Source organism: Periplaneta americana, chromosome 10 (assembly GCF_040183065.1).
Source record: "Periplaneta americana isolate PAMFEO1 chromosome 10, P.americana_PAMFEO1_priV1, whole genome shotgun sequence".
Classification (NCBI taxonomy): Eukaryota; Metazoa; Arthropoda; class Insecta; order Blattodea; family Blattidae; genus Periplaneta; species Periplaneta americana.
In genome coordinates this window covers 29,620,760-30,718,248 of record NC_091126.1, presented here as the reverse complement: position 1 = coordinate 30,718,248, position 1,097,489 = coordinate 29,620,760, and the positions used below count along the sequence as shown (strand labels likewise).

Below are 1,097,489 nucleotides of genomic sequence, written 5' to 3'. Positions count from 1 at the left end.
GTAAGTAAGGGCCTATTAACACACCATATTTCAGTTTCGTTTTATTCTTGAAAGGAAAGTAAAGTTTCATTAATAGTTTTGTTCTAACTGAAAAATATTCGTTTCTGGAGTTACGAGGTTTTGGAAAAGCGACAGTATGTACAACAAAAGAACATCTCTCCTTTTATTTGTAATTCTTTAATGTCACAAACGATTTGGAATAACTTTGTAGGCGTTTCTCGATCTATTTAACTTAATTAGAAAGTTCGATGTAATAAATTAATAAAGTTGCAGCATTGTTGGTATGAATTTCTGTTATTATGATTTGTTTTTATTATTGTAATTATTTAATTATTTTCTTTTCTGTCCACAGCTGTGTCCGCGGCCGCCTTGGATGGTAAGTTTAAGACATGATTTGAATATAATTATGTTGTAGGTTTCATTCTATTGCGCAATGCTATCAGTTCAATTAAAGCAGAAATCTGTGATGTTGATGCCGCGTTCAAGAGATCTGGTGGTCAATCCTCGAAGATGTCTGCCCTCACTAGACACAATCGTGGTATTAAAAAAAATATGGTTTATTTAACGACGCTCGCAATTGCAGAGGTTATATCAGCGTCGCCGGTGTGCCGGAATTTAGTCCCGCAGGAGTTCTTTTACATGCCAGTAAATCTACTGATATGAGCCTGTCGCATTTAAGCACAGTTAAATGCCTCTACCTGGGCCGGGATCGAACCCGCAATCTCGAGCACAGAAGGCCAGAGCTATACCGACTGCTCTACCCAGGACGATTGGTATTCTTGAAGCCGTGCAGAGAAAGTATTAATACTTTTAAATAATATAATACCACTTTTTCAATTCTTCAAATCATATATGTTATTTCTGCGACATTTAATAACGAAAATTAGAATCCAGTAATAAATGACTAGAACGTTACTGATATTCCTGTGAAAAATTTATACTTGTAGTTGAAATTGTTCTACTTTTGAGAAATGTAAACATTTAAAAATATCCCCTAGATTTTTCTTCACATGCGCATATTAATCTGTCTATTAGAATAATTACAAAATTGTATATGTAACAGTATAGATAAAGTTGTGTTACGCATTCAGGAAAATCTTAATTGTACACCTAGAATAATATTTTTTTGCATTGATAATGATATTAGTTGCTTAAGGGTGTATCTACGTGAATGACCACAGATAATATTAGAAAATGCAGCTCTAAATTTCTAAAACTTTATAAGAAAATGAACTCACAATTGGACAAAAATTTACAAGGTACCATAACAAGACTTATTAGAACTTCAATATCTGATAAATGTATTTAAAAAATGTTACTAATAATATTTTTCAAACCAGTTTTAAGAAAGTATGAAAAAAAAATCTGCAGTTACATCATCTGGCAACTATAACATTGTTATGGTCTCTCCGACATCTTTAATATTTTTCCTGCGTGTAATAAACATTTATTTCTGAAAAGTAGACTACTCTCAGACATGTAGAGTTGTTTATTTTAATACAATGAATTTTTTATTTGTTCTATCTAAAATATATTAAAATTTACATAATGTTTTGTGACCTAATTTTTCTATTTCCAAAGAAATGGGCATTATTGTAGTCTACCTTTTGCATAAGTGCATGTTAAATCAGTGTACAAGATTTGAGAATTCTATCTCTAATGGTTGTGGAGTTATGAAATAATATGCGTGAACATTTTCAAATTTTAGAAAATTTAACTTAAAGTAAAAAGTGAATTCTAAAAAATATTATTAGTACCCTTTTCATGCTTTTATCAGATATTTAAGTTCTAATAAGTCTTGTTGTGGTACCTTGTAATTTTTGTCCAATTGTGAGTTCATTTCCTTATAAAATTTTAGAAATTTAGAGCCTGCATTTTCTGATAATATTTGTGGTCGCTCACGTACATATACCTTTATCAAATACTTAAAGTAGTTAGACCACGAATGAAGGACAAAGCGCTGAAGAGATAGTTCTTTTTTTTTTTTTCATTTCAACTATAAATAACTGCGTGAGGTCACCTTCCAACGACTGATTACAAACTATAACAATACCGGAAGACATTTTCCAATATGTTATTGAAAAGTTGTTCAAGTTAATAAGTAGATCATATCCCTCAAGTTTTGTATGCTTGAGTTGCACTGTAGTAACAACGCAATTTTGTTTAGGATGGGAACCCGGCAAGCGGTACGAGTACCACGTACGTGGACGAACTCTCACGGCCTTACACGAGGTCGCAAATCAGTACAGCGGATTCCGCTTCAAGGGAAAACTTGTAATTGAACCTCACACACCCTCTGTACTCCGCGGACAGGTAAGTAGAAATATCTTCGCTAAGTAAATGCACTTTAAGTGATGAGGTATCATTACAATATTTGAAAGTACATTCGAGTCCTTAAGGGGAGAGGATGGAATTTTGATAAAAAATGACTAAATTAAAAAAAAATCTTTAAAATACTCTGTGATATGTGTGGATCGCCATTTTTAAACGTCCTGCATTATGGATTTTTAAATCACTCGCCCACTTTTATTGTTGTTTCCGGTAAATTAAATTTTTAATTTTTTTTTTCTTTAAAATAACCTTTCATATGTGTGGAATGCATTACATAACATTTTGTGTGTATTTGTGCCCTCATCGGATGTTGAGACGTCATTTTTATACTTCCTGCGCTATGGATTTTTAAATCACTCGCCCACTTTTATCGGTTTCCTGTAACTTCATTTGTTGCTACATTGCCAAACAAAATGGATATAATTTCTGAACTATTAAAGATACATGCATGAAATTTAGAACACACATTCTTTAGACTATTAGGAAAGTTTTCTCTGTAGCAGAATTTTGTTAATTGATTTCATTTTAAAAATACGTCCGTTTGTTTGCAAAGAAAGGAAATCAGAAAATTGTTACTAAATTTTAATTGTTTATTTTACAAACGTAGGGACTAATATCAAAATTCTGTTACAGACAGTTTGTAGAACAAGCTTTTGCAAATACATTGCAAAAACTGTTTGAATCTTTCTTTAAAAACGGTTTAGATATATCGGTTTTAGTACAATCCTGCATTGGGTATATATTTTTTTTTTTCAAATTTGGGCCCCCAAATATTTTTTTTAATATTTTTATTTGGTTGAGTTGCCACAGCTATGAGCTCGCTACATACAAAAAAATAATAATTTACACCAAATAGGAAAAAAGTTTAAAAAAATACCATCCTCTCCCCTTAACAGGAATTCAATATTAGTTCATGATATAAATAATCAATTAGAACTTATTTAGCTCCGCAATTAGCTGTGGTACATTAAGGCTTTGGAACTGTGAAATTTCTAACTCTTACAGTTTTACACAAATTAACCTGAAACTTTTACCGCATGTTTCTTACAATGTGGACATGCCATACACAAATTTTTACTTTGATATTCCGATTAGTTTTGTACTTACAATTATGTATTTTTTAATTCTGAATTATAATTGTCCCAATTTCCAACCTTCACATAATTTTTTCTTTAAATTTATATTTAATGTATTTCTGATAGGTGTATGTAAGATATGACACATGATTTTCTTGTTTCTCCAATTACGTTTTGAGAAGAAAAATATTTACTCTTTTAGTTGTTAATTTTTCATTTTTTTTTTAATTTATCACATTCTCAACACATGGTGTTCTGAAACTTTCAATAGCAGCAGAAAACACATGTGTCAGTTTACTTCACATGCTTTTGTGGATTTCTGTGCAAAATTTCACTGAGATTGGAGAAAAATTGCATTCATTAGACATTTTGAATGTTCCAAAATGTTGAAAATTGTAAAATCGAGAAAACGAGTGTCGAAGTACAGCATGTATATGATATATACTATCGATACCCTTCCTTCCTATACAGATCTACCACATACATTGTTGCCCTACATAATAGCGTGAAATATGAACTGAATGAAAAGTAAAATTAGTTAGAATGAAAAAGAAAAATCTGTCAGAATGACAGCTGAGTGTCAGTTTGAAGGACTGCAGTTCCAAGCACGCGCTGGTACTTTTAAATTCGTCCTGAGGGACTTTAAATTGTCATAGGTGCCAAATTAGCACAGACTTAGAAAACTGAACCATTGTTGTATTTTTTAGAGTTAAAAACAAAATTTTCATTTTTAAATGTTTCTTTTTCGTTATTTTCACCGATCCATAGCCTCAAGTTACGTATCTACTTTAATATGACAGTTGTAAATTTCACGGTGATCATGTTGCGAAGTAGAATTCGGGGTTTCTAACTGAGTAATATGTAAGGATTTGATTTATCCTGCGTTTCAAAACAGCTTAATGATTCCATAATCTCTCTGGCGATACAACGGCAAGAAGGGATCCAAAACAAATTAAGTTGGACGACGAATATTATTTTCTCGTACTTTCCTCTCCCACACAGAATGATGTGTAATCATTGTCTGAACATTTAAAGCAATTGAAGGGTTCAGAGCCATAGTGGGCCAAGCACTATTTACTAAAAACAGAGAAGACAAGTGTTAAAGTTCAGTGAATACCACAGTTTAATGAAAATGGACATATCATTGGTCTTAATGTACATACTTTATATTACTTGCTACATGTTTATTTGAATTATGGTATTCAATTAATTTTAACCCTTGTTTTCCCTGTTTTTAATATATGGTGCTTGGCCCACTATGGCTCTGAACCATGCTTGCGCATGGTGAACCGAGTGAGGAGAACTGCTTAAGTCCCCGCATCTACCGCTGTGACGTAATGAACCATCTCCTACTAATTTCCCTCACTCGGGTGAGTTGTGCAAGCGTGCTGTAGTCAGTAGTGGAAAGTAGAACAGCTCCCTCTCGGCCTGTCCTTCACTGTATTCATATCACGTCACTTCAATGTCATACTAACGTAATTGACGACAGTAGTGGGAATTATACGTCACCGCTCAGTGGCACGTGCTCTGAACCCTTCAATTGTTTCGTCGTGAAACTTAGAAATGATGAGAAGTGAGCCACAAGTAGACTTAAAAAGGAGAAGAACAAAGGGTGCAGGGTTTATATATATATATAATTCCGTTATAGAAATACGTTCTGGAGAGATTTAATTTTCTTTAAGGGTTGTCTAAATATGGAACTAGGGAATTTGTAACTGGTTTATCTAGAAATTATATAGCTAAATTTGTCATCTAATTTAAATAGTCATTCGATAATCTTCCGGCTTATGTATATTTTCCTGCTTCGGTATATAACTTTCCTTTATGTTTCTTGAAGTCGAAACAACCATTGTGTGGGAATAATTTTATTAACCTTGTAATATTCACAGCTCAAAGACACGTATCACATGACAGTGCACCGGATGTTGCCTGATGGCTGGGACCAGAAGTTTGAAGAACGTGAAAGTAACTGGGAGAGGGTTGGCATGAAGAACAAGCCCTTCGAGGTTCACGTGGGTAATGAGTTTCAGGTAAGTTTTGAAAATATGGAATCAAACCTGCACAAAAGCTGAATTTTCACGAGTGCGTTGAGATCATAGAATTCATGCGTGACTTCTTGTTCTTTCAGTTCAATAAACTCATAGTGACAGAAGATACTCCTGTTTGGGAAACCAACATGATCAAAGGAGTCCTGAGTCAGATTCAGGTTAATTTGAAAGAGGTGGGACCCGACCCAAGAGACGAGCAAGAGGATCGTCTCCGAAAGATCTTCAAAGTTCATGAAGTAAGTACAAATGAATATGGGCGCAATAGGTGTATTGTGCTCTACTCACATCACAGTGAAAAAAAAATTAGCACATAGTTGGTTCGGTTTCATATTTTATTTATATTTCAATATAAACCCGGAAGAAAACGTAATTTGCAGTAAATGCATGTTAATATTTAAAATTCATAAATCGCATGTTCTAGCAATCGACCGGTTCCTCGTTAGGCCTACATCCCAATTTAATATCTGGAGGTTATCTCTATTTTTTATGAGTTTGGAATAAAGCAAGTGTAACTCTGGAAAAGACAGTGGCAGAAAAAACTACAGCACACAACTAGCTCATTTGCATGTATTTTCATTTCCGTTCAGCCAAAATCCGCTGTCATGTTAGTTAGCTGCCCGTGAATCGTAAAGGAAAAGAAATTAAAATACTTTATAAACTATTTAATTTAATAAAGTGTTGCCACATACACTGAGCGATACACGAGCAAGACATCTGGCTTGAGTTTTATAAATTTTGTGTTAAATCAACATAGAAGAGCTCACTGTATATTGTAATGTATCAAGATAAGTGCAATGTTCCTTCCACCAGAATATGTTTCCTGCTTGAAATTTTTATGCTACTAAGTCAAAGCGAAATATAGTAGTGCCCTGAAATAAAACTGTCAGTAAGCCACTTTGAGTTATTTTCTTCTGCGTTTAGCGGCGAAGACCCGATTTCACTTCTTTTGGGAGTGCCATCTCTGAGTTTGTGTTGGGAAATGACTTTAATGGTATTGTTTCATAATCTCCATGAAATACAGCATTGTCCACAATAGAATAGCTTGGCATGAATAAAACGTTACGAAGAAATTCCCTCCTGTTTTCAGAGTTCGGTAACTGGACGCTGCGAAGTTCTTTATGACATCACACCAATCACAAAATTTAATATGCTTCCCCAACCACTGGTGGAAATAGAGGAGGAAAACGTGAATGTACTGCAAGTCATGAAGACGCAAAACTTCACCGACTGCAAGAAGCTGCCGTCTTATGTCCATGGATTTTATAACTTCCATAACGTGTTCCCTGCACAAAACAAGGCTGGATTCATGTCTGTAAGTATTACTTAATTTAGTTATATTCGAATTATATTGGGAGACACGGACGCAAATCGGTTAGGTTCAGAAGGAACTTTCAGTCAACAAGAAACTTTAGGGGAATAAGTTCGCCAATATTCATCTTCATTTCATTAATACACCAGGAGAAATTACCCTTTTTTTGACGATACTCTGACATTACACAGTACATACTACAATAGTTTCAGGTCTGACCAACGAGGGAAAGTGACAATAGATTTAAGAGAAAAGAGCGAGATTGTGTGATGAAATAATTTATTTCAAGTTGGGGTTCAATCCTAATTTAAAGATATAGAGTGTAACAACGCTTCAAAACATTCAAATATTTTAACTTCATACTTAATTTCTAATGAAGACATTGACTAACATGTACACGGTGTTGAGTGTGCGATAATTTTAGCACATACACATCCTGTTTTGGTTATTATATCTATTTGTTCAGCTGAAGTTCATTTGAATGAATCTGAGTTGAAAATCACTAAGATATAATAAATTGATGTAAGTACAAAATTCTGTTGAATATTAATCTTGTTCAATAGACCTGTAGAATTCCTGGACTATGGATTAAAACAGCTTCCATCCCAAACGACTTATTAGCAAAAACATAACAGGGACTATTAATTACTTTTTACTCGATTATCACTTGCTTGTCTTACAGTAACATGGCGTGATACAGAGATGAATTCTTATATAAGAGAACTCTATTTCTACTTATTTAAATATAATATGAATAATACGATGCATTATTTCACTCTATTCTTCTCAAAGTGTGGGGCTATAAATCTTCCCCAATCGTAGTAATTAAATATTCTCAAAGTTTTTCATTTCGTCTATTATGGATATTGTATTAGAAATCAGCAACATTACGAAGTTCAATAAACTCTGATGTAACTAATATCAGCTATATCTCCTAATATTTTGCAGCGCTCCCAACAGACTCGCACCATCGTCTCTCGCAACAAAGAAACAGGAAGATTCACCATTAGGTCTTCTGTCACTTTTCATGAGGTAGTCCTGAAACCTGAACTCTTTAACAGCCAACAGGGAATATCCGTAAGTCGCATGAATGTCACATTGGAAGAAATCAAATCTCAGCAACATATTCCACCTCCGAGGCCACCAAAGGACGTTGGAGATCTCGTATACAGATATAGTGCTGAAACAGGAGAACCTTCGCAACGAGATTCGGCATATGCTCTAGAAAGTAACTCAGATAGCAGCAGTAGCAGCAGCAGCAGTAGTAGCGAAGAAAATGCTGCTAATAGCAGACATAGGAGCAGCAGCAGCAGTAGCAGCAGCAGCAGGAGCAGTGAGGAGATGCGGGATTCTAAGAAACACCCCCGTGCTTCAACTACCGAGTCTCAACCACGCAACTCCAGATCGCGACGTTCATTACAAAATAGTAAACGAAGCATCAATATGTACAACGACAGTAGCAGTAGCAGTAGCAGTAGCAGCAGCGAAGAATATCTACTACCTAGGCCACACATTGAAAATGCACCCAACATACCATTCATGCCATACTTCGTTGGAAATCAAGGAAGTAAAATTGATGAGGTTGATCCTGAAAAAATTGTGTTGCTCGCCAGGACCATCAGCTCCGAATTACAAGAGCCAGATACAATGGTTAAGAAGAATATACTTTCCAGATTTTCCATCTTGACTAACCTAGTAAGGGCAGCTAGTTTCTCACAACTTGAAGAAGCAACAAAGAGACTGTACTACCGTGTAGAACGCGCAGACAATGGAGATGAATCCAAACTGGACGCATGGTAAGTTCTGTGAACTATTTCATTTAAATGTTGACCTTTGTAGATCTTTTAAAACTTTAATTTTGGATACTTAACAGCTAGTCCTAATCCAATTACAATTTTTCTGATTTACTTTCCAATTCGTGTGTGCCTCTTTCGAGAATGAGACAGATGTATGTCATGTGGTACCTAGAGCCTTGAGCGTACAAACCCGTAATAAATATATGCATATGTACATAGATGATATGTATTTCCAAGCATTGAATGTTTCTGCATGTGTCAAATAACACTTACGGACACTCTACGATATTTCGCTCATATAATATGTATGCTGGGGCGTGCTGTAGCTTCGCGGATAAGGCGTAACGCTGCAAGCTGGAAGGTTGCGGGTTCGATTCCCGATGGGGTCTTGGATTTTTCCAATGATTTAATCATTTCAGCCTCACTATGGCCCTGGGGTCTACTCAATCTCTAACAGAAATTGGTACCAGGGGCATTTTCATTAGTGCAAAGGCGGCGGACACGTAGGACTGACATCCCTACTGTAATTAATGCCAATTGTCTGTAAAGGTAGAAGCCTTAACCTGCTGCCACCCTCTGGGCCGATTTGGACTGTCATGGGGTTGAATTTACTTTATTTAATGTGTATTTCATAAGAATGTGTGTACTATTCTATACGAACAAAATGATTACATATATGCATACATGCATACATACATACATGCACGCGCGCACACACACACACACACACACACACACACACACACACACACACATATATATATATATATATATATATATATATATATATATATATATATATATATATATATATATTCATTTCATTCTTAGTTCTCTGCCCTCAGGCAAACCCAGCATTCTCCAATATTTCCTATTTTCTACCTTTCTTTTTGCCTCCTCATACGATCCATGTATCTTAATGTCGTCTATCATCTGATATCTTCTATTGCCCCGAACTCTTCTCACGTTCCCCATTCCTTCCAGTGCATCCTTCATTATGCAGTTTCTTCTCAGCCAGTAGCCCAACCAATTTCTATTTCTCTTCCTGATCAGTTTCAGCATCATTCTTTCTTCAACCACTCTTTCTAACACAGCTTAATTTCTTATTCTGTCTGTCCATTTCGCACGCTCCATTCGTCTCCATATCCAAATTTCAAATGCTTCCAGTCGCTCTCTTCGCTTCGTCGAAATGTCCATGTTTCTGCTTCATATAATGCAACACTTCACACAAATCACTTCACCACTCTCTTTCTTAGTTATATTTCCAGAGGTCCACAGAAGACGCTCCCTTTTATATTAAAAGCGTCCTTTGCCATTGCTATCCTCCTTTCGACTTCCTGGCAGCAGCTCATGTTACTGCTTATAGTAAACCCCAAGTGTTATAAACATATATATATATATATATATATATATATATATATATATACACATTTACAAATGTGTATAAAAGGAGGTGGAGGATTGTATTTACACTTAGATAATTGGGACTTCATTTATAAAGGAATCTTACATATTCAATACTTGATAATATATATTTTATAAATTTCGTGACCATATCTGTGCAAATCAGTTCTTTTCATAATATCACCATTTCGACATAAAATATTTTCAAATTTTAAGGTACTGTTACTTAAAAAGTAATTATGTAGTAGTTGATCTAAAAGGAGAGACATTACGTAATGCAATGATGTTTGTTTTGCAGGAAAGCCTACCGTGATAGCGTAGCTCAGGCCGGAACACCCGCCGCTCTTAAGATGGTACATACTTGGATTCGGAAGGAGTACATAAAAGACGAGGAAGCTGCAAAGGTTGTGGCAGTTATTCCACACGCAGCCGACACACCAACTGACAACTACATTGCCTATTTCTTTGTAAGTATTTTAGACAGGTCCTCATCCTGATAGACGTCCACGTCCAATTTTAACTTCATCGTGCCATTGAAAAGACACTGAGCTGTCACTCGAAGTAAGAATTATAAAATACGAAATAACATGTAAGATATTATATTCCCCCCTCTCAAAAAAGACACTCGTGTTTTAAACTGAATTTGAAGCCACGATAGTCCTTTTTACATAGTTTTAAATTTGCTTCTTAACCGTCCTGTACACATTGTGGACTGTCATTAAATGAATTAGTGAACGTTTATGAATATCGTAGGCGCGATCTAGTCTCAAGCAAGGTTTACTTTTTTATTTGGTTTCCTTTTGCCAGATATGAATTCAATTTTCATCACTAACATAATTGACAATGGGAATTCCAGTATATTTTTACTCAAGACGGATTAGTGAGTATGAAGAAAATTGTTCTAATACAGATTATAAGAACAAGTCAAGTATGTAAACAGTGAGAGTTCTTAGGTGGTAGTGTTCCGTCACATTTCCAGGTTTCATACATGTCTGCATTTGTGATAGAAAAAAATATAATTTCTATGTTGTTACAAGTTTTAAGTAAGCAAAACTACATCGCTGATGAGTTTTCGCAAAAGAATATTTTCTTGTACCACTAACTATTATACTACTGCAAACATTTTATTTTCAGGAAATGGTTAAGGACCCAGTAGTGCATGGTGAGAAGTATCTTAATAGCTCAGCAGTGCTCGCCTTCTCGAAACTACTCCGTCTCGCCGCTGTGGACAGTGAAGCTGTTCGACGATATCCAGTACACGTCTTCGGTCGCATGGTTCCTAAGAATTTCTCCGCCAGAGTTAAAGAGTACATAGAGTATTTCGCAAATAAACTGAAGAATGCCGTAAAGGATAAAGATAGCCATAAAATCCAAGTGTATACCCGTGCTCTAGGTAACACAGGACACGCCGACATCATAAGGCATTTTGAACCTTACCTAGTCGGAAGAGAATCCGTTAGTACACATGAGCGTGTCACTATGGTATTTTGTCTGGACGAGTTTGTCAAAACACAACCTAGTGTCGCTCAATATATCTTACTGAGGCTATTCGAGAACGTTGGAGAGACCCAAGAAATCCGTGTCGCCGCCTTATATCTCTTGATGAAGACAGATGTATCGGCTGAACTCTTCCAGAGACTCGCCGAATACACGAAGTTCGACAAGAATCATCAAGTAGTTTCCGCCGTCCAATCAGCCATTCGATCTGCTGCAAAAGTTGAGGGACCGTACAAAAAAGAGACGTAAGATGATTTCAATTCTACGTGCAGATATAGTTTAGTTAAGATCTATCTTCTCATCCTTACTAGACTGTGCTTAATCATTTTTCATATTTATTTCAGAGCCAAAAATGCTCAGGCAGCAGTCAAAATCCTTAGTTCTAAGCCTTATGATGATTCATATTCCAAGAGTTTCATCCTCAACAACTACAGGAGAGATATTGACGTTGGTTATTCGCGCTTATACAATCAAATCGGAAGTCGAGACAGTTTCATGCCCAAGTCAGTCTTCTATAAGCTGGTCAATATCATTGACGGTGACAGAGATGATCAAGCTAAGGTAAGTGTATCAACTAATTCTTTCGGTATTGTGCAGTAATGATATGATGAACTGTTCTGTCAACGGTTCTCCGCTTCTCTTTACAGTTTGGGGGAGCAGTGTCAAGTGTAAGAGATGTAATTGACTTCATCAGACAACAGTTTAAGAAAGATGACAGTCAGGATGAGCTTGAAAATTCAAAGTATGCAGAAGACGATGATATCTGGGACTTGAGAGAAATTGCAAATTTATTGGAAATGGAGGAAGAGAATGTCGATCCGCTGGAAGGAAATGTACATTACGACTACTTCGGCGCTCAGAGATTTTTTACATTAAACAAAACCTCATTTGAATTTAGAGAAGGTTAGTATCGATTAATTCATATTTATCAAAATTATCAGAAAATATTATTTAAGGGTGTGCAGAGAGAAATTTCTATAAATTATTGAGAGGAGACAATATTACATTTCGTCGTTAAAGCATAATCCATCAATAATAAAGCTCTTACAGCAAAATTATAAATTGGAGTCTTAGGACACATGCAATTTTTAACAGTTGTAATTTTCTAGCGCTTTTATTTGTATTAAATTGGGTGAATGTCATATTCCATCTATTATTGAAACTATTTCCACTATGTTTTCTTAACTATTTATTTTGATATAGTCATAATTAACAAAGGAATTTTTAACAAAATAAATTTTACATTAGTATGTGAAAAGCTGTATTGTTGACGTACTGTTTCTACTCCTTCCACTCATCAATAAGTAACACTGTTTCTGTGGCTTATTCTATTACAGAGCTGAAAAAATACTTCAAGAAACCACAAATTACGAATATTAATAAGTTGTACAACAGAATGGAATTGAAAGTTGGCTATCCTAACGTTATGGGCGTTCCGTTCTTCTTCACATTCAAGAGACCAACACTTGTGAAACTTACAGCTAAGACATTTATCATGCCATTGAAACCATACGATCATGGTAAACCACATAAGTTCCCCAGGATCTTCAACGTTACTTCAGATGTCTCATTTGTGTGAGTATCAATGATTTATGTTACTCGATGATTTAAACTTTCATTATCATTAAAGAAATTCTTAGCAATCCTTTTCATATAAGAGTAATAATATAATAATAATAATAGTAATAATAATAATAATAATAATAATAATAATAATCTTAACTTTTGAAATAGAAATTGTGACTCTCGTATTTCTGCGCTCAAAACGTAGTGGTGTTCACTTGTAAGTATTTATGAGACATTTACTTCATAGGCATTAACACACATAAAGGAAATATCCGATAGTACATAAAAATTGTCCCAATCCGTGGCCGCGTGGTCTAAGGCGTTATGCTTAGAATTGGCGACACGGAATGCTCGCTTGTTCGAGTCTTCAGGAAGTGGAAATTTTCTCTTCAATTTGTTTTATCATGGTTTATTTAACGACGCTCGCAACTGCCGAGATTTATCGGCGTCGCCGGTGTGCCGGAATTTTGTCCCGCAGGTGTTCTTTTAAATGCCAGTAAATCTACTGACATGAGCCTGTCGCATTTAAGCACACTTAAATGCCATCGACCTGGACCCGAATCGAACCCGCAACCTCGAGCGCACAAGACCAGAGCTATACAGACTGAGCTACCCAGGTCGACTTCCTCTTCAAAAGTCACTAGTTTATACATTGGTGCTCACCCAGTACCGTAAAGAAGGGGGAAGCTACATTGAGTAGCGTAATCGGGTCTAATAAATCAGCTTCGGCGACTGAGATGTATCAATGTGCCAACCATACGTTACTCCATATAAGTTAGATGATAGTTCAACTCTGCTGATATTAGTGGGCGTTAGTCTGATAGTCTCGTTGTAAGCTTTGGTTCTATTAGGACTGTTGTGCCACGATTATTATTATTATTATTATTATTATTATTATTATTATTATTATTATTATTACACAAAAATATTCGTGCTTCTATACTCAGCAACTCTTAAATATAAAAGGAGTGTAGGGTATCTAAAAAGTCTCCATGCATAGGAAGAAAATGGATGAACAGGCAGTTTCCAACTTTTGGATCGGCAGACGAGGACCATCGAATATCCACCCCGCCTCACGGACTTCACACCACTTGATTTTTTTACGTTTGGCTTCACCTTAACTCATAGGGCTACCAAGAGAAAATCTCATATTTGCACCATCTTCAGGCACGCATAGTCGACGCTGGGCATGTTTCAACGTGTGCGTCTGATCTGGTTGCAACGAATTGACCTGTGCCAGACTCTCGAAGGCCGCCACATTGGGCAGATTGGACACTTCTATTTTTAACTGACTTCCCCTATGTATGGAGTCTTTTGGGACACTGTGAATGCTTAATACGGATTTTCCTTTCATGTAATAAGTGGAGTAAAACACACTTAAATTCATTATTTTTCTCGGATTGCTGTATACTTTAAGTACAACTATAATAATTATGACTACCTTTATTATCTCCAGATATATAGGTTAAAACTTATTGTGTTTCTTCAGATATTCCTTCGACATGCATAGTCACATGGGAGTTGTGGCTCCATTTAACAAGAAGGAGTATGTAACAGGTATTCAGAGAAAACATATGATCCAAATTCCATTGAACGTAAGTGTACATGTGAACTTGGATAAGAATAAAGTGGCGGCAGATTTCAAGCCATATTATGAAGATAATTTCAAAGTGGCGGAAGCAAGAGGTATTCCATTCACCACCGTGCACGACATCAAATCCTTGGTACCGTATGTGGAAGCTGAGCATACTAGTTACATACGCGTGCGTCCAAGTAAAGCGGTAAGTCAACAAAACAGAACTTCATGTATTTCTTTATTTGAATTTTCAGTCATAACTTGATATCTGTTGCAATTTATCACTTCTCATGGATTATTTTTTTCCGTTTCGCAGTATTGAGAAAATATTGCAATAAATTTATCATTCATTGACTTGTTTAACCATGAGGTTTTTTCTAAATAAATTTTATGGAAAATATTTGAATCGGTTATTGTTGAAAGGAACTAAGTCCATTTTTTAAAGTTTTGAGATAATCGAAAAAACTGATTTGTGAATAATCTATCGAAGATTAAACCAAAATATATTGTACACATGAAATATATGTTTTGAGATAATCGAAAAAAACTGATTTGTGAATAATCTATCGAAGATTATACCAAAGTATATTGTACACATATATTTCATGTGTACAATATATTTTGGTTCAATCTTCGATAGATTATTCACAAATCGTTTTTTTTTTCGATTATCTCAAAACTTTAAAAAGTGGACTTAGTTCCTTTCAACAATAACCGATTCATTTGTAAATTTTAATTGAAATAATTAGGATGTTTTTTTATTTGTACGAATAACATGTGGTCAGTATCTCGAGGACTACCTCTAGAGTGAACATCTGATATATTATTTATTAGTAATTTTCAATTAAACGAAACAAAATTCACTAATTAATTCATCGTTATTAACTAAGATTAATGCCGCAATAACACTAAGAATGCTTCCATCTCATCTCAGTGATTTTTCTCCTAAGTGATCAATTTTGGATGCATTTCTGCCTGTAATCATTTTTATGACTCCAAATCATCGACATCGAGTGTATTGATAATGAGGACGCATACTGAATAAAATTTCGTTTCATTTATTTATAATTCACTTTCTTCGAAGAACCTATATACACTTTTGCACATGACAGTGATATCACATTTGAGAAAGTTTTAGATGAAAGAGGGACTGGAGTGAAAAAGGGTAAAGGTTGGTAATATTGTAATACGAGTAATATTGTGACAGTTGTTTTTGAGAATTTATTACAATTTTACTGAGCGAGAGAAGGACCGGTTTTGTGCAGAAACTTCTCCAAGAACATACCCATACTATGTTGACGCAAAAAACCGATCTTCCTCTCGCTCAGTAAAATTGTAATAAATTCTCAAGAAGAACTATCACAATATTACTCGTATCACAATTTACCAACCTTTACCCCATAAATAGTATATATAATTTTCGGACGTTATCATAGCAGACTCAGTCATATCTAGAGAGACTGTGAAGCTTGTGTCGAAGAAAGTTACGTGGAACAAGATTTCCCGAACTGCTAAATTCAAATTATTATTGTTACATAAATTCACCACCACGTCATTTATATCATCTACCTCACTAACACACCAGAATGAGAAACTAATCAACTTTTCTCTTTCTGTAGTACGAGGGCAACTTTGGTAAGAGCGTTGGAATGGTGTATCACTACAACTTCGAAACAGATCAACAGTTCTTCGACTACAAGTGGTTTAGTAGCAATTACTTCCTCCATTACCCTAATGTGGCATTCTACTATGGCTGGGAAGCTCAACCTGTTTTCTATTATGACTTCAAATTGTACTTCGACTCTCATAATAGCCCTGCAAAGACGGTTCAGCTTAAAGCCAGTTATGGTAAAAACATTTCTTTTACTATAAGTAACAATTAGAGGTAATATTAATTTAAAACTGTCTCATTCATAATTCTTCTTACTTAAGGAAGCCTGTTTTCATTTCGATTACGTAGTATTTAGTAACTTATTTCTTGAAACATTTTCACCAAAATAAACTGAAAATCAAGTTCGAAGTAACTTCTGGATATCAATAAAGACAGTACTAGCTGTAGATTATTGTTAGAGCACGGGAAGATAACAATGTCTTCCGAATTTTACTTCCAAAGTAATCGACAACTTAGAATTAAAGAAAGCAGGCAACTCAGATGATATTAATCCATTTACATCTGTTTTAGAGAATTACTCAAGGCTCTCCTGTATTTCATAATCAGTGTACAGTCGGAAGGGAAAACTTTAGAAAACCTAAATCATTAGAAGTTCTTGATGCCTTTGTAGGTATGAAGTCAGAATGAAAAATAGAAAGTGATACTATACCGCATTGTCCCTTATTGAAATTCTAAGAGTAAATATTAGTGTTCTATCCAAGAGTTGTGAAAAATAATTGTACTGAAATTTCAAACATTAGTTCTTATAGAATATCACACGAAGATACTCTTAAATGTAAATTAGAACATAATGTAGTGTCAGAGTCAACGTGTCTGATTTTCTTTGATATACTTACAAATGTCAATATAGTAACTGTGAAGGAAATTCATTGGAAGAATAAGCAAGAAGGGATTGAATATTTTTAAATGAAGCGTCCACTGCAAGAATGATGGATGTCACTTTCTTGTCGAAAATGAACCAAGACTGTCAATGCATAACTTAAGGCATATAGAATGTACATGGAGAGTTATATGGCATTAACACTGATAGTCATTGTCCAGTAATCAGAAAATCTCAGTTAAGCTTTGAGCTCTAAGCATTTCAAACTTTCAATTGCTTCTCCTGCAAAATGTATTCCAAATTACATCCATCATTCTTGCAGTGGACTCTTCAAATATATAAGAAATACAGCTTTACACATAAATTGTGCATTAATTGATTTTTTTTTTCGTTAGACAACCGTTACACACAGCCCGAAGAAGAGGAGGAAACCCGTCAGCACTCCAAGATCAGAAGACCCAGAAGTGCATCGAGAAAGCACAGGAGAAGCAGACACGAGGAACGTGCGCCTCTGGAGAACCTAGAAGTGTCCGACACTGAGACCCAACGAGAAGAACTGTACGACATAGTTCTTCCTGCAGTACGAGGTAAGTTACAGCCCAGTGTCCAAAGTTCCTGCACTATCAGTCACCTCAGGTGTCACATTCCAGAACTGAAGGATTCGTAAAACAGTGAAGTTAACACCTTATTTTATTAAGGTAGTATCCATGCATAATATTAGAACACAATTTCGTGTCTCGATAATTTCTCAGATATCTGAGATGTAAGGTAAGCCTCCCTAAGTTCGCCACCTCAAGCAAATTTATTCTTAAATTTATGAAGTAATATTTCTAAAATATAAAAAAATTGCGTTGCAATATTCATACTAAAGAGGGTCCTAAATAAAAATTTCTTAAAGAATAAGACAATATTTCTCGTACAAGAAGAAAAAAGACACGGGGGATGCAATTGGCGAAGTAAGGACGCATGTTTTCCCTAAGTTCGCCACTTGTGTCCTTGGTGTAAATTCATATAATATTTTAATATGATCAGAGTACAGAAGGAATATATTTTAATACAGAAAAAAATGGTCATAGTAGGAATTTAACAAAGTTTTTATCATTAATAAATTATCACAGGATTAATAATTTTAGTGTTCCTTTACCTATAAAACAAATAAAACATCACTCATTTAAATACTAAAGTTAAAAATTCTAATCAGTTATTTAAACTGCCAACTGTTTAAAACAATCTCAGAGAAGCAGCAACGAATGATTCTATGTTGGCCATGAAAGAAGCTGCAGTGGCGAACTTAAAAACAATTCCAACATTAGTAATAATGTCCATAAAGTAGGACATCACTATAGTAAATGTAAATCTGAAAATATAGCCAGGAAATACACAAAATAGGCTTCAAAATTATATATGTATTACACTCTGTAAATGCATTACTTGTTCCGCTGGATGAAACGTCTACTTACGGAGCAAATCTTATACCGGTAGCCACAGTTAACACAATATGGCGACTACCTCATAGCAAGGGGTACTGGTAATGCACCTTGGGTATTCACGCATTCAACGAAGTTCTATCGCATCATGCATGAAGTTATTGCTGCCAACTTCTGACCAAATATCGTAATTTAACGAAAATTATGATTGAAAACAAAAATAAATATATTTATACTATTGTGACTATTTCCAAATAAATGTTCTAAAAAATAAGCGTCCTTTATATTGTGGTTTAGTCAATACTTAAATGAATCACTCAACTTGGCCGCATAGCTTTGTACTTTCTATATGAAATTTATTGTTGCACGAACTTTTAATATAATGAATTCCTAGTAAGACTCCCCTCTTAGAGCATAGAATCTGTGAAGACTTGCCGTAAAATAAATCTTATCCTTGTTGATATAATGTTTAGTATAGAGAAGTTTTGGATTACTGAAATTTGAAACACTAAATTTATCTAAACTTAGTCACATGTTTGCTATAACGTTTGAGACGAAAAAATTAATTTATTAATATTTCAGATGCGAAATGTGGGAGAGTTTCATTTCAGTAATCCACACGACCACGAAAGCATACGCTCATAAGTGGCATTACTTGAAGTTTCTTAATTTCTTAATGAAAGTCCCAAATACCTTCATTTTTGCTGTATCGTTTGAAGAATTGCTATTTTATACAGGTACATAATTATTGGAGTAAATTATTTCTGTAATTAATAACACTTGAGAAATATTTCACTAAATTTATGAACTGGATAATTTTAAGTCTGTTTAGTTAACAAGCACTGTGAAAGATTTTATTCCAGCTATTTAAGTTTACAAGCAACACACACAAAAGAGAAATGTTATGATGTAAAGGAATTCACCAAAATTTGTGATTACAATCAAACTAATTAACTGTTTATTGAATTGATTTTCCAGCTGGAAGACTCTATTATGCCTCAGTCTCAGTGGCGTTCAAGGGAGAAGAAAATGTGTACTCCAAGTATGAGGTAGAAGGAGCGTTGGCTTCTTCGCAAGTGAACGAACACATCAGCACTATGTTGAGGGCACATAGTAATGATGCAGAAAGAAAACATGTAAGATGAACACGACTAATTCAAATCCACAAAATGTAAAGAATTATGCTTAATCATTCAAGAATTTTATGCAAACATGTCCACTATGTTCTAATAGATCACTTCAGCTTTGCAATACTTAACTTTAGGCCTATATCTTCTCAAATTTCCGTTAAGCAAAGGTACTTGAGAAACTTTTTAAAATGCATGTATAACATGTAGTGCATGAGAAGTTGTATATTGCATTAGCTGTTAAATATTAAGTGTAGCAAGCTATTTGAAACGTTGTACTAAAAAACTTGTGCGCTTTGGCTGACAAGTATTGAATATCCCTGGCGGAATTGAAGTCACGAGTCATTCTAATCAAAGTGAGAAATGTTAAGGGGAGTCTGTAGATACACCGAATTTTGACAAAAAAAAATTTTTATCGTTTTTCGATAGTTTAGTACATGTAAAATGATAATATGATTTTATTTCTTCTAATTGTCACCTTTTAACCATATCTTCAGCAAAAATATTGTAGTAATTCTTAATGCAAAAAATGTTATGAATGAAAATTTTTTTCTTGCCAACCGCTCAGTGAAATTTTAAATTTATTCAGCCGGTTGTATTCATAAAAGTATGTTACATATACCCTATTTTTTCTACATTTGTATCTTTTATCACTTCTAAGACAAGTGCACCCAAAATTGAGGAATCTAACGTTGCAAGATACGGAAACTTTGATATCATTTTTCAGCACTTTCTTATTTTTAGTGTCATTGGTACACTTCTCTCAGAAAGTATTGTACTCAGAAGGCTGAAATTAATATACAATATCAATGAGATCGCACTTTACACAGTAGGTTAAAAGAATTAAGTTTATTTATATCTTCAACAAAAATAAAAAAATAATTTGCAGTCATTCTTAATGCAAAAAATGTTATTAATGAACTTTTTTCTTTGCCAATCGCTGAGTAGAATTTTAAATTTATTTAACCGGTTGTAGACATAAAGGTATGTTACATATGACCTATTTTTTCTACATTGTATCTTTCATAACTTCTGAGAAAGGTGTACCCAAAATTGAGGAATTTAACTTTGTAAGATATGGAAGTACAGACTCCCCTTAATACTCTTGCACTGTATTTGCATCCAACACCGACAGCTCGCAGTATTTTCATAGACAATTCATCATTTACGATGATGTGAGAAACAAGATAAGATATATACATGTACTTACCAGTGAATACGAAAAAGACTGTGAGGCCAAGTTAAGAACAAATGATACTGATTTCAATACACGCCATTTCTTTCATGGTATTTATTAAATATTGCTCGGGATGACAATTTTAGTAATATTTGAAAGATAATATTTATCAAAGAAAAATTATTTGGAATAAGAACAACTATATTATTGAAGCGTGAAGCGTTTCGTTTAGGAGAAATATTTTTGTCACATTTGTCGGATTTGCACAGTGAATCTCTTTTGTGTAATCGTGTCAGTACCAGATATAAACGTTGAGAGAATCTGAACACTAAGATATTTATTACTTGAAAATAAATAATTTAACCAGTTGATATTAAATTATATATAGCCGTCATCTTGTTCTAATAGCTAGACCGCTAGACATGCAATTCTGTGGAACCGGGTTCAATTCCCGATGTACCCTTGATTTACAAAATGTGTTGGGCAAGCCCGTGATCCAGGTAACAGAGGGATTTTCTCCGGGAGCTTAGTTTCTCCTTTGGCATCCCAACAAATTTCCATCATCTCATCGCATACATCCTTTTATTCAGAGTTTATATGCAGTAATTCCCCATATCCGCGGGGGATATGTTCCAAAATATACCGCGGATAATAGCGAACCCTGTATCTATTTTTCGATTGCATACATACCCATGATATAGTTAGTTGGCAAATTACAAAGTATAAGACATTAGGAGAAGCAAATATTATTACTATAATAATAGATTATGCATTATTACACTCGTGAACACGAGCGCCTCGCTGTCTGCACTCTTTATAAAACTCTTCAGATGAAGACTCTAGACGCTAAATTACGCAAAAAAATTGTCTCCGGGTTTGACAGTGATAACTGAATCTACGGATATCAATTTCGCCGATAAGGGAGAATTAAAGTATTAATTTCTGATTTAATTTTTATTTCAGCAATACGCTCACGTAAGGGTGAATGTAACGATGCCACAAGTGCCTGTAATCGACTATCGTAAAGCACTGGAATTCGACCCTACTTCTAAAATTCAATGTGAGGTACACTTCGGTGATACTCCAGAGAAAAAGTCTAAAGTATATTTCCAGGTACGTTCCTCTATATAAGAAGAAGAATTGGTGGAGACATTGATATTGCAAGCATAACCAATCTATTTTTAATTTCACAGGGCAAATTTGAGCGTACGGACGAGCGAAAGAAATTCGTTGCAGAAAGCGATATGGCGCAGTTGTGTTCCGCACAACAGAACAACAAAAATTACCTTCTCCCTGCTTGCCGCAACGTCACCGAAGAAGCCAGCAAACTTGATAAATACTTTTTCAAAGTTAAATACGAAAATCTGTCAGAAAAATGCAGGAACAGGACATACAAGGCATATAGCTACCTGAGACATTATTTCTTCCCATACATTACGGAGAACGTCTATCCTGATGAACGCAAGACGGACTCTGTAGAGGTGCAAGTCCAGTTCAATGAGGAAATAAATGCTGTAAATGTGTCTGTGAAGGCACCGATTTTGAACGTGGAATTCACCGACGTTCGCGTGTACAACAAATACGCAAGAGCTCTGTTCAGTCTAAATCCGAGATATCCACTACTATCTCAGGTTGCCAAAACTGCTTTCCCACAATATTACGAACGTAAGTATAAACGCTCGTTTATTCACAATAGATGAAAATCACTATTTGCCTTCTAACCATAAGATTTAAAAACAGTTATTCGAAGAAACATTTTATTGTGACGTGGAAATATTAAGACATATTTTTATTCAAATTTCGTTCATAATATGTTTAATTGATAGGTTAAGGTTACTTGACTTCCAAACTGCATTTCCTACAGCACCTTGTAATGGGAATTTATAAATTCAAAACTTTACATTGGTTTCCAAAGTCAAGTTATGCCCGGTAGGAAAACAGTGAGTTAAGAATAAACATTTGCGGAAAGTTGCAATGATGGTATAAAAATACTTAACTGACTGCGGAATAAGGATTGCAATGGAAATCTTTGTATTTGCAAAAAAAAAAAAAAAGTTTTCCTCCGCTATATTTTGGTCAGAAATGGCACTGTCTGCAAGCTAAAATCCAGACGGGTCAGATGTTTGAGATAATGTGGACTAGAAGATTGTAAAATAAGCATTAGGTTTCAGGCATTCCTGGTTCGTCATTTCATGTATGAGACTTAATGAATGGAAATTAAAAATTAAATTAGATTGTAACATTGATAGTAGACTACATATTATCATGCTTCAGTCGGGTATTTCCATACTTTGGAAGTCATTGAAATCTTATAGCTATAGCTGACAGTAATAAAGGGTTGTTTCTGCAGCTACCTGCGTCGTCGACTACTCCAAGGTGAACACATTTGATAACAGAACTTACGAGCACGATATGCTGAATGACTGGGTCGAAGTGATGTTTCATAAACCGAGAAGCAAGATCTACAAGCAGGTGTCTGTTTCAGCGAAACAGGCCCACAGCAAGATGGTAAGTCGGTCTGTTAATATTTATTAGGACTGTTGAGTGGGATTTGTACTCTTTACGAGATGAACTTAGCCTTTTTATTTCAAATTGTAATGATATGCTGTCAAATAAGATTAATTTTGATGTGTAGAGATTCCGTTAAGGTTACCATTGAATCCATATATCGATACCATTAACAATCTTCTGTTGACTTAAAAGTAACGTGATGTATACCTTTACACGTAATGATTACGCAAGGGGATCAGGTAATTAGACCTTTCTGCTTTCATTAACTCGGCACTAAAACGAGGTTGTGTGGTCGGAACCACCCTCCGACAGCCTTTCACTCCGGGAAACACCCTGTACTCAGATAAGAGGCTGAGTAGATCTCGGTGGCATTCTGGAGAGAATTAAAAAAGCAAAATTAGTGATTATGTACCATCGAGTTACTATCTGCCTCATAGACAAGGCACAGTCTACTATATACAGTCACGAAGCTTGAGTTTTGAGGGTGCTAGAAACAATAGACTGTGACGGTACTATTTTGCATTGCCTGTAATGAGGCGATATTAGCGATCCTAGTGGTGAGCAACTACCTAATGTTTGCATATTTACTACGTATTGAGCTTCGCGACTGTATATACTAGACTGTGGACAAAGTATAAGCCGTTCCACGGTGGTTGAAGTATGACCTTGGATGCGCTGTGGACGGAAATGTGTCTATTCCGTAAGATTTCCAAGTGCTGACGCCCACATAACCTGCACGAGATGATTAGACCATGCTTGAACTACGGTGGAACGGCTTCTATTCTGACTGAGATACACCAATGTTTCCACGGACATTGCAGAAAAGAATTTTCTTAGAATAGTTTGTGAACATTGGCTTCTAAATTATCATTTATTCAGGTCGGTAACTAGTCATACACTGAACAGCAGCTACATTATTATTATTATTATTATTATTATTATTATTAATATTATTATTATTATTATTATTATTATTATTATTATTAAATTTGAGGTGATTTCAATGAAAATGGAAATAGGTAGTCTTACTTATTCAAGTACGCGAGGGTTGAATAATAGGTTTAATAATTCTCATGAATCCCACGCAACTTTCTCAGTGTATAAGAAGCAACTTAAATATAGTACAATCACAATGCATGTCAATATGACATTTTAATGTGTTGGAGGAATGCGTGGCGGTTTTGTCACTTAATTGACAATTTAAAATTAAGCTGGAAACTTTATACCTAAAAATATAATAAATTTTAAATTATCTTCTTAAAAATGTTCTATTTAATCTCTTGTCCAATTGTAATCACGTTATTTTCAATAATTTATTTCTAGCTCTTTTGTCTTCTCTTGCTAGTGATACATAACATGACTAATGCGATTACGTTTGTTGACATTTCCGACAGGTGCTGAAAGTCCTCCGTGGAGATGAAGTGAAATTCGAAATGAAACAGCCTCGCGATTCTTCATCGTCTCCAGAGCTGAAAATGAATGATAAAGTTATCGAATACGAAAGAAGTCCTGCATTTATCCACTATAAGCATGAATTGATTGCAGTAGCATATGCACTACCCAGCAAAGCTCTGCATTTAGATCTACTGAACGATAGCTTGGTGTTTGTTTATGATGGAGAGAGAGTCATGTTGCACGCCGGCAACCATTATCGCAACCAAGTCAGAGGTCTGTGTGGCACATTCGACGGCGAACCATCCACAGACTTCAAGGCACCGCAAAACTGCCACGTGAGAGATGTTGAGGACCTAATCCTTGCCTATACACTCGTAAGGGATTTGGACAGGTCACGATTAAGAGATGAAAACATTTGCGTGAGAGAGGACGTCCAGCTCGTCAACTTGACCAACCTTCGCCACGCTGAGAAATCTGGCATCAGACCGTATGATATTGATGACGATTCATCTTCTTCCTCATCGTCTTCGTCTTCGTCTTCATCTTCCTCTTCGTCGTCCAAATCCAATTCCACTTCGAGCTCAAGTTCGGAATCAAATGAATCCGCTCTTCCCAGAGGTGAAAACAAGCTCCATCGCGCACAACAACCCTCACGGAACTGCCACATGCATCTTCACAGAATAGTGACCCATAACGGAAAACAATGTATCAGTAAGTTGGCCCTGACAGAATGCGCTCCTCTATGTCGCGAGGAAGCTCACACCACGAAGACCGAGGCATTTGTATGCTTCCCACCTGGACCAACTGCTGACCATTATACGAAACTTGTCAGGAAGGGAGTGAGTCCAGATTTCAGCAGGAAGACTGATATCGTCAATTTACGTGTAACTATTCCTTCGAGGTGTGTTTCAAAAATTTAATTAATCCTTATGTTGTTGTATAAGATAAGAGATAGGGAATTTATTTGATTTTAAAAGAAATGTTGTAGTTACTATGTATTATTTATTCACAATATTGTTTCACAAAATTAACTAGAAGCATCTATATTTATGTATTTAATAAACGAACTGCAGATTTAATTACCAGCATTTTATTTATTAAATTAGGATAATGTCAAAAAATCCAATGCCACACCTTCAAATGCACAAATACTCTGACTGGCTATCCTCTGAAAAATCATAGATCTTTCCTCACGAAGCGACGTGTCCTGAACTGATTGTGGAAACCATTCTGGTGTGTTGTACAATATCTTAAGCATTCCATGCTTCGCAATACTGCTCATTTAAAACAGTTACTGATAAATATTTATCTCAGATAATTTAATATTTAATTTAGACAAAAATAACGGTAATTGTAAAGAACGTATAACACAAATTTCACAGGAATGAAACACTGGTGACTTAAAAGTGAATACTGTCTCCATTACAGGCAAATACGTTGAAAATCTTGGAATTTTCGAAATGTTTATCCTCCTCTGAAGTCAAAGACAAATAACATCTTATAAATGCCTTAAGTTACATGTCATTCTTTACTCAAAACTGTTCCTAAAATGAGCTGTTGAATTACTGACATAAAGTAAGGGATAGAGTCCTTAGAAATGGATTACATAATTTGCCTGTTGGCTTGCCTTGGCTTCCAGAGAGCCAGATCGGAGACATTCATGTTTGATTGGCCTTTCGAGAATCGAATCCGGGATGTAACAATTCACTGAGACTCAATTTGGCCCATTGTGCCCTATATATGATGATCCTTCCAATCAGACATCTAGCTTGGTGACATTTGTGACTCCATTGCCGACAGGCATGTGATGCAGCATGAGCCCTTGCAGAGCCAGGTCCTATCCCCAGAAGAATACCTTACCCCGAAGCATGTGAATCCTATTTCAGCATCGAAAACCCTTATTACTACAAAGATTTCACCCCGTCTATTTTAACTATTATAGATCACAGAAGAAAGGAGAACGTGGTGAGAGGTAGTGGAATTAAAGTGAGAACGGAGTGCCCCGAGAAAAATAACTTGCCCTACATCTGCTTTCTTCGTCATAATTCTGTTTCCTTTTCCTAAATTCTATCAAGAACTCAGAATACTGTAAGTACTACATTCTGGATGTATATAGAGCGGAAACATAAAACAAAAAGTGCGGTTCACAAGGTTCCATTTCAGTCACAATACACCCGAGCATAATGAGAACTTAAAAGCTAGTTGGAACTATAAATGATGTGCGCGTGAATGAATTGTTACGATATTATTGTAGCTGTTTGAAAGTGAAACACTGAATTATATTATATTATATTGTAGAAGTTAAAAATGGTTTGAAGCTAACGGTTTAGTCTTAAATGAAAACAAAACAGAATCATTAACATTTAGTTTACAACATGCCTGGAAATGTGGTTGACAAGAAGCTAACCTGGGAACAACATATTGAACATTTAAGCAATAAATTATCCATGATTTTATTTATTTTAAAACGTTTAAAATGATTACATTATTAAAATATATTAAGACTGCCTATTACGCCTATTTTAACAGCATTAAAAAAATGGTACCTTATTATGGGACGAGCACTCACGTCGTCAAGATTTTTAAATTACAGACAAAAGGTCATCAGTATTATAACTAATTCCCGTTATCATGGACATTGTCGTCCTTTATTTATTAACTAGAAGATCTTACATGTTACCAGTTTATATATTTTTAATTATTAATGTATGTCAAACAAAATTTTAATAATCACACTTTTAGGAACGATAGTTAATTGTGAATGCTCACATTTAAATACATTTATTTTAACATTATTTCCGTTCTCGTTGTCGTTTCCGTTCCCGGTTTATTGTGAATCAGCCTTTAGAGTCTATATATTTTACTTAAGTCCAGAACAATAGAAAAAAGTTTTCCCTTGAGAAAAATGGAAATTATGAATGAAATGTCTTAACGCCGAAATATGCACATGCATTCATGAACAACCATCCGTCAATTATCTTAATTAAACATGATACTTGTAATTACATAGTTTTATTAAGATATTCAGCTCCGATACAAATATATATTTGCATATATTTCTCATCACTGGAAATAACCATTCGGAAAAGGTGGAAATTCGGCTTTTCGGAAATGTATGTATTCATGAACACTACAATTGGGTATATACCCGGTGGCAGTGATATATAATATACAATAATACCATTACAATAATACAGTAATTACAGCAATAAAAATAAAATAAACGTAAATTTTCTTCTAACTATAAATAAGTTGATGCAATATACCTAGGACTATAAATAAAAAAACTATGCTATAATAACGCCTGCAATAAGCAAAAGTAAACCTAACTTAAAAGTACTTTTATTTCACCCAACTGTTACCAACTTAAGTAATTACATATACCTTAATTAATTACTAGGCTTCGAGACTTCGGACCCGATAGAGTAGTTCAGTGGGAAATCCGCATAACGGCGTACTGAGTATAGTGGTAAAGCGTACAGTGGGTGGGGGTACTGTAGAATGAATACCAACAAATACGCAAAGGAAAACGCTCTGGATTTGAAGGTTCTGACGAATAATTTGGTTTTCATACAAACCCATTTTCAAACTGTGTCAAACTATTATATGGTTAGAAAAGTCAGAGCAAGAGATGCCGGAAGCCCTCAAATTAGTTGAGGAAATGACACAGAGAATTAATGAGACAGCAAATACACCGGTTACTGAACGTGTAAAACAGAAGTGGAATTCAATTTTATGTAAAAATAACGGATATGGAACATTGTGTAAGATAAACAGCAAATTAGTGGACATAGAGTCACCCGAGAGTAAAGGACTGTCTCTTGCAGACTGCAATGATGTTAGGTTTTTTCGTTTTGCTCCTATCAAGTCATGCGACGTAGAGCTCAGCTTTCTACAGTACAAACTGTGTTTGGTACACAACTGAGAAAGATTTACGTTTGAGACACTGGAAATGTATCTTGTAGTACATTGCAACTCGGTACTGTAACTGCACTTCCTAAAGACGACCAATAGGATAAATGAAGAAATTAAAATTGCTACATGTTTATTTCCACCATTAACACTGTGTATAATTAAACACAAATGCTTATAAAAGACAGGAGAATAAATGCTTTTCACATTCTTTTGACATTGTCATTGTGTAATGTATATTTACTTTCAGAATGTACATATGTGTGTGTTTCCCCATACTACCGTACTCTACTCTAAACAGCAACGTTGTTACCTCAACACATCTCTACCTTTCAATACCTGCAGTGAGTCAACAACCTATAGTGCATGCACAGTAAACTTATTGTATAGGGTCCAAAGTCTCGAACGAAGCCTGTTAATTACATATCAACTTATTTACATATCATCTTAATTAATTACATATCACCTTAATTTATTTACATATTTTAATTAATTACATATCAACTTAATTAACTACGTGACAACTTAGATAATTATACTGCACCTACAATTACATTTTCAGTCTAACCTTCTCAACCTTTCCTTAAATGTACTATTGATCTTGAGAGGACAACCTTGAAAGATTGCCGCAGGTAAGCTGTTCCAGTCTACTATTGTGCGGTTAACAAAGGAAACTTTTGCTATGTCCGTTCTTTGTTTTCTGCATTTAAACTCCCTAATATGATCAGCCCTGCCTAAGTATGAGGAATTCGGAATAAACGCGTCGGAAATACGGCATTCGGACTGAAGACTATAGGCCTACGGAAATAACGAACTTCGCAAATATGAGTTTTCGGAATGATGGATTCGAGAATACGTTCGGGAAGGGTTTCAAATAAAGATTATTACATAAGCAAATACGTATAAGGGAGGAAATTGCTCGAAGAGAATAAAAACACGGGAGCCAGGAAACTTAAAAAATTAGGGCCAAATAATAATAATAATAATAATAATAATAATAATAATAATAATAATAATAATAATAATAATGAATTGTTTTAGCTGGTAGAGTTAAGGCCGTAAGGCCTTCTCTTCCACTCAACCAGCAAAAAGTGTATATACATATGCATGAACTTACGAAGAATTCAACAATTTGATTTAGATGAGAGTTACATGTATACAAGAGTTATTTACGAATTAAACAACAAAATAGTATGAACTATTGATTAAACACTGAAATAAACTGTGTAGCGGAATTAAGCTAAAATACATAGAATGTTAATATATTTCAAATAATATTAGATAATAGAAAGAGATTATTATGAGACAATTTTGAAAATGCAGCACTATCAGGATGATGTTTAAAGAAAGAAGTAACAATGTATTCAGTTATAGTTTAAATCATTATGACTGGAGTGAAATGCTAATAAGGTTATCTTTTAAGCTGTTTTTAAAAGTGTTTATTGTCTTGCAGCCCCTAATACTTTGTGACAAGGAATTCCAATGACGCGAGGTGGATATTGTAAAAGATGATGAATAACAAGATGTTCTATGAAGAGGTATACTGAGCGTGCACAGATAAGTGATCTGGTATTTACGTCGTGGTTAGAGTATAGATAAGAGAAACGAGACGAAAGGTAATTTGGTGTTAAGGTGTGCAGAATTCGAAAGAGTAAAGACAAAGAGTGTAAAGTTCTGCGTTCTTTAAGTCGGAGCCACGAAAGACTTGCGAAGGACGGTGATATGTGATCATAACGCCGGATGTTGCACACGTATCTGACGCACATATTCTGAGCTCGCTGTAACTTGACTGACAATTCAGAACTTAGATCACTTAACAAAACGTCACAATAATCGAAGTGCGGCATTACTAGGGTCTGTACTAGGGTAAGTTTTAGTTGCTGGGGCAAGAAGTTTCTCAAGCGACTCAAACAGTGAATGGAGGAACAGATTTTTTCTATCGTTCCTTTAACTTGAATATTCCAACTTAGATTATTATCAAAAAAGAAGCCAAGATTTTTTACGACAGATGAATAAGGAATTAGCAGATCTCAGGAACTACGAGAATGTTGTAACACTACGACCATTTAATCTTAGATCAGAGGTTAAATTGATCCTCGTTCTAGCTGAACTTGGAATTTTGTGTTGTATAAAGTCTAATCTGAGATTAATTGTCTTAAACTAAAGTCAACGTTGACTAAAGAAATTTCTCCGATTAAGTTAGATGATCCAAGTTCAGTTATTTCTTTTCTGTTTGAAATATACGAGTGACAGATTGTGCAAATAAAATATTCATTATTATTATTAATATTAATAGATATGTTAGGTACATGTATATATATGTATGTACCTAACATATATATATATATATATCTTTCAATTTCTTGCCTTAATACACAAACATTCTTATATTTTTATTAGGCTCTATCGTGTTCAGCAGTATCAAATAACATAACCTATAATTATATTATGTTTATAACAACCATTAATTATTAATAGATAAGATAGGTACATTCATAAATGTTCAATTAACTGTATTACTAAACGAAAATGCCACGAAAATTGTCGTTTTATAAAGCTCTATTATGTTTAGCAGTATGAAACGCCATAACATGATAACAACTTGGAGAACAGTCAACCTTCTTCTTATTGTCCGCCATTATTTACATTGCACAAAAAAACAGTGTCTCCAACAGAGTGTAATACGGAAAGTCGCCAAAAAGTAGTTGTAAAGTCGCTAGATTTCTCATTATCAACAAAGAAAGATTAAATTTTGTCACTATGGGGTGCTAAAAAGGTCACTAAATCCCTATTTAAGCAATATAAAAGTTAAAAGAAATTGTTGTTGAAAAATATTAGATTGGTAACACTGAACAAACCTGTTTAACATGGTCCGCGCATCACGTATTTCACCTGTTTATGAGATGTTGCCAAATCCTCTCACGTGAACATAGATTGCATTTGAACCAAGGTAATTTGATCGCAGAAAAGTTTTATACAATAGAAGAAGTGTCTGAACTCGGTTCACTTTTCGATCTTCGATCAAAGTTGATCTTTAGTCAGGGAGTTTTATACACATCGTAGCCATTACACGTCGGACGTCAGAAGTATTGGACAGGCATAGATACGGCGGCGTGGCTAGGCGGGGCGTCGCATGGGCCGACTGGCATTTGAGCGAGGGGACAGTGGCCGCATTGCCTGCGGATGTATTTTGGTGTGACGCACATAACCTGCCGGACACTGTTCCCGTCGCGTCCAGCAGCTTTTGTTGGATCCTAACGAACAAAGGAATGAGTTACAGGGCAGCTCGGCAGATAAAATCTCCGAGCACCAGTGGCGGATCGGCTACGTGCACACAATTCTACATTTAAATGTTGTAGCTCTTCAGACACATGAGATATCTGTATGTAGTAAAGTTATCTACAGGTAGGGCGTAAGTCACTTTACGCCTGTAATATTTTAATATTTTGCAATTAATACAGTAGAACCCCAATTATCCGTCACCCTATTAATCGATTGGCGGTTTATCCGACTTATTGGTGTTACTTAAGAGATTCAAACCAGTATTGCTACGACCTACTCACAAAATCAGGAGAAAACCATCTGGCCGCGAAACCCCAAGTGCAAGTGCACAAATATGGCTGGTTTAGATGTATATAAGCTTAAACAACTTTGCAAAGTAAAATATTAACATCTTCGGAGTTTTGTTATGAAAATTGCTTCTATGTTTGGCTCAACCTTTATTTGTGAATAGTTCTTTCTCAGTTGGCCATTGTAAAATCCAAATCAATATCACGCATTTCAGACGAAAATTTATTCTATCAGCTCACAATTCCAATGTCTGACATAACTCCAAATTTTGAAACACTTGCTGATTTACGTGACGAACAAGAATAAACGAATCCTTTCTTTTAAGGGCATGAGTCAATTGACGTAAATTGACAAAACAAGAAAGAACTACAGTAAGAAGCTTAAAAAATAGCCTAATTGTTGTTTTTCTGTTTCTTAGTAATGTGCTTGATATTTTGTTGTGAATCTGTTTTTCCTTAGTTTATTAATTTTATTTTCAAAGGATGCAAATTAGTGACTGATGCCCTTTCAAAACAAATAGGTTCAGATTATGGCATTACTTTTTAACTGTGGTGAAATTGTACGTTTTATATCATTTTATAAGGTTTTTACAGTAATTGTTTAAATTAGAAATACAGTTATGTTTCAGCTTTTTGTAAAATAGTTTCTATTTGTTTTGGAAAATTTATTTCCTTTCATTGTCATTATTCATAAAAATAACATTTGTAGAAAACTGTGTATCTTTTTGTCCTGCGTAATTACTTAACGTTCAGTGTTTCAATACTTCATGCGATCCACCACTGAGTATTACGTTAACAGGTGATGCGTGTTGCAGCAATCAGAGTAGTACGGCGCATCTCTTTAAATGCCCACTTCTGATCTACTTAAACCTATGCGTTAGAAAGCCAATAAAAAAGAAGTAGGGCAGTAGGTCGTGAAAATGGTCAAAAATGTTGTTTTTTTTTCAGTCCCATTTTGAAGAGCGCGTCTTTCTGAACAAAACCATATATAGGTTATAATACTGGCTTTATCTAACCTGGCAGAGTTAAGGCCGTAAGGCCTTCTCTTACACTCAACCAGGATTAAAACTTCCTTACATAGTTGAACATATAACTGGATCGGATTTAATTAATTACATACTGATACGATTTAGGTACATAATGAGGTCAAAAGAGGTAGATACATAAACAATTACCTCATAAAATAAAAATAAACATGGTGGGATACATATTAATGTTGTTAGAACCAAATACGAATCACACAAAAACAGAAACCGATAATTCAATAAAAAATGTATACAGTAAAAATAAAAATAAACACATTGGACTACATATTATTATTAGATTACAAGTAAGTAGGATTCACATAATTAAACCAGGAACCGACAATTGAATAAATTGTACACAATAAAAAATAAGATTAATAAAAAATAATAAAAAACACCGAAGTGGGATACATATTGGTGTTAAGTAAGAAAGAAACACGATTTACATGATTACACAATAAAAATAAGAAACAAAAAACAAAAATAAGTATAGTGGATTACATTGCATTAAATATTTGCAATGCGTTAAGTCTGGAAACTCATCATAAGATATTTCTCTAATTTACATTTATAAGAAATTAAAGTTCGGCAGCCCTTGACTTTAGGTGGCAGAGAATTCCAGTGACGAGAAGTAGCAACAATGAAAGTTGAAGAATAAAGAGCTGATGTGTGGAGTGGTATTTCTAGCGTGTTATATTGTGACCAAGTATTTAAGTTATGATAGCGAGAAAGATTGTTGAATCGGACAGATAAGTATGTCTGTATGTATGTTAATATGAAATTTTGTGATTTAAATTAGCTTTTAAATGGCCATTGCGGTTGCTAGAAACACTACCACACCCCATTTAGTGTCAACACGCTCCTTTGTAATGTGTATATTGTTTTATAAATTTTTCTAATCAGAATGCAATGCTGAGGGATATTTTGTCTTAAATATTGGTATCTACTCCATACTATATACATGCTTATATATCTAGGAAGCCATAATTCTGATGTTTATAGCTTGTGAAGTTTGTCTCTTTGTTTGTTGTTTTGTGTTGAGTTTAATTTCGTTTTCAAAAGTTTTTAAACATATTTATATTAGTGTAAAGTGTTCAAGATGCCTTGGATTAAGAAATTCAACCCCAGACAGAAACGCAACTCGAAAGACAATAAAGTGAGTAACGTAAATGCAGGAACACATAGCAAGTCTGTACTTCCTAACCTCCAAGGCGAAAACAGTTCTCATAATAGATCTAGTGCTTCTAAAAGAAGAATTAATTATTTATAAAATGAATTAGAACTTGACAGGCCTAGCCAACAAGATAGTATTAGAATCTAGCATATGTAAGTTTGTAAATATAGTTATGTTATCAGTTGTTAATAGAAATAGGATATATGATGTAAATATTAGGTTAGCATATGCAGTGAGTTGCATTGGAACAAACTGCAGCTAAACTTTTTGTGGGATGATGAACTTACCACCGCCATCGACAAAATTTGTGAAGTCATATACTACCAAATTCTTTGAAGGAAGTTGCACAAAGCTCTATGTTAAATGCTGCAAAAGAAGCCAAAATTGCAAATGGTAGTTGTGATATTGTGGCTGCATGTGATGGCAGCTGGCAGAAAAGAGGACACACCTCTTTAAATGGTGTTGTGACGATAACGTCAGCTAATACTGCAAAAGTATTGGATGTCGAATGCCTTACAGAGCATTGCCATGGTCGTCTGAATGGAAAACAAAACCACAAATACTACAGTGGTTCTAGTGGGGGAATGGAAGTGGAGGGTGTAGTAAAAATGTTTGAATGATCGTATTGATACCGAGGTTTGCGATATGTGAAATATCTAGGCGACGGGGATTCAAAGGGTTTTCTGAAAGTGAATGAGGCAAAACCATATGGTGACAATGTTCAGGTGATGAAACTTGAATGCATCGGCCATGTTCAGAAGAGGTTAGGTTCAAGACTGGGAAAATTAAAAAAAGATTTAGCAGGGAAACAATTATCAGACGGTAAGCCTATCAGTGGACATGGCCAATTAACATATGCAGAAACTTACAAGTTACAATTGTATTTTGGTCTTGCCATATGGAGGAATATAGGCAAATTAGAAAGTATGAAAAAATCTATCTAGACAACATTTTTTCACAAAGAGTCAACTGAAGCTAAACCAAGACATCAACTGTGTCCACCAGGGAAAGACTCTTGTTGTGGGTACCAGAAACATCAAGCAGGAGGCCAACCATACACATACAAGAACTCATTGCCTCTAGCAGTCTTGGACGCCATTCATCCTGTTTACAAGGCACTGTGTGATAACAATCTTTTGAGTAAATGTTTACATGGTGGTACTCAGAAGGTAAATGAAAGTTTTAATCACTGCATCTGGCAAAGAATCCCAAAAACTGAGTTGTTGGCATGAGGACAATACATATTGGTGTGTTAGATGCAGTGATATGCTTTAATAATGAATGATGTCAAGAAAAAGTGTACTGGAGAATATGGGGTTAAAACTTGGTACAAACACGTTGAATGTGATGCTTCAAATCGACACTGATCATAACACTAAAGCAGAAAAGGAAAATTTGGAGTCCACAAAAGAGGCAAGGATTGAGAAGAGGAACAAGAAAAGGAAGAGAGAAGATAAAGAGACCCAGGAACAAGATCATTATGGCCCAGGAATGTTCTAAGAATGGGTGAGTGTACTGAAAAACTTTAAATGCAATTTCCCGTAACCTTATTTTTTTCTCATTTAGGTACATGTAATATTAAAAGTATTGACCCTAGAGAGATGAAATTTTGCACACTTGTTTTTTGATGACTATGTGATATTGAAACTCAGTTTTTAATTGTCTAGTTTCAAAAATGAGCTATTTCTACAGTGTTTTACATGTTGTGAAAACAAATTTTTTTAATCGGTAAAGTTTAACCTAAGGCAAATAAAACGACTCTTGCTAGAATTAAACATAAGCTGAGTTTCAGGTATCTATAAGTATGTGTAAGGTCTGTAGAAAATTTGGGATGTTTTGCATGATTAGTTTATTAATAAGATATACCTATTTATACACATGTTAATTTTTTTTAATATAATACAAAAAATTTAAAAATTTTTACAAGACAAATGAATTACCAAAATCAAATGTTCTTTACACAGACACATTTAGCATTCTTTAGAGATTATGTCGTTAATGTTTTATATATCAATCATAAAAATTGTGCCATTTAAGGTGTAAAGAGTGAAACCATGTTTTGCTATGATTTTAATGTACGCTTACAACCTACTGCCCTTAAACCTATGCGTTAGAAAGTCAATAAAGAAGAAGTAAATTTGTCTACTAACTTTCAAATTTCAAACTTTAAAATGATAGAATAAAGCATTATATTTTGGATAATATGTTGATTGGAACCATACTCGGAACCTTGACTCTTCAAAATAATTTTCGTTTCTTTGAGAGTTTTATCAAATATTTAGCTGAAACTCAGGAATTTGGGACTATTTGGAACCAAAACAAGTAATTGGCCTTCTCTCTCCAAAATAATTCATTTTTCTTTCAAACTCTTATAAAATCTTAAACTGAAACTCAGGGATTTGAGTCTATTTGGAACCAAAACAAATAATAATTATTGGCATTCTCTCTTCAAAAGAATTCCCGTTTCTTTCAGAGTCTCATAAAATATTAAGCTGAAAAATATTAGTTACATTACTGAAGAGTAATGTAATTTCATTATTTCGAAATCATAAACAAAATAATATATTACAGTTAATCAAATCATAAAAATTAATGAAATAGAAAGATCTCTTAAGTTGAATAGGAAGTACAAAATGCAAAATATGAATAAAAATACGAAATTGATGCTGCTGGTCTTCAAAATTTTAATTATTTAACTACAATGAAGATCAAAGAAAACTTTCAGTATGCCAGGCAGACATAACTTGTATAAAAAACAACTTAAGCTTCATATTGTAACTTGCAATCCTGACTAGCTATAAAATAAAACACCTCCCATACTGTTTTATTTTGATCGGATTATCTTAATACATTTTAAAATACCAGCAGTAGTTTCTGAAACTATTCACACTTCTATCATTCTATTGACAAATGATGTTCCAAACCATGATTTGTCCTCTTTACTTTAAAAGTTAAACATCTATGACTGTTCCAATAGATTCTAATCCATTAGTAGGGCCTATGTGGGTTCCAAATACACATTGTTCATGCTGTTTGCTTTAACTGCCTCATTCTCATGCAACCATATTGGATTTAGTTAATGATGGTTCCATAACGCACTTTATCCATTAGTATCTTGTTTACGGGAAGAATTTGGTGGTCCACACCTGTGGAGTAACGGTTAGCATGTCTAGACGCGAAACCAGGTGGCCCGGGTTCGATTCCCGGTTGGGGCAAGTTACCTGGTTGAGGTTTTTTCCGGGGTTTTCCCTCAACCCAATATGAGCAAATGCTGGGTAACTTTCGGTGTTGGACCCCGGACTCATTTCACCGGCGTTATCACCTTCATCTCATTCAGACGCTAAATAACCTAGATGTTGATAAAGCGTCGTAAAATAACCTACCAAAAAAAAAAACAAAAGAATTTGGTTGGTATTAAAAATGTTTAGAAACATAATCAGATATTGAAATAAATCTGAATGGAAGATATTTCCATTTTTATAGCTATTCATCATTGCAACAGTTACAACATACATCTTAGGTTGCTTGTTATAGAAGATTATGTCTGTCTGGCATACTCAATTTTCTTGGTGATTCATTGTACTTTAACAATTCAAATTTTCAAAGTCCAGTGAAGACTATTGTTTCTTAACATCAGCGATCTCATGGTTGACTTGTACCGATAAGACAGAAAACTCACACAGCCCAGGCGAATACAGAGCCAGCCTGTTTTTTTTAGTAGATTATTTAATGACCTTGTATTAACTTCTACGTTACTTAGCGTTGATGGAATTGGTAATAGCGAGATGGTATTTGGCGAGATGAGGACGAGGATTCGTCATGAATTACCTGACATTCGTTTTACGGTTGGGAAGTTCTCGGAAAACCCAACCAGATAATCAACCCAAGCAGGAATCGAACCCGCGCCGGCGTGCAACTCCTGAACAAAAGCCAAGCGTTTCCGCCGAAGCCACCATGCTCCATCTTTACATGATAGTATATCTTATTTCTCACAGTACATGTTCTAAGCGTTTGAAAACAGCAGACATACATTCAGTATCAGTCTAGCAATGATGTGTGACAGTAAAAGGAAAAACTAGTCTCTAGAACACATAGTTAGATTGTTTAATATGTTCAGTAAAATCCCGGATTGCTCAGCCTTATAGGCTTTGACGGTAACAACGTTTATCAATTTCACTATGCTGCCATCTAGCTACTGCATAAGAAGTCACGTTATAACTATTACTTGAATTGCATGGTGCACCTGTACTTCCATCTAGCGTTGTTCCCAATCGACGGTGGCGATCCTGGTGGTTGTTCTCCTCCACATGTTACCATTTTTAACATGGGGATGGCCAGTCTGTTATATATGTGATCTGGGGTTCACTTTGGCTACCACCTGGTGCAAATTACGAAGGAAAAGATGTTTATTTTGCACTTAATTTACTCCTTGAATATATTTTCGTTATAGATTATTCATAACTAGAGGGCAGATTTGTTTGCGTTATCCCTCAAGGTTAGAACGCATGGACTGTGTTGCTACTGCTCGCGTCGTATGCATGGACTGTGTTGCTACTGCTCGCGTCGTATGCATGGACTGTGTTGCTACTGCTCGCGTCGTATACATGAACTGTGTTGCTACTGCTCGCGTCGTATGCATGGACTGTATTGCTACTGCTCGCGTCGTATGCATGGACTGTGTTGCTACTGCTCGCGTCGTATGCATGGACTGTATTGCTACTGCTCGCGTCGTATGCATGGACTGTGTTGCTACTGCTCGCGTCGTATACATGAACTGTGTTGCTACTGCTCGCGTCGTATGCATGGACTGTGTTGCTACTGCTCGCGTCGTATACATGGACTGTGTTGCTACTGCTCGCGTCGTATACATGAACTGTGTTGCTACTGCTCGCGTCGCGTCTAACCTGTTTCGTTTTCTAACCGCAAACAGATCCGCCCTCTATTCATAACACTTGATCTATATAGAGAGTCCACACCTGTGGAGTAACGGTCAGCGCGTTTGGCCGCGAAACCAGGTGGCCCGGGTTCGAATCCCGGTTGGGGCAAGTTACCTGGTTGAGTTTTTCTCCGAGGTTTTCCCTCAACCCAATACGAGCAAATGCTGGGTAACTTTCGGTGCTGGACCCCGGACTCATTTCACCGGCATTATCAGCTTCATTTCATTCAGACGCTAAATAACCCAGATGTTGATACAGCGTCGTAAAATAGCCCAATAAAATAAAAAAAAAATCTATATAGAGACAGAAAAGCCAACAAACAAACAAAATAAAGGAAAAACAGAGCGGAATTTTGCTTAAGAAATTCCTTCACGTCTAAACCTAAGGTTTCTCGAAACAACGGAAGTCTTCCGAATGGGACTTAGCGTTTGACAGCCAATCATTTTTTTTTGTCAAAGACTTTAAATATCAGTCAGAACCTCAATCAGAGGTAATAATGGATTTATACTTTTGCATATTAAGATTCGTTGGCAATTAGAAATAATACAAAATATTTACTAGTAATCATATTATCACTTTTCTTTGAGAAAGCTGCAGCAGCACAATCGCATCACAGTACTTTCTATACATAAATGGACGGTGACGCGAAATTGAGTCAGACCTTGAAACGTTTCACAGAGTTTAAGCATTGGATTGTCATGTGTTTCTTTTTTTTGGGTTATTTTACGACGCTGTATCAACATCTAGGTTATTTAGCGTCTGAATGATATGAAGGTGATAATGCCTGTGAAATGAGTCCGGGGTCCAGCACCGAAAGTTACCCCGCATTTGCTCGTATTGGGTTGAGGGAAACCCCCGGAAAAAACCTCAACCAGGTAACTTGCCCCGACCGGGTTTCGAACCCGGGCCACCTGGTTTCGCAGGGAGACGTGCTGACCGTTACTCTACAGGTGTGGACGTCATGTGTTTCAGTGTGGTATATTTTACTCCGTAATGGAACTAATTTCACATATCACGAAATAAGGTGTATCACGAAATTATGTAAGTTTACCACATACAAATATTACTTATACGTAGTTCTGAGTTATGCGTAATTTAAATAATTCACTGTAATTTGCTTCCATATGTATTTGGGTTATACTCATACGGTCTTACTAATAAAAACTCTATATACAGACGTTTAACTGTCTTATACTTATACAATGAGTAGCTCGTTTATGTCGTGTGTAAATTCCTTACTAATAATCACTACATACGTCGTGTATAACAGTACAACTGTTACACAGCTACGTCATAGTTTCGTCATTACTTCGTTACGAAAGATAATAGAATATCTGAGGTTCTCTATTGCACCCGGTAGAGCGCTCTAGTGTGGCGTGTTAAGTATCGATAGTACAACTGGCTCTAATCGATTACCACACTATATTTTGGTCAAAGAGTACAAGCTACAGTAATATTATTCTAATTATTCTGTGCTCTTTGGTTTGTTCTTCTTTGGTTACTAGGTAACCATCATCATAAAATGACAGTCGATACGAACAGCTGCTAGAGGGGCGGCCATTTTTTATCTATATACAACGCTTAAACGAGGGGTTTCGTGTATATAACTACTGCAAAGCAATTCCCATTGTATAGTTACAGCCTGTTTATACGTCCGTCGCTTATGCAGGGTTTATTAGTAAAGTTTTCTGTCTCAACTCTGCATAAGTCTAGTATAAAAACTATACACGGTTTATTAGTAAGACTGATAATGAATTATAAAATAAAATGAAGTGTATAATTTTTATACAGGAGAGAGAAATCTTCTTCCATCCTGAACACCATCATTTGTGATTCGTTTCTTGGACGGGAAGTATGGCGGGAGAGTTCGGTTTCTTTTCATGTTTTATGTGACATAGTCATTTAATGAAGTGGGTGAGCTTAATAAAGCGAAGCAAATTGCTCGGAATCGACGTGGATCCAGTGAACTGCAGCAGCGGTACTCGAAACTCGTTAGTAACTTCAAATTGAATGTTGGCAACGGTCGGAGTCTCGGTCGCGGAACAAATAGAAGTAAACAAGCTTAGAACCTCTTGCTTTGTATTAAACTCGAATTTATATTTTGATAGAATGCCAGATTACTAGCAAGTACAACGTTATGAAATCTTCAAGGTTTCCTCCTTTATTACATTTGAATTACTACAGACTGGAAGATATACAGCCGCACTCATATTTAGAGAACCTACATCACTCGGAAAGTAAGAGAACAGTCTCACATGTGTACTGTACCTGGACACTGGTTTAACGATTTACAGTCTTACTAATAAACCTTGTATAGTTTTTATACGAGACTTATTCAGAGTTGAGTCAGAAAACGTTACTAATAAACCGTGAATAAGCTATGGACGTATAAACATGCTGTAACTATACAATGCGAATTGCTTTGCAGTAGTTATATACACGAAACCCCTTGTTTAAGCGTTGTATATAGGGAAAAATGGCCGACCCTCTACCAGCTGTTCGTATCAACTGTCATTTTATCACAGTCTGCTATATACAGTCGCGAAGCTTGAGGTGATTTTTTGCAAATCTCGCGATAAAGCGATCCAAGCGGTTAGCAACTAGAAACAATAGACTGTCCACTGTCGACTTTGGATTTAGAGTTGACTGTGTCGTATTTCCATCGAGTGCTAGGTCGTTGCGTATTTCGCATTGATGCTTGTGAAGAAAAATCCTAAAATCTATTTCTTATTTTACTTCTAGATGCAAAAAGTGGTTAATAAACAGCAGAAGGGAAGATTTAATGACAAAGAATGAAGCATATCTTTATAATAATATAAAGTTTTGCTCTCTTCTTGCTTTCTTTCGAAAACACAGAATTTATGAATTAAAACAAAAATTAATTAATCTGGAATGCAGTTCCAACTTTATTTGATGTTTCAAATAAACCTGTTCTGTTATTACCTGCAGCTGAGAAACAAAAGCTTTGCACTAATTCTACGTCTGTATCAGCGGATTCCTTGAATAATTGTGCATTTTCACACAACTTAGGCCTACTTTTTTTTCAAAGGATATGTTTTTAATTATAGCTGTTAATTTTGTTGTTATTTTTATTTGTTACTTTACTAGAGACGTAGAAAAAGTAAGTCTGTTACAATAAAATTTAATGATCACGTTTTATTTCCAATTCTGGTGTGATTATTATTGCTTAACCACATCCCACTTTGTTAATTACGTAAGCCTACACTACAAGTACCGGTACACGTAAGTTACTCCCATTAATTCATATTTCCATTATTATTGTTATTATATTATTGTTGTAAAGGGAAATGCAAATTAATATTTATTGGTTTCATAGTTCATTATCGCTATTATCTTGAATGAGTGAAGCGATTATAGTAAATTTCAGTTCGTTTTGCACAAACAAAAATAATATTAACCTATTTATTGCAGGTATCTTCGACTTTATGGCGGAATTTAATATACTTCATTAAAATAATAAATGAACTTTATCCATTAAATATTTCAATAATGGAAGGACGGTGTTAACTTTTCCAAAAGAACCCGACATCGAAAGTGTAACATATTTTGTCGTCTGCTAGGAGCATAAACAAATAACAGAGCTAGGAGAGATCTGTGATGATGAGGCGATAGTAGCGATCCTAGTGGTGGGCAACTACCCATGTTTGCATTTTTACTACATACTGAGCTTCGCGACTGTATATAGTAGACTGTGATTTTATGATGATGGTTACCTTGTAACCACAGAAGAACAAACCAAAGATCATAGACTTATTAGAATAATATTGCTGTAGCTTGTACTCTTTGACCAAAATGCAGTGTGGTAATCGATCAGAGCCAGTTGTACTATCGATACTTAACACGCCACACTAGACCGCTCTACCGGATGCAGTAGAAAACCTCAGATATTCTATTACCTTTCGTAATGAAGTAATGACGAATCTATGACGTAGCTGTGTAACAGTTGTACTGTTATACACAACGTATGTAGTGATTATTAATAAGGAATTTACACAGGACTTATAAACGAGCTACTCATTGTATAAGTATGACAGTTAAAAGTCTGTATATAGAGTTTTTATTAGTAAGACCGTTAGTATACAGAAACTATTAGCACTTGATACAGTCAAAATGAAAATTGACTAAATGTAAAAAATGAGTTCAGAAAGAACCTAATATATATATAATGGAACCAACACATTAATTACCTTTGTAATAAATTACGTAAAATAGTATATTATTTTGTTTTATTGAGGAATTACTTGTCAATAAGTTTATTACGCACAATATATTTAACTTTATTTCAATCGGTAATTATGTATGGAGTTATAGGATGGGGTAGCTCATTTAAATCCAATTTTAATCCACTTTATTTATTACAGAAAAAATAAATAAAATACATCTTCATAAACCTATTGATTTTCCATCTCAAAATTTCTTTTTAGTCTTTAATGTACTTAACGTAAGACAAATTGTTATATTGTATTAATAAAATTCATACATAAAAATCGAAATAATTTTGAATGGTATTCTCATAGTTATGAAACAAAAGGTATGAATTCTTTAAGATTGTTTGAACCAAAATGCAACACTATTACAGTATTTAATCATAGTAGTAATTTAGGCCCAAGAATATATAATAAATTTATATTTAAATATCGTAATCATGTCAATTCTAATAGTTCTAGTATTAAATTTGAAAAGTTATGTATGGATTTTATAAAAATTGAAAAATTGTAAATTTAAATTTATATACTATAATTGCATAGTAGACATAAGACAAATTTTATTGTATAAGGTACTTATTAATTTCAATTCAGGAATCCGCCCCTGAGCACGAGTTCTCCTCTTTCAGGGGCGAGCTAAAGTTTTTTCTATATACTGTATAATATATGTTATGTTATAATTATTAGCAAAATAATAAATAAATAAATAAAATGCGGGTGGAACGTAAGGTAGTACATTAATTATAGGATGTGATTCCTTAAAATATAACGAACAAAAAAGTCTAATACCATTTTGCTCGTTTTTGCGAGGTTTTTGAAGAAATAATACTTTTATACCGATATTTCGATCGCGAATTTTACGAATAATGTTTAAAATTCGGTAAAATTCTTGTATAACAACGAAGAGAACGTTTGTTATGTTCACGTTGCGGCAGTATTTTAATTAGGATATTTACAGATTTCGAATTAATCGATTGAAGAAACATTGGAAACATTGATTGGCGAGTCACGAAAGAAGGTCTAAAAATCTGGTATCACGGTCGGGAGAGCATACGATTTGCGTACTCACAACTGTTGTGATGTTTACATTGCATTAGTGTGCAGTTGGTCGTACAGCGATACAGTTTAGTTTGTTTCAATACTACGGGATGCCAGATTCACAAATCATGATCCAGGCTGTGGAAGAAATACGGAACATTGAAGGACTACGGGCCAGAATTCGTCATAATTGGAATAGAAGATATGAAAACTGCACGCACGCTGATGGTGGACTTTTGAACCTGTAAGATGTGAGTGGAATGTGGTTTACACAGTTTATTACTCTTTATTTCATTACTAACGCCCAGAAATAGTAATTTGTAAAACAACAAACTGTAATGTAAACTACATCTTGTTTCCAAAGTTACATCAGTTTTATTTTTTCATTAATTGTAACTGAAACTTCAATTCCAAGTGTTTTCACAAATTTGGATATAATTTCCTGATTTTCACGTTATTTCTTGTTATTGCTGAACGTATTTCTTGCTTACATTAAAATTATTACGCCATACTTAATATTGAATTGTTAGTGTATTGCTTTGTAAGATGATAATTCTGTATTCATTGTTGAACTGCGCCCGACCACGAGCTATTTTGTTCATTCGGGTTATTAATTAACATTTTCTGACATTAAATTACACAAACTAAACAAATAACAGTTCCGTCCCGACCACGAGCTATTTTGTTCATTCGGGTTATTAATTAACATTTTCTGACATTAAATTACACAAACTAAACAAATAACAGTTCCGTCCTTATCTGGAGTTTATGTAGGTCATTTTTGCAAGATACACGTTGAGAGGTAATTGAATTAACCCACCCCCTTCAAGTCGCTGACCGTATGGTGTGTGGGGTACTACTTATGCAGCGTTGAGACATCTTGCAATTGCCGTCAGCGCCTTCGAAACACTTGTAATCATCTCATTATCCGTAAATCCTAGTTTTATTTGACAAAACTTACTGTAAATAATGAGATCTATGGCCCCTGTCAATTAATGTACTACCTTACCTTCCACTCTGTATATACACATGCAGTATGTAACATTGAGGTTTGTTTGTTTCTCGAATTCCACAGTTTGGACTTCACGCTTCATAAACTTCTCAAGGATTCGTTCTCTTATATGATTCTTTCAAAGTACTGCAAAATTGAATTGTTCAGAACCATAGTGGGCCAAGCGCAATTTACTAAAACCGTAGAAAACAAGGGTTAAAATGAAGTTATCACCATAATTCAATGGAAACATATAGCATTGCCATTAAGAACAACTCGGCATACATTCTCGATCCCATCTTCAGATTTGAGACACATGCAGATCAACCGCATGAGGTGGACAGTGAAAAGAAACGGATCTATGAACCAACAATCCCGTTCTATAAGGATAAATATAGCCTTTCCCACATTGATGTAATAGGTCTGATGGTGGGAGCACGAGGTACTATACCCTCCTCCTTTGTCAACAAATGTAAAAACCGGGGCCTAACACATAGCATTGTGAAAGAAATAGCCATTAGTGCCCTCAAAGGATCGGTTCAGATATTGAGAAATCATTTGTATGGGAGTGATAATGGAAATTTCAAGTTATCTTAACCGGTGGCTGTTGATTAGTTTAGATATCAATTCCAGTAAATCCGTACTATTATTTTTCTCGCGGTACATGGCATTCAAATCATTCTGACCTATCTGAAGATATTTTTTCCCCCTTTCTTAACTGTAAATGAGCACAAACGCTACTTAGGTGGAAAATTTTCTGACATTTTGTATATTCGATTCCCTCACCGTTTCAAATGTATATCATTTTACCTTTTAGGTTTGTTTCCAAATTATATGTAATACGCTTTGTCAGGTCTGACAACCTTTTCATAAGGGAAGCTAAATTTATATTATATATACATACTTACTTACTTACAAATGGCTTTTAAGGAACCCGAAGGTTCATTGCCGCCCTCACATAAGCCCGCCATCGGTCCCTATCCTGAGCAAGATTAATCCAGCCTCTATCATCACACCCCATCTCCCTCAAATCCATTTTAATATTATCCTCCCATCTACGTATCGGCCTCCCCAAAGGTCTTTTTCCCTCCGGTCTCCTAACTAACACTCTATATGCATTTCTGGATTCGCCCATACGTGCTACCTTATTGTAGGGATTCGTAACAAGCTGTTTTTTACGGTGATGGGTTGTTAGCCCTTCGCCCAACCCCCAAGCTGGAGGACCACCCCTTATCGGCTGTCCACGACTGCTTATTCAATACATTCGCAGCTACCCTCCATATCTGGAGGCCGTCTCCTCTATCCGCAACCTGAGGACGCGCCATGCCGTGGTGATAGGGACCCACCATACATGAATATTATATATACAGTAAACATTAAACTAAATATGTCAATCTTCATTAAATTATGATATTCACTTAACTTTAACTCTTGCTTTCTCCGTTTTTAATAAATGGCCCTTGACCCACTACGGCTCTGAACCCTTCAATTGTGAATATTATTTTGTTATACGCAATATTTTTTTTCTAATAACAGTGTTCGTTTCTTGTTCTGCTTCAATCAGCGCTAATCATTAATCGCTCGCTCAGTCCATTTGGCTATTTTTATGATTTGTAGACCAAGGATCGAGGAGCCCCAAGTCCTTCCTGTCATCGTCAGCTGACAGTAGAACATCCTGCCTCAGGCCCCGACAAAGCCATATCCCCCTGGTACGCAAATAGCTTGATAAGCCCCAGAGGACTGGAATCCAAAGTCCGTCTTACATGAGCATCGAAAAAACGGTACTACACGTACTTTACCCAATAATTCACCCCACAACAAATCCCATCAGGAACCGGGCTCGGATCGAACCCGGCCCGTCTGAATGGAAAAGCAGCACCCTAGCACTTCAGCTACAGACGCGACCTTATTTTATATTTTTCTATTGTTACCGAAAGTGTTCTTACCCCGTGCTGACCGCATAGTCTGAGACAAATCGTTTAGCATGAATGATGATAATTATATATACTTACGTTTGCTTATTACATTTTACAAAAATTAAAATCTGGAGTTCAATTTTCATACTGAGTCTTCAATTTTATTTTGAGTCCGAGGTAAATAAAATTACTATAAATTTCTCATTTTAATCAGGTTAAAGCTATGAGAGAAAATGCAGGTTTCAAAACAGTCCTGCATCCTGTATCTGAGATTTGAGGATGTTAGGATCTTGAAATGTCACGTTTTATTTAACGACGCTCACAACTGCAGAGGTTATATCAGCGTCGCCGGCTGTGCCGGAATTTTGTCCCGCAGGAGTTCTTTTACATGCCAGTAAATCTACTGTCATGAGCCTGTCGCATTTAAGCACACTTAAATGCCATCGACCTGGCCCGGGATCGAACCCGCAACCTTGGACATAGAAGGCGAGCGCTCTGAGATTTGAGTATGCGTTCAAAATAGCAGATATGATTTTCCAAAAATTTGTATTTTACTTTATTATTATTATTATTATTATTATTATTATTATTATTATTATTATTATTATTATTATTATTATCTTTTTCCACGCCCGATTTCCTTTTAATGCTATACTATACATTGGTGCGATCGAAACTCGAATATGCATCTGTAGTTTGGAACTCGATTACAACTACGGACTCGGCTAAATTAGAAAATATACAAAGAAAATGTATATCATTATGTTCATTCAGATTTCTGCCCATTAATTCCGGGTATAGTTATGAGAGAAAATGTGAATATTTTAATTGTCAAAATCTATATGTTAGACGCCATGAGCAAGATTATCTGTTCTTTTGTAAAGTCCTCAAAGGTGATATATCCTGTGACTCTTTCTTAATCAATATTACCTTACGTATTCCAACAAAAGATATGAGAGCCCACAAACTTTTCTACATTAGAAATTCGAAATTTCTTTCACCAGTCTCCAGATGCATTAAAAATGCCAACATGCATGGCTGCGAATTCGATCCCTTCAATGTATAGACTTAGTTTGCTCTTGGCAACGATTTGTCATTTATGTATTCTTTTAGGCATTATACTCAATTAACATTGTCTCATAGTATTCTTAGTTATCCATTCATCTTCATTATTGTAATTAATTGTAATTATATTTATGTGTAATAATTATTTTTGTTTTATGTTTTTGTTATATTTGTGCTGAACTGTAATTGGCCACTGGCTGTTGTACAGCACATTAAATAAATGTAAATAAATAAAATTATTATTATTATTATTATTATTATTATTATTATTATTATTATTATTATTATTATTATTAATTGGTCAAGATTTTGACCATTCGATTGCTTCACCTCTCATTTTATGATCCAGCAACAAGTAAACTAGAAATTATTATTATTATTATTATTATTATTATTATTATTATTATTATTATTATTGTTGTTGTTGTTATTTAAACCATTTGATCTGTTCTAAATTCTAGAGGTTCTTTCTTCTTCAATATTGTCACTAATTTTGATGGCCTCTGGTAACGTTATGAACATTTCGTACGGCAAGTTTAGTAGTGGGGTTGCCACATCTCTGCTTCCAAACGTGCAAGACAGGTCTACAATTATTGTTGAAGTCGCCTTGACTGCGGCTGTCAATTCACATCTACACGTTGTTGTTCACTCTTGGCATCCCCTCGCATTTTACGGTCCAGCAAGCAAGTAAACTACAATTAATAATAATTATTGTTCTTAATGTTATCTTTTGTTTTCTCGGAGTTTTTTGACCCGGATTCCCGAGCTTGAGGTAAAGTCCGGCACAGATTATTTCAATATATTTTATATACTTGAGATAGTGCGTTTATTTCCTGAATGACTGTTACATCTGTTTTAAAACATATGTTGTATGGACCAAGTTGCGTTTCTTTTGTAATTGATGTTCTATTTTTTTTTAATTCATTTGGTGTTGCGATTCTAGCTGACTGGCAGAGACCAAAGTTTATACAACGTGGAAGTAATATAAATGTGCAGATGTTAACAGTTTATTCCTTCGATAGACTACAATCAAAATGTCTAATAACATATTAATCCCAAATGAATCCTGTTCTCAGAAATAAATAATTTTCTCCTAAAAGTTAATCCGGTTTTACTGGATAAGTAATATCCGTACGTTTTTTTTTATTTATACTCTTATCATTACAGAAACTGATAAGGAATAATTTCTCTCTTTGCAGTTTTTCAATAAAGTGGAAGGTTTTCTAGGAAATTAAATAAAAATATTAACACGTTTCTTTATTTCGTGAATCAGGAAGCTTGACAACTCTGTTCCTTGAGTTCAGTCCCTGTGTGTGCATTTCAGGCGAACAGTATCAACGTGGACGCCGGATGGCCACTGTGTGTTCTTGAGTGTCGTTTTACATTCGTGGGTGGAAGTTAATCTGATTTTCGAATCAGTGCAATTTCTTGTATTCTTACGAAATTATTCAGTGCGTGTGTATTAAAATATGCCAAAAAGTTCAAACCACGAATATCTCGGCATAATTTTGATTTACGAAGAATCACGTTGTAATTCTCGTGATGTTCAGCGACTCTGAAAAAAGATTTCCAGGTAGAAATGCTGCAAATGCACAGACATTCATTTCAATTCGTCAACATGTACTGTACGTGGCACAAGAAGTATATTATCTGGTTTTCGTAATCGTGGTAATGAACGACCTAATGAAATATTGTCACCAGGGAGAAAGAAATGTTGAATTTATTGGAACGAAATCCAGGGCGCAGTAGCCGTAATATGGTCGTTAGATTGAAATGTCGCATTGGACTCTTCCAAGAACATTTAAGCCTTGGTTTTTCCGAACCGACGCATGCGAGTTGCGGGCCTCGCACAAATTCGGACTACACGAAAGATGGTGAGTGGTTTCTATAACTGCGAGATGCGAGGTCTGCGTACCTTGCAGTTATAGAAACCACTCACTATCTCTCGTATAGTCCGGGTTTGTGCGAGACCCGCCTCGCAACTCGCATGCGTCGGTTCAGGAATATCAAGGCTTGAGACATAGTTATTACGTCTGTATCACATCCACCGCGTACAATGTATAATGCCACATGATTTTCATCCACGTGTGATGTTCTGTGAGTTGCTACGTAATCAGTGTATGCAGGATCCAGACTTTGTAGGACATAGTTACGAGTATTATGGTTACAGACGAAGCTTGTGGTATTACGAACCTCCATAATACGCATTTCCTATGATGTTCCGTTTTGTGATGTCACTAAGGTAAGTCGAAACAATTTCAACTAATTCCAGGAATCTTAAAATTCATGCTGCTGTTTCTCTAATGAATGATAAATTAAAAATATTCTGTAATTTTTTCTTAATTTCACTTAAAATTGTCAAATAAATTAAGCTCCACGCCCAAACCCGTTGAGGCCTTATAAATAAAAATATCGATACATCCATCCGAGATCTCTATAGAGTACAAGGATCACATATTGTAGGGTAAAGTTGCCTATTTTCGTAATACCCCTAATCCCGTGATACTTTTTAAAAATTGAATGCCAGTCAAAGCTTTGCAGTTTGACCATAGCGCCAGACATCTTTCTCGAAAGGGTGCATCTTTTGCCTACTTTTGAGACATTGGCAAACTTCATAGCAAGATACCAAATCCCGTGACATTCAGTGAAAAAAAAAAAACGTATCACGGAATTAGGAGTATCACGGAATTAGACAACTTTACCCTACATACGGAGAATTATTTAGACTTCAGTGCGGAACTGAAATGTCACCTCCTCTACCCGTGCTCGTAGCATCATAAGAAGTTTTAAAGTAAAAAGGAAGTCGACGATGAAAGTGGAAAAAGCAATGGTTATTTGCGTTTGTCAACCAGATCTGGTATTGTCATTTCTTTAAGTTGTTTATTTGAGTAATATTTAGACTTCGAATTCCACAAATAATGTCATATAACTTATAGGCTTACGTATTCAAAAACTCTTTCCAAAACTCCCGATCTGCAGACATTTTTCACAATTTGTAATAAATCTTTTCTAGTGCGCTGCAGGCTATCGTCAAGTGCACTTTGAAAACAAATAAATATTTGTATTGTATTGCATTTATTTACATTCTATGGCATTCGTACATCGCTTCACAGCTGTAATATGAAACATGTCAAAAAATTAATACTACTACAGTGTCTTATTTCATAGTCACGATCTAGTTGAAATATATACAGAAGGGTCTTACAATATACCGAAGGATTTCACAATACTAGTACAATACAAAGAGTTAGTACTGATACTAAATAGAAGACAGAAATATTCATGTAGCTTGTTTGAATGTCATAAATTCATGTACAGAATAGAAAGCGTGACAAATTAGGTACCGATACTTCTTTAATTTGGCCCTAAATTATCTTGTGTCTTGAGTTTGATTTTTTATATCTGTAGGAAGTCTATTAAAAAGTTTTACTGCCATATAACGCACTCCCTTTTGATAGCACGACAGACTTGCCGATGGAGCATGAAAGTCATTTTTGACGAGTATTTATACTATGAACTGTTGAATTAGTTGCAAAGTCTCCACGATTACATAGAAGGAAGTTTATTAATGAAAAATTATACTGACAAACCATAGGCATTATTTGTGTTTTTTTTTAATTGTCCTACACGATTCCCTAAATTTGGTACGTACTATTATTACTCTTCTTTGTACCAGGAAAATACTGTTACTAACTTTAGAATTTCCTCAGAACATTATTTCAAAACTCATTACCGAGTGCAAATATGCAAAGTATATTGTTTTCAAAATATTGATACAGTATTTACCATCTCTTGCTCAGATCTAATAGCAAAACATGCTGAATTTAGTTTTGGGGTAATTTCTTTACCATGATTTTTCCAATTTAATATATTGTCGATTTATAAGCCAGGAAATGTTATTAATGTTTTTTTCTGTTATGTGCCTATTGTAAATTATTTTGTTTGAAATTTGCGAGGTTCGATTTAGGCAGGATTTAAATTGGATTATATTTGTTTTGTTATTAATTTATTGGCTGAGAACCAGTCACATGGCTGAGAATCAATCACATACACGTGTACCAGTATATGTTACACATGCCCGAAATCGGAATTTCTCAACGATACATGTGACGCTACCAGCCGACAGTGATACAGCGATACTGAGTTTGCTGAGACAGTCAAATACACTTTGCGATTAGCATCGGAATGGATTGGAATTTTCGTAAGGGGAGCACTATGACGCAGCACTGCGACTTTTACGTTTTATTGCGCTAACCATCAAGCTAGACGCATTCCCAAATCCACACCGGCTGACTACACTAAAGCCTTGGTTTTTCTGAACCGACGCATGCGACGTGCGAGATGCGAGGCCCGCCTCGCACAAATCCGGACTACACGAGAGATAGTGAGTGGATTCTATAACTGCGAGATGCGAGGTCTGCGTACCTCGCAGCCATAGAAACCACTCACTATCTCTCGTGTAGTCCGGATTTGTGCGATGCGGGCCTCGCACGTCGCATGCGTCGGTTCAGAAAAACCAAGGCTTTAGGTTTGCAGCGTACTCAGGTTTCGAGCTGGCAACTTCACTCGTCCCTAGATCAGCCTCCTACGTGCATCGCCAACCGGCGTTCGGGGAATGCTATGGAATTTGACAAAATGGATAAATGTTTACAAAATGCCGTAGATGCCTAATATGAGGAAATGGGAGAACCCCGAGTAAAACCCCAACTACCACCTTGTTCGCCACAAGTGTCACTATGGATTTTTCAATGAAAAATTCTGGGGCTGACCGGGACTGCGTGACAGATGAGAAGCGCCATATCGATCTCAGCGTGTATTTTTTTAAATTTTAGTAGGTTATTTTACGACACTTTATCAACATCTTAGGTTATTTAGCATCTGAATGAGATGAAGGTGATAATGCCGGTGAAATGAGTCCTGGGTCCAACACCGAAAATTACCCAGCACTCAGTGTATATGGGGGCTTTATTGAATGGAGATACGCAACAATAGATCAACCGACGTTTTGAAAAAAATTGAGATATAGTTGGCTGGATTATTGAACTCAGAAAAAATCAAGAATTCAATATCTGCACTCTGCTGCCATTTATATGCAAAATTCGTTTATTGGATAAAATTAATTAATTTATTTTGGTTTGCAATATGAACTCAACTGCTGGTCTGTAATTAAAAATCGCTTAGACTTTTAAAATTAATATTTAAGCTATTTTTTGTAATAGTATGAATGTTACACTACTTCTTGCATAAAATATTTAATGAACAACCAAATTTACTTCAATGGTGAATATCTCGGTAACCAGTTTCTATCGGTTGGTCTCTTACTGCGTAACTCCGTCCAATTTAAATACGCGAATGTGAAGAGTTAGTGGCGTGGATGTAAAGTTTGTTTACATCCTCAGTCAGCGACACTGAAATCATTGCCACCAGAGGAGGGTTGAAATGTTGATTCCGGAAGTGCGCTTTCGCCTATCTGCGCAGTATTTCAACCTAATTTTCTAATTAACCATACACGTAATTACAAAACGCACAATACTTTTTCGGTATATGAATTATATGTCTTTCTCGTGTTAAATTTTACTGCATCTGCTTAACAGGTTTCTGCTTGCTGTTGGCCTTCTTCAGAACTGGTTGTTGCTGGTCTTGGCGCTTTTTGTTTTGTTTCCTTTGGGGGTGTGTTTGTGTAGTGTAATGTGGAGTCAAAGAGTTTGTGTGTTCTGAAATTGAGTTGTGTGTTGAGAATTTCATTTGGATGTGTTTTTGTGTGTCTGTATATTTCGTATTGTTCTAGTGTGTTTAGTTTCTGGCTTTTTGGTTGGATGTGTAGAATTTCCATGTCTGTGTTGTTGTTTCTGTAGGTCTCCGAACTGATATGGTGTTAAAAGTTGTGTAATCAAGATGAATAATAGATTTTTATTTATTTTAATGTATTTTTCATTTCCTCCTTAAATTTACACAGTTATAACAATTCTATCCGGTAGGCCTGTATAGGATGTAACGAAAATTGTCTAATTAACCCAGTTTTCAACAATACGCATGCCTTCATTTACGTAATTGTAATTAAAGACAATATAATCATTTTGTAAATGCTGAAGTTTAAGTTTGTGGATAGAAATCAAATTGGAACATAATAACTTATTGAACATAAAACAATGTAGACGTGTTTGCATTATAATTTTTTTATTTCTTTCTCTTCTAAATTTAATGAAGTAATTTTCATTCTAAAATAGACTCTTTCAGAGAAGTTTCGTATAATTAATTTAATAATTTTGAGGGAAACGGCAAAATCTCGCCTCCAATCAGCACAGGGGGTCTCATAGGCCAGCGGTCATTAGCTTACTGCAGCCTCGGGCTAGCGTCTCTTACCCACGGACAAGACATTGCATTAGAGTGCATCGTAGCTGCACTCGTAGCTGCTAGCGGGTATGCTCTCTATCTCTTCCTGCTGCACGACGGTGCACACGGGACAGCACCGCTTACTGCACATTTCAGCGAGTGCTGACGACCACTGACCTATAGTCACTAGAGTTCACGGTTTGCAGGCAGATTTGGGAATTTCGAGTAAAATTTCATTTGTACACTACGAGTAAAGTACACGTAAAATGCGTTATTTGTCATAAATGTAAAAATGCACTAAATTTGAAACTTACTGTACTACAATAAACAAGGAAATTGTTAAATTGTTACTCGAATTTCTAGTGTACTATACTGGGTGTTCAGTTGAAAGTGTCTCATGGCTCGCTATATGCCGTCACGTGGCTAGTCGATGAGCCTAGAAAATTCAATCTTCCTACACTTCCGCAGAGGTGTATTACTTATCTGCCAGAGAAGTTGCCTAGCGAGTACGGCGTTCATTCAGAAGAGTACTTACCGATACGTACGGTAACGCCGGTAGTGGCAGGAATGTGAACTGTTTCGAAACATGAACTGAGGTGAGTTTTTTCTTACTGTCGGGATATGGGGAGAGGGTTAAGACGATTACTTACGTATTTGTTGACATTAACTTCGACGGTCAACATGGACACGGAGCATTTGATTTGTATTGTGGAACGTTGCCGTACGCAACCGATGATAACAAATACCCTGGGTACGACTTGGCCGCGGAAAACACAGTTCGAAAGAGGTTATGGTAGCACACAGACCGTACAGACCGCCATCTGTTGCTGCGACGTTCAAGTTATACCGTACACGTTCTCAAGTTCAGATTGAACGCCTTGATTAATAGGCAACTTCTCTGACACAAAAGCTGAAACTCGCTTCAAATCGCTGACTCATCAACAGTGACGTCACGACACACTTTGAAATGAACACCCAGTAGTAGACGGCATGTTCCATGGTCGGTGATTTGCAACCAATAGAAAATGTCCGCGCTGTTGCCTTGCGTCTCGCGTACCGTGTGTGTGTCACTCACTCACTCACTCACTCACTCACTCACTCTTTCTCATTCAGTCTCTCTCTCTACAGTAAGTTCTGTATGTAGATCACTTAAATGAAAGAAAATATTTCTCTGATAGCTCGTTGCATAACGTATCATTATTCTACAGTATTAATATTTTTCAAAAGTGATTTTCAGTTTGGACAGATAGGTGTACAAAATAAACAGTGCAAAACGACAAATAGCATACATATATCAGAAATCGTGGTGTTGAGCGAATGCCTTTGTTCAACCATTCTAAAAATTAAAATGCACTTTTCTAGTGTTAAACATGAAATAAATCATGTCTCAGGAACTATACCACCTAAAAATATGGGATTTTGACAGACTTGAAGGACACAATGATCTCTTTCTATAGATCATACCCCCAAGACTCCATCTTAAATAGTCTTTCCGAGCGGAAGGGATAAAGTGTATAGTGGCGTGACGCTAGGTCTGAACTGGGCAACGCTGGGAGGCGGAACACGAAAGCGATTGGCAAGCGCCTCTATCATAGCTCTACTTCACCAGCCATCGAATATGCCTTCTATACCTGGTAAGGTTTATCTTGTCTCAGTAGCAATAAAACCAAGTCCCTTCAAATGAGGGTGGAGATTATAGGAGGCTTGTAATTTTCAGGATTCCTTTCAAAACCTTCTTATTCTACAACTCAGTTTTTTGAAAGACAAGTTCAGTGGCGGAACTATACAGTACGAAGAGAGATATTTTGTTACTTTATTTTGCGCTACATAATGTATCAACTAGTCCCTTCCGCCACTGGCATCGCTTCACTCCCCCTATCGCAATAACAACACAGACGAGGTAAGACATATCTACTTTCTCTTTCTTTTCACAGTGAGACAAGATTCATCACACAAGCTTTAGTATAGCTACAAAAGTAAGAAATCACATAGTGCTTCCGCGTGTTGCTTAGCAACTCTGCGGGCAATACAAATTCCAGAGTTTACTAGTCATCAAAACTCTCAGGCCCAATTGTATAAAACTCCCTGACTAAAGATCAACTTTGATCGAAGATCGAAAAGTGAACCGAGTTCAGACACTTCTTCTATTGTATGAAACGTTTCTGCGATCAAATTACCTTGGTTCAAATGCAATCTAAGTTCACGTGAAAAGGATTTGGCAACATCGCATAAACAGGTGAAATACGTGATGCGCGGACAGGTTTGTTCAGTGTTGCCAATCTAGCGACTTTAACTCTTTTTCAACAACAATTCCTTTTAACTTTAATATTGCTTAAATAGGGATTTAGTGACCTTTTTAGCACCCCATAGTGACAAAATTTAATCTTTCTTTGTTGATAATGAGAAATCTAGCGACTTTACAACTACTTTTTGGCGACTTTCCGTACACTCTGTTGGAGACACTGGTTTTTTGTGCAATGTAAATAAGAAGGTTGACTGTTCTCCGAGTTGTTATCATGTTACGGTGTTTGATACTGCTAAACATAATAAAACTTTATAAAACGACAATTTTCGTTTAGTAATACAGTTGATTGAAAATTTATGAATGTACCTATCTTATCCATTAATAATTAATGGTTGTTATAAACATAATATAATTATAGGTTATGTTATTTGATACGGCTGAACACGATAGAGCCTTATAAAATATAAGATTGTTTGTGTATTGAGGCAAGAAATTGAAAGAAATATATATAAATGTACCTATCATATCTATTAATATTAATAATAATGGATATTTTATTTACACAATCTGTCACTCGTATATTTCAAACAGAAAAGAAATAACTGAACTTGGATCATCTAACTTAATCGGAGAAATTTCTTCAGTCAAAGTTGACTTTAGTTTGAGACAAATTAATCTCAGATTAGGCTTTATGCAACACAAAATTCCAAGTTCAGCTGAAACAAGGATCAATTTAACCTCTGATCTAAGATTAAATGGTTTATACAATCGGGCCTCAGTCTTTTTCATTTTGTCATTATTTTTCCCATGGTTCCGAACGGCATCTTTTGTCTTTATTTTATTTTACTGAAATCCTTAATAAAATTCATTGTGATAATGAATAGGTCTTTGTGCGTATTGCTGACTTGGTTTATTTTCCCTTATCCGCTGACTGAAAAGGTCCTGTTCACAGAGGCCAGTATTAAAAGAGAAAACACAAAATTAATTTTGTTGTCCTTCTGAGAGAACTCTTTGTGGACACTCCCCCAGGTGTAGACATTTCTAGATTGTTTGTGATCATACTGTGAGCTGACACTCTGGAAATTTGAAAAGGACTCAATGACATAGGCCTAATTTTATTATCTTCAGTTCACACCATAGTTCCGAAACGTTCAGTAAGAATTTATAATCAGCGATTTTTGTAGTTAGTAAGATTCTGTTTTTAAAAATAAAAGTTGACGACAACATGTCGTTCGCAGGGAGAGCTTTGCATAGCAAGTGTGATGAACTTGGTTTTATTCCCACAGAAATTGGAAATGAAAACTGCGCAAAATGTACATTTTGTTGCTCGATCATTTAAAACACAGCAAAGTCCACACCTGTGGAGTAACGGCTAGCGCGTCTGGCCGCGAAACCAGGTGGCCCGGGTTCGATTCCCGTTTGGGGCAAGTTACCTGGTTGAGGTTTTTTCCGGGGTTTTCCCTCAACCCAATATGAGCAAATGCTCGGTAACTTTCGGTGTTGGACCCCGGACTCATTTCACCGGCATTATCACCTTAATAATAATAATAATAATAATAATAATAATTTATTTATTTATTTATTTATTTATTATTTATTTATTTATTATTAATATTTGTGTGCTGAACAACAGCCAGAAGCCAATTCAGTTCAGCACAATACACAAACAGAAGATACAAAGGTGCAAAAACAAATAAATAATATCTTAAATAAACAAAACCATACATAAATAAAATAGATAACAAGAACAGTAAATACTAATAATCAAAACGAAACTATACCTTAAAAGGATCTAAATTGTGCCCATGCAAATTGGCATATTTTATGCATCTACAGACTGGAGAAAGTGATTTAGAATTTCTGTTATAAAATTTTTTTTGAAATCTTAAACCTTTTGTAGGAATACGAAGGCTGATGTTGTTTATGATAGACTCACAATCAATATCACCCTTGATAACTTTGCAAAGAAATTGATAATCAAGATTTTGACGTCTAGAATAAAGGCTACAACAGTTAAAATATTTACAGGTAATCTCATAGTTAAAGTCAGAGGAATTGGGTATAAATCGAAAAGCACATAAGGAAATAAATTTTCTTTGAATATTTTCCAATTTAACCGAATCTGTTGAAGTAATGGAATTCCAGGCTACAGATGCATATTCAAGTTTAGATCGAACCAAAGTAAAGTATAGAATTAATAGTGACTCTGGAGTAGAAAAGGAATAAGTTATAGACCTTATTAAACCAAACATTCTTATTGAATGGTTATAAATATATTGAACATGATCGTGAAAGTATAATTTAGAATCGAGTAGTACACCAAGATCTTTAATAGAATTTTTCCTAATAATACAGATGTTGTTAAGAGAATAGTTAAATTTTATGGAAGTAGTTTTTCGTGAGTACGAAATGACAAAAGTTTTTGTTTCATTAATTTTTATTCCATTATTGTCAGACCAAAGTTCAATAGAGTTAATATCATTTTGAAGAGTTTGGCAATCGGCAGGACTATTTATTGAGCGAAAGATTTTGAGATCATCAGCAAATAACAGGTAGTTTGAACTTATTCTTTTACATATGTCATCTATAAATAATAAAAATAATAGAGGGCCCAATGTAGATCCTTGGGGAACTCCACATAAACAATTAAATGGGTCCGAGAGAGAATCACCTAGACGAACACAACATTGTCTATTAGTTAAATAGTTTTCAAATCAGCTCACATAGTTAGAAGAGAGACCAAAGTTTTCTAATTTATTTATCAAAATATTGTGAGGTACAACATCAAACGCTTTGCTAAAGTCGATGTAGATTGAGTCAATTTGTCCTTGCGTTTCAACAACCGGCATAACAAGATTAAGGTAGGATACTAAGTTAGTAGTTGTTGATTTACCTTTAGTAAAACCATGTTGGGCTGAATTAATTTTATTCTTAACATGAAATGAAACATGTTTGTGGATTATTTTTTCAAAAATGTTTGAGAAATTGTTTAATATTGAAATAGGTCTATAATTGGAAACAACATTTTTTTACCATTCTTAAAGATAGGAATAATGGATGCTTCTTTCCAAAGCATAGGGTATGTACCATTTAATAAACTTAAATTAAATATAAAAGTTAAAACAGGTATTAGAATATTAGAACATCCCTTAATAATAAAATTAGAAATGCCATCACTGCCCTTGGATTTATTAGGTTTAAGCTTTTTTATGGTTAATGAAACGTCTTCAACTGTAATTGAAACGTCTTCAACTGTAATAATAATAATAATAATAATAATAATAATAATGGTTTATTTTAACTGGCAGAGTTAAGACCATTCGGCCTTCTCTTCCACTCAACCAGTATGATGGAAAATTACTACAATGTTATGAATATAACATAACTAATACAATACAATTCAAAGCAATACAATACTACAATACAAGACAATATAATGCATAATTAGTATAATACAATGACAATTCTTTTCATCTTCACAACACCAATAAAATAATTATGTAATAATAATAATAATAATAATAATAATAATAATAATAATAATAATTATGATAGTCATACCTAAATTAGATTAAATTATTAAACTCGATCACAATTATAACTTCAATTTGACTGCGCCCGTAAGAAATCGTTTAGCCTTTTCTTGAAAGTGGTTATTATCTGGCAGCCCCTTATCTTCTGAGGTAGAGAATTCCATTCGCGTGGGACTGAGACAGTAAAAGATGATGAATAGACGCTAAATAACCTAGATGTTGATAAAGCGTCGTAAAATAACCTACAAAAAAACACAGCAACACTTCGTCTTCAAGCACATCTTAGATTATGTAACTTATAAATCTACTTATATGAAAATAATTTATTAAACTGCGTACAAAAGAGCGTAAAATATTAGTTTTCCTGCGCGACGTAAATGACGTGTAATTTATGTAAAATATATGTAATGTAATTTACGCGACTAACCCTGTCTGCAGCTCTGAACTACCAGAGGAGATATCAACTTACTTTTACTCCCTGAATTAAGTGGAGTTAAAGTTGGCAACCCTGTTGAAAAGTCCGAGTTTTGTCCCCAATATCTGTTGTATGATCTAGGCTAAGATGACGAAATTATATCCGTAATAGTAGTCTGTATTGAGCCAATTTGAAGATATAATTTAAGTGATATATTATTTCTGGTGTTTAATAACAAATAATTAATATGATAATCGTAATTATATTGTGATTAAGTTGTAGGAAGTGTCCGAAATCACGGTGACGTGCCTGGAACATGTCGGCTCCTTTGAAACGTGAGGAACATGATACAGTATGTTTTGTCCGTTTCACCGCCACTGACTGGGGACTGGGTCAGTGTTAGCGGAACTGGCGCCTCGCCAGGCCGGGGAGGCAGGCGAGATTTTGAGGAGTCCCTAGTTCTTCACTCAGTATTCCCAACCTCGCCGTATGTTCACGTCCTTGTCGGAAGCGCGGAAGTGCGAGAGTCAGTGAGTGAGTGAGTGGGTGAATGAGTAGCTGAGCGTACACGTTGTGCATTTTTTCAAAATAGTTTCTGCGTCCTTTTTTTTTGCTTTTTTATTTGCTATAATTTCAAGCAAGTGATTGGTGAGGTTCCAACCGTTAACAAGGAGGACCAAATAAACCAAGAAAAATGACTTTATTAAATATCTGGTAAGTACGGGAAAATTAATCTTGTTTGTGTTTATGGAGATATTAATGTTTTTTTCTTTACCATCTTTATTTTCATACAGGACACATCATAAATTTAAGTGACGAAATATTTCATTCATGATAACTCAACAGGTGGATGTTTCATATTCAGTTGTAAAACAACCTAATATTTTTAAGTGCAAACAGAATCTACCTTCGATTAATAGTATACTTAACAGAAATTAAAAAGAAAAGTACTGTATGAAAATGTCATTAGACCATCACTGAAATTGTTTTAAACTCATTTTCCTCTCATTTTCATTAAAATAAAAAACACAGAAATATAAATTCCAACAAAGTTGGATTTTCGTAGTGGAAAAAATACAGTTACTGCTCTGCACACAAGAATGAAAATCGCTCCTTTTAAATTCGACCTGAATTATGTAACAATATCTACTGAAAATGGTTTTCAATACATTTCTCGGAGAAGGATTTGAAATTGAACGGGTTACAGCAGCTGCTTCTTTTTGCGGATGACGTGGATATGTTATGAGAAAATCCACAAACGATTGGGGAAAACACGGGAATTTTCCTTGAATCAAGTAAGGAGATAGGTTTGGAAGTAAACCCGGATGAAACAAAGTATATGATTATGTCTCGTGACCAGACCAAAGTACGAGATGGGAATATAAAAATTAGAAATTTATCCTTTGAAAATATGAAAAAATTCAAGTATTTTGGAGGAAAAGTAACAGATGTAAATGATAATGGAGAGGAAATTAAACGCAAAATAAATTTGGGAAATGCCTGTCATTATTCGGTTGAGAAGCTTTTGCCAACCAGTCTGCTCCTAAAAAAAAAGCTGAAAGTTAGAATTTATAAAACAGTTATAATATTACCGGTTGTTCTGTATGGTTGTGAAACTTGGACTCTCACTTTGAGAGAGAAACAGAAGTAAGGGTGTTGGAGAATAAAGTGCTTAGGAAAATATTTGGGGCTAAGAGGGATGAAGTTACAGGAGAATGAAGAAGGTTTCACAACGCAAAATTGCACGTGTTGTATTCTTCACTTAGCATTAAATCCAGACGTTTGAGATGGACAGGGCATGTAGCACTTATGGATGAATCCAGAAATGTATATAGAGTGTTAGTTGGAAGACCTGGGGGGAAAACCTTTGGGGAGGCCGAAACGTAGGTGGGAGGGTAATATTAAAGTGGATTTGAAAGAGTTGGGATATGGTGGTAGGGACTAATCTTGCTCGGGATAGAGACCAATGGCGGGCTTATGTGAGGGCGCCATTGAACCTCCGGGTTTCTTAAAGGCAGCTCTTAGCAATAATAATAATAATAATAATAATAATAATAATAATAATAATAATAATAATAATATTAATAATAATCATAATAATGATATGTGATTGAAGATAAAATAAAAAATATTCTTCCTGAAAAGTATTCAATAAAACTATTGAATTGCTATTTCCTTGTATATATACGGTAAAAGTTACTTAGTTTCTTCTACAGTCTTTTTGTTTTTTGCTGTAATATTTTATTATTATTATTATTATTATTAATATTAATATTAATGTCCATGCCCAAAAATTTGGTCTGTAGCTCGAGAATTATGTCATTTTGTTTGCAAATCATATAGCCGTACTGATAATTTTAAAAAATATCAGTTTAAAGATTCTATAAATTTATTTTCGATGTTTTTTTTTTTTAATATTATAGCCTACATTATTTTATGTCATCGCTATGGAATTGTGAATTTAATATTTATTTATTTTTAAATGCAGTGTTGCAGATATAGTGGCATCATCGAAACCATCCATACAATGGAACTAAATTTTATACATAAATATAACATCTCCAGGCATGCTTATAAAATCTTCCTGCACGAAGTTTAAAGAAAATATCATTACTAACAAATGCGTGATTCGCAAGTCTCTATACCGAGTCCTTCAATTGTATTAGAGAAGCATCTTTTGAAAACGTGTTTTCTCCATTCTTAAATATTTGAACAAATAAATTAGTATTTTTTCCTACATCCCTTGAATAAAAAAATTCAAATCTGCAACTATAAAGTAATAAGGCGATATTTCTTCCATTTTTAAATGGTATATTTTACGACGCTTTATCATCTGCGTTGATTATCTGGCATTCAAGTGAAGTGTACGTGATAATGCCATCGAAATGAGTCAAGAATCCAGCGTCTTTTATTACCCAGTATTTGCTCTTAATGGGTTAAGGGAAAACCTCGAGGAAAAAATCTCAACCAGACAATATGTCCCAACCAGGAATTTTCTCATCTTAAAAGGATGATAAAATTCACATCTCGAAAACAATAGTAAGACGGAGAAAACTCATTTTGAAACGATGTTCCTCATATTAGGATTGTTCGTGATTATACAACGTTACTAAATTGCTTACAAGAGACTAATGAAGCTGCGATACACTACGGAAAATGCATGTTAGAAGACATCGATTAAGGCGTTAATTTACGCGGTACCAGAAATTAAATATATTTACACCAAGGTTTTGAAAGTCCTTAAGATAATTTCCCTTTGAGGGAAGAAAAACTTTAAAATACAATTTTAAATATAATAGAAGTCTGAGATTTTAAAAAACTTTAAAAACTTCACATTGTTACAAATTGTTAAAAATTAAAAAAATGTAATATACGTTTCTTATTATGCCGTACAGCCATTTCATAGTCGTTTCCTCTATCTTCAACTTAATTTGCCCTGAAGGTGAAATCTGCATACAATTCTGAATCATTGTAGACGTTAAGTTTTAGTACACGGTGGAACCCCCAAAATTCTAAGCCTGAAAGTTAATTTTTATTTACGAAACAGAGATATAGTGTGTGGTAGATCGGAGTTCATCTGCTGAAGCTAGAAAAAATGACACTAACATAGCTCTACCACATAAATAGGTATATTACATTTATTAATTTCTTTAACATATTTTAACACTGAAGATTTTAAATGGTAATGTTTTTAGACTTCTATTATATTTAAATATTAATTGCTATAGAGTGAAACGATAACAAATAAATATATAATTTTAGCCAAGGCTAGTCTATGCGCTTTTTGAAGTAGTACAGCTTAAAAAGTTAAGTATTCAATAGGACATTAACTCCCCCATACCGCCAATGTTGAATATGTTTTTTTAATGACCAAATATCTCTGGAAATACTGAAGATATTGTACTGAAACTTTAGATGGTAAAGGTAGAGGGTTTCTAAGCAACCTGTCGAAGTTTTATCAAGACATACGATTTCTAAAATAAGATTTGATCTTTTAAAGAAATGTTGATTTATTTTCTTAAATTTACCTATTTTTTTCTCATCAAACCAAAGACATACACCACTTAATGCACGCCCATTTTATAAAAATTTATTATTGTCAACAGGTTTTCAAAATTTAATCCTTTTATAATCTATAGTACCTGAGAAAATGGGGCATTTGCATAAAAATAACAAAATATAAACATTACTTCAAAAATTCAAATCATTTTAGAATTTATATTTATTTATAACTTCTGTGTCAGTTTGCTCATATGCCTTACATCTTAATCTTATAAAAATTTCAGTATGATATCTTCAGTAGTTTCTGAGATAATGGCTCATTAAATAATCAAACTGAAAATTGGCACATTACGGGATTGGGCAGTTAATCTCCCATTAAATATAACGACATTTTACATGAATATACATAATCGTTAGGTATAAATTTTGGAAATCTTCGAAGTGATAAGAAAATCTACCTTGTTCGGACACAAACCGTGTTATTGTGTACAGACCGATTATTTAGTCCTGAAAGCTCAGCGACGCGAAAGAGGGAAGTAATAGGAGTAGTGGGGAGAGTTCCAGAGTAGAGATAAGAGCGAGCCGTCAATAAAGAAATGCAGTACAGCTTAACTGTACTGGAAACACACCGCTCTACCGCATGCGTGACATCCGATCGCTCTGAAGGTAAGCGACTGACTAACCTGAACACCCCTTGGCGTAACTTAATGGACTCGCCTGACCCAGGCGCACATTGTCGGCGACTGTCAGGACTAAATAATCGTACTGTACAGTATCTACAAAATAAACTATTCTTTATTCGATCGAAGATTGTGGGAAAACATAACAATTTATATTAAATTTGTTAACACTTTCTACAAGTTAAAAAAGTTGTTAGTTCTTTCAATTTACTTTGTTGTTATTTCAATCAGACACACTTTGTTCCAGTGTAGTCTTTCAGTTTACCGGTACTTAAATGTTTTGTTACGAAAGGAAGAAGCTACTGTTTTACTGAAATTGATACAATAATTTAAATTTGTAATTTGAACATGAAAATATTGTTCAGAATAGCAATTACTGAACGTTTAATATATATATTTTGAGGTCCAACCGTATTATAATATGCCATGGAAGAAATTGTTGAAATAAAAATTCTCCCTTATGATTACGCCAAAGTAAATTTTAGTGAAGATCCTTACATTGATCATAGTAGTACCCTAGGTCATATATACCCAGATTGCTCTGCGTTATAGGCTTTGACGGTAACAACTATTGTCAGGTTTACTATGCTGCCATCTAGTTGTTATATAAGGAATCACGTCATAACTCCCATTTGAATTGCATTAGCGACTGTACTGCCATCTCGTGTTCGTTTACGGCGGACGAGTGGCGATCCTGGCGGTTGTTTTCTTCAAAGTGCAACCGCTTTTAACAAAGGAATGAGCAATCTATATGTGATCTGGGGTAGTACCCAAGTTCCTCCTGTCATGATATTCAAGATACCACCTGCTGAACGCTGTACTTGAGAAATTAACTGTTTGCAGAAAACACAAAAGGGTATAATTTTAGTTATACATAATATTTTGTACAGTAGTTTATATGTGGGCCTAATATTGTTTTGACTGGAGTATTCTTTACAGATGTAATAATGCAGAAAGAATTAGACAAAAAATATACGTTTAACATTCCAAAAGTAATTATATAAAATAAAATAAAGTAGCCTGCGTCAATTTTAGTGTAATACAAGTCAAATTTTTCAGCTGTATTGACGCCACATATAAATATAAAATTGCATGCTTTATGCAGTAATCAATACCTTCCTTTCTGAAATCAAATTTCCTTTCTCGAAGTTTCAGATAGAGTACTCTTCGAAGATGCTCTAATATAATAATTTAATAATAATTTATTTATTTAATCTGGCAGAGCTAAGGCCAGTAGGCCTTCTCTTCCGCCCAGCCAGACTCTAATTCTAATTGGATACAATTGCTTACATAGTTATTACATTAATATCTAGATCATAAAACAACATGAAAGTAAATAATGAAAATTGGATAACTAATGTTAGTGTGACAATAATAAACATTGGTAAGAAATAGTTATAATAATAATAATAATAATAATAATAATAATAATAATAATAATAATAATAACAACAATAATAATAATGAGATAATTTAGATATTTATCTGTGAAATATAATCATTAAACATTGAGAAACCTGAACAAGCTATTATTGTTAACAAGAATTGTTTGAAAAATATTTCCTTAATCTATTCTTAAATTGGTTTGACAGTCTGACAGTCCCTGACATTACTCGGTAGGGAATTCCAAAGTCGAGGAACAGCCATAGTGAAAGAAGATAAATATGAGGATGTTCGGTGGGAGGGAATGGATAATATTGAGGAGTGTTGTGATCGTGTGTCTAGGTTATGATGGGTGGATAAATTTTTAAATCGAGACGCAAGATAGACAGGAGTGGAGAAATGCAATATGTGAAAGAGAAGGGAAAGACAGTGGATTTTCCTACGATCTTCTAGACGAAGCCAGGACAATATAGAAAGAATTAGGCCAAACATAATATATTTCATATCCAAATGGTTACTTTACAAAGCGATGTAAAGTAAGTGAATTTTGGTGTAACGCAAGCCATATCTATTCAGGCGAATTTACATATAGAAATAATTAATAGTACTATTTATTCATCTGATTAATATTTCCCTTTCTGAAATCCTGCTTCCCTTCTGAAAGTTTCAGATAATTCCAACAGACAGTTTGCTTTAAATCTGCTATTTGAAATTGCATCAAGTGTTGTCGGTGTAATTACTCACATTGATTGACCCGTCCAGTTAAATGTCAGGGTTTCAAGGGCGTGGTTCGCAGCACGTTCTGCGGTCAATTAACTCAATATTCCCATACGGAAAGTTGTGGTCAGGAGTTAATTGCACAAGGAGTTTGAAGTTATGAGTCTGTACGTCATTAAGCAACATAGAAAAGGCACAGAATTTTCGAAGATGTAATAATAGTAATAATAATAACAATAATAATAATAATTCTTTATTTATACTGGCAGATTTAAGGCCATAGGGCCTTCTTCTCTTACACTCTACCAGGTCACAAAGTATATAATAAGTGAAAAATTTAACAAAAAGCTAAAGAACAGAATACTAACATATTAAAAAAATAATGATAATAGCATAATAAATCGGCACTAAACAACATGAAAATAATACCATAACAGAAAAAAAAGTAAAATACATTGAAATATAGTAAAAGCAACTCATTTAGTACAAATAGTTAATATGAAGAACGTAAGGAAGAATATAACAAAATGGAATGTAATAAAATAATAAAAAAGAAAAGAAATACGAAAATTAAATAAAATTGACAATAAAAAGAGTACGATAATAAATTCATCTGGTGATCAAGAGAACAAGAAAGGGAAAGGAAGAAAAAAGATATTTATATATTTTTACAAAACTGTCGCACAGAAAAGGGCTTATAACTGAAAGGAATCAGAATTCAAAAAATGCAATTTTAGTTTATTTTTGAAACTAGACAATGTCCGACAGTCTCTGACATGTTGTGGTAGAGAGTTCCAGAGATGAACTGCAGAGATGGTAAAAGATTAAGAGTAGAAGGATGTTCTGTGTTTAGGAATGGAGAGTGCGATATGGTGTTCATATTATTCTGTTTACCTACGTCTTAGAAACACTTTACTAGGGTTGTACCATTTTCGTTAATATCTGTTGGTATGAAATCTCCTGGTTCGCTCTTGTGTTTAAAAATTCATACATACAATTGTTCTTCTAATAATATTACTGTAACTGTTTTATTCTAAATGAATCTCTCCAAGTTAAGTATCTCGGAGTAATAATACCAGCACTTACGTTGGGATAAACATGTTCTTTTTTCTTTGCAATAGATTAAGAAAAATTATTCACTATTTTGTTATCCTAAGAAATTATTTTACTTAATATTATTAAACTATTGCTATGAAAAGGCCCATCACTAATTCCGAGATCACATATTGCTAATCGAATATCGTTTACACAATTACAATCGCAATTACTAAAGCTATTATAAGTGCAAAAAAGATCAAAGTAAGATATTAACATAATGATTCAGATATTTTTTTCTAGTTGTTTACAATTATATTTATAAGAATTAACATTTAAAATAATGTTTGAAAAATATTTATTTCAAATCAGTTTTATAATACATATATAATTAACTACTGGTAAAATTCATGTTCTGGGAATAATAAGTTAATTACGTAGTAAAATATCGCTGCAATCTAAAAGTATTAGGAATAAATTTGAATAAGGAACAAAAAAAATTTTCCTTCCCAGGCAGAATTCGAACCACGAAAGTCTTAGTTACCAGTCTATCGTGCTCTGGATTGAACAAGGCTCTGAAATCAGCTACAAGGGTCGGTCCGGTTTTTTTTGCCACTACTGTACATATGAATTCTTAAAAAGTTTATGGCGACGTCAATATGTAACTTACTTTTGAATACCGTTATACATGCATATTAAAAATATATTTACTGTCATCATGTTTTTTTTAAATTTTATTAGGGTATTTTACGACGCTTTATCAACATCTTAGGTTATTTAGCGTCTGAATGATGTGAAGGTGATAATGCCGGTGAAATGAGTCCGGGGTCCAACACCGAAAGTTACCCAGCATTTGCTCGTATTGGGTTGAGGGAAAACCCCGGAAAAACCTCAACCAGGTAACTTGCCCCGACCGGGAATCGAACCCGGGCCACCTGGCTCATTATGTTAAATGAAATGTGACAACCATAGGGCGAGTTCATAAATGAAGAGTGATTTTCCAAACGGTGCTAAGTCATTTTTAAACATTTTTTATAGGTTAACGTTATTACTTCCCATACCCATACCCATAAGACTCAAGCCATAATTATTGGACATAAGCGTTTAGTTAACTCCCTTAATAACAGTAATCTTTCAGTTGTTACCCTTAACAACACGCTAATCCCTTATTCATCTGTCGTAAAAAATCTTGGCTTCTTTTTCGATAATAATCTAAGTTGGAATGTTCAAGTTAAAGAAACGATAAAAAAAATCTGTTCCTCCTTTCACTCTTTGAGTCGCTTGAGAAACTTCTTGCCCCAGCAACTAAAACTTACCCTAGTACAAACCCTAGTAATGCCGCACTTCGATTATTGTGACGTTTTGTTAAGTGATCTAAGTTCTGAACTGTCAGTCAAGTTACAGCGAGCTTTGAATATGTGCGTCAGATACGTGTGCAACATCCGACGATATGATCATATATCACCGTCCTTCGCAAGTCTCTCGTGGCTCCGACTTAAAGAACGCAGAACTTTACACTCTTTGTCTTTACTCTTTCGAATTCTGCACACCTCAACACCAAATTACCTTTCGTCTCGTTTCTCTTATCTATATTCTAACCACGACGTAAATACCAGATCACTTATCTGTGGCACGCTAAATATACCTCTTCATAGAACATCTTGTTATTCCTCATCTTTTACAATATCCACCTCGCGTCATTGGAATTCCTTGGCACAAAGTATTAGGGGCTGCAAGACAACAAACACCTTTAAGAACAGCTTAAAAGATAACCTTATTAGCATTTCACTCCAGTCATACTGATTTAAAATATTACTGACTACACTGTTGCTTTTTTCTTTAGACATCATCCTGATTGTGCTGCATTTTCAAAATTGTCTCATAATAATCTCTTTCTATTATCTAATATTATTTGAAATATATTAACATTCTATGTATTTTAGTTTAATTCTGCTACACAGTTTATTTCAGTGTTTAACTAATAGTTCCTAGTATTTTGTTGTTCAATTCGTAAATAACTCTTGTATACATGTAACTCTCATCTAAATCAAATTGTTGAATTCTTTGTAAGTTCATGCATATGTATATACACTTTCTGCTGGTTGAGTGGAAGAGAAGGCCTTACGGCCTTAACTCTGCCAGCTAAAATAAATCATTATTATTATTATTATTATTACATCTGTACAGGAATGCACTTGAAACTTTCCAAACATTGTTATGTTCCGTGTTATTTCCATTATAATATCAGTTTTTTTTTTTCCGAAGTGTGCCATGTCAGTATTCTGAATATTCCAAACTGTGCTCAGTCACTGTGATGTTATATTAAAATGGTTATTATTAAAACATTGCCTACCTTCAGTTCTACATGTAATGCAAAATGTTCAGAAAACGTACATAAGTCAAGTGACTTAGCACATTTTGGACCATATTAAAATGTTTAACAGCTTTGTTACCTGGCACAATATCAATTTTCGAAAATTGAATTCTATCAATAAAGCTCACTTTCCATAATAGTTTAACTGTCAAAGTCACCTTTCAGTTCCTTCAATATATTTCCATTCACAAAATTCACGTTTTCTGAAAAAGTAGCTTTTCTTCACTTAGCACCATTTGGAAAGTCACTCTTCAAATCCAGTGAGAAAACTCCAATGAATTCAATCGATGTATGGTCATGACCTCTGCAAATAATGAGATGGATTAGCGAATAATTCGACACCCCGTCAGTTTTCGTTGTACGGAATTTCGACCGTATTCACTAAAAGCACGTGGCGCAACCTATGAAGAACCAATACACAACTAATCATTTTTTTAAATCTATGTGATCAATTTTACTTCTTTATCTATTAACAATTATTTTTGTTCATTGAGGAGCCCAATCTAGGCTGCCCTCAATTCAGTGTCTTGTATTGTATATATATTTTATTTAGAAATGATCTGTATAGCGCTAAATGCGCTGATCGATCAATAAATTATTTATATAAAAAAGTAAACTTAACTTCTGACCTCTAACACAATGTTCCAAGGACTGAATAAGCAAACTATTTTTATACTCAATATACATATGAAGACTGGACATAAAGAAGGCTGTAAGTACCAATATCTTTGAAAACTCGTTTTTCCGAAATAGAGTAGGCTATGTCCCTAGCTTAATCCAGTAAGAAAATAGGATAAGTTCCATCATAATTTTATTTAGAACCTAGCTTCTCCAATAATAATAATAATAATAATAATAATAATAATAATAATAATAATAATAATAGTAATAATAATAATAACAACAACAATCCGTGGCGCCCAGATCTTAAAGGGCCGGACTGGCCAGCCGGCTGCTGGCCTCATATCCACATGCCGAAGCAGAGGTGGACGATCATCCAACCGGAATGGGGGTAGGTCCATTGCTTGGTTAGCACGATGATTCTCCCACCCGTTGTAGCTGGCTTTCTTAACCAGATTTTGCAACCTATCGTAGATCCCTAAGTGCATCACGATGCTGGTTGGGTACTGGTCCCATACACTGGGCGAAATTTCATGATAAAATTTCTTCCCTCAGTAGGATTCGAACCAGCGCGCGTTCCGTAATGCGAGTCCTAGGCAGGATCCGTTAGACGACACCACGGCACGGGACAAAGTTTTCCCATAGATGTGCAAAATGTATGACATATTAGTTGCACAAGAAAGACCTGCTTTATAGGATTTTTCTCTTTGGCACTTAAAGCATTTTTTTTGTGCAGTCTTCATATAGAGGCGTAATTCTGTCATGTTTATGCCAAACCTTGAAAGCAGTGATTGTTTATATGTCAAAACAAGGTAGCAGAGAACTCAGCACTCACTTCAGATAAAAATGTCTTAGATTGGCACCGTCAGCATAAGCATCTCTATCAGCAGAAAAGCAAGGGCCTAATCCCATATTTCTTATAAGTTCTTTAGGCGTAAGTGGTGCCGTAGCGAGAGGAGGTTCGCCTTATCTTCATTTAACTATTCCTCGTCATAGTCACACTGCTCTACGAGGAGCTAAAAGAAATTTATAAGATTTAGATGACACTAAAAAAACAAAATTGTTAAGGGGAGAGGATGATAGTTTTTGGTGAAAAATCAGTAAATTTTCAAAAAAAAGTTTCTTTAAAATACCCTGTGACATGTGTGGAATGCATAGCATAACATTTTGTGGGTATTTATGCCCTATCGGAAGTTGAGTCGCCATTTTTAAACTTCCTGCGTTATGGATTTTTAAATCACTCGCCCACTTTTATTGTTGTTTCCGGTAAATTAAATTAAAAAAAAATGTTTTTCTTTAAAATACACTTTGATATGTGTGGAATGCATTGCATAACATTTTGTGGGTATTTGTGCCCTTATCTGATGTTGAGACGTCATTTTTAAACTTCCTGCGCTATAGATTTTCAAATCACACGCCGCCTTTCATCGGTTTCCAGTAACTTCATTTTTTTGCTACATTGCCAGACAAAAATGGATATAATTTCTAAACTATTAAATATACATGCATGAAATTTAGAACTCACATTCTTTAGACTATTAGGAAATTTTTCTCTGTAAAAGAATTTTGTTAACTGATTTCATTTTAAAAATACGTCCGTTTGTTTGCAAGGAAAGAAATCAGAAAATTGTTATTAAATTTTCATTGTTTATCTTACAAACGTAGGGACTGATATCAAAATTCTGTTATAGACAGTTTGTACAACATGCTTTTGCAAATACATTGCAAGAAAAAGTTTGAATCTATCTTTAAAAACGGTTTAGATATATCGGTTTTAGTACAATCCTGCATTGGGTATATTTTTTTCAAATTTGGGCCCCCAAATATTTTTTTTTTTCAATTTTTTTTTATTGAGTTCCTACAGCTATGAGCTCTCTACATACAAAAAAATAATATTTTACACCAAATAGGAAAAAAGTTTAAAAAAATATCATCCTCTCCCCTTAATTACACTCGAAATCACGTGTAAAGACCTTTCTTTTTAAACTTGTTTTTTTAACTTGGTTATTTAACGATGCTGCATCAACTACTGGGTTATTTAGCGTTGATGCAATTGGTGATAGCGAGATGATATTTGGCGAGATGAGGCCGAGGATTCGCCTTAGATTACCTGACATCAGCCTTGTGGCTGGGAACGGCCTCGGAGAAAACAAAACCAGGTAATTAGCCCAAGCAGGAATGGAACCCACGTCAGAGCGCAACTCCGGATAAGCAGGCAAAAGCGCTACCGCTTAAGCCTTGGTTTTTCTGAACCGACGCATACGACGTGCGAGGTGCGAGGCCCGCCCCGCACAAATCCGAACTACAAGAGAGATAGTGAGTGGTTTCTATGGCTGCGAGGTGCTGCGCAGACCTCGCATCTCGCAGTTATAGAAACCACTCACTATCTCTCGTGTAGTCCGGATTTGTGCGAGGTGGGCCTCGCACCTCGCACGTCGCATGCGTCGGTTCAGAAAAACCAAGGCTTTTTACTGGTTTCATTCACAAGATGGCAACATAATTGAAATGATGTGTTCAGCAAGTGTCCCTAAACACCTATGTTTTTAGAAATTATTTATTCAAGAGAGAATTATTTCTACTTTCCAGTGCGAATATTCTAAGTTCGTAAAGATTACAAGAAACGAAGTGACAACGAGGGCCCCATTTTTCATGGATTACCATCCCTTGTCTTAGAAATAATTTTTAACGCCTGAATGAGGCACTGAATTTAGGTCGAATGTGTTGTAATATTTACAATAATTATTTAAATGCTTAATTTGTTAAACAGAAAAATATAATAAGAAATGATTATAATACACGTATAGATATTTCATCGTGCGAAATTAATTGCATGAATATACTGTACGTAAACCACAGAATATACTTGTACAAATATGAAATCAAGTGTCTTACAGTTGGAATTACTGAATTGACAGAGACACCTTCGTTTGGAGGAGTTTGTTGTAATTACGTCTTTTATTAAAATTATTACAGTTCAGGCATTGCAGTATTCGTTTATTCATCCATAGTTTTCTGTTCAAGGCCATGTCTTTCATTGCAAACCCAGCATTATCCAATCTTTCCTACTTTCCGCCTTTCTCTTAATCTCGCGCATACGATCAATATACAATATTAATATTGTCTATCATCTGATATCGTCTTCTGCCACGAACTTTTCTCCCGTTCACCACTCGTTCCAGTGCATCCTCCAGTAGGCAGTTTCTTCTTAGACACTGACCCAGCCAATTTCCTTTTCTATTCCTAATTAGTTTCCGCATTATTATTTCTTCACTCACTCTTTTCAACACAGCTTCGTTTTTTATTCTGTCTGTCCATTTCAAACGCTCCATTCTTCTCCATATTCACATTTCAAATGCTTCTAGTCGCTTCTCTTCACTTCATCACGATGTCCATGTTTCTGCTCCGTACAATGCCACACTTCACACACAGCACTACACTAGTCTCTTTCTTAGTTCTCTTTCCAGAAATCCGCACAAAACTCTCCTTTTTCTATTACAAGCTTCCTTTGCTATTTTTAGCCGTCTTTTGATTTCCAGACAGCAGCTCATATTACTGCTATATCCCAAGTATTTGAACCAGTTCAATTGTTCTACTACCTTATTTCGAATTCGCACGTTTACCTTCTTTATTTACCTCTGATTGAGATTCTATTCGATATCTATTGCATATATATTATCAGGCAGGACATCTCACTTGACGAAATGTGTCAGAGGAAGAACAATTAATTGTTTGTACGCTTCTGAAGCCTGATTAGTATAACATGTAGCTAGTCAGTAATATATGCAATGGAGGGGGAACGGAACTGGTCACTCTACCGCATTGTCCACACCTGTGGAGTAACGGTCAGTGCGTCTGCCAGCGAAACCAGGTGGCCCGGGTTCGAATCCCGGTCGAGGCAAGTTACCTGGTTGAGGTTTTTCCGGGGTTTTCCGTCAACCCAATACGAGCAAATGCTGGATAACTTTCGATGCTGGACCCCGGACTTATTTCACCGGCATTATCACCTTCATTTCATTCAGACGCCAAATAACTTAAATGTTGATACAGCGTAGTAAAATAACACAATAAAAAATTAAATAACTCTACCGCATTATTTCCTGGCCTAGTTGTCTCATAAGTGGTGCCTGGTTGATATCATTTGTAAGGTTCAGACCTGTCTTCGGACAGTTGATTAAACAATAACCTTCTTTATTTTTCTTCCGATAAAAATAGTTTTCGTCTTGTTTGCACTTATCTTCATCCCATAATGCTCTCAGCGGACATTTAGCTCCAGTAGCATATCCATTAGTATTATTTAACCCTAGAATGCTCACGTCATTGAGTAGTAATGTATTGCTATTGGTACGTGAAATTGACGTAATAGGTGAAAAGAGTCTTTTTGGGCTCTATATTCGTTTCCGAATATAATTCTTATTCCTTTCTTTGTAGTTTTATTTGTTAAGGTCTCTTTTATGTTTCTAATTTTTATTTTCATGAAAATAAACTTACATGAAATAGAATAGTACATTATGCAACGAGCCTATAATGATAGTAATTAAGAATCGAGTATGGATATTTATGAAACTCGCTTGCGCTTGTTTCATAATTTTCATGCGAGCTTCTTAATTACTATTATAGGCGAATTTCATACGACTTTTTATGCTCGATCATATTTCTAACTTGAAATTACCGGTATTCAGATTTATACATTTTATTTGTAACTGACAAGATCGGAAGTGACCTTGTTCTAGGTCGTGAATTGTGAGATGTGCGCAGACGCGAAAGTATTGACTTTTTCCGAGGAACAATAATGTCATTGACCTTGACATAGTCCCGTTAAACTTGATAATATTATAACCTTGATTATTGAATTCGATATTGAAAAACGAGATGACAAATTGAATTTATTTGAATATTATTTACAATTAACGCTAATTATTATAGTAACAGAACATAACCTTCTGCGACAGTATTGGATTTCCAGCCTCCGTGAGTTTTCGCTAATTCTCTTTCGATTGCATATCCGAGAATAATCGATACTTGCGGTTTTATAACTGTAGAAAGCTGACCTGTCATTGGCTGAACAGTTGTAACCTGAGTCGTCATTGGTTGAAAGACCTGACCTTTAATGAGTAGGTGTACTGTAATGAGGTCCATTAAAGGTCTGCTACCAGGTGTATAATTACTACATTTCGGCATGGTCGAGCATAAAATCATATACACCTATTTATGAATATAATTTTTATTTCGTTTCTTTACTTTTATTTGCTTTTTGTTCATAATTTTTGCTTATATCAAAATTAATTTACAGGAAACAAAAAAAAAAAACATATAAATGTAACTATAAGAAAATATTTCAGAATACAATTGTATTCTTTCTTTTCGTTTCTTCGGTAGCGGAATACATGGTGAGTTTCCCGTTTCCTGTTTTCTTACTTCATTTTCTTCTTCCTCCATTCGCTTGTTTTATACAATTATTCTCAATCTTTCCTACTGTATTTTCCATTAATTTTTTCTCCTTGAGCTGCAAATTCATATTCATCTCGGTATGTATTCTGGATCCTTGTCACTGTCACACGCTTCGTATTCAATCTCAACATTGCCTTCAGCATTATCATGTGAACTTTCGTCTATAATTATTGCAAAGTAGTGTCAAGATCATCAAGTAAGTTTTCATCCAGTGTTACTTTGTTAGATAAAACACATTTATCTATACTAATAATAAATCTGTAGCCGAAATGTTTCTGGTAATTTTCGATTTTCCCAAAACAATTGGTCTTAACATATATAATTAACCGCCCTGAAACCGAAAATCGCTTTTTGAAATTTTTGTTTGTATGTCTGTCTGTCTGTCTATCTGTCTGGATGGATGTTTGTTACCTTTTCACGCGATAATAGCTGAACCGATTTATATGAAAATTGGAATATAAATTAAGTTCGTTGTAATTTAGAATTTACGCTATATGACATTCAAAATATTTTATTTAAAAGAGGGGTTATAAGGGGGCTTGAATTAAATAAATCGAAATATCTCTCTTATTATTAATTTTCTATCTGATCCTTTTCCAATTCACTGCGGGCTAAAGCAGGGAGATGCACTATCACCTTTACTTTTTAACTTCGCTCTAGAATATGCCATTAGGAAAGTTTAGGATAACAGGCAGGGTTTGGAATTGAACGGGTTACATCAGCTTCTTGTCTATGCGGATGACGTGAATATGTTAGGAGAAAATCCACAAACGGTTAGGGAAAACACGGAAATTTTACTTGAAGCAAGTAAAGCGATCGGTTTGGAAGTAAATCCCGAAAAGACAAAGTATATGATTATGTCTCGTGACCAGAATATTGTACGAAATGGAAATATAAAAATTGGAGATTTATCCTTCGAAAAGGTTTCTTGGAGCAACAGTAACAAATATAAATGACACTCGAGAGGAAATTAAACGCAGAATAAATATGGGAAATGCGTGTTATTATTCGGTTGAGAAGCTCTTATCATCCAGTCTGCTGTCCAAAAATCTGAAAGTTAGAATTTATAAAACAGTTATATTACCGGTTCTTCTGTATGGTTGTGAAGCTTGGACTCTCACTCTGAGAGAGGAACATAGGTTAAGGGTGTTTGAGAATAAGTTGCTTAGGAAAATATTTGGGGCTAAGCGGGATGAAGTTACAGGAGAATGGAGAAAGTTACACAACACAGAACTGCACGCATTGTATTCTTCACCTGACATAATTAGGAACTTAAAATCCAGACGTTTGAGATGGGCAGGGCATGTAGCACGTATGGGCGAATCCAGAAATGCATATAGAGTGTTAGTTGGGAGACCGGAGGGAAAAAGACCATTAGGGAGGCCGAGACGTAGATGGGAGGATAATATTAAAATGGATTTGAGGGAGGTGGGGTATGATGATAGAAACTGGATTAATCTTGCACAGGATAGGGACCGATGGCGGGCTTATGTGAGGGCTGCAATGAACCTTCGGATTCCTTAAAAGCCATTTGTAAGTAAGTAAGTAATATTAATTTTCATGAAAAATATTTCATAACAAAAGGTTCTTTAAAAATAATTTCCGATAAGTGTTATTCTATACAAAAGTTTGATAGGACTGATATTTAATGAGATAAGTGAGTTTCAAAATTATAATAACAACGCCATCTAAGGCGGTGTAATGAAATAAAAAACAAATGACTTCGTCTATAAGGGGCCTTGGACAACAACAATCGAAAGCTATGCAACATAGCCTACAGAGAATATTTCTGTGTTTGTATGTTTGTATCGGATGCTAAATTAATCGATTTGTATAATTAATTTTTAATTCACCATTGGAAAGTGTAGTTTCTCTAGACGGACATAATGCTATAATATTGTTACAGTAACTTCTGAGTGAATCGAGGACAGGTAAGATTAAAATAGCTTCTTATGCACAGAAAACTTGATAGGCTATTCTGTACATTCGTTTCCTGTATTTCCTAAAATAATTTTTATGACCAAATGAATAGTCTCTGGATCAAAATGATCGCATTTTAATTTTTTTAATACAATTTAAGTTAAGTAACATAATAAACGATTTATCCTTCTATGAAACACGAATGTTCCCTGGATCAAATGTCCTATTTTAATTATGTAATTACTTTATATTTATTTCTAACGGGTGCAGCGGAGCGCACGGGTACGGTTAGTAAAGAAATAAATAAATTGCACTAACAGAAAATTTTCCATTAATACTATTGATACGTAAATCTGACGTACACTTCCAAATATATCTTATAATAACTTGGCTAAGCGTGTAAGCTGCAACCTGCTGTCACGACTGTTAGCAACTGACAGATGGAGGCATAGCTAGAAGAAGGAGGGGCTCGCTTGGCGGGAAAAGTAGTAAGGATAATTTTTTATTATTAGTGCTGTCGATCGATCAAAATATTTAATAGATTAACGATTTGAACTTAAGAGATTAATCGATTGCGGTTTTTATGTATTTTTGTGTCTTTTATATTAAAGTCTTTTCTCGTAATCGTTTATTGATATCAAATTATAACTAAATACATTTTATAAAAAAAGTAATTGATGTGAAAGAATTTTATTTCTATGACAAGTTCTTTTCTATAAAAGTCTTAAGAAATATGAGTGAAGTATGGTGGCACCATAAAGTTTTTTTTTTATTTTATGCTCGACCATGCCGAAATGTAGTAATTATACACCTGGTAGCAGTCCTTTAATGCATGTCATTAAAATACACCTATTCATTAAAGTTCAAGTTTTCGATTTTCTCGGATATGCAATCGAAAGACGAGGGAAACGTCACGGAGGCTGGAAATCCAATACTGTCGCAGAAGATTATGTTCTGTTACTATAATAATTAGCGTTAATTGTAAATAATATTAAAATAAATTCAATTTGTCATCTCGTTTTTCAATTCTAAATCAATTTCCAGGTTATATCAAAATTAGTTCATGTTATTCTCTAGAATATATCAAAGTCAATGACATTATTGTTCCTCGGAAAAAAATCAATACTTTCGCGTCTGCGCAAATCTCACAATTTACGAGCTATGCACAAGGTCACTTCCGCTCTTCAGTCAGATGCGAATAAAATGAATACTTCTGAATAATTTCAAGTTAGAAATATGGTCGAGCAGAAAAAGTCGTATGAAACTTGAATATAACGGTAATTAAGACGCTCGTATGAAAATTATGAAACTCGCTCGCGCTCGTTTCATAAACAAACATACTCGCGTCTTAATTACCATCATTATAGGCTCGTTGCATAATGTACTATTTTCAAATATCTACAGAAAGAAAACTCTTTTGTATCGTATCAATTTCACGAGACACAGATAGATCTACGCGTACACATTATTTGGCCAAAGTAGGCTATAAGGAAATTAGGAGTGGCACATGCTGCTGTCCTCTAATACTCTTTTATTTACAAACCAATACCTGCGGAACATGCAAATTCTGAATTTTTGCAAGAGATAAATAATTGATTTTCTGCTATAACTTTATTTTAAAATATTGTCTATTTCTTTCCTTAGACTCTATGGCACACGTATAACGGTTGAACTGAAAAAAAAACATGAAAGTGCTTTATTTTCTGAAATGAACAAAATGATGTGTTTTCCTCTGCAGAAAGGTTGTAATAATTTCTTACATTGTAAGTTACAACCTTCTGACTGCTTTATTAAATTCTCTTTCCTCTTTCCAAAAGTACCAATACAAAAATAACTATTATCGCCAAATTTAGTTAATTATATCTCAACACTAAACATGAATGATGAATTTTGTTATTTTATGCGTTTCATTTATAAAACTGTTATATTACCGGTTGTTCTGTATGGTTGTGGAACTTTGACTATCACTTTGAGGGAGAAACAGAGGTTAAGGGTGTTTGAGAATAAGGCGCTTAGGAAAATATTTGGGGCTAAGAGGGATGAAGTTACAGTAGAATAAAGAAAGTTACACAACGCAGAACTGCACGCATTGTTTTCTTCACCTAGCATAATTAGGAACATAAAATCCAGACGTTTGAGATGGGCAGGGCATGTAGCACGTATGGGTGAATCCAGAAATGCATATTTGGAAGATCTGAGGGGAAAAGACCTTTGGGAGGCCAAGACGTAGATGGGAGGATAATATTAAAATGGATTTGAGGGAGGTGGGATATGATGGTAGAGACTGGATTAATCTTGCTCAGGATAGGGACCGATGGCGGGTTTATGTGAGTGCTGCAATGAACCTTCGGGTTCCATAAAAGCCATTTGTGACTAAGTAAGTATGGGTTTCAGGACAGCAAAAATTATCTAATTTTTTTTTTTATTTTTATAAAACTTCCTGTACATTTTTGGAATTTATAAGCACGTAGTAATGATCATTTTTCATCAGTATATCTGTCCCTTATCACACAAACAAGACAGATTTTGCAAACCTACATCTGGCGCGTCCACTGCTATGGAGTAAAGGTTAACATTTCTTCTGACCGTGAAACGATCGGGACGGGGTTCAAATCCAGGTTGGGACACGTTACCTGCTTGAGGTCCTTTCCGGGGTTTACCCTCAACCCATTAAGAGCAAAAGTGGTGTAAGTCAGAATTGGGCAATGAGGTTTAAAGTAAAAAATCTGTAAAATACAGCGCAAAGTAGCAATTAATATATCCTTCTTGCTATCCACTGCCTACTAATAGTTTAAATAAATTGAATATTATTCGATATTTTGCACTGTATTTTACAGAATGTTTATTTTAACCCTCAGTACCCATTTTTGACTTATACTACTTCTGCTCTGAACGGCTCAACTGCTGGGTAACTTTCGGCGCTGGACTCTGCACTCATTTCGCTGGCATTATCACCTTCATCTCACTCAGTTTCTAGTTAACCATAAGAGTTGATAAAGTGTGGTAAAATAATCAATTAAAAACAACTAATGCAAGTGGTACTGCGGTTCTCCCTCGAGAAAATTAGGCCACGACAACTGAATGCCATGCCAGTAAGACATTACGATTTTTCGACAATGTAGAACTATAGGCAAATCCGAGGACATATTGAACCAAATATAATCTGTCACTTTAAATGATATAAAATTATTTTCATACGTTTGCGAAAGCTCCAAGTAAAGTTTAAGGGTGTTATTCATAGACATTTCGCTAGGCCGCGCTACGAGCTTGCTAAACTAGCCCCGGCTATCGACTGGTTACTTGTACGGTATTCATATATCATATCCTATCATATCATATCATATATCATATCATATATCATATCATATCATATATCATATCATATCATGTCATGTCATATCATGTCATATATCATATCATATCATATCATATCATATCATATCATATCATATCATATATCATATCATATTATATATCATATCATATATCATATCATATCATATATCATATCATATATCATATCATATCACATCATATCGCTAACACTGGTTTATGAATACGAAAAACGTTAGTTCGCTGATCATCCACCGGAAGCGCGCGCTAAGAATGTCTATGAATACGGCCCTAATTCCAACGTTATGGTAGAAGAAAGCGTAGAAACCCTCCGAGTAAACTTAAGGATGATGCTAGATATGCCGTAAAGAAACGCACAAACTGAAGAAAAAGGTTTAAACATGGAAATTGTAAATTTTAATGGAGATGAAAAAATTCAATTCCCGCTAGAATTTTATTGCTTCATTTTTTAAATGAACAAAACGACGTTTTCCCTTGTAAAAAATTTGTAATACTATAGTTGCTTACTTTGTAAGTCAAAACCTTTCAGCTACAGACTGAGTACATTATTTCTGCTCTCGCACAATTATTGGCAACTTAAATGTGACTAGCAAAATACCAGGTTAAGCAATATTAACTCAATAAACAAATTTCCACTGCAATTTTCTCAAAGGAAAAATTACTTTTACAATAAATGCGTGTTACAGACTTCTCGCCTTCAGGTATTCAAATAATGTCGTAGTACATTACGGATTAAATCATGCCTGTTTTGTCTCCATGTATAATTAAGCTAAAACCCTACTAATCTATGGCATTCCAGGGGCCATAAAATCTCGTTCTTCATTGAGATTTTTTAAAATTCTTTTATAGGGTATTCTAATATATTTCAATCTAAGAACGTCTTCATGCCTTCGTTCATTATACAGCGTGACCCGTAAGTAATGTCATTAATTTCAGAAAGTTATTCTTTGAAGTATTAAAGAAAATTTAATACAGTTTTGTTCGTTTTTGCTTATTTTTCGAGATAAAAATTGTTTTATACGAAACATTTCATTGCTTGTTTTGAAGAAACCATTAATTTAATTCCCAGTTTGTATGTATGTATGTATGTATGTATGTATGTATGTATGTATGTATGTATGTATGTATGTATGTATGTATGTACTGTTCTCCAACCAGGAGATCAACCGTGAAAGGAATGTGCTTACTATTGCGTCATCTATTGGAGCGAAGTAGATAGATGATATTACCGTTATAACGCCAGTTTAAAGACCATGCGCTCTCCTCCATATGTATGGAGAGATTAGAAGACCAGGAGATTAACAGTGATCTAATTTTGTAACTAGGGTAGTATAAACATGTCTGTCAATGTTATTGTTTGTGCTGTGAGAGCTAGCCAATAGAGAAACGAGTACCTACGTGTGTGTGACCTTATGACATCTTATGACATCAACATTCATTCACAGCATTACAACCCTGCGTTTCATTCCGGAAAGACTTTCTCGTGGTTGGAGCACAGTATGTATGTATGTATGTATGTATGTATGTATGTATGTATGTATGTATGTATGTATGTATGTATGTATGTATGTATGTATGTATGTATGTATGTGTGTATGTGTGTATTTATTTATTCACACTTCAAATGGATAAATACCCGGTGGCAGTGGTAATTACACTCATTAATGACAAGTAATAATAAACACAATTAATAAAAAATATAATTAATAATAAATTAATAATACAGTAGAACCTCTATTATCCCTGGTAATGAAGGGGGTGAGCTGAACGGTTAATCGAAAAAATCGGATAATCCATAGTATAGAAGACTTTCATAAATTAATTGTTGCATAGGCCTAATGCAGTTTCTAATTTCCTCCGTGGTCATGTGTTTTAACACATTAGGTAGTGGATCAGAAGTTTTAAGTATAATACCTCTGTTGGAAAGAGTGGGTGAAGAAAGAATAATGCTGAAACTGATCAGGAAATGAAAAAGGAATTGGCTGGGTCACTGACTGAGAAGAAACTGCCTACTAAAGGATTCACTGGAAGGAATGATGAACGGGAGAAGATTTCGGGACAGAAGAAGTTGTCAAATAATAGGCCTCATTAAGATATGTGGATCATATGAGAAGACTAAGAGGAATGCAGAAAATAGGAAAGACTGGTGAATGCTGGGTTTGCAGTGACAGAACACTATGAATGAATGAATGAATGAATGTCAATGACGGGTTTCTAAGGGTCAAGGAAATGTCCTATGATGGATTTCTGTGGAAAGATAGGAAAATTATAAGTCTCATGTTACAGATTTAAGTAATTTATACACTTCATCCTTTTTTTATTAAATCTCGCACAGTTGTAACTATTCCGATGTGAGATGAACCACAGTTCCTCTTTTCCAAAACCACTCAATTATATGCACTTCTCTTCGATACTTAGCACAACATACTGTATTCTTTTGCCACTTCTGGAATACGTTTTGCAGAGAAATTAAACAGGTCACCCGAACAGTAGATCATAATTGTAAGGGCAAAGGCTTGTAATATCACTCTCTAAAAAGAAAAAAAGGTACTAATGTATTGTGCAGTACTCAATATTTTTCTGCAACAAAAAAAGAGAGAATGACAGACGGACAATCCAACAATCGGTTAATAGGGTGACGGATAATCGGAGTTCTACTGTACTAATAAAAATTAATAATAATAATAATAATAATAATAATAATAATAATAATAATAATAATAATAATAATGAGTATCCTAAATTAAATGAAGCACCATCACTTAAATAACATTTAAAGTAAATCTAATTTGTATCATAACCCTAAGTTCGAACTAAGACCCACGAGTATGATAAGTTCATGCATGCACAAGTACCTTTCAGCACTACACTCATAAGATGTTAATTACATGTATTACGCTTTTCTATTGTTATTATAACAAATATATTTTCATTATCTGCTGAAATTATAATTTAATTTAAATATTTTATGATATAATTACAAATAACCTGATTAATAGCTACATTAATTAAATGAACAATTGTTATGAAAGACTGTCATTATCTTTAGACACGATGGACATGGAATTAAAAGATTTAGATGTGGAAGTAGGATTTCGCACTTTATTTAGTACAGTGGATTCATCCTCATCGATTTACAGGGAACAGTTGGCAACACTGACTGAACAAAAGAACGACCATGCGATAAATTGATAGTGATAAATCGAGCTGGAAAAATTATCGCGATGCATGACTGTGATTGGTTGGAATTCGAAATTTCATTACACTTCATTGGTCGAAAATGTAATGACATCATATAAACGAAATAGTCGTTTTAAATTATGGATTTTGTTTTATGGTTACTGCTGCCAACTGTTTTCTCGTACATATAACATTTAGAAAGCCATGGCTGGATGGACGTAACAGTAATGATCTCAAAGTAGTTGAAGATTAAAAAAAATTCGATGAAGCTTCCGAGCGAGAAATTGACAAAATATTTTACAATACAAAACCGATTAACTCAAAAAACAGAGCAACGGTGTGAAAATGCTGTAATTGCTACTTTTCAAAGAGGTAGAATAAACGTATATAAGATGCCTTTAGGAAATATTAGTTCAATAATTTTATTGTTCATTTAATTAATTAATTCCACTGTTTCATTTTAATGACTATATTATTTGATAACATTTAAGCATAAATTTCATTGCGTGTGTAATGAAAATAATATTTCCATTGCTCATTAATTTTTTTCTAACAATCATCTGTAGGTGGTTACAGTAGTTTACAGCAAACGCTCAGTGCATATTTGTATATATTTTCATTTCCTCTTTAGGAATGTGTTAGACTATGCTAGCCAATGAAATACAATGCTATGTCAGTAAATGAAATATTTTAATTAATAGTAACATGGGTTATTTTAGTCTTTTAATGAATCATTTCTTCCTCTGTTCACGAAATAGTCTTAACAAATACCACTAAACCTTCCGTCTTTCCCTAGATAAATTTATTCGCATGTAAAGTAACTCGTAAATTCGAAATATGTCGTGATATTTCCTAAAATAAGTTGATCGAAGAAATAAATTGTTGAAAAAAGTGCAAAAAATAAAAGAATAGATATGTGTAATAGCCTATTCTCTACGTTGACTTTTAAGATGAATACAAAATAATTCTTCTATACTATATGAGAATTAGGCCTACTCTCCGTAACTAATAATATAATAAAATTCTAAAAATTCATATTGTATTATGTAGAGCAATTCATACATGAGATTATGTTGTATTTCAGCAAGTCTTTATGACTCAGAAGCCTTGTTTGAAGTTGTGCTCTATAAATAGTTCAGAACTAAAGGTCTGTGCCTCTCCCAAGTGAACTATTTTATTAAATGTTTGTCTACTTGTTGCCAAATTGCTTTAACAATTTGGGTTGTTCGAAAGTTTTTTGTTTTATTTGGCCGCTTTATTAAATAACCTGAAGTATTTTTAAATCTCTACGTTGTAATGCTTAACGTAGTCATTTCGCACTTTATTCTTCTAAGAAATCTGTCAACTTCTCGTTAGAAGAACACGGTTCGACACTCGATTTATGCTGGACGACGAATTCCCGAGGCAGAATATCACGAGTATTCCCATTATCCTTAACATTTTACCGTAGTTTTTATGATATTGGCAGCTCTAAATAAACCCGCCATTTCGAAATAAGGATCTATAGCTTCCACATGAACAAGAAATCACATCTGGGATTCATTTGCGGAAATAATAAATTCCATAATGAATGATGTGAAACTCATTTACTTCTGCTGCAAGTTCGTGATGAATTACTTACTGGCATCCTGCACCCACTTGGAGGTCTTTCACGCGTAGCATTCGCTACTTACAAGGTTAATTGAGAAAGATGTAGATGTTGGAACGATTATGAATAGCGATTAAAAATAGTCCTAGTCTATGTTTAAATGCTAATAAAGTTATTACAGTTGCTTGCAAGCCTGCTCTGACCGCGACAGATGTTGTCTTTTGTCCAATCGCGGTGTTCGGTACATTAATATGGAAGGAAGAGGAGTGACGGGCATTTCGAAGGCCAAACTGTCAGTATACCTCTAAAGCTAGCTCCTAGGAGTGGATTTAATTTTAAGGGTATATGTACGTGAACGACCACAAATATTATCAGAAAATGGAGGCTCTAAATTGCAAAGTTTTATAAGAAAATGAACTCACAATTGGGCAAAAATTACAAGGTACCACAGTAAGACTTGTTACTAGAATGTAAATATCTGATAAAAGTATAAAAAAGAAAACTAATAATATTTTTCAAACGCGTTTTACCAGAGTATGGAAAAAAAAATTCTGCAGTTACATCATTTGGTAACCATAACATTGTTATGGTCTCTCTGACATGTTTAATATTTTTCATACATATAATGAACACTTATTTCTGAAAATTAGACTACTCTCAGACATGTAGAGTTGTTTATTTTAATACAATTAATTCTTTATTTGTTCTATATAAAATATATTAAAATTTACATAATGTTTTGTGACCTAATTTTTCTATTTTCAAGGAAAAGGGCATTATTGTAGTCTACCTTTGGCACAAATGCATGTTAAATCAGTGTACAAATTTTCAGAATTCTATCTCTAATGGTAGTGGAGTTATGAAATAATATGTGTGAAAATTTTCAAATTTTGGAAAATTTAATTTAAACTAAAAAGTTAATTTCTTAAAATATTATTAGTAACTTTTTTCAAACTTTTATCGGATATTTAAGTTCTAATAAGTCTTGTTGTGGTACCTTGTAATTTTTGTCGAAACATGAGTTCATTTCCTTATACAATTTTAGAAATTTAGGGCCTGTAATTTCTGATAATATTTGTGGTCGTTCACGTACATATATCCTTAAAATGTAAAATTGAAGAGTTCGAAAATAGACTAATTTCAAGCAAAGAATTTCTTAAATATGTGTCTTTATTGTTCCTGTCACTGAAAATATAGTTTGCAAGTAATTTAATTATGTAAAGTTTTAGATATTTTAAGATTTTTATTTTAAAACCTTTAAATAATTGTTTTGGCTTTTACTAATACCTTGATAAACATCAGTTGATATATATTTTATTTGAGTATCTCTAAGTAATTGGCATTCCTTCTACCGAGGGGAGTAAAAGTATTACCTCCCAATGATTTTGCAGTGTTACTTTCATTTGTTTCCGTGTCTTTTTTATTAATCTCCATGTATTTTTCCGTCATACTGTATGTCTACTAACAATTTGAAATAAGGATTACACGAACAGTTGTTACAATTTAAGAAGTAATTCACGTTATTGATGTGGGGTGATTTTGTTACACACAGTGGTAGTCTTGTGTCATAAAAAAAAGGTTATGAAGTTGAATTTGTATCTTAATTTTCTTATTTTTGAGTTGGTCTTTTTCCATTTTTTTTCTTATTTGAGCCTATATTATTATTAACATTGTTATTTATATTTTGACGTCCTTGATTTCCATTATTATTATTATTATTATTATTATTATTATTATTATTATTATTATTATTATTTTACTTTCTTAATTTTGTGCCTTATGGTAACTCTACATGTGATTATTTTGTTATAAATGTTATTATTAGTCGAGCTATTTTAAAGATGTAGGCCTACATTGTTGTATAGTTTAAATTCAAATATTGAACACCAATATTTTGGAGAGGTTCATGGTTGTATAGATCGTATTCGAAAATTTAAATTTTAACATTGAACAGAAATTATTTCCAATTTATGTTATATTACTGTGACATTCGTAGCTTGTAACTGTGTCAAAACTGTAAGACGTTTAGGAGCTTGTCTTGAATGGAACGGAGACAAGTTCCGCTTTACTGTAGGGGAGAGTCGTGTAATATCGGACATCGGGTAGTATCGGACAGTGCGTTTCTTTCATCTACCACCATATGGTAGTACCTGAATGACATGGTTACGTTTCTCTATGCGACATCACAGAAACGTAACCATGTCAATCAGGTACTATGATGATGAAAGAAACTCACTGTCCGATATTACCCGATGTCCGATACTACCCGACTCTCTCCTATATGTTATGTCTTAGTGTCACCAGTGACAGACACAATTCATTAATTTTGTTACATGTTTTCATCAAAATGGATCGGTCCTGAAAACTGTTTTACATTTTTACATTTTTCTCTAGGTCCACAGTGAATTATACAAAATGTCACTATTAAATATTCCAAATTCTTAACAAAGCTTGGTATATGACTTTTATCGTGGTAATTGTATTACCACGTTAGTTAATAGTAAGTTGAAAACAATTTTGGGCTTGAGCGTTAATAGGGCTCGGATTTCGACGACTTTGTATCTTATTTCTGACGATACTAGGGCGATACTCTGTAGAAAACAAACGTGGCTCAAACCAAGAGGAGTGAAATGTAACCATTTTTAGAGATCTGTTTTATTGTTTGCCATTTCCTTTGGATAGCACATTTTTATAGTTTATTTACGAATTTTATGGCTATTTTAAAGAAAAGAAATAAAGTTTTTTGTAATTTTTAGCTGTGCTTAATACATTATCATTAAAATATTAGTAAAATAAATTTTTGTAATCTTAAAAATAAAATGGTTCGCAATTCTTGTAAATGTGTGACGAAATAAAGGGTCTGAGTAGGTAAACAATAGTCCGTCGTGTCGTGTTGCTATAGTAAACTCGTTGAATTAATACCCTACCGGCAAACTTTGAGTTGGATATATCTTTTTGCAAGCATCAGTACTTGTAACGTCGAGCGGTGTTGTCATATTTTCATTGTATATAACAGGGCCGGGAAACAGCCGCTCTCAGAGCGCTTATCTTCTCCCGCTACAGTTGCTGTTATACAGGTATTCATATGGTGACTGCTCTGCTTACTACAAGAGTTTGCCGCCCCTGGTATATATTATTATCACTAGTTACAATTATTTTTATACCGAACCTGTATATTTATTTCTACAACCACCATCCACAGTTAATACATTTAAAGCTATAAGATGACTTTTAATTAAAACTGGAACTAAAATTACTAACAAATTTTGTCGTCATCAATCAACTTGAGATATGACAACGTTGTTATATACTCCACGGAGAGTTGATATCTGCGCGTCAATTAAAAATGCTAACGTATCATTGGTAGATATATGTTACCACTCCTTTTGATTGGAGCGGCATCTGAGAAGGCCTGATCAGTAAACAAACTCTTATCTAAACTCTTCAAAGTAAAGCGTTGTCTTTGACACCGTCTGGGTATTAATTAAACATGGCTACTATATATGCTGCTGTTCCTATTAACGTGTCTTTTCAATCGATGTTGAAAGGAGCTTCTCCATATAAAGGCCTTATGTATTCCACTCATTCAGATTAAAAAGTCTATTCCCATCCTCATTTATAAGCGGTTAAAGAAAAGTGTCTCTTATTTGGGTACTTTACCTTATACTTCACGGAGAGTTGATATCGGCGCGTCAATTAAAAATGCTAACGTATCATTGGTAGACATATGTTACCGCTCCTTTTGATTGGAGCGGCATCTGAGAAGGCCTGATCAATAAACAAATTCTTACCTAAACTCTTCAAAGTAAAGCGTTGTCTTTGACAGCGTCTGGGTAATAATTAAACGTGGATACTATACACGCTGCTGTTAGTATTAACCTGTCTTTTCAATCGATGTTGAAAGGAGCTTCTCCGTATAAAGGCCTTAGTTGACAATCGCCATTACTTCTCTTTTGAAAATCTACGGAAGGTGTTGCTAAATTATTGCAGTGCTGTATTGAGTGAAAAAATAATTGTGTACCGAGATGAAAAGGAAGATAATATTTTAGTATTTTTATAGGTTATTTTTAATTCATTTTTAGTTCATAATGTAATCTTTTAATGCCACTTTTAAAGTTAATTAGTTCATTGAAATGCAGGTCCTAGTAATGACTAAATACTATTTGGGTATAGTATATAGTTCATCATCATGAACTTCGTCGTTTAGACCATGAGTTCTGTGACGGTATTCTAAGAAAGATGGTCTTATGTATAGTTATTATTGTAAAATGCAAATAAAAAGATTGGGGTATTAACATTCGGAATTGTTTGTATATTTTGTGGCTTAAATAATTTTGTGCGCCCCTTACAAGCCTTATATATAGGTATTCGAAACAGGTCAGAACCGGGACCAATTCGGTTTTGCCTCTCAACGACCCGGAGGCCACCTAGTGTGGTTTCATGACCACAGGAGCCACATAGTTTGCAGCGCAACCATCAATATTCGATCAGAAGTACCTGCTTACTAAGAGCTTTTCATATTCCTAGATGATTTCATCAGATATTCACATTTTGACCTTTATTTACACTTACATAAAACAAACCTACGAGGAGCCCTCCGCGTAGAAGTAGGCCTATAGAGGAACTTATCGAATAGGACGTGTAGCATTTATGCATACTGCAGCATAAAGAATCCTTTTGTGCACACATGATGAAATGAGTTGAGTACCGGTTGTGCTGCTCGCCTAAGGCTCGCCAACCGCCAAACTTCGCATTTCTCTCCATCCTGCTAATCCGTGTACAGACCGATTATTTAGTCCTGACAGCTCAGCGACGCGAAAGAGGGAAGTAATCGCAGGAGTGGGGAGAGTTCCGGAGAAGAGTTAAGGGCGAGCAGTCGGTAAAGGCAAGCGAGTGAATAAACCAAACACCCCTTGGCGTAACTAAATGGACTCGCCTGTCCCACGCGCACATCTCCGGCGACTGTCAGGACTAAATAATCGTACTGTACAGCATTGTGGTGGTGAATTGCCATTCCATATAAATGTAAATGTGTAGGAGTCATCATATTCCTTCAGGAAACCAGGAAGTGTGGGGTCTTCGGTGCTCCTTATACTGAAATATGAGTCGTTTAAAACTCATAACCACTGCCGTCAACCAGTATTTGGACAAACCGCAAGGAACATCTATTGAAGGGGACACGCAAATACAGTTACCTCGTTTTCAAAACGGAGATGTTTAATGAAAGGGGACTGTTTTGTGGAGAGAGTTGTTGGAATGCCGAGGGAAAAAGACAGATCCCGAGAAAAACTTTAGCTTTGCTCTCCACAAATACAACTCCGCCATCGCCAGGATTTAAACTATGGTTCGAGACCGTCGTAAGCTAGTACAGATTCGTTTTCTCCAAGATTTTCCAACTGTAAAGCATATGTCAAGTAATTTCATGGCGAATCCTCGATCTCGATATCACCAATTCTACCGACGCTAGTCAATCTCGTAATTTATGCAATGTCGTTAGACAACCGATAAATACACATGGTGTTACTCTCATATTGTGAGGTCAGCACAACGCCTGTACTTTACATAATTTAAGAGAGTAAATAACATTGACAGCGGATCCGCATTCAAATCCTTGTTGGGACAAGTTAGGATTTTTCCCAGGTTTGCCCCGTAATAAATTGAAGCAGAATTGCTGAGCAACTTTCGGCGTTGGACCTCGTATTCATTTCACTTTCAATAAATTCATTTTCATTTATCATCTTTCAAAAATTTCAGGTTAACCGAATACATAGCAGGTGTAGTACCGTGATTTCTATACAGATGGCATTTACCCATTTATCTGAGGAAGCTGCAGAGGTACCAGTGGTGTGGAGGATCCTTCGTAAGCGGACCCAGGTGATGTGCAACTGACTCAATAGATCACACCAAATGGTGAATAATTATACCCAGAGTAACGATTTGAAGTCAATATAGCATGTAGCAGGATGTAGTAACGTCATCTGTATACAGATGGTATATTGAAGAACTCTATCAGGGAGGCAGAGGGGCGTTCACCGCGGACTCCGTCGGAACTGAGTGTTGTGTGGTTGAATTGATATATATGACACTAAATAGTGAATCACGACACTTACAGGAATGCGGTCCTGCGGACTTTCTTAGGAAGTCAGGTCAGCACAAATCTCAGGCTCCGTTGCAAGCCTTCGGATCCTTCTTCGTAACAGAGAAAAAGATAGTACTGACAGCGGATAACCAACTTTACCCTAAGCGGATTATGAATACAGAACTCAAGCTTGAGCATACATTGAAATCTTTCGGTATTAAATTTCAGTAATATCGGACTAACGTCATGAAAACTTATAATCGCTGAAGTACCTCTGTTTGGCTTGAATTTACGATGGCTGGGTCTTGGACGGGTACCTATACTTAGGCACGCTTTTGTCCATTCTGGACCCTACATATGCGATAATTGTCCAAGTCCGACAGGTGGCCCGGATGAATACGACGCTGACAGGTAGGCCATCTTGCCGCAGCGCCTGATACAGTCTGTTCGACGACAAGTAGCCTGATAAGCCCAAGTGGCCCGGAGTCCCAGGACCTTACTGATCAGCCGACGTTGACAGGTGGGAGATTTTGCCTCAGACCCTGATAGCGCCAGGTTCCATTCGCAGACGAGTAGCGTGATAAACCCCAGTTGTCCGGAGACCTAAGACCTTTCTATATCCATAATACCCCAAGAATTCTCCCAAGCTTTATTTTACTGTTGTATATTATACTGGGTGTTAATTTCAAAGTGTGTCATGACGTCACTGTTGTGAGTCAGCGATTTGAAGCGAGTTTCAGATTTTATGTCAGAGAAGTTGCCTATTAATCAAGGCGTTCAATCTGAACTTGAGAACGTGTACGGTATAACTTGAACGTCGTAGCAACCGATGGCGGTCTGTACGGTCTGTGTGCTACCATAACCTCTTTCGAACTGTGTTTTGCGCGGGCAAGTCGTACGAAGGGTATTTGTTATCATCGGTTGCGTACGGCAACATTCCACAACACAAATCAAATGCTGCGTGTCCATGTTGACCGTCGAAGTTAATGTCAACAAATACTGTACATAAGTAATCGTCTTCACCCTCTCCCCATATCCCGACAGTAAGAAAAAAACTCACCTCATTACGTGTTTCCAAACAGTTCACATTCCTGCCACTACCGGAGTTACGGTACCTATCGGTAAGTTCTCTTCTGAATGAACGCCGTACTTGCTAGGCAACTTCTCTGGCACATAGGTAATACGCCTCTGGGTAAGTGTAAGAAGATTGAATTTTCTAGGCTCATCGGCTAGTCATATGACGACATACAGCGAGCCATGACACACTTCGAACTGAACACGCAGTATATGAAGTGATGGAGAAGTGGAGTGTGTTGTTGGAATGATAGAGGAAAACGGGAGTATCACGAGAAATACTCTCTGCAAAGTCTGTCTTGTCCACCAATATTCCATCAAGAACTGGCGAAGGATCGAACTTGGAAGCTCTAGCACATGAACAAGCATGCGACAAGTACTTCTGCATAGTTGAAAGGGTTCCTAAATGAATATTATCTATTCACTTTCCACTATATCTATTTCTCGTTATTAGTCGCGACTTCTCATTCACGCTGACTCATTCTCCTTGTCTTCTCTGAACTAAGTTGACTCAGTTGAATTGGGTGTTTTGTCCGTCTGTAATTGGCACAGCTTTAAAAACTTTAATTTTAGCCTCTCATACCCGGAAAAAAATACCTTCTCTCTCTCTCTCTTTCCCTCTCTCTTACACAAGGGTTTACATACCATTCTGGGGGGTTCAGCCCTAATAAGTTTTCGCACATGCTTGGGTTGACAGGTCACAGAGTAGGCTCCTGTTATGTGGAGTAAGCAATGACCACGACCCTGGCCCACAGTTGTGGAGTAACGGTTAGCATACCTGACCGTAAACGAGCGGGTCCGGGTTCAACTCCTGATTGGGACAAGTTATCTGGTTGAGGTTTTTTCGAGGTTTTCCTCAAGAGCAAATGATGGGTAACTTTCGGCGCTGGACTCTGGACTCATTTCGCTGTCATATCACCTTCATGTTATTCAGACGCTAGATAACAAACGCAGTTGATAAAGCGTCGTAAAATAAATTAAAAACCACGACCCCACGACGCTGGGTCTACAATTGTGACCTCGCGAAGCATTGTAATGGCAATGGCCTGCTTACTTAAACTTTTAATGCTTTTCACGCGATTTAGTTCATACGTCTAATCTTCTTCGTAGCTACAATACTTTGTTTGGACGCATGTAATATTTAACTTACCATAACTATCAGCGACTGAGTCTTAACAATACAACTAGGCAACGTTGCTCAAGCGCGTATGTCTCGTTTTGCTCTGAGTGCCTAAAAGGACGCGCATGAAATTGTACTTTTTGTTGGAGTAACTTAGTCGTCAATAAAATATACTTCAAAACATCATCATCATCATCATCATCATCATCATTGGCGGCACTGATTAGAACTTATGGCCTGTTATGGTTTCACAATGTTTGTTTAATTTAAAATTGGTCTTTGTAGCGTTTTCTAGTACATCATTTTGATTATTGTCTCAATAGCCGCATACTAGCTATACCAACACATAAGAAATCATAGTATTCATCATCATACACAATCTCGCTCTCGCGGAATATCCTACCCAGTGACATCAGAGACTGTCGGAATTTAGTAGCGTTCAAAAGCAAGCTTGTTAAGCATTTTCTTACTGCGTAGAATAGGTTTAATTTTTACTTAATCAATAAAAGAAATGCTTCTCTCTTCTTAACTTTTACAATAAACTGTCTAGCTTTAATAAATCAGTTAATCTTTTAGAACTTTGATTTTTATTGTATTTGTAAATTTAATATTAATTGTAATTATAATTGTAATTGTATTCTTAATATTGAAGTTGTAATCCCCTGGTAGAGGGAAGAGAAAGCCTGATGGCCTTATCTCTACCAGGTTAAATAAATAAATAAATAAATAAATAAATAAATAAATAAATAAATAAATAAATAAATAAATAAATATTTACAGACTTAAGTATTAATTTCACTTAAAAAAACCAGCGTTTTCCTATTGTATGTAATAATCATGTAACAGCGTCTCTGAAAATGTTATGTCTCGACTGAGTGAGCGAAGAACCTTACATTCCTTCTTCCTCCTGTTTAAGTATTAGATGCGTCCTCAACAAGATATTTATCAAAAGGTTTCAGTTGGCTTTCTGATTTACACAACACTTTCACACTTGCTCCCAACAATGCCCAGTCCTAATAATTCCTTCACAGGACACTAAACTATGCTATTATTTTATCTTCCAGAATGTCACTTGCTAAAGCTTGGAATTCCCCTCCCCTCCCCTCCCCTCCCCTCCCCTCCCCTCCCCTCCCCTCCCCACCAGAGATTGCCGCGAGCTGTCAAAATTAAAAAAATAAATTGAAAATTAATATACTCGTATTAATCAATCAAACACCTCACTATAATTAAATGTAAATTATGAAATGTCTACACAAACTTGTATTTCCTATCTCTGTTATCAATTTTACTATTTGTATGTAATTACTAGGTTTAATATAGTTAACATCTCTGATAGAGCTTCTGGCTGATATGTACAGTAGTGGCAAAAAAAACCGGACCGACCCTTGTAGCTGATTTCAGAGCCTTGTTCACTCTAGAGCACGATAGACTGGTAACTAAGACTTTCGTGGTCCGAATCCTGCCTGGGAAGGAAACTTTTTTTTTGTTCCTTATTCAAATTTATTCCCAAAACTTTTCGATTGCTGGTAAAATTCATGTTCTGGGAATAATAAGTTAAGTAGTAAAATATCGCTGCAATCGAAAAGTATTGGGAATAAATTTGAATAAGGAAAAAAAAAAGTTTCCTTCCCAGGCAGGATTCGAACCACATAAGTCTTAGGGTGCTATTCATAGACATTTCGCAGCACGCGCTACGAGCATACTAAGCTAGCCCCGGCTATCCATTTATTACTTGTACAGAATTCAAATTATATCCTATCGCTAACACTGGTTTATGAATACGAAAAACGCTGATCATCCACCGGAAACCCGCGCTAAAAATGTCTATGAATACGGCCCTTTGTTGCCAGTCTATCGTGCTCTAGAGTGAACAAGGCTCTGAAATCAGCTACAAGGTTAGGTCCGGTTTTTTTTCCACTACTGTACATATATTATCAGGCAGTAGCCTACATCTCACTTGACGATATGTGTCAGAGGAACAACAATTGTTTGTATGCATCTGAAGTCTGATTAGTGTAATATGTAGCTAATCGGCGATGTATGCAATGGAGGGGAAAGGAACTGATCACAATACCCAATTATCTCCTGGCCTAATTGCCTCATAAGTGGTGCCTTATTGATATCACTTGTGAGGTTCAGACCTGTCTTCGGACAGTTGACTAAACAAAGCAATATAGTTAATTACTGAATGCTATCATTTACTTCTTAGAGTAGCTTATATTTTTAGGTTAAACGCACTTGAACCATATATGTCATTATTGCCTTGTAAAGTAATTTTATTGCATCTATTTTAGTTTATTATATTCTATATTATTTAAGAAAGTAGTTAGTTCTGGTTGAGTGGAAGAGAAGGCCTTAAGTCCCTGACTACGATAAATAAATAAATAAATAAATAAATAAATAAATAAATAAATAAATAAATAAATAAATAAATAAATAAATAAATAAATGTAAGCATGAATGAATGAATAAATAAATAAATGAAAATATAAAATTATTCCCGCAATATACTTAAATAAATAAACGTCCCTATATATTCCGCTTTACAATTTATCACTCCACTGAAAACCAAAAACCTCTCCTGGGGGGACGGTACCCTCCAGATTGGGAAAAACTGGTCTTGGAACTCATGATGAAGGCTGTTCTCTGTGGAGAATTTGAATCCAAATTGTATTTCTCTATCACCAATTCCATTGTCATTTAAAACTCGGATAATTTCGCGAAAGCGGTGAAAAAATGTTATTTCTTCTGCGAGAATTTTCGTAAAAGAGAGTTATTATCCCTGAACCGATAATGCAGCACCAAAGCGCCCACAATAATCATTGTACTTACCGCTTCAGAGTAAATTGCCGAAAACGCTTATGTCGACCACGACAAGCTGCAGAATTATTTTCTTTCTAACGTGATATTCATACCCGGGATATTGGAATCCAAGCCATAACTTCGTAAGTTATCAAAATACCATTTATTCTCTGATGTTATACATACTGTAATAATTGTCATAGGGGAAATTGATCTTCGCTTTGTCTTAGAATTGAATCTCATTGCTCCCGAGCGTCTGTATTGATGACGCATTTCCTACGTTTTTGTGGCGCAGCCGAGTAACACATTGTTATGCTCTACAAGTCTACACTGAGTGTATTCCTGGCAGAGAGGGGAGGCTGGAAGTGTGCTCCCCACCTCTAGAACGCACATGTGGCGCTGACAATGAGGCGGGGCGAGGGACTCACACGCGAGAGGCAGGTGCAAGCTTTGGTTTTGTACAAAACTTCGTTACCGGAGGCCAAAAGTCTATAACAGCGTCAGTGTTACTCTGTTATTCTTCTTAATGTAAAATATTACCACTTTTTTATTTAATGACACGAAATGAAATTAAGGTTATTGAATAGGCTTACATATGTATTGTTATTTGGTCAACTGTCCGAAGACAGATCTGAACCTCATAAGTGACACCGTAAGGCATCACTCATGAGGCAACTAAGCCAGGAGATATTAGGGTAGGGTTGCCAGTTCCTTTCCCCCTCCATTGTATACATCGCTGACTACCTACATATTACACTAATCAGACTTTAAGATGTATAAAAACAATTGTTCTTCCTCTGACACATATCGTCAAGTGAGATGTACTGCCTGAAAATATATGTACATATCAGCCAGAACCTCAATCACAGATGTATTAAACATATTTTTTTTGCTACATGCGAATTAGCATGTACTTCATGTGCATCGTTACCGGATACATTGGCTGTATCTCTGAATATCTGACTATAATTAAATGTTAAATATTATCTGTCTTCTCGTACTTTTATTTTTCTTTTATTAATTTTATTATTTGTGTGTAAATGCTAGACTTCATTGATTGATTGATTGATTGATTCATTCATTCATTCACAGATTCTAGATAACCATAGCAGTGGATCAAGCGTCGTAAAATAAACCAATTAAAAATATAAGAAGACGTTAATTAATTAATTAATTAATTAATTAATTAATTAATTCATTCATTCATTCATTCATTATGTTCTGCCCAAGGACAGGTCTTTCACTCTAAACACAGCATTTTCCAATCTTTTATATTTTCCGCCTTCCTTTTAGTCTCCGCATATGAATCAATATACCTTAATATTGTTTATCATCTGATATTTTCTTCTGGCCAAAACTTTTCTCCGTTCATAATTTCTTTCAGTGTATCCTTCAGTAGGTGACAGTGAATTTTCTTTTCTCTTCCTGATCACTCTTTCTAGCAGAGCTTCCATCATTATTTCTGTTCTTTATTATCCACATTTATGAAGTGCACATACCACAAACACTTGCAAAACAAATCTTAATTAACATAAATATTATAACTTTTCATTTACTAACTACACAAAACACCAATTTAAAAAATTCAACTAATTTTATAAATGCATGAAGTAAAATAAATATTTATATAAACTAATAGTACAGCAATTTGAATTATCCGCCATCAACGTCTGTCCTTCGATAGATAGTTTTTGTCCATGATACGAGCTTCTTCTGCTGTGCACCAGGTAGTGCAAATGTTGTTGATATAAGAAACGTCTCGCTGACGGTTGAAGGTCATGGATGGTAGAAGTTGTGGATTTGATTTTCAGATGATTGCTTTATAAATTTCGGGGTTTGAAGCTACTTCGTAGGACACGGTGCTTGATAACAACATATAATTTCGTGTGAAACATTGTGAACCAACAAGATTTTGGTGTCTGCGCTATAAAATCCATGAGTTCTGGATCCTGTTCAAGAAACGGACTACACTTCACTGATTCTATAATGTATCTAGTCCTGAATATGGTGAGTGATTCATTATATTTTCTACTAAAACTAATAATAATAATAGTAAAACAATTACAATTTTAATTGTAGTTACGTCCCTCATCGTGGTCTAAGGTATCATACGTAGATCTCGCGTTACGGAATACGCAATGGTTCGGGTCCTCATGGAGGGAGATATTTTCTCATGAAATTTCAGAGAGTATAGGCCTATAAGACCGGTGCGGTGTCCACCTAGCGTCGTGATGCATTTAGGGAGCTACGATAGATAGCGAAACCCGGTTACGACAACCAGTTATAACGGCTGAGGGGGATCATCGTGCCAAACACACGATACCTCCGTTCTGGTTGGGTGATCGTTCACCTCTGCGGAGGCATATGGATTTCAGGCCAGCAGTCGGCTGGTTGGCCGTGGCTCTTAATAGGCTGTTGCGCCGTGATTTTTTTTGTAGTTTTATGAAATCAATAATAATGAGAATAATTATAACGTGCTGGTATGAAATGTTCATTGTTGTTTCCTTTACGCCATTTAATGTCTATCGCAATTGTTTTGTTTAATACAATATACTACATAATTGAACTTTGAATATTTTGTACAGCGTATTCAATGATAAATTTCTCCAATGAATAGCTTGTTTATATATACCGCATATATAATTATTTCTTTCATTTTTCATCTTTATCATATCTGAACTTATACTTTGCATTGATATAATTTATTGCATATAATGTTAAATGCTCATTTTCAATCAGACTATTTCTATTCCTTAAACTCAGTCATGTATACTATTTATTTCATTAAATATTACTTTTCACTTTAATTTAATAATAATGACGATTATGATAATAATAATAATAATAATAATAATAATAATAATAATAATAATAATAATAATAGTTTTCTATAGCACGCGACACTGAATTTTTTTGACGAAAAAACGTGGAAAATCTGCCTAATTTTCAGAAGGAAGGTAGTTTGGAATATGAAGAATGTATATACGACGTCAGTTGACTTGAGAAGGTATTAGAAAATAGCTAACGGAAAGAATTTATCTTGTAGGTAACCTAAAAATCATTATTTAACACGTGAAATGAAGAGGCAGAACACTTCAAAATTAATGCGAACAACACATTTCACTTCACTTAGTATATGTGAGACATACCAGAAGCCTAAACTAAAGGCTGGTTCACAAACCGGAAACGGAAACAACGAAAACGAGAACGGAAATATTGTTAAAATAAATGTATATAATGTGAGCATTCGCAACTAACTATTGTGAATGCTCGTATTTAAATGCATATATTTTAACATTATTTCCGTTCCCGTTCTCGTTATCGTTTCCATTCTCGGTTTATTGTGAACCAGCCTTAACCTGTCACAGATTCCCGCACCGTAGAACTTAGAAAAATGCAAGTTTGAAGTTTGTGTCGCGTGCTATAGAAAAACCAATAATAATAATAATAATAATAATAATAATAATAATAATAATAATAATTTATTATTATTGATTTATAATTTATTATTATTATTATTATTATTATTATTATTATTATTATTATTTTATATTCATATGCGGGCTAATAGCTGTTGGCCAAATAATAATAATAATAATAATAATAATAATAATAATAATAAAATTAATAATAGTAATAAAAATATAATAATTTTCTAAACTCGCTTTCCCAAGAAAAAGTTATTTCTTCTATCACTTAAGACTTTTACTGTATTCACTGAGGAACGAAATGGGCTACATCTTGAATGTATAAATATCCAGCATTTTAATGCTACATTATCATCACAGTTATTATTATAATTGTATTATGATTCTATCTGCACATCCCTAATCGATAACGCGTATATTTTCAGCGACAAACCAAACTTACATTTCTGGTGGTTCCGTATCAATAAATGTGAAAATAACATGTTGCCGAAGTATATTTTTCTTAGATACTGCCTGTTCTTATCTCATCTTTGATTGAGCTCTCCATTACGGTATTATTTTTGTCATGGGACATTGCCAAACAACACTGTAATCCTTAGAAATAAAGTAGAGAAAAGTTAACAGAACAGATATTATGTGAAAAATTGTTATTATTATTATTATTATTATTATTATTATTATTATTAGTAATATGCTAATATTAGTATTATTCTATGACGTATGTTTCACTACCATTGGGACCTATATTCTTACGAGACATACTGTACATTTGGACGAAGAAGTTGACCTATGACTATTTTATATCATCACATGTTCGGTGTTTTTTCGTCAATGACTTGTTACACAGCATAGGCAGTTCGGCATCCGTTCTGCATGTGCAGTTCGAAGAATTTAGTTTTCTGTTGCGAGTTATTTGCTTAGTTTATCCGGCATAATGCAGTCGTCTGACTCACTTTTTCCCGGAATAGAACTCGTGTTACGGCATTTAATCCAAAACACCGGTGTGCAGAACAATATACAACCAAGTTACAAGTGCGGGGAAGAAAATTACGTAAGATTTACATTTTGTTTAGTATTCGTACCATTGTAACCTCACCAAGTTACTTTAGTGTTTGTGGTATGTTTGCTTAGGCAAGTCTGTATTTTGAATCTAAATATATTGTACTAGGAAGTGTTTGCAAAATAATTACCTATCCACAGCTGTGGACTAACGGTTAACATGTCTGACCGTGAAACGAGCGGGCCCGGGTTCAATTCCTGGTTGGGACAAGTTACATGGTTGAGGCTTTTCCGAAGTTTTCCTTCAACCCATTAAGAACAAATGCTGTGTAACTTTCGGCGCTGGACCCTGGACTCATTTTGCCAGCATTATCATCTCCATATCATTCAGACGCTAGATAACTGTAGCAGTTGACAAAGAGTCCAGTTACTGATTCTGTATATAGGCTACGTAGTGTTTCGTAATATTCGGAATAAACTTTAGCGACGCATTCAAAACTTAAAATGGTAAAAATTATAATTGTGTTAATTCTTTCTTTTTTCTTACACTGTTCAACTTCCCTTTTGTTCAATTTGTTAATTAATAAATTAGAATACAATAATTAAGATTTATGTAAAAAGCATTTATGTACAATGCTGAGCTACTTAAAAAAAAGTATATAAAATATTCATAAAGTTCTGATAAATAATTTCTGAGAAATTGCACCAGAAGGAAAACAAAAACAAAAAATAATGTTTTCAGAAATGTTCACTCCAATGTTTAATTATTGTCAACTGAAAGAAAATGATCCTAGTTACTTATTGCGTGCATCAATCAAATCAGTATGCTCTGCCCTATGATGCTGAAAATTTTATCTGCTATGGTTCTGTAGAAAATTATTTATTTTGAGATGAAGTAAAGCATAAAGAATAGTTTTCAATCTTTACCGATTATTTCTAAATAGAATAATAAATAATAATAATAATAATAATGATAATAATAATAATAATAATAATAATAATAATAATAATAATAATAATAATAATAATAATAATAGAACTGAAGTATTTACCTGCGCACTTTGGCCTACACAAAACACCCCACCCTCTTATTAGGCCCTTTACTTCCGCTCCCATAATGGTGTCATTGACTTTTATTGTTGTATTTTATTAACGGTACAGACCTTATACGGCATCATTAAGATTACTGCATATGTTTGAATTGGTAGGCCTAAACAGAAAATTACTTGGAAGAATTGGTCATGCATTATTCCATAGTATACAGTATATTGGAGGTCTGAAAATAAAATCGAGCACGGAAAGTTCGCAAGGCGGACTGAGTATAACGAAAATCAATCTTCAGTTCTGATTTAGTTACCGTTCACATAATTTCTGGAAAAATTAATTTCAACTTATCATAAATGTGGCTTATACACGTCATCTTCTCCTGCTCCTGAGTGTAGAGGCGCATTAACTTTTTTCATTTCTTTTCGAAATTAGCTTCACAAGTTGTTGATTATTTTACTACGTTTTCCTTGTTAGGTATAGGATCTTTTTCTCTTAACTTCTCAGCCAATGTCTCATTCGCCAATAGTTTTATTTTTATCACAATTCTCCTTCCACTTTACTTTCCACAAACACGGATATACTTTGTGCATTTTCGATAAAATATTCTAAGAAAGGATCATCGCTTTTATTGCTCTCTCCATGTTGACTCAAGTAGGAACACTCTCGGACTCATAGAATGGCTCAGATTTTGAAAGCTTGTGCAGTTGAACAGTAGCGCATTCAGACGCTTTACCTGCAGAAGCTTGGACTGTTCAGGCCAACCGGACAGGCCGCCTGAACGTGTGTAGGGCCCTTTAGTTTGTCTAGCAAGTTGACGTATTCATTGACCTTCAAGCGAAGCGCGCTGTATAAGCCTCACACAGTCAAAAAGGAAGATAAAACAAGTTTAGTCTGGGGACGGAATAGCGACTTGAATTTTGTTCCTATTGGTTATACATTCATCTGCCCAGCAGAACGTTGTTGATATAATCATTAACATCGCGTCAAATTGAAATTCGCTGTTTGAAAGCTACAGAAAACGATAAAACTCTTTGCGTGTCTTTCTTCAGAATGAAGCAGTAGTTGCAGTAGCAGCAGCAGTACAGTAGTACAAATGTTAAGAATATTGTACACTTCGAACTGTAGAGGTTATTATTTTAGGTTCGAAATTCAACCACAGTCTACTATATACAGTCGCGAAGCTTGAGGTGTTTTTTTGCAAATCTTGCGATAAAGCACTCCAAGCGGTTAGCAACTAGAAACAATAGACTGTCCACGGTCGACTTTGGATTTAGAGTGGACTGAGTCGCATTTCCATCGAGTGCTAGGTCGTTGCGTATTTCACATTGATGCTCGTGAAGAAAAATCCTAACATCTATTTCTTATTTTACTTATAGATGCAAAAAGTGGTTAATAAACAGCAGGAGGGAAGATGTAATGACTAAGAATGAAGCATATCTTTATAATATAAAGTTTTGCTCTCTTCATTTCGAAAACACACAACATTTCGAAAACAAAAATAAATTAATCTGGAATGCAGTTCCAACTTTATTTGATGTTTTAAATAAACCTGTTCTGATATTACCTGCAGCTGAGAAACAAAAGCTTTGCACTAATTCTACGTCTGTATCAGCTGATTCCTTGAATAATTGTACATTTTCAGACAACTTAGGCCTACTTTTTTTTCAAAGGATATGTTTTTAATTATAGCTGTTAATTTTGTTCTTATTTTTATTTGTTACTTTACTAGAGACGTAGAAAAAGTAAGTCTGTTACAATAAAATTTATTGATCACGTTTTATTACCAATTCTGGTGTGATTATTATTGCTTAACCTCATCCCACTTTGTTGACTACTACAAGTACCGGTACACGTAAGTTACTCCCATTAATTCATATTTCCATTATTATTGTTATCATATTATTGTTGTAAAGTGAAATGCAAATTAATATTTATTGGTTTCATAGTTCATTATCGCTATAATCTTGAATGAGTGAAGCGATTATAGTAAATTTCAGTTCGTTTTGCACAAACAAAAATAATATTAACCTATTTCTTGCAGGTATCTTCGAGTTTATGGTGGAATTTAATATACTTCATTAAAATAATAAAAGAACTTTATCCATTTAAAATTTCAATAATGGAAGGAAGGTGCTAATTTTTCCAAAAGAACACGACAACGAAAGTGTAACATATTTTGTCATCTGCTAGGAGAGATCTGTGATGATGAGGCGATAGTAGCGATCCTAATGCTGGGCAACTACCCATGTTTGCATTTTTACTACATATTGAGCTTCGCGACTGTATATAGTAGACTGTGATTCAACCTTAGTTATCACCGTAGACTAATTGCTTATGGCTAGACGTGTGATTGCAGGTCAAAATCTGTGTTGTTCCTCATATAATACATGAAAATAAATTCGTATATACATGATTTATGGTAATATTTGATCGTAATTCATGGCCCTTTAGTATCTGCAGTACCTAAGTCGACGGTAGAACCTATTTTTACCTGTTTCACATTTTCTTCGCGAAAATTCATACCGGTAGCCTATATAAATACATTTTAAAAAGTTTGTTTTAAAATATGACAGCCGTATACAGCATAATTAATTCTCAATTCTGGACTCAGTGAAGTCTGTTATAGCGAACATTCAGCTATAGCGAAATTCAATCATTGAGCCCGTGGCCAACTGTAACGATCTCTGCTGCGAATCCGCAGGATAAATGGAAAGGGGTGTGTTGAAATGTACAGCTCCAGGATCAAAATTTGGGACTTTCTGTCCTGTACTTTCCAGTTTAGATGAAGTACTGTAGGCATCCAACACGGAAAACTCGGTGCACAGAAACTAGCGGGCGTGACTGTCTCGCGCAAATGACGTATGCTCCTGTTTCCAGCATTCTCTCAAGCCTACTGCACGGGAGTAAGAGGGGTATAGTATGCGCGCCGCGAAGAGTCCGAGCTGAGTTTTATTTGTATGATACCTAGACCCGGTTTCTTCAACCTTTGTTAAAATGCACCTAACATAGCGTTAATTAATTGTAAGTTAAAAGTATGAATTGCTGTTAAAATATTGCGTTCCTTCAACTTTACATTTCACATTTTAACATTCTGTTTGTTAACTCTCTGTTAGGAACAGAGATTCTAGAGTTTAACCATAACCTATAAACAAGTATAGGCTCACTTCTGTTTTCTGAACTCTGCCAATTGCGATTCTCGCTTGTTTCCGTTGTTTGATTCAGAGAGGATAGAAGCAAGAGGACTATTCTCTCAGGTTTGATTTCTGCTTCTTTCCTCGTCTGTATCACAGTAACATGGAGCGGCATATTGGTATTGCTGTTATGAAATGGAAAACACTGGATCAAAAAGAAATCGTGGGACTAATTTCTCTTTGTTCGAAAGAAACCTTCTGCTGGAAATTATTTCGCAGTATAAATCAATTATTGAGAATAAACAAACAAACGGATCTAAGTTGAAAGCGAAAAGTGAGGTGTGGCGGAAAATAGCCTATACCTTTGTATGAACTTCTGGTCTGTCAAATAACAGAAATCATTCCCTCTGTTTATGTATTAATGGATATCATTTTCTAAATAATCCAGATATATAAGTTAAGCATCTAACACATCAGCCATATTCGATACTTCTATGCTAACAGAGAGTTAAATGATTTAACTGCATGAAATTGGGCAGTTAAATTAACATAGGTTTTAACAGCCTGTTAGTATTAACAATAGTTAAAGAAATGCTTCAAATGTTAAGTTTACAGTTAAAATGGAATAACACACTGTTATTATTTAACAAAGGTTGAAGAAACCGGGCCCTATAATAGGAAATCAAAATAAAATTTCTCATTTTGTATATTTCTGTATGTAATATTGATTTGTTTATTATCATTACAATTTTTAATATGCACTTTTTTCTGCTGAATTACATTTTTTTGTATTACATCTCGCATTATTATATTTTATTTGATGATAATTTATGAACGCAATCAGAATTTTCAAAAATCTATTTTGCCAAATTAAGTGCTGTTTTGCGTTGGAGTGGAGCCTTTTTTTAGATAATTATAGCACGAATTTTAGGACCTAAAGTCTGAGGTGTACCTATGACACCCTCGCATTGAATTAATAAATTATTTAATGAACTACTGAATTAGTCAATGATGGAAATAGGATAAGCGATAAGCTGAAAGGTACACGCAAATTCGCGTTCATATGCGGGTACTTGAATTTGATCTAAATATTTGTGAGCGGTACTAGTCTTAACACCACACCACCTTTGTCACTCCCTTCACACAGTCGTACTTAAGAGGGGAAGCTGTGAAAATTTAAAAATTAAAAAAATCACATTTTCGTTTGTGGAAAATGAATCAGCGCACTCTTATTTATATGTTGACCAAATTTCAGTGCTTTTCCGATGCTTAGAAGCGTAAAAATTATGCCCTATCGAAATTGCTGCGCTCTTGAATTTGAATGACATGCAGACTTCGAAAACTGTTTTCTCACGCTTTTTCTCAACACATTTCCTCATGTTCAAGTTTGAAAGCACTACAGCTAAAATTCATGTTTGGAATATGTATGATAAAACTTTATTGTGTTAAATTCTAACGTACCTTGTTTACATGTTTCGACCTATTATGGGTCATCCTCAGAACTGGTCGTTGCTGGTCTCGGCGCCTCTTGTTTTGTTTCCTGCGAGGGTGTGTTAGTGTGGTTTAAAGTGGAGTCAAAGAGTGTGTGTGTTCTGAAATTGAGTTGTGTGTTGAAAATTTTTTTAGGGTGTGTTTTCATATTGTTCTAGTGTGTTTAGTTTCTGTTTTTTGGTTGGATGTGTAGTATTTTCATGTCTGTGTTGATGTCTCTGTAGGTAGTATTGTTAGTAGTAGTATTTATTTATTTAACCTGGTAGAGATAAGGCCGTCAGGCCTACTCTGCCCCTCTACCAGGAGATTCCAACTACAGGGGTATCATTTTATTTTTACTAACATTTTTAATATTAACCTGGCTATATCTCTAGAGAACCGGAAACACAGTTTACTGTCCCCTTCCACGACTGGAGTTCGATGATACTGGCGTAAAACACAAACAAATCACTCTACTAGGTATAGGAGGGAAGAAAAGTAGTTCATCCATTTACGTAAACTAGGAAATATCCGATTTTGATTTCGATAATTTTCATTAGGATTTTGTTTAATCAAAATACAGTACTGTATTAAGAATAAGTGTTTTTACTCACGAACTGAGTTATCCATGCGAATGTATTCATTATGCAGTGTATATTATACTGTCTATAGCACATTAGCATACATTATAGAGAAAGAAGTTAAATAAAAAAATAATCATAATATGAATATTTAAACACACTTTTTAAAATGGTAGCCGTTCATTTCGATACAGGCTTCAGTTCTTTTGTGCATATTATCGCACTGTAGACTACTGCATCTAATTCCAATTGCCAGTTTCGTTCTTCGTACTTGTAACTCATGTTGAAATAATTCTGTACCTACTCTATAAAAGAGTACCTTGCGTACTGTAAATTCAATCTTCACTTCTCCCCGACTCTCACAGATAAAATTACTCAGACATGCTATCTACTGTCTGTCCAAGTGGTTATGCCGCAGGATCGTAAAAGAGGGGAAATCACGTGACAGTTAATTACTTAACGAGGCTCTTTTATTTAAGTAGTTTAAAACAGCTGTATAATATTACGAAAACATTCATTTCCTAACAGAAATTAATGTTTTCAGAAAAGAGCTAAGACAGCCCAGCTTTTACAGAGGGGGGAGCAGAAGCAGGTGGGGGAAATCGGGATGCGACGTAGGTAAACGGACAACACCTGTGCGAAAATATGATTCAATATTCAAAGCTCTTTCGTGACAGGAAAACGTGAACATATTTCTGGTACGTACTATACTCACTAACTCAGTGCTGTTTACTATATGCGGCCTTGATTCTGTGTGGAGTACGGTTGAACTTCATTAGTAGAAGGGGTGGGAGTGAAGTACATTATACATTAAAAAACTCAGGTACAATAAAAATTTAAGTAAAAATAAAATTATGTCCCTGTACAATATGAAGAATAAAATTACAATTAGTATTAAATTTACAATTACAATTAAAATCAAAGTACGAAAAGATTACCTGACTAATGAAAGCTAGATAATTTATCATAGAAAAGCAAAGAATATTTTATATTTACTGAATTACAAATTAAACCTAGAATAACAAAATTGTATAGTGATGAAGTTACTGGACACTGAAATATTTTGTGATAGATTAAGGAAACTATGTACAAGAAATCATTTACTGACCAAGTGCCTAGTAAGTTTGCGTTTGAATTCAATTTTATTTCGACAGTCCCAGATGCTAGCAGGTAGCGAATTCCAGAGTCTTGGCAGGGCTATTGTGAAAGAGGATGAATATGAGGAAGTGCGATGGGATGGTGTTGTTAGTATTGTTTCATGACGAGAGAGTGTGTTCGTGGTTAGAAATACTACACATCCAACCAAAAAGCAAGGAACTAAACACGCTAGAACAATATGAAAACACACCCCCAAAAAATTCTCACCACACAACTCAATTTCAGAACACATACACACACACTTAGACTCCACTTTGCACCACACGAACACACCCTCACAGGAAACAAAACAAAAGGCGCCAAGACCAGCAACGACCAGTTCTGAGGGTGACCCATAAGAGGCCGGAACATGTAAACAAGGTATGTTAGAATTTAAAACAAGAAAGTCTTATCATACATGTTCCGAAGTGATACTGTGTTGAAAGTTGTGTAATCAAGGTGTATAGGGACATCATTTTATTTTTACTCCAATTTTTATTGTACCTGAGTTTTTAATGTACTTCACTCCTACCCCTTCTACTAATGAAGTTCCAACTGTCCTCGACACAGAACCAAGGCCGCGTATAGTAAACAGCACTGAGTTAGTGAGTATAGTATGTTCCAGAAATATGTTCGCGTTTTCCAGTGACGAAAGAGCTTTCAATATTGAATCATATTTTCGCACAGGTACTGTCCGTTTGCCTACGTCGCATCCCGATTTCCCCCACCTGCTTCTGCTCGCCCCTCTATAAAAGCTGGGCTGTCTTAGCTCTTTTCTGAAAACATTAATTTCTGTTAGGAATTGGACGTTTTATGTATTATTATACAACTGTTTAAAATAACTTAAATAAAAGGGCCTCGTTAAGTAATTAACTGTCACGTGATTTCCCCCCTTTCTACGATCCTGCGGCATAACCACTTGGACGGACAGTAGATAGCATGTCTGAGTAATTTTATATTTTCGGGTCGGGCAGAAGTGAAGATTGAATTTGCAGTATGTAAGGTACTCTTTTATAGATTAGGTACATGAGTTACTAGTACGAAGGACGAAACTGGCAATTGGAATTAGATGCAATAGTCTATAGTGCGATAATATGCATAAAAGAACAGAAGCCTGTATCGAAATGAACGGCCATCATTTTCAAAAATGTGTTTAAATATTCATATTACGATTATTTTTCAATTTAACTTCTTTCTCCATATTGTACGCTAATGTGCTTTAGGCAGTATAATATACGCTGCATAGTGAATACGTTCGCATGGATAACTCAGTTCGTGAGTAAAAACACTTATTCTTAATACAGTACTGTATTTTGGTTAAACAGAAACCTAATGAAAATTATCGAACTCAAAATCGCGATACTTCCTAGTTTACGTAAATGGATGAACTACTTTTCTTCCGTCCTATACCTAGTAGAGTGATTTGTTTGTGTTTTACGCCAGTATCATCGAACTACAGTCGTGGAAGGGGGTAGCAAACTGTGTTTCCGTTGCTCTAAAGGTATAGCCAGGTTAATATTAAAAATGTTAGTTAAAATAAAATGGTGTCTCTGTATAAAATTGATGCTTCAAAGTGTAGTGTAAAGACTACGATCATTTTGAAGGGTAGTGGGTCATGAGTCTATTCTGCTATTCAGAATGGCGAATAATGGGAGTTAAAATGCCTACACGCAGGACGGTGCCGTGTGTGGTCCGCATGCCGAGGAAACGTTGCCTCATCGCAGACAGGCCGCAGTGGGGTGTCTTCAGAGTGCGACGACGCAGGCCCCCGGGCCGACACCAATACGCGTTACAGGTGTCCAGCAGACGTGCCCGACCTACGAACAATTTTAAGGCTACTGCCCAGCTGTTCTTTGCTTCCACACTAAGAACAAATAATTCCCATTCGTCAACAAACTTTGTGATAACCAGACATCGAGATTTTGGACCCGATAGAATAAGTTTACTAAGTCCATACTATAGGCAGCTTTTTCACTGTGTTAGAGGAGGATGGGAGTCTGCAGAAGAAGAGATATGTGTACATGAAACTCAGTTCAGCCCAGTCTGCTGGTGCTGTACAGTGACGTTCCAATAAAAAAGCAACTAATTTATCAAACATTGAAATAAAACGATTGTTAGAGGAAAAAATTCTATAGGACCAAACAATTAATGTTTACATACATTAAAATAAAAAAAACTATAATGCGAAATTTTCAAAATAAATTAATATTCATTTCCTTTCGGCTTCTGTCATAAGCACAGGTGCAATACTTACTCAACGTACATAATAATCCTACACAATATACACAACTTATGATGTACAATACATGTTACTGTTGCGATGTAGCCTACTACAAAACACACTCTGAAGATCTCAAAACTAAATTTTCTTCGGTAGTCGGCAAGACAAAGTTTATATTGGGAGACGCTCCGCTCTACATCACATGATGTAATGGATTTATTTTATTTTAGTAGGTTACTTTACGACGCTTTATCAACATCTTAGGTTATTTAGCGTCTGAATGAGATGAAGATGATAATGCCAGTGAAATGAGTCTGCGGTCCAGCACCGAAAGTTACCCAGCATTTGTTCACATTGGGTTGAGGGGAAAACCCAGGAAAAACCTCAACCAGGTAACTTGCCCCGACCTGCAATCGAACTCGGGCCACCTGATTTCGCGGCCAGACGCGCTAACCGTTACTCCACAGGTGTGGATGATGTAATGGATTCAAAACGAAAAAACACTAAGTCATTGAAATCTATTTTCGCTACCCCAGCAGTGTCCGTAGACATCTTCCCTGCTAGCATGTCTTTTATAATAATAATAATAATAATAATAATAATAATAATAATAATAATAATAATGGTTTATTTTAACTGGCAGAGTTAAGGCCATTCGGCCTTCTCTTCCACTCAACCAGTATGATAAAAATTACTACAGTGCTATGAATATAACAAAATTAATACAATACAATACAATACAATACAATTCAAAGCAATACAATACTACAAATACAAGACAATATAATACATAATTAATATAATACAATGACAATTCTTTTCGTCTTCACAACACGAATAAAATAATTATGTAATAATAATAATATAATAATAATAATAATAATAATAATAGTAATGATAGTCATATCTAAATTAAATTAAATTAAATTATTAAGCTCGATCACAAGTTTAATTTCAATTTGACAATTTATGTCACAGAATATCGCATACATTCTTAGACTAATCACATAGATGCATAGCTCAAAACTAGACTACTAGCTATCTCCTGTCCTCTCTTCTGATAAAGTGAACTAGGTGTACGGGACTGTTTTTATTATCAGAACAGTATCTCCTCTCCCTGCCTTATGAGTATAACTGAGCAAATAAAGCACATGGGATGACAGGTAGGTCGCTACCCTCACTGCCCTCACCCACTACCGTCCTGCTTTCCAACTTGATATCGCACTGTTCTCATCTATCGGGTCTAAAGTCTCTAAGCCTGGTGATAACCAAGCCTCTGGACTTCAGCAGTTTAAAAACAGGTTAATGATACACAACGTATATATTGCTGGTTGTATTTGTAAAGAAACTTCCTTCGCCTAGTCCCGAAAAACTGCCCATTCGACTTCATACTAGTGATCGGTTGTCTGATAGTTGATAGCTAGCATTCCAAGAGTACAGGCGAGTACAAATCTACCTGCTCAATTACTATGCCGGAAGTTTCACTGAAAAAAGAGGATAAATTAAAGAAACTTGTGGAAGTATACGAAAGTAAGTGCTTTTGTACAGATAGCATTAATATCACATGTAATGCGTGCCACACTGTAATAAAGGGCGAGAGCCCCAATTACATAGAACAGCATATCAAAACTCAGAGACATGAAGCTCATTTACAAGCGCGCCTTCTGTTTCAAATTCTGATAGACACAATGATTTTTTTCCGGGATTTGTGTGAAATGATGGTGAGCTCCAACATTCCTTTTAACAAGTTGGAAAACCCCCCACTTCAAGAATTTTATAGAGAAGTAAGTATACGGGCAGAATTGCCCCGTCTGAAACAACTTTACGTAAAGAATATTTAATGTCATGTTACTTTGATTGTTTGTAGTAGATAATCCCTCAAAATGAAGATGAAAAAAGTGTGTCGGTGTAACAAAAGTTTAAAAACATTCTCAAGAAAAACGTTGGATTTTCCAAACTTTGTGAAATTCGAAATAAAACAACAAATCGAATACACAAAGCTTTAAACAGTATTGACAGTGATTGTGATAGTGAGTGGCGCATGGTTTAAGTTTGCCACCACCACATCATGTGATGTTGAAAGAACCTTTTCTCAGTTAAAAAATTGTTTGTCAGAAAATAGAAGAAGCTTTTCATTTGATAATTTAAGAATTTATGTTGTGGTTCATTGTAACAAATCATATGATTCGTGTTTGTAAACAAAATAGTATGAGGAATAACTACTGTAATTCCTTACATATGAATGTGTAAGATTTGTTTTTGCAATTAATATTATATTTCTGTACTATTTTGCAATTCACTTTGTCGAATGTAACGTAATAATTTTATTATTACGCTACAGTTTGGGCGAGAAGTTATTTTTGTCGTAGTCTGTATTGGAATACCCGTGTACGTATCGTATGCTCACTGTGTGTAAAGAGCGTCAGGCTTCAATAAACCTCCTTTCATACTTAACCTGTAAGCATTGTTTACCTACTGAAGTCCCGGGCTTTGGTGATAACGTTTCACACGTTCCGAAATCATTAAAATATTTTTATCGATTGTTATTAGTAGGTAACTCCATATGTAGATGGAATTACTGAGGATCATCAATGTGGTTTTAGGCGTAATAGATCAACTATTGACCAGATATTTTGTATTCGACAGATAATGGAGAAAAAATGGGAGTATAAGGGTACAGTGCATCAGTTATTCATGGATTTCGAAAAGGCATATGACTCGGTTAAGAGAGAAGTTTTATATGATATTCTTATTGAATTTGGTATTCCCAAGAAATTAGTTCGATTAATTAAAATGTGTCTCGGTGAAATGTACAGCAGAGTTCGTATAGATCAGTTTCTGTCAGATGCGTTTCCAATTCACTGTGGGCTAAAGCAAGGAGATGTACTATCACCTTTACTTTTTAACTTTGCTCTAGAGTATGCCATTAGGAAAGTCCAGGATAACAGAGAAGGTTTGCAATTGAACGGGTTACATCAGCTGCTTGTCTATGCGGATGACGTGAGTATGTTAGGAGAAAATCCACAAACGATTAGGGAAAACACGGGAATTTTACTGGAAGCAAGTAAAGAGATAGGTTTGGAAGTAAACCCCGAAAAGACAAAGTGTATGATTGTCTCGTGACCAGAATGGAAATATAAAAATTGGAAATTTTTCTTTTGAAGAGGTGGAGAAGTTCAAATATCTGGGAGCCACAGTAACAAATATAAATGACACTCGGAGGAAATTAAACGCAGAATAAATATGCGAAATGCCTGTTATTATTCGGTTGAGAAGCTTTTGTCATCTAGTCTGCTGTCAAAAAATCTGAAAGTTAGAATTTATAAAACAGTTATATTACCGGTTGTTCTGTATGGCTGTGAAACTTGGACTCTCACTTTGAGAGAGGAACAGAGATTGAGGGTTTTTGAGAATAAGGTTCTTAGGAAAATATTTGGGACTAAGAGAGATGAAGTTACAGGAGAATGGAGAAAGTTACACAACGCAGAGCTGCACGCATTGTATCCTTCACCTGACATAATTAGGAACATTAAATCCAGACGTTTGAGATGGGCAGGGCATGTAGCATGTATGGGCGAATCCAGAAATGCATATAGAGTGTTAGTTGGGAGGCCAGAGGGGAAAAGACCTTTGGGGAGGCCGAGACGTAGGTGGAAAGATAATATTGAAATGGATTTGAGGGAGGTGGGATATGATAGTAGAGACTGGATTAACCTTGCTCAGGATAGGGACCAATGGCGTTCTTATGTGAGGGCGGCAATGAACCTCCGGGTTCCTTAAAAGCCAGTAAGTAAGTAAGTAAGTAAGTAAGTAAATAAGTAAGTAAGTAGTAGGAAAAGAGGTTTTGTACTACTTAATATTTAGATTAGTAATTAAATTAAATTTTACATAATTTTTTCTAGGCAATACACTTAAATTAATTATTTTACCTGATGTAATTTCAATGTATAATAGTTCACCTCTGCGTAGGCATGTGGACGTGAGGTCAACAGTCAGCTGGTCAGTCTTGGCCCTTCATGGGCTGTACCAAGGTTACGGGTTCGATCCCGGGCCAGGTCGATGGCATTTAAGTGTGCTTAAATGCGACAGCGTCTTGCCATCCTAACGGCAAACACCAGCCAACACCTCCTCGCCCCGTTCCGTGATCACTTGATCAAATCTCAGTCCCCCTCTCGTATGTGGTACCTAAGAGGTTACGTCCAATTTCGGCTTCCCCTTCAAAATTTTCTAGAGCTCCTTCAGTGGAGCAGCGTAACCCGGAGTGAGACTAGTGGCCAACAGGCTTAGAGCTCACATATTTAAATTTTGTACAGCCCCCAACCCCTTGCAAGGACGCGTTTTGCGTACCTTTTAAGTTTGTCCTCCCAATTCTCTTTCGATTTTTCGATTTTCGATCACTTTTCGACAGACTCATCTCAGTAGATTTACTGGCATGTAAAAGAACTCCTGCGGGACAAAATTCCGGCACATCCGGCGACGCTGATATAACCTCTGCAGTTGCGAGCGTCGTTAAATAAACCATACCATTTTACCTTCATGGGCTGTAGCGCCATGGATTTAATTTACTTTTAGTTTCAATGTAGTCTACCACAAGGCCACACTTATCCAGAATTAGCAGGTATAGAGGAGTCTATATTGAAGGGGTGGTTGGACTGATCCATTACATGGGGTGTACTACGTTAAAATGGCAATATTTGTGTAGAAAAACGATTAAGATATCGTACAAAATAATGGGTATTAATGGACAAAATCTGTCAAGAAAATATCAAAGGAAATAAACATTATTTTAAATAATTAATAATGGGGATTTATGGCTAAAATTAAATGAAAATGCCTAAAAATGACCGAATAAAACGAAAGATGCTCTTATGAGTTGTAAGAGGCAAAAAATGCAAAAAAAATACCCTAACAAATATGTCTTAAAACACTCAGTTTATCACATAACATATAAATACTAAAGCAGCAATGTTTCTGGCTTACTAGAAAAAAGATGAAATTTCATCAAAATCCTAGCCCTAGTTATTAGAGGAGAAAAATTCGCTCCGGCACCGGGGATTGAACCCGGGTCCTTGGTTCTACGTACCAAACGCTGTAACCACTGAGCTACGCCGACGTTCAATCCACAGCATCGAATCGAATCCCCCTCCTCTAGTGCTGCTGTGGATTGAATTTCGGCATAGCTCAGTGCTTAGAGCGCTTGGTACTTAGAACCAAGGACCCGGATTCGATCTCCGGCGCCGGAGCGAATTTTTCTCCTCTAATAACTATTGTTACCATAACAGATGAATTCTGTTGCACAAAAAATTAATCTTTATGTATATATTTTATCGAGTTTTCTGTAGTATTCTGTTTGTATATCACTTTCTTGCTAATGTGACCAGAATTTCTGTAACTCGAAATGTGACACTTACTAAACCTACAGCTTCACAATTCCCTCTCCTAGAAATTAAATTCTGTAATTTTAAAATAATGTAAATATTAACTTTTTAAGTTTTATCATAATGTACAGAGTGGACGTTAAATAACCCTGCGGCTTTTCAGAACGAATATCTCATGTTTTATGTAACAAAAAATGTAACATCATACAGGTGAAAAGTTCATCATTTATTGCTAGAAAGTCACTTAGAAAGAAATAAAGTGTATAAAAAGATTTAGTGTTATATCGTGTTGAGTGGATGTTTCCTGAACATCTATCTCGGAGATCACATTCTCATAAATCAATGGAAGATGATGAATTGAATGTAAACGAAATAAATTGAAACAAACATTTTCAGTTTTAATCCTTTATTCTTAGAATGGTCAGCGATCCAATTCTTGGAAGAGAAGAATAAGAAGAAGCTAGATAATAGCGCAATAATGATGCAGCATCGTTAACTAAGCCATTAACAATTTAGTATACAGGGTGGAAATTATATTACTACAAATTGAAGGGATAGTATAATAGCCTACATTAAAGTAAATAATAAACTATTACGTGATTTGGAATTAAGTGCATGGTTAATTCTGCTTAGTTTGGCAACAGCTCGTCGCTGGTTAACGTAAGAAAGAACATATGCACTCGGTCAGAACAGCAGAATTCCGCCCCTATTCATTCAGTAGGGTTGCCAGAATTTCTAATAGCAAGAATTAACGGCACGTCCATTTTATTTAAAAACTGCAAAGAGATAAATTATTCTTTATCAGTTTCTTTAAGGATAGTAATAAAAACTGGAATCGTAAACATAGTACTTGTCGAGTAAAACAATGATAATATTTAGTGCAAAATTATTTTTCTGAGAAAATTATTCATTTGGGGACTAACATGTAGGCTAATAAGAATGTTTTGTTGTACTCTATCCAAAGAATAAGCTGCTAAAGTCTGCACAGTTTTGTTACTTCCACTCTGTGTAATCATAGGAAGGTATTGTGTAGTGTATAATGATGCAGACAACAAACTTTACTTACTTTAAGGGGAAACGTGAAAATTGAAAGGAATTCTCTATTCTTCCACCTCGTTTACAAGTGTTATTGTAGTAAATCTGATCATCCATCTCGAGTTCGTAGAACGATAAGTATGTGCTTGAATACTAACAAACCGGAAGGAAAGGTTTTTTAGGCTTTCACGGTGGTTGAACTCTGAAGATTCGGTTTTAATCGTATGCTGAGATTTGACGTCTTCCAGGTTCAGTGAAAAAACCGCAGTCTAAACTTATTCCGATTAATCCACCACAGTTTTCTCCCTCATTTAGATTGATCGTGTGCTACAACTATGGAACCAAAATCTGTCCCAATTTCCGTAAGTTGTGTATTTAAATGTGTCTGAAAATATACAGATTAGTGGTCGAGAGTGAGACAAGAACACTTATATTTAGGATATTGTATGGATTCATTTTGCTAAATTATTTCGACAAGAAAAATAGTCAAATAATTACCTGGATTATCTTTTAAGAAGAGGGTAACTGTTGTTCCATTTTCACTAAGGTCCAGTGGTCTTCAATCTCCTCAATCTTCCTTTAGGCTCAAAATTCATCATTCAGATTGTTCTTCTCAAAATTGTGAATGTCCCATATTAACCGAATCCTCAGAAGTTAAGTATTTAGGCATTACAATCGACCAGCACTTACGATGGAACAAACATATTACATATTTATGCAATAGATTACGTAAAACAATTTATATCTTTGTTATAGTTTGGTCATATTTACCAATTAATATTTTACGTCTCATTTATTTAGCTTTATTTCAATCCATTCTCCAGTATGGAATTTTAGGGTGGGGACATGCATGTATTTCTAATCTCACTCCACTAATACTTATTCAGAAAAGAATTGTTGAAATATGCTTTAATAAACCAATTGATTACTCATCTGAGCGTTTGTTTACTGATTTTAATGTTTTGAAAATTAAACAGATTTATTATATTGCCTTATTAATCTTCATACATAAAAATCGTAATAAATTCAAATTGCATCATCATAAATATCGAACTGAAAGATCCGATTTTATACGACTAGAGGAACCGAAGTGTTTCACAAGCACAGCTCTGAGCCATGGTACCTACTTTGGTCCAAGGTTATGCAATAAAATAATTGATAAATACCCAAATTTGGAAAATTTTAGTATCAGAAATTTCAAAAATAGCGTTAGGAATTTAATTTTTAAAGAATATATATTGATTTAAAATGTATATGTATTTGTATGACTTAAATTGTTAAAATTGAAATTGTATTTTTAAATTTAATTTATTCCTGTAATTCTTTTTCTTTACCCAGTTTGTGTCAAAAAATCATCTTTGTGTTTATCTTTGTGTTTAGATATCTCCCTGAGCACGAGTTTTTTACTCCTTCAGGGAAGAACTGAGATTGTATTTTTGTCCATGTTATTTTATTAACAAGAAACAATATTAAACAATATATTTACCGTAAATCTAAAACATGGGTTTCCTCTCTCCATAAGAAAACTATGCTAAGGATTTCAATATCCTTAATATTCCACAATTCTCGTCAGACGGGTGGAATGGAAGATTTCAATGAAATTAGAGAATTCAAAATGCGCAAATTTACACCTGCCTCCGGGTTGTCAGTGTAACACTAATCTTGCAGTTTCAGCAGGCCACACTAGAAAGCCTGAAAACAATAATACCACATTTAATCATTCATGGGAATAAGAATAAGAAATAGAGTGCCTTTATTGCGAGGATGTGTGGACAGACGAAGAGATGTGCAATGAGTCAACCTGGTGCCAAGTGATGAACACATTTCAGATGTACTAACTAGCTCGTGACTCATGCCACTTAAATTCAAATTTAGCGGTCTAATAACACGGTGTTCCTCCAACCTTAACAAAGCATCCGAACTTGTCAACTTGTTTAAAGTCCTCTAAATTTAAATTTTCTATAAATTCAAGTAATTCTAAAGGTAAAATATGAACTAGGGTAGACCAGGGTAATTGTAAACAGGATGTAATTGTAAAGAAATGCATGTGAGAAGTACAAAACTGTCAAAATAAAAATTTTAATTCGGGTAATATTTAAATTAACATGTTGGCTAACCTACAAAGCAGTTTGGCGCCAAATAGGAGTAACTTCTTAGTTGTGAACGAATGTTTTCTAAGAGTCTACAAAAAAAGTTGAGAAAGAATTTTGCGTCGCCTTCATTTTTGGCATTAAGTAAATATACAGTGCTATTTTTTTAGAATATGTTGTTTTTATGAGTAGTGATAGATTTATTGATATTAGTTCACAAAAGTACAAAACTTAATAATTAAAAAAATGATCTATATACAAAAGTAGTTATACATAATAAATATACAATTTCCTAAACTAATTAATTTATAGCAAATCTCAATAATTTATTGGCTCAAACTTGCACTTACGTCTGGTTTTAGTGCATGTTTAAACCACTCGTAATAACCATTAAGACTTTAAACCTTATTTATCTGCTCCTTTTCGCAATTTACTACCATAAGTATTTTTAAATCAATTATTCTTTTTTTTTACTTTAACGTCTAAATTTATTCTATAACTTTCTTATTTATGTTTAGTGATAGGTACACTTATGTATGTTAACTAATTATTCCATGTCATCACACTGCATCCAGGTTAGCAGTTGTTGACATATAGCCAGCACACTGCAATAGCTGAATCAGTATTTTTTCAGTGCGTACAGTAGGTCAGTCTGTTTTTATGAGTAATGTATAGTAGTTAACATTTATTACAATGGTTTTGAGATCTCCCAGTTCATTAAATTATGACGTGTTTACATTTTCCCCATAGTTTTAATTGCTTGGGGGTAATTGTAAACATGTTTTACTATGGTCATATTTATACTTTTCAGTAATCGAAGAGAGCCCCACCCAACTACACTGTGAAGGATTTAGAGAGGGCTGTCACAGATGTGAAAAATGGTAACTACAGTTATCATGAAGCTCAGGAGAGGTACTGAGTTCCTATATCGTCATATACCATAGGTTAAAGGACGAAATGTACCAGTGACCAAAATTGGAGTTGGAAGGAGTACAGCGCTTTCTTCTGAAACAGAACAAAAATGTTCAGTATCTTATAGCCCGTGCGAACATTGGTGTTTACAGTTACCCCTCTCTCAAAGGGGTAAATGTAAACAGGTGGGGTAAATGTAAACTAGCAGTTTAAAGATGGAAAAAAAAGTCAACCTTATTATTTTAAACACATTTTTAGGGAAAAGAAAGATCTAAAAATAACACAATGTTTCTTTTTCATGCTTACCGTTACTGAGAGTTGTGTAATGTTGAAATATATTTGAAATCAGTGTAAAGTGTTTACAATTACCCTGGTGTACCCTATGCATTTCATCGTCAAAATTGTAAGAATACAGAAAAGATCTGCAGTTCCCTTACATACTCAAATTCCTGGGAGCAAAATTATACTTCTATCAATATGGTCAATAGAGACGAAGCTGTTCCAAAATAAACTTTAATCATTCATAATGGGTAAGCATCCGGATTTACATACAATACATAAATAATTCCACAACGTGTTTCACGGAGGTTCCACATGCGAAATTGGTGAGTCAATCGCTCAGTTTCTTAGTCGTTCTACAAGACAGTTCAGTCAGTTTATTAGAGGTTTAGTCTGTTGTTGATTAAGGATGTCAAACAATTATTTGGTAGCATTAGTCTCGTGAGTATGTCGAAGTGTTACTCGCACGATCAGCCCATTTGTTGTGTTAGTCAGTCTGTCAAAATTTTAGTCGCTCACCCTGTAAAAATGTTAGTCACCGAATCTGTAAAAGTGTTAGTCACCGACCTTGTAATGTGTTAGTCACTGATCTTGTAAAAGTGATAATTGCTCAGCCTGTGAAAGTACTAGTCTCTCAGCCTATAAAATTATTATTCGCTCACCCTGCAAAAGTGATATTCGCTCAATCAGCAAATGTGTTATTTGGTCAGATTATCAAAGCTTTAGTCACTGACTCTGTAAAGTGTTAGTCGCTCAGAAATCGCTCAGCCTGCAAAAGTGTTATTCACTCAGCCTGTAAAAGTTTGTCACTCAGCCAGTAAAAGTGTTAGTCCCTCAGTAATCGTTCAGCCAGCAAAATTGTTATCTTTCAGCCTGTAAAAGTTATTTGCTCAGTCTCTCAAAGTTTTAGTCGCTCTGCCTGTCAACGTGTTATTCTCTCTGCCAGTCAGTGTTATTCGCTCTGCCAGTCAAAGTGTTAGACACTTTGCCTATCAAAGTGTTAGTCGCTCTTCCTGTCAAAGTTAGTCGTTCTGCCTGTTAAAGTGTTAGTCACTCTGCCTGCCAAAATGTTAGTCGCTCAGCCTGTCAAAGTGTTGATCGCTCTGCCTGTCAAGTTGTTAGTCGCTCAGTCTGTCGTAGTATTAGTCGCTCAGCCTATAAAAGTGTTAGTCGCTCAGCCTGGGAGAGTGTTAGTCGCTAGCATGTAAAATTGCTAGTCGCTCAGCCTGTCAAAGTTTGAGTCACTCAGACTGTCAAAGTGTTATTTGCTCAGGCTGTATAATTGTTAGTCCCTCAGCCTCTAAAATTATTATTCGCTCGGCCTGTACAATTATTAGACACACAGCCTGTAAAGTTGTTAACCCCAGCCTGTAAAATTGTTAGCCGCTCAGCCTGTAAAATTTTTAATCGCTCAGCATGTAAAGAGTTAGTTGCACAGTTTGTAAAATTGTTATTCGCTCATTCTGTAAAATTGTTAGTCTCAGTCTATAAAATTTTTAGTCGTTCATTCTGTAAAATTGTTAACCGCTCAGCTCAGTCTGTAAAATTTTTAGTCGTTCATTCTGTAAAATTGTTAACCTCTCAGCTCAGTCTCTGTCTCAGTCTGTAAAATTTTGAGTCGTTCATTCTGTAAAATTATTAACCGCTCAGCTCAGTCTCTGTCTCAGTCTGTAAAATTTTTAGTCGTTCATTCTGTATAATTGTTAACCGCTCAGCTCAGTCTTTGTCTCAATCTGTAAAATTTTGAATCGTTCATTCTGTAAAATTGTTAATCGCTCAGCTCAGTCTCTGTCTCAGTCTGTAAAATTTTGAGTCGTTCATTCTGTAAAATTGTTAACCGCTCAGCTCAGTCTCTGTCTCAGTCTGTAAAATTTTCAGTCGTTTATTCTGTAAAACTGTTAACCGCTCAGCTCAGTCAGTCTCAGTCTGTAAAATTTTGAGTCGTTCATTCTGTAAAATTGTTAACCTCTCAGCTCAGTCTCTGTCTCAGTCTGTAAAGTTTTGAGTCGTTCATTCTGTAAAATTATTAACCGCTCAGCTCAGTCTCTGTCTCAGTCTGTAAAATTTTTAGTCGTTCATTCTGTATAATTGTTAACCGCTCAGCTCAGTCTCTGTCTCAATCTGTAAAATTTTCAATCGTTCATTCTGTAAAATTGTTAATCGCTCAGCTCAGTCTCTGTCTCAGTCTGTAAAATTTTGAGTCGTTCATTCTGTAAAATTGTTAACCTCTCAGCTCAGTCTCTGTCTCAGTCTGTAAAATTTTGAGTCGTTCATTCTGTAAAATTGTTAACCTCTCAGCTCAGTCTCTGTCTCAGTCTGTAAAATTTTGAGTCGTTCATTCTGTAAAATTATTAACCGCTCAGCTCAGTCTCTGTCTCAGTCTGTAAAATTTTTAGTCGTTCATTCTGTATAATTGTTAACCGCTCAGCTCAGTCTCTGTCTCAATCTGTAAAATTTTGAATCGTTCATTCTGTAAAATTGTTAATCGCTCAGCTCAGTCTCTGTCTCAGTCTGTAAAATTTTGAGTCGTTCATTCTGTAAAATTATTAACCGCTCAGCTCAGTCTCTGTCTGTCTGTAAAATTTTTAGTCGTTCATTCTGTAAAATTGTTAACTCCTCAGCTCAGTCTCTGTCTCAGTCTGTAAAATTTTGAGTCGTTCATTCTGTAAAATTGTTAACCTCTCAGCTCAGTCTCTGTCTCAGTCTGTAAAATTTTGAGTCGTTCATTCTGTAAAATTGTTAACCTCTCAGCTCAGTCTCTGTCTCAGTCTGTAAAATTTTGAGTCGTTCATTCTGTAAAATTATTAACCGCTCAGCTCAGTCTCTGTCTCAGTCTGTAAAATTTTTAGTCGTTCATTCTGTATAATTGTTAACCGCTCAGCTCAGTCTCTGTCTCAATCTGTAAAATTTTGAATCGTTCATTCTGTAAAATTGTTAATCGCTCAGCTCAGTCTCTGTCTCAGTCTGTAAAATTTTGAGTCGTTCATTCTGTAAAATTATTAACCGCTCAGCTCAGTCTCTGTCTGTCTGTAAAATTTTTAGTCGTTCATTCTGTAAAATTGTTAACTGCTCAGCTCAGTCTCTGTCTCAGTCTGTAAAATTTTGAGTCGTTCATTCTGTAAAATTGTTAACCTCTCAGCTCAGTCTCTGTCTCAGTCTGTAAAATTTTGAGTCGTTCATTCTGTAAAATTGTTAACCTCACAGCTCAGTCTCTGTCTCAGTCTGTAAAATTTTGAGTCGTTCATTCTGTAAAATTATTAACCGCTCAGCTCAGTCTCTGTCTCAGTCTGTAAAATTTTTAGTCGTTCATTCTGTATAATTGTTAACCGCTCAGCTCAGTCTCTGTCTCAATCTGTAAAATTTTGAATCGTTCATTCTGTAAAATTGTTAATCGCTCAGCTCAGTCTCTGTCTCAGTCTGTAAAATTTTGAGTCGTTCATTCTGTAAAATTGTTAACTGCTCAGCTCAGTCTCATTCTCAGTCTCAGTCTGTAAAATTTTTAGACGTTGATTTTGTAAAATTGTTAACTGCTCAGCTCAGTCTGTCTCAGTCTCATTCTCAGTCTGTCTGTAAAATTTTTAGTCGTTCATTCTGTAAAATTGTTAACCGCTCAGCTCAGTCTGTAAAATTTTTAGTCGTTCATTCTGTAAAATTGTTAACTGCTCAGCTCAGTCTCATTCTGTCTCAGTCTGTAAAATTTTTAGTCGTTCATTCTGTAAAATTGTTAACCGCTCAGCTCAGTCTGTAAAATTTTTAGTCGTTCATTCTGTAAAATTGTTAACCGCTCAGCTCAGTCTGTAAAATTTTTAGTCGTTCATTCTGTAAAATTATTAACCGCTCACCTCAGTCTGTAAAGTTTTTAGTCGTTCATTCTGTAAAATTGTTAACCGCTCAGCTCAGTCTATAAAATTTTTAGTCGTTCATTCTGTAAAATTGTTAACCGCTCAACTCAGTCTGTAAAATTTTTAGTCGTTCATTCTGTAAAATTGTTAACTGCTCAGCTCAGTCTCATTCTGTCTCAGTCTGTAAAATTTTTAGTCGTTCATTCTGTAAAATTGTTAACCGCTCAGCTCAGTCTGTAAAATTTTTAGTCGTTCATTCTGTAAAATTGTTAACCGCTCAGCTCACTCTGTAAAATTTTTAGTCGTTCATTCTGTAAAATGTTAACTGCTCAGCTCAGTCTCATTCTGTCTCAGTCTGTAAAATTTTTAGTCGTTCATTCTGTAAAATTGTTAACCGCTCAGCTCAGTCTGTAAAATTTTTAGTCGTTCATTCTGTAAAATTGTTAACCGCTCAGCTCAGTCTGTAAAATTTTTAGTCGTTCATTCTGTAAAATTGTTAACTGCTCAGCTCAGTCTCATTCTGTCTCAGTCTGTAAAATTTTTAGTCGTTCATTCTGTAAAATTGTTAAGTGCTTAGTTCAGTCTCAGCCTAAAATTTTTAGTCATTCATTCTGTATAACTGTTAACTGCTCAGCCTGTAAAATTGTTAGTCACTAAGCCTGTCAAAAGGTTAATCGCTCAGTCTGTCAGAAAGTTAGTCGCTCAGTTGTCGGAACATTAGTAGGTGAGGCCGTCGAAGTGTTAGTCTTTTAAATATTACTTAGTCACACAGTTTGGCAACGTGTTGGTCACACGATTTGCCACTGCGTTGGACGGAGTGATGGACGGACGAACGTACGGAGGTGTCATGCCGAAAAGAAATTCATCGTCGTAATGTACTGTACTGTATATTGAAAATTTCTGTATCTGATAATTTGAAACTTATTTTTACAGCAATTCAATTTATTACTGCGGGCCTATAATTCATGAACCTGGAAAGCTAAAGTAGTTGTATGTTTTGTATCAAATTTTACTTTGATTTTATAATAACTTAGAGGACAACATGAAGTCTTAATTTATGTGTTAAATTTGTGAAAGATAATTTGATTTATGAGACTGTGAAATGTTCTGAATAACACATCGTGTAAAATGTGTGAGTGCGCAGCTTCCCGGTATATGGGCACTCCATTTTCACTTCTGCTTCAATATCGAACTTGTGGGTATGTGATTGAGTGGAATGCAGCATAGGCTAATGCGAGCTTCTGTGTAGATATGTTGGAACGGAGTCCACTGTCTAGGACCAGTTTTATTCTAACTTGTGAACTTATTTTTGGCCCAGTAACAATGTGCGTGTGCGAGATTGCCCAGTCTTAACGTTTTCACACAGGCATCCTCTTCGTTGACGCCTTCCTCTTATTTTCTCGCTCCAATTATTTGATTAATGTCATTTGTGTCAGATATAGAACCAAGGACTTTTCAAAGTTCCTCGTCAATCGAATTCTTACTCTTCATGTCATAAGATAAAGATTTAGTGGGTTCAAAGACATTCGAAGCGAAAGATCCGTAGTATGAACTTGTCTCGATGTCCGGTTGTGTTAACGTTTTAAATGAGGAAGGGGACAGTGTTGAATTATTGAAACAATCTTTGGATTTGGACAAAATTATGGATCAAAAGATGTATAATATTGGAATTCCCATTGTCTTAAGTTAAAATGGGGGTGGGGATTGAGCTACTTGTAAAGAGATCCTCTTTCAGTCATAGATAGAGGAAGGAATAAATGGAGGAAATTGTACAGTGTGATTCTCTCAATAAAGGCCCCAAACTCTTGTTGATAAAATTACAAGTTAAGGAAATTTATAGACACATGTCTCTACTTACTTACTTATTTACTTACTTACTTACGGTTTTAAAGAACCCGAAGTTTCATTGCCGCCCTCACATAAGCCCGCCATAGGTCCCTATCCTGAGCAAGATTAATCCAGTCTCTATCATCATATCCCACCTCCCTCAAATTCATTTTAATATTGTCCTCCCATCTACGTCTCGGCCTCCCCAAAGGTCTTTTTCCCTCCGGACTCCCAACTAACACTTTATATGCATTTCTGGATTCACCCATACATGTCCTGCCATCTCAAACGTCTTTAATTATGTAAAATATCACTTGCTCACAAATGATGCTTGAAAATAGCCACTACTGGTATCTCATCACTTCTCTACTCTACTTTCAAATTTTGCGATGTTTTCTTAAAATGTCCTCGATATTTTAGCAGTTGTTTGGCAGAATATGACATTAGTATTTTAGGAAAATTTGCGTAGTCATTTTGATGGTGATGCTTGCGATCGTACGTACATTTACACCCTGCATCGCCTCTGCGGATAGTTTCCAGCTTCCTGAAGACTGATTGACAATGTTGCCCCTTAACTTTCTTACTAGCTGTATATAAATTTTTGAAGGTATAAATTTTACACAAACATAGTCCAAAATGTCCTCTCTCACGCTTTAAATGATACCGTTGTCCAGTATTTACGAAAAAAGGAACACACGCTGTTAGACTATGTGTGTGCGTGTGCTTGCGCACAATATTTTATATGAAACATTTCATAGCGTGTTTTGGGAAAATCATTGATTTAATTCCCAATGCTCTGTCAATTTAAGAGAGGAGTGTATTATGTTAATAAATGATTGAAAGAATTTTAGTTCTCTCCTTCAGGTGTGCAGAATTTGATCTGAAGAAAAGTAACTTTTTCTTCTGACAAGGAATTTTAAAATGTTACATTTGTTCGGATTAAATTTCTGCTTATTTAAAGGACAAAACTAAGATTCTTTCCATCATTTGTCATCGTAATTCACTTCTCTCTTAAATGATTGACGGAGCATATCTGGAATTAAATCATTGGCTTTTCCAAAACACGCTATGATAAATGTTTCACATAAAACAAAACAATTTTTATTTCGAAAAGAAAACACAAACGATCAAAATTGTATTCAACATTTTTTTGTTCCAAATATCTCGGAGAATAATCCCTCAACATTGACATTACTTACGGTTCACTTTGTATACAGTAGAACCCTGAATTCGTCACCCTATTAACCGATTGGCGGATTATCCGACTATCTATTTCTCGCTCTCTTTTTCTTCAGAAATAAATAACTTAAATGAAGTATGTTTTCTATACCGTATTAGTAGGTTCTGCATATGTTTTCGCTAGAGAGTATTATTACAAGCCTTTATCGTTACACAGCATTGTCTACTGTTGGAATTGCCGTTCTATAATATAACTTGTAAATAAAATGTAGGAGGGTATTAACAGAAAACGTGTTTTGCTAAATATCGAAAAAAAACTGGAAATAATTGAATAGTTTGAGAAAGAGAAACTGTGGCTCATCTCGCATAAGAATACGAGATTGGAGCTATAACTGAGCGATTTAATGAAAAGAAACAAGGATAAAGTGTAAAAAAGTATGTAAATCTACAACAGACGTCTCCAAAAGCGTACTCACGAGTAAGCCCCTGAAGGGAACCGAAGGCAGTACGTAATGACCGCGCTCCGCCTCACCCATCCCCACCTGTACTGTACTCAATGTTTATGCGCAAACGAAGAGCAGTGGCGGACTGCCATTATCATTGTGTTGGTCGGAGTGTTCCACATTTTCACAATGTCTTCTAATCATGGACGTAGTACATTCAAGGATGAATAGGAAGAGACTTTTTTTTGAGTTAGTGGGGAGAATGTGAAATGCTTAATTTGTTCGAAAATTCTTAAGGGTGTGTTAAAATTCAACATGCGACGACAATACTCGACTCTTCACAAAGAATATCATACAATTACAGGCATGTGGGACATGTGAAAAGAATTTATTTTGTGGCTATCTGTATAACTGTTGGTTATACATAATAATCAGTGTATTACAAAACGTTTACACAGTTGCGCATGACAAACATATAGTTTTTCGTTTAATTTTAGGTGAAGTGCGTAGGCCTACAAATATTTTGATAAATATAAAACAAGAAAATACAAACACAAATCACACACGTGTCCTCAGTCTTAAACAATAAAAACTTCTTGATAGCTATGTTCTAGCTTGGAATATTGGAAAGTCAGTGAAGCCCGTTACAGAAGAATCATTTGTAAAATCCTACATACAGGACGTTACTAAAATACCATGTCCAGAACAAAGTCAAAGTTTGAGAAAATTAAATTGTTTCCAATTACAGTTCAGAGAAGCAATTTCAAGATTGTAAATGTAATTGAATCTGAAGTCGAAACCACAACTGACCAGTTTGTAGCTTACTCACTTGCATTGGACGAAAGCACAGATAGAAATGACAAAGCTCACCTAGCCATTTTCATCCGAGGAGTTAATGAACATTTTACTGTGTCTGAATGTCTTCTAGATGTAATTACAAAATACAACTGGAGAAGATCTTTTCCAGGCACTGAAAGGCACCATAGAACAGAAGAGGTTTAATTTGAAATGGCTTGTGTCAATAACAACAGACGGGGATCCAGCTTCATAGCATGTTAAAATAATATACAAACGTATGATATTTCTTATTCTTTCGAAGTTATTATTTGTAAATTTAAGCAGACCGTTGCCGCGATCCCCCACTGATCGCTCCCCTCTGTTGAGGTACGAGTCTCTTCCCCTTACAGCACACTGTGTTCGGCGGGTTGCATCGAGAGCACGAAATACGATACGCTTTTTGGAGACCTCTAATCTACAACACAAGACCTCTATTATTCCTATCTTTCCTGAGACAGTCGTTACAAAGGGCTTCCTTGTCCCCTAAAAACCCGTCGTTGACAACCACACTTAAATTAGTGAAATTCTGATAGACTACATAGCGAGTTAAATACATGACCATGGAGGAAATTACAAAATCTTTCATGGTACTGATTAATCTAATTTTTTCAATTAACCGTTCAGTCCACTCCCTTCATTACCACGGATAATAGAGGTTCTACTGTGTATATTTACCGCGTAACAATACACTGCCGCTCTTGCTGTCAATGCAGAATATTATTTATGGTCACAAGAAGAGTCCAAACATGCTGCGAGGAAGGAAGTCGTATTTAATACAATTTATAATGTATGTGTATAAAAATTTGCTTGTCGAACTGTTAATAAATACCGATTTTGACAAAAGTTCACGAATCACTTTGTATTTTAGCTGCATTTTGCCAGCATGGTTTCCCTAACGCCTGTGGTCAGACTACCTGGCCGACACAGCCGTCAGAGAAGATGCCGCTAGTTCAGGCTCACCATTTATAATGGTGCACGGCTGTATGATTGTCGAGAATTTTATATCATGAAACTGATAGGCCTACGCTGCCGCTGCCGCTGTTGCTGTCAATGCAGAATATTTAAGGACACAAGAAGAGTCCAAAGATGCTGCGAGGAAGGGAGTCGTATTTAATACAATTTAAGGTATGTGTATACAAATTAGCTTGTCGAACTATTAATAAATAGCGATTTTGACAAAAGTCCAGTGTCTCTAGCGAGCGAATCACTCTATATTTTGCTGCACTTTGCAACATGTTTTCCGTAACGCCTATGGTCAGACTACCTGGTCTACACAGCCGTCAGAGAAGTTGCCTCTAGTTCAGGCTCATCATTTGTAATGCTGCACTGCTGTATGATTGTCGAGAATTTTATATAACAAAACTGATTTCAACGAAGCGATCAGGTATACATTTGTTTATTTATAGGCAACAGGTAAAACGATGAAATGATAATTACCTGGATACTCGGTATGGGCTGGATCTGACAGCTTGAATGTTTAATTAATATATTGTATATAAATGTATTTAGGCCTAACTGACGAAAATCTGATGTGGTGTTTCAGAACTTATACTAGATCCATAACCAGAAAAATCATAATTGAAGTAAAATAATTAGGAATTTGCTCATAAAAAACAATACTAATTATTAGTACGTTCAGTATTTAATTGTGAATTCAGATTATAATTATAGCGCACCCTACTATAAATTCGCTGTGAATATCCCCTTACGACAGCAGTTCCCAACATTTTTTTGCTTTTCATACCCCTTAACTAGGCTTTTATTGAAAATATACTAACTCCTCCCCCACACCATTTTACCACACCACTTACATAAGATATAATAAAGCGATTTTGTATATCTTGTTTATTTTCGTTTAGTTTAAAATAATAGAAAAATACTTGGTAAAAAGCAATATTTATTTTACAATTTTTTGAAAGTAATATAATGAAAAATAACTCTTATAATTATTTCATTAACATGTGCTTTATATATACGTGTAGACGAGAGGGTATTGAATGGTTCGAGGCAACAAGAAGTAACGTCCTCCATTATCAGTTATCTTTTGCGTATTCCTGAGAGGCTCGACGCGTACCGCGGGTTGCGAACCGCTGTCTTATGGGATCACGGAATACATGAATGAATTAATATTTATTAGTTGACTATAATGAGTTTCACCCTGTGGTAGTTACAGGAAACATAGTATGACAGAAAAAAACTAAAGAAATACAGAACAGTAATGTAAATAAAACATATACAGAATAGCAAAAAATTAGACCGACAGAAGCAGAGATTGTACAGGACGCCAAAACATAACATTGTTTATAATACCATATTTTCTTATGAGGTATTATTTGACCGCTTGGTGTTGTACACGTTCTTCATTTGCAGTGAGTACTTAAGTTGACATTTGTTTGTAAGTCGTGACCGAGTACAGTGCTTGTTTACCAACATGGAGCGATACGGCTGGCTGCAACCGACTGACCGGTTTTGTACATAAGAGGCAGCAAACTACAACGGTCGAGCAGCACAGCGTCGTTATCAAAAACGATATCTCAATCGCCGTATTCCGCATCGACGATTTTCGCAACACTTGCTTATAAAAGGAGGTCCTTTTCGATGGCCTCCTCGTTCCCCGGATTTGACCTCTTTGTTTGGGGTTGGCTGATGGTTCTAGTTCACGAGACACCCGTTGAAACAGGCGAGGATCTGGTGGCAACGGGAAATTAGAGACGATCCTGAACTCTTCGCTCGTGTTCGACATTCCATGTTACGTCAATGCAAACTTTGCGTAAAAGTCAATGGAAGTATTTTGCAATACTTTTTTGTAATATTACCTGCCTGGCGTATGTAGTATGTTGTCAGTAGTATAAATTACAAGAAGAATTAAGTATTAATTCTACTAAAATAAAACGTTATGAGCTCATAAATCTACGTATCACAAATAAAATGTATTAGAAACAATGTTTTGTTTTTTATGTCATGTACAGCCTTTCAGAGTTTGTTGGTCTAAGAATTTGTCACTCTGTATAATATATTGTATGACTGGATTACATAAAGCTATTAAAATAAACCAATGAAAATAACTGTCACCCATATAGATATCTGTATTACCGAAGTAGAATTTTTTGTGGGCGATGAATGGCAGATATTTTTTCCTAGATCCCTTTTATTCAGGAGCATGGTTCTCTTAGATGCCGTAAATCTACGATACTGTCCTCTCAACTTCCTTTCCGAAAGATGCTACGCTAATGGCTTTCATCGTCTTAAAAAGCATTTCCACCCGAACCTCGGATCCATTTGCAAGCATTGTAAGCGCTCGATCATAGAAGACGTATTTCAAGGAAATAGAATGGGAGAAACTTTGTAGAATCTCAGCGATTTGGAAATTAAATTTGTGGTTAAAATACTGTATGAGTGAAGTATGAGTGTCATAAGTAATGTTACAACTGTAGTCCTTATCCATTACAGTACAGTAGAGTTTCTGGTTTTGTCATTCAATAATTAGTTTCAGACTCGTATGATCATTTAACAAAAAACATTTGTTTTGGTCTCTTCTATCATGCCTAGAAGTTTGGGTATTGAATTTAGTTACACTCTGTAGAAGACCTGAAGAATATATCTCAAATAAGTTACATTTTTATACAAATTACAACAAGAGAGTTGTTCGGATTGAATAAAAAAGTAGTGAAATTTTTACTTCCTCTCTATATCAGTGAAATCACGAGTTCAATAACTTACTTGCCGTCAAAGTAGGTGACTGCTCGCCAGATATCAAATTATTAACGGCCTTACTAGTAAATCGTGTATAATTTTTATGAGACTCGTGCAGATTGGACAAAAAACTTTACTAATAAACCATGCATAAGCTATGGGTGTATAAGCAGCTTGTAACTGTACATGGAAATTGCTTCACAGTAGTCATTGTACATGAAACCCCCTGTTTAAATGTTGTATACAGAGAAAAAAATGACCGCCTTTTAACAGCTGTTCGTATCTATTGCCATTTTATAAATTATGGTTGCCTTGCAAGCACAGAGGAACAAAACAAAGACACAGACTAACTAGAATAATGTTGCTGTAGCCGCTTATTTTGGTCTGTTCTATCATCCCTTGAGTCGACCTGGTTGGCGAGTTGGTATAGCGCTGGCCTTCCATGCCCAAGGTTGCGGGTTCGATCCCGGTCCAGGTCGATGGCATTTAAGTGTGCTTAAATGCGACAGACTCATGTCAGTAGATTTACTGGCATGTAAAAGAACTCCTGCGGGACAAAATTCCGGCACATCCGGCGACGCTGATATAACCTCTGCAGTTGCGAGCGTCGTTAAATAAAACATAACATTAACATCATCCCTTGAAGTTTGGGTATTGAATTTAGTTACAGCCTGTATATGATAGTGTGTTTTCTCCCTTATAGTTTTGTTGACTCATAGGAATCTTGATGAGTCCTCATGTTTGTGTTGTGTGAGGTGATTGAAGGTGTTGTGTATGTGTTACCGTGGTAGTGGGTTTTGTTTATATAATAATTAAAACAATTTATGACTAACATTAGTAAAAAGGAGATTTGAAAAGATATACAGTAACATTATTAATTTGGGCGAAGATAAGTTCCATCCGATCTCATGCCTCGCGCGTGCGTCTGCGGAAAGCTCCACATGGCTGCGTTATAAATCCTTGCGATAAGTACAGTTTATCTAACACAAGTCAGTTTTGTTTGACCTTGTGCTCATTCATTCCTCTCAGTAGGGGCTATGCATGTGTGGTTTAGCTTATTTTAGTTTCTGATCCTAGTGTTGGCTGAAAAATGGATGGAAAAACTCTTCCAGGATATCCGAAGACGGAAATTTACCAATGGGAGACTGATATGTGACCCTCGATAATCATTTATCTAACTACTACGTCATTTTTTCCTTAAATTCATTTTATAGATACAAATTAAAATATTATTTATTTCTCTCTGTTCATACAAACGAACATTACGTATATGTCTATCAGGTATGTACAAAACTTTTGTACGAGATCGTGCGTATTTGCTTGGTTTCCGCACAAAACCAATCCGCGGAAAGTGTAAAATTCCACATTCAGTATTCCCAACCTAACACACATAACAATTTCCCTCTTCTTACCGCTTAAGTGACATATTCATTTTACTACTTTAGGCTTTTAAGGGGAATTGGACGTTATCGCATGCAAAGTAATGGTAAAAATAGCCTATCTTCAAGCGGTCAGAATTGTAATACTATTTATCACAGTTCTTTCATTTTTTTAGTGATATATATATATATATATACACATCAAGCTTTAAAATGAAAGAAGAATGGTTAATCTAGTGTAAATCTTACCCTTAAATTAATTTTTGAATTTAATCATATTTTTTATATAAATTCACTACATGCCTGTGATTAGGTACATTCTATTCACTTATCATAGCACACATTGAATTAAAATTTTGGCCACTTACTGCTAATAGATACTAAAACATACCCTATTAAAATTATTAAAATATCTGTAATATTATGGGCACACGGCTTATACTAATCTTCAATTCCTTTTTAATTTATTGACGGTGATGATTGCTATAAGCCCTATGCCCATAATATTATAGATACATGAATAATTTTAGTAGGGTATGTTTTAGTATCCATTAGCAGTAAGTGGTCAAATTTTCAATTCAATATGTGCTATAATAAGTGAATAGAATGCACCTAATTACAGACATGTAGTGGATTTATAAAAAAAATTGTGCTTAATTAAAAAAAATTAATTTAAGGATAAAGATTTACTCTAGAGTAACCATTCTTTTTCATTTCAAAGCTTAATATGTATACATATATCACTAAAAAATGAAAGAGCTGTGATAAATAGTACAGACGTGGACAAATTATTAGCAAAATTGAAGATTTTTATTATATATTTTTACAAAATATGATTCTTCAATTTAGACTACACTTGACATTTTTGCGTATTTCCAAATTATTAGCAAAATTGAAGATTTGTACTGTATACTTTTAGAAAATTTAACTCTTCAATTTGGACTACATTTGATATTTTTGCATATTTACAAATTATTAGCAAAACTGAAGGTTTTTATTATATATTTTTACAAAATTCGATTCTTCAATTTGGAATACAGTTGACATTTTGGATATTTTTTCAAATTATTAGCAAAACTGAAGATTTTTATTTTATAGTTTTACAAAGTTTGACTCTTCAATTTAGACTGTAGTTGACATTTTCGCTAATTTACAAATTATTAACAAAATTGAAGATTTTTATTATATATTTTTACAAAATTTAACTCTTCAATTTAAACTACAGTTGACATTTTTGCATATTTCTGTCTACTGTAATGATAGAAAAATGCAAAATTGTCAATTGTAGTCTAAATTGAAAAGTCAAATTTTGTAAACAGAATTATCATAAAAATCGTCAATTTTGTTAATAATTTGTCCACGTCTGTATTATATTTATGACTGCTTGAAGAGAGGCTATTTTTACCATTATTTTGCATGCGATAATGACCAACTCCCCTTAACATATTATTTTTAAAGACGTTCAATATAGTAATAATTATAAATTGGAAACTTACCACTGCAATTTCACCTAAATTGCAATGTTAATTATTGTTTTTAAATATTTGCAAAAATTAAGTAAACTCTACAACTCCACTGAAGTTATTGCATTCGTGATGCAAGCAACATTAAGGAAGCCGTGAAAAAATCAACAAACTTGCCGATGTTATTACTGCAATATGTTATATAAATAATATTGTTAAAATATTACAATGAAAAATAAATCATTACATAACCTTACCGTTTGTTTTAAGTTCGCATTTATAGACTGGGGGGGGGGGGAAGGCAGACATATATCACGGCCTGCTGGAGTATAGTAAACACACAAAATATTTTAAACCAACAATGTTGAAGATAGATATTTTTGTTTTGCTAATTTGCCGTCATTGAACAAAAACCAAGATGGAGATTTCATTGCAACTATTTAGAAATTCCTCTTTGAGGTATGTAATAAACGATCTTCGCACAAAATAATGTACGATACACGAGCGGTATGTTTTCTTTCAATTCTCGGAAATTAAAAAAGCTCAACTACGTTTCGCTTTTTCAAACTTTTCGTCGAACATGAAAACTTCAACATACTGATCTTGTGACGAATATTACTATTACAGCATTCAGCATTACGGAAAATATATTACTCTTTCATCGTATTACGGAAAATACTTAAAAGCACTTCAGCTTATTATAAATGTAGAAATATCCGAATATTCGAAGTTATGTAACTCATATCACAAGGGAAGACAAGAAAGGGAAAACTTAGTTTTGTTCGATTCCTTACTTTAAAGACTTTAAAGTCCAAAGTGAAACATCTTATTTTAGAACTCGCAGTGTCACAGGATATATATTAGAATTCACAGTTGTAACTAGTTTATAAATAATCATGTAATTTCATTTGTCATCTAGTTTAAGTAAATATTTATTCGATAATCCTGTGGCTTATCTAGCAGCACTTTTCAGTTTCTCACAACAGTACGGAATCTGAATCAAGCATTTGTTTCTATCCCTCATTATAGAACGTCATTATTTACATCCTCCTATACAGTATCATTAACTCGTCTTTGAAATTCTCTACCCATTGACATCAGGGATTGCCGAACTCTATCGAAATTCAAAATTAAGTTAGAAACGCACTTTTTATCTAACGAAATGTATTATTAATAATAATGTACTATTAATAATTGTAAATTGTAAATAAATTTGAATTTGAATTTGAAATACTAGATATGTCGATTACAGTTTCTGTGTAATCACTTATTATTGTATTTCTCGTTTAAATTATTAATAAATTGCCATTTCTCGTTTAGTTGTTTAGATTAATAATATTAATACAGATCTTAAGCTTTGTTTAATAGTACTATATACAAATTTAAAATCTGTAATGTTTTTGTATTAACGTTTGTTTTGTGTTACTATCATTGTAAAAGTTCCTGTTTGAATGAATGTTATTAATTTGTTTTTACGCTGTATGTACAGTTTCCCTGGAAAAGGATGAGACGATTGAATATTCCTAAGTCTCAGATGTAAGACACTGCGCATGATCGGAGACCAGAGCACCGATACACAAGATAACGAATATTGAGTTACTTAAATTCAGGCTATTTGGTTTGTTACTAGCATCGTTCCGAAATTCAATTAAAAAACTGCAAAAAATATGATAATATTACGTAAATAAAAGATAAATATATACATAAATCGTGTAGTTAAATCGACAATGGACCTTCATGACTAGATCGACACTCCGCACAGAAAGGAAAGCTTTCATGTCGTTTCCATAGCTCAGACGGTAAGACTTCTGCGTGTTGTGTAGAAGAGTGCGAGTTCGATTCTTAGTCTACACAACAATTTTTTTGTCTAAATAACGTTGAAATAGCTAAGTCACGTTGAAATATAGTTTTACAAAGTCCTGAGATTAAGTGTTAATGATCGCAAACAATACAAAATTACAAGTTATAATATTATAAACGTTAATCTAATGAATACATTTATACACACACATATACACATTGTAAATGCATATATATTAAAAACTAACAATTAAAATGAAATTAAAAAAAATATATAATAATATACAAACTTTTACAAAGGTTTAGAGTCCTTAGGCTATGTCATTTGTTTAGTAATTATTACAATAATTTATTAATAGCTTTCCCATATGTGTAAGAAATGCACTCGCAAAAAACAATTTTTGTTAAAAGTATGGCTTTGGATTATTTCATTCTCACTCCTGCAGTTAATTTTAACTATTTTATCTACGTGTTTGCATTCAATTTTATTCATGTTATGATTGAATGTATAAGCACTGTTGCAGTTATTGACTAATTACATATATTAATAATAATTATTAAATACATCTGTTAAGTAACCAATTGCAGTATCTTTTGCAAAATCTTGAATGTTTAAGTTGTCAATAATATTTCTGTACTATATACTATAATACGTGAAAAGAATTTGCAATAGATTTGGGATCCTCTACTTTATAATCATTGGTTTTAATGAAAAAATATTTTCTTTCTTAGGATATCTACAAGTTTAAATTTAATAATATTACGAATAGGTTTAATTGCATTATCTAAATTTTGTACTTTTCTACTCAAATATATTCTATTTCCCTCTTTCATAATTTTTGATAAATTACACTGTACTTCTTGCAGTATTTAAGAACATGAAGATCATTACATTGCAACTCATTACATATAGATTCTTCTTTTTAATACATGAGATTTTGAAGTCCCTGCGTTATCTACATGTTTTAACTTTTGAATTTTTTCACAACATTGAGTGGAGAACATCCACTGAAGTGATTATGAAATTAAGTGAAAAATTCAATATATTTACTCTTAATATCAGTAGTACCAGTATCATATATGTTTTTCCAAGATTCATTTTGTAGACATAAATGTAAATAATCACTAGATACAGCAATTACGATCCTTTCTTAGTTTTTAAATTAATATTTTGAAATTGTTCAATGACATTGGAAACACATAGGATTTGTTTATCATGTTCAGACAAGCCATTGATTATAGGTTCTGTCGAATAGGAATTCAGTCTAATTCTGTGTACAAAACGTTTATCAATGGCTGTGTTACTTCAGCTTGAATGCTATGGGAAAATGACCCTACGAATAAGGTTTCCAGTTTCAAGGAGTGAATTTAATTTACTTTTATGGAAAAGTTCCGAGAGATAATCTATGTTTATGTCACTACAGATGACAAATTCCATATGAGATTTCTAAAGTCTTTTCTTTACAAAATTCAATGTTGGCTATAAATATTAATAAATAATGTAAGAAATATGAATGATTGTAGTTATAAGTCTGATTTACATTATAAAAAGCAAGAAGTTACATTCCTCGGCAAGATTCGAACTTTCGATGTTTGGTTTTGTCGTCCAACGCACAACCACGGACCTATTCAATGCTTATGTTAATAACATACAATTTAGCTGTAGCAATGTGGTGTCATAACTTGGGGTTTGTTTATTTAATGTAATTAGATTTAATTTGATTAGTTTCGCAACAATTGGACTTCCTGTTATATCCTGTTATTTAGATATTTAATTTAGGGTTGATTTATTAACTCTTACTATGCAAGATGCCTCTTATTTCAATAATTCTATATCATGTTAAATAGTCATTGTCTACACTAAAGTATTATCGTCATCTCTAATTTCTGATCGTAATGGCGAACCGACGTGACATGAGACAGCGAGTTATAGCTCTAGTTGAGGCTGGATATGGGGCTAGATCTGCTGGCCGTTTGGTCGGTGTTCCTGGAAGTACAGCCGCGAGATGGGTTCATCGTTACCAAAATTTTGGGGAGGTCGAAAATCGCCCTATTCCTTGGCATCCGCGGATTTCTTCATTGGAAGAGGATGCTCTTTTATTCGAGACAGTTCGACAGGACCCCTTTCTGACTGCTAACGAAATAAGAGCAGCATCTAACTTTCCCGGCTCTTCACAGACTGTGATCAGCAGGTTGAGGAACCGCGGTATTAGGAGCCGGAGGGCTGCGCAAATGGAAATATTGGGGGAAGCACAAGCTGTCGACCGTCTTGCCTTCGCTACCAATCGAGTGGATTTCGATTGGAGAAATGTAATTTTCTCCGACGAAACAACCATCTCGAGTGATTACGAAGGTCCTGTCCGTGTCTATCGTGAGGATGGTCTCCGACATGATCAGCGCTATGTGCACCGCCGTGAAAGATCGGGGCGCTTTAGCATATCGTGTTGGGGGTGGATGTCTTACGATGGACCTGGCGTTATAGAACGCATCGATGGCCGGTTTAATGCGGAAACTTACGAGCACATTCTGGAAAATATATTCCTTCCGTCCGCCCGAGAACGTTTTCCCGAAGGAACATTGCTGTTCCAGCAGGATAACCATCCCGTGCACTATGCTGCAAGCATTCAAAGATGGTTTCAAAGGAGACCCGATATCGAAATCATTAATTGGCCTCCGAAGTCACCTGATTTGAATGTCATCGAAAATTTATGGGCGGAATTGAAAAAGAGAAGGATAGCCACCTATGCCCACCGACGCCCTCGAAATCGAGACGAATTGTGGGATCAAGTTGTTGACACCTGGGAAGATCTCGCCGGGGATCAGAACTTATTCCACAATCTCGTGACATCCATGCCGGATCGACTTAGAGCTGTAATAGAAGCTGATGGCATGTGGACAAGATTTTAAGTTAACAGGTCTCTTTTTGTTTCTTACGATTTTTGTTTGAGGAAGAATACTTTTAACTTCCAAGTAAGATTTATTTTTTTTGACGAGGTTCAGCCCACTTGTAAGACCCAGAAATTGGGCATAAATTATTCCATATTTTTCGACAAATTAGACAGTCGAGGAACTCTGAACAAATTAATTACACCTCAATAAAAAAAAGTTTTACCTGGGATCGAACACGAGACGTTTCGGTTATACAATGGAACCGGCACGCTACTATATGAGCTACCGAGACAAGACAGTGATAGCAGCAGTCCAGAATGTAGATCCCCTAGCAGGCATTTGCCATTCGGTACAGTGAAGCAATGATATTTTGGGACTCGAGCTATGTTGTGAAATCCTGGCCTTAAATGGCAGTCTTCTTCGTGATCCTTATTCTGGTCCTTGTCCTTGTTGAGGTCCTTGTAACAATTCTTGTACTATCTGTCATGTTATGTATCCCTACGTCGATGTCGATTGAACCGCGCTGTAGAACTTTAACTTCCGACGACCAAGAATCGTCTCATTCTTTTTCAGGGTAACTGTACATATATCTGGTGGCGTGGAAGAGAAGGCCTGATGGCCTTAACACCACCAGAATAAATACATTTATTATTATTATTATTATTATTATTATTATTATTATCATCATCATCATCATCATCAGTGGGCCTACCTTTTCCATTCTGGGAGAATTGTTTTCGGTTTCTCATCCAGCATCTCTAACGGCCTTACCGATTCCATCTAGAGAATATTCTTTGGTAACAGATTTTAGAGAGGTTCTCTTTCTCCGTCCCTTCCTTTAAGTATGTACACTATCTACCAAAAAGTAATTGGGCACTGTTTTTGCCCCTTTGGAACCTCGTGGTACAACCTCTTGTTGCTATAACAGCAGCCACCCTGTCAGGCATCCCGACTAGTTTGTGTAGGATATCCACTGGAATGCGTCGCCATTCCTCTTGCAACATGGCACTCAGTTGGACAGTGGAAGTTGGCCCCATGTTTCGGCGGTTACTATGCAGTGGTATGCCGACAATAATGTTCACCGGTTGGACTGGCCTGCACAGAGTCCTGATCTCAACCCCATTGAGCACCTTTGGAACAAATTGGACCGGCGATTGAGGTCTCGGGAGATGCGGCCAACTTCCATTGTCCGAGTGCCATGTTGCAAGAGGAATGGCGACGAATTCCAGTGGATATCCTACACAAACTAGTGGAGAGCATGCCTGACAGAGGGCTGTTGTTATAGCAACGAGATATGGTACCATGAGCTTCTAAAGAGGCAAAAACAGTGCCCAATTACTTTTTGGTAGATAGTGTATTTCAGTCCTTGATAGTAGCTCTTAATGACGGATCAAACAGATAAGTTCCCCTTCTCTTGTCTCCTGTATTCCAGCCCTAGGGAATAACAGTTAGTAACCGATACAACAGATGGGTTCCCCTTTCTTTGTTTCCAATATTTCAGTCATAATGCCTGAGTTAATAAAATGAAGAGAAAGCTAAAATAGAAAAACCTATAGATAAAATACTTATTAAACCTAGAGAGTAGTTCTTAGTAATAGACCCAACAAATAGGTACCTCTTTTTATATCTCCATTGTTATAGTTTTGGAAAATAGCTCATAGTAGAGGATAAAACAGACAGATTACCCTTAATTTCTGTCCAATATTCTAGTCCTAAAGAAAAACTCCGAGTCGCTACATCTACTTTTTCAATCCGCCACGCTACGTATTTTTCTCCACTGATGAAATTCGAATACCATATTTGGTGGTTCTGTGCCGTACCTCACGCATGTGCATACAATTTTTTTCCTCGTGTTCCCTTTACTTACCAGTATATGTTGATAAAAATTAAATTGGCGTCACTTTTTGGGACTTTCATTATGATAATTTTTGCTGGAAATTCATTTTGCCCTGAACATTTAAGTATTTCTCTTGAAGATGAGCCAGACTTTTTACCTTTCTTCCTGGTATTACATGGAATTTTCATCCTTTTCCTTCTCAAGTCTCAGCTTTTCTGGTGCTGTACAATTCCAGTCGGAGTTAAACTATTCTCAGAACTTTATTTATACTGATTTTTGTCTCCTTTAAGACTGAGCAAGTCGCGGAATCCTAATACAGAGTGTCTACAAATGATTGAAACGATTTCATGGTTTTAATGGCGTATTATTAGAAATATAGTGATCGTGTTTGGTGACATAAATAAGTATATCTAAAAAGTTTTGTTTCAATTTCCCGGTTTCTGCCAGTAGTCGCGAAAACGCTACAGTTGTAAGATGGCGACAAACAATGAGAAAACATAATTATGCTATACTCGAATTTCATTCAAGTCAATCTGTTACAACGGTTCGGAGACACTTTAGAACGAAGGCCTATAAAGAGCCACCCAGCGTCAACACCATGGATAGTTCAAATCTACGGAATGCCTTTTTAAAGAGGAATAAACGGGTTGTCCTTGTGTCTGGAGAAACTGTTGAGCTCGTACGTTCGTGACTTCTTAAACGCTAGACTTCGAAACCGATGGATTGGTCGTATCGAGGATGATGATCACGAACTGCTATCGTGGCCTTCACGCTCTCCGGACTTATCCCCTTGTGACACTTTTATAGGGAGGTATGTGAAAGATTCAGTTTTTGTGCTGCCGTTACGGGCTAATCTGCTAGAACTCCATAACATAAACACCTTTTCTCAAATTAAGAGAAACATGCTACATCGAGTGTGGGACGAACTTCATTACAGAGTTGATAAGTATAGTCGCTTGCCGAGTTTTTCTATGTAACTATAGATTTATGATATGTTAAGTAACATACAGTACCTACAGTGATTCTTAGAAACAGCATCATTCATTTGTAGACGTCCCGTATAATTTACTACAATATTATATGGAAATTGATTTTGATTTTAAAACTTGTTTGCCCTTCCATTCACAATGAATATTAAACAGTTGTTAAAAAAATAGACTCTTACAAAAATCAATAACAGTTTTATTAGTTATCTCGAATTAAAGCGCCGATTTCTCTCTCATAAGTCTCTTGCAAAATAATAATGATATTATGAGTGTAGAAACTAGAAACATCTTGCGTTGTCCTTGATAATCTCAGGGGATAGGAGTTGTCATGAATTAGTTCCAACAGTTTTTAAACTACAGATTTCAATAAAATATCTATAAGAGGTTATCAAGGAAATACAGCATCAGAATTCATATCAGACCCATGAATCGGATCGTATAACTACACATATATTTTTTCAGTTCATTAAATACATTAATTTCCGAAGTTTTATGATCACTCATTTCTACGTTCTTGCATGATAAAAAATACTCCTCTCGATGTTTACTCTTCCTGATGTTCTGTAACTCATGTAGTTGATACAGTACCTTTAAATAAACTAATAAATGGTTCTCTCACACTTCCTTTCCCACCAGACAACTGCAATCATCTTGTCATCTTACTGGATTAAATAGACTTGACTTCTTTAAATAAACAGACACTGAACTAAACTCATCACTCTAGCGTTGTGTGAAAATTGTTACACTGGAGTGGAACAATATATTTCTCCCACATTTTTAAATGCTCTATTTAAAGCAAATGGGAAACTTGTCATAAATATAGATACTTATATAAATAAGCAGCGTATTAACTCTTCCTGTTACTATAAATGAACACGATGCTTAATTAAAAATTGGAACACAAATTACGTGCTTAATAAATTCCCAACACCATCGCACAGCGGTGGTTGTGTTCTCTACCCTGTTCCACTACTTTGAAACATGAGAGAATTTTAGCGTACAGCTTTCTTGTTACTTCTTTTGTGTGTACATTTTCACACAAGCTACGTAATAGTAATATACGTTACAAGAGCGGTATGTTGACGTTTTCATGGTCGAGGAAAACATTAAAAAAGCGAAACGTAGTTCAGCTTTTTTAATTTCCGAGAACATGAAAACAAACATACCGCTCGTGTATCGTACATTATTTTGTGCGAAGATCGTTTATTACATACCTGAAAGACGAATTTCTAATTAGTTGCAATGAAATCTCCATGTTGGTTTCTGTTTAATGATGGCAACTTCGGAAAACCAAAATATCTTTCTTCAACATTGTTGCTGTAAAATGTTTTCTGTGTTTACTATACTCCAGCAGGCCGTGATATACGTCTGTCTTTTTTTCCCCAGACTATAAATGCGATCTTAAAACAAACGGTAAGGTTATGTAATGATTTATTTTTCATTTTAATATTTTAACAATATTATTTATATAACATATTGCAGTAATAACATCGCCATCTGGAATCTTGTTGATATTTTCACGACTTCCTTAATGCTACTTGTATCAGGAATGCAATAAGTTTCGTGGAGTAGTAGATTTTACTTAATTTTTGCAAATATTTAAAAACAATAATTAACATTGCAATTTAGGTGAAATTGCAGTGGTAAGTTTCCAATTTATAATTATTACTATGTTAAACGTCTCTAAAAATAATATGTTAAAATCCTAAAGCAGTAAAATGAATGTCGCGCTTAAGCGGTAAGAATAGGGAAATTGTTATGTGTGTTACGTTGGGAGTACTGAATGTGGTATTTCACACTTACCGCCTATTGGTTCTGTGCGGAAAACAAGCAAATACGCACGATCTCGCACAAAATAGAACCATTACATTGCAAAAACAAAACACGCACCGGAAAAGAATGAGGCCTTATGTTTTTAGTTACAGAATGAGGAATGTAAACGTTATTGATGGCTAGGGCTAGGATTTTGATGAAATTACATCTTTTTGTAGTAAGCCAGAAACATAGCTGCTTTAGTATTTACAGTATGTTACGTGATAAACTAAGTGTTTTAAGACATATTTGTTAGGGCTTTTTTTTGCCTGTTTCAACTCATAAGAGCATTTTTTGTTTTATTCGGTCATTTTTGAGGCACTTTCATTTAATTTTGGCCATAAATCCCAATTATTAATGTAAAGTAACATTTATTTCCTTTGATATTTTCTCTACATAATTTGTCCATTAATACCCACTTATTTTGTATAATATTTTAATCGTTTTTTCTATTTCGTATAATATTTTAATCGTTTTTCTATGCAAATATTGTCATTTTAACGTAGTACACCCCATGTAATGGATCAGTCCAACCACCCCTTCAATATACCTGCTAGTTCCGGATAAGAGTGGCCTTGTGGTGAACTACATGGAAACTACATCAGGTAAAATAATTAATTAAAGTGTACTACTTAGAAAAAATTATGTAAAATTAAATAAAGTTAAATGTTGGTACTAGATTCAATTTAATTACTAGTCTGAATATTAAGTAGTACAAAACCTCTTTTCCTAGTAAGCCAATTATGTAAGATAAATTTTTAGAACATTTTTAAGGGCATTTTTTTTTTAAGATTTTCAGGTCATAAATGCATTGTTTTAGGACATTTTTTCATTATTTATAGGTCATCAAAATCCTAGCCTTATTGATGACAAAGTTGTTACTTCCACAACACCGAAGAGGTATTCACGGACCTCATCTTTCTGTGTTTCACCTAGAAGGTCGGCTATTATAGCTATGTAGAAGAGAAAACGCTTCTTCAGTCACTGACAAATATATAATCTCATTCTAGTTTCTGAAACTACTTCGCGCACTTACACAAGATTACTAGTTCTGCACACACTGGAGAACTCTTCAATGGAATACTTCTGAGAAGTGACATAATCATCTGACAAGGAAATCGTAGCGTGTATTTCTAGGAAGTACTACAAAACATTTGAATTGGAGTTTTTTGTGTGCTGTATTACACATAATTCCACGAACTACAAACTTGTTCTCATTTACGAATGAGACGGCTATATGACAATCGACGTAGCTCAGACATAAGCGCGTTTGCCTGCTAACAGCTCTGGCATATGCTGAGAGAGGATATAGAAGTTTCAACAAACTTTCCTTTCAAAAATTTTTCAGTTTATATATTACCCGATTTTGTTAATACTCGGATCCCGCTTTCATTTATCAATACAGGTTGTATCAAAATTGTACAGGGACATCATTCTATTTTTACTTTAATTTTTATTGTACCTGAGTTTTTTAATGTACTTCACTCCCACCCCTTCTACTAGTAAACTTCCAATCGTCCTCCACGCAGAACCAAGGCCGCGTATGCAGTCAGAGTGCCTTACGGTGATACTAAACAGTACTGAGTTAGTGAGTATAGTACGTTCCATTAATATATTCGCGTTTTTCAGCGACGAAAGAGTTTTCAATATTGAATCATATTTTCGTACAGGTACTGTCGTCCGTTTGCCTACGTCTCATCCCGATTTTTCCCACCTACTTCTGCTCGCCTCTCTATAAAGGGTAATGGCTGGGCTGTCTTAGCTCTTTTCTGAAAACATGAATTTCTGTTAGGAATTGGGCGAATACGTAATATTATACAACTGTTTAAAATTAACTTAAACAAAAGGAACTCTTCCTTTCTACGACCCTGCGACGTAACTACTTGGATGGAAAGTAGATAGCATATCTAATTAATTTTATCTTTTCGGATCGGGCAGAAGTGAAGATTGAATTTACAGTACGTCAGGTAATCTTTTATAGATTAAGTACAGAATTATTTCCACATGAGTTACTAGTACGAAGGACGAAACTGTTAATTGGAATTAGGTACAATAGTCTATAGTGCGATAACATGCACAAAGGAACTGAAGCCTGTATCGAAATGAACGGCCACCATTTTCAAAAAGTGTTTAAATATCCATATTATGATTATTTTTCAATTTAACTTCATTCTCTATATTGTACGCTAATGTGCAGTAGACAGTATAATATACACTGCATAATGAATATGTCCGAATGGACAGCTCAGTTCATGAGTAAAAACACTCATTGTTAATACTATACTGTATTTTGATTAAACAAAAACCTAATGAAAATGATCAAACTCAAAATCGCGATGATTCCTAGTTTACGTAAATGGATGAACTACTTTTCTTCCCTCCTATACCAAGTAAAGTGATTTGTTTGTATTTTACGCCAGTATCATCGAACTCCAGTCGTGGAAGGAGGTAGCAAAGGTATAGCCAGGTTAATATTAGAAATATTAGTAAAAATAAAATGTCTCTGTATAAAGCCTGATAATTTTATTATATCTGAGGAGTCGTGATTTGAAATATTGTGTAAGTCCATAATAGCAACTATTAGCATTTTGACTTCACTTCTTTCGTGTCGTTACATTCGTTTACTAAGGAACTTAAACAAAACTATTCACCTTTTTGAAATTGTGATTCATAATTCTAATGTGCGATTACAGATTCTTTGTTATATTTACTTCTGTTTGCATTACCCAACATATATTTTTTTTTCCATTTATTATTAAATACCTTCTTTTATATTACCATCATTCTCTGTTATTCCTTTTAATATACAGGGTGATTCACGAAGATTTACCGTCCCTTATGGAGCTTATTTTCGAAAACATTCTGAGCAAGAAATGTCATATAAACATTTGTCCAAATCTCAATATTTTCAGAATTACACTAATTTGAAGTTGTTTGTAAAATACCATTATTCTTTATTTTTAAGGGTAGAAGAATATTACAGATAAAGAATGAACTGTTCAGGAGTATCATTTCTTTAAGTAGCTAGTATTCTAGACGTAAAAATGTGTTTTGAATTCCATAGTTGCTTCGTACAGATTTTTTTTTTCGATTTTTAACTACATAATTACATTTTCTTACGCATTTATCACAATTGTCACAAATCACGCCACTCTTGTAAATTTTTTAAGACTGTATTTACACTACATTAGAATGCATAATTAAACTGTAAAGAATCAAGTTGCTGAAGTCGTATGATTTGTAAAAATTTTTGTGATAAGTGCGTAAGTATTATGTTATTTTTAGTTAAAAATTGAAAAATAAAATTTGTACAAAGCAATTAACAACACATTTTTAGCTTCAGAACAGTAGCCAATTAAAGAAATGACACTTCTGAATAGTTCATTCTCTGTTTGTAATATTTTTTTACTCGTAAAACGGAATACAAAATGTATTTTACTAACAATTTCAAATTAGTGTAACTCTGAAAATATTGAGATTAGGACAAATGTTTATATGACATTTTGTGCTAAGAATGTCTTCGGAAATAAGCTCCGTAAGTAACGGTAAATCCTCGTGAATATATATATATATATATATATCTATCTATCTATCTATCTATCTATCTATCTATCTATCTATCTATCTATCTATCTATCTATCTATCTATCTATCTATCTATCTATCTATCTATCTATCTATCTATCTATCTGTCTATGTCTGTCTCTGTCTGTGTCTGTGTCTGTCTATCTATCTATCTATCTACCTACCTATCTGTCTGTCTGTCTGTCTGTCTGTCTATCTATCTATCTATCTATCTATCTATCTATCTATCTATCTATCTATCTATCTATATATCTATATATCTATCTATCTATCTATCTATCTATCTATCTATCTATCTATCTATCTATCTATCTATCTATCTATCTATCCCCTCCCCCTCCCCCTCCCATCCCCTCCCCCTCCCCCTCTCCTCTCTCTCTCTCTCTCTCTCTCTCTCTATATATATATATATATATATATATATATATATATGTCGTCCGCATATACTAGTAGATTATTGACTTATAATTGAAGATAGGAATTTACCCACAGAAAATACAATGTTAGGTATGCATAGTGTGTTCGTTGTACGCACGACAAACATATCCCCATTCAATTGCTGCGATACAGAACATATTTGAGTTCTATCCTGGCCATACCTGAGGCTATACGTCATTCATGACGTAACGATAATCTAAGCATAACTAACCTAATATCCTCATGTTGTAGTATAAATTCCTACCTTTACTTATAATATAAAATACAGTACCCTTTATTTGGTTGCCCACAACTCTTACAACTTTATTCAATGCTATGTTAAACGGTAAACAAGAAAGCGAGTCACCTTTTCTTAGACCTTTTGATACTTCCAATACTTCAGATAACTTATTTTGAATATTGACCTGATACGTGCCGTTCTTCGTTGTAGTTCATAGGGGAGAGTTGGGTAGTATCGGACATCGGGTAATATCGGACAGTGCGTTTCTTTCATCTACCACCAGATGGTAGCACCTGAATAACATGGTTACTTTTCTGTATGCGACATCACAGAAACGTAACCATGTCATTCAGGTACTATCATCTGGTGGTAGATGAAAGAAACTCACTGTCCTATATTACCCGATTTCCGATACTACCCAACTCTCCCTTACTGTTCAGTAAGTTTCCTAGGTATTGAAAACTCCTCCACTGCAGCATATAATTCTGTGTTTCCAAAGCAACAGGTGATATCAGTTTTTGGCGAAAATGAGATTTTGCGTAATGTAGGGCATCCCGATGATACCTTTATACAAGCAAAAGATTACATTCATATCTCTTATTTTCCTCTCAAATCAACCCATTGTTATGAAACACAATCTTCATCATTTTATACAATCGTTCAAATTTTAAATGCTCGCTCTCAAGAAACTGAAAGAAATGACATCACATTTTGCATTCGAGCTGTAGAACTGCAGGTTTTATATGCTGAATTGTAGTCGATAAATATATATTGACTTTCAATTTTGTGCTCTTTTCCCTAGCATTTGTCGTAATGTAAATATTTGATCAATTGTAGATTGCCCCTGTCTAAATACATGTCGAGAGCTATCAGATAGTCTACATATAGTAAAGTTTTTACATGTACAATTCTGGAGAACAGCTTACACGTAATGCTTCTGTATTTACCACATTCAATAGTCTTTACTTTTTGGTATAGCGGTAAAATTATACCAGTTGGACTTCAACATATATTCATAAGTAAAATTGCAGTAGTGCATAAGCCATTCTAGGCTGAGGAGCTAGCCTTTGAGCTCCTGTCCCTTACAGAGGGAAAAATGATTTATGTATATATTTTGAATAATAGTTTCTAGAAAATAAAATAACATTTAAAAAACTAATCGCTACAAAACGAGTAAATGTGCCAATTTATTTCTTTGAATTAAAAGTATCACTTTGACGTAACGGTGTTAAAGTGGTGAAATGGAGGTGAATTTGCTACTAACAGAATGATAGTGGCTCCGCACTATTCGTTTGACAGGGAGCTACATAACCTAGCGATTATATATTCGTTCATGTCATTGTCAGGCATCGATATTTCTCTCAATTCACACCACCGGAGGCGTAATGTAATCGATGTGACCAACTATAGCCCTAACAATAAGTACGACACTACAGCGGACTTCTCTCTTGCGGAGTTAAAAGCTGACCCATACACCCCTAGAATGTATAAGTCTTCAAATAGACTCTACTGTCCTTTCTACTGATTCCAAACACAGGAGCACAATAAAATGAATCGTCTGTAATGGTCACACCTGTTTCAACATACGGAAACGAAACTTGGAATGAAGGGAAGTTTACGAGGAATTCATAGAGCTTGAGATTAAATTTATAAGCAGAATTAAAGATCCGTACTATGAGATCACTTCCAAATGAAAATGCAATGGTCCACACAACTTATCAAGGGCCAAAGGCACAAATATTATATGTTCACTTTTTCTAACTTTTGGAAAAATTTAAAAGAAATGTTTCCTTTCGCTTATATCTTACAGAACTAACGCAGCAAATATAATTGTTGTGTTAATAATGCCCAATAAAATACAATGCGATACTTACGCAGAATTAAGGTTAATTCTAGGTTCCTCGAATCCGGTTGCTATTGATTTGTTAAATTTGTCGAGTTGTTAAATCTTTGCTGTGTTTCTTGAACATCGCAGCCTCTAACTTATCGATCTGTCAAGTGTTAATGGGTTGATAAAGTTTCACAAACATCCGCTAGGTGCCACGACAGACTAATTTGCATTTTATGCATTTTTGTTGATTATTATTCAGTTTAATTCTGAGGCCCATAGATACAAACAGAGAAATCTCCTTTGCCAGACGTCAAAAGGATGTTCAATAGATACTCTTATTCTAATATGTTATATGAGCATCATTATACCTTTCGTGTTAGGATTTAAGATATAATTAGTCATAAGTAGAAGGCGGAAGTGTGTGCGTTGCCCCTGAAGTTGAGTATGCATTAACTGTATTGCTACTGCTCGCGTCGTATTTATGAACCGTGTTGCTACTGCTCGCGTCGTATGCATGGACTGTGTTGCTACTGCTCGCGTCGTATTTATGAACCGTGTTGCTACTGCTCGCGTCGTATTTATGAACCGTGTTGCTACTGCTCGCGTCGTATGCATGGACTGTATTGCTACTGCTCGCGTCGTATTTATGAACCGTGTTGCTACTGCTCGCGTCGTATGCATGGACTGTGTTGCTACTGCTCGCGTCGTATTTATGAACCGTGTTGCTACTGCTCGCGTCGTATGCATGGACTGTGTTGCTACTGCTCGCGTCGTATTTATGAACCGTGTTGCTACTGCTCGCGTCGTATGCATGGACTGTATTGCTACTGCTCGCGTCGTATTTATGAACCGTGTTGCTACTGCTCGCGTCGTATGCATGGACTGTGTTGCTACTGCTCGCGTCGTATGCATGGACTGTGTTGCTACTGATCGCGTCGTATGCATGGACTGTGTTGCTGCTGCTCGCGTCGTATGCATGGACTGTGTTGCTGCTGCTCGCGTCGTATGCATGGACTGTGTTGCTGCTGCTCGCGTCGTATGCATGGACTGTGTTGCTGCTGCTCGCGTCGTATGCATGGACTGTGTTGCTGCTGCTCGCGTCGTATGCATGGACTGTGTTGCTGCTGCTCGCGTCGTATGCATGGACTGTGTTGCTACTGCTCGCGTCGTATGCATGGACTGTGTTGCTACTGCTCGCGTCGTATGCATGGACTGTGTTGCTGCTGCTCGCGTCGTATGCATGGACTGTGTTGCTGCTGCTCGCGTCGTATGCATGGACTGTGTTGCTGCTGCTCGCGTCGTATGCATGGACTGTGTTGCTACTGCTCGCGTCGTATGCATGGACTGTGTTGCTGCTGCTCGCGTCGTATGCATGGACTGTGTTGCTACTGCTCGCGTCGTATGCATGGAATGTGTTGCTACTGCTCGCGTCGTATGCATGGACTGTGTTGCTGCTGCTCGCGTCGTATGCATGGACTGTGTTGCTGCTGCTCGCGTCGTATGCATGGACTGTGTTGCTACTGCTCGCGTCGTATGCATGGACTGTGTTGCTACTGCTCGCGTCGTATGCATGGACTGTGTTGCTACTGCTCGCGTCGTATGCATGGACTGTGTTGCTACTGATCGCGTCGTATGCATGGACTGTGTTGCTGCTGCTCGCGTCGTATGCATGGACTGTGTTGCTACTGCTCGCGTCGTATGCATGGACTGTGTTGCTACTGCTCGCGTCGTATGCATGGACTGTGTTGCTACTGATCGCGTCGGATGCATGGACTGTGTTGCTACTGCTCGCGTCGTATGCATGGACTGTGTTGCTACTGATCGCGTCGTATGCATGGACTGTGTTGCTGCTGCTCGCGTCGTATGCATGGACTGTGTTGCTACTGCTCGCGTCGTATGCATGGACTGTGTTGATACTGCTCGCGTCGTATGCATGGACTGTGTTGCTACTGCTCGCGTCGTATGCATGGACTGTGTTGCTACTGCTCGCGTCGTATACATGGACTGTGTTGCTACTGCTCGCGTCGTATACATGGACTGTGTTGCTACTGATCGCGTCGTATGCATGGACTGTGATGCTACTGCTCGCGTCGTATACATGGACTGTGTTGCTACTGCTCGCGTCGTATACATGGACTGTGTTGCTACTGCTCGCGTCGTATACATGGACTGTGTTGCTACTGATCGCGTCGTATGCATGGACTGTGTTGCTACTGCTCGCGTGGTATACATGGACTGTGTTGCTACTGCTCGCGTCGTATACATGGACTGTGTTGCTACTGATCGCGTCGTATGCATGGACTGTGTTGCTACTGCTCGCGTCGTATGCATGGACTGTGTTGCTACTGCTGGCGTCGCGTCTAACTTGTTTCGTTTTCTAACCGCACACATATCCGCGCTCTAGTTATGAGGTATGAGCGACAAAGATAAGCACTGTGTCCTAGAAATATACCATCAGATTCCTTAGCTTTCTAATATGGGAAGTATTAAAGATTGTGTTATCATGAACAGATCCATGGAATCGTGCAAAAATAACTCTTTCAAGCAATACCCACAAACAACTTGAACTTTAATGGAAAAGAATCCTTTTCTGATTTATTAAAGTTCATCTACAGCAGCCGTGGCGAAAATGTGACTCGCGAGCACATTGTGGCTCCCAACGAGAGCTGTGCATTTCCCTTGCTTCCTACCTCCCCAGCCCGCAACCTCTCGCTCACTGGAGTCAAACTCCGTTCCATTTGTATTTGTCTCTGACTTGCGAGTGGCGTATCGTCGCAATGTCTCTTGAAACTATGTACCTATACAGAATTGAAAGTTTCAAGTAGGATGGGAGGACACAATTTTTTGCTGCCAATATGATGAGAATATTAAATGTATAATTTGTTCACAAGTATTGCGAGGAAAACGGTTGCACAATATAAAACGGCATTATACTACATTATTATTTAAAAAATAATAAAAAGTAATCTTTAGTGAATTATACATGTTACCCATAAAACATTAAAAGTTTAAGTGTTATTATTATTATTATTATTATTATTATTATTATTATTATTATTAATATTATTATTATTATCATCACCATCATCATAATCATCATCATATCTGTACGTCGATCTTTTTTCAGCAGATGTACGAATAATGCGGTTACACCTTCAATTTAAACGCACAGATTTACAATGTGATGTTAAATGGAAACTAGATGTAAGGACTTGAAAAATGTTGAACTTTTCAAATCTTTGCAAAAAAATAAATATCCGAAGCTTCGTTCTTTTTCTTACTCTGTTGAAGCCATGTGCGCTACAATTTACGTTTGTGAAAAATTATTTTCAACAATGAAAATAGTAAAAACCAAATTTAGATCACGACTGATAGACAAATACCTTCGTGATCAACTACGACCGGCAGTAAGTGACATAATTCCTGGTTTTGAAACTCTGTCGCAGAGACATTCTGAAGACAGTTAACTTTAGGTTTTGATAATGTGTCCTATGTTTTCTTATTCATTCTTTTCTTCGTTACACGTACTAAACTTCAGTTTGTAACCTTATATTGTATAAAATTATATTTAAGTGCTTGACGTAAGGAAAATGAAAATCCGTTAATAAGTCAGACAGTTGCTTCACTTCCCCTTCGGGTGTCCGCCTCCATCCATAGGTGCTATGCACGTTGTAGGTTACACAGTGGCTCGGCGCACGATCACATTTTCGCCACGGTTGATCTACGGTATATCTTTGCTCGGTGATTGAATAGGAACTTGACCTCAACCAAAACAACTTAAAAAATCAGCATTAGTTCTAAAGCGGAGGTCCTCGGCCCTCTGGGGGCCAAAGAGGAGTTGATGAGAGGCTGCGAATAAAATAATAATAATAATAATAATATATTATTATTATTATTACAGTATTATTATTATTATTATTATTTTGTTTGCGGCCTCTCATCAACTCCTCTTTGGCCCCGCGAACAAAATAATAATAATAATAATAATAATAATAATATATTATTATTATTATTATTACAGTATTATTATTATTTTGTTCGCGGCCTCTCATCAACTCCTCTTTGGCCCCCAGAGGGCCGAGGACCTCCGCTTTAGAACTAATGCTGTTTTTTTAGTTGTAATAATAATAATAATTATAATAATAATATATTATTACATTATTATTATTATTATTATTATTATTACAATATTATTACAATATTATTATAATTTACTTCAAACATTAAACAACTTAGAGTTGTATTAAGTTTCGTAATAGTAGATGTACAGAAGATTCATTGAACCTTTTTAGAATTTCATCATGCTTATGCGCTCGAAAGTTACAAAATTGATAACTCTTCGTTAACGGACCTATAAGTTAGCAGACGATTTGTCGAACCGATAGTACCATCTCACGTTCGAGAAACACATAACCTTTAAGCCCTCAATATAGGCCAGCGGTGGCGAAAATGCTATCGTGCGCCGAACCACTGTGTAAGCTGCAACGTGCATAGCACCTATGGAGGGAGGCGGACACCCGAAGGGGAATTGAAGCAACTGTCTGACAACGGTTTTTCATTTTCCTTACGTCAAGCACATAAATAAAATTATATACAGTACAAGGTTACAAACTGATGTTTAGTATGTGTAACGAAGAAAGAAATGAACAAAAAAACATAGAACACATTATCACAACCTAAAATTAATTGTCTTCAGAATGTCTCTGCGACAGAGTTTCAAAATCAGGAATTATGTCACTTACTGCCAGTCGTAGTTGATCACGAAGGTATTTGTCAGTCAGTTGTTATCTAAATTTGATTTTTACTATTTTGATTGTTGAAAATAATTTTTCACAAACGTAAGTTGTAGCGAACATGGCTTCAACAGAGCAAGCGAAAGAACGAAGCTTCAAATATTTATTTTTTTGCCAAAGATTTTAAAAGTTCAACATTTGTCAAGTCCTTACATCTAGCTTTCATTTAACATCACATTGTAAATATGTGAATTTAAATTGAAGATCTAACCGCATTATTCGTACATCTGCTGAAAAAGGATCGACGTACAGCGATGATGATGATGATAATGATAATAACAACACTTAACCTTTTAATGTTTCATCAGTAACATGTAATAACTTATAATGCCGTTTTATGTTATACAACCGTTTTCCTAGTAATACTTGCGAATAAATCATACATTTAATATTCTCATCATATTGTCAGCAAAAAATGCATCCTCCCATCCTACTTGAAACTTTCGTTTTTATAGAGGTACATGGTTTCGAAAGAGACATTGCGACGATACACCACTCGCAGGTCAGAGACAAATATACATGGAACGGAGTTTGACTCCAGTGAGTGAGAGGGTGGGGGTTGTAGGTAGGAAGCAAGGGAAATGCACTGCGAGCCACAATATGCTCGTGAGTCGCATTTTCGCCGCGGCTGATCTAGGCAATTCCATTGATGGCAAAATATAAGAAAGTAAAGAACGAACGACGATGAAATGGTAAAAGAAGATAAATGGAATCCTTCAGTGCACATCCAATTCAGGAAACAATGTTTCATTTCTTGTATTTCACACAAATTAATTCTTGCAGTACTAAACAGTAAAATAAATTTTAAAGCTGCTCCCAATCATGTTTTCGTCTGGGTGTTAAGTGTACATCCAAATAGTATATCTCGAATAACGAGAGATGTACAATGTCGATATCTGACGCCCACTTCAAGTACGAAACAGCTGACCAGAATAAACCAAGGAGGAAATCAAAACGTGAGGCAGATAAAAAATACTGCGGACGAAGAATTAGGGAAACAGCTGGAAGGGTCTAAGGTCAGGAGCATAGACAAGACTAATGGAGGAAATGCAAGAGAAGACATGATAAGAACTGGTGAAGGAACGAAGCGACTACCAGATATTAGTAATTGTGAGGACAGAATGAATAGGGCTTTGGAGAGGTTATTAGCGAAGAAGAAGAAGAGTGCTAAAAAGTGAGTGCAAGAAAGTTAGGAGTGGCAAAAGTGTAAGAAAAGGAACAGAGAAGAAAGTGTTAAGTGAAGAAGATAGTGTAATAGTGTAATAAGATAAGACTATCAAACAGTGAATACAAGAGAATTAAAGTGGAAAAAAAAATCTGAACAAATGAGAAGTGGAATGAGAGAGAAATTGCAAGTGTAATTAAGTGAATTAGAAATTTCATGTTTTTCAATGGGTTGGGAGTAGTATCAGGGGTACTATAACTGTAGGAGTATTATAGAAATAAATATATGGAAAGAGATAATAAAATAGGAAATTTAGGAGTGAAGCGAAGAGAATGGGATCAATACATAAATAAACAGAGGATGGAAAAAATAAGTGATGTAAGTGTTGTAAAATAGAGTAAACAGAAAAGTTAGCAAGTAATTTAGGAGGAAATAGCTGGAAAATAATGATTAATAGTAGGTAGGATGTAAGGGTAGAGAAGAAAATAAATAAAAAATGTAAATTATTAAGGAAGAAATATGCAATATTTAATAGGTGAGCGAGAAATGGAAGGGAGACAGCCTAGGTAGGAGGGAGAGAATAGAAGAGGATAGAGAGGGAAGGACATAGAGCAATTCAGTTATAACAGAACATTAGAAAGTAATCAAGAAATACTCGGCAAAGAAAACATTAATAGAAAAGAGTTGTATGTATTAAAGGGATGGTGGATCGAAAAACAGAAATGTGAAGGTCCACCATAACTGTGAATTGTAAAGTTGACTGACAAATAAATATACCATATACCATACCATATCTCGAATAAACTTGACGATAATCAGCAAAACCTTGTCGGAAACCCCCTTTCTTAATTGAGAATGAGTATACGCAAGCCCTCTTTCGCCAGATGGTATATCACGGTATTTACAAGTATTAATGACAACATTTAAGGTTTACTTATTTAAATCTGGAAGTGAGACGAAGATCAAGCGGATGAAGTTGGAAACGCTGACAGTGTTGATGTGGTGCTTGAGTACTTCATGAATTGGCAGAGCTTGTAGAACAGATGGCAGGTTGTTTGCGAACACTGTATACTGGGTTAGCAGATGATGAGCTGTTTGTTTGCTTTCTTCTGGACAGAAGCAGAGCGGTGATGTGCTTTGCTCATTCTGTGCCGGTATGACTTTAATCATCCATGGTTTGTGATGTTTGGGCGGTGATAATGTTGCGCCAGAGGGATAGAGACAGTTTTTGTTCCATAGAAGGGATGAACACTATTAGTAACTGGGAACACATCGGACAATTTCTTATTTCCGTTTTTAATATTTTATAGGCTACACTCGTATCTTATGCAGGACTTTTTAAAATAACTCATAATTGCATTTAAAATTAAATGGGGGATTTCGGACAGAAAGTAGAGACATGTCAAATCCTGTATTTAGAACAGGATACTTTTACCGAAACAAGTTTTTTGCGGCTATTTATGACGTCATCGGCAACAGTTTTAAATGCCACTCTATAGTTTTTTTGTATGTTTCATTTTAACTGGAGAGTTAAGACCATAATTGTTATTGGTAGTAATAACGCAGTTACTGTATAAAAAATTATAGTCCCGTCGCTCTAATTTCCGGCAGCCAATCGTGTTGCAGGTCTGCTACATTTAAACATGTGCGTCTTGTGATTCCCTTATGAAGACGTTATTTATTTCTTAAGGCTCGATAAATAATATAATCGCCCGCCATTTTCGCTCTTTCGTTGGCGTTCGCAGAAAGCACACGAAGACGTTATTTGCCGCTCAATTATTTGCTGAATTACAGTGTTTGATTTATTATCATAGGAGCTACGACATGATAATGTTTAACGGTGCGGCAAATAGATTCCTCGTATGGTAGCTCAGCAACGAAAGAACAAAAATGGCGAACGATACTACCTACCTAGACTTTATAGAGCCTTTACTTCCTTAGACGTAAGCAAAGAGGAGGAGTCACGCCGGGAATAACATCGTCGCGACTTTAGTAAGATTATTTCAAATTAATATTTGAAGGAAGAATATACAGTCTGATCCGTTTGGATATGAAAAATATTAATTTATTATTATAAAGCTATTATAGTAGGAAAAATTTCTTGCTAATTATATTGTGATTAAAAGATGGGAGTTTCCATATACGGCAATCAACAATGCATAATCTGAAAGGACAAAGTCAACTGTGAGTGGAATAGAAGTGGAATTCAGAGAACATGGACATTTCAGAGACATTAAAAAAGTCATTTTCTGTTCAGAATATTATTTTGTTTTATGTTGATTTCATTAATAAAACTGCGTTCATAACACACAATACCGGTATATCAAGAAAAAAATTGTTACCATAGCAACCATAACCGTAGTGCTTCTGTACAAAACAAATGAAATATTACATAAAAATATCCTCTTTCAGATGATATAAAAAAATCTATAGGGTGTCATTTAGTAATGTTCTCGACGACATAGCTCGCAAAAAAATTCGGAAAAATATTTTGTTTCAATAAAGATAATTCTTTCTTTCACATGTCTGAGATTTTTATCCCTAATCCCTTTATTGAATTTTAATTGCAGTTACGCGTTAGGGTCCACACCTGTGGAGTAACGGTCAGTGCGTCTGGCTGCGAAACCAGGTGCCCCGGGTTCGATTTCCGGTCGGGGCAAGTTACCTGGTTGAGGTTTTTTCGGGGTTTTCCCTCAACCTAATACGAGCAAATGCTGGGTAACTTTCGGTGCTGGATCCCGGACTCATTTCACTGGCATAATCACCTTCGTTTCATTCAGACGCTAAATAACCTAAGATGTTGATTTATTTTATTTATTTTATTGGGTTATTTTACGACGCTGTATCAACATCTAGGTTATTTAGCGTCTGAATGATATGAAGGTGATAATGCCGGTGAAATGAGTCAGGGGTCCAACACCGAAAGTTACCCAGCATTTGCTCGTATTGGGTTGAGGGAAAACCCCGGAAAAAACCTCAACCAGGTAACTTTCCCCGACCGGGATTCGAACCCGGGCCACCTGGTTTCGCGGGCAGACGCGCTGACCGTTACTCCACAGGTGTGGACTAAGATGTTGATACAGCGTCGTAAAATAACCCAATAAAATACAAAAGTTACGCGTTAGGTCTACTTTTGAAAAACCTCGTAATACTTTGTATAGAGTTCATTAATACTTCTTATATTTTTAATGATTTTATAAATTATTATTGGGTAAATTAATTTAAAATATACATTGCACAGTAACAGCAATCCATGAATGATTATTATGCCTGAATCCGCTTAGCTCAAGGTCTCTACTCTTGTTTAACCTTCAGCTAAAAGCTCTGGGAGAGAATGTAGCAGCAGTAGGAATCAGATCTACTGGTACGTGCTTTGCCATCTTCACCGCAAGGAAATTCTTTTAAGAGAATTGAATCTACTCTGAAAACTTGGAAATCAAATAAAGGTAGTATGTAAAGCGTTTGTTAAGAGAAGCGGAAAATTCCAGGGAAATTTGTTTAGTGCAGACTGTAATTATTTGAAAAAGAAAAAACTTAAAAGGATTCAAGACATGGTTCATTTAATATACATATACAGTGAAACCTCTCTTAAAGAGCACTCCAATTAAGAGACGACACCTATTAGAGACCGACTTTTCATACAACCGATGTAAAAACTAATAAAACAAATATATTTTAGCTCCATTTAAGGACCACCTCTCTTTCTGACCACCAACCAACAGTTGAAAATCCGGTTTCTTAATTTTACCCCTTTTAAGAGACCAAACTTCAAAATTAGAGTACAGCATTATATCAGAAAACGTATTACTTGACTTTCTTGTGTTAAATGCTACATTACCTCGTTAACATGTTTCAGCCTGCTATTGGCATCTTCAGAATTGGTTGTTGTTGGTCTTGGCGCCTTTCGTTTGTGTTTCCTGTGAGGGTGTGTTTGTGTGGAGCCAAAGATTGTGTGTATTCTGAAATTGAATTGTGTTGAGAATTTCATTTGGATGTGTTTTTGTGTGTCTGTATATTTCGTATTGTTCTAGTGTGTTTAGTTTTTGGCTTTTTGGTTGGATGTGTAGACACACAAAAACACATCCAAATAAAATTCTCAACACACAACTCAATTTCAGAACACACACACTCTTTGACTCCACATTACACTACACAAACACACACCCACAGGAAACACAAACAAAAGGCGCCAAGACCAATAACAACCAGTTCTAAAGATGGTAAATAGCAGGCTGAAACATGTTAACGAGGTAATGTAACATTTAACACAAGAAAGTCAAATAATACGTTTTCTGAAGTGATATAGTGTTAAAAGTAGTGTAATCAAGATGTATTATAATTTTACACTGCAGTAGTTTAATGCATAAAATAAATTATGAGAACTTGATAGCGAACACTGTACTGTTTCTTGCAAAGCTAAAATGAAATTTGACAGCGCTGTTAACTTATCTCATCATTTAGTCCTCTAAGGAATGTGGGAATTTCTAGCGAGAAATGGGTTGTGACCGCTGCACATGGCCTTCAGCGTCCGACCACGAATTACCTTCATGGCATTTTAACAGTTTCATTTCTACTGGCATTGTGTAAAGTTGTTACAAGTAAAAACGTGATCCGTAAAATGAGAACATCTACATCGTCGAAGAATAGTCTTAGTGATTCACGAAATTGAAAGTGGTTTACCTGAAAGAAAATGAGCAGAAGGCTAAATGCGGCAAAGCTCGAATTATTTCAATATCAAAATCGAAGGAAATAATTATTGTGACAGTGAAATTCTATTGAAAGATTGTGCGACTGGAGAACAAATAATTGGATTTCTTAATAGTATATTGATTATTATTAATATTTCGAAAGCCACCGGCGTAGCTCAGTCGACCAAGGCGCTTGCCTGCCGTTCCGGAGTTGCGTTCGGGCGCGGGATCGATTCCCGCTTGGGCTGATTACCTGGTTGGGTTTTTTCGAGGTTTTCCCCAACCGTAAGGCAAATGTCAGGTAATCTATGGCGAATCCTCGGCCTTATCTCACCAAATATCATCTCGCTATCACCAATCTCATCGACGCTAAATAACCTCGTAGTTGATACGGCGTCGTTAAATAACCAAGTAAATTAAAGTAAAATAAAATATTTTGAAGGACTATTTCGTTTATATGACGTCATTCCACTTTAACCAATGAAGTGTAATGACATGTTGCATTCCAACCAATCACAGTCATACATCGCGATAATTTTTGCAGCTCGATTTATCACTATCAAGTTATCGCAAGGTCGTTCTTTTGTTTAGTCAGTGTCGCCAACTGTTTCCTCGTAAATCGATGAGCATGATTACATTGTACTAAATAAAGTGCGAAATCCTACTTCCACATCTACATATTCATCTTCTAATTCCATGTCCTTTGTATCTAAAGAAAATGATACTCCTTTATAACAATTGCTCATTTAATTAATGTATTATTTAGGTTATCTGTAATTATATTATTATTTCAGCAGATGATGAAAATGTATTTGTTATAACAAAAGAAAAGCGCAGTACATGTAATTAGCATTGTTAAATCTGTATTTCACTTTTCTCAATTGGCATTATTGAATAACATCCAATTTCTTTATTGCAGTAATCGACATTCATCTATTTCAACTTCACAATGTCTGAATAGGTTAATTATTCATAAGCGTACAATTATTGACATTTTATGAGCGAATTTGAGAGATATGTTATTTACATATTTATTTTATTCACGAAATAGTCCTAATAAACGTCACTCGGGGTCTGAGATTACCCAGATAAATCTACTCTCTTCGCTCGTGAATTTATCGGGGAATCTCAGACCTCTTGTGACATTACTATAGATAGTTCAGAGAATGGAATTAAAAAGATACAATAAAATGACGCAGAGTACAATTTATAATTTGCTTAAGCGATAGTAATGAATTAGAGCACAGAATTAAAAAAAAAGTCTTGTGCACAACTTACTATAATTAACAAAACATTCCCAAAATTTGAAGGCATGTTGGTCCGACAAGTTAACAAGTAAATGAAGATAAATATCATAGGTCCTTCAAAACTGTCTACTTTTAACATAATGCATAGTACAAAAGATTACATTAGGTTATACGCATAAAACATATACTGAGTGTTCAGTTCAAAGTGTGTCATGGCTCGCTGTATGTCGTCATATGGCTAGCCGATGAGCCTAGAAAATTCAATCTTCCTACATTTCCGCAGATAAGTTGCCTAGCAAGTACGGCGTTCATTCAGAAGAGTACTTACCGATACGTACCGTAACGCCGGTAGTGGCAGGAATGTGAACTGTTTGGAGACACGTACTGAGGTGAGTTTTTTTCTTACTGTCGGGATATGGGGAGAGGGTTAAGACAATTACTTACGTACAATATTTATTGACATTAACTTCGACGGTCAACATGGACACGGAGCATTTGATTTGTGTTGTGGAATGTTGCCGTACGCAACCGATGATAACAAATACCCTGCGTACGACTTGGCCGCGCAAAACACAGTTCGAAAGAGGTTATGGCAGCACACAGACCGTACAGACCGCCATCTGTTGCTACGACGTTCAAGTTATACCGTACACGTTCTCAAGTTCAGATTGAACGCCTTGATTAATAGGCAACTTCTCTGACATAAAAACTGAAACTCGCTTGAAATCGCTGACTCACCAACAGTGACGTCATGACACACTTTGAAATGAACACCCAGTATACGACTAGCGCTTTCGCTATTAAGATAGCATCTTCAGGTCTGGTTAGCATATTATGAAGCTTTCTACATAAAGGCATAGATGGAATGCAACATAATACTTTGCCTTTTGTTTGCACAGTTATCTTAATACTGTAATATTTTTCTCACGTCGTGTACTTTATTACATTTCATTATGTTGCATTCCATCTATGTCTTAATGTAAAAAGCTTCATAATATGCTAACCAGACCTGAAGATGCTATCTTAATAGCGAAAGCGCTAGTCGTATATATGTTTTGTGCGAGGTCGTGCGTATTTGCTTGTTTTCCGCACAGAACCAATACGCGGTAATTGTGAAATACCACATTCAGTATTCCCAACGTAACACACATAACAATTTCCCTCTTCTTACCGCTTAAGCGCGACATTCATTTTACTGCTTTAGGCTTTTAACATATTATTTTTAGAGACGTTTAACATAGGAATAATTATAAATTGGAAACTTACCACTGCAATTTCACCTAAATTGAAATGTTAATTATTGTTTTTAAATATTTGCAAAAATTAAGTAAAGTCTACTACTCCACGAAACTTATTGGATTCCCCTGATACAAGTAACATTAAGGAAGCCGTGAAAAAATCAACAAGATCCCAGATGCCGATGTTATTACTGCAATATGTTATATAAATAATATTGTTAAAATATTAAAATGAAAAATAAATCCTTACATAACCTTACCGTTTGTTTTAAGTTCGCATTTATAGACTGGGGAAAAAAAAGACAGACGTATATCACGGCCTGCTGGAGTATAGTAAACACAGAAAACATTTTATAGCAACAGTGTAATGAAAGATATTTTGGTTTTCCGAAGTTGCCGTCATTAAACAGAAACCAACATGGAGATTTCATTGCAACTAATTGGAAATTCGTCTTTCAGGTATATAATAAACGATCTTCGCACAAAATAATGTACGATACACGAGCGGTATGTTTGTTTTCATGTTCTCGGAAATTAAAAAAGCTCAACTACGTTCCTCTTTTTCAATCTTTTCCTCGACCATGAAAACGTCAAAATACCGCTCTTGTAACGTATATTACTATTATGTGTATAACCTTATGTAATCTTTTGTACTATGCATTGTGTTAAAAATAGACAGTTATTGAAGGACCTATGATATTTATCTTCAAAACATTCCCAGTTATTTTATTTAATATAGACCTACGTAAAGTAGTTTAACTCGTATTTTGTGTAAAAATAGCTTCCCCTATCATGCAACAACATTCCTAAGAGATAGATATTACATAGAACTATCGGTGGTCTCTTAATACAGGTTTCACTGTATGCGATGTTTTGTTGTCTATTAAATTTGCTTCCCCTCAGAGCTATAAATGGAAACCGAATTTCAAACATTCGCGCCGAAGTGCAGCAGTAGAAATGGATTCACTATTTAATTGAGGAAGGGTTGACCGTGATCTATTTGAAGGTACTACTCTCCCAGAATTCCAAGAAACCAAGCGGCAAACCGCGTCACAACGTTCGGCCTCGGACTCTTTATGTGGACCTCGTCCCAAACAATGCCAAAGTCCGCGTCGAAATTTGTGGGATAACTTTTTATTAGAAATTTCCAGAAAGGGACGAAAGGATTCACAAGGAAATACGAGGGATTCAGCACACCTTCTTGCGAGCTACATAATTTGACTGAATTTTTCGCATTTATACTCTCTACTCGAAAGTTGGCAGCACTTGCTTCCTCCCAAATAGTTCCTTCTGTCTTAGAATGGATACAAAATAGGAATGTGTCGCTTCTGCTGATGCTTCTCTTCGTACAGTATTTTCAAGAGATGATAGTAATTTAAAAATTAATATTGCTTATGAACATATCAAGCTCAAATTTAGATGAACACAAAGAAATAGAAAACTATGAAATCACAAATTCGTCATTAAAACCACGTGGATTAGTGTATTCAGCAGCCAGTGGACGTTGCAGATGAAGCAATCCCGCACTGTAAGGAAAGTTGCCAAATCTACTTTGGTAGACATCAATGATCAAATTTTTATTGTACTAAAGAAGAGAGAATTGGAAGAAATGTAACATGCTCTGTTGCAAGAAGTTTAAATGGAAGATATTCTTAAAAAATTGATTTTTACAAAACAGGCTATAACTTACTACCGGTATACAGTCTGATCTGTTCAGAAAGACATAAAATAAGACGACTATAAAATTTATAAAGTGGGGGTGCTTTTTCATTTCATTTCATTTATTGTATTCCATAGATCTTACATTAACAACGAAGCTTTAAAATGTAGAACAAGTCAAAATTTACAATTTTTACAATTTTTGGAGAGATGTAGTGAGATGAGGCCGAGGATTCGCCAAGAGATAACCTGGCATTTGCCTTATGGTTCGGGAATATCTCGGGGAAAGCCTAACCAGGTGATCAGACCAAACGGGGGTGAAGTCAGGTGATACCGAAGACTCGCCATAGACCACTCGGCATCCGTCCCACGGCTGGGGAAAACCTCAGGAGAAACCAACCAATCAGACTAAACGGAGGATCCAACCCAAGTCCGAGCGCAGCTCCCCCTCCTCAAAAAAATATTTTGGAAGAGACAAATTTTGGAAATCGGCTCCTGAATAATTCTGCATTTAATGTTTGGTTTTATGAAACATAAGGTTTGATTTTTCAGCAGTTCCCAAGGGTTTGCGACAGTCATGATCACAATCATGAGCATGAACACGAGCACAACGATTTCACTGTATTTAAAGTCAGTTTCCAACGGTTTGCAACTGATGGAAACTGCTGCAGAAACATAGTCCATAGGCGTCTGGAAACATACTGGGCTGCTGTTATCATTTCTCTGCATCTGATTAAAAAGTAAAAAATAAAAAAATTGTCGTACTCGATTTCGAGTTCATCGCAATTTTATGTTTTTTATTTTAATTGAAGATATGATTTTTTAATTAAAACTTTTATTTTTATATAATGTCCGTTAATAGTGAATATGAGTAGACTCCTATTAACAGTTTCGGAAAAATTGCATGATACAGACGCATGGACAGACAAACAACAATAAACACGGATGCTAAAAACTTGTATTTCGCCGATCTGGATGTCTATTTTTGTGATGTCACAATACTTCCTGTACTGAGAAAGTAAGGACAAGAAATTGAAATGTTTCTTCGAGGAGGCTGTAATACATTGTGTCTGTAGTGGAACTTTCTCGTTTAAGTCAGAGAATAAATAAAAGTTTCTGCATTAAAACTCAGTTGCAACAATAACTTCCGGAGGTCTGTGAAATACTATCAATTATAACATGTCTGCCCGGAATTCAAAGAACTAAAATTGATTCATTTGAGTCGTTTTTCGAGACGTGAATATAAATTTTAATGCCATTTAGGATTTTTACGAGTCAGAAAGAAATAAACGCTTGAAGAATACCATTACATTAGAAGTATTATGCTAGTTGCTAAGGAATTCGAATAAATCATTTGACAGTTTATAAGGCAATGAAAACAACATGACGTTTATTACAGCATTCAAGCCCATCAAATTGAACATTTTGCGCATCTGAAAACACTTTGAAAGTGTTACAACGTTCGTGGCAATCAGTTTAATTACATTCAAACACTTTGCTCTACTTTAAGTGAAGCATTCGCAGAAATTATTTCACACTCTTTAGATGACGTTTTACTACGCACACTTGGAGTTATTTTCAGGAATAAACAAAATGTTCTTGAACAGTAAAGGTATACATTCCTTGTCTCAAGATGTTAGGCTATTTCCTCGGGATTTCAAAGCAGCCTTTCTTGAATCATCTCTTTGTAGAGAATTCGAGCTAGCTACCCAGTAAGTTTTAAAATGGGGACCACGCACTTTTGTAGTTCGTATCAGGAGCTGCCACAAAAAAGTAATCGGATACCATTTGAAAGGTACAAGCAAAGAACAACCTAACTTAGTTTTGTGCGAGATCGTGCGCATTTGCTTGGTTTCCGCACAAAACCAATCCGCGGAAAGTCTAAAATTCCACATTCAGTATTTCCAACCTAACACACATAACAATTTCCCTCTTCTTACCGCTTAAGTGACATATTGATTTTACTGCTTTAGGCTTTTAACATATTTTTTAGAGACGTTCAATATAGTAATAATTATAAATTGGAAACTTACAACTGCAATTTCACCTAAATTGCACTGTTAATTATTGTTTTTAAATATTTGCAAAAATTAAGTAAACTCTACAACTCCAATAAAAGTTACTGCATTCGTGATGCAAGTAACATTAAGGAAGCCGTGGAAAAATCAACAAGATTCCAGACTCATCATAGACTGGGGGGAAAAAAGGATAGACGTATATCATGGCCTGCTGGAGTATAGTAAAAACAGAAAACATTTTAAAGCAACAATGTTGAAGATAGATATTTTTGTTTTGCAAATTTGCCGTCATTGAACAGAAACCAAGATGGATATTTCATTGCAACTAATTAGAAATTCCTCTTTCAGGTATGTAATAAACGATCTTCGCACAAAATAATGTACGATACACGAGCGGTATGTTTTCTTTCAATTCTCGGAAATTAAAAAAGCTCAACTACGTTTCGCTTTTTCAAACTTTTCCTCGAACATGAAAACTTCAACATACCGCTCTTGTAACGCATATTACTATGTCAAAGTTTTGAGTAAATGCCTTTTCAATGTTCAAAACCTTGTGCCACAACCAATAATGTTCATTCAACATCATTCTTTTCACCGTGTAATTGCGACACATTTCCTCACAATGACCAACAATAACAAGAAAATTAACTTCTCCACGGCTTCCAGAGACAATGACCCTCAGTGTAAAACTATTATAATTAATTATAACATTACATTATAAAGAAAGGTCGATTTTTATTTGAGAACTAGTGAATTTTGTTGCGCATTTTCTCACAACAATGGCCAATAACTCCATGACGGGCCAAATCGCTCCTGACAGGCAATCGGCATTTAATGGCAAAAGGGATGTTAGTCCTACGTGCCTGCCGTCTTTAGCCCAAGGAAATGTCCCTGGTACTGATATCTGTTAGAGGCTGAGTAGAATCCAGGGCCACAGTGTGGCTGGAAGGATAAGATCAATGGAAAAATCCATGATTTCATCGGGAAACGAACCCAAGACCTTTCGATTTGTAGCATTACGCAACGATAATAATAATGAAATAAGTTTTAAGATTTCCAGAGATAACAGTGCCTTTTACTGTAAGACTGTTATAATTGAGCGAGATGGCTCATGTGTTCAGCATGGGACTCGTATTCGAAAGGTCCGTGGTTCAATTCCTGGACCGATCAACCTGACTGTGGTTTTCCCACAGTTTTCCTCAGTTGCTTAGTGAAATACTGGGTTGGAATTTTGATTGCCACGATCAATTTCCCTTCCCTTCTTGTGTATAAAAAGAATTTAATTTAACAACATTCATCTTCTTCATCTCATTCCATAGACACATTCAGGTCAAGACGCGTGTCTTCATCCGCTTACGGGAGGGGACGTTTTCTCCGCAACCGTTCCTGGGTTCCCAGCCTTCCGCAATATCTCTGCCAGGATTCATTCCTTAAGAGCACTTTCAAGGGCGCTTCGACACCTTGAAATGACCGTTGGAATGGATCCTGTGCTGCTGGGTCACCTTGGCGGTGTGAACTTAGGGCGGGGAATAGGGGGCCCCCATTGGGTGAGCGGATGAGGGGTCACATGCGGCCTGTGGGTTGGTATACCTCATCCTTTTTCATCATTTAAGTTCGAGATGCACAATAGGCCTCAGCATAGCAGACATCCAAAGAGTCGTCCCTAACCCGTCCGTAGCCACCGTTACCAAACCTAACCTAAGACTGTTATAACATTACTTTATGATGGCGTGGTATATTTAAATTAAAATTAGAACATTAAATTATTTTATTTTTATATTCAACTCACTAATTAATATTTAATCAATCAAATAAATAAATAAACATATAAATAGTTTGTGATTTTTTAAAGTAGGAGCCCAGGGCTTGCACCGAAGCCTGAGACTTATTGTGCTCGTACCTAGATCCTGATAAGTTGAATTTCTTAATTATTGTTTTTTCTTTCTGTCTCAGTAACATTCGGGGAACATTTGAAACGTTGACACTGACAGTTTCCAGCTTCTACATGATTCACTCCACGAATTATTTTATTAATATCTGCTATTTCTTTACCGTGGGCCTCTTTTTCGGTTTAGTTATAGAAGCTCCTCCTCTTTCAGATTCTGAATCACTGACTCTTAAATTCATTTCTCCTAACAAACACACATCTATTTGATCTGGCAAAATTAAGTATACTGTTTTCTGTCACTCTTGCTTAGACGAAATAAAATCAACAATGAAGAGTTTCAAAACCATTCTTGTAAATTAACAGGTACACTAAAGAAACAACAGCAACAGCTTTTTATCTTGGAAATCGCTGACAGTATTATTAGTACAGTAAGCTGATTTCGATTGTTCTTTAATAGGAGTAGTTGATTGAGATTGATCTTCCAGTGGAGACCAGATTTTAAATGTCATTTTTAAGGGAACACTGTATAGATGTTGTTTACCTTGATGCTACTAAGTTTGCTACGATATTGATGATAGTAATCCTGCAATTTTATTAATGCTAACAATATTACAATGATGTTAATCTGGCTACGCTATTCATGTTGATTCATTTTTACTCTATTGATCTGTCACTATAAGCATCCAACAAGGAAAACTCAATGCGCAGAAACCAGCAGGCGTGACTGTCTCGCGCAGATGACGTATGCTCCCGTTCCCAGTATGGTCTCACGCCTACTACAGGGGTGTAAGAGGGGTATAGCGTGCGCGCCGCGAGGAGTCCGAGCTGAGTTTTGCTTGTAGGATACCTACAGAGCTCGGAGTTTTAGGTGCTGAAAGTTAAGAATGCCACTTAATGTAGGTGAATAAATGTGTTCGTGAGGGTTTTTAAGCCAAGTTTATCAAGAGTTCCATATGTAATACTAGATAACAAAGTCATAAGGACTGGACAATGGACCTTGTAAACCGTATGCTAATTTGTAAGTGATGATTAAGAGGATTTAAGACCTTTAACGGTACAAAAGGGAAAATACTGTATGTCAAGAATGACATCATGACTAGGGGGCGGATTTCTGTGACCTAAAAAAATAGAATATATGCATGCATTTATGACCTAAAACATAAAAATATGATCAATAAAATTCGAAATATTACTTTATCAGTAACACAATATCTGCAGTGCCTGGGAAAAGTGACATAAGTCAGTGTCCACAAACTTCTTTTGATAATTTATTGACAACTTACGGAACATCTGGTCGCTTGGAAAAAGAGACATAAGTATTTCTCCCATTACAATAATTTATACAGAAAAAAATCAAGTCGACATAAACCAGTGTAAGTTGTCAATAAATTATAAAAAAAGGTTTGTGGAAACTGACCTATGTTACTTTTCCCAGGCAGTGCAGATATGTATGTTAGATTGTTTAATTCTCGGCATTATTGATTAAAATATGTCTAACCAGTTGGATGTTGTATTTAAGCACATTACTTCAAATGTCCTCTGTCCAGTGGCGGTGCGTCAATAAGAGCACAAGAGCACGTGAACACCTTGTTTCCATTAATGCACGACTAGTTTTATTATTTAATACCGTACTGACGTAGTGGGGATGTATAATATCAGAATCGAGTATTTTAAACTTCCCGCATCTTGCATAAACTTCTTATGTAAACTTGGCAACATCCGTTCACGTACAAGCCGTGCTCTTTTCGAGATGGTTACAGGAATTTCACGCATGCGCGGGAGAAAATTGTTTTTAGCTGGCCGTTTATGACTCGTCAAGAGCACAAAGCGTTAAGTGAACATGATGAGTATCTATCCTACAGATGTCAGGTGCATCGGTGCCTATCGTTCACGTGCTATATCTCGAGGAGGAAATTTAAAAGCCTGTAGATGTCAGCATCTGACTGTAGGAACGTTTACTTTACATAGATGTGTGTGTACAGTGCTGCTACGAGAGTGTAGTTTGTGAGTTACTATACTTCAGTGTCGGTATAATAGCGTAGTTTGGCTTTCAAACACGTGCTGGCTGACTGTGGTGGTGGTATGAATTTAAGTATCTGTATGGTAGTGTATAATATTTAAGAATAATATTTACTGGCATGTATTTATAGTAATCAATCTATGCGAATGGGATTACAGTACTGGTATAGGCTATAGTGTCTCAGTGTGTTGTGAATCAAAATATATTACTGAACACACGCGTTTGTAAATAACGGGACTGTGGTATGTATTCATTATTAACAAACGTAAACAATGAACTCTGTTCAATGAAATTTGGAACAGTAAAGAATTGGGTAAACTGGCTTACCAGGAAAAATTGGAAATAGAAAGACTGAGTTTCATTATTATTACTATTATTATTATTACTCTTATTATTATTATTATTATTATTATTATTATTATTATTATATGTCGTTTTGAATTTATATACGGTTTTTTTCGATAGTGAAACATTGGAATCATGACATTTCATATTAGACTAAACGTACAATTTCAAATTCTTTTCGATTTTTGAACCACAAAATTGTGAACACACATAATATTTTATCACGAACCGCCACTGCCTCTGTCTTTAGAATAGTATGTTGGAAAGATACTGAAGAAACAAGGAGTGATCGAGAGGCAGAAAAAAGTTACGAACACTTCAAAATTGTAAGGAAACGCTGCTTTGTTGTATACAACATGTTTTCCCTCACAGGGCCAAACAATAGAAGCCTACCTGCTACTTGAAACGACACATTGCACAGTCAGTGCATATGCCCTACTTTCTTTTCTTTGCATTTCTGTAAAAATATAGGTATTTTAAAGCTATCCTGGAAAACTTTCATAATATTACATTTCTTCGAAAATATAGGTGTTTAGAGTTACCTTGAAAAACTTTTATAGTATTACATTTTACCACGGCTCGTTATGGTTTGAATGAATGCATTAAATAGCCTATGAGATATGCTCAAAATACAAAATTATGACGCGAATTTTTTACTAAATATGCTGTAAAACTTTAAAAATATCTAAATATGCATATATTTATTCTCAAAAATATAACTTTAATATGCAGTTTCGTATTAAATATGCTACAAAATTAAAAACCGTTCAAATATATATTTATATTCCCAATAAAATTCCTTACATTTTCTTCAGAATGCTTGAAATCAAGTTTAAATCTGTCTAAAACCGAAAAAAATCCCATAGGAAAACATGACATACCATAAAAATCCATCCCTTAATGATGACATAAAAGAAATGGGGTTATGGCTTCTATATTTATAAACTATAGCGAGTAAAAATATTAACTATTGGCATCTAAAGTTCCGGGTTCTAGCTGTTATAAATACTGTCACTGCTATTTTCATTACATTTGTTATATTATTGTTGCCACTACTATTGCTGTTACAGTACTATTACTACTATACATAGTCTGCAACTCCTATTAAAGTGCTATTGTTTCTGTTTCTGCTTCTTCTTCTTCTTCTTCTTCTGTTTATGTGATTATTAGTACTACTTATGATAAATTCCTTATAAATGAGATAGTTTTAAGATGAATGATAGGGTTTAGATAAAGATTAAAACAGAGATATACTAAATTATGAATATTTAATATAATAAAGGAGACGGTCAAAGGTAAATTCATTTATTAATCCACAAATTCCAAGTGAATATTTAAATGCAATTTTAGAAATTAACGTGTGTTGCCCAAGGAAACGTTGAACGAAAAAAAAAAAAAGGTAGTTAAAGACATTCCTTGGTGCATAATAATACTTTTATGCTCGACCATGCCGAAATGTCGTAATTATACACCTGGTAGCAGCCCTTTAATGGACCTAATTAAAGTGCACCTATTCATTAAAGTTCAGGTGTTCCACCAATCAGAAAATACCATTGTAGCAATATGAAAGCGCAAGTATCGATTATTCTCGGATATGCAATCGAAAGACAACAATAAAGCAATAAATCGCCTATATTTGAAATAAAATCAGTTCTGTTACAATAATAATTAGCGTTAATTGTAAATGATAAAAGGTATCCCCGTAACATGCCATGAAGGCACTTGGGGGGCATGGAGGTAGAGCCCCATGCTTTCCATGACCTCGGCACTAGAATGAGGTGGTGTGGTCGGCACCACGCTCTGACCGCCTTTTACCCCCAGGAAAGACCCGGTACTCAATTTTATAGAAGGCTGAGTGAACCTTGGGGCCGTTCTGAAAGTTTGGCAACGAGAAAAAATCCTGTCACCACCTGGGATCGAACCCCGGACCTTCCAGTCCGTAGCCAGCTGCTCTACCAACTGAGCTAATCGTAAATGATATTCAAATAAAATCAATTTGTCATCTCGTTTTTCAATGTCAAGGTCAATGTCGACATCTGTTTCTCGGAAAAAAAATCAGTACTTTCGCGTCTGCGCACATCTCACAATTTACGAGGTATTGCACAAGGTCAGTTCCGCTCCTCAGTCAGATAAGAATAACATGAATACTTACGAATAATTTCAAGTTAGAAATATGGTCGAGCACAAAAAGTCGTATGAAACTTGACTATAATGGTAATTAAGACGCCCTTATGAAAATTATGAAACTCCGCTTGCGCTCGTTTCATGAACATACTCGCGTCTTAATTACTACCATTATAGGCTCGTTGCATAATGTACTATTAATGTTCTGTTTCAGAAGAAAATATGTGCCAGAATGCACTTTCTTGAATTTTGTAGTACCTACGTAATAAATTAGGAAAGTAATTACACAGATACAGGATAGTATTCTGTATTATGTGAATGAATTTCAAAGGATATATTTGATAAAGCCGTTTCACTAAGTTAAGGGTGATGTGGAGATGTTGGTGGGGCTGCTGGTGGTGATTCTGATAGTGATAATATGACGAAAACAGCCCCTCAATTTTTTTTCAACAGTAATCTCACTAGACGTTTTGATTTATCTAGAGAAAATCAAAACTCGAGTGGGATTTAATTGACTATTACACGATTAGAAGAAAGTATATAAAGATTAGAAGTAACGAAGTACTCCAATACAATAAAATATTAATTGACTTACGAAAATACAACTGTCTTCAAATGTATTATTGTACCATCTCAACATTACAAATATTACGCTAGATGCATGCTAGATGGCAGTAGTGTCTTTATACAGACACTGTAATGATTACTATTCAATAAATCTTAATATTAAACAATCTCTGATACGTGACTATCCATAATATCATATAGCAGAAGTTCTTTTTATCCTCTCAGAGCAGAAGCTATAACATAACCTAACTAATATACACAAGTGTTAGAAAAGTTTTAATTAACGACGATGACATAAAAAATAAACATGAATAATTTTAAAAGGAATAATTATTGAATGTACAATTTTCAAATTTGAATGTGGTTGGTGGTTCAATTGATGTTATATTTGACGTGTGCGTAATATAAGTGGAACTCGTTGATTTAGGCCTACATGGTGTATTCAACTTATTCAGAATTTCCGAATGAATAATTTTAAAAGGAATAATTATTGAATATACAACTTTCAAATTTGAATGTGGTTGGTGGTTCAATTGATGTTATATTTGACGTGTGCGTAATATAGGCCTACATGGTGTATCCAACTTATTCAGGATTTCCGAATGGTGCTCTTCATTTATTTGTAAATCGGATTTCAGAAGATGCATAGGTATGATCAGTGATTTTTATTAATTCTTGTTCTTGAATGCCAATGCGAGTCATATTTGAAACTGCTGTGCATCGACTGGAGTGGTTTGTAATTTTATATATATTTTTGACGACCAGGGGCCTGTTTCTCAAAAATACTAGTTTAGTAGTTCACCAGTTACAAGTTACCAGAGTATATTTCACCAGCTCTAGTAGATCCTGTTTCTCAAACTATTTTACCAGTCTAGTAACTTGTGACAATTTTTCACTATTCACATGATCTGTTTCACTAGTCAGCTGATTGAGTTCATTTGTTTATAGTCATTGGTAGGTATTGTTATTTGAGGTTAGAAGGCTAAGTTGTTTGTATTGTGGTTTCGATTTCTGTTTTCGGTTGAAATTCCATCAGTTGAAAGCAAATTAACTATACTCAATATGATTAATGAATCAAAGGATTATTATTCGGCGCTTTTTCAAGCATGTTAACAAAAAATGATGAAATAAACGAATGGACAAAAAGTGTTGTAATGTGTGAGGCTATGGAACTGATACCTCAGAACAAAGATTATGCATACGTTAGGGACACTTACTGGCCCAACATTAAGAAAGCAATTTTGATAAGTACCAATTCAAGTTCACAGTATCGTAATTTGAACATATGATGTAGCTAGTGGGTCTACTGCCGACATGAATGCCACTTATGACTTGATGAAAAATTCGCTAATTTTTTTTGTTTTACATTTTATCTATTCATAAATTATTGTCGCTATATATTTAATTCGTAGGTTAAAGTTGTCAGAAGAACTGGCAGTGGAGGAGGAAAGCTAGTAAAAATTAGTTGATGACTTGGTATTAGATTATTAGGAAAAAATTCTGCAAGTGTTGCTGGTCTAGGACAGAAAGACTAGATGGCATTGGAAAATAATCAACATCCCGATTTGTAGAGCAATTTGTATTTGAAGCTTTGCTGATAATGCAAGACTTCTATTTTTTTGTCTTGTTATGGCAGGTCCCACTATATTTAACAACTTTTCAAGCTTTTCAGTACTTTACCTAAACCGTTCATTATATTTAAACAATGCTCCCGTAAAGGAATAATAATTGTTCTTTCTCGATACAGTTTTAGCTCTTCTCACAACTTCTTCATGACTTCATTCGGAATCACCAAACCAGATATTAAAAGAAAATAACTGCAATATTTTGTTTTATCTGAGAAAGGTTGTCACTGGTAACTGATAATATAGAAATCACCAGTCTTTAGAGTCTTGTAGGAATATTCCTGTTGAATACTAGTGTAATCAACTAGATTAGCATTTTGAGAAACAGAATCACTTATGAACTGGTGAAATCGACCAATATTACTAGTCTGTGAACTGGTAACTACTACTTTACCCTTGTAGTTTCTAGATACACAGACTTGTAAAATAAACTATTATTACTACTGTACAGACTAGTATTACTAGTCCATGAGTTTTGAGAAACAGGCCCCAGACCAGCGCAGTTTCAAATGTTGGCAAACAAAGAAACAAATGCTAGGGACGCGATAAAATTAAACAAATGCTAGGGACGCGATAAAATTGTGCGATAAGCAGCCATGATTGGTTGAAATACGTCCTTTCGTACCGTTTTATTGGTCAAAAGTAGTATGACGCAGTAAGAGTGTAATAGTCAATTTAATTCTTCAGTTATCACTGGCTGTGGCATTAATAACTAATTGAGAATTGTGATACGACAGAAAGGAAATCGCTCATATAAATGCAATTAAGGGGTTTCGCACTGCATCTTAAAATAAATACGTCCGCTAGAGGAAGGGAGCGAAACAGTGACCACGCTTTAGCAGTGGCGTTGAAAGCACTTTCCCTTCAGTTGGCTCAGAGAGCGTTGTGGAACAACACAAAGGCGCCTGTTGTTGCTTCTTCTCGGCTATTTTGTCTCTTCGTAATAGCAATAAACTAAACAAGACGAGAGGCAGACAGGGAGGGAAAGAGGCACAAAACGGAATGGACTGATCCGAGGCGGCCCTGGATCCCAATGCAAATTGGAACTTGTCTCGGACAGCCAAAATAAGAGTCGGGCGAGCCTCGGCCATCGTCCGAAGAGGGGGGAGGGGATCCTCCCGGCATCGTTCACCGTTAACAATCAACGGCATTCGTCAAGCGGTACTTCCAGTTTTGTCTATATTCCTTCATCCTGCGTGACCGATATGGGAAGAATTAGTTTCTCGTATATCATAATAAAATCATTTTCACAATTGCTTTTCTCAAATCTGTAAATCTTTCTGATTAGCTTGTACTCTACATAATGGAGGCTTGTAACTGCACTTTTCTACTACATTTCTACTGCATTTCTGCATTCCGATTTTTGCGTTCCTTTAAAGCAGTGTTCAATCCTTTTTGCTAGCATACCCCTAAATAGCATTTTATTTTACTTCCTACCCTCAAACTGCATTGCAATTATTATAAAATAAATAACACAAAAATATGATTGATGTTCTATATAAAATAAGTAATGGAAGACATTATTACAAAAACAACCCTTGTCAAAATTGCTGTTTTTCAGGAGGACAATAAAAATAAATAGACCCAACACATGTCAGCTGTTTCCGTAAAACTGGTGTTTATCCTTGTGGCTATTGCAACTGATATGAGAGTTTTTGTGGTCTATAAACATTTGAAATAGTAGCAAATGTGTCCTTAACTCAATTTCATTAAAAATGACTAGGGCTGTTTTTGTAAAATGTCTTCAATTGTTATTAAACATACAATAGTTACTGATGCAATAGTAATCATAGTAGGTGAAATTATGTAAAATATTATTGGTAATAATAATAATAATAATAATAATAATAATAATCTGTGGAGCCACAGCCCTTGAAGGACCCAGACAGACCAGCCAGCTGCTTGCCTCACGTTCACATGCCGAAGCAGAGGTGAACGATCATCCAACGAGAATGGATATATCATCTGGTTAGCACGATGATCCCCAGCCGTTACAGCTGGCTTTCGCAACCGGATTTCGCTATCTATTATTTATTATTTATTTATTTATTCTGGTGTAGTTAAGGCCATCAGGCCTTCTCTTCCACAACACCAGGAATATAAATGCAATAATAGAAATAAACAGAAAAAAATACACTTACAAAGTAAAGCTACACAAGAAATAAAGAGAGAGAGAGAAAAACACTACAAACAAAGCAAAGCCACACAAAAATATACACAGGTTGCAGTCACACAAACTTTAAATGAGTGATTAAGTATCATAATTAATTGTATCCTAACTAATTAACTAACATAAACAAGAAACTTGCAATTTTAATTTAGAGATAAAAAAAAGAAAAAAAAAACAAATCAATACTTCTAGCAATACCTAAAAAACATTAACTAAGACAAAATTTTCCAATTTAATTTTGAATTGTGATTTGATTGTGATTTCCTATCGTAGCTCCCCAAGTGCATCACGATGCTGGGTGGGCACCGGTCCCATACACTGGCCGAACTTTCATGAGAAAATTTCTTCCCCCCATGAGGAATGTATTGTTGAAGTTAGGAAAAAGAAGAGTTGATATTGTAAAAGAAGATATTACGTAAACTGCAATAAATATCAACAACTATAACAAAAGTCAGAATTTTACATAGGCCTACGTAGTCAGTGGGATGCGTTCCTCTAGAAACAACCCCACGTACCCCTGGGGGTACACGTACCACAGACTGAATACCACTGTTTTAAAGCACATTTAGCCTCGCCCGCGGCGGGGCAGTTAAGGCTGGTTCACAATAAACCGGGAACGGAAACGACAACGAGAACGATAACGGAAATAATGTTAAAATAAATATATTTAAATGTATGCATTCACAATTGTTAATTGTGAATGTTCACATTTAAATACACTTATTTATTTAACAATATTTCCGTTCTCGTTCTCGTTGTCGTTTCCGTTCCCAGTTTATTGTGAACTAACCTTTAGCCTCTCTGCTTTCCACCGCAGCGACCCGTGTTCGATCTCCATCGTAATCACGAAGGAATTTGTGGTGGACAAAGCGTACGTGATGGGTTTTCTCGGGGTTCTCCCGTTTCCGTTCATTATTTTCATCATTCCACCATACTCCACAATCGCTCTCACTCTGCGGGGTCCTGATCTAGACTTCTAGAAAAAAAAATTAATGGCCCAAAGTTTTACGCATTTGTGTCCAATAGAGACTATTATTAAAGCACATAATAGTATGCTTGTATAAAATGGAATAAAATGCAGTAGTAGGTGTACGGTGTATTGTGATGAAATGTAACGTATTGAAATTTACGCAATAATAATTTAATAATTTATTTACTTACCTTACAGAGCCAATGCCAGCAGGCCGTCTTTCCTGCCTAGCCAGACTCTATGAATGCAATAAATAGCCTTGTATATTACCAGTGGCGTAGCATGAAATTTTGAGCAGGGGAAGCTAATTCAAGTTGTCTTTCATGCAATATGAGAAAACGTATTACAAAAGCATAGTCTTAATAAATAGTAGTCAATGTCAAGTCAGCAGTCGAAGATTGGTTGGAACCTCGTAAGTAACACCAATAAGGCATGACCTCAAATGATACGTAGTAAAATATGATTTCACGGTTTACACATATCTCTAACAAATAGACTCGTATACGTATAACATCAGCTCACTCCCTGTCATAGCTAGAGGAATCACAATATTAACGGTAATAGATACAGTACGTAAGTATACGTCTGTATTTTGGTTATGTCCTTCATTGACAGCAAGGGAGTCGGTCATTGTTTTTTAGATCACACTTTTGTTCGTAAGTCAGTCTTGATAATAGAATTGTCCTAAAAATTCAAGTAAATTGGTGTCAGGAACTGTTGTTTCACTCATATTTATTATGTCAGCCACAATGCACACTAACACTTCAACTGAACACAACTGACGAAAAGGGATAACCCGGAAACTACTTATTTTCAATGTCAAAGCTAGCTTCTTGCTAGCCTTGCGACCAGGGTAATTTAGTTCGAAAGGGAAGGAAAATCTGCGGGGTGGGTTACACAGAAGAATGAGTGAAAGAAACCAGTCTGCTTGGAAGCTGGTGTGTGTAGGCTTCTTGTTTACTGCTGCATCACAAATCATCCTGAGCTGCCGTATCACAATATTTAACGCGTAAATATAAATTCTATTAAAATTAATAAATAATTTTGTCCATAGACTGAAGGTTTATTATGAAATTATTATTAACTGGGGAAGCTGAGCTTTTTAGCTTACATTGACGCTACGCCACTGTATATTACAGCTATAATTATGTATCCAGAACCATTTTGTAGTAGTGAGTAATGATAGAAATAAGAGTAAAAGTAATGACAAAGTAAACATTGATGATTGTGATGATAATAATAATAATAATAATAATAATAATAATAATAATAATAATGATAAAAAATCATGAGGTAAATTGAGTGTTTAACCTCTTCTTATACACAGAAGTGTTTTAAAAATTGAAATTACTACTATTGATAACGAGAATTGATAATGTTTCTTTAATTTATTATTAAATTCGCTTGATGTCTGAAAGTTTCTACTGTACATTACATGGTAGGGAGGAACAGTTATGAGTACAGATGAGACAAGACCTGGCGTGTTAGCTGAGCAAGATGGGAAACAACACTATCAGAAAGAGAGCTTGTTTCATGATGATTAATATTACACGAATCTACCGACAATGATGTTCATCTCAGAATAAAACCTATCTTCCCCCTCCATACCCATTGATATAATCATGGCACGTGACAAGGTCACAGGACAGGTCTTGCGTCCTCTAATGTACAGTTACAGCTCATGCATTTTGTCAAGACACTCGCGATGCGCAGTAGGGGAACAACGTTTCTGTAGAGAGGGTAGGAGTAGAAGGGAAGGTCGGGCGTGTGTCTACCGAGTTCAAGGCAAAGGCTAATCCATTCCCTTATAATTCGTAAGTAGAATCATCCGATCTCGTGCGCAGCTCTATAGGAAGAGTGAGGAAGTGCTTGGACATAATGCATGAGCTGTATGCATGTAGACTGTGAGTGTGTGCGCGTGTGTGTGTATGCGCGTTGTGTTTATATGCATGTATTATGTATGAGCGAATGTGTGAGTGTGTATGCATGTATCTTATTTTTATTTTAGTAGGTTATTTTACGACGCTTTACCAACAGCTTAGGTTATTTAGCGTCTGAATGAGATGAAGGTGATAATGTCGGTAAAATGAGTCCGGGGTCCAACACCGAAAGTTACACATCATTTGCTTGTATTGGGTTGAGGGAAAACCCCAGAAAAAACCACAACCAGGTAACTTGCCCAGACCAGGAATCGAACCTGGGCTACCTGGTTTCACGGCAGACGCGCTAGCCGTTACTCCACAGGTGTGGAATGTGTGTATGTATGTATGTATGTATGTATGTATGTATGTATGTATGTATGTATGTATGTGTGGCTTTATATTCAACCTTTCGGGAATTTATCATTAGCTTGTTTCATGGACTTTATCAACTTGAAATTAATTAAGAAATTTTCAGGGCTCCTTTGTCGTGAGTTCAACACGACGGCCAGGCTCGTCCGTACTTAAGCCGCTTAAGGGGCACTGGTACTGAGTTTTGAAATTTTTAAAGCTTTTGATTAATTTCTTTCAAATTCGACGGTTTTTTTGTGTCTGTACGTTTAAATAACAGTAGGCCTAACAAATGTCATCAAGTTTCATTCATTAATTCCTTGGATATTACTTTTCACGTGTTTTAATGACATTAAATTATGCGTAAATTCAAAACATCCTTGATTGCTTCAGAATTCTTTTTGCTTTTAAAACTCTTCTGAGAAGAACTTACATTTCATGATAAAGAAAACTGCACATGGATTTTTAAATTTGAGAATTGGTTCATGAGATAAAAAATTCTTACAAATGATAATTTTTGCTTGATAATATTCTTTAATTTTTAGAAGTTAAGAATTCATATCATTAAATTTTTCTAGTAAAGAGCTGATTGTATGCACAGCTTTGTGCATTGCAATACGCTGAGTATTCTTGTAAAGTTTCATGTAAATATGAACAAACGTAAGCCGCCAGGGACTTTATTATTGACCCAAAACGTAGTTTTAAGAAAACGCAATTTTTAGTAGGTGTGGCGTTTTAAAAAAGGTCGCCAGATCTTTACAAGTAGGTCTAGTAGGCAGGGGCTGAATATAGGACACATTGTTAAACAAATTTATAAGCTAATTATTTATGTAAAAAATATTTATTTTTACCATTTTGGCCAAAAATTCAGTCCTAGTGTCTCTTAAGATGCCAATAGCCTACGCGTATGCCCCAAATTTTCGGAATTGAATTTTTTGTTACTGTTGGATTCGTCTAAGTGACGCTCACCTACCTGCAAAGTCTCGTATACCACACTTTAATATTAATTCCGGGAAAGTAAAAATTTCAATACCGCGTAAGCCCGCAATTAATGGCGACAGAAATAGTTTTTCCGTTCTCCTCTAAAATTTTGATTTTGTGGGATATGAGCATTTGCGCCTTAAGTGACGATAAGGCGATAAAGAAATGTAATTGATACGCAGAGACATTCGCATTCTGCACGTAATTCGAACTTCGACCGTGAGTTCAACTCAAATTTAAATTTTCGCACCTGAGCCGTTATGTACAGTACTGGGGAAAAAAAAGCCGGACCGACCCTTGTAGCTGATTTCAGAGCCTTGTTTACTCCAGAACACGATAGACTGGCAACTAAGACTTTCTTGGTTCGAATCCTGCCTGGAAAGGAAACTTTTCTTTGTTCCTTATTCAAATTTATTCCCAATACTTTTCGATAGCTGCTAAAATTCATGTTCTGGGAATAATAACTTAAATTAATTAGTAAAATATCGCTGCAATCGAAAAGTGTTGGGAATAAATTTGAATAAGGAACAAAGAAAAGTTTCCTTCCCAGGCAGGATTCGAACTACGAAAGTCTTAGTTACCAGTCTGTCGTGCTCTGGAGTGAACAAGGCTCTGAAATCAGCTACAAGGGTCGGTCCGGTTTTTTTTTGCCACTATTGTACACATCACGGTTAAATTGAGGGTCTAAAAATAGTGTCGGTGACAATAAGAATTCATTTCGTAACCAAGTAATATGAAGCTAGCATAAGGGGTACGATAAAAAACTACCTCAGTTGTTGTGTGTAGCTGTACGCAGTGAGTAGCGTAAGGTTCAAATCACACGGACCACAACTTTGCGATTATTTTGAAGTTCTGTGTGGTTATGCTGTGGGCGGTCAGGAATTAGTATTGGATTATATGGAAATAGATGATTGTAACACACGTACCACAAACTGAAGCCACTGTCGACGTCTGTGGTCGTGAGACGTCGGTATCACTACAGCACAACCAGAGAATTGTCGCTGTCGGTGGGCGAGCGCAACTCTCACGTGCGACACACCGACCACACGCCAACCACTCGCCGCCGACACCGTATCCTCGGAAACGACAGACGCTTTTACACCGTATCTCTTTCGAATTTCTTCCTACAACAGGTTTTGGTAAGATTGTGTATTAGTCGTAGTGACAAAAAGAAATCAAAGTCGTAAAAAATGTTGATCTCAATAAACAATTGAGGCGCCACATACAATTTTTCGTTTGTAATTGCTACCTGGCGCCCGGAATTTGTCTATCCCTGACTTCTACAATAAGTAAAACACATCTAGTTACTTTAGATCTAATAAAAGTTTGGAATTAACAAATGAAAAAATATTCATTTTGAGTACAAACTTAAAATAACACACATTATGAGTGCGTGCTTTACGAGTCACTACACATTACAATCAATGTCTAATCATTTTAAGTGTTTCAAATGAAAAATGTTTCCTTCTTTCTTGTAAAATACATGTTCTTTCCTAAAGACGTGTTCGCTATCAAATTATTCCATTGTAGCACTCATTTCCAACCGTCTAGATGTGTTTTGTTTTCGTATGTTCACTGAGCTTCAAACCGGCACTAAGTAGCGTTGGATGACGTCAAGCTATACTCCACACATACCTACACTGTTGTGGGCTGCTAGGAGGCTTTAGGTAACCAAACGCAGGACTCTATTCATAGCTTATGTCCATGGTACGGTTCTGCCAATCTGTTTTCTTTTATTATTTTTATAAAAATCGCCTACTGTCCACTCTTGGACACACTTGCAAAGCATGGGTTATTGTTCCTTTCATTATTTGTTCTACTACATTCCTGCTTTGCCCGCCAGAGACCTTTGACCTCTTACAAGGCGTTGTCCTTTAGAAACTTTGGCATCTGCTCACAAAACAGGGAACTCTATGAGAAACAGGCCGGCGGCATACTGCCACAGTCTAGTATATACAGTCACGAAGCTTGAGTTTATGAGGGTACTAGGAACAATAGACTGTGCAGGTACTATTTCGCATTGTCTGTGATGAGGCGATAGTAGCGATCCTAGTGGTTAGCAACTATCTTTGGATGCATATTTACTACGTATTAAGCTTCGTGACTGTGTATACTATACTGTGATACCGCATCGGACATTATGTCTCCGACAGAACGGTTTTGTCCCGGACTGTCCGATGTGACGTTGATTACACGCATTCTTATGAAACTGCAACACACTGCATAGCACAAATGTCTTGGAACGAATGTCCGATGTAGTATGCAGTAGCTTTCTCAATCATGAACAGAGATAATTCTTTTATGTGACGCAAATCTTTTCCTTTCCGACAAAGAACTCTGCTATCGTCTTTTAAAATTTATCGTCCTCGGCAGGAGTTATAAGACGTTGTCCAGATAAAATGGCAAACATTTCAGCCAGTACAGTATAGATAATTTGAACGAATCAGTTTATGGTAATTAGTACAGTAGTGGCAAAAAAAACCGGACCGACCCTTGTAGCTGATTTCAGAGCCTTGTTCACTCCAGAGCACGATAGATTGGTAACTAAGACTTTCGTGGTTCGAATCCTGGCTGGGAAGGAAACTTTTTTTTGTTCCTTATTCAAATTTATTCCCAATACTTTTCGATTGCAGCGATAGTTTACTACTTAATTAACTTATTATTTCCAGAACATGAATTTTACCAGCAATCGCCAAAATCATCTCGCTATCACCAATCTCATCGACGCTAAATAGCCTAGTAGTTGATACAGCGTCGTTAAATAACCAACTAAAATAAAAAATAAATAAAAAAGTTAAGTTGTATTGTGTCTCGAAGATTCTTAGAGGTATTATCGGGTCGTTATTATCGACTAGAGACGGCAATCTTTTGAGTTTAGCGACAGTAGAAGAAAGGACGACAGTCCTTTAAGTTCCCCCGCGCCTAACCTATTGTTTTCCAGGGATTAGGAATTAGGAAACTGTGGCTAGAGACGGGTTAGGGACGACCCTTCAGCACGTCGGCCAGACTGAGGCCTTTTGTGCACCCCGAATTATGGGATGAATGAGGATCAGGTGTTCCAGCCCACCGGCCGCATGAGACCTCTCGCCCACCCGTAGCCATCGGCGTGGTTCAGTCGGTTAAGGCGCTCACCTTCCGGTCTGAAGTTGTGGACTGATTATCTGGTTCTTTTTTGAGAGGTTTTTCCAGGCCGTAAGGTGAATGCCAGGTAATCTACGGCGAATCACGGCCTCATCTCGCCAAATACCATCTCGCTGGTCCACACCTGTGGAGTAACGGTCAGCGCGTCTGGCTGCGAAACCAGGTGGCCCGGGTTCGAATCCCGGTCTGGACAAGTTACCTGGTTGAGGTTTTTTCCGAGGTTTTCCCTCAACCCAATACGATCAAATGCTGGGTAACTTTCGGTGCTGGACCCCGGACTCATTTCACCGGCATTATCACCTTCATTTCATTCAGACGCTAAATAACCTAGATGTTGATACAGCGTCGTAAAATAACCCAATAAAAGAAAAATCATCTCGCTATCACCAATCTCATAGACGCTAAATAACCTCGCAGTTCATACAACGTCGTTAAATAACCAACTAAAAAAAACCTCTCACCCGCTCATCCAATGGGCTCCCTACACCCCTTCCTAAGTTCATACCGCAAAGGTGTCGAAGGGCCCTTGGAAGTGCTCTTAATGAATGAATCCTGGCAGAGATATTGGGGAAGACTTGGAACCCAGAGACGGTCTCGGAGAGGATGCCCCTTCCGTAAGCGGACGAAGACATGCGTCATGACCTGAATGCCTATGGAATGAGGTGACGAAGATGAATGATATGATATGGAATCTAAATTATTTTTCTACAGGGAAGAGGAAGGGAAATGGACAGTGGCAATGGAAATTCTAACCCGAAATTTGCCTAAGTAACTGTGGAATACCACTGAAAACGCTCAATCAGTCAGATTGGTCGGTCCGGGATTTGAACCGCTTACCTTCCGAATTCGAATCCCGTGCGGAACGCGTGAGCCAACTCGCTCGGTTATTGTTTTCCAACGGTCAGAGTTCAAAAACCATGTTACTGCTTTTGTGCGAGATCGTGCGTATTTGCTTGGTTTCCGCACAAAACCAATCCGCGGTAAGTCTAAAATTCCACATTCAGTATTCCCAACCTAACACACACAACAATTTCCCTCTTCTTACCGCTTAAGTCACATATTGATTTTACTGCTCTAGGCTTTTAACACATTATTTTTAGAGACGTTCAATATAGTAATAATTATAAATTGGAAAATTACCACTGCAATTTCACCTAAATTGCACTGTTAATTATTGTTTTTAAATATTTGCAAAAATTAAGTAAACTCTACAACTCCACTAAAGTTACTGCATTCGTGATGCATGTAACATTAAGGAAGCCGTTTGTTTTAAGTTCGCATTTATAGACTGGGGGGGGGGGGAAGACAGACGTATATCACGGCCTGCTGGAGTATAGTAAACACAGAAAACATTTTAAAGCAACAATGTTGAAGATAGATATTTTTGTTTTGAAAATTTGCCGTCATTGAACAGAAACCAAGATGGAGATTTCATTGCAACTAATTTGAAATTCTTCTTTCAGGTATGTAATAAACAATCTTCGTACAAAATAATGTACGATACACGAGCGGTATGTTTTCTTTCAATTCTCGGAAATTAAAAAAGCTCGACTATGTTTCGCTTTTTCAAACTTTTCCTCGAACATGAAAACTTCAACATACCGCTCTTTTAACGCATATTACTATTCTCACTCATTAAACATTATAATGTCTTGTGATACTCTTTGTATAGTCTACAGCAAATGTGGCAGCTACGCTATTTCTATCCCTGTTCATATGACACCTGCCGGCCATGCGGAAACAATGCCGTAATTTCTTGTCATATCAGCTGTCGCCCATCACACCGACTCAATGATATGTGAAGCAGTGGCGATATTTCCAGCAGTACTTGACAACGTAAATGCAGATATTAATTAAATTTGATTGCTGCGGTGACCGGACCGTTCGATCACTCATTTCATTATTAGGAGCTGACTGCTTGCCGATATCGATAATGGTTATCGTCAGATTATGGCGGCACCTTTGTCAACGGAATTCATAATATAAATATTTAAGTCAATGTTAAGAGTGTAATAAGTCATTTTTTTCGCTTCGTCATTCCTACTCTCATTGATTCACTCTGTCATTTCTTACTTTCACATTATGAGAGGTCTGAAGAGTAGGGGAGACTGTTGTACCTTTAAACACTTTTCATATTTTATTTTTTTTTTAATTTTGGGAATTTTAAATGGAAAAAATGCTTGAAATAATCATTGAAGATTCCTTTACAACTTCCTGTATGTATCTTCCTGTTTTACAGATCTATTAAGGATGGAAAAAATAAAATGAAGGAATATGTAATGTGTTTAAAGGTACAACAGGTTCATGTACCTAAGAACATACCCTCTTGTAAGTTGGGACACATGGAATATAGGTGGGAGTATAGCTGTAAAATTCGCCCTAACTAATGTAACGAATTTCATTCGTATTCGTATCAGTGATTCAAACTGTCTGTTAGTATTGTATCTATTTGAAACGTTTCAGTAAAAGCTCAATGGGTTATTTAAAATAAAAAGTTCAGTGCATATAGTGTGAGATACATTATTATAACGTGGGCGAGAAAACTTCAAGTGACTCGTGGTCCAATGCTAGCGTGGTTTCCGGCGAGCGCGTAACCATTTCTCCGGCACTTATACAATACATAAAAGTAAGCACTAACAATAAATTTCAATAATTTGGACTTATTCCCACAGTCGTTGCTGAAAATGGCCCCCATTATCCGCCACACAAAACTGACAAATTCTGATTAACGAATGAACAACACTCTGAAGTTCCATAACATTGATAGCCTCGATTTCTTCTCGTACATAGTCATTTTGTTCATCTATAGAATGAGGATTTTTCCTATAAACCCTGCCTTCTTGTATTCCCCACAAATAAAAATAACAGAGTGTTAGATCTGGACTTCGTGGAGCCCACAAATTATTACATCTTCTTTTCGCACACGACCTTCTGCCTTTTATGTAAGTATTGCACATATATACATGTTCACGCAATGAGAATTTGTTGGTATGTATTACCTAAATACATAATAATCACTCAACTTTATACTCTAATTTTGTGCACTTGAAGAATCAAGACTTTTGTAACACGACTTGTGACTACAGCGAATGCCATATGGCGACTGAGAATCTACTACGCAGCACTTCTAACAGCTCGCGCATCGCAGACCTGGCAGGGAAAGGGCCGCCAGTAACTCGCCGTTTTCTCGCCTCACGTCGTAATGTCTGTGTACAAATCAAATTATAAGATTTCCCCCGTTATGTGTTATCATTAAGAAATTAACAGAGGGCCTGATTTGATGCAAATAGCTATTAATACCATTTTTCCGAGTTCGTCTCCGTTTTCGAGTTGGAGAATGATAAACGTTTCTTTGATTGTCATATTTCTTGGATGCATTTTTTATTTCATTTCGCCAAGTATGCACTGTCGTTGTAAGTGTACTACATTTTATAGCCTACAATCGGTTTTTATAGCTTGTAGCGATTAGGGATGATTCAGTTTTTCGGCCGGCGCAGTCTCCAGACTTGACACCACTAGAGTTCTGTATAAGGAGCTTCAAGAAACAACGTGTTTACAGCTCTAGATAGCAAATAAAGGTGACCTAGTCTCAACGATTCACGTAGCTGTAGCAGACATACGACAGCAGGGCGTGTCTAACTTGCAACTTGAGATTAGTCTGCTCGCTGAATTTGTGTAGGTCTGCGTGAGATAGGGACCTACATAGACTTTAATACAATACAAAGTAGGTTATGCTTATTAAAGTACTTTTGCTACCACGATAAATTATTGAAATGAAATACCAAATAAGTCCATACGAGTAGAGTACGGTATGACATTCATGCGAAAGTTTAACATCGTTAAACTCGAAACGAGAACGAATTCGGAAAAATTGTATTAAATATTATAGCAAATCAATCCCTCTGTCAATTCTTAACGATTATCCTTGCCCTTCGATACACTCTGTATATAGTTTTTTGCATTACTTAGAAATAATTCACGAATGAAGCTATGAAATTTGCAGCAAGCAAAAAAGTTCGCAGAGATTTCGTAGAATCCCTATAATTACGTGGAACTTTTAACTGGTTGATGGTTATGTGGTTATATACCTGGTAAGGTTTATCTTATCTCAGTAGCAATAAAACAAAGTCCCTTCAAATCAGGGTGGAGATTATAGGAGGGTTGTAAATTTTCAGGATTCCTTTCAAAATCTTGTTATTGTAGAGGCTACCGGAACTCAGTTTCTTGAAAGACAAGGTCAGTGACGTAACTATACAGTACGAAGAGAGATATTTTGTTACTTTATTTTGCGCTATAGAATATATCAACTAGTCCCTTCCGCCACTGGCATCGCTTCACTGTCCCCATCGCAATAACAACACAGACGAGGTAAGACATATCTCCTTTCTCTCTCTTTTCACAGTGAGACAAGATTCATCACACAGACTTTAAATAGTCATATCTCACCGCTTAATGAGAATCATCTTGGTTTAAAAAAAGAAACAAAGAATTTAAGCTTTTAATGAAGATCATAATCAACGGAAGAAAATAAATACAGCAATCGCTGCTCAGGCCAGTACTAACTTAAGAGGCGTTTCCACTTATTCAACTACGCATGTCGTTGGTTACTTGCATAGAGACAATAACGCGCAAAAAGTGTCTTGCGTATAATGGGTGTGCAAGGGACAGACACAAGTTTAAGCAAGGCTCACACACTCAGACCGGGAGACACGTGCGTTCATGTGCGACTCTCCTGCTGGTGGAACACGGTTTTACTGTGATTGTGACTACTAGCCTAGATCATATATGTAACGGATAACTTATCGTTATGTTAAAATCGGCAGCACTTTGAAGAGAACAACCGCCAGGACCGCCACCCGTCCGCCGTAAACGAACACGAGATGGCAGTATAATCTCTAATGCAATTCAAATGGGAATTATGACGTGACTCCTTATGTAACAACTAGATGGCAGCGTAGTAAACCTGACAAAAGTTGTTAACGTCAAAGCCTATAAGGCCGACCTGTTACATATATGATCTAGGCTACTAGTTTCGGACATGAAGTGATCAATCGAAAGAACAATTGAATTTATTGAAGATTGTATATTTTTAGGTCATCTGGTCGGTATTATAAGGACCGAATTAAGGGGAAAAGGTCCTAGTTAATTAAGCTGAGAACCCAGTACTTTATCAATTTTTTCCCTTCAAAGCACTCTTCCAAATGCTGAAACCATATTACGTAAAATTTAATGCACCTTTTTGGCCTTGTCAGTCGCTATGAAGTCATTTTCAAAGATCTAGTAGCCAGGGTTTTTTAATGACACTTAACTATACCGAAGCTTTAATTCTGTCGTCAAAATAATTATCTTTAAAATAGAGTTTTGTATGTGAAAAATACTTTACATAAAATGTAATACATATTTATGGCTTTGTCATTTTTAAAGTTGTGATGCACAATAATTTTAAGTAACACTAAGCTTTGATTGCAATTTCCCGTTTCCTTTTTCGCTTCATTTCACACAAAATGTTATAATTACATCTTCGGAACTACTAATGCTACAGGGATAATGTTTGGTACACACATTTTTAGGCTATTAGGAAACTTGTCTCTAGAATAAATATTTGTTATTTTGTTACAGTTGAAAAATATGCCTAAATATTTCTATAAAGGTATCTCTAAAATTCATGCTTCATAAGTAATTGCTTCAATCTTAAAATTTGAAACCCAATATCAAAATTATGCTCAAGACATTTTAAAGAACATGCTTTTAGAAGTAAAATGTCGTAGAAATCTTGAATTTTTCTTTCAAAGTGGCTGGGATATATCCATTTTAGTGTTATTACTGTTTCCTTTTTTTTTTAATTTGGTCGCCATTTTTTCAAGGACTAATCTCGAATTTAAATTGTTGTGAGAATGGTATTTCTACATATAGAAAATGAAAATTATACCTCAAGTATGGGAAAACATTCTAATTTCAGTATCGTCTCCGCTCAAAAGAGGAGATGTTCAACAGTATTTTGCAGGAAAATGTGGTGAAAAATACTCATATAATGCTTCACTAAAAAGTCATTTTTAATAAATTTAGTACAAACCATATGCTGTAATAGTTAAGTCTGTCAATGGCCTTGGAGTAAAATTTCTAAACAGAGCTCCTTAGGCCAATCTGACTTCCTCTAAAACACCCACATTGACTGTCCGCCTATGTAGGTAGGCTATCTATTTACCCAGCAAGAATGTATTTTTCTCCTACGTTTCTGGTCGTCGTTATTATTATTATTATTATTATTATTAATATTATCATTATTATTATTATTATTATTATTATTATTATTAATATTATCATTATTATTACTATTATTATTACTAATTACTACTGCTAATACTACTACTGCTGCTGCTACTACTACTACAACTACTACTACTACTACTATTACTACTGCTGCTGCTGCTGCTGCTGCTACTACTACTACTACTACTACTACTACTACTGCTGCTGCTGCTGCTGCTTCTCCTGCTGCTAATACTACTGCTGCTACTAATACTACTACTACTACTGCTACTACTATTACTACTGCTACTACTATTACTACTACTACTATTACTACTGCAACTACTACTACTATTACTACTGCTACTACTACTGCTGCTGCTACTACTGCTACTACTACTACTGCTGCTGCTGCTACTGCTGCTGCTACTGCTGCTGCTACTACTGCTGCTGCTGCTACTACTACTACTGCTGCTACTACTACTACTACTGCTGCTACTACTACTGCTGCTGCTACTACTACTGCTGCTGCTACTGCTGCTGCTACTGCTGCTGCTACTACTACTGCTGCTACTACTACTGCTGCTGCTACTACAACTACTGCTGTTACTACTACTGCTGCTACTGCTACTACTACTACTACTACAGTACTACTGCTACTGCTGCTACTACTACTACTGTTACTACTACTACTACTACTGCTGCTGCTACTACTACTGCTGCTGCTACTACTGCTGCTGCTACTACTGCTGCTGCTACTACTGCTGCTGCTACTACTACTGCTGCTGCTGCTGCTGCTGCTACTACTACTACTGCTGCTGCTACTGCTGCTGCTGCTACTACTACTACTACTACTGTTACTACTACTACTACTACTACTGCTGCTGCTGCTACTGCTACTACTACTGCTGCTACTGCTGCTACTACTGCTGCTACTACTGCTGCTACTACTACTACTACTACTACTACTACTACTACTACTACTACTACTACTGCTGCTGCTGCTACTGCTACTTCTACTACTGCTGCTGCTACTGCTGCTGCTGCTACTGCTGCTACTGCTAGTACTACTACTACTGCTGCTACTGCTACTGCTACTACTGCTACTGCTACTGCTACTGCTACTGCTACTGCTTTTTTCTGATGAATTAAAAAATGTATCCTTAATTAATTAGGAGCTTATTTTCAATTAAAAGGGCAGCCTCTTCGCTCGACATTTTCACCACTGTCCCCTCAAGCATTGAGCCTTGTAGATGGCACAATTGTAAATGAAGTACACGATCACGCAGTATGCATGTACAAGAGTCATGCGCAGCAGCATCCTTCTGCATGCGTGTCTGCATTCGAAATATCAAGCTTCAAGCTGCGTAGTTGCACAAATGGAGACACTGCCTTGCACTATGATATTCAAACTACATTTATTTGTTGTTTTAATATGCTGCGGTTTGCATCAGCACGCTCCCGTTAAGAAATAATATGCGAGTAGAGTATTAAAAAATGGTAACGAATATTTTTTCCGTATAGGTTCCCAATAAACTGTTTTACGTTAAAATTATCCCCAATTAGAGATTAATTGCTTTCCGTGCGTGCGATTCCCATCAAACTTTATCAGTTAATATTTCGGTTTGTCGTGTGTAAATCGCCAATGTTTTTTTTTTTTTTGCTCTCAATTAGAGACCTATTAATTTTTACTAAAGATTATTATATTCCATTTACATAATTTCAGAATAAATTAACTCATAGGTACTGAGTATAAACAGAAACCGTTAATTAAGGACATATACCTATACAAAGACAAACAGAAAGACAGACAGCCAGACAGGATAACCAAAACCAAACTTTCATGATTAGAAATAGAGAGGTATGTATTTTGTTTAAAAAACTGGATATCTATTTTTGTACACTCGTAATGTCCCTTAATATATAACATTTTAATGAGAAAATGAAATTATAATTCATAATGCATAATTCCTGGATGAGTTAAGTGATATATAACGCTGCAGATTGAAGGGGTGATAGAATATATTAAAATAAATAAAAAAAACTTTTATGCATTTTGTAACTAAGTGCGTGGTTAATAGGGACATCCTGAACTAGCACTAACAGATAGCGCGCGTGTACTTTGAGGGATGCGCTTTGCGTGTACATTTGTTTTTCGGTATACAAACATTAAGGATTTACGTAGTGTATTAGTACATTAAATACTCTTAAAAACAATTCAAAATGTCAAATTTTTGTTGTGTTCTTATATGTAAAAACAAGGGAAAGCCTTTTGTCTTCATTCAGGTCCCGAAATATTCTGAATATATGCTTTAAACCTTAAAAAATTTAACTAATTAAATTGCGCCTCGAAAGTGCTAGCTATTAAACAAAAATAACTACTTCAAGTAAGGAATTGCTGGCAACAGTTTCATTTTGGAAGGGGGGAAAAGAAAAATTAATAAAAACATACGCAACCTCGACAGCAAACTATGTTATCTTATGTTATATTCAATACTTCTAGGAATCTCCTAAGTTTATGTCAGCATTTTACGCCTGCAGTAAACTCTCGATTAACTGGGATGTTTATTGTCCAGGACGATCCATAGTGCAATCCATTTCGTTAATAATGTTTTAATGTGCTGTAGACTAATGATTAAAACCATGTTTTCACTTCAAATTTTCAAAATCAACCTACATAGTATTCAAAACTGCATTTCCTTAATCTACAAAACAGGAATAATCATGATACTACTGCAATCATATTATATCATCTTATCAAACATTAGATTTGTTCTTTCTGCAACTAGAGAAGAAAATACGAGGAATTCAATCTCGATAGTTCCTTCCATATAAATAAACACATTGGTGGCTGGATATCCTGTTTCTACAATACTAATGATTAAAGAGGTAATATTCACCTTCGACAAAGATCCTATATATTTTATTTTTTTTTTTATTCGTGCACCTCGTTCTCAAAGTTCTCGTTTAGGTTCATGAATATTCAGTTTACTCGTACCTATATTCTGCAGACTGTAGATTTCCTCATCCATCTCTTAAGGGGAATCGCTCAGTTTTATACAAGTTTACGCTATTATTTATTGCAAATTAAATTAATTTATAAGGTAAGAAAATACTGAAGTGTATTAAATTATATTAGGTTATACAAAATAATTATAAACATAATTTTGACACGCACAGAAAACCAACAAATAGGAGAACATAATCACCTGTAGCATATGACATAATATAGCCTTACAACATGTTGTGCCTCATAGAACACTCCTGCCATCTAACGGTAAAACTTCGCATAAGATATCCCTATTATATTAAATTCCACTTAGTTTGGCAACAGCGCGTCACCGGCTCACGCAATCGGTTCGGCCCGAACAGCAGAATTCCGTTCATTAGCCACTACAGTAATGTTGCCAGAATTCCTAATAAAAGGAAGTAAAGACTCATGTTAATCGTTTCATTTAATTTTCAAGAAAACCGTCCATTTTATTGAAAAACTGCATAAATATAAGTCAATCCTTATTACTTTCTCTAACTTACTTATGGCTTTTAGAGAACCCGAGGCTCATTGCCGGCCTCACATAAGCCCGCTATCGATCTCTATCATAAGCAAGATTAATCCAGTCTCTACCATCATATCCCACCTCCCTCAAATCCATTTTAATATTATTCTCTCATCTACGTCGGAATTAATGTTCCTAATTATGTTCGATGAAAAATGCGTGCAGTTCTGCTTGTGTAACTTTTTCCATTCTCCTGTAACTTTATCTCTCGTTGTCCCAAATACTTTCCTAAGCACCTTATTATCAAACACCCTTACACTCTGTTCCTCTCTCAAAGTGAGAATCCAAGTTTCACAACCATACAGAACAACTGGTAATATAACGGTTTTATAAATTTCAACTTTCAGCTTTTTCGAGAGGAGACAGGATGACAAAAGGTTCTCAACCGAATAATAAGCATTTCCCATGTTTGTTCTGCGTTTAATTTCCTCCCGAGTGTCATTTATATTTATTACTGTTACTCCAAGATATATGAATTTTTCCACTTCTTCTAAGGAAAAAATTTTCAATTTTTATATTTCTCCATTTCGTACTAAAGTCTGGTCACGAGACATAATCATGTACTTTGTCTTTCGGGATTTATTTCCAAACCTATCTCTTTACTTACTTGAAGTAAAATTCCCGTGTTTTCCCTAATAGTTAGTGGATTTCCTTACAACATATCCACGTCATCCGCAAAGAAAAGCAGCTGATGTAACCCGTTCAATCTTAAAACCTATCTGTTATCCTGGAATTTCCTAATGCTATACTCTCTATCATAGATGTCCAATTGTAACTCGTACGAGGTAACCCCTGGCGTAAGCAACCCGCGGCGCATATTCTTTAAGGTCGTGTTTCCTATTTATATGGAAAGTTATTGACCTTAGCAAAGCATGCTTGACGTGCTATATCACCTGGTTCTATAGGCATTTGGACACTCATGTTCTAGAGCACATTTAAAAGATAAAGGTGATAGTGCATCTCCATGCATTATTTTCTCTAACGATAGAAATAAAATTCAGGATGGTAGTCCTACCTACCAAATAAAACTGTGTTAACATTTAGGGAATAATTATTTTTTCTTAGAAAAATATTTATTTCGGACTAATATGGTATTAGTATTTTCTGTTTTAATTCCATCCAAGGAATAAACTGTTAAAATCTGCAGTTTTACATTACTTCTACTCTGCATACTGAATATGAACGTGGAAGATTAATAATTTAGATATCGCTGTGCACGGACCGAAAGACACACTGCACACCTAAGAGGGTATACTGTTTCAGTATAACTGCCGCAAAGTGTACAGTATTTTTCTCAGAGTTTCAGAATATATTCTAAATAGAGCCATATTTTCTTTTTTAATTCGTATGACTAATACAGAGGAGAAATCCACAAACGATTAGGGAAAACACGGGAATTTTACTGGAAGCAAGTAAAGAGATAGGTTTGGAAGTAAATCCCGAAAAGACAAAGTATATGATTATGTCTCGTGACGAGAATATTGTACGAAATGGAAATATAAAAATTGGAAATTTATCTTTTGAAGAGGTGGAGAAGTTCAAATACCTTGGAGCAACAGTAACAAATATAAATGATACTCGGGAGGAAATTAAAAACAGACTAAATATGGGAAATGCCTGTTATTATTCGGTTGAAAAACTTTTATCATCCAGTCTGCTGTCAAAAAATCTGAAAGTTAGAATTTATAAAACAGTTATATTACCGGTTGTTTTTTATGGTTGTGAAACTTGGACTCTCACTTTGAGAGAGGAACATAGGTTAAGGGTGTTTGAGAATAAGGTGCTTAGGAAAATATTTAGGGCTAAGAGGGATGAAGTTACAGGAGAATGGAGAAAGTTACACAACACAGAACTACACGCCTTTTATTCTTCAACTGACATAATTAGGAACATTAAATCCAGACGTTTAAAATGGGCAGGGCATGTAGCACGTATGGGCGAATCCAGAAATGCACATAGAGTGTTAGTTGGGAGGCCGGAGGGAAAAATACCTTTAGGGAGGTCGAGACGTAGATGGGAAGATAATATTAAAATGGATTTGAGGGAGGTGGGATATGATGATAGAGAATGGACTAATCTTGCTCAGGATAGAGACCAATGGCGGGCTTATGTGAGGGCGGCAATGAATCTCCGGGTTCCTTAAACGCCAGTAAGTAAGTAAGACTAATACAGATTTGTGGAAATAATGCAATATAAGCGGGAGAACCTGAGGAAGCACGCGTAGAAGTTTGTCATGTGTCCGTCCACCACACATTCCACTTGCCATCGCCACAGTATCGCCGGGGTCGTCATTTTGGGAAACCGATGAGACATACAGAACCTAACTGAATAGCTATCATTCGTTCCAGATGCACGTTTTATATCTTCCTTCATTGTTTTGAATACAAACGCCCACTCTATGCAATTTATTTTTCATATCTGGGGCAAGCTGCATATGTTTACATAGTAGATAAAAGTGCCAACTCTCTGACATATCGGCAGGGTAATAAATTCAAACAACACACGCAATGACGTAGGTAGGCGGCGCTGCTTCGTATGTATATAGTCCACTTAAACGGCACGAGATGGCGCATGCATCTGCTAAGTCGAGATTGCGTAGTATAGATCCGTTACGAAGTGGGATTTTCAGCACGATGTGGCTTGTCTCTCTTGCTGTGTTTTTAATGCTAGGAGTATATCAGTTTAAAGAAAAAAATATATATTTATAAGTTTAAAATGTGTGTTTTTGTTTGGAGTTTTCGATAGGCTGCTAAGTTATTTAAGTCATTAGTTTATTAAGACATATTTTAAAAAATACTACCTACATTTATTTTACATTTATTTTGTAAATACTTACTAAAATTATTATATAGCAGTTTTTCAGAATATCTACATTTCATAAATGAATAAGGAAATTCAGAAATCCCACATATATTTATTTTATTAGGTTATTTTTAGACGCTGTATCAACATCTCAGGTTATTTAGCGAATTAAAGAGATGCCGGTGAAATGAGTCCGGGGTTCAGCACCGAAAGTTACCCATCATTTGCTCATATTATGTTGAGGGAAAACCCCGGACAAAACCTCAACAAGGTAACTTGCCCCAACCGGGATTCGAACCCGGGCCACCTGGTTTCGCGGCCAGACGCACTGACCGTTACTCCACAGGTGTGGACTCCCACATGTACAATAAACTAAATTTTTCAGGAGAACCAAAAAAAAACTGTATATATAGATATTGTTATGTTGGGATTAGAATATTTATTTTTATGTATACTTGTGGTGGATAATTAGAAGCATACACCCAAGAACCTGTTACTCTGAGTCAGATAGTAACGAAGAAAATAAACATTATATTTAATGTACAGTAGTGGCAAAAAAAACGGGACCGACCCTTGTAGCTGATTTCAGAGCCTTGTTCACTCCAGAGCACGATAGACTGGTAACTAAGACTTTCCTGGTTCGAATCCTGCCTGGGAAGGAAACCGTTTTTTGTTCCTTATTCAAATTTATTCCCAGTACTTTTCGATTGCTGGTAAAATTCATGTTCTGGGAATAATAAGTTAATTAAGTAGTAAAATATCGCTGCAATCGAAAAGTATTGAGGTTAAATTTGAATAATGAACAAAAAAAAAGTTTCCTTTCCAGGCAGGATTCGAACCACGAAAGTCTTAGTTACCAGTCTATCGTGCTCTGGAGTGAACAAGGCTCTGAAATCAGCTACAAGCTTCGTTACGGTTTTCTTGCCATTACTGTACATATGGGGTTTCTGAAATTCTTCGGTGCAATTAAAATACTTTCCAGATTAACTAGAGTATATTTCCTTCTGTCCACACCTGTGGAGTAACGGTCAGCTCCGCGGATCCCGGTCGGGGCAAGTTACCTGTTTGAGGTTTTTTCCGGGATTTTCCCTCAACCCAGTACGAGTAAATGCTGAGTAAAACTTCCGGTGCTGGACCCCGGAGTCATTTCACCGACATTATCACCTTCATTTCATTCATACGCTAAATAACCCAGATGTTGATACAGCGTCGTAAAACAACCCAATAAAATAAAAATAATAAATATTTCCTTCTTTAACTTTTTATACAATTACAGCCAACTTTCTACGTCTTTGTCACATACAGATTGTGTATGTTACAATAAAACATATTTATATCATCTTCGTCCGGATGATACGATTTGAATTTCTGTAAATCTAACATTTTCTTCCGGTTTATAAGGACACACTCGTGATATGCAAAGGTTGTAGACTGTGGAGGTATTAAATATATATAAAGTTATACAAATGTATGTTCCTTCAATGCATTTCTTACACCTAACAACGCCTTTGGTTTCATGTGAATAATGAAACTGCATAAATACAGAAACCGTAAAATGCCGTTTGTCATTCTGGGGGATTCCTCTTGCTTTGACTCTATAGACAAAATATCCTTCTTATAGAAATTAGGCCACCATCCCTTGAAATACGATATTTCATGAGTTCTAGGAATTTTCACTTCAAAGTTACCTTTCACGCTAGACGCTCTCGTCATGAAACAATACTAACAATACCATTTCATCGCACATCCTCATACTCATCCTCTTTCACAATAGCCCTGCCAAGACTCTGGAATTCGCTACCTGCTAGCATCGGGGACTGTCGAAGTAAAATTGAATTCAAACGCGAACTAACTAGGCACTTGGTCAGTAATTGATTTCTTGTAAATTGTTTCCTTAATCTAGGTTTAATTTGTAATTCAGTAAATGTAAAATATTCTTTGTTTTTCTATGACTATTACACTTTTACTACGTCACACTACTTTTGACCAATAAAACGGTACGAAAGGACGTTTTTCGACCAAAAATGACTGCTTATCGCACAATTGTATCGCGTCCCTAGCATTTGTTTAATTTTATCGCGTTCCTAGCATTTGTTTATTTTTATCACTACCCTAGCATTTGTTTCTTTGTTTGCCAACATTTCAAATTGAACTGGTCTGGACTTCAAAATACAGAAAATTACAAACCACTCCAGTCGATGCACAGCACATTCAAATATGACTCACAGTGGCATTCAAGAACAAGAATTAATAAAGATCACTAGTCATAGCTATGCACCTTCCCTGAAACTCTATTTACAAATAAATGAAGAGCACCATTCGGAAATCCTGAATAAGTCGAGGGATACACCATGTACATCACCAAGTTCACTTCTTTTACGCACACGTCCAATATAACATCAAGTGAACCACCAACCACTAAAACATTCAAGTTTGAAAATTGTACCTAATTTCAATAATTGTTTCTTTTAAAATTATTCATGTTTATTTTTTTATTTCATCATCGTTAATTAAAATGTTTCTTGTTTATTTCATCATCCCTAATTAAAACTTTTCTAATACTCGTTTATATTATTTAGGTTATGTTATAGCTTCTGCTATATGATATTATGAATAGTCACGGATCAGAGATTGTTTAATACTAAGATTTATTGAAAATCATCTTCAAGTGACGTTGATTACTGAGATCGGGATAATTGAAGTGGAATGCAACTATTTTAATAAAAATGAAACTGAATCAACAAAGCCTTCTTGACTAGTAACCGTCCACAGAGTTCAATGAAGATTCCATAGTTTTCACAACTGATAAGAAAACAGCTAGCCTATTCGTAACACACTACTGCCATCTACTAGCGTAATATTTATAATGTTGAGATGGTACAAATTTGAAAACAGTTTTGTATTTTCGTAAGTCAATTAATATTTTATTGTATTGGAGTACTTCGTTACTTCTAATCTTTATATACTTAATTCTAATCGTGTAATAGTCAATTAAATCCCACTCGAGTTTTGATTTTCTCTAGATAAAGCTGCTCGTGTTCCACTTGCAGATTTATCGATAAAATCAAAATCTCTAGTGAGTTTACTGTTGACAAATTATCTTGCTTTAATTAGTCAGGTAATCTTTTCGTACTTTGATTTTTATTGTAATTGTAACTGTAAATCTAATACTAATTGTAATTTTATTCTTCATACTATAATTGGAATCTCCTGGTAGGGGGGCAGAGAAGGCCTGACTGCCTTATCTCTACCAGGTTAAATAAATAAATACAAATACAATAAATACTCTACAAAACTTTCCAGCATGTAAATTCTGTCCTCATGTTTTATCTTACTTTTCGCTACATTAAAATCTCTGTCACATGGAAGGTATGAGTGCCCTCTGTTAGGGAAATGTGTTATGGTCTCAAACCAATCTATAAAATGCAGAAACCGCACATGTATACAATATATGTGGTTTCTGCTTGAACTGAGATATTTGCACACCTCATTAGTACACACTGGGAGTGGGCACATGTGTGCTGTTTGTAATGATGCGTCTACATCTGAAAAGCACGAAATCCATGTAATCTCGATTTTCACCAAAGGTCGACGTGTGTGATTTCTGAATATCCTGATTCAAATGAATTATTTATTACATTAGGAATGGGTAGATACTCGGTGTTACAATACAAAAGAGAACAAACAGGATTTACACAAAAAGCAAATGCAGAGACAACACAAAAACACAAGATACAAATATAAAACAAAACACAAAATAACACTCGAATACAAAACAAATCGAACACAATTACAAAAATAATAATAGTTACAAAAATTACACAAAAACATAACAATAACACAAATACAAAATCAACACACAATTGAAGAGTCCACTTAAAGAAAATGCTAAGTCACTTTTCTTAAAATTTTCAGGAGAGATTTTCTTATCTTTAATACACTCATAAGACGCTATGAATTTACATCTAATTTAGTTAATGCTCGACCATGCCGAAATGTAGTAATTATACACCTGGTAGTAGCCCTTTAATGCACCTCATTAAAGTACACCTATTCATTATAGTTCAATTGTTCAGCCAATGAGAATTCACCATTGTACCATTATAAAAGCGCAAGAATCGATTATTCTCGGATATGCAATCGAAAGACAACTAGCGAAAAGTCACGGAGGCTGGAAATCCAATACTGTCGCAGAAGGTTATGTTCTGTTACTATAATAATTAGCGTTAATTGTAAATAATATTCAAATAAATTCAATTTGTCATCTCGTTTCTCAATTCTAAATCAATTTCCAGGTTATATCAAGACCAATGTTAATGTTATTCTCTAGATTATATCAAGGTCAATGACATTCGTTCCTCGGAAAAAATCAATACTTTCGCGTCTGCCCACATCTCACAATTTAGAAGGTCAGTTCCCCTCCTCACTTACATAATCATAACATGAATACTTATAAATAATTTCAAGTTAGAAATATGGTCGAGCATAAAAAGTCGTATGAAACTTGCCTATAATGGTAATTAAGACACTCGTATGAAAATTATGAAACTCGCTTGTGCTCGTCTAATAAAAAACATACTCGCGTCTTAATTACTACCATTATAGGCTCGTTGCATAATGTACTATTAATTTACCTTATTAAAATGCAGAACTTTTGCCATTCTGATTTACTAGAAAGACAGTTCACTTTATGAGCGAGCAGATGGGACCAAAAAACAAAAATCAACAAAAAAGTGAATTATCATGTTCTTTCCATGGACCCTTCAAATACAAAACAACACTAATGAAGGCTTTAGAACACACTAAATCACCCTTAACATTAAGCTGAAAAAAGTACCAAACACATTTGTAACGCTTACGAAAGTCTTAACTAAAGTTAACAATTACGCAACACATAAACACTTAAAGCACTTACAATACACAAAGGCCTATTTATTTCCAGAACCTTCATCAGCAATAAACACAAATGGACGAACAATACATAAGACATAACAGAACGCAAGGGAATGGTTAAAAGCGTAGTCACTAACAATGCTAAATATTCATGACGCAATCACACTTGCATAACATTTAGTTATTAACTAGCCGTGTCCGTGCGCTCCGCTGCACCCGTTAGAAATAAATATAAAGTAATTACATAATTAAAATAAGACATTTGATCCAGGGGACATTAGTGTTTGATAGAAGGATAAATCGTTTAATATGTTACTTAATTTAAATAATTAATGCGCTACTTTAATCTTACCTGTCCTCAATTCACTCAGACGTTACTGTAATAACATTATAGCATTATGTCCATCTAGCGAAACTACACTTTCCAATGGTGAAATAATAATTAATTATACAAATGGTTAATTAGCTTTCAATATTACTTCATACAAACACAAAAACATTCTCTGTAAGCTATGTTTAATAGATTTCGTTTGTTGTTGTCCAAGGCCCCTTATAGACGAAGTCATTTGTTTTTATTTCATTTCAGCCCCTTAAGATGGCGTTGTTATTGTAATTTTAAAACTTATTTATCTCATTAAATATCAGCCCCATCAAAATTTTTCATAGAATAAAACTTATCGGAAATTATTTTTAAAGAAACTTTTGTTATGTAACATTTTTCATGAAAATTAATAATAAGAGAGATATTTCGATTTATTTAATTCAAGCTCCCTTATAACCTCCTTTTTAAATAAAATATTTTGAATGCCATATAGCCTAAATTCTAAGTTACAACGAACTTAATTTATATTCCAATTTTCATATAAATCGGTTCAGCCATTATCGCGTGAAAAGGTAACAAACATCCAAACAGACAGACAGACAGACATACAAAAAAAAAATTTCAAAAAAGTGATTTTGGGTTTCAGGGTGGTTAATTATATATGTTAGGACCAATTATTTTTGGGAAATCGAAAATTACCAGAAAAATTTCGGCTACAGATTTATTATTAGTATAGATAACAAATAATTTATAATTATACTAGTTTTATTATAAAAAAACTGGCCTATCTAATTTCCTTTTTAATCTTTAATTATTACAGAAAAGCTCTCAACAACAGGGTTAGCCTAAGTAGAACCCATAAATTTGATAGTTCAACTTTGACATTTAATAACTTGCTCAATTGTTAAAAATGTGTCCAAAATTTGAACAGGTAACCATCAGTACCTTACCTAACTATGATCAAAAGGAAGAAAGAACTACGTTATTAAGTTGAGATCTACGAACACAAAATATATTTTTCTGCTCATAGGTTACATTTGCCCCGAGTGCTGGGGCTAGTGTAACCTAATACCTTTCAGCAGCAAAGATCAGAATATGTCTTGGGACAAGTGGATGTGAAAGAGCATTACATTCTGTATACAATACGACTTTTTTGTGTTGGACATTTATTACACTCCAAATATTTAAATGACAAAATGATACACAAACTAAATAAAAAGATTTTTTATATTCCTAAGAACTTTTGCCTAGGAACAATTGAGAGAATAAAAAAACATAGAATGAGAATTTTAATATGTTGTACATTTAATATAATGCAGATATTTAAATGACAAAATGACACACAAACCAAATAAAAAGTGTTCTTTATTTTCCTAGAAACTTTTGCTTAAGACAAATTGAAAGAATAATAAAAAAAAACATAAAATAAGAATTCTGTATTTTGTACGCGAAAATGTTCCCACTTAAGAATATACATATGTGAAGTAGCTTCTAGTAGCATGAACATTCGATAGTTGACGCCACTTTACAAACTCCCCTTTTTGCGTTTAATGGCATGACCCTGGTTCACCTTATTTCTGTGGAAATATGATTTTAATTCCACACTGATATTTACAACAGACATGGTCTATCATCCTGTATTAATAGAGAGTTCATGTTTTTCTTCAAAACGATACATGATGAATGTATAAATGCTATAAAATGCTATATCTTAAAATCAATATGATAAATGTTTAATTTCAAACTGCTAAAAAAATCACCAAAAGTGCACGTTAAACTTCGGAGTAGTTTTAAACCTTTTATATTGAAGAGTATTTGAAGGAAAGTAGGTATCGTAGATTTTTCTAGTGCTGCTTTGAAATTCATTTCATGTATTCTACAGAACCGTCTAATCATCGCTGTTTACCAGATAAGATATGTAGAATTGGTCGGTTGTAGCCAATTCGTTAAGCCTTGGTTTTTCCTTAACCAACGCATGCGAGGTGCGAGGCCGGCCTCGCACAAATCCGGACTACACGAGAGACCGTGAGTGGTTTCTATAGCTACGAAGTGCGAGGTCTGCGCACCTCGCAGCTATAGAAACCACTCATTATCTCTCCTGTAGTCCGGATTTGTGCGAGAAGTGTCTTGCACCTCCCATGCGTTGGTTCAGAAAAATCAAGGCTTTAGGGTGAAGAGTCGTCGCGTTTTATAATGGCGTCCAGTCGTTTTGACCTAAAATCTCACACTATCCTGTTTTTACTTGAAAATAAATGTGAAATATCATTTCAAATACTTTGATTATACGAAGATGACATCACAACGTTAAAATAGATTGAAATTACTGCAGCACTGAGAGTTCACAGGTCATTGGAGCTGCTTCATTTGCCTTTCTGTTTATTGATTTTAATTAGTTACCAGACGTTTTGAATGACAGTGAATAGGGAAGGGAGATTCGTTAAATAAATAAATAAATAAACAGATGGTGAACACATCGTATGGACAGGAACAACAACTGTATTATGCGTAGCGTTAAACATTTATTAATTATTAATTTTTTAATTATTCCTTTTTTATTTTGTTTAGTTTGCAGAAAATAGAGAGAAATTTTGTGTCCATTTTAAGTGTTTGGTGATGATAAACGAGAGCGAATGCACAGATGTTGTAGCGGTTTGTCACTTGACATAACGTTCGAGTTTTTGCGGAATTGTGGCGTCCTAAGTTTGAATTACGAAAAGGAAGGGGACAAACTGATCCGCTACCTCATATTTGATTCCCATACGTCCGAATTGATCCCTGTTAACGAAGGGGATCTTGAAGGGAGGTATCAGAGTTGATTCCCAGTTATCGAGGATGATCTTCAAGGGAGGTTGATTACCAAATATTCCTCCCCCTTTTACACAGACTTTTGACTGTTTACTTAGAAGGGAATTACTCTTTACCAGTTTCCTTGTTAATAAGTATGGTTGTAATATGACAGCATAATTGCAATTTATTAATTAAAATTAAAATATTTACTTCATGTTGGGAAATTCCAAAAGACGTACATTAAATAAATGTTCTGAACTTTTAAAAGATCTCGAAACATGGTTTGGAAACAATCCACTTTTTCTTAATGTTAGTAAGACGGGTTATTTTCATTCATAATTTTCAAAAGAAAAATATGAAAGGCATAAATATTTCTGTTCGAGATCAGTATGTACGTAAATGGAAAACTACTAAGTTTTTGGGTGTTACATTTGATCATCATGTCTTGGAGACCCCACGACATTTCGAAATGTAATAGTATTTGTTATAAAATTCGAAACTTGAGAACTATAATTAACCATGATGTGTTATTGTCTTTTTATTATGCACAAGGTGAATCTAGACTTTCATATAGTATTTGATTTCGGGGATATGGAACCATATTGAAGGACATTTTCGTGATACAGAATCGTGTTTTCAAGTGCATAGCGCATGTTGAGTAGAACTACTTATAGATAATATTTTATACATATAATCTTCTTACTGTTTATGGTATATACATATATCCTTAAAGTATTGGAATTAATTGATACAATTCTTTGATTTTGATAATTTACAATTCATGTTGGAAAATGTTCAGCTAAGCCTCGTGTTAATAACAAATATCAAAATCTGATTAATTATTATTCATTCAATATGGCTTAAGCATTGCATTACATATGAAAGAAAAACATATGAGAAAAAATATTGATGTGTTACATCCTATGTAATCTTGATACAAACGTTTTCGCCCCTAATGGGGCATCTTCAGGTACAAATATAACTATCTATCAAGCCATAGCTACACACGGTTCTATTGCTCTGCACGTAAGTAATAATTTTTTAGACATTCTTTAGACCCTCCTTTTCAAATCTTTCATTTTATAATTTAAAAACATATGTTACAGATTAATATGAATACAAACAACTTGTCATCGGATTGCAGCTTAATCCATTAGACTGATTACGGGCAAAAACACATCCCTTCCGTTCAACAACTCGTGTATGATGATTAGACTCGCATGATGTAAGTAATTTCATACCTTCACATGACTTTTCATAATAATCTCTATTTCACCTATCACAGATACATGTTTGTTTTCAGATACGAGGGCATTGAACATTTTACGAGAATTCCACGAAATTAGCTATACATGCTTTATGACTCCACATTTGATGATATTAGATTTTAATTTGTATAGTTTTAGTATTTTAATGATTTTATTGACAACACAATACATCTGAGATACCATACAAAGGATCTACTTAGCATGACTAAGCACATTTACATTTTTTAAAAATGAATTCGTTTCTAATTTTGACAGGACAATTAATGTTGATATAGATAATATAGTCACTATGTCATACTTTATTCTTGTAAAGGCAGTTTTAAATGTAACCTTGTATTGTAATTGATTTTAGATGATAGTTATATTTGTACCTGAAGATGCCCCATTAGGGGCGAAAACGTTTGTATCAAGATTACATAGAATGTAACACATCAATATTTTTTGTCATATGTTTTTCTTTCATATGTAATGCAATGCTTAAGCCATATTGACTGAATAATAATTAATCAGATTTTGATATCTGTTATCTTTGATTTTGATCAATATAGTGACGTTCATAATTACGAAATTCGTAACAAAAATTGTTTCGGTATTCCAGTACACCAATTTAAAAATGTTACTTGTTTTTTTCGATATAAGCTGGTAGACTATTAGGCTATAATATATATTTATACCAAAAACCATTTAAATTCTACTAACATTTTTAAATTTAGGAAGTACATTAAGAAGATGTTAATACAAATGTGTCCTTACAGTTTGGAAGACGCAGGCGTCAGCATTTTAAATATTAACTAATTAAATAACATTCCATCGACTCATTTTTATATAGTATGTCTATGTATTTTTTATACTTTTGACAATAAAGTTTAGTCTTCCTGGGTGGCGCATCCGGTAGAGTGCTCGCCTTCTGTGCCCGAGGTTGCGGGTTCGATCCCTGCCCAGGTCGATGGCATTTAAGTGTGATTAAATGCGACAGGCTCATGTCAATAGATTTTTAGTAGGTTACTTTACGACGCTGTATCAACATCTTAGGTTATTTAGCGTCTGAATGAGATGAAGATGATAATGCCGGTGAATTGAGTCTGGAGTCCAGGACCGATAGTTACCCAGCATTTGCTCATATTGGGTTGAGGGAAAATTCCGAAAAAAAAAAACCTCAACCAGGTAACTTGCCCCGACCGGGATTCGAACCCGGGCCATTTGGTTTCGCGTCTAGATGCACTAACCGTTACTCCACAGCTGCGGACTGTCGGTAGATTTACTGACATGTAAAAGAACTCCTGCGGGACAAAATTCCGGCACACGGCGACACTGATATAACCTCAGCATTTGCGAGCGTCGTTAAGTAAAATATTGTTTACAATTCTGCAGTACTTGGGAAAAGTGACATAAGTCAGTTTCCACAAATCTTTTTTTATAATTTATTGACAACTTACACTGGTTTATGTCGATTTGATTTCTTTCTGTACGAATTATTGTAATGGGGGAAATACTTATGTATTTTTTCCAAGCGAGCAGATGTTCCGTAAGTTGTCAATAAATTATCAAAAAAAGGTTTGTGGAAACTGACTTGTGTCTCTTTTCCCAAGCACTGCAGAATTTACAGTAATGTTCATCTATCTCTATATATTAAAAATGCATACTTGTAAACAAATAAATAAATATGTAAATAAGTGACATAAATATGTAAGTAAATGAATGAATAAACAATAAATACATAAATAAATATGTGAATAAGTAACTAAATAAGTATGTAATGGGCCACCAACGAGCATTAAACAAAATAGATCTAGCCACTGTATCAAATACAAAAATAAATAATACTACAATTGCATATAGTAAGACAGTAAAAAATTTAGGAGTATATTTAGATTCAAATTTAAATTTTCAAAGTCAAGTGACCTACATATGTAAGAAAACTTTTTCCATAATTCATTCCCTCAAACACTTAACCAATGTTTTACCTCTCAGCCTTAAAAAGAACCTGATCCAAACTTTAGTGATCCCCCACTTCGATTATTGCGATTCTTTATTCGCGAATCTAAATACTGATCTTGCCCATAGACTACAGCGTGTTCACAATATCTGCGTTCGTTTCGTTTGTAACATTAGAAAATTCGATCATGTAACACCGTCACTAGAACTGTTGTCTTGGAGTCCACTTAAAGAAAGAAGATTCTTCAACTCTCTCTTATTACTATTTAAAATCATCCACACCTCCACACCCTCTTACCTAGCATCTCGTTTTGTTTACCTTTCACTACGTCGAACCCGGAACATGTACCTTCTCTCTATTCCTCTGCACAGAACATCCTTCTACTCATCATCTTTCAGCATATCTATTCCACGCCTCTGGAATTCTCTCCCTGACCACGTCAGAGACTGTCGGACAATATCAAAATTCAAATTTAAATTAAAAAATCACATTCTAGTTCGTGGAATTGTTTGTTGAACACATGTCAGGTTGCGCAACTTCACCTTAACCCATGACATATAGTAAATATTGTAACTATGCTGTTGTAAAATTGAAAATTAATATGTAATGTATTTATTGTTATTATTATTATTATTGCTATTATTATTATTATTATTATTATTATTATTATTATTATTATTATTATTGTCAGTTATCAATCAATATCATCATTGCTATGTCTGTTTTCTTTCTTTTCGTTGTATTAGCTCGATGAGAGTACTATAATGTACTTTTGACTCTGTTGATCCTCTATAGGGCTTTAACTTAATTTGTATTATTTTCATCAGTGTTTGTATTTTTTTTTTGTATTTATATGTGCTGTCTGGTAGGATGGAAGAGAAGGCCTTATGGTCTTAATCCTGTCGGATTAAATAAATAATAATAATAATAATAATAATAATTATTATTATTATTATTATTATTATTATTATTAAATAAATAACTATTAAATATATAAACAAATGAATGAATAAACAATTAAAGATATGAAACTTCACGAAATACTGCAGAAAACATCATAAAGTGCGTGAAAAAAGGAATACTAGAGAAAATATAGATAAAATACCGAAGAACGCGTAAAATACGGGAGACCTGGAAAACCTACTACTTTCGGATGCTCAAAATCTTCATTTTAACATAACTGACATTCACATCTTCGAGTTCAGCTGTTGAAAATGAAATCTAATCTTTAATTAGTACAGTTTTTTTTTTCCCAACAGATTTATTTCCAGTTTCCAAGTTCACACACGTGCGAATTTTTTCAGTTCAGCGAAGTTGACTGAGCACCGAGTTTGTTTAGATGGGTGTTTAATATTAGAGTCTAAATACATTTACGAACTTTGTAGTTGTCACGCCTGCACTGTGGTTTCCAGTGTCGCTAAGGTTACGCGATTCTGCTCCGGAATGCGTTAACCTACTTCCTCCTGAATTTACAGCATCTCCGCATAGACTGGTCCAGTGGGATGAGTCGGAGCAACCACGCTTTCTAACGGCCAGTGTCATAACTAGTTACAATCTTGGCTAATTCTGCTGCTTCCAAACACGAGGAAGATTCACGGCCTCCCTTCCCCAGCGTCTTCATTCGCTTCCGTGCGAAATGTAAGATGCCTTGGAATGTGAGGAGGGTTCATGAATCTCTTTACAATCTGTGTAGAGATTTTCCCCGAGTACCTTAATCTAACAGTTGTATATCTAGGAACGTTATAGGTATAATAATTCTTTGGTCGGCGGAAAAAGGTACATAAGTCATAAAAAATATTATTTCAGGAGAGACTTTCTTTTTAATTTACTCTTAACTGAATATAAGTATAATAATGAAATTCATGTATGTTGTTTAAAGTAAGACCCTTTTCAATTTAAAATACAAGAAATTTTATTATTTAAAAAATTAGAAAAAATACTACACTTATGTGATTAGGTACAACAGAAATATCGACTTTTTTTTAAATATATGCCTTTTCCCGCCGACCAAAGAATTTAAAATTAATATTTGAATATGGTAATCCAGTTACAAAACGATCATTCAACATGTCACTGATTTTAAATTTGCGCCCAAGTCATTATTCAAAACTACATTCAGTACGTATAGTGATGGAAAATAAAAAGTGGTTTAGTTCTTTGTCATCCAAAATAAATAACGTATAAATTTGTACTTAGTTAAAACTCTAAAAACGAGTCAAATTTGTATCCGAAATATGTAGGTGATTATTTTTGTATCATAATTATCTTTGAAACAATACAGTAAGAACTGTCACATATTGAAATATGATTTATTTCACATTAGTTTTATAGTATGAAGTACAAGTTCCATGATTATTAGTATTTTTAATAGTGATTATAAAAATAATAACGAAATACTTGTAAATAAATTACCATTTTACGATATCAATTAAAAATTGAAACTAACACCAGTTATGGGGAGATATTCTCCTCACTCCCATCACCACCACCACCACCACCATCATCATCATCATCATCATCATCAGCAGCAGCAGCAGCAGCAGCACAATCTTATGCTCTTCTATTGAAAGTGTAATAAATTGTAGAAGGAGAAAATATGCAGGTCCCGCCAATCATTACTCCAGTATTTTACCAATAATCTTTCAAGATTCCTAATTTTGTTGTTGTCCACCGCTATGGAGTAACGGTTAGCATGCCGGACCGTAAAACGAGCTGGCCCGGGTTAAAATTCAGTTTGGACAAGTTGTTTTGTTGAGGTTTTTTTTCCGTAATATTCCCTCAATTCATTAAGAGCAAATGCTGGGTAACTTTCGGCTTTGGACTCTGGACTCATTTTGCTGGAGTTATCGTCTTCATTTCATTCAGGCGCTAGATAACCTTAGCAGTTGATAAAGTGTCGTAAAAATAACAATTAAATTAATTTTGTTTGGTGTTGGGTTGACTTACTAAAGAAACTGGAATAGGATTGATATCAGTAATGATTCTGGAAGGTTTACAATATATTTTTGCACTATTGTAAGCAATATTATTCGCTTGTTCTCCTCTTACAAGAAGTGTCCACTTACATTTTGTTAATATAAAGCTATGGTGTCACATTTAGACACAAAAGTAAGGTAATTCATTCACTTTTCTGATTTGCAATTAATTCTTTAGGATTTTGCTATTTTTTTCACCTGTAGGTCTTATATCTGACGAAGATTAATGTAGGATAGTCCTATTTCTGCAAACAGCATCATTTAACAGCGAATTCTTGCAATCGATTGTTCATTTTTAATTCCAAATTCTGTCAATGTTACCAATTGATGCTCCGAAATAACTTCATGTAAGGGAATTTAAATAAAATTTCCCAACGCTTGGTAAGATTTGATTCCATATTATTATTGGTATTTTAATGTCAAAAGATTGCAAATGATTGCTTTTGTAAAAAAAAACGCCTGTATTGTAAATGCTAAGTTCTGAAAAGCCTTAGTTTCTCTAAACCGACTTATGTGATATACGAGGTGCGAGGCCCGCCTCGCACAAATCCAAACTATAGGAGAGATAGTGAGTCGTTTCTATAGCTACTAGGTGCGAGGTCTGCGCACCTCGCAGCTATAGAAACCACTCACTATCTCTCCTGTAGTCCGGATTTGTGCAAGGCGGACCTCGCATATCGCATGAGTCGGTTCAGAAAAACCAAGGCTAAACCGAATCTCCAGAGTAGATGTTCAGTTCTCTAACCGAATCGAAATTTCAACACTCTCTTAATGGTGATAAAAGGTACGTTTTGTATTCAATTATCTCACAAAACGCCCTCACAATTCTAAAAAGTTTGATGGCAGTGCTAACGCATTTTGTGTAAACATGTAGACGATCAGTCTTGATAATGTATTACTCATTTATTGTGTGTTACTTTGAAACTAAGAGCACACATTGATGATTTACTACCAATAAAATGTAAACACATTCTTATGTACTGGGTGAACAATTCAACTCCAGCCCGAAAAGTGTAAACTTTGAATGCTAGTTTTCAGTTCTTCCATGGTATGTGGATTTCTTTATAAACTTTATCAATATAAAGTCATTGCGGGTTGGATAAGGGAATCAAAAGGGCCACACATTTCAGCATTTTCGAACACTGTATGGAGTTCGTAAACGACGTTTACAGTTTTAATTCCTTCAGTGCTATCGTCGAAGTTTGATTGACGTTCATGTCCGAGCTCCGTTGCGACCGTCCCATTGCACTTAAACTTTTTCACTGACGTGTGAATTTTTTGTCATTGGGTCCAGCTTTATGGAATCGACGATGAAATTTCGTCTGAATATCACCATACGACGACTCCTCTAGACTCCACGTCACAATAGCCACCTCTGGTACGTTGACCATCATGCAGATTCAATTACCTGTAACGATAGAACAGAGTAATGTTAACTGTTGTCACAAAGCGAATGCACGCACTCTAGCAGTAATTATCCTATACAATATGTCCAGAGTGTCCCCTTATTGTGTATTTTAAACATGTGCATTGTGATATATACTTGTAAACGAACAAAAATGATTATATGAACTAATTATTTAAACGGTGTAGTTACAGAGTTTCTCACAATGGGCGACAACGAGAATTCTAATGGGGAGCGTACTGATAGACTTATGTTAGGTAGCACTATTGAATTCATGTACTGCTGCCCTTACGTAGCCCTACGCTGCACATATCCCAAACATTTCCAGGACGATGGATTGGAAGGAATGAACTTGTTCCGTGGCCGGCAATATCATCCGATCTCACACCTTGCGATTTTTGGTTATTAGGTCACCTAAAGGATCTGATGTATGCTGGAAGAGACACCCGAGATCACTTGTGGCAATCAATTGTGGAAGCATGTGCTGGGATTCGGAACTCTCTTCTTTAAAAATCAAAGATTTCATGGCAGATACGGGCACGCCTAAGCTGTGATTTTAATGAACGGTAGACATCTTGAACACCTGCTATATAACACACACTGCGGGAATAAACATTTACACTTTTTGTTTTTCAAATGTATAATATGATGCACATGTTCAAAGTACACAATAACGGGACATTCTGTGTACACAATATAGCTGCAATGCACTAACACAGCGTTTCTAAAACTTTTTTGAAGTGGGGAACACTTTTTCAAGTCAGAACAATTCCGCGGACCACTTTAGTTTTGTTCCCTTCGAAAGCAAATTTATCATTTTTGTAGTACATTTTAATATCAATATAATTATATTTTAAAGTAGAATCAATTAATTAAAATTAATTTAATTTAGTTAATGTCATATTAGTATTAACTAATTAAGCTAATGTTAATAGAATAAAATTCATTTTTGTTTCTTTAATAATTCGAGGCTATTAGTTTGGATAATCTTTAACTTATTAACTAAAAATAAATAAATAAATGTTGGTACTCATATTGATGAGATGGATAAGCCTGCTGATTCTTGCACAGTTGATCTATATTTGGACGTATGCTGGTACGCTTAAGTCGGAGATCGTTACATACATCGAGTCGATTTCGGTACTTTGTTTTTATTAGAGTTAGTGACGAAAACCCTTTCTCATACAGATACATAAAAGCAAACTGAATTATAATATCTAAATCACCATTGTACAGTTCACTATATTCTCTTTTCACTTGTGATGCGGTCCAGAAATTAACCACACCTTCCGCTTGGAATTTCATTTTAAGTCCAGTCTCATTCGAGAGTTCAATTAACTGTTCTCTTTCACTCAATGAAAGTTTGTTAGTTTCAATATCGCAATGAACGTGATCACAAACCCATGAAAATTCGTCATATTTATTTGGAAAATAAGTTTAAAATTGTGACCTCAGAGTTGTATTATTGGTGTACGACGTACAGTACGTGACCATTTCAATGTGCAAACTGGGTGTCGGCAAAATTATTAAGAAAGATTGAAAAGGTTCGGTCCTCTGTTATGAATTCGGGTGGTTAATGGCTGGGTTACAGAGGCGGCGTCAGGGAAAATATGGCGGGAAACACCACCTTCATAGTGCTTTAAATCCCTCTTTTGTTGTTGAGAGTAGAGTGGGAAGTCAGTAGACGAATAGGGTAATAAATTTCATAAAATGTCAGTAACTTACTGAGAGAAAAAGTGAAAGTCTACTGCCATGTGTCATTTACAAACTCCGAGATCTTCAGCTATAGAGTGATATGTAATTTGTTTGAATTTTATTTTTTCTTCTGCCTTTTTTGAAGGACCACAAGGGCAGACCTCGAGGACCACAGGTGGTCCGCGGACCATAGTTTGAGAAACGCTGCACTAACATGTAGCCTACATCTTTCACTTAACTTCTTATTTCTACAAAATTGATTCTTAATTTTTTTGACACTGTATTTCCTTAACAACGGCTAATTCTAAGTTTTTGTAGCACCACCATATTTTCTCTTTATACTTTGTATGACAAAGTAAAGAAACTAGCTCGGATCATCCTTATCTACATACAATTGCATAAGACGAATACAGGGACAAGAGAAGTAGCGCCATAATACGTTATTGGAAAAGAATTCGATACCATCTGCAACAAACAGGGCAGAAAATTAAGCGAACCGAGCTTGATTTCACCTCAAGTGTGTCCGTATGCAAGGGCACAAAAGTTGCGAGTCTCAGGAGAGATGGATTCAATACCAGACAAAACAATCCGTGATTTGTGACCGAAAATAATTAGAATTGTTGTTATACTCGTACATAATGAATTAGTAGAACATACAGTGATGCACGAAGGAAAGTTAGTTGTAAAATTTACACAAAAGTGAACAAAATGTTTATAGCTATTTATGTAGAGTATTCGTTTATATTGTACATACTAAAGTAGTATATTATATCTGTAGTGCTCGGGAAAAGTGGCACAAGTTAAAAATGTTAATTTTATAGGAGAAGGAAAAAAAGTGCCTTCACACTGGTTTATGTCGATTTAATTTTCTTCTTTATGAATTATTGTAATGGGAGAAATATTTGTCTCTTTTCCCAAGCGAACAGATGTGTCCGTAAGCTGTCGATAAATTAATAAAAAATGTTTGTGGAAACTGACTTATGCCACTTTTCCGAAGCATTGCAGATATATTTGTGGAATTAAGTTCTCCGACGATTCCACCATAAAAGTGAAAATGTGGAATATATTTTTTTTAGAAAATTACACATATCTGTTTACGGGGAAAGGATGGTGAAATTTGAAATATTTTTCCTAATTGATGCACAATTTTCATTTTTTTGTATGCAGAAATATCATTGCTGTACCAACTTCAATTCTAAGTTAGATTTTTTTCAAAACAAAGAAAAGAAAAGCAGGAAACGGAATTGACTGAAATGAATGTACAGCAGCAATTCTTGAAGACAAATTAAAAATAGGCTCACACCTGCTGAAAAGGCCATAAATGCGCATTCAATTCTATGTAATATATTTTATGTCATCCTAGTATTATAAACAGATTGTTACTACATCCAATATCGTGCGTAATCAGCTTATTATGGCACGCGTGCCAATAATAGCAATGATGTATTCGCTATGACGTAATACCGGAACGCTTGGGTGGAGATGCATGCAACTTGTCTGGCTATCTTGCTTACTACTTTTACGGGCCACGTAATAAGAAATGAAATGTAGGACAGAAGGTAATGTATAATTTATTTCCAATCTTTAACAATTTTGTATCACTTTTGTAATATCACATAAAACACTTCGTGGTTCAGTTAAACTATATTAACAAAATAAAAGAATATTGTGACATAAAATTTGATACCTAAGATAAAACTAGAGTTTGCAATACCTGCAAGGTCATCTATTTCACTTTATTCAATGCCAGTGCCATGCGCAACTAATCGATACGAACATATGGACTTTGTCAGCTATGGATGCCGAATTTATTTCTAATCTGTAACTAGTGTTTCTTTGTAATGCTAAGATGCCATAAAGTATTGTATTCAACTCGTGGATAATCTTATTATGACACTCGTGAAAATTTCGCACGAACGATAGTCATACGTCACTTTAGTTCACATGCTTTTGTGGACATCTGTGCAACATTTCACTGAGATTTGAGAAAAAAAACTGCATTCATTACAATAATTTGAATGTTACAAAATGTTTAAAATTAGAAAATCGAGAAAACGAGTATCAAAGTAAAGCATGTATATGATGGGTACTATGGATCTTATACATGTCTACCACACAACTGAATGAAAAGTAAACTTACAAGGAGAGGACACGCTCTGTATATCACCGAATGATATAAGATTGTGTGAGATGAAAGTGCAAGACGTACTGTTTGAAGTCGTACCTGGTATGGGTGGCCAATGACCCCTCGTTTTGGAAATATTGTCTATTGTTTGTGACATACTTCCGTTAGGTGCTCAATAGGGAAGCATTAGACTGTGTAACAGCGTAGCCCATATGGTTGGATGCTGAGTTGTTATCCAGGCAAGCTAAGTTGGAATCTTAACTGGTCCTATTTTTTTTTCTTTTAATAATGATTAATATTGTGATCACAGTAATCTATTTACATATACCATATTTCTCAATGTATTGAACGCTTCATCATGTTTTAAACAAATTATAATTAGCTAACATTGTATTGTAAAGGATAAACAATGAAATATTGCTCATGTAGGCAGGTAAGATGTGTCACTGGTGTCTGTTCTGTTTCTGTAGCAGCTATTCCATTTCATTTTGTACCAGATTCATTATGATGTCATAAAAACACACAAAACATACATATTTCCTACACCATGCACAGCATATGAAAGAAGGTTGGCCACAGTCACACACATTTTTCCGCACTTCTACTGCGAAACAGATATCATTCACATTCACAAACACTTCTCATTCGTTTATTAATTTTGATGCGTACCACGCATATTTCAACATGGCTTTGAATATAGGAGCTGATAACTGAAAGTGAATAAAAAAATTAAAAAATTAATAATAATGATAATAATAATAATAATAATAATAATAATAATAATAATAATAATAATAATAATAAGCTTTAAAAATGAGAAGGCATTAGGATTCGAACTCAAGTTGCCTGGATGACAACTCAGCATCCAACCATATGAGCTACGCCGTTACACAGTCTAATGTTTTCCTATTAGACACCTAACAGAAGTATGTTACAAACAATAGCCAATATTTCCAAAACGAAGGGTCATTGGCCATCCATACCAGGTATGACTTTAAACAGTACGTCTTATACTTTCATGTCACAAAATCTTATTTAATTCTGTGATATACAGAGCGTGTCCCCTCCTTGTTAGAATGAAGAACAAAGTCTATCGAAGGGCTGCAGCTCCACGCACGCGCTGGTCCCTTTAAAATCGTCCTGAGGGGCTTTAAAATGTCATAGAGCCAATATAAGCACAGACTTAGAAAACTGAATCATTATTTTATTCTTTCGAGTTAAAAACAAAATTTTCAATTTTTTAATGGTTTTTCGTTACTTTCACCTATTCATAGCCTTAAAGTATACTTCTACAAAACTGGCAGTGTGCAATTCGCCATTATAATTCACAAGCACCACATGGTACCACATGAGGGGGGGGGGAGAAAAGCACGAGGAAGAAAGAACGGATGATTATTTTGGAAACTTGTTAGCTGCAAGTCAATTGCAAGTGAATTAAAATTAAGTCGTTTCTCGAAGGTTGGCTGTATCTCCGTCTTCAGGTGGAAAAAGAGTTGAAAGACATGCTATTATTTCGGATCGAAACGATGAATAAAGCCACGTGACGTTCTTAGTATTCAGTAAGTCACGTGCATTTAGTTAACGACCCAAGTGGGTAGAACACGTCTCTTGCATCTTCGTTCAGAAGAAGCTGGTATTTTGTTAAGTTTATATAAGGTGGGTGCTCCTGTTATGGCCATGTTCCTGATATGGCCACCCCCTATTGTGAGTTAGTTAACCAAAAAATCCGCTAAATTGCAGCAGCAACCAGTGAAAGGGCATCCTGGTATGTCACTTGATCGTTTTCCATCCAGTCAGGTTGAGCAATATGGCGTCAGTTGCCTGTTTTGCGGTTTTGATGTGACCTCTTCTTATTTTTCTCTGGTAAGTCTCCTTTGTTTTATGGATGCTTTTCAAAGACTTTTTTCATGAAAACCATCGTACTCCATTCAGTTTTTAATGTTCTGTTGATTGGTGTTGTAGTTGATGACGTATCTTTTACGAGTTGTTCATAATAAAACGATTTTCGTGAAAGCTTACCTGCTCCTGATATGGCCATATCAAATGCACCATGGCCATATCAAGTTCATTTCACCTTTATTTTTTCACCTGACAAATTTACATGCCTTATAGCTGGGATTACTAAAAATTTTGTATTTTAAGAAAAACAACTTAATTTTTATGGAAAAACCTCTTTTCACTACACTTTTGAATTATAAAAAAGATTATTAAGTGTCAGTTTTATTCATTTTACACCAAAATTATTTAATTTTAACACAACTGCGCTATCAAACTGAAAACAATCACGATTTGTAGAACATGGAACAAGGGTGGCCATATCATGTGCACATGTTCCTGATATGGCCACTGGGTAGACTTTTGGAATTTGGGAGTTTTTGGACAATTAAAGCTATTTTTATGGGAAAGGAAATTGTTTTAAGAAAGTCCATTAGACTGAGAACGAGTAAAAAAAAAGTGGCTTACATTTTTTTTTCAAAATGGCGGCTAGAAAAATTCTCAAACCTTAGCATGGCCATATTAGGGACATCTACCTTACCTCACTAGTCACCAAGCGGCCTCCTAGCACGGCGACAGAAATTTTGGTACGAAAATAATTATCTTTGGCCGTCAATCAAATGTCACTAATTAAATTCAGCCATTATGAAGTCTAGGAATTATGGTGGAGGAGGTTGTATTGCCTATCATTCTGAAGTCATTTCTGCTCTTACGAGAACAAAGATATGCAGGGTTATATAGTAAGATGAGGTAACAATGTCACCATTCAGAAATAATGTACCCATAAACTTTATCTTAGACTCTCTAAGCGAAGAAAAAATTTTGCTACGAAACGTTCGCAGATTTTACATCTTGAACATTCGCAGGAATTCAAAAACATTCACTTACAAGGTACGTTGAAAACTAAGGTACACGTACCAAATAACGCCAACTTAACACTTAATTCACTGTAGCTCTGGAAATAAATTATGTACAAACAGAAAAATTATGACAAAGAAACTTCAATTTTATGTCTAGAAAACAGCACAATGAAAATGGTGATATTATGTACTGGAAAAGAATTACAACTCAAGTAGGAAAACTTTGTATACTGGCGTTATTAGGAACACCTTGTCCAGTTAACGCCACCTCTTTTCTAGTAACGTATACACATAATTATTAATGAATTATTTTTCCTAAGCGATACGCATTGAACTAAGCAAATAAATTTGAGTTTCTGTTAATAAAAGGTACAAAATCACTCAATACTAATGAAATATTCTTGATCTGAAGTTGAAATACCAGAAGGATTAGGAAAATATGTTTTTCGGTAAATTCTTGCTTTCAAAAAAGAGACAATGAGATACAGTAGAAAGTTATAAACACAAAAGCATTAACCTTAGTTAAATATAGATGTTTTCCCAAAAGTAAAACAGAAAATTAAGAGTTTGATAAGCTATTGAACCAATATCATCACTGTGCACATTCTGGACATTTGCAAGTTGAAAGGTTAATGTTTTTCCTGATGTTTCCACACTAAACATGTAAATACCTCGCACAATATGAATATAACAGCAATTAAAATACTATAAATGCTGAGGACTATCGTTAAACAAATGAGTACCGTACTAACATAACCTAAAATTTTATCTGTAGACAAACGCCACGTGGCGTTAAAGCGCTACCGAGTACTTGATAACATTACACGCCTATTTCTCTAACATTTTCAAGTTTTAGAGATAGCAAATACTTTCTCTGCATAGAAGAATATTTAAGGATCACGAAAATATATAGTTTAATATAGTTATTATTTACTCAGCACACAAAATAAAATATTGCCTCTTACTTTGATATAAGAACAGCCTTTCACTACCGGTATCAAGACACAACAGCAAAATGGTGGAAGATCATGTCACTGGTAAATGTCAGCGGACAGCTAGTAACTCATTTCATCACTACATGGCAAGCGAATGCAGGCTACAGCAGTGCACTACCGAAATCAGGTGTCGTTAACAAGAATTAATAGGGCGGCGTTAAAGATATACATGGCGTTATTTGTCTCAGAGACATTATAAGTCCCTTGTGCAGACCACTTGTATTTCCCTATTTTGACTATGCTGACATTATACTGACTGACTTTTCCAGCGACAACAAAACGAAACTTCAACGTGCTCATAATTTGTGTGTACGTTTTGTAAGCAATGTTCGTAAATATGGTCATATTACTCCATCACTGGAAACAATAGGTTGGCTTAAACTAGATAAGAAAAAAAATTACATTCACTTCTCCTTCTCTTCGAAATCTTGAACTCTTCTATTCCTTCGTACCTGTCGTCTCGCTTCACTTACATTTCTTCCCACCACAATCTGAACACACGCTCTCGCCATGAAACAATATTAACAATACCATCCCATCGCACCTCCCCATACTCATCCTCTTTGATAATAGCCCTGCCAAGACTCTGGAATTCGTTACCTGCTAGCATCAGGGACTGTCGAAATAAAATTGAATTCAAACGAAAACTTACTAGGCACTTGGTCCGTAATTGAGACTCGTTCAGACATGGTTTCTTGTAAATAGTTCTCTTAATCTATCACAAAATATCTCAATATATTGTAATTTCATCACTATAGAATTTTGTTATTCTAGGTTTAATTTGTAATTCAGTAAATATAAAAATATTCTTTGTTCTTAACGTCTATGATAAATTGTCTAGCTTTCATTAATCAGGTAATCTTGTCGTACTTTAATTTTTATTGTAATTTTATTCTTCATATTATAGTTGTAATCTCCTGGTAGAGGGGCAGAGAAGGCCTGATGGCCTTATCTGTACCAGGTTAAATAAATACTAAATAAATAAATACTATAACATGTGGGTCTATATGAGGGAGAAAGAGTAATCTTGCGTCTTGCATTTTTTGTATTTACTTGGCTTTACGAGGCCACGATCTGGAACGAGTCCTCGCACTTTGGCTTGCTTTGACCCCTTGTGAGCCTAATATGCGGCATGATTTTCCAAGTCCTACAGTTAGCTCGGGTGTCATTCGTGAATCCGACGCTGACTGGTGGGCCATCATGCCTCCGCCCTGACAGATGGGGTTCCGTCCTTCGTATATCAGTGTCGGAAAACCGTACCACCCCCAAACTGAAGTGTCTTTTTGTCCGCCACAAATTCCATCACGATTTTGGGTGGGGATCGAAACAGGGCCGCCTCAAGGGAAGACCAGCGCTTTAACGCATGGGAAACAGACACGGCTGTGTTTTCCGCTGCAGTCAAATTGATTCCCAGTTATCGAAGGGATCCTGGATGGTGATATTCGAGTTCATTTCCAGTCATTGAATGTATCCAGGATAGGTTGTATCATAGTTGATTCCCACATTTTTCTTCCCATTTTATACACACTTAGGATTGTTTACTTACAACGTAACAATTATTTCACACAGTTTCTTGTAAGTAGGTATGGTTAAAAATGAAATTTGTTAATAACATCTTTGTCTAAAAATTTTAAAATCTTCCAAATACCTGTGGCTAAAAATTTCGAATATATCAACAAAACATGAGCGTAGAAATTAACAATATTATTAAAAATCTTCACTTAATGTTGGGGAGGAAATTCTAGCATATGTACTTTAAAATATATTAAACGGCTAATTGCTCGGTTACGGTAATATCTTATTTGTTGTTTTTTTTAGTTGGTTATCTAACGACGTTGTATCAACTACGAGATTATTTAGCGTCGATGAGATTGGTGATAGCGAGATGGTATTTGGCGAGATGAGGCCGAGGATTCGCCATAGATTACCTGGCATTCAATTTACGGATGATTAAAACCTCGGAAAGAACCCAACCAGGTAATCAGCCCAACAGGGAATCGAACCCGCGCCTGAGCGCAACTTCAGACGGGTAGCCAAGCGCTTTAACCGACTGAGCCACGCCGGTGGCTTTATTTGTTGTTGAATATTCTACACTTTCTCTTTTTTTTATCTATTGTGGTCCTTTCGTTGCTTCGAAGCATTATGTAAGTACGTTGAATTTCTTTTAGAACCTCAGTGACATGAAAAATGTTCGGAGGGGGTAAATAGAATTTCGAATTCAACTTACGGTGAAACGCTTCGCAACAATTTATAGTGCGTTTCGTATCTGAACTAAATGTCGCCCACATTACTGGTGGAAATTGACAATTTTCTTCGATGAAAGTATTCAGTATATAATCAAAGAACTCGTCCAGGAATCAACTCGAACCTGATGTAGCCTAAATATGGGTAGGAGAGGCAACGGGAATTAACACGACGTCATTCATGCAGCTTTGGGAACCAATCCGGACGCAGCCCGTGTTTCCATTGCTAGTGAATTAAAGGAAATTCATGCTTCGAAGCTTCGCTCCGTCTCCGTCTTCAGGTAGAAAAATAAGTGAAAGGCATGCTACTCCTTGGGGTTAAAAAAAATGAATAAAGCCACGTGACTTCTCAGTCGTCATTGAGTCACGTGCATCTATCTGCAAGGACTCCAGTGAGTAGATAGAATACACCTCTTACCCCTTTGTTAAGATGAAGCTCATTTTTAATAAAGTCTTTATACTTTACTTGCAATGGAAAAGTCACAACACCGTGATGTCTTAAATCGTTATTTTGAGTGGATGTCGAATGTATTTATTAAGGGCACTTCAGTAATGGTGTCATATTTGGTGGTTTGGCTATTACCATGCATTCCTTTGCATCAGAGTTTCGCGGGTTGAAATCTGGCCCACGACGACAGATTTATAGGAGCGGAAAAACCTTGGCATTGCTTACTTCGCTATAAAAGCAAAGCTATATGTCCCATGTTGCGGATTTATAATAGTAATAATTATACAGGGACATTATTTTATGTTTACTTCAATTTTTATTGTACCTGAGTTTTTTAATGTACTTCACTCCCACCCCCTCTACTAGTAAACTTACAACCGACCACCACACAGTACCAAGGCCACGTATGCAGCACTGAGTGAGTATAGTACGTTCCAGAAATATATTTGAGTTTTCCAGTGACGAAAGAGCTTTCAATATTGAATCATATTTTCGCACAGGTACTGTCGTCCGTTTGCCTACATCGCATCCCGGTTTCCCACACCTGCTTCTGTTCGTCCCTCTGAAAGTGTAGTAGCTGGGCTGTCTTAGCTCTTTTCTGAAAACATTAATTTCTGTTAGGAATTGGACGTCTACATAATATTATACAACTGTTTAAAATAACTTAAATAAAAGGGCCTCGTTAAGTAATTAACTGTCACGTGATTTCCCCCCTTTTCTACGACCCTGCGACAAAACCACTTAAACGGAGATGATCAAATCTATAATGTCATTGTCACTGCTCACGCCTTCATCATAATTTTTTTCAAAAGGACCACTACGAAAAATAATTTAATGAATAAACCTATGCGAATTAGACACCCTTTATTTAAAATTGCCAACAATGCTCTAATTGATTTACCAACACAGGGGTTTTATTTTATTATTAATGATATAATTTATTTTATTGAATGGGATATTATTAGTTTTAATTCTAGTAGATAGCATTTCTGAGTAATTTTATCTTTTCGGATCGGGCAGAAGTTAAGATTAAATTTACAGTAGGTAAGGTAGGCCTACTCTTTTATAGAGTAGGTATAGAATTATTTCAACATAAGTTAATCGTGCGAAGGACGAAACTGGTGATTGGAATTAAGTGCAATAGTCTATAGTGCGATAATATGCACAAAAGAACTGAAGCCTATATCGAAATGAACGGCCACCATTTTTAAAAATGAGTTTAAATATCCATATTATGATTATTTTTCAATTTAACTTCATTCTCTATATTGTACGCTAATGTGCTGTAACAGTACAATATATACTGCGTAATTAATACGTCCGAATGGATAGCTCAATTCGTGAGTAAAAACACTTATTGTTAATACAGTACTCTATTTTGATTAAACAAAAACCTAATGAAAATTAACAAACTCAAAATTGCGATATTTCCTAGTTTACATAAATGGATGAACTACTTTTCTTCCCTCCTGTATCTAGTAAAGTGATTTGTACTTTATGCCAGTATCATCGAACTCCAGTCTTGGAAGGTGGAGCAAGCGGTGTTTCCGGTTCTAGACCTTTAATCCAAAGATATTGCCAGGTGAATATTAGAAATGTTAGTAAAAATAAAATGATGTCCCTGTAGAAATAATGATAAAAGCCTAAGAAGATATCATAAAGGGCAATAGCCTCTCCAAATGGAGGATAGCTGCTGTATTTTGCTCATACCATACACGAACTACGTATGTGGAGCATTCCTGTCTATTTGCACTGCAGACATTAAACTATAACACTAATGTCACACTAATATTAGTTTATTATTTCTAATCTATTTGTCAAGTCACTTCACTTATATTTGCATTAATTATCCTTGTAAAAGTCGCTTAATAAGTATTAATTACAAGTATATAGTGAGCCCTACGTCTACAGTGGGCAGTATATAGGACTTAGCGGCATTATAACCGGTCGTAACGCGCATGTTTACTGGGGAGATTCTACCGCTCTCTCGCACGGAAGAAAAACGATTCGGCGGTGTATGGTAAGCCTCTAGTCCCATACAAACAGTGTACTTACAGCAGGACGTCTGCTGCATATACAGCCGCTATATCGTTAGAAACATTGGAAGAAGTGTTTGATGGTTGAGGACGTTTGACAGCTCGTTCCACGGATTTAAATGTTTGTGACTTTTATATGTGGGAAAACTTAGAACAGAAAGTGTACGTGAACAATTCACACACTCTTGAAGAGCTAGCACATTGTAAAAATCCTTTGTGCGAGATTGTGCACATTTGCTTCTTTTCCGCACATATCCAATACGCGGTAAGTGTGAAATACCACATTCAGTATTCCCAACGTAACACACATAACAATTTCCCTCTTCTTACCGCTTAAGCGCGACATTCATTTTACTGCTTTAGGCTTTTAACATATTATTTTTAGAGACGTTTAACATAGTAATAATTATAAATTGGTAACTTACCACTGCAATTTCACCTAAATTGCAATGTTAATTATTGTTTTTGAATATCTGCAAAATTTAAGTAAAGTCTACTACTCCACGAAACTTATTGCATTCCTGATACAAGTAACATTAAGGAAGCCGTGAAAAAATCAACAAGATTCCAGATGCCGATGTTATTACTGCAATATGTTATATAAATAATATTGTTAAAATATTAAAAAATGAAAAATAAATCATTACATAACCTTACCGTTTGTTTTAAGTTCGCATTTATAGACTGGGGGGGAAAAAAGACAGACGTATATCACGGCCTGCCGAAGTATAGTAAACACAGAAAACATTTTATACCAACAATGTTGAAGAAAGATATTTTGGTTGTCCGAAGTTGCCGTCATTAAACAGAAACCAAAATGGAGATTTCATTGCAACTAATTAGAAATTCGTCTTTCAGGTATGTAATAAACGATCTTCTCACAAAATAATATACGATACACGAGCTGTATGTTTGTTTTCAAATTCTCGGAAATTAAAAAAGCTCAACTACGTTTCGCTTTTTCAATCTTTTCCTCGAACATGAAAACGTCAACATACCGCTCTTGTAACGCATATTACTATTACTTACTTACTTACTTACAAATGGCTTTTAAGGAACCCGAAGGTTCATTGCCGCCCTCACATAAGCCCGCCATCGGTCCCTATCCTGTGCAAGATTAATCCAATCTCTATCATCACATCCCACCTCCCTCAAATCCATTTTAATATTATCCTCCCATCTACGTCTCGGCCTCCCCAAAGGTCTTTTTCCCTCCGGTCTCCCAACTAACACTCTATATGCATTTCTAGATAAGCCCATACGTGCTACATGCCCTGCCCATCTCAAACGTCTGGATTTAATGTTCCTAATTATGTCAGGTGAAGAATACAATGCGTGCAGTTCTGTGTTGTGTAACTTTCTCCATTCTCCTGCAACTTCATCCCGCTTAGCCCCAAATATTTTCGTAAGCACCTTATTCTCAAACACCCTTAACCTATGTTCCTCTCTCAGAGTGAAAGTCCAAGTTTCACAACCATACAGAACAACCGGTAATATAACTGTTTTATAAATTCTAACTTTCAGATTTTTGGACAGCAGAGTGGGTGATAAGAGCTTCTGAACCGAATAATAACACGCATTTCCCATATTTATTCAGCGTTTAATTTTCTCAATTGTGTCATTTATATTTGTTACTGTTGCTCCAAAATATTTGAATTTTTCCACCTCTTCGAAGGATAAATCTCCAATTTTTACATTTACATTTCGTACAATATCCTGGTCACGAGGCATAATCATATACTTTGTCTTTTCGGGATTTACTTCCAAACCGATCGCTTTACTTGCTTCCAGTAAAATTCCCGTGTTTTCCCTAAGCGTTTGTGGATTTTCTCCTAACATATTCACGTCATCCGCATAGACAAGAAGCCGATGTAACCCGTTCAATTCCAAACCCTGCCTGCTATCCTGAACTTTCCTAATGGCATATTCTAAAGCGAAGTTAAAAAGTAGAGGTGATAGTGCATCTCCCTGCTTTAGCCCGCAGTGAATTGGAAAAGCATCAGATAGAGACTGACCTATACGGACTCTGCTGTATGTTTCACTGAGACACATTTTAATTAATGGAACTAGTTTCTTGGGAATACCAAATTCAATAAGAATATCATATAATACTTCCCTCTTAACCGAGTCATATGCCTTTTTGAAATCTATGAATAACTTATGTACTGTACCCTTATACTCCCATTTTTTCTCCATTATCTGTCGAATACAAAAAATCTGATCAATAGTTGATCTATTACGCCTAAAACCGCAAAGATGATCCCCAATAATTTCATGCAGAACGAAAACTTACCTCTGTCCGGTTCAAATTTCTGTACATTTAAAGTTGGAAACTAAAATTATTTCAATAATTTATTATCATAATACTTTGTTCTCTTACATTGACAGAGTGTATTGGGATTTTACATCAATGGCTTTCCCAAAACACGCTACGAAATATTTAATATAAAACTATTTTTATCTAAAAAAGGAAGCAAAACGAGCAAAAGTGTATTAAACATTTTTGTTTGAGATATCTTAAAAAAATAATCCCCTGAAATTAATGACATTACTTACTGTTCAACCTGTATTTGCAATAACTTTTCTAGTCCTTATGGGTGCTGTGCATAGACATTTCGCTAGCCCGCGCTACGAGAGTGCTAAACTAGCCCCGGCTATTGACTGATTACTTGTACAGGATTCACATCATATCATATCGCTAACACTGGTTTATGAATACGAAAAATGTTAGTTCGCTGATCATCCACCGGAAGACCGCGCTAAGAATGTCTATGGATATGGCCCTAACTTACGAAAATTTATATTAAAGTAGAATGTCGAATATTTTATGGGAGTATAAGGGTACAGTACATCAGTTATTCATAGATTTCAAAAAGGCATATGACTCGGTTAAGAGGGAAGAATTATATGATATTCTTATTGAATTTGGTATTCCCAAGAAACTAGTTCGATTAATTAAAATGTGTCTCAGTGAAACATACAGCAGAGTCCGTATAGGTCAGTTTCTATCTGATCCTTTTCCAATTCACTGCGGGCTAAAGCAGGGAGATGCACTATCACCTTTACTTTTTAACTTCGCTCTAGAATATGCCATTAGGAAAGTTCAGGATAACAGGCAGGGTTTGGAATTGAACGGGTTACATCAGCTTCTTGTCTATACAGATGACGTGAATATGTTAGGAGAAAATACACAAACGGTTAGGGAAAACACGGAAATTTTACTTGAAGCAAGTAAAGCGATCGGTTTGGAAGTAAATCCCGAAAATACAAACTATATGATTATGTCTCGTAACCAGAATATTGTATGAAATGGAAATATAAAAATTGGAGATTTATCCTTCGAAGAGGTGGAAAAATTCAAATATCTTGGAGCAACAGTAACAAATATAAATGACACTCAGGAGGAAATTAAACGAAGAATAAATATGGGAAATGCGTGTTATTATTCGTTGAGAAGCTCTTATCATCCAGTCTGCTGTCCAAAAATCTGAAAGTTAGAATTCATAAAACAGTTACATTACCGGTTGTTCTGTATGGTTGTGAAACTTGGACTCTCACTCTCAGAAAGGAACATAGGTTAAGGGTGTTTGAGAATAAGTTGCTTAGGAAAATATTTGGGGCTAAGCGGGATGAAGTTACAGGAGAATGAAGAAAGTTACACAACACAGAACTGCACGCATTGTATTATTCACCTGACATAATTAGGAACCTAAAATCCAGACGTTTGAGATGGGCAGGGCATGTAGCACCTATGGGCGAATCCAGAAATCCATATAGAGTGTTAGTTGGGAGACCGGAGGGAAAAAAAACCTGTAGGGAGGCCGACACGTAGTTGGGAGGATAATATTAAAATGGATTTGAGGGAGGTGGGGTATGATGATAGAGACTGGATTAATCTTGCACAGGATAGGGACCGATGGCGGGCTTATGTGAGGGCAGCAATGAACCTTCGGGTTCCTTAAAAGCCATTTGTAAGTAAGTAAGTCGAATTTTATACATCTGGGAATGTACTTTATCTCTATTGACTAGCAAAATCCAGAATGATATTAGTTGATAATGACTAGAAACAGTAAAAAACAGCCAGTAAACCTTTACATTACAAAGGTCATCCGTTTGAGATGTCAGAAATGTAAAATATTGTATACAAGCTAATGTACTTATCTGTGAGCAGTTTGTTGTAGTATAAGCAGAAAGAATGTAAGTTTCGAATGAGTGACATTTCAGGCATTAACCGCGTGTCTTGGTGGCCCTAGTGTGCATGATAGACAAAATGGTGGTCACGCCGCAACAATGCTCTTAATGTGTCGTATGGTATGCGGAATTTTCGAGTGTTACACAGAACCAGTGATCTTTTAGACGCCAGTAGATCTGTTTGAATGCTCCTTCATATGAGACATTTTTAGACATAATTGGTACAACAGTTTGTTACTATTTGAATTCTGTACAATGTTCAATAAAATACTATTTTTTAAAGTAATTTGACAAAGCATATAACATTATTCGGAAGAAGGGCACATACAAGACAATAATATTATTGTGTAACCTATATTTTAAAGTGTATGCATATATTTCTCCAAATATAATGCAAGGGGCGTAGAATATTAAAATGATACATATACTTCAAACCGTAAAGAACGACACCAATGTTCTTTGCATGCAAAATAACTGATATCCAAATACCCTTTTACAAATATATATTAATGCAGTTCCTACCTATGTGTCTTTCTTCCGAAAATGCCCTCAATTAATCTAGAGGATCTGTGTCGTAGATTTATGACAGAGGACTCTCGGCTAAAGTGTATCTGCCTTTTCTAACCCACATTGAATTTCGACTCTTTTTAACCACTGGAATTTGAAATCTTCATTAAATGAAATCTACTACTACACAGCATATTTTAGCAATAGCTCCAATTTAAATTTTACATCGAAAGGATTTTAATAAAGATAGGAATTTGTAATTTATTCCATGTACATGGTTCTTTTTTAAGTCCATGTAATATTATAGTATATTTCAAGGGACTGAAATCCTCTCCATGAAGTTCATTTTACGAGTTATTGAATGAACATCAGAACTTCTTACGACTATTTCATTTATATTCGGAATTTAATATCACATCCGACTCGTCCAATGTAAGAGCACATTATTAGATTTTATTTGTGTATACATAAAAATGGACGTCCGAAGGATGCATGAGAATATAAATCTAAGACTCAGAACTACACGGAAGGATTATTAAACCTGCAGTGTACATTGAGAATAATGAAGTATTCCTCGAAATATCCGTACGGTTTCCAATAAATGCATATCGAAGCTAGTTCTGTAATTTAGACGCAATATAAACCACATTTTTCATTCAGAATGAGAGAACATTACTATTATTTTAATATATACCTATAGTGCGTTCGGAGTTAAGAAAATACAGTTGTATATATGTGCATCTTCTTAGCGGACATCTCCGTCTTTGTAATATAAATAAAATAAGTTATTTACATATTTTCTAACAGAAATATATCTAAATACCGTAACTAAGCATTGCTTCAAATACAAATGCTTTATATTGCTTCTGTACTCGTATATACTTGTATTTTCGTTTGTTTATTTCTAACTAGCCGTACCCGTGCGCTCCGCTGCACCTGTTAGAAATAAAAATTAAGTAATGACATAATTAAAATAGGACATTTGATCCAGGGAACATTCGTGCTTGAATAGAAGGATAAATCGTTTAATATGTTACTTAATTTAAATTGTATTTAAATAATTAAATTGCGATCATTTTGGTCCAGAGACCACTCATTTGGTGCAATAACAATTCCTGTAACATGTTTCTTAATTTTTATTACATGCAACCATAGTTTAATGAAGATTAACATCATTTAGATTTAATGTGTACATAAACATTATTTTAAGAAATACAGGAAACGAATATTCAGAATAGCCTATAAAGTTTTCTGTACATAAGAAGCTATTTTAATCTTACCTGTTCTCGATTCACTCAGAAGGTACTGTAATAACATTATAGCATTATGTCCATCTAGAGGAACTAACTTTCCAATGGTGAAATAATAATTAATTATATAAATCGGTTAATTTAGCTTCCGATATTACTTCATACAAACATAGAAACATTCTCTGTAGGCTATCTTTCATAGCTTTCGATTGTTGTTGTCCAAGGCCCCTTATAGACCAAGTCTTTTGTTTTTTTATTTCATTACACCACCTTAGATGGTAGTTATTTTAATATTAAAACTCGTTTATTTATTTTTTATTTTTTTTATTTTATTGGGTTATTTTACGACGCTGTATCAACATCTAGGTTATTTAGCGTCTGAATGATATGAAGGTGATAATGCCGGTGAAATGAGTCCGGGGTCCAGCACCGAAAGTTACCCAGCATTTGCTCGTATTGGGTTGAGGGAAAACCCCGGAAAAAACCTCAACCAGGTAACTTGCCCAGACCGGAATTCGAACCCGGGCCACCTGGTTTCGCAGGCAGACGCGCTGACCGTTACTCCACAGGTGTGGACAAACTCGTTTATCTCATTAAATATAAGTCCTGTGAAAATTTTTCAAAGAATAAAACTTATCGGAAATCAGTTTTAAAGAAACTCTTGTTATGTAACATTTTTCACAAAAGTCAGTAATAAGCGAGATATTTCGATTTATTTAATTCAGGTCCCCTTATAACCCCCCTTTTAAATAATGTATTTTGAATGCCATATAGCCTACAATCTCAGTTATAACGAACTTAATTTATATTCAAAATTTCATCGAAATCCGTTAAGCCATTATCGCGTGAAAAGGTAACAAACATCCAGACAGACAGACAGACATACAAACAAAAATTTCAAAAAAGCAATTTTCGGTTTCAGGATGGTTAATTACACATGTTAACACCAATTATTTTTGGAAAATCGAACATTACCAGAAAAATTTCGGCTACAGATTTATTATTAGGGCCTAGTATAGATAACCGAGTAAAAGAAATAAATTTGCTTATGTTACTTTATATACTGTTAGAAAATACGTAAATAATTTATTTTAGTTATATTACAAACCGCTGGCTATACTACATTAAACATGAAGAAAAATTTGGATATATTGAAAGAATTAAATAATGCCCAATTTTAGAGAAAATTCAAAATTACGGACAAAAATGGAAATCTCATATACTCAGAATGCCTAGAACAAGGATACCACGCCAAGCACTAAATTACCGCCGTAAAGGAAGAAGATCTTTGGGCGCTCCGCTGAAACAATGGTGTAAGACCGTAAAGCCTTGGTTTTTCTGAACCAACGCATGCGAGGTGCGAGACGCGAGGTCCGCCTCGCATAAATCCGGACTACACGAGAGATAATGAGTCGTTTCTATAGTTTCGAGGTGCGCAGACCTCGCATCTCGCAGCCATAGAAACCACTCACTATCTCTCACGTAGTCCGGATTTGTGCGAGCGGGCCTCGCACGTCGCATGCGTCGGTTCAGAAAAACCAAGGCTTAAAAGGCCACCAGGCTTAATACGTAATAGAAGAAGAAGAAGAAGAAGAAGAAGAAGTTATATTACAAAGAGGGTAGCTGTGCGCAAAGAAGATGTCTAACAAGTCATATGTTGTTGTCATCGTCGTTGTCGTTTAATGAGCTGCATTTAACACGGAAGTCATTAGGAATCTTGCTCTCCTATACTTCAAGGTCTTAGAATCTTCCTGTTTAACAGAGATGTAGTTGTTCATCCCATTTCTTTCTCCGGATGTTTGCATAAAATGCACTTCGGTAAAGAGAAAATTTTAATTTTATAAAGGTTTTTGCAAGGCAGTCGTGACCTGAGAAGATGCTCATATAAACTTACCCAATATATTATACACACTTACTAGAGGACCTCGCCGTCCTTTATTGAATATTGTGTAATCCTCTGTGTCGCCAATGGCCTACTACCTGCATTTTAGGTTAAAGAAGGAGAGTTCGGCCGGCACTCTGGATCGGATCTTGGCATAGCTCACATGGTAAGAGCATTCAGTGCACCAAGCTGATGGTCCTGGGCTCGATTTCCGGCGCCGGGACGAATTTTTCTCCATTAATAAGAAATTACCCAAAGGTATTTTCTTAACTCTGAATGCACTATAGTAAATAATTGCGCAATTCTGATAATACCAAGACCCCGAACTATTCTCTATAAAATTTATTTGTACGTTAGTTGCAATTTATCTTCAAATTTTATACGCACGTAACTTAAAATGTGCAGTAAATTGATCGAAAGATATCTGATGAGACGTTTTTGTTTACACTGTCCTCTCGCAAGTCTAGCGGAGAGGATGATTGGAGTTACACTCACCTCCACTGCGGAGCAATGACCTCAAGAGGCACTGCTACTTTTTGCAGTGTTGCAACACGTTACATTTCGTATTCTCAAAACTATTGGACGTATCAAAAACTTATTTGGCAAAACTTGTTCACATTGACTTGATCTATTACCACTGTGAATTAATGTAACAAGTTCCCTTCCACCTTTACAATTTAAATAATCCATATAGGCCTAATGAATAGTTTCAAGGGCGGGTATCAAACCCGAGATCTTTGGCTGAGCGCGCCAACGCTCTACTGACTGAGCTATCCAGGAACTGTAACCGACATCGGCTCAATTTTTCCCACCCAAAGGTACCGGGTTCGACACACGGCACCAACACAATTTTTCCCTTGAAATTATTTAAGTCACTTTTACAGGGAGCTATACCTGAAAGCCAGAGTTGCACAATTCACATAATTTTAGACCAAATGGGTTGAAATTATGTAACATGTTCTGTAGTAGCGAATTTCTTAAATAAATAAATTAAGCCTATTAGTCCTACTATATAATACTGTATACTGAATTTATTAACATAATGTTATATTTACTCTGTAATTTGCCAATTATAGCTACATTTTACATTTTTGGCCATGATATCTATACTTAACTCTTTTAAATTTATTTTTATTTGGTATTTTTCATTTATATCTATATGTGTCTTTTATTTAGATAGTATCTGTTTGTTTTTTTATTTTTAATTTGTAATTACACTTGCATCTTGCATTTGTTTCTGTTTTATCTCTTTTTTCATGTTATATGCAATTCTATGTTTTTTTAAACAAATCTGTGCTGTATATTGTAATTGGGGCTTTGCCCTGTTATAGACATAAATGAATGAATGAATGAATGAATGAATGAATGAATGAATGAATGAATGAATGAATGAATGAATGAATGAATGAATGAATGAATGAATAAATAAATGATGTATGTACAAATTTTTGAAGATGTAGCTCAAACGGTTAAAAGATTAAAATTTCACATGAGTGTAACCTTTATGAAGTAAAATAGAGCCTGTAGTCCTAAACCGTTCGGAGAATGATGATGATGGCTATGAAAACGGCCAAGGTAGTGGCATTTGTCTCGTTCCACTTCTGTCTGAAGGCCTGGCGTGTAATGAAGGTTACGAGCAGAGTGGTCTTGATTGTATTCGAGATTAACGCGGTCGGCGGGGTGTGAATAATTAATTTGTACGAACTCAAAGGAAAACGATCGTGAAATATTCATGCATTCTTACACGGCTTTAGGTGAAGTGGCTTATGCAGGTATTCCTGTTCGCATAACTGCTTAACTTTCGGAATGTAGTACAACTCCAATTGTAATTACAGAAGCGAATCTGCTAGAATTCATTTAACGTTTTTGGACTACCACATTTATTCAGTTCCGATGTAGTAATGTAATGAGAAAGGAATAGCGGTAGAAAGAAAATGTCAGATTTTATTGAAGTAACATGAAATTGTGTCTTGCAATCTTTGTTACTATTGCAATCAGCCAGTATAGAGAATTCGCAATTAAGACATGACAACAGTAAAGCTTACAGGTGAATTGGGACCGGAAAGTTGCTAGCTGTGCTCCGATGGGAGTGATGGGGGGGGGGGGATTGGTTATAAATGTTACCAAACTGACTACACGGGCTCGCACTTAATCTAAGTAAGACTCAAGCTATAATTATTGTCCATAAGCGTTTAGTTAACTCTCTTAATAACAGTAATCTTTCAGTTGTTTTTTATTTTATTTTATTGGGTTATTTTACGACGCTGTATCAACATCTCAGGTTATTTAGCGTCTGAATGATATGAAGGTGATAATGCCGGTGAAATGAGTCCGGGGTCCAGCACCCAAAGTTACCCAGCATTTGCTCATATTGGGTTGAGGGAAAACCCCGGAAAAAACCTCAACCAGGTAACTTGCCCCGACCGGGATTCGAACCCGGGCCACCTGGTTTCGCGGCCAGAAGCGCTGACCGTTACTCCACAGGTGTGGACTTCAGTTGTTACACTTAACAACACGCTAATCCCTTATTCATCTGTCGTAAAAAATCTTGGCTTCTTTTTCGATAAAAATCTAAATTGGAATTTTCAAGTTAAAGAAACGATAAAAAAAAAATCTGTTCCTCCATTCACTGTTTTTAGTTGCTTAAGAAACTTCTTGCCCCAGCAACTAAAACTTACCCCAGTACAAACCCTAGTAATGCCGCATTTCGATTATTGTGTCGTTTTGTTAAGTGACTTAAGTTCTGAACTGTCAGTCAAGTTACAGCGAGTTCAGAATATGTGCGTCAGATACGCATGCAACATCCGACGATATGATCACATATCACCGTCCTTCGCAAGTCTTTCGTGGCTCCGACTTAAAGAACGTAGAACTTTACACTCCTTGTCATTGCTCTTTCGAATTCTGCACACTTCCAACACCAAATTACCTTTCGTCTCGTTTCTCTTATTTATGCTCTAACCACGACGTAAATACCAGATCACTTATCTGTGGCGCGTTAAGTATACCTCTTCATAGAACATCTCGTTATTCATCATCTTTTACAGTATCCACCTCGCGACAATGGAATTCCCTGTCACAAAGTATTAGGGGCTGCAAGACAATAAACACTTTTAAAAACAGCTTAAAAGTTAACCTTCTTAGCATTTCACTCCAATCATACTGACTTAAACTACCACTGTCTACATTGTTACTCCTTCCTTTAGACATGCATCCTGATAGTGCTGTATTTTAAAAATTGTCTCATAATAATCTCTTTCTATTATCTAACATTATTTGAAATATATTAACATTATATGTATTTTAGCTTAATTCTGCTACATAGTTTGTATTTCAGTGTTTAATTAATAGTTCAAAATATTTTGTTGTTTAATTCGTAAATAACTCTTGTATACATGTAGCTCTTATCTAAATCAAATTGTTGAATTCTTTGTAAGTTGATACATATGTATGAATACTTTTTGCTGGTTGAGTGGAATAGAAGGCCTTACGGCCTTAACTCTACCAGCTAAAATAAATCATTATTATTATTACTTTAAACGGTTATTACGAACACAAATTATTTACAGTTCTGCCAATTTTATAACATTGATATTATCAATGAAATATAAATTCGCTCTATTGTACAGCCGATTTGAAAGTAAAGTCGGACGTAAAGTAGCAAGTACCGTAGCACTTTTGTTCAATCTATTAGTGATTAGTTATCGATGATGCTTTTACGTTTGATGGGAGACAAACTGCCCAATCCCGTAATGCGCCAATTTTCAATGTGCTTATTTAATGAACTATTATCTCAGAAACTACTGAAGATATCATACTGAGATTTTTATAGGATGAAGATACAAAGTAGGTTATGTAAGCCAAGTGACGCAGGTTTTATCAATAAATATAAGTTTTAAGAAATTTAAATTTTAAAATGATATTGATGTTTTGTTGTTTTTATGCACATGCTCCATTTGCTCATGAATTATAAATTATAGAGGGGTGAAATTTTACACAAATTTTGACAACAGTACATTAGTGACATGGACGCATATTAAGTGATGTACGTCTATTAATTTGAGCATAAAATATAGGTAAATAATAAGAAAATAAAATCAACATTATTTTAAAAGATGGAATCTTTGTTTACAACTTGTATTTCTTGATAAATCTGCCACAATTTGATTGGAAATCGTGTATCTTTATCCTCTAAAAATTTCAATACGATATCTTCAATAATTCCTACTATAATGGGTCTTTGAATAAGCAAATTTAACTTTGGCGGATTAGGGCAGCAATCTTCCCTGCAATCTAATAAACACGCAAGCCTTTGTTGTGAACAGATCGGGTAGCAGAGGGAATGTGTTGTCAATGGTTTTCAGTTCAATGTTCGGCCATTATATTCACATGCATATGTTAAACCTAAAACCGTATGTGGTCTGCATATTGCGGTTAAATTCATTCATTCATTTATTATATTTCATAGATCTTACATGAGCAATGAAGCTTTAAGATGTGGAACAAGTCAAAATTTTACAATATTACAATAACAATTACAATTTTTACAATATTTTACAATTTAATAATTTTCTACAACTTTTTACAATTTTCTGCAATTTTTTACAATATTTTGGCGATATGTAGTGAGATGAGGTGAGGTCCGAGGATTCCCCAAAAGATTACCCGGCATTTGCCTTCTGGTTGGGGAAAGGGTTGGAAAAAACACAACCAGGTAATCAGATCAAAGGGGTGAAATGAAGTGATGCCGAGGACTCGCCATAGACCATCCGGCTTCAGTTCCACGTCTGGGGAAAACCTCGGAAGAAACCGTTTAATTTAAACATATCATTACTCGCTCATTTTGGAAATAATATAAAAATCTACTGCTACTGCTATAATAATAATGTTTATATAATGGATACTTGTACACCGAACAGGCTGTATAACATGATATTGGCGGTTTACAAGCAAAACACGTGAAGTAAAAAATGTTACTTCTTAGAAAAAGGCTTACACAGTGTGATCAATTATCCTTTCCCCGCGGGCGCGGGGGTTTTTCCTATGAGCGAGCCCCCACACGTTTGCCGCGCACACTGGAGGGAGTAGCAAGCCTGCTTGCTTACTTTTTGACCTTGCTGAATGTCGCAGCGCAGCTGTTCCCGAGTGTGTGTTGTGTTGTTAGTTTCTTAATTCAACAATATACAGGGACATCATTTTATTTTTACTTCAATTTTTATTGTACCTGAGTTTTTGAATGTACTTCACTCCCACAGCTTCTACTAATGAAGTTCCAACTGTCCTCTAGACAGAATCAAGGCGGCATATAGTAAACAGCACTGAGTTAGTGAGTAGAGTATGTTCCAGAAATATGTTCGCGTTTTCCAATGACGAAAGAGCTTTCAATATTGAATCATATTTTCGCACAGGTACTGTCCGTTTGCCTACGGTCGCATCCCGATTTCCCCCACCTGCTTCTGCACGCACCTCTGTAAAAGCTAGGCTGTCTTAGCTCTTTTGTAAAAACATTAATTTCTGTTAGGGATTGGACGTTTACGTAATATTATACAACTGTTTAAAATAACTTAAATAAAAGGGCCTCGTTAAGTAATTAACTGTCACGTGATTTCCCCCTTTCTACGATCCTGCGGCATAACCACTTGGACGGACAGTAGCATGTCTGAGTAATTTTATCTGTGCGGGTCGGGCAGAAGTGAAGATTGAATTTACAGTACGTAAGGTACTCTTTTATATTTCAACATGAGTTACTAGTACGAAGGACGAAACTGGCAATTGGAATTAGATGTAATAGTCTATAGTGCGATAATATGCACAAAAGAACTGAAGCCTGTATCGAAATGAACGGCCACCATTTTCAAATATGTGTTTAAATATCCATATTATGATTTTTTTTTCAACTTAACTTCATTCTCTAAATTGTACGCTAATGTGCTGTAGACAGTACCTATAATATACACTGTATAGTGAATACGTTCGCATGGATAACTCAGTTCGTGAGTAAAAACAATTATTGTTAATACAGTACTGCATTTTGATCAAACAAAAACCTAAAGAAAATGATCGAACTCAAAATCGCGATATTTCCTAGTTTACGTAAATGGCTGAAGTACTTTTCTTCCCTCCTATACCTAGTAAAGTGATTTGTTTGCGTTTTACGCCAGTATCATCGAATTCCAGTCGTGGAAGGGGTAGCGAACTGTGTTTCCGGTTCTCTAAACATATAGCCAGGTTAATATTAAAAATGTTAGTAAAAATAAAATGATGTCTCTGTACATAAAGATTAGGCCTATTATGTCTCGTGAGTTTACAACGGCATAGCGTGTTGTTATTTACGATTCATATGTATTAGCTCAGTCAGCTCGTGAAGTTTGAAGATTGTTTCAATAAAGATTCCCGGGTGTAGACGCTCCAGATCGTAAAGCAGTCCATAATCTTTATCATAAGTTTCAGGAAACTGGAAGCATCCAGCCTAAGAAACCGAAAAAGTTGCGTAGGCTTCTCACTGAAGAAAGATTACACGATTTCGTAATCGTCTAAAAGATTCTCCTAGAAAATCTCTTCTTCGTCTTGCACAAGTAGGACTTTCATATGGTTCTGTGCAAAAGGCTACTAAATTATTGCACTTCAAGCCGTACTGTGGCACATGCTCTTCAGCTAGGTGACCCCGTACGTAGGCGTACATTTTGTGGATGGATTCTGGGAAATGTGATGAATAATTTCCTAAAGAGATGTGAAAAATATGTGGAGAATGAAGGCGGACAGTTTCAACACCTTACTTGATAATTTGGTAAGTAATGAGCCTTTTAAATTTGTTTGTGTATTGTTGTATGGTTGTTTTGCTTTATTGTTTTACTCTACCGCTAATCATCGAAACCCGGCTAACGAGCGGCGCGCTCGCCCATAAACAAAACACTGCGGCGGAAAGCAAAACCGATCGCAGTGTTTAACGTAGTGCATAATGTATATGTGTAAACTTACTAGAATTGTAAAGTGAAATACATTTAAAGAAAAGCAACTTACTGAAAATAGTATTTTCAGGATTCAATCTTGTCAAGAACTTTCAAACTACATTTTTTTAAGTTGGTTATTTAACGACGCTTTATCAAGTACGAAGTTATTTAGCGTCGATGAGATTGGTGATAGTGAGATGATATTTGGCGAGATGAGGCCGAGGATTCGCTGTAGATTACCTGGCATTCACGTTACGGTTGGGTAAAACCTCGGGAAAAACCCAACCAGGTAATCAGTTCAAGCAGGGCTCGAACCCGCGCCCGAGCGCAACTTCAGACCCGTAGGCGAGCGCCTTAACCGACTGAGCCACGCCGGTGGCAGCAAACTCTATTTTCTCAGAAGTTATATATATATATTTTTTTTAAGTAATATGTTCTTTTTTGCAAACCGACGATATGTAGTTCCGAATTTTGCCACCAGTAGCAATAACATAACGCTTATAATTTGAATAGCTTTTCGGTCGTACATATTGAATTGACGATCTTCTTATATATTTATCTTTGTTTCCTATAGTTCTCCAGCACAGAGCACACTTTTATTAACTTATTGACACACGCAAACAATGACAGAAGCGCCCTTTTTCCTGTAAGTTGCAATATCGTTTACAAACATAAACAGCAGCAAATCGGAGAGAGCACATGGCCTGTTTACTTTCGTAAGTGCTTGAGAGGTAAGAATATCACACTCAGTTTGATGCGCATATAATTTGAACTCGTCTCAAGGTAGCAAACAAGACTTCTGTTTTTGTTTTTGTACTGTTTGTTATTCCATTGCCACAGTGCTACGAGAGCTATTCATTTTAGTGCACATCCAATCAGAACAAAAATAAATATTTATATCGTTTACAAGATAATTCTTGCAGTCTACACTTCCCAGTGAATTGTTCTCTCGAAACTTGGGAAGCATATGAGGGATGACATGACAGAACCTAAGCTTCTCTGAACGCGTTTTACCCTCTTCACATAGAGAAAACTTGTGCAATATTACGATCTCTTTGGCAATCATTATTCGTTATTGGAAATGAACCATGAAACTAATAGAAAAGAAATAAAAGATCCAATTTTATTAATACAAATCTGTCTTAGTGGAATTGGTAACCAAATATAAAGATAGTGTGGTGTAAAATTATCATGGTGATGTTACAGCAAAAACCAGGCAACGTAACATTTTGCTGCCCCCTCTTCAATTGATGGGAAAGTTGCATAGTTTCGTCCTATTCTCACTGTAGCATTACAAACTAACGTAATTAATATCTGTAGCAAGGGAAAGAGAGGCATATTTCCGTTGTGTAGTCTAACCTCTTGAGAATTTCGTCTCCTATCATCTTGGAGACTGTTTTCAAGCGTCTAACTTATACCTCGGTAAAAATTCTTCCTGATGTAGTTTTCGAAATGATTAATCATTTATACACCTCTTCCCGACGACGTACGGTACACTTAAAAGTTAGACAGCAATTCTGCATCTTCAGCCTATAATTTATACCAGCCATAGGTTTTAAAAGTTTTGTTAAGGTTTTAACATAGAAAACTCTGTTATTTATTTCCCCGTTTTCATACTCTCTATCGCTATCATAATATCAATACTCGATCACAACGCGATAACACGCTAAAAATTCCACTCCACACATCATCTCTGTATTCCTCATTCTTCACTGTTGCTACTTCTCGTCACTGGAACTCTTTGCCGCTTGAAGTCAAGGGCTGCCGAACCTTGAAATCTTTCAAATCCTAGTTAGAAAATGATCTTATGACGAGTTGTCAAACTAACTTACTATTATGACAAATGTTGTATTGCATGTATTCACTAAATTTTTTATATTCTAGTGATATTTGTTTCATTTTATCTGTTTTGTTTCATATTTCCCGATAATGGTATGTCTAGATATCATGTGATAACTTCAGCTATTTATCATAATTATTCTTGCTCTGTGTACTTGATAAATATTGTGTTAATTGTATGTTTTGTACTTTACTATAACTATTATTATTATTATTATTATTATTATTATTATTATCATCATCAACCTCGTCATCCTCACCCTCATCCTCGTCATCATCACCTCATATTTTTATACTCTGTATGTCTCATTTATCTTGATTTGCTGTTCACATTTTATTATGCCTTTTTCTTTCTTTCTATATCTTATACATTATGTTTCATATCTACAGACTTGTTGTTTACATTGTATTATGAACATCTATTCCAGCTCTTTTGTGTGCTGCATTTTGTAAATTGATTTTCTAGTAATATTTGTATAGCAGTATTACCCTTAGTTGGGTGTTAGAGAAGGCCGTATGGCTTTAATTCTTGAAGGTTAAATAAATTATTATTATTTTATTTTTTATTTTTATTATTAATAATATTGTTATTGTTATTATTTATTATTATTATTATTATTATTATTATTATTATGTTACTTACTTACAAATGGCTTTTAAGGAACCCGAAGGTTCATTGCCGCCCTCACAAAAGCCCGTCATCGGTCCCTATCCTGAGCAAGATTAATCCAGTCTCTATCATCATATCCCACCTCCCTCAAATCCATTTTAATATTATCCTCCCATCTACGTCTCGGCCTCCCCAAAGGTCTTTTTCCCTCCGGTCTCCTAACTAACACTCTATATGCATTTCTGGATTCGCCCATACGTGCTACATGCCCTGCCCATCTCAAACGTCTGGATTTAATGTTCCTAATTATGTCAGGTGAAGAATACAATGCGTGCACTTCTGCGTTGTGTAACTTTCTCCATTCTCCTGTAACTTAATCCCGCTTAGCCCCAAATATTTTCCTAAGCATCTCATTCCCAAACACCCTTAACCTATGTTCCTCTCTCAGAGTGAGAGTCCAAGTTTCACAACCATACAGAACAACCGGTAATATAACTGTTTTATAAATTCTAACTTTCAGATTTTTTGATAACAGACTAGATGACAAAAGCTTCTCAACCGAATAATAACACGCATTTCCCATATTTATTCTGCGTTTAATTTCCTCCCGAGTGTCATTTATATTTGTTACTGTTGCTCCAAGATATTTGAATTTTTCCACCCCTTCGAAGGATAAATCTCCAATTTTTATATTTCCATTTCGTACAATATTCTGGTCACGAGACATAATCATATACTTTGTCTTTTCGGAATTTACTTCCAAACCGATCGCTTTACTTGCTTCAAGTAAAATTTCCGTGTTTTCCCTAATCGTTTGTGTATTTTCTCCTAACATATTCACGTCATCCGCATAGACAAGAAGCTGATGTAACCTGTTCAATTCCAAACCCTGCCTGTTATCCTGAACTTTCCTAATGGCATATTATAAAGCCAAGTTAAAAAGTAAAGGTGGTAGTGCATCTCTCTGCTTTAGCCCGCAGTGAATTGGAAAAGCATCAGATAGAAACTGACCTATACGGACTCTGCTGTATGTTTCACTGAGACACATTTTTAACAACATTTAACAAATGGTTGAACTTAAGAACTGTCCATTGAATAGTTTTGTGTTAAATTGTTTTACTGATTTGAAAATAAGTTTTAACATAATATGTTGATGAAACTTAACCTTAGTCCTATGAACGGAAGAATTTCTTCCATTGCCCATATCGAGTCAAACTTCGGTTCGCATGTGTTGTTCACATAACCACAACGACGGACCAGTTTCATTTGGTGAGGAACAATTTAATTATTTAAATTATTTTGGGACCAGAATCAAGATGTTATTCCCAAATACTTACTCCACATACAGAGGCGAAACTCTGTATGATATCCGTCAAATTATGGTCAATTTTTCTAATTAAAATAAAATTTCGATGAGAAGTTTTCGTGACAGTGAGTCTCCCAAGACGTTCTTTTGGTCCTACTTGCAGGGTCTCATTCGTTCGTACCGGGACCGAAGAAAATCTAAAGGATTATCTAGGATTTGTGCCCACTACCCATCTCGTACTATCCGCTTACTGTGCCCGCTAAGCCAATAAGATCCACTTACCGGACGCGGACTACAAAATGTGCGATGACATATTAAAAGCCTTGGAGTAGCATCTCTGAAAGAGGGATTATAGAGCAATTTTGTAGCCAGCCGCCCAAAAACGTAATTTTCGATTAGTCAGACTTGAAATGTAAAGCTTATTTCAGTATAGAAGTCAGGACACTAAAGAGTTTTATGAAAAGAAATTATATTAACTTTCTGTTTCGAGTTTAATTTCGAAACACAGTGTCACGCGTCATTTTGTTTAAAAACTTCAAAAGAAATAGGACAACGTTCATTAGTCGTTGTGCGTAAGGACATTACAAGCTTCGAGGTTGGGGACTGCAGCGCGAAACTAACGAGAGCTTGTACGATGCCACGTTTATACGCACTCAGCCAGTTGGCAGATTTCAAATTCAGAGGGTTAACACAATAGTGCCCAAGTTCCGACACATTCGATTTTCGAATTTTTAATGCGAAAGCCGTTTTATACGACATATATATAAATTAGCTTGTGATATTTAGGCCTAACTATTTCTAATAATAAATCTGTGCCGAAATAGCATGAAAAAATGGTACATTTAATCATGCCTTTTGGTAAAAAAACGCATCAGAATTCTGGCTAAATTACGAACCACGAGTTTGGAAGCAAAGTCGGAGCTCTTGGAGTGTGACGTGAAAATTAAATAACACCCATGTTTTTTTTTTTTGCCTCTGATTGAGGTTCTAGCTGATATTTACATATATTATCAGTAGACTTCTTGGAATTTCCACATGAATCGCAAGGTTAACTGCGCATGGGGTATAGACTGTAAGAGAAGGGGGCGTGCAACGAATTGAGTATGCCTCTGATGTAAACACTGAGCAGTATACTGCGGTTACAATAAAACCTGTATCCTGCATTCAAGAAATGTAATGAATGATCATTGAAGTAGGAAATGTCTAAACATGTAAATACACAATTATTTCATAGTGAGATATATTAACTCTTAAATTTGAATGTAAGTTACTCTCATCCTTGAATTTGTGCATTGCAGTGAAGAGTTACGTACATTGTGAGCGACTGCAAAGTAACCTCCTCCGATGGTCACTTAAACAGTTTTTATTTTCGGAAAATGAACGTTCAACAACACACGATGTAGTAGGTGCATATTTGAAGAACGGGAAGTCACTACATTTTAGTGCACCAACTTCAGATGTCTTGTCGTGACCTGATGGTAAATCATTTATAATACCAAGTTGTGAATAGGCAGAATTTCTAGCAATAATGTTCCTCAACTTACACTTCACTTTTTCTGAAATTAGTGAATTGTTATTTTGGATAACGGTTTGTGATACTTTATCCACTATATTAAGGGCTTCTGAGAGTTGTAGTTTGGACGATTCTAACAGGATGATGCTTTTGGACACGATTTTAAAACTAGAATCAATGAACCGAATATCTTCCAATAGCTGTTCAGAAGGCAATGATTTTATAGCAGCAAAAGCGGAACTGTCTGTGCTATCCAATGCATCAATTACCTCCATTATTTTGCCGTAATGTTCTGCATAGTAATTAACAGCATCCAACCACGTTCTCCAACGGGTCAAGACTGGCTGCGGGAGTAAAGGTATTCCAGGGACAATTATTTGTAACAGCAACACTCTCATTGTAATGTGTTTGATTGAATTCTTGTCTGCACTGAACAAATGTTAAGCTTCGACTATTCCAACCACAATAATGCAAAAACGAGTGCTTACATAGGTATACATTAACTGTAGGTGCTCTATCTATTTGGACCGGTCACAACTCAACATGAACTGCTTATACTACGAGTCCGGGCGGTCGCTCACCTCCTGTATACTACCGTACATCGGCAACCTGATTGCATGCTGCGTGTGGCAATTCAACGAATTCTAATTATCAGTAAAGATAGGAAATTACCCACAGACACTACAAGGATAGGTATGCATAGAGTGTTCTTTGTTGAAAGAGAACGTGAGCGTAGCTAGCAATGCAGGTGTATGTTAGGAAACTCTGCCGTGTTATAAGCAGGGCGAGATTGTAGCTTTATGTGGTTAACCAATCAACGAATCGCAGTGCAGTGTACACAACCAATTGCCGGAGCACAACGTTGAACCCTACGCACGAGAAACATATTCCCATTCAATTGTTGCGTTTCAGAACACATTTCAGTTATAACCTGGCCATACCTTAGGCTTCACGTCATTCATGACGTAATGACAGTCTAAGCACAACTAACCTAATATCCTCATGTTGTGCATGTTGTGGTATAAATTCCTACCTTTAATTATCAGGTAGTACATCTCACTTGACGATACTTATGTTTCAGAGGAAGAACAATATTGTTTGTATACATCTGCAGTCTGATTAGTGTAATATGTACTTAATCGGCGATGTATGCAATGGTGGGGAAAAGGAACTGCCCATCCTACCACATTATCTCGTGTCCTCTTTGTCTCATAAGTGGTGCCTTATTGGTATCACTTGTGAGTTTCAGACCTGTCTTCGGCAGTTGACTAAACAACAAACATATTTTAGTCGAATATTATAGATTTTTTATTAATTTGTCCTACAGAATAATATCTGTAATATTGACAATTAATATTTCGAGGAGAAAAATCCGCTCCGGCGCCGGGGATCGAATATTAAACTATTAAAATATTAATTATCAATGTTACAGATATTATTTTGTAGGAAAAATTAATAAAAAATCTATAATATTCTCATAGCTGCAGTGCATACATTTATACAGATTACTGTGCACGTAACTGCGGAATCCCGGCCAAACAAGTCACTCAGCTGAGTGCGCTCCTAGTACAGGGACATCATTTTATTTTACTAACATTTTTAATATTAACCTGTCTATACCTTTAGAGAACCGGAAACACCGCTTGCTCCCCCCTCCAAGACTGGAGTTCGATGATACTGGCGTAAAACACAAATCACTCTACTAGGTATAGGAAGGAAGAAAAGTAGTTCATCCATTTACGTAAAGTAGGAAATATAGCGATTTTGAGTTTCATAATTTTCATTAGGTTTTTCTTTAATCAAAGTACAGTACTGTATTAAGAATAAGTGTTTTTACTCACGAAGTGAGTTATCCATGCGAACGTATTCATTATGCAGTGTGTATTATACTGTCTACAGCACATTAGCGTACAATATAGAGAAAGAAGTTAAATTGAAAAATAATCATAATATGAATATTTAAACACAATTTTGAAAATGGTGCCCGTTCATTTCGATACAGGCTTCAGTTCTTTTGTGCATATTATCGCACTATAGACTATTGCATCTAATTCCAATTGCCAGTTTCGTCCTTCGTACTAGTAACTCATGTTGAAATAATTCTGTACCTACTCTACGTACTGTAAATTCAATCTTCACTTCTGCCCGACCCGAAAATATAAAATTACTCAGACATGCTATCTACTGTCCGTACAAGTTGTTATGCCGCAGGATTGTAGAAAGGGAGGAAATCACGTGACAGTTAATTACTTAACGAGGCCCTTTTATTTAAGTTAAATTAAACAGCTGTATAATATTACGTAAACTTCCAATTCCTAAGAGAAATTAATGTTTTCGGAAAAGAGCTAAGACAGCCCAGCTATTACAGAGGGGCGAGCAGAAGCAGGTGGGGGAAATCGGGATGCGACGTAGGCAAACGGACAGTACCTGTGCGAAAATATGATTCAATATTGAAAGCTCTTTCGTCACTGGAAAACGCGAACATATTTCTGGAACGTACTATACTCAGTAACTCGGTACTGCTTACTATCTGCGGTCTTGGTTCTGTGTAGAGTTGGAACTTCCTTAGTAGAAGGGGTGGGAGTGAAGTACATTCAAAAACTCAGGTACAGTAAAAATTGAAGTAAAAATAAAATGATGTCCCTGTATAATGGCAGTTGACATTGGACATACACGTCAACATATATGCCTAACTTGGAGTCAGGCCACAAAGGGAAACTTGAAGGAGGAGGGTTCGACCCGTTGCTGTGGATTGAATTCGGCGTAGCTCAGCGCTTGGTACGTAGAACCAAGGACCCGGGTTCGATCCCCGGCGCCGGAGCGGATTTTTCTCCTCAAAATATTAATATTTTATTCGGTTGTTTAATGACGCTGTATCAAGTACTAGGACGTTTATCGTCGATGAAATTCGTGATAGCTAGGTGGTACGTGGATAGATGAGCCAAGGATTCATCTTGTGATTACTTGACATTCGCCTCACAGTTGAGGAAAACCTTGAAGAAACCCAACCAAGAAATCAGCCCGAGCTGGAATCAAATTCACAACCTAGCGCAGCTCAGGATCGACAGGCAAGCTACGCCGGTGTCGATATTTTATATCTGTTGCCAAATTGCCACTATTTATGTAGGTATGTTTTACTCTTGTCCTCCAACTAGACTCATTCCGAAGCCACACAGGCTGACTACATTAAGATTCGCTGCTTATCCAGGTTCCGAACAGGCAACACATTCCTCACTGGACCAGCGATCTTGTCCGCCACAAATTGTTGTCACTGGGGATTTTTCAAATGAAAGATCCGAGACAGAACCGGAACCTCATGCGTTACAGGCCGAACGTCTGAGCGCTGATGTCGCTACTGTCGTTGTATAGAAGACATCGTAAGTGATTACTAGACTTCGTGGAATTGCCACGAGAATCGTAAGCTTTACTGCGCACGCGGTATGGACTGTATGAGAAGGGGACTTGCAACGGATGGAGTTTGCCTCTGATGTAAACACTGCGCAGTATACTGCGGTTACAATAAAACCTGTATCCTGCATTCAAGAAATATATTGAATGATCATTGAAGTAAGAAATGCCTAAACATATAAACACACAATTATTTTGTAGTGAGATAAATTAACTCTTAAAATTTAATGTAATATACTCACATCATCCTTGAATATGTTCATTGCAGTAAAGAGTTACGTACATTTTGAGCGACTGCAAAGTGAACCTCCTCCGATGGTTACTTAAACAGTTTTTGTATTGGGAAAATGTACATTCGACATCACACGATGTAATAAGCAAAGCTCGGAACTTGGGGACTTGTGTCTTTGCATGTGGCTAAGCGACCGGACTTCAATGTCAACAAACTCCCGCTTCCAGCACGGAGGTACTGTCAGATCTGCTATAAAAGTGGTTTCTGGCTGGAACAATACATTGGTAGTATTATGGTAGGTTGAAATACGTAATTTTGTAGCATATATATAATAAAAATAAACATGAGCAATATATCAAATTTACTGTTCTGCTCTGTACATTTTATTACAGTGTATGACTACGTACATTTGAAGATTTTCGAACCCATAACTTCTTCGCCTGTTAGTTAAATATGATTTGAAACGAAAAAAAAAAATACTTCCACGTCACATGAAGTGACGGAAGCAAACTTAAAATACTGAATGTTTCCACTGTCACTGTTCTCTGTTCGATTTTCAGCAGTTGCTAGCTGATTTCGTATCTGAGGAAGATAAGTATATCCTACATTTTTCTCTAAAATAGTTTTCAATTTGTATGTCACTACTGGGGCAGGTTTTCTACGACTTGAGCCATGGCTACGGACAAATTTCCCACCAATTTAAGGGACTGCAATGTCTTTCAATGAATGCCCGTTTCCAGCGTCTAGTTTTTGTGTCTCACAATTTACAAAATATAAACTCTCCATTCGAAGAAAATAATGTATCTCCTCCGAATTCCCCCAAGAAATTTTATAACTAAAATTTAAAGAAATGTATTTTCTAACTTCCATAATGTGCCTATTCGAATAACACGTATTTTCCAACTCCTCGAACAGGCCGTTTACCTGTAATTCTCTGAATATGATTGGCTTTGGCATGACACAGTTTCTTCGTCCGTCTTCCTGTCATTCGATGTGACCACTTTCTTAGTGTATATGACTGTCCCTGAGAGCTTGCAGCGTGAGCTTTGTGTACGTTGTACCTGTAACCTTACTCATGTACACGACACACAAGTCCCCAAGTTCCGAGCTTTGGTAATAAGTGCATATTTTAAGAACGGAAGGTCACTACTTTTTAGTACACAAACTTCAGACGTCTTGTCGTGACCTGATAGTACATCGTTTATAATACGAAGTTATGAATAGGCAGAATTTTTAGCAATAATGTTTCTCAACTTACATTTCACTTTTTCTGAAATTAGTGAATTGTTATTTTGGATAACGGTTTGTGATACTTTATCCACTATATTAAGGGCTTCTGAGAGTTGTAGTTTAGACGATTCTAACAGGGTGATGCTTTTCGACACGATTTTAAAATCAGAATCAATGAACAGAATATCTTCCAATAACTGTTCAGAAAGCAATGATTTTACAGCTGCAACAGGGGAACTGTCTTGTGCTATTCAATGCATCAATTACCTCCATTATTTTGCCGTAATGTTCTGCATAATAATTAACAGCATCCAACCAGTTAAGACTGGCTGTGGGGGTAAGGGTATTACAGGGACAATTGTTTGGAACAGCAACACTCATTGTAGTATGGTTGATTGAATTCTTGTCTGTACTGAACAAATGTTAAGCTTTGACTATTCCAACCACAGTAATGCAAAAACAAGTGCTTACATAGGTATACATTAGCTGTAGCTGCTCTATCTATTTGGACCGGTCACAAGTGTCAACATGAACTGCTTATACTACGAGACCGGGCGGTCGCCCACCTCCTCTATACTACCGTACATCGGCAACCTGATAGCATGCTGCGTGTGTCAATTCAACGAAGTCTAGTGATTACGAATGCGGGGCATTGAGGGAATCACTCTGCTAGTTCGTTGAATCAACACCAGTCAGTTCACAACGGGCGAGTAGTAACAATATTTCGTGGTCTTACATTTCAGACATTTTCTAACAATTCACTTATTTCACCACGTTGCGAAAGACGTTGCTGTTTACAGGCAATTTTCTTGAAATACGTTCATCTGTTGGTCTATTCTACGTAATACAAGAAATACCATGATGAAATTCACAAAAATGTTGTTACCACTACATCAAGAATGTACTTTTAGTTCGAAATAAAACTAACTACATAATCTATTAATTTAGTTCAAGTTCATATCTCCAGGAATAGGGCCCGAATACGAGCAACATTTGTATAAATAGTTTAGGAAGTTGGTTTGTAGGCAAACTGGTAGACGGTATGCCGAAAATAGTTTGTTCTATACCAGAGACGCTGAGAATTAATCTACTTCATATGAATTGTATAGCTTAACGAAAATAAGTTTGTAAATTGAACTAATTTGATTGTATATGTTTGTATAGTTTGGCTGATGAATTGTATATGTTCTTAAAATGATTACTGGTCTGTGTAGCTCTACTGATGAATTGTATATAGGCCTACTGTAAATTGAATGGTAATATGTATAGCTCAACTGATGAATTGTTTATGATTATAAATTGAATTAATGTACTTGATATTAATTGCATAAATTTGTATAGCTTAATGAAAGTATGCTACTTTGTATTGTATATATTTGTATAGTTTTGGCCGATGAATTGTATATGCTTTAAATTGAATAGTAATCTATATAGCTCGACTGATAAATTGTTTGTGTTTGTAATTTGAAGTAGTTTGCGTGATATGTATTATCAATTTCTGTATATCACAACTGGTTGAGTTGTTTATGCCTTAAATTTAATTAACTTCTTTTGTATTATACATATAGCTCAACTTATGAATGATCGTTTGCGTTTGTAAATTTAATAATCTGATTGGCTATGTATTGTATACTTTTAGTAGAGCCATCGATGTAGCTCAGTCGGCAGACTCGCTGGGCTGCTGATCCGGAGCTGCGTCCGGGCTTGGGTTGGATCCCCCTTTGGTCTTTGGTTTCTTCCGAGGTTTTCCCCAGCCGTGGGACTGAAGCCGGATGGTCTATGGCGAGTCCTTGGCATCAACCCCTTTGATTTGTTTACCTGGTTGGGTTTTTCCGAGGTTTCCCCCAACAAAAGGCAAATGCCGGGTAATATTTTGGCGAATCCTCGGACCTCATCTCATCTCACTACATCTCGCCAAAATGTAAAAAAAAAAAAATGTAAAAAATTGCACAAAATTGTAAAAATTGTAGAAAATTACTAAATTATAAAACTATAAAAATTTGTAAAAATTGTAATTGTAATATTGTAAAATGTTGACTTGTTCCACATCTTAAAGCTTCATTGCTCATGTAAGATCTATGGAATAAAATAAATGAATGAATGAATGAATGAAAACGTAATTTTGTGAAAACACCTAAATTAGATATGTTTGATCGTCTTGATACTTCATGGTGAAGAATCGGTAAAACGGAGAAAAATTCTCTCGGACACCGGGACTCGAACCCGAGTTTCCAGCTTTACGTGGTGGCGCTTTATCCACTAAGCCACACTGGAACTCCATATGTACTTCGGTATACATAGTAATATAACTGGTACTTTATGGTCTTCCCGGAAATTCTCCGCGTTTAAATCGATCCCTATCTCGCTTGACTTCCCACAGAGGGCGATGTTGTCATACAACGTTGTGCGCTATTTTCCGGACAGATAAATAATACGTCGTGGAAGCTGACTAAAATATCGTGGTGATTAAGGTCTTATACGACGGAATGGCATGCAAATCGTAGCCCTACTGTAATTGGGATTACAGTGGTATTTGCTTGAAGAGACGCAGGAAACACTGCAAACTGAATTCTGTATAACCGGCACTCGGAATCGAACCCCAAACCTGCAGAATCCAAAGTAGGCTTGTTTACCGTGACTTCGTGCTTGGTGCTTCCTCTTTCTGACCCACATAATGGGAATGTTAAAGCATAGGCCTACTTATATATTTGAAGTATTTTTTTCTTTTTTCTCTCCTCTCCTTTCCTTTCCTTTCCTTTCCTTTCCTTTCCCCTCTTCCTCTACCTCTTACCCTTTTTTCAGTCTCTACTTTCTTCTCTTTCCTCTTCCCACCTTGGCCCTCTTCCCTCTGATCTCTTTATATTCTCTTCTCCCCCTTGTCCCTTATCACTCCCTTCTCTTCCCACTCTTCCCCCTTAACTTTCTCTTCCTCTTCCCTCTTTTCTCTCCGTTCCCCCTCTTCTCCCTATTCCCCCTCATCTCATTCTCTCTTTTCCCCTTCCCTCTTCCCTTACGTCCCTCTCTTCTCCCTCATCCCTCTATTTCCTTTCTTGCCTCTCTTCTCTCTCTTCCCTTTCTTCTCCTCTTCTCTCTCTTCTCCCTCTTCTCCTGCTTTCCTCTCTTTCCTCTATTCACCCTCTTCCCTCGCTTCTCCCTCTTTCCTCTTTCTTCTATTCTCCCTTTTCCTTCACTTCTCCCTCTTTTCTCTCGTCTTCTGTTCGCCCTCTTCCCTCTCTTTCTTCTATTCTCCCTTTTCCTTCTCTTCTCCCTCTTTTCTCTCGTCTTCTGTTCGCCCTCTTCCCTCTCTTTCCTCTATTGTCCCTCTTCCTTCTCTTCTCCCTCTTCCCTCTCTTCTCCCTCTTTCCTCTCTTTCCTCTATTCTCCCTTTTCCTTCTCTTTTCCCTCTTTTCTCTCGTCTTCTGTTCGCTCTCCTCCCTCTCTTTCCTCTATTCTCCCTCTTCCTTCTCTTCTCCCTCTTCTCCCTCTTTTCTCTCTCCTCTTCTCTCTCTCTTCTCCCGCTACCCTCTCTTCTCCCGCTACCCTCTCTTCTCCCTCTTTCCTCTCTTCTCCCTCTTTCCTCTCTTCTCCCTCTTTTCTCTCATCTCCTCTTCTCTCTCTTCTCCCGCTACCCTCTCTTCTCCCTCTTTCCTCTCTTCTCCCTCTTTCCTCTCTTCTCCCTCTTTCCGCTCTTCTCTCATCTCCTCTTCTCTCTCTTCTCCCGCTACCCTCTCTCCTCCCTCTTTCCTCTCTTCTCCCTCTTTCCTCTCTTCTCCATTTTTCCTCCCTTCTCCCTCTTTTCTCTCATCTCCTCTTCTCTCTCATCTCCCGCTACCCTCTCTTCTCCCTCTTTCCCCTCTTCTCCCTCTTTCCTCTCTTCTCCCTCTTTCCTCTCTTCTCCCTCTTTTCTCTCATCTCCTCTTCTCTCTCTTCTCCCGCTACCCTCTCTTCTCCCTCTTTCCTCTCTTCTCCCTCTTTCCTCTCTTCTCCCTCTTTTCTCTCATCTCCTCTTCTCTCTCATCTCCCGCTACCCTCTCTTCTCCCTCTTTCCTCTCTTCTCCCTCTTTTCTCTCATCTCCTCTTCTCTCTCTTCTCCCGCTACCCTCTCTTCTCCCTCTTCCCTCTCTTCTCCCTCTTTCCTCTCTTCTCTTTCCTCTCTTCTCCCTCTTTCCTCTCTTCTCCCTCTTTCCTCTCTTCTCCCTCTTTCCTCTCTTCTACCTCTTTTCTCTCTTCTCCCTCTTTTCTCTCTTCTCCCTCTTTTCTCTCATCTCCTCTTCTCTCTCTTCTCCCGCTACCCTCTCTTCTCCCTCTTTCCTCTCTTCTCCATCTTTCCTCCCTTCTCCCTCTTTTCTCTCATCTCGTCTTCTCTCTCTTCTCCCGCTACCCTCTTTCCTCTCTTCTCCCTCTCTTCCCTCTCTTCTCCCTCTTCCCTCTCTTCTCCCACTTCCCTCTCATCTCCCTCTTCCCTCTCTTCTCCCTCTTTCCTCTCTTCTCCCTCTTTCCTCTCTTCTCCCTCTTTTCTCTCTTCTCCTCTTCTCCCTCTCTTTCCTCTATTCTCCCTCTTTCCTCTCTTCTCCCTATTCCCTCTCTTCTCCCTCTTTCCTCTCTTCTCCCTCTTTTCCTCTCTTCTCCCTCTTTTCTCTCTTCTCCTCTTCTCCCTCTCTTTCCTCTATTCTCCCTCTTCCGTCTCATCTCCCTCTTCCCTCTCTTCTCCCTCTTTCCTCTCTTCTCCCTCTTTCCTCTCTTCTCCCTCTTTCCTCTCTTCTCCCTCTTTTCTCTCATCTATTCTCTCTATTCTGCCGCTACCCTCTCTTCTCCCTCTTCCCTCTCTTCTCCTTTTTACCTCTCTTCCCTTTCTTCTCCCTCTTCTCTCTCTCTTTCCTCTATTCTCCCTCTTCCCTCTCTTCTCCCTCTTTCCTCTTTCCTCTATTCTCCCTCTTCCTGCTCTTCTCTTTTTTCTCTTCCCCGTCTCTTTTCTCTTCTCCCTCTTCCCTTTCTTTTCCCTCTTGTCTCTCTTCTCTCTCTTCTCCCCTTGTCCCTCTTCTGCCTCTCGTCTTCTCATAAGAAGGAAGAAAAGGAAAAATATTCTCTCGCCTGAATCACACAGGGTAGTATATTCTTTCTTTTCATGTGACAATAAGGATTCCAACTTTGAAGTGCAGTTTTTTCTAAGTTATTTCTGAAATGGTTATTGGTAACAGAATCCCAATTATGAACGTCAAAGTACATACAAATAGTTTCTTCCCCTTGGATTCGTTTTTCCACTTCTCATTCGTCTTCGAAGCAAGTCCACAAGAATTTTGTGTTTACTTATAGCGATATTTCATTACAAGGCAATTTACATAACAGTGGAACCTTATCTAAGTCGGTGGCACTTGCTCCCTTTCGTAGGGGAGAGAAATGCACTTAACAAATGGTAAACACAAATTTCCCCAGGTACTAGTTACGCCATTTTCTCTCAAACCACTCCGCCACCAACACCAATTAATTTACAAATGCGTGTGGTTATGCATTGAAACCTCCCAATCCCACACAAGTGTGTGACAATAGAATTTCAATTTCATAATTAGTGAGGGAATCACTCGAAAACGACCCCGCCGACACGAAACGACCCTCCTCTCTGATTGCGTATTGGCCAGAAAGTTAGAACACCGTAGTGAAAAATGTCTCCCCTATAATTCGACTGTAGTTTAATCAAATAGTTTTCACAGGTAATTGACTGCCTCTTTGACTATTCGATGGAATACATTATTTCAGTCCTCATTACTGTCACTTTAGCCTATTTGTGGAACCACTCAACGTCCACAGATTATTTCAACAAGGCTGCGTTCTGTGAATACACAGACAGATTTGAAAAACATGGAAAGAAAGAGAATACCGTGGCACTGATTAGGAGCAAAGGCCAACGCCATAGTTAAGGGTAAAGAATTGGAATGTCTTGTGATCTGAGATTTCGCTGGGGCGTGGGTTCGAGTCCCGCTTGGAAAGATATTCTGGTTCGCTTTCTCTCGAGGTGAACCTCATGCCATAAAATCTCTGGCGAATCCCCAAAATACTATTTTGCTATCAGCAATTCCACGCACGATAAGTAATTTCGCAGTTGATAAACCGTCGTTAAAATACGGTGTGCCAGAACAAGTACTCATCCTGCTCTGCGCAGAGGACCAGCTGATTCTGACAAAATGGGGATGAATTCAGCCAATAGAAGAATAGTATATCGATTGATTGGTTCATTCATTCATTCTGTATTGGATTATGACGACCCGTGGGAGAGTTCATTTTCTTTATGGCTTGAAAGAGGAACAATTGTGGCCCCTATCCTCATATGAAGGTCATATGGTCCATATGAAGAAGGTCCATATGGTTCCGAAGTCTATGTACGAGTATTTTAATTTTAAATAGATTGCGTCCAAGTAAACGAAACTTTTAACTAAATTAAAAAAAAAACAAGGCATAATGTTGACACAAAATAGGATTTAAAATATTATGTAAGTTAAATTTGGATTCCTAAGAAACATGCTCAGGAGCTACAGGACTCATTGATGAAATTTCCAGGATCGCTATTAGTTTGTCTCTATAGAATGGACCACAAAATCAGTTATGTTTCATTATTCGTTGTGTGAACTTTTAATTCTTACCTAAACAAACGGACAATATTAGCAATGAATGAACGAACAACAATAGAATCAAACTTCCATTCAAATACGAACTGAGAGACAGAACATACCTGGTTGACCTAGATACATATGGCACCGCCCTGAACATTGATTGGTAGATTCTGAGACATGATCTGTATTTTGTCCGTTAGTGGCATTGGTCACTCTCTCCGAGATACAGGTAACAAATGCAGGATGATTCAGGACCCTGTACCAAACTGTGAGGGATGATAGGTTTCGCATGGAGGAGCATATTTTTATCATACAACCCATTTTCTCCGACACGTCGTTTAAGAGCTACGCGATCTGCAGTTTGTGTTGTGACCTTATGACACAAAGAATTAATTTATTTCCATAGAGTTTACAATAGGCGTTAATGTACAGTTTACAGTTCTACATACTGTTTACAGCAGGTGTTCAAAGTGTCCACCCTGAATCGCATTTCATTCGTGACACCGTCGTAACATTGACCGTCGAACTCTCTTCGACATGAGGGACCTCTGGTGAAGTTGGTAAAATGCAGTGTGTATCCGCACAATCAGTTCTCTTTTGGTGTCAATTGAGGTGGTGCATACCTCTCTTCCCATGTCTCCAAAGAAAAAATTCAAGGGACGTTAAGTCGGGCGATCTTGCTGGACACGCTGGGCCTCCCGTCTTCTATCCACCGCGCCCCGTAGTTGATGTACTCGCGCACAACAAGACTAAAGTGCGGTGGGGCTCCATTATGCTGGAACCACACGTCCCTATCATCCTTTCGAGTTCGGTGCAGTGGTCCACTCTATGAGGGTAAATTTTTATTTGAAATAGAAACCAACCCCATGTCAGGCCAAATCGACCAAGAGAGTGGCGGAAGTTTAAGGCTCGCAGTTTTCCAGAAAATCTGCATTAAATGCAATAGGGATGTCAGACCTACGTGCCTATCGCCTTCCCCCCCCCAAATGCCCCTGGTACTGATTTCTGTTACGAGGCTGAGTAAATCTCAGGGCACGTTAAAGCAACGGAGGATAAACATTACTTCTCAGGAATCGAAACCACGACCTTCCGACTTTGAAGCGTTAGCCTACACCTTAACCGCGACGTTATCGCGCGTCCTTTATTTGAAATAAGGTTATGATAAAAGAACTTAAATGGGACGTAGGAAAACTAGAATAACATCATTTTATAGAGCACATCTAGGTCAGAAAGCATGGGTAGACATAACGGCTCGGTTAGAAAAGCCAACGTACTATGGTTTTAAAATCAAATGTAGGAAACAGAAAACGGATGTAGGTAAATTCTCATTTTTAAATAGAACTATAAATGATTGGAATGACATACCTGCAGCGGTCTTTGAGGGCTGTCCTTCCTTAAGGAGATTCAAGAATAACTTAAAATGTTGTGTATAAATTGCAAATTAAAATTAAGGTGATATGTATTTATTTAGCCTGACGAGTTAGCCTACTCCCTTGGTTTGAATTGTAAATTATTTAAAAAGAGCATGTAAAAGGTCTTAGACTGGAAATGTTTAGCTTAAATGCACTTCTGTTTATAAGTATGCATAAGGGTGTAATTATTTGTATTATGTGAACTGTTGTATCAGTGAAGCGAGGTGAGTCAGTGAAGTTATGGTTTTACAGTGCAGTGAATAGTTCCGATCAGTGATAATTTACAGCATCAATGAAATGTGTTCTATAGTGTCAGTGAAATGTGTCCTAAGGTGTCAGTGAAATGCGTCATAGTGCCACTACAGTGAGTGAGATGAGAGTAAAGTGAAAGACTATTGAAACTTATGTAGGGCCTATACTTATTATGTAGGTTGTATTGTAAAATTAGGTTATTTTATGTTTTATTATTAATTGTAATTATTGCGTTAAATTTTATTGTATATTCTTATTGTATTGTGTATTGTAATTTTATTGTGTATTGTTTATATTGTGTATACCACTGCCACCGGGTGCTTGCCCAGTTGCAGTGTAAATAAATACATATGATCTTAAATTTGACATTGTCCAGACTGATGCATCTCGAGCTCTTAAATTGTATTATTTATTTATAATCACTGGCACTCAAAATAAGGTTTTCTGTTTTTCTTGATAGGGTGGTGCTGAAGCGAAGTCTCAATGACCTATACAAGCAAGAGATAGATTACATGCTCCCTTTTCTCAGCAACCAGTAGACATAGAAATCTTAAATTATTATGAGTTATATTTTGTTATTCGTTGTGCATGTAAATTCGTAACTCAAGATTTTAATGCAATAATAATTTTGAAGACATTTTTTATACAATTGCCCAAAATTTGATTATAGCTTATTTTATTATCTTTTATCAAAAGCTGTACTGTTAAAGAACTTTGTACAGGGTGCGTCAGAAAGAACTGATGGATTTCACATGGCAAGAAAATTGTAAGGATTCGTCAAATCAAAAATTTATTGTTATCAACATATTCACCAATGCATGCAGTTTATTTATGGAAAACAACATAATCCATATGATGCCTTGGCTTTCAATACAGGCATCGAGGCTTTTTCTGAAGTTCGCCATCACTTTCACAGTCATAGCTGGTGCAATTGCCACGATTTCTTCACGAATCGCCGTCTTCAGTTCACCCAGTATATGTGATCGATGTTTACAAACTTACGGCTTCAAATGGTCTCAAAGAAAGAAGTCGCAGGGCGCGAGATCTTACCGTAGCCTCGGACAATCTCAGTGCAATAGCATGTTTGCGGGCTGGTCTTTGAGGTGGCTGGAAAACCTAATGTCTGTCTCCACATTTGCAGGTGTACACGCGCTCCGTGTTCATTCAGGTGATTTTTCCTTTAATGTTGAACCTGTGATACGAAATGAAGCCACCCACCGCAAAATTGTATTCCGAGTTGGAATCCTAGCGTGACGTCCGATGTCGAAATGAGTCCTGAGTGGCGATCACAGACTCTTCATTTTTCAAAAATATCTCTACGATGAAAGCACGTTGTACGTCAGACCAGCACCATGTTCTCAACTAAAACTGCATTCTCTGGCTGACCCAACAGTCGTGGTCCCCCTCACTATATCCCTCCCCTCGCTGCGTATCGGTAGTTTGAAATCCATCCGTTCTTTCTGATGCAGCCTTTACTATGTATAATATTCTGTATGGAATGGTTTACGTCTGAAAACTGTTACCGTGAAAAAAAATATTCATAATACCATTTTTTCAGTGCAGTGCTTTGAGTGGAGTTTGGCATTGTATGGGGCAGAAACGTGGACGTTACAACTATAGTAGGGAGCAAAGATATTGGCGGGTCGTACTTAGCACATTTTTGCACGTACCACCCCCTCTCTTCTGACCTGTCCATTGGGATGACTGACTGCCAGTGTGTCGATGCGTTCGGGTGTAGTTGCTTGCAAGCCAATCGTTGGGTATTGAGAGAGTAGTCATCGTAGCTGTTGTCTGTTCACTGTGCACATATTCACAGCATTTAAAGCATATTGAGCTTAAAGCATATTGAGTTTAAAGCATATTGAGCATGAGGAATTAATCAATGACGCACTTAGCCTGCCTTGGACTGAAGTGTGGAATTTACCAGACATTGACGACAAAATCGAAAAATTTAACGACCTAGTAATTCAGTTATACGATAAACACGCACCTTTGAAAACCAGACGAGTTGGTAGACACCCTGCGCCTTGGATGTGCGATGCCATAAAATTACTCATGACAGACAGAGACACTGCTTATCGTAAATACAGACGGAGCAAGGACGAATTAGATTTTAATACTTACAAAGTTTTAAGAAATAAATGTAATCAAGCAGTAAGAAATGCTAAATTACGCCATGCACATTCCCTTATTCTACCTTCGGTCAGTGCGAAAGAATTGTGGCGTAACCTTAATAACCTGGGTCTAACAAAAGCAAAGCCTCGGGTAGATAACATCAACTTGTCACTCAATAGTCTAAATGAACATTTTGTCACTGCTCCACCTGAACCATTACATAAGCAAGAGACTCTTGAATTTCTCAGATCTTACCCCCAACCTGTGTGGGATAAATTCTTCTTTAAATACATTAACCCGACTGACGTAATGAAGACGCTGCGACGTATGAAATCTAAAGCCCAAGGTATAGACAATATAAATATCACTCTCCTGTATAAAATAATAGATGTGATCCTGCCGACCATCACACATATATTCAATGCATCTATTATGACTGGGTCCTACCCCTCACTCTGGAAAATGGCATTAGTGAAACCTTTACCTAAATCTAACACACCTTCTACAGTAAACCAATACAGACCGATATCAATTCTTCCCACTCTTTCAAAAGCATTAGAACATATTGTACATGGACAACTTATGAACTATCTCGACGAACACAAACTCCTTGATGACTATCAATCGGGTTTTAGACATGGACACAGCACTTCTACAGCCCTACTTAAAGTGACTGAGGACACCCGTGAAGCTATGGATAGGGGTGAAGTAACGGCACTAACTCTTCTCGATTTCAGCAATGCCTTTGGTTCTGTTGATATCGACTTGCTTCTTGCAAAGATGAAGGCTTTGCACCTGTCAGACAATACCTTGAGCTGGATGGACTCCTACCTACGTGACCGCCAACAGTGTGTTTCACTTGATAATCAATTCTCCCAATGGAGATGCACAAAGGCGGGAGTGCCGCAGGGCTCCGTATTAGGTCCACTACTTTTCTCTATCTACATTAATGACGTATCAAAGAACTTACAGTATTGCCGATATCACCTCTATGCCGACGACCTACAACTTTACATACATTCCAGACCCAATACGATCAATGAATCGATTGACAAGTTAAATTGTGACCTAGCCACTGTCTCCACTTGGGCGGCCAATTTCGGACTCGCACTTAATCCAAGTAAGACTCAAGCCATAATTATTGGACATAAGCGTTTAGTTAACTCCCTTAATAACAGTAATCTTTCAGTTGTTACTCTTAACAACACGCTAATCCCTTATTCATCTGTCGTAAAAAATCTTGGCTTCTTTTTTGATAATAATCTAAGTTGGAATTTTCAAGTTAAAGAAACGATAAAAAAAATCTGTTCCTCCATTCACTGTTTGAGTCGCTTGAGAAACTTCTTGCCCCAGCAACTAAAACTTACCCTAGTGCAAACCCTAGTAACGCCGCACTTCGATTATTGTGACGTTTTGTTAAGTGACCTAAGTTCTGAATTGTCAGTCAAGTTACAGCGAGCTCAGAATATGTGCGTCAGATACGTGTGCAACATCCGACGGTATGATCACATATCACCATCCTTCGCAAGTCTCTCGTGGCTCCGACTTAAAGAACGTAGAACTTTACACTCTTTGTCTTTACTCTTTCGAATTCTGCACACTTCAACACCAAATTACCTTTCGTCTCGTTTCTCTTATCTATACTCTAACCACGATGTAAATACCAGATCACTTATCTGTGGCACGCTAAGTATACCTCTTCATAGAACATCTTGTTATTCATCATCTTTTACAGTATCCACCTCGCGTCAATGGAATTCCTTGTCACAAAGTATTAGGGGCTGCAAGACAATAAACACCTTTAAGAACAGCTTAAAAGATAACCTTATTAGCATTTCACTCCAATCATACTGATTTAAACTATCACTGACTACATTGTTACTTTTTTCTTTAGACATCATCCTGATTGTGCTGTATTTTAATTGTCTCGTAATAATCTCTTTCTATTATCTAATATTATTTGAAATATATTAACATTCTATGTATTTTAGTTTAATTCTGCTACACAGTTTATTTCAGTGTTTAATTAATAGTTCATAGTATTTTGTTGTTTAATTTGTAAATAACTTTTGTATACATGTAACTCTCATCTCAATCAAATTGTTGGATTCTTTGTAAGTTCATGCATATGTATATACACTTTTTGCTGGTTGAGTGGAAGAGAAGGCCTTACGGCCTTAACTCTGCCAGCTAAAATAAATCATTATTATTATTATTATATTCAAACAGTAATTTTCAATACTAACAGTGGAATTGCTTCTGTGCCTAGTTGAGCGACATGTCTAGAAAGGGAGCGGATACGCGGAGCCAAGCGAAAGGAATTATTTATAATGTTTATGAATACTTAAACAGGAATTAGGTCACTATAAGTTTAAGTGAAATATTTTAAGATCTGATAATATATTGGCAATATACTCATTGCAGTGAAGTAAATCGTTACCATTGTGTTATTACTATTATTATTAAATTTGCACTGATGGATTTCATTTAATATAGTATTACTAGCCATTGTTAAGTCACTTATATTATATAAAATAAAACCTGGGTACCGACACAATACTATTTACAAATTATTTACTTCGTCAACACCAGTGATTTTACTCACGGGACTGGCTTCATCTTTTCTTGCAACCCTTGTCTTGTTCAAAAGGTCTCTGGTCACTGCTTTCAGTTGGTCACCTGCTGTGATTCTTCCTGCCGGAAGTTGCCTGTTGACTTTCTTTGTCGCAATCCCAGGACCGCCTCCATCATTTTTGGCCTCATTTCTGAACAGCTGGAGCCATTCATCACAACTTCTACTCTTTGTGAAGCGGATGACAATAGTACGCGTCTTCCCTGGCCTGGATGGTATGCGATATGCTACGCTTACATCACTACCGCCTATGACTTCCGATATTTGGTCAATGACTTCATAAGTTGATTGTTCATCGATCTCCGGAACTCCAAATAGCATTATATTGTCTCTGCGTGTGTACTGTTGCAGATCACTCACTTCCTGTTTGAGATGGTCATTTTCTTGCACTAGCCTCTTCATCTCCTCCTGCGTGGAGTTGAGTTCATGTCTTGTATGCGCCAATTCCTCTCCAAGACTGTCGAACTTGGAAGATATGAATTCAACTGATTTTCTTGTTCATTCATCTCAAAAAACGAATGCTATTCGATATCATTATAGTAGTTATAAAATCATGTCGCATATTGTATACCAGTAGTTTGTATGGTAACAAATGAAGTGTTCACATGTGCTGTTATTTAATGAAATAATTATAATGCTGCGCACAGAAATTACACTAAATACTGACACACAGTGTTTATATATAAACACTATTTCGATGTTACAGACTTTGGGTTACGTAGCGAGGAGTGAAAGATGCTTCGGAAGCGACCCTTCGAAGAACGTTTACAGCTAAAGTAGGGGTGGAACGTGGGTTGGGTTAGTATGAAGGGGTATACCTCCATCCGCCAATATTCCTGCTCCCTACTATAAGTGAAGAGAAGCAATTAGAGGCATTTGCAATTGGATATGGAGAATGATGGAGCGTGTGAAATGGACAGACAGAATAAGAAATTAAGCTGGCCTAGAAGAAATGGGTGAAGAAAGACTAATGATGACACTGATCAGGAAGAGAAAAAGAAATTGGCTGAGATGAAATTACCTACAAAAGGATGCATTGAAAGGAATGGTGAACGGGAGAAATGTTTGGAGGGGAAGAAATCAAATGACAACATAATTGTATGTGGATCATATGCGGAGACTAAGAGAAAAGTGAGAAATAGGGAAGATTGGAGAATGCTGGTTTTGCAGTTAAAGATCTGCTCTTGGGTGGAAAACTGTGAATGAATGGAATAAGGCAAGAAATTAAATTCATGGGAAATTGCAATCAAAATGTACATGTAGTGTCATTTAAAAACCCTGCGCATTAGATGTGTTGTCAGAGCAGTCGACAAGGTCGTAAATAGCCTACGCGTTAACTTCTATGTAATATATTTCCGTATATTTAAGGGTATATATATACATATTATATATATACATATATACGTGAACGATCACAAATATCAGAAAATGCAGGCTCTAAATTTCTAAAATTTCATAAGATAATGAACTCACAATTGAACAAAAATTACAAGGTACCACAACAAGACTTATTAGAACTTAAATATCTGATAAAAGTATAAAAAATGTTACTAATAATATTTTTTTAAATTCGCTTTTTACTATAAATTAAATTTTCCAAAATTTGGACATTTTCACACATTATTTCATAACTCCACAGCCATTAGAGATATAATTCTGAAATTTTGTACACTGATTTAACATGCATTTATGCAAAGGGTAGACTACAATAATGCCTATTTCTCTGAAAACATAAAAATTAGGTCACAAAACTTCATGTAAATTTTAATATATTTTATATAGGACAAATAAAAAATTATTTCTATTAAAATAAACAACTCTACATGTCTGAGAGTAGTCTACTTTTCAGAAATAAGTGTTTATTACATGCAGGAAAAATAATGAAGATGTCAGACCATAACAATGTTATGGTTACCAAATGATGTAACTGCAGAATTTTTTTTATCATACTTTGATAAAACTGGTTTGAAAAACATTATTAGTAACCTTTTCTTTATACTTTCATCAGATATTTAAGTTCTAATAAGTCTTGTTGTGGTACCTTGTAATTTTTGTTCAATTGTGAGTTCTTTTTCTTGTCCACACCTGTGGAGTAACGGTCAGCGCGTCTGGCCGGGAAACCAGGTGGCCCGGGTTCGAATCCCGGTCGGGGCAAGTTACCTGGTTGAGGTTCTTTCCGGGGTTTTTCCTCAACCCTATACGAGCAAATGCTGGGTAACTTCGGTGCTGGACCCTGGACTCATTTCACCGGCATTATCACCTTCATTTCATTCAGACGCTAAATAACCCAGATGTTGATACAGCGTCGTAAAAGAACCCAATAAAATAAAAAAGTTCATTTTCTTATAGAATTTTAGAAATTTACAGCCTACATTTTCTGATATTTGTGGTCGTTCACGTACATATACCCTTAAAAGCATTTTAAAGGGATTTTTTTTTTAATTTACTGGTTTTCCACCAAGTTTAACAATCCTCTCACCTTAAAGAAGCAGCAGCTTGGAATGCTCTGCTGCTCAATGACTTCCGCCAGACATTCCATACATGGTGGTGAACGTTTGGCATTTCATCGGAAGGGTGGCGGGAGTATCGGCCACCTTTGTGAACCCTCTCATCCGGGCACGCAAGCGTCGACCAACTAACTAGTGAGAAGGACGGCAGCCTCGCGTATCTACGTCAACTTGTTCAGCAGATACGTCTCAACTTCTGAAACGTGGCGGTTACCAGGCGCGGAGGCCGTAGCAACGTGAGTTTTGCATCTGTGTCAAGAAGCCTTCTCCCTCCCCTTCCTTAATTGCACATCTTTGTAATTAGATTCAGAAGAGGAATGCCATCATTCTGTTCTGGTTAAGTTGACACTTGGGACGCACCACGATGCTTGCGAGAAAACTGATTAGTGAAATACCACTTAACTATATCCTACCAGTGATGTAGCCGGGAACGCAGATGTTCTTTTTATTAAATAATAGTGTTTGATAATAAATTTCGGCAAAATTTTATATTTCACGAACAATCAACCCATCTTTATAGCATTTTATCTACTCTTTGACATAATTGTAATTCCTGTAACCGCTCCGCTGCACCCGTTAGAAATAAATATAAAGTAATTACATAATTAAAATAGGACATTTCATCCAGGGAACATTCGTGTTTGATAGAAGGATAAATCGTTTATTATGTTACTTAATTTAAATTATATCTAAAAAATTAAAATGCGATCATTTTGATCCAGAGACCACTCATTTGGTCATAAAAATTATTTTAGGAAATACAGGAAACGAATTTACAGAATAGCGTATCAAGTTTTCTGTGCATAAGAAGCTATTTTAATCTTAACTGTCCTCGATTCACTCAGAAGTTACTGTAATAACATTATAGCATTATGTCCATCTAGAGAAACTACACTTTTCAATGGTGAATTAATAATTAATTATACAAAGCGGTTAATTTAGCTTCCGATATTACTTCATACAAACAGAGAAACATTCTCTGTAGGCTATGTTTCATAGCTTTCGATTGTTGTTGTCCAAGGCCCCTTATAGACGATGTCATTTGTTTTTTATTTCATTGCACCGCCTTAGATGGCGTTGTTATTGTAATTTTGAAACTCATTTATCTCATTAAATATCAGTCCTATCAAAATTTTGCATAGAGTAAAACTTATCGCAAATTAGTTTTAAAGAAACTTTTGTTATGTAATATTTTTCATGAAAATTAATAATAAGGGACATATTTCGATTTAATTCAAGCCCCCTTATAACCCCCCCCCTTTGAAATAAAGTATTTTGAATGCCATATAGCCCAAAATATAAGTTACAACGAACTTAATTTATATTCCAATTTTCATGTAAATAGGTTTAGCCATTATCGCGTGAAAAAGTAACAAACATCCAGACAGGGAGACAGACACAGACAGACAGACAGACAGACAAAAGTTTCAAAAAAGCGATTTTCATTTTCAGGATGGTTAATTATACATGTTAACACCAATTATTTTTGGAAAATCGAAAACTACCAGAAAAATTTTGGCTACAGATTTATTATTAGTATAGATTTAACCTGATAGAGATAAGGCCATGAGGCCTTCTCTTTCCCTCTACCAGGGGATTACAAATACAATATTAAGAATACAATTATAATTACAATTAATATTAAATTTACAAATACAATACAAATTAAAGTACTAAAATATTAACTGATTAATAAAAGCTAGACAGTTTATTGTAGAAGTTAACAAGAATTTTCTTTCGATTAAGTAAAAATTAAACCTACTCTACGCAGTAAGAAAATGCTTAATAAGCTTGCTTTTGAACGCTACTAAATTCCGACAGTCTCTGATGTCACTGGGTAGGGTATTCCACAAGCGCGAGAGCGAGATTGTGTATGATGATGGATACGATGATGTCTTATGTGTTGGTATAGCTAGTATACAATTCAAATCTAAAGTAATTCAAATAATTCAACACGATTCGATATTGAAATTGAATCGCACTTTTTTAGAAAGAAACTGAATCAAAATTTGCTACTTTTCAGAAGAGCAAGAAAATATGTTATTTATATGAAGCATAAAAATGTAAGTATTAGTATAATATAAAAATGTCAAAGACACAAGAAAAGTTCTAATTTCGTTTCTTTTTTTTTTTTTTTGTTAATCAATGCGTCTTGGAAATAGTAAACATTTGCTCAGTAAAAGAAAAAAAATGACATATTTTGAAATAATTGCTTTCTAAAAGTGCGATAAAATTGCTAAAGATATAATTAAAGTTGTATCCTTTTGCTACATAAATTAGTTTCGTAACTTCTCTGAGAAAACAAATCAAATACCACTAACCGCGTACTTCTAGACGGGAACACGGTTATCCTTTTGACTGCTGTTGGTTGTTAAGCCATGCGAAAGTTGTGAAAATATATCTACATTTTATTTGATCACAGTTTACGTTCCAAAACTCACAAATGTGTGATTTCTTTGCTTATTATAACCTCTTTAACCTGTCGTTACTATTTCAATATGTACCATAAGTTCTTATACTTTGCTTGAATTATTTAAAAATATTAATAACGTAGGTTTTTATTAATAATTACAGTGCATTCACGTGCATTTACACAATTTTCCCATTGCTTACAGTCCATATTTCAAAGAAAGTTTAATCTGAGACTTAAAAGTAGTAGAAGGCACTCTTGCCGAAAATAATAAGGTTTCTTTGAAGATTGAGGTCTTTGGGGCATATTTGAATTTTTTTTATAATTTAGAAATATATTTTTCTCACATATAATGAAAATTCTCTGTGGACACTTTCCCAATGGCGGCACTTTCGACTTAACTACATTACTTCTAGATAGTTTGTGATTAAACTGTAATCTAGTAGTCTACAAATTTTAAAAGAATAGAATGACAATTAACTTCGGTTCACAGCGTAGTTCCGAAGCGTTCAGTAAGAGTTTATTATCATTGATTTTGAAGTTAGTAAGTTCCTGTATTAAAAATAAATGAAGAAGACGACATGATCTTCGCATAGCAAGTATAACGAACTTAGTTTTATTCCTATAAAACGTTAAAATGAAAAGTGCGTAGAATGTACATTTTGTAGCTCGATAATTAAAAACAGAGCAACACGACGTCCTCAAACACACAGTAGAATATGTAACTTATTATTTTACTTCCATGAAAATAATGTAATACGCTTGTAGAAAATTGTGTAAAATATTAGTTTTTCTACACTTGCTTAAGGACTTTACTAATAGACGGTAATTACACACAGTATGTAAAGGATGTAAATGATATTTTGTTATTGAAGTGTTGTATCAGTGAATAATTATGTTGTGTTAGTGAAGTGTGTTGTGTCAGTGAAACGTGTTCCTGTCAGGGAAGCTTTATAGTTTATAGTGGCAGTGCAAAGTATTTGAACAGTGAAATGTTTTTGAAGTGTTAGTGAAATCAGGATAGAATCAGTGAAATGTGTCGTAGTTCCAGTGCAGTGAGTGAGTTGACAGCGAAATGAGTGTAACGTGGAAAGGTACTTGTGCAGATATGAACACATCATACTCGTGGGTTTTAGTTCGAACTTAGATTTAAGATACAAATTAGATTTATTTTAAATGGTATTTTAAGTGATCGTGCTTCATTTAATTTAGGATATTCCCTATTATTATTATTATTATTATTATTATTATTATTATTATTATTATTACTAATATTATTATTATTATAAATTATAATTGTATTTTTAATTAATAAGTTTATTATTGTCATTATTGAGTGTAATTAGTTACCACTGCCACCGGGTATATACCCATTGCAGTGTGAATAAATAAATACATACATACAAATACAATTTACACACCTCGCACACTTACCGCGAACTCGGCCGCCGTTTCTATGGCAGTAACTTTAGTTTCTAAAACCTGTTTAGCAAGAAAAATGATTATATTAAACAACTTAAAAATGAATAAAAGTACATATTACCTTTCACAAGAGATGTGCAAAGATTCCTCCTCCTCCTCCTCCTCCTCCTCCCACCCTCGTGTACATTTTGGCATCTCCGAAGAATTCTTTAAAATATTTTATGCTCGACCATGCCGAAATGTAGTAATTATACACCTGGTAGCAGACCTTTAATGCATGTCATTAAAGTACACCTACTCATTCAAGGTCAGGTCTTTCAGCCAATGACGACTCAGGTTACAACTGTTCAGCCAATGACAGGTCAGCTTTCTACCGTTATAAAACCACAAGTATCGATTATTCTCGGATCTGCAATCGAAAGAGAATTAGCGAAAAGTCACTGAGGCTGGAAATCCAATACTGTCGCAGAAGGTTATGTTCTGTTACTATAATAATTAGCGTTAATTGTAAATAATATTCAAATAAATTCAATTTGTCATCTCGTCTTTCAATGTCGAATTCAATAATCAAGGTTCTCATATTATAATATTATCAAGTTTAACGAGACTACGTCAAGGTCAATGACATTATTGTTCCTCGGAAAAAATCAATACTTTCGCGTCTGCGCACATCTCACAATTCACGACCTAGAACAAGGTCACTTCCGATCTTGTCAGTTACAAATAAAATGTATACATCTGAATACCGGTAATTTCAATTTAGAAATATGGTCGAGCATAAAAAGTCGTATGAAACTCGCCTATAATGGTAATTAAGAAGTTCGTATGAAAATTATGAAACTCGCTTGCGCTCGTTTCATAAATATCCATACTCGATTCGTAATTACTATCATTATAGGCTCGTTGCATAATGTACTATTAACTAATCCCGTCTTGCATTATGCTCGAATTAACTTTTTTGGATATTTTCTTGCACTTTTTGCGTTACTTAAAACTAAATAACTCGTTCAGAATACCATATCACACTCTCCATTCCTAAATACAGAACATACTTCTACTCTTCATCTTTCACCGTCTCTGCAGCTCATCTCTGGAACTCTCTACCACAACATGTCAGAGGCTGTCGGAAATTGTCTAGTTTCAAAATTAAATTAAAATTGCACTTTTTCAATTCAGATTCCTTTCAGTTATAAGCTCCTTTCTCTGCGATAGTTTTGTAAAAATATAGGCTATATATTTCTTTTCCTTTGTTTCCCCTTTTTGTTCTCTTTATCAGCTGATGAATGTATTATCATAGCTTTTTATTGTGAATTTTATTTAATTTTCTTTTTTTCTTTTTTTTTTTTTATTATTATTATTTTATTACATTCTATTTTGTTATATTCTTCCTTACGTTTTCCATATTAACCATTTGTACTAAATGAGTTGCTTTTGCTATATTCCAATGTACTTTACTTTTTTTTCTGCTATGGTATTATTTTCATGTTGTTTATTGTCCATTTATTATGCTATTATTAATTTTTTTGTAATATGTTAGTATTCTGTTCTGTAACTTTTTCTTAAATTTTAACTGCTTGTATACTTTGTGACCTGGTAGAGTGTAAGAGAAGGCCCTATGGCCTTAACTCTGCCAGCATAAATAAAGAATTATTATTATTATTATTATTATTATTATTATTATTATTATTATTATTGTTATTAAATAACACCCTGCAATATACTATACAACATTTTCACACGATTAGAAAAATCACAATGGCACGAATGACCTATCCCTTCAGTGCTCTAAAACAATTAGGGAAAAAACAAAATAGCTTATACCACACTATGCATGAATGTCTGATCCTTTCAGTGTTCTCAATCAGAAAAAAAAAACATAGCTTAAAACACACTACGCACGAATGAGTAATTCCTCTAGTGCTCTCAAAGAATTGGAAAAGAACAAATAGCTTACACTGCATTACGCACGAATGAGTAATTCCTTCAGTATCTCTCAACAGACTGAGGTGAACTGCACGCATGCATCACCCGACAAACGCTCTTGAACTTCGGCACGTATGACAAGCACGCTATGGAAATTAACGTTTCTTTACGTCGTCCTGTAGCGTCATATACGGAGGACTATACATTGAATTAGTTATCTCGATTCATTGTGGAATTTCATGCATGTATGCAAATTTTCAAAGAGCAATAATTAACTGTTACTAAAATTTTGAATTTGAATTTAGGATTTTTTATTCGTTTGCATAGTGTTGCATTCTCAGAATAATTATAGTGACACAAATTGTATGATGACGCCTTCGAGTCTCTTTCAATTTTGTGATTAATTAGTTTCGCACAACTGTGAGTATGCAATGCATGTTATTGGAAACACAATATTGATATGCGACCACGTTAGGAAACCAATTTCCGATTACCATATGCATCGCTCGTGGAAATAAAGCGGCGTGGAACGCCGAGTAGGTCAACCATAGTTGTGATTACCACTTAAAGGAAGATGGTTGTTTTGGTGTATGGGAAATTAGAAAATTGCCTGAAATCAGATAGCCGTAGATTTGGTAGCCTGCTAATGATGGTAGCTTCTTGAAACTTTTTGTGCTGAAAAATGGAACTTTTGACTGTTTATTTGATCTAGAATGGTTCTTACGTATTGCATTGTAAGCCAGAAATTAATTTTCATATTTTAATGATATTGTTGGGTTATTATTACATAACTGTACTGTGATCCAAAAGGAAAAAAGCCGGTTGAAATTTTCTGTGTCTTGCCTGAGCTGAGTAGACAAGACAGTATGTTTTTAAAGGGCTATATCTTAATAGTTTCAATATAGATTTTCAACATTCTGTATTGTAACAAATATGTATAGTGGATTACCCGACATAGTAAGTTCAAATGCCCCTTGCGGTAGGTTTATTTACTTTGATCAGTTCCCGCAAGAATACAGAGTCGATCACGTTGATTTAACAAATTAAAACTTACAGATATTTATTTACTTGTTTGTTTATTTATATACATATATTTATTTACTTATAGTATTTATTTACTCATTTATTCTATTTATATTTATTTACTCATTTATTCTATTTATATTTATTTATTCGTTCATTTATTAATTCACTTATTTATTTATTTACTTATTTATTTATTTACTTATTTATTTGCTTATTTATTTATTTATTTACTTATTTATTTACTTATTTATTTATTTACTTATTTATTTACTTATTTATTTACTTACTTATTTATTTACTTATTTATTTATTTACTTATTTATTTATTTACTTATTTATTTATTTACTTACTTATTTATTTACTTATTTATTTATTGACTTATCTACTTATTTATTTATTTATTTATTTATTTATTTATTTATTTATTTATTTATTTATTTATTTATTTATGTATTTATTCATTCATTCATTTATTTTGTAGTTAAGGTCATCAGACCTTCTGTACCATACACCAGAAATTTAAATCCAATTACAGTACTTAACAAAAGTTTAAGACCATGAGCAAATTTCATATAATTATTTCCTGGTCCTATATTTTTGTTTCTTTTTCCCTCATGAATATTTTGTCAATTATTTGGACTGTGAGATATCTATCGACGCAAAGAAAGTAAAATTATGACATTTAGTTTTCGAGTTATGATTTTAATGAAATATTTTGTTACTGTAAAAAATGTTACATTTATAATTACGGAATAATTTATTCATGCTAAACCAACATGTTTATTGTAGTGATGATTTTTTTCAAGCAATTTGAGAAGTGTGAGAACACATTGGTACCAGAAAGAAAAATTTAAAAAAATTTATTTTCGTTTTATAATTTTTTGCATATTTTTCCAAAATAAGGAAAATAATAGTAGAAATAACGTTAAGTAAAGGCATTCATAGCTTCACTGTGGAATAAGCTAACGTAACCGGACCTACGCCAATCGAAAGTACGAAATCACGTACTTTCGATTGGCGTAGGTCCGGTTACGTTAGCTTATTCCACAGTGAAGCTATGAATGCCTTTACTTAATGTTATTTCTACTATTATTTTCCTTATTTTGGAAAAATATGCAAAAAATTATAAAACGAAAATAAAATTTTTTAAATTTTTCTTTCAGGTGCCAATGCGTTCTCACACTTCTCAAATTGCTTGAAAAAAATCATCACTACAATAAACATGTTGGTTTAGCATGAATAAATTATTCCGTAATTATAAATGTAGCATTTTCTACAGTAACAAAATATTTCATTAAAATCATAACTCGAAAACTAAATGTCATAATTTTACTTTCTTTGCGTCGATAGATGTCTCACAGTCCAAATAATTGACAAAATATTCATGAGGGAAATAGAAACAAAAATATAGGACCAGGAAATAATTATATGAAATTTGCTCATGGTCTTAAACTTTTGTTAAGTACTGTATACACATATTGATAGAGGAAGTAAATAAGGAAAATGAACAAAATTACAAATACAAATGCAAAAAGAAAGGCGGGAGAAAAATAAAAGTACAGAGATACAGTAAATTCACACTAGGTAAAAATTAAAATTACATATAGTCGTTGTTCCTGCAATAACTCCTATGTGCAAAATATGACATTTTTCTATGGCAGTAGTGCATGGGAGATTGTGAATTCTTACATTTTCGAAAGAAAGAAATAGAATTACATATAGGATATTTTATTATTTGCTGTATCACTATTTAAGTTATTTAATAGAGCAAAAATCTGAAAATCAATAAATATGTCACAAAGGAGTTATTGCCGGAACAACGACGATATGTACTACAATATTAATGGCCAAATATATTCAGTGATTAAGCTAACATTAACAAACATCATAACAGCCCTAAATTTTTTTTATCTTATGACATTATTAATTTTAGTCGCTTCTGTGACTCGAAGAAATAATGAATTTGTCTTAACGAATTGATTTGCGAAACTTTATTTCCACGCGTGTTCACATTTGTTACGTTACTGCATTTTTTACAAGCAAAAGACTGGAGAAGGAAGTTGTTAGTGCCGTTTCTGAGAAAGTTGTGATTTTCGCGAAAATAATAGTTTGTCATCGTTTCCGGGTTAATTTACTACTCTGTACCAACTATGAACAAAATTGGATCAGTAGTTCAGGATAAATCACAGTATGAGTATGGAAGAACAGAAAGACGGATGGCATGTCACCAACCTTTTTTTTTTTTTTTTTGCAGCAGACTTACTGAAAACGTGCATTTAAATATACATTTTTGCTGTGTTCAAAAATTGTCTTTTAATGCTTCGTAACGAGAAATTGTAAATTCAGTCCAGTGAAACGTACACAGCATGCATTCCAGGAATATACTCGTATATCTCTATTTCTCAGTCATTGATCAAACATAAGGTCCACTGCATCTGTAACTATAGAAACAGTACTACTTGAACCGCAACGAATGACTAGCTCATAAGATATAAAATAATAAATGAAATTCCATCGTAATGCCAGAAGGCAATAACGGCCAGCGGCGGAGACATCGGCAGCTGTATAGTGAGGTTTGCTTGGGGCGCCTACTGCCTGTCTGTGCATATCATGGGGAATGAAGCGCATGAAATGCATACTTCGCTAAATGTTCATATCTGCTTCTTTAATTCTCGTAAGTCAAACACGCACAAGACGAGGTTCTGTTTTATAGGTACAAATGCCACTAAGTCATATTATGTCTCCCGGCGGTTATATAGTGAACTTATTAATTGCATACCCAACGATGTGGAATGTATGAGGATATAATTTGAAATTAAATGTCAAATGTTTCAGGAATGTAGCATATTATCTTCTTGTGAAGTAAATGGGGGACAACTTGAACGCTTCGAGGAATGATCATTTGGACGGGTGTATATGACCCAGAGTCGTTTATTTGGATGAGTGTGTTTCCAGGCAGACTACTCAATTATGACCTTAAGTTAAGAATTTGAGCTGGAAGAATTCTTGGCTTTGTTTTATTCGAGAACTGGATCCTTGCACTTCAACTTATAGTGGCCCATTTTGCGTCCATACAGGGTGTTGTAAAAGTAAATCGAAAAACATAAGTGGTGTTGTTGAGGCGTAAACAAGTATGACAATCTCATTTTCAATTTCCTTTGGGATATTGTCAAGAACGTGTAAAAATTTAATTATTATTAGGCACATACCTGTCCTCTGCTTCAGCCTTCCTCTTCCCTTCACAAAATATAAACACCAATGCAAAATGTCCTTGAATATTTTGTGTCCATGCATTATGTGAGCTACAGGCATAGCTTGATCTGACTACCTCGTCGAGTTTCGCACACGCACAAGACGAGGTTCTGTTTTATGGGTACAAACGCCACTGAATCATATTATGTCTCCCGGCGGTTATATAGTGAACTTATTAATTGCATACCCAACGATGTGGAATGTATGAGGATATAATTTGAAATTAAATGTCAAATGTTTCAGGAATGTAGCATATTATCTTCTTGCGAAGTAAATGGGGACAACTTGAACGCTTTGAGGAATGATCATTTGGTTGGGTGTATATGGCCCAGAGTCGTTTATTTAGATGAATGTGTTTTCAGGCAGGCTACTCAATTATGACCTTAAGTTAAGAATTTGAGCTGGAAGAATTCTTGGCTCTGTTTTGTTCGAGAACTGGATCCTTGCACTTCAACTTATAGTGGCCCATTTTGCGTCCATACAGGGTGTTGTAAAAGTAAATCGAAAAACATAAGTGGTGTTGTTGAGGCGTAAACAAGTATGACAATCTCATTTTCAATTTCCTTTGGGATATTGTCAAGAACGTGTAAAAATTTAATTATTATTAGGCACATACCCGTCCTCTGCTTCAGCCTTCCTCTTCCCTTCACAAAATATAAACACCAATGCAAAATGTCCTTGAATATTTTGTGTCCATGCATTATGTGAGCTACAGGCATAGCTTGATCTGACTACCTCGTCGAGTTTCGCACACGCACAAGACGAGGTTCTGTTTTATAGGTACAAACGCCACTGAATCATATTATGTCTCCCGGCGGTTATATAGTGAACTTATTAATTGCATACCCAACGATGTGGAATGTATGAGGATATAATTTGAAATTAAATGTCAAATGTTTCAGGAATGTAGCATATTATCTTCTTGCGAAGTAAATGGGGACAACTTGAACACTTCGAGGAATGATCATTTGGACGGGTGTATATGACCCAGAGTCGTTTATTTGGATGAGTGTGTTTCCAGGCAGGCTACTCAATTATGATCTTAAGAATTTGAGCTGGAAGAATTCTTGGCTCTGTTTTGTTCGAGAACTGGATCCTTGCACTTCAACTTATAGTGGCCCATTTTGCGTCCATACAGGGTGTTGTAAAAGTAAATCGAAAAACATAAGTGGTGTTGTTGAGGCGTAAACAAGGATGACAATCTCATTTTCAATTTCCTTTGGGATATTGTCAAGAACGTGTAAAAATTTCATTATTATTAGGCACATACCCGTCCTCTGCTTCAGCCTTCCTCTTCCCTTCACAAAATATAAACACCAATGCAAAATGTCCTTGAATATTTTGTGTCCATGATTATGTGAGCTACAGGCATAGCTTGATCTGACTGCCTCGTCGAGTTTTGCACACGCACAAGACGAGGTTCTGTTTTATAGGTACAAATGCCACTGAGTCATATTATGTCTCCCGGCGGTTATATAGTGAAATTATTAATTGCATACCCAACGATGTGGAATGTATGAGGATATAATTTGAAATTAAATGTCAAATGTTTCAGGAATATAGCATATTATCTTCTTGCGAAGTAAATGGGGACAACTTGAACGCTTTGAGGAATGATCATTTGGACGGGTGTATATGACCCAGAGTCGAATATTTAGATGAATGTGTTTTCAGGCAGGCTACTCAATTATGATCTTAAGAATTTGAGCTGGAAGAATTCTTGGCTCTGTTTTGTTCGAGAACTGGATCCTTGCACTTCAACTTATAGTGGCCCATTTTGCGTCCATACAGGGTGTTGTAAAAGTAAATCGAAAAACATAAGTGGTGTTGTTGAGGCGTAAACAAGTATGACAATCTCATTTTCAATTTCCTTTGGGATATTGTCAAGAACGTGTAAAAATTTAATTATTATTAGGCACATACCTGTCCTCTGCTTCAGCCTTCCTCTTCCCTTCACAAAATATAAACACCAATGCAAAATGTCCTTGAATATTTTGTGTCCATGCATTATGTGAGCTACAAGCTACAGGCATAGCTTGATCTGACTGCCTCGTCGAGTTTTGCACACGCACAATTCGAGGTTCTGTTTTATAGGTACAAATGCCACCGAGTCATATTATGTCTCCCGGCTGTTATATAGTGAAATTATTAATTGCATACCCAACGATGAGGAATGTATGAGGATATAATTTGAAATTAAATGTCAAATGTTTCAGGAATGTAGCATATTATCTTCTTGCGACGTAAATGGGGACAACTTGAACGCTTCGAGGAATGATCATTTGGACGGGTGTATATGACCCAGAGTCGTTTATTTGGATGAGTGTGTTTCCAGGCAGGCTACTCAATTATGATCTTAAGAATTTGAGCTGGAAGAATTCTTGGCTTTGTTTTGTTCGAGAACTGGATCCTTGCACTTCAACTTATAGTGGCCCATTTTGCGTCCATACAGGGTGTTGTAAAAGTAAATCGAAAAACATAAGTGGTGTTGTTGAGGCGTAAACAAGTATGACAATCTCATTTTCAATTTCCTTTGGGATATTGTCAAGAACGTGTAAAAATTTAATTATTATTAGGCACATACCTGTCCTCTGCTTCAGCCTTCCTCTTCCCTTCACAAAATATAAACACCAATGCAAAATGTCCTTGAATATTTTGTGTCCATGCATTATGTGAGCTACAAGCTACCGGCATAGCTTGATCTGACTGCCTCGTCGAGTTTTGCACACGCACAATTCGAGGTTCTGTTTTATAGGTACAAATGCCACCGAGTCATATTATGTCTCCTGGCTGTTATATAGTGAAATTATTAATTGCATACCCAACGATGAGGAATGTATGAGGATATAATTTGAAATTAAATGTCAAATGTTTCAGGAATGTAGCATATTATCTTCTTGCGAAGTAAATGGGGACAACTTGAACGCTTCGAGGAATGATCATTTGGACGGGTGTATATGACCCAGAGTCGTTTATTTGGATGAGTGTGTTTCCAGGCAGGCTACTCAATTATGACCTTAAGTTAAGAATTTGAGCTGGAAGAATTCTTGGCTCTGTTTTGTTCGAGAACTGGATCCTTGCACTTCAACTTATAGTGGCCCATTTTGCGTCCATACAGGGTGTTGCAAAAGTAAATCGAAAAACATAAGTGGTGTTGTTGAGGCGTAAACAAGTATGACAATCTCGTTTTCAATTTCCTTTGGGATATTGTCAAGAACGTGTACAAATTCTATTATTATTAGGCACATACCCATCCTCTGCTTCAGCCTTCCTCTTCCCTTCACAAAATATAAACACCAATGCAAAATGTCCTTCAATATCTTGTGTCCATGCATTATGTGAGCTACAGGCATAGCTTGATCTGATTATCTCGTCGAGTTTAACGAGGTTTTACCCAACTGCTAGACGAATTGAAGGTAATTCATGGCGAATCTTCGGTCTCATATCGCCAAATACCATCTCCCTCCGTCAAAGCTAAAATAACCTAACGGTAAATAAGAAACTAAAAAAATATTAAATTTCAGGTAAATAACGAAATGCATCCTCCGTCTGCCTAACCTCAAAATGCTAACAAAATATTCAAAATCCAATGCAGTATTCGGAATAAAATCTGCCTTTAGGGCTCAGAATGATCTAAATTCCCCAGAGTACTTATGATTGTTTTGGTTTAGTTTTGCAACACCCGGTATATGCGATGATTGTCCAAATTCCGACATATCCGGAATGGTATTCGGAAAAAAACGTATGTTAGGAGTCGCAACAATATTAAAAATCTCTCAACCTCTGCCTGGTTAGAACATCCAAATTTCAGATTCTATGGGAGAGATTTTTTTTCCTACTCCGCGAATATTAGCGTAAATACCATTTGCGTTTCCGGCTATTTCTTTTGCGATTATGGTGGTACCTATACTTATGTCGGATTCTGTTAGACCCTTATGGTAGCATGACACAAGAGTATGAGTAGCCAGGATGGATGAAGATGAAAGTGATAATGATGGCAAAAATGAGCCCACAATAAGGGGCCGAAATTTAGTCAGCATTTCCTCTTCATGGCTTGAGGGAAATCCTCAACCAGGCAACTTGTCCCAACCAGTGTTCGATCCCAGGCTCCTAGTTTCGGAGTAAAACACACTGAAGGTCCATATTCATAAGAACGATGTTTTCACAATAGATATTAAACAATTTTTTTAAGTATGAGCATATTTCAGTTGGCTTCTGGTTGATACATTTATCGATCAGACCACAGCTTTCGTACGTAAACATAACACTGCACTCCACACACCCATGAAACAAAACTACATTTGCTCTTCTTTTTTTTCGCTTTTCTTTGCTTTCTGTTTTTAATTCACTACCCATAAATTTTTCACACTCCACAACACATGATTGAAACTTGAGTGCATGCCTCATGTGCAGTCGCTGCATGCACATTCAACTGTTCAGGAACTACTGTCGAAAGGAAGCTTATAGCTGCAGGACCTGAATTCAGTTCCCGGCAGTTTGACGTACGTATGTGGTGGAAAAAGAAAATGTAAGCGAAGTTTTCATACTGGTTGCTTAATGTCGAAAATCGACTGTGTGGTATGAATTAAGGTTCGTTCACATCTACAGTCACTGAATGTGTCAGACGTGTAGCATGGCAGACAATGCAAATATTCTTTAGTGCGTTATGTATAGGAGCGGAGCGTAGCATGGTGTAGCAGTACAGAAAAAAAAAACCTCGGCATCTATTTCGACTCTAATATGAACTGGAATACGCAAATCAGATATATCTGTAGAAACGTTTTCTCTATCATGCATTCTTTGAAACGCCTGAAAAATTTCCTTCCTACTAAACTCAAACAAATTCTAGTACAGACTCTTGCAATGCCTCACTTTGACTATTGTGATGTTTTATATAGCGACCTAAGTGCTGAACTTTCTCAAAAACTTCAACGTGTACATAGTGTCTGCGTCCGATTTATTTTCAATATCCGCCGACATGATCATATATCGGAATATTTTCTACAACTCTTCTGGCTCCGCTTGCAAGATAGACGTTTAGTACATTCTCTTTGCCTGCTATATCGAATTATACATGATTCCACACCCAACTACCTTGCCTCTCGGTTTACTCTCCTAGCTTCACATCAGAATCGAAATACACGTTCACAGCACAATCTGTTGCTATCAATACCACGTCATCAGACATCTCTTTACTCAAGTTCTTTCTCAATAGCCATGGCCCGCTCATGGAATTCGCTGCCGCTCGAAATCAGGGGGCAGTCTTAGTCCTCAGTTGTTTAAAATTAGGTTGTTTAGATATATTTTAAATGCAAAGAATTAGTTTTTGAGGTATCATTTTTATTTATTATTATTATTATTATTATTATTATTATTATTATTATTATTATTATTATTTTACACAGACATTACTTTATTTTTCCATTAACACTTATATCTAGGTAATTGTCATTGTCTCAATGTAACACGTGCTGTGCTGATCATACTAATTCTACTATTCCTTTAGTTGTGAGATTATATTTCTTAGCATTTCACCCCAATCTTACTGATTTAAACTATCACCGACTACATTGTTACTTCATTCTTTAGACATGATCCTGATAGTGCTGTATTTTCAAAATTGTCTCATAATAATCTCTTTCTATTATCTAATATTATTTGAAATATATTAACATTCTATGTATTTTAGCTTAATTCTGCTACACAGTTTATTTCAGTGTCTAATTAATAGTTCATAGTATTTTGTTGTTTAATTCGTATATAACTCTTGTATACATGTAACAACTCACTTGTTGAATTTTTTGTAAGTTCATGCATATGTATATACACTTTTTGCTGGTTGAGTGGAAGAGAAGGCCTTACGGCCTTAACTCTGCCAGCTAAAATAAATTATTATTATTATTATTATTATTATTATTATTATTATTATTATATTCATATGTATTATTTCTTTTCTTTAAGCTAATACTGTATACTATATGTATTTTCCTGTTTGGAATTATGTATTCAGTCTCTCTTTTTATTATATATATATTTTTTATTATTGTTATTTTAAAGTTAATACTGATTGTGTATATGTATTCAATCTCTCTTTCTTGCTTAATTATGTTTATTATTATTTTTAAGTTAATATTTGTATACCGGTATGTATTTTTTTGTATGTGATTTTATCCTGGTTGAGTGGAAGAGAAGGGCAGATGGCCTTAACTCTGCTAGGGAAAATAAAACTACTATTATTAGAAAAGGCCGGTATCCGCAAGGCATTCTCGAGGAGAATATTTTGTTTTTGCTGTCTGTCTTATCCATACGGCCAGCATTGTTGCCAGATTTGAGAGAATTTCTTCAAATTACGGAACTCCTGTAAAAAAAGAGGGATATTTTGGGGACTTGAAGAAAATACCAAACTTTTGAGGAATTTTGTTGGCTTTTATTTGAATCCGTTGAAGAAATGTGCGATAAAAATTGAAGACTTCATAATTACTTTGTTTGATACACACATGTTGTAAATATCATATTCTCAATTTTATTTCTAATAATATATTAAGTTATTTATGAGGTTCGCATTTTTCTTCCTACTTCCCCACTGGTCGTCCTCATGTTTATCCGATTGATGAGATTCGCCTTTCACAGGCCAATCAGAATGCTAGCTATAGACAAAACAGAACACGAGCATTAGCGCGAAGAACAGTTCTGGTTTCAAATTGTTGCCACCTCACCAATCCCAGTCATTCGTGTTGTTTTTCTAATACTGCAGTCATTTATTTATAAAAATCTATTCCCATTTACTAAGTTACTAATCACTAGACTTCGTTGAACTGCCACACGCAGCATGCAATCAGGTTGCCGATGTACGGTAGTATAGAAGAGGTGAGCGACCTCCCGGTCTCGTAGTATAAGCAGTTCATGTTAAGAGTTGTGACCGGTCCAAATAGATACAGCAGCTACAGCTAATGTATACCTATGTAAGCACTTGTGTTTGCATTACTGTAGTTGCAATAGTCAAAGCTTAACTTTTGTTCAGTGCAGACAAGAATTCAATCAAACATACTACAATGAGAGTGCTGCTGTTCCAAATAATTGGCCCTGGAATACCCTTACCCCCGCAGCCAGTCTTGACCCTTTGGAAAACGTGGTTGGATTCTGTTAATTATTATGCAGAATATTACGGAAAAATAATGGAGGTGATTGATGCATTGGATAGCACAGACAGTTCCGCTGTTGCAGCTGTAAAATCATTGCCTTCTGAACAGCTATTGGAAGATATTCGGTTCATTGATTCTAATTTTAAAATCGTGTCCAAAAGCATCACCCCGTTAGAATCGTCTAAACTACAACTCTCAGAAGCCCTTAATATAGTGTATAATGTATCACAAACCGTTATCCAAAATAACAATTCACTAATTTCAGAAAAAGTGAAATGTAAGTTGGGAAAAATTATTGCTAAACATTCTCCTATTCGCAACTTCGTATTATAAATGTTATGCTATTACGTCACGACAAGACGTCTGAAGTTGGCGTACTATAAAGTAGTGACTTTCCGTTCTTCAAATGTGCACCTACTACATCGTGTGATGTACTTCCCAATATAAGAACTGTTTGAGTGACCATCGGAGGAGGTTCACTTTGCAGTCGCTCAAAATGTACGTAACTCTTTACTGCAATGCACATATTCAAGAATGATGTGAGTAGCCTATCTTACATTAAATTTTAAGAGTTAATATATCTCACTATAAAATAATTGTCTACTTACATGTTTAGACATTTCGTACTTTAATGATCATTCATTATATTTCTTGAATGCAGGTTACAGGTTTTAGTCCACACCTGTGGAGTAACGGTCAGCACATCTGGCCGTGAAACCAGGTGGCCCGGGTTCGATTCCCGGTCGGGGCAAGTTACCTGGTTGAGGTTTTTTTCCGGGGTTTTCCCTCAACCCAACATGAGCAAATGCTGGGTAACTTTCGGTGCTGGACCTCGGACTCATTTCACCGGCATTATCACCTTCATCTCATTCAGACGCTAAATAACCTAAGCTGTTGATAAAGCGTCGTAAAATAACCTACTAAAATAAAAAATACAGGTTTTATCGTAACCTGAGGTTTTCCCCAACCGCAATGTGAATACAAGATAATCTCTGGCGAATCCTCGGCCTCATCTCGCCAAATATCATCTCGCTATCACCAATCTCATCGACGCTAAATAACCTAGTAGTTTATACAGCGTCGTTAAATAACCAACTAAAAAATTTATTGTAACCGCAGTATACTGCTCTGTGTGTACATCAGAGGCATACTCCATCCGTTGCACGCCCATCACTGTTTGTTCTGGAGTGGAAGAAAGCAACTTAATTCACCTAATATGTTTGAAATAAGTCAGCACATTACGAAAGAATGTGTATTTCCATTACACTTTTTTGACCAATAAAATGCGATGTAACTTTGGAATGCAGTTAATGTTTTTAATTTCTATTGTGCTTCTACATTCCTATTCAAATTCCGAAACACTTAACCGCAAAATGTTAAATAAAAGTGGACGTCCGTTTCCATCAGATTAATTTTAAAAAGTTAGATTAGGTTGCACTTCCTACTCACAGTTTCAAGATTAAGTTAAATGTATTATAAAACAGTATTGTAGTAAAGTGAAAGTTTTACAGCAAAACAAAACGGTACTTTTACGTTTTATCAAGTTATCATCATTTTTTATATTATTCGGAATATCTTGCGCCAATAAAATATTCGCAAACATTTCGAGGAAATTTGGGGAAAATTGGTTTGTTTGGCTGAGGAAATTTTCTATTTGGAGCTGGCAACACTGGCGGCCAGTGTGAATGCATGTCTCGGACCGTAAAGACAAGATCTGACATAATATTAGGAATAGATAACGAAAAATTAATGGAATTAGATAACGTGTATTCCTATGTCATCTAAGCGATAAGAGTTACAGTGACAATCAAAACATCAAATCTTCAACAGATAGATGGTGAAATATTTGAAGGGGTAAGAATGATATAGTCCTACGCCATATAGACAAAATTTCACAGGAGAGCGCATTAAAAGTTGAGTTCAATGCTATTAGGTGTGGTATCATAATTTATTCTGTGTATATTTCTGTCATTTGTTGAGTAAATTTCATAATATTTTACTAGTAGCTTTCCCGTATGTGTAAGAAATGAACTCAAAATTACCCATGTTCATATGAACTTTTTGTTATTGTTTGGTGTCAGGAATACGCCCCCACATTTATGGACACATATATAGATACACCCTATATAGCACGACACTTTTTGTAAGATTGCTTCGTAACAAGCTATCATAAATGAAGATATTGGCTGTTCTAATGACTGTGTACTCCGTTTCCACGAACTAACTGAACTGAAAGGAAGTCAGCTGTATAGTAATGCTGCGACTTTAGCATCCCTTTACCCTATGTTATCTGTCCATACTACGAAAACTAAACCTTCCTACACTCGATCCAGTGAAAATGTACACACTATATCCTCGGTTGTCTCTATCTATCTATAACATACCTGCACAAACAGCGCTCAACGAGCGCGCGCGCTCTTTCGGAGCGGGAGAGTTGTGTTTACCGCTCGCCGAAACGGAGAGGAAGATACATCAGAATGACACAGACTTGCTATAGGTAGAGGAGAGGGAAACGACCACTCATTTATCTAGTGGAGTGCCGTGTGTAGGCCTATTCTTAGTAATAACTGTTTCACGTTGCTTACCTACTGCTACAGTACAGTATGGAGGAATCTAAAAGACGGAGCATAACATTTAACATTTAACGATTTACAGCTCCAACTTACTGATCTTCAATGTGACCTAATGGCTAAAGATCGTTTGAATAATAGTACTACCCTGGTTGAGTTTTACCTGACTAAACATTAGCAATAATATCCACGACTACACAGGCTGGATGTGAAAATGATTGCTATGTTTGGCTCAACATTTATATTTGTGAGCAACTGTTTTCTATAATCAACTTTAATAAAGGCAGACATCGAACATCTGTATCTGATGTTTCATTACGATCAGTAGGCTACTGTTCCTTTCAGCTGCCAACAGCATAAAACCTCGTTTTGATGTATTGATAAATAAAAATATAACAAAATTATATTGCACATTTAAGTAACTAAGGAATTTCTATTATTTCTGTAATAGTAATATGCGTTACAAGAGGGGTATGTTGAAGTTTTCATGTTCGAGGAAAAGTTTGAAAAAGCGAAACGTAGTTGAGCTTTTTTAATTTCCGAGAATTGAAAGAAAACATACCGCTCGTGTATCGTACATTATTTTGTGCGAAGATCGTTTATTACATACCTGAAAGAGGAATTTCTAATTAGTTGCAATGAAATGTCCATCTTGGTTTCTGTTCAATGACGGCAAATTTGCAAAACAAAAATATCTATCTTCAACATTGTTGCTTTAAAATGTTTTCTGTGTTTACTATACTCCAGCAGGCCATGATATACGTCTGTCTTTTTTTTCCCCCAGTCTATGATGAGTCTGGAAACTTTCTGATTTTTTCACGGCTTCCTTAATGTTACTTGCATGACGAATGCAGTAACTTTAGTGGAGTTGTAGAGTTTACTTAATTTTTGCAAATGTTTAAAAAACAATAATTAACAGTGCAATTTAGGTGAAATTGCAATGGTAAGTTTCCAATTTATAATTATTACTACATTGAACGTCTCTAAAAATAATATGTTAAAAGCCTAAAGCAGTAAAATTAATATGTCACTTAAGCGGTAAGAAGAGGGAAATTGTTATGTGTGTTAGGTTGGGAATACTGAATGTAGAATTTTAGACTTTCCACGGATTGGTTTTGTGCGGAAACCAAGCAAATACGCACGATCTCGCACAAAATAAGTATTTCTTTATTAATTAATAATAGTCCAAGATAATTTTGCAACACTGAACGGGAATTCATTTCATAAACAGTCGTAATAGTACTTCCTTTTGTGTATATTTTGTACGAGATCACCCGCTTCTTTCAGTCCACCCTTATACAGAGCGCAGCTAATATCTGCATTCCGCCCATGAGCTGTGAGCCGGCTCGGAGAGCGCAAACCTTGGGCAGGCCTGATCTATAACATTACAGGCCGATGGTATTTACATGAAAGGAAACCTGTCTTCAGACGAACGCTCTGTATTTCCTTTGGAAGCGGTGACATATCGAACAGAATACGAGTATAATAAAATCATTGCTCTGATATCCCCACGCTGTGCATGAGACAATAAGCATCAGAAACAAAAAATTATTTCCTGAACCGCATGCTACATCACTTGGGAAAATGTATGCCCCATATTTCCGTACCGGAAGCGAATATGAGTTTGCTGGACGTGGAAAAATCGATTGTACTGTACGTGGTCTGGACGGCTGGGAAGCGAAGGATGATAATAGTTGTATTTTACAAATCCTCAGTTTTAATGGCAAAATGTGCTGTTCCTCATTTGTGTGCAATTGTAGTGTATATTGCTGGAGCTTACACGCTTTTCTGTCACTTGTGCTAGTACGTAAGTGGCCAGAATTATGCTACAGTCGCTTTACTCCTGAGGAATACAGAACGGCATTGAAGACAAAAGTTGAAAATAATTTTAATGCTCGACCATGCCGAAATGTAGTAATTATACACCTGGTAGCAGTTCTTTAATGCACGTCATTAAAGAACACCAACTCATTAAAGTACAGGTGTTCAGCCAATGACAAGTCAGCTTTGTACCGTTATAAAACCGCAAGTATCGATTATTCTCGGATATGCAATCGAAAGAGAATTAGCGAAAAGTCACGGAGGCTGGAAATCCAATACTGTCGCAAAAGGTTATATTCTGTTACTATAATAATTAGCGTTAATTGTAAATAACATTCAAATAAATTCAATTTTTCATCTCGTTTTTCAATGTCGAATTCAATAATCAAGGTTATATCAAGTTTAACGGGATTACATCAAGGTAAATGACATTATTGTTCCTCGGAAAAAAATCAATACTTTCGCGTCTGCGCACATCTCACAATTCACGACTTAGAACAAGGTCACTTACATGTATACATCTGAATAATTTTAAGTTAGAAATATGGTCGAGCATAAAAAGTCGTATGAAACTTGCCTATAATGGTAATTAAGACGCTCATATAAATATGAAACTCGCTTGCGCTCGTTTCATAAATGTCCATACTTGCGTCTTAATTACTATCATTATAGGCTCGTTGCATAATGTACTAATTTTCCCTAAGATTAAACTTCAACTCTGATAGTTTGCCGGTTGCGTCCATCTGGTTCTGTTGGTTTGTTTTTTCGTAGTACAGTAAAACTCACATGTATGTTTATGCTCGACCATGCCGAAATGTAGTAATTATACACCTGGTAGCAGCCCTTTAATGTACCTCATTAAAGTACACCTATTCATTAAAGTTCAGGTGTTCCACCAATCAGAAAGCACCATTGTAGCAATATGAAAGCGCAAGTATCGATTATTCTCGGATATGCAATCGAAAGACAACTAGCGAAACGTCACGGAGGCTGGAACTCCAATACTGTCGCAGAAGGTTATGTTCTGTTACTATAATAATTAGCGTTAATTGTAAATAATATTCAAATAAATTCAATTTGTCATCTCGGTTTTCAATGTCTAAATCAATTTTCAGGTTATATCAAGATTAATGTTCATTTTACTCTCTAGATTTTATCAAGGTCAATGACATTTGTTCCTCGGAAAAAATCAATACTTTCGCGTCTGTGCACATCTCACAATTTAGGAAATATTGCACAAGGTCACTTCCGCTCCCCAGTCAGATAAGAATAATATGAATACTTATGAATAATTTCAAGTTAGAAATTTGGTCGAGCATAAAAAGTCACATGAAACTTGCCTATAATGGTAATTAATATGCTCGTATGAAAATTATGAAACTCGCTTGCGCTCGTTTCATAAACAAACTCGTATCTTAATTACTACCATTATAGGGTTGTTGCATAATGTACTATTCTGTGGAGACCTGAAGAAGTAACATGACGTCATTCAAATTCGTTATCAGAGATCGGAAATAACCCTGTACTACAGCATGGGAGACAAGGATATCAATAGCTAGTGAAGTCAAGTGCGTGGGGGATATAAAGGTGGGAGCCAGTAGTGAAGAAGTGGGGAAATAATAGATAGGTAGGCTGGCGAACGAGAAGTGACGAAGATACATTTAAGGGGTTAGGTACAGCTTACAGCAGTAAAATTTTTTGAAATATTCAACAATTTAAGTCACACAGAGTTAGTGTGCAATCAATGGTGGTGGCTTGACGGTTGTCAGCCCACTTTGAGGTCTGTGGATATAGAGGGAAAAATTGGATCGGTGTCGGGTAGAGTTCCCGGGTAGCTCAGTTGGAAGAGCGTTGGTACGTTTAACCAATGGTCCCGGGTTCGATGCCCGGCCCCGGAACAATTTTTCCTTCGAAATTATTTAAATCAACTTTACAGGGAGTTATACTTGAAAGCTTGATTTGCATAATAGACGTCACTGTTTCTTAACAGAAAACCACAATTTAAGTCACACAGAGTTAGTGTGCACTCAATGTTCGTTGCTTGACGGTTGTGGATATACAGGGAAAAATTGGATCGGTGTCGGGTAGAGTTCGGGGTAGCTCAGTTGGAAGAGCGTTGGTACGTTTAACCAAAGGTCCCGGGTTCGATGCCCGGCCCCGGAACAATTTTTCCTTCGAAATTATTCAACATTTTTTTTCCTTCATTGCTGTATCTTGTACAATAATGAAAATTAGTATGTGTAAAACATTGTCCTTCTGCTATATGAAAAAAATACATATTTTTACGATTTAAAGAAATTTATTTATACTTTTTTCTTCTTTTAAAAATTCATAATGGTGGTAGTTCACTGTGCAGTGATGAAGCGTATCCCTCATAACTCATAAACTTGTTAAACTTTTCATGTTCTCTCTCTTTTATTTTATTGCTGAAACTCATGTTTACAATATCATGCTCTTTCAAAAACATTCCTTAATAAGTAATATATATTTTTATTTTCTGTTGAAAGAAAATACTGACATTTGACAATTTTTTTAATGAATTTATTTTTTATCAGACAATCTAACAAAGGTAGAGAAGTGATCTTGCATCATATTGTAGATATTACATGCATAAATACACACAACAAAATTTCATCACAGAATGTTGAAATTTATTGAGTTATGTTTGAAACTCTTCATCACTGCACAGTGAAATGAATTTTGAAAAAAAAAAATGTAAATAATCTTTTTTTTAATCGTAAAAATGTTTTTTTTATAGCAGAAGGACAGTGTTTGACACATACTAGTTTTCATTATTGTAGAAGATACAGTAATGGAGGGAAAAATGTGGAATATTTCCAAAATTTTACTGCTGTAAGCTGTACCTAACCCCTTAAGGTATGTATTAACGTTTTGGAGGAAAATCTACATTTTTTAACCAACATTTTTAAAATATTTATCAGACAACATATGAAAGTAGACTAACATAACCATATATCAGAAACTTCAATTTCACTTTTTCATTCCTTAAAAAAAATAATTAATTAAAAATTATTCTATTTCTTCAAAATGCCATATATTTTCTAATAATTACGCAATTTTGAAATTTCTTTCACTGAGTTATTGCTGTTTATGCGTACAATGCTCTGTACTAGGATTTTGCAGCTAACATTATTACAAAGAAAATTTTAGTCAAAAAAAACGCCATTTCAAACGTTAATACACACCTTAAAGGGAACATGAGTGAGGAGAGAATGAAGTTATGACTTACATAAATTGTTATGTATAGTAAAGTGTATGCAGTGAAGTACCACCTCGCAGCGGAAGTAATGCTTAAAGACAAATATATATCACATCACAACTACTTTCTCAAAAACTTCAACGTGTACATAATGTCTGCGTCCGATTTATTTTCAATATCCGCCGACATGATCATATATCGGAATATTTTCTACGACTCTCCTGGCTCCGCTTGCAAGATCGACGTTCAGTACATTCTCTTTGCCTGCTATATCGAATTATACATGATTCCACACCCAACTACCTTGCCTTTCGGTTTACTCTCCTAGCTTCACATCATAATCGTAATACACGTTCACAGCACAATCTTTTGCTATCAATACCACGCCATCAGACATCTCTGTACTCAAGTTCTTTCTCAATAGCCATGGCCCGCTCATGGAATTCGCTGCCGCTGGAAATCAGGGGTAGTCTTAGTCCTCAGTTGTTTAAAATTAGGTTGTGTAGAAATGTTTTAAATGCACAGAATTAGTTTTTTTAGGTATAGTTTTTATTTATTTATTATTATTTTTATTATTATTATTTTTATTATTATCATATTATTATTATTATTATTATTATTATTATTATTATTTTACACAGTCATTACTTTATTTTTTCCATTAACACTAATATCTAGGTAATTGTCATTGTCTCAATGTAACGCGTGCTGTGCTGATCATACTAATTCTACTATTCCTTTAGTTGTTAGATTATATTCATATGTATCAATTATTTTTTTTAAGTTAATACTTGTTTACTAGAATGTACTTTCCTGTTTGTGATTATGTATTCAGTCTCTTTTTTTATTATATATTTTTTATTATTGTTATTTTCAAGTTAATACTGATTGTGTATACGTACTCAATCTCTCTTTTTTACTTAATTAAGTTTATTATTACTTTTAAGTTAATATTTGTATACCGGTATGTTCAGGGACATCATTTTATTTTTACTTCAATTTTTATTGTACCGGAGTTTTTGAATGTAATTCACTCCCACCTCTTCTACTAATGAAGTTAAACCGTCCTCCACACAGATCCAAGACCGCATACACAGTCATAGTAGCCTTACGGTCATAGTAAACAGTACGTTCCAAAAATATGTTCGCGTTTTCCAGTGACGAAAGAGCTTTCAATATTGAATCATTTTCGCACAGGTACTGTCGTCCATTTGCCTACGTCGTATCCCGGTTTCCCCCCACCAGCTTTTATTCGCCAGCTAGTGGCTGGGCTGTCTTAGCTTTTTTCTGAGAACATTAATTTCTGTTAGGAACTTGACATCTACGTAATATTATACAACTGTTTAAAATAACTTAAATGAAAGGGCCTCATTAAGAAATTAACTGCCACGTGATTCCTCCCTTTCTACGACCCTACGACATAACCACTTGGACGGACAGTAGATAGTATGTCTGAGTAATTTTATTTTTCGGATCGGGCAGAAGTGAAGATTGAATTTACAGTACGTAAGGTACTCTTTTATAGAGTAGGTACAGAATTAGTTCGACATGTGTTACTAGTACGAAGGACGAAACTGCTAATTGGGATTAGGTAAATTATTCTATAGTGCGATAATATGCATATTATAACTGAAGCCTGTATCGAAATTAACGGCCACCATTTTAAAAAATGTGTTTAAATATCCATATTATGATTATTTTCAATTTAACTTCATTCTCTATATTGTACGGTAATGTGCTGTAGACACTATAATATACACTGCATAATGAATACGTCTAAATTGACAGCTCAGTTCGTGAGTAAAAACACTCATTGTTAATACTGTACTGTATTTTGATTAAACAAAAACCTAATGAAAATGATCAAACTCAAAAGCACGATATTTCCTAGTTTACATAAATGGATGAACTACTTTTCTTCCCTCCTATACATAGTAAAGTGATTTGTTTGTATATTACGCCAGTATCATCGAACTCCAGTCGTGGAAGGGGGTAGCAAACTGCGTTGATCCAACGGTATAGCCAAGTTAATATTAAACATGTTAGTAAAAATAAAATGATGTCCCTGTATTTTTCTGTATGTGATTTGATCCTGGTTGAGTGGAAGAGAAGGTCTGATGGCCTTAACTCTGCCAGGGAAAATAAAACTACTACTACTCCTACTACTACTACGGGAGTTTTGTGTCTTTGCACCATGTCATAGACGCGGTATTATTCGTAGTTTCGGTCTGATTTACATTATGCCTTCGTAATATTTCGTTCAGAATTATATTTTTATTTTTATAATCTAAAATAATATATTGTTCACTAATTTTCAACCGCCATGCCATAGTTTCCCTTAATAGAAAGCATTCAAACCGAAAGACGTTCCAATGTGGCTGCATCCTTCTTCCTACTTGGCACGCAGCTTCCCAAGCCCCCAGTTCCCCGCCGATGACGACATGTAGTTGGAAGAATCCATTAGAGGGGAATCCGTCTCTCGCTGCGAACTCCTCTACCGAGTTCGTGTATAATTTCGTGATGCCGATCCGTATTGCAGAGTCATTTTAGACTCTCTGCTCTTGCGTGAAATTCTCTCAAGTGTATACCCTTATTAGAGCACGCAAATATTTACACGTCAGATATGCTGTTCTACTTACGTACGGTACAATGGCAGATATATTATTTTTGTGTTTAAATATAAGTTATTATAGCTACATTTTTGTGTTCTAGGACAAAATGCTATGGAATTCTGTAGCAAGAACATGCGGAGCATGAAATATAAATTAAAAAAGAAAAGTTTGTAAAACTACGGATTTCTGCCTTTCACGTACGCATAATTGTGGTTGGAAAATGAGTTTTGTTTTTTCCACCGTGTGTTGGGGCTTAATATACAAAAGTTCTCGGCACTACCAGAAAAATCCATAATTAACAGCATGGAAGGTGTTTTTTCTATTTTTTAGTAGGTTATTTTATGACGTTTATCAACAGCTTAGGTTATTTAGCGTCTGAATGAGATGAAGGTGATAATGCCGGTGAAACGAGTCCGGGGTCCAGCACCGAAAATCACCCAGCATTTGCTCATATTGGGTTGAGGGAAAACCCCGGAAAAAACCTCAACCAGGTAACTTGTCCCGACAGGGAATCGAACCCGGGCCACCTGGTTTCGCGGCCAGACGCGCTGACCGTTACTCCACAGGTGTGGACAGAAAGGTGTTAAATAAGTCCTTTTAAGAGATGAATCTCGACCACATTATGGACGGAAGCCCTTAGATTTCCCAGAAACAATTACTTTTCACGATTCATCCATTTAATCATTCTTTTCTGCCCAAGGACAGGTCTTTCACTGCAAACCCAGCATTCTCCGATCTTCCCTATTTTCCGCCTTCTTTTTAGTTTACGCATACGATCCATATGTTATTTTAATTCTATCATATGATATTTCCTTCTACCCCGAACTTTTCCCCGTTCACCACTCCTTCCAATGCATCCTTCAGTAGGCAGTTCCTTCTTGTTCAGTGACCTAGCCAATTTCTTTTTCTCTTCCTTATCAGTTTCAGCAGTAATTTTACTTCACTCACTTTTCTAGCACAGCTTCAAGCCTCATCTAGGCGTGTTCAGTTTTCTTGGGAACGATAAATACGGTAGCTTCCCGTTGCTTTCCGCACTCCACGCTCTCTTTCGCATCTTAAAAGATCCCAGTGGACCCCATTGTGGAGGTTGGGAGAGTGGATTTAACTAATAAGGCCTTCCGGACTTCACCGAAATTCACCGCAAGTGTTAAATATCAGTTCTGTCAGGGTTTTTGACACATTAGAAACCTGTAAATCTCAATTAGCCATTGTCTTTTTACACCAGCGTTGTCAGACAGGGTGCTATTCATAGACGTTTCGCAGCACGCGCTACGAGCGTGCTAAGCTAGCCCCGGCTATCCACTGGTTACTTGTGCAGAATTCAAATCATATCCTATCGCTAACACTGGTTTATGAATAAGAAAAACGCTGATCATCCACCGGAAGTCCGCGCTAAAAATGTCTATGAATACGGCCCACAGAGACTAAACGGAGCGGAGCGCTCCACTAGACTCGTTGCGTGCTCCGGTGTTTCCACAGACATAAGCAAGCTCACGCTCCGATCTAGCTCCACAATCGGTTTTGGAGCGTACAACTCTGACACTACTGTTTTACACGATAAGGAAGATTATTTTAGCATTGTTATATGTAAAGTATTTCATATTTTCATAAAATGTCATTACTAATCATTTGGACATGATAAACTTAAAGCTAGTTCTAGATATTCAACCTGTCCCTTCGTGGTGGTGGTGGTGATGGTGGTGGTGATGCTCTAGCATTTAAAGGGAGAGATGGTGATATTCTGGTCATTTTTAGTCAAAATTCGAATTTTATGTGAAAAATCAATCGGTAATCTCTTATTTACGTGTTGAGCAAATTTGAGTATTCTGTGGCAGCTTTGATGAATAAAAATTACGCCATGTTTACATGGTTGAAACCATAAACTTTAATTGCATATACAATTTACACGCTGTTTTCTCACGCTTTTTTTCAGCACATTTTTCATGTTCAAAGTATAGAGGCTGTCACAATTTTGATGCTAGGAACATGATATTTTACTGCATTTGCATTACTTGGTTAACGAATAAAAGTATCATTTTTACACTGAATAATATAGAAATAAAAAAAAAAATGAAACAGCTTTAGTGGACACAAAATTTTAAATTTGAAGTTGAATAATAATAATAAAAAAAATCCGTTTGTATACCGGTATGTAAATTTAAAATTTTGGATATTTAGTTCTTTTCTTATCATATCAGAGATGCTGTTAAAAAGACTCCTGTATAGGCTAAAACTTCAATTTTGTAAGCGGAGATAGATTTAGAAACCATGCAAATTTGTCTTTAATTTTAATAATTCAAAACCAATTCATCTGATCATAATGAAACTTACACGCAAAAATACTTGTAGCCGGAGAATTAAGTGTAAAAAAAATTATCAAGTCTCTACCTTTAGAAGTTGTAAAATAGAAATTTTACCCATACCTCCTTAATATATACTAATAATAAATCTGTAGCCAAAATTTTTCTGGTAATTTTCGATTTTTCAAAAATTATTGATGTTAACATATATAATTAACCATCCTGAAACCGAAAATCGCTTTACCTTTTCACGCGATAATGGCTGAACCGATTTATATGAAAATTGGAATATAAATTAAGTTCATTGTAACTTAGATTTTAGGCTATACGGCATTCAGAATACCTTATTTAAAAGGGAGGTTATAAGGGAGCCTGAATTAAATAAATCGAAATATATCCCTTATTATTAATTATCTTGAAAAATGTTGCATAACAAAAGTTTCTTTAAAAATGATTTCCGATAAGTTTTATTCTACACAAAATTTTGATAGGACTGATATTTAATGAGATAAATGAGTTTTAAAATTACAATTACAACGCCATCTAAGGCACTCTATTGAAATAAAAACAAATGACATCGTCTATAAGGGGCCTTGGACAACAACAATCGAAAGCTGTTAAACATAGCCTACAGAGAATGTTTCTGTGTTTTTATGAAGTAATATCGAAAGCTAATTAATTTTTAAATTATTATTTCACCTTTGAAAAGTGTAGTTTGTAGATGGACATAATTCTATAACGTTATTACAGTTACTTCTGAGTGAAATTTAAGGATATACAATACGATACATTTTCACCGCCGCCTCAGATTATAGCGTTGTTGTTCCTGCAGTAACTTCTATGTGCAAAATATAAAATTTATGAGTAGAAAGAAAAAACACATTTATTCATTCCATGGCAATGGCACATAGGAGATCGTGAATTCTTACATTTTCGAAAGAAAGAAATATAATTACATATCACTGTTTATGCTGTATCACTATTTAAGTTATTTTAAGGGTTCAGAACCATGGTGGGCCAAGCGCCATTTACTGAAAACGTAGAAAACAAGGGTTAAAATTAAGTTATTACCATAATTCAATGGAAACATATAGCAAGTAATATGAAGTAGGCTATACACATTAAAACTGAGTGATATGTCAATCTTCATTAAACTATGGTTGCATGTAATAACAATTAAGAATTGTCATTGCAACAAATGATTGCTCTCTGGACCAAAATGACCGCATTGAAATTATGTAAATACAATTTAAATTAAGTAACATATTAAACGATTTATCCTTCTATCAAAAACGAATGTTCCCTGGATCAAATGTCCTATTTTAATTATGTAATTACTTTATATTTATTTCTAACGGGTGCAGCGGAGCGCACGGGTAAGGCTAGTATGTAATATATTTTGTGCGAGATCGTGCGTATTTGCTTGGTTTCCGCACAAAACCAATCCGCGGTAAGTCTAAAATTATACATTCAGTATTCCTAACCGAACACACATAACAATTTCCCTCTTCTTACCGCTTAAGTGACATATTCATTTTACTGCTTTAGGCTTTTAACATATTATTTTTAGAGACGTTCAATATAGTAATAATTATAAATTGGAAACTTACCACTGCAATTTAACCTAAATTTCACTGTTAATTATTGTTTTTAAATATTTGCAAAAATTAAGTAAACTCTACAGCTCCACTAAAGTTACTGCATTTCGTGATGTATGTAACATTAAGGAAGCCGTTTGTTTTAAGTTCGCATTTATAGACTGGGGGGGGGGGAAGACAGACGTATATCACGGCCTGCTGTAGTATAGTAAACACAGAAAACATTTTAAAGCAACAATGTTGAAGATAGATATTTTTGTTTTCCAAAATTGCCGTCATTGAACAGAAACCAAGATGGAGATTTCATTGCAACTAATTAGAAATTCGTCTTTCAGGTATGTAATAAACGATCTCCGCACAAAATATTGTACGATACACGAGCGGTATGTTTTCTTTCAATTCTCGGAAATTAAAAAAGCTCAACTACGTTTCGCCTTTTTCAAACTTTTCCTCGAACATGAAAACTTCAACATACCGCTCTTATAACGCATATTACTATGTAATTATGCAATTCTTTCGACGAAATGGTACTTCACAATATTTCAATTACCTCTTTAATGTAACTCAGTCTTGGGGGTGCAGTCGGTATGAACCGAAATTTTTCGTTAACATATTCCTTTTAGAATGAAAGGAATGGCATCTGTTAGTAACTGGGATCAGGTCGTGGTTGTAAAACATCCGCTGGAAAAGTGTGAGGGACCACGCGTGATGGGGTTGGACTTGGAGGCCTGCCAGTTGATACTTGTTGTACCTGCACTTGTTGTTCTCTTGCTACAGGTGGTGATGTTTTATTTATTATGCAGCATTTGCATATTCCAAAACAATCAGAGAGATGGGCCTTCGGAAGTAGGTTTGTGCTTTTATCTGTGTCATATTCCCCTATGTCCATATGTCGGCTATTCTAAACGGATTTCTCGCTATAGTTTGTTACACGGTTTGCAGTGGATTTGCTTCGTGTCATGGAACTCGTCACTCTTTTACGGTCGTCTCTAAAACAATACCGACAATGTTGGTGTTGCAGCTTATCCCGTGATCCAGTGAGACAAGTCCGGGAAACCCTTGTGAATAGGCAATTGTTACGCCTGCCATTGACCATCGAATCTCTGGGAATATCGCAGTGACAGTATAATATTCTCTATTTTGCCCCATGGATTATATTAAAAGTAAATAAAACTAAATAAAAAATTACTAAATGGGAGTAGACCTACATCTACAAAATCTTCCAAGAGCGTTTTATGTAATGTATGTAATGTATGTATTTATGTATGTATGTAATTTATGTATGTATGTATGTATGTATGTATTTATTCACACTGCAAATGGGTATATACCCGGTGGCAGTGGTAACTAATTACACTCAATAATGACAATTAATAATAAACACAACTAATAAAAATAATTAATAATAAAATAATAGTAATAATAATAATAATAATAATAATAACAATAACAATAACAAGGAGCATCCTAAATTAAATGAAGCGTGGTCACTTAAAATAACATTTAAAGTAAATCTAATTTGTATCTTAACCCTTAGTTCGAACTAAGACCCACGAGTGTGACAGGTTCATACCTGCACAAGTACCTTTCGCCACTACACTTATTTCGCTGTCAACTCACTCACTGCACTGATTCTACTTGATTTCACTAACACTTCTAACCATTTCACTGTTCAAATACTTTGCACAGCCACTTCACTGACACTACACACTTCACTGACACAACACACTTCCTCATTGATAGAACACTTCAAATAACAAGATATCAATTACACCCTTTAAGTACTGTGTATAATATACTACCGTCTATTAGTAAAGTCCTTTAGCCTATTTTTAAATACATTTTTGGTTATTGGTAAAGCCTTTAGTAAGTCTGTAGGTAAAGCATTCCAGTCCCTGATAGTACGATTGAGAAAAGAAAACTTTCCAGTGTCCGTCCTCTGTCTTCTTTCCCTCAATTTATATGAGTGGTCGTTCCTTAAGAGTAATTTGGCGGCTGCAACCTATTTTTTATTTCTCTCCAGGCAGGTTCACCTCTGTATGTTTTGAACATTGCGCGTAATCGAATTCGCGTTCTCCGGTCCGCGAGTGTGTCCCATTTTAATGGTGAATTATTACGACAACACTTGAGAGCCCGTTTTTTAATCTTTTCCAGTGTCTTCATATGTTCTAATCTGTAAGAATCCCAACATGCAGCACCATATTCCATTACTGGACGAACTAGTGATTTATATGCAATCTCTTTTGATTTATCAGAGCCTATCTATAGTCGGTGTACTTTATTTACTGCACTATTGAGATCGGTTTAGGTAATACTCGTATATGTTTCTGCTAGTCCCCCTCGAGGGAAGAGGTACAGACTGGGGATTGCCCTTGCAAGTGGACCGTTTTTGTGGGCCCAATATACTACCCGGAATGGAATAGTGTTCTTGCCCTGAAACCCTCCGCGCTACAGATTCAAACTCTACTACAGCCTACAGAATCCCTTTTACTTTCCGCGTAGGTATCAACGCGATCCTTTAATCCCCGGTCCCAAGAACTACCGTGAAGAGACCACAGTGCATAACACTACCACCAGCAACTAATGACCACATACCGCGGGGTCCAAGCTCGGTGGTGACCCGGCACGACTCTACATCGGAGCATGCCAGAAACATGGGAAAGAACTGGAAATTGTGATGATGGTAATGATAATGATGACAGAAGAGAACTGTAATAATTATGATGACGAAATGAGTCTGAGGTCCAACGCCGAAAGTTACCGAGCAATTCTGCTTCAATTGTTTGAAGGAAAATCTCGAAAAAACCTCAACCAGTTATATTGTCTTAGCAAGGATTTGAACTCTAGCCCGCACATTTTACGGTGAGACAATCATGTTAACCGTTACTCCACAGCGGTGGACTGACTCGTATATGTCTATATCTCTCGCTTTCGTAACAACTTCTGCTCGAAATCAATTGTTGATTTATTACTGCTTATTACCGGATTGGATGAAACTTTGGGAAAATCCACCACAAAAAACCAGGAATACTTCTGTATTATTAGATCCAACGAAAGGTGGCGTTCCTAGTCTCGCACATAAAAGCAAGAATGTTGAAGGAAGGTGTAACAAGGAATCCCGCCTGCTGTCAACAAACAGCCAGTTTCGGTGGAGTGCGGCTGTATTGGTCGCGTGTTGTGTTCATTTGACATTGTTCGTGTTGGTGTTTGGCAAATAAGTGATGTGAAATGGCTTTCACTGTACAACAGAGAATCTTTATCGTGAGACATTTAGTGAGAAAGAAATTTAAGCGATGTTTTGGACGAGACTATTTGGAAATATGTGGTCCTTCACAACCGTACGTTTCTAAATGTCATTTCATGGTGAGATCTGCAGGAATAGTGTGTAATAAGAAAAGGACAGTGATAAAAAATGCGTACGGAAGGTCAAAGACATTCAAGTACACTGGGAATTCGGTCCGAAGAAATTTTGAAGACTGTAATTCCAAGAAACCGGGTTATCTTACGTTATGTATGCCTAATGCCAAGCTTTGTTTGTTTATTTATTTATTTACTTATCTATCTATCTATCTATCTATCTATCTATCTATCTATCTATCTATCTATCTATCTATCTATCTATCTATCTATCTATCTATCTATCTATCTATCTATCTATCTATCTATCTATCTATCTATCTATCTATCTATCTATCTATCTATCTATCTATCTATCTATCTATCTATCTATCTATCTATCTATCTATCTATCTATCTATCTATCTATCTATCTATCTATCTATCTCTGTCTGTCTGTCTGTCTGTCTGTCTGTTTGTCCATAAAACAGTACCTCATTTATGAATTAATATAGTAGACTATACTCTATAGGTCTATAAACTGTTAACGATATAAACTGACAGAATAAATATAGACAGTACATATCGGTCTCCGATATATGTCAGAGAAAGATCAATTATTGTTTGTACGCATCTGCAGTCTGATTAGTGTAATATGTAGCTAATCGGCGATGTATGCAATGAAGAGGGAAAGGAACTGGCCACTCTACACCATTGTCTTCTGGCTTAGTTACCTCCTAAGTGGTGCCTTATTGGTATAACAGTTGACTAAACAACATTTCAGTCTACTGGAAAAGATGAATAGTGAAATTTAGTTACTTATAATTTTATTTTTAAGTAGTCAAATGCCATGTTTTTATTTTGTTTCTGTGTCTGTACGTACATTATATGGGACGATCAATGATAAAACTGGACTGCTGACGTCAGAATCCACATTTCGTTGGCCCTTCCTACATTTATTTGCAGCTGTTTTAAAAATTATTATAGAGTCAAATCAACAATTAGAACTTCAAGATCCCGAAGTGCCCAGTGAACAAATTTTTAAATTTAAGATCATTTTATGACGAGAAGAAAACAAATTTTTAAATAACATAAATCAATTAATTTGTAAAATAAATCAAAAAGAGGTATTTTGTCCCTGTTGACCCCGTGTGTATACGTCATTCACTAAATATTACAGAACAATTCTGGAGTTCCTGAAGACTCCCATCGAAGGAATATACTAAATACAACATTTAATTTGTCAGTTTATTCAACGTAATAAAAGAGATGACAAACTAAGGTGCGTTGCAAAATGATAAGAACAAATGACGAAACTCGTCATGTATAGAGAAAAACTTAAGTGAAATATAGGCCTACTATCCTGGACGTTGGATCGGTCGTGGTAGTGGTGTCATTTCTTGCAACGAGTTCACCCGATCTTGAAACATTAGATTATTATGTGTAGGGTTGTCTAAAGAGTAAAGTCTACAAGCGTAAAATAAAAAAAGGGGGGGAATTGGTTACCAGCATTTTAAATGCTTTTGATCACATCGAAGAATGTCCGAACTAGCTCAACTTAGCAACAATAGCATTTGGCTACACGAGCTACAAAGTGCATCGAAGTTGGCGGTGGCGTTTTTGTACATGTTATGTAAAGAGAGATTGACAATTAAACACAACATACGGGTAACGAAATTATTGCTAATTTGAGATAGTTCGGACATTCTTCGATGTAATCAAAAGCATTTAAAATGCTAGCAACCAATTTCTCCATTTTTTCCATTTTACGCTTGTGGACTTCATCTTTAGACAACCCTACAAATAATAATCTAACATATTAATGTTTGAGGAGAAAAATTCGCTCCGGCGCCGGGAATCGAACCCGGGTCCTTGGTTCTACGTACCAAGCGCTCTGACCACTGAGCTACGCCGAATTCAATCCACAGCACCGCACCGAATCCTCCTCCTTCAATGTTTCCCTTTGTGGCCTGACTCCAAGTTAGGCATATATGTTGACGTATATGTCCAATGTCAACTGCCATTATATTAGGAGCGCACACAGTTGAGTGACTTGTTTGGCCGGAATTCCGCAGTTAAGAGCACAGTAATCTGTACAGACATATGCACTCAAATATTAATTGTCAATATTACAGATATTATTCTGTAGGACAAATTAATAAATCTATAATTAGCGTGTCAAGATCGGGTGAACTCGTTGCAAGAAATGACATCACGACCGATCCAACGCCCAGGATAAGTTTCATTGAGGTATTGGATCACTGTCCTGCTGGAATGTGCAGGGTTTCAAACTTGTTGAAAATATGTACAAGCCCGTGTTGCCAAAGTAACATCCTCTTAAGTATTTTGGTAACACATGCGCACAAGCAAGTGGCCAACATGACGAAGGTAGTATTACGACGTAATCTTGTTTTGGTTGCGTGTGCATCAATGTCAGGAATTATGCGAAGTAAGAAAAGGCGACTCGTGTCTTTTATTTTCGAAAAGATGTTTCTCGGAAACAATTGAGGTTAAGACATGTTTACATGTTTTTCTTTATAATTAGCTACACTATGACCCCTCAACTTATGACCCTTTCTTCCTAAATCACACTGTATATACAATATGTTATATACGTTCCTGTGAAATACTGTACTCCAACCACGAGAAAGTCTCCAGGGAATGAGACGGAGCGGGGTGATGCTGTGAATGAATGTTGATGTCATAAGGTCACACACATGGGTACTCGTATCTCTATTGGCTATCTCTCAAAGCACAAACGATAACACAGATATACACATTTTTATTCTACCCTAGTTACAGAATTAGATCACTGTTAATCTCCTGGTCTTTTAATCCCTCCATACAGGAAATAACATATGCAGGAGAGCGCATGATTTTTAAACTGACGTTATGACTAATATGATCTATCTACTTCGCTCAAATAGATGACGCAATAGTAAGCACATTCCTTTCACGGTTTATCTCCTGGTTGGAGAACAGTAATTCCGTCTTCCATAGAAGTTCCTGTATTGAATTAATTGCCTCATGAATACTGAACATGAATTACGTCCGTTGAGGAATTTAGAAGAAATCATTGTAGGCTATACGAATGGAGTGATAGATATACGGCATCCTGAGAAAAAAGTTCTCTCAGTATGGAAAAAATGCATATTTCCGTGCAAATATAAATGAATTTTAAGCATTGCATTAATTTCTCTTTTTATACCTGGCATAATATGTGAGTAAAATTGAACAAAATAACTTCAAAAACGAGCAGCATATGAACTGCAATCGACCGCTAGAACATCCAGTGCAGTTCATAACGGACCTCCACCAAGAGAAGAGTATTAACAGCTACACTATCAGGTCGTGTTCATATATAGAAAACTTTTAATGAAACTTCCACTTTTTTTTTTTTCATTTTCTCTCTGTTCGCATTCACATTTCCCCTAGTCTACGTATTGGAAACAAATTGAAAGGAATCAAAAAAGTGACGTCTAGAGGTATACGAACAAAATGAAGTGTCTAAAAAGAGAAGGCTTGGATGAAATAAAAGAGAAGAAACCGTTGGTGGTACAAAAGACGGCACAAAAAACGAAGAGCATTACCGCAAGCGACGATGGAGGAGACCACTGCAAAAGTTCTTCAACTAATTGTCTGTCGTAAAGAACGGGCAGTTTTTATCGTTACACGGCATTCTGCTAGCGCACAATGACGCGGATCGCACTACAAAGTACGTTACATTCTTAAGACGAATCTTCTATAAAACATGGAAAGCATCGTTACGATATCAAATTATAATACGTTCATGCCTACCAACATCATTAGAGACTTCTTCTTCATGTTATTATTTTGTTCAAATTTCTCCTTCCCAACCTAATGATTTCCCTTCTTACATCATTGTAATCACCCTCAAATGCCTTCCATTTTCGTCTATCATTTACTGTTGAGCTATAGAAATAATTTCTTTCTTCCAGCTATAACAATGTTCTTTTCCATCACAATCATCCTCCTTCTCATCATTAATTATTCTATACCTTCATGACATCATTAGTCATCACCCTTCACCATAAAGTTATCATATTTATCTTCTTACAGTAATCAATCATACTCTTCCTTAACGTCATCGCCAGTTATCTATCTTAAGGTAATCGGCAATCCTTCTCATGGTAATCGTCAATCATCCTTCTCATTCCCATCATCTTTAAATAATCCTTTTCACCGTAATATCAAACTCATCGCCAATCATCCTCCTCAGTTCCGCCGTCCGTATCGAAATCAATTTTATTATTCTCCTCCTTTTACGTCGTCGAAAATCATCCTCTTCATTTCCATCGTCATCGTTCATCTTCTTTACCGTAAACAATTATTATCCTCCTTAACGTCATCGGAAGTCATTATTCTCATTTCCGCCATCATCGATCACACGCCTTCTGACCATAATCAATACCATCGTCATCGATCACTCTCCTTACCGTAATCAATCATTCTCCTCCTTAATGTCATCGCCAATCCTCCTCATTTCCTCCGCCATCAACCACTCTCCTTACGTAATCAATCATCCTCCTTCTTAACGTCACCGCCAACCATCCCCTTCATTCCCGCTATCATCGATCACACGCCTTCTTACCATAATCAATACTGTCGTCATCGATCACTCTCCTTACCGTAATCAGTCATTCTCCTCCTTAATGTCATCGCCAATCCTCCTCATTTCCTCCGCCATCAACCACTCTCCTTACGTAATCAATCATCCTCCTCCTTAACGTCACCGCCAACCATCCCCTTCATTCCCGCTATCATCGATCACACGCCTTCTTACCATAATCAATACCTTCGTCATCGATCACTCTCCTTACCGTAATCAGTCATTCTCCTCCTTAATGTCATCGCCAATCCTCCTCATTTCCTCCGCCATCAACCATTCTCCTTACGTAATCAATCATCCTCCTCCTTAACGCCACCGCCAACCATCCCCTTCATTCCCGCTATCATCGATCACACGCCTTCTTACCATAATCAATACTGTCGTCATCGATCACTCTCCTTACCGTAATCAATCATTCTCCTCCTTAATGTCATCGCCAATCCTACTCATTTCCTCCGCCATCAACCACTCTCCTTACGTAATCAATCATCTTTCTCCTTAACGTCACCGTCAACCATCCCGTTCATTCCCGTCATCATCGATCACACGCCTTCTTACCATAATCAATACCGTCTTCATCGATCACTTTCCTTATCGTAATCAATCATTCTCCTCAATGTCATCGCCAATCCTACTCATTTCCTCCGCCATCAACCACTCTCCTTACGTAATCAATCATCTTTCTCCTTAACGTCACCGCCAACCATCCCCTTCATTCCCGCTAACATCGATGACACGCCTTCTTACCATAACCAATACCGTCGTCATCGATCACTCTCCTTACCGTAATCAATCATTCTCCTCCTTAATGTCATCCCCAATCCCCCTCATTTCCTCCGCCATCAACCACTCTCCTTACGTAATCAATCATCTTTCTCCTTAACGTCACCGCCAACCATCCCCTCCATTCCCGCTATCTTCGATCACACGCCTTCTTACCATACCCAATACCGTCGTCATCGATCACTCTCCTTACCGTAATCAATCATTCTCCTCCTTAATGTCATCGCCAATCCTCCTCATTTCCTCCGCCATCAACCACTCTCCTTACATAATCAACCATCCTCCTCCTTAACGTCACCGCCAACCATCCCCTTCATTCCCGCCATCATCGATCACACACCTTCTTACCATAATGAATACCGTCGTCACCGATCACTCGCCTTACCGTAATCAATCATTCTCCTCAATGTCATCGCCAATCCTCCTCATTTCCTCCACCATCAACCACTCTCCTTACGTAATCAATCATCCTCCTTCTTAACGTCACCGCCAACCATCCCCTTCATTCCCGCTATCATCGATCACACGCCTTCTTACCATAATCAATACTGTCGTCATCGATCACTCTCCTTACCGTAATCAGTCATTCTCCTCCTTAATGTCATCGCCAATCCTCCTCATTTCCTCCGCCATCAACCACTCTCCTTACGTAATCAATCATCTTTCTCCTTAACGTCACCGTCAACCATCCCGTTCATTCCCGTCATCATCGATCACACGCCTTCTTACCATAATCAATACCGTCTTCATCGATCACTTTCCTTATCGTAATCAATCATTCTCCTCAATGTCATCGCCAATCCTACTCATTTCCTCCGCCATCAACCACTCTCCTTACGTAATCAATCATCTTTCTCCTTAACGTCACCGCCAACCATCCCCTTCATTCCCGCTAACATCGATGACACGCCTTCTTACCATAACCAATACCGTCGTCATCGATCACTCTCCTTACCGTAATCAATCATTCTCCTCCTTAATGTCATCCCCAATCCCCCTCATTTCCTCCGCCATCAACCACTCTCCTTACGTAATCAATCATCTTTCTCCTTAACGTCACCGCCAACCATCCCCTCCATTCCCGCCATCATCGATCACACGCCTTCTTACCATAACCAATACCGTCGTCATCGATCACTCTCCTTACCGTAATCAATCATTCTCCTCCTTAATGTCATCGCCAATCCTCCTCATTTCCTCCGCCATCAACCACTCTCCTTACATAATCAACCATCCTCCTCCTTAACGTCACCGCCAACCATCCCCTTCATTCCCGCCATCATCGATCACACACCTTCTTACCATAATGAATACCGTCGTCACCGATCACTCGCCTTACCGTAATCAATCATTCTCCTCAATGTCATCGCCAATCCTCCTCATTTCCTCCGCCATCAACCACTCTTCTTACGTAATCAATCATCCTCCTTCTTAACGTCACCGCCAACCATCCCCTTCATTCCCGCTATCATCGATCACACGCCTTCTTACCATAATCAATACTGTCGTCATCGATCACTCTCCTTACCGTAATCAGTCATTCTCCTCCTTAATGTCATCGCCAATCCTCCTCATTTCCTCCGCCATCAACCACTCTCCTTACGTAATCAATCATCCTCCTCCTTAACGTCACCGCCAACCATCCCCTTCATTCCCGCTATCATCGATCACACGCCTTCTTACCATAATGAATACCATCGTCATCGATCACTCTCCTTACCGTAATCAGTCATTCTCCTCCTTAATGTCATCGCCAATCCTCCTCATTTCCTCCGCCATCAACCATTCTCCTTACGTAATCAATCATCCTCCTCCTTAACGTCACCGCCAACCATCCCCTTCATTCCCGCTATCATCGATCACACGCCTTCTTACCATAATCAATACTGTCGTCATCGATCACTCTCCTTACCGTAATCAATCATTCTCCTCCTTAATGTCATCGCCAATCCTACTCATTTCCTCCGCCATCAACCACTCTCCTTACGTAATCAATCATCTTTCTCCTTAACGTCACCGCCAACCATCCCCTTCATTCCCGCTAACATCGATGACACGCCTTCTTACCATAACCAATACCGTCGTCATCGATCACTCTCCTTACCGTAATCAATCATTCTCCTCCTTAATGTCATCCCCAATCCCCCTCATTTCCTCCGCCATCAACCACTCTCCTTACGTAATCAATCATCTTTCTCCTTAACGTCACCGCCAACCATCCCCTCCATTCCCGCTATCATCGATCACACGCCTTCTTAGCATAACCAATACCGTCGTCATCGATCACTCTCCTTACCGTAATCAATCATTCTCCTCCTTAATGTCATCGCCAATCCTCCTCATTTCCTCCGCCATCAACCACTCTCCTTACATAATCAACCATCCTCCTCCTTAACGTCACCGCCAACCATCCCCTTCATTCCCGCCATCATCGATCACACACCTTCTTACCATAATGAATACCGTCGTCACCGATCACTCGCCTTACCGTAATCAATCATTCTCCTCCTTAATGTCATCGCCAATCCTCCTTATTTCCTCCGCCATCAACCACTCTCCTTACATAATCAACCATCCTCCTCCTTAACGTCACCGCCAACCATCCCCTTCATTCCCGCCATCATCGATCACACACCTTCTTACCATAATGAATACCGTCGTCACCGATCACTCGCATTACCGTAATCAATCATTCTCCTCCTTAATGTCCTCACCAATCCTCCTCATTTCCTCCGCCATCAACCACTCTCCTTACGTAATCAATCATCTTTCTCCTTAACGTCATAGTCAACCATCCCCTTCATTCCCGCCATTTTCGATCTCACGCTTTCTTACCATAATCAATACCATCGTCATCGATCACTCTCCTTACCGTAATCAATCATTCTCCTCCTTAATGTCATCGCCAATCCTCATTTTCTCCGCCATCAACTACTCTCCTTACGTAATCAATCATCTTTCTCCTTAACGTCACCGCCAACCATCCCCTTCATTCCCGCTATCATCGATCACGCGCCTTCTTACCATAATCAATACTGTCGTCATCGATCACTCTCCTTACTGTAATCAATCATTCTCCTCCTTAATGTCATCGCCAATCCTCCTCATTTCCTCCGCCATCAACCACTCTCCTTACGTAGTCAACCATCCTCCTCCTTAACGTCACCGCCAACCATCCCCTTCATTCCCGTCATCATCGATCACACGCCTTCTTACCATAATCAATACTGTCGTCATCGATCACTTTCCTTATCGTAATCAATCATTCTCCTCCTTAATGTCATTGCCAATCCTACTCATTTCCTCCGCCATCAACCACTCTCCTTACGTAATCAATCATCTTTCTCCTTAACGTCACCGTCAACCATCCCCTTCATTCCCGTCATCACCGATCACACGCCTTCTTACCATAATCAATACCGTCGTCATCGATCACTTTCCTAATCGTAATCAATCATTCTCCTCCTTAATGTCATCGCCAATCCTACTCATTTCCTCCGCCATCAACCACTCTCCTTACGTAATCAATCATCTTCATCCTTAACGTCATCGACAATCCTCCTCTTCACTCCATTGACATCGATCAGATCGATCATTCTTCTTAACGTACCAGTAATTAGTCATCTCTTTCCTTCCTTAACGTCTTCGTCAGTCATCCTCCTTCACGTCTTTGTTATTAATTTTCTTTAAGTTGATCGTCAATCATCCCCATAATCACCATCAATAATCTCCTTCATTTAAATCACCAATAGAGCTATGAATTTTAGGTGCTGCACCTTAATTTCTTTTTTCTATTTAAATGCCCAAATTTCCTTGTCTTGCAAAGGAAACGCGAAATAAAAACTAATAACTGTTTCGGTTGCACTCTTTTTCAGTATTAGCACCTTTTAGCACCTTTCCTTAATGTGAGCACTTTTTCCCTCTTTTCTTTGACTCCTTTACCGCATTTTATTCTTATAAAAATTAAACAAGGAAAACCGAACATGTGTGATTTGACGAGGCTTCTACATACTGTTAAATACGATATTCAAGAAACTTAATCTACTATTCTATTGACGATATTTTTAATAAACGGACAAATCTACTGCTTTGTGAGTATTTTTATTAGAATTTACTGTTTTTAGTGCGGTACCACATTACTTTCGCTTCAGTGCAATCCAGTTCGGCAAAAGTTTCAAATTAGTTTGCCTTTCAGTGAACTTCCGTTTGATGAAATGTTTACAAATTACTTTTTGTTTCATCGCGCCACCGTTAGGCGCAAGCTATTGAATAGGAAGGAAAGGAATTTGAGCTTGCTCCTTGTCAGTATCACCTGCTATATTGGCTGAACCTCAACCGTAGGTCAGTCAGCTGATATTTTCACTAAGGATGAAACTAAGTTTATTCAAGAAATTTTGTGTCTTTATATATGTCATGTAATTGATTTTGATACTGTTTTCAATGAATATTTACATTTCAAATTTGCATCTTTTTCGCACCTTTTTCAACTAAATTAAGGCACTTTATTTTTGCATCTTTTGACCAAAATTTTTCACCTAAAATTCCTAGGTCTAACCAGCAGTCATCACATCTAGCAACATTTTCGATCATCATGTTTGTCACAGTCATCGCCAGGAACATTATATCCATCGACGTAATAATTTATCGAAACGTGGACAAAATTGGTATCACATTATATCACATCGACGTAATAATTTATCGAAGCGTGGACAAAATGTATGTCACATTATATCCCATCGACGTAATAATGTATTATAGGATACGTTTCCTGTTCTCGAATGTAGGGCTGTATTAAAATGTGCTCTTTCTTTCGTAGCAGTACTCCACATCACGATATAAGAACGCATAATATTACCACTATTGCATTTATGCAAAATCCATTTTCTAAAACGAAAGAAAAAAAATCGCCGTTCTAACCTTATCCTTAATGCCATTCTCTTTCAAGAAATGAGATCACCTGAAGTGAAAGACAGTAATGTGAAATGGAGAGCGTTGTTGAAATTAAATTTGAGGGAAGGAGAGAACTTTGGAAAAAGACATCACCTTCCAATCTGTTTAATCGAATACTTACTCCGAGCTGCGTCTAGTGCTCGGCTAGATAACGTCATTGGCTTTGGTGATTGCAATATGGTGCTTTGGCGAGATAAGTACGAAAATATGCTATGCAATTTCTTGACTTTCCTTGTAGTTTGGAAGGTTTTTAATGTATTATTTAACGAGACTCTAGCACCTGCGTGGTTAGGCCTTTACAGGATGGAAGTGAAATAACCCTTCAGTTTTTAGAGCGAATAGTTCATGTTATATGTAACAAAAAATTGTAATACTATATTGCTGGAAAGTTAAAATTTTTCTCAGAAAAAAAAATGTTTTTTTTTTAATGTTTAACACCCTTTTATTAAGTAACTATTGCGAATTGGATCGTGATTTTTGCCCATACCGATAGAAATTCTAATAAATAATTATTTATCCCTCTGTCGTATTTCAATAACGTGGGCGGTTTTCGTGTAATTTTAATTAAAAACCACTCATTTCAAACCACTAAATGCAATACACGTACGCTGAGTTCGTTGACCTCTTACATCTGTATTGCGATACTGAAGGAGACTTTTATCGGCGAGGTTACCAGACTGCTGGAACTTCCAACTTAAGTTTCTAATTAACCGTGCATTTAATCACAAAACGTAACATAGATTTTCTATTCATTTAAACGTACCCTATTATCCCTTTCAATCTACAAGGTTATTTCACTTCCATTTGTATAGCATCGATGGAATTTATGAGATCGAGGTGATATTTTTTTGGGGTTGAATTACATTTGCCAAAGGATTACTTGACATTTTTGTTGTCGTTGGAATTATTAATGCCTTATTTTAACGACCCAGGATGGAATACGTTAGTGGTTCTCAAACTTATAGGGATACCACTTTGTAAATGCAGTTGTAATGCGCATGCGCTAATCTCTCTTCCCACAATTTTTGTTCATGGCGAACGCTGAGTTCGTAGGGAGTACAGTTGCTCCGAAGTGAAGTATAAAATAAATGCATTAATACTAGTAATAGTGCAGTGTGTTTAAGTTATAAGTAGAGTATTTGCATGTCTTTACGTGAGAAATAATGCTCGATCATAAACTCATGAATGAATATTCCCCCGAAAAATGGAGGAAATTATGTGAGCATGTGCGGAAAATGGGGGACAAATATTTTGACCGAAGTGTACGGTTGAAGCGGAAATAAATAACGTAATACAATTAGAGTCACGATAATATTGGCCTAGTACCGCCAACTTGGTGAAAAGACAGATTCTGATTGGTGATCGACGTCGGGGAGTGGTTAGAGGGGAACACGCAGCGAGTGTGGGAGAACGAAATGAGTCAAGGTTATCGACATAGCTGCATTTTCTAAGTGGTCTAGTTATAGTAGAGTACTGTGTTTGGTTACTTTGAATACAAGTTAGTTGTACATCAGGTCTGGGCAGCAAGAGCGGATACTACTCTCTCACGGGGAGCCATATGATTTCTCTTCATCCCCTTTCTTCCCCGCCGAACACCGCATAGCGTTGATTCAGTGACGGAAGAATATTAAGCGTCCCCTTTAGAGTCTGGATCCGCTCCCGATGCCCACCCCTGTTGTACATCGATCATAGTCGCTTCGTACGGAGAGCAAGTTGCAAGACAACAGTTCACGCTACAGTAAACCAAGCAGTCTTCCCGCATGCACCGGTACTGACTCTCTACATCTGTTTATTCGTGTACATGTATTTGTAAGTCGGTTGACAACAGAAATCCCACTTGGATTTAAAAACAACAATAACGAAGTATACATTTATATCTAAAGACAGCTTATATGCAATCGAAGATAATTTTTACTAGGGATAGGCGAAACCATGTATGAGCCATCATATTTCGTCCAGACATGCAATGGGGAAACAACTCGAGCTAAGATAAAAATACATTTACTGAACTATATTAAACAGTATTAAATATCTATGCAATGCAAACACACGCTCTCAGAGACGCTTTGATGCTATGTAGGAAAATATCTTGAGATGCATAATAAATGTCACGATATTAATTTAGAAAGCACATTCGAATTTCTTCCTACAACCGCTTTTATTAACATTATATATTAGACGTAGTGACATAAAAGAAATCGAAATCTTAAAAATTGTTTAACTCAATAAACAATTCAGGCGCCATATATAATTTTTAGTAGCAATTGTTACCTGGCGCACGGAATTGTCTACCACTGATTTTTACATGAAATAAAACGCATTTAGATACTTCGGATCTAATTAAAGTTTGGAATTAACAAATGATAAAAATATAAATTTCAGCACAAACATAAAATAAAACATTATGAACGCCTGCTTCACGAATCTCCACACATTACAATCAATGACTGCAAATATTTTAAGTGTTTCCAATGAAAACATCTTTCTTTCTGATAAAATACATTTTTTATTTCCTAATGACGTTCTCGCTACCAAATTCATGTATTATAGCACTCATTCCCAACTGCCTAGCTTTGTCTTGTTTTAGTATGTTCACTGAACAGCAGACCTGAACTAAGTAACATTTGATGCCGTCAAGCTATACTCCATATATAGGGTGTTTCCGAGGTGGTGTTAGAAACTTTCAGGGATGATGGCGAAGGGCACATGTATCAATTTAAGATCAGGAACCATGGTCCGGAAATGACTGAGTCGAAAGTTATAAGCAAAAATAATTGTGTGGAAATGGAATTGTAATTTGGCACCACGTGCCCTCCTTCCCTTAACCTTTGGAACAGTCGTGGAAAGATGGCATGGGCCGGATGTCTCCTACGTGGGTACTTGTACCGATACAATCTGTGAGCTTGTCTGCTGTTCCCATTGGCTCATCCGTATTCGAAAATCAGGTCTGCTTATTCCGCTCTCGTGTACTCCTCCATTTCACTAGGACTGATCGACTGGACACTGCAACTTGTACACATACACTGCTGTCTACAGACGTGCATATCAGGACCGACCATGTACGTTACACATTACGCTATCTGCATTGCTTTAGTGTAGTTTCCTGTCCCCATACCTCAGACAGCGCACTGAATGGAATACTGTAAATAGACAACGTAAAAAAACGTCAGATGAATACAGTATGTGTAAAGGTACGGTCACACGTCGCTACTTTTGCTGCGCAACTTTTGTACTGCAGCTGCAAAAGTTGCGTGTCGTGTTCACACGTAAGCCAAAAGTAGCACGCTACACGCTAATTTTCGTGCTGCGCAACCCGAGTGCTGCAAAAGTTGCAACTGGAGGTTGCGAGTTTGTTCACACACAAGGCGCTACTTTTGCAGCCGCAGTCATGCTGCAGGTTCCATCTCCGTGTTGACTTCTCAATATACATTTTGTGGTTATGTTCGCATTATTAATAAACTCATGCAAAAGCTTACTTATCTATTATTTGCTTTTCTGTCCTAACTAGTGTTCAGAAATTGGCATTATTTTTACTATAAATCTTTTAAAAACGCCTATATACTTAAATGATAACCAACAGCATATTCACGTAATCAATGTTGGCAACCCTCCTGTTTGAAACTACGCTACAGAAAATTAAAAAAGTGAATTATATCGTCACCGTTGTTCACACGTCGCAGTACGAGAGTTGCGCAATTTTTTTGTACTGCATCGCTGCAAAAGTAGCGACGTGTGACCGTATCTTAAGATGTACAGATAAATACACATAAATAAGGTGTACAGAGGAATAAAATTATTTCATTTCCACACAACTATTTTTGCTTGTAACTTTCGACTCGGTCATTTCCGGACCAGGGTTCCTTATCTCAAATTCATACATGTGCCCTTTGCCATCATACCTAAAAGTTCGTAACACCACCTCGGAAACACCCTGTATACCTACACTGTTGCGGATTTCTTGAAGATCTTAGGTAACCAAACCCAGGACTCTACTTATCTGAAGAAAATGTCATTAAAGTTTCTCATTCTAGGAACCCAAACAAATAATCAACCCAAACTTGATTCGATCCACTTCCCGAGTTCATCATCAGAGAACAAGCTTCACTTGCTTATTGTGTAGACCACGAGTGTAGATTTCTTGTATCCTTTTCATCGCAAATTTTCGTTTCATTCCGTGCTGGAGACCGAATTCTTGGAATTGGCTACGTTAGGAGGCTTTACACGAGGCTAGCATTGCCATGTCAGCTTCGTTGAGAGTACCGACACCACGGATCGAAGACAGAGACAAACTGACCTCGAATAGAGGCTGAAGTGAAGTGTGGGCTCCGAGAAGCTGAGGCGCGGCGAGATCTTGTTCCTCGGATTTAGTATTTATTAAGATATCATATGAAGGCATCGCAGGAGTCTCCGTACACGGGAAATGAGGTTTCGCGTCGGGGATTCTTTAATATATTCAGAGAGTTTATAAGCTCCGGAGGCGAGGATTGCAAACACATCAAAGAGAAAGCGGAGTGAACCAAGAAACAGAGCTCCTCTTCCACATACTGATACGTGATACACAATATTAACATTTTTTATTGAATCCTCTCTTCATCTACTTCAGCGATAGTCGTCCCTCGCGTATTCTCGATATTTCTAGGAATTGCTTTACGAGGCTGATGAAACGATCGAAGACTGCATCAACAACACTTCTGTACTTCAGAGTGAAATTGATGGGTCACAAAAACATAAGAACCCAAAGCAAGTAAATGAAGAGCAATGGTTCTTCCATCCTTTGACATCTGAATTTAAAGAGAATACGGATTTTGTGCACTTCCATCTTTTTCCAGCTGATACAGGAAGAAATTCTGATCAAAATGATGTGCTTATCTCAAAATCAGTAAAATTGGACTTCCATCCTTTTCGCTCTGAGTTACAGAATCAAGGGTTGAATAGCTGAAAGCTTGCCTTGATAATTAAAAATTGGTTCTCATACAGCTGACTTAATTTTTCTTAATTTTAATCGTTTAGCAACATCAATATTTATCGTATGGCAACCATATTTTTGTTTGAATAAACTGTCATTTAGAAGAATTTTATTACTGTTATTCTTTTGTTATTGCTATTACTCTTATTGTTATCAATATTTTTATCATTATTATTGTTATTATTATAATAATAATTATTAGAGAGTTTCCAGCTAGCATAACAATTTATTTACCTAATGCGAAGGCATATAAGCAAATTTGATCAAGCGTGATTGGAAAGTGTTCCTTGAGGAAGAAGTATGACCAGATTTTCAGGAAAGAGACCTCATTCTTTTTTTAGTTTACACATGGTCATCAACAGGCTTCGGCCTAGGGACACAGAGTAATCAGTATGAGGTTTAGAGTACACGGAGTATAAATGACGTCACGACCCGTGTGCAGTCACCCGACTGCAACAGCACAGATGAGTCCGTAATGTGCATTACTGTTGTGTGTAGGCCTGGCTTGGCTGCGGTACGTGTAACAGGCTTCGGCGTAGGGACACCTGATTGAAGGTTACAGCTCACGTTAATACTTTAATGGTAGACATTTATTGTCTACACTAGGAATGTACTGTATATACTGCATTTGTACATGGTGAAATATATTTTGTGCCGTACTACGACGGACTGTTTACATGTTGAGACACGAAGTAACGGCGCGTTCCTTCTCCCACTCCACTCGACCAACACAATACTATCGGCCGTGCGTTCTGAACTTCACGCGTTTCTGCGCCCAGGACCGAAGCCTGGTCATCAAACAAGAATGATGATCTTTACAACGAGGAAACTCCAGAAGCTGTAGAGTTCCATAAGAAGCTTATTCCTGCAAAATGTACAGGACTGATGCAAGTAGCTGACGTTTATTTCTTTCGTCCATTCAAGAACATTGTAAAGTTCATAACCGATACAATGATATCATCATCCAACCTTAATGTGTGGCAAGAAGATAATTTTCTTCGCTTTCAGTAATTTGTATATTTCCAGTTTTCGGCCAGTAGATTCAAACTCGTGATCCGATTTGCTTTTTTCAAATGTGGATATTCCAGTGAGCATCCGGGACCATTTCAAACAGATCCAGATAACTGTTTCGAAAGTGAACTTGTTCCAGGGAAGAATGTGGCCAGCTTGCCTTCATCCGATGTGCTCATTGCGAGAAATGTTCGTATGTTGACCATTCTTTCATTACCAACCTTCATGTCTTGTGCTCTTAAACCTAGCTACAACGGGTAGGTGCTATCTTTTAATTCCGTAAATATTTTGTATTTTTATAAGTAATTAAATCAATGGTCTCATCAAAATGTAGACATATTCCTTTCTTGTCATTGTATATCGTTTCCATATTATGAGGCTAGTAACTCTTCTGTTTCTTGTCCATAGCAGCTACAGGGACATCATTTTATTTTTACTAACATTCTTAATATTAACTTGGCTAAACTCTGGATCAACGCCGTTTACTACTTCCTTCCACGACTGGAGTTCGATGATACTGGCGTAGAATACAAACAAATCACTTTACTAGGTATAGGAGGGATGAAAAGTAGTTCATCCATTTACGTAAACTAGGAAATATCGCGCTTTTGTGTTTGATAATTTTCATTAGATTTTTGTTTAATCAAAATACAGTACAATATTAACAATGAGTGTTTTTACTCACGAACTGAGCTGTCCATGTGGACGTATTCATTATGCAGTGTATATTACACTGTCTACAGCACATTAGCGTACAATATAGAGAATGAAGTTAAATTGAAAATAATCATATAGCCTAGGGATATTTAAACACATTTTTTAAAATGGTGGCCGTTCATTTCGATACAGGCTTCAGTTCTTTTGTGCATATTATTGCACTATAGACTATTGTACCTAATCCCAATTACCAGTTTCGTCCTTCGTACTAGTAACTCATGTTGAAACAATTCTGTACCTACTCTATAAAAGAGTACCTTACGTACTGTAAATTCAATCTTCACTCAGACATAGTATCTGCTGTCCGTCCAAGTGGTTATGTGGTAGGGTCGTAGAAAGGGAGGAAATCACATGATAGTTAATTACTTAACGAGCCCCTTTTATTTAAGCTATTTTAACCCAGATAAGACTGACGTCCTATATATAGGACACCGGACGTTTCACACAAATATGTTAATAACAATGACTTTGACAGACTAAATATAAGAAAAAAAATTGGAGGCAATTTATAACACATAAGGATTATGGTATCATGATTGCCGACTATGAAAATCTTACACAGCAATGTAAAAAAAAAAATAAAACGTTCGGATCCTATATATAGGACGTCAGTCTTATCTGCGTTAAACAGTTGTATAATATTACGTAGACGTCCAATTCCTAACAGAAATTAATGTTCTCAGAAAAGAGCTAAGACAGCCCAGCCACTAGCTGGCGAATAAAAGCTGGTGGGGGAAACCGGGATACGACGTAGGCAAATAGACGACAGTACCTGTGCGAAAATGATTCAATATTGAAAGCTCTTTCGTCACTGGAAAACGCGAACATATTTTTGGAACGTACTGTTTACTATGACCGTAAGTTTGGTTTGAATCTCAATGCAAGAAAGTCACAAGCAATCCTAGCGGGACACTAACGTCTATTATGCAACATTATCCCTGCTCTTCCAGTCAACTTAAACGACACAATAATCCCTTTTTCTTCCTGTGTTAAAAACCTTGGAGTTTACTTTGACACGCATTTAAACTGGAATTATCAAGTAACTCATATCAGAAAAGTGCTTTCCATACTACATTCCTTAAACAACATTCGAAATTCCTCCCGCTATCACTCAAGAAAATACTAGTGGAAACATTAGTAATGCCCCACTACGATTATTGTGATTCTCTACTCACAGACCTCAATGTCAACCAGTCGCAAAGATTACTGTACAAAGTATTCATATTTCTTGTGTTCGCTTCGTCTGCAATGTCCGTCGCGCTGACCACATTACCCCATCCTTCCAAACTCTAAACTGGCTACGGCTTAACGAACGTAGAAATTTTCATTCTCTTGTTCTCCTTTTCCAAGTCCTTCACACCTCTACATCTACCTACGACATGCGCAAATGTTTCAGTTACCTGTCATCATATCATAACCTCTTCACATGCACGCAAAATAGCCTCATACTAGCCATACCAACACATAAGACATCATCGTATTCATCATCATACACAATCTCGCTTTCGCGCTTGTGGAATACCCTACCCAGTGACATCAGAGACTGTCGGAAATTAGTAGCGTTCAAAATCAAACATATTAAGCATTTTCTTACTGCGTAGAGTAGGTTTAATTTTTACTTAGTTAATAAAAATATATTCTCTCTTCTTAATTTTTACAATGAACTGTCTAGCTTTTATTAGTCTGTTAATCTTTTAGTACTTTGATTTTTTTGTATTTGTAAATTCAATATTAATTGTAATTATAATTGTAATTGTATTCTTAATATTGTAGTTGTAATCCCCTGGTAGAGGGGAAGAGAAGGCCTGCTGGCCTTATCTCTACCAGGTTAAATAAATAAATAAATAAATAAATAAATAAATAAAAATAAATGACTGTATATGCGGTCTTGGATCTGTGTGCAGGACGGTTGAACTTCATTAGTAGAAGGGGTGGGAGTGAAGTACATTAAAAAACTCAGGTACAATAAAAATTGAAGTAAAAATAAAATGATGTCCCTGTATAAACCTCGTAGTGCGTATATTTTGATACAGTCTATCCAACACACTATATAGAAATCAGAATCGTGCGACAACACTTGGGACCTCTTCTTTGTCAGAGTGAAGAAATGCACACTGTGGGTCTGGATTACAGTCGTATCACCAGACAAAAATATTCTAAATAAGTCCTCTGATACTCCTAAATTAACGGAAAGTAATTCTGAAACATCCTGTATATTTGAATATCACTTTCTCGTTGACACTACTTACCCACACAGAAATTTTTCAGAGGAGATTTCGACCTGTTGTTCTGGAACGTGGGAGTATCCCTTGTAAGCTAATCGCCAGACAGACCTTTCTACATCTACGAAGGCATAAATATTCTAGACATTTTTGTGAAACGAGATGGAATCGAAGAAAATGAAAAAGACGGTTGTGTTTATTCGTGCATATGATTGTGATTAATAATAATTCGGAGCAGTGAATCGTTCGCTGCTGTTCGTGACATCCCATTTCTTGTCTCCCTTACTCCACTGCCATGTATCAACATCTCCACTGTCATAAACAGAATTCAGCTTGTTCGAGGGGATTCTGTCTTTATCCTCAGAGGCATCAAAGGGATTCAGAGGCACACTCCGACACAGATTTTACATATTGTTTGGAATCTGTTGCTGACACGTGGGGAAGCGCCTCTTGTCGTATTGTCGCAGATTTGCATTACATAATCCCTTCCACAACGGGTATTGGGCTATCTGAGTGCTTAATAACAATTCACCTATGTATTATTTCGTAGTAATAACAGAACGAGAAATTCTATTAATCATGTCGCAGAACATTTGCGATGATGAACAGAATTTGCGTGAAATGAAAGCGATACAGGTCAGCGTCTCTAAATCTTCAAATTAAGAACAATTTCAAGATGACCAGGCTGTTGAGAATGCTGGTTTGTAAGGTTAATTTTATTTAATTGGATCCAAGACTAATATCTGTGTAATTGCTTAACTTGCAACATACCGACAATCATATCCCAATATAATGCTCCGTCGATTTAGTAGAAAATCAATGCTCATCTACTTAGACATAACACGCAGAATAAATCCCCTGCAATCGGCAAACGGTGTTGTCTCAAGGGGTACGCATCGCACTGATTGCGTAATATGTAAAATGCTGATATATTTTTTATTATAGGCTACTTGTTGATAATTATTGCATTGTATTATTTTTTTTTCAATATCATCTCTTGCTTTTCCTTACTTGAATACCATTTTACGTAAATCATTAATATTATTATTGCATAAATAAGTACTGTATAATAATAATAATAATAATAATAGTAATAATAATAATAATATGGGCTGGGCATGTAGCACGTGTTGGCGAATCCAGAAATGCATATAGAGTGTTGGTTGGGAGGCCGGAGGGAAAAAGACCTTTAGGGAGGCCGAGACGTAGATGGGAAGATAATATTAAAATGGATTTGAGGGAGGTGGGTTATGATGATAGACAATGGATTAATCTTGTTCAGGATAGGGACCAATGGCCGGCTTACCTCCGGGTTCCTTAAAAGTAAGTAATTATAATAATAATAGTAGTAGTAATAATAAAAATAATAATAATAATAATAATAATAATAATAATAATAATAATAATAATGATTTTATTTATTTTTAGTATAACATCAATCATAGTTTTTGTTAATTCTATAAGAATTGCAATGCAGTTTGGGGGTACAGATATATTTTGTGGGTACGCTAGCAAAACAAATTAATACCACTAAGGTAAGTCAAGGAATATTATGAACAGTAAAAATTGATCATACGGGAATGGGTATTTATGAGTTTTTAATTCATTGTAAAGAGCGAACCTGATACAATGTTAATACAAGTTAGTTTTATTTCCTAGAAAAAAAAAGAAATTTTATATACTGTGTGTATATGTATATATATATATGTATGTATATATGTGTATGTATGTATATATATATATATATATATATATATATATATATATATATATAATAAACTAATAAAGAAAGGAATGAATGTGGGAAATGATTAAGGAATTAATTAAAATTAAGTAATAAATCAATAAAGAAATAACTTTCAACTTAATGGAACGAGTTTTACCATTGTAAATAGAGTACGTTTGTCCCTTTGGCTGGAATTGACCATAACTTAAAAAATTATTTCAGTTTCCGACTTAATGTCTTACAGAAAAATTTCGTCCTTTTGCCAGAACAAGTACAGGGACATCATTTTATTTTTACTTCAATTTTTATTGTACCTGAGTTTTTTAATGTACTTCACTCCCATCCCTTCTACTAATGAAGTTCAACCGTCCTCCACACAGAACCAAGGCTGCCTATACAGTCATAGTAGCCTTACGGTCATTGTAAACAGTACGTTCCAGAAATATGTTCGCGTTTTCCAGTGACGAAAGAGCTTTAAATATTGAATCATTTTCGCACAGATACTGTCGTCCATTTGCCTACGTCGTATCCCGGTTTCCCCCACCAGCTTTTATTCGCCAGCTAGTGGCTGGGGCTCTCTTAGCTTCTTTCTCAGAACATTAATTTCTGTTAGGAATTGGACGTCTACGTAATATTATACAACTGTTTAAAATAACTTAAATAAAAGGGTCTTGTTAAGTAATTAACTGTCACGTGATTTCCTCCCTTTCTACGACCCTACGACATAACCACTTGGACGGTCAGTAGATAGTATGTCTGAGTAATTTTATCTTTTCGGATCAGGCAGAAGTGAAGATTGAATTTATAGTACCTAAGGTACCCTTTTATAGAATAGGTACGTAATTATTTCAACATGAGTTACTAGTACAAAGAACGAAACTGGTAATTGCAATTAGGTACAATAGTCTATAGTGCGATAACATGCACATTAGAACTGAAGCCTGTATCGAAATGAACGGCAACCATTTTCAAAAATATGTTTAAATATTCACATTATGATTATTTTTCAATTTAACTTCATTCTCTATATTGTACGCTAACGTGCTGTAGACATTATAGTATACACTGCATAATGAATACGCCCCCATGGACAGCTCAGTTCGTGAGTAAAAACACGCATTGTTAATACTGTACTGTATTTTGATTAAACAAAAACCTAATGAAAATCATCAAACTCAAAAGCGCAATATTTTCTAGTTTACGTAAATGGATGAACTACTTTTCTTCTCTCCTATACCTAGTAAAGTGATTTGTTTATATATTACGCCAGTATCATCGACCTCCAGTCGTGGAACGAGGTAGCAAACGGTGTTGATCCAGAGGTATAGGCAAGTTAATGTTAAAAATGTTAGTAGAAATAAAATGATGTCCCTGTATTACAACCTAGGGAATTATCTCATTGCAATAATTCCATTTTGTAAATAAAGTAACGTTGGCCGTTTTGGCATATGGTCATCGACATGTAGGCTACATTTACGAGACATCAGAGACCTCCTCTTCCTCCTTCTTCTTCTTGCGTGGTATTAGAGCCGATGTTGGGTCTACGCCGCGTCAATGTCTCTCCTCCATTTATCCATATCCACTGACAGCCCTTTCAATCTCCGAATTCCACATTTCCCATATCCTGTCGAACACAATCCTAACATCTACTTTTGGGGCTGCCAAGATGTAGGAAGGTATGCTGGGTTAGCTGACAACGTCATCTGAATATTTCGTATGTGCGGCTTCTTTTTACTAATGTGAATGTGAGAAGTTTCAATTTCTATGATAGTAGGCCTACTATCTTTCCGCTCTATTTTCTGACCTGCCTCGAAGCGTTGTTGAGCTATTCTGGAATTGTCAATAAAGTACTCCCTTATTTATGTCAATTGCAAAGTAGTGGACTTTCTTCAACATAAGTATAAACTCTTGGGGCCGTATTCATAGACATTTTTAGCGCGGGCTTTCGGTGGATGATCAGCGAACTAACGTTTTTCGTATTCATAAACCAGTGTCAGCGATATATGATATGATATTATATATGGAATGGTATGATATATGATATGATATGATATGATATATGATATATGATATGATATGATATGATATGATATGATATGATATGATATATGATATGATATGATATATGATATGATATGATATGATATGATATTATATGATATATGATATGATATGATATGGTATGGTATGGTATGGTATGGTATGATATAATGTATGATATGATATACAGGATGCTTAAAAAATACGGGGCATAATTTCAGGTATTTCCCACATGTAGACAATCAAAATAGTTCATTACAACATATGTCCGGAAATGCTTCATTTCCGAGTTATGGCCTTCACAACATTGAAATTCACCGGAACGTTTTTCTTTCCGCGGGTCGTTGTCATTACAGAAGATGTTCAAAATGTCCACCTCCTGCTTGAATACAGACCTCACATCGATGTCTCATTGACCTGCGAACACGATCCCAAACTCCAGGAGTATTGCTTATGTCCTCAGAATATGCCACAATTCGATTCCGAAGGGATTCCAAATCAGGCACCGGAGACGAATAAACCAATGATTTTAAATGGCCCCACAAGTAATCTGGACATTGTCGCTGTGGGTACCTCTCCTGGTACAAACGACGAGCCAGCGCAGCATTGCCGTCCGCCTTACCGTACATGAAGTGTATCTCTGCCAGCTCATGATTTGAATGCATGTCGCACAGTCTAACGCCTACACAACACTGAATGTAACCTTCGCCTCGGAATGAACTGTCAGAATGCCCTCTTAATATCTCCTTTGACGGCAACGACCTGCGGAAAGAAAAACGTTCCGGTGAATTTCAATGTTGTGAAGGCCATAACTCGGAAATAAAGCATTTCCGGACACATGTTGTAATGAACTATTTTGATTGTCTACATGTGGGAAATGCATACCTGAAATTATGCCCCGTATTTTTTAAACACCCTGTATAATATATAAGATATGATATATGATATGATATGATATGATATGATATGATATGATATGATATGATATGATAAATGATATGGTATGTGATATGATAAATGATATGGTATGTGATATGATATGTGATATATGATATGATATGATATATGATATATGATATGTATGATATAATATGATATATGATATGATATGAATCCTGTTTAGCACGCTCGTAGCCCGGGCTAGCGAAATGTCTATGAATAGCGCCCTTTAAGTCTTGTTTCCTAACATTGTCTCAATGCGAATAGCCTATAACTTGTAGCTTGGTAGACATCAAAGCGGTACTCTGTTTCTCCCCAATTCCCAAGTATGTTCACTCATGCCAGGTGTCGTTCGGTGATCCTCACTTTTATGTGATGTAGGTTACGGATTTGCTAAGAGTAAGCGAACGTTTCACGTTACCCCACAAGAAGAAATCCATAGGTGTGAATGTTCGACACAATGCATCTCGTTCCATAAATCCTCTTTCGAAATAGCACCAATATACTCGTAAATGTCGTTTGGTTGTTGCGAGCCCATATTCTGTACTGGTTAGCGCAGCCAGTGATGTAAAAAATAGCCTCTTCCGTAAAAATTAAATTTTTTGAGTGGTCATCACTGTCAATTTAATTCGCAAATTTTAAAACGTCTGGGACGACATTCAATTTTATTTCATATCTAGATTGGATCTTGTACACACACAAACATAGTCCTTTTTTATCCACGAAGTACCCATTTCATACGCATGGTTTCCTTCATATGGGGAAATTAAAAAAAAAGCTATGGGCCATATTCATAGACATTTTTAGCGCAGGCTTCCGGTGGATGATCAGCGAACTAACGTTTTTCTATTCATAAACTAGTGTTAGCAATATGATATATGAATCCTGTACAAGTAACCAGTCGATAGCCGAGGCTAGTTTAGCACGCTCGTAGTGCGGGCTAGCGAAATGTCTATGGATAGCACTCTATATTACCTTTTTTTTTTAAATAATGTTAACACTTCTAAGGTTTTCAATTTTTTTTATAAATTTCTATACATTTTTATCTTTTGAGTTTGATTTGAACGTTTCATTCCTTGACGATCTTAACATGGTCGCAAATTTCATTTGTGCCGTCTCTAGTTCTGATTTTTTCCCTTTTGTTTTAATGTCAATATTTCGCTTCTGAATTTTAATATTTGTCTTTTGCTGTTACATTATATAGTTTAATTTTAATCTCATTTATTTCTTTATTTTTTCAAGTTTCTTCCCGTTGAGCCATTTACAAAATTATATGTATATATTTTCTGTTCTACCCAGTATTATGTCGCTTTTATTTACTGGCTAATGTAGAATTACTGAACTTATATTTAGCTTTCGATTTGTCCGGAAGCACTGGTTACAACCAACTGGGGAAATTATTTTCTTTCAACCAGGCCGGAGAAAGTAGCTTCTTTCTGCTTGTTTTCTGTCCTTTAGAGATTTAGCTTGTATCTTATCTTGTCTTCTTTCTTTTCCTCTGGAACAACCTCCATCTACAAATTTTAATAAGCATACATTTATACTACTTGATAAAATTTAATAAGTTTTCCTTCTTTCTTCTTTCTTTCTTACTCTGCTTAAGCCCCTTTTATCCGCTTACACGCCAGATTAATTTCATCGTACAGTAGACAGCTTATAAATATGTGCTTCCCTGGTTATGGGTTCGAGTTGACACAGGGCCACTGTTGAGATATCACGGGAGAACCACAGGACAACGGATAACCCCCAGTTTCGTGAACGGGCGATAAATTTCTTTCATAGCGCATGGCGGGAATCGAACCTCGGACTTCTTGGTTGGAAAATACACGCATTATCCACATATATCTTTTATTAGAGAATAAAATTAATTATCTCATTACCTGCCCACATGTCCTTGTCTCTGTCTATTCTATAAAGCTGTACGACCAAAATCAAAACATACTTACTTACTTACTTACTGGCTTTTAAGGAAACCGGAGGTTCATTGCCGCCCTCACATAAGGCCGCCATTGGTCCCTATCCTGAGCGAAATTAATCCATTCTCTATCATCATATCCCACCTCCCTCAAATCCATTTTAATGTCATCTTCCCATCTACGTCTCGGCCTCCCTAAAGGTCTTTTTCCCTCCGGCGTCCCAACTAACACTCTATATGCATTTCTGGATTCGCCCATACGTGCTACATGCCCTGCCCATCTCAAACGTCTGGATTTAATGTTCCTAATTATGTCAGGTGAAGAATACAATGCGTGCAGTTCTGTGTTGTGTAACTTTCTCCATTCTGCTGTAACTTCATCCCTCTTAGCCCCAAATATTTTCCTAAGAATCTTATTCTCAAACACCCGTAGTCTCTGTTCCTCTCTCAAAGTGAGAATCCCAAGTTTCACAACCATACAGAACAACCGGTAATATAACTGTTTTATAAATTCTAACTTTCGGTTTTTTCGACAGCAGACTGGATGATAAAAGTTTCTCAACCGAATAATGACAGGCATTTCCCATATTTATTCTGTGTTTAATTTCCTCCCGAGTATCATTTATATTTGATACTGTTGCTCCCTTCACCGTAAAAAACAGCTTGTTACGAATCCTTCAAATAAGCCTCGGAATGGGACTGATTCTCTGGCACGACCACAGCAAAGGAATCAAAACATAACCGGAAATAATAATTTGAAGGGATGAGAAAGATATAGTCCTAAGTCACACCGACAAAATTTTACAGTAAAGCGTATTGAAGGTTTAGAGTTCAATCATAATTTCTTCCGTGTATACTTACGTCATTTGTTGAATAATTTTTATAATATTTTACTAGTAGCTTCCTCATATGTGTAAGAAGTGAACTCACAAAAAAAAAAAAACATTTCTGTTAAAAGAGTGGCTTTGGCCATGTATTGTGGGTCCCTATCACCACGGCATGGCGCGTCCTCAGGTTGCGGATCGAGGAAACGGCCTCCAGATATGGAGGGTAGCTGTGAATATATTGAATAACAGCCGATGAGGGGTGGTCCTCCAGCTTGGGGATTGGGCGAAGGGCTAACAATCCATCACCGTAAAAAAACAGCTTGTTACGAAACCTTCAAATAAGCCTCGGAATGGGACTGGTTCTCTGGCACGACCACAGCAAAGGAATAAGGTTTTCAGATTTGGTACTTGAAATGTTACAAGTCTATATAGAACAGAAGGGGTAACATTAGTAGCAAAAGAACTAGCTAGATATAGAATAGACTTTGTTAGAGTACATGAGGTTAGGTTAGATGGGAACGGCATAACAAAAATAGATTACTTGTTGTATTATGGGGAAGTAAACGATAATCACCAATTAGGAACAGGATTCTTTATTCATAAAAGAATAAAATCAGCAGTAAAAAGGTCGAATTTATCATTGATAGATTATCGTATTTAATACTTAAGGGTATATGGTGCGATATCGTAGTTATAAATGCTCACGCCCCTACAGAAGTCTTCACCTGACATAATTAGGAACATTTGAGGGGTTACGTGGACTAACAGCTTATGTGCAAAACCATACTTTTGAGTAAACTGAAGTTGAAAATTACGATATTACTTTTTCTGTGTTCCTGTGATATTCCATCAAACTTTTAAAATATATATTATCAATATAGCATTCCTTAAACACACAAATGTAACCAAGTAATGGCTATTATTGAACTACAATATTTTTAAAAAATGTTAAAGCGACTTCCTTTCAAGTTGTTGATCCACAGAACACCAATAAATGGTTTCTATCGGAGAATATTATATAACATAAGAATACAAACACTTCTATTAACTTTGTACTTTACTGCACAATATCACAAATACATAAATAAACTCTATTCTTTCGTACTATACTGTGAAAATAACATATACAAAATTAATTAATGATTTTATTATATAAGTTAAATTAAAGACATATTAATATTTTAACTATGTTGACCTTTGTTCATACATTTTTATGACACTAAATAAAAAGTTATGTTTTTAAAATTGAAATTTAATGTACAAAACAAACATGGTTTTCATTCATCTTCATCTGTGACTTCAGATCCATCATTGCACTTTTAAATCTGAATAGGCTTATATCTGTCCAGAATTCCCTGTAGCCACATAGCATTATCTTTTGTCATGAATTTCAACAAGGACATGACATCCCCAATCTTTTCATTCTTTAGTCCAGGTGCAGTGCAATCTTCCTTGGTCGATTTGTGTGTTTTCCACTATTTTCAGTTGTAGCAACAGCCCCCACTTTCAAAGCTTGCTGACATGTTTTCATACGGGCTTCTGTAATTTGCAACACTTTCAGTAAAAATCCTTTACATACAGTTAAATTAGTGCCCTCTAATTTCACGTTGTATACAAATGAATACTAACGAGTTCTTCCAGACGTAAGTTTCTTTGTGTCACGGAAAGGTTTTTTTTTTTTTCAATGTAACCTAACAACATTATGTCCTGCAGTTGTTTTTCTCCAATACTCCAAAATCCACTGAAAAGTCTCTGCTGATCAAGATGACTGAATTTACCTGCACAATTCAATTTACAACATGTTTTTACAACAGCATATCGTTTAGCGGATTTTGTTTTACCGCTCCTTGAAATGTAACTTTTATCGGAATTACGTCTCTTCTTTGCACACTCCTTTTTGCAACTACTTTTCCTTATTTTTGTTTTCACACCTCTCGTGGATATAGTACTTCCATATGCAGCACCACTTTCATTGTCAGAATCAGTCTCCATTTATGTTCACACTGAACAGACACGACGCACGTTGCCAGTCGAGCCGCTAGACACACTGTAAGAACCAGCTACAGGAAGACGGATCTCTCGCATACTCATACAACGCTGCTTCTGCTGCCCTTTAGGAATAAGGTACAGAAAGAAGATTTTGTTACAATATAAAGCACACAAGAGAGTGTCGGAAAATCTGATCTGTGAAATAACGACTTAAAGTCACTTAGGATGTTAGTCCATGTAACCCCTCATTTAATTCAGACGTTTGAGATGGGTAGGGCATGTAGCACGTATGGGCGACTCCAGAAATGCATATAGAGTGTTAGTTGGGAGGCCGGTGGGAAAAAGACCTTTGGGGAGGCCGAGACGTAGATGGGAAGATAATATTAAAATGGATTTGAGGGAGGTGGGATATGATGATAGAGACTGGATTAATCTTGCTCAGGATAGGGACCAATGGCGGGCTTATATGAGGGCGGCAACGAACCTCCGGGTTCCTTAAAAGCCAGTAAGTAAGTAAGAGTGGCTTTGGACTATCTCATTCTCATCCCTTCAATTACACAAAGTCAGTAACGCTGTATTTTGAAAAGTTTGAAAAATGTGGTATTCACTCATATGGATTAATATTTTAGCCGGTAAGAAGAAAATATTATTATTTATATTCAAATATTCTGTCCAGTGAGAGATGTGCGTTGGTTGTATACCTTCTAGTGGAGTTCCAAATTTTAGCGTATTGTGTACTAATATCGTATAGCAGTTAATTATTATTTCGTTTCAACACAAACGAAAATGTAGCTGTTTCGTACAATTTTCGATTGTCGCCTTCACGTCTCGCGTGGGATGAAATTCCTCTACATTTGGGCACACTGGGTTTTATTGTGGAAGCGAGATTAACATGGTGTTTTAAACAGCATTCATGTATTTTGTCGAAACACGCGGTAGTTTTACAACTTTATTCCGGAAAATCGACAGTTGATAATGAACTGTTCTCAACTGGATCGAGTATACGACTCAAAACTCCAACTCCATAGGCCTGTATTGAAGTATCTGCCGGGGATTTGATGAAATTGCCGAGTTCGAGAGTTACTTTTGTTTCTTTACAGCTCCCGGCGGTAGCAGTACATATGATTTTGATAGAATCAACCGGTAAATTAGATTAGAGCTTTGTAACAACCCTTCTGAGAATTTTTCACCAAATGGACGTAGATCGAACCTTCCAAAAGTCCTACTTTTCAGAAAATCGTAATCTTTATTTTCTTTCAACATACATATGACTGTGAAATTTGTGCTAGTACTGCGTGTTCAATTCAAAGTGCGTCATGGCTCGCTGTATGCCGTCATGTGGCTAGTCGATGATCCTAGAGAATTCAATCTTCCTACACTTCCGCAGAGGCGTATTACCTGTGTGCCAGAGAAGTTGCCTAGCAAGTACGGCGTTCATTCTGAAGAGTACTTACCGATACATACGGTAACGCCTGTAGTGGCAGGAATGTGAACTGTTTGGAAACACGTACTGAGGTGAGTTTTTTTTTCTTACTTTCGGGATATGGGGAGAGGGTTAAGATGATTACTTACGTAGCCTATTTGTTGACATTAACTTCGACGGTCAGCATGGACACGGAGCATTTGATTTGTGCTGTGGAATGTTGCCGTACGCAACCGATGATAACAAATACCCTTCGTACGACTTGCCCGCGCAAAACAGTTCGAAAGAGGTTATGGTAGCACACAGACTTTACAGACAGCCATCTGTTGCCACGACGTTCAAGTTACACCATACACGTTCTCAAGTTCAGATTGAACGCCTTGATTAATAGACAACTTCTCTGACATAAAATCTGAAACTCGCTTCAAATCGCTGACTCACAACAGTGACGTTATGACAGACTTTGAAATGAACACCCAGTAGTATCAATCTCAAGCCACCGGCGCAGCTCAGTCGGCTAAGGCACTTGTCTGCCGATCCGGAGTTGCGCTTGGGCAAAGTTTGGATCCCCGCTTGGGCTGATTACTTGGTTGGGTTTTTGATACAGCGTCGTTAAATGACCAGGTAAAAAAAGGATATACAGTATATAAATCTCGGAGCAAGAAATTTTGTATAAATATATGTAGCAAAAAGTCTACATTTTGCGTCATGCGTTCTATAAGGCTGTCACGTGTATTGGAAAGGCCACGTGAACGAAATAAAATGAATTTAATACTTTCTCAAGTTAGTTTGGACGTAAAGAAATTCACTACGTGTTCAAATAATGAATTGTATTGTAATTAGAAGTGATGCTTCACATCTATGATACGTGATACGCCACTTTAAAGTTTAAGACTGTCGTGTGTGTGCGCGTGTGTGTATAGCGTGCGTGCAAGTAGTCCTTCTGGATTACATGAGAAACTTCATATTATTTTCTTATTATTAGACCATTATTATTATTATTATTATTATTATTATTATTATTATTTAGCCACCGGCGTGGCTCAGTCGGTTAAGGCGCTTGCCTGCCAGTCTGAAATTGCGCTCGGGCGCGGGTTCAATCCCCACTTGGGCTGATTACCTGGTTGGGTTTTTTCCGAGGTTTTCCCCAACCGTAAGGTCAATGCCAGGTAATATATGGCGAATCCTCGGCCTCATCTCGCCAAATACCATCTCGCTATCACCAATTTCATCGACGCTAAATAACCTAGTAGTTGATACAGCGTCGTTAAATAACCAAAAAAAATATTATTTCTATAAATAGTCTAAATATTCTACCATCAAGTAATTATACATTTGAAGACCACAGGAATAAAAGGGGGAAAGTCACTTTTTTTTTTTGTGAAAATTGAGATAATGGTAAAAATTGGGGTTTGACGGCAATAAAACATATTGAACATATTGATTACTAGATTAACCACCTTTCAAAATGCATGGTGGTATTTATAATTTGTAACACACTTCTTGAATAAATTAGTTTTGAACTTTAAATAAGCTCTCCTGAAAATCTTGACATTCCTCCTTTTCTTCCTGTAGTCTTCATTTATTACTTAAAAGAATCGTATTTATTGCTACACACGTTGGAACTTTCAAGAGACTGCGGAAAGAGATTTTAGAGCTTTCGTTACACGAAAAATTGTGAATTCTCGTACGTTTCATTGGAAGACGTAACCTCTCATTGTTCATAAAAATACACGGATTATATTAGGAGAGAGTTGGGTAGTATCGGACATCGGGTAGTATCGGACAGTGCGTTTTTTTCATCTACAACCATATGGTAGTACCGGAATGACATGGTTACGTTTCTCTATGCGACATCACAGAAACGTAACCATGTCAATCAGGTACTATCATCGTGTGGTAGATGAAAGAAACTCACTGTCCGATATTACCCGATGTCCGATACTACCCGACTCTCCCCTACATTTAAGGAACTTGATTAAAAAGTGTCTAGATTTTGGTGTCTGAAACACAAAGTGTGACCCTTGAAGGAACCGATGAAAATATTTTGATTCACTGGACTGGAAATCTATATACGAATAGCCTACAATGTGAATCTTTGTTGGATACTTTTCAGACTACAGGTGCATATTCAAGTTTCGATCTAACTAATACCAAATAAAATATTACAAGTGAATCAGGTCTGAAGAACGAATAAGCTATTGAGCCTATTATACGTAATATCTATTGTAATCGTAACTTCTCTCTTGTATGAAATATACTTGATTATGAAAATAAAGTTTATTGTTGAAGAATGCATGAAGACAGCCACCAATATCTGTTCAGTTGATTTGGTTTTGATTTAAATTAAGTTAAATTTAAGATAATTCGTTTTACTCGCAAATATTACATTAGCTTTGGGAACATTGATTTTCATAATATTATTATTTAGTATTTATTTTTAATGAAGTGTGAATTAATTACTGCAAAATATTTCATATATTGGTAATTTCAACCATTGAAATATTTCCGCGAGTATCTGTCTAGCTATGAAATATTTTAATTGAAGGACTTGGGGCAAGATAGCGCTAAGCCACACTCAAATTTTACAGGATAACAATTCTTAAATCTTTGAGCTGTTTTCCAGAAAATTTGAGTGTGGTTTAGCGCTATGTTGCTCCAAGCCCTTCAATTGATACATGTTCCCGTGGTAATATGTAGCATTAATACATCAAAAATTATCTCCGTGACGTATATGCCAGTATTTATATTTGATGAATTAAAAATTAGATATTAATCAAGTAACATTCAAACATTTATAATATTTAAAAATGTTATTACATATGCAAATATCTCTTCTAATAATTAAAGGTTTTGAAATGAAATTTCTCACGAAATATTTCTCTGCACTATTACATGCGTAATAGAAATGGTTGCTCACTGTACATATTAATGTTTATTTGTAATAAATTAAAATTAAATATAAATCTATTAACCTCAATCACTCTCTTAGTTCCGCAAACGCCTGTCGTAATACATTACAGTAAATTCTAAAATGTAAAGTTTGTGAATAAAACTGTGGAATTTAAATATTTGTTAAATATATTTCCGTAGCCCAATTTAAGTCATTATTTATTTTATGCTCGACCATGCCGAAATGCAGTAATTATAGCCTACACCTGGTAGCAGCCCTTTAATGGGCCTCGTTAAAGTACACATATTCATTAAAGTTCAGGTGTTCCACCAATCAGAAAACACCATTGTAGCAATATGAAAGCGCAAGTATCGATTATTCTCGGATATGCAATCGAAACACAACTAGCGAAACGTCACGGAGGCAGGAAATCCAATACTGTCGCAGAAGATTTTGTTCTCTTACTATAATAATTAGCGTTAATTGTAAATAATATTCAAATAAATTCAATTTGTCATCTCGTTTTTCAATGTCTAAATCAATTTCAAGGTTATATCAAGATTAATGTTTATTTTACTCTCTAGATTATATCAAGATCAATGTCATTTGTTTCTCGGAAAAAATCAATACTTTCGCGTCTGCGCACATCTCACAATTTACGAGATATTGCACAAGGTCAGTTCCGCTCCCCAGTCAGATAAGAATAACATGAATACTTATTAATAATTTCAAGTTAGAAATATGGTCGAGCATAAAAAGTCGTACGAAACTTGCCTATAATGGTAATTAAGACGCTCGTATGAAAATTATGAAACTCGCTTGCGCTCGTTTCATAAACATACTCGCGTCATAATTACTACCATTATAGGCTCGTTGAATAATGTACTATATAATCATATATGAAACACGATTCTATACAACTTCAAAATATTATTATTTGTTCTGAAAACCTGGCTCGGGACCTCGCAGAGTGAGGGTGATTGTAGATAATAAGTGGAATGTGGATAATAATGAAGGGAAAGGAAAAAATCACGAGAAAAACCCCTCAGGGCCCGTTTTGTCCACCACAAATTCCTTCATGTCTCAGACGGGAATCGAACCCTGGTCACCACGGATTAATGAACCAAATAGTAATCCAATATTAATTTCAATCATTGTGTTAGATCAGCCTACTCCTGTCCAGACATAATAAATTCTAAAATGTAGAAATTCTGAATAATATTGTTGAATATCGGTACTTGGTAAAGATGTCTCCGTACTGTATATATGTTACTATTTATAATAAATTATGAATTAAAGAGGAATATAATAATTTGATCCATTACGTTAGTTCCTCGAACCCCTGTCCAAAGATTATAAACTTAAAAATATAAGATTTGTAAATAAAACTGTAGAATATCAATATTTGGTAGGTATATCTCCGTACTGTATATATAATTATTTACTCACAGTCAACTTTGAATTAAATAGTAATCCAACAATTTCAACCAACTTGTTAGTTTCGCGAACCCCTGACCAAGGTTAATCAATACTAAAATGTAAATTTTCTGAATAAAACTGTAGAATATCAGTAATTGGTAAGGATTTCTCCGTCAGTATATGTCATTATTTATAAACAATTATGAATTAAATAGTAAACCAATAATTGAAGACCTGAATTGACAAACATCCCGAGTCCAAAATTTTCAGAAATTGAATGTTTGCCTCACACATTTTCTGTTTTGCATAGACTACCATCCTGTAAAGAATATTCCGAGTGCGAGTCTAAGCCTTTGCTTTTTAATCATGGTATTTATTTCGAAAGTCTAATTTCCCGAGCCCACATAGTCATTTTGTCTCCTCAAAAATTTACTTCAATGGACTTAGGATGTTTGACAATTCCGATATTATTTTCGCGAAACCCTGTGTAAAGATTATACATTTTTAAATATAAGATTTCTGAATAAAACTGTAGAATATCAATATTTGGCAGGGAAGTCTCCGTACTATATATCATTAGTTCGCTAAAATCAATCGTGGATTAAATAGATATCCAATAATTTAAACCACTATGATAGTTCCGCGAATCCTTGTCTAAAAGTTATAAATTCTAAAATATTTAAGTTTCTGAATAAAACTATAACATATCAATATTTGGTAGCGAAGTCTCGGTACTATATATATATATATATATATATATATAATTATTTAGCTAAAATCAATCATGGATTAAATAGAAATCTAATAATTTAAACCACTTTGATAGTACCGCTGATCTTTGTTTATATATTATAAATTCTAAAATATCAAATTTCTGAATAAAACTGTAGAATATCAATATTTGGTTGGGAAGTCTCCGTGCTGTATATATAATTCTTTAGCTACATGGATTAAATAGAGTTATGGATTAAATAGAAATCCAGTAATTTAAACACTATGATAGTTCCGCGAATTCTTGCCTGTAGATTATAAATTCTAAAATATTTAAGTTTCTGAATAAAACTGTAAGATATCAATATTTGATAGGGAAGTCTCCGTACTATATATATCATTATTTAGCTAAAATCAATCATGGATTAAATAGAAATCCAATAATTTATACCACTGTGATGGTTCCGCGAATCCTTGTCTATAAATTATAAATTCTACAATATTTAAGTTTCTGAATAAAACTGTAGAATATCAATATTTGGTAGCGAATTCTTCGTACTATAGATATCATTATTTAGCTAAAATCAATCATGGATTAAATAGAAATCCAATAATTTAAACCACTGTGGTAGTTCCGCGATTCCTTGTCTATAGATTATAAATTTAAAAATATTTAAGTTTCTGAATAAAACTGTAAAATATCAATATTTGATAGGGAAGTCTCCGTACTCTATATATCATTATTTAGCTAAAATCAATCATGGATTAAATAGAAATCCAATAATTTAAACCACTGTGGTAGTTCCGCGAATTCTTATCTATATATTATAAATTCTAAAATATAAAGTTTTCGAATAAAACTGTAGAATATCAATATATGATAGGGATGTCTCCGTACTGTATATATGGTTATTTAGCTGCAATAAATCATGGATTAAATAGAAATCCAATAATTTAAACCACTGTGGTAGTTCCGCGATTCCTTGTCTATATATTATAAATTCTAAAATATAAAGTTTTTGAATAAAACTGTAGAATGTCAATATTTGGTAGGGAAGTCTCCGTACTGTCTATATCATTATTTAGCTACATGGATTAAATAGAATTATGGATTAAATAGAAATCCAATATTTTAAACCACTACGATAGTTCCGCGAATTAGATTATAAATTCTAAAATATTTAAGTTTCTGAATAAAACTGTAGAATATGAATATGTGGAAGGATGTCTCCGTACTATGTATATATATATATATATATATATATATATATATATATATATATATATATCATTATTTAGCTAAAATCGATCATGCATTAAATAGAAATCCAATAATTTAAACCACTGTGATAGTTCCGCGAATCCTTGTCTATAAATTATAAATTCCAAATCATTTAAGTTTCTGAATAAAACTGTAGAATATCAATATTTAGTAGGGAAGTCTCCGTACTGTACATGCCATTATTTATGTTTAATCTGTTAGGTATTAATCAAATAAAATCCATGTATTCAGTAGTTTAATCATTGGATTATTCCTGCAAACTTCAGTCCACCTACCATAAATTTCAAAATTGAAACAGCGTCTCATTGAACTGGTGAACGTCGATACTTCTAAAACTGTCTCTGTGCATTTATTTGTAATCGATAGTAATTCAATTAATAAAATAACTTGATTAATATTATGAAGGACCTTGCGTAACCATGTTGCGTGCTCCCTGTAGCGTGGAACTGGAATCTTCCTTCTCTGTCTGGTGCCATCAAGAGATGCTGTATAACTCCGTTTATGAACAAGAGATGTCTCTGGCTGCTAGATGCACAGAGCGCACGCGGGTGGGCGTCGCGGCGCCTGTGTTTTGGCGTCGGGGTTGGATCGGGTTGGGTGGCTCAAGAATATGAAACGCTAGAGTCGCAAAGGGGAACCGGGGGAGAGTCGGCCGGCCGCGCTGGATTGTGGGTGTGTCAGGAACCCAGTAGTAATTCTACCAGTGACCCGCCGACTACTTGAGCTAGACATGCCCGCGCTACAGGAAAATGGACTATCGAGATAGTGAGGACAGTGACCGAAGTTGGCCCTACCTGGATCTACCATGGATACAGCAATATGTGGCCCAGGTGAGTGAGTGAGTCAGCCAACGAATAAAATACGTGACACATTTATTATTTCACTTTCTAGTGGGGCCGAAAATTGTTCTGCTCACTTCATTTTTAAAGCAGGCAATATTTCGACATGTACCCGCGATGCCTATGTCGTACCGTGTCTCTTAATAATTTATGCCGCGCAAACTAACACTTGTTCATACCCTGACACACGAGGCACACCGGAGACGGATAAATCTTGCCCTCACGTCCCGTGACGACTCCACTGTAGTTTTCGAGGAGGGTGCAGCTGTTTTGACTAGGCGGTCTACTCACCGGGGTTGTTATTGCGAAGAGAAAGCAAAGATTCGACATGCACGTGAAGTTGACACACACGCACAAGAGCCACGCCCAAATCAATACTCGCTATTCACGTGACCCTTTCTATCATCCCACCAATCCTGTTTCCTTCTAACCCTCGTCTCTGGCGTCAGCGAAATCTGAGGGCACATTGTACACAGTGAACACTCCATCTCCATACCTCATGTAAATCTCGACGTGCATGTGGCTCTATTGTTACAAGGGGGTCGCCATGTTTACACGTCGCATAATAAATGTTTCATGAAAAGGAGTCCGTCTCAGTTTTATACACTCCTTTCATCAAACAGGTTCTCCGTGTAGGCACGCATCGCTTTGTATTACCTTCAGAATTACTCTTGTTAGAACTATGGGGCTATTCAGAACGAAATTGGGGTTATGACAATCGATGGCTCTTTGGTGAGGTGTGATCGCACGTACAGCCTTCTCCATCTCAACATCGGAACAGAAATTTGTAAAACTTATAAATGGCTGCTCCTGTATCAATTGCACGTTTATTTTGCTTATAATTCGCAATTCAGAGTTGATAGTAGTGCAAGTAATAGTATCTGTAATGAAAAATGGAAGTATAGTCCTGTTATAGCCAGAAAAATGACAACGGTAAGGTTAGGGTTGACAATGTCGGGAAATTTCTGGACGAGAAAAAAGTTACTCCAGAGTTCTGGACAACCGCGAAACGCAGAAGTGATCGAAACCTGTCCCTTGAATATGGTGACGATCAGCGTCGTGCATTACAGGCGCTATGTTCGGTTCAAGTTTGAGTACGGCGAAGTTCAATATTCGCCGATGTTCGCTCTGCAGGAGGAGGCCTGTCATGTTTTAACCGCTTAAGGATTTTAGCACAGATCTTACGATTAGTATTTCAAATGAAATAAGACGAATTTCATAATGTCCTCGTTGCCTCTCATGTTCGAACATTTTAGTACACTAATGATATGTTAGACACATCCGGTGGCGATGTGTCAACTTAGAACGACAGTGTAATTCCAAGTTGTTATTTTCTGATACGTATGTACAAGACTGTATTATCAAACACTATTTCTTTCTAATTTTCTTGAAAATGAATGTTCGTGACGTAGAGCTGAGTATTTGCCTACTAAATCTCTGATAGAACTCGTTTTGCCCAGGGGGTTGATGCCTGACGTATGGTCTCATAGAAGCTCAAACGTAAAATTAATTCAATAGAAATGAGTACGTTTAAGCGATTGTGTTCAGGCTCACCCAGTCACAGGTCCGAAAGAGAAAAAAATTTGAAATTCAGCTCGCTCTGTATTTATTCTCTTGCAGTACACAAGCTGAAATTATTTTACACTAAGCAGGATTATGTATGTTGAAACTTGAAGATTTCGACTTTAATTTCACTTTCTCTGTTTATCTCCGAGGAAAAGTAAAATGCAAACACTTCCTTGCAATTACATGGACGAAAGAATCAATGATGGATGGATGGATGGATGGATGGATGGATGGATGGATGGATGGATGGATGGATGGAGGAAGATTGAATGGAGGGACTGACGGATTGATGGATTCACGGACGGATGGACAGATGGGTAGAGAACTGTTGGATAATGTACGAAATGATGGACGAATGGATAATACATTCATGGATACATGAACTGTTGGATGTATAGGTGCATAAATTGATGGAAGAATGGATGGATTAATGCACGGAGTAATGGACGTATGGATGAATGGATTCATGAAGGGATGAACGGATGTATTCGTGGAAGCACGAAAGGAAGGAAGGATGGGTGGATTGATGGATGGATGGATGGATGGATGGATGGATGGATGATTGGGAGAACGATGGAATGGATAGAAGCATGGAGGGATGGACCGATGAATGAATGGAAGCACGAATGGATGGAGTAATATGTAGTTAAACTAGTAGACGGACGATGGAGAAATGGATAGACGGATTCAGGGAGGAATGAATTAATTTGTGGATGAATGGATGGATTCACAGAGAAATGGATGAAAGGATGCATAGAACGATGGATGGATGGATGGATGCATCGAGCATCGATGCATGAATCAACGGTTAGATGGATTATTGGTTGGTTGAATGAAATGGATGGGTGGATGGATGGAAACGGACGGGTAGATAAATTATTGGGTGGATGAATGAACGTTTACTCGAACGGACTGATGTGTGAGTGAATGGACAAATGGATAGATGGATTCACAGAGGGATGGATCGGTGGATTGATTCACAGAGGAATGGATGCTTGGAGCGATGGATTGATGGATGAACGGGTAGGGACGGAATGATGTCTGGATGGATGGGTGAATTCACAGAGGAATGGACGAATCAATGGATGGATGAACGGGCGGATGAGTTTTTGGGTGGATGAATGAACGGTTACATGGATGAATTGATTGACGGATGGATAGATGAGTGGTTGGGCGATGGATGAACATGTAGACGGATGTATGGATGGATTTTAGCAGGTTATTTTACGACGCATTATCAACATCTTAGGCTATTTAGTGTCTGAATGAGATGAAGGTGATAATGCCGGTGAAATGAGTCCGGGGTCCAACACCGAAAATTATCCAGCATTTGCTCATATTGGGTTGAGGGAAAACCCCGGAAAAACCTCAACCAGATAACTTGTCCCGACCGGGAATCGAACCCTGGCCACCTGGTTTCGCGGCCAGACGCGCTGACCGTTACTCCACAGGTGTGGACGTATGGATGGATGGATGGATGGATGGATGGATGGATGGATGGATGGATGAACGTGTAAACAGATGGATAGATGGATTGATGGTTCGAGAGATTGAAGCATGGATGGATGGATAGATATATATAGATGGATGGATAGATGAAATTCTAGACAGATGTGTGAGTGGGTGGAAGGATAAGTGGCTGAGCGATGGATGGATGGATGGATGGATGGATGGATGGATGGATGAATATATAGACGGACGGATAGGTGAAAGTATGGATGGAGGGATGGGTGGTTGAGTGGATGGTTGGATGTATGGCTCAATGATTAAACGGACGGATCAGTTGTTTTGTTCCACCTGGTTATAAAGGAACATGTAGGTAGGGAGGTGAATAGACAAGTGTGGCGTTGTATACGTAGGTAGGCACGTAGGTGTACAAGTAGATTATCAAGTTTAGACATTGCTATGTATGTAGATATGTAACTACTTTCAAGAAATAGAGTTAATTCAAGTTTGAAAACCAGCCCCATAGCGTTTTTTGTGGCATAAATCTTGTTGGATGTGATGATGATCAAACTAGTGGTGATAAATATCTTTATAACTGATCTACAGTTAAGACTCTTCAATGTACAATTATCTAAAGATTGTTACACTGAGAAATGCTAAAATAGCAGCATGGAGATATGTTTTAACGTTTTCTGAGGTATTATAGTCGGAATTTTTAATTCTAGGTAACAACTTTTGTGCTCGATATTGACATATTGCGAAGTTTGAGGGACAGCATGACAGTCGCTTTAAAATTGTTGCTGGGGCATTGAGCGAATGAGTTACATTAGTTGTGCGGTCGCTACTTTGTTGAGTTTGGATTGATTTTTAATTTGTCACCTGCATTTATATGTTTCAGCGACTGCGTACATATGCTAGAATGCCATTTCATTACTTTTACAACCACCTATCCACAATGTGGCTCTCTTTGACTTCTGTAGTCCATGTAAATGTACTTGGATACTGCCACACAGGTCACTACGGATTCTAAAATTGTTCGATAATTCACAATATTTACAAAATCACGACACTGAATAACTTCTACATTTACAAACTTTCTGTATTGAACTACAACGAATGAATTATACATTTTGTATTCTCGCCATAACATTTTTTTTTATTTTATTGGGTTATTTTACGACGCTATATCAACATCTAGGTCATTTAGCGTCTGAATGAAATGAAGGTGATAATGCCGGTGAAATGAGTCCGGGGTCCAGCACCGAAAGTTACCCAGCATTTTCTCGTATTGGGTTGAGGGAAAACCCCGGAAAAACCTCAACCAGGTAACTTGTCCCGACCGGGATTCGAACCCGGGCCACCTGGTTTCGCGGCCAGACGCGCTGACCGTTACTCCACAGGTGTGGACTCGCCATATCAAGCGATAGCTCATAAATAGAGTCCTCAGATTGGACACCTAGAGTCTCCAAGCAAACCACAGTAGTGCAAGTATGTTAGAAGTACATCTGGGCGAAATTCAACCGAACTTACACAGTTCAGGTCTGCCGTTCAGTGAACATGTCAAAAGAAAACAAAGCTAGGAGTTTGGAGCTCGTGCTCTAATAGAAGAAACTGGAAGCAAACACTTCGTTAAAAAACCGTATTTTATCAGAAAGAAGGAGAAATTTTTCACTTGAAACACGTAAAATATTTACAATCGTTCATTGTAATGTGTAAACACTCGTAAAGCACGCAGTCAATATAATTTTTTCTAGTTTAAGTTTGTACTTCGCCCTCGGTAGCAAACGTTCAAATTAAAAAAACAATTCTAGCTCACAATGGAATAGATAGCAAAGATTCTAGCTTCAATCAATAGCCAAAGCCGAAAGTTCCGGTATTCAGAAGCAAAATATTAAAAAAGCATGCCATTATTAAGAGCAAATTTATGAAATAACTTTCTTATATTCCACTTTTCTTGCGGAAGCAAGGCAGAGTTTATGGCATAGATGAATTATGCTCTCATTCGTAGACTTGACTCAAAGGTATTTATGAATAGTTACATTGATGTGTGTTTCTGAGACACTTCACACCATTGACGTGCTAATGTCATGAGTAGAGGGCGGATCTGTGTGCGGTTAAAGAACGATACAGGTTAGATGCGACACGACGCGAGCAGTAGCCTAGATCAAAGGCAGTAGCAACACAGACCATGCATACGACGCGAGGAGTAGCAACACAGACCATGCATACGACGCGAGCAGTAACAACACAGTCCATGCATACGACGCGAGGAGTAGCAACACAGTCCATGCATACGACGCGAGCAGTGGCAACACAGTCCATGCATACGACGCGAGCAGTGGCAACACAGTCCATGCATACGACGCGAGCAGTAGCAACACAGTCCATGCATACGACGCGAGCAGTAGCAACACAGTCCATGCATACGATGCGAGCAGTAGCAACACAGTCCATGCATACGACGCGAGCAGTAGCAACACAGTCCATGCATACGACGCGAGCAGTAGCAACACAGTCCATGCATACGATGCGAGCAGTAGCAACACAGTCCATGCATACGACGCGAGCAGTAGCAACACAGTCCATGCATACGACGCGAGCAGTAGCAACACAGTCCATGCATACGACGCGAGCAGTAGCAACACAGTCCATGCATACGACGCGAGCAGTAGCAACACAGTCCATGCATACGACGCGAGCAGTAGCAACACAGTCCATGCATACGACGCGAGCAGTAGCAACACAGTCCGTAAATACGACGCGAGCAGTAGCAGCACAGTCCATGCATACGACGCGAGAATTAGCAACACAGTCCATGCATACGACGCGAGAAGTAGCAACACAGTCCATGCATACGACACGAGAAGTAGCAACACAGTCCATGATTACGACGCGAGCAGTAGCAACACAGTCCATGCATACGACGCGAGCAGTAGCAACACAGTCCATGCATACGACGCGAGCAGTAGCAACACAGTCCATGCATACGACGCGAGCAGTAGCAACACAGTCCATGCATACGACGCGAGCAGTAGCAACACAGTCCATGCATACGACGCGAGCAGTAGCAACACAGTCCATGCATACGACGCGAGCAGTAGCAACACAGTCCATGCATACGACGCGAGCAGTAGCAACAAAGTCCATGCATACGACGCGAGCAGTAGCAACACAGTCCATGCATACGACGCGAGCAGTAGCAACACAGTCCATGCATACGACGCGAGCAGTAGCAACACAGTCCATGCATACGACGCGAGAAGTAGCAACACAGTCCATGATTACGACGCGAGCAGTAGCAACACAGTCCATGCATACGAAGCGAGCAGTAGCAACACAGTCCGTACATACGACGCGAGCAGTAGCAACACAGTCCATGCATACGACGCGAGCAGTAGCAATACAGTCGATGATAATAAACTTCAGGGACAACGCACACATTTCCGCCCTCTAGTCACTCTAGCCAACAGTGCTGAGCGGTATGAATGAGTTTCGTAACTAATATTCTCTTATACGAATGTAGTAATTTCGAGGAATATGAAGAATAGTCCATTTATCTATAAAAGCAAGAGTCAGATACGTGGGTGCTAAAAGCCCAGTGAATGAAAGAAGACTGTCTTGAGTACCAACTGTGGGGAGGAACTGGAGCGAATATAAGAATGAATGGGAAAGGTTTTTTTGTTTTGGCAAACCGGATACATTAGATGAGAGGAGATTGAGGTGTTTTGACGTGGGAAGAATGGAGAGGTGTAGATTATCGGAGTTGCTGGAGACCATTGGCATGACCCAGATATGATCTGAGAGGCCATTTATGACAATGTGATTTCAGGCATTTATTTATTTTTCTAATTTTTATACACCATAACAACCATATTTCCTCGAACTGTAACTAATAATGTTTCAAAGCGTTTTTGCCACCACAAGGTTCACATATACACAATCTACACAATACAAAGTCGGCAATAATGCTAGCGAATATAACGATGATGCAGTGGAGATGTGGGCGATGGCAGTTTTAAACAGATATTCAGCCAGCTCTTCTAGAAATCAGCGGCTGACTCAACGCGGATCCGCGGGGGACCGCAAAATCGTTACATTCGCTGTGCATATATCGTAATCCCAACATCCGTGTATCTAATACGTGACGCCTTACCTCTAGCCTATTTATTAGTGCACGTGCCTTCCTACTCGGAGACCCACGTTCAAAACTTCATAGAATACAATTTTGATTTTTAGCAATCGCTGCTCTGGAGTCATTGAACATGTAACTCGCAAGCCATTGTTAGGAGAAATAGAGAATCCGTAATAATAACTTTTACTATGATGTACCGAAGTACATATATTTTCTTGCAGAAATTCTGCATTACCATTTGGTGAAGAAATATCATACGTACTTCGGTATATCATAGTAACATGATGAGCGTAAGTAATCACTTTGTGATTCAAGACTGCGCCTTATCCTGTCGGACCCCGGCCACTTAGTCACTCGTACCTCTGTACAGTAGCGGAAAAAAAAACCGGACCGACACTTGTAGCTGATTTCAGAGCCTTGTTCACTCCGGAGCAGGATAGACTGGTAACTAAGACTTTTGTGGTTCAAATTCTGTCTGGGAAGGAAACTTTTTCTTGTTCCTTATTCAAATTTATTCCCAATACTTTTCGATTGCAGAGACATTTTACTACTTAATTAAATTATTATTCCCAGAACATGAATTTTACCAGCAATCGAAAAGTACTGGGAATAAATTTGAATAAGAAACAAAAAAAAGTTTCCTTCCCAGGCAGGATTCGAACCACGAAAGTCTTAGTTACCAGTCTGTCGTGCTCTGGAGTGAACAAGGCTCTGAAATCAGCTACACGTGTCGGTCCGTTTTTTTTCCACTACTGTACATAGCGTTGGACATTGTGCCACTGTCACATATTTTATGCCACAGTAGTTGAGGATAGGCCCACCAAAGGGGAACACAGAGGTAGAACTTAAACTGAGAAGGATTCAATCCGGCATCGGAATTTGAATCCGGTGTGGCTTAGTGAATAAAGCGTCAGCACGTAAAGCTTGAAAGCCCGGGTTCCAATCCAGCTACCGGAGAGAATTTTTCTTCGTTCTGCCCATTCTTTACAATAATAATTATGCAAATTTAGCTTTCAGGTAAAACTCTCTGTGAAGCAGATTTGAATAATTTCAAGGGAAAAATTGTTCCGGAATCGATACCCGACCTTGGAACAATTTTTCCCTTGAAACTATTCAGTAGTAATACTTTTTTCATGGTTGAAAATGATATTGCATCTAAAAGGTGAGAAGAAACCTACTGAGAGAAGCATGTCACCAAGAAACGAATTTACTACTATTTACTGTTCCTTACTTCGAACTACTTTACTTTATTAAAATGAAGCTCACCGTAATGTTTGTAAATTATATCAATGTGCAGACGAAATTTTTCTCTAAGAGAATCTGCAGCAGTTTTATTCGAGTTTTTTTTTCAGCTCTTTGAAACCAACAAAACTCTTCGTAATTATTCTCAAGAGAAGAATCGTGTTCGCGAAATTCTTGTGTAAATAGTCTGTTTTTCAAATCTGCCACATCACGATCCCTTTTTGACGGCGATTAGTAAACACCACCGAGAATAATGCTTCTGGAAATAACTAGTTAGCTATTTATGTTCCTCGTATCAACGAGGTTTAAGTTTTCTAGTGAAAGTTTTAGAACTTTCATTATGATTTATGCAAACTTTCTTCAGACAAAGCAAAGGTGTTGGGTATTGGTTTTCCAACGTTTAACACACTACGTTAGTCCTCGTCTTTGCGTAGAGAAAAATGTGTCTGAAATAAGAACCACGCTAAATCATCCGTTAGATTCATTATAATTCACAAAACATCTATAATCTTACGAACAACCGGATAAAGCTCAAAATAATAATTACAATCACAGAAATGTCAAGTGGTAATGGTGAAGACAAAGTTGAACTGGTGAACTGGCACGCATGCTAACACATGTTACTTGGAACGTGTTAAGAACACGGAAGAAGTGACAGCGTTATGTTGAGAAAACTATCTTACACGAAAAAGGTGGTCAATATATAAAAACTCAGTTATGAGTGGGGTTACCACGGTAACCAGCTTACTTCCTCATCTCCCCTCTCGCTGGACATACCTCTCATGGATTCCCTGAGTCTCACACACTGGAAATGCATCATAGCCTCGGGTGCCGGTAAATGTGTAAGTTTCCGAGAGCAAGCGCAAGAATATAGGTTTTCGATAAGTTTTAATGGTTGCACATTATATAACATTACAAAATGATTATAAACGATGTAATGAATGCATTAACTTTGAAACTAACATACGGTCAGTAGGGCTAATTTGATACAGACTTTAAAATGCATCAGAGGCTCAGTTTGAAAATGTTTAAAACTGCGATTATGGAAGTACATTTTATGCTCTTTATGGGGCAATATTGAACTACATTTAAAAAAAATCATTATCAGCCTCATAAATGTATTAAAAATTACTCGAGCTTACCGAACTGTATCAACTGATGCAGCTCAAGTCATCGCAGCTATTGAACCATTAGATCTTACTGGAATCTACAGAGCTCAATTATCTGACTTAAAGAAAAATCGAAAAATCTCCACTACAACATTCAACAACCACAATATTGAACAGTTAGCGGATCACATAGCAGTGGGCCACCCAAGCATTCCATCAAAAGGACAACTCCTCCTCACCTGCTACTAGACACACGACTACCACATACATACAGATGGACCACGACACAAAAGTAATCAACTGGAAGAACAAATAGGCTGCGCATTTGTTGCCTATCACAGTGATGATGAAATATTTTGCACCAAGATAAAACTGTCTCCTTATTGCACAGTTTTTCAGGCAGAACTTCTAGCAATTAATGAAGCTATGAAATTGTGCATTAAGAACGAAAACACAGCGCGCATATTTAGTGACTCCCAAGCTGCCCTTCACTGCATCGCTGACAAGTACAACCGTCACCCATTAGCGATAGAGGCAAGGGGATTACTTGAAAAGTACGCACATCACATATGCCTCACTTGGGTCCGTGGACACAATGGTGTAAGAGGAAATGAAAGAGCTGATGAGCTAGCGAAAGCTGCAGCATCCAGCAACGAAACTCCGACATACAGTTTACAACCGATATCAAATATCAAGAAACAAATACAACAGACTCATCAAAACTGGAATACTAGATGGACGACATGCTCAACCGGATCACTAACAAGAGACATCTTCTTCCCAACAATCCACGATCGACTCAAAAGCCATCACTTCAAACCTACTTTCGTAACAACGCAGTTTCTTTCAGACATGGGAAATTTGGTACTTACTTCGACAGATTCAACATTCCAGCAGACATCGACTCTACATGATCCTGCCGCGAAGACCTTCACAGTGTGAAACACCTTCTATTTGACTGTCCTATTATTGAAGCAAAGAGATTTCAAATAAAGGCACATCTTCTGGACTGCGACACCGAATACAGGACTCCACTATGTGAAGTAATCAAGAAACCTTGTTGCTACAGACAATTTATAAACTTGCTAAACTTTATCTTTAAAAGACTATAGATACATATTTCACCATTATCTGTGTAAAAATAAGTAGTATAGATAAGTAGTTTACCCATAACAAAAACTAAAACCCTACCATACCGCTTGGTGAATTAGGGTTCTTTTCCGCGGATATTTAATAATAATAATAATAATAATAATAATAATAATAATAATAATAATAATAATAATAATAATAATAATAAATGTGTTAAAAAATGTAGTTTTGTTTCTTGACAAAACTTTGATGTGATACTCGGTTACTTTTGTTATTGCTCTTGAATTAATAAAGATAGAATAATTTTTAAATTTTCCTTTTACTCAGAATAGTGTCGGCTTTATTTTTCTCCGAAGAAAAGCTGTGAATGTAATCAGTCTAGCAGTAATTAGTGTATCAATGAGAAGGGCTATTTTGAGACACTTTTTAGGGCTATTATACCCTAAAAGGGATATTATGATATGTTTACTATGAAAGAAATTGACCAAGTTCATAAACTGTCTAACTTAACACTCCTCAAATACAGACAGATTTTTATGTCCCAACTGAAATAATATTGAAATAATGATAAATTTAACTCTAGTTTACGGACACTCTCAGACACGGACACGGACAGCTGTTTCACAATCCTAAAGCTTGCTTTACCTTCTGACTGCGGACAGAACTTGGTTTTCAAGATCTAATGTGATACAAAAATAGAATATTTAGTTTTGAGAACTATACAGAAATTCCGTAACATGAAAGAAGACAATAAGGGTCTCGTAGGCTACCACTAGCTATACTTTATTTTATTTCAAGGAGTGCAGTTCGGTGGCTCCTTTGAACACCGAACTGCACTCCTTGAAATAAAATAAGGTATACCCCTTGTTAGCTGGAAGCGGGTGGATAAACAAGTCATACAATTTAACCTGTCTGATGGATCCAAGGTTTCCGCTATCGTGAAATTGTATTCGACACATGATAGGGTTAATAGGATTATTCTCTTCACTTCAATCAGTTTTTCTGTTTCGAGAGGCATGGCACCTGAACGTAAAGGTTAAGTTGAAAACTGTAAATTACAGTACTGCATAACTGTAGACCTAGAATAAAATTGCATGGCACAGTACTGTATTTTCCTTTTTCGGTCTTATCTACTGTTCTTAAAGTTGCAAAGAATTTACTGTAAGATACTGTATTTAGAATTAAACTACAGTAATACATTTCATTTATAGCTTTAAAGGATACATAATGCATATTATAAATTTACTGTTAGATTGGGGGGGCCTCCCTCCCAATAAACAACACCTCTCAGATGCGAACAGATTGTTACGTCCCTTCGATATCCGTAAATGAGAGGTTTCACTTTACCACAAAGATATCCTATAAAACTAAATTGTAGTAGGCTTTATTCAGCCCTAAATAATTAAGGCGGAGTTCTTATTTCTTTTAGAAATTTTAATTTAAATAGCTCGAAACGATGGCTTAATGCACAAGTATTGTATGTCCATTTTTCAAACTGTCGGGAAACCTTGAAAGAAGATTTTCCTGTAGCATGCACCTTATATGAATAATGTAGGAATATATAATATTAATATTATTAATGTCCCATACAATACACTACTTGTGCAGAATGCAGTGTTACACTTATACTTTCACTATATAACCATATCTTAGTTTTCACAAGAAATGGTAATGCAGTATACTGTATGTGCTTTAAGCCATTGAAAATATATATTTATTGGAAGTCACATAAATATGTGCGTTATTTAACACAGTGAGCTTTGGTGTAGCTAAGTTCTCTATCCGATGTGCTTCGGCAAGCATGGAAATGATTGAAGTAAGTTGGATTTATGATTTTAATTTAATTATGCAGTGAAATCTTCTTAAAAATTAAGTGATTAAAATATAATGATTTACATTGATATTTATGTAGGCTACAACATATTTAATTTAATATTCAGACCCTATTTCAATACCTACACAATTTTCAATCTAATTTTCAAATTGTATTTCGAGTGACGATGTTTAAATATAAAATAAAAATAATCTGAATGTTTGTATATTCACACAAATTGTATGAAGCTCTTACACTAATTTCTCTATACAATAGGTAACTACCAATATAAAACTCTACTTACTTACAAATGGCTTTTAAGGAACCCGAAGGTTCATTGCCGCCCTCAAATAAGCCCGCCATCGGTCCCTATCCTGTGCAAAATTAATCCAGTCTCTATCATCATATCCCACCTCCCTCAAATCCATTTTAATATTATCCTCCCACCTACGTCTCGGCCTCCCTAAAGGTATTTTTCCCTCCGGTCTCCCAACTAACACTCTATATGCATTTCTGGATTCGCCCATACGTGCTACATGCCCTGCCCATCTCAGACGTCTGGATTTAATGTTCCTAATTATGTCAGGTGAAGAATACAATGCGTGCAGTTCTGCGTTGTGTAACTTTCTCCATTCTCCTGTAACTTGATCCCGCTTAGCCCCAAATATTTTCCTAAGCACCTTATTCTCAAACGCCCTTAACCTATGTTCCTCTCTCAGAGTGAGAGTCCAAGTTTCACAACCATACAGAAGAACCGGTAATATAACTGTTTTATAAATTCTAACTTTCAAATGTTTTGACAGCAGACTGGATGTTAAAAGCTTGTCAACCGAATAATAACACGCATTTCCCATATTTATTCTGCGTTTAATTTCCTCCCGAGTGTTATTTATATTTGTTACTGTTGCTCCAAGATATTTGAATTTTTCCACCTCTTCGAAGGATAAATCTCCAATTTTTATATTTCAATTTATAAAACTCTAAGCATTGCTAAAAATTACAAAGATCCTTAAGATTTCAGTGATGAAACAGAACTCTAGCCTTTGTAGAAATATTCAATAATGTATTTTTAACGACGAATCAAAAAGTTTTGTTCAAATGCGGAATAACACCGATTTTATGTTCTTTTATGTGAAATAACACCGAAATTAACTAATTTTATACCGAAATTTAAAATTTTTATTCGCCGTAAAATAGCATCCTGACTAATACCCCATATAAATTTTGTCAGTTCGGAGTCCGACGGTTCAGCTGTGTAATGAAAAATTAGAAAGATATTTTGCAGGTCAAAAGAGTCGTTAAGCAAACACTAAATAAAAAACCTGGATGAACTGTTCAGAGATTATCTCAATGCTTTCATATAACAAAGTTAACCTTTCAGAGTTAATTTTACTCGTCACATATACAGTATAATGTTGTCAGATGGGAGACCCACGCTTCAGCTGTATTTTTCCGGAGGCGATTAGCTAGACGTAGCCCTCTATGTCATTCATATCCCCGCAGCTCAGAGATAACTTGGTGCGAGTAGAAAGAGCGGTTCGATATATCTCTCCGTTGTCGCGTGTAACTCGAACAATAAGCTTGTCTGTTTATTTGATCGATCGATGGATCGATTGAAGGGAGAGTTTTATTATGAAATTATGTTTACTATGGATACAGAATATTGTAATATTTACATAGTAAATATTATTGTACATAAACCGCTCACATAAGAAGATTGAACGAGCTTGTTGGGGTTGTGTTCCTTGGGGTAGCTTAATCGCATTTGAGTCGCTCGTGCGAGAATCACGTCAGTGCAACAGCCCGGCTGTAACCTGTGAGCGTGGACCCAATCCCCTGTACACGAGATATTTTTTTTCTGAAATGCTTTGAGCTTAACAAGACCTTATTTAGCGCAGTACATTGAAGTTTACCGACAGGAATCTGAACTTCACAATCCACACAGGATGAGAATTCATAATCCCTAAAACTCTGCTTCAAACATCTCATTGTACGAAATGTGAAGTATTATGATGACAAGATTTCAACGCACATTATATCAGAAAAGTGATTTTGAAAAGCTCTGTGTAGTACGCGATTCCTCTTAAATATAAAGCGAATCCTTTGAAATATTAAGTATCCACGATACAGTTCTTTTGGTAATAATGCACAAGTGGACGAACGACTGAATTTTGTAACTTCTTAACTACTCATTCAATTTTATTGAAATTAACATCACACATTTTTGCCACGTTTTTATGTACAGACCGATTATTTAGTCCTGGCAGCTCAGCGACGCGAAAGAGAGGAAGTAATCGGAGGAGTGGGGAGAGTTCCGGAGTAGAGATATGTTGTTGTTGTTTATTGACTTTACTGGCTTTGAGCCAGAGGCCGTTTTAGGGTCTTATACGCGCAGGATGCCCTCTCCAGCCATTGTACATAAATAACGATAAATATATATTTACATACTATATATGACACTATTTCTGACATAAGTGCCAGTAGGTGTGTGAGTGCGGTGATTGGCTTTTTATTTATTTTATTTTATTTTTACTTTATTTTTTTTTTGTTTTAATTGTTTTGGTGTAGGCCTAATTTGTTAATTTGGAACTCTTAAGGAGTGGTGAACGGGACAAGAGTTCGGGGTAAAAGATATCAGTTGATAGACAGCATTAAAGTATTATATGGGGAGATTAAGAGGAAAGCAAGAAAGGGAAATGCTGGGTTTGCAGTTAAAGACCTGCTCTTGGGCAGAACACTGTGCATACATACATACATACATTTTTGAGTTTCCCCTTCCGGTGGCAGAAGCGTCTGAATCGTTCTGGAGACTTTCATGGTGTGGTGTTATTTTATTCATCTGCCTCTCTGTTGCTGTCGTGTGTCCTCTCAGACAGTATTCAAATTTCCAACACGTGTTTGTGGTTTTGTTTGTGTGTTTTAGTTTGGTGGTGGGGGCTGGTGGTAGTTGTAAAGGAGTTTCTCCAGTGTTGTTCTGTTGTTTGTGTTCGGGGGATTTGCGAAGATGTGTTGTGTGTATACGCGATTTACTGCCGAATGTGTGTATTTCCTGTTTGTGTTGCTTAGGTGTGTGAAGAGTGGCTTTGTTTTTGTGGTAGTGTAAACTGTGTTATTTCTGGTACGTCTGTGCAGGTGGAAGATTTGGCGGAGAATTCTTCTTTCGCGTGCTTCAAATTTCAATTGGGTCGTTGGAGGGGCTTGTGCGAGGAAAATGGAGGGATATATGCATAGGGATCTAACCAATGCTTTGTATAGGTGGAGGAGTGTTTCGGTTATACAACCGGGTCGATTGATGCCACTTAGGTAGCTTATTGCTCTGGTGGCTGCATTATATTTCCTCCAGGTTTCTTTAGCTACTTCGGTCCAGGAGAGTTTGGAGGTGAGGGGTATTCCTAGATATGTGAGATTCCGCTGGAGTGGAAGTTGAGTGTTGGCTATTGTGATTGGGTTGTTCTGGAGGACTCGAGTCCGGAGTTTTGGGCGGAAGACGCATATCTGTGTTTTGTCTGTGTTGACTGTGATCCGCCACGTGTTGGTCCAATTTAGATACTGCCTGAGTGTTGCGTTTAGTAACTTCCTAGCGGAGGGGAGTCGGGGGTGTGTTGCCCAATATGCGACGTCGTCTGCATACTGTGCCAGTCCTACTAGCGGGTTATTAGGTAGGGGAATATCTGCCACATAGATGTTATACAGAGTGGGAGATATGACACTGCCTTGGGGGACCCCAGCTTCTATTCGGAAGGTCCGAGAAAGTTCGTTCCTTCCGAGTCTCACCTGTCCTGTTCGGTTCGATATGAAGCTGGAGAGCCAACGTGTGATTTCGTGTGGCAGGTTTAAGGATGTGAGTTTATATTTTAGGGCGTCTATCCAAACTGTGTCAAAGGCTCTCTTGGCGTCTAAGGCAATAAGGATGCTGTAGTGTCTGCGTGTATAAGCCTCTTCAATGGGAGTGAGCACTCGTATCAGCTGGTCGTGTAGCTGCGCTCCCGGTCGGAATCCGGCTTGAGTGGTCGGGAGTAGATTGCGGTTGCGCATATAGACGTGTAGTCGTGACACGAGAACTTTCTCCATTAATTTGGCTAATGTTGATGTCAAACTGATCGGTCGGTAGTTTTGTGGGTCAGATGCGTCTTTGCCTGGTTTAGGAAAGAGAAGAATGTGAGAGTGTTTCCAGCGCTTTGGGCGAGCAGTCTGTAAAGGCAAGCGAGTGAATAAAGCAAACACCCCTTGGCGTAACTAAATGGACTCGCCTGTCCCACGCGCACATCCCCGGCGACTGTCAGGACTAAATAATCGTACTGTAATAGTGTACACAGTTTCTTTTAATTTGGTCGAGTTGTTTTGGAGTTATAATATTTTTAATTTGTTATTATTAGACTTCGTGGAATTGCCACGAGAATCGTAAGGTATACTACGCTCGCGGTATGGACTGTATGAGAAGGGGACGTGCAACGGATCGAGTATGCCTGTGATGTAAACACTGAGCAGTATACTGCGGTTACAATAAAACCTGTATCCTGCATTCAAGAAATATAATGATCATTGAAGTAGCAAATGTCTAAACATGTAAATACACAATTATTTTGTAGTGAGGTATATTAACTCTTAAAATTTAATGTAATATACTCACATCATCCTTGAATATGTGCATTGCAGTGAAGAGTTACGTACATTTTGAGCGACTGCAAAGTAACCTCCTCCGATGGTCACTTAAACAGTTTTTATTTTGGGAAAATGTACGTTCAACATCACATGTAATAGGTGCATATTTGAAGAACGGGAAGTCACTACTTTTTAGCACACTAACTTCACACGTCTTGTCGTGACGTGATATTACATCATTTATAGTACGAAGTTGTGAATAGGCAGAATTTTTAGCAATAATGTTTCTCAACTTACATTTCACTTTTTCTGAAATTAGTGAATTGTTATTTTAGATAACGATTTGTGATACTTTATCCACTATATTAAGAGCTTTTGAGAATTGTAGTTTAGACGATTCTAACAGGGTGATGCTTTTGGACACGATTTTAAAATTAGAATCAATGAACAGAATATCTTCCAATAGCTGTTCAGATTTTACAGCTGCAACAGCGGAACTGTCTATGCTATCTAATGCATCAATTACCTCCATTATTTTGCCGTAATATTCTGAATAATAATTAACAGCATCCAATCACGTTTTCCAACGGGTCAAGATTGGCTGGGGGGGTAAGGGTATTCCAGAGGCAATTATTTGGAACAGCAGCACTCTCAATGTAGTATGTTTGATTGAATTCTTGTCTGCACTGAACAAATGTTAAGCTTTGACTATTCCGACCATAGTAATGCAAAAACAAGTGCTTACATAGGTATACATTAGCTGTAGCTGCTCTATCTGTTTGGACCGGTCACAACTCTTAACATGAACTGCTTATACTACGAGACCGGGCGGTCGCTCACCTCCTCTATACTACCGTACATCGGCAACCTGATTGCACGCTGCGTGTGGCAATTCAACGAAGTCTAGTTATTATCCTATAAAAATGTTCCCTGCGAAACAATTTTGATTTATTTTAAGTCCCTACTTTTTCTTAAGGTTTGTCATAGATACATTTTTCAAGTTTATGCTGGCTTAATATCGCATAAATAGTTTATTGTTCACGTTTTTTTTTAATTTAATTAAATCGAAAATTATTAACAAATTATATTTAAATTTAAAAACGTGATTAGTACGTTGCACAGTTATTTAAGGAAATGTAAACAGAATACATCATATTAAGCCCAGTAAACAAACTTACTGGAATACACTAAGATCATACTTACAAGCCCTACACAGAAACCAAACATTTCCGGACCCATGCTGGTGTAATCATTTTTTACTATACATGCGACGAATCCATATCAGAAGTTTTGTCCACTCTTTTCATTTCAACCTGTATAATGTTGTTGATCAATATTACAGTCCGTACTGTATGTGTGTGTTTTGTGACATTTACGCTCAGAGTGACTTAATAACAACACGTCTTCATTACTCTCGTGTAAGTGACATGTAATGTAAATTATAGTCTAGTTTTCTACTTCGTTAATAAGCTCAAGGGAATGTCCTCGCAAGATAATGGATAGACGAAACTTTGTAATAAAATTATTTAATTAATTAATTAAAATATTTCGCTCAGCTAGACAATGAAACTCCTGTAAATGAGGTTCAATTTTTGTTACTTTCATAAAACTTTGTATTGGAATGTTCAAATGTAATAATGAACGAGAAAGTATTATGACCCTAACCTCCATGAAACGCAGAGAACATCTATAAGCTACAGTTTTTATGCTGAGCATACATTAATTTCATATAAGTTAAGTTAATTACTCTTTGGAAACTACTTTTATATTCAGTTACAAATTTCTTCACAAGCGCCGAAAGCATCTGAAACAGAAACGCCGGCATTATTCATCATTAGACCTTGGATTTTTAGACTCGTTTAGCGTGGGCTAAAACATATGTTTTTTAATGCACCTAGTTTCAGGCAATATCATCGCGCGAGTGTTTCTCGTGTTGCGTAGATTTAGGGATTTTTAGATAGAATTGTTTTCGAGGTCTACTCGTCATCCAAAAGGAGACACAGCAAAGAGTTAGATCATCCTCAAATCATGTTCCTGATGAATAGGGACCGGATTTTTATGTAATTACATATTATATTCCTTTCAACCTAACTTTATATATAAAGAACAAATCTTTGCGAATCTTGTAATTACCATTAATATATTTAAATTTGATACTACATATTTTTAAACATTTACCCCACAATACATATTATTGTTTGATATTACATAAATTTACATATTTAGGGGTTTTATTCATTTTTACTTCTCTAAAAGGAAAAAAAATGCTGGAGAAGTTAACAATTTGAAATACACAGATCTAAAAAACTTTTTTACCTACCCAAGAAAGGATATATTTCGGGACGAAACATAACGTCCTTAGTTCCAGGAAGTAATAGAGGCACTCACCCCATACCGCCCACTTAAATATGAGTGAACAAAAGGTAACCTTTCTCAAACAACTATCTTGTATTGTAAAAATCACTCAGAAAATAGTGTTGCCTTCATGCGGTGGAGTGGGACGAGGATGACATGATTCGTCTCGAACTATAGTTGTTCTGCACACGTCTTAACAAGGCGTTCCCATGCAATTTGCAACCTTACCCACCCTCTTCCTAATCCTTCCAGGGAAAACTCATGTCAAGTCTGACATGAGCCGCAATAAAGTAGCCGACTTTTGAAAAGAAGCTGGAGTAAAAGAACAAACTGGAAAGATGTTGAAAAATTTAAATAAATAGCTTTTCAGGTTATTGCTTGACCTCTTTACTTTAAATTTAGTAGACCTATACAGAAATGGGATTTTCCGAGGAATTAGAAAGTATGGTTCTCGGCTGGAATAATCCTACCCTTCTGAATGAGAGGAATGATACCTTTTCAAACAACAGTTTGTAAATGTCTATAAATTGAGATTTTAGTAGGTACAGTACTTTGTTTTTTACGGGGAGCAGCTAAAATGCATGTGTCCAATATCTCCTCTTATTTCCTCCTAATCCAGTAAAGCGAAACAGTGCTTGCAGTACTGTTGTGTCATTCATTTCACTCAGTATTCTAGTTTTAGTACTTACAGTATAAAGTGCAAATGGGTTTATCTACTGCTTTTAACTAACTAAAATGATCCCTGTATATTCAAACCTAACAACAAAAATAAAATCATGGATTGCGATGGACGAAGCTTTCACTACAGAAGGATAAATAGTAATGTGTCAAGTGTGCGGTAAAAAAGTAGGGTGCATGAAATCACAACTGGTGTGTCTTACCTATCCTATACCTGTCAGATATTGATATTAAATATTTTCATGATTTTACATATTTTGGTACATATTCAGCTTATTTTTCTTGCATAAATATGTACAGGGACATAATTTTATTTTTACTTCAATTTTTATCGTACCTGAGTTTTTGAAAGTACTTCACTCCCACCCCTTTACTAATGAAGTTCAACCGTCCTCCACACAGATCCAAGACTGCATATAGTCATAGTAGCCTTACGGTCATTGTAAACAGTACGTTCCAGAAATATGTTCGCGTTTTCCAGTGACGAAAGAACTTTCAATATTGCATCATTTTCGCACAGGTACTGTCGTCCATTTACCTACGTCGTATCTCGGTTTCCCCCACCAGCTTTTATTCGCCAGCTAGTGGTTGGGCTGTCTTAGCTCCTTTCTCAGAACATTAATTTCTGTTAGGAATTGGACGTCTACGTAATACTGTATTATACAACTGTTTAAAATAACTTAAATAAACGGGCCTCGTTAAGTAATTAACTGTCACATGATTTCCTCCTTTTCTACGACCCTACGACATAACCACTTGGACGGACAGTAGATAGCATGTCTGAGTAATTTATCTTTTCTAATCAGGTAGAAGTGAAGATTGAATGTACAGTAGGTATGGTACTCTTTTATAGAGTAGGTACGGAATTATTTCAACATGAGTTACTAGTACGAAGAACGAAACTGGTAATTGGGATTAGGTACAATAGTCTATAGTGCGATAATATGCACATTAGAACTGAAGGCTGTATCGAAATGAACGGCCACCATTTTTAAAAAATGTGTTTAAATATCCATATTTTGATTATTTTTCAATTTAACTTAATTCTCTATATTGTACGCTAATGTGCCGTAGACAGTATAATATACATTGCATAATGAATACGTCCACATGGACAGCTCAGTTCGTGAGTAAAAGCACTCATCGTTAATACTGTACTGTATTTTGATTAAACAAAAACCTAATGAAAAAGATCAAACTCAAAAGCGCAATATTTCCTAGTTTACGTGAATGGATGAACTACTTTTCTTCCCTCCTATACCTGGTAATGTGATTTGTTTGTATATTACGCCAGTATCATCGAACTCCAGTATTGGAACGGGGTAGCAAACGGCGTTGATCCAGAAGTATAGGCAAGTTAATATTAAAAATGTTAGTAAAAATAAAATGATGTCCTTGTACATATTTCACATCTTGATATTACATAAAAATCCGGTCCCTACTGATGAACATTCTTTTACTTCGAATTGAACGAGGACTACGGCAGCTACAAACTCCCGAAAACATTTCCCGTGAAACACCTTACGGCTTTAAGAATCGTCACTGTACAGAAAATTCCTCGAGCTAGAAAATCGATTAACTTGACTGCATGCGAATGCTTAATTTTATTTCCTGGCAGACAGAGGCATTGCATCCACGGTTAGGTTCCCGAAAAGTACACTCTAATATCCAACTGAAATAAGTTTCTTTCAATGGACCTAGTGCACTATCCGAAGATGAAGTCCGATCGATTCTCTACCTTGAAGAATTTCTAGGACGTTGAACATAACCCCAGTCTGCATTTTCGAAGATATGCGTCGAAATAATGAAATGCTTTCCATTACTTTTTTCACATTGAGAAATTTCAAAGTGGACCACGTAAAACTACCCAAGAGAGAAACGAGCAAGTGGATAATGCATCATAATATATAACTACTGAATTATTACGAATATTACTATTCTTGGGTAGTCTCATAAGTAGGCTTGTAATGGTGGGGACCGAATACACAAATTGACTACAGCATGGCACATAGCCAGGGGACGTGAGCTACTACTAGGACATTGACTTGGTTCTGCAGTCGATTACACGATGAACTAGGCGCACATAAACAAGTCTGGACAGCTCTAATAGTACATTATGCAACGAGCCTATAATGATAGTAATTAAGACGCGAGTATGTTTGTTTATGAAACGAGCGCAAGCGAGTTTCATAATTTTCATACGAGCGTCTTAATTACTATTATAGGCAAGTTTCATACGACTTTTTATGCTCGACCATATTTCTAACTTGAAATTATTCAGAAATATTCATTTTATTCGTATCTGACCAAAGATCGGAAGTGACCTTGTGCATAGCTCGTAAATTGTGAGATGTGCGCAGACGCGAAAGTATTGATTTTTTCCGAGGAACAATAATGTCATTGACCTTGATGTAATCTAGAGAATAACATGAACTAATTTTGATATAACCTGGAAATTGATTTAGAATTGAAAAACGAGATGACAAATTGAATTTATTTGAATATTATTTACAATTAACACTAATTATTATAGTAACCGAAACATAACCTTCTGCGACAGTATTGGATTTCCAGCCTCCATGACGTTTCCCTCGTCTTTCGATTGCATATCCGAGAATAATCGAAAACCTGAAATTTAATGAATAGGTGTACTTTAATGACATGCATTAAAGAACTGCTACCAGGTGTATAATTACTACATTTCGGCATGGTCGAGTATAAAAGTAAATATGCGCTACATATCGTTACAAAGATATATATTTTTACGTACCTTCCGGTAAGTGCAGATGAATTATCATAGAATTATTGGTGGGTTTGAGTTTCCTCCTTTCTTTTCTTGTGCTACATTGTATCTGTGTATAATATCGCTTGTCATCTCGTATGTTTGCATTACATAATTTACATGTGAAGTTCCCGTCATTTACTTCAAAACTCTCCGAATTCCGCTGCAAAAATATGGGCCTGAGAACCTTTAATCTTCGGCATTATTATTCAGCAGGTACATATTTTACGCATGCTAGAGTAGTGACTGGTGAACGGATAGTCAACTTGAAACCACCGTAACGCACCCTATCGGTCCCCAACATTACTAGCTTACTCATAAGCAATGTCGTTTTTAATTGTATGTATGTATTTATTCACACTGCACTGGGTATATACCCGGTGGCAGTGGTAACTAATTACACTCAATAATGACAATAATAAACAAATTAATAAAAAATACAAATAATATTAATACTAATAATTAATACTAAGAATAATAATAATAATAATAATAATAATAATAATAATAATAATAATAGTAACAGGGAACATCCTAAATTAAATAAAGCACGATCACTTAAATAACATTTAAAGTAAATCTAATTTGTATCTTAAACTTATGTTCGAACTAAAACCCACGAGTATGATGTGTTCATATCTGCACAAGTACCTCCAAACACTACACTCATTTCGCTGTCAACTCACTCACTGCACTGGGACTACGACACATTTCACTGATTCTATCCTGATTTCACTAACACTTCAAAAACATTTCACTGTTCAAATACTTTGCACTGCCACTATAAACTATAAAGCTTCACTGACAGGAACACGTATCACTTACACAACACACTTCACTGACACAACATAATTCTTCACTGATACAACACTTCAATAACAAAATATCAATTACACCCTTTAAATACTGTGTATAATTACCGTCTATTAGTAAATTTATTAAGCCTATTTTTAAATACATTTTTGGTTGTTGGTAAAGCCTTTAGTAAGTCTGCAGGTAAAGCATTCCAGTCCCTGATAGTACGATTGAGAAAAGAAAACTTTCCAGTGTCCGTCCTCTGTCTTCTTTCCCTCAGTTTATATGAGTGGTCGTTCCTTGAAGAGTAATTTGGCGGCTGCAACCTATTTTTTATTTCTCTCCAGGCAGGCTCACCTCTGTATGTTTTTAACAGTGCGCATAATCGAATTCGCGTTCTCCTGTCCGTGTGTTTTGGTGTTTTGTAAGGTTTTTGTGATATTATTTTGTTGGTAATGCAATTTACACGAGGTTCTGTTTATTATTGGAGATGATGATAGAGATTAGAGTCCTTCTGAAGCACTACAAAAAACAAGATTATAAAACTCATGCCACTGCTCGAAGAAAGTGTGAACCCTTCGGTGAGCGTGTCGCTAGTGAGCCTGTAGCACGGCGGCGACTCCAGCGTTCCAATAATGGAAGAGTCATTCAAGATTTACAACGTCCTGAAAAACCTAAGATATGGAGTATTGAGAATACACGCTGAGTCCTGGAAGAAAATTCATAAAAATATACTCGCAGGTTGTCAGAGGAATCTTGTGTTCGTCTAATATTGCTTAATAATCGTCACAAGAAGGAAGATTGTGATGTCCAATTGGAGCAGCTGCAGTAGTGTAGACGTCATTAACTGCTGACATTGTAGCCTTCTGTGTAGGAGGAGAGAAATGCCAATCGGCCCTGTAACGAGTCAAAATGAGAGACGTGACTTATGAATAAGGAATCATGAGGGATGACTCGAACCGACATTTGGCATTGCCACTGATACCTCCGCCCACATTCAGGACATCGCGATATAATGAACAACTGCAATCATTATTAACGTAAGGAACAAAATTGAGCCCAGGTTCAGAGAACTAGATTTTACAGGAGAAGATTTTACTTTAATTATTCAAATCTAAGTTACATTTCTAACGAGCTTTTGATTATAGGTTTACATAAACATATTGCAAATTATAACATGAAGTTTTAATGTTTGTGTGCTTGTTGGGTAAGGAAAAATTAAGATTTATTTCAGCTTGACTTGGCACGTTCTTTTATTTTAGCTCTTCTTTGCCATATTTAATTAAACTTTGCTTCATTATAAATATAATAAATGAATAATAAATTACGCAAAAGTACAAAATATCTTCAAAAAATATATTTCAGAGAAAAGTAACAAATTAATGTACATCAAAACATCAAGTATAAGGAAATTCCATAACATAATAAAACTATTCTATTGAATTTTAGAAGTTTGCTTTCGTTGACAAAGAATGTTCCTCCTTTTCAAGATGTCAAGAACCGTGTTCTTTTCAACCAACATTTTGGTATCCAACTCTTCACTTTCTCCACAGACAAAAGATTTTGGACGGCCAAAAGTATGATTAAAATTACTGTGGTAATATATATATATATATATATATATATATTAAAAGCTTTCTGCTTTTACTTTAAAATTTTGTTCTGCATCCTCAATGCACGTTGCTGTGTATAGTTTTGCTCCTCGCACAACTTTTTCACTTTTTTATGCTTATTTTGTCTCCATTCTGCAGGCTTAGCACTTTTTTCAGACGAATTTCACTATCAGATTCAGTCAAAACGTCGTTCAGCTGGCGAGTGCCCTCCATTTTCCAGCCTTGTCAACCCAGTGACTTTGCAACAACACACGATACCAAGTTGGCACTGCCGACAACGAAACAGTGACCGAAGTGAAAGACTTGGAATTATGTTACGTGGGAACGAAGGACGAAGACGTCACAAAAATGTACATATAAAGATATGGACTTGGGGTATTTCTTGTCGTTGGAAGGTCAATCTTCCTTAACAGAGCTAACATCTGAAGAAATCATGATTTCGCAAAACAGGCGACTGGGCCGTTGTTTTATTTGAGGTCTCAATTATCACAGAGCTGCAATTGAACTTTCGTTCAGTGAGAAATGGGTTGGTGGAATAGAGAAGCTTGCCCAGCCGGGGCAGATCTAGCCTTCAATCGAGGTGTAACAGTGATGTAGAATCTCAGAATACCATGCAGGCACACGCATGAAAGGATTTCTACGTCACTGTCGCACCTCGTTTGAAGGCTAGGGTTGCTCCGGCTGGGCATACCTGGAATAGATGTCCACACAACCAGGGAGGTTCGCAATGTGATCTTGTCTTCAGCACGGAAGGAATTTTGAGTGCTAAAAAATGTAAAGTACGGCATTTATTTTGTGTGTACTAGAAATAGAAAATTATATACAAAAAAATATTTTGTATGTAAAGTAATATATATTATTCACGAATTGTGACGAGACATCGATGTGTACAATACTTCGTTGTTGCAGTGGATAATGAATATTTCCTCCATGTTTTTCATCATAAGTCAATGCTGGTTACCACGGAACAGTGCATGATACCTGGAGAAGAACCTCTCTACGTCACAAGAAGATAGTCTGCCTTATTTGGCAAATGCTGTATGATTTGAGATTGTTGATCTTTCCCACGTTTTTGACACTTTAGAATTTTCTCGTTACTTTTAAATATTCCTTATACTCGGCAAAATATTCATGCAAACGAGAACATACGCTGAACATCACGGAAAGTGAGTGGAATGCAGAGCGTATATACCGTTTCAACTAATCAAGACAACACGAGTGACTGAAAGTTTTCCGTATGCATAAGCGCATGAAGCAATAGGGGATTCACAGCACCCACACGTTAAAGTAATCATGTGCAGTCAAAGTCACGCTCAAGTGTGTGACGAAATACAGTCACATCGTGTTTACCTTAATTTATTTATTTGAAATTAACTTCTTAAATTTAATTAAAGATGAAGGATATGTGTAGAAAAGAAGAAATAGCATGTAGCCTATATATATATATATATATATATATATATATATATATATATATATATACACACACACTTATATACTTCCTGGTTTTTAGGGAACCCGGAGGTTCATTGCCGCCCTCACATAAGGCCGCCATTGGTCCCTATCCTGAGCAAGATTAATCCAGTCTCTACCATCATATCCAACCTCCCTCAAATCCATTTTAATATTATCTTCCCATCTACGTCGCGGCCTCCCCAAAGGTCTTTTCCCCTTCTGACCTCCCAACTAACACTCTATATGCATTTCTGGATTCGCCCATACGTGCTATATGCCCTGCCCATCTCAAACGTCTGGATTTAATGTTCCTAATTATGTCAGGTGAAGGATGCAATGCGTGCAGCTCTGCATTGTGTAACTTTCTCCATTCTCCTGTAACTTCATCCCTCTTAGCCACAAATATTTTCCTAAGAATCTTGTTCTCAAAAACCCTCAATCTCTGTTCCTCTCTCAAAGTGAGAGTCCAAGTTTCACAGCCATACAGAACAACCGGTAATATAACTGTTTTATGAATTATAACTTTCAGATTTTTTGACAGCAGACTAGATGACAAAATCTTCTCAACCGAATAATAACAGGCATTTCCCATATTTATTCTGCGTTTAATGTCCTCCCGAGTGTCATTTATATTTGTTGCTGTTGCTCCAAGATATTTGAATTTTTCCACCACTTCGAAGGAAAAATCTCCAACTCTTATAGTTCCATTTCGTACAATATTCTGATCACGCGACATAATCATATATTTAGTCTTTTCGGGATTTACTTCCAACCCTATCTCTTTACTTGCTTCAAGTAGAATTTCCGCGTTTTCCCTTATCGTTTGTGGATTTTCCCCTAATATATTCACGTCATCCGCATAGACAAGAAGCTGATGTATCCCGTTCAATTCCAAACCCTCTGTGTTATCCTGAACTTTCTTAATGGAATATCCTAGAGCGAAGTTAAAAAGTAAATGTGATAGTGCATCTCCCTGCTTTAGCCCTCAGTGAATTGGAAAAGCATCAGGTAGAAACTGGCCTATACGGACTCTGCTGTATATATATATATATATATATATATATATATATATATATATATATATATATATATACATATTATATATAGCGAAATTATTTAAAGTATGTGTCTATATAAAATGTTATAAAATATGTTTTATATGGAATTGAATTTCATGGCTTATTGTTCCGAATCCTGATCTTAGTTGCAGTCATTTATTTATAAATAAAAAAAATATTTATTTACCTAAGAATTCGTTCCCTGGTCTTCAGCGTCGGTCAAAAAGTTATACCCTCCCCCTATACCGCATTGAACTTTCGAGTTTGTGAGTTGTGGATTAAAGGGAAGGAAGTAAAACAGATAAAGAAAGAAAGGGGGTTTTTACGAGAGCATAAACAACGGAATAATCAATAAAACTGTCAGCACTACAAGTTCAAGAAAAGTACTTGAACATGGATCGAGGTGTACAGACTACAAACTGAGACAGACTTGACGTCGCCGATTGAGACAAAGCTGTGTGCGATACTAAACACACTCGAAGACGAATATTAAATCGAATTATTCGTCTGTAACCTAGACATTCGTTACGTTATTATGGGGCAAGGTAGAGTCTTTCCGGCAGACTAACTTCATAGTGGTACTCTGATAGGTAATTACGTAGGGAAATCCCAAAACTAAACTAGAATATCGTATTATTCTTCGTTTCGAGAATTCAGATTTTCATAGTGACTGACCGGCAAGAATCTTCGGCTTTTCTCACGCTTTGGAAGCATTTACAGATTCCATTATTATCGCCATAAATCCATGAAGCTCAAAGAGACGCCTAGTTCGTAAGAGGGGTAGGGAAATATTTTATAATTCTGTATCTTTTCAGGGCGTTGCAAAATTTTCAATTGCATTCATAATAACCATGTATAATGTAATTTCATCTTTTTGGACACAAAACTGTAATTTTAAGGGATAAATTGGTGAGGAATAGCCTCAAAATTTTTAATTGTCATTATTCCGTAATAAATGTTGCAAAGCAGCCACATTGTGATAACTGAACACAAATATTCTGATGTAATACCTCGATATTCTCTTGGTTAAGTATTTTTGTTGTGTGCATACGTCATATATAAGTAGTACTCGGATAAAAATCTATTTTCAGTTTACTATTCAATCGTAAGCCCATTTAAACTTATTTACAAATGTGACATTTTTACCGCCTTGGTAAATAGTCTATTTTCAGTTTACTAGTCAAACGTAAGCCCATTTAAACTTATTTACAAACGTGACATTTTACCGTCCTGGTAAATAGTCTATATTCAGTTTACTAATCAAACGTAAGCCCATTTAAACTTATTTACAAATGCGACATTTTTACCGCCCTGGTAAATAGTCTATTTTCAGTTTAGTAGTCAAACGTAAGCCTATTTAAACTTATTTACAAATGCGACATTTTTACTGCCCTGGTAAATAGTCTATTTTCAGTTTAGTAGTCAAACGTAAGCCCATTTAAACTTATTTACAAATGCGACATTTTTACCGCCCTGGTAAATAGTCTATTTTCAGTTTAGTAGTCAAACGTAAGCCCATTTAAACTTATTTACAAATGCGACATTTTTACCGCCCTGGTAAATAGTCTATTTTCAGTTTAGTAGTCAAACGTAAGCCCATTTAAACTTATTTACAAATGCGACATTTTTACCGCCCTGGTAAATAGTCTATTTTCAGTTTAGTAGTCAAACGTAAGCCCATTTAAACTTATTTACAAATGCGACATTTTTACCGCCCTGGTAAATAGTCTATTTTCAGTTTAGTAGTCAAACGTAAGCCCATTTAAACTTATTTACAAATGCGACATTTTTACCGCCCTGGTAAATAGTCTATTTTCAGTTTAGTAGTCAAACGTAAGCCCATTTAAACTTATTTACAAATGCGACATTTTTACCGCCCTGGTAAATAGTCTATTTTCAGTTTAGTAGTCAAACGTAAGCCCATTTAAACTTATTTACAAATGCGACATTTTTACCGCCCTGGTAAATAGTCTATTTTCAGTTTAGTAGTCAAACGTAAGCCCATTTAAACTTATTTACAAATGCGACATTTTTACCGCCCTGGTAAATAGTCTATTTTCAGTTTAGTAGTCAAACGTAAGCCCATTTAAACTTATTTAAAAATGCGACAATTTTACCGCCCTGGTAAATAGTCTATTTTCAGTTTACTAGTCAAACGTAAGCCCATTTAAACTTATTTACAAACATGACATTTTTACCACCCTGGTAAATAGTCTATTTTCAGTTTACTAGTTAAACGTAAGCCCATTTAAACTTATTTACAAATGTGACATTTTTACCGCCCTGGTAGATTTTTAGGCACATACTTTTACATAGTTCGGCATCCAGGATACTTAAGTAGCCTAAATTTTAACACGTTTATCTAAAAAATAAATATGTTCTTTATTTTTTAAGAAAACTTAATTATTAGTGAATTCCCACACTTACATACTACTTATTTTCAATTATAGAAACGAAATGTTTCCCAAATTTTGTAGTCCTTTCTATATATTTTTTTCATGTTTCATGTGTATTAATTCAAACCCAACAATGAAAAGAATTTAACTTTGGTATGTACGGTACTACAGAAATTATTTTTGTAAGATTAATTTCCATACAGCTCGACTGTGAAGAACCTTGGCATTTATATGGATTGTCACCTGGAATGGAATGAACAAGTGAATCACATTTCCAAAAAAAAAAAAAAAAAAAAAAAAAAAAATATATATATATATATATATATATATATATATATTTTTTTTATTATTCACTCATTAAAGCGACTGAAGCACTTTCTTTCTGATAAATTAAAATTAATCCTTGTAGAAACACTCGTGATGCCACACTTCGACTACTGCGATATTATATTAAGTAACCTAAATGCAAATTTGAGCAGCAGGCTACAACGTGTTCATAATGCGTGCGTCCGTTATATTTGTAATACTGTATTCGTAAGTACGATCATGTTTCCCCGTCTTTCCAAACTCTGTCTTTGCTAAGGCTAAGCGATCGACGAGCCCTGCATTCTCTTGTTCTCTTATTTCAAATTCTGCGCACCGTTACCCCAATCTATTTGGCTTCTCGTTTTCAAAATTTATCCGCATATCATCAGCTAAGTACAAGATTCATCATAACAATTTACTCATTATACCCTACCACAGGACATCTTTATAATATTCATCTTATGCAGTTTCAGTTGCTATAAATTGGAACTCGCTACCGAGTGATGTAAGGGGTTGTTGGACAATAACTTCATTTATGTCTAAATTACATAAATTCTTGCTTAACAAATTAATTGCTGATTAATATTTATTACTTATAATGAAACTAACATCTGTCCATTCTTATTATTATAATCAATTTCTCTAAATATGTTTACAAAACCTCTAATGGCAATTACATTAATATCTTCATTATAGAACTATATTTTAGATTTACTGTGTGTGTATATATATATATATATATATATATATATATATATATATAGGTGAGAGTCGGGTAGTATCGGACATCGAGTAATATCGGACAGTGAGTTTCTTTCATCTACCACACGATGATAGTACCTGATTGACATGGTTACGTTTCTGTGATGTCGCATAGAGAAACGTAACCATGTCATTCCGGTACTACCATATGGTGGTAGATGAAAGAAACGCACTGTCCGATACTACCCGATGTCCGATACTACCCGACTCTCCCCTATATATTTTTTTTTTCTCCCTGTAACATAGTTAAAGTAAGCTTATATTAAATTAATTTTCATCATTTTACTAGCTATCTTAAATCTCAAATTAATTATAATTGATTGAATTAAATCAGCTCATAAATTAAGTTACTACTTTACCTTATAGGTTTATCTAAATTTAAATAAATATGTAGTCTACTAGTCGTTAAAACTTAACTGAAGAATATTGCTGGAGAACCTTTTAAGCGTAGTGTAAATATTCGTAATTTAAATATGTATTGTATTGATTAAGGCTGGTTGAGTGGAAGAGAATGCCTTGTGGCCTTAACTCTGCCAGGGAAAATAAAACATTATTATTATTATTATTATTATTATTATTATTATTATTATTATTATTATTATATAATATTATTATTGAATTTGGTATTCCCAAGAAACTAGTTCGATTAATTAAAATGTGTCTCAGTGAAACATACAGCAGAGCACGTATAGGTCAGTTTCTATCTTATGCTTTTCCAATTCACTGAGGGCTAAAGCAGGGAGATGCACTATCACCTTTACTTTTTAACTTCGCTTTAGAATATGTCATTAGGAAAGTTCAGGATAACAGGCAGGGTTTGGAATTGAACGAGTTACATCAGCTTCTTGTCTATGCGGATGACGTGAATATGTTAGGAGAAAATCCACAAACGATTAGGGAAAACACGGAAATTTTACTTGAAGCAAGTAAAGCGATCGGTTTGGAAGTAAATCCCGAAAAGACAAAGTATATGATTATGTCTCGTGACCAGAATATTGTACGAAATGGAAATATAAAAATTGGAGATTTATCCTTCGAAGTGGTGGAAAAATTCAAATATCTTGGAGCAACAGTAACAAATATAAATGACACTCGGGAGGTAATTAAGCACAGAATAAATATGGGAAATGCGTGTTATTATTCGGTTGAGAAACTTTTATCATCCAGTCTGCTGTCAAAAAATCTGAAAGTTAGAATTTATAAAACAGTTATATTACCGGTTCCTCTTTATGGTTGTGAAACTTGGACTCTCACTCTGAGAGAGGAACATAGGTTAAGAGTGTTTGAGAATAAGATGCTTAGGAAAATATTTGGGGCTAAGCGGGATGAAGTTACAGGAGAATGGAGAAAGTTACACAACGCAGAACTGCACGCATTGTATTCTTCACCTGACATAATTAGGAACATTAAATCCAGACGTCTGAGATGGGCAGGGCATGTAGCACGTATGGGCGAATCCAGAAATGCATATAGAATGTTAGTTGGGAGACCGGAGGGAAAAAGACCTTTGGGGAGGCCGAGACGTAGATGGGAGGATAATATTAAAATGGATTTGAAGGAGGTGGGATATGATGATAGAGACTGGATTAATCTTGCACAGGATAGGGACCGATGGCGGGCTTATGTGAGGGCGGCAATGAACCTTCGGGTTCCTTAAAAGCCATTTGTAAGTAAGTAAGTATTATTATTATTATTAACACTGCAAGGGAGGCCACCGGCGTGGTTCAGTCGATCGAGGCGCTTGCCTGCCGATCTGAAATTATTGTACTCCGGCGTGGATTCGTAATCAGAGTACTTGTGGTTATATCGTAAATGCAAAAGGAAGTAATGTGCTTGTCACTCTAGATCATGTGATTAAGGCGTGTAGCTAGTAATAGTTTGCTGGTTCGGGTCTTACACTATGTATGTTACATTAATGCTTTTGTTTTAATGTGGAAACCCCGGAATATTCCACATACATTTTCTCATTGATTCTACACCAGTGATGTCATAAATGTACTGCAAAACGAGGCAACTAGAATAGTTCGGGCGTGTGTTATAAAAAGTTGTGCTTTCAAAACTAACACTTTAAATACTTCAAAGAAATCAACATTATTAAAATTTGTCAGTTTAGCCCAGGCATGTCAATTGATGCCCATAGGAGCAAGCGCGCGCTTTAGAGCTCAGGATAGCCTAAGCGCTTTACAGCGGAAAAGAAAGAGACAGACGAGTGACGTAGTATATGCCGCTTGATCGAGCTATATTCAGGGATGGCCAGCACTGATTCAGTAGATAAAGGGAAGAGAACTTATTAAAACTGTATCCATGTTAATTTTTAGATTTGTCTGAGAAGTATAAGTGCATTATAAGAATGTAAGTTTTAATTTTAATTCTTATTTTTTACAATTTTGAGTTTTTTTATTCAAAAGAAATATTTTCTCAACTTCGTTTTATAGAAAAGTGAAATTTTCAGATATAGGCCTATTTATTTAGTAGCCTTACAGAATGTTTTCGTAAATCTAATATACGTAAATATGTATTACTGAAGATAATGCATTGAAATTTTTGAAAATATTCGCATGAAAATTGTTTGTAAGGAAATGAATGAACAAAGCAACTACTGTTACATCATAAGCAAAAGATACGTGCCCATGTATTGTAAAAATGTCAGCTCTACAGCTTCAGCACATTTCGAGAAAATAATTTAATATTCTGATGATAGGAAGTTGCTCACCAATATCACCTTAAAAGCATAATGCGATAAGAGTTTTGTTATGGAATATTAGTTACACTTAAAACATATACAGCACCTAGCTAACTTTGCTTTGTACTGTAATATTGTTTTGATTAGTTTATTGATTACCTTTATAAGGCTAAAAGTACCACCAATATCAATTCCAACTTATCATGTCATACTCAGTCTCTTTTTTTGTGATATCACTTTCTTTATGAATGATGTGTTTCATCCATTTAGTACAGTATAGTTGTAGGCCTACTACTAAGGAATTTATGTGAATATTCCCTCTTAACTCTTTATTATTTTATTAACATTTAAAACACAACTGCAATATTAAGAAATTGGTATTAGTACTTTTGTTTCACAGAAAATATAGATAATATTAAACAGAAAGAAACTATATAAAAATAACGACATAAAATTTCACGTTCCGCCTGAAGTTTGTGCACCACTGTTTTCTTAATCCAACAGGCTGCTTATTCATATACACAACCCTTCCTCTTTCCTTATTTAGCGCTTGATGCCCGCGCACGACGTCAAGTTCAGAAAAATGCGCTTGCTTTGACATCACTGGTTCAGCCTAACATATCATAGGTGCTTATTTCATTAACATTTCAAAACGAGGAAAATGTCTAATATCAACTGCTTCCATATTTCCTTGGTAAACAAATGAAATAAAGATATTTCTATTTTAAATTAGGAATTAGCCACCCTGATGGCAAAGAAATTTCATACCTAACCATGCCTTTAAATCTCCTAGAAACAGGTACTGCAATCTCGTGGACACGCTATGAAATGCAGGCTTGCATAAAACTTAATAGTAAGTGGCAAATGAATCACTCTTTATACCCCGAAAACCATTTATGACAGATTGAATATTTATTTTGCTATGCATACTTAGAGGTTTCACACTTCAGCCAACCCATACATGTGCTCCAATGGTGACCCGATAAATTTCTGAGCGATACTCTATCTTCTTTGTTTCGTATATTTTCACTGATATGTTAGATGCAACACCAGGTCGATTAAACCAAGTTAGATTCTTAATTAATCGACCATTCACGAGCAGTATCAGCATGGAATTAGTTAAGTCAGGTGAGCTAGTGGTCCACAGAGTTGGACCTGCTCTTCCAAACCCTCTTTCTGGAACCTGTATTACTATTAAAGCCCTGACTTATCTAGAGTCGTTTCCAAGCGGAATAATAAGAATAATATGCAGTAACAAAATAATAGAAAATATTAAAATTGGAGAGTTATGGAAAATTTAGAAATGATAAAATATTATGTGTCCCGCGCCGTGGCGTCGCGATCTAAGGCATTCTGCCTATAATCTTTTCGCTGTAAGAAAAATCCTAATGTAAACAATAGCACCTGACTGATGTGAGGCTTCATTGGCCACTGTTTAGCGCCATAGATTCTCAGTACATGTTCCCGCCTACTGTTGTACGTTCTGTTTCATGTTAAACATTTCCCGTTACTCGTCAAGTAGGCCTAACCTCACTACTATGCATTCGTTTGCTTAGGAAACATTTATTTTATAATTACTGTAATTAAATTATTTTTAAGTCTTATGTCTTCACAATGGACAGTTGAGGATGCAAAAGCCATACTTCAGTACCACGTGCTTACGTGAACAACTACGAGCTCAAGTGACGCCAGCTTGCTACAAGAACAGACAACCTCGGTATTACTATTGGTATTCATCCGCGTTCTTAGTACATAACAAAATATAAAAGTAGCTTTTCTTTTACATAACGTTTTACATTTGAGTAAAGTTAAATGTTTCATCGTATTTAACAACTAGAATTCAATGTTTTATTTTCAAATAATACAAAATTGTGACTTCGAAATACGAACTATATTTTCCCGCGTCATGTGAGTGTTTCGACTGGGAGCCAATCACGCGTATGACAGCAACGTGCTTATGTTTACATTAGGATTTTTCTTACAGCGAAAACAGTATAGGACTCGCGTTACGGAATGCACGCTGGTTCGAGTCCTTATGGGGGGGAAGAAATTTTCTCATGAAATTTCGGCCAGTGTATGGGACCGGTGCCCACCTAGCATCGTGATGCACTTGGGGAGCTACGATAGGTAGCGAAATCCGGTTGAGAATGCCAGCTAAAACGGCTGGGGGGAACATCGTGCTAACCACACGATACCTCCATTCTGGTTGGATGATCGTCAACCTCTGCTTCGGTATGTGGGCGTGAGGCCAGCAGTCGGCTGGTTGGTCTGGGACCTTCAGGGGCTGTAGCGCCACGGATGATTATTATTATTATAAAATATTATGCAATGATTTGTTTGCGAGATACATAGTCTATGTGATTTTATTGGTAGTGATTCTGCGGTACTCGCTCTATGTACACACGCACAGGCACACGCATACACGAACACACATTAATGTATAATTTCAAATAATATAGGAATGTGTAATAGCTCATATATTCCTACATGTTATTTGAAACTTTAAATTCACCAGACCGCTGAATAATTAACGTATATATCAGTTGAACATTTCGAGACTACCAGTCTGCACGCACGCACACTCGCACGCACGAGTGCACGCACCGGTACTGAGTATAAATAATACATTAACCGAGTCATGCGTGTGCTCTGCAGACACGATCGCACTGACATCTAAACACAACGTGCGGCGTATGATAGTTGTGTCTCACCAAGAGACATGCATTGAATATCCCCTGGTCTCTTGTTTGCGTTATAGTTTATCGTTATACTGACCGAATCGTGTCTATGGCTCAGCATTAGAGCGCTGCAGTGTTACTCGCCCGTGGCAGAGTGGTTAGCCTCACTGTCTTCCAATGTGGCGATCCGGATTCGATTCAAATCTAAGTCAAGAAGGAATTTGTGGTGAAAACGGGCGCGAGGATTTTTCTCGGGATTCTCCCGTTTCCCCTCACCATTATCATCATTCTGCTAAACTCCAAAATGTGTATTCTGCGAGTTTTCAGAGCCAGGCCTCCAGAACAAATAAAAAATGGCTGAAAGTTTTACGTACACATTTGAAGAGTCCATTGCAAGAATGATGGATGCCACTTTCTTGTCGAAAATGAACCAAGACTGTCAATACATAGCTTAAGACACATAGAATGTACATAGAGAGTTATATGGCACTAACACTGATAGTCATTGTCCTGTAATGATCGGAAAATCACAGTTAAGCTTTGAGCGCTAAGCATTTCAAACTTTCAATTGCTTCTCCTGCAAAATGTATTCCAAATAACATCCATCATTCTTGCAGTGGACTCTTCATTTGTGTTTAATAAAGAGAGCTAGTCTTCCACCTAGGCGACCCGGGGGCTGGAATAAGTCTACCCTCAAAATATAAATAAAATGAAAACATCCTTAATCTCCCAAAAGTACAATGAAGCATAATTGTTCGATCCCTAGACAGATCGTGATAAAATGTGTTGTGGAAAAAGCATATGTAGAAGTGTATTTCGGTCGGTGTACTCCCATTTATCCATTTCAGTCTATTAACACTTTCCACCTTCCCTCGTTTCATCTGTCATATGTAGTAGTTCAAAATAGTCTGCTGGAGTGAAGTCTTGGGGGTTGTACGGGTTTCTGATGCTTATACATGGAAGACTTGAAGCTTCGTGCACTGGGGCTTATCAGATACTCGCCTTGGGATGGAACGTGGATCTGTCACGACTGAGACAGGATGGCCCAGGTGTGAGCATCGGATTTACGAGTGTCACCCAAGCTACTAATAGGATTTCGACAATCATCTGATATACCATTTGAAGAGTCCACTGCAAGAATGATGGCTGTCATTTGGAATACATTTTGCGGGAGAAGCGATTGAAAGTTTGAAGTGCTTAGCGCTCAAAGCTTAACTGTCATTTTCCGATCATTACTGGACAATGACTATCAGTGTTAATACCATATAACTTTCTATGTACATTCTATATGTCTTAAGCTATGCATTGACAGTCTTGGTTCATTTTCGACAAAAAGTGACATCCATCATTCTTGCAGTGGACTCTTCATTTATTATCGTGTAATTCTCTGCCCTTTTCTTGAACATTTTGGCCGAAAAACACCAGGGGTGTAATTATGCAAGTATATTATTTAAGGAATGTATAATATAGTTTGTGTGCTTATAAACGCATATATCCCCCACCTTACACACCGTTGTAATTACTTTCATGGGTATCCTCACTGTTTTCACACACATCTAATTCAGATAACACATCATCCTTTCCATTTTTATTATTCCACATGTCATCCTCGGATCCATTAATGGCTCAGGAAATTCCAGGTTTCTTGTAGCTTTCAATAATAACTTCCTCTCCTATCAAACCCCATGGTTCGATTATCCACTCACACATTGCCGGTATAGACGCTTCAAATTGTATTTGTAGTGGAGTCAGACTAAAATGGGGAAGAGAGAGATCACAATTTAAATGGACCGGGTACAGAGTTAGTAAAGCAACCTGATGCTGCTCAGATAGATGCGCAGAAGACTGGACTAGTCAGTGTACTTGGAGGGATTCTTCGTAGACTTCGAGCCTTGCGATGGGACCATGCTGGAAGGAGCTCTCGCAAGCATCTCCCCACCTATCTTCCCTCTCGCGCATGAACAGTATCAGGTCGATTCATTTCTACTCTACAGGTCAGTAGTTAATAGATCGTTGACCCTCGGCCTTCACACTCGAAAATTTACGATTTGCGAAACAAATGTAGAAAAATTTCCGTGCAGGCCAAGCAATTAGTCTACATTTGCATATCCAGTGATCAAACACTACGTACAGCTGTCAAAAGAAAAAGTGGCCGCTCTCTAGAAACAAAGTTCCCTTCGATTATCTCCGCTACAATTCGGAGACAGGCGATGTTAAATGTTGTTATACCACGTTGCCTGATATCTACAGTTATAATTAAAGTGTTCTTCGTCTTACTGTTGCAGCGTAATAGTAGCGTTTCGGGCTGGTATTTTTTAGGTCGTACGTTCAAACACAACCTAGTGCTTTTTATTTTATTTTTTTTTAATTTTAAGAGAGAGAGAAAATGTAATTGCTCCTCTCTCTTTTATGACTGTTTTAGTAATTAACATCAGGTTCATGAATGTATTATTCCATGACTTAATCATTATTTATTATGACATTATGGCTGCAAATGGAAACAAAGATTATATTCTCAACAATAATATATTTCGTGGCATAAACAAAACAAACTTACTGGCGTCTGCCTTAGAAAATTCAAATAATTAAAATTTCAAAAAACTAAACAAAAAGCCACGATTCAATATTTAGTCCATCTTCCGCCCATCTTGATCACATCTTGCAGTCGAGTGGGCATGGAATCGACTAGTCTTTTCAGTTCACAGCCTCGGCATCCCAGGCATCCTGGACGAGTTTCCACAAATCATCAGGGCGTCTTGGAAGGGGATTGGACCAATTTTTCCGTATATGCTTCTTTACTTGTGCCCCCGTAGCTTAGTCGGAAGAACGTTGCAATTTAGATTTCAACGTCTCAGGTTCAAATCCTCGTCACTGCTTTCCATTTTATTGTGTTCAAGTAGCTGTAATAGTAATATACGTTACAAGAGCGGTATGTTGACGTTTTCATGGTCGAGGAAAAGATTGAAAAAGCGAAACGTAGTTGAGCTTTTTTAATTTCCGAGAACATGAAAACAAACATACCGCTCGTGTATCGTACATTATTTTGTGCGAAGATCGTTTATTACATACCTGAAAGACGAATTTCTAATTAGTTGCAATGAAATCTCCATCTTGGCTTCTGTTTATTGACGGCAACTTCGGAAAACCAAAATATCTTTCTTCAACATTGTTGCTATAAAATGTTTTCTGTGTTTACTATACTCCAGCAGGCCGTGATATACGTCTGTCTTTTTTTTTTCCCAGTCTATAAATGCGAACTTAAAACAAACGGTAAGGTTATGTAATGATTTATTTTTCATTTTAATATTTTAACAATATTATTTATATAACATATTGCAGTAATAACATCGGCAACTGGAATCTTGTTGATTTTTTCACGGCTTCCTTAATGTTACTTGTATCAGGAATGCAATAAGTTTCGTGGAGTAGTAGACTTTACTTAATTTTTGCAAATATTTAAAAACAATAATTAACATTGCAATTTAGGTGAAATTGCAGTGGTAAGTTTCCAATTTATAATTATTACTATGTTAAACGTCTCTAAAAATAATGTTAAAAGCCTAAAGCAGTAAAATGAATGTCGCGCTTAAGCGGTAAGAAGAGGGAAATTGTTATGTGTGTTACGTTGGGAATACTGAATGTGGTATTTCACACTTTCCGCGTATTGGTTCTGTGCGGAAAACAAGCAAATATGCACGAACTCGCACAAAAATACATCCCTTCACTAGTACGTAAATATGGCATTTTGGATCTCCTCTGAGGTCAATAAGGTACAAACATTTACAGTCTTAAATACGGAATGTCCAGTAATATACGAGTCACCTTTCAAATCTATATGAAAAATTACCTAACCAAGGAAAAATCCCTAGGAGGATTTGGGAATCGAACTGGAAACCTCGTTAGGAGCCAGCGCAGCTAACAACTCGACCAAAAGGCTGGTCTTCAGCCACAATTACCCCTAAGGAAATACTCCTGGTATTGATTTCTGTTAGAAGTTGAATAGAACCCAGTGCTTCTGGAAGGGTTAGATTCATGGAGAAAATTCATGACCCTCTCGGGAATCAAACCCCCAGCCTCCTGGCTTGTAGCGTTACGCATTAACCTCGACGTTACAGTGCGCGTGTATAGTAAATGACTGACTATAAATTATGAAATATAATTCGCAACATCTTAAACAACTGAAGTGTTATTCCAAGCGTAAAATATGTCATGTAAAATGTGTTTTGATGAGGCCAATTTTTTCTCCCATATCACGTTACATCCCTCATTCTCATATAATGAGAACGTAAAATTACTTTGTCACCAGCAGGACAATTTATCGCACCAAATTGTAGGCTGTCTCGACACAGCTGTTTCTTTTGCTTCAAGATTGGTCTGTTCTCTGGTATACATATTTAATTTCGTGACTTTTTATAAAGCGAGTCGGTCAGTATATGGAGGTGGTGTATATAAAACATAGTCTAGTGTTTTCCGTCTGGCACAGATGGGTTTTACCTGCAACGCTATGCATTTCCGAGAGCAAAACTATAAAAACTTAACGTGTTCACCTGGACGAAGTCGACCCTGCACTGCGAACCTCTTTCTACATTATTTATGAATCCAGCCTTCACCAGTGGGAGACATAGACAACACCCACACCCTGCAATCGATTATATCCTTTGTACTTATCACCCTTCAGTACTCACATTCATAATCACTCTCCCTTTAGATTATTTATGTAGTTAGCAGTTTCAATATCTTTGGCGCGTTTCTGCTCCAAATTAGACTTTCATCACGGTGGGATATCTCAGTATATGCACTGTATAATAGATGTTGAAATAGGGAGAGGAGTATGACAAGGATGCACTTTATCAGCTACCCTGTTCAACATATACTTGAAGGATTTAGTGAAGATTTGTTTTCAGAACAAGGGAGGAGTGATAGTAGGAGGAATAAGAATAAAGTGTGTAAGATTTGCTGATGATATGGAGTTGTTAACAGAAGAGGACATGATACTAAGGCAGACGTCTCCAAAAGCGTACTCGCGAGTAAGCCCCTGAACGGAACCGAAGCCAGAACGTAATGAGCGCCCTCTGCCTCATCCATCCCTACCTGTACTGTACTCAATGTTTATGCGCAAACGAAGAGCAGTGGTGGACTGCCATTATCATTGTGTTGGTCGGAGTGTTCGACCGTTTCACATTGTCTTCTAATCATGGACATTCAAAGATGCAAGGGAAGAGAAATATATTTTCGTGTTAGTGGGAAGAATATGAAATGTTGAATTTGTTCGAAAAATCTTAAGAGAGTTTTAAAATGCAACATGTGAAAATAATTTATTTTGGGACGTCTGTATAACTGTTGGTTGTACATAATAATCACTATATTACGATACGTTTACGCTTAGTTTCGCAAGATATACTTGTTGTTTTTAGTTTCATTTTAGGGTGAAATACATACAAATATTTTGAAAAATTTGAAACAAGAAAATGCAAACACAAATCACACACGTATCCTCAGTCTTAAACAAACAAAACTTCTTGCTAACTATTTTCTAACTTGGAATATTGGAAAATCAATGAAGCCCTTTACAGAATGAGCATTTGTAAAATCGTGCATACAGAATGTATTCTAGATGTAATGCGAAATGAATTATTCCATTATTGAATATTCCCCAGTCAAAAGTAGAAGCTTCCTAGTATGTCAAAATAATATACAAACGTATGATATTTCTCATCTTTTTGATGTTATTATTTGTAAATATAAGGAGACCGTTGCCGCAATCCCTCACTGACCTCTCCCATGTGTTAAGGTACGAGTCTCTCCCCCTTCTCTACAGCACTCTGTGTTCGGCGGGCAGCATCGGGATCACGTATGACTATACGCTTTTTGGAGACCTATGTACTAAGGGATATGGTACTGGAGCTAAATGACAGCTGTGAGCAGTATGGAATGAAGATAAATGCCAACAAGACGAAGACCATGGTCATAGGAAGAAAAGTAAAGAAGTTAAACTTGCGAATTCTAAATGAGGCAGTAGAGCCAGTGGACAGCTTTAGATATTTGGCGCTTGTCCTGGAGTGCAATGCACAGTCTGCGAGCATCTGTTGATAGTGAAGCTGAGAATGGTACCAACTCCTATACACGTCACGTCAGCAATCTGCCAACCACGTTGTCAATCTTGCTGCCCAGACTGCGGCAAAAGTAAGATACTCGCACTTAACTTTCCTCTGGTGTGTCCTTGAGTGCAGTGTCCAGTCAATGAGCTTCTGTTGCCACTGCAGCAGAGAACGATACCTCTTCCTAAATACACACATCACATCAACAATCTGCCAATCACAATTATCAGCTTTATCGTCCATACATTGCTACTCGCACTTAAGGTTCCCATTACCTATTTCACATGCCAAAAACGGTGGCGCTGCCAAGAAGTCAGAAGGAGAATAGCAATGGAAAAGGAAGCTTTTAATAGAAAAGGGAGCATCTTCTGCGGACCTCTGAAGAAAGAACTAAGGAAGAGACTAATGAAGTGCTTTGTGTGGAGTGTAGAATTTTTGGGGCAGAAACATGGACATTACGGCGACGTGAAGAGAAGCGAATAGAAGCATTTGAAATGTGGATATGGAGTAGGATGGAGCGTGTGATGTGGACAAAGTAAGAAACGAAGCTGTGTTGGAAACAGTGGATGAAGAAAGAATGATGCTGAAACTGATCAGAAAAAGGAAAAGAAATTGGCTGGATCACTGGTTGAGAAGAAACTGCCTACTGAAGGATGCACTGGAAGGAATGGTGAACGGGAGAATAGTTAAAAAAAATATGAAGAATTTTATGACATGACAATTTTACCAAAACTTAATCAAATATTAAAACAATTTGGCGTTACTTGCATTCTACATATCGTGAGTCGTGAAAATTCTTTTTGACGTATTGCTAGTAGGAATGGTTTTGAATATGAAATTTCATATTTTGCCTGTCCCTATTGGAAAAAGGGCAGCCATTGCCTACGTGCAATAATCATAGCTGAGTCCATTTAAAGACCACAATAATTTCACAGGAATACGTAGTATGAAAAAGCTCTTAGGAGGCTGAGTGAACTTCGGGACAGTTTTTGAATTTTGGTCACGAGAAAATCCTGTCACCACCCAGGATCAAATCCCAGACCTTCCAGTTCGTAGCCAGCTGCTCTGCCAACTGAGTTACCCTGCCGCCGGAATTTTAGGTACTAAAAGATAATATTCAAACTTGCTATAATTATAAACAAGCAAGTAATACCGCCATTCTGGTATAAAAATAGCTTGGACTTGAAAGTGGTAGCAATTGTAGCGAATAACGTAAATCCGTGGTCACTGTTTCATTGAAAAAGTTCGCGCAATTCTCTACAATTGGCTACAGCTTCCGCTGACGTAGACTTTTGGGTGGCTTTTCAAGCGCAACTTCAAATGGACAGTCTCATCCGTTATTTACAAACTAGCAAGCGCGCTTCACTAGATGCATTTTCATTTCTGTTATTTGCTTCTTACTTTGTGGTTTATTATGAAATTATTTTTTTTCAGCTCGTAATAAATAGTAAATGCAACTTTTTTTTGTATCTGATGATCATTTTTCTTTCTTTTCAGGTAAGTTAAAGATGACCGGCAGATAGCATCTCCAAAGCAGAATCTCATAGTCATGGTAACGTTTAAAGTTTCACAATTTACGTAAGATATTTCCATTGATTCTCAGATCTTCTTTACCTACCTCTCCTTTGTTACATTTGCGAGTGTTATGAACTAGGTATCAAGACATGTATAATTTACATCATACCTGCCCCGAACTCTTCTTCCGTTCACCATTCCTTCCAGTGCATCCTTCAGCAGACAGTTTTTTCTCAGCCAGTGCCCAACCAATTTCTTTTTCTCTTCCTGGTAACTTTCAGCATCATTTATTCTTCATCTACTCCAACACAGCTTCATTTCTTATTCTGTCTGTCCATTTCACACACTTCATTTTTCTCCATTTCACACACTTCATTTTTCTCCATATCCACACATCGCTTCTCTTCACTTCACCGTAATGTTCATGTTTCTGCCAAATACAGTACCACAATCCACACAAAGCACTTCTCTAGACTCGTCCTTAGTTCTTTTTCCAGAGGTCAGCAGAAGATGCTCATTTTTTCTATTAAAAGCTTCCTTTGCCATTGCTATCCTCCTTTTGACTTCCTGGCAGTAGCTCATGTTACTGCTTATAGTACACACCAAGTACTTGAAGCTGTCCACTGGCTCTACTGCCTCATTTAGCATTCACACGTTTAACTTCTTTATTTTTTTTAGTTGGTTATTTAACGACGCTGTATCAACTACGAGGTTATTTAGCGTCGATGAGATTGGTGATAGCGAGATGGTATTTTGGCGAGATGGGGCAGAGGATTCGCCATAGATTACCTGGCATTCACCTTACGGTTGGGCAAAAACCTCGAAAAAACCCAACCAGGTAATCAGCCCAAGCGGGGATCGAACCCGCGCCCGATCGCAACTTCAGACCGGCAGGCAAGCGCCTTAACCGATTGAGCCACGCCGGTGGCAACTTCTTTACTTTTCTTCCTATAACCATGGTCTTCGTCTTGTTGCATTTATCTTCATCCCATACTACTCACAACTGTCATTTAACTCCTGTAGCATATCTTTTAGTATAGTCTCCTCTTCTACTAACAACGCCATATCAGCAACAAAACTTATGCACTTTATTCTTCTTCCTCCTACTATCATCCATCCCATGTTCTGAAAAGAGTTCTTCACTAAATCTTCCAAGAACAAATTGAACATGGTAAGAGATAAATGGCGATCTTGTACTCCTCTTCCTGTTTCACTTCCTTCTGACATTTCTTCTCCTATACCGACTTTGACTTGTTTTATGTAAAGGTTACAGAACAGCTTCCCTCTTTCCAATCCACACCAGTTTTCTTCATGATCCCCATAAATTTATTCCAATTCACTCTATAAAATTTCTTTTCTAGGTCCACAGATACTATAGTCTATACACTTCTTTATTCTTCTTCAGGTATATTTCGCCGATTGTTCACAGCAGTCCAATTCCATCTCTCGTAACTTTTCCTTTCCTGAAGCCAAAATGCTTTCCTGCCAACTGCCCTTCCACCTTAGAATATAAATGCTGAACACACAAATATAAAGTTATATTATGCTGTGTCGTATTTTAAAAAAATATTTTCATATATTTTATATCCCGTATGAATTTCGCAAAGAAACAGTAAAATAGGCAAAAATAGTTTCTAACGTCAATTTTGATATTTTAAATGCCAAAGTATCACCAGTTTCGATCACATATTTCTAATGAATCCATTAGTCATGTATATACTAATTTATTTTCGTGTATTACATGAGGAATAAAATAGGATTTTACATAAAAACCGAGATCTATTAATCACACTTGAAGAGGACATGAAACAGTAGTTTTTCTGACATTATTAGGCTAGGATATTTTATATGCACTTAGGGTTGTCAGATGTCCCGATATGCCGTTCGGTCTGACATTCTTGCCACCATAATCTCTAGCGAAGAACAGCTTCATGGTAACCAGAGGGATTTCAAAAGTAATGGCGAAGAGAAGAATCCTTTCGAAATTGAACCTGCGTCATTCCTGACCACGGCTGCTTTGGCGCAGCAAATCGTTGTTGATTTTATGAAACCTTCTATGTGACAGCACAGAAAATAATTTTTCAGGAGGAAAAAAAATTGATTAAAAATGAAGAGTCCACCGCAAGAATGATGGATGTCATTTGGAACACATTTTTCAGGAGAAGCTATTGAAAGTTTGAAATGCTTAGCGCTCACAGCTTAACTGTGATTTTCCGATAATTACTGGACAATGCCTATCAGTGTTAATGCCATATAACTCTCTATGTACATTCTATATGTCTTAACCTATGCATTGGCTGTCTTGGTTCATTTTCGACAAGAAAGTGACATCCATCATTCTTGCAGTGGACTCTTCAAATCAGTAGGCCTGCACTGATCCTCGATGATGTCATTTTTTTTCACCGTATACACCAACATATTCTACCGGATACTTCATATTCTTATGTGGGCCCATTGATTTTAGCCTAATTAATTTTTTCTTCCTCCTGAAAAATTGTTTGTGTACTGCCACATAGGAGGTTTCATAAAATCAACGACGAAATTCAACTCGAGTCGGTAACATTGCTTATATGGCGGCAAACTTGCCTCTTATCTTAAGTTAATGTGCCGAGCGAGCTCTCTTCCAGATAATTGCATCGCGTCTTGGTGGAGAAACAGCCATATTGATAATACAAAAAAATTACTTGCTGCCGGTTAAGGCTCGTTTCAGCGAGCGCGAGCTCTCCATTAGTAAACAGCGGTTTTTACGAGGGATGAGGGTCGTTAGCTTCCTGCCGCTCCAATGGCAGACGGAATTGAAATGTATCGGCGAACGATCTCTGTTATGGCTCATATTATAGCATCCCCAGTAACGAATCCATCAGAGCCGGCTTCAATCCCCGGCAGACAGATGGAGAGTGATGTCTCTTCTGTTATAATTGCTAGTTGGGCATTATGTTGACCGGATAACAAGTAGAACGAAGCAATAATAGCTTAAACGAATGTGTTTTGATTTGACGTTTTTATTTGCTTGACCTGTTTGAGAAGATATAAAATAAAATCGCTATAAAAATTGTATCAGCAGGTTTACAAAAGTTATTTTAGTTGCAATTTGGCGTTAAAACACGGGAGTTTTGTATCATTGCTTTTACAAACAAAAGAAGTCAGATTATTACTTAGCAACGACTGAATAAAAAGACGCCGTTTACTATAAGGCAACTAGCAAAATGTGTTTGCAAAATCTAAAAGTGTAACGTCAGTTCGACGTCGTTTTAACTATGAGTATAATATTTGGAGATGTCAGAGTTGCAAATTACGATACCGCGCGCGTCTGAAGAAAGTGGATCTGTTAACATGTGGGCACAGGCGTTTTCTTGAAACCGAAGCTACTGTTAGCAAGCCCCATTAAGAGTCTGAGGTCCAGTTGTACGATCACGGAATGAAATCATGTTAAAATAAAATTAATTCCACGGTTACGCGAGAAATGTGTTGTACGAACTCGAAATAGTGCATTATTCTAAGGATATCTGGCGAATATGCTATGCGATGCTTTCAGTCGCTGTTAAATTGTTATCTAGAATTTTAGGGCCGTATTCATAGATATTTTTAGCGCGGGCTTCCGGTGGATGATCAGCATTTTTCGTATTCATAAACCAGTGTTAGCGATAGGATATGATTTGAATTCTGTACTAGTAACCAGTGGATAGCCGGGGCTAGCTTAGTGCGCTCGTAGCGCGTGCTGCGAAATGTCTGTGAATAGCACCCTTAGAGTGCTATTCATAGACATTTCGCTACCCCGCGCTACGAGCGTGCTAAACTAGCCCCGGCTATCGACTATTTATTTGTACAGGATTCATATCATATCATAGATAGATAGATAGATAGATAGATAGATAGATAGATAGATAGATAGACAGACAGACAGACAGACAGACAGACAGACAGACAGACAGACAGGTAGATTTATTGAGTAACATTATACATACAGATTTTATATGATCACAATTTTCTCTTCCAATTCGCTGCGGGCTGAAGCAAGGAGATGCACTATCACCTTTACATTTTAACTTCGCTGTAGAATATGCCATTAGGAAAGTTCAGGATAGCATGGAGGGTTTGGAATTGAACGAGTTACATCAGTTTCTTGTCTATGCTGATGACGTGAATATGTTAGGAGAAAATCCACAAACCATTAGGATAAACACGGAAATTTTACTTGAAGCAAATAAAGCGATAGGTTTGAAAGTAAATCCCGAAAAGACGAAGTATACGATTATGTCTCGTAACCAGAATATTCTAAGAAATGGAAATATAAAAATTGGAGATTTATCTTTCGAAGAGGTGGAAAAATTCAAATATCTTGGAGCAACAGTAACAAATACAAATGACACTCGGGAGGAAATTAAACGCAGAATAAATATGGGAAATGCATGTTATTATTCGGTGAGAAACTTTTGTCGTCTAGTCTGCTGTGAAAAAGTCTGAAAGTTAGAATTTATGAAACAGTCATACAGGGACATCATTTTATTTTTACTTAAATTTTTATTGTACCTGAGTTTTTGAATGTACTTCACCCTCACCCCATCTGCTAGTACATTTCCAATCGTTCTTCACACAGAACCAAGCGTATACAGTCAAAATCGCCTTACGGTCATAGTAAACACAAAGTACTGAGTTAGTGAGTATAGTACGTTCCAGAAATATGTTCGCTTTCAATATTGAATCATATTCTCGCACAGGTACTGTCGTCCGTTTGCCTACGTCGCATCCCGGTTTCTCCCACCCACTTCTGCCCGTCCCTTTGTGGCTGGGCTGTCTTAGCTCTTTTCTGAAAACATTAATTTCTGTTAGAAATTGGACGTCTAAGTAATATTGTACAACTGTTTAAAATAACTTAAATAAAAGGACCTCGTTAAGTAATTAACTGTCACGTGATTTCCCCCCTTTCTACGACCCTGCGACAAAACCACTTGGACGGACAGTAAATAGCATGTCTGAATAATTTTATCTTTTCGGATCGGGCAGAATGAAGATTGAATTTACACTACGTAAGGTACTCTTTTATAGATTAGGTACAGAATTATTTCAACATGAGTTACTAGTACAAAAGACGAAACTGGTAATTTGAATTAGGTATAATAGTCTATGTGCGATAATATGCAAAAGAGAACTGAAGGCTGTATCGAAATGAACGGCCATCATTTTCAAATATGTGTTTCAATATCCATATTATTATTATTTTTCAATTTAACGTCATTCTCTAGATTGTACGCTAATGTGCTGTGGACAGTACTGTATAATGTACACTGCATAATGAATACGTCCGCATGGACAGCTCAGTTTGAGAGTAAGAACACTGATTGTTAATACTTTACTGTATTTTGATTAAAGAAAAACCTAATGAAAGTTATCAAACTCAAAATCGCGATATTTCCTACTTTACGTACCTCGATGAACTACTTTTCATCCCTCCTATACCTAGTAAAGTGATTTGTTTGTATATTACGCCAGTATCATCGAACTCCAGTCGTGGAAGAGGGTAGGGAACGGTGTTTCCGGTTTAAGCCAAAGGTATAGCCAGGTTAATATTAGAAATTTTAGTAAAAATATAATGATGCCCCTGTATTACCGGTTGTTCTGTACGGTTGTGAAACTTGGACTCTCACTTTGAGAGAGGAACAGATATTAAGGGTGTTTGAGAATAAGGTTCTTAGCAAAATATTTGGAGCTAAAAGGAATGAAGTTACAGGAGAATGGAGCAAGTTACACAACGCAAAACTGCACGCATTGTATGCTTCACCTGACATAATTAGGAACATTAAATCCAGACGTTTGAGATGGGCAGGACTTGTAGCACGTATGGGCGAATCCAGAAATGCATATAGAGTGTTAGTTGGGAGGCCGGAGGGAAAATGACCTTTGGGGAGGCCGAGACGTAGATGGGAGTATAATATTAAAATGGATCTGAGGAAGGTGGGATATGATGATAGAGACTGGATTAATGTTGCATAGGATAGGGACCGATGGCGGGCTTATGTGAGGGCGGCAATGAACCTTCGGGTTCCTTAAAAGCCATTTGTAAGTAAGTATTTCTGCGTTTTCTTTTGTTTCTGTGCCTTCTGTTTCTGGTCCTCGCGTTTCTCTTTCTTTAACTTATCTTTCTTCTGTTTCCCCCCTTTTGTTTTTATTGTCTGTCGTATTCCCGAGTCTTCTGTTTCTTTTTCTGGTTCTTATATTAGTGTATTTTATTTCCTGGGTAACTTTCGGTGCTGGACCCTGAACTCATTTAACTGGCATTATCACCTTTATTTCACTCAGACTGTAGATAACTATTGCAGTTGATAAAGCATCGTAAAATAAACCAATAAAATGCTTGAACTTGTCACTTACGTGAAAAGATTCTGCCATTTATTGTCACTTAAAGCAACCTGAGATATTACATATTTTTATGGCGGTAGCTTATAGCTTACGATAATCACTTTAATTCTGTATTTTATATTGAAATCTATGTGATTTGATCTCTCAGATTATTCTAGGTTTATCTTTTAGTGCACTGATTAGATAATTACCATGTTTCACTCAGATTGCATGTTGCACGTACGGCCATTTGGGAATTCACAGAATCGAGGACTAAACAATCAAAACGGGTTGTGCACAAATCAATATTACATCACTTCCGGGGACATGAATAAAAACACTCTTGTAATAGCTCCACTGACTGGAATGGAATGCATCTGTTCGCCGCATCGGGGGTGCCCGGTTCGTTTCCCTGTCACGTCAATACTGGCAGACCAAAATAGGACATGACCATTTCATCCACAATCAGCAGTTGTTACCCCAACACAAACCGCCTTTCATTCAACTTGGGGCTCAGCGGCAGGGGGGGGGGAGGAGAGAAGAAGCCCCAGCAGTTCCGCTATTGTCACCACCGCCAGAATATCAAGCCCCTAATTATCGTATTCCAAGTATGGCATAGCCGGGCTTTGTGCTGAGCCCGCTCGCTGTGTTAAGCTGGGCCTGCCTGCAGTCCGTAAGCTTTCGGGCCTGTTATCAGGGTAGTTTATATCGATTACAATATTACTTTCCATGTTTATTGAATTTAAATGTACGGAAATGCTGTGTTGTAATGGGACGCTGCTAACTTTGAAAACTAGTTGTGATTCTCGACTTTCGCTTCAAATGTCCTGACACTTTAAAGCAGCGTTTCTCAAACTTTTTTGAAGTGGGGACCACTTTTTTAAGTCAGAAGAGTTCCTTGGACCACCTTACTCTTGTTCCCTCCGAAAAAAAAAAAATTATCATTTTTGTAGCATATTTTAATACCAGTATACCTATATTTTAAAATAGAATTAATTTATTTACTGGAATTCAAATTTCAAATTTATTTACAATTTACATTTGAATTGAATACATATGAATAGATACCTGAAATGAGCATAATGCTCGTGCTCGGGTACAGTCCAGTAGTCTACATAAATTTTACAGGGTTCAAATATTAATGCTGATGATATAAATAATAGTAACAATAATAATAATAATAATAATAATAATAATAATAATAATAATAATAATAATAGGTAACGGTAAAGGTAACCCTGTAACATGCCATGAAGGCACTTGGGGGGGCATGGAGGTAGAGCCCCATGCTTTCCATGACCTCGGCACTAGAATGAGGTGGTGTGGTCGGCACCACGCTCTGACCGCCTTTTACCCCCGGGAAAGACCCGGTACTCAACTTTATAGGAGGCTGAGTGAACCTCGGGGCCGTTCTGAAAGTTTGGCAACGAGAAAAAATCCTGTCACCACCTGGGATCGAACCCCCGACCTTCCAGTCCGTAGCCAGCTGCTCTACCAACTGAGCTACCCGGCCGCCAATAATAATAATAATAATAATAATAATAATAATAATAATAATAATAGTGATAAAACAAAAATATTTATTAATTTTATATTAATATTAACTAATTAAGTTAATATTAATATAAAAAAATCATTTTCGTTTTATTTAAAAATTCAAGGCTGTTAGAGTTTCAATAATCTTTAACTTATTAATTAACAAAATAAATAAATGTTGGTACTCACATTAATAATTCTACAGGTTTACTTTTTACACTTGCATGTTTCGTCTCTTAAGTGCCGTTTCAATTTCGCGGGTTTCATACACTCGTTTGAAAGCACTTCATAACAAACAACGCACCGAGGTTTTGGTTCATTCTCATCGCCACACCAAGTAAATCCAAGTTCCAAATAACTCTTCTAATATTTACGAAAGTAATTTTTCTTTGAACGGGACTAGATATTTCTTTAATGGCATAGAATCACTGATATTAATATATTCACACACAGCTTCTGAAATATTAGCACTGCCTAAATGAAACATATCATGACGTTCCTTTCTTTTCAAACATCCGGATCGAAGCCAGTTTTCCATTATATGTAATGGGCACTATTTAACAGAGACATAGACAACTACTACCGTGCACCACATAAGAAGGATTTCAAACAAGTAACTGCTAACAGGCAAGCGATGAATCAACAATGCACAGAATTTGTTATAAGTTACTTGTGATTGGCTACAAAAATATAATTAGGAAAGTATTGTAATTTGAATTTCTGGATCTGATTCGCCCGGATTTTAAATCAGGCGCAGTCTAAAATTTTATATATCGTCATCTGGAAAAGCAGAAATAAAAAGAAGTAATGTAAAAACATGCCCGATTTTCAACAAGTAAATATGCAATTTGGCACATTCTGTTATTGGTGTACGACGTACAGTACATGACCATTTCAGTGTGCAGACTGGATGTCGGCAAAACTATTAAGAAAGTCATGAATACATGAAAAGATTCGGTACTATGGTCCTCTGTTATGAATTCGGGTGGTCCCTGGCTGGGTTACAGTCGCGGAATATGCAGGGAAAAGATGGCGAGAATCATCACGTTCATAGTGCTTTAAATCCCTCTTTTGTTGCTGAGAGTAGAGTGGGAATTCGGTAGACTAGTAGGTTAATAAATTTCATAAAATGTCAGTAGGCCTACTGGGAGAAAAAGTGAAAGGCGATTGCCATGTGTCATTTCCAAACTCTGAGATTTCCAGCTATAGTGTGATACGCAATTCGTTTGAATTTTATTTTTTCTTCTGTCTTTTTTGAAGGACCACAAGGGTAGACCTCGAGGACCACAGGTGGTCCGCGGACCATAGTTTGAGAAACGCTGCTTTAAAGCAATAAGATGTTTGTAATAAAACAGTGTTACTTCCTTTGTTATTTTTTTTAATTATACACCGTGTCTCTCAAAAATGTTAACACTTACACGAATAGTGATTCATTTTATGTTTATGTAATTATAGGGTAAAGGTTGGTAAAATTGTGCTATTAATAATATGATGACAGTTATTTTTGAGAATGTTTTACAATTTTACTGAGCAAGAGGAATATCGTTTTTTTTTTTTGCGTCAACGTATTAAGGGAATGTTCGTGGACAAGTTTCTGCACCAGAGTGCTGAATTGGAGTTAAATCGCTCGCTTGAACTCGGTCGAGTGTCGCACCCTCGAGTGAGATACGATCGGTCGCGATACGCTCGTAATAAATAGAAGCAAAGTACATGTCTCACCGACATGTCTTATCTTGTATGGAAGGCGACAGATAAGATTCACATATGTTTTGCTCACACGGTGAAAATAAGGATTTATTTTCTGCGTTTATGACAAACGTTTAATGGAACAGTCAATGGAACGTACCAAAACAGGAACATGAAATTATAAATAAAATAGTATGAAAAACTTCGATATACAGTTATTATTGCTAATTAATAATTATTCAATATTTTATTTACCACATACATAATATGATAGGTCCATACATAGTGTTCCGCCTATATACTGCGACAATGTAGAAACGTTTTACAAAATATTGATATAGCAGTACAGTAGATTAATAACAATATTAGTACAGAGATAACGTCAGAGAAAACATAATAAAACGAATAATCATGTTGCACATCTGTTACAGACGCAAAGATTGATACACTAATTATTATTATTATAATTATAATAATAATTATTATTACTAGAAAACTTGTTATAGTTTTTGCATTATCGTAATTATGTTCTCCGTTTATAATAATTACATTTACATCCAATAACATCTATCAGATGTGGCAAAAACAAAATCACTCCTGTGTGGAAAAAAAAAAAAACATTTACCTACAACATTTACATTACATTTTAAAGCAAGTTTTGTAGTTGTACTATGGAGAGGTTAGTTAAACAGTGCAAAGTTTTGAAATGATAAACATCTATGATGTTACTACACAGTTCATCGCTGTAACAAGAACGAATGCCTAACGCTCGGCTTATACCGTTCGAGGATTTATCGCTCGTGACAATTTTACCCATCATGCATGTGCTCTACCTATCGGATTATGCTATGAACTACTTGGCGCTCGAGCGAAAACGTCCGATGCAGACCTCTGTTCTGAACAAAACCGGCTCTTCTCTCGCTCAGTAAAATTGTAAAAAATATTCACAAAAAGTACTATCATAATATTATTAGTATCACAATATTACCAATCTTCACCCTACATAGGGCTCGGGCGCGGGTTCAATTCCCCCTTGGACTGATTACATGGTTGGGTTTTTTCGAGGTTTTTCCCAACCATAAGGCAAATATCAGGTAGTCTATGGCGAATTCTCGGCCTCATCTCGCTATCACTAATTCCGTCGACGCTAAATGACCTCGTAGTGATATAGCGTCGTTAAATAACCAAGTAAAAAAGAAAATTATACACAGGACATTGGGGACAACAAGTTTTAATTTCTTCAAAATAAGTTTGGTTGTGGTACTTCCATAGTTACAATGAATTTGTTTTCATCTCTGTTGTAAAAATGGCTACAAGGCTCAGCTTGGAGCAAAGCCAAAGATTGCGGCATGGATGGTCGTATTTCAGTCCCCCGCAATGATTCTCAGAGAAAAGGAAGCCTACTTCAACAGTAATTCACTTTCTAGATTAACCTTTTCCCGCAGTTATGACAAGTTCGTCGAAACGGACTCATTTGCTAACAATTGAAAGGCTGCTCGCAAAAACGAGCTAACCGTCTTTTGGTAATAATGGTGAAAAATTAACTTTTCAATTCATAAAATAAAGAAGACATTATTTCCTTTGCATTTATATTTTTTATTAATTAAATTAAACATTATTTCCTTTGCATTAATATTTTTGTTTTACATTAATTATTCTAAAGTCAATTTTCCTCCATTTTTATCAAATGATGATTAGCTCGTTTTTTGCGAGCACTTGTCCAATTTTCAAAGCGAACAGCGGTCGACCACGTACAGGCCGATCCCTTAAATATATAGATGCTATACAAGAAGCTTTCTTACGTAATCCAAATGAACAAGACGCTCAGCATAGAATCTATCTCCCCTGGTTAACTGTATGGAAAATCTTGAATGATGATCCACCGCACTTTGCTCAGGATGTCCGAACGTATCTTATCGAAACATTTCAACGAAGATGAATTGGTAGACGAGGACCAATGCAATGGCCAGCACTTTCGCCGTGTCTTACTCCCAACTATTTTTCGCTGTGGGGTACTCTTAAATACCATGTATATGCCACGAAAGTTGTACTATTTTGACTGTTTTGCCACAAATTAACGGGTGTAATTGTAGCAATTTCATAACAAATATGCATTCAAGTTGCGACATGGGAACGTTTCCTTATATGTTTAAACATGATGGTGAAAAAATGAAGAAAAAAATTAAGTTAATAAGTGTGAATCCCTATCCACAAACTATAAGTGTTAATATTTTTTTAGGGACACGCTGTATTATTTTATATACTTCATTTTCTTTTTAGATATCATTTCAAAGACTCACAAACGAAAAGTTCCATATAATGAGATAAATTTTCGTTTTTATCAATTGAGGACTTCACCCGAATAACGGCGTATACCCTTATACGCCCGTTTTCCGACGATCAAGGGATTAGATAGTTGAATGCGTATAGTACACTGTAGCAAATTTTCGTAAGTCTAGCTTCAATACGTAACACAGGACACAATGTTACGCGTTTATGTTGAACGAGTGAACGCACCTGCTACAGCTGCAGTCACACACATGCTATTACAAGCCGTACTGTAGTAGGCTAGGATTCGATGTTTAGGCTTACTTCAGGTTGTCAGTTGCAGCAGTGAATCATGACCGAAAATATAGGGAAATAAAGCTTGTGAAGAAAACTAAATGGAAAACTGAATAAAGGAAAATGAATAGAAACAGTGGCAAGTCATACACAACTTGTACAGGCAAGGAAATGGAAAAGAAGTTATATACACCGGTAAGAAGAAGATGTATGAAAATGTATACACATGAAATTTCAAAGGACGATCAACTCTCTATTTTGGAACATGGGTTCGAAATTAGAATAATATCATTTTATTACTTCTTGCCTTGAAAGAGTGAATCTAAAAGCTGAGAATCAAGAATAGGGATAATTTGTGTAAATATAGTGATTTCTATAATGGGGGTAAAAATTTGATGTTATCAATACTTTCTATTGAGTATATTGCAAATTTCAGAGAAACGATTAACAACAGTTCAGAATAAACTGGTTTCAGGTGACATCCTCAGTAATAAAAAGTGTACACACTTAAATCGTCCTCATACAATCACGATGCAAAAATATAAACAAGTGCAATACACTACATCAGGGGTATTTTCAGTTTGAACCTCATAATCTGCATTATTTGTTTCCTTCAAGATTTGGAAGTGTCGCAGCTGAAACTTTTGAGTCCAACACAAATGAACCCAGTGTCTTTGAAACCCCCCAAGGCGAAGGACTTAAGAGACCTCTTACAGTTTTTAGATGTAGATGGCCAAAGTTAGCTGAGCTCAATGCTGAATAAAACCAGGACATCATCACACAATGGTGAAGATGACTCTGGCAACAATAGTGATGATGCATAAAGAAGAAAAAGATATAAGAACAAGAAAACCATAAACTAAAAATGTAATGTTATTTTGTAGGCCTACTTCTGTAATTACTAAATAATTTTATTTAATATGTTATGGTAAATGTATATTTCACTTTGTTGAATTTATTTTATTTTACTTTTTTTTTCAGACAAAATTATTAATAAAGTACGAGATGTTCCCATATATAATTAATTTTCATGTGAAGTTAGACACCTAGAACATCAGAATAATTAAAAACAGTACTAAAACATATTGTCGCCGGAAAAAGGGCGTATAGAGAGTTCCATATTATATTTATTTACTAATAGCAGAACATAATATTTGCTGTTATGTTTCAATAATTTTGTTTTAAATATTCTCGAAAGTATTTAACAGTAACGAAAAACATTTTCCACGCAACTATGATGAACCTGGCAGCTTACAAACATTGAAATCAGTTTATATCAGAATTACATGTTGCTGTATACGCCCTTATTCGGGTGATGTCCTCAATTGTACTCAGAAGTCTCTCTTCATAGACGAACAAAGAAATATATGTAACTCCATTTAGGAATTGTGAATTTTAAATAAATACATGGAATAAGCTTTGTACAAATTTACGTAAATAAAGGTGTGAGGAACGAATAATACTGAAAAGAAAGTACGGTATAATAATTAAATAGCTATTAAATTTATTTAAATGCTGTTTACTGCAAGGGAGCAGAGAAACGCATCAATATTTTATAGTGGCAGCACCGTAATTCTATTCCTCTGACTTCCAATGGATGTTCATTTGTGGTTAAGTTTTGTGTTAGCGACACTTTTCCCATTCATTGTTGCTGAAATTTCCGCTCTGATACGTTCATTTGCTCAGTCAGAATGGCACATGCGGAGATTTATTGATCATAATAAAAACTTGGCGATTTCATCTGTCTTTTCCAGCAAATGGCATTTGGATAAATTTGTTGGGTTTCAGTTATAAAACCTTCTTGTCGGTAGTGTTCGCCTGGACACTGTATGTAAAATAATTGAAACCGCTACTAGTAATATTTTATGACAGTAATAAATAATCAATGGCACAACAGCCCATGAAGGGACAAGATCTACCAACCGTTGTTTGCCTCACATTCACATGCCTCAGCAGAAGTAAGCGATCATTCAGCCAGAATTGAGGCATTGTGGGTTAGCACGATGATACCCAGCCATTATAGCTGGTTTCCGAAACCGAATTTTGCTGCTTCACGATGCTAGTTGGACACCGTTCCCATATACTGGTCGAAATTTCTTGAGAAAATTCTTTCTCAATGAGGCATCGAACCAGCGAGTCAAAGCACGATGTCTTAGGCCGCGACGCTACAGCGAGGGACATTTTACTACAGTAGAGAGCCACAGATGTGGCTCAGTCGGTTAAGGGGACACGCTACTGAGATTTCTAATCTCCACAATTTTGATTGTAAGTTTTTGAAATTTTAAAATCGAATAGATGTTGATGACTTACATGTGCACAATCATTTTCAAAATTGTATGTTGAAAAATGTGCTCGGAAAAAAATAAAATATACAAAAAGTGTTTATAATTTTAGTAAACAAATATCTGGGTCTCACATAAAGATAATTTGTTTCTTAAACTTTTAAAATGATGCTAAGACTACCTACAATGAAATGGTGCATTGGGTTTGTTCCTAGTAAATACAGTTCATCAGTAAAAAAAAAATTAACTTTTAACATTGATCAAAATTGACGAAAACTCAGTAGCGTGTCCCCTTAAGGCGCTTGTCTGCTGGTCTGAAGTTGCGCTCGGGCGTGGGTTCGATCATCGCTTGGGCTGATTACCTGGTTGGGTTTTTTTCCGAGGTTTTCCCCAATCGTAAGGTGAATGCCAGGTAATATATGGCGAATCCTCGGCATCATCTCGCCAAATACCATCTTGCTATCACCAATCTCATCGACGCTAAATAACTTCGTAGTTGATTCAGCGTCGTTAAATAACCAACTAAAAAAACTACAGTAGAGATAGGTCAATATTAGATATTGAATAATTCGAATAAATGTTTACTCCCCATTCAAATACTTATTTAGTCCAATAGTAAAAATTCATATATAATTCGAAATTTTTAAGTTCGCATTTTTATAATTCGAAACTAGAACTGTATTTAATTTTACAACAATGGTGTCCAATCTGTAATTCTGTAGAAATTGCGATATATTTCTGTGATAACCTGGTAATTAAAGATTCCAGTAAATCAAATTCTCTTCTTAAACTTCATAGTGGAACAGAAAAAGTTCGTTACTACTGTTAAAAAATGTTCGTACCATTACCCAGTGACTCACCACTGTGCAGGTAAGAACAATGGGCGGGACGTTCAACGCCATTGTTTACAGGTTTATGTGTCCCTCTGCACGTTACCCGCCAGTCAAAAACTTTGAAGAAAGAAAGTTTGTGAAAATCTTCATTAACGTATGTATTGAAATTAATGTGTTACTGGCTCTTCTGTATTCACAGTGTTGAATCATGAATCAACGTTAGCAAAGGAAGTTGAAGTGTTTTCTTCTAGTGGTGGCCTATGTTTTGCCTTAATATAGATAGTTTATTTATTTATTTATTTATTTATTTATTTATTTATTTTAGTAGGTTATTTTACGACGCTTTATCAACATCTTAGGTTATTTAGCGTCTAAATGAGATGAAAGTGACAATGCCGGTGAAATGAGTCCGGGGTCCAACACCGAAAGTTACCTAGCATTTGCTCATATTGGGTAGAGGAAGAATCCCGGAAAAAACCTCAACCAGGTAACTTGACCCGACCGGGAATCGAACCCGGGCCACCTGGTTTCGCGGCTAGACGTGCTAACGAATATAGATAGTACTTTAAGGTAAAGTACACAGCACATTTTCATTACCGCATATGTTTTTTCTAAAAAACAAAATAATTTGCTGCTAAATTATCTTTTTTATTCGTATGAATTTTGAATTATAAATATTACACTGTATTTATGAACGTCGCTATGTAAAATTCATGTACATTTCGAAAGATTAGTCGACCTGGTTGGCAAGTTGGTATAGCGCTGGCCTTCTATGCCCAAGGTTGCGGGTTCGATCCCGGGCCAGGTCGATGGCATTTAAGTGTGCTTAAATGAGACAGGCTCATGTCAGTAGATTTACTGGCATGTAAAAGAACCCCTGCGGGACAAAATTCCGGCACATCCGGCGACGCTAATATAACCTCTGCAGTTGCGAGCGTCGTTAAATAAAACATAACAACATCGAAAGATTAGTGTTCATAATGATATTAAAATCATAGGCCTACTCCTTTTATTGCACATTCTGACAATCCTTAGTAGCTCTAAATGTTTCTGTGGAAAGTTACACGAAAATAATAGGAGGGTTCACATGTAGTGACTGTTAATCCTTTAAGAAAGGGCGACCGTTCATCACGTGTGCGCTTTCCGAGAGCCGACAAGAAATTTTGACTAAAATGACAGTATTTCTCTTGGGACAATTTTCGTTCGATACGAAATGTATCGTTAGATTTTTGCAATTTATTGTACTAATGAATATGTTCTACGCGATAGCCGCCTAATTCAAGGCGCCTTGCTTTGGATGGCGATGCGGAATTCGCGCTGGTTCAAGTCTTCATGTTGAAAGAAATTCCCGTATGAAGTTCGCCCACTGTATGGGACAGGTGCCCACCTAACATTGTGATTGGATAATGGAGTCAATTTGAATAGCCCTAATATTTGACAGTGAGCACTACTTGATGATTTATAATGGCATAAATTTAATTTCAACGGAAAGTTTTGAGCAAATCTGATCGAAAATATTTTGAAAAATCATTTCACTTCATTCTCTTATCTTGAGTTGAACTCGGGACTTCAGCATGAAAATCCCATAGGCTACTCACTCCGCCACAGGTGCTTTGTATGTCATACTGAAGTATCAAAAGAAATTTCAGAATATCAGTTATTCGTCAGTAATTTTTATACCGTGCCCCTTTGACTTTCAGAACACATTGTCGGATAGTTATAGAAGCCTTTGGATAAAAATAACACAAAAGCCGATTCGCTTCAAATCGATTTTATCAACTTTCCTGCCATTTTTTCACACGTGTGAAAGAACAGTAGAAAGGACTTTATTTGTGGCACGACTAAAGGATGCACGGCAGCCATAATATGTCTTACGGTGGTTGAAAATGGAGTAGATGAAATTGTTCAAATCTTTAGACAAATTCAGATCAACAATTTCTGAGTGAAAATGATGTGTCCATACACATGCCTTTGAGAAATACAGGAAGCAGGAAGATAGAGCTACCATGAGAAGAACCCGAATGCATATCGTGCGTACCTATTTGGTAGGGATGCTTGTTTTAAGTTCATAAGACTGCAGTCCTGCAAGTATCGCGATTCACTGTTTGGTACCATCTATCCACTCAGCTACACAGCACGCGATGAACTCTCTTCCGTCTCCCTGAGATTCCTGAAGCAAATTAATGTTGTCTGTAGTCTATGCAAGTCACGGTACTACATCCTATTGCATTCTGTTCGACCTGAAACTCTTGAATGACAATAGAATAAGTTGAAATGAGTTATTGCGAAATGAGTCCTAGGTCCAACGCCGAAAGCTACAAAGCAAGTTCGCTCCAATTGGTTGAGAGAACCCCGGAAAAGTCTCAAACAAGTAACTTGTCTCAACCAGGAACCTGGACTCCTCATTTTACGTTCAATGAAGGTGACTTATTCGTATGCTGATGATACTGTTTTACTTTTCAGTGGAAAAACTTGGACTGACGCTTATTATAATGCAAATTGCGGCTTAAAATTAATAAAAAGAATGGTTCGATTTAAATTCACTTGTAATTAATAGAGACTATTTCGTTTATATAACGTCATTCCATTTTCGACCAATGAAGTGTAATGAAATTTTGAATTCCAACCAATCACAGTCAGACTTTGCGATGATTTCTGCAGCTAGATTTATCGCTATAAATTTATCGCATGGTCGTTCTTTTGTTTAGTCGTTGTCGCCAACTGTTTCCCCGTAAATTGATGATCATGAATACATTAAGATGCAACTACACGGTTAAACTTTTCTTTCAATTTTAAAGCAATGAATGCAAGATTGATATTTGATATTAATTAATATATTTACGCAGTGAAGACCACGTTCAAAACGGCGCACCATGTAGACACAAACTCTTTATGCATCTTAATTGAACGTACCTTTTAAACTTGATTCTTTCAATATTCTTCCAAGATTGCACGCATACGCGATTGAAATATTGAACTGTGTAGATGCAGCTTTAGTTCCGTTACACACTACAGCGATAATGCGTTTGTCGAACTATAAAAAAATGCTTTCGTGTAGCACTGATTGTAAGTAACGGTCGAAATAAGACACAGCTGACATTGGTCCTGCTTCCACAGGTAACGTAACACTTATAACATTGTAGCCTATAACATTTGTATTGAAATTAAACAATTAATAGACGTTCAAATTTATATAACATCATCGCATATCAAACTCAAAGACCTTGCATAGTAATAATGTCTTTGCTCAAACTGCCTTTCGTATGGGTAATAAAATTCGTGTTTTGATTAGGCCTATCTATACAGAGATGGCTTCACTGTGTACCAACATGTCTCGCTGTGAATACATAAACATTGGTATATAGCTGTCCCCACAGTTACTGTTAAATTAAATTATAATTTCAGCAGATAATGAAAATGTATTTGTTATAATAATAAGAGAAAAGTGCAGTACATATAATTAACATTGTTAAACCTGTATTTCGCTTTTCGCAATTGGCATTACTGAATAATAACATCGAATTTCTTTGTTGCAATAATCGATATTCATCTGCGAGTATTACAACTTCACAATGTCTGAATAGGTTAAGTATTCGTTAATATACAATTATTAACATTTTGTGATCGAATTTTAGGGATATATTATGTAAATTTTTATTTTATTCACGAAATAGTCCTAATAAATGTCACTCGAGGTCAGAGATTTCCCAGATAAATCCACTCGCTTCGCTCGTGGATTTATCGGCAAATCTCAGACCTCTCGTGACATTACTACAGATAAAACAATAGCTATCCAATTTTCTTTAAATAAGAAAGATAATAAACCAATTTCATCTATACTACAAATTAAAATGCATAATTATGATTGTTCCGATATAAATTGCAATTGTTCAGTTATTAATGAGGTTAAATACTTAGGTATAATTATTGATAATCATTTAAAATAGAATAATCACATTCATTATATTTGTAATAAATTACGTTAAACATTGTTACTTTGTTATTCTAAGAAATATTTTGTCAATTAACTGTTTACATGTATTTTATTTAGCATTATTTCAATCTATATTTATGTATGGTATTATAGGTTGGGGTGGAAATCATAAATACAACCTTTATCCGTTAATTTTACTACAGAAAAAGTATTAAAAATATGTTTAAAAAAGCAGAAAGATTACTCAACTGAATTGCTGTTTAAACATTTCAAAGTTTTCAACATTAAACAAATGTATTATTATATTTTATTAAAATATTTTCATAGAAATTTTAATAACTTTGAAAGGTATATACATAAATATAGAACTAAAAATATGAATTCTCTGCGTTTGTTTGAACCAAAATGTAAAACCAATGCAGCTTTTTATCATAGCATGAGTCAAGGTCCCAGATTATTAAACAAATTTTATTCCAATAATATTTCAACCACGAATCCTCTCCATATTAATAAAAAAAATAATGAAAAAAATTATATTGGATTTATAGTTTGGGTTTAAGCATATTAAACACTATTTAATCTGTATTCACTCCCAATTTTAAATTTATTTTTGTCTGTATTGGAATCCCCTTCTGAGCACGAGTCTTACTCATTCAGGAGTGGGCTACTTTATCTTTCATTATATTTATTAATTTGTATTCATTTCAAACTTACTAGCAATATGATGAAAGAGAGATGGAGCAGAGAAAAATTCTCTCCGGCGCCGGGATTTGAACCCGGGTTTTCAGCTCTACGTGCTGATGCTTTATCCACTAAGCCACGCCGGATACATTTCCGACGCCGTTTAGAATCGTCTCAGATTAAGCTCCATCTCTTGGGTTCCCTCTGGTGGCCGCCCTCTGCACTGCGTCATAGATGTCTATGAACGCAGGACCGAAGTCCATACATGTGTTGAGGTGCACTCTGATGAGTGACTGTTTGGCCGGGATCCGACGGTATGGGCGCCGTCTTAAATCACAAAGTGATTCATTACGCATATCATATATATATATATATATATTGATGTACCGAAGTACATATGATATTTCCATGCAGATATTCTGCGTCATCACATGATGAAAGAGAGATGGCGTGGCTTAGTGGATAAAGCATCAGCACGTAGAACTGAAAACCCGGGTTCAAATCCCGGCGCCGGAGAGAATTTTTCTCTGCTCCATGTGATGACGTAGAATATCTGCATGGAAATATCATATGTACTTCGGTACATCAATATATATATATATATATTACTAGCAATAATAAATAAATAAAATAAATAAAATCATGCTAACCATTACTTCATTCGCACTTGTGGAGTAACGGTTAGCATGTTTGACCGTAAAACGAGCGGGCGCGGATTCAAATCTTGGTTGGCATAAATTACCTCTTTGGGATTTTTCGAGGTTTTCCCTCAACCAATTGAGGCAGAATTGCTGGGTAACTTTCGGCGTTGAACCTCGGACTCTTTTCACCATTATTTATTCATATACTGTATCATTATCTTTAACATAGCCCGGGTTACATTCACTGTGCAGCGTGCTGTACTTACGAGTACAAGAGCACGACTGTTCGGCGACAAATATCATTTACAGAACAGGAATGGTAAGAAAAATAAACCTCACGCTGTCTTACGTTGATGTGACATTTGCGAATTTGCATTAAGTCACGGGACTCACTGTCTCATTCTATTCTGTATATCTCCAAATAAGCCTACTGTTATGACAAAACATTTCTTTTCAATTTAGAGTGGAGAATTTTCACTATATTATTGGTCCTATGAACACCTTTTAACGTCTTTTACTTGGTTATTTAACGATGCTGTATCAAATACCGGGTTACTTAGCGTATATGGAATTGGTGATAGTGAGATAGTAGTTGGCGAAATGAGGCTCTCCGAAAAAGAATGCTGAATAATCGTACATACCATATATTGGAAATTTTGATTTGTGGATATTTGTATGTATTGGACATTTTGATTTGTGGACCTTTCTTTATATTGCACATTTCTATATATTAGATATTTTGATTTGTGAACCTTTCTACTTTGATTTGTGGACATTTCTATATATTGGACATTTTGATTTCTGGACCTTTCTATATATTGGACATTTTAATTTGTGGACATTAATATATATTGGATATTTTGATTTGTGAATATTTCTATATATTGGACATTTTGATTTGTTGCCCTTTCTAAATATTTGACATTTGGATTTGTGGACCTTTCTATATTTAACATTTTAATTTGTTGACCTTTCTATATATTGGACATTTTGATTTGTGGACTTTTCTAAATATTTGACATTTTGATTTGTGGACCTCTCTATATATTTGACATTTTGATTTGTGAACCTTTCTAAATATTTGACATTTTGATTTGTGAACCTTTATAAATATTGGACATTTTGATTTGTGGACCTTTCTAAATATTTGACATTTTGATTTGTGGACCTTTCTATATATTTGAAATTTTGATTTGTGGACCTTTCTGTATATTTGACATTTTGATTTGTGGACCTTTATAAATATTGGACATTTTGATTTGTGGACCTTTCTATATATTGGACATTTTGATTTGTGGACCTTTCTATATATTTGAAATTTTGATTTGTGGACCTTTCTATATATTGGACATTTTGATTTGTGGACATTTCTATATATTGGACACTTTGATTTGTGGACCTTTCTAAATATTTGACATTTTGATTTGTGGACCTTTCTATATATTCGACATTTTGATTTGTGGACCTTTCTATATATTGGACATGTTTATGTGTGAACATTTCTATATATTGGACATTTTGATTTGTGAACCTTTCTAAATACTTGACATTTTAATTTGCGGACCTTTCTATATATTGGACATTTTGATTTGTGGACATTTCTATATATTGGACATTTTCATTTGTGGACCTTTCTAAATATTTGACATTTTTATTTGTGGACCTTTCTATATATTTGACATTTTGATTTGTGGACCTCTCCATATATTTGACACTTTGATTTGTGGACCTTTCTATATATTTCACATTTGATTTGTGGACCTTACTATATATTGGACATTTTGATTTGTGAACATTTCTATATATTGGAAATTTTGATTTGTGGACCTTTCTAAATATTTGACATTTTGATTTGTGGACCTTTCTATATATTGGACATTTTGATTTGTGGACCTCTCTATATATTTGACATTTTGATTTGTGAACCTTTCTAAATATTTGACATTTTGATTTGTGAACCTTTCTAAATATTTGACATTTTGATTTGTGGACCTTTCTAAATATTTGAAATTTTGATTTGTGGATCTTTCTACTGTATATATTTGACATTTTTATTTGTGGACTTTTCTATATATTGGACATTTTGATTTGTGGACATTTCTATATATTGGACATTTTGATTTGCGGACCTTTCTATATATTTGACATTTTGATTTGTGGACCTTTCTAAATATTTGACATTTTGATTTGTGGACCTTTCTATATATTTGACATTTTGATTTGTGGACCTTCCTATATAACTTATTGGACATTTTGATTTTTGGACTTTTCTATATATTATATTGGACATTTTCACTAATAGACATTTGTATATATTGAACATTTTGATTTGTGGGCATTTTTGCATATTGGACATTATTATTATTATTATTATTATTATTATTATTATTATTATTATTATTATTATTATTATTATTATTAATTGTATTTTTTAATAAATGCGTTTATTATTAATTGTCATTATTGAGTGTAATTAGTTACCACTGTCACCGGGTGTATACCCATTTGCAGTGTGAATAAATACATACACATACATTTTGACTAGTGGCCTTATTTGAATGGACGTTTTGGTTGTGGACTTTCTGTATATTGGACTTTGTGCTGTAGATGAATTGACCTGAAATGGAAAATGCATGTACTAAAAATCAGCCGCTTCGGGACATTTCGTAGTTTACCTCCAGGTAAATGCGGGGATAATACCTTCCCCTCAGTGTCTTGTTATTCTCCACTTTTGCGATCCTCTCTTGCAAGTTGAACGCCAATATCGCAGCAGCTCATTAAACTTCAACCACATCGCCTAGAGGCGGTTTCGCTGTCTGCAGTTGAGAGTCGATCCCTCTATCCGTCTATCGGAAGAGAAGCCTGGATAGATCGTGTTCGAGCTGCTCTCATTCTGCTCACTGCTTCATAAATATTTCCAGGCTTAAAATTGAGCATTTTGCACTCGACTAAGCGCTGTCAATATACAGGGTGGAAGTGAAATAACCTTGCAGATTGAAAGGGATGATAGGGTACACGTAAATGAACAGAAAACCTCTATCACGTTTTGTGATTAAATGCACGGTTAATTAGAAAATTAAGTTTGAAGTTTCAGCAGTCCGGCAACATCGTCACTAATACGATCTACTCGTGATAGAGATGTAAGAGGTCAACGAACTCGGCGAGTCTCCGTAAGTAAGCTTGTCACTCGGCCAAGACGTTGCAGTCGCACTCTTCGTGCAATGGCTTGAATTTAGGCTTTTTAAAATTAAATTTACATGAAAACCGTACACGCTATTGAAATATGCTAGAGCATACCTGCACAAACAGCGCTCAACGAGCGCGCGCGAGAGCTGTGTTTACCGCTCGCCGAAACGGAGAGGAAGATACGTCAGAATGACATAAACTTGCTATAGGTAGAGGAGAGGGAGACGAACACTCAGTTATCTAGTGGAGTGTCCACACCTGTGAAGTAACGGTCAGCGCGTCTGGCCGCGAAACCAGGTGGCCCGGGTTCGAATCCCGGTCGGGGCAAGTTATCTGGTTGAGGTTTTTTGCCCAATATGAGCAAATGCTGGGTAACTTTCGGTGTTGGACCCCGGACTCATTTCACCGACATTATCACCTTCATATCATTCAGATGCTAAATAACCTAGATGTTGATACAGCGTCGTAAAATAACCCAATAAAAAATAAATAACAAATCTAGTGGAGTGCAGTGTATATTCTCAGTAACTGTTTCACGTTGCTTACCTACTGCTACAGTACAGTATGGAGGAAACTAAAGGCCGGAACATAACATTTAACGATTTACAGCTCGAACTTATTGATCTTCAATGTGACCTAAGGACTAAAGATCGTTTGGATAATGCTACTAGCCTGGTTGAGTTTTACAAGACTAAACATTAGCAGTAATATTCATGACTACACAGACTGGCTGTGAAAATGATTCCAATGTTTGGCTCAACATTTATATTTGTGAGCAACTGTTTTCTATAATCAACTTTAATAAAGGCTGGAATCGAACATCTGTAACTGATGTTTGATTACGATCAGTAGGCTACTGTTCCTTCCAGCTGCCAACAGCATAAAACCCCGTTTTGATGTACCGATAGATAAATATATATATATATATATATATATATATATATATATATATATATATATATATATATATATATATATATATAACAAAATGATATTGTGCATTTAAGTAGCTATAGAATTTCTATTATTTCTGTAAAATAAATATTTCTTTATTAATTAATAATAGTCCAAGATATTTTTGCAAACAATGAACGGGAATTCATTTCATAAGCACTCGTAATAGTACTTTCTTTTGTGTACATTTTGTACGAGATCACCCCTTCTTCCAGTCCACCCTTATACAGAGCGCAGTCAATATCTGCCTCCCGCTCATGAGCTGTGAGCCGGCTTGGAGAGCGCAAACCTTGTGCAGGCCTGCACTAGAGGGATAAATTATTCTTTATTAGTTTTCCTGTCGATATGGGCAAAAATCATGATCCTACTCGCAATACTTAATTAATAAGAGATTGTTAAGCATTTGGGGGGGGAGACTTTTTTTTTTCTTAAAAAGCTACGAATTTTCCACCAATATGATATTACAATTTTTTGTTTCATACAACATGAGCTAATCCCTCTAGAAATCTGCAAGGCTATTTCGCTTCCATTCTGTATAGTCTAATTAATTATATACTGTTACATTTAACAAATAATCTAGTTGTGCCCGGATTGGTGTTCGAATCCAGGTAGATCCTTTGGAAAATACTGTGGGGTATGTAGTTTTGTGCAGAATTTCTGTCTCCCCGGCTAGTTTGTTTCCTTCTGTACACGTCCCCTGTGTTCCGGTTACCATTGTACTACTGAATCTGAAGTTCGCAGGTTCATGCCCGCAGAGTGTGATGAAATACCTTAGTGCGAATTCTAAAGGAGGAAAGTAAATCTGTGGCTACATTTCGTAGATTTGTGGCGCGTAAAAGCTTTGTTGCTGATAGAGGGCTACAGGCAAAACTTGTGATCAGTTTCTCGCCCAGTAGGGTCTTCAACCATGAATATCCACTACAGTTAATAGCGTCGTTAAATAAAACACGACTACTATTGCTGCTATTACATTGTTCTGAATTATATTTTCATGATTCCTTCACTCCCGCAATATTACTTCATTCATTTAACACCATTAAACAGAGGCGTTATTTCTGTGGTTTCAAGGCAGAAGGTGATATTCTATGTAAAGATTATTCTTTTCTTCCTACAGAATTATCTGTAATAGTTACCATTTGTTTTTAATAGAAAAAAATTCGCTCCGGAGCCGAGGGTCGAACCCGAGACCCCCCAGTTCTACGCATTGGGTTCTCTAACCACTGAGCTACGCCGAAATTCAACCCACCACACCGGATAGAATCTTTCTCCTGTGGTTCTTTTTCGTAGTAACAAATGGTAACCATCACAAATAATTCTGTAGAAAAAAATCTTTATATAGATTATTCTCCTAATAGTCCATATACTGTAGGAGTTCCGGCAGCCAAGTTACTCAAATGAGTGCCCTCCTTGTGTGATGATTGTTGACTTAATATACTGTATGTATGTATGTATATATATATATATAGGTCGAACATAGAGTAAGGCCACTAAGGGAAAAGAACCAAAGGAGAAAGATTCGATCCGGTGCGTGGGTTGAACTTCGGAGTAGCTCAGTGACTAGAGCACCCAGTGCGTAGAACTGGGGAGGTCCCGAGGTCGATCCTCGACGCCGGAGCGAATTTTTCTCCAGTAATAACAAATAAAAGGTGATATGCCAACTTTTGGGGAAAATGAGATTTTGCGGTATGTTCTGCATTCTGATGGTGTCTTTATTGTGCCGAAATATGTCACGCACATTTCTATTATTATTTTTCTGTCTAACCTGTTGTTATGAAACATGTTTCGTATTGTAGTATCGTTTAAACTTTAAATTCTCGCTCCAGAAAACTGCAACAAATGGCATCATATTTTGCTTTTAGCCACAAATTTAGAGGACATTTGCCTCCCCATGAGTTTAAGATTTAAAAAAATGTTAATTACAAATCTCTCAATAATAATAATAATAATAATAATAATAATAGTAATAATAGTAATAATAATAATAATCCGTGGCGCCACAGCCCTTGCAGGGTTCAGACCGGCCAGCCGGCTACTGACCTCACGTTCACATGCCGAAGGAGAGATGGACGATCTTCCAACCAGAATGAAGATATCGTGTGGTTAGCACGATGATCCCCCCCAGCCGTTATAGTTGAATTTCGCAACCGGATTTCGCTACCTATCGTAGCTCCCCAAGTGCACACGATGCTGGGTGGGCACCGGTCCCATACACTGGCCGAAATTTCATGAGAAAATTTCTTCCTCATGAGGACCCTACTGGAATATCAAAATATTCCATTACTTTAAACGCTTTGTTTGTTCGTTAAGTCAGCTGTCCAGAGACAGGTTTGAAGCTCATAAGTGACACCAATAAGGCGTTCCTCATGAAGCAACTAAGCCAGGAGATAATAAGGTAGTGTGGCCAGTTCCTATAAACGCTTAAGAAATACAAACGAGCTAGGTAGTTAATGACCTCGTTCAAATGAAAGCTAGGCGATACCCTTTGCTCATTAGTGATTACCTATTTTAAATGAAAGTACACTATTTTTTCTTAACTGGATGAAAAAAAAAACATACAGTATAACGTTGCGTTCAGGTAATAAAGTTGAGATATTTCTTCTAGTACAGTGTTCATGTGTATTAGTGATATAGGCTAAAATTCGTTCGATTTTGTGAAAAAAAAATTAATAAAAATGTTTACTTACAAATCTGCAGTGCTCGGAAAAAGTGACATAAGTCAGTTTTCACAAACCTTTTTTGATAACTTATTGACAACTTACACTGGTTTATGTCGATTTGATTTTTTTCTGTATGAATTATTGTAATGGGAGAAATACTTATGTATTTTTTTCCAAGCGAGCAGATGTTCCGTAAGTTGTCAATAAATTATCAAAAAAGGTTTGTGGAAACTGACTTATGTCACTTTTCCCAAGCACTGCAGAAATATGGTTGTAATAACATCTTTCATGTGTTGCTGTTTTAACTATATTCCTAAGTTACACAGAGTGTTAAAAGTATGTAAGCCTAAGGAAAGTGAATAAAATATGTATATATTTGATCAATTTTAGCACTTTAATTCCAGAAGCAATTAAAAGATGATAAATTAAGTAGAAATCAATGACGACGAACTCAATCCGAGGTCCAACGCCAAAAATTACCCAGCAATCGGTTGAGGAGAACTTTGGGAAATCTCCAATCAGAATTTGAACCCAGGCCCTATTGTTTTGTGGTCGGACATGCTAACCCTTACTCCACAGCGGTGACTGAATAAGTCACTTACAGTAATAATAATAATAATAATAATAATAATAATAATAATAATAATAATAATAATAATAATAATAATAATAGGAGAGCACGGAATACACTATAGTAAAATTCAGTGGAATTGTTGTGGATGCCGGGAAACATTGTTACCCAGGGTAACTGCAAAGCAGATTGTCCGAACAAGCATACCACTCAGAAACCATTAATAGAACATGAACCTGCGGTTGGTATCTCTTACAGTCCAATAAATCAGGCAGTCAGGAACTGGATATCCAGGAAATGGCAGGAGTGTTGCAAACCTGTCATTAGATGCAGAGACTTCTAGGGAGACCTAGCAAAAGTGGATCTAAAGAACTACTAAACAGGAGCCGGTTATCGTGGGCAGTAAGCTTGCTAACCACTGTCTTTTGAATGGAAAGGACATCTCTACAGGACAGGTACTAATGGATTCGTCCCAATTTGTATGAGAAGTAATACGGCAGATGAAAATGCTTTTCATATACTGTGTGACTCCCGCAAATAAGAGGTCACCCATATGGATTTCTGTTTCCGTGAAATGATACAAAACCTTAAAAGGGTAGGTCCTGGACTTTGCTGTGCTAGGATAAACAAAGAACCTCTCTTTCACATATTAATGCCAATAGGCCAATGGTAAAAATAATCAGTTTCTACTTGAATAAATAAAACAAAATGGCATTGTACATAAACTTGATTCCAAGAACTATTTCTAGTAGATGAAATTATTGGGGATCAACAATGTGATTTTAGGCGTGATAGATCGATTATTGATAAGATTTTTTGTGTTCGACAGATATTGGAGAATAAAATGGGGGGGTATAAGGGCAGAAGACATCAGTTATTTATGTATTTATAAAAGGCATATGATTTGGTTATGAGATAAGTTTTATATAATAGTTTTATTGAATTTCGTGTTCCCAAGAAATGTGCCTCAGTGAAAGCTGCAGCATTTTCCAATCCACTGCGGGCTAAAGCAAGAAGATGCACTGTCACCTTTAATTTTTAACTTTGCTCTACAAATGCCGTTAGGAAAGTCCAGGAGAACAGAGAAGGTTTGGAATTGAACACATCAGCTGCTTATTTATGCGGACGACGTGAAAATGTTAGGAAAAAATCCACAAACTATTAGCGAAAACACGACAATTTTACTTGAAGCAAGTAATGAGATAGCTTGAAAGTAAATCCCGAAAGAAAAGGTATACATTTATTTCTCGTGACCAGAACATATAAGAAATGGAAGTATAAAAATTGGAAACATCATTTTCAAAGGTTGAAAAATTCAAATACTTTGGAGCAACAATAACAAATATAAATGACACTCGAGAGGAAGTTCGGTTAAGACGGGTTTTACTGTATATGAAGAGAAAATATATTGCATGTTCTTCATTAACTATTTCTCTTTTCATATTATTGTCCTGTGCCCTCCAGTTGTACGTTTAAACAAAAATAAAACATTAAAACCAACTTAACTTTAGTTTCATTCCTGAAACTGGGTGACGTATTCTGTGTGCTGGTATATCCCTGATACATTGTAGAATATTTCATTGGATATTATCTATATATAACTTATATAATTTGAAATGGTAATGGAAATTATGGGAAAACGGCTGAACGGATTTTAATGGATGACTCCTCAGTTTTTGAAGATTGACATGCAAAGATGTGCGGATAAATAGTAGTTTTCAGTGAAATATCCATTTTCCTACATAATTTTCCCATTTTCCAAAATCCAACTATCGTCAGTTTTGAGAAATAATAGCTTTTCAGAATAATACAAAAGGATAAAATAAACATTATCATGGAGGCCATGACTCCAGGATTGTCAACATATTCTCTGACATCATAATGTCAGTAGACCGATCTTCATTTGTGTAATTTTTTGAGAAAAAAAAACTTCAAAACTTATTACGAAGGTTATATATCATGAATTTACAGATCTGATTTTCTGTTGTGTAATTTTATTAGTACAGCTGTGCTGTGTATAGGTTATTAAAAACTACAAACTCAATAAGGTGTGTTGACATCAACACCATTAAAAATTAAATATTACATTTAATTCCATGTTGTATTTGTCACTAATGATACACAATAATACTATTGTTGATATGAAAGTGAAACCTTTTGGGTTATGTAAGTAAACGTAGAGGATATCTTACATTAGAATCTTCATTTCTATAATTTTATGAGTAAGGACTATACATATATGATACTGAAAGCTATAAAACTTACGTAAGACATCATTGTTATAAAAATACTTTTATAGTTATAAATCAAGTGGTGTGAAACTTTTTCAGATATTATGTAGATTTCTGTGTGTGATACTCTAATTATCCTAGGTGGTAGTGCAGCACGAGGTTATGGCCAATAAATACGTAATTGATTGAACATAATAATATGCTGACGTTTTAACGAGGCCAAAATGATGTCCAGCACTTATCGGTATCTAATATACTCCAAAATATCATATTCTTGCCAACAATCCACAATGACCTGAAATAGCTACTACTCTAATCCCATATGAAAAACCGCTGATCGTCTTGACATTATTACTTGCGTTTTAGCATAGAAACTCAAAGGAATGAAGATGGATATGTCCAAGAAAAAACATTTGGCATAAAATCCATTCATGGTAAGTTTTTTTTAAAAAGATATACGTTTGGCAAGATTACACTCCATTGAATTACTACGTTTCTTTCAATGTTACATCTATCGTGAAGTATGTTTCATTATTATGGAAGCATATAACTTTCAAAATATCTGGTATTCCGCCTGGAAAATAAATCTGAAAAATCTTTATTTAAGCTTGTACGGTCTTACTAATAAACCGTGTATAGTTTTTATACGAGACTTATGCAGATTTGAGACAGAAAACGTTACTAATAAACCATGCATAAGCGATGGATGTATAGACAATCTGTAACTATACAATGGGAATTGCTTTGCAGTAGTTATATATACGAAACACCTTGTTTAAGCGTTGTATATAGAGAAAAAATGGCCGCCCCTCTAACAGCTGTTCGTATCGATTGTCATTTTATGATGATGGATGCCTTGTAACCACAGAAGAACACACCAAAGAGCACAGAATAAGTAGAATATTATTGCTGTAGCTTGTGCTCTTTGACCAAAATATAGTGTGGTAATCGATCAGAGCCAGTTGTACTACCGATTCTTATCACGGCACACTAGAGCGCTCTACCGGGTGCAATAGAGAATCTCAGATATTCTATTACCTTTCGTAATGAAGCAATGACGAAACTATGACGTAGCTGTGTAACAGTTATACTGTTATACACGACGTAAGTAGTGATTATTAGTAAGGAATTTACACACGACTTATAAACGAGCTACTCATTGTATAAGTATAAGAGAGTTAAAAGTCTGTAAATAGAGTTTTTATTAGTAAGATCGGTAATGAACTTACTCTGCAGCATTTGCTGCACAAGCCTCTAGTAAACCTATAAATGAAACCTAGAATTAGAAAATATTTGACTTATTATCTGCGAAACGTAGGCCTGTAGTCGAAAACTTCTTTCGGAAAGTTAAAGGTTTATAGAGACCTATATGAATTGAATACAATTTTCCAGAAACAGTAAGTTTCATTCATTTCAAATTTGATATTATTCCTTGTAAAGCAGCGGCATACAGAATACAAGAGATTAATCGAAATCTATGGGGAAGTACTTCTGCTTCTGTGGTCCAGAGAAGTAATATAGCGGATGAGTCTTCCCTTCATGCTACCCCAACCCACTATCTGCCCCTCGTTATTCTCTAAAGTGCCTTCAAAGGGTTGCATCCTAAACAACTCCACTCTGGCTATTTGAATATCTCCAGTACACTGAAAGTTACTGGAAGGACAGCTCTGACTGCAAGGCATCCCTGTAAACAATGGACTTTGGGACGTAGCGAGAAACCAACTCGTCATTACGGTCATTTATGGCTCTGTTCAGAGCACTTTGAGGCGCGATGCTTGCAAAAGTGTACTATTTACGATCCCATTTCTCAATCTTACGGCGATATGGACGGATATTACGACTGCTTTTATTGAACTGTAATAATCGTTAGAGTGATGTTCGTCATAGTGACATTCGACTGTATAAATTTGTCCTTCCGTTGACATTATTATTATTATTATTATTATTATTATTATTATTATTATTATTATTATTATTATTATCATTATCATTATCACTATTATCATTATTATCATCATATTCATAATTGCAGGTCAAATCGGCCCGGAGGATGACGGGAAGCAAAGGCTCCCACCTTTAAGGCTGGTTCAAAATAAACCGGGAACAGAAACGACAACGAGAACGAGAACGGAAATATTATTAAAATAAATGTATTTAAATGTGAGCATTCACAATTAACTATTGTGAATCCTTACATTTAAATATAGGGTGCGTCAGAAAGAACGGATGGATTTCACAGGGCAAGAAAATTGTAAGGATTCATCAAATCAAAAATGTATTGTTATCAACAGATTCACAATACATGCAGTTTATTTATGGTATACAACATCATCCATATGATGTCCTTGGCTTTCGATACAGGCAACGAGGCGTTTTCTGAAGTTCGCCGTTTAGTTATGGTAACATCATCCATATGATGTCCTTGGCTTTCGATATAGGCAACGAGGCGTTTTCTGAAGTTCGCCGTTTAGTTATGGTATACAACATCATCCATATGATGTCCTTGGCTTTCGATACAGGCAACGAGGCGTTTTCTGAAGTTCGCCGTTTAGTTATGGTAACAACATCATCCATATGATGTCCTTGGCTTTCGATATAGGCAACGAGGCGCTTTCTGAAGTTCGCCGTTTAGTTATGGTATACAACATCATCCATATGATGTCCTTGGCTTTCGATACAGGCAACGAGGTGTTTTCTGAAGTTCGCCGTTACTTTCACAGTCATAGTTGGTGGGATCGCCGCGATTTCTTCACGAATCGCCGTCTTCAGTTCGTCCAGTGTATGTGGTTACTTACGCCTTCAAATGGTCCCAAAGAAAGAACTCGCAGGGCGCGAGATATTACCGTAACCTCGGACAATCTCAGTGCAAAGGCAAGTTTGGGGGCTGATGGTTGAGGTGGCCGGACAACCTACTGTCTGTCTCCACATTTGCAGGAGTACACGCGCTCCGTGTTCGTCCAGGTGATTTCTTCTTTAATGTTGAACCTGTGGTACGAAATGAAGCCACCCACTACAAAATTGCAATCCGAGCTGGAATCCTAGCGTGACGTCCGATGTCGAAATAAGTCCTGAGTGGCGATCACAGAATTCATTTTTCAAAAATGTCTCTGCGATGAAAGCACGTTGTACACCAGACCAACACCATGTTCTCAACTGAAACTGCATTCTCTCGCTGACCCAACAGTCGTGGTCCCCCTCACTCTATCCCTCCCCTCGCTGCGTATTGATAGTTTCAAATCCATCCGTTCTTTCTGACGCACCCTGTACATTTTTTAACAATATTTCCGTTCTCGTTCCCGTTTCCGGTTAATTGTGAACCAGCCTTTACAGACAATCGCCATTAATGGCAGTAGGGATAGCAGTCCTACGTGCCCGTCGCCTTTGCGCTCAAGAAAACACCTTCGGTACTCATTTCTGTTTGGAGACTGAGTAGACGCCAGGGCCTGAGTTTGATCAAAATGTTTAGATCAACGGAGAAAATTCAAGATAACGTCTGGAATCGAACTCGCGACCTTTTGGTTTTGCAGCGTTAAACCATAACTGCGACGGTACGTTAATGTGCACTCCATTTACTGCCGCATATTAGTTCAGATAATAAAATTGGAGTTCTGTTGTACTGTAAATCCTAAATTCACGATTATTCCACAAGATATAACCATTGTCTATTAGTGCCACATGCCAGATTGTCTAAATCCAAGAAATTGTTGAAGACGCTTTAGACACAAAAAATGACCGATCTCCTGTAGCTCGAATTTTGTCCTAAGTCCACTTCGAGCAGCAACTGGTTTACACGACTAGGAAAAGAATGTTTATTTTACACCTAATTTACTCCTTGAATATTGCTTCGTTATAGATTTTCATAACACTTGACCTACACACAGACAGAAAACGCAACAGACAAACAAAACAAAGGAAAAACATAGCGGAGTCATGCTTTAAGGGCTTGAATACACTCTCAGTGTAACTGCGTAGAAGAACTGATAAGGAGACCGTCCTACTTTGATATTAAGTTTCAGGTCGAGAAAATTTTGGGTGAAAGTACTGTCCAAATTTCACGAGAGGATCCCTGCGAGGAGAGTATATTCCTTGCGGGGTAAGAGGAGAGAGTAAGCCAGTGACTCTGCGTTCTAGAAGAAGAAGGTGGATGGGGGTGATGTCATTGGCCGGCTGGGACAAACAAGGCTCAGTCAATGGCCGGCCGGTTCCGTGTTGGGGGTAGGTTAAAAGAGTGGGGGAAAACTTGCATTCCTTGCTCGGATCTTCTCGTGAAATGCGGGTGAAAGTATGGCCAAATCCATGACACATGTCTCGGCTTTTTTCCATATCGGCCAGGGTTGAAGAGAAAAAGAAATGGGAAAATTACGAGTCAAACGACTGTAGCGCAACTATTCATTAAGCTGCAATAAGAAATGATATGGCGGTGTGACTCATTGGTAGCGCGGTGTATTCAAGTGTAGGCAGTGCATGAATTTCGGGTTCGAATCCATTTTCGTCATTTTTTATGTTTTTATTTTAATACTCATACCTATTAGTAGCTTCCTAAGGTTATAATGTTTTGCAACGCGTGTGGAAGTTAATGGTTTGGAGAATAAATTTCCATCTTATATAGCGTCGTATTACATTGCATTGACACAAAGCATTCCTTCAGATGATTCACATTATTGTATATCAGTGTAAACAAAGTGTGTTGGCACTTTGTATCCGGTGGCGTTGTTTTGGAAGAAAACAAGTTTAAAATATGATAGACGTCTTAAAAATCATATAGAGACTAACTTATGTATAAATCATACAAATAGATGTACTGCGAGTTTTGGGACCACAGTATTCAATTAATAACATCTAGGGATTACACAATAAATTTAAAGAAATTATTATAACACACCGTGCATCCATTTGGAAGTTTATCGATAACATGAAAAGGACCAAAGTGATAACGAGATACTAATAACGTAGGTGCTATTCATAGACATTTCGCTAGCCCGCGCTACGAGCGTGCTAAACTAGCCTCGGCTATCGACTGGTTACTTGTACAGGATTCATATCATATATCATATCGCTAACACTTGTTTATGAATACGAAAAACGTTAGTTCGTTGATCATCCACCGGAAGTCAGCGCTAAGCATGTCTATGAATACGGCCCTTAGATTTTAGCAGGACACCTAAAACTACGCAATCTAATAAAAACATTATCTAATAAGTTTAGGTCAATAATCATCAACACTATAAACAACGATATGATTATGTAACCTACCTAAGAGCTCTAAGCTACCGTCTGAAATTGCAAGCTGACGAAATTGAAGAGATTGGTACCCATGAATAAAAATTCAGTTCATGTACTGCTTTCAATGAATGAATAAAAATGTCTTACTTACTTACTTCCTTGCTTACTTTTAAGGAACCCGGAGGTTCATTGCCGCCCTCACATAAGCCCGCCATTGGTCCCTATCCTGAGCAAGATTAATCCAGTCTCTATCATCATATCCCACCTCCCTCAAATCCATTTTAATATTATCTTCCCATCTACGTCTCGGCCTCCCTAAAGGTATTTTTCCCTCCGGCCTCCCAAATAACACTCTATATGCATTTCTGGATTCGCCCACACGCGCTACATGCCCTGCCCATCTCAAACGTCTGGATTTTATGTTCCTAATTATGTCAGGTGAAGAATACAATGCGTGCAATTCTGTGTTGTGCAACTTTCTTCATTCTCCTGGAACTTCATCCCTCTTAGCCCCAAATATTTTCCTAAGCACCTTATTCTCAAACACCCTTAGCCTATGTTCCTCTCTCAAAGTGAGAGTCCAAGTTTCACAACCATAAAGAACAACCGGTAATGTAACTGTTTTATAAATTCTAACCTTCAGATTTTTTGACAACAGACTGGATGATAAAAGCTTCTCAATAAAAATGTCTAATATACATTTATGATGTAGACAATCAATAGGCTTGGGATATTGGACATTTTTTATTTAGACATATTTATTTTTGAACCTGAATGTTTTGCAGACTTTTTAAGTAGACATTTTTAGTAGACCAAGTGTCAATAGACGTAAAATATTAGACTTCACTTCTGTAGGCCTACTGACCGGCAATCCAAATGCGTTATGTCTGATTGTATGACCAATGAATTTCATTTTTCATGTCTCTTTCCTTCTTTAATGGTCTTTTCTCAGTTTCCTGCTTTAATGACCTTTTCTCAGTTTCCCTCTAGATAAGGAACGAAATCGTTACGGCACACATAAAACGTGTAATGAGCAGATATATTCCCGACACCAACCTTTACGCTATGTCAATAATTCTTGTTCCATCTTGTGAACCGTGCACGGCGTGAACCTCGCAGTGTTCACACGCGGCTTAGTACTCCAGGGTGTGGACACTGTTTGTCACGTGATTATGTGGTTGTGTTGCTGCTGCTGCTGCTGTTTTTTGTTGCATCGCCAGGATTATGTTCGTTATTGATTATTTACAATTTACGTCAAGTCTGTTGGGTTGCGCAAAATAAAGCAACAAGAAACGTTTAGCAATTACAATCAATCAGCAAGTAACTTGAGCGTGAGTATATGCCAGCACGAGCAAGGGCAGAAAAAGGAGTGTCTGTTGGCTGGCGGTGCATGGAGGGAAAGACATTCCACAAGGACACTGAGATACGAACTCAACAATACATCCCTTGGCTTGCTTGAGTTCATATATTATTCACCGATTGCTGGTCAGAGCTTTCAAATTGTTGATGTTTCCGACATCCGTGAATTTCTTATCGGTTATTTAACGACGCTGTATTTGATAAAAATAAGAATCCTCGAATACAGCGTGTGCTATTTAACGTTTCCTATTTCCATACTAGAAATGGGCAAAAATAGCCGGTAATTTTGATAACCGGTTATTTTTATAAGGTTAAGGTCTGGTCTACAATGAACCGGGAACGGAAACGACAACGAGAACGGAAAAATTGTTTATTTATTTTTTATTTTATTGGGTTATTTTACGAAACTGTATCAGCATCTAGGTTATTTAGCGTCTGAATGATATGAAGGTGATAATGCCGGTGAAATGAGTCCGGGGTCCAGCACCGAAAGCATTTGCTCGTATTGGGTTGAGGAAAAACCCCGGAAAAAACCTCAACCAGGTAACTTGCCCCGACCGGGATTCGAACCCGGGCCACCTGGAAACATTGTTAAAACACATACATTGAAATTGAGCATTCATAATTAACGAGAAGTTTGTCGGAAACCAGGAATGGCAACGTAGAAGTTGGCGAAGTTTTAACTTTGCCGCCACCGGCGTGGCTCAGTCGGTTAAGGCGCTTGCCTGCCGGTCTGAAGTTGCGCTCGGGCGCGGGTTCGATCCCCGCTTGGGCTGATTACCTGGTTGGGTTTTTCCGAGGTTTTCCCCAACCGTAAGGTGAATGCCAGGTAATCTATGGCGAATCCTCGGCCCCATCTCGCCAAATACCATCTCGCTATCACCAATCTCATCGACGCTAAATAACCTCGTAGTTGATACAGCGTCGTTAAATAACCAACTAAAAAAAATTAACTTTGCCGTTCTCGTTCCGATCACAACCTACTAGACTAGACGGCAGTTCGGAAGGCGGTCGGCTGCTATATGCGCCGTAGCATTTCTGGCATGTGACGTCACAAGCTTGTACAGCAGAACCAATCGGAATCAGTCCGTAACAAGTACTTCTCAAGTTCGTTTGTTCACGTGTGAGTGTTTCAGTACATTGAATAAGTAAAACTAACATTTACTGTGTGTATGTAAGGTAAATAAATGGAAGAAGAGGCTGTAAAAAGACAAGTATTGCACAGGCAGGTACGGAAAATATTGTTTAAGGTGCATAATTTAAAAACGTTGACGAGCACAACGCTGCCGGCCATCTTGATGCTGGCTGCAACGTTAAGCATGTGGTGTGGGATTGAGAACCGTGTAAAGAATATTGTTAGTGAAGGAAACAGGGTTTTTTTGGTGTCATGCTTATAGTAATCAACGGCTAAGGTCATTATTGTCTTTTGATCATTTAAATTCTCTCCTGCGCTATTTGCATCGCACGTGCGCGTGAAGTACGATGTGGCAATGTTGTGAGCTGCCTTGCCCTCTCTATCTGTCTCTCTCGACGCAAACGCTAGCAGACAACTGCCTTCCGAATTGCCTTCGACTCTAGATTCATTCTATTATCGTAAAGCTTTTTTGTCGTCGTATAGTTTGTAGCAATGAGGCCGTGACATAATTTCTTCGTACATAGGTTATAACTAACTCATAAATTCAGTAGAATCACTATCAATATATGCTGCGTGCATATGTGACAGATTACCGCGTCAATTGAATTCTTTGATATTCTGGGTCACAAATTTTGAAGTTGATTGATCCATGTATATGTTGGCTGGCTTGTACTCATGAGAAAACGCCATTGGTCAGTTATACACAAATAACATCAGAATGCGTAATATCGGCTTTATATATCGTAATTGACGTGCATAACGTTATCTATAGTCTACACAAATAAAATTAGAATGCGTAATATCGACTTTATATATCGTTATTGACATGCATATCTATATGCATAGTCGTTTCCGTTCTCGGTTCATTGTGAATAAAGAAATCTTCACGTTAACGTCCTCCGCTTCCCGTTCTCGTTCTTATTCCCGGTTTATTGTGGACCAGCCTTCATTTACAAACAATAGGTGAAGAATAGTGTCACGACCTCCTTGCTATAAAATGTACGACCACCAACCAGCTTTTTGATGACAACAGAGTGAATCTAGTAGACTGTCATTAGAAATAGAACGGCAAAGTTGAAAGATCGCGAACCTTCACGTTCCCGTTTCCGGGATCCGGGTAGCTTCGCGTTAATTGTGATAGATAGTGGCGTTTAAAAAGGGCGCATCAGCTCTCTGGCTATTTGCGCTCTTATCTAAAATTCTTCAAAAACAAACAATGCAATAAACTGAATCCTAACACGAAACCAAAATAAGTTCTTACAGTAAAAACGAGGTACACTTTTAAATATATTCTAAGAATTTTTCCGTTCTCGTTTCCGTTCCCGGTTTATTGTGGACAAGCCTTAACTCATAAATTCAGTAGAATCACTTTCGATATATACTACATGCATATGTGACCAGGCTATGAAGTGAATTCTTAAATATTCCATGCCATAAATTTTGAAGTCGGTTAACCTGTATCCATGTTGGCTGGCTTGTACTCATGAGAGAACGCCATTGGTCAATTATACACAAATAACATCAGAATGCGTAATATAGAATTCATATATCGTTATTGACATACATATCGATATGCATAGTCGTTTCCGTTCTCGGTTTATTGCAAATCAAAAATCTTCACATTCACGTCCTCCGCTTCCCGTTCTCGTTCTGGTTTCGTTTCCGTTTATTGTGGACCAGCCTTTAGTCATAAGGTGGGTGCTCCTGTTATGGCCATGTTCCTGATATGGCCACCGCCCTTATTGTGAGTTAGTTGACCAAAAAATCCGCTAAATTGCAGCAGTATCCAGTGAAAGGACATCCTGGTATGTCACTTGATCGTTTTCCATCCAGTCAGGTTGAGGAATATGGCGTCAGTTGTCTGTTTTGCGGTTTTCATGTGCCCTCTTCTTATTTTTCTCTGGTAAGTCTCCTTTGTTTTATGCATGTTTTTCAAAAACTTGTTTCATGAAAACCATCGTACTCCATTCAGTTTTTAATGTTCTGTTGATTGATGTTACAGTTGATGTCGTATCTTTTACAAGTTGTTCATAATCAAACGATTTTCGTGAAAGCTGCTCCTGATATGGCCATATCAAATGCACCATGGCCATATCAAGTTCATTTCACTTTTATTTTTTCACCTAACAAATTTACATGCCTTATAGCTGGGATTACGCAAAAATTTTGTATTTTAAGAAAAAAACAACTTAATTTTTATGGAAAAACCTGTTTTGACTACACTTGAATTATAAACAAGATTATTAAGTGTCATTTTTATTTATTTTACACCAAAATTATTTCATTCTAGCACAACTGCGCTATCAAACTGAAAACAATCACGATTTGTAGAACATGGAACAAGGGTGGCCATATCATGTGCACATGTTCCTGGTATGGCCACTAGGTAGACTTTTGGAATTTGGGACTTTTTGGACAATGAAAGCTACTTTTATGGGGAAAGGAAATTGTTTTAAGAAAGTCCATTAGACTGAGAACGAGTAAGAAAAAAGTGTTTTACATTTTTTCAAAATGGCGGCTATAAAAGTTCTCAAACCTTAGCATGGCCATATCAGGGACACCTACCTTTTAATCTCTTCACATATTCTGTGAAATTCGCATTCGTAGATGGGACTATGGAAAAAAAAATCGTACGCAGTCTTGCAATCTCACCTCAGACGGAATAATGGAAGACACCTCGTTCTGACCGAAATTTTAAGCCTGATGATTAAATTAAAAGTTTAAAAACTTACATATTTAAAACCGCGTGTTCACGGTAGCGTAAAATTTTATTCCGGAGCAAGAGAACAGGGCGTGCCTGCAGCAAAATGGTTTTTAGCCCACGTAAAGAGAAGAAAATAAAACTCTGATGGATGCGTAATTTTTATGCCTCGTGGATAGAATAGAGGACTGAAGATCGCTTAGATTATGGAGTCTAGTAAATTTTCAGCGTTAACCCAAGCTCTCTCCATTTATCTTCTGCAAGATGGTGGAGCATAAACTTAAGCCTTACATTTAAAGCCCGACCAAGCAGGTAACCTCCAGATGTGGATATAAAACCCTCTTTAACACCAGACCTCTGAATAATTAAGGCGGACCATTCTAAGGGCATGTCAGTTATACAAAACTTAAAACTACTTACCCCATTTACTTGCGCAATTCAAGTATTTCTTACTATAATTATGTAACTTAAATGAAGGTTGCGTAATTCAAGAGAGGAAATGATTGTGGTATGTTATTGTTGTAATTTCATTGAAAGATTTTCAGTTTTACATTATATTAAAGAATAAACATATTATTTTGTTAAACTTGCCCTTTATACAGATCCTATAGGGAAAATATTGTGCCAATACTTTTTGATACCAGTGTATAATATTAATGTTGCAGTTCCGCAAAACGTTGCAACGATATGTTGATATAATTTTTACAGCATCAAAATGGTTGGTGTAAGAGTATTTTTAGGGTGAGACAACATTTTTATGCGTAGCTTTTTTTTACTCAATTTTATATGATATTTTCATTTACGTACTTCAGCTCGATGGGGACCAAATATAGAGATGAATCATGAAGAATAATTATTTATTTATTTATTTATTTATTTATTTGTTTATTTGTTTATTAGTTTATCCGTCTATCCGTCTATCCGTCTATCCGTCTATCCGTCTATCCGTCTATCTATCTATCTATCTATCTATCTATCTATCTATCTATCTATCTATCTATCTATCTATCTATCTATCTATCTATCTATCTATCTATCTATCTATCTATCTATCTATCTATCTATCTATCTATCTATCTATCTATCTATCTATCTATCTATCTATCTATCTATCTATCTATCTATCTATCTATCTAATCTATCTATCTAATCTATCTATCTAATCTATCTATCTAATCTATCTATCTAATCTATCTATCTAATCTATCTATCTAATCTATCTATCTAATCTATCTATCTAATCTATCTAATCTATCTAATCTATCTAATCTATCTAATCTATCTATCTATCTATCTATCTATCTATCTATCTATCTATCTATCTATCTATCTATCTATCTATCTATCTATCTATCTATTTATTTATTTATTTATTTATTTATTTATTTATTTATTTACACTGGTGGAGTTAAGACCATAAAACCTTCTCTTCTGCACCACCAGAAATGTAATATACCTACAAGAGAGTAAGTGTACAACATCATCATCCAAATACATTCTATGTAATAACGCTTGACAAAATGAAAATAATATGAAAACAACTGTACATAGGCTACAAGTAGACATTAAAAATAATACAAATTAATTAGATATCAAGGAATGATGAACTGAAAATAAAACAGTCTTATATCATTGTGGTCGTTTGTGTATTTTTTTCAACATTCGTACAAATAAAATCGAACACATGGCAAAATTGCAACATTTGGTCACCTAACTGCAGCTATTGAGTAGCAAAGTTTTGTACGTAACTCCACGACAATTTCGGTAATCTAACGCGTCACAGAGGGGCATTGCATTGGTGACTGTGCATCCAGGACGAAGCCATGCTATGAATTATATCGCCTCGTCTAGGTTTAAACCCGTGAATCTCGAATTCAGCGGCTAGAGAAGTATGCACTACACCACCGAGAAGGAACTGCAGATGTCACATTGTTCTCAATTGATACACTTAACCATTTTTCATCGTATTTGTCCATAATGTACTTGTACTTTCTCTAAATTCTGGCACGAGTCGATGTTTTATTGATTGATATAATTAAACTATCAGCTTTCTCTGCGTCGCTGATTTCTATAACACAGAGAGTTACGCGTCTCTCTTTACGTTGTAAGACTTCTTTTCTTTTTAGTGACATGCAGGGGCGTCACTTCAGTTTTTGCATGGAAGGCAAGATTTTTTTAGGGAGTATAGAGTATATCGCGTGGCGCACTCCCCTATTCCCTTTGAAATGAATCATTTTTCATTCCGTAAACTGGGGTAAACTTGACCATTGGGGCAAACTTGACATTAAAAAAAAATTATACAATAATATCAGATGCAATTAACATAATTTTAAAGTTCGTTACTTTTCACCTTTTTTTTAAATGTTTTTTAATTATTTAAATCACAAATATGTTTGATATAGTTCATAGTCTTTCTTATGATCAAGTTTACCCCACTTTACAGTAAATTCCCACTTTCCGTACATAGCCCTGGTTTTAATTTCTTATCCTACTTGCATGATATGTACAGTAGAACCCCCATTATCTGTCACCCTATTAACCGATTGTCGGATTATCCGACTATCTTTCTCTAGCTTTTTTTTTTCTTTTTTTGTTACAGAAATATATGAAGTTGTGTACATTATATTAGCACGTTATTTTTTCGAGAGAGGATTATTACAAGACTTTGCTCTTACACAGTATGGTCTACTATTCAAGTTGTCGTACTGCATAAATTTCTATATAAAATTTCTTCCACGAGTATCAAAAGAAATCGTGTTGTACAAAGTATCAAAAAGTGCAAATAGAATGGTATGGGGAACGAGAAACTGTCGCTCATCTCAGAATACGAAATTGGAATCACAGCTGTATATACTTTAGTGAAAATCAAGGATAAAATGTACAGGGACATCATTTTATTTTTACTTCAATTTTTATTGTACCTGAGTTTTTGAATGTACTTCACTCCCACCCCTTCTACTAAGGAAGTTCCAACTCCACACAGAACCAAGACCGCAGATAGTAAGCAGTACTGAGTTACTGGGTATAGTACGTTCCAGAAATATGTTCGCGTTTTCCAGTGACGAAAGAGCTTTCAATATTGAATCATATTTTCGCACAGGTACTGTCCGTTTGCCTACGTCGCATCCCGATTTCCCCCACCTGCTTCTGCTCGCCCCTCTGTAAAAGCTGGGCTGTCTTAGCTCTTTTCTGAAAACATTAATTTCTCTTAGGAATTGGACGTTTACGTAATATTATACAGCTGTTTAATTTAACTTAAATAAAAGGGCCTCGTTAAGTAATTAACTGTCACGTGATTTCCTCCCTTTCTACAATCCTGCGGCATAACCACTTGGACGGACAGTAGATAGCATGTCTGAGTAATTTTATATTTTCGGGTCGGGCAGAAGTGAAGATTGAATTCACAGTACGTAGAGTAGGTACAGAATTATTTCAACATGAGTTACTAGTACGAAGGACGAAACTGGCAATTGGAATTAGATGCAATTGTCTATAGTGCGATAATGTGCACAAAAGAACTGAAGCCTGTATCGAAATGAACGGCCGCCATTTTCAAAATTGTGTTTAAATATTCATATTATGATTATTTTTCAATTTAACTTCTTTCTCTATATTGTACGCTAATGTGCTGTAGACAGTATACACTGCATAATGGATACGTTCGCATGGATAACTCACTTCGTGAGTAAAAACATTTATTCTTAATACAGTACTGTACTTTGATTAAAGAAAAACCTAATGAAAATTATCAAACTCAAAATCGCGGTATTTCCTAGTTTACGTAAATGGATGAACTACTTTTCTTCCATCCTATACCTAGTAGAGTGATTTGTGTTTTACGCCAGTATCATCGAACTCCAGTCTTGTAGGGGGGAGCAAGCGGTGTTTCCGGTTCTCTAAAGGTATAGACAGGTTAATATTAAAAATGTTAGTAAAAATAAAATGATGTCCCTGTATAAAGTAGGTAAATCTACAACATGAGACGTCCACTCTTCCTATCTTTCAACAGATAGCCATTATAAGGAGTTTCCTTTCAACTAACAACCCGTTGTTAACAACCAGACTTAAATCAGTGAAGTTCTGATCCACTACCTAGCGTATCCAATACAAGACCATAGATGAGCTTAAGAGATTGTAAGCATTGTTCACTAAATTTACGAAAACCTTTTATGGTACGGATTATCCGATTTTTTCTATTAACCGTTCAGCCCGCCCTCTACAACAACCACAGATAATATAGGTTCTACTGCAATTTACATGCACTTGCTGTTAAGATACAACTTCGCACTTAATAATGACACTCAAAAGTTTCACCTGTATATTTTTTTAAATTTTACCACACAAAACTTCACTAAAACTGAGCTAACTACAATGAAATAAATCAGTTCTGTTAACAGTAGGGTAAAGTTTCCTAATTCCGTGATACTCCTAATTCCGTGATATGTTTCTTTCATTGAATGCCACGGGATTGTGTATCTTGCTAGGAAGTTCACCGATGTCTCGAAAGTAGATAAAATATGCACTCTTTGAAGGAAGATGTCTGGCGCTGTGGTCGAACGGCAAAGCTTTGACTGATATTGAATTTAAAAAAAAAAAGTATTACGGGATTAGGAGTATCACGGAATTAGGGAATTTACCCCATATCCTGTAACAATATAAAGTCGTTGTTAGTGTAACGATTATACAGGGACATCATTTTATTTTTACTTCAATTTTTATTGTACCTGAGTTTTTTAATGTACTTCACTCCCACCCCCTCTGCTAGTGAACTTACAACTGTTCTCCTCACAGAACCAAGCATATACAGTCAAAGTCGCCTTAAGGTCGTAGTAAACACAAATAGTATTGAGTTAGTCAGTATAGTACGTTCCAGAAATATGTTCACGTTTTCCAGTGACGAAAGTGCTTTCAATATTGAATCATATTTTCGCACAGGTACTGTCGTCCGTTTGCCTACGTCGCATCACAATTTCCCTCACCCGTAACTGTTTAAAATAACTTAAATAAAAGTAATTAACTGTCACGGGATTTCCCCCCTTTCTACGATTTTGGGATATAACCACTTGGACGGACAGTAGATAGCATGTCTGAGTAATGTTATCTGTGCGGGTCGGGCAGAAGTGAAGACTGAATTTACAGTACGTAAGGTACTCTTTTATATAATAGGTATAGAATTATTTCAACATGAGTTACTAGTACGAAGGACGAAACTGGCAATTGGAATTAGGTACAATAGTCTATAGTGCGATAATATGCACAAAAGAACTGAAGCCTGTATCGAAATGAACGGCCACCATTTTAAAAAAATGTGTTTAAATATCCATATTATGATTATTTTCAATTTAACTTCATTCTCTATATTGTACGCTAATGTGCTGTAGACAGTATAATATACACTGCATAATGAATACGTTCGCATGGATAACTCAGTTCTTGAGTAAAAACACTCATTGTTAATACTGTACTGAATTTTGATTAAACAAAAAGCTAATGAAAATTATCAAATTCAAAATTACGATATTTCCTGGTTTACGTAAATGGATGAACTACTTTTCTTCCCTCCTATATTTAGTAAAGTGATTTGTTTGTAACATCGAACTTCAATCGTGGAAGGGGTTTCCGGCTCTGAGCCATTAATCCAAAGGTATAGCCAGGTTAATATTAAAAATGTTAGTAAAAATAAAATGATGTCCCGGTATAAACTACTCTAATTTCTTTTGTATCCGTGATAAATTCATGCGACTAGTGCTTGAAGTGTAAAGCAATGCTATAATTATATAGTTTGTTAAAAAGAAGTCCTGCATTTTATTGTTAATAATCGTTAATTGATTCTGTAGAAAGTTAAGATTGTGGTTTTAGAAATTGAAGCTGTAGTCTAGTAAATAAGATTTATTTTTAAAATAGAATCACGTCGACATATTAAATAATTATAGAGCAGTCATTGTTGAAATTCAGTAATGTATCCCAAAATCATTACTCCAAGAAATAAGGGATGAATTTTGAGCTGCCTTGGCTCTTTAAACGTGCAGATTTGCACTAAAATGTTTTTCTCGAAAACTACTTATAAGATTTACATGAAACAAACACCATCTTAAACCTAACGAATTTAGAATATAATGATATCAAATTTTAAAAAATGGTAAAATTGATCATTTTTTGGTAATTACAAGTGTCCAGTCATACTTTAACAAGATACAGGCATAGTCTAGTATATACAGTCGCGAAGCTCAATACGTAGTAAATATGCAAATATTAGATTGTTGCTCGCCACTAGGATCGCTAATATCGCCTCATTACAGGCAATGCAAAATAGTACCGTCACAGTCTATTGTTTCTAGCACCCTCAAAACTCAAGCTTCGTGACTGTATGCAGTAGACTGTGATACAGGTGCGTACAAATGAATATAACAGTTAGAAAGAAACTGCCAGTTGTAGTATTTATCAGTATGAAAATTTGAAACAGTGTTGCCGAAAGAAAATTCAGTCTGACAACTAGAAAATCACTATAATTCACTAGAATATGTAGCAATAAGGGGAAAATAATTTCACTATTAGGGTATACCGTAAGAAGAGCCAGACTATGTTGTCAGTTTACACCAACCAAATTTTATGTTCATACAAAATGTAACATTAATATGGTTTTACTAATTTTAATAAATGCAGTAGAACCTCTATTATCCGTGGTAATGAAGGGATGGACTGAACGGTTGATCGAAAAAATCGGATAATCCGTACCTTGAAAGATTAGTAATTTCCTCCAAGTTCTTGTATTTAACTTGCTAGGTAATGGATCAGAAGTTCACTAATTTTAGTCTGGTTTCCAACGACGGATTTTTAAGAGGCAAGGAAACCCTTTGTAATGACGTCTCAGGGAAGATAGGAATACAGGAGGTCTCATGTTGTAGATTTACATACTTTTCTTACACTTTATCCTTGTTTCTTACTAAATCGCGCAGTTGTAACTCCATTCTCGTATTCTGATGTGAGATAAGCCACAGTTTCTCTTTCTCAAACCATTCAATTATTTCCATTTTTTATAGTACTTGGCACAACACGTTTTCTGTTAATACCTGTGGAAGACATATTATATACAAGTTACATGATTGAACGGCAATTGGAACAGTAGACAATGCTGTGTAACGATGAAGGCTTGTAATGTCATTCTCCAGTAAAAACATATGTATAACCTACTAATATGATGCACAAAACAGTACCTCATATGAGTTATTTGTGAAGAAAAAAAGACCGAGAAAGAGACATTCGGATAATCAGCCAATCGGTTAATAGGGTGACGGATAATCGAGGTTCTACTGTATCAGTTTTTTGCTGTTTTATAATACGGTTAGTCAACGGTACTTCATCAGTGTAAAATGTATAACATTGCTACTGGCGTAGCTCAGTCGGCTGAGGCTCTTGCCTACAGATCTGGAGTTGTGTTTGGGTGTGGATTCGATCCCTTCTTGGGCTGATTACTTGGTTGGGTTTTTCCGAGGTTTTCCCCAACCGTAAGGCGAATCCTCGGTTTCATCCCACCAAATACCATCTCACTATCACTAATACCATCGAGCCAAATAACCCAGTAGTTGATACAGCGTCGTTAAATAACAACTAAAAAAGATAAATACGCATCGTATAGCGTGCAAACATTTTAAAGGAAACTTCGTATACGTAGAAGAATCATTCTTTCATCTCGCAGCAATGAAACGCTAGAGAAGACAAGCTGAGTTTCTCGACTTTACACGCACTTTCTTTGAGACTTGTGGGATGCTCCCGGCAGAGGATTACGCCGCTCCAGATGGGCGCAGAGATACACCGAAAATAAACCAGCAGCGCGTCTGCCATTCTTCCGCCTTCCCCCGCCGTCGCATTCATCACTCTCGTCATCCAGAGTCCAGACTCATCACTTGACAGATACCTCCGGGGCACGGAGGTGCCTGCATTCCACCACGAGCACTGTTATATACGGAGCATGTACTGTACGTGTTAAACACATACATATACTGTAATATGCACATATTCCTACATATTTTTGCACACATACATCCGTACAAAGAGAAATTGACTGATTTCTCCGGAATCAAAGTTCAACCGTAACCCCTGCAGTAGTGGCTGAGTGGTCAGAACTTCAGTTTGTTATGCACGCAGATTCTCCCGTTTCTCCATATTAGGCATCTATATCATTCCATCAGTATTTTTCCATTTTATCATCATTCCATACCAGTACCCGAACTCGTCGGCCTGGGTATCGTAGTTGGATAGCGCTGGCCTTCTCTGCTCAAAGTTACGGGTTCGATTCTGGCCCAGGTCGATGGCATTTAAGTGCATTTAAATTATACAGGCTCATGTCAGTAGCTTTACTGGCATGCAAAAGAACTCCTGCGGGACAAATTCCAGCACACCGGCGACGCTGATATAACCTCTGCAGTTGTAAGCGTCGTTAAATATACCATAATTTAAATTTAATTTTTACCCGAACGCTGGCTGGCGACAGCGGAGGGCTTTGGCATAAGGATGAGTGGGGTTGCCTGCTCGAAACCTGGCTATGTAGCGAATCTTAGAGTAGAGTGTAGACAGACTAGCTTGATTAACCATCAAGCTAGACTGTCTACACTAAGGTATATATCCTGAAAGGTTGCAGTGCTGGGTCGTAGTGCTCCCTCCCAAAATTCAATTAAGTCAAAAGTTCAACCATACGGTTGTCACGCGGGAGTTCTTCAGGAATATGGCGAAGAAATTTCGAAAGCTATTGAAGACGACCAACTCTATCCGTAAAACGTACAAGTGAAGTTGAAGTGACTTTCCCGAATACGGGCCTAAGTGTAATTAATGTTTAAGAATTATTTTACCAATCCATACTTTTCTTGCATTGTCTGTTTCAGGACAAGCTAATGAATTATGTACTGCACTTCCAATCGTGCCGCAAAGTGGGAAACTACTTTCCTTTGTTACCGCTCTTGTTCCTCAATTTCCGAATCCCAAAACTCCGCCATGCTTCTCTGTTATTTATTCTTCCGTACTGTTCTTGCTCCCATGATGTTTTAATTTCTCTCTAATTAGTTAATGATTTTAATCTCTTTAAATATTGCCATAGTTCTCGTTCCGATATTTATGTTAATGACAAAGAAAATGATAATGTTTTGATTATTACTATGGACCGTACTTTGTCCCACGAGGCTACAAGGTTGAGTATTACTGGAGTTTTTAAGTGACGACGCACTTGCATATGCAAGCGAAGTACTTGACTGGCTGCTCACGCGACTTCTGTTTGATGAAGTTGGACAGAACAAAACATGGACCACTTTAACAATTACTCTAATATTTACAGTTTTAATTATTTACACTGCGTAGGCATATAGAGGGACATCATTTTATTTTTACTTCAATTTTTATTGTACCTGAGATTTGAATGTACTTCACTCCCACCCCCTCTTCCAACCGTTCTTCACACAGAACCAAGCGTACACAGTCAAAGTCGCCTTACAGTCATAGTAAACACAAAGAGTACTGGGTTAGTGAGTATAGTACGTTCCAGAAATATGTTCCTTTCAATATTGAATCATATTCTCGCACAGGTACTGTCGTCCGTTGCCTATGTCGCATCCCGGTTTCTCCCACCCACTTCTGCCCGTCCCTTTGTGGCTGGGCTGTCTTAGCTCTTTCCTGAAAACATTACTTTCTGTTAGGAATTGGACGTTTACGTAATATTATACAACTGTTTAAAATAACTTAAATGAAAGGGCCTCGTTAAGTAATTAATTGTCACGTGATTTCCCCCCTTTCTACGATCCTGCGGCATAACCACTTGGACGGACAGTAGATAGCAAGTCTGAATAATTTTATCTGTGCGGGGCGGGCAAAAGTGAAGTTTGAATTTACAGTGCGTAAGGTACTCTTTTATAAAGTAGGTACAGAATTATTTCAACATGAGTTACTAGTACGAAGGACGAAACTGGCAATTGGAATTAGATGCAATAGTCTATAGTGCGATAATATGTACAAAAGAACTGAAACCTGTATCGAAATGAACGGGCACCATTTAAAAAAAATGCGTTTAAATATTCATATTATGATTATTTTTCAATTTAATTTTTTTCTCTATATTGTACGCTAATGTGCTGTAGACAGTATAATATACACTGCATAATGAATACGCTCGCATGGATAACTCATTTCGTGAGTAGAAACGCTTATTCTTAATACAGTACTGTAGTTTGATTAAACGAAAACCTAATGAAAATTACCGAACTCAAAATCGCGATATTTCCTAGTTTACGTAAATAGATGAACTACTTTTCTTCCCTCCTATACCTAGTAGAGTGATCTGTTTGTGTTTTACGCCAGTATCATCGAACTCCAGTCGTGGAAGGGATAGCAAACTGTGTTTCCGATTCTCTAAAGGTATAGCCAGGTTAATATTAAAAATGTTAGTAAAAATAAAATGATGTTCCTGTACTAGAATACGTTATGTTTACTATTTAAACTATCATAAATTATGTAGGTCTACATTGATCAAACATTATTTCATCTTTTATGTACGGTGTTGTGTATTGTAATGCAAGATATATTATTTAAAATACTATAGCCTACGTATTTTGTAAATAGTGTATAATAGCGTAAACATGTTCTATCAGTGTAAGCCTACATCCTTTATAATAGTGGAAATAGTGAAAATGGTGTATTCTAGTGTACATAGTGTAAAGGGGCTGTCAGATATTCACTACTTTCGAAAGCAGATTGTCAAATGTCTCTTTTTGTCTATAGAATATGATCTTTCTTCAAATATTACTTTTGTAGAATATGATTTTTATTTTTAAAGTATCAATTTTCATTAATTATGTTAATCATTCCTTTTGCCCAAATTACCTTATTTAACACTAAATTGTATAGTTTAAATCTTACACATACATATTTTGCTCTTACTATTACTACGATTATTATCATTATTATTATTATTATTATTATTATTATTATTATTATTATTATTATTATCATAATTTTAATTATTTCGTTGTTTTCTGTATTGCTCTTATTTATAATATTGTATATGTATTTTTATACTGGTTGAGTGGAAGACAAGGCCTCAGCGTTTTAATTCTGCCAGTAAAAATAAATCAATCAAATAAATTAATAAAGAATTTTAATTGTAGCAAAGATCATCGTAGTGTTATTCTTTTCACTAGAATGCATTGTGACCTGCGGGGTCTAGTTTTTGATCATAAATAGAACGTCAGCTAAACAGATTAAAGTTAAGTGAATACGATAGTTTAATGAAGATTGACACATAATTTAGTCTTAATATGCATTCTTTTTATTTCTTGTCACGTGTTAAATTATAGTTCTCACTTAATTTTAAACCTTGTTTTCTCCGTTTCTAAAATATGGCGCTTGGCCCACTATAGATCTGAAACCTTCAAATCCTGTTTGGGACAAGTTACCTGGTTGAGGTTTTTTCCGGGCGGTATGGCATAGTTGCGCCCCGCAGTCAATTGGGAGGCCTAGGCATGGCATAGTTGCGCCCCGAAGAAATCAGGTAGCAGAATGGACATGGCATAGTTGCGCCCCGAAGAAATCAGGTAGCAGAATGGACATGGCATAGTTGCGCCCCGAAGAAATCAGGTAGCAGAATGGACATGGCATAGTTGCGCCCCGAAGAAATCAGGTAGCAGAATGGATGTGGCATAGCGCCCCGGTGGGCATAATACACACGAAAGTGATTGTCATAAGTTAAATAAATTACTTAAAAATATTATAGTGGTAATTGCATTGAAATCAGATAGACCTAGAATATGATCAATTTTGCTGTTTAAAATGACCCTTTTTTATCGATCACACACAATAAATGAACTGCATTTTTTGTTTGTACACCGATATCTTAACCCTACGGTACAGGGTTTCGAAAATTGAAACTTAGAACCATTGTGAATTATTAACTCTTTGCCCCTTTCACTAAACTTAACATTCATTTTAAATTAACCTCACTATACGCCACAGACGGTGTGAAGATCACTAATAAAATGTCAAGACAGCTAAGGCCCCATATTCCAACGACTCACTCATTTAAATATGTCAGTTAATAAAGTACTGCCAACTTCATGGTGTTCATTTTAACGGTAGGCTATCGATAATCAATGCATAAACAGTAGACAAATAGTTAATAAAGTACTGCCAACTTCATGTTGTTCATTTTAAACGGTATCATAATGAATATTAAATCGATAAGAAATCAATAAGTTTGGTTGATTACGAGGCTCGAGTTTCCGTAATGTCTTTACTCAGGCCGAACCACAGGGAAGGACACATTGTCCTAAACGATACTTTTATACAATATCGCAACCTCAAAAGTGATACTTGAGTTGACTGTGAAGTTGGTTAATGACAGGAGCATAGTCGAGAACAATGGCAGGTAACACTTAGAAAGTGGAATCAAACGGAAGGTCTTCTCCAGCTAGTTATAATGCTTGAATGTGATCTGGGATAAGGCCTATTGAACTCATCAGCCATCGCGCTCTGTGGACCTTTCGGACACCTTATATATACTGTATGTATGTATTTATTTTTTATTTTATTGGGTTATTTTACGATGCTGTATCAACCTCTAGGTTATTCAGCGTCTAAATGAAATGAGTCCGGGGTCCAGCACCGAAAGTTACCCAGCATTTGCTCGTATTGGGTTAAGGGAAAACCCCAGAAAAAACCTCAACCAGGTAACTTGCCCCGACCGGGATTCGAACCCGGGCCACCTGGGTATGTATGTATGTATGTATGTATGTATGTATGTATGTAGCCTATGTATGTATGTAATGTGCGAACATGTATTTATGTAATGTAGTCTTAATTATGTATGTATACGTGTGTGTATGTGTTTGTGTGTGTGTCTTTACATCTAGTGTATGCATACGTAAATTATGTCTTCCTCGGTGCGGATAACATGCTAGCCGTTCGGCCCTTAGCAATGGATTTTAAAGGGAGATGGAATTATAAGCATGGCTTCCTCCAGAAGAGAAATAACGCTTGGAGGACCTTGTGCATTTACTGCATGCAAAAAGCCCTGTCTTCGATAGAGAATTCGGGACACAACTTTTCAGCCATTTCTTGTACAATTAGAAATTTTCAAATATGTGTGTGTGTGTAATATATTTATATGTAACAGTGTATGTAGGCCCAATTTCATCGGGGCGCAACTATGTCATGCCCCTTTCTCTACCTTATGGGAACGGGGCGCAACTATGCCCACAAAACAGGGACCCTTTTTATCTGCTGCATCTTACCCGACCGTGGGGCGCAACTATGCCCTGCCCTTTTCCGGGACTTTCCCTAAACCCATTAAGAGATAATGCTAGGTAATTTTCGGCGCTTACCCTGGACTCATTTCGCTGGCATTATCACCTTCATCTCATTCATAAGCTAGATGACCATAGCAGTTGATAAAGCGTTGTAAAATACATTAAATATAAGAATAAGAAGAAAACTGCGAAAGAAGAGTTACCTGCACTTACGGACCCAGTGTTTTGCATAAAATATTTAATGAGAAGTTATGCGCACTTTCCATTGCACTGTTTATTTATCGGAGCACTTGCGCAATTTACTCGGTTTTACACTGATGCACAGTACCGGTCTATGTTCGTAATCTATTTAAAGTGGACAAATTGGTTTAAAGGTTGGCCAAGCATAAAATGACATTACTTGCGCAGTGGACACTTCTCTATATCCATCTGTGGTTCCCGACAAATTCAAGTGTTGAATCACTTTTCAGCAGATCGATGCGTACTCGCTGACGTCACACTCCTCGTTCATTGTTTGCAGCTTTTTGATGTATTGAAACGTGTGTTGGAGGGCCAGCTTTGCGCTCTGTCCAAAGCACGACGCGATGGCTTCGTTGAAACAGAAGCAATTAACTCCTGTTTACGAACTTGTATTTAATCAGAAGCACATAACCCGTTCGGAATACATGGCGTAAAATCCATGATGAACTGCCTGATATTTGACGACAGTAGCGGTCGCATTAAAACAATACATATAAATCTCCACAGTGTTCGATACTAGTCAGTATGAAATACACCAATCAGAATAACGCTAGCGAACATCATTCAGAAAAACTTCTGAAGAATTCACGAAATATTGAAAGAGATACTACTCAATTTCTTCATTCATACATACATGCATGCACGAGTTGTATGAAATTCGAGTGACAAACTTGCTGCGGTAATATGTTGTCGAAAAAGAAATTTTAAAAATAAATCTATAAGTAATTGATTAACTAGCGGACTTACTCGTGTTAATTATGTAAGTTTGTGCGGCTTACAGCTGTTTCGGTGCTTCATTACACCATCCTCAGAGCCTACTAGATCCCGGCGTCATCTCGAAATTCTCTGCCTGTTATGTGGTTGCGTTTGATTGTTGAAAAGTGTTGAAAAGTGGAGTCAAATAGTGTGTGTGTACTGAAATTGATATGTGTGTTGAGAATTTGGTCGGGGTGTGTTTTAGTGTGTTTGTATATTTCGTATTGTTCTAGTGTGTTGCGTTTTTGGTTCTTGGGTTGTATGTGTAGGATTTCTATGTCCGCATTTATGTTATTGTATGTATGATTAGCGTTGGTTATGTGATCGGCGTATGTAGATGTATTGTGTCCTCTGGTTATTGCTTTAATGTGTTCTTTGTAGCGTGTTTGGAATGATCTGCCTGTCTGTCCAATGTAGAACTTGTTGCAACTATTACATGTGAGTTTGTATACACCTGAGTGGTCGTATTTATTTGTTTGTGTCTTTTGTGTGTTGAGATGCCTTTGTAGTGTATTTTCTGTTCTGTATGCTATGTTGTATTTCTGCTTTCTGAATGAAGATGCGATCTTATGTGTGCTTTTGTTTTCATATGTTAGTGTGATGTATTTCTTGTGTTCTTGTGTTTGTGTTGTGTTTTGCGTGTTTTTGTGTTTGTTAAGTTTTTGTTTTGTCTTTCTTATGATGTTCATAATTAACACGAGTAAGTCCGCCAGAAATGCATATAGAGTATTAGTTGGGAGGCCGGAGGGAAAAAGACCTTTAGGGAGGCCGAGACGTAGATGGGAAGATAATATTAAAATGAATTTGAGGGAGGTGAGATATGATGATAGAGACTGGATTAATCTTGCACAGGATAGGGACCAATGGCGGGCTTATGTGAGGGCGGCAATGAACCTCCGGGTTCCTTAAAAGCCAGTAAGTAAGTAAGTCCGCTAGTTAATCAATTACTTATATTCAAGTGTTAAAAGTAGAGTACGCAAGATTCAAAATGGAATAAATCTATGTTCAGAAACGTCACCCATCGTCATTTGAAGGGCGTCGCTTTATATAGGGTGTCTCAGGAATGTAAATACTTCAGGATAATGTAGTTTGGGTTAACCTACATCGATATAACCTTACTCATGTCCGAAGTTAAACGGTTGGAGAGAAATTAATGGCAGAAATACTCGAACGTCTTGAGTTTCCGTGTACTATACTTGTCGTGTTGCGCCAGAACTTTTTCACACGGCAGAATCTGAGCACAACAACGCCAGCGGCAACATACACAAAACTGAATACACGTTCACTTGATATCTAATTCGTGTATTCGTATAGTGAATAGCTATGCAGATATTATTTTTGTTTATGGATTTTGTGATGGCAGTGCATTGGATGCTGTTGAGGAATACAAACGACGTTTTCCCAATCGAAGGGTTCCAACGATCTGTGTGTTTTCCCGCATTGACCGGATTGTATCTGAAACTGGCAAATTACCAAGTGTTTCACTGAGGTCGCAAAGAGAACCTGTACCGGTACCTGATACGAATTTACAATTCATGGAATTCATAAGAAAGGGAACCTTACTAATTTATCTTGTGTAATTATCTTATTTTCTTACTGAGTTTGTACTTAATTATGAAGTAAACTTAATGGAACAACACAAGATGCAGCATTTTCAATAATGTATCACATCACACAAAGTCCCTCCCCATTAAAAAGTTCGTCCACCAATAGCTCCACAACAGTTACATTTCTGACAGGTATATTTGGTTAAATCAATGTAGGTTAACCCAAACTACATTATTCTGAAGTATTTTACATTCCTCCTGAGAAACCCAGTATATGCTTAAGTTTCTTATATTCGTTATTTAACGATGCTGAATAACTCGCGTGGTTATTTAGCGTATTTCACAATGAAATTGATGATTGAGAGATGGTGCTTGGCAAGATGAGGCTAAGAGAAGGATATTCCCACAACATATCACCGTGTTTGTTTGGAACATGGATTCATTGTTATAGTGACATCCAACATATGACGCACATGTTAGTCCAAACTTGCTGCACTCTTTAATGCAGAGCTTCACTGCACTTGAAGTAGGCGTATATTTATTTTGAAGAGTGTCAGATAAATAAATGCGAATTGAAAACACCTCTGAAACTGTTGCCTCACTCTAAAGATTTGTTCAATAATTATTGTTATATCGGGGATGTAGCACTTCTATACTAAAAATACAGAACGATTCAGGAGGAATGATACTACGAATTATTCCAAAGGAGAAACATATGATATATGTCTCACTCTTAACGCTTTTGTAGAAAACCAATCGAAAGCACGAGGAACTGTAACAGTGCAAATGAAAATAAATTTAGATGTAAACTGTGATTAATGATCCATTTAGCTTTACATAACATATTTTATGCTCGACCATGCCGAAATGTAGTAATTATACACCTGGTAGCAGTCCTTTAATGCATGTCATTAAAGTACACCTATTCATTAAAGTTCAGGTTTTCGATTATTCTCGGATATGCAATCAAAAGACGAGGGAAACGTCACGGAGGCTGGAAATCCAATACTGTCGCAGAAGGTTATGTTCTGTTACTATAATAATTAGCGTTAATTGTAAATAATATTCAAATAAATTAAATTTGTCATCTCGTTTTTCAATTCTAAATCAATTTCCAGGTTATACATTCTCTGCATTACATCAAGGTCAGTGACATTATTGTTCCTCGGAAAAAATAAATACTTTCGCGTCTGCGCACATCTCACAATTTCGAGCTATGAACAAGGTCACTTCCGATCTTCTGTCAGATACAAATAAAATTAATATTTCTGAATAATTTCATGTTAGAAATATGGTCGAGCATAAAAAGTCGCATGAAACTTACCTATAATGGTAACTAAGACGCTCGTATGAAAGTTATGAAACTCGCTTGCGCTCGTTTCATAAACAAACATACTTGCGTCTTAATTACTATCATTATAGGCTCGTTGCATAATGTACTATTAAAATGTCGTGGTCCACCTCGATGTACTTAGCACCTCGAGTAGACAGATGCGGTTTTGCAGATTTGAGCTGGTTAGGACATTCCTTAAGAATTTAAAACGCTGGCAATTATTTGCTCCCTTGTTTCCATTTTGAGCTTATAGATTCCGCTCTTTAACTAACCCCACAAACAATAATCTAATAGTGTAAAATCAGGTGACCACGGTGGCCAAGAAATGACACCACCGCGACCGATTCAACGCTCAGGATAAATTCCATTAAGGTATTAGATGAGTGGCCGGCTGGAATGTGTAGGAGCCCCATCTTGTTGAAAGTCCAAGCCAACCCGTGTTGCCAAAGGAACATTATCCAAGTATTACGGCAACATATGCGCACATAGAAGTGGGAAACATGACAAAGGCAATAGTAAAACCTAATGCTTTTAGTACTTTCGTCTGCACCAGTATGTGCAGTTATGTGAGGCAAGAAAAAGAGATTAATCCTTGGTATTTCCAAATACCGGTAACTGTTTCTCGGAAACCATTGAGAATAAGACATTTGTTTATACATTGTTTTTTCCTTTAGAACCGCTCTTACTGTCACCGTCAACACATGGCCTTATCCTTCTGAATCACTCTGTATATTGGGCCGTGAGAACAGAACTGTTTGAACAATTAAAGCCAGTAAACCGATAATGTCTTTACGCAAGCAAATTGGTACTTTTAATGGAATGGACTGAGCCTTTAATGTCTTTAAACTATAATATTCAGTCAAGATAAAAAATTATTAGCCTATGCGTGGAACTTGATGAAGAAATGAAACAGATGTGGAAAGCCAACAGAGTGCGTATATATCCCACAATAATTTCAATCATAGGCATCATTCCAAACTTGATAATTTTGGCACTGAAACTAATGAATTTAAAACACCTGATTCCAGTTCCTGAACTATTAGTAATGCTTGATGCGTATATATTGTGAGAGAATTCTACGGAAACAGTCTTAACACTTGCATAAGCCTCCAGTTAAGCCTGCGAATGCCATTCTCTGATAATAGGCTAATAATAATAATAATAATAATAATAATAATAATAATAATAATAATAATAATAATAATAATCAAGCTTTCAGGTATAACTCAATGTGAAGTTGATTTGAATAATTTCGAGGGAAAAATTGTTCCGGGGCCAGGTATCGAACCCGGGACCTTTGGTTTAACGTACCAACGCTCTACCAACTGAGCTATCCGGGAACTCTACCAGATACCGAGCCAATTTTTCCCTCTATATCCACAGACCTCAAAGTGGGCTGACAACCGTCAAGCAACCAACGTTGAGTGCACACTAACTCTGTGTGACTTAAATTGTGGTTTTCTGTTAACGAACAATGACGTGTATTATGCAAATCACGCTTTCGTTAAACCAAAGGTCCCGGGTTCGATACCTGGCCCCGGAACAATTTTTTCCTCGAAATTATTCAAATCAACTTTACAGGGAATTATACCTGAAAGCTTGATTTGCATAATATAAGTCACTGTTCGTTAACAGAAAACCACAATTTAAGTCACACAGAGTTAGTGTGCACTAAACGTTGGTTGCTTGACGGTTGTCAGCCCACTTTGAGGTCTGTGGATATAGAGGGAAAAATTGGATCGGTGTCTGGTAGAGTTCCCGGGTAGCTCAGTTGGTAGAGCGTTGGTACATTAAACCAAAGGTCCCGGTTCGATACCTGGCCCTGGAACAATTTTCCCTCGAAATTATTCAATAATAATAATAATAATAATAATAATAATAATAATAATAATAATATACCTCTGATTGAAGTTCTGGCTCATATGTACATCTATGTATTATCAGTTATCAGACAGTACATCTCACTTGACGTTAAGTTAAGCCTATGTGTTAGAGCAGTGGTCGTCAGCACTCGCTGAAATGGGTAACGGGTAAGCAGTGCGTCGTAATATGCCCCGTCGTGTGGCAGAAAAAGAGAGAAAGGATACCCGCCAGCTGCCACGGATGCACCATAGTGCAGTCTCTTATCCTCGGGTAAGGGACGATAGCCCGAGGGAGCACTGTGCTGATGACTGCTGTGTTAGAGGAATAATAATTGTTTATATACATCTGAAATCTGATTAGTGTAATATGTAACTAGTCGGCGATGTGTGCACTGGAGGGGAAACGGAGCTAGCCACCCTACTCCATTATCTCCTGGCTTAATTGCCTCATAAGTGGTGCCTTGTTGGTATCACGTGTGAAATTCAGACCTGTCTTCGGACAGTTGACTAAATAATAATAATAATAATAATAATAATAATAATAATAATAATAATAATGATAATAATAATGATAATAATGATGATAATAATAATAATAATAATAATAATAATAATAATAATAATAGAGACAGGCAAAATATGAAAATTCATAATCTAAACCATTCCTGCTAGCGATTTGGAAACAAGGATTTTCACTTTCACGTTTCATGTTGTGTACAATTCAACTGACGTCAAAATTTTCACATTTCAAAATATTTTGGTGAAATTTTCATATTTCATGAAAATTTTCATATTTTATCATATTTTGTAAGATTTCCTTCTCTATGAATATTTCTATAACTACCACTGAACTGGCTTTCCCACACACTGTAAGGAGACAATTGAGCTGTTTTCTAGAAAACGCTTGGAAAAATCCAATCGAAATCTTCAAATTCCAATTTAGAGTCATTGAACTCTTAATGTTATTCAATTCGAGAAGCAAAAACAAAATTATAGGCTCCTATTCCACCTTTGCTATTTTTTTCGAATCTTGCAAATGAATTTTCAGTGTTGTCATACTTAATTTTTTATGTGTAAACTTACTAATATTCAAAACTGGTTTCAACTGTCAATTTTCCTGTATAAAAAGGTAAAGGTATCCCCGTAACATGCCATGAAGGCACTTGGGGGGGCATGGAGGTAGAGCACCATGCTTTCCATGACCTCGGCACTAGAATGAGGTGGTGTGGTCGGCACCACGCTCTGACCGCCTTTTACCTCCGGGAAGGACCCGGTACTCAATTTTATAGGAGGCTGAGTGAACCTCGGGGCCGTTCTGAAAGTTTGGCAACGAGAAAAAAAATCCTGTCACCACCTGGGATCGAACCCCGGACCTTCCAGTCCGTAGCCAGCTGAGCTACCCGGCCACCCGTCAATTTTCCTGTATACTGTACTTAATTTCTCTTCCTTTCCCAATTTTTTTTTTCAGCGTACAAGAAATATTAACTGAGAGTAGGTATAATGTTTTGCCTGAAAATAGGAAAAGTTACTTGCGTTATATAATAATTATTAGTGGAGCCTAGAGTCCGAAATTCAGGCATTTATTTTGGTCGAAATAGGCAGGCGAATAGGCACGTAAAATTCAGCAAATAGGCAGTAAAATAATCAATATAGACATTTAAAAATCACAAAACTAGACAATAAAATCGAAAATGTCTTTGGAAATATGCTCCGTAAATGCTGGTAACTTCTCGTGAGTCATTCTGTAATGAAATTGCTTTTTGCCTAACTTCCGGGCTCTAGTAATTAGTGTTGAGTCCAGCCAATGAAAGTACTTTTTTTATTCTCTTCGGTGTAAAAAATTGAGTTTTCTAGCTCTTGCCTTCAGGTGAGAATTTGTTGATGCTCTCAAACTATTTAGTCAGATTTAGTCTATTGGTAGCACATTAAATAAAGTCAAATTTACTTTTCTTTAAAGGGTTATTTATGAATAATGATGTAAATCTGCTCAAAATTATTTAGAAACTTAAGTGGTTTAGCATTGAAATACTCCGTATTTTGCTGAAATAAATGTCATATTTTATCAAAATTTTCTTCATATTGTGTCGATCCCTGACTATAATGAATCAAAGTTTTCATTAAAATGTAAACTGATATTGTGACGCAGTTGACTATAAAAATTCAGAAAATAATAATAATAATAATAATAATAATAATAATAATAATAATAATAATAATAATAATAATAATAATGTTATTTTTGTGTGAGAAATATTAAAATCTTTGAACTGATTCCCGCAAGAGCTGAGCTACAACAACATTTTGATCCCAGGCTCAATACCGCGAGAATGTTCTCGCATGGAATGTTTACCATGCGAACCAGTGAGCTGACAATGAATTATACAGTGTTCTAAAACTGAAAATAATGCCAGATTGTCCATTGTTTCGAATATGATGCATAGCTGTAGGAAGACTAGCTACAGCCACATAGTTCCCAGTGCACACATTAGAACCTAGATGCGAGCCAATGCTTGTTACTGTGTCGAACTTGACCCAAATCCTTGGAAACAACTCTGCGTCTTTTACTGCAGATGTAGAAGCGTCCAAAGAGGAGGGTGGTGGAATACGTAACATATCAGTTCCACTCGTGCATCGCTTTTAATTGTCTGCAGTGAAAGTCGAGGTTTAGTGAAACATTTTCTACAGCAGATGAAACAGAGCTGCTGTAATTTATCTTAAATTTGTTGATTTAATGACACTTTCAACCGCAAATATTATTTAACATCGATAAGATAAGGCAATTAAGACTTAGCATATTAAAGGACACTTTGAAAGAAAGGAAACATGGGTATATGTTAACAAATAATAATAATAATAATAATAATAATAATAATAATAATAATAATAATAATAATAATAATGGTTTATTTTAGCTGGCAGAGTTAAGGCCGTAAGGCCTTCTCTTCCACTCAACCAGCAAAAAGTATACATACATATGTATCAACTTACAAAGAATTCAACAATTTGATTTAGATAAGAGCTACATGTATACAAGAGTTATTTACGATTTAAACAACAAAATACTATGAACTATTAATTAAACACTGAAATACAAACTATGTAGCAGAATTAAGCTAAATTACATAGAATGTTAATATATTTCAAATAATGCTAGATAATAGAAAGAGATTATTATGAGACAATTTTGAAAATACAGCACTATCAGGATGCATGTCTAAAGGAAGGAGTAACAATGTAGACAGTGATAGTTTAAGTCAGTATGATTGGAGTGAAGTGCTAAGAAGGTTATCTTTTAAGCTGTTTTTAAAAGTGTTTATTGTCTTGCAGCCCCTAATACTTTGTGACTGGGAATTCCATTGTCGCGAGGTGGATACTGTAAAAGATGATGAATAACGAGATATTGTATGAAGAGGTATACTTAACGCGCCACAGATAAATGATCTGGTATTTACGTCATGGTTAGAGTATAGATAAGAGAAACGAAACGAAAGGTAATTTGGTGTTGAAGTGTGCAGAATTCGAAAGAGCAATGACAAGGAGTGTAAAGTTCTACGTTCTTTAAGTCGGAGCCACGAAAGACTTGCGAAGGACGGTGATATGTGATCGTATCGTCGGATGTTGCGTACGTATCTGACGCACATATTCTAAACTCGCTGTAACTTGACTTACAGTTCAGAACTTAGGTCACTTAACAAAACGTCACAATAATCGAAATGCGGCATTACTAGGGTTTGTACTAGGGTAAGTTTTAGTTGCTACTAGGGTAAGTTTTAGTTGCTGGGTAAGTTTATGGCAATTTTCCGGTAAGTCTGAGAAAAGCAACTGCAGGGTAGGCTTTCATGATAGAACCCCAGATTTCTCGAATATAGCGACTCTCACTGTGCTGCGATCGGACTTTTCGTGAGGTAATACTTAGTTTCTAACGTAATTAAACTTACGCTGTGCTTCAAATGCACTAATTATTTTAGGTATTGTGGTTATTCACAGAAATAACTATTTCTTGCTAGTGTTGCTAGATTTATAGAACGTCCCTCTGCCAGTTGGCCTCGGCATTGGATGACTCGCATTACATCTCTTTTGTTCACAAATCCATATCCGATTATAGGCGACCAGATGTCAATGGAAGGTATTTCCTAATTGAGGGAGAGAGCAATGAGGGATTATTGGGAACAAATTAATTTCGTTAGCATTAAAAAAAAATCGTACATATACAGGCAATATATGAAACTTCATACTCTAAACCAGTGGTTCCCAAACTGGGGGATCGCGACCTCCAGGAGGGTCGTGTAAAGAGGTGAGAGGGTCACGATATGATATACAAAATGAAACAAAAACGCTTTATTAACATAGACTTACTGTATGTCCAGAAAAGTAAACAGCATTTAACATAAAATTAAAAATAAAGTTATGGTAGTTTAGCAATAAAATACAAAAATAATTTTATTAATGCGACAAAATGCTGTTTTTCAGAAAGTAGCTCTCAAATCTGGATTCTGTATTCGATACCTAGATACATTTCAAGTTCTATGAGAGTTCTCGTCTTTGTTTTGATGTCAATCATAGAATGGAAGCTTATTTTGCATAAATATGAAGTTTGAAATGTTATAAAAATTAAGGGGAGACCGTACTGAATTTTGGTGAAAATTGCGAAAATGAGATTTTAGCTCTATTAAATACTTTAATATGTTAAGAATATAAATATGTAAAAATAAAACCTAATTTTTGGCTGTAAGTGTCCCTTTTTTTAGGATTTTTGACAGCTGTGCATAGGTCGAGCCACTCCCACTTTCGTTTCTTCTCTGCTGTCACTGATATAATGCGATATATCTTTGGAACTATGGGGAAAGAATTTATGAACGTACTCCAGTCGTGTAGGGAATTGAATATTTGTGCTATTGGCGACTCTGCTGACTTCGTGCCTAACTTCAGATCAAAATAACACATGGTTATTTGTTTGAATGCAACATGGGTCGTCTGAAAAAGTTTGGGAAGAGAAAATTTCTTGGAAACCAATGGAGAAATAAAGATGGTAGTGTAAATACTGTAAATAAGTGTAAAAACAAAGTGAGTGAGTCCGTGAACAGTGTAAATATTAGTGTAGAAACTGTAAATACTAGTGTAGAAAATGTAAATAGTAGTGTAAGTGCAACACCACTTGTAGATAATAGGCCTAAGGATTGTGAAACAACACCAGCTAGTGCTTCTAATATAAAACTTGCTTCATCGAAGAAACTGTTTGATGATCTGTGTAAAGATGAGTCTGACAATAGTTTCGTGGCAGGCAAACAAAAAACTGGTTACCTTCTTGTTGATATTGAACTTCTGTCTGAAGCTATATCTGGTTTTGTACAGTGTAAATATTGTAGCAGCACAAACTGTATTTCAGTTTTAGAAAATAGTAATTCTCGTAGGGGTTTAGCTTGTAGATTAGTGCTAGTGTGCAAAAACTGTGGAGAAGAACATACGTTTCCTTCCTCTAAATATACAAACAATGGGTATGAGGTGAATTTGAGATTTGTATATAGGAAAGGGAAGTGCTGCTAGTAAAGTTTTGTGCTCTGTATTGAATCTTCCCAAACCACCTACAAGATCCCAGAAAGTAACTGAAGTTATAGAAAGGTCTCTTGGAGAAGTGGCAACAGAGTGCATGGTTGAGGCAGCAAAGGAAGCAGTTCAAGAAAATGCTGGTTCAACAGATATTGCTATTGCTATAGATGGGAGCTGGCAAAAGCGTGGCCACACTTCACTGAACGGTGTGGTCACAGCAACTAGCATAGACAATGGTAAGGTTGTAGATGTGGTATGCCTAACTAAATATTGTCATGGCTGTGTAGTGACAAAGAACAAAGTTGATCACACTAGCAACTGTGTTAAAAACTTTGATGGAGCAAGTGGAACGATGGAAGTTGAAGGAGCGGTGCAGATTTTCAAGAGATCTATAGAAGAAAGGGGTGTGAGGTATTCCACTTACCTCGGAGATGGAGACAGTAGAGGTTTCCAACAAGTTGTGAATGAGAAACCATATGGTGAACATTTTAAAATTGAAAAATGGGAATGTTTAGGACATGTACAGAAGAGGATGGGCAATCGACTGAGAAAATTAGTGAAAGATATGAAAGGGCAAAAACTAGCTGATGGTAAGATCATTGGGGGTAGAAATAGATTGACAAAAGACGCAATTGATTTATTGCAGCTGTATTATGGCAATGCTATCAGAAATAATACAGATGATATAAATAAAATGAAGTAGGCTGTGTGGGCAACATATTTCCACAAGTTGTCAACCGGCGAGCAACCTCACCACCAGCTGTGCCCTAAGGGACCAGACTCTTGGTGTAAATACAATGTGGATCAATCAACATATAAACATCATGGATTACCAGTAGAAGTGATGACAAAATTGAAGCCAATATACAGAGACCTTGCTCATCCAGACCTCCTGAAGAAGTGTGTACACGGATTGACACAAAATCCAAATGAATCCTTCAACAATTTGGTGTGGTTGAGGGTTCCAAAAACTACATTTGTGGGCTTGAAAACTTTGAAAGCAGGAGTCTATGACGCAGTAATCAGTTTTAATGTAGGCAACATAGGACGAGCTAAAGTGTTACAAAATTTAGGTATAGCACCGGGTTATAATACATTGACATTTCTCAGAGAGTTGGATGATATTCGAGTGGCAAAGGCAGATCAGGCAGTTGAATTGATGTCCAAGGCAGCAAGACAGAAGAAGAGAAACCTCAAAAGAAGAAGAGAAGATGAGGAGGCCAACAATCCAGATTATGGAGCTGGAAAATTTTGAAAGGTATATGTAAACTTTAAATGCAATTTTCTCATTTTTAATTTTTTCAATGTGTAAGTCCACTTTACTAAGAAACTACTAAAGTTAGAAAGCTGAAATTTTGTATGCTCCTTCCCTAGACAGAGCTCTTCAATCGCAAGCAAAAATTTTTGTGTATAGTTTCAAAATTTTTTCTTGGCGAAATATTTTCTGTTGAAAATTTCATATAAAATTTAAAGTTTAAAAAAAATAACATTAATTCAAAATAAATTAAATGAGTATTGATTTTTGCTTGCTTTTGCTCACAGAATCATAGATAATAACATATAAAAAATTCAGAAGTCTATCTCCAATATTTCTTTAGTAATGTGCACTTGAACATCACCAATTTAACATAGCAGAGATAGGAGTACCGGCTCAGTACAGTCTCCCCTTAAGAGCTTCTTCTGCAAATTCGGGATACTAGGGAATTCTTTTGATCCGAAACTGATCTACACTCTGCGAAAAATCTACTAGTTTCAATATTCCATTAGTACAGGGCTGGGCACATTACGTGATTCTGAGAAATGAGCGCTGTGTGCTTTAAAGAGCCGGCATTGCGAGCGCTGTGACGTAAGCATACTGTACGTCATTCAGTGTCGGTGCAGTGTTGACTCTGCAGTATGATGGCGAACTTTGAAGACGGTGCTTCCGCTCATACATAAAGCGTCCCGCTACTCCCATTGCTTTTAATGTTTCATGGGAGGAGGAGTTCTTTTTGGTAGAGAGCAGTGGATTAGCAAAGTGTTTAATTAGGCATAAAACACTCCAACTGATTAAGAAGCTCAATATCCAACGACATTATTCTTTACAACATGCTACTGAATATGACAAATATGTTGGTAATGAACACCATAAATTAATACAACTTAAAGAAAATGTTTCTCAGGTATATTATATTAGAGTATCTATTTGATATTTATATTACATTATAAATTATTATACACTTAGTAATATATAATTTTAAATTATACAAGTATTATGATATATCATAGTATAGTATATTACAGTTTATGATATATAATATGATATATATATATATTACTAAATGTACTATAATAACTTATAATGCAATATAAATATAGAATAGATACTCTAATATAATGTACCTGAGAAACATTTTCTTTAAGTTGTATTAATTTATGGTCATATATTATATCATATTATATTATATTATATTATATTATATTATATTATATTATATTATATTATATTATATTATATTATATTATATTATATTATATTAAGTAGGGGAAGTGGAAGTCATACGCCTGTCTCGTAGAACCATGGTGAGGAGATTGCAGTATGTGCGTATGGGTTATGTAAATAAGCCTAATGATTTGTGGGTGTACATAGAGCGTAGTTTATTTCATTAAATTAATTAGAGTGTTATAAAGTCTGTACTGTACAATGGATTGATGTGATATCCTTATAAACTATTACGTACTGACAGCCTGAATGACTAGAACAACCGTGGCTCTTGTTATACTCGTATTAATGCAGGGAAGGAACTGTAATGCGAGTCAGCCACTGCGTGAGCGTTCTGCTCTGGCTTGGAATTGAAGTGCCTTGCGGAGCGAGAGCAGCTCTGGTCGACTAAATAGAGCCGCTCTCATGCCCGGCCCTGCATTAGTAGGTACGTACAGTAGTTCTTATAAACATGTGTCCGGAAACAAATATTTGTTGAGATATGGGCCATGCTGTATTGTGGCCTATGATACCCAACTGTCTGTTACGTAGATACTACAGAAAGTGCTGTATGTGGTTACCATGTATTGTTACACATGTTTCAGCCCTTCGTCTCAGTGAATCACGAACTCCTGTTACCACACCTGGCTGTTTTCGGAGTTACTCAGATGCATTGGATACACGCTCCTGTAATATTTGTACATCGTAGATGGGTATGGCATACACCAATGTCTTTAAATGTCCCCATAACCAGAAATCCAAATGATTTAGTCAGGTGATCGGGCAGGCCATCCTACTACACGGCTTCCTCGACCAATCCATCGCCCATTAAAACTACGGATTAGGTGTTATCGCACGATGCGTAGGAAATGTGGTGGTTTCCCTTCGTGCATAAAAAGAAAGACAGCCTACAGTACTAAACACTGTACGTACTTTTCTTTACTTGGTTACTTAACGACGCTAAATCAACTACGAGGTTATTTAGCGTCGATGGGATTGGTGATAGTGATATGATATTTGACGAGATGAAGCCGAGGATTCGCCATAGATTACCTGACATTTGCCTTTTGGTTGAGGAAAACCTCGGAAAACCCCCAACCAGGTAGTCGGCCCAAGCGGGAATCGAACCCTCGCCCGAACGCAACTTCGGGTCCACAACTGTGGAGTAACGGTCAGCGCGTCTGGCCGCGAAACCAGGTGGCCCGAGTTCGAATCCCGGTCGGGGCAAGTTACCTGGTTGAGGTTTTTGCCGGGGTTTTCCCTCAGCCCAATATGAGCAAATGCTGGGTAACTATCGATGCTGGACCCCGGACTCATTTCACCGGCCTTATCACCTTCATATCATTCAGACGCTAAATAACCTGAGATGTTGATACAGCGTCGTAAAATAACCCAATAAATAAATAAAACGCAACTTCGGATCGGCAGGCAAGCGCCTTAGCCGACCGAGCTACGCCGGTGGGTACTGTACGTACTGACTAAACACAAGTAAAATGATAGACTCCATAGTATCCTGTACTTTTGTTTACTACTGCGTTCTCTGTTTACTTCTGTTGATGGGTGCTATCCACTTTCAAAACATGCATCATTGTTTTGTGTTTCTAAACGAATGATAATCATAGGCCACAATACAGCATGGTCCATATCTCAACAGATATTTGTTTCCGGACACATGTTTATAGAAAATATGTTCTAGTTTCGACCTATGCTACCTTCTGTAAAAATATTCGATACTTTTTTAAACACCCAGTATGAAGTATGCAATCGCTCGTAGACTTAACTCAGAGGTATTTATGAACAGTCACATTGGTAACCTCCCACAACACTGCTGTGCTAATGTCATGTCCAACAGTGCTTAGTTTCGAAGCGAATATTACCTGATACGAGTGTAGTAATTCTGAGAAATGTGAAGAATATCCCATTTATATATAAATGCAAGAGCCAGATACGTGAGTGCTGAAAGCACAGTAAATGAAAGAAGAATGTCTTGAGTACCAACCGCGGGGGGGGGGGTGGAAATGGAGCGGATATAAGAATGAAAAGGAAAGATTTCGTTTGTTTTGGCAACCGGATACATTAGATGAGAGGAGATTGAGGTGTTTTGACGTGCGGAAGAATGGAGAGGTGTAGATTATCAGAGTTGCTGGGAGACCATTCGGATGACCCAGATAATCTGAGAGGCCAAGAAAATCACAAGGCTGAAGAGCGAGAAATGAAACAGAAGACGGCGAAGTAAATATCAGAATGTTATACTGTTTTATCATCATCTTAAATCTGAAGTGATTTTTCCCAGTCTCACTTTATTTGTCTGATATTTTGACGTTATAATTTATTATTCTTCTTTTTGTCTAGAATTGCGTAACCTGCTAATTTGGGCATTAATGTAATTTCGAGTATTGTTATGCATGCTGCGCTCCCATAGTGTGTTTTTATACAGTGCGATCGAAAAGTCTCTCCGCAGCTCTATTAGTTTTAGTAACTCTAGAATGCAGCCATGCAGAAAGTTGGCACTCCCCGATTTATTCCGGTTTGACAACTTCACACCCCAGTCCATCATATGCTTAGCTGCCGGTGCTGCCATTTGAATTCTCTGCCTAGTGGATTCTCGGCTACATATGCACTGCGGAGAGACTTCTTGATCGCACTGTATAAACAAAGCAATATCTTTGTTCTGGCAATGAACTGTATACCAAATATGGACTCTGCAATTATAAGGCGAGTGACAGGTAATCCATTGCTAATAGTATGATTTATTTCGCCGAAATACTATGTCGTTATCATCAACTCCATTGATGCTAGATATCCTCCCAGTTGATAGAGCGTCGCTAAATAATTAGAAATTTAATGAAAAATGGCATCTTTACCTTCGACTCATTTGCTTTTATCTTAAATAAGAAAACCTAAAACGATTTCGACGCCGTAACTGCGAATAATCATATTACAAAGAAGTGTTGCGTTTTATGATACTATATGATTAGGCCTACTAACAAAGTAATTATACTTCCCCACAGGACAATTTAAAATTTAACACGATTTATATTTTTTTTTTCTCACAGCTGTGTTCCATCTATTTCTGTACACTGCTAACCTAGGAAAAGCCTACATATTGTTTCATTTTAAATTTATAAACACTGTTACCACTTTTGACTAATATTACCATCTGATATAAGCCGACGTTTTAATAATGTATTCCTAGCAGAACAAATCTCCGGAAACGAAATACAGAATGCAGAAAGGGTGATATCCGTAGCTATCGAAGGTACACTTCCGCTGTTTTCAATCATTCATTTGTTTAAATAAAATATTTTAAAAGTACTTGCTACAAAAATGATGGCTAATACTTATAACAAACAGCAGCTGCGAGATGAGTGACAAAATGCAGAATAGAGAAATGCCGGGAATTAGGATGTAGTTAGTTCTCGAAGTCCTCACAAGGTGTTGTCGCTAAGATAATTTTATGCAAATTTACTATCACATTACCTCCTTCACTATTTCTTTCCAACCGTTTCTCTTCTGTACTTTTTAAAAAGTACATATCTCAAAGAAAATTGTATTGTCGCTTGAGTTTCAAACTTTAGGTCTCGTAATGTGTAGGAAGCATGGAGTATTGATTTTTGCAAGTAAGACTATAAATTACTTCTGTTTGAGAACTTCGGAACTCAGTGTATGATGTGCTATACATTTTCTTTGCTTTTGTTTAGTTAGCTTTATTTCCTACATAGTCCTTCATACATTAACTTCCCTCACATCGCAAGCTTAGCGGCATTTTGTTACAAGCCTCGCACAGTTACCGCGAAATCTGCCGCCGTTTCTACGGCAGTAACTTTAGTTTCTAAAAACTGTTTAACGAGAAAAATGTTTATAAACAAATTACAAATGAATACAAGCTCATTTTTACCTGTGTTGTAAGAGATATTCAAAGTGTATTGGAATGGAATGGAATTTTTGGAGGAGACACTACGACCTTACAAGATCTATTGCGCTAAATCTCAATCTAAGCTCATTCTCAAACCCATACAGGCTGACCATATTAAGGGGAGAGGATGGTATTTTTCAAAACTTTTTTCCTATTTGGCGTAAAATATTAATTTTTTTGTATGTAGAGAGCTCATAGCTGTAGCAAGTCAACCAAAAATAAATATTTTGAAAAACAATTATTTGGGGGCCCAGATTTGAAAAAAAAATATACCCAATGCAGGATTTTATTACAACCGATATATATAAACCATTTTTAAAGGTAGATTCATCCAGTGTTTTGCAATGTACTTGCAAAAGCATGCTCTACAAACTGTCTGTAACAGAATTTTGATATTAGTCCCTACGTTTGTAAAATAAACAATTAAAATTTAATAACACTTTTCTGAATTCCTTTCTTGCAAACAAACGGACGTAGTTTTAAAATGAAATCAATTAACAAAATTCTGTTAGAGAGAGAAAAGTTTCCTAATAGTCTAAAGAATGTGTGTTCTAAATTTCATGCATGTATATTTAATAGTTCAGAAATCATATCCATTTTTGTCTGGCAATGTAGCAAAAAAATGAAGTTACCGTAAACCGATAAAAGGGGGCGAGTGATTTAAAAATCCATAGTACAGGAAGTTTAAAAATGGCGTCTCAACATCCGATAAGCGCACAAATACCCACGAAATGTTATGCAATGCATTCCACACATATCACAGAGTATTTTAAAGAAAATTTCTTTTTTGAAAATTTACTCATTTTTAACCAAAAAATACCATCCTCTCTCCAAATAAGATTCGCTGCAATCCCACTCTTCCCTAGGCCACCCCCTCCGTGCGTCGCCAGCCGACGTTTGGGGAATGCTATGGAATGACGAAATGGAGAAATGTTGACGGAATGATAATGGGAGAACACCGAGAAAAACCAACTGCGACCTTTTTCGCCACAAGTGCTACTATGATTTTTTCAATGAAAATTCAAAGGCCCAATCGGGGCTCGAACCCGGACCGACTGCATGAGAGGCTAAAGGTGTGACCGTTGAGCCACCGCAGGGGTTTTAAAGTGTCTTTCTATTTTCAGCATATTTCTGACATCTCTGAAGATTATTCCGAAATACTCGACAAATCTCTTCTTGCGAAATGTTCGAAATGATTTGTCGAATATTTTCTTCCGCTCTTTTCATAACTTACAACTGCAAGAATTCGCTGCAATATGCCATACAGTAAGCTCTGTCCACCGTTCTCAAACAAAAAAGGGAAAATAGCTAGCACAACACTACGAACGAACGACTAATCCCTTCAGTGTTGTAATCATTTAGGAAAAGAACAACAACACGCACTACACCAAGTACGAATGAATAATCCATTCAGTACTCTCAATTAGAAAAAAAAAAACACAATAGCTTGCACTACATTTCGTACGATGAGTAATCCTTTCGGTGTTTTCAAACAGTTAGCTTGCATTACATTGTGCACGAATGACTAGTCCCTTCAGTGCTCTCAAACAATTAGAAGAACAATACCTTGCACGTGAGCTGCTGCCAGAAAGTCAAAAGGAGGATAACAATTGCAAAGTAAGCTTTTAATAGAAAAAGAAGTATCTTCTACGAACCTCTGGTAAAATAACTAAGAGACTAGTGAAGTGTTTTATGTTGAATATGGCATTGTATGGGTCAGTCACATGGACATACGACGAAGCGAAGAGAAGCGACGAGAAGCATTTGAAATGTGGCCATGGAGAAGAATGGGGCTTGTAAAATGGAGAGAGAGAATAAGAAATGAAACTGTGCTAGAAAGAGTGGATGAAAAAGGAATAATGATGAAACTGCTCAGAAAAAGAAAAAAGAAATTAGTTGGGTCACTGACTAAGAAGAAACTGCCTATTGAAGGATGCACTGAAAGGAATGGTGAACGGGAGAAAAGTTCTGAGCAGAAGAAATCAGAAGATAGACTACATTATAATATATATGGATCATATGTGGAGACCGAGAGGAAGGCATAAAATAAGAAATATTGGAGAATACTGGGTTTGCAGTGAAGTACCTTCCCTTTGGCAGAAAATTATGAATGAATGAATACCTTGTACAGTACGATTATTTAGTCCTGACAGTCGCCGGAGATGTGCGCCTGGGTCAGGCGTGTCTATTTAGTTACGCCAAGAGGTGTTTGGGTTATTCAATCGCTTGCCTTCGGAGCGATCGGATGTCATGCGTGCGGTAGAGCGGTATGTCTCCAGTACAGTTAAGCAGTACTGCATTCCTTTACCGACCGCTCGCCCTTATCTCTACTCCGAAGCTTTCCCCACTCCTCCTATTACTTCCCCTCTTTCGCGTCGCTGAGCTGTCAGGACTAAATAATCGGTCTGTGCTACAATACACACGAATAAGTAAGACTTTAGTAGCTCGCAACTTACTGAGGTGAATTGACGCAGGCAACACCCGAGAAACGAGGAACGTTCTTGAATTTCGGATCGTATGACAGGCACACTAGTGAAGCAACGTTTCTGTACGTCCTATGTAATCATATACTGAGGACTCTGTAGTTCGTCTTTTGCAATTGACGTAGCAGTGCATTTATAGAAGTAATGAGGAAGTGAAAACAAGGCGAGAAGAGAAGGAAGTGGAATATATGCCTCGAAATTACTCATGATTTCGTACTTTCTAAAACATGACAATATCAATTGCAAGGAAGACACTGCATTTACATTTGTTATCATGTTTCATGTAATTTTCACTCATCACTTTTCGATTACCGTGATCAATTTAAGTTTCGAGTTCTTTAAAACGCTTACTATCTTCTCAATTGTCAGGTCTTGAGACAAACAACAGACATTCACAGGCAAAGCTACATATGATCTACTTGACGGAAAGGCACGGTATGAACCTGCGGTGCGCTACCATAGAATACAAAATGACACTATAGAATAAAACAGTTGTATATGCAACTATCAGAACCTTGATTTATCTAAGGTTGCAATGTAGTCTAGGAATAATGCTAGGAAAACTGCCGACGTGACTTATCAATGCTGTTAAAATAACAATATAATCAAATTCTATACATCAAGCTTCATTTTCTAGCGGTCAGCATTTCAGATTACGAATGATGACACCCAGGGTTCTATTTTCGCCCTTGCATGAGTATGGAAATTAATGCCTTTTCTAGAAGACTTTTCTAGAATCCAATGTTTCTGAAACTTATAAAGTTCCAGAATTTACTTTAGTGATTGTATATTAGAAAGAACACACCAGTGTTCCCTTATTAGAAATACGTTTTTCTGGTACATGATATTTCTCGAACTCGTATACACCTAGAAGTTAAGTGTATATAAAGGATTTCTGTAGGTAAGAACATCCCACTGTTCAAGTAAAGGTCCTCAGAATGCGTCTAGGTGTGAAGTGACGAAATGGTACGATACAGAAACGATCAACAACAAGAAGGAAGTCAAATACGAATAAACTGCGGAACGATTTACCATAATACAGTGTCCACCCGTATAAGATAACATCGCATTGTATGTACCAATCTGTCAAGCGAATGGCTTTGAAGCTAAGAAGTTGATAGTAAAATATCTGGATTGTTTAAGGGAAGTAATGAGGATTCTTTCGACACGTCTGAGACTTCCAGCTAGATGTCTGTTTCATATCTTACACATACGCCCAAATTACAATAAGCACCATTTATAACACTCAGAAACGGCGTAAATTCCTATCCTATAAAATCATTTATGCTCGACCATGCCGAAATGTAGTAATTATACACCTGGCAGCAGACCTTTAATGCATGCCATTAAAGTACAACTACTCATTAAAGGTCAGGTCTTTCAGCCAATGACGACTCAGGTTACAACTGTTCAGCCAATGACAGGTCAGCTTTCTACCGTTATAAAACCGCAAGTATCGATTATTCTCGGATATGCAATCGAAAGAGAATTAGCGAAAAGTCACGGAGGCTGGAAATCCAATACTGTCTCAGAAGGTTATGTTCTGTTACTATAATAATTAGCGTTAATTGTAAATAATATTCAAATAAATTCAATTTGTCATCTCGTTTTTCAATGTCTAATTTAATTTCAATGTTATCTCTGTAGGTTCTTATGACCTAGCAAGGTCAATGTGAACATCTGTTCCTCGGAAAAAATCAATACTTTCGCGTCTGCGCACATCTCACAACATACGGGACATTCGTCAAGGTCAGATACAAAGAAAATTAATAATATCAAGTTAGAAATATGGTCGAGCATAAAAAGTCGTATGAAACTCGCCTATAATAGTAATTAAGAAGCTCGTATGAAAATGATGAAACTCGCTTGCGCTCGTTTCATAAATATCCATATTCGCTTCTTAATTACCTTCATTATAGGCTCGTTGCATAATGTACTATTCTTTGGTTTTTATATGATTTTGTAACCCTTAATTTAAAAAATACAGTATTCGATTCTTATTCCTGCATTCAGGATTTTCTTCTCATCAGTACTACAAAGTCTATAACAATGTCTACCAAAACCGTCGGACCAGTATTTTAGAAGGCCTCAGCTTTACATACGTACAATTAAAGTGTTTCCTTTAGATGAAGGTTTACTAGCTCCATTCCTCTGTTGGAAATCGAACGGCAGTCTGCTGGATTTAGAGCTAAAAACGCTAGTACTAGAGCTAAAATGGAGGAAAATTCCATTTGATAGTGTGTACCATTTGAAGTCAATTTGAGTACAGCATTTCAACACGTTTATTGTCTGTGGCTCATTGGCAGCCCGCATGCTTTGCAAACACGGCGCGGAAATTGTTTCTCTTGTCTTTGTCTTCCGGTTTCTCTTATAAATTTTGTGTCAAAAGGAAATCTTGCTCTCTTCCGACTGCAGCAACAGAATTTCTGCTGTATTTAGTGCTTGATTTTGAGATGTAATTCCAATATGGAATGCAATCGTGGAAAGGACACTCTCCTTGAAGTACAGTAGTGGCAAGAAAACCGGACCGACTCTTGTAGCTGATTTCAGAGCCTTGTTCACTCCAGAGCACGATAGACTGGTAACAAAGATTTTCGTGGTTCGAATCCTGCTTGGGAAGGAAACTTTTTATTGTTCCTTATTCTAATTTATTCCCAATACTTTTCGATTGCAGCGATATTTTACTACTTAATTAACTTATTATTCCCGGAACATGAATTTTACCAGTGACCGAAAAGTATTGGAAATAAATTTGAATAAGTAACAAAAAAAAAGTTTCCTTCTCAGGCAGGTTTCGAACCACGAAAGTCTTAGTTACCAGTATATCGTGCTCTGGAGAGAACAAGGCTCTGAAATCAGCTACAAGGGTCTGTCCGATTTTTTTGCCACTACTGTACATATCAGCCAGAACCTCAATCAGATGTATGTTAGTAGAAAATTAAACAAACTATTAGAGAAAACACGAGAATTTTACCTAACGAGCAAATGCTGGGTAACTTTCGGTGCTGGAGCCTGGACTCATTTCACCGGCATTATCACCTTTATTTCATTCAGACGCTAAATAACCTCAGAAGTTGATACAGCGTCGTAAAATATCCCAATAAAATAAATAAATAAATAAAAGAATTTTACTTGAAGTGAGTAAAGAGACAGGTTTGGAGGTATATCATCATGTCTCGTCACCTGAACATTGTACGAAATGGAAATATAAAAACTGGAAATTTATCCTTTCAAGAGGTGGAAAAATTGAAATACCTTGGAGCAATAGTAACAAATATAAATTACATTCGGGGGGGAAATTAAATGCAGAATAAATACGGGAAATACCTGTTATTATTCGATTGAGAAGCTTTTGTCATCCAGTAAACTCTCAAAAAACCTGAAAGTTAGAATCTATAGAACAGTTATATTACCAGTTATTTTGTATGGTTGTGAAACTTGAACTCTCATTTTGAGAGAGGAACAGAGGTTAGGGTGTTCGAGAATAAGGTGTTTAGTAAGATATTTGGGGCAAAGAGGGATGAAGTTACAGGTGAATGGAGAAAGTTACACAATGCAGAACTGCACGCATTGCATTTTTCACCTGACATAATGCAGTAATTAGGAACATTATCCAGACGTTTGAGATGGGCAGGGCATGTAGCACGTATGGGCGAATCCAGAAATGTATATAGAATGTTAGTTGGAAGGCAGGAGGGAAAAACACCTCCGGGGAGGCCGAGGCATAGATGGGAGAATAATATTAAAATGGATTTGAGGGAGGTGGGATATGATGGTAGAGACTGGATTAATCTTGTTCATGATAGGGATCGTTAGTAGGCTTATATCAGGGCGGCAATGAACCTTTTGGTTCTCTAAAAACCATAAGTAAGTAACAAAGTCACTTATGAGGTTCAAACCTGTCTTCGGAGAGTTGACTAAACAACAAAAATATGAGCCTACTTGCGTAATGACAGTACATTAGTATTGATTCTAGTCACTTAAAATTTTAATAAAGTTTAAAAATACTAGCTTGTAACCCCTCTATTGTTATTTTTACACCCGACATCTGAAATATTTATTGCTGTGTGAGAGGTAATAGGTAAGGTTCTCCCTGTATGTACGTAGGACTATATTCTGTTTAAATATGAGAGACTTGGAGATAGCCCCTGCGACTATCTGAACTCGACAAGAGGTGCTGATTAGCTTCACGTTCTATTGGTCTTTGTCTCGGCATTAATTTGATTTTATCTGTGTTTCGTTCTAACCAATTTCCTGTATCCTTCAATCCCTGTACTCTGTACACTATCAGCTATGTCGAGTTGGCAAAAACTGAACGCAATGTAGTATTCGTAATGCCAACTTTCCATTGAAGTTCTTTAAAAATATGTACACATTGGTGTGCATTGGACATGGTTTTAGAAACACTAAAACTTTAATTAAATACACAAGGTTACATAATATATTCATACATGCACACATCTATGAACCCTGTAAAGTGAAGTAAGGGTTTATTTCAGATTTCAGTCTTTTATATAGGTAGGAAGTTAATTTGATAGTTGGTACTACCGTAAAGAAAGCAGTCAAGCCACTCTTTCCTTCTGTACGTCAGTACTGGGCAGTGTAGGGGGGTGGGATGTAACATGTTTCGTCCGTAAGGCGTGTGATGAAATTATTAATATTTTAGAACTGAAACATGACTACTTTGAGTGTTGATTTTTTATCAAGGGATAGAAGTTTTAATTTTTATTCAGGTATGTACGAAAATATTACACATGTAACCATTTAGCAGTGTTTTCTTTCAGTATTTTACATAGCGAATATTAGTAATGAAGTTTACATACTATTGTATGTTGTCATATCATTTTACTTTGTGAAAACATAATTAATGTTGGCTAAAAAGTAATTATTATAGATTGAAGCGCTAGAAGAAGTATTATGCACAAGTTACTACTTAATTTCATACTTAAATCTGTAGCTCCAAGTTGTAAGAATGTTCAATCTCATTTATTTCTTTACTGGTGATAAAAAATTGTTCATCTACATTTGGAAGTGGCTTGTTTTCTTTGAAGTTACGAAAGTTACACTACTTTCATTTTTGGTCAGTAAATATATTGCAATTTCGTTCAGTTCTATCTAGTATCCTAGGAGAAGTATCTCTGTCTTGGAGGGATAGTTACTGCACTAGCTAGTTACCGGAGAGAAACTATCTAGAGAAACATGCATAATTTGATACGTCTGTGATGCAGAAGGGCTCAAATGTGAAAACCACACACCGTATTGGCAACAATTTCATATTTATTTAGTTGCGTGAATATATTCATGACCTCGTAAGTGACGCATCTGTTTCTTCTCGTTGGGAGTTGCATTTGACCGTCTCCAAATTCATATTTAAAACTAATATTTGAGTTGTAGAAATTTTCAGACACATGAAAATTATCAATAGTTGTTTACGATTTGACATAAATGTAAAAATTAGACTTAACTCAATTTTTTATCTCTGTAAAATACATTAAAATTTCGTTGTGTTATTTCATGATCAAATGATAGTCAAAGATGCCCTTCTTTATAATTATACACGCGGCGGATAATAAGTATTAATTATTCCGTAACGTACACACTTGTTTTTTCTTTGTTATTTAACGACTCTGTATCAACGACTAGGTTATTTAGCGTCGATGGAATTGATAATAGCGATATGGTATTTGGCGATATGAGGCCAAGGATTCGTCATAAATTACCTGATATTCGCCTTAAGTTTGGGGAAAACCTCGGAAAAACCAACTAGGTAATCGGCCAAAGTAGGAATCGAACCTACGCCCGAGCGAACTAGTAGGAAAATGCGCTACCGTCTGAGCTGTGCTGGTGGCTCGCGTTTATTATTGCTTACTTACATATTTGTTTACTGTAGTTCTTAGAATGCTCGTATGTATGTATGTATGTATGTATGTATGTATGTTTGTAATTAACACTACAATTGGGTATACACTCGGTGGCAGTGATATATAATATACAATACTACCATTACAATAATTAAACAATAATTACAGCAATAAAAGAAAAATAAAATATAATACAATAAACCTAAATTTCTTTTTAACTATAAATAAATAGATGGAATAAATCTATGACTATAAATAAAACCTACATCATGTTAATTTTCATTTGTTATATACGTAAACAATGATGCACAATGGTGCCAACACAAATTATTAAGCGCACAAATCACGCTATATTCACATTAGTTTGGAGTGATTTGTTAAAAAGTGTAAGATTAATTTAGAAACATATTAAGCGAATTGCAAGAAAAAAAAGGATGCTCTCTGTACCAAATTATCGTACATATTTGTTTCCTGTAGTTCTTAAAATGCTCATATGTATGTATGTATGTATGTATGTATGTATGTATTTATTAACACTACAATTGGGTATACACTCGGTGGCAGTGATATATAATATACAATACTACCATTACAATAATTATACAATAATTACAGCAATAAAAGAAAAAAATATACAATATAATAAAATAAACCTAGATGCAATAAATCTATGACTATAAATAAAAACTACCTCATGTTAATTTTCATTTGTTATATACGTAAACAATGATGCACAATGGTGCCAACACAAATTATTAAGCGCACAATTCACGCTATATTCACATTGGTTTGGAGTGATTTGTTAAAAAGTGTAAGATTAATTTAGAAACATGTTAAGCGAATTGCACAAAAACGGATGCTCTCTGGACCAAATTATCGTACTTAAATTATTTAATTACTTCATGGTTTCAGCTGGTATTTTATGAGGTGGTTATGACTGAGACAACTAATTGTTTTTATTTATAAGATTAGACTGAGCTGGAATATAAAGACTCGATCAGAGGAGTGGGGTCGGGTTTTGGGATGGCCAACAACGAGTCACAAGTCGTGCCAAGTATATTGCTTTGCTAATCATTCAGTATGGAATATTGCGTACTATAAGGAATTGTTACCTGTTAAGTATAAAACATAGCAGTGATAACATCGTGTCTATTGAAACGTGTGCTAATGTTTATAGGTTCTTTTAAATTATTTAACTACGCTTTTTCCCCGGCCCAGGTCGATGGCATTTAAATGCGACAGGCACATGTCAGTAGATTTACTGGCATGTAAAAGAACTTCTGCGGGACAAAATTCCGGCACACCGGCGACGCTGATATTATAACCTCGGCACTTCCGAGAGTCGTTAAATAAACCATAATTAAATTAACTACTTTTTTCCTCGGTGTGGTGTGGTAGGATATTGAAGTTTCACCTGAAACACTAAGCTAACAGTAGCTATACAGTAGATTATCTGAAATGACTTGGTATGAATGGTGTCCTATCTATTGCACACTGGATTCCATTAATGCCGTCTCATTCTTTAGTCATACTGACAAGAAAACTGCGTCTCCTAAACCCACCCTCACACCCACTCTTCACGTGTGGTTTGACTCGCCTGTATTGTGTATTCCGGCTTCCAGTGGTGCTCTTGCTAGAGTAGTAGCTACACAATTAGAACTAGTTTGCGATGTATGCCAACATTTTAGAGGGGCAGCGGCACGCTACTGCTCGAAGGAAAGGCTATCTTTGTCTTGTACACGCATAGTAGTGGGAGGGGGTGAAATACTGACTAATCACAGCTTCATAACGTGACGGCATTAATGGAATTGGTTGTACAATTTTAAATTATATAAATATGAAGACATAATTACAAAAACAACCCTAGTCAAAATTGCTATTTTTCAGGTGAAATATATACAGAGTGTTTCGAAAATAGAGGGCATAATTTCAGGTATGTATTCCCCATATGTAGACAATACAAAACGTTTATTATAACATGTGTCCGGAAATGCTTGGTTTCGGAGTGATATTCACCGGAACGTATTTCTACCTGCAGATAGTTGCCTTTACAGCAGATATTAACAGAGAACACTCTGACAGTTAATTCCGAGGAAAAGGGTACATTGAGTGTTGTATTTGACGCTGTACTGTGCGACATGTATTCAACTCAGGAGCTGGCAGAAGTGAACTTCATGTACGGTAAGGCGGACGGCAATGCTGCGCTGGCTCGTCGTTTGTACCAGGAGAGGTATCCTGATCGATGGATAGGTAGCAGTGGCCCAATTGCTTGGCCTTCACGGTCACCTGATTTGAACCCTATCGATTTCTACTTGTGGGGCCATTTTGGTGTATTCGTCTCCGGTCCCTGACATGAAATCCCTTCGGAATCGAATTGTGGCAGATTGTGAGGAAATACGCAATACTCCTGGAATTTGGGATCGTGTTCGCAGGGCCATGAGACATCGATGTGAGGCCTGTAATCAAGCAGGAGGTGGACATTTTGAACATCTGCTGTAAAGGCAACTGCCTGCGGGAAGAAAAACGTTCCGGTGAATATCATTGTTTTGAAGGTCATAACTCGGAAACCAAGCATTTCCGGACACAAGTTGTAATGAACTTTTTGTATTGTCTAGATATGGGGAATACATACCTGAAATTATGCCCTCTATTTTTGAAACACCCTGTATATATATATATATATATATATATATATATATATATATATATATATATAGAATAACACATTTCAGCTGTTTCCGTACAACTGGTGTTCATCCTTGTGGCTATTGCACTTGACATGGATCATTTTTGACGTCTATAAACATTTGAAATAGTAGAAAATGTGTCCTTAACTCAATTTAATTAAAAATGACTAGAGCTGTTTTTGTAATAACGTCTTCATATACTTATATACCATAAGTATATTTATGCTAATTATTTATCATTATATCAAATTCTAGTAAGAATCCGCAAGGTAATTGTTTGCATTGTTGGAATTACATTGTCATTTATGTTAGTCAGGATGTGTTACGAACATTGAGGTTAAACATTCCGATACAAGCTGAAGGAACAAGGTGAAGTTTAATAGAGTTTCCAAATAGTTTACTTCGCTTGAATCTTGCAAAGCGTTACATTCTATGTTGGTGGAACCGTCTCTCTCGCAGGACACAAATTGTCTTAACTTGCGAAACCTAGTTACTTCTAAGTTCATAATTTCCCGTTATTCAGCAAATATTCTCTCTAACACTTTATTTTTATAAATATTCTGAAAAACTGAAACTCTTGAAACATAAGCTACAGTGGTTTTGAGATACATTTATAGGCCATTCGGTACCTCGTGAAACCTACACTGCGCGTGAGAAGGAGAAAGTGGACAGAGAAGCTTCCTTCTTTCGACTTGCAGCTGTACCTAGCTTACTTAACCTCACTTAAGGTTCTTACTATGAGCTACGGCGCACGAATACAGTTGATTTCACGAGATAACGAATGACCTATACGGTAATCAAAAGAAAAGCACTGTTGAATTGGCCACCATTTCTTCACCGATGTAAACAAATGACAATCCAGTTCTAGAACCGCGATTTCTCGAAAAGGAAGCAGAAACAAGCAAAATTGTATTACACTTTTTATTTGAAATATCTCGAAGAACAACTCTTTGAAATTGACATTACTTATGGTTCACGCTTTATGTATAAATCACAAAAATTATCAAAAGATTAAGCGAGTTTTGAGATCACACTCTTTTCAATAGTATTTCGTTATTTTGTAACGTGAGGTGTTGTTTAATAGGAATAATATGACGTGAAAGTAAACATATGCCTACAATTGTAAGTACCAGGTACTTGAAATTCGAGCACTGAGTCATCAGAATCGGATCGTGTTTACTTTCCGAAATATAGAAGGTGGAACAAAAGTCGTCTTCCCCAGTATTCGTTCTCAGGTTTCATACTTGTACACATACAGTATACAGATGTCATAACTTGAATAAACGAATAGCTGGTATAAGAAGTGGTGGGTTGACAACGTCAACGTTCGTGCGTCAACTGCTTTTCCGATGTGATATCTTGAAACAGCCCTCGTTTTGCCGAAATGCAGTTAATATAGCAACAGGATGGAGCAATACCTCATTTCTGTGTAGGAGTGAGGGACTTCTTGAAGCAGCAATTCCATGAGTAGATTGGCTGTCGTGGCACAATAGAATGGCCACCCAGATCATGGGACCTGACGCCATGTAATTTTTCGCTGTGGGGTATCATGAAAAATTATGTTTTTGCTCAGACACCGCAGGATCTGCATCAGTTGCGACAGACGATCGAACTGTCATTCGTGAAAATCGAGAGTTATGTTCTGCCATCTGTAAATCAGTGTCCAAACGTTGTGAATTGTGTATCGACAAACAGGGACTCCATTTTGAACAAAATATGTAAAGGAATGTGTAGTCAAATGCAAATTGAATATAATTAAATGTAAAGAAGCGACTTTTCACCCACCTTGTATGTGTCTGTATGTGTGTATAACCTCTGGCGTCTCTTATTCTGTTCATAAGTACAGTGCGATTATTTATACCTGATACCGGTTCAGCGCGAGTGAGGGATGAGAGAGTTATTGGAGGGGAGAGTAGCATGTGATTGTTCCCTTCGCCCGACTTAATGCGCGGCGGAACGTCCTATACCATACAGAGATTTGACCGCACTGAATACCGTTCCACAACTAACCCAATGCCCCTCAAGGTCAATGAACTCCTCGAAACCACTGCGCATCAAGCTGAGCAGGATCAGGTTTAGGTACGAGCACTGATATCCAAGGAGGACTGTGCGATACAAGACGTAACAACTCACCAACTAATAAGTCAAATGCTCCGTATGATCAACAACCAAATAGTTTTGCTATTTTCGCCTTTGCGTCAATCTAGTATTTTGTCTTAATTTAATTATCGTTTGTAGACTTTGTACTTCAACAGCGTTTGCGTCATTTATATTTTTTCTCTTTCATTTTGTACCCATGTACAGTAACTAAATATTCGTATCCCTTCCTTATAGTGACGGACAGCTCCATTAAAAACTTCTGCCAATAATTACAGGGTCAGGCTTTTCTAGTGAAAATGTTTCATGTAATTGGTATACAATGAATAAATAGCGTGCTTATGGTTTATAATGTGACTACTTGAAACATTCATGGCGAAATAAAGCTGTTAGTAGTAGTAGTAGTAATAATAATAATAATAATATATACAATTATACTTACTTATTTACTTACTGGCTTTTAAGGAACCCGGAGGTTCATTGCCGCCCTCACATAAGCCCGCCATTGGTTCCTATCCTGTGCAAGATTAATCCAGTCTCTACCATCATATCCCACCTCCCTCAAGTCGATTTTAATATTATCCTCCCATTTACGTCTCGGCCTCCCCAAAGGTCTTTTCCCCTCTGGCCTCCCAACTAACACTCTATATGCATTTCTGGATTCGCCCATACGTGTTACATGCCCTGCCCATGTCAAACGTCTGGATTTAATGTTCCTAATTATGTCAGGTGAAGGATACAATGCGTGCAGCTCTGCGTTGTGTAACTTTCTCCATTCTCCTGTAACTTCATCCCTCTTAGCCCCAAATATTTTCCTAAGAACCTTATTCTCAAAAACCCTCAATCTCTGTTCCTCCCTCAAAGTGAGAGTCCAAGTTTCACAGCCATACAGAACAACCGGTAATATAACTGTTTTGTAAATTCTAGCTTTCAGATTTTTTGACAGCAGACTAGATGACAAAAGCTTTTCAACCGAATAATAGCAGACATTTCCCATATTTATTCTGCGTTTAATTTCCTCCCAAGTGTCATATATATATATATATATATATATATATATATAATTATAATAAAAAATGTCAATAATAATGATTGTATCTCTTAAATCAGCATTATTGCTACTTAACTCAGCTTTAAACAAAATTCTAATCATCAATGGTCCTGTAGGCCATTAAAGATAACAATAGTACTACGAAATAATTTGTCTTTCTCTTTTGCAACTTATATCTTCAAAACCAATATACGTATTTCTTTAAAATAGATTTTAGAAATGTTTTCTTTTCAATCGCGGAAAATTTACTGTCATACATCAATAATATGAAACTTTCACATACGGTACTTCTTGGCACATCAGTCATATTTCTTGTTTATCGCTAATAAAACATCCCGAACTTGATTAATAACGGGTAGGTCTGTAGGATAAAACCTTGATTTTTTAATTAATGTATCAGTATCCTTCCAGTTCCTGCGATTGTGTTCACGTAGATCTATATTTCCCTTGCCACTTTATAACTGTTTTGGTTATACTCGTATTATCCACAGACTTCTCCCTTTGGACGAAAACATTTTCCACAGCGACAACAGCGGCTCGGATACGAAATCGGATTGAACTCTCGTATGGTAAAATTATAGCAGCACACGCGTATGGTTAGAGCAACGTTTCTCAACTTTTCAACATTTGGCACAATAAAGTTGTAATTTAAAATCCCACATCACACGCATATAACCCAAACCAATGGTTCCTAACTGGGGAGAGGGATTTTTTTTTCACGGAAACAAGTGAAATACGATATTATTTTAAGGTTCGTATGATATTCTGACTTCACTTGTTTGGCAACTCTGGCTGAGCGTCAGTTATTCTCTTCTCTACAGCTCGCACACATACAATGTATTTATTGAATGTTAGCTTGTGCTGCGTTCGTTAAAAGTTGACTCTTGTGGACTCCCTTTTTTTACAACTTTTTTGACTTCAATTTTTTCAATTTTTGTTACAACCTTCATTATTTTCATTTTCACGAGGCACACCAGTTGAAAATGCCTGAGTTAGAGCGTTAGACGCTGTAGTACAATGTTGCGTCAAATTTTATTTCGCCCGCCTTTGTGGTATGTGACGATAGAAATATTTTCTCCTTCCAAAGGGAAGAGCCCAATTAAAACGGGTTATATCTAGGCCTACAGGGTGTAAGGGGTATGAGTGCCATTATTTTAACTGATGATTGTTCATGTCATAAGAAAAAATGTCCTCGCAATTTTTTTATAAGTATACAGTACAGCTCAAGCGGGTACAGACATACCGGTACAAAACAGATGCTCTGTTCTAATGCAGGGTTGGTCCAAGACAACTGTTGTTTACATGAAACGAGCACCAAATACAAACTTTCAACCCTATTAATAGAAAATTATGGTAATTTTCCATTTTATTTAATAATATTGCTCTATTTTTAATTCCACGTCTAAAAAATAAATAATAATGGTTTACTCAACAAAATTACATGAACTTTTCTAATGCAAAATTTTAATCCCTCCCGCTTCCATAAAGCAATACCATTTTTAAACAAATTTCTGTTTGTGTGATTTTCGGAACGAGGTAAGAGACTACTAGTTTCTAATAATCGTTGAGAAACTGCTAAAAAAAAGTTCGCCGATTAAGTAATCTTCAATGCGGGAAACATTGAGGGTATATCTTCTTGCCTCACTTGAATTACGACTTTCTCCATAAATTAATAACATATGATATTCCTAAACTGCGAATGACATTGCAAGTTGTTTATCGAATACCTGGTACCGAACTATCGTCCGCTCGGCAGTAGAGCTATGGACAGGGAGCTTGAACTCAGCTGACTCGTACTTACGTGTGTACAGAGTACTGCCTGCTCAACATGTTGCCACGTCTCTCACGCCAGAATATTAACAAATTTAAGCTTGAATTATTATTTAATTTCACCAATTAATAGAACACACAAATATTTATTTAAACTAATATTAACTCTTTGCTAGATATACCTACTGATGTAATTCTTTCGTAATTTTACTAACGATATAAGCATTATAACGCAAATAAAATAGGAAAACAAATATCTTTTTTTCTGGGAAAACTATCAAGCTTTGCCCCTATCTTGTATGGACAGTTTTTGATCCTGTAGACCGTCCCCGACGACTGTAAAAGGACTCTCAGAGAATGTCAGAAGTCATGACATGTTTGCGTCATTAGTATAGTCATTTCTGACGAGAGAAGTACATTGCATGTTTATAATGTCTCTAGAGAAGGAATGGGATAATACATCGCCAAGGGAGATGTGCTACAATGTTCAGTTCTGTGACGCAGATAAAGATGACGGTTTGATTATACCACGCAAAAAATTAGACTCGTACCGATTTTGCAAAAGAGCGGACTTTGATTAAGGAAAGATGAAAAACATACCGAAGAGAGGGAGCTCAAATACATTAACTATGAACGATTTATCATATCACAGACAACTGAAACAGTGTAGGACGACACAGTGTTGTAGAGAGACATATTCACGATTATCTCACTGTTTATAATGGAACTGTAGCATCTACAAAGCTGTGTAGGAAAATCTCTGAGACAGAAAACACCGATGGTTATCACCAGTGCAAAGTGGTTAACCGGGACTCGAACGCGGACCACCTGCGTGTGAAGCCGGTCTATTTTTTAGCTATGTAACGACGCTGTATCGACTAGTAGGTTATTTAGCGTCATGGAATTGGTGATAGCGAGATAGTGTTTTGGCGAGATGAGGCCGAGGATTCGCCATAGATTACCTGAAATTCATCTTACGGTTGGGGAAAACTCGGAAAAAAAACCCTAGCATGTAATCAGCTCAAGTGAGAATCGAATCCGCGCCGTGTGCAACTCCGGATCAACAAGCAAGCGCCTAAACCGATTGAGCTACGCCGGTGGCCCCCGAAGGTCTAGGCCACTAATCTATCGCAGGCACAAATTTAAACATAGTTTCTGAGGTAGCAGTAAGAACTTCCCTGAATTGCACACACTTTCAATTAGTTCATGATTTCACATCAGGGAGTGTCCATTCCGAAAGGAAGGAAACATCAGTGTTTGGAAGTTAATTTCCTGATAGAAGAGTTTGGCAGTGAATTATTCAATATTAATTTCGTAAATACCATTTATAATTCATGCCATTTTGAGACCAGAGCAGTGAAAAGGCGTTTCATAAAGAAACACAATGGAACACTAAAATACACAAAATGCAAAAGCATTTGTTATGTAGAACTAAAACAGATCTTCCATCTTAAAATTTATTTGTTGCTAATCGATTAATATTTTACATGTACTTGAGTAACATAATGAACTTGTGTAATAATGTTGTTATACAGGTTTGTATTGCATTAGCGTATTCCTGTGTCCAAATCTACATTCTTTCTTCATGTTTCTTTCTTTTCTTCTTTATTTCTTTCTCCAACATTCTGTTATTCCCATTCCCGTTCTTGTAACCCTGTTTCATACATTGCTTTCTTGTACTTATCAATATATTTTGAGGTCTACCTCTTCCTCTTCTTCCATATGGAATCCAGCCTAGTACTCAATTTGGCAAGCTTTAATCTACCATCCGTTTCATGTGTTCATACCAATCCAATTGTTCATATTTCGCATAATGCAAGTTTGAATTTCCCATATTAATTATTTATCTAATCTTGGCTGATAGTTGCGTACAATTAACTGCGTCAGCAGACTATAGCTGCATATATGATAACGCAAGAGACTCGGAAGTGACGCATATAGACATTGCTTACCTGTCTTCTCTAAAGTGAGACCAAACCGGTATGGTATAGTTGCGCTCCGCGGTCAATTAGGAGATCTAGGCATGGCATAGTTGCGCCCCGAAGAAATCAGGTAGCAGAATGGATATGACATAGTTGCGCCCCGAAGAAATCAGGTAGCAGAATGGATATGGCATAGTTGCGCCCCGAAGAAATCAGGTAGCAGAATGGACATGGCATAGTTGCGCCCCAAAGAAATCAGGTAGCAGAATGGACATGGCATAGTTGCGCCCCGAAGAAATCGGGTAGCAGAATGGACATGGTATAGTTGCACCCTATGGGCATAGTACACACGAAAGTGATTGTCATAAAATATATAAAATCCTTTAAAATTTATAAATATATTATAGTGGTAGCTGCATTGAAATTAGGTAGTATAATGGAGAGGGCGTAGTACACACGGAAGTGATTGCCATAAAATACGGTACAGGGTTTCGTAAATCGAAACTTAAAACTTTTGTGAATTATTAACTCTTTACCCTTTTCACTAAACATAACATTCATTTTAAATTAACCTCGCTGTACGCCACAGATGGTGTGGAAGTCACTAATAAATATGTCAAGATTGCTAAGGTTCCATATTCCAACGACTCACTGATTTCAATATGTCAGTTAATAAAGTACTGCCAACTTCATAGTGTTCATTATACAAAGCACGTACGGTCAGAAGACCCTGCATTGGATTTGAGAGAGAATTATGATAATATAACATCTGTATGTATTATATAGGGACATCATTTTATTTTTACTTCAATTTTTATTGTACCTGAGTTTTTTAATGTACTTCACTCCCACCCCTTCTACTAAGGAAGTTCCAACTCCACACAGAACCAAGACCGCAGATAGTAAGCAGTACTAAGTTACTGGGTATAGTACGTTCCAGAAATATGTTCGCGTTTTCCAGTGACGAAAGAGCTTTCAATATTGAATTATATTTTCGCACAGGTACTGTCCGTTTGCCTACGTCGCATCCCGATTTCCCCCACCTGCTTCTGCTCGCCCCTCTGTAATAGCTGGGCTGTCTTAGCTCTTTTCTGAAGACATTAATTTCTCTTAGGAATTGGACGTTTACGTAATATTATACACCTGTTTAATTTAACTTAAAAAGGCCTCGTTAAGTAATTAACTGTCACGTGATTTCCTCCCTTTCTACAATCCTGCGGCATAACCACTTGGACGGACAGTAGATAGCATGTCTGAGTAATTTTATATTTTCGGGTCGGGCAGAAGTGAAGATTGAATTCACAGTACGTAGAGTAGGTACAGAATTATTTCAACATGAGTTACTAGTACGAAGGACGAAACTGGCAATTGGAATTAGATGCAATAGTCTATAGTGCGATAATATGCACAAAAGAACTGAAGCCTGTATCGAAATGAACGGCCACCATTTTCAAAATTGTGTTTAAATATTCATATTATGATTATTTTTCAATTTAACTTCTTTCTCTATATTGTACGCTAATGTGCTGTAGACAGTATAATATACACTGCATAATGAATACGTTCGCATGGATAACTCACTTCGTGAGTAAAAACATTTATTCTTAATACAGTTCTGTACTTTAAAGAAAAACCTAATGAAAATTATCAAACTCAAAATCGCGATATTTCCTAGTTTACGTAAATGGACGAACTACTTTTCTTCCATCCTATACCTAGTAGAGTGATTTGTGTTTTACGCCAGTATCATCGAACTCCAGTGTTGGAGGGGGGAGCAAGCGGTGTTTCCGGTTCTCTAAAGGTATAGACAGGTTGATATTAAAAATGTTAGTAAAAATAAAATGATGTCCATGTATTACTCAGTAAGTCTGTCTGTCTTCCTGCCTGCCATTTTTTCACAGTAGGCAATCGATCACTGCATAAACAGTAGAAAACCAATTAATAAAGTACTGCCAACTTCATGGTGTTCAGTTTTACGGTAGGTTATCGATAATCACTGCATAAACAGTAGAAAAACAGTTAATAAAGTACTATCAGCTTCATGGTGTCCATTTTTACGGTATCGATAATGAATATTAAATAGAATAAGAAATCAATAAGATTGGTTGATTATGAGACTCCAGCTTCCGTAATGTATTTTTCTCTACCTATTTCATCGGGGCGCAACTATGCCATGCCCCTTTCTTCTACCTGACGGGAACGGGGCGCAATTATGCCCACAAAACAGGGACCCTTTTTTATCTGCTGCATTTCACCTGACCGTGGGGCGCAACCATGTCCTGCCCGTAACTATGCCCACAAAACAGGGACCCTTTTTATCTGCTGCATCTTACCTGACAGTGGGGCGCAACCATGTCCTGCCCGTAACTATGCCCACAAAACAGGGACCCTTTCTATCTGCTGCATCTTACCTGACAGTGGGGCGCAACCATGTCCTGCCCGTAACTATGCCCACAAAACAGGGACCCTTTCTATCTGCTGCATCTTACCTGACCGTGGGGCGCAACCATGCCCTGCCCGTAACTATGCCCACAAAACAGGGACCCTTTTTATCTGCTGCATTTCACCTGACCGTGGGGCGCAACCATGCCCTGCCCGACCAAACACTGAACTTCATTGGAGAGGTTTGCCAACTTTGCCACATGTATACATCATTAAGACGTGCTGTTGGCAGAATAGCGTACTCTTGTTACCCTTTCTGAAACGTAATCTCCTGCGTCAGATGGCAAGTTCGGGTCGAAAGGTCGACTAAGCTGTGTAACCTTATCGTTACACATGATGTAATCACTCAACACTTGTCACTAATTGGCCGTGTATGCAATACTTTTAATTTTCTAACGTTGTTTATCAGTTGAATTTATTGGGTAATAATATTGACTGGTTTAAGGTTTAATGTCGACTATTTCACTTACGTTACGTCGCCATCCTGCTTTCTATCAATAACGTTAAAGAATGCCTCGAATATGAACCAATCACAGCCGTGATTCTTCAGAAAATTTACGAAACATCAGTTGCACATTTACCGTTTTGAGATTTGCCAGCTAGTCACCGCCGTAGCTCAGTCGGCTAAGGCGCTTGTCTGCCGATCCGGAGTGGTGCTCGGGCGCGGGTTTGATTCCCGCTTGGGCTTATTACCTGGTTGTTTTTTTTTAGAGGTTTTCCCCAACCGTAAGGCAAATGCCAGGTAATATGGCGAATCCTCGGCCTCATCTCACCAAATACCATCTCCCTAGCACCAATTTCAACGCCGCTGTATAATCTTGCAGTTGTTACAGTGTCGTTAAATAACCAAGTAAAAAAAATATATCAGCTCAAATTTTTCCCTCTTCATTGAACAGGAGTAACTAAGATTCAGTATGCACTGCTACGTGGTGACAATGGATGGAATTATAAATCGTTATAGCCAAGCTTCAAATGGTGAAATTGATTCAATAGTTCATTTTCAACAGTTTTGAGAAGAGCGTGGTTATGAATCGAAAAGAAAAACATCAACATTCTGACAATTTTGTACAGATTGTTAATTATGTGAAATTGAAAAGAAGAGGCTGTTCTATGGTTCACGTCTAGCGCTCTCGTCTTCAAACCAGGAGGCCAGTTTCGATCCCCGATTCAGTTGTGATTTAATTTGTGGTGGACAAAGCAGATGTTAGGGAGGGGTTTTCTCGGGTACACCCGTTTCCCTCTTTCATTCCGTCAATGATATGAGATATATATTTCGTCACAGAATTTCTTACATGTAATGGTGGACCTCACATTTTCACGTACACGGTGCCACCATTAACAATAATTACAAATAGCATTTCTTTGCAGTATTCTGTACTTTAATAAAACTACGCTAATCCCACTAGCTGTCTCCCCTCTTACTGCTCAGTCCAACGTCTATTTAACACTTATCCTATCATGTTTATGCTCTTCATTATATATCCTACTCTATTGTTCATACCAGTTCACTTCTACAGGCCAATTCGTTATTCAGTTCACTATTCGCTATAAAAACTTACGTGCTTACATACTTACAAATGGCTTTTAAGGAACCCGAAGGTTCATTGCCGCCCTCACATAAGCCCGCCATCGGTCCCTATCCTGTGCAAGGTTAATCCAGTCCCTATCATCATATCCCACCTCCCTCAAATCCATTTTAATATTATCCTCCCATCTACGTCTCGGCCTCCCCCAAGGTCTTTTTCCCTCCGGTCTCCCAACTAACACTCTATATGCATTCCTGGATTCGCCCATACGTGCTGCCCATCGCAAACGTCTGAATTTAATGTTCCTAATTATGTCAGGTGAAGAATACAATGCGTGCAGTTCTGCGTTGTGTAACTTTCTCCATTCTCCTGTAACTTCATCCCTCTTAGCCCCAAATATTTTCCTAAGAGCCTTATTCTCAAACACCCTTAACCTATGTTCCTGTGTCAGAGTGAGAGTCCAAGTTTCACAACCATACAGAACAACCGGTAATATAACTGTTTTATAAATTCTAACTTTCAGATTTTTTGACAGCTGACTAGATGATAAAAGCTTCTCAACCGAATAATAACACGCATTTCCCATATTTATTCTGCGTTTAATTTCCTCCCGAGTGTCATTTATATTTTTTACTGTTGCTCCAAAATATTTGAATTTTTCCACCCCTTCGAAGGATAAATCTCCAATTTTTATATTTCCATTTCGTACAATATTCTGGTCACGAGACATAATCATATACTTCGTCTTTTCGGGATTTACTTCCAAACCGATCGCTTTACTTGCTTCAAGTAAAATTTCCGTGTTTTCCCTAATCGTTTGTGGATTTTCTCCTAACATATTCACGTCATCCGCATGGACAAGAAGCTGATGTAACCCGTGCAATTCCAAACCCTGCCTGTTATCCTGAACTTTCCTAATGGCATATTCTAAAGCGAAGTTAAAAAGTAAAGGTGATAGTGCATCTCCCTGCTTTAGCCCGCAGTGAATTGGAAAAGCATCAGATAGAATCTGACCTATACGGACTCTGCTGTATGTTTCACTGAGACACATTTTAATTAATCGAACTAGTTTCTTGGGAATACCAAATTCAATAAGAATATCATATAATACTTCCCTCTTAACCGAGTCATATGCCTTTTTGAAATCTATAAATAACTGATGTGCTGTACCCTTATAGTCCCATTTTTTCTCCATTATTTGTCGAATACAAAAAATCTGATCAATAGTCGATCTATTACGCCTAAAACCACACTGATGATCCCCAATAATTTCATCTACGTACGGAGTTAATCTCCTCAAAAGAATATTGGACAAAATTTTGTACGACGTCAACAAAAGTGATATAAAAACTTACGCGCACCATCAGTAATTTCTACTATTTACACCTTCGTTACTCCGATGCTTTAATATTAGTCTTTCCACTGATTCTTTTCTTGATCTTTTCCTAGTTCATTAATATTGATCACTAATTAACTCGAAAAATACTATTCACTTGTCTTTTTTTTACTTTACTAAAATTAGGTCTATATCATCACTGATCTCTACCTCTTTCACAGACCACTCCTCCCCATCTTCGTAGCTAGCACTTTCTTCACTCGCTTGTCTTCTTTATATTATTGGCCTAATTTCACGAGAGGATCTCTGCTAGGGGAGTATGGTCCTTGCGGGGTAAGAGGAGAGAGTAAGCCAGTAACTCAGCGTTCTTGAAGGAGAAGGTGGAAGGGAGTGGTGTCATTGGCCGGCTGGAACAAGTAAGGCTCAGTCAATGGCCGTCCGGTTCCGTGTCGGGGATAGAGTATAAGAGTGGGTGAATAACTCGCATTCCTTGCTCGGATCTTCTCGTGAAATGCGGACTGTACCAAATCTCGTCTCCCCCACCATCTTTCGTTATACCCCACGGGTCATTTAACGATTGATTTAATTTCTCTAATTTTTTTACCAACATGCTTCTAAAATCTTTAAAATCCCCAATAATATCACCAGCAAACACTACGTTAAAGTCTTTTTAAATTACTTATTTCACTCCCACCCTTATTACTGTCACTTTCTCTCCCAATTCCACTTCCAGACTCATGGATTAGTTTTTTCCCGTCACTAGTCTTCTTCCCCTTTCCCATGCTCCTTGTGCCACTCATCCTCACACATTCCGTCAAAACTCTAAACCTCACCCTTATTTCATCTTGCTCCTGGAATAGTTCAAAATATGCTGGGGTGAAGTCATGGAAATAAAACGAGTTTCCCGATGTTGATGCAGCATTTAAGGGGTTGGGGCAGAGTGTCTCAAAATTTTACACTATAACAATTGAAGGGATTAGGGGGAAACGAGAAATATGGAATATCATCAGTATCGAAGAAAACAAGTTTTAATACCTGTAAATTCCTGGTTTTAACCAGTGTACCAAATGTTTAAAGTTACCCTACACGGACATTTCCACTTTTAATTCTTTTTGTGATTGAACAGTTCTGAAGTCTTATTTGCCACATATAAAATGCGCTGTATGCCATAAAATCGCTAAAAATGGACATTTCTTGTTTTTCCCCCCAGCACCCTTCAAGTAGGGTGAAGTAAGGCCACTATGATACAAAAAATCAGTCGTTTGCTCTAATTTTTCTATCAAAGCATATACAAATTTGAAAAAAAAAAATTAAGTCATGTGCTACTTTAGACATATATGAAGGATTTGAAGTTAAATTTATTTTTTATTTGTAATAATGGATAAAATTAAAACCAGTGTGTCATAAGAGCCTTCAGTGTGGGCTAGTGTGATAAACCTAGAGGTCTATTATGATACAGTGCTCTAAATCTGATCGTATTATACAGACCAATGAATAAGGTTATGTGATGCACACAGGTGTTTAATTTATTGCCTGTAAAAGTTTGTTGAAATCACATTTAAAATTGAGTAAGATTTAAAAACTTTTGTAATGACCTTCTTTTCCTTAAAAATTTGTACATTTCCCGTGAACTTTAACACGTACTGCCAATGCTAGAAAATTTCGGTACGTTCAAATAATTTGTGTAAAGAAATAGATTGAGAAAGTTATGATACAATTTGTATAGCTGAAATAAATTAGAATAAGTTTTTAAATTATAATGAAATTTGTGTTAAATTTTAGCAGTAAGAAGAATGAGTATTAAGCTAAAATTATTAGGTACCGATAAGTAAAATTAAGTCTGTATATGTAATTCTGTTACTTATGCTGTATTGTAGGTGCAATACCCCTGAAGAGGTACTGTAATGAAATACCCCTGAAAAGGTAATGAATTACTTTGTTAGAAAATTGATCAACTTTGTAAATTTCTTTCATTGTAAATATAATATCATAATAACCCTTCTCATTAACACACTAATTACTGCTATATTGGTAAACATTCACAGCTCTTCATAGAAACATATGAGCCGTTCAGAGCAAAAGTGGTGTAAGTCAAAATTGGATGATGAGGTTTAAAATAAACATTCTGTAAAATACAGAGTAAAGTAGCAATTAATATGTCCTTCTTGCTATCCACTGACTACTAATAGTTTAAATAAATTGAATATTAATTGCTACTTTGGGCTGTATTTTACAGAATGTTTACTTTAATCCTCATTACCCATTTTTGACTTACACCACTTCTGCTCTGAACGGCTTATATGAAGCTGATACTATTCTGAGTAAAAGGAAAATTTAAAAATTGTTTTATCTTTATTCATTCAAGAGCAATAACAAAACTAACAGAGTATCACATCAAAGTTTTTTCAAGAAACAAAACTTGCTTTTTTAATACCTACATTTATAAGGCTGATAATGTCTTTTTTTTTACTTCTTTCAATGTTAAGAACATAAATGCACTTCTATAATCGCAGTTTTAAACATTTTCAAACTCAGCCTTTAGTACATTTTAAAGTCTGTATCAAATTAGCCCGACTTTTTTTTTTACTGTATCATATTAACCCTACTTGACTCTAATTTCAGTTTAGCCTATGTTTCTCCTCTGTGCGGTTAGTCAAAATGTTATTGAGAGCTCTTTAGAGGCCTCGCATAATTCTAAATCATTTCGGTTCAGGGATCGGTTAACAAGAGAGCGAATTTGAAGTAATTCAGTTTTGTTCAATAATAGACTACTCTCTGAACTAGAATCCTTCCACAGAGATGCTTTGTGGCATGAAGTAAGGTCTCTTGATTGTGGATGTAGCTCAAGACGATTAGATGCAGAACTTTACCTTCCGTGCTAATTGAGACCCATCCATTCTAATTGAGACGCAATCACGGATCCTTCAAGAGAAGGGTGGCGATGACGTGTTATCGACTAACATAACGTTGCGTTGGTCGGTTTAAGTGACAGAGGATCCATCAAATTGTTAGAAACTGTTTAAAGCGAATTATACCACGCTAGCACTGTCTTTCTCATTCCAGTTTCCAACTTCTGTTCGGAAAATTATTTTTCTGCCCTCCCTCCTTCATACCGCCAATTCAGAAATATGCATAGACCTTTCCCTAACTATTTTCTCATTATACGACATCTGAATGGAAAATGTTGTGATTAATTAATTCATTCATTGTTTTCTGCCAAAAGGCATGCCTTTCACTGCAAACCCAGCATTCTACAATATTCTCTATTTTCCACCTCCCTGGTACTGTCTTCCTCCGACGAGTTTAGTGCTGGGACCTATGGTATCCTTGCCATCGGTGAGGGGGGTGCAGGTAGATTCTTTTGTTGCTACAGCTAAGGCGAGCCGAGCGGAGTGGGAAGTGTTAATCGTCCAAAAATATGCAGTCTTCAGTTTGTAGTAGTGTGACTGTGTGCACGTGTTAGGAACTCTATATACTAGTGAAATGTTATCAGTATGATTGTACTTCCTTCCAGACTGCCGTTGTCACTGTTTCCTCACACTCCAGTACCGCGCTAGGCTAGTCGGAACCGCATTCCTCTCAGCACTAAACTCCTCAGAGGATGACAGTAGTAACCGTATACGATACACATATCTTAATGTTGTATATTATCTGATATATTCTTCTGCCTCAACTTTTGTCCCGTTCACCATTCCTTTCGGTGCATCCTTCAAGGGCAGTTTCTTCTTAGCCAGTGACCCAAATAATTTATTTTTCTTTTCCTGAGCATTTCCATCATCATTCTTTTTTCATCCACTCTTTCAAGCACAGCTTCATTTCTTATTTTGCCTCTCCATTTTACACGCTCTATTCTTCTCCATATCCAAATTTTAAACGTTTCCTGTTGCTTCTGTTTCACTGCGTCGTAATGTCCATGTTTCTGTCCCATAGATTGCCACACTCCACATGAAGCATTTCACTAGTCTCTTCCTTAATTCTTTTTACAGAGACCCACAGAAGCTTCTTTTTCTATTAAAACTTTCTTTGCTATTGCAATAAATTTGTTACTAGATATTACGGAATTGCACGCAGTCAGCGTTTGTTATACATGGACATCATTTTATTTTTGCTTCAATTATTATTGTACCTGAGTTTTTTAATGTACTTCACTCCCACCTCTTCTACTAATGAAGCTCAACCGTCCACACAGATTCAAGACCGTATATACAGTCATAGTAGCCTTACGGTCATAGTAAACAGTACGTTCCAAAAATATATGTTCGCGTTTTCCAGTGACGAAAGAGCTTTCAATATTGAATCATTTTCGCACAGGTACTGTCGTCCATTTGCCTACGTCGTACCCCGGTTTCCCCCCCAACCAGCTTTTATTCGCCAGGTAGTGGCTTGGCTGTCTTAGCTCTTTTCTGAGAACATTAATTTCTGTTAGGAATTGCAAGTCTACGTAATATTATACAACTGTTTAAAATACCTTAAATGAAAGGGCCTCGTTAAGTAATTGTCACGTGATTTCCCCCCTTTCTACGACCCTACGACATAACCACTTGGACGGACAGTAGATAGTATGTCTGAGTTATTTTATCTTTTCGGATCGGGCGGAAGTGAAGATTGGATTTACAGTGCGTAAGGTACTCTTTTATAGAGTAGGTACAGAATTATTTCAACGTGAGTTACTAGTATGAAGGACGAAACTGGCAATTGGGATTAGGTACAATAGTCTATAGTGCGATAATATGCACATTAGAACTGAAGCCTGTATCGAAATGAATGGCCACCATTTTCAAAAATGTGTTTAAATATCCATATTATGATTATTTTTCAATTTAACTTAATTCTCTATATTGTACGCTAATGTGCTGTAGGCAGTATAATATACACTGCATAATGAATACGTCCACATGGACAGCTCAGTTCGTGAGTAAAAACACTCATTGTTAATACTGTACTGTATTTTGATTAAACAAAAACCTAATGAAAATTATAAAATTACGTAAATGAACTACTTTTCTTCCCTCCCTATACCTAGTAAAGTGATTTGTTTGTAAATTATGCCAGTATCATCGAACTCCAGTCGTGGAAGGTAGCAAACGGCGTTAATATTAAAAATGTTAGTAAAAATAAAATGATGTCCCTGTATAAAAAGTTGTTTTAAACAAGCTTTCAATGCTCTGTGCGATGATTTCTTCTAAAGTGTTGAATGGATTTCATTAATTATTGGAACTTAATCAATGTATTCCAGAATGATGCACATGTAATATAAGAACCTTTAGTATAATGTTAATGATTCTCATCCTTAAAACCACACAAGTGTAGTTAAAGAAAATTTTGAACATCAGTTTTGGAGATGACCGTACGCCTTAACCCCCAACACGCAAGGCTGTAAGTTTCTTAAAAGTTTCTCTTTCGTAGACCAAGCAAACAAAATTTGCTCACGTCACAGGTTGGGCATCATTCGAAAGGAGCTGCTTATTTGTTCAGCAGTAATTTTTTGATTATATGGGTGTTGTGTTTAGTAGTTAAAAGTGCTGACTGTCGCATCTTAATTTCACAAACGGCAGAAAAATGCTACAGTTCTGGACATAATCGCAGCATACGTCAAGATGGTATGTTGTTTCCTTACATCTGACTAATAGTTTGTCTGCAGAAGGCAAGCTTATAAGATGATGTGAACGTTGAAAAATCTAGAGATTTCACTCAATAGAACACGTAGCTATCAATTGAAGAGTCCACTGCAAGAATGATGGATGTCACTTTCTTGTCGAAAATGAACCAAGACTGTCAATGCATAGGTTAAGACATATAGAATGTAAATAGTTATATGGCATTAACACTGATAGTCATTGTCCAGTAATGATCGGAAAATCACAGTTACGCTTTGAGCGCTAAGCATTTCAAACTTTCAATTGATTCTCTTGCAAAATGTATTCCAAATGACATCCATCATTCTTGCAGTGGACTCTTCAATTTAATTAGGATGAAAATTTTTTTGTGCAATTCAAGAATTTGTTCGACGTAGTAACAATCACATTGCACACTGTGAAGAGGACTAATAACTCTCTTCAGATATTAATCAGGATATTGAGTTAGTCTAATATCATTGTGGTGGTTTATGAATGAGTTTTGAGAAAAATATAATTTTTATTGAATTTTAGAACGCACCCTGGAAAGCGGGAGACGTTGGAGAGGTGATTTTGGGGGAATTTTGTAGCGCAAATACCAACAAATATCCCTTATTGGTGTGTGTGATAACATTGATGGTTTGACAGTAAGGCCTTGCGGATGATATTAAATTGTATAAAGAAATCAAAACTATATCAGATTGTAAGCTACTTCAAACAGATATTACAAACTTACATATATGGAGTATTAATAATAAATTGTTATTTAATATAAATAAGTGTATACATATGACCTTTTCTAGATTGAAAAATACAATTAAATTTTCATATAAAATAGAGGCAAAAGTTTTACCATCAGAAAATGAACATAAAGATTTAGGTATATTATTTAGCAGCAATTTTACATTTTATAGTCATATTAATAATATTATAAATTTGTCCTATAAAGTTTAGGTTTTGTTATGAGAAATTCTTGTAAATTCAAAGTGAAAACTATAATAATTTTGTATAATTCCATTGTTCGATCTAAATTAGAATATGCTGCTGTTATCTGGAACCCAGTTACTAACAAATATATTCTGTTACTAGAAAAAATTCAAAATAAATTTCTAAAATGGTTATATTACAGACTTTATAATGATTGTCCTACCTATCTACCTATGAGAGTTATGCTACAATGCTTCAACATTTCCATTTCACTAGTTTGCAAATTCGACGAAATTGTCAATCTTTAAACTTTCTTTATAAAATTATTAACAATAAGTTGGACTGTGTTGTTTTATTTTGTTATATAACATTATATGCACCTAAGCTTAAAACGAAATTTCGAAATTTGTTTTACATACCAAGGACAAATACTGAATCCCACAAATATTCCCCAGTTTTCCAAATGTTACAGTTATACAATAAATTACATCCTCATCCGAATGTTGATATTTTCAATATGAATTTCTCTAGATACAGAATTATTTGTTATCATATTTTACAGAATATTGTTGTTAGTTAATTTGAAGCTACTTTCACACCTTATTTCAATTTCTCTTTTTTTCCTTTCCCTTTTTTCTATTATGTTTCAGTTTTTAATAAGTTTTAATAAGTTTCCTTTTCGTTGTTTATGTTTAATCAATTAATTTGTTAGTCGTGAACATTGTAATTGGGCTTTGCCTGTTATGTTCAATAACAAATGAATAAATAAAGAAATAAAAAATAAAAAATAAAATAAATTATTATTATTATTATTATTATTATTATTATTATTATTATTATTATTATTATTATTATTATTTAATATAATTAACGGTTTTTTCATTTGTTCATCGAAACAAGTATTTCAACATTACTGCACAGTTGATAGTTGCAATGCAGAGAGAAGGTGCATCATCGAAGATGTCGCTTTTCACGAGATTGTGAAAGATTTACCAGAATGTGCATGATCTAATTCGTCCGCGTCTAGACAGTATGTCGCCTGTGCTCTTCACAAGCCCTGTCGGCCCCACTCTAATTAGAAATTGAAGCCCGATAAAGTAGCATTGAACAGTCTGTAGAAGGGATGTGACGGATGAGGGGCAGCTGAACTGAGGATAACGATCCCAAACGGGATTTGAAGCGGATGTCTGCAGAATAGCAGACAGCAGAGGTGCTAACCTTAGGAGTGAGCACTCAAACGATAATTATAGAACCCAGTGATGAGCTGCGTTGTTCTTGTCCCGCGAAGACACAGATGTGGAATTGAATTAACTTTCAGCCCGGATTAAAGAGACTAACGATAACTCGTTCGCAAGCCGTTATTTAATTACTCAATATTGCCGATAAGATATAACTGAACTTGCGAATTGAACTGCAAAGAGTAATATACACATACCTTCCATTTTCACTTATTAACCTATCAGTTAAATCTATATGATGTGGAATGGAGGAAGTAACGATTCTGTTCTCTCCAAAGAGGTTTATTGAACACTCCCATTGTCGTAATCAAATGTGAAATAATTCGAAGTAAGGAAATTCATTCACCTTTGCCGTCACGTGAGGAAGAGTGTAAATACGTTTTGGGACTCTTCCAACTTACGGTCAATGGGAAAAAATTAAAGCTGACGTGAGTGAAGAATCATTACACTTAAATACAAACGGTAAGTTGTCTTAGTAGCAAACTATTTCCACGACATGATAAAAGACGAGGGTATGCACAGATTAATTTTGAAATACAAATGTAAATCGCGCTTCTAGTGGTACAGAGTAATTTGGATTGTAATTTTATCAGTATTTAGTTTTAATCCGATTAGATTATTGGATTCTCTTTCATAGAGAGTCTGTATCATTTTATGCAACATGACGAGTTATTTTCACACATAAATAAACTCCCCCAACCCCCACCCCAAAATTAAAGCATTTGCTTTGTTAACTTTTGCTTCATCTGGAGTAAACTTGATCACGTATAATACGGAAAATTTGTCAATATAATTTTATGAAATGATTACTTCCGTAACACTTCATATTGAGACATAATTCGTACGTTAAAAGTATTCATAATGTTCAGAAAACATGTATTACAATTTCTCATATTTTAAGATATAACTAGACATGTGTCCTAAGTCTTATTTATGTAACAGTCAATTTAACTTAAACCGACTTTGATAGTATAGTCCGAATTATTTCATTTCACATTCTTCATGTCATATTTACAATAGTTTGAAGGACACTGTTGATACCACACCGGTGTTGAAAAGGGGCCCGCCTCTCATTAAGTACATTACCTTTTTTAAAAGTTGTAACACTTCTAATGTTTTAACTCTAGAAAGTTTTATAGCTTTAATCCAGCCTTAAAGTGAACAATAAAAAACAACTAAGCTGTTAAAGTCTGATTCTTTCAAAACGTTTACAACATTTAGAGGAAATGTAGATGTTTTACAACTTTTCGAGGAACGTTACAAGTATGCTAGATACTGCAGAATTTGGAGAAATTAATGTATACCTGCAGAAGGACGGATGGGTGAGTGGATGGATGGATGATGAATGGATGAACGGTATGCCGAAAACCATTTTCTTTCGGCGAGATGAGGCAAAGGATTTGCCATGAGATTACCTGACATTCGCCTTAAAGTTGGCGAAAAGCTTGTAGAAAAACCCTAACCATGTAACCAACTCAAGCGGGAATCGAACCCACATCCGAGCTCACCTCCATATCATCAGGCATATGCACCTATCGACTGAGCTACGCCGGTGGCTAAAATTTGTCAATACAGAAAAGAGTTATGAAATTCATTGCCATATTATGTGGTGGTCTAAAACTTAATATTCCTTTCTCGTAAAATATTAAGCAAGTACTTAATAACTTAGTGACAGAATATTAAAAAAAGAGTCATGCTTCCACATCCACAAGAGTGAGTTATTTCCGCCCCTAACTGCATCCAACACCCAGGGCCGTAGATATTTGCCAAGAATATTGTCTCATGTTACGGGGCAACTTTCAAGGAGAAAATCTAAATAGAGATAAACAGGGACTGGACTCGTGGAGTATTCAGTCTTGCTTTACGCTTGTAACATAAGTTGTGACATCATATCATGCAAGCTTGTATTGTTCATGGCTGTTGCTCCATGATCTCGGAGTAAAGCACACTGTGTACCTTGTACCTAAAAGAGGTAGCTTAACGAGGCAGAGCTGTTATAGTTTCTGTTAGTTCAGTAGTACGGACAGTCACATATAAACAGTCTGCTCAACTTGAAGTGAACGGAAGGTACAATAATTGGACGGAGTTACGCAATAAGAGACCAAGCGCCAGACACCTGTTTCGAGATATTGGCCATCTGTTTTTTTATAAAAAAAAATTTATGCAGGAAGTGTTACAACATTCATACTATTACAAAAAAAAAAGCACAAATAATAACATAAAAGGCTAAGCGATTTTTGATAAGGGGCCAGCAGTTGAATTAATATTTTAAAGCAAAATAAATAAATGAATTTTATGCAATAAACGTTAAATTATTTTTAGAACGAAATGCTGCATTGACAGATATAAAAAAGGGCATCTATATAAAAATTCAATATTGAGTTAATTATTAATGTTCTGTATTTCCTTTTCAAACACTGTAAAGTAGGCAGTTGAAAGTTAAAAGAAACGTTATGTAAAATTTATCTTTTCCTATACGTTTCTAAGGGTGTGAAAAAGAAAGCTAGAGTGTTACTGATGTGGAGGATTATAAGAATCAAAGAAAAATATAACGATGAAGGGGAATATTTACTACAAAGAGTAACAACTTAACAATGAATATATTACCAGTGGCGTAGCGTCAATGTAAGCTAAAAAGCTAAGCTTCCCCAATTAATAATAATTTCATAATAAACCTGCAGTTTATGAACAAAATTATTTATTAATTTTAATAGAATTTATATTTAATGCGTTAAATATTGTGATGCGGCAGCTCAGGATGATTTGTGATGCAGCAGTAAACAAGAAGCCTGCACACATCAGCTTCCAAGCAAACTGGTTTCTTTCACTCATTCTTCTATGTAACCCACCCCGCAGATTTTCCATTCTTTTCTAACCAAACTACCCTGATCGCAAGGCTCTCAAGAAGCTAGCTTTTACATTGAAAATAATGTAGTTTCCGAGTTATCCCTTTCGTGATTTGTGTTCAGTTGAAGTGTTAATGTGCACTGTGGCTGATATAATAAATAATGAGTGAAATAACAGTTCCTGACACTAATTTACTTGAATTTTTAGGACAATTCTATTATCAAGACTGACTTACGAACAAAAGTGTGATTTAAAAAACAAATGACCGTGTCTATTTGTTAGAGATATGAAATCATATTTTACTACGTACCATTTGAGGGCATACCTTATTGGTGTTACTTACGAGGTTCCAACCAATCTTCGGACTGCTGACTTGACATTGACTACTATTTATTTTAAGACTATATTTTTGTAATACATTTTCTCATATGTACAAGAAAAACAACTTAAGTTAGCTCTCCCTGCTCAAAATTTCATGCTATGCCACTGTATATTACTGCTATTCAATTAATAATGCGATACCAGATGGACACTTAGTGGGACTGTTCTGAAGTCGAACTAGAACGGCTTGGGGCTTCTACCTGCAACATTGGACATTACTTCAAGAGGGAACAAATGTCCGTGTCTCAGGCGTGGAAATGTTACAAAATCGTGTTATAGCCGATGCATAGCCACATCTCCAACGGCCAATAGCTTCAATAGAAGATTATTTACATAAATAATTTCTTGAAATATCTGTATACGCGAAACGGTGATGACAAATCACACGGATCTTTCAGAACATTGGCGTAACCGAATTGACCTCTAGCACCATTGTTTGAGATGTTCTTCTGTACCTTGATACAATCGATCGGTAATAAAAGTATGTGTTTGGAATTCATTCATTCATTTCATTTATTCATTTATTTTATTCCATAGATCTTACATGAGCAATGAAGCTTTAAGATGTGGAACAAGTCAACATTTTACAATATTACAATTACAATTTTTACAAATTTTTATAGTTTTACAATTTAGTAATTTTCTACAATTTTTACAATTTTGTGCAAATTTTTACATTTTTTTATTTACATTTACATTTTGGCGAGATGTAGTGAGATGAGATGAGGTCCGAGGATTCGCCAAAATACTACCCGGCATTTGCCTTTTGGTGGGGGAAACCTCGGAAAAACCCAATTGATCGGTAAAAAATCTGATTTCGGAGAGCTTGCTTTACAATTTAATAATAATAACCTCTATTATCCGTAGTAATGAAGGGGTGGGCTGAACTCTTAATCGAAAAAATCGGATAATCCGTACCATAAAAGATTTTCGTACATTTGGTGAATAATATTTATACTTTCATGTATGTATTTATTTACACTGCAAGTGGGCAAGCACCCGGTGGCAGTGGTATATACAATATTAACAATACACAATAAAATTTACAATACACAATACAATTTTACAACACATATACAATTTTACACACAATACAATAATAATACATAATACAATTTAACACAATAATAATAAAACATAAAATAAAATACCTCATTTTACAATACAACCTACATAATTATCTATAGGTCCTACATAAGTTTCAATAGTCTTTCACTTTACTCTCATCTCATTCCCTGTAGTGGCACTATGACGCATTTCACGGACACTTTAGCACACATTTCACTGACACTCTGTAACACATTTCACTGACACTATAGAACACATTTCATTGACGCTATAAATTATCACTGATCGGAGCCCTAATTCCTTTCATGATTTTTCCGATGTTGCGTTTAACATGGTAGATAGTGGATCAGAAGTTCAGTAATTGAGGAGTTAGGTGCAAGAAAGGCACTTCTCTGAAACACAAGTTTTGATAAAATTGATGTTGAAAATTCAAACTGTAATAATTTGATCTATGCACGCCTTTACATTTTGGGTACTCCTGACCTCTATGATCACAGTATTGAACTACAACTTGGTGATCCTATATATAACAGATCAGAGAACACAATAAAGCGTTTTACTCAAAAAGGGGCACATCCTCTAAAATGCCCTTCTTGCACCCAGCCCCTCAATTTAAGTCTAGTTATCAACGACGGGTTTTTAAGGGGCAAGGAAACACCTTGGAGTGGCTGTCTGTGGAAAGATATCAATATTGTAGGTCTCGTGTTGTGGATTTACTTCTAATCTCGTAATCTGATGCGATATGAGCCACGGTTCAGCTTTCCCCAAACTACTCAATTATTTACAATTTTTTTTTTTCGATTCTTAACACATTGAGTGTTCTTTTGACACCGGTAGGAAACATTTCATATAGAAGTTATACAGTACGACAATTCGAACAATAGATCATACAGTGTAAGGGAAAAGACTTGTAATAACACTCTCCAGAAAAAAACAACTTGCTAATGCAATGTACAGTACTTCTTACATTTCTGCAGCAAAAAAGGGGGAGCAAGACAGACGGTTAATTCAGCATTCGGTTAATAGAGTGACGGATAATCGAGGTTCTACTCTAATAGTAATATAATGCTCTTCCAGGTTGGGGGTTGTAACGATGGGCTAGCTCCCAAACTTGTGGAAAATATATGCCAAGAAACCCAAAGTGAAGAAAAGCGAAAAAACTTGCAGCTCATTTTCAAGAAGTATACTATGGAACGAGAACGTGGACATTCGAAGAATTATGGATGTTAAAATTAATGTCTTAGAGCAGCGTTTCTCAAACTATGGTCCGCGGACCACCTGTGGTCCTCGAGGTCTGCCCTTGTGGTCCTTCAAGAAATGCAGAAGAAAAAATAAAATTGAAACGAATTGCGTATCACTTTATAGCTGAAAATCTCAGAGTTTGGAAATGACACATGGCAATCGCCTTTCACTTTTTCTCCCAGTACTGACATTTTATGAAATTTATTACCCTATCCGTCTATTGACTTCCCACTCTACTCTCAACAACAAAAGAGGGATTTAAAGCACTATGAATTTGGTATTTCCCTGCACATCTGGCGCCGCGCCTGTAACCCAGCCAGGGACCACCCAAATTCATAACAGAGGACCGAACCTTTTGATGTATTGATGACATTCTTAATAGTTTTGCCGACACCCAGTCTGCACATTGAAATGGTCACGTACTGTACGTCGTACACCAATAATACAGTTCTGAGGTCACATTTTGAAACTTATTTTCCAAGAAAATATGACGAATTTTCATGGGTTCGTGATCACTTTCACTGCGATATTGAAACTAACAAACTTTCATTGAGTGAAAGAGAACAGTTAATTGAACTCTCGAATGTGACCGGACTTAAAATGAAATTTCAAGCGGAAGGTATGGTTAATTTCTGGACCTCATCACAAGTGAAAAGAGAATGTAGTGAACTGTACAATGGTGCTTTAGAGATTATAATTCAGTTTGCTTCTACGTATCTGTGTGAGAAAGGGTTTTCATCACTAAATCTAATAAAAACATAGGCTACCGAAATCGACTCGATGTAAGTGATGATCTCAGACTTAAGCTTATCAGCATACGTCCAAATATAGAACAACTGTGTAAGAATCGGCAGCTACTAACAGTATTTATTTTTTTTCTTTTAGTAATAACTTAAAGATTATCCAAACTCTAATAGCCTTGAATTATTAAAGAAACAAAATGAATTTTCTTGTATTAATATTAGCTTAATTAGTTAATACCAATATAAAATTAATTTAATTTAATTAATTTTAATTGATTAATTCTATTTTAAAATATAAGTATACTGGTATTAGAATATACTACGAAAATTATAAATTTGCTTTCAAAGGGAACAAGAGTGAGGTGGTCCGCGGAACTGTCTCGACTTAAAAAAGTGGTCCCCACTTCAAAAAAGTTTGAGAAACGCTGTCTTAGAAGTGATAGAAGAAAGATAATTGCAATGGTTTGAACGCGAGAATAGGATGTCAAGTGATAAAGGAGATGATGCTGAGTGTGAAGCAGAAGGCAACAGAAGACGGGGAAGACCTAAGGAACAATGGACGCATGGGATCCGAAGAAGTGTGGATTTTAGAGGGTTGACCATAGAAGACACGGACGATAAGAACTTAACGAAGAAACAGAATTGCTAATGGGTTGAAGGAAAATTACTGTACCAATAGAAAACTTCTAAATGAAAAAGTAATATCGGTGGTGACAGTAACCTGGTGCAATTCTTCCGATTATAATTGGAATTTGTGGTGGAAATGTGTGTCAGATCAGAACGATAACGATCTTTCATTTTACTGTCATTATTCCACAATACCTCACTTCAGTATCGTACTTGGAATTAGATGGGGAGAGATGTATAATATCACAGCTAGCATGGACGACTACAGACGCAAAATATAACACATCCATGAGAAGCGAACACACTCGCTCAGACGTGGTCTAATGGAAGTAGGGGTAAGTCAGCAACACACGCTCGTTCGCGCGCAGAATAGATCTATTTCCTTAACGACGGAAGTATAGCCTATCAAGCGTGGAGACTTATATTTTCCTTATATATTTCCAGAAAATCAATCCCCCTCCTCTTTACGTGGGTTAGGAATTGAAGCCTGCGTCATTTTCCAAGAAAAATCTTCATTGTATAAATGTAGGCTACGTCTTGGTTCTCCACTTCTAGAAATACATATTTTAGGAATTTGTTTTATGTGATATTACAAAGTGATACAAAATTGTTAAAGATTGGAATAGTAATATACGTTACAAGAGCGGTATGTTGAAGTTTTCATGTTCGAGGAAAAGTTTGAAAAGCGAAACGTAGTTGAGCTTTTTTAATTTCCGAGAACATGGAAACAAACATACCGCTCGTGTATCGTACATTATTTTGTGCGAAGATCGTTTATTACATATCTGAAAGAGGAATTTCTAATTAGTTGCAATGAAATCTCCATCTTGGTTTCTGTTCAATGACGGCAAATTTGCAAAACAAAATTATCTATCTTCAACATTGTTGCTTTAAAATATTTTCTGTGTTTACTATACTCCAGCAGGCCGTGATATACGTCTGTCTTTTTTTCCCCCAGTCTATGATGAGTCTGGAATCTTGTTGATTTTTTCACGGCTTCCTTAATGTTACTTGCATCACGAATGCAGTAACTTTAGTGGAGTTGTAGAGTTTACTTAATTTTTGCAAATATTTATAGCAATAATTAACAGTGCAATTTAGGTGAAATTGCAGTGGTGAGTTTCCAAATTATAATTATTACTATATTGAACGTCTCTAAAAATAATATGTTAAAAGCCTAAAGCAGTAAAATCAATATGTCACTTAAGCGGTAAGAAGAGGGAAATTGTTATGTGTGTTAGGTTGGGAATACTGAATGTGGAATTTTAGACTTTCCGCGGATTGGTTTTGTGCAGAAACCAAGCAAATACGCACGATCTCGCACAAATAAATTATACGTTACGTTCTGTCCTTCATTTCTTGTTACTTGGCGCGTAGAAGCGATAAGCAAAATAGCCAGACGAATTGCATGCATTCCCACCCAAGCGTTCCGGTATTACGTCATTGCTATTATTGACACGCGTGCCATAATAAGCCGATTACGCATGATATTGGATGCAATAACAACCTGTTTATAATGCTATAATGGCATAAATATATTTTTCTCATTTTATAAATATAGTGAAAGAAAAGGGAAATATACACACATACGGTTTGTGGATCGCTTGATGTGACAATTGTATGAGACTATGCGACGTATAACAACGTGTCATATTAGTCTGCGATTGTAGCAATGACGTAGTCGCGGAAAATGAGCAATACAGCCGGTGCAATTACGCGACAGTTTCGCTACGAAAAAATGCTCGAACGCGTGCTCAAATTACGCCAATTCATATGCGTGGATATTGTTTTTCTTTCCATTACACTGTTCCCTTCAGCTTAATGCTGCTCGTTTATAGGCCTCAGTACTTTTTTCCTCTTCGTTGAATGTTTTATTTTTACTTCACATTAACACTGTTGCTTTATTCTCTTTCGTTGACAGTCCTTACTTTTGTTCGTTTAATCTCTTCTCTATCCTATTCTTGCATTTTTTAAATCAGTTTATTCCATTTCCATTTATTATTTGCTCGTTTTCCTCTGTCATCGCTTTCTCACCTGCTCTTGCTCTTGTTTTTAGTTTCATATATTTTTATACTTGTTGCCTATGCAATTATCGTTGCCTTTGTTCCGTTTCATTTATTGTCGCCTTTGCTCTGTTTCATTCACCACTGCCTTTGTTCACAGTTTCATTTACTTCTACCTTTACTCGTAATTTTACTGTATTTACTGTTACCATCGCTCTCCGTTTCATTTCCTATTGCCTTCTCTTACCGTTTCATTTCCTGTTGCCTTCGCTTACCGTTTCATTTCCTGTTGCCTTTGCTCTCCGTTTCATTTCCTGTTGCCTTTGCTCTCCGTTTCATTTCCTGTTGCCTTTTCTCTGTTTCATTTCCTGTTGCCTTTTCTCTCAGTTTCATTTTCTGTTGCCTTTTCTCTGTTTCATTTCCTGTTGCCTTTTCTCTGTTTCATTTCCTGTTGCCTTAGCTCTGCACTTCATTTCCTGTTGCCTTTGCTCTCCGTTTCTTTTCCTGTTGCCTTTGCTCTCCGTTCAGGTTTTTCCGGGGTTTTTCCTCAACCCAATATGAGTAAATGCTGGGTAACTTTCGGTGCTGGACCCCGGACTCATTTCACCGGCATTATCACCTTCAACTCATTCAGACGCTAAATAACTTAAGATGTTTATAAAGTGTCGTAAAAAAACTTACAAAAAAATCGTTAGTAGTGTTCGCACCTGTAGGAGGAGGGAAAACTTCCCCTTCTAACAAACTTGGAAAACAGTGGATTGAAAAGGCAATTCAAGAAGTCATAAAACAAGTTCGAGAAATGGCATTATACGAGATTCGTCTGGATTCAGTATTACGGCTGGGAAAACACCTACTAATGAAAATGCTGAATGCTTGTTCTGTGCTTTTTTTTTTTAGTAGAGGCCGTTTTTACTTTCCAATTTTGTTGATCTTGTAACTTGCTAATAGTATTCCATATTTGTACCTCCAATTTTGTGAGGAAATATTTTAGATTTTGAAGAAATTATGTTTTTCATGCACTTTATAACACCTTACGAACTTCTGAGTCCGGTGTACCATTCACAGGGACATTAAGCAATAAACAGGACGATACAATATTCAAAACATGCAGGTCCTAAAACGAAAAAAGAAAATGGTATTCCATATTTGTAACACACTCTCTCTCACTCACTCACTCACTCACTCACTCACTCTCTCTCTCTGTCTCTCTCTGTGTCTCTCTCTCATATTATATATATATATATATATATATATATATATATATCAATTACAACGTGTATAAATTCAAATTAAAATTACAGATATTTAGAATGCATAATTGAAATTGATATTAATATATGTTTGACGGATATGTTTTAAATAAATATCTTCGGAGTTGATGTTACTTTACTTGATTCTCACTTTATTCTATTTCGGTATGAAGTTAGGCTACAAATCGTTCATTACGATTTCTTGCTGATATGAAGTAAAAAGTAAATCCGTGGCGCTACAGCCCATGAAGGGCCAAGGTCGACCAGCCGGCTGCTGGTCTCACGTCCACATGCCGAACCAGAAGTGAACGATCATACAACCAGAATGGAGGTATCGTGTGGTTAACACGATGATCCCCCCCCAGCCGTTACAGCTAGTTTTCGTAACCGGACTTTCGCTACCTATCGTAGCTCCCAAAGTGCATCACGATGCTGGGTGGGCACTGATCCCATACACTGTCAGAAATGTCATGACAAAATTTCTTCTCCCATGAGGACTCGAACCAGTGCGCATTCCGTAACGCGAGTCCTAGACAGGATGCCTTCGGCCACGGCGCGGGACTTCTTACTGATATATTCTTACTAAATAGAATACTTGCGTCATTTTCATTTTTAATAGTGTTGCATATCTTTCTTTCTTCGTAGTAATTCGTTTAATGATGTACTGTATGCTTAATTTTCCTTCAGGACACGAATTTTATTGATATGAGAGTTAGTTTTACAGTATACCAAATAGAAAATAATTTGTTTTTGTTTTTTTTAATTTTTTTTCTAAATGTTTTCAGTTACAGTAATCGTATTATTTTAAGACAAACTTATTTCTGTGATATATATTTGAAACTGAATTCTGAGGCCCACATTACACGAATGTATTGCTGACAAGAAATATAAATATACATACGGTACGTATTTTTAAATTGTATTTATGTCATTTATTTTACTTTGTTTAGTTGGTTATTTTACGACAATATTTCAACTGCTGTAGTAATAATAATAATAATAATAATAATAATAATAATAATAATTTTAATTACATTGTATTCTGACCAATATAACTTTTACCTTTGTCCTTCAGATGAATGTCTATTTATTAACTTTTATTTATTTAGGGCCTATTAGCTCTCATTTATTTATTTTCTGCTCGGTCCTTATTTTAAAAGCTCTAACGGACGTGTGTTCATCATCTGAGAGGACTACCTTGCCAGCCTCTCTGCAAACACTGCTTTAACCTGTGCCCACGTAACTTCAGAGTTTATATGCCCCAACTTCGAAGTCTAATAAAATTAAACTGCAAATGAGTTAGACCGTGTGAACCCTTCCGGCTTCATTTCACTGGAAGTTTCTTCAGAGAACGCCTCGTAATTATTCTTCTACCCTGTGGCCTCTGTCTTAAAATTAACTGTGGAATTCTGTCCCTCCCCATTTTCCCGTCCAGGATTGATGCATTTACATCTGTATTGTGTAAGGCCTACTTTAAGGAGCCTTTTCTAAAAGTTGACCTTCAACGTTAGGCAATTGTACGGTAGCGTGCGAAAAGAAAGTGGCATAAGTTTAAGGAGCCTTTTCTAAAAGTTGACCTTCAACGGTATACAATTTACGGTAGCGTGAGAAAAGAAAGCAGCATAAGTTCAATGAGCCTTTTCTAAAAGTTGACCTTCAACGTTAGACAATTGTACGGTGGCGTGCGAAAAGAAAGTAGCATAAGTTTAAGGATCCTTTTCTAAAAGTTGACCTTCAACGTTAGACAATTGTACGGTAGCGTGCGAAAAGAAGGTAGCATAATTTTAAGGAGCCTATTCTAAAAGTAGACCTTCAACGTTAGACAATTGTACGGTAGCGTGCGACAAGAAAGTAGCATAAGTTTAAGGAATCTTTTCTAAAAGTTGACTTTCAACGTTAGACAATTTACGGTAGCGTGAGGAAAGAAAGTATCATAAGTTTAAAGAGCCTTTTCTAAAAGTAGACCTTCAACGTTAGACAATTGTACGGTAGCGTGCGAAAAGAAAGTAGCATAAGTTTGAGAAGTGTTTTGACACTTGTTTGCTCCCATTGTCAATTTTCCCACCAGATTTCGGACAGTAGGAATTGCAACCGATCAATAAAGCTGACACATACTTTTAAAAATGACTGTTTTTGGTTTAAAAACGTATACAAATTCAATAAATAGCTTAATTTATTTATAGATAGCTAAATGAAACAATTTAGAATTAAGTGTAATTGTAAAAAATTGAGGGCCACCGAATTTTAAACGGGGACCTCCCGCCCGCAGACGAATGTTCTACCAATGAGCTTTGGCATTGCCTGATTTTGGCGCGTAAAATTTCGGTTATTAGAATGTGGGGAATATAGCAGAACACAAGTCCGGGAAATTATCTATAACGGCATAGACGGACGGCCGTCTAGAAACTAATGCACGACATGCATGTTAAAGACGACCTCATTTTGTTCATATTGTTTGTCCTGTTTATGACCTGTGGTCACGTTTCGCAAATACCTATTCACAAAACAAATGTTATTTTCAACATTTCTATTGCAAATAACTATTTTCCAATGGGGTTTCAATTTTTAGCTCTTTGCGGATATCTCCTTTGTTTGTGATGCTGTCGTATTTATTTACCTATTTCATTTCAAAATTTAAATTCTGCCGCTCTGATTCTAGATTAGTCTCATTGTTTCAAAGTCCATATGTCGCAGTTCTATAATGAGTAGGTATTGTTGATGTGTTGTAACACAATTATTAAATAACCTATCTGCTAGTAATAGATACGAAACTTTATTTTATTTTGTGTAATATAAAAGAATTAAATACTTCATTAGGACTTTCGTTTGTAGTATGAATAGTCTTTCTCCATTCTTTTGTGAAATAGTTAGTCGGATTTCGCCGTATAAACCTCTCATTGTCTGAAAGAGACCTGCATATTCACTTTGTTTTAATAATGCCCTGCAAAAGTTGACTGAACACATTGAGGAATAATTATTACGCATGACCACGGAAACAAGTTCCACTCTGTCTAGGAAATGTGCAGCTTTGAAGGGAAAATTCATTGCACTAACTTGCATTCTTTGTTGTATTGATCGGAAGGACTTTGGATTTTAGTGACACGATATGTAGATTACAAATACGAAACTCGACACTTTTATCGACACATTACAGAGAGTAAAATTCAGACCCATTACATATTCTTAAATTAGTTTGTGCGAGATCGTGCGTATTTGCTTGGTTTCCGCACAAAACCAATCCGCGGAAAGTCTAAAATTCCACATTCAGTATTCCCAACCTAACACACATAACAATTTCCCTCTTCTTACCGCTTAAACGCGACATTCATTTTACTGCTTTAGGCTTTTAACATATTATTTTTAGAGACGTTCAATATAGTAATAATTATAAATTGGAAACTTACCACTGCAATTTCACCTGAATTTCACTGTTAATTATTGCTATAAATATTTGCAAAAATTAAGTAAACTCTACAACTCCACTAAAGTTACTGCATTCGTGATGCAAGTAACATTAAGGAAGCCGTGAAAAAAATCAACAAGATTCCAGACTCATCATAGACTGGGGAAAAAAAAAAGATAGACATATCACGGCCTGCTGGAGTGTAGTAAACACAGAAAATATTTTAAAGCAACAATGTTGAAGATAGATATTTTTGTTTTGCAAATTTGCCGTCATTGAACAGAAACCAAGATGGAGATTTCATTGCAACTAATTAGAAATTCCTCTTTCAGGTATGTAATAAACGATCTTCGCACAAAATAATGTACGATACACGAGCGGTATGTTTTTTTTCAATTCTCGGAAATTAAAAAAACTCAACTACGTTTCGCTTTTTCAAACTTTTCCTCGAACATGAAAATTTCAACATACCGCTCTTGTAACGCATATTACTATTCCAAGGTCATAAATCCCATACTTAATGCGTATATGTTATGTTTCTATAAATAATGCATCTAAGTTATTCCATGTGACTGTAAAACAGCTATAGATGGAAATAAAGTAGATGCTGGAAACTGTAGAGCGGTTAGTCTCACATCCTTCGTATGTAAAGTCTTGGAGCATTTGATATCGGATTATATTCGTCGTGTTCTAAAATTCTGAGGACTGGTTTTACAACCGCCAGCATGGTTTTACAAAAGCTTTCTCATGTGATAGTCAAATATATATGAATTCCTACTTATATGTTCAGTTGATTTTCTTACGTCATATTCATTCTGTCACACGTTATTACATTAGATTAATTGCACCATTATGTATAATTTTTCTTGTAATTGTCTTGCATTTCTGGTGGTGTGGGAGTAAATAAATCAATATTAATTAAAATTTTGTCGCTGGTTCAGGATCTAGCTGAAGAGACAGATAGACGCGGGGGAATCGATGCAGTTGTAATTGACTTTCCAAAGTATTTAATCTGGTTCCACACGACATATTAATAGATAAAGTAGGCTATGAATAGATAAAAGTGGTGCTTTGGATCTAAGAATTCTTAAAATGTAGAACCCAGTGTGTCACAGGTCACGAAATATCGGAAATTGGGAGTGTAAGTTTAGGAGTGCCACGAGGTAGCGTTGTAAGGTCAATTACTCTGTATACGTAAATGACATGCCAAAATATTACATCCAAGGTGAGGCTATTTGCAGACGACTGAATTGTCTATAAAAAAAATTAGAAATAGTCCAGATGTGGATGTTATACAAACGGACTTCAATCAAATTTGTGACTTGGCCTTAATGCAGAGGATGAAGACAAATAGTTCTAAAAGTAAATCTATAGCAATTTGTAAACGTCGAGAAAAACTAGTCTGAATTACGGATTCAATGGTGTAATTCCGCAAGAACAATGTTGTGAACACTTGAAGAGCAGGTTGAGAATGGTACGGGAAAAGAATGGAGGCCACTTCATTTCAGTATGAGAATCTTGAACAAGACAAGCCCCAAATCGAGGGAAATAGCATGTCTAACGTTATTGCGATCGTTAATGGAATAACGAAATAAATGTTTGGATCCCTATAGAATATATGAGAAAAATTCCTTAGAAAAAATCCAGTATAGGGCAGCTACATTTTTTAAAGATAAGAGGACAAGAGAATGATACTATAAAAAAATAAAAAAATGGGAAATTTTGGAAAACAACTTAGAAAATTAGAATAACATCGTTGTATAGAGCATAGGTCAAAATGCATAGGTAGACATAACTGCTCGATTAGAGAAGCCAACGTACTATAATAGGAACGATCATGATATTAAAGTCAAATGTAGGGAACAGAGCGGATGTAGGTAAATTCTCATTTTTAAATCGAACTGTAAATGACTGGAATAATCTTCCTGCAGCAGTCTTTGAGGGCTGTCTTTAAGAAGGTTAAAAAAAATAAGTTAAAATTTTGTAAGTTTATTATAAAAGATACGTTACAGTAGGCCTGCATAAATTAATGTGACATGTAATTACTTAGCCTGACGAGTTATTGCTTTGGTTTGAATAGTAAATTAGTTTAAAATAGCCTGTTAAGAGGATCTTAGAATACCAATTTCAGGTTAATATAGTTTATAAGCATGATTCCGCGGAATAATAAGGATGTACTTCTTTGTTTTATTTGAAGTCTTATATCAGTGAAGTGTGTTGTCAGTGAAGTTACGGTTTACGGTGGCTGTGAATAGTCTCGATCAGTGAAAATTTATAGTGTCAGTGAAATGTGTCATGGTGCCAGTGTAGAGAGCGAGATAAGTGTGAATTGAAAGTAATGAAAGAGGTGTTTTGTATATATATGTTGCAATGTAAAATAAGGTTCACTTCTTAATTAGGTTATTTCAACTATTATTAGTTGTAATTATTGTGTGTAATTAACCCTTTACCGCATTCTGGGACAGATATGGCACGAACCGGTTTTATATTCATATAACTTATAATATAAGTGTATAATATTTGAAACTGAATACTGGGACAGATATGGCACACTGATAATAACTGGATTTAACCATATGTGACATCAGTTGAGAAAGATAGAACTACAGGGACATCATTTTATTTTTACTTCAATTTTTATTGTACCTGAGCTTTTGAATATACTTCACTCCCACCCCTTCTACTAAGGAAGTTCCAACTCCACACAGAACCAAGACCGCAGATAGTAAGCAGTACTGAGTTACTGAGTAGAGTACGTTCCAGAAATATGTTCGCGTTTTCCAGTGACGAAAGAGCTTTCAATATTGAATCATATTTTCGCACAGGTACTGTCCGTTTGCCTACGTCGCATCCCGATTTCCCCCACCTGCTTCTGCTCGCCCCTCTGTAATAGCTGGGCTGTCTTAGCTCTTTTCTGAAAACATTAATTTCTCTTAGGAATTGGAAGTTTACGTAATATTATACAGCTGTTTAATTTAACTTAAATAAAAGGGCCTCGTTAAGTAATTAACTGTCACGTGATTTCCTCCCTTTCTACAATCCTGCGGCATAACCACTTGGACGGACAGTAGATAGCATGTCTGAGTAATTTTATATTTTCGGGTCGGGCAGAAGTGAAGATTGAATTCACAGTACGTAGAGTAGGTACAGAATTATTTCAACACGAGTTACTAGTACGAATGACGAAACTGGCAATTGGAATTAGATGCAATAGTCTATAGTGCGATAATATGCACAAAAGAACTGAAGCCTGTATCGAAATGAACGGCCACCATTTTCAAAATTGTGTTTAAATATTCATATTATGATTATTTTTCAATTTAACTTCTTTCTCTATATTGTACGCTAATGTGCTGTAGACAGTATAATATACACTGCATAATGAATACGTTCGCATGGATAACTCACTTCGTGAGTAAAAACACTTATTCTTAATACAGTACTGTACTTTGATTAAAGAAAAACCTAATGAAAATTGTCAAACTCAAAATCGCGATATTTCCTAGTTTACGTAAATGGATGAACTACTTTTCTTCCATCCTATACCTAATAGAGTGATTTGTGTTTTACGCCAGTATCATCGAACTCCAGTCTTGGAGGGGGGAGCAAGCGGTGTTTCCGGTTCTCTAAAGGTATAGACAGGTTAATATTAAAAATGTTAGTAAAAATAAAATGATGTCCCTGTACTTATTTGAATATAAAACCTCTGTATGCAAAACTGTCCTATGCGGTAAGGGGTTGTTACCACTGACATCGGGTGTTCGTCCATTTGCAGTGTAAATAAATACATATATTATTACCTTGAATATTTAAACGTCAGAGCGCACATAAAATGTGGTGGAATGCTTGTTGGTCATTAAATTTAAGTTTTACACCCTAGTAAAGCACTGAGCAGCGGTGGAGCAAGATCATTTGTCCTAGGGCTAACGTCTGTAAGTGAAGTTTCGAAGCGAGTGATCAAAGAGAGATACTGCACTGTGCACATGCATGGGCTGTGACGTGTTTGCTCAGGCTCTCGCGTCCGCAAATGCACCGGCTGCTGTAAATCTTCATGATATTAAATATGATACACATAATCACATCTTATGCATATCTGCCTCATCTGAACACTCCGCTGCGCAGCACGTCACATATTGGCAAACAAAATCACGTTACTTCCAAGTATAAACTACTTAAGCCAGTGATCGCAAAATATGATCTCGCGAGGCATGCCCCTGAACGGACCTGAACCCAGACCAGCGTAAGTAAAGCTGCGTATCGACGAAGGCAGGCTGCCTCATGGTGGATACCTCGCCTCGCAATAATGCGCGGCCGTCTCGCAAGGGTGCGAGGCAGCTTCACTCATGAGCCAAAATCCTTTCGGCTATGGATGCGATCAAAGGTGCCTCGTAGTGATTAACTCGCTCGTTGGGGATTATTCGTTGATAAAGATACCATTACGCAACCCGATGATAAATGCTTCAGTTGCTGCGCGCTAACCGGTAACGCGTTATTTTGCGTTCTTGCCTCGTTACCAGAAGAACAAAACCGCGAGGCAAACAACAAGCGAGGCTGCTGCGAACGGCGGCCGCCTGGGGTAACCTCGCTTCATGAATACGCCGCGGTTTAAGATGCCATAACATACCTCATCTCGTTCTACCTCTTCGCTTAGCTCAGAATTTGGTCAGTGATGTTAGTGGCAACTTATTCTGTTATCCTGTGCTTTTCAAGATTGTGTGTGCTGTGTAGAGAATGAAGTCATGACACATAATGTCGTTACATATTACTAGGGGACGGATGTTGTTGACCTAAAAATCTACTTAAAATAATCATTTAAAAAAATTCAAAAATTTTATTTATTTCAATATATGTAACAATCCCAAATAAAAAGTTCCTGAAAATTTCAGCTTCCTAGATTTAATAAAAGCTAGGAAAATGTTCATTTTGTACCGAAAAATCAAACTCACGAAAAATAAGCGTTAAAATACTACTTGTTTACATAAAGTACGTCTCTCCTCAGAAATATGACTTACCATGGATATATATATTGTAATTTTAGCATAATATATTATGTATCATTTTGAAGAGGAAAAGTGAAAGAATAAATTTTAAACATAAAAGGAATAAATAATTTTCCTCCCATAATCCGTAAATCAGTTAAAAATTAGCGTTAAAATTAAAATTTGTATACCCCTTTCAGAAAACCGAAAAATTGAAATGAATACAATACCAAATAATACATTGTAAAAATAAAAATTAAATAAAAATGTTCACCCAAAATCAAATTCCGTCCTCTCTTAAACAGGTTTCAACCATTTTTCTCTCTACTTTATTTATGTTCTTTTCGTGACTTCATAGTTTTTTCGTTGTGCAAAACAAAATTAAATTACAGAAGGTATAATCATTTGCCAGAAAATATAGGAAAGTTGTATTGTAACAGATGTTAATCCAGCCAATGTAAGGATTTGATAAAGCTGAAAAACTGTTTAATTTCGCAGATTTATGGTGCTTTATTTTGTTGTATATTACATATTAGTGTCCTGTAATGTTCGAAAATGAAAGAGGCAACCAGGACATTAAAAACTTCGTCTTTTTCATACGAAATACTAATCGCAAGATTTGTGCTAAAATTCTCAAGCGATTAATACATGAGTGGAGGATAGCGAATATTTTTATAACAAGTTGGAACAAACACGACAGGCCTCCTCCTGCAGAGCGAACATGGCGAATATAGAACTTCACCATAGTCGACAAATATGAACCGAACATGGCGCCTATAATGCAGGACGCTATTACATATAGGCATATATATATATATATATATATTAATTTTTGACGGCTTATTTTGTAAATATTGCCGTAAACCTACTGCAAATGGTTTAGTAAATGAAGAAATCTTACCGTTGAAATATTTATTTCACATTTTCATATTTTGCTAAAATTATGTCATTCTTTGGCGAAATTGTCTTCATATTGTGCTGGTCTCTGATAATGACGAATGGGCAAGTAAATTTTAGTGGCCTGTACTTGATGTATGCTTTGCATCGTCCTACAATCGTAACGGTAAGCATTTGTTTGCGAAATGAATACTGCGCTTATTGGAAAATAGAAACGTCACTCTGTGTCCTGATTGAGTATTGTTCACAGAAATGTCGCGTAAGACCACTTCGACGCTTTCAATAGTAAAAGAAATTGCGTTACAATTCTGTCTATAAAATGAACCAGATTTCCCCCAGGAGTTAAATGCGGAGATATGACATAAAATGTGCTGTGACGATATCTCAAAAGAAAGAACTAAAAAAGAAAAATTCATAATAATCTGTTTTAGGAACAGAATATAGTTCTAAATGAAGTACTTTAATAATGTATTTCTCTGATCTTTTTTTTTAAATAAAATTATGCATGTTTTGTGCATTACGAATATTACATGAATATACTTTTATTAGAACAACCATTTTCACCTTCTTTCTGGGAAGCATAAACTTAGCCGCTCGCCCAAAATGTAGGCCTACAATCTTAGACAAAAATGAAATGACCGGTTATACATACGTTAAGTCTCATTCGGAGGACTTCGGCTGATTCCGTCGTGAGAGATTATGTTTACATGTGAACAAATTTCTTAAGCACGGCTTCGCGCTGTTTTTTTTTTGTTTTGTTTGTTTTCTTTTTTTGCCTTTTTGTCTGCTTATATATCAAATATTATAACTAATCTATAAAAAAAGCTATATTCGAGAGATAATTTAGGTGTAAAATAAACATCCTTTTCGTAGTCGTGTGGAACAGATGGTGCCCGAAGTGGACTTAAATTCACATTACAGTACTGTCATTTTTTATCTATGGCTGTACACTTGGCTTCAATTTGAAATATATTTTATATTGCTAGAACACTCTAGTTCCGATTTGAAGATACTCACTTTGGGTGCTATTCATAGACATTTCGTAGCACGCGCTTCGAGCGTACTAAGCTAGACCCGGCTATCGACTGGTTACTTGTACAGAATTCAAATCATATCCTATCGCTAATACTGGTTTATGAATACGAAAAACGCTGATCATCCACCGGAAACCCGCGCTAAAAATGTCTACGCCCTATTTTAAAAGCGTTTCGAAGATAAAACTATTTCATAGAAAATGTCGTGGTTTATTTTAAGTAAATACAACAAACTTCATAAAAATAACATGTGTTCCGCTTCGGTACGATTGTTAGCAACAAATTTCTTTCGTGTTGACAGTAATATTCTGTGTTACTTCCTTCTCTGGAACTATTATTAAATAAACGTGTACACTTCCTTTTGTGTAACTATGATTAAGAATGCGTGTAGACCTACACTTCCTTCTCTGTAATTTCCATTCAAAATATGTGTGCAAATGGAATTATTTACTGCGCATAATAATAATAATAATAATAATAATAATAATAATAATAATAATAATAATAATATTATTATTATTGTTTTTATTAGTTGTGTTTATTATTAATTGTCATTATTGAGTGTAATTAGTAACCACTGCCACCGGGTATACACCCATTTGCAGTGTGAATAAATACATCATACATACATACATACATACATACATACATACATACATACATACATACATACATACATACATACATACATACATACTAATGGAAAAATTATCTTTTTTTACTGCATTACCCAAAAGATACCTTTTTTTATTTCGAAACTCAAATTTACCACTTAGTTTATACGTAATCTGTACAGTTTAATAGATCTACGAAATTAATTTTTTACAAATTCACAGAACATTCTTATATCTGTGTTCACTTTAAGTATCTAAAATGCACATCAAAATATGCTTGTCTATAATGAAATTTTCTGAAAATTTTATATTACATAATTGTACAACAGTAGGCCTATTGTGTAGCAAATTGTTACTCCGTCCTTTCTTTTTTCCACACAAAACTAGTTTCATTCACTCAGCGAAGTTGTGTTCACAATAGATTTAATTTATGTAGACGTCTTCGGATGGTTCTGTCTGTTCTTATTTGGCTAGTAAGGTGTACGCAATATGAAAGTATTTTTTTCCAACCTGTTAGTGTTGCTTTAATATAATTCCTAAGGGTGCTATTCATAGCCATTAGTTTTCTATTGTAGATATAATTCTTTAGGCAGTAAATCCATTGAAACAACTTTTAGAATGACATGGACCATACAGTTTCATTTACCACTTAACTGATGGTATGAAAAGACCAAGAAAACCATTAGATTCAATTTCCAATAAAAGTCTTTTAATGTTTTAGTAAATTTATTTCAATTCATCCGAAGGTGCACTCGGGCGTGGGCCCTATTCCTGCTTGTACTGATTACTTCGTCGGGTTTATTCAGAGGTTTCCCCAACTATAAGGTGACTGTCAGCTAATTCCATGGCGAATCTTTGGCATCATCTCGCCAAATACCATCTTATTACCACCAATTCTGACGACACTAAACCAAGGGTTGATAAGGCTTCACTAAATAACAGACTGAAAAGTGACAAGGTATTCACAAAATCCCTATGATTGCGTGATTACGTCTTTGTTTTGATGTTCTTAATTTTTGTATGTGAAGATTCCTGTCCATTAAAAACAATTATAACCAGTTCAATTAACATATTTTTGGTCTACACCGTTGCACATAAAGAATAATTCCATTTTCAGTAAACTCCCCTTTACTGCATGAACTCGTACTAACCAGAGGTTTTTCACTCGTGGTGCAATGACCCTCAGTACAGTCAAAACAACATAATTATTATTTCTTCATCATGCTTTTAAAACATTAAAAGTTTTGCAATTTATGCGGAACTTTTTATGTACACATTTCCGATCCGAAAAAATCGCTAAAAGCGGGATTTGAAAGCGTCATAAGAGGGTAAAATTATGCAGGATTATATATGAAATGTCCAGAGACAGTATAAAAAGAGAGTAATAAACGGGATAGCGTTATAAGCGGAGGGAATTAACGATGTTTACTGTATTTGCTTATTAGATAACTCTTGGTAGCTTATTCATGTGCAAGTAGAGTACGCAATACTAGACGGATGGCGGCACACGCTTTGGCATGTGCAGCATTTAGCCAGAAATTTTTAACTATGTTACGCTAAAGTATTAAATTTTCGTATAAATTATGTTTTCAACAATGACGCATTCATGTGAAAAAATATTTTCCGAGTATCTATTTCCGAGTGAAATCGCTTATTCAAGTTTGTTAAGCCCTTCTATAGTTAAGAGAAATGACCACACATCGTCGGCTTATTTCTAAAACCTCTGAAGTCCAATAATTCTTCCCGAATGTTGAAGTCTATGGTTATTTTCCAAAATGCTTCTGCTATAGGTATCCTACAAGCAAAACTCTGCTCGAACTCCTCGCGACGCGCATGCTATACCCCTCTTACCCCCCCCCTTACAGTAGGCTTGAGAGCATGCTGGGAACGGGAGCATACGTCATCTGCGCGAGAAAGTCACGCCCGCAGGTTTCTGCGTATTGAGTTTTCCTTGTTGGATGCCTGTAGTAATACCTTGTAAATGTATACATTATTTATATTTTATGAATAACAAATGCATAACAGTTACTAGAATGTATCGTTGGAATATTACTCTACTCTCCAGTGCAATTTCTTCGAAAGCACTTACGCGGTTCTAGGGGTAAGTTAACGATATTATATGCAGTAAGCCAAAAGCTACTTTTTCTGTATTGTAAAGTGAAAAACTTGTAATTCCGTGAATATATCAAACGTTTTGAGCATGACGATAATTTTTCTTTGTATTTCACAAAATAAGAAGACAATTTTATAATAAATTTGATGTACTATAGCTCATACTTGTGTCGCGTACCCTAGCTTTGTGTTTCAAGGCGTTACACTTTGGACTAGTGTTACAGAATATGTACTGGTTCGAGTCTTTATGGGGGGAAGAAATTTTGTTACGAAATTTCAGCCAATTGTATGGGATCGGTGCCCATGAAGCATTGTGATTAATTTGGGAATCTACAGTGAGTAGTCAAATCCTGTTTTACAAGCTTACTATAATTGATGGCGGGATCATGGTAATCACACCTTACTCCGTACTGGTTGAATGATTGTTTACCTCTGCCGAGGTATACGTTCTTGAGGCCAGTAGTCGAGTGTGGACCTTGGCACTCCATGTACTGTCGCGCAAATGATTTTATTTCTGTCATTGTTATCGATCTCGTGTCTTCTATATTCGAGGCTGCACAAGAGGGAAACAAATTACGAAATATAAAGAATACTGTTCGAGTTTGGGATTCGTCTACAAGAGCGTCGCGACACGAGGAGGTTTTACTCACCCGGTTGAGGATTGGCCACTGTCATCTGACACACGGCCATCTCCTACGTGGCGAACCTCAGCCGGAGTGCGATATGTGCCATGTTCCACTTACGGTGGAACACTTTTTATTGCGTTGCAGGAAATATGACCATGCACGGAGGCAATATGGAATTCGGCCGACATTACGTGACGCTCTTGGAAATGATTTTAATTGTACAAATGCAGTTCTGAGATTTTTATCAAATACAGGTTTGGTGATTTAGTTTTTATTGATCCGTTTTACTTATCCTCCGGACCCTTTACATCCGGAGGTTACATTTGTTGTTTTATATTTGATTTTACATTGTTGACATTTCGGACTTTATACATGCGAATATTTTATAAAATATTATGGTTTTAAAATTTAATTCACAAGTTATCTCTGGTGGCCTTAGTTTTATTGTTTTATTTTATTTGTTCGTCTTGAATACCACCTAGTGTGGTAGAATTGCTCACTTTTATGATTCTGTAGAAATCACCTTATGTCTACTGCATTTGTGTGCCTCGTTTTATCATGACAACGCTTTTTAGTTCTTTTAGCACTCTGATTATTATATTATTTATGCATTTGTAATATTAAGAATTTTAGATAAGGGCGCAAATAGCCATAGTAGCTGACGCGCCCTTCTTAAACCCTACTACTACTATATTCGATAATAGTCTGCCAAATTTAATGTTTCAGAATCGCTGACATACGGAAGGGATAGGAGCTGCACTTACCACAAAGAAACTAGAATTTTTTTTCTATCACTGCAGTAAAATAAACATTTGTCAGTACGTTTAACACTTAATTTTTCATTTCCACTTGGTTCTTTTAAGGGGAATTGGACGTTATCGCATGCAAAGTAATGGTAAAAATAGCCAATCTTTAAGTAGTCATAAATTTAATACTATTTATCACAGCTATTTCATTTTTTTAGTGATATATGTATACACATTAAATTTTAAAATGAAAAAGAAATGGTTAATCTAGTTTAAATCTTACCCTTAAATTAATTTTTGAATTTAAACATATGTTTTATATAACTTCACTACATACCTGTGATTAGGTACACTCTATTCACTTATCATAGCACACATTGAATTAAAATTTTGGCCACTTACTGCTAATAGATACTAAAACATACCCTACTAAAATTATTAAAATATCTGTAGTGTTATGGGCATAGGGCTTATACTAATCTTCAATCACAGACATGTAGTGAATTTATAAAAAAAAATTGTGCTTAATTAAAAAAATTAATTTAAGGATACAGATTTACTCTAGAGTCACCATTCTTTTCATTTTAAAGCTTAATATGTATACACACATAGCTAACAAAAATGAAAGACCACTGATAAATAGTAGACTATTATATTTATGACTGCTAGAAGATAGGCTATTTTTACCATTATTTTGAATACGATAATGACCAACTCCCCTTAAATAGACATTTCTTTAAACCATTGATTTCCAACTAACCCAACATACGACGTCGGAGTGCGTTTTCCCTCTCGGAGCAGAATTATAGAGCATTCATTAGAGCGCGTGAGGGAGGGTAACGCCGTGTTCCGAAGACCTTATATCTGTAAAACAAGCAGCGACAACTCGGAAGTTTGTCATGTAACGTTGATTTTAACGTTCTTATAGTGCCACACGTCCACACCTGTGGAGTAACGGTTAGCGCGTCTAGCCGCGAAACCAGGTGGCCCGGGTTCGAATCCCGGTCGGGGCAAGTTACCTGGTTGAGCTTTTTTTCTGGGTTTTCTCTCAACCCGATACGAACAAATGCTGGGTAACTTTCGGTGCTGGACCCCGGACTCATTTCACCGGCATTATCGCCTTCATTTCATTCAGACGCTAAATAACCTAGATGTTGATACAGCGTCGTAAAATAACCCAATAAAATAAAAATAAAATAGTGCCACACACAGTCTTATTTTAGCTCGTACTGAGTGCTTACCTCGGAATGCCACGATGTTAGATTTTAAAGACGAAATTTTTAAATTATATTCTTTCCCTATTACCTGAACATGTGAATTCCTTCTGTAACTTATCAGTATCATATTCCTAACCAAATTATGTACATAAGCTAGTATATTAAAACCAACCTTTTCAATTTTAAAACCTATTGGTGCTTGAATTTACATCTTTTTCTGATATTCATACGTGTGTCAAAAGGTGTGGGCGATAACACACACCGTTGTCTTACGACCTGATTTATGATGATATTTTCATCAGTGGACTAGAGCAGCTGGCTACGGACTGGAAGGTCCGGGGTTCGATCCCAGGTGGTGACAGGTTTTTTCTCGTTTCCAAACTTTCCGAACGGCCCCGAGGTTCACTCAGCCTCCTATAAAATTGAGTACCGGGTCTTTCCCGGGGGTAAAAGGCGGTCAGAGCGTGGTGCCGACCACACCACCTCATTCTAGTGCCGAGGTCATGGAAAGCATGGGGCTCTACCTCCATGCGCCCCCCCCAAGTGCATTCATGGCATGTTATGGTGATACCTTTTTTATATCTAGGTCTAGGATATTAGTAGTAGTATTTGACCGATAAGAAAAATCCCAATTTGTGCCCAATGAATTGATCTGAGTAATGACTTCGAAAACTATTGGAAGGGTCTGTTTAAATTTCGCAACTGAAAAATTCAACTTCGGAAGAAATTAATTTCTACTAAACTTGAATAGTCTGTTACAAGTTCGCAACGAATTGGCTCCCTCCACTTTTGATGACGAAGGTAGAGCAACCTTGGAAATAGCTTTTCACACATGACAGCAGTGGAAGTAGTCCAAAGAAATCCCATTCTAATAACATTGGTTCTTTCTTTAAAGCTACCACACTGTTTCTTGAGTTTATTCCATAGCCCTGTTTTGCACACGTCCGAATTTCAATTTTCTTTTGTTGCACTTTTGACAGATTGGCATGTAGAAATCTTTCGCAAACAAATTACGGGTTCCGAGGTCTTTATCTACTGGCAGCTTGCCTGATCTGCACGGAGCGTCTTCAGTTATTACTGCACAGAGCTCTTGTCTAGCAAGGTACTAAATCATTGTTAAGTGCCTCTTAATAAACCGAAATGACACTTTTATGAATAAAACCTTTTCTATAGCTAGGCCTTTGCTTGAAGTTGTGGCTTAAGATAATTTGAGGTCTTGGGGCTCGACTCTTCAGGCCGAATAGCATGAATTCTTTTTTACATGACGTAATCTGAATGCCATATAACGTGCATCCTCTGCACACGTTAGTGTTGTTGCAACAAAGAAACGATATTCGTTTTCGCTAGCTTAAGTTTTTCCTTGCATCGAATACCTAGTGATGTTATGAAATATCATTATTCATTTACAGTAGCGTGCAAATTAATCCGAACAACGTAATTACGTATGCAAAAACACTCAAACGGGATAAAAAAAATGATCTAAGACATACCTCAGTAATCTATATGGCCTCCCTTGTTCCTAATAACAGCTCTGAGACGATTTGGTATGGATTCCACTAATTTCCCACAAATACTCTTCATTTCTTCATCGCGAAACCATACACCAATGAGGGCAGAAATTATCTTCTCCTTTGTAGAACAATCCATTTTTTGCATTCTTCTTTTGCAAATTGACCACAAGTTCTCAATGGGGTTGATGTCGGGTGAGTTGACTGGCCAGGGGAGTACCTGAATATTCTTCTTGTTGAAGAATGCTCCAGACCCTTCATGTGTAAAACAACCCCAAAACATTACTTTAGGGGGGTATTTGGGTGCTTGTTGGAGATGAGCTGCTGTTACTTTTTCGGATCCTTTCCGTACGTAAGAAACACGGTGGCCGTGGACCTCGAAATGAGACTCATCGGAAAAAAGTACATTCTTCCAGTCATTCACTGTCCAGTGTTGATGTAATTTTGCCCACATTAAGCGTTTTTTGCACATAACAGGGGTTATCAGTTGCTTCTTAATAGGCTTACGAGCCCTTCGTCCAGCTTCCAAAAGCCTACGCCTCACTGTTGTGACGCGAATATTCGCCCCAGTGGTAGCCATTAACTCGCGGGTTAAGTCGACAGCAGTTAGTCTAGGATTTAATTTACTTTTCCTGACAATTAAACGATCATCTGCAGGTGAAGTCTTTCTTTTCCGGCCACAGTTTCCTTTTTTCTGGGGTGTGATGGATCCAGTCTCCCTGTATCGTTTTATGATCGAATTAACAGTAGCCAAACCGATGTGACATTCTGCAGCAATTTGCCTCTGTGTCATAGAAGAATGCTCTGCTAATGTTATAATTTTAGACCGTTTTCGTGGAGTTGTATCCATTTGTGAAGACGACAGAATGTACACAATTGAAATGCTTATAAGTACAAAACGACAGGCTAAATATCACATAGTATAAAAAAATAATGACAGACCTTCAACAATGAAATTACACGTACTACAAATGTCAATTAAAGCGGTATGAGCAGCTGTGAGGCCAACAATAACAGAAAATGTAAAAATATGTCGTGTTCGGATTAATTTGCACGCTACTGTATTCATAGTTTTCTGCCCAAAGGTAGGTACTTCACTGCAAACCCAGCATTCTCCAATCTTTTCTCCCTTTCGTCTTCCTTTCAGTCTACGCATATGATCCATGTATCTTAATTTTGCCATAGATCTTACATGAGCAATGAAGCTTTAAGATGTGGAACAAGTCAAAATTGTACAATATTACATGTATCTTAATTTTGCCATAGATCTTACATGAGCAATGAAGCTTTAAGATGTGGAACAAGTCAAAATTGTACAATATTACAATTGAATCGGTTATTGTTGAAAGGAACCAAGTCCACATTTTAAAGTTTTGAGATAATCGAAAAAAAAAACTGTTTTGTGGATAATCTATCGAAGATTAAACCAAAATATATTGTACACACATATTTTATGTGCACAATATGTTTTGGTTTAATCTTCGATAGATTATTCACAAAACAGTTTTTTTTTATCTCAAAACTTTAAAAAGTGGACTTGGTTCCTTTCAACAATAACCGATTCAATTACAAATTTTACAAATTTTTACATTGTTTTACTATTTTTACAGTGTTACAATTAGTAAATTTTCTACAATTTTTACACTTTTGTGCAATTTTTGCAATATTTTGACGAGATGTGGTGAGATGAGGTGAGGTCCGAGGATTCGCCAAAAGATTACCCGGCATTTGCCTTTTGGTTGGGGAAAATCTCGGAAAAACCCAACCAGGTAATCAAATCAAAGGAGGATATCCATATTGTATAAATAATAGTAACAATGAAAATTATTGCATTTCTTGGATTGTTACTATCTTTTTTTTCCTTCAGTGGCTCAAACTTACAGACAAAAAACTTTGAGAGTTTTATTTTCATCTGATAGTCATTAAACAAATGTAATCCCATGAAAACCCGCCATGAATTTTGGTAAACAGTGTATAATATCTGAATTTCTGTACAATATATGCATATTTCATGTGAAAACTGATATCAGAATGAAGAAATGAAGCTTATATTGAAAAGAAATAAATGTGTAAATGATTTATTTTAAATTAAATTATGTGCTTTCGTAAAGTAACGGGAATGTCTTATGCACGTAGTTATACTTTCGCCATTTGGTGCGCTGTTAGACGCATATAGGAGTTATTCCTGCACAAAACAGGTGGTACCAAGATCAATCTCTACTTTAGCGCCTTTATCGTTTGAAACGGGAAAATCGATAAGTTTCGCATCCTGTTAGTTATTCATGCATGACATGGAGCTCTACCTCCATGCACCTCCATTGCGAGTAAAGGGGATAACCTTACCTAACTAAAATAAATAACCCTTCGATTCTCTTGCGACAATTGATAATATTTAGCTCAGCGAGGAAATGCATATGGCTGTAAATGCGCACTCCCCAGCCCCAGCAATTTGCCTGTCGGTTCTGCTCATAACAAAGTGTACAGGAAAGTAGAATCTCCCGAAACAGTGATTCTCCTCCTCAGAATCAGTTACCACAAATGAATCTACACGTGGAATAATTCCGGATTGCCCCTTCCTGAAGCCTTAGTCATCGCTTCAGTTCTCAAACACAAGAATAACGAACTAGTCATAAAACCAAAAATGCAATCCGGAAGTTCTTATAGTCTGAACCATGCCAACTAGGTGCCATTCCCTCCGTTTAGACTTCTGCTATGACTTCACATTCTTTTTAAAGTGTCTTTGTGAAGAGAAGTAATAAAGTAGGTCATAAAGACATTCTTAAAATAAACTATGTACATTGCCTTCAACTTCAAAATTATAGAATTCAAAGCCTAGAACACAAACGCTTGTAAATTTTACGAGTGCCATATTATATAAATCAAAGTGGGGGGGGGAAGGATAAAGAGTCAGTCGTTAACATTTGTTCAGCACCTTTCCAATTCCTGATCATGAAACTTCACTTCCAACGTCGTAATTTTTACGTGTGTTTGTGAATGTGTAACTTTTAATGAGAATAATGCAAATCACTTTAATTTTATACAAACAGAACAATCACCAATCTCATCGACACTAAATAACCGAGTAGTTGATACAGCGTTGTTAAATAACCAAATAAAAAGCACTTTTGTGAACAATGTAAAAATAAATTTGAACAATCATTTTCATTTTAAGCAAACAGAACAAATAAATTTGAACAATCATTTTCATTTTAAGCAAACAGAACAATCACCAATCTCATCGGCGCTAAATAACCGAGTAGTTGATACAGCGTTGTTAAATAACCAAATAAAAAGCACTTCTGTAAACAATGTAAAAATAAATTTGAACAATCATTTTCATTTTAAGCAAGCAGAACAATCACCAATCTCATCGACGCTAAATAACCGAGTGGTTGATACAGCGTTGTTAAATAACCAAATAAAAAGCACTTCTATAAACAATGTAAAAATAAATTTGAACAATCATTTTCATTTTAAGCAAACAGAAAAATCACCAATCTCATCGACGCTAAATAACCGAGTAGTTGATACAGCGTTGTTAAATAACCAAATAAAAAGCACTTCTGTAAACAATGTAAAAATAAATTTGAACAATAATTTTCATTTTAAGCAAACAGAACAATCACCAATCTCATCGACGCTAAATAACCGAGTGGTTGATACAGCGTTGTTAAATAACCAAATAAAAAGCACTTCTGTAAACAATGTAAAAATAAATTTGAACAATCATTTTCATTTTAAGCAAACAGAACAAATAATTTTGAACAATCATTTTCATTTTAAGCAAACAGAACAATCGCCAATCTCATCGACGCTAAATAACCGAGTAGTTGATACAGCGTTGTTAAATAACCAAATAAAATCACTTCTGTAAACAATGTAAAAATAAATTTGAACAATTATTTTCATTGTAAGCAAGCAGAACAATCACCAATCTCATCGACGCTAAATAAGCGAGTATTTGATACAGCGTTGTTAAATAACCAAATAAAAAGTACTTCTGTAAATAATGTAAAAATAAATTTGAACAATTAGTTCAATTATTCTTACGTGGATAATAGTACAAATTTTAGAACCGTCGCAGCGTCATTATTTATTAGTACAAAGAATTCATTTAAGATTTGGTAAAATGGTTGTTGGTCTATTAGACTCGAGAAGTAAAATTTTTCCTAAATGAAAGTATGTGGAATTCTGTTTGCATTCTAAGAGCTATAATACAGAGATGAATTCCCTTCTGGCGCTTCAAAGGTCTTTTGTACTCCGTAGAACAGTGTTTCTTGCTTGCCCATAACAAGCTTAGAATGGAGCTGTGCTTCTGTGTGCGGACTGTCTCACGAGCAGAACAGAGCTCTCTACAAAATTGAGATCTCACTACCACATGAAGCGGTAGTGTAAAGGAAACCACACAGCTTTAGAAGCATAGAGTATATTTTAAAATCTAATTCCTTTCGTCATTAACAACAAAACATTCGAAATCGACTCTTCATTTCACACTGTCATATTTATCCCTTGTTTTAAGTTGCCAAGCATAATTGTAAAATAAAATAAGCTGAAACTAGTCAACTAGGTATTTATAAACTTAGTTCAAATTAACACACAAAAGTAATCACCATGTACAGGGCGATCGAAAAGTCTCTCCGCAGTGCTTGTGTAGCCGAAAATCCACTAGACAGGGAATTCAAGTGGCAGCAGTGGCCGCGAAGCATATGATGGATTGGAAGTGTGAGGTTGTCAAGCTAGTATGAATGTGGGAGTGCCAACTTTCTACAGGGTTGTATTCTAGAGTTACTAGAACTAATAGAACTGCGGAGGGACTTTTCGATCGGACTCTATTACATTCCTAAAATAAGCTGTTATTGAAAATTAAATGCTACAGGTATTTGCTCCAAATAACTCTCACTTGATCATACTTCGGCTACTTTCATTAGCCTGATTAGCTCTAGTTTTTTGCTTAATTTCATTTTCGTCTTTTGCAAAGTATGTAGGGAATGTATTATATTACAATTCTGCAAAACTTAAATTAACATTTTTAACGTTAACCCACGCTTTCAGTACCTGTGTTATCTTAATAGTAATATGCGTTACAAGAGCGGTATGTTGAAGTTTTCATGTTCGAGGAAAAGTTTGAAAAAGCGAAACGTAGTTGAGCTTTTTTAATTTCCGAGAATTGAAAGAAAACATATCGCTCGTGTATCGTACATTATTCTGTGCGAAGATCGTTTATTACATACGTGAAAGAGGAATTCTAATTAATTGCAATGAAATCTCCATCTTGGTTTCTGTTCAATGACGGCAAATTTGCAAAACAAAAATATCTATCTTCAACATTGTTGCTTTAAAATGTTTTCTGTGTTTACTATACTCCAGCATGCCGTGATATACGTCTGTCTTTCTTTCCTCCCAGTCTATGATGAGTCTGGAATCTTGTTGATTTTTTCACGGCTTCCTTAATGTTACTTGCATCACGAATGCAGTAACTTTAGTGGAGTTGTAGAGTTTACTTAATTTTTGCAAATATTTAAAAACAATAATTAAGTGCAATTTAGGTGAAATTGCAGTGGTAAGTTTCCAATTTATAATTATTACTATAGTGGACGTCTCTTAAAGTAATATGTTAAAAGCCTAAAGCAGTAAAATCAATATGTCACTTAAGCGGTAAGAAGAGGGAAATTGTTATGTGTGTTAGGTTGGGAATACTGAATGTGGAATTTTAGACTTTCCGCGGATTGGTTTTGTGCGGAAACCCAGCAAATACGCACGATCTCGCACAAATTTGGTTTTCGGAGTTTCTTCGCTTTATATAGCCTACATCGATTTCTCGTAAACTTTTGAATATTTTATATATGTGTCAGTATTAATATATATTATACAGAAAACTGCCGTCTTTCCGTGCTCATCATCTTTGTCATCGTGAATTTTCAAACCCCTAGTTTCCATATCCTTCAATATGTCTTCCATTCATGTTTTTTCTTGATATTTTTTCCCCATTCCTCTCCTGGTTTCCATTCATATAATTTTTGACCACCTTTGCTCTGGCATTTTCAAAAGGTATCCAAACTAGTTGACCTGGTTTCTTTCAGTTCCAGACATTATAATTTTCTCAGCATTCATTTTTCTCTAATATCTCTATTCCTGACATGTTCCAATCCAAATATCAGTAAATCAATTTATTATGATGAACGTCAATATAGTTTCGAAAGAGATTTGTTTGTTTTATATAAGCACATAATATAAATTTACTTCAAATCTATGCAAACCCAAAGATTTCATCGTTAATTCTTGCATCGTAAAATTAACTGGCAAATGAAATGACGTAATGCGTTTCAAAGGAAAAATAATTTCGCAATATAAATTATCTGTATATACAGGGTATAACGAAAATGTGAGCAAAACTTCAGGTATCGATTCCTCATATGTATAGAAGAATGTCAGGTAATCTATGGCGAATCCTCAACCTCATCTCGCCAAATACCATCTCGCTATCTGCAATTCTATCGACGTTAAGTAACCTAGTAGTTGATATAGCGTCGTTAAGTAACCAAGTAAAAGAACACTTTCGTACCCATGTTGATAAAACCATTTAGTTTTCTCTGCATTAGTAATCCATACCTGAAGTTTTGCCAGCTTTTTCGTTACACATTCTATAAATGCTTTGAGACTGATATGATGCTCATTTGTACATTATTATTTTTATTATTATTATTATTATTATTATTATTATTATTATTATTATTATTATTATTACTAGCCGTACCCGTGCGCTCCGCTGCACCCGTTAGAAATAAATATAATGTAGTTACATAATTAAAATAGGACGTTTGATCCAAGGAACATTCGTGTTTGATAGAAGGATAAATCGTTTAATATGTTACTTAATTTAAATTGTATTTAAATAATTAAAATGCGATTATTTTGGCCCAGAGACACTCATTTGGTGCAATGACAATTCCTTTAACATGTTTCTTATTTGTTATTACATGCAATCATAGTTTAATGAAGATTGACATCATTTAGTTTTATTGTGTAAACTTTATATTACTTGCTATATGTTTCCATTGAATTATGGTAATAACTTAATTTAATCCTAGTTTTCTACGTCTTCAGTAAATGGCGCTTGGCGCACTATGGTTCTGAACTCTTCAAATAACTTAAATATTTATACAGCATATATAGATATGTAATTATATTTCTTTCTTTCGAAAAAGTAAGAATTCACGATCTCCTATGTACCATTGCCATGGAATGAATAAATGTGTGTTTTTCTTCCTACTCAAAAATTTTATATTTTGCACGTAGGGGAGTTACTGCAGGAACAACAACGCTATAATCTGAGGCGGCGCTGAAAATGTATTATATTGCTATTTTAAAAGTCTTGTATATCCTTAGATATCAGTCCTATCAAAATTTTGCATATAATAAAACTTATTGGAAATCATTTTTAAAGAACCTTTTGTTATGTAACATATTTCACAAAAATCAATAATAAGCGATATATTTTGATTTATTTAATTCAGGCCCCCTTGTAACCCCCCCTTTTCTGGAAGGGTCTAAGGTCAGGAGCATAGACAAGACTAATGGAGGAAATGCAAGAGAAGACATGATAAGAACGGGTGAAGGAACGAAGCGACTACCAGATATTAGTGATTGTGAGGACAGAATGAATAGGACTTTGGAGAGGTTATTAGCGAAGAAGAAGAGTGCTAAAAAGTGAGTGCAAGAAAGTTAGGGGTGGCAAAAGTGTAAGAAAAGGAACAGAGAAAAAAGTGTTAAGTGTAAGAAGATAGTGTAATAGTGTAATAAGATAAGACTATCAAACAGTGAATACAGGAGAATTAAAGTGAAAAAAAAATCTGAACAAATGAGAAGTGGAATGAGAGAGAAATTGCAAATGTAATTAAGTGAATTAGATATTTCATGTTTTTCAATGTTATGGGTTGGGATTAGTACCAGGGGTACTATAACTGTAGGAGTATTATAGAAATAAATTTATGGAAAGAGATAATAAAATAGGAAATTTAGGAGTGAAGCGAAGAGAATGGGATCAATACATAAATAAACAGAGGATAGAAAAAAAAAGTGATGTAAGTGTTGTAAAATAGAGTAAACGGAAAAGTTAGCAAGTAATGTAGGAGAAAATAGCTGGAAAATAATGATTAAGAGTAGGTAGGATGTGAGGGTAGAGAAGAAAATAAATAAATAACGCAAATTATTAAGGAAGGAATATGCAATATTTAATAGGTGAGCGAGAAATGGGAGACAGCCTAGGTAGGAGGGAGAGAATAGAAGAGGATAGAGAGGGAAGGACATTGAGCAATTCAGTTATAACAGAACATTAGAAAGTAATCAAGAAATACTCGGCAAAGAATACATTAATAGAAAAGAGTTGTATGTATTAAAGGGATGGTGGATCGAAAAACAGAAATGTGAATGTCCACCATAACTGTGAATTGTAAAGTTGACTGACAAATAAATATATCATATCATAACCCCCCTTTTTAAATAATGTATTTTCAATGTCATATAGCCTATAATCTAAGTTACAACGAACTTAATTTATATTCCAATTTTCATCGAAATCCATTCAGCCATTATTGCGTGAAAAGGTAACAGACAGACAGACAGACAGACAAGCAAAAATTTCAAAAAAAGGGATTTTGGGTTTGAGGGCGATTAATTATGCATGTTAGCACCAATTATTTTTGGAAACTCGAAAATTACCAGAAAAATTTTGGCTACAGATTTATTATTAGTATAGATTATTATTATTATTATTATTATTATTATTATTATTATTATTATTATTATTATTATTATTATTATTGTTTGGTGTTGGATTTGGACGTTTTGTACATCGAGGATATTGACTCCCATAGAACTGCCGCCCGTTGTGAATTCAACACTGGCTCGAAATTAAACTTAGAAGCTCTGTACACTGATCCTCAGTATATAAATGTGATGGAGTTATTTGCGGTTGGCTTGCGGAGGGAGCGTGCACGAATACTGAACGTGGTCATTCCACTCTGAAACATAATGAGAAAGGAGACAGCCACGCTAGCATGCACGCCACGGGAAACTCGATATTACAATCAAACCAACAAATTGATAGCAAGGAGCCACTGAATTGCGCCGCAAGATACAATGGACAATTCCATCATTTCGTGTCGAATTTCCGTCACGTCGCCGGAGCTGCCAAGACGGCGGGTGTGTGAGGTTGTAGCAAATGTGGAGTAGTAAATCTTGTCTGGGATCCAGAGAGACACAAATAGCTGTATATATAGTACGAAGAAATTCAGGTTCCCCGCCCCACGATAGAAAGTCTGCACTTCGACCCAGACGTAACCTTGATGAACATGACGAGCGAGAATGTTATGGTCTCGGTTCGAATATCGTGCCTGGCACGTGGACTGGGATTCAAAAGCTCGCCATGTTTCAGCTGTGATGTACGGTACCATACAATCGAAGACTTGAAGCACTAATGAAGAGGAAAACGTAGGTCTACTCTCTCCGGAAATGCTCCGTGGTTTATATTTGACTCTGTTTCATATTTTAGCGCAATTTTGTTCATTTTACGCCACATTCTTTCTACATGCATTTTTTGTATTTTTCCAGTTCCTTTCACTTTTACTTTATTTTATTTTTTTTTTTTTACATTTCGGTTCCATAATTTCCATATCATTTCATTTCCTTCCCATTCTTTAACTTCTATTGATTATTATCCTTCATTTTGTTTCCTTTCGCACGTCTCAATTTATTTCCGCTCCGTTTCTTTCTCTCCCGTTCACATTTCTTCGCATTAATTTTTCCCAATACTTGCCTACTGTTAAGGCTCATTCACAATGAAAATTAAACATAACGTAAGCGTTAACTTAAGAATGTAAACGTTACGGTAAAATCAAGAAGTCATACCATCATTCACGATGGGGACATAAACATAACAGCAAACATACTTGGTAACCATGAAACATAACAACGACGCCATTTCCTCATATTCTGTCGTATACTTCAGCGCTTCACGATTGTGCTCTGTTTGCAAATCACGTAAGCATAAGCATGAAAGTTAGGAGTTTACAAACTTCCATGTTAACGTCTTACGGCAATGTTAATGTCAGTGCTTATGTGAATCATTGTGAATGATCCCATTTGGTAGCCTGGCCGCAAACTTCTGTGTTTATGTTACGGTTATGTTTAATTTTCATTGTGAATGGGCCTTTATGTTCCTTCATGTTTGTTGATTCCAAGCCTCTTCGTTGCTTTTTTACCCCACTGCATTGGTTTCCGTTGAATTACTCTTCTCTCCATTTCTTTGAATTCCTCCCTTTTCTGCTCCTTTCCAATCAATCCCCCTCTCCTGTCCTCTCCTCCCATTTGAATTGAATTCCTCTTTTCTTGCCTCTTTCCGTTAAATACCTTTCCTTCCAGCTGAATTCCCCTTTTCCCGTCCCCTTTCCACTGAATTATTCTTCCCCTTCCTTGAATTCTTCTTTCCTCATCTCTTTTCTGTTGAATTTCTCTCACCTCTTCCCTACTAAATTCCTCTCATCTTCTGTACATTCTTTACATTCAATATATCTTCTCTCCTCTCATTAGCATTTAACTCCTCTCATCTTCTTTCCGTCGAATTTCTCCCACCTCTTTTCTACTGAATTCCTTTCATCTCCTTTACATTCTTTACATTCAATTCCTCTCATCTCCGTTACATTCAATTCCTCTCGTCTCATCTCCTTTACATTCAATTCCTCTCACCTCCTTTACATTCAGTTCCTCTCGTCTCTTTTACATTCAATTCCTCTCGTCTCTTGTACATTCAATCCCTCTCGTCTCTTTTACATTCAATTCCTCTCACCCACTTTTCATTCAATTCCTTTCGTCTCTTGTACATTCAATTCCTCTCATCCCCGTTACATTCAATACCTCTCATCCCCTACACATTCAATTCCTCTCATCTCCTTTACATTCAATTCCTCTCATCTCCTTTACATTCAATTCCTCTCACCTCCTTTACATTCAATCCTTCTCGTCTCTTGTACATTCAATTTCTCTCACCTCCTTAACATTCAATTCCTCTCGTCTCTTTTACATTCAATTCCTCTCATCTCTTGTACATTCAATTCCTCTCGTCTCTTGTACATTCAATTCCTCTCACCTCCTTTACATTCAATCCCTCTCGTCTCTTGTACATTCAATTCCTCTCGTCTCTTTTACATTCAATTCCTCTCATCTCTTGTACATTCAATTCCTCTCGTCTCTTGTACATTCAATTCCTCTCGTCTCTTTTACATTCCATTCCTCTCATCTCTTGTACATTCAATTCCTCTCATCCCCGTTACATTCAATTCCTCTCACCTCTTTTACATTCAATTCCTCTCGTCTCTTTTACATTCAATTCCTCTCATCCCCGTTACATTCAATTCCTCTCATCTCTTGTACATTCAATTCCTCTCGTCTCTTGTACATTCAATTCCTCTCGTCTCTTGTACATTCAATTCCTCTCACCTCCTTTACATTCAATTCCTCTCGTCTCTTTTACATTCCATTCCTCTCATCTCTTGTACATTCAATTCCTCTCATCCCCGTTACATTCAATTCCTCTCGTCTCTTTTACATTCCATTCCTCTCATCTCTTGTACATTCAATTCCTCTCATCCCCGTTACATTCAATTCCTCTCACCTCTTTTACATTAAATTCCTCTCGTCTCTTTTACATTCAATTCTTCTCATCCCAGATACATTCAATTCCTCTCATCTCTTGTACATTCAATTCCTCTCGTCTCTTGTACATTCAATTCCTCTCACCTTCTTTACATTTAATTTCTCTCGTCTCCTTTTCATTCAATTCCTCTCACCTCCTTTACATTTAATTTCTCTCGTCTCCTTTACATTCAATTCCTCTCACCTCCTTTACATTTAATTTCTCTCGTCTCCTTTTCATTCAATTCCTCTCATCTCTTGTACATTCAACTCCTCTCGTCTCTTTTACATTCAATTCCTCTCACCTCCTTTACATTCTATTCCTCTCATCTCCTTCACATTTAATTTCTCTCGTCTCCTTTTCATTCAATTCCTCTCATCTCCTTTTCATTCAACTCCTCTCATCTCCTTTACATTCAATTCCTCTCATCTCCTTTGCATTCGTCGACCTGGTTGGCAAGTTGGTATAGCGCTGGCCTTCTATGCCCAAGGTTGCGGGTTCGATCCCGGGCCAGATCGATGGCATTTAAGTGTGCTTAAATGCGACAGGCTCATTCAGTAGATTTACTGGCATGTAAAAGAACTCCTGCGGGACAAAATTCCGGCACACCCGGCGACGCTGATATAACCTCTGCAGTTGCGAGCGTCGTTAAATAAAACATAACATCTAACCTTTACATTCAATTCCTCTCGTCTCTCTTACATTCAATTCATCTCGTCTACTTAACATTTAATTCCTCTCATCTCCTTTGTATTCAATTTCCCTCCCCTCCTTTACATTCAATTCCTTCCATCTCCTTTACATTCAATTCCTTCCATATCCTTTACATTCATTTCTTCCCATCTCCTTTGCACTTAATTCCTTCCATCTCCTTTGTATTCAATTCCTTCCATCTCTTTTACATTAAATCTTCTCGTCTCCTTTACATTTAATTCCTCTCATCTCCTTTGCACTCAATCTCTCTCAGCTCATTTATTATTATTATTATTATTATTATTATTAATAATCCGCAACCATCACTTTATTCTCAATAACCGTCATCAACCATATCCTTATTATTATTATTATCATTATTATTATTATTATTATTATTATTATTATTATTATTATTATTGCTGCTTTATTTAACCTGGCAGAGTTAAAGGCCGTTGTGCCTTCTCTTACACTCAAGCAGGATTAAAACTTGCTTACATAGTTAAACATGCAACTGAATCGGATTTAAGTAACTACATACAGATACGATTTACATAATGATATTTAAAGGGGCAGAAAATAAAAATTTACCTAATAAAACAAAAATAAACAAGGTGCAATGCATATTAATGTTATTGGAATCAATTACGAATCACATGAAATCTGAAGCCGATAATTCAATAAAAGGTACACACTAATAATAGTAATAATAACAATAATAATAATAATAATAATAATAATAATAATAATAATAATAATGAAAATACAGGTTGTTTTCGCTGTGGATGATAATGGTTATGGATGGCTGTTGGTTATAGAAAGTTAAGATGATGGGTAACGATGGACGATAATAGTGTGAACTGAAGCTGATGGTAACCCCGATAATGATTATGGATGATTGTGTTATGTGATTGGCTTGGATATGGGTGAGAGATTACGGTGGTTAGGGGTGGCGGCGATAGAACTACACGATAACGAGGTTTCATTCGAAGTGGAGGCCTTGAGCTAGCTGCTAACAGGAAGCGTGTGGTACTGCGTGCGTGAGACGGATACAATGAGGTCACGTCAGCTCCTGTAAATCTCGACGTTTATGATGGAGACATCCTTGCTCGCTCGTGTCCTTGGTAAACAGTGCGAGCGTACGTTAGACCTTAACATTGCACCAGCCGTCTAGCACAATGGGCCTCGATATCACAACTCTCGCTACGTCATAATCATAACAACCTAGCAACCTTTGTACCTCGGAAGAGTGCTGGCTAACGATAGCAGCGGATCAGGGTTCAGATCTCAGCTATGGTGGAGTTGTTTCTGACACACAAAATCAAGATACTAAAGGCTGGTTCACAATAAACCGGGAACGGAAACGACGAGAACGAGAACGGAAATAATGTTAAAATAAATGTATTTAAATGTGGGCATTCACAATAGTTAATTTAAATACATTTATTTTAACATTATTTCCGTTCTCGTTCTCGTTGTCGTTTCCGTTTCCGGTTTATTGTGAACCAGCCTTTAAACTTTTGTCGGAGTTCTCCCGCTTCCCCTCGCTATTCCACTACCACATTACACAATTTTTCTTTAAATCTTCGTTTCGAAAAATAGAGCACCGCTTGTTTCTGTGCGATGCCGAAACAAATGTCAAACAAGGTGACTGTTACAAATGTCTTTATCATATCTCAGCCGGTGTGTGACGGTTGAGTTTGTCGTGGGAGTCAGAGTACTAAAAAATAAAGAAAAGATATCTGCCTTCATTCCAATGCTCAAGTCAATCTCTCTTACCATTCACCGCTAATTGTGACGTTGCACGAGGTAGATATATAGGGTGAAAGGGAACCTATTACTACAGTCCAGTACAGGGACATCATTTTATTTTTACTAACAGTTCTAATATTAACCTGGCTATATCTTTGATTAAAGGTCTAGAACCGGAAACACAGCTTGCTCCCCCTTCCACGACTGGAGTTCGATGATACTGCCGTAATATACAAGCAAATCACTTTACTAGGTATAGAAGGGAAGAAAAGTAGTTCATCCATTTACGTAAACTAGGAAATATCGTGATTTTGAGTTTGATACTTTTCATTAGGTTTTTGTTTAATCAAAATACAGTACAGTATTAACAATGAGTGTTTTCACTCACGAACTGAGCTTTCCATGCGGACGTATTCATTATGCAGTGTATATTATACTGTCTACAACACATTAGCGTACACTTTAGAGAAAGAAGTTAAATTGAGAAATAATCATAATATGGATATTTAAACACATTTTTGGAAATGGTGGCCGTTCATTTCGATACAGGCTTCAGTTTTAATGTGCATATTATGGCACTATAGACTATTGTACATAATTCCAATTACCAGGTTCGTACTTCCTATCAGTAACTCATGTTGAAATAATTCTGTACCTACTCTATAAAAGAGACCTTACATACTGTAAATTCAATTTTCACTTCTGCCCGATCCGAAAAGATAAAATTACTCAGACATGCTATCTACTGTCCGTCCAAGTGATTACGTGGCAGCGTCGTAGAAAGGGAGGAAATCACCTGACAGTTAATTACTTAACGAGGCCCTTTTATTTAAGTTATTTCAAACAATTGTATGGGTATAATATTACGTAGACGTCCAATTCCTAACAGAAATTGATGTTCCCAGAAAAGAGCTAAGAGAGCCCAGCCACTAGCATTTACAGAGAGGCGAATAGATGCAGGTGGGGGAAACAGGGATGCGACGTAGGCAAATGGAAAATGATGCAATATTGAAAGCTCTTTCGTCACTAGAAAACTCGAACATATTTTTGGAACGTACTGTTTACTATGACCGTAAGGCTACTATGACTGTATATGCGGTCTTGGATCTGTGTGGAGGACGGTTGAACTTCATTAGTAGAAGGGGTGGGAGTGAAGTACATCAAAAACTCAGGTGCAATAAAAATTGAAGTAAAAATAAAATGATGTCCCTATATATGCAGTCACGAAACTTGAGTTGTGAGGGTGCTAGGAACAATGGACTGTGCCGGTACTATTTCGCATTGTCTGTAATGAGGCGATATTAGCGATCCTAGTGGTCAGCAACTATCCATGGATGCATATTTACTACGTATTGAGCTTCGTGACTGTATATACTAGACTGTGCTATTACATTAATTCACAGAAGTAATAAATCAAGTCAAAACGAACAAGCTTTGTCAAACAAGTTTTTTGATACGTCCAATAGTTTTGAGACTACAAAATGCAACGTGTTCCAGCAATGCAGTTCTTCTTGTGGTCAATACGCCACAGTGGGGATGAGTACAACTCCATCCGATAGGAGAATGTAAAGAAAAACGTCTCATCAAATACGTTTCGTCACCGGCGTCGCTCAGTCGGTTAAGGCGCTTGCCTGCCGGTCTGAAGTAGCGCTCGGGAGCGGGTTCGATCCCCTCTTAGGCTGATTACCTGGTTGGGTTTTTTCCGAGGTTTTCCACAACCGTAAGGTGAATGTCAGGTAGTCTATGGCGAATTCTCGGCCTCATCTCGCCAAATGCCATCTCGCTATCATCAATCTCATCGACGCTAAATAACCTAGTAGTTGATACAGCGTCGTTAAATAACCAACTAAAAAAATACGTTTCGATCAAATTACTGTACATATGTAACACTTAACACATTGCTCAACATTACTGTAATTTTAATTCCTTTTCTAAATTAATTAATTTTTTTTTCAAAGACACTAATTTAAGTGGAGATTGAATTACAGAATGTGTATTCGCAATAATGTTATTTTGAGTTTACATTAAATGTAAAGGAATCTTTAATGGAAATAGTTTTGTCTTATAAGAATGTACTTCAGTAGCGTGCGATGCAATTTCATATGAGAGAAATGGTAATAAAAATTGTTATGTGTGTAGTACAAAACTGATAGAAGCCAACTCACCTAAATATATTTGAAAACCAAAGCAATTTTCTTATCTTTAGCGGCGAAATCATCGATGACCTGGGCATAGAGGTTCTCATTACTGTGAATGGTTTCCATTAATTTCTTCCCTATAGAATATGAATAACGAATCCATCTCGACCAGGACAGGCGCTCAGAGAAAGTATTTTGTGACATTTTAAGATTAGATAATTCATAGTTCGCACGATTAAAATATAAATTCTGCAATAAATTTCTTATTTTTCCCTTTATGAACATGTATATTTTTGTAAACCTGTTCTCCACATAAATTAATAAATGTGCCATTCAGAAACAATACAGTCACCTTGTTATTACTAAGTGTTCATAACAACGCAGTAAAATCACTGAGCGAAAAAAACATGTAGGCCAATTTACGCTTCGAAAATGCTTGCAGAGCAAATTAAAACAGATTGCTTGATCATTGATTTGATTGGTGTATTTCATACAGTAATGTCCCTTGTGGGATGTGAAAGTTTATGTATCTGTATGAAATAAGTTTCAAATGTGTAGGGATAAATCGATATGGTTGTCGCTGCACTATTCGTGCTTACGTAACCTTATGCAGGCCACCAGGTCGTTTACATCGGGCATTCTCACAGCTTGTTGACGCCAGTGTCACGAGGCATGTCGAGTTAGGCACTGAACTTCAAGGAAGAGATGAGTTGCATGGCGTGGCTTATGATCCAACATCCGTTGCACATACTCTTCTTACACTTTGTAGCAATGTGTGAGACTCTACAGGCTGGGTATACAAATAAAGCGTTTTAACCGACATTAAAGTGTTAAAATGGCCGCCAGTCAAGTTGAACCCAGATTTTCTGTTGTATAAACGCTAACCTAAGTTCATGTTATCTCAATCTACGTTCATATTTAACTCTAGAATTTTAATAATCTCGATTAATCTCCTTGAACCTCGATCAGAAGCATTCATATTTAATATTTAACCGGTTCTGAAGCATAAAACAAATGTACCCTAAAACTACTAAAACTTTGAGATGAATTATGTATACAGTGATTCACGAAGAAAGGTAAAAAATTTAGGATGTGAATTCTGAAGTCATTCTGAGTCAAAAAGTTCATATGAATATAGGTCCGTTTTCGAACGGTTACGAAGATATGGCTCTTTGATTTCACAAAAACTTCTGAGATTCCATTGTACTAACTCGCATTTAGAGACTGATAACGGACAAATTTAAAGTTTATATTCATGTATGCGCATACATATCTAATATTCTAGACGTCGGGGTCCATGTTTTCGCACATTTTCAAAGGTACCTCCTTCTGCTTCAGTGCACTGTTGCGCTCGGGCGTGAATCGCGCTCATCGTTCGGGAGAGTTGCACGTAACTGTTCTTTATGCCGCATCCAAAATACGGTTGATTAGTGCCTCTCTCGTTTCCCCCTTCCTTTGCTATACAAAGTCTTTCATCCAACCCCATAGACAGTAAGTACTCTTTGATATGGTACCCTTCTGTTCGGAAAGCGTCGTTCATATTCAGTGACGGAACGCAAGGAATTTCTATCGCACAAACCATAAACATACACAATATCGGCGTATTCTGTAGACAAAAATTCATAAGGCATCTTGAAAAACACAACTTAACACTTCCGTTAACTGTACCTGTATAACTACTGTACTGTAGGTAGCTGACTGGACTGTTGTGAATTGATGATAGTGTAGGCTATTTTGTGTTATCTGCGGGTTCTGTGTCACTACATCAGACAAGGGCAGGCGATTGGACATTTGTAATGCCCCACCACCCGGTTTCTTTCTCTTATCTATATCGCTCACGTTGCAGATTCCAATGTTACGTCATTCATTGCGATCTTGGCCTTGTCTCATGTCTCGTCTCACGTCAGCAGCATATGGTAACGTCTGATTCACATTGGGACGAGACGTTTTACCAAAAAAATGCATCTAGCTTCGCCATCTTTCAAAAACGGACCTATGTTCATATGAACTTTTTCACTCAAAATGGCCTAAGATGTCGTATCCTAAATTTTTTACCTTTTCTCGTGAATCACCCTGTATTTTGAATTATAGTTATTTAAAGTTTGTGGAGTTTATTATTTAGCAGAAGTTAGGTTATGGATATCAGTAACGAGGAATGTGACATGTGCAATACAAATGTCTTATTCTTTATCATTTAAAAATAAACATGCATTAAATTTAATGAATTTCGATGTTATGAAAAAAAAATTGTAAGTAGTAAGAAATGACTTGCACCTTACGGAATGGTTAATACTTAATATGTGCCGCGTGTATATTTATAAAGGTATTCCATCTCTCACTTTCATTTGATCATGAAGGAACTCAAAGAAAATAAGACATTAGTCCCGTGCGTGGTGTGGGAGGATATGAGAATTGCAGTTACATTCCAAGCATTGAATTCAGTTATATTTTCTGTGCACCTTTTTCTTTAGATTTAGAAGTAACTGAATCGACCTTTTTATTTTGTATAATGTTTAACTCGTGTATTTTAACAGAACTATATCTCACAGTTCGCCCTTTGTTTTTGCGAGAAATTTGCAGATCTTTGTTTCTTTCTTATTTTCCCATTCATAATTTACTCGTACTGCATAGTCACTACACTTTCCTGGACTGCTGGATCACTTTTTTGTACAATATACAACGATAAAACGAATTTCTTGTTTTTCTTATTTTCCCATCCATAATTTACTCGTACTGTATACTCACTACACTTTCCTGGACTGCTGGATCACTATTTTGTACAATATACAACGATAAAACGAATTTTTTGTTTCTCTTATTTTCCCATCCATAATTTACTCGTACTGTATAGTCACTACACTTTCCTGGACTGCTGGATCACTTTTTTGTACAATATAAAACGATAAAACGAATTTCTTGTTTTTCTTATTTTCCCATCCATAATTTACTCGTACTGTATAGTCACTACACTTTCCTGGACTGCTGGATCATTTTTTTGCACATTATACAACGGGAAAATGAATTTCGTAATTCATTTGTTTTGCTGTGTTGCAACGTCCACTTTTCTGAACTCAGATTAGATTTGAACTAGATTAATGTAAGCAGAGTTCAGTATTATACAACGCGCCTAAGTCGTAATCTCAGTTCATTTTTTAAACTTGGTTGTAAATTCTCTCGTAAGCGGGCAAAAGTCACTCTGTAGGCCTACAAAATTTACAGGAGGAATTTCCAAAGATTTAAACAACTGCTATAAATCCGAAAAGTGACACATTTCGGCTATTGCATGTTTCTTCACGTCACTGATTTTAGTACCTCTTTTAGGAAACGCGTTTAATGAAGGAAATCTTATATAACACAAATAGTAATGACTTAAGCCCTTTTCCCCGCCCGTCGGAGAATTAATCTCCAGTCATCTCTCTTTATACGACCTGCCCTACGAAAGTTAATTTCGAAATTTCGACGCAGTAAATATTAACACGATCCCCTAAGGGTTCTGCAAGCATTACGAATGATTGAACTGTTGCTTACTATCTCTTATTCCGAAATTATTGGATATATTGTGAAAAATCTTTATATTGTTGCACCGTGTTACAGGTTGACAGTTTAGACGTAGATCTGAAAGGTCTGGTATTGTAATTAATACCAAGGCTGACATGTTTGCCAAATTTCTTTTACAGTAGGTAGGGTTATAAATTCATTTTTCTTTACAATACAGAAATTTTTAATGCAAATTTTCATTTTTATATAAACTATAACGTGTGTTGATGTGGAACATGGTCAGTTTCATCAAGTGTTGAATATCGTCGTTGTTCCTGTAATAACTCCTATGTGACATATCGATTTTCAGATTTTTGCTCTGTTAAATAAATTAAATAGTGATACAGCAAATAATAAAATATCTTATATGTAATCATATTTCTTTGTTTCGAAAATGTAAGCATTCACAGTCTCCTATGTACGGCTGTCATAGGAAGAATAAATGTTTTTTTTTTCTTTCTACTGAAAAATTTTATATTTTGCACATCGGAGTTATTGCAGGAACAACGACGATATTCATGCATACTAGCTGAGGAACTGTTTCAATCCCATTTGATGTTCCTATAGAAGGCTTCTAATATGCTGCTACTAACTGCACTCCTAAAAATTCTCCGATCCACGCCCCCTATTACTGCGATATAATATGAAGACATTCTATCAGTGGCGGTTCCTGCATATTTCTTAAGAGGAGGAAAGAAGTTAACAGCACGAAATGACACCTTCTTGAATGAAACGTGCTACAAATTAGCCTACATGCATACATGTAAGACCAGGTAGTGTTGGGGTTGGCCTTCCCTTCTGTATAGCAATAATCTGTTCTTGTAAACTAGGTTTCCTAAATTGTCCAAAATATATTATGTTTTCACTTCCATTCATTGTTGAATAATTGCGCAAATTAACAATTACAAGGAAATTCACAACCTCGTAGCATTTTTTGAGCACACTACAGCATCACACGTGTTGGAAGAGACTAGCTACTAACTTGTAACCGGAACCGTTTTGCGGAAATGGAAATGGGAATGGGAAATAATCTGAGAAAAGCGAGAACACTGCACCCACCCACGTAGTCTGTGTTGCCACATGTATATTTTACAAGTTCAGTATCACATGCTTTTGAAGAATGTCAGTTCTTGTAAAGTCATACTATCATTATTGTTCAAAGCTGCCGGTGGCCGATTAATTTTTTACGTTAAAATGATGTAGTTTGGAGTACCTACATTCAGTTTCAAATATATTTGTACAAAACTGACAACTTGGCTGTTGCCCTGTCTAGGAAACAATGAATAGAAGTGAATTTCAGGGGCCAACTACATAGAACTACTTCCTCTTTGTTTTACATAAACCCGACTTTAACTTTCAAATATTCACGAAAGTTTCAAACCATGAATAGTAGCCTATATAAAGTGAAATGAATAATATTTTTGATTTATAATTTAAAAAAAAAAGTTTACATGGTGTCTTTCATAGTGTTGCGTTAAAACTGTTTTTGTTGTGCTTCCTCCTAGATGTGTTATAGTCCGGTTGAATGCAACGTCGTTTGGTGGCAGCGGTAGCGAGCTTGCTGCACGACCAGTCGGTTTCTATTTCCCGCCCATGACTGATTCAGAGGAGGATCTCCTCCCTCTCCGTTCATTTACTTGCTTTAAAACTCTGCTTCTTTCTCTGGCCGCTAGTGCGCTGTTGTCTATGTGTGTTAACTGCAGTAGAGGAGGAATGGAGTGCCTTTCCTCCACACAAACAATCTCGCATCTTTCTCACAGTTTTCTAGCAGCACATGAGCCCGCGTCTTTTAAAACTCGATCAACCGAGTTTTTCTTATAGCTGTGAACTTAAAAATTATCGAATCTTCCTCGAATTTCAAGGCACATATTTATTTGGTATTTACTTTCAAAAGAAGAAAATGTGAGGAGGACGTTCCTCCCTTACCTCCCCCGAGGAACTGCCACTCCATTCTATTCTATCAGCGTAATGACTAATCAACGGAGAGTCCACTTCTGTCACGAACACACAGCTTACAAATGTAACATAATTGTGGCACACGAAAGGCAGGGAGCTAGAGAAAGAACTCGTTAAGTTTATCATTTACTTAATTATGCTGTTTCAAATGCAATTGTATGTGGAATTGGTAATAGCGAGAGATTATTTTGGCGAGGTGAGTCGAGTGTGTTCGCAATGAGATGACTGACATTCTCCTTACAGTTAGAAAAAACTGTAATACAAACAAATGGAATGAAAATTCGATCAATTTACATACCAAACACGGTAGGAAAGAGTAGTTCAATCGTTCAAAATAACCTCAAAATAGTAACACAGAACTCTACTTACACGATGTGATCAACGCGAAAGCTATAAACCCAACCAACCCGATACCAAATAACGATGAACCGATAGTTTCACAATCATGACAAGAGCCCTGATGTTTGGTAAAATACTTATTACTGGGTTTATATAATGTCAACGTTTTACAGATTGAAAGTGCAATAGTCTTGCAGATTTTCAGGGCGAATAGTTCATATTGTATGTAACAAAATAGTACATTATGCAACGAGCCTATAATAGTAGTAATTAAGACGCGAGGATGTTTATGAAACTCGCTTGCGCTCGTTTCATAATTTTCATACGAGCGTCTTAATTACCATTATAGGCAACTTTCATACGACTTTTTATGCTCGACCATATTTATAACTTGAAATTATTCATAAGTATTCATGTTATTGTTAAGTGAGTGAGTGCAATAGCATACCTCATAAATTGTGAGATGTGCGCAGACGCGAAAGTATTGATTTTTTCCGGGAAACGAATGTCGACGACCTTGATATAATCTAGAGAGTAAGATAAATATTAATCTTGATATAACCTTGAAATTGAACTCGACATTGAAAAACGAGATGAAAAATTGAATTTATTTGAATATTATTTACAATTAACGCTAATTATTATAGTAACAGAACATAACCTTCTGCGACAGTATTGGATTTCCAGCCTCCGTGACGTTTCCCTAGTCGCCTTTCGATTGCATATCAGAGAATAATCGAAAACCTGATCTTTAATGAATAGGTGTACTTTAATGACATGCATTAAAGGACTGCTATCAGATGTATAGTTACTACATTTCGGCATGGTCGAGCATAAAAACTATAATATATTGGTGAAAAGTTTTTTTTTTTTTTTTTCAGAAAAAGATGTTTTTTTCTTCTTTTTCCAAATGTCTAACACACTCTTATTCGGTAACTATTGCGAGTAGTTTCGTGATTTTTGTCCATATCGATAGAAAATCTGATAAAGAATAATTTATCCCTCTGGCGTATTTCAATATTGTGGACGGTTTTCGTGTAAATTCAATTTTAAAAACATCTAAATTCAAACCTTTCCACGAAGCGAGCAGTGGCAACATCTTGGCAGAGAGCAGCTCACCTACCGACACTCAGAGAGATCGTTGACCTCTTACATCTGTATCACGAGTAGTGTGTGTTACCGACGATGTTACTGGACTGCTGAAACTCCAAACTTAATTTTCTAATTAACCGTGCATTTAATCACAAAACGTAATATAGGTTTTCTATTCATTTACGTGTACTCTATCGTCCCTTTCGTCCACACCTATGGAGTAACTGTCAACGCGTCTGGCCGCGAAATCAGGTGGCTCGGGTTGGAATCCCAATCGGGGCAAGTTACCTGATTGAGGTTTTTCCGGGGTTTTCCCTCAACCCAATTTGAGCAAATTCTGGGTAACTTTCGGTGCTGGACTCTGGACTCATTTCACCGACATTATCACCATCTCATTGAGACACTAAATAACCTAAGATGTTAATAGAGCGTCGTAAAATAACCTACTTCTCCCCCTCGTCCCTTTCAATCTGCAAGATTATTTCACTTCCACCCTGTATAGACTTAAATGAGTTTCGAGGTATTTATGAGCGATAGGAATCATTTTTATTCAACCTAATTTAGGTCTAGTTGCCTATTTTTGCCTTTTCGTCTTTTATGACAAAAATCGGAATTTTATTTATTTGATATTTTTCGTTGTCTTTGAAGACCAACAATTTATAGCCTTCTGTTTACCCTTCTCATGTGCGAGATTGTCAGACTATTCTACAGTTGTAACCGTTCATAGAAGTTATTTTATTTTTCAAACGAAATTACCAGTACGTTTCAATGTCCTCCCGCTCACTCAAATGTCATTAGTGAAAAGTGCAAACGTGTCATGTGTCTAATACTGGCTTACTTGAAATAAAACAAAACTGCCAAATAATGAAAGGTGATACTACAGATGTCACTACTACACTAGCTTGCTTCAAACATGCTCCAGTTACGTCAGTTGAAGTAGAAAATCATTTTTCCTGTCATGAAAACTGTTTTATCCTAAGAAGGCAGAGCTTCACATCAGAAAATACAGGGACATCATTTTATTTTACTTCAATTTTTATTGTACCTGAGTTTTTTAATGTACTTCATTCCCACCCCCTCTACAAGTAAACTTCCAACAGATCTCCACACAGAACCGAGGCTGCGTATGCAGTACTGAGTGAGTATAGTACGTTCCAGAAATATGTTCGCGTTTTCCAGTGACGAAAGAGCTTTCAATATTTAATCATATTTTCGCACAGGTACTGTCGTCCGTTTGCCTACGTCGCATCCCGGTTTCCCCCACCTACTTCTGTTCGTCCCTCTGTAAAGTCTAGTATTTGGGCTGTCTTAGCTCTTTTCTGAAAACATTAATTTCTGTTAGGAATTCGACATTACGTAATATTATACAACTGTTTAAAATAACATAAATAAAAGGGCCTCGTTAAGTAATTAACTATTACATGATTTCACCCCCTTTCTACGATCCTGCGACAAAACCACTTGAACGGACAGTAGATAGCATTTCTGGGTAATTTTATCTTTTCGGATCGGGCAGAAGTGAAGATTAAATTTACAGTACGTACGGTACTCTTTCATAGAGTAGGTATAGAATTATTTCAACGTGAATTGTACGAAGGACGAAACTGGTAATTGGAATTAGGTACAATAGTCTATAGTGCGATAATATGCACAAAGGAACTGAAGCCTGTATCGAAATGAACGGCCACCATTTTCAAAAATGTGTTTAAATATCCATATTATGATTATTTTTCAATTTAAATTCATTCTCTATATTGTACGCTAATGTGCTGTAACAATACAATATACACTGCATAATTAATACGTCCGAATGGATAGCTCAATTCGTGAGTAAAAACACTAAGTGTTAATACAGTACTGTATTTTGATTAAACAAAAACCTAATGAAAATTATCAAACTCAAAATTGCGATATTTCCTAGTTTACATAAAAGGATGAACTACTTTTCTTCCCTCCTATACCTAGTAAAGTGATTTTATTTTACGCCAGTATCATCGAACTCCAGTCTTGGAAGGGGGAGCAAACGGTGTTTCCGTTCAAGACCATTAATCCAAAGATATAGCCAGGTTGATATTAAAAATGTTAGTAAAAATAAAATGATGTCCCTGTATAAATATGAACCTTGTAGTAGTGTGCAACAAATAATGGAATGTGTTGCAGAATATCATATAAATTAGATGATGAATTGTATTACGCCTTTTCTTAAACCAAGTTTATTTTTAATGTTTTAAATTGCTTTTTTCCTGCCTATTGCGAATTTCTTAAATTCGAAGTGAATTTCCGTGTTTTTAATTGAGGACATCACCCGAATAGGAGCATATAGAGCAAAATGTAGTTCTGATATAAACTAATTTCAATGTTTGCCAGCCGTCAGGTTGATCATAGTTGTGTTGAAAAAGTATAATTTAACAGTGAAGAAAAACTTTTTCGACACAACTGTGATGAACCTGATAGCTGACAAACATTGAAATTAGTTTACATCAGAACTACATTTTGCTCTCTACGCCCTTATTCGGGTGACGTCCTCAGTTGCCTCTATTGTCCGTCTCTTGAAACTTTTTAAAACTTATAGGGTGCTATTCATAGACATTTCGCTAGCCCGCGCTACGAGCGTGCTAAACTAGCCCCGGCTATCGACTGGTTACTTGTACGGGATTCATATCATATCGTATCTCTAACACTGGTTTATGAAAACGAAAAACGTCAGTTCGATGATCATCCACCGGAAGCCCGCGCTAAGAATGTCTATGAATACGGCCCTTAGTGCTTATCTCACGCTTTTAGTTGCCATTTTTGCCTGCCTATTTTAAGTATTATAAATGCCTAAGTATCCGGGCTATAATCATGACATAATGCAGTGGCCAACATGATGTTGCATTACTCTGGAAAGCACTCCTTTCCTCGGTCCAGGATGCCTTTCTTCGTTATGATCCAGTGTAAATATATCTATCCACATATCTACTAAAGAAAGAATATCCAAGGCACACCGAAAGCCTGAACAAACGAAACCTAATACCGGTGTGTCACTGATTCTGGAGCTTACGTAAACTCGCTTTCCATTTATCTACCTAGCTACCCCGAGAAAGACACGCATATGTTTTAGGAACTAATATTTTCACACATTCTACAGGTCACGTAGATATTTTCAGTGTAATTCATCAATACCTTGTTCATATTATTAGCCTATTATTATTATTATTATTATTATTATTATATTATTATAGTTTATTATTATATTATTATAATTTATTATTATTATTATTATTATTATTATTTTATTATTATTATTATTTTATTATTATTATTATTATATTATTATAGTTTATTATTATATTATTATAATTTATTATTATTATTATTATTATTATTTTATTATTCTTATTATTATTATATTATTATTATTATTATTATTATTATTATTATTATTATTATTATTATTATTAGGGTGATATTGACTGTGAATCCTTCGTAAGCAATATCTACCTTCGGGCCCCTACGAATGGTTTAAGATTTCATAAACATTTTTTATACCTATAAGCCTAAATCTCTCTCTCCAGTTGTCAGATGTATTAAAGCTGCCAATTCCCATTATATTAATTCAGATCCGTTTAATGTATAGTTTGTTTGGCTACTCTTATATTATGTATATTCATTTAACTTCATTCGATGTGTTGTTTTTATCTTTTCTGTATCATGTATTTTTGTAATTATCTATTCAATTTGTCATTATTGTTTATTTGTATTCGACTGTAATTTTAATATTTATTTGTATGCACTGTTTTTGAAATGTATTCATTATGTCATTCATTATATTTAATTGCCATTATTTTTAATTATCTCACTGAACTAATTTTAATAATTATTTGTGCTATCTTTCTTTGTTATATTTGGTCAATGATTTATGTAGACTAATATTTTGTTTGTATTTTCATCTCATTCCCATTTTCCATCATTCACTCTCATCATCATTTGTTGTTTTGTTCTGTTCTGTATCGTGCTAAACTGTAATTGGCCTGTTGCTGTTGTTTTGCACGTTAATATTCTAAATAAATAAATAAAATTATTACTATTATTTTATTACTTATTATTATTTTATTATTATTATTATTTTACTATTATTTTATTTTATTATTTTATTATTATTACTATTATTTTATTATTACTTTATTATTATTATTATTATTATTATTATTATTATTATTATTATTACGATAGTCATTCTTATTGTCATCATTATGGTATCATTTTGTTGTTTTGAGGAAATTAAGTTCTGGATTAATTTCCTCCCGTAACATTCGAAAGTACATATTTCCATCCATTGCTTTCTCTTCCTGAATATGTTCATGTAAACGTGTGGATATACATACAGGCCTACGTTTTGTAGTTTCAAAATTTTCAGATACACATTAGAGTGAAAAGTCTGTCAATCGTGTACTGAATTATGTTTATACATGTTTGATACCGATAAACAATATACTAGTTCAGAAAATCTAATTGTATTCCAGTGAAGTAGGAGTGACATCATTGTGACGTTTTAGTAACATGCGCTCTCTTTTGTTTCAGGTGAGTATTCAGACTTCTCAGCGGGCGCAAAATGTTAAAGTGAGTTCATATGTGCCTCATGACGTCATCTTCGTCTTCATCACTTTTACCACCAACATTTGAGACTTAAAATTATTTCGATTCAATTCTACTTGGGTGAGGGTGACGTAAGTCAGACTTTTGTATTTTGTTAACCCATGGATACCTTGGTGTGATATTATCGTTGCGTTTTTAAGAAGTAGAGTTGAAAAGAGGAGGAAATTTTATCAAAAGGAAGAGGACCTAAGCGTAATAAGATGGAATATTATTTTACATATTAAGGGACACTGGGAACTGAGTTTTGAAACTTTTAAAGTTTTTGATAAACTACTTTCAAATTCAGTGGATTTGTTTTCTCTGTACATTCAAATAACAGTAGCAAATTTCATCAAGTTTCATGCACTAGTTCCTTAGATATTAATTTTCACTTACTTTAATGATATCAATTTATATGAAAATTCAGAACACCCCTGGCGGCTTCAGAATTGTTATAGCGTATTAAACTTTTGTGTGAAGGAATTGTAGCTCAAGACTAAGAAAACTGCGCATGGATTTTTAAATTCGAGCATTGGTTAATGAGATAAAAGTAATATGCGTTACAAGAGCGGTATATTGAAGTTTTCATGTTCGAGGGAAAGTTTGAAAAAGCGAAACGTAGTTGAGCTTTTTTAATTTCCGAGAATTGAAAGAAAACATACCGCTCGTGTATCGTACATTATTCTGTGCGAAGATCGTTTATTACATACCTGAAAGAGGAATTTCTAATTAGTTGCGATGAAATCTCCATCTTGGTTTCTGTTCAATGACGGCAAATTTGCAAAACAAAAATATCTATCTTCAACATTGTTGCTTTAAAATGTTTTCTGTGTTTAGTATACTCCAGCAGGCCGTGATATACGTCTGTCTTTTTTTCCTCCCAGTCTATGATGAGTCTGGAATCTTGTTGATTTTTTCACGGCTTCCTTAATGTTACTTGCATCACGAATGCAGTAACTTTAGTGGAGTTGTAGAGTTTACTTAATTTTTGCAAATATTTAAAAACAATAATTAACAGTGCAATTTAGGTGAAATTGCAGTGGTAAGTTTCCAATTTATAATTATTACTATATTGAACGTCACTAAAAATAATATGTTAAAAGCCTAAAGCAGTAAAATCAATATGTCACTTAAGCGGTAAGAAGAGGGAAATTGTTATGTGTGTTAGGTTGGGAATACTGAATGTGGAATTTTAGACTTTCCGCGGATTGGTTTTGTGCGGAAACCAAGCAAATACGCATGATCTCGCACAAACAAATTTTATGTAAATCATAATTTTTTTTGCTAATTTTTTGTAACTTTTAAAAGTTAAAAATTCATATCATGAAAAGTTTCCAATGAACAGGTGATTCCGTGCACAGCTTTGTATATTGGAGTATGCTGAGTATTCTTCCAAAGTTTCATTTAAATCAGAGCAATTGTAAGCCACTGGGGACATTTTAATTGATCAAAAATGTAGTTTTGAGAAAACGAAATTTTCTGTGCGTGTGTTAGGTTCAAAATTCTGCGCGTACTATTTTAAAAATTGCTGTCAGATCTCTCAAAATGGCGGGCGGAAGCTAAATATGGGACAAATGTTAAACACATGTAGGCATATAAGGTAAATATTTACATAAAACAAAAAATATTTATTTCTGCCATTTTGGCCAGAAACTCAGTCTTAGTGTCCCATAAGCAACTAACAGCACAAAGAAAGCAAACCGATTCACATTGTGCAATTTTTTCAGTCCAGGTGGACAAAAATCAAATTTCGATTTGTTTAGTTAAATATACATGAATATGAATTCATGTTCTTTAGTATTTGGCTCAGGATAGGAACCGATGGCGGGCGTATGTGAGGGCGGCAATGAACCTCCGGGTTCCTTAAAAGCCATTTCTAAGTAAGGAAGCTATCCCAGGAAACTTATTTTTTACGGCCCTCGTAATTGCGTGGCCAAAATTTGTACAAGCACTTGTTTTGACATTATTGACGTAGTGGAAGAAAAAAATAACTTTATCTGCCTCCATGAGAATGTTTGCTTGTTAGCCGTTGTCACTTCAGACGCAGAACTTCACTGAGTTCGACACCTAGGAGTGTCGATTCAATATTTATCTTTTCTTCCACGAATACACCTTGCTTGGGCGTGTTACAACGATCGTCATAAATGATTAAATAGGCCTTAATTAATTCGTATGAAAAAAAATCGACATTTTCATCTGGAGCGTCAAATAAAGAGTGCTGGGGCCATTGTTAACGGTATATGTACGTGAACGACCACACATATTATTAGAAAATGCAGACTCTAAATTTTTAAGGGTGCTATTCATAGACATTTCGTAGCACGCGCTACGAGCGTACTAAGCTAGCCCCGGCTATCCACTGGTTACTTGTACAGAATTCAAGTCATATACTATCGCTAACACTGGTTTATGAATACGGCCCTTTAATTTTATAAGAGAATGTACTCACAATTGGACAAAAATTACCAGGTACCAAAGCAAGACTTGTTAGAACTTAAATATCTGATAAAGGTATAGGAAAGGTTACTAATAATATTTCTCAAACCAGTTTTATCAAAGTATAAAAAAAAATTCTGCAGTTACATCATTTGGTAGGTAACCATAACATTGTTATAGTCTGACATCTTTAATATTTTTCTTGCATGTAATAAACACTCATTTTTGAAATGTGGAGTACACTCAGACATGTAGAGTTATTTATTTTAATACAATTAATTTTTTATTTGTCCTATATAAAACATATTAAAGTTTACTTAATATTTTCTGATCTAATTTTTCTATTTTCAAAGAAATGGGCACTATTATAGTCTACCTTTTGCATAAATGCATGTTAAATCAATGTACAAAATTTCAAAATTCTATCTCTAATGGTTGTGGAGTTATGAAATAATGTGTGTGAAAATTTTCAAATTTTGGAAAATTTAATTTAAAGTAAAAAGTGAATTCTAAATAATATTATTAGTAACTTTTTTTACACTTTTATCAGATATTTAATTTCTAATAAGTCTTGTTGTGGTACCTTGTAATTTTTGTCCAATTGTGAGTTCATTTCCTTATAAAATTTTAGAAATTTAGAGCTTACTTTTCTGATATTTGTGGTCGTTCACGTACATATACCCTTTTCAAACCAGTTTTATCGAAGTATAAAAAAAATCCTGCAGTTACATAATTTGGTAACCATAACATTGTTATAGTCTCTCTGACATCTTTAATATTTTTCTTGCATGTATTAAACATTCATTTTTTAAAATTGTACTACACTCAGACATGTAGAGTTGTTTATTTTAATACAATTAATTTTTATTTGTCCTATATAAAATATATTAAAGTTTACATAATGTATTCTGATCTAATTTTTCTATTTTCAAAGAAATGGGCATTATTATAGTCTAACTTTTGCATAAATGCATGTTAAATCAATGTACAAAATTTCAAAATTCTATCTCTAATGGTTGTGGAGTTATGAAATAATGTGTGTGAAAATTTTCAAATTTTGGGAAATTTAATTTAAATTAAAAAGTGAATTCTAAATAATGTTATTAGTAACTTTTTTACACTTTTATCAGATATTTAATTTCTAATAAGTGTTGTGGTGCCTTGTAATTTTTGTCCAATTGTGAGTTCATTTCCTTATAAAATTTTAGAAATTTAGAGCTTGCATTTTCTGATAATGTTTGTGGTCGTTCACGTACATATACCCTTAATGGATGGAAATAAAAGTTCGGTTTTTATTTGTGCGCAACAAAGCACTTGCGACCGTCAGTCGCAGGGTCGTAATAAACGCTATTCATATGGACAAGATGTTGACTCGGTCGCTCGCTCGGCCAGCACCAGTCTCCGCGTCTATCGATTTTCCTTCCCTGACAGAGCGATAACCCTGGAGATTTATGCTCCACGATTTCACAGACAGTGTCGTCAGTCACTGAAGTTGCGTAGTTCAGAAAAATTAGAGTCCATTACCCCAGGCCACAACAATTTAAACCAGTTTTAACAGAATTTACATGCAAATCAGTATCTCTCCATTTCAAACATTACTGGTATTTCCATAGACCCCTTCTCCGCTTATTGCCCAGTTCCATTCGTTGCTTGAAACGCATTAGGCTTAAAGTTCTTCTCTCTACTCTTCTCTTCCTACATTTTTAATATAGATAATTATTTTCTCTACCTTGCATTTATATCTCTGTAGCGTCACTCTGTGTACCTTTTATATACAATTTCTGTATGTGTATACAGTATATCGTATGCACACTTTCTTTTCTACGAATATTTTATATCAACTTTCTCCTATAGGAACATTTTGTGTACCTGGTTGGATTTTTTCCCGAGGTTTTCCCTAACCGTAAGGCGAATGTCATGTAATGTTTGGCGAATCCCTGACCTCATCTCGCCAAATACCATTTCGCTATCATCAATCCCATCGATGCAAAATAACGTAGTAGTTGATACAATGTCGTTAAATAACCAAGTAAAAAATATATAAAATAAAATTTAAAATAATATAGGGCTCACGGAACCCCGGAACGTACATTGAGAAACGCTGCCCTATGGCAATTCAGCAGTTGTCCAGACTGAACGAAGAGTGGCCGAGTGTGTACATACATTTTAGGAAATCTCCATCAGAGATAATAGATATATTGGTAACCACGATTACAGTATCCAGTATTATAAACAGTAAAAACCCCTGCATTGGCATAGGATAATGTTTTCCGCACATGTAATATGCTGCCGTGCTGCCACGCTGCAGCTGCCGTGCCGGTCCGAACAGACCTAAGAGGCGTGGTTATAAGCACTAGGGAGCTCTCGGTTCAGGACGTAAGACACGGGCAGTACAGTAGTGGCAAAAAAAAACCGGACCGACCCTTGCAGCTGATTTCACAGCCTTGTTCACTCCAGAGCACGATAGACTGGTAACTAAGGCTTTCGTGGTTCGAATCCTGCCTGGGAAGGAAACTTTTTTTCTTCCTTATTTAAATTTATTCCCAATACTTTTCGATTGCTGGTAAAATTCATGTTCACGGAATAATAAGTTAATTAAGTAGTAAAATATCGCTGCAATCGATTGCTGGTAAAATTCATGTTCACGGAATAATAAGTTAATTAAGTAGTAAAATATCGCTGCAATCGAAAAGTATTGGGAATAAGTTTTAATAAGGAACAAAATAAGGCAGAAACCACGAAAGTCTTAGTTACTAGTCTATCGTGCTTTGGAGTGAACAAGGCTCTGAAATCAGCTACAAGGATCGGTCCGGTTTTTTTCGCCACTACTGTACACTGTCCTCTCTATGATCATATTGTTATGTATACTTTCTCCTCCATAAACTTATGTACACTTACTCCTCTATGACTATGTTATGTACACTTTCTTCTTTATGATTATGTAATGTACACTTTCTCGTCTATGAAAATATTTTACACACTTCCTCCTCTATGAAAATGTTATGTACTTTCCCCTCTGTGTACTTTTGTGTACGATTTCTCCATAATATACTTTTTGTGTACCATTTCTCTTCTGTATACATTTTGTGTACGTTTTCTCCTCTATAAATATGTTGTGTAGAAATGGAAATATAAATTTGAAAATTTATTCTTTGAAGAGGTGGAAAATTTCAAATAGCTTGGAGCAACAGTAACAAATATAAATGACACTCGGGAGAAAATTAAACGTAGAATCAATATGGGAAATGCCTGTTATTATTCGGTTGAGAAGCTTTTATCATCCAGTCTTTTCTCAAAAAAGCTGAAAGTTAGAATTTATAAAACAATTATATTACCGGTTCTTCTATATGGTTGTGAAACTTGGACTCTCACTCTGAGAGAGGAATATAGGTTAAGGGTGTTTGAGAATAAGGTGCTTAGGAAAATATTTGGGGCTAAGCGGGATGAAGTTACAGGAGAATGGAGAAAGTTACACAACACAGAACTGCACGCATTTTATTCATCATCTGACATAATTAGGGACATTAAATCTAGCCGTTTGAAATAGGCAGGACATGTAGCATGTATTGGCGAATCCATAAATGCATATAGAGTGTTAGTTGTGAGGCCGGGGGGAATAAGACCTCTGGGAGGCCGAGACGTAGATGGGAGGATAATATTGAATTATATTTGAGGGAGGTGGGATGTGATTGTAGAGACTGGATTAACGTTGCTCAGGATAGGGACCGATGGCGGGTTCATGTTAGTGCGGCAATGAACCTTCGGGTTCCTTAAAAGCCATAAGTATAATAATAATAATAATAATAATAATAATAATAATAATAATAATAATAATATTAGTGTGTTTGATTAATATTGAAATATGTTATAAAAGGAAGTGCATTTATTTCTTCTATTTGTGTTTATTGATTTGTGTTACCTCATCAGTCATCATTTTATTTGTATTTATTTTTACGAATTATGTTACCTAATTAGGCCTATTTTAATTTATCAATAATATTACTCTTCACCAAAGAGAACATAGTAGTATGGAAGGCTAGTAATGTTATAAAATATAAACATTATATTTTTCAGTTCAAGATTCCACGTTTTTTTTTATTATTTTATCCACTTTCCGTAATAGTAAATAATTCTGTGTGTTTTAAGTGCTTTAGGCAGCGCAACATGGAGCCCGTTTTTTCTATCTTCTTTTTTACTTAGCTGCAGCGTTTAACGTTTACCTCACATGTTAATTTATTAACTGTTAGTATTATAAATTATTTTATGCTCGACCATGCCGTAATGTAGTAATTATACACCTGGGTAGCAGTCCTTTAATGCATGTCATTAAAGTAAACCTACTCATTAAAGTTCAGGTGTTCAGCCAATGACAAGTCAGCTTTGTACCGTTATATAGATTATTCTCGGATATGCAATCGAAAGACAATTGGCGAAAAATCACGGAGACTGGAAATCCAATACTGTCGCAGAAGGTTATGTTCTGTTACTATAATAATTAGCGTTAATTGTAAATAATATTCAAATAAATTCAATTTCTCATCTCGTTTTCCAATTCTAAATCAATTTCCAGGTTATATCAGAGTAATCTTCATCTTCTTCTCTGCCAAGGTCAATGACATTCGGCCTCGGAAAAAATCAATACTTTCGCGTCTGCGCACATCTCACAATTCAGGTCAGTTCGCACATAACCATAAGAAGGCCTAATTTTAAATAATTTCAAGTTACAAATATGGTAAAAGGTAAAAAAAGGTATCCCCGTAACATGCCATGAAGGCACTTGGGGGGCATGGAGGTAGAGCCCCATGCTTTCCATGACCTCGGCACTAGAATGAGGTGGTGTGGTCGGCACCACGCTCTGGCCGCCTTTTACCCCCGGGAAAGACCCGGTACTCAATTTTATAGGAGGCTGAGTGAACCTCGGGACCGTTCTGAAAGTTTGGCAACGAGAAAAAATCCTGTCAACACCTGGGATCGAACCCCGGACCTTCCAGTCCGTAGCCAGCTGCTCTACCAACTGAGCCACCCGGCCGCCTACAAATATGGTCGAGCATAAAAAGTCGTATGAAACTTGCCTATAATGGTAATTAAGACGCTCGTATGAAAATTATGAAACTCGCTTGCGCTCGTTTCATAAACAATCATACTTGCGTCTTAATTACTACCATTATAGGCTCGTTGCATAATGTACTATTATCAATTATATTTCATCTGTCAATTTTGTTATTGTATGTTTAATTTGTAATTTAGTAAATACAAAAATATTCTTTGTTCTTAACTTCTATGATAAAATGTCTAGCTTTCATTAATCAGGTATTCTTGTCGTACTTTAATTTTTATTGTAATTATAATTGTAAATTTAATATTAATTGTAATCTTATTGTTCATGTTATAGTTGTAATCCCCTGGTAGAGGGGCAGAGAAGGCCTGACGGCCTTATCTCTCCAAGGTTAAATAAATAAATCTAATCTAAAATCTAAATCTAATATAACAACACTGAAGATTAAATAGGCCTTTCGTATAAAATAACTCCGCAAATAGTTGTAATCACGCAAATAAAATTTGCAACCGCCATTTTGCAATGAAGAGAAGCATTTTTTTCTCGTAAATTGGCAAAGCGAAAGCGCTTTACTACAACGCTTGTAAAACACTCAATCTATCTAAATTTTAAATCTGCCGCCACAAATTGGTACTCGGTACTGTACTTGGATTAACCGAGTAATGACGTCACAGTAACTGCTCCGAACCGAACCGCTCCATCCCCAGCCCTAATTCAGGTTCACGAATGGTTAATAGGAATACGTTATGCAATATAAATATTAAATGCGTAGAGGTCAGTAATAATATTACAATAGTACAAAAAACATTCAATCAATTATTGCAAATTATTTTGAAACGTGTGAAATATACTCATAACATTATTAAAATTTCATGCCAAAATCACGAATGTGTTGCATTGGCGTTTTAGCACATTTTAAATTACATAATAGGAATAAAAGAACATGAATGAGCCATTCATTATTTTTGCACAGTGGTGGGCAAAATGAACGCAACCCACAAGACAAGTTTTAAATGGCAACTACATATCGTGGGAAGGGTTGCACTCTACAGTGCAGTGACGGATTTACAGACAGTTGCGCCTCTACACTCCTATCTACCATATGTAATTAGAAGAGTTCATTCACGTCGAAACCCAAAAAGCTCCGGGGCCAGACAGGATCTGCACAGAAGTCATCAAGGACTCAATAGACATTCTCACACCACTCTGAACAGAGTTATTCAATAGCTGCCTAAACACAGGCACAATCCCCGAGATCTGGAGAACGTCAACAATAAAAATATTACACAAAGGGAAAGGCAACCCAGAGGATCCAAATACTTACAGGGGCATTGCATTAGAAAACAGCCTTTTCAAGATATATATGAAAATTTTAACAAGAAGACTACAGGAAGAATCGAGGATGCTGGAATGTCAAGGAGGAAAGGAGGGAGGACCTCAGCAACAGACACGCTCACGTTCAACGACTCACCGTTAACAACAGCAAACAACTTATAATATCTAGGGGTGACCCTGCAATCGACAGCCAACTCATTCAGCTACCACATCCAGGAAAGAACAGCAGCAGCCACGAGAGCAATTCTCCAGATTAACGACCTGACCAGACTATCGCTGGAAACAGCAATGGTGCTACTGAAGACAGTCATCACACCAATAGTGACATACGGAATCACCCTAATATGGGAAAAACTAACCCTCACGGACCTCGAGAGAATAGAGAAAGTCAAAGCACGCTTTCTCAAATGCACACTAGGAATAGGACGAAACGCACTTTCAAGACTAGTGTACGAGATGACCAGAGAAACTTTCTACGTAGAAGACATCAGACTCCTAATACTACTGCAATCGACACAACCCTACAAAGACCTCCTAGAGAGAAGAGAAGATAAACGCCGTACGATAGACCCCGACTTCTACGCCACAGGTGCTATGGTAGACAGGAACTGGACTAAAGAAAATCAGACTCAAAGACATGCAATAACCCGCTTCGCGATACATGGTTTTCACCATAAATTGTGCAAGACAAAAAGTTACCACGAACCGTGTGAAAGTTGTGTGTGTGAGCTGTGCGACTTAAAATGTGAACGATACCGTCTAACGAAGTACAAGAATAACGATAAGACGCTAAACGAATACTCTAAGAAATGACCTAACAAGATCTCAAATGCCTTATCGGGCGCACCTTTATTATTATTATTAATTAAATTCACGTGATATTTAATTAATAATTTTTCAAAGCAATTCCTTGGAAATTGGGATTTATATCTGTGCATGCTATTTTCAGTTGCGCAAGGAGATGAGTATCGCTTAAGCGGGATCTGTGGCTGGACTTCATAAATTTCATATTAGAAAACAGCCGTTCGCACTGGTATGTTGATGAATACACACCGTCATTTCCCATAACTAGGTCCTGGAACACAACTATGGTCCACGATACAACCATTCAAAGATCATTGTAGAAGTAACATAGACCGTTCGTTGATAGCTGCAGTGACTCGAATTCAAACTACAGTACAGCAAAAATATAGATAAACGAGGTACTACGTTATGGAGTACAAAATTTGAATGGACCAAAGTTGTGTTCCAGGACCATAGTTATGGGAAATGACGGTACTCATTATTTTTTAAGTAAACTGTCTAAGCAGTGGATATGTAGTACTGGACATCTTTAAAAAAAATAACCCCTAGCAGACCCTTCACATTCTGCTTTCAAGAGGCTATCATTCTGCAAATCCAGTACCTCTAACAGCAATTCTGGGACAACATTTTCAATTTAAACATGAAAAGGAGTGGCAAAAATATTGAAATCTTTCTCCATCCTTTGAAAATCACTGAATCTTTGTTCTTTGAACTCGTATAACATGTGATTTATTTTAAGAATGTACACATTTAAGTTCGCGTCCTGAATATTTGTAACTGATCCTAAACATGAGAAATGAAAGAACCGCCTTTCTTGTAAGTGTGATATCCTCTCGATTCATATGATTCTGCGAAAGACATTGTGTCACTAATGAAGCTTCGAAGTACAGCAATCCAGTATAATCCGCCACGTACACGCGTAATATTTTCGTGGAGTGGGGGAAGGGGAAGGTAGGGGGTAAGTTTGATGTTTCGCTGAGGTCTGACATCACTGCGGCAATGCCGCAGGAATGCCCGCCATGTTTTAGCATAACTGAACAGGTAAACCGAGCACATTCATGAAACAAATCCTTGCGATATTTGCCTAAATTGTTAAAATAGGCATTCCTCGATTTGGCATAACATATCTTCTAAAACTACGTCTTGTAGTGCACTTATCCCAATCTCAAAATTAACACACTCATGGGTTTGGCGGGCAAGTGCAATCGAGTATTAATTTTTTGTGGTTTGCAATTAACGTTCATATTCTTAGGCTTGAATCAATATTTACTTTTCCATTTTATATTTTTTTGTCTCTTTTATAAAAGTCACTTTTGGAATGATAAAGACGGTCACTAAAAATTTGGTGTATATATATATATATAATTTAACGACGCTCAGACACGAGACGAGATCTCATTGTAGATTTCCTATATACCTTAGCCGTTTGTCTTCCCATTCTCCCTCCCTGAATGCACACTCTCTATTTTTCTCACTGTGTTGCACATTGACTGAGAAGAGTCTTCTATTTCTCTTTTCTTAATTCTCAGTGGTAATTGGGTGCGCACTGTCTTCGTGGACATTTGTGGTACTTCATACATGTCTCGTTGAGTCTATCCTTGTTACGAGGAAGTTTTTGTAACGGGAACCTGACAGATGGCATTTATCGCGCATTGTTTCGAAACTCTAAAATTAGACGAGGTGAAGATGAAGTTACAGCGCCAGACGTCTTTATTCCTTTCCTTCATCCACAGTGAGTGGTCGCGTGTACTGCGGGTTGCATATTTCTGGAACGTAGAGTAGTTGAGAAGATTCTGATTACCAGATCTCGACGGAAGTAATATTTCCAGGAAATATCGGACAGATATTTTCACAATAGATAGAACTCTATTTCTCTTGGAAGATTATGCGTTGTCTTACTTAATGACATTTTTAAGATAGTTTGCATTAAAACTTATATGCACAAAATGAACAGACCTTTACGTTACTTTGTTTCTTAATATTACATTGGAAAATTTCATGACTGTGTTCTCAAAATATTGACAGCAGTTACAGTTAATTCTAGCATTTGTCTGTGATAAACTTTACTTCCCATCCTTTGTCATCCAAAGATTAGACCACTTCAATATCGCAGTGTCTTTACCTTCTCCGTTACTAATCCCACCTCACACCAATCAGCTTGAGTGTCACTACCAATTACATCATTTTTCACCAGCCGTATTGTCATTACAGGCATAGTCACCGCGAATACCGCCATATAAATTATCGACACTATCATCTGCATTTCATAGCACAGGCGTCACTGTCTATTCTAACATAATTCGTGTCTCTTCGAGGATTTGTCATCTTGGCTTGACTTTTTGAGAGATTTTTGGGTTTTAGTTCCGTGCAGAAACATCAGCGTTTTTATTTATATGAATGAATTATTTATTAATTTACTTGCTTATTTGTTTATTGCTTGTTCGTTCGTTCATTCTTTCATTCACACGCTTTGTTGCACAGTCACTCGGTCACCTACTCAGTTTGTCACTCAGCCACTCTGTCAATCGGTCACTGTCACTCTCTGCCAATTGGTCACTTAGTCACTCTGTCAGTCAGTCACCTAGTCACTCTCTGTCGGTCACTCAGTCACTCTCTCAGTGGGTTACCCAGTCACTCTGTGGGTCACCCAGTCACTCTGTGGGTCACCCAGTCACTCTGTGGGTCACCCAGTCACTCTGTGGGTCACCCAGTCACTCTGTGGGTCACCCAGTCACTCTGTGGGTTACCCAGTCACTCTTAGTGGGTCACCCAGTCATTCCCAGTGTCACTCTATCAGTGAGTCACTCAGTCACACTAGCAATGAGTCACTAATTCACACTCTCAGTGAGTCACTAAGTCGCTCTCTTAGTGAGTCACTAAGTCGCTCTCTCAGTGAGTCACTAAGTCGCTCTCTCAGTGAGTCACAAATTCGCTCTCTCAGTGAGTCACAAAGTCGCTTTCTCAGTGAGTCACTAAGTCGCTCTCTCAGTGAGTCACTAAGTCGCTCTCAGTGAGTCACTAAGTCGCTCTCTCAGTGAGTCACTAAGTCGCTCTCTCAGTGAGTCACTAAGTCGCTCTCTCTGTGAGTCACTAAGTCGCTCTCTCTGTGAGTCACTAAGTCGCTCTCTCTGTGAGTCACTAAGTCGCTCTCTCTGTGAGTCACTAAGTCGCTCTCTCAGTGAGTCACTAAGTCGCTCTCTGTCGGTCACTCAGTCACTCTCTCAGTGGGTTACCCAGTCACTCTGTGGGTCACCCAGTCACTCTGTGGGTCACCCATTCACTCTGTGGGTCACCCAGTCACTCTGTGGGTCACCCAGTCACTCTGTGGGTCACCCAGTCACTCTGTGGGTTACCCAGTCACTCTTAGTGGGTCACCCAGTCACTCCCAGTGTCACTCTATCAGTGAGTCACTCAGTCACACTAGCAATGAGTCACTAATTCACACTCTCAGTGAGTCACTAAGTTGCTCTCTTAGTGAGTCACTAAGTCGCTCTCTCAGTGAGTCACTAAGTCGCTCTCTCAGTGAGTCACAAATTCGCTCTCTCAGTGAGTCACTAAGTCGCTCTCTCAGTGAGTCACTAAGTCGCTCTCTCAGTGAGTCACTAAGTCGCTCTCAGTGAGTCACTAAGTCGCTCTCTCAGTGAGTCACTAAGTCGCTCTCTCTGTGAGTCACTAAGTCGCTCTCTCTGTGAGTCACTAAGTCGCTCTCTCTGTGAGTCACTAAGTCGCTCTCTCAGTGAGTCACTAAGTCGCTCTCTCAGTGAGTCACTAAGTCGCTCTCTCAGTGAGTCACTAAGTCGCTCTCTCTGTGAGTCACTAAGTCGCTCTCTCTGTGAGTCACTAAGTCGCTCTCTCTGTGAGTCACTAAGACGCTCTCTCTGTGAGTCACTAAGACGCTCTCTCTGTGAGTCACTAAGTCGCTCTCTCAGTGAGTCACTAAGTCGCTCTCTCAGTGAGTCACTAAGTCGCTCTCTCAGTGAGTCACTAAGTCGCTCTCTCAGTGAGTCACTAAGTCGCTCTCTCAGTGAGTCACTAAGTCGCTCTCTCAGTGAGTCACTAAGTCGCTCTCTCTGTGAGTCACTAAGTCGCTCTCTCTGTGAGTCACGCTGTTGATCACTCTGTCACTCTCTATCGGTCACTGCCATTCTCTCTGTCGGTCATTCACTCTCTTTGTAAGTCACTGAGTCGCTCTCTCTGTCGGTCACTGAGTCGCTCTCTCTGTCGGTCACTCAGTCACTCTCTCTGTCGGTCACTCAGTCACTCTCTCTGTCGGTCACTCAGTCACTCTCTCTCTTTCTCGGTCGCTCACTCGGTAGGTCACTTATTAACTTACGAACATGCGTGTGTTCGGTGGTAATGTTAGTACAGTACAAAATGAATAAACATAATTTACACAAAAAAGTATACAAATCACAACATAGAGAGCACAACAAAATACAGATACAAAATATCACATCAAAACAAATCAAACGACACATTTACAAACCTAAAAACACAGTTACAAAACAATAACACAAATGCAAAATTTCAACATGAACACTACTAGCAACGCAAATGCGAAAAAACCTAACACGTATAGTTTGGAACACTAAAGCGACCGGCGTAGCTCAGTCAGCTGACCCGGAGTAGCGCTCGGGCGCGGTTTCGTTTCCCGCTTGGGCTGATGAGCTGGTTGGGTTTTTTTCGAGGTTTTTTTCCAACCGCAAGACGAATGTCAGGTAATCCATGGCGAATCCTCGGCCTCGTTTTACCAAATACCATCTCACTATCACCAATCCCATTGAAGCTAAGTAACCCACTAGTTGATATAGCGTCATTAAATAACCAACTAGAAAACCGCTAAATTACCCTTAGCACTAACTGAAGAAATTACAGAAGCTTATACAACTCTTCTAACACATAAATCTGAACCAAATTTAACAAACATTTACAAAACACTTGAACACTTCGAACACTTACACTACAATTATTTCCAAAAGTTTTCAGAGGACTAGACACAGCCAATAAATACAAAAGAAGGGGTAAGGAAATGGTAAAGCAGCACAGTAATAAAATATTTATGATACACCCACACTTACTAGACTTCTACTGTAGTTACTGTGTGTTTTAATTTCAAAGGCCCAGTAGTTTTTAAATAAAATTATTACATTTTGTGTGCGTCATTCCGTGTCAAATTGTCTCGTATGTAGGCCTACTGAATATAACAAACTGTGACCAACAGCTTAGGAGAAAGAACTGTAGAGAGATGGAATGTAAAATATTACTTTTCCCATAGAAGTATTTCTGAAAACGCGCATATATTCGAGAATCTTTAATTGATACTGTGCAGAAATACAGTATTTTATGCATTATACAGGGACATCATTTTATTTTACTAACATTTTTAATATCAACCTGGCTATAGTTTTCTATTAACGATTGAAACAGGAAACGCCGTTTGCTACCTCCTTCCACGACTGGAGTTCGATGATACTGGCGTAAAATACAAATCACTTTACTAGGTATAGGAGGGAAGAAAAGTAGTTCATCCTTTTATGTAAACTAGGAAATATCGCAATTTTGAGTTTGATAATTTTTATTAGGTTTTTGTTTAATCAAAATACAGTACTGTATTAACACTTAGTGTTTTTACTCACGAATTGAGCTATCCATTCGGACGTATTAATTATGCAGTGTATATTGTATTGTTACAGAACATTAGCGTACAATATAGAGAATGAATTTAAATTGAAAAATAATCATAATATTGATATTTAAACACATTTTTGAAAATGGTGGCCGTTCATTTCGATACAGGCTTCAGTTCTTTTGTGCATATTATCGCACTATAGACTATTGTACCTAATTCAAATTACCAGTTTCGTCCTTCGTACGAGTAACTCATGTTGAAATAATTCTGTACCTACTCTATAAAAGAGTACCTTACGTACTTTAAATTCAATCTTCACTTCTGCCCGATCCAAAAAGATAAAATTACTCAGACATGCTATCCACTGTCCGTTCAAGTGGTTTTGTCGCAGGGTCATAGAAAGGGGGTGGGGATCACGTAACAGTTAATTACTTAACGAGGCCCTTTTATTTAAGTTATTTTAAACACTTGTATATTATTACGTAGACGTCCAATTCCTAACAAATTAATGTTTTCAGAAAAGAGCTAAGAAAGCCCAGCTACTAGACTTAACAGAGGGGCGAACAGAAGCAGGTGGGGGAAACCGGGATGCGACGTAAGCAAACGGACGACAGTACCTGTACGAAAATATGATTCAATATTGAAAGCTCTTTCGTCACTGGAAAACGCGAACATATTTCTGGAACGTACTGTACTCACTAACTCAGTATTGCTTACACGCCCTCGGCTCTGTGTCGTGAACGGTTGGAAGTATACTAGTAGAAGGGGTGGGAGTGAAGTACATTCAAAAACTCAGGTACAATAAAAATTGAAGTAAAAATAAAATGATGTCCCTGTACTTACTATAAAAATTCAGTAATTTCTGCGGAGAAGAAATTAGAGTCCAGTAACATGTCATTTACTCTGCGAAAATTCTTACCAATTAACTGTAATGGAAGAAAACGTACAAAACAAAAATGTAAAAACATTTAATTTTAAGTTCTGTAATAATAATAATAATAATAATAATAATAATAATAATAATAATAATAATAATAATAGTAATAATAATAGTAATAATAATAATAATAATAGTAATAATAATAATAATAATAATAATAATGTCACCGGCGTAGCTCAGGTTACAGGCGCATTTCAATACCGATTAGAAGTTGCGCTGGGCATGGGTTCGATTCCTGTTTGGGCTGATTACCAGGTTCATTTTTTTCCGAGGTTTCCCCAACCTTAAAGTGAATGTGACGCAATGTATGGCTAATCCTCAGTCTCATCTCGTCAAATATCTCGATGTTGTTGTTTAGTCAACTGTCCGAAGAAGGTCTGAACCTCACAAGTGATACCAAGAAGGCACCACTTACGATGCAACCAGGCCAGGAGATAATGGGGTAGGATGGCCAGTTCATTTCCCCCTCCACAGCATACATCGCCGACTAGCTACATGATATTACAATTTAAATCAACACTAAATAACGTAGTATTTATATAGCGTCGTTAAATAACAAACTAACCAAATATTCCGTCGTAATAATGTAGCCTCAGAAATGAGGGGGAATCCGAATTTATAAGAAATTTTAAATTAAGAGTGAGTTCTGGAGTAATATGCATAAATCGCCATGTAGGTATTGTACTTTGTATGGGATGCGTAAATTGCGAGTACGTTGAGGTCATGTATAGAACTACAGGCATATTTTCTAGTCAACATTATTAAATATAATTTTCGTATAATCTAATTTTTTTTTTATCTAGTATAAATGTTCCTGCAGTGACAATGGCTGCTGACTGCGTTATCTGAGTTAACACGGAGTTAAAAGCCACCATTCTGTAATAAGGTTATGAAAATTAAATGAAATTTAATAGCGGACAGTAGCAGTGACATGCCGGAACTACTGAGTGGCTGAAAACACATTTCAGCTTGCAAAAATGGACGACTTAAAGATGCACATTGCGTTGCTACTTCCACGGCTGACAAGGGAAATACAAAGTTTTTCTTTTACCGTTTTTGGTGGTTGTTTGTGATGAATATTTATGAATGAATGTAGTATAGTAAAGTCACATTATTCTATGATCAGTGGTCCGCATTGAGTTTCGAATTCTAAAGAAGATTCCCGGACAATTTCGGAATTCTGGACAAGCATGTACAATTCTCCGCTTCAGTTAAACTGTTTCAACGGGAGTGCTGTACACTACGTATTTGAGGTGACCCCTAGACACGAAATTCCCAAAAGATTTAAATCAGGTGACCTTGGAGGCCAAGATACAGGCCGCCTCGACCACCGAATCATGCATCATCATGCATGTACCGTATAATTGCGCAAGGAGAAAAGCATACGATGTTTACAGACCATTGAGTCAGCGGAGGCTCGTAACCATGCATTCGTAACTGTCTTGCAAATGGATTCGCGTGAGCAGACAGAGGGACTTCGCTTGCTGCATACACGCACTCATTCGTTGCAGTAAAAACTCCAGTAATACTTAACCTTGTAGCCTCCTGGAACAAAGTAAGCTCCCTAATTATTTCTTCATTGGTATGTTGTCCTTCATGTACTTTCTGATATTCACAGCCTTGTGCTGACTTAGGATTACTTCTCAAGTCATGTGTTCCTATTCGATACATGTATATGGAGCACTCTACTGCGTGTTCAGTTCAAAGTGTGTCATGGCTCGCCGTATGCCGTCATGTGGCTAGCCGATGAGCCTAGAGAATTAAATCTTCCTACACTTCCGCAAAGGCGTATTACCTATGTGCCAGAGAAGTTGCCTAGCAAGTACGGCGTTCATTCTAAAGAGTATGTACCGATACGTACGGTAACGCCGGTAGTGGCAGGAATGTGAACTGGTTGAAAACATGTACTGAGGTGAGTTTTTTCTTACTGTCGGGATATGGAGAGAGGATTAAGACGTTTATTTACGTATTTGTTGATATTAACTTGGACGGTCAACATGGACACGGAACATTTGATTTGTGTTGTGGAATGTTGCGGTACGCAACCGATGATAACAAATACCTTGCTTACGACTTGGCCGCGCAAAACACAGTTCGAAAGACGTTATGGTAGCACACAGACTTTACAGACCGCCATCTCTTGCTACGACGTTCAAGTTATACCGTACGCGTTCTCAAGTTCAGATTGAACGCCTTGAATAATAGGCAACTTCTCTGACATAAAAGTTGAAACTCGCTTCAAATCGCTGACCCACAACAGTGACGTCATGGCACTCTTTGAAATGAACAGCCAGTATATGCTCCTTAAATTTGGACACAATCTTTTGATTCACTCTTTATTTATATAACTCTGTATTCGTCTCTGTATATAGGTATCCCTATTTATATTATTATGCGTTTAAAATTATTGCTTTAATTTATTTATGGACGTGTTTCGGAAATATTTAAAATAAAAGGTAATAAAGATAATTGCTTGGTATCTTAATGCAGTAACTTATTGTGAGTGATACTATCTGAAGAGTAACTTTACTTCTCTTTGCATTTGAAGGTAAGTTTCTCTGTGATTGAAGAGAAAGAACATAACTTTGAAACTTTCGTCCACTTAAGTTGCAAGTTTTCTCTCTTCAGAGAAGTAGGCCTGCCTGTGTTACTAGAAAGCTACTACTTTCTATTAATATCAAAAATGAAGGAGGTTATTTATTTATTTATTTATTTATTTATTTATTTATTTATTTATTTATTTATTTATTTATTTATTTATTCATTTATTCATTTATTCATTTATTCATTTCTTCATTTATTTATTTATTTATTTATTTATTTAGACCACCAGGCCTTGTCTTCCACAACACCAGGAATACAAATACAATAATAGAAATAAACATAAAAAATACACTATATACAAAGTAAAGCTACACAAAAAATAAAGAGAGAGAGAGAGAGAGAGAAACACTATAAACAAAGTAAAGCCACACAAAAATATACACAGGTTGCAGTCACACTAACTTTAAATGAGTGATTAAGTATCATAATTAATTGTATCCTAACTAATTGTTGTTCAACAATCTTGGTGTACAGTTGACTACTTACGAATAGTTATTGGCAGATGGGTTATTTTCTATTATGCGTCTCCACTTTTAAGCAGTTGCCTGTAATGCCCTTTTCTCTCGAATGATAGAAGCACGCTCAGCCAGCTGCTATACTTCTCGGATAGATGGCCTGTCTATCGTGGAATGTGCGGTGACGTACAAAATTATTGTGAAGCATATAATTCAACATTAATTTAGTTTAATTAAAAAATATTAGGAGGCACCTGGACATCTCCATCTGCAGTCCAAATCTCCAACACTGAGTTACAACATCGGCTGTTTTTAACATGCTAAAGTTTCACTATTACAATGAGTCGGATTACAGCAGTGAATTCGGGGGGGGGGGGGAATTGCTGCTTTATCAGCTTGGACGGACGGCTGTCTAAAACGTAGTATACGACATACATGTTAAATACTATTTTTGTTCGCATGTTTACTCTATTTGGCTTGCGGCGTCGTTTCGAAAACATTCCTGCTCAGAAAATAAAATGTTATTTTTCAAAATTGCATCGTAAATAATTATTTAGGTGGTTAATTAACGACGTATCAAGTACGCGGTCATGTAGCTTCTATGGGAGATATTAATATTGCGAGATGAATCCGGGAATTCATCATATTTTCCGCCATTCGCGTAATAGTTTGTCTTAACGGCGCTTTACACGCTGTGATTTGTTAGTGCAGACTGTGTATGCATAAGCAACCTGTACAACTGGTCTGCATTAGACACCGGCAAATCAGGCAAGACTCATGTCCGTAACTGCCTGCCGTCCGGCTTGGGTTCCGGTGAAGCTACAAAGCAAGTTAACTTTTAAGACTGAACCAATTCAGCCCCGGTTTTATAAGTTCAGTCCAGGCGGGACCTAAGAAAGGCTGCCTGTTTGCTCGTATTATAAGGTAGAGTGACTTGCATTCATGGAAGCCAGTCTGCGCTGGTTAAGATGAAACAGTAATAGTTTGAAATGTAAGTTCGTTGGCTATTTAGTCACTTCAAAAAATCTTTATTTTATGGTCTAACATGGCAGAAAATTCTTGATTAAAGAAATATAGTTTTACAATTTATTGCACTACGGAATTTCATAAAATAATAAGAGAAATATTATACATTTCAGTTTTCTACAGTGTGACTCAAGAAATAACGGCAGATAATTCTTGATTAAAGAAACACAGTTTTACGATTTTGCGCTACAGAATTCATAACATAATAAGACAATATTATACATTTCATATTCCTGCAAAGTGTATCTGACTCAACAAAATAGTAACATTTCGTAACTTGTGAGACTATTTGAGAAGAGGAGAGGAGAGGAGAGGAGAGGAGAGGAGAGGAGAGGAGAGGAGAGGAGAGGAGAGGGAAATCTGTTGAAAAGATATTGGTAACAATTATTATGAATATCAACAACTATTATAGAAAATTATTTCATTTTAACTTTTTTCTTATCAACAATTAAAAGCCTCATGAATACCTGTAAAATGTATAAAAGTTTTTCGTTCTTCAGAATATTGATTTGCTATTTCACTTCTGAGGGACAGATTTCTTATTATTTATGAAGCTGAAAGTTTGACGGGTTTGCATTAAATTTATATTACTATGATGAAAAGGAAAGTGCAAGTAATTTATAATAACTATTAGCATTTAATGGATATTTTGTTGACGAGAAATAGTTTTCTTTGTCTTTATTAACGGTACGTTTCAGAAGACAACAAATTAAGATTTCAGTTTGTCTATGTCTGTAGGCTTCTTGTCAGGTTTGAATGACTTGGTTTGATATTTATCATGCATCTGAAAGCAGCACAGTCTGGCGCAGGTCGGCGAAACAAAACAGTCCTCTCGGGTCACTATTAGGACTGTTTGACATCACGTGCAACGACACTGCCTGTCTGATTGTGAGGGAAGGTTGAAGGCAGGCTAGCGATTCCATGCGTTAACCCCGCTCACGAAGGAAAACGGGTATGGGCAGGCCTGAAAGACATTTTGCCGGCCTCTGGTCTGCATGGTTCAATTGCCTTTACACGTTTCGACCTTTACAGTCCTGAATTGTCTGAAATTCCAGTGTGTTGTTTAAAAAAAGATTTGCTTATGACCAAAGTAGGTAAATTTGCTTACAAGACTATTCTTCTGACTATTACTATTATTTCGGAAGTTAATGACAGACATATAAATGTGGCGTTGAATGCACAAATGACAAAACACAAAAACGTGTCTTACTGAGTTCATTGCTTTAAAGAGCTTCTCATATTGTTTTGTTCAGAGTGTAAATCGGCTTAATCATCATTCCCAGTTTTTCACGCGATTTCAGCACAATTTCAATGCAAGAAAATGACAAGCAATCCTAGTGGGATATCAACGTCTATTATGCAATATTACTCCTGCTCTTCCAGTCAAGTTAAACGATACAATAATCCCTTTTGCTTCCTGTGTTAAAAACCTTGGAGTTTACTTTTATACGCATTTAAACTGGAATAACTAAGTAACCCATATTACCAAAAAAGTGCTTTCCATACTACATTCCTTAAACAGCATTCGAAAATTCCTTCCGCTATCACTCAAGAAAATACTAGTGGAGACACTAGTAATGCCCCACTTCGATTATTGTGATTTTCTACTGACTGACCTCAATGTCAGCCAGTCGCAAAAATTACAACGTGTTCATAATTCTTGTGTTCGCTTCGTCTGCGATGTCCGTCGCGCTGACCACATTACCCCATCCTTCCAAACTCTAAACTGGCTACGGCTTAACGAACGTAGAAATTTTCATTCTCTTGTTCTCCTTTTCCAAGTCCTTTACACTTCTACACCTACCTACCTTGCCTCTCGTTTCAGTTACCTGTCATCATATCATAATCTCTTCACACGCACGCAAAATAGCCGCATGCTAGCCATACCAACACACAAGACGACATCGTATTCATCATACACAATCTCTCTCTTGCGCTTGTGGAATACTCTACCCAGTGACATCAGAGACTGTCGGAATTTAGTAGCGTTCAAAAGCAAGCTTAAGCATTTTCTTACTGCGTAGAGTAGGTTTAATTTTTACTTAATAAAAGAAATGCTTCTCTCATCTGAACTTTTACAATAAACTGCCTAGCTTTTATTAATCAGTTAATCTTTTAGTACTTTGATTTTTATTGTATTTGTAAATTTAATATTAATTGTAATTATAATTGTAATTGTATTCTTAATATTGTAGTTGTAATCCCCTGGTAGAGGGGAAGAGAAGGTCCGATGGCCTTATCTCTACCAGGTTAAATAAATAAATAAGTAAATAAATAAATAAAAATAAATTTCCGTTTCCGCGCACTGTTACAAAGAGGTAAAGTGGAGATACAGTTTTATGGGTTGGACCATTTGTGACCTGAGCGCCTCAAATCAAAACTGAGAAGTTGGGCTAAAGACTGGCTTCCAAAACGTGAAATAATTACCTTTGTTAATGTTTAAATAACTCAATTTTGAAAAAAAGTTACTGGTTTAACTATCTAAGAATGGATGAAAAGACATTCTTGGAACTCTTGCAACATTCCACAGCGTTTATAATAAAAGAGGATACATTAATGAGAAAATCGATAAGTCCTTATGAAAGGCTAACAAGACTACAATGTCACGAATCTCATTAGGTTCAACTTGTTCCAGTTTGGAAATTAATTTCTTGTAGGCCGCATTTTTCTTATTCTGGTACTGTAATTATATTCTTTACTCTTAATTTTCCAAACAGTTGGCAATGTCTACTCGTACAGTATTACGAATTCACTCATAAATTCGTGAATCCTGAGCAGAATCTCCCATTGTTCTATTTGAAATACACAATACACAACGTCACTCTAGAAGGCAGAAGATACTGCTATCTGTCTGAGGCGTGGTCTGTATAGTCTTTACAAATGTTGAAACATGCACCGGTTTAAGCTATGTCTGCATTAATTAAAGCCTCGCCAGACTTCGTACAGGCCGAACACAGACCGCATCACAGAGAAACTTTTCCGTCTGCGATTCATTTACACGAGACAATTACCCTCAGTTTTGTCTGTACCAGAGCCGAGCAACTAGATGAAATGCGAACAGCGAGCCCTACAGACTGTAGCAACCAGCAGCTGAGAGCACGGCTGTTGGCTCTACCACGTGGTCAGTGGTGGATTCATACATTTGGCTGCAGTACGATAGCACTTTGAGATTGTTTCAAATATTAAAAAAATAAAACTTGAACTGAAATACTCCAAAAATATCGTGAATCGATCAAATTTCTTCCATTACAAATTGGAAATTTTTATAGTGTTTTTTTCATTGAAATTTATCTTTTGAAGAGGTGGAGAAGTTCACATATCTTGGAGCAACAGTAACAAATATAAATGATACTCGGGAGGAAATTAAACACAGAATAAATACGGTAAATGCCTGTTATTATTCGGTTGAGAAGCTTTTATCATCCAGTCTGCTGTCAAAAAATCTGAAAGTTAGAAATTTACAACCCTCCTATAACCTCCACCCTCATTTGAAGGGACTTGGTTTTATTGCTACTGAGACAAGATAAACCTTACCAGGTATAGTTTATATTAATGAACGAGCTTGTACATTAGTTCTAATATACTGAGCACTGGATCTATCTGTAATGTAATGAAAACAGGACATACAAGAAGTTATAATAAAAATTGTTATAAATATATCTAAAAAATAAATGTCTCGAGCATAAAACCAAAGTTTTTTTGGGAATAACTGACATTTTCTACACTTTTCAGACATAACCTATTAGAAAATAATACTTTTAAAAACCAGAAACAAGCAAAACTTTAACATTTGTTACATAGTGTAATCTAGGGCTCTAGGCCTATAAACAAAAGTATAATTTTTAACATGACACATAACTGAATTTTTGCGAAACTCGAGGAGCGTATGAGAAAGCATGTGTCATCTCCACGACACGGATTTTTAAATAAGTGATTCATTGTCTTCGAATCTTTTAGACTGCAGAGAGGAGCGTAATAATAGCAACGAAGCCAACGCCAGCCCGCATATGAGCTGGCAACAACATGGAACTCGCAATTCCAAGAAATACTAGCGAGTCTTAATAATTAAAGCGAAGTAGCCGGTCGTGCTTGGATGTCACCGCACTCTGCTGCCGATGTTGACGACACTGGGGGGCCCGAGTTCGACAGCCAAGTAGAATTTCCCTTCCCGCATGAAATGAAGTAGCGCTATCCTATCCTATAGCCTACATAACACGAATATAGTACAAGGACACGGTCGCAGTAATAACAACAGTAGCATTGCTACTTGGTGTCACCGTGGGCTGGTGTCCAAAGAGAATTAATATCTGTCCCCTCCCCCTGCCAACTCGCATTCTTTCCAGGTTTTACGATAATTTAATTACCTGGATATGTTACAGGTTTTACCTTCATTCGAATTCAATTATACGCTCTTTTTAAATGCATATATATTCCGCTTTTGTTTCGGTAGTAAAACATGAACTCTTCCAACGAACATCATTTATTAATGAGTCATATCCGTCATCTTTCCAGGGATTTTTGGTACGTGGTCTGTGTTATTTTGAGACCGTATCTCATAAGGGGAATTTTCAAAATTACCAGGTCCAACTCCCTCACTTGAAAAATGTTACTTACTTACTTACTCCACACCTCTGGAGTAACGGTTAGCACGTCTAGCCGCGAAACCAGGTGGCCCGGGTTCGATTCCTGGTCGGGGCAAGTTACCTGGTTGAGGTTTTTCCGGGGTTTTCCCTCAACCCAATATGAGCAAATGCTGGGTAACTTTCGGTGTTGGACCTCGGACTCATTTCACCGGCATTATCACCTTCATCTCATTCAGACGCTAAATAACCTAAGATGTTGATAAAGCGTCGTACTTACTTACTTACTTACTTACTTACTTACTTACTGGCTTTTAAAGAACCCTGAGGTTCATTGCCGCCCTCACATAAGCCCGCCATTGATCCCTATCCTGAGCAAGATTAATCCAGTCCCTATCATCATATCCTACCTCCCTCAAATCCATTTGAATATTATTTCCCATCTACGTCTCAGCCTTCCCAAAGGTCTTTTTCCCTCCGGCCTCCCAACTAACACTCTATATGCATTTCTGGATTCGCCCATACGTGTTACATGCCCTGCCCATCTCAAACGTCTGGATTTAATGTTCCCAATTATGTCAGGTGAAGAATACAATGCGTGCAGCTCTGCGTTGTGTAACTTTCTCCATTCTCCTGTAACTTCATCCCTCTTAGCCCCAAATATTTTCCTAAGAACCTTATTCTCAAACACCATTAATCTCTGTTCCTCTCTTAAAGTGAGAGTCCAAGTTTCACAACCATACAGAACAACCGGTAATATAACTGTTTTATAAATTCTAACTTTTAGATTTTTTGACAGCAGACTAGATGACAAAAGCTTCTCAACCGAATAATTGAAAAATGTTAGGTATGGTAAATTAAAATTCATAATCATCATCATCATCATTGGCGCTACAGCCCTTGGTGGGCCTGGGCCTCCCTTAGTAATTGTCGCCATCCGTCCCTATCTTGTGGAGCAACCTTCCAATTCTTGCACCCCAACTTTCTGGCATCCTCTTCCACTCTATCAGTCCACCGCAAGTGCGGTCGACCTCATCTTCTCTGACCTCCCGGATTTGTTATTACAATTTTTTTTTGCAAGGTTCACTTGGGTCCATGCGTATTACATGTCCTGCCCACCTCAATCTGCTAGTTTTAACTGTATTGATTATATTTGGCTCTCCTAGAAGTCTATATAATTCATAGTTGCATCTCCTCCTCCAGAGACCTTCCTCAAATGTTGGGCCATAGATCCTTCGCAGAATCTTTCTTTCGAAAATCTCCAATCCTTTTTCATCGTTTTTGGAGACTGACCACGTTTCTGCCGCATATGTCAAAACTGGTCTCACTAATGTTTTGTAAAGAATAATTTTTACTTTCCTGGATAGAGCATGCGAACTAAAGTGATATTTCAAGCCGAAATGTGCTCTGTTTGCTTTCATTAATCGATTAGAGATTTCTTAGGACATGTTATTATCGCTAGTGGCCACTGATCCTAAATATGTAAAGTTGTCAACTTTCTCAAAATTATAATCTGATATCTGCAGGCTGTCTATCTTGTCAACTATCTTTCCATTATCTGCCAACATATATTTTTTCCTCTCGTTGATGATGAGGCCTATTCTTTTCCAGCCTGTTCCAAGGAAAGGAACACTTCCTTTACAATTAAGTTTTAAAAAATAAATACCTGTCTATTCGAAAAGTAATGCAGAAGTTTCCAAAGTGGCATAAATTCTGTATGTGGCAAACTGTTGTGTCAGGCTGTTGGTACAGTTAACATAATTTATCCATGATCTTTCACCTTTCATGAGTTATAATGGATATCTTCCGGAGACAGGGCAGGAAACGGGTACAGTATATTTCACAAGCGTTCAAGTAGAACACAACTCACAATTTTATTGATAGTGATACTGACCTAGTTAAAGTGGCGTGCGATAGTGTATTTGTAGTACCTACAATTTTATTGCACCTTCTTGAAAATCTTACATCGGTTAGAAATAGCGAAAATACCTAATTTTCTCGAATATACCGCGCTTTCAAATAAGCCGCGCACCTCACTTTTGAAAGGCAAAAAATTAAACATGAAGCAAACATAAATTACAAAAATAAAAATTTCAGCAAATGTATTCATGATAAATTAAAAACAATTAAACACAAATACAATTCAGTTAACTATAATATAAATACATTTTATCTGGAAACAGGACGCATTTAAAACCCATCTTACGCGCATTCACTGCAAACATGTCCCTTCCTCTTAAATCGGCCGTTTACACGGTATCCTGAAACATTAATAGCATCCGTCATGATATCCATGTTCCTCCTCATCTTAGATAATAAAAATTCTTTTGCTGTAAGTAAAGAATCTCAATCTCATACCTTTAGTGGTACTCATTTTCAGTATTGAAATTATAAGACGAACAAACTATACACTTTCACACTTGAAATTGATTCTGACACATATACCGTACTGCTAATCCAAACACCATTTAACATTGATAACAATTGAAATACCCACGTGAAATGTTAATGGCATGCATTACCACCTTAAGAGTTGCGCAGGAGAAAAATTTGGCAATGTTGCCAACTTTAATTCGAATAAACCACGCACGTAGATTCAATGCCCATAAAACTTGTTTCCTTTCGAAAAAAAAAAACGGTAAAATATTTAAATTTAGAGACTTATCTATGCCTTACACTAATAAGAAACAAATATTTCTGAAAAAGACTTTTCCATTGGAATTCCCGGTTTGCCTGGAATGGCTGACCTATGAACACATTGATGATATTGAATTTCTACCACCAAAATTACATAAAAAGTTACATCGAAAAGCGATAAAAATGCTAAAATGTAACATCAAAAGTGTTATAAAGTGCTAAATTTTGAATTTCAAGTTGCTAAAATCATCTCAAAGTATACGCGAAGTAGCGTATTAACTTCTTAATCGAGAGGGCTGTTCAGTCTTCGAGAAATGTTAAGGGCCGATTGTATAAAACCATTTAATCTTAGAGGTCAAATTGATCCTCGTTCTAGCTGAACTTGGAATTTTTTGTTGTATAAAGTCTAATCTGAGATTAATTTGTCTTAAACTAAAGTCAACTTTGACTGAAGAAATTTCTCCGATTAAGTTAAATGATCCAAGTTCAGTTATTTCTATTCTGTTTGAAGTATACGAGTGGCAGATTGTGCAAAAATAATAACCATTATTATTAATATATATGGTAGATACATTTATATATACAGGGACATCATTTTATTTTTACTAACATTTTTAATATTAACCTGTCTATATCTTTAGAGAACCGGAAACACCGCTTGCTCCCCCCTCCAAGACTGGAGTTCGATGATACTGGCGTAAAACACAAATCACTCTACTAGGTATAGGATGGAAGAAAAGTAGTTCATCCATTTACGTAAACTAGGAAATATCGCGATTTTGAATTTGATAATTTTCATTAGGTTTTTCTTTAATCAAAGTACAGTACTATATTAAGAATAAGTGTTTTTACTCACGAAGTGAGTTATCCATGCGAACGTATTCATTATGCAGTGTATACTGTCTACAGCACATTAGCGTACAATATAGAGAAAGAAGTTAAATTGAAAAATAATCATAATATGAATATTTAAACACAATTTTGAAAATGGTGGCCGTTCATTTCGATACAGGCTTCAGTTCTTTTGTGCATATTATCGCACTATAGACTATTGCATCTAATTCCAATTGCCAGTTTCGTCCTTCGTACTAGTAACTCATGTTGAAATAATTCTGTACCTACTCTACGTACTGTAAATTCAATCTTCACTTCTGCCCGACCTGAAAATATAAAATTACTCAGACATGCTATCTACTGTCCGTCCAAGTGGTTATGCCGCAGGATTGTAGAAAGGGATGAAATCACGTGAAAGTTAATTACTTAACGAGGCCCTTTTATTTAAGTTAAATTAAACAGCTGCATAATATTACGTAAACGTCCAATTCCTAAGAGAAATTAATGTTTTCAGAAAAGAGCTAAGACAGCCCAGCTATTACAGAGGGGCGAGCAGAAGCAGATGGGGGAAATCGGGATGCGACATAGGCAAACGGACAGTACCTGTGCGAAAATATGATTCAATATTGAAAGCTCTTTCGTCACTGGAAAACGCGAACATATTTCTGGAACGTACTATACTCAGTAACTCAGTACTGCTTACTATCTGCGGTCTTGGTTCTGTGTGGAGTTGGAACTTCCTTAGTAGAAGGGGTGGGAGTGAAGTACATTCAAAAATTCAGGTACAATAAAAATTGAAGTAAAAATAAAATTATGTCCCTGTATATTTTTTTTTCAATTTCTTGCCTTAATATACAAACATTCTTATATTTTATAAGGCATTATCGTGTTCAGCAGTATCAAATAACATAACCTATAATTATATTATGTTTATAACAACCATTAATTATTCATGGAATGATAGGTACATTCATAAATTTTCAATTAACTGTATTACTAAACGAAAATTGTCGTTTTATAAATCTTTATTATGTTTAGCAGTATCAAACACCATAACATAACAATTTGGAGAACAGTCAATCTTCTTCTTATTATCCGCCATTATTTACAACTCACAACATAAACCAGTGTCTCCAACAGAGTGTGCGGAAAGTCGCCAAAAAGTAGTCGGAAAGTCGATATATTTCTTATTATCAACAAAGAAAGATTAAATTTTCTCACTATGAGGTGCTAAAAAGGTCGCTAAATCCCTATTTAAGCAATATAAAAGTTAAAAGAAATTGTCGTCGAAAAAGAGTTAAAGTCGCTAAATTGGCTACACTGAACAAACCTGTACAACTTGGCCCGCTCATCACATACTTCACCTGTTTATGCGATGTTGTCAAGTCGTTTTCACGTGAAATTAGATTGCATTTGAACCTAGGTAAAAAAGAAAAGTTTTATACAATAGAAGTGTCTGAACTCGGTTTACTTTCCTATCTTCGATCAAAGTTGATCTTTATTCAGGGAGTTTTACACAATTGGGCCGAAGTGTATTTACATTATTCGTAGTTTACTCCAGCCTCTTAAATGCCGGGAAAAAGACTTCTAGCCATCTGCGTGGCCTAGTCGGTAGAGCGTTCCAATACTGGTCCGGAGCCGAGCTCGGAAGTGGTTTCAATTCTCGGTTGGCCTGATTACCTGGTTGGGTCGATGTTCTCCACAACTATATGGCGAGTGTTTCTTTTGAAACTTTCGGTAGTCCTCCCTCCATCCTGCAAAACTGATCCGGTACTGGATTAAAAATCTGACTCGGTAATCCTCTCTATTCGTGAAACGCACTGTAACTACAGCAACTTCTTTAATTTCAGTCTATGTTAACTACCGTCACTATAGCATCGTAGTAGGCCTACACGAGACGTTAATTGGAGATCTACATAGCGAATAGTCCAGTGCAAACCTACGTACCTAACATATATTAAATCCATTAGCGAAGCGAGTGGATTTATCTGGGAAATCTCAGACCTCGAGTGGCATTTATTAGGACTATTTCGTGAATAAAATAAAAATGTAAATAATATATCCCTAAAATTCGATCCCAAGATGTTAATAATTGTTTATTAACGAATACTTAACCTATTCAGACATTGTGAAGTTGAAATACCCGTAGATGAATATCGATTACTGCAATAAAGAAATTCGATGTTATTATTCAGTAATGTCAATTGCGAAATACAGGTTTAACAATGTTAATTACATGTACTGCACTTTTCTCTTATTATTACGACATAAATACATTTTCATTATCTGCTTAAATCATAATTTAATTTCACAGTAACAGTGGGGACAGCTATACTCGTATACCAATGCTTATGTATTCACAGCGAGACATATTGCTACACAGTGAAGTCATCTCTGTATAGATAAGCCTAATTAAAACACGAATTTTATTACGTCATACGGAAGGCAGTTTGATGAAAAGACCTTATTATTACTATGCAAGGTCATTGGGTTTGATATGCGATGATGTTACATAAATTTGAACATCTGACTTTCTATTCGGCCTAATTGTGTCATGTCATTCACAAAATACAAATTTTATAGGCTACTTATTGGTTATGTTTCCTGTGGGAGCAGGACCAATGTCAGCTGTGTCTTATTTCGACCGTTACAATCTGTGCTACACGAAAGCATTCTTTATAGCTCGACAAACGCATTCTCGCTGTAGTGTGTAACGGAACTAAAGTTGGATCTACACAGTTGAATATTCCAATCGCCTATGCGTGCAATCTGGGAAGAATATTGAAAGAATCAAATTTAAAAGGTACGTTTAATTAAGATGCATGAAGATTTTGTGTCTACATGGTGCGCTGTTTTGAACGTAAATATATTAATTAATATTAAATATCAATCTTGCATTCATTGCTTTAAAGTTGAAAGAAAAGTTTAACCGTGTAGTTGCATCTTAATATATTCATGATCATCAATTCACGGGGAAACAGTTGGCGACAACGACTAAACAAAAGAACGACCATGCGATAAATTGATAGAGATAAATATAGCTGCAAAAATTATCGCAAAGTATGACTGTGATTGGTTGGAATTCAAAATTTCATCACACTTCATTGGTCGAAAATGGAATGATGTCATATAAACGAAATAGTCAACAGTAATCTCACTAGATGTTCTGATTTATCTAGAGAAAATCAAAACTCGAGTGGAATTTAATTGACTATTACACGATTAGAAGAAAATATAGGCTATAAAGATTAGAAGTAACGAAGCACTCCAATACAATAATATATTATTTAACTTACGAAAATACAACTGTCTTCAAATGCATTATTGTACCATCTCAACATTACAAATATTACGCTAGATGCATGCTAGATGGCAGTAGGTGTTATGATTAGCTGTTATCTTGCTATTAGTTGTGTTACGGAATCTTCAACTCTGTAGACGATTACGAGCAATGTCTTCTCGATCTAGATCACGATGGCAGTGTTACTAGTCAAGAAGGCTTTGTTGATTCAGTTTCATTTTTGTTAAAACAGTTGCATTCCACTTCAGTTATCCGAATCCCAGTAATCAACGTCACTTGACAGATGATTTTCAATAAATCTTAATATTAAACAATCTCTGATACGTGACTATCCATAATATCATATAATAGAGCTATAACATAACCTAAATAATGTGTACATGTGTTAGAAAAGTTTTAATTAAGGATGATGAAATAAAAAATAAACATGAATAATTTTAAAAGGAATAATTATTGAATGTACAATTTTCAAATTTGAATGTTTTAGTGGTTCGTGGTTCAGTTGATATTATATTGGACGTGTACGTAAAATAAGTGGAACTCGTTGATGTAGGCCTACATGATGTATTCCTCAACTTATTCAGGATTTCCGAACGGTGCTCTTATTTATTTGAAAATAGGATTTCAGGGAAGATGCATAGGTATGACCAGTGATCTTTATTAATTCTTGTTCTTGAATGCCAATGCGAGTCATATTTGAAACTGCTGTGCATCGACTGGAGTGGTTTGTAATTTTCTGTTTTTTTTTTTCGTTTTTTTTTTTACTTCCAGACCAGAGCAGTTTGAAATGTTGGCAAACAAAGAAACAAATGCTAGGGACGCGATAAAATTAAACAAATGCTAGGGACGCGATAAAATTGTGCGATAAGCAGTCATGATTGGTTGAAATACGTCCTTTCGTACCGTTTTATTTGGTCAAAAGTAGCATGACGTAGTAAAAGTGTAATAGTCAATCAAAAAAGCGTATATGCAAGGCACATCAAAAGCCTGAACAAACCAAACCTAACCTGTCCTGATCCTCGACCTTACGAACACAGTTTAAGAAAATATCACGCTAATAGTAAATAACATGGAACAGCTTAATTACATATCCGACTCTTACAAAAATTAAGATTGTCTGCAATTAAGACAATATACTCGATAATTCGTTGCTTTGTTTGTGCTTTAAGTTATTTCCGATACCTCCTGCTGCGCTAGATCTACAAACTGAAACAACGTGCATGCGTGAAATACGTACGCAGTGCGCATGCTTGAAATTCAGTGGGTAGATCTTCAATTAACGTCTCCTCATAGTACTATACGTCATATTGATTTTCATTGCATCATGGGTAGCGCTACGTTGATCATATAACTACTTTTTTAGATTCAGTAATTGAATTTTCCTTGTGTGTGCTAACAATAATGTTACTCATTACTTTCATTCCAATTGAATTATTATTTACACCGATAGTTTTCTTTTACATACATTTGTATCTTTGGTTTATTTTACGACCCTTTATCAACTGCGATAGTTATCTAGCGTCTGAATGAAATGAAGGTGACAATGTCAGCGAAATGAGTGCAGAGTCCAGTGCCGAAAGTGCCAATTATTTGACCTTAATAGGTTGAGAGAAAACTCACGAAGAAACCTCAACTAGGTAACTTTTCCCAACCAGGATTTGAACCCGGCCCTATCGTTTCATGGTCGGACACGCTAACCGTTACTCCACAGCGGTGGATAAAATTTGTATTATGATATACAGATTAATTTTATTCTGGTTCTCGTTTGACCGGGTGGAAGGAGACTAAATACGGTAATTTTGAGAGACGAGACATGGAGGGAAGTTAAACATAAAAGTCTAATATCATTAGGGTCGTTCATAAACTTTCTCCAAGATATTCAAACAAATAGAAGCGAAAAGATAGCAACATTGCAACATATATGTTCACGTAACAGTAGCCGTTCAGTCGCTAATTTATGTACGTAAGTGCACGAAGGGTTCATTAACCTAACGCATCACAGAAGGAAATTGGTGGCTGTACATTTCCCTTTCACGCTCTAGTCTTGCTTCCAGCTTGCTTATACCAACACTGAATGCACGGTTGCCACGTTTTCCTGTTGCACTTTGGTACCGATAATCAATTAAATTTCGGTCAATCCGTCGATTTTACTCAACAAACAATGAAGGACACAATTGTTAGTATTTGTTCCACAAAAACCACTTCTCCAACGTCTGCAGTTTTCCTGGAATATTCATTTAAAATTTCAATTAAAAGTGCTACTTTTCTCACAATCTCAGTACTCTTAGTTATGTTTAACTAACTGGCCTAGTTCATCTCTAAAAAGGACCCTATTTAGTGTCCTTCGACCCTTATAAACAATAGCGAAGAATTATAATTGGATACTCAGTTGTTTAGAGTAGTCACATAACGAGCTCAACGGAGTATGCGACCTCTTTGGCCATACATATCTCTCTTATTGAAGGAAGGGAAGCTGTATGTTACTTCCGAAACGTTGAAAATTTAAAGTTGCGTAATACAGTGCAATATCCAAAAACCTACTTCAGTTCACATTCACCTCGAAAACCTAAAAACTCATAAAACTTAATATGCCTACATAGTTTTGTTATAAACAATATTATCTGTCACTAGTTAGCTGCAAGACCATTCTTTGTCCTTAGCTTGTATATTACACGATACTTACTTACTGGCTTTTAAGGAACCCGGAGGTTCATTGCCGCCCTCACATAAGCCCGCCATTGGTCCCTATCCTGAGCAAGATTAATCCATTCTCTATCATAATATCCCACCTCCCTCAAATCCATTTTAATATTATCTTCCCATCTATGTCTCGGCCTCCCTAAAGGCTTTTTCCCCTCCGGCCTCCCAACTAACACTCTATATGCATTTCTGGATTCGCCCATACGTGCTACATGCCCTGCCCATCTCAAACGTCTGGATTTAATGTTCCTAATTATGTCAGGTGAAGAATAAAATGCGTGCAGTTCTGTGTTGTGTAACTTTCTCCATTCTCCTGTAACTTCATCCCTCTTAGCCCCAAATATTTTCCTAAGCACCTTATTCTCAAACACCCTTAATCTCTGTCCAGAGTCCAGGTTTCACAACCATACAGAACAACCGGTAATATAACTGTTTTATAAGTTCTAACTTTCAGATTTTTCGACAGCAGACTGGATGATAAAAGTTTCTCAACCGAATAATAACAGGCATTTCCCATATTTATTATGTGTTTAATTTCCTCTCGAGTATCATTTATATTTGTTAATGTTGCTCCCAGATATTTGAACTTCTCCACCCATTCAAAAGATAAATTTCCAATTTTTATATTTTTCCATTTCGTACAATATTCTTGTCACGAGACATAATCATATACTTAGTCTTTTCGGGATTTACTTCCAAACCTATCTCTCTACTAGCTTCCAGTAAAATTCCCGATATTACATGATATCGCTACTAAATTATAACTCTTAAATATCCATCACTAGCGGCTCTGCAGGTTATAGGGAGATGCTAATTAAACAAATGAACGTGTAAATAAATGCAATAAAATAGAATTTAATGACAATCATAACTCTTATATTTCTAATGCCTTAAAACTAAAATACGATACATAAAGTTCGTAAGTTGACAGCGAGTTCAATATACAGTATGACAGTGGGCGTAAGAAAGGTTGATCGGCAAAATAATACGACTAGCGCCTCACAGCACATGCGCGAGAGTTTCCGAATCAGTATCGATAACACATTACGAGTCACGAACAGCATCGCTCACTGAAAATGCATCGACAGCTTTTGACCACGCTTCCATCCCTAGTTAGACTTCCCATAGCATCGAATATTACTGTCGTAATGAAACACACCTTGCGTAACATTCGTTAAATTTCTTTGTTTTAGATCTTGTAATAATGATAATAATAATAATAATAATAATAATAATAATAATAATAATAATAGTTTCATTTCACCTGACAGATTTAAGGCCATAGGGTCTTCACTAACACTCAAACATTAGTAAAACTTTGATACAGAAAATATTACAAATACTGTATATTAAATAAAGTAGCCTATACAGGTACTAAACAATTGAAAGAGGTAAGCATAATACAATGTAAACAATTAGTCAATAGAAATGAGACACATAGGCTACAACATACAGAAAGAAAAAGAGAAAGAGAGAAAGAAAGAAAGATAAAAAAGAAATAAAAAAAACATGTAAACAAAAGTCGTAATGAGTGAGAGAAATACAATGTATAGAAATATCAAACAATAATAATAAAATATAGTAAAAGTACAGAGTATACAGTAAACAGTCCACACTTGTGGAGTAACGGTCAGCGCGTCTGGCCGCGAAACAAGGTGGCCCGGGTTCGAATCCCGGTCGGGGCATGTTACCTGATTGAGGTTTTTTCCGGGGTTTTCCCTCAACCTAATACGAGCAAATGCTGGGTAACTTTCGGTGCTGGACCCCGGACTCATTTCACCGGCATTATCACCTTCATTTCATTCAGACGCTAAATAAAATAACTCAATAAAATAAAAATACAGTAAACAACTTTTAGAAAAAAAAAAGAAAGAAAAATTAAGATTTAGTAGTAGGTCTACTAGCTCCCATATGACAGGCATAGGAAAAATTGAAACAAAAATATGAAGGTATCGTGATTTTGCAGGTAGTCAGTTCTCTGATAGTTTCGCTGAAGAAAATTTTCAACATTCCTGATATGAAAATTTTATCTTGGGTAAATTTTCTACCGCTATACTTTTTCTTTTTTTTTTTTTTTTTAGAGATTTTTCATAAACTCTTGGCGAGTTTTCTTCAATTCAGTATCTACGAGTTAAGTATCCGGGAATGATGATGATGTGAAGACAGGTCTGAACCTCTCAAATGATACCAACAAGGCACCACTTACGAAGCAACTATGCAGGAGATAATGGAGTAGGGTGGGCAGTTTCTTTTCCCCCTCCATTGCATATATCGCCTAGAAACTAATTTGAAAGTGGATTTGACTAATTTTGCACTCCAAACTTCACCCAAATTTACCGTAAGGGTAAAATATCAGTTCTATCCTTAATACATTCGGAAATTACATCTTAATAAATTTAATTCCATTATTAAAAATCCTGGATAAATAATCCAGTGCATAGTGGAGCGGAATTTTCTGTTGCTGATATTATTGTGTTATTTTGGGTCTGTTTAATGTTATTTACGTTTTATAATAATAATAATAATAATAATAATAATAATAATAATAATAATAATGATTTATTTTAGCTGGCAGAGTTAAGGCCGTAAAGCCTTCTCTTCCACTCAACCAGCAAAAAGTGTATATACATATGCATGAACTTACAAAGAATCCAACAATTTGATTTAGATGAGATTTGCATGTATACAAAAGTTATTTACAAATTAAACAACAAAATACTATGAACTATTAATTAAACACTGAAATAAACTGTGTAGCAGAATTAAACTAAAATACATAGAATGTTAATATATTTCAAACAATATTAGATAATAGAAAGAGATTATTACGAGACAATTAAAATACAGCACAATCAGGATGATGTCTAAAGAAAAAAGTAACAATGTAGTCAGTGATAGTTTAAATCAGTAAGATTGGAGTGAAATGCTAATAAGGTTATCTTTTAAGCTGTTCTTAAAGGTGTTTATTGTCTTGCAGCCCCTAATACTTTGTGACAAGGAATTCCATTGACGCGAGGTGGATATTGTAAAAGATGATGAATAACAAGATGTTCTATGAAGAGGTATACTTAGCGTGCCACAGATAAGTGATCTGGTATTTACGTCGTGGTTAGAGTATAGATAAGAGAAACGAGACGAAAGGTAATTTGGTGTTGAAGTGTGCAGAATTCGAAAGAGTAAAGACAAAGAGTGTAAAGTTCTACGTTCTTTAAGTCGGAGCCACGAGAGACTTGCGAAAGACGGTGATATGTGATCATACCGTCGGATGTTGCACACGTATCTGACGCACATATTCTGAGCTCGCTGTAACTTGACTGACAATTCAGAACTTAGGTCACTTAACAAAACGTCACAATAATCGAAGTGCGGCGTTACTAGGGTTTGCACTGGGGTAAGTTTTAGTTGCTGGGGCAAGAAGTTTCTCAAGCGACTCAAACAGTGAATGGAGGAACAGATTTTTTTATCGTTTCTTTAACTTGAAAATTCCAACTTGGATTATTGTCAAAAAAGAAGCCAAGATTTTTTACGACAGATGAATAAGGGATTAGCGTGTTGTTAAGGGTAACAACTGAAAGATTACTGTTATTAAGGGAGTTAACTAAACGCTTATGTCCAATAATTATGGCTTGAGTCTTACTTGGATTAAGTGCGAGTCCGAAATTGGCCGCCCAAGTGGAGACAGTGGCTAGGTCACAATTTAACTTGTCAATCGATTCATTGATCGTATTGGGTCTGGATCCACAAAAACTGTATGCAATAATAAATACGTAAATATAACTAATATTGTTTATTATTGTTAATCATTGGTTTTATTATTTACTACTCGACAATTGCTTGACTCGTAGTATTTTACTTTACGTTAGTGAGATAAACTTTAATCCTGAAATGTAAATTAATATTCCTGTGGTCGCTGGTAGCAAAACGAAATTACCGAACTGTATGTGTACCGGGTATTTAATGACATTGTATCAACTGCGAAGTTAGATAACATCATTGGAATTTTTAAGGGTGAGGAGAGTCAGAGGATTCGCAAGATATTACCTGACATTCGCCATACAGTTGGGGAAAACCTCTGAAAAATCCAACTGATTTATTCATCCGAAGCGGGATTCAAACTTGCACCCGAGCACAGATCCAGATGACGAAACCAGCTCATTACTTCTTCGCCACATCGGTAGCTGAAGATATAGTTACGAAGAATCTTCTGAGTTGTTAAATTGTAGCACTCACTACCCCAAAGAAAGTATCTCAGTACTATTTTTATTTTCTTGAACGTATTCAAAGGAAATTTAAAGTGTGAATAATTTGTAAATAATGCCGTCTCACGACCATCAATTAGACAATAAAATATCGCTAATACTCTACAGCGACATTTAAGAATATCATTGGCATGAACAAATGCATTAAAACTACGGAATTGTTTCTTAAAATAGCCACTCCTTCGCACAACATTTTAAAAATAGATTGTGCATCGATTTGTCGAGGTATAGAATAACATCTCCAATAGGCACTCTTTTATATAACGTAACCCTCCCATTAACTGTTGCTCAATACACACCGTTGGCTGGCATGTAAACTAAGTAATATTTGAAGAAAGTGTTGTATTTAACGACGCTGTATCAGCTACTAGGTTAGTGTTGATGGATTTGGTGATACAGATATGATATTTGGCGAGATGAGTCCGAGGATTTGCATGATTACCTGATATTAGCCTTGCAGTTACGGAAAACCTAAGATAAAAAATTCAACCAGACGATCAGCCCAAAAGGGAATAGAATTCATGCCTGAGCGCAGCTCCGGATCAGCAGATAAAAAAACACGCTTGCGCCTGAGCCAAGTCAATGACTAATATTTGAATACACCTTATTAACGTTTTGATTGCATTTGTTCCTCTTGCAGTGAAATTTGTGAGAGCACTATAACGGAAGCTTTCCACAGTGTGCTGAAACTCTTTAGAACGCTTTCACAAGAGTAAATACTATGAATAAACTGGCTTTAACAAAGACTTAGCTTTCTCTAATGCATTTTCGTATGCTATTTCACGTTGTTACTATTATTATTATTATTATTATTATTATTATTATTATTATTATTATTATTATTATTATTATATTATATTATTATTATTATTATTATTATTATTATTATTATTATTATTATTATTATTATTATTATCTTACAATTTTTCGAAAAATCAATAGTGTTGCCGACTGTCAATTTCTTCAGGATGACATTAATTCAATTACCAATTGGTCAGTTGATAACGGGATGGTGATTAATGAAACCAAAACTTATGTAATATCATTTTCTAGGAAAACCTCTACACTAAAATATGACTATCATCTAAAAAATGTATTAATTAACAGAAAAGATTGTATTAGAGACCTCGGTGTATTAATTGACAATAAATTATATTTTCATAACCACATTGATTATATTTATAACCATGCAATAAGAATGTTAGGATTAATTCGGTCAATTACTTATTCTTTTTCAACACCTGACTCTCTTTTAATACTATACTATACATTAGTGAGATCGAAACTCGAATATGCACCTCTGTAGTTTGGAACTCTATTATAGTTCTGATTCGGCAAAACTGGAAAATATTCAAAGGAAATTTATTTCATTATGTTCGTACAGATTCCTGCCTAATAACTCTGGGTATAACTATGATAAAAATGCGAGCACTTTAAATGTCGAATCCTGTATGCCAGACGTCATGATCTCGATTACTTATTCTTATGTAAGGTCCTCAAAGGTGACATTAATTGTCAATCTTTCTTAAACAGTATCAGCCTTCGTATTCCTATGAAGGACATGAGACATCACAAACTCTTCTATATTAGAAATTTTAAATCTTCCTCGCCGGTCTCCACATGTATTAAACATGCTAACTTACATGTAGGCGATTTCGATTCATTCAATGTATAGACGTATTACAAGATGGCAGTGTCTTTGCTAATATTAATTACGTTATCTTTCTACACATATTGGTAATACTTTTGTATGAATCAACTCCTTTCCATAAAATACAGTATTATAGTATTAATTCTTGTAAACTAATCATAAAAAACACATTTGCGCCTGCTACATCAGCTTCTTGTCTATGCGGATGACGTGAATATGTTAGGAGAAAATACACAAATGATTAGGGAAAACACGGGAATTTTACTTGAAGCAAGTAAAGCGATCGGTTTGGAAGTAAATCCCGAAAAGACAAAAGTATATGATTATGTCTCGTGACCAGAATACTGTACGAAATGGAAATATAAAAATTGGAGATTTATCCTTCGAAGAGGTGGAAAAATTCAAATATCTTGGAGCAACAGTAACAAATATAAATGACACTCGGGAGGAAATTAAACGCAGAATAAATATGGGAAATGCGTGTTATTATTCGGTTGAGAAGCTCTTATCATCCAGTCTGCTGTCCAAAAATCTGAAAGTTAGAATTTATAAAAGTTATATTACCGGTTCTTCTGTATGGTCGTGAAACTTGGACTCTCACTCTGAGAGAGGAACATAGGTTAAGAGTGTTTGAGAATAAGGTGCTTAGGAAAATATTTGGGGCTAAGCGGGATGAAGTTACAGGAGAATGGAGAAAGTTACACAACACAGAACTGCACGCATTGTATTCTTCACCTGACATAATTGGGAACATTAAATCCAGACGTTTGAGATGGGCAGGGCATATAGCACGTATGGGCGAATCCAGAAATGCAATAGAGTGTTAGTTGGGAGACCGGAGGGAAAAAGACCTTTAGGGAGGCCGAGACGTAGATGCGAGGATAATATTAAAATGGATTTGAGGGAGGTGGGGTATGATGATAGAGACTGGATTAATCTTGCACAGGATAGGGACCAATGGCGGGCTTATGTGAGGGCGGCAATGAACCTTTGGGTTCCTTAAAAGCCATTTGTAAGTTAGTAAGTAAACTAATCATTGTATTCTATGTTCTTTATTTTGTTGTTATCTCTATTATGTAATGTGTAACACAGTTGTTCTTTTTATTGCATTATTTGTATCACTGTGCTGGACTTTTATTGGCCTATGGCTGTTGTCCAGCACATAAATATCAATAAATAAATAAATAATAAATTATCATTTTATTATTAATATTAATATTAATATTTTTATTATTAATATTATTATTAATATTATCATTATTTTTATTAATATTAATATTTTATTAATATTAATATTTTATTAATATTAATATTTTATTATGATTAATATTGTTATTATTATTAATATTGCTTTATTATTATTACTATTACTATTATTATTAATGTTATTGTTATTATTATTGTTATTATTATTATTATTATTATTATTATTATTATTATTATTATTATTATTATTAAAATTTCGCTTTCAAAACAAATTGGAATGCAAATGATAATAGCTGGAAGAATAATGTAAAATGTTCGTTCAGTAAACTCCCTATTTTTGTCTCTTGGGAAAGCGTATCACTTCATTTGTATGTCTGCAATGGACTGTGTTGTTTTCCAATTGAAAAATCTTACGAATCCCTTACTCTTTCTGCCAATAAGAATCTAGTGCGAGGTGCATGAGCAAATTGCTTCTGAGTGCCGTGCTTTTTCTTCGAACTTGTTGACCTGTATCCTGCGAGACATTGCGGACGCCTAGAGTTGTTTTTTGACACTTCGATCGTCACATTGAATCAATATTATAACCCAGCCTACAGTGTGGGAATTTCTGGACGATTCTGTAGAATGTCGAACATGAGATGTTTATATTTGGTCCACAGGTCTAGAAGGTGAACGGCGAAATATCGCATAATGTCCATTCCAACAGCCTGACTAATAGGTTACTCAAAACTTTATCTATTTTTACAATTTGTAATGACAGAGAATTGTTATATTAATTTTTCCTTTACCTACTTTTGCACCACATATCGACGGAGTGCAGTCTCAAGATTTTGGAAGATTTCCTTCTAAATGCAAAAAAGGGATTTGTTAAAAATTTACAATCTAAATGTTCGACATTCTTTGACATATTATTTTTTTTTAATTGCTACATATTTAAGAGATGACATACACCTTCGAGGATAAAAAAAATATTTTTTTTTCTTATATTAATGTACCATGAACTCTTAGCTATACAGTATATGTATGAAAGAAAGTTTAAGGTGTCTATAAAATTGACAAAGTTATGGCTTGAAATACCCTTCCATGTAACTTAAACACAATATCAGCCAGCACTATGTATCGCTCATTTTCTTAAAAATGCACTTTCGAAAGTAAATAAGGAGGATTTTCCATCTTTCTGATGGTAATTTATTACGAACTTCTATAGCTCTATATCTGTGAAGGAAATTTTAAAATGTGTATAAAATTGACCAAGTTATGCATTAAATGTAACGTCATCCAACCACAATACCATCAATCACTGTGTACATTTTATGTCTCATTTTCTTAAACCTGTATTAAAAACATTTAAAATCATATCTGCCTTTTTTTTTAGCTAATTTTATTAAATTTTACGCGGTGCTTTTTCTTAATAATTAAGCGAACTGCAGGTCAATCTTTAGCAGAAATTAAAAGCAAAACAAAAATCAATGAAAAACTTCTTAAGAATTTAAATATGTGAAGAAATATATATTATTTTTAATGTACCGAAGTACATATGATATTTCCATGCAGATATTCTACGTCATCATACGATGAAAGAGTAATGGAACGGAGAAAAATTCTCTCCGGCGCCGGGACTTGAACCCGGGTTTTCAGCTCTACGTTCTGATGCTTTATCCACTAAGCCACGCCGGTTAGAATCGTCTCAGATTAAGCTCCAACTCTTGGGTTCCCTCTAGTGGCCGCCCTCTGCACTACGTCATAGATGTCTATGAACGCAGGACCGAAGTCCACACATGTGCTGAGGTGCACTCGATATGAGTGACTAGTTGGCCGGGATCTGACGGAATAAGCGCCGTCTTAAATCACGATTCTAACCGGCGTCTGAGTTGTATCCGGTGTGGCTTAGTGGATAAAGCATCAGCACGTAGAGCTGAAAACCCGGGTTCAAGTCCCGGCGCCGGAGAGAATTTTTCTCCGTTCCATTACGCTTTCATCGTATGTGAAGAAATGTTTTCTTCTCTTGCAGTGCAGATATTCTAACCATTGTGTTGGGATTTGTTAATATGAATGTTGCCTTTAAGGCATAAAAGATTTGAAGAGTCCACTGCAAGATTGATGGATGTCATTTGGAATACATTTTGCAGGAGAAGCAATTGAAAGTTTGAAATGCTTAGCGCTCAAAGCTTAACTGTGATTTTCCGATCATTACTGGACAATGACTATCAGTGTTAATGCCATATAACTCTGCATGTACATTCTACAGTATACAGTAGAACCTCTATTATCCGTGGTAATGAAGGGGATGGAGTGAACGGTTAATCGAAAAATCGGATAATCCTTACCATAAAAAGTTTTCATAAAGTACTTAATATTTTCGTAATTTTCTCCATGGTCTCTTCTTTTAATACGCTAGGTAGTGGATTAGAAGTTCACTAATTTGTCTGTTTTTTTTTTTTTTACAATTCATGTTTGATTTTTCGATAAGTCAGTTATTAAAACATTATTTATTGTACTTATGTCTGGTTTTCAACGACGGGTTTTTAATGGCCAAAAAAATTATGACGACTCTCTGTGGAAAGATAGGAATAGTAGAGGTATCATGTTGTAGATTTACAAATTTTATACAGTTTATATTTTAATTTTCATTAGCCTAAGTCGCTTACAGTTGTAAGTCATATCTCGTATTGTGATGTGAGATGAACCACATTTTCTCTTTTCCCAAACCACTCAATTACTTGCACTTTTTTTCTGTAGTACAACATGTTTTCTTTTGACACTTGTAGAAGTCATTCTGCGTAGAAGATAAACAGTACGGCCACTCGAAGAATAGGCCATAATGCGTGAGGGTAAAGGTAAAAAAAAAAACACTCTGTAGAAGAAAGTCGTACTAATATAATGCACAGTACCTCAATTTTTTTTTCTGCGAGTGAGAAAGACAGACGGATAATCCACCAATCGGTTAATAGGGTGACGGATAATCGGGGTTTTACTGTATGTCTTAAGCTATGCATTGACAGTCTTGGTTCATTTTCGACAAGAAAGTGACATCCATCATTCTTGCAGTGGACTCTTTAATTACAAAGAAAGAATAAAAATCTTGAGAGCATTTTTAGCAGTTTGTCACAAATCGCAAAATGAACATTTTAAAAATTCACAATTCCAAAATCATCTTATGTTGAAAATTGTTTTTCTTTTAGTTAGAAGAGTATTTTTCAGGCATGTAGGGTGCTATTCATAGATATTTCGCTAGTCCGCGCTACGAGCGTGCTAAACTACCCTCGGCTATCGACTGGTCACTTGTACAGGATTCATATCATATATCGCTAACACCAGTTTATGAATACGAAAAGCCACCGGCGTGGTTCAGTCGGTTAAGGCGCTTGCCTGGCGGTCTGAAGTTGCGCTCGGGCGCGGGTTCGATTCCCGCTTGGGCAGATTACTGGTTGGGTTTTTTTCCGAGGTTTTCCCCAACCTTGAGGTGAATGCCAGGTAATCTATGGCGAATCCTCGGCCTCATCTCGCCAAATACCATTTTACTATCACCAATCTCATCGACGCAAAATAACCTAGTAGTTGATACAGAGTCGTTAAATAACCAACTAAAATAAAAAAATGAATACGAAAAACGTTAGTTCGCTGATCATCCACCGGAAGCCCGCGCTAAGAATGCCTATGAATATGGCCCTAAGTATTTAAACTTTAATCAAAAGTGGTCTTAAGGTTATAGAGGAATAAAATTGATAAAATCATACACATTTTTAAAGTTGGAAGATGTACGTATGTAACCCTTTAACCATAAGAATATAACACGTAGATGTATTCGAACATACACTACTGTATGTAATAGTAATATACGTTACAAGAGCGGTATGTTGACATTTTCATGTTCGAGGAAAAGATTGAAAAAGCGAAACGTAGTTGAGCTTTTTTAATTTCCGAGAATATGAAAACAAACATACCGCTCGTGTATCGTACATTATTTTGTGCGAAGATCGTTTATTACATACCTGAAAGACGAATTTCTAATTAGTTGCAATGAAATCTCCATGTTGGTTTCTGTTCAATGACTGCAACTTCGGAAAACCAAAATATCTTTCTTCAACATTGTTGCTATAAAATGTTTTCTGTGTTTATTATACTCCAGCAGGCCGTGATATACGTCTGTCTTTTTTTTTTCCCCAGTCTATAAATGCGAACTTAAAACAAACGGTAAGGTTATGTAATGATTTATTTTTCATTTTAACATTTTAACAATATTATTTATATAACATATTGCAGTAATAACATCGGCATCTGGAGTCTTGTTGATTTTTTCACGGCTTCCTTAATGTTACTTGTATCAGGAATGCAATAAGTTTCGTGGAGTAGTAGACTTTACTTAATTTTTTTTAAATATTTAAAGACAATAATTAACATTGCAATTTAGGTGAAATTGCAGTGGTAAGTTTCCAATTTATAATTATTACTATGTTAAACGTCTCTAAAAATAATATGTTAAAAGCGTAAAGCAGTAAAATGAATATGGCGCTTAAGCGGTAAGAAGAAGGAAATTGTTATGTGTGTTACTTTGGGAATACTGAATGTGGTATTTCACACTTACCACGTATTGGTTCTGTGCGGAAAACAAGCAAATACGCACGATCTCGCACAAAGATTTTGTTGGCGTGTATTGAGAACTGTATTGCATGAAGTCCGGCGTATTAAGAAAGTCGCCCAAGTAAGGTCTAATGCTTCGTGCGTAGGCCTCGGAACGTTCGGACTGTTGCTGTTACCGCGTGGGTGACGAAGAGTCATTCGAGTCTCGGAGGAACGCCACTCGCCGCTCCGGCCTGCCGGCCGGTATCGACCGCAGCTCCCACGAGTTCTGCTTACTCCGCTCACGCCCGCAACAACATTCCCCACTTAATTGCGCGTCTTTGTGTTGCTTGCTTCTCTTATGTCTTTTGCTTAGTTCTTCTCTAAAATGGAGTTTCGTCAGTTGGCGGCTTCCCGCCGGAGGGTGGATTTGATTCCTGGTAGGTCCTGAAACTTTCGTGGTGAGAGAGTGATTGAGGAAAAGTTTTAATTCTAATACTTCGGATCCTCCTTCATTTCACCGTTTTTCCATTGCGCAATGTTACATATGACCTCCCCGACTGTGAGTATGAATTTGTGGAGCAGTAATAACGTTGGGAGAAAGATGAGGTAGAAGACACGAACTACATATATTTTATGAAGTTATTGTCAGGAATATTGCGACACAAGCCAGATTCGGAGTCACTATCGAAGGAATAATAATCTACGGATACTGACAAGTTGCAATAGGTGGAAGTATAGGCACAGTCTAGTATATACATTCGCGAAGCTCAATACGTAGTAAATATGCAAATACATTATTAGGTAGTTGATCGCTAATATTGCCTCATTACAGGCAATGCAAAATAGTACCGTCACAGTCTATTGTTTCTAGCACCCTCAAAACTCAGCTTCGTGACTGTATATAGTAGACTATGATATCGGTACTGCTACAGATACATTATATATACTTGTACACAAATCGAAAAGAAGTCACACTTTCTATTATCTCTGTTGGAGCCTGAAGTAAGGATGCTGGTACAGTTATCGGAAGAAAATAATCTACGCCGGTACAGATATTACTGAAGTCGTTACATATATCGAGAAAAGTATCGACGTCATACAAATATCGAAAGGAAAGATCGACGCCGTTACAATATCGAAAGAAAAGTATCGCTGTCGTTACAGATATCGAAAGAAAAGAATCGATGATAAAGATACCGAAAGAAAAATGTTGATGTCATTACAGATATCGAAATAAAAATATCGACGTCTTTACAGATATCGAAAGAGATGTATCCAGAAGTTACAGATATCGGAAGAAAAGTATCAAGTCTTTACAAACATAGAAATAAATATATCGACTTCGTAATAGATATGGAAAGAAATGTGTCGATTTCGTTACAGACACCGAAATGAAAGTATCGACTTCGTTATAGATAGCGAAAGAAAAGCGTCAACTTCATTGCGGTTATAGAAAGAAAAAGATCGACTTCATTACAGATATCGAAAGAAAATTATCGTTGTCATTACTGAGATCGAAAGATAATGTTCACGTCATTACTGATATCGAAAGTATAAACACCGGTACAGCGTATCGACATCGGTACAGGTATCGATAGTCCGGTACAAGTAATAATAATAATAATAATAATAATAATAATAATAATAATAATAATAATCCGTGGCGCTTCAGTCCGTGAAAGGCCTAGACCGATCAGACGGCTGCTTGCCTCAAGCCCACATGCCGAAGCAGAAGTGGACGATCATCCAACCAGACTGCAGGTATCGTGTGGTTAGCAAGAGGATCCCCCCAGACGTTATAGCTGGCATTCGCAACCGGATTTCGCTACCCATCGTAGCTCCCCAAGTGCATCACGATGCTGGGTGGGCACCGCTCCCATACACTGGCCGAAATTTCATAAGAAAATTTCTTCCCCCATGAGGACTCGAACCAGCGCGCAATCCGTAACGCGAGTCCGAGGCAGGATGCCTTAGACCACAGCGCCACGGTGCGGGACTCCGGTACAAGTATCGAAATAATATATCGACTTTGGAACAAGATATCGAGCATTAACCTCGCTCAGTAATGAAATCTAAAGCAAATGATGTTACTGGTATCGAATACTGGAATAATATAATTAGTATCCCATCATCCTAGTTGTTGCGCCGAAGTCACTCTCTGATAAAATTTAAGAGGAAGATGAAAGATTACAAGTAACACAGACAAAATAAATGGCATTCTTTGGAGACACAAACGAATAATAATTAAATAATTACAATCAGTGAATATATACAAAACGTTAAATGTATTCAAGATGTTACATGTTAAAATATGGGTGCATATGATACAATTTTCCGGCGGATATTAGACCTATCGATGGATAAATTTGACAAATTATGCGATATTAGGATTGATCATTCAGTCTGACATATCGACACATGCCCATGAAAGTGAATAGTGGATTAAACGATTTCCAGGCTTATTTCAGCTAAATGATTTAATTACCCTATATGCCTCAATTACGACCAATTTAGAAAATACAGCGTTGATCGCTGATAATAGGTTAGAAGTCCCAATCAATCATCCCAACGATTACCACTTAACACTATTCGTGTAATCACCAAAGGCTTAAATTTTCCCTGGTCGCTGTCTGTTTTGAATCATCTTTCCCACTACATTCTTAGTGTAGAAGTGGTTAGATTGATATTTTTCCATTGTTAATGAAGTTAATAAAACTGAAACCGCAACTACGTAGCTCGTCCCAATCAGGATTTCAACCCGGCATTCTCGTTTTACACGTAGATATGCTAACAGTTACTTCAGAGGGGGTTAACAAAGCTTCAGATTTTCTGATGGGGTGTTCTGAGATGGTCGGAAGTTCAGCTGCTTTGTATCTTCTGAACAATAAATCAATGCTTTAACTCTTAATGATTAAAAGTACATTAACTATGCCATAAAGTAATGAGAAATTATTCACGAATTCTCTGGTTCTCCCATTTGTTACGTAAGACCATGCAGATTTGTCTTGCTTTTCATCTCGATGTAACGTTGAGGTATATGTTGTAATTAGGGACCGTATTCTGGTCCAGGGCATTCGGAGATGAGGCAAGCTGATTGAATATAATGACGTGTTTGTCGCTAACACAGGTACTATCGGGGAACACTTGCATCTTGTTTGTGCTGCAGTTGACTTTTTATCCATGATTCAAAACTAGCACCTCGTAGACTAGCAACTCATTCTAGTGATAAAATACTGATACTATGACGACCTTTTCTACAACTTTAATAATAATAATAATTATTATTATTATTATTATTATTTATTTACTGTATTTTATTTATTTATATTTAATGTGCTGTACAACAGCCAGTGGCCAATTACAGTTCAGCACAAATATAACAAAAACATAATACAAAATAATTATTACACGTAAATACAATTACAATTAATTATAATAATGACGACGAATGGATAAATAATGAATACTATGAAACAATGATAATTGAGTATAATGCCTAAAAGAATACATAAATGATAAATCGTTGCCAAGAGCAAACTAAGTCTATACATTGAAGGGATCGAATTCGCAGCCATGCATGTTGGCATTTTTAATGCACCTGGAGACTGGTGAAAGAAATTTCGAATTTCTAATATAGAAAAGTTTGTGGGCTCTCATATCTTTTGTTGGAGTACGTAAGGTAATATTGTTTAAGAAAGAGTCACAGGATATATCACCTTTGAGGACTTTACAAAAGAACCGATAATCTAGCTCATGGCGTCTAGCATATAGATTTTGACAGTTAAAATATTCACATTTTCTCTCATAACTGTACCCGGAATTAATGGGCAGAAATCTGAATGACCATAAAGATATAAATTGTCTTTGTATATTTTTTAATTTAGCCGAGTCCGTAGTTGTAATCGAGTTCCAAGCTACAGATGCATATTCGAGTTTCGATCGCACCAATGTATAGTAAATTATTAATAATAATAATAATGATAATGATATTAAGAGCAAAATGTAGACGTGTTTAGTAACATGTAATTCTAAGAGTTAAACAATTACAATTTGATGTTAAATAAGATAATTTGGACCAAAGGCAAGATTAACATAATGAAGAAAAATTTATATGCTTATTAAAAATGAAAATCATATTCTACAAAAGTAATATTTCAAGAAATATATTCAAGAGACGAAAAGCAGTCTTTCTGACAATCGACTTTTGAAAGTAGTCAATATCTGACAACTTATTTACACTATGTACACTAGAATACGCAATTTTTACTATTGAAACTATCATAAAGAATGTAGGGTTACATTGATCAAACATATGAAGGGGTGAGAATGTTAATATAGTCCTAAGCCACACAGACAAAATTTTTCAGGAGGACGTATTGAAATTTCAAAGTCCAATGCTATTAGGTGCGGTATCATAAATTCTTCATCGTATACTTACGTCATTTGTTGAGTAAATTTTATATTTTACTATAGCTTCTCCATATGCATCAGAAATGAATTCGCATAAAAAACTGTTTTTGTCAAAAGTGTGGCTTTGGACTATCTCATTTCCACCCTTTAATATATATATATATATATATATATATATATATATATATATATATATATATATACGCTATTTATAAAACAAGTAGGCTATAGTATTATAAAATAAAATAAAATGCCTTGCACTACAATACTCAACAATGTACATACTGTAATAGTGTAACTAATGTTCGTTCAATGTAGGCCTACATTTTTATGATAGTGTAAATATTAAAAATAGCATATTCTTGTGTACATAGTGTAAGTAATTTAAATTATAAATGTTAGTGTATTTATTAAAGTGGTTCAAGTTTTGTTCCGCCCAACTTGTCCAAACTAGAGTTGCGTGAGAAGTCAGTCAAGTATTCGCTTGCTATAATCACGTGCATGGTCCACTTAGAAACTTGAGTAAGACTTAATCTTATAGCCTCGTGGGACAAAGTATGGTCCCCAGTTAAAATGGTTCCACTTGACGCATTAAATGCTACCGGCATTCAAATATGTTCGATGCTAAAGAGAGAGCGCAAACGCTGTGTAGTACCATTATCATTTACTAACATCGTTGATTTGTAACGAATAGCTCTTTATACTACAGTGTTGTTAATAATATTATTACTTTTATTATTGTTATTATTATTCATATTATAATTATTATTTATTGTTATTATATTGTTGTTATTATTGTTATTGTTATTACTATTATTGTCGTTATTATTATTATTATTATTATTATTATTATTATTATTATTATTATTATTATTATTATTATTATTATTATTATTATTTTATGAGTTAAAATGTTCGTTTACAGTATTTAAGGGAAGATAGGCGAAGCGAAATCTATTTTTGTGTTACAAAAATCTGGCAGATGCACAATTTTTCCGGTAGACGTCCATAGCAGTCATGTTTGAGACTTTGAATATCCTCACGCTTTATTTGTGGGTCGATGTCAACACAGATTTGCAGTAAACATCGGACTGGCATAGTACACGGCCATCTGGTGTAGCCTTATCTGTTGTATAACATTGTCAGTGGTGGAAACTATCTTGTATTTGTCCTTGAAGTACTAACAGAAATCTGAGAGAATATAGTTGGAAGTCACATAACTGTGCCTCTGCACACTTTGATGTTCGTGTCAGGAACTACCCAAATGTTCTTTTCCACAATCGAATTGACAGGGGTGGGCCAGTATAATGGCCATCTTGATCGCCGGACTTCGCCCCCATGGATTTGCTTATGAAAACTATGGTATAAGAGACCTTGATAGATACGACAGAAGAGCTGATTGTCCGCGTTGTTGAAGCTGTAGACATTGACAGACCACTAGCATTTTTGAAAGTAGTACGCAGAAATCAATTGTACATTCAGTTAAACGGAAGGCAGTTTGAACCACATTTCTGAACATCGTATTTTCATATAAATTATGCATTCAGGTAACGGGCATCGCAGCATCATCCCTTAACAACAATTACGAACTCGTAGCGGCGAAATCACAAGTCTGGGAGGGTTTTTACATATAAAAGACGTTTTTCCACTTACTCTTATTACCTTATTTATAGGGAAGTAAATGGATTTTGCTGTGATAGTGTTGCTTGCTATGGACGACAGGGTGTAAGTCACATTACTTCCCTAGGGAAGTGCCGGTAAGCGAAAATAGGTTTCGTTTAACTGTCGCATAGCAACAAACAAGATAATACTAAAAACTCTACGACGGTCCCTACAGCTCTCATATCAAATCATGTGCAATGAATAAATATATATTTATTACGTAAAATGTGGGAGCGAAAAAAAAACGTGCATTTCGTGAGTTAAATAGAATTTGCTATCCCGGACTACTTAATTTCCGTCCTCGACTAGTAAAAACTACTTACATCCCTTATACTGTATATATATATATATATATATAAAACTTATTTTTGTATCTATCATCCTTGAAACGTTGTAAACGAACTTAACACTTTTAGATACAAAACTACGACGTTCGTCTTCTGCAGTTCAGAATGTCAGAATAGATCTAAAAAAAATGACTAACAGATGAACGAAGTTGAACGCATGTCTTTGTTATGTAATAGTTAAGAGGAGAGGATGGTATTTTTTGGTGAAAAATGAGTAAATTTTCAAAAAAAAATCTTTAAAACACTCTGTGATGTGTGTGGAATGCACAGCATAACATTTTTTGGGTATTTGTGCCCTTATCGCATGTTGAATCGCTATTTTTAAACTTCCTGCGTTATGGATTTTTAAATCACTCGCCAACTTTTATTGTTGTTTCCGGTAAATTAAATTTTCTAATTTTTTTTTTCCTTAAAATACTCTTTGATATGTGTGGAATGCATTGCATAACACTTTGTGGGTATTGTGCCCTTATCGGATGTTGAGACGTCATTTTTAAACTCCCTGCGCTATGGATTTTTAAATCACACGCCCACTTTTATCGGTTTCCAGTAGGCTAACTTCATTTTTTTTTTTTGCTACATTGCCAGACAAAAATGGATATAATTTCTGAACTATTAAAGATACATGCATGAAATTTAGAACACACATTCTTTAAACTATTAGGAAACTTTTCTCTGTAACAGAATTTTGTTAGTTGATTTCATCTTAAAATTACGTCCGTTTGTTTGCAAGAAAGGAAATCAGAAAATTGTTATTAAATTTTAATTGTTTATTTTACAAACGTAGGGACTAATATCAATATTACAGACAGTTTGTAGAAAATGCTTTTGCAAATTAATTGCGAAAACCGTTTGAATCTATCTTTAAAAACGGTTTAGTTATATCGGTTATAGTACAATCTGCATTGGGTATATTTTTTCAAATTTGGGCTCCCAAATATTTTTTTTGTTTTCAAAATATTTATATTTGGTTGCGTTGCTACAGCTATGAGCTCTCTACATACAAAAAATTAATATTTTACACCAAATAGGAAAAAAGTTTTAAAAAATACCATCCTCTCCCCTTAAGCATAAACTGATTGAGCTATCAACAAGCACAGAAGCTATTGCATTTGTCTTCTTTATAATTTTGGGAACCTGTTTGTTTCATTTTTAAATCGCGCCGACAAATATTTTTCGTAATAAACTTTTACAAATTACCTGAAAGAATTGCATGATGACACAATTCTGCCTGGTCAGTTTCCAGTGTGTAGAGATTTCGAAATGCGATTACACGATAGTGAAATAAAAAAGTGATGAAGAATTTTAGGCACCAACTGTACTTGAAGTCTAGACATTTAGCTGTCAGGATAGGTCGTTCTTTGTTTCCGGAAGAGTACTTTCATACAAAGGATAGATTACAGATGGGGAGACGGGACAAACTCACACTCGTTCATAACAGCCATTGTGCTAGCTTCTACGTAGAATCTTTGACGTCGTCGAGGAATGGCAGATAAATTTTGCCTCTAGCCAACTCTTCCCTCATTCAGAGAAATGAATTAGCTCTAGGCTTTCATTTACCTTCCGCAAATCTACAGCATGGGCCTTCCAGATTTACTAACATTCTGAAGAAATCCTTGTAAAAGATGTTTGAACTTTTAAAACTCAAATTTTCAGGGTGATTCAAAAGTAATAGTAACAAAGATGAAAAGTACAAGACAATATACGCAAAAACTTCGGTAATCATGTGTCCGCAAATGAACCGTATTTGGGATAAAACAGAAGAACCCCGATTATCCGTCACCATATTAACCGATTGGTGGATTATCCGATTGTCTTTCCCTCACTCTTTATTTCTGCAGAAAAAAATATTAAATACTGTACAGTAGTGGCAAAAAAAACCGGATCGACCCTTGTAGCTGATTTCTGAACCTTGTTCACCCCCAACCCTTTGTTACTAATAGGGATATCTTATGCGAAGTTTTACCGTTAGATGGCAGGAGGGTTCCATGCGGCGCAACATGTTGTAGGGCTATGTTATGTCATATGCTATAATTGATTACGTTTCCCGCTTGTTGGTTTCCTGTGCGTGTCAAAATTATATTTACAATTATTTTGTATAACCTAGTGTAATTTAATATAATTCAGCATTTTCTTACCTCATAATTTAATTTCATTTACAATAAATAATAGCATAGGCCTAAACCTGTATATTATTGAGCGATTCCCCGAGATGGGTGGAGAAATCTGCAGTATGCAGAATATAGATATGAGTAAATTGAATGTTCATGAATCTAAACGAGAACTTTGAGAACGAGATGCACGAATGAAAAAAAATAGGATATATGTCGTAGGTGAATATTGCCCTCTTTAATCATTGGTATTGAAGTACCGTAGGTACTCTAAAAACAAGATATGTAGCCACCAATGTGTTTTTTTTATAGGGAAGGGACTATCGAGATTGAATTCCTCGTATTTTTTTCTATGTTGCAGTAAGATGAAGTACAGTGTTCGATAGGTTGATGTAATATGATCGCAATAGTATCAGAATTATTCGTATATTTTGTAGGTTAAGGAAATGCAGTTTTGAATACTATGTAGGATGATTTTGAAAATTTGAAGTTAAAATATGGTTTTAATAATTAGTCTACAGTACATTAAAAACATTATTCACGAAATGGATTTCACTACGGATCGTCCTGGATAATAAACATCCCAGTTTATCGAGAGTTTACTGCAGGCGTAAACTTCGGAGACTCCTACAACTACTGCATATAATCTAAGCTAAAATAGCTCGCTATCGAGGTTGCATATGTTTTTATTGATTTTTCTTTTCCCATCTCCAAAATATAATTGTAGCCAGCAATTCATTACTTGAAGTAGTTACTTTTGTTCAATAGCTAGCGGATCGAGGAGACGGCCTCCAGATACGGAGGTTAGCTGTGAATATATTGAATAAGCAGTCGCGGACAGCCGATGAGGGGTGGTCCTCCAGCTTGGGGGTTAGGCGAAGGGCTAACAACCCATCACCGTAAAAAACAGCTTGTTACGAATCCTTCAAATAAGCGAAATGGAAATATAAAAATTGGAAATTTATCTTTTGAAGAGGTGGAGAAATTCAAATATCTGGGAGCAACAGTAACAAATATAAATGATATTCGGGAGGAAATTAAACACAGAATAAGTATGGAAAATGCCTGTTATTATTCGGTTGAGAAACTTTTATCATCCAGTCTGCTGTCGAAAAATCTGAAAGTTAGAATTTATAAAACAGTTATATTACCGATTGTCCTGTATGGTTGTGAAACTTGGAATCTCACTTTGAGAGAGGAACATAGGTTAAGGGTGTTTGAGAATAAGCTGCTTAGGAAAATATTTGGGGCTAAGAGGGATGAAGTTACAGGAGAATGGAGAAAGTTACACAACACAGAACTGCACGCATTGTATTCTTCACCTGACATAATTAGGAACATTAAATCGAGACGTTTGAGATGGGCAAGACATGTAGCACGTATGGGCGAATCCAGAAATGCATATAGAGTGTTAGTTGGGACGCCAGAGGGAAAAAGACCTTTAGGGAGGCCGAGGCGTAGATGGGAAGATACTATTAAAATGGATTTGAGGGAGGTGGGATATGATGATAGAGAATGGATTAATCTTGCTCAGGATAGGGACCAATGGCGGGCTTATGTGAGGGCGGCAATGAACCTCCGGGTTCCTTAAAAGCCAGTAAGTAAGTAAGCAAGCTAGCACTTTCGAGGCGCAATTTAATTCGTTATTTTCTAAGGTTTAAAGCATATATTCAGAATATTTCGGGATCTGAATGAAGACAAAAAGCTTTCCCTGGTTTTTACATGTAGGAATATAACAAAAATTTGGCATTTTGAGTTGATTTTAAGAGTGTTTAATATACTAATACACTACGTATATCCTCAATGTTTATATACCGAAAAACAAATGCACACGCAAAGCGCATCCCTCAAAGTACACGTGCGCTATCTGTTGGTGCTAGTTCAGGATATCTCTATTGTGGCAAGTCTCGCCCTAACGTTTAAACTCAACGGCGGTAATTTGTCTTCTATATATAAAACAGAGTGTATTTCCGAAGAAAACTGTGAATGATTTGTACACGACAGTTATATTAAACAAGGAATTAGACTTCGTTGTACAGTCTTAGAAAAATGCATGTCGCACAGATACTTTACAATTCTCAGAAAGAAGACAGTACGCATGATCAGAGAGAACGAGCGACCTGGTTCACAAGAGAACGACTAGTTGAAGTAATAAAATTAGTAAAGTTATAAAGTATCTGTGCGACAAATTTGTTTCTAAGACTGTACACTATGTTTTCGATTTCAGATATGGGGTCCTAAATGTTCTACTAACATTATTATACTTCACTTCACCTGCGTGCATTGACTCTTACAAAGACTGAATATGAATAATTCCTACAAAGAGAGAAATCACTGTGCACATAGCAGAAAGAATGAGAGAAACGATGTTTTTTTTTTCTTATTAGGAATGCTGGAAATTGGTAATGCGTGAAAATTTGGAGAACGATTTTTCACTCTTTCACAATCTCTTAGGCTTAAGGACTTTACTAATAGACGGTAATTATACACAGTATTTAAAGGGTGTAAATGATATTTTGTTATTGAAGTGTTGTATCAGTGAAGTGTGTTGTGTCAGTGAAGTGTGTTGTGTAAGTGAAAGGTGTTCCTGTCAGTGAAGCTTTATAGTTTATAGTGGCAGTGCAAAGTATTTGAATAGTGAAATGTTTTTGAAGTGTTAGTAAAATCAGGATAGAATCAGTGAAACATGTCGTAGTTCCAGTGCAGTGAGTGAGTTGACAGCGATGTGAATGTATTGTTGAAAGGTACTTGTGTAGATATGAACATATCATACTCGTGGGTTTTAGTTCGAACTTAGGTTTAAGATACAAATTAGATTTATTTTAAATGTTATTTTAAGTTATCGTGCTTCATTTAATTTAGGATATTCCCTGTTATTATTATTATTATTATTATTATTATTAATTATTAGTATTATTATTAATTGTATTTTTAATTAATAAGTTTATTATTGTCATTATTGAGTATAATTAGTTACCACTGCCACCGGGTGTATACCCATTGCAGTGTGAATAAATACATACATACATACATACATAAAATAATTTTTCCTTGTACTTGGAACAATGAGAATTTAAAAAAAATAATAATGGATGTTCATCGTAATGGAGTAACGGTTAGCATGTCTGACTGTGAAACGAGCGGACCCGGCTTAAAATCCTGGCTGGCACAAGTTACCTGGGTGGGTTATTTCCGAAGTTTTCCCTCAACTAATTGAAGCAGAATTCCTGGGTAACTTTCGCCGTTGGACCCCAGATTCATTTTTCCATCATCTATTCAGAGTCATTTTCATCATTACTATAGCCCAGGTTAAGTTCACAGTGCAGCCAGCTGTATTCGTACAAGAGTGCGGCCGTTCGGTGACAAATATCATTCACAGAACAGGAGTGGTAATCACAATAACCTTCAGGCTACAGTGCAAGTCTTCTCGCCCCTCCTCCGTCGAAAAATGGATGAAAATTTTCAAGTATGGAAAATAATTCTATAGGGCCATATTCATAGACATTCTTAGCGCGGGCTTCCGGTGGATGATCAGCGAACTAACGTTTTTCGTATTCATAAACCAAATATCATTTACAGAACAGGAGTGGTAAACACAATAACCTTCAGGCTACAGTGCAAGTCTTCTCGCCCCTCCTCCGTCTAAAAATGGATGAAAATTTTCAAGTATTGAAAATAATTCTATAGGGCCATATTCATAGACATTCTTAGCGCGGGCTTCCGGTGGATGATCAGCGAACTAACGTTTTTCGTATTCATAAACCAGTGTTAGCGATATGATATGATACATGATATGATATATGATTATGATATATGATATGATATATGATATTATATGATATATGATATGATATATGATATGATATGATATGATATGATATGATATGATATGATATGATATGATATGATATGATATGATATGATATAATGTGATATATGTGATATGATATGATATATGATATATGATATGATATGATATGATATATCATACCATATATCATATGATATATGATATGATATATGATATATGTGATGTGATATGGTATGATATATGATATGATATATATGATATGTGATATGTGATATGATATGATACATATATGATACATATGATATGATATGATATATGATATGAATCCTGTACAAGTAATCAGTCGATAGCCGGGGCTAGTTTAGCACGATCGTAGCGCGGGCTAACGAAATGTCTATGCATAGCACCCTTACAGATTATACAACTAAAGACAGACGACTGAATGGCCAGTAGATCGGCTACTGAGATTATGAAATGAGCAGTTTTAAAATATATTACGAGGGAGAGTCAAAAAGTAGCCTTAATAATTTTGTTAATTGAATATATCTGCAGTGCTCGGGAAAAGTGACACAAATCTGTTTCCACAAACCTTCTTTGATAATTTATTGACTACTTACGGAACATCTTTTAGCTTGGAAAAAAATACATAAGTATTTCTCTCATTACAATAATTCATACAGAAAAAAATCAAATCGACATAAACCAGTGTAAGTTGTCAATAAATTATCAAAAAAGTTTGTGGAAACTGACTCATGTCACTTTTCCCAAGCACTGCAGATATACAATAACGGTCTTACTAATAAAAACTCTGTATACAGACGTTTAACTGTCTTATACTTATACAATGAGTAGCTCGTTTATAAGTCGTGTGTAAATTCCTTACTAATAGTACAACTGTTACACAGCTACGTCATAGTTTCGTCATTACTTCGTTACGAAAGATAATAGAATATCTGAGGTTCTCTATTGTATCCGGTAGAGCGCTCTAGTGTGGCGTGTTAAGTATCGATAGTACAACTGGCTCTAATCGATTACCATACTATATTTTGGTCAAAGAGTACAAGCTACAGTAATATTATTCTAATTATTCTGTGCTCTTTGGTTTGTCCCTCTTTGGTTACTAGGCAACCATCGTCATAAAATGAGTCGATACGAACAGCTGTTAGAGGGGCGGCCATTTTTTCTCTATATACAACGCTTAAACAAGGGGTTTCGTGTATATAACTACTCCCATTGTATAGTTACAGGCTGTTTATACGTCCATCGCTTCTGCATGGTTTATTAGTAAAGTTTTCTGTCTCAACTCTGCATAAGTCTAGTATAAAAACTATACACTGTTTATTAGTAAGACTGTAAGACTACAAACACTTCATCACTTTTCAACATAGTATAACAGGAACACTTGCATTTAACGTAGTGGGAACTATGTTGAAAAGTGATGAAGTGTTTGTAGTCTTATTGTACATATTCAATTAATAAAACAATTTATTAAGGTTACTTTTTTGACCCTCTGTCGTATAAAGGGAACATGATTAAAGTCATAAACGTTTTACTTAAAATGATATTTGGTATGAAAGTAATATACTGAACTGGGTACAGAAAGACAAGAAGCCAAAAGTCTCTTGGTTGTGTTGTTAAACCCTATTTCCGTGAAGCTATCTGAATTAAATCCTTGCAGCGTTAGAGCGGTACATATTTCTGTAACAGCCACTACATGCTATTGCCGGATCCGAAGTCACAGCCTTAACGATGTTAGTGACAGCTATATTGCTTTCGCCCGTTTGCTGTGTGAATACTGCACACACGACATCCATGTCTGGCGGTTTCCCGACATTCCAATGCAATACAAAATGACTTTATCAAGAGACGCGCTATTACAAATAACACGTAGATTGAGTTCAATTTAATGTAATTACATTGGAATACTGTGGACATAGAAGAAACTGGTGCGATCAGAGTTTCAGCTTATGAAATACGTAATTCTTGTTCCACAGAAATTTCTTTTAAACTGTAAAGGAAAGTTTGAAATCGGGAAATAAATTCACGTACCAATAAGCGTGTACTGTTTCTTTTTGTTTTTCTTTCTATTACATTGTTATAATGAATAGCATTACATGCATGAATTTAAATTACCTGCATACAATTTTATACTATACACAAAAATATATGATAAACATAAATATACAACATAGATAGGAAGGTCCACACCTGTGCTGTGGAGTAGCGGTCAGCGCGTCTGGCAGCGAAACCAGGTGACCCGGGTTCGAATCCCGGTCGGGGCAAGTTACCTGGTTGAGGTTTTTCCGGGGTTTTCCCTCAACCCAATACGAGCAAATGCTGGGTAACTTTCGGTGCTGGACCCCGGACTCATTTCACAGGCATTATCACCTTCATATCATTCAGACGCTAAATAACCTGGATGTTGATACAGAATCGTAAAATAACCCAATACAATAAAATAGATAGGAATAGTTTTATATTAAACACAAAACTGAAAAAAACCGCTGTTAAACCGTATATGAATCATACAGATTCAAAATCCCCTATATCCACTTTCACAAATTAATGTATTTTGACAGTAACTGGTGGAAAATGGATGGAATTTTCAACCTAGCAGTGACTTTTAACAAACTTTTTGCTTCAAATTTAGTGGCTTTTTTAATTCAAACCATATAACTCATTAGAATTGATTCTTAGCAAGCAATATTTGGGCATAACTCAATTCTGAATAAAATAGTCTTTAGGGGGTTTTGAATCTAGAGGATTCGTATATTACAAAACACAGTATTATATATGAAGAATCCACTGCAAGAATGATGGATGTCACTTTCTTGTCGAAAATGAACCAAGACTGTCAATGCATAGCTTAAGACATATAGAATGTACATAGAGAGTTATTTCGCATTAACACTGATGATCTTTGTCCAGTAATGATCGGAAAATCTCAGTTAAGCTTCGAGCGCTAAGCATTTCAAACTTTTAATTGCTTCTCCTGCAAAATGTATTCCAAATGACATCCATCATTCTTGCAGTGAACTTTTCATATTTAATGGTCGCCCTGGTCGGCTCAGTTGGTATAGCGCTGGCCTTCTATGCCCGAGATTGCGGGTTCGATCCCGGACCAGGTCGATGGTATTTAAGTATGCTTAAATACGACAGGCTCATGTCTGTAGATTTACTGGCATGTAAAAGAACTCCTGCGGGACAAAAATTCCGCATACCGGCGACGCTGATATAACCTCGGCAGTTGCGAGCGTCGTTAAATAAAACATAAATTTTTTTTTATATAAATTTAATGTTACATTTTGTCCACCGCTGTGGAGTAACGGTTAGAATGCCTGATCGTGAAACTAACGGGCCCGGATTCAAATCCTGGTTGGGACAAGTTACCTGGTTGAGGTTTTTCCTGGGGTTTCCCTCAAACTATTAAGAGCAAATGCTGGTTAACTTTCGGCGTTGGACCCTGCACTCATTTCGCTGGCATCATCACCTTCATCTCACTCAGATGCTACATAACCATAGTAGTTGATAAAGACATAAAGTAAAAGTAAATCCATGGCGCTACAGTCCTTTGAAGGGTCAAGATCGACCAGCCGGCTGCTGGCCTCACGTCCACATGCAGAAGCAGAGGTGTTCGATCATCCAACCAGAATGGAGGTATCGTGTGGTTAGCATGATGATCCGCTCAGCCGTTATAGCTGGTTTGTGAAACCGCATTTTCGCTACCTATCGTAGCTCCTCAAGTGCATCACGTTGCTGGGTGGGCACCGGTTCCCTTACACTGGCCGATATTTCATGAGAAAACTTCTTTCCCCATGAGAACTCGAACCAGCGCTCATTCCTTAATGAGAGTCCTAGGCAGGATGCCTTAGACCGCGACGACACGGCGCGGGATTGATAAAGGCATAGAAAGTATATTTTGTGCGAGATCGTGCGTATTTGCTTGCTTTCCGCACAAAACCAATACGCGGTAAATGTGAAATACCACATTCAGTATTCCCAACGTAACACACATAACAATTTCCCTCTTCTTACCGCTTAAGCGCCATATTCATTTTACTGCTTTAGGCTTTTAACATATTATTTTTAGAGACGTTCAACATAGTCATAATTATAAATTGGAAACTTACCACTGCAATTTCACCAAAATTGCAATGTTAATTATTGTTTTTAAATATTTGCAAAAATTAAGTAAAGTCTACTACTCCACGAAACTTATTGCATTCCTGATACAAGTAACATTAAGGAAGCCGTGAAAAAATCAACGAGATTCCAGATGCCGATGTTATTACTGCAATATGTTATATAAATAATATTGTTAAAATATTAAAATTAAAAATAAATCATTACATAACCTTACCGTTTGTTTCAAGTTCGCATTTATAGATTGGGAAAAAAAAAGACAGACGTATATCACGGCCTGCTGGAGTAAAGTAAACACAGAAAACATTTTACAGCAACAATGTTGAAGAAAGATACGTTTCGCTTTTTCAATCTTTTCCTCGAACATGAAAACGTCAACATACCGCTCTTGTAACGCATATTACTATTACAAGTATTTCGTGTTTCCTTTTCAATTTATGCGGAGCTTCACCCCGTCCCTCATTGCTGAACTTCGAATATGGAGCAGAGAAGTTATAAACGTCTTCGACATACAATGGTGGGGTATTTTCAAGGAATGATAAATTTCGAAAGAAAATAACACTAACATTAAAACATTACGAAACGAAACAGGAGAATTTCTAGTAAAATTAAACGTGGCCTTTTCCTCGTATAAATTTCAAGTGAAATCTGGGATTTTTGGATTCTAACTCCGACATAAAATTCCGCTGAATACAGATATGTCTGCCTTTGAGTAGCTTGTTTATTGTACAGCGACATCATTTTATTTTTACTTCAATTTTTATTGTGCCTGAGTTTTTTAATATACTTCACTCCCACCCCTTCTACTAATGAAGTTCCAACTTCGTCCATACAGAACAAGGCCGCATGTAAACACTACTGAGTTAGTGAGTATAGTACGTTCCAGAAATATGTTCGCGTTTTCCAGTGACGAAAGACCTTTCAATATTGAATCATATTTTCGCACAGGTACTGTCCGTTTGCCTACGTCGCATCCCGATTTCCCCCACCTGCTTCTGCTCGCCCCTCTGTAAGAGCTGGGCTGTCTTAGCTCTTTTCCGAAAACATTAATTTCTGTTAGGAATTGGACGTTTACGTAATATTATACAACTGTTTAAAATAACTTAAATAGAAGGGCCTCGTAAAGTAATTAACTGTCACGTGATTTCCCCCCTTTCTACGATCCTGCGGCATAACCACTTGGACGGACAGTAGATAGCATGTCTGAGTAATTTTATCTGTGCGGGTCGGGCAGAAGTGAAGATTGAATTTACACTACATAAGGTACTCTTTTATAGAGTAGGTACAGAATTATTTCAACATGAGTTACTAGTACGAAGGACGAAACTGGTAATTGGAAATAGATGCAATAGTTTATAGTGCAATAATATGCACAAAAGAACTGAAGCCTATATCGAAATGAGCGGCCGCCATTTTCAAAAATGTGTTTAAATATCCATATTATGATTATTTTTCAACTTAACTTCATTCTCTATATTGTACGCTAATGTGCTGTAGACAGTATAATATACACTGCATAATGAATACATTCGCATGGATAACTTTGTTCGTGAGTAAAAACACTTATTGTTAATACTATACTGTATTTTGATTAAACAAAAACCTAATGAAAATTATCGAACTCAAAATCGCGATATTTCCTAGTTTACGTAAATGGATGAACTACTTTCCTGCCCTCCTATACCTAGTAAAGTGATTTGTTTGTGTTTTACTCCAGTATCATCGAACTAAAGTCGTGGAAGAGGATAGCAAACTGTGTTTCCGGTTCTCTAAAGGTATAGCCAGGTTAATATTAAAAATGTTAGTAAAAATAAAATGATGTCCCTGTATTTTGAAAGTGCGTTCATGAAAAGGAGTCATAATCACACTGCCTGGGGTACAGCAGTACCCTCGTCACTGAGGGTAGTGGATATCTTACATAGCCTGAAGGTTGTATGGACTTCGCAAACATAAGTATAAATAAACCTGCATGTAAAAAATTATTTCCACAAAACAGAGGAGCCCGGGGACATCTAGGTTGCTGATATCACTCTTCATATGATGTAAAAAGTATAAAATAAAAAAAAAGTTTGAACTGGTTTCGAGTTCATGGCCAGTTTGTTTTTCCGTTTTTAAATAAAGGCTGATGAATAGTTAGGTAGTGGGGTTTAAAAAGGGCGCGTCAGCATCTATGGCTATTTGCGCCCTTATCTAAAATTCTTTACAGAACAGTGACTATACAATAATCAGAATGCTTAAAGAACTAAAAAACGTTGTCACGATTAAAACGAGGTATACAAATGCAGTTTCAACAGCGTGATGCATAAAACATTATAAAAATCTGACCTTAACTAGTATTTAAAAAGAGACAAAATAACAATACAAATGCTACCATAAATAAATTATCTGGCGTATTTCTAAAATACTCGGATGTAAAAGGTCCGAATGTCAAGTTTGTTAAAAAACTTATATACTAAATAACAAGTGTAACCTCCGGATGTAAAGGGTCCGGAGGATAATTAAAACGGGTCAAAAACTAAATCACCCTGTCAAGTCCAGTACTCGATAAAAATCTCAGGACTGCATTTGTACAATTAAAATCATTTCCAAGAGCGTCACGAAGAGTCGGCCGAATTCCATATTGCCGACGGACACAGTCATACTTTCTACAATGCAATAAAAAATGTTCCACCGTAAGTGGAACATGGCATAGATCACACTCCGGCTGAAGCTCGCCACGTAGCAGATGGCCATGAGTCAGATAACAGTGGCCAATCCTCAACCGGGTGAGTAAAACTTCTTCGTGTCGTGACGCTCTTGTGGACGAATCCCAAACTCGAACAGTATTCTTTATTCTTCGTAATTTATTTTCCTCTTGTGCAGACCATTCTCCTCTGATGAATATTTGTCTTCGAAGTTATATTAATAAATGTGCGTCAATTCTGTATAAATTGACCAGCAGATACTGAATAAACAGGTTATTTCCGGGCTGGTGTTACAAACTTTCAGGGATGATGGGGAAGGGCACATGTATAAATTTGAGATAAGAAACCCTGGTCCAGAAATGACTGAGTTGGAAGTTATAAACAAAAATAGTTGTGTGGAAATGGAATTGTGATTTCGCACCACGTGCCCTCCTTCCCTTAACCTTTGGAACAGTCGTGAAAAGATGGTATGGGCCGGATGTCTCCTACGTGGGTACTTGTACCCCGATACAATCTGTGAGCTTGTCTACTGTTCCCATTGGCTCTTCCGTATTCGAAAATCAGGTCTGCATTTTCCGGTCTCGTGTACTCCTCCATTTCATTAGGACTGATCGACTGGACATTGCAGCTTGTACACATGGGGTCTACACTGCTGTCTATAGACGTGCATATCAGGACCGACCATCTGCATTGCTTTAGTGTAGTTTCCAGTCCCCACCCCTCAGCGCACTGAATGGAATACAACGTAAACAAGTAGACAACGTAAACAACGTCAGATGAATACAGTATGTGTAAGATGAACAGACAAATACACATAAATGTGTCCAGAGGAATAAAATCATTTCATTTCCACACAACTATTTTTGCTTGTAACTTTCGACTCATTTCCGAACCAGGGTTCCTTATCTCAAATTGATATGTGCCCTTCCCCATCATCCCTGAAACTTTGTAATACTAGCCCGGAAACACCCTGTATATAGAATCCGTCCAAGAGTTCAGGAGATATCGCGGTAGGAGGCTACACGGGAGCAGAATTTATACCAAAAAACATTTTCGGTATCATTGAAGCCCAAAACAGATATTCTACCAAAATCCGGAATGCGATCTTCTACGGCACCATAATACTTTTCACACTTGGAAAAATGAGAAAGTAAAGCAAGCGTTACGTTTAGTTATCTTTCGTGTTTTGTTTTCATTCTTTAGAATAAATAATGTCTCAACGTGAACCATGATAATTACTTCCCAGGCACTGACCTTATTCAGGTCGATTTACAGATAAATATTCTATATTTCTAATATTTTGTTTTGGTATTTTTACGAATAATGTATGGCAGTTATACTAATTTTTTTACTGTATTTGCAGCTGTAAGTTGATTTCTTTCGAATGAAGCAGTAAAGGAGCCGAATTGACAGCTTGTCAATAAGTTAATTTTTCTTTTGTCTGGAGTCTAGAGCATTAGAATTCCCAAAACTCCTACTGTCAGTGTACTTACTTTTAGGAATGAAACCTTTATCTCTCGTCCGTTGACGTCGTGGAAAGACTTCAGAGAGTTGTACGTACAGAAGTATAGACGGTTCCCAAAATTGACAGATGACTAAGGACGTGCTCTGAAAGGAGCAGACGAATTGCTGATGTTCACGACAATGATTAGTTATATCAACTATTGTATAATATAATTATGAAATTGCTGCTTCATCTTAATTGGATCCGAGAGGGAAAGCTGGCGTGACTTGAGTTCCACCTTCGAATGGGGGAGATATGATTTCCATTTCGAAGTCGCTGTGCTTGAAGGTTATCAAGAAGTTCATTCCGGATAAAATGTTACCCTGCCTTTTTCGGAGAGTTCAGACTGAGACCATTTGACAGTGCGATTATGTAACCTGTTAGCCTCTTGTTATCATTAGGACAAAGAATAGAGATAAGAGATACTCTGATGAAGCATCCTTTAATAGCTTGTGAATCGACTAATTATGACGATGACCTGAATTCAATTTCGAGTGAGTCAAAGTATTAGTTCTTTTGGTTGGAGAGTGTGTTGTAGATTATTTATTTATTTATTTATTTATTTATTTATTTATTTATTTATTTATTTATTTATTTATTTATTTATTTATTTATTTATTTATCTATCTATTTATTTATTTACTTATTTATTTATTTACTTCTTTACTTAGTAACTTATTTATTTATTTATTTATTTATTTATTTATTTATTTATTTATTTATTTATTTATTTATTTATTTATTTATTTATTCTGGTGTAGTGAAGACCATCAGGCCTTCTCTTTCACACCACCAGAAATACAAATACAATAATAGAAATAAAAAGGAAAAAAAATACACTATAATAGTACATTATGCAACGAGCCTATAATGATAGTAATTAAGAATCGAGTATGGATATTTATGAAACGAGCGCAAGCGAGTTTCATCATTTTCATACGAGCTTCTTAATTACCACTATAGGCGAGTTTCATACGACTTTTTATGCTCGACCATATTTCTAACTTGAAATTACCGGTATTCAGATGTATACATTTTATTTGTAACTGACAAGGTCGGAAGTGACCTTGTTCTAGGTCGTGAATTGTGAGATGTGCGCAGACGCGAAAGTATTGATTTTTTTCCGAGGAACAATAATGTCATTGACCTTGACGTAGCCCCTTTAAACTTGATATTATAATATTATAAACTTGATTATTGAATTCGACATTGAAAAACGAGATGACAAATTGAATTTATTTGAATATTATTTACAATTAACGCTAATTATTATAGTAACAGAACATAACCTTCTGCGAGAGTATTGGATTTCCAGCCTCCGTGACTTTTCGCTAATTCTCTTTCGATTGCATATCCGAGGATAATCTATACTTGCGGTTTTATAACGGTACAAAGCTGACTTGTCATTGGCTGAACACATGTAAGCTGAGTTATCATTGGCTGAAGACCTGTACTTTAATGAGTAGGTGTACTTTAATGACATGCATTAAAGGACTGCTACCAGATGTATAATTAGTACATTTCGGCATGGTCGAGCATAAACAAAGTAAAGCCACACAAAAATATACACAGGCTGCAGTCACACAAACTTTAAATCAGTGATTAAATATCATAATTAATTGTATCCTAACTAATTAACTAACATAGTCATTTTCATGCGTCATAATTGAACATTCTATATAATTTGAGAATGTTAACATGAATGTAGTGATAATATAATTCCTTCTCTACTTGGCCAAGTATTTAAATTAGAATTTTAACAACTTAATTAATGAAACTAATTGAGATTTGTTGAGGTTTTCATGGCGCTTTCATTGAAATAAAGGAGCGGATGTGGACTGTAAAATAAACAAAAAAAAAAAGGTTTGATGTAATATGAAACGCTAAGTAACATAAGGGAGAGTCGAGTCTCTTGACAATTGCTACAATTTGACGTTATGTAAAAAGAGATAAAACATGTTTTGGGTCAGTAGATTGCAGAAAAACCCCAACGCGGTGACTCGGCTCTCGGCCTAACCGGTCGCAGTCTCTAGTGAAAGAGATAGCTTTCTATCGTGATAAACGCAGCGCGGTATATATAATTCGACACGCCACGCTACCAACTATTAACGTAAAATATTACAGAATATATGCGATTAAGCCATCATTTATCCAGTAACATTAAGAGTCCACTGTCATCAACAACATTAACAAGGTATTGAAATCACCATTAACAATAGCATCACAATTGTCCTCGATATCAACATCTGTCATCCAAAAAATTGGGTTCATTGTCCTGTCTCGTACTCAAATGAAGATATGAGACTCAATTCGGAGTTTACGGTTCTCAGTCACGTGAACAGTGTGGCACAACATGGTTACTAACCTGATTAGCATGCTACAAAACACTTCTTTTTCGATGGAAATTGAAGCCGGGTCTACTGTTTTTATAGCCGGAGACTTTGAGATGTATACAGAATGTATATATAAATATATAAACTGTAAATAAAAATGCTTGTGGTAGACCATAAATAACTGCAGAAAAAAGTCAAAATGACTTATTTTAAATATTAAGTTCGTCACAGTTATACTGGACAATAGTAAGGCCAGTTGTCGCCTACGTCTGTGAAAGTTAGGTATTGAAAGAACCAATCAAACAAAAATTGTTAATTTTGAAACGAGGATTTAAAAAGAATCTTTGTACCCTCCAAGGATAGAGATGGCAACTGGAGAATAAAAACTAACAAAGAAGTAAATGATTTAATACACAATCAAAATATAATAAATTTCATCAGGGCTATGAGGTTAAGTTGGTTTGGCCATGTTAAAATAATGGAAGACCAGAGACTAGTGAAAGGTATATATAAATGGAAATCCTTGGGAACTAGAGCAGCGGGTAGACCGAAAAGCCGCTGGGAAGATGATATTGTGAATGATTTGAGGAAGGTAAGAATCAAGGAATGGGTGATGGTCGTACAGAATAGAAGTTCCTGGAAAAAAAATTGTTGGGAAGGCCAAGACATTCAATTTTGAAGTTGTAATGCCTTGAGAAGAAGAAGAAGAAGAAGAAGAAGAAGAAGAAGAAGAGGAGGAGGAGGAGGAGGAGGAGGAAGAAGAAGAAGAAGTTTTCCCAGAAAAAGAAACGTGTGTTTGGGTCTAACCTCTTCGAAAATGAAAATTTACTTTGCCCGATACGTACGCTGAAACAGTAGTTTGTTACTCCGTTGTGTATTGGTATGAATTTTCTTGAGATCTTCGGCAATGACATTCACGTTCAGTTGAAATGTAAACAAATATTAGGCTACTATCAATCTTAAAAACGTAGTAGGCCTATTTTATAAATTAAAAATAAAATTATAAAGTATAATTACATTTCACTAGACATTGTGTTCAATAGACCGACATGTGCTGTTTATATAATTTTGGCATTTTATATAGTTTACACCTTGTATACAGAGTGGAAGTGATGTAACTGTGCAGATTGACGGGGACACTAGAATATATTAAAGTAAATAAGAAACCTGTTATACGTTTTTGTAAGAAATTGCGCTGAAAATCTTCGTAGTTTGTCAAAAGCTCATCACCGGTTTACCTACGAACACACAGAAGAACTGGAGTGTGAATAGCAGCATTCCGTCTCTTAGTTACTGCAGTACGGTTGCCAGATTTCCTAATGACAGAAATTGATAATACGTGTTAATATTTTATTGAAAAACTGCTATGGGATAAATCATTCCTTACATTTTCTCTAATGACTAGAGTAAAGATCAGAACTTACCAAGTAGAGCAGTATAGAAAAGTATTTCTTTGGGACCAATATGGTATCAGAATTTTGTTGTACTCTAAGGAATAATCTGTTACAATCTGCACAGTTATACCATTGTATTTGCACCCTGTATATTTATTAATTTCAATTTGTGTTTTGAATAAATATTTGTCTTGAAATTAACTCTTACCTCTGAAGACTGACGAGCTGTGATGTGTTCACTGTGACTGTCGAACTGTCTCGCAAAAAAAGTTAAATTTCCTGTCATGTCAGTTACATCTATTGAAAGTGCGGGAGAACTGTCGGATCTCCAGTCGGTTGAAATTGCTATGCATAAGTGTGAAATTGAAATGCGCAGTGTCCATAATAACGTCGTAGGTGATGACACTATCTCATTCAAGTCGCATTTTATTTCATTGCGTCATCTCAATCGACATTAACTTTGAGAATATTTCTGAATCAATATAGAGTGTGATCCAATTAGTTTTATGAAAGAGAGAGAGAGAGAGTGAGTGAGTGTGTGTGTGTCTGTGTGTGTGATTTTTATAGATGATTAAAGTTACTGTTTCATAGACATAAATGTCTATTATACAATTTAGAACAGTCATTTCGAACTGGCCAACCTGTGATGTCGGAGCGAGTGTCTCCTCTTGGAGCAGATCTGGCAGAGCCCATGGGGGAGGGTAATGTTTCTCTGATATTTAAACATCTCCATCCCTTCCATTGCCACTCCCCTTACTTTGCTCTTTCACCTATGCTTTCCCTCTCAAAGAGCACGAGAGCTGAGACGTGTGACTTCACAGAGCCAGCAGGTGGAAATGCCTGATTTATAAATATAATTTGAAGCAGAATATGCATTATTTGTATTTAATGTACTGATTTTCAATGCAAAATAGGATTGTGTCCTTTTGTGATTGTGCTATACTAGTAGTGTGTTTATGGTATAATGTTTGGAAATTGAAGGGTGGTTTTCTATTAGCGTCGTGCATTGCAGGCTCTATGTTCGGTTCAATTTCTTCGCTGACAGAGTCCACATCTAATAGAAAGCCTATACGCCAAAAATTAGATGTAAGTTCCCGATATTAATTTATATTAAAATGTTAGGGAAAAGAATGGAATTTTATCTGGATGCTGGGTTTGCGCGCCCCCGTACGGCCACTCTGCAGTATCGTAGTATACCCCGTCACTCCTCCTCCTCCTGCTGATGACGAGTGCTCAATCGTTGCTGCATGGCACTTTATTAAGCGACACTGCAACTTCGATCTCAGAAACTTCGAGTTAAAACTCGCAGCTCAATTTTGGTGTGTGGCTTTCTTACAAGACATCTCTTCTCTCAGCGAAATTTTAAGGCAGGTTTTGATATCAGCTCACTGACAGTTCCCTTGTTAGAATTATATGATACTAATCATCGGACCCATATTCATTAGATATTACCGGTACCTATAGAACTGATTTCTAAAGCGCGGGCCATACTTCATTAATTACCATGTATACCGGGTGCTCTGTTAGTTCCTTTTGGGGAGAGGGACAAGAGATGGGGACTCTTTCCTCACCTAGGCCGTTTGGGTGAGCCCTTTTTAATACCCGAAATGAAATGGTGTGCATGCCCTAAGGCCGTCTGTTCTAAAGCCTTGGTTTTTCTGAAGTGACGCATACGACGTGCGAGGCCCGCCTCGCACAAATCCGGACTACACGAGAGATAGTGAGTGGTTTCTATAACTGCGAGATGCGAGGTCTGCGCACCTCACTATCTCTCGTGTAATCCGGATTTGTGCGAGGCAGGCCTCGCACGTCGCATGCGTCGGTTCAGAAAAACCAAGGCTTTAAGATTTCTCTGCGGGTCGTTTCCGAACTCCCCCACAGCCTACAGTATCCCTTTATCTTTCCGCAGTAGTCATAACTGCTGTCCCTCAACCCCGGTTCGACGAGCCCAGAGGAGAACCCACGGTATATAACACCACCACCAACGACCACATACCACGGGGTCCAAGTTCGGCGGCGATCCGCAGCCAACTCTACATCGGAGCAAGCCCGATATATGGGAAAGAAACTGAGATGATGACGAAAGAGAGGACGTGTCCAACGTCGAAATTTACCCAGCAATTAAGCTTCTATTGATTGAGGGAAAATCTCGGAAAAATCCCCAACCAGGGCCATATTCCGCATAAGTAAATACATTATTAGTTATTAGTAAAAGTTCTTGTATAGTATGGAATTGTAACTTTCTGTTCCACAAAATAATGCACAACAGTTGTATAGTAATAGTAAAAAGTTATAGTGTCGTCATAAAAGTGTATGGCAGAGGAACTGCTGTTTGCCATGTCATACCTTGAATTGGGTTATGTCCATTTCCTTGGTAATGAATTCGTATTTCAGAGTGCAAGGAACGGTTTATCATCATCCCTATAATAATATCTCAATTATTTTATCAGAAATAAGAAGAATTTAAATGCTTCATCATATGTTTATATTTAAACGTGAACTTCAGCTTTAAGATAATAGTCTTATTTTCCGTGGGTAACAGTATCAATTATAATCGAGAGATGGCGAAAGTATCGATTTTCCCATATATGCGCGTTAATTTGCTATTGTTTCACAAATAATGGTGTTAAAAGAGACTAAATTATTTATTTTAAAGGAGCTAGAGGCAAGGAAAGAGCTTCTCTTCGATGCATTTAGCGAAAATCTAAAAAAGAATACACAATAAGGAGTTGTACTGAAATTATATGTAACATTTTATAGTTGCTATTACAGAGTGAATTTATCTACACACTGGAAACTTTTAATTCCATGCATATCTGCTATGTTATGATATTGACTACCATTAACCAACCAATGAAGTGTATTTAGTAATTGATGCCTAGCTGATAAAGATTTACTTCGATTCGTTGGATGTTCTAATCTATGCCTGATGTTAGTGGAAGGTCCTTCTGCTTCAAGTGCACTTAACCTAAAACATTCATTGTACTCAAGTACACAGTTGAAGTGGAAATTTATTCTTCCTTTGTATACACGGATATTCCCACTTTTAATACTATTAGTCTATATATTTCAGTCAACTATTTCCCTGAATGAAGCTTTGTTTTGTTTTTTTTTTTCTGAACCGACCCATGCGAGGCCTGCCTCACACAAATCCGGACTACACGAGAGATAGTGATTAGTTTCTATAGCTGCGATGTGACCTCGCATCTCGCAGTTATAGATACCACTCACTATCTCTCCTGTAGTCCGGATTTGTGGGAGGCGGGCCGGTTCAGAAAAACCAAGGCTTTACACAAAAAGTACACTGGTATTTGAAGTTATCAGCATTCCTTTAGATGTAGGGAAATCTGTACACATTACAACAGACTGAGTAGTATGATACTTACCTGAAACAGACAAATGAAAAATCGCTTGTACTCTTTTAAGAAGTACGGAGTAATAAAGTACATATGTACAAAGAAACCTTTGTGAAACACAATTCTACTGATAATACTACTTGCAGCGTAATATGCTTGTAATGTGTTAGACCAAACTTTTGTGGAATAGGGCACAGATAACTTGTCTCATCCAGGATTTGAACCACGAAAGTCTTAGTTACCAGTCTATCGTGCTCTCAAGTGAACAAGGCTCTGAAATCAGCTACAAGGGTCGGTCCGTACTGTACATACAATAAGTCTAAAACTCTAGCTTACCGCTTGTTAATAATTGTGGTTCTCTTGAGTGGAAATACAATCATAAATTATTTATTATTATTTGACTACTACTACTACTACTACTACTACTACTACTACTACTGCTGCTGCTTGCTGCTTGCTGCTTGCACGAATTGAAAATTACACCTGTTCTTTCACATTTGTTTTTAAATTGAGGAAAATGAAGATACCTACTTCTTGCACTAGTTATTTTATGACAAATTATTTGGAATGGATTTCAAAATTTTAGTAACAGCTTCAAAGTCTTCGGCTCCACATAACTGTAAAAGGAAACAAGTTTCAGTTTTGTAACCCCCAAAAATATCTGCCGATTGAACAGAACGTACAAGCACTTGTTTTAAAACGTAGCCAATTTTACTTCCAACGCTGAAAACACGTATAACTAGTTAACACGTCGTCGTTATTTTAATTTTTGTTGAGAAAACTTTGTTAGGGCCCACACAATTTAAATGTTCGTAATTGTTACTCTCATACACACTTAATCATATTAATATTCATAACTGGCTACGAGTTCTGGCTTTCTTTGCTGACAATATTGTCAAAAAGGAAGGAATTTTCCTGCATGAATGTGAAGGCTAGTATTAAAATAGAATATGATGTGCAAGCACGCGAGACACAAAACTTAATTGTAATATGGATGTGGCAGTATGAAATGTTCCAATAAAGGTTAAGAGGATATAAATATTCCCAAGAAAAAGTTTGTTTTAGTCTTTTTTGTAATAGTAATAATAATAATAATAATAATAATAATAATAATAATAACAATAATAATAATGATAGTAATAATAGTAATAATAATAATAATTGCAAAAACAGTGTTTTCCTTTTATGGTTTTATTTTCAGAGATTTTTTTACATACTTCAAATTTTCTGCATAGACATTCTTAGCGCGGGCTTCCGGTGGATGATCAGCGAACTAACGTGTTTCGTATCCATAAACCAGTGTTAGCGATATGATATATGATATGATATGATATATGATATGATATGATATATGATATGATATGATATGATATGATATGATATATGATATGATATATGATATATGATATGATATGATATGATATGATATGATATGATATGATATGATATATGAATCCTATACAAGTAATCAGTCGATAGCCGGGGCTAGTTTAGCACGCTCGTAGCGCGGGCTAGCGAAATGTCTAGCACCCATAATAACGGATTAAATACAGTAAATACTTCAGAACAACTTCCGTGAATTCGTTGGTATTTGTGATGCAATACAAACTGTTGCGTCGACAATCAGAATTCATTACTAATCGAATAGTTAACAGACAATTTGTTATGTAGAACGCCTGTGTATAATTCTCAACAAAACGAGTTGAAACTTTTTGTTAAAGGCGGAAATTTTTCTCTTAGTGCTGTAATGAAGTGTAGCCGTGTGAAATTTCACCAACTTCTTTCGTACATGGCTGAGAAACTGAAAGAAACTTGCGTTTTTGTTGAAATAATCGAAAATGAAATTACGTCTTTTAAATCCATTCCTTTCATCGACACTAAATAAGAATAGCTATTGTAAAAAATGAAATGGTTGTTGACCTTGTCTTGCCCGGTGCTTTTCATCTCGATGTCATTCATTTCTGTCATCTACTGCGACCACTCGCCAAAAGCTTCTATATTTAGCAGCAAGATATCACTCGTAAGGCTACAGACTGCCTACGCTGTATACCTGCCACCGTTTCTTATTTAAGGAAGAACACTGAAGAAATCATTCTGTATGATTTTTAATTTTTTATCCAATTTATTATGTTCTTCACCCCAAAACTTGAGGACGCAATATATTCACTACAGTAGGACATTTCAAATAAATTTGGTCTGAAAAAGCACTCGGAAGGGACGAAAGGTGTACACGAGAGAAGGGGAAGTGCACACATATAAAGCGCGTAACATTTATTGTGTGAAACCTGACTTTCAATAGGAAGTATTGCCAGACCATCGGATCTTTGCCCCTTCAGCGCTGTCGTCGTTCTTGGAAAAGTTAACGCCTCTACTCACCCCATTCCACCCGTTTCTCTCCCACTGCGTCAAACAGCAGGCCACGAACCTTGCCGAATAGGGATGTTGCCAAATTTCCGTCAAACAGTGTCATGTCTCTTGAATATTGCTTATAATACTGTAAGGTTAATTATTACTTATTCATAATTTAATTTAAGTAGTCTAATGACGCTGATTGCTATTGCAAAATGCTATTACTTGCTTAATAATATTTCTTTCACCACTCCGTGCTACAGTATTCATGTTGAGTTGACAACACTGGACTGCAAGTGCAAATAAACTGTCCCACAAGAAGGCTCAAAATTGTGAGTAGTGGGGGAGAGAAAGAGAGAGGGATAGGAAAGAGAGAAATAGGAATACAGGGGGAGAAATGAATTGCCGAGGCTGAAAAGGAATTAAGGTTCAGTTCGCATATCTTACGGGGGCACAGATCCGATGGTCGGACTATACACGGATAACTTGAATTTCTATTAGAAATAAAACTCCACTGTGTAACTTCTGTCTTCTCCTTCCACTGATTCGTGTCTTCGCTCCGGCGTGTGATGAAATTTCACTTGGGTTTATTACCTACTTATATGCCTATTTTTAACGTGAAACTTGTATGCGCTTGATATCCTAGAAATCTGGTCACACTTCCTGTTAATACAATAACTTCAAGAGCGCTACGTCACGCAAGCGAGGAGAGTCGGGCTGTCCCGCTCAGTCTGGGAAAAGCAGCTTAACGAAATATTAAATTTCAGTTCAGGTTAATAAAATAGTAATATACTTTACAAGAGCGGTATGTTGACGTTTTCATGTTCGAGGAAAAAATTGAAAAAGTGAAACGTAGTTGAGCTTTTTTAATTTCCGAGAACATGAAAACAAACATACCGCTCGTGTATCGTACATTATTTTGTACGAAGATCTTTAATACATACCTGAAAGACGAATTTCTAATTAGTTGCAATGAAATCCCCATGTTGGTTTCTGTTTAATGACGGCAACTTCGGAAAACCAAAATATCTTTCTTCAACATTGTTGCTATAAAATGTTTTCTGTGTTTACTATACTCCAGCAGGCCGTGATATACGTCTGTCTTTCTTTCCCCAATCTATAAATGCGAACTTAAAACAAACGGTAAGGTTATGTAATGATTTATTTTTCATTTTAATATTTTAACAATATTATTTATATAACATATTGCAGTAATAACATCGGCATCTGGAATCTTGTTGATTTTTTCACGGCTTCCTTAATGTTACTTGTTATCAGGAATGCAATAAGTTTCGTGGAGTAGTAGACATTACTTAATTTTTGCAAATATTTAAAAACAATAATTAACATTGCAATTTAGGTGAAATTTCAGTGGTAAGTTTCCAATTTATAATTATTACTATGTTAAACGTCTCTAAAAATATGTTAAAAGCCTAAAGCAGTAAAATGAATGTCGCGCTTAAGCGGTAAGAAGAGGGAAATTATTATGTGTTTTACGTTGGGAATACTGAATGTGGTATTTCACACTTACCGCGTATTGGTTCTGTGCGGAAAACAAGCAAATACGCACGATCTCGCACAAAATTATTTGTACACAGATGAAGGGATTACTAATACAGGAAATAATTCAAATTTTAAAGAATTTAAATGTGGTTTTAAATTCCAAATGAAATATTACTGTTCATTACAATTTAAAATTTTCGCAGCCATCTGCGTGGCTCAGTCGGTTAAGGCGCTTGCCTGCCGGTCTCAAGTTGCATTCGGGGGCGGGTTCGTCCCCCGCTTGGGCTGATTACATGGTTGGGTTTTTTCCGAGGTTTTCCCCAAACGTAATGTGAATGCAAGTTAATCTATGGCGAATCCTCGGCCTCATCTCGCTATCACCAATCTCATCGACGCTAAATAACCTAGTAGTTGATACAATGTCGTTAAATAATCAACTAAAATTTAAAAAAAATAATAAATTGTCGTGTTAATGTGTGAATATTTTTGACTACTAATTGCATAGTCTTTTGAAGACAAGGGCTCATATAACGAGGAAAAAATTATGAAGCAATTAACGAGAAGCTTCCGCCTTGTTAAATTTAAATGCGGTAAGTATAGAAAGAGGAATGAAAAGCAATACCAAAGTTTTATTTCAAATCCCAACCTTGCAATCCCAACCATGCTCAGAATAATAATCACCAACAGCATAAACATTTCACGCACGTTGAATCCCCTGTCTCTCCCCAAAAGTAAGGAGCCACCGGCGTAGCTCAGTTGGCTAAGGCGCTTGTCTCCTGATCCAGAGTTGCGCTCGGGCGCGGGTTCAATTCCCGCTTGGGCTGATTACCTGGTTGGGTTCTTCCGAGGTTTTCCCCAATCGTAAGGCAATCAGGAAATCGGTGAGTCCTCGGCCTCATATCGCCAAATAGGCCTACTATCTCGCTATCACCAATTTCATTGATGCTAAATAATCTAGTACGGTAGAGTCTCAATTTTAGGCAGTTTGGTTTTAGACAGTTCGGTTCTAGGACGGAGTACATCGATTCAGATTTCAGCCACCTTACAGGGTCCTCAAAAACAGAGAATCTAGGCAATTTCGGAAATTAGGTGGCAAGAATGTAACAAATAAGTATATTTTAAAAGAAATGAATTTGTTTCGGTTGAATTTAAACATCTGATAAATAAATGGACGATTATTAAAACAAGGAAAAATTTCAAACTTTTGTGACATCTTTTCTTGGAAGAACTCTGCATTCTAGAGCAGAGGTCTCCAAAAAGCGTATAGTCATTAGTGCTCTCGATGCTGCCCGCCGAACACAGTGTGCTGTAAGGCTAGAGAAGGAGAAGAGACTCGTACCTCAACAGATAGGAGCGGTCAGTGGGGGATCGAGGCAACGGTGTGCTTATGTTTACAAATAATATCAAAAGAATAAGAAATATCATACGTCTGTATATTATTTTGACACACTATGAAGCTGGAGCCCCGACTGTTGGTATTGACGCAAGTCATTGCAAATTCAACCTCTTCCGTTCAATGGTGCCTTTCAGTGCCTGGAAAAGATCTTCTCCAGTTGTATTTTGTAATTACATCTAGAAGACATTCAGACACAGTAAAATGTTCATTAAATCCTCGGATGAAAATGGCTAGGTGAGCTTTGTCATTTCTATCTGTGCTTTCGTCCAATGCAAGTGAGTAAGCTACAAACTGGTTAATTGTGGTTTCGACTTCAGATTCAATTACATTTACAATCTTGAAATTCCTTCTCTGAACTGTAATTAGAAACAATTTAGTTTTCTTAAACTTTAACTTTGTTCTGGACACAGTATTTTAGTAGCGTTCTGTATGTACGACTTCTGTAAAGAGCTTAATTAATTTTCCAATATTCCAAGCTAGAACATAGCTAGCAAGAAGCTTCTTTTTTCTTTTTTTTATTTAAGACTGAGAACACGTGTATGATTTGTGTTTGTATTTTCTTGTTTTATATTTATCAAAATACTGTATTTGTAGGCCTAAGCATTTCACCTAAAATTAAACAAAAAAACTATAAGTAGGTCATGCGGAGCTGAGTATAAACGTATTGTAATATGCTGATTATTATGTATAACCAACAATCATACAGATAGCCCCATAATAAATTATTTTCACATGTCCAATATGTTTGTAATTGTATGATATTCTTTGTGAAGAGTCGAGTATTGTCGTCGCATGTTGAATTTTAACACACCCTTAAGAATTTTCGAACAAATTAAGCATTTCACATTCTCCCCAAAAACACAAAAATTTCTCTTCCTCGTCATCCTTGAATGTACTACGTCCATGATTAGAAGACATTTTGAACCGGTGAAACACGCCGACTAACACAGTGATAATGGCAGTCCGCCACTGCTCTTCGTTTGCGCATAAACATTGAGTACAGTACAGGTGGGGATGGGTGAGGCGGAGCGCACTCATTACGTACTGGCTTCGGTTCCGTTCAGGGGCTTACTCGCGAGTACGGTTTTGGAGACATCTGCTCTAGAGAATTAAAAATACTCATAAATAAAATGAAATTGATTATTGCTTGTGCCGTCGCATAAAATATACTTCCTTTATATAATATCACAGTACATACATATTCTTTTACGAGTGCAGAGAAAGAGCATAATATGCTCATTGTTTATAGTTGGTCTCTTTACTGCCGTTCTATTTTCAAGAATTGAACTGGAAATAGTATCAAAATCACTGTTGCCAGTAATACTCCTCTTCCACTTCACTAATGTACTCTCTGGTATGGACAGTTCTATAGCTAAATTTGCCACACTTTTACCTTTTTTTAGTCTCTCTAACACAGCGAACTTGGTTTTCATCGAGTACGGTTTTTTTTTCTTTTGAGCGTGGTTGCGCTCAATACGAAACACCCGACTACTAACAAAACTATACACGAATACCACAGTCTAGTATATACAGTCACGAAGCTTGAGTTGTGAGGGTGCTAGGAACAATAGACTGTGCCTGTACTTTTTCACATTGTCTGTAATGAGGCGATGTTAGCGATCCTAGTGGTTGGCAACTATCTATGGATGCATATTTACTACGTATTGAGCTTCGTGACTATATATGCTAGACTGTGCGAATACCTCAACTTCGTTCACTCACTCCTCACACCCTACTGCCTTATAAGGAAAGGATTATCAAGATATTTTCCCTGCCTAAATTTGAGACTCCAGTGTATTTGATACAGCGTCGTTAAGGGTATATGTACGTGAACGACCACAAATGTTATCAGAAAATGCAGGCTCCAAATTTCTAAAATTGTATAAGAAAATGAACTCACTATTGGACAAAAATTACAAGGTACCACAACAAGACTTATTAGAACTTAAATATCTGATAAAAGTATAAAAAAAAGGTTACTAATAATATTTTTCAAACCAGTTTTATCAAAGTATGAAAAAAAAATTCTGCAGTTACATCATTTGGTAACCATAACATTGTTATGGTCTCTCTGACATCTTTAATATTTTTCCTGGATGCAATAAACACTTATTTCTGAAAAGTAGACTACTCTCAGACATGTAGAGTTGTTCATTTTAATACAAATAATTTTTTATTTGTCCCATATAAAATATATTAAAATTAACATCATGTTTTGTGACCTAATTTTTATATTTTCAAAGAAATGGGCATTATTCTAGTCTAACTTTTGCATAAATGCATGCTAAATCAGTGTACAAAATTTCAGAATTCTATCTCTATTGGTTTTGAAGTTACGAAATAATATGTGTGAAAATGTTCAAAGTTTGGAAAATTTAATTTAAAGTAAAAAGTGTATTCTGAAACCTATTATTAGTAACCTTTTTTATACTTCTATCAGATATTTAAGTTCTAATAAGTCTTGTTGTGGTACCTCGTAATTTTTGTTCATTTGTAAGTTAATAATAATAATAATAATAATAATAATAATAACTCTTTATTTATACTCTTTATTTATTTTTATAGTTAAGGCCATAGTGCCTTCTCTTACACTCTACCAGGTCACAAGTTCATTTTCTTATAAAATTTTAGAAATTTAGAGCCTGCATTTTCTGATATTTGTGGTCGTTCACGTACATATACCTTTAAATAACCAACTAAAATCAGTAAGACGAATGTTGGGTAAGTTTATGGCAAATCCTTTAATCAACTAAGCATCATCTCAATATCAACAATTCCACCGACGCTAGATAACTTTGCAGTTGATAAAACGAAGTTAAATAACCGATTTGGAATAGTGTTCTTTCAGTGCTTCACGTAACGAGAAATCTAATTACGGACACAATGAAAATTTATCACTGACATTTGACCTTTTGCTCCGAGTTTCTGTCGCATTCGTTGATGCTGGTCAGGGCGGGTGACCGTAGTAGCTGCTCTCTCTCTTTTGTAACGAGAAAGTAATCAACGGAAACCTTACAGAAATCGTTCTCGTCTCTCATCATAAAGTTGAAGAATTTCGCCCTCTGGCACGTTCCTTTCTCTTGTGGGGATTATAAACCAGCCCTATCCATTAACAAGAAGAGTTACCCAGGTCGTATATCATAATTGTTCAGGCCACCGCATAAGAAAAAAGAAAATATTGTGAAGTGGACGTATTTCTTCTTATACGTCTTACTCCCTTCACAAAAATTTACGTTCGTTGTTTTGTTGGGGCGATAATATTACTTTTCATAATAGCCTACATTTTTTTCTGCTATTAAACGAAAGACGCAAATAAATGAAACCATTTAATATGAACAAAAAACTGGTTTTCTGTCATGTATGCTAGTTGTGCACGAAGCCTGACTAAATAGTTTCCGTACGCAATTGCACGTAATACATTATCTCTATTAATTGCAGAGTCAATCAGAATAGAGATCCATACGCTATTTTAATAAGCGGACCAGCTGTTCATAAGTGGAGGGTAACGCTAACACAGTCTAGTATACAGAGTGTTTCAAAAATACGGGGCATAATTTCAGGTATGTATTTCCCACATGTAGACAATCAAGATAGTTCATTACAACATGTGTCCGGAAATGCTTCATTTCCGAGTTATGGCCTTCACAACATTGAAATTCACCGGAACGTTTTTCTTTCCGCAGGTCGTTGTCATTATAGAAGATGTTCAAAATGTCCACCTCCTCCTTGAATACAGACCTCACATCGATGTCTCGTTGACCTGCGAACACGATCCCAAACTCCAGGAGATTTGCGTATGTCCTCAGAACATGCCACAATTCGATTCCGAAGGAATTCCAAATCAGGCACCGGAGACGAATAAACCAATGATTTTAAATGGCTCCACAAGTAGAAATCGAGAGGGTTCAGATCAGGTGAGCGTGGAGGCCAAGCAATTGGTCCACCTCTACCTATCCATCGATCAGGAAACCTTCGATCCAAGTACCGGCGAGCCGTACGACTGAAGTGTGCAGGAGCGCCATCATGCAAGAAGTCAATGTGTTGACGATTGATCAGTGGAGTGTCTTCTAAAACATGAGGTATGGTGTTTTCCAGGAAGTTTGTATACGCCTGCCCCGTAAGTCTGTTTACAAGTACATGGGGTCCAACTAATCGATCACCAATGATACCGGCCCACATGTTGAGGGAGAACCGCACCTGGTGATGAGATGGAATAGTTGCACGTGGATTTTCATACGCCCATACATGCTGATTGTGGAAATTTGTTATGCCATCTCGTGTGAACTGTGCTTCATCTGTAAATAATACTAAGGCAGGAAAGTTCGGATTTACACCACACTGCTGCAAGAACCACTGACAGAACCTAACTCGTGCAGGGTAATCTGCTGGTGACAGGGCCTGTACACGTTGCAAATGATAAGGATACAATTGATACTCCTTCAACAGTCTCCAGACAGTCGTATGAGGAACATTGACTTGCAACGCTACCCTTCGTGTGCTGATAGAAGGAGTCATGTTCACAGCCTCCAGAATCTCCTCCTGTACTTCTGGAGTTGTAGATCTTGGTCGTCCCCTTCCCAAACCAGGAGAGTTAAATTTTCCATACTCGCACAGACGGTAATGGAGACGTACAAATGTCTTCCGATCTGGACATTGTCGCTGTGGGTACCTCTCCTGGTACAAACGACGAGCCAGCGCAGCATTGCCGTCCGCCTTACCGTACATGAAGTGTATCTCTGTCAGTTCTTGATTTGAATACATGTCGCACAGTCTAACGCCTACACAACACTGAATGTAACCTTCGCCTCGGAATGAACTGTCAATGCCTCTTAATCTCTCCTTTGACGGCAACGACCTGCGGAAAGAAAAACGTTCCGGTGAATTTCATTGTTGTGAAGGCCATAACTCGGAAATAAAGCATTTCCGGACACATGTTGTAATGAACTATTTTGATTGTCTACATGTGGGAAATACATACCTGAAATTATGACCCGTATTTTTTAAACACCCTGTATACAGTCGCGAAGCTCAATACGTAGTAAATATGCAAACATTAGATAGTTGCTCACCACTAGGATCGCTAATATCGCCTCATTACAGGCAATGCAAAATAGTACCGTCACAGTCTATTGTTTCTAGCACCCTCAAAACTCAAGCTTCGTGACTATATAGTAGACTGTGACGCTAACCTTAACTTTGTGAAGAAAATAAGTTTTCTCGTTTGAGATTTAATACTGTACTGCCCACGATATTGAGGTGCTGCTCTTTCTTCTGCAAGCACTTCCATCAACATGATGTCTTATACATCTTCTAAATCTCCACATAAAGCCGCAATTTTAGAATTTCTTCCATTCCCTTATTAAGGAGAAATACATACGAGTACAATGGCGACGGCTTAAGGCGGTGGTCGTCAGCACTCGCTGAAATGTGCAAAGGGTAAGCGGTGCCGTCCCATGTGCACCGTCGTGGAGCAGGAAGAGATAGAGAGCATACCCGCTAGCATCTAAGAGTGCATCATGGTGCACTGCGTTTTCCGCGGGTAAGAGACGCTAGCCCCAGGGTGCTCTGTGCTGACGACCCTGACTTAAGTTATGCATCGACTGCTGGAGTAAAAATTTACAATTTCCCCTCAATTTAATTCAAAATTCACTTACGACTTTCTTACAGTTAAATGAAAAGAAATCAAAAGGAAACAGAGAAAAAAAATAAAATTTTGTTGGTACAGAACAAAAATTTTGTGAAAAAAAAAATCTTATAATCTTTCAGCAAGCATTCCTTGCTTTCGATTGACCTTTATCATTCATTTTTTCACCAAATTGATCCCTAAACAGTGAAGAATGTTCTAGTCTAGAATGAACTTAATAGCATTTCTCATTTATTTTCTATATAATTTGTTTTCTAACATGTAAAAAAGTTATTTTATTTTTTGTATTTTCAAAGCATTTCAAATGCTTCTATTTGTTTCTTTTCATTTCGTCGTACTTAATGTTCATGTTTTTGCCACATAAAATGCCACACTCCACACTAAGCACTTCACTAGTCTCTTCCTTAGTTATTTTTCCAGAGGTCCGCAGAAGATGCTCCTTTTTCAATTAAAAGATTCCTTTGTGACGTTCAACAACGACATATTAATTCCTCATTAAAAGTTATACGGTAGCTCATATCAATAATTTCCAGATGAATTAACTCCTCGATTCTGAATGTGAACAAATTCCGACCAGTAATAAGATAAATCGCTTTACACAAACATGCGGACAGAGAGGCATTTGTGTGCAATTGTGTTCCACGATTTTTTATGCAAAATCATAGTTCCTAAAATGAAAGGTGGAAAACACCACAAATAGTATATTACGATACAAGGTTGGGAAGTGTTTTTTAAAAAATCGAAGAAAAGTTTGAAAAACGAGCAGAGCGAGTTTCTCAGTTTTCGAGATTTTGTAATGCACTTCATAAACATGTATTGTACAACATTTTTTGCACCATCATATTTTTGAAACTGAAAATACAAAATATTTTGCATTGAAAATTTAGAGAAATAATATTCCAAAGCCTTCGCAAAACTATACTGTAATGGTAAGTAAGTAACAATAAGACAATACATTAGAACCCCGATTATCCATCACCCTATTAACCGATCAGCAGATTATTCGACTGCCTTTCTCTCATTTTATTTTTTCTTTCTTTGCTGCAGAAAAAAGTATGTAGTGCTATACCTTATACCGGGACATCACTTTATTTTTACTTGAATTTTTATTGTACCTGGGTTTCTGAATGTACTTGACTACCACCCCTTTCACTAATGTCCTTGCTCCCGTCAGCCACACAAACTTACGGCCGTTGTTGCATTCGAAGTCCGCTAGCAGGGTAAAGAATATAGTGTGTTTCAGAAATATGGTTGCGTTTTCTATAGAAGAAAGAGCCTATATTATTGAAGCTCATTTCAAGGGCCAGGTATTTATGGAGATTAATTTTATCATTTAATATTGGTGTCGGCGGAAATTGTTGGAGATTGATTTGTACTCTTGGCGGATATTAATGGAAATTTTTAAAAATACAATTATTTCGAAATTGGAGTATTAACTCAGTATGAATATTACTTTCTAAATAATTAACATTAAAGGTTCGTTGGATTCTGGTAAAGGTGCGGTATGGCCAATAGACAATATTTGTTGGATTGAGATATATTTAACACACATTCATTAAAAAAGAAAAAAAACTGCTGCCCTCAAATTAACACTTTAAAATTATAGGTGAAATGTTGAATTCTCCCTCTTTTGAGTTCACTAATGGAATCAGAACACTGGAATATCATGCAATGTAGTCTACTCGAATGTATAACAAATTCAAATAAAAAAAATGTCCGAAAAAAAGAACTCAGAATGTGAAATTCGCTATAAAACGACGCAATAGTAATAATTCGCGAATGTGTTCATATTTCGCTATTAGAACTCTATTTCGCGATTTATCGCGATTGTTTTATCCGCATATTATTAATCAGAATCACTCAATTCGTAAAGATTATTAGATATCTATTGTATATCTATTATGTCGTGATTATTGCGATCTGCATAAATACTCTCCCCTGCTTATTTCGCACAGGTACGATGTGTAGCATGACTGAATAACTTTACCTGTGTGGACTGAGCAGAAGTGAAGATTAGAGTTACCGAAAGTACGGTAATATGCTGAATAAAGTATCCATTATATAATGAATACAACCGCCTGAAGAGTTGAGTTTGTGAAAAAAAAACTGTTACTAGATCTACTCTACTGTATTTTTATAAAATACCTCAAAAGTAATAAACTGAAAATCGCAATGTCGTATTTCCCTGTAACATAAATTGATACACTATTTTTCTCTCCTCCTATAGCTAGTAAAATTATCTGTTTACATATTGGACTAGTAACACCAAACTCCTGTAATGGAACGGGGTAACAGTGTTTCCGAATATAGCCAGGTTAATGTTAAAAATATTAGTAAAAATAAAGTGAGGTCCCTGTATTAGTACCTATTCTTTTCTAGAGTTTATTATTATAAGCTTTTATCCTTACATTTTACAAGTGTACTGCCAGCAATAGTAACAGTTACCGGTAGGCCTACTTGAAGGTGTTTTTCCCAAATTGTAAAATAATCACTACTTGCTTTGAAAGAAATGGTCCCAGAAACTTCCGCAAAATTTAGAGCAAACCTGTGCAGCATTCAGTTCCTGTTCTACTCTTCGAGTGCTCGTACTTCATAATTTCTATCCAAAATTTCTTCCACGGTTGTCGAAAGTGTTTTACTAAGTATCAAAATAAAAAAATAATTGATGAGTTTGGGAAAAGAGAAATCGCGGCTTCCTTCGCATCAGAATACAACATTGGCATAACAGATGTGCGCGATTTAATTAAAAACAAGAATGAAGTGTATAAAATCTGTAAATCTACAACAAGAAACCTCTACTATTCCTATCTTTCCACAAAGAATCAACGCAAGAAATTTATTTCGCCCTTACAAACCATTGTTGACAACTGGACTTAAATTATTACCGGTAAACTTCTGATTCATTATCTAGCATGTTAAAGACAAGATCACGGAGGAAATTATGAAACTGTGTTATGCACTTAATTTACGAAACTATTTTATGATACGTATTATCCGATTTTTTTCGATTAACCGTCCAGTCCACCCCTTGATTACCACGAATAACACAGGTTCTACTGTATACTGTAATGGGTCTATTTCAATATAGTTTTATCTTATGAAGAATAGTTTTCCTAGCAACAAGTTTCTGCGTGAGAATTTTAGCTTTCAAAATCTAATAACAGTAGCTGTAAATATAACAAAAAAAACACGATCGTGCAAAAGAAATTATTTCTTGAAAATATTGAGCATATGAACAACCCTAAACCAGAATCCTAAACAGAAAGATTTTCTTCCTCCCATTATAGGGACGTAATTATATATCGGTGTATCAACAATTCTACCTCCGAAATAAAATTTAACTTACTTATTTGAAGTATTCAATAAACGTGTTCTACAGTAGTAGCTGGAGACTTTAACCGTCAGGACTAAAATGAGAAATTTTACCAGAATCATGACTCCACTGATATAAATATAGGTATTAACCTCGTCTGTGAGTGACAAACCAGTCATAAAACAAGATTATCGAAGAAACTAGAGAGAGAGAGAGTCGGTTGTGTAGTTACACATAACTCTTGTTGCCTTCGTTATCAGCGCTCGAAAGTTTCAAGGACACGAAGTTCGAGAAAAGCAAACTCTCTAAGTAAATACATTATTTTGTGAGTACCAAGGTTGGAACAGTAATGGATACATAGCAACATCGAATCGGTTCTGAGGTGCTAACACTTCCGTTCTGTTTATATAGTATATAAAGTGCTTAACATGTTGTAGAATTGTTTGAATTAATCTTTAGGAGCACATGATTAGTTGATCTAAAAGGAATACAGACCTCCACTTCCTTCCACGTATCTTACAGGCTGCTAGAGACGAATGACAAGTAATGTAGGAAAAGGGATTTTTGGAAATTTCTGAGTTTATGCTTTTTAATATTTCAAAAGCCTATGAAGTGATAGAGGAGAAGGTGGAAATATGGGCTACCATTTTGTTTTCCTCATAATAATGGAAAATGGTGTGGCATATTGCTTGGAAATCTTTATTGACATACAGAGTAATTATTAATATACAATTTTTTTCATTCTTAAAGGTCAATAGTTGCAATAGATATATGTATATAATTACTTTTTCAAAGTAAGACGAACTGGTCCTCTACAGGTAGTAGGGTGTAAATATGGGCTACCACAAAAATTTGAAAATAAAATTGGAAAAAACAAATAAACATAAGTAAGAAACCTGTGTGACAGCAATGGCAACATTCTGTAACAAATAATGCAAATCACGATAGTGAAAATACGGGACGTGTTAAAGTGTTGGTAATATGGGCTACCTATCCAATATTTGACATAGCTGTAGCCCATATTAGCAGCATCGACTCATGAAGGTTTCTAAGATTATGTATGGCAATTGTTGTCCTAAATAAATATTACTCTTATGCCATGTAATAGAGGTATTGTTCATCAGTGCAACACATCAAGCGTGATTTCTAAACACGATATATATATATATATATATATATATATATATATTTCATTAAATTGAAACTCCACACCTGCAAAAACTTTGAAATTGATGAAAAACACAAAGAACACACCACATCCACACCACAAATGCAACTGGCTTGTCTCTTTATGCACGCAGACTGATGGACACAAGATGTACTTTTAGAGTTCTTTCGCTAGGTAACAACGCCATATATAGTAAAAAACGAGGTAGCCCATATTTCCACATTATCCTCTAGATATTTGTGATGAGTCCGACAAGAAATTTTACTCACCGTAAGATAGCTTCATTGTAGATTAAAAGAAGGTAAATAACCTGGCAATTGTATACCAATAGCTACAATTTTATAAAAAAAACTAAGAAATAAAACTAAATTATTTAACCCTTGTAAGTGGTTATTATATTCGGAAAGTATATTCAGCTATTCCAGTTGTCACGGATGTTACATTTTTACGATTTTCAAACTCTATAGCAGGGATGCAAAACTGTGCTCCAATTGTGGCACACGTCACAAGCCGAAACAGGTGACTCATCTCTTCCTTTCACAGCCACACGTCATTGGATATGGTAGGGGGAGAGGAAATACGTACTCAGTGTGCTTGCGGACGTCACATATACATAATTCAAGGCCGGAGAATTGTGGACGGGGAACAAACTCTTTCCCCATGCTTCCACCCCTCTTCCCCAGTTATGCATCTCTGCTCTATAGTATATTGAAAATGAAAATTATCATGTAAAATAATTATTATATTATTCCATGGAAATTTAAGCGCAGAAGATCGAAATGGTAGAGGACACTTTTCCGTTAATATTACGCTAAGGATATGGTACTTACATTAACTTCACTTAACACTGGTTTCAGTACGATATAAATAACTTTTCTTAATTTTCCTGCAAAAATAATATACAATTTGTCATATCTTTTACACATAAAGAACCTACCAGGTAGCAAAAGAGAAGTTATAGCTACACAGCAAAGTTGGTCTCTGATATCCGTTTAAAAATAATAATTTACACGTACACAGTTTTGAAGTGACTGTGGAGATTGAAGAGGCAATAAAATAAAATTAAATTAAACTGTTAAGCGTTTTGTAATTACGTACATAGTAAATTGTAAAATTAAGCTAAAATTGACAATGGCGAATCGCCGGCTAGCTGGTGGCTGGGTAGAAAGTCAGGGTGATCGAAGCGAAGCTTTTTTGTATCTGCCAGTCAGTATAACTGAACTTCGTTTTTCAAAATTGTCTTTAAAAACAATAACTATTTGTAAAAGTGCCAGAATGGACTGTATTGGTCTTCAGGATCTCCTAAACGTATCTTAGATATGTTGGCACTATCAGTGCGAAAATAGCCACGTAAATAATTCTACTTTTCTGGAAAGCGTCTTCTATCATAATAAAACCTTTTTCATTAAATCCCATATAGTTAATCCTAATGCAAATAGAACATTGATAAAGTAACATGTATTAATAATTGCCAAAAGTTCAGTACCGATAATTATCTCGAGTTCCTAAAATCGTCACTTACTGTAAAACATCAATTTTTAATTTAGAAATTAACTTATTATTCGTATCCATTTCACATCACTTCATTCTAGTGCAGAGTTCAAGAAAATATGGGACTTTATCTTTGTGCCCCATAAGAGCCTTTATGGCATGTGAAGGGGCTACCTTTATCTTCATTGGCATCGAGATGAGCCTGATTCCAAACATTGCAAATATTTGAAATTAATCTTATCAATCCTTTATACGCGTCGAAATGAATATCAGTAGGTGTTTAGCACGTGGGGAAGCATGCGCAGTAAAGGCTTTTAAGTCGCTGGTAGCTGAAAAATGAGGGGATCCATTCTACCAGCTACCGAATAGATTTCATCTTCCACGCCTCCAGTGCGTAACGTTTAGGCATTCCTTCCAGTAAGGTAACCAGTCTGGCTACCAGCCAGGCTGTCTTGTACGTACCCTTAGTCACGCCAGTAGGGTCTCCAGATTTCCTAATGGCAGGAAGTAACGATACTGTTAATGTTTTATCACAGTCTACTATATACAGTCACGAAGCTCGGGGTGATTTTTTGCATTTCTCACGATGGTTGCTAGCCGCTTGGAGCGCTGTGAATACTAGGAACACTAGACTGTGTCCTGCCATCGTGATCTAATATAGGCCGTAAGGCAGACCATGTGACTCGCTTAACCCGATCACGAAGGGCGGCGTTTCAACCATATAAATTAATTGGAATGCATAAAGAGTAACATATATATCTCTAAAATGTAGTGTAATTGCATTAATAAAATTTAAAACAATGATTAGGAGACACTTCAGACATAATTCCTTGCGAGTTAAGGTGTGAAAATTACGTTGTTCGTATGTGTAATACCTGCCTTTATTTCGATTAAATATTGCGAAATTCTTGTACATTCATTTATGCACGATTCAGTAATTTTCAGTTGCACCGCACGAATATTTAGATATGTTGAAATTATAGGTTATGTTTACTGTACCAGTTGCCCCTTTCTGTCTAATTTTAGTGGTCTCCAATGCCCTGCCACTACATATGTATGTTATGTCATATGGAAAGTATAGGTTATGTTTACTATATTTAACTTATATTCCTATATTCGCAATTATACATTATAATTAAACATAATGTCATGTATGACACCCGTCACATTCTATTTGTCTGTATTTTAATACTACAATTGAGTACTGAATTATTGTATTTATCTACTACCTAAGAGACGAAGTAACACAATCGTACGTACACGAATTTCTTAGGAGTGGTATGGTAAATTTTCTGTCTACAATTAAGGAAGGTAGATGTGCTAAATTAAAATCACAATATAAATTCATTTTTATTGAACTTCAAAATAGCTTCCATTCTAAACTTAAAATGTTGATGCGAACAGATTATGTTAACGCGTAAAATTCTCTTCACTTTAAAATAACACAGTTCTGTAATTATTTCTGCAACAAGAAGTAAACGGAACTTATGGACACATTACACTAAATAAAACTTAGCAATGATACACAATAATGTTATAATATATCACTGAGGTACATAAACTGAAATAGAAAGCCCGAAGATACATTACGGCCTGGTCTAGATCGAAAAGGCATTGTCTGTGCCGTATTTCGCTTTATTGTGAAAAGTTGTGTAAACTCTGAAATGTTCGTTATCAGTTGTAATAACTGTAAATGGCTAAAATACAATAATTTGAATAATAATATGGGACAAGGAGACCTTTGTGGTACTATAAATATTGTAAGAAAAAGAGGTCAGATTTATCCATCTTCCGAAAAATCCAGGAAGGTGAGTTTATAAAATATAATATATACTTTATGAAAATAATATATATGTATTTCACATTTCAATAATGGAAGGAAGGTGTTAATTTTTTCAAAGAAATACGATATCGAAAGTACAATACATTTTATCGTCTGCTGGGGAAAGGTTCTGTGATGAGGCGATAGTAGCGATCCTGGTGGTTAGCAACTATCTATGGCTGCATATTTCAACTGTCTATGTTTGCATATTTAGTAAGTATTGAGCTTCGTGAGTGTATATGCTAGACTGTGGTTTTATTTTATTTCCAAGAAAAGTCTCCATGTTATTAAAACTATAGAGGGATGAATCATTTATCATTTTCGCTATTGATAGTGAAAAAATCAATCATACGAATCGTACTTTTCAAGTAAAACACAGTTAACATTTAGTGAAATAGTCTCTTTTTTCTGAGAATATTATCCGTTTGGAAGTAATATGGTATTAATTTTTTTACACTCTACTCAACGAAAATGCAGTTAAAATCTGCACTGTTATGTTCCGTTCTGTATAAGTAGATATGGCAACGCTGAAATGATATTAACTGGATTTGGAAGAATGAGCAAATGGAATGGGAATTACCTATTATGTTTTGGCTTTTCAATTTCATTGACTTTACAACATCAATGATTCGAAAGGGAATTTGGAAATTTCGCTTGCCGTTGGGAATTTCGGAATGTTGGTGGACTGGGTGACAGGCTTTACAAGCGTTTCCTGGAAAACATCTCTATTGTCTGTATAAATAGATATGGCAACAATGAAATGATATTAACTGGATTTGGAAAAACGAGCAAAGGTGGAATGGGAACTGCCTACTCGTATTTTGTTTTGGCTTTTCGATTTCACTGACTTTACAACATCAATGATTCGAAAGAGAATTTGAAAATTTCACTTGCCGTTGGGAATGTCGGAATGTTGGTGGAATGGGTGAGGCTTTGCAAGCGTTTCCTGGAAAACATCTCTATTGTCTCTTATGTTGGAAGTCCGTTTGACTGGCAGTTATATAAATATTAGCAGAGGGCAAAAACGTGCAAAGTATGAAACAAATACGAAGATTTTTATGAAATGTAAAAATTGGGGCAAATCATTAAGAAACCTGAAACATTTCCGGCGTTAATTTAATTTTACATGTCGTGAACCGTGAAAATCTTTGTTCTGATACCGCTAGCAAGAATATTTAGAATATGAAATTTCATAAAATTTGAATTTTGAATTCATCTTTGTAGATTATCCAATAAGTCGTATTATGATTAAGTAGTAATATGGTTTCAATGTTTCCGTCTTGACTTATTTATGTCAACCCAAAAAAAGTATTTTTAACATATTTTAATTATTTTGTAAACGTTTTCGCCCTCTGTGGGCATCTTCAGACAATAAGTTGAGATATCTTCTATAAATTCTTGTGACGTGAGTGAGTCACGCAAGAATTTATAGAAGATATCTCAACTTATTGTCTGAAGATGCCCACACAGGGCGAAAGCGTTTACAAAATAATTAAAATGTGTTAAAAAATATCTTCTATAAATTCTTGTGCGACTCACGTCAATAACGTGACGTGAGTGAGTCACGCAAGAATTTATAGAAGATATCTCAACTTACTGTCTGAAGATGCCCACACAGGGCGAAAGCGTTTACAAAATAATTAAAATGTGTTAAAAAATATCTTCTATAAATTCTTTTGCGACTCACGTCAATAACGTGACGTGAGTGAGTCACGCAAGAATTTATAGAAGATATCTCAACTTATTGTCTGAAGATGCCCACACAGGGCGAAAGCGTTTACAAAATAATTAAAATGTGTTAAAAAATATCTTCTATAAATTCTTGTGCGACTCACGTCAATAACGTGACGTGAGTGAGTCACGCAAGAATTTATAGAAGATATCTCAACTTACTGTCTGAAGATGCCCACACAGGGCGAAAGCGTTTACAAAATAATTAAAATGTGTTAAAAAATATCTTCTATAAATTCTTGTGACTCACGTCAATAACGTGACGTGAGTGAGTCACGCAAGAATTTATAGAAGATATCTCAACTTATTGTCTGAAGATGCCCACACAGGGCGAAAGCGTTTTACAAAATAATTAAAATGTGTTAAAAATATCTTCTATAAATTCTTGTGCGACTCACGTCAATAACGTGACGTGAGTGAGTCACGCAAGAATTTATAGAAGATATCTCAACTTATTGTCTGAAGATGCCCACACAGGGCGAAAACGTTTACAAAATAATTAAAATGTGTTAACAATATTTTTTTGGGTTGACATTATAAACAAGTCAAGACGGAAACATTGAAACCATATTACTCCATCATGAAATTTCATATGATGAAAGAGTAATGGAACGGAGAAAAATTCTCTCCGGCGCCGGGAATTGAACCCGGGTTTTCAGCTCTACGTGCTGATGCTTTAACCACTAAGCCACACCGGATACCAACCCCGGCGTCGGACAGAATCGTCTCAGATTAAGTTCCAACTCTTGGGTTCCCTCTAGTGGCCGCCCTCTGCACTACGTCATAGATGTTTATGAACGTAGGACTGAAGTCCACACATGTGCTGAGGTGCACTCGTTATGAGTGACTAGTTGGCCGGGATTCGACGGAATAAGCGCCGTCTTAAATCACGAAGTGATTTACGCATATCATACATTAGTACATTATGCAACGAGCCTATAATGATAGTAATTACGAAGCGAGTATGGATGTTTATGAAACGAGCGCAAGCGAGTTTCATAATTTTCATACGAGCTTCTTAATTACCATTATAGGCGAGTTTCATACGACTTTTTATGCTCGACCATATTTCTAACTTGAAATTATTCAGATGTAACTTACACATTTGATTTGTATCTGACAAGATTGGAAGTGACTTTGTTCTAGGTCGTGAATTGTGAGATGTGCGCAGACGCGAAATTATTGATTTTTTCCGAGGAACAATAATGTCATTGACCTTGTGTAATCCCGTTAAACTTGGTATAACCTTGATTATTGAATTCGACATTGAAAAACGAGATGACAAATTGAATTTATTTGAATATTATTTAAAATTAACGCTAATTATTATAGTAACAGAACATAACCTTCTGCGACAGTATTGGATTTCCAGCCTCCGTGACTATTCGCTAATTCTCTTTCGATTGCATATCCGAAAATAATCGATACTTGCAGTTTTATAACGGTACAAAGCTGACTTGTTATTGGCTGAACAACTGTAAGCTGAGTTGTCATTGGCTGAAAACACCTGTACTTTAATGAGTAGGTATACTTTAATGACATGCATTAAAGGACTGCTACCGGGTGTATAATTACTACATTTTGGCATGGTCGAGCATAAATTATTTTAATGTACCGAAGTACATATGATATTTCCGTTCAGATATTCTGCGTCATCATATGATGAAAGAGTAATGGAACGGAGAAAAATTCATATGTATTTCGGTACATTAAAATAATATACAGGGACATCATTTTATTTTTACTTCAATTTTTATTGTACCTGAGTTTTTGAATGTACTTCACTCCCACCCCTTCTACTAAGGAAGTTCCAACTCCACACAGAACCAAGACCGCAGGTAGTAAGCAGTACTGAGTTACTGAGTATAGTATGTTCTAGAAATATGTTCGCGTTTTCCAGTGACGAAAGACCTTTCAATATTGAATCATATTTTCGCACAGGTACTGTCCGTTTGCCTACGTCGCATCCCGATTTCCCCCACCTGCTTCTGCTCGCCCCTCTGTAATAGCTGGGCTGTCTTAGCTCTTTTCTGAAAACATTAATTTCTCTTAGGAATTGGACGTTTACGTAATATTATGCAGCTGTTTAATTTAACTTAAATAAAAGGGCCTCGTTAAGTAATTAAGTGTCACGTGATTTCCTCCCTTTCTACAATCCTGCGGCATAACCACTTGGACGGACAGTAGATAGCATGTCTGAGTAATTTTATATTTTCGGGTCGGGCAGAAGTGAAGATTGAATTTACAGTACGTAGAGTAGGTACAGAATTATTTCAACATGAGTTACTAGTACGAAGGACGAAACTGGCAATTGGAATTAGATGCAATAGTCTATAGTGCGATAATATGCACAAAAGAACTGAAGCCTGTATCGAAATGAACGGCCACCATTTTCAAAATTGTGTTTAAATATTCATATTATGATTATTTTTCAATTTAACTTCTTTCTCTATATTGTACGCTAATGTGCTGTAGACAGTATAATATACACTGCATAATGAATACGTTCGCATGGATAACTCACTTCGTCAGTAAAAACACTTATTCTTAATACAGTACTGTACTTTGATTAAAGAAAAACCTAATGAAAATTATCAAACTCAAAATCGCGATATTTCCTAGTTTACGTAAATGTATGAACTACTTTTCTTCCTTCCTATACCTAGTAGAGTGATTTGTGTTTTACGCCAGTATCATCGAACTCCAGTCTTGGAGGGGGGAGCAAGCGGTGTTTCCGGTTCTCTAAAGGTATAGACAGGTTAATATTAAAAATGTTAGTAAAAATAAAATGATGTCCCTGTATATGAAATTTCATGTTTTGCATGCCACTACTTACTAGTTCTCATTTTGCACTTGTTTTCGGAAACAAAAACTTGGTAACTGCCACTAGTCGTTCTCTTGTTACTTGTTTGTCCCTTCAATTGACGAAACAGGCAACAGAAATCGGACCAGATTCCTCTGCATTTGTGGCTCGAAAAGCAGTTCCTTACTCGGGGTTCTAAAGAGGGAATTTTATAGTAGGCTAAATGCTGGAGATGGCGCAGGAAGTGCCTGTAGTCCTCTAGTCTCCCACACGCGTCCCTGCGAGCGAGGACAACCTAACCTACCCATTACGTGTATTGATTTAGTTATTTACCTCGGGAGAACAACACCGAGTCGTGAGTTTGTGTTGGAAATCGAATTTAACAAGGATAAGTGGGTTCTCTCGCCTGCAAGATCTGCGACGTGGAAAGACGCTGGATGCCGGAGTTTACTTATACAGTACTTTGTCATACACGTCAGGTATTTTTGTCGCGAGTTGATTGCGGTACAACTCAGGTTAACGAACGATTTCAATGTGTATTTTAATTCGTTATAGAGAAAGTATTGTGAGTCTACAAGAAATTGACTTCGGTAGGCTATTTTCGAGAAAATAATGTTGGTACTGATGGTGGTGGTGGTGGTGGTGGTACCGGCGGTACCGGCGCACTACCACTTTAGTATAAGGGCAACAGCACGTACGACTATACTTCATTCCATAATTTATTTTTATTTATTTAGTTATTTATTTAACCTGGTAGAGATAAGGCCATTAGAACTTCTCTTCCCCTCTATTAGGCGATTACAACTACAATATTAAGAATACAATTACAATTATAATTACAATTAATATTAAATTTACAAACACAATAAAAATCAAAGTACTAAAAGATTAACTGATTAATAAAAGCTAGACAGTTTATTGTAAAAGTTAAGAAGAGAGAAGCATTTCTTTTATTGATTAAGTAAAAATTAAACCTACTCTACGCAGTAAGAAAATGCTTAATAAGTTTGCTTTTGAACGCTACTAAATTCCGACAGTCTTTGATGTCACTGTGTAGGGTATTCCACAAGCGCGAGAGCGAGATTTTGTATGATGATGAATACGATGATGTCTTATGTGTTGGTGTGGCTAGTATGCGGCTATTTTGCGTGCGTGTGAGGAGATTATGATATGATAACAGGTAACTGAAACGGGAGATAAGGTAGGTAGGTGTAGAAGTGTGAAGGACTTGGAAAAGGAGAACAAGAGAATGAAAATTTCTGCGTTCGTTAAGCCTTAGCCAGTTTATAGTTTGGAAGGATGGGGTAATGTGGTCAGCGCGACGGACATCGCAGACGAAGCGAACACAAGAATTATGAACACGTTGTAATTTTTGCGACTGGTTCACATTGAGGTCAGTCAGTAGAAAATCACTATAATCGAAGTGGGGCATTACTAGTGTTTCCACTAGTATTTTCTTGAGTGATAGCGGAAGGAATTTTCGAATGCTGTTTAAGGAATGTAGTATGGAAAGCACTTTTTTGGTAATTTGGGTTACTTGGTTATTCCAGTTTAAATGCGTATCAAAGTAAACTCCAAGGTTTTTAACACAGGAAGCAAAAGGGATTATTGTGTCGTTTAGCTTGACTGGAAGAGCAGGAGTAATATTGCATAATAGACATTGATGTCACACTAGGATTACTTGTGATATTCTTGCATTGACAGTCAAACCAAACTTTCTGGCCCATGCAGATATAGATTCAAGGTCCTCGTTAAGATTTTATATTGCGTCATTGAGCGAGACAGGACAGGAGAAGTAAACATTGCCGACAGAAGAGAAGAGAAGTATAATTGCTGTTCAACCAATGGCAGAGGTTTCATTTCACACTTGCCTTGCATTTGGACGGGGATAGAATGCTTCAGACCGCCCAAATTCAAGTAAACCGTGGAATGAGCCCTCTATCATTGGTTGAATAGCAATTATACTGCTCTCCTCGTCCCCGGCAATGTCTACTTCTCCTGTCAGACATTACGGAACGAAGTATATAAAGAGTGTCATGACGTCATTGTTGTGAGTCAACGATTTGAAGCGAGTTTCAGCTTTTATATCAGAGAAGTTGACTATTAATCAAGGCGTTCAATCTTAACTTGAGAACGTGTACGGTATAACTTGAACGTCGTAGCATCAGATGGCGGCCTGTACGGTCTGTGTGCTACCATAACCTCTTTCGAATTGTGTTTTGCGCAGACAAGTCGTCGCAGGGTATTTGTTATCACCAGTTGCGTACGGCAACATTCCACAACACAAATCAAATGCTGCGTGTCCATGTTGACCGTCGAAGTTAATGTCAACAAATACGTAAGTAATCTTCTTAACCCTCTCCCCATATCCCGACAGTAAGAAAAAATCCACCTCAGTACATGTTTCCAAATAGTTCACATTCCTGCCACTACCCGGCGTTACCGTACGTATCGGTAAGTACTCTTCAGAATGAACGCCGTACTTGCTAGGCAACTCCTCTGGCATATAGGTAATACGCCTCTGCGGAAGTATAGGAAGATTGAATTATCTAGGCTCATCGGCTAGCCACATGACGGCATACAGAGAGCCATGACACATTTTGAACTTAACACCCAGTAGTTCTCTTAGGTGGACAGTTTGGAAGTGAAATGGAAAATATGAAATGCAAATTTTTGTTGTTCTGTTGTTTAAGAAACTTCATCAACGTTCACTTTCTAAGAACCTCTCTGAAAGTCAGACGAGTAACTTGCCCCACTTTTAATTAAATAGGAATGTAAATGACAGTAGTTGTTTTTACCCAGAATTCTCTATTCCAGTCTCAGTTAATTTCTCGTTCAAACGTTTTGCCTGCGCTTTTGAGTTGAGCTCGGAAACATATTCCGTTTCTAGGGACAAATTGTATAATTAAGGCAAACAATAAGCTTTTATCTTTAGTTGAAATTGCCTCTGCGGGAGATACGTACCATACAAACCAGGAGTTGCAGAACGTCTCACAATGACATGTATCGTGAGATGAAAGCTCTGTAGTTTTACAATGCATCATTTCAGATCACGTCAGTTTCCAACGTATATAGTCGTCGTCGGAAAGCTCGCATTCATTAATGAAGTACATTGGTACGTATCTCAAAAGGTATTAAATTGCGTGCTCGCGACTCTTTCGTCCTTTTAGCCCTGCTAGCTTCCAAATTTACAACGTGCCAGGCCGACCGGTTGATTACCAGCCAACTTTAATTAAATATACGATAATAAATGAAATTAACTCGACAGAAGTCAAATTGCTTCCTCACTCTTTTGGCAGAAAGGTTTTTGCTAATTTTTCCCCTTTATACTTGTGTTTGGAATGTCTTAAAAGCTATTGACGTAACGTTAGTATGTCTTGTACCGGTACAGGAAGTACACGAATTTTAAACTGCTCTACAAACGCCGCCCGAGTACACGCCGGATATTTATGTACTTACACATCTGGGAACTGTCGAATGTGTTAAATATAGCTCGAGAAGAGTGCCGAGATAAAATACGATCTGTCTTCCTCAGTTCTTCGTTTCCTTGCTATAACGAAGTATTTCCAATGAGTACAGGTTTTGATTCAGAAGTTGCTATCCTAAAATTTCAAGGCCAAAACGCGATGCAAAGTGGTCAGATTAACCCTGCGGTGCTTTCAGGATTACGGCCATTATCGTGTCACATAGGCGGTCCGGATTCGAGTCCCGGATATGCCTGCTCAGCCCTGGGTTTTTCATTGAAAAATCAGTAGTGATATTTATGACCAGAGAGCGGAACTTGGTGTCCGATGGGGGAGAAGCAAGCAGGTTCAGGTTAACTGTGAGCGTATTCCGAATCTCAGCGCTGAGCAATCTGATGGTATCACGATGTTCCTAATTTCACCGATGGCGTCACTGATGCTCCACCGGTGCCATCAGCTTGCAGAGGTGGTGGAAGTCTCCATCAGCCGCCATCAGTGAATCTGATTGGTTTATTTATATTTTATTTATTTATTCATTTGTTGATGAACATAACAGGCAAAGCCCAATTACAATGTTCAGGACTAACAAATGAATTGATAAAACATAAACAAGGAAAAGGAAACATACACTTATGAAAAACTGAAACAATAGAAAAAAGGGAAAGAAAAAAGAGAAATTGAAATAAGGTGTGAAAGTAGCTTCAAATTAACTAACAACAATATTCTGTGAAATATAACAAATAATTATGTATCTAGAGAAATTCATATTGAAAATATCAACATTCGGATGAGTATGTAATTTATTGTATAATTGTAACATTTGAAAAACTGGGGAATTTTTGTGGGATTCAGTATTTGTACTCGGTATGTAAAACAAATTTCGAAATTTCGTTTAAAGCTTAGGTGCATATAATGTTATATAATAAAATAAACCAACACAGTCCAACTTATTGTTAATAATTTTATAAAGAAAGTTTAAAGATTGACAATTTCGTCGAATTTGCAAACTAGTAAAGTGGAAATGTTGAAGCATTGTAGCATTACTCTCATAGGTAGGTTAATCATTATAAAGTCTGTAATATAACCATTTTAGACATTTATTTTGATTTTTTTCTAGTAACAGAATATATTTGTTAGTAACTGGGTTCCAGATAACAGCAGCATACTCTAATTTAGATCGAACAATGGAATTATACAAAATTATTATAGTTTTGACTTTGAATTTACAAGAATTTCTCATAACAAAACCTAAACTTTTATAGGACAAATTTATATTATTATTAATATGACTATAAAATGTAAAATTGCTGCTAAATAATATACCTAAATCTTTATGTTCATTTTCTGCTGGTAAAACTTTTGCCTCTATTTTATATGAAAATTTAATTATATTTTTCAATCTAGAAAAGGTCATATGTATACACTTATTTATATTAAATAACAATTTATTATTAATACTCCAAATATGTAAGTTTGTAATATCTGTTTGAAGTAGCTTACAATCTGATATAGTTTTGATTTCTTTATAATAATCCGCAAATAATAAAATTTTAGAATGTTGTACACAATTCACAATATCATTAACAAACAATAAAAACAATAATGGACCAAGATTGGAACCTTGAGGCACACCAGAATTTACCGTAAAAGGCTTAGAAGTATGTCCATGAAAGTTCACAACTTGTACTCTTCCTTTCAAGTATGATTTATTTAGCGATAGCAATGAGAAAGAAAATCCATATTGTTTCAATTTTAATAAAAGAAAATCATGGTCAACCTTATCAAATGCTTTCTGAAAATCTTGTATAGGGCAGGAATTAGCAGACGAATGACATCGTGCACTGTTGTGTCATGGCTGTGTGTTCTGCTTTAGTTCTGCTGTATTGTTTGTAATGAGCACAACGTAAAAACAATATGTTAATGGCTTATGAGGGAACATGTCAACGGACCGGTTATTACTACCGGTTCAAGAAATAAATTGCTTATGCTCTCTTTTCTTTGAAATAGATGTCAGTACGGAAATTCCGCAAAATGTTGCTAGCGTAGCACAGACAACAACTTATACAGTCGCCATGACAGCCATCGATCCTTCCAGCAGTTTTGTTCCTATTTCGCACCGGTCCGGTGAGATTCGGAATACGCGTGTTCTAGAGTCCCTCTACTGAGTACAATAGAAGACGGCGTGGGTCGTGCCTCGTTGAACTACTGTGCCTTAGTAGTTCGCTGTTTACTTGCTTTGTGTTGCAGTCGAGCAACTTTTATTAGTTGGTTATTTTACGACGCTTTATTAACTGCAACGAGTAAATTATATCATGGGCTAGAGACCACAGAATTTTGGATTAATTTTGAAAAAAAAAATCGTTATAAAATGGTATGATTCGCGTTTTATCGCTAATCAGTTGTAAGATACTCGCAATAATTTCGTGTAAATCGGAAAGAGATTTTTACCAGAAAAAATAAACCTGTATTACGTATTAGGCATCAAAATAATGATAAAGTTTTCATAGAACAATTTATTCTACATATTAAAATTAAACACAACTTTATAACACTGAGAAAGAAATACAACCACACAGGCGTATACAAGCTCACATGCAATAGTTGCGACGGTTTCTACATTGGACAGACAGGCAGATCATTCCAAACTCCATACAAAGAACACATTAAATCAATAACCAGAAGACACAATACATCTACAAATCCCGAACACATAACTAATGCTAACCACACCTACAATAACATAAATACAGACATGGAAATCCTACACATACAACCCAAAAACCAAACACTCAACACACTAGAACAATGTGAAATATACAGACACAATAAAACACACCCTAATCAAATACTCAACACACAGATCAATTTCAGAACACGCACACTATTTGACACAACTGTTCATCACACGAACGCACCCACACAACGGGCAGCGAAGTTGAGATGACGCAGAGACACATAAGGCTCTGAGGATGGTGTCAAGTAGCACCGAAACAGCTGTAAGCCACACATGCTTACATAATTAACACGAGTAAGATCGCCATTTAATCAATTATAAAAATAATTATTTTAAAAATGCTTTATAATTTTTGTTGTAGTATATATCTTCTGTTAAACAAAGCAGAAAATTTGTATCATTAATTTTGTCAAATAGTAAGAAATTATATTCTCATTAAGCCAGCACAAATTGAAAGACCTGTGAACAAATCTGTCTTACAAAAGTGTACCTAACTGACAACGCGTATTAATATTTTTCGGCACTCTTTTATGGACCACGTTGTAAATATATTTGGTTGAGTAACATCATTTTTTTTTTCTTAAAACAGTATAGAAAGAGTTGCCTGGTACCCGGTAATGTTCCATAAATCTTTCATAGGTGGAAGTACATTAATAGTGATTTTAGAACTATAGTTACATGATCCGAAAAACGTCAAGCCGCAACTCAAATATCAGATGAAGTTTTCACGGCAATGATATAGGGGTACATTCGTTCTGGAGGCATTGCTTCATTATTTCTTTATATATAAAAATATTTTCACTGGTTTCTCAAGTTACTTAAACACGTAAATTTGGAGGTTTTCGTTACTTTTAATCAGTTATTTAATAACACTTTATTTATTTAAATTTAATATACAGAATACAGAATATAATTACAACTATAGAAATAGAAATAAAATAATACAATCTATATAAAAATAAGAGATGCAGTAATGTTAACAAAATTTGAGGACCGAATGAGCAGCGCTCGTGTTCGGTCGCAGTTCAGATATATTATTAATAGGCTTATAAGAAAATATACAAAGTAAAATAAAATAGGAACTAAAATTAAAATTACAGCTACAGTGAAATTGAGGACCGTTTTTGCAAAACTTGCTAACTGCAAAATTTTAAAAATTGAGATTTTGGTGGATTCGTTAACATAAAGCAGCCTCTATACGATGTTAAAGTTATCTAAGTAAAATTGAATTATTTCTCTTCATTATAGTGTGTCAAAGTGTGATGGTTGCACCTATAATCTACTTGTCTCCATTCAGTTTTTTGTCTCTCCTGTTAAAATTTAGTTTTTTTTCAGTTAGCAAGTTTTACAAAAACGGTCCTCAATTATATAATAGTCCTACATTAATATAAGAGGAATATAGAAAATGAAATAAAATAAAATAGGAAATAAAATTTGAAATAACAGCGGCAATGAATTTGTATAATATAATATTAACATAGAGAAGAATAATATCGTACGTGAATAAAGTAGGACAATGTATAAAAATAATAATATAAATTCCAAAATTATAGAATACAAATATAATACAGGCTGATTAATTCATACACATAGGCTATAAATTTATTTAATCAAATTGAAGACATTAACACGTTTCTAATTTTCTTGTTATATTTTAATGGGTTACATCTTAGAAGTTTTGGGTGTAATTTAGCTGCAGAATTATACAAACCAGGGCCAAAATTAATGCTACGCTTTAGACCAGCAGATGTGAAACATTTAGGTTCTACTAATGTTGAATTATTATTTCGTCTTGTGTCATGATTATGTGCCTGTAATATAAACTTATTACGATTTTTATGATAAAATTTTAACAGAGTATATTTATAAATTTGTTCAATATTAAATACATTTTGGAGTCCGTGGAATTGGTGAGATGAGACCAGGTATTTGCTATTGGTTGTCTAATAAAGATTGACAAGTCAGATACCGGTATGAGATAATTGCATAATAAAGTAACCAGTTGACGGCTACTGATTTCGAAGTTATTTTAGACGAAAGTAAAAATTGTGGAATTGTCTACTAACGTTTATCCTCCCTGTTCTGTGACGAATCAGGCCTACTACGATTTTCACTACTTTGATCTCTTCTCTTAAAAGTGTACCAAATGAATGAAGGCCAAGTGTCATAAAGGGAAAATTCAAATTATGTACATTGTCATTTAATATATTGGAATTCTATTGTGAACACTACTCACTCCTGTCAATGGTAATAAACTGACTCCTGCCATTGTAATAGATTCATTGTGGTAAATATTAATTGGGATACCTGAATGTATTGCATCTGGCGTCCCTTTAGCCACATGCATTAGGTGAAAGTTCAGACAAATATTGGAAATAGTTGCATTCTCTCTTCTCGCATTTATTTAGAACTGAGAATTTTTTTCTAATTCCTACATCACTTCCACAAATTTCGTTTAGTGTGAGTGGCATGTTTCTCAAAGAGTTCAAAGAATTTTCTAGTTAGCTATGGTGGTCAGGAATATAACTCAAAAAAGTTGCTCAGTTCAAGGATTAATTTTCATGGTTAACGTTCATAACTCAAGCGATTTTTATACGTATAATACATAGTAAGTATTTGAACTATACAAAATTATATAGAATACTCGTACATAGCAAGCAGTTGAAATATTCAGAACACAATTCACAGCAGATTAATTCAATTTTCAAACCTAAACAATTCATCAGCCGAGCCATACAAAATTATGCAATATATAGCAATTCGCCTCTGATTGAGGTTCTGGCTGATATGTACATCTATTATCAGGCCGTACAACTCGCTTGACGATATGTGTCAGAGGAAGAACAATTGTTTATAGGTATCTGAAGTCTGATTAGCGTAATATGTAGCTAATCGGCGATGTATGCAATGGAATAGGAAAGGAACTGGCCACCCTACCCCATTATCTCCCGGCCTAGTTGCCTCATAAGTGGTGCCTTGTTGGTATCACTTGTGAGATTCAGACCTGTCTTCGGACAGTTGACTAAACAACAATAATATAGTAATTAATCCTAAACTATTGGCTATGTTTTGTTCTAATTTAACATGTACACTTAGCGGCAAAAAGAATGGGCCGACTCTTGGTCGATAGAAATGCTAAGTTCTATCGCGCGGTTCACTCGTGTAAACGTAACCCACTGCTGTGATGTCTCTCCATTGAAAGTCGTCCGTCTATAATGTAGTAAACCTTACGAGCAGTGTGTGGCCCCCACGCAACCCGACTTGTTAATTCGTCTCACGAAACGTTCATACGCAGAATGCTACTGGAGACAATTACCTGTTCGGAGAAAATGACATTTCTCCAATCGAAGTCCTGTCGGAGAGTAGCATACGCAGAATAACCTATGCGAACCAGGGCAATGAGTTATTGTTTCTGTGCCATCTTCAAGCGTAATGACGAGACAGAACGTTTTATTAACAGATAGCAGTATTGCTTGAAAGAGAGAGAGGGAGGTTTATTATTTGTTAGAGTTTGGGCATATTCTAAGAGATATCGACACATAATTATAGCTTTGCGAGACACACATGATGACAAATTTGTAATAAAAAAAGAAGATGGGGGAGATTTGAACCTTGAGCTACTACTACCAACTTGTTCAATAGACCAATGCCGTAATGACTTATGCTACTGTGACTGTTAATATCGGTTCGGCATAATACGTGGTTTTCATGTTCATATTCGCTCCGGTTGATTTTGTATTTATCAATTTTATTATTATTTCACTCTTCAAGGGCCCTGATGTATCTAGAATCAACACGCCATTCGATTTTATTACATATTTTAGACTCTTAAACAAAATACAGAAAATTTAAATGGTTTAATTATGTGTTATCTGGTGAACTATGGATTTGGCGAGACGAGCATGCGCAATGTTATGTCTCTGGAACTTAGAAATTGTCGGCCGGCCCATTCTTTTTGCCGCTAAGTGTACCTATGTATTTATTCGGGAGTGATGCATAGTAAACATGAAAGTCTTCAGTAAAACAAATGAGTAGGCCTATAATTATTTGAAACACAGATTAAATTACGATTTACTTAAGAATATAAGTTTTTCTTTGAGACTTTCTGTATCGTGTACTAGAATAAAGAAGTCGTGCTTCTCTACCGTCCACATGGGAAGAGATTCTTGGGCCGATCAAAGAAAAGATTGGCAGAAAATTCAGTACTGATACCATAAGGATGTCATTAACCCTTAAATTGACAAAGCTTCATTTCTCACACTAGTTTATTAAACTGTGTCGGACTTTAAATAGAACTATCGCAATGTTCATATTTTATATGTTGTACAATATTATAATATTGTGAAATTTTAATTTTTCTACCAATTTTTTCTATTCTATTGAAATTATAGCATATAGCCTATTAACCTGTTGTATCCTATAGGATACATTGCGAATTTAAGGGTTAAATGAATGATATTGATACAGAATGAAATAACAAAGGAATACGTAGTTTGTATGTAGGAAAGTTTTTTCATTTATCCAGATAACTGATATCTACAGATTACTTCTATTATTGATTTATAATGTTTTATCTCCATTGCCTCTAGCACAGAATAATCACGAAGGATTAAGCAACGAAACCAATGAGGTTTTATCTTAAGAGATTTTGGGTTCTATGCCCAAAGTTCCTTTTTATGCGTAAATGAATATGTAAAAAGGAAATTAATTTTACATATCCCCTATCGATGGTATGATTTGACTTTAAAATATTTCTTATTTTATGAGAAAAATACATTTAGAAGCTCATTATAAACCGCTTTATTTTTTAAAATTAACTGACGTCTGAAAACCTATTTTCCTAAATATATATTGTAAGAATGTTTACGCGTGCAATATACAAACAGATATTTTGTGTTAATCTTTACAAATTGAATTAAATCTACTGAATTTATATACATTGTGTATATTAGAATTACAAAAATGCATTTTGCGTGTAATCCAAGAAACTAAAGTTTATCTTCCTATTCGGGTACATAGTAAACCATATCATCTATTGTATCTTTTGAGCTGTAGGGGCAGAAAAACTAATATAAATGGGAATGTTGTTAGTAGTATGATAGAAGAATTGAATTTTTGTGAAACGCGTAGGCCGTATAATACGAAAGTAAGTCATCTTCATAAAACATTCAGTAACATGAAGACTTGTCGCATAAAATCTGAGAACTTTACGATCCCTCCATATCCCCTGAAATCTGACATCCTAAACATTCGCCATTTTGATGTAGGGGGTAAAATATGACATACATTTAGGACATCTTCAACACCACATTGTCATAAAAAGAGCAGTTTGAATTAAATATTAATAGAAACATTTCACGAAGTGTCTCTTGCAGGCAGACACGAGTCTTCTTGCGTATGTATGGATATGAAATTAAAAAAAAAACGGTGAGTGCCTGTATATTAGGGCGTATAGGAAAGATCGAAAATATTTTTTCTCAATTTAAAAATTCAAGGATTTCGGAAAAGTTGTATAATGGCGTCAACGATTCGCACAAAAAAATTGACATTCTAGAAGCACTTTGACAGAGCCGCAGAAGGTTTTTTTATTATCCTATTTTTTATAACATAAGCATGTTTTCAATTCTTCGCTTGAAGCACACTGCAGTGATTTGTTATTATTGACAGATAAAAAAAAAAAGGAATATCATTTTTAAGTTCCAAGAGATGGTAGGAATGCAAAATAAAAGGTACAAATATGTTAAAAGTTACATCAACCCAGAACTAACCACAGGAAGATGGCTACTAACGAATTCATTCCTTCCTTCCTTCTACTACTACTTTTTTTTTGTACTCCGTGAAAAATAATCTGCCTTCTCAGAGAATAAGAATTGAAGATTCCACTGGAAGAATGATGGCTGTCACTTTCTTGTCGAAAATGAACCAAGACTGTCAATGCATAGCTTAAGACATATAGAATGTACATAGAGAGTTATATGTCATTAACACTGATAGGTCCACACCTGTGTAGTAACGGTCAGCGCGTCTGGCTGCGAAACCAGGTGGCCCGGGTTCGAATCCTGGTCGGGGCAAGTTACCAGGTTGAGCTTTTTTCCGGGGTTTTCCCTCAACCCAATACGAGCAAATGCTGGGTAACTTTCGGTGCCGGACCCCGGACTCATTTCACCGGCATTATCACCTTCATATCATTCAGACGCTAAATAACCTAGATGTTGATACAGCGTCGTGAAATAACCCAATAAAATAAAAAAATAAAAAAAACACTGATAGTCATTGTCCAGTAATGATCGGAAAATCACAGTTAAGCTTTGAGCGCTAAGCATTTCAAACTTTCAATTGCTTCTCCTGCAAAATGTATTCCAAATGACATCCAGTGGACTCTTCAATTGCTTTCTTGTATCCAGTGTGAATCTGATAAAAGCACCTCTCTTTTTCACCACAAAATGTAGCTCAAACACCGCTGAATATCTTCAGCAGTCTCTCGATCGATTGCCAATGGCGCGGGAAACAAGGACATTTTTTTCTTCAGAAAATTCCTTATCATGCACCATACTCTAACTTTCAGTACTTACATAATGGAGGTTCGGGTACAATGAATTTCATAAGAATAATGACAGCGCTATTATTGTAATCCGTAAGATCTGACAGTAAAGATCTTCGGTTGTTTTGTGATTATGTATCGGATGTTTTCCTCCAATAGTGTATTATCAGGCAATTTTTCTTAGTTCGACTGGCAGTGACTACAATATTCAGTTATCGTCACAGTATTCGTCTATTAACATATTTAAGTTTCGTAGGAATTAAGTGCATTCAATAGTCTTCATGTATGCATTGTTATTATTAGACTTCGTTGAATTGCCACACGCAGCATGCAATCAGGTTGCCGATGTACGGTAGTATAGAGGAGGTGAGAGACTGCCCGGTCTCGTAGTATAAGCAGTTCATGTTAAGAGATGTGACCGGTCCAAATAGATAGAGCAGCTACAGGTAATGTATACCTATGTAAGCACTTGTTTTTGCATTACTGTGGTTGGAATAGTCAAAGCTTAACATTTGTTCAGTTTAGACAAGAATTCAATCAAATATACTACAATGAGAGTGTTGCTGTTCCAAATAATTGCCCCCTGGAATACCCTTACCCCCGCAGCCAGTCTTGACCTGTTTGGGAACGTGGTTGGATGCTGTTAATTATTATGCAGAACATTACAGCAAAATAATGGAGGTAATTGATGCATTGGATAGCGCAGACAGTTCCGCTGTTGCAGCTGTAAAATCATTGCCTTCTGAACAGCTATTGGAAGATATTCTGTTCATTGATTCTAATTTTAAAATCGTGTCCAAAAGCATCATTCTGTTAGAATCGTCTAAACTACAACTCTCAGAAGCCCTTAATATAGTGGATAAAGTATCACAAACCGTTATACAAAATAACAATTCACTAATTTCAGAAAAAGTGAAATGTGAGTTGAGAAACATTATTGCTAAAAATTCTGCCTATTCACAACCTTCGTATTATAAATGATGTACTATCAGATCATGACAAGAAGTCTGAAGTTGGTGTACTAAAAAGTAGTAACTTTCCGTTCTTCAAATATGCACGTATTACATCGTGTGATATTGAACATACATTTCCCAATATAAAAACTGTTTAAGTGACCATCGGAGGAGATTACTTTGCAGTCGCTCAAAATGTACGTAACTCTTCACTGCAATGCACATATTCAAGAATGATGTATCTTACATTAAATTTTAAGAGTTAATATATCTCACTATAAAATAATTGTGTATTTACATGTTTAGACATTTCCTACTTCAAAGATCATTCAATATATTTCTTGAATGCAGGATACAGGTTTTATTGTAACCGCAGTATACTACTCAGTGTTTACATCAGGGGCATACTCAATCCTTTACACGTCCCCTTCTCATACAGTCTATACTGCGTGCGCAGTAAATCTTGTGATTCTCGTGGCAATTCCACAAAGTCTAGTTATTATTTTTGTGAGGAGTGAAATTTGAAGAAAATTTTATTGTAGGAGATAAACCCTATTGAATCAGCTGCATGTAGTAAATAATTATTATCAACCACTAAAATCATTTTAATTTGATTCTAATCTATAGAGCGAGTCAATATGTCTAACTTATATTAAAATATAAAACTTACAGAAAATAGTCCTATTAAAATACTTGCCTACATTCTTCAGTGTGAACTTACTTTTGTCCAGTCCAGGAAATAAAATTCAGGTGGCCTAAATTTTTTTCTGGGTCTGTACTAGGACAATTTTATTATGCGGAAAATATCTTACAACACTTTCAGTAACTCGTTAATACAATTCTTCATATTCTACAATGTAAGAAAATTCGAAATATAAATCTTACAAGCTATCTTAGTAATATTGTTTTGGCACCTATTAGTTTAAGTACAGGAGCACAAAAATCTTAAGTGGTCAACATAACATTTCTCCAGTACATGATATAGTGATGATACTAATGAGATATATCGATATTAACCCCTAATATGGACAAAATGTTACAAAAGAAGACTGAAGGCAAATTGAGAATTTTACTTTATTATGACTTGTATTTCACCCAGACATAAGCCCGTAATATCAAATGAAAACTGATTTTTAATACTGTAGCTAATCGGAAACTAAAAATTATAAAAAAGACAGCGACTTAAGTCTCTTTGATAATACAGCGAAGAATTACGAAAATAAAAAATAAACATTTTACTTTATTCGTTAATATTTAGACCACCTGGGGCTCGGTAAAAAATGTAATTAGAGACCTTTTTTACTGCTTATAGTAGAGACAAGAAGGCAATTTTTGTACACCCTTACTTTTTGAATTTCATTTTTTTTTCTATACGTCCTACTATATAATGTGCAAGCTGCTGTATAAACTGTCAAATACTCGATATCGCTTGCCAGAAGGACATCACCAATACACAGAAACATCTTTTGAAACAGCAATCAAGTGAGACATACAGTGATGAGGATTGATTGGCTTCACTCAATTAACAGCGCAAACAGGTCGGATTTGAAATTAACTCTTGTCGAAGGCAGATACCGTATGGCATACAGTTCCGTCCAGACATCCGCATATCTGAAAGTTTGTAGTAGTGCTTTAAGGGTACTGGGAAGTGTCCTGCATTCTTTTCTCATGTTAGCATAAAAGAATTTCAAAATTAACTATCTCCAATAGATTTTGAGCTAGGACCATAAAAAGTTTTACTGCTCATTCGTCAGTATTTTCTAATTAAATGTCTAAATTTAAAAAAAATGTAGTGTAATTATCATAGCCCTGGTTACTAATTAATTTATGAGGTGCAAAATCATAATAGAACTCATATCGATATCACATAGGTACACTTTTCTGAAAATATACTAATCACAACCTGTTCCATTTTTTTTCTTCTTTTTTCTTGTCATTGGAGGTCAAATATTCTGTAAGTTTTTCATTCATTAACATGTTTAAATTTAATCTATGTGATCTAATTTAATGAATTTTTACATGTAATTTTACATTATATTTTACATGTAATTGAACAATCAAATTTGGCTAAAAATTCTGAACTTCCCATTAACCCCATCCATACAGTGCATATGCACAAAAAATTAGCCCTCTAACTTAAAATAATTTCTGAGAAAAGTGTACCTGAAATTGAAAAGTCACTAGCTATGGGGAAAGGCAAAAAACAAAAAATGACGACGGGTGTGGCAGCGATGGCGCCACTTTTAAAACCTCATTTTCAGAGATATTAATGTCCGAAATCAAGGTGAAATAATACGTAGCTGTTAAGTATAGGTTTCTGGAGTTCTTAAAAGCAAAAAGGAAAATTCCATTTTTTGGCCCTGATCAGTTCCCAATGCCCTTAAATATTTTGTGACTGTTTTAAATTGTATTTTCCTTAATTTATTTGCATTATGACGCTTGAGTTACCAAATATGAAATGTATGATACTTCGTAACATAATACTTCATTATTCAACCGCATAAAATATTGTAATTAATTTATTTTAGTTCTAAAAATGTCTTAAGTTGACTACATATTTAGCATTTTAATCTGCAGTAAGATTTCAAGCTTTCAGATTAATTGGGTTGTGAACATGATTTGGGATTTCTCAACCGCATATTTAGATTTGATTTCCTAGACCTTTTATAAATATTTACATTATTTATACTCGAAGTCGTATAGCCAAAACATGAAAGGGTCCCGTACTCTTCTGTCATGCTTGCAGTATAAAAAGGCGTCGATGCTCTTCGTACATACAGAGTGGTAGGTAACGTATTACATTCCTTCTCAGATATAAATCATACAATTACGAAAAGCAAAATCTAAAATATTTTGTTCTTTAGCGGACATCTTTAAGAAGTGGCATTTTATGTTTAAATGTTTATTGTGAACTCCATTATGTTAAAAATTCCATGTTTTATATATGATAGTGTAGTGTAAGGAAAGTTATTTATGGCCGAACCGAAGCGTTGTCCTCCAGGAAATTTCTTCATTGTTGCGAAGAGATGAAAGTCAGACGGTGCGGGGTCTGGACTGTAGGGTGGTTGATTGCCGCCTTTATTATGCCTCTGACATTGGGTGGTGTTGCAGCGGTCACTGGTCGGCCGGAATGTGGTTCGTTGGCGGGCTTCTTCGAAGAATCTGCACAACCTGGAGATGTTGCTATGGTCCAGACAATGAAGCGACATACACCTATAATATTTCCCTGTGGATTTCACTCGAATTTTTCGCTTTCTGCATAAAAAAAACGGACTACACCTCGTTGCCCTTCACAAGTAAACGATGGTAGAAAACGCACCATTTTACTCAGTAGTTACAGCTCGTTCCGCCAGGGTGACATACGATCGAATCATTGCTGTCTGTAGCGCAAGATTCGAACTAACTGTCAACTTTGAACGTCCTAACCAAAATAGTATTCCGTAAAATAATTGTTGTGCGTTACTTTCCGATCTACCCTGATAATTGTCATGCTCAGGGCGAGAATATAATCCGGGATCTCATTATTTGTAGTCAGGGATGCTGACGCCTGGACCACAAAACCGTATGTTATAGAACCTACTTATTATATCGTCATTTTAACAGTATCGATAGATGTATGAATTCAGAATCTCAGTGTAGTCCAGTCTGAGGACTGAAGTTCCAATGTAGTCTGCGAATAATGCTAGGAAAACGCACATATTCGACATCGCCATTTCTTATTCTGTTGTAGTTTACCGCAGATTTAAAACACTTAAAAATTGATGGCAAATAATTACTCTTCATTGAATCATTTGGCTAATTATAAGTTGTTTATGTGGTTTTATTTCCACTCCCTCCTGAAATATCACATATAATTTCTGAATATTACTGGACTTATTTTCAGTGTTGCATTATTAGCGTGGCAAATTTAAACGACTTTTAAAAATGAAAAAAAAAAAAAAAGTCCGAAATGGCGCTTTAAAATGGCGGTTCGCCATTTTATGGTTCCTTGTGGCGTCCTTCATCTGAACTAAGCGTATATTCCTAAGAGAATCAATTATGGACACTGTTTTCTTTCCCTATTAAAAGATTATGGACTATCATTTCTTTTGTAAAAGACGTTTCAATTGTAATAAACTACTGGGTAACATCTCGAATTTTCCGTTCTGTAATTTAAGACACTGTAGTTGAGATAGAATAAGAAATATGAACTGCAAAATACTGTCAAAATATTTCTTTACAATATTGAATGATCAATTGAAGCGTTTGAACGGTTGGGTTTACTAACTATTTTTCTGTATTTGGACAATGGGGAAAGGGAATGCTTTATTGTTTACGAATTATCTCTACGTATAGGATGGGTTGCAATGCTGCAATATTGGAAAACATTAACAGAAATAAAAATTGTATTCGAAACGTTCACCCATTAATAAAGATTGTAAAAAATGAATCGAATAATAACATCCTGGTAGTGAAAATACAGTTTTGTTCCATAACATGTGGTACTTGCAGTAACTTAAATTCAATATAGACTACTAAGTCGTATGTTAACAACTGTAGAGAACGGGAGAATGTAACATGTTACGAAGGAAGTAAATCACTGTTTTGTAAAGTAGCTTTTTAAAAAATTAATAAATATTTATTCAGTTATGTTGTTAAGTGAATAAAAATAACTACGTACACTAAAACGCACTTTCCTTCCTCTTTAGCTCATGATATAGGCCTATTCGTTGAATATGCCAAAAACATGTTTTAATTATATGTATAATTTGAAATTAATAATTGTACAAGAGTATGTTAAAGGATCCTCTCCTTGATAGTAGTTGCGTCGTGACAAATACCGAAATGAAATTAATGTGGCGTTATGAAACAAGTATGATTTTGAAATATAGAACGAAATATATCCATTTTCATATATCGGAACAAGACTGCGGGATAGACATGGAAAGTGAGTATCCTAACAAAACAAATAATCTGCAGAAGAAATTAGGAATGTGTGTTTTCTTTCTTCAAAATTGCAATATTCAATTTTTTCACGTAGGTCTCCGAATATTTTGAGATCAATTTTTCTGTTTTTCCAAAGCATTCTAAAAGAAATTCTTCTGGGTTAACTTTCTTCACTATTTTGGCAGTAGATATTTCATTTCAAAATTATTGATCATTCACAACATTTCCATAAGTCGCGGTAAGGAAGGGTTTTACCCTGTAATTGCTTGGATGCTCTGTTTTACCATTCGTTGTGATTTTACGGAAATCCTTAGGCCTACACTTTTTCCTGAATGTGGTTGTTTTTTCAAAATACTCGAAATTTGAAACAAAATTTAAATTTTTGGAAGAACGGATATAGACTGCGTGTTCAGTTCAAAGTGTGTCATGGCTCGCTGTATGTCGTCATGTGGCTAGCCGATGAGCCTAGAGAATTCAATCTTCCTACACTTCCGCAGAGGCGTATTACCTAAATGCGAGAGAAGTTGCCTAGCAAGTACGGCGTTCATTCTGAAGTACGCAGAGTCCGTGGATACCCACGGTAGTGGCAGGAATGTGAACTGTTTGGAAACACGTACTGAGGTGAGTTTATTCTTACTGTCGGGATATGGCGAGAGGGTTAAGACGATTACTTACGTATTTGTTGACATTAACTTGGACGGTCAACATGGACACGGAGCATTTGATTTGTGTTGTGGAATGTTGCGGTATGCAACGGATGATAACAAATACCCTGCGTACGACTTGCCCGCGCAAAACACAGTTCGAAAGAGGTTATGGTAGCACACAGACCGTACAGACCGCCATCTGTTGCTACGACGTTCAAGTTATACCATACACGTTCTCAAGTTCAGATTGAACGCCTTGATTAATAGGCAACTTCTCTGACATAAAAGCTGAAACTCGCTTCAAATCGCTGACTCACAACAGTGACGTCATGACACATTTTGAAATGAACACCCAGTATATATACGTAGGATACTATTAAAACTGAATGTGCCTGCAAGTGTGCTGTCCGTGCGTACAATAATTTATTGCAAATAGTTAAACTGGAGAAAAGTCTGAATAGGCACGTAAATAAAGAATTCAGAATCATACAGAAACAAAGTTAATAAACAATTGAGGTTAGCATGCAAAATCGTAATAATAATGAAAATTTATTCTCAACTATAAACCCCTTGCCCAGAAAATACAGAAATCAACTTTTCATACAAAAATTGACTTGAAACACGTACTACTAAATTTTGTTTGTAAACAGCTGATAATAAAATTAAAATATCAAAGTTTTTATTTCTTAGTAATTATTATGAAAACAGTTTATGATATGTGCTAGAATACAAAGTCTAATCATATTCAACAGGTTCCTTTCAAGTTTACTCTAATAATATTGCCACGTCTATAGAATTGTGAAGGAAATATATTAAACTGTAACCGAATGTTTAAAGTAGCGGTCTGTATTTTACGTTCTATACAATGATGTGGGGGAAATGTAACAGGGAGGGAGAAAGGAAGGGAGAGGTGAAATTTTATTCTGGGGTTTCGTAGATGACAGACGTTGATTCATTGAATTTTATTCATCCATTGTAGCAGCGTCAGTCATAAATCAAATAATCAAATTCTATTAACATCACAAATATTACTACATTTGATAAAAAAAATATTAACTTAATAGATAACTCTTTTTATATAAATAAGGCCATTGCAAGTCTCTTTCAAGTTAGTTCTACCAAAGCTGTCAAAAAAGTATGCAGACTCACTCTTTCAGAAATAAGACTACTGAATTTCACCGTCAAATTCGAAAGTCGTATTTTGGATTTTTCAGCTAGCGAGCAAATAGTGTGACCATAATTCCAAATAACCTCATCATGTTAACAAGCTATACAGTGCAGCTCGTCACGAGTTGGTTAAAATGGTTTAAGTCTTGATGAATATTTTAATTAAAATAAAATGTCTTAACAGTAACCAAAAATGATATTAAGCTTTAAGGGGAGGCAGAGGTGAATATTTCAAAATCCACAAAATTTATCCAATTTGTTTGAAATTGGTCATGGATACTAAGTATGTTATTAGTAATGGACATACCAAGTTTCAACTTTCTAAGTACAATAGTTCTGTAAATATTAATAATTTTATAAAACTTTATATTGTTTGATATAAAATGCTCCATGCACAATATTGTAAGAAATTTTCAATATTTCTTTTTATTTATATGTTCAGAGAAGGTATATAAATAATGATAAGTATTAGTTTATTATGGAAATAATATAGTAATACAGTTATCTTGGTTTTAATTTCATATTTTTAAGGGCACAAAATCAAAAACTAACATCGGAATATCAAAATAAAGATAATAAAAATTGAAAAAAAACAAATTTTCAGTTTTTCTTCAGTTTTGTTCGAAAATTTCACCTCCGTCTCCCCTTAAGAAGAAAATTGATACGCCAGGTATATTCAGAAACTGTTATGTGTTTATAGTAAATTAATTACAAAGATTTTTAAGCGTACACAGAGGTGAAATTTTGTAGTTTTTGTTAAAAAATTACGATACATTTTTTTGTCCTAAATATTACTTGAAGGTCTAAACTAGCCCTCCACCAATTTTCATGTCCCCATAGAGTTGCCCATTCACCTGTTAGAAGAAACTACATGTGTTTACTTTGATCTGCATAGCCTTCAAATAGACGTTCATCCGTGAATGTGGCCGCATGTGGCGAATGGAAGGACGCTGTTTATCGGCAGAGTCAGATATTCATTGCCCCTTAAGTCAAGCGCGTAGACTGTTCATGCAAATTAAAATTAGTTACCACCTACCTTTGCTATAGAAGATGTTGGAAATGATGTCCTTGGCCTCTACATATCTCACAGATTTTAAGAAAATTTGCATTAACCGGCATTTATTCTTCTGAAATTGCTGCAATTACCTTCCGTGTATTTTTTTCAGTGCTTGTAACATATGTGGGTTGTCCCGATACACTTTATTTTTTTTAAGCTCCTCCATAAATATAAATCGCATACGATAGGGTTTGGGGATCGCGCTGGCCATATTACCTTACTGATGACCAGTGGCGGCTCCTGCATATTTCTTAAGAGGAGGAAAGAAGGTAACAGGACGAAATGACACCTTCTTGATTGAAACATGCTACAAATTAGCCAACATACACATATGTAAGACCAGGTAGTGTTGGGGTTGGCCTTCCCTTCTGTATAGCTATAATTTGTTCTTGTAAACTGAGTTTCCTAAATTTTCCATAATATATCATGTTTTCACTTGCATTCATTGTTGAATAATTGCACAAATTAACAATTACAAGGAAATTCACCTCGCAGCATTTTTCGAACACACTACAGCATCACACGTGTTGGAAGAGACTATAGCTACAAACACATAATTGGAACCACGGAAATGGGAATGGGAAATAATCTGAGGAACGCGAGAACACTGCACCCACCCACGTGGTCTGTGTTGTCACATGTACATTTTACAAGTTCAGTATCACATGCTTTTGAAGAATATCAGTTCTTGTAAAGTCATACTACCATTATTGTTCAAAGTTGCTGGTGGCCAATTAATTCTTATGTTAAAAATAATGTAGTTTGGAGTGCCTACTTTCAATTTCAAATATATTTGTGCAAAACTGACAACTTGGCTGTTGCCCTGTCTAGTACACAATGAATGGAAGTGAATTTCAGGGGCCAAAAAGATCTGCGATACTAACGTAGAACTACTTCCTCTTTGTTTTATATAAACCCGACTTTAACTTTCAAATATCCTTGAAAGTTTCAAACCATGAATAGTAGCCTATATAAAGTGCAATGATTAATATTTTTGATTTATAATTTAAAAAAAAATGTTTATATGATGTCTTTCACAGCGTTGCGTTAAAACTGTTTTATTGTGCCTCCTCCTAGATGTGTTATAGTCTGGTTGAATGCAGGATAGTTAGATGGCAGCGGTAGCGAGCTTGCTGCATGACCAGTCGGTTTCTATTTCCCGCCCATGCGCTGATTCAGAGGAGGATCTCCTCCCTCTCGGTTCATTTACTCGCTTTAAAACTCTGCTTCTTTCTCTGGCCGCTAGTGCGCTGTTGTCTATGTGTGCTAACTGCAGTAAAGGAGGAATGGATTGACTTTCCTCCACACAAACAATCTCGCATCTTTCTCACAGTTTTCTAGCAGCACATGAGCGCGCATCGTTTAAAACTCGATCAACCGAGATTTTCTTATAGCTGTGAACTTAAAAATTATCGAATCTTCCTTGAGTTTCAAGGCACATATTTTATTTGGTATTTACTTTCAAAAGAAGAAAAATATGAGGAGGACGTTCCTCCCTTCCCTCTCCCGAGGAACCGCCACTGCTGATGACCCTATCCTAAAAAAAATCCGCAATTAATGCTAACGACAGATCAGTTTTATGCGCTGTAGGAGAGTTTTGTTGAGGAATACCTGTGTGCAGTAAATGTCAGATAATTATTCAAGGAATTGTGTGATTATATTATCCCTGTACCTCTGCTCATTCACTGTATTTAAAAAAAATGTATAGACCTATAATTCTGTAAGCATTCACTGCACACCTTATATAAATTTTCCCTTGAGAATAAGTTTTATTCAGATAAAAGTTATTAAATTTGCAGGAAAAGTAGCGATTATTCAAAATGGCATTTAAATTTACAAAAATGTCAGTAATTCATACGTTTTGTAACCGATGTACATGAAGCTTTCTACAGAGACTATTTATACGCTGCATGATAATTGCACAAATTTTCAAATCTATTTTGTAAACAGTTTAGAAAATTTAAATTTCACCTGTGCATACACTTAATAAAAACGCTTTTAGTGGTTTTATCTTTGTGTGTTAACATAAATAATTGTTCTTTTAACAGGAATAAAAATCACTTTCTACGACATTTCTGCAAATACTTCATAACCAGGCTTCGGTCCTGGGCACAGAAACGCATGAAGTTAAGAACGCACGGACTATAGTGTTGTGTTGGTACAGTGGAGTGGGAGATGGAGCGCGCCGTTACTTCGTGTCTCAACACGTAAACAATCCGTCATAGTACGGCACAAAATATATTTCACCCTGTACAGATGCAGTATATACAGTACATTCCTAGTGTAGACAATAAATGTCTACCATTAAAGTATTAACGTGAGTTGTAACCTTCAATCAGGTGTCCCTACTCCGAAGCCTGTTACACGTACCGCAGCCAAGCAGCAATACACACAACGGTAATGCACATTACGAACCAACCTGTGCTGTTGCAGTCACTCTTCTACACGGGTAATGACGTAATTTATACTCCGTGTACTCTAAACCTCATACTGGATTTTTGTGTCCCTAGGCCGAAGCCTGTTCATAACCAGGCTTCGAGACTTTGGACCCGATACAATAAGTTTACTGTGCATGCACTATAGGTTGTTGACTCGCAGGTAGATAGAGATGTGTTGAGGTAACAACGTTGCTATTTAGAGTAGAGTACGGTAGCATGGGGAAACACACACATATGTACATTCTGAAAGTAAATATACGTTACACAATGATAATGTCAAAAGAATGTGAAAAGCATATATTCTCCTGTCTTTTATAAGCATTTGTGTTTAATTATACACAGTGTTAATGGTGGAAATAAGCATGTAGCAATTTTAATTTTTTCATTTCTCCTATTGGTCTTCTTTAGGAAGAGCAGTTACAGTACCGAATTGCAATGTACCTACTACAAGATACATTCTCAGTGTCTCAAACGTAAATCTTTTTCGGTTATCTGCCAAACACAGTTTGTACTGTAGAAAGCTGCGCTGTACGTCGCATGACGTGATAGGAGCAAAACGAAAACACGTAACATCATTGCAGTCTCTAAGAGACTGTCCTTTATTCTCGGGTGACTCTATGTCCACTAATTTGCTGTTTATGTTACAAAATGTTCCATATCCGTTATTTTTACATTAAATTGATTTCCACTTCTGTTTTACACGTTCAGTAACCGGTGTACTTGATGTCTCATTAATTCTCTGCATCATTTTCTAAATTAATTTGAGGGCTTCCGGCATCTCTTGCTCTGACTTTTCTAACCGTGTAATAGTTTCAGACAGTTTGAAAATAGGTTTGTATGAAAACCAAATTATTCGTCAGAACTTTCAAATCCAGAGCGTTTTCCTTTGCGTATTTGTTGTCATTCATTCTACAGTACCCCCCACCCACTGTACGCTTTACCACTATACTCAGTACGCCGTTATGCGGATTTCTCACTGAACTGCTCTATTGGGTCCGAATTCTCGAAGCCTGTTTATAACTAATTGATTGCCGAAGTGAAATTTATGTTTAGGATATCACACATTCTTTGGAATTCACTGACTACCGAGTCCATTTTGTCATTTAAATGAAATATTTCGAAGTGATATTGAAATTCTTATAGGCTACTGTTGATGTTGCGTGTTTGGACACTGGAAACTTTCCCCATATTTAACGTAGGCCTATGTCCTACTTTACCTGCTCTACAGTACATGTTAGTTTACAGTGACAATAAATAAAACTTGAAAATAAGAGAGATAAATTATCAACAGCAAATATAGTCCTTTTTATTTTCATTTGTACGAACAGTGTGTGCGAAATGATGCCACAACATTCAGTCTTAAGTCATCTGCAAATGTATGAGAATTATCTTGCATCATTAGTACGACCTGCTTTCTTATTTAAGTAGATTCTGGATGCATAATGCTGTCGCATGAATAATGTATGAGGTCTGATAGGAGCAGTACATTCTTCTAGGTTGGCTGTATATTGTTAGAATATCTGAAATTTTAATTAAATGCCTTTCCGCATGATGTCTCTAAAATTATATATCATTCAGTTTAGACGTTTTCTGCTGGATAATATTTTACACGGTATCACATTTTAAGCTGCAAAGCACTACAGATTACATTACAAGTATAATGAATATTACGTGTAGATCTTGTGTTAGTGATCTCATAATATTTCAGAGGACCTTGTTATACTGGTTTCGAAATAAAAGAGACCCTGAGGCAATGGTGTTCGTGGCCCTTCGAGTTTTCATTATAGGAATTAATTTAAATTATTTTAATGTAGCCTTATATTAAACAAAGAACAAAAATGTTAATGGCACAAATATTTTTCTTTAAAGACTTTGATTTTGCTACAAGCATATTCCTTCCGAACACTAAAACTATGAAGAGTTTGTAATGGAAAGTATTAAAGCCTGTTTCACTTACATATTCGTTATTTAGATATCCAATATAACCGGTGTACGCCTGAGAATCGAATCGGGATTTTTCGATCCCTAGGGCATTTCGTCACACGAAAGAAAAAGTCGCTGGGACGTTTCGTCACACGAAATAAAAAGTCACTGGGACGTTTCGTCACACAAAAGGAAGTCACTGGGACGTTTTGTCACACAAAAGGAAAAGTCACTGGGACGTTTCGTCACACAAAAGGAAAAGTCACTGGGACGTTCCGTCACACAAAAGAAAAAGTCACTGGGATGTTTTGTCTCAAAAAAGAAAAATGCCACTGGGACAGTTCGTCACATAAAATAAAAATATCGCTGGAGCATTTCGTCACAAAAGAAAAACGTCACTGGTGCATAGTAAATCACGACTGATAGACAAACATCTTCGTGATCAACTACGACTGGCAGTAAATGACATAATTCCTGATTTTGAAAACCTGTCGCAGAGATATTCTGAAGACAGTTAATTTTAGGTTGTGATAATGTGTCCTATATTTTCTTGTTCATTTCTTTCTTCGTTACACGTACTAAACATTAGTTTGTAGTCTTGTACTGTATAAAATATTTAAGTGCTCGGCGTAAGTAAATTGAAAATCCGTTACTAAGTCAGACAGTTGGTTCACTTCCCCTTCGGGTTTCTGCCTCCCTCCATAGGTGCTATGCACGTTGCAGGTTACACAGTGGCTCTGCGCACGATCACATTTTCGCCACCTCTGGTTTAGGTTAATAGTGGCATTGAGTTTGACATGACTGCTCTTAATGTATCCGTAGGGCTTTCTAAAGAGAAATTCTCTGTTAGCATATGTTGAGTGGTCCACGGGATATTAAATGATTTAGATGGTAAAATTGTGAAAATTATACCGACCATTTTGATCTTTTATGATTATTTTTACCGTGTATGTATATTCTTTTTTTTTTTTTCAAAATAATTATGTATTGTTCACTCCTCTAGTCGAATTAGACGCGGAGCAATGTGAACAGATGTGCGTAATTACTAAAGTCTGATACAGCGAGCGTCCAGGTGACATCTTATGTCAGTCATGTCAATTGATACCCATAGGAGCAAGCGCGCGCTTTAGAGCTCAAGAGAACCTGAGCGCTTTACAGCGGAAAGGAAAGAGACAGACGAAAGAAGTAGTATATGCCGCTTGGTCGAGCTATATTCAGGGATTGCCAGCACTGATTCAATAGTTAAAGTGAAGAGAACTTATTAAAACTGTATCCATGTTAATTTTTAGATTTGCCTGAGAAGTACAAATGCATCATAAGAATGTAAGTTTTAATTTTAATGCTCATTATTCACAAGATTGGTTTTTATATTCAAAAGAAATATTTTCTCAACATTTCGTATAGAAAAGTGAAATTTTCAGGTATAGGCCTATTTATTTAGTAGCCTTACAGAATATTTTCGTAAATCTAATAAACCGTAAATACGTATTACTGAAGATAGTGTACTGAAAATTTTGAAAATATTCGCATGGAAATTGTTTGTAAGGAAATGAATTAACAAAGCAACTACTGTTACATCATAAGCAAAAGATACGTGCCTATGTGTTGTAAAAATGTCAGCTCTATAGCTTCAGCATATTTCGACAAAATAATTTAATATTCAGATGATAGGAAGTTGCTCACCAATATCACCTTAAAAGCATAATGCGATAAGAATTTTGTTATGCAATAATAGTTACACTTAAGACATATACAGCATCTATGTAACTTTGCTTTGTACTGTAATATTGTTTTGATTAGTTTATTGATTACGTTTATAAGACTAAAGAGACCATCAATATCAATTCTAACTTATGTCATACTCAGTCTCATTTTCGGGGGTATCACTTTCTTTATGAATGATGTGTTTCATCCATTTAGTACAGTATAGTTGTACTACTATGGAATTTATGTGAATATTCCTTCTTAACTCTTTATTATGTTATTAACATTTAAAACACAACTGCAATATTAAGAAATTGATATTAGTACTTTTGTTTTACAGACAATATAGATAATATCAAACAGAAAGAAGCCATATAAATATGACATAAAATTCAGTTGCGTAGCGTGAAATTTTGAGCAGGGGAAGCTAACTCAAGTTGTCTTTCATGCAATATGAGAACGTATTACAAAAATACAGTCTTAAAATAAATAGTAGTCAATGTCAAGTCAGCAGTCGAAGATTGGTTGGAACATTGTAAGTAACACCAATAATGCATGACCTCAAATGATAAGTAGTAAAATATGATTTCACGGTTTACACATATCTCTTAACAAATAGACACGTATACGTATAACATTAGCTCACTCCCTGTCATACTTAGAGAAATCACAATATTAGTATCATTACGTAAGTATGCGTCTATCTTTTGGTTGTGTCCGTCATTGACAGCCAGGGAGTCGGTCATTTGTTTTTTAAATCACACTTTTGTTCGTAAGTCAGTTTTGATAATACAATTGTCCTAAACAAATTCAAGTAAATTAGTGTCAGGAACTGTTATTTCGCTCATTATTTATTATATCAGCCACAATGCACACTAACACTTCAACTAAACACAACTGACGAAAAGGGATTACTCGGAAACTACTTATTTTAAATGTTAAAGCTAGCTTCTTGCGAGCCTTGCGACTAGGGTAGTTTAGTTAGAAAGGGATGGAAAATCTGCGGGGTGGATTACACAGAAGAAACCAGTCTGCTTGGAAGCTAGTGTGTGCAGGCTTCTTGTTTACTGTTGCATCACAAATCATCCTGAGCTGCCGCATCACAATATTTAATGCGTAAATATAAATTCTATTAAAATTAATAAATAATTTTCTCCATAAACTGCAGGTTTATTATGAAATTATTATTAACTGGGGAAGCTAAGCTTTTTAGCTTACATTGACGCTACGCCACTGATAAAATTTGTTGTTTGAAGTTTGTGCACCACTGTTTTCTTAATTCAACAGGCTGCTTATTCATACAACCCTTTCTCTTTCCATACTTAGCGCTTGATGCCCGCGCACGACGTCAAGGTCAGAAAAATGCGCTTGCTTTGACATCACTGCCGTATGTGTACAGAAATCCGAAATTTATGACGTTTTACGTCAAAAATGAATTTGATATTGATATTATTACGACTGAACTGTAATAGGATGTTTCTGTAGTAATATTGATAAACTGAAAACAAATTACTGGTTTTAAATTCGTTGTTTTCTCCAGAAATACGGTTAGAAATTAGTATTAAGACACTTTGAATCTGTTGAAAGGATTCACCGTTTTATCTGCGCATTTACTTATCCGGAGCTTTGAAGAGAAATGAAGTCCTCTACACAGGCTTCATTCCTATTAACTGCAACACTTGCGAATAATCTCCTGCCAGCTTATGTAGTTTATGTAGCAAAATATGCATGTCCTAATATGATCAATACCGATGCTGTGCCAGTAGTTATTTTTTGCGCCTGATGACGTTCAGATTAGAGCACTGATGAAATAATTTCCTAAAATGGAATGCTTTGTGCAGACGCTGTACCCTGATCCTATTCATTTGAGATGTGATGATCTTTCATGTATGAAATTATGGTTGAGGAAGCAAAGGCATGTATAGCTCCGATGAACAGCTGACATACTTAGACACCAAATCCATCTCTGATGTGATAGGGAGCCAAACCGAGTCTAAAGGGAATGTAAAACTTCCTGATCCACGTAATGAAAACATCGCAACTCTAAAAGTAACTGAAAAAATTACACTTGATTAAGACCAAAAGAAGATACTATCAGAAATGTTTAATATTGAGTGAAAAGTAATGAAATGTCCTTTATATAGGATTCTCTGCTTCATGGAATTAAGAGAGTTGCGGAATTAAAAAAAAGGTAGCAAATGGAATGTTTGAAGTTAAAAGGACGGATATTAATTGTAAAGGGATGTAGATAGGCCTACTTGGCGGCGGATGTGCTGGTCAATAGGACGAATGAAGTGGATCACGAGGATCACAGATGAAAGCTTTGTTTGGAAAATTTTAATGCTGTCTTTGAAAATAAAAATCGTTTTAATTGCGATTTTCATGCACTTTTTTGTGCACATCTTTACATTGTGGAAATTTTCGCTCCATACGAGTTCGCAGATAAAGTGGACGCAGTAAATTTTTGGTGCATAAATAACCGAAATGAATGTTGTAATTGAAGCGTCCAATTCCAAAACTGTCTAAATCCATTTTTTTTTAAATGAGATAATGGCGGTTTCGTCATCTACCTAAATGTCTCTAGCAATTTTCTAATGAACGTTGTGCCTAAATTCCCTCTTTCCTTCCATAAATAAGCTTCAATATGACGAACACTGTAAACAATTAGGAAAAAAGTTATCAGTTTTTGGCGTTTCCTGAAAATTCTTAAGAATGGATGTAGACAGTTTTGGAATTGGAGGCTTCAATTCCAAATATCGTCAAAATATTTTATTTAGTCTATTTTATGGTGCTTATTTACTTACGTATCCATAAGCATTAATCTATTTTCACCTACAGACTATTTTATTTTATTCGTTTTATTTATCCATTAATTCTGTGGTGCTCGGGAAAAGTGGCACAAGTAAAAATGTTAATTTTACAAGAGAAGGAAAAATCTGTCTTCACACTGGTTTATATCGATTTGATTTTCTTTTGTATGAATTATTGTAATGCGAGAAATGCTTATGTCTCTTCATGCACTTTTTTGTGCACATCTTTACATTGTGGAAAGTTTTCGTTCCATACGGGGTCGCAGATTAGTGTGCGCAGTACATTTTTGGTGCATGAATAATCGAAATGAATGTTGTAATTGCAAATATCAAAGTATCTTATTTAGTCTATTTTATGGTTTTTTTATTTACTTACGTATCCATAAGCATTAATCTATTTTCACCTACAGACTATTTTATTTTATTCGTTTTATATATCCATTAATTCTGTGGTGCTCGGGAAAAGTGACAGAAGTAAAAAATGTTAATTTTACAAGAGAAGGAAAAAAACTGTCTTCACACTGGTTTATGTCGATTTGATTTTCTTCTGTATGAATTATTGTAATGCGAGAAATACTTATGTCTCTTCATGCACTTTTTTGTGCACATCTTTACTTCGTGGAAATTTTTCGTTCCATATGGGTTTGCAGATAAAGTGCACGCAGTACAATTTTGGTGCATGAATAACCGAAATGAATGTTGTAATTGCAAATATCAAAGTATTTTATTTAGTCTATTTTATAGTTTTTTATTTATATACGTATCCATAAGTATTCATCTATTTTCACCTACAGACTGTTATATTTTATTCGTTTTATTTATCCATTAATTCTGTGGTGCTCGGGAAAAGCGGCGCAACTTAGAAATGTTAATTTTACAAGAGAAGAAAAAATCTGTCTTCACACTGGTTTATGTAGATTTGATTTTCTTTTGTATGAATTATTGTAATGCGAGAAATACTTATGTCTCTTCATGCACTTTTTTGTGCACATCTTTACTTCGTGGAAATTTTTCGTTCCATATGGGTTTGCAGATAAAGTGCACGCAGTACAATTTTGGTGCATGAATAACCGAAATGAATGTTGTAATTGCAAATATCAAAGTATTTTATTTAGTCTATTTTATAGTTTTTTATTTATATACGTATCCATAAGTATTCATCTATTTTCACCTACAGACTGTTATATTTTATTCGTTTTATTTATCCATTAATTCTGTGGTGCTCGGGAAAAGCGGCGCAACTTAGAAATGTTAATTTTACAAGAGAAGAAAAAATCTGTCTTCACACTGGTTTATGTAGATTTGATTTTCTTTTGTATGAATTATTGTAATGCGAGAAATACTTATGTCTCTTCATGCACTTTTTTGTGCACATCTTTACTTCGTGGAAATTTTTCGTTCCATATGGGTTTGCAGATAAAGTGCACGCAGTACAATTTTGGTGCATGAATAACCGAAATGAATGTTGTAATTGCAAATATCAAAGTATTTTATTTAGTCTATTTTATAGTTTTTTATTTATATACGTATCCATAAGTATTCATCTATTTTCACCTACAGACTGTTATATTTTATTCGTTTTATTTATCCATTAATTCTGTGGTGCTCGGGAAAAGTGGCACAAGTAAAAATGTTAATTTTACAAGAGAAGGAAAAATCTGTCTTCACACTGGTATATGTCGATTTGATTTTCTTTTGTATGAATTATTGTAATGCGAGAAATACTTATGTCTCTTCATGCACTTTTTTGTGCACATCTTTACATCGTGGAAAGTTTTCGTTCCATACAGGGTCGCGGATAAATCGCGCAGTACATTTTTGGTGCATGAATAACCGAAATGAATGTTGTAATTGCAAATATCATCAAAGTATTTTATTTAGTCTATTTTATGGTTTTTTTATTTACTTACGTATCCATAAGCATTAATCTATTTTCATCTACAGACTATTTTATTTTATTCGTTTTATTTATCCATTAATTCTGTGGTGCTCGGGAAAAGTGGCACAAGTAAAAATGTTAATTTTACAAGAGAAGGAAAAATCTGTCTTCACACTGGTTTATGTCGATTTGATTTTCTTTTGTATGAATTATTGTAATGCGAGAAATACTTATGTCTCTTCATGCACTTTTTTGTGCACATCTTTACATTGTGGAAAGTTTTCGTTCCATACGGGGTCGCAGATAAAGTGCGCGCAGTTCATTTTTGGTGCATGAATAACCGAAATTAATGTTGTAATTGCAAATATCATCAAAGTATTTTATTTATTCTATTTTATGGTTTTTTATTTACTTACGAATCCATAAGCATTCATCTATTTTCACCTACAGACTATTATATTGTATTCGTTTTATTTATCTATTAATTCTGTAGTGCTCTGGAAAAGTGGCACAAGTCAAAAATGTTAATATTACAAGAGAAGGAAAAAAACTGTTTTCACACTGGTTTATGTTGATTTGATATTCTTCTGTATGAATTATTGTAATGCGAGAAATACTTATGTCTCGAATAATTTCAAAGGAAAAATTGTTTCGGGGCCGGGCATTGAACCCGGGACCTTTGGTTAAACGTACCAACGCTTTACCAACTAAGCTACCCGGGAACTCTACCAGACACCGATCCAATTTTTCCCTCTGTATCCACAGATCTCAGTGTGGGCTGACAACCGTCAAGCAACCAACATTGAGTGCATATTGCATAATACACGTCACTGTTCGTTAACAGAAAACCACAATTTAAGTCGCACAGAGTCAGTGTGCACTCAATTTTGGTTGCTTGACGGTTGTCAGCCCACTTTGAGATCTGTGGATACAGAGGAAAAAATTGGATCGGTGTCTGGTAGAGTTCCCGGGTAGCTCAGTTGGTAGAGCGTTGGTACGTGTAACCAAAGGTCCCGGGTTCGATGCCGGCACCGGAACAATTTTTCCTTCGAAATTATTCAAATCAACTTTACAGAAAGTTATACCTAAAAGCTTGGACTTATGCCCCTTTTCCCAAGCACTGCAGAATTATTCACTTATTATGTTACATTATTCTTAGCCATTTGTTTATTTTAATTTGTTTGCTTTTTTATTTATGTACTAATTCATTTGCTGTTCATCTGCCCGATTATTGTTTATCAGTCTCTTAGCTTACACTTCATTTGGGCCCAGTTGTATAAAAGTCATTAAATAAAGTTTATTTTTAACTGAACATAAGTAAATAATTCGAGGATCATTTTCTACAACTTATGTAGAAACTAACTTATGAACATGTAAATTAAGTGTAGTACTGACTGATATTTGTTGTAAAATATATGGCAACATCGCGAAATATGAGTGTAAAGCCAGTTTATTTTAACTTTTCGCCAATGAAAGAGAACACAAAATCAACACCGCTTCCTGATTACGTTTCCCAATCCGTGTGAGGAAGATCATGAACTATGGATTCAGAGCATGATTTTGTTTTGTTTGTGGATGTAACTGAGGACTGTTCCACGTCTTCCACTGCAAGTCCTAGTAACTGAAGTATCATTTTAAATTGTCATCGAGTTCAATGAATGGTCGATAATGCAGGTACCGGTATCAAAGCAGGAGTCATGGCCACTGCTACGTAGTCTTAGAAAAAGGTTTTGTCGCACAGATACTTTATAAATCCCGGAAAGGAGGCAGTGCGTATGAACAGACCTACAACGAAACAAAACTAATTTTATTATCTCGTTCTCTTGTGAACCAGGTCGCTCGTCCTCTGATCATGCGCACTGCCTCCTTTCTGGGATTTAAAAAGTATCTGTGTGACAAAACGTTTTTCTAACACTGTACATAATTATCTCAACATCAGCCACCGGCTGTAACTCAGTCGATAGAGGCGGTTTCCTTCTCATCCGGAGTTGCGCTCGGATGTTGGTTCGATTCCCGCTTGGGCTGATTACTTGTGTTTTCCCCAAACGTAAGGTGAATGTTAGGTAATCTATGGCGAATCCTTGGCCTCATCTCGCAAAAACCATCTCTCTATTACCAATTTCATCGACGCTAAATAACCCAGTGATTGATACAGCGTCATTAAATTAACTAATGGCAATATCATTATCAGATAATATATCAGAATAATCAGAAATCTAGGAATATGAATTTATAATCTAACTTACACTATAATAGTACATTATGCAACGAGCCTATAATGAAGTAATTAAGAAGTGAGTATGGATATTTATGAAACGCTCGCTTGCGCTCGTTTCATAATTTTCATACGAGCTTCTTAATTACCATTATAGGCGAGTTTCATACGACTTTTTATGTTCGACCATATTTCTAACTTGATATTATTAATTTTAATTATATCTGACCTTCAGCAATGTTCCGTATGTTGTGAGATGTGCGCAGTCGCGAAAGTATTGATTTTTTCCGAGGAACAATGTCCACATTGACCTTGCTAGGCCATAAGAACCTACAGAGATAACATTGAAATTAAATTATACATTGAAAAAGGAGATGACAAATTGAATTTATTTGAATATTATTTACAATTAACGCTAATTATTATAGTAACAGAACATAACCTTCTGCGACAGTATCGGATTTCCAGCCTCCGTGACTTTTCGCTAATTCTCTTTCGATTGCATATCCGAGAATAATCGATACTTACGGTTTTATAACGGTAGAAATCTGACCTGTCATTGGCTGAACAATTGTAACCTGAGTCGTCATTGGCTGAAAGACCTGACCTTTAATGAGTAGGTGTACTTAAATGACATGCATTAAAGGTCTGCTACCAGGTGTATAATTACTACGTTTCGGCATGGTCGAGCATAAAAATATTAAAAGTGTGTATAATATCATTTCACCACAATCGGGACTTAAAATTAACAAAAGTCTGTCTAAATACAATGAAAATGAACTTAATTTTACTTGTAAGGAGATTATTTTCTCTTCTTTCCTTTCGTAAATACTTTGTGTAAATTTCATTTAGGAATATTAACTTGAGAAAAATTCGCCAGTTATATTCTATTTAAGGTTAAGGAGAAATAAACTGAATATTTACACAACGAAAAAATCACAGTTGAGTCTAACTGAAGATTAATTGGATGCCTTAATCTGAGGTTAATTCTTTATACAGCTGGGCCTTAGTCATTTATTTATTTATTTATTTATTTATTTATTTATTTATTTTGTTTATATTATTATTTTATTTATTAATTTTTATATAACCATTTATTTAGCTATGTTTGTTATACGGATACTTGGCTAAGCTATTCCTTCGTACCTGTCGTCTCGCTTCACTTACCTTTCTTCCCACCAAAATCAGAACATACGCTCCCGCCATGAAACAATACTAACAATACCATCCCATCGCACCTCCTCATACTCATCCTCTTTCACAATTAGCCGTGCCAAGACTCTGGAATTCGTTACCTGCTAGCATCAGGGACTGTCGAAATAAAATCGAATTCAAATGCAAACTTACTAGACACTTGGTTAGTAATTGAGACTCGTTTATACATGGTTTCTTGTAAATAGTTCTCTTAATCTATTACAAAATATATCAATATAGCTATGGTAATTTCATCACTATAGAATTTTGTTATTCTAGGTTTAATTTGTAATTCAGTAAATACAAAAATATTCTTTGTTCTTAACTTCTATGACAAAATGTCTAGCTTTCATTAATCAGGTAATCTTGTTTATTATAATTTTTATTGCTATTGTAATTGTAAATTATATTAATTGTAATTTTATTCTTCATATTATATTGGGTGTTCATTTCAAAGTGTGTCATGACGTCACTGTTGATGAGTCAGCGATTTGAAGCGAGTTTCAGCTTTTGTGTCAGAGAAGTTGCCTATTAATCAAGGCGTTCAATCTGAACTTGAGAACGTGTACGGTATAACTTGAACGTCGTAGCAACAAATGACGGTCTGTACGGTCTGTGTGCTACCATAACCTTTTAGAATTGTGTTTTGCGCGGCCAAGTCGTACGCAGGGTATTTGTTATCATCGGTTGCGTACGGCAACATTCCACAATACAAATCAAATGCTCCGTGTCCATGTTGACTGTTGAAGTTAATGTCAACAAATACGCAAGTAATCGTCTTAACCCTCTCCCCATATCCCGACAGTAAGAAAAAAACTCAGCTCAGTACATGTTTCGAAACAGTTCACATTCCTGCCACTACCGGCGTTACCGTATGCATCGGTAAGCACTCTTCAGAATGAATGCCGTACTTGCTAGGCAACTTCTCTGGCAGATAATAATACGCCTCTGCGGAAGTGTAGGAAGATTGAATTCTCTAGGCTCATCGACTAGCCACGTGACGGCATACAGCGAGCCATGAGACACTTTGAACTGAACAGCCAGTAGTTGTAATCCCCTGGTAGAGGGGCAGAGAAGGCCTGATTGCCTTATCTCTACCAGGTTAAATAAATAAATACTAAATACTAATACTAATACAGTATGTTACTTGGTTAATAAAGATTTCCCCTACCCGTAGAATGCTCGATGAAAGTCGATGATCAATCTGTAGTTTCAAAATAACAGTAAGAGAAAATTGAAGCCGCTTTAGTAACTCAGCTAGTAGAGTGCTTGTTTACGACGACAGCGGATCCGAGTTCAAATATCTACGTGATGATGATGATGATTATTATTATTATTATATTATTATTATTATTATTATTATTATTATTATTATTATTATGTGACACTGACATTGAAATAATAACATATGCATTTTGTTTCGTTGCAGGGCCACAACATGAGTTGGGAGGGGCGACCAGCACAACTGGTAGCACAGCACCTGATAAACCCCTGTCAACTGCGTGGCAGGCGGCGCTTGGGGCTACAGCAATGAGTGCCAACAAGAAGAGGCCGGTGCGTCGAGGGGGGAAGCCTCCCCCTGACCGGCCACAGAGGGCACTCTTCTGCCTCCCTCTCAAGAATCCCATCCGAAAATTATGTATTGACGTTGTGGAGTGGAAGTATCCTTTGTACACAAGCTCTCAGTACTTAATTTCATGTAGAAATTGTTAGGAATGGAAAAGGGGTAAAATTGATATGTTGTGGATCCCGTTGAGTGCGAAGTGATTCTAAGAGATACTACCATTCTCTATTACCAAACAAAAACCAGTGCCGTGTTGAAATTAAACTTCTCTACATGTATGGATCTGGGTCGAACTCATGATACGGTAAGTTGAATTCTGTTTTTATAAATACATATTACATTAAACATGTACAAATAGCAACTATGACTGAACTTACCGAAGGCTTATATATGAGAGAGCCAGATTTGACTTTTTTAAATTTTAGAATTAACGCAAGTATAGATTTATCTTGATTTCAAATGTTTTTTCAAGTGTATTGTCTGAAAAAGTCATTGTTGCCACATAAGAGAAAATTCATTCGCTGCTTTCCTCATAGTATACACTTAACCCTGTAAACAGCGTGGTATTTTTGGTATAGCTCGCGCAAGAAACGATTACCGAAAACCAATGGTGGCGTTACTGTCTGTTTTGACGTGTGTATGTACGCATGCCGAGGGAGGAGAGGTACGGGCCGATGGAAGTATTGTCTCTTCCAAGGATAGAACAAAGGAGGACAGCGCTGTGGAAATAAAGAACGTAGCAAGAGAAAAATTCGAAGCTAATTAAACGCGCAACATACGTTTACGAATGAAATAATAATACCGTGCGATACAAGACACGTATTCACAAGCAATGGAACAAACTAAAGTCGTAATGAAACTATCACAACGCAAGACTGATTCTATCGATGTCATTTCTCTTCCGACTGTACTCTTGAATATCATTCAAGTTATCTTGTGACCTTTCTTCTCGCCCGCTCCTCCTTATCGCAGTGTTTGATTCGCATGCATTCCGTCGGTAACCCGTATTTGCGAGACCTATAAATGGTATAGTGAAGTGCAAGTACAGTGAGTCGCAGTGAACGTTCCCGGTGTTTCTGTCGGTCGACCTTCGGCATGTCCCCTCCTACCGCCTCTGTATGCATTCTCGAACTCTCTGCGCTTCGCCGGATTAAAATTTACGTACTATGTTACATTAATATCACTCTCCTCACAGTAGCTGCTGGAAGTGTTACCCATTTTGTTTGATGCTTAATTTACATCACATCATTCACAGAAACTTTTTCACTAAACTTGGTACTTTTTACACGGAACTGGGCGGCCAGGAAATTTATATCTAAAGTTTTCCGTGGGGTTCTCTGCAGGTTGCACTTATTTGCTGTGCCAATCTGCCCTTGAAAGCCGGAAGTAAGGGCACTCATTGAGTCAGCTAATCGTAAGTGCAATGTATTATCTTACATTGTGTTGTGTTTTGCAATGGTTACATATGAAGTGTGTAGACGTAAAAATTTTGAAAACATAGGTATACATACAGAAAAATAAATAGTGTGGCAGAACTATGAAACAGTTTAGACGTAAATTTCCTGGCCCCCATTTCCGTGAAGAAAGCCAACATGAAATTTAGTGAATATGTTTAATGAAACAGCTTGTGTGAATTATGTACCACACAAAGTGGGCAACACTTCCAGCAGCTACTGTAAAGAGGGTGAGTTCAGAATGTTATTAATATAACATAGTGCGCAAGTTTTAATCCGATTCGAACAGCGCAGCGGCGGCAGCAGAGGGATCGGCCGCTGGTCTGCTCAAAGAAACGCCGGAAACTTTTGCTGGAGTAGGTCTCTTATTTTCTACAACGAGTTAACACCGAAAATGTAGAATTAAGTCTGGAGAGAAGCAATACTCAGAGACTGTCTTTTTCCAGAACTGACTCACCTTTGTCCCTCCGGCATTCAGACTTGGAAAACCAGCGCTCTAGCCAATCAGGTAATGCTGTAAGAAATGTACCACGGGCAATAATTTAATTTTTGTTTTTCTGCTCTTAATTTCTGCTGTTTCCTAAACTCGGTCAGAAAACACATGTTTTTCGTTTGTGAATCTGTACGACACTGTTCAAATCATACACATATTTATATTTCACTGTCAAATAAAGTTTCTGAAATTAACAATGGGTTTCAGGATTTTATTTAAAGTTATTAGGCCCAATAAATGTAACAATTTTTTACAGTGAATTATAATATTCCAGACCGGTTGATAAATGTTATCATACTTACTGGACCTGGTGTTGCAATGACCATATTGCCTAAAAATTACAAAGGTAAAATATATAAATTCGTTTCGTTTTGCAAATAGTACCTTATTTTATCAAGTAATTTTATGTTAAGGAAAAATAGAAGAAAATACGTATTGACTTCGAATGCAATAAAAATAATTAGATAGCCTACATATTCAGCATACAAGTTACTAAAAATACAATAACCGTGATAATATGGTAATTATAAGGTAATTATAAGGAACAGAAACTAAATTATCGACCGCAAAAGAAGGCACGGAACCTCAGACGATATATATGTTTGTTTAGTCAACTGTTCGAAGACAGAATTGAACCTCATAATTAACACATATATATATATATATATATATATATATATATATTTTTTTTTTTTCAGGTATACAGTTGGCTCAACATTGGACTTGTTTGTTGAAACGGTGTGAAAATGTACGCAATTTCGTTTCTTGAGATTACGCAAATTAATTTAGTAGTTAAGTCGTTTATGGAATTATTAATAATTTTGAGGATTGATAATGTATTTTTGCTGCAATGGCAGAGTCCTCAATTTGTCGTTATTCGTCCCGAATCTACGAGCGTGGCTCACAGATGTCGCTAGTGCCAGGAAGCGCAGATCACTTAGTTCGTCAGAGACTATCTACAGTATGCCTACACCACAGGTTGTGGGTCTACATTACACTCGATATGATGATGATGATGATGATGATGATGATGATGATGATGATGATGATGATGATGATGATGATGATGATGATGATGATGATGATGATGATGGAGAATTATTTTGGGCTCTCTGAGGGGAACCTGAGTACCTGGAGGAAACCCTTATTATATATTGACCAAGAGCTTGCTTAGCACAAGTTAAGAATTCAGGTTAGATAGGCCGTGATTTGAACCCGGGTCCTCTCCTGGCTTATAGGCTCAGCGCACTAGTTCTGAGCCGCTGTAAAATATATACAGAGTGGAAATGAAATAATCCTGCAGATTGAAAGAGACGATAGGGTACACTTAACTGAATAGAAAACTTATATTACGTTTTGTGTTTAAATGCACGGTTAATTAGAAAATTAAGTTTGAAGTTTCAGCAGACCGGCAAAATCGCCGCTAACACACTCTACTCCTGATACAGATGCAAGAGGTCAACGAACTCTGTGTCTCGGTAGTAGAGTTCATCCCTGCCTCGACGTTGCCACCAGATCGAATCGTGCAGTGGCTTGAAATTAGAGGTTTTTTAAATTAAATTTACATGAAAACCGTCCACAATATTGAAATACGCCAGGGCGATAAATTATTCTTTATTAGTTTTACTATCGATATGGACAGAAATCACGATCCTACTCCCAATAATTCCCGAATAATATGTTCTTTAACTTTGAGAAACACCATTAACTTTCCACCAATATATTGCTATAGTTTTTTTTGTTACAATATGAGCTATTCACTCTTCTGGAAAACTGTAAGTCTATTTCACTTCCACCTGTGTGTGTGTTTTTTTATCCTTCTTTACAAGCATGTTCCATTACAAAAATGCATACGTGTGCGTGTGTGTGCGCGCGTGTGTGTTTTTTAAGTGAAATGAGTGAATAGTCAAATTAGTTTCTAGAATTAGTTGACGGAATTCCACGGAATCGCATAGTTAATCCCACGAATGTATTTTCACGAAAAGCAATCAGTTTACAATGATAAATGATTCTAGTTTGGCTAACATACGAATGCAAAGAACAGAATTAACTAAGTTTCATCCATACGACAACATAAACCTATTTGCGAGTCATTTGCAATCCGCAGTTCTCACTCAGACAAATCTATATCAAGTGAGGAGAGAGGAATTTTTAGTAAAAATTTGAAAAGCTACATGATTGAAAACATATTCACAAATATGAATCATTTCCTTAAATTACCGGAGAAAATAGGATGGCACTGACGGACTCTTTTGACACATGATTCAAAAATCCTCTTTTCAATCTGAAGTAACTGGATGAAGTATACTCGTTCTCAAGATGAAATTCAACAATTATTGATGCGAAATTCAAAGTTCCTTAAAAGCAACAATCTTCTATGGTGTAAAATAAGACAACAGTGTAAGTCACCCAGTTGTATATCCCCCGTTTTGTTCTCTGGAAAAGGAATATTTAATCCTTTCAAGCTCATTTTGTACATTAAATACGTATGTTTTTGTCCATTGGCCGATCCCTTCATTTCTTATTCGCCCCGACTCTACAAACGGGCTCACAATGTCGCTAGTGCCGAGAAGCGTAAACCACCTAGTTCGTCAGAAAATATCCAGAGTGCACCACAAGCTGTGGGTCCACAGCGCGCATATAATATTTGCTGAGGTATTTCAGACCTAGAAAATTGTAATCCAATAAAATTCCATAATTGTGTGAAAAGATAAATTTGATATTATTGGTGCCGACTCCATCAATATTTTCCATTAGCCTAGAAATAATAATTACAGCATTATACAACTGTTCAAATCTTTCAACTAAACTGACAAATACATCACAGATAATCACTACTTGTTGTACCCCATATTAACAGCCCCACATCCCTCCGTCAGCTCGCACACTTGGCCACGGACTTTCCTTTGGTCCTCATTCAACACTTCCCACATGACAAGTGCATTGGGAGCTGTTGTCGTCTGAGCTTGATTAAGGACTTCCCCTGGATCCTCATTCACCCCTTCCCACGCCGTACATATTTTTGCGACGTTGCAATGATTTTTTTTTCTTTTGAGAGTTATAATTATTAGGTGCACTAAAACCGAGGTTGAGATTTTACTAAAACAGACTTTTAAAATACCTGTTTGTAAAGTACGCAGGTCGGGACCAAGTTACTTTAAGTTCACTATAGCTGAATGTCCACTAATAGATTTCACTGAATACAGAGTTAACCATATTTTCACCCCTTTTTACTCTGCAAAATTTCTCATTTTTCTTTGTTCCTTTTCACCTTTTTCTTTATCCCCTTTCTCCTATTCTTTTTTTCTTCCATTCCTTCTGTCACTCCTTTCTCATTCTTTTCTTTTTCCTCTGGCACTTTTCTCTCATCCATCTCCATGCTTCCTTATCTTCCATTTTTCTGCTATCTCTTCCTGGTGCTCTTCCTTCACTACTTTTTGTTTCTTCCTGCCTTACTGTCATAATAATAGACTAAATAATAATAAAAATAATTATGGTTATTAGAGGAGAAAAATTCGCTGCGGCTCCGCTGGTTCTACGTACCAAGCGCTCTAACCACTGAACTACGCTTAAGTGTTATCCACAGCACCGGATCGAATTCCCCTCCTCTACTGTTTTTCCCTTTGTGGCCTCACTCCATGTTCGACATACAGTATATGTTGACATAGGCGCTGGAGCGAATTTGTCTCTAATAATCTTTGTTACCATAACAGATAAATAAATTATCACTCCAGGATCAATAACAAATTCAAAACATTTACGAGTGCATGATTTTTCGCTGTTTTAAGTGGTTAAAATTTAAACATAGAACGCAAAAAACTAATATCATGTAAATCTCCGTGGATTGAAATCGCGTCTTAATCTTCTTTGCTGAAAGTTAAGTCCATTGGTTTGGTACATTAAATCTAGACATAAATTCTAAATTTAATTCTATGATGAAATTTTGACACACATTATTCTGGTTAGGCACATACATGTTTGAATATCTGAACAGGAGTGTATTTAACGAGCAGAGAGGATGTGTCTACCCCCAAAATGAAAAATTCTAGGAGGTTTCTGCTACTTTTCTCGAGGATTTTCAGTCTACAAAGAGCTAGGTAGGTCTTCGTAAATACGTAAATAGTCGTAAAACTTGGCTGTCTTATAACGATATTTAGTTACGCCATTCGTGAAGATAGTGCATATTTAAAGCATACGTACCATTAGTATTAAAATACGAAATAAATAACTGAAATAATAATTTGTTTGGCACTATATTATTCATTTCTCTTACATAATTAGTAGTTTCATTCTTTCATGGATAGTTCTTAACTATTGACATTATTATTAAAATAAAAGAGAATGTATTTATGCTATATTCCACTGCTGTTTTATTTTCATCATCATCCATCTCATCTCATCTCATGAATTAGACTTAAGAGATCCCTTACTCTCTTAATAAGGCTACTATGACTGATAACAGTAGTAAGAGGTAACTTAAAACTGTCATTATTACTACAGTCATAAAATACGACTAACGTCATATATCAAAATAAGGTTATGTAATTTCGTATTATTCTCTTTCAAAAAGCAACAAAAACAGTTGAATTATTACTTAATATAAGAATTAAATATCTTAAAACTTTAGCCCGGTTTTCCATTCCTCTGTTTCTTAACTTTTAATTTATAGCTTCCACGTACAGCAAACTGTTTTCAACACTGAACATGTTTAGGACGTAAATGCGAGACTTGCTTACTAAAAGGAAAGTCTGGTATCGCCACGAGCCAGAAATGTGGGACTAAGTCGAGAACCATTATGTTTGAGTTTCTTGAACTACACTCTTACTCATATTTATTTCAATGTTCTCAGAATGCCACAACAGGCCAGGGTAACAGGAAAGAAACTATTTTGAGTCCTATGGTTGTCATTGGTCTGAAACAACTGGAGAATTTATATATGGTCCAGGTGGCATTAAGATGTATGCATTTAATTTTCTTCTATTATTTTGTTTTCTGAAAACTCATTATGAACTGAAAACGATGCCTTATTTACGTCGTATTTTTGTTAGGGGTTACGCCAGCTAACTCTGCCATGCTACATATAGAACTTAAATAGGCAGGGCGTCTGAGTTACTTGGTGCAACTTATATTTCTACTTTAATTTGCTGTGAATTTGTTGTGATTTTATTAATTTTTCCTATTGATTAGAAATTACGCTCGCTCTTTCCGTTTAGTAAGGAACAAACTCATTTTGTCCATGATAGAATATTCACTGTTCAGTGCTGAAAACAGTCCAGCGTCGTAAAATAACCCACTAAAAATGTATAGTTTAGAAATTTCGAGAAGTAAAGAACGATAGAAATATTAACTTCATATATAATCATACATCTTAATTTATAATTAAGTTAAGTGGGAGGCAATTGCTTAACATACGTTGGAATGGAATGGAATTTACGGGGGGGGGGCACTATGGCCCAGCACTGCGACCTGTTAAAGTCTTTTGCGCTAACCATCTAATGGCGCATTCCCAAACCCACACCGGCTGACCACACTAAGGTTCTCTGTGTACCCAGGTTTCGAGCAGGCAACCCCACTCGTCCCTAGGCCAGCACCCTCCGTGCTTCGCCAGCCGGCGCTCTGGAAATGCTACGGAATGATAACGAAATGGAGAAATGGTGACGGAATGATGTAAATGCCTAATATGGGGAAAAACGGGAGAACCCCGAGAAAAAACCCAACTGCGACCTTGTCCGCCATAAGTGTTACTATGTATTTTTAATGAAAAATCCCAGACCTGACTCGAACCCGGGCCCCCTGCGTAACAGGATGAAGATCTGACCACTCAGCCACCGCAGAGGGTTAACATACGATAATATATACATAAAATCAGTTTCTCGAACTTGGAAAATTTATGTAATAAACAAGGAAAGTAGCAAAGAAACATGTTAATTTTTAAAGTTTAATTGTTTCATCATAACATCATAACTAAATCCCGTTCTTCATACATTCCATAGCCAGTTACTTAATCTTGTTTGCTCAATTGGTTTGGATATTATTTTAATTTCAACTTCGTTCGTTCCTTTGTTATATCCCTGTGTTATACTTTGTTAGTAATATATTAGTTTAGTTTATATTTATTTTCTTTCTTTCCCTTAGTTTAACCTCTCCCTTTTTTAGATTCATTTACACGACCCACGCCACACGGGCCTTACAGGGCCGCGACCTGTCGGGAGAGGAATTAATCTATGGATCACGTACATACTTTTTTGACCACACAAGGACATGGAGGGCCTCCCCGGATGAGGGAACAGCTCAATGCCAGGGCCACCTCCGATACAACACAAACATTTAAGACATTACCGATCATTCACTCACACATATGAAAGGATTAAGGGAAGGATCGCCGTCCATGGCCGGACTTTCAAGAGGTACAATCCCGGCATTTGCCTGGAAATAACTGAGGAAACCATGAAAAACCTCAGTTAGGATTGCCGGCCCCTGAGATCGAACCCCGGACCTCCCGAATGCAAGGCCAGCCCTCTACACTCCGCTAGCCCGCTCGGTTAGTTTATATTTGGTATTATAAATATTCTGCTGGCAGTCGTTGAAACGCTGTCCATATTATTCAAATAGACAACCTAAATCATCCCATCAGGAATAGGTAAACGTACTAGTTTAACGACCTTTAATACTTAAAGGAAAATAGACCTTTTTGAATATAACATTGCTCACCCCCAATATTCCAAAATGCATCCAGCATGACATGTGGACCATGCGAGAATGAATGAATGAATAGGCGATTTGTCCCTGAAGGGCTAAAGCCTTTGTTTTTCTGACCAATGCATGCGATGTACGAGGTGCGAGGTCCGCCTCACACAAATCCGGACTACATGAGAGATAGTGAGTGGTTTCTATAACTGCGAGATGCGAAGTCTGCGCACCTCACAGCCATAGAAACCACTCACTATCTCTTGTGTAGTCCGGATTTGTGCGAGGCGGACCTCGCACGTCGCATGCGTTGGTTCAGAAAACCAAGGCTTAAGGCCTCCTCTTGCGAGGGATAGCTCAGTGAGACTCATGCGGGGAGCTAGCCCGCATAAGTGGTTAGCTTGATTGGAATTCGCTCAATTCTGGGCAGTCACTGGATCACTTCCGCACTTCACCTCTTTATTCCTCTCTCACTTCTTTGCGATCGGGCACTGTGTGATCGTGTTCGTCACTCCGCACTTCGCGCACTTCCTCCCTTCTTCCTGGTCGGGCACTAGATGACCGTGTTCAGCACTTCCTGCCTCCTTCTTCGGATGTCTCTCCAGCCGCTGAGGTCTCGTGCAGTCCTAGTCCTGTGTGCTCCTGCTTCCTTTTTGAATGCGTCGTCCCATCTTGTTCCTGGTCTGCCTTGTCGTCTCTTACCAGTACGAGGGGTCCACATTGTAGAAATGTACGCCCATCTGGTGTTCTGGAACCTCGCCACGTTTCCTCCCCATTTCCATTTCAAGTTGGTGGCTCGTTAGGATACGTCTCCCAATTTGCTTATTTCCCTTATCCTGATGTTTGGTACTTTGTCTTTAAGGGATAATCCTAACACTTTCCTCCCCATCTTTCTTTGACAAATTTGAATGCGTTTCTTTTGTGTTTCCGTAAAGTTCCAGATTTGACATCCGTAGAGTACTGATGGGAAAATGCAGGATTATAGTGTTTTGATCTTGATTTTTCGGTTTAGTTTTTTTGTCTAACAGAACGAATTTTAGGGCCCAGAAAGCTTTCCATGCTATCACTACTCTGCGTTTTAGTTCTTTGTCCGTGTTGTTCTGTATTCCTACCGTTGTCCTAGGTATACGTATTCTGGTACTGTGGAGTCAATTATGATTGGTATGTCTTGACTGCTTGTCATTACTTGTGTCTTATTGATATTCATCGATAGGCCGGCTTTGTTGCTGCTGTTGTTTAGTTCTTGGATCATATATTGTAGCTCGCTTGCATTACTGGCGAATAGTAGCACGTTATCAGCAAACCTTAAGTTTGTGAACCTATATCCATTAATTGTGATTCCGTATTTCTTTCCTCAGTCATATGAGTATACTACAGTATTTTCATTTTTCATTTCACTTATTGTATTCCATAGATCTTACATTAGCATTGACGTTCTAAGATGTGGAATTAGTCAAGAGTTGTAAAATTTCTTGGCGAGATGAGGTGAGGCCGAGGATTCGCCATAGATGACCTTCCATTTGGCTCACGATTGGGGAAAACCTCGGTACAACTCAAACAGGTAATCAACCCAATTGGGAATCTAACCCAAGCCCCCAAGCCCGAGCGCTGCTCAGGATGAACAGGCAAGCAAGCCTACCGACTAAACTACGCTGATTGTTCTACAACAGTAGTGTCAGAGTTGTAAGCTCCAAAACCGGTTGTGGAGCTAGAGAGTGCAGTCGGAGTGTGAACTTGCTTATGTCTGTGTAAACACCGGAGCACGCAACGAGTCACAGTGGAGCGATCCGCTCCGTTTAGTCCCTGTCTGACAACGCTGTTCTACAAGAATATACAATACATAACAAGTAGTTGGAACTATACAAAATAATGTAACATAATACTTAGCAAGCAGTTGAAGTATACAAAAATATACAATACAAAGCAAGCAGATTAATTGCGTTTATAAGTCTAAACAATTCATCAGTTGAGCTGCACAAAATTATGTAATACATAGCAGATTAATTCATTTTACAAGCACAGACAATTGAATCAGTTGAGCTACAGAAAAATAAACCTACATCAACAAATTAATTAAATTTACAAGCATATACAATTCATCAGTTGAGCTATACAAAAATACACATTACACAGCAAGTAGATTAATTGAATTTATAAATGTAAAAGATTTAAACTTGAAGAAATGAAAGGCATTTCTGGGACACAGTGCATATGGAAAGTTGTAGGTCTCCTCCGTCAAGAGCTAAGTAGTCATTTTTCTGAAATAGAAGCCACATGCGATTTTCTCTATTTCATATATTGTAAACAGAGACTGCATTAAATATTTCAATCATCATTATAATTGTACTTCAGAATGTTTTAATAATAATAATAATAGTAATAATAATAATAATAATAATAATAAATATAATACGCAGCGCAGCAATCCATTAAGAGCTAGGGCCGACCAGCCAACTACTGACTTCACGTCCACATGCTTCCGCAGAGGTGAACGATCATCAAACCAGAACGGAGGCATTGTGTGGTTAGCACGATGGTCCTCCAGCCGCTTTAAAATGTTTATACATTAATTAAAAATGCATTGACCTCTCTAGTTTATATTGCAGTAATAAATAAATAATTAACATAAGTTATTAGACTATACAGTAGAACCTCTGTTATCCGTCCTAATGAAGGGGTTGAGCTGAACGGTTAATCGAAAAATCGGATAACCCGTACCATAAAAGATTGTCGTAATGTAGTGAATATTGCTTACATTTTCGTAATTTTCCCAGTGGTCTTGTATTTAACACGTTAGGTAGTGGATCAGAAGTTCACTGATTTAAGTCTGGTTGTCAACAACGGCTTTTTAACGAGAAAGGAAACTCCTTGTAATGGCTGTCTGTGGAAAGATAGGAATAGCGGAGGTCTCATGTTGTAGATTTACATACTTTATACAATTTATCTTTGATTTTTATTAAATTTCACACAGTTGTGACTCCAATCTCATATTCTGAAATGATCCACAGTTTATCGTTCCCCAAACCACTCAGTTACTTGCATTTTTTATACTTAGCAAGACAGAAAATAAGAAATATTGGAGAAAGCTGGATTTGTAGTGAAAGACCTGCCCTTGGGTAGAATACTATGAATAAATGGATGCAATTTCTTTGATACCCGTGGAAGATATTTTATAGAACTCTAACAGTAAACCATAATGTGTAAGGGTACAGTCTCGTAATAATTCTCTCTAGAAAGAAAAACGAGATAATATATTTTATATATTTCTGTAGCAAAAAAAAGCTAGAGAAATGTCGGATAATCCGCCAATCGGTTAATAGGGTGACGGATGATCGGGGTTCTACTCTATTATGTTTCTCAACTAGATTGCGAATGTTGTTATACTTCCTTTTAAAATGTGTTTTTAAATATGAATTTGAGTGCCACAATTCTTCTTTCCTAGAGTAACGTTTAACATATTGACGTATTTGAAGTGTCTTCCAAATATGAAATAAATTGTAGCCTATAATATATTCACACAAATTTTGAAGTAGATGTTTCAGTGGATGAAAAACGAAGGGAGTTACATTATAAGAATAAGAAACAATAAATCAGTTACCAAGGATTCCAACATTAACGCGAGGTTTCAAACAGGGCATGATACTGCCCATCATTGTAGGTATTAAAATGTATATTAATTTTTGTTGCTTTATAAATGTCGGGTTATATTAATGTAACATACATAGCTCTAAAAGTAATTCAATGCTGAATAAGGTCATTATCACTTAATTGCTATAGATATCAAGTTCTCGAATACCGAGTTACTAGGATAATTATGTTACAGGTAATATTTTATTTACGAAATATGAATTTACTTATATGGAATACAATTAAAAATTTAACTCTGGAATATCCGAACATAAAACGAAAATTAAAAAAAAATCAATTATTAGTAAAAGTGAACATATTTAGCACGTTTTGAAACAGAAATCAAGATAGATCGTTCCACACATAAAAAACCCTCGATTGTTGTATAACCAGGTTACAAGGCATTGGGAAGCGTGGAGTAGGATGTTGAGACCGAGCTGGCATGCTGCCTAAACTTAATTTTAGTCTCTATGGATCATACTCTGGGCTTATATCAACAAGAAACGTGTCATATTGAAAGATGTTGTCCTCAAATTTAATATACAATGTGAACGCTGCAAAGCAATATTGTTTTTCAGTAATCAAGCTCAAAACGTATTCCACTTATTTAACTGTTTATATTGTGTATTCACTTCAATTTATTTTAGTTTCTCTGATGTCTCGGGAATAATTAAATTGTATTGGTTATCTGCCACTACACTATATTAATGTAAAATGGACAATAAAGTTGAAAGCAAATGTGGTTTGGTTTTTTAAAGTAAAATACGAGTATATATATATATATATATATATATTTATTATCCAGTGCTTAAACCCCTACTTTCCTTTGAGACACACTATTATTATTATTATTATTATTATTATTATTATTATTATTATTATTATTATTATTATTATTATTGTTATAGTTGGTTACAAATTAGACACATAGTTTAAAAGCAATAAACAATAGGAAAGAAATATTACAAGAAATGATTTAAAGTTAAGAATTACATGCATGTCATTTAAACGATAGTACCCATAAATATGGTAAATTATTTCCTGTTACAGAAAAAATACATGGTTTTAAAGCAATAAGTAATAGGAAAGTGGTAATATAAGAAATGACCTAATTATGATTAATGACTAAATTAAATACATGATTTAAAACAATAATCAGTAGTAAAGTGATAAAATAAGAATTGACTTTCAGTTGCTAATTAATACACGTTTCGGAAAGAATATTTATTTTTATGTTTATTTATTTATTTATTTATTTATTTATTTATTTATTTATTTATTTATTTATTTATTTATTTATTTATTTATTATTTATTTATTTATTTATTTATTCATTCATTCATTCATTCTGGTAGAGTTAAGGCCATAGGGCCTCCTCTTACAATCTACCAGGTCACAAATTATACAAGCAGTGAAATTTAAGAAAAAGTTTAAGACCAGAATACTAACACATTACAAAAAATAACATCATAACAAAATCGGCACTAAAAAATATGAAAATAATACCATAATAAAAAAGAAAGTAAAATACAGATCTAAAGATTGGAATATAATAATAGCAACTCGGAACAAATAGTTAACAGGGAAAACTTAAGAAATAATACAACAAATGGAATTTAATAAAATAATAAAAAAGAAAAATACGAAATTTAAATAAAACACACATTAAAAAGTGTATGATAATAAGTTCATCTGGTGATCAAGAAAAGAAAAGGAAGAAAAAGAAATATATAGGGGAGAGTCAGGTAGTATCGGACAGTGAGTTTATTTCATCTACCACCATATGGTAGTACCTGAATGACATGGTTACGTTTCTCTATGCGACATCACAGAAACGTAACCATGTCAATCAGGTACTATCATCGTGTGGTAGATGAAAGAAACTCACTGTCCGATATTACCCGATGTCCGATACTACCCAACTTTCCCCTAATAATAAACTGTAGTAAAGGGATAATAAAGAAAATATATATATATATATATATATATATATATATATATATATATATATATATATATATATATATTAGAAAATTTATACCAACAGACGAAACTTGGAGACTTAAGATTTGTAATAATACTAATATTACATAACTACAGTACATAAATTAGAGTCCGTATTAAATTTAAGTTGCTTCCTTCTGATCCTGATCCCATGGTCTACCACTGCATCCTACTAAATCCAATCGAATTATGAAATATTTTTTCTTGCTTTTGTTCAATGCTTATTACCTTTAGAATAATTTTGGTTCTTACTCACATATTACCTAACTTGGAGCTATTTTTGTGTATATTCATTTATATCACTAAACTGAGAAATGCAGAGGTGTTTGGTTTTTCTGCCTTCATTCCGAATTGCAGGATATTTTACAGCAGAGTACGATAGACAAACTGCTATCTTCTGTAGAATAAATACGAAAATTCCAACTAGGATAGATTTGTAGTTAGATTGTCATTGATCAGTTGAGCATAAAGAAGCAAAAAGTGATTCTCTGAAAAACGTTAGAGTACAGTTATCTATAATAATTTCAGATCTCGATACATTTTTTGAGTAAAATAAGAATGTAAATAATATATCTCTAAAAATTCGCTCACAAAATGTTAATAATTGCATATTTATTAATAGTTACCTATTCAGATATCGTGAAACTGAAATAGATGAACATCGATTACTACAATAAAGAAATTGGATATTATTCAGTAATGCCAATTAAGAAAAGCGAAATACAGGTTTTACAATGTTAATTATATGTACTGCGCTTTTCTCTTGTCATTATAACATAAATACATTTTCATTATATGCTGAAATCGTAACGTAATTTAAATATTTTATAATATAATTACAAATAACCTGATTAATACATGAAATCAACAATTTTTGAAAATGCAGTTATCCAATCTGAATGCAGGAGTGTCATTTTCTTTAGATACAGTGGACATGGAATTAGAAGATGAAGATGTAAATGTGAAAGTAGGATTTCGCACTTTATTTAATATTTCATTGTTACGTTAATGCATTCATGCTCGTCGATTTACGGGGAAACAGTTGGCGACATTGATTAAACAAAAGAACGAACATGCGATAAAATGTTATAAACCGAGTTGCAAAAATTATCGCGATATATGACTGTGATTGGTTCGAATTAAAAATTTCATTACACTTCATTGGTCGAAAATGGAAATGACGTCATATAACCGAAATAGTAATTTTAGTTACTTGGCAGAAAGTTTATTTCCCATTTAACGCAAAACATGTCTCATTATTTTCACAAAGAGAACAAACTATATGTCTACTGGGTGTTCAGTTCAAAATGTGTCATGGCTCGCTGTATGCCGTCATGTGGCTAGCCGATGAGCCTAGAGAATTCAATCTTCATACACTTCTGCAGAGGTGCAGAGGCGTATTACCTATATGCCAGAGAAGTTGCCTAGCAAGTACGGCGTTCATTCTGAAGAGTACTTACCGATACGTACGGTAACGCCGGGTAGTGGCAGGAATGTGAACTATTTGGAAACATGTACTGAGGTGAGTTTTTTTCTTACTGTCGGGATATGGGGAGAGGGTTAAGACGATTACTTACGTATTTGTTGACATTAACTTCGACGGTCAACATGGACACGGAGCATTTGATTTGTATTGTGGAATGTTGCCGTACGCAACCGATGATAACAAATACCCTGCGACGACTTGGCCGCGCAAAACACAATTCGAAAAGGTTATGGTAGCACACAGACCGTACAGGCCGCCATCTGATGCTACGACGTTCAAGTTATACCGTACACGTTCTCAAGTTCAGATTGAACGCCTTGATTAATAGTCAACTTCTCTGACATAAAAGCTGAAACTCGCTTCAAATCGCTGACTCAAACAGTGACGTCATGACACACTTTGAAATGAACACCCAGTATATGGTGGAATAATGTGCAAATATATAAATTCAGCAATATACCTTGTTACAAGAACTTCTATTTACGAAATCAATAGTTTAGAACGTTTTCAGTGCTCTTTCCAAACTGATCACTACACTTCATATTGCAGTTCTTACCGAATGACAGTCTGTCTCGGCACTAGTGTTCATTACTGTATTAATTCTCGTCGTCATTTACAAATGTCCACATTACATTCAGATTGCTGCATTTACACTTCATGAAGAACTACTGCTTTGTCAAATTGGATTGCCTTATTATGATGGCTGAGACGGTTTCATTACATAAACCGAATCGCTATGTTGGAGCTTCGCTATTTTGATGCACCCAACTTGGCATCTTTATGGCGCCATATTACTACGAATTGAGCAACACTACGATACTTCATGTGAAACAATTTTCTGAGAAGTCGATGAGTACCATATTACATAGTGAAATGAGAAATTTCAGATCTTAGTTCCTCTTAGTCCACTCAGAATACATTTGAAGCGTTCAGAACCATAATGGGCCAAGCGCCATTTACTAAAACCGTAGAAAACAAGGGTTAAAATAAAGTTATTACCATAATTCAATGGAAACATACCGTAGAAGATGGTAAAGTCGATCAAAACGTTGCAATTTTTTAATGATATTGAGGTTATGCAATGGGGCGAAGTTCCTCAGAAAATAGCATTTTGTCGTCATATCCTTCACTTATGAAGGCACGTTACAAGAATTGAATTACAACCTATAAAAAACTGTTTTTTTGACTGATCGAAATTACCTGCTTAAATAGGGTAAAATCGATCACCATTGAATTTTTAGTTTAAGATCGATTTTAAAATATTGAGGAGTAAAGTCGATCACTGTTTATGTTTTTAAAAAACAAATTAAGTGCATTACATATGTTTTATTTGTTATAAGGGGTGTAAAAAACAATAATACTCTACAATATATGCCTATAGCATTATATAGTGTATCTTTTGTCACTGTGATCATACTATTCGATACAATTAGGCCTATAGGTCTCCACTGTACAATCGTGACTATGATTGACAACTTATAAAGCATAAAAACACATTTTAATACTTCACATACCAACAAACAAAGATTTAAGAATTCAAAATTTACATTGAAATACCACATTTCAATTATAATCTAAAATACAATTCAACATTGCTTAGGTTTATATCAGATGTTATTTGAAATCTTCCCTTCCTCATGTCACTTTAGAAACTACGTTGTTCCCATCGTCAGGTACAGAGGGGTGTACAAAATATTTTCCTTTGTCAGTGCTTCTCTTACGCAAGAAATTCACCATAATTTCGTATTCCTTCTTCCCCACTATCCCATCAATATAAGCTATACTATGACACTTTTCTGTTTATAAGTGTTAGTTGGAGGTATTTTGGTGAACAATTTATTCTTCCTGCTGGTCCTATCTGCTTCGAGTCGGTCGATGGCATGATCGACTTAACCCTACAAAGGTACAAGTTTTCTTAAAATAGTAAGTGTCAATACTAACATTTACGAACTGCAAAACTATTATTTCAGGATACAATCTCTACGAAAAGTACTTACGTATACTTCCTGTCTCCTTTCACTGCTGACTATAATTTAGAGTTTGTAAGACTTTGTTTTCATTTAAGAGAAAAAGTTGAGAATAACAATTTTCACTTCAACGGTAATTACAGAGTGTTCCCATTGTTGGCATTCGCAGGCTTTTTGTTGTCCCTCTCACTTACATTTGCAATGTCAGGCAATGAAGTCAGCATAACAAAATTTTAACAAGTAACTGAGAAAATATATCACTTTCAATAAAAATCGCAAATGATCGATTTTACACCCACTGATTGACTTTACCCACTTCTACGCTATAGCAAGTAATATAAAGTATACACAGTAATACTGAATGGTATGTCAATCTTCATTAAACTATGGTATTCACTTAACATTAATCCTTGCTTTCTTCGTTTTTAATAAATGGCGCTTAGCCCACTATGGCTCTGAACCCTTCATTTATACTCGGAACTTAAAAATTCGTGCTGCCGTGCTGGCTTAATTTTCGACCGAAGTAGAAAATGCATGTCACCTTGATGACATATGGAAGTTAAGTTTCTAGTTCAACTCAATTTTCTCATTGCTTGAAGAATTCTGTTACTGAGAAAAATTCTACTACAGATTTTCGTGAAAATACTCATCAGCATTACTGTCACACGTATTCGGTTTTGCGCATGCTGTTTGCTCGTCTTTACGTGGACAGCAATTTATTTCGAATTTTTGACCGAATTTTGTTCATTGTCATTATCTAAGAGCACTGGCGGCTCGTGATAAAATATTGTGCGTGTTCACAATTTTGTGTTCCAAATTGAAGAGAGTTTGAAATCGTACGTTTAGCTCAATATGAAATGTCATGATTCCAATGTTTAACTACCGAAAAAACCGTATATAAATTCAAAACAACATGTAGTAATAATAATAATAATAATAATAATAATAATAATAATAATAATAATGAAACCCAGTCTTTTTATTTCCAATTTTTTCCCCTAAGCCAGTTTACCCAGTTCTTTACTGTTCAAAATTACTTGAACAGAGTTCATTGTTTACGTTTGTTAAAAATTAATACATACAACAGTGCCGTTATTTACAAAAGCGTGTGTTCAGTAATATATTTTGATTCACAACACACTGATACACTATAGCCTATACCAGTACTGTAATCCTATTCGCATAGATTGATTACTATAAATACATGCCAGTAAATATTATTCTTAAATAATATACACCACCATACAGATACTTAAATTCATACCACCACTTCATTCAGCCAGCATGTGTTTGAAAGCCAAACTATGCTATTATGCTGACACTGAATATAGTAATTCACAAACTACACTCTCGTAGCAGCACTGTAAACACATCCACATAAAGTAAACGTTCCGACAGTGACATGCTGACACCTACAGGCTAGAATACAGACTATTAATTTCCTCCTCGAGATATAGCACGTGAACGATAGGCATCGATGCACCTGACATCTGTAGGATAGATTCACTGTTCACTTAACGCTTTGTGCTCTTGACGAGTCATAAGCGGCCAGCGAAAGATAATTTTCTCCCTCGCATGCGTGAAATTCCTATAACCTTCTTGAAAAGGGCACGGCTTGTACGTGAACGGATGTTGCCAAGTTTACATAAGAAGTTCATGCAAGATGCGGGAAGTTTAAAATACTCGATTCTGACATTATACATCCCCACTACGTCAATACGGTATTAAATAATAAAATTAGTCGTGCATTAATGGAAACAAGGTGTTCATGTGCTCTTGTGCTCTTATTGACGCACCGCCACTGTCTAAAAGCCAGTTGATCCAAGTATGATGTACATACTTGTTTACTTACAAATGGCTTTCTCCAATAATAGTGTCCTTCTGTAAGTCTGGAAAATTGAATTAAGCATTTTGGTCTAGAATGTTGTTCGTTAGACATTTACTCTTGGTCTCTCAAGTTTAGGGAATAAATTATTTAATTGGCTTTAATTTGATATATCGATTAATTTCAATGCGTGCTGTATGTTTCTTGCATTGGAAACTATTAAACACTATTTCCCCTTGCCCATTCCCTCTGATGTCACGTACAATACTCTAGTCAAATATACGCTGGAATCGTGTTTACGAAGAAATTGTTTTATCTCTATTTAAAAACTCGGAAAGAAACATAAATAAAAGCAGCTTCTTTTGAATAGTGAAGTTCAATTATCATTTGTCTCTGTTCCAAATATCTTCAAATCCCTGATTTTCAGTTCCAGAACCCGCATTGATCAATGTACGGTTCCAATCAAAATTCTATCCAAAATAGTATGCCTTATTTTATACTTACTTACTTTTAAGGAACCCGGAAGTTCATTGCCGCCCTCACATAAGCCCGCCATTGGTCCGTATCCTGAGCAAGATTAATCGAGTCCCTACCATCATATCCCACTTCCCTCAAATCCATTTTAATATTATCTTCCCATCTACGTCTCTGCCTCCCCAAAGGTCTTTTTCCCTCCGGCCTCCCAACTAACACTCTGTGCATTTCTGGATTCGCCCATACGGCCTTATTTTATGATCATAGTTAAAGTTTGAAGATCGAAACTTTGCACACTGATTTTCTTCCTTTCTTATTGATTTTTTAACACAAGTTTAAGTAGATTATTAAAAAATGCCCCAGAGAAATGTTTTGTTTTGTGGTTTATGGAAAAACCATGGAAACTAGATATCCTCAAATCCCTGATTTTCAGTTCCAGAACCCGCATTGATCAATGTACGATTCCAATCAAAATTCTATCCAAAATAGTATGCCTTATTTTATACTTACTTACTTACTTACTTACTTACTTACTTACTTACTTACTTACTGGCTTTTAAGGAACCCGGAGGTTCATTGCCGCCCTCACATAAGCCCGCCATTGGTCCCATCCTGAGCAAGATTAATCCAGTCCCTACCATCATATCCCACCTCCCTCAAATCCATTTTAATACTATCTTCCCATCTACGTCTCGGGTCGACCTGGTTGGCAAGTTGGTATAGCGCTGGCCTTCTATGCCCAAGGTTGCGGGTTCGATCCCGGGCCAGGTCGATGGCATTTAAGTGTGCTTAAATGTGACAGGCTCATGTCAGTAGATTTACTGGCATGTAAAAGAACTCCTGCGGGACAAAATTCCGGCACATCCGGCGACGCTGATATAACCACTGCAGTTGCGAGCGTCGTTAAATAAAACATAACATTTTTTTTCTACGTCTCGACCTCCCCAAAGGTCTTTTTTCCCTCCGGCCTCCCAACTAACACTCTATATACATTTCTGGATTCGCCCATACGGACTTATTTTATAATCATCGTTAAAGTTTGAAGATCGAAATTTTGTACATTGATTTTCTTCTTTTCTTATTGATTTTTTTAACACACAAGTTTAAGTAGATTATTAAAAAACGCCTTAGAGAAATGTTTTGTTTTGTGTTTATGGAAAAACCATGGATACTAGATGAGGATTTTGGAACCTGATGCCTCAAGTCTATGATTTTGACAAAAACTATCGTTGAGGATCTATGAATATGTTGCAGAAACAGTGAGAAAACTTTTCCTTTACTATGTGTCAATGTTAATGTTACGTCCAAAAGGCAGAGCTTCGTTGCGTGGGAGCCATGGTCGTGGATCGAATTCCGCCTGGAGCGTGGTTGTATGTCAGTTGCCTATTTCACGTTCATTATCCAAGGTGGAAGTACGGCGTCGTGTCAATTTCACGTCACGAAAGTTGTAGAGTTTCCGTCTAGTGTCAGGTTAGAAAGCAATGATGTAAAGCTCGACGCGGATACGAAAACTTCTCCATAGACAGGTGGAAGCAAGGACAGCTCTCAGAAAATAACGAGGTTATGTATGTAACCACCAATTAGTATGTAATAAATTGGTTTCTTGTGCTTGATGTTTACTTTCGATCTTGAGCCTTTGAACTGACAACCATTGTGGACTATAAGTAAACGCAATAGAATTTCAGCCTCCCATATATCCTCCTATCCGCCTAATTAATTTGAAGTTTACAATTTTATTCCGGCATTCTTGATAAAATAATGCGCGTCTTACAACTTATTGACATCATTAAAATTAAACCAGATGACCTTTTTATAAGAAATATTTTTTAAAAACTTCTACTACACTGATGTTTAGCGTATAATTAAAGGAATTCTAGTTTTGCATCCGAAGCTTACTTAGAATTAAATTTTACTTGTATTATATTGTATGTTAAGTAATCTTTCTTGTGTACTGACGATGCCATGAATGCTTGTAATTCTATCGGTTAATAAAGATCAAGTCTATTTTATTCTTGTAGGCTCCCTTAAATTTCGAGATTGCCCGTAGACAAAGCATACAGACACATATAAACAAATAAGATAATATCTTAAATACAACGTTAAACTCATAACTTCAAATTTACATAGGAAAATAATAAGTTAAATAATTAATGCAGATAATAGTAATATTTTTTATATATTTGTAGGGAACCCCTGATAGTGACAATAGTCATTTTTTATTATGCTGACAAGGAGAGAGATTTTCAAAATTTCGCTAGTAAGTCAGGAATTGTTCCTTTGGCACCAATAACTGGATCCACTACCTTTGTATCTTAAAGTTCGTATCTTTCTTCATAATATTAAATGGTAGGTACATAAATGTTCTCTCTTCGTGTAAGTATAAAGGTGGGATTGGTGACTTTCAAATCTGTTGGTTGGATCAGTAATGCAGCCTTTGCTTTTGTTTTCAAAGGCAACCCTATAAATTCTTCGGTGGCTTCCATTTTCTGCTAGGCCGTGGACTTCTTAGTAAACCTAAAAGTCATTGTCTCTTAGCACTGCAGCTATAATGGAACGAATGATACGAGTATTCCTTAATAAGTCACCGTCAGAGCAGGATCCCAAAACCTGTGCAAGAGTTTCTCTCTGTGGCAGCGCCTACACAGGTGATCGTATTAAGATTGTCCCGGTACAGATATGACTGTAGAAATATTAACTGTCAACTTAATAGTCTGGCGCTGCTATTCATTGCATGAAAATCCACGATGATCTCGGATTCATGAGTTGGAGGGTGTATATTCATTGCATAGAGGAAGTATTTAAAACTATAAAAAGTGTTCCGAATTTTATGAGTATAGTTTTTTATATTACACATTTATTTATGCATTATCAATACAAACTCAAAAAATGAGTTATTTTTAAAAAACACAACAGAACAAATGTATAATCATTTGTGACGTAACTCTCTGATTTCATTTGAGGGGATCTGCTCTTGGGAAAATTATTAAACATTTGTTAATATTTAAACTACAAATGCACAAAGAGTTGCCGTCATAACTTGATTTCATTTTTTACAGCTTTATAATGGATAATTTGGGAATATAATTATAAGGTGTGAAACATACTTTCAGATTCATTGTTTTTCTTCCACTCACTGTTACGTACTGTGTGAAAAATTATTTTTGGGCTTGTATTTATGAGTATGAGTGTATACATATCAAAACAAATTATGTAAGGGTCTTGATTCTTTAATGGTAATTATTAATATGATAATCTTAAAAAAATTACTCATTATAATAGTGTTTCTGTGACAAGTTACGTTGAAAATAAAATTATTCGATTACAAAAATCAGTCTATTTAAAAGTCATAATTTCTGTAGCAATAATTGAAATTCTCATATCGATAACATAATAATAGTTCGTTTAACGTTACTAGAGTTCTGAAAGTCTATATAAAAAAGGATTTCACTATTAATGTATAACGGTCTTCAGTGCACTGCCTATTTATCTTTAAGCTTGGAATAACCATGAGAAAAGGTTTAGTACAGAATTAACCAAATTTCTACACACTCATACCTTTTACACTACTGAGGAATTGTTTATGCTGTCGGCCTGGATAGCGCAGTTGGCACAGCGTTGACCTTCTGTGCTCGAGGTTGCGGGTTCGATCCCGGCCCAGGTCGATGGCATTTAAGTGTGCTTAAATGCGACAGGCTCATGTCAGTAGATTTCCTGGCATGTAAAAGAATTCCTGCGGGACAAAATTCCGGCACACCGGCGACGCTGATATAACCTCGACAGTTGCGACCGTCTTTAAATAAACCATAATTTTTTTTGTTTATGCTTGTAAATTGAATTAATCTACTTGGTATATATATATATATATATATTGTACAGATATACATGTATATAGCTCAACTAAAATATGCTTGTAAATTGAATTAATCTGCTTACTATATGTTGTATATTTTTGCATAGCTCAACTGATGATTTTTACATGCTGTGAATTGAATATTAATCTGCTTGCATTATATTGCTTGTTATAATATGACTTAATCAGTGAATCGTTTATACAAGTATATATAAGTTTATAAATTGAAGTAATCTGCATGATGTGTATTATCTATTTTTGTGTGTCTTAACTGATTCAATTATTTATGCTTTTAAATTAAAATAACTTTTTTTCGTTATGTATTATAATTTTATGGTTTGAATTATGAATAATTTATTGTTTAGGTTTGTAAATTGAAGTATGTGCTTGCTATGTACTGCTTCTTTTCATAACGCCACTAACGTAGCTCAGTCGGCAGACGCACTTGCCTGCTGATCCGGAGCTGTGCTCGGGCTTGGGTTAGATCGGGTTATTTCCGAGGTTACTCCGACCATAAGGCAAATGCGAGATAATCTATGGCGAATCCTATGCCTCGCACCATCTCGCCAAAAATTGTGTAACTCTTGACTTGTTCCACATATTAAACCTTCAACGCTAATGTAAGATCTATGGAATACAATAAATAAAATGAAAATTAAATATACATCATTTAAACTTTCTAACATAATTTGTTTTCTAGATAAGTGCACTATATGTATATTTAAGATTTAGAATGGTTTAATCGATTCTAAATCAAGTCTTATTCAATAAAATCAACTGTGTCAAAGAAACTGTTCCACGTCAGCCTTAGCGATGCGGCTGGCAAGGAATTTGCAACTTTGAGTTTACAAGAACGAATCGCATTGACCATTATTCAGCATACGAGTATACAGTATTTATTGTTTCTCACATGTCAAGATATTCTAGTGCTTCCTATTTTAATTTACCGTATTGAACTGTTTAGCCGGGCAAACAGTGCTAACTTGGATTTCCTGCGATTTTTCTGGGTTCAGCCTCAATCCAAACTTTTGAGCCCACGATAGATGGAGTTTGTGTTCGGTAATTTTAACTACAGCGTCAGTTAGTTCATTAGTTGGAATATATCGTGAGGATACAAGAAGTGGTATTTGCAGTAAGGTCCATTTCTGACAGTCATTTCTAAAAGTAGGTTTTTTAACTCTAGGCAAGTGTGTTAAAGTTTACTATTATACGGTAGTGTGCCACAAATACTTTCAACACTTGTGGAGAAAAGTACTTTCAACAGCTGCGCAGAAGAGTACTTCCAACATTTGTGGACAAGAGTATTTTCAACACTTGTGGAGAAGAGTATTTTCAACACTTGTGGAGAAGAGTACTTTCAACAATTGTTGAGAAGAGTATTTTTCAACATTTGTGGAGAAGAGTACTTTCAACACTTGTGGAGAAGAGTACTTTCAACACTTGTCGAGAAGAGTACTTTCAACACTTGTCGAGAAGAGTACTTTCAACACTTGTCGAGAAGAGTACTTTCAACACATGTTGAGAAGAGTACTTTCAACACATGTTGAGAAGAGTACTTTCAACACTTGTGGAGAAGAGTACTTTCAACACTTGTTGAGAAGAGTACTTTGAACAATTGTTGAGAAGAGTACTTTTAACACATGTTGAGAAGAGTACTTTTAACACATGTTGAGAAGAGTACTTTCAACACTTGTTGAGAAGAGTATTTTCAACACTTGCTGAGAAGAGTATTTTCAACACTTGTTGAGAAGAGTACTTTCAACACTTGTGGAGAAGAGTACTTTCAACACTTGTGGAGAAGAGTACTTTCAACACTTGTGGAGAAGAGTACTTTCAACACTTGTGGAGAAGAGTACTTTCAACACTTGTGGAGAAGAGTACTTTCAACACTTGTGGAGAAGAGTACTTTCAACACTTGTTGAGAAGGGTACTTTCAACACTTGTGGAGAAGAGTACTTTCAACACTTGTTGAGAAGAGTACTTTCAACACTTGTTGAGAAGAGTACTTTCAACACTTGTTGAGAAGAGTACTTTCAACACTCGTGGAGAAGAGTACTTTCAACACTTGTTGAGAAGAGTACTTTCAACACTTGTTGAGAAGAGTACTTTCAACACTTGTGGAGAAGAGTACTTTCAAGACTTGTGGAGAAGAGTACTTTCAACACTTGTTGAGAAGAGTACTTTCAACACTTGTTGAGAAGAGTACTTTCAACACTTTTTGAGAAGAGTACTTTCAACACTTGTGGAGAAGAGTACTTTCAACACTTGTGGAGAAGAGTACTTTCAACACTTGTGGAGAAGAGTACTTTCAACACTTGTGGAGAAGAGTACTTTCAACACTTGTGGAGAAGAGTACTTTCAACACTTGTGGAGAAGAGTACTTTCAACACTTGTGGAGAAGAGTACTTTCAACACTTGTTGAGAAGAGTACTTTCAACACTTGTGGAGAAGAGTACTTTCAACACTTGTTGAGAAGAGTACTTTCAACACTTGTTGAGAAGAGTACTTTCAACACTTGTTGAGAAGAGTTCTTTCAACACTTGTTGAGAAGAGTACTTTCAACACTTGTTGAGAAGAGTACTTTCAACACTTGTTGAGAAGAGTACTTTCAACACTTGTTGAGGAGAGTACTTTCAACACTTGTTGAGGAGAATACTTTCAACACTTGTTGAGAAGAGTATTTTCAACACTTTTTGAGAAGAGTACTTTCAACACTTGTTGAGAAGAGTACTTTCAACACTTGTTGAGAAGAGTACTTTCAACACTTGTTGAGAACAGTACTTTCAACACTTGTTGAGAACAGTACTTTCAACACTTGTGCGAAAATTACGTTCAACGCCAGTGCGAAAAGTACTTCTGACACTGACTTTCGACTTTTTGCGCCGATTATCAATGTTGCCCACCAGATGTCGCATGATAGCAATCGCAACCGATCAATAAAGCGGTTCGAACAATGCCACAATGACTTTCTCGGCTTAACAAAATTAACAAATTACAATTGCTTCAACTATTTTATTGAGAGATATCAGAAATTATTAAACAGATTGTAAAAAGAAATTAGGGAGCAACCGGGTTTGAACCGGGCACCACTCGAACTGCAGTCAAATGCTGTACCACTGAGATCACCACCGCTTGCATTTAAGGTGATGAAGTTTCCATTAACGTAGTGCTGATTTTCATTGATATGGTGAATCATCTCATCACCGAAATCACCTCTTTTTGTGGCAACCGTCTAGTTTAAGGTGATGAAGTTCGCATTTGTAAGCACGTAAACGGAGACGCTTGTGAAGAATGCTGTGAACTGTTGAACGAGGAACTTCCAATTCCCTGCTGGTCTAATTGATTCATGTGGTCTTCTAGCTAATGACTGACGCACCTGATCCACAACCTCTTCGGTCACATGCTTTTAGGATGCTTCCCTGTTTTTTTTAAATCAAGCTTCCAATCTCTCGCAGAGTTCTATCCCACTCGTAAATGAATTTGCTTGTGGGAGGATCCACATTTCATTTCCTTCGTGCACGCAGCTGAACACGTGTGACTGATTAAATTCTGAAACCAGAGCACGTACTGCACTTTACGTTGTGACGTCCAGATCTCGACTGACAAGGAAAAGACTGATGCATAACCCGTCCTCATTCAGGTTATGCGTTTGCGCGACAGGTGACTCACAATAACCTCGTAAATGTGACGGAACAAATCTCGGAGAGACTTTCTTATATCAATTGTGCTTTGCATTACAAAATTATAATGTAAAATTGTCGCATGACATGCTGTTATTTATGTACACGGGCAAATCGCAATATAGCGAACGTAGAAGCTCCGCCCACGACCCCTTCCACTTTTCCCCTACTAGCTCATCAGACACTCTACGTGATAGGCGAGTGTTGTGCCGAATGCACATTTCATGTGGGTGGGGATAACTTCCCCTAATGGCGTTCGCTATATTGCGATTTATCCATGTACACCTTCGGTCTGGACATCCTGTATTACGTAAATCAGAGGTGTACAGCTCGAAACGTAGATTCATTGTTCAAGACAAAACTGGATATGCGGGAAAAGATTACATTAACAAAATACGTTCAGTTATCCGAACCACTTCCATATTATGTATTGTGTTTATCAACAGTAATCTCACTAGACGTTTTGATTTATCTAGAGAAAATCAAAACTCGAGTGGGATTTAATTGACTATTACACGATTAGAAGAAAGTATATAAAGATTAGAAGTAACGAAGTACTCCAATACAATAAAATATTAATTGACTTATGAAAATACAACTGTCTTCAAATGTATTATTGTACCATCCCAACATTACAAATATTACGCTAGATGCATGCTAGATGGCAGTAGTGAGCAATGCCTTTTGGTCGAGAAGTTCTCGATCTATTATACACGATGGCAATGTTACTAGTCAAGAAGACTTTGTTGATTCGTTTTTATTAAAATGCAACATTCCACTTCAATTATCCGAATCACAGTAATCAACGTCACTTGACAGATGATTTTCAATAAATCTTTATATTAAACACTCTCTGATACGTGACTATCCATAATATCATATAGCAGAAGCTATAACATAACCTAACGAATATACAAAAGTGTTAGAAAAGTTTTAATTAACGACGATGACATAAAAAATAAACATGAATAATTTTAAAAGGAATAATTATTGAATGCACAATTTTCAAATTTGAATGTGGTTGGTGGTTCAATTGATGTTATATTGGACGTGTGCGTAATATAAGTGGAACTCGTTGATTTAGGCCTACATGGTGTATTCAACTTATTCAGAGTTTCCGAATGAATAATTTTAAAAGGAATAATTATTGAGTGTACAATTTTCAAATTTGAACGTGGTTGGTGGTTCAATTGATGTTATATTGGACGTGTGCGTAATAGAAGTGGAACTCGTTGATTTAGGCCTACATGGTGTATTCAACTTATTCAGGATTTCCGAATGGTGCTCTTCATTTATTTGTAAATCGGATTTCAGAAGATGCATAGGTATGATCAGTGATTTTTTATTAATTCTTGTTCTTGAATGCCAGTGCGAGTCATATTTGAAACTTCTGTGCATCGACTGGAGTGGTTTGTAATTTTATATACATTTTTTTTTTTACGTCCAGACCAGCGCAGTTTCAAATGTTGGCAAACAAAGAAACAAATGCTAGGGACGCGATAAAATTAAACAAATGCTAGGGACGCGATAAAATTGTGCGATAAGCAGCCATGATTGGTTGAAATACGCCCTTTCGTACCGTTTTATTGGTCAAAAGTAGTATGACGTAGTAAGTGTGTAATAGTCTTGCTAAAAAGTGAACCTTGTTAGATTTGTATTGCTTGCAGTTTGAGCACGTAATACAGGCTCTTTGACATCCCTGGTGTACAGTATATGCCCCCTTAAGTACTGTGAATTTTATTAGTAACAACAATGTAATTTATTCGTCACAACAATAATTCCTTTCTACAATTCACCTTAAACGCTCTCGTCAACAATTGGATCTTCACTCAACACAGTATTCGTTATAGCACTCCACCGACGACAATGACAATTTACTTGGACTATTACGCACAACAATGAACTGTTAATCTTAACTAATATTTACAAAGCACTATTTACAAATCAGAACTACCAGTTCTCAGTTCACAGTTCTTCTATCTCAGTCACTCGAGTTCACGGTATCTCGAACCACAGACCTTCAGAGACAGTTCACTGTACTCGAACTCGGGTCCCTCCAACTGCGGTCCACTGCACTCGAACTCAGGTCCCTCCAACTGCGGTCCACTGCACTCGAACTCAGGCCTTCGGATGCTGACGCAGATGCGGACGCACACTCGAGTCGAACTCCGGCTGGCTTGCTTGCTCTGGCTTACTCACTGACTGAATAACTGAAAACTCTAAAAACTGCTGTCGTTCCTTCGCGACCGTAATTTATAACCACAGCGACGTAGCCTCGAAAATTCGCGAGTCTTCCACTTCGACGGATTTCTCGAATAGTCGGGAAGGTCGTTCCACATTCACTGCGTTAAGTAGCAGCTTCGCGCGCAGCCTCCCCTCGCGTGTAGGCCCCTTTCCCCTTTCCCCGTGAAGCCCGCTCGATATGCTCTCTCTCGCGGGACGCTGGTCGTGAGTTCGAATCTCACGTCGCTGTCACAGTACTTAGAATTAAACTACGTTGAATTAAGTATTTCTGTCTCTGTACTCGAATTATTAATTCCCCCATCTGTGTATGAATTATAATGAATTCATTACAGTGTCACAATTGAATGGCTCAGAGCCAATTACAAAATGAGTAAATAAGAGTTGATATTAAGAGGATCCTGACAAAAATGATTGATTTCACAATTTATTTTAATTGGGCTACATTGAATAAATACAAAAAATATAATGAATCTATAACAACAATGTATAGTTTTGGAAAAAGGCTCACCGTAATAATGAACAATACAAAATTGTGGGTTGGTCGCCTTTGGCTCTGAGCCCTTCAATTATTCTTTTCTACTTTATGTTTCATCACGGCTGCCTGGATTCCAAACTACTTTGTTTTAAGCACATCATAATTTGTCATCCAAGACCTATTTATGAAGTCAGCGTACTATCAGAAAGCGTGACTAGATTTCTCGAATACCAAGCGCATAAATGTTTCACTTTAAAATATATGCATAAAATAATTGAATAAGTAAAGTGGAAACTTATTATTATTAATATTATTATTATTATTATTATTATTATTATTATTATTATTATTAATTGACCAAATATATTGAAAAGTCGGCCTCGGTAGCGTAGTCGGTAGAGCGCTGGTCTTCTATGCTCGAGGTTGCGGGTTCGATGGCATTTAAATGTGTTTAAATGCGACAGGCTCATGTCAGTAGATTTACTGGCATGTAAAAGAATTCCTGCGGGACAAAATTCCGGCACACAGGCGACGCTGATATAACCTCTGCAGTTGCGAGCGTCGTTAAATATATCGTAATTTTAAAAAAGAAGAATTTATATTGAAAATTACAATAATATTAATAATATAAAAATAACAAATATTAACAAGTTTAGCATTATTATTATTAATACTTAAATGTTATTACTAAGCATTATCACTAAGAAATCTACTGAATATCGTCTTTGGGAACATTGTTAGTTTCGTCCTTAAGAGCTTGTATGCTCATATCATTATCCAATGTTTTTGTCTTAAATAATATTTTAGGTTATTTACAGATTCGTGGTCTGTTGTTTGGTATCATATTTTAAGTGCTCTGTGTTTGTTTTTCCAGCATTCTCTTTTCTCATTGAACCAAGTATAAAAAGATATTGTGGTGCTGCAAAAAATCGAACTCGCTATTTTAGATGAAAGCCGTTTTCAACATTATCTATATCTAGAAAGTCTCGGGCATGCTGTTATGCATGTATACAATTATTTCTTCTAAATTCTTGGTGTGATTTAATTCATATGCAGTATTTCATTCACTTCACGCCGGAATGTTGCACATGACAAGGAGTAAATACCCATTCATTCATTCATTCATTCATTCACTAATTCATTCATTCATGCATAATGTTCTTCCCAACGACAGATAATTCACTGCAGACCCAGCATTCTCCAATCTCCCCCAAATTCCGCCTTTCTCTTAATCTCAGCATACGTTCCATGCATCTCAATGTTATCTATCATCTGATATCCTCTTCTGCCCCGAACGTTTCTTCCGTTCACCCTTCCTCCCAGTGCATCTTTCAGTCGGAAGTTTCTTCTTAGCCAGTGACCCAGCCAAATTGCTTTTTCTCTTCCTGATCAGTTTCAGCATTATTCTTTCTTCACTCACTCTTACGCACAGCTTCATTTCTTACTTTGTCCATTTCACACGCTCCATGCTGAATATTTGATTTCATTGTTTTGTGTCTTTCAGTGCAGTTAAGAGAAACACGATACTCCGCAGCGTGTCTATTACTATTTATTTACGATTCTTCTAGAGCTTCATTGATTATTCAAACACGATTAAATAATGCGACGGAAAGAAAAATATGGGACAAGAATTATTAGCAGTACTCTGAGAAATTCATGTCACAAAACTCGGGGGAATTGTTAGTGATTGAATATTCCACTTTGAAAGGATTACTGACAGTTTTCCTGGTCATATATGATAAGTGTTTCTTCGATAATTTGCCTTCTCAATTCTTTTAACAGCGCTGCCTTGGAATCCATGAAGTTTAGCCATCACTTCACAGTGAAAGCCGTCGAAAAGAACAAATTATCTGTTTTGTTTCCGAATGCCTGGACTTCTTGACACAGTTTTCATTATGTGTAGTATGTTCTGGTACTTGACGGCGTTCAACGCCCAACACAGGGACGGGAACTCATTGTAAACAGAGCAGTCAGCAGGAGTCTCCACTTACAACAGAAAGTAAGATAGCGGGAGAAACTAAGCTCTCTGAGAGAGGCTGTTACCTGTCGCTGGCCCTAACTGATACAGTGCAAGATCCAGAAAATCTCTGAACATAATTGAATTCTCAAATTATACTTTATTCTTTTTTGAAGAAGTTTATAACAGCGAATATTGGAAGTCTTGATTTTCAACATTAAACGAACCGAAGTTTTCAGTTCTCTCCTTTCCCAGATGTCGGTCTCAGGATAATTACTGTATTTTAAATATAAATACGAGGGTTGGGTAAAAGGTAATGCGCGTATTCCGAATCTCAGCGCTGAGCAATCTGATGACATCACGGTGTTCCGAATTTCACCGATAGCGTCACTGATGCTCCACCTGTGTTGCACCGGTGCCATCAGCTTGCAGAGGTGGTGGCAGTCTCCATCAGCCGCCATCAGTGAATCTGATTGGTTCTTGTGTAGGGCGGGAATTAGCAGACGAATGACATCGTGTACTGTTGTGTCATGGCGGTATGTTCTGCTTTAGTTCTACTGTATTGTTTGTAATGAGCACAACGTAAAAACAATATGTTAATGGCTTATGAGCGAACATGTCAACGGACCAGTTATTACTACCGGTTCAAGAAATAAATTGTTTATGCTCTCTTTTCCTTGAACGAGATAGCAGTACGGAAATTTCGCAAAATTTTGCTAGCGTAGCACAGACAACTTATACAGTCGCCATGACAGCCATCGATCCTTCCAGCAGCTTTGTTCCTATTTCGCTGCAGCGTGGCGTCATTGTTGTCCACCGGTCTGGTGAGATTCGGAATACGCTGAATGGCAATATTGCTGCTACGTCATCCACATAAGTCAGATAGCCTTATTGACGATTTCTCCAAGTATTGTTGGAACATTTAACGAAAGTTAAACTTTAAACGGATCGTTAAATATAGTTTTTTTCATGTCTTCAACATTGGTTTGGCTTAACAGATTAAGTTTTTGATAACTTTAAATGTAGGATTTTAGGTAGTTAACTCATTTGACAGATAGTTAAATATGTCAGATGACACCACAGCTGTTCAAACAGAAGTTGTGAAAATAATATTTTATGTTTTTGTTTAAGGAATGTTTCGTGAATTACTGATAACATAACATTCAAAATTGAACTGTATAAGTGAACGGTATATGTTGCATGCATTACAATAGGAATGATGAAATGCCACAGATTGTCCACAGAATAAGTAACAAAATGATATAAGGTGATCACAAACACCGTTTCCTAACTGCTAGTTGATGAGAAGTGATGAGAATATATGCAAATGCATATTTGTACCGGAGCTGCATATCCTTCTTAATTAAACTTTGTAATTACATGTCTCGTGTATATTTAACATGACTGATGCATGAATGTTCGTGCATATATGTACATATTTCTTATTTTGTAGCGAAAACTGTCTCCCAGTGCCCTGGACTTGGTAAAACATGCAGTACTTATTTACTTCAGCTGACGGCGAGTTTTTTTGGCAAGATTTTTTTCAGAACTCCTTGATTTGACTTGTGGAATACGTACAAATTATTACATAAAATTGAGCGGAAATCAATAATTTCCATTTTATCTAGTTAGGTAATATAATGTAATTTACGGGAGGGGGCACTATGGCCCAGCACTGCGACCTGTTACGATCTATTGTGCTAACCCTCAAGCTAGACGCATTCCTAAACCCACACCGGCTGACTACACTAAGGTTCGCTGCGCACCCAGGTTTCGAGCAGGCAACACCCTCGTCTCTAGGCCAGCCCCCTCCGTGCGTTGCCAGCCGACGATTGGGAATAGAAACGGAATGATGTAAATGCCTAGTGTGGGGAAAACTCCAAATCCGACTTTGTCCGCCACAAATGTCAATGGATTTTTCAGTGAGAAATCCCAGACCTGACCGGGACTCGAGCTCGGGCTGCCTCCAGGACAGGCCGGAGGTCTAACCACTCAGCCACCGCAGGGGACTAGTTAGGTGGTACATAAGAATTTGTGTGTTCTAAGGTATACTTCAGTGGTTGACAAACACCACGAAATTGTGACGTAATAGAAATGCAACCCGCATACCACTATCGCAGGGAGAGGAGTGAAGTCGCCGTCTCCTCGGGTAATGCAGTGAATGGCAATGCAGAGACGGACTGTGACCAAAAAACAAAAACAATATAATATTCTTCTACTTATTAACTACACACACTTTTTCCGTGTTAACTTTATATCCTCCTATTCATTATTTTTGTATTATTAATAAAATAAAATATATTTTCTTATTTACCATAATAAGAGCGTGTGCCTTACATCAGCAATATTCTTTATTGTTTGTTTATTAATGAAATATTCAAATTACACTACAAACGTCGAAAAAAAGTAGAAGTATTTTACCCCGATTAAGACATAGAAGCCGATACTTTTTTGTTTCTTTGTTTGTTTATTAATGAAATGTTCAATTTACAGGTAAGGACGTGGTAGTCTTTGTAACAAGAAGAATAATGACAACGTACATTGTTCTTTTATACTTCATTTAAAATTTTACAACAAATTAAGTATCTCATATTTTTGCCATCTGCACAAAAGAAATACTGTTCCTCCCATGCTCTTTAAAATTAAGTTTTTACATATTATGTGTTTTCTGTTATATTATCCTACACACTTGTCACATTACATGTGTACGTCCGCTGCTGATAAATGTCTTTACTTATATCGAAGTGAAGGCTGTAAACAGAGGGTAGGGGTATGATGCTATGGTTACGCTTAAGTGGAGGCAGGGGCATGTGTCGCGACACAGCTTTTGGCGATCACTGGATACTTGGTCAAAATGAAAGTGGCCGGTCTCTTGAGCAGTGAAAATTTTCTAAGTCCCTTCGGGTAAGCGCGCACTTCTACCTTAAATCTCCGTGCGCCGCTTTAGTTAACTCCGTAATACAAGGCGCTGATTTGGGCTACCTCCACAGCATGCTTCGAATCTCCGTAGACAATTTTTTGTTTTGTCCTTTTATTTTTTACAACTCCTTTTAGTGTAATATAATCAAATAATTTTGCTTATGTTAATTCATGTTACTTACAGATAATTACAAAATTTGTGGTTACAATTCCAGGAAATCAGAATATATTTTGTCGTCAGAATTATGGTTTTCCTTCTTGTTTACAATTACTACGTTTAGGCCCTGATGATCACGGATTTAGATTAGTATAATAATCATATTCCCTGTAGCACAACTTGTAAATTAATTATTGCCAATTATTTAACCGTCAACACATTTACTGATTGTTCCTTAGGCAATAGAGTGCATCAGTGCAAAGCAGCGGGGATTAATACAATAATTAACACAGCATTTTAATATGAAAGCTCCTAATTGTCGTCTTCAGTGTTACTTCCATCTAGCGTCAAAAGTTTCTATTAACACGAAAAAAAAATAATAAAGCGAAAAGTATTCTAAGGATAAAAAAATGACGAAAACCCGTTACAATTTCACTAATGCATTTAAAAGGCAACAAAAAAAAGTTCAGTAACTCCACGAAAATTTGAACTTGCAACCCCACGAACTATTGTTAGCTAACGCTCAACCAACGACGCTAAGAGTTTTGCCGCATTCAGAACGGCATTGTAACGAGTAATGGTCGTACTGTCCGTTACTCAGGAGAAGACGAGCGGAAAGAATGTGACCTTCTTGACCGTCGCTGCTGATTATTATAAACATCGCTCAGATAAGCATCCCAGTTGCCAGGTTATTACTCGTGCAGGAAACATGAGTAACAATGCGTATGGAAATTAGACCTAAGTTGAACAGAAGGAGACCTAATGTTTCCGCTTACTGCAGTACAAATATTGCACGTGTTGTACGTTATCTGTTCACATCCCCTCCTCCTCAATCCGCTCTCGTCTTCTCCTGAGTCACCGACAGTACCTTGCATGAAAGTGCCTACTAATGTGTAATTGTGTTATTGCTGTTAAGAACATTATTATTATTATTATTATTATTATTATTATTATTATTATTATTATTATTATTATTATTATTATTATTATTATTATTATTATTATTATTATTATACTATCTTAGATACAGTTCTTCTTAAATCATGTCAGCAGATGACCTGCAATAACAAAGCTACAAATTCATAAATATACCTATAGTATAATCAGAAACTAGATTAAGACTTAGAAATAAGATTGACGAAGCCATGATTTGTAAAAATCTTTATGGTGAATAAATTACTATTACTCCACTCGAGAACCTGTTGTACAGTAGGCCTCTTTAGTGTTTGTGTTACAATATTCACTGTTTAAACACTCTGAACAATCTGTTTTAAATCTCGTATATGAATTATTTTTTCGGAAGATTTTTAGTGATTAATAATTGTGTTCCCCATTATAACTACTAGAATATTACACCTTATCTTTTGAACAAAGCCTGGCTCTCCCGGGCGCTCACGGAAATACCCGATTCGAACTTAAGGCTGGTTCACAATAAACCGGGAATGAAAACGGCAACGAGAACGAGAACGGAAATATTGTTAAAATAAATGTATTTAAATATGAGCATTCACAATTAAGTATTGTGAACGCTCAAATTTAAATACACGTATTTTAACATTATTTCCGTTCTCGTTCTCGTTTCAGTTCCCGGTTTATTGTGAACCGGCCTTTAGTCTCTCAGAGTCATTTTGAACAAGTGTACACTTCAATGTACAATACAATTGACAAGGGACGACTGAAGTTGGTGTGTTTGTTTTGATGTTCCTTTTATAGAGGGCGTTGTGCCATTTTGCCTAGTGCCAAATTAATTAAAAAAGTGTTTTCCGCTGAATTTCAGTAGTTTGTACGCATTCCGAAAAGAAATCAATGAGTCCAGAATAAATTTTGTCGTCAGCTAAAGTAAGGAATGGTAGTCTGAAGAAGATGAGGGAAATAACAAACTGTTTCAAGGATACGACAGTGATGCGGACGTTAATCCTATCGTGTTACTAGATTATATATTTTGTTTCCTCACTTCATGTGATATGGGAAGAACCTTTTCGTTCACAAATTTATTTTACGGACAGGAGAACAAGTTGGATCCTCAAGACATGGGAATGATTGTGTCACAAAGTTGTATAATATCATGAAATAAAATGAATCTCCTGTGTGAAATTGGTTTTAATTAAATTAACAATAAGGCAATAACAAGGAAATTAAAATGACTACCTTTTCATTTAAGCCCAGTAATTTGAATATTTCTCATTATTTGGCTAGTGTTTTCTTTCTTATGGGATCTTATGCAGGGACATCATTTTATTTTTACTTCAATTTTTATTGTACCTGAGTTTTTTAATGTACTTCACTCCCACCTCTTCTACTAATGAAGTTCAACCGTCCTCTACACACAGATCCAAGACTGCATATAGTAAACAGCACTGAGTTAGTGAGTATAGTACGTTCCAGAAATATGTTCGCGTTTTCCAGTGACGAAAGAGCTTTCAATATTGAATCATATTTTCGCACAGGTACTGTCCGTTTTCCTACATCGCATTCCGATTTCCCCCACCTGCTTCTGCTCGCCCCTCCGTAAAAGCAGGGCTGTCTTAGCTATTTTCTGAAAACATTAATTTCTGTTAGGAATTGGACGTTTACATAATATTATACAACTGTTTAAAATAACTTAAATACAAGGGCCTCGTTAAGTAATTAACTGTCACGTGATTTCCCCCCTTTCTACGATCCTGCGGCATAACCACTTGGACGGACAGTAGATAGCATATCTGAGTAATTTTATCTGTGCGGGTCGGGCAGAAGTGAAGATTGAATTTACAGTACGTAAGGTACTCTTTTATAGAGTAGGTACAGAATCATTTCAACATGAGTTACTGATACGAAGGACGAAACTGGCAATTGAAATTAGATGCAATAGTCTATAGTGCGATAATATGCACAAAAGAACTGAAGCCTGTAACGAAATGAACGGTCACCATTTTCAAAAATGTGTTAAAATATCCATATTATGATTATTTTTCAATTTAACTTCATTCTCTATATTGTACGCTAATGGGCTGTAGACAGTATAATATACACTGCATAATGAATACGTTCGCATGGCTAACTCAGTTCGTGAGTAAAAACACTTATTCTTAATACAGTACTGTATTAAGATTAAACAAAAACCTAATGAAAATTATCGAACTCAAAATCGCGATATTTCCTAGTTTACGTAAATGAATGAACTACTTTTCTTCCCTCCTGTACCTAGTAAAGTGATTTGTTTGTGTTTTACGCCAGTATCATCGAACTACAGTCGTGGAAGGGGTAGCAATCTGTGTTTCCGGTTCTCTAAAGGTATAGCCAGGTTAATATTAAAAATGTTAGTAAAAATAAAATGATGTCCCTGTGCTATGTTAAGTTTCTTGCTTTTCAGTTTTTAGTGCATACATAACTGCATATTTCGTAATTTGAAGTGCATATTTGCATGCATATTTCAGGGTGTAGTGCATTTAACTTTCAACACTTTTGATGAGTAAATAATCGGTCGTCATATGTTGAGCATTTCGCAAGATAGGCTACTGTACTTACGACTGGTGCAATAAAGGTCGGACATTCGGTTGCTTCGCGAGGGAGTTTTAGCTTCATTTTTATAGGCCTATTAGGAATCATGTGTGGGCTCACTAAATTCGTAACTAGGCTTGTTACCACTTGCTTTATAGAAGTGAAGATTTATCGTGTAGTAAAATATATTTTACAATGTAACTTATCCGTGAGAACTCTACGCCTTTTATCGTTTCCTGTTTGCATGCCTAATTTGCGTGAGTTGAAGGCAAAGCAAAATAAAATTCCAGCAGTGTAGGAGTGACTTTATGAAGCTCTTACAGCATGCAGTAAAGAACACTAAACTCGGTAATGATGAAACAGCGTGTCTCTAAAGCAGTAAAATAGGAGTAGTGGCGATTATCACCTCAATGTAAAGAGATTCCGACTTTCCTCCTACACCAATTTGTGCAATACACTCAGTACTATGTAAAGTAACGGGTTCTAATAGCCGTGAAAAATTGTGAATGACGTAATTCTAAAATTGCAGTAGTGCAAGTATTTTACAAAAGGCTTTTGCTGGTACGAATATTTGCTAATAAATGTCAGAGACGAAATGCATTATACAACATAAACAATTTTATTTATCCTATCTATCTATCTATCTATCTATCTATCTATCTATCTATCTATCTATCTATCTATCTATCTATCTATCTATCTATCTATCTATCTATCTATCTATCTATCTATCTATCTATCTATCTATCTATCTATCTATCTATCTATCTATCTATCTATCTGTCTTATCTATCTATCTATCTATCTATCTATCTATCTATCTATCTATCTAATCTTATCTTATCTTATCTTATCTTATCTTATCTTATCTTATCTTATCTTATCTTATCTTATCTTATCTTATCTTATCTTATCTTATCTTATCTTATCTAATCTATCTATCTTATCTAATCTATCTATCTTATCTAATCTATCTATCTTATCTAATCTATCTATCTTATCTAATCTATCTATCTTATCTAATCTATCTAATCTATATATATATATATATATATATATCTGTCTGTCTGTCTGTCTGTCTGTCTATCTATCTATTTAATTTATTTAATTTATTTATCTTATTTAATTTATTTAATTTATTTATCTTATTTAATTTATTTAATTTATTTATCTATTTAATTTATTTATTTAATTTATTTTATTTATTTATTTTATTTATTTATTTTATTTATTTATTTATTTTATTTATTTTATTTATTTATTTTATTTTATTTATTTATTTTATTTGTTTTATTTATTTTATTTTATTTATTTTATTTATTTTATTTATTTATTTTATTTATTTTATTTATTTAATTTATATATTTTATTTATTTATTTACTTATTCCCTTTTTTTCTCTTGTACGGAAGAGGGACCCGAAGGCTTACACTGCAGCCTGAGGCTTATTGTGCTTACCACTCTTATTTTGTGAATGATTGGGTATCCGAACGGCCGCGTTCTTCTACAAATACAGCACACCACACTGTGAACTTAACCTGGGCTATGGTATGATGATGATGATGATGATGATGATGATGATGATGATGATGATGATGATGATGATGATGATGATGATGATGATGATGATGATGATGATGGTGGTGGTGGTGGTGGTATATGAATTAATGATGGCGAAATGAGTCTGAGATCCAATGCCGAGTCCACATCCATGGAGTAACGGTTAGCGCGTCTGGCCGCGAAACAAGGTGGCCTGGATTTGATTCCCGGTCGGGGCAAGTTCCTTGGTTGAGGTTTTTTTTCGGGGTTTTCCCTCAACATAATGTGAGCAAATGCTGGGTAACTTTCGGTGCTGGACCCCGGACTCATTTCACAGGCATTATCACCTTCATCTCATTTGGACGCTATATAACCTAAGATATTCATAAAGCGTAGTAAAATAACCTACTTCAACGCCAAAGGTTACCCAGCATTTCTGCTTCATTGGTTGAGAGAAAAACCTGGAAAGAATTCTAACCAGGTAACTTGTCCCATTCAGGACTTGAACCCGGGTCTGCTCATTTCAAAATTAGATGTGCTAACCGATACTCCACAGTGGTGGACTATTCACTTATTTATCTATTTATTTTGCCAAGAGAAACTTATCGTACGTACCTCAAGGGTTTTTTACATGCCGCAAATCACATATTTCCACCGCAAGCTGTTCAATGTCTATTTTCGTTTTTCTTCTTCAAGATAAGATGACAACGCTCAAATTAGTTTAATTTATATTCGTTTATCTTCAGAAAAATTAATCCTTTGTTTGTTTTGTTTCTCGTAAGAATTTGCGACAAATGTAGGCTACACCTAAATATTTACAATAACGAACTAAAGAGCGTTTGAACAAATATCTCATATTCTAGTTGAGCAGGATACTAATCATTATTATCCCATCAATTTTAAATTAAGGATTCTTAAAATAGTACTTCAAAATAATTACTTAACTAATGTTGATATAAATACATGAAACATCTTAGTGTGCACAAAACTTATAAATGAATTTTCTTTATTTGAAAAGTCTGACCTATGTTACAAATATGACACAAACATATATCTAAATATCTGTTACATCATAAATATTTACAGAAATCTATATACTTGTTCATATTTAAGTATTTTACAATATAAACACCAAAGGAATTCCCAATTTTTCCCAATTTCAAGTGAAGAAATATTTATTCCTCGACAGTTATTTTAAATCGGTCAAAGTAATTAAGAAAATCTATTAAACATTTATTTGGTTACTTTACGAGATTTTTAGAGTCTATTAATTTCAACATTTTCTTTCTTTCTCCAAAATTTGGAATAATGGATCTCGTCATGTTCAAACTGAAGAACATTCAAATGTATCAATCTACTCTGACAACAAAAGAGGCAGAACCGCACTCTCAGCTGCTGCTCACTAGAGTCTGTAATGCTCATTGCTCTTATTTGCTCCAGATGTCCAGCCCTGATTTAAACAGTCATGTGCTCATTACCACAGCAGTTTTCATAATGACAGAATTGATGTGGTGGTGGTGGTGGTGATAAGAATAACTATTGTTTATTTTAGCATTTATCGTGGTAATGATCATAATTATATAATTATTGTATTTAAGGTTATAAATACTTAATTTAACAAATAGAATATGATTTGTAAGAGAACAGCAGCATAGATTGAACGTAATGTAGTACTGTAACATCTTCCTTAAGGGGGTAGATAGAGCTTTGAGCACTGAAAACTTGACCACATGAAACATCTTTTTCTCATTGCATGTAGTTGATACACAGTTGCAGATTAATACACAAAATCCCCATCTTTAATCAATATATCAAAATAATTCAAATATTCTAACATGAATATTTAATTATTCAAAATGGCTGTTACTCGCTTTGTCAGAATCCGGAATTTTGCTCTTTACTTCAATTTTCAACATTTCGTGTACTATTTTAATTTAAAAACTAAAAAGTAGCTCTACAAGACTGACCACAATAAGATTTTTAGATAAATGAATAATATTTTAAATTATATTTAAATGTACCGGTAGGCGTAAGAAGTAAGAAGTCCATAATTGTACCTATTTTTAAAAGGGGGGAAAGGCTAACTGTAGGAATATCACTTTCATTGATGTCGTACAAAGTTTTGTCCAATACTCTTTTGAGAAGATTAACTCGATATGTATATGAAATTATTGGGGATCATCAATGTGGTTTTAGTTGTAATACATGGACTTTTGATCAGATTTTTTGTATTCGACAGATATTGAAGAATAAATGGTAGTATAAGGGCACAGTACATCAGTTATTCATAGATTTCAAAAAAAGCATATGATTCGGTTAAGAGAGAAGTTTTATATAATATACTTAACTTAATTGAATTTGGTATTCCTAAGAAGCTAGTTCGATTAATTAAAATGTGTCTCTGTGGAACATACAGCAGAATCCGTATAGGCCAGTTTCTGTCTGACCATTTTCCAATTCACTGCAGGCTAAAGCAAGGAGATGCAGTATCATCTTTACTTTTTAACTTTGTTCTAGAATATGCCATTCCAACCTTCAACAGAGGCAATTCTCCTCAAAATATATGATTGGTTCTCAGTCAATAAATGAGTATTACATTTTAACAAAACTATCATAATCCAATTTAAATCTTACCTAAATTCAACCTTGAAAATTTCAAGTGCAATAATTAACAATAGGTCCCTAATAGAAACAACAACAACCAAATATCGTGGCTGACAAATTGATAATGTGTTAAATTGGAAAATTCATATTAAAAGAATTTCCCCCAAACTAAATTCAGCATGTTTTGCTACTATATCTATGCACGAGATAGTAAATATCAAAACCTTAAAAAATATATTTTTTGCATACTTCCACTCGGTACCGGTAATGAGTTTTGGAATAATATTCTGGGAAAATTCTACAGATAGTAATAGTATATTCCTACTACAAAAAAAGAGCACTGGTAATTAGAATAATAGTAGGTTCCAAATCTAGGGAATCGTGTACAAAAAGAACTACAAATCATGCCCATGGCTTGTCAGTATATTTTTCATTAATAAACTTCCTTGTATGTAATCGTGAAAACTTTGTAACTAATTCAACAGTTCATAGCATAAATACTAGTCAAAAAAATTACATTCATAACCCATTGGCAAGTCTATCGTGCTGTCAGAAAGGAGTAATACATTATATGACAGTAAACATTTTTAATAGTCTCCCTATAGGTATAAAAAATAAACACTAATTAAACGTTCAACTTCTTTACTGTGTTAATATTTAGGATTTATCTTGGCTGACTAGTTTCGAAGTCACGTTCTTCATTGTCCAAAGCCTAGTGAAGATCCCGTGCTATCTTCTGGTTTCCTGTTGTGGTGGGATGTGTTGATGATTGTGTCGAACAGGGTGTGTGTTTTGAAATTGAGTTAAGTGTTCAGGATGTGATGTGGGTATGTTTTTGTATGTTTATAAATGTCATATTGTTTTAGGGTGCCAACTTTCTGGTTTCTTGGCTGGATGTGTAGTATTTTCATGTCGTTGTCTATGTTGCTGCAGCTGTGATTGGAGTTTTTGATGTGTTCTGCGTAGGTTGAATTGTTGTGTAGTTTGGTTATGGTTGTGATATGTTCTTTATAACGTGTTTGAAATGATCTTCCAGTCTGTCCAATGTAGAAGTCGTTGCAACTGTTGCATGATAGTTTGTAAACTCCTGTTAAGTTGTAGGCCTATTTATTCATGTGTCTTGTTTATGTGTTAAGATGTCATGCAACAACAGTTGTGTTAACGTTTTGTATTTTATATTGTACTTAACCCTCAAACGGAGTTGTGGGGTCTTTTTCGATACCAAGCAAATTGTATACCCCTGACATTCCTTAACCGTCGCATTCTTTCTCTAAATATTTTGTGTACCTTTTCGTTTTGTCAAGCTTAATCCATTGGCTGTGTCGTTGACCAGCAGGTACCGTTATTTATTTCCAGTAATAGCTAAAATATTGAGTGGTATCCTTTTCGACCCCACAACTTCAGTTGTGTATCTGCACCTTGTCAATGTACAACCAACGAGTTTTCATAGTGGAGTATGGCTACTAATGCGCGTAAAAGTGTGTCAGTGTTCGCTTATGGTTTCCCACGCTTTGTAAACAGTGTTGTAGATGAAAGCGAAGGCAGTGATGTGAGTGACTGTGGGGACGAAAATGATCCGGACTATAATTCCGAACATAACACGGATTCATAACAAGATTACGACTCGGATGGAGTGGATGAAGATGTAAAGCAACCAAATGATGATTCATTGAATTTGTATGGTAAGAATGCATGCAAATGGTCGGCTACCGAACCTAATAGAAACAGGAGAACACCAGCACACAATATTGTAATGAAAGTTCCTACACTGAAAGGTAAAGCTAAAAATTTAGGGAATTCATGCAATCCTTTACAGGGATGGGAATGTTTATTTACAGACGACATTATTACAGAAATTGTTATACACACAAATGAGAAAATTAGTTCCTACAGAGCAAATTTTTCTGATACAACTCGTACAGAACTGAGAGACACTAATGCAGTAGAGCTGAGGGCACTATTCGGGTTCCTATATTACACAGCAGTTTTCAAATCAAACCATGAAAGTCTCGAGTCCATGTTTGCAACTGATGGTACTGGAAGGGATATTTTCCGTGCCATTCTTCCTGTCAGGCGAACATACATTTCGATATATTGCTTGCGTTTTGACGATTTTGCAACATGAGCAACAAGGAAGGAACTTGATCCATGTGCAGCAGTGTCGTATATTTTTCACAAAATGGTTGAAAACTCTCAGGCTTGCTATAACATACTGTATGTTCTTATGCCTGTGTAGATGAGATGCTAGTAGGTTTCCGTGGCCGCTGCAAATTCAGGGTTTACATGGCTAGTAAGCCGGAGAAATATTGGCTGATAATTATGATTTTGTCTGATGCTAACACTAATTATCTCTTGAATGCATATATATATATATATATATATATATATATATATATATATATGCTGGGAAAGACAGTGATGGGCTAGGTCTGACTGCACAAGAAAAAACGCTGCAGAAACCAACACAATCAGTACTGAGATTAGTGAAGCCTATTTGTGAAGTAACAGAAATGTTACAGCTGACAATTACTTCACTTCCATGGAGTTAGTTTCCGCACTCAAAGAACGTAAACTAATTTATGTAGGGACGATGCGGAAAAACAAGAAAGACATTCCACAAGAATTTCAGGCAGACAGGAAACGTAAAGTAGGCTCAACTGAATATGGGTTCCAAAATGACCGCACATTAATTTCTTACGTGCCTAAGAAAGGAAAGTCTGTTATTTTGCTCTCTAGCAGGCATCATTCAGTAGACACAGATCCTGAGACAGGCAAGCCTGAAATTATTTCCTTCTATAATAGTACAAAAGGGGGGAGTAGATAACCTTGACCAAAAGTGTATTACATATAGTAGCAGCAGACGAACCCGAAGATGGCCTCTGGCTATTTTCTATGCAATTCTGAATATTACTGGTGTCAATTCTTACATATTACAGACATCATTCAAGGACTATATATCCATTTCCCGCTTTGAATTCCTGAAAACGCCAGGAAAGCAACTTACAGAGCCATACCTACATGAAAGGTTTGTAAATGACCGACTCCCAAAAGAACTCGGAATGATTGTTTCCAGGATTTTGAAGGAACCTCTGCCAAAGAATGAAGAAACACGCAAGAAATCCAAAAGAAAACGTTGCGCGCTGTATCCTCGTTCAAAAAAGAAGACAAACCAGTACTGTGTTAGTTGTGACCGTCCAGTTTGCCAGGCCTGTCGATCAGTTACATGTAGAGAGTGTGGAGAATAAAGGAAATCCAGTTTGACAGCAAAGTATGCAACCAGACTGACATTTTTATTGTGATTACTACATTTGAATGTGATGGTTATGAAGAAAATATGATAAAATGGAACTTTATCCTTTACAATAATTTTAAATTAACTCAAAATTGTCATACAGATTTTCAGTGTTACATTATGTTATGATCAATTGTTTTTCAAAGTTTTGCAAACATTACTAATAATTATTATATTGTACCGGTACTCATATTAGTTATATGTCCTTAAATTATGTAAACAAACTTAATAATAATTGAAATTCCTATTACATCATCTTAAAAAGTAAACAAAATTAATATTTTACCTCCTTTTATAGTGGTATCGTTTTTGACCCCAGAACTCCACTTATGTCATAAAACAGTCACAACTCCGTTTGAGGGTTAAGGTTGAGTTGTAGGTTATGTTAGATAAATTAAGTAAAGATGATACGTTATTGATAAATGCCTCTATTTAGGAACCTATTTTTATGAATAGAGAAGTTAAATCAGATTGGATTTAAAGCATCTGCGAAAATACATGTTAGTAATTAAAGTGCGTAATATAGGCCTACATTTACAACAGAGAGAGCGAGAGCTGGAATGAGAGGATTGGGATTGGTAAGCTGAACTGCACAATCTGTGTTTGTGCAGAGCAGGAAATTGGTCTTGGCCTGCTTGAATGCTGTGGTATACCAACGTCAATTGTTAGTGGAATGTATTCAACTGAAACACATTTCAGGAACGTATCTTTAATGCCAGTATACATAAATATTGTTGTATGGTCTTTCAGCCTATCTGCAATGAAGCATGCTCCTTCACTATTAGCAAGGTGCAAGATTCATTCCTCACCTAAATCGTTATTGTAAATAAATTATATAATATGATAGGCATATATATAATACTTATGGAGATAGAATGTTTACGGTATATTAATATTTATTTTATCAGGCTTTCCTGAAAAAAAATTGGACACGTGTACTATCTGTAATCACTTACTGGTCGCTAACGCATTAGCAGATTAACTTGCGAAAAACGTATTTTCATAAAGACATACAGTAGATTCCGAAACCACTGTTCAATAAGAAAATATATTGTTCTGGCTGCAGTATTTTAAGAATATCATTTGTCTGTACAGTAATATTGTACTTTCAATGAAGCTACAGTTCCTTATTTTCAAATTTTTGTGCTATTGACGAAGTCATTTGGATGAGAGTTCACTTAAATGCTGCAATTGAGAGCCATAAAATTCGACCAATACTATAAAAAAGTCCTGTTGCTCTAATTTCCGGCAGCCAATCGCGTTGCAGGTCGGCTACATTTAAATGTGTGCTTCTTGTGATTCACTGAGGACGTTATTCATTTCTTAAGGCTCGATAAATACTTAATATAATCGCCCGCCATTTTGGCTCTTTCGTTGGCGTTCGCAGAAAGCACATGAAGACGTTATTTGCCGCTCAATTATTTGCTGAATTACAGTGTGTTTGATTTATTATCATAGGAGCTACGACATGATAATGTTTAACGGTGTGGCAAATAGATTCCTCGTATGGTAGCTCGGCAACGAAAGAACAAAATTGGCGAACGATACTACCTACTTAGACTTTATAGAGCCTTCACTTCCTAAGACGTAAGCAAAGAGGAGTCACGCCGGGAATAACAGTGTCGCGACTATATAATCATAATGATTTGCCATAGAATCGGCACTTTTAATCTGTTCTGTACTCAAATTTGTGACATTCATGAAATCCCTAATGGTACATCCTTCATGGGAATCGAACATGAGTCTGATGAATTTCTAGCTGTAAATTCTGCAACTCGAGCCAAGTAAAGGACACACTGATTAGAATATGTAGGCCTAAGTACCGAATTTTTTAAAGCTCGTCCACAGAAGGCATAAAATTTCTGAAGTATGGGTTTCTGCGGCAGGAAAAGTAATGCTGGAAATCTTACATCACAGTAAGTTTATGATATATAAAATACCCTACACACAATTAATTTTGTAAACGAAATTCTCAAAATGTTCTATGTATCACCTGTCTACAGTTCTGCTTTCACATATAGAGGCAAATGATAATGTCATAGCCTTCTCAGATCGATGCCATCTACTGTATATGCAAATCATGTTACTACATTCTGCTGCATCCTTTATTGACTACATTACTGTAGGTATCATGATTCACTATTTTATGCCATCTTTCGATTCAGCTACAAAACACCGAAGTCTGTCATGAACGGTCCTCCATCCCCGAGAGTTTTGCAGCCTCCTTGATAGTTGCCATCTGTATGCAAATCACAGTACTACGAGGCGCGTCCATGAAATAACTTTCCCACTCGTCCCACAGCTAGCAAACCATATGTTGCGCTAAGCGACTGTGTGTACGTGATAGAGTAATGTCCTGACATGGCGCATGCGCTAGCGGAACTTCCTGAGTGCTCTCAGTAGCTTCGTTGCATTCCTATTCCAGCTCCTGCCAAGTGTGAAGTGCGGTCAGTGATAAAGTTTTTGAATGCACAGGATGTTGCGCCGATTGAAATTGTGAATCTCTAAAGCTTTCATTTATGAACTGGAAAAACCAGATGAAATAATTTTTTTCTCCTCTGACGTGTCACTAGAATATAAAACTCGCACTTCAGTAATGTTATGGACGAAGTTTGAATAATTTAGTAGCTCATTTTACTCATGTACAATATACACTTGTTTACTGGAAAAACTCAAGCCAGAAATATTTATGGCGATTGTTTTAAATTATCACAGATCACCAAGTTTTTCTGTGTTAAAATGTGATTTAATTTCTCGTCCAATACCAATTCTATAGTGTTGAATTTGTTCATTTTCTTATGATAAGAACTAGTAGTGCAGTAGTATTTTTACTTACTGATGCTTTCAACTGCAGAGCCAGTTCAGCATCGAAATTAAATGTGAGCTATAAACAGCCAACAAATTTTGCCTCGAGCCCTCTATCACGGACAGAGCCTTTTATGTGCCGTAAATCTGCGACGCTGGAACCACAGCTTCAATTCCTCACCGAGGAAGCCATACTAAGGATTTTATCGTCCTTCAAAATACATCACCTTTGTCCATGTTTGAACCAAAGAACGTCCAATCCAACAAATGGAATCATGGTAAATACGAGACCACAATAGACGACTGCTACCCCATGAACTGTCCACCTACAGCATTAAATGGATGATACATATTTTTAGTAGAACAAATGAAAATTCTTCCTTCAGTAAATTCCAGATATTTAATTTGACAGCTCGTGCACACATGCAGAGAAATATTAATAAACTGAAGCTTATCAGCAGACTGACTCAGCAGGACTCAAATGTGACGCAGTAGCACTGAGAGGGGGCGTATTTGCACAGCACACATTCCAGTCTAGCATTCTGAAACAAATGACTGACACTGTATTTAAGGTACAGAATGTTAACTAATATATGGGAAACCTTTGGAGAATATATATAGCACCTAAAAATAAAAATATCATGTAATTATAGAATTGCTAGTCAATTTCGTTTTTTTTTTTTATTAATTTGAGATAGGCTACTTTTTAGTTCATACATGGTTGCTTATTACAACTTTATTTTTACATCTTCGTTTACAAAGTGAACGCTTAATTCTACAGATAGTGCTCAAAATGGCTATCCTGAGTTCCAATACAGGTTTCTAAGCACCACATCATGGACTGTCTCGCTCTTTTCCATATTCCAGTTGTTTGTTGTACCGGTATCTGTTGACATCCTCCATTGGTGAAGAATTTCAAAGTTTTCAACAGGTGCTGAATACACAATTGTTTTTAAATGCCTCCATTAGTAGAAATCCAATGAATTGAGGTTAGGGGAATGAGCAGGCTAGAATATTGGTCCTCCACGACCTATCCATTTATTCTTTCATTAGGGAATTGCTGACTTAGAATCGCTCTAGTAGCAAGAAAAAAATGAGATGATGTTTCATTATGCATGAACCACATAACAAATCTCGAAGCTTCCATTATCACTTGTTTTCAGTTGCCAGGATTGCCATAATGAGTAGATAGTCTTTTTATTTTACAAGACCTACTGATTTCATGAAAATGAACCACTATTATAAGAACTAAACCATTTGAAATATGAAGTACCAATACCTGTAAATGCAAGTGAAGACACATTGACTAATTATTATTTACTTGAACATTTTTTGCTTTTTCTTAGGTTCTCTATCCATCACATATAAGTTAACACCCTGTATTCACTTACATTGTTAAATATAGACTTTTGAGAAGAAGGAGGCTGTTTTCAAACTAAATGACTCATACCCAATGTGACTCTTTGAGACAGTGTTTGAAGTGCAATCTCAGCAGATTCAGTCAGATCTCATGCAATTGGTTAACTCTCCTTTTCCTGAAGGCCATTGCAGCAATTGATAATTGCAAAAGAATTGTATATCATTAGTTGACAAAGCAGAATGAGTAAAATGACGCTGGGTATCAGTACTAAATGTGGTTTCAGTACCAGTGTTGCCTCTAGTCCTGGTGTATTACAGAATTTCACGTCCCTACCTTAAAAGTCACCTGCGATTTCCGTAGTGTTTACCATGCTTCTATTGGATCTAAGGTTCATGGTTAAAGCCCGACCAAGATTGATGGCTAATAATAATAAATATTCTTAGCATGGCTTCCTTTGGAAGGAAAGCCAAGGCTTGGAGACCCATATCATACATTTACGACACAAAAAAGACTCTTTCTAATGAGATGTCTACATGTAACATTTACAAGCACTTCTGAATTGATGCAGTGTGCCTTGATGTCAAGTCCGTTCAGCCATTTGCACATCACAAATGGGATATTCGTCTCTGCCAACCAAGCAGAACTTCAGAAAGATATTAGTTAACCATGGTGTGTGGATAAGCTTCAGGGCTTCTACCGCGTTGTCTTGGTGTTGGTGGCTAACGTTTCGACCGCTGTGTTGTGGTCATCTTCAGAGCAGTTGTTGGATAAGGAAATAGTCTGCGAACTCGTGTATATATATAGTAGTCTCGATGGGGGAGTACTTGCGGTGATAGGTCGTAGATTCTCCTTCTGGCATCTGATTGGTCCTACATTGTCCAATCCGGTTGAGGTCTGTATGAAGGGGAGTATTCATATTAAATACTAGCCCTCATAAGGTCCGAAAGAGTGACCTTGATACCGTGCCCGATGTCCGGATGAAGGGGGGGGGGGCGCCACGTACATGTTAAAAATGTTATGTTTTATTTAACGACGCTCGAAATTGCAGAGGTTATATCAGTGTCGCCAGATGTGCCGGAATTTTGTCCCGCAAGAGTTCTTTTACATGCCAGTAAATCTACTGACATGAGCCTGTCGCATTTAAGCACACTTAAATGCCATCGACCTGGCCCAGGATCGAACCCGCAACCTTGGGCATAGAAGGCCAGCACTATACCAACTCGCCAACCAGATCGACTGCCACGTACATGTGGAGACCTGGTTTCTCGTTCCTAAGTATGATCTTGGAATAGACTTCCCCATGAGTTGCTGAGTTGTAACCCCTCGTCCTTGTTGATGTTGTTGGGATGTTGTTTGATGTGGAAGGCTTCTTTAACCAGCCTTCTGTATAAGTTGTCTTCTTTATCTATTATCTTGATATTGTCGAATTCGATGGCGTGGCCTGAATCTGCTGAGTGTAAGGCTATTGCTGATTTTTCGTATGGTCCGTATTTGCAAAGTCGGATGTGTTCCTTCCTTCTGTCTTCCACCATATGTCCAGTTTGGCCTATGTATTTTAAACCGCAGGAGCAAGGGATCATGTATATTCCGGCTGATTGGAGGTATGAAACAACAACTGCTCTGAAGATGACCACAACACAGCGGTCGAAACGTCAGTCACCAACACCAAGACAACGCGGTAGAAGACCTGAAGCTTATCCACACACCATGTACACCAGCCGCGGAAGCCTACGCAAACATTAGTTAACCATGTTTAAAACCAATGCAAACCAACGTTCAACGAACATATTGTTTTTCTCCTCCATATGGTTTTGCATAACACTGTTGGGTTTATAGTGAACTGTTTTTCCGAGCTTATCAACAAAACACTAATTGGTACATGGCGTAATTCAAGTGGCCTGATAGCAGCCCTATGCTGAACCTATGTGTGTGGGTACATGAATTCCAAGTGTTGTTGTTGTTTCTTTAATCTGTTGTTTTACGACGCTTTATCAACTGTTATGATTATCTAGAGTCTGAATGAGATGGTGACAATGCCAGCGAAATGAGTCCAGAGTCCAGCACCTTAAGTTACCGTACCCAACATTCGTTCTCATTGGGCTAAGGAAAAACATTGGGGGAAAACCTCAACTAGGCAATTTGTTCCAACCAGGATTTGAACACAGACTCACTCGTTTCACAGTTAAGTGTGCTAATTATTACTCCACAGCGTTTGACGTTGTTGTTATTGTTATTATTATTATTGTTATTATTATTATTATTATTACCATTATTATCAGCATCATCATCATCATCATTATCAACTATGTACATTGTTTACAGAAATCTAAAGGAATAAACAGAGTACCGTACATTTACACTATTAATTACAAGATTGTATACAGACTTTTATGAAATACAGTAAGTTAACCTAGAGGCATACAATACATTTAGAAAAATTGATGTTTTTATTATATAATTTAAGGTTGTTGTCCAACATCGACATTTTCTAACCATACAGAGTGAACCGTAAGTAATATCATTAATTTCAGGATATTATTCTTTGAGATGATTTCAAATAAAAAAAGTTTAATACAGTTTTGCTCGTTTTTGCTTCCTTTTCGATATAAAAATTGTTTTGTCAAACATTTCATAGCGTGTTTTGGCAAAGTCATTGATTTAATTCCCAATGTGCTCAGTCAGTTTAAGAGAGTAGTGTATTATGATAATAAATGTATGAAAAATTTTAGTTTTCCATGTTGAATCTTTCGTACACTACTTTTAACACTTGAATTGTTGAATCTTTCGTACACTACTTTTAACATAACAAAAGTTGACAATAAACACACCTTCAAAATATACAAAAAACCAACCACCACCACCACCACCACACACATACACAACACATCTAATCACCCCACACAACACAAACATGCTGCATTCAGGACAATGGTAAACAGATTACTCAACATATCCATGAGCCAACAACACTACAATGAAGAAGTGAACACAATCAAATACATAGCACAAGAAAATGGTTACAACCCAAACATAATAGACAACATCATAAGGAAGACAAAACAAAAACTCAACAAACATAAAAACATACAAAACACAACACAAACACAAGAACACAAGAAATACATCACACTAACATACGAAAACAAAAACACACACAAGATCGCATCCTCATTCAGAAAACAGAAATACAACATAGCATACAGAACAGAAAACACACTACAAAGACATCTCAACATACAAACAACACAAACAAATAAATACAACCACATAGGCGTATACAAACTCACATGCAATAGTTGCGACAGTTTCTACATTGGACAGACAGGCAGATCATTCCAAACTCGATACAAAGAACACATTAAAGCAATAACCAGAAGACACAATACATCTACATATGCTGAACACATAACTAATGCTAACCACACATACAATACGGTAACATAAATACAGACATGGAAATCCTACACATACAACCCAAAAACCAAAAACTCAACACACTAGAACAATATGAAATATACAGACACACTAAAACACACCCCAGTCAAATTCTCAACACACAGATCAATTTCAGAACACACACACTATTTGACATAACTCTTCATCACACGAATGCACTCACACAACAGGCAGCGAAGTTGAGATAGCGCCAAGATCTAGTAGGCTCTGAGGATGGTGTCGAATAGCACCGAAACAGCTGTAAGCCGCACATGCTTACATAATTAACACGAGTAAGATCGCCATTTAATCAATTATTTATTTTAGTTTTGTCCAAATGTGTAGAAATTTAATATGAACAAATGTAGCATTGTAAAATTCCTTTGCAGAACGAAAAGTTACATTTGTTTAGATCAAATTTCACCACATATAAAGGACAAAATTAAACTGCTTCAATCATTTATCATCATAATATACTGCTCTCTTAAACTGACTGAGCTTATTGGGAATTAAATCAGTGGCTTTCCCAAAACACGTTATGAAATGTTTCGTGTAAAACAATTTTTATTTCGGAAAGGAAGTATAAACGAGCAAAATTGTATTAAACTTTTTTCTTTGAAATATCTCAAAGATATTAATGACATTACTAATGGTTCAGTCTGTATATTTTGCAGAGGTCTTCTCTGATGGTCTTGTGGTTATCATGCTGATCATTGGTCCGAGATTCATGGGCCAAGGGCATTTGATTTTAGATTGGTTTCCTCTGGAATGTAATTAAAGCTGAGAATCTTTGTCTTAGATTTACGAAACGTGAGAAACTCTGTTCCTGAAAGAGGGCTCCATGCAAAATCCGTTGGCTATTTCTCATTCACATTGAATTTCGAGCCTGAATGACATCTGCAGTTGAAAGTAGTGTTAAATAAAGTACTAGTATGATCACTACTACTTTCCGGATTTTGTGGTGTGTAAGATACACGGCAGATTTAATTTCTTAATATTTTTCTCATTCCCTTCATTGACCTGATTGGCGAGTTGGTATAGCACTGGCCTTCTATGCCCAAGGTTGCGGGTTCGATCCCGGGCCAGGTCGATGGCATTTAAGTGTGCTTAAATACTACAGGCTCATGTCAGTAGATTTACTGGCATGTAAAAGAACTCCTGCGGGACAAAATTCCGGCACATCCGGCGATGCTGATATAACCTCTGCAGTTGCGAGCGTCGTTAAATAAAACATAACATCTCATTCCCTTCGGTGAGACTTGTGCAATTTAGACGATTATTGGAATATAAGTATTGTGCTCCATTTTGAATCTTGCATACACCGCTTTTAACACTTGAATATAATTAATTGATGAACTAGTGGACTTACTCGTGTTAAAAAACTATTTCACACACAACAACAAATACTACACCCAAACAGAAGGATTGCCAATGGGATCACCCATATCCAGCATACTAGCAGAGATATTTTTACACAACATAGAAGAAACATACATACTCAACAATGAACACAACAAGTATGCAGGCAACATAATATACTGGCACAGATATGTAGACGATATACTCATAGTATACAAAGGAAACAAAAGACAAATACACAAACTACACCAATACATAAACAAATTACACCCAAAACTTCAATTTCCTAGACATCACCATAACAAAAATTGACAACAAACACACCTTCAAAATATACAGAAAACCAACCACTACCACCACCACACACATACACAACACATCTAACCACCCCATACAACACAAACATGCTGCATTCAGGGCAATGGTACACAGATTACTCAACATACCCATGAACCAACAACACTACAATGAAAAAGTGAACACAATCAAATACATAGCACAAGAAAACGGATACAATCCAAACATAATAGACATCATAAGGAAGACAAAACAAAAACTTAAACACAAAAATACACAAAACACAACACAAACACAAGAACACAAGAAATACATCACACTAACATATGAAAACAAAAGCACACATAAGCTCGCATCTCCATTCAGAAAACAGAAATACAACATAACATACAGAACAGAAAACACACTACAAAGACATCTCAACACACAAAAAAACACAAACAAATAAATACGACCACACAGGTGTATACAAACTCAAATGTAATAGTTGCGACAAGTTCTACATAGGACAGACAGGTAGATCATTCCAAACACGCTACAAAGAACACATTAAAGCAATAACCAGAGGACACAATACATCTACATACGCCGATCACATAACCAATACTAACCATACATACAACAACATAAATACGAACACGGAAAACCTACACACACAACCCAAGAACCAAAAACTCAGCACACTAGAACAATACGAAATATACAAACACACTAACACACACCCCGATCAAAGCCTCAACACACAGATCAATTTCAGTACACACACACTATTCGACTCCACACTTCAACACCTTCCAACAATAAAACACACCTACTAACAGGCAGAGAAGTTCGAGATGATGCCACGATCTAGTAAGCTCTGATGATGTTGCGTGAAGCACTGAAACAGCTGTAAGCCGGACAAATATTACATATTTAACACGAGTAAGTCCACTAGTTCATCAATTAATTATAAGTATTGTACTTAAATGTTTCTGTTAAGCAAATACATTTTTCTCTATTGCTAGTGGTGTATATTTTGAAACATTTCGTTATATTTGTATCGAAAATTTCAAGACCTCTGTACAGATGTCCATGAGATAATATTATGTTCTGTATAATATAGATTGAGCTATTGGTGGTACCGGTATACATTTATCATGAATTGCTATCGGAGTGTCCGGCCACCACTTTGGAGTAGTGGTCAACGTGTCTGACTGCAAAACTAGTGGGTCCAGGATTGAATCCTGGTTGAGGTTTTTTCCGGGGTTTCCATCAACACCTTAAGAGCAAATGATTGCTAACTTTCGGTGCCAGACTCTGGGCTCATTTCGCTGTCATTATCACTTCATCTTCACCTACCCTGCCTACTTTCATACTCGCATGACATCCTATGGTACAGGGCTAACAGAATCCGACCTAATGGGCACACCACCCTCAAAACAGGATTCTTCATCATAACCGCCAAATATCAGACAGAGGCGCAAATGGCTACACGTTAATATGCGTGACATTAGATTAAAAGAAAACTGTCGGAGTGCCTCAATATATTTTGTATTTCACTATTTCTGTAACTTGTTCAGGACTTTTTCTTTATTATGTTTCCTCATTTTTATTACTGCATGCAGGTTGATCTCGTAGCACTATTAATACCAGTCGTTTTGCATTCATTCAAAATTTTTTTTTTACATATTAAAAACCCCTTTACAATATAGGTGAAAATTAATGAGAATTTATCATTCTAAATTCTGTTTTAAAAATATTTAATTAGAACAACCTTCATAGAATCATAGCACTATTCATATTTACCATTTGCTTTGCATTCATTCAAAAATTTTACGTCATTGGGAACAATAGGCTTTGAATGATATGAAAGTTTTAGCGATAAAATGTAATTAATGAATAAAGAAAAATAAATAAAGCTTTATGAAATACAGGGGGAAAAAAATTGTCAAATACATGAGATGGAAGACTGAAGAGTATGTGGTTAATTAAGGGAGACCTGCCAACCCTATTGATAAATGATCTAGATAGCATTGTTACGTTATTATTTGTATTGTGTAACTTCCAATATTGTCCTGATAATTATGTGCTCTATTATTTCTCGGTGTTAGTGGCGTTTTATTCATTTTACTCTATCATTTCATTTTTCTTATCTGTTATTTAGCTATGCTGTATAAATTACTAGGTTATATAACATCAGTAGAATTGGTGATCGATGGTATTTGACGAGATGAGTATGAAGATTCGTCATAACATTACCTGCCATTCGCCCTACAGTTTGGAAAAATCTCGAAAAACCCCCCCAACATATAATCAGCTCAAATGAGATTTGAATCCACGCTCTAATGCAACTTTGATCAATAGGCAAAATCTTATTCTTCTTTTAATATGTAATTTCTGTATAATTGAATCGCTCCATGCAGAAAGGGCTTCAGTCACAAATTTTGAAAAAACGAGATATCGATGGAAATCATATCTTTATGGATGGTTCCATCAGCCTGTGCAGAAAGGTATTCAGTCCAATGCTTGGAAAGACAGAAACTGAAGCGTCAGGCTCAGAGTTCTATGCAGAAAGGAATACAAAGTACACACTGTTTTCCTTAGTTTTCTCAAAACCAGGTCTAATGGACTGAAGCCCTTTCTGCATGGGGCGATTCAATTATTATTTGAACTAGTGTTGATATTAGTGAAACTGTGTCTTTGAAAATAGCTGGCCTTAGTGGTGTCATTCAGCCAGTTTGCATTAGTTTGCACGGCTTGCTTGTCAAATTTGTCGCAGTTCGCAGAAGCAGTTGTTAAACTTTTGAAGTTTAGGAAACTGTTTTATTTTTACAGAAAGGAAGAATATTAACACGAAATTCTCCGGCTTTTTAATATTGCAGTAAATATAATGCAAAAGTAAACAATAATACAACTCAAAGAGGTCATATTTATTACTGTATTGTTCTTTCCTGTCCAGTTGTGCGTGCAGACAGGACAGGAATATGATATGCTTGTAACCATGAAACCCATATGCAACTATTTCAGCAGTCTACCCTTCCCTTCCAAAGCTAATACAGCATACAGTACACAATAATAAACGTAGTATTCAAAAACGTAATTTAAAAAATATACTTTCAACAAACAGTACAAAATACACTAATAGGCACATTAATAAGTAACTTCGTTTTGCTGTTTTTAGTACTTGTCCAGTAATTTTTTATTCAGTGTGAATGAAATAATTTTTCTACTGAGAATATTGGCAATGCTGAATGCATTATTGGTAATTTTGAGTGGTAGTACTTGATATCGTTTAAGGTCTGCTTATGTTTGAATCTATTACCTAATATTCACAGAGAGCAATCAATGTAGTAATGCAGCGCAATGAAGTGTCAGTATTCGATCAAGTTTTTTTAATAATGATGGTAGCTGTACATCTAAGAAAGTAAAATAGATGAAACATTGCTTGATGTTTCAGAAAGTGAAAAGTTACCGGTAAATGAACTTTTAACAGTGGAAAGTGTAAATCCATGTGCAGATGAATCTTGGGATGTTTATACTGCAATGTGGTCGATGTAGTCTGTTATTTAACGCTAGTTGGCGTGAATATTGTGCATTGGCCCCATAATAAAAGGAATAGGTTATCCTACACTATTTGCAGATGACACAAGTATCATAATTACAGACAAGAACTTTGCCACATTCAAATATAAAACAGAAATAATTCTCCTTCAAATTTATGATTGGTTTACAACCAATAAACTAGCATTAAACATTAATAAAACTAACATAATTCAATTTAAAACCACTTCAAATTTAATCTCTGAAACATTGGACACAACTATCAACAATATACCTACCTCTACTAGAAACATCAACAACCAAATTTCTTGGTTTGCATATTAATAATACAATAAATTGGAAAAATCATATCAAAGAAATAACCCCCAAACTTAGCTCAGCATGCTTTGCAATTAGGTCGTTACAACAATTTCTAAACAGCAGTATCTTAAAGACAATATATTTTGCCTATTTTCATTCCATTATGTCCTACGGAATAATATTTTGGGGAAATTCTGCAGATAGTAAAAATATATTCTTATTACAAAAAAGAGCCATTAGAATAATAGTTGGAGCAAAGGCTAGAGAATCATATAGATTATTTAAAAAAAAACTAGAGATTCTAACCTTAACAAATCAATACATATACTCTATAATAAATTTCCTTTTATGTAATAAAGAAAATTTTCCAACTAATTCAGCCATACATAGTATAAAAAATACCCGCAGAAAGAATGATTTTCATACGCCATCATCAAATTTATCATACTATCAAAGGGGAGTACGTTACATGGCGATAAAAATTTTCAATAGTCTTCCTGAAGACATTAAGAATCATAGCCAAAACCCTGCATTATTTAAGGTAAAACTAAAAAATTACTTAATATCTCACACTTTCTATTCTGTAGATGAATTCTTGACATTTCACAGTACCGGTACTGTGTAAATATTATAATACTATTAAATGGTAAACATATTACATTGTATAAAATATTATTGTTATTAAGGTATTAATTCTGTACATATTTCATATTTGCCTTTTATATGTATTGCATTTACATTTAAACGTAAGAACTGGACATGTTCTTTATTCTATGCTATAAAGCAAATGTAAGAATATTATGGAACGAATAAATCTATCTATCTGTCTATTCCCCTTCCTTGTGACGGGAGTCACAATTTGTGAATTTCTAAATTTCACTACTTATAATTTAGCAATAACAGGTTTCATTGCAATTTCCCTTTATTTGTAGCTGCTTACATCATTTAATATATTTGATGTTAAAATTAGAAATTTACTGTAATAAGCATAGAGAACCTATTGTTAAAAAATTGACACCACTGACTGTCCTCCTTTTAACAAATAATTCATATGTACTTAGGTTTATGTTCTGTAACATCATAATGCTCGTCATGGAGAACATCTCTGTCTGTAATAAGCAGTGTTTCAGAGGCTGGATCTACCTCAGTCTTAAATTAAGCTAGATGGTCTTCGAAATACCCATGCATTATTGAGATCTGTAGAAAATAGATGATACAAAGAAGACCCCTTGTACTGTATATGGAGTGTACTAGCTTTAATAGATGTCATGAATTTATGATTTATTGATTAATGCGAATATTTACTTGAAATTGTTGTTACATTTTCCTTGACATAGAGTTTAGACCATTTGAGTACCTGATTCTGTTGACCATCTTTGCCAACTGTGTGGCCTTGGCTGTGTACACACCCTACCCCAACAGTGACTCCAATAGCACAAACCTTTATTTGGTAAGTTCCATTACATACTATAAGGATCAAATGTATTTTCACATTAATAATTTTTGCCTATTAAACACATTGTTGGAGACGTCTTGCTCTGCAGATATTGCAATATGAAAACAGTATTAGTACTAATTTGAAGCTGTTACTGATTTCGTAGACTTCTAGAAAATTATGAATTCCATTAAGAAGGTACATAACACATTTACAGCATAAAAATAATGCAAGAATTAGAATTTCTGTATCTCGTCACCATTAAATCAATATGCTCTGAAATTATGCATGGATTACGTTTGTTTCTTTCTTCTCAAGAACACATTACAGTAAAATTTACTATATATCGTTTTATTTATTTTTTTTTTATTTTTTTTTTAATTTCACGCTAAACCCTGAAAATAGTTAATACTTCAAAACTTTCCAACCTTTTAATAATTTTTGTTAATTCTTTTTTTAACTTGTAGCTAAAATGCATATGAAGAGGATGACATACCAGCTTTCAAGTAGCTTTATTAAAAATAGTCGTACTTTTTTTTCTATTGTGTTCGAAAAAAGTCATGATATGTTCAATGTCTATAATTATTATTTTTTTCTTTTTAACTAATGATGCTATGAGCATGATTGTAGGTCGTTTCTTTTATAATATCAAAGAAACAAGCATGCAAACTTTGGTGAAGATATCTTAAAAATTGGCCAAGTTGTTATGGATTGAAATGAAATAATTTTGAGTAATTGACCAACAAACTTACAGAAGGTGAAACTGAAGTCAACGCATGACAGAATATTTCAAAGCATAACTTAGTAAATTATTTATATATATATATATATATATATATATATATATATATATATATATATAATTTCATAGATATAGTTAAACATTTACATTAAATTAATATAAGAAAAATGAAAAATATTTTTTTTAACCTCGAAGGTGTAATCCAACCCCTTAAATTCTTGACTACTAAGAAAATTTATCGTTCACTAGCTGTTTCGTCACGATGAAGTGGTATGTGATAAAGTTTGTACAAATGTACCCGAAAAATTATTTCATTTCAATAAAGTATGTTTACTAAATTTTCTTAAAATAAAAGTGTATGAAAGTTATTTATCTAAAGAAAATTACATCTTAGCAGTGGTAGCTGCTGGAGGGGAGCTCTAGAACCCCCCCCCCCAACCCCTTGACTTGCTCTTCCGATTTCATTTAACTGAGCTGCAATATTTACTACTGTAACAGTCCCAATGATTTAATTTAGGAAGTGATCTTTATTATGATTGAACAGCTCTATGACTAAATTTAGAAGCCACTGCATTTAGACATATTATAATAATGAACTTTTCATACGATTTCAATATTAATTTCGCCATTTTTCTTTTTACAGGAAAAGATAGAGAATGTGTTTTTAGCGATCTTCACAGTTGAGTGTGTGATGAAGATCATAGCATATGGATTAGTGGCCCACCCCGGGGCGTACCTGCGCAACGGATGGAACTTGCTAGATTTTACAATAGTAGTGATAGGGTAAGCATTCTTCTTCATGAAATTATCACTGTATCAACAAATACAGTCGACCTGGTTGGCGAGTTGGTATAGCGCTGGCCTTCTATGCCCGAGGTTGCGGGTTCGATCCTGGGGCCAGGTCGATGGCATTTAAGTGTGCTTAAATGCGACAGGCTCATGTCAGTAGATTTACTGGCATGTAAACGAACTCCTGCAGGACAAAATTCCAGCACATCCGGTGACGCTGATATAACCTCTGCAGTTGCGAGTGTCGTTAAATAAAACAGAACATTTTTAACATCAACAAATACAGACGTGTGCAAATTATTAGACTCAGCACCACATTTTTTACATTTTCATAATATCATGAGTTACTGGCCACAAAATAATTCTATAGGACTCTGTGCAACAGGATCACTACAAAAAAGTCTAGAAACCCGAATTTTTCCACAAATGAGGGACTGGTTCCCTGACGGTGAATGTGTCTTCGTGTAGGAGGGAGCAACCTGTCACAAAACCAGATCAGTAACCAATTTTCTGGCTGAAAATAATGTAAACGTCCTTCCCTGGCCAGGTAAGAGCTCAGACGCAAATTCAATTGAAGATGTCAAGAAACAATGTGAAAATCTCATGAATAGCATGCCAAACCGCATAAAATTGATGAGAAAGAACAAAGGGTTTCATACTAAATACTAATTGTTGCAAACAGTATATAATAAATGAGTTTTTAGAATTAATGTTACTTGAATCATATATATTATCGTTTGAGTCTAATAATTTGCACACGTCTTTAGAATATAAATCTTTGTTTGGTGCAGTGGCGTATACTGGTTAATGGGTTTGGGCTACCGCTGACCCTATTATTACACAAAATATATCTAACAATTACTTTAATTTTAATTACTATGGTAAAACTAATAATACAAAATTATTACATTATGTTATATTATAAACTTTTTCTTTTGTAATTTCCTTGGGCTACTGCTGGTAGCCCCGGTAGCCCGCAAAATACGCCCCTGGTTCGGTGGGAAAAGGCACATAAGTCAAAAAGTCGATTTTTCTGTTGTACATAATCACATAAGTCTAATATTTTTTTCTAATTTTTGAATGAAATAATAAAATTTCTTTTATTTTAAATTGAAAAGGGCCTTACTTTAACCAATATATATATTTGTTCGGTGGGAAAAGGCCCATAAGTCAAAAAGTCGATTTTTTTGTTGTACCTAATCACGTAAGTCCAGTATTTTTTCTAATTTTTGAAATAATAAAATTTCTTTTATTTTAAATTGAAAAGGGCCTTACTTTAACCAATATATATCTTTGTTCGGTGGGAAAAGGCACATAAGTCAAAAAGTCGATTTTTCTGTTGTATCTAATCACATAAGTCTAGTATTTTTTTCTAATTTTTGAATGAAATAATAAAATTTCTTTTATTTTAAATTGAAAAGGGCCTTACTTTAACCAATATATATCTTTGTTCGGTGGGAAAAGGCCCATAAGTCAAAAAGTCGATTTTTTTGTTGTACCTACTCACGTAAGTCCAGTATTTTTTCTAATTTTTGAAATAATAAAATTTCTTTTATTTTAAATTGAAAAGGGCCTTACTTTAACCAATATATATCTTTGTTCGGTGGGAAAAGGCACATAAGTCAAAAAGTCGATTTTTCTGTTGTACCTAATCACGTAAGTCTAGTATTTATTTCTAATTTTTGAAATAATAAAATTTCTTTTATCTTAAATTGAAAAGGGCCTTACTTTAACCAATATACATGAATTTCATTATTATACTTATATTCAGTTAAGAGTAAATTAAAAAGAAAATCTCTCCTGAAAAATTATTCTTTTTGACTTATGTGCCTTTCCCTGCCGACCAGAGATATTATGTTTCAAAATGAGGAGCATTGTTTCAAAACGTATTAAGTCCCCCAGTGGACGAAATTAAATTTGTTACTTTCTATTTATCTATCTTTCATGCTGTGAAGTCTGATGGTTCCAAGTCGTCATATTTGTAAACTGTGAAATCAGTACTTAAAAATGGTTTTGTGTAGTGTTTTGAAAACTTCTCTGGTTTACGAGTAATCCAGTTTTTCGTCGTTCGTGTAAAAAAATTGTAAGGGACACATAATACGTTTTGAAGTGATGCTCCTCAAATATACTTTAGTTCTAAGTTGAGCCAGTAAATTGTATGAAAATAATTAGTTGCTCTGTTCCTGATTGCATTCTTAAGTTCTGAATGCAGCGTTAAAAATTCCAATTTCTCTTTCAGATTGTTAAGTTCAGCATTGTCAAATTTAATGAAGGAAGGTTTTGATGTGAAAGCGTTACGAGCGTTCAGAGTTCTAAGACCATTGCGCTTGGTTTCGGGAGTGCCAAGTAAGTATGAAATTAAAAAAAACAGAATCTTTGTTAACACAACACTCTTGTATATTGCTATTTATGACGGTATTCTCTCAGCTATGTGAAATTGTCATAAATATTGGGGAGGAGGAAACAAAGTTTTATACATATTAATCCTTTGAAAGAATACTCTCATTATTGTTTTTGTTGTTGTTAAGTCGTTAAAATGAACTCTCGATATACAACAATGTAAAGAAATCTAAATGTTATACAAATCTGGCTTTCAGGTAGTAGCTCCCTGTAAAGCAGGTTTGAATAATTTCAAGGAAAAATTGTTCCGGGGCCGGGTATCGATCCCGGGACCCTTCGCTTAGCGCGCGAACGCTCTTCCGACTGAGCTGTGACGGTGTCGTGTATAGTTCCTGGGGTAGCTCAATCAGAAGAGCATTCACGCGCTAAGCGAAGGATCCCAGGATCAATACCCGGCCCTGGAACAATTATTCAAACCTGCTTTACAGGGAGCTACTACCTGAAAGCCAGATTTGTATAATACATTCGTTACTGGAGGTACTGTAACAGAAAGCCACAATTAAGTCACACAAGTATTTGTGTGCACTCATAGTTGAGTTCTGGCGTCTTGTCAGCTCATTTGAGTCGTGTGGATACAAAGGAAAAATTGTGACAGTGTCGTGTACAGTTCCTGGGGTAGCTCAGTCGGAAGAGCGTTCGCGCGCTAAGCGAAGGGTCCTGGGATCGATACCCGGCCCCGGAACAATTTTTCCTTGAAATTATTCAAATCTAAATGTTGTTGAGACATTGTATTCTTGAGTTTTGTTTTCCTCCTGTTAAAGCACCTTCACATGAGCAGCTTGTAACAGTGATAACCACAAAACACTTAATTGTCTGCATGCTGCCTGAAACAAAGGGGAAGAGTTCGATTCCTTAGGTTAAACCATTTCAGCCATTCTCTGGCAGTGCTTGTGAAAACACCCTTAATATATTATCCATTATGTTGCCAAAGCAGTCTTACTCCAGCTTTGAACATATTAATGGATACAATGCACTTGTTAAGAATAGTCCATTTATCATCTCTTCCAATTTCTAAAGATGAAAGCTTTCCACGAGTAATCATAAAGCTGTCTCCTGTCAGAAAGGGGCATTGACAGTGACATTGAAGTTACGACTTTATACGCCATTTAAAAATGCTAAATTATCAACTTCGACAGATAATGCTAAAATTTAATGTGAAGTACTTCATAGAAAAATAAGACGCTAATCATATATCTTAAAAGCAAATTAGATGTTGGCATTGTATTCATAAATCCTCGGATTTTAATATCACAAATGTGTGAATAGGTTATATTCTAATTCATTTATAAGGAGCCACAATGAAATAGACTTCCCTTTTACCATTATTCACGTATAAGCGTTCTGACACAGAAAAAAGAGAAGTCAAGGAAACTTCACATACAGGGCTATTACAAAGGCTTTACCCGATTCCATAGCCTTGTATTATGAAAAGTATGAGACATACATTATTGAAAGTTATACCAATAAAAAGAGAAACTCATCAAGTTTTTGGTCCATTAACTGCTACAAGTGCTCAATGTGACCTACTCGCATCACGCGACAAACATCCACTCGGTAGTCTAACTCCTACCACACCCGCTGGAACATATAACAATCAACTCTAGCCACTGCCACACGGATCCGGTTATTAAGTTCTTCAAGATTAACTGGCAAAGGAGGTACATACACTTGATCTTTGACAAACCCCCATAGAAAAAAATCACAGGGAGTCAGATCTGGCGACCGAGGAGGCCAACGGAGAACACACCGATCGTTGTTAGAAGCCCGTTGATGTGGTTGATGCCTCAGTTACATGAAGATAAACCAGGGTTTTTATTTCAACAAGATGGGGCTCCACCACATTTCCATCTGGAAGTGCGTGAGTATCTTAATGAGCATCTACCACAACGTTGGTGTGGACGGGCTTCTAACAACGATTGGTGTGTTCTCTGTTGGCCTCCTCGGTCACCAGATCTGACTCCCTGTGATTTTTTTCTATGGGGGTTTGTCAAAGATCAAGTGTATGTACCTCCTTTGCCAGTTAATCTTGAAGAACTTAATAACCGGATCCGTGCGGCAGTGGCTAGAGTTGATCGTGATATGCTCCAGCGGGTGTGGCAGGAGTTAGACTACCGAGTGGATGTTTGTCGCGTGACGCGAGGAGGTCACATCGAGCACTTGTAGCAGTTGATGGACCAAAAACTTGATGAGTTTCTCTTTTTATTGGTATAACTTTCAATAATGTATGTCTCATACTTTTCATAATACAAGACTATGGAATCGGGTAAAGCCTTTGTAATAGCCCTGTATTAGGTAGTACCTGGGCACCACTGACTCCATCAATGCACATGTTTAAAGACAGAAATCGAAGCTTCTAGGTTGGAATCCAAAATTTTGCCTTTCGATGGAACTCATGCATAACTACTTTCGAGTATGGACAGAAATCGTAGTTACTTGGAACAGTCATAATACAAGACTATGGAATCGGGTAAAGCCTTTGTAATAGCCCTGTATTAGGTAGTACCTGGGCACCACTGACTCCATCAATGCACATGTTTAAAGACAGAAATCGAAGCTTCTAGGTTGGAATCCAAAATTTTGCCTTTCGATGGAACTCATGCATAACTACTTTCGAGTATGGACAGAAATCGTAGTTACTTGGAACAGTCATAATACAAGACTATGGAATCGGGTAAAGCCTTTGTAATAGCCCTGTATTAGGTAGTACCTGGGCACCACTGACTCCATCAATGCACATGTTTAAAGACAGAAATCGAAGCTTCTAGGTTGGAGTCCAAAATTTTGCCTTTCGATGGAATTCATGCATAACTACTGTTCGAGTATGGACAGAAATCGTAGTTACTTGGAACAGTCACTGGAGCTCATCTTCACTATTATTGTATAATTAGCCTGTGTTATATATTTCTAGAGCCTCCAGAGTATGTGGATTGTTTCCGTACACTTCTTTCTTTGCGGTATCCAATAGATAAATGTCAAACACAAGCAAATATGGAGACCGAGCAGGGCATAGTCCAATACTTATTACTCTGTCAAAAAATGTCATGAAGAACTTCCATTAAATAATTTGATATGTGCACCATTGCGCAGTTTTGCTTAAAGAAATGAGTAGTTTCTTTCTTGTTACTGTACATGAAAAGTTGTGAAAACTACGTAAAACACTGTTCACATAATGCTTCATATTAATTTGTTTCGCAAAAATATATATTATGGTCCTTTGTACATTAACTGCACACCAATCGATTATGTAGTAGAACTTCATGAGAAAAATGCGTCACCAGCTTAGTACAAACGACTAATAAGAATACCAACACATTGTGTCCTGGGTCTTGCATAGAGCAAGTGGCTATCTGGAAAATGCAGGATGCTATTAGTGAAAAAGTAACCTTGTGCCTCGGTAAAAATGCTGGTAACTTAGATTTGGCTCGCTGTGTACTTCTTTATTTCCATAGTTTTTTCAGAGTACAGTGATTAAAATTAGCTAATTTTAAGTGAAAGAAATTGAAATTTTATAAAAATAAAAGGCTTAATAATTAAACAATGGAATTGTTTTTATAATACTTTGTATTCACTTACAATAATTGCACGTCTCATTAAGGGTTTCATAGAAAATTTAACATTTTCTGTATTCCACATTTTTAAGCTAGAAAACTATAGCAACCTCTTGCTATTAGTATTAATGCCTCCAAATTTCATTAGTATCAGTTTAATAGTTCTTGAGTTATTAAAATAATAAAAAAATATAACTTTCTCAAAGTGTAGACCTGAAAAGAATTTTACAGCGTCTTTGACATGCATATAATTTAACAGTCGAGCCATAACTTAAATTTTGAATGTATGAGTAACCTGAAAAAAAAAAATGTAATCCAGTGAATTTAAAAATCCTATTTTCTTAGAATCTGTAGAGTATACATGTATTTTGTGTTTTAATTTTAGAAAAACTTTATTCAGAAAAGGCTCTGCACTTTTTTAACAATACTTTTCATAACGTGCAGTAAAAATGTCAACTCCTTAGCATGACATATGTTGGAGCTGTAATAATTGAGTGCAAGTAAATGTAGTGAAAATAAAAGTGTGAAAAAATGAATTTTGAAATGTTGATATTCCGCCATGGAATCCTGTTTGTAATTGTGAAATATAACTAAAGCATTCATTTTGAAAATGATTATGTTGCTAAAATGTGGCCAACATATAAACGAAGGATCATTGATTTTTTTTTTTGTAAAAAAAAAGTTATTCTCTGAAATGAACAAATATAACCTATCTCCTTTCTTAAATTGGTTAAACATAAGCTAAATAAAAATAAAATATGTCCGTTTGATTGGCCGTGTAACAATAGAAGCCTTCACCAACTTGTAAGAAATGTCCACAAGATGCTACTGGCGTCATTCAGTACAGAGACATTGCTTGTAATGCAGTTTATATTTATAAATTCTGGAAACGTACAGTATTTCTTGAGTTACATGTATTTTTCTACTATATGTCATTATGATATAAAATATCTTCGGATATCAACATGTATTCATACAGTAAATATATGGTGTGCTCATACTACATAACCTAATAAGCCAATATTGCTAATATGCTAAATATTTTTCCAAAATTTCCGAATGCTTCCTTTTTCCCCTCTTTCATGACAGATTATCACCGAATCTTGAAATGGTTTCAGTGAGTGAAAGACGAGGTAACTTCATTTTATTTAGATTGAAATAATTTTCGAGTAATCAATCAAAATATATTATATATGAAAATAAATTATATATAAATTCTTTGTAAACTTCATCCTACGATGTTGGATGACGTATATACGTCCGTTGATGTGACATATTAATGAATTTATAAATACTTATATAGTCACAATCATGCCATGGTATGAAAGAAAAATTTCACAACCTCGAGCGGGATTCGAACCTGCGACTTCCTGTACTCCGGTCAGGCACTCTACCAACTGAGCTATCGAGTTCGTTTCACGCCAAAGGCTTGAAATTCTCCTCTCATACTGGCGACTCTGTTATAGAGTACTGTCCATAGCGTCTGATCTAGTCAGCACTGCTTATGGGTGGAAAGAAACATTGTAGATGCAAACTTCATCTTACGATGTTGGATGACGTATATACGTCCGTTGATGTGACATACTAATGAAGTTATAAATACTTATATAGTCACAATCATGCCATGGTATGAAAGAAAAATTTCACAGGAAGTCGCAGGTTCGAATCCCGCTCGAGGTTGTGAAATTTTTCTTTCATACCATGGCATGATTGTGACTATATAAGTATTTATAATTTCATAAATTCTTTTGTCTTTACATACACTAATCAACAGTAATCTCTTTAACCATTTAGTTTTACAGGATTTTTTAAAATACCTTTCCTTCATAGAAGAACGAAGATATTGTCACAATATTTTGAGGATGATAAATAAAAGTTTTCTTTTTTCTATTTCAGGTCTGCAAGTGGTGTTGAATTCAATCCTCCGTGCCATGGTGCCTTTATTACACATTGCTCTCCTGGTTCTGTTTGTTATAATTATTTATGCCATAATTGGTTTGGAGTTATTCTCAGGAAACCTGCACAAAACATGTTTTGATAATGTTACGGGTAAGTATCTGATTCTCCATGTATCATGATTATTAATAGGCCCAAAGGAAGAGTACAAGTTGAGAACTTTCACGGACATACTTCTAAGCCTTTTACAGTAAATTCTGGTGTGCCTCAAGGTTCCAATCTTGGTCCATTATTGTTTTTATTGTTTGTTAATGATATTGTGAATTGTGTACAACATTATAAAATTTTATTATTTGCGGATGATATTAAATTGTATAAAGAAATCAAAACTATATCAGATTATAAGCTACTTCAAACAGATATTACAAACTTACATATTTGGAATATTAATAATAAATTGTTATTTAATATAAATAAGTGTATACATTTGACCTTTTCTAGATTGAAAAATACAATTAAATTTTCATATAAAATAGAGGCAAAAGTTTTACCAGCAGAAAATGAACATAAAGATTTAGGTATATTACTTAGCAGTAATTTTACATTTCATAGTCATATTAATAATATTATAAATTTGTCCTATAAAAGTTCAGGTTTTGTTACGAGAAATTCTTGTAAATTTAAAGTCAAAACTATAATAATTTTGTATAATTCCATTGTTCGATCTAAATTAGAGTATGCTGGTGTTATCTGGAACCCAGTTACTAACATATATATTCTGTTACTAGAAAAAATTCAAAATAAATTTCGAAAATGGTTATATTACAGACTTTGTAATGATTATCCTACCTATGAGAGTTATGCTACAATGCTTCAACATTTGCATTTTACTAGTTTGCAAATTCGACGAAATTGTCAATCTTTAAACTTTCTTTATAAAATTATTAACAATAAGTTGGACTGTGTTGGTTTATTTTATTATATAACATTATATGCATCTAAGCTTAAAACGAAATTTCGAAATTTGTTTTACATACCAAGGACAAATACTGAATCCCACAAAAATTCCCCAGTTTTCCAAATGTTACAGTTATACAATAAATTACATCCTCATCCGAATGTTGATATTTTCAATATGAATAACTCTAGATACAGAATTATTTATCATATTTTACAGAATATTGTTATTTAATTTGAAGCTATTTTCACACCTTATTTCAATTTCTCTTTTTTTTTTTCTTTCTCTTATTTCTATTTTGTTTCAGTTTTTAATAAGTGTATGTTTCCTTTTCGTTGTTTATGTTTTATAAATTAATTTGTTAGTCGTGAACATTGTAATTGGGTTTTGCCTGTTATTTTCAACAACAAATGAACAAATAAATAAATATTCTCCGAAGTATCTTTCTTTCAAACGTATTTATCAGTTTTCCACTTTTATTCGGCATTATCCATATTTCGCATCAATATGTTAATATTAGACATAGGCCTATCATTGTTTTATATAATCTTATTTTGGTATATGGGTGTATGTTCTTAGATTTAAACATGGATAAGAGTGAAAAGTATCGGACTTCTGCTTACATACCAAAAATAATTTTCATAGTTTCGACAGGAGAGATCCACGAATGGAAGATCGTAGCATTCCTAAGATGGCTGTGAAAGGAAAGATGTTTCGAAAGAGACTGTTGGGAAACCCCAGAAAAGGTGGACCAATGCAATAAAGGAGGATCGTCACCTACTACCTTATTGCGAAAACTGAGAAGAGATGGCAACAGATAGGAGTAAATTGAGGTCTAGAATTGTGAAGGTCACAGCTCGTGTTGGGCTGTAAAGATGATGATGATGATGATGCAGAAGTCTGAGAACTTTCCTTTTTGTTTTACTAATTTTTCATAGAAATATGAAGATATTTTGAAGTTTGTAATCAGCACTTTTTGTAAGTCATACTTACCCAGCAATTCGTGTACATTGTTTCATTTGAATATGCCGGCCAGGATGGCTCAAGCGGTAGGGGCACGGCATCTCCCTATCGCTTGGTCCGAAGGGTTGTGGGTTCGAGTCCCGCCTCGGGCATGGGTGTTGTGTTTGTATTAGTGTAAGTAAAACAAAGGAAACAAATGTAAACGAAAACATAAAACAAAATAGATAACTTTGGTAAAAAAAAATTTTTTTTTAATCTAATCCTGTACAAGTTCTTCAGCTGAAATTAAAAAAAGAAAAACAACACACATTATCCTGTGACGTTCTGGCTTATGTACATCTAGTTATAAATATACAAAGGTTTGGTAATGCACATTTTGCAATTTATGTAACAATGATATGGTTGATATGGAGTAGTAATTATATTGAAAAATAAATGAACTGTTAATTCTATAAAGCTACAGCCATGCGGACGTTTGAGGAGAAAATCTCGTATGTTCTTTTGTTGTTCTTATTTGGTATTAGGGCCCTTAACCTCCTCTATGGCTCTCTTCCATCCTTCTCTATCCATCGCCAACTCCCTCCAATTCCTTATTCCTAATCTATTCACATCCACTCGTACACAGTTCCACCATCTTGTTCTCGGTCTTCCTCTTAATCTGGTTCCATCTGGGTTGTTATTGAAGACAATCTTCACTATGTTCTTTTGTTGGCAGAAACGAATTTGCCTTGTCAGAGAAACATACATGATCTAATAAGCATAGATTTATTTCTATTTGTCATACACATTTTCAATTATCATTTCGTTCATTGTTGATTTAAGCTGGACATGGTGTACATAAAATTGAATTTTAAAAGACACAATAAATGTGGAATGCAAAGTAAAATATCACTTTAAATGTTCATCCATCCATATACCAAGAAATGTTGTGTTGTTACAATACTGTTTTTTTTTTTTTATTTTGATACTCGGAGTACTTTTCTTCACAATATGTTAGTCAACAGTCCAAAGACTGGTTTGAACCTAATAAGTAGAGCCCGGATTTTATGTAATATGAAAATGAGAAATTTGTACATAAATATGTGGTTAAAAATGGCAAAATATATAGATAAGTAATAAATAAAAATTATGTAACTTAAAATGTAAGCTTTATATTAGATATATTTTTGCACACTGACAAGAAAACAAAACTGAAAAAAATTACAGATGCACACGTGATTCAACCTCATTTAATTATTGTTTTGAGGCGCAATTAATAATTGAGCATTTTTCCATATTTTCTGTGGTCATCGATTGCCTTCTGTCTGTTAGAATGTTCTTATAGTAAATGGTAAACGACCTCTCAACTTCACACGAAGTAACTGACGCGTATTTCTAATGAGGTATAACATTCGGAACAATGTCCTCAGGGAGCCGTGCACACTCACCTTTAAGTATTTTGCATACAGTAGAAAAAGTTGTATATCCGGGGTTCTTTTTCAATACATCATTAAACTTTACTGAAACACATTCACCGATTACTCCTGGCACATCACTCAGTTTATTGGATGCATGTTCCACTATCGACAAAGATTCATGGAAGGTTCAGTCCAGAAGTTTCCAGCTTTTTAAAGTCCATGGAAAATTGGTAAAAATATTTGAACTCTTTCAAAATGTGTACATATCCTTAAAAAATATGTATTATTATTTATTATGCTCCAAAATACGTAAAAAAAACTATGTAACTTAAAACTTAGGAATAATAATTCCTTTGGTGTGTTTCGCCAACATTTTAGCTTTTCTTATAGGTACATACACAGGAATAGAATATGTAATTACATAAAATTCGGACTCTACTCAGAAGTGACACTAATGAGGCAACTAAGCCAGGAGATAACGGGGTAAAGTGTTCAGTTCCTCTCCTCTCCACTGACAAGTAACATACTGTGGCTCACTAACCAGACTTTAGATGTATGCAACAATTTTATTGTTTTTCTTCTGATATATCGTCAAGTGATATGTACTGTTTGATAATAATAGATGTATCAGCCAGAACCTCAATCAGAGGCATTGGTACATATCTTCATAATCACAGTCAGAATAATAGAAATTCCGGACTTCTATCCAAATTTATGGGACATAATTCACATCTTTAAAATCAGGGACATTTTGAGATGACAACCCTAAGTGTTGTGTAGTTTTACCTCATTAATCAACTGATAGGAGACCAATTGAGTCACAGGGTCACTTTGAGTGTTTTGAATTAAGAGTAGGCTACATTCCATGGCCACTAATGGGACTTATCAGTGCCCACAAATTTACTATACGTATTCGCAAATAATGGAATAAATGTGGAATTAATAATTATTTTGTTGGTGGACGTGAGTTAATTCTCCTTCAGGACTCCAATTCTTTATCTTTTGCAATATGATTTATAGTAGGAGTCTCGACTTTTCCGATGGTACTTACTGATAATGTTAACACTTTACCTTTTACTTCTTTGTATGACCATAACATATAACTACATCTGTATGGTCATTACTTTCACTAGTCTCAGTCGGTACTTACTACATAATATTCTAATGCGTAACGTGTTCTTCTCATGTTTCTAGGTGTCATGATGGATGAACCACATCCATGCGGAGAAGCTGGCTTCCAATGTGAACTCATTTCAAAAAACATGGTGTGTAAGGAATATTGGGAGGGCCCAAATAATGGTATCACTAATTTTGATAACTTTGGACTTGCCATGTTGACTGTGTTCCAGTGTGTCACCCTAGAAGGATGGACAGATGTTCTCTATTATGTAAGTAGAAAGTTAATATGGTGGAAAGCCAGTAGATTTTAGAAAAAAAATTCTTGTGCTTTAAAATACACTTTCATATGTGAAAAATATGTTACCTACATAAACTTTAATGGGTTATTTATGCCCATGTCAATTGCTCCAACACCATTTTAAAGCTCTGGTGCGCAGGATTTTCAAGGAGAAAAGGATGGTTAAATATGACAGAAAACCAGTAAATTAAAAAAAAATATATATGTAAAATAATCTTGGATATGTGAAAAATATACTTGTATTGCATAAATTTTAATGGGCATTTATGGCCTTGTTGGTTGCTGTGACGCTATTTTTAAAGCTGTGGTGCATAGAATTTTTAAATGACTCTGAACTTTGATTACAATTTCCAGCAACTTTAATTTCCTGCTTTAATTTCACACATACACTTTTAATATCTTCGGAACTATTAATACTACATGCATCATATTTGAAACTAACACTCTTTAGGCTATTAGGAAACTTATCTTTTTAACAGAAATTTGTTTTGTTGTTAAAATATAATCGTTTATCTTAAAATTTTGAAAGTCAGTATCAAAATTATTCCCCAGACATTTTAAAGAATGTGTTTTTAGGAGTAAAATGTCGAAGATTTTAAATTTATTTTCAGAAATGCATTCATTCATTCATTCATTCATTCATTCATTCATTCATTCATTCATTCATTCATTCATTCATTCATTCATTCATTCATTCATTCATTTATTTTATTCCATAGATCTTACATGAGCAATGAAGCTTTAATATGTGGAATATGTCAACATTTTACAATATTACAATTACAATTTTTACAAATTTTTATAGTTTTACAATTTAGTAATTTTCTACAATTTTTACAATTTTGTGCAATTTTTTTACATTATTTTTTTTTATTTTTTTTTTTTTTTGGCGAGATGGCTTCAGATATAATATCCATTTTAGTAAATTACTGTATACTGCTGCATTTTTGTTTTAAATTTGGGAACCCAGTTTTTTTTAAACTACTCTCAAATTTAAGTTGTTGCAGCAATGATAATACTACTTACAAGAAATGAAAGATGTTCATCAGTTCCGAAAAAAATTTCAAATTTTACCATCCTCTCCCCGTAAGTAGTAGTAGTAATAATAATAATAATAATAATAATAATAATAATAATTTATTTATTTATTTATTTATTTATTTATTTATTTATTTATTTATTTATTTATTTATTTATTTATTTATTTATTTATTTATTTATTTATTTATTTATTTTATTTATTTAGAATATTAACGTGCAAAACAACAGCACAAGGCCAATTACAGTTTAGCACAAGATACAGAACAGAACAAAACAACAAATGATGAGCATGAATGATAGAAAATGGGAATGAGATGAAAATACAAACAATATAATAGTCTACATTAATCATAACAAAGTAAGATAGCACAAATAATTATTAAAATTAATACAGTGAAATAATTGAAATAATTGCAACTGAATAGAATGAATTACAAATGTATTAATGAAATCATATAAATGAGTATGTGCTTATGAGAGCACATACAGAAAATACGGAAGTGCAAAATATCTAAGTACAGAATCAAAATTTAAAAAAATAAAGTAAAATCTAAAATAACAATAGGTTATACCAGTAATATTAACACTTCAGATTATATAGAAGTGTACAAAAGTAGGCCTACAAAACCTATGTTAGTGAAAAATAGGACAAATTGTTTCAAAGAGCAGAACAAAAATTTTTGTGGAGGTCCTACTGTTACTATATTTTTAGTTTAAAATGGGCTTGTTAACTGTAAATATTTTATTTTATGTACTCTTTTACTAAATTACTCGTACAACAAAAGAAAGCCATTAAAAATACAGTTAACACACAAATCAAATACATTTTATTTCCAGCACTGTATACAGTACCTTGAACGAAAAATGCAAAGCTGTTCTTCTTACAAAATTGTACATGAAATTAAAAAAATTACTACACACTCATTATTTTTGCTGATAAATGCCTGAAAAAATTGTGAGGTGTTCACTACACTCTGAAAGATAATTTTGTATGTTCGCAGTTCTATTCATGCTGATTTTCAGATGAAAAAAAGAAATGAAATTTTTGGCTGATATAAACTCTGGCAGTAGAAGGGGTAATAAAGTGGCAGAAATTAATATATATTTTTTTTTGTAATCGTGCATCTAGCACCCACTAATAATCCAATAATTTCAATAGTTTGTAACTTGTACATATTTAAATAATAAATATTTTCAGTTTCAGTACTCCCGAGTTGTCAACTGTAGTTTAACAGAATAATATAGAAATAATTTTGTTATTTCTGCTGTTTATTTTATTGAAATGAGATAAAGCCCTGCTAGTTACAAAATAGATTAAAAACCATTTATTTTGTTGTCATTGTTTTCTTCCATAAATATGGACATAAATGAATTTATTAAAGAAATGTTTTCTGCCATTGTTGCAAATAAAAATACTTGACAGTAATGTAACTTGCTTTGCTTTTTAAAAATAAGAGAAGAAAAGGGTGATACTTGCTTTCCTTCTCATCTTGTTAGTCACCAGGGCTGCCATAATTGAATAAAATAAAAGAAAAATCTTTTATGCTATGTGATGCAGAGTGCCAAACAGATATGGAAATACAAATCTAGCTTTCAGGTGTAGCTCCCCGTGAGCCTTGACCCATTTAGCCAAAGGTTCCAGGTTCGATACCAGCCTCGGGACAATTTTTCCCTTGAAATTATTCAAATCAGCTTCACAGGGACCTACATCTACAAGCTAGATTTGCATAATACACGTCACTGTTCGTTAACAGAAAACCACAATTCAAATCACACAGAGTTTGTGTGCACTCAATGTTGGTTGCTTGACTGTTGTGAGCCCACTTTGAGGTTGTGGATATAAGGGGAGAAATTGAGTCGGGGTCTGGTATAGTTCCTGGGTAGCTCAATTGGTAGAGCCTTGGCACGTTTAGCCGAAGGCCCTGGGTTCGATACTCTGTCCCGGAACAATTTTTCCCTTGAAATTATTCAGATATGGAAATAATTATTATATCAAGTGCCATCGCATGATGACACTATTATCATAGCTTTTACGAACTTTCAACTCTTGCTGGCCATCTGAAATCTACCACTGACGCAGACAGTGTGTCTTACTGTGATTTTGTTTGTAAGACAGTGTACGGAAAGGAGGACATAGGTGAGGGTACCTCTCTTTTCCTGCACTACCCCTCTGTGTCCAGGGCTGTGCTAGATACAGATGTCTGGTAACCATAAACTAGGTGCCAAGACAGCGACAAATAACAAACATCCAAAGATCCTTCTTTCTAGAATTATTACATTTACTGAGGTGGGCAGTGTGAAGTCTCACAAGATATTAGATGTATTTGTATGATTCCATCTCAGATGAGAAAGAATCAGAATTGTTCTGATATTCTATGGTAGCATGGCAGGCCTATAGTATAGATAGACTAGGGGTGGAGGATGGAAGAAGTTCTCTTGCACTTAAACCATTGTGACACCCCGAAATTTGGCGTGGGTGAGAAATGACCAGCAAATTTAGCCTTGAGCCTTTCATCAGTGACAGGTTTCTTTCATGTACCAGTACCGTAAATACACAACATTTACTTCTCTTCTGGAGGATTATTATTATTAATAATAATCCTCCAGAAGAGAAGTTATTATTATTATTATTATTATTATTATTATTATTATTATTATTATTATTATTATTATTATTATTATTATTATTATTACTACGACGATGGTAAATCATTATGACTTGATAATTTCTACAATTACTTATTTTGGGATTAAAATTCACAAAATTCGTAAATGTTCGTGTAGAGAGTAGTATCCTTTTCTTTTATATTATTTTAATGTACCGAAGTACATATGATATTTCCATGCAGATATTCTGCGTCATCATACGATGAAAGAGTAATGGAACGGAGAAAAATTCTCTCCGGCGCCAGGATTTGAACCCGGGTTTTCAGCTCTACATGCTGATGCTTTATCCGGCGTCGGACAGAATCGTCGGGGTGGGTATCCGGTGTGGCTTAGTGGATAAAGCATCAGCACCTAGAGCTGAAAACCCGGGTTCAAGTCCCGGCGCCAGAGAGAATTTTTCTCCGTTCCATTACTCTTTCATCGTATCCTTTTCTTTGCTAATGGTTGGAATCTGATGTATTATTCATTGCAGCCATTGATTTGTGATTATTTTCTTTCATTGAATGAATTTGTGTATATTATGTAAGGAATAATTGCCATATGTTGAGAAAATTCATATTCTCTTCAAATTCTTTCAGGTTGAAGATGCAATGGGGAACAGCTGGCAGTGGATTTACTTTATATCAATGGTTATATTAGGAGCATTTTTTGTTATGAACCTAATTCTTGGTGTCCTCAGCGGGTAAGTTGATACAAAATGATTGTATTTTAAAAGCCTGATTACATGAGAGAGAAATGAATACATAACTTGTAATTTCCTGTGTGTAGAAGTAAATACATTACTGCATTATATGAAGACTATGCTAAAAATTATTTTAATATTCAGATACTGTAGATTATTACATTTGCAAAATGGCCTAATTGAACTATATGCTTGTTTTCCATGTCATTCTTTAGCGTATATTCTTCAACAGGAACTTTAGAAGTGACATAAACTTTATGAACTCTTTATTCTAATGGTGACAAATTTTTAAAATGCCTGCAGTTATAAAAACATAACATATACCAAGAATGTTGTCCACACCTGTGGAGTAACGGTCAGCGCGTCTGGCCGCGAAACCAGGTGGCCCGGGTTCGATTCCCGGTCGGGGCAAGTTACTCTTGTTGAGGTTTTTTCCGGGGTTTTCCCTCAACCCAAGATGAGCAAATGCTGGGTAACTTTCGGTGCTGGACCCCAGACTCATTTCACCGGCATTATCACCTTCATATCATTCAGATGCTAAATAACCTAGATGTTGATACAGCGTCGTAAAATGACCTACTAAAATAAAAATAAAAACCAAGAATGTTAATGTCATAATTCGTAGTTAATTAAAGTGTTAACTAGATCCGCACAGAATTATGTCACTTATATGATTTATTGTGATTTCTCTTGTAAGCTGAAAGAAATTTTAAAATGTTTACATTGTGTACAGGATGTTGACTTCAATAACTGCAGCCATTTTCACATTTGAAATTTGGAAACTTAGAATTGGATGATGCGAGATTTTGGCTTTATCTACGATGAGTTGTATGTGTACTTACAACAAGCATATAAGCTTACTGATCACTTTCTAATATGTGGTTAATCAGTTGAATGGTTGTACAAATTATTTATGGCCGTTACAGATGTATCATATCTTAAATTAAGGTGATGATATCTATTTCTGAGTAACCAATTTCTAAATTTTGAAGGGAAACATCTCTAAAACCAATAGTTTCGGACATGTTCATTGAAATCTTTTGCATTCTTGAGTGTATGAAACTTTATCTCATCACAATTTTTGTATTCTTGAGTATATGAAACTATAGCCTATCTCATCACAATCTTCACAGGATTACTAATAAATGAAAAAAAAAAAATTAGTAAAATATTATGTGATACTGTAAAATTCATTACCGGTACTATATATATATACTAATCACAATCTTCACAGGATTACTAATAAATGAAAAAAATATTAGTAAAATATTATGTGATACTGTAAAATTCATTACTGGTACTATATATACTTTCTTTCTTTTTTTTTCCCCACGCAATTTTTTCGCTGATGTTTTATGTAGTCTTTTTGTTAATGTTTATGTCGTTCTTTCTTCATTTATTGCCAATTTTTATATGTAGGTATACAGTTTTTGTTTGGTTTTTTCATTTTGTTTTTTATCTTTTGTATTCTTTTCATTGTTTTAATGTTCTTTTTTGTCGACTGTGTAATTTTCGTTGATTCATGTGAAGTTTCGTATCCTTGTGTAATTATTTTATATCTTGCATACATTCTTTTGATGTGTTGAGTAGTTTTTGTTGATGATTTTATAGTTTATTTTGTGTCACTTTGTCCGTGTATTGATGTACTTTGCCGTTTTGTTGGTGTCTTGGGGTGCATAATTATTTTTCGTGATTTTATATAGTTACTTTTTGACGTTTGTGTAGTTTTTGTTTATTATTATTATTATTATTATTATTGTTATTATTATTTGTTATTATTGTTGTTGTTGTTATTGTTGTTATTGTTATTATTATTATTATTATTATTATTATTATTATTATTATTATTATTATATAACCTAATATTCTTCTAATATTTTATAGACATACTTCGTGTCTTGTAACAATGTCGCTTTTATTTTACTTCTAGAGAGTTCTCCAAAGAAAGAGAGAAGGCAAAAGCCCGTGGTGACTTCCATAAACTTCGAGAGAAGCAACAAATTGAAGAAGACTTGAGAGGATATTTAGACTGGATAACACAGGCTGAAGACATTGAACCTGAAGGAGAAGATAGAGCACGCAATCAGGATGGTAGAAGCATACCATATATTTAGAGAGAATAGGAGAATATATTTTCTATATGAAGTTAATCGAATCTTCAGGCTATTAATAACTATAATAATAGTAAACAATTGTACATTATTTATTACAGTTGGACAATCTCTAAAGGCATTTGTCACTATAGTGAAGTTGGTACTACAGCACATTCACTGTAATATTTCCCTTTTTTTTTATATATATAAAAAACAGACCAATTATGGAAGCACAAAAAAGTTTAAAAATTTTAAATTTGATTGCTGAAATTACTGTACCAGATGATTAGCCTAAGCTGAGTATGCAGGACTGCATTTTGCTCTCAGAATGCAGACTCATATCTCCCACTCCGATAGCTGTCTGTCATGACTAGTCATAGTGACAGAGTGTTAGAAAGTATGTTACTCATCTACTTCATTGAAATTGTTCTCTTTTTGCTTATACAGTTTTTGACACTGGCTTAAGAAATTCTCAGTCACTTGTTGCAATTCATATAGTGTCATGGAGACTGTATCCTGTTGGATATTGTTTGAGATTTTGTCTAGTTGTGTGGGTTTGTCTGTGCCCAAGAAATATAGCAAGAAGAATGTAAAGTCAGGGGATCGCGGAGGCCATACATTATTGGTAATCATCCTTCTTTCAAAAACTTCAGGAATTGACCATAAAGAATTATTATTGATATGCAGAATCCTATTGAAAGAAGTCGAAATTCCTCTCCCTTTCAGTCAGTTGATGCAAATAAAGGCTGCAAAATCAGTGTAATAATGTGCACCCTTTGACAAAAAAAAGTGACAACACTTGGGGCATGAATTTATCTAAGTCCTCTTCTGGTGAACGCCTGATTCAAAAACGATCAAATCTTGAGCATTATGATGAAACCGTTGTGATTGAGCCATAATCTCGTTTAACACAAAACTGCTTCCTTTATGAAGCAATTTTGTAGCTGAGTAGTAAAGCACAGAAGACCTGAGTTCTAGTTTGGCTTTTTTTGGTATTTTTAAAACACTGGCATGCGACTTAGTTCATATGACCCATTTTCTTCGTGGCTACAATATTTTGTTTGAGTACATGTGATATTTAACTTACCATAACTAACAGTGACTGAACAACTAGGCAATGTTGCCTAAGCACAAATCGCTAGTGTTGTTCTGGGCAGCTAAAAGCCACGATCTCCATGAACTAAGTCGCTTGAAAACGGGTATAGTTTTAATGTTACACAATTCGTATAATTGTAGTAACATTCTACTGTTTTGTTACCATTTTTTTGAATAGTCAATTGCACAGCACTTTAATAAATTATTTCTAGGAATGGTAATGTGGACTATGTATATTTTGCCTATCAAAACTAGAAAGTTTTAATGTAATTGTGAAGGTTTAAAACTTATTGCTGTCTCGCATTTTTTTTGCAGCAAAAATAGCAAGTGAAACGGAATCTGCAGATCGGGCGGAAGGTGAAGGGGAGGAGGTAGAACAAGAATCTTGGTGGAGAAAAAAAAAGAAAGATTTCGATAGGTAAGGATGATTACTGTAAGGCAATATGCTGGGTTTTATTTAATAAGCTCAAGTTTTAATAATCAGTCTCTCTTAAGGAAATTACTTCCATATCATTTCTGTTCTCCAATTAGAAACCTGTAACAGTTGCATTAGCAATAAATATGCACTACAATGAAAACGTAGTTAAATAAAACGAAAAAACAAATTCCAAACATCTCATAATTAACATTAATTCTACACTTTCTCATGAGAAAACACTGCAATGCTGCTAAAAATTGAGTTCGTGATTTTCTCAGAAATGCACGTTCTGAGCTTCCTCGATAACGAAAAAGTTTTCAGCATGCTGTCTGTCCGTCCATCCATCTGTGCATAGTGATTTCTTCTAAACTAATAATTTGTTCATGTTCAGTATCTATGTCTATTTATCCAGGAACAGCGTAGATGATATATTTCATTCTAGGCAAGCATGTTAAAAATTGACTATTATATGGTAGTGTACGAAAATTACTTTTAACACTACTGGTACTGCGTCAGATGTCACATAGCAGCAATAAAACGGTTCAATGTAATGCCTACTTTTAAAAATGACTGTTATGATTGATCTTGGTTGAGAAACATAAAAAAAAAATTATATCGCTTCTAGAACTATCTTATTAATAACTAAAAATGGTTAAGAATTCGGTGTACCTAATAAAAAAATTATGGATACTAGAGTTTCAACCGGCACCTCTCGAGCTGCAGTCGAATGCTCTATCACTGAGCAACTCTGTTTTTAATGTGATAAAGTTTCACTATTATAGTGAGGGAGAATACAAATCCCAAAATCAGCTGTATCAGTCTGCAGTCTGTCCTTGAAAAGTGGTAATAAACGCACTCGGTGATTCAGCTAAGAATAAGTGCAGTTTATTGTGTTATGTAACGCAATGATTGCATATATATATATATATATATATATATATATATATATATATATATATACCGTATTAAATTTAGTGAATAGGTTTAATGGAACAAGTTTTGTGAACCATGTCATGTGAATTAAGTATCGCACAAGTTGGGCAACACCTCCAGAAGCTACTGTGTAGGACTACTGGAGGAAATGAGTACCGAATTATATTAATATAACAGTTCACACCTGTGGAGTAAGTCAGTGCGTCTGGCAGCAAAACAAGGTGGCCCGGGTTCGAATCCCAGTCGGGGCAAGTTACCTGGTTGAGGATTTTTCCGGGGTTTTCCCTCAACCCAATACGAGCAAATGCTGGGTAACTTCCGGTGCTGGACCCCGGACTCATTTCACCAGCATTTCATTTCATTCAGACGCTAAATAACCTAGATGTTGATAAAGCGTCGTAAAATAACTCAATAAAATAAATTAATATAACATAGTACATATGTTTTAATCTGACAAAGTGCCGTGATTTCGAAGGTGCAAGCAGCAGCAAACAGAAACACTGGGAACATTTGCTGGGATTCACTGCACTTAAATTGGTAGCATTTTCAGCAAAAGCAGTCATTCTATTGCATGGCTACATTTATGCACATAACTCGTTTAATGTAGTCTTGTCCTTCAGTTTCGATATTTCCGCAAAATACAAATTTTGACAGCAGTTGGCTTGCTGTAGACCTTTCTTGGAATACACCTCTGCCTTCCACATTCCTTTTTTGTGGTTAGAAGATCTCGTTTTTCCGAGAAATTCCGCATCTGATAGTGACTCGTCATAGGTAAAGTTTCATCAGAATAAGTGTTATATTCAAACTACATTTGTGGAATGTTGCATTTGATTTTAATTGTCTGATAATTTTGGATAAAAAAATTTGTTCCTTCGATATAGTAATGTCATTTCATATTACTGACCTAAGTAACAGTGTTGAATCCTGCGGTTGCTGAGTGGTCAGACCTCCAGCCTGTCATACAGGCAGACCAGGTTTGAGTCCCGGTCAAGTCTGGGATTTTTCATTCTAAAATTCGTAGTGACACTTGTGGCGGACAAAGTCGCAGTTGAGGTTTTTCTCGGGGTTCTCCCCAGTGGCGGCTCCTGCGTATTTATTAAGAGGAAGAAAGAAGGTAACAGGACGAAATGACACCTTCTTTAATGAAACATGCTACAAATTAGCCAACATGCACACATGTAAGACCAGGTAGTGTTGGGGTTGTCCTTCCCTTCTGTATAGCAATAATCTGTTCTTGTAAACTGAGTTTCCTAAATTTTCCATAAAATATAATGTTTTCACTTCCATTCATTGTTGAATAATTGCACAAATTAACAATTACAAGGAAATTCACCTCGCAGCATTTTTCGAGCACACTACGGCATCACACGTGTTGGAAGAGACTGTAGCAACTAACACGTAATCAGAACCACGGAAATGGGAATGGGAAATAATCTGAGGAAAGCGAGAACACTGCACCCACCCACGTGGTCTGTGTTGCCACATGAACATTGTACAAGTTCAGTATCACATCCTTTTGAAGAATATCTGTTCTTGTAAAGTCATACTACCATTATTGTTCAAAGTTGCCAGTGCCCAATTTTTTATGTTAAAAATAATGTAGTTTGGAGTACCTACTTACTTTCAATTTCAAATATATTTGTACAAAACTGACAACTTGACTGTTGCCCTGTCTGGTACACAATGAACGGAAGTGAATTTCAGGGGCCAAAAAGATCTGCGATACTAACGTAGAACTACTTCCTCTTTGTTTTATATAAACAAGACTTTAACTTTCAAATATCCTTGAAAGTTTCAAACCATGAATAGTAGCCTATATAAAGTGCAATGAATAAAATTTTTTATTTATAATTTAAAAAAAGATCATATGGTGTCTTTCATAGTGTTGTGCTAAAACTGTTTTATTGTGCCTCCTCCTAGATGTGTTATAGTCTGGTTGAATGCAAGATCGTTAGATGACAGCGGTAGCGAGCTTGCTGCATGACCAGTCGGTTTCTATTTCCCGCCCATGCACTGATTCAGAGGAGGATCTCCTCCCTCTCGGTTCATTTACTCGCTTTAAAACTCTGCTTCTTTCTCTGGCCGCTAGTGCGCTGTTGTCTATGTGTGCTAACTGCAGTAAAGGAGGAATGGATTGACTTTCCTCCACACAAACAATCTCGCATCTTTCTCACAGTTTTCTAGCAGCACATGAGCGCGCATCGTTTAAAACTTGATCAACCAAGGTTTTCTTACAGCTGTGAACTTAAAAATTATCGAATCTTCCTTGAATTTCAAGGCACATATTTTATTTGGTATTTACTTTCAAAAGAAGAAATATGTGAGGAGGACGTTCCTCCCTTCCCTTCCCCGAGGAACCGCCACTGGTTCTCCCGTTTTTTCCCATATTAGGCATCTCCATCATTCAGTCAACATTTCTCCATTTCGTCATAATTCCATAGCATTCCCCAACCGCTGGCTGGCGACACACAGCTGGGGCTGGCCTAGGGATGAGTGAGGTGGCTCACTCGAAACCTGGGTATGCAGCGAACCTTAGTGTAATCAGCTGGTGTGCGTTTGGAAATGCGCCTAGCTTGAGGGTTAGCGCATTAGATCATAACAGGTCGCAGTGCTCGGCCATAGTGCCCCCTCCCGTAAATTCCATTCCAACAGTGTTGAGTGTATGAAATTAATAAATGTTAGTTTCGAAGATTCAATTTTACTTAATTTTTAATTGTTTTTCCCTTGTTACAGAAATAACAGGAGGATGCGGCGTGCCTGTAGGAAAGCTGTTAAATCACAAGCATTTTATTGGCTCATCATCGTGCTTGTGTTTCTCAATACAGTAGTCTTGGCCACTGAGCATTACCGGCAGCCTAAGTGGCTAGACCACTTTCAAGGTAAAAGACACGTAGCTTCGAAAGACTTTGGTTCTTTTTAAATTGAACATAATCAAACATTTTTTTGTTGTTATTTTATTTAACTTTTAGTTACAGTTTGACAGGTAGAGTGTGAGTAACAAAGTTACACCTGTATTTACTGGATTTACCTCCAAGATCATTTTGAATAAAAAATTGATATGAACATGGGTTCTGGAATGTACCGGTACTGGAGAGGAGAGATATAGAAGCAGATTCCCACATACCTTTTTGTTTAACCAGAAATTGAAGGAAGCAGCTTTTTACTTTTATGTCAGTTCATGAAAAGACAACTATAAAACGAAATCTCTTTTCTGGCAAAAAGCAGGTCGTAGAAGGAAGCCTCAGAAACGTGGCTGCTATTCCCTATTCGTTCAATGACATCAGTTGTCGGTTGTCGATTATTACAGTGCTGTACCAATTTGAATGTGAAGAAATAAAGTTATTCTGTTAACTATGAATCGTAGAAGTACAAAATATCAAAACAAACATTTGCATAGATAAATTCATTTATACGTTTGAGATGGGCAGGGCATGTAGCACGTATGGGCGAATCCAGAAATGCATATAGAGTGTTAGTTGGGAGACCGGAGGGAAAAAGACCTTTAGGGAGGCCGAGACGTAGATGGGAGGATGATATTAAAATGGATTTGAGGGAGGTGGGGTATGATGATAGAGACTGGATTAATCTTGCACAGGATAGGGACCGCTGGCGGGCTTATGTGAGGGCGGCAATGAACCTTCGGGTTCCTTAAAAGCCATTTGTAAGTAAGTAAGTATACGCTTTTATTGGGTCTTGAGAAAAGACTGATTTTCATCATTATATGTCCACACCTGTGGAGTAATGGTCAGCACGTCTGGCCGCGAAACCAGGTGGCCCGGGTTCGAATCCTGGTCGGGACAAGTTACCTGGTTGAGGTTTTTTCCGGGGTCTTCCCTCAATCCAATACGAGCAAATGCTGGGTAACTTTCGGTGCTGGACCCCGGACTAATTTCACCGGCATTATCACCTTCATATCATTCAGATGCTAAATAACCTAGATGTTGATATAGCGTCGTAAAATAACCCAATAAAATAAAAAAAAATAAATTCATCATTATAATTTGCATCCTATAGCCTATTTTCTTCAAATCTGGAGGATAACTATCTTTTAATTTTCGAAAGTACTGCCTTGGTCATCAGTGACATTTTAAGTTACAGATAAGTGTGTATTTAAGCTAATAATTTTATGCTACTTCAAAATTTTTCAGAACAAATTTAAATAAATCTAAGTAATTTAGATATCTGTGGTTAAGTGAGGTACACTGGACCTATTTCGTTGCACAATTTGAATACCGGTATATTAAAATACACTTAATGATCCTCAAGATCTGTACTCTTACATTGCATTTCAGGCTTCACTAAAAGTACTTCATAATTATCATTGTTGCAGAATTCAAACTTTCTGTCTATAATAAAATTGATGAAAGTAGTTGCATGACATGGAAGAATTATTGTTTACCATATACTTTCTGGAGAAATTACTTTTCTTTTCCTGTCAGATTCAGATAACTTAGTTACATTTAGATTTTTTAAAACCCTAACCAAGCAATGTAACAATTCTTAATTTCGTATGGAATTTAAGTATAGCTCCATGTGAAATGACTTTTTCTTGGCTATGCTTTAAACAGCATACAGTACCGGTAAATTTAATTCGATATACAGTGTTGTCTTAGTAAAAAATTTTATTCCAAATTAAATTTTCATGTTTTCTCATTCACAGATTATTAAGATATCTTGTTTTTTTTTTATAATTTAACACTAACAATGCCATGGAAATAAAATTACTGATTTACTGCTTATTACCTTGTAAAGGATATAACAACATTTTCTAATAACTGAGCTAACAGCACCAAGACTGCACTAACAAAATCAATGGCTTGCATACTTGACATTTATGAAAGGGTAATACAGCAAGTTTAAATGAAGTGCAATTGAAACCTAGGCATTTGTTCTCGAATCAATCGACTGTCTCTTGCCAGCACAAACTGCATTGAATGTGTGGTGTGAAATTGCTGTGTATATAGGGTGAACCGTAAGTAATGTCTTAATTTCAGTGGGTTATTCTTTGAGATATTTCAAACAAAAAAATTTAAAACAATTTTGTTCGTTTTTGTTTCCTTTTTGAGATAAAAATTGTTTCATATAAAACATTTCATTGCATGTTTTGGGAAAGCCATTGATTTAATTCCCAATACGTTCACTTGTGAAATTGCCATCTGTAAAATTAATATTAACTATCAAAACGAGGAATATTACATACCACTGGTGGTAATGCTAGCCTTTTTTTTATGTATACTGCTGTTTTATACGGTACAGGTATCAAAAATAAATCCAAGAAATTTTTTGCAAAATCATTATTATTCTTTTGTCCCCCCCCCCCTTCGTTTATAGCCTGTTCTTTTTTTAAATTTTAGGCCTGAGATAATATTGATGTGGCTCATACTTCGACACTGTCTTATTTCTGATACTTTTCTTTTTCCATTATCTGCTAGTAGACACAATTTAAAATCGTATGTACTCTTTAATTTCAATTGCCTATAAAGTATCTTGTCTTCTCTTTCTAGATTGGACAAACCTCTTCTTTGTTGCCCTTTTTTCCATGGAAATGTTGTTGAAGATGTATAGTTTGGGATTTCAGGTAACTGAATTTAGAAATAAATGTGTGAAAATTTATAAAAAATAGTTGTGGATTGCTTGATTTAATGACGTAATTTAATTTGGACTAGGGTTAAAAATACATAATAATTTTTATATAAAAAAATATGTGTATAACACAGATGGATTTGTCAGTTGTGTTTGGTTTGTTTGTGTCCATACAATAAAAAATGAGAACTGCATTTTTCTATGCTTATTCAAATTTAGGGTGATTTACTATGACTGAGAAATTTAATACTTGATCTGTTTCATTTCCGTTACTTCACAATTGGTTAATGTTTTAAATTGTTGGCTGAAAATCTGAATTAGTTCAAATATGTGAATATATTAAATTTGTATTTTGTTGACTTCTATATACCACATAAGAAAACAGAATACAATATTCCCACTTCCACTTATAATTTAGTACAATTTTGTAATACCCATGAGACTTAGAAAATGCTATACTTTAGTAGTTCAGTATGTGATTTACTGTGTATATAATCTATAATCTGCATTTTACTATTTGTACCGGTACTGAAATAATTTTAATAGTCTTGTAGCAACTTTTCTGTCATTCTCTTTATATAGCTTGTAACTAATAACTACCTCTACACGTATGGTAAGAACTGTGCTATGCTTACTTGAAACTCTGGGATTCCAATGCGGGTATTCAGGTTGCATAGTAATTCTACATATACAAATATATTACCGGTACTATCATAAGATAGAAACAGTTGTTGAAACGAGAGCATACTTTATAGTGAGAGTCGAATTAAAACTGAAGTTCTGCGAGACATTTTTCACTAAGAGAAGAATAGAATTTGAGTAATTAAACTTTATGTACCTAAAACTTTGAAAATAAAAAAATCAGGACACTTTTCAGAGGTGATGTATTAAACACAAATTTTATAAACTGAAATTCAGTCAATTACAACTGCAAATATATGCTGTTGTGATATAAGAAATAAGAATAAATATTAAATTTTCTTATAATTTTAATGCTAATGCAACAACAGCAATACATACAACTTATCATACCTTAAACACATTAAGTTGATCACATAGCCTGTATTGTATGTACTTCGTAGAACAATGGATTTGTGATATTTCCTCTAAAGTTTGTATCAAAATGTAGAAATTGACAAGAGATGTTGAAATGAGTTTTAACAATTAGGGTGTAATGTTGCTTTCACTAAATTTATGAAATCACGGTTCTTTTCAGAAGTCCAATAAAAAAATTGTTTATAATGCTGAAAACACTTTGCAAACTTACATTGCTCCATGGAAGACAGCAAAAACTCAACATATGTTAAATTCACGTTGAATCTTTCGTACACTACTTTTCCAACACTTGAATATAAATAATTGATTAAATGGCGATCTTACTCGTGTTAATTATGTAAGCATGTGTGGCTTACAGCTGTTTCGGTGTTACTTGACACCATCCTCAGAGCCTACTAGATCTCGGCACTATCTCAACTTTGCTGCCTGTTGTGTGGGTGCGTTCGTGTGATGAAGAGTTATGCCAAATAACAATAACATAAATACAGACATGGAAATCCTACATATACAACCAAAAAGCCAAAAACTCAACACACTAGAACAATATGAAATATACATACACACTAAAGCACACCCTAATCAAATTCTCAACACACAGATCAATTTCAGAACACACACACTATTTGACACTATTTGGCAGAGCATCATTACAAATATTACCAGTGCAATTACTATTTCAACAAAATTGGTACCGGTACCATAACTTGTGGTTACTTTGCTCTATTTTTCTGATATTTTAATTAAAATAGAATTGGAAAATGACATTTTCACGGAATTATTTTTTTTTAAATTTAATTAACTAATTTGGGTTAAATAAAAGGTATTCGTATTACTATGTTCAACAACAAATACTTAGGTTTCTCCTATTACTTTTTTAAAAGTAGAGTAAAGTTACCTATATGATTGGGAAACATTGCACCAGCCTTCAAAACCAACACTTAGAGATGAATATTTGTTATGGATTATTGTATGACTTCTATTAAGATAAAATATACAGTATTTATCAAAATGAAAAATTTTAATGGAGAAAAGTTGTAATTAAGTCACAATATTCATACTCGCTTAGGATTATATCCCACAGTGATAAATCAGCTGATTTGAAACCTAGACACATTAAACATTTTATTCAAGTGGAGCAGTGTATGACCCCAAGGAGCAAAGTAACCCCAAGTTACAGTACTTAATTTTTGGACACTCTGTATGTATGGAATTTGATCCACAAGTCTTAAATTTTACTCTATCAATCAAAAAAGTAATAAATCCAATCTGTATGGACTGGATTAACATCAGCACTGTTGATGTGATGTTTACCTGATTCATCACAGTTTTACCACAGTCTGTTATACAGTCATGAAGCTTGGGATGATTTTTTGCCAACGAATTGCATTTCTCGCGATAGTTGCTAGCCGCTTGGAGCGCTGTGAGTACTAGGAACAATAGACTGTGTCACTGCCATCGTGATCTAATACAGGCCGTAAGGCAGACCATGTGACTCGCTTAACCCGATCACGAAGGGTGGCATTTCAACCGGCTCCATACACTGAAAAAGAAAACCCGAACAAACATGGTCTAGATCGAAAAAGCATTGACTGTGACGTATTTCGCATTTTTGTGAAAAGCTATGTAAACTGTGAAATGTTCGTTATCGGTTGTAATAAATTACTGTAAATGGCTAAAATATAATAATTTGAATAATAATATAGGTCAAGGAGACGTTTGTGTTACTATAAATTGTAAGAAAAATAGGTTAGAGTTATCCTTCTTCCGAAAGATCCAGGAAGGTGAGTTTATAGAATATAATATATATTTTATGAAAATAATATATAAACCTTATGTATTTCATATTTCAATAGTGGAAGGAAGGTGTTAATTTTTTCAAAAGAACACGATATCGAAAGTACAATACATTTTATGGTCTGCTAGGGAAAGAATCTGTGATGAGGCGATAGTAGCGATTCTGGTGGTGAGCAACTATCTATGGATGCATATTTCAACTGTCTATGTTTGCATATTTAGTAAGTATTAAGCTTCGTGACTGTATATACTAGACTGGGGTTTTACTCTATAATGTAATTAATAATCCTGCTGTAAAATGCATTTTCTTATGGCTCTTCTTAGGCATATTTCCTTTTTGCACAAACTTACCTATATTCATTCTGCGTGTTACTTGTAGGAAGATTGACAAAAATTATCCTTCACCAGTGACTGTCTTGATATAATAGCATGTCAAACTTCAAAACATCATGTCATTCTGAACGATCTCTGCTGTGTTTCTCATTCTGAACATAATGTATTTCCTCCATACGTATCTTCTCCAATACCAGCCACTTCATAACATTAATGTAGACTCTTCAGAAATGTCAGCAACGTACACATTTTTCTAATAAGAATGTTTCTCTTTTTATTTAAAGGGTTATTTTGTTTCACTCTTCAACCGATTTGACTGCTTTGTTGTGATTGGAAGTATTGGTGAAATTGTGCTGACACATACAGAAGTGATGCCACCATTAGGAGTGTCTGTGCTCAGATGCGTTCGTCTTCTCCGTGTGTTCAAAGTGACCAAGTGAGTTGAAAATGCCTTAACAGCTGTTTATTAGTGCATAAAAATTGTATCTAGTAACCTGTTCCCATAGTCCAATTTTAAAACTTGTACTGCCACAGAAAAGAGAAGTATTTTTTTCATTGGGGTTTCTTAAACACTTTGGGTGTAAGAACCAGTTCATAAATTAATTTCTTTAGACTACAGTAGACTGTTTAATTGTTGTAATAAATATGCTTGACTAATTTAGTAGGTACTTACAATTCTTACATAAATGCTTTAAGTAGTTTATTTCATTAAGCTATTCTCGGAGGATTAACAGTGGCCTGCAGAGTTTCATAAACACTGTTATTTGTTATTAACTTTTTAGTATAAGTATTTTTTGTAAATCTGTGTCTTTATTTTCAGTTATTCAGAATTTCATATTTTAATTCATAAATATCCATTTCATTACGTGATTCTCAGAAATTACTAAATTTTTTTTTATATTAATTAAAGGTCCAAAGATGACTGTTATTAAAAACATAAAAGTAGTGGCATTTCACCAAATAAAGTGAGCAAACTCTTGCTCACCTATCTGTTTGTCGTGGCCTTGGTGATGTAATGGTTACCATACCAGCCGTTGAGTCCAAGGTTCACAGGTTAAAATCCAGCCGAGGACAGTTGATTTTCAAAGAGTGATAAAATCCTTAGCATGACTTTCTTTTGGACTGAAGTAAAGCTTGGAAACCAATAGAGAATTCCGGGAAACATTTGTCGGTCATTACTTGCCCATGTTGAACTTCAATGCTCAATATCATCTGCAATTGAAAGTGGTATTAAATGGTACACTGCTAATATCTGTGCTAACACCTCTTTTTATTTTGGGTAATGCTCTTCTTCTATGAAGTACGCTGGCATGAATTTTTGTGTGGTGTTGGTAATGTTTCGTTACATAGTGTCTCTCGAATGAAATGTAAAATATTTCAGGAGAAAGTAGTTTGGGTTAAACTGCATCTATTTAACACTATACAGTAGTGATCTGATCACATAAGATTCTGCCTGCTCAATTTTAAAACAACGAGCCTTGCCACTAATATCACTCATGAGAGAAAGTGAACTGTTACAATGGAAGTATGTTCTATGTGACAGGTACTGGCGGTCACTGTCCAACCTAGTTGCCTCGCTCCTTAACTCCATCCAGTCCATCGCCTCACTGCTGTTGCTGCTGTTCCTCTTCATTGTGATCTTCGCTCTACTTGGCATGCAAGTGTTTGGTGGCAAGTTCGACTTCAACAACACAACCGATAAGCCACGCAGTAATTTTGATAGCTTCTGGCAGAGCCTACTTACTGTGTTCCAGGTACCTCTCTTCATCATTGGAAAGTTAATATATCGCATAATAATATTATTTGTATAATATTTACAAAAAACCCTATTTTACTTCATGTTTGTTAGGGCTATAGTTCAGACATAAATATGGTATACTGTATACAAGATGTCTTTCTTAGCCAGCTTATGCCACAACACATATACAGTGCTCCACACTGAAAATGGGACATGTGAGAAGTTAAATATTATTCCTGCTACTCTGGTTATGCCTGCCTAGCGAAAGGTTTATACACACAGATAAAAGGATTTCGAAGGAACTTTACGCAATGCATTACATAATCAGTAAAAAGAAGCAAGCCCAGCGAGTGAACATTTAGCTCATTGCAAAGATGCATAGCGTACATTCTAGGAATGGAAGTAAATATACCATGTTCCAATCCATTACACTCGGGGGTTGAGGTGGGATGAGATGCTGCAGAATGGCATCCCGGTTCCTTTTAAGATGGCGTAAAACCATCCCGTTACTTCTTAGCACTTCTTAGTATGTAATGCATGTGTGACTCTATTTTAATACATGCTATATAAATTACTGTAATATGTTTGTAGGTCTAGATGAAACGCAGACTGTACATCACACATTATATTTTCATAACTTATGTCTATGAATTATAAGGGAGAAACCATCCCGGTTCTTTTTTTCATTCCACCTCAAGCACTAATTACACTTATTATTTTCATACATTTTCGAATACGCTATTTTTTCTCTGTTATTTATTGTCCTGTCTTTAAAGGAATTCCTTAAATGGCCAGTGGCAATTCTTCATTGATGCGTTTGAATTGCCGAGTCACCTATTTTTTAATATATGTGTATATTTTTTCCAAGTTAATGCATTCAATATATCGTTTATGACCAATTTATAATTTCATATTGTCTGTGTCTATTAACACTAACCAAAAGCCTATCTCACGCTTGGCTGCTTAAGAAAATTATACATTCACCAGCAGGCAATGATGCATTTTCAGAGTGTGAGACCTAGCATATGAGGAGAATCGTTTCAAAACGTATTAAGTCCCCAGTGGACGAAATTAAATTTATTACTTTGTATTTATTTATCTTTCATGCTGTGAAGTCTGATTGTTCCAAGTCGTCATATTTGTAAACTGTGAAACAAGTACTTCAAAATGGTTTTGTGTAGTGTTTTGAAAACTTGTCCGGTTTACGAGTAATCCAGTTTTTCGTCGTTCGTGTAAAAAAATTGTAAGAGGCACATAATACGTTTTGAAACGAAGCTCCTCATATCAAAAAGCAGTATGTCCAGCCAAAGGGTGACGAGGAAGTAAGTTAGTCACTATGGCAACCCAACCATAACCGATTTGTTAAGTGTTGGCCATATTTATCGTGTAAAAAATTGTTTTCTTCACTTGTTCGAACTGAGATATTTTGGCATGCGTGCTATTTCAATATTTGGCGCCATTTCACCAGTTGCAGCATGGTATTTAGTGTTAGCATCTTGGTATTTCCGTCATTATAATTTTTACTGTGTGATGTATGCGGTTGTTCATAAGATTATAGTTATTTCGTGAATTATAATTAATCTAATGGATGATTTAATGTGTTCCTTACTCTAGACCAGGCCTGCACAAACAGCGGTCGAGCGCACGCGCTCCTTCGGAGTGGGAGAGCAGTGTTTACCGCTCGCCAAAACGGAGAGGAAGATATGTCAGAGTGACATAGACTTGCTATAGATAGAGGAGAGGGAAACGACCACTCAGCTATCTAGTGGAGTGCAGTGTGTAGGCCTATTCTCAGTAACTGTTTCACGTTGCTTACCTACTGCTACAGTACAGTATGGAGGAATCTAAAAGACGGAACATAACATTTAACATTTAATGATTTACAGCTCGAACTTATTGATCTTTAATGTGACCTAAGGGCTAAAGATCGTTTGAATAAGACTACTAGCCTGGTTGAGTTTTACAAGACTAAACATTAGCAATAATATCCACGACTACACAGGCTGGCTGTGAAAATGATTGCTATGTTTGGCTCAACATTTATATTTGTGAGCAACTGTTTTCTATAATCAACTTTAATAAAGGCAGACATCGAACATCTGTAACTGATGTTTCATTACGATCAGTAGGCTACTGTTCCTTTCAGCTGCCAACAGCATAAAACCTCGTTTTGATGTACTGGTAAATAAAAATTAACAAAATGATATTGTACATTTAACTAGCTATAGAATTTCTATTACTACTGTAAAATAAATATTTCTTTATTAATTAATAATAGTCCAAAATAGTTTTGCAAACACTGAACGGGAATTCATTTCATAAGCACTCGTAATAATACTTTCTTTTGTGTATATTTTGTACGAGATCCACCCCTTCTTCCAGTCCACTCTTATACAGAGCGCAGCTAATATCTGCATTCCGCTCATGAGCTGTGAGCCGGCTCGGAGAGCGCAAACCTTGTGCAGGCCTGCTCTAGACACATGTTTCTCTATGAAAAGACTATGACAGATGCTGTGTTAAACATTGGAAGACTGGAAGAACCAACACCCAATACCGGTTCAAAATGCAAGTTCTGAAACTTTCGATAGAAAATTTAAATCTCGTTGATATGATGACACCAGATATGTGAAATGCACGGAAAACATGTCAATACATATTTGGGGAAAAACTTATAATAAAATTGGCATAAAATTGTCCCAAAATTAACATTTTTTAATGATTCTCCTTTTTTACATTCAGTATGAGTATGTGCACGCATATTAGTAAGTACATCCAACAAAACTTTTGGAAATAACTACCGTCACATAATCATTTATGTTCCTTGCTCCATTATTGCCAGATCTTTCCATTGCCTCTGAGCAGCCGCAGTATTCTACGTGTAAGTGTTAAATATAGACATACCTGACTATATTGTACGTTTTCAGATACTGACAGGAGAGGACTGGAATGCTGTCATGTACGTTGGTATTCAAGCCTATGGTGGAGTTTCTTCCATTGGGGTTCTGGCATGTGTGTATTTCATCATTCTTTTCATCTGCGGTAACTGTATCCTTTCATAATTGTCTGCTGTATGTAAAAATGTACAGTACCGGTATTCATGTTATTCATTCTTCTGTACGAAAGTAATTGGTTGAAAATTCAATTTTGTTGACTTCAAGGAGGTTCTTTAATATTTCTGATAACTGTAAATGTATTATCACTTTATCGAGCTTATTATGCCTAATAAATATAACCTCAATTTACACAAAAACATAGCTACTCAAATTTGCATGGAAATGTGTTTAAAATTAAGTAAAATATAAAATGTAAAAATGCAACTGTATTTCATATAATTATTATAATAGATTAAGTAAAAAGTTCGCTTTCATACCTACTTCTACAGTATCCGGTATACAATAATGTCATTCTGAGATTTTCTGCAATGACATTCATATATCTATTTCTGGAAAAGTTTCATACAGTGAAAATATTGGAATATTTGAATTCACAAGATGTCACCATTATGGAATAGGGTAGAGATACTGTATTTAAATAAGCTTCAGATACTAAAATATCAATTAGCATAAAAGGTGTTTTTTTTAAGGCGAGCTTCGAGGAAAATATATAAATAAAAATAAGTCCTTTGCTATAGAGACAGAAAAAAACACATACTTTCTTCCATCCAAATATGTTTTTATATACATAGCTAATTTCTCGTATACTATCGTACAAATTCACTACAGCATGGTTTGAGTAAGTAACAGGGATTCATGTGACGAGGTTGCATTCGGGCATCTATTTATTATTCCCCCTTTAGGGAAGGACACAGACTGGGACTATCCTCACACGCAGGCTTTTCAGGTGGGCCCATTGTACTATCTGGGATGGAATGGTGTGCGTGCCCTAAGGCTCCCTTGCGCGGAAATTCTGCTGCACGCCACCTCCAAACTCCCCTACAGCCTACATGATCCCTTTATGATTCCTATTAGGTCTCACTGCTGTCCCATGAATTACCATGAGGTCCACACCTGTGGAGTAACGGTTAGCGCGTCTGGCCGCGAAACCAGGTGGCCCGGGTTCGATTCCCGATCGGGACAAGTTACCTGCTGGGTAACTTTCAGTGCTGGACCCCGGAATCATTTCACCGACATTATCACCTTCATCTCATTCAGACGCTAAATAACCTAAGCTGTTGATAAAGCGTCGTAAAATAATCTAGTAAAAAAAATTACCATGAGCCTAGTGGAGAGCCCACAGTGTTTAGAGCTACCACCAACAATGATGATCACATATCTATGGGGTCCAAGTTCGACAGCAGCCCATGACAGATTCTACTTAGGAAAGAAACGGAGATGATGATGAAATAGGGAAAGTGTAATTATGATGGCTAAATGAGTCCGAGGTCAAACACTGAAAGTTACCCAGCACTTCTGATTCGATCGGTTGAGAGGAAAACCTCGGAAAAAACCTCAACCAGGTGAATAATAATGAATAATGAATAATAATATTTGTCAGAAACCAGTGTACAAGGCCTGGATATGACATCGTCAGGTTCGATAATATACACACGCACACATACTCACACATGCACAAATAAACTTAGCACAAATAAATATAGACAAGTAAACAAATAATTATAAGAAAATAAACATACATAGTCAAATAAACAAACACTGAGAAATAAACAAAACAAACATTGAGAGATAAGCAGAGTATGCTGTAGGTTAACACATTTATATAAGGACAAAAGGTATAATTAAAATACAAAGAGACCAATTAAAATATAAAGAAAGGATTATATTTCTAAAATACAATATTTACATCACACTCCATGTGACATGCCCCAACCAGGATTTTAACCTGGGCTAACTCGTTTCACAGTCAGACGTGCTAACTGGTGGAATTGCATTCAGGCACAGTTATAAATCACACTTGAGCTGATTGTTTGGTTGGTGTTTTCCGAGGTTTTCCCCAATTGTAAGGGAAATGTTATGACGCATTCTGAGATTTATATCTTCAAAATATCATCTCACTGTTACCAATTGTATTAGTACTGGATAATCATACATTCGATGAAGCATTTGACTCAAAGAAAAACATTGTAAAAAAAAATATAATTTCCAAAAAGAATTACCTTTCCATATTATCAATAACATGTAAATCTGGACTTCAGTAATGCAACTTAAATAATTATTTAAATAAAAAGCATAGATGGCTAACAGCAGAAGATCTGACAAGTGTTGCTTTAGCAATGAAAAATAAGACGGTATACAGTTGCTAATTTCCAGAACCTAAACATTGTGTGTCTTAGTGTTGTTATTGCTGATAATAAACTTGTTAATTGTTGTAATTCTTAAGCTGTCATATATATATATATATATATATATAATCTTACGAATTAATTTTTAACCATATTTAAGTTTTTACAACATTAATTGCTAGAATTTTCCTCTATCAGGAAGCTAGATTCTCACAGAGGACTAACTTCCAGTTCCCGGAAGATAGGAAATATTTGATGGAGAACAAGACAGCTATAGAACACTTTTTTTTCTTGTGTTCTGGGATATTATACCTGACTAGCTCTTTGAATTCAATAAAAAATGATTACTGGTAGTAAATCAAAAACACATGATCGATGTAAGTTCGGATCTGATGTATTGATTATGTTCTCAGGTAGCTCAGGTAAATGTGGTAAATTGATAATCTTGCCTCGTCTGCATTAGCCATAAACTTTCCTATCTGTATTAAGAATGCAATTTATGTTATTATTGCATTATTGGGATGTTAACGCTTTTCCTTAACAAAACATAGATATCTTGTTAAATGTTTTCTTGGCTATCGCTGTGGACAATCTGGCAGATGCAGAATCTTTAACAGCCATTGAAAAGGAAGCAGAAGAAGAAGTAAGAATATTATTCAAATAAAAACAAGTAGCATTATAATATAAAAAAGAGAAATGAGATGTATGCACCAGTGGCGTAGCATGAAATTTTGAGCAGGGGAAGCTAATTCAAGTTGTCTTTCATGCAATATGAGAAAACATATTACAAAAATATAGTCTTAAAATAAATAGTAGTCAATTTCAAGTCAGCAGTCGAAGATTGGTTGGAACCTCGTAACACCAATAAGGCATGACCTCAAATGGTACGTAGTAAAATATGATTTCACGGTTACACATATCTCTAACAAATAGACACGTATACGTATATCATTAGCTCACACCCTGTCATAGTTAGAGGAATCACAATATTAACGGTCAATAGATACAGTATTAGTATCATTACGTAAGTATGCATCTGTCTTTTGGTTGTGTCCTTCATTGACAGCAAGGGAGTCAGTCATTTGTTTTTTAGATCACGCTTTTGTTCGTAAGTCAGTCTTGATAATAGAATTGTCCTAAAAATTCCAGTAAATTGGTGTCAGGAACTGTTATTTCACTCGTTTTTTATTACATCAGCCACAATGCACACTAACACTTCAACTGAACACAACTGACGAAAAGGGATAACTCGGAAACTACTTACTTTCAATGTCAAAGCTAGCTTCTTGCTAGCCTTGCGACCAGGGTAGTTTAGTTAGAAAGGGATGGAAAATCTGCGGGGTGGGTTACACAGAAGAATGAGTGTAAGAAACCAGTGTGCTTGGAAGCTGGTGTGTTCAGGCTTCTTGTTTACTGCTGCATCACAAATTATCCTGAGCTGCTGCATCACAATATTTAACGCGTAAATATAAATTCTATTAAAATTAATAAATAATTTTGTCCATAGACTGCAGGTTTATTATGAAATTATTATTAACTGGGGAAGCTGAGCTTTTTAGCTTACATTGATGCTACGCCACTGGTATGCACTTATAATTCTACTGCAATCCCATTGATGATGAATATCGGAAAATTATAAAATCATCAGCAATGCCTTGCTTTGTGCTGATATATACGCATTTGTTCCCTTTGTGTTTGCCTTACGTTTTCCTTCAATGTACTGCAGTACTGAAGTAATAGGTATAGTTATAATAAAATTACATTAACTACAATTATTTTCACTGTAAGTAAAGTACAGGGTCTGGGAGAATGATCTCTCCAATTAGAAACATTAATAAGAAGAGCAAAATAGATCATATTCAAAATTTCATTTTACCATCTTACAGAAGAATATTTTCCATTTTTACATTTTGTTTTAAAGTCCAAATTGTGCAATAGCACACCAAACAGAGTAACACACTCGCTGTGGAGAGATCGCTGATGCATTTCTCGAAGGCTTTGTGGGCACCAATATGGAATCTTTTGTTTGTTGATGCAACCTGACAAATGATAATGAGCTTAGTCATTACTCAGTACAATATCATCGCCTGGAACATTTTCCAATATGGTCTCGCAAGCATCTTGTTGGTTGAGCCAGTCACGTTGCCGAAGATCCTGAACTATCACAACTCCGTAAGTGGAGGAGTGGTTCCAGGTTTGAAAGTTAAGTGCTCATGCTTTCAGATGTTCCCTCCCGAGTATAAGTACGTATAAAAACAGCAACAATATTCGAAACTTTTAGTAAACTTTAGGCGAGTCTGTGAAGTGGCTCCTTTAGATTCTGTTTTTTAATTGTTTTCATATATATTGAAGCTTTGTTCTTACTGAACACCCTTGGACATTAGCCTTTTTAGTTCTTGATTAAGAGATGGATCTAATTGTTGCCCTTCAGAAACATATAGCACGAGCTTAACAAGTTTTCAGAAAATCTAATTAATATTATATTATTTAATGTTTTAAATATCAGGCAGAGAAACAGCAGAAATCTCACAGTGGCTCACCAGCAAGAGAAGAAGGCCAAGGTGGAGAAGAAGGGGGTGAAGGACAAGAGGAAGGACTTGCTAACGAAGCTGAGAAGTAAGCTCATACATACTAAAATTATTCTCTAAAGAGAGACTTTTATGACAGTTATTTTGTTGGCAAGATTGAGTGAGCTGCAGTAAAATTGTGATTTGTACTGTATTATATTAAATGATATGGTTGGATTTGTTCCAGTATGGAAAAAGAAGAGACAGGAAGTGAGACCAAAGTTCCTCTGGAGCATGGTGACAGCGAAGATTACCAGTATGATGATGAGGAACATACAGACAATCAGGGTATGAAACGAAACATGCTACTCTTTACAAGAATTAAGACTTAATTTGACAAGAAATAGCAGGCAGAGAATGTACTGGTGATACGCATTCTACAGAAGGAAATTATCTCCCCGAGACAAAACTGTTTCTTATAATAGACTCTGTTTCAGAGATGTACAGTGACATCTTGCATTCTCATTGTACGAAGTAAAGAAAAATACTTTGTTGCTACAAATAATTTTTAATTTCTTCATATTTAATATTTACAATTTGATTTATCTGGATATTGTTCATTTGAAAAATTGAACTGTCTATCAAAACTACTTCCAGTGAAGTTCCCATAAAGAAATACTAGAGCGATTCTCTCTTGTTTAACCTTAACATTGTCTTTTGGTGGCTTCGTGAACTAAATCACCTGCCTATCACACAAGTAGTTCGGTTTTGAGTCCCAGTAAGGCCTGGGATTTTCCATTGAAAAAACCATAGTGATGCTTGTGGCAGACAGGTTCATAATTGGGGTTTTCTCGGGGTTCTCCCATTTCCCCACATTGGGCAGCTACATAATTCTGTCAAGATCTCTCTATCAACACAGTTTCACAGCATTCTCTAATCGCTGGTTGGCAAAGAGCAAAGAAGTCTGGTTCAGGCACAAGTGAGGTAGCCTAATCGCAACCTGAATACACAACAAATTTTAGAGCAGTCAATTGAGGTTTGGGTATGCGTCTAGCTCAGGGTGGATAGTAAAACAGATATTTTTTGGTTGAAAAATACTTTATAATCCCCTTAAATTAGTATTTTCAGAATTTGGGAAAGGGAACAAAAAGTTTAGTTCAAAGTAGTAATTAATGTTAAGATGTGCTACTGTTTGAACTTTGAGACAAAATTTATAGGACGTAATTTATATGCATTAATTACATGGCACAAATTCACGTGAAAGTAGGCTTTTCGAGAGTCCAGCAGTCATACAAGCAGCAAAATGATCCTTTTTATTACAAAATGTTATTTCAGTGACACAGTTGAACACACAAAACCGAATATTTTATCTTGTTCTCCAAAAATCTTAACGTATGAGTGTTGGGGCGTAAGTCATGTCAACTATTTTTTTTTTGTGAAAATTCAAGTGTGGGTGGAAAATGTGAAATATACAGATGAAAGGACAAGGAATGGACGAAATGTACGGACATTTAACAACACGCCAACATTTTGCTCCTCATGTTTATTACGGTCGTTTCCTTAACATTACAGGGTTCCTGTGCCAGAATTATTATAGCACACATACACATTCTAAAGGCCTTCAAAGTACTCTCCTGCATTGTTCACAACACGCTGCCAACGACGTGGGAGGCACTGAATACAATCTGCTTCACCATTTTCCTCACCATGTGTGAATCTAGTCATCTGTTGTTGCACAGCATTGGCAATGTCCATTCGTGTCTCAAACTGTCTACCACGTAATGGTTTCTTTACCTTCCATATGAGGTCCATGTGAGAAAGGTCTGGAGAGTATGGTGGGTGCCCCAGTCTTCTCATTTCCAGCGTCGCAGTAGCCTCCCTACACACTCTGCTTTATGTGGTCTTGCGTTGTTATGGAGGATGATTGCACTGTCCAGAAGATCAGCACGTTTCTCCCTAATACCGCGGTGTACCTGTCTCGTCAGGAAGTTCCTGTAGCAATCTGATGTCACTGTTCTGCCATGTGGAACGAAGTGGCACACAATCACTCCCCTGACGTTGTACATGACAGTCACCATCAACATCACAGGGGAAGGATTCTGACGGAACTTCTGCTTTCTTGGTGATTCTGCATGTCATCGCTTTGTGGACTGATGTTTAAGCTCCGGTTCGTATCCCCTGGCCCAAAATTCATCAATAGCTATCATTCGTGAAAGGTGGTCTCAGCATGTTGCATATCGCATCCACTTTTGCACTTTCGTGAGTGCATGTGGTACCCACTTGGATGCAATTTTACGCAGGTGAAGATCATTCTACAAAATCCTGTGGATGGTGCGTTTCTCGATGCCACTTTCTCTCTGTAAAAGCTGGTTCACAATAAATAGAAAACGACAACGAGAACGAGAACAGAAATAATGTTAAAATAAATGTATTTAAATGTGAGCATTCACAATAGTTAATTATGAATGTTCAAATTTAAATACATTTATTTTAACATTATTTCCGTTCACGTTCTCTTTGACGTTTCCGTTCCCGGTTTATTGTGAACCAGCCTTAACTCCAGTAGCGTCCATCGGCTGTCTGTCTCCATCAGGTGCTCGATTATTGCATGTGTCACAATGGTCCACACACTCATTGGTCGTCCTGTCCGTTTCCGATCGCTGGTTGCTTTGCGTCCTCGCTGAAACATTGCTACCCATCTTGTGACTGTCCGGTATGGAAGGGCATTATTTCCGATAGTTTCTACCAACTCTCTGTGGCATTCTCTGGCATTCCTCCCACGGAGAATAGCTATTTTGATATACGAGCTTTGTTAAACATGGGTTACATCCATCCCGCATGCCGCTACACTAACAACTGATTTAACAACAGTGTGATGTTAAATTAACATCACTCTCTGTTCTATTACAGACAAGCACAGAGCCATCTTGGGTTGTGGACACACACTATGACTACACAGCTTCTGTGCGACACATGACATTTTGTGATACCAACACTTACTTACTTACTTACTTACTTACTTACTTACTTACTTACTTACTTACTTACTTACTTATTGGCTTTTAAGGAACCCGGAGGTTCATTGCCGCCCTCACATAAGCCCGCCATTGGTCCCTATCCTGAGCAAGATTAATCCATTCTCTATCGTCATATTCCACCTCCCTCAAATCGATTTTAATATTATCCTCCCATCTACGTGGCGGCCGGGTAGCTCAGTTGGTAGAGCAGCTGGCTACGGACTGGAAGGTCCGGGGTTCGATCCAAGGTGGTGACAGGATTTTTTCTCTTTGCCAAACTTTCAGAACGGCACCGAGGTTCACTCAGCCTCCTATAAAATTGAGTACTGGTCTTTCCCGGGGGTAAAAGGCGGTCAGAGCGTGGTGCTGACCACACCACCTCATTCTAGTGCCGAGGTCATGGAAAGCATGGGGCTCTACCTCCATGCCCCCCAAGTGCCTTCATGGCATGTTACGGGGATACCTTTACCTTTTACCTCCCATCTACGTCTCGGTCTTCCTAAAGGACTTTTTCCCTCCGGCCTCCCAACTAACACTCTATATGCATTTCTGGATTCGCCCATATGTGCTACATGCCCTGCCCATCTCAAACATCTGGATTTAGTGTTCCTAATTATGTCAGGTGAAGAATAAAATGCGTGCACTTCTGTGTTGTGTAACTTTCTCCATTCCCCTGTAACTTCATCCCTCTTAGCCCCAAATATTTTCCTAAGCACCTTATTCTCAAACACCCTTAACCTATGTTCCTCTCTCAAAGTGGGAGTCCAAGTTTCACAACCATAAAGAACAACCAGTAATATAACTGTTTTATAAATTCTAACTTTCAGATTTTTTGACAGCAGACTGGATGATAAAAGTTTCTCAACCGAATAATAACAGGCATTTCCCATATTTATTCTGTTTAATTTCCTCCCGAATATAATTTATATTTGTTACTGTTGCTCCAAGATATTTGAACTTCTCCACCTCTTCAAAAGATAAATTTCCAATTTTTATATTTCCATTTCGTACAATATTCTGATCACGAGACATAATCATATACTTTGTCTTTTCGGGATTTACTTCCAAACCTATCTCTTTACTTGCTTCCAGTAAAATTCCCCTGTTTTCCCTAATCGTTTGTGGATTTTCTCCTAACATATTCACGTCATCTGCATAGATAAGCAGCTGATGTAACCCGTTCAATTCCAAACCCTCTCTGTTATCCTGGACTTTCCTAATGGCATACTCTAGAGCAAAGTTAAAAAGTAAAGGTGATAGTGCATCTCCTTGCTTTAGCCCACAGTGAATTGGAAATGCATCTGACAGAAACTGACCTATACGAACTCTGCTATACGTTTCACTGAGCCACATTTTAGTTAATCGAACTAGTTACCAACACTTACCTTTGAAAAAAAAAAGTTGCCATGACTTATGTCCCAATCCTCGTATATACTATTAAAGTATCACACAGTCACCTAAGTTCCTGTTGCAACATTCAAACGATACACAAGGGATGAGTATAAAATAGTGGCAACAGTGCAGTCACATGTCCTGTGTGTGTCGGATGGCATTGGTTGTTAGAGAATTCGTAGTGGATTGTAAGTCGTGAGAGACCCTGTAAATAATGGGTGTTCATAACATGTTTGAAATTGTCAGATTGGCAACACTTATTCCCAATTTCTTCCCGTCATTCCTATCGGAACACAGCTACCACACTCTGACCCAATGTGGCCAACTAAGAAACTTCTATAAAGACACAACTTCCATCATAAGATTTAAACCCCTCTGCCCAATGTTGTCTGACACACATGTCACGTGACTGCATTTTTGCGACATCCAAACTTCAAAACAGAGAACTAAATTCTCCATTACATTGCACATTCTGAGTGAAGTAACTCCGCTATGCTGCTACATGGCTATTTTTTTTTATTCACAGGCACACTGTAACACAAGATACGTGCAATTTATGTTTTTTTTATTTTGTTAACTCCTTGCATACTGTTACCGTATGTCTCTGTCACAAATGTCTGTCTTTATGAGAGCAACAGTCAACATCATTGATATTTGGCTTTATGTATATAGCCCATATATGTACGAAGAACAGTGTTATTTTTGACAGTTTGTCTATACAAAGTAGGGTACGTATCAGCAATACATTCTTGAGTTTCAGAGAACTACTTACAGTACTTCTGCAGGACAAATTAATAAATCTATAATATTCTCATAGCTGCAGTGCATATATTTGTACAGATTTCTGTGCACGTAACTGCGGAATCCAGGCCATACAAGTCACTCAGCTGAGTGCGCTCCTAGTATAATGGCAGTTGACATTGGACATATACGTCAACATATATGCCTAACTTGGAGTCAGGCCACAAAGGGAAACATTGAAGGAGGAGGATTCGGTCCGGTGCTGTGGATTGAATTCGGCGTAGCTCAGTGGTCAGAGCGCTTGGTACGTAGAGCCAAGGACCCGGGTTCGATCCCCGGCGCCGGAGCGAATTTTTCTCCTCAAATATTAATTGTCAATATTACAGATATTATTCTGTAGGACAAATTAATAAATCTATAATACTTACAGTACATAAAGGTACGGTCACACACTGCTACTTCTGCAGTGCTACTCAACTCGCATACTGTGATGTGTGAACAACAGTACAACTCGTAAAGTAGCAGCTACGGAACCATCTATTTGTAATTTTTCATGTTGCGTGCAGATCTAATATTGCGAAGTATGACCAAGGTTCTCAAGGTTGCAGCTGCAGCATTTTTTGATACTGGTTTTGTTAAAACTTTGCAGTATTTGCGAGCAGTGTGTTATCCAAGTGCAGCAGTAATACTACTATATTTTGTTTCATATTTGACGTGATGAAAGTAAACAATCTATGGCAGTTGTTAAATGTGCAAATTACGATAATGATATAATTAATTTTTTAATCTATATTGAATCTTTCGTACACTACTTTTAACACTTGAATATAAATAATTGATTAAATGGCGATCTTACTCGTGTTAATTATGTAAGCATGTGTGGCTTACAGCTATTTCGGTGCTACTTGACACCATCCTCAGAGCCTACTAGATCTCGGCGCTATCTCAACTTTGCTGCCTGTTGTGTGGATGCGTTCGTGTGATGAAGAGTTGTGTCAAATTTGACACGAGTAAGATCGCCATTTAATCAATTATTTAATTTTTTAACTTTCCATGACCTACTTTCAAAGAAGAGTTGCCAATATTATTTGCGAAATAGTACTATAGATTGTTACAAAGTTAATTAAAGAAATTGCCACCAGCATAGCTCAGCTGAAGCACTTGCATGCTGATCAGGAGTTGCACTCGAGCGTTGGTTCGATTCCTGCTTATGTTGATTGCCTGGTTGGGTTTTTTTCCGAGGTTTTTCCCAACCGAAGGGGAATGTCAAGTAATCTATGGCGAATCCTCGGCCTTATCTCGTCAAATACCATCTCGCTGTCACGAATCTCATCGACACTAAATAACCTCGTAGTTGATACAGCGTTATTAAATAACCAAATTAAAAAAATTAAAGAAACCAACACAGAGATGCAAAGCTATAGCTAAATTGCGTCTTGAATGTGAATGGGTTCACAACTTTCTGTCGCAAATTTTGCAGCTCTTGGGTGCACACTGCAAAAAGTATTGAGTTTAATTGCCATTACACAGGTACAGTGCTTGGACATGCTACTTTGGCTGGTGCCTGAATACGCAACTTCAGCAGCTGCAGTAGGAAAGTTGCGCAGCGAAACTAGCAGTGTGTGATCATACTTCAATATTGCATTCATGAGATAGAAGAAAAATATTATTTAAAAAGAACTGGTTAGCAACTTAACTACATAAAGTCTCAGAAGCTGTTTTATTTTTTGAAAAGCTGTATATTTCTAAATATTGTTACACTGAATAATCCAAAATTGATAAAAGAGAAATTCAATTTTTAGAGGAAAATTAATTTATTTACTCTTATAGCAATATGATTATAATTTTACCGATTATTAAATGAATTATTGCTTCAAGAATGTAAATTTACTTTGCTTTAAAATGTTAAATTTTTTTTCGAAACTCAATTTTCCTTGCAATGGGCTTTATGAAAGCGTAGGGATTAGTTTTTTCCGAGCTATGCGGTTTGCGTTAAAATTTGCAGATGAAGAGGAAGAAGAACATGAAAGGGAGCCTAAGTCATCAGCACGGCCTCGCCGAATGTCCGAGATCAGCTTGAAAACAACGGTTCACCCACTTCCAGAAGGAAGTGCCTTCTTTATATTTTCCAATACCAACAGGTAAGGCAGAAATCTCGACTTGGGCTTGACGGCGTTGGCTTGCTGTTCAGTTTGGACATTCCCGTGAAACCATTAAGTCCTTAAAACTTGACGTCACCATGTCTTCATCATTAGGCAATGCAGATACAGCAGCCAAAATTTGGGATATGCTGCTGGTTCCATATTGTTTTCTGTGTAGATTTCAATACCTTCAATGCATGCTTCACGTGAATTATGTTATCTGTGGTCGTATTTTAACACAGAATTTAAATTTTTCTGTAAATGTTACAGTTTATCCAGCGCACACAAAAGTGTTTTTTAATTATTCCATTTTTATAGATTAATATTAACGTGTAATTTTCGTGGTCACTGCCTCTGAATATGATTGATTCCATGTTTCCACTTAAATGAATGGTTGAGGATTTTGTCCAATTTATTACAATGTCCTTACAGTCCCAGTTCTCTTTTAAAACAAAAGAAGGTTTATAATGACACTTGTCAAATACTTTACGCTTTCTGCTTTAAGAGATAATTTTGCTGATTTTGCTTATTTTTTGTTAAGTTGCATTGAAAGGTAATGGAGATTGGATGATCGCATGAAGTAAGTGCGTCTCCTCATGCAACGGAATTTTATTGTCACCATCATCATCATTGTCATCATTGCCATCCATATCCTTGCACATATTAGATCTGATGACGTATTATGGTTCCCTGCCAGCGTTTTGGAAGTCTGCACAAAGATCTTGCGGATTTTGTTTAATCAAAAGTGTTACAAGTAAATTTTGTAATGTAACAGCAAGATCCATGGAAAAAAGAAAAGCAAACCAAAATACATGAGAAACCTGCGGAAGAAGCAATAAACAAGATACCAAAAGGAAACAGGCATTTGAAAATATCACTAACGTAGTTTAGGGGTAGTGAGCTGAACTCATACTCCAAGACTGCTCGAATCGTGATTGGATTGATTTCCTGGTTTAATTTTTTCCCCAACTGTAAGAAGAATGTCAGGTAACCCCATGATAAATTCTCGGAACTCATTACTTCAAAATATCGCGTTATCAGTCCCATCAATGTTATATTATTGCACAGTTGATACCATCGTTAAGAACCAATAAAAAAGAAAAGCAAACTAATGCCATTTCAAAATCTACAGTAGTAGAGTTCATCATGAACACTGCAAAATTGTTGTTTGCAGCAAACTTTCATGATGCATTGAAATTAGTTTTCAGATATATTTTAAATATAACACTGTAGAATATTATAGCATATTATAGACATAATAATACCTCTCATGAATCTATTAATGATTCAGCTAGTATCACATAAATGCTGCAAGAACCTAATACATCAACCAACACAGAAATGCCTTGTCAGAAATTTTACGCGAAATTTATATTAAAATTGTCACCATAAAATTACTGAATAAATACTTTGAAATTGATTTCCCGTTTCCAATTAATTTTCAAATCAGAGACGACAGAACCTCTTGAGGTTTAAAATGTCGTCGGATAGGCGAATGTATGCTCTGTTTAGAATTGATATCGGAAGAGTGGTGACACAAGCTCCTTCCTTGCTTCCCACTGTACCCATGCTCTCGCATGGCCAAACTCGCGCAGTCAAGCCCTCGCTTTTGTGTCTGTTTTAAGCCAGTGTGGCATCTATCTCTGTTGAAACAGACATGGACGAGATGGAAGATGGTATCTCAGCGCGACCCAGAAGGCTCTCAGAATTCAACATGGCTACCAAGACACAACCCATTCCTCCAGCATCATCATTCTTCATTTTCTCTAACTCGAACAGGTGACACGTTGCAACGTAGTCTGGTAGCCTCGTTCCCACGCTCGCTATCAGCTTCCAGTCAGAGTTTATGCTTTGTTGCAGTTTTATATGTTTTATTTGTGCGTGTTTATGTTGTGATTGATAGTAGTTGGAAGTTCATTTTCAGATCTTTAATTTCATAGTTATTTTAGGAATACAGTGGAGCTTCGATTATTGTTGTTATTCATTCTGCTATTATGTTTAGACCCATATTGTTATAGTGACAATTCATTCCGAGAATAAAACCAAGTAATGTATCAATGTTCATCTTTTAGATTATATAACAAAATTATGTATTACAAGATATGTTATCTCTTAACACTACAACATTAATTTAATTTAATAACAATACTAAATCCAGTACATTTCTTCCAGAATTTTAACAGGAATCTTAACAAGCATTACAAAATTCTATTAAGTCTTAACCAAATCATGCGTTTTGATCACACACCATGATTTTGTTTATTTATTGATTTATTTGCTTGCTTGCTTACTTACTCACTCACTCATTTATTTATTGCATTTATTTATCTATTTTATTCATTTTATTTAGGTTATTTATTCATTACGGTACTCATTCGTTTATTTCTTTATTTACTTTGATGTTGAAATTAAGAGGAAATTGTAAATTGTTTTATGCTCGACCATGCCGAAATGTAGTAATTATACACCTGGTAGCAGCCCTTTAATGGACCTCATTAAAGTACACCTATTCATTAAAGTTCAGGTGTTCCACCAATCAGAAAACACCATTGTAGCAATATGAAAGCGCAAGTATCGATTATTCTCGGATATGCAATCGAAAGACAACTAGCGAAACGTCACTGAGGCTGGAGGTCAGTTCCGCTCCCCAGTCAGATAAGAATAACATGAATACTTATGAATAATTTCAAGTTAGAATTATGGTCGAGCATAAAAAGTCATATGAAACTTGCCTATAAAGGTAATTAAGACGCTCGTATGAAAATTATGAAACTCGCTTGCGCTCGTTTCATAAACATGCTGGCGTCTTCATTACTACCATTATAGGCTCGTTGCATAATGTACTATTATTTACGACGCTCGCAACTGTCGAGGTTATATCAGCATTGCCCGTGTTCCGGAATTTTGTCCCGCAGGAGTTCTTTTACATGCCAGTAAATCCACTGACATGATCCTGTCACATTTAAGCACACTTAAATACCATTGACCCGGGCAGGAATCGAACCAGCAACTTCGGGCACAGAAGGCCAATACACTACCGACTGTGCCTCCCAGACCAACTGAAATTAAGAGTTCATGTTATACAGATGCCTATATAAAAAGGACAGTGGATCTACGAAACGAAACACTTGGGCTATTAACTGGATTTTCAAGAACATGCAAATTTTAAGTCACTCAGGAGAAATGTACCTGTACATGACTCAACAAGAACTATGGTCACTAGGTAATTGAATTTTAACGTGTAGAATAGTGAAAGAGAATTACTAGGAACGATGATAGTCAGAGATGATAATCGAAGCTCCTTGTACTTACCTCAGTCTAGTATAAAAGGGTTAAATATATTGAAATAAGACGCAGATTTTTTTTAAATAATTAATGTTTTCATGTATAGGATGGCTTCCTAAAAATATTGAAGCATCAATCATTACAAAACGTAGCCACTCATTAGTTTGTATTAATTTTATGGATCTTCTCCAAGACGAATTTATCAGTGAAGAAAAAATTGAGTTTATTACATACAAGCTCACCAGAATATGAAATAGTGGTGTATCTCAAAAGGCCACTGTAATATCAGTTTCTTAATTACCGTTTATTAAAAAAACATATGCTAATTTTAACCCTTCTATACCTTAGTGCTATTGTATCAGCTTTTCCATTTAAAATTGTTTTGCATTTTATTGATAATACTTGTTTCAAAGCGTTCCTTTGCTTCTAGCCAACTTGATAGTTATTTTCTTAGTATATAGTTGTTTTATAGAGATGTAAGTTTCCATTTTGTTTTGTGTAATATATCCTTAAAACTACTTGAGATTTTTGTGAATGCCTACATAAAAGTTTTTTTATATGTAGTTTGTATGATGTTTGCACTGTCGTTTTTTCTAGGGAATGTTAGTTAATGGATGCATTCTTCTGCAGTTGAGATTACGTCATGCTTTAGTTTAGTAATTCTTTGTTAACACTTAGAAATTTTTATGATTGCAGTTACTCTCCGATTTAATTCCAAAATATTTATTGATAGCACTTGAATGGTTACTCATGCACATGGATGAGTCGTTAATTGGTAAACTTTTAAGTTTGCTTATCTAAATTTAATAAGTGAAAAATTCTAGTATCAGTACAAGGCTAATAATGTGTGCCCTGGTTTCAGTGTTGTTTCTCAAATTTCAAGTTGCCGAAACATGATTCCAGCCCATTAGTAACTTTATCCTTGCCAGAAAAAAAATTGTCCCATTACCGGTACCTTTTTATTATTGATGAATGTCCTATTAGTGGTTTAATACACAAATAAAAGCTTCTTAACATTCTCTAAATACATAAGTGAACTACTCCAGTTATTGAATTAAATACTACTATAGTCACAATCATGCCATGGTATGAAAGAAAAATTTCACAACCTCGAGCGGGAATCGAACCTGCGACTTCCTGTTCTCCGGTCAGGCGCTCTACCACTGAACTATCGAGTTCGTCTCACGCCAAAGGCTCGGAATTATCCTTTCATACTGGCGACTCTGTTATAGAGTACTGTCCATAGCGTCTGATCTTAGTCAGCACTGCTTATGGCTGGAAAGAAACTTTACAAATGTAATCTTCATCTTACGATGTTTGGGTGACGTATATACGTCCGTTGATGTGACATATTAATGAATTAAATACTATTATAGTCACGATCATGCCAAGGTATGAAAGAAAAATTTCACAACCTCGAGCGGGAATCGAACCTGCGACTTTCTGTTCTCCGGTCAGGCGCTCTACCACTGAACTATCGAGTTCGTCTCACGCCAAAGGCTCGGCATTATCCTTTCATACTGGCGACTCTGTTATAGAGTACTGTCCATAGCGTCTGATCTTAGTCAGCACTGCTTATGGCTGGAAAGAAACTTTACAAATGTAATCTTCATCTTACGATGTTTGGGTGACGTATATACGTCCGTTGATGTGACATATTAATGAATTAAATACTATTATAGTCACGATCATGCCAAGGTATGAAAGAAAAATTTCACAACCTCGAGCGGGAATCGAACCTGCGACTTCCTGTTCTCCGGTCAGGCGCTCTACCACTGAACTATCGAGTTCGTCTCACGCCAAAGGCTCGGCATTATCCTTTCATACTGGCGACTCTGTTATAGAGTACTGTCCATAGCGTCTGATCTTAGTCAGCACTGCTTATGGCTGGAAAGAAACTTTACAAATGTAATCTTCATCTTACGATGTTTGGGTGACGTATATACGTCCGTTGATGTGACATATTAATGAATTAAATACTATTATAGTCACGATCATGCCAAGGTATGAAAGAAAAATTTCACAACCTCGAGCAGGAATCGAACCTGCGACTTCCTGTTCTCCGGTCAGGCGCTCTACCACTGAGCTATCGAGTTCGTCTCACGCCAAAGGCTCGGCATTATCCTTTCATACTGGCGACTCTGTTATAGAGTACTGTCCATAGCGTCTGATCTTAGTCAGCACTGCTTATGGCTGGAAAGAAACTTTACAAATGTAATCTTCATCTTACAATGTTTGGGTGACGTATATACGACCGCTGATGTGACATATTAATGAATGAAATACTATTATAGTCACAATCATGCCGTGATATGAAAGAAAAATTTCACAACCTCGAGCAGGAATCGAACCTATGACTTCCTGTTCTCCAGTCAGGCGCTCTACCACTGAGCTATCGAGTTCGTCTCCAGTCATATTCTTCAAAAAAGAAGAATGAGAGGACATGGATTAAAGGATTAGGTTTTCTCTAGCAATTTCTTTGTACCTGTTGCAGTGCATAGGAGGAAGTAGGGAAGTAGAGTTCCCAGGCTTCCTTGATCACAGAAGGTTCTGGTTTTCTTGAACTTGAACTCTACTCAAATTTATGGGATATTGAGTGAACCCAGGAACCTTCCTTCACAGTGAAATGAAAAATCCAATCATCTCGAATTCGAATCTGGACTTTTCAATCTAGACAAAGCTAGCTCAACTCCTAGTTTTCTCTAGTAAAAAAATAAGAATTATACGTATTTCTTCAACCAATTATGTAATGTTGTGAATACAAGGTTATTTTCTTCAATAGTAAACTGTCCAGATTTTTCAAAGTCATTTGTTTTCCATTTGAATATACGATGATAATCAATTGCATTTACTACATGGAATTTTATTAACTCGCCAAAGTCTATACATTTGTTAATTGTACTTCTCTCCCCCCCCCCCCCCAACGTATTGTCCGGACATCTAGTGTCACTGCAATTTAAATAATAGAATTTTCAAGAGACTTTGTGCACAAATTCGAAACAAGTTTTAAAATGGAAAATACTGTAAATTTTCACTAAATAAATCGGAGAGTATCTACATAAAATCATGTGCCTGTTTAATTCTATGTCTATTTTAGTACCTGCTAGAAGAGTATAATAGTAGTTTCACTTAATATAGAAAGAGAGTGGCAAATAGAAATAGTTAATTGATTAATGCAATATATGCAGTACTGCTTCTGTATTTATATGATAAGAAAAGTAAAGCAAACTTCCTGGTGCTTGATTCGAGATATGAGCTGGCTCACATGCTTGGATTTTTTATATAATGGAATGCACGCTTATGTTATTTGCACTCCGTGGTTTTACTTTTTTTTTTTACATGTCTCGTTAGTAAAGGTAGAAAAATTGTTAATATAAGTAGTTTGATATAATTTTGTAACATAATATAGTTGTTCTTGAGTGTTTCGAAATCCTTCGTGTAATTTTCCAAACATCATTCAATAACACTTAAATTATACAGTGAGTTCTAGTGAATGTTCCCAGTGTTTCTGTCGCCTGACCCCAGTGGCAGGTTCCCCCCTCCCCCCACTACCACCGCCGTTTGCATTTGCAAATTCACGCCGTTTCGACAGATTAAAACTTAAGTACCGGTACTGGTACTACAGTATGTTATATTATTAAATTTAATAAGTTCTCAAAATTGGACATCTCTGTTTTATGACTAACCACTAAAGATGCCAATTCGACTATTCTCATGAGTTTGACTCTATCTGCAAGTTGGTGAATCATCTAATGTTTAATATATTTTATTACTTCTGACTGGTGTTTATGTTATTCGCTCACTAGCTCTTTTGTGTGCGTAATCATAATCATAATCATTTATTACATCCACTGATCATATACATGATATGGGACATGTCATAATTACAAACTAATAATTAATTACATAATATACATAAAAGTAATACAGTAACTATAATTAAATGCAACACAAATACAAATATAAAAAACTTGGAACTTGATTGAAGAACACTACATTCGATTTCGGCAATAAGTCCCATTTGCAGTATTTCTTGAAGTCAGGAGTCAATTTCAACCATCGCGTCTTTCATGAGAAGACATACTTCTCGAAGTCAGGATCTGGAAAAGAGGAAGTAAAGTTTTTTGAAGTAAGGCATTCTTTTTCTATTCAGTTATGACAATTTTCAATAAGTTCAATAAATTCATCCATACTGTAAAAGCAGTTTTTGATTAAAATTTTATAAAGAGCTTTCTTAAATTTCTGATGTGCAGATATTTCTTTAAGATAATTTGGTAGGCTATTGTACATAAGAGGACCAGCATGAACAAGGGAATGAGGGAAAGTAAGATAAAGATCACCACGCGAAAACTGCATGGTTGGTTAATCCCTGTCCCCCAAAATTAGCTGTCTTTGGCAACCTACAGTAAAGACACGCAGTGAGTCAGATATTTAATACAGATTATTGCGCTGTGTTATTTTTTGCAATGGTTACTTATTCATTGCGTGAACATGTACACATTTTGAAAACGTACATACCTACGGGAAAAGAAATCATGTGGCAGAACAAGGGAAGACTTCAGATGTAAATTGTAAATTTCCTAGCTGCCCAGTTCTCTGTAGAACAATATTCAAATTCAAATTCAAATTTATTTACAATTTACATACGAATTGAATACATATGAATAGATACCCAAAATGAGCATATGCTCATGCTCGGGTACAGTACAGTAGTCTACATAAATTTTACAGGGTTCAAATAATAATGCTTATGATATAAATAATAGTAACAATAATAATAATAATAATAATAATAATAATAATAATAATAATAATAGAATAATCGTGACAGAAATGATACAAAGATTGTAATACAAAATAATTCATTAATAATAATAATAATAATAATAATAATAATAATAATAATAATAATAATAATAATAACAGTGATAAAACAAAAATATTTACAATAATAAAATAAATACTAAGCCGGATAAAATAAAATATAAAACCACTAGCGAAAATTAACACAACTTAAATAAACATATAATAACCGGAAAAAATGACAAACTCGAAAATCAACAGAAAAGTTCGTTGTATCGCAGACGACAGCAACCGCCGTATTGACATTGTGTTGTGCATTAATGGTAGTAGGGGGGAGCTGAAAGTCTACGTAACTGCCGTTCTCTTCGAATCTTCTCTTACGATCATGGGAAGTTAATGCTGCAAAAACAAAATGTCTACGAGTCAAACTGTTCATTATTACCAGGATAAATACAAATAATACTGAAATATATTAATCACGTTTCAGTTATAGATCTCCCCTTTTGTGCAAGAGTAATATTAAATTTAGTTTTCTCTTACCTCGTCCCCAAATCATAATGTGAAATGGATTTTTCGATTTCTTGGAAGAAATGTAGATTCTCATTGAACCAAATTAATGTTTCGATTTTTAGAACATCGATAAATAGCACATTTATCAGTAAAAAGAACTTTCCTTTTACCTCTTCTTGTTGGCAAATGGCAGATCAAGTTACATGCTTCTTCCTTTCATGTCAAATCCACATCTGATATCGCATTCACTAGCAAAGGGCGATAGGGTTTGAATTTCAAATCATTTCTCATGTGGTCTCTTAGTGTTGAACAGGGAATATCCAATTTGACAGACTACTTAATAGTCGACTTAACTAGAAATCACGTTATTGATTCTTCAGCAGAAGCATAAGTTTCCAAGTATGTCCCAGAGTTAGAGACGCATCCTTCACGGATCGCGTCATAAAAGTCTGATGTTCTCAGGCAAATAATGTTCTCTTGGATGATGACACCTTCCAAAAACACAGCTAAAAGTTGGTCATAATTTGTGTAATTGTTTGCCCAGTACCAGTTCGTGAATCCATACTGCAGTTACTAAAAGCTCTTCAATCGTGAAAATGCTTAAATCCGCCATATTTTCATTCACTGCTTGCTTGCTTAAAAGTTGCCACTCATTGATTTTTCGATTGTTTGATTGTTGTTTCGACTAATAGAATATTGCTTCTGTTGCTTTGATTGCTGAATAATTATTGTATATACGATTATATAGGGTGTAACAGAAATACTGAGACAAACTCTCTTCATTTGAAATGCTTGTTACATAAACTAGGGCTTTTAGGTATCCTCACAGATAAAGATCTGAAGGATTAAAGTCAGGTGAACGTGCAGGTTATGAAACTGGTCCTTCCTTACCTATCCATCATGATAGATATTAGTGAATGCATCTCGAACAATGTGACTGAAATGTGCTGGTTGCCTTCAGTGTGGGAATGCCATTTGGCACAACTGAGTAGTCCTGTGTCCTCCATTACTACAGACGTGGACAAATTATTAACAAAATTGACGATTTTTATGATAATTCTGTTTACAAAATTTGACTTTTCAGTTTAGACTACAATTGACAATTTTGCATATTTATATCATTACAGTAGACAGAAATATGCAAAATTTAAACTGTAGTTTAAATTGAAGAGCTTAATTTTGTAAAAATATATAATAAAAATCTTCAATTTTGTTAATAATTTGTAAATTAGCAAAAATGTCAACTACAGTCTAAATTGAAGAGTCAAATTTTGTAAAACTGTAAAATAAAAATCTTCAATTTTGCTAATAATTTGGAAATATCCAAAATGTCAACTGTATTCCAAATTGAAGAATCGAACTTTATAAAAATATATAATAAAAACCTTCAGTTTTGCTAATGATTTGTAAATATGCAAAAATATCAAATGTAGTCCAAATTGAAGAGTCAAATTTTCTAAAAATATACAATACAAATCTTCAATTTTGCTAATAATTTGGAAATACACAAAAATGTTAACTGTAGTCTAAATTGAAGAATCATGTTTTGTAAAAATATATAATAAAAATCTTCAATTTTGCTAATAATTTGTCCACGTCTGTATTAGCACAATCATACATAAAAATCTGTCTACTCATGAAATGGATACCCTGCCATGGTTAGGCACTCAAATGTATCTGAACAGCAGTACGAGTCAAATGTACGAAACAGACTAACCATGAGTGAATAATTTTCCTTGTCAATGCATGGCCCTCTAGGGTAGGGTACAAAGAAACTCATTGAATGTCATGTCAATAACTCGTATACCAGGCATTACTGGATACATGTTTATCTGACAGTTTTGTCTTGTTTTGGTGTGGGGAACTCACTCCCAAAGTTTGTTCCTGTATTTTTGTTACATTCTCTATACATAGAAGTCATTTATATCCAGGGGTATGTATATGGACTTTTGGTCCATTCCATATTTGTAGCATATAAAACCAATGTGTTATGAATGAATGATGGAATTTAAAAAGTCTCTCCCACGTCAAAATGCATTATTGCTACTCACCTCTTTCTCTTTTCTGTTCTCCCATGCGGTAAAAATTTATTTTCTAGCCATTAGTCCCACATGAGTAACGACATTCCCTTACTACCATGTCATACACTGTGGCTAACAAAATAGCAATAAGGCAGACATTAGTAAATGGCCAACCACCCAAGCATTTTGATGAAATCAATCATTATTTGTTCTGCAGTATATTTGTGCTAAAAGTGATGCATCCAAGGTTAAAAATATAGTAGCTGAAAATGTGGCAGTCATTGAGAACAGCAGATTTTAAAATTATTATTTGTATATTATGAATAAAATATACTGTGACCCAGTTATCTGTCAATGGTTTGGATTGCATTTGTAAGGAAACTGTATAATACTGGTAATACTTTAACTGTGACTACAACTGCAGTACTTGATGTATTATTTTCCATTTAAAAAAAGTACGTTGTCAATGCTAGGTAACTGCTAAAACTGACGCAGTGTGTTTCAAACAAAGTTTTAAATAATTACTGTTACAACTTGTCAAAAACATGGTTGTTATATTGCAGTGACATAAGGAATTACAGAAACTATTAAATTTATAGTTCTGTAGGCTATCGTATGTTACATTACTTCTTGCCGACTAAAGTAATAAGTTATTGATACAAAGTGAAAGAATGCGTGGGGTGCTCAAAACTCTGATATTAGGTGGAAAGTAATGTAAACATCCCTTTTCTGTTAATTTGAACGTAATTATGACATACAAGCAATTATGTGTTTTTGAGTCAGAAGAAAATATGCAGATGTAAAATTTTACCTTAATTACATCCAATCCCCTACAGTCCCACTGCACAGAACAAGGAAACTGGGATAAATTGAATGCTATGCTTGCCACCATATTAATAGGAAGCATATTGGTACATAAAGCACGTAATTTAAGGCTGTGATGATAAAATATTGACAGATTATGGCCATTTTCGATGTTTAGCATAGAATTGGGACGGATAGGTAGGTAGGTAGATAGATAGATAGATAGATAGAGATATAGATAGAGATATAGATAGAGATATAGATAGAGATAGAGATATAGATAGAGATAGAGATAGAGATAGAGATAGAGATAGATGTATAGAGATATAGATATATAGAGATATAGATATATAGAGATATAGGTATAGAGATATAGAGATAGATATAGATATAGATATAGAGATATAGATATAGATATAGATATAGGTAGGTAGGTAGATGGATGGATGGATGGATATTAGCCTTAGGAAATACAATGATTTCATGGCATCATCAGAGTGAATACATAATAAATATGCGGTTACACAGCGTGTTATTCCGACATACAAGATGTCAACAATAATATACAATCAACACATTCTGCAATGAAGTTAATTCTCCACAGTCTTGGAAATAAACATATTCAGAGTTTCATTGATGCGACAGAGCATTAAAGAAAAGAAGAAACACTCATGCCAAGTTATGAAAAACTTGCTCATACATCAATACCTAGGTCTACATAATACACATTATAGAATGTATAATTTTACGATAATCAGTTTATTGTTAGGTTGTAGAGTATCGAAAATTATATTAACATACATTACTTTTAGATCACAAGACATGAATACCGGTATATACATCTTGATTGCACAAGTTCTTGTTATAATCAAATTCTTAAGTGAAATAAATATGTGATCAGTATAGGCTATTAAGTTTTAGAGAATCGAAAATTGTATTACATGTACTTTTAAACAACAAGACATAAAATAATCAGGCAAAATAGACCTTATAATACCTAAAGGTAGCCAAATTACATTGCATTTGTAAGTCGTTCTTCAATCAATAAAGGGAATGTTATCAATTATGAAAAGTATCGATACCTAATACATTGCAAACAATAGGTAACATGAAGACCTAAAAACTAAACATAATCACCTTATGCAAAATAAAAAAAAACAAACATATTTTTAAGAGTGGATTTCTTTACACACTGTATTGTAATTTTTAATACATATTATCTTTGCTTGCGGAGTGATGGTACCTAATTTTTGTATACATATGTAATATCAATAACTGACATGACTTGTTTTTTTTAATAAGACATATCTGGCAAATTAGAAAAGGGTTATTTATAGCTGAACTATATACAGTTGTGAAAAATAATGCAGTAGGAATATCTGCAAAACAAAAAGACAACAAAAATTGCTGTACAAATGACAACGTAGACAACTCACAAATATAAAATAATTTTAAATAAGCACTTCAGTGCAGTATGAAAAGATAAAAACGTAGTACCTCTTGATTCTTGAAAGAATGGTTTTAGGTAGATGCTGCTTAATGATGACTTACAGATTGACACATTAAAATGGAAAATATTATAATAGGCCTTCAGATAGGTAACTATTTTCATTTATAACCCCAGTGAAAGATAATATTGGGAATACGTGCTAAACAAATTGATGTGTAAATTACAACATAAACCCTGTAACCCTGAACCTGTAGATACAGATTGAACATATGTGCCCTGTAGCATAAGGCTAATTTTCTGAAGGTGCTAGGTCCTATATGAGCATTATGCCCTTACCAATTTCGTGCATTTATATGAAAATTGAACAGTACTAAAATATTTACAGTGCTCAATCATTCCTTGATTAACTATAAAACTGGCATGCATATGATTTTCTGGGAGCCTAATTGAGTGTTTTTTCTTTCATGTCTTCTGAAATACCAGGATTAGAGTCTTCTGTCATTGGTTGTGCAACCACAGTTACTTCGGAAATGTGATACTTGCATGCATCATGATCTCATCAGCCATGCTGGCAGCTGAAGAACCTCTGCGAGCTGAAACACCTCGAAATGATGTAAGTGCTGTACAATATACGCCACGTTTTCCTTATATTCTACAATAAATAAGATTTAATTAAGCATGTCACTGAATAAATTTTCAGTATTACTTTCAGTACCGGTAACCAGTAAGAATAATGGCAGTAAAATCAGTAGTGTGCGATTTGTAGAAGAGAGCAAAAACATTCTCGTTTAACGATGAAAGAGTAGTGGAATGGAGAAAAATAATATACCGGTACATAATAATATAAAAATAATATATATTCTCATTTAAGATATAACATTGTTTCTCCCAGCAAGAGTTAATAATTCACTGTTTACTACAGTTCCTTAGGAATACTGGGTGTTCATTTCAAAGTGTGTCATGACGTCACTGTTGGTGAGTCAGCGATTTGAAGCGAGTTTCAGTTTTTACGTCAGAGAAGTTGCCTATTAATCAAGGCATTAAATCTGAACTTGAGAACGTGTGCGGTATAACTTGAACGTCGTAGCAACAGATGGCGGTCTGTACGGTCTGTATGCTGCCATAAACTCTTTCGAACTGTGTTTTGCGCGGCCAAGTCGTACGCAGGGTATTTGTTATCATCGGTTGCGTACGGCAACATTCCACAACACAAATCAAATGCTCCGTGTCCATGTTGAACAACATTGTTGTTGACATAAAACTCAGAAGGTTAGAGTGGCTGGGACACGTAGCCAGGATGGAGAACAATCGCACACCCAAAGCTCTACTAGATGCATTACCGGTAGGAAGAAGGAAAGTCGGACGACCTAAATTGAGATGGCTGGATGACGTTCAGGCTGACCTAACAAAAGTTGGAATTAGAAGATGGAGAACACGAGCATTAGACAGGAGTGATTGGTCGGATGTTCTGAGGGAGGCTAAGGCTAAACTGTAAGGGCCGTAATGCCAATGATGATGATGATGATGATGATGATGTGTCCATGTTGACCGTCGAAGTTAATGTCAATAAATATTGTACGTAAGTAATCGTCTTAACCCTCTCCCCATATCCCGACAGTAAGAAAAAACTCATCTTAGTACGTGTCTCCAAACAGTTCACATTCCTGCCACTACCGGCGTTACGGTACGTATCGGTAAGTACTCTTCTGAATGAACGCCGTACTTGCTAGGCAACTTATCTGCAGAAATGTAGGAAGATTGAATTTTCTAGGCTCATCGGCTAGCCACATGACGACATACAGCGAGCTATGACATACTTTGAACTGAACACTCAGTATATGAATACACATCTATACATAATGTCCTTTTTTCTGGTATTATACCACATGACAGTGGTATACCATCATACCCATCGAGGACAGCTTTTGCTGAGTGTGCTACTGTGTCAGACAGGTTACAGGCCTGACATGGGGAGATGATAATATGATAAGTGAGGAGTGATGATGAAGGGGTAAAGATAATTGGGAAGTAGTAGGGATGTGGCCCTTGAAATTGGTACTATCCCAGCATTTGCCTGGAGGTAGTTACGATTCAGTGGAATGTACAAAATGAATGAATGAATGAACAAAGGAACGAACGAAACCTGGACTTCCCAAACGAAAGGTGGGTGTGATAACAATTACACCACCATGCTTGGTTAGTTAAATATTACATGAACTGTTTCTGGCCAAAGGAGGTCAATAGATCCTCACTCCACTCTGCATTTTTAATAGAAGTAATTGAATGTGGGCTTTGAACGTTCCACAGAGGGTTGGTTCACTTGTGTTGTTAGTGGGTATATGGAGAATGTTAATTTGGGAACAATTTTAAAAATTCTCATCGTGATAGTGAATAGAGGCTAATTTTTATCACAGTGGATCCACTCAAATAGATTAACCTTCCAAAGGTAATTGATTTTCGATTACTATATATGACACAATTTAGTCAACTACAGTTTCGTAATGAGTTCTTAAACATTAAGATCAGTACCTTCAACAATACCATGTAAACATCATAATATTTATTTACTAATCATTCTGACTTTCTGTATCCTTATCATGCATATTATTATTACAGACATGCCGAAATATTTAAATCTGTTAACGTAGATTCTTGAATAAGAAAGTCTAATTCTGTTTTATATTTCTGGTGACTGGAGAAAGTACATCGTGAATTTATACAACAGTTAATAATCTCTCTACCTCCATTAAACTTTATTCATAAAAGAAATCAGAATCTATAAAGGAGAATTTATGTTTCAATTGAGAGAGAATTTGCTAGAGTGTGATGCGCAACTTTAAAATGTGTCATTTAAGTATCTAATAGTTTAAATTAGTTACTAATTTGTAAAATAAAGTTCTTTTCGTCCAAAATAAAATAATTTGTAGATATTCTTGTATTCTCCAGTCTTCAGTTAATCTTTAAAATTTCTTCCAGAAACGTACTCCAATATGAAGAATAATCCATATTAAAATTTACAGATTTTGGGAAAATTTGATATCTTCTTCACATCAGTGTTCACGGTGGAAATTTGCCTGAAGATGATTTCGTATGGCTTTGTTCTTCATGATGGTGCTTTCTGCCGTTCTGCGTTCAATCTCCTCGACTTGCTGGTGGTGTTCGTCTCTCTTATCGCCATGTTCATTCGGTATGTAAATAGTACTCCTTTGTGAGTGTGCAATCGCATACAATGCAGTATGTTATGCCAGGTGGAAAATAAAAGGTGTGACATTCGTATGTCAGTTTTTTGGTTAGAAAATACGTAATTTAAAAGAATATTGAATAATGAGGGAAAAAAATCGTAAATAATGATAATGTGTGGTTGAAAAAAAATACCAGTGTTACAGGGGCGTATACTGGTTAAAGGGTTTGGGCTACCGCTGACCCTATTATTACACAAAATATATCTAACAATTACTTTAATTTTAATTACTATGGTAAAACTAATAATACAAAATTATTACATTATGTTATATTATAAACTTTTTCTTTTGTAATTTCCTTGGGCTACCACCGGTAGCCCGCAAAATACGCCCCTGAATTATGGTCTAATTATCCCTCGTAAATTACTGTATGTAGAGTAATTCGTATCAACATGCTATTGCACACTCACACACGCTAACACACCTATGCTACCACACTGCACTCATTCTCATGCCCTCCCACACTGTTACTCTCAGGTCCTCTCACTCTCACTCACCCCCCCCTGACGACCCCTCACTGTCGGACCTCTGACGATCTCCTCGCTTTTATGCCTCTGACAACATTCTCGCATTGTCATGCCTCAGACAATCTCTCCTCATTGTCACTCACGCCTCTGACGACCTTCTTTTACTGTCACGCCTCTGACGACCTGCTCTCACTGTCACTCACGCCTCTGAGGAACTCCTCTCACTGCACTTACATCTCTGACGATTCTTATTTTGTCTCTTATGTTCTCTGTGAAACACGCTCAGGTTCTAACTCATTTTCACATCCTCTGTCACTCTCACAGTCACTCTCAGGTCTCACAGAAACTTGCAGAAAAGTATATTCTATTATCCATGTGCTAAAAAGGGTAAATGTCAGTGGCGTAGCATGAAATTTTGAGCAGGGGAAGCTAACTCAAGTTGTCTTTCATGCAATATGAGAAAACGTATTTCAAAGATACAGTCTTAAAATAAATAGTAGTCAGTGTCAAGTCAGCAGTCGAAGATTGGTTGGAACCTCGTAAGTAGCACCAATAAGGCATGACCTCAAATGATATGTAGTAAAATATGATTTCACGGTTTACACATATCTCTAACAAATAGTCACGTATACGTATAACATTAGCTCACTCCCTGTCATACTTCGAGAAATCACAATATTAGTATCATTACGTAAGTATGCGTCTGTCTTTTGGTTGTGTCCTTCATTGACAGCAAGGGAGTCGGTCATTTGTTTTTTAAATCACACTTTTGTTCGTAAGTCAGTCTTGATAATACAATTGTCATAAAAAAAAATTAAGTAAACTAGTGTCAGGAACTGTTATTTCACTCATTATTTATTATATCAGCCACAATGCACACTAACACTTCAACTGAACACAACTGACGAAAAGGGATAACTCGGAAACTACTTATTTTAAATGTTAAAGCTAGCTTCTTGTGAGCCTTGTGACTAGGGTAGTTTAGTTAGAAAGGGATGGAAAATCTGCGGGGTGGATTACACAGAAGAAACCAGTCTGCTTGGAAGCTGGTGTGTGCAGGCTTCTTGTTTATTGCTGCATCACAAATCATCCTGAGCTGCCGCATCACAATATTTAACGCGTAAATATAAATTCTGTTAAAATTAATAAATAATTTTCTCCATAAACCGCAGGTTTATTATGAAATTATTATTAACTGGGGAAGCTGAGGTTTTTAGCTTACATTGACGCTACGCCACTGGTAAATGTTCATCTTCCCTCTTGGTTAAAGAAGTCCCTTGTGCAGATGCTTGTATTTCCCTATTTTGACTATGCTGACATTTTACTGACTGACCTTTCCAGCAACAACAAAACGAAACTTCAACATGCTCATAATTTGTGTGTACGTTTTGTAAGCAATGTTCGTAAATATGACCATATTACTCCATCCCTGAAAACAATAGGTTGGCTTAAACTAGATAAGAAAAAAAAATTACATTCACTTCTCCTTCTTTTCGAAATCTTGAACTCTTCTATTCCTTCGTACCTGTCGTCTCGCTTCACTTACCTTTCTTCCCACCACAATCTGAACACACGCTCTCGCCATGAAACAATACTAACAATACCATCCCATCGCATCTCCTCATACTCATCCTCTTTCACAATAGCCCTGCCAAGACTCTGGAATTCGTTACCTGCTAGCATCAGGGACTGTCGAAATAAAATTGAATTCAAACGCAAACTTACTAGGCACTTGGTCAGTAATTGAGACTCGTTCAGACATGGTTTCTTGTAAATAGTTCTCTTAACCTATCACAAAATATCTCAATATATGGTAATTTCATCACTATAGAATTTTGTTATTCTAGGTTTAATTTGTAATTCAGTAAATACAAAAATATTCTTTGTTCTTAACTTCTATGATAAATTGTCTAGCTTTCATTAATCAGGTAATCTTGTCGTACTTTAATTTTTATTGTAATTGTAAATTTAATATTAATTGTAATTTTATTCTTCATATTATAGTTGTAATGGCAGAGAAGGCCTGATGGCCTTATCTCTACCAGATTAAATAAATACTAAATACACTCCGTCATAACCTTTCACTGCCACTTTCTCACACTTATTGTCTCTCATGTTTTCTCACACTCACTCACAGTTACACACTCTCACTTCTCACGCCATCTCTCTTACTCTGCCTGCTGAAATAACTGTGTATTGATGACTTTTATATCTCACTTGTCATAATTCAGTGGCAACAAGTTGCTATGTAGTAATATGTGTTTTCTGATTTCAATCTTATTTTTCATCACCTATGGCGTTATAAAAGCAAAACTTGTTTTAGAAGTATATTCTTGAAGTCCGTACGATCTTCAAAAATTAATTCGTGGCAAGGAGTTAAGTAAATAATTTTAAATATTTTATAAATCAGAGTAATGTTAATCAGTTATAAGAGCAGAAATTAAATACACAAAGTATAAGCACAGTATAGTATATACAGTCACGAAGCTCAATACGTAGTAAATATGCATCCATAGATAGTTGCTAACCATTAGAATCGCTAATATCGCCTCATTACATACAATGCGAAATAGTACCAGCACAGTCTATTGTTCCTAGCACCCTCAAGCTTCGTGACTATATACTAGACTGTGGTATAAGTGCAAATATTTTGATATATAATAAAAATGCATATAAAACAACGCTTTGTTTACTTTTTCCACTGCGCTAACAACTTTCCTAAAAATGTGTAAAGTATTTTACTTTCTGATGTTCATGAATGATCATACTATGAAATGCACGTCTGTGTTCACTACACACACATCTGCAATAAACATTCTGTCTCAAGCATTTAAGGATTGTTAAACTTGCAGGGAGCTCACTCACCCATATTTGATGTAATGGAAGGATTCAATAATGCTCAGTTATTAGCTGATATTCATTTAATGTATGGAGCAGCACGAGAATGTGCAAATGTGGCAAGGGAGCTCTATCGCCAAATATTTGCAGGAAGCTCATTCGCCTATGTTTGACGTAACAAAAGGATTCACTAATGCTCAATTAGCTGATATTCATTTAATATACGAAGCAGTTGGGGAATCTGAAATCTTCGACGTAAAGGAAGGATTTGTAAATGCTGAATTAGCTGATATTATTCATTTAATGTATAAAGCTGCAGGAAAATCTGCAAACGTGGCAAGGGAGTTCTAATCGCCAAAGATTTCCAAATAGACTAATGTTCGTAGCTGTGCACCAAAACTTCGGGATACAGGTGCTCTTGAACTGTTTAAAAATAACTTCGAAGATTGAGAAATGTTGTACTTAAAGTGGTTCAGATATTATTCTCAATTACCTCTAAAATATTTGTACATATATACCTCGCATTTTGTATATAGTGCTAATGTCACTTTGTTTTAGTAATTTCAACGTTTATTTGCACGATTGTCTGTGATAAATTACGTATTTATATTTGTAGTTCATCAAAGGGATTATTTCTCCTGTAGATTTAAGGTTCACTCATGATAAAATGTTGAAAATATCTTTATGTTCTTTGCAAGTGTATTAACTGCGATAAACCATTTTAATTTAGTCATTGTTTTGCACCGTATTCTGTCTGAAAAACACTGTGCTAATATTGTAAGTGCATTTAATTAAATATCACATTAATATTTTCAGTGGAAGTGCCATTTCAGTGGTCAAAATCCTTCGAGTTTTACGAGTTCTCAGGCCTCTCCGAGCTATCAACAGGGCAAAAGGGCTCAAGGTAAGAGAATCATGCAGAATTTGATATGAAATTAATTACATTGTGCCATTCTTGAAGTATATTATGCTATGAATTGCAGTTTAATTCAAAACAGAAAAGTAGAATAGTAATAGAACCCCGATGGCACATGTAGCTACTTAATGTAATAAATATTCTTAATGTATTATATTAAGAATTCTTAAGAATTTAATAATGATTGTTTTAACTTACGGTATTGCAAAGTGAAGTTTTATTGTATGACCTGCTGTTTCCGGCATTCTTGTCCGGGTATCTATGGCACGATGAGGCTGGCGGATGCGGCGAAGGAGCTGGACAGTGCCAACTGACTGCGTAGATGTTGTTTTGATATATGTATTACGTAGCATGGGACACCCGGAAGGACGAAGCTGTTAGACGAAGCTCAGGAGACAGCAAGGTGTAACAAGAGAGACTGTGCCTGGTATTTGTTGATGATGTATCTGTCCCTATAGCACGTAGTCCAGTGCGTGATAGTCGCAGTAAAGACTATCGGCAACATTGTCCTGGTCACCTGCCTCCTTCAGTTCATGTTTGCCGTTATTGGAGTCCAGTTGTTTAAGGTAGGCAGCAGTTAAACCAATCAGTGTTTAGTGGCAAATGCACCTCTGGGTATAGATTAATCGTTTGGTTTTTTTAAACTTTTGATTTATTTTTTTTTTTTAGTTTTTTTATATCTGACAGTATTAATTTGTTTTCATGTGGTGTACAAGATTTCAGTTTTTATTTCCATTAGTCCTTGTGGATTTGTGTTCTCTGAAGACGATGCAGGGAGCCAGTCAGCAAAGTGTTTTGTGCTCCCACCCGGCCTTGTTACGTTGCGTTGCGCCATGTTTGCCAGTGCCCTGACTAATTTGCATGTCAGTGTGACTTAGAAATTGTGTCGTACTTTACCTGTCTATGTTTTTCCTATTACCTAGTTCGTTTGCCCGTGTAGAGAAAAAGGCTGAGAGTCCTAAATATCCATGCAAATTTCGATGCTCTTCGCCAGTCGTTCTAGGACGTACAGAGCAGCGGGAGAGGTCGCAGGGCTAGCAAGGGAGCCACCAGGTAACTGGACAGTCGACGGTTGGTTCCTTCCTCATGTTCTCGCTGCATGCTTTGGCTCTTCCTCTGTGCTTTATTGTCCGTGTGGGGTAGGAATATAAGTGGAGGAAACGACTAAATATCAAGGAAGAATCACGAAAGAGTACAGATGTGTAGTCACTTCTTATGTTGGACAGAAAACGAAGACTCCGTTTTCTCTTGAGTGGTACGATGAGATGGCTTGGTTGCATATTGCTTGCTGGCTCCCTCAGCTGTCATCCTCTCCTCACCAGACACAATATTGTTCTCAGAGATGACTCTTCATGTTGACATAATTTCAGTGGCCTGAATTTGGTTTGTTTTGAGTTTGAAGATTGGTTTACCCCCAAGCCCCAGATCAGGCAAAGGAATCTGGCAAGAGTAAGATGCTGGCCATGAAATTGGGGATCGATAAGTTGTCGAGGGAGAAACAAACAGAAAGCAGAAGCAACATAAAAAAGAGCAGACTAGCTTTGAGAATTTAATTGTTCATTAATAATTCTAAAAAATAACATTGCTTGAAGCATACGAGTCTGTTTCCTTTCTTGGTCTGTTGCTTGTGCATTTCTGCTTGCAGGACTTGTCATTGGTGATAACACGATGTTGCTGTTTATTTGCGATCTGTTTGTGTGTTTCAGTCAGCATCTTAATCTGGCCCAGGCTCGCTTGCTTCCTTCTTTTCTTCCTCCCTTCGAGATGTACCTTTCCCCGTAGCATGGAGTTGCTCTGCTCCGGTATTTTGTCCCTTAGGTGCATTTGACCGGATGCCTGCCTGCCTGCCTGTTGAGGGCTTTGGGCTAGTGTAACCGAGAAAAACCGATTCCATACTGACATTGCCTCTCTCTCTCTCCTCCCCTAGTATGTAGTGAAATGCGTGATAGTAGCCATTAAGACGATCGGCAATATCATGCTGGTAACCTACCTCCTGCAGTTCATGTTCGCTGTCATTGGAGTGCAGCTATTCAAGGTAACTCCCACCACTACATGTGTCGTGCTGCCTGCGCTGCACTCACTGTTACAGTCAACACGCTTCTCTGCTCACGATACTTCCTTTCTCCTCTTTTCTATTGTGTAGCACATAAAATCCGCATGTCGTCATGCCTGATTGCCTGCCTTTTAATATGCCTGGGTCATTCCATGCAAAACAGTATGATGAAAAACATCAACAATTCAAACTATATTAACATATCTAATTCACAATATCGTATATAATATCCATGCGTTTGATCCTCATATAACCTATCACTTCATATAAAAATTTGAATATTATCGCATACATGCTTATATTAAATATTCACTGCTGATCACATAATAGTACATTATGCACGTCTTAATTATCATTATAGGCAAGTTTCATACGACTTTTTATGCTCGACCATATTTCTAACTTGAAATTATTCAGAAGTATTAATTTTATTCGCATCTGACTGAAGATTGGAAGTGACCTTGTGCATAACCCGTAAATTGTGAGATGTGCGCAGACGAGAAAGTATTGACATTTTCCGAGGAACTACTGGGTGTTCATTTCAAAGTGTGTCATGACGTCATTGTTGATGAGTCAGCGATTTGAAGCTAGTTTCAGCTTATGTGTCAGAGAAGTTGCCTATTAATCAAGGCGTTCAATCTGAACTTGAGAACGTGTACGGTATAACTTGAACGTCGTAGCAACAGATGGCGGTCTGTGTGTGACCATAACCTCTTTCGAACTGTGTTTTGCGCGGTCAAGTCATATGCAGGGTATTTGTTATCATCGGTTGCGTACGGCAACATTCCACAATATAAATCAAATGCTCCATGTCCATGTTGACCGTCGAAGTTAATGTCAACAAGTATGTAAGTAATCGTCTTAACCCTCTCCCCATATCCTGATAGTAAGAAAGAACTCACCTCAGTACATGTTTCGAAACAGTTCACATTCCTGCCACTACCTGCGTTACCGTACATATCGGTAAGTACTCTTCTGAATGAACGCCGTACTTGCTAGGCAACTTCTCTGGCAGATAAGTAATACACCTCTATGGAAGTGTAGGAAGATTGAATTCTCTAGGCTCATCGACTAGCCACGTGACGGCATACAGCGAGCCATGACACACTTTGAACTGAACACCCAGTAGAAATATGAATATTATCGCATACATGCTTATATTAAATATTTACTGCTGATCACATAATAGTACATTATGCAACGAGCCTATAATGATAGTAATTAAGGCGCAAGTATGTTTGTTTATGAAATGAGCGCGAGTTTCATAATTTTCATACGAGCGTCTTAATTACCATTATAGGCAAGTTTCATACGACATTTTATGCTCGACCATATTTCTAACTTGAAATTATTCAGAAGTATTCATTTTATTCGCATCTGACTGAAGATCGGAAGTGACCTTGTGCATAGCTCGTGAATTGTGAGATGTGCGCAGACGCGAAAGTATTGATTTTTTCCGAGGAACAATAATGTCATTCACCTTGATGTAATGTAGAGAATAACATGAACTAATTTTGATATAACCTGGAAATTGATTTAGAATTGAAAAACGAGATAACAAATTGAATTTATTTTAATATTACTTACAATTAACGCTAATTATTATAGTAACAGAACATAATCTTCTGCGACAGTATTGGATCTCCAGCATCCGTGACGTTTCCCTCGTTGTCTTTCGATTGCATATCCGAGAATAATCGAAAACCTGAACTTTAATGAATAGGTGTACTGTAATGACATGCATTAAAGGACTGCTACCAAGTGTATAATTACTACATTTCGGCATGGTCGAGCATAAATAATCACAACTGCAATACCATATATGAGATTTATAAACATGCTAAAAATGGATGGGCAATATTTGAAAATTTATAATTAGAGAGAAATTAATCGTACATAATCGAAAATAAGATAACATGAAATAAAATCTTGACATTATATTGAAATTGTTTGTACAGTTTTATTGAATCTCTTCCTTAAACTGTCAAAAATCCAAAATGGAATGTCAAAAAAATAAGCTAGTCATAAATAAAAATACAACTCGCCATAAAGCAGAATGGCTCCCTGGCCTAAGCCCTCATGGCCGCATTCCATTGTTACCAGAAGGGTAACTATAAGAAAACTGCATATAATGTCTCTAAACACTTGACCTCTGTGTAAACTAACTCGCAGCTGACAGTGTCAGACCTGACCTTGGCGTGTCCCTGCAGTTTATCCAATATTAACCTTTATGTGCAAGATCTTCTTGTGTCCATAACATTAATGTCTATTAAAACCATTAAAGATTCCGAAATGAAATTTGGCAGGTAAACCAATTGTACAAAGATGCTCATACGTCCTAAAAGGTTTATTTTATATTTTATAGCTGATTTTCACATCATAAAAAAACACTAATCGCGTTTAGTATAACCATAATTAGACTAAATTTATTTTTACTTATGGCAGTATTCTATTTGGTATTAAAAAACTAATTGTGATACTGTGAGAACATATTTCAGAAAATCCTATATGTACGCAGCCCTATAGTTCCGATAATCCCCACATTCATACAGTAAATAATGTATCATATTGCAGAAAGTAGATATTTATTATAAGTGTAATCACATATAATATAAAAACACTGGATGTTATCTTTCCACACTCCAATATTTTGCATGGAATGACCTGCCTGCTATAGCTTGTGTCCCAACATGGCCAGCTTATTTGCTTACTTGTTCACTAGCTTACATATATGTTTACTTGTCTGCCTCATTTACTCTCTTTTCCACTTAACTTGCTTGCTTACTGCTTTTCCCTTCTTTGCTTATTCATTCCCCCTTATCTGCATATATGTTATCAATATGTGCTTTTTCTTTCTGCTTGCTTGCTTTTTCCTTCCTGACTTGCTTTTATATATACGTAGTCGTTTTCATGTTGCTTTTCTTGCTTTCTTGTATTACTACCAGCTTCTTCTTTATTATTTTGCATATACCTATGTTAAGTTCTTGGTTTAAGTAGATTTACATAACCGCTTAAATACTTCTCTTGTTGCTTGTTTGACAATTATATATTGATTTCAATGTTTTATGCATGAGTCTGCTTGTTTAACCACAGATCTTTTACACTAACTTACCTCGTCCTTTCTTTTTTTAGTCCGAAACTCTAAACTCTGGAGAAATACAGTGTATCTGAAGTAAACAATTTTGCCATGTCATAACCTCAATCACACTGAAATTAAAATCTTTTAGGTCTTTTTTTTTTTTTTAATTTTATTTGAAGACGTTTCACAACTATTGGTACAAACTGCAATGGTGAGTAAAGGACAATGAAACTAAGTAAAAGTCATAATAAACATAGATCCAGAAAGCAGTCATTTCTGAAATCTGTTGGGTTTTATTATGTTTTGTCAGCACAGGTGTCCTGGATTAATATAATTCCTATATAATGTAGAGGTTGAGAGCATTATGTTATGTGCTGAATATAACGACCATTTATAAGGTAGGCAACAGCACATTTCTTAATCGACAATCATACTCGTTAGAATATCCCAGGTGTGTGTCTAATGTGTTGACAACTATTGACATTGCATCCCAGGAGTTCGTTAACATTATCAACAAGGCTGGAATATAGAAAATATTTCAAATATCCAAAAAAGTCAAAGAATTCAAGTCAGGGGACGTGGAAGGCCATGTTATTGGTAAGCCGTTACACCAGTTGTGGAAGTTTGTGCATAAGAACTCTCGAACATTCAAATGAAAGTGAACATTAAATCTCGGAAAGGGTTGGTTTCTGGATCTATGTTTATTAGGAGTTTTTATCTTATTTTATTATCCTCTAGTCTCCCCTGCAGTTTCGACCTATATTGTGAAACACCCGGTATATTGGAAGTAAGATACAATACAATGCACAGGAAATTATTTGCATAATAATTTATAAATGCAAGACACAAATCTTCGAAGACTAGAATTAATGTAAAGGATATCAATACTAACTAATACAGGGTGCTAATGAATAACACCACAATATTTTCAATGAGTGTAGATGGGTCGTAGACAAGCAGATTGAGATACGGATGTATGCCACTGAATGATACAAAACAATAGTGGAAGGTGATGTTCATCACTAATAACACAGCTGACCTTCAATAAAAGAGTTGCATTTGAATTTGTGCACTTCTGTGAAGTTCTTCAGTACAGGAGACCTGGTATTGCAGTCAGAAGAAAGAGAAGTGTGAATCTTGTTTGAATCTTGGTTTTTTGTTTTTAGTTTATTTTTTAACAGTGCTGTCTCAACCACTCGGTTATTTAACGTCGATGGGGTTGGTGATAAGTTGTTATTTGGCGAGATGAGGCCGAGGATTCGCCACAGATTACCTGACATTCGCCTTACAGTTGGGGAAAATCTCGGAAAATCCCAACCAGGTAATCATCCCAAGTGGGAATCGAACTCAGGCCCGAGCGCAACTCCGGATCGGCAGGCAAGCGCCTCAGCCAACTGAGCTATACCAGTGGCTTTGAATCTTGTTACTGACTTTTTAATCGTTTCTATTACAATTCGTGATTAAAATGATTAAATACAATTTGTGATGCACAGCATGCGGTTTTGCTTGTGAATGCTTCAAATAAACTACAGTATGCAGTTAAATTTTAAAGACAAGTAACTTAAGATGAAAAAAAAAAACAGAAATTCTGTACCGGTACACAAAAATACAATGAACCTTTCTCTGTAGAGCTCAGCAACTATTAAAGCACAACTTGTTTTTCCATAAATAAAATGCATATCGACAAGTTCCGCAAAAGTGTAGACAGCCACTGGCTTAGCTCAGTTGGCTGAGGCACTTGCCTCTGATCCGAAGTTGCTGTCGGGCATGGGTTAGATTCTCGCTTGGGCTGATTTCCTGGTTTGGTTTTTCCGAGGTTGTCCCTAACCATATGGCAAATGTCAGGTATTCTATGGCGAATCCTCGGCCTCATCTCGCCAAATAACATCTCGCTTTCACAAATTCCATCAATGCTAAATAACCTAATAGCTGATACAGCATTGTTAAATAACCAACAAAAAGAAAATGTAAATATCTATTTTTTAATTTTTTCTTTTTTTCCTAAGTTTCAATTATTTAGAGCCGTTTTGATATCTGATTACAACACTAATGCAAAGGCATGCAGTTATGTGATTAGTCTGTAAATTTTGTAGATTGTGATGACTCTAAATTATGAAAATGCTGTTCCTGGCTTATTAGCAGTCAGGTTTTTTTGATGACTGAGAGGAATGAAGTCATTTTAATACAAATTTTAACTCTATTCCACTTTAGTATTGATTTATGAGTGCCAGATTTAATTACTTTAATGCTCTGTATCATAGACATTTTAACGTCAGATACAATGGCTTCCATATCCCAAATTAGTTTTTCAAGTCTCCTCTATTCTCAGTGAGAAAATTGAATTGTTGATCATTAACATCCGGTATGTTTTTTAATGCCCTATTGTAAATTTTAATTCGTTTGTAAGATCAAAACTTACAGATGGAATATGTAAGAATTAAATATGATTATCAAGTTATGTGGTCTTTTGAACAGTTAAGATGAAGGGAATATGTTGTAGGTATGTGCCAGAACATTTGAAAAACATACCGATTGTGAGCAAATATATGTAATACATATTTATCACATATAAAAATGTTTCCTTTTCCTGATGTAGCTCATTCCGTCAAAACTACTTTCTTCTACGATGAAAGAGTAATGGAACGGAGAAAAATTCTCTCTGGCACCGGGATTTGAACCCGGGTTTTCAGCTCTACGTGCTGACGCTTTATCCACTAAGCCACACCGGATTCCATCCCGGCGACGGAAGAATCGTTTCAGTTTTAAGTTCCAACTCTTGGGTTCCCTCTAGTGGCCGCCCTCTGCACTACGTCATAGATATCTATGAACCTAGGACCGAAGTCCACATATGTGCTGAGGTGCACTCGTTATGAGTGACTAGTTGGCCGGGATCCAACGGAATAAGCGCCGTCTTAAATTACGAAGTGATTTACGCATATCATATATATTATTGTAATGTACCGAAGTACATATGATATTTCCATGCAGATATTCTGCGTCATCATACGATGAAAGAGTAGAGCTGAAAACCCGGGTTCAAATCCCGATGCCAGAGAGAATTTTTCTCCGTTCCATTACTCTTTCATCGTATGATGACGCAGAATATCTGCATGGAAATATCATATGTACTTCGGTACATTACAATATTATATATGATATGCGTAAATCAATTCGTAATTTAAGACGGCGCTTATTCCGTCGGATCCCGGCCAATTAGTCACTCATTACGAGTGCACCTTAGCACATATGTGGACTTCGGTCCTAGGTTCATAGATATCTATGACGTAGTGCAGAGGGCGGCCACTAAAGTGAACCCAAGAGTTGGAACTTAAAACTGAAACGATTCTTCCGATGCCAGGATGGAATCTGGTGTGGCTTAGTGGATAAAGCGTCAGCACATAGAGCTGAAAACCCGGGTTCAAATCCCAGCGCCGGAGAGAATTTTTCTCCGTTCCATTACTCTTTCATCGTATGATGACGCAGAATATCTGCATGGAAATATCATATGTACTTCGGTACATTACAATAATATATACTTTCTTCTAGACAAGGGAACTGTTAATCATTTCATGTCGAAACCTCCCCTCAAACTATGCACACAATCTCCATAGCAAGTTGACAAGTGTACAAAATATCTGCTTATACTGAATGTAAGAATGTGAAAGCTTGGAAGCTTGGTTTCAGTGTTTCATTAAGAAAGTTGAGAAGGTAGCTAAATTATCACTAGGGTTGTCAACTTTTTTTTTATAAGAAAATACGGAAAAATTTTCTCATAGAAAATTGATAAATTATTCAGTTCAGTTACTAAAAATATTTTACGCTTTGGTAGTTGGGCTTGAATTAAGAGTGTTTTGAGACATATTTTGCCTCATATAATTTTTCAGTGTTTTTAACAAATTGTAAAAATTCCCTGCAAGAGTATAGTGGAGTTCACATAAGATTATTTCCTAAGAAGCTGTTGCAACTGTTTTCACATATCACCACAGTCTACTATATACAGTCGCGAAGTTCAATATGTAGTAAAAATGCAAACATGGGTAGTTGCCCACCACTAGGATCGCTACTATCGCCTCATCATCGCAGATCTCTCTCCCAGAAGACGACAAAATATGTTACACTTTCGTTGTCGTGTTCTTTTGGAAAAAGTAACACCTTCCTTCCATTATTGAAATATTAAATGCATAAAGTTAATTTATTATTTTAATGAATATATTAAATTCCACCATAAACTCGAAGATACCTGCAAGAAATAAGTTAATATAATTTTTGTTTGTGCAAAACGAACTGAAATTTACTATAATAGCTTCACTCATTCAAGATTATAGCGATAAAACTATGAAACCAATAAATAATAATTTGCATTTCCCTTTACAACAATAATAATGGAAATATGAATTAATGGAGTAACTTACGTGTACCGGTACTTGTAGTGTAGGCTTACGTAGTTAACAAAGTGGGATGAGGTTAAGCAATAATAGTCACACCAGAATTGGAAATAAAACGTGATCAATAAATTTTATTGTAACAGACTTTTTCTACGTCTGTAGTAAAGTAACAAATAAAAATAACAACAAAATTAATAGCTATAATTAAAAACATATCCTTTAAAAAAAAGTAGGCCTAAGCAATAATAATCCCACCAGAATTGAAAATAAAACGTGATCAATAAATTTCATTAAAACAAACTTAATTTTTATACGTCTTTAGTAAAATAACACATAAAAATAATACTGTAACAAAATTAATAGCTACAATTAAAAATACATCCTATGAAAAAAAAAAAGTAAACCTAACCTTTATTTCTCTGGAAATTTAGCAGCCTAGTGACAGAATTTTAACCAGTATCTAATGTCCTTTCGGTTAGACTGAAACATTTCATTGTGAAATTTAAGGATATAATGTATTCTAACAGTCACAAAGAACTTCAAAATTAAGAGTTTTATTTCTGCACAGCATTCTTGTGGAAACCCAGGAACCTTTCTGAATCTTTCGGAAATCGGAAAAAGGATAACTCTGGCCTCTTTCTCTTACTGTTGCTACAATTTATAGCACTACAAACGTCTCATCCTTGTCCCATATTATTATTCCAATTATTATATTTTAGCCATTAACATTTTCATTACAACCAATAACGAAAATTTCACAAGCAGCAATGTGAAATACGCAACGAGCTAGCACTCGATAGAAATACGACACAGTCCAAAGTCGATCATGGACAGTCTATTGTTTCTAGTTGCTAACCGCTTGGAGCGCTTTATCACGAGATTTGCAAAAAAACACCTCAAGCTTCGCGACTGTATATAGTAGACTGTGATATCACCAAAACAGTTAAAATCACAATGCTATGTACTGAAATAATAATATGGTTGATCGATTAAATAATGTTGAAGTGTATTTTGTCTGACAACAAAAAATGCTTGATTTGTTTCACATAAATTAAATGTTTAAAATAAAGATTTTTACATCATGCAAAAGTAAGGGGAAAAAAATGTTCGAAGATAAGAAAAAAATAAGGAATTTAGAGACTTAAAAATTAAGGTAAAATATGGGACATCTCAGGAAATACGTGATGTCAAACCTAGTTACCATACTCATGAAAACCAACTGGTCACGTGACAGGTGAGATAAGCTTATGCACTCAGTGCTCTGCCATTGAGTGAGCACTGATCGACGAAGCTACTACATTTCTCTATATAGCTATTTATTAAAGCTTTAATTTCGTAACTTTACAGTTAGTATTAGGAGCTACTTCTTTTTAATTTGTCTTCTTCTTGTGATATCTGACGTAGTTTTAGGGAAGATTTTGGCATGAGCTTATTAACAGTTCTCTTGTGATTGTAAACAATGTAGTGTGCGTGTTGTGATATTATTTAGAGAATACATTTGCTGTGCATTGTTTTTGTTCAGATAGATTGTAATAGACTTAAAGGGGGAAAGTAAGCCTTTCACCAGTATAATTTCATTATATTTCAACATTTTTTCCTCAGAATCTATAGATCATTTGGAAATAAAAATTGGAATGCTTAATTTACACTATCTATACATCACTATGCAATTTTAATCTTCTTGAAAGCCTAACACATTTTTTTTAATTACCTGTTATGAATTTTGTGGCATATTTTCTTCAGCCTGACAGTGTTTACATGATAACTCAAAACTACTTCAGGAATTGTAATGAAACTTTGCATTCTTGTATAGTTCTCCCATGTGAACAATGTGCGCTAAAATATTTAATGTAGAATATGTCGTTTATTAAAAAAATATTGATTTCATGCGAAATTAAAAAAAAAAATTATAATTTTTTTTTAAATAAACTATACATTCTACATAAAAATTGTAGAATATGTTGTTCACATGGGAATACTATACATGCATGCAAAGTTTCATTAAAATGTCTTGCGTAGTTTTTGAGTTATCAGGTTAATGCTGTCTGCCTGAACAAAATACCACACAAATTTGCATAATTAAAAAAATAGCTATCAGGTTTTCAAAAACATTAAAATTACTCAGTAATGTACAGATGGAAATGTTTATTTTTAAATGATCTATAGTTTCTGAGGAAAACATTTTTTGAAATTGTATCAGCAAAAGATGTAGTCTACCCACCTCCCTCCTTAAAATGCTTTAAATTAAATTTGTATGAATATATCTGCACCAGAGTTATTTCCATAGCATTAAAGTAAATTTTGTCTAAGATTATAATTAAAGTTCATATTGTAATTTTTGGACTAATGAGTTTCTTGTTGCAATTCGAATTTCAAACTGTTCGATAGTTCATTTCTTTATTCCCATTTTAGTAAAAATCATACTATGCGTAGTAAGATGTGTTGCTCGGAATGATTCCCAGAGTTTGTTGTTTACTTCTGTTTTATTTCGTATATAATTTCCTGTGTAAGTCACTTTCAGTTTCACATGTTAGCAGAAATTTTAATGTCGGGCCTTAGAATTTAATTGTTCAATGAATGCTTTATGTGCATTAATTTAAAACTGTGTCTCTTTCATATTATATTAACACACAATATTATTATATTAATAATTTCAGTGCACTTTTGATACTGTTTTGTTCCCTTTAATGACAATTTTTATTTTGAATATGCATTCAGACGCATCTTGATGCATCAAATGAGCAGTATTTAATTCTAGAAGTGATGTCTACCATGTCAACCGTGTTAACCTTAAGTTAACATACAGATTCATACTGTAAGATAGCTATGGCGAATATGAATGCTATTATTTCTCTTAATTTTTTTTTAAATTAACAGATATTTTTGTAGTTACATGTGGAAAAAAGCAAAACCAAGTAACACCTGAGCCACATTTGACCGTCATGTTCGTTTTATATTTTAGCATGAAATAAGAGTCATTTATGTATTAAGTTGTTATTCATACTGTTTCCATTAATTATATTTTTTGTTAGTCTTGCGTCCATTCATTCGCAGTTAAACATTTAACCTTCCTGAAAGTCAACATGCAAAGAAATTTTACTAATTTACGTACTTTGAGGTTAATAAGAGTAATTAAGATGTGCATACATAGTGATTCAACAAAGCTGTTGGATTTCTTTTTCGAAATCCTAGGAAAATAAGTAACATTGCCCCTGGATTTCATATAATTCTATTAAAACTTATTTGAGTATTAAATTAATAAATTGGACTAACTTACACTTAAAATATGGAAGTTAAAATGTGTAATTCTCATATCGAAATTGTAAGTTTTCTAACATACATTTTATTATGCAATGAAGGAGTGTACAACACAAATAAAATAATAAATACTGAAAGGGAAGATGATATCCTGAGAGGAAGTGCTATGTGCAACACTGATTTATTTTGTTCCATTGTGTGTTTTCATTAGGAATAAATGGGTAGAATTTAATAAGGAACATTCCATATTCAAAATAAACTCTTTGCGCCATTCTATTATATCTCACTTTCCTTGTGAAAAGACTGACGAAGCAAATAGAGCATTTCCTTTCTGATTGATTCACAAATTTATTCAATCTATCACATCTTTTCTTGTGTTGCTTCTGCTATAAAATACGTTCTTTTACCTTTTCCTCCAAAACGAACTCTGTGGATATTAGGTCGGGTTACCTCATAGACAAATGCAAGAATCTTTTCTCCCAGTTCATCTGCAAGGGAATTATGAATTCAATAGTGCAATAACTCTCGGGCATAAATGAATAGACTTCAACCTTCATTTGGAACCTCTTGTTCCTGTGGGTTTTTAGGTAATAATAATCTTTAAGAATAGGGAAGTTTCTTTATCTGACCCTTTAGTGCAGTGGTCGTCAGAACTCGCTGAAATGGGTAAAGGGTAAGGAGTGTATCGTAATATGCACTGTCATGCAGAAGGGAGAGGTAGAAAGCCAGCAGCCACAGATGCATCCTAGTGCCTCTCTTATCCGCGGGTAAGAGATGCTAGCCCAAGGGTGCACAATGCTGATGACCACTGCTTTAGAGTGTCCTCAACAAAACTGGGGCCATTTCCAGAGGGTTGTCCACTGATTACTAATGAAGGATGTGGCAGTTAACTCAACGTTTTTGAAAGTGTGTACGTACAGAATAGAATTAGGTACTGGTATGAATTGTTTGCAATTAAGTTATTTTTAGCTCACTCACAATAGTAGACCACCCTGTTTGTAAAGAGAATTTCCTTGAGCTCGTGGTTAGCGTTAAGTGATAAGCGTGAAATTTGTGTGCATGGAAAATGCATCACATGGAGCTTCAGGAGATATCTGTAAAAGCACTGATTGCACAAACCCTTATGAGGGAACAAATTGCTACAGAAAAACAAATTGATTATCTTTTTTTCATTTTTGCTGCTCGATCAGTGATACTATGAAATTCATTATTGTACTCCACCAATACTTAGAACATAACAGTTCACGCCTGTGGAGTAACGGTTAGCACGTCTAGCCGCGAAACCAGGTGGCCCGGGTTCGATTCCCGGTCGGGACAAGTTACCTCGTTGAGGTTTTTTCCGGGGTTTTCCCTCAACCCAATACGAGCAAATGCTGGGTAACTTTCGGTGTTGGACCCCGGACGCATTTCACCGGCATTATCACCTTCATCTCATTCAGACGCTAAATAACCAAAGCTGTTGATAAAGCGTCGTAAAATAACCTACTAAAATAAAAAAAAGAACATAACAATTCTTCACTGTGAGAAAAAGTCCTCCTGTCCTCCTCTTTTTTTTTTTCTGATAAACCAGTTTCTGATAGAAGAAAGGCTATATTCTAACGAGTACTGTACCTTGCATGGTGTTGGATTTCTAGTGGTTGTTAAACAGACAGTAGTTCTGACATCACTGTCATTATGACCATATTCTGTCCTAGTGAAATGAGATAAAGTATTCAGCTTAATATTTGTTTTCCTAGATACAACTTCATAAGTACACATATTCATGCAGAACAAACAATTTTTTGCATGTATAACAGGTTGTGGAGGAAGGTCAGAATTCATACCTCCACATTGCCTGAACTTATGACGAAAGAAATACTTTCCAAATTTTATACATTTCTTGCTCAGAAAATTCTCTTTGATACTTTGTTAGCACATTTAGAATGTTAGATCCTCAATTGTTATATGAATTTCATACACATATAACATATAGTTTTTCTATATAAAAAGAGAAAGAAATTCAACAGCTTTTATGAATCTCGTATCCAATTTCAAAGTGAAAATTATAACATTTTTCATAAATTGAGGCATTGATAATAATAGGGGCAAACTCGGAAAATATAAGTTTTAGGGTAATTTGTCGAGTTTGCCACTAATTTCCACGGTGCCTCAATTAATATATACAAGGTACTCACAACGTAAAATTTGAAAAGAGTTAAAATGCGAGCTGTGATGATTTGAGGTAGGCCTACCATATCAATAATTGTACATATATGCTAATGTTAAATTGATTTGTTACATTATTTTTATTAAGTGCAAACTTCGAAAATGGCTAGCTTTAAATGGAAATCTTTCTCAGTCTAAAGTGGGCATTATTATGTATTATGGTACCATTCACATTACATTATCTGATAACATTGTTCGATATAACAATACGAAGCAATAGGATAATTACTTCCGCCATATCTGCTTTATTCCCATACTTCATCTCGTATAAAGGCCAAAGAGGTATGAAGTCCAGGGACGTACATGGCCAAGCTACAATAATAACTATATTTCACATGCCTCTTATTCAGCTGATAATTCTTAAATTTCAGATACCAGTACCCCTGTCAAACCAGACTTTTATTTATTTATTATTATTATTATTATTATTATTATTATTATTATTATTATTATTATTATTATTATTATTATTATTATTATTATTATTTAAGCTCTTTAATTGGCAGTACTATTTTCATTTTTAAATGTGAGAAATTGACGTAAAAAACAACATAATGATGTAAAATTATCATACCATCCATGATGAATGTGGTATTCCAAAAAATACATAATTATATAGTGCGTCCCAAAATTCGCGCACACAGAATACATAATTTGAGTTCTGGAGGAAAAGGGAGACGAAAATGTTAGTGACAAAATGTCGTCAAAAAATTCTTAATTGCGCAGTATGGCAAAACACTATTTTGCAAATAAATGTTACTCCTGTGATTGTAGCTCAAGCTATCCGCTCACTGCTTTAAAATTAAGTTCATGATCCAACTATCTCCCTGGTTTTTTTTTTATATATATTTAGATATCTTTGTGTTGTCTACGAATTATTTCTATGTTGTATTGCAGGCCTGCATAACTTCGTAACAAATTGTTTATCTATTTCTTGTCATTTCATTGCTTGTTAGTTAGTGATAAATACAATAAACATTACATTAGAATAGACTACAGAAACATTCTACAAGTATTACGCAAATCTAGCTTTCAGGTAGTAGCTCCCTGTAAAGCAGGTTTGAATAATTTCAAGGAAAAAATTGTTCCGGGGTGGGTATCGATCCCAGGACCCTTCGCTTAGCGCGCGAACGCTCTACCGACTGAGCTACCCCAGGAACTATACACGACACAGTCACAATTTTTCCTTTATATCCACACAACTCACATGAGCTGACAAGACGCCAGAACTCAACTATGAGTGCACACAAATGCTGTGTGACTTAAATTGTGGCTTCCTGTAAATGTACCTCCAGTAACGAATGTATTATACAAATCTAGCTGTCAGGTAGTTCTGGAAGCTAGATTTGCGTAATACATTCGTTACTGGAGGTACGTTAACAGAAAGCCACAATTTAAGTCACACAGCATTTGTGTGCACTCATAGTTGAGTTCTGGCGTCTTGTCAGCTCATGTGAGTTGTGTGGATATAAAGGAAAAATTGTGACGTCGTGTATAGTTCCTGGGGTAGCTCAGTCGGTAGAGCGTTTGCGCGCTAAGCGAAGGGTCCCGGGACTAATACCTGGCCCCGGAACAATTTTTCCTTGAAATTATTCATTCTACGAGTATGTTGTATAGTGTTGCCCAATTGTACAATTAAAAATTTCTTCCTACGAAATTTTGTCACTACCATTTTTATCATCTTTTCCATCCAGGATTCACAAGATGTAACCTGTGTGCGCGAATTTTGGGACATGCTGTATAACATCATATTAAGCATATTCGTCACCTGAATTTCTGAAAGTTAGCATAGCTCGGTTTGTGTGACTTCTACCTATGTCGTATATATATATAAAATTAATATCAGTATTGTGATGTACCTTGTTTATATTCAACTAAAGCATAAAAATTTCATAAAATATAAAAAGTAGTTGCACCAAATATTCTGTTTAACTGTGAATATAAATATAATCTAGTATAACTTTTTATTTAATTCTTAATGCAGTGTGACTTTCAACAGTTTGAATATTCAGAATTAATTACTAACAGGGACACTATATATACATAAAGCATTCCAACTATTCATATGTAACAAAACTTGTGACTGATTTTGTGCAGATTAATTTTTCTACAACTTCCAACTCTTTGCCATGAACTGTGAAAACCTGTATTACCCAATAGGAAATTGAAACTTTTCAAGCTGTACTCCATAATAATTGTCTCCTATTTGTTGGTTTGCATAAACCTCATCTCAGCCCTGTGTGATAATTGTGACTATAAATTAGACCCCTCCCATTCTAATTTTCTAATTCACCAAACCCTCCAATATCTAATACATTTAGATTAGTACTATTAAATCCAGTTCTTGTTCATTTAGGGAATTAATCACCTGTATAAATATTGTAAATAAAACCCTTTGGCAATTTAAGCGCTAATTAATTAATATTTAACTGGATGAATTTAAATATTGACTTTGGATGAAAAATGAGAAATTATGTCTGATTATGTTTATTCAAGATGGCACTGTGCAGGAGAAAATGTAGTCTCACTATATGAGATGACTTCGTATACATTGAAACTTCAACAATTTACATGTCTGTTAGTAGTAAGATTTTATATGTTTTATGAATTTGTATGTTTTATTCACGTATCTCACTGACAATTCATAATTGAATATTTATTTCCTATTCAAATTTGTAATAACTTTTATATTATAATGCATTAATATTTTCATTGCATTATTTACTTAGTACACATTGATTTATACGGCTAATTTCAGCATTAATGATATCAAATTGAACTGTGTTCATTAAAAAAATTGTTGGCATAATAATGTCAACATAAAATGTACCATTATCTCCAATATAACGAAAATGTTTGGCTTAATTATCAACCGTTCCTATAAAAGTATCGTATGTTACAATACTACTTCATAGGCTTTTAATGAGTGCAATCCAAGTATTCTATTAATTCACAAGTAGAGGCGTTATGTGCAACCGAAAAGAGAGCATAATTTAGGGCAATGTTGATGAGTGAAAACAGGAAACTACGATACGTTACATTCGTCAATGAAAATATTCTCGAAGTCTGTGTTAATTGGGTAATATGAAGAAAGTTAGCCAGTTAACTGTAAAAAAAAAAAACTATGGAACTACAGAGATTCTTAGCAAATGTTGATGTAATATACATCGGCCAACCAGCACTAAAACCTCGTACTACTTTGCCCCCATGAATGCTTGGCTTTACTAGATTAACACCTAGGTATTACGTATTAAGTAACAAATCAGTATTGACTCTCCTAGTAGTTGCTGGAAGTGTTGATCTTTTTCTCTGTAATTACGTAGGGCACGAACTTCAATAATACTGTTGCTTATCGTGTAGATGCTTTAGAAATTCCTGTCTCCTGTAGACAACTCAGTTCAGGGATATTCTAGGATTAGGTTCCAATGCAGCTCTTATTCCAACAAGTTTTCCTTGACATTTCTGGTTATTTACAGAACCTGTTTTGTTAAATCGTTTCACTAAATTTAACTTTCTGTTCCTACATGGAACTGCACTGTAAGGAAATTTACATCTAAATTTTGACCTTGTTTTGCCACATGATTGCTTATTCTTTACGTACTTCTTGAACATGTAACTAGTATACAGGCTGTACCATCAATTTCATCAATTTCTTTGAGATATTTCAAACAAAAAGTTTAATAAAATGTTCCTCTTTTTTTCTTTCTTTTCGAGATAAAAATTGTTTTATATGAAACATTTCATAGCGTGCTTTGAGAAAGCCATGCATTATGATGATAAATGATTTGAAGAATTTAAGTTTTGTCATTTAAACGTGCAGAAATTTGATCTGAACAAATTTAACTTTTCATTCTGCAAAGGAATTTTTCAATGTTACATTTGTTTCGATCAGATTTCTGCACATTTAAAGGACAGAACTAAAATTCTTTTAATCATTTATCATCATAATGTACTACCCCCTTAAATTGAATCGATGGCTTTCCCAAAACACGCTATGAAATGTTTCATATGAAACAGTTTTTATTTCGAAAAGGAAGCAAAAACGAGAAAAATTGTATAAAACTTTTTGTTTGAAATATCTAAAAGAATAACCCCTTGAAATTGATGACATTACTTACGGTTGACTCTGTATACATTCATGTTTGTGAATATGTAACCATTGCACAATACAACAGATTAGACGAAAATAAATTGCACTGATTACAGCTGCCTCACAGCTGGTTTGTGCACGCTTATCAAAACCAAATTGCACAAGTCTATACCTACTGGAAGAATGAGACATCTCCTGCGGTAACTGCATATGTAGCAATCCGCCTGTCACTCAGTGTATATTATGTCAGTGTTTTCTGAGAATCTCTGAATGTTCTTTTCTAATATTTTCGGAATGATTATCTGAATTTTTCTTACTTTTATTTATCAGTGGGCAGCCGGGTAGCTCAGTTGGTAGAGCAACTGGCTACGGACTGGAAGGTCCGGGGTTCGATCCCTGGTGGTGACAGGATTTTTTCTCGTTGCCAAACTTTCAGAACGGCCCCAAGGTTCACTCAGCCTTCTATAAAATTGAGTACCGGGTCTTTCCTGGGGGTAAAAGGCAGTCAGAGCGTGGTGCCGACCACACCACCTCATTCTAGTGCCGAGGTCATGGAAAACATGGGGCTCTACCTCCATGCCCCTCAAGTGCCTTCATGGCATGTTACGGGGATACCTTTACCTTTTTTACCTTTCATTTATCAGTATATATTATTAATTGAAAGTTGTACTGAATAGTTTACATATGAATTGTACAGTATTCATCATGTTATTCGCTCATTTTGATTTATAAACAAATGTTTCATATTACCAAGAAACTAACGTGCATTTTACTATCTGTACAGCACATCTATATACCATTACTCGTAAGTAACGAATAATTGAGTTAAATATAGCGTTCTCCTGTTTAAGAACTGAGTAAGGTGTATGAAACATACTTAAAATAAGGCTTCACTGATTGTTACAACTCTGTAATGATGAAACCTCTATATTGGAGATATATAAAGTACCCAGTTTCCTTTATAAGAAGGATTTTTGGGATTCGTTACCTTTATGCAGAGTGCTTCAGGACCTCTGCACCAAACTCTGAGGAATGATATTGATCACGCATGGAGGCCTTTTTTTTTATTTATTAATTTTTTATTATTTTTTTTTTTTTTTGTCAGACAGCCCATTTCCTCTGATATATCGTTTAGAAGCTACGCGATTTTAGATTATGACACAATGAATTACTGAATTTACTTCCATACAGTTTACAGCAGGTGTTAATGTACAGTTTACAGTTCTACATAACCGCAGTGGCATAGTGTCAATGTGAGCTAAAAAGCTCAGCTTCCCTAGTTAATAATAATTTCTTAATAAACCTGCAGTTTATGGACAAAATTATTTATTAATTTTAATAGAATTTATATTTACGCGTTAAATATTGTGATGCGGCAGCAGTAAACAAGAAGCCTGCACACACCAGTTTCCAAGCAGACTGGTTTCGTACACTCATTCTTCTGTGTAACCCACCCCGCATATTTTCCATCCCTTTCTAACTAAACTACCCTGGTCGCAAGGCTAGCAAGAAGCTAGCTTTGACATTGAAAATAAGTAGTTTCCGAGTTATCCCTTTTCGTCAGTTGTGTTCAGTTGAAGTGTTAGTGTGCATTGTGGCTGATATAATAAATAATGAGTGAAATAATAGTTCCTGACACCAATTTACTTGAATTTTTTAGGACAATTCTATTATCAAGACTGACTTACGAACAAAAGTGTGATCTAAAAACAAATGACCAATTCCCTTGCTGTCAATGAAGGACACAACCAAAAGACAGACGCATACCTACGTACTGTATCTATTGACCGTTAATATTGTGATTCCTCTATGACAGGAAGTGAGCTAATGTTACACGTATACATGTCTATTTGTTAGAGATATGTGTAAACAGTGAAATCATATTTTACTACGTACCATTTGAGGTCATGCCATTGTTGTTACGAGGTTCCAACCAATCTTCGATTGCTGACTTGACATTGACTACTATTTACTTTAAGACCATATTTTTGTAATACGTTTTCTCATATCGCATGAAAGACAACTTGAGTTAGCTTCCCCTGCTCAAAATTTCATGCTACGCCACTGCATAACCGTGTACAGCAGGTGTTCAAAATGTCCACCCAGAACTGCATTAACCATCGAACAGTCTCCAACATTGATGAAATTGGCCAACGTGAGCATGTATCCGCATAATCAGTTACTCTCGTGTCAACTGGAGTGGTGTAAAACGATACTATTCACATGCCTCCAAAGAAAATGTCAAAGGGCTTTAATTGAGGAGATTATGCTGGCCAGACAATGGGTTCCCCCTCTTCCTATCCACTGCTCCCTGTAGATGTTATTGAGATGTGCACACACAGCAAGAGTGACGTGTGGTGGGGCTTCATCATGCCGGAACCATGTGTCTCTTCACATTGCTGGGAGTATATTCTTCATGAGAAATGGCATTGTGTTTTGAAGAACCTGAAGATAAGCTGCTTGTGTATGTGCACTGAGTTCAAACAGAGGTTATTACCTCGGCATCAAAACACAGTAGGCATGGAGGCACATAGAGGGGTAGGGATTGATGTGATCATGACAAATTACAGCATTACCAGCTTAAGAATTTTTCTTCCGAGATCAGTATGTATATAGACGTACGAGGGGGTGTCTCAGTTGAACAATGAAAACATGCCACTCAAACCAATGTATGTAATGATGCGTTTCAAACAAGGGTGCATACCTCCTAAATGACGCATCAGAGAAAATGAGTTGTCTGAGAAAAGAATGATTCTCCATGTGATACCTATCATCTCTCCGAGTTTGGTGCAGAAGTCCTGAAACACTCTTTATAGTAACAGAATTAATTTCATTCCAAGTTCGTAAACAATTAATTATCTACCAATCTTATTATTTCTTTTAAGTACCTACACAATTTTTTTCGCAGAGTAACTGTGTACAGTTCAATTCCAGAAAGTATTCATATAAATATCAAACATAAAATCTGCATTAAAGTTCAATTTTAAATTCTTCAGTGATGTAAAATCCTGTATGCAAATTAACCCAATAATCGCTAAATGTTTGCATGTATGTCACCAAGTCATTCAGTGCAAAATTAAGATAGTACATTCCACCTATGCACAGAGTAGTTCCCTGCCACGATCAACAGAATGACTTACAGAACAGAACATAATGTAATTATATTCCAAGCTTTCTTCCTTTTCTGTGGCTCAACACATACACAGCATAGCACACTGTTGCAATCACGGAGGCAGGACCATAAGTAAAGGTTATGTTACAGCAAAAGGAACTATTAATTTGGTATTCATCTCTCTCCAATTTTGAGGTTCACTATGTCCTTCGTTTATTAGACTCTTGAAGAAAGGTAATGTAAATTACAGGAATATCACATGGTTGTACATTTGTTCAATTGATAAATCAGTCATGGTGAAGAACTTTGTAAATTGTTAATGGTACGGTATCTTAAAATTACTGTATATAAATTTTTAACATTAAAATGTTGTTAAATATGTTGATAATTCAGAAAATATTTTTTATGTATTAAGGAGTATGTAAAAAGTCGAATCCTTGAGACTCGACCACCAGCGCAGCTCAGGTGTTAGCAAACTGGACTCGTGATTGGGTTCTTTTCGAAAATAATTTTTCCCAGATTTCCATAGTGAACCCACTAACTTGTCTTGAACTGGCATGAAAATCTGTGGTGACAACATTCAGATAACGTAAAGGCCATGATAGTCTCAATAAACACAGATTGCAGAATCTCCTACATGTCCTCTCTAACCTCAATGAAAATATGGATCAAGATCATCTTCTTCACTGTTCAAATTTTACCCAATTTTTTAGTCTTCCTGCTAAATATTACAGTGCAGGAGAGCAAATGAAGACCTTGTCAACTGCTCAAAATTAGATATCAACCAGCCAACCAATATGCGTGACAGTCAATAAAAGTATCATTATTACAATAATATCATAACTTCATCGAACAGTAAAATAATTACTGGTACCGGTATGTAAGAAAGGAAATAAAATAAGTTTGAAGTCTGTAAAATTGAGCTGGTGTCCTTTACAGTAACATGCTACATTGCTGTTTTTTTGCTCATGCAGACTTTTTGTGAATTACCGGTAGTTACAGATGTCGAGTTGCTAGGAAGCTCAACAGGCTGTTTACTCATATAATGTAATGAATTTAATTTTGAAGCCATACAATTCGGTATGGGTTCCATTTAAGTACCGGTAATGTGCTTACAAATTGTGACTTCCTTGTGAAATAAATTCCCAGCAACGCCACTATCTCACATTTTGTTGTTTCTTTTGTGTTCCCATCTCTGGACTATTCTATGCTTTCTTATACTGAATGTATAAATTTATGCATCTTACAATTTTATTGATAATTTCAATGGTAATAATTTTAGTGGAAAACCTCAATTCCACTTGTAAACTTTCTAGCAGCAGACTTAGTTCAAGGAAAAATTTTTACTTTTTCTTCTTTTTGCTTTAGATGTTACTGTGCAAAAAGTTTTACTCCATTTGCAATTTTTGTCTTTTCCGATAAAATAATCGGTAGCAATAGAAGATCTCCTGCAGTCATCACATGTATCAAGCTCATCATATTCTTGTTGACATCGTGAATCGTGGTACAGTACTTTCAATAAAATAATCTTATTTGCCTCTTCCAATTCATCATCATTTTTGTTATGTTTTTTCAAACTCTGAATCCTCTTAGACAAGTTTGCTGTCCGTTAGATGTGCTACCCTACAGTATATCATTTATTGGTATAAGATCTCGAAGTCAACACTAGAAATATGTACACTATACTAAATCGCAATGCATTATGATTAACAAGGAAATTAAGTATTACTTACATGATCTGGCACACTGTATACTTTTTACACTGCAGTGATGATGCTATAATTTAATTCAATTTTCTCCTCTTCGCTTGTAGACCGAACAACACAACTTTTCACTACTTAAGTAGAAGCAATACTGAAGGAACAACTAGAAGCTCGCAACAATCAAAAGCAAAAGAAGATGGTTAAATGTTGTTAATACAAAGTTGTGTACTTTTTACATAAGCACACCGGCTCGAGGGTTAAAGAATATGAATATACTATAATTTTTTAGTACCGGTAATAGTTGCTTTGGTGAAAGCGACCAACTTAATTTTTCTAAAATAGTTTAAGTTGTCACAAAAATAATACATTTCTTCCTTATGTAGTCACACAAAATAGGGAACAAATTGCGGCATTTCATATCATACTACAAATAATAATCGCATTTGTGTTAGGTACTTAAATTCTGTGCATACTATAGATTAATTAAATATATTGTTCTTTCTGTATTTGTTTTCTTTATTATCGAGACTTATTTTAGAACCGAAAGGTTGAATGCTTTAAGTACCAGTCATGATTGTTTCATCCACTATAATATATGTGTTCTCCATGTTCTTGTGTAGACCTATGTATAATTTTGTAATAATATTTGGATGAGGAAGTATAAAATTTGAGCCTTCACAGATAATATTTTTTTTAGTTTGTTATTTAATGACGCTGTATCAACTACGAGATTATTTAGCGTCGATGAGATTGGTGATAGTGAGATGGTATTTGGCGAGATGAGGCCGAGGATTCGCCATAGATTACCTGGCATTCACCTTACGGTTGGGGAAAATCTCGGAAAAAAAGCCCAACCAGGTAATCAACCCAAGCGGGAATCGAACCCGCGCCCGAACGCAACTTCAGACCGGGAGGCAAGCACCTTAACCGATTGAGCCACGCCAGTGGCCGTTCACAGATAATGGTTGTTTGAAGATTGAGGATTAGGTTTGCTTCTTGTGGATATCTAACATTGTTAACGCAGTTGTATTTTTTTTTTCGATAAAAAGCGATATTTAATATAATTCGTAAGGATGAATAAAAGTTACACATAAAATAATTACAAGTTCACTGAAGTAAAACGTAATTTTAATACCGTACCGGGTACGAAGTTCTTATATTCTTCAAGAGAGATTAAATTGAAGGACGTAGTTGAATAGTTGAGAATTAATCTTTTGTAATTCTTAACCACTAATATACGAATTTAATTCTAATGTATATTTGCTTCGACTAGCACTTTTCCCCTTTTGTTTCAGCTGTGTATTTCTCACAGACACTTAATATGTAACAATATAAAAATGTTTATTTATATGTGTACATATAAAGTTGTATCTTACTTTTTCAGTCAGAAATAATATTTATTTTTGTGACATGTACAGTCTTGGAAAAAAGTTTCGTCGCACAGATACTTTACAAGTCCCAGAAAGGAGACAGTGCACATGATCAGAGGACGAGCGACCTGGTTCACAAGAGAAGCACTAGTTGAGGTAATAAAATTAGTTTTGTTTCGTTGTATGTCTGATCATGCGCACTGCCTCCTTTCTGGGACTTATAAATTGTTTTTGCGACAAAACTTATTTCTAAGACTATACATCCTAATTGTATTACGCAATCAAAGAAACATTTTTAAAAGATTTAATATAAAACTTCAATTTGAACAAGTTTAGCTGTAGATCAATCTAAACTAATGCATTACATATAGTCTCTGAAAGCCAGAAAATGTTTCAATGTAAATACAGTAACAATAAATTCCATCAGCGAGTTTATTCGGGATATACCTGCTACTAGGTTGTATTTTTCAGTATTAACATTGAATGTCTACTGTTTATTGCCCAAGCAAAGAAATTAGGGGTATCAGTACCAGTCGTACAAATTATTTCAAGATACCTGTCTGAAAAGACTGATAACGCCAGGAATGAATGCCCTGGTTCTCTTAACTACATCAACATTCTTGTTAAATGCATTCTTAAACTTTATTCTTCTTCTATTATGCCTGTAAGCAAATATCCTAAAAATACAATACAGTAACTGTCAATATATTAGTGGTTAAGGGATATGAACTGTTCCATTTGTGTGAATCTTATTAATAGCCTTTACTTCTTGGTCTTATTCGTCACTAATTATCATGCTGAATCTTTAACAAAAATACATTAATATATTTATATTGTGGTAAACTCAACTTTCCTTATAAGAAAATAAAAAAGATATTTCTTCATATTTCGAAAGTTGCAGTCAGTGGTGAAATATGGCGAATCACGTAAGTTTTTCTCTTGTATTTTCATGTTGATATACTAATTATTTATACAATAGATTTCAATTAATATCCTTGGTTATATTGATAAACAAAAATATTTTGTATATAGTAAATTCATTGTAATATTTCTTTAAATGATTAATTATATATTTTTGCTTTAAATTTATTTAAAATTGATGTTTCTAATTTAGCTCATTTTTAACAATGCAAAATATTTTTCCACATCATTTTAGTGTTTGAGTGAAAATAATGTAACAACTCTATCTTTTCATTCACACAAGAATCGTCTTCAGGACCGTCTAATTGTAGTATTTCTTGAGAGAGTAACCAAAATCAATCTTTTATATTGTCATCGGATAATTCTGCTTTCATCCTGAACGTGTTTTTGTCTCGATTTCTCGCATAGTAATTTTTTTGCTTCGGAATGGATTGCGTCAGATGTCTAAAATATCAATGTTGATTATTTTTAAAATATAAATATTTATCTATCCAGCTGTGCTTATTTCCCTGCAATTTAATAAATTATGTCAGAACAAGGTTCTTTTCGTTCTATTTATCTTTAATTTGTTAAAATAAATTGTGTTTACAGCAAATAAATCGAAGTTTCTTAGCATTCTGACATTGAACATTTAAAATGTATCTTATTTATAGTTTGCTTAAAATGTTCTGAATACAACTCGTTTCATACAACTTCTCCTGAAGATAAGTGATATTAAATTTAGTAGAGTTGCATAAGATGCAAATTGTTAATGTAGGCCTACTGCAACATGCATTTAATGTAGTGAAAAACTACAAATATGGATTCATTGTTTCTTGTTCATGTTAGCATTAGTTTAACACTAGTAGTTTGAAGGACACTGAAGATGACACAACACTGGTGTCGAAACGGAACCCGTTTGTTATAGATACATAACCTATTTAAATTATAATACTTTTAACGGTTCAACTAAGCTTAATATAGTTTAAAGTTAAAAACAAGTATGAAATGTACCTTACAGCGATATTATTTTTAAACAGAAACGTAAATAATAAATTTTAGACTAAAGATCCTTTCGAATAATGAAACTTAAATTACGTAATGTTAGCCATTTAAAATACACATTTAATATGAAATTAAATTTGAAATATCCAAATATGTCAGTGCTGAAAAGCAATGTTTTAATTAAATATACACGAACTGTTAGATTTTACAGTGAAATATACAATGGACAATATGTGCAATTTTATACTGTACCATACTTATTTATTTTGATAGAAAGGTGCATGAATTGATAGTATTTACAGTTTTCCCTTCTGAAAATCTAAAATATTGTCTTTTCAGTTTCATCTCCATGTATCCAAAAATTTCCTGTTAGAATGTTTCAACACATTTTATATATTCTCCAAGCAGTCAATTTCTCATTGTAGGTTAGTATGAAAATGGTTAATAATCAAAACATAAATTGTCATATTTCACCACTGATATTTAAAGTATGTTATGAAAAGTAAGTTGCATATTCATTGTGTGAAGATTACTTTTTAGGGAAGTTCTGGTTGTGCATCTTATCAGATGCCAAAATAACCAGAAGATTAACATTTCAGCATGGAAACACAAAATGCTATTAGAACTCAATTGTTCTTTTCTAATTTCAGCTAACCACTAGGTAATGACTAGTGGGAGAGAGTGAGAGAGTGCATGCAAATCATTACTTCCATATGGTAACCTTTTATTCTTCTGATAATGTAACATTAAACTATACCTACGTAAGGCATGACTTAAGTTTTAAAATGTAGTAGTTCGTGTTTTTGTTATTGGGTAATTATATCTGACATTGTTGATCTTTCGTGAGGGTCACTATGGTACATCCCTTGTTCATAAGTTTTAATAATGTGAAATGAGGAGCCTACAGCATTTTATTGTAACTTTTCTGATTCTTCAGTATGAGAAGACACTGATAAGTTACTCTGAAACATGGTGTCTACCTTCAAGACACAGTGTAGATGTCCATTTTTTTTATGGAAGGGAACATGTTTTCAGTCTATTGCATTATATATGACGTATTACGCACAAAAAAGAAATTACATCTCTTTAGCTGTGAGAATTTAAAAAATGTCGTCCATTGCGTCCAGAATTACTGTCTTTAATGTCAAAATATCGAAGTATGGCATTTAATCAAGCTATAAGGTAAATGAGACAATGATTGTAGAGATTGAAGTGTTATGAAGTTTCTTTGCGAGTCTAAGAGAGACGAAGTTTTCTTTAAAACTCCTTGAATGGTTACATGATGCTTTCAGAATTAATACTTGAAAATAAAATAATTCGTATAAAACATTAATAATTTATATCTTCATACAATATGTCTTGGTGCATATATATTTTTTTTACATTATCTAAGAGAGAGGTTAATTCTTAGTAAACTAATTAAATAATATATTACTTGTATTTTAATAAACACGGTCATAAAGGTTCAAACACAGAATTTGGAATTCGCAAGAGATGTTGGCGATTTTGTTTAAATGAAACTTGATCATGATTATTCGAAATATGAAGGTTGTACCGAAAGTCATTATTGCTCTGCTCAAGGTCATAAAAAGGAAAAGGTTTACATGAAATTACTTCTCAAAGAGTCTTAATTTTTCTATATAATCTCCAGCTCGGTCAACACGTCACTGTCACTTTTGATATCCTTGTGATAGTTCATTTCGGCAATGTGCAGCCTTTGATGTACGTCTTCCTGCACCTCTTCATTCTTCTTTAAATGCCGTCTTCTCAGGCCTTCCCTGATGAAACCAAAAATGTGGAAGTCAGATTGTGCTAAATCTGGGCTTTAGTGGGAATGAGGAAGAATTTCTCAGCCTTTTCTTTCAATTAATTGCATGGTGGAACACACTATGTGTGATTGTATGCCATATTGGAGAAAGTTTTTCTGCCAGGTCATTTATCATGCTGTGCTTGACAAAGCTTTTTCACACTTTCCTGATACCATTCTGCATTAACAGTTTGTATGTGAGCCAGAAAATCAATCATCACACCACCTTCATCACTCAAGTACACTGCCCATAACTTTGGATGATAAGAGAATGGGCCTTGCATTCAAATTGTTGGTGATTTTGGGTGATATTATTCCATGTTTTCGCATTCGGCTTCAGCATCAAAACAGTGAAATCAACTTTCATCATCTGACACCATGCTTAAGAGAGTCATGAACTATAGTCACGACACTGTTATTCCCGGCGTGACTCCTCCTCTTTGCTTATGGCTTAGCAAGTCAAGGCTCTATAAAGTCCAGGCAGGTAGTATCGTTCGCCATTTTTGTTCTTTCGTTGCTGAGCTACCAGACGAGGGATCTATTTGGCACACCGTTAAACATTATCATGTCGTAGCTCCTATGATAATAAATCAAACGCACTGTAATTCAGCAAATAATTGAGCGGCAAATAATGTCTTTGTGTACTTTCTGCTAATGCCAAAGAAAGAGCCAAAATGGCGGGCGATTATATTAAGTATTTACCCAGCCTTAGGAAATGCTTAATATCTTCATCAGCGAATCACAAGACGCACACGTTTAAATGTAGCAGACCTGCAACGTGATTGGCTGCCAGAAATTAGAGCGACGGGACTATAGTTCACTGCACCACTGAAGCAATTGATGGCAAACGTTTTGCCGCTGCAATTTTTCTCCCTTTGAAAGCCAAAGAGGCACAAATTTTTCTATAGCACAGCTTCTCTAACAGAGTTTGGAAATCTTTGTGACCGACGTCGAACTTGGTAGCCATTTTTCGAACCGTTACATGTTCATCCTACTTGATAAGAGAGTCTTCTTTCTCATTGTCTTCCATCTTAAGTTGTTACAGACGACCAGAGTGGAGTTGATAGTAGTATTCATATTGCCAGCTATAAATGCCACAGCCACCTTGGAACACTAACGAGACTCATGACAAGATGAATCTTAAATTTCCTGCAATCATTTTTTAATTTTCAAAGGTGAAATGTCTTTAACGAGACATTCTGCTATAGTGCATTGTTGAAATGAAATGTATCAGTTGGCTATCTTTTCACTTATAGATGTGAACCCGTTAGCGAGACTGTAGCTAGACAAAAAATAGTTACTGCAGAAACCTTAACTCATTTTTTCCCCCACACTCGCTGTGCCTTCCCATCTGTGCATTTCCCAGCATTGATCACCAATCAGAGTCTGTCTGTGAATTCAAGTTGGCAGCACTAGACCCAATACTATCGTGACTCTCATTCAATAAGGAGACTTACTTGTTTACTTCCACATCAACCATACACTTCTTACTTACGGTTTTTAAGAAACTCAGAGGCTCATTGCTGCCCTCACATAAGCCCGCCATCAGTCCCTATCCTGAGCAAGATTAATCCAGTCTCTACAATCATATCCTACCGCCCAGAAATCCATTCTAATATTATCCTCCCATCTACATCTCGGCCTCCCCAAAGGTCTTTTTCCCTCCAGTCTCCCAACTAACACACTATATGCATTTCTGAATTCTCCTATATGTGCTACATGCCCTGCCCATCTCAAGCATCTGGATTTAATGTTCCTAATTATGCCAGGTGAAGTATACAATGCGTACAGTTCTGCATTGTGTAACTTTCGCCATTCTCCTGTAACTTCATCCTTCTTAGCCCCAAATATTTTCCTAAGTACTTTATTCTCAAGCACTCTTAACCTCTGTTCCTCTCTCAAAGTGAGAGTCAAAGTTTCACAACCACACAGAGCAAACGGTAATATAACTGTTTTATAAACTTTTTTCAGCTTTTTTGAGAGCAGACTGGATGACAAAAGCTTCTCAACCGAATAATAACAGGCATTTCCCATATTTATTCTGCATTTAATTTCCTCCTGAGTGTCATTTATATTTGTTACGTTGTTCCAAAATATTTGAATTTTTTCCACCTCTTCAAAGGATAAATTTCCAATTTTTATATTTCCATTTCGTACAATATTCTGGTACGAGACATAATCATATACTTTGTCATTTCGGGATTTACTTTCAAACCTGTCTCTTTACTTCAAGTAAAATTCCCGTGTTTTCCTAATAGTTTGTGGATTTTCTCCTAACATATTCACGTCATCTGCATAGACAAGCAGCTGGTGTAACCCATTTAATTCCAAAACCTGTCTTTTATCCTGGACATTCCTAATGGCATATTCCAGAGCGAAGTTAAATAGTAAAGGTGATAGTGCATCTCTTTGCTTTGGTCAAAATATTTGTCCTCTATTTTGTGCACATAGAACATTTCCTCCATTTTTCCAGGGAATATTCATCAATGAGTTTTATGAGCAAAAGTTCTTTCTCATATAAAGATGTCAGTACTCTGGTTATAACTTAAATGTAGAGCAGTATTACTATTATTCGTTCGTTCGTTCAATTTTGGCGCGTCTGTACTCTACAAACTCAGCACTGGACTTGTGCTCTCACACGTTTGCCATGAACAAGAGTTGTGAGAAGGGAGAGTAGCTCATGCGCATTACGACTGCATTTACAAAGTGGTAGCCCTATAGCTTTTTTCTGTTAGTGTTAATGGTACACCAACAGATATCATTAAATGTCCTATTCAGCACAATAATATATTCCTCACCAGTTCCATAAATTCAAAAGGCGATCATGACTTCTGGTACAACCCTCATAGTGCCATGAGAAAGAACTCCAATGAGACCATTGAATCTTTGCATGTGTATTTGTTGCAAAGAATGACACTATTTTTTTTTTAAATATGTAGGCTATACAAAGAAATAACCATATAGATGATATTATTTTACAGATACAAATATAGAGAGAATCTAGAATTTATTTAAAAATGTTTAAGGTAAGAACGGCATAGGAAAAAGTAGAGCTCCATATTAATTCATGCACAATTCAGTGATGTGAAACGTTCAATATGTGCATATGGACATACTGTAGAAACTGATTTAAATTTATATGAATGGAACGGAGGTAGTATACATATTCAGTTCTTTATCTACCTCTGTACCGGTACAATATAACTCAAAATGATTTATCACATTCTTTTCATGCCTCTGCTTCTGAAAGGTAAAGATATTGGTCACTGAAATTCAGTTAAATTCCACTTTCATTCTGAAACGAAGTGAGTTTATGTAATTTCTGTTATGATAAAATATTGCTCCTAGTCACGAATCGGAAAATTAATTCTCCTTCCTCTTCCTTTCCTGAGCCATTTTTGATGCCTCTAATTCATTAACAAATAGACACATCTGAGTCATCTCTGTCATTTATCACGCAGACAAATATGTATCAGTTTGAGAATACAGGTAAGAATGAAAATTTAAAAGAAAAATAAGTGAGAATTGTTGTACATTTAGGGACCCTTCTAGTAAGCTCTACCCTCGCAGCTTTGATATACCGGTAGCTCTGGAAGTTACCATAATAACAATAAGTGATCTCGAAATACAGACGATTTTGTTGTAGCTCATTATCACAGTAAAATTACAGAAGAATAGACAAAAGAAAGGCCATTGTACTTGTTCCACTATTACGAATCAAATCTCCTTTCTGCCTTAAAGGAAATCATGATTTTTTGCACTTAAAATTGTACGTTTATTTAACACTTTCAACTAAATGGATTACTTAAAACTCAAAATTGTGAATGGTTTAACCTGCTTTAGGCTTACATATAAATCATAACAATAATATTATATTAAAGGAGAAATATCATAGTCTTGCAATGTATACTCTCTTCTTGAAATGTGTCTAAATTATTTTAACATTACAAGAGTATTGTGCATCTAAAACAAACATCACATGAGAAAGAATGAAATATAAACATGAAAATACTGTAATAGGTCAGGAGCACAAAATGCATTATTTAATATTATTAGTAAAATTTTGATAATTCAAGATTATTACATAATCTTTTTCATCTTCAATGGATTGCAACGGAACAATTAACATATTGTGCTCCAAACATATTTCTTAATAGCAAGAATGAAAATTTCATTTAATTTACCTTTATGCCTTTCGTCTCATCAATTTAAGGAATGTTGCATCTGTAAATTTATCCTTTAATTCGGACAAACATAGCAAAGTATAACCCAACCAACAATGTATTCACAGACATAATAAGAATGGAGACTTGTGGTGTAGGAAACTTAATATGAATTTGTTTCTGAAAGGTGTAGTTGTTGACAATATTGTTTTGTGAACGTCTCATATTTTGCTTTGTTGATTGAATATAAATATAACATTTTAACTAATCTCTGATTTATCTGGTTACATTTTGTGTTAATTATTTTAAGTTCGTTAAAAGCTTTTTTTTACAATTACTTCTCTGCAAATGTAGTTTATAAATAGTATAGATTTGTTACGTGTTTATTTATTAAATCATGAATTTAATATGACTCAGTTGTTTTTTATATCAAAGTGGCTCTTCAAAAGTTCGTATGTCAGGTTCCATTGAACTATGGATGACCAAATGGTAAAGTTTTTATTGCTATTGTAATAATAGCATATGGAAATACAGTATGAACGAAAATAGCTTTGCATTTCATTATATTTGTTCTAATTTGTTTTTATATGTTTCATACATTGCACAAAGCTCCTTCATTAATTTTTCTGATAGTTTAATGCAAAAATTTCAGAGAAACATAATATGTAGATAAAGTTTCTCTTGGAAATATTTGACATGTATAGCATGTTAGTTTGATAACCATTTAGAGAAGGATGCTCTACTTGTCTGTAGTGTCTGTTATGAGGTTAAATAAGACTATGGCTGATCTGTGTCTTAGTTCTGTAGTTGAATGTAAGGCAGATTTTTACATTAGCAAAACTAGTGGCAGTAATGTATAATTATATATAAAATTATATACAAATAATTCTAGTATAAATAAAATTTTAAGTATGTTATGACTGACTACTGTATTTGCGTGAATAGGATGTCCATTAAAATTGTCCGTGCCTCGAGTGCTAGAAAAAACCTGAAATATGCTCGGCCAATTCCCCTTTGGGAAATAATGAAAGTTATTGCTGTAAGAAGTTTTTGATACGTTTGTATTATAATTTCATTAAGCTAATGCAAAATTGAATACTTGGAGATATTTAACAATGTTTTCCATCTCTCTTTTATGGTATATATTGTTCATGAGAATTTTACTTTTTCTGTTAGGAAAGTACCGGTAGCGAGAAAGTTTTAAAAATTATATTGAAAATTTTTATACTCTTGATTTACTGCATATTGAATTTTGTATTGCGTAATAAATGGCATATGTTTGTACAGCTTCACTGTCATCCATTTTGAATCTTGCTTACACTACTTTTAACACTTGAATATAATTAATTGATTAACTAGTGGACTTACTCGTGTTACAGCTGTTTCAGTGCTTCACGCACCATAAGATCGCACCTTCATTCAGAAAGCAGAAATACAACATAACATACAGAACAGAAAACACACTACAAAGACATCTCAACACACAAAAAACACAAACAAATAAATACGACCACACAGGTGTATACAAACTCACATGTAATAGTTGCGACAAGTTCTACATAGGACAGACAGGCAGATCATTCCAAACACGCTACAAAGAACACATTAAAGCAATAACCAGAGGACACAATACATCTACATACGCCGATCACATAACCAATGCTAACCATACATACAATAACATAAATGCGGACGTGGAAATCCTACACATACAACCCAAGAACCAAAAACTCAACACATTAGAACAATACGAAATATACAAACACACTAAAACACACCCCGATCAAATTCTCAACACACAGATCAATTTCAGTACACACACACACTATTTGACTCCACTCTTCAACACCTTTCAACAATCAAACACACCCACATAACAGGCAGAGAAGTTCGAGATGACGCCGTGATCTAGTAGGCTCTGAGGATGGTGCGTGAAGCACTGAAACAGCTGTAAGCCGCACAAATCTTACAAAATTAACACGAGTAAGTCCACTAGTTAATCAATTAATTCACTGTCATCATTAGAGGATTCTGTGCTTATTTCCCAGGTCCTCTGATAGTACTCTACAGAATTTGTTCAGTTCAGTTTAAAATAGCATATCTTGTTAACATCAGAAAAAGTGTTTAGACTCGGTGTACCGTACTTTAGATATTGGTGATAACTCTGTACCAAAGTGCCTCTGTGTATATTAACACAAATATTGAACTCTATTCAGGCAAGTACAGTGCTGTCATTTTGTGTATTGTTTCGCATTTCAGTTATAAAGAAATATTTTTGTACTAAAAATCAAGTAATTCTAAAAAATTATCTACCATTTATAAATTAAATTATTACATATTCAGTGCTAACTATGTTCAAGTTAATGCAGACAGTACTTCAATGACACATAGAATTGCTTTAATAAAAAATTAACTGGCTCTGAAGCTTGAGATATATCTGTTACGAGCACACAATTTTTCGGAGAGGGATATTACATGAATGTATTATGTATCTTCAGAGTAAGCCCTTTTTACTGGCAATATTGCAGTAACAATTTTTATATCTCGTATTGAATTGATATAAAATGTGCTGTAATATGAGAATATGAAATAATAATAATGTGTGAGAAACAGTTATAGATCAGTTGTTATAACATTACTGAAATTTGCAACTCATGTTTAAATTGCTTAATACAAACTTTCAATTATCCTGCATAATTTTTCAGGGAAAATTCTTCCGTTGTTCTGATGGCTCGAAGATGACAGAAGCAGAATGTCAGTAAGTTGTAATTCAGTACAAACTTCAGTTTCTAAAATTGTGTTAAACTCCTTAGATCACAGTAGCAGTTTGTGGTATAATTTATAGGCAGTTGCAGTGAATTTATATTTATAAATTTTACATCTCAAATCGGCTTTCAAACCACGTGATATAGCTTTAACACGGACACATGACTTAAATTACAATTGTTTTACATGACATTTTACCAACTGCAACTCATGAATTTGAACTATGAAAAGATTAGATATGAAAAATAAGAAGTCTCAAATAAAATTGCTGAAATTTTAGAATAGCAGTTAATGCATTGGAATACATATCACAGCTTAGGTAATCAAATTAAATTCGTCAGGCGAAGAAATAGAAATCTTTGAAAACTTCGAAAAATATCTCTAGCGTCCTTTAACATTACAGTTATTGAATTTGTAGCTATTCTATGTCTGAGGATGAAGCTAGGAGGTTGTTTTGAAAGATAAAATTATTGCAACTACCTAGAATTTTTTTGTAGTATTAAACCCTTGATATATTTAAGACAGTGGAACTCTTTCTAAATGTTTCACCATTTAGTTGCCACTTCATTCTATCAATATTGAATACTTCAGTAATCATCCGTCTGTGGCATTAACAGCCCATGAAGGGCCAAGGCCGACAAGCTGGCTGGCTGCTGACCTCATGTCCACATGCCCCAGCAGGGATGAACAATCATTCAACTAGAATGGAGGTATTGTGTGATCAGTGCGGTGATGTCCCCAGATGGTAGAGCTGATTTTCAAAAATGGATTTCACTACCTAGTGTAGCTCCTCTAATTCCTCACAATGCTGGGTGGGTACTGGTCCCATATACTGACCGAACTTTCACGAAAAATTTCTTCCTTATAAGGACTCGAACCAGTAATTATGTATTCTATAACTTGAGGTGTGGTGCCTTAGACTGCGATGCTATGATGCAGGATGAATATTTCATTAGTCCATTTTGAATCCAGCATACTAGCAGAGATATTTTTACACAACATAGAACAAACATACATACTCAACAATGAACACAACAAATATGCAGACAACATAATATACTGGCACAGATACGTAGACGACATACTCATACTATACAAAGGAAACAAAAGACAAATACACAAACTACACCAATACATAAACAAATTACACCCAAAACTTCAATACACACTAGAAGTTGAAAACAACAAATCCATAAATTTCCTAGACATCACCATAACAAAAAATGACAACAAACACACCTACAAAATATACAGAAAACCACCACACACATACACAACTCATCTAACCACACCATACAACACAAACATGCTGCATTCAGGACAATGGTACACAGATTACTCAACATACCCATGAGCCAACAACACTACAATGAAGAAGTGAACACAATCAAATACAAAGCACAAGAAAACGGATACAACTCAAACATGATAGACAACATCATAAGAAAGACAAAACAAAAACTTAAACACAAAAACACGCAAAACACAACACAAACACAAGAACACAAGAAATATATCACATTAACATATGAAAACAAAAGCACACATAAGATCGCAGCTTCATTCAGAAAGCAGAAATACAACATAACATACAGAACAGAAAACACACTACAAAGACATCTCAACACACAAAAAACACAAACAAATAAATACGACCACACAGGTGTATACAAACTCACATGTAATAGTTGCGATAAGTTCTACATAGGACAGACAGGCAGATCATTCCAAACACGCTACAAAGAACACATTAAAGCAATAACCAGAGGACACAATACATCTACATACGCCGATCACATAACCAATGCTAACCATATATACAATAACATAAATGCGGACATGGAAATCTTACACATACAACCCAAGAACCAAAAACTCAACACACTAGAACAATACGAAATATACAAACACACTAAAACACACCCTGATCAAATTCTCAACACACAGATCAATTTCGGTACACACACACTATTTGACTCCACTCTTCAACACATTTCAACAATCAAACACACCCACATAACAGGCAGAGAAGTTCGAGATGACGCCGAGATCTAGTAGGCTCTGAGGATGGTGCGTGAAGCACTGAAACAGCTGTAAGCCGCACAAATCTTACATAATTAACACGAGTAAGTCCGCTAGTTAATCAATTAATTATTTCATTAGTCATCATAAAATTATTATAATCAAAGAACTAGTTACAAAAATGAATTTCAAGGGAATTATCTGTGGTTTCAGTGAACTTTGATTTAGTTTCGCTTTAATTTGTGAAGAGAAATTAAATATAGAACACCTTATTTTCATGTTTGAAAACAAAAAAAAATCTGACTTGAGATTACATATACCATTGGCTTCAGTTGTCACTGAAAACGGCAAGTGAATTCAGAATTATTTTGACTAGGCTACATATCGCTATTGTGTTTCGAGTTACATATTTTTTTTTTAATTAACATGTTATTTCTGTGTCTTTCAGTGGCACATACCTTGTGTTTGATGATGGCGATATCAACCAACCAGAAGTAGAAGAACGCAGGTGGACCAGGAACCGATTCCATTTTGATGATGTTGCCAAAGCTATGCTCACATTGTTTACTGTTTCCACATTTGAAGGTTGGCCTGGGTGAGTTTCAAACTTTAAAGTGTCTTTCATTATTTAATTTAAAATAATATAGATTTCATTGCATAATCCTCTGTAGAAGTGTTCATTCTCTTCCTTTTGCTATCAATCCTGTCCCAACCTCTCCACTAACCTACCATGGTCGAGAAGAACTCCATGCCACAAGCAACAGCTCATTAACGAGCGAGATTCCACAAATTTGTATCATACTCGTTGTATTTTGTTACATTACGCAGACTGGTTAAGATTAAATATTTGAAATTTTAAAGCTTATAAAACGAAGATAATTGAAGGGTACACGGGAATAACGATCAAGGTCCAATTTAGAAAGTTCCGAGAAAAACGAATTTTAAAGTTTAAGCACTTAATACTTTGTTATGTGTGTATTTAATAGAAATTGACGTAGTGGAATGTCAAGAATGGTGATTTCTTATTACTACCTACACCACATGATAGTACTTCTTTTCCACTATAAGATGGCATTATTAACTCAATTTTGATTTTTGATGGACCTTGATCGTTTTTCCCGTGTACCCTTCAATTTGAGTGTGCTCCTATGTTGTTTAATCATTGGTCACATGATATACACCTTATGGCTGTATCTTTTTTAATGCGTCTCAAAATTAAAAGGTTTCCTTTTTGAGTTATTTCCTATTCATGTTTAGGACTGGTCAAAGTATCTGGTATGATTTTATATATTTTATGTTTGATTTTTCTAAGCTAGAGAAAAAAAAACTTGATCAGTTCTTCAAATGTATTTCTTGTCCAAAATTATAGTAGACACTTGGACAATTTGGTTGTCCAGCAATTGGCAAGAGAAATTCGTATCTCCAAATTATCAACACTAAAGAAAGGTCTAAGTGCAGATTCACCTTGATCAACAAATCGTCTCAACACAACCTAACTCCTAAGTCACCTTTAATCGAATCATGTAGTGGTTCGAATCCGAGTATTTTTTTAATAAGTGTGTAATTTTTTGTTTATTCTCTCATTTCCTTTGCTCTCTCTCTTTGTTTGCTTGAAGTAAATAAAGAAATAATAATGATTTATTTAGCTGGCAGAGTTAAGGACGTAAGGCCTTCTCTTCCACTCAACCAGCAAAAAGTATACATACATATGTATGAACTTAAAAGCTACAAATAATTCAACAATTTGATTTAGATAAGAGCTACATGTATACAAGAGGACTACTTTAGCCGACTGATATTTTTCTACATCTGAAATTCATAGCATTTGTGGAAATGTGTGTTATTGATCAAATTAATGTCGTTAAATTCAATTATTGCGAAATATACAGCAAAAGTAAAGTTTTTCAGTAGCCAATGTAAACAATTACAGTTTTTCTACAAACATTAATTTATTCACAAATACTCAGTTACTGCCAATTAATCTAATTGATTTAGTTTAACGTAAAATGTATTAAATGAAATTTCAGGATGTAACCGAAGAAACGCATGTTATGAATGTGTTATGGTTTGCTGTTTCAAAATAATTTATTTAGGCTCTTCGTTACCTTTAACTGTGGAAAACACTTTTACATAATATTCATGAATATGTTCTATTAGAACATAGTATAATATTAATAAATATACCATATAATAATAATAATAATAATAATAATAATAATAATAATAATAATAATAATAATAGTCTGGCTGTGAAACCAGGTGGCCCGGGTTCAAATCCTGGTTGGGGCAAGTTACCTGGTTGAGGTTTTTTCCGGGGTTTTCCCTCAACCCAATACGAGCAAATGCTGGGTAACTTTCGGTGCTGGACCCCGGACTCATTTCACCCGCATTATCAGCTTCATATCATTCAGACGCTAAATAACCTAGATGTTGATACAGCGTCGTAAAATAACCCAATAAAATAATAATAGTAGTAGTAGTACACAAAATTTGAAATACTGATAATGTAAATTGTAAACAATTTTAATAATAACCCTCCCCCCTTCCATTGACAAAATTCTGCTACTTGAAACTGAATGAAAGAATTTTCATGTGTCAGATACCCGCTTCAGTGGCATTTTATCCTACTGACAACTACCACCAGTTCTGCCTGTCAGTCAGCCTGCTGGTCGTCCTTGAGAACTCAGTTTTTCGATTTTCGCTTCCATTCGAATGTTCGCATCCCTCTTTATACCCCTTCTGCCACCTACGGTAGTACCGGGGATCTTTGGAGGAGAGCTTTATTTGTAATCTCTAATTCCTCTGGCAGTTATATTCGCTTCATTGAGCAGCACTAATCGAAACATTCATATTTATTTAAAGAGATAACCCAACTTCAGGATTAATTCAGCAATATAATTTACATTCAGTAATAACAATAGTTTGAAATCAACATTCCTCTATCATCCCTTCATACATATAAATTCAGCTAATCTCAAAAACATTCAGTCATTAATACCAACAGATTAAAAAGTGTATTTATGTATAAGTTGTTGTTTATTGGCAAGTATGGTTCCTGATGTGCACTTATAATCGAAGTAAAATTATCCATTACCACAACAAAGACATTATTATCATTAATTTAGAATTTAAATGAAATAACGCAAAGATTAACCCAAAATTTTTCCATGGTAAGAATTACAAACTAAGTCACATCTCAGAACAGATTGTGATTTGTTTTTGTCATAGCAAGTGTGGTCACTTCCTGTGACTGTGCTTCTGGTGTCAATCATAAAATATTTTTAATCCAACTGGAACAAAGTATGAATTCCAATAAACATTCTGTAGTAATGAAGTAATGAACCAAATAACCAACTGTAACACTTCAGTAGCAATGGAAATACTATGAAAAAAAACTGTTTTTAATGATAAGCTCCCAATGCATTCTCTTTTTACAATTATATCACAATGATCTGTTGCACAGAACTAAAGTTCTGCAAAGAAAAACATGATGCAGCACTGGCCAAAATATTTGATGTTCTGATTATTAGTCTGTTACGTCAGTCCTCCTGCCACCTCCCATTTAATGCACTGAAATCTAATGTCTCAAACCAACTATTTCAAATGATAGACTCGGGAGTAATATTGTATGTATTCTCTTAAATTAACTTTAATCTCATTGTTATATAACGTGGAGTATTATATAAAGGTTGTTAAACATTCGATTTTATAACTTTATCAGGCTACTTTAATATGTGATTAATAAGTATGTTAGGTTATATTTGAAGACTGATATTTGATTATCGCCATGTCTTTTTCTTTCAGGCTTCTGTATGTTTCAATTGATTCACACGATGAAGATGAAGGACCCATTCATAATTTTCGCCCCATTGTTGCAGCTTATTATATAGTTTATATAATCATCATTGCTTTCTTCATGGTTAACATATTCGTAGGTTTTGTTATCGTTACTTTCCAAAATGAAGGTGAACAAGAATATAAGAATTGTGAGCTTGATAAAAACCAGGTACGTTCAAGTTTTCGTACAAGATTTTTGCATGCATTCAGAACTAGGAGAATTCAGTAATATGTATTGTGTTGGGTAACCCATCAATGCGAAATATTTATGAAGTACCTAATAATAATAATCTGAAACGTAATATTACAGAGCGATCAAACCTAAGTCACTGGCATTCTTATCCTGCAAACACCTGCTCAGCATACTAGGGTCTGTAAGCCTTTCATAAATAGATTTAACCAGCTTCTTGGCGCAAGCAATTGCACATGGAGTATGAAAAAATTAAATTTCGTCCATCAATAGTGGGAAAACCTAAACTTGCTATATATGTTTAAAAACTGGAAGAATCAGGCTATAATATGAGACAAAGAACAAAATTTTCATTTTTTGAAGAAAAATTGCCATTTTAGGGGTCAATGAATACCTTAAGGAAACAATAACTAGTCTTCCAGAGATTCGTTAAAAAAAGGTTTAATAAACTACATAGAATTTTTAAGCATATTGCGTTTAATGCACGTTAATAAGCAGAGAAAGTTACGTTACCGGTACTCTTAAAAATGAACACATTGCACAAACAGGAATTGTTTTGCCCCTATTGAGATGAAAACCAATGGGCACTTCTGATTATTGCAAGAAAATTTCCATATATGCCACCAAAACTCAAAATACTGGTGAACTGTTTCAACATTTTTTAAATAACACAAGAATACACTTCTAGTTGTGAAGGTTGCTGAAAATAAAAGAAACATAAAAATTGTCACTAACACAACGAATCATTCCCCAGTTACTCGTACATTAGAATGTTATCAAACCCATTGCTTGCAATGCATTTATCCTAGGTAATGTGAACTGAAAGACATTAATTTCAGTTAATAAAAGTAGACAATTTTCTGTAATTTCTCCATCACTGAATTTAAGGAATATGAAACACAGAAATATTACCAGTAATATTTTCACCAAATATTTGTTCCTTATAATATCACATCTGAAATAATGTTTATTTGTGTTGCAGAGAAACTGCATAGAATTTGCTTTAAAAGCAAAACCAGTTCGCCGATACATTCCAAAACACCGTATCCAGTACAAAGTCTGGTGGTTTGTGACATCACAGCCTTTTGAATATACTATCTTCATTCTCATCATGTTAAATACTATCACATTAGCAATGAAATTTTATAATCAACCAAAAACTTACGAGGACTTCCTCGACGTCCTTAATATCATCTTCACGGCTGTGTTTGCTATGGAATTTGTGTTCAAATTAGCTGCTTTTAGATTTAAGGTAAGCGAGTGAATAGTGATAAAGTTTTATAAAGAGAGAAAATTCTGCCTCTGTGAAGGACTTAATAAATGAAGTGCAAACCAACTGTTTCGGTATCATTTTTTGTGTTTACAATCAATGTTTGCTACTTGCCTTTGAATTGGTTAATCTATTTTTTAGAGATTAATGTTTTATTTAATTTCTGAAGCACAAAGAAGTCGCTTTTCTTTATAAATCAGTGGTCAAATTGTTTTGCGGGACTCATACGTATATTATGTACGTCATTTCCTTAAACTTTAGAATGATTGAAAAATTAATTTCACTTAGGATATATACAAAGTGTTCCAGTAAAAAGTGATGGTTTTCATAGCCTTATTCTGGGACAAACAAATTGAATTAATAGACAACACTTTTATTGAAAACATTGTTGTGGAATGCAATTTATTAATCTACTTATTAAAAAAAATACGTTTTTTAAGTGACCTCCACGACAGTGAACACATTCTTGCAATCTGATCTGAAAGCTCATCATTACTCTCTGCAATAAACCACGATCAGTGGCTCTAATTTCACTGTTTATGTTTAATTTTCACTGCATTATGGTGCGTGGTCTGTTACAGTACACTTTACCTTTCAAATATCCCCATAAGAAGAAGTCGGCTGCTGTAAGATTAGGAGACCATGGCAGCCAAGCAATATCTCCAAATCGTGAAATTATGCGCCCAGGAAACATGATTCGCAGTGTGTGCTGTTACCCCATCCTATTGGAACCAAAACTCATTGTAGTGATCCATCCCAGGCAGTTTCACTGTTCCCAACATTTCTTTGTACTGATCTGTGTTGACAGTTAAAGTACGATTATGTTCTTCAAAGAAGTATGGGCCGATAATAATTCCAGAGGCAGAAACGCCACACCACTCTGTTGTCTTCTCACTATGTAGTGGTTTTTCATGCACTTGCATGAGTTGATCTTCACTATCGGAAATTCTGTTTATTAACGAACCCAACGAAGTGTGCCTCGTCCGACATAATGAGTTTGTTCAGAATATTCGGATCAGCATTTAATATTTTGCTGAACACTCTACAAAACCCTAATCGAGCAGGTTTATCAGTGTTGCAAAGATGGTTAACAATTTGGATTTTGTATGGATGGAATTAAAGGTCTTCGTGTAAAATACGGCAAATGCTTGTGACTGATAAATTCAACACAGCTGATTGACGCCTGGCAGAGCAAGATGGACTTCAAAGGACAGCTTCTCTAACTCTGGTGATGTTTTCCAGCATACCGACTGATCGTGGACCACCAGCAAATCTATCACAAACATTTCCAGTGTTACTGAATTTACTCACACACTTCAGAATTGTGTTACGGGAAAGAATTCTTCCATCTCATGGAACATTAAATTCATTTCTAAATCATCTCTGAACATGTGTGATGGATTTAGACTAAATATATATGTTACTGCAAATACACATTCTGCCACCGTCCAGTTAGCCATAGTATCATTTCCTACAATCCCATGTAGGGAGAAATGGCATGTTTTGAAGGTTACATAGCAATCAATATTTCCTCCAAAGCACAAAATTGCTAGAAAGGGCAGTGTTCTGATAACTGTCACATTCTACTGGAATGCCTTATATTAAGTAATTATTATAATCTTATCTTTCACTGTAAATAAAACGATTGATTAAATTTTGCGTATCAGGGTTTATTAAATTCTATTATGTATTTTTTATTTCCCTTTAAATAATTATTTTAGTTATTTTATAATTATTAATAATATTTATTTGGTAGTGATATGTTGTTCGACTTTAATGGTATCTGATTTAAGTAGCATGGTTCTGTATACCATACTTTTTTTCTAGTTCATTACTTCTAGGAAATTTGTTTTGCAGAATTATTTTGGGGATGCATGGAACGTGTTTGATTTCATCATCGTGCTTGGCAGCTTCATCGACATCATTTATTCTGAGGTGAACGTGAGTAAAAACTATTGAGAATGCTGAGTTTTGCAGTGTGATGTCATGAACTGTAATCAATTTACCATGTGTATGTTAAGGAATTTGATATACTGCTGGTTCAAACAGAGCTTGCCTTTAACCAGTCAGGCTATCTCAAAGTGACAATAGAGCTTGGGAACTGAGTGATACATATATATTTTATCTGTAGTGTGTACAATAATTTAGGTTATAAATAAGTTTATTATAAATATAATATATTTCGACATTCTAAATAAATTTGTTACACTGACATGAGTTCAATCTTATTCTATCCAGATGGAGAAATATCACTTCTTCAGATTATCAGACTCTCAGTGTGCCAAGTTTCCAACTACATAGCATATTCGCTTTTAATGTTAGCATTTTGATTTCTTCTTCTCATAAGCATTGTGATATTCAGTGCATTAAATGGTTTCACTTTCTGCCATTTTTACTGTCCTTCATGTGAAGGACATTTTACAAAGAAATTTGTCTGTCTATATTTATTTATTTATTTATTTATTTATTTATGATATACTTATTAATTTATTATTTGTTTATTGATATATGATATGATATGATATGATATGGTATGGTATGGTATGATATATGATATAATATATAATATATGATATGATATATGATATGATATGATATGTGATATGATATGATATATGATATGATATATGAGATATATGATATGATATGAGATATGATATGATACGATATGATATGATATGATATGATATGATATGATATGATATGATATGATATGATATGATATGATATGATATGATATATGATATGGTCCACACCTGTGGAGTAATGGTTAGCACTTCTAGCCGCGAAACCAGGTGACTCGGGTTCGATTCCCGGTTGGGGCAAGTTACCTGGTTGAGGTTTTTTCTGGGGTTTTCCCTCAACCCAATATGAGCAAATGCTGGGTAACTTTCGGTGTTGGATCCCGGATTCATTTCACCGGCATCATCACCTTCATCTCATTCAGACGTTAAATAACCTAAGCAGTTGATAAAGCGTCGTAAAATAACCTACTAAAATAAAAATAATATATGATATGATATGATATATGATATATGATATGATATATATGATATTGATATGATATGATATTGATATGATATGATACGTATTTCTTTCAACATATTCAGTCCTTCTGACCCATCACATTTCTGTATTCAGGCCAGCATTCCCTTACTTAAACTATTTACAAACTTTACACACTGACGTAACGTGACCTTCTCTTCTTCTAAGTATTTCACCTTCTTCTTTAAAATATTGTTCTCCTTTTGTAGGTCTTTCAATTTACTTTTAATTTCATCGATGATCTACTTTAGAACTTGTTGTATCCATTCTTGAGAGATTTTTCACCTCTCTTAATGTTTACTTCAAAATGGTTTACGTATGCTACTACACTTTGCAAGGTTAGCAAACCCGCAGTCAATCATGTCTAACTCGTCTTGTTGCTCGTTGAGTAATGATTCTTCATTTATTTATTTTTTTATTGTATATTTATTTATTTATTTTATCTGCTCACTTATTTCTTCGTTTATTCATTCTTTCATTCAACGTAATTTTCATGCATGAATGAAAGATGATTTTATAACATAACAAAAATGAAATTCAAAATTTTCCATACACCTCATTTGGCAGAATGAATTACACTAATGTGTAAAATATATTATTTTCATAAGTCCGATGACTTTAATATGTTGTTTTATTAATTATTTATATATAATATTTATTAAGAAAGTGTTCCATTAAAAATTGGCCCCATCATGATTTGATATGAATAATTTGTTATCAAGTGAGTGTTTTGTGTCTAATAAAAGATAAAATATTGAGTCACTGAAGGTCAGGGCCAGTTACCAATAGAAGAATCTATAGATGATATATTCTAATATTATTACTTATTTCTTCCATACTTGTATGTTTCCATAAAGAAAAAGTAGGTATTTTATAAATTGCTTAGAAATATATAAAATGTAGAATTCTGTTCATGGGTGTTGATTTGCTAACTTTTCCTATGCCTACCAATTTGAACTCTGATTGAGTAAATTTCCCACACATTTTTATAATATGGTATAAAATGTACATCATATTGTGGAAGGAAAGTAATTATGAAACAAAGCTTAGAATATTTATTGTCCTTGTAAGTAGGGCCTCTATCCTCATCAGATTATGAAGTATTCTTGATACCCTCTCTGTGACAATAAATAAGACAGACGAGCAAATTTTAAGGATGATAGCAGGAAGTTAAGGGGACACTCAACTTAAAAATTGGAGAAAAAGTGTCATAGAAAAGAAAAATTAAATTTCTACACTAATATACGTGACAGAACTAAATCAATATGCAGAATTCTTCCCCTATTTATTGAGAAGTCACAGTCAAATGCACAAAGCCAAAAAATAAAAAATGATAATTAAAAGTGATATTTCAATTAATGATTGATTAAAAATTGAAATATTTTTTATTTTGAAAAGTATTAGATCTAATGAGCTGAGATTTTGCATGTTACTTTCCATGTGTATATTAAACTTTTTTTTCTCCAAATTTGAAAAAGATTGGGCAAATAGGAAAAAGGTTCCAAAATATAATTGAGTGCCCCCTTAATAAATAAAATTGTTAGTGCTAAGCAATTGTTCAGGTGCACCTCATCTATATTTTTAATGTGCCCGTTGGGATTTTTCTCAGAGTATTTCCTTTTCTCCATATGGGCATCTACATCATTCCATTCTGCTTTCCAATGAATCATCTTTCCATAACATTCCCCGAATAGTGGCCGGTGGAGCACGGAGTGGGCTGGTCTAGGGAGAAGTGGGGTTGCCTGCTCGAAACTTGGAACCTTAGTCTTGTCAGCTAGTGTGGGTTGGGAAATACGTCTTCTAAGATTGCAGTGCTGGGTCGTAGTGCCCCCCTCTCGGAATTGAATTCAGTTCAGTAAGTATCAAGTATCATACTATCCACTTCATATTTTTATTGGTAATCAAGTAGAGGAATATAGTTTCTTCGATAAAATCGTAAATGAATTCTTGTACACTAAGCTTCGAAGTGTTGTAGAAGGAAACGTTTGTGTGAAACTTTACACTCAAAGAATTAACCATAAATAATTTTTATTTAATGTAAGATAAATACATTATCAGAGAGTGCATTAGAATTTTGTAATGTCTTCAAAATGACGAATTTGAACACTGTTTGGAGAAACTTAGGCTTCAAGTAAGTTAAAAGTATTAATTTCAAACTCTTAGCATTTAGTAAACCTCTGCTATTCGTTACACACTTTAAGGAGAAGATACATATTTAGTTAGCATCATTTTACTACATTATTTCAACATTTTTTTTTCCTCAGACTCTGTAGGTCCTTTGGAAATCAAAATTGGTGTACTTAATATACACTATCCATACATCATTAAGCAATTTTAACGTTCTTGGAAATTTAATATATATTTTTTTAATATTATGACAATTTGTGGAGTATTTTGTTCGGCCAGACAGTTTTTACCTGATAACTAAAAAATTATTTACGATATTTTAACAAAACTGCATACATATACCATCATAGTTCTAGTATGTGAACAACTTATGATACTCTAAAATATTTGCTGTAGAATGTAAACTTCATTGTTTTTAATAATATTGATTTCATAATGAATTTTTCAAAAAGGTTTGTTGAATATTATTTTTAAAATAAACTATACATTCTACATTAAAGATTTTAGAGTAGACCCCTATGTTGTTCACATGGGAGAACTATATATACATGCAGTGTTTCATTAATATATCTGAGGTACTTTTTGAGTTATCAGGTAAAGGTAATTAAAAACAAATAAGAATTAAGTTTTCGAAAACATTACAATTACTTAGTGATATACAGATAGTGTATATTATGCATGCCAATTTTTATCCTCAAATGACCTATAGATTCTGAGGGAACAATGTTGAATTGTAGTAAACTTATATTAGTGAAAGGTTTAGCTCCCCCTTAACTAGAACCATATTTATTCCACCTCTCCTTCGTATACTTCTGTTATTTTATAGGTACTCTTATTGATCAGCCTAACAGATATCATGCTAGCTTTTGAATCGGAGGTTTGCGAATTAAAACTCGTCTGAGATGGATGGATTTTAAAGGGCAATAAAATCTTTAGCATGGCTTCCTGTAGAAAGGAAATAAAGCTAAAAGATTCGTATCGTAGGTGTAAAGAATGCAAAAGAACCCAGTCACTGATAAAGGTTCCCGGGAAAGATTTGTCGGCGATTTCTTGTCCACATTGAATTTTAATGCTCAATGGATTCTGCAGTTAAAAGCATCATTAAACAAAATAATGCTGCTCCTGTTGTGCCAAACAGAGAAAGAGCTTATGAAATGTACTTGCCAAATGTGTAAACTGTCTTAAATATGGACAGAATTGGCAAATGAGTGGAAAAACACTCCATAATGTTAGTTAAAAATTGGTAAGAATTTTCTCATGTTTATTAGATTAAATGTAATGTTTTATAACTCGGCTAGTTACTGGCCTATAATTATATTGAGTACATCATCTAAATAACGTAGTTTCTTACTTAATACTTGTTTAAGTTTAAGGCAACTCAGTTCCCATGGTGCTCTAAAAGTCCATCGATACATTGACTTGACACCCATGACTGGAAAGTCAAGTAAATTAATATCGTCATTAATCATGAACATTGGTTTGCTTACTATTTAACTGTTGTACAAAAATTGTATATTTTCATTTATGTGTGCATAATTTCTTTCAGGAACTTTTATTAAACAATTTTATCAATTGTTTATAATTCTTTTAGGCTACAACTGTGTATAAGATGACTCTCAGAAAATAATGCACCATGTTTATTTCTCAGAGAGTGAATTAAATACCTAACAATGTAATATGCTGTTTGAAACTTTCATCTGTGCACATGTTATTTTCTCAATTGTCTCTTCCTTTTTCCACGGCATTGCACTGAGACACAGAGCACTTATATCTGTCTGATTCCATTTCCAAACTACCGGTACTTCTTGACTTGAATAGATTGCATCATTCTACAATTTTTCGTTAAAATAGTTGCATCTTTCAGGAAGCCAGATAGTTATCATTAGTAGTGATGCAGCATAATTCACTGAATTTTCTTTATGCTTCTTGACTGCACAGTTATTGTAGCATATCTACCAATAGTGGTTTTGGTAATGAAATTTTGGGTGTCCAGAAGCATTTTCATCTGCATTACCTGAATGGGAATATTATTGAAGTCTTCTTTACAGAAAGAATGACTACATTCACGTCTACACTTTGAGTAATCATTAAATATGTTAGTGAGCTGTTCTACTTCACTCTCCCTACAGTCCAGAAATCCTTTCTTTCTATGATGACATGTTGTTCATGGAGAATACACTATGTGAAAAGAATTTGAGGACGATGATATTGAAGTTGGTTAAGTGACAACTGCTTACAAAGGAATAGGTAGTCCTTGTGATAATTGAATGAAAAGAGCAGCTATAGGCAGATTTTCTGTATAATTTTAAGTTTCTCCATTATTCACATTCTAGTATTGTTCCTTTATCACCATATCATAATCTCGTCTACTGTAGTCTCTGTATTTGATCAGTGATGATTTACTGTGCAGCAAAGGGATGAGACATATCAGAAGCAAGTCGCTGCTGTAGGTTTGTCATAATCAGTTTTGGTTAAATTGCAGATCTACGAACTTTCTTGCATAATGTGCGAATCACCTGCAATTAGTTTATGACTTCCACTCTCCCGCATTGAGAGTATGATCTCTGGGATATAGAGGTGATTGCATAAGTTCAGTATTTTGCTGTTGCAGCTGAATGCTTTGTCTCACTATAAACTAGAATTACTCGTGAAATACGATCAGGCAGACACACATGCTCTACATTTTCATTAGCATAAGACTGTAGAAAATGAGTTCAACCTATTACATTATTATTCTTTTAATTCATGACAGAAGAAAGTGGTGTGTTACATTCTGTGACTTGTTAAATATTTACCATAGGTTTAAATATAGAATACTGTAAACTGGGGTTACTTTGAACACAGAGGAAACTTTGACTGTTTTTTCAGAAAATCATATTTAGGTTTCTACATGCTGCATTTGTTATAGATGGAGGTAAATTATCATAAAATCATTCTCATACCAAATTTACCTCCATCTATAACAAGTGCAGCATGTAGAAACCTAACTATGATTTTCTGAAAAAAAATGGTCAAAGTTTCCTCTGTGTTCAAAGTAACCCCAGTTTACGGTATTAACCGATAATTTGATAACATGTTGATAATTTTGAACTTAAGATGTTAATCTGAAATTATTTATATTACTCAGTCATAATCATTTCAATGAGTATCGACACACAAGAGATCCTGGCTGGCAGTCTGTTAAATTCTTACATTTCAAGTTCCATTAAATTTTCAGTGGGAAGCAACATAACAAACATGACTGTGAGGGAAGGAGTTTGTATGTAGCTGAAAAATAGATGAACGTGTCAAATGTGTTGTGGTTTCTGTGTGGGCTGAGATTGTATCCCTTAGCATGTGACAGAAGCTACTAACTAGAGCATGACTGACAACGTAATTAACTAATCTCAGAACCACTTCTTCAATAGATATAACTTCTGAATAGAGAAAATTATCATTAAGGGTGACCATATGGCCTTGCTTACAGTGGTACAGTTCTTGCTTGTCCTGTCAGTTTACGGCAGTTTTATTTTAAGTCCATATCTCTCACTTCTGAGTGTGTTATACCTAGAGACCGGCACAATATGAAGAAAATTTTTCCAAAATAGGAAATTTATTTTGGCAAAATAAGAAAATAAATGAAAACATGATTACAAAAACAGCTCTAGACATTTTCAATGAAATTGAGTTAAGGACACATTTGCTACTATTTCAAATGTTTATAAACTCCAAAAGTGACGCATGTCAGCTGCAATAGCCACAAGGATAAACACCAGTTGTACGGAAACAGCTGACATGTGTTGTTCTATTTATTTTTATTGTTCTCTTGAAAAACAGCAATTTTGACAAGGTTTGTTTTTGTAATAATGTCTTCATATGTAATAAATATTTCAATGCTAAACTATCTTCTACGTAAAGATTAATTTTTGGTCCTACAGAATTTATCTGTTATCGTAACAATGATTATTAGAAGTTCGATCCCCGGCACCAGAGCAAATTTTTCTCCTCTAATAATCATTAAACTATCTTCGTTCCTAAATCAATTGTAGCAGGTTTACATAATTATTTACATTTAGTGATTAATAATTTTATCTATATTTAATATGCTACCAAGTAAAGTATAATAAATCTGCATAATTAAACAGTTTACTAGCATCATCAAATTCTTACCTGAATGCAAGAACTATAAACTTAATTTTATGCAAAAGAGAGAAAAAAAAAACAAACAAATAAGTTCTTATATTGGCTGGACTCAACACTGGTTACAATACAACACAAGTAACATTTATATATTTTCTGGTAAAAGATTATACCTTCTGTCAGTTAATACTATTTTGTATGATCTAAACCAGTGATGACCAACCTGTGCTCTTTGTGCAAAAGCGCATTCTGCTGCACACGAGCAGTTTGCGAGAGCAAATCCAAAGACATTCGAGGGATAGATAGGCTACTGTCCTAAGCCTTCAAGCACCTCTGTCGCCACTCCTTCCCCCCCAAATACACTATGAGGCTACATACTCTATTCTGTACCGAGTGAAAATGCTATTTACGTTTTACATTTACTGACATTTATTGGTTGTAGGAGTAAAAGAATGACATGAAATCTATAGTTAGAAAAAAAAATTAATTGTCCGGCCTTAATTAAGGATGACCACGAGGATCCGAAAATTAATAGCAATAATGTAATGAATTAAAGATGAATATTGTTGTAAAAATAAATTGTAATCTTCAAGCACAGTTGATATAATTTATAAAATAATAGTATATTATGCAACGAGCCTATAATGAAGGTAATTAAGAAGTGAGTATGGATATTTATGAAACGAGCGCAAGCAAGTTTCATAATTTTCATACGAGCTTCTTAATTACCATCATGGGCGAGTTTCATACGACTTTTTATGCTCGACCATATTTCTAACTTGATATTATTAATTTTATTGTATCTGACCTGGAGCAATGTCCCGTATGTTGTGAGATGTGCGCAGACGCGAAAGTATTGATTTTTTTCCGAGGAACAGATGCCCACATTGACCTTGCTAGGCCATAAGAACCTACAGAGATAACATTGAAACTAAATTAGACATTGAAAAACGAGATGACAAATTGAATTTATTTGAATATTATTTACAATTAACGCTAATTATTATAGTAACAGAACATAACCTTCTGCGACAGTATTGGATTTCCATCCTCCGTGACTTTACGCTATTTCTCTTTCGATTGCATATCCGAGAATAATCGATACTTGCGGTTTTATAACGGTAGAAAGCTGACCTGTCATTGGCTGAACAGTTGTAACCTGAGTCGTCATTGGCTGAAAGACCTGACCTTTAATGAGTAGGTGTACTTTAATGATAAAGGTCTGCTACCAGGTGTATAATTACTACATTTCGGCATGGTCGAGCATAAAATATTGAAAGATAGTGAGCCACCGGCGTGGCTCAGTCGGTTAAGGTGCTTGCCTGCCGGTCTGAAGTTGCGTTCGGGCGCGGGTTCGATCCCCGCTTGGGCTGATTACCTGGTTGGGTTTTTTCCGAGGTTTTCCCCAACCGTAATGTGAATACAAGGTAATCTCTGGCGAATCCTCGGCCTCATCTCGCCAAATATCATCTCGCTATCACCAATCTCATCGACGCTAAATAACCTAGTAGTTGATACAGCGTCGTTAAATAACCAACTAAACTAAAATTGAAAGATAGCCTTAAAATTAAACTTTCCAATAAAAGATTTCGGTTATAATTAGCAGGGAACCTTAAAGAATTCGGGTAATGATTTTTTTTTTTTATTTTAGAAGATGGGATTGATAATTGTTTAAAAAAATTATATGTAATTTCACCTGTGTCTCTATTAAAGATCTAGGTTTAATCCTTACATACAATTTAAATTCTGAAAACCAAATTGATGAGCTCATAGATGAAGTATATGGACAACCAGGATTTATTTTTTGTAATTCAAGAGATATTTTAAGGCTGAACATGTTTTACAATTACTTTATATTTATTTATTCTGCGTATTAAAATATTGTAATTTTACAGCACTCAGTTTGTTAAAGTAATCTTCGTGGAGATTACATCCATTCACGTTGTGCTTTGCCCTGATTGTATGGTACACAAAAGCTACTGCAAATACAAGGATTTTAATGCGAATTGAAAATGAGTCAAAATCAAGCGAATGACCATTCAGACCCTCAAATACTCCCATTTCTCAGCCCGCTTGGCAATATGTGCACTATAAATCTATAATATTGCCACACCTCTCCTTCATACGGCTTCAAGTTACCGCATGACACGTGTCTCCTATCCCTCCAATATCTTTGAAATCTTGCACACGGCTGGCTTGCTTACTTGCAGGTGAACTTACTGCTTTCTAAGAGTACCTGAGTTGGTCACTACTGATGTAAACCTTTGAAGTTGGAAAAAAAGAAGAAATGAAGTGGACAAAGAAAGATGGTTCAAACCCATTTAAAATATTAATTTACATGTATGAAAGTAGACATGACAACACTGAAAACACTTAATTGCATTCGAAAGAATGAGCAAAGGCACTTCTTACTTTGTTTTGGCTTCTCGAATTCATTAATGCTACGAATTCAATGACTATAAAGAGGAATCTGGAGATTTCACTTGCCTTGGGGAATTCCAGAACGTTGGTGGAATGGGTGGCTTGAGTTTTTCAAGCATTTCCTGGAAAACCTTTCTGTTGTCTTCTTATAATACAGAGTGAGTCAGGGGGAAAGGTACATGGTTTGAGGGGTGTTAATATTGGCGATTCTGAACAAAAAAGTTTATATGAACATACGTCCTGTTCTTAACGATATTTCGGAGAAAACTAATGGAAACAATGAGGAATGGGAAAAGTGCAGGTGATAGTAAATTAAAACATTGTTACCTTATGTTCTGTTTGTGTACTTTTCTTTACAGAACATGTTCAAAAAGTCCGTCAACTTCAACGCACTTTGCAGCTCTTGTAGACAGCTGCTGTCTTGTTGATCTGAGCTGATTCGGACATTCCTTTACTTGAGCACAAGCATCTAAAATGCGAGCGAGAATTTCTTCCCTTGTTTCCACTTTGCGCTTGTAGACTTCACTCTTAAGCATACATGGGCACAAATTTAGGTTACGTGAGGCACTCGATTTGAAATATAGTTTGTTTACTAGGAGAGGAGACTGCAGAGTAGGATGGGAAATATAAACTGCTGTGACCTGCGTCACCTTATCGTAATCACTAAGGCGGTCAGTGGCGAATTATTAGGAAAGCGCTTGGTTAACGTGAGAGACTCGAAAACTTTTATTCAATTTGGCAGATTAATTCGGCAGCTTCAATCATAAATCTCTTTACTATTTCTCAGTCACTGAATTGATTTAAATCACAGGCAAGAAATTGCGTAACTAGCCAATAATATTCCTTCACGTTGTCTACGTTTATTTTCTTGAATATTCTGGCGTTACGATTACTTAATAGATTTGCACGTTCTCGACCTAAAATAAAATCATATTTCGTTTTCTACGCACATTTGATATTTTCTTTTATAAATTTCTTTTGGAAATATTGCGTACGAACAATATTTAATTCCTCGTACTTTTTAATGCAGCGTGTTTACGGTATAATGTCGTATTTAGTATACTATGCAAATGTTAAGATCATAAATTTTCTTCAGAATAGTACGAAAAAATAATATTTAATTTGTCTTACCTTCTAATTCAACATGTTCTTTATGACATAAGGAGTAAAGTCATTGTATATTAAATTTATTAATGCCTAATAGGATTTTCGAGCATAACATACATCGTATGTTCTCCCCTTCTAAACAGCAAAAAAAAAGTCTTCCTCTCATTTCTCATGAAATAATCGGTTTCTAACACGTACACACTGCTTTGATAATGCCATTATGCCACCACTGATATTGCTTATGAAACTGATATAGAACCTGCCCATGACTAGGAGCTACGTGAGGGAGGAACGGGGACTGTGAAGATGATGTCACTCAGAGCGATAAGCTCTGTGAAGGTCAGTGAGGCACTAATTCTCAAGTGAGGCACGATGCCCATGTATGCTCTTAAGCCAACCCCAAACACAGTAATCCAATAGAGTAAGGTCGGATAACCTCAGTGGTCAAGAAATGACTCCACCACAACTGATCCAACGCCCAGGATACACTCATTCATCCTACTACAACCTAATGTCGTTTTGGTTGCGTCCACATGCGAGTGCTGATGAAGGACATGAGACTGACGCCCGTGATTTTCAAACAGCTGTATGTCAGATACTGTTATGAACAGAACATAAGTTCATATAAACTTTTTTGTTCAGAATCACCAATATTATCACTTCTCATATCATGTACCTTCCCTCCTGACTCACCCTGTATCTGGAAAGCCTGGTTCATTGTAGTCACAGAAATATTACCGGTAACAGAGGTGAAATATCGTAAAAAATGTGAGGGTTTTTATGAAATATGAACATTTTACAAAAATAATATGAAATATGAAAGTTTTTGGCGTGAATCTTGAAAATCCTTGTTCCCATACTGCTAGCAGGAATGGTTTAGGATATGAAATTTCATATTTTGCCTCTGTCTAGTTATACGGTTTTCTCGTTATGGAAAATTTAATTATGATTTGAAAGAAATTAATTATTTCAACGAAATTATACAGGATGTTTCAGTGACAGACATCTAGGGCTGACAGATGTAATTTGAGATTACAAGCCGAGTCGAGAAATTCCTCAGTTGTGAGGTGGAGACAAGTATTTGTTGCCGAAAAACTAGAAAGCCAAATAAACCATATTCTATGTGTGTGTACTTGGATGTCTTATCATACGACGAAACTTGACCAGAAAGTTTATAGTAATTCTTACAATGTCCACAAGATTGCTGGTGTTTGTAAGTGTTAAGTGAAAATAAAATCTTTCGGATCTCGAAGAGAGTTATTGCTGACGTCCAATATGCAAGCATCTGAGAGGGTTTTTCTTTCTTTCTGGTATTTTAGTGACGACTATTAAGGTTATAACTCAAAACAAATATGTTTCCAATGGTAGGTAGCTATTCTCAGATTGTTTTATGACACCTCTTCTTAACAGTTCTGATAGTTTGTGTAATGTTGCTGAAACATACTGTATAGTGGTATTTCATTAGAACTTACAGAAAGTTATGCGACCATTCTCTTACTTTTATTCGTTGTAAGGACTTTAAATAAAGATAAGTATTTCTCATTTCGAAAATAAAAAAGGAGAGAGAAAACTAACCTAACCCTTTGTCATCTTCAAAATTATGGTCACCCTGTGAATGTAATGTAAATTTGAAAAATATATGTTATATTACACACATATATCTATCAAGACTTGAGACTCGTTCCTTAACAAATATGATATGGGATTTTTCAAAATGTTTTATTCTAATCTCCCAAGTGGGAAGTCACGTCAAAGGGGCCAAGTTATTTTCCTGCATCGTACAGCTCATGTGATGGTATGCTTACTTCATATTTCTTATGCAATGCAAATGATTCTTTCGTAGTTAAATGTAGGAACTGTATATTGGATTATGATATGCAAGGTTATGTTTTCGAATTTAAACATTCGTTTTAATTTTTCTGCACCACATTTCTATCAGTCATTGGTCAGCAGTGTGTGTTAGAACTTAACTGTTTCAACAACATTTTTAACAAGATACATGAATACCCAATGACAGTCTTCTGATACTGTTAATCGTTCTACATATATCTCTACTTGGAGCATTAAAGTATTTATTTATTTTCTTGCAGCTTATAATTATCTCAGTGGCTTTATTTATATGAGGTATGCATGTTCTTGCCACTGTTATTACAGAATGAGCTTTTTCAGCTTTGGATGCCTTTCTGAAAGAGGAGATTTCTGGTGTATACTATACCTCCTTTGAAAATCTGTCATATAGAGAATGCAAAAAAATTCTATCAACGAATTTCGCAAGTATTTATTAACAATAAACTCATCTCCGGAAATGTCACCATTTCTCACTAGATAACATCAAAGTTGTCGATATAGTATCTCTCTTTAAATAGGCTTCAGTGTTTAGACTTGGGAGCATAGTAAATGAAAAGAAGGGCGTTTTTTATGACTAATTAAATGCAGAAGGTAGAAGGAATTCATATGCTTAAAATTCTTAAAATAAGCCTTTCATAGCATAAAGGAAACAAATATCATGTACTTCAGATATAAATGAAAACAAATAAGTCTTCTAGAGAACAGCAGAATTCATAAAAAAAATAAATTTATGAATTTAAATACTATTATAGTCACAATCATGCCATGGTATGAAAGAAAAATTTCACAGTGGTAGAGTGGTATGCTCAGTGGTAGAGCGCCTGACCGGAGTACAGGAAGTCGCAGGTTCGATTCCCGCTCGAGGTTGTGAAATTTTTCTTTCTTTCCATGGCATGATTGTGACTATAATAGTATTTAAATTCATTAATATGTCACATCAACGGACGTATATACGTCACCAAACATCGTAAGATGAAGATTACATTTGTATAGTTTCTTCACACCCATAAGCAATGCTGACTAGATCAGACGCTGTGGACAGTACTCTATAACAGAGTCGCCAGTATGAAAGGATGATTCCGAGCCTTTGGCGTGAGACGAACTCGATAGCTCAGTGGTAGAGCGCCTGACCGGAGTACAGGAAGTCGCAGGTTCGATTCCCGCTCGAGGTTGTGAAATTTTTCTTTCATACCATGGCATGATTGTGACTATAATAGTATTTAAATTCATTAATATGTCACATCAACGGACGTATATACGTCACCAAACATCGTAAGATGAAGATTAAATTTTAATCTACCAGTCTGAATGCATTGCTCAAAGACACAGCGTAACCTGGTAGACATGTTCAAATATCCTTGTTGTTTGTCTAATGAATTAATCTTTGGAATGAACTCCTCCCTAGTCTCAATATCTCATACACAATGCCGTGCATGTGTTCCTAGAGAAAATGCCTTTGTAGGCATAGATTCAGATACAATATGCAGTGGATTACCAATTTATTGGAACAGAATAACTTTGAGTTCTACACCCTATAGCGATTAGCTGTGACATTTTCAGATTGGGTTTATTAAAAAGTATTTTATTGGACCCCGTCTCTTACCTAACAAAGTTTCTTGGTTGAATTTTCCTGCATTCTGTATATGTAAAACCAAAATGATTATACTTACAGTGATCTATGGTCTCTTCCTGTGTTTGTTACCCACTTAAAGGGCGTTTAACCTTTATCTGCCGGGAATTTAAATGTATTATGCTAGATTTAATCAGATGCCATGAATTTAAACCAAAGCACCACGTAAATAAATCACATTACTTTTTTTTTCATTAAATCACTCGGATGATAAAGGTTAATAGTTTATTTCACTTAGAGATCTCTTTATTTCTACTGTCTGCTTTCGAGGTTCTTCACTCAGTTCTTACTTTCCTGTTAAATTTATTTTTTCTTAGATTATATCGTGAACTTGCCTTAAAAGAGAAAGTTTCTCACAAACCTTGAAGACCTAACAAAAGGTGGAGGGATGTTGACAAATGGGTTATTTCTCTTTCGTATTGTGAGATGCTTGTGGTTTTTACATACAAATGCCACCATTTTGATTTATATACAGAAAATATTTTCGTCTAATATGTTACCGGTCTAGTTTTGACAACATTACCTACCAATTCTGTCTATAAATATGATTTAAATTTGATTAAATACCAGGGATAAAGTTTTGTTTAAGTTATTGACGTAAATTTCTTCGAGTTCATGTGCACATGTTCTAGATAAGAATACATGAATTTATTCTAAAATTAATAACATTTGTAAGAAATTAGTAAACGTTAAATTATATTCTTCAGCTTGCTATACCATGCAAGATAGTTCCCATGATACAGATTTATATAAATTCGTCTCTCTCCTCCAATATATATTCCTTATAAAAATACGCACTCATATTGTAACAGACAATGAAAAATAAATTTTTGGCAAGCCACTTTTCTTCTCGACTGTCTGTATACAGTTGTTTTTACATACAAAGGCACCATTTTGCTGACTGATGAACTAATGTTATTCTTATTTAGCACTTACTGGTTATTTCATCTGAGAAATATAAAGACAACAAGTATTTCAGAAATTTCAGAGCTAGATAAAATCTCAAGATGACTTAAATATCTTCAGGAGATCGCCATGTAAGTTCCACAATACCTTCTCTAGTGATATTTTTTTGCAAATTGATTAACTGAAAATTATTCGGTGGCAGGGACTCTGAATGTTTCCACATCTTACTGGTTACTTTGTTTCGGGTGTGTAGTGGTATGCCCAGGATTCATCACCAGTCTCACCTTTCTTCAACATAGCACAATGAAGTGGTCCAGCAATGACATCATTTTCTGGTCTTTCAGCTCTTCTGTCACAATATCATATGCTATGTCATACGAAATGTTAAACTGCTATGTTAAGGTTCGCAGGGGGATCCACCACTCGCAATGCAGCTGGGATTGGGTGATGTTGAAATGGATGCTGGTGAACTGAACTAGGCTCGTCAGCAAGGTTCATTCGGCCATCTTCAAAGAAGAGATCTGGAAATTTTTCTGTGGTCCAAACAATCATCACCATACACGCCCAATATTTCCCTTGAATTTCACTCTGATTGTTTCATTATGTCTTGTTGCTCTTCACATGTGGAAAAGACTAAAAAACGATTCATCTGTGCTCAGTAGTTAGCACTTCTTCCATGAGGGCGACATCTAACCGAGTTAATGATATTCAAACTAGTTGTCTCCCAATTTTCAACATCTGTTCTGCATATGGTAATTCATTACACATTAGAATTCACTTTTTTAATTGGATATTAGAAGATGTTAATAACGGAGTAAATGATTTCAGATCGATTTTCATTTCTGATGAATGTTTGTTTCATTGGCATGGTCATGTTCCTTCACATAATAACACATACAGGTCAGTGGACAAACCAGAAATTGTGAACGAGGTTTCACTATATGACGAAAAATAGGGATGTGGTGTGCCATCACAGGTCATAAAATTATTGGACCATTTTATGATGAATATGCGGAATGTTTCACAGTGTATCTTCAGCAGGGTAATGTCAGAGTTCATACTGCTGATGGATTCATGATGCAATGGTCGGAGTGTTTATGAAGGCAAAAAAAGACAGTAGCATGGGGGGTCTTGCCGCTGGCCAGTCAATGTGCATTATGTCAACATTGGCTGAGATTGTCTGTAGTTTACCTATGTAAATTAAAGCAGTAGTAACTGTGACTCCTGAAGAAATAACATTTTTTAATATACCGGTACTAATTTTCTTATTCAATACAAGGTGCCCAAGTAAGATACAGTATAGAAATCCTTGATTGAAAAAATGTTTACTATATCATATGAATTCATACAAAGGGACAATAAGCGAAAAAAAGTTCTTGTTAAGTTCAATGGGAGCATCTTTAATTAATCGGTAAATACTGAAATTAAATTTTATATCACAATGCATGTCCAAACCTGGCCAAGGCTGATGGATTTTTAAGGATTATAAAAATCTATATCATGACTTCCTTTGGAAAAGGAGGAAAACTGTGGGTCTCCTTTTCGTAGGTTTAGCGCGCGTAAAAATTCCTGTCCCTGAATGAGAGGGCTCCAGGTAAAATTTGCTTGTACTGTAATTTTTCTCCCACGTTAAAATTGGAGGTAACACAGTGAGGTAAACTAGTGGCTTAAGTGTGCGTGGACTTATCTCACTATCCACCTCTAATCTACAACATGCCATCAGACAAACTTAGAAATATTACTTTGCTGTTTTCAATTGAACGAAAGAAATAGTTCAATTTTATTACTTAATCTGAGTGCGTATTTTTAAATGTGAATAATATGAAAATGATGAAATATTTTTATACATCTGTATCATACAATATACTCGAAGTCAACATTAATAAATACTACTGCATTTTCCAGAAAGTACAATGTGTGATATAATCTTAACAAGTCTCAGACTTTTTATGCAGTGACAGGACCCTTAACTTACCATTATTTGCCTCTATTCTACAAGTGCGGCTCATAAACATGATTAGTGCTGAGAAGCATACACCACTTAGTTCGTCAGAGACTATCCAGAGTGCACCACACACAGTGGGTCTGCATTATACTCGTAATGGAAATGACGTAGAATTATTGAGATGTCACAGGGGATCCATAACACCCAGAGAAAACTCCTGTGTTGTTGGGACCAATTGCTTGCCCAAAATAAGTTATAAATTCAGAGTGAATCGACCAGTATTTGAACCACTGAGCCAGTATGACGGTAGCTTCAGAAGTAGATTAGTCAGTCGGTGAACTGGAGGCTCTTATTTGAACTCCTCTTCTGATCTGTTTTGAGAAATATTAATTTAAAGCTGATGGTCAGTGATCTTCTGTGACATATCTTTGTTACCAGTATGTCATGGAAATCTGCATTTCGGAACATATGATCAATTGGATGGTTTCTTTTGTTTTAATTTGAATATTACTTGTTTTCATGCAACAGAAGTTAATTGATTAATTTTGCAGTATTTTAACATTTCCATATTGTGGTAGTTTTTGAATGGAAAAGGTTCTATAATGCATTTCTCCATAAAGCCACATCAAAAGTGACTTTTCAGGGTGTCTCTAAAACGCTCCAACGAGGTTTTGGGGATGATTCTACACATAAAAAGAATGGAAAATTTCTATATATGCATATGTCCGTAACTGAACCATTTCAGAGCTAGAACCTTTTGCTTATGTAGATGTAGAATCCTTCAGAGTAAATGTTCCAAATGCAATACGCCCACCTGAATAGAGGTCTGGGTACGATTCTGCATTGACTGTCGTACACGAACCAACATTCTAGATGTTCAGAGAATGGTTGCACTTGCATAAAAATATGATATTTCAAAAGTTTCCATATCATCCCCTAGGGTACTTAACATTAACATTTTAAATGTTCCTACAAGAAGAAGTCTAAAAGATTGAGATCCAGTGAGCAAGGAGGCCACATAACAGGCCAACCATGACCTATTCCTTTCCCAGGAAAAACAACTTGAGCTGGTGCCCTATCATGTATAAACTGCATTAGTATTAACTGAAGAAATAATCAGATACAAGCAGATGAAAATCCGCATGTAATGATCGAGGCAAAATATCAGGAAAGATTTTCACTTAATGTATGGCCAGGTCTCTTGGGGGACTGGCACGTTGAAAATTCAGTTTTACCAAACAACTTGACAGACTTGCCATGATTGTCTTGTCAATGTACTGCCGGAACTCCTTGCATGTAAAGCAGATAATGTCGTTTATGCATGACAGGGTACATACTCACTTCCAATAAAATGTTCCCCACCATTTTGATAATGTTTTCCTGGACAATGGATAGGTCGTGGTGAGCCTGTTATGTGGCCTCCCCGCCACCGGAGCTTAATCTTTTAGACTTCTTCTTGTAGGGATATTTGAAATGTTTAGTTTATGGTATCCTAGTGAATGGTTTGGAAACTTTGCAATGGTGTAATTTTTAAGCATATACAACCATGTCCCGAATGCCTGGAATTTTAGTTTATATACGAGATCAACCCAGCATCGTGCCCAGGCCTGAACTCAGATGGAGGATCGCATTTCGAACACTTATTCTGAGGGATTCTATGTAAGGTGAAGGGCTCTAGTTCTGAAATGTTTCGATTGGAGACAGTCTATATAGAATTTTTTCATTCTTTTTGTGTATAGAACCAATTTCTAATGATTTTTTTAGCATTTTAGAGACATTCTGTATATTCCTCCAGGCTCAATGATTACGTAATGTATCAGAAAATCTCAGAATTCAGACGACATACTCATAATAGTAGGCCTACGGTATTCATATGAATTATCATTAATAAACTAGCCAGAAAATTTATTTAGCAACTGAAAGGACACTGCTTGTGTACTATATATCGTATATTAATATAGTCCGACCATCGGATCTGTGCCCCCGTAAGATATGCTAACTGAACCTTAATTCCTTTTCAGCCTCGGCAATTCATTTCTCTCCCTGTATTCCTATTTCTCTCTTTTCTATCCCTCTCTCTTTCTCTCCCCCACTACTCACAATTTTGAGCCTTCTTGCGGGACAGTTTATTTGCACTTGAAGTCCAGTGTTGTCAACGCAACATGAATACTGTAGCACGGAGTGGTGAAAGAAATATTATTAAGCAAGTAATAGCATTTTGCATAAGTCAATCAGCGTCATTAGACCTACTTAAATTAAATTATGAATAAGTAATAATTAACCTTACATTATTATAAGCAAAATTCAAGAGACATGACACTGTTTGACGGAAGTTTGGCAACATCCCTATTCGGCAAGTTTCGTGGCCTGCTGTTTGACGTAGTGGGAGAGAAACGGGTGGAATGGGGTGAGTAGAGGCGTTAACTTTTCCAAGAACGACGACAGCGCTGAAGGGGCATACATCCGATGGTCCGACAATACGAGAATTAGTACCGGTAGTACTAAACTGTAGATTTCCTTGTTTAATATAATAACTATTTTTCCAATTAATGTGTCTTCAACATCAGGGGCACCTGGTATGATTGCACCAAATCAATTCTTTAAGAATTAAAATGTTTTATCATCAATCTGTGTTTAAACTCTGATAATCTTGTAATATTGAAATTTCTTAAATATTTTTAACAGACTTGTCAACAGCCCCTCGCACTTTCTGCGATGATTAGCATGTCAGCATACACTTTTAATTTTTTATTGAAATCATACTGAAAATGTGATGCCCATTCGCACCATATCAATAATAGGTATAATTTCTTCCTCGGCATTTGTTTTGGATTGCATATTTTGTAAGTAGATGGCAGTTATTTCACGAAACGTGTATGATGCTTAATTGCCTTTTGAGGAAGCAATGCATTTTATTAAATTTCACAAGGAATAACAATGATTTTGATATCTGGCAATATTTCTCATTTACTATGTTAGCATATACATATATAGCATGGCATCACGTCATGTTGCAACTTTATTTTGATACCAGAGTTTGAATTATTTACTCATGTGGACATGAATATAAAATTAATTCTGGCACAAGGAACGCCCCAGCTTGCACCCAACTAGGTTTGCATTGCAAGCAGGAAGGCAGTCTTGTTAGAGCTGAACTATGTAAGTTGTCGGGCATATACATTGCTATTTTTCCTTTTATTTTTTACACACATCGTTACTGTATCACTACTACTCACTATCCCCTGCCTGGCTAGTTCTTTTCCCGCCTTGCAACCAGTAGATCTTGACTTCTCTTCTTCGGTATATTGGTAACTCTTAGCTTGAATGATTCTATACAGAATGATTCGTCCCAATAGCAATGTTGGAGAGATGACTAGTTCTTGATGTTAGTTTGCATGCATACTGCACATTCTAAACGTCAGCTGTGTAGATGCGTCCACAGAGCACGAAGTGTCATAGTAGAAACTTCACCAGGTCTTGTAGAATGAAAGAAACTGAGTTGAAATGCTTGCCTAGGTGCTTTGCGTTCTGCGCAGAAGCTTTAGTCTTGTACATTTATATGGTCCACAAAAGAAACATTGACATAATTCTCTCTTCAGAACAAGAATTGATGTGATTATTATTGAAGTGCGAAGAGGATCACTGCAAATGTCTTCTGCTAAAGTTGAAGTACACTTTCCGGTTTGCATTATTGTTCTGTCACTGAAACCTACAACCAAAGTCATCATTATCTGTCTTCGGAGCAATACTTCAGGATTTCAATACCTCTTGAGTATTTATAGCGTTATGAAGAAAGAAGCGAAGATTTGGCCCAATTCATCGATTGCATCTTCAAGTATTTGTACCTTGAAGATGGATCCATAAAATTGGTCCAAAATGTCTGATTCTCCTTTCAGAATGGCAATGCTACAAATATCCAGGAGAGCAAAACTACATATTTCTTCAATTTTGTAATACCCTTTGCTCAAATTAAGCGTTTTATTACATACAGCCCACTTTTACTCAGAAAGAAAACTTGAAAGTGTACATAAATAAACGTTATGTATTTGATAGCCTTGGGTATGGATGACAGCCCTTTTCTTATATTTGCAAAAGACAGATTTGAGTGGCTGTATAAGGAGCTTTGTCTTCTCTCCTGTCACTCCCAAGCATTGTCATCTATTACATAAATAATCCAATTTCTCTTTTTGCAAATACAAGAATATTGGGCAACATCCAACCGACCTAGTTAAAAATAGATGAAAAAGTCCAACAAAAATGTGGCATCAACTAACCAAGGTGTTTCCTTCCATGTCTCGTCAATCCAGACCCCTACAAGGTTTAAGGTTTGTGATTACAAGTCAAGTTAGTGTTTCATGTGGAGATGACCGGAAGCTAACTCTCATGGCGTATTTGAAGATTTGACTCCGGACTTCAGTGAAATTTATTTCAGAATACGCTTCAAAGAAGTTTAGAATGGTATTCCTTCTTTGCTATTACTTTAAAGAACACAGTGTAATAAATATTTCTAATTTATTGTGTAATAACTTAATAAAAAAGGGCTTCTGGGAAATAAATAAATATGTATCTCTTACAACAACTTCTTCTGTAGTATTGAATGCTTTTGGAGTATGAGAGTTAGGTTCTGGTTAGATTGCTTGATGTTATATTCAGTCTTAATTTCGGTATCTATTCGCATGGTTGTCTATTAGGAAAAAATTAGATTTTTATATAATTATGGATTGAGTTTATGCATGGAGGAAAGGTTCAGTTTTTCTCAAACTAAACATTTTGTTTATTATAGAATTCAAACGACATAGATAGTCATTATTGTAGGAAAACATGTAGACAGTAGTTGTTATTTTATTGCCATGCTCATCTTGACATTATTCACAGATATTTATTTCATGACTCGTGTAACATCAGTAAATGTAAATTTACCATTACAAGTTCATGGTAAAATAGCAACAGCACTATATTAACTTTAATGTTGGTACTTTTTTATACCAGTTTCTCAATTACAGATTGTTACAGAACCCTCAAATACATTTATGCAGCGAAAAAGTATGTGCTTTCAATGTTTAATACTTAAATTATATTGCAGAAGGCGTTTGATAATAAGGGATATGGCAATTTCAAAGGTAATAATATGAACTGCATACATGATTATTTCGGTACAATAATGTAATGATCATTTGGTTAAATAAATAAATACAATGGATTGTAGTTTGCTGTAGCTCTGTTAATTCTTCTTACATCTTCAAATTAGTTTATATTCATCACATTACGGAACTGACTTTGTGATATGTATTAAATTGTAACTGAATAAACACGAGATTAATACATTTTCTTTACGGTATTGAAATAGGCTGACATGAATATTCCTACTGATAGAAAAGATTTTGTAATAATAAAGCTGTTAGACACCTTGTTTTCCACAGTAAACTTTACTGGTAGGATATTGAAGAAAATGAGACAGACAATTTATTGCCATAACTTGGTTAATAGAGATTATAGAGACAGGGGGGAAAAAATCTTATTCCTGCGTTTATTAAGGTAGTGATTTATAATTTCAAAAGGGATCTTGGATTGTATTTTCTAGAATCATTTCGTTACTTGTACACTCTAAGCCAGAAGAAAAAAAAGTAATTACGCATTTTCTAACAATTTGCTAACAATCTATACTTTCAAGCCACTTTAATGTTTCAGATAATACCTCTTGGTCATTTATGAAAATATAAAGATTTTGTTTGCTCCTTGATAGAATCATATTTTGAATTGCATGAATTCCTATATTCTCAGAGTATTTCTTCAAGTGGGGTAAATTGAGAAAATTGTGACCCATGACCTTATGAATGGCTATCTTAGTTACAGTTCATAAGATGTGCTGTTTAGAATTAATTTTTAGGTTATACATTTTTAATTCTTCTGTTTCCTTACATATGAATATATAAAAGCTTTATACTGACGTCAATTTACGAATTTAATAAACAGGAAATTGAAATGCTTGGCCCAAGTTTATATTAAACTTTTTCGGGAAATTTAAGTAGCTTATTGGAGGTTCTACATTTTGTTACTGTATTGGATCTTCAAAGTGATGAATATTTTTTGTGGAAAATACAGCAAATATTTTGATGGTTGCATACCTGTAATACGCGTTTGATAGGAACTTGCAGCGTGCAACACTTCATGCAATCACTTTGCATGAAATTTTTACTTTCAAAGGCTTTGATTGCATTATTTGTTATTGCAGTGCTAATTCCTGCCCGTTGTATGATTTTCGTAGCCACTAGATCACCAGCTTTTAGTGTGATAGGTAACTTGCACATTTTTAAATTTGTTTGCATGATGGCTGGTCGAATTGTAGTATGCAGCTTGTAACAGTTTTGGTTTAGAAGAAACACTAGTGTCTTAGCATGTTTAAATTTTATTTTTGTAGTCATTGTGCAAGAAGAGCATGCCTTGATCCAAAATTGTAATTTACCCCACAAAAAGAAATTAGTGCTGTCTGGATCTTTACCATCAATAGACACAACTTTCCAAAATTCTCTCTTATAATGTACCGGTACAGTAGTGAAATTTCAAATAGTTGAACAAGGTAGGTTATTAAATATTGTTAACTATATGTGTTAGTTGTGAAGAATTTTGGAAGTTGTCAAGAAAGATGCATCAGTGTGTTTATATCCACATTTGGTTGGACGTCGTGAACTATTGATAAGTTAAACACAAAATATTTTTGTATAGTTGAAAGTTGGCTTGTGAGGAACCAAAACGAAATGCAACCTTAATCCAACAATGTAAGAGATATGTAATTTTGTTTATAGTTTATTACTTTAATATTGTATTTATTTTCCGTCACAATGGGGCTCCATGTCTGATAACTCTCCATATTAGTTCTAACAGAGTTGTTCACTTCTAAATCTAGAAGTTGAGTGCTTGTGGAAAAAGTTTTAAACAGTGAGTGTCTATCATTCTTGTATTCTGCCGAAATTCTTTCGCAGTCTTCTAGTGAAACAGGCATTGCCTTTTAGTTCCTGTTGTTCGCACGGGGTCTGTGAAAGAAATGAGCAATGTCTATTCTTGGTAAGATCCTGTTAATATTATTCAATTTTATCCTGTCCATCATTGTAGATATTTAAAATCTATATGATTACAATTCTTATAGCAGAAATAAATAAAATCGTCATAAAATAAATTATTTTCTTTTGAAACATTTGAGTAAATTTTGGAAATAATCTGTACTTTTTACTTTTTGGAAAGAAAGACTCAAGATGAATTTTCTGCAGCAATGCTAACTTTGCGAGTTGGTGTATAAAATTATCATGTCCATGTTCGTGATTTACATAGATATATGTTGACGTTTTGGAAGGCTATAAGTTTGATATGCTATCTTATTTTTTCAGCCAGGGTCTGGTATGATATCCATCAATTTCTTCCGCTTATTCCGAGTTATGCGATTAGTGAAACTTCTGAGCAGAGGTGAAGGCATTCGTACTTTGCTTTGGACATTTATTAAATCTTTTCAAGCACTGCCTTATGTTGCACTTCTCATCGTCATGCTGTTCTTCATCTATGCTGTTATTGGAATGCAGGTGAGTGTGTGAAGAATTCTGTTATTAGCAATCGATCATTTGAAATAAAATCAACAATGCATTCCGGCAGTAAGAGTTGAAATAAGGTATTGCATATAACTGATATATTTTCGTCATAATTGTGGTAAATTTAAGAATTATATTGATTCAACTTTTAACGTAAAAAAATAACACATACTCTTTAAGAAGGCGTACAATAAATTACCTGCTTCCAAATCAACAGCCAGAATGGTGTGATATTTTTTACACCTATGTCAAGAATGAAAAGAGCGTCTTATATGAGTTAACAGCGATTATACAGAATGCTAGCAAATGTGACTTTCGGTCCATCTACATTTCTTCGCCTTTTTTCCCCACCTCTTATCTTCGCTTTTCCCTCATATCTTGTCTTCACTTTTGCTTCCACATCTTGTCTTCCATCTCTGCTCCCTGTCTTCTCCTTCGCCTCTGCCAACCATCTTCGCCTCCGCCTCCCGTCTCCTTCACCTTCGTCTCTACATCCCATGTTCTCCTTCGCCTCCACCTCACACCTTCTTTACTGCATCCCATCTCCTCCTTCACCTCCTCCTCCTCCCATCTTCTCCTTTGCCTTTGCTTTCCTGTCTCCTCCACCTTCGCGTTCTCCTCCCATCTTGTCCTCGTCCACATTCCACCTCCAGTCTCCTCCTGCGTTTCTGCCTTCTCTCTCTGCCTTCACTTCTGCTTTCACCTACTCCTTCTCTCTCCGTCTTCACTTCTGTCTCCTCTTTTGGCCTTCAGTCCTAAAATATTTCAAACATTGAGTCACTTACCCTGTTTCCATCTCATCCTTGTGGAAATGTTGCATCAAATCAGTGGCGGTTCCTCAGGGGAGGGAAGGGAGGAACGTCCTCCTCACATTTTCTTCTTTTGAAAGTAAATAACCAAATGAAATATGTGCTTTGAAATTCAAGGAAGATTCGTTAATTTTTAAGTTCACAGCTATAAGAAAACCTCGGTTGATCGAGTTTTAAACGATGCACGCTCATGTGCTGCTAGAAAACTGTGAGAAAGATGTGTGGAGGAAAGTCAATCCATTCCTCCTTTACTGCAGTTAGTACACATAGACAACAGCGCACTAGCGGCCAGAGAAAGAAGCAGAGTTTGCGAGTAAATGAACGGAGAGGGAGGAGATCCTCCTCTGAATCAGCGCATGGGCGGGAAATAGAAACTGACTGGGTGCAGCAAGCTTGCTACCGCTGCCATCTAACGATCTTGCATTCAACCAGACTATAATACATCTAGGAGGAGGCACAATAAAAACAGTTTTAACGCAAGGCTATGAAAGATACCATATAAACTTTTTTTTTAATTATAAACCAAAAATATTATTCATTGCACTTTATATAAGCTACTATCCATGGTTTGAAATTTTCAAGGATATTTGAAAGTTAAAGTCGGGTTTATATAAAACAAAGAGGATGTAGTTCTACGTTAGTATTGCAGATCTTTTTGGCCCCTGAAATTCACTTCCGTTCATTGTGTACTAGACAGGGCAACAGCCAAGTTGTCAGTTTTTCACAAATATATTTGAAATTGAAAGTAGGTACTCCAAACTACATTATTTTTAACATAAAAAATTAATTGGCCACCGGCAACTTTGAACAATAATGGTAGTATGACTTTACAAGAACTGATATTCTTCAAAAGCATGTGATACTGAACTTTTAAAATGTACATGTGGCAACGCAGACCACGTGGGTGGGTGCAGTGTTCTCGCTTTCCTCAGATTATTTCCCATTCCCATTTCCGCGGTTCCGATTACGTGTTAGTAGCTATAGTCTCTTCCAACACGTGTGATGCTGTAGTGTGCTCGAAAAAATGCTGCGAGGTGAAGTGAAAACATTATATATTTTTGAAAATTTAGGAAACTCAGTTTACAAGAACAGATTATTGCTATACAGAAGGAAAGGCCAACCCCAACACTACCTGGTCTTACATGTATGCATGTTGGCTAATTTGTAGCATGTTTCATTCAAGAAGGTGTCATTTCGTCCTGTTACCTTCTTTCCTCCTCTTAAGCAATACGCAGGAGCCGCCACTGCATCAAATATACAATAAAGAATAGCAATACTTCTTTACCTTATGGCCTGGCCAGCGTTACACGATGTTGCTGTTCCAAATGGTGAAGGACATACACATTAGGCCTGCAAGGAAAATCCAGCCATTTTGCAATGGACGTTAATGTAATCTTCCTTTGCTGGGAATAGACTGATGACTGCTGGATTTGTATCTACTTGACTGCTAATAGATTATTTGGAAACAAATTAATTGGAACTGTAGTGTAGTGATGATAAATAGCTATTTGAAGAATCTAAATGGTAGATTTATCCATGCTCAACTAAACGACTTTTTATTGGTAAATGTAAATTGTGGGATCCTGATAGTGATATAATAAGTGGATAAATTGTGTAGTACAGTACCTAAAATATTTATACACAGATTCAAACATGCTCTTGTTTTCATTTTAGATGTTTGGTAAAATAGCATTGGATTCAGAAACAGCAATTCATCGCAACAATAACTTCCAAACGTTTCCTCAGGCAGTTTTAGTTCTATTCCGATCTGCAACAGGTAAGGAAATTGACTCTGTAATGAGAATATTTTCACTAAGTATCTATGAATATGATTTAACACTTAGACTGTTCTTGGATGTGGGATGTTTTGCAAATTTTGAGAACTTCACCTGATTATATAATCATAAAATAATCATTAAAATTATAAAATAGTTAAAGATGCAGTTGTTTGAATATTTGAACTTCGAGTGTGCATGATCCTCAGCAATTATACATGTTTCTGGGCTAGTTTATTTATTTATTTAATGCTAGTATATTACAAATGAATACAAGTTAATATACATTTAATATAATATAAACTAGCCCACTCCTGAATGAGTAAGAGTCGTGCTCAGGAGGGGATTCCAATACAAACAAAATAAAATTGAGAGTGAATAAATTACAGATTAAAAAGTGTTAAATATATTTAAACCCAAACTATAAGCCCAATACAAACTTTTTATTTTATTAATTTGGAGGGGATTGGTGGTTAAAGTATTATTAGAATAAAATTTGTTTATTAATCTAGGACCTTGACTCATGCTATGGTTTTACATTTAGGTTCAAATAAATGTAGAAAATTCATATTTTTGGTTCTATATTTATGTATATACATTTCAAAGTTATTAAGATTGTTGTGAAAATATTTTAATAAAATAAAATAATAAATTTGTTTAATGTTGGAAACTTTGAAATGTTGAAATAGTGCTGCGCCATTACATTACCGGTATATAATGTACCGGTTAATGAAATTATCGTAAGTTACTGAATTGAAATAATCTTCAGTGTATAAATTTGACAATAATTATATTTTGATTATTGTGAATTGTGATTTGAAATAATTGTGCAGTATTTATCTATGATTAAAATTGAATTATCTTCATATATGTTGAACAATGTACGTTGAATAAAATGAAGTACCGTATTGATCTAATTGAAATAGGGCAAAGATATAACTTGGTTGAGTCACCAAGGTTCATTATTATGACGTATGGACAAGTCCTCTTTACTGTTCCTCTATTGAATAACTGGCGCATAGACTGTTTGGGAATTTTATCGGTTCTGTTGCTATGTTGATAAAATTGTAATGCAATGATTTTATCATTAAGGCTATGAGGGTTACTGGTACTAGATTTATCTATATAAATTTCAATTGATTGCAAAAGATTTAATATTTTTCTTTTATGGTTTATTTTTAGAATTTTCATATCTCAATTTATATTTGTGAAATGTTGACTATTGTTATGAAGACCGAATATGTGTTGTTGTGATAAATATTTCTATGTTCACCTGATTACTAATAATTTTTTATTGATTTGTGTTAATGTTTTGAAATAAGCACCCATACAACACTAAATATTTACTAATAATAATTATATGCATCAGAAGTCTGATTAGTGTAACATGTAGCTAATTGGCGATGTATGCAATGGACGGGGAAAGAAACTGGCCACCCTACCTCATTAACTCCTGGCTTAGTGCCGTGTTGGTATCACTTGTGAGGTTCAGACCTATCTTTGGACAGTTGACTAAACAACGACAAGGCAACTATCTTTTACTGTGAGACATTGTGGTCGTTCAGTTATCATGCTGTCCATTGAACGTGAGGTTCACATCTCAAATCCAGTGAAGGTGGTGGATTATAAAGGCAGCAGAATCCTTAACATGCCTTCCTTCAGGAGAAAAGTAAAGCTGTGAATTCCATGTCGTAAATTTATAGTAGGTTGAAGAACCCTGCTTTTGACAGTGGACTCCTGACAAAAGTCGTCAGCATTTTCTCGCTCACATTGAATTTCGACACTAAATAACCTATGTAGTAATTGCACATAATTAACAGTAATTGTTATCTTACAACTATTTAACCATTTAAATCAGTTTTATAGGTAAATTGTTGTTACATCATCTAATGTTAAACGTATTGTAAAGTAGTGTTAATTCTATTAAATAATTCTAAATTATATAACTAAGTTTTATGCAACATTACTCATTACCTTCTCTTTCATTTACTTGTAGTAAGTATGTAGTAGATTAATGTCAGAAGGGAGTGAAATATGGCGAGGAGTACAACAAGGATGCCCTTTATCACCTACCCTGTTCAACATCTACTTGGGGATTTAGTGAAGAACTGTTTTCAGAACATGGGAGAAGTGATAGTAGAAGAAAGAAGAAAAAAGTGTATAAGATTTTCTGATGATATGGCGTTGTTGGCAGAAGAGATGACACTAAGGGATATGTAATCTTCATCTTACGATGTTTGGATGACGTATATACCTCCGTTGATGTGACATATTAATGAATTAAATACTATTATAGTCACAATCATGCCATGGTATGCCTTTGGCGTGAGACGAACTCGATAGCTCAGTGGTAGAGCGCCTGACCGGAGACCAGGAAGTCGCAGGTTCGATTCCCGCTCGAGGTTGTGAAATTTTTCTTTCATACCATGGCATGATTGTGACTATAATAGTATTTAATTCACTAAGGGATATGCTACTGAAGCTAAATGACAGCTGTGAGCAGTATGGAATGAAGATAAATCCCAACATGACTAAGACCGTGGTCATAGGAAGAAAAGTAAAGAAGGTAAACTTGCGAATTCTAAATGAAGCAGTAGAGTAACTGGGCAGCTTCAAATACTTGGGGTGTACTATAAGCAGTAAAATGAGCTGCTGCCAAGAAGTCAAAAGGAGAACAGCAATGGCAAAGGAAGCTTTTAATATAAAAAGGAGCGTCTTCTGCAGACCTCTGGAGAAATAACTAAGGAAGAGACTAGTAAAGTGCTTTGTGTGGAGTGTAGCATTGAATGAGGCAGAAACATGGATATTACGACAAAGTGAAGAGAAGCAACTAGAAGCATTTGAAATGTGGATATGGAGATGGATGGAACATGTAAAGTGGACAGACAGAATAAGAAACAAAGCTGTGTGGGAAAGATTTCATGAAAGAATGATGCTGAAACTGATCTGAGAGAGGAAAAGGAATCGGCTGGATCACTGGTTGAGAAGAAACTGCATTCTGAAGAATGCACTGGAAAGAATGGTGAATGGAAGAGGAATTTGGGGCAGAAGAAGATATCAGATGATAGACGACATTAACCTCTTCCCTTACTATTTATTTTACCAGTTTTGTGAAAAAAAGTGTCATATTTTTTTTATTTTCGTAAAGAGGCCATTTAATATTGCAGAATCACTGTACATCACTAATTTTCTTACATACTTAAAAAATCACTATGAAGTAGACAATGGGACTCAAACGAGTTAACTCGGGTTAATAAATTTTGACACATGTTAGCAACCCGAGTTAACTCGGGATAATAAGGGAAGTGGTTAAGATACGTGGATCATATGAGGAGACAAAGAGGGAGGTAGAAAATAGAAAAGACTGGAGGATGCTGGGTTTGCAGTGAAAGACCTGTCCTTGGGCAGAATACTATGAATGAATTCCAGGGAAAATAATCTCACCTTTGCTGGTCCATAATTATAGGGGACGAGTAGTGATATAACTGGATGCGTAATGGTAAACTCCACTTTTCGTTGGATTTCCCTATGCTATTACTCCTCCTGCTGTTTATTGATAGACCCTGTATAAATAATATGTATTTTCGTGCTAGCGTGCTGTTTGTTAAACCAAAACTTCAGTACAATCTTAATTTTTAATATAACCTACTTCAACTGTGTTAAAACACATTTCTTGCTCTCTTTCTCTCTGTGTAGGTGAAGCCTGGCAAGACATCATGCTGGACTGCTCTGCTCGTGAAGGGGTCAGGTGTGACCCGAAGTCAGATGAGAAAGACAAACCTGTGTGTGGTTCAGATATGGCCTTCCCGTATTTCATCTCATTCTATGTGCTGTGTTCATTCCTGGTAATTTGAACTTTGCTGTTCTCTGTAAAAAAAAAATATATATATATATATATATATATATATATATATATATATATATCGCAGCAGTAGGCCTACAGTTTCGATTCTTAAGGGCCCCAAATTCTTAAAGACTTATCTGTACAGACTTACTTTAGGGAGGTATGTGTGAATTGGGATGATCGTCCACACACGCTTAGACTTAGCTTTTAGACTTACAGTTCACAAAAAAGTCGTTGAAATCGGTAATTTTCCGGAGAGAAATGCAATCACTCGAGAAATATTATTCATTGATTCTGGTTCGCGTTAACACTTTGTGTAAGAAACTTAAAAATGTTTAATGACACGTTAAAAGTGTTAAAATTTTTAAAAAAGGTTATGTACCTTAGATAGACGGCCTGTTTCGACGCCGGTGCTGCATCATCTTCAGTATCCTACAAACTACTCAAACTACCAGTTTGTAGGACACTGAAGATGACGCAGCACCGGCATCGAAACGGGCCATCTGTCTAAGGTACATAACCTTTTTTTTAAATTTTAACACGTTTAATGTGTCGTTAAACAATTTTAAATATTATTCATTCATGATTCTACATTCAAAGAAATGCGTAAGAATGGCTGTTGAAATGTGTACTTTCGTAACTTCCCGCCATTTAGCTATACAGAATTGTGTAAAGCAATAGAATGACGAAATTTCGACCACATGCTCACAATATCCTTCACTTTTGCTCCTGCTTAATTTGAAGAATGCTATAGTCGAAAAAATTGAAGCAGCTACAGAACTCTGGAGACATACCTCATGGCCAAAAGTCTCAATACTTTTCGCCCACATGCGAGGAGATTTGCATGTGGATTTATTTTTTATAGACTTACCTTCAGGTAAGTCTCCGCGTGTATGGGGCCCGTTGTAGTAGTTAAACTAGATGGAAGTGATTAATTCTTGCCTAATCCTGTCCTGTCATAGGGGATAAAGAATTCTGTTTTTCGAGTGTCCTTACCTCAAAATTATTTACATTACCTACCTAAAATATTCAATAACATCTTCTTTCACCATATCTAGAGCTATTACTTAATTACTTTATGAACCAATGAAAGAAGAGACTGGTGAACGAGGAAGCGAAATAAGTGCGGGGAATAGAAGGGGAAGTAGTGAGTGTGTAAAGCGTGCCAGGAGTGAGAAAAGAGGGGGCAATAGTGGAGAAAAACCTGTCTATAATCTGAGGAAATGGTGCATCAGTGGGCTGAAATAATAGTAGGTTAGCTAGGTAATGGTTAAATGGAAGTGAGCTGTTGTACTTTTTTCAGTGTTAAATAGTGTTATAAATAAAGTGAAAGCAATGTGGCTAGGATACGAGCGCCAATGTGTTGTGTGAGAAGAGTTTAGACAGTGGTGATAATAAGAGTAGTTAAATTTTTTAGTGAAATAGTCAACAAGGGTTATATTAAATAAGGTATATGTATTGTTATTTAAGGTATTAAGTTAGTTATGAATGTAGGAATTATTTTTAAGGGAACTGAGAATAAGAGAAGGGAAGTAGAATAGTAGTGGATAAAGTAAAAGGATGGTTAAGTGTAAGTGAAGGGACATGAAAGACATAGCAAGAAAAGGCTTCAAGTGTCAAAATACGTCTTGTTTAAAGTTGTAAATAGTGCAAGTAAGGGAATGCTGGCTCGAATACAGAAATGTGAAGGGCCAGCAGGACCGAAGATTTTGAGAAATATATATCATATATCATATCATATATCATATCATATCATATCATATCATATATCATATCATATTGTAACGTTTTTAAAATAAACAACATTGAAAATTTTATTATCTCAACAATAGGATTTGCTCTCCACACATTACACAGTATTCGTTAGTGCACTCCACAGACGACAGTGACAATTTACTTGGACTATTACGAACAACAATGAACTGTTAATCTTAACTAAAATTTACAAAGCACTATTTACAAATCAGAACTGTCAGTTCTCAGTTCACAGTTCTTCTAGCTCAGTCACTCGAGTTCACAGTATCTCGAACCACAGACCTTCAGAGACAGTCCACTGTACTCGAACTCAGGTCCCTCCAACTGCGGTCCACTGCACTCGAACTCAGGTCCCTCCAACTGCGGTCCACTGCACTCGAACTCAGGCCTTTGGATGCTGACACAGTTGCGGACGTACACTCAAGTCGAACTCCGGTACACAAGACTGGCTGGCTTGCTCTGTTCACTGGCTTACTGACTGAACTAATCATGAATCACACTGTCTGAGTTCACTCGCGTTTCTTCTTTTATAACCACAGCTACGTAGCCTGGAAAGTTCGACGCGTGTCCAGAGATGGCACTCCAGAGAAAGTACTCGAACAATCCGGACCCCTCTTCACTCCGCACGCACCAGATGCGCGCGCAACCCGCCCAAAACACGGACGACTTAGCCTCTCCTCTCCGCCGCGTTGACGTAATACACCCCCTCTGCCCTTCAGCATGCAGATGCTCCCAGTACCAGCGTTTCGTCTGCCGCGCGCCCTGTCGGATGCGTGTTCGAACCCTGTTGCAGCTGTCACAATATCATATCATATCATATCATTACTCAATTACTTTATCGTCAAAACATTGCACAATATGTGACAGTCAATTTAATAAAATTTGCTAAGAAGACTGCATTACAACTCCGAGTTAGAAAATACAAATTTGTAGGAAGGTTAGATAAAAAGTAATGGCAACGGTACCATAATTTTGAAATGGCTTTATTATCACAGTAAACATCACTTACATTCCTTCAATGTAATTGCCCCTCCCCATGTTTATCACAAGCATCAGCACTTCCATCTCTATTGATGCCCTTAAGTGACCACCCTGTGGCATGAATAATGGCGTCTCTCGTGTTGTAATACTTCTAAGTGGGTATTTCATTTTGAAGAAGAGATCATAGTCCCACGGATTCATCAGGTGAGTATGGCAGATGTCACAGTACCCCATTGCCAGCAGCACGGAAGATCCATCACTGCACTAGCAGTGTGACTCCTCGCATTGTCATAAAGGATGATAGGGGTCGTTTTCAGAAGGTGTTGTCGCTTTCTCCTTCAAGTCAGACGAAGGTGGTGTTGCAAGAAATTTCAGTAGTAGGCAACGTCTACCGTCCACCTTGGTGGTACAGGATGGTGCAGTATCAACCCATAGACGTCACACACCACAATGAACTTCACCTTCACACCACCTTGTGCAGAGCACACTGTCCTTGGAAGAGGAGAACTGGGATGCTTCCATTCATTTGATTGCTGCTTCAAGCGTTGTTTGTATGACCAAACCCACTTTTCGTCCATGGTGAGAATCCATCCAAGGAAGACATCACCTTCTCTCTGGTAGCAGTTCAATAATTCCTCTGCAAGTGCATAGCGCTGCAATTGTTGTTCCTTGGTGATTCGATGGGGTATCCAATGTGCTGCAATATTGCATAACCCAAGAATATCATGCAGAATGTGGAGCACAGTTTTGTGGCATATGCCTATCTCTGTGTCTAATTCACGCACAGTCCATCGGTGATAAACATCCAGCTGGAAAGCAAGAAGCTGAATAGGTGTTGTCCTGAATGGGGCTTGTTATGAACAGCTTCTGTGCCTTCACAAAACAGTTTCACCCATTATGCCACTGTACGATGTGACATTGCTGCATCACCACATGCCTCACGCTGTCCCTGATAAAAGACTTGTGAAATACAACCTCGTGCAACTTTAATTTTGTTCCACGAACGTTGTTCGTGTCATGTTGCTAGGATGCTTGCACTCTCCTCCTGTACTTCAAGGCATTGCCGTATTTCACTGAATACCAGTAACGTACAGCTGATATAACTTGCTGCACTATGACATCTGACTTTCTGTTCTCAGTTCCACAACACCTAAGGCTATCTGACTTACATGGCTGACGTAACAGCAGTGTTGCCATTACTTTTTATCCAACCGCTGTGGAGTAATGGTCAGCACATCTGGCTATGAAACAAGCGGGCCCAGGTTCAAATCCTGGTTGGGACAAATTACCTGGTTGGGGTTTTTTTTCCGGGGTTTTGCCTCAACTAATTGAATCAAAATTGCTGGGTAATTTTCGGCGTTGGACCTCAGACTCATTTCGCCATCATTAATTCACATATTATCATCCATACAATAGCCCGGGTTAAATTCACATTGCAGCGTGCTGTACTTGTACAAGAGCGTGGCCGTTCAGCTACCCAATCATTCGCAGAATAGGAGTGGTAAGCACAATAAGCCTCAGGCTGCAGTGTAAGGCTTTGGGTCCCTCCTCCATACAAGAGAATAAAGAACCTCGTAGTTTAAAATTATACCTTTCGAAATTTCTTCTCAGGTAGGATATAGGAAGACTGGAATTTAGTCTCAAATACTACTGTAGACTGAGATGAAGTTGTTACTTTGCATTTCTATATTAGTATTATATCACATTTAAATGTTTCTTTTGAGGAATTGTTAATAAAACATTTGGGGAAAGATTATTAAATTAATATAATCATAATGCAGCAATGTAAAATAAAAAACCGAAGCGCGCGCACACCTCACAAGAAGTAGTAAAATGGTGGCAAATCACGCCGAAACTATTCACTAAGGTAAAGTACAGTAACATAAGTTTCATAAGTTAAAACAGTTGTTAATTTAACAAGTTTTAATTATCATTAGTAATGTATAAGTTTTAAACTGTATGAATGAAGACTGGATATACGCTAATATTCCCTTTTCACCTGTATTGAAATTGACAGTTTCTGCACATACGACATGTTGCAAAATCCAAAGAATTTCCCTTGATGTTGAACCTCGTGAAACCATACTTCAATACTTACTTGTGTTTTTCAGATCATTAATCTGTTTGTTGCTGTGATTATGGACAACTTTGACTATCTGACGAGAGATTGGTCGATTTTGGGTCCCCATCATCTGGACGAATTCATTCGATTGTGGAGTGAATATGATCCCGATGCGAAGGGGCGCATAAAACATTTGGACGTTGTCACTCTGCTCAGGAAAATTTCTCCACCTCTTGGTTTTGGAAAGCTTTGTCCTCACCGTGTTGCCTGCAAGGTGAGTTTCGTTTGTAACATTTGAATGTTACCCAATAGCTAATGCCTCAGATTTCAATGCTAAGACACCTGGATTCAAATTAATTAACAGATATAAGAATTACCCATCCTCAAGAGCTCCCAGTGAGTCTATGGATAAGTCTCCCATTCCTTCACTTCATCCCACTTTCTCTCGTCTCCATCCACTAGCTTTTTCTTTCTCTTTACCTGACACTCCCTCTCTCTCGCTGTCATTTCTATAGTGTGACCACATTAACAAAACATGAGGAAATATTCAAACTAACCACTGCATTCAGAAATGTGCATGGGTAAGATTAAGAATCGGACAGCTTATCACCTGCACAGGCTTGACAGTGATGTGCAGCCTATAGGTATTCTTCCTTCTAGCATATGATTTCCACGTGTTAAGGCTGGTTCACAATAAACCGGGAACGAGAACCAGAATGAAAACAAGAAGCAGAGGATGTGAATATGAAAATTTTTTATTCACAATAAACCGAGAATGTAGACGACTATGCATATCGATATGTATGTCAATAACGATATGTAAAGTCGATATTACGCATTCTGATGTTATTTGTGTATAATTGACCAATGGCGTTCTGTCATGAGTACAAGGCAGCCAACATAAACACAGGTTAACCAACTTCGAAATTTCAACTGAAACATTTCATTATGTACGGTACTATAAATATGCCCAGGCATCTTTATTATCACAACCTATTTTAAGTCAACCATAACGTAAAATAATTAGAGAAGAAACATTTGTAATAGAACAAAAATGAACACAACAGTAGTTATTGAATTGAAGCGTGAATATGTAGTGTGTAATACAACCAATACAGTAATAAAATATGATTCGCTTCCGATTGGTGTTCAAAGATGCAGCTATTGAAAGCCACATATTCTCCTTCATTTTCTCATCTTTATACGAGGCGCGCCGCTTATCATAAACGTGAGGATTTTCCTCAACACTCAATATTAGAATCTCATCAAATAAAACTTGCTCCATGATGCACAGCACAGAACAAAATAATGCATAGGTTATGTCACAGTCTTCTTGCTACAAAATATACGACGACAAAATAGCTTTTAGAAGGCAATAGAATGAATCTAGTGGGCTGTGATCGGAAACTTGAACGCCAAAGTTGAAACTTGGCCAACTCTCCGTTCCCGATCTCGGGCTCCGGCAAGCTTTTCATTAATTGTGAATGCTCACGTTTAAATGTATACATTTTAACAATTTTACTGTTTTCGTTTTCGTTCCGATTCTCGTTTCCGGTTTATTGTGAACCAGCCTTTAATGTTATTAGTGCTGCAACAGAGAACATGACAACAGTTAAAATCTAGTATTCACAGAAATATAGAGTAAGTCAGAACCTGTGGACCAAATTCTGAAGAGTGATAGATTTTGCAATGAGGATTATTTTTGTGAAACAACCATGTTCTCTGACGCATTGCTTAGGAGCTGCTGAACATAGGAGAAAAAACAGGTTTAACCTTGTGGCGAGGTTACAGATGTTCAAAGTGTTTGCCTTGAACCTGATTACATTCATTATACCATCTAGCAGTGGTTGTCAAACATTTCAACAAAGATTTACCGTAAACATCTGGCATTTTCAACATAGTGTGTTAAAACATGGAACTTAGGCTCAGGGAATGTATGAATGCAGTAGAAGACCACTTTGAGCATTTTTTGTAATAAGTTCCTTAGTTTCACTTACTATGAGCTTGTTTGTTAGCAATAAAGTATCATAACTCTGAAATTAAGCATTTTCAGAACCATGTTTATATGAGTTTTTCAGTGTTTTGTTAGGAATACATCTATAAATTATTTGACACCAATTTGCAGATATTGTATAATTTGAAAAATATGAATTTATTTCAAATTCAAATTTATTTACAATTTACAGAGTGATTTATATAGAACTGACACATTTCTTTCATAAATTGTTTCAAAACGAATTGTGCTAGCGACAACTTATTATACCTAAAATGTAGAGGAATTTTGGGAGATTATTTACCTCTATAGCAAATGTTGAAAATGTCCTCCATCCTGCATAAGACACAACTCAACACGTCGTTCCATGTTACTGGCCACTCGTTGGAGGACTCTGTTGTCAATAGCTTGAATCTCCTGTGTGATGTTGTGCTTCAGATCGTCCAATGTCTGGGGACGTGTGGTGTAAACCCTGTCTTTTAAGTAACCCCATAGAAAGAAATCCGGCGTTGTCAAATCCGGAGATCTCGGTGGCCACAGGTTCCTGGAAATTATTCGGTCGTCACATAACCGGATAAATGGAATCATGCTTCATCTGTGAACCATGTGATGGACAATATGGCAGGATTTTGCACAATGAACGTCTTAAACCAACAACAATAATTCAATCTTTTATCCTTATCTGGTTCCTGTAGCTGATGAACAACCGTAACCCTATATGGCTTTAGGCTCTCTGACACATTGAGTAGGTGTACCCTGTCTCCTGCGACAAATGTCTTAATGATTTTTTGGGTGACTGCTCCAGTAGTGCTCTTACGTCAACAACAACCGTGGGAAGCCTAGATGAACGATGCTTGCCCTTTTCACTCACCAGAGATCCAGTTGTTTCCAATTTGTTTACCAGTCCCAGTATTGTGTTTCTTTTGGGAGGATTGCGAACACCAAATTCTCTCTGATATGCCCTTCGAGTAGCTGTAATTGAATTCGTAATCCAGTATTGCTTCACAAGGAAGAGTCGTTGATTTAATGTGTACTGCATTTTCACGTTGACACAAAATGTCGAAAACAGCTGCCAACAATAGGAATAAAACATAAACATCTGCGCATCTAGTGCTGCCAACAATAGGAATAAAACATAAACACCTGCGCATCTAATGACAAGGAATCGAAACTCCAGAACATTCTGCTTAATTTGGTGCTAAAATTGGGTCATTGAAAGAATTTCCACCTGAATAATTAAAGAAAGAAATGTGTCAGTTCTATATAAATCACTCTGTACATTTGAAATGAATACATATGTATGGATACCCGAAATGAGCATATGCTCGTGCTCGGGTACAGTCCAGTAGTCTACATAAATTTTACAGGGATCAAATAATAATGGTGATGATAGAAATAATAGTAACAATAATAATAATAATAATAATAATAATAATAATAGCATAATCGTGACAGAAATGATACAATATTGTAATACAAAATAATTCATTATTAATAGTAATAATAATAATAATAATAATAATAATAATAATAATAATAATAAGTGACAAAACAAAAATATTTACAATAATAAAATAAATACTAAGACGGATAAAATAAAATATAAAACCACTAGGGAGAGTTAACACAACTTAAATAAGCATATAATAACCGGAAAAATTTACGAACTCGAAAATCAACAGACAAGTTTGTTGTATCGCAGACGACAGCAACAATTGTAATACAAAATAATTCATTAATAATAATAATAATAATAATAATAATAATAATAATAATAATAATAATAATAGTGATAAAACAAAAATATTTACAATAATAAAATAAATACTAAGACCGATAAAATAAAATATAAAACCACTAGGGAGAGTTAACACAACTTAAATAAGCATATAATAACCAGAAAAAATGACGAACTCAAAAATCAACAGAAAAGTTTGTTGTATCGCAGATGACAGCAACCGCCATATTGACATTGTGTTGTGCATTAAGTCTATGTAACTGCCGTTCTCTTCGAATCTTCTCGTACAATCATGGGAAGTTAAAGCTGCAAAAACAAAATGTCTACGAGTCAAACTGTTCATTATTACCAGGATAAATACAAATAATACTGAAATATATTAATCTAGTTTCAGTTATAGATCTCCTCTTTTGTAAAAAAGGTATCATATCAAAATATTTTATGAATGGCGAGGAAAATATAAATTTCAAGAACTCTCTAGTGACAAGAGATAGTGACAAGTACAATCAAGTGTATCTGTGGCGATGCTAAGAAATCATTTATTGGAGATATACACTGTTATTAATTAAGAAAATGATCTATTTGTATTTATTACAATGTTTTATCTTATAGGTTACATGCATCAGATAAATACAATAAAAATTAGTACCATGAAGAAATTTAATTTGTAATAACACTCCTTTGTTCGAAAGATGTCACTTTTTCTTCAAGCAGAATATTCGTGCTCGACGTTTTTCGACTCAGAATGGATATAAAATGGGACACAATTTTTTTTTAAGATTTTATGCAAGAAAACAGAGCTGTCAAATTTGTTCTCATTTTCTTGATTCTTCACTTTTATGCCAACACTTCGTTTTTATAACAAAGCAAATGTTTCAGTCTTTCAATAAAATTCCCTCAATGTTTCGGTAAAATGTTTCTTATAAATAATGTAATTAATGTGCATGATTTTTCTTCCAGAGGCTAGTATCAATGAATATGCCCTTAAACAGCGATGGGACTGTTCTATTCAATGCAACTTTATTTGCTGTTGTACGGACGTCATTACGAATAAAAACAGAAGGAAATATTGATGATGCAAACGCAGAATTACGAGCAGTCATCAAGAAGATTTGGAAAAGAACAAGTCCCAAACTTTTGGACCAAGTAGTGCCACCACCCGGAGGTGAGAATTTGTGAACTTCTTTCCATTAAGAACTGATTACCGGGTTGGATTTTAGACTTTTTTCGTTATTTTTCCCAACTGTAAAACGAATGTCAGGTAATTCATCACTAATCATTAGACTTCGTGGAATTGCCACGAGAATCGCAAGGTTTACTGTGCCTGCGGTATAGACTGTATGAGAAGGGGGCGTGCAACGGATGGAGTATGCCTCTGATGTAAACACTGAGCAGTATACTGCGGTTACAATAAAACCTGTATCCTGCATTCAAGAAATATAATGAATGATCATTGAAGCAGGAAATGTCTAAACATATAAATACACAATTATTTTGTAGTGAGATATATTAACTCTTAAAATTTAATGTAATATATTCACATCATCCTTGACTATGTGAATTGCAGTGAAGAGTTACGTACATTTTGAGCGATTGCAAAGTGAAATTAGTGAATTGTTATTTTGGATAACGGTTTGTGATACTTTATCCATTATATTAAGGGCTTCTGAGAGTTGTAGTTCAGACGATTCTAACAGGGTGATGCTTTTGGATACGATTTTAAAATTAGAATCAATGACCAGAATATCTTCCAATAGCTGTTCAGAAGGCAATGATTTTACAGCTGCAACAGCGGAACTGTCTGTGCTACCCAATGCATCAATTACCTCCATTATTTTTCCGTAATGTTCTGCATAATACTTAACAGCATCCAACCACGTTCCCCAACGGGTCAAGACTGGCTGCAGGGGTAAGGGTATTCTAGGGGCAATTATTTGGAACAGAAACACTCTCATTGTAGTATGTTTAATTGAATTCTTGTCTGCACTGAACAAATGTTAAGCTTTGACTATTCCAACCACAGTAATGCAAAAACAAGTGCTTACATAGGTATACATTAGCTGTAGCTGCTCTATCTATTTGGACCGGTCACAACTCTTAACATGAACTACTTATACTACGAGACCGGGAGGTCGCTCACCTCTTCTATACTACCGTACATCAGCAACCTGATTGCATGCTGCGTGTGGCAATTCAGCGAAGTCTACTAATCATTGTTCTCATCTCGCCAAAATATAATTTCATTATAACTACAAATGCTAGACAAGCACACAATTAATACATCATTAAATAATCGATTATATATAATATAATGTGAATAGCCAACTGCTAATGAAAATAATTATACAAGTTGTGAAATGTTCCTTCTTCCATTCAGTTAAGCTCCGAAGACCACGTCATTTAATTTAGGTAGGGTACCTTTTATAAGCCAAATACGAAAATTTAACTTCGTTAATTCCAATTTTCGCTGAAATACTTTCAACAAGGATAGCTATCAGCTTCAGAGAGTATCTCGTTGGCATACAAGCAAAACACATTAAGTCAAAAATATTACCTCTGAGAAAAAGGCATTTTGAAAGCTCTTAACAAAACTGAATCCTCAAAATATTACTTTTAGTACATTAAGTTGTTCCCCTTTATGTGTATTTAATTTTCCAATTCTAAGTTTATACACATGCAATATGTAAATTACATGCCTTTTTCTCAGAAGTAATATTTTTTACTTAATGTGTTTTGCTTGTAAACCGACGATCTGCAGATTCCCACATTGTCACTGACATGAATTCTGTAATGTATTGGCTCGAATTTACAATATAATTAGTATAATGTATGACCAATGTTCGAATTAGGCCAGTATAAAATAGTATTACCATAACATTTTTTTTTTTCCATACGAAAATTTTTTTTATGGCCAGTGAATTTTTATCTGGAGTGTTCTCATTCAGGGATTTGCTTTTGTTTTAATCTAAGTTATTCTGAGGAATTTTATCACTGTTAAAAAATTAATTTCCCGTGCTATGTTTTGAACCTGCTAACCCTGGTTCCATTGGCAAGCATTATAACTGCAGACCGGTACAATATGAAGAAAATTTTGTCGAAATATGAAATTTATTTCGGCAAAATATGAAAATATAAATATTTCATTTCTAAAATTTTTCTTCTAATGAAAAAAAATACGAATATTTTTATGAATTATATGAAAATTTAACATAACACAATGAAATAAGACAATTTTTTGGCGTTAATCACATCCTACACATCAGGAATGGTTTAGAATATAAAATTTAATATTTTGCTTGTCACCGAAAGCATTAGACCATACCACTTGCCTATAACGAAATACCTATGAGTATTTTAAGGAAATGAAGTCTGCCTGCTCCAAAATAATAAATATTTAAAATGAAAACAGAAAGAAGCCAATTTGAACAATAATTGAACTGAGAAAAAGTTGGCAATTCAGTTCCCATCTTCCGCAAAAGAAAGATGATAATTCCTAATTCTTGGCAGTCTTCATATCAAACACTGTTACAAAATCAAAATTATGCAAATAAAAATGAGTTGAAAATACAGAATGGATACAGTCAGCAAAGTTCTTTCTCCCCTTGGGGATTGTTTTCCTTCTGCTGCAGAATGCCCATGTATGCTAGTCAGTCATTGTCACCTTATTGTAGAATATTTTCCTTTGTTGAATTTTACTCAATTATATTTCAAAGTTTACAATCAATGCATGAAACTGAATTTTGTTATTGAATGAAATATTAAACAATTAAAATATGTAAAATTAGCAACACTGTTAAGTTGTACGAAACCAAGGAGAACTGAGTGATGTATATTACGTATAGTTTTCAATTGTGTTTACATAGAAACAGAAATAAATCAAATTTTTTGTAAGAGAAAGGCATTAAGTGGATCTCCTTAAAACATAAAGCAGACTCCTTCAGCTCCATAGAACTCTGTAAATCCATACTCTTCGGTTTAAATATTAGCATAGTGCATGATGTCAAACAAATCCATCCTTACATAACTTTACGTTAGGTTTTGTTTAAAATTGAACACTTCTCTCATTTGCAGTGGATGACGAGGTGACCGTTGGAAAGTTCTATGCAACGTTCCTAATTCAAGATTATTTTAGACGCTTCAAAAAAAGGAAAGAACAAGAGCTCAAGGATGGTGATAAGGAGTCACACAATACAGTTACATTACAGGTAATTGTACAGGGTAATATCTCCATTTGTAAGTCATATCTTCAATGATACAAAGATAAAATTTCCCTTAAATCTACTATAAACATACTGGTGAAAAAAAAATAATAATTTCCAGCATCTGTGGAAAAGGAGTGACTGCCACAAAACGTATAAAAGTTGGCTTTATCTTTGCCATCGTAAATTCAGTTGATAGTTCCATAACTCGGCACCTGTATGCAAAATGGTTAAAGGAAATCATTGCCAGCATTTCAGGTATACTAAATTGGAACAAATTCGAAGATTTATTAAGGGGGCATATACACCTTCAGAAGCCGTTTTTATTTCTTTCTTTCCTTCCTTCCTTTTTCTTTCTTTCTTTCTTTCTTTCTTTCTTTCTTTCTTTCTTTCTTTCTTTCTTTCTTTCTTTCTTTCTTATTGAATAGACAATAGTAATGCAATAGTATAGTGAAAAAATAATATTCTAATATTTTTCTAGTTAAGATCTAAAACGTGAGACTGTGTCAATTCACTTGGCCATTTAAATATTAACAAAACTTCTCACCTTTGGTAAGTTTGACGCTTATTTCCCACAACTTACATTTTTCAAATCGGTTTTTCTCCTAACTTCCAATTTTTTTTAGATAAATTCGTTAAATTCTGCATGCAAGTGTATTTCATGCCGGAGAACAAACCTGGCCTTTAGCACTTTTTATTATCATTTCAAGTTCTTTTTTCGTTAATGAAAAAGAATTACTTTATTCTTTTACAAAATCAAATTTTTCCTTTACAGTATAAATGGTACTATTCCTTCGAAAATAAATTTTTTAATACAATTAATTAGAGCTTGAAATGTACTGGAGCAGACCAGAACAGCGTTCCAGTTCGTGAATGTCAAGAACGTTTCCATTGCGTCTTATAAGAAATTGCTATTTTTTTTTTTTGCCGGATCCTTTTAATTTTATATTAATTATATATAATGATACTTCAATACATTTTTCAAATAAGCGTGAAATAACTTTTTAAAATATTGATGATGACACTGTCCGCAATGTCGGTATTGCTTTATTGTATTATAGCATTCATATAAGCTCTCTCTAATTTATTGTATTCTTGCAGCATGCCTTCGATATTTCATTCTGTATTGAGTATAGATTAGGTGCTGAATAATAGTGTGGCTCTAATGAAATTGAAAGGAACTGGACTCAGCAATACTTTATCACTTCATATCAAGGTAATCATCAGCTGTCATAGGCCACTGCTAGGCAGGGGTTCGAATTTCCTATTGTTTAAACTGCGACCAAGCTATCCATTTCAAATACTTTAAGAAGAACATTTCCAGTTACAAAGTGTAGGGCGAGAATACATTTTCTTTTGGTAGTAATAATATACATACCGAAGTAAATTATTAATGATGTGTGCATTTTAGTCATACTTTTTCTTCGGCTGAATGAAGTGATTGAAGTGACTACCTTTCATGATTTCCATCTGTGTAAATGTGATAGAGATGAAAATTTCCGAAGAATGTCCGAAATTTTTATACTAATTGATATGTATACAAATATATCATGGTAATACTAGACATCTTTTCATTGGTCATAAATTCCGTCATTGTCGTCATCAACAGCACTGCGTCCACGAAAATAACAGAATATTCTGGCTCATAAAAATGTCCATTTCGATCCCGTCAATTAATACATTTTGAAGTCTGCAAGACAGTTTTTACCAAGGTGTGGATTAGTTCAAGTGAATACCATTACAATTTGAAGAGTCCACTGCAAGAATGATGCATGTCACTTGTCGAAAATGAACAAAGACTGTCAATGCATAGCTTAAGACATATAGAATGTACAGTACATAGAGAGTTATATGGCATTAACACTGATAGTCATTGTCCAGTAATGATCGGAAAACCACAGTTAAGCTTTGAGCGCTAAGCATTTCAAACTTTCAATTGCTTCTCCTGAAAAATGCATTCCAAATGACATCCATCATTCTTGCAGTGGACTCTTCAATTGTATTGTTTGTATTCATCTGTTTTTGCATTTTAAGTCAAATTGTATTTTATATCTCTTGTAATTTAGTACATTTTATGTCTATTGCAACAACTGTTGCTCATAACATTAATAGACGATTGATTGATTGATTGATTGATTGATTGATTGATTGATTGATTGATTGATTGATTGATTGATTGATTGATTGATTGATTGATTGATTGAATTTACCCGTATATTTTCTTCCAGGCTGGACTGCGTACACTACATGATGCTGGCCCAGAACTGAAGCGTGCCATTTCTGGAAATCTGGAGGAATTAATGGACGACAATCCTGAACCAATGCATAGGGTGAGCATGTCAGTATATCAATTTCCATGGCAAATAATATAGCCTATATATATATATATATATATATATATATATATATATATATATATTACTTGTCTAATTATTCATTCAAAATATTCACGATATATTATCTGCATATACAGGGTGGAAGTGAAATAACCTTTCAAATTGAAAGAAAAGATAGGGTACACGTAAATGAATAGAAAACCTACCTATATTATGTTTTGTGATTAAATGCACGGTTAATTAGAAAATTAATTTTCAAGTTTCAGCAGTCCGGCAACATCGTCGCTAATACACTCTACTCGTGATACAGATGTAAGAGGTCAACGAACGTAAGCTGCTATTTACCAAGAAGTTGCCACTTGATCACTTAATGCAGTGGCTTGAATTTAGTGTTTTTTTAATTAAATTTACACGAAAACCGTGCATGCAATTGAAATATGCCAGAGGGATAAATTATTCTTTATTAGATTTCCTATCGATAGGGATAAAAATCACGATCTTACTCGCAATAGTTACTGAATAAGAGATTTTTAAACATTTGGGAAAAAAACATTTTTTTCTGAAAAGTCTATGAACTTTCCACTAATATGATATTATGGTTTTTTGTTGCATACAACATGAGCTAGTCACTCTAGAAATCTGCAAGGCTATTTCATTTCCACCCTGTATAAACAATATAGACATGTTTAACCATAACTCAAATGTTGTTTACTTAACACCTCGCTATAGAATCCCTGGGATTTAATAATCAGATAAAGCAGATGTGGAGAACAGGTTTCCTCCAAATTCTTTTGTGGCACCTATCAGTCTTATTTAACGACGACAGTGAGAATTTTCTAAAACTATCGTCGCAAGTCAGTCACTTACAGAATGATCACGCCGCAACTACTGGCAACTCCTCCTGTGTAGTCACAGCACCACAAAACTAAACTTCACCAGCATTCCCCTACATTCCTTTCATCTGTGGGCAGATCAGTCATCAGCCACACTTCATTCGAGGCCAGGGTTGCCAGGTATCCCAATTTAGGTGGAATCCTGATTGAAGCCAATCGGGATTAGTAAAAATTCCGCTTTACAGATATTGGAGCATATTTAAACAAATTACCCTGTATTTACAATTCTCCAACATTGTGAAAGGGTAACCCAGAGTGCTGGCCATAAGGCAACGCTACTCTCAAGATGATATTTCCCCAAGTCCTACATTATTGTAGTGTTGGTTAATCCATTTCAGTACTTAGTCACTGTTCTTGCACTTAGTAAACAGTGTTTATTTTAATTGCTTTCAGTTGCAAAAAAAGAGCGTTTTTGATATTGTATGACAGACATTATAATAGCCTATATTACTTGTGTTTTAAACCTTGTTTAGTGAATCATCTATAAACATGGATTCATTGTTAGATAGTGAAACTGCGCTGCAGTACCAGAAACAAAAGTTGGAAAGTAAATTTAATAGTGAAAGGTTAAAACTTATTCTTTGTTAATAAAAGGAAAAAACATTATAGTGCTCACTGTATTGTGTGCCCTTCGTGTTATAGTGTTTCTTACAGAGGCGAAAATGGCATCAAAAAGCACGCGAATACTCCTTTGCAGAAAGCAATTACAAATCATATGATAATATCTTAATATATATTTTTTTAATTAGCTTCTGTTATTCCGATTTTACTCGGAGAAAACCTGGCAACCCTTTTCGGTGCAGCGTGTTCTGTAGTGCAATGGTTAGATATTCACTGTGTCATCGTATAACTTATATTAATATTTATACATGTGCGTGGTATTTTTAAGAAGTACATAAAGTGCAAGAAATTGTGCGTTAAAGCAAAGCAAAAATATTTAATGCAAATTTTCTATACTCAAAGTGAAGTAAAGTGTATTTAACTAATCCTCACACACTAGACGAACTAAAAGAAAACATGCGAAAAGAAATTAGGTCCATTAGTACAGAGGAACTGATGCATGTAAATGATAGTTTAAGATGTATCCCAGTCGGGACATGTTACCTAGTTGAGGTTTTTTCCGGGGTTTTCCCACAACCCAATATGAGTAAATGCTGGGTAACTATTGGTGCTGGACCCCAGACTCATTTCACCATCATTATCACTTTCATTCCATTCAGATGCTAAATAACCTCAGATGTTGATGCATGGTCGCAAAATAACCCACCAAAAAGAAAATTATGTAGATTGTGGATCACCCAAAATGGTTAACATTTTCAGCACCTTCTGTGAGAAGGGTGAGTAACGAATTAATTAATAAATTTATTTATTTAGTGTATAGTACACCATAACTTTACAGAGGAGAATGTAGGTAGATTAAGTTCGGCAATTAAAAATTTAAATCTGGGGATGGAGGTTAGTGTGATTTAGGGCAATAAAGAAGAGGATGAAGTAGTAGCATTGGCATAAGTGAGAAAGCAGGTGAATCTAATTTGTGTTCCTCTATTTCAGCGTAATCACTCACTTTTCGGTAGTGTGTGGTCATCTATGCGAAGGGGCCATGCAGGTTTTCATCGTGCCAGATCACTAAAGGTCAACTCAACGCAAATAAAAGTAAGAATCACTTTCATTGTTGTTGGTTATTTAATATGCGGTAATATTAATGGGTTATTGTTGTTTGTGAAAGAAACGTTTCTTAAAACTGAATTATAAACTTAATATTACAATTTGTTTTTTGTGATTGTTGCTATATTTTTCATTATAAAATAGGAATGAAAATATTTAAAATGCATTTCAGGTCAAGCTTACCACTATTGGAATTATTACACATTGTACTTCTATTCTGTTCATGATTTCCATTCATAATATTTTTTTTTTAGATTCTATTACATACCAGTACTGTTGAATCACGTAAACAGAATTTAACAAGATTAACTTTTTTTTCTGTTCATTACTTTGCATTACAACAATACTCAATTCTTCGTTGTAAATCATAACAATATTGAATTGCATATTTCATCCACTCCTCAAATAGAAAACTAAATTTTACCATTGCCAACATTACTAGATTAAGATTAACATTTCAAATGTATGTAAGAATGTAAGGGGTACCACACGCGCATATACTTTACTAGAGGTAAGTCTGTACACTGGCTCGCAAAACTTTTGTCCTATGAAATAATGTGGAAGTGAACTTTGTGAGAAATTATGTTGGCAATATGTCTACATACCCCACTCCACATGTCCTGGGAAGGGAGGTATTTGAACTCTGAGTTGCAGGTCTATATATACCTAGTTAATCGAACCAAAGACAACCTTTTAGAGCAATAACGGTATATGTAACCGACATAAATAAAACATTGAGTCTATTTTGCACCGAAATGTTTAAAACATGTTGTTTCTTTCTCTTGAGAATTATATAATATTCCAGGAAATTTTTTCATCTTCCCTGCACGTATAAATACCATGTTGGATCATAAACATAGAATAGATCACATCGCGTTTTGCAAGAATATTATGAATATCCATGGGAAAATGTAATATTTTCAGATTAAAAGATTTTCTCAAATACTAGTCATAGGGCTATTTAGGTATTTCGTCCTATTGGGTCCACAAGGTTCCAGCCAGAATATGTAACATCAACACAACGCAGTGGACGTATTTCTGTCGCTGTTTGGGGATGGATTTCCAGGCTATGAGGGGGAACTCTGTGTAAAATTAAAGGGAATTTGACTTCGCAGCAATAGATCCACACCCTGGAAAATACTGTATGCTACCTAGCATGCGCATGTTGCAACCTGATATAATTATATTTTTTTCAACAGGACAATTCCACACTCTACACATCTTTGTTATATCGGATATGGTTCCAATATCATGTTTGGTGTTGAAAGCACAGACATTTGCTATTTCTATATGCTTTGCTTATTTTTTAGTTCGTTATCCACTTTTTCTTTCCATTACTATATGAGAGTAAGATTCAAACCTTTTTTTAAGTGTGCAAAATATAAATTAAACTGCTGTTTCCTATGGGATGTAATTGACAATCAAGTTTTAAATTATACACATATCCATAAAAATTTGTCATAAGAAAATTATTTACCCGATTTTTTAGAATATCAATCTAGTGATTGTCAGTGCCACCTTTAATCAATGTAATTTTATTAGCGTAATGTTATTACCATGAAAACAGTCAAAGAAAAATAAGCTGTAGGCGCATTGTAATGCAAAAAACCGTGGTGTGAGGAGGAGCTACAAAATGCCGTGTTTATTAAATTTATCTATATCACTAGACCACTAAGTAAACATATTCTCTTTAAGCTTAATAAGTAGCTTGATTCGACCTTTCTGTTGTGAGGAGGAGTGGTTTGTTACCCATACCTGCGGGGAGACTACCTGCTGCCTATGCTATTGTCCTAGAGTGAGTACAAATACCAACTTAAGAACGAGAAAAACTGTACAGTATATCGGACAAAAGTTTTGCGAGCCAGTGTACAAACCTAAATCCATACACAAGTCCCCTCGTGTATGGACAAAAAGTATTAAGACTTTTGGCCTTGAGGTAAGGCTCCAGATTTCTGTGGCTGCTTGAAATTTTCCAACTGTAGCTCCCTCCATATTAAACAGAAGAAAAGGTAAACATAGAAACAAACGATACTGCGAGCATATTGTCGAGAATTCGTCATTGTTTCCTTGTAAGCAGTTCTCTGTATTGACATGGTGGAAAGCTATGAAAGTATAGATTCGAGAAACTATTCTCACGCATTTCTATTAACATAGAACCATTAAAAAATGGTATTTCTCGAGTGATCACATTTCTCCATTGGAAATTGATTTCAATGACGCTCTCACGATTTCTTTGTGAACTATAATTCTAAGAGGTAATTCTGAGCATGTGCAGATAAATCTTTGAAAAATGTCTTTGCGTGTATGGGGTCCTTTAAGCCTACAAATCCACACGTCACTCCCACATCTTAACAACATATCTGATAAAAAAATGTTGTCTATGAATGTTTGTTTCTGATGATATTTGTTTCCAAAATTGTTGTTTGATATGTACTGTTGCTTAAATATTTTTGCTGGTATCAAATTACAAATTATAATTTTCAAATAATTAGCCCAGGAGGACTCGCGTGAACATTAATTACACAAGTGCTCACGCGAGGTTCTATGTCACCCCATTGCGTATTTTGAGATTTTCACGTACATTAACGGATATATTAATATTAAATGTTTTTATTATGTTAAAGGAAAACTATTTTTTATTTATACATTAAGTGATCTTCAAAACATACATTAAGGCACAGAATTTTTATAGAATTATAATATAACTTAACTTACACACTTACTATATTTAATGACTTGAATAATCTTAAGTTAAATACCTAAAAACAATACAGTTAAAAATAATGCAATAAATGCCAAGCATATTTTAGTCACAAATATCTATTTGTGAATTTATACCCGATACATTTTAGCATGTATAAAATATTGTAAGAGGCCAGCAATTACTAAGACGAGAAACCGCATAAAGTGTGCTCAACTTGTCGACAACATTCACACCTTCTTTGGTGCTGTTGTAAATTGAAATAATCTCCGGTTTCTTTTTGTCTCCTGAGGTATCATCAATTGTAGAATCTTAATGCATTGTAGAGAGGAGCAGAATTACCCTTCCAGTTTTTGATGTATAAGACACTAATGTAGTATCATTTCCAAATTCAAATAAACTTGAACAAGGTTCTCGAGATATTGTTGACACAAACTCAGCCAGAACTTGTCTCTTGTTCTTTCTCAGTGTTCCGACAAGAGTCATCTTTTCCTGTAGCAGATCTGTAGCCAAAGTACACTTGTCCATCGTTATATTTCGTCTAGATTTGAAATAGTGTAAAAAGACTTATTTGTTCTATCAGACGCAGAGTTGAAAACTTTAAATGGATCCTCTGGTTGTTTTGCTGATTAAATTTCCATGTTGAATGTAAACCACATAATGATACGTGAATCTACAAGAGCAAATACTTTTATCTCATATTTGGCAGACTTACTTTCCATGAACTGCCGGAAAGGATTTTCCGTGAAAAGCTACAAACTTTTAATCCATTGTGAAGTATTCGCTAAGAGAAAAAGATTTTTGACAGTTCCCAACAAAATCTTCAAACACTTCGCGTATAGGAGCAAGCCTGTTTATTTTTCGGCGTTCATTCATTGTATCAAGGTCGTCAAATCTAATACATTCCAGCAGAAACAGAAATCAGTGACGAGACATTACACAACGGAAAACTTAAGTTTCCTGTTCCATTTGTATGCTACAACTCTTTCATGTTGTTTTGGGATGATTTATTGAACCCAGCAAGAAACAGCAGTCCAATAAGAGCTTTCATTTCAGCCAAATTTGTGTCACTTGCATCACGTTCACGAATATAATTTCCATGGACCAATGCGATTTTTTTTTTTTTGTTCGCATATGTCACAATTTGATTTATCATGTCTTCAGAAAATAAGTGTCAAAGCTTCTGCAGCTGTTGTTGCACTTCGAGCCACTTGGTTTAAGTTACACCTGAAAGATGAGCGACTGTAATATGACGACGCATTCTAATGTTTGAAGGTTCTGGCACATTTTTCCACTTAGTTGTCTTGGCTTTTTCAGTCACTGTAACCTTCTGCGCTTTCTTCTGGATCACTGTCTGTAACTTCAATTTGAGTTGTATGGTACTATGTTGCACTGCATTTACTGTGGCCTCTTTTATTTCTTCTTCACTGTTTCCATCAACAAATTCCTCATCCCAGATTGAATTAAATATCTCCAAAATACGTGCTCTTTCTCGTTCATCGACATTCATTGTCGTAGGAAAACCTATTATAAATCTTGAAATATATCTTAACAAGAAGCCTGGACAAAAATTGTCGCTATAAATATAGGTTATGTGAGGACTCGCGTGGGGTTAAATGTGACCCCATACTCAAAAAAACAACTGTTGCTGTCTACTCATACACAATAGGAATCAAACTGAAACATGGTATTGTTGACGATATATTGGCAGGAAGGTAGAAGAGCAGTTAAGTCAGTGGTACCAACTTAAGAAGTATGACGACGAAATATTTATACTTGGGGTCATATATTCCCCACGTGAGTTCTTCCAGGCTAAATGCATTAGTTATGCAATGATAATGCTTTCATTTTTAATTTATGTACGATTTTGAAGTAGTACGTGTGTATTTTTGCATGTTTGTATGCACGTGCACATGTTTGCTAATTTTAAATATATTGAGATTATTGATTATAAGAATTAAAATGTTGTAAATATACGGTACATCTTTAAAAAGGAAGGAAGTAAGTATAAATCTGAAAGTTATTACAGTTATGTATTCAGTAAGTAATTTACTGGATCTATGAGCAATTACATGTAAAAGAAATATTTGCGTTTTATAAAAGAGAGAGCATAACATACGTTTTGTATTCCAGATGAATCATTTAGATGTTCCAGGGAGGAATCTCAGAAAGGTAAGCAGAATATTTTTATATCACTTTATACAATAAAATTTAATTGAGTATATCTGTGTTTTGACTAAGAGTTGCATATTACCGGTACCATTTACAGTCTCTATAAATAACAAATACCTTCTCTTATTTGCTTAGGATTAAAAACTGAACCAATTAGAAGTTGAGTTTATATATGAGATTAAAGATAAAAATGACAATTTATGGTATTTGTGCTAGCCATCATGCTTGTTAGCTTTAGCTTCGCAGTTCTTTTTGGAAAGTATATTGCTCAGTACACTGTGTGAAATTTTATTTACACAAAGTTTGACAGTATATTTTCATAGTCTTTCTCTTCAGTGTACATGATTATAATTCCATTTAATGGTGAGTAATTAGTGCACTTGAACTAACATATGGAGGTTTATCTGGTTCTCTGGATGAATATGAGAGAAGAAGAAGAAGACTACTGGTATTTTTTATTATTGTAAAATTTTTTTATATACTGAAAATTCAACTCTTTACATGCCAGTACTAAAGTTATTAAGACAGAATACTGAAATCTGCGACAGTTCATACAAATCTTTGTATCTGTTCTATATTACTCCTTAAAGTGATTTAAATTTCTGTTTAAGTTTTACTCGAAGGTAAGCTGCAAATGAATGTTTTTGGAAGTGACTGGATGATAAATGAATTTAACCTTTTGCAAAGACTAAAAATTTCATTGAGGTCCTTTTTACCACGAGATCATATTATGAGATTTGATGTAAAGGAACTTTCTTTTTCCTCTTTTTCTTTACGTTAGTATTGGTTGTGGTGGAATACACAAAGTTCTCTTCCGGTTTATGGAGGTTATTCCTGAGGTTATCTGAAACTGTAAATGAATGGGTTCACATTCATAATTACGGAGTTATGATAATTTTAAAATGGCAGAAAAAAAAACTTTTATTTCATGATATCACTAACAAAAATACAAAAAATAATTAAAATACAAACAATAGCATACATCATTTAAAGTGGATTTAAATCACATTTTCGAAAATGCCTCCCTGAATCTAAAGGCAATGGTCTGCACGGGTGTGAACTGCACATGTAGCATTTCGCAGCTTCCTTACTGTCGCAGCGACATCCAGAATGCGTTGAAGCAACTCTTCGCGTGTTTGTACCTTAACCTGATACACGATGTCTTTCATCCACCCCCAGATGCAGTAATCTAAGATGCATGTAGTTATGACAACAAAAATGCCTAGCATTCCATTCACTATGACGCTTTTCGAAAATGTGTTGCAACTCCATAATTATGAATGTGATTCCATTAATTTATTTACATATTTTGTTCAAAATAACCTCGGGAATCACTTCCATAAACTGGAGGAGACCTACGTGAATCACTCTTTATACATAAGATTTGAAGTATTTCATTTCCAATATTGCATTCATTAAGGGAAGACTCCACTGAAAATCATGAAAATTTTTCCAATTTTTTTTTTTTAGCTATTTCACTTATTCAGAATTTATGTTTTCATACCCCAAATGGATTCAGCTCAATTCTGATTACAAATACTCGTATGTTTACAATTTTTAAATTAAGGCTGGAAGGGGGCGTGGAATTTAAAGAGCTGTCAAAATTGTTTTTCATCGAAGAATTCTTTTTTAAAATTTCTGATTACAAATCTAGTAACTTTTTGTTGGCTCCCTGAAGTTACTAGATGAATGTAGCGGAGGAGAATATTAATTTACATAAATATTCATTTTATTTTCAAATCTATTTTTCTGTGTTCATTTTTGTTGATTCAACACCAACTTTCTTATGCCAAATATTAATCAATCTGGATGACATTTTTACTGCAAGTATTTATGAGGTAGCTGCATGTTTCTATGCATTTATTTTGTGAGAAATGCTACTAGTTTATTTTATTAATATTTTTCTTAATGCTACTAGTTTGTTTTATTAATATTTTTCGTAAGAAAAATATTAATAAAATAAACTAGCAGCATTTCTCAAAAAATAAATGCATAGAAACATGCAGCTACCTCATAAACATTTGCAGTAAAAATTTCATCCAAATTGATTAATATTTGGCATAAGAAAGTTGGTGTTGAATCAACAAAAATGAACACAGAAAAATATATTTGAAAATAAAATGAATATTTATGTAAATTAATATTCTCTTCCGCTACATTCGTCTAGTAACTTCAGGGAGCCAATGAAAAGTTACTAGAGTTGTAATCAGAAATTTTAAAAAAGAATTCTTCGATGAAAAACAATTTTGACAGCTCTTTAAATTCCACGCCCCCTTCCAGCCTTAATTTAAAAAGTGTAAACATACGAGTATTTGTAATCAGAATTGAGCTGAATCCATTTGGGGTATGAAAATATAAATTCTGAATAAGTGAAATAGCTAAATAAATTTGGAAAAATTTTCATGATTTTCAGTGGAGTCTTCCCTTAAGTTTGTAACCTTCCCTTCTTCGATGTAACATCTTTTGACAGTTGTTTGTTTCCAGTGTTTATTTTTGGCCTTTTGTTTTTATTTTTTTTTTTTTTGTTCATTACTTGTAGTATCTTAATTTAACAAGTCTCTTTTAATAAAAGTAAATGTAAGCTGGGGTTTTTAGTTAGTGTATTATAACCTATAATAACATACAAGGTATGATAAATACTTAAATATAAAACAGTTAAGATTAGAAAAGTTCCTTATGCCCTTGTACGAAGGTGTAATAACTCGCCAAGATAATAAGATAAACACTGTATTCTTTAACTTGAGGGTAATTTTTTGTTCGAAGATTTCTTAGATTTGTGTTAACTGATTAGAAGTTGCTCCCCCCGTCCACTAGAGCGATTTGTATGTATTCTCGTTTAAGAATTCTACGTGACAAAATTTACCTAAATTACATAAACAATTTCTTTCAGGTTCCCTCTGAATGCTTGTGTGTGATTAATCATTACTGTTCTTCTTTAACAAGTGACGTGCGGTTTGAAGGCTTGATTGAGTTTCTGTAAATATGAAGTGTTACAACACGTGCATGCTTGATTGTTCTGCCTTAGGCTCAAATGTCGCAACCCTCATGACAGTACAGAGACGTAAGTGGGGGAGAGTGGTCGGGCATGTCATGTGAAATGTTTGTGGTTGTCTGTCGACTGATGAGGCACCCAGCAAGATGGTTGTGATCTGCTTTGGGTTGGTTCCGGAGTGTGACGCACCATTTCTTCCAGTTGAGGTGATGTTTGCTTGCTGTCATCTGTACACTCGCACATGTCACGAGCTCTCATGGCACTCAGCTGCACATAGGTATACTGTAGATCCTCGTCTACTGTACATGAGGCTTAGTTGGCTGTCTTGACGGTGAATGTGCAAAAACAGAATGCATTGCACTAGTTTAGTGTGTATGTATATACACCAACCAATGTACATGCGTGTAGCCAAGATTCTTGGTGGCCAGAGATTCTATCCAATGAGAGGAAATTATATTACTGACCAGCAACTTTATTGATTGACTTGTAAGTTTTCAATATTTCTTTGTTCATTTAATTGATTTGACTGATTATTAATTAAACGATTGGTTGATTGATTGATTTATTGGATTGATTGATTGATTGATTGATTGATTGGCCGATCGAAATGTGGTTGATTTATCCACCAATTGTATTGTATTGTATTGTATTTATTAACATTCCATGGTATTCATACATGCTTACAGCTAGAATATGGAACAAGTCAAAAAACTTAATACTATTATAAAATCTTAATTTATAGTCACAGTCTAGATGAAATATATACAGACGAGATTTACAATATAGTCTAGTGTACAACACATAGTTTTAGTATCAATTTCATGAAGTGTTATTGAATGCCATGAATTCACCTACAGAATAGAAGACGTGAGAAATTAGGTACTTCTTTAATTTGGCCTTAAATAATTTTATGTTTTGAGTTTCATTTTTTATATCGATAGGGAGGCTATTAAAAATTTTTACTGTCGTATAAGGCACTCCTTTTTGATAGCACGATAGACTTGCTGATGAAAGACTGATCAGGCAATTGATTTATTGAATGAGTGAATGATTGGTCGACTGAATGATTATTTCTTCAAATGACCGATTATCGAGTGCTAAATCAATATAATGATCCAATGATCAATCATTAGAATGACTGACTGATTAATCAGTAGAATGATTGAATGATTAATCAATAGAATGATCGAGTAATTTCAATCATAAGATTGATTGATTGATTGATTGATTGATTGATTGATTGATTGATTGATTGATTGATTGATTTAATGACTGAGTAATCAACCAACTGGCCGACAATCCATGAAGTTTATTGTTGGTTAGGTCAGTTTGTGTGAACTAGCATTATTAAAACTATAATCAAATTTGTCAGCAAAGGAGTCTAATTCTAGGAAAGGCAAATACCTACTCCAGGTATCCATAGGCAATATGAGTGGTCAAATGGTCTTAAAATGTTTTTATTTGAAGTCAGAATTTAAAAGTATAATATAAGGTCCTGCCTTTAATAATACAAAACTTCAATATATGGTGATTTATAGAATCAGATGCTTTTAGCTAAATCACAAAGCTCCATTGCGAAATAGTATTCAAGATAGATCTGGTCCTAAAGCAGAACACACTTATTTTTTTTAATTGCACTTCAGCTTGACCTAATGCCAGAATTTTTTTTATATTAATGTGAGAGAAACAGAGAAACCAGGAATGGAATGAAACTAATCCTAATTCAACACTTAAATTGCGGAAGGAACTAAACGAAAAGGAACATTAGCTTCTTGATTTGTGCTGCCCCTTACTGATTTGAATGGGAAGTTTTGTTTGAATTGTGAAATAAGGGACATAGAGACTTGTATTTAGAGCAACTATGCGACCGAAAAGGCTCCACGCCATTACTCAGTTCATATATTTTGATAACAAACAAACCAGACCACAAAGGAAGACAGCAGCTGTTAGGTTCATTTAAAAATGTTTATTCAGTGACTTTCTTCAGTATTCGGCCCCAGTAACAACATCACCTTGGACAGACAATTAGTAGGTTTTCTACAAGCAAATGCACATTTCTGCAGTATATGAAAATCAAACATGCAAAATGTCACTACCACCAAACGGCATCATTGCTGACAACTGTGTGCTTATAAATGCAGTTGCTGTTCCATAAACGAATAAAATGGAGTTATATGTTTCTTGTGTTGGTGAACTGGCCAAAAGAAACCTAGCAAAGTTTTTAATCCTTACGTACGCAAGCTCGGTGTATCACATATAGCACTGCAGATTATTATTTTAATCACAACTGATTTGTTAATATTTTTCACACAGATAGGTAATTCTCACAGATTGCATTGAGCATGGCGCACCTGTAGTGCCCTGCATTTGTGAAGAAAATTCATTTCGTAATTACACGAATAATTGACAATGTCATGTATATGCAGACTTCACTTCAATAATCCTTATTTTAAGTTACCGTACTAAGGCCCGGTTTCTTCAACCTTTGTTATAATGCACCTAACATAGCGTTAATTAACTGTAAGTTAAAAGTATGAATTGCTGTTAAAAATATTGCGTTTCTTCGACTTTACATTTCACATTTTAACATTCTGTTTGTTAACTCTCTATTAGGACCAGAGTTTAACCATAACCTATAACCAAGTATAGGCTCACTTATGTTTTCTGAACTCTGACAATTGCGATTCTCGCTTGTTTCCGTTGTTTGATTCAGAGATTGATTCTATTCTATCAGGTTTGATTTCTGCTTCTTTCCTCGTTTGTGTCACAATAGCGTGGAGCGACGTATTGGTATTGCTGTTATGAAATGGAAAACACTGGAACAAAAAGAAATCTTGGGACTAATTTCTCTTCTTTTGAAAGAAATCTTCTGCTGGAAATTATTTCCCAGTATAAACCAATTAATGAGAATAAACAAACAAACGTATCTAAGTTGAAAGCGAAAAGTGAGGCTTGGCAGAAAATAGCCTATACCTTTGTATGAACTTCTGGTCTGTCAAATCACAGAAATCATCTGCTCTGTTTATGTATTCATGGATATCATTTTCTAAATAATGCAGATATATAAGTTCAGCATCTAACGCACCAGCCATATTGGATACTTCTAAGCTAACAAAGAGTTAAATGATTTAATTGCATGAAATTGGGCAGTTAAATTAACATAGGTTTTAACAGCCTGTTAGTACTAACAGTAGTTAAAGAAATGCTTCAACTGTTAAGTTTACAGTTAAAATGGAATAACACACTGTTATAATTTAACAAAGGTTGAAGAAACCGAGCCTAAGACATGAAGGTACACTTCAATTATGTTGTATACAACTCGCACCAACCTCTTCTGAAATTGAAAAAAAATCAAATATTTTTTAATGTATTCCCTTTCCGTGTATTAGTTTGTTCATTTGTCCATTCTTTATTGTCTCTGTTAGAACATTCCTTAGTAGCACTATTCCATCTTTTCTTAGTTGTTTCGTTGAACCATTTATTTGCTCCGTCTGACACTCTTAATTTATTCTGTATGACCCCTCCTTAGTTGCTTTATTTATTTATTTATTTATTTATTTATTCATTTATTCATTCATTCATATAACAGGGCAAAGCCCCAATTACAGTACAATAGACAGTACGTACACTACAATAGACAGTACAGATTTGTTACTTACAAGGAAAGTTCACCAAATAGTAATGGATTTTCACAACGATTTTTCGCCCCATACGTTCCATTTGAAATAAGAAACCTCCCTATAAATTGCACATCTAGTGATGGCCCAGCCTTCGAGATATGATTTTTCAAAATAATCGATTGACACTCATATAAGTCTCATATCTCCATTATCATCGTGAAGAAGAAAATGTGTAAGGCCCCAAATGTTCATGCATTGCCCTCAAAATCAGGGAAGCTTACAAAAACTCATCTTTTCAAGCAGTAAACTTTCCAACTGTCAGTGATCATAGCAGTCTTTTCGTAGACTCGTGGATCAGTTACCGATGTAGAAAGAATAACTCCAGAAGGTAAAACGGTGAACGTGTTAACAATTCCAGGCCTTGGAAAAATTTCATTCTGAAGTCTCTGATAGTGTTTTGTTACTTGACACAAATTATAGAGATATAATAAAGTTGCAGTCCTTAACACATAATCAGTTTCATCTCCTAGATATGTAAATATGTTTAAATATGGCTGGCATGAAGCCGGGTACATTGACAACAAACCTGATAATTTCGTCACTCCTGTAGAATTCTGTTTTCACGTTCATGTACAGAATTTCTCTAAAGCTGACTGCGAGAAGGTGCACAGTTCCACCATGTTTTGAGCATTTTTACAACGATTTCCCTACTGTGATCAGTACAGGGAGTAATTTCAGGTACGCTTACATTCTCTTACCATTTCTTCATAGACTGTTCTATAGTAAATTTCATGACTATTATGTATCTGATATGTCATTTTTATAACGTACATTATTTAAGGAAATTTTGACAGTACGGTATGCAACTAGATGAGATTTATTACCTGATGTGTCTAGCACATAGCACTGTTCACATTAGCTGTTATAGCTCTGGATTGAAGAATTTGAAGAAATCATATCTCGAAAACTAGCCTTTCTCCTGATGTAGAAATTTATGGGGAGGTTTCTTATTTCAAATGGAATGCATGGTGTAAAAGATCGTCGTGAAAATTCAGTATCACTTGGTGAGCCTTCCTTGTTAATTTCTCTTTCATAATATTACTTAATTGCTCCATTTGATCATTTTTAATTGCTCTGTTTAACTATTCCCTATTTGTTATGTTTGACCAATTTGTACTTTTTTTTACAACTCATATTGAAGCTTGTAAGTCTGATAAGTCTTTTGATAAAAATTGTCTGATATTTATATATGGATTTTTAATCAAGAAGACTTATTATCTAAAATAAGTACCGGTATGAAAAAATTTCAGTTTTATTAACATAGGTATGTACTATAACATCTATACGAACAAATGTTCTCATCTCTTAGCATCATCAGGTTTGATTTTACAATATCTGATACATAATAATTGTAGTACAAAGTATAAAATACTTGAAAGCACTTTATATCTTATACATTTAAATTTATGAAATAACTAAAACATCAATTACCAAATATGAATCATCATGCTAATTACACATTTGAGTGTATTACTTTGAATTGGTTGTAGTATGTGGTAGTTTTAGTTTATTGGATGATCTTTTAATAATAATCCTTGGTGCTACAGCCCGTAAAGGGCCTAGACCGACCGGCTGCTGGCTTCACGCCCACATGCCGAAGCAGAGGTGAACGATCATCCAACCAGAATGGAGGTATAGTGTGGTTAGCACGATGATCCCCCCAGCCATTATAGCTGGCATTAGCAATCGGATTTCGCTACCTATCATAGCTCCCCAAGTGCATCATGATGCTGTGTGGGCACTGGTCCCATACACTTGCCGAAATTTCATGAGAAAATTTCTTCCCCCACGAGGACTCGAACCAACGCGCATTCCGTAACATGAGTCCTAGGCAGGATGCCTTAGGCCACAATGCCATGATGCTGGACAGATGACCTTTTAGATATATTAAAATATGAATAAATATTGTATGATGAAACAATGAAAGATAAGTGGACGTATAATCATGGAATTGTACTTCATTTCTTCTGTTCATTTTACGTATTAATAAATTGTTCATCATTATTATTTTGCTAAATGTGGAAATAAAATTGTATCAATAAAATCCACTTAAGATTAAATACCTGTATCTATGAACAGATATTACATTTGTAATACCGGTATATAAATAGTCGTTACACATTTGAATTAATGTAATGATATATAGATTTTATATCCTGAGATTATCCAAATCTTTATAATTAGCGTGTTCATTTGGTCTTATTGAATATTAATAGTTTCTATGTATTATGTTATTCTTGAAGAAATCTATTTAATTAAATAAATATATATTATTTATTACAAACAATTGGTTAGAAAACTAAGATAAACTATCACCAACTAATGGTTTTGGAATGCATATGACTGTTCTATTTAATTGTTTTTCGTATATGTCTTGATGTATCTCGCTTTTGTCAAATATATGCAACAGCTTATATTGTCTATTTAAAGTTAAAATTAAGTGTGCCAAGGTATATGTAATATGCTGGTGGACGATGCATTATGGTACAATGACGTAGTTTTTGTCAGGTTCTTCCGAATCGATGTGTTGTTAATGTCAGTATGCATCTGTAATTTGAGTTGGGTTCTTCGCGAATCGACTTCTTGTTAATGTCTCTTATATATTTCCTTTGATGTGCATGTTGCTTCATTTGCTATTTGACTCGTATATCAGATATTGTAAAACCAAAGTGAAACCTGATGATGCCAAGAGGCGAAAACATTTGTGCATTTAGATTTGATAGTATGTTAATAAAACTAATTTTTCATACTTCCTTTAGATCAAGGCTGGGCACCAAGCTCGAATCCAAACTCTAAACATGGACGCTTAATATTCATCTGTCATGGCATCAATGCTGCGTGGTGTTTGGCAGGGAAGAAAGGGATTTAAGAGAAGTCATATGGCTCGCCGTGAGAGAGTAGAATCCGCTCTTGGTGCCCATCTCTGTTTTAGTTAAATCTTCTAGATTGAAAATTCCTAAATAAATTTCAAATAATTCTCATTCTTTACTTTATTTGAGTGTTCCTTCGCTGTTCCAGTTGACCATTCCTTTGTTGATAGTTCGTCCATTCTTTATTGCTCCATTTTGTCAACCTTTAATTGAAGGGTTCAGAGCCATAGTGGGCCAAGCACCATTTATTAAAAATGGAGAAAGCAAGGGTTAAAGTTAAGTGAATACCATAGTTTAATGAAGAGTGACATATCATTTAGTTTTAATGTGTATACTTTATATTACTTGTTATATGTTTCCATTTAATTATTGTAATAATTTCATTTTAACCCTAGTTTTCTATGGTTTTAGTAAATGGCTCTTGGCCCACTATGGTTTTGAACCCTTCAATTGCTCCTTCCGACCATTTATTAGTTCGTCTATTCTTTCGTTTTTTTTTATATGTAGTCCTACACTTCTGTACATTTAAAATTAAGCCTTTACTTGACATGATGGTAATTCTTATAAGTTAACCATTAGTAATTGTTTTATGTACTGAATAATACATAATGAAATTTTAGCAAAACTTGTAAAATTTTACAGGAAAGTTCTGTTTCATTTCTTGTTTATAATAATAGTTATATCATTTCTTTTTCTTTAACTTTAGATAATCACTGATAAATTACTTGAGATGATGCGGAGACCTTGAGTCACACAAGGTGGACTTAATGCCATTAAATTTTTCAGACACCTCCAATGCTTGATTTATAATTTTATATTCTTGCTCGTTAGAAATCTCCGTGTATCAGACTTGCTCTTACAGATCAGTGATACTTTATTACATTTATTGTTGGAAAAGGTATAATATGGATTTTGTCTCGTGCAGTTCATTTCTTATAGCAGCTATGGAGACAGTATGGTGTTGCAGTTTTTTTTTTCTATGTTGCATTTTATTACTGACATGCACAGTTGCAGTTTGCTGCAAATATTCCGAGGACTACGTCTTTGTTTCCTGGTTCCTTCTTGCACAATGAATTTAATGTGGACAGATGACAATTATCTCATTAACACTGCAGTTTTTCAAATGAAATTCTTATAGTGGCTTTTATTTTATGATTTCAGTATAAAGTAATTCTTAGTGGTGTAATTTGATTGGTCACCTTTCTTTCTAATAGGCAATAAGTTCTCTCTTAAAAAAAAGGGGGGGGGATATTATATATACTTGTGGAAAGATAAATTGGCCGTCTGATTTCTCCGGAATCAAAGTTCTACCATGCAGCTGTGATCATATTGCAATACGGATTTTCAGTCTATATTTATAGCTTCTTTTACACTCGACGAGATTTTAACTTTGATAAAAGGACTTGTACTATTAAAGTTCATTCCTTGAGAGCAACAATATATACCGGTACGTACTTCAATGATAATATAATGAAATAAAGACGTTAAATTACTTCGAAGTGACGCTGTTAATTTTACTTTAACCTACGGTACTCTAATAGCCTTTGACAAGGTTTCCTTATCGAATGATTCCTTCTGCATCTCTTAGTGTATTGATTAAGATCAGTGGCGGCTCCTGCGTATTTCTTAAGAGGAGGAAAGAAGTTAACAGCACGAAATGATACCTTCTTGAATAAACCATGCTACAAATTAGCCTACATGCATACATTTAAGACCAGGTAGTGTTGGGGTTGGCCTTCCCTTCTGTATAGCAATAATCTGTTCTTGTAAACTGAGTTTCCTAAATTTTACAAAATATATTATGTTTTCACTGCCATTCATTATTGAATAATTGCACAAATTAACTTTTACAAGGAAATTCACAATCTCGCAGCATTTCTCGCGCACACTACAGCATCACACGTGTTGGAAGAGACTATAGCTACAAACACGTAACCGGAACCGTTTTACGGAAATGGGAAAGGGAAATAATCTGAGGAAAGCGAGAACACTGCTCACAACCACGCGGTCTGTGTTGCCACATGTACATTTTACAAGATCAGTATCACATGCTTTTGAAGAATGTCAGGTCTTGTAGCTGTTGCCCTGTCTAGTAGACAATGAATGGAAGTGAATTTCAGGGGCCAAAAGACCTGCAATACTAACGTAGAACAAACTACTTCCTCTTTGTTTTATATAAACCCAACTTTAACTTCCAAATATCCTTGAAAGATTCAAACCATGAATAGTAGCCTATATAAAGTGCAATGAATAATATTTATTTATAATTTTAAAAAAGTTTATATGGTATCTTTCATAGCTTTGCGTTAAAACTGTTTTTATTGTGTCTCCTCCTAGATGTGTTATAGTCTGGTTGAATGCAAAATCGTTAGATGGCAGCAGTAGCGAACTTCCTGCGTGACTAGTCGGTTTCTATTTACCGCCCATGTGCTGATTCAAAGGAGGATCTCCTCCCTATCCGTTCATTTACTTGCTTTAAAAGTCTGCTTCTTTCTCTGGCCGCTAGTGCCCTGTTGTCTATGTGTGTTAACTGCAGTAGAGGAATGGATTGACTTTCCTCTACACAAACAATCTCGCATCTTTCTCACAGTTTTCTAGCAGCACATGAGCGCGCGTCGTTTAAAACTCGATCAACCGAGGTTTTCTTATAGCTGAGAACTTAAAAATTATCGAATCTTCCTCGAATTTCAAGGCATATATTTTATTTGGTATTTACTTTCAAAAGAAAAAAAACTGTGAGGAGGACGTTCCTCCCTTCCCACCCCCGAGGAACCGCCACTGATTAAGATACCAATATGAGTTGAGAGATTATTCTCTTGTGCATTTTCTTTGTTCAACCCCATGGAGATGACAATTTTTAATAAATTATATTTTGTTTTTTTGTTTATAACGTTACAAAAATTATTTTAACATTTCTGTAATTAAATTTACATAATTATTTTATATGGATTTCATTTTAATTCCTTTTATTTTATATCCCAATTTTTTTATAATAAATCTGGTATGCAATAATGCCAGTTGTAAATATACAAACTAGGCTATGAATTTAATTTAAAGTAAAACAAGTTTTAGCTAGATTCTACATATTATTATTTAATTTAGGTTGATTTTATTTAACTCGAATATTTTAAATATTTCGTCCATATTCCCGACTGTGTTATTGTTCAGTCAACTGTCCGAAGACAGGTTTGTACCTCGTAAGTGACACTAATAAGGCATCACTCATGAGTCAACTAAATAGAGTAGAATACATAGTGATAACGCTAGTCATGTATTATAAATGGCAATTATAAAATTGTTCCTGTCTATGTAACAGTTTCAGTCTTATAATCAGTGGCATAGCGTCAATGTACGCTAAAAAGCTCAGCTTCCCCAGTTAATAATAATTTAATAATAAACCTGCAGTCTATGGACAAAATTATTTATTAATTTTAATAGAATTTATATTTACGCGTTAAATATTGTGATGCAGCAGCTCAGGATGATTTGTGATGCAGCAGTAATCAAGAAACCTGCACACACCAGCTTCCAAGGACACTGGTTTCTTACACTCATTCTTCTGTGTAACCCACCCCGCAGATTTTCCATCCCTTTCTAACTAAACTACCCTGGTCGCAAGGCTCGCAGGAAGCTAGCTTTGACATTGAAAATAAGTAGTTTCCGAGTTATCCCTTTTCGTCAGTTGTGTTCAGTTGAAATGTTAGTATGCATTGTGGCTGATATAATAAATAATGAGTGAAATAACAGTTCCTGACACCAGTTTACTTGAATTTTTTAGGACAATTCTATTATCAAGACTGACACTTACGAACAAAAGTGTGATCTAAAAAACAAATGACAGACTCCCTTGTTGTCAATGAAGGACACAACCAAAAGACAGATGCATACTTACGTAATGATACTAATACTGTATCTATTGACCGTTAATATTGTGATTCCTCTATGACAGGGAGTAAGCTAATGTTATACGTATACGTGTCTATTTGTTAAAGATATGTGTAAACCGTGAAATTATATTTTACTACGTACCATTTGAGGTCATGCCTTATTGGTGTTACTTGCGAGGTTCCAACCAATCTTCGACTGCTGACTTGAAATTGACTACTATTTATTTTAAGACTAAATTTTTGTAATACGTTTTCTCATATTGCATGAAAGACAACTTGAATTAGCTTACCCTGCTCAAAATTTCATGCTATGCCACTGCTTATAATATGCTTCCGTGAGTAATTAGTATAACACTTCCCACTCGACTACAAAAAGTCGCTAACAACGAAGTCATTGGTATTCACGAAACGCACAATTTTGAGTAACATAGACTCAAATTGCAACAATATAATAATAATGGCCACAATAATTAGTCAGGGATCGAACTTGGAACATTTTCTTGGCAGGTTAATGCGCTGTTATTCAGCTATCAAGATGATACGGAATGCATGAGTATAACGTTGAAGTTGGTTGGCATATGTTAGTACAGTGGATTCCCCTTAATAGTACCTTGTTGGAACCATGCTTATTGGTCCAATAAAGCTGCGTATTAGGACAAATACAATACATGTCAATATAGTATCTAATTCCGGTTAAGAGGACCAGCCACATTATTGGACCAAACCGCATGGTCCCAATGTGGTCCTATTAACCGGAATCCACTGTATTATCTGTAATATATATTTTTCAAGCGGACTTACTCTTGTTAATTATGTAAGTCTGTGCGGCTTACAGCTGTTTCGGTGCTTCATCACACCATCCTCAGAGCCTACTAGATCTCGGCGTCATCTCGAACTTCTCTACCTGTTGTGTGGGTGTGTTTGATTGTTGAAAAGTGTTGAAGAGTGGAGTCAAATAGTGTGTGTGTACTGAAATTGATCTGTGTGTTGAGAATTTGATCGGGGTGTGTTTTAGTGTGTTTGTATATTTCGTATTGTTCTAGTGTGTTGAGTTTTTGGTTCTTGGGTTGTACAGTATGTGTAGGATTTCCATGTCCGCATTTATGTTATTGTATGTATGGTTAGCATTGGTTATGTGATCGGCGTATGTGGATGTATTGTGTCCTCTGGTTATTGCTTTAATATGTTCTTTGTGGCGTGTTTGGAATGATCTGCCTGTCTGTCCAATGTAGAACTACAAAGAACACATTAAAGCAATAACCAGAGGACACAATACATTTACATATGTCGATCACATAACCAATGCTAACCATACATACAATAACATAAATGCGGACATGGAAATCCTACACATACAACCCAAGAACCAAAAACTCAACACACTAGAACAATACGAAATATACAAACACACTAAAACACACCCCGATCAAATTCTCAACACACAGATCAATTTCAGTACACACACACTATTTGACTCCACTTTTCAACACTTTTCAACAATCAAACACACCCACACAACAGGCAGAGAAGTTCGAGATGATGCCAAGATCAAGTAGGCTCTGAGGATGGTGTGATGAAGCACCGAAACAGCTGTAAGCCGCACAGACTTACATAATTAACACGAATAAGTCCGCTAGTTAATCAGTTACTTATATTCAAGTGTTAAAAGTAGTGTATGCAAGTTTCAAAATGGATATATTTTTCAGTGAACAAACATTTACACATAAAAATGTAGCTTCTCAACATTCAGAATCTTGATTACGATGCATGTTCTGGTATATCACTATATCAGAATTAGTTTTAATTGTATTATTGTGTTTTATATGTATGTTAAATTTATACTGATAAATGTACTGTTCGACACTCAGTTCATAAAACATGGCCGGCCACTTTATTTTTCCATGGCTCTACATTCGACAATGTCGCGAAAATATTTCCTACGGCATCTGATGCATACAAGCTTACTGATTTCGACGTGTTAATAGACTTTGTGATTATATGTGAAAACGTTTTGTGATTTTGCAATAAATGTTTTGATGCAGGTATCTCCGACCAACTCAATTGACTACTTGCCTTACAACTCAATTCAGCGTGCTGTGACAGAAGGCATGAATCACATCACCAGCATGACCAAGAGTACCCTCATGCCTCATATTGCAAGGTAAGTGAACTCATAAGCATGTTACCAGTACCAGTACAGGTGTAATAACTTTATACAACTTCTCATCTTGCAGGTTTTGTCCTAGACAATGAGATTAGTGTATTAGAGTATTAATCATGGCGAGGGAGAGATAATTGGATAAGATGAAATATGGAAGAGTGCCTGTACCTACAGTTCAATGCAAGGATTACCAGATGGAAAAAAAATGAAGAGCACAAACATTTTATCTGAAAAAGTAGGATTTTTCACAAAAAGCAGGATATAATACGTGACATGTGACGTTTGATGCTTCTTTTCAATATTTATCTAATAAGGCAAATTGTTGTTCACCACTGTGGAGTAACGGTTAGCATGCCTGACCATGAAACGAGTGGGCCCGGGTTAAAATTCTGATTGGGACAACTACATGAAATTTCCTGTGAAATGCAATAAAAAACTATGAAATTTGGGTGAAATTGTATACATGGCCATCTTAAGTTAGCAAAAGTGATTCTACTCAGAATGCTTGTGAGTTCATACAGTAGCGTGCAAATTAATCCGAACAACGTAATTACTTATGCAAAAACACTCAAATGGGATAAAAAAAAAAAGGATCTAAGACATACCTCAGTAATCTATGTGGCCTCCCTTGTTCCTAATAACAGCTCTGAGACGATTTGGCGTGGATTCTACTAATATCCCACAAATATTCTTCATTTCTTCATCGCGAAACCATACACCAATCAGGGCAGAAATCATCTTCTCCTTTGTAGAACAATCCATTTTTTGCATTCTTCTTTTGCAAATCGACCACACGTTCTCAATGGGGTTGATGTCAGGTGAGTTGACTGGCCAGGGGAGTATCTGAATATTCTTCTTGTTGAAGAATTCTGTAGTTTTTCGAGACGTATGGCATGGTGCCAGGTCTTGTTGGAACACTCCTCTGCCATCCGGAAATGATTTTTGCAGCTGGAGTACGATTCTGGTTTCCAATAAATGAATATATTTGTCAGAATTCATCATTCTCTTGATAGGTATTAATGCTCCAGGCCCTTCATGTGTAAAACAACCCCAAAACATTACTTTAGGGGGGTATTTGGGTGCTTCTTGGAGATGAGCTGCTGTTACTTTTTCGGATCCTTTCCGTACGTAAGAAACACAGTGGCCGTGGACCTCGAAATGAGACTCATCGGAAAAAAAGTACATTCTTCCAGTCATTCACTGTCCAGCATTGATGTAATTTTGCCCACATTAAGCGTTTTTTCCACATAACAGGGGTTAGCAGTTGCTTCTTAATAGGCTTAGGAGCCCTTCGTCCAGCTTCCAAAAGCCTATGTCGCACTGTTGTGACGTGAATATTCGCCCCAGTGGTAGCCATTAACTCGCGGGTTAAGTCGACAGCAGTTAGTCTAGGATTTAATTTACTTTTCCTGACAATTAAACGATCATCTGCAGGTGAAGTCTTCCTTTTCTGGCCACAGTTTCCTTTTTTCTGGAGTGTGATGGATCCAGTCTCCCTGTATCGTTTTATGATCGAATTAACAGTAGCCAAACCGATGTGACATTCTGCAGCAATTTGCCTCTGTGTCATAGAAGAATGCTCTGCTAATGTTATAATTTTAGAACGTTTTCGTGGAGTTGTATCCATCTGTGAAGACGACAGAATGTACACAGGATTGCAGTATTAAGTCTTCAACACAACTGAAATGCTTATAAGTACAAAACGACAGGCAAAATGTCACATATTATAAAAAAAAATAATGACAGACAGACCTTCAACAATGGAATTACACGTACTACAGATGTCAATTAAAGCGGTATGAGCAGCTGTGAGGCCAACAATGACAGAAAATGTAAAAATATGTCATGTTCGGATTAATTTGCACGCTACTGTATATCTGCAAAAATAGGTTTGTCTTGATGCCTGAAGTATTGGTTTTCACTTCATACATGTTTCTAGTTGCTGTGTTCCTTCTAAGCTTTACTTTTATTGTTCATGTAAAAACGAGCCTTCCTTTCAATTGAACCATCTAGCATGTTACACATATATGAAACTTGATATCCTTAAGGTGAAAATATACACGACACATTTTTTCTTTCATATATCAATGTTTATTATTGTTAATTTTTCTATAGTTTCATAACGTTCAAACTAATAGATTAAACCCCATTTTTTACAAACATCGTTTTAATTGCTTATACCGGTAACAATTTAATTTGTTGTCATTAACACTACAGTATTAAAGAATGTCTACATGCCACATTTTTTAACCATACCTGTCTACAATGTATGCGGAATGTTTCCTAACACTTTTTTATTTAAATTCCTCCAATTTTCAGATGAGCAAAATTGCTTAACAGATTATTAAAATGACAGTTTTATTGATATTTTCCCCCCCTGTGCTAGAGAATGTGTATACATATATTACTTTCGATTTAAAAAAGAAATATCATGAAAATATCTTTCTTTCAAAATTTATTAATTCTTAAAGGAATAAAAATGTTACAAAAATTACTTTACGGTAAATTGCACGCAAAAATATCACATTTTCACTCACACAACTGCTGGGATGTTCTCGAATTAGTGAAACAGATATCACACTGCCGTGCATCTACCTTCCCCATCAACGTCTAGGCATGCCATACCACAGTTTATTTAACCTGGTCCCACCCTATCCAATTTTAAAGGCAGATAACACAAGAAAAATGTGTCAACTCAAAAAATCATGCCCCCAAGAAATAAATAATTTATTTAGATATGAAATAGTAATGATACACCCACGGACAAAACTACAAGAAATTTCCTGTGAAATGCAATAAAAAAAGCTATGATATGTGGGTGAAATTGTATACATGGCCATCTTAAGTTAGCAAAAGTGATTCTACTCAGAATGCTCGTGAGTTCATATATGCAGTATGGTGCAGTAGTATGCAATTGAATCATAGTTGATATTTAATAAAGTGATTGTATATTGTTGTAATGTGTGTGAGACAGTTGTACACAGACGCGCGTGTACACTATGCATGTTACAGTGCAACTTCGATGCAAGACACTGGGGGAGGCTTGCAGGAAGAAGAGGCGATTCCATTACGTCCTCTGACTGTCGCCGTCTCCAATGGGGACCCCGAAAGGACGTACGGCCCCTACCAAGTGATAGAGTAAGCATCCTCTAACAAATGGCCATGTTACTCGTATGCTCGAACAGTACTTATGAATGTTGAGATGATATTTGCTTTCAGTGTTAGAGATGTGTATATTGGTTCTTGTACCGATTTCAGCCAACATGGAGGGGGCCAGTTTCTACACCCTAACCATTACGGTAAGCAGGAATGGGTTGTCACGTGTGCGCGTGGCTGCTTGACCTGGCCCCTCCCCAGCTCACCGCTAACACGCTCGCTCGCTCGCTTGCCTTACTAACATCATAACCTGGCTTCCAGCCTGCAGGACGAATACAGCCCCGAGCTGACCCCCCCTACGCCCCCTCCCCGGAGAGTCCCACGAGGAGTTGGGGGGGGCTCGTTCCGTCTGGGCTGCATGGGTCGCGAGACGTCGCCCAGCTTCAGCCGGATAGCAGGCGGCCTCAAGCTGGCCCAGGCCCAAGCGATGGCCGTGGCGGTGGCCGGTTTCCTGCCGAGCAACGACACAATGGTGGCGGCGGAATGCCAGGGGCACGGGCGACGCTCCCCCCTCACTCACAGGGCTTCCTTCCATGGCAGAGGTCAGACCCCACTCTGCTCGCTAACCTCTGTTCCGAGCCCCAGTCACTACTGACTTGTCGCTTACCACTTAAGCTGCATGCTCTGTTGCATTACTACTGTACCGACGTGCGAATGTCCCATAACAGCATGGTTGAGACTCCCTACTGGAAGTGAGCGCCAGGTGATCGGATCTGACAGCTCTTCAACAACTTTATGCCCAAAAAATATACAGACTTTGAAAGTTAGCTTAAAATGCATTAAAATCCTCAAGAGGGAAAGACAACAGCAGATCACATGCTTGCTTTTTGTACTACAGTGAAACCTCGGTTATACATAACTGAAAGACAGTGGTTGCCAAACACCACGAAATTGTGACGTAATAGAAGTGCAACCCGCACACCACTATCGGAGGGAGAGGAGTGGAGTGGGTATCTCCTCAGGTAATGCAGTGAATAACAGTGCAGAGACGGACTGTGCGACCAAAAAACAAAAACAATATAATATTCTTCTACTTATTAACTATACACACTTTTTTCCATGTTAATTTTTTATCCTCCTATTCATTATTTTTGTCTTATTAATGAAATAAAATAAATTTATTTTCTCATTTACCATAAAAAGAACATGTACTTTACATCAGCAGATATTTGAAATTAGAAAAACGTACCAGGCTGGTCACTAAGTTGTAAATTACACTAGGCCTACATACTTCAAAAAACGTCGAAGTATTTTACTCCGATTAAGACATAGAAGCCGATACTTTTTATTGTTTATTTATTAATGAAATATTCAAATTACACTACATACGTCGAAAAAAAAAACGTGGAAGTATTTTACACTGATTAAGACATAGAAGCCGATACTTTTTATTGTTCGTTTATGAATGAAATATTCAATTTACAGGTAAGGGCGTGATAGTCTTCATAACAAGAAGAATAATGACAACGTACATTGTTCTTTTATACTTCATTTAAAATTTTACAACAAATTAAGATCTCATATTTTTGCCATCTGCACAAAATAAATACTTTTCCTCCCATGCTCCTTAAAATTAAGTTTTTACTTATTATTTGTTTTGGAAAAGACATCGAAACATATTATCCTACACACTTGTAACATTACATGCGTACGTCCGCTGCTGATAAATTTCTTTACTTATATCGAAGTGATGGCTGTAAACAGAGGGTGGGGATATGATGTCATGGTTACGCTTGAGTGGAGACAGGGGCATGTGTCGCGACACGGCTTTTGGCGATCACTGGTTTAAGAGCTTACACCTTCCATAATTAAAAATTGATATGTTTTATAAATTTTATCCATCCATAACTTTACGAAATGTTATATGCTTAATATTTGAAAATTGCTCTGCAGTCTAAAAACCTTTGTCTACATAAAGTGTTTTTGGAGAATTTTCGAAATTTTTGTTACTTTTTGTACCAAGCTCCTCTCTAAAAAAAAAATATTCCCAATATGTGTAATATATTTTAGTAATTATTTTTTTATGCTCGACCATGCCGAAATGTAGTAATTATACACCTGGTAGCAGTCCTTTAATGCATGTCATTAAAGTACACCTATTCATTAAAGTTCAGATTTTCGATTATTCTCGGATATGCAATCGAAAGACAATGAGGGAAAATTCACGGAGGCTGGAAATCCAATACTGTCGCAGAAGGTTATGTTCTGTTACTATAATAATTAGCGTTAATTGTAAAATAATGTTCAAATAAATTCAATTTGTCAACTCGTTTTTCAATTCTAAATCAATTTCCAGGTTATGCATTCTCTGCATTACATCAAGGTCAATGACATTATTGTTCCTCGGAAAAAAATCAATACTTTCGCGTCTGCGCACATCTCACAATTTCGAGCTATGAACAAGGTCACTTCCGATCTTCTGTCAGATACAAATAAAATGAATATTTCTGAATAATTTCAAGTTAGAAATATGGTCAAGCATAAAAAGTCGTATGAAACTTGCCTATAATGGTAATTAAGACGCTCGTATGAAAATTATGAAACTCGCGCTCGTTTCATAAACAAACATACTTGCGTCTTAATTACTATCATTATAGGCTCGTTGCATAATGTACTATTTTCATATTAATAAGCACTTGCTCGATGGTTAGATTATCTGCACTGCAAGATGAAGAACAAATTTTTCTTCGCATATTAAAATTTTTAAGAAATTTGTAATTGATTTTTTTCTCCCCAAATTGTATGAAGGATTGTATAAAGATTGAACTATATGTAGATCGTTGGTCTAATTAAGAAAAATTACCATGCAAAATGTCATGCAATTGTCTCAAAAATTGTGGAAGAATGATTTACAAAATTTTGTAAAATACAGTTTCGAGGAAATGAGCGGTAAACTTAGATTGCTGGATGCTGTTGTGTTTGCATGACTGGACATTTTAATTCATAACTTCAATTGTGTAATATATCTTAACATTTCTTTCACAGATATAAGGATAAAAGTTCGTATTCAATTACTATAAGAAAAATGAAAAGTTTATGTTTTTGATCCACGAAGGTGTATGTAATCCTTTAAATTACGCACAACTCAGAACTTGTTACAATATAAATAAAGTTTCAATATAAGAGATTTTTCGAATGACTAGGAATCAGTTTAACAGAACATAGAGAGCTGGGAGCACTTAAGGATTCTTTTCACTTTTCCAGCTGTATTAGCAGAAAGAATTTTAATATTTAATATAAAATAATGCACTACATATATTTTCTATGATTTTTTTCTTCAAAAAATAACTACAATTTTAAGGTACCGTAATAATTATTATTGTTTTATATTATACACGTTTATTACAAGCTCTTGCAATTTCAGTTTTTGTTTTGTTGGGATTTGCCTAAACTTCTTTTATAACTGTAACTTCGGCTCTAGCGAGTAGCTCCTCCTTTTACTGTCACACATGATTGCTAGACAAATGCTGAGTGGCCTGCAAATGTTTGGAATATGTCCTGTATGGAAGAAGATAAGCTATCATGTAAAGACAGAGCATGCGGCTCTGTATTTACCTGGAATGTGAGAGTTTACTGTCATATCAGTATGAGTCCCGTAACCTTGAGATCACTGATTGAAAGAGGCAGCTGTTGTCACTGTCACATGTATTTTCCATACCTCGCAGCTGATGAGAATTCTGGAAGAAGATTAAAATGTATTCAGTCATAAGAAAAAATCATGAGGTAAAATAAAACTTAATTACTTATCAAATCAAACAAAACTACGTACAATTCAAACTTGATTAAAAAAAATTAATATTTACAAAAGCGAATTACGTACCATACAAGTCCATTATACAGGGTGTTTCAAAAATACGGGGCATAATTTCAGGTATGTATTTCCCACATGTAGACAATCAGAATAGTTCATTACAACATCTGTCCGGAAATGCTTTATTTCCGAGTTATGGCCTTCACAACATTGAAATTCACCGGAACCATACCTCATGTTTTAGAAGACACTCCACTGATCAATCGTCAACACATTCACTTCTTGCATGATGGCGCTCCTGCACACTTCAGTCGTACGGCTCGCCGGTACTTGGATCGAAGGTTTCCTGATCGATGGATAGGTGGCCCAATTGCTTGGCCTCCACGCTCACCTGATCTGAACCCTCACGATTTCTACTTGTGGGGCCATTTAAAATCATTGGTTTATTCGTCTCCGGTGCCTGATTTGGAATCCCTTCGGAATCGAATTGTGGCATGTTCTGAGGACATACGCAATACTCCTGGAGTATGGGATCGTGTTCGCAGGTCAAATCGATGTGAGGTCTGTATTCAAGCAGGAGGTGGACATTTTGAACATCTTCTGTAATGACAACGACCTGCGGAAAGAAAAAAGTTCCGGTGAATTTCAATGTTGTGAAGGCCATAACTCGGAAATGAAGCATTTCCGGACACATGTTGTAATGAACTATTTTGATTGTCTACATGTGCGAAATACATGCCTGAAATTATGCCCCGTATTTTTTAAACGCCCTGTATACAATTCAAAATGAATTTATATATAATTAAATGTTAATTTGCCAGAAACTGTGCATATTACAATCAAATAACCCAGGTTCTGCTGTATCGGCAAGGTGACTGGCCTGTTAAAATGCGACAGGTTTAAAGTTTCCTTGGTAACAAGAGGAGAGAGGTCAAGTTTTGCAAGTTTCATCTCTACCTCGAGAGGAGCTGTCAGAGGTATCCTTTTAGCACATTGCTGTGGGCACTCGCTAGTTGGTAGTCTTGTTTGTAATTTGCATTAAGACCTGATTAACAATAAGTCGGAAGCTCGTGAAGCGGGTATGTGCACCAATTCTCTGATTCGCAGTGTCCCGAGCAGGCGAGTCCAACGGCAGCCTGGGCACAGAGCGCCTGTCTCACTCGCTTCCCGGCAGTCCAGCTGACCGCCGCCCCAACTTCCCGGAGGTGGTGGGCTCGGCCGAGAGCCTGGTGGGCAGGGTGAGTACCACACCCGGTGCATGTTGCTGTCCCCACGTGAACGCCTTCTGACGAACCTCCGCTTTTTAGGTGCTGGTGGAGCAGGGCCTCGGCAAGTACTGCGACGCAGACTTCGTGCGCTACACGTCCCGCGAGATGCAGGAGGCGCTGGATATGACTCAGGAGGAGATGGACCGGGCGGCGCACCGGCTGCTGCTGCAGGAGCGCCAGGGACGACCGCTGTCCTTCCAGATGGCAGGGGGTGAGGCCGGACCGGGCGACAGTGACCCCCACTTATAGCAGCGCGCCCCGCACGGAAGCGGGCGGTCTCGGTCTCAGTTTGCATTACCAAGTGCCTCATCTACTTCTCCTACTCTGGGGAAGACCATGTCGAACTCAAAAACCATCGGTTTCTCAAACTTGCCCCGTTTTTACCTTTTGTGGATTGTTTCTCTGGGTGAACAAAAATCCAATGGATATCAAAAGAGTAGAGCCGTTAAGCCGAGAAGTGGGAAAGAAAATTTAATTTTTTCCCTAAGTGTTTATTTCGTGTTACAGTGTTAAAGGATTACAAGTTACGGGAACAAGCGGAAAGGTCCTGCGATACATATCTCGTGCGCGAAATACCGACCGATCTGGAAGCCGAGAGCATTTCTATTATTTAACACAGACAGAGTCGATTTTATTATCCATTCGGACAATAGTTCCATTTATTTGAAGGTACATTGTCCACCAGAGCGTTTATCATTGAAATTACTATGCGTGTGTTTGATCGAAAGAATTAAATTCATCCCACAGAGTTATGTTCTCGTGTACTTTCTTTAAACAAGATCGGAAGTTTACTCAAACCGTAATTGTCAGTATATAATTTAGAGGTGTCAGAGTGGACCAGGCTGGACGTTGAGCTATGACTACCATGTAAGATGAGAGATATTTCCGTAACGATGCAGAACACGGACTGAGACCTCCTGAAGAGAGACGCGGAATGGTGGTCAACGAGATCCTTTTGTGTTTAGCGAGTAACAGTTCTCCCAACGTTGTTTAATACTACTAACTTGAAGCCGACTCATTCATATACCCAAGCGAAATGTACTGCACGAGAAAGTGGGTGTTTATTTTCAGAGGTATTTGGAATCCTTTTGAAGCTAGTTTTGCTAAGCTGTGTTACGTGCCCGTTCAAATCGGATCGAGCATCGCTTTGCATGCATGTGCATCGCATGGCGGCCATCTGCCCGTCCGCCCGTCTGGCCGTCAGTCGGCTGGTGAACAAAGTCAAGTGAGTTGCCTGCAAGGTGAAAATCTGACTCGTGGTGTCCATCCACAGCCAGCCATCAAACTAAATATCGAAAGAAAGTATCCCTGGTGATAAACGGATATTTCTTCTACTGTATTATTGATTTGTATAAAAATGTATAGAAATGTTTTTACAAATGTTTTTGTCATGGAATTTGTACAGGACTGTAAAAACGATTGTTCCCAATAAATTTTGAGCTGAATGAAAGGAATTCTATGCTAGTATTTAAATGCTACACACACAGCTTCAATAACAATGTGAAGCAAAAAAAAAAAGAAGAAAAAAAAAAAAGACAATTTTGTACTTGAGAAATGTTCGATAACAACTCCTACAATATAAAGGATGTAGGCGAACATGAAAAGAAAGTAATCATTCAACCTTGAAGAGTGAAATGTCTTAATAGTATTCCCTTCCTTGAGTATATAGTAATTTCTCCCTAAATGGTGCTTTAAATTTCCATGGATGGAACAAGACCTCACAGGAACTGTCCCTCCCATTAATTAGGTATACACGAACAGTGTGTCAAATTTGAGGATATACTGTGGCCCGAAACGATGGAAACAGTACACGAAAATGGGGTGAAATTGGACAGTTTTCACGTATTTTATAGTGTAACTGCATAACGTGAATGAATTATTTTTTTTTCTTTTTGGTTGTACTTTGGGGTAAATATTTAGTGAACACATTACTGTATAATAGTTTGTAATAAACAGTAAAATTCATTATTACTATTAAATACGAGAAAAATTCGTACCGGCACCGGGAATCGAACCCAGGACCTCTCAGCTCTGCACGCTGAGCCATGCCGGGACACGATCCACGGCGCCGGCCGAACCACTCTCGTAATTGACTAATTCATATTAGTCGTGTAATATTCAATTAGGTGGGCGAGACCTCATACATATGAATGTGTGATGTAGTAAAATTCATTTTATAGAATCATATGAATACTGTCCGATGTCGCTCCATGTGTTGGGGTGACTTCGGACACTTGTTTTTTTTTAATGTATATCCGAGTTTCTCTTCCAGTGGGATGAAATCGGACATGTAAAAGGTTTTTTTTTTTAGTCAACCATTATAAATGTGTAGTATGCACATTACAAGTACTGAAAACAAAAGAACATAAACAAAGAAATAAAAAAAAACTATCTAGAATCCAGTCTGGTCTTTTGATATGTCCTCATTGGAAATTTCGAGGAACAGAAATCTCTTCCTACTGTTCTCATACGACCACAAGAAATTCACCTCCATGTTTTTGGCTCCAACTTCCACAGCTATTTCAATGAACTATCATGTGGGTTGTAAATGGATAGCCCCAATGTGCAGCTCTTAGGTTGCCGTGTACTATGTTACCCTCTTCTTCTCCAGACAAAACAGCCTGTCCACCAAATTTTGTCGGGTGTTCTCTGTTTATTTTATTTCCTAGAGTTGACTTTGGGATTTGGTGCAACTCCGATGTTTTTCCTAAACGGTAATATTAATAAATTCCTTGCCCGTGTAGTTCTAATAGCATTCTCAAGTTTTTTTTTTCCATCGTAGTTGCCTTTTGGCTGAATATCAAGCTGCCGTTTATAATTATGTGGCATGTCCAATTTCATCCCCCTCCCCGAACGTGTTTGCATTTTCTTAAAAAAAAAAAAAACACCTCTAACAACTAAAGTCACAAGGAGCAGCAGACACAAGTGTACACTTGAAAATGCTTTCACGCGCAAAATAAGCCAATTCACAGTTTCAAATTTCAGACAATTAAGTCCTTAAAGCAGATAACGTAATCTCAACAAAAATCACGACTTTCTTTACTCAAAACTCAATCCCTATTAACAGCACATCAATTTTACGCAACAATCGACAGCAAAATTTACAACTCGCTATTTTTAAAAAATTACTAAAAGCACAACTTATAATTTCTACACAGTTCGCAGTTGCCAACCTAGAAAGTTAAATATACAACTATGCCCGAACTCACCCCAGTGTCAGAAGTTACCCCATTTAACGGTACACGAAAATGTTTTGTTAATGAAGTCGTTATGAGAGTGTAGCCATTGGAAAATCTCCATGTCGTAAATTTTAATAATTTTGTTAAGCAAATTGATAAAAATTTAGATTCAGAGCTGCAGGTTCAATATTTTAAATTCAAATCCATAGCCATGTAACGTCCTTTGCAAGGAAATGTTAAATTGGACAGTTATGTGTACGTAACATTTTTGTTACAACTTTTTGTCTTAAAATATGTGCGTTCTCTTGTTTAAAATGTCTTGATGGTTCCTGTTCATTAACAAAGCATATCGTTTTGTGTGATTGTATACACTGCTTCAGTTGTTTCAGGTTGAATTCACCTTCAAATTCACAGCACTTTCTCCTGGAATTCCTGTATAAGAATGTGGAGTGTGTAGAATTATTGTGATGGCAATAAAAATTATATTTTGAGAAGTGACGACGTTCTTTGTGAGTTGTCTGACCATCTGTGTCCCTTCTTACAGCCTTAATTGAATATAGAGTAATGAGTTGATGAAGTCACCATCCGATGCCTGGCAGACGTGGGATTTCTTGTAGTCACTACAGCCATTTGGCAGATTTCCTCACAGTTGTTAACTTTCTCCTTTTATTTTCATTCATTAGAGTCGCATTACGTCATAGATATGACATTGAATAAAAATTAAACAAGTGTGTATCCCAGGGGCGGCTCGTCCATAAGAGCTGCGGAGCTGCAGCACTCCCTGCTTTGACAGGAAAATAAAAATAATATTTATTTTAATTTGTAGAAGAATTGTTACAGCTTTTATTGGTAAATTGCTTTATATTTCATCTGGCCGGGAATATGTACTATTATCATATGCATTATCTTTTTGCACGTCGACTGTACTGGAATTGACACTGCATTCAAAGTCGTCCTGGGATCTGCAGGGTGGGCAGATCATAGAGAGTGTGGCTTGCATGGTCAGGGGGTAGAGAGGTGAAGTGAAGCTGAGGGAAACTGCCGCTGTTTAAAACCCATATTTCGCTGCAGTGGCTTGCAGAGCCAGGCCACAAGGGAAGATCTTTCCTCCCCTCCCACACCGCTATTGTAATGCTACGTCAAATGGATTCTCTATTCCCTTGAAACTTAATGACAAAATTTTTATTTTCTCTTCACATACTTATTGTTATAGAATCTTATCGAGTTAATATAACGAAATTAATATTCTCTTTTGCCTTATTATTACGTATATATCCATTCTCCAGCAGAACCTAATATTTGCCTTAATTCAAAATGATTGCACGAGTAGAATCCTTTTGATATAGCACGTAAAATACGAAAGAGACTTCTTTTCCAGTTGACCATCAGTATATCTGAGTGTTGCTTTGGTGTGACGTTTTAGTACCGTAACTTAACCAGTGCAAATGTGCAAGCATGAGTGTGTGTGAATTACAGAATATTAATTTTATTTTTCTCAACTTTCCCTTGCGGAGAAAATTGATGTAATGAAGTGAAATTAAAGGGTCGTTTGTTACCTGACTTAAATCTTACTCAAGCTTCATCCAGCCGAAATAGTGCATATATGTAAGGAAGTATAACAATGAAATTTACGCAGAGCATTTGTGGTTGCCTCCTCTTCGGTGGTGATACTGCATAGACTAGGAGTGGTGTGACAGATTTACGACATTTGCCCCTAAAAATTAAAAAGCACGAATCTTCGCAATCTCACCTGAAAAATGTTGTTTCATTGGCTATGTTAGGCAAAAGTAATTTTGCTGCGCAATTAAGTGAAACGAACAGAACAAACATTCTCAAACATAATCAAGAAGTGAGAAAAAATCGTGAAATTATTTTTAAAATATTGATTGTATCAATTTTGTGGCCAATATGAACTTCCCCTTAGGGGACATGATAAAAAGACGATTCGAAGGACTCTGGTGTATTTCGTGGGTTGCTACAGTCCGTGAGTAATCTAAACGAGCCTCTCAAAAATCATTTGGAACATGCCACTGTTTAAAGGTAATTCTAAGACAATTCAGAATGAACTGGTAGATTGCAAGTTGAGTGTCTGCCGATCAGAAATTCAGACTGAAATCAATGGTATTAGCTTTTTTTTAGCGATTAGCAAATGATGCCACAGACATCTCCCAACTAAGTCAGAAAGTTTTGGTTTTTCGATATGTAGTGCATTTATTTTTGTCCTATACTTAGTACTAATTGTATCAAGAAGTGAAATTTGTATGTACCAAAATCTACTGCAGCTCTCCCAATCCACAAGTTCACGAGCCGCCACTGGTGCATCCTCTGTGCATGGCAGAGGTTGAACTTCTTAAGCTGTAAATGTGTAATAATCTTTTTAAGTGTTTATGCAATGAGAAATAATAAATTTGGATTAAATTCAATACTTTTACACCCAATACTCCTCAGAATTAAAGAATAAAACCATTGCTTTATGTTGGCTAAAATAGGATATGAAAATTCTACTCTGTAGTTACTCTAAATTACGTGAGAAAACAAGGAGAATAGTTGTCCCATAACTTGTTGATTCATCAGGTGAATTATTCATCATCAAATAAATTTCTCTTTAAAAAAAAAAAGGATCAATAGTTGTGGAGTTCACATTAAAATCTCCACTAAGAATCATTGGAATTTTATTCAAGTCTCTTATCTGTAATGTACTACGTATTGTTTGGACCAACGTAAATTCAAACAACTTTATGCTATGCACAGGAACCATGCTGTCAAGGCACCAATTAAATTCTGTTTATTATAACTCACTGTGATATATTTTTGGAAAGGTCTTGACGAGATTAATTGAAATACTGAATAATAAATACATAGTTCCATTTAAAGAAACAGTTTTGGTAACTCGTATCTCATTAATAAATAACGCTACAAAGTTGCCTCCCCATCAGTATTATTTTTCCCTTTCAGTTATACACCTTTTGTATGAAACAATTTTTCACTTGGTGCTTGCGTACAAAGATATTTTGGGTGGTCAAACTAAACGGGACGTCCTGTATATACACTAAATAAATAATATATTATTTATTTAACTGTAACTTACAACACTCGAGGAAAAATTAAAGATGACTTAAAATAGACTGTACTTCTGCTTGACCTGGCAGCAGATTCGAGAATACATTTCCTCATTCTGTTTGGTTGTAATGAACTAAAGGGAAGATTTTCAATTTAAGGAAGACAGCACAGCTATCCGCAACGTTGTCTTCGATTTAAGAGGACAGAAAATGCTTAATCTTTGTAATGTACTGTATTTTAAAGGATGCACACTCTTTAGAATCACACTGTCAAATGATCATTTAGTAACTTCGCTTATCTCTACATTCTGTTCACAGTAACTCCATTTGCAGTTTTGTCTTAATCATCATCATCATCATCATCATCATCGAACAAGTATTTGATCATCGTTGGCTCTTTACAATCTCACACCACCTGTTTTGGTCTTCGTAATCTTATTAAGCCTCTTGGAACATGCAGTGAATTTATTATTATTATTATTATTATTATTATTATTATTATTATTATTACTACTACTACTACTACTACTACTACTACTACTACTACTACTACTACTACTACTACTACTACTACTACTACTACTACTACTGCAGTCTATTCAGTAACAAATTTTTATAATACTATGATACTGTACAATCCAATCATTGCACACCTGTTGCGAGTTTCTGAATTATAGAAATATAGAGATTTCTGTATTACTGGTACCATACGTATTAATGAGCAAGGATCTGCATTTTGACCAATACTTTTTTCACATTTATGTAACATCACAGGAAAATAAACATTATTATTCTTGTTATAGTCTGATAGCGAACTATGTTATTAGTCAGTGATGTATGCAATGGAGGAGGAAAGAAACTGGTCACCCCCATTATCTCCTGCCTTAGTTGCCGTATAAGTGATGCCTTATTAAGTTCTAACCAATATGGCTACTGACTGAAAATGCATACATTATTATTATTATTATTATTATTATTATTATTATCATCATCATAAAATCAACAGAGAAGTGCAGATGGTTGTCACTTACTGGTTCCAATCCCAGGTGGCAGACTTCTACGACACAGGGATACAAAAGTTAATCCCATGGTATGACAAATGTCTCATTTCTGGCGGAGAATATGTTGAAAAATAGTTCAACGATATCTGTATTTGTTCAATAAATTTTTCCATGAAATTGTGTTTTCTTTCTGTAAACGGCCCCAGCTAATCTTACTTTCTGAAGGGCCCTTGTAATTGCACTCGAGTGGCCAAAATTTGTATAAGCACTTGTTTTGATGTTATTAACATAGTGGAAGAAAAAAATTAACTTTTTTTATCTGCTCCCATGAGAATGTTTGCTTGTTAGCATTTGATGTCTGAGAGTTTATATTTCATCACAGTGATTCACACATTCTGTCTCCCACGCAGCTCTATAATTTTTGCGTTCATGACGAAAAAAAAAAATTTGATCTTACCATGTAGGTCTCAAAGTATTGAGAATATACTGGTAATGCATTTATAAAAAGGAAAATGACGAAAATATGCACTTACATGCAACATAAAACCATGCTTAATAAACTAAAACGTTTATAATGCGTATAATATGCAAGCATTATAGTAAAGTTGTGCCCACCAAGAAAGAGTATGTAAATGCATGAACTTCTGGGCTGTAGTCATGGCATTGTTGTTATGGGAGGCATTCCAAGAATCAAGCCCACCAAGACTAACCATAAGCTGTTTATTTAATTATCTTTAATACCTCATTGTCGTTTAACTTTCTTTGCATAAGAAATAACTTCTATCCACTCATCTACTGTTATATTTCATTCGGTAACAAAAGTTGTGCGTTTCTTTTTTTTTCAGACATCCCCTGATTCTTCTTTATTTTAACAATTATTCTTTTAATGATGCCAATTTCCATGATAGTATGTACAAAACCTGGAATGGAAGAAGCATTGTCAGATCTCACACCTGGTTTCTTTCTCATGAAAACCACAATTTACATTGTCTGCAATTTACAAAGATCAGAAAGATGAATAAAATGTGTATTTCTGTAAAAAAATATGCAAATCCATTTTAACAGTATTAACATATTTCTCGATACACTTTACATAAATAAATAAATAAATAAATAAATAAATAAATAAATGTAGCCTGTTTCATCCCCTAAAGGCCATGGCCTCCCTGCCTAACTTTCACTCCTTAGGTGAGAGAGTCCTAGGAGCTTTGTGGGGTCCTATGCGGTTTGTTTGCCTGTTCCTTCTCTTTGCCTCTTTTCACACTTCCACTATTCACTTTCTCTCTTTCACTATCTACTGACGCACTTTCACTAAACACTGTTGTTGAGTTCTGGTTGTCGACCCAGGTGTTTCCATCTTTCTTTATCTTTTGACACTTTACATAAAATATATCAATTTCAAAAATTACCTGAGTGATTATACATATATTAAGAGTTTCTATAGGAAAAAAGTACATACATTAGTGTTCCCCTTATTAGAAATAGATTTAATTATAAATGAGATACGAAAGTTAAAAATTCAAATTGATAGAAATTATGTTTTGGGTCATCATAAAAGTGTTGGATTTTGTAATTTCCTGTGTTAGTTCAAACTAACTTCATAATTTGAATTTATAGTCCAGTTGATTTACTTACATTTTTGAAGTAATAACTTAAATTTGTGCAGGATTACTTTAACTTCGTTTTGTATGCTTACGTCAGTCTGTCAATAAATTGATAATTGATAGAAAAATGTGTGTGATCTGTGACTGATTGAGAGAAGTACGGTAACACAAAATCTTGTTACATATCTGGAATTTCTAGCTAAATACTGTACCGATTTCAGATCTTACACATACGTCCAAATTACCATTCATATCAATTATAACACACGTAACCAGCTGAGAGTTCTGTTTGAGTATCCTACAAAGGCCATTCTTTTGTTTTTATATAATTCTATAACCCTTAATTTAAACTAAAATAAATAAAAAACAGACTTCGATTCCAATATGCATTCAAGTTTATTTTCTGATCAGTGCTAAAATTCTATGAAGATTTCTACCGTAGAATAACCCATTTTCGTATTAACCAAAACTAGAAAGGTATTAGACCAATATCCTACAAGGCTGCTGTTCAACACACATACTTTGTAATTATAATATTTCCTACATATTTTCTCAATAAAATACTAAGGTTGGATATAAAGTAATGACAAGAGTTCGACATTTCTGACATGGCTTTATTCACAGGGGTACAACATTTATGTACCTTCAATATAGTCGCTCCCCTTATTTATTACTTTTTGCCAAATGTTTGGAAGGCATCTTACATCATCTGCGCGTCCATCTTTGTTGCCGTATTGATCGCCCTATAGTACGGATAAGTTCATCTCTGGTATTGTACCGGCTCCCTCGCAGTGGTTCTTTCACTTTGGCGAAGAGATCGTAATCGGGTGAGTACGGTGGATGTTCCAGAATCTCCCATTGCCAGCAGCGCAAGAGGTCCTTGACAGCAGCAGTGGTGTGACTCCTTGCATTGTCATGAAGAATGATGGGGTTCTGTACCACCAAATGTCGTCGTTTTCTCCTGAGGACTGGACGAAGATGGTGCTGCAGGAACTTGCAGTAGTCTGCGTTTACAGTCTGCCTTGGAGGTACAGCAGTATTACCCCATCAATGTCATATGCCACAATGAACATCACCTTCACAGAACTTTGTGTAGGGCTCACTTTCTTTGGACGAGGAGAACTGGGATGCTTCCATTCATTTGATTGGCGTTTCAAGTTTGGTTTGTACGAGCGAGCCCAGGTTTCGTCCATAGCGACGATTTGTTAAAGAAAGTCGTCACCTTCCCTTTGGTACTGGTCCAACAAGGCCTGTGCGACTGCATAGCAGTGCCATTGTTGCACCTCGGAAATTTCATGGGGTATCAAATGCCCAGCAATTTTGCGGTAACCCAGAATGTCGTGGAGAATGTGAAGCACAGTTTTGTGACACTCCGACTTCCGCTGCTAACTCATGCGCAGTCCATCGGCGATCAGCATCCAACACGGAAGCAAGGAGTTGAACTGTGTTGTCCTCCATGCGGGGTTGTCCTGTAAGGAGGTTGTCCTGAATGGCATTCCTGCCTTCCTGGAACACTTTAACCCATCGTGTCACTGAGTGATATGGCAACGCTGCATCGCCACATGCTTCACACAGTCCCTGAAAACATTCTTGTGCACTACGACCTCGTGCCACTTCAATTTTGATCCAGAAACGTTGCTCTAGTTTTGTAAACATGGTCTTAGAGCGCTCGCACTATCTCTATGAAAGTCAGCGTTCTACACACTGCAATAGATTGACAGAGTACTGTCGCCGCTGGCTGCACTAACTCATCTAACAGTCCTTGTTCATGTCCACACAGCTGGTAGTTCTCGAACGCACCATCATCACGTGACAGCAGTGTTGCCATAACTTTTTATCCAACCTATGTATGTGGAAATTGGTTTCTGGACATGATTTTAATTTTCATTTTACACACATACTTACCTCTTGTCCGCTGATTGAGGTCTGGCTGATATGCACATCTATTATCAGACAGTACACCTCACTTGACGATATGTGTCAGAGGAAGACCAATTGTTTGTATACATCTGAAGTCTGACTAGTGTAATATGTAGCTAGTGGGCGATGTATGCAATGGAGGGGGAAAGGAACTGGCCACCCTACCCCATTATCTCCTGGACTAGTTGCCTCATAAGTGGTGCCTTCTTGGTATCTCTTGTGGATTCAGACCTGTCTTCGGACAGTTGACTAAACAAAACAACAACTCACCTTTTGATTAAAATTGTGCATGCTTCAGAAATTATTTACACATGCTAAAAAAAATTAGTGTTTTCAACCTTTCATTTTCTCTCTCCATTACTTCAGCTTGCTGTATCTGATTGAGCACACCTAGGACATAAGTATGAGTAGTGAAAGCAGGAAAGGAATAAGGATGATAGGCGTAGGAGGATGTATAATGCAAAATATATAATGATGTGTCAGAGTAAACCATGAAGAACACAGTTTCTTTCTAGATACACTGAATTACTGTATGGAATAATTAATAAATTCACTTATTTTCTTATATAACTAGCATCTTGTAATATTAGTATAAATCAGTTAGTTTCCTCATTTCCAGCAGTTGCAATACATGGCACCCTCCAAGTATAATTTACAGACTTTTTCTCGCTCGCAAGAAAATTGCAATACCTTAAATTATCATCTTTGCCTACCATTTTGGAGGTGGAGGAGCAGCGGTGGTTCCTCTATATGAGCACAGGAGCACGTGAATACCTTAAAAACCAACAATAATCATACATATTGCTGTAGTAATATTATAACATCTATTACTTTCCAATGTGCAATGACATTCCTACATTTTTAATCTCGAGAGAATGTCCCATTCGTGTGTGTCATGTGTCTTTAAATCACCATTGGACAGGTTGGCAGCAGCTCGCACAATTTTTCTCTAGCAGGGTGAAATAGAATGAGGCGAGAATATTTTCTGGTTTGGTACAATGGTTACAATAGCACAGGTCTTAACGTGTTAGTGACAGAGAAACAGAGATGCTCCATCTCCCTTGGGCCTGGCATCGTGTTCCTTTCTCCCTATTTCCTCATTTTCTCACTTTACACTTTCTTTTCAAAATACCGTTACGCGCGGGTGCTGATTCTGTTGTCTTTTGTTCAGCAAAGTAAAGAAAATACAACCTGCAGTGGTGCGTATTGAAAGTTGAAACAGTAACACTTGAAGTCTGGAGACGGACGTGTGTGAAATTATGTGTTAAATTAAAAAAGGATTAAAACATTCCTCCGCACCATGACAGAAGACCGATTAAGTACATTGGCTATGTTGGCAGTGGAAAAAAACTTGTTAACGACGTTAGAGACTTCAATAATAAAGTTATTGATAAGTTTGCATCTCTCAAAACTAGGCACATGGAGTTTCTCTACAAATAAATCTAGATCTTCAACACCATCTACAACAGCAGTGAAGATGAGTCCTATGAATTAATTTTACTCTACTCTTGTTTAATGGTTTCAATTTTGATTTATATGCGTAGATTTGATACATGCATATTAGAACTGGTTTATCTCTGACGTGTGACTCAGCTATACGAGAATATATCGGTGTGTTCATTACTCATTTTTTTTTTGTGAACACCCATCCAAGAAAGGCAAGAGCCGCCACTGTGAAGGAGTATGACATATTGCTCCCCAGACAGTTGGGTAAGAAATATTCGGATAACTAATCTTTTTGGTCGTCCAACATGTGGTTCACTAACATTTATGTTCATCTTATTTTTTTGTCCATGCCACTTTTGCTCACTGTAACTTAGCCTACTGTAGGTTTTGTTCACACTATTTTTTATAACTGTATTTTTTGGTCACAATTTATTTTAGCTCACACTATTTTTAATTGATCAGTACTTATTTGATACAAGTGATATTATATTAATACAAAGTGGAATTTGTTACAATGAGTTCGTAATATTCTTACTAATACAAGGTGGAATTTTTCTCAATACATTTATAATGTTTCTTACAGCTGCTGGTTTTCCTCTTCAGGTTCCACTGCACATAATTTAATTTTATGACAGCGCACGCAAGTACCAGTCAGTGTCATTGTTACTTTTATATTCTTCATACCTGCCAAAAATTCTTTCAATTTGCTGCTGATTTAATACGATTTTTATAGGATATTTGGCAGTGCCATGACCTTCAGCTAGTTGTAATATTAACCCAGAATCATTTAAAAAATTATTATTATTATTATTATTATTATTATTATTATTATTATTATTATTATTATTATTATTATTACAAAATATTATATGGCGACTAGAATCGTTCATTCCACTGTCAAATTGCCAAAAGGGTTCTCCAGTAAATATGGTATTATATGATGGTATTATTTTTCACTGCTGAATTGATGCAGGCAATGGAGGTTTGTTTGCATTTTGAACCTGGTTAACAGATCTTTCTGGTAGGGTTGAAAGTGTTTCCTCATCTTCTACATTCAGAGTTTCCTGCCTGAGAATAACGTTTGGTGGTTTGTTCAGATGTTCTCTTGCCATCGCTTGATTCGATTGGTAACCGCTCTCACTCCAACATCTGCCCTTGCAGCCTCATGTGTATGATTTCCTTCTTTAATACATAGGTTGAATAAAAAGTAATGGCAACACTGCTGTCACGTGACGATGGTGCGTTCGAGAGTTGCCAGCTGTATGGACATGAACAAGGACTGTTAGATGAGTTAGTGTAGCCAGCGGCGACAGTACTCTGTCAATCTACTGCAGTGTGTAGAACGTTGACTTTCATAGCTATAGTGCCAGCGCCCTAAGATCATGTTTACAAAACTAGAGCAACGTTCCTGGATCAAAATTGAAGTGACACGAGGTCGTAGTGCACAAGAATGTTTTCAGGGACTGTGTGAAGCATGTAGCGATGCAGCATTGCCATATCGCACAGTGGCACGATGGGTTAAAGTGTTTCGGGAAGGCCTTGTTGGAAGTGCTGTGAAGGTGATGTTCATTGTGGTGTATGACATTGATGGGGTAACACTGCACCACGCTGTACCTCCAAGGCGGACTACTACTGCAGGTTCCTGCAGCACCACCTTCGTCCAGCCCTCAGGAGAAAACGACGACACTTGGGGGTACAGAACCCCATCATTCTTCATGATAATGCAAAGAGTCATACCGCTGCTGCTGTCAAGGACCTCTTGCGTCGCTGGCAATGGGAGATTCTGGAACATCCTCCGTACTCACCCGATATGATCCATGCGATTACGATCTTTTCACCAAAGTGAAAGAACACTGTGAGAGACCCGGTACAATACCAGAGATGAACTTATCCGTGCTTTAGGGCGGTCAATACGGAACATCAACAAAGATGGACGCGCTGATGGTTTACGACGCCTTCCAAACATTTGGCAAAAGGTAATAAATAAGGGGGGCGACTATATAGAAGGTACATAAATGTTGTACCCCTGTGAATAAAGCCATGTCAGAAATATCGGAACTGTTGTCATTACTTTTCATCCAACCCAAGTAATTATATTTGCACCTTTTCAGCATCATTAGTTACGCACCTCACATTGCAGATGTCACGGTTCTCACATTTCCAGAATTTCCTGTTACCATTTTTGCTGTCAGTATGAAAGTGATACATGAAAGAAATTGTGAACCAAGAGATTAGGATTTTTTGTACTTGGAATGAAGTGCCCCATCATTTCGATACAAAAGCGCATTTGAAAACTAGTTTCTACAGTATAGTAATCTAAATAATTAGACAGTTATTTTCCACAATAATCGAAATATTTTTAGTTCAGTATTGTTGGATGACAAGAAACTGAGTTCCTACTACTCGGTGACCGAAAATGTCTGTTACCTCCATGTCTCTGGACATTATATTCAAAGACCATTGTTGATGCTGGACATACTGTACTGTGCGTGGACTTAGAGTTGTGGACGATATGACAATGACCGAAAGGTGTGTGACCATATTTGAGGTGGACAAAGAGAAGTGACCGAAGTGTTCTAGAAGCAAAATATTTCCTTCCAGTTTGCTTAGATCCCGCAAAAGTAAATATAAACTTATTCTGTATAAGCATATTAACTCAAAGACCAGTCCCTCTTACTGAGTGCAGTGTGAACACGGTGAGATACAGTGTTTCAAGTAGCGGTATGTTTCTCATTGAGGCCTTTATCGAAAGGTAAAGATTTATCATGAAAGAAACAGGACGTTAACAAATATCTTAACACTCCTGCTTTGACAAGGATATGTGTTTCAGAGTTTTTGCCACTAAGCATTGTCGGTTATGTATTTATGAATTTGAATCGCTGAGTCACCTATTTTTTTTAATATACAGTAAAATTTCTGTTATATGTTTCGCACTTATGCATTTTTAACACTTATTTACTATATTTCTGAGGTTACGGCAAAATTTCTACATTTTCCATGGTAATTTATTTTACTGTAAATTTTTCATTTATCCACTTTTAAACTTATACGATCGTATTTTAAACTCTGGAAGACACGATATGTCATTTAACGGTATAATGTTCTAAATCAATTTTGTTCGAGATTAGTTTAGCCTTGAAAATGTACGAATGCGAAAATATATAGTCCCGTAGCTCTAATTTTCGGCAGCCAATCAGGTTGCAGGTCGGCTACATTTAAACGTGTGCGTCTTGTGATTCACTGATTCATTTCTTAAGGCTCGACAAATACTTAATATAATCGCCCGCCATTTTAGCTCTTTCGTTGGCGTTCGCAGAAAGCACATGAAGACGTTATTTGCCGCTCAATTATTTGCTGAATTACATTGCGTTTGATTTATTATCATAGGAGCTACGACATGATGTTTAACGGTGTGGCAAATAGATTCCTCGTATGGTAGCTCTGCAACGTAAGAACACAAATGGCGAACGATACTACCTACCTAGGCTTTATAGAGCCTTCACTTTCTAAGACGTAAGCAAAGAGGCGGAGTCACGCCGGAAATAACAGCGTCGGGACTATAGTACATGTTCACTGGAAAGATGTGGTTCGCTTTAAAATTCGTGGAAATTCGAAATTGCCCACGCTTGTCCCGGCATGTACTAGCTTCAGTAAACAGTTATACACAAGTAGGAGAATCCATTGAGAGAGGGGGAGAATTATGAGAGCTAGTTGCATGGAAGAAAGAAACAGAACATTTGAACAATGATGATTTGATGCCGAAGCTGTGGCCGAAATGAATACAACTACCCTGACACCCCTTGAAACTGAAACTATTTTGACATAAGGTTTAACTTGATATGAGAAGAAAGTTGCTAATTGGATTTTTAATTCCGATTTCTTTATTCTCACTTCATGCTTCATTTTGAAGTCTGATGTCATCAGTGGATTGTTACTTCTAGTGTTGCAAAATTCATGACTGTACGCAAAATGAGTGAAAGAAAGAGAAATTAAAAATATTGGAATCTGTAAAAGAAAGTAGCAATAAGAACCAAAATATTTCCAAAGAATTATGGATAGCTCCATCCACTTTAAATTCTGGTGTGGTGAATGCATCGAGAATGATAAAAGAAAACGCACGTGTTTTTGGAGGGTCCCAGCAGCAAATTTGAAATGTAATGTATCAGCCACCTTCGGCTCTAAAAAGCCAAGATTTCGTATATGTAATCTTACAGTCTTCAAGAATACGTGCTATAAATTTGAGTAAAGACTCAAAGATAGCTTAAAACTATGAAGTTCTAAATTCCTCTTGTGAAAATGTAATTAAATTAATTTAATTTGTTATTAATGTACAAAAATTCATTCCAAGCCAAGGATCGAACCTGGGAACCCCAGTTCTATGCACTGGGTGCTCTAACCACTGAGCTATGTCGAAGTTCAACCCACTGCACAGGATCGAATCTTTCTCCTTCGGTTCTTTTCCCTTAGTGGCCTTACTCCGTATTCGACTTATATATTGACATTATATATTAATATTATTATGATGTACCGAAGTACATGTATTTCCGTGCAGCAATTCTGCATTACCAAATGGTGAAGGATGGGTAGAATGGAGAAAAATTCTCTCCGGCACCGGGACTCGAATCCAGGTTTTCAGCTCTACGTGCTGATGCTTTATCCAGTAAACACACAGGATTCTAGTTCTGATGCCACATTTCAGGAAGAGGAAAAGGAATTGGTTGGGTCACTGACTGAGAAAAAAATTAACCTCTACATAAATTCTATTGATACTAAATAACCTAGTCCTTGATACAGTGTCATTAACAAAATAAAAGTTTATTGAATCCGTGTTGTACTACAATACAAAAATTAATATTTGTATAATTATGATTAATATTACACTGGGATAAATACACTGAAAAAGAATATTTAATAATTTATCTTCTTTTATTAAGTCAAGAAAAAAACAACTTCGATGCTCATTCATACAAAATTTTCATTGCTTTGGGATTCTTGAAAACAAGTTTCTGTCCTTTCAGTTCACTTTATTACAGCAAGTAACACTTTATAAACACACTGATGCTTCCATCATCAACACTGTTTTCTTTCTTCTTTTTATGTGGAGTAGCTGTGCTTGTTGGTACTGATTGTGAGGTGTAATTACTTGGCAGATTCAGGGATGAAACTGTACCAGGATTCAGTCTAAAAAAGTCAGAAATAATGAAGCCATATTGTAATAATTTTCCTTGGAATGGAATGCGATTTCGGGAGGGAGGCACTATGACCCAACACTGCGACCTTTTACAATCTGTTGAGGTAACCCTCAAGCTAGACGCATTCCCAAATCCACACCAGCTGACTGCACTAAGGTTTGCTCCGTACCCAGGTTTCAAGCAGGTAACCCTCCCTCATCCCTAGACCAGCCCCCTCCACGTGTCGTCAGCCAGCAATCTGAGAATGCTATGGAATGATGACGGAATGGAGAGATAGTGGAAGAATGATGTAGATGTCTAATCTGGGGAAAGTGGAGAACCCCGAGAAAAACTCCAATGACAACTGTCACAAGTGTCACTATGGAACAGAGGTCTGCAAGGGATGTTTTCGCTCGAGCGCCAAGTAGTTCATAGCATAATCCGATAGGTAGCGCACATGCATGATGGGTAAAATTGTCGCGAGCGATAAATCCTCGAATGGTATAAGCCGAGCGTTAGACATTCGTTCTTGTTACAGTGATGAACTGTGTAGTAACATCATAGATGTTTATCATTTCAAAACTTTGCAGTGTTTAACTAACTTCTCCATAGTACAACTACAAAACTTGCTTTAAAATGTAATACAAATGTTGTAGGTAAATGTCCCCCCCCCCCCACACACACAGGAGTGATTTTGTTTTTGCCATATCTGATAGATTTTATTGGATGTAAATGTAATTATTATAAACGTAGAACACAATCACGATAATGCAAGAAATGTGTCAAGTTTTCTAGTAATGATAATAATAATAATAATAATAATCTCTAATAATTAGTGTATCAATCTTTGCGTCTGTAACAGTTGTGCAGCATGATTATTCGTTTTATTATATTTTTCTGTGACATTATCTCTGTACTAATATTGTTATTAATTTACTGCTATATAATATTTTGTAAAACGTTTCTACATTGTCGTAGTATATAGGCGGAACACTATGTATGGATCTATCATATTATATATGTGGTAAATCAAATATTGAATAATTATTAATTAGGAACAATAACTGTATATCGAAGTTTTTCATACTATTTTATTTATAACTTCATGTTACTGTTTTGGTACGTTCCATTAGACGTTTGTCATAAACGCAGAAAATAAAGCCTTATTTTTACCGTGTGAGCAAAAATGAGCAAAACATATGTGCATCTTATCTGTCGCCTTCCATACAAGATAAGACATGTCGGTGAGATGACCTTGTACTGTGCTTCTATTTATTACAAGCGTATCACGACCGATCTTATCTCACTCGAGGGTGCAACATTCGACTGAGTTCAAGCGAGCGATTTAACTCCAATGCAGCACTCTGCTATGGAATAACTTTTATTAAAAAACAAATTATAAGCTGCCATAAAAATAAGCCTACTAGATTCTTAAACTTACCCCCGACTGAGGAAGAGTTTTGAATTCTTGAAATATTTCTCGGTAATGTGATTCGAACAAATTTTTATAGGTTTTGTACATTTGGAAAGGTCCTTCCTTTTATATAAAAAGTCTAGCTGACTCCTTCCTGCAATTCAGCACCCACAGATCGCAACTGCAAATACAAAAGTTTGCATTATATTTAATTCAGTACTTAAACTCGCTTGTATTAAATAATATATATTTTCTTTGTCAGTACAGAAGAGCTTAAATATACATAAAGCATGCACAAAATAGTCATTTATAATAAATCCACAACTCTGGAACAAAATGCAATACTTACAGATTTTTATCTCTTGGGAAATGAAAAAATTACGAGTTCTTTCCGGTCCCATAATTTCTGCAACCAAACTCTGCACAATTTTTTCAGCCATGTTTCATTAATTAACCTGGAGCCATAGTCTGAAGTAAAACAGTAACTGCAAGTCCTCTAGAGCAGTGGTATTCAATCTATGGTACGTGTACCCCCAGGGGTACACAGGGTTTTCTCAAGGGGTATGCATCCCACTGATTACATATGTAAAAGTGCCGACATATTTATTTCATTACAGTTGTTGATAATTATTGCATTATATTCGAGATTCTTTTGCAATATCAACTCTTGTTTTTCCTTGCATGAATACCATTTTACGTAATCATTACTATTATTATTGCATCAACTTTAGTTGAAAAACATGTGTAAAATTTTCAACAAAATCGTACAACTACCCTACAAGACAACAAAAGTCTGTGTGTTATTGATAGGCCTGTAGTATTTATCGAAGTTTTACTCACAGAGCGCGAATTTATATGCAAAATGTATATTGCACATAAACTAATTTAGCATATGGAAACTTTGTTCTCTTCGATTATCATGACAATAGGAATCACTTAGGCTGGTATTCATAGTCGACACTTTCGATTAAAGTGTCCTTTGGAAGACGCAAAGTATCACTTTTCCGTTGCACAGTCGACACTTTGGTGCAAAGGAACACTTTGGATGAAAGTGTAGTTCCGACCACACTTTGAGCCGAAATTGGCACTTTGTATAAAAATGGCGGACGTCTTGGAAGTTGTGGAATTATTAGAACATGCGGAAGAGCTGGCACAATTAGTGGACAATGTACAAATTAGAGATAGGCCTAAAGACAATCCCGTGGAATTTTATAATGATACAGAATTAAAAAAACGGTTCCGATTTGATAAAGAAACTTATTGAGACTGCTTATATTTTCGATGACTGGTTCACAAAAACGAATAATAGACGTTTGCCAGTGCCTCCAATAATACAGTTATTGACTGCATTAAAATTCTATGCTACAGATATGTACCATACATTAATATATAGCCTATAATATTATAGTTAAGGTATTTCTGTAGTAACATTCGTATATTTAGGCTATATCCTCAATTCGATGACGTGATATGTAGGTAGATATGCCTATATAACCTATTTTTATTACTGAAACGAATTTTTTAACTTAAATAATATTAAACTACTAACTTCAATCTAATGTAGGCATAATTATTTTAAATTAGCATTGAGAGACCTCACGTGCCTGCCTTCTAAGCAGATTCCATAATTATATTGGGTTTAAAATGATTTTGATTTTTGTTGACTACCTATATTTTGAGATAAGATTTATCTTGATGTTGATATAATCATTACTGTTTTGATACCCCGGTAATATATATTTTCACGCCGGTAAGCAATACATCTACTGTCTCTAGTTCATGTGCAGTCATAACCTCACCATGAAAAGAGATCTTATACTATTAGGCCTATTTTGTTTTGCATTATAAAAACATTTGGCATTCAAAATATTCCTGAAGAGCAGGCAATAATGGAAACGAGAGAGAGAAAATAGTAGTAGTAGTAGTAGTAATAATAATAATAATAATAATAATAATAATAATAATAATAATAATAATAATAATAATAATAGCAGTAGTATGTGTTTATCTCATTCTTTTTTTACTTGTATTCACTATTCACGAAAAAGACAAAAATGAAAATAGCGGAAATAACACGATATATCAATGAAGCAGATACGTATAAAACCTAACCTAACGATATAAATTTAATGATTATATACACACACAAATATATACCGGTATACACAAAACTTAACCTACTCAGTCCAACTACTATATAAACTAATAGAAGATATGTAGGCTACAAAATCTAACCGAACTGTATAAATCAGTGGAACGGATACATACAAAATCTAACTTAGCGACATAAATCAATGAAAAAGATATGTACAGAACCTAATCTAACTATATAAATTAATGGATCAGTTATGTACTGTACAAAACCTAACCTAATTTCACCAGCAGTATCACTATTTAATAAAATGTTATAATGTTATACATCTGAACTGACTGAAATAATCTAAACTATCGGCAACAAAAACTAGAAACTGAAATAAAACAACTTTAAATATATATTTTCTTCCTCGCGCAATCAATAGGCTCCCAATTCAAATCACAAGCATTGTAATTTGTAGGTTATAGGTAATTAATTTGTTATTGTTTGTTCACTTGTTTTGAAAGGCATTGTGGGACTTCTATTACCAACCAAATTGTAACTCTACACTTTGCTGGCGTAAAGTGACACTTTGTGAAGTGCACTTCTTCAATCGTCTATGAATACCACTAATATGAAAGAGCCACTTTCGTCAAAAGTGTCACTTTGCAAAGTGGTGATATAAAGTGTCGACTATGAATACCAGCCTTAAATATGTTAGTGCATATAACTGCATATTTTGTTATTTATTTACATTAATTGCATGCATATTTTCCTATTTGAGTATAAAAATTGCATATTCTGGACAAATTTTGGTGTATACAAAAAATGATGTATTCAGCAATTCTCTGAAACTTAATGAATAAGAAAATAAGCATGCCCTGTGGAGACACGGATTTATACTCAACTCATTTGTTTTAGTACCATGTGAATCAGTCTAACACAATAACAAAAATGGATGCAAAGTATTCTCTATTGCAAGTCCTCGTCATTAGTTCAAATTGTTATTGATTCTTTGACACCTGAAATGCATGAAATTGCAAAAATATATAAAAATATTTCTGAAAAACTTCAGTCTGTGTTTACAAAAAAAAATCTGGATACCATCCTGTTTAAAAGATTATGTGTGAAGCAGCAGAATTAGAAGTGGAGTTGACACACAAAGAAATATATAGTTATCTACGCACCTTGGACTTCTTGTGATTTGGAGAGGTCATTATTCTCAGTGTACAAATCTGTTTTCTGATAAGCATTGTCACCAGGGAAAACATGAAGATTACTTTCATTGGATCCTGCAATTCTCAGCTTGAATGTGGGTAAAATATGGCAACTTTATACTAATGGCCGGTTTTTCCAAGTATTGTTAGAAAATTTAACGACTGTTGAACTCTAAACAGTTTGTTAATTAATATAATTGTATGTTTTCAACACCAGTTTGGTTTAACAGATTGTTAACAGTTTGTTAATTTTAAATGTAGGATTTCGGGCAGTTAACTCGTTTAAGAGTTAGTTAAATATGGCCGATGTCCCCACAGCTGTTCGAACAGAAGTTGCGAAATTAATATTTTGTGTCTCTTTGTAGGGAATGTTTAGCATATGACTGGTAATATAACACTTAAAAAATACTTTGGACTGTTCAAATACATCAGTGTTATTTTATTTCTTTCGTATTTCGTATCCATAATAGCAATGAGGAAATATAACCTTACTTTGTAATTATTATTCAGCACGTCACCTACAACTTTCATTTGTCAACTGTTTGTTTATAGAGCGTGGCCTACTATAGCAGGTTGTCATTTTATGCAAGTTTCATGACTCACCCTATAATATAGAATTTAAAGATTAATTTTAGCCAAACAAAAATTGTCTTACATGTGTAGAATCATTACCAACTGCTGTTGAGTAGTTAAAATAGTGCTAACAGACGTTATAGTTAAGTGTTGGTTATCTTATACAAAATTATGTTGAACAAATGGAAAATACATTAACAAAGCATTAAAAATAAACAGACTGTTAATTTAACGTTCATTAAGCAAAATTAAACATTACTTGGACAAACTGGCCATATGTAATATAGTGTAACTGAAGTTAGTAGTTCAACTATGTTTTGTTGCAATCTACAAGGTTTTTCACAACATTAAACAAATTGTTTATGCATTGAGGTTTAAATAGGTGTAATCACTTTACTCCATTTAAAAGTAAAAATATTTATGGGATGTTATTTTTTTAATTTATATTGCATATAACAGAGGACTTTTCAAGATTTCATAGACCATATTGGCATGCATACAACAGGGATCCAGGAAATAACGACCGTTCGCGCATACCCGCAGCGCAGCTGACTCCCCTTCCTTGTTTGAAGGTCAACTGGCTTCCTTAACATGTGTTCTCATAATGTTGTGAGTACTGGTTGCAACAAGTCGCCATTGTGCATTTTGTGTTACTTCAAAATGAACGACGTGATTGATAATCACTGACTGTGAGGTGAGGAGTGTGATTCGATTTTTGAATGCCCGACATTTGAAACCTGCAGAAATTTACCGGCAATTGAAAGAAGTGTATGGTGATACTGTAATGAATGAAAGAAATGTGAGAAAATGGTGCGAAATGTTCAACAATGGGCGAACAAATGTCCACAATGAAACTCGACCCGGACGCCCATCACTCATCACAGAAGACCTGAAGACTAAAGTGAACGACAGAATCTTGCAAGACAGGCGCACATCACTCGACGAATTGCATATTGCCTTTCCTGACATTTCTCGTTCTTTGCTTGGTGAAATTGTGTCGCAACATCTTGGCTACCACAAAATCTGTGCACGATGGGTTCCACGGCAACTGAGTGACCAACACAAAACTCAGAGAATGGCCTCAGCATTGACATTCTTGATGCTATATCACACAGATGGAGACGCCTTTCTTGATCAAATTGTGACTGGTGATGAGACCTGGGTGTCTCACAACACCCCAGAGACCAAGCGCCAATCACGTCAGTGGCATCATCCCTCATCACCCAAGAAACCGAGAAAATTCAAACAGACTCTCTCAACACAAAAAGTCATGGCTACTGTCTTTTGGGATCGCAAAGGTGTTCTTTTGCTGGATTTCATGCCACAAGGCACTATGATCAATGCAAATCGTTATTGTGAGACTTTACGAAAACTATGGCGAGCCATCCAAAACAAGAGGTGAGGAATGTTTCGAGAGGAGTTGTGCTTCTTCACGACAACGCCCGCCCGCACACTGCTGCTTCAACTCGAGAATTGCTGGATCAATTCGGTTGGGAAATCTTTGATCATCCGCCCTATAGTCCAGACCTTGCTCCTAGCGATTTTCGCCTTTTCACTAAGCTGAATGACTTTCTGGGTGGTACGCGTTTTGGAAGTGATGAAGAGTTGAAGAAGACAGTGAACACCTGGTTTAATGAACTGGCGGCAGAGGAGTATAACACAGGAATTCTAAAGCTAGTGAACAGATACGACAAATGTTTAAATGTAGGTGGTGATTATGTAGAGAAGTAAAGGAAGCTTCAGTTATGTAAGAGACTTTGTTTTTTCAAATAAATATATATTTTTTTAATTATTACAACAAAACGGTCGTTATTTCCTGGATCCCCCTCGTATTTCAAGCTTTATAAGTGCATATAAATCCAGTCTCCGTTTATTAGTTGTAAAATGGTAATAGTTCGTACTAAATTGTGATTTAAAAATTCATGTATACGATTAATTAATAAATCAAACCAAATGGTTTATTCTCAGTACATGAAGCAACAATTTTACCGTTCAATTTTCATCAATACAATGCATTAATAAACAAATCAAATTCCATATTCTCAGTACAGTTACAAATCAATTGTGGAATTCCTCAAATCCGGCAACCAAATAACCAGCAATCCCGAAACAAGAGCACTTTTGAATAAGAAAAATAAACATGGACATATGAGTAAGAATAAGTTGCAAATTGAAGTACTGACTTACATTTTTAAATAAAATGCTTGAAGCTATGACCATTAGTTGGCAGTATTATCATTGTGTGCCAACAAGCTACAGCTTCATAGAGTGGCTATGAGGTCAGATACAGTGCGCTTCATGGCAACAAAAAGTAAATGCAGTCCCCATTTTTATTATAATAAAAACATTAGCTAGTTATGGATGGAACAAGTCATGCTTAAGTAATTCCCACAGGTTTCTATTCACACCGAATAATAATTCCTTTAGAACAGGAATTAAACATGCCTGCTATGTGTTCAGCAGTATTCTGCACGAACAGAAGTGATAAAACAACAAATATTTCATATTACAATAAGTATACACGTTAAGAAGGATGACGTTACAGGAGAATGAAGAAAGTTACACAACACAGAACTGAACGCATTGTATTGTTCACCTGACATAATTAGGAACATTAAATCCAGAGTTTGAGATGGACAGGGCATGTAGCACGTATGGGCGAATCCAGAAATGCATACAGAATGTCAGTTGAGAGGCCGGAGGGAAAAAGACCTTTGGGGAAGCCGAGACGTAGATGGATTTGAGGGAGGTGGGATATGATGGTAGGGACTGGATTAATCATGCTCAGGATAAGAACTGATGGCAAGCTTATGTGAGGGCAGCAGGTTCCTTGAAATCCGTAAGTAATACTCCTTAAAATCCACGTCTCTTCACTTTGTATTAAATAATCTGGTGTCTTGAAAATTAAATTGGACTTAAAAAACTACATGGAAGTAATTTGGTTACTTTCAACGATTAACAGGTTTCCTTTATAAGACAAGGAGTTGAAAGGTGGGAACATGAAAAATGGGTTCCAACTGCTGTAAGTTACCTCTGCTCAACCCATTTTGAGGAGAAATATATGTAACCTCATGCTCAGAAATGGCCGGAAAATGTGAACAGATCACTTGTGCTCCATCTCCTTAGAGACAGTCCAATCTTTGACCTTTCTTGGCTTTGCCTTAGACCATAATCATACCTGCGATTAAACTTAGTGCCAAATTACATAGCACCACGCATTTATTTCTATACGTTTGCAGGAAGAGATGGGGAATGCACCCAAAACATCTACACACATTACATTCGGCCCTCATTCAATCTAAATTTAAATATGGATATATTTATATCACTGACTTGCCTAAAATCTGGCAAATACATTCCATTGCTTAACAAAGTAAAAAATCGGTACTAGGGGTATAGGAAAACCAGCCACAAATGCAATAATTCAGCTGATGAACCTCCAACCTTTAATGACATATCAACAAGTAATCATTACCAAATATTACCGTATGGGATATTTCCGACATGACAGAGATGCTAATCTTTGACCTTTCTTGGTTTGGCCACAAACCATAATCATATCTGCGATTAAACTTAGTGCCAAATTACATAGCACCGCGCATTTATTTCTATATGTTTGCAGGAAGAGATGGGGAAGGCACCCAACACATCTACACACATTCGGACCTCATTCAATCTAAATTGGAATATGGATATATTTATATCACTGAATTGCCTAAAATCTGGCAAAAGAAAGTACAGTCCGTTGTTCACCAAATTAGTATATTGGTATTAGGGGCCAATGCAATAATTCAGCTGATGAACCTCCAAACTTTAACGACATGTCAACAAGTAGCCATTACCAAATATACCGTATAGGTAGGCTATGGGACATTTAAATGACAGAGATGCTAAATTAACAATTGAAACTGAAGTGAGAGCTATGCTTGGAATTCTGTATCTAATTTGCGTTACAAAATCTAGCCCACTCTTTACTTATGACATATGGGATACAAATGAAATAGGAATAGAGGCTGTTCATGTAACAATGTCTTACAACAGATTTTAATTCTTGTTATGTTGTTTGAGATTTCACAATATCAGTGACCGTGATCAGCAGAAGGAAATTGATAAACTTGCTGCCATTAGGGAAGTGTGGGAATTTTTGTGGAAAACTTTCAAAAGCATTTTGTTCCAAGTGAATATCTGACGTTAGATGAACAACTTGTGGCCTTCAGAGGACGATGTGGTTTCAAAATGTTCAAGCCTAACAAACCTGCTAAGTATAGATTGAAGGTATTTGCCCTTGTGGACTTGAAAAACATGTACGCATACAATCTTGAAATATATGTAGGCAAATAGCCAGATGGACCTTATAAGTTGTCCAACACCCCCCCGATGGCATTACCAAGAGAATAGTCAAGTTCATAGAAGGAACTAATCGCAATCTCACAATTGATAATTGGTTCTGTAGTGTTCCGCTGGCCCATGACTTACTGATGACAAAGAAGATTACAACTGTGGGAACATTTCGAAAAAATAAGCGGCAAATTCCGACTGAATTTTTGGATCCAAAATAAAGATGAAATGAGCAGCATGTTTGCGTTCGCCAATGAATGTACATTAGTCTCATATCTGCCGAAGAAGAATAAAATAGTTTTGGCAATATCAGCTCTTTAGACCCAGAAATAGGAAAAAATAAACCTGAAATTATAACAACTAATATGGGGTTAATGTTCTGTGTTCATATTACGTTTCCAGTAATTCGCAGTATTGGACAATTGCAATTTTCTTTGATCTGATGAATATTAGTACTATAAACGCACTCAATGTATATGCTGCTAACAATCTAGAATCAAATATTCCAAGACGTAAATTTTTGCAGGGTTTGGCAATGGAACTTATGAGGCCTGCAATTTAGAAAGAATGAGTTCTAAATGTTAATTGCCAGTTCCTCCTACATAAATTGCACATAAATAATAACAATGTCCAACTACAGTAATATGGTGTCCAGGCCATGCTCAAAAAATCTCACCCCCTGTTATCTACATGACAAATCATACGGTTTGAATACACTGGTTTTGTTCCATAGTTACCGATATGAGGAATTCTACTGTAAATTCAAATGCATATCCTCAGTATCATCAAGAATAAATTCTATTGTTCATGGTTTCACAAAAAAATATCAGCAAAAAAGCTGCTTATCCTCAGGAAGTGCAATAAATTCTGACAGGGAAATATGAAAATGATTCCAAATTTTTTTGGCAAAAGTTTTCAAATCAATAATCTTTGTCATTATGAGTCCTGGTTAGAAGAGGTTGCGGCATCTTTGGCAGCCTTCTTGGCTCTTATCATTTCTGCAAGCTCCTGGAAAAAAAAAAAAAGGACAATTAATGGAAAATTAGCATCCACAGGTCACAAAATATATCTTAAATACTGCACACTACATACCATTTTACTAATAAGCCACATCACATTTTGTGCTACTCACAGACCTGTTACTAAATCTACGTATTACTCTGTGAAAAGATTTATTAAATCTACATACTTAGACTTCAAGAAACAAAATTTGGTAACACAATCTCAACGGAAAAAATGGAACTCTCTGCATCGAAATCCACAGTTAATTCCCGATTTACCACGAAAATCGTCTGTAGCTGCATTTAGATTGGCAACAGGCCATGATTGTTAGGCCAAACACCTGCATAGAATTGGAATATATCAGTCCCCTAACTGCCCATTGTGCAACTCAAACCAAGAAAAGGATTCGGAACACCTCAAAATCTGTGCTTCAGTGGCTGGCCATGATAATATCTTTGAAAAATATTGGAGTGCAAGAGGTCAAATGACTTTATTGTCAAATGCCTGGCATTAGAAAACAACAACAACATTTTGTGCTATTCTACACATAGGAATGTGCGTGAAAAAGACATAAATTGAAAAAGGATTCAGAACTAGATCAATCCTTGAAGTTCATGAGAGAAAAAAGAATAACACAATGAGACTTTCTCGTTATGAAAATAAACTTTATCATACTCAAACCACAGTATCATGGAAATATGAATGCATGTAAGAGACAACAAACGGCAATTCAATTATTTGGAAGAGATTCCCTGAAAATTTGTCCATGTCACTTTCAAGAATTACTTGAAAATTATTTAACATAGTGTAACAATAACAATAATAATAATAATAATAATAATAATAATATTATTATTAAAAATAATACTGGTAATAAAAGTGGGATGTGTTGTAGTAAATACGGCCATTTGGCAGATTTCCCTCACAGTTGCTAACATTCTTCAGTCATTTTCATTCATTACACTCGCATTATATCTTATATAGCAGATATGCCATAAAAAATTGTGTTAGTGTGTATCCTCTATGTGCAGCAGAAGTGAAACTTCTTAAGTTGTAATGTGTAATCTTTTTAAATGTTCGTGCAAAGAAAAACGAGAAATTAGAGACAACTTTAACAATTTTAAACTCAATATTCTTCAGAATTTCTTCCCAAATTTCTCCTTCCTCTTGGTACATAGGCAAAAATTTGTCTAGGTCATCTATTGCGATCCATCCTTTCGACATGTTTCTTCCACTGAAGTCTATATTGTTGAACAACATCAACTGTAGCATCTATTTTCAGTTTTCATTATGTCTTCATTTTTACGGTGTTTGAGCAATGGGCATCCCACTATCTGCCTCAAGGGATAATTTTTCTTTCATAAAATGCACAGATAATTAAATATTTTATTCTCTGAACAAAAGGTATTTGGACAAATATACTCAAATAACTCCCGTAAAGAAAGCAGCTGCAATTTTATACAACTCCAAATTATTTGCCATGACAAACTCACATGAGTTGAGTCTGTTCACTAGTGTTGCACTTCTCATAGTCTGACCATCGGATCTGTGCCCCCGTAAGATATGCGAACTGAACCTTAATTCCTTTTCAGCCTCGGCAATTCATTTCTCTCCATGTATTCCTATTTCTCTCTTTTCTATCCCTCTCTCTTTCTCTCCCCCACTACTCGCAATTTTGAGCCTTCTTGCGGGACAGTTTATTTGCACTTGCAGTCCAGTGTTGTCAACTCAACATGAATACTGTAGCACAGGGTAGTGAAAGAAATATTATTAAGCAAGTAATAGCATTTTGTGTAAGTCAATCAGCATCATTAGATCTACTTAAATTAAATTATGAATAAGTAATAATTAACCTTACAGTATTAGAAGCAATATTCAAGAGACGACACTGACGGAAGTTTGGCAACATCCCTATTCGGCAAGGTTCGTGGCCTGCTGTTTGACGCAGTGGGAGAGAAACGGGTGGAATGGGGTGAGTAGAGGCGTTAACTTTTCCAAGAAAGACGACAGTGCTGAAGGGGCATAGATCCGATGGTCCGACAATACATGACGTCACAGGTCGAAAAATTGTTCAAACAATATATCTCTAAATTCAATTGTTACTGTGTTACTGCCTAATCGCATCTACATATGCTGAACATGGAGAAACATAACTTGGATACTGAAATTATCAAATCAGGTTACTGAGCAAAGACAAACACAATATGTTTGCTAATTTTCACAGGGAAGGCTATGCCCTAGAGCCACACCCTTCAATAACCGCCATTGCTGTGCTATCACAAAGCATCCAGGTGAGAATCACTTTTTTAAAGTGACAAATATTATTTTAAAAAATGTAATGTATAATTTTATTACGCTAGAAATTCACATACTTTAAATCTCATCATACAGTCCCTTTTGCTACGTGTTGGTACACACTCTGCAATTCTATCCCATCTTTCGGGAGTGGAGGCCGGGTATGTCTTCAACGCTTGCTCCAGTAACTGCTGCTCCGAAGCAGTCCAAGGGGTTTGATTTTCTCCTCGTCGCACCCCACAACCTGAAATTATTTTACAATATCATAAAGCCTATTCTATTTACAAACTTAACACTAGAAAAATGGACCAATTATTTTGACGGATACCCTTTGTTATAATCATAATTTTGCAAATGTTTCATTTAATCTACCGCCTCCATGTTCTATGACTTCTAATAAATAATATTAATATTGTACACAAGGGATGTACTGGGACATCATTTTGTTTTCACTAATATTTCTAATATTAACCAGGCTATACCTTTGGCTTATCCATTGAGAACCAGAAACACTGTTTGTTACCCCCTTCCACGACCAGTTTGATGATACTAGTATGGAAAAATATATAATAGGATGTGAAACTGCGGTCAGCACCATCTGGCAGTGGGGGGCTGAAATAAGATGATCAGTGCCCAACGTCGTAGGTGGTGAACATTAGAACTACGTGTTGGGTACATTACCCAGAGTTCTCTATTTATCCGTTCGAGATATTGCTCAAGGACTCGACGAGGAGGCAAGATGGCAGACAGAAACTTGCTAATAAGTGAACATAAAGGGATATTATGTGTGTGTATAAGCAGTGCATGTTAAACAGTGATGTTTATGGACGTTGTAAAAATAGTGTTGTTGAATGTATTGTAAAGTAATAGTAATATAATAAATTGAACTATCTAAGTAGTTCTTGCAGACGTTTCAATTGCGCTGTACAATAAATACCCAAAGAATACAATCCCAATTATCTAACCTTTTGCTTTATTTTTTTGTCTGTGTCTGGTTATATTTTAATTGGGTAATGTAAAATAGATTGTATCTTTTATCTTCCTGTTGGCTCCGGTAAGGATTTTCAGTAGAAGCTGCTGTGAGGAATAAAAATGTAAATGTTTTATTTTAAATTGGGTTAGTTTTGAATATCGATGAGGGTGGGAGGGAATACTTTCTGCACAGTTTAACATTTTCGTCACCAGGTGCGCTGCTAAATGCATGGAGTAATTACTCTTTTCGCTACTTGGTGCGCTGCTAGATGTAATAACGCCCCTCCCTCTAACAGGTGGCAGCAAGATCATTTTCTACAACAGTGCCTCTAGTATGTGTTACGGGAAACTCTGTAAGTTTCGCATCCTATTATATATTCATCCATGATACTAGCACAGTCTACTATATACAGTCACGAAGCTTGAGTTTTGAGGATGCTAGAAACAATAGACTGTGACGGTACTATTTTGCATTGCCTGTAATGAGGCGATATTAGCGATCCTAGTGGTGAGCAACTACCTAATGTTTGCATATTTACTACGTATTGAGCTTCGCGACTGTATATACTGGACTGTGATACTAGTGTAAAATACAAACAAATTACTTTACTAGGTATAGGAGGAAAGAAAAGTAGTGCATCCATTTACGTAAACAAGGAAATCTTATTATTTTGAGTTTAATAATTTTCATTAGGGTTTTAGAGGGTATGGATGATGATATGTGAATTGTTGTTGTTCAGTGAACTGTCTGAAGACAGGTCTGAACCTCACAAGTGATACCAACAAAGCATCACTTATGAGGCAACTAGACCACGAGATAATTGGGTAGGGTGGCCAGTTCCTTTCCCCCTCCATTGCATACATCATCGTATAGCTACATATTACACTAGTCAATGATTGCAAAATGAGTCCAAGGTCCAACACTGAAAGTTACCCAGCAATTCTACTTCAACTGATTGAGGGAAACCCCAAACAGGTAACTTGTCCAACCGGGATTTGAACCTGGGCCCACTCATTTCATGGTCAGATGTGCTAACCATTACTCCACAGTGGTGGATTTTGAAACATCCTTAAAATCAGATTACCAGTAGTGTATGTTTTCATGCTGGGTAGTAGCATCACAACAGCTCCTGCCTGTCCCCACACTAGCGGCTCTCATGCATTTCAGGGTTCTTGTCATACGCCATTCACTGTATCATTGATACTGTAATGTCATTTTTTTGCATGCTTTTTGGACGTTGACAATTTCTGGGTAATCTGTGTTATTTTAGAAACTTTTTACAAATGTTCTATACAGTTGTAACATTTACACCACAAATTGATGCACTTAATTTCTGGGCTTTGTTAAAATTAATCTTTATTATTTCTTCAGAACGTTCAGCAATACTTAAAAAAGGGCTGTAAATTTTTTGCAATGTTAATTTATTCTCACTTCTACTCCTCATTTCAGTTTGGTTGATAGGCTTTCCCCTCTACTCACACTCTTTACCATCCGTGAAGGGGAAGATGCTACTGTCTATCTTACTAACATTCGACTAATAGACTTTGAACATAGTGAAAATTCTTATTATTGAAAATGTTTACCGGTAATCTATATTTCGAAAATTTATAGTAAGCGTTTACATTTAATTTTATTGTTGTTTATATCAACTGGCACATTAAAAAGCTACTGACAGCAGAAGATAAATGTTTTCTTCACCGCTAGTTGCTACTCTACAGCATATACAACGGGACAATCTGCACTGTGTCACTCCCCCCTGACTTCATAATACAAACTAACATTCCTTAATTTAATTAATTATTAGTTGGAAATATTGTAAGAACGACACTAAAATATACTGAAACATGTAATTGTCAAACAGCTGTGTCACTGTATTTTATATCCGCTTTTATACTTTATTTAATATTTTATTTTCTTGTGTGTACAACTTGGGGGGTGCAGGTATAAGAGGTAACAGCTACCGTTCTGTTACTGATGGACTCAGGGCAAGTAGAAAGGGAAAGAAATGCCTTCGCATCCTCTCAACTTGTATGCAATGTCGTTTAACATCAAGTTTCCCTATTCTTCCCTCCTTAACTGGCATCAAAATTTCCAACAATGTTGGTGCATGTCCATCTCTATGAACAATAAACAGACCGTGTAAATATATAATTTATATAATTACAACCAGCTACAGCAGTGATAGAAATACAACACACGAATGCATTTGGAAGTACCCGATAAAAGTGAAAAATGATTTTGAGCAAATGTTTTTATGGCTCCCAATAAGGTCTAGATTACAGCACTGACAATGATGTGTGTGGGCGACACTTGTGATAATTTTTTCTCAGTAAAGCAACACTGGACTATAAATACGGACATAGAGAGTAAAGAAAGGGCTGCTATCTCAAAGATATCATTTTAGCATGGTTTGATATTGTGACAGCCCCGTCGAGACTCTATCACGCGTCCCACAGAGCTCAGGGCACGCGTGGAAGGATCGGGCGACGCGGCAAATGAAGTTGCGTACGCATCTACTTCCTAGGGCATCTGCTGTGCGAGGAAAAGGGGGAGCTGGAAGCCAGGCGAACTGATTGTTGTAACGAGAATGATCGCGAAATCGTAGTTTCTGGAAAGTATGGCTTAACTTATAAAAGCGAGCAGCCTTCGAAGAGAGTGAGTTGCAGTCATTGCTAGTTTTTGGTCAGCAAGCCAGCCAGTCTTGTGTAGCAGTGAAGCCAGCTTCGAGACCGGAGTTTGACTTGAGTGTGTGTCCGCAACTGTCCGAGGGTCCAGGCAGAAGCAACGCAGTTGGAAGACTTGAGTTCGAGTGCAGTGGACCGCAGTTGGGGGACCTGAGTTCGAAGTCCAGTGGACTGTCTCTGAAGGTCTTGGGTTCGAGATACTGTGAACTTGAGTGACTGAGCTAGAAGAACTAGCCAAGGCAAACGAACTGTGAACTGAGAACTGACAGTTTTGTGCTGTAAATAGTGCTTTGTGAACATTAGTTGAGATTAGCAGTACATTGTTGTTCGCAATAATCCAAGTGATTTGTCATTGTCGTCTGTGGAGTGCAATAACGAATACTGTGTTGTTGTGTGGAGTGGAAACCCCATTGGTGACGGGAGTGTTTAAATTAAATTGTAGAAAGTGATTATTGTTGTTTTGAATAAAAGTTACATTCTTGTTTGAAATAAAAGTTACAATATGAATCCTAGTAGGTTGTTTCAGTACAATGAAGAAGCAAAACCTCACTCCATCAGAGAAGGAAACATATTTCAGTTGGAACTGCAGTTATGACATACAAAACAGTGTAAGTCCGATGTGAATATCATTATCACTGAAACATGATTTCAAATGCTGATTTTTGTATCGTGAAGTGCTGTAGGTTGGGCTCCGGTGAGACACGAATCTGAAGATGCCAATAACTTGTAAAGTATCAAAAACTGAACTGTGCTGCTTGCATATCAACAGTTCAATTATAAAAAAAAAAAAAACAATGAGAGCACAGATGGTCAAAGTCCAGCAACCGTGGGTGATATTGAGAGGGAACTAAAAAAGATGTGCGAAAAACTAGATGAAACTTGTTTAAAAATTCAGCGAGTTATGTGATAGTTAAAGAAACAAGGAAGTGCAGACTAAGATGTGTGAAGTGTAACAAGTGAACTAGATGAGAGATCTGACTTAGTCTGAGGCATTAGATCCGGTCAAAAATGTGAGTATTAGATCAATTAGTGTAACTGAAGTGGAACTGTGAATAATATAGAGGAACAAGAAATGAAGTGTTAATAGAAGATGAATAGAGTAAATTAGAGAGTATGTGCAAGTAGTGAGAGTGTACCGTAAAAGTTATCCAATAAAGTGAAAAAGTGGTAAGTGAATCGAACAAGAAATAGCAAGGAGGTATCACAAACATTAGAACATTGCAATAATAATTGATACAAATAATATAATAAGATAAAGTAGATGAGATAGTAGAAATATTTGTGAATACTAGTCAGAGATAAAAAGGTTTTAACAAAAAACATAAAAGTAGGGATAACAGTAATGAAAGTTGACAATGATAGTACTAGAGATGGAGGAGTAGATGTAGACGAGAATGTTTCTATATAAGAGTAAGGTGGACAGTATTGCATAGCATTCGTGGATTATATTGAGGGAAGATAAAGAAGGTTAAGAGTTGTAAATACTGTACATCAGAAAGGATGGAGGAAGAAATAGACAGAAGCAGGGTTAAACTTTAGATAATTCGAAGATTTGGGGAGACATAGATGATAAGAGAAATATAAAGGATATATGATGGAATGTAAGCAAGGTAGTGGTGGACCGTATGCAGAAATGTGAGGGAAACCACTACCTGAAAGCCGTATGATGACAATAAATATGAATATGAATTATAAAAAAAAGCATAAAATAAATTATGGCAAAAACATGTTATCAATGAAGTTTCCCAACAAAAATATTTTCGTTTAATTTTGTGACAAAGATTTATGAAAACATAAGAACAGGCCATTTTCCACAACATTCTGATGTATATAGAAGAAAAGAAATGTAACTGATAGTTCACAAAATTTATTTCTTCACCAGTACTGTCATATATATCTGGAATTAGGTTTTGAATACTTGTCAGGATAGTTCTGGTGTATTTGACAAGTTACAACAATTAGTATAAAAAAAATACTTACTCTCACATGACTGAGAACTTGATGGAGCAGAAGGCACTTGCACATTAGCTTTTTGGTCCTTTTCAAAAGCGTCATATGCTTTTTGATTTGCAGCTACTTTAAGCTGAAAATAGTCGCTAGTATGGAGGTCTTTTGCCTTAGCAAGTACCTCCTTAGAAGTTCTCTGAGTTGATTGACCTTGAATATGGTGGTTAATGAAGTTGGCAACCACTTCCCACCTGCAACATTACAATGACGATTAATTCCAACATTCTGCAAACTGTAAAATATAATTTTTGTGCATTTTAATGCTACTTAAGAAAACAAAGTACAGTTACTTGATTTTAAAATCAGGCTTATTAATTATTTTTCTGCTGTGACCTCTACTAGTTAAAAAATGTAAAACATTCCATTTATGTAATGAGTTCATTAATAACACAGAATTACGTATTCATCATACTCTGGACTTCATGGAAAAACTCGTTAATGAAAAAAGTTGAAATATTGGAAAAGAAAGTTTTAGTTTTGGAAATCCAAAGTTCACTTCTTCGCTCTTCAGTGAAAAATAGGTTTTGCTTATCACCCATTCTTTATTCTACAGTGAAGACCAATTAACGATTTTCAATATCATTTTCCTCATTAATTACTGGCATATTACTCAGGGACTTTATAATTTTGTCCATTACTAAAGAAGAGCCTGCAAGGTTTTGCTGCAAATTGTCATTAATTTTCCTCAAATTTACATACAATATTTGTTAGTATATTGTGATCATTTCTAACACAATTTTTAATATTTACGAAAATTGATATTTATAAATTACATGAATGTCAAAATATCTTAATGGATTACAATGGGATTCTAAGCATGTCACTCAGAGACACATTTGTAACTCTAATTGTTTGGGTGTCAATTCACCAATGCACAACAAGGGAGTTTTAAACCAGTTACAGTTATTCCTTTCAGAAAGCAATTCTTTCCTTCTGTGAAGTCATCTTGCTGGTCAGGGTAAAGGTAAACGTTCACTACATCATATCGCACGCATCGGACGAATCGCACGGATCGGAAAAAGACTATCTTTGCTGTAATTCTTATGTAACCGCGTTCACTACATTGTATCGGATGCATCGCCTCACAGCAAATCCGTCCACATTTTTCGGATGGGCAACTTTTCCAATGCGTGCGATCATGGCCTTCTTTAATAAATCAATTTTAATTGGTCAACTGTTACTATTATGTTGTGCCATGTTCAGTGTCGCGCCAAATTGGCAGACGGAAAACTTATTTCGCGTGTAGAAAATTGCGAAGAATTATATAATTTGAGGCGTTTCCATTACAGTAATCAAGTCATTTCTTGCAAATATATTATGTAACCAATATTTCTTTCGTTTCTTCCTCTTCAATTAAGACACATGAAGCAATTACAAATTCTTATTCACTAACAGACGTAATTAATAGACCTAATCTTAACTCCTTTGCTTTCAGTAATGTCAATATTGTACGTTGCCATGTTTTAAACAGCTGATAGGGGAATGCGATGAGGTGTAGCCATTACAGTGAACGCACTGCACTTAAAATATCCATTGCGTGCGATTCGTACAGGCAGTGCGATGCGATGTAGTGAACGCTTACCTTAACATTACACTAAAATTGCACAAAATGTAAAAAATAATTCTCTATATAGTAATAAATTTCTCTCGAGAAATCATTTTCTCTTCAACACAAACTACACCATTTAATTTGTTAATATCTTGTATGTAATCCAAAATATAAAGTCCACCACTGTGGAGTAACGGTTAGCATGCCTGACCGTGAAACGAGTGGGTCTGGGTTCAAATCTTGGTTGGGACAAGTTACCTGGTTGAGGTTTTTTCTGGGGTTTTCCCTCAACCCATTAAGAGCAAATGCTGGGTAACTTTCGGAGTTGGACCCTGGACTCATTTCACTGGCATTATCACCTTCATCCACGTTAGATAACCATAGCAGTTGATAAAGCGTCGTCAAATAACCAATTAAAAAAACATATATATCAAGAACAAAATTATTAGTTTTGATTGGACTGAATTGGCATTGTGTATTTTTGGCTTCAAATAGAAGCTCACCAATATTTTGGTAAAAAGTATTACTATTATTTCATTTGCACCATTCCCAGATGAACTGACAAACAGATGGTAGTAACTATTTTTGTGTGTAGGCTCTGGTAAGTTCTTTCTTATGAACGAAATTCAACATACGACATTTAAAAATCTATTTTTTTCTGAATTGTGAACCCTGGAAACGTGTATTTACGAGAAAATATCGAAAATGACTTTTTCCAGTATCACAATAAATCTTTTATTCTTGACACTATAAAAAATGACTAAACGAGTTTTTCCAACAAGTTCATGATGCTATCTTTTTGTTTTAAGTCTCCAATATACCACAAAGTTTATTGAAATAGATACTCTGAGATGAAATTTGTTTAGATAAAGTCACTAAAATATCAGAGTGCTTAATTATCACTTCATTTTAACAATTAATAATTCAAGAACATGCATCCGCATCATCTTCTATGACCTTCCTTTATCGACTAGTCTTCTTTGGCCACCAACGGTGCCTATCATTCCATGTGGCAACTATTATGATATCATAAATAATTTATTGTCTTTAAGCAAAACATTCACAAAGTATATGATTATGTCTCGTGACGAGAATATTGTACGAAATGGAAATATAAAAATTGGAAATTTATCTCTTGAAGAGGTGGAAAAATTCAAATACCTAGGAGCAACAGTAACAAATATAAATGATACTCGGGAGGAAATTAAACATAGAATAAATATGGGAAATGTCTATTATTATTATTATTATTATTATTTGGTTAAGAAGCTTTTATCATCCAGTCTGCTGTCAAAAAATCTGAAAGTTAGAATTTATAAAACAGTTATATTACCGGTTGTTCTTTATGGTTGTGAAACTTGGACTCTCACTTTGAGAGAGGAACATAGGTTAAGGGTGTTTGAGAATAAGGTGCTTAGGAAAATATTTGGGGCTAAGAGGGATGAAGTTACAGGAAAATGGAGAAAGTTACACAACACAGAACTGCACGCATTGTATTCTTCATCTGACATAATTAGGAACATTAAATCCAGACGTTTGAGATGGGCAGGGCACGTAGCACATACAGGCGAATCCAGAAATGCATATAGAGTGTTAGTTGGGAGGCCGGAGGAAAAAAGACCTTTAGGGAGGCCGAGACATAGATGGGAAAATAATATTAAATTGGATTTGAGGGAGGTGGGATATGATGATAGAGAATGGATTAATCTTGCTCAGGATAGGGACCAATGGCAGGCTTATGTGAGGGCGGCAATGAACCTCCAGGTTCCTTATAAGCCAGTAAGTAAGGTGATGGCCTTTCACCAATTATGGCAAGGATGCAAGCTATTTCTCAATTCACGACACACAATCAATAGAAAAGTTGAAACTGTTTCAAAACTTAAAAACCAAATCCATACAGTGAGTTAGATTCATAAGCACCTTTGATTTGTACCAGCAGGAAATATTTTGACAGCCTTAATCAGTAGTTGGAGCTCTTCATTTGTCCATGGAGCTGAGCAGCCTTTGCTTCTTCCGGAAGGTCCTGCAACAGCTCTGGAGGTCGACGATTCTAAAAGCTGTTTCCGCTCACGCTCTATATGATCCTCTGCATCTTGAACAGCTCTTAAGAAGGCTGTGCGACCCTCCTCTTTCAATCCTGTAGCTAAATTCTCTAATCTAAGCACATAAATAATATACAGGTTAAAACACATGTATGCTGAAGAGGGATGTCTCTAATAAATATAATTTACACTATATGTAAAGTTAACATCACATAAAGCAAGCATCACATCAATACCAAATTTGATGCAATGTACATTGTACATATTACAACGTTACATATCCAAGTGCAGTTCAGAATTATTTAAGGAGTTCAACTTAATTTTGAGACGAGAGAAACAATTTTCATTCTTAAAATTCTCCCAAGGGAGCACTTTCATGGCACCACAAATTATCTTTTGTAATTAAGTCATGAAGTGATGTTTCAATTAAGGGTGAGTACTGAAAAATTTGTGAGTGGATGAATTTAAATACCTGGGATCAACAGTTACTCATTCTAATGATATTTCATATGAAATAAAGCAGAGGTTAATGGCTGCCAATAGAGCTTACTTCGCCTTAAGAAAATTACTTTGTTCAAGAATTTTATCTCGTACCACAAAGATAACTATCTATAAAACACTTATAAGACCCGTACTAGCATATGCTGCTGAGACGTGGTCCCTAACAAAAAAGGACGCTGGAAATTTGGATGCCTTTGAGAGGAAGATACTCCGCAAAATAATTGGCCCAGTATTCGAGAGAGGAAGATGGAGGAGGCGATATAATAATGAGTTCTATTCCATCTATAAAGATCCGCCTATTAGAAGAATGGTAAAAGCAGCAAGATTAAGGTGGGCTGGGCATGTGGCACGGATGAATGACGTAGAAATTCCTAAAAGGATATTAAATGGAAATCCTGGGGCCCAAAGAAGCCGTGGACGACCAAGAATAATATGGCTGGATGGAGTTGAGGAAGACATATGTAAGATGGGATATAGGAATTGGAAAGCAATTTCGCAGGATCGAGACAACTGGCGGAAAATCGTGGAAGAGGCCAAGGTTCACGATGAGCTGTAGCGCCAAGAAAGAAGAAGAAGACTGAAAAATTTGTGCCATTTTCTGTTAATAATAATTACCCTTAGCAGTATAACAGTTCAACAAAATCTGAAATTAGTACACAATTGCAGAAACAGAGTGTAATGAGAACATTAGATTTCAAGGTTACAGAGTTATCCATTCCTGAGAAAATAAATACTCAATAATTTCACCAATTTTCCAGTACTGAAATCTGTATGTCCCCCCCCACCTTTAAGTGTTACAATGGGTAGTAAGAATAAAGCTTAAGTACTTTCTCAAGGTTTATACTTTTGAGTATGAGCACTCCCTGTGATTACATACTCGTAACCACTAGAACATACTCATATTCATAAAAATAAAGACATTCTACCTAACGCGAATATATACTCATCTCTACAGCCTTCTTGATTGTTTAAAAGTTAGTATGTACTCGTGTTACCTATCCTCTCTGACCACATTGCACCGTGATGCTCAGTTTTTTTTTATAGACTTTCACATGCTATCCGCATGTTATAGTGGTTTGTGTTTTGGTTTTTATAAATAAATAAATAAATAAATAAATAAATAAGTAAATAAATAAATAAACAAACAAATAAGTAACTAAATAAACAAATTAATTAATTAAATAATTAATTAAATTAAATTAACAAATAAATAAGTAAATAAATAAATGAATAAATAAATAAACATGAAAGAGAGAAAGAATAAGATAAGTGACGTTAATAAACAGGAAACAAGAAAATAGTACTGGGAAATCATTATAACGGGATGTTGGAAAGAGATTACAATCCATTTCTAGAATTCCAGTTATACTAATTCTATTTTTTATTATAGAGAGTTACAAGTAATTGTATTTTGCAATTCAAATTTTACAAAATAAACTGTAATTGTTAATTATATTTAACAATACAATCTAATCTTATAATTTGATAGCCATTAATATTTTTATAGGTTATGTTTTTTTATGAATAACAAATACGTGTTTAACCTTTTTCACATTCACTTTTGTGAAGCATTAAAGGCTTCTGAAGTTCACGTCTTTTTCTATATTTTTCTGTGAGGTACTACATCGTTCATAAATTCTGCCATTTTTTTTTTTATTTAACTTTAAACTGAACACAAATGAACATATATTCAGAATTGAGCCTACTACAAACCATACTCAGAATAACATGAGAACGAACTTATAAATATGAGAATATACTAGCATACTTATCAAGCATGAGTATATATTCTGTACAAGATGGACAACTTGAGTATATTCTACTATGCTTCCATGTTATGAGTATGTAATCAAAAATGAGTAGGTACTCAAATGTTTTTATTCTTACTAACAAGAGTATACACTAAAAAAAAGTCCAGTATATACTATACACTCATGTTTATTTTTACCACGGAATAGCTGAACTGCAAAATTATTATTAAGGTTATCAGTGGAATGGATGGTTGATGTTGCTGGCTCAATTGTAGACGCACTAATTCGTAAGTCTACCTCAACACTGAGTTTACTTCTGTTTTGTTCTTCAAACAAACCAAGAGCAGAAAATGTACTCCCACAAATAAACTGGTACAAATAGCATTACGTAGTGTAGGTCTATTATAATTCGGGAAACATCGAGATGCATGGAATGAAGATTGCAATAGGGACGTGTAGAAGACACGATTGAATCAAAAGATAATTCTAATAATTCTAACAGTCCATCTTCAAAAAAAGAAAACAGGCAAACTATTATTTTTCACCAAGAAGGGATTTTCCATACAATTGTTCTATTTCATTGCAGAAAGGATAATGTTCCCTTAATTTTAATATCAATGCATTTAATAATAGCAGAGAAATAATCAAACTTACTCTTCTAAACGTAGGCACTCAAATATCTTCTCCAGACTAGCCATGTGGTCTACCATTTCAGATGAATCAGTAGAATAAAATTCATTCTCTCTGGCTAATCTCCGGATTTCTGACCTCTTATTTTTCAGTGCACGTTTCTGTGCTTCTCGTTCAGCTTTCATAGCCTCTTGCTCGGCTTTCAGTTTAGCCTCGGCTTCTTCTTTCTTCTTTCTCTCTTCTTCTACAAGAGCTTGCTGTTTCTAGAGAAAGAACTAAAAATTAATTCTATGGAAGGGACTCTAACAAAGATTATAATAGTAATATTTACAGCACACAAATGTACTTCATAACAGTACCAATTACAGTGGCAACATTAATCATAAAAGTAACAGTTGCAGTGACAGTGGTAATTATAACAGTAAGAGTTAGAGAGATAAAAATAATGATCACATCTCTGGCAACATCAGTGACAATTCTGTAACTAGACATCGGATTTATATGCAAATGCAGGTTTTGTTTGTAGAGGTGGTAGATTTTAGCAATCTAAAATTTAAAATTTTGCACTTTAAAAATTGAATCTAGAATTTTATGCTAAAACTTAGCATTGTGTAACACTTTGAGGTAGAACACGTTTTTTTAAGGAAAGTTTGATGTAAGAAATTCAGTGTCATCAATGTGTTAATTTCCTAGATTTTCCAGTTAATATTCTTGAAAATAATAAATAAATAAAGAAACTTACTTACTTACTGGCTTTTAAGGAACCCGGAGGTTCATTGCCGCCCTCACATAAGCCCGCCATTGGTCCCTATCCTGAGCAAGATTAATCCATTCTCTATCATCATATCCCACCTCCCTCAAATCCATTTTAATATTATCTTCCCATCTAAGTCTCGGCCTCCCTAAAGGTCTTTTTCCCTCCGGCCTCCCAACTAACACTCTATATGCATTTCTGGATTCACCCATACATGCTACATGCCCTGCCCATCTCAAACATCTGGATTTAATGTTCCTAATTATGTCAGGTGAAGAATACAATGCGTGCAGTTCTGTGTTGTGTAACTTTCTCCATTCTCCTGTAACTTCATCCCTTTTAGCCCCAAATATTTTCCTAAGCACCTTATTCTCAAACACCCTTAACCTGTGTTCCTCTCTCAAAGTGAGAGTCCAAGTTTCACAACCATAAAAACAACTGGTAATACTTACTTACATACTTACAAATGGCTTCTAAGGAACCCGAAGGTTCATTGCTGCCCTCACATAAGCCTGCCATCGGTCCCTATCCTGTGCAAGATTAATCCAGTCTCTATCATCATATCCCACCTCCCTCAAATCCATTTTAATATTATCCTCCCATCTACGTCTCGGCCTTCCTAAAGGTTTTTTCCTCCGGTCTCCCAACTAACACTCTATATGCATTTCTGGATTCGCCCATACGTGCTACATGCCCTGCCCATCTCAAACGTCTGGATTTAATGTTCCTAATTATGTCAGGTGAAGAACAAAATGCGTGCAGTTCTGCATTGTGTAACTTTCTCCATTCTCCTGTAACTTCATCCCTCTTAGCCCCAAATATTTTCCTAAGCACCTTATTCTCAAACACCCTTAACCTATGTTCCTCTCTCAGAGTGAGAGTCCAAGTTTCACAACCATACAGAAGAACCGGTAATATAACTGTTTTATAAATTCTAACTTTCAGATTTTTGGACAGCACACTGGATGATAAGAGCTTCTCAACCGAATAATAACACGCATTTCCCATATTTATTCTGCATTTAATTTCCTCCCGAGTGTCATTTATATTTGTTACTGTTGCTCCAAGATATTTGAATTTTTCCACCTCTTCGAAGGATAAATCTCCAATTTTTATATTTCCATTTCGTACAATATTCTGGTCACGAGACATAATCATATACTTTGTCTTTTCGGGATTTACTTCCAAACCGATCGCTTTACTTGCTTCAAGTAAAATTTCCGTGTTTTCCCTAATCGTTTTGTGTATTTTCTCCTAACATATTCACGTCATCCGCATAGACAAGAAGCTGATGTAACCCGTTCAATTCCAAACCCTGCCTGTTATCCTGAACGTTCCTAATGGCATATTCTAAAGCGAAGTTAAAAAGTAAAGGTGATAGTGCATCTCCCTGCTTTAGCCCGCAGTGAATTGGAAAAGCATCAGATAGAAACTGACCTATACTGACTCTGCTGTATGTTTCACTGAGACACATTTTAATTAATCGAACTAGATTCTTGGGAATACCAAATTCAATAAGAATATCGTATAATACTTCCCTCTTAACCGAGTCATATGCCTTTTGAACTCTATGAATAACTGATGTACTGTACCCTTATACTCCCATTTTTTCTCCATTATCTGTCGAATACAAAAAATCTGATCAATAGTCAATCTATTACACCGAAAACCGCACTGGTAATATAATTGTTTTATAAATTCTAACAGCGAAATTATGAATATTAACAAACACGCCAGAAAATAATGGTGTGATTTTATCCTGACCCATCTTGTTAATCACTGCTGTCCAATGTCATACATTATCTGCAAGAATGAGAGACACCCATACACTACAGCCTACACAGACAAATTCCTTCTCGCCGTAAAATATAAAAGTCCTTTGCACCCATTGTGGCACCTGACCATTTATGCAAAGGTTTCTCACTACGCGAGTTATTTCCTGAATGACTTCATTTTAGTGACATTTCACAGCAGCGCTACAAGTTATTTTTAATTTTATAAATCTAACACACAAATTACACACGTGGTAGTAACACCATGCAACACAGCATGTAGCAAACTGATAACACAGCAGTGTTCCACGCAGCAGCAGTAGTAGCTGATAAAAAATGCTACGTTCTGATTGGTTCAGAAGGGTGCACAGCATTCAACTTTTTCGTAAGGGTTTCCAATGCCAATAACAACTGTCAAGTGCAAGGTTAAAACGACCTAAGAATGCAAAACATATTTATTTATATATTTTAATGTACCGAGGTACATATGATATTTCCATGCAGATATTCTGCCTCATCATACGATGAAAGAGTAATGGAACGGAGAAAAATTCTCTCCGGCACCGGGATTTGAACCCGGGTTTTCAGCTCTACGTGCTGATGCTTTATCCACTAAGCCACACCAGATACCCATCCCGGTGTCAGACGGCGCTTATTCCGTCGGATCCCGGCCAACTAGTCACTCGTAACGAGTGCACCTCAGCACGTGTGGACTTCAGTCCTGCGTTCATAGACATCTGTGACGTAGTGCAGAGGGCGGCCACTAGAGGGAACCCAAGAGTTGGAACTTAAACTGAGACGATTCTGTCCGACACCGGGATGGGTATCCGGTGTGGCTTAGTGGATAAAGCATCAGCACGTAGAGCTGAAAACCCGGGTTCAAATCCCGGTGCCGGAGAGAATTTTTCTCTGTTCCATTACTCTTTCATCGCAAAACATATTATTCAACAAGTTTTCTTACTCTTTCTTCTTCTTCTTGACGAGCTCTCGCTGCATCTTTTCTGGCTTGTTTAAGAGCCAACTTGCGATCCTTTTCCTCTTGCTTGAATTTTAAAATTCTCGGATCTAGGCTGTAAGCATTGTCGACTAAATTTCGAATTCTACTCATTTCTTCCTTCTTGCGTTTCGCACGTGCTATCTTATTATTTTTCTCAATCCATTTCCGTTCGTCACGCCTAAAAAATAATAATACACAGAATTAGAAAGACGAAAGGAAATTTCACAAGATACATGATACTGCCATGCAGATTCACACGTCACCATCTCTTAACCTCCAAAATGGAGAAGACCTTAACAGCTGCTTTGTAGGCACCAGTTTCCCACTACTATGAGTGTATTTTGTAGTTCTCAGGTTATGTAAATCACGTTTCAAAATTATTTTTAAAATATGTTTTATTTAACGATACCTATATCAGTTCTGTTTTCGAATACAAAGAAAACACTGCAAAACCTGCAGCAGCGGTGTTCTATTTTGATGTTGCTTTCAACTGCAGAGTTTGTTAAACATGAAAATTCAACATGGGCAAGATGGCTAACAAATTACTCATTGAAATCTCTCATCCTCGCTGGATTTGAACTCACGATACTTATAATCTTTTCGCTGTAAGAAAAATCCTAATGTAAACAATAGCACATGACTGAAGTGAGGCTTCATTGGCCGCTGTTTGGCGCCATAGATTCTCAGTACGTGTTCCCGCCTACCGTTGTACATTCTATTTCATGTTAAACATTTCCCGTTATTCATCAAGTACGGTAGGCCTAACTTCACTACTATGTATTCGTTTGCTTAGGAAACATTTACTTTATAATTATTGTAATTAAAACTTACTTAAATCATTATATACATTTCAGACTATTTGTTTTTCCCCGCTTTTGAGAGGGTTTCCACTCTTATGTTTCATAACCACACACACACACCGAGGATGCAGAAACCATACTTCAGTACCACTACAAGCTCAAGTGACGCCAGCTTGTTACAAGAACAGACTACCTCGGTATTACTTTTGGTGTTCATCAGCGTTAATAGTACATAACAAAATATATAAAAGTAGCTCTTTTTACATAGCGATTTACATATGGGTGAACATATATGTTTCATCGTATTTAACAACTAGAATTCAATTTTTTATTTTCAAATAATACAAGATTATGGTTTCCAAATACGAACTATATTTTCCTGCGTCATGTGAGTGTTTCGACTGGGAGCCAATTACGGGTATGACAGCAACGTGCATGTGTTTACATTAGGATTTTTCTTACAGCGAAAACAGTATAGACCCAATGACTAGCATAAAAATCATTAGAGCCAGAGGACGACTTAAACCCTGCAAGACTTTTGAGAACCTCTTCTTAAAAAACGTGTTCAAATGTTTTTCAGTCACCAAACTTTTGTATGTCATTACATGTACTGTTCAAGGAAAAAAAAAAAATCTGTGCTGTATGAAGCGTCACCTACTTTCAATGTGTTGTTTCGGTTTACTAATGAAGAGTATGACTATGTTAAGAGACATAATTATAGTAGTAATTAATTAATGAAGGGCATGTAATATATTTTCTCTTAATATGAAGCCATATTCCGAAATTAGACCCAGCTGACAATAAACTTCACTTACATGCTTTTTATAACTTTAATATCGCAGAACTCAAGATTACAAATCAAACAAGTGGTGTTTGAATCCAACGTATTACTGAGAGAGACCATGTAACATGGTTGATTTTTCATGCTCATATAAAGAGGAGGTAGCATCATTGGCAGATTTCGTAAGGGTAATGCAAAACTTTATATTTGTTCTTTGTTTGATTTTCCAGTCTATTTTAAATATTGCAACAAGGTCACAAAATCAGGTGTAGCAAGCATCACATTATGCACGTGCAAGATGCCACATGCCAGACTGATTCAACACAGTCACGGTCATTCATCCCTGCAACTACTCATGCTGCATTGGTACCTATCCTGAGCATCAAATATAGTTTGATTTCATTTGAAGAGTCCACTGCAAGAATGATGGATATCATTTGGAATACATTTTGCAGGAGAAGAAATTGAAAGTTTGAAATGCTTAGCGCTCAAAGCTTAACTGTGATTTTCCGATCATTACTGGACAATGACTATCAGTGTTAGTGCCATATAACTCTGTATGTACATTTTATATGTCTTAAGCTATGCACTGACAGTCTTGGTTCATTTTCGACAAGAAAGTGACATCCATCATTCTTGCAGTGGACTCTTCAATTTTATTGCACCTCATGTGTGTAAATTTTATTAACATTGACCATTCGAGACTTTCAGTGAAAAGGAAAAAAGAAACAAAATGAAAAACTCTCAGTTTTATTAAAAAAAACACAACAAATAGAATATTCATAAACTCAATCCCTCCATCTACCATTCACTTACAATTCACCATTACCTTGAAAATAATAAATGTCCCCTGTGGGGGAGGGTACCATTAAAAGTTGGGAAACATTGACTTAACACATACATACAGTCGAACTTCGATATCTCAAGTACTTTCGGAAACTCATAATGCTTGGACTTATAAAAAATTCGAGATACAGAAAATATGAAAAAAATTTCAATACCATAAATTATTATTAATAACATTATAAGTATTACTGCTTAACTTTCAACATAAAGAAGTCCAGGTTTTACGGTAGTACAGAGACTTTCTTTGCTTGTAATGATTGCAGGGGTAAGATTAGTACTAATGGGTTGATTCCAGAAGGAAGGAAAATTCTAATGTAGCCCACAATGCTTGTAAAAGTAATGATATTTAATCACAGCCATTCAATTTTAATTACACATGTGTACATAACTTTCATTTTCACCTTAAAATCGAGTTAAAGAATATTCTTTCCTGCTGAGATGAGAAATATTCATCCAGATATCGAAAAAATCGAGTAATAGGGATATAAAAAGAGTATTACATGTAAATTATATATGAAGAGTCCACTGCAAGAATGATGGATGTCATTTGAAATACATTTTGCAGGAGAAGCAATTGAAAGTTTGAAATGCTTAGCGCTCAAAGCCTAAAGGCTCATTCACAATGAAAATTAAACATAACGTAATCGTTAACTTAAGAATATAAACATTACGGTAAAATCAAGAAGTCATACCATCATTCACGATGGAAACATAAACATAACCACAAACATACTTGGTAACCATGGAAACATAACAACGACGTCATTTCCTCATATTCTGTCGTATACTTCAGCGCTCCACGATTGTGTTCTGTTTGCAAATCACGTAAGCATAAGCATGAAAGTTTGGAGTTTGCAAACTTTCATGTTAACGTCTTACGGTAATGTTTATGTCAATGCTTATGTGAATCATTGTGAATGATCCCATTTGGTAGCCTGGGCGCAAACTTCTGTCTTTATGTTACGGTTATGTTTAATTTTCATTGTGAATTGGCCTTAACTGTGATTTTCTGATCATTACTGGACAATGACTATCAGTGTTAATGCCATATAACTCTCTATGTACATTCTATATGTCTTAAGCTATGCATTGACAGTCTTGGTTCATTTTCGACAAGAAAGTGACATCCATCATTCTTGCAGTGGACTCTTCACATGATACCGCCTGGAAATTAAAATTACTTCGAGGTATCGAAAAATCGAGTTAAAGAAGTTAGACTGTAGTAATCATTAGATAATTACCCTTGACCCTGGTCTTTTTCCTCTTCATCGAGGTATGAGAATTCTCTCCACGATTCGAAATTGTACCAAAAGGAGTAAAACTGCTCGACTCTCTCCCTCGTACTTGATTCATCCCCTAACTGAGGCACTGGCTGTTTCTCCGACCAGCGAGAATTGGTTTCAAAAACTCTTCCAAACACCTAAAAATCAAGATATACGGATCAAATGTGGAGACAAATAGGAAGGCAGAAAATAGGAAAGACTGGAGAAAGCTGGGTTTGCAGTGAAAGACCTGCCCTTGGACAGAACACAATGAATGAATGTACCACAAATATCTGGAACAATAGGGTCGACAGCTTAGAATCAACTTGCTCAGTTGGGACAAATACATACACTTTAAAATATCTATATTTAATCATGTTTTAGTGAATCTTTTCTTAACATAAAGATAAATTTGTTAGTTTTTAAATCAATTCAGTCTTAACCTATATGACAAGAAACAAGGATCATCATACACTGGCTGACAAGAAATATGGATTAGGTACTTGTTATAAATCATGAATGTAAATACAGGGAGAAATTATTATTTTTAAGCAATTTTTTAACAATTTTGACATAAATATGGTATTAACCCTCCATTAGGCATGTGGGTGACACTTGTCACCCAATGAATTTTGTTTAGTTGGTATTACTGTTTGGAAAGGGATGTACTTGCGTGGCTTCAGGTACCTTTCCAGTTTGCCACATAGGTCAGAATTATTTAGTTTCCAACTTTCAAGTGTCACTGTTGGTTGTAAGACACGACATGTGTTTTTCAACTGAGTGACAAAAGTCAGCTGCCTTTCTACGCTCCAGTCTTTGTTGTATTCAGTAAGTGCTTATATTATTTGAAATTAATTTCAATTATTACGCTCATGTGCGAATGTGATCCACAATAAAGAAACGTTTTATTGTTATTAGTAATGAATAGGGCTAGGATTTTGATGAAATTGCATCTTTTTTCTAGTAAGCCAGACACATTGCTGCTTTAGTATTTATATATGTGATAAACTGAGTGTTTTAAAACATATTTGTTAGGGCATTCTTTTGTATTTTTTACCTCTTACAAGTCATAAGAGCATTTTTTGTTTTATCCGGTCATTTTTGGGGTATTTTTATTTAATTTTGGCCGTAAATCCCCATTATTAATGTAAAATATTATTTATTTCCTTTGATATTTTCTCTACATATTTTTTCCATTAATACCATTATTTTGTATATTATTTTAATCGTTTTTGTACACAAATATTGTATTCTAGCATAGTACACCCCCACATAATGCATCAGTCCAACCACCCCTTTAATATAGACTCCTCTGTACCTGCTAGTTCTGGATAAGAGTGGCCTTGTGGTGGACTACATAGAACTACATCAGGTGAAATAATTAATTAAAGTGTACTACTTAGAAAAATTATGTAAAATTAAATAAACTTGAATGTTGGTACTAGAATGTAATTTAATTAACCTACTAGTCTAAATATTAATATTCCTACTAAGCCAATTATGTAAGATAAATTTTTAGGGCATTTTTAAAGGCATTTTTGAAAGATTTTTAGTTCATAAATGCATTGCTTTAGGACATTTTTTGCATGATTTATAGGTCATCAAAATCCTAGTTCTAGTAATGAAGTACAATATATTAAATTAGGCTGCCAATTTATAAACTATGACCTTTTATAATAAATATTAGGGGATTATTAGGGTTTCTTTCAGATATGTCGGTACAAAAGTTGAGAGAATATCAGACCCCCTGGTACTTTCAGGGTGGTTGGATGAGAGTGAAGAGGAGAGGTCTCTAGCTGAGGACGATTCCGACGGTGAAGAGGATGCCCTCACATAAGCCTGCCATCGGTCCCTATCCTGTGCAAGATTAATCCAGTCTCTATCATCATACCCCACCTCCCTCAAATCCATTTTAATATTATCCTCCCATCTACATCTCGGCCTCCCTAAAGGTCTTTTTCCCTCCGGTCTCCCAACTAACACTCTATATGCATTTCTGGATTCGCCCATACGTGCTACATGCCCTGCCCATCTCAAACGTCTGGATTTAATGTTCCTAATTATGTCAGGTGAAGAATACAATGCGTGCAGTTCTGTGTTGTGTAGCTTTCTCCATTCTCCTGTAACTTCATCCCTCTTAGCCCCGAATATTTTCCTAAGCACCTTATTCTCAAACACCCTGAAACTATGTTCCTCTCTCAGAGTGAGAGTCCAAGTTTCACAACCATACAGAAGAACAGGTAATATAACTGTTTTATAAATTCTAACTTTCAGATTTTTGGACAGCACACTGGATGATAAGAGCTTCTCAACCGAATAATAACACGCATTTCCCATATTTATTCTGTGTTTAATTTCCTTCCGAGTATCATTTATATTTGTTACTGTTGCTCCAAGATATTTGAATTTTTCCACCTCTTCGAAGGATAAATCTCCAATTTTTATATTTCCATTTCGTACAATATTCTGGTCACGAGACATAATCATATACTTTGTCTTTTCGGGATTTACTTCCAAACCAATCGCTCTACTCGCTTCAAGTAAAATTTCCGTGTTTTCCCTAATCGTTTGTGTATTTCTCCTAACATATTCACGTCATCTGCATAGACAAGAAGCTGATGTAACCCGTTCAATTCCAAACCCTGCCTGTTATCCTGAACTTTCCTAATGGCATATTCTAGCGCGAAGTTAAAAAGTAAAGGTGATAGTGCATCTCCCTGCTTTAGCCCGCAGTGAATTGGAAAAGCATCAGATAGAAACTGACCTATACGGACTCTGCTGTATGTTTCACTGAGACACATTTATTAATACTATTAATAGTAACTAATTCTATGTAGAATATGTATTTGTATTTTACTTCGTTTATTACGCTAATATACTGCCTACCGTACTTATATCAAATGCCATAATCATGTACTTCACACGTGCTCCCTGTCAATGTGACAGTAATTGTGGCGTGAATGGCGGAAGGATACAATTGGGGTTTGTTTATGTTAGGATCACTTTAAGAGTGGATGGAGTTTAGATTTATTTATTGATAAAAGTGTGATCAAAATATTTACTAATTATTGTACTAATATTTACATTGGGAGAGAGATGCCAGGCAAACAGATGCTATTGAAGTCATAGCAGTATTAGGTTTGCTATATTTGATAGGCAGCATGAAGTGCTCAAGAAAGAATCTGTATCAAATGTGGGATAATTCTATATAATGGCCCATCAACATTCAGCTCAGAGCAAAATATAGTCTATGCATTCGAATTTCACGATTTTATCGCTAATAACAAAAAAGCGACATGAGCGACTGTTACCACGTTATCATACAAAAATTAGCTAGTGTAATTTGTTTTATTCCAATAGCTGCGGCCCAGTTGGAATGGTTCCCTTGTAAGACCAACAATAAAGTCTTTAGCAGAAATTGTCTCGAGACAATTAAAAATGCCTTTGTAAGTAAGAGAACTTTTAGATGAAGACACTGAAAGCCAATTTTACCTCCAGAAGACATGCAACTAGTTTAGAAATCACTTCGTAACAAAATTCGAGACTCGAAAGTCATCCTCAAATGCCATTCTCTCAGAGAATTGGCAAGGTGAATATTATTCCCTACATAACCTCACTCTATCATCAAGTATTGAAGACAAAATCGCAACTCGCTTGTGAGCAGTGCTACTGAGAACTGAACCATATTCTAATGGATATTCTGTGGATAGTTGTAGATCTGCTGAAGATCAAATTTTCTCCATTAAATATTTATCTAACAATCTCTTCGATTACTGTCTCAAGACGACTTCTGGCCATATTGCTGACGTGTGATGACCTATCAAGAGCTCAAAGACCAGGAACCCGTCACCGGTCTACCTCTGATGGCATTCAGTTTTCTCTGGCAGGTACAAACTTCTCACAAATGTTACACAATATGCTGAATGTCCCTAAACAATGTACCCATCGTATTTATTTTATTTTATTGGCTTATTTTACGACGCTGTATCAACATCTAGGTTATTTAGCGTCTGAATGAAATGAAGGTGATAATGCCGGTGAAATGAGTTCGGGGTCCAGCACCGAAAGTTACCTAGCATTTGCTCGTATTGGGTTGAGGGAAAACCCCGGAAAAAACCTCAACCAGGTAACTTGCCCCGACCAGGATTCGAACCCGGGCCACCTGGTTTCGCGGCCAGACGCACTGACCGTTACTCCACAGGTGTGGACCCTATTGTATTAAAAATAAAACAATACTTCATATATTTCGAGTAATATGTATTGTGGGTCCCTATCATTACAGCATGGCGAGTCCTCAGGTTGCAGATCGAGGAGATGGCCTCCAGATATGGAGGGTAGCTGTGAATATATTGAATAAGCAGTCGCGGACAGCCGATTAGGGGTGGTCCTCCAGCTTGGGGTTGGGCGAAGGGCTAACAACCCTTCACCGTAAAAAACAACTTGTTACGAATCCTTCAAATAAGAACTGCACGCATTGTATTCTTCACCTGACATAATTAGGAACATTAAATCCAGACGTTTGAGATGGGCAGGGCATGTAGCACGTATGGGCAAATCCAGAAATGCATATAGTGTTTTAGTTGGGAGGCCAGAGGGAAAAAGACCTTTAGGGAGGCTGAGACGTAGATGGGAAGATAATATTAAAATGGATTTGAAGGAGGTGGGATATGATGATAGAGAATGGATTAATTTTGTTCAGGATAGGGACCAATGGCAAGCTTATGTGAGGGCGGCAATGAACCTCCGGGTTCCTTAAAAGCCAGTAAGTAAGTAATATGAAAAACCTCGCAATATCTTCTAAGTAAGAGCAACTTAACTTACCAAATTCCAATGAAAAACTTAAATAAAATGTTCACTTGTGACAGAATATGTGCCAGTCATTGATCAGCATCGACAGTGGCCATCCTACATTATAAAACTGATAACATAATAATGATATAAAACTTTGTCAGTTCATGTGACAAGATTATGAAGCACACAGACTGAAAAACAACACATGGAGCGGCATTTAAGAAATCATCTTGAAATATGTTAAGTTCTTTGTATTTTTTAAAAAATCCTACGTCTATACTGGTGTTTATTCATGATAAATTGAATTTTACCAAGAGCTCCACTCTTGTCAGTCAGTGTAGATAATGGCTTTCACCAATAAGGTAGTTGAATGAGAAAGAAAATTATCACCTCATAAAAATTATTTCTGGAATGTTCGCTGGCCGGAGGTATCGAATTGTCAAAGTATGGATCAACTGAATCATAAGAACGACGATTTCTTCCATTACCCAGGATCTCCCATGCTTTAGTTATGCATGTGAAGGAATCGTCGCTCTGAATATTTCCTTCTTCAACTCGGCATTTGTCTGGATGGTGATGCAATACTTTAGAACGATCTATGAAAAGGCAAGAGAACATATATATTATAAAATATAAAGTATTAAATGTAGATGTATAAAATTTCTAGCAATAAGAACTAAAGTTATCTATATTACAATTAACTGGTATATGTCAAGCATATTAAAGGAGTAGCTTTCACATTTTCATGAACTACATACATTTTCGGTTTTAGCAATGTCCTATATTATATATAACCTGAATTATAATCAGTGAAAAACAGCACTCCAGAAGTAAATTTCAAATGCTTATTCATCTTTTTAACTAGAACATAATTTTGGCGACATTATGTATAGAAAAATGATTAAATATAACTATCTAAATTAGATATATCCCAGGGAAAGGGGATTTTGTTACCTTAGAAATTACTAATGTGTAAATGACACCTTGTTTAAGGTTAGCTCAATGGCCAGATACTACCCCACAAACATCTGAAAAACATGCATTTCTTAAAAATATTAAGAATTTTCCTTCAGATCATCACAATAGTTCAACTGTTTGAATACCACTCAAAAGTAAAATGTGATAAATGACATAACACACATGTTAAGTCTAACATACGAGTTAAATATCTGACATATACTAACATTTTATGAATATTTTAGTTTTTTGACAAATTTTTCTCCAGGAGAGCATCAACTGTAGAACTGAATCTCAACATATGGTTGCAAAATAAAAAGATCATAAATTAATCACTGTGATTGTCTGAAATCTCAAATTTTAATGTTATACACTTACATGCTTTTCTTATATCTTCCTCAGTAGCCAAATGACGTAACTTAGACAATCCAAGGACAGCATAATGATCCTGGTCCTAAGATAAACAATGTGAATATAAGTGAACATATTTTGTAATTTATTCCTCTTAATTTATACATTAGAAGTGCAAATTATTGGTTTCTGCAAGGCTGCAGAATATGAGGATTATTCAGATATAAACTTCCGAAAGGCTGACAAAAAAAAATCCCATTGCAATAGCAATGAACATGGGAGTGGTGGTAGTAACAAGAAGAAGAATAAAGTGCATAAGGTTTTCTGATGATATGGGGTTGTAAGCAGAAGAGGAGATGATGATGATGATGATGATGATGATAAAGGATATGTTATTGGAGCTAAAAAAGTGACAGTTGTGAACTGTATGAGATGAACATCATGGTTATCAGAAGAAAAATAAAAAAGGTAAATGTGCGAATTCGAAATGAGGCAGTAGAACAAATACTTGAGGTATACTATTATTAACATGAGCAGGTGTCAGGAAGTCAACAGGAAGCTTTTAATAGGAAAAGAAGCATTTTCTATGGACCTCTGGAAAAATAACTAAGGAAGAGACTAGTGAAGTGCTTTATGTGGAATGTGGCATCGTATAGGACAAAACATGGACATTACGACAAAGTCAAGAGAAATGACTGGAAGTATTTCAATTCTGGATATGGAGGAGAATGGAGAATGCGAAATGGACAAAGTAAGAAATGAAGCTCAGCTAGAAAGGGTGGGTGAAGAAAGAATGATGCTGAAATTGTGCAGGAAAAGAAGAAGAAATTGACTGGGACACTGACTAAGAAGAAACTGCCTACTGAAGGAAGCACTGAAAAGAATGGTGAACAGGAAAAGTTTGGGCAATTAGAAGATATGAAATGATAGACAACATTAAGCTACTGCATATGGATTGTATCTGGAAAAGAGGAAAGATTGGAGAATAATGGGTTTTCAGTGCAAAACCTGTCCTTTGGCAGAAAACTATTAATAAATGACATAGCAAAATGTTACATGTTCAGCAGCCATCAGTAACTGGTTATTTCACTGAACAACAAACCACCACCAATTTGGTTCAGTGATATACGAGCAGCAACCATTTAAAATGGACCTTGCCACTGCCGCTCGCATAAGATGTGAGGTGCGTGCTGTGATTCGTTTCCTGCAAGCAGATGGACTTGGTGTCACTGAGATTCATCACTGATTATGTCATATGTACAGTGACAGTTCTGGGAGAAAATTCAGGATGGGTGCATGACAAAGGGGAACAAAGATGATACTCATCATGTCTAATGAATTCGTTCAAAAACTCGACCAAAATAATAATAATAATAATAATAATAATAATAATAATAATAATAACAACAACAACAATAAAGATTTATTTAACCTGGCAGAGTTAAGGCCATACAGCCTTCTCTAACACTCAACCAGGAGTAAAAACTGCGTTACAAAAACACTACAAATTTACGAAGTACACTACAATTTTACACACAAAACTGAATAAGATAATAATAATAAAATGTAAACAACAAGTAAGAAGAAATCAAACATAATATATAACATAGAGAAAGAAAGGAAAAAGCATAATAAAATGTGAACAGCAGGTCAAAATAAATGAGGCATACAAAGTATAAAAAAAATAAGACAATTATTGATAATAATAATAATAATAATGATAAAAAATAAGAATAGTAATAATAATAATAATGATAATAATAATAATAATAATAATAATAATAATAATAATAATAGGCCTAATAGTAATAATAAAATAGTGCAGTACAAAGCATACAATGAATACAATATTTTTAAGTACACACAGTAAGGAAAATTATGATTATATATAGCTCAACTTATCACATAAGAGATATACCATTATCGGAAAATATGAAAACAAAAATATAAAATAAGTTAAATATCACTAGAATATAAAAAAAAAATTGTGAATACGTGGAAACATGCAATACAACACTTGTCATAATAGTAAGTTAGTTTGGCAACTCGTCATAAGATAATTTTCTAACTTGGATTTGAAAGATTTCAATGTTCGGCAGCCCTTGACTTCAGGCAGCAGAGAGTTCCAGTGACGAGAGGTAGCAACAGTGAAAGATGAGGAATATAGAGATGATGTGTGAAGTGGAATTTCTAGCATGTTATTGCATTGTGATCGAGCATATAAGCATATTAATTTGTACGTAATAATTGATTTCTCTGATACAAACATTTTGAAGACATAATATCAATCCATTTCACTTGGCACTCCTTTTAGATAAGAAAATAAAGAAGGAAATCGTTTTTGGAGATCATTCAGATGTTTTGAATAAATTACCATTACGAGTGTGTTTTTCAATGAAAGCATATTACGAGAGTAAAAATTGATTATATTTCAAAATACAACAAATTCCACTATTTGGGACATCTGGCTGACATCTACGGCTGACCACTAGGATCCAGAATACAAAGCAGAGGTTAAATTAAAAATACAATATGATTGCAGAGAGAATACGGAACAATTATAAATTTAAAAATAAAATACAATTTGATTTCGGAGAAACATGAGATGAAAGTACATTGAAGAGTAATGAAATGAAGTAAAAAATATATTACATAGTATTATACATAGTAATATAGTATAGTAATTTCAAAATATAAGTGTATTGTAAACAAATACACTGATTTCAGGAAAACACATTCTCTGTATGAAGCAAAAAACACTTTTTCCATAAATATCTTGACATTACTGTAACATTAAAACAATGTATGTTTATGCTATAATGAGAACAAAATAAGCAAATAAAATTACCGAGTAACTATCTTTAACTTACCTTCCACTGTTTAGGATCGAGATTTCTCAAGTAATTTGCATCAGGGTCTATACGTGTCGGTGAAATATCTCCTGAGTCAAGATCTCCTAATTGAACATCTTCCGAGTCTTCATCCGTTAACTTAAATCGATTTGATTTCGGTTTCACTTCCCAAAGTTCTAAGAAGACAGGTCCGACACACTCCAGTGGTCGCTGCTCTATCGCTGCAAAGCAAGATGAAATATTGATGACTTTTATTCAGGGTAACATATGACACATCTTCCCCATCTGTTTGCAAAAAAATTATTGTGATGTCAGAGCATAATACCGAAATGTATAAATATATGGTGTTGCATTATATTGTACTGCACTTAATTGCATTTCATTGCACTGTACAGACCCACAAACAAAATTTGGGTCGACTCTTATTGAACATCCTTACTAGAGATGGGATAAACTGTTCTTTTTAAGAAACAATTTCGACTGTAACTGTTTCATGAACGAAGCTGTTCCAAAATAACAGTTTCAAAGAAACAGTTTCAGAAGAATATGTGTACAACATCAGTACCAACTGTTCCAAGTGTTCCAACTTCTCATCTACTTCAGGAACATGTTTCAAAGCCCTTGAATCGACTTTAAATCAGCTGTTCAGTGTATTATGGCGACGAAAGTCATTTTTCGTACGTTACTGTTAAGGGTACAGTAAATAACTACAATTAAAAATGAATCGATTTTAGTAAAAATAATGCATATAACCCTAGGAGAATTTAATAATGACATTAGCCGATGATATTTTTTGCGGTATATTAATAATTAACACTATGTTAGGGCACCATTAGCATATTCTCCATCAGTGGACAGCTAATAATTAGGAGATTTATTAGGGAATTTGATTCGTACAATTAAATTGCGCGATCCTACATAGGCTACTGTTGCACGAAGGCTGTGTGGAACATGGATAATATTATATCTACTTTCGATTGGAGGTCAATGATAGCGCTACACGTGACCTTTGCAGACAACAAAGAAGAGGAAAACTGTTTAGAAATTGAACTGTTCATCTCTTGGAACCATGTGGGACGTTGAAGTGATCATTGGAGCAGTGTAACTCTCTTCGGAACAGTTGGAACAGGTTATATCACGAAACTGTTTCGTATCGAAACAGTTTCAAATAAACTGTTCCAGTTATTTTTACCCATCTCTAATCCTTACAGAGCGCGATTCACAAAGTTCCCTGTCAGTATAACATTGGACCCGGACCGTCGATCATGAGCAGATCGATATGCTGTGTGGAGGAGAGGATTTCTGTCTTGTCGTAATAGCTCAGGCTGTTATACTATCTGACTGTCGTGTAGAAAAGTATGGGTTTGGGCCACACTGACAGCAGGATTTTTTTACATGAATTTTTATTAAGACATCTGTGACCGAAGTTTCATTTTGTTTGTTTCCATATGTAGAATAATTATTTCCCATATTTTGTGCGATTTATTTGGCTTGACACTGCAGAGAACAATAAAAAAAGAAAGATAAATTGGAAGATCCAATTTGTCTTCCAAATAAAAAAAATAATCATAACGAAAACTTGACCCCACAGCTCATTCTGATTTTTTTTCTTAGTAGGTTATTTTATGACGCTTTATCAACATCTTCGGTTATTTAGCGTCTGAATGAGATGAAGGTGATAATGCCGGTGAAATGAGTCCGGGGTCCAGCACTGAAAGTTACCCAGCATTTGCTCATATTGGGTTGAGGGAAAACCCCAGAAAAAACCTCAACCAGGTAACTTTCCCCAACCGGGAATCGAACCCGGGCCACCTGGTTTTGCGGCCAGACGCGCTAACCGTTACTCCACAGGTGTGGACATTCTGATTTTGAGGGGGCTCATTTTCGAACAACTCGCGTCCCCTCTCCAACTTTTCCCAGATATTCTCTATTACTTTCAAATCTGGCGACTTAGGTGGCCAGGTGATCACTTCGATCTTGGACCTCCCCGACAACCAAGTTTGAACAGCCTGTCCTATGTGCACTGAAAAGTTATCCTGCTGGAATAATAATGTTTCTTAGTTGGATGGGAAGAACACATTCTTCAAAATGTGTCTATACTGCGCTAAATCCAAGTGACCATAAATTTTCTCTAGGACACTTGCCCCATACCGAGATATCCAGCCCCAGCATCCTGTTTGCCCTACCAACATCATAATAATCACACTGGATCACCAAGGCCAACGGTCTGCAGCGAAGTGTGTTCAAGTATAGCGTGTTACTTTAGTGGAGAACACTGGGATAAAATGACACGTCAACTACCCGCCATTGCAAAAAAAAAAAAAACTTTTTCTCATAGGCAATAAAATACTCATTACAGCGTTTAATAATTCATTCGACTTTAAACCATCTGGAGAAACTTTAGTGTATACCATTGAATTGCAGATTCTGTCAAAGCAATTGCCATTACACTGTTACAAAGCAAAATTATAACTGCTAACTACAAAATGGTGCAGCTAGTCCATATCGTGTTTGTTAAACAACGAACTTTTAACGGGGATAAATGAGTGCCTCCATTAATAAAATATAACACATTTCAGGTAATGTTTAAACAAGTGAAAGAACAGAGTGCATTCATAATTCAATATTTTATATTTGAAATAATTGCACATGACTGCACTTTTATTTAGTTCCTGTAAAGAAGCATAATGATCTAGCCTACCATTATATATAAAAATAATCCATTCAACAAAATTACGCAAATGAGTCCACTAATACATTACATTCTTTAAATTAAGATTAATGTCAATGTTCAGAGAAAAAAAAAACTTGCTAATAGCAAACTAGGAACTACAAGAAATAACACAATATAAAATATCTCAAATGTACCTACTAGCCTATATAAAGTAAGTCAAGCCAGAATTTAATTTATTTTCTCCTGGCATAGAACATTATTATGCAATTTAAGGTGATAAAAAGGATTATGGAGCTCACCATTTTTAAATCTTACAGGAGGCCTTCTTAAAGGAAAGAAAAATTATTAACAGATCATACGTGGATATGTTTGAAATGCATATTTTTTGTATCCTAGATCTATTTTATTTGCCAAGATTAAAATGAAAATCCTCAAATAGAAACCACAGTTTTTTTTTACACATTGTTTACATTCAATGTGTCATTATACCCTACTAATCAAACGACAAACTGCCACTGAAACTACCAAGTTCTACGGTGCAGGAATCTGTCACAGGTTAGGTTAGGTTCGTTTAGTTTAGGCTTTTGGTATGCCTTGCATATACAAATCTGTGAGAGGTTAAGCTTAGTTTAGGCTTTTGGTATGCCTTCCATATACTAAGTGAAGTGAAATGTGCGTTCCGCATTCCTTTTGAAGTGTTCTACCTCCTTATTTCACGTGTTAAATGATCACATTAAAGTTACCTACACCGATCAATATTCTTTTCGATTTTTAGCTATTTTCTAATATGAATAATTTTCAGGGGGAAAATTGTACCGGGGCCGGGTATCGATCCCAGGACCCTTCGCTTAGCGCATGAATGCTCTACTACTGAGCTACCCCAGGAACTATACACGACATCGTCACAATTCTTCCCTTTATATCCACACAACACCCCAGGAATTATACATGACACCGTCACATTTCTTCCCTTTATATCCACATATTTGAGTTGTGTGGAAGAATTGTGACGGTGTCACGTATAGTTCCTGGGGTAGCCCAGTCAGTAGAGTATTCGTGCGCTAAGTGAAGGGTCCTGGGATCGATACCTGGCCCCGGAACAATTTTTCCCTTGAAATTATTCAAGCCTGCTTCACAGGGAACTTCTACCTGAAGCCAGATTTGCATATTATTTTCTGATATGTTTTCAAGTCAACTGATGTTCTGTATAAATTCTTGACATTCCAAGCTACCTTCCCTCTGAAAATTAGACCATTTTCAAAATTTTCTCGAGAAAACCTTCATTGTCGCGTGCTATAGAAAACATGGCAAGTTCATCAAATATACCAATTCAGTGAATGGTGAGACATTTACTTCACATCTACAAGACGTACACACATTGTCCATTAAAAAATTAGTCTCCTGTCAGAAGGATTAACATGTAATATAGATATTAGGCCTAAGATCTTCTATTCATATTACATATTTTAATAAATTGTGAAATAGATTCACACACATCTAGCATATTAGGCCTATACTAGAACTGTGACAATCGAGAAGTTCCATAATCCTTCTAGCCTGAAGTGGTCTGTAAGATAAAGTTTCACAAAATACTATTTCCATTTTTTTTTGTATCTTAACTGAAAATGTAATAATTCTTTACAATTGCGATACCACAGGAAGGCAGCTCTGCCGACCAATATGCATATATATACATATACAAAAAGCCTCAAATAACCAAACCTCATCTCTCACTGATACTCGACATTGCGATAACTCCTTTCTCTCTATGTGCGTACAAAAAACTTACATGCAAGAATGCGATCTCGCCTCCCCGCGACCACCACTTTCACAGCAACTTTCCACCTTTATTCCGGTGAAAAATTGGCGTCGCCACTCATTTTGTCTTTTGTTGACTCAACTAGAAGACACCTTTCTTTGGTAAAGCAACTGAGTGAAACCAGTGCTCAGATAGTTCCTAACCCAACCTAACGTGTCTTCTTTGGCAAAGCAACTCCGTGAAACTAGTGCTGAGATTAGTTCCTAACCAAACCTAACGTGTCACAGATTCGTATATGCAAGGTATATAAGCGAAATACGAAGGGAACTACCTCAGCACTAGTTTAGCCCTTCTTTCTATGGATGTTAATAAATCCTCAGTGAACTATTTTGTGAATACCGGTAATATTATCGCTTTATTCACTCTCTGAATTAAAATTCAACAGAGTTCAAAGTTCGAGGCATAAAGCTATTTACACACGCACGACTATTTTGCGGTAACAAAACATTAGAAGCACGAATAAAAATAGAATATCCATAAAAATATTTATGGTTATCTCATACAATATTTACAAACTCTAGCACATGCACTTATAAATAAACAAACCACTAATTTTCGACGTATGGTGATCCATGTGCCAATTATTTATATAAGTCACGGGGAATTTTTAATTAACAGATTAATTTCATATTCCAAATGCACATTTCACTTCAATACCAGGCATAATATCACTTAGAGGTTGTGTTTCTCACAATACTGTTCTTGAAGGATAAGTACTTAACAAAATTTTCAAATTGACGATCGCACCGCGCACTTTTCTGCATGTGCACCAACCTCATAATGTATTAAAATAAAATTGCAAACAACAGAACATCATTTATGCATCAGTAAAGATATTTACGTCTATAATAACCCTCATTCTGTGTCAGAATAAGTAATTCTGTAAAGTAAATAATAAATTCGAAATTTTATAGCTGCTTGTTAAAATTATTTACTAAATTATAATATACATAATATTGGCGACACTAGATTTTTTTGCATAACAGACTACAGCGCCTCCATGGAAGAATATCACGAACGTCAACAACAGTGTTGCCAAATGTGCAATTTTACAAAATTCTGATCACATAGAGATGTGATCCATGAACTGAATATAGTGTGTGTGGGTTTCCTTTGTCTGGAGATCGAAGTAGAGGTACATCTTTGATGAGATGGAGAGACCAACTTTATTCTCTTGAAGACGGAACAGGCCAACAGGCCTGAACCTTGAATTGGATGATGATGATATTGAAAGATTCAAGTTTAAAATGCGCATCAATTTTGAATGCGTAAAGTAGAAAGAAAAGTTGAACCGTGTAGGTGTAGATGCACCTATAAGTGCGCACAATGTGCATTGAGAGATGCACCTATAGATATAAGAGTAGGCAGAAGTTTCGAAGATATGTTTATTTCTCGTACGATTCTGTAGAGGCGCTGATAGTATTCAATCCACCGAGACAGGTAGCTTTAGTTGGGGTTAATTTCCTAAAGGTTTGCTAGTTACAAGAAAGACAAATCATGTTAATGTCGGGCGAAGAATGCACGGATAAAATTAAGATGGCCGAATTGCGACAGAGAAGTGGTGTTGCTAGTTTTGTGAAGAGCTTGTATTATGACCCATTTAAATGGTATGACTACATTTGCTTGGATTGGAGTAGTATAGTGTTAACGATTTTTGGGTGGCATTGTGTTTTATACTTGATTGTCACTTAATATTTTGTATTAGTTTTTGTTCACTTTTAGGTTATTTCATGACTAGCCAGCATGGTAATTCATGTATGTAGCAGTGGCAGAATATTACTTCAGTGCATATCTTTAATACAAATTTTCTTTTCATATTCAGTAAGCTTATTATCTATATCGCATAAGTAAATCTAAAATTTCATTATGTTTATTAATAGTAGTGTGGTTAGTGTGTGCTTTTCATTTTCTGTGCTGTATTAACTTAGTAGGCCTATCCTTTCTATCGACGTTATGGATATCAAGTTTTTAATTTTGCATCATTTCTATTAATTTAATGGAAATCGAGTTTTAAATTTCTCTGGGAATGTTCTAAAACTTTGATAAACTTTCAATTTTTATTTCTGAAATCAATTTTTCCACCTTCGACCGGTATTTTAATTTGTCAGGAAACAGGATGGGCTAGGTTTTGGATCATCTTGAAAAGTGGTTTGATTTCAGTCAAGATTCATTTTACAAACTCAGTTACCAATTGAATCTTTAAGAACCTTTTGAAATTCGGGAAAATTTTAGATCATGGAATGCACCTACCAAATTATGTCTTAAAATACTAAAAAGTGCAGATTTGTCTGCGTTTGTCGAATGCGCATCATTATATTTACGAAAAGGCACTTTTCAGTGCCAATAATTTATTTTGTGTGCACAAGGTTGGAATTTTGAAGAGGGAAAGGGTGCAATCCATGTTCTGGAGTTTATCCAGCATTTGTTTATTCAGTGTGTTGCAAAATATTTTGAACAAAGAAAGGAACGGGCTAAAAGTAGAAATGGTGAAGGCTGAATTGTTTGTGTATTTTAACTAACATACAGTATGAAATATACAGAGTTCGCAACATTTCTAAAAACCGTCAATGGAAAAAGTAACTTATTAAAGCTGGAAAGTCAGAGAAGATATATAACTTCAAAATTAAAACTTCGAACTAATATGCAGCAGCACTGTTCATTGAATTCAAAGGCTTGGGCTCAATTGTGAGATGCATACAATATTATATTTTCCTATACTGGTATGTAGTGTTGTCCCTAAATACATACCGGTAGTTAAATGTATATAGGTCTAGTAATAATAATAATAATAATAATATATATATATATATATATATAACCCTTGGCAAAATGGCAACATGGTGCGAAAGACATGGTTTTCAAATTAACCCTAACAAATCAGAGCTCATGGTATTCAGAAATGGTGGCAGAATTTCAAACGACCTGTACATCAAGATCAACAACGAAAGTATAAGAATACCTCGGGAAGTGAGGTACCTAGGAGTCATACTCCAACCGACGGGGAAAAGTTTCACAAGACACGTCACAGAAAGAGCAGCGCTGGCAACAAGAGGAATAAACGAAATATTACACATCAGACTCCTCTCACTAGAAACGGCAATAAAGCTTTTTCACGCAAAAATAGTGCCCATGCTGTGTTACGGAATCGAAATCATATGGCCAAGCCTTAATGTAGCAAACCTGGCCATGCTGGAAAAAGTGCAGGCAAGATTTCTAAAGAAGGCACTAGGAGTGGCAACAACAACACCATCCCGACTCACGTATGAATTAACAAGAGAACCATTCCTCATTGAAGAACTGAGGACCAACTTCCTCCTGCCATCCACTGCTGAGACTGAGACTGCTATATGCAAAGAAGTCAGAAATCTGGAGAGACTTTTACCACAGTCTACTATATACAGTCGCGAAGCTCAATATGTAGTAAAAATGCAAACATGGGTAGTTGCCCACCACTAGAATCGCTACTGTCGCCTCATCATCGCAGATCTCTCTCCTAGCAGCCGACAAAATATGTTACGCTTTTGTTGTCGTGTTCTTTTGGAAAAATTAACACCTTCCATTAATGAAATATTAAATGCATAAAGTTAATTTATTATTTTAATGAAGTATATTAAATTCCAACATAAACTCGAAGATACCTGCAAGAAATAAGTTAATTTAATTTTTGTTTGTGCAAAACAAACTGAAATTTACTATAATAGCTTCACTCATTCAAGATTATAGCGATAATTAACTATGAGACCAATAAATATTAATTTGCATTTCTCTTTACAACAATAATAATGGAAATATGAATTAATGGAGTAACTTACGTGTACCGGTACTAGTAGTGTATGCTTACGTAGTTAACAAAGTGGGATGAGGTTAAGCAATAATAATCACACCAGAATTCGAAATAAAACGTGATCAATAAATTTTATTGTAACAGACTTTTTCTACGTCTCTAGTAAAGCAACAAATAAAAATAACAACAAAATTAACAGCTATAATTAAAAACACATCCTTTGAAAAAAAATAGGCCTAACAATAATAATCCCACCAAAATTGAAAATAAAACGTGATCAATAAATTTCATTAAAACAAACTTAATTTTTCTAAGTCTTTAGTAAAATAACACATAAAAATAATAACAAAATTAATAGCTACAATTAAAAATATATCCTCTGAAAAAAAAAAAAGTAGACCTAACCTTTATTTCTCTGGAAATTTAGCAGCCTAAGTGACAGAACTTTAACCGGTATTTAATGTCCTTTCGGTTAGACTGAAACATTTCATTGTGAAATTTAAGGATATAATGTATTCTAACAGTCACAAAGAACTTCAAAATTAAGAGTTTTGTTTCTGCACAGCATTCTTGTGGAAACCCAGGAACCTTTCTGAATCTTTCGGAAATCGGACAAAGGATAACTCTGGCCTCTTTCTCTTACTGCTGCTACAATTTATAGCACTACAAACGTCTCCTCCTTGTCCCATATTATTATTCAAATTATTATATTTTAACCATTAACATTTTCATTACAACCAATAACGAACATTTCACAAGCATCAATGTGAAATACGCAACGAGCTAGCACTCGATAGAAATACGACACAGTCCAAAGTCGACCATGGACAGTCTATTGTTTCTAGTTGCTAACCGCTTGGAGTGCTTTATCACGAGATTTGCAAAAAAACACCTCAAGCTTCGCGACTGTATATAGTAGACTGTGCTTTTACTGCAGCGAAGCCATGACAAACCGAGAATGGACAGGACCAAACAGGAAGGAAAGGCACATAATAACGAGACTAGCGGTACACGGCTTCCACCATACCTTGTGCATAACAAAAAAATTCCACGACCCAGACGATTTGTGCATATGCGAACTCTGCGGTAATAAATGTGAACGATATCACATTGAAAGCTCCAAAAGAAGAACTAAATCTATCTTGCAGTATGCGGGCGCAGAATAAGATAGCCACAGATCACATGAGAGACTTCTTCCATGCACATACGTACGCATTTCACTGTTCATATATATATATATATATATATATACATGTATAGTATTCTGCCCAAAGACAGGTCTTTCACTGCAAACCCAGCGTTCTCCAATCTTTCCTACTTTCTGCCTTCTTCCTAATCTCCGCCTGTGATTCACATATCTTAATGTCGTCTATTATCTGATATCTTCTTCTGCCCCAAAATCCTCTTCACCATTCCTTCCAGTGCATTCTTCATTAGGCAGTTTCTTCTCAGTCAGTGACCCAAACAATTCTTGTTTCTCTTCCTGATCAGTTTCAGCATCATTCTTTCTTCACCCACTCTTTTCAACACAGCTTCATTTCTTATTCTGTCTGTCCATTTCACACATTCCATTCCTCTCTATATTCACATTTTAATTAATTACAGTCGCTTCTCTTCACTTCGTCGTAATGTCTGTGTTTCTGCCCCATACAATGCCACTCTCTTCACAAAACACTTCACTAGTCTCTTCCTTAGTTCTTTTTCCAGAGGTTTGCAGAAGATGTTTCTTTTTCTATTAAAAGCTTCCTTTTCCATTGCTATCTTTCTTTTGTCTTCCTGGCAGCAGCTTATGCTGAATGAAATGAAGGTGATAATGCTGTTGAAATGAGTCCAGGGTCCAACACAGAAAGTTACCCACCATTTGTTCATATTGGGTTGAGGGAAAATCCCGGGAAAAACCTCAACCATGTAACTTGCCCTGAATGGGATTCGAACCCAGCCACCTGATTTCGCAGTCAGATGCACTAACCATTACTCCACAGGTGTGGAAGACACACTCATTGAGGGTAGTGACTATACCTGGGTTCACCTGTATGCTATTGGGGCAGAATATTCACAAGGAATAGTAGAAGTAAGTCTGCAATTTCTACGAAATGTAGAGAATCCAGAGACATAATTGGACATCTCATGCTTATGTAAGGAAAAAATTAAAAATTAAAAAGTTTGTATTCATTTCGATTTCATCAAAATTTTGTGTTTTTATTTTAAATAAAATTATTATATTTCATGTACGTCCTTCCCAGATAAATTACCTCATAGATACTGAGTATGAACAAAATCCACCCAATAGTTATGGAGATATACTGGTGGTATGCTCAAGTCGAATGTGTCATTATATATATTGGAAACGTGTATTTCAAGCGAACACCTTTTTCTTGTGACGAGAAACTAGCGACATAAATGAAACCCTGTAGGAAGATATATATGCGACCAGTTTGTAACTATGTACTTGACAGTTATTTGAGGTGGCAGTCCTTCTCGTAGAAAAATTGAAGATTGCTGCATGATAGCCTTCTGAACCAATCAAAATGTAGGCTGCTATGTGGAGCACTGTTGTTGGTTCACTATATGCTGTGTTACATGGTATTACTAGCGAATAGGGATTATAAAGAATGGACACTTCGCGTCAGTACCTTTGATGTAGCCGGACTAATTTCAATGACCTTCAAGCCAGCTAGAGCGTGCGATTCTGCTTTCTCTCTAGAGTTGGCGCTGACATCACACCAGCTAGCAGTCAACACAGCGGAAATATAACACATATAATTAATACATCTAGGTACATTATATACTCAAATAAAATAAATTGGATTCATAAAATAATAAATCCGTCATTAACTGTAATGTCTAGACTCTAGAGTTCCTTTATAATGAGAGTTGAGACGTTGACCCCAACAACAATTAAAATATGTAATGATTTGATAGCACTGAAAATGGAAAAACAAAACTCTTATGAGAAGTAAAACCAATATACCTATATTATATTATATACAAATATTAAACGAATTTGATACATAATTTTATAATGTATTATATTATTTTATAATATAAAAAATTATTACAACTAGTTCGTCACTGAGAAATAAAGAAAAGCTGTTAACTTGAATTTATTTGAAGCAAAGCATTACTGGATTATGCAATAAGGTAGGTGATGTTTGAATCCTGTGTCTCAACTCTATTCTCAATTATTATCTTATACATCTATATATTATCTTAGCCTATGCTCGATTACACTAACCACTAGCGCTTGAAAGTAGAACTAAACACTGGCGCACAGAGAAACAAAACACAGGAAAATTCGCTCAGTGTCCATTCTTTATAATCCCTATTCGCTGGTATTACTACCACGTGCATAATTTATATGTTAGTGTTCGAAATATTTCGTAGTGCTGCTGTGAAATGTCGGGGGGAAAAAAAAGGTCATTTGGAGAATTATAACTGATGGATAGAGAATCCATTGTGTAAAGGATAGCATTAAATAGTCAGGCATCAGAATTGGTGCGAAAGACTTGTCAGCTGTTGTATAGCTGTCATTCTGGCAATGTTGTGTCTCTTGCTACTAACATCATGCAAAGCTGTAAGGTGCATAGCTACAGTGGCTTGGATATACAGTACCTGACCACAATATTATAATCACTCACATTTTTACTATACTCTACATATTACTTCCTCATTTGAACTCTGATTACCTTTCTTAAGCAGAATTCACATTACATATTTAATTTTTAAACAATATTAAGTAAAATTACAATTATAACAATGTTAATTCAAGAAATATTGATAAATAACCAACCACACCTCATTTTTACAGACATTTCAGTATTTCGTACGACCTCTTTTGGCTTTAATTACGGCTTCAATTCTCTTTGTCATGCTTACAATACACTTCTGTATTATTTCGTGGATCCTCTCATTGTGATTCCAAACATGTATCAGCCTTTCAATAAGTCGAACTCTGGTAGTAATACATTTTTTTGCCATCCCTCTTTTTACGATGTCCCAGACGTTCTCAATGGGTTTCAAGTCCGGTGAGTGTCCTGGCCATGGCAAAAGTGGAATGTTTTTGGAAGCCAGAAACGTTTTGACTCTCCTAGCAGTGTGGCAAGGTGCACCATCTTGCATAAAAATATATTTCTTCCCATTTGGGAACCATTCGTTCAGCTGAGGGATAAGCCTGTTTTCCAATACCTGGATATATTGATCTTGTTTCATTGTTCCCTGAACAATGTAGAGTCGTCCTGAACCTTTGCCTGATATCACAGACCATATCATGACTGATATTAGGTGTTTAACTGTGTTAACCATGCATCCAGGAGCAAAATTTTCTCCCTTTCGTAGACGAACAAATATTGCTTTGTCCATCAAACACTGAAAGGTTGATTTATCGGAGAAGCAAACCTGAAAATTGTCAAAGAATCTGATAAAAGCTCTAAATTTTGTCTTTAAGTATTAAATACTGTTGGTTATTTATCAATATTTCTTGAATTAACATTGTTATAATTGTAATTTTACTTAATATTGTTTAAAAATTAAATATGTAATGTGAATTCTGCTTAAGAAAGGAAACCAGAGTTCAAATGAGGAAGTAATATGTAAAGTATAGTAAAAATGTGAGTGATTATAATAATGTGGCCAGGTACTGTAGTCATGTGAATTTCTGTAACTTCTTAAACATTCTTTTGGTTTTCTTTTTGTAATTGTTTGATCTATATGCCCACAAACTGTCATTTATTATTATTATTATTATTATTATTATTATCATTATCATTATCATTAGCATTAGAATTATTGTTGTTGTTGTTCAGTATAGTGTGCTATGAAGGAATTAAAAAATTTTTTCTTTATTTTTGCCAACAGGTCACTGGTGAAGAGCTTTTCCCTTTTTGCATTAGGAGTACGAATAGCTAGAGAGTGTGTTGGTTTAGATTTAATGCCTCCTGTCACACAATAAATTACAAGCTATTGGAATTAATTATGAAGAAATTTATACTGCTACTCCTGAGTCTCATCGTGGTCTGCAGAGTGCCTGAATGCTATAGTGGGAGCAATATTGTTCTCATTGTGACGGATGATCAAGATCTAATGTTGGGAGGACTTGTAAGTGATAGTTATGCAAGTAGAAGAAAATACGAAAGCCAATCATGTAGACAATTATTGTAGAAAATAAATATACATGTTAATGTAGCATTTCTCATTACCCTATCCAAGTTCTTATCTACTGACAAAAAAATAAATTAGTATATTTTTTCTCGAATGTAGGAATGAGTGTGAACTTTACCATATTTTGGGCATCAGGATAACTGCAGCATAGTTGTACAATTTTGATATGTATTCATGGTATGAATTGTGATGCAGAACATCATCATAGAATGATGGTATTAGAATCAGGGCTCGAAATGGACCAAATCAGACCGGAATGGCATTTAACTTCATAAATTTTAGGAACCTTTCCATCCTGTTTCACTGTAATTTGTATTAATTAGATACATTTAATATGAATTAAGTTTAAATTGTCAAAAATAATGACAAGTGGATTGTCGTCAGTGCTTTATTGTATTATATCTCTTGTATGAAGCACTAATTTATAACACTCTTGCAGCATGTATTTGATATATTTGATTCTGCATTGAGTATCATTTACGTTCTGAGATTAAAGAAACCAGAATTCAGCAACACATCACTTCATATCAAGCTAATAATCAGATGTCAGTGAGTCAATCTTCTTCCTGTTTGAACTGCAACTTCAGTGTCCATTTAAACACTTAGTGAAACTAAGGTCTGGTCATAAATATAGGGTTGGAAATAATTGTCTTTCTACTACTACTACTACTACTACTACTACTACTACTACTACTACTACTACTACTACTACGATGGCATCACAGCCCAAAGTCGAGCCTTAGCCTCCTCAATTTTCTTTCCCCAACTGTCCCTGTCCTGTGCTGATCTCCTCCAGGCAGTTGTTCTGAGATAGTCCTGAGAATCGATCGTTACCGCATCTATCCATCTATTTTTGGGTCTTCCAATTGGTCTTTTACCATGTATTTTCCCTTCTAAGATCTTCTTTGGTATTCTGTTCCCTTCCATCCAATAGACATGTCCGGCCCATTCAAGCCTCCTTAATTTGATGAAAGTAACAACATCAAAACTTTTATATAATTTATATAGCTCGTTATTATAACGTATTCTCCACTGCATATTTTCTTGCACCGGTCCAAAAATTCTTCTGAGTATTTTGCGTTCAAATATACCTAGTTTAGCTTCTGTCTCCTTAGATAATATAATTGTCTTTCACTGGTAATAATATATGCGTCGAATTATATCATTAGAAATGTGTGCATTTTACTCAGTTTATACTTTTTCGGTAGAATGAAGTGACTACCATTCATGGTTTCCATCTGTAAGTTTATAATTTATTATAATTTCCACAGACCTGTGTCAGAAAATTTTATATCAATTTATACTGTATGTATATAAAGATAGCAGGGTAGCTCAGTTGGTAGAGCCGCTGGTTTCACTCTGGAAGGTGTAGGGTTCGATTTCAGGTAGTCATGGAATTTTCTCGTTGCCAGACTTCCAGAACAGCCACGAAGTTCACTCAGCCTCCTATCAAATTGAGTACTGGATCTTTTCCGGTGTTAAAAGGTGGTCAGAGCATGGTGCCCACCACACCACCTCATTCTAGTGCCATGTCAAGAAAGCATGGGGCTCTACCGCCATGCCCCCCCCCCCCCAAGTGTCTTCATTGGCATGTGAAGGGGCAACCTTTACCTAATATGTGTATAAATATTTCACTGTTAATTATATTACATTTAGCATGGTATACCCGGCATCATCCTATTGGTCATTAATAATAATCCATGGTGCTACAGCTGTGAAGGGCCTAGACCAACCAGCCGACTGCTGGCCTCACGCCCACATGTCGAAGCAGAGGTGGACGATCATCCAATCAGAATGGAGGTATCGTGTGGTTAGTACAGTGATCCCCCCCAGCTGTTATAGCTGGCATTTGCAGCCGGATTTTGCTACCTATCGTACCGGTCCCATACACTGGCCGAAATTTCATGAGAAAATTTCTTCTCCCATGAGGACTCGAACCAGTGCACATTCCGTAACACGAGTCCTAGGCAGGATGTCTTAGACCGGGACACCACGGCACGGGACATTGGTCATTAATTCTGTTATTATCTTCATCAACACCACTATGTCGACGAAAATATCAAGAGTGTTACGGTTCATAAAAGCATTCATTTCGAGCCCTGGTGCTTACCTGTTTAAATAGTCAAGATGTCATGTTCACTGCAGGTTGACGAAAGAGCATCAAGTTGACACAGTGATAACGTACAGCTGGAGAAAGACAAATTGCTAATTCCATAGTTGCAATTGTCCCAAAAACTCAAACTGATTCATTCTGACACAAGTAGACTCCAGCAAGAACAGCTCCATAGTGACATTTCAATCATGTCTTTCTTATAAACTGACAGGCATGAAAAACACAACACTTGACAGAAATTTAAACATTCTATGTAATTGTCCATTTAAGCAAGGTTTACACTTACTGATTTTTATTTGATAGGGAAGCTTATCAGCTGTGTATTGTGAGAGAATTATGCATTAGAAGGTGGTTTATGGCATTGTTTGTGTAATTTCCCTTACATGATCCTTTCCTAGGGCTGAGAAGTTTATTGCCCTGTTCCTGCATTCTTCAACCACTTGGTGATGTCTTTTTCAGTGAGATGAAATTTAGTAACATTTATTTCAGTTTTAAAGAGTAAACATTTCATCAAGTCCTGAAGATCCTGCAGAAGTGGCTGTGTTGGTGGGAGATGGATGCAGCTGCATTATGTTGCAGGATTATTGGAGACTGTAGCTTCCACAATTTCCTAAACTGTACGAAGATACAGAAAAACTGGAGTTATTCAAGGAGGCCAGAAACAGGCTCGGGAAGTGCTACTGATTATCATATCCTACAGCTACAAAATCTCTGCGATTGTCACACCACCAAGGTTGCTAGTTCTTGTTCACTGACTATCGCTAAATCTCGATTTTAAAACATTGGAAATCTCCATATTAAAAATAAAGGGAAATAAAATTACGTAATCCATTTTCTCAAAGTATAGTGAGGGCCACATAAGAACAGTTCCTAAACAGCAAATATTGCCGTCTTGTCAGTGTTGCCAACTGTTACCAGATATTACATGATTGTAGGTACTAAATGACTTATTTACTTACTGTACTTTATGTTGGAAGGTTATTCTAAATAATTCAATAATTTGTAATATATTTTCGTAGGCAAACTATACGAGAAAGGGTTCAACTTGTCAAGTATTTTGTCTGGCAATACGAAATTCATTGGTTTGACTAAACAATTGACTCGTGAGACCTAACCTAAAAATGTATTTTGTTTGACCACATGAAATTATTAGTACTAACTCCGAAAACTTACCAATTATAACCACAACGCAACACATAAAATAACTATTATGTATTAATATTAATACTGATATTAATTAATTATTAGTATGTTCAAATTTCACCAGCTTCCAGTAACTGGCTCAGAAATGTAGTACAATTTTAATTTCATAGAACTCCAGTACCGACAAATATTATCGATATTTGTCTCAGCTACCAACATACCAGTTACAAAATCACTACCATTTGTAGTATTTGTCAGTATCGAAATTCGAAACGAAGTTGGCAAAAGAAAATTCAACCTGCAAACTAGAAAATCACCACAATCCACTAGTATATGTAGTAATGGGGAGAAAATGGTTAGGTTTCACCCTTAGGGTATGAAGTAAGCTGACCCGGACTATACTGTTCTGCGTCTTTTATGTATGATGTCCTCTTCAGAAGATAATTAAAGAGTGGAAACAACAAAGATTTTAAGTGTCATTTTTGTTCTTTTTTAAGTGTTGACAAAACAGATACAAAAGTCGTATGTTGAAACGTCTGTTGAAAGTGAATGTAGGCCCTAGTTAATGTAAACAATCATAGTTGTCACCAGTAGTATATGATTTCGTTAGAGAAAAATGTCTCTCCTAAAGAATTTTGTTCTGTGCACTTGGACCTTTTGTTTACACTCTTTAATTTCTAAGATGTTTATAATCCACAAAGTATATTGTCACATATCTAATCCACAAAATACATTACCACATTTTATAATCGACAAAGTATATTGTCACATATCTAATCCACAAAATACATTACCACATTTTATAATCCACAAAGTATATTGTCACATATCTAATCCACAAAATACATTACCACATTTTATAATCGACAAAGTATATTGTGACATTTCTAATCCACAAAATATATTCATCATCATCATCATCGACGCTACAGCCCAATTTGAGCCTCGGCCTCCCTTAGAACTCTCTTCCATGCATCTCTGTCCCTGGCAACCAACCACCATCCTTTAATTCCCACTTTCTTTAGATCCTCTAACACTCCATCCATCCATCGCAATCTTGGTCGTCCTACACTCCTTTTTCCTTAAAATTTATTCCCCATAACTTTCTTGGGTATCTCATGATCTGCCATCCTTTGCACATGTCCTGCCCATCTTAATTTTGATATTTTAATGACTGTAACCACATCAGGGGACTTATATAGTTGGTAAAGTTCAAAGTTGTATCTTATTCGCCATTCTCCTTTATCACATATTGGGCCATATATCTTCCTTAGAATTTTGGTTTCAAAGGATCTCAATCTTGACATATGAGTCTTTGAGAGGGTCCACGTTTCACTGCCATATGTTAATACAGGTTTTACCAAAACATTATAAATATTGCATTTTGTTTCCCTTGTAAGATGTCTTGACTTAAAGTGCCTCAATAATCCAAAATATGCTTTATTTGCATTTTGAATTCTTCTATCAATTTCTTCACTAATATCATTAGTGTCATTGATTAAGGAGCCCAGATATACAAAACTAGAGACCCTCTGAAATTTATATTGATTAATTTTTAAATGGGTTGTTGTTGTCAAGTCCCTTTTTTGTTTTTTACATCCAACAATCATGTACTTGGTCTTCTGTTCGTTAATTTTCAGCCCCATTTTTTGGGCTGCTGTTTCTAAAGCAGTAAATGTTCTCTTAACATTCTCCACAGATCGACCAATGATATCTATATCATCAGCATAGGCCAGTATTTGGGATGATTTGTAGAGTATTGTACTTCTAGTTTGTATATCTGCATCCCTTATCACTTTTTCAAGGGCAATATTAAATAAAAGACACGCTAATGAGTCGCCCTGTCTTAGACCCTTAGTTCCACAAAATATATTACCGCATTTTATAATCCACAAAGTATATTGTCACATTTCTAATCCACAAAATACATTACCACATTTTATAATCCACAAAGTATATTGTCACATTTCTAATCCACAAAATATATTACCACATTTTATAATCCACAAAGTATATTGTCACATTTCTAATCCACAAAATATATTACCACATTTTATAATCCACAAAGTATATTGTCACATTTCTAATCCACAAAGTATATTGTCACATTTTATAATCCACAAAGAATATTGTCACATTTCTAATCCACAAAATATATTACCACATTTTAAAACTCACAAAGTGTGTCACATATGACATCGAATTGGAACACACAAAAATGTTACAATATTTTGGAATGTTCTAACATTTAAGATGTAGCCATAGAAGTTGAAGGCATTGGGTCTTGCTTATTTTAAGGCAGAATTTCGGAATTTTTTGGAGGAGAATCGGGGAAAAATAAACAACTTCAAAGTTTCGGACACAAAGAATTTCAGGTACTGAAATGGCACACAACTTCATGAATAAACCACTGAAAATTAATTTCGTTATGAATCTTTGACTGACACCTAATACTGAATAGAAGTGTAGCATTTTTCTAGCAATTCTGAAACAGGATTTCATTGAAAGTTATTTCAAATTTGTACAATACAAAGGTATAGGAAAGTCATCATTCTCCTATTTCAGACTCCCATGGTGAAGACACGGAACTTAATTGCAAATATGGGCATAACATTCAGCAATGCAGTAAGTATATTCACGTCATTTTGTGAGAAGTTACGTTGAAAAAACCTAGTTCCATAAAGGTGCATCTACACGGTTCAATTTTCCATTATTTTACGCCTACAGTCTGGGGAGAATATTGAAAGAATCAAGTTGAAAACGAACGTCGATTAATATGTCCACATGATCACATTCACATTATATAGATATATTAATAAATATTAGATATCAATTCAATATTTAGGCCTATTTGATTCGCAATATTTTTGTTGAACACTCCATAGGCATTTGTATTTGTGATAATCTTCAATAGAGCTAATCGTACTTGCTGCCATTTTCAGCTTAAAAGGTCTTGCATCACCAAACAAAAGAATTTTCAGTCCCGCCTCACGGCCACCTAAAACAATCAGCTGCTCGCTGCATGCTACTGTTGAATGAAATAATGCATAAAATACCTATCAGCGATGGGTAGCTTTCAATCCCCACATGGGCTGTAATTTTTGGTCCAAAAAGGCATGCTCAATTGAATGTGTTTTGTGCATTATTGCATACGTTGCTTCACTGCTTAAAAATTGAAAGAAAGGTTGAACCATGTAGATGCACATTAAGAGTGCAGTACACAAAGACATGGTTTTTATAGTCCCGTCGCTCTAATTTCCAGCAGCCGATCGCATTGCAGGTCGGCTATATTTAAATGTGTGCGTCTTGTGATTCACTGATTCATTTCTTAAGGCTCGATAAATACTTAATATAATCGCCCGCCATTTTAGCTCTTTCATTGGCGTTCGCAGAAAGCACACGAAGACGTTATTTGCCGCTCAATTATTTGCTGAATTACAGTGCGTTTGATTTATTATCATAGGAGCTACGACATGATGTTTAACGGTGTGGCAAATAGATTCCTCGTATGGTAGCTCGGCAACGTAAGAACAAAAATGCTGAACGATACTACCTACCTAGACTTTATAGAGCCTTCACTTTCTAAGACGTAAGCAAAGAGGCGGAGTCACGCCGGAAATAACAGCGTCAGGACTATAGTAAACTTGAAATTTTTAAACAATAATTTTAAAGTGCAAAGAAATCTTTGAATAAGGAACAAAAAAAAGTTTTCTTCCCAGGCAGGATTCGAACCACGAAAGTCTTAGTTACCAATCTATCGTGCTCTGGAGTGAACAAGGCTCTGAAATCAGATAGGTACAAGGATTGGTCCAGTTTTTTTTTTGCCACTGCTGTACTTTAAAGTAGACCTACGGTTTTACGAATATCACACACATAAAATGAAAAAAAAATGGCAAAATTCAATATTTTTTTCTGTTTCACTAAGGGTGAAATATTTATCTAAATTTTGCTTTAGAATTTACAATATGCATTCTTTTATAACTTACCATGTATATGAGTGAAGATTGGAGGTAATGTGCACCTGAAGATAGAGGTACATTTAGCAAACTGTGAAAACAGATTATCAGTTAGGGTCTTTCTTTTGCGCTTGGATAAGAAACTAATTAGTTGTCTTTTATACCACTGAATTCAGAATGATTGATTGTATACTTACTGGCTTTTAAGGAACCCGGAGGTTCATTGCTGCCCTCACATAAGCCCGCCATAGGTCCCTATTCTGAGCAAGATTAATCCAGTCTCTGTCGTCATATCCCACCTCCCTCAAATCCATTTTAATATTTTATGTTCGACCATGCCGAAATGTAGTAATTATACACCTGGTAGCAGTCCTTTAATGAATGTCATTAAAGTTCAGCCAATGACAAGTCCGCTTTGTACCGTTATATCGATTATTCTCGGATATGCAATCGAAAGACAATTAGCAAAAAGTCACGGAGGCTGGAGATCCAATACTGTCGCAGAAGGTTATGTTCTGTTACTATAATAATTAGCATTAATTGTAAATAATATTCAAATACAATTTGTCATCTCGTTTTTCAAGTCTAAATCAATTTCCAGGTTATATCAGAGTAATCTTCATCTTATTCTCTGCCAAGGTCAATGACATTCGGCCTCGGAAAAAATCAATACTTTCGCATCTGCGCACATCTCACAATTCAGGTCAGTTCGCACATAACCATAAGAAGACCTAATTTTAAATAATTTCAAGTTAGAAATATGGTCGAGCATAAAAAGTCGTATGAAACTTGCCTATAATGGTAATTAAGACGTTCGTATGAAAATTATGAAACTTGTGCTCGTTTCGTAAACAATCATACTTGCGTCTTAATTACTACCATCATAGGCTTGTTGCATAATGTACTAATCTTCCCATCTACGTCTCGGCCTCCCTAAAGGTCTTTTTCCCTCTGGCCTCCCAACTAACACTCTATATGCATTTCTGGATTCGCCCATACGTGCTACATGCCCTGCGATTGATTGTATAATCCTGGAAAATTTTATTCCACTCTGAACATTAAAAGCCTAGAAATACTGAACTAAACTTTTGTATTGAAATTCTTTAATCACACAGGCATCACTACCCACCCACTCCCCTTAAGCACACCAGCCAATTTCGCCAACCGACAGCGGTGCTGTGCCACATAGCAGCCGAGAGTTAATGCTGGGCCAGTCCAAACATACTCTGTTGCATCGAATGTATATCTCGGTTCCTCAATCACACTAATATTTTGACTGAAACAAAATAGGGCAAAGACTTCGATTCACCTTTGTAGTACAATCTTAGAAAAATGCTTTTTTGCTCAGATACTTTACAAGTTCCAGAAAGGAGGCAGTGCCCATGATCAGACATACAATGAAACAAAATTAATTTTATTACCTCAACTAGTCCTTTTGTGAACCAGGTCACTTGACCTCTGATCATGCGCACTGCCTCCTTTCTGGGACGTATACAATATCTATGTGACAAAACTTTTTTCTAAGACTGTACTTTTACGTCACTTAAAAAACCTTCTCCCTCATAGAGTAGTAGTAGTAGTGTTAGTAGGTTTATTTTGCCTGGCAGAGTTAAGGCCATGAGGCCTTCTCTTCCACTTAACCAGGTTTCAATAATATACATGAAATACAAAATTAGATTACAAAACAACACAAAAGAAAATACCTTAGAAATTACATAAAATATACTAGAAAATTACAATAGTCAAGATCAGTTACGTAATATAAAATTACAAATAGTCAAGATCGGTTACATAATATATAAATAAAGTAGAAAATTACACATAATCAAAATCAGTTAAATAACATAAGGGGAATATACACACACAAACCTAAAATGCTCGAGATAAATTCGACGATTAATTCACTTGAGATATATTATACAGTTAATATACTAATAGGCGAATACATGTGTGTTACAAGACATAAAATGTTGATTAGCAAAGTCGTACTAAATGGCGTACAAATACAAATGAGGGTTGCAGTTAAAATATATCAGGAAGTGTGGTAGCATTACAGTTAAAGCATTGTGTTGTAAGCCAGAAGTTCGTGGATTCGATTCTGGATGGGATAATAATTTTCTTCATTTATCTAATCTTTCAGCCACACTGTCCCTTTGATTCATTCAGCCTCAATCAGAAAAGAGTACCAGATTTATTTTCTTAGGGAATAAAGGTGACAAGCACATAGGACTGATACTCCTACTACTACCAAAGTCAGTTGTTTCCCGAGAGGAGAACCTTAACCTCCGACTATCCTGTGCATATCGATGGCTTGTAATAGAGATAGCTTTAACTATCTAACTTAGAAACAAAAGTGTCATATCTCTCTTCAAATTTAATTACGGTATATGAGAAATTCAAAGAAAAATATGAAAATGTTATCAAGGACCAATCAAAAGGCAAAAATATAAATCATATTCGAATCTGTCTCAGCATTAAATGGAACAGATTTATCTGAAAGATATTGAGAAGCCCATAGACTAGGGTTGCCAGGTCCCGTATTTTACCTGTCTCACATATTTGATAATATTTTGTTCCGTAATTTATTTATTTAAATGGTAAATATGAATAGTGCTATGATACTATGAAAGTTATTCTAAGATATATTAAAGGTGATATATTACAGCTATATGAACACTAACAAATACAATAAAATTATTAAAGAAATTAGTTATAGTGAGACATGTTTCGGAGATGCTTTTCCATCTTCAGCGACTATTTACCACGACGGATGGTTCAGGTGATCGAACCACATTGTTGCTTGGCTTAAAGGAGTCTTATTATAATTAGACAGGGGATTTTCAGTCTCTACACAGCAATAAAACGTCAGGTTACTTGGCATACAGAGGGAGCATAGCAGTGAGTTCAGTGACTTCCCTGCAAATGACATACACCTAACATTCAGTATCAGGAATGAAAATCCGCTGTCTGGTTAAAATGTAGTAAGATGCTCAATAACAGGTAAATTTATTTTGTTCATTTTTAATTTAAAATTCTTAATATAATTTTTGTATTACTAAAATCTATTATGGAGCTTCATACATGTTCATTCAGAATTGGATGAAATGACTAGTAAGAGAATATAGGTATCCAATTGTTCACACAGTTTGTTACAACACCAATTTGTTGCCCCAGTCGAGCATCAATCCTAAGTGGTCAGTATCAACATAATCACCATACAGTGAATAACTCAGTCAGTGGCGGATGCAGCAGTCGACACTGGCAGCAGCACGTCGAACCAAGGACTTGGCCTGCTCAGCTCCACGAAGCTGGCTACACCACATTCTATGCAGGCAAATATCTCAATCAAGTAGGTGCAATTTAATTCAAATTTTATTAAATGTAAACTAAAATTTTTAAATAATGTTTTCATCATACTAGCCTGAAGAAGTATTATGGAAAGCATAAAAACATAATTAGTTGTTTATCATAATGGTTGTCTTATGTCATGAGATATGTTTAAAATACCCGTAGTTCATTGTTTCAAAGCTCTGTTTGTATATATTTCTTCCAAGGAAAGAGATACAGAAATCCTATATCAATACAGAAAAAAATTAATGAAATTGTGTTGAAAATAAAGGAATATGTAAGTTCCTAAGATTTGAATTATTTTTCGTCTTCAGAACTCATTTGTATCACATTTGCATTTAAATTGTTTGTTGTTTCTAAAACATGTTTTCTTTAACTCGCCATTTTCAGAAGTATATTTTTCACATGTTTTCAAGATAGAAAATGGAATTGCCATAGACCTACAATGGATCTCGCCCAAAATATTGTAGTAGCGTAATTGTGTTAAGAAACCAACGAATAAGTAAATCTCTTCTTCCTGTATTTTAAACATAGAAGAAAGATACAATTGAAAATGTAGAATGACATGATAAGAAATTTAAAAAAATAAGGAGTCTCGAACCTGGGACCTCTTCACTCCCAGTTCTACAAGGGTAAGTCAATAAGTGTCCACACTCTCTTTTTATAATCTATAATAATAGAAAACTTATAATTACCTCACTTATCAACATAGCCTCCTTGCTTCTCAATGCACTTGGTTCATCATTGCCCAAGCTTCCTGATGCCCTAAAAAAAATAAGGTTTTTGGCTGAGCAGCAAGCCACTTATGCACTGCTTCCATCATTTCTTGGTCTGTGGTGAATCAACGGCGCCTTAAAGCATTTTAAGTGGACCAAAAAGATGGAAATCTTACTGGGTGAAATCGGTATTGTATGCAGGATGCCCCAACACCTCGAAACCCACTTTCTCAATAGTTTGAGCAGTGTGGATGGCAGTATATGGAAGCATAGTTATGCGAATTCTTTCCAACAATAAGCCTCGGCGTTTGGTTCGAATTACAGTTTTCAGTTCGTCGTTCAGCATCTCACAGTAACGTGCACTGTTTATTGTTGAGCCTTTCCTAAAATAATGTTGCATTTTGGCCAGTGGCGGCCGAAGGCCATTCTGTCAAGTGGGGCACAACCTTAATGATGAACCCTGGAAATTAAAAACATATAAAACCAATTTATGTGCACTAACCTTTCTAATTTTTGTAGATGAGCTCCATTTTTCGGTTCTTTCTGCGAGCAAAAACCTCTATAACTATTGTTGAAGTTCGGAATAGAATGTACCATCTTTCTCTCAATTGAGAGCACTGCTACGCCCAGAGGAAAGTTAAATGGAATTCTAAGTGTAATTCACAGAAATGTGCTGATTCTCACTCGTTCGTGCTCACAGATCACGCAACTGCCTGCCTTCTTACTACCGCAGCACTAGACTTGGGGAAACTCAGTTGAAAACTGTAGTATGCAGTGAAGGCGGCAAAACGCCCGCCAAGATTCTCTATTGTCAGTGACAAAGCTTTTTGAGAACTGCCAACTTCATGTACTGTATTGTAATGTAAACTTTCTTTTTTGGATACGATGGAAGCATAAAAGTTTACAGGGAGCATTAACAACATAACTGTGACAAATATATGTATGTGTATATACATACATACATACATACATACATACATACATACACACGTGATTTATACAATGAGTCAAGCTTCTAAATTAGTAAACTTACATTTAACGTTTTTCATGTCAAGTTTAGCTGTAAAAGTCGTCTGCTATACAGCAAGTATCAACACCCCTAAAAATGGCATGCAGCTAATTGGACTGTTCCTAAACTAAAGAGACTTGGTGGGCACGGCAAATACAGGTCCAAAGCATACGGTCTGAGATAAAGAGCTCTGCCTTTCTACAACTCACACCCCCATCCCTTCCTCGTTCATCGCTGGGCACGAGAAGAGAGAGCCCATTTTATTACCTGTTCAGAAATCTTGGGTTTCGTAGACTACTACGATTCTGAAAACATTAGTAGCAATGAAAATGTGAAACTCTTTAAGTTATTATTTCATAATGCAATTAAATTGTATTATAATATAGTCATAATACGATAATAAAAATCACTGGGAGGGCATGTGCCCATGTGCCCCTTAATAAAAGCCGCCCCTGGTTTTGGCTCTTGTGAGTGTCAGAAAAACGTGAGCGTCACTTTTCCTGCAGAGGGTTTACTCTTGAATTTCTATTTGACTGGAGATTCGGGATGTTTCCATTCCATGCTCTGGCGTTTGTTTTCAGGTTCAAAGTGATGGATCCACTTTTCATCTCCAGTGACTATTTGTTTCAAAAAAGTTTCATCTTTGTTAGCATGGCGGTCTAGTAAATGTTGACAGATGTACACACGATTGTGCTTGTGCTCTTCAGTGAGCTGTTTTGGGACACACCTTGCACAGAAATTATAAATAATGTAATATGAGAATCCATGGCACCACAGCCCTTGAAGGGCCCAGATCGACCAGCCGGCTGCTGGCCTCACGTTCACATGCAGAGGTGGACAATCATCCAACCACAATGGAGGTATCGTGTGGTTAGCACGATGATCCCCCCCAGCCATTATAGCTGGCTTTTACAACCGGATTTTGCTACCTATCATAGCTCCCCAAGTGCATCACAAAGCCGAGTGGACAGTGGTCCCATACACTGGCCGAAATTTCATGAGAAAATTTCTTCCCCCATGAGGATTTGAACCAGCACACATTCCAGCGAGTCCTAGGCAGGATGCCTTAGACCACATATGAGAACCATGACTAATTTGCATATGGTTTGCCACTTCATCAATAGTCTCTCTTCAGTTTGTCTGAGTCATGGCACAGACTTGCTTAACGTTGGTGCCGCTAGAGGATGTGGATGGGCTTCCTACTCTTTCCTCGTCCTTCATGCTTGTCCGACCATTTTTGAACTTGTCAATCCATTCATACACACTTTGACATGGTGTCGGAAAGTCTTTGATGGATTTCGGCTCATAGTACACTTTCAGACAACAAAAAGCAGATCACTGTGCACTGTTCTTCGGTGCAAATGGAGAGGGGTGCAGCCATGGTTACTATGCAATAGCGCAACATTGGAGTGATAATGGTAAAATATTCCACAATTGGAGACAAAGATAATTTCTGTAATTTGACACCTGTTAATAGTCTTTTTGGTACCACCTGTCGATGTGTGTGCGCACGAAGTGATACAGCCAACCTACATAAGATTAAAACAAAAGTGCGGGTACTTGTTGACTTACCCTCGTATATCCCATTTAGCCATTGCTACAACTGATGGAATATTTGAATTAACTAATAACAGTCATATAGACATAGTTATATCAAGTTAAAATATTTTTAAAACATATGATCTTCGCCAATTTTTATGATCTTTCAATTTCTATTCTTAAAAATTGTAGAAAAATCTAACGTGTTACAGAAAATCTGAATATAGATTCGAATTCAGGACACTTCGTTTAACTAGTAAGAGTAATTTTTCCTTATGAAGCAGAAAAAAATGTTTTGAAATGTATACCAGTGTTATTTTTCTCAGACCTGAGATTAACGCAGTATATAGGTTGTGTTATACGTAAGTACATTTTGTCTTGCAGTATGGATATGAGAAAACTGGAGGCGTCGAGCATTTGCCACCTGGCTGGGATTGGTGGATTGGACTTGTGGGCAATTCTCGCTACTACAACTACACGCTCTCAGTTAACGGAACAGCAGAGTTTCATGCTAATGACTACCTGACTGACATAATCGTTAAGTAGCAACTTTGTTTTGTAAGCTAGAGCACAACTTTTTTGTTTTCACATTTCCTTCATGTGTAAGAGAATACGTATCTTTGCGTGGATGAGTAAGGGTAAGTACACGTTGGAGCAACGAAAAACGATAAAAGAAACGATCTAGCGATGCTTTGGTATTATCAAAGAATCAAGTGTTCATATCGGAGCAACGAGAACGCGGGAAGAGAACATTTTGATTTATCAGTAGAAGATATTCTATGCATGCACTTAATGACAGAAGATATATAGGAAATATCAGCTGCTAAGTTCAAGGTTAATATAACTTAAATACGTACAAAATTAAACCCGTTTCTCATCCCAAAGATAGTATAAATTCGTTGTGTTGTGATTGGTTCTTGTGATCACATAACATTATGACGAATAAATACACAACTGATCAATTTGCCAATATCTACAATAATTAATTTAATATGCCGAAATAATAATAAGTCGATAAATATTCGGATATATTGATAACCATCGGTAATTATACAGATTAATATTATCTTAATCAGAGATCATATGAACGACAAGAGTGAAGAAAATGGAACTTTAGTTTTTCGTCGCTTTTATCGTGTATCTTCGCTTTTATCGTTACTCCAATATGCACACCTCAATGACAATGCATACTTCAATTCTCTCTGATATAGCATCGCTGCTTCTTTTATCGTTTATCATCGCTCCAACGTGTACGTACCCTTAGATGGGTACATTTTCCTTGAACCCTCAGAGAAAAGTTTACCTATTTTACTTCTGCATGTAGCCTCCAATTTCACTTCCCTTTTAAAAGAATTCATGGAAAAAATTTCTAAAGTCCTTGTTCTCTTGTGATAAGCATTGTAATTATTCAGCCATCATGCACGACATGCTAAATTGCTACTTCTTTATGTGTGATTCCATATCCAAGCATGGAAATGATTTCATATCATTTGTATATTTCTGCAACTTTCATCTTTATGTTAGCAAAATTTCACAAAGAAATTAACCCACTTCATAATTTGTTTCTGAAAAAAATTTGTATTGATATATTCAGTTGAGCTTAGCAAATTTGCAAAGTGGATTGTCTGTTATGTGAAATAAAGATTGTTCACTTTGGGTCTGAACTAAGAGAGAGGGCTGAATTGCAGTTGACTTACGTCACACCACCTCAAGGCTATGTCATGCGCACGTATGTCTCACAGTTTAGTTCTGTAGTTGCCTTCATTGTGCAGTGTGATAAGTGTCTTAAAAATCAAGGTATGTTATATAGTGTGATATCCCTCTTAAAAATCAAGACATGTCGTTACTTTTAATGTTCTTTCAAATGTACTGCAATTTCAGAGTGTGCTCATCAAATTAGATTGAAATTCCAACTGAAAAGTTAATGCTAGAACAAAGAAATTTTATGTATGACACATATGTGAAAATTGATTCTAGTCAAGATATGACTGTGTCCACACCTGTGGAGTAACGGTTAGCGCGTCTAGCCGCAAAACCAGGTGGCTCGGGTTCGATTTCCGGTCGGGGCAAGTTATCTGGTTGAGGTTTTTTCCGGGGTTTTCCCTCAACCCAATATGAGCAAATGCTGGGTAACTTTCGGTGTTGGACCTCGGACTCATTTCACCGGCATTATCACCTTCATCTCATTCAGACGCTAAATAACCTAAGCTGTTTATAAAGCATCGTAAAATAACCTACTAAAAAAAAAGATATGTGTACACAGTTTCGAGAGAGATTGTCTGGCGTTCCATTTCCAAGGAGAGAAAAAGACAACTTGTTCTTAGATTAAAGGAAATGGGTCGCTAATTGTGCTATTTGCTAGAATCCCTAGGTCAAAGCAAAGGGCTCTAACAGAACTGAAATTCGATTAAATTGATGCATTATTCGAAGGTTCTGCAAAGCAATCTCTGTATCATGTTTTACAGGAAATAGGCGTTTCAAGAAGCTCAATATTTTTATTTTTCAGAGGAAATATTTGTTAAGTTATATGTTTTATCCAGAAGTAGTAATTTCTACTATACGTTTATAATGTAATAAAGTTTGCAGAGCTAATTTTGAGATGTCTTTTTATGTATTGCTGAGGACAAGAGCATTGTCTATCACTAGAAATTCAGCATCTAAACTTGCACCAATTTTTCATTAAATCATCCTCAATAGCAGCAACATAATACTCATTTCCCACCTCATGGCATTGCCAAAGTCAAGAAAAAAGGTGAGTTCTGCCTCCTTGCTCTTCATGAGTCTTCATGACCTGTCACAAAGTGGCGTTTTTTATTAGCGTATTAATCAAATATAAGACCTCTTGTATCCTCATTTTCTCTATGTGTGAGGAAGTGACCAGGCAGCTCAGTTGGCTATGGATTGAGTTCCTGGTTTCAATCGGGATGGTGACAGGATTATTCTCGTTGTTCAAACTCCCAGAAAGCCCCAAAGTCCACTCAGCTTCCTATCAAATTGAATATCAGGTCTTTCCCAGGAGTAAAAGCCTGTTAGAGCATGGTGCCTACTACACCATCTCATTCTAGTGCTGAGGTCAAAAAAGCAAAGAGCTCACCTCCATGCCCCCTAAGGGACTTCAAGGCATATTATAAGGGATGCCAAACACAAACTAATTTGTGAGAAAGTTATACATTCAGTAATACATGAGGAATGCAATAAATGAGCAGTGAGATTACAATTAAGTGAAACTACTTAAGACGTTTAATTTGTATTAAATGTCATGAATGCCATAGTTACAGATACCGGTACAATTAATGTAGCACATAAGCAAGAACATTCTGCCTAAAAAAATACATAGAACGCTTATGCTTACGACTCACAGTACAAAAGGAACGTCAATTCCAAAAGCTTTTCTTTCGATGATAACATGTTGATTTGTAACTGCTGTTATCTCATGTCATGACCAAAGATGAAGGATACTGGGTGTGAAGGATACTGACCTGACTGATATTCGGGTAGCAAGTAAGTTGTCCATGAGAGCAAGACCCAGTATGCAATATAAAATAAATTTTTATCCTCTGATTCTTGAAAATTAACTCTGGTCTTGTATTCTATGAAGTCCTATCTTTGAGTGAGTATGTTACGCACAGAAAATTCTTAATTTCTGTTAAACTGAAACTTTTAATGCTACTTTTAATTGTTCTCAAGTCTGAGTAGTAAACTATTGTATTGTATTGTATTTATTTACATTCCATGGTATTCGTACATTGCTTCACAGTTAGAATATGGAAAATATAAAAAAAAAATCGTAATAGAACTTTAAAGTCTTAATTATGGTTACAGTCTAGTTGAAATATATACAGAAGAGTTTTACACTATAATCTACTAGTACAACACAAAGGTTTAGTATCAGTACTTAATACAAGACAGAAATATTCATGAAGCATTGTTGAATGTCATAAATTCACCTACAGAATAGAAGGCAGCGTGAGAAATTAGGTACTTCTATAATTTGGCCCTAAATAATCTTATGTTTTGAGTTTGATTTTTATATCATAGGGAGGCTATTAAAAATTTTTACTGCCATGTAACGCACTCCTTTTTGATAGTACGATAGAATTGCCAATGGAGTATGAAAGTCATTTTTTTTTACGTATATTTATGCTATGAACTGTTATATTAGTTACAAAGTTTTCACGATTACATACGAGGAAGTTTATTGAGGAAAAAATATACTGACAAGCCATGGATATTATTTGTAGTTTTTTTTAATAGTCCCTAGATGGTACTACATGATTCCCTGTTATTCTAATTACTCTTTTTTTGTAGTAGAAATATAGGTACTGTTACTATCTGCAGAATTTCTCCAGAATATTATTCTAAACTCATTACCAAGTGGAAGTATACAAAGTATATTGTTTTTAAGGTATTGATATTTACTATCTCTTGCATAGCAAAACATGCTGAATTTAATTTGGAGGTAATTTTTTTAATATGATTTTTCCAATTTAACACATTATCGATTTGTAAGCCAAGAAATTTGGTTGTTGTTTCTATTACGGACCTATTGTTAATTACTGTGCTTGAAATATGTTACTAATCAGCCATGTATGCAATGGAGGGAAAAAGGAATTGACCACCCTACCCCATTATCTCTTGGCTTAGTTGCCTTGTGTCATGAGTGATGCCTTGTTGGTGTTGCTTATGAGACTCCAAGCAGTCTTTGGACTGCTGACTAAACATACATTTTAATTGCTAGACACGGATTATATTAACATTTCACTTTCTTTTTGTTCCAGAAAGATCATGCCTTACAATTTCTCCGTCAGAAACAAGTGACTGAGAAGAACTTCCTAATGGTATTGGCACCTCCGGCACCACATGCACCATTTACTCCAGCTCCAAAGTATAAGGATTACTACAAGAATGTGACTGCTATGAGAACACCAAACTTCAATGTGCCTGTCCATGAAGTGAGTAAGAGGCAATGTTAATCTCTTCTCATGAAAATCACTTGTCTTACTTACACATGGTACCGGTAGTTGTAAAATATGAGAACAGGGAAAGTTGCAGGAATGGCACCCATGTGGGAGAGAAAGTTTCAATTGGCTAGTGCCACTTTCTGCTCTTCTTCTGTACTCAACACTTACACTAATTAAAAATATAGCTATATCTTGGAGTAGTTATCACATTTTTTTTTTTTTTTTTTTTTTTTTTTTTTACCTTGGGGATTTAGTGAAGTGAATTTTTAATGGCAGGCAGAGTAACTATCTCATGCCCCCATGTTTTAGATTGCTATCAGTGCACTTCATTAGAACCAGGTACCCAGCTTCGAAGCCGTTAGCCCTGTGAACTTACAATGTATTTATGTTCCCCTATTATCATAATTCAGGGTTTGTATCTAAGAAATTAGCAAGTTCTTTGTGATAGTAGAAGAGAAAGTGTGGGGGAAGGGAAGTGGTCCGTGGCCCATTTCTTTTAGGGCTCATCCCGACATTTGTCTTATTGCTCAAGGGAAACCACGGAAAAACCTAGAGCAGGATGAGATGTCGTGCTGACGACAAGCCAATTGGCTATAGTGTGGTCGGAATATGTTCAGGTGGGAGGTTTTGATTTAATCATTATTCAATATACAAATACATTTAAGGTCCATAAAAAAGTGTTAACAATTAGAACAATGCATCTATGCTGCCAATAACGTGATGACCCTGAAACAGAGAAATAACATTATTAGTGCATTAATAGCCTTGTCTGTGTGTAGAGTCAAGTGGTTATTTAGTGTTCAAGTTGGTATTCGTCTTGTACGTTGTCGTTCCAAGCTAGAGGGTGGAGTACGCTCTTAGGTCTTTTATGTTTGTCTAATGCAGGGTTGTAATTTCCTAGTGAAGAAATTAGTGGGTTTGTGCTGCTGTACGACTTGGTGTACGTGCAGAAGGCTTGATTTGAAATAAATTCTTGAATTGTCGGAATTTCTAGTTCTTCATGAATCAATCTAACAGGAGTTACTCTAGGAAGTCCTGTGATGAATCGTAAAATTTTGTTTTGGAAAACTTGTAATTTTTTACGGACTGTAATAGATGCATGTCCCCAAGCAGGACAAGCATATAGTATTACTGACCTAATTAATGTTTTATACAAAGTTAAAGCTGTGTGTATGTTTAGATGTCTGCTTTTATTTAATATTGGATAAAGCTCCACCAATCTAGCATTGGCAAGTCTCAGTTTTTGTAGTACGTGTTCGGAGAAAGTGAGCCGTCTGTCCAGTGTTACTCCGAGATATTTTACTGAAGTTTTCCACTCGATTTGTGATCCATTTATGGCTAATTTTGTGTGATTTATGCCCGGTCTATTGAATTTATTTCTCCTGCTAAATAATATGGCTTCACAATGATGGATTTAGTGCTTAATATAGGCTGCTAGTGTTCGTGTGTTCTTTATTTAGGTAGTAGGAGGAAAAGCACAACATGTTCATTCGGACACAAAAAAATACGTGCCAACTTCACACAACTTATCCCTGTCCTAGTGCAGCTGTTGTTTATATTCACCCTGTGTGATAGGGTAAAAGAGTGCTGGCTGAGATATGAAGCTGTCTAGTCTACTCCCTGAATATAGTTTCGGAATTTGGTTTCATTCATCTTTCCGCTATTCTGATAGCCTTTCACTATACATCTAATATCAATCAACCAGCAAGAACCGAAGGGAACAGATGTGTTAAGCAGAGCTCCCACGAGGCGAGATGCTGGACAATCTCTGAGATCAGCAGCAGAAAATTATGGTGTCACATAAGTTGAACTGCACCACCAATTAAATGGAAATTATTCAGACAAAATTGGAAGGCAATCTGTTTTAAATGCAGACAAAGAACAGGATTTTGTTAAAGGAATCTGTATGGCTGATAACTGGGAATTTTCATTAACTAATTTGAATATTAGATAATTGAGTAGCTTAATATCAAAGACGGACATCTGTCGTCTCCATAGTTTTGATCTGGAGGCAATTTTTTAATTCACAGTGTTCTTTGTAATATTTAACACAATTTATTTTATAAATATAGTGTTAGAGTTTGCATATGGTTTAACTATAACTGGAAAGAGCATGAAAAATTGTATAAAAAACCACAGCTATCTAAATTTCGATTGAGGTCAGATGTCCGTCTTTGATATTAAACTATATCATATAACCAAGTCTCCAATAGAATTCTAACATCTTCAGTCATTTCTCAAGATCGTAACTAGCATACAGCCATGAGCACAAAATCAATTTTTGATGCTATAAGCAGAAGTTTAAGAAATATTTAGAGTTATTACAAATACAAGTTAGTATTAAGATAAATTCTATCACTCGTATTCTTGTGTAATAGTTTAGGACATACCTGCACAAACAGTGCTCAACGAGCGTGCGCCCTCTTTCGGAGCGGGAGAGCCGTGTTTTCCGCTCGCCGAAACAGAGAGGAAGATACGTCAGAATGACATAGACTTGCTATAGGTAGAGGAGAGGGAAACGACCAGTCAGTTATCTAGTGGAGTGCAGTGTGTAGGCCTATTCTCAGTAACTGTTTCACGTTGCTTACCTACTGCTACAGTACAGTATGGCGGAATCTAAAAGACGGAACATAACATTTAACATTTAACGATTTACAGCTCGAACTTATTGATCTTCAATATGACCTAAGGGCTAAAGATCGTTTGAATGATACTACTAGCCTGGTTGAGTTTTACAAGACTAAACATTAGCAATAATATTCACGACTACACAGGCTGGCTGTGAAAATGATTGCTATGTTTTTCTCAACATTTATATTTGTGAGCAACTGTTTTCTATAATCAACTTTAATAAAGGCAGACATCGAACATCTGTAACTGATGTTGCATTACGATCAGTAGGCTACTGTTCCTTTCAGCTACCAACAGCATAAAACCTCGTTTTGATGTACTGATAAATATAAATATAACAAAATGATATTGTGCATTTAAGTAGCTATAGAATTCCTATTATTTCTGTAAAATAAATATTTCTTTATTAATTAATAATAGACCAAGATAGTTTTGCAAACACTGAACGGGAATTCATTTCATAAACACTCGTAATAGTACTTCCTTTTGTATATATTTTGTACGAGATCAACCCCTTCTTCCAGTCCACCCTTATACAGAGCGCAGCTAATATCTGCATTCCACTCATGAGCTGTGAGCCGGCTCGGAGAGCGCAAACCTTGTGCAGGCCTGGTTTAGGAGGATATGCATTAAATGCAGGTTTTGTCTCAAGTTATCCATTTTAACAGTATAGAACAGAAACATCCATGTGAGCCATCTGTCACACCTTATTCACACCATCATACTGAAGGGATTAAAGAAAATTTTGCGTGAAATGAGGTCGAAAGTTTGGGTGATATTGGTTGCGTATTATTGATATGAAATGAATTACAGTATATCATTTATCAAATCAAACACACATGAGCCCGCAGCTGTAATATGTGTTTCATTATGTAAGAATCAGTCATAGAGCCCCTGGAAAAGATTGATGACGTGGTGACCGTCATTCGCAGTATAACATAAGTAAAGTGGACAATGAACATCCAAACACGTAATTCAATAATTTTTTATAATTAATATTATTCCTTTTGTTGTTTACAGCATTTAACAGTACAAGCATCATTATCATCTGTGAAAATTGCTGAGTTCTTATCCACCAGATGTAACATGTAACAAAACAATTTTATAACATTATAACATGTTGCATATCAGATGATAGACGACATTAAGATATATGGATCATATGAGGAGACAAAGAGGAAGGCAGAAAATAGAAAAGATTGGAGAAAGCTGGGTTTGCAGTGAAAGACCTCCCCTTGAGCAGAACACTGAATTCTTATTGACTCTATAAGTGTACACCCTTCATAAAATTTTATTGAATATAATCAACAATTTAAATATTTTAGCCTTGTATCAAAATTATACTTATAACAATTATACTAGCCATACCCGTGCGCTCTGCTGCACCCGTTAGAAATAAATATAAAGTAATATATTACATAATTAAAATAGGACATTTGATCCAGGGAACATTCCTGTTTGATAAAAGGATAAATCGTTCAATATGTTACTTAATTTAAATTGTAGCCTATTTAAAAAAATTAAAATGCGATCATTTTGGTCCAGAGATCACTCATTTGGTGCAATGACAATTCCTTTAACATGTTTCTTATTTGTTATTACATGCAACCATAGTTTAATGAAGATTGACATCATTTAGATTTATTGTGTATACTTTATATTACTTGCTATATGTTTCCATTGAATTATGGTAATAACTTAATTTTAACCCTTGTTTTCTATGTCTTCAGTAAATGGCGCTTGGCCCACTATGGTTCTGAACCCTTCAAATAACTTAAATAGTGATACAGCACATATAGTGATATGTAATTATATTTCTTTCTTTCGAAAATGTAAGAATTCATGATCTCCTATGTACCATTGCCTTGGAATGAATAAATGTGTCTTTTCTTGTTACTCAAAAATTTTATACTTTGCACATAGGAGTTATTGCAGGAACAACAACGCTATAATCTGAGGCAGCGGTGAAAATGTATTATATTGTTATTTTAAGTCTTGTATATCCTTTAATCGATATTACTTCATACAAACACAGAAACATTCTCTGTAGGTTATGTTTAATAGCTTTCGTTTGTTGTTGTCCAAGGCCCCTTTAGATGAAGTCATTTGTTTTTTATTTCATTACAGCGTCTTAGATGGCGTTATATAAATTTTAAAACTCATTTATCTCATTAAATATCAGTCCTATCAAAATTTTGCATAGAATAAAACTTATCAGAAATAATAATAAAAAAAAAAGTTTTGTTATGTAACAGTTTTCACGAAAATTAATAATAAGGGAGATATTTCGATTTATTTAATTCAAGCCCCCTTATAACTCCCCTTTTAAATAAAGTATTTTGAATGCCATATAGCCTAAAATCTAAGTTACAACGAACTTAATTTATATTCCAATTTTCATATAAATCAGTTCAGCCATTATCGCATGAAAAGGTAACAAACATCCAGACAGACAGACAGACAGACCGACAAATACACAAACAAAAATTTCAAAAAAGCGATTTTCGGTTTCAGAATGGTTAATTATACATGTTAGCACCAATTATTTTTGGAAAATCGAAAATTACCAGAAAAATTTTGGCTACAGATTTATTATTAGTATAGATTAAACGCCAATTTAATACTTATTGTAATTTGTATTAAGTGTCAACGGATTGATCAGTCTTTAATAATACCAGTACTTACACATTAGTTTATATAAGTGTACAGATTTTTATTATTCAAACTCCAAATTGCAGTTAGTAGTAATGATGTAATAACATGTCATTCAAATTGGGTCATTTTAATGTAAACTTAATACCTGAAGATGCCTGAACAAACGAAAGTATTTGTCTCTTTAGTTCACTCTAGAATGCAATCACATTGGGATGGTTGTTGACTGATTATAATAAACTTGTATTAAATATCAAACATTTGGCAATTTTCAGGATAAACATTGGTTATTACGACTACCACCTTCACCACTTCCAGAATCCATACTGCCGGAACTGGACAGAGTATACAGACAAAGATGGGAAACTCTGTTGTCTGTCGATGACCTTGTGGAATCTGTCATGAAACAACTGGAGTCCCTAGAACTACTGCAGAATACATATGTGATAGTAACTTCTGATCACGGATATCATGTTGGTAAGAAGATTTTTATTTAGAAATGTCTAGTAAAATGTTCTGAGTTCAGATGAAAGTGTAAAAGTGTGCAATATTGTCTAAAATAACCTGCACTTGGGATTGCTCTATTTTTGAGGAACATGCTCAGAGGACTGCTGCATGACTGCAAACTATAGGTGCCACATCTGTGGTTCAATTGCCAGTACATTGGTCTTCAATCCAGGTGACCCGGTTCAATCCCCAGGTCGTGATAGAATTTATGGTAGACAGAGAAGATGTTGCAGGTGATTCTTCATGGGGTATTCCCATTTCTTTCTATCATTCCATCAACACTACCTTTCCCCTCATTTCATCTATCATTTGCTATAGTTAAAAATAGGCTCGGTATTGCAATTCCTAAAGGAAAGTTTGTTTTAAAAACGTTTGTTTCCTGTCATGCATAATAAACAAGTCTCACTTTGTTTCTTTTTTTTTTTCTGTTTTTTTTTTTACATAATTTATGTTGTCTACGTATTTTACACGTTTTTACTTCTAATTTACGTATTATGCAGAAAGCATTTTTTACACGTAATTTCACAACCCTGACCTAGACATATAGTAATTGTACGCCATTAGAGAAAACTCCTGCATCTGCCCCATTTCTAGTTTTAGATCTATTAGTCTATTTTGATATACCGGTACTGTATTATACTTCACCATTTGCATATGCATCAAAGTGTGAGATATACAGTCAACCACTGTCTGTAGAAGGGATGTGGTGCTAACAACCTTGTTTTTTAATTGGATATTTAACGTTCCATTCCACACTGTTATACAATTCCTGAGGTAATTATATTTTTTCTCATGGTCAACAATGCTATCGCTTTGGACAAAACATAACGTCCTTAGTTTCAGGAAGTACTCGAGACACTCACCCCTTATTTAGACTTTTATTTATTTATTTGACTTTTTTTTTACTTGTTTTGATGAGTTCTACCAACTCTTAAAATACATATTAGTCCCTTTTTTAACACCTTTTTTTTACATTTTCCCTGATTTTGCATTCATTTTAAGTAGTCCCTTAAAAAACGTAAAATCCAGGTTTCACTGTATGTGTCACAGATTCTAAAGCAACTGACAATAAGAAACCTACTATTCTTGATGTGGTTGGAGCTACTTATGATAAGGTGTATGCAGAGTCTATTATTCCACATTCAACGACCATATCACGAAATGCCAAGGATGGAGCAAACAAAATTCGTCCTGAAATTATTCCAAAATTAAAAGAATCAATGAAAAAAATCGCCATTTTTTTAAATTAATAATTTTTGTTCACTCTTATATAGAATTTCCTCCTTGGTTTCTTTAATACCCTGTGACATTACGATTATAATACTGTTACAAAATATTATAAGCTAACTGTACCGTTCAATTAGAGCAGAGGTCTCCAAAAAGTGTATCGTCATTCGTGCTCTCGATGCTGCCCGCCGAACACAGTGTGCTGTAAGGCTAGACAAGGGGAAGAGACTCGTACCTCAACAGATGGGAGCGATCAGTGGGGGATCATGGCAACGGTCTGCTTATATTTACAAATAATAACATCAAAAGAATAAGAAATATCATATGTTTGTATATTATTTTGACATATATGAAGCTGGAGCCCCTTCTGTTGCTATTGACACAAGCCATTGCAAATTCAACCTCTTCTGTTCTATGATGCATTTCAATGCCTGGAAAAGATCTTCTCCAGTTGTATTTTGTAATTACATCTAGAAGACATTCACACACAGTAAAATGTTCATTATCTCCTCGGATGAAAATGGCTAGGTGAGCTTTGTCATTTCTATCTGTCCAATTCAAGTGAGTAAGCTACAAATTGGTTAATTGTGGTTTCGACTTCAGATTCAATTACATTTACAATCTTGAAATTCCTTCTCTGAACTGTAATTGGAAACAATTTAATTTTCTTAAACTTTGACTTTGTTCTGGACACAATATTTTAGTAATGTCCTGTAGGCCTATGCACGATTTTACAATGATGCTTCTGTAAAGGGCTTAATTGATTTTCCAATATTTCAAGCTAGAACATAGCTAGCAAGAAGCTTTTTTTGTGTAAGACTGAGGACACGTGTGTGATTTGAGTTTGTATTTTCTTGTTTTATATTTATCAAAATATTTGTAGGCCTACGCATTTCACCTAAAATTAAAAGAAAAACTATATGTTTGTCATGCGGAATTGAGTGTAAACGTATTGTAATATACTGATTATTATGTATAACCAACAGTTATACAGATAGCCACAAAATAAATTATTTTCACATGTCCAACATGCCTGTAATTGTATGATATTCTTTGTGAAGAGTCGAGTATTGTCGTTGCATGTTGAATTTTAACACACCCTTAAGAATTTTCGAACAAATTAAGCATTTCACATTCTCCCCACTAACACAAAAAAAATGTCTCTTCCCTTTCATCCTTGAATGTACTATGTCCATGATTAGAAGACATGGTATAACACTCCGACCAACAAAATGATAATGGAAGTCCACCACGTCTCTTCGTTTGCGCATAAACATTGAGTACAGTACAGATGGAGATGGGTGAGGTGGAGAGCGCTCATTACGTACTGGATTTGGTTCCGTTCAGGGGCTTACTCGCAAGTACGCTTTTGGACACGTCTCAATTAGAGGATAAACACAAACATACATCTTTTTATCTTTTTTTAGTGCTGCTTATACACTATATTTACATTTTATAGACAACACAGTTTGTTAAAACTTTATTTTATTTTATTTTATTTTATTTCATTTTATTTTATTGATTTATTAATGTATTATTATTTAAATATTCTTTTGTAATTTTTAGTCAATCTGATAGCCTGGACACCTACTAGATTCACTAAACAGGTGATAGGGCATCAGGCAGTTTAATAATTTCCATAGCGCATACTGTAAACACATCGATCGAAGACAGTTTTCAGTCTGTAATAGCCTTCATATGACTAGGACGACCGGTTGTTCGTGATGCTTCACTTGAGTGTTTTGGTTTCAGCAGTCAGGACATGCGACAGCCAGCCCGCGGAGTGAGTGACTCATTGCACAAATTATTATGACTCTTGTTCGGTCGTTCTTGATGAAATGCTGAGCTCTATTATGGAGTCATTATTACGTATTATGTGCATGGATGAATATATAATAGGATGCGAAACTTACTGAGTTTCCCATAACACATACTAGAGGCTCTGTTGTAGAAATTGACTTTGCTGCCACCTGTTGGGGGGAGGGGCGTTATTACATCTAGCAGTGCACCAAGTAGCGAAAAGAGTAATTACTCCATGCATTTAGCAGCGCACCTGGTGACGAAAATGTTAAGCTGTGCAGAAAGTATTCCCTCCCACCCTCATCGATATTCAAAACTAACCCAATTTAAAATAAAACATTTACAGTTTTATTCCTCACAGCATCTTCTACTGAAAATTCTTACTGGAGCCAACAGGAAGATAAAAGAGACGATCTATTTTACACTACCCGATTGAAATATAACCAGACAGAGACAAAAAAATAAAGCAAAAGGTTAGATAATTGGGATTGTATTCTTTGGGTATTTATTGTATAGCGCAATGGAAAAGTCTGCAAGAACTACTTAGATAGTTCAATTTATTATATTACTATTACTTTACATTCAACAACACTATTTTACAACGTCCACAAACATCACTGTTTAACATGCACTGCTTATACACACACGTAATATCACTTTATGTTCACTTATTAGCAAGTTTCTGTCTGTCATCATGGCTCCTCGTCGAGTCCTCGAGCAATATCTCGAACGGATGAATAGAGAACTCTGGGTAATGTACCCAACACGTAGTTCTAATGTTCACCACCTACGATGTTTGGCGCTGATCATCTTATTTCAGGCCCCTGCCGCCAGATGGTGCTGACCGCAGTTTCGCATCCTATTATATATTTATCCATATTCTGTGGGTATTAAATAATTATTTTTCGTGAAAATAATGAACAACACATAATCATTATTCATATGATATTAACTTTCATTTTGGGGGAGGGGCTTAAGTGTGGGCTCCAGCCCACCAAAGCTTCCCTGCTGCTGAATTAAGAACGATATGATGAAAGTGTGATGTTATTGGTAATTTCATTGATGAATTAAGAAACATGTCTCTTGTCTAACTAGTTACTGAACTGAGACCATACAGTACCATTTACTTTCCAGGTCAGTTTGGACTCCCATGGGATAAACGTCAGCCATATGAGATGGATATCCGCATCCCATTGATGATGCGAGGTCCAGGTTTGCCACAGAAGCATGTAGTTACTCGTTCAGTTCTCAACATCGATTTTGCACCTACATTTTTATCAATGGCAGGCTTAGAAGCACCACCATGGATGGATGGAGTATCTTTCTTTCCTGTGCAAGATAGTAATAGCACAAACGGAACAGAAATTGATAGAAAGTTTCTGATTGAATACCATGGAGAAGGCAAGAAGAAAACTGTGTCATCTGAATGCCCTTATCATCAGAATAGGAACTTGTCCGTGAGTACCTATTATAAAAGTAAAGAGTACGATAAGTGGGCTCGGATTTGATTACCTAAAAGTTAAAAATGGCAGTGAGTATACGAGGGGTAGTCATAAAGTTTTAATTATCACCTCGAAAAAATGAAGCTGCGACCATGAAACTTGGTGTTGGTGTTAGTCCTTTTCTACATATTCACCCTTCAACACGACACATTTTTCCCAATGATGGATGACTTGATGGAGGCCTTGGTTGTAGAAGTCTGCATTTTGGCTGTTCAGGAAACGTTCCACCTCAAAAATCACCTCGTCATCATTCTGGAAATGCCTGCCACGCAATGGTTTCTTCATCCGAGGAAAGAGGAAGAAGTCACTGGGTGCCATATCAGGAGAATACAGGGGCGGGGGGAGGCAAAATTTGATAGCCTAAAGAAGCAGCACGTGTGACTGTGTCCTGTGCAGAATGAGCTGGGGCGTTGTCATGAAGCAAAAGGACCCCCTTGGACAGCTTCCTGCAACGCTTCGTCTTGATAGCCTCCCTAACCTCGTCAGGAGATTTCGGTAGTATGCTCCTGTGATGGTTTGTCCCTTCTGAGCATAATCTGTCAGCACCACACCTTGGATGTCCCAAAAAAACACTCAGCATCACCTTTCCCGATGATGGTTGGTTCTTCGCCTTTTTCGGTGGTGGTGAATCCACGTGTTTCCACTCCCCGTATTCTCCCATATGGCACCCAGTGACTTTTTCCTCTTTCCTCAGACGAAGAAACCATTGCGTGGCAGGCATTTCCAGAATGATGACGAGGTGATTTTCGAGGTGGAATGTTTCCTGAACAGCCAAAATGCAGACTTCTACAACCAAGGCCTCCGTCAAGTCATCCATCATTGGGAAAAATGTGTCGCATTGAAGGGTGAATATGTAGAAAAGGACTAACACCATCAGCAAGTTTCATGGTCGTAGCTTCATTTTTTCGAGGTAATAATTAAAACTTTATGACTACCTCTCGTACTAGTATACAAAAGCTGACGTCTTGGAAATGTTAACCTCTTGTTCTAAACGTCGCAGTGATTTGCAGGGTGAGTGCTGTAACTGTGCCCCTACTTCATCAAGCTTCTCTTTAGTCTGACTTTATTGACAAGGTCATGAATACTTGACCTGCTAGGAATTCGAACACCTGCAAACCGATGTTCAAATTCTCTTCAACACCTTCTTGCAGAAGACTATTTCACATACACATCATAGAGAAAAATACATTGTTCTAAAGTGTACTCAACCACTATTAAAATAGATACTTTATCACTACAAGACAACACAATTTTACTCACAACACGCGCACAGACGTCTTTCCCTCACGACAGATCCAACTCGACTAACTGGCACGTCAGCGGTAGCTATAGCACTACTCTGGCGGCAGGCGCGTCAATCTTCACCCAGTCCAAGCCCACCGTGAAACGGTCCGGCTGAGCTACGAAAGCACTGTATATCTGCTTCTTCGTTGTTTGATACACTCTTTCAACACTTGCATAATCAGTGATTAACAATAACTTCAACACAGTAAAGAAGTTATTGTTAATCAGTGATATGTGTTTCCTTTCACTTGCCTGATGTGGGTGACAGATGTTTGTTTATTTAACGACAATTTTAAGTTTTGAGCTGTAGAGATTATTCATAGTCAGTGACATGATGACGTAAGAGATACTGGGTTAATTGTGGTATGAGAGTGTCAGCAAGAAATGAAATATTGTGGGAAAATCTACCCCATTATTTATTTATTCATTCATTCGTATACAGTTACCATGTTTGCCATCACCAGTGGCGTATGCTGAACCTGGAGTTTGGGTGTTCTGTTAAAAATATATAGTTGGTCTATCTCGCACAATTATTATAGGCCTAAGTTAAATATCGTGTCAACATTAACTGCCATTTTTAATATATAATTTAGTATTATTTATAAATAATAACTATGGGGCGGATGTTGATGACCTAAAAATCTACTTAAAATGATCATTAAAATGCCCTTAAACTAAAGGAAAAATGACATAAAATTTAAAAAAAAAAAATGACATTTAAATATTATTCAAAGTACTCGCACCACAACTTCTTAAAAATTAATCACCTTGTTTCAATGACTGCCCTGCAAATGCCAGAGAAAGGAGGCAACTACAAGCAATGTTATTCAAAATTGCATTATTTATGATCAAACAATAACCATGGCCAGCAAAATAACCTGTTTGAAGTTCCACAACCCGCTAACTATTCTACAATTTCATATTGTGAAATAGAAAAATGTCTAGTGTATTATTCGCTTTTTGTTTTATATTGTTGCACTAAATTCGGAAGTGGCAGGGTAGATCTACCCTTATTCACTATATGTAATTTCTCTCCTAGTGGGCGAGAAGAGAATGGCTTTTGCAAAAGATCTTCTACAGTGTACATTTCCAAGTGCTATTATCATTAAATAAGTAATTTAAATTGTTCACCTGCGCTGGCACACAACTATGAACCCTAGTAAAACCTAAACACAGTAAACATCACTCACACAAACAGTAAACACACACGTCAAACACAATATTTTGTAATGCTGCAGTTGACAAGTTGAGCTGCCTGTATACAGGACGACCTGCAAGCTTGAGAGAAGCGAGTATCCCAACCATGGCACCTTACGCACGCAGAGAATTATAGCAGTAACTCTCAGCAGGGGATGTTCTTTTGTACGGACTGGACAACCAGACCAGAACTCATCCCACTTCGTCAGGCAGAGCATACGTTATAAAACGAAAGCCGTTCTGGGGATTGTGTGCACATTCAACCAGCAGGCATTTAAAATATTTAAATGGTAATGAATTAAAATTAGTCTTGAACTAGAGTATATACGTCAACTTCCAATGAGATTACCACGCATTTAAATTGTGATAAATTAAAATTATTGTTGCATTATATAAAACAACTTAAAATAAAAAATGAGATTACCGAATTTACAGGGTGTCCAACGCACACCTTGAACACCCCAATATATGTCCCTGTTGATCATCCAACATTCGCGGGTTTCGAAGAGCAATAAAAATCCTTAGGACTTCTTTTTGAAGAGTAGTAAATCACGCAAAAGAACCCTGCCCCTCTATGAGAGAGATCCGGGCAGGGGTTTTTGGCCATTTCCCGCCCATTTCAAGATTCAGAAATAGCACACAGGACCCATATGAACACCTTAATGGAATTGTCCCTACCTCTTCATGAAATCCATGTCATCCATCCTGACAAACACGTAACAAAATCTGCAGGGAACCGAACACAGGGATTTTGCATGTACGACAGCACCAGTGCATTTTATGTGTTTATGTTCTGATGTTACAACTTTCTCTTTCTCTCTCAGAATTGTGTTCCAGAGCAACTGTGTAAGTGCCAGGATTCAAAAAATAATACTTTTGTGTGTGTCCGTCATCTTCAGCCTTACATCACACCTGGTCTTCAGTCTGCAAATGATTTTGTGTTCTGCAAATTTAAGGACTCAGAGGTAAATCTTACAACTGTTAGTTCCATTTCACATTTACAGTAAATGATACTACTGTATATTACATAAATTTTGTGCATGCGAAAATCTACTTCTTGGTACCGTAATAAATTCTGCAATGGAACCCTTAATTAAACTGCGTGCAATAATTAATGGCATATGAAGGACAGCCAATGCCCATGCGGCGTGATGTTGCCGAACTTAGTAGGCATGTACTGGTGGGAAGTCTATACATCAGAACACACTGAAAATTATACACAAATAATAATCTTACTTTTCATTCATTCAGTGTTCTGCTCAAGGGCAGGTCTTTCACTGCAAACCCAGCATTCTCCAATCTTTCCTATTTTCTGCCTTACTCTTTGTCTCTTCGTATGATCCATACATCTTAACATTGTCTGTCATCTATATCTTCTTCTGCCCCGAACTCTTCTCCCGTTCACCATTCCTTCCACTGCATCCTTCAGCAGGCAGTTTCTTCTTAACCAGTGACCCAACCAATTCCTTTTTCTCTTCCTGATCAGTTTCAGCATCATTCTTTCTTCATTTCACCAGCATTATCACCTTCATCTCATTCAGACGCTAAATAACCTAAGCTGTTGATAAAGCGTCGTAAAATAACCTACTAAAATAAAAAATCATTCTTTCTTCACCCACTCTTTCCAGCACAGCTTAATTTTTTATTCTGTCTGTCCACTTCACATGCTCCATTCTTCTCCATATTCACATTTCAAATGCTTCTATTCGCTTCTCTTCACTTCGTCGTAATGTCCATGTTTCTGCTCCATACAATACCACATACAAAGCGGAACCAGGCAGCCCGGGTTCAAATCCCGGTCGGGGCAAGTTGCCTGTTGAGGTTTTTCCTGGGGTTTGCCCTCAACCCAATACGAGCAAATGCTGGGTAACTTTCGGTGCTGGAGCCCGGACTCATTTCACTGGCATTATCACCTTCATTTCATTCAGATGGTAAATAACCTGAGATATTGATACAGCGTCGTAAAATAACCCACACACAAAGCACTTCTTTAGTCTCTTCCTTAGTTCTTTTTCCAGAAGCAGAAGATGCTCCTTCTTCTATTAAAAGTATTCTTTGCTATCCTCCTTTTGGCTTCCTGGCTGCAGCTCATGTTACTGACTATAGTACATCGCAAGTATTTGAAGCTTTCACTTACTCTACTGCCTCATTTAGAATTCGCAAGTTTACTTTCTTTATTTTTCTTGCGACGTCCATGGTCTTCGTCTTCTTCGCATTTATCTTCATTCCATACTGCTCACAGCTGTCATTTAGCTCCAGTAGCATATCCGTTAGTATCATCTCCTCTTCTAGTTTCATTTTTTGGTGATACTGATAAGCTTAATTATTTAACTATAGCAATTTTATTTTCCACCTTTGCTTATCTTAATGTTATTAGTTTACATTAACGTTTTCGATACTCTTATTGTATCATCTTCAGATGTTAGGATGTTATGTCGACATATGTGATGAAAACCTAGCCTCATATTGTGTTGCGGGTTATTCAAATGCATAGAACCTATCATGATTTCCTAGTTTAGCTAAAGTTGATCGTTGCTATGAATTAACCTAATTCAGTATCTATAGTTACTTGTTAAGATTCTGTTAAAATTCACTATGAAGGCCCGTGTAGGACAGTGTAAAATTATATGAGAACAATAATATAACATATGAATATAAAACAAGTGAAATATACACTATAAAACACTGTAAACACTATAAAACGTGTTCAAAGTGTTTTATATTGTTTACAGTGTTTTATAGTGTTTTATATTGTATACTTCACTTGTTTTATATTCATATGTTATATTATTGTTCTCACATAATTTTACACTGTCCTACACGGGCCTTCATATTGAATTTTAACAGAATCTTAACAAGTAACTATAGACACTGAATTAGGTTAATTCATAGCAACGATCAACTTTAGCTAAACTAGGAAATCATGATAGGTTCTATGCATTTGAATAACCCACAACACAATATGAGGCTAGGTTTTCATCACATATGTTGACATAACATCCTAACATCTGAAGATGATACAATAAGGCCCGATTGTATAAACCATTTAATCTTAGATCAGAGGTTAAATTGATCCTTGTTTCAGCTGAACTTGGAATTTTGTGTTGTATAAAGTCTAATCTGAGATTAATTTGTCTCAAACTAAAGTCAACTTTGACTGAAGAAATTTCTCCGATTAAGTTAGATGATCCAAGTTCAGTTATTTCTTTTCTGTTTGAACTATACGAGTGATAGATTGTGCAAATAAAATATCCATTATTATTAATATTAATAGATATGTTAGGTACATTTATATATACATTTCTTTCAATTTCTTGCCTTAATACACAAACATTCTTATATTTTATAAGGCTCTATCGTGTTCAGCAATATCAGATAACATAACCTATAATTATATTATGTTTATAACAACCATTAATTATTAATGGATATGATAGGTACATTCATAAATGTTCAATTAACTGTATTACTAAACGAAAATTGTCGTTTTATAAAGCTTTATTATGTTTAGCAGTATCAAGCACCATAACATGATAACAACTTGGAGAACAGTCAACCTTCTTCTTATTGTCCGCCATTATTTATGTTGCAAAAAAAAAAAACAGTGTCTCCAACAGAGTGTAATACGGAAAGTCGTGAAAAAGTAGTTGTAAAGTCGCTAGATTTCTCATTATCAACAAAGAAAGAATAAATTTTGTCACTATGGGGTGCTAAAAAGATCACTAAATCCCTATTTAAGCAATCTAAAAGTTAAAAGAAATTGTTGTTGAAAAAGAGTTAAAATCGCTAGATTGGCAACACTGAACAAACCTGTATAACATGGTCCGCGCATCACGTATTTCACCTGTTTATGCGATGTTGCCAAATCCTTTTCACGTGAACTTAGATTGCATTTGAACCAAGGTAATTTGATCGCAGAAAAGTTTTATACAATAGAAGAAGTGTCTGAACTCGGTTTACTTTTCGATCTTCGATCAAAGTTGATCTTTAGTCAGGGAGTTTTATACAATTGGGCCTAAGAGTATCGAAAACGTTAATGTAAACTAATAGCATTAAGATAAGCAAAGGTGGAAAATAAAATTGCTATAGTTAAATCTCCTCTTCTGCTAACAACGCCATATCATCAGCAAATCTTATGCACTTTATTCTTCCTCCTACTTTTACCCCTTCTATGTTCTGAAAACAGTTCTTCACCAAAACTTCCTTGTTATACTCCTTCATCTAAACCTAAATTAAACTTCATGATGCAACAGCCGCACAAGGAGCCAGGATCTGTCCTCTAGTAGTCAGCTGCGTGACTGAGAGGTGGGATAGTGGCACTGCGTGGTCAGTGCTGTGAAACCCCACAGATGCCATTAATCAGCTTTTCTTTGAACAGAGTTCACCACATATCATGTTTCCTGATTTTCTAATTACTAGGCTGACTGGACCCTGTTGGGTATAGACACGAATCGAACCTAGGACACATTAGTTCAGTCAGGCAAGCTACTACGCTAATGGGTCGGACATTTTAACTACTACAAGAACTTCTGAAACTATCATGAAATCATGAGTCTTGGGAAAATGTGCCTCACTGCTGTTTTGAAATCCCAGATCATAACTAAAGCTCAGAGATTGAATTCATGTGTAATCCGTAATAAAAGTTTCATCATTCAAAAGCCCCTGTCCAAGTTTTTAGTGCCTATAAATGCCTATTTTAGAGATAACCTATTTTAGGAATATGAGCCTATTATCACCTATTTTTTTAACAATTTTGTGTTGTACATATTTCACCCTTTAGTATTTCCTTTCAATATACTGCGTGTTCAGTTCAAAGTGTGTCATGGCTCGCTGTATGCCGTCATGTGGCTAGCCGATGAGCCTAGAGAATTCAATCTTCCTACACTTCCGCAAAGGTGTATTACCTGTGTGCCAGAGAAGTTGCCTACCAATTACGGCATTCATTCTGAAGAGTTCATATCGATACGTACGATAACGTCGGTAGTGGCAGGAATGTGAACTGTTTGGAAACACGTACTGAGGTGAGTTTTTTTCTTACTGTCGGTACATGGGGAGAAGGTTAAGACGATTACTTACGTATTTGTTGACATTAACTTCGACGGTCAACATGGACACGGAGCATTTGATTTGTGTTGTGGAATGTTGCCGTACGTAACCGATGATAACATATACCCTGCGTACGACTTGCCCGCGCAAAACACAGTTCGAAAGAGGTTATGGTAGCACACAGACCGTACAGACCGCCACCTGTTGCTACGACGTTCAAGTTATACCATACACGTTCTCAAGTTCAGATTGAACGCCTTGAATAATAGGCAACTTCTCTGACATAAAAGCTTAAACTCGCTTCAAATTGCTGACTCACAACAGTGACGTCATGACACACTTTGAAATGAACACCCAGTAAAGTTCAACTGGAGAAGAGTTCGGAGCATAGAGGATAGATGATACACGACATTAAGATATATGGGTCATATGCGGAGACAAAGAGGAAGGCTGAAAATAGGAAGAATTGAATAATGCTGGGTTTGCAGTGAAGGACCTCCCCTTGGGCAGAAAACTGAATGAATGAATGAATGAATGAATGAATGAATGAATGAATGAATGAATGAATGGAGATACAAAGTTAAAACTGTCATATTACCAGTACCAACTATTGTTGTTAGTTCTAGCATGCCATTATTGAGACAGCATTCTTGCAGATGTGAGTGCTCATAAGGGAACAGCCTCTTCAATAATGTATCGAAATACAGATTACTTTATTTTGGTGGATTTTTTCTCAGTTTCGTACTGTTACACGAAAGATATTGTTACTGTCACCCTGCTTAGTTTCTCGGTCTATTAAGAGGCGCCTCTATAATTCCAAAAGACAAGCGTTCAAGAAGTATGTTAATGAGGGAGTGGGTTGAGTGGGTAAGACAAATTTTCCACAGCAGACTGTAGGATAATTTTCACTTGGTACTGCGAAAAGGGGGAAAGTTGTACTATATGTTTCCGTTTTTATATATCTAGCAATTTTTTTAAGTATGCAATAGAGAAACCACTGGTTCAGGCATGCATGAATCATGTTGAGGCAGTGGATTTCATTAATGTAGACTTTTTCTCTCGACACTTAAAAATAGAATCAAGTTTGAATTCTTCCTCGTTTTTCGCGCGTAATGTTAAGCTAGAAAAACAGCTATAGATTTTGTTATTTTATTTCGGATATAGGAGTTTGATATCTTTTTTATCACTTAAAAATTATTTTAAGTAAAAATTAACAAGCGAATTTAACCATTTTATTCGTTACTGGTACATGTTTTACTTTAGAAATTGGTTTAATAATAGAATTAATTTATTTTCATTAAGAATTAGATTAATCATTGGACTGATATAGTGTCCTTATTTTTTCACATGTAAAATGTGAAAAGATGTGGTATTTAAAGCACAACAAAAGAACAGCTGCTGTGTTAGAAATATATCACAGCAAAATAAGTAAAAATATTTGTAGTTTATATATACATTATATAACAGAATAGATAGGGCTTTGGAGAGGTTATTAGCGAAGGAGAAGAGTGCTAAAAAGTGAGTGCAAGAAAGTTAGGGGTGGCAAAAGTGTAAGAAAAGGAACAGAGAAGAAAGTGTTAAGTGTAAGAAGATAGTGTAAGAGTGTAATAAGATAGACTATCGAACAATGAATACAAGAGAATTAAAGTGAAAAAAAAAAAACATCTGAACAAATGTGAAGGGGAATGAGAGAGAAATTGCAAGTGTAATTAAGTGAATTAGATATTTGATGTTTTTCAATGTTATGGGTTGAGAGTAGTATGAGGGGTACTATAACTGTAGGAGTATTATAGAAATAAATATATGGAAAGAGGAATATAATAGGAAATTTAGGAGTGAAGCGAAGAGAAAGGGATCAATATGTAAATAAACAGAGGGTAGAAAAGAAAAGTGATGTAAGTGTTGTAAAATAGAGTAAACGGAAAAGTCAGCAAGTAATGTAGGAGAAAATAGCTGGAAAACAATGATTAAGAGTAGGTAGGATTTGAGGGTAGAGAAGAAAATAAATAAATAACGCAAATTATTAAGGAAGGAATATGCAATATTTAATAGGTGAGCGAGAAATGGAAGGGAGACAGTCTAAGTAGGAGGGAGAGAATAGAAGAGGATAGAGGGGGAAGGACATATAGCAATTCAGTCTTAACAGAACATTAGAAAGTAATCAAGAAATTCTCGGCAAAGAATACACTAACAGAAAAGAGTTGTATGTATTAAAGGGATGGTGGATGGAAAAACAGAAATGTGAAGGTCCACCATAACTGTGAATTGTAAAGTTGACTGACAAATAAATATCATATCATATACATTATATAAACTTTTAATATTGCTTCGAATTTTTAGTGCATATTTTTTATGAATTTAGTGTCGTTTTGCCCACCTATTTTTAATGTTTTTAGTGTTCACAAGTTCGAGCTCTAGTCATAACTTAATCCGAATTTGGCATCCTGCACATCTTTGATTTCTGATATCGGGACTTTTTCCTGAAAATGTTGGTCTAATTCTTAGCGTAAAAATGCCATCCTCAACAGGCTGTCAAATGACTGTTTTCAAAACACCTTTTTGAAGAGTACATTGCCATGTCTCTTAAAGAAATTGAAGTATTTAGAAAAATTTAATTTGAAAAGTGTGTGATATATTTATTTCCTTTCTGAATCTTTCAGAATTTTACAGAGGCTTACGATCTTAATGTTGATCCCTATCAACTAAACAATGTGGCATCTTCCATGAGTCCAGCTGAAGAGAAGAGATACAACTTCTGGCTGGATCGGCTTGTCACCTGCAGTGGCTACTCATGCCAGTTGGATCATCAGTCACAGATTTATCCATTATAATGGATATCATATTGGTTATATTACCGTGAAGGAATCACTGTCTTTTTTATTTGTAAGTATGGTAAATCTTTGGACTGTATGTAATGTGTACAGTTAGTAAAAAAATTGATTGAACTCTCTCTTGAGGCCTGAAATATTTCAAAACTTACTCAGTTTATGGTGAAGAATGGATAGAACAGAGAAAAATTCTCTCTGGCACTGGGACTCGAACCTGGGTTTTCAGCTCTATGTGCTGACACTTTATCCACTAAGTCACACCAGATTCCAGTTCCGATGCCAGATTGAATCCCTCTCAGTTTAAGTTCTACCTCTCTTGTTTCCCTTTTGGTTGCCTATCATGTACTGTGTCACAGAATTATGTGACGGTGGCACAATGTCCAACATTATGTACAGAGGTGCACTCATTACGAGTGACTAAGTGGCCGGAGTCCAACGGAACGGAAGAATTTTTTAAAAATTTATTTTATACAACTTCTCTATTTTCTTAGCACTTTTTAAAACAAAGAACAAATGGAACTGTAGGTCGTCAAGAATTTAAAACATATATTTATCCTCATATTTAAATCTACAAAACGAGATTTATAATAAATTACGAACCGTGTCATTTTCGGGATACATATTTCGCACTCATTTACCAACATTTTCTATGTACTGATCCTAAGTATTCGTATTTGTATAATAGCACTACTGGGTGTTCAGTTCAAAATGTGTCTTGGCTCGCTGTATGCCGTCATGTGGCTAGCTGATGAGCCTAGAGAATTCAATCTTCCTACACTTCCGCAGCTCAGGTGTATAATCTAAGAGGCAGAGAAGTTGGCTAGCAAGTACGGCGTTCATTCTTAAGAGTACGTGCCAATACGTACGGTAACGCCGGTAGTGGCAGGAATGTGAACTGTTTGGAAATACGTACTGTCGGGATATGGGGAGAGGGTTAAGACGATTACTTACGTATTTGTTGACATTAACTTCGACGGTCAACATGAACACGGAGCATTTGATCTGTGTTGTGGAATGTTACCGTACGCAACCGATGATAACAAATACCCTGCATACGACTTGCCGACGCAAAACACAGTTCGAAAGAGGTTATGGTAGCACACAGACCGTACAGACCGCCATCTGTTTCTACGACGTTCAAGTTATACCGTACACGTTCTCAAGTTCAGATTGAAGAACACCTTAAATAATAGGCAACTTCTCTAACATATAAGCTGAAACTCGCTTCAAATCGGTGACCCAACAACAGTGACGTCATGACACACTTTGAAATGAACACCCAGTATAATGATTAAACATATAATATACACTATGATGTAGGATTAATACACTACTGGGTGTTCATTTCAAAGTGTGTCATGACGTCACTGTTGGTGAGTCAGCGATTTGAAGCGAGTTTCAGCTTTTATGTCAGAGAAGTTGCCTATTAATCAAGGCATTCAATCTGAACTTAAGAACGTGTACAGTATAACTTGAACGTCGTAGAAACAGATGGCGGTCTGTACGGTCTGTGTGCTACCATAACCTCTTTCGAACTGTGTTTTGCGCGGGCAAGTCGTACCCAGGGTATTTGTTATCATCGGTTGTGTACGGCAACATTCCACAATACAAATCAAATGCTCCGTGTCCATGTTGACCGTCGAAGTTAATGTCAACAAATACTGTATGTAAGTAATCGTCTTAACCCTCTCCCCATATCCCGACAGTAAGAAAAAATCTCACCTCAGTACGTGTTTCCAAACAGTTCACATTCCTGGCACTATAGGCGTTACCGTAAGTATCGGTAATTACTCTTCAGAATGAACACCGTACTTGCTAGGCAACTTCTCTTGCATATAGGTAATTCGCCTTTGCAGAAATGTAGGAAGATTGAACTCTCTAGGCTCATCAGCTAGCCACATGACGACATACAGCGAGCCATGACACACTTTGAACTGAACACCCAGTATATACACTTATCACTAATATACTCTAAATACATTAAATAATAAGTTAATATATATGTACACAGTATTAAACTATATGTGTACATTTACGTGCGCATTAAACTTTCAAATACAAGAGCTGGAACAAAACTGGCGAGCTCATGAGAAGAAATAATACACGCTGCGGAAAACAATTTTAAAGTTTGCCAATTTATGTGGGGTGTATTCCTGATAAAATAGCATAGATCCAGCTACTTTACCACTGCAGGGGTGGCTGCTTGGACACAGAATGAGGATACTATTCTCGAGTCAAGTAGTACATACTGTAAAATTTCACAAGTCCTTAAACAATAGCCCCCCGGCCTTGGAGGCCAGCTTCAACCCTTCTCTATTATTAGTACCGTTAGATCTGCAAACTGGTTACTCCACCTACAAGTCTGATAGTTCTCCATAACTGAAAGACTCAGAAATGCACTTCACTCATACAATCTTTCTTTAGTGCTTGATGTCACGTTACCATGAAAACCAAGTGCTGTATGAGACTGGGAACCCAAATAATTTCACCTCTACAGTATTGTAAGTTCTATTAGACACTGCTCAGCGCTCGTAACAATTGACATTATTCAGCGGACGGTTACAGGTACTAATTATACAACTAAACACTGTTCATAACGACTGAAAAGAAAACTTTGTTTTATTGTAGAAATACAGTACCAGTAATAACTAGAATTAATTATTAATATGAGATAAAATTGTTTTACACATAAATAGGTGAAGCGGCACTTCACCTACTTCACCTGAATGACCGCCTCTGATTATAATTAAAAAATGAAGATTACTGCCAGGAGAAATTACATCATTACATGGGTCTGTTATTCAAAGTTTGAAGAACAAGTCAAAAAGCATCAAATATCTGGGTGTTGACTTTAATGACGAAATAAGGTTAGATAAAATGAAAATTATAACTATTTTGTCACGTGCCCTTAATAATCTCTTCTGATGCATATTGTTGAAACCAGACCAAAAAATGAAAATAATTAACGAATATATATGACCAGGTTATTTATTCGTATGTCAGAAAGAACAGGTTAAATAAATGTAGAAAAAGAAGTACAATCGGTGTAATATTATTTTTTTAAAGTAATACAGATTATTTGCTTTCAGGGTTACTTGTCCACCTTACATCTTCTATTTCTTTTTTTCTTTCAGGAGTAGAAAATGACTGATATGTTTTAGAAGATTAGATTTAATGGACAAAAGTGTCGATTATTTTTATTTTAGGCTTAAAATAATATCATTTCATTTTGAAGAGAGTAGGCCTATGTTTATGGATGCTGAAATCAAGGAACTTCTGCGGAATGTTGCACCTACGTTATTTGGCATCCCCCATACACCAACCTTAAACCTAAAAGGATGCTCACTAATTGAGCATAATAGCAATGAAAATATTGGCAAAGTATTCATTCAACTGATTTGCTGCTTTGGTGGATTTTGTAAAAGTAGTGCCTTTAATTTCAATAGCAAGGTTCAGATGATGTTTTTATGTTAGTTTATTACGTATTTGCCAATACTCCTCTGATTTCATTACCTGGTGTCATGCTAATATTAAGGCGCCTTTTCCACAAGCTTTGTTCACTGCTATGCACACTGTTTAAATTTAGCACTGTCCCAAAGTGCTTCAAGTATTACCTTTTTGCTACTCTTTCTGGGCTTGCAGCGTTTTTTTCCAAATCTGGCATAGCATATTATTGCTACAAGCCCTTCAGAAAGACGCCAGAGAAACATGATGTAACTTTGAGACAAATATTATTTTGTATTGGAAACATAGTATCTACAATATGTTTTTTAAATAAAAATTTCAATTTTGAGGTTTATATTAGTTTCTTCAACTGTATGTAAAGGGATATTTTTTAGTTCGTTTTTTATTTATTTATTTTTTGTAGTCATGAAAATGTCAACTCTGCCCATATTCATACCATTCGTTCTTTAAAACAAAACGTAAGTACTGTATATTATGAAAAAAAAAAGAATGTCCCTCTTTGGTAGATCTAAAATCTGGCAACCCTGTCTACCATATAGAAATATTGTCTCCCCCTAAGCTAAAACTGAAATGACGTCCTAGTTTTTTAGGCTAATAATATACCGTACTGGTAGATTTTCCTCATAGGAAATACGTACAGAGTTCAAATGGTGCATAAATACATTTAGCAATAAATTGAATTTGCTATACAGGTTCGAAAAATTATATAACGGTATTTCAAACTATGATTCACTTGAAAAAACCTTTGGGGAGGCCGAAACGTAGGTCGGAGGATATTATTAATATGGATTTGAGGGAGGTGGGATATGATGGCAAGGACTGGATTATCAATCTTGCTCACGATAGGGACCCATGGCACGCTCATGTGAGGACGGCAGTGGATCTTCGGGTTCTTTAAAAGCCATTTGTAAATAAGCCTTGATCACAGTGATCAGAGAAGTAAGTAAATATGATTCGCTTGAAAGTACGGACTAGAAGGAATTAAGTTTGTTCTCAATTTCTCACGTTTATAGTTTCGTCAGATTAACTGGGTGTAAAATTCTTGTAGATTTCTAAAATAAAATTAGTAAGAACCATATAGAGTTGCGTTATAAGATAAAGATATCAAATAAAGTAGGCTAAATATCATCTCTAATATGTTATCATAACTCTGCAAACGTTTTAAGTGCTAGACGCTTGAGCGCTACTATCGCCCCTGCTGACAATTTAGAGGTGTGATCAGGGGTATTAGACTGTGGTCGTCCGTTCTTGCTACCGACTTCGATTATCGATATCCTATAGCCCGAAGAAGTCGTTAGATAGAACGAATTCGATACCGACTGCATGGTGGTGTTTTGAAGTGTCTTGGAATATTTTGATAGTTCAGAAGTGGGAATTTGAGGCAATTTTGTGTTAAAATGGAGCTTCTAGGTGTTGTGTTTGTAATACTCTTGATGTTAGTGATGACGATAGGAGTCGCATCACTGTTCTGGTGGCTTTTCATGGAAAGTATAGATATAAAAGTCGGTCCGTCACCTTTCGGGAAAATGGTTGTGGTGTACAAGTTCAATGATGTAGCTCCAGAAATTGCGGTAGAACGATATTTCTGGTACCGTTATGGCATTATACGAAATACACCAGCTAAGTCCATAACTGTATCATATTATGAGAAAAGGAATGTTTCGGTAAGTTTGTGTCTTTACAAGTAGGCCTATGCTGGCTGATGAATTTGAAACCTCTAAACCTGCCAGAATAGAATTCGTGCGTAATTATTATTTACTTTAGTGAATCCGTTCGTACCCACTGTTTCTCTACTTCTTGCTGTGTGATCACCATCGAGGTATGCTTTAGACTAACCATCACTCTCCGGAAGTTAGGTAAGATTATGTTATGTTCGCTCTGATAACTTCCAACTACACTTTCTCAACGTTCCTTTGTGGTGTATAATATTTGCCGGAATTAAAAACAGAACTGTTTCTATTTACTTTCACTGAGCGTTCATAACGTCCACGTACCCTGTTCTTTATTATGTCGTTTTCTGCTTGTTCAGTTATTTCCATAAACAAGAGACAAGTACGGTATCGCTAAAGTAAATAATTACCTATCCGTGAAAATATTTATGTATCTTTGATTGTGCCTGAAATATATTAGAAACCAGTACAATAATGAAATCTGAAAAGTGTGGGGTGTGTTTCGAAGGTAGAGGTAGCATTTGATTAAAGGTTACCGCAATTCTTTACTATACCGTTACCACATTAAAGTACAAATGTATTTACATTCTTGGGTTGGTTGTAGTTGAGTCATATCTATCGTATACGAAAAAAAAAAAACAACAAATTGAGTGCCAACTCCAATTTCACACCGAAAGTAAGGGTCGAAAGTTGCTGTGAAAGTGCTGGCTGGCAAAAAGGTGTGGACAGTCGGGATCGCTCGAGTGGGATGGAAGAGGTAGAGAAAAGGCGAGGAGTTTTCGTGAGGTCGTATCAGTGTTAGGTTAGGTTAGTTTAGAATTTGGTATGCCTTGTGAGAAAGAACACATTCTTTGACAATTGTGAATATATGCAAGGCATAAAAAAAGTCTAAACTAAACCAACCTCGTCACCGTTTCGACCAAATCGAGTTTTCGTAAGGTTGAATCAAGAAGAGCACATTCTTAGACTATTGTGAGTATATACAAGGCATAGAAAAAGCCTAAATTAACCTAACCTAGCCTGTCACTGATTCGACCATACCAAGACTCGCTTTGGACGTGCTTCCGAACAGGGGTAGCGGCATTTTCTCTAAGGTTAGAGCCCAGTTTAGGTGTGTGTGTATTAATCGAAAATTAGGAGCTAGAAAATATTGAGAATAGGACGCATGTTTATATGACATTTTTTCGATTAATACACACACACACACACACACACACACCTAAACTGGGCTCTAACCTTAGCTGAAATGCCTCTGCCCCTGTTCAGAAGCATGCCAAAAAAAATATCATATAAACATGCGTCCTATTCTCAATATTTTCTAGCCCCTAATTTTCGATTAATACACACATACCTAAACTGGGTTCTAACCTTAGAGGAAATACTGCTGCCCCTGTTTGGAACTCACTGCCGCCTATCCCTTCAACCTCGACGAAGGGATCCCTTTAGCCCGCATCTCTTCACCAGCTCCACTTTCACAACTTTGACCTTTATCTTCGGTGTGAAATTTGCGTCGAGAATCAATTTTTTTTTTTACGATATCTAAGACCCGAGAATGTAAATACATTTAAATACATTTGTACCTTAACATGGTAACAGTAGTAAAGAAATATAAAGAAATATGTATAGCAGTGATGTCCAAAGGTAACTCATGTGAGATGCTGTCGTCAGAACTTCGCTACCCCAGACTCCAGCCAGGAAAGGAAATGCTGGTGCGATACACGGACAATGATCAGTAGCACCTATCTTTAACAAGGGGAAAAAGACTAACTGTAGTAACTTTCTAGGAATATTACATCTAGGGCAGTGGTCGTCAGCACTCACTGATATGTGCAAAGGGTAAGCGATGCCGTCCCGTGTGCACCGTCGTGCAGCAGAAAGAGGTAGAGAGCATACCTGCTAGCAGCTACGAGTGCACCATGGTGCACTGTGTTTTCCACGGGTAAGAGACGCTAGCCCCAGGGTGGTCTGCGCTGAGGACCGCTGGTCTAGGGATGAGTCAGCTTGCGTGCTTGAAACTGGATATGCAGCGAACCTTAGTGTAGACAGCCAGTGTGGGTTTGGGAATGTGCCTAGCCTGAGAGTTAGCACATTAGATCGTAAAAGGTCGCAGTGCTGGATTGTAGTTCCCCCCTCCAATAAATTCAATTCAATCCTGTCTGTGTGAACATTGCAGAAATGTTTCCTTTGAAATACCGGTATACATTATGTAGACCTACATCATACTTGTCTGCAGTATTGATTATAGTGAAAAACAGGACATTGCTACAGTCTCTTTATTGGAAGTGGTTATAAATTAAACAGTCTTGAAAAGAATCCAGGGGTGTGAAGTGTAAATAATTTAAGATGTATACCATAGTGACTGCAACTTGTGTATATTTTTGTGTGGCTTTACTTTGTTTATAGTGTTTTTTTTTTCTCTCTCTCTCTTTATTTATTGTGTAGCTTCACTTTGTATATAGTGTATTTTTTTTCTCTTTATTTCTATTATTGTATTTGTATACCTGGTGTTGTGGAAGAGAAGGCCTGATGGCCTTAACTACACCAGAATAAATAAATAAATAGGCGGGCAGGAATTCTGCATACCCTGGGCTGGGCGTGCGAGTACTGGGTAGTTGTTGCTCTTCATATGAGGCAAAAGGAGTTCAGTGGCGGCCACTCAGTCGCTAATCTCCTGGTGCAGTGGTTCTTATCCCAGGGTTCATGGATCCCTTTGGGATTCATGGATGAGATGCAGGGGATCTATGGAAGTCACATAAAAATTGACATGTATATTCACTATATTATTTTAACGTAAAAAGCAGAAGTGTAGGTCTATCTAAAAATATTTGTTTTTTTTAGGGAAAGGGTCCATAACTTTCACCAGAGTTTAAATCAGTGGCGTATGCTGAACCTGGAGTTTGGGTGTTCTGTTAAAAATATATAGTTGGTCTATCTCGCACAATTATTATAGGCCTAAGTGAAATATCGGGTCAACATTAACTGCCATTTTTAATATATAATTTAGTATTATTTATAAATAATAACTATGGGGCGGATGTTGATGACCTAAAAATCTACTTAAAATGCTCATTAAAATGCCCTTAAACTAAAGGAAAAATGACATAAAAGTTAAAAAAAAAAAAAAAAATGACATTTAAATATTATTCAAAGTACTCGCACCACAACTTCTTAAAAATTAATCACCTTGTTTCAATGACTGCCCTGCAAATGCCGGAGAAAGGAGGCAACTACAAATAATGTTATTCAAAATTGCATTATTTATGATCAAACAATAACCATGGCCAGCAAAATAACCTGTTTGAAGTTCCACTACCCGCTAACTATTCTACAATTTCATATTGTGAAATAGAAAAATGTCTAGTATATTGTTCGCTTTTTGTTTTATATTGTTGCACTAAATTCGCAAGTGCCGTGGTAGGTCTACCCTTATTCACTATATGTAATTTCTCTCCTAGTGTGCGAGAAGAGAATGGCTTTTGCAAAAGATCTTTTACAGTGTACATTTCCAAGTGCTATTATCATTAAATAAGTAATTTAAATTGTTCACCTGCGCTGGCACACAACTATGAACCCTAGTAAAACCTAAACACAGTAAATTCACTCACACAAACAGTAAACACACACGTCAAACACAATATTGTGTAATGCTACAGTTGACAAGTTGAGCTGCCTGTATACAGGACGACCTGCGAGCTTGAGAGAAGCGAGTATCCCCACCATGCCACCTTGCGCGCGCAGACAATTATAGCAGTAACTCTCAGCAGGGGATGTTCTTTTGTACGGACAGGACAACCAGACCAGAACTCACCCCACTTCGTCAGGCAGAGCGTACGTTATAAAACGAAAGCCGTTCTGGGGATGGTGTGCACATTCAACCAGCAGGCATTTGAAATATTTAAATGGTAATTAATTAAAATTAGTCTTTAACTATATACGTCAACTTCCAATGAGATTACCACGCATATAAATTGTGATAAATTAAAATTATTGTTGCATTATATAAAACAACTTAAAATAAAAAATGAGATTACCGAATTTACAGGGTGTCCAGTGCACACCTTGAACATCCGCAATATACACCCCTGGTTTAAATAAGTCCCCTAACTCACAAAAGGTCAAGAACCACTGTCCTAGTGGGATTGGCAAGAATATTTTTCCGTATCACTTTATTTCAATATGTCTCTTCAAATTAGAGAGTCGTATTTATAATATATCCACATCATCAACACAACAAAATGCTTTGCTGTTTGTATTTTCTTTTATATTTTTTTGACAATAATGTTTAATTACTGTATTGGCCCAAATATAAGACGCAGTTTTATCCAATTTTCATCTGCAAAAAATCAGGATGCGGCTTATATTCGCTATCTATGCTTTTACATACCATGTGCTGTTTAAAAATTGCGGTATGTTCATTTGCAACAATACAGCTAGCATCTGTAAGCGAAACTGGCGGCATTTCATTACGCAACAATGCAAAATTTTACCTGGAGTTAAAATTGTGTTTAATTATTTTTTCGTAAGCTTGTATGTATTTCAGCTCAGTTTCAGTAAGAAGTTGGAAGCAGATCATGACCTTACACCATCTGGTAAGATTAAGAAGCCATTAGTCACCCTTCTGTGTGAGTGGATTCTTGCTTCATGATCCACCATATCATCAGAGTCCATCATCGAGGGGTTCAAGAAATGCTGCGTATTGAACGCGATGGATGGCAGCGAGGATGACATATTATGGGAGAAGAATGAAGAAAATAGTGAGAGTGATGAAGTGAATACTGGCAGTGATGACAGAAAGTAAGGCAGTAACGGTAATGTGTTAGGTGCCAGTGTGCTGTACCATAGGTTAGGAAAAAATGTTTACATATAAGCACAAGAAAATAAATGTTTCTTCCCTTAATCCAGGTGTGGCTTATATTCGTGCATAAACCTTTTTATATTTTTCCCCCTCGAATATTAAGGGCACAGCTTATTTTTGGGCCAATACAGTACTTCATTTATGTTTGTCTTTTCAAATTAGAGAGTTGTTTTACAATACATTTACGTTATGTACACGAGATGTTATGGTTTTCCTTTATGTATTTTCTTTTGTGTATTTTTTTTTTCTATTTTTAAATAAGCAGGGTGATGTCTGGAACAATACTGTAATTTCCTAAAATATCTTACCTCATTGACGACTTATTGCTTTAAATGTTCTCTTGCATACGCTCATCTCCAACAGTGCCATTATATGTCTGAACATGCCTGGTGTTGTAATGTGGCTCAGTGTTATATTTTTTCCCTATATAAGAATGTCTACATACTAAGCGTTTGGCACGTTCGCCAGTTTGAACAAAAAGTCACTTTAAATGTAGTGCCGGTACTTGTTCTGTTCTCTTATTGTAGTATAAAATACGTAAACCTACAGTAATTTCAGTCTTATAAATTTATTCTATGTTTAATTTGTACTTCAGTGACTAATTCTTTCTTTATTCTTAATCTCTGTAATAAGTTTTCCAGTCTTTATTAATTGGGTAATATTTTAGTACTTTGATTTTATTGTAATTCTACGATGAAAGAGTAATGGAACGGAGAAAAACTCTCTCCGGCGCCGGGATTTGAACCCGGGTTTTCAGCTCTACTTGCTGATGCTTTATCCACTAAGCCACACCGGATACCCACCCCAGCGTTGGACAGAATCGTCTCAGTTTAAGTTGCAACTCTTAGGTTTCCTCTAGTGGCCGCCCTCTGCACTACATCATAGATGTCTATGAACGTAGGACTGAAGTCCACACATGTGCTGAGGTGCACTCGTTATGAGTGACTAGTTGGCCGGAATCCGACGGAATAAGCGCCATCTTAAATCACGAAGTGATTTACGCATATCATTATATTATTTTAATGTACCGAAGTACATATGATATTTCCATGCAGATATCGTTTGATGACGCAGAATATCTGCATGGAAATATCATATGTACTTCGGTACATTAAAATAATTTATTGTAATTGTAAATTTAATAGCAGTTGTAATTTTAATTTTCATTGTATTCTTGATATTATAGTTGTAATACCCTGATAGAAGGGAAGAGAAGACCTGGTGGCCTTATCGCTACCTGTTTAAATAAATAAATACTTTATCAGTAGACCTATACATGTTACAAATTGCCAGCGATGTTACTGCTTGGTTACGAAAGGTCTGACAAAGGAACATCACTCAATGTTAAAAAAACTTCCAAACAAGAAATACGCGAAATATGGCGAAATCTATAATATTACATCCTATGATGCACATATGAACTAGCTAGAGAGAGTTAAAGAGGTGGGGGTAGGGGTTACTGCTATCCAATGGAATTACATTTGACCTGGTGGGCTCGAGGATTGAATACATATGAAGCAGTGTAGGGAGCAAGCAGTGCACTTCCTAAATGTAGCAAAGCAAGGTTATATACATTAAAAATAATAAGGAAACAAAATCCTATGTTAAGCAAAGGTCTAAACAATTTATACATAATTTTTAAATATAATTCTGGAAGTATTAAAACTGCTAATGTTACATGGACTACTGCTATTATATTGTGAGCATGTTTTACAATATACTAGTACAACACAAGGCGTTAATATCGATACTTAATACAAGACAAAAATATTCATGAAGCATTGTTGAATTTCATAAATTCACCTACAGAATAGAATAATATAATAATAAAATAATCCGTGGCACTACAGCCCGTGAAGGGCCTAGACTGACCAGAATGGAGGTATCGTGTGGTTAGCATGATGATCCCCCAGCCGTTATAGCTGGTATTCGCAACCAGATTTTGCTACCTATCGTATCTCCCCAAGTGCATCACAATGCTGGGTAGGCACCGGTCCCATACACTGGCCGAAATTTCATGAGAAAATTTCTTCCCCCATGAGGACTCGAACCAGTGCACATTCCGTAACGTGAATCCTAGGCGGGATGCCTTAGACCACGATGCCACGGTGCGGGACCTACAGAATAGAAAGAGTGAGAAATTAAGCACTTATTTATTTTGGTCCTAAATAATCTTATGTTTTGAGTTTGATTTTTTATATCCATAGGAAGGCTATTAAAAATATTTACTGCCATATAATGCCTCTCTTTTGTAGCACAATAGATTTTCCAATGAAGTATGAAAGTTGTTTTTTGACGAGTATTTGTGATATGAACTGTTGAATTAGTAACAAATTTTCACAATTATATACGAGGAAGTTTATTAATGAAAAAATATATTCAAAAGCCACGGGCATTATTTGTAGTTCTTTGAAAATGTCCTACTTCATTCCCTAGATTTGGCACCTACTATTATTCTAATTACTCTTTTTGTAGTAGGAATATGCTGTTGCCATTTGAAGGGTACACGGGAATAACGATCAAGGTCCATTTTAGAAAGTTTCGAGAAAAACGAATTTTAAAGTTTAAGCACTTAATACTTTGTTATGTGTTTATTTAATAGAAATTGACGTAGTGGAATGTCAAGAACGATGATTTCTTATTACTAGCTAGACCACATGATAGTACTTCCTTTCCACTATAAGATAGCATTATTAACTCAATTTCGATTTTTGATGGACCTTGATCGTTTTTCCCGTGTACCCTTCATTTGTAGAATTTCATTTCCCCAGAATATTGTTCCAAAACTCATTACCAAGTGGAAGTATGCAAAGTATATTGTTTTTAAGGTATTTATATATACTACCTCTTGCATAGATCTAATAGTAAAACGTTCTGAATTTAGTTTTGGGATAATTTCTTTAAAATGATTTTCCCAATTTAATATATTATCGATTTGTAAGCCAAAAAATTTGGTTGTTTTTCCTATTAGGGACCTGTTAATTATTTCACTTTAAATTTGCGAGGTTGAATTTGGGCAGGATTTAAATTGGATTATGTTAGTTTTGTTACAGTTTAATACTAATTTATTGGCTGAGAACCAATAACATAGTTTGAGGAGAATTGCCTCTGTTGAAGTTTGGAATACTTTGGAGTTATTGGCTGTAATGACTATACTTGTGTCATCTGCAAATATGAGATGACCTACATCTTTTATTAGGAGGTCAAGATCATTTATAAACACAGAAAAACTAAGGGACCTAAATTTGATCCTTGTGGAATTCCATTATTAGTAGTTCCCCATGTCAAGGCAGATTTCTTAGTGGTATTGATTTCGACTTTCTATGAAATATGAGTGAAAACATTGGTGTGCAACACATTTAATTCCATAAGTAATTTGTCTAGCAGCATTTTATGATTTATACAGCCATAAGCTTTGGAAAAATCACACAAAATCCTTCAACTTGGAATTTTGTCAGTCGTGCAACTCCATATGTGTAAAATATACCATTTGACAGTTGGCGCGACAGTAGTGCTCAAGCATCAAACAAGTTAAATATTTGCAGAGTACATATGATAAATACACAGCAAAGAAATGATATTGCGTAGTTTATTTTATACTTTTATGCCATACAGTAACTGTATATGTTTCTTATTAATTTTATTTTAGAAACCTACATGAATTTTTTACTCAGTTAATCTGAAAAAAAGTTAAAAGTCTGAGAATTTGTGAATAAACTTACTTCCCTCTCCTCCTTACTTTCAAGTGATTAATGGTTTGAAATATATAATTTTTCGAACCTAGATGGCAAATTCAATTTATTCCTGAATGTATTTGTTTATCATTTGAACTCTGTATGTATTTCTTGTGAGAAAAGTCAGTATTAGTAACATCAAAAACAAGGACGTCATTTCAGTTTTAGCTTAGGGTGGACAGTATTTTTTTTAGGACAGATATTATCGACTGCTGTACTCCATACCATTTCCTCAGAAATTAATTATTTTTCATACGTGAAATTGGGGTAAATTCGACCCCTAACATAAACTTGATAATAAAAAAGGAGATTTAATCCTTAGGAGATGCACTGAACATATTTTTAAATTTCAATTTCTTTTTCTGTCTGTAAGTACCAGCATTTTAAGCCACAAATATGGGTGTTACGGTTTTTTATGGTAAGTTTACCCCAATTTCCAATATATTTACATTTTCCACAAATAGGCCTACTTTTAAATTGTCATACTTATACCATACATTTACATGCACTTACTACTAATATGACGTACGTGCAAACAAATGAATATACAATTTTGATGAAATTTTAATTTCAATTAACAAAGAAATTGTAGTTTTATTCAAGCTGTAAAATCAACACCAATCTCACAACAAATCTCTGATTATGTTTTCAGATAACAAAATCCAAAATCAGAGCAGAATGGCAAATAATAAGTAAACTTAAGGAAACATCTGAACGTTGCTATTGAAATTAATGGCACTACTCTCACAAAGTCCATTGAAGTAGCAAATCAGTTGAATTAATATTTTGCCAATATTTTCATTGCCATTATGCTCAATTTGTGAGCATTCTTTTACATCGAATGTTGGTGCAGGTGTAACATTCCACAGAAGTTTATTGCTTTCAACATTCATAAACATAAACCTTCAATCTTCAAAACGAAGTGAACACAGTGTGATATTGTAGACCTACAAAATCGACATTTTTGTCCATTAAATCTAATCTTCTAAAACTTAGCAGTCATTTTCTACTCCAGAAAGAGAAAAATAGAAGACATAAGCTGGACAAGTAGACCTGTATTACTTTAAAAATAATATTTCACTGACTGTACGTCATTTTCCAATGTACAATGGGTTCAAAAAGAATGAGCCGACACTTGGTGATTTAAATGTAAAGTTTTTAAGCCAGGTTCACACGAGTAAACTCATTGCATTCAAAAGCAATGCTGTGATGTTTGTTCCGGTTGATACTTTGATAGTAATCCGCCTACAGTGCAGCAATAAGTGTTATAAGGTGGTGTAGCATAGGGGTTGAAAGTTTGCTTTCCGGCAAGGTTTATTTTTTTTTATTGTATTATTTTATATTTTTTATGACAGGTGTTAGTGGAATTTGTTAATAAACTTGGTTATGCAAGTCTTGCAAACATATTATAGCCCATCATTCGTGGACTACTATTAGGCATGACCTGGCCTGTATACAAAATTTATAGTTAATTTGCTTCCCCAAAAATCAGATGCACATTAAATATAAATAAACAAAAATTATGCATAAAACATATGAAGAGTCCACTGCAAGAATGATGGATGTCATTTGGAATACATTTTGCAGGAGAAGCAATTGAAAGTTTGAAATGCTTAGCGCTCAAAGCTTAACTGTGATTTTCCAATCATTACTGGACAATGACTATCAGTGTTAATGTCATATAACTCTCTATGTACATTCTATGTGTCTTAAGCTATGCTTTGACAGTCTTGGTTCATTTTCGACAAGAAAGTGACATCCATCACTCTTGCAGTGGACTCTTCATATACTGGGTGTTCAGTTCAAAATGTGTCATGGCTCACTGTATGCCGTCATGTGGCTAGCTGATGAGCCTAGAGAATTCAATCTTCCTACACTTCCGCAGAGGTGTATAACCTAAGAGGCAGAGAAGTTGCCTAGCAAGTACGGCGTTCATTCTGAAGAGTACGTACGGTAACGCCGGTAGTGGCAGGAATGTGAACTGTTTGGAAATACGTACTGTCGGTATATGGAGAGAGGGTTAAGACGATTACTTACGTATTTGTTGAATTAACTTCGACGGTCAACATGGACACGGAGCATTTGATTTGTGCTGTGGAATGTTACCGTACGCAACCGATGATAACAAATACCCTGCATACGACTTGCCGGCGCAAAACACAGTTCGAAAGAGGTTATGGTAGCACACAGACCGCCATCTGTTGCTACGACGTTCAAGTTTTACCGTACACGTTCTCAAGTTCAGATTGAAGAACGCCTTAAATAATAGGCAACTTCTCTAACATATAAGCTGAAACTCGCTTCAAATCGGTGACCCAACAACAGTGACGTCATGACACACTTTGAAATGAACACCCAGTATAAACAAAAAAAAAAGGCTTGTGGTAGGGACTAGTATTTCATCCACAAACTACCTGCATCAGCAACTGCCCTCATTCTGTGTGGCATGGAATTCACAAGAATATAGGTCTACATCCGTGGCCACCTCCTCCTACACATCTAGTACTCTGTCCCACAATTCATCTGCTGTTCGTACAGATGGTGCTGCCCAATTAGAGCATAGGATCCTTTTAAATTTAGCACACACATTTTCAGTCGTATTCATATCAGGTGAATTTGGAGGCCATTCTAACAGGTCGACATCAAGTCTCCTCGTAACACATCTTTGAATGTGATTTGTTGTGTGTACCAGGTGGTTGTCTTGCTGGAACACAAGTATTCCATCTGGATACCATTCTCGGGTGGAAGGAATCATTACATTTGCCAAAATGTGTTCATATACTTCTGCCATAACTGACCGTGAATGCATTCTAGGGGATGCCCCAGTGTATGACATCTACCCCAACACGCAACGCTCTCATGCGACCCAAATTGTGAAGTCGTCCTACAGAGCATTCATTGTATCAGTGGACATCCATACGATACAAACGAGCAGAACCATAAGTGCTACTGGAGACAATTATCTCGTTGGAGAAAATGATATTTCTCTAATCGAAGTCCTACCAGATAGTAGCATACAACATGGTCCATTTTCAAATGTTCTTTCATCGCAGTTCGAGACCTTATGCCACGCTCTCTAAAAGTTTCCTCATGGTTAGTGGGGAGCTGGGAAAGTTGGACACCATCTTCAATTCAAAGGCACTTCGAAAAGGATGGTTTTCAATTTCTCTGATTAAGATGGCGCCCTCTTTCCTTGTAGAGATTCGTGGCCAACCAGGAATTGGACGATTTCATATTTCATTGTTCTCAAGTATTAATAACGCCCACCTCTTAGCAGTGGTCAAAAGGACACCAATCTCTCATGCAGAGTAACCTACGTGAACGAGAGCTATTGCTGTCTATCTGCCATCCTGAAGAGTAATGACGAGACAGACTATAATCGATGTCAACGCTTCCTGTGAAGAATACAGGTAAACAAAAGGTACAGAAAGCTAAATTCCAATATGATCTGAAGAATGGTAAACAGTATCACTTCAATATTGTCATTATTAAAACAAATAGAATTATATCCTATGTTTACAATTGTAACATGTTTTAATGTTTGTTAAACATATTTTTAAAAGCTATAAATCAGAATAAATGAAGACGATTTTATTAACAGACAGGAGTGTTTCCCGGGTGAAGGGTTGTGCTATTTACTAAACATTCAATCGACTTCCAGATGATGCCGACGCTTGGTACTTGTGTAAATTGTGATTATAAAAACTTATTATGGTAAATTTGTAATGTAAAAAATTTTAACTTACGGAGATTCGAACCTCCTATAACCATTGCTATCTGGTTTAGACCCATGCAAGAGGACCGAAATTTGAGATGTACAAATTCTACATTTCTAAAGCAATTCCCTTTTTTTTTTTTTTTTTTTTTTTTTTTTTTTTTTTTTTTTTTTTCCAAGTGGTATTTAACACAAGAGATCCTAGAATTTTGAGGTCGGTACATTCATTAGGTACTGAGGAAAAAAATACTTTGTGAAATTTTTATGTGCTTGAAGGCGAATGGGTCTTGCAGTACAGTTTTCAAAATTTTGGAACAAACTTGAAGATTTGATATCTAGACATTTCAAACAAGCAAAATTATCATTTGCTTTACAGTAACTTTAAGTATTCCTTTAAAACGAAGTAGTAAAAGAACGAGATCTGAAACTGAATTCTTTAACATGGTACGGCTGTTCAAAGAAAAAGTAAAATCCCCCCCCCCCAAAAAAGTTAAAAGACGCTGCAAATTGTAAATTCCGCCACAAAATCAGTCATCCCTCAAAGCCATTTCTTTCCCGTCCGCTACGTTGAAATTCCGTCAGCCCAGTTGGCAACGCTGCTTCCGATCCTCTTGGGCGCTACTGTCGCGTCAGCTGTCGAATGTTCCATAGAAAAATGTGTTGGAGTTGAGCGACTGTGCCACGGTGCTTGTTTAATTGCGTGTTTCCTTGTTGGCCAGCTAGCCTGGTTCTCTGGTGGGTATGGCGATGGCTCCTGTGTTTGCTACAATGCTGGTTAGTGTTCACACAGAATTCGCTCTTTTCATAGTTGAAATTAGAAAATCAGGTGCTGCCACAGTCTAATAGATACAGTCACGCAACTTCAACACTTTTTTTTGCCAACATTCACGGCACTAGCGCCCAAGCGGCAGGCAAGGCACTGCTCATAGGGTTGATACAGCCAGCACGTGCTTTAAAGGGATGCGAGGTGTTATAATAACGTTTTAATCATGCGTCGGAATAAAGGCAATGTGTGCAATGACGAAAATTGCAGTAACAACAAGTTTAAATCCCGAATTTGTCGTTCTTCAGATTCCCTAAAGACCAAGAGAAAATCATAACTCAGTCATAACCAATAATCCACGTTGTAGGTAGCCTACGTATTGTGTTCTATAAAACATTTATTACTTATCAGTTACCTATTTGTATGTCAGGAAAGAAAGTTTAAATAAAAACAAAGTTAATACCTGTTACAGTATATAATTTTTTTTTGCACAGATCATATGTGTAAATGTGTAACCATTCCGATTTTGGATAATGTATCTACAGTTTTTAATGCAAGTAATTCCATAATTTTTGTATTCGTGTTTTTTCCTTTATATTTTTCAAAAGTTGAATGTTATATTGCATGCAAGTAGGTATCATGGTGTTAATTTTGCAAGAATTCATGGAGTATAGTAATCCTTTTGCACAATATTCAATTCTTGAATAAATTCAGACTATGTCGATAAATTTCTGATGTGTTGGTGCAGATTCATGTGGCAGACGTATTAAGTTCTCAAGAAATAAAAGAACCTTTTTTAAATTTAATATAAAAAGGATTCTTTTCTGTAATAATTTGCATGACTGTTATTGGTGTTGATTTTACATTCCCAGTGATTATTTGAGCCGTTCGTGCTATTCACTGACTATTAATAGTTTAAATACATTCAATATTAACTGCCACTTTGCGCTGTACTTTACAGAATGTTTACTTTAACCCTCATTACCCATTTTTCACTTACACCACTTCTGCTCTGAAAATAAAATTAGGCCTACATTTTCTGAGTTAATTGAAGTTACAATTTTTTCAACAAAATTGTGTGTTCATTTATTTGTTCTCACCTACGTCATATTAACAGTAAGTGCATGTAAATTACGTATTATATAGGTAGGATAAGTTAAAATTAGGCATTATGTGTGAAAACTGGAAATGTAATGTAAAATGCGGTAAACTTGCTATAAAAATTTAAACCATAACATCAGCACTATTTGTGACTCAAAATAATAAAGAAAATACCGGTTGTTAAGAAATAGAAAATTAATGAACTTAATATTAATGTTTAAATCTTCCCCTTTTTTATTTTCAAGTTTACCTCAGCGGCCGAGTTTACCCCAATTTGCGGTATGCAAAATCGTTAATTTCTCAGGAAATGGGGAGAGGAGTTCACCACGCGATGTACCCTACGAGATACGCCCTACAATTTTGAAGCTACTAATTTTTACTTTTCTCACAGGAAATACAAAGTTCCAATGATTCATAAATATATTTAGGAATGAATTGAATTAACCGACCACGCACGAACAATTATATTATTTCAAACCATGATACGTGATCAGGGCCATGATTCAGTTGTAAGGAGCAGAAAGAATTACGTTTATTCCCAGCTTCTGAAACTTGTAGATTAACTGCGTGTGAAATTCTTCCAGGATTCTAAAGTAGAATTAATAAGAACCATATACACTTATTGTATAGCATAAAAATATAAAATAAATTACGCGAAACCCGTTTTCTGATGTGTTATCATATGTCGTATGCACACTTTTAACTTACCTGCCGCTAGAGGGCTACTGTCGCGCCAGCTGTCAAATGTTGGCATATTTTATACGTATGAGTTGCGTGACTGTATCTATTAGACTGTGGTGCTGCTTCATCTGTTGCCAACACTCACGACCAAAAAGAAACTAAACCGAGATTAGAAAACAACTAAAGTCCTACATTAATAATAGTAAATGTCGTAATAAGGTAATTAAACTAGATGTGTAAAATGGCTGCAGTCCGATGTTTAATTGCTGTTTCTTAGAAACTAAGGAATGTTAGAAAAAACGGATTTAGTTGGAAAACAACGAACATGGCGACATGGTTTCAGTGGTGATACTAAATCATCTTCTTTGGTTCCAGCCTGCAAGCCAACACGAAAAGGCATTATTTCCAGCAAGTGAGCACGCAGGGTTGCCATGAGCGCTCCCAGCTTGGAATCCATTACAGAAACAAGCACCGTGGGAACCGGGCTTTAAACTGTCATTAAATTAAATTTAGCAATTTCCGTGTAATTATTTTTCCTACATCCCTAGATCATAGAAGTATATGATCTAGGCTACATCCAAACCCTTTTGGATTTCAAAATGATGATAATTGCTAATACATTTACAAATAACCGCGGTGGGAGCGCTGATGGCTGCTCTCCACTCTATAGTTTGCTGGGAAAAATGCGCTCTGGTGGCTAGCTTGTTGGATTTCGAGATTAGGTTGCTTGCTATTAAGCCCGGTTAAGACCAAGCCCCTACAGTCTCGGCTGCGCAGAACGAAGAAACCGGGGCAAATTGAACGCTGCGCTTGCCGTCATATTGTTGGAGAGCAGACGCATAATAGCAGTACGTAAATCACGCAATTTAACGCTGTGATGATCTAAAATTGACAGATTATGGCCATTTTCGACGTTTAACGTAAAATTAGGACGAAATAAACATATTCAAAGTTTCATTGATATGCGTCAGAGCATTAAAGAAAATGAAATCCGTACGCAGCAATTTATAGAAAACATGCTCATACATCCATAAATAAGTCTACACAATACACATTGTAGAATGTATAATTTTATGATAATCGGCATATTGTTAGGTTTCAGAGAATCTAAAATTATTTTAACATACATTACTCTTAGATCACAAGACATAAATATATGCACCTTGATTAAACAAGTTCTTACTATAATCAAATTCTTAAGTGAAATAAATATGTGATAATCAGTATAGACCTGTTGTTAAGTTTTAGAGAATCGAAAATTATATTACCGGTGCTTCTAGACCGCAGGATATAAGTAATCTGGCAAAATATAATGCGCAAATGTAGCGAAATTACATTGAATTCATTCTTCAATTAATAAAGGGAATGCTATCAATGATAAAAAGTACCGGTATCTAATACATTGCGTCCACACCTGTGGAGTAACGGTCAGCGCGTCTGGCCGCGAAACCAGGTGGCCCGGGTTCGATTCCCGGTCGGGGCAAGTTACTTGGTTGAGGTTTTTCCGGGGTTTTCCCTCAACCCAAGATAAGCAAATGCTGGGTAACTTTCGGTGCTGGACCCCGTACTCATTTCACCGGCATTATCACCATCTCATTCAGACGGTAAATAACCTAAGCTGTTGATAAAGCGTCGTAAAATAACCCAATAAAAAATCTAATACATTGCAAACAATAGGTAACGTGAAGACCTAAAAACTAAACATAATCACTTTATGTTAAATAAAAAAGCGACATACTTTTTATGTGTGTATTTCTTTATATATTATATTGTTACTTTAAATAAATTAAATAGATATATTATCATTGCTTGCGAAGTGATGGTACATAATTTTTATGCACATATGTAATATCAATAAGATGCCATTCCTTGTTTTTTTTTTTAAATAAGATATATCCGGCAAAATATAAAAGAGTTATTTATAGGTGAAACCTGAATCATAAGTTCACAAAGAAGGCTTAGCTATTATAGCTATTTATTTATGTTTATTTATTATCTGTATATTTACTTATCCATATATGGATTTTGAATGAAAGTTTATTATCTTACAGATAAATTCATTTACATAATAAAAACAAAAAGTTATCTTCCCACTAATGTGTTTAACATCTGATGTGTAAGTCTAAATAATTCACTCAATGGTATTTCTCAACAGTTTGATTACCTGTACTAACAATTAAGTATTCTTTATTGTCGTAAACTACTGATTCACTTTTAATGATATTGATATTGTAACAACAGAGACAATATTATATCGTACCTTTTGCAAATGGCTTGGGAAATTAAACAGGGATGGTATATCATCTTTCAAAATTCTATTGCCATTACTTTCCCAAAAATCTGTACCTTTAAAATGAGACGAACACAATTTTACATAATATGAAGACACAAATTTGTCTCTTATTATAACAATTTGTCTCTTATATCTGTAAAGACAGATTGTTGCCTAATTATAAACTTTTTCAACTATGGTATCTAAGATATACATATGTTACAATTTCAATGTAGCCTTCAGAATTCAATTTTATTATTTTAAAGTGTTTGTACTTACTCGTGAAAAGAAATTCCTGACCCTCTAAGCCACGTGTCATTGCACTTATACGCCGTACAGGAAATCGCCATTTTTCACTATTTACAAAGCACATCACTTCATATAAACTATAATAATATTTACAAAACCAAAATTCATACTATTATCACAACAATTTATATTACTTTCACACTGTTCATTAAAAACACCAGAGACAAAACAAAGGACAAGTATGTTTCTACCAGTAACATGGCGCCGTAAACGTGCGCAGACTGGTTTCAATGTTGGACAGCACACCAACGTTCTGTGTGAGTCAAGTATATATATATATATATATATATATATATATATATATATATATATATATATATATATACACACACACACACACACACACACACACACACACACACATATTGTCTTTGGATACGAGAGCGCTACGCCCAAGCGGCTAAAAAGTTGAAGCAAGAGGTCATAGAATTGCTATTGCCAGCCAAGACCATCTTATTGGAGACGGTCTTGTGCCAGCACATGTTTATGAAAGGGACGTGGGTTGTCAATGATGTTTTAATAATGTCTCGGGATAAAGGAAAATGTGTATAGTGCTGTAAATTGCAGCGACAACAAATTAACATCTTCGAGTTATTCAGTTTCCCTAAAGATCAAGAGAGGTCAGAAAATTCATAACTCATAATCGTAACCAACGTGGTATTATTGTGTTCTATAAAACTGTTATTGATTATCAGTGATCTATTCGTATGTCAGAAAGAACATATTAAATACACGTGAAAAATGGCGTACAATCGGTCTAATATTATTTTTAGTAATACAGGTTATTTGCTTTCAGGACTACTTGTCCACCTTACGTCTTCTATTCTTGTCTTCTTCCAGGAGTAGAAAATGACTGATAAGGTTTAGAAGATTAGATTTAATGGACAAAATGTCGATTATTTTTATTTGTAGGCCTACAATATCATCACACTGTGTTCATTTCATTTTGAAGAGAGTAGGCCTATGTTTATGGATGCTGAAATCAAGAAAATTCTGTAGAAAATTGGACCTACGTTATTTGACGTCCCCCGTGCACCAATCTTAGACCTAATAGGATGCACACAAATTGAACATAATAACAATGAATATATTTTCAAAACATTCGTTCAACTGATTTGCAGCTTCGATGGATTTTGTAAGAGTAGTGCCATTAATTTCAATAGCAAAGATCAGATGGTTATTTCCTCATTGCTTATTATTTTCCAATGCTGCTCTGATTTTGTTACTTGAAAACATAATGAGGGATTTGTTGTGAGATTGGTGTTGATTGTGCAGTTCCAAGAAAAGTACATTTTTTTGTGTTAATTGAAATTAAAATTTCTTCCTCAAACTTGCGTATTCCTTTTTTCGAACGTACGTCGTACCATCAGTAATTGCATGTAAATGTATCGTATAAGTAGGATAAGTTTAAAATAGGTCCTCAGTCTAGTACAGGCCTGCACAAACGGCGCTCATTCAGCGCGGCCGCTACTTCGGAGCGGGAAGTGGGAGAGCCGTCTAGCAGCTCGCCAGTAAGGTACGACGGAATGACGTAGGCCTAATATAGGTAGTAGAGGATAGACAGCTATCTGGTGTAGTGTGTATTATCTGTAGCTATTTCACTTTGCCTAACTACGGCTACATAATGGAGGAATCTAAAAGACGGAAAAGTGATCATCAGGCAAATTCTTTCAATATTGCATGGGAAAATGCTTTTTCACAGCAACTGGAGTCAATACTTATCTGCCACAAAAGATTGAAAGGAAGAGGAAAACATAATATAATGCGTCATTTCTAGTCCACACATAGAAATACGATGGTTTTGTTGGTGATGATCGCAGTAAAAAGGTTCAGAAGTTGAAAGTTGCATTATTACATGAGGTAGCGTACGTTAGAATTTTTTAATCTTCAACAATTTAAATATCTTTCTTCAGGGAAAAGGCCAGCTCATTGCTGATATGTTGAATAAATTACGGGATTTCAGTCGTAAGCGTACCGTAATTTCACACAACTATGGTCCTAAGCCACAACTATGGTCCAAACACACGCGCTCAGAAAACAGTGATATCTCAGTTCCTAGTGATAGTTAGTGATTATTTAAATACTAAAGCATAGAGCATAGATATAGTAATATTGTGAGCGTTATGAAACGCATCCTGTCTGCCATGTTTTGTCGCTAGTCAACTGTCAAGTGGAGTTAGGTTTTGCATGTTACCTCGTCCACTGGAAACTTTCTCTGCCATCAGTTACCACAACAAGAATTTCTGTGTTCTTGATGATCTATATGACAGGTAATTTAGTATTTACATACATTTAATGAATATTTTTACAGTTGCATATGTATTTTCATATTTATTGGAAGAATAATAAAAAATGGCACTTGGAGTTCAACTATGGTCCTATCATTTTTGTGGACCATAGTTGTGTTCCGACTTCTGGTTTCGGTTCTTACATTACAGAATGTTTTTTATAGCTTCTGGTGGTGCCACCTAATAAAATTTTTCGTAGAAAGTTGGCAGGAAGGTCTTATAAGCTATATGATGACAGAAGTATGGATCTCTGTATAAAATATATCACCAACAAGGTACTGACGCAGCGGGAAGCCGCAGAAAAGTACAAAATACCTCGTAGTTTTATAATACCTAACTCGAGAGCACTGCATGAAAATAAACTAAACTCACCTGATCGACAATGGTTCTTCTTGTCTTCAGAAAAAAAAAAAAAAAAGCATTCGTGCATTCGCCGAACATGCTATATCCATGTCCAATCTTGGATTTCTGATAACGTTATTCTACTTCAGGTGTAATGTGAAAATGTACCTGGATAGCCAAGACCGCAAAGTACCAGCATTCTCTAAGAATCTACCTGGAAGACGTTGGGCAAAATGCTTTTCAGAACGTCACAAGACTGAATTATCACAGGTTTTGCAGTCTCCAATTATGACCGATCTGATGCAACCACTTAACAGAACTTGTTTTCGAAATTGAAATACCATTGGCGGCAAATACTTGACGAGTGAAAAGGGACACCAGATGGAAGAAGCATACCAACAGATTCCAAAAATGTATTTCCTCCATTATTAAATAAGCCCTGGAATAAAGTTACTGTATTCCGATATCGCAAGCAAATTTGCAGTTGGATTCAGGAAAGTTGCAATCTTTCCTCTTTGTGCAGTTGAAGTTCTAGGAAGTGTGCCATCATGTTCTGATCCTAAAGTCAGAAACCCAGAAGGAAGTGCTGTTTCAGACACATTCATAAAATATATAGAAATGACGACGAATCAAGCAATAGAAAAAGGAACATCATAAAGAGGAGAAAGAAGAAACTTGATGTTGAGTCAAGTAAAAGTAATTCAGCAGCAGATATTGAAAATTTTGCATTACCATCTACCTCCAAAATTGCAATTTGCTCAAGCAGAAACAAAGGTTATTGCAAGGGGAAGGCAGTAGAGAGTTCTACCGTGAAAAATGAAGATGGATATTCCTTGGCATCAAATCTTCATTGAACTTGTCAGACATTGAAGAGACACTCGAAGATACTTCAAATCATCCTTAAAAGATATTAAACGATCTATCAGTAAGCCAAAGTAGCGAAGTACGAAAAGGAAGCTTTTCCATGTGCCTGAACTTGAAGGTCTATGGAGTTAAACAAAAAATTAACCAACTGATTATGTACCTATCTGTTTGAGAATGTTTGATTTTGATTAAGAATGGTTGTCTTAATTTTTTTTTTTTTTTTTTTTTTTGGTTTTATATTGATTTCATTATTTGATACAAATTGTATTTTTCTTAAAGAAACAGCGGTTATGTTAAAATTAAGAAATAAATAATTTTTCTCACTGTCTTCTGCAAAATCTGTATTTTATATTAAAAACTATTGACTGCTGTATGACACAGTTGCAAAACATCCTCTCAACTGTAGTCCATGAGCGATTTATATTAGGATATATTCAATGGACTGTAGTTGTGACTTCATAACACAACTATAGTCCACAGTTTATGGAAAGACGTTCCATATACCAACTACATTTCGAATAACAAAAGTGTTTGATATTAATTCCTGACCTTTCTAAAGTTGATATCAACAAAATAAATTCTTCTAATAGTTTTATTTTGTAAATTACATTGAGAAATCTAAAAAGTGATGAGATATTGGACCATAGTTGTGTGAAATTACGGTACACTTTTCGTAAGTCAGTTTCGGGAAGGTAATATGACTCACTTTCGAACAATAGAAACTGCTCGTGATGAAGCCATGTTAAAAGATTATGTGCAAATATTAATTGAAATTCAAAATGAATTTAATTCTAGGTTCGAAGATCTTGAATTAATTGGAAAGAAGTTTAAAGTTATCATAATGAATTCGTTCAACACCAGTTGAAACAGTGTCATACAATTTACATGTCGGCCTGGTTAGCGCAGTTGGTATAGCGCTGGCCTTCAATGCCCGAGGTTCCGGGTTCGATTCCGGGCCAGTTCGATGACTTAAATGCGACAGGCTCATGTCTGTAGATTTACTGGCATGCAAAAGAACTCCTGAGGGACAAAATTCCGGCACACGGACGACGCTGATATAACCTCGGCAGTTGCGAGCGCTGTTAAATAAAACATAACATTTAACGATTTACAGCTCGAACTTATTGATCTTCAATGTGACCTAAGAGCTAAAGATCGTTTGAATAATACACACAGTATCGAAGCTGAATACGTAGGGACAGGGACGTATTTAGGCCTAGGCAGACTAGTCAGCTACCTAGAGCGGCAGATTTGAGGGGGTAGTTTTTAAGCTATTACTGTTATTTTTTATATTTTTTAAATTTTATTCATAACTCTTTAAAAGAGTACATGGACTTAAACGCACAATGGCAAACAGTCAGTTCAAATTTAATCAACAATCTGCCAACGGAAAAGGGACAGTTTTTCAATAATAGTGTCACAATGCGATCATAACACTTTTTTCAATGTTATGCCCTCTCACCGTGAGAGTCTCACGTGATAACATTAAAGAACGTACTGGTATTATATTACGATACGTTAGGAAGACAAATATCGTTGCTCGTTATCATAGGCTAAACTTTGTGATGAGAGACGCCGCTAACTCTGTCATAAGAGTAGCCAGTATCAACACTCGATAATGTTTATCCGCACTTCAATTCAAAGAAAATACCGCCAGCCATTGTAGCAGCCGGACGCGTGTTCAGTTTAATTTGAAACGGCAGTTATTTTGTACCTGGGTAATTTATATTTTAATATTCATTATAATGAGTGTCAGTCGGAAAAAACTAAATGGTTCTCAATACCGGAAACACCGCTGATTAAGGTTGTAGCTGATATGTACATCTATTATCAGACAGTACATCTCGACGATATGTGTCAGAGGAAGAATTGAATCTGAAATCTGATTAGTGTAATATCTAATATGTAGCTAGTCAGCGATGTATGCAATGGAGGGGGAAAGGAACTTGTCACCCTATCCCATTATCTCCTGGCCTAGTTGCCTTATGAGTGATGCCTTGATGGTGTCACTTGTGGGGTCCAGGCCTGTCTTCGGACAGGAGACTAAACACCAATACCGGAAACTCGTGAAAGACAAGGCAATAAAAAAGAGGAAATTATGAGAAAAAGTGCAAAAATAGATGTGCTATTTAAAAAACAAACAGCCAGCTTGTTCCAGTTCGAATCCAGATACATCAGAATGTAATCATGTGGCGAACAGTAGGTAGCGAAAATAGTGGAGTGTGTGGTTTATCTGAGTCAAGCGTTTCCGGTATTAAAAAGAGTAATATGACGCGGAATCAATTATTTCAGTTGATCCAAATGAGGCATATAGTAGGGCGAAATAAGGGGCGGAAATATTTTTCTCTGCCTAGAGGCGCTAAGTAGCTAGATTCACCCCTGCGTAGGGAATATGCATACAATGACAATTGAACTTTAGTTGCTAGCCACTAGGATCAGTACTAATTGTTCCTAATACTCTGAGTTGCTAACCGCTTGAAGCATTGTATCGCGAGAAATGCAAAAAAGAAATCACCTCAAGCTTCGTGACTGTATGTATAAACTCTACTAGACTGTGGTAGGTGTATGTGTGGAAACTAGAAAAGTATTGTAAATTGGTGTAAACTTATCATAAAATACCATAACACCCTTACTTACTTGTGGCGTAAATTAGTAAAAATAATGCCGATACTTAAAGAGAGAAAGAAAGTGGACTTTAAAATATCTTCAGTGCATTCTGTATGGATTACATCTCTTTTTTATTATCAACTTTACGTCAGCGGTCGAGTTTACCTCAATTTACGGTATGGAAAATAGTTAATTTCTGAGGAAATATTGTGGAGTACGGCACTCGATGAGATCTACCCTACAAAAATATTGTCTCCCCTAAGCTAAAACTGAAATGACGTCCTTGTTTTTGAGCTACTAATATAGACTTTCCTGATAGGAAATACGTACAGAGTTCAAATGATACATAAATACATTTAGTAGTAAATTTAATTTGCTATCCAGACACGAAAAAATATATAACGTTATTTCAAACTATGAATCACTTGAGAGACCTTTGGGGAGTACGAGACATTGATGGGAGTATATTATTACTATGGATTTGAGGAAGGTGTGTAATGATAGTAGGGACTGGATTAATCTTGCTCAGGATAGGGACCGATGACAAGCTTATGTGAGGGCGGCAATGAACCTTCGGTTTCTGTAAATCAATTTGTATGTAAGTATGATTCACTTGAAAGTAAGGAGAAGAAGGAATTCAGTTGAATCTCAATTTCTCACGTTTATTGTTTTCTCAGATGAACTGAGTGTAATATTCATGTAAGTTTCTAAAATAAGATTAATAAGTCTATATAGAGTTACTGTGTGACATAAAATATCATATTGTGACAGCTGCGTCGGGATTCGAACGCGCGTCCGACAGGGCGCGCGGGAGACGGACGTAAGGGGAACGTCTGCATGCCGAGGGGGCAAGGGGAGGTGCACTGCGGCGCGAGGCGAAAGGGGACGCAAAGCTTTGGGTGCTTCGCTGTGCGAGGTGAAAGGGGAAGACGAAACCTCCCGAACAGAATCGTGAAGAAACGAAGCAGCGAGAATAAGTCTCTAGAAGCAGAAACTTCCAGGATCGTACTTTCTGGAAACTTTGATTTAGTGATAAATGGGAGACGCGAAGAAGGAGCCAGTAGTAGTTGTTAGTTTTTGGTCAGCAAGCCAGTCAGTCTTGTGTAGCAGTGAAGCCAGCTTCGAGACCGGAGTTCGACTTGAGTGTGTGTCCGCAACTCTGCGAGCGTCCAGACGAGTGCGGCGTATCCGGAGTCTGTGGTTCGACTGCGGTGGACCGCAGTTGGGGGACCTGAGTTCGAAGTTCAGTGGACTGACTTGAAAGTCTTGGGTTCGAGATACTGTGAACTTGAGTGAATGAGCTAGAATAACTAGCCAAGGCAAACGAACTGAGAACTGACAGTTTTGTTTTGTAAATAGTGCTTTGTGAACATTAGTTGAGATTAGCAGTACATTGTTGTTTTCAATAATCCAAGTGAATTGTCATTGTCGTCTGTGGAGTGCAATAACAAATACTGTGTTGCTGTGTGGAGTGGAAATCCCATTGTTGATGGGAGTGTTTAAATTAAATCATATAAAGTTATTATTGTTGTGACAAATAAAGTTACATTATTGTTGTTGTAATAAAAGTTACAATATAAACTACGCAAAATCATTTCTCCAAAAACGTTATCATAACCCTGCAAATATTTAAATTGTTGGCAGCTTGAGACGCCCCAGCTGCCTTAACCTTTGTGTATTTTACAGGTATAGAGTTGTTGACTGTGATCGTTGTCCATTCTTCCAACCCTTTTCGATTATCGATATACTAAAGCCGCGAAGAAGTCGTTAAATAGGACGAATTCGATACCGGCTTTGTGGTGGAGTTTTTAAGTGTGTTAGAACACCGATAGTTTATGAGTGTGTATTTGCGGCTATTTTCTGGAAAAATGGAGTTTTCAGGTTTTTGGTTCATTGTATTTGTGATAACACTGGTGTTGACAGTGATTACAGTGTTGTGGTGGCTTGGTTTCTTCGAAAGTATAGAGTTAAAAGTAGGTCCGTCACCTTTCGGGAAACTGGTTGTGGTGTATAAGTTCAATGGTGTAGTTCCAGATAATGCAGTAAAACAATTGATGAGGTACGGTTATGGTATTACACCAGAGACACCAAGGAAGTCCATACTTATATCTTATTATGAGAAAAGAAATGTTTCGGTAAGTTCATGTCTTTGTAAGTAGGCCTGTACTAGCTGATGAATTTGGAACCTCTAAGCTGTCAGAATAGAATTCGTGCGTAATTACTTACTTTAGTGAAACCGTACGTACCCACTGTTTCTCTACATCTTGTTGTGTGATCACCATCGAGGTATGCTGTAGACTACCCACGAGTCTCCGGAAGTTAGGTTAAGTTGTGATATGTTCGCCGTGATAACTTCCAACCATACTTTCTTAACGTGCTTTTTGGCGGTGTATAATAATTGCCAGAATTAAAAACAGAAGTGTTTCTATTTACTTTCCTCTCACTAAGCGTTCACAGCGTCCACATACCCCTTCTTTATTATGTCGTTTACCACTGACTGGAAGGTCCGGGGTTCGATTCCAGGTGGTGACAGGGTTTTTTCTCGTTGCCAAACTTTCAGAACGGCCCCGAGGTTCACTCAGCCTCCTATAAAATTCAGTACCGGGTCTTTCCCGGGGGTAAAAGGCGGTCAGAGCGTGGTGCTCTCCACACCACCTCATTCTAGTGCCGAGGTCATGGAAAGCATGGGGCTCTACCTCCATGCCCCCTCAAGTGCCTTCATGGCATGTTACTGGGACGCCTTTACCTTTTACCTTTACCACTTGTTCAGTTATTTCCATAAACAAGAGACAAGTACGGTATCGCTGAAGTAAATAATTACCAATCCGTGAAAATATTTATGTATCTTTGAGTGTGCCCGAAATATATTACAACCAGTGCAGTAATGAAATCTGAAAAGTGTGTTTCGAAGGTAAAGCTGACAAATTGAGTGCCAGCGCCAATTTCATACCGAAAGTAAGGGTCGAAAGTTGTTGTGAAAGTACTAGCTGGCAGAAAGGTGTGGGCAGTCAAGATCGTTCGAGCGGGATGAAAGAGGTAGAGAAAAGGCGAGGATTTTCCTAAGGTCGTATCAGTGTTATGTTAGGTTAGTTTAGAATTTGGTATGCCTTCCGAGGAAGAACACATTCTTATATAATTGTGGGTATATGCAAAGCATAGCAAAAGTCTAAACTAACTCAACTTCACTTGTCACTGATTCGAACAAAGCGAGTTTTCGTTATGTTGAATCATTGTAATAACATTGTAGAATTATGTCCAATAGTGAAATAATAATTAAATAATAATAATTAGCTTCCGATATTACTTCATACAAACACAGAAACATTCTATGTAGGCTATGTTTAATAGCTTTCGATTGTTGTTGTCCAAGGCCCCTTATAGACGAAGTCATTTGTTTTTATTTCAGTACAATGCCTTAGATGGAGTTGTTATTGTAATTTTAAAACTCATTTATCTCATTAAATATCAGTCCTATCAAAATTTTGTATAGAATAAAACTTATCGGAAATTATTTAAAAAAACGTTTGTTATATAACATTTTTCATGAAAATCAATAATAAGCGAGATATTTCGATTTATTTAATTCAGGCCCCCTTATAACACCCCTTTTAAATAAAGTATTTTGAATGCCATATAGCCTAAAATCTAAGTTACAACGAACTTAATTTATATTCCAATTTTCATATAAATCGGTTCAGCCATTATTGCGTGAAAAGGTAACAGACAGACAGACAGACATACAAACAAAAATTTCAAAAAAGTGATTTTCGTTTTCAGGATGGTTAATTATACATGTTAACACCAATTATTTTTGGAAAATCGAAAATTACCAGAAAAATTTTGGCTACAGATTTATTATTAGTATAGATGTAGCTATTTGTAGCCTTAGTGAGAGCAACATTGTTAAAAAGAGATTTAAGAGACTTGATATCGGCTGAAAGATGACTCAGTCTACAGGAGTCAACAGGTCAGCATAAGATACATGATATAAAATACAAGTTGATTTTGATCACAGTAAGAAATATTTCTGCCAAGAAGGGGTACTTTCTATACACACAGGTGCACTGTTAGCTGAATGACTGGAACACCGGTTTTGCATGCTGGTTGAAGTCCTGGTGGGTCCAGTGGAATTTGTGTGGGACAAGAGTGCTACTGACATTTCACTACTGCTCTATGAATCATTTCATTATCATCCAGATGTAACATTGTACTTCCCATGGTGCATTGACGACAGTGCTTACAATGACAAAAAGAACTACAGCTCCAGTGCTTCACTCCTAGATAGGGACGTTTGGTTGAATGATGCCATTAAAAAAAAGAACCTTCAAGTACATGCTTATGGATTTGTTAAGAAGAATGTATTTTTTTTAGTAGGTTATTTTACGATGCTTTATCAACAGCTTAGGTTATTTAGCATCTGAATGAGATGAAGGTGATAATGCCGATGAAATGAGTCCGGGGTCCAACACCGAAAGTTACCCAGCATTTGCTCATATTGGGTTGAGGGAAAACCCCAGATAAAACCTCAACCAGGTAACTTGCCCCAACCTGGAATCGAACCCGAGCCACCTGGTTTCGCGGCTAGACTCGCTAACCATTACTCCACAAGAAGAATGTATAGATGAGATTTAATTTATGGCCAGAACTGTCTCATTCTGATTAATTATAGCTCTTTATTTCTTGTAACGACAGCAATATTTAGGTTTTCTTTTTCGCCCTCAGGCATATCCAAGACCCAAGGCATTTGCATCCGGGTTCATACTGAGTGAAGAGGGAGTTCTTCCGAATTTCGACATGGTTCTTATGTTCTTGGATATGGGATGTTGCGTAACAACATTCCCAAGAGTATCACATGCAGTATACACAACATATTCCTACTTGGATCCATTTACAAAACCTATGATACACCAGCAAGTTTTCAAAAAACTAATAAATTACATCGAGGTAAGCAATAGTTTAAGATAAATGAGAACTTTTTTGGTAAATACTATGTCACTTAGATATCGTCCCTCCTCTGGCAAACTAGCGAAAGTGACAAATTAGCGACCCTGCACTTAAGGTCTATAATGTACTATTAAATAGTATAATGTAGACCTTAAGTGCAGGGTCGCTTATTTGTCAGTTTCGCTAGTTTGCCAGAGGAGGGATGATATGCAGGGCAGGCCCAGAAATGTTCGGGTTTACTTGATTATAGGATATCGTTATTGTTTTTATGAGAATTTATGTTGGCTAGATTGTAGAATGGAGTGAAGTGATATTATGACGTCACTTTTTGGATGGAAGTGGTTAGGCCGGTAGATTTGTAAATTTTTATGTTCATGGTTGGTATTCATGAGGTTTGAATGGCATATCGGTTAAGGATGTGTTTGGATCTGAGAGGATAAAAAGAAGGTTTGGATGGTGAGTGTTTTATTTGTTTTTTATAAGGATGGGTTTTCGTTTGCTAGGGTAATAATTATGTATCGAGGATAATGTTTAATTTATTTATTGTAGATATATGTTTTTATTTTTGTTGGTTTTGTATATATGGGTGTGTGTGTGGATCTGTTCGTTGTTTCTTTTTAATGTTTTTATTTGGGGTTCAAAATTGCGCTCTTATCCAAAATACGATATCACCAATAGGAGCAGCCCCGATGATGATCCGACGTGTAGCACATGATGCAAAAAGCGGGGTATCAGGACTGCAAGCCCCGATGATGATCATTGAGGTGATATTTTAGTGACATGAGAGGATGGGATGTTTGTAATTGATTTGGTGATATCATACTTTGGATAAGAGCGGATGGGTTATATTTCAGAATGGGATGTTGTGATATTGGTTTGCTGATATCCTATTTTGGATAAGAGCGGATGGGTTCTGTTCCAGTATGGGATATCGTGAATTGTTTTGGTGATATCGTATTTTGGATAAGAGTGGATGGGTTATATTCCGTAATGGGATATCGTGAATTGTATTGGTGATATCGTATTTTGGATAACAGCAGATGGGTTATATTTCAGAATGGGATATTGTGATATTGTTTTGCTGATATCCTATTTTGGATAAGAGCGGATGGGCTGTGTTCCAGAATGGGATATCGTGAATTGTTTTGGCGATATCGTATTTTGGATAAGAGCGGATGGGCTCTGTTCCAGTATGGGATATCGTGAATCGTTTTGGTGATATCGTATTTTGAATAAGAGCGGTTGGGTTATATTGTAGAATGGGATATCGTCAATTTGTTTTTTAAATTTTTTTAGATAGTTTTATTTATTTATTGTTTTGGTTTATGTCGGCCATGTTGTGACGTCACTGCGTTGTGACGTCATTGGCGCCATATTGTGACGTCATGGTTTGTCCAACTTGACGAAAATTAAGCGATATCCTATAGTAAATGAATCCCAAATGTTCATACAATCACATAATAGAGGTTGAATCGATTTTACCGCCATATTTGCAAAATAGAAACTGGTAGGTCTATTTTCTTATTTCTCTTCATATGTGCAGTAAGTGAAAAAAAAACTTTTTTCATTGTTCTCTTTTGAAGCATCGTCGCCTGTGTGGACATCCAGCAATTGAGATCTGCAATAGAAAATACAGAGAGAGTACCATTTTGGTTCCACTTGCACGCCAGGATGATTTTTATGTTCCTGCGGCAATGATGGTCCCTCTCGCTGCCCAAGAAGCAGAAGCTGAAGCCGATACCAGCGACACAAGCCTGAATGCTTCACACAGCGATTGAGGAGAACTAATGGGTGACTAATAATATGGTACATGTGCAGAAGTGTATGATGAACATTTTAACAAATTTTACAGGAGAGCCTTTTTTTTTAATCGTAACCTTTCTTAAAGTGCAGCGTTTATTTAATTGAACATTAATCATCCCCCCCCTTTTTTTTCCCCCCATTCCACTTTACATTAACTGAAAGCCCTCTGAAAATTTTATAGGCAGAGCCAATAAACCAATTTTTCATAAAATTGCAATGAGCCCCTTCTGCATGTATACCCTTCATATAATCTTATCCAGAAATATGAAGCAGCATTTTTTAATATATAATTTCAGTTATTTATTACTTTTTATATATCTAAGCTAAGGTTGTAATGTATCTTAGCAGTATATATACTTATATATATATATGAGTCCTTGCGTTGTTTTATAAAAAGACTGATAAAATGTAATTTAGGAATGAAGTGATAGTCCTCATGAATATGTTATCCTCTGGTCACACCAGTTCCGTCCTTAATATGAATGAGGCTATCTGAATTGTGTCACTCAAGTTTTCCGAGATCCTAATTATAATAGAAGAGTTCAAAGACTAATATCTGTAAGTCCTCATAATATCTTTATAAACCTAGTGAAAGTACTGTTGATTAATGTGTGATGTGTAAGTTATTTTACTTCAGGTATTTCATTGTTACCTGTAAGAATATTTTTTCATGACCAGTTGTGTTCACTTAATATAGTTGTATTGTTCTTAAAAATGTAAACTTTTACATTGTGTTGTGACTCCTGAAAAGTAGTTTTCTGTGGCATTATTTATATACTAGAGTCCTGCGTTTGGTTACTTTCAATACAATTTAGGTGTACATTGATCATCTAGCTGCATATGGACAGCAAATTCCAAATGAACAATTTACGCTTCAGTGAAGCAAACAGTCTTCCGACATGTGACAGTACCGTGTATCTATATCTATTTATTCGTGTACCTGGATTTAATAACAACAATAATTTTTGCTGGAGATAGACGAAACTAAAATAGTACATTATGCAACGAGCCTATAATGATAGTAATTAAGACGCGAGGATGTTTATGAAACGAGCGCAAGCGAGTTTCATAATTTTCATACAAGCGTCTTAATTACCATTATAGGCAAGTTTCATACGACTTTTTATGCTCGACCATATTTCTAACTTGAAATTATTCGTAAGTATTCATGTTATTGTTATGTGAGTGAGTGCAATAGCCTACCTCATGAATTGTGAGATGTGTGCAGACGCGAAAGTATTGATTTTTTCCGGGAAACGAATATCGACGACCTTGACCTTGATAATAGTAAGATAAACATTAGTCTTGATATAACCTTGAAATTGAAATCGACATTGAAAAACGAGATGACAAATTGAATTTATTTGAATATTATTTACAATTAACGCTAATTATTATAGTAACAGAACATAACCTTCTGCGACAGTATTGGATTTCCAGCCTCCGTGACCTTTTGATAGTTGTCTTTCGATTGCATTCCGAGAATAATCGAAAACCTGAACTTTAATGAATAGGTGTACTTTAATGACATGAATTAAAGGACTGCTACCAGGTGTATAATTACTACATTTCGGCATGGTCGAGCATAAAAAATAAATCAGAAGCCAGCCCCTTTATTTTCAAGAGCAACCACATTTCGTTCAGGTATGTAATAACTAATGAGGAAACCATTCGAATTAAGATAAAGATATATTTACTGAAATATATTAAACAATATTCATGCAAACACACGCTCTCAGAGATGCTCTGAAGCTGTGTATGACAATATCTTGAGATGCATAACAAATATCATCAAATTCTGTCAACGATTAGGCCTCTGACTTGTTCTGCCTCAGGTGAGCTGGTCTTTCCATCGCTTTTTTGGCCATCGAAGGTCTTTCTTCCTGTTAGGTCTATAAGCAAACAATCTTTGAGGTAGGCTGTCACTGAGCATCTGTGATATGTACCCATACCAGTTGAGACACTCAGAAGCAAAGTGATACAAGTGACGTTTAGTAAGTTTTGAGACAAATTGTCTATGGTCTGACTTTCTTTAGTAATCTTTAGTATTAATGTTTCATTGTACCGAACATGTGTTGAAAACATTTTGAATTCAATAATTCATGAGGTAACCAAACACAGGACTCTAAATATTACATATAATTGTTATTACCAATACATTATGTAGTAGTTCCAATATTGCCAGAAGTTTACAAATGTCTTCCAGGTACTAATTAATACTGTTAGTTGGTTCGTAATTTTTACTTTTGCAGCATCGCATAATAGAATAGTGTTTAAATTGTTTAATTTTTATATAAATTGAAAATGCATAAGCATACATATACATAGTGTTCTGCCCAAGGGCAGGTCTTTCACTGCAAACCCAGCATTCTCCAATCTTCAGGCCATTCGCCTTTCTCATATATTTCATTGCATAATGATATAATTTCCTTCTTGTCTTCATCCAAGCATTTCACTAATTCAGTGGGGATTCCATCAATTGCCATTGCTTTCCCATTCTTCACTTCCCTAAGCGCTAGTTAAACTTATATCTATGATGTTTTATTGAAGTTCCATTGAGGAAGAATAGATTAGGAATTGCATTTTCTCAGGTATATTGTTAGGACTGATGTGTAAATATTTTTGTTTGGTGCTGCTATTTATTGTGTATTTCATGTGTGAGGAGAAGATAGGAGATTTTAGGAAGTAGTCTGAAATGTTTTGTGGAATATTGATATGTGTACTCTTGATTATTTAAATTGTAAGGTTGACATTTAGCAACATTGTTTGCTAATCTATAGCATATAATTCTCAGTTAATTTTAATTATTTAAATGTTTTGACAAAGTTTAAAAACTGTAGCGAATCTAGAGTTCTCAGGTTTTATATGAATACTGTACATAAAAAAAATATGCTGTCAAGTGAAGCAGTCAATTTTTATCACACCAGTAAGTGTTTGAGTGTCACTGAAATGACCATCTTTCTCATGTAGGTGCTGTTTGTACAAAGAAAAAAAAGCGAAATCATTTGAATACGCAGTAAATGATGTCATTGCAGAGAAATATGTTTTCAGTAAATTTAAGATGGTATATACACCTTTTGCTAGTATAAATTTGATGAAATTCAAAATTTAATTTCTACATATCCTTAATCAATCTTGCGCTGAAATTTGGTATAGTCATTGGACAATACTTCTAGATTAATAAACAATTTTTTAAATAAAAAAATATATTTGTTGCTAAGAGCAATTATAACTTTAATTTATGTTTCAATTTGTGCAGGGAAAATCGGTTTTTCTGATGTCCTGTACAATTTTTAATATTTTTTAAGTCTGTCTGTGTAGCATAGTCGGTATAGTGCGGGCCTTCTGTGTTTGAGGTTGTGGGTTCGATCCCGGCACAGGTCGATGGCATTTAAGTGTGCTTAAGTGTGACAGGCTCATGTCCGTAGATTTACTGGCATGTTAAAGAACTTGTGCGGGACAAAATTCCGGCACACCAGTGACACTAATATAACCTCGGCAGTTGCGAGCATCGTTAAATAAACTATAATTTCAATTTTAAATATTTTTTAATGCTGGGTATTTTTTGCCTTGAATTATGAAATTTAATCATTTTTACAAAATCATTAATGAAAAAAAGAACTTAAAATTATAAAACAGTGGTAAAGGCAGGGTCCAGTGTCGAGAGTTACTATGCATTGAAGGAAAGCCCCGGGAAAATTGCCAGTCAGGTAACTTGTCCCAACCAGAATTTTAACCTGGGTCCATTTAATTCCAGTCAGGCACGCTAACTATTGCTCCACAGCTGTGGATTCATGGCAATAATAATGTGAAAATAATTTCAATGCACAGAACTGTCCAAGTACAGTAGAATCCCACTTAACCAGCATCAAAGGGACCAGGCTAGTTCCGGATACGAGATTTTGCCAGACAATTGAATAAATACTGGTATGTACAAAAAAAGTTCGTATTTCATGGTGCCAAATGTTGAAACCGCAGTCATGTGAAACTTATTTCTCTATCACTTGCTCATAACTGAATAAACATAAAAACTGTGTGGATTTTCTTTATTAGAACACATCACACAACACAAATCTATATATATAATTTGAACTGGTAATGGAAATTACGGGAAAACGGCTGAACGGATTTTAATAAATGGCCCCTCATTTTGCAGCTTGGAACCCAACGTTTTTCGGAAAAATAGTAATTTTCAGTGAAATGTCAATTTCCCTACATAAATTTCCTATTTTCCAAAATCCATCTGTCGTCAGTTTTGAGAACTAGCTAATTGCATTCAGGAGAAGCGAAGCGAGCATCAAGTCGGCCGTGTTGCATTTCTAAATAAAACAAAACACACACTACAATAAACAATATTACACGAAGGCCATGATCTGCAAGAATGCTGACATATTTAGAGCTCAAATTAAATTGGTTATTAAAAACTTAACTTACTAAAAATAATTTACAGGTTCGATTCTGTGGTGTGTAATTTTCTGGGTACAGCTGCGTATTGGATATTAAAAACTACAAAACTTGAGGTGGTTTGATGACATTATTACCATTAGAAATGAAATATTATTGTAGTTAATGCCATGATGTGACTATTTTTCATTAATTATACATATTAATGCTATATTGATGAAATGAACGTGAAACGTTTTGGGGTTATATAAGTAGATGTAGAGAATAACTTAAATTAGATTTTGATTTCTATATTTTACTGAGTGGCGGCTACATAGTATATATAGTATATGTTACTGAAAACTATAACACTTACGTAAGATAATAATATTATTAAACATCAAATATTTTTATAATTACTAATCAAGTGGGGTTTGGTCTTTTTCATATATTTAATGGCGGTGTGGTGTAGATATTTATATGCGTGGTTCTCTTCAGTATTGGGTCGAGAGAGAGTATCTTTCATTGTTATGGAAGCAAATAACTTTCAGAATGTCTGGTATTCTTCATTGAAAATAAATCTAAAAAATGTTTATTTGAACATCTAATGAACTTAGTTTGCAGCATTTGCTGCACAAGCCACTGGTAATAATTTAATCTGAATATTAACTGAAAACGAAATTTCGTGCAAACTTCCTAATGTGGCAACACCGATGGCCTGAACATAACTGAATAAACATAAAAACTGTGTGGATTTTCTTTATTAAAACACATCACACAACACGAATAATAATTTAATCTGAATATTAACTGAAAACGAAAGTTCGTGCAAACTTCCTAATGTGGCAACACTGATGGCCTGAACATAACTGAATAAACACAAAAACTGTGTGGATTTTCTTTATTAGAACACATCACACAACATAAATAATAATTTAATCTGAATATTAACTGAAGACGAAAGTTCGTGCAAACTTCCTAATGTGGCAACACTCATGGCCTGAACATAACTAAATAAACATAAAGACTGTGTGGATTTTCTTTATTAAAACACATCACACAACACGAATAATAATTTAATCTGAATATTAACTGAAAACGAAAGTTCGTGCAAACTTCCTAATGTGGCAACACTGATGGCCTGAACATAACTGAATAAACATAAAAACTGTGTGGATTTTCTTTATTAGAACACATCACACAACACAAATAATAATTTAATCTGAATATTAACTGAAAACGAAAGTTCGTGCAAACTCCCTAATGTGGCAACACTCATGGCCTGAACATAACTAAATAAACATAAAGACTGTGTGGATTTTCTTTATTAAAACACATCACACAACACGAATAATAATTTAATCTGAATATTAACTGAAAACGAAAGTTCGTGCAAACTTCCTAATGTGGCAACACTGATGGCCTGAACATAACTGAATAAACATAAAAACTGTGTGGATTTTCTTTATTAGAACACATCACACAACACAAATAATAATTTAATCTGAATATTAACTGAAAACGAAAGTTCGTGCAAACTTCCTAATGTGGCAACACTCATGGCCTGAACATAACTAAATAAACATAAAAACTGTGTGGATTTTCTTTATTAAAACACATCACACAACACGAATAATAATTTAATCTGAATATTAACTGAAAACGAAAGTTCGTGCAAACTTCCTAATGTGGAAACACTGATGGCCTGAACATAACTAAATAAACATAAAAAGTGTGTGGATTTTCTTTATTAAAACACATCACACAACACGAATAATAATTTAATCTGAATATTAACTGAAAACGAAAGTTCGTGCAAACTTCCTAATGTGGCAACACTTTTGGCCTGAACATACTAAATAAACATAAAAACTGTGTGGATTTTCTTTATTAAAACACATCACACAACACAAATAATAATTTAATCTGAATATTAACTGAAAACGAAAGTTCGTGCAAACTTCCTAATGTGGCAACACTGATGGCCTGAACATAACTAAATAAACATAAAAACTGTGTGGATTTTTTAATATTAAAACACATCACACAACACGAATAATACACTAATTTTAGGTTCGAATATTCACTGAAAACGAAAGTTTGCAATTTCGTGAGAACTTCGTAATGTGGCAAAACTGATGGTCCAACCAAAAGTCCCATTTTTTTGGTATTGCCGGTTATTTGGGTGCTGGTTACGAGGGATTTTACTGTAGTTGCTCTACATACTCTATAAGAATTTATTTGAAATTGGTCAATATTTACTAAAAAAACGTATTCTTTGAATTTGTAAAATTAAATATTGGAAAAAAGAGGCATAAATTTTCATAAATATGCAGGCCCATATTACAAACACAGTTTGAATTTTGCAGTGTCAAGATGGACATCCTAAGTCACCCATTTGCACATTGAAAAAAATTTGTTCCATATGACCCCAGAATTCAATTTTCAGCTGTTGAGTATTCTCGTGGATGGTGAGAGAACACCTCAGAAAGAAAAACTGACACTCTTCACTTAATAATGCTCCCATTAATTATTGATGATGGAAGTTGACTGTTCAGATCTACCAACCACATTAATTGATAGTCATAACAGTTATTGATGATGACTGTTAAAGTTAACAAGCATAAAATCAGCATAAAACATTCTTGTATCAGTGTGATTGCTAATATGAAATATTTGTCTGAAGTAAAACTTGAGACATTGTGCCAAATATATATGTATCTAGTGGACGCATGTGAAGTACAGGGTGATTTATGACTAACTTGCATAACTTGAGGTGATTTGCGAAGTTGCTGTGGTAAGAATAGTTATTATAAACATGTGCCCAATTTTGAAATGTTGGAGAGTTTTCATTATTTATATAGCAATGGAAAGAGATATTGAAGCATACAAATTTAAATTATAATACAGTAGAAACTCTATTATCTGTGGTAATGAAGGGGATGAACTGAACGGTTAATCGAAAAAATGGGATAATCTGTACCATAAAAGTGTTCATAAATCAAGTATATAATACTTGAAATTTCGTAATTTCAACCTCCTGCCATATTGCAGCCATTAGCATCTTCAAACTACAAACTGCACTATAAGATATCTTACTTACTTACTGGCTTTTAAGGAACCCGGAGGTTCATTGCCGCCCTCACATAAGCCCGCCATTGGTCCCTATCCTGAGCAAGAGTAATCCAGTCTCTACCATCATATCCCACCTCCCTCAGATCCATTTTAATATTATCTTCCCACCTATGTCTCACCCTCTCCAAAGGTCTTTTTCCCTCCGGCCTCCCAACTAACACTCTATATGCATTTCTGGATTCGCCCATACGTGCTACATGTCCTGCCCATCTCAAACGTCTGGATTTTATGTTCCTAATTATGTCAAGTGAAGAATACAATGCGTGCAGTTCTGCGTTGTGTAACTTTCTCCATTCTCCTGTAACTTCATCCCTCTTAGCCCCAAATATTTTCCTAAGAACCTTATTCTCAAACACCCTTAATCTCTGTTCCTCTCAAAGTTTCACAACCATACAGAACAACCGGTAATATAACTGTTTTATAAATTCTAACTTTCAGATTTTTTGACAGAAGACTAGATGACAAAAGCTTCTCAACCGAATAATAACACGCATTTCCCATATTTCTTCTACGTTTAATTTCCTCCCGAGTGTCATTTATGTTTGTTACTGTTGCTCCAAGATATTTGAATTTTTCCACCTCTTTGAAAGATAAATCTCCAATTTTTATAGTTCCATTTCGTACAATATTCTGGTCACAAGACATAATCATATACTTAGTCTTTTCGGGATTTACTTCCAACTTAGGTACTGATGGCGGGCTTATGTGAGGGCGGAATGAAGCTCCGGGTTCCTTAAAAGCATTTGTAAGTAATGAAGTACAGCAATACATAGTACTTTATCCTTGTTTTTTATTAAATGGCGCAAAGTTGTAACTTCACAGCATTCATAATACATACTGTGTTAAAGTAAGTGTTCCTTATAATTAATAACCCTATTTCTAGAAAAAAAAAAATATGTACTGACATAATGTACAGTACTTCAATTTATTTTTTGCAGCGAAAAATTAAAAAGTGAGTCTGATAATACGTAAATTGTTTAATGGAGTGACGGATAATCAGGGTTATACTGTAGTGAAATTTAGAACATTAAGATGGTTATCATAATCATTAGATTAAGTTATCGGATTTGGAGTTAACTTGGTGGTTTCAAAAGTTGCAAACAATAGTTTACATAAAAGTCATGTGTGAACTGCTCACCGGTTTCTGTGAGATTCCTGCTGTCGTAATGAACTGACTCAGCTATTCGAGTTACAGGCAAGTCTGTCAAGGATGATTGATTAATTTAGCTGCTATTATGCTAGTGACTCTGGAGTAGACGAAAGTAAAATATTGCTAAAAATATACTCTATTGAAAACATTACATGAATTCGTTGTGTACAATGCAAGAGTTAAATTAAAAATTACACGTAAACAGGTGGGGCCAAGGGAGTAGAAGAGGTAGTACCTTTGTTTGAGTTGAATTAAACACTGGTCCTCGCTACTACCAGGGTTTGAGCTGAAGAGATATGCAAGACCTTTATCTCTGATGAAGCTGCAAACCAAGACCGTCCGTATGTGGCGAAAAACCACACCCTGCACGAGGTGGCCCTGCTAATACGAAATACGGCGGATCTAGACTTGGCAGTCGATAAAATACCCCAACACATATTACCCAATATGTGAGATCTTGGTGAGGGCGTAGGAGAAGGAAATCTCCGAAAATCAACCAGGGAAGAGGACTCTCGTTAGCCATGTAAGGCAACCATCTAAGGGAAGGAGACCCTAACAGAAAATCCCCCTCTCCTGAGGATAATAGGTTGCTCGGAGGGTTGGTAGCCCACCAGTGTAAAAAAAATCTTACTCATAATCTCCATAGCGAATATAGCCGGACTGATTTTCCCATGACGACAAAAGCTAAGACTAAGGATAAACGATTTAACGAAACCACATCACTCAGAATAGCTGTATGGAATGTACGAGGATTATATAACAAAGAAACGGAATTAGAGAAAGAACTTGAAAGTGCAAATGTAGACATAGCCATAATACCCGAAACAAAGAAGAAATTAAAAGGTACATTGGAACTCAAAAAATATATAATGATCTATAGTGGCGTTAGTCAAGATAAAAGGGCAGCAGCCGGAATTGCAATATTAATTAACAAGAAATGGAAAAATAACATTCATTCATATACCTTCATAAATGAACGATTATTAACATTACAATGTAAAATAGGAAGAACCTTCACTACAATAGTGGGAACTTATGCACCTGAAGAAGGTAAGACAAAAGAAACTGAAGACTTCTACAATGAACTTCAAACTCAAGTAGATAAGATAAATAAGAACAGCTATATAATTATTGCTGGAGACTTTAATGCAAGAGTAGGTAACAAAACAATTGATAAGATAGTCGGGTCAAATGGTGAATCAACCATCAACCATAAACCATAATGGTAAATCCCTTATAGATTTTGCCTCATTAAATGAATTTCGAATAACGAATACGTTTTTCAGACATAAAGAAGTGCACAAATATACATGGAGCGCAAGAGGCAGCAAGTCCATAATTGACTATGTACTGGTAAACAATAAATTAACATCCTTGTTACAAGACACTAGAGTGTATAGAAGCTATGATGTCTACACAGATCACTTCTTATTGATATCTACCATAAATTTACCGCATAGATGGAAGAGACCAAAACACCTACCCAAAGCCCAAGAAGAAACATTTAAAATAAATCTACTTGAAGATAAGAGTATACGAAGTCTATACCATGAGAGACTTAAGAATCTCACCTCATATATGCCAGTGAATAATAATATAAATCATGAATGGCAAGAATTAAAATCAATTCTATACCAGGCTGCATCAGAAGCCCTAGGAGAAAGGAAAAAAAGAAGAAATAATCGCTACTTACACTTTTGGAATGAAGAATTAAAGGAATTAATTGAAATTAAAAAGAAGTTATATTTAAATTACTTACATACACGTTCAATAGAAGATCATATAAAATATAAAAGACAATCAGCACTCGTAAAAAAAGAAATAAGGAAATTAAAAAGGCAAAGTTGGGAGAAATTGATTAGTGATGTAGAATATGATACACATGGCAAACAAACGAAAGCATACAAAATATTAAGGAAACTGAATCAAACTGAGAAAGATGATTTAGAATTGAACCCAATTAGTGAAAATACATGGCTGAATTATTATGAAAAATTATGGATAACTGAGCATAATTACAACTTTGAACATTTATCTATAAATAACGAAGACGTTGATCCGATTACGATAGAGGAGTTAAAAGATGTTGTAAAGAACAGCCGGAACAGAAAAGCTCCCGGCCCGGATGACATTAATATGGAATTAATAAAGTATGCTCCTGAAAACTTTATGTACAGATTACTAAATCTTTTAAATGTTTGCTGGAAATATGGATATTCACCAGAAGAATGACAAGAAGCTATAATTATCCCCATATTTAAGAAAGGAGACAGGAGAGATTGTGGAAATTATCGTGGGATCAGTCTTCTAAATACCGGATGTAAAATATATTCTAAAATAATAACAAACCGATTAGCTGTTATAACAGAAAATATATTACTGGAAGAACAACATGGTTTTAGGAAGAATAGATCCTGTATCGATTGTGTATTCTCCATAAGCCAGATGATTGAGAAAAATAGGGAATACAACATCCCAACTTATATTGCCTTTATTGATTACAATAAAGCTTTTGACACTGTTAATCGTCAAAAATTATGGGAAGTATTGAGATCTAAAGGAATACCAGATCATCTAATAAGGGTAATACAAGGCTTATATAGTAACACTAAAATTAGAATTAAACTAAAGAATGGAATAAGCGAAGAAAGCAAAGAAATAACACGAGGTGTTCGACAAGGGTGTTCTTTATCACCTGTTTTATTTAATTTATACATTGACGACGTCACCAGAAGGTGGCTATTACATATGGAAACAATTTTTAACCGAACCAATACACCTCTAAATACAATATTGTTTGCTGATGATCAGGCTATATTTACAACTACAGAAGATGACCTCCAACGAGCTTTGTTTAAACTGAACTGCATCGCCAAAGAATATGATCTTCAGATATCTACTAAAAAGACTAAAGTGATGGGTTTTAAGGGAACAACGCCATTAAGAACAAAAATAATTATTAATAATGAAATCATAGAGCAAGTGAACTGTTTCAATTACCTAGGCTGCATGATATCATATGAACAATTTAACAACATAGATAGGAAGCTCTCTAAATTCCAGCAGTTAATTGGCACGATAAAAAGAACACTAAAGAAGAAAGTTAGGACTGACACAATTTTAAAATTTTACAAAACAATGGCGATTCCAACATTAACCTATGGATCCGAAACATGGTGTATGACAACTCAACAAATGAAGAGAATAGAAGCAGCTGAAATGAGACTGCTAAGGCCAATAGCAGGATATAGCTTATTGGACCACAAGCGAAATGAAGACATACGACAGGAACTAAATATGCCAAATATTATAGAAACTATCACAGAATATAGGAATAAATGGCATGAACATATATGTAGGATGGAACCAACTCGCATTCCATACCGACTACACCATTATAAACCCCAAGGGAGAAGACGAATCGGACGCCCTAGAAAACGCTGGAAAGACCAATTTTAATATTGCTATGGAGACGAAACGGGCCAATGGGCCCAAATCGTATTGTTGATGATGATGATGACGTAAACAGGTACTATATTTAATTGTATTATGATTAAAAAAAAAAAGAATAGTTAGAAGTCTAACAGGTGTAAACACTCCTTTGTACTACATCATGAATGAAACGAAAACCCACAAAACCATGTGCTCATAGAGAAGCCTTAAACAGAATTAGTAAGACTTGGGTTGTTGCTTGGTTAATACTTGAGGGTTAAAGCATGCTTTGAAGGAGGAGTGTAGTTCGCAAAACACGTATCTTTAACACGTCAACCATTGAAAATCAGAGTCAAGTTTATAGGAACCATTATCGCAGTAACCTGAATAGTCTATCTTAAATTATTTATGCACATTAGTTATGAATCACTCTGTATTTAATTAGATTTATTTTGCTAGTCCAAATATATATTCTCATTTTAGTCATGTTCTTAATTTCGAAGAGGCAATATATATTTCACTTCTTATTTTAATATGTACAACTTCATAACTATTATTATAGAACACAATTATAGCCTATATTATGCTCCAATCTGTACATTACCTAATTGCTTTGAAATGAAAATCAAGTGGCCTACACTTCGATGAAAGTAGTAAATTACGATAATTTCAAGAAAACAATTGATAGGTGTGTTTTTACGTGGAAAATAAGAGAATTAAAATAATGTATTATATATATTCACGAGTCACTGGCAGGACACAGGGTAGGTTTTCACCATCAGGATAACTGTAATATGTAAGCAACTCGAATCTCATACAGTACTAATAACACTGTATGAAATAAGTTGAGTAAGGACTAATCTCATAACCTCCACCGATCCCACGCATGTCCCCATAGACACTCACAAACCAATACCGCCACCTATACCCAAACCATCACAGTCCGTCTTCAAACCAACACTTCCCAAACCCGAATTGTCTTATGCGGATGCGGCTAAGACTATGACAACCAAGACAACCACTACAGATGATCCACAGGCAGGCAAAACAACCACGGAACAGCTGGTCGAGGGGGTTCTACGTTCTGCTATGCAGAAAATAGAATCCTACATTGACCGGCAACTAAACAGACTACAGGACGAAATAGTGACATTCACTATCTCCTTACTCACTACAGACACAAACCCCACGAAACGACACACGACACTTGCCACAGGCAGCCAGACGGCTTCTATGGAAACGAGTAGCCCACCACTTTGTTGGTAACAGGTTACGAGTCTCCCTAGTGCCACTACAAAAACGTGACTAGAACAGAACTGACCAGAGCACTGGACTCTCCACCTCTCATTAACATCTGCGAGGCATGGTGCTAACTTCACTTCATTCATTTCATTCACAATTCAACTGTTAGCGTGTACATGTTTCATATTACCATTTACAGGGGAAAATACACTACTGTTAGATGAGAGGGCAAACGGCTTTTAGCTGGGAACCTCGATCTAAAGTTAGTGAATTGCAAGTCGGGAACCAATGGAGGCATGGGATGCTTACCCTGCCTGCCATTTTAAACATCATTCTTTCTTCGTCCCCTTTCATTCATTTCATTCATTTTTTCAAGTTGAGTTGTTAATTATAATTTAAAATTTGCATTTTTCTCTTTTTAATTCATTACATATCCTTCCCAGTTATCCTGAACTAGATAGAGTCTGGTATAACTATCCTGGAAATTAATCTCTTTTGGCCACTGAGGTTTTGGATGAGATGAGAACTGTCAGGTTACACAAAGTTATAAATTTCTCTGCAGATTGTGTGACAAATTAATAGTCCTGAGTGATGACATCATAGCATTTTAGGAAATCCTGAAGAAAAAGGTAATTCACATGCAGTAAAACTTCTGTTAACTAAAATGAAGGGAGGATAAGCAAAATGTCTCTTAAAACGTTATTACCCTTTTTCTAGAGTTCGAAACTGACTAATAAGTTATACAAGTCTGACTTTCAGGTATAGCTCCCTGTAAAACTGATTTGAATAATTTCAAGGGAATCACATTACTGTTCATTAACAGAAAACTACAAATTTCAGTCACACAGAAAGTGTGCACTCAATTTTGGGTCTCTGATGTCTTGTCAACCCGCTTGAGGTATGTGAATATAATGGGAATAATTGAACCAGGGTCTGGGTAGAGTTCCTGGCACACTCAGCCTAAGGTCCTGGGTTCGATGCCCGACCCTGGAACAATTTTCCCCTTGAAATTACTTGACTCATAAATTGGGTGCATGAAAGCATCAGAAGGAAAAATAAAAGTTGATACAATGCATACAGTACAGTATAATCAGATTTAAACATTGATTCTTCACTATTTCTTTAAGAAAAGTTGCGAAATTTTAGATTTCTACTTATTAGTTATATTTATGATGGAGCATTAACCCATTGAACTTAAAGTCTGAAATTTTCGGGTTTCACTTACTCTGTTTGACTTTATATGAAGCTGTGAAGTTTCGCTTTTCATGTTTTTAAATTCATTCTTTTATAGCTCTTTGTACTTTAACTTAATTTATATGGTATGAAAATATATTATATCTGTGATCGATAAGTTGGTATGTAATTGTTGTTAAATATTTACGTTTTCAAACTAGTCTTTTTGTACTTAAGATGCATTCTATTTGTGAAAATAAGATACATAATTCCATTAGTGATAAAATGATTGTTACTTTTCATTTTTCTCTTTTATTTTGATATCGCTCATTCTGCACACTTCAACATTCTTTGAAATGCTGCTTACAAACATTATGCAGCTGTGTGTTTGATAGTTTTAAGTTTTTGTATGATATAAAATATTTGACATCACTGAGTTGCAACAAATGAATTGCTCATTAAGAAATGAAGGCACTTAATTACAGTACTTGTTGAATATTCTGGATTACAAGAAGAATTAACAATAAAATTGATTCCCTTCATTAAAGCAGTAAAAGTATGACAGATGGTAATACTAGAGGTATTAATTTAATCCAGTAAATTACATTCTTTCTCTAATTTATTTGTGTTGTTAATGTGACTTTGATGTGCTTGTATGCATTTGATATTATGAGTTACGGATTTTATGTGAAAACGAAGTTTTAGTATACCTACAAGTTTATTATAGTGTAGGAATTCAATGTATGAGGGGCATCCCAAAAGTAAGTTTACAAGCCATATTTTCTTAATTTTCATGTTTTATTTTGTACATAAAACACTGCACATTGTGCTCTATGCTCAACAGTTTATTTTTCGACATAGACTCCAAGGCGATTAAGGTACTTGTCTAACCGTTAGACGAGCTTGTCGATGCCACTCTCGTAAAATGTGGTGTTCTTTGTGTTGAGCCAACGTTTCACTGCTGTTTTGACATCTTCATCACTTTGGAATCTATGTCCTCCAAGATGTTCTTTCAAGGCCAGGAAGAGATGATAATCATTTGGTGCGAGATCAGGGCTGTATGGTGGATGTTCCAAAGCCTCCCACAGAAAATGTCGCAACAGTTCTTGAGTGGCATTGGCAGTGTGTGGCCGAGCATTATCGTGGAGGAGTAGCACACCCTTTGAGAGCAGTCCACAACGTTTACATCTAATGGCAGCTCATAAACGTTCCAATGTTGCACAGTATACAGCTGCATTTATTGTTCTCTCTTCTCCAAGAAATAGACCAGGAACACACTCTTCTAAGCCCATCACTTTGTCAGCTGACTTCACGACCTTGAATTTCTTGGTTCGTGGGGAGCCTGGATGCTTCCAATCCATGCTTGCCCTTTTTGTTTTTGGGGTATGGTGGTGAACCCATGACTCATCACCAGTGACAATACACTGAAGAAAATCTTGGCCACCAACAGCACGAACTTCCTGCTTGGACCATTGTTCCAGTCGACCCTCGATTTTTAACTAGCTTTTGTCAATAAATGCTAGTGCACAATGCTACCAACCGATATGATGTTACCAACTAACACAATACCAACATTTCGCCATAGTTAGATGCTGTCAAGCTTCAAGGCCACAGACAATAAATGCCTTGTAAATTTACTTTTGGTGTGCCCCTCATATTTAACAGTGCTGGAGAATTATCATTGTTTCTATTACATTATGAACATCCAGATTATCCAACATAGTAAAGAATTACTATTTTCATGAGACAGTTCCTAGTTTCCTCACTTCTTACTTACCTGAATTGTCTTAATTTTTATTAATTACTGTTTGGTTATTCATTGGACCACAAAATTTAACTTTTTTCTGTTACGGAAATGAAATCATTGGAATTTGATGTATTTCTTATGCTGAACACGAAAATGGGAATAAAATTGTCAGGTGGTCAATTTTCTTGTACCTAATTAAAAAAATTAAATTATTAGAAATAAATTTAATTTTCCTAAACATGGTAATATTCTACTGGGCTTACCTCAGTTACATACATCTCCTTTTAGTTTGCACTGCACCGTACCTTGGGGGCATACCTCACCACCGACCAGCAATAGTCAGCTAGCATGGATGTACTCCATGCACCCTGGTATCGTCTTTCAAACTTTGAAATTGTCTGGTGAAAACACTCGCCATGTTCATCAGAAACTAAACCACAGTTTTCCGAAATAAAGTTCAAATGAGAGTGGGGAAAGTGTATCTTCAATGACATATTGCATTCCATTTCATGATAAGCCGTTAACATATTATCCACCATTTGGCTATAATTTGGTGCACGACGTTTCCTAGGAAGTTCAAGGCAACCGCTTTGAAAGATTCCCAAGCAGCATGTTCTTTTTTTGTCTGAAGTCCATCAAAATGTCCGTCTGAAGAAAGTCCTCTGATTTGAGGTCCTATGAAAATACTTCCTTAATTTTAGTTATAGGCTACTTAGTCTTGGAAATTTTGAGAGTAAGTATCTGAACCTGGTCCATCACGATCCAATGCTTTTATCAAGTTTTTAATCAGCCCTAATTTGATGTGTAGAGGAGGGAGCAAAATTTTGATTCAATCAATGGCTGCTGCATTATGTTCTTCGTTCCTGGTTCCAAAGCTTATCTTTCCTTTCATAGTGCAAAATCTTAACCCCATCTTTCACCTTCACATAGAAAACCGCAATACTTTGTAGACCAAGTAGGACCGCAACCATATTTAAGTCACCACATATTTGCCACTTAAATCTATCCTAATTTATGCAATTTAAAAGATCTTTCATATGCACTGCATAGCCACCTGGAACTGAAGGCAAAGTATTGTCATTTTGCAATAATACAGCTTTAAGACTCGGTGTAGATGAATCTAAAACAGTCTCCATTGTTCTGGCGTGTGTTGGATATTTATGGCTTCCATTAGGTCTTGTATGTCATTACAAAATACAATATCATTATTTACTTCGAAAAATTGTTCCAAAGACTTTTGGCATATTCTATACGCAGACACCTTCACATTTTTTTGCAAGATACTTATACTGTTTAAGTCAAGATGCTAGGAACTCTGATTTAGTCTTTGAAAGTTCCAAGTCTCGAACTGTCATTTAATTCTTTTTCAGTCATTATGTGTGGCTGCAATGGAGTTTGAATTTTGAAGTCAGGGTCATGGGATGTTGATGGTCCAGGTAATCTTCAGATGTTCTGGATTTTGGTTCATCATCAGAATCAATGCTGTAGGACTCAGGTGGTAGTAGAATAGGAAGTTAATTGGGGTGGGGCACTGGACGAAAAGCTGAAGGTATATTTGGATAATTCGCAGCTGATCTTTTCTTCTTTGAAATAAACTTCACTGGTGATACCATGCAGATATAAAAATCATTTACATGATTGCTTGGTTCCTTCCTAATCATTGGCACAACAAAGGACATTGATTTTCTCTTTCTTTACAGAACAGACATTGCAGGAAACCTGGGGGGAGCCCACCCTTTATTTTGGTCCTCTATTTGCATCCAAAATGAAGAAAATATACTTTCTTTACTAATGGAGTTATATTTCACTTTTGCATTGCGGAAGTCGCTTTTCCACAAATATAGAAAAAATTATCAGCACTATTTATACACTGACGTGGCATATTAATTTCTATACTATCACAAACTTGTCACTATGCTAGGTTGACCAGACATCCCGTTTTTAATGGGATTGTCCCTTTTTTCAGCATCTTGTCCCCTGTCCCGAGAAAAGTATGCTCGGGATGCCAAATGTCCTGTTTTTTGAAAATGGCGTCCCATTTCCGTAAGTTATTGTTGAAATATTTATTTAATAATCATGTAAAACATTGATTAATTCTATATTGTTTCCATCAGATGTCACTGTAATGAATTCAATAAAGACCATGTTAATCACAAAATGTAATTTCAATAATGTCTCTTGCACGGTTTCCTAAAGGAAATTCACTCATCAAAGAAATATGATGCAGATAGTACAGTTCATCTTCATGGAGAATGCTAAAATAGTTAAAAGGTAATATGAGGCAAAAAATTTTGTTATGAAACAAGTTCAGAATACAGTGACCATGGATATAATGTAAGGTCCAATTAATCTGAAGTATTTTTAAACAGATACTAATTAATTCAGACTAGTTACAATATAAAAAAGGTTAACAATGACTTAAGGCAAGTATCCATGCTACTCTATTATGTATAATTATTAAGCCTCTAGCCTAGTTATTGTAAACAGTGTAGTATTTATTACTTCAAAATAAATCAAACTGGACCTTATTGCTCACTGACATCGTATAAACACGAGTAATAATGAATGTTTAGATAAAATGTTGAGTCATGTCAACTTCAATTAGTGTCCCTTTTTATTTTGGGAATCTGGTCACCCTACACTATGCAGAATTAAAAATGTCTTCTGGCGAAATAAATGAATAGCCACATGTACGCACATTGCTACGAAATTGTTACGAATTTAATGCTAAATAAAGACAAAAGTATTATTCACTCAGGAAATTCTCAAATCCAACTGAACCAACAATCTTTATAGAAGCAAGAGCAGCCCCTTAGGGCCATAAATCTTTCTCTCCCACTCATGTCTGACTGGTGGTGCGATGACCTTCACAGAAAAACTGTCAACATTCTTCCTAAAATCAATAATAGCAGATATTTGCTGTATATTGAAAGCCAGACCACAGTGACCATTTTTAATGTTATATTCGTAATTAGCAGTGAAATTAGTAAAAAAATACTTGATTTCATTTCCGTAACATTTTGGCTGTTGACCAGTGAGTGCTTTCAGAAAATTTCTCGAATATTGACTGTTATTTATTATCAGTTTTATTAGAGATGCGATTCTTTTTAAATTAAGTGTGATTTAATGTACAGACATGAATTCTTAAATGATGAAATGGCCCTTGTTCATGCCACTGAAAAGCGGACATACATTAGGGAGGAAGCTAGAATACCCATACTCTGGCTGCCTTATATTCCACTTCCCGTGGTACTGAGTTTTATTCAAACCTTGATAATCACAACTGATATGCTCAAATTTAGTACATTCACCGAGGTATTTGGGCTTCTCAATTAAATTATAAGAAATACATGTACAAAGCTAATCCTTATAAGCTGTGATGTGTATGTTGTAAATAACTGTGTGTTCCTTAGGATGTGTGTAATTCTAAGAATTGCCAAAAGACATTAAAAATGTAAGGAATGCATTAGAAACACCACAGAACAATATTGCAAAAAAAAAAATTAACACAAGAATTAAAATTGTATTACATAAAATAGTATTTATTATATTGTAACATGTTGCAATTTTAAATGTTATTTGCCCAAGAGGCTTTTTTATTTTGTGATTACATGCAGTTGCATGAAATAATAAAAGATTTTGGTGATTTTTTATTGATAACATGAGCCTTAATTCTTTCCCTGAAAAGACAGTTCCTTTATCACAATTATGCAATTTTTAATGTACCAGTATATTGATATTCGTAGATATTTACCTGTCGCTGTTAAACAGTGCAAGGCACGTGTCTCCAAATGTAACATATTGCTTTTCATTTGTGAGTCAACAAAATTGGAAGTGCTTTTATGATGGAGAAGAGAGTGCAGTCGAGAAAGGTAGTGAACACAATGTTGATTGAATAGTTGACTGGGATTTTTCATGTAAAATGATGTCTGAGACAGTGCAGTAAAAGTCACCACAGTGGTCCAGTCGAGAGATTGAGAGCCGAATTCCTATGAGCAGTCGATTTCCTGAAGAAGTTTATAGCATCCTTTACAGTGGCAATAGCATTTCTAATTACAGGTACGTTATTTGCGTCGTTGACCACAAGTTTTATTTTGTGTTTTGAGCAATGGAAAAATAATACACAGGAAAAAAATCGATGACAATATTTGCTTGTGTTCTTAAATTAAGTTTTGATGAAGACTTTCCACTTGAATATTCACAAGCATATCTTCAACATAAGCATTTGCAGCAACTATTGCAGTTTTGTGAAAATTGGGCCAACATGATTCTAGCAGTCCTCGTGCATATCCTTGAACTTCGTGAATGACCTAATTTTGAATGATCTTAAAACCCCTCTAGGAGTGCCATTGGCAGGAGGAAATAAAACACAATGCTTAAGGCTGGTTCACAATAAACCGGAAACGAGAATCGAAACGAAAACGGTAAAATTGTTAAAATGTGTACATTTAAATGTGAGCATTCACAATTAACGAAAAGCTTGCCGGAGCCCAGGATCGGGAACGGAGAGTTGGCCATGTTTCAACTTTGGTGTTCACGTTTCCGATCACAGCCCACTAGATTCATTCTATTGCCATCTAAAAGCTATTTTGTCTTCATATATTTTGTAGCAAGAAGACCGTGACATAACCTATGCATTATTTTGTTCTGTGCTGTGCATCATGGAGCAAATTTTATTTGATGAGATTCTAATATTGAGTGTTGAGGAAAATCCTCACGTTTACGATAAGTGGCACGCCTCGTATAAAGATGAGAAAATGAAGGAGAATACGTGGCTTTCAATAGCTGCATCTTTGAACACCGATCGTAAGTGAATCATATTTTATTACTGTATTGGTTGTATTACACATTACATATTCATGCTTCAATTCAATAACTACTGTTGTTCATTTTTGTTCTATTACAAATGTTTCTTCTCTAATTATTTTACGTTATGGTAGACTTAAAATAGGTTGTGATAATAAAGATGCATGGGCATATTTATAGTACCGTACCTAATGAAATGTTTCAGTTGAAATTTCGAAGTTGGTTAACCTGGGTTTATGTTGGCTGACTTGTACTCATGAGAGAATGCCATTGGTCAATTATACACAAATAACATCAGAATGCGTAATATCGACTTTACATATCGTTATTGACATGCATATTGATATGCATAGTCGTCTATGGTCTCGGTTTATTATGAATCAAAAATTTTCATATTCACGTCCTCTGCTTCTCGTTTTCATTCTGGTTCTCGTTCCCGGTTTATTGTGAACCAGCATTTACAGAGAGCACCCTTTAGTTTATCGGAATACACCAGCCATGGAATGTATTGATCTAACCAGACATGTTAAATTTTCTTCACAAATGGCTTGCATCAATTGCAAAATTTTAATTCCTGGGTGGAGGCAAGGGACTTGTTAACAATTCCTTATTTTCCACTGTTAGCTGAAAATTCTTCCTACATACCAGCCCAGGTCATTTTCGTGGCATCCATCATTCTCTTCAATTTCGGATTTGACTACAGAGACAGCTTTAGACGAGCTTGGCAATCTACTTTTGTCATTGTTATCCTCGCTTCTACTGCTACTGTCACGACTTTGTTTTCTCTTTAGAACTGTAGTCCCTGCAAAAAATAATTATTTTGGAATTAAGCCAAAAACAATCTTTAATTAGATAAGCCACATCAAATTTTTATATTTTTGAAGATTTTAACCCCCTTTTTTACCCTCACGAGTTTTCTAAAAACATTGACCAAGCGTAAATGATTCCTCATATGCGACAGATGGAAAATTCGAATATTTTGGAGCTGGTTAGATCAATACATTCCATGGCTAGTGTATTCTGATAAACTAAAGAGTGCTCTCTGTAAGGTTTGTGTTTTTTTCCCTCCTGCCATTGGCACTCTTAGAGAGGTTTTAAGATCAACAGTAATAAATGTAAATGATACAGATGCAACATTGCAACATGTAACTTTTTTTTATATATAAATAAATGTACTTTTCTCGAAAATGGCTTGAACGATAAAACCTTTTTGTGTA

At 35.8% G+C, this 1,097,489-nt stretch overlaps 5 protein-coding genes and 1 long non-coding RNA gene across 27 annotated transcripts in view; 4 read left to right on the top strand and 2 right to left on the bottom strand.

Annotated features, from left to right (window-relative positions):
- Positions 1 to 25,811, top strand: part of LOC138707539 (vitellogenin-2) — a 28,413-nt gene extending 2,602 nt beyond the window's left edge. Inside the window, exons 2-20 of the mRNA XM_069837081.1 lie at positions 353 to 376; positions 2,168 to 2,313; positions 5,297 to 5,437; positions 5,536 to 5,691; positions 6,543 to 6,767; positions 7,713 to 8,560; positions 10,263 to 10,431; positions 11,099 to 11,706; positions 11,806 to 12,022; positions 12,109 to 12,364; positions 12,799 to 13,036; positions 14,517 to 14,808; positions 16,223 to 16,451; positions 17,491 to 17,682; positions 19,501 to 19,658; positions 21,790 to 21,939; positions 22,020 to 22,491; positions 23,177 to 23,334; positions 24,732 to 25,811. Coding sequence (XP_069693182.1) covers positions 353 to 376; positions 2,168 to 2,313; positions 5,297 to 5,437; positions 5,536 to 5,691; positions 6,543 to 6,767; positions 7,713 to 8,560; positions 10,263 to 10,431; positions 11,099 to 11,706; positions 11,806 to 12,022; positions 12,109 to 12,364; positions 12,799 to 13,036; positions 14,517 to 14,808; positions 16,223 to 16,451; positions 17,491 to 17,682; positions 19,501 to 19,658; positions 21,790 to 21,939; positions 22,020 to 22,491; positions 23,177 to 23,334; positions 24,732 to 25,652 — 5,600 coding nt within the window. The 3' untranslated portion in view covers positions 25,653 to 25,811. The remainder of the gene's footprint in view (positions 1 to 352; positions 377 to 2,167; positions 2,314 to 5,296; positions 5,438 to 5,535; positions 5,692 to 6,542; positions 6,768 to 7,712; positions 8,561 to 10,262; positions 10,432 to 11,098; positions 11,707 to 11,805; positions 12,023 to 12,108; positions 12,365 to 12,798; positions 13,037 to 14,516; positions 14,809 to 16,222; positions 16,452 to 17,490; positions 17,683 to 19,500; positions 19,659 to 21,789; positions 21,940 to 22,019; positions 22,492 to 23,176; positions 23,335 to 24,731) is intronic.
- A 314,086-nt stretch (positions 25,812 to 339,897) lies between these two features.
- Ca-alpha1D (Ca[2+]-channel protein alpha[[1]] subunit D) lies at positions 339,898 to 931,399 on the top strand. 13 transcript variants are annotated; one of them, XM_069837072.1, is made up of 44 exons: positions 339,898 to 340,104; positions 675,880 to 676,111; positions 736,671 to 736,776; positions 738,147 to 738,286; positions 740,532 to 740,638; positions 746,137 to 746,289; positions 750,649 to 750,842; positions 755,158 to 755,261; positions 757,192 to 757,352; positions 758,765 to 758,867; positions 762,534 to 762,679; positions 765,305 to 765,378; positions 768,851 to 769,002; positions 770,110 to 770,320; positions 773,229 to 773,349; positions 776,095 to 776,186; positions 778,050 to 778,159; positions 778,298 to 778,398; positions 785,206 to 785,341; positions 798,698 to 798,827; positions 801,235 to 801,401; positions 805,578 to 805,665; positions 806,136 to 806,243; positions 807,605 to 807,712; positions 841,513 to 841,565; positions 844,044 to 844,190; positions 847,400 to 847,601; positions 848,605 to 848,874; positions 850,750 to 850,833; positions 872,348 to 872,365; positions 875,423 to 875,611; positions 878,101 to 878,203; positions 881,898 to 882,046; positions 886,893 to 887,117; positions 891,535 to 891,739; positions 894,646 to 894,779; positions 897,002 to 897,103; positions 899,554 to 899,655; positions 904,502 to 904,540; positions 920,012 to 920,130; positions 923,143 to 923,268; positions 923,548 to 923,828; positions 928,145 to 928,275; positions 928,345 to 931,399. In XM_069837072.1, exons 1-44 carry the CDS (start codon positions 340,080 to 340,082, stop codon positions 928,552 to 928,554), a joined length of 5,958 nt encoding a protein of 1,985 aa, XP_069693173.1. In that variant the 5' UTR covers positions 339,898 to 340,079; the 3' UTR covers positions 928,555 to 931,399. The 13 variants fall into 13 exon arrangements, 12 of the variants coding, with proteins under 12 accessions (XP_069693173.1, XP_069693168.1, XP_069693167.1 ...); XM_069837067.1 differs by lacking the exons at positions 339,898 to 340,104; positions 785,206 to 785,341 and adding exons at positions 462,886 to 462,958; positions 786,997 to 787,120; XM_069837066.1 differs by lacking the exon at positions 339,898 to 340,104 and adding an exon at positions 462,886 to 462,958.
- A 13,904-nt stretch (positions 931,400 to 945,303) lies between these two features.
- Positions 945,304 to 948,155, bottom strand: LOC138707532 (uncharacterized). The gene is made up of 2 exons (XR_011334264.1): positions 947,127 to 948,155; positions 945,304 to 945,695 (listed from the first exon to the last, which is right to left on the bottom strand). It is a non-coding gene; the product is annotated as an uncharacterized lncRNA (long non-coding RNA).
- A 4,744-nt stretch (positions 948,156 to 952,899) lies between these two features.
- On the bottom strand, positions 952,900 to 992,370 carry LOC138707530 (dnaJ homolog subfamily C member 2). The gene is made up of 11 exons (XM_069837064.1): positions 991,938 to 992,370; positions 986,917 to 987,119; positions 984,074 to 984,149; positions 983,129 to 983,334; positions 977,927 to 978,105; positions 974,223 to 974,436; positions 970,760 to 970,998; positions 967,732 to 967,968; positions 964,236 to 964,453; positions 958,676 to 958,842; positions 952,900 to 956,309 (listed from the first exon to the last, which is right to left on the bottom strand). The coding sequence occupies exons 1-11, from the start codon at positions 991,963 to 991,965 to the stop codon at positions 956,238 to 956,240; spliced, it is 1,839 nt and encodes a 612-aa protein (XP_069693165.1). The 5' UTR covers positions 991,966 to 992,370; the 3' UTR covers positions 952,900 to 956,237.
- Positions 992,371 to 992,427: 57 nt separating this feature from the next.
- Positions 992,428 to 1,051,048, top strand: LOC138707531 (N-acetylglucosamine-6-sulfatase-like). 10 transcript variants are annotated; one of them, XR_011334257.1, is made up of 12 exons: positions 992,838 to 992,998; positions 1,000,030 to 1,000,269; positions 1,006,154 to 1,006,213; positions 1,010,690 to 1,010,893; positions 1,014,541 to 1,014,693; positions 1,018,935 to 1,019,108; positions 1,024,676 to 1,024,877; positions 1,029,069 to 1,029,391; positions 1,032,742 to 1,032,882; positions 1,039,624 to 1,039,846; positions 1,042,926 to 1,044,920; positions 1,049,472 to 1,051,048. XR_011334257.1 is itself a non-coding variant. In XM_069837065.1 (10 exons), the coding sequence occupies exons 2-10, from the start codon at positions 1,000,147 to 1,000,149 to the stop codon at positions 1,039,792 to 1,039,794; spliced, it is 1,551 nt and encodes a 516-aa protein (XP_069693166.1). In that variant the 5' UTR covers positions 992,838 to 992,998; positions 1,000,030 to 1,000,146; the 3' UTR covers positions 1,039,795 to 1,039,913. The 10 variants fall into 10 exon arrangements, 1 of the variants encoding a protein (XP_069693166.1); XR_011334256.1 differs by having other exon boundaries at positions 1,049,467 to 1,051,048; XR_011334260.1 differs by lacking the exons at positions 992,838 to 992,998; positions 1,042,926 to 1,044,920 and adding an exon at positions 992,428 to 992,526 and having other exon boundaries at positions 1,049,467 to 1,051,048.
- Positions 1,051,049 to 1,070,267: 19,219 nt separating this feature from the next.
- LOC138707278 (testis-expressed protein 264 homolog) lies at positions 1,070,268 to 1,077,204 on the top strand. Its single transcript, XM_069836599.1, has 3 exons — positions 1,070,268 to 1,070,592; positions 1,073,180 to 1,073,401; positions 1,074,985 to 1,077,204. Exons 1-3 carry the CDS (start codon positions 1,070,293 to 1,070,295, stop codon positions 1,075,177 to 1,075,179), a joined length of 717 nt encoding a protein of 238 aa, XP_069692700.1. The 5' UTR covers positions 1,070,268 to 1,070,292; the 3' UTR covers positions 1,075,180 to 1,077,204.
- Positions 1,077,205 to 1,097,489: the final 20,285 nt, after the last annotated feature.

Excerpts from the sequence above, each read along its gene's own strand:
- Ca-alpha1D (XM_069837066.1), top strand. The coding sequence starts at position 462,901 with ATGACTACTTTGAGTGTTGATTTTTTATCAAGGGATAGAAGTTTTAAT. Across the intron at positions 762,680-765,304 it reads GTGGCTAGACCACTTTCAAG|ATTGGACAAACCTCTTCTTT; the intron begins GTAAAAGACACG and ends TTCTCTTTCTAG. Across the intron at positions 882,047-886,892 it reads ATGTGCTGTGTTCATTCCTG|ATCATTAATCTGTTTGTTGC; the intron begins GTAATTTGAACT and ends TGTGTTTTTCAG.
- LOC138707530 (XM_069837064.1), bottom strand. The coding sequence starts at position 991,965 with ATGGATCACCATACGTCGAAAATTAGTG. Across the intron at positions 974,437-977,926 it reads GAAAAAGACCAGGGTCAAGG|GCGTGACGAACGGAAATGGA; the intron begins GTAATTATCTAA and ends ATTATTTTTTAG. Across the intron at positions 964,454-967,731 it reads CCTGCTGGTACAAATCAAAG|GTGGGAAGTGGTTGCCAACT; the intron begins GTGCTTATGAAT and ends GTAATGTTGCAG.
- LOC138707531 (XM_069837065.1), top strand. The coding sequence starts at position 1,000,147 with ATGAAGAAATTTATACTGCTACTCCTGAGTCTCATCGTGGTCTGCAGA. Across the intron at positions 1,006,214-1,010,689 it reads GCATAACATTCAGCAATGCA|TTTGTTACAACACCAATTTG; the intron begins GTAAGTATATTC and ends TTGTTCACACAG. Across the intron at positions 1,029,392-1,032,741 it reads ATCAGAATAGGAACTTGTCC|AATTGTGTTCCAGAGCAACT; the intron begins GTGAGTACCTAT and ends TTTCTCTCTCAG.
- LOC138707278 (XM_069836599.1), top strand. The coding sequence starts at position 1,070,293 with ATGAGTGTGTATTTGCGGCTATTTTCTGGAAAAATGGAGTTTTCAGGT. Across the intron at positions 1,070,593-1,073,179 it reads ATGAGAAAAGAAATGTTTCG|GCATATCCAAGACCCAAGGC; the intron begins GTAAGTTCATGT and ends TTTCGCCCTCAG. Across the intron at positions 1,073,402-1,074,984 it reads AACTAATAAATTACATCGAG|CATCGTCGCCTGTGTGGACA; the intron begins GTAAGCAATAGT and ends TCTCTTTTGAAG.